The 1,153,433-nt window shown below is 37.6% G+C and overlaps 3 protein-coding genes, 1 long non-coding RNA gene, 3 other non-coding genes and 1 pseudogene across 15 annotated transcripts; 3 read left to right on the forward strand and 5 right to left on the reverse strand.

Moving 5' to 3' along the window:
* Nucleotides 1-32,677: 32,677 nt before the first annotated feature.
* On the forward strand, nt 32,678-561,338 carry SYT1 (synaptotagmin 1). 3 transcript variants are annotated; one of them, XM_036912316.2, is made up of 11 exons: nt 32,679-32,852; nt 32,947-33,056; nt 221,432-221,492; nt 376,609-376,788; nt 420,073-420,257; nt 426,087-426,209; nt 429,618-429,785; nt 432,925-433,092; nt 475,227-475,344; nt 554,476-554,609; nt 558,338-561,338. In XM_036912316.2, exons 4-11 carry the CDS (start codon nt 376,626-376,628, stop codon nt 558,542-558,544), a joined length of 1,266 nt encoding a protein of 421 aa, XP_036768211.1. In that variant the 5' UTR covers nt 32,679-32,852; nt 32,947-33,056; nt 221,432-221,492; nt 376,609-376,625; the 3' UTR covers nt 558,545-561,338. The 3 variants fall into 3 exon arrangements, with proteins under 3 accessions (XP_036768212.1, XP_036768211.1, XP_036768210.1); XM_036912317.2 differs by having other exon boundaries at nt 32,678-33,056; nt 426,096-426,209; XM_036912315.2 differs by having other exon boundaries at nt 32,679-33,056.
* Nucleotides 561,339-651,540: 90,202 nt separating this feature from the next.
* Nucleotides 651,541-766,505, reverse strand: PAWR (pro-apoptotic WT1 regulator). Its single transcript, XM_036912320.2, has 7 exons — nt 766,294-766,505; nt 765,306-765,942; nt 693,375-693,506; nt 683,444-683,478; nt 668,302-668,449; nt 658,502-658,606; nt 651,541-656,373 (listed from the first exon to the last, which is right to left on the reverse strand). The coding sequence occupies exons 2-7, from the start codon at nt 765,804-765,806 to the stop codon at nt 656,287-656,289; spliced, it is 1,008 nt and encodes a 335-aa protein (XP_036768215.2). The 5' UTR covers nt 765,807-765,942; nt 766,294-766,505; the 3' UTR covers nt 651,541-656,286.
* On the reverse strand, nt 715,481-717,453 carry LOC130679191 (uncharacterized). Its single transcript, XR_008992273.1, has 2 exons — nt 716,141-717,453; nt 715,481-715,839 (listed from the first exon to the last, which is right to left on the reverse strand). It is a non-coding gene; the product is annotated as an uncharacterized LOC130679191 (long non-coding RNA).
* LOC118925955 (U6 spliceosomal RNA) lies at nt 732,856-732,961 on the forward strand. Its single transcript, XR_005030253.1, has one exon. It is a non-coding gene; the product is annotated as a U6 spliceosomal RNA (small nuclear RNA).
* On the forward strand, nt 733,167-733,274 carry LOC118925954 (U6 spliceosomal RNA). The gene has a single exon (XR_005030252.1). It is a non-coding gene; the product is annotated as a U6 spliceosomal RNA (small nuclear RNA).
* A 63,437-nt stretch (nt 766,506-829,942) lies between the features above and the next one.
* Nucleotides 829,943-963,448, reverse strand: PPP1R12A (protein phosphatase 1 regulatory subunit 12A). Of its 7 annotated transcripts, none has more exons than XM_036912323.2 (27): nt 962,977-963,448; nt 924,359-924,489; nt 902,812-902,930; nt 894,459-894,618; nt 890,361-890,505; nt 884,007-884,081; nt 883,329-883,417; nt 883,020-883,177; nt 878,246-878,370; nt 872,403-872,519; nt 871,820-872,035; nt 870,109-870,203; nt 869,229-869,333; nt 868,203-868,370; nt 867,625-867,801; nt 861,708-861,798; nt 860,584-860,769; nt 860,173-860,341; nt 858,251-858,372; nt 855,398-855,463; nt 850,632-850,648; nt 849,756-849,891; nt 847,838-847,942; nt 837,793-837,840; nt 835,548-835,578; nt 834,742-834,792; nt 829,943-832,102 (listed from the first exon to the last, which is right to left on the reverse strand). In XM_036912323.2, the coding sequence occupies exons 1-26, from the start codon at nt 963,211-963,213 to the stop codon at nt 834,761-834,763; spliced, it is 3,120 nt and encodes a 1,039-aa protein (XP_036768218.2). In that variant the 5' UTR covers nt 963,214-963,448; the 3' UTR covers nt 829,943-832,102; nt 834,742-834,760. The 7 variants fall into 7 exon arrangements, with proteins under 7 accessions (XP_036768218.2, XP_036768217.2, XP_036768220.2 ...); XM_057487528.1 differs by lacking the exon at nt 829,943-832,102 and adding an exon at nt 833,621-833,741; XM_036912322.2 differs by lacking the exon at nt 835,548-835,578.
* Nucleotides 963,449-1,009,979: 46,531 nt separating this feature from the next.
* On the reverse strand, nt 1,009,980-1,010,400 carry LOC118925929 (small nuclear ribonucleoprotein G-like; annotated as a pseudogene).
* Nucleotides 1,010,401-1,109,357: 98,957 nt separating this feature from the next.
* On the reverse strand, nt 1,109,358-1,109,549 carry LOC118925953 (U2 spliceosomal RNA). The gene has a single exon (XR_005030251.1). It is a non-coding gene; the product is annotated as a U2 spliceosomal RNA (small nuclear RNA).
* Nucleotides 1,109,550-1,153,433: the final 43,884 nt, after the last annotated feature.

Here is a 1,153,433-nt window from a genome sequence, read left to right on the forward strand (position 1 = left end):
AGATAAAGCTGCTAAACTGCATGCTGAGATTCTCCTAGGATGCATTTTAAAGAAATGTCTGCAGGTGGTTGAGAGTTGTTCTTTATGCAGCTGTGGTAATGGAATGAAATTGCTGACTCTGGAAACACAGACTGTATCATCCTTAAATTATTTGTACACTACTTAAATAGTTTACATTGCCGTAGGGGTGGGAAGGCTCACAGCTATGTATGGTTCCATCTTGCCACCATCACTGTCTATAAACACAGGGCATTCAATGCAAGCAAAGCAAATTGCACCATATTTTTTATTTTAAATAAAAAATCTTCATTACATTTTTATTGCTTATGCAACATATTGTCACTAAATTAAAAATAGAATACACTTGTAAACACAAGAAAGAATTTGGGAGAATTTTTCCTGTAATCCAGACTTTAAATATAAACACTATTAATGTTTTAGTTGATCACCATTCAGATACATTTGTATGATATATGTTTTTCTTTGTCTTATTTTCCAACAAATACTCATGCATTTATTCATGAATACATTAAGAAAATTTATTTGCACTGATATTATAGTTTCTGATTGAATACAATTATTATTAAAAAATTAGACAAAATGGAAGAAAAATATAATAAATTGAATTACTATAAATCCTTGCTCTCAGACACAACTAAAAATATTTTAAGATACAGCTATATATTTTATTGTGGTATAATTAATAATAAAAGCATATTCCATATCAGTAAGTGTGGAGAGACATCAGTAGCATAGTAATCAAAAGCACTGTCTCTCCAGTCAGATTCCCTGGCTTTCCGATCTAGGGCTGCCCCTTAGTTATTGTAGAATACAGGACAAATTGCTTGACTCTATTGGACCTCATTTCTGCACTGGGAAATAAAAACTACCCAAATAGCTGTTGTAAAACAACTAGCACATAGTATTTTATGTAACATAATATAACAAAATTTTACCATTGTATTTTTTTACTACTGCATAGTTTGTCAAGTGAGTACTTATATCAGATACTGTTTAACCAAATCTCTTCTGATGGATTTTCATAGAATTTCCAAATTTTTACTGTTAAAAAGAATGTCTGCAATGAAAATATTTACAAATTCATCAAATTATTTTCTTGGGATAATCGCACGAAATGGAAAGTCAACAATTATTCATTTAAAAGAACTTCAGAAGATGTTTTTTCTATTTAAAAACTCTTTAATTACATCTTTGTAAAAAGAAAACAATGAACAAGCACAAAAAGCATCAGAACTCTTCTTTGTATTTCTGTGCAATAGCTTGTAGCTTTCTCTTTCATAGCGGATTTATTTTTCTTTTCATTTCTGAATTTTATTTAGTTGATTCCTTTCTATGTTTTTCTTGGTGAACCTGGCTAAAAACTTGTTTTATTTACTTTTCAAAAAAGCAGATCTTATTTTCATTGATCTTTTCTGTTGTTCTTAGTCTCTGCATGATTTATTCCACTCTGATTTTTCTTCTTTCCTTTCTTCTACTAACTTTGGGCTTAGTTTGTTCTTCTATTCTATTTCCTTGAAGTGTAAAGTTAGGTTGTCTGAGATTTTTCTTACTTCTTAAGGTAGGTATGTATGAACTTCCCTGTTAGAACTAATTTTGCTGCATCCTATAAGTTTTGGTATGTTGTACTTCTATTTTAATTTGTCTCTGAGTATTTTTTTCCCCTTTTGATTTTTTCTTTAACCATTTGGTTGTTCTGTAGCATGTTGTTTAATCACATATTTAAAATTTTTCCAATTTTCTTCTTGTAACTGACTTCTACTTTCATAGCATTGTGGTCAGAAAAGATGCTTGATATGATTTCAATCTCCTTATATGTTATGAATGAACATTTCATTTAGCTTGTTTTTAATTCAAGATAATTTGACAAAATCACTATTTCTACATTGTGGCTTTTTTCTGAGTTACTTCTTAAAAGAAGTAATCTTAATTGTCAAACTAAATAATAAAGGCCACCATAAAGGAGTCCAGAATTCTACCCCTGAAATTCATTCTCTTCTCTTTGCATGGTCTAAAAACTGTTGACATTCAAGTCTTGATTGCGGTTTTTTGCAGGACTCTCTTCATCACCAGAGGAATGTTTTCCAGTAACTGCAAGTGCATTCCTCATCTTACACAATGATGGAAAAAACTATTGGTTTCATAAGGACTGATTTTGTTTATTTATACTATTTTTAAATAATTAAAATTTTCTAAAGAGCTTTGGTTAAAATATTTTAGGAAAAAAAAATGCTGTATGAGAAAAATAGTTATTCCCATTATTATATGGAATTATATTGTTCTTTTTCCCACACAGCACCTATTTAATCTTCTATTGAAATGTCTAGAGTACTGTATGTCTTAAAAACCTAAAATTACATTATTTATATGTCTAAAGTGTTCCCTCTATTATTCTTCCTGAAAAATGTCATTTTTTCTTTTCTAACCTAGTTCCTTTCTTTTTGATACAATTCAGTATCCCTTCTCTTATTCTGAATAGAATAATGTATATCAAGGAGTTTTTAATTGTCCTACTTCAGATTTTGTCAATTGATTCCAATTATTTAAATTTATTAATTTTTTATAAGTAAACAATTTCCCAAGTTCAAGTAAAAGTACCTTTTCAAAGTCTGTGGCTTTATTACTGTATTCTTATAATTACTAAATAATTTATAAGTAATATCTTCCATTTTAGGTTATAATTTAATTTTATTAAGTGAAATAAAGTATTAAACATGCATGTACCCTCACTTATTGATGATCACTAAATTATAATGTTGTTATTGCTTCTAGATGATTAAATACTCGAAGTTTGTTTATTTAGAAGCCTAAATAAAAAGTGTACCATTTCAATTATCATTATCATTATCATAATCATCCAGTTTCATATTCCATGGAATGATGTGGAAATATAAATTTATCATATCATTTACATCACTTTTAAACTCTGAAACATTATAGGGAAGGCATTTATGTGAAATGTATAAGGAAGAAATGAAATATTTTTAATGTTTTTAATAGCAGAAGATTTTCTAATAAATGAAAAAAGAACTTGTTAAAGAACATGGCTGAAGATCTTACAGTAGTAAATGCTTTTATAATCATCTGAATAAAAAACTTTCTACAATCCATTAGAATGAAAGTAAAGGAAGTGAACTCCTGCAGTGTTTATGTCTAGAGCAATGAAATCTCTTCAGTACAAGGATTAATATGCATTTTGAAAGACTACAGAAAAGCATAGTATTGGCATGCTTTAAAAATGAACTTATAGTTTCACAGAGAAATTGGCATACATATGTTGCTCCATTTTTTCCTGAATCTTACCAAACAAAAACTACCACATCTGTACAATCTTCTAAAGCCGAAACTTGTAAATCCAGAGGGTTTGCAATTATTTAGTTAAAAATAACTTTAAAATAGCCCAGATGTGAATGTTCCACACTATGGTTTGGATTTAAGAGCCACTTAGTAATAGTTGTATCTTGCCCATGGGTGCTGCATACTGGTAAAATATATATGACACATAACATAAAATTCACCATCCTAACTATTTTAAAGTGTACAATTTAGTGGTATTTAGTACCTCACAATGCTATCCAATTATCCCCACTGTCTAGTCCCAGAACATGTTTTGAAAGCAGATAGAAAATTTAGAGGGCTCAGGGTGATTTGGGTATCATACAAGGAAGCTAAAGGAGCAGGGTTATAATGTGAAGAAGGAGGTGGAAGAACAAGTCAGGGAAGAGGAATCGGGGGAGGAGAAGCAGAAACCTTGTAGTGTTCCTCAGACTTCATTTGTCTAATATTGTGGAGACACAGGGAATACACTGATCATTCACTGAGTAGGGGCATCTCTACTGTGATGTTCTAAAAATGTTAGGCTTAACTAAGGGGTCAGAGAAGTTCGATTTAGTATAAAAATGTTTCAGTAAATTTCCTATTTAAATGCAAAAATGCAAATAGCTCTCTTAAGAAACTTCAGTTCAGCACCCCATCCCATCAACAATCAATGAGAATATGTTCCTAGAGTCTCAAAACTATTCCCTTTATCCCTCTTAACCAATACGGCACACAACCATCAAAAGTGATATTCTTACTACTTAAAACATAGAATACCATTTTTTGGTCCCACTCTCTCCTTCCGAGCACTTGGAATCATTTGGCTTTTTCTTACTGATGTCTCTACTGTGGTAAAATATATATGACATATAACATAAAATCACCATCCTAACTATTTTAAAGTGTTCCATTTAGTGGTATTTAGTATCTCACAATGTTGTCCCCACTGTCTAGTTCCAGAACATGTTCATCACTATAGAAACTCTGTGCCCATTAAGCAATAACTCCCCATTCATCCCTCTCTTTAGGTCCTGACAATAAATATTGTGTTTTGTGTCTCTTCGGATTTAACTGTTCTGGATATTTCATATAAATGGAGTCATGATATGTGTTATTTTGTGTCTGGCTTCTTTCACTTAGCATAATGTTTTTAAGTTTTATCCATTTTGTAACATGTGTCAGTATTTCAATAGTTTTAATGAACAGCATTCCATTTTTTGCATGTACCACACTTTGTTCTTCCTTTCATCAGTTGATAGAATTAGGGTTGTATCCACATTTTGGCTATTGTGAATAGTGCTGTTATGAATTTCTTCTGCTATGAAAGTAGTGCAGCTATGAAAAGTGTACAACTTTTGTTTGAATCTATGTGTTCAGTTCTTCAGAGTTTGTATCGAAGAGTGGAATTGCTGGGTCATATGCTAACTATATTTTTACTTATTCAGAAACTGCTAAACTGTTTTACATAGCAACTGCACATTTGGCATTGCCCCCAACAGTGTACTAAGGTTAAAATTTCTTCACATCCTTGCCAACATTTATTTTCATTTTCTTACTATAGCCACCCTAAGTGGGTGTGAAATGTGTCATTATAGTTTTAATTTCCCTAATGAATAATGATACTGAACACTTTTCATATTTTTTTTTGTGATTTTCATATCTGGGAAAATGTCCATCGAATTACTGTGCCCATATTTTAATTGGGCTGTCTTTTTGTTGTTGAGTTATATTTATTCTTTGTATGTTTAGGATACTAAACACTCTGATCCAGATATATGATATGCAAATATTTTCTACCAATTTGTGTGTTGTCTTTAACTCTTCTTGATAGCACCCTTTGTACAAAGTTTTAACTTGGATGAAGTTTCATTTATATATTTTTTTGCTTGTGATTTTTATGATGAACCTAAAAAATCATTGCCAAATCCAAGGCCATGAAGATTTAACAGTTTTCTTCTAAACATTTTAACTTTTAAGGTCAGGGCTTTTATCCATTTTAAGTTAATTGTTAAATATGGTGTAAGGGATGGATACATGGCTTTTTTTGTACATGGCTGTACAGTGCTAGGGCCATTCATTGAAAAGACTGTCTTTTTTCTTAATTGAATGGTCTTGGCTCCCTTGTCAAAAATCAATTGGCCATAGATATAGGATTTATTTCTGTATTCTCCAGTCTGTTCCATTGATTTACATGTCTATTCTTATGCCAGTGCCACACTGTTTTGACTATTGTATATTTGCAGTTGGTTTTGCAATTAGAAAATGTGAGTCCTCCAATTTTGGTTTTCTTTTTCAATATTGTTTTAGCTATTCAGGGTCTCTTGCAATTCCATATTAATTTTGGAATTAGGTTTCCATTTCTGTGAAATGGTTATTGAACTTTTATAAAGATGACATTGATTTTATAGATTTCCTTGGGGAGTGTTGTCCCAAAACTAAGTCTTCCAATTAATAAACATGAGATAATCTTTCCACTTATTTAAGTCTTTTAACTATTTGCTTTTAACAATGTTTTGTAGATATTGGTATACAAGTTTTATACTTCCTTTGTTAAAATTATTCCAAAGTATTATTTTATGTATATGCATGCAAAGTATACTTGGGTGCTTATGCTGCATCCTGCAACTTTTCTGGAATTTATTTATTTCTCTAATAGTTGCATTGTGGATTCTTTAAGATTCCACATATATAAACTCTCTCGTCTGAGAAGAGATTGTTTTTGTTTTACATCTACTCCAATTTGGAATGCATCTCTCCATCCCCAACCTTCTTCTATTTCAACCTGATGAAGATATTTTCCTCTATTCCAGAAGCTTTACTGTTTTTCTGTTCACTTTCAGATCTATGATCTATTCCCAATTACCCAGTTGAATATACTTCTCCAAGTGGTTCGTACCATTTCTTCGAAATAAATCCTTTTCCCCATTGAATTAACGAAATACCTTTGTTACAAATCAGGTGACTATATATACATGAGAGTGTTTCTGGACTTTATATTAAGTTCCACTGGACTATTTGTCTATTCTTACACCAGTAATAGTGATGAATATGAAGTTTATAATAAGTTTCCTGTCTAGTAATGTAAGTCTCTCAACCATTAAAACTTCTTTGAGAGTTTCATGAAAACTTAGAACTTTAATAGCTGCATAGAATTTTTTAATAACTTTGTTAATTTACATTAAAATTGATATTAGGTTGGACCTATGAATCAATATGGGAGAAAGTGACATTTTAATAATATTTAATCATCCAATACAATATGTCTCATTTTCCCATATATTTATAAAACAGTCCCAATGTTTATAATAGTTAATGTGGAGCCCATAACCATGTATTTTTAGTTTATTTTTAGGTATTTAATATCCCTTGATGTTCTTGTAAATAGTATATTAATTAGCTTTCCTAATTATTTGTTTCTAATTATTAATAATAGGATTGAACATAAAACATTAGAGACTTACAACAGCTGGTCATACTAGTATGAGACAACACGGGGTCAGCAGAAGGTTGTATACCAATAGACAATGGTCTGTTGGCGACTATCTTATGCAGAGTGTGTTGATGTTTTCAAAAAGAGCTACTACAGTCAGTAAGACCAAAGGCAGTATCTTAAACAAAGGAAGTCCTAAGGTTTTGGCAAGTTTAGAAATTTTAGATTTGATGATTCCATTAGTTTGCTCAACCTTACTTGATGATGGAGAATGATAGAGACAATAATTCCCAGAGGTTTGTTAAACCTCATATAATTTGCCCAGTGAAGCAAGTAACTTGATCACTCAAGATTGTGGAAGGCATAGCCTTAAGTGGGAAACATATTATTTAACATTTTCTTTGCTACCATGAGGACTTCAGCCATGCAACAGAGGAAGGCTTAAACGCTTCCAGAAAACACACATACAATAACAGTACCATATTAATAACTGATGCTAAGTGGAAGCTCAGTGAAGTCCAGCAGCAGGTGCTCAACAGGTCCAGGGGGAGAAAGTCTAAGGACTCTGGAGACAAAAATAGTTTTTCCAGGATTATGGACCTGGAAGGTCAGACATTGCTGGAAGACTCTTTTTGCAATTTTGTAGGAGTCTGCCCACCAGTTGGACTCACCTTAAGTGTGCAGTGATAGGTGAAGGAATACAAAACCTGAAAAACGGAGTTTGTCAGGGAGCCAGGAAACACCAAGTAGCCATCTTGGGTTTTCCATAGTCCCAGATGTTCATTTGAATTATAGCCATGGTTTACCCACCTCTGATTCAGGAACAGACTGTTGCCACGTTCAAGGACACAGAATGGCAAAACTCTGGCAATGAGAGGCCAAGTTTTCAGAAACAAAATGGACTTCATTTACATGTGCTGCAGTCTTTGGAGATCCTGTTGCTGCTCTCTTTGCATGAAAGGTGGGCAGGACGTTTCCTGATATGGGTAGAGTCCTTTTGAGTGGGCTTCAAATTTTATGACAGAAATTTCTGAAGATAAGAGAATAATTATAGTGATAACTGTAAGATAAAATCGAGCCAAAATGACCAGGCAAGGAGACAACAAAGGAGCCAAAAGTTTAATAGGGCGCAATCCCAGGCGATGTTCGCAGGTCTGGTTAGACACAGGCTGGAGAAATCGTACTCAGCAGGGCAAGCAGTGAGTTTATAAAGAAGTTAGGGGGAGGGAGAGCATAGGTCTACAGTCGCGCGAGGATTGGCTAGCCTAAGACACTTGTCATTGGCCTTTACAGTAGACAAAGGACTAGACAGTTACTACTCTTTTTCCAGGTTGGGAGGGGACAGCAGCAGGGATTTTGGCACGTCATCAGGCCGGAAGCTGTTGGTCTCTTTCCCTTACTAGGCTGGATTTGGGGGCTTTGTTGCCCCCTCTCCTTATTTGGTGAGGGCTGAGCTCGTCCGACGTGCTCACCCCTCCCTCCAGTGCCTCCAGCCTTACAATAACATTGTACCAGGACATAACAGATTTCTAGGAATTTCACATAATTTATTGAATATTATATGCCTGTATAAATATAGCATCAAGAAGGTTTAGTATTACTTTTTTGACAATGCTTCCCATGTAATTTAACAAATCTTCTGGGATATTCCAGGAGAACTTCTGAAAATATTCCAGTTTCTTCATAGTCAAAAAGACTTCACTTAGAATTTGATTTTGGTAAGTATGTAAAAAATATATTTATGAAAAAAAAGTTTTTAAGCACTTGCCTAAATAGGACCACAGATCATTATGAAACTTAACACTTAATTATCTACTAGAAATATTAGTTCTTTTAATATTAATAGTTGGTTTTTTTAAGTAATCAAGGTCATGATAAAAATAGCAAACACGAGAGTATTTTGGTAAAATACAAAATCTTTGTTTTTGTAGATATATCACTTAGGAACTAAATAAATTCACAATCTGCTATCAAAAGTAAATTAAAAAATTTAAAAAGCATGTCATTTTAACAGACTGAAAAACAAATTCTAATTTTGCAACAATTTACTTTTTATATTAAAGTTTATTCAATCCAATCTTAGACCAGACATAAAATTCCTTTTTAAAGATTCCCTTTTCCCAAACTTTCCACAGCTTTATTTTTCCTCAAAAAATGCATGTCCGTTCTCCATGCCTTCTTTTATCAAAACCATAGATTTTAATTTCCTTATATGTGGATATGTTTCTCTCATTATTTCTTATAGCTTTAATTGCATATATTAATTAGACTTTGTAACCTTAGAAACCTTAATTTATAGTGAAAACTAAGAAGTAAACAATTGTGAACTATATTAGCATTTTGTGATTTGACAGAATTATAAATAATTTTTATAATCTCTAGAAGCATATTTTTTCACAGAGTAAATTTCTCAGAATGGCACAAAGCATGTTTACTAATGGAACCAAATCTCTTTAGTTTAATAGTAAGCCAAAAGTGGATAAACCTATGTTAAACTCAGGTAGGATAAAATTACTTGCATTATATTTGTGGGTAAAATTGCAATATTTCCAGAATCTCTCACCTGGCCTTAGCGCATCTCCATTTTAGTAGGTATTTCCAAGGGCTAGACAGAAGTAGTCCATCTCCATAGCAATAGGTGATTACAAGGGCGAATGAGGGCATATCTGGTCTGGAGAGGTTGGGTGGGGTCCCTTTTTCCTGCAGCTGGGTCATGAAAGAAATAGGAGAGCAGAAATGGATGACTACTTATAAGCAATAAATGGGTTTCTCTCACCTTATTTCTCCTTTTGACTGATTTTGTTTTCAAAGGTATTTTGTCCTGGGATATTTCCCTAGGGTTACAATATTCAATGTTGAAAACTCTAAATACATGCTTATCTTAGTTAAAACAACAAACTTACACTAGTTTTTACGTACCAAAGATTTTCCTAGATCATGTGAACCTCAAAAACATATGGGTTAGTTTCCATCTTTCTGAGAGATTTAGAATGCCAGATCCGTACAAGTGCTTCTCTTCAAAACAAATAAATAGAACTCTTTTACAAATTAATTTTAGCAACACCATCCAGAAGTAGAAAAATCTCCTATTTGCAAGATAAATATATAGACATAAACAGATTCAAACAGAGACTTTATACCTTGAAATAAATGCCTAAGGAATAAGCTAAGGTTACCTACTCAGATGACTAAGGCTTTTGTCTAATATTTGTGAGAAGACACTTAAGATTTGGTTTTGTCCTTGATTAGTCAAGTTCCCAATGACCTCTCCCCCACTTTTTTATATAAGAATCACTTTCCTGTAATTTGCACATCTAAGACGTGTTTCATAACATTTACATGTTAAAGACTCCTCGAGGACTTCTGTTCCTTTAAGGCCAGAATTCTTAAAATGCTAACAATTTGAGATAAATAGGGAGATTTGAGATTCGTAAAAGGATTGATGGGATTTGAATTGTTTCTGGAGCCACACTTCTGGTTCTATAAAGACTAGATTTGCAAAACAAGGACAGCTGCTTTTAATACCTCAAAGAACTGAGTTGTTACCTACATGATATCAAAGGTCTGACACACCCATTCACCTGTGATGGGAAAATTTGTAGGGTTTCTCCCGTAAGCTAAACGTACCCAGAGGGAAAGAGAAATATTCTATCAGATGCTGAGTATTAGCTTCCACTATGGCCAATATTTTTATTAGAAGATATTAAATGCTTTCAAACATGTTGTTTCAGCCAGGGCAAACAGTAAATATTTCTGAAAGTGTAAGTAACCTCATGGACCCAAGACGAACCCTCAAAGACAGTGCAAAGGATATTATCTTCACAATTGTCACTCCCAAGGATAGTCAGAGAGATAACCTGCATGTCCCAGGTCAAGCAGAAAAATAAGAGAAGTTGTTGGGATATTGTAACTTCTGGGTGAAAATATGTTCCCAGCCTGGGGAAAATAACCTTTGAAGCCAGAAACAGTCAAATGGAGAAATAAAGTGGGAGAGATGTGTTTATTGCTTACAAGCAGTCGTCTACTTCTCCTCAACCATGTATCTCACAACCCAGCTACAAACAGGGATGCCACTCAACCTCTCTGGTCTAGATATGCCCTTGCTTCCCCCACCCTTGTAATCTTCCATTGATATGGAGATGGCTACTTCTCTCCATCCCTTGGAAACACCAATTGATATGGAGATGCACTAAGGCCAGAAGAGAGATTCTAGAAATATTGCAATTTTACCCACAGATATAAAACAAGATAAGAGGGCAATAGCTATTCCCAGGAGAGAAAGGACCAATCACCAAGAGGTCTGGATTTGGAAAGGAACAGGCAACATGAAATTTTATTTCCTCCTCTGGACTTGCTTCAGGAAGCAATAAATTTACAACTTTTGAAGATTCCTCCCTGTGTTTAAGAAATTCTTTATGGCCCTTAGTTCTGCCTTTGCGGAAGGCAGAACTAAGATAAAGACAAAAGATACCTGAAGATTGTCAGTAGCCTCAGGAAGTCTTTATATTAAAAGGTAACTGCTTAATAGTCTCTTCAAAGTAGAAAGACAATTCAGACAGAGGATTCCTAGCATGAGCACCCAAACAAAGGAAGAGGGAGGGGAGATGGAGGAGCCATGTCTGTCTTTCAGTCTTTTCTTTTGGGTACCTTTCATCAATTTAATTTTTCATTACTCTTTTGCAATGAATCATTCAATGAAACTATTTTGGAATTTTGAAACCTTTTAATTGAAACCATACCAATTAAAATGGGTACCTCGTTCTGTTTAATTTGGGAACCCTTGCTTTCAAGTGCACTTCTTAAATGATCTTAATCTAATTGGAGCATGCTCTATAATGGCCATTGTACTTGAGGCTATTCATTGTAAATCTTTAGTAAGATTTCACCATGGTGCTAGGTATCTGCAACTTCTGGAACTGTAGTTCTTATACATAAAAGAAACAGGATACCACCCAGGTCTTTGGACATAAAAGACCCCATGTCTTTTAGCTAGGCCATTCAGTTTCTTGGAGCCACACTAGTAATCTGAGAAATGGTTAAAGGACTGAACCAGCAGGCCCCCAAAGAATGGGGAATTCAACTGATTCCAATCAAATGAAGAACTGCAACCAGCAGATTTTAACATGGGATCTGGGGACAAAACCAAGGGTCTAGGATTTCTTGTTGGCTTCTGAGAGACCAGTTAGCAGTGACCTTTACCTCATTTGCACATTAAAAAAGGCAACAGTAACTGAGGAAATGGAACTGTAGATGCCAGAAAGAATCAATGAACTAGGGAACAGGGACAGAATGGAACCAGCAGGCCCCACAGAAACTAATTCCAAACAAATGAGAATTGCAGACTGTACTGTCAACCGTTCTCATAGGGAATCCAATGGAAAAAAAACAAAGGCTGGGGCTTGGACATTATGGTGAATAGATGGCCCTGTGAATGCCTCCAGCAATTCCGAGTGTGAACTAGACTAGCAGAGTCCATTAATGGAGACTGCAGACTCGAACCAGGGAGGGATTCCAACGTGGATTCGCAGACTGAACCAAGGGCTAAGGAGTAGTGATCCATCAGAACCTCCTGTCAATCTAAAGTGACCTGTTAAACCTGCACAGGAAAGCCAATTGGATGGGGAACTTGATACAAAGAGAACAGAGTTTAACTAAGAGGAACTCACTGATCACCCTTGGAAACAGTGAGAAAGATAGTGAACTCAAAAGGGTACTCAGGGCACCACATCTGTTTTTCTCCTTGTTCCCAGGTACTTTCAAGTTCACCCCAGAACCCTTGCTGCCACCCTATCTGTTAAAAAACAAAACTTGAAGATCTAATTAGCTTTATTAAGCAATTGATGACTTGGGAAGCATCCCAATTAGCAAGTAAAGAAATGCTCCAATGAATAGTACTAAGCTGAAGGTTTTTATATACAGGAGTGATGCTGGGGTTCTTGTTTGTGGAGTCGAAGAATGAACTTAGCAAACACCCAAGGTAGGAGAACCAGGGAGAGGCTCTTATTGAGAGATACAGTGAGAAGACAGAGCTCCTGGCTCACACCAGGAGGGGACAAGAGAGCCCATAGGCAACTGAGGATTTTTAGGAACATGATAAAAGGCTTAGGGGTATGGACTTGTTAAGTGGGCCCTGAATATTTTGAATTAACTTAACACAAGGAACTTCCGGCTCTGATTTCTCCCGGAGATACTGGCATCTTCGTCTGGGAGCATATCAAACACTGCTTGCCCAACCCCCAAGGTGGGCTGAGGTATTGTTTGTTTGCTAAAGAGTAAGTTAAGTATCTTACTTCTTAAGTTACTGGGTATTAAAGTGCAATCTTATTTTTAAGATGGAATCCTTCCTGCCTTTTACTATGTTGTTTATGGCTGTATTTGCTTGCCACTATTAATTGCCCAGATTGCAAATCACCTCATCAGGTCTGAAGGAGGAAAGGCAGCAGTAGGCCTGGGCCTTTTAGCACGCTAAAGTGAATCTTACACATGACTATAAATGATTAGCATAATAAAAACATGTGCTACTTTTCTTTATCTGGGGAATATTAACTGATCTTACTGAAGAATGACTCTAAAGCTTAATGCTTAACACAGAGTTTTGGTAGGAGGTTTCATTGCATGTAGTTACATTGCTCTCACTGTATTTATCCTGCCTTGCTTTTTCCAGAGGCCCTCACCCTGTTCTGACTACACCCACGGTCTCTGTCTCAGGAGGATAAGGCCAAAACTTACTAGGAAAAGAAAGGAAGTGATTGTTTCTCAGGCACATCACTTCCCTTAGAGGGAACTGTAAGGGATCTGGTGCAAATGACCTCATCTTCTTTTTGGGGGATGAGAGGGCTCATGTGGCATATTACCTTCTTGGTACTGACTGAGAATTTCCTGATTGACTGTTAAGACTACATTTCTGATGGACACTGAAACAGCAATTAGGCTAGGTGTTAAGCTCCAGTTTGGTGACATGACCCAGCACAACTGATTCCCTCGTGGGCCTAAGGCTTTATTTTTAACAAAGTTAACTGTCAGCTTCTGGGGATATTACTTAATCATTTTTATTTTAGCACTATTCAAATGTAGTTTGCAAACAGATAAAATGCTACAAAAGATTTTAAACTACTATATGAAACTTAAAATCCTACATGTTAGATTTGAAATCAAATACATTTATTGTAATTGAGATTAAAACAATTATAAGCAATAATCATTGAATAGATTATATGAAGTTCTTAATTCTTTCAGCATGAATATTTACATTAGACATGCCCAAAAATTCAGGCTCACTTTGATAAAAGGCCTTATTAAAGCTCTATCTTGGAGATACATTATTTAAGCAAAGTCAAATCATAGAAATCTCAGTTACATACATTTTTTTTACTTCAGTCTCTTACAAATAAACATCTTACCTAAAGCCTTAGGAATAAGCAGTACACCAAAGTTAATTTTCCACATTTCAGGTCAATTCAAGCTTGTTTCAATTAACATTATTTACTGGCTCTTTGCTACCTTTTTTGAATTTATTTTCAAAGCAATCCATGTTCTTTCTCACTGACCTTCTCCTAATCAATTCCAAAGTCATCTGATCTATTAGGCACACAGAGAGTCTGCTCCCCTTCTACTCATCTCAGTACAACTACAGTTTTTTCATCAGTTGGGAAAATCTTCTCTGATCATTGAATTGAAATGGCTACATTTGCCCAGTTGCTTCATGTTTTGTTCATGCTTACTTGCACACTCTGATCTGAGTTGTAAGTATTCCATCCTAGATGCATCTGGCGTCAGGGTGTGCTCTGACACGCCCAAATGCAGGCACTACAGAGGAAAAATGGGTAGACGTAGCATCGGTAGGACCTGGTTACTCTCCCTATTACCCTTAAATGCTCTGGAACATTTAGCAAGGATTTTAAACAATCTCAATTTCATCCCCTGTAAAGTGGGAACAATGGACATGACATTGGAGGGCTATGAGATTAAGATGATATGAGTAAAAATATTGTGATAAATATCCTTGTTTTGAAAATATGTTTTTAATATTGTGAGATATAGCACTGATACTTTTTTCCTTTGGATACAATATTAAAAGTGGTAGTTAGAAATACTCAATATGGAATTATTACTCAACCTGGGGTTTGTAATAGATTATACAGGGTTTTGTGAATTCTCTACAGGAGTATTTTGTTCCCATTCAAATATGTATATGTATATGTATATGTATATGTATATGTATATGTATATACATATTTAAGTTATAAGCAATTGTCTTACAAATAATGTTTTATTATCTGTCTTTATATTTATGTACTTACTATAAGGTATCATTTTATGGTATTGTGATATAATGAGTCATAAGAAATACATATTTCCCAGGTATATTTGGTCTTCATCCAGTTCCTGCAAACACTGCAGAGTCCTAAGGGTGAAATGGGTGTTTTGTCATGTTAATGAGGGACTTTTGGACCCCCACCCAGGGGTGGGGGCAGACCTTGAATCAGCCAATGGCCACTAATTTAGTCAACCATAACCGTGCAATAAAGCTCTCAAAAAAAAACCCTGAAAAGAGCTTTTCTTTCTCTTGGAACCTGCTTCTCAGTCAGAAAGAGCTTTTATGCTTGGGGAACCAGAACCCCTCCAAGTGCCACAAGCTGGGCCCCAAGCTCCACAAGGATAGAAGCTCTTTTATTTGGGACCCCGCCCTATGTGTCTCTTCATCTGTCAACTGGTGTCCTTACAGTATCCTTTGTTAAGCTAGTAAACATAAGTGTTTTCCTGAGTTCTGTGAGCTGCTCGAGCAAAATAATCGAACCTAAGGGGGAGGTTGTGGGAACCTCCAGACTTTAACCAGTTGGTGAGAAGCACAGGTAACTGCATGGGGATCCTGATAGGAGTCTGGAGTTGGAGGTGGAGGGCAGTCTTGTAGGACAGAACCGTTAATCTGGGGAATGTGGTGCTGCCTCGGGGCAGATAGCATCAGAACTGAGTTCTCTGACACCCTCCAACTTCTCAAGAATTGATTGGTGTTATGTGTGGGAAGACCCCCTCACCACACACATACACCCATTGGAATTGGGTCTGGGAACCTGAACAGAGTTAGATACTACTATTACTGCTGTGTGTAATACTATTATTGTTGCTGTACATGAAAAGACACATAACAGGTATTCTTTATTTGAAATTAAGATCTAGGGAGTTTTTTCAGCAAGGCTAAAGTTGACATCGGTATTCTTACTTATTCCCTTGTTAAAAATTTTATGCTGCAGTGGTACAAATATCAACAGTTTTTCTTCCTTATTTTCTCCATGAATTCAATCACAAATAGAAATAACAACTCCCAGATTGTTATTTCTAACCTTGACCTAATTCCCAGACCTCAGTATTACTGACATGAATGGAACCATGATATCTCCTTTGTACTGACAACTTAAATCCTAAAACCCCACATTGAACTCACATTTTTTTTAAAACATACATTTTTAGTATTTGCTCTGCTAGTCAATGACTCTAAAAATTGTTCATTTAAACAACTCAAATATGGTATCCTGTCTAGATTTCTCCATCACCTCTAGCCTCAAACCTGGAAAAATTTTAAATATATATTTTAAATCTCAGGTTGTAGATTAAGATAAACCCTAAAATGGATAAGTCGATATGAGAGAAACTAATCTACCTACTAAAATAAAAACACACTTTAAAGGAAGACAACGATATTCGATGTTGAACAATGTAATGTTGACAATGTTCTATATACAGTAAAAAATGGTAAATAGGGGAAAGGAGATTAAAGATGGCAGTGGAAGAGGAGAGACAGAGGCTTCCTCCTAAAACCACATATAATATGAAAACATAATTTATATAACTGATCCTGAAAGAGCAACAGGAAAGAGGACTGCAACAGACTACATACACCTGGAGAAAAGAGCAGACCTCATGGAGCAGGGTAATGTACCAAAGCTGTGGTCTGGCAGGGTAATGTACCAAAGCTGTAGGCCAGTGGGACCCAAGCCCTTCCCCCACCCCAGCTCACCAGCAGAAGGAAGAAAAAGTGAGCAGGGAGAGAGTGGAGGCCTGGGACTACTGAATACCTAACTGGGGATTCTACTCTGGGAGCACAAACCTACATTTCAAGGTGTTTTCATGATACTCTTGTGATTACAGGGTTGGAAAGCTAAGACAGGCAGAATTCCTGGAGAGACTGAGATTCCAGCCACTTGTGGAAAGCAGGGGTGCATATCCAGCTGCTCTGGGACAAAAGAAAGGTGGGAAGTCTAAGAGACTTCCTAACAAGGAAGTCCTTAGTAAGAGGGCTGCTGAAGGGGCAGGGATTGCACAGAGCTTACTGCTCAGGAGAAAGGACAGGTAGACAAAATTGTCTGGGTGCACTCAGCCCAGCAAGCTGGGAGCTTTAACAATTTCCAGGTGCTCCAGCTCCCTGGCTGGCTACACAGCTCCAAGGACCCCCCTCCATGATAGGCAGCCTACTGCACCTTTCTCCCAGCCAGCCCCACCTGGCTTGCAAACCTGCAAACCCTACCCTAGCATTAGGCCAGCCAGAGGGAAGATCTGTCTACAGCAACTACAAACGCAAAGCATAGAGGCTTATACCTGTGTGCTTGGCCCACTGGTTCAGGCAGTGGAGATAGGCATAGCAGCTGGGAAGCAGGAAATAGCTCTTTCCTTCCACCAGGCACCAATACCACCCCCCTGCGACCCCCGACATTGCTTCAGGGTCTGAGCAGCTCCAGAGAGTAGAGCTTCTGGGCACTAGAGGGTGCAATATAAAAATATGAAATGCCAAAGGAACCTTGTTTAGAGTAAAATTATTAATACCACTCCTGAGAAAGATGATATGTACCTCATGACTCTTCCTGAAAGGGAGTTCGAAATAAAAATCATTAACATGCTAATGGAGGTATGGCAAAATATTAAAAAGCTCAGGAATGAATTCCAGTCAGAGATCCAATCATTGAAGAGCACAATGGAGGGTATTAAAAGCAGATTGGATATGGTGGAGGAGAAGATAAATGAAATAGAAACTAGAGAAGAGGAATACAAAGAAGCTGAGGCACAGAGAGAAAAAAGGATCTCTAAGAATGAAAGAATATTGGGAGAACTGTGTGACTAATCCAAATGGAACAATATTCACATTATGGGGGTACCAGAAGAAGAAGAAGAGAGAGAGAAAAGGATAGAAAGTGTCATTGAGGAGATAATTGCTGACAACTTCCCCAATCTGGGGAAATCCACAGATCCCCCTACACAAGGGACCCAAGGAAAACAACACCAAGACACATAGTAATTAAAATGGGAAAGATCAAGGATAAGGACAGACTGTTAAAAGCAGCCAGAGGCAGAAATAAGATCAGATACAAAGGAAAGCCCATCAGGCTAACATCAGACTTCTCAGCAGAAACCCTACAGGCCAGAAGGGAGTGGCATGATGTATTTAATGCAATGAAGCAGAAGGGCCTGGAACCAAGATGACTTTATCCGGCAAGATTATCATTTAAACTTGAAGGGGGGATTAAACAATTTCCAGGTAAGCAAAAGCTGAGAGAATATACCTCCCACAAACCATCTCTACAGTGTGTTTTGGAGGGACTGCTATAGATGGAAGTGTTCGTAAGGTTGAATAGCTGTCACCAGAGGTAATAAAACCACAGTAAAGAAAGTAGAACAGCTAATTACTAAGCAAATGCAAAATTAAATTAACTATCCCCAAAGTCAATCAAGGGATAGACAAAGAGGACAGAATATGATACCTAATATATAAAGAATGGAGGAGGAAAAAAAAGGAGGAGAAAGAGAAAAGAACCTTTAGATTGTGTTTGTAATAGCATGTTAAGTGAGTTAAGTTAGACTCTTAGGTAGTAAGGAAGTTAACCTTCAACCTTTGGTAACCACGAATCTAAAGCCTGCAATGGCAATAAGTACATACCTATCAATAATCACCCTAAATGTAAATGGACTGAATGAACCAATCGAAAGACATAGAGTCACTGAATGGATTGAAAAACAAGACCCTTCTATATGCTGCCTACAAGAGACTCACTTTAAACACAAAGGCATGCACAGACTAAAAGTGAAGGGATGGAAAAAGATATTTCATGCAACTAATAGGGAGAAAAAAGCAGGAGTTGCAGTACTTGAATCAGACAAAATAGACTTCAAAACAAAGAAAGTCACAAGAGACAAAGAAGGACATTGCATAATGATAAAGGGGTCAATTCAACAAGAAGATATAACCATTGTAAGTATCTATGCTCCCAACACAGGAGCCCCCACATATGTGAAACAAATACTAACTGAATTAAAAGGGGAAATAGAATGTGATGCATTCATTCTAGGAGACTTCAACACTCCACTCACTCTGAAGGACAGATCAACCAAACAGAAGATAAGTAAGGAGACAGAGGCACTGAACAACACACTAGAACAGATGGACCTAACAAAAATCTATAGAACCCAAAAGCAGGAGAATACACATTCTTCTCAAGTGCACATGGAACATTTTCAAGAATAGATCATATACTAGGCCATAAAAAGAGCCTCAGTAAATTCAAAAAGATTGAAATTGTACCAACCAGTTTCTCAGACCACAAAGGTATGAAACTAGAAATAAATTATGCAAAGAAAATGAAAAAGCCCACAAACACATGGAGGCTTCACAACATGACCCTAAATAACCAATGGATCAATGACCAAATAAAAACAGAGATCAAGCAATATATGAGGACAAATGACAACAATAATTCAGCACCACAAAAATCTGTTGGACCTAGCCAAGGTCATGCTAAGAGGAAATTATATTGCAATACAGGCCTACCTCAGGAAAGAAGAAAAATCCATATGAGCAGTCTAAACTCACAATTAATGAAACTAGAAGAAAAAGAACAAATGAGGCCCAAAGTCAGTAGAAAGAGGGACATAATAAAGATTAGAACAGAAATAAATAAAATTGAGAAGAAAACAATAGAAAGAATCAATGAAAGCAAGAGCTGGTTCTTTGCAAAACTAAACAAAATAGATTAGCCCCTAGCCAGACTTATCAAGAAAAAAGGAGACTCTTCTCACTTAAACAGAATCAGAAATGAGAAAGGAAAAATCACTACGGACACCACAGAAATACAAAGAATTATTAGAGAATACTATGAAAAATTATATGCTAACGAACTGGATAACCTAGAAAAAATGGACAACTTTCTAGAAAAATACAACCTCACAAGGCTGACCAAGGAAGAAACAAAAAATCTGAACACACCAATTACCAGCAATGAAATTGAACTAGTAATCAAAAAACTACCTAAGAACAAAACCCCTGTACCAGCTTGCTTCACCGCTGAATTTTGTCAAACATTTTGTGAAGACCTAATACCCATTCTCCTTAAAGTTTTCCAAAAAGTACAAGAGGGAATACTTCCAAAGTCATTCTATGAGGCTGGCATCACTCTAATACCAAAGCCAGGCAAAGACACCACAAAAAAAGGAAATTAAAGACCAATAACCCTGATGAACATAGATGCAAAAATACTCAACAAAATATTAGGAAACACAATTCAAAAATACATCAAGTGGGTCATACACCATGATCAAGTGGGATTTATCTCAGGGATGCAAGGATGATACAACATTCAAAAATCCATCAACATCATCAACCACATCAACAACAAAAAGGACAAAAACCACATGATCATCTGCATAGGTACTGAAAAAAAATTTGACAAAATTCAACATCCATTCATGATAAAAACTCTGAACAAAAGGGTATAGAGGGAAAGTACCTTAACATAATAAAGACCATATATGACAAACCCACAGCCAACATTGTACTTAACAGCGAGAAGCTGAAAGCTTTTCCTTTAAGACTGGGAACAAGACAAGGATGCCCACTTTCCCCACTTCTATTCAACATAGTACTGGAGGTCCTAGCCATGGCTATCACACAACACAAAGACATAAAGGGTATCCAGATTGGCAAGGAAGAAATCAAACTGTCCCTGTTTGCAGATGACATGATTTGTACATTAAAAAACCCTAAAGAATCCACTCCACAACTGCTAGATCTAGTATCTGAATTCAGTAAAGTTGCAGAATACAAAATTAATACACAGAAATCTGTGACATTCCTGTGACACTAAGAATGAAATAGCAGAGAGAGAAATCAGGAAAACAATTCCATTCATAATTGCATCAAAAAGAATAAAATACCTAGAAATAAACATAACCAAGGAAGTGAAAGACCTATACTCTGAAAACTACAAGACACTCATGAGATAAATTAAAGAAGATACCAATAATGGAAACACATCCTTTGCTCATGGATAGGAAGAATTAATATTGTCAAAATGGCCATCCTGCCTAAAGCAATCTATAGATTCAATGCAGTTCCTGTCAAAATATCAACAGCATTCTTCAATGAACTAGAGAAAATCATCCTAAAATTCATATGGAACCACAAAAGATCTCAAATAGGCAAAGCAATCCTGAGAAGGAAGAATAAAGTCAGGGGAATTACACTCCCCAACTTCAAGCTCTACTACAAAGCCACAGTAATCAAGACAATTTGGTACTGGCACAAGAACAGACCCAAAGACCAATAGAACAGACTAGAGAGCCCTGAAATAAACCCAACCATATATAGTCAACTACTATATGATAAAGGAGTTGTGGACATACAATGTGGAAATGACAGCCTCTTCAATAGCTGGCATTGGAAAAATTGGACAGCTACATGCAAAAGAATGAAACTGAATTATTGTTTAACCCCTACACAAAAGTAAACTCAAAATGGATTAAAGACTTGAATATAAGTCATGAAACCATAAAACTCTTAGAAGACACCATAGGCAAACATATCCTGAATATAAGCATGAGCAACTTCTTCCTGAATGCATCTCCCCATGTAAGGGAAGCAAAAGCAAAAATCAACTCCTTGGTCTACATCAAACTAAAAAGTTTCTGAACAGCAAAGGACATCATCAACAGAACAAAAAGGCATCCTACAGTATGGGAGAATATATTTGTAAATGACATATCCGACAAGGGGTTAACATCCAAAATATATAAAGAACTTACACATCTCAGCACCCAAAAAGCAAATAACATGATTAACAAATGGGCAGAAGATATGAAGAGACAGTTCTCCAAAGAAGAAATTCAGATGGCCAAAAGACACATGAAAAGATGCTCCACATCACTAATCATCAGGGAAATGGAAATTAAAACCACAATGAGATTATCACCTCACAACAGTAAGGATGGCCAGCATCGAAAAGATTAAGAACAAATGCTGGTGAGAATGCAGAGAAAGGGGAACCCTCCTACACTGCCGGTGGGAATGTAAGCTTGTTCAACCATTTTTGTGGAAAGCAATATGGAGGTTCCTCAAAAAACTAAAAATAGAAATACCGTTTGACCCAGGAATCCCACTCCTTGGAATTTACCCAAAGAATACAACTTCTCAGATTCAAAAAGACATATGCACCCCTATGTTTGTTACAGCACTTTTTAAAATAGCCAAGGTATGGAAGCAACCTAAGTGTCCATCAGTAGATGAATGGATAAAGAAGATGTGGTACATATACACAATGGAATACTATTCAGCTAAGAAAGAAACAAATCCTACCATTTGCAACAACATGGATGGAGCTGGAGGACATTATGCTCAGTGAAATAAGCCAGGCAGAGAAAGACAAGTGCCAAATGATTTCCTTCATTTGTGGAATATAACAATGAAGCAAAACTGAAGGAACAAAATGGCAGCAGACTCAGAGACTCCAAGAATGAAATAGTGGTTACCAAAGGGGAGGGGTGTGGGAGGGCAGATGGGGAGGGAGGGAGAAGGGGATTAAGGGGTATTATGTTTAGTACACATGGTATGTGGGATCACGTGGAGAACAATGTAGCACAGAGAAGGCACATAGTGGATCTGTGGCATCTTGCTGCACCGATGGACAGTGACTGCATTGGGGTATGGGTGGGTACTTGATGAGTAAATGTAGTAACTACATTGGTTTTACATGTGAAACCTTCATAAGAGTGTATATCAATCATACCTTAATAAAAAATTTTTTAAAAATAAGGTAAATTGTAGAAGCAGGAAAATTTGACACATGATCAGGAAGAAAGTTAATCAATTTTTTCAAAAAAAACAAGTAATAGATGATATAATTAAAAAACAAGGATTTCAAAAGAACTTATAAAATCAAGTATTTAAAGGAACACAGCAGAAGGAGAAACACAAAATATAAAGCAAATAAACATTTTGAAGCTGGAAGCACAATATTTGAAATGAAAATTGATAGGCTAACTAAAAGCAGAAAAAAACTGTTTCTTAATTAAGAAATAAGAATAGTGTATATAAGGACTTAACAATAAAACTGTCAATACCGAAGCAAACAGAAGAAAAGGGAGGGAAACACCCTGAGTTTTGGATGCCTGTGGAACAATATTAAGAAGTGTAACATATGTGAAAATAGAATTTTGGAAAAAAGAAATTCTAAATTCAATTAGAATGAACAGAAGAAATTACCTTAACAATTAATGGTCAGAATATTTGCTAATCTTTAAAATTTAAGTTTGGTTGATATACAGTACTTATTGGTTTCAAATATGTAACATAATATTTGATCAAAACTCTAAATCCACAGATTAAAAAAACTCAATGATTCCAAATAAGATAAACACAAAGAAAATTGCATCTGAACAAATCATATTAAAATTGGTAAGCACAAATGATAAATAGAAATCCTGAGAGCAGTCAGAGGAAATCAACATATTTTATGCAGGCCAAGAAAGAAAAGAAATATCACTCACTTATCAATACCAATGTGAACTACTGGATAATGGAGTCAAGTTTCTCAAGACCTAGAAAGACACACACATATTACCAGTCTAGAATTCTGTGTTTAGTGAAAATACCATTCCACATTTAAGATGAAATTAAACATATTTTCAAGCAAAGTAAAACTTAGATAATCTGTGAATAGCTAATTTGTAACACAACAAATGTTACATTTATCAGGCTTAAGGAAATGAACCCAGCTAAAAACATAAAAATGCAGGAAACAATGAGGAAGAACAAAAACAAAAGTTTTGGGTACATATAAATGAATATTGTACAAAACTAATGACAATAATGTAGATTTAAAATGTTTCTGAAATTAAAAAGTATGGCCAGAATTGTGCTAATGGTTGCTTGTGAATAAATGGAGAGAAGTGTTTCTAACATATAGCATTATTGAAAAAGTAGTAAATGTAAAGTGTATTAGATTGTAGTAGGTAAAAGATGTATGTTCTATAAAGTAACCACTAAAAAACAGTAAAAAGAAAATGTGCTGAGTCAACTAGATATTCACTAGGAAAAAAAAAATGAATCTTGGCCCTCAACCTAACATCACACATAAAAATCATTTCCAGATGGATTACCTATTCAAATGTCAAAATTGGCAAGCAAAGCTTTTAGATGAAAACATAGGAAACATTCATTACAGTTTTGGAGTAAGCAAAGACTTTTTATTCAGGACATAAGCTCTCCATAAGGGAATGATGTGAAAAGTTGTGCTACACAGAAAAAAGAATATAATCTCAATCCATTTTATCTGCTATATCAGTAACATTGATATCAAAACCAGCAACCACAGTGCAAGAGGAAAATTATAGTTGAAACGTAGTCAACAATAACACAATATCCTCAAAACAAATCCAGCAGTTTATTTAGAATATTATTCACAGTTAATCTATATCAAAACTACAAGATAATACAATATTCAAATGCAACAAATCCAGCAGTTTATTTAAAAAATTATTCAGAGTTAATCTATATCAAAACTACAAGTTAATTCAATATTTAAATGCTTATTAATATAAGTTAACACATTAACAAATTAAAATTGCCCTCTCAGTGGGTACAAAATACAAACACCTAGATAAAATTCAACATCCATCCATGACTGAAAAATAAAAAAGCAAACAAGAAGTAGGGGGGGATCTTCCTTGCCCTAATAAGGTATTCCATCAGAAATTCTGCAGTATATAGTATAGGTATAAGTAATACATTAGAAGTGTTTTCCTTGAAGTGAAAATAATAAGGATTTTACTTAAAGTGAATGATCTACCCAATGCAATAATCAAGCAAAAGAAATAGCAGCTATTGAGAAAATTATTCATAGATTATGTTTGTCTCCAGAGAAAACCTAAATAATTGCCCAATTATCATTATTAATTAGATAATTTAGCAGGATTGCTACAAAAGTCAATTTCATTTTTTGAGGCAATGAAAATTTTAAAATGGTGGAATTGACCTTAACAATAAAAACTGGTACCTAAATCAAGGTGGAAAAAAATTCAATGCTTTTGATAGAATCAAAGTCATAATGCCAGTTTTCACCAAAATTTGTAAAAAAAAAAAAGTCATAAATGTCATACGTTTACAGTTTTCTGCTGGTAATTTACAAGGGTATTCTAACTTGCATGCAAGCATGATGAATATGAAGAACAGTCAAGATATTTTGTTGATAGAAGACAGAAGCAGTGGAGGAGTGGGGAATGCTCTTTCAGATATCAAAGCGTATTCCAAGGTCAAATATTTAAGACAGTGTACTCTTGATGCAGGGATAAAGAGGCCAAGCAATAGAACAGAGACTTCAGGAACAGGTACATGCATATATGAAAAGGTGATCCAGGCAGAGCGAGCCTTGCAGGTCCATGGGGGAAAGGACAGCCTCTCAGGAGCTGTTGGGACAGTTGAACATCAGTGTAGAAAAAATGGAAATTCTACCTCAAAGCATACACAAAAATTAATTTTAGGTAGATTAAGATCTGAAAAGATCAAAATTTAAAATACAGGTTTTACTTTAAAGATTATTTTTGAAGTATAGAAAATAATATGTTAATAATTTAAGGTTAAATTTTTTCAAGTTAATTTTATAATTTAGAGAATATAAAGTAAAAGAATGATAGGATTGAACTACACTAAAATTAAGTATTTCTCTTCATGAAAACAGATAAAATGAAAACACAAGACGCAAGCTTAGAGAAGATATCTGTGATACATATGGCCAATAAAGTACTAATATAAAGAACATATACAGAACTCAAATGAATCAAAAGACCAAAAATAAATAAAATATGGGCAAAAAGATTTGTGAAAAGGCATCTGACAGAAAAGGAAACATGAATGGCCAACAAACATATGATATTACCCTTAAATTTCTCAGTAATAAAAACAAAAACTCAAAGAGATATCATTAGTATCTACCAAGTTAATTATTAAAATTTGTGATTTCTTTTCTCATTCCAAACAAATATACACTTCCATTCCTAATTTTGGACTCTTTTTAAAGGTAAGGTCCCTAAATTGTAAAAACTGCAGATCTGTAAAACCTGGATCTATTTCTTACCCTAGGTGTACACACAAGGAAAATTTGTGCACATGCACAACAAAAGAAGTTTATGAGAATGACCATAGCATTACGGTCTACAACAGCAGATCATCAAAGCATGGGTAAAAACAATGATATACAATTGAATACAATGCATGAGTTCTACATGGATAAATCTAAGAACCTACCCTTAAACTAAGAAAGCAAGTTGGAAAAATATATATGACACCATGATTCTATTTATAAAAATTCCAAGAACAGGAAAAGCTGAAAATGATTTTTTTTAGAGATACATATATATGTGCAATAAAACTATGAAGAATAGCAAAATAATGCTAAATACAAAATAGTAATTGTCTTGGTGTACAGGTAGGTAGGAAAGAATATTAGATAGCGGAGAACAACCTGGTCATAGCAAAGGTAATATTTAGCACTGAATTTCGGAAGCTGCATGGTAGGTAGATGAGTGGTTTCATTAATAACGTTTAAACCATTCATACCATTTCTTACTGAAAATTTCTAAGAGTTCAAAGCAGATAGCTAAACCTCCATAACTTCATTCATCCAGAATAAATGGCAAAATATTGTGTACTGGTTTAATGCATTTCTCTTGGTGATGATGAGATAATTATAGTTTAAAATATTATTTAAGCTGTTCTTATGTAGGTCTTTCAAGTTTCTCTGTATATTTGGAGTCTCCTAGAGAAGTAATGGAATCCATAAAATATTTATAGTTATATTGAATACACCTTAAATTGCTATTGTCAAGTCGTGGGGGTAGAGATGTGAAGGTCCGGTACTTACCTGCTGTGAGATATGGAGAAGTTAACATTTCTGTGTCTGTTTTCTCAAAACTGTTTTTGGTTATATCCCACTGACTTCCTGATATCCAAAGCTATCCTCCATCACCACTAAGATAGAAAACACGGGGACACACATAAAAGACAACTATGGTGCAGAAGATGTCATTCTGACTGTATCCACAACAGGCAACAAGCACGTGAAGTGGAAGCATGTTCACAGACCAGGAAAAACAACTCAGGCCCCAGTCAATTGTCACAAGTGGCATATCCAAAAGGGAAGTATGCTTCAAATCCATGAGAGACTTTTATGCTGGGTCTAGAGGTAAAGAACCTGGTATCCTTCTTATCTTTCCTTTTGGTTCAATATCCAACAAATGAACTTCTTTCCTCCTATAACCTACCAATTTCTGATGCTTAATTTAGTATTAGGTGTATTAGAGACAAGTGGACCAAGATGCTATAAATTATTGAAGCAAACCCATATAATCCATTTTGCAAATAGCCTCCCAGGAGTTCTAGAATGAATCCAACTGTGTCTTTCCTCTATCAGAACATCAAGGACTATTTCAGACTCAAACTTTGAAGTAGAGATCTTGAGCATCTGTCATGCCTCTCTCCCAAACGATACTATTCAAACATTTTAGCTTGTTGAAAACACAAACTATTCCCTCTCCCCTGAACCATACTACCTTCCTCATCTCTCTGGCTTTGGTAAATTAATTAATCTCTCTGGACACACTTTTTTTCACATAAATTGATGAAGAGGTTGAACTATGATTCTCTATATGTTCAGTTAACTAGAAATCCCCCCTCTGATTTTTAGAGGCAATTAATATAAAATGTAATGTTCTTGCTTTATTAGCAAACTTGTTTTCCCCACAATATATTCCTTGTATGATGGAGTATTTGAAAAACACACCATTTGTTTTCTTTCTAAGACCTTTGGCTAACATTAGCTCAAACTACTTTTATTTTGCCCTTGAGATAGATTCACTTAAATAATATTTTCCTTTCTAACCTCAACAGCCTGACACAGTATATTACTTTTTGAGTCACTGTCCTCCTTTTCATTTCCAATATTTTCTTAGCTATAAGTTTAAGAAAAGGCTTTTGTAAAGCCACATTGAACTTTGGTAGCTCTTTATTTTCTTTCCTCTGGAAATTGTAAAGTATTGTAGTTCAATTATGAGGCTCTCACTCTCGGCAAGACTTGACTCCTTAAAATGTATTCATTTTCCTTTTTTTCCCTCTCTCAATTCTAGATTCTCCTTATCTAACACTGTGGGTGTCCAGTTTAAAAGTCCATGTGGTTAATTTCTCTTTATCTAATTTTGATACAGAGAGCTGTAATTTTTTTCCCCCTTATCTGTTGGCTATAAAATCATTAGCAGTAATGCAGATGGTCTTGAGAGGAAGGAGTGGAAGGAAAACCAAAACGGATAGCTCCTGTCATTGTGTCTTTAAAACAAGTGGATGGCTCCACTTGTTTGTGAGAAAACAAAAACATCAGTGTTCATGATTTTTTAACACTAGAATTAGTTTTATTGTAATTTTAAAGAGTAATGTAAACTAAATTTTAATGAAAAGAACAATACTTAAGTGCATATTCTCCGAAAACCAAATTATTCATCCCCTAGAAGATTACAGTCTTATACCAACACATGCAAGACAGATGACTAAGGACATTTTATGGATAAACAGGTTCTTATAATGTGTGTTTTTCTCTTTTCTCTTCAATGCTTATAGGTGATGAAGGTTAACCTTACTATTGGCTTAAATGGGTTGGATAATGGGAGGAAATCCAGTCTTCTAGAAATCTGAAACAAAAAATAGCAGCTGTAGCAGCAGTGATGATAATGATGAAGCAATAATAATGGTTAGTGTCATTAAGTCCTTGCTGTGTGCTTGGAACTAGCACTTCATGTGCCTGCTTTACTTTATCCTTACAAAAAACCTAGGGGAAAAGTTTGTGTGTATATCCTTATGTACATATTGTAGATAAGAAAACTGAGCTTTGGAGTGGGGGGGTGGTTGTACATTTTTCAAGATCACATAGACAGTTAGTATTCAAGTTGACATCCTGTCCAAACTCTTATGTCAGAAAACAAACATTTAATCAATCCTCTGTCCAGGAAAGAAAAAAACAAAACAAAGCTCTATCTTAAAAGACAATGCAGAAAATTAAGATGTGAATCTATATAAGTAACAGGCAAAATTTAGAAAACTTGGTTCTCTTTTCATTTTTTCACAGCCCTGGATAATAAGTCATAATAAGTCAACTAATGTGGTTATTAAAAATACCAAGTTTAATAATATATGAGAGTCTTGATGAAAGGGAATCTTTAGTGACATTGATCAACTAGGATATACAAACCCTTCTACCAACACAGAGCATTTTCTTGGTACCTCTCTCATGTATTCTTTCTGTGGTCTACAGAAAACCTTGGCTAAGTTTGCACTTAATGAATTTCTAGTATCTAAAGTCTCTAATTCCCATTCTTGCCATAGACATACTTTTCTCCTCAGTGCCCCAATCCAATTTAGTTTCTATTCTGTTCCTGTAGTCTAAAATAGATGGCAAAGGGAACATAAAGTAGTAAATAGATGAATCCATTGGAAATGGGATAAAGAAAATGATGACAGTGAGGTCTCAGAGCAAAAATGTAAAGAAAAAATTAAAAGTGGGTTTTTTTTAAAGTAAAGCATTAGGAAGAAAACCATTACACAAAATATACAAAAACAGTTCTGAAAATAGCAAATAATTTTCTTAAAATGCCATACAACCTGGGGACAAGTTAGATCTCAGCATAAGCCATAGAGATTTTAGATGAAAAAATACCTGAGAAATAGGACAGAGAGAAAGGACAACTGACCTCATCTTTCTTAATGGAGATGAGTCTGCTGCAAAGGGCAAAGAGATGATATGCACTCCCTGCAACAGAAGAGTATGGTGTATCACCCCCAAAAAGGACCAGATGGAGGTCTTCAGCCCACTGCCAGAGCTTGGACAGAACACAGTAGGAGGAAGAATAAAAATCTTAGTCCTGCAAAAACTAGAGGATATCTACATTTAGTATGTAAGTAGAGTCTTAACATTTATGAACAGAAATGCTATTAATTCTAAAGTTAATCATAATACAGATGCAAAACCCATTTCTTATGTTAGCCAGCAGTGTCCCTCAAGGAACTTTAGGGTGTGAACATATAACCCCGTTAATGTTGCTTAGGATTCTGGCTTCTGAGAGAGTGATTGCTGCGTAGGATGTGAGGTAGACAGTAAAAGAAATTGGTAAAACATTGATGATGGGATCAGACTCTGAAACAGAGATAACTAATCTGGATTCATATTCTACTTACCAATTTCTTCTAAAATACGTTTGCTTGTTTCTACTTGCAGCTATTAGATAAAGCTATTAAAAACATGCAGTTTTTAATTATTAGAATCTAGAGAGTGGTACTAGGAGTATTTTTAGAATAAAGATCTCTATTAGTTGGAAATCCTAAAAATCTTCTCATGCGAACACATTTAATGGAAAACAGTATAAGGGTGGTAATGGATTCTTTTTCTTTCCCCTCTCCTACCTTCAGTGTTAGGGTTCGGGACTCCGGGGCTTCTCCAGAGAACAAACCACACAGGCACGGAGATGTAAGTCCAAGCAAAGTCTTTATTCAGCCAGCTAGCTGGGGCCGACAGCACCTCCCCTGACACGCAGGTCGAGTCCGAGCTGTCGACCCCCAAGCAACTTTAGGTATAGATTATATAGGATTTCCACAGCCGTTGCACCAAAGCCCACACATTACCACAACCAATGAATTTAAAACACATCCCATACTTTAACCAATAAAGTTGAAACGGGGACCCGCCGCTTGCCTGACCTTTGCACGAGCATTCCTTAACGTCTTGTCACGAGTTTCATCCCCCTTAGGGTATGGAAACTGGGTGGCTCTCGCTCTAGGGTGTTTCCTGCATTCCTTTACATTCACCTCCTGCTTTTTCTTCATCAAATACTTAAAACTGATTTTAAAATAACATGTTATCTCTTTTCTCCAACTATGAAACTATTCTGAAAATAGGATTTGTGGGATATTTTAGAAAATGGAAAATAAAGATTTATATAAAGTTATAATTTTGGAGGATTACAAAAGTATTTCATTAAAAGGATTGGTTTATACCAAGGTTGTCCTTTTCCCCTATATTTAGAATAAGGATCTTAATCTTAAACATTACATAAATCGGCGAGGTTTAATTAAAATTTGAAGAAATGTGTTACTGTTAATTGAATTCTTGCTAGTTACCTTTGCACAATAATGTTAATGAAACTCCAGTTCAAAGTGGATGGGTTTGGGAAATTTAAATAGCTATTTATTTCCTTACCGAGGTACTATAATAATTTCAGTACAAAAAAGGACTTAGTTAAAAAGAGTTCTTCTGATTTGTAGCTATTGACCAAGTTTACACAAACTCATAGGGTTTCTAAGCAAATCAAAGCAGACGTTCAAGGTCAAAAAATAGGGTTAGTGAGTGAGAAACGCAAATACTTCTTTGAGTAAGGGAAATATTTCTTTGCATTCTAGCCTTTCTTTCACCTGTGGAGCAGAGCGGACTTGCTCCCAGCTGCCCAGAGCTGGGGTCCCCAGCCGGCATCCCTTCCCCCACGCGCTGAACCTCCCCAGTGTGGTATTTCTGGGTATAACCCAGCTATAAATTGCCCTAAAGCTTAGAGACAATCAGGTCAGCGCTTGCACGAGGGAAAAGCTTCTTACTTCCGAGCAGAACCGTTCAGGGAAGAGGCAGGAGGGGGATTACCCACGCTTAGGTCGTCGCCGCGCCGACCAGGGCGGGGGCACGGGGAGGGGCTGGCAGGAACCGCATCCCCAGCAGCGCCGCGCTGGACCCAAGTCTGCAAACTTAGGTCGCTGCGGGCCCCACTCCCAGTGCCCCCCACGGCTGGCCGCAGGCTGCGGGGTGGAGTCGCGCCCGCCCGCCCCGGGACCGAGCTCCGCCCGCGGCTCGGGCACCGCGCCCTCCTCTGAGAGACTCGGGCGCCCAGCGAGGCTCAGACCGTTCCGGCCGCGCCCCCGGCCCCGGCGGAGCAGCGTGATGAGTCTCCGGCAGCCCCGGGCCACCGCCCTGGGGCTCAGTTTGAGGACCTCGGGTGGACTGCTTTGCTATCCCCGTCCTGCTGCGCTGCCACAACTCCGCCGGGTCAAATAGCCAAAGACAAACTTCTCCCTCTCTTTCCTCGCTCCCACCTTTTTCAGAACCCCGCAGCGCACACCCACACGCGCCAACTCCTAGGGCGCTGTTGCGGTCTGGGCATGCTCAGTATCAGGCAGGTTCTGACTGAAAGTGCGAAAAAAAAAAAGAAGGAAAGAAAGAAAGAAAGAAAGCTTTGTGTTATGCTGTCTCCTTCTCCTGTGCGTTTGGCTTGCCGGACAGATTGTGGGGCATCCCTGCGCCCGCCCAGAGGGTTTATCGGATGCCCTTGAGTGCGTCTCCTTGGGATCTGTCCCCGTCTTGGTTTCCCCCTCCCCCAACGCTCCTCCTCAACCCCCACCTCAGGTCCCTGTCCGCTGTGGGGATGGAGAGACACTAACAGGACTGGGATGGGCGCCGTTGGCTGAGCGGATCCACCTATTATTAGTGAGCCCGGATTGGCTCGCTGGCACAGCGTGCCCGGTGGAACCAATCAGGCGGCCGGGGCTGGGAGATGATGGGCGGCCGCCTCCTCACGGGAGGGATTCCTGGAGAAGCTGCAGTGTGGGGATGCTCTAGACCGAGTCCTGCCCCCAGTGTCTCTCCACCTCCTTCTGCAGCGGCGGCAGCGCCCGCACTCCGCGACGGCAACTTGAGGCTGCACCCGGGGCAGCCCCAGGGCGGTGCTCCGCGGAGGGGCTCCGCGCCCCGAAGGGGTGTGTGCAGGGTGGGGGCGGCCAGCTGGGACCAGCTGGTGGCCCTGGAAAACCGCCCACACACCCACGCCCACACACCCCTTTTGTGTTGCAGGCTGCCCCTCCGAGAGCAGCGGCAGCGAGAGGACGCGTGTGCCTCGCACCGTCCGCGCGCGGAGAGCGGCGGGGACGGCGACCGTCTCCACCTCCTGGTCCTCCTTCCAGGTAAGGCAGCGGGACTGGCCCCGCGCGGCCACCTCGGAGGTGCTTATTTGCTTGAATCCGTCCACAAGATTTTGTTCGCGGTACACTTGGGTTTTCGTTGTGGGAGACTGAGACCTGGCGAGGGAGCCCCGGGTGGCCTATTGTCAGATATGTAATGAGCCACATGTGCATCTCCTGGAAAAGCACTTTGCACTGCGCCCGTGATTTAGAGCCTGGAGTTGATGCTGGGCATCCCCCATCTTCTTGCTTCCTCTTTCCTGCTCTCATTCTCTTTCTTCCTTCCCCCGCCCCAATTTCTCTCTCATCTTTGCCCTCCTCCATCCTAAGTATGCACAGGGTTTCTTTCTCCTGGAGAGGATTGCTTTTTCTCAGAGGAAACAGGGAGCTTGTGAAGAAAGGAGAAAGATTTCTTTCTGCCCCCTCCGAGGGTGGGGGGAGGGGACCACGATAGAAACAACCTCTGGGAAAATTAGAGTACAGAAAGCAATTAAACTGAATAAAGGGAGTAGTCAAGCTCTCCAGCCCGGGCTGTCAGAGGGGAAAGCGTCAAGTTTTGACTGGCTTTTCTCCTTACAAGAGGCTATGTCTCTCACTCGATTCGTTTAAATGAAACAAAAATAAACCACGGATCCAACCCCCTTTCAACTGCTTAATTGCAGTTCCTTTCAAGTGCCAACCATCTGACTTTTCCTGTTTCCATCTGGCTTATGAGGCTGACTATTTAGTATTGCCCATCAGTGGTAATGTCTAAACTTTGAGGGGTTTCTTGAGAGAAGAAAAAAATTTTTAAACAGATGATTACTGGGGTTCTTGGTATGGCTTCAGCGTTGAGAGGGGAAGCAAAAACTGTAAAGTTTCAAAACATGTGTAAGTGATGCCAGTATTCCCTGGAGGCTTGGATTTCTACTTTGAGAAAGCCAATCTTCTTGTTAGCTTTGTGCACACGTTGATTTTCACTATCTTGAATATCATCAACCCTTTGGTGAGATAAAGCAACCGTTTAACTTTTGTGTTAAAGCTGTTTTTGTGTATGAATTGTCATTTCATTCTGCCTTTCTATGTTTGCATTTTATTGCCTGAAGATCAAATACCGAATTCATTCCTTGCCTTATTTTCTTGCATTATGACTATTTTAAGTGTAAACATGATGTTTATGCAATTTCAGTACTCCATTTACAAGACACACAGAAGCTCAGTTGGCCAAGAATCATCTTGTACTGGAACAAAGTTTAGAAAGTCATGGTAGGAAGATAGCCTCAAATTTAAAAAATCTTAAAGGGGAAAATATTTTTGCTCTCATGTCTTATTATAAGAGAAAGATATCAAAACCACTATATGACCTGCTAACGGTCAAGAGAAAGGTACTTGTTGGAAAGAGCTTTGACGGCAGCTTCAGCAATTTCTAATTCCATCATCAGTGATACAAGCTTTCCTTTCCTGTTATTCATCTGAGACAGCTAAGTGATTACTGTCAGATGGGAGGAGGCGGAGAGAAGTGCCTGGTTGACTGTAATGGGAAAGCATTCCAAGTGGGTTCTACGTGAGCACAGAGAAGTGAGCAGATGTTAGTGTCCAGATAAATCCTTTCCTTTGATTTACCAGGGGAAATGCCATGTCTTACTTTTTTATTTTCCTACATGTCCTCTTGGGATAAGAAAAGGGAATTATCCTCCTCAACTCTGCCTGATCTGCCACACTAATCTATGCACCCTAGAAAGTATTTTTCCACCATTTATCTTTACTGTAGAAGTTTATACATGGACTTAGAGAAGAGCTGGTTTCATTTACTATCAATGTAAGGTATATTTTTCTAAACCATTTTCCAGTTCAGGTGCTCATCTCTCCTAAGTAGAACTACCTTGAGTCACAAAAAAAAAAAAAAAGATCTTTCTAGGGCTTTGACATTTAAATGCATTTTTTTTCTTTTAATGTAGTCCCTTTGTTGAAAGCTAAATCTAATTTTTAAATGTGCCACTTTTTGGTTACAAGGGCAAAAGGACAATTGCTTAATTGCCTCATGTATGTAAAACTGAACTAACAAGTTTAGACATGAAAAGATCGACAAAAGGAAACTAACTGGTTTCCATGTGAGCAAAACAAGATTTTGTGTCATTTCTCCATTGTTTTAAGATAAAAGTTTAGGCTTGGTTTGTGACATTTATTTTCATGACTCTTTACAAATGTTAATTATAGCAATGATATGAAAGATGCATATGAGCCTTTAGTTTTTCACATACTCTGAAAAATGAAGCTTATATACTGGAAGTCAGAAGTAATTTCAATATACAGTGAGTGGATTGGGGAGAGACTTTAAATGATGTATTACAAAAAATTATTACCCTGTCATCCCACAAAATGTTCTGGTGTAACGATTTCATATGATCTTCATCTTTTCTCCTTTTAAAAGCATATCTTAGTATACCTTACTAATGTTTCAGAGCAAATATGGTAATTAGGCTTTAACAGATATTTAATTTGTTCAGAGCTAAAGGCAGCTACTATACAAGGGAAGTCCTAAAATCCTAAATCCAAAAAATACCAGAGAGTTGTTGCAGAATAGTTTTGAATTTCATTTCATAATGGAGAATATTAGTTATTCTGTCTGGTCAAATTATCAACAAATATGAAAGTAGATAACATGGTATTTACATCATAATATTTGTATATTAGAGTTGGGACTGAAAATAAAACTCAAATATAGAAGTTTGTCTTAATTATATGCAAAATGGACTGGAAGCTTAATACATAAAATACAGAATGTGTTAGAAATCTGAAAGTTAATTTGAACTTTCCATCAGATTAGTGACACCATGGACAGAATATCAATTCTTCTCTTGAAGTCAGTATATTAAATAAATTTAGAATGAACTGAAAACAAGTTTTTAGAGACATCTAATCTTAAAAAAGTCACATTTAACACAATTACATAAGCCTAAAATACTTAGAGCTCTTAAGATTTCTAGTTTGCGCAACAGACAGGAAGCGATATCGTTAATTCCAAATGGGAACATAATATTTCTTTCCCTAATGGTAGTGATTAAATGATTTGGGGGCGGGAAAGCAAAACGTTTGATTACATTATGGATTAAATTTGGTCTAATATTACAGGAAACTAAGACTACAGTTATTTAGAATACCATAGAATAATTTAGATATGCATCTTGTAAACATTTTGCTAAAAAATAATGCTTTCTAAAATTAAATATCTGATCCACTTATGAATTTTTAAAATTTTAAATGATTTGTTTATCATAAATACATTCGTATGAAAAGTTTTGTAGGTGAGGCTTTTTAACTGAATTTGTTTTCCACTGAAATTGACCAAGGCTATTTAAACAGGGATAAAGTATATGGCAGTCTAAGTAAACAAGTAATTTTAACTAGCATTTAAGGATATCTCTACATATGTGTGTATAGATATGTGTGTATATATATATATTTTTTTTAATTATGTAACTTTTTCTGAAAAGGATTAGAGATTAATGGACAGTAGCATACGATTTACTGAAACTAGAGAGTACTCCTATAAAAAGTACGTTTCAGGAAAAGATGACAAAGTCTTGGAGTTGTTTGTAATAGTTCTTTGGTTGAAAGACTAGGAGTACCCAGAAGCTACATTAATGATGGAAGTCTACCACTTTCCCTTTCAACAACCTTTCTATGGCTTTGGGAAGAAGTCATTTTTGTATGAATCATGGGTTTAAAAACCTCTCAGTGCAAGAAGATGCATTTCTATATAGAAGAAACAAGGTGAAATTACAGTTTCATATGATTTGTACATAGTGGGGTGATAACATTTCTTTCTAAGGCTTTTATTGGGTGTTTATCTTTGAACATTTGTGTAAAAGTAAACTTTGTCTTTTAACATAATTGAATGACATAATTATCATTGTTTAGGAAAGGGGGGATGGATCTGTATCTTTACTAATTCCTTTATGAATTGATGATCGCTATTTTTAAATAATATTTTTGTAAACTTGATTCATACCTCTCCATCAAATGTGGCCAATTTTTAAAGCACAAATTTGATCTTTCCAATACCCAGAAAACAGCACTTTTTCTTCAGCTTCTCTCTCATTTTAAGAGAGTTCTTGAAGAACCACTTTTATATTGACTCTAAGATAAAGTGTGGTAGCTGGGTGGATAAATGTCATTCTCCTCATATGTGTTAGTAATAAGAAAATAAACTTATTTTAAGCTATATTGCAAACATATTCAATCTATTGCAAGTAAGAAAGCATGCCATCCTTTCTTGTATATATGAATAAAACTTTAACCTTTGCTGTTTTATTGAATAAGCAAAAAACTTCTAAAGTGTACAATGAAAAATATTTTTATGCTGTAGATGTAGTCAGCTCTGGAGATGCTATTTCTGTACTTTTAAATTCAATTTTAGACCTCCTGTTATAAAGAAGCCTCCTTTTAAATACATGTTTCCTTAATTTAAAAACAATACTTTTAAGGGAATTCTAAATAAATTAAAACTAATTTAGAGTAAAAATAGTACACTTATAATAGTGTTAGAAATGAATTTTCTGTCATTCTTTGAAAAATGCAAAGATTTCAAGAAACTCTTTCTATAATTTGTGAAGTGTTTACATTTAGTTAAATGACAAGTTCCCATTGTTTAGAACTAATTCTGATTCTCTTTGGGTTTGTTTTGTCTCTACACATACACTCAGTGCTTAGAAGGCCTGCAGCACACAGTTTTCCAGAAGTTACTAGTAATGCATATGAGGGGAGATCAAAGTCCATCTTTTTTGGTTACTGCTGTCATGGAGATACAGGAGATACAAAGAAAAAATACTGGCCATTCTTACATTGGTCTCACAAGTAGTATGTTGAACATGTTAATAGAAACATAGGGAGTCATTTTGTTAAAGAGGAGTCTGGAAAATTGTAAAGCAGATGAAGATAATAAATGAATTTTATTTCTTAGCTGTTGGTACAAATGGGAGCTGGGAATTTTCCATGTAGAATGAGAATGGCGTTTGTTAGTATAAGAATCTGGTGAAACTACTTGGTTAAGATTTAAGATGTAATTTCCTAAATTTCCTAACAGCTCTGTCTGACAACATTTCATTGCACATGCCAGAGCACAACCTGCTACAGCCACCCCAAATACTGTGACTGAGATATTTAGTTAAGTGCCTCAGTCAGGAATTAATTTTTGGTTGAATTACCCAGTGAATCAAATCCATGCATGGTACTGAAATTTGGCATTACCTTATCCCAGTGAACCTGTTTCTCTGTTTGTAAAATGTGGCTTTGCTTATAATTCTAAAGTGCTCATGTAATTCATTATTATTTTTCCAAAAGGTATTATGTAAGTAAAATGAGGTGTGTGTTATTTCCTGCAATAAATGTTTTCTTTCTAAATAGCTCAACTAGGTAGTCAAGGATAAAATGCACACAGGCACTTCAGTGCGAATAGGATCAGAGAGTTATTAAAATGTGGAACATTCTTTTACTGCAGTTGCTTAAAGGAGACATACTATCTCTTGTCCTCCTCCTACACCTGCTCTGACTATAATCACCTTTTTAGTTCTCACGGGAATGAACAGGAAAACAAACCCACCTCGCACCTCTGGTGAGAGTTTCCGAGTGTGGCCTCTGGGGGGCAGCCTCCTGTTTTCCTTAAGCCCATTTCCTTTCTGGGCCAGCCTCCTTGCCTGTCACCCCAACCCCCACTAGCTTGGAAGCAGGTAATTTGATTTACTAATTGCTACTTTGAGATTTGCTGGTATATTTTGATAAGCATGAAGTCAAAAGCACATAGAAATGCTCAAACAAAACATACACAGCTACACCAAACAGTATTAACTCTTTCAAAGTGTGACACTGAGTCATGTAAGGTTTAGAATAATTGATAAAATTACTTTTCTTTCTTCTAATTTCTTCTAATTACTTCCAAATAACCCAGGCAAAAGGGGAGGTTGTTAAACCATGACTCTGCATAATTTTTTTACTTATGAAAACCACTGGATAACACAAATAACTATTCGAATGAATTTCAAATCCTTGGATTGGCCTAGTACTTCCAAAATCCACGTCTTGTTATGGAGACCCTTAAACATTCTCATACCTCATCCTCATCATCACAGGTAATTGACAACTGATAAAGTCCGTAGACTGTCTGGACTGTGCAGCATCCCCCAGGCTGCTTTTCAGATGGATTATTCATAATCTGTTTTCAAAGGTAATTTTATGTGAGAGTTACTTTAAGGAGAAAGAGCCAGCTGGTTATGTTTTTCCTCACTGTGCTGCACCCCAGTATTCTATGCAATGTAAAAGTGGGGAGGTCCTTGTGCACCACTATGAAATAAGGAAATGGCTTATTTTTGAGAAAAAAATGTCAAATATTTTCAGGACAAATGACTTAATGGCCTTTGCAACAAGGACACGTGGTATGACCCGGGTCACGAAGGCCTGGTTGAGCTCCTCTAGCTTTCAGGCTTTGTGTTAGCAGGAGTAATAAGTAAAGTGACGCTGACACAGTTTCTCTGGAGAAAGACAAGGTAACAATGCAATTGCATCTGTTTCTGACTTGGAGTGTTTGCCAGATCCTAGTTTACAAGGCTGGCTTTTCGCCTAATCCCTGGCATTTTCATCAGATGTGAGGAATGAATAAAGTGAACCACTGGGCATTAGAGCGTATTTCTAGAGTGCCAAAATCTCTTCTATAAATAGGAAAACATCCCCATCCTATTTTAGCCAACATCCAAAATCCAAGGCCACAGGTTTTATATTTAAATATATATACACTAGACCATTATTTGCCTAACAGTGCTTGATTTTTATCTGTCTGTTAAAACATGTTATTAGTTAAAAACATGATATTGTAAATAATATGTCTGTTTTTAGTGTTTTTATTAAGCTATAATGTTAAAAAGCCAAGAAATCACATTGAGATACATCTGAGTTTAATAATTCAAGAAAATGACATTTCAACCAAAAGCCAACATATTCCTAAATTGACCAAAACTGCCCTGGTTTTAAATTGCAAAAACAAAAAATGGTAAGAAAGAAAGAACGAGAAAGACATAGTACTTGATATTCAAGATCCAATTTCTTTTCCCCCATGGGAATCATAGTTACTTTCTGAACCACTCCTGGACACCACAAAATGAATATTGATGATAGGAGGGAGCTGACTCGTTCAGGAAAAAGTGGAGCAGACAAGTCCTGTTATGCTTTTGAGAATCTCTTTCATCATTCATGTATGAAACACACAGCAACAGTTTTATTTCTCTCAACTTCTGGACTTTCAGACCTGTATGCATTGAAGTGTATTACTGCTCACCGCCAGAGTAGAAGACCAACTAGTAGTAGCTCTCCAGCTAAAAGAGTAAGATAGTAATTCATAAATTCTCTTCCTTTCTCAACTTTTTCCCTTCTTACCCTCTCCTTATCTTTTCTTCTCCTTTCTTTCTACTGTCTCAGTGGATTATCTCCCTATAGAATCACTGGGAGCTGCGTGCTTTAGGCCCCATGCTAATCTCTACTAACAGGATTTATCTTTTGTCAACCACTAAGAAGTTTAATTCTTAGTTTGTACATGTTTTCGGTTAGCTTCACAAAAATATTTATAAATAAACCAGGGAGCAACCTCTTAATGTGTTTATGTAATTGGCACGTTTAAAAGGAATGTGCCAAGATTTGAATGTTTTTCAGGTTTTACATGCAAAGACTGGCCCACAGGTAATTTTTAGAACAAAATTGATGGCAGAGAGATAGAACAATAATGTTTAAAAGTCCAAACGAATGACCTGTACTATTAAGCACCTTTTCTGTTTTGCTCTTCTGGTGATAGCAATTAAATCATTGTTTTCATTACAGTTATATAGCACTGTATTTTTTTTTTAATAATTTGATTTATTTAGTGTCACAGGAATGATGTGAACTATCGGTGTTAGATTTCTATGGTGTATAGTACTGTATTTTTAAAACATTTCTATTGCCTTATTTGATTTTGATAATGAAGAGATTCTTCATGTTATAGATCTAAAAAAAGGAGAGCATAAGCTATTTACCTGTAATTGCACACTTAGGAAACCTTTTATTTTCACCTACTTAATCATATTCCTCAGCATTTAATAAAGAAGAACTAAATGTTTTCAAATTCTCTCAATATGTATAAGAACTAGCTTACTATTTATAAAAAAATAAAAACAAATATTGTATATACAGACTTTATTCTTTTCAGTGAAAAGATAAGGCCATTTTAATATACTGTTTTTATTTCTGTGACTCTTACTTTGAAGTAAATTATATTTGTGTTTTAAAATTATTTAATAATAGTGTCCTAATCTGTAAGAAGTCACTAAGCCTCAGTCACTAGGCTCCTTCAGCCTTTAGTCGTAGCTGTATCACTGATAGGAGAGGCCATCCATCTCATTTGCTTCCATAGTTGTAAACTGTGTGGTCCTGAGCTGTTTCCTAGAATGACAGAGGTGGGATGGGAATGATGATCTAGCTTTGGACAAACTCTCCAACCTCATCTCTCTACGTTTCCTCACTGGTGCTCACACGACTTTTCACTGTTTCCTGAGCCTAATGTTAATGGAAGTTGTTGAATCTATTAATACTCTTTCTCTTCTATTCCAAAGTAGAGATGGCTCAGTGGAGAACATATCCAAACCCAGTTATTATTTAACTCTAATATGAAGTCCATCGTAGGCCATTTTTGTGTTAAGACTCAAAACACATTTGGGAGGATTACAAATAGCTATACACGTTGCAATGTGGATTAACATAATTAACTTTATAGCTGATCTGATACGAGAAAACAAGAGTTGTCATTGGGAAAGACCTAGAGAAAGAATGGGAGATCAATTAGAACATAGGATGGGTGTTCATGGGGATCTGGGGACAGACTTGGGGTAACCAGATTCTTGAATTCTTACTACATGTCAGGTGCTTTGTGTACTTTCCATATTTCTTTCTATTTACTATTCCCCAAAACACAAGATTGGTATTAATTTATCTGTGATTTTTAAGTGAGAAAATTATAGAAAAGAAGTCACCTTCCAGGGTTGCACAACTGTCACGTAGTAGGATGTAGATTCAAATCTAAGCATGAGCATTTGTAATCACTAAACTCCTCAGTGGCAGTAGAAAAGAACAGATGGTGGTAAAGAGGTAGTGGTGACTAAAAGAGATAGAAGACGAATAGGCAAACTTTATCCACTTCATAGTCTGAGTCAGTATGACCTTAATGGCAGAGTGAGAAAAGCGTGAACCTTGGGATCTTAGAGACCTGGCTGTAAATACCCACTCTAGCATGGTGAGCAGCAACCAGATATTTCACTACTAAACAGTTCCATGTTACCAGGGAGGGAAAAGTGTTTGCAAATTATCTGGTACTCAATTAATTAGCAGGTCTGACCACCCTTGCCTATTTTTTTATTTATTAGTCAGGACTCTTCCTCCTATACAACTTCCACTTAACTATAAACGATTTGAGAAAGAAAAGTTGTTATTGCTTATGTTACCACAAATTCCAGGAATATTTTGGATTGGGTCATAGGGTCATAGCTAGAAAGGGAAATCAAACCATATCGCCAGGACCAGGATCATCACCCTCCACCTTTAACCTTCCCATCTCCCATCCTAGTTCCACTTTCCTCTGCCACTGCTTTAGAGTCAAGCTCTTTCTTTACAGTGATAAAGAATATTCCCAGTGACTATAGAATTATGTAAGACATTTCCATGTAAAGAGTGTCTATTTTTCCCTAAAAGTTTCCAGGATAATCATGAATGGAACAGGTCAGGTCTCTTGCCCTGAACCCATCACTATAGTAAGGGCTTTGAAATAATGGTGTTTTCCTAAGCCGGGTCTTGTGTCGATCCTAGATTTGAGAGTTGCACTTAACCATCACTCAACTATGTGGAAAGGAAGTTCAGCTGCTGTTACAAGAAGGAAAACGATTCAGCTTAGGGCAAGCAAAAGCAACAAATGCTGAGCCCATAAGGTAGAGGCACTGAGCCATTAGAAAGAATACTGGCTGGCCAGTGCTGGAACAGCTCCTGGAAGGCCCTTACTGTTCCAGGCACCAACCCCTTGGCTGACAGGTCAGGGAAGGCCCAGGGAATCCTAGGGGAAGAGGCATAGTAGTCACGGACGTGGAGAGGAGTGACGCACCCAATAGGCTTGAAGCAATGGCCATTTACAAACAGGTGTGGGAGGATTTGATGATTTACCAACTGGCATTACTTGACCAGTGTGAACAGGCTGAATATGAGACTGATGGCTGGAGTGTCACTTAACTCTGGTTGGGTCCTTGGCTTCCTTTTAGTACATTGGGAAGGTACTTATGACTTGAGAATTAGATTCTCAGCTCAGCAGAGCTGAGAGCAGCCAACTGACAGTACGGGGCCACCCACGTCTGTGTCAGTACTTCAAATTTTTGTTAATTTTGTGTGGCTGGGTTATTTCAAGTTTATACAATTTTATTTTACAATTGTTCCAACTGCCTATGTATTGGTACAAATTCAACAGAATGAATTTGCACCAAAACACAATACATTTTCTCCTTGCTATGCCCCAAACTGAAACAGAGTCACTCAGGAATAATGTATTTCTTCAGTAAGGGCCAGGGTGCGCTTCTTTCATTCCAGGGGCTGTTTTGGAGGCTGGAAATATAGAAGTAAACATAGTGGACAAGTTGCTTGCTTTTAGGAAGTTTACATTCCAGGGAAGGACACAATTAGAACAACAGCTAAGGTAGAAAGTTATGAAGTAGAAATGCTATAAACTACAGAATTTCAAATAGAAATGCTATAACATAATAAAACAGGCTAATAAAATGTGTAACATTAGGGACTGGTCAATGCAATTTGAGACATAAAAGAGAAACCAGCCATGTAAACAGCAGGGGAAGTGCATTGAAGACAGGAAACAATTCAGGGCAGAAGCTCTGCAGGGGAAGTAAAGTTGGTGTACTTATGGAAGAGACTAAGGGCGAATGTAGCTGAAATGTAAAGGTTCTGGTTTCAGGAGTTTAACCCAGCTATATTTTAATTAAAAACAATCTGCAAGCATTGTTAGGAAAATTTCAAAAACAGTGTGATCACGTATAACCTCAAAATTATTTAAGTATGAGTGATATCTCATTTTCTGTGTAATATGCTTCCAGTATGTGTTTATATGCTTCCATATGGTTGCAATCATGGAATACATACTATTTCCATCCTCACTTTCAAAATTCATTCTCGGGTATCTCATAGGTATATGTTTTCATTCTCCATTTTCATCTTTAGATTAACTCCTTTTCTTTCATGGCATCCCTTCCTTAGATACTTTCTGTGTATCTTTTGTTAAATCTTAATAACCTTTCTCCTTTGCCCTCATTTCTAAGGAAATTGAACACATGGCCTACCCCCAGTTGTATTTTTTCTCTGGATTTAAGAAAACCTTGCTTCTTTATCACAGTAATGATTTTTTTCAATGTAATTTCCTTTAGAGTATATATTTGATTATATCCTACACACCCTAATTTAGATTTTGAAACAAAAGTAAATAAACACTGAAAATATAATGATACAAGTCATTTTGTGTCGGTTATCATTTAGACAACATAGGTCTCAGAGCATTAACCGGAAATTATTTTTCCTCTGTCTAGTTTCATATCCTGGCTTTGAGAACCCAATAACCCAAAGTCTACCTAGGTCGCGCTGTGATAGTAAACCAGGTGCTTACGGAGGCATATTAACTTGGCGAGACTGCAGTACCAGTCAAGACGCTGCAGCAGTAATGAAGTAATAATTAAAACGTCAATCTTAAATGGCCCTGTTTTTTCCCCTAAGACTTCTATAGACATTATACTCTGACCAATAACATATTTTAAAAATAGAGTTTTCTTTGCTGAATTCACACAAAACCACTGAATGTGAATATAAGAAGAGTAGTTTAGTGGACTCTTCTGACCAATAAGTGATATGCTTTACGGAACCAAGGCTCTTTTGTATGCTAAATATCTTCTGTTTTAGTACATATATACTTGCATATATAGTATAGTTGGATTTTTTAATATAACTGATCATTCCAGTAAAAATACTGGTCATAACCAACTAAGTTAATGTAACAACCTTATCAATGGGTAAAAATCTGTAGTTTTAGAAACTTCCTAAAAAGTATTACCAATTTTTAAAGAATACAGTACATTTAAAATTCCATTAAGCATATGTAAGTATAATGTAATGGATATATGGGAACTTAGAGACTTATTTTTTTAATATGCAGCATCACCATACTGTAAATGTGTTAAATTTAATAGAATTCCCCTACCAAAAATTATAAATTACTGATATTTCACAAATAGGTGATTTTGTGTGAATTTGCACTGGATTTTTTTTCTAAGCCCACAATGAATCTGGCACTAATGCTTTTACTGTTTTGTCTCAATAAGTAAATCTATGTTGGTCTGCTACCTTCTGAGGAGTTCGGTTAATAGCTATTAGTTAAAGCTATTAATGTGTTTTTGTTGTTGTTGAAATGCTGTCAATACATTGTACTCTCTTTTTTAGTTATGGATAAACTTTCTGGTAGAGGAAGATGCACAGATGTGATAGATCATTTCTCTCCTATTAAAGTGAGTAGAGAACTAGTCTGTGGGACCAAGAGACGATGAAGACCGAGAATATGTATATATATGTGAGGTTTGTGCTCAAATTTAAAAACAAGCAAATGATGTAATAAGCTAAGCTCATGATGTGGAGATTTTACTAGATGATCTGACACCTTTCAGTGCTAAAATATAGGATTATATTATAATTTAAAGTAGCATAAAAACCCCAACCTGTCACTAACTTCATAATGTGGGGATTTTGCTAGGTGAAATCCCTGACACCTTTCTGTGTTAACATATGAGAATCTGTAACTGACCAGTGTATTTTTCTGCAAGGCAATTAGATATACCAGGGGCCTGGCACAGAAATATTCCTTTGGCTTCTCTCCTATTTCTGTGATTTTTCTCATAATGGTGGGTAAAGTTGGAGATTAAGTCCTCAATCTTCTAGTCATTCATCAGTCTGTTCAAAAATATTTAAAAGAACACAGACTCCCAGACACTATCAACCAACTATCAAAGAATGAAGTATAGTTCAGCTAAGAGATACACCATAAACAAGTCCTGAAAATACACCCACTCTGAGTTGTGAAATAGGATAGGGTAGGATATGCTGTTGTAACAAACATGAAAACCTTAGTGGCTTAAACACCTCCTTATTTCTTACTCCTAAAATATATAACCATTTTGGATGTGTTTGGGGGAGGCCTTCTGATTTATGTACTCATCCAGGAACGCAGACTGATGAGGTATTCAATGATGTAATACTGTCATCTCAAAATAACATTTAAGGATTCGCTATAGTAGGGAGGAAAGTGCTGGAAGTTTTCTCACCAGCAATTATCTCCGTTAACCCTGTAAGAGCAATATTCAATTTCTGGTCACAGACTTTTAGATAAACCCAGTCTATGTGGCTGTAACTATAAAGGCATCCCGTCACTGGGCTTAGGTGGAAGGGGTATTATTGCCCGTTGCTTAAAGCCTCTTCTGTAAGGAAAGGGGAGAGCTTTTTGAAAGTGCATAAGAGTTGAACGATCAGTGACGAGACAGCAGTGGCTTCATAGTGGAGCATGAGCTGCACTCTGATGGACCTTTGTGCTTTAGGAGAGATGCTTTTTTTTTTTTTTTTTTAGTTCATTCTTTAATGAAAGCTTTTCTTTGCTTTACCTGAATCACAAACAATGGATATGTATTTTATTAAGAATGCCAGGACTCCTAGCAAATTTGGAGAGTGAACTCAGTCATCTGTGTCTTACTAGGTGTCCTGACATATAATACCACTGCCAATTTAACAGATCTATGTGGATGTGTTAAAGACCACTCAAATTCAATATAGCCAAAACTGAACTCATTCTCTTCACCAACATATCTGGCACTTCTGCAGTGTTTGATTCTAATGAATGCATTATCTAGCTGTCTTATCTAGAAACCTGGGAGTTACCTGTGTTCTCATGTGCATCTCATCCTTAACCCCAGATATAAGAAAAAAGATGTCTTGATAATTTTTAGCTCATAAAAATCCTTTATATCTGTTTACTTTTTTCTACCATGATTGTCACACCATAATCAAACCAACCTGCCATCTTAATTCTACTACTCTTAACTTGAGTCTCAAGTCCATGCATTATCTGACTCCTCCTACTCACCAGGCTATTCCAAACTCCTTCCTGTCCCAGGGCCCTATGCTCAGAGTACTGTGGAATGTATCTACTATTGGAATGCAGCAATGGAGTATGGCTGGCTGTTTAAAAATAAATTTTTATTATTTATATCTGAGAGCAAATGTTCAGTTTTTCCATATTAAAAGACTATGAATATGTTACTTTTCAAAATGACTGCAAAACTGTCACGAATTGCAAACTCTGTGTGGTAGAGAAGGATTTGAACAGTAGTGGTAACTTTTTTGTACTTTGGGTATGCTTAAGTAGAGTTTAAGTTTGAAGATGTTGAATACTTAACTGCTTGTTAAGAAGAAATGTATTTATAAATGCATATTTGACAGGCGAGGATACTGATGACACTAAATTTAATTGAAGGAAGTCTTAGTGGTATGTAGAGCAGGGCTTTAAATATCTATGTTGCTAAAATTTTAACCTTAGGACTTTTCCAATTATTTTGATACCATGTTTTCTCAAAATCAGGGAGTCACAGCTTTTTTTTTTTCTTGTTTGTTTCTTTGATTTGTAATGGGAACACTCTGTGATCCGATCCTCTGGGTGTGAAAACACATTTTCAGAAGATATCTGAAAATAATAAAGTGGGAAATAAATCTTCCAGCTAAAGATAAAATAGACTATAATAGAAAAACAGGCTGATATGTTTTTTCAAAATCTCTGATTACTGATTACTAATTTGAGAATAACTGTGTCAATCTGAGATCTTTGTGTATATTTCTATACATTCCTTCAAACAATAATGCATCAAATTATAAAATTATAGCAATGGAGCATAATGTTTATCACCACCCTACAAGGCACAAAATCAGATTGAATTTAAGTGCCTTATGAGTGCAGGAACCATTTCTGTATTGTTTGCGATTATATTCTCAGTGTTGACCAGCCTAATAGTACTTAGTACTTACTAAGTAAGCAATTAAAAATCATTGATGGGCGTTGCTGGATGAATCATCCTTGTTGTTCTTATTTCATTTGTTTCTCATTCATTTCTATTTTTCTTCACACATACAGTACCTTAACATGTGGTGTTGGTAATGAGAGTCTTTATGAACTGAAATTAGAGTCAATTCTCATTTTCATAAAAGGTGAAATAGGACTTCTATTCTTTTATCAGTCTTTACTTCCTTAGAGTAAAGCAGCTCAATAGTTTACTATTAAGTTCCAAATTAGTGGGTGCTAATTTAAATGTTCATTTAATAATGGATAATTAAGAGTGTAAACAACCAATCGGTCAATGAAGAACTCAAATAAAAAAAATTCCTTGAGATAAATAAAAATGGAAATGATCATTACAAAATCTTCGTAATGCAGCAAATCACTTCTAGAGGGAAGCTCACTACCCTCTAGGGCTACCTCAAGAAACAAGAACAATCTCAAATAAACCACCTAACCTTACACCTAAGGAACTAGAAAAAGAACAGAGGGCCCAGACTTAGTAGAAGGAATCAAACAGTAAAGATCAGAGAAGAAATAAATGAAATAGAGACAAAAAATAAATTAACAAACTATAAGGCAGACTCATCCAGAAAAAAAAAGGACTCAAATAAATAAAATCAGAAATGAAAAGAAGTTACAACAAATACTACAGAAATACAAAGGTTTATAAGAGACTACAATGAAAAATTATATACTAACAAATTGGACAACCTAGAAGAAATGGATAAATTCCTGGAAACACAATTTTCCAAGACTGAATCTGGAAGAAATAGAAAATATAGACAGATTTATTACTAGGCATGAAATTGAATCAGTAATCAAAAACTCCAACAAATGAAAGTTCAGGGTCAGATGGGTTCACAGGTGAATTCTACCAAATATTTTAAAAAGAGTTAATACCTCTTCTTCTCAAACTATTCAAAAAAAAAATGCCAGCAATACTCAAATACCAAAACCAAAGACAGTTAAAAAAAAGAACATTGAATAGGCCAATATTACTGATGAACATAGATGCAAATATCCTCAACAAAATATTAGCAAACTGACTTCAAGAATACTTTAAAAGGATCGTTTACCATGATCATGTGGGATGTATTTGAGGCTGCAAGGATGGTTCAGTGTCCACAAATCAAACAAAATGAATGATTATCAAAAATCATTGGATTATCTCATTAACTGCAAAAAAAGCATTTGGCAAAATTTACCATCCATTTATGATAGAAACTCTCAACAAAATGGGTATAGAGGGAACATACCTCAGTATAATTAAGGCCATATATGACAAACCCACAGCTAACATCATACTCAATGGTAAAAAGCTGAAAGCTTTTCCCCTAATATCATGAAAAATATAAGCATCCCCTTCTCGCCACTTTTTTTCTACATAGTACTGGAGGTCTTAGCCACAGCAGTCAGACAAGAAAAGGGAATAGTGGTATCCAAATAGGAAAGGAAGAACTAAAACCTTCATTATTTGCACATGACATGATACTCTATATAGAAAACCCTGAAGACTCCACCAAAAAACTACTAAAATTAATAAATGAATTCAGCAAATTTGCAGGATACAAAATCAATGTACAGAAATCTGTTGCATTTCTATGTACACATAGTGAACAGAAAGAGAAATTAAGACATCAATCTTATTTGGAACGCTATCAAAAAGAATAAAATACCTAGGAATAAATTTAAACAAGGAGGTGAAAGACCTGTACTCTGAAAAGTGTAAGACGCTGTTGAAAGAAACTGAAGAAGACACAAATAAATGGAAAGCTATTTTGTGCTCCCTGATTGGAAGAATTAACATTATCAAAATGGCCATTCTGCCCAAAGCAATCTACAGATTCAGTGCAATTCTTATCAAAATACCAATGGTATTTTTCAAGGAACTAGAGCAAATAATCCTAAAATTTGTATGGAACCACACACACACACACACAAAAAGACCCTGAATAACCCAGGCAATCTTAAGAAAGGAGAACAAAGCTGGTGAGGGTAGGGAAGTATCACACTCTCTGGTTTCAAACTATACTACAAACAAGTGGGACTACATCAAACTCAAAAGCTTCTATAGTATTTTTCATCTTGGAGTTCCTGTATGTGTTCAGACACTATTATAAATGTTATAATTGCGTTTAATGTGTCTTTGGTTTAAGGCTGCAGTATGTTGATCTTCAGGATTTTAAAATATTTCAAATTGTAAAATTGTTAATGATCACACACATTTTAGCTATGTGACAAATATGTTAAAAAGAATGAATATGGGAGATGTTTTAAGAAATACAAAGTTTTTAGGAGTCTTTACAGAATTTCTTATAATAATAGTAGTTTATATGCAGAGAGCTTTAATTACTTGGCAGGTGCTAGTCTAACTATTTTTGTGTATTACTCATTTAATCCTACTTCAAGCCCTCTGTGAGATTTGTACTGATATTATCCCCATTTTGGAAATAAGAAAAGGGTTGGAAAAATGAGACTATTTGCTTTACAGTCACATACCTGTTCAGTATTATAGCTGGGACTCAGTGCAGAGGGTTTCATTTTTGAGCCAATAAGACCTAAGTCATTTATTCAAAAAACTCTTAGCATTGGGTCAAAATTACTCAGTATCAATAACTTCTGGCCTTCAAAGATCTTATCTTTTGGTGGGGGTATAAAAGAAGTTTAGTGGAGAAAAGATGGAAGGAGAAAGAAGGAGGTGGAAGGAAGAAAAGGAGGGACTTTGGTGGTAATATGTTTTATCTTGGTAAGTGCTAGTAAAGAAATCAAAATTTAAAAAAATAAAAGGAAAGAAAGAGAATGCCAGGTTGGGGAGCAGGAGATGAAGGCAGAATATATCTATAAATAGGGTGGTCATAGAAGGTCACATTTGAGCACGAATCTGGATGAGGTGAGAAACTGAGCTTTGGTAAGACGTACCACGTCAGGTGATTTGAGAACAGCGAGGTCGTTGTGGGCCAAGTGGAGTTGGCTGAGGAAGCACCAAAAGTTTATTTCACACAAATGACATGGGGGTGATAGACGTACGGCACTCAATGGACTCTGGGCTTTATTCTGAATGAGAGCAGAGACCACTGGAAGGTTTTGAGCAGATGGGTAACATGCTCCAACTTCGTTTTTTTGTTTTTTTTTGAGGGTTGTTTTGAACTAAATGTTCTTGCTAGAATAGACTGAGTTAGGCAAGGGTGGAAATAAGGAAAAATTTGTTCTTTGTAGGTTTATGCTTGAACCTAAATTGCACTCTACTTTCTGTGCTTCCTAGATACTGTGGCCTCTAAGTACACTAAGAGAGCAGTGGAGAGCTCAGGAATATCTTACCAGAAGATGTTTATAAAAATGGATTTAACTTCTATCATACAAGATAGAGCTTATCATAACACTGATTTTACTTTTTTTTTTTTTAACGTTTTATACATGCATTTTCCAGCTACCTCACCATCTAATTCATTGCCTTGGAGCAAGTAAATAGGAGTTGGGCTAACTGCAGTGCATCTGGGAAAGTGGCAGAGAAAAATAATTTTTTCTATGCTTGAAAGACTTCCTAATGTACTCTTAAAAGTCAGAGGACGGAAAGCATTAAGGTTCATGAATACAGACTGCAATTGGTCCTAAAAGCCATCCTCCATAAAATACCTGGATTGGCATTGCTTTTCAAGAAAAATTGTTTTTAGACAAACGCTTTTGCTCTCCAGTATTTTACATTTAATTTTATTTTAAATAAAAATGGATCAATGTCAGCATTCCAAATGATACCCACTGCTGAAGGCTGAAAAGTTAAAAGACATTTGACGTAATTTTCTAAAATTAACCATAACTTAAATGTTGCTTATCATAGTTAGATGCATAGCAGAAAATTAAGAATGAAAATGTGTTTATAACCCTTATAGCTATGATGATATCTTTATCATCTATGATGGATATATCAGCTATGATAGATATAATTAAAATATCTATATTTTAATTAGTATGTATTTCTGTGTTTTAGGTCCCCAGTCAGCACATATATTTCTGTTTTTCACTATGAGGTGAACATTCAGGCAGATATTCTAGATTTTTAAAGAAATTTAATTTTTTTCAAAGAAAAATGTAATATAGCTACATAGCTAAGAAAGACCCATATTTTCAGCGAAAAAATGTAAGATAGTGTATTAGTTACTGCTAAAATAAAGGAAATGGATATTTAATTAAAATACATTGTGGATAGACAGATACCCTGTCATTCAAAAAATTTCATAATATATAAGTCCTATTTAGTCTTGTGATCTGGGAGCCTCGCATGTTAGGAGGACAGAATGCCTCTTAGTATTAAGATAATGATCTCCTGTGACACTTGGACTTCTACCTTGTAATATAGTTGTTTGGTTGTAATATAGTTGTTTACCTTCTGTACTGCAACATGAGTTCCTTGAGAATAAGGACCATATCTTAATTGTCTTTATTGCTCAAACAATATCTTGCACATAGCTGATACTTAATAAGCATTTATTGTTTGAATGAAGTATGTGCTTTCTCCTAAGATGGTAAAACATAATTTCTATATCTAGACCTTCTATTAGGAGAAATAAATGTATTATTGCTTGTTTGAGAGTGCTGATTATGCTTCTCAAATATGATATTTTTGGCTTATTGAAGGAAAGCTTACTTTTGAGATGGAAATATTTAAAACTAGATTTAATTTCCAAAGAGAATTGCTCAAGTTTTGTGCCCAAAAACGATTAGAGCATTTAAACTATGTTGAGATTATATAGCTGGTAATCACATTTATTACATGAAAAAAGTGAGATGTTAATTAGTGTTAGTAATAGTAGTTAAAAGCATATATTAATATAACTTCAGATATAAAAGTAATTTTTAAATTGGTATTTACTTTTCAATTTTTATGATTTTGGAAGATTATATATTGGCCTGGTATATAGATGAGTACATATCTGACTGTGTACATTAGATGTCAGTAGATCGCTCATATTTCAATTCATTTCGCATTTTACTTCCCTTTCCCAGACATCCTAGTGTCCAGTGCACTGGGTAGAGGGATAGACCCATCTCCATTTTTAAAACGTTAGTGAAATATATTCAAGCTGCTAAGGTATTAAAACGTATTCAACCTTTTGAGATACAATGCATGTAAAGTGATTAGTATAGTGATTGACAGAGAAATGTTCGATGAATGATAATTGTATCAGTAACAGTTATGATTCTTACTGATCTTGTTGGAGTCACTCACTTTTTGAAATGCTTCAGAGACCACTCTTCCGGGCTGCCTTCTGAACTGTACTTTGCAGGGCTCAGCACTTCTGCCTGGTGATTGGCTATATCTTTGGTAGCTTCTGAGTCATGCTTCATCAGGAAACTGAGGGTGTGATTTGCCTTCTAGCATGTCCTCCTCCTTCCTCCTGCTCGCTGTCACTTCTATTTTTACTTTGGAGCAGAAAGTTCTTTAAGGCCTTGTATTCTGAGGCTTCCCACATCCACAGATTTACTACCTGCTTCTCTATAAGAAATGTGTCCTTGGAAACAAATCTTTACGAGAAAAAGACCGCTGTAGCTAGATTAATACCTACAGTGAAAGCTTTTTTTTTCCTCCTAAATCCCCAACTCTTTCCCCTCCTTGGACTATTATCAATTTTCTGCCTCAGTTCCCCCTGAGTAGTTAATCCACTGACAAGTACATACTGAAATCCTCCTTTGTCCAGGAATGTTTGTTAAACACTAACTCAGGATATCTTATCCTGTTTTCTATGTTGCCTCAAGGGTTTCAGAATATTTTCCCTGAAATGATGTGTAAAATGTGATACATGTGTCTTTGTATATATGTTTTTGTGGGGAATGAGCTCATAGTTTCCATCAGGTTGTCAAAGGTGGAAGATTCCAAAGAGATCAAGATTCACCCACCAGAAAGGAAAAAATGGTTAAAACATATTCTTTGAGATGAGGTGTTTGCGAATGAGTGACATTGACATGGTAAATGGCTGTATAAATATAAGGGTGAAGTCGTGTGCAATACAATAGGTGAGGAGGAGAAAAATCACTCAGTAATAAATTGTGGGGAAGGACTGGGAGTTGATACGGGTTTAGAAAAAAAGGTATTTACACTCTAATCAAAACTAATTCCAAGGCTTTGCTTGTTTTCTTTCCCCCACAGATAGAAGTCCTATGAATATCATTTTAAATGTTATTGAGTACATGAGATTTAATAATTCCGAAGTTGAAACTGTTGAATAGTTACAGATGCATGATCATCTTTCAGCTAATCTTCCTTAGATTTAAGAACACTTAAATTCTGAAAATCTTAACTGTTTTTCAAGAATTTTTTTGCAAAATAACTCTTGGTGACAGCAATCAGTATGATATATCATTTAAAAAGATACTGCAGTCCATTTCACAAAGACACTAAGTACAGTTCTTCAATACCAAATTATATTAGCAGTTTACACTTCCCTAGACTGAAAATTTATATTTTAGTTTTCTTAAAATATATCTAGGGCATTTTGGTTCTGGGTTTCTGTTTTATCCAATTAGAAAGGAAAACAAATTTCTAAATTTCATGGCTTAAAGAATAGATATCTGGGGCTACAGCAACCAAAACTCTTCTCCATATCAAGGGGAACCATCAACAAAATGAAAAGGCAGCCTATTATGTGGGAGAAGGTATTTGCAAATGCTCTATCTGTTAAGGCACTAATATCCACAACATAAAGAACTCACACAACTCAATAGCAAAAAATCAAATAATCTGATTAAAAAATGGGCAGAGGACCTGAATAGACATTTTGCCAAAAAAGAAGGCATACAGATGCCAACAGACATATGGAAAGATGCTATACATCACTAACCATCAAAGAAATGCAAATCAAAACCACAGTGAGCTATCACCTCACACCTGTCAGTGTGTCTGTCAATAAGACAAGAAATAACAAATGTTGGTAAGGATGTGGAGAAAAGGGAGCCCTTGTACACTGCAGGTGGGATTACAAATTGGTGTGGCCACTGTGGAAAGCAGTATGGAGGTTTCTCAAAAAACTAAACATAGAAATACCATATGATGCAGTGATTCCACTTCTGTGAATTTACCCAAAGAAAACAATATCACTAATTCAAAAAGCTATGTGCACTACATTTACTGCTGCTTATTTACAGTAGCCAAAATATGGGAACAACATAAATGTCCATTGGTAGATGAATGGGTAAAGATATGCTACTGTATATCCAATGGAATATTAATGAGACATAAAAAAATCTTGCCATTTGTGATGCCATGTAAGGACCTAGAGAATATTTTGCTAAGTAAAATAAGTCAGACTAAGATAAGTACCATATGATTTCACTTGTAAGTGGAATGCAAAAAACAAAGGAACAAACAAAACTAAAATGGACTCATAAACCCAGAGAACAGACTGGTTGTTGCCATAGGGGAAGGAGGCATCAAGGAATGGGTAAAATAGGTGAGGAGGTAATAATGAGTGACAGTATTTGCTTTATCTGTGTGATGGTTACATGCATGTATACATATGGCAAAATTCATCAAGCTGTACGTGAAGGTTTGTGCGTTTATTGTATGTACCTCAACCCAATTTTCAAAAAAAGAAAAAATAGAGTAGACATCTCTACTTGAATATTGCAGCGAGATCCCAAAATTAATATATCTTAAACTATACTGTTCATAACCCTCTTCTTCCTCCTACTCACATCATCTTGTTCTTTCCCTTCTCTTCCAAGTTATAGAGCTTCTATCAATTGCAAGCAGTCTTTCACTTTCCAGCTCACTCAGCCTTCTCAAAATAAGTCCCTTTTTTCTGGAAATCTTTCATCTTCTCCTTATGCCATATTTTTTATCTTCACTCTCTATACTACTTGTTTTTCCATTACCTCTGATCCAGAGTCAGTCTCTTTCCTTTCCATCAGTTCAAATAATGCCCTACCTTGAAGGCTTAGCTGAAAAACCATCAGTTAGAGTGCTTCTAAGCAAGAACTAAGCAATAGTAATCATTCTCTTAAAGTGAACACATCTAGATTTTAGGAACATAAATAGTACCTTATTTTATACTATCTTGTTCTTACAGATTTCTTTAGAATTAATCTTACTGACTTTTCGTGTATATGTATGTTACTTATCTTCCCACCTAAACTGTACTCTTCTTGCTGGTAGGATCAAGTCTCTTATTGTTTTTTTTGTTTCTTTGTTTCATGTTGTTTTCATCTGTTAGATCATTAAGCACAGAATGGATTCTTGATATACAGTTATTTGTTGGTAAGATTGTAGATGAGTGACATGTAATACCAACATAGAATTTATAGCATATAAAGCATTTTCACATGCTTTTTGTCATTTACTAATCTAACACTACAATATATCATTCTCTTAATTTTGCAGATTTGGAAACAGAATTGCTCAGGAATAGGAAATTAGTACATGGCTGAGCTAAGCATTAAACTCAACACTTTTTGCTCTATGCCCAACTTTCCTTGGTACCATAGCTGTCTTCCCTTCTAAAGTTGCATTTTATAAAAGAAAAGTAAAGACTGAAGACTTTCTAATATCTGTTTGATCAAAGGGAAATAGATCAGGAGTGAATTTGCCAAGGTAGCTAACAAGTTGTAAATATTACTGAATTTTAAAGTATTCACCATGAAATGACAGGTAATTGGTAATTACTTGCATATGGAAAAAGGCATTTTCAGCAGCTTTTTAAGGTATAAAACTTAAAAGATACCTTAGAACATGTAGGATGAAAGGAAGCCTGGTCAGAAATATACCTAGGCTCCTGTGACAGTTGAAACTGTGTTTAGGCGGAAGGTTGCAAACCGTTTGTATTGCTGTAGTGATACCTGTTAAACAGTCTTTTCTCTCTTTAAAAGTTAAGGAGTGGGGACCAATATAAAAATACCTCAAAATGAGATGCATCTTATGTCATGTGTGTTTTAGATCCACAGAGCTAATGCTATAAAGCTTAGGTGCTGAGAATTTCTCACATAAGTCCTCCTTTGTGTGACAAATATTCAAGAGATTATAGATCTAAGATAACTATGATTAAGTTAATAGTTAAGTTGTAATTTTGTATGTTAGCAGTTTTCCATTCTTTTCTTCCTGATGTATGTTATTTTTGTCTTAGTGCTTAAGAATTAAGAATCCTAGTCTGTCTGGCTTCGTTCCATACCTCGATTGATCTACCAGAGCTCTAAGAGATGAGGAATCCTCACTGAGCTTGAACTAAGTGGATTAAATGAGACCATACCTTGCATGATTTGATAAAAGCTGTATTTTTTAGAAATTCCCTAACTTCTTGTTTCACTAATAAGGAAAACACCGTCTTCCTGGGTTTCAGCATGAACATAACCTACCTACAGTCTATGACTAATTTTAAAAATAATAACTTTATTATTTCTCAAATTATAGTACATTTTGAATTCTGCATTTAAGATTTCCTCAGATTAGCTTAGTCACACAGATCCAGGGGATTAGTAACTCCTAATAAAATGTCAAAGATTTAAGATGGTGGAGTGAGTAGAGCAGCAGAAATCTCCTCCCAAAACCATATATATATTTGAAAATACAACAAATACAACTATTCCTAAAAGAGAGACCAGAAGATACAGGACAAAAGCCAGACTACATCTACAACTGCGAAAACCCAGCACCTCACGAAGGGGGTAAGAAACAAGCCACGGCCCGGCAGGACCTGAGGCCCTTCTACCCCAGCTCCACAGTGGGAGGAGAGGAGTTGGAGCCGGGAGGGAGAGGGAGCCCAGGACTGCTAAACACCCAGCCCTAGCCATCTGCACTGGGAGTGCAGACACACAGAGCGTGGGATGCTGGATACTATGGAAATGGGACAGTAAAACCTGTGAGCAGGTCCCCACAGCCAGTGCCCCTGGGACAAAGAAAAGTGAGTGCTTTTTGAAAGTCTTAAAGGGACAGGGACTCCACAGCTGGACAGAAGCATCCTGGCACACTCAGCCCAGCAGCTGGGAATCCCAGGGAACTCTCGGCACCCTAAACCCCTGGGCAGCAGCGCAGTTCTGAGGCCCCTCACAGCAAATAAACATCTTACTGTTCCCCCTCTGGTGCGGCCCCGCCATAGCAGAGCAGCAGCATGAGGCCAGCCACGCCCACAGGAATTGCGTGCGGAGCTTTCTTCACAGCAGCCAGGCAAGAATCAGAGACCCCGTCTGCTTGCAACTGCCCAGCACAAGCCACTAGGGGTTGCCACTCTCCCAGGAGATGAAGGCCACAAACTAGCAAGAAGTGCTGTTCTCCCAGCTGACATACATGCCAATTCCCCACAACTACCTCTAACACCATGAAAAGGCAGAAGAATTTGATCCAGACCAGACTAACCCAGACATCCTCCCCTGAGAAGGAATCTGGGGAGATAGACCTAACCAATCTTCCTGCAAAATAATTCAAAATAAAGGTCATAACCATGCTGATGGAGCTGCAGAGAAAAATACAAGAGCTAACAGACACAATAGGGAGGGAAGCCACAAATAAAACAATATCTGAAATGACTTAAAAGCAGAATGGATGAGATGCAAGAGGCCATTAATGGAATAGAAACCAGAGAACAGGAATGCATAGAAACTGATGCAGAGAGAAATAAAAGGATTTTCAGAAGTGAAACAATATTAAGAGAACTGTCTGACCAATCTGAAAGGAACAATATTCACATTATAGGGGTACCAGAAGAAGAAGAGAGAAAAAGGGATAGAAAGTGTATTTGAATAAACAATTGCTGAAAACTTCCCCAAACTGGGGGAGGAAATAGTTGCTCAGATCACAGAAGCACACTGAACTCCCAACAGAAGGGACCCAAGGAGGACAACACCAAGACACATAATAATTAAAATGGCAAAGATCAAGGACAAGGACAGAGTATTAAAGGCAGCCAGAGAGAGAAAAAAGGTCACCTACAAAGGAAAACCCATCAGGCTATCATCAGACTTCTCAATAGAAACCTTACAGGCCAGAAGAGAATGGCATGATATATTTAATGCAATGAAACAGAAAGGCCTTGAACCCAGAATACTGTATCCAGCACTATTATCATGTAAATATGAAGGAGGGATTAAACAATTCCTAGACAAGCAAAAGTTGAGGGAATTTGCCTCCCACAAACCACCTCTACAGGGTATTTTAGAGGGACTGCTCTAAATGGGAGCACTCCTAAAGCTAAATAGATGTTACCAGAGAAAATAAAATCACAGCAAAGAAAGCAGATCAACCAAATACTAACTAAAGGCAAAAAATAAAATCAACTACTCACAAAAGCAGTTAAAGGAAACACAAAAGAGTACAGAATAAAACACCCAACATATAAAGAATGGAGGAGGAGGAATAAGAAGGGAGAGAAATAAAGAAACATCAGACAGTATTTATAAAGCTCAATAAGTGAGATAAGTTAGACAGTAAGATAGTAAAGAAGCTAACCTTAAACCTTTGGTAACCATGAATCTAAAGCCTGCCATGGCAATAAGTACATATCTTTCAATAATTACCCTAAATGTAAATGGACTGAATGCACCAATCAAAAGACACAGAGCAATAGAATGGATGAAAAAGCAAGACTCATCTATGTGCTGCTTACAAGAGACTTACCTCAAGCCCAAAGATATGCACAGACTAAAAGTCAAGGGATGGAAAAAGGTATTCCATGCAAACAACAGGGTGAAAAAAGCAGTTGTTGCAGTACTAGTATCAGACAAAATAGACTTCAAAACAAAGAAAGTAACAAGAGATAAAGAAGGACATTACATAATGATAAGTGGGTCAGTCCAACAAGAGGATATAACCATTATAAATGTATATGCACCCAACACAGGAGCACCAACATATGTGAAACAAATACTAACAGAATTAAAGGAGGAAATAGAATGCAATGCATTCATTTTAGGAGACTTCAACACACCATTCACTCCAAAGGACAGATCCACCAGACAGAAAATAAGTAAGGACACAGAGGCACTGAACAACACACTAGAACAGATGGACCTAATAGACATCTATAGAACTCTACACCCAAAAACAACAGGATACACATTCTTCTCAAGTGCACATGGAACATTCTCCAGAATAGACCACATACTAGGCCACAAAAAGAACCTCAGTAAATTCCAAAAGATTGAAATCCTACCAACCAACTTTTCAGACCACAAAGGTATGAAACTAGAAATAAATTGTACCAAGAAAGCAAAAAGGCTCACAAACACATGGAGGCTTAACAACATGCTCCTAAGTAGTCAATGGATCAATGACCAAATTAAAATGGAGATCCAGCAATATATGGAAATAAATGACAACAACAACACAAAGCCCCAACTTCTGTGGGACACAGCAAAAGCAGTCTTAAGAGGAAAGTATATAGCAATCCAGGCATTTTTAAAGAAGGAAGAACAAACCCAAATGAATAGTCTAACGTCAGTTCTCAAAATTGGAAAAAGAAGAACAAATGAGGCCTAAAGTCACCAGAAGGAGGGACATAATAAAGATCAGAGAAGAAATAAACAAAATTGAGAAGAAGAAAACAATAGAAAAACTCCATGAAACCAAGAGCTGGTTCTTTGAGAAAATAAAACAGATAAGCCTCTAGCCAGACTTACTAAGAGAAAAAGAGAATCAACACACATCAACAGAATCAGAAATGAGAAAGGAAACATCATGACAGACCCAACAGATATACAAAGAATTATTAGAAAATAGTATGAAAACCTATATGCTAAGAAGCTGGAAAACCTAGACGAAATGGACAACTTCTTAGAAAAATACAACCTTGCAAGACTGACCAAGGAAGAAACACAAAATCTAAACAAACAATTACCAGCAACGAAATTGAATCGGTAATCAAAAAACTGCAGAAGAACAACCCCCCCGGGCTTGATGGATTTACCTCGGAATTTTATCAGACATGCAGAGAATACATAATACCCATTCTCCTTAAAGTTTTCCAAAAAATAGAAGAGGAGGGAATACTCCCAAACTCATTCTATGAAGCCAACATTACCCTAATACCAAAACCAGGCAAAGGGCCCACTAAAAAAGAAAATTATAGACCAATATCGCTGATGAATGTAGGTTCAAAAATACTCAACAAAATATTAGCAAACCGAATTCAAAAATACATCAAAAGGATCATATACCATGACCAAGTGGGATTCATCCCAGGCATGCAAAGATGGTACAACATTCAAAAATCCATCAATATCATCCACCACATAAACAAAAAGGACAAAAACCACATGATCATCTCCATAGATGCTGAAAAAGCATTTGACTTGACAAAATTCAACATCCATTCATGATAAAAACTCTCAACACAGTGGGTGCAGAGGGCAAGCACCTCAACATAATAAAGGCCATATATGATAAACCCACAGCCAACATCATACTGAACAGTGAGAAGCTGAAAGCTTTTCCTCTGAGATCAGGAATAAGACAGGGATGCCCACTCTCCCCACTGTTATTCAACATAGTACTGGAGGTCCTAGCCATGGCAATTAGAAAAAACAAAGAAATACAAGGACTCCAGATTGGTAAAGAAGAAGTTAAACTGTCACTATTTGCAGATGACATGATATTGTACATAAAAAACCCTAAAGATTTCACTCCAAAACTACTAGAACTAATATCGGAATTCAGCAAAGTTGCAGGATACAAAATTAACACACAAAAATCTGTGGCTTTCCTATACACTAACAATGAACAAAGAGAAATCAGGAAAACAATTCCATTCACAATGACATCAAAAAGAATAAAATACCTAGGAATAAACCTAACCAAGTAAGGGAAAGACCTATACCCTGAAAACTACAGGACACTCTTAAAAGAAATTAAAGAAGACACTGACAAATGGAAACTCATCCCATGCTCTTGGCTAGGAAGAATTAATATAGTCAAATGGCCATTCTGACCAAAGCAATATACAGATTCAATGCAATCCCTATCAAATTACCAACAACATTCTTCAACAGACTGGAACAAATAGTTCAAAAATTCATATTGAAATACCAAAGACCCCAAATAGTCTTAAGCAATCCTGAGAAGGAAGAATAAAGTGGGAGGTATCTTGCTCCCCAACTTCAAGCTCTACTACAATGCCACAGTAGTCAAGACAATTTGGTACTGGCACAAGAACAGAGCCACAGACCAGTGGAACAGAATAGAGACTCCAGACATTAAACATATATGGTAAATTAATATACGATAAAGGAGCCATGGACATACAATGGGGAAATGACAGTCTCTTCAACAGATGGTGCTGGCAAAACTGGACAGCTACTTGTAAGAGAATGAAACTGGACCATTGTCTAACCCCATACACAAAAGTAAATTCGAAATGGATCAAAGACTTGAATGTAAGTCATGAAACCGTAAAACTCTTAGAAAGAAACATAGGCAAAAATCTCTTAGACATAAACATGAGTGACTTTTTCTTGAATGTATCTCCCCGGGCAAGGGAAACAAATGCAAAAATGAACAAATGGGACTATATCAAGCTGAAAAGCTTCTGTACAGCAAAGGACACCATCAATAGAACAAAAAGGCATCCTACAGTATGGGAGCGTATATTCATAAATGACAGATCCGATAAAGGGTTGACATCGAAAATAGATAAAGAGCTCACGCACCTCAAGAAACAAAAAGCAAATAGTCAAGTTAAAAAATGGGCAGAGGAGCTGAACAGACAGTTCTCCAAAAAAGAAATTCAGATGGCCAACAGACTCATGAAAAGTTGCTCCATATTGCTAGTTATCAGAGTAATGCAAATTAAAACCACAGTGAGATATCACCTCACACCAGTAAGGATTGCCACCATCCAAAAGACAATCAACAACAAATGTTGGTGAGGATGTGGACAAAGGGGACCCTCCTACACTGTTGGTGGGAATGCAAATTAGTTCAACTATTGTGGAAAGCAATATGGAGGTTCCACAAAAAGCTCAAAATAGAAATACTATTTGACCCAGGAATTCCTCTTCTAGGAATTTACCCTAAGAATACCACAGCCCAGTTTGAGAAAGACAGATGCACTCCTATGTTTATTGCAGCACTATATACAATAGCCACGACATGGAAGCAACCTAAGTGTCCATCAGTAGGTGAATGGATAAAGAAGATGTGGTACATATACACAATGGAATATTATTCAGCCATAAGAAGAAAACAAATGCTACCATTTACAACAACATGGATGGAGCTAGAGGGTATTATGCTCAGTGAAATAAGCCAAGCGGAGAAAGACAAGTACCAAATGATTTCACTCATCTGTGGAGTATAAGAACAAAGAAAAACTGAAGGAACAAAACAGCAGCAGAATCACAGAACCCAAGAATGGACTAACAGTTACCAAAGGGAAAGGGACTTGGGAGTTTGGGTGAGAAGGGAGGGATAAGGGCAGGGAATAAGAAAGGCGACATTATGATTAGCATGTGTCATGTGTGGGGGGAGGGCACGGCGAGGGTTGTGCAACACAGAAAAGACAAGTTGTGATTCTACAGCATCTTAGTACACTGATGGACAGTGACTGTAATGGGGTTTGTGGGGGAACTTGGTGAAGGGGGGACCTTAGTAAACATAATGTTCTTCATGTAATTGTAGATTAATGGTACCAAAATTTAAAAAAAAAGTCAAAGATTTTAAACTGTTCCTCAATAATATAAATATAGGGATGACATTTTCACAATTCAAAATGAAATCACCAGCATGGACCCCAAATACTTGGTTTACGTACCCTCCTCCACCTTCCTGCACACACTTCCGTGTAAGTGCAAACAGAACTTATAGATTTTGACAGATGAAAAACATAGATCTGCTATGGAAAGTGACCTTTCATTTTTCTGACAGTCTGATTTTAGAATTCAGTAAAAAGAGGAATGCATACTAAGATACTGGGCCAAAGAAACTGAAGATCAGTTTGGTATTTGTTGGATACAAGTATGTATTTGATTTAGAAACATATTTTATATCCCAAAATTATCTCAAGGAACAAAGTTTGATGTCAAATAACAATGAGGAGAGTTATTTATGAGAATTCCACAATATATTTGAGATAACTAGTTATGAATCCAAGTTTGAGAACAGTCACTTCAACAGAAATGAGACAAAGTCAAACTCTAAAAATAGCATATGTAAGTGTTAGTATAATGTTCTCATTTCGATTTGTGTTCACCAGTAACAAAATTGCTCAACTAGGTTGGTCCACTGATGGCCTTTGCCAGCTATTTACCAAGCTGTACAAGGACTGGGCAGACGAATGATGGCTGTGTCAGCACACTGGGCATGAGCATACAAATGGAAAACATTTCCAGATGATCTGTGAACAATTACAACATCAAAAGCAAAAGCTATTAATAGGAAATGACAGGTTACTTCTTCAAATCTATTAAGAATGATTCTTGCCTTAAATCTTTTTGCATTTTTCCACCACTTATTGATCAGAATATATAGACTGTTAACACCGACAGGAAAGTTATTGAGCATATAGACCAATAATATTCTTTCTGAGTATAATAACAAACATTTTCTAAATTAAACTTTTTTTTTTGCATCCTCTGACCTTCCTGAGCAGGTCATGTTAACCTTTAATAAACTCACAGCATCAAATATGTGTGCATGTTTGTGTGTGACACACATCCATGTACAAAGGTCATAGTTGTAACTTTTTTTTTTATATCGTTAATGTACAATTACTTAAACAGCATTATGGTTACTAGACTCCCCCTATTATCAAGTCCCCCCACAGGCCCCATTACAGTCACTGTCCATCAGCATAGTAAGATGCTATAGGATCATTACTTGTCTCCTCTGTGTATACTGCCTTCCCTGTGTCACCCCGCCTACATTATGTGTGCTAATCTTAATATCCCTTTTTCCTCTTTATCCCTCCCTTCCCTCAATGAGGTATCACCTCACACCAGTAAGGATGGCCACCATCCAAAAGACAAACAACAACAAATGTTGGCAAGGATGTGGAGAAAAGGAAATCCTCCGACACTGCTGGTGGGAATGTAAATTAGTTCAACCATTGTGGTAAGCAGTATGGAGGTTCCTCAAAAAACTAAAAATAGAAATACCATTTGACCCAGGAATTCCACTCCTAGGAATTTAACTCCTAGGAATAATACAGCAGTCCAGTTTGAAAAAGACATATGCACCCCTATGTTTATCGCAGCACTATATACAATAGCCAAGAAATGGAAGCAACCTAAGTGTCCATCAGTAGATGAATGGATAAAGAAGAGGTGGTACATATACACAATGGAATATTGTTCAGCCATATGAAGAAAACAAATCCTACCATTTGTAACAACATGGATGGAGCTAGAGAGTATTATGCTCAGTGAAATAAGCCAGGCAGAGAAAGACAGTATCAAATGATTTCACTCATCTGTGGAGTATAACAACAAAGAAAAAACTAAGTTAAACTTTTTAAAGTCTGCAAGATTTGATTTCAATATTAAGCATACTTTTCAAAGCCAGCTCATCCAGGGACATTCATTTCTCTCCATTGATACTAAAGAGGAGGTTAAGAACCATCACTTACTGAGTACTCAAAAAATATAAAAAGCCTGAAAACTTAGATACTCATGAATCCAAGCTGCAGGGGACATAATAGAAAAGTTGAGTCAAGATAGTAAGGCTTCTGCTTGAAATAAATTTAATATACTATGATTTCTGCTAAAACTAGGGTAATAGATGGTGATGTGTGACCTAAAACCGATTTCTCTTGCATGAAACTAGAACCTAAGCCCAAAGTTAGGTTAAAGACTAGATTCATCACACGCTATAGAGCCAACCAGAACATACAGACAGACAAAAGCTGCAGTGTATCAAGGTAATAAATTAAAAATATAAGAGGTGAGCTGAATGCATGTTGTTTTAATAGGTGTTCCTGTCATAACCAAAGCAGTGATATAAAACATAATAAAGTCTTCTGCATGTTTCTCTTTAAGACTTCAGTTTTTAGGGTTCCTCATGCTCACAGACCCTTCTAAGGGCCCTGGGGATATGGAGAGACTAGCAGTGGATATGTTTTTGGCAAAATTTGCAAAAATAAGATGTTTTCACAATGATTAGTGAAATAGCTGTGTCCTTTCCACCTAACTTTGTACACATACTGCTTTTAAAATTTTTTCTTCAAATGGATCCTTAGAACAGTATAAGTTTTGTGACAGAAACTCAGTATTTGGAACTGCTCCGATATGCTCTCCGTTTGCCTAGACGTCTCTCCCCTCCATCCCTGCTTGTAAAGTCCTACCTAATATCCAAGACCTATCCTAAATATCTCTTCTGGGAAGGTATTCTGACTTGTTTATAGCACTTTGATCATATCGACTTTCAGTGTTCATCCTACTCAGTCTTCGTTTATGGTATATGATTTTTCTCTCTTTTTGCCACCAGGTGGTCTAATAATAGTTGGCACCCAACTAGCAATTTTACTGGCAGAGATTTGCCCCCAAGCCTCAGCCTCATGGCTTCCTAGCTGCATGACACCTGCAGGTCACTCCCAAATGGGCATCAAAGTCATGGCACCTTCTTAATAGGCTTGTCAGGAGGTTACGAGACAATGCGTATGAGGTGCTTATTGGAAAGCTTGGACAACAGTAAAAAACTCATGAGTTCATAACACTACAACAATTTAAGTCAGAATTTATGCAGTACCCTCCTTTTAGGTTGCCATAGCATCCTGTAAATTACCTTGAAAATAAATAAATATATACTGAAATGAATTATTCATAAGAGAATTGAGCATTTCCAGACAGAATCATTTTGAAATACAAAATGAGGAAAGACAAAAAGTGCTTCTTAATAAAACTAATTTAAGATTATAGGATTAACTCACTAACATATTAAATAAAACAAAAAATTTCTTTGGTATGGTATTTATTCTGTTATATATGCTTAATGTAAAATAATATTTGTTTTAGCAATTACCAAAGAGTGGGCATTTGTGTGCTTCCCACATAATAAACAGACTCTAAAAAAATACATCTGGTAGCTTGAACTATGGCATTTTCATTTGAAAAATAAAATATGTTATCACAGAAACATTTTCATATCTCTGTGATTAAGACTTATTTTAAAAATATTTCTGAAGTTCTTCATAAAACACTCCTTTTGGTGTTGATCCATCTTTGTTGCTAATTATATTTCATGTACTAAATAAGAGCATCTATGAAGCCCATCAGACACAGTAATGAATGATTGTGAAATGTGCAAAGTGTTTTAATAGTAAGAGGCAATTCCTGTCTCTTAAGGATAATATAAAGTGCAAGACTAATAGTAAGGGTGTCAAACGCTTTCTTAAATTTATTCCTGTTTGGACTGATAGACTGGATTTATAATCTCTGACTATTTGGAGTTCCAACCTAGAGAAGTCGGGCCTCCCACTGTTCTGTAAATGTAAGGGTGTAGGAGAGAGAGAAGTGATAGAAGACACCCGAGGATGGGAGGTGAGCCTTTTCCTCAAATATAAGTAGGAATAAGCATGCCAGCTTCAAAGGTGGGTGACTTGTAAGCATCTACTTCAATTTCCTGCATATCCTATGTAACTGCTATACAAACAAATGAAAGAATTTGTTTCTAGAAATCCAACACTATGTACTATGAAATGCCTTTACTATTCTTTTTCTCCTAATCACTTAGTGTAAAGTTAGAGCTGCATGTATCATTTTCTACTAACTTAAGTGACTTCTTGCCCTGTTTGAATGAAGAACTGGCTATTTCTACAGCTGTGCTAAATAGCATCTTCACAGGAGTTGTAAGAAAATCACATTGGAAAACATACTTGACAAGAAAGGAGATATGAAAATGTAAGATAAATAAGTAGGAAAATGCCTTAGGTAAATTATGAAGGAGAACATTTTAGCTACCCTTTTCTGTTGAACAAACAAGAAAATGCAGTCAGTGGATTAAATATAAACTCTTGGAAAAAACTTATCTGATATCACTCACAGTGTACCTGAAACTTATTCTTATTCTAGCAGAAAACAAACATAATCTGAAACATAAACGAGGTGAGCTTAATTTGAAATGAAGAGCACAACTACCTTCCCCAAGGGGGGGGAGATAGCCCCAAACTATGTATACTCATATAAATGTGGATTTTGCAATCCCTAGGAGTCAGTGATATAATTATTATTTATAATGTAGATACCGAAGCCATTTAATTCTGTTTTTATTTAAAACAGTATAAAACTTGGTATATTAAGATACTGAAAATTAAGTGCAGAGAAGATAACATTTGAATGAGCTTCATTTCTCCTTGATGAATACAAAGAGATAAAGACAAGTAATTTTAGGAATTTTAAAGTTTCACATATTAGAAAAATCACTTTTTACAGATAAAATGGATTATTTTCAATGAACAGAAACTTACCTCCCTTAAATCTCAGAATCTCACAATGTACATATGTCCTTTTGACCATATATAATACCTAAATAGATTTATGACAGTGTGGACAATCAACTAAGACAACATATTTCAAATTTGTTTAACTTTTTTTTTCTTTTGAGAGGGCATCTCTCATATTTATTGATCATATGGTTGTTAACAACAATAAAATTCTGTATAGGGGACTCAATGCACAATCATTAATCAACCCCAAGCCTAATTCTCAACAGTCTCCAATCTTCTGAAGCATAACGAACAAGTTTTTACATGGTGAACAAGTTCTTACATAGTGAATAAGTTCTTACATGGTGAACAGTGCAAGGGCAGCCATCACAGAAACTTTCGGTTTTGATCACGCATGATGAACTATAAACAATCAGGTCAATTATGATTATTCGTTTGATTTTTATACTTGATTTATATGTGAATCCCACATTTCTCCCTTATTATTATTATAATTTTTTTTAAATAAAATGCTGAAATGGTAGGTAGATGCAAGATGAAGGAAGAAAACATAGTTTAGTGCTGTAAGAGGGCAAATGTAGATGATCAGGTGTGTGCCTGTAGACTAAGTATTAATCCAAGCTAGACAAGGGCAACAAAACATCCATGGAAGCAGAAGATTTCTCTCAAAACGGGGGGGGTGGGGTTCTAAGCCTCACCTCTGTTGATCCCCAATTTCTCACCTGATGGCTCCCCTGCGACTGTGCCTGTCTTAGGTTGTTCCTCCTTTGAGGAATCTTACCCGTCTCTGGCTAACCAGTCATCTTCCGGGGCCATACAGGGAAATGTAAAGTTGGTAAGTGAGAGAGAAGCAATACTGTTTGAAAAGGTTAACTTTTTACTTTTTTGCAGATTTATGCCCTGTGGCTTCTATGCCCAGCATTTGCCTTGAGGTATCTTTACCACTTGGAAGAATTACGATACTTGGTAATTTCGATATGAGGCATGAATTCTACCTAGGGGTTGTAATTATGAAGGGAGAAGAGAAGCTATAGAAGTAGCAGACAGAAGAAAACATGGGAAGATTATTTCTTTGACATATCTTCTTGTAGTGTAACATAAGCGTGTATAGGTTTTAAATTACTAATTAAATTGCGTGCACACATTAACATATTAGGAGTATAGTTACATAACCAAAGCAGACCTACAATTACCAGCCATCTCCAGTGAAACCAAGAAAACCAGTTAGGTACCCTAGGCATTTGTGAAAACTTATCAATGATATGATGGATATTGTCCAACTGAATTTGAATATTTGTTTAACTTTTATTATACCTTTTACATATAGACTACAGAAGTAGCAGATGGTGCCCTGAAATATGTAACACTTTAAATTGATTAAACTAAAAAGTACCATAGTCATTTTCGTATTTTGTTTCTTTGATCCATTATTTGGAAAACACTTAAGTCTGATTTATTTTTATCACATGCCAAATATCAGAATATTATGGATGATTTCGGAGATTAAGAGAAAAGCTACCTTTCCTTTCTCTGTAGTTCAATGCTATCAACATAGAAATATTACTTAATAAATTGTCCTTAGACTACTTGGAGAGGATTAAATGTTTGGTGACCAGAAGTTAAACTTGCTTTTATTAGACCAGGTCCTGGGTGCTGTCCTGGTCCTGGAGGTTGAGCTTCATCATTGCATAGAACTCTGTGAGCCTCACACACAACAGTCCACAATGTTGCAGAGAGACAGAGGCAGCAGTTTGTCCTGATCCTTCGAAAGGAGTGGACACATGAGGCTTCGACACTGATTTAAATTAGATCTCATCTCCTGATCAGCTGTATGCAACTAAGGGTTTGTACAATTTGTTAAGTGCCACAGGGCAGACTCTATGCTACAGCTTTACATCTGCCATCTCACAAAGATCCTAGCTGACCTATTGATAAGTGTATACTGCAAATTAAAAATTTGGTAGTGGGAGCTTCCCTTCCCAGTAGTTCTAGAAAATCACGTTGGTTGGAAAATAACAGTGCTGAGGATCTGCCATTCTCATGGGGTTTTATTTTATGGAGTTAGTCCACACAACACTTCTGTGTGGGCAGAGCTAAAATTTTCAAGTTAGGAAGTGAACCAGTTATAACAGCCCATTCAGAGCTTAGGCATTCTTCCTCACGTTCAGCTCTCAAAGGGGTGGAACATCTCAAACTGAAGCATCTTACTAATTACAACCCTTAACCTTCCTAACCAAAATTTCTTAATGAATTCCTGAATGCTTGAATGTCAGCAGTTACAGCTTATAAATGTTGTATGCTGTCTATATGTTTAAAAAAGTGTCTGGAGTCAGATTCTTGCACCAACATGGTATTTAATAACTGTAAAACCTTGTATAAATTACTCATCTTGCCTGTAAAATTGGAATGATACTACCTCATAGACCTGTTTGTATTATCTAAGTGACTTGATAAATGCCAAATGCCAATGTTGTTGGAACAGTGCCTGGAAAAAGTTGATAATAATTGCTAATTATCATTATTGTTATTTCTCATATACAGTTGTCCCTAAACCATGCCCAGACAATTCAGTCAACTTAAGGGGGAAAGTGTCACTCAAAATACCAAGTTGGTGCCAGAATATTTACTCGCCACTTGATTATTTTATCATTTTGTGTCAAAGAATAACAAATGACATAATATCTGTTCTCAGAACTTCTCAGCACTCGGGTCTCCCCAGAACCATGGAAAGTAGTGTTTGAATGGCTTTCATCTACTTTATCTTAGTAATAGACCCACAGTCCATCAGGAAACAAATGCCTTTCTATGGCCCTAGTTAAACAGAATTCATGATTGTTTTTTCCCCCGAGGACTGCATTGCAACCGCAGATGAGAATGGCTGCCTGCCAGGGGCCCCTGCCAGCTGGCTCTCCGCTGCACTCAGGGTTTTGGAGAACAAGAGCACGGATCTTTTCTGATTCTGCAGGCCAGTTCAAACACAATGTACAAGGAGGAAGAAAACTTCTAACAGCAATTTCCCATGTGGTGAAGTTATGTCTTTAACATTTAAAAATTGCAGTTTCTTTACATACATCCTTTCAAAATGGATGCTAGCAAATTATCACCTAAAGCTGGACATTTATAAAGGGCATGTTTTGTACCAGTTAATTGCATATCCAGTAATGATACAAAATCATGTAACTACTGATATTGAAATGTTTCATTCATTCCTTTCATTCATCTCTTCAGTATACATTTGGTGAGTACTTGATCTGTGCTCAGTACTTAACATGAAACCGCATCATCACTGATGGCTTTGAGCTGGCAGATTCTGCTGGTCTATCGTTGCTCATACCAGACTAATACCAGAAGATACTGCTCATTAAATATCACCATTTGCAAATGAAATTTGAGGTTGTAAATTTTCATTTAATTCGAAATACTTGAGGTTAATCATGAATTGCTCATGAGTGTCTCTAATGTAGGACTCTACGTTGGCCCCCAGTGTATTCCTGGAACTAGAATAGTGCCTGGCACAAGTTAAAAGTGCAACACAATAAATAATTGAGTGAATAAATATGAGAATCCAAGTCATATGAAATGTCAATTTGAGGCATTAAACTAATGATCAAAAACTATGTGGAAAAATCATTTTCATCTCAAAATTCATGTGATATTTTCCAGATATAATTTTTCTTTAGATTTAAAAATAGACTTTATACATTAATCCGTATTAGTGGATTATATGGTAAAAGGTGTGTGCCTATGAGTGTGGGTGGTGATGAATACTATTTACACCATTTATAAAATCTTAAAATGTACCTGTGAAATATCAGCATTTTTTCCCTAAAAGAAATTTTTCTTTTTTTCTTACTTCTTCATTATCTGAGAAAGTTTTCTCCTTTGAAATTTAATGTGGCTCTTAAAAACGTTCTGTTCTGTGTTTAATTTGCAAAGTTTATATAATTGAATTTTTTGAACCAGGCTCTTAAAATACTATGTATGGGAAAATTTTTCCTCTAATATACTTAGTTCAATATGCTTTATTTTAAAATCAATGCTTTTTAATGAAACTCCAAAATAATTTTATAGCTACGGTATTTTATAGGTAAAACAGAATATTCTTCCAAAATGAAAACCTTTTGAAGGAAGTCATTAATTTTGTTACATAATTGGATTTAGCTCTGGGTTCTTTATCTAAGCTACCTTTAGAAACACAAATTTAAAAATTCTATGAAACAGATTGCTTATCTAAATTAAAAATATTATCTTGTAGTACAGAAAAATCAAACACAAATGAGACAGAACAAGTTAATCAAATAAATAGTTATTGAAAGTTGCTAATAGATCCATTGAATATTATGAGATATTAAGAGGCAGTGGATAAGGATAACTGTATTTCCATAGTTTTCTGGTAAACAAATGTTTTGATGGGAAAAAATTACTGAAAAGATGTTTGTTATTCTTTCATTCAGTAAATATGAACTGGACGTTTTGCCAGGCATCCTTCTATTACTAGGGTTAAATTAGTGAGCAAGCTAGACAATATACTGCTTTTCTGAAACTTACATTCAGGAGGAGAAGACAGACATAATAAGTACAAAAGTAAATAAACATGAAATCAGATGGATTCAAGTGCAAGAAGAAAATAAAATAGGCTGGAGAATGACTGTGGAGAAATACAGCCAATTCTTATTTGAACTGAAACCTAATTGACTAGAAGATGCCAGCCATTAGAAAGTCTGTCAGATGTTCTAGGAAGAAGAAAGAGCTCATGACCCCAGTGGAGAGATTCGACCTTGGTGTGTTTGAGGATGTGGAGCACATCCTAGTAGCAACAGAGGGGAGAGGAGATGAGCAATCTCCTTGCAGGACCTTGTAGGCCATGTGAAGACTTAGATTTACTCCAAGGACAGTGAAAATTATAAACATCATAGTGTCTCATGTATAATTTTAGAAGAAAACTTTTATATGAAAGAATATTTGTTTTATACTCCTCAAAGTTATAAGCATTTTGATCCTTGTTGGTGATACATTTTTATTTCTTAAATACTCTCCACTGTCAAAATTTACATAATTTTCAATAATGTAAACTTGAACACTAGAAGGCAGTTAAAATCATTTGGTGTATTTTTCTTTCATCCATTTGTACAACTGCATTTTTAAGTTGTCTTTTAAGATCCTTCAGTTAATATCCAATCCATTTATTTAACTGTATCATTCCTACATAGAAACCTCATACATTATTTTTAAAGGTGTGTGTGCATGAATGTCCGGCTGGGTGACTTGATGCTAATCCATTGCTTCTCTAACTAGGAAGAATAGTCATGAATGTTTTTCAGTTTAACCACTTAACCACCAGCGTTTCATCATGGTGATAAAATTGCATATCTTCCTTAAACAGAAACTTTAAATTGAACTGAATCTCTTAAAAGAATTTTTCTAAAAAGAGATAGACTTCCACCTTGATTGATGAGGATTAGGGCTGGTTACTGAGTTTTGTGGATTTTATTTTGGTGTAGTATTTTTCCTTTTCTTTATTTTCCAGACATAAATTTCTGCCAAGCAAATGCTATGTTTAAACCCTTGAGAAGTTCACAAGGGATTGGAGACAGCAAAGGGAGTTCTTTATATTTCAGTATCCTCTGTAATTAACATTTATGTCTCAGCATTAGTAAAACAAAGCTTTTGCCTGTTTTTGATTTTTGTTTTACTGGTTGAGGCCATTATTATTTGTACTAAAGGACAATCTAACTTGAAAGTAACACAAGTGTAAATCGGAGCGTGTTTGGAAGAGTTAATTTGCTGTTATGAAAACATATTCAGATATTTGTAGGTGAAGTCATTGACAGAATCATGATCCTCAGGCCGAACTGATTCTCCTTCTCAGGTACCAGCTGATGGTTGTTGAACTTGGCCTTTACAGTACTCAGTGATCACATCACACCATATATACTTGAAATGGCATCTTTAAAATGGAGAATTCTCTTAATAAAAGAAATGTGGGCCCTGCTTCTTTACCTCTCCAGCTTAAAAATTGTTCTAGCTATGTGCTTTAACCAATCTTTATTAACATTGACCATGTGAAGATGCTTAATCTTAACATTATATGTGCAAAAATGTGCACTGATTCTTGGAAAATTAAAATATTTTTCTTACATAGATTTTTTTTTTAAGGACCCAATTGAAGGCAAGCTCCACACACAACAGTAGTCAAAACAGGGAGAGTAACTTAAGGACATCTCTGTGCCTTCTCTAACAGGCAAATATATCTTAAGGACTAATATGCAGCATTTCCCAGAATGTTATTTACTTATAAGCTATGAAACAAAATGGCATGGGTAATATAAACTGCAGACAAATTAAAATTATGGAGCAGTAAAAAAAAATTATCAATAATAATGCCTTTCACTTTATTTAAATTTAGTAGTATTATTAATGAATATTGATATTACTGACATTTTCCCCAGGAACTTCCTGTTTTTCTGAACGTGGAAGACCATAAGTTGGTTAACAACCAAATAAACATCACCAGATAGATATCAAATAAAGGTAGATAAGAAATCTATGATTATTTTTCATTCATGTAGCACATGCACATTAACCATAAAGCAATGGTAAAGTGATAGTGCAGAATTTCACTACCAATTATTTGTTTTGCTGAATTTTCATCTATCAGGAAAATAATAGTCTACCTTCTGATGGTCATGGAATTTGGAGTCTGCTCTAACTCTTATCAAAACACATTTTAAAGTCTCAGTTAAACATTGTATATATCTAGTATAAAATAGTTGGTGAATTTAGTTTTCTGAAAGTAATTTGTGGAGTTCTGCCAGAAAACAGAAACCTTAAGATTCACATTTTACTATTTAAACCCTAGTAACATACTTTCGGGAAGCTGAATTGAGGTTAAAATAATCATCTGTATTTGGCCACCATTGTGCAGAATCATTTCCAAACTGAAAGAATGAGTGATTTATATTATACCTTGTATTAAAGTAGTGTGGTAGTTCAAAGTTTGAAAAAAAGCTATTCAATCTCAAATCACTCTTTTAAAGTAAACATGAATATCATCTTTTGTATCAAAGTAGGGGGAAAAAATCTTAAAATGTTAATATTTCATATGTAACACTTAAAATTTAGATAGAATATACTGAGTTTTTAATTCTTTCTGCATTTGTTTATATTTGTTACTTATTAAAGGGAATACACAACTATGACAATTTCTAAAATTTGAGTGACAGTGATATTCTTAGAATATTCTGAATATTTATAGATATACATTTCTGTATACACACATATTTAAAATCTCAATCTTGAATATAAATAGCCCTTCCTCTTAATTTAATTGAAAAATATATAACAAAAAGTAATGAATAAATTTATATAAAAATATATCAAGAACTTTTTGGAGTCTCCCATATTTTATAAAAATAGTTCTTTGTATCCTTTACGTTAGGAAGCAATAATGATACTCCATTCATCTTTACTCCTGTTAGAAAATCACAGATCACAAAATATGTTATATCCCTGGAATCTGTGTGGTACAAAGCTTGATCTGATTAATGGAACCAAATAACTAGTGTATTCAGTAAAAAATAATTTAAATAGCTATGTATAAGAGTATCAGAATCCCAATTAACCTAAATTTAGTTATAAATCAAATTTATTAATCTGTTTTTTTAATAAAATGTTATGATTTGAAAAGCAAATTGGCAATATTAGTGTGCATTCATTTTAGAGAAATTTGCTTATAAACATAGTATAATTTCAAATCAGTCATTATCTGCATGTTAACATAGTATAATTTCAAATCAGTCATTATCTGCATGTTAAGAGAGCCCTTAGGACAATTGCATTTAATTTCCATATGTAATTTAGCCATTAGAAAGCTAGTGCAAAGCTGCTATACATTGTAGAGGGCCACCATTACCTCATAAATAATGCAGAGTTTTAATTGTTCAGTAAGGATTTAATGCACAGCTATTATGGGTAAATCAATATATTGGATCTGTTGTAAAGAGAATCAGTGAATCTAAGTGTTGGCATGCTGCATTTATTTAATGATATGCATATCCTAAAAAAATGTGATGTAAAAATGGTAGTAGATGTTGCAATATTTTGATAAGCAACTAAAATTCTCAATTTTAGTTCTCATATTAAAAGCATACAGAATTTCATGAATATTTTTTCATGCATGCTTACTTCTACAGGTGATATTCTTATCTGACAGGACCTGAATGAAATCTAAAGTTAACCTACCTGTTAGCTTTTACAAAGCCTACAATGTAGTTTCACATAAAAGTTTTTTAATTCAAAAAACAAAACCTGAGTTGCCATTGTTTTGGAGTCAACGCTGTGCTATAGAACTGGCTTAAAAATAAGAGTAGGATTAGGAAGGGGATCTTCTCTGGAAGCAAAGTTGTTAACAGTAGTAGGTCCCTAAGTAGAATGATTGTGCTCATAAAAAACCATTGTGTTTGTAAGTTAACTTTAACTATGTTTTAAAAGATAAAAACCAGTTTCTCTAATGCAGAGACTATACATAGACTGATGACATATATAAAATATCATTCGAGAAGCTCTGAAAATTAGGGATCCATTGGGAGATATAAAAGCTGAAAAGGCATATAATGAATATTTTTTTTTAATGATTAAGGATATGAAGAGGGGATAGAGGCATTATTCACTTACATTTCCAGTATTGAAAAAAGACTAAAAGAAAGTGATTTTTGGATAAATGAAGATGTTAAATGAAATCATATTCTACATAAGTAAATGGTTAAGTTATGGAACTGTTTCAAGACACAGAAAGGTTGAAACTATGCATCAGACTCCAAAGTTTTGTTTCTAAAATGGACTAATAAATTATAGTCATCATGCTGCATATTATATCCCCAGAACTTAATTATCTTATACCTAGAAGTTTTTACCTTTTTACCACCTTTACTCAATTTCCCCTCTAAACCCCTTAACTCTACCTCTTGCAAATACCAATTTGTTCTCTGTTTCTAACAGTTCATTTAAAAAAAATTCCACATATAATAATTGTCTTTGTTTGACTTGTTTCACTTAGCATAGTACTCTCAGGTTCCATGCGTGTTATTGCAAATGGCAAGATTTCATCCTTTTCTTAGCTGAATACTATTCCATTGCAGTTTTACTTAAACCCCCCCTCCCAGTTTCTTTATTTATTAATCTATTGATGGACTCTTAGATTGTTCCATGTCTTGGCTATTGTAAATAGTGCTGCAGTAGACATGGGAATGCAGTTACCTTTTTTACTTAATGTTTCCATTTGCTTTGGATAAATACCCAAAAGTAGAATTGCTGAACCATATGGTACTTCTATTTTTAATTTTTAAAGGAAACCCAATTATGGTCTTCATAGAGGCTGCACTAATTTATAATTCTACCCAGAGTGCACAAGATTTCCTTATTTTCTAGTGCTTTTGATAATAGCTATTCTAACATTCTAACATCTAAAAAGAATAGTCTTTTTGAGAGAAATGACCTTGGAAAAAGAAAGGTAGATTGCTTGACTTACTTGAAAAATTACAGTACATTATAGTGCTATTAAAAATGTTGTATATAATGCAAAACCTACTTAAATATCTAACACGGAGAAAAACGGTTCTAATTATATGTGATATGGCATCAAGGAAATTTTTTTCAGAGGGATTTCTCATATTTTGTAAACACTGATGAGTTGTCCTTCCCTGAGTAAGGTAAAAATATATGTAATATAGGAGTACTCCTCCTTACCATGTATTTCAAAGAATCTAAAGAAAACAAGATACTATTTTTAGCATACTCTCAATCAAACCCATGAATAAAGATATGAATTAAATAAATTTGTGTACTTAGAAAGTACACACAATTATTTTCAATAATAATGTCTTTAAAAATCTAGGAGAAAAATAAAATAAAATATTAATCCTATTAAGGGCTGATGACTGATTTTATCTTAGGCATGTGTATATATGCAAAATAGGAAGAAGTTATGTAAATAGGAAGCTTTTCATCATGAAAAGTGGAAGTTCTTTCAAACATTCAACAAAGAACTTAAGACCTGGCCACGTGCCAGACTCTAAGGAGATACAGCAATGAACAAAATGGATAAAAATGTCTGTCCTCGTGGAGTTTATATTCTAATGGGGGTAGGGCCGTCGAACATTCCAGGAAGTAAAGTATTGAGCATATCAGGTGGTAAAGTGCTACAGAGAAAGAAAAAGAGGAAAGGGCTTAGCAGCAGGAGTGGGGGTTGTCCCTGGGCCATCTGCTCACATGGTACTAGCACCTGAATGACTTAGAAGTGAAATTAGAGCAAACAGAATTAGTCTGACCGCAGGAAGCGGTCAAACGGGAGTGTTCTGGCAGAGGAACTGATGAGCGCCCTGCTAGGAGAAAGCATTACCCTGACCTCCATGTCCACTCAGAGCACGCAGCATCCCGGGGTTGTATTGATCGTTCTGTCATTTCATTTCATTTCATCTCATCACTAGAATATCAGTTTTATTGTCTACTATGCCAAGCATTATGCTGTATCTTGTGACTACGAAGATGATACAGACTTCATAACTGTATACGAAAAGCTTAAATTCTGACACCCTACTCAGATCTACTGGTTTAACTCCTTGATGTAAATAAATTATTTAAAGATTAGATTTTCATGTTTTGATTCATTAGAGCATAAGTATATGAGAAAGTGTTTTTTTCAAAAAAGAATTTAACATTTACTGAGGATCCTCTCTTTTTCAGGTTCCAGTATAGGGCTTCATATACATTACTTCATAAATTCAATAAAATATTCCCAGGAGTTGAGAATTATGATTCTCATTTTAAGTTAAGAAAAGAAAAGAAAAAGATATCCAAGTTCATGGAGTGTGTTAGTAGCAGAGCAGACACTAAATCCAAAGTCTTCATTTATTCTTTCTGTCAAAACATGGTACATACAAAACCCACCCGTGAAAGAGACGCATTGTGTAGCTTGAAGGTAGTCACATGATTGCATGTGCAATATGGAAAAATTCATAAAATCATGTGAAAGTATGTTAAAAGAAAATGTAATATACATATATAAAAATTATGAGTATGTATGTGTATATGTAAGCATACATATGTGACTGTATGTATAGATGTGTGTTACATTTAGAACACTTCTCTAATGAGGACCAAGAGATCGAACTCCTCCAAGCAAAGTGATCAAGTTTAGATGATGATGCTTAGAGATTAACATCCTCAAGTAATCGTCCTTTTCGGAAGTTACATACTTTAATTAGAGTATTAACTACTAAATTCTCCTTTTTATGTACTGATGGAAGTTTTAAAAGACAAGCTGTCTGAAGGCAAAATATAAAATGCCATGTACAGTTAGGTCAAACACTCTGATCTGCTATTACTGTTCCAGTTATTACTGTCACAAAACTACTTTTTATTTTGTCAAATGAAATAAAAATGTGTTTGCCTATGCCTTATAGCCAGAAAAACACCATCAAAACTACAAGTTTGGGGGACGTAAGCAAGATTATCAAAATGGCTACTTATATAAAACATTGATCCAATTCTCTGCCTTATACTTTGAAGGGAATGGTTAATTTTAATTACCTCTCAGGTATAGAGGAGAGAAAGACTTTTCCCCAACCATTTCCTAGAGTCCACAATATCTGGGGGGCTCAGCCAGCAGCTATATTGTTGCATGGAAAATTGTGCAAATTTCATTTTATGCCCAAAAGATGAAAATACCTGAGTTAGAAGAAATAAAAAATTTCAGACCACAGTACAGTCTTATATTTTTGCTTTTCTCATTTCCTTTTTTACACAAAGACATAATGTTTTTACATAAATCACTCTCTCATATAAATTTATATATAAGAAGTCATTGTGCCCCTGGGCAAATACAGAAAGCCAGGGTTTTCAGAAAACTCGAGGAAAAGAATCTGTCAGTGCTTCTCTGGATTTATCAGCTAACCTTCACTGGCTAGCCGGCAGCTTGGGGCAAATCACTCCACCTCTGTTAGCCTCAGTTTCTTTTATATCCATAATCTCCAAATGACATCTGTAATCTCCAAAATTCTGTAAAACTTGTATTTACTTACCAAGTAAGATTCATGGAATTTATAATTTCCAGATACAAGGGATCTTTCTTATTATATTTCTGCAGTTGAAATATTATATTTAAACTTACAGAATCTGAAGATTGATTTTTGTTCCTAAACGTAATGTTACCTTAAAGGCAACTTGTGCCACATAAGAGATACCAGAAGCTCAGACCTTAGTCTCTGCCAGTTTTGATAATTACATATCTCAACAATATAAAACTGAACAGAACTCAGCAGCTCACTGTTACACCAGGATCTGTGTCAATCATTTTGCTCTGCTAATAAGAACTGAAAGCCACAATTTACCCCCAATCACTGAGACACAGTTGTGCCATGCTCCAAAGAGTCTTTGATAATGTCCAGTTGATTTGGGTTGTAACACTCCTTATTTCTGTCAATATACATTTTCAAGAAAAGGTTGCAATTAATATAGGTAAAGACAGACTCATCAACAGATGGAGGACAGAGTTCATTCTTTTGACCCTTAGGAGAATATCTGTGTGTCTAGGTTGAATCTCCTATTTAACATTCCCAGGAAATCAATTTCATTACTTCACCTGGGATTGATCAACTTCTGGGACACTGGTCTATAGAATACATTTTCTCAAAAAGTTGATTTATAAATCTGAACAAAGTTTATTAATATATAATTAAGGCCATTTTGATCAACCAAAAGATTCACTATCTCTGCAGGATGAAGAGGACTTGGGGCTACATTTTATGGGCACACTCCCTGCTCCTCCTCCTTGTGGATGTAGAATGATTGCTTCTGTCCAAAATTGTCTGTCTTACTGGGGCAACACTCAATACATACATTATATTTCTCTTCTTTCTAACCTTTATGCAAATGCCATGTTCCCATTCCCATTTCCATTATTAACTCTTGGTAATATTTCCAAAGTGAATAGTGATTTTATGTAAGTGTGTGATTGATTTAGTGACTTCCTGAGAGTAGAGTTTGCCATTATTTCTTATCATCCACTCAATCACAAAACATCTCTCAACATGAGTTGTAAATTGTTTTGCTTCCTCTATTTGTTTATATTTCAAGTAGAAAAACATTTTTCGTGACCACAAGTTTAGGATTTACACATAGGGGGAAAATCCAGGGACATATACACTTCAGGCTTCGTCCTCAGAGAATTGTTACAAAGCCCATTCTAACCATATTTTTTTGCTGCCGTATTTTCCTTGCAGTTAAAATTTGGTCCTTTTATAATTTAAGCTGATGGAGATAAAGACATTGACAGAGATTTGGTCTTTATTATCCTTGATGAAGGAGAAACACAGATTATGAGTATAATCAGTATAATATGTTTTCTTGAATATTGTCATCACCAAAATAGCACTTCCAACAACTAACACCTGCCTCATTATAATCCACTGTACTATTGATACTGTCACGACCTGATAGTCTGTCATTCTAATACAGTCTTCAAAGTGCTCAATACTACATACAAGTTGTTTTGATTTTTAATAAATATGTTCTCTTTTTAAACAATAGTCATTCATAAAGTTGTTACATATTACTAATGCTCTAGGACCATCTCTACTGTCATCTGGTTGAATCCCACCTTCCTCTTCTGTTCACATATATCCAACTAGGCATTATCAGCCTTCAACCCTGCCATTTTCTGTTTCTGTCATGTGATCCCAGAATCACTGCAGTTCAGATGCAGAAGTAGATTAGAAACTCCTTCTTCACCATTGGGTGGGCCCCAGAGGCATGTATCTACTAGGTTGAAGGTTTCCTAAAGGCAAGCATTAGTTTGTCCTTTGTATCCATAATGTTTAGCATAGTTCACAGTGCATATTAGGTGTTTAATAAATGTTTTTTAAGTAAGTAGCGGAATAACAAATTGAATAAGCTCAAGAATGAACTGAAAACCTTGGTATCCCTTCCTTGTGCTTGTTTGTTTCTTTGCCATATACTCATGGTCCCAATTCCCAAATATTCAAAGGAGAAAATTTCTTAAGGCTCCAGATATCAAATAGTAAAACTTTTTAGAGATTTTTCCTGCACCTCTTGTGCATTCCTCAGCCCAGCTTAAATCCCTGGCTATTTACACCTATCCAATTCAGACCACAGATGTTCATTTGTCCATTCATTCAATGGTGTTTACTAATTTCCTATTAGGTGCTGGGCATTTTAGATGTGGAGAGGAACAAAAACAAGCACAGCCTTTTACCTTCTGGAAAACGTCAGTGTAGGAAAGGAAAGAATAAAATTAGATAATGATTGCCGAAAGTGTAAAGTTACTACTCTGAAACATGGTGCAAAAGAGTAGGACATGGAGTGTTCAGAGAGCTTATAGTCAGGAAACGTTACCTTACTGGGTAAGCAAGCTTTCCTTCCTAAGGTACACATGAACTGGTGTCTGAAGGACAAACTGGAAATTAACTAGATGATGAGTGTGGGAGGAAGAATGCAGGCAAATTCTTGAGAGAACAAGCAGACAGGCGACTGAAAAGGACACTTCCACTAAAGCATAGGGAATACAGAAAAGGATGCTATAAGAAAAGATTCAAGTAGAGTAAAGTCATGTAGAGTTTTTAAGTCATGTCAAGACTTGTCTGAGTGATGGGAGGCCACAGAAAGGTGTTGAACTAGGAAAGGAAGTGGTCAGATTTTCATTTTTAAATGATCACCCAAGCTTCAGTGTTGTGAGTAAACTAACGGGCACTAAGGTGGAGGTGGATAGATGGATTTGCTGTCAATATGAGTTTTCCAGCCTGTACAACTAGACGGATGTGTTGTTCATTGAGACAGAGAACACACTGAGTATGTGGGAAGATTGTGAATTTGATTTTGGACAAGAATGTGTGTTTGGTAATAATTCCTAGGAGAGATGTCTTATAGGAAATGAAATATGTTGGCTTAGAACTCAGAAGAAATCATTTGTGTTTAGATAGTGATTCAAGCTGTGGGTGTGGAAGAGAGTAAGGAATAAAAAGAAGGAAAAGCCCAAGTCTGAACGCTGAGTTGTTCCTCCATTTATCGTCTATATACCCAAGAATGAGCCTGCAAGTGAAGCCCTTTGCTCTTGCCTTATTTCTTGAGCTCTATTCTAAACGAACTTGTTTGGGAGTGTTCCCCACAGGGACTGTCTACTTTGTCATATTACTAAACATGAATATTTGCTCACTACACTGTCCAGTTGTATTACTAGAATCATGAAGTGTTCTACAAGGCTCAAAGTACAACATAATTCCTACCTGTGACTTCCTGGGTGTGTGTCTGTTTTTTCTGTAAGTTTCTTCTGCAGCACCTAAGAAATGGAATTTAGAATTAAGATTCATATGAAAGGTAATCTGGATAGAATAGGAGGTATGAGTCAATTGCGATATCTCAGAAAATGAAAAGGTATTGACTATAATACCTTCATTCCATTTCCTTTCTTCCCTTCCTTCTCATGAAGACCTAATAAATATCCTTCGCTATGAGACTAGCTGATAAATAAACAATATAAATGAGATAATGAAAAATACACTGAAATTGCTAAAACAGAAAGTTTATGTCAGCATAAAAAAAGATAATTGAAAAGAATAGGATTTAGAGAGTGTGATACTTTGGAATGCATGGCTGAGATAAAATGAATAGAACACAATTAAGGGAATAAAAGTTGACAGAGATTACCCTAGAACCTCTGCACAGGACTAAAAATAAGGAGATATTTTTTATTATAATAATCTAGGTATCACTTTTTGAGAAGAAAATATGAGGCAGTATGTATTGGAGGTATTGTTCAGTCTCAGCAATCCTGAGAATATGTCAAAAAGAAAGGCAGTTTGGAGTTAGAAGCAGCTTTACATGCAAGATTCTTTAAAGAAGCGGTATTTTAAGTAAGTACAAGTATAACTTTTGGCTATAAGACACCATGTGTTGGTAGGACATGCAAGAATATATACACTAAAGCAGAAGAAAGCACATACTTAGAGTTACTCTGCAGCTATCTAAGCATTTCCTCAAGTATTCCTGGGAAGCCCACTCAGTAACCAGCATTTTCTAACATATGCCCTAGACTGATAAAGACAAATGAAAGAGTCCAGTGATTGCATGTCTATTACAAATCAATTTGGTTATACTTACATCAGACTGGCAAGTTAAATTTTACTTTTAATTGGAAGTAAAATCGTTTTATGTTTAATCATGTCTAATATGTGTTGTTGAGTCTGTTCTTAAATGACATGAGTAAAATAGCTCGACTTTTTCTTAAGAAGTGTATACTGTACTCTTGATTTCCCATATAAAGTTTTTAAAAAGGCTTATTTTTAAGGAACCAAATTCTAAATGTTTTTTTTGAAGTGTCATTGATATACAATCCTCTATTGAGTCAAATATACAACACAGTCATGAATTTCATTTCTTTATCCTTTAAAGGTATGTTTGATTTATTTACTGTATTTCCTTTTTTTTGGAAAGTAATTTTTAAGCATATTCAGTTTGGATCAACCGATCCTTACTGGAAAATTTAATATTGACCAAGAATTGTTAAGTAATTTTAAACTAAGCCAAATATACTTTTTTCTATATTAGTTGAACAAACATTTAAGTAGAATCTTAAAGTCTGAGGAATAATATTTCATCAAAAAAGTTAAGTATTAAATTTCTACTTAATATTCCTTCATTAATATTTCAGGAACTTTATATATTTTCTAAGTTCTCATAATGAGTTAGAATTCATACATGCTTGAAAAATGCTTTATTATGCTCATTTTCCAGAATATTTATTTGAAAAACTTCACCAAATGATGGCAGTTATGATATTTATAAAATGCAAAATTCTCCATTCCCTGCTCTGAACAAATCTTTAAGATTTTCCCACTCTATGAGGTGTTAGGTTTATTTTTTGTGTGTGTGTTTGTTTTTTCTTCACTTGATCAGTAATCAAATCTTTTGCAATATTTACTTGATCTTATAAACTATATGATTCACTTGACTCAATGCTGTATACAGACAATGGTTAAACTCATAGTAATTGAAGTTTAATTATTAACCTGTGACCAGATGATAAGTAAGGTAGCCTATGCATTGCTCTTCACATATATGGAAGACTGAAAGGGTGTCATGCTATCTTCCCTTTCAAAATATTGATTGTGTCTCTAGGAGTCTCCTAAAAATTTAAGTATCTTTGACAAAATCAGGTATGTTGGAAAGGACACTAAATTGGATATGTCTTGGGAAAATCAGTTAATCTTATTTAGTTTTACCTTTTCAATTTGAGAAATACAGATAATACTTTTTACTTACCACACAGGTTGTTCTGACGCTTAAGTTAGATAACATATGTGACTTTTTCGAACTAGAAAGATGACATTAATCATCAATTATACTTTTGGTCACCTATCAGATCCATCCCTTAGTATGATTCCAAGAAAATAGATATACACAATTAAGCTTTTGACACTGGAAAAATGGGGACTTCAGTAAAGATACCCTGGAAATTATTTCTGTGAGGGGGGAGAAAGAGAAAAGTTGTGCTAATTTTGAAGAGTGAGGTGAATAACAGGACTAGAAATACTATGAGAAGAAACTTCCTTCTCCTGGTTTTGTCCCTGGAATCTATTCTGATAATAGTGCATGACCTTCTATACCAGATGTTTTCATATATCTTAGCCACTGAGCAATTTAATGAGTTAAACTTACTTTAACAGCAACAAATTATAGAGTAATTTGTTTTCTTTTATTGATGTACATGTTATATATATGTTTCCACTGCAATGTTCTCATTTGCATAAGTTTAAATCAGCGTATGAATTATAGCTCTGAAGCTGGTGTGTGATAGTTATGGGTCCCTGCACCTTCTGATCTACTTAAAGACACAGCTCAACAGCTGTATTAGAAATATTTCTTTTTTTTCCTCCTTGTAAAACCTCTGAATTTAAGTCTGACTCAAGAATACCATTTTGTTGTCTTTGTCTTTTCATGCATTAATTCATATAAATGAACATCTACTTTTGTAAGATATGTATGCAGTATATAGAGTTTGATAATCCACTGTACCTATCCTCAGTTTGCATATGACCTAGTGCAAAAAATAAAACATGCACAAATATTTATAATACAAAAGTAAAGTTTTAAAGTACCACATGGGTCATGCAGAATATCATGGGGATTTCACGTAGGGAGTGATTATGTTCATCACAGGTAGTAAAAAGGGCACCTGGGAGGAAGTGCCTTCTGAGCTATGCTTTGAAAGATGACTAGCAATCTCTTAAAAAAGACTGGAGGTCAGTTATGAGCTACTGAAAGTTTTAGAATAGGAAGGTAATATCACGAGAGAGATGCTTTAGGAAGACTGAAGTGGTGGCTTGAGCTATGGATTAGAAAGCAAGGGATGATTCTGCAGGTAAAAATGCAGTTGGGGCACTATTGTAATAATTGGTCAATGGCTCTGAAGCAGTGACTCCTGCCTCAGAAGTATCTGCAGACACTATTTTCCCCAAGTTTTATTGCAATATAGTTGATATATACCATTAGAATAATTTAAGTTGTACAACATAATAATTAGATATATGTGTATATTGTGACATGATCACAATAAATTGAGTTAACACCCATTATCTCACATAGTTACAATTTTTTTTCTTGAAGATATACTCTCTTAGCAACTTTCATATATACAACACTGTTCAGCTCAGTGACTAGAGTTAACATTACATCAGAATTTATTCATCTTATAGCTCAAGGTTTGTGTCTTTTGACCACCTTTGCCCACACCCAACCTTCCACCAATCTGGTCTCTATATCTAATAGTTTGTTTTTTCAATTCCACATATAAGTGAGATCATACAGTATTTGTCTTTCTCTATCTGGTTTATTTCACTTAGCATAATGCTCTCTAGGTCCATCCATGTTTTTGCAAATGGCAAGACACCATTCTTTTATACGGCTGAATAGTATTTCACATACATGTATGTATACACATACATACACACAAACATATATTCCAGTGTGTGTGTGTGTGTGTGTGTGTGTGTGTGTGTGTGTGTGTAAAACACATCTTTATCTATACATCCACTGATAAACAGGTTGTTTCCCTGTCTTGGCTATTGTAAATAATGCTACCATGAACATTTGGGTACAGATTCTCTCTTTAAGATACTGATTTCATTTCTTTTAGATCTGTATCCAGAAGTGGAATTGTTTGTCCCTGGTATTTCTATTTTTAATTTTTGAGGAACCTGCATACTGTTTTCCATACTGGCTGCTGCTGTTTGCATTCCCACCAACAGTGTGTGAGGATTTCCTTTTCTACTTGTCCTTGTCAGCACTGTTAGTGCATTCTGACTGGGATGAGGGGATACCTCACTGAAGTTTTCACTTGCATTTCCCTGATGATTAGTGATGCTGAGCATCTATTCATGTGTCTGTTTGTTATTTGTATGTTTCCTTCGGAGAAGTGTCTATTCAGTTCTGCCCATTTCTAAATCAGACTTTTTTAATTTGGTTTGTCTGTTTCTTTTTTATTTTGTCTTACTTTAATGTTGAGATGCATGAGAGCCTTATATTCTTTGGATATATAGCAGATATATTTTTTAAACAACAAACTTCTCAGTCCCCACTGAGTCTCTGATTTAGTGGGTAATGTATAGGATTCCAGAAACAATGTTGAAAACTTGCCAAGTGATTCTGACGCATAGCCAAGGTCAGAAATCACAGTTTGCAGTGGTAAAACTTCTGGCCTTCCCGGGAGAGGCTGAAATCAGGATGAGACAATTGGGGAAACAAAAATAAACGTGGGAATGACATAGAAAATATTGTATTGCTGTTAGTTGTCCAATGTTCAAAATGATTATTTTTAAAATCATTTGCATTTTGTATAATACACTTGTGAAATTTTCTGTCTCACTATGTTTATAGTGCATTCAATATCTATTTCGCCATTTTTTTCTCATAGCAATAACTTTTGTCAAAGTAAGTTTCAAGTGTTTCTTCCTTCTACTTACACTGACTATAAGAAAGAAAGCCATTTCAAATGAGACAGTTTTCATGGCATTTTTACCCACCTTGCATCCCCAAATCTTTATATTTTTATTGATTCTCCAATGCATAAGGATAGAAACTGTGATTTATTTTCAAATATACTTAATTATGCTATGTTTATAAGGATGTTCTATTCTAGACTTTAATCAGACGTTTCTGAGTCTAGATAAAATCCAGTCTTACTTTAATTGAATGGTAGACTATGCTAAAAGTGATGAGAAAAGCAAAAAAGGAAAGAACCCCAATGAAAGACTTAGGTTTCAGTGGTTGACTTTATAAATATAAATAGCTTAGCTTTCTAGCTTAGGGAGCTCAACTGGTTTTGAAATCATGTATTGGACTCATCATTAAGCCAGAATTTTCTCTTATTTAATTTCATTGAGACATCTGAATAAATTACTTATCCAGATGTATAGTTTTCTACTAAATGATATTAGAATTGTGGCAAAAACCAAATTCTTACTTGAAGTAAATGATAACATAATTCCATGAAGACATACTATCAAATAAGGTCATTCAAATTTCTTTTTTTAGTGAGGAATATTTAAGAAGGACTCAGATTTTCTTATGGAAACCAATAATCCTTTGATGACATTTCCCCTTTACTCCAAAGTTCAGCCTAGCTACGTTTATTTCCATTCTATTCTACCTTTCTGTTTACTGGCAACTAAATATAATTAGTTTATTACTTATTGATCTGTTCTCTTAAATTATGCAGTCTTCTTCTTCTATTGATGTAAATAGAAAATGAGCAAAGTGTTTTTCACTTACAAGCACCCTGCTTAGTTGTACCCACTGAAACTATGAAAACCCCTTTTTAATTAAATCCTGTTCTCTGTTCCTGTTTCTGGGCTTAATATTTATGAAAGCATAGTGTTTAATACTGTCTTACTGCCTCATTTCTTTTCAAGAAATATAAACTTGAAAACCTTTCCTTTCACAATCTCAGTATAAATTTTCAAACCAGTTACAATTGACCCTGTGCTTTGTTAGAAAGTTCCTTCGTATATTGAGTTGAAATGTTTTCCTGTATTCCACCTATAGCTCAATCCCTTGTGTCCATACAGAACAAATCTTACTCCACAACAGCCTTTCAGGTATTTGAAGATGGGTATATTTGTCCTCCTACATCATCTCTGCTCTAGGCAGTTTTTCATGACTCATGGCTTTGATTTCTTTACCATCCAGTCTGCTGAACGCATCCCAATTAGTCTCTGAACTTGGAGTTGACTGTGGGGCCCTGGAGTTAGTCTGAATATCAGAATAAAGTAGGATCCCCATTAGCCTTGTTCCTGAGAATACATTTCCACTAGTATCTCCTGCCACCCAGCCATACATACACATACCCACCTGATCAGATTAGCTTTTAAGATAATTGTTTCATAATGTTGACTCAGAGTAAATTTAAAGATAACAAGAATTTGGGCCTAAGGTAGAATTCCAGCATCAGTTGTTGGATAGGCCAAAAGGACCATTTTCAAGTTAAATCTTAAAAACTCATGTATTATATTGAACAAATCTTCCAGAAATTTTTAAAGCCATACATTGCCAAGGGATTTTTAAGCCTTCCATAACAACTTTTCTAACTATTCTTCTATCAAATCCTCTAGAAAATAAATGTACAAGGAATGCTCAGAAATGTACAAGGACTAGTAACATAACTTTTTTTTTTTGCTTAAATAAGACCATCCCCCATATATGCTCTGAAAGGGTTTGATTCCTCCAGGAAAGAGCCCAGGAAGCATTGATGCGACAAGAGCCTTTCCCTTGCTAGTCTCCCCACTCCAGGTGGGTTACAGCCACAGCCCCCGCCCTCCTGTAGCAGTGCCAGCATCAGTCCATGCAGCGTGCACCGGGCAATCGGCTTTTCTGGGGAGCTCCCAGGGCAGGGTTGATTGATTGAGAGAAGTGAAAGCTGCAGACAGACGAGAGGGCTGCCTTGTGGGCATATGAGCTAGTTACATTCTGGCCCTTTTTCAAGGTAGGCAGATATAGCTCTTGGACAGTATAAACAAGGCTGTTCTGCCTAGACCGACAGCACCTTCCTGAACAGTACAAACAGTCCTCACCGCAGGTGCCGCCTTCATCCGAGTAGCACCTGGACAAAAAAAAAACAGAACAATGGGAAGTGACAGATTGGGGCCATACTTTACAAAGGACATGCCTCATAGAATTGCTTATAATGGGAAGTAAAAAGGATGCAGTCTGAATGGCTAACAATTATACTGTTAGTTATAGTATGTCAGTACAAGGAAATATTATGCATCTGTGTATGGTGATGTTAAAGAAAAACCTTCAATGCTTCCATAATATATAGATGAGATACTATATCAAAAATCAGTTTTCAATGTAGTATGTATAGTGGTATTTCATTGTTAAAATACATAAATGATGTGTTTGGAGAGAAATAGACTGAGGGATGGAGACAGAAGTAGAAATGAAAGATTATAAACTGCAATTTTAAAAGATTTATTGCTAAATGGTAGAGTTAGTGGTGACTTACTATTTTAATTTCTGTGTTTGTGCTTAAATGAGTCATGCAAACATTATACAGATAATAAAGTTACCGCTTTTGTAATAAAAGCATATGCAATTTAAAAACTAAAAAACAATTAGGTAGAAAAGCAGTTTCTAGGTTGCAAGTAACAGAGACCAGCTCTAGGGAAATTGAGCGAAAAGGGATGTATTTGAAGGCTATGAACTCTCCCTAAATCTGGAGGGCGGCTGGATCCCAGTCCGGGAAAGTGTCAAGAGAAACCAGAACGGCCAATAGAGAGCCAGACTGAGCAGAACAAGGGAATGGTCTGCTCAGAATTCTCCCACTGGTACCTACATCATGGGACCGTCTGCCTGGGCCGCAGCCACCCGACGGCTCTGCTCCCACACCCGGACTGGTCGCTAACTCTCCTATGGCTTTGCCTTGCTTTGCTACAATTCAAAAGTCTCAAGTGGGCGGGGTGTATATTGGCCCATAACCCATGGCATATATCCATGCCTGAGGTTCCAGTCCCCCTGCATGACTCCGCCCAGTTTTTCTGAGCCTCAGGTAGAGGCACGCTTTCTATCTGGGGATTGTTATTGCCTCCCACCTCCGAAAGGGTATCAGACGCTTAGCAGTGGCAATCGTTCTGTACATCAAAGGTTGGAATGAGACAGTAAGATGCTGTTAACATTCCTCTGGAGATCCTTAAAATCCTTAAATAGGATCTTTAAAATAGATTTTTATCTGTACAAAAATGTCTAATTATATATGCCACAATTCCTCAGACTCTGGAACATTTCAATAATGTGTATTATGTGTCTCAGGCATGATAGAAATGCATTCTACTGGAAACCAATACAGGAACTGATTTATGCATGCATCGCCAGCCTGAGACACCGTATATTACTGTCAGTATACTGTAGAGTATCATAAGACTGTTTTTTGCTCAAGAGAGCTATGACATTTAGTCATTCTTACAATTCTAAGGCAGAATGAATTACTAAACTAACTGCCAAAACCCAAATTTAAATATATATATAACCATTTTTTTGGGGTGATATGTAGAAGCCTGCCTTCCTTTTCTTTAATCTACTTGAAACAAAAATGTAAATTAAAGTCATGGAAACCTGTGATTCGGCTAGTCATGTAGTAGTAACTTCTTACTAGTCAAACAATAATGTTTAATGAGGGTGTTTGCTGCACTTTTATAAGATGTTTTACAAGGTCACAAAGAAAGTTACAGATGCTATACCTGCCACTGAGTTGTTTCATTAGCTAATAGATGACATTCAACAGATGAAAATGAGAGACACAATACACGTCAGAGATAAATATATGACTATCACTGATGGACGTGTGCTAAGGGGCTGTGGGATGGCTTTAACACACTGAGGTTACCCTAAAACAAATTCAAGAAGCAAGTGACTTTTCAATTCTCATGTTTTTCATTTCTTAATGTTATCCAATCAGATGCACTTTTGCAAACTTAAAGATCTCTAAATAAGCATTTTAAATAAAAACTTCCTGTAACTACACTGAGAATCTTTTTTTTTTACTTGAGGAAGAGGGGAGAAAACCCTTTTACATATTATTTTGTTGTATATAAACTAAGTCTTAATTGGAAATTCAAACCTTCTATGAAGGAAATTAATTCCCTTCCTTTCATTCCATGTTTCTCCTGAACTCTGCTTTTACCTGTATTATCCCACTCAAGTTAATATTATACGATGATCATAATAATAATGATAATAGTGAACTTGCCATGACAGGAAATCAAAGCTTAGATTAATTTGTTCAAGGTCATGCAGCTTATAAAACATGAAGATTCAGTCTTGAGCAGTGTGAGACCCTAGAGTCTATATTTTCAATCCCTAAACTATGAAAAGGTTACATATTTTTTCTCTGATTCATTCGAACCTTTATGACTACCAAATAAATAAGATTAAAAGGAAAGTTAAAATGTTCCATACATTTGTTACGTAGTGTAATTATAAGCGATTTCACCCTTTCACTACTTGAGTATGTTTTCCTAGTATTCTCTAATGAATAGAGGTCAGCACAGGAGGCGGTTAAGTTTAGAAATTCTGGTTCAACATATCTGTTTCCAAATTACCTCTCCCTAACCTTATGGTCTATAATGGGTTGTCTGTTGCTTCAGTTGTGTGATCAATAAAATGGGAATATTATAATGGAACCTGTGCTCAGGGTTATTATCACAACTAACGGTACTCTTATTAGAAAACAATCAGTAGATCCTAGCTATTTTTTTAATCAAACAAAGTATTTGAGACTATTAATCCTATATCAATAAAAGAATATTGGAATTTGTGCTCATTGAAATCTTAAATAGGGTTCTTCAGATCCTTACAATACATTTTCATCTATTCAAAAAACTCTGATTGTATGTGCTACAATTCCTAAAACTCTGGAACATTTCAATAATGCGTTTTATGTGGCTCAGGTCATGATTCTAACATTCAGGGTGGAGAAAACAGGTAAAAAGTGCTACTTACAAAGATGTACCTGACTAGAGTTCTTCGAGCTGGTTGTGCTACCGTGAGAAGTCATATTTAATGGTGAACCGTTTCTGGAGCTAATATATAGACATACATGGTATGTTTACATGGCACTACTGAGATTACTACAAGGTTACTTACTCATTTTATTTGGTATTTGTAGTATGACTTGAATCACAAAACGTTGCAGAGACAAGGGTCAGAAAAAGAGAAAAGATGAAACTGAGGTGTGAGCTTTAAATAAATAATGCATGGCTTTTGTAAGTAAAAGAGCACCTTTTTTTGCATGTCTTTGTAGAGGATGAAAACAGCACAAAAAACAAGTTTTTAGGTCTAAGAGAAGGTAATATTTTTAAATCAAAGGATATTATAATATCACTACAAAAATTTTGATGTATTTTGTCTTGCCTCAAAAAGTTGCATCTGAATATTTCTTTATAGAAGTTTTCTCAGGGCTACACAAACGCAGAAACGTACAGAATTACTTGGCTTTTCTCTATGCAATGCCAAATAAAATAAGGTTTTCTAAAGTGTGAGCTGCTGTGATCGACTTGGAGATCTTAAACTGGACGGTCCCTTAGACTGAGCATGGGGAACACCATTTTCCCAGTATGTACCAGCATGTCAAGCACACCCTTTGTGCTCGTCCTTAGTAAATGAATAACTAATAGAGTCCTATGGCATAGAGGACTTGGGATTCAACCCTAGCCTTTGCCACTTGCTGATTGTTTAGTTTTGGGCAAGTGACGTGACTTCTTAGAATATACATGTATTTATTTGTAAGATATAAAAAATAATTTTCTTAGACCATACTAAGGAGATGTATGCTCATGATCTTTGAAAACTATAAATGGTAATAATGTTAAAGTCATTTCAGAGGCATGGTCTTAATGTCATGGGATTGTAGAGTCTCTGTATTGAAAGAGACCTTAAAAGTTCATAAGTTCAACCATACCTGTAGTGTTTGATCATTTTCACAAATAAGGATGTGATGAATGTTGGATGCATATTTTATTTTACACAAAAGGGGTAGTTAACTCTGCCCTTGATGTGTCTTAGAACATTCCCTTTGAGTATTATTTTCTGTACTTTGCTCCACTCTTTTAATCCTCACACAGCTCCACAAGGTAAATACTATTACTATCCCCATTTTATAGATGAGGAAATGTAAGAAAAAAATGGTGGAGTTACTTGCCTAAGGATTCACAGCTAGGAAGTTGTACAGCCTGGACATGAGCCAAGACAGATAGGGGGAAGAGTCCAGAGTACATACTCACCAGCACAGGGTACTGTCTCTAGGCAAAGTGGAATGTGAAAATCTCCTCTGCCCTCTGCATGCAAGTATAGGTGAATGTCAGCAAAACCCTTTTTAATTTTGTAACAGTATCGTGTCTAGGTCAGCACAGTTCTGTAGAACTCTCTGAGATGGAGGAAATGTTCTATATCTATACTGTCTCATACAGTAGCTGGTAGCCACATTTGACTTTTGAGCACTTGATATGTAGCTATATTGAGGAACCAACTTTTTAATTTTACTAATTTAAATGTAAATAGCTACATGTGGCTAGTGGCCACAAAGTTAACACTTATTGAACAGTGCAGTTTGAGGACCTAGATTAATGCTTCTCTTTTTTTTTTTTTGTCTCTCTCTTTGGCATATATGACATTTGTATGTGAGACACTCTCCCATAAATGGAGCCAGGCAAGACAGAACAAAGAAATGGCTAAGAGTTTCAAAGCTGAGTTAAGCTAATTAAGCTCAAATCTTGGTTGTAGTTCTTAGTGTGACTCAGAGTGGAGTTGGCTTACTCTTAAATTGGGATAATAACTGAACTAATCATAGAACTTTTAAAAAAATACTCTGTGTTTGACATAATTTCAGAGTTATAGATAAGATGTGAGAATAGTACAAAGAATTCCTCACTTACCCCAAGGTTATTTCTCTCTGTATTTCTGTTTCTGTATCTATGTGTATGTGTGTGATTATTTCCCTGAACCATTTGAGAGTAAGTTGCAGGCATGATTCCCCTTTCCCTTACTAAATGTTAAAGTGTTTATTTCCTAAAAATAAAGACATTGTCTTACATAAATCAGTAAATTAACATTGAGTAGTCATAATACTATTATCTAATCTACAGACCTTGTTCAGATTTCAGCAGTCAACCCAATAATGTCTTTTATATCCCAAGAAAATGACACTTTATGTCTTGTATTCAATTTTCATGTCTCTTTAGCCTCTTTCTTTTACTGAGACAGCTCCTTAATCGTAATTTGTGATTCCTGACATAGACATGGGCCAGTGTGCAAAATCTCTCCGTTTCATTTGTCCAGGGCACAGCCATGATTAGATTTATTTTGTGTGCTTTTGGTGGGAACAACAAAGTGGTGCTGTGTGCCTGAGAGCATCATATCAGGAGGGACATGCTGTCCATTTGTCCCTTTATGGTGATACTCATTTGATCACTTGATCACTGTGTTAAGTACTCTCTACCAGGAAGGTGTTTGTTACTCACACTTATAATCTTAAAGGATTACTTATTTTGTTGCTCCAAAATTGTCCCGGATTTGGGCAGAGGGTCCCTCCACAAGCTGGCCTCTTTACACATGACCCCATCACTATTGAAGTATGTAGCTGATATCTGTCATAAAAATAGTTTTCAGACTCAGCTTTTACTTTCCCTGATTAGCCTCAGAATCAGTAATTTCATCAAAATGCCTAGATTTCTCTTAGTGAAGGAGAAGTATTTTGAAACCAAGGTCTTGGAACCAGGTGCACTGCTGGCGTTATGTGTCCTGGGTCTTGTCAGCAGGGAGACGGAGGGCGCACACACTCTCGTTCACTCAGGCGCGGCTGTGTGAGAGCGCATGCCAGAGGCATGTATGCTCACACAGGCTTTTCCCTTCCTTCCTCTCTCCCTTTGTCACCTCTCTTTTTCTTTCAATTCTCTCTCCATCTTAAAAGTCATACATTCAGTCATTTTCCATATTTGTAACTCCCTTCTCTGAGTACAAAACCTAGATCCATTGTCCACAGTATATTTATTATTTATTTGTTCAGTCTGGAATACATAGAAAATAGTTTGAAAATTATTAACCCATGAATCTGAAAAAAAGATGCTTACAACAGAGAATTCAGCATTTGTCTAGAGTTTTTTGTGTCTTCAGACTGAGGATATATAGTCCTAAAATTAAAAGTCCAAACAATTTATAAGTTATCTGAGTCACCCCCCCACCCCGCCCTCATGCCCAATGGGGCTGTGTTATTCATTTGAAATGTTACTGTTCATGTTTTTGTTTTAGGTTTCTTGATTTAGGTTTCCCTCCAATCTTGCCTCTTTTCTTTTTTAAGACTGTAAAACATTAAAAATTTTCCAGTCAAAACCCTGCCAGAAATTAAACTCAAAGTGTTATTCCATTCTCTCTTCCTTCATAGGACCATTTTGAGGAGTAAATAAGATTATACATGTTCAGACTTTGCACACTGTTTAGGTCTGCAAAAGTCTGATCTACTTATTTAAAAATATTTCTTTATTTAAGGTCATTCTTCACACCTGTCCCTCCCATCTGTGAAACCAGACTGGAAGACAACTGTGTGAATGAAATTCTTCTTAAACTTTGGTATCTGAGGTCTTATTAGTAATGGAGTACAGGCATCCTTGTCACAATTGATCCCAAAACAGTATTTTGTTTAGTTTCCCAGTTAAGAATCACTGGTCTCTTTTATTCCTTGAAAAGGAGAATGTGGTTACTGGCTGTGACGTAAGCCTAACACCATTGCAGGAGTAATGTAGGAAACATATCAGAGTCTGACCGCATTTCAGGGGCTCCTTCAATGTGAAGAAAGTAGCTGTCATCCTGTATGAAGGTAATAATTGTTAGACTGGAGTGAAACAAATAGAGTCCTGAGGCACGTCTGAAGAAAGGAGCCGATCACATGCTAAACTAATTCTGAGTGATAAGGTTTCTAGATTAGTTTGTGCTCCACATAGGAGGGCTGGGGGAGGAAGCATTACATCATTATGATCTTTATCCTAATGCATTTCTTTTAAGAAAAAGCTGTTTCTGTAAACAGCTAACATGGCTGCATTTCTCTCATGAATTTTTCTGTGCATACTTAAAACTTCAAGTGATTTTAACTTTCAATTTCTAAAACTAAATAGATTTTAGGGATTCTAGTGTATATACTTTGCTAGTGATATTCAATAAATATGTTAGAGAATAGATTTGTTCTCATGGTTAAATGTTTACAATAAAATTTCTGGATCAAATTCGAGGTATTTCTTCCATTGCGAGAAATAAACATATTCTTAATAAAACACCCGATATTTCTTTTTATGATCATGTATAAAAGTTACTGAATTTCATTAAAAAAATCTAAAGACATTTAATTTTGCTATGATCTCATAACTAAGCAATAGAAAAAACACAAGGGAAGTGTATATTTATAGAGAAATCATGAATGGCAAAAATAACTATGCATCTTAAATATTTATGGGAAGCAAATGGAGCTGGTACAGAAAGATTATAAATGTAGTAACCATGTAGGTATCAGCCACATGATGATCTACCTGAGATGATTACTTTTAAATATACTTTCTGTATTTTTAATAGTATTTTCTTGTCCATACCTTGCTCAGAGTTGTTAAATTAAATTGCAAATTGCACACTTTTAAAATGTTAGTTATAACACTTTTAAGTAAGTGTCATATCTCAATTGAAAGGGAAAATTTAACATGCTTTCCTATACATGTTAGAAAATGCTTATTCATATAGAAAGAGACTTTAATTTCAAGTTTCACCAGGAATTTTTAAGGCAATACACAGCTTACTGCTTGTTTAGTACCAAATTTTCACATTTCTGGGTCTAGTCTTCCAAAGGAGGTAAATATAACAGCCCCTCCAGCAGCCCCTGAGAACCCAGATCTTTTCCAAGTCACGGCTGAGGTTTCCCAAGCCCCTCATTTCCCTGTGCCACCACCCCTCTTGAAAATCCCTTTCTTTTGCTGACCTCTCAAGTCCGCCTCTGTCCGTGGTGCGGGTGAGGTAAATGGAGTGTTTGACTATCATCACAAGGATGCATTTGGGGTCTAGCTGCAGAGAGAACCCCAGAATTTCCTTGAGATGCTTTGGAAACCAAATCTTTATGTAAAGTTATTTTTATGGGAAACTTTGTTCAATGTTCCAAACAATTCAGCTATATGTTTTACTCTAAGACTACTGTGGTACATGATTTTTTAATTTTGTATCTCCCATCCATTGTGAGATATGCCTGATTCTATAATTGTGACCGTGGGATCATGCCTAAATTTTCGTGACTTTCCTGAAATCACGTTTCCAAATATCTAGAGTATGTTTCTAAGTAGCTAACATTCTGCCTCCCACTTTTTGGTCTGAATTAGGTATTGAAGAGAAAATTTTCTAATGACTTTCTTTTCCTGTTGGAGATGGAAGTTCTAGCATGACAAGGAAAAACCTTTTTTAGCTTTCCCACTTGGATTGAAGTAAGATTGCCAGTAGATCTCGGGAAATTCTCAGGTTCCCTTTGCTACAAAAGCTTACCCTTTTGTTACCTGATTTTGTGACTCTCTTTTATAACAAAGCATCCATAGCCTCCAGCCAGACCTCTATAGCACAGTCCATCCCTTAACCAGGTGCTTCAGCCTGCATTTCTGTTAATTCATTTGAACGCTCTTCTGCATGCTACTAAAAAAGTTATGGATTCCTCGATACCTTATTTTTCAGTATTTCTTCCCATTTTCCCCTGATGGGATTTGAAAGTATACATTTGAACTTGAAATAAATAACACTAATTGACACATAAAACTATTCTGTGATTGTGAAAATGATGATGAAATGGAGGTAAAAGTGATAGCTTAGAAAGATAGAATGGTATAAAAGAGTTTTGGTCATTTCCTGTTCTGGGCTGATCTCATTAGTAACTATTGTAAGAGTCATTGGATACTCTGTCTTCAAGTATAAATATCTGAGTCATATTCAGTTGGGAATAATTTACATAAGATATTATACAATGTTTTGCCTCTGGGCATAAATCATTACCCCCATATTTAACCATTTCTAAAAGATGGTACAGTTTAAGAATATAGATAGTTTTATAGTTATTTCTAGGCTTGTTTTACCCTTGGATCATTTAATAATTTAATATAATATACCCAACTCAATGCAGCTTTAAAAAAATAAAATGTCATACAGAAAAACTATGACCTTAGAAAAGTTTGCAAACTTATTTAAAAACCAAAACAGGAAACAAGAACTCAGAATTTCAGATATAGAAATGATACAATAAATAGGGCAATCCCAAGAAATCTGAGAGTGTCGTAAAAAAATGTCATGTTATTGTTGATAGTTATGCTGAAGTATATAGTGAATTCTAACACATTCCAAATCATGAACTCAATCACATGGGTTTATCTAACAGGAGTTATCCTCATCTAGCACATAACGCTCATTTTGAGAACAAAGAATATGAAAACCAGTGTTTCTCTTGCAATCATCGTGCAGTTTCCTGTATAAGAGGTCAGCAAAAGAAAGGTATTTTCAAGAGGGGTGCTGGCACAGGGAAATGAGGGGCTTGGGAAATCCCAGCTGTGACATGGAAATATGGTGAAATTATTTTAATCCAAAGTTGCCTGTATAAGAAGTGAATAAAATGTAAATAATGCTGATGAAGCTGAAGGTCAAATACAGTGAACCAGGAAACCAATATAGGACCACAGTTATCCTTCAGAGCCCCAGAAGCTCAAAGATGCTATTGAGTAACAGCGCAGAATATCATCAGCTGGGCTCTGTCAGATAATCTTGTGATTTTTTTACCATAAATACTTATAATTAATCTTTCCATAATCTGCACATTATACTTTGAATGTGACACTGCCTTCTATGTCCATACAAGGGGCCAACACAGAGCTGCCATTTGGTACCATATCTCAATCTATCTCTCATTAAGTTCTATTCCTATGACAGGATAGTTTTTTTTTTTTTCTTTCTACAATACAGTTTTAAAATGGAATTTAAAATAATTCATTCAGAAAAAACAGGGTTGCAGAAAACTATATGTAGTTTTATCCTATGTCTGGAATAATTAAAATAATAACAAATCAGAAGAAAATTAGGTAGATATATAAAAAGTTATTAGCAGCAATTTTTTTGAGGAAGGCAGGAAGAATTTTTATTCAACAATTTAATTTTCTGATTTAACCAGTTTGTAGTGTTTGAATGATTATCAATTTACAGTTATTATCTAACTGTTAGGAACAGATTGAAACTTTATAGAAAAGTCAGATGATCTAAAGTCATAGAATTTATAGTCTGCAAACATGGCAGCTGTCAAGCCATGTGACTTAGTAGATATAATGTATTCCTTCGGAATCTCAGCATTCCTATCTGTAAAATATGATTGATAATTATGAAGCTAAAGGTTGTTGAGAAGATCAAAGTGCAGTGTATAAGAAAGTACTGTATAAGCTGCAAATAGCAAGATGCATTTGGTAGCTAAACATGTACAATCTCCTACTGACTTATAGGTATTTATGAAAATTCAGAGAGCAAGACATATTAGATAGACCTATTTGTAAAAAATAGCAAAATCCTATAAAGAAAGCTGATACTGAAACACTGAAGGCTTAAGTGGAAGGAAAACTACAACAGAAATACATCAGACCAAACAAACTGGAATCGCTTTATGGTGCTGAGAACAGGCAGGAGAGAAATTAAAGAAAAATTAACATAGTAAACAAAATTGTCAGAAGTAGGGAAAAAAACAGACCTAATGACTAAGAGACTTAGAAATAGCATTAAGCTGTGAAATCTAAAAATGATCATTAGATTTGGGAGGGGTGGCTGAGGCCTCTATCACTCTGCTAATGACTAGGATGGATGGACAGGATGAACATATAAAGACTGTCAATTTAGTTATGCTATATAGCTGGAAGTTGGAGAGGGTCAAAACTTCAAACAGAGTTAGATGATAGAAACAGAATTTCATCTACTGAACACAAATCATCTCTTTAACTTGGCTGTTGATTAAAATGAGCAGCAGATAAAGCCAGAGCATAAGTTTTAGAAGGAAACAGATCAAAGATAAGATCCCGATTTTTTATATAATTTTGTAAAACGTTTTATCTTCTTCAAGCCACATTTGTCTCACCTGTTAAATGAGGGTAAAAATAATATCTACCTTATGAGGGTGTCAGGAGAAGCAAATAATGTGTCTAATACTTGAGAATGAATATATGCTCACTAAATCGCCAAGAAGTTCAGTATTCGGAGACCTTGCTTCTGTCCATAGAATTGAGGACTTAAGCCACATCTTTTATTTATATATTTATTTGTTTGTTTATTGAAATAGAGTTGATATACAACATTATATTGGTTTTGAGTATACAACATAGCAGTTCAGCAGTTACCCACATTATTAAATCCTCATTCCAAGTAGTGTAGTTGCTATCCGTCAACACTGAAGGATGTTTGAGAACTTCTAATCCATATCTTGATAATTCAAACTGATCACTTAGAAGTAAGTGAACAAGTGTTTCAGCACGATGTAGATTTATTTGTTTTTCTCACAGGAGTTATTTCAACAGTTTTCTTTTGAAAATTCTACCAGACTGTCTCTTTCCTACCAGCTTCAGTCGTTCTGGGCTTCTTGCTGGCAACTACTTTCTGTCAGTGGAAATGAGCCGATAAATTTGATGCTGCTCTATAGGAAATAAAGTTCTTTGGGCAGCAAGTGTGCTCATTGTGCAGACAACTTCCCTATTCTAATGCGGTAGAGACCTGAGCAGTCAGGAGAAGGCATTCTGGAATAGCTGAGTTGTGTTCTGTACCCATTTCTCCCATCCATCTGGGAACAGCTGATGAGCAACTTTCTACAAGAATTCCTAGTTTGACGTGACTTGAGAAGGAAGACCCTCGTAGACATTATCATGGTGGAGTCTGTGCACGTTTGAGTTTATCAGTGTGTTTGGACAGCCACTTTCCCTCCTGTGACGTGTGTTTCCTTTTTTATCTTAATTGCCAGTTTGTTTTTTCTGAAATTTGCCCTTGTTTGTGAAATTGTGAGAGGCTAAGTTTGGTCCTTTCTCTAAATCTGTAACGTCTTCAGAATACATTCTGAATATCCATATTTAGGTTTTGGTTTGGTTTGATCTTATTTATTTATTGCCATGTTGGCTTCCCTAATAAGAAAGTAATTATAGCAGGTACACTAGCTCTACAGTGGTTAACTAGGAGAATATAGGCCTGAGGCCTTTATGCTTTCTGTTCCTTAGTTTCCTCATATTTATTAGCAGTAGACTATCAGTATTTTTTTACTTGCCTCATTGGACTATCCTGAATGTCAATTATGTTTGTTTTAAAGCATCTACAAAGCTATTTGTGCCTCCAAAATTATCTTATCTTCCAAAAATACTGATTTTAAAAGGATCCTGTAGTAATGATCTTAAAGTTATCAGGGTAAAATACATTGGTTTCAATTTTACTTAAAAAGCAAAATCCACTTCAAGTTTACTATGTGAAACTTCAAAATTTTGTGTAAATATTACCAGACATAGAAATCACATTTTGTTCAACTTTATAGTCATCATTTATTTTTTTATCTCACTGTTCTTATAATTTTCTTTTCAGTTGCCTTTGGGGAACAAATGAGAACTCTTCCAGAGCCAATTTAACTCTTATCGATTCTTACCAAAGAAAATCAAAGATTATACAAAATTAAACAAACATTTTATTCACTTGAATAAAAAGCATTCCATTCAGTTCTGCTAAATTGGTTCTTATATTAAAACAGTTATTCATGTTATTTCATCACTTCAGTTAGACACTGATAAACTCTTATAACCTTCTGAAACACAAAAGCTCAGAAAGTCTTACTCATGTAAAAAACATTTTAAAAGTTCTATGTAAAGGAAATCTCTTTCACATCAAGACGTCCAAAACTGGAAAGGCTGTCAGGCATCATTCTTCTTCTCCTTGGAAATTATTTGATTTTGAGGAAAGCCTCCAAGCAGTTGAGTAATATTTTTTAACTTAACTTTCTCTGCTTTGAAAGGATGCACCTCTGAGGAAATATCTGGGTCATAGATGATATATTCATTTCTCTTCTACCATCTTGTTCTGGACTCTGTGGGTTGGGATGCATATGGTTAGATGAATCTGCATGGCTAATATTAGAGAGATGTTGACTCCAGTGTATCAGCTTCCAGGCGCCTGGCCGTTCCCAGAAGAATTTGTTGCTTAAGGTACAGAGCCTCTAAAACACAACGTGAGGAAGGAAGACTCCTGTGAAGAGTTGCTATGACTTGCTTAAGAAAAATTTTGTCGTGTGTTATCAAGGGCAGCCCAGGAAAACCATTCCTGTGGCTTCTACATCCTTGAATCTGGCAATACAAAAACTTTTGTCTTTATTTAAATTTAAATGTCCGGTTTCTTGAGGTGTTACTTTTTTCAAAATCAAACTACTTGTAGTTCAGACCATTGGAAAGAACATTAGTATTTTTTTAATACAGATTATGAAATCCACCATCCCATTAGAAAGAGTAGAGGTATGGGTCAGACGTCCTCAGCCTAAGGTTTTAGGTCTCCTTGGGGACTATCCATTTTAGTAGGTTAATACTTTCTGAATTCTTATAAGTTTCTGTCACAGATAGTGGAAAATGTACCGGACAAATTTTCCTTATATACTCTTGTTTTGCCCCTTTGAGAGAGAAAAGAGAAAGAGGAAGAAGAGAGATGGAGAGGCATCCCTTTAGATTTCAGTTTAAAGAAACATGTCTGGTTTGTGTTTATGGTCCATTCCAAAAGCACAGGAAGTTCTTTTGAAGACATTGAGGATGATCAGTATTTAAGCGATACAGTTTATATGTCTCATTAGTCATGGTCTTTCCAATGAAAAACCGTTAAACACATCTTTACTGAGGGAATAGATTTGAAGAAACTTCATAATTTATAAAATATTTTGATAGTCATGGCAATCCTTCAGGATGAGCAGAGGCAAGATCATTATGTCTCTTTCTGGTGTTACTGTTACTTTGGCTTCGTGACTCAGAGTCAAAACCAGTCCATTTCACATGTAAAACATCTAAGACTCAACTGAACAAGCAGGAATTGAGATATTAAAAGCACTGGTTTTATCTCACATCTGGAAATGAGAAAACCTGTCAAGGAGCCCAAGCATGGATAATTGCCTATGTGGCAAAAAAATAGATGTTGAAGTGAAATATCTAAGGAGCTGAAAATGTAGATTAAAATTAATGTGAGCTGGTTTTGGAAAAGTTACAGTGAAACTTAACTACAGAAGAAGCCCATACTCTCTCATGAAGTTGGTATACAATCCCTGTCTATATAGGGGCAGCTATAGGACCCAGACATTCTCTAGAGGTAAATAGTATCTGGAATATATGAATTCTAACAGGTCATACCAGCATATCACATGTTGGTAATTAAAGAAACGAGAGGATCATAATCTGGCTTGTATTCCACAGAAATCATGCCTTGCCTAGCAAGTTTAAATTGGATTGAATTGAACCTCAAACAATTTTTAGAATTTAAGTTCTAAAGATGGTATATTCTGGGCCCAGATAATTTGGGATCTGTCTTTGAACAGAAGGGCACCTTGAGGAGCTATTAAGCCACTTGTGCAAATGACATCATAGGCACCTCATCCCCTGGGGGACCCTGGTTGCATTTCTCATGAACTTTGCTCTGAAGTCCACAGCAGACTTTCTGCTGATAGGTTTTCAGAGTAAAGTTTTGGGCCTCATTGATTTACTGAAACATTTAATCAATTAATAAACTTTTATGCTCCTACCATGAGCCATGCAGTATGCTAGACCATGTAACTACAACATAGGCATGACTCATGTTTTGTGCAACCTAAATTTTATTGCTTTTGTAAAAACAGCATTATTCAAGAAGGGAAGATAAATATAGAAAAGCACAGAGCAGAAGTAGGACCCCCCCAAGAAATGGAAAGTGATGTGAGTTCAGGTTTTATAAATATAAAAATGAAATTAATTGCTCTCTACTTATGTTGAGAATTAATGGAGGGGGCTCTTCTCTGATGTTAATCCCTTCCAAGATTAACATACTTTTGTATATTGGTCCCAATTTGTCATTTGCCAGTGAAGGATTTTGGATAGCAGTTAAGAGAAATTTTGTAAGTAAAAAAAGAAAAGAAAAGAGGCAATTCTACCTAGTATATCAATTTGTTAGACTTGAGAACATATCTAAAGAATTTTGCTGTAAAGCCATTTGAAAGGGGTGTACTTATCTGTAGCCACCTTAGCTACGTACAGCACAGAGCAGAGTAGCCCAGAGTTAGATTATGTCATCTAGCTACCAGTCTTTTCTAAGCCTCATAAAATATTTTAAGTATAAAGACTCATATTTTTTTCTGAAGTATTTAGAACTATTATAGCTAGGTAAGGCTTTGTATGTAAGGTAGGAAAAAGTTGGGAGAAAGTTATTTCATTATCAAAATCAATTATTCTGTATGTCACTTCTTTTAGCAGTATAGTAAGGGGGAAATTTAAGCTTTCTTTTCTAAGAATGTACAATTTAAAAGGAAAATTTCAATGTAGAAAAGGTTAACTGATGAATAGAACATGTTCTATTTGGGAATGTTTGCTCAGATAAGAACATAATATTCATGCTTCCTTATCCGTAATGGTAGTTGAATCAGCATTATCTCTAAGTTTGTTAGTAACTTGAACAGTATGTTTTTGAACTTGAACCCTAAGGAGTCAAGTTAAATGATGACTTGTATGCTTGCTATTATATAATTGGAAAATTAGACTCGACTTTTTAAGGTTTCTTAAATCCTTACAGATATGTTACATTTTTAAACAGCTTTCGATATAATTTGTGCACAGGCTTTGCAGATATGCCTATTTATTTCTTCATGTGTTAAGTATTTATAGGTAGCATTAGGAGATATGTTTAATTACAACTTTTTTTTCAATAAAGAAGCCAAACATTCATATTCATAAATAATAAAAAATGTAAATTATTTATTAGTCTATGTGGACAGTAATTTTCTCTGAATGTAACCCAGCCTGGCACCTTTTCATGAACCAGTAAGGAAGCTTTGATTCAAGGCTATTGCAACTGGAGAGAAAGGCCAAAATTCAATCTGAGTTTTACTGAATCAAAAGGAAGGAGAGTTTTAAGAGGTGTGGTAGAGGATTTTTACGCCATCCCTGTGGCTAACTGGCTTCACCTAAAGGGAAAGGAAACTTCCTCCTCTGTTCGAGAGTTTGACAGTTTGGAACAAGGGCGCATCACAGATGCTGGGGGATGTGGAGGGGGTGGGGTGATCCTCGGTGACTGCATTTCAGAGGGTTGGCTTCAGGCCCTTGAGAAAGACATTTCTGAGTTGTAGAACTGGCAAATAGCTTTTTAAAAGACTTACATTTCAAAGGAACAAAGATTTCAGAATTATAAGTTTTCTAAAGTAAATGATCTAAGAAAAGACAACTCAAGCGCCTAGAGTTAGGAAGAAGACTGGCTAAAGTTTAGTCAAGCTGATGGGGACCATCTCCATCACTATGTATATATATTTAAAAAAAATTTTTTTTGTTAAGGTATTATTGGTATACACTCTTATGAAGGTTTCACATGAAAAACATTGTGGTTACTACATTCACCCATATTATCAAGTACCCCCCTAATACCCCGCTGCAGTCACTATCCATCAGTGTAGTAAGATGCCACAGAGTCACTACTTGTCTTCTCTGTGCTACTCTGCCTATCCTGTGACCCGCACGCACACCATGAGCACTAATCATTATACCCCTCAATCCTCTTCACCCTCCCACGCCCCTCCACTTTGGTAACCGCTGGTCCCTTCTTGGAGTCTGTGAGTCTGCTGCTGTTTTGTTCCTTCAGTTTTGCTTCGTTGTTATACTCCACAAATGAGGGAAATCATTTTGGTACTTCTCTTTCTCCAACTGGTTTATTTCAATCAATATATTACATTGCAATTATTTTGCAATGTGGACTTCTATTCCAGGTACTTTGACTGTGGACCTCTTGGTGTGATTCATTTGGACTTCTGGGAAGGGGGAGAAACAATAGGAATGATGCTTTAGGTATTCTTTACTCTCTGTTACCTACCATTTACTTCTTGAGAACCCGCCTTTTGTGGCTTTTGCATTCTAGAAATTGAAATGAAATTAAATATTTACCCTAGTAACAAAAACTAAATTGTATCTTAAATTATTGAAATTTCACAGAAGAGGATTTTAATAGGAACACAATTAGTAGTAGTATTTTTAGTATTTTTATTGAACCATCATGATGCATAGTAAAGAGATGTGGTTATATTATAAAGATAAGTAAATTACGGTAAGTTATGCTGAACAATTACATAGGATAGCCATATTATTAAACTAGCAGCTTCTTACCTTCAAACTGAAATTAAAAGCAACATTTATGTCATCCTGTTAAGGTGACAACTTTACTTCTAAATTCTCCTCCAGAATCTTTCAAACAATTTCTGGGAAATTCTATAGTCCTGTAATACTGAGACATTATGCAGAATGAAATAGCGCATAGCAGTGTTGATAACGAGAGCTACCTGGGCACCTCTTAGCTCCCTGAAAGCTGGAGCTCTGTTCTATCTATTGTTTGAAAGCTGCTTGGGGTGATGAGGTGTGGTTTTCCAGATCCTTCGGTAAGAAAAGATGGGACTGATAGTCCTGAGCTCATAATTTTATGCCCCTGATGTGGTGCTGACCACATGAGGAAATGTGGAGGTGAGGCCGGTAATAGTACACATAAAGATTCAGAACTGGGGTCTTTGAACTATATTTGAAAGAATCATAGCAAGGATTAAAAATCACTTTATTTTTGCATTCCTCTTTTTCTTCTTTGTTTCCTTCCATTATTCTTCTACAGCTAAATTCTTGGGGTCTCTCTTTTCTCTCTTCTTTTCCACCCTTTCCTCCTGTATCTCCTTTCACACAGTTCCTCTCTGGGAAAATAGAACACTGAGAGAACATAGAACTTCAAACAGACATCAGGGAGTAAGTTCTAATCATACCAGTACTTAGTAAGCCATGTGTGAAGACTCAACCTTTCCTCTGGGTTTGACAGGATAAAGCTAGTAGTGGAATAGGAATTGAGAAATGTAGTTCTGCTGATAAGGAAACCTCGTCATAAAGTATAAATTACCAGCAGTTCACCAGATTTACTTCTGGAGTATTTCATCGCTATTATAGTACCTATTGTATCCTTTGGCTTCTATGAACCTATCCCCTAGAATAACGACCCTCCATCTATTTGCACAGGTGCAAAAAAAGCCGGGATGAGGGTCACTAAAATGTACACAAAGACTCACACACACACATAGGCATGCCAAGCATACTAAATTAATAAAAAGAATAATTCAGCAATAAAGTAAATGTTATGATGTCCTGTGACTCATCACTCATGATTTACTCATAACTCAAATTAAAAAATAATTTGAAGCAAGGTGACAGACTGGACCAGAGGCATAAATCTAAGCTACCCAGGAAGTGTAACCCTGCCCAGTAATGTCACTGGAGCAGCTGTTCGCTTTGTAGCTCACACCTGGGTTGCTTTTGTAGACCCTAATGACAACAAAAACGATCGGCAGATTAGAAATTGCCAGAAGTCCCAGATACCATGTTTAAGAATTACTAAAAGTGAATAGTATTTTGGCTTATGCTCTTTTTTGTTCAGCTAGTAATTTATAAGAATAAAAATGTTTTGTTTGTAAATATCTGCTGCTTCAAGAGAACATCCATCTGGCAGCTGCAAGTGACATAGACAGAGGGACACTGTGTGAATCTGGAAAGACCTTAAGGTCTGTGGCACTGCTAAATTTCCTACCACAGATTAAAACTTTTAATCAGGTTTTTTTTTAAAGGAAAAAACCTAGTTCATTAAACAAATTGTGGAATAGTTTAATGTAAAAAACAGCATTTCTGGGGAGGATTAATGATTGTGCATTGAGCATTGAGTCCCCTATACAGAATTTTATTGTTGTTAACAACCATTTGATCAATAAATATGAGAGATGCCCTCTCAAAAAAAAAAAAAACACAGCATTTCAAGGATATTTCATTTAAATGTAAATGTGGACTATAAGTTATTAAAGAGGAAGTCGCTTTTCATATTCTTGTTTTTCTAGGCACCTGAGACCTAGGTAACCTTTTAAACTTGCAAAGTAAGCTTCTAAACTTAAATCTTACTGTTAGGATTTCAGTTCTTTATTTTCACTGTTAAAAGAGAAATGCTACCTAAAGCTTTATCTGTAGCATTAATTTTCCTGTAAGAACAGGGGAACCGAATTAGCAGGGGAAGGGGTAGGGCTCTGGAACATTTAGGTCGTGGCTCTGGAATCAGAGCTCTCAGCAGTCTCATGCTTTGTGGATAATTAAAATCAATATAAAATAATTACACAGCTTCAAGGATCTCCAGATACTTAATCCAGTCCCTTGCCTCCAGGAGAAACTAGCTCTAGCCTAAACCAATTGTCACAGAGGCATTCAGGTTATATGAGAGAAGTGGGAACCCTAGCCTCACTTTCTGCACTTAATAAGAACGTTGCGACATTGGCTTGGTAACCAGCATGTAGGAAGGTATAACTGTGTTTATAAGCATGATGTACACATCATGCAGTGGGCTTCCACAGTCCCAAGATTAGCCGTGGAAGGCAGTGGTGGCCAAACTGGGACACATTTTTCATATTACGTTGGCAGAGACTTTATGATTTCTGATAAGCCCCATCTGCTAAGTGGTTTTGCGATTTTTAGTGTCTTGTGTTATTTCTTAAACGTCTAGATCAAGTTCAACTTCCTCTATGAAACCTTACTAATCTCAACTCCCATTTGTTGTTATTTTATTTCCTTTAATAAGGCTCTAAGATATGTGCATAACTCTACAATATAGATACAGACAACTCTAAAAAGAGGCATTTGCCATCTCTGCACCTTAATGCAAAGTACCTCAGTGCTAATCACCAGAGCCTAGCACAACATCTCTACTTAGTCATTACTTCACAAATGCTAGTTCATAATATTTTTTTCTAAATCTAATTGAAAGTAATTCTCTTCATTGTTCTGTTCTCAGAGGAGATGAGGACAATTGTGAGAAGTGTGAAGTCTCCTGGATGATTTCAGTTTTCTATTCTAACATTATATTTCTCTTTATTCCATTTTTAAGGCTCCTTTTTTTTATTTTATAGAGGTGAACTATCATAAGAACAAAGTGAAACAAAAATTTCCAAGTTCATTAATGTTCCATTTTCTGGAATTAAAATTTACTATGGCAAAATTAGTCTGTAAAAGAAGATTTTGGATGGTCCATTGGAGTTTCATTTTACTTTTTTAGATACACTTTTCCTAAAGAAAAGGGCAGTGGTTCTTGAAGTTTCTATAAATCTGTAGAATTAAAAATCTTAATCTGTCAAATTTGATTAGTGGACTAGTCCACTTGAATGTTTTAGGGAAACTTAGTTATTACATTCTCTACCTGCTTTGAAAAAAACAGAAGAGCATATTCAGCATTAGGCCATCATATGGAATCACATCTTATTCAGACCTATAAGAGTCCCTTTAATCCTGCCAACTTTGACTACTGGTCAAAAGACAAGATTTCTATTAGAGGAAGTATTTCCCATTGCTTGTTACTTCTATAACCAGCTGCCTTTACAATCTCTTCTGTATTCTGTGACCTATTTCCTACATTTCTTTTACAAAATATTCCTTCTTCCTCCCTGAGCTAGTAAATACCCAGTTACTGCATTCATCAAGAAACAGGGGCAAGCCAAGTGGAGACTGTTCATGCCATTAAACCTGGAGTGGAGAAGGGAGGGTTGAAAGGAGGATGACTAAGTTCCCTTTGTCACTCACTCTGAGTACCCACACATCCCAGCATTGTCTACTAATCATAGAGGACACTGGAGTCTGGTTCCCTATCTTTCTTTTGACCCTAAATCCAAGCATCCTTTGCACAACTTCAGTGTCTTTATGGAGGCCCCCTCAATTTACCTGAACACCCTTCACTGACACTCCATCTCAACAATCACCAGAGCTCAGGTCCAAAGAAAATAATTTTCATTTGTGTCCTTATTTAGAATCTCCTGCTCTATCTCCATTCAGCCTCCATACGTTTCAACTCTCTAATTACCAATTTAATCTTCCCAAAGCATCCCATTAGCCATGCAATCACTGATTCTCATTGCCTCACATTCAGTCATCGTATTCTGGTATTCAGAGGGTACCAAAACAAGTCTTCAACCTTTGTCTTTAGGCCTTTTTTATTACTTGCCCAAGTTATGATTAATCCAACAGTTCTCCAGATATACCTAAATTTCCAGACTCTAAGCATTCTTAAGGCCTCTCTCCATTTTGTCCTACCCTCCCCCACAAAAAAGACCTTCTCTTTTACAATATTCAAATTACCAGGTATTCTATGACCTCCCCACGTAAAAGTATCCATGCCCGTCTCAGAAGTTCTACAGAATTGTATCCCACTATTTGAAATTATTTATTTCTTTGCTTTGTGGTTAAATGTGTATTTATCTAAATGTCCTTAACTTTCTAAAAGGTGAAACCAGCTTACTGTTTTAGTAAAATAGGATACAAGTTCAGGGCCTACCTCTAATTAGCTCTTTCTGATTTAACACCTCACTACAATGAATGTATAATATATATATATACTTTCATGATGTATAATTTATAGCATGTAATATGAGGATGTTGGTTAACATGGTGTCTTAAATTGTGTATGTGTTTTATGCTTTGTGAATAATTAAAATCACCGTAAAATAATTACAGAAAAACTGACCAGGGCTTTCTATGTTTCCACATTATTGTCTGTACATTAGCCTAAAAATAGTAGATATTCAATATCCACTAATACTTATTGAAGAAGGAGTTGAGTGTATACTAAATTCTTTTGTGCAGAGCTCAGTAATTTTTAAGGAGTTAGTAATCCACTTAAGGATATAGTTCTCAGTTCTCCATTGCCTCTCTTCATCACATCTGTGATTGAATTTCCCTATGAAGCTCCACATTCCAGGTCACATCTTTAGCCTGTGGCAGATATTATAACTAGCATAATAGTCATGGCATGCCAGGTTTGGAAAAACAGACTTTTAAGTTTCAGTGACAAGTTGTACAGTGCTAAAGTGCCACAGTTTCTTTGAAGACTGCAGAACTTTTCAGTTACACCTCACCATTATGAGTCTTGTGCCTTCCTAGATATTTCTCTAAAAAACTTTGTAAAACTGGCCTTGTTATTCACCACTAACAAAGCCTCATCTCCTGGTTCATCCTGTCTAAATCTCATAATAAATCAAGTTGCAAGTGAAAAAGAATGTATAGCCACAGATCTACGTGGTACAGAAAGGAATTTAGAAATAATACAGCAATTCAGCTGTTGGATTTGTTTCAGAATAAATAAGGGACAATTTCATATAGTAGGCACATAGTGATGTGTTATGCATATTTGCTCATATATATCTTACATGTATATAATGTATGTGTATATTTTTATTTTCTTTGTAGGATTGCATAATTTCTGGTTTTTCAGTGATGTGCTGAGGCAGATGTTACCAAGTTTTTCTCTCTCCTGTTCAGGAAATGAGATCAGCAGTGCTTATGTGAAGCACTCTGGAATCATCAGTCTTTGGTGCTAATCTAGTCACATTAGTGTGGCGCTTCACTAATAATGTGGGTTTTGGCAGTGAAAGTAAAAGAGACAAATCTAACAATATTAATGGAAAATCACTTCCATTTGTATCGAGAGAGTAAAGGGTGGATAATTATGCTCGGTGTGCCCTCCCTCAGTCCCCTGTCCTCTTTCCCACGGCCAGCAGGCCGCCCACATCCTACCTAAAACCAAGGCAGCCCTTCCTGGCTTCCCTCCTTCCCCTAATGTTCCTTATCCTTGTAAGAGGAGATCTGAGAAGGAATAAAAGTCATCTAGTTCAAACCATGTGGTTTCCTCTATAATGTCACCGTTCTATTTGATGTTCAAACAAAAAGATCTTTTTTTAAAAGTAGTAATAATATGCCTACCAAAAACTTAGGCTATTACTGAGGTACATAATATTACCACAGATATGTTTTATATATGAGAGAATTCTATGTATGTTTCACCTATTTTTCCCAAAAAGCCCACCTTTACAAGTTTATGTTTTCTAAAATGTTTAATGGCAATTATTTATTAACTACAAATGGTTTCTTAATATAATGGGAGGGAATACCCCCTGAGGTTTTGGGGAATTTTTGCATTTACTGTTCCTCAAAGATTTGCAGCTATTTCCCCCCCCACCCCCCACCCCCCAGCTTGGTTTCTACCTATTCCTCCCTGGAGCCATAGTTCCCTGGCAAATAAGAGGAATGTTATGGATTTAGGATTTAACCCTCAAGAAGGCACATTAGATGGTGATGTCCTTGTGTACTGACCAGCTTTTTAGCCTCTCTCTGGGCACAACTTGGCAAAGTAAAAATATACCAGAAGCTGGAGAAGAAAGAGGAGGGTGTTTTGCATTGGAAATGTTTCCTTGGTGAAACCCTTTTATTGAGAGAAACGTCACTCACATTTAGGCAGGATGACACACCATGACCTACCGTTGGAAAGCCAGTGGTGGTGAACTGGGAGTTTCCTGTGAGACGAGGCAAACAATTTCAGTCAGTCATGGACTCTTGACACAGGCTGTCAACTCAGCCAGATGCAGCAGCGTCTGAGAAAAGTGTAACGGAACCTAGAAAAGGAAAGCAGACTCACTTAGAAGAAAAGGGCTAATAAGAGATTTAAAATATTCAACATGTACAAAAATCCCTGTTGTTAGGGCTGCTAATGTTCTCAGGGTCGACAGAAAACACAGAAGCTGGAAATAGGTATCTTTGGAGGATGATAGGGTTTTTGTTTCTACATTTCATTCAAATTATTGTTCTTTATAGAACTGCTTGGGTTGTTTTCATTAGTTTAGGAAAGTGTGGGCCTGTTGCAAGTGTTACTGTCTAAAATATGGTGAAATTTAAAGCAATTGCATCTCTATATGGATGAGAGAAAAGTAATTAAGTTAGGGTGCATCTTTTATATAAACCAGTCTCTTAAAAAAATCTTAATAAATACTGTATTTTAATCTGATAAATTATCCCCGTAGTCAGGTAGTGTTTTAAAATACCAGCTATAAATTGCCAGGTTCATTTTCTTCAGAGCTTTTAAGGAACCAGGAAAATACTGTATGAAAAAGTGAATAAATTTAACAGTAGTGATAGAAAAGGATACAAATAGAATAAATGAAAGGTCCTGCAGATTATTTTAACAGTTTAATCAGGAAAAGAGAAAATACCATTTCTCAGATAATTTTTTTAAAGTGAACATTACTATAACTCACTATTTAAATGCTCTCAAAATGAGGGAATTAGTCACAGAATAACATTTTTCACAATTAATGACATATTTAATTTTCTTATTTAGTTATATTGCTATCTTCATTCCTAACCAAAATATAATTAAAGAATATATTATTTCATCTAAAAATTAACAGTCGGCTCATAAGAAACACTAATGTCAGGTTAATTACTGCCTTTTAAAACTTTATAATACACTGTGACAGAAAATTAATGATGCTCACAGTATTTAGCATAGTTCAGAACCCATATTTTAATGAAAATATACTGTTATTAATGATACACATTCTACAAACACAATATACACCAATTGTTGGGTCATTTTATGTCTGTTCTGTATAATTCTACAAAATGAAGCTATATTCATTCTGTTTATTAATTTAGGCTTCACAGGGTAAAATTTGCATTCATTATATTCATGTGTATATAGGATTATGTGAATTTAATCAACACAAGGCATGACAAGTGGTATTTGACTGACAGTTTCCTCAAGATTCTAATCTGGTCAAGATTTCATTTCCTTTTCATCTTATCACAGATATATAAGCATCTTAAATTAGACTGAACCTGTCAGCATTTTAGGCAGTAGCCATTCCCTTCATGCTCACTGTGCTGAAAGCAAGATAAACACTTGCATAAATGTCCGCAGAGAGATGCTTCCATACCATGCACTGTTATGAAATGCATTATAGCTCCGGTTCTGATGTCTCAAATGTGAGTTCCTTACATAGCTTCAGTTAACAACCCTTTCTCCTATAGTAAAAAGTAGGATCCTTTACAAACAATGGTGGATGTTTCTGAGACATTGCTAGAGAAAATATCTACATCAGCTATAAAATTCCAGATTCTCAAATAGGCTCACTTCTTTCTTTAGTCCCAGTCAATTCAGTGATTGTCTTTATACCAGTGGCTAGTGATTATAGGACTCCTCCAAACCAATGGCTACAATAATAAGAAAGACTTGATATATCCCTGGGCTAATATGGGAGCAGTTATTTCTAGAGCCATAGACGTAAAAATACTAGAAAGAATGCCTAAATAACTTTACTAAGAAAATACTTTTGGAAATATGAAATTGCTATAGAATAATTGCAGGAATATTGATAAATATATTGCACAAATAGTCAAGATGTCTACATTAATAATGAAAATGAACTAAAGCTTCTTTTTATAAAATAATTCTAACCAATATTTGCAGAGCTATGATAATGAATAAAGTGTATTCATTGGTTTCAAGGTACTTCCAAGTGAGTTTAAAAGATGTGAGTTGTCACAAAATAATAGAGCTGAGTTTTAAAACTCTTAAATAATACCCAGTTTGAGAGACTTCAGTCACAACACCATTTCATTTATAATTCACTTTTAAGTGTCTATATTCTACAGATTGACTGACAATGGTGGATGTTTCTGAGACATTGCTGGAGAAAATATCTAAGATGGGATATAGCAGAAATAAGTTTCTCTAAAAGAAGAGCATTTTAAAAAGGCAGGGAAAGAAATTCATTTCTGAGTGAGAAAAAAATGCAACACACTTTCAAATCTCTCTTTTTGGCACAGGCCTCACCTTGAAAGGATGCATATGAGAAAAACAGAGGAACTGGAGAGAATAGTAAGGTAGTTGCCTCTCATCGACCTGAAAAGTCAAGTGAGGGCCGAAGGTGAAGCTCGCCAGCCTGAATTACATCGAATTACCTGAACTAGAAGAACCTTTGAGATAAGAACTAGCCTCTAATTAATAGGGACAGAATAGATGTAAATAAAATTATAATCAATGTTCAGACATAGCAGAATAAGCTTTTTCAAAATTTACAGATGTTTTAGCATTTTTCTGTTAAATCATAATACTCAAAAAATTATTTTAAAACACAAAATAAAAGCCCCCTGGAATTATACCCACTAAAAGGAACTATGATTTTCAGTTTAGTGTGAATCTTTACAGATTTTTGATAATATAGTCTTTTATATTATATAACAATATTATATAATTATATTATATAATACTTTCCTGTGGGTTATTTTTTCACCCCATCATATGATATGAAAGAATTTATCCATACATATGAGCCTACTTTATAATTTTTGTCTCTGCAGTGTCTTACTAAATGAACTATAGTTCATTAAAGCAGTCCCTAATGAAGTATATTCCTAACATGATAGTATAAACAATTGTGGAATGCACATAATTCTGACAAAACTTACATTTTGACACAGTTTCTGATTATCCCCAGTGATGAGAAGGGACTCATTTCAGTGGGGTGTCTGCAAAGCTCCAGGCACCTTCTCACATAGTATCTCATGTAATCACAGCCACCTTTATACGTGGAAATCATGAGCATCATTTTACTGCACAGGATGATGTGCGTCAGTTTGTTGAAAGACGCATAGCTAGTAGATGATGAAGTGGGTATTCAAAACCAGTTGTGTTTGAATGATTATTTGTTCTTGACATGCTCACCAACTGTGAGAAAGTCATTTCTAGGGTATGTGTCATGGGACTATGCTTTCTTAGATGGTTTGACTCTCAGATAGTTTTCCTTAATTACAAAGCCCTGATTTTATGTATAAGAGAATTATTGAACAAAAACCATGCCATCCTATTTTCCCCTCAATATCTGCAACAGGAAACCCCATTGTTCAAACCAAGATGGAGTAGACATTGTCCTATCATTAAAGTACCAAATTACAAACAGTTTAACAAGAAATAAGGGTAATCTTTTCAATTTTAAATACAAAGCAACATCACCTTTGGACATCAGAAGATAAGGTTTTCACATCAAATGCATTTTTTTTTTTAAATAATTATTTTTTATTGAAGGGTAGTTGACGCACAGTATTACATTACATTAGTTTCAAGTGTACAACACAGTGATAAAACATTTATATACATAATTCTAGGTTCCAGCTATCACCCTACCAAGCTGTTACAATATCTTGACTATATTCCTTATGCTATACATTACATCCCAGTTACTTATCTATTTTACCATTGGAAGTCTGTCCTTTTTTTTTTTTTTCTTTGTGAGGGCATCTCTCATATTTATTGATCAAATGGTTGTTAACGACAATAAAATTCTGTATAGGAGAGTCAATGCTCAATGCACAATCATTAATCCACCCCAAGCCTAATTTTCGTCAGTCTCCAATCTTCTGAGGCATAACAAACAAGTTCTTACATGTAGAACAAATTCTTACATAATGAATACGTTACATAGTGAACAGTACAAGGGCAGTCATCACAGAAACTTTCGGTTTTGCTCATGCATTATGAACTATAAACAGTCAGTTCCAATATGAATACTCATTTGGTTTTTATACTTGATTTATATGTGGATACCACATTTCTCTCTTTATTATTATTATTTTTAATAAAATGCTGAAGTGGTAGGCAGATACAAGATAAAGGTAGAAAACAAAGTTTAGTGTTGTAAGAGAGCAAATGTAGATGATCAGGTGTGTGCCTGTAGACTATGTGTTAATCCAAGCTAGACATGGGCAATAAAACATCCACGTATGCAGAAGATTTCTCTCAGAACAGGGGGGGTGAGGTTCTAAGCCTCACCTCTGTTGATCCCCAATTTCTCACCTGATGGCCCCCCTGCGACTGTGCCTGTCTTAGGTTGTTCCTCCCTTGAGGAATCTTACCCGTCTCTGGCTAACCAGTCATCTTCCGGGGCCATACAGGGAAATGTGAAGTTGGTAAGTGAGAGGGAAGCCTTATTGTTTGAAAAGGTTAGCTTTTTACTTCTTTGCAGATTTATGCCCTGTGGCTTCTATGCCCAGCATTTGTCTTGAGGTATCTTTACCACTTGGAAGAATTATGATACTCGGTAAATTTGATATGAGGCACGAATTCTATTTAAGGGTTGTAATTAGGAAGGAAGAAGAAAAGCTATAGAAGTAGCAGGCGGAAGAAAACATGGGAAGATTGATTATTTCTTTGACATATCTTCTTGTAGTGTACTTCAGCATGTATAGGTTTTAAGCTACTACTTAAATTGCACACACACATTAACATAATGGGAGTATAGTTACATAACCAAAGCATATCTGTAATTACCAGCCATCTCCAGTGAAACCAAGAAAACCAGTTAGGCACCTTAGGCATTTGTGAAAACTTATCTATGACATGGTGGATATTGTCCAACTGAACTTGAACAGTCTGAGAGAAATCAGACAAATTAAAACAACCCATTCCTGGGGACTGTTCACATGCCATATGTTCTTTTAACAGTAAATAGTCTGTAGTTGTAAGACTTTGGAGCGCTACAATTTGCACTTCTCCAAATTCTTGGTTGAGTTCCAACAGTATAGATCCAGTCCAATTTTGTTGTTTTACTGTATGCACAGGCCAGCTTAGATATCTCCTTCCTCATTCCCATGGCAAGTCCAGGAGCTGGTGGGATGAGTGCATCTACAGCTGTAGCAGTGCGTGGATCTTTGTTGGGGTTTTTTGATGATCATCTTCTGGCATGAGTCTTCCAGAGAGTGCAGATGTTGGAAGTTCTTTTTCATATCGTATCTTAGTTCATTTTCGGGGTAGCCCAATTAGGCTTTGATCCTCTGTATAAACACAAACAGACCCTTTGCCTACACTTTTATATGCCCTTTATACCCTTGTGTAGAACTCGTTGGAGGTTACCATACAGGAACTGCCCTTTTTTTTTTTTTTTTGCTATCACTAATCTACACTTACATGATGAATATTATGTTTACTAGGCTCTCCCCTATACCAGGTCTCCCCTATAAACCCCTTTACAGTCAGTGTCCATCAGCATAGCAAAATGTTGTAGAATCACTACTTGCCTTCTCTGTGTTGTACAGCCTCCCCTTTTCTCCTACCCCCCCATGCATGTTAATCTTAATATCCCCCTACTTCTCCCCCCCTTATCCCTCCCTACCCACCCATCCTCCCCACTCCCTTTCCCTTTGGTACCTGTTAGTCCATTCTTGAGTTCTGTGATTCTGCTGCTGTTTTGTTCCTTCAGTTTTTCCTTTGTTCTTATATTCCACAGATAAGTGAAATCATTTGGTATTTCTCTTTCTCCGCTTGGCTTGTTTCACTGAGCATAATACCCTCCAGCTCCATCCATGTTGCTGCAAATGATTGGATTTGCCCTTTTCTTATGGCTGAGTAGTATTCCATTGTGTATATGTACCACATCTTCTTTATCCATTCATCTATTGATGGACACTTAGGTTGCTTCCAACTCTTGGCTATTGTAAATAGTGCTGCAATAAACATAGGGGTGCATCTGTCTTTCTCAAACTTGATTGCTGCATTCTTAGGGTAAATTCCTAGGAGTGGAATTCCTGGGTCAAATGGTAAATGTGTTTTGAGCATTTTGATGTACCTCCATACTGCTTTCCACAATGGTTGAACTAACTTACATTCCCACCAGCAGTGTAGGAGGGTTCCCCTTTCTCCACAGCCTCGCCAACATTTGTTGTTGTTTGTCTTTTGGATGGCAGCCATCCTTACTGGTGTGAGGTGATACCTCATTGTAGTTTTAATTTGCATTTCTCTGATAATTAGCGATGTGGAGCATCTTTTCATGTGTCTGTTGGCCATCTGTATTTCTTTTTTGGAGAACTGTCTGTTCAGTTCTTCTGCCCATTTTTTAATTGGGTCATTTGATTTTTGTTTGTTGAGGCGTGTGAGCTCCTTATATATTCTGGACGGCAAGCCTTTATCGGATGTGTCATTTTCAAATATATTCTCCCATACTGTAGGGATCCTTCTTGTTCTATTGATGGTGTCTTTTGCTGTACAGAAGCTTTTCAGCTTAATATAGTCCCACTTGTTCATTTTTGCTGTTGTTTTCCTTGCCCGGGGAGATATGTTCAAGAAGAGGTCACTCATGTTTATGTCTAAGAGGTTTTCGCCTATGTTTTCTTCCAAGAGTTTAATGGTTTCATGGCTTACATTCAGGTCTTTGATCCATTTTGAGTTTACTTTTGTATATGGGGTTAGACAATGGTCCAGTTTCATTCTCCTACATGTAGCTGTCCAGTTTTGCCAGCACCACCTGTTGAAGAGACTGTCATTTCGCCATTGTATGTCCATGGCTCCTTTATCAAATATTAATTGACCATATATGTCTGGGTTAATGTCTGGATTGTCTAGTCTGTTCCATTGGTCTGTGGCTCTGCTCTTGTGCCAGTACCAAATTGTCTTGATTACTATGGCTTTATAGTAGAGCTTGAAGTTGGGGAGTGAGATCCCCCCTACTTTATTCTTCTTTCTCAGGATTGCTTTGGCTATTTGGGTCTTTGGTGTTTCCATATGTATTTTTAAATTATTTGTTCCAGTTCATTGAAGAATGTTGCTGGTAGTTTCATAGGGATTGCATCAAATCTGTATATTGCTTTGGGCAGGATGGCCATTTTGACGATATTAATTCTTCCTAGCCACGAGCATGGGATGAGTTTCCATCTGTTAGTGTCCCCTTTAATTTCTCTTAAGAGTGACTTGTAGTTTTCAGAGTATAGGTCTTTCACTTCTTTGGTTAGGTTTATTCCTAGGTATTTTATTTTTTTTGATGCAATTGTGAATGGAGTTGTTTTCCTGATTTCTCTTTCTGTTGGTTCATTGTTAGTATATAGGAAAGCCACAGATTTCTGTGTGTTGATTTTGTATCCTGCAACTTTGCTGTATTCCGATACCAGTTCTAGTAGTTTTGGGGTGGAGTCTTTAGGGTTTTTTATGTACAGTATCATGTCATCTGCAAATAGTGACAGTTTAACTTCTTCTTTACCAATCTGGATTCCTTGTATTTCTTTATTTTGTCTGATTGCCGTGGCTAGGACCTCCAGTACTATGTTAAATAACAGTGGAGAGAGTGGGCATCCCTGTCTAGTTCCCGATCTCAGAGGAAATGCTTTCAGCTTCTCGCTGTTCAATATAATGTTGGCTCTGGGTTTATCATACATGGCCTTTATTATGTTGAGGTACTTGCCCTCTATTCCCATTTTGCTGAGAGTTTTTAACATGAATGGATGTTGAACTTTGTCAAATGCTTTTTCAGCATCTATGGAGATGATCATGTGGTTTTTGTCTTTCTTTTTGTTGATGTGGTGGATGATGTTGATGGACTTTCGAATGTTGTACCATCCTTGCATCCCTGGAATGAATCCCACTTGGTCATGGTGTATGATCCTTTTGATGTATTTTTGAATTCGGTTTGCTAATATTTTGTTGAGTATTTTTGCATCTACGTTCATCAGGGATATTGGTCTGTAGTTTTCTTTTTTGGTGGGGTCTTTGCCTGGTTTTGGTATTAGGGTGATGTTAGCTTCATAGAATGAGTTTGGGAGTATCCCCTCCTCCTCTATTTTTTGGAAAACTTTAAGGAGAATGGGTATTATGTCTTCCCTGTATGTCTGATAAAATTCCGAGGTAAATCCATCTGGCCCGGGGGTTTTGTTCTTTGGTAGTTTTTTGATTACCGCTTCAATTTCGTTGCTGGTAATTGGTCTGTTTAGATTTTCTGTTTCTTCCTGGGTCAATCTTGGAAGGTTGTATTTTTCTAAGAAGTTGTCCATTTCTCCTAGGTTTCCCAGCTTGTTAGCATATAGGTTTTCATAGTAGTCTCCAATAATTCTTTGCATTTCCGTGGGATCCGTCGTGATTTTTCCTTTCTCGTTTCTGATACTGTTGATTTGTGTTGACTCTCTTTTCTTCTTAATAAGTCTGGCTAGAGGCTTATCTATTTTGCTTATTTTCTCGAAGAACCAGCTCTTGGTTTCATTGATTTTTGCTATTGTTTTATTCTTCTCAATTTTATTTATTTCTTCTCTGATCTTTATTATGTCCCTCCTTCTGCTGACCTTAGGCCTCATCTGTTCTTCTTTTTCCAATTTCAATAATTGTGACCTTAGACCATTCATTTGGGATTGCTCTTCCTTTTTTAAGTATGCTTGGATTGCTATATACTTTCCTCTTAAGACTGCTTTCGCTGTGTCCCACAGAAGTTGGGGCTTAGTGTTGTTGTTGTCATTTGTTTCCATATATTGCTGGTTCTCCATTTTGATTTGGTCAATGATCCATTGATTATTTAGGAGCGTGTTGTTAAGCCTCCATGTGTTTGTGAGCCTCTTTGCTTTCGTTGTACAGTTTATTTCTAGTTTTATGCCTTTGTGGTCTGAAAAGTTGGTTGGTAGGATTTCAGTCTTTTGGAATTTTCTGAGGCTCTTTATGTGGCCTAGTATGTGGTCTATTCTGGAGAATGTTCCATGTGCACTTGAGAAGAATGTATATCCCGCTGCTTTTGGATGTAGAGTTCTATAGATGTCTATTAGGTCCATCTGCTCTACTGTGTTGTTCAGTGCTTCCGTGTCCTTACTTATTTTCTGCCCAGTGGATCTATCCTTTGGGGTGAGTGGTGTGTTGAAGTCTCCTAGAATGAATGCATTGCAGTCTATATCCCCCTTTAGTTCTGTTAGTATTTGTTTCACATATGCTGGTGCTCCTGTGTTGGGTGCATATATATTTAGAATGGTTATATCCTCTTGTTTGACTGAGCACTTTATCATTATGTAGTGTCCTTCTTTATCTCTTGTTACTTTCTTTGTTTTGAAGTCTATTTTGTCTGATATTAGTACTGCAACCCCTGCTTTCTTCTCACTGTTGTTTGCTTGAAATATGTTTTTCCATCCCTTGACTTTTAGTCTGTACATGTCTTTGGGTTTGAGGTGAGTTTCTTGTAAGCAGCATATAGATGGGTCTTGCTTTTTTATCCATTCTGTTACTCTGTGTCTTTTGATTGGTGCATTCAACCCATTAACATTTAGGGTGACTACTGAAAGATATGTACTTATTGCCATTGCAGGCTTTAAATTCGTGGTTACCAAAGGTTCAAGGTTAGACTCTTTAGTATCTTACTGCCTAACTTAGCTCGCTTATTGAGCTGTTATATACACTGTCTGGAGATTCTTTTCTTCTCTCCCTTCTTGTTCCTCCTCCTCGATTCTTCATATGTTGGGTGTTTTGTGCTGTGCTCTTTCTAGGAGTGCTCCCATCTAGAGCAGTCCCTGTAAGATGTTCTGTAGAGGTGGTTTGTGGAAAGCAAATTCCCTCAGCTTTTGTTTGTCTGGGAATTGTTTAATCCCACCATCATATTTGAATGATAGTCGTGCTGGATACAGTATCCTTGGTTCAAGGCCCTTCTGTTTCATTATAGTAAATATATCAAGCCATTCTCTTCTGGCCTGTAGGGTTTCTGTTGAGAAATCTGACGTTAGCCTGATGGGTTTCCCTTTATAGGTGACCTTTTTCTCTCTAGCTGCCTTTAACACTCTTTCCTTGTCCTTGATCTTTGCCATTTTAATTATTATGTGTCTTGGTGTTGTCCTTCTTGGATACTTTCTGTTGGGGGTTCTGTGTATTTCTGTGGTCTGTTCGATTATTTTCTCCCCCAGTGTGGGGAAGTTTTCAGCAATTATTTCTTCTAAGATACTTTCCATCTCTTTTCCTCTCTCTTCTTCTTCTTCTGGGACCCCTATAGTATGGATATTGTTCCTTTTGGATTGGTCACACAGTTCTCTTAATATTGTTTCATTCCTGGAGATCCTTTTGTCTCTCTCTATGTCAGCTTCTATGCGTTCCTGTTCTCTGATTTCAATTCCATCAATGGCCTCTTGCATTCTATCCATTCTGCTTATAAACCCTTCCAGAGTTTGTTTCATTTCTGCGATCTCCTTTCTGGCATCTGTGATCTCCTTCCGGACTTCATCCCATTTCTCTTGCGTATTTCTCTGCATCTCTGTCAGCATGTTTATGATTCTTATTTTGAATTCTTTGTCAGGAAGACTGGTTAGGTCTGTCTCCTTCTCTGGTGTTTTCTGTGTGATCTTTGTCTGCCTGTATCTTTGCCTTTTCATGGTGATAGGAATAGTCTGCAGAACTGGGATGAGTGACGGCTGGAAGGACTTCCTTTCTTGTTGGTTTGTGGCCCTCCTCTCCTGGGAGAACAGCGACCTCTAGTGGCTTGTGCTGCGCAGCTGCGCGCAGACAGGGTTTCTGCTTCCTGCCCGGCTGCTATGGAGTTAATCTCCGCTGTTGCTGTGGGCGTGGCCTGGCTTGGGCAGCTACTCCAAAATGGTGGAGTCGCGTTGGAGCAGGAGCTGCTGGGAGGCTATTTATCTCCGTAAGGGGCCTCCCTGCTCCCTGCAGCCCAGGGGTTAGGGTGCCCAGAGATCCCGGATTCCCTACCTCTGGATTAAGTGACCCGCCCTGCCCCTTTAAGACTTCCAAAAAGCACCCGCCAAAACAAAACGACCACCAAAAAAAAAAAAAGTTTTTAATTAAAAAAAAAAATTTTTTTTTAATAAAAAAAAAAAAAGGTGGTCGTTCGTTTTTCTTTATTCTCCGTTGCCAGCCTCAGGCCTCTGCTCACCGGTCTTTCTGCCCTGTTTCCCTAGTATTGGGGTCCCTATCCCTTTAAGACTTCCAAAAAGCGCTCGCCAAAACAAAACAGCAAAAAAGCAAAAAAAAATGGTCACACGCTTTTCTTATGTCCTCTGTCGCCCGGCCTCCAGTGCCTGCTCACTGTTCTTGCTGCCCTGTTTTCCTAGTATCGAGCGCCCTGCACTCTGGCCCGGATGGCTGGGGCTGGGTGCTCGGCAGTCCTGGGCTCCGTCTCCCTCCCACTCTGCCTGCTCTTCTCCCGCCGGGAGCTGGGGGGAGGGGCGCTCGGGTCCCACGGGGCCGGGGCTTGTATCTTACCCCCTTCGCGAGGCGCTGGGTTCTCTCAGGTGCGGATGTGGTCTGGATATTGTCCTGTGTCCTCTGGTCTTTATTCTAGGAAGGGTTGTCTTTGTTATATTTTCATAGATATATGTTGTTTTGGGAGGAGATTTCCGCTGCTCTACTCAGGCCGCCATCTTCCGCCCCTCTCCTTCAAATGCATTTTTGTATTATTTTGTAGGTGATTGGTTTGAAATGGATATGAAGTAATAGTCTTCTTTATAAAATGTCCAATGTAGTTCTTCCAGAATAACAGTTGACTTTCAGTGTATAGATTAACCTTTTGTTTCATAATAAAGACTCATTTCTAACATTTTACAGAACAAATATTTTGGTTTTGAGTAAAAAGTTCTCATCATCTCCTAATTATCTATATGTCAGTTTATTATGGGACCAGAAGTTTCATTCATTTGCTTATTGAGCAAAAAGTCTATTAAACAATTATTACTTCTTGGATTTATATTGAATTCTAAGGATATAAAAATGAAGAGAAATAGAGCCCCTGTACTCAAGGAGCTACCTGTGTGGTAAGTAGGAAAGATACCTGAGCAAGGAATTGATGAAGAATATGATATAAGGTAAAATGACAAGTCTGTAATAATTTTAGGTCCTAGTACAGAAGACATATGAAAAATGTTATTTAGGTTTTCAGGACAACAATACTGTAGAGTTTAAAAATATAAAATTTTAAACTAATTCAAATACCCCAAGGGGGGAACTGCTAGTTTAAAATATATAATTTATTTAAAGATGACTCTGTTATCTGTGCTGTGTTTTGCATCAGTGCAATGAACTAGTTAATCCATTCTTCGGCATCATGTTATAAAAGAGCTGAATGGCGAGATTTTTTTTTGTTCACATTGGGTATCTTGCCATCGTCTAGTCCCAGCTGCCCTTCAGCTTCTAGTGGTTTGGCTATGAGAGCACTTGCTGGATGGAGATCGTGTGTCGTTCAGGACGTCACCAGCCTCTGCGCTTCTGTGTGTTCTAATGACCATGCTCAGCAAGCGCCAGCTTCCGAAGGAGACACCACTAATTACCTTAGTTGATAGAGCATCTGGTAACTGGTTGGTGTGATAAACAAAAAGGACTCCTGAAGTGAAGGAGGAAAAATGAGTTCTCCAGGCTGTGATGGCCAAAATGCAATGTCGAGCCTACAACCCCAAAGCACGAGAAGCTTCATCATTTACATTAGATCTGTCTGTACAGTAAATCTTGGGCCAAATGTAGATGATTGGAATTACACAACACCCAGCACTTCAGATTGGCATTGGTTTCATAATATAACAAAACTTATCCTTTGTAAGCCCGTCTGCTTTTTTGAAAAGAGACCGAGGACAACTTGATCTGTCCTGCTACAGCAGACACTGATGCAGGTGGTTTAAAAACAAAGCATTTAATCAGGCAGGGTTTTACTTAAACTACTTGACGATTCGTCATCCAGCCTCTGCTCATTGTCAGTTGTGCCTCTCTGAGCTATTATTTACAGAATATTTAAAGAGCCTGGACTACATGTGCCTCTGTCTTGGGTTCTGTTGTACTATAAATTATAGCTCCAATTTGTTTCAAATTCCGCATGTATTGCCAGGATGCCATGACTCATGCTCTGTTCAGATGAATACTGTATAGTAGTTACTCCGAAAAGCACTGTTGGCACAATTAATTTATTTGTAATTCTGGAATATTCCTAGACTACGGTTTTGTCAGGTTTTAGCCCCATAAAAACCATTCTACTCCTACATTTCCTTGTGCTCTGTTTTAAACAGGGTAAAATTCAACCGATGGCTTAATGAACACTGTAGATTCTGGTCTCCTAAAATGGCCATTCTGTACAAAATTGCTCAGCATGCTGCAACCCTTTCTCCATCATGAAAAGAGACCAACATTTATGCTATTTCCTAAATGGAGACTACATAGATTCCTTGAATCATATTCTGTATACTGAGGTATATTTTTAAGCTATTAAAAACAAAGCAAACCAGAATTGGGTGAAAGAAAGGAAGAGCCAACCTTACATGACAAACCTGTGAGAACAGATTCTTTTTTACTATTCATGCTTAACACTTGATAATTGCAGTGAAATAGCTCTTCATCCCACAGGCTTCCTGGAGGCTGAACAGTCTGTCTTCTTCATCACTACACCCTTAGCCTTTAACCACATAGTAGGGATACAATAAAACTGGGCGGCAGGAAGTGATGCATGAGTGCATGACTTTGGAAGACAGGATGTGGCTAGATGATTTAGAGGCTGAAGTCAGAAAAAATAGTGAAGTATGAGAATACAGGACTGAACAATATGGAGAATTGCTGAAAGGATATATGTGTGTCAACCTCAGGATCCACCTCTATGCTGGTCCACCTGGGCTTCTCTAACAAGTTACTGGCTGGGGCACCTTCTTCTTGCTGTGTCGTCACAGGGTGGATGGGGCCAGGGATCTGTGGGGTCTTTTTTTTTTTTTTGAGAGGGCATCTCTCATATTTATTGATCAAATGGTTGTTAACAACAATAAAAACAATAAAATTCTGTATAGGGGACTCAATGCACAATCATTAATCAACCCCAAGCCTAATTCTCAACAGTCTCCAATCTTCTGAAGCATAATGAACAAGTTCTTACATGGTGAACAAGTTCTTACCTAGTGAATAAGTTCTTACATGGTGAACAGTGCAAGGACAGTCATCACAGGAACTTTCGGTTTCATCACACATCATGAACTATAAACAATCAAGTCAGATATGATTATTTGTTTGATTTTTATACTTGATTTATATGTGAATCCCACATTTCTCCCTTATTATTATTATTATTTTTTAATAAAATGCTGAAGTGGTAGGTAAATGCAAGATAAAGGTAGAAAACATAATTTAGTGCTATAAGAGCGCAAATGTAGATGATCAGGTCTGTGCCTATAGACTAAGTATTAATCCAAGCTAGACAAGGGCAACAAAACATCTGTGGGGTCTTTTTTATAAGGGCACTAATTCTACTCATGAGGGTGTCATCCTCATAAACGAATAATCTATCCAGAGGCCTCATATCCTAATACCATCACATGGGTGGTTAAGAATTCAAAACATGAATTTTGGGGGAACACAAACATTCAATGTACAAGGCAACCTCAGTAGGAATTACCCTCCTCAGAGCACATACTGTTCATATTATGTCACTGTGCCCAGAACATTCATTTGTTGTAACTTCTAGGGTTAGTTAGATGGAGTTTGGTCATCTTTTCATTTCCAGCACAGAGTATGGCACAGTGATATGTACTCAAGAGAACATTTCAGGATGGAATGAACCAGTGCGTACACAGTACCACCATCAGCGAATCCCGAGGTCTTGCACAGGGTACGGCGAGCTGAGGCGCTGCATTGAGAGCCTAGGCAAATTGCATAATTCACTTGTCAAAATGGCTGAAAGAATTTAGGCATCCTACAAACACAAATTTTAATGAAATTTGAAAATTCAAACCACAGTATGAGGTTAAGAAAATACAAATATACTTTTCTGGGGAAAAGGTTTTTGAAAATTTTCAGAAAAATTTCATGAAGAAAAGAGGGTGGGATACAGAGAGGGAGAGTAAGAAATAGTGAGTATGTGGGAGAAGGAAAGGGCGAAGGAATTGTATCAGATTTTTCGTTTGCTTTGTCAAGCCTGGCTTGTTTTGGGCCCCTAGCCAGGGATGATTTTGAGCTATTTAAATTGCAAAAGCAATTCTTAATGATATTTAGCAGTCCACTAATATTTTAGTTATATTTTAGGGTTGGTGATATGCAAGAGAATTATTCAGATTTACATGGCAAACAAAAGCATGGAAGAGAATTCTTGGACTACTTAAAGAATCAGAGAGATGTTTCCTCTAGCTGCTTCATTTGTAGCCTTAGAGAAATAATGCATTAATCTGCAATTAGATCTTGTCATCTTTCAGGATGTTTAGCTAAGGTGAAACGTGTAATTAGACATTTTAAATTGCATGTCACCTCCACCCACAGGGTTGACACATGTTGTTTTCTCTTGGCACAGTTCTGTGTAAGGATTCACTAGGTATATCCGGAAGTCACCTTGACCATGAGAAAAGCTTCTGCAAATTACAGCTTCTGAATTAAACAGTATTTTCCATGATCACGTACTCCAAGTTGAATTGAGCTTGCATTTGATACATTTTTTTTACATATTAATTTAACAGCAATTTTAAATTTGAAGATTTCATAATAAATTATCAAAACAATTAGCAAATAATGAATGACAGACTTAAAATGTCCTTATGTGTACCCTGCCCACATTCCATTATGATAGGAATATACATGGATAGACATATATACATATACATACATACATACATGCATGCATATATACACACACACACACAGAGAAAATATATGTAAATATCTTCTTTATATTGAACCCAATTCAGTTTTATTGATTTGTCGTACCTGTAATAATTACACTAGTTTATTTTTTTCAGTAGTGGCATGTTCATTATTATAAATAACTTTAAATATGCATTTTCATCTGGGATTTGTTATATATTAGCATATAAAGGAAAAATAAAATATGTAACTCATCCATATGTATATAATAATGAGTGCTAAATGTTAAATACCTATTACCTAAAAATGTACCTAAACTAATGCAATATTGACTGCATTATATTTCTCCACTTTCATTGCAATGTTAATCAGGGATTTTAATTCTATATTTGGTCCTGTTATCCTGAGTACTATGTGAAAAGGAAGTGCTGATGGAATTTTTATTTTAGTGTTAACAACAGTTTTCAAGGGAGCTAATTAAAATCTTTATCTGAACCTTGAAGATGAAAAACCGTGTGAACGCATTTGCGGAGTTCATATGCCTTTTGAGATTTTCTTTTCATTTTTATAATTTCACATTTCTATTTTCTTATCCCTTCTCCTATCAAAGCAGTATTTCCTGATATCATTAAATTCTGCTTCAACTTAAAGTGACAGTTAAACAGAGTTTCTAAGATATTTTGAAATTCCCTAAGAGGGAAAAACAGAACTCCCAATAATTTGGGAGTTCCACTTAGTCTTGCCCAGCTGTATGCAACATGTCACATTGAGGTGGTGTCCAGAATTAGCTTTTAGAAGATGAAAATGTATTGCTTGATTAATGTTCAAACATTCCATTCAGGTTTTGTCAGTAAACCTTGAGTAGGGTAAGCATGGTTGAACCTTGGTGAGGAATATGTTTATTTGTCTTGTAAGAGTTTATCTGGCATCAGTGATGGCCTTAGTGTCATTGAACTACACCTTTATAATGACCAGGAAGAAAATAATCTTTCCTTGCTCTTTACTTAACAGTGTTAATGGGGTCATGCCTTTTACGTTCTGCCATGGTATTATGGTTGTATATGTAGATAAAGATAGGAAGAGAGACAGAGAGAGAGAAACCTCAAATACAGAGTCTGTTTGCTCTACGATCATCAAGAAGATCCAATTGCATTTTCTTGTGTCTTTCAAAATTTCAAGGTCAAACTCATACTTTAAGATTCGTATTTTTCTTTGGCTGAAAATAAATGAGTTGATCGATGAAGAATGGGGTGGCATAAGAGGTCAGGATGGATGTGGGAGGATAGAAACTCCTGTAATATGAGAAATTATGATAAAATGAAGTTTCTTTACTCGTAGAGAACTTAGTCTTATTTTTCTAAATGAACATGTGGTATGTAGTGATGGGAGATAGTGCCTTAGAAATAATAGCTTACTAGCATTAATAGAGTGACTTGGTGTACGTATTTCATAAATATTTAACACAAATGAAATAACATTCTGAGAAATATCTGGAATAGTTCAACATAATATATTATAAAGCACACAAAGAAACTGGAGGCATACTGATTGGCTCCTCCACCTGCTATTTCTGTGACAGGCAATTTATTAACCTCATTGAGTCTTAGTTTTCTTATCTGTAAAACGAGGGTAATAACCAGATCTACCTAATCAAGTTGTCTTGAGGATTAAGGGAGTTAATGTCCCTTTCCTTTGTTAGAAAGGAAACTTCAGAAGCCTTTTCGTATTTTTAAAGGCTGTAACCAAAAAACCTGAAACAATGGTGGCAGTCATTTTAAATTTAAAACACCCATCAAAAATTTCAAAAAATGTTTGTTATTAGTGACTGGTGAGGAGAGTTGTGCATAGGTTCTATGTTTTCATAATGATGGAATGCGTTTCATGGCTGCTACAAAAACACAGTTTACCATAAGACGGCTATGATATTTATTGAGATTAGACCTCATATATTTCATAGATTAATTAGTAAGGAATAATTACAGAACTCTGAGAAAATGCAGATTATTATCTTAATCAAAGTTTGGCTATTATGGTGAGTTCCCTTTTGATTTTCATGGAGAGAATAATTTTAGAAAGTGGAGATGGAACATTATCTTAGCATCACAGTTTACTAAGAAAGTGGGAGGATTTTTGTTCATTTTTTAGTTACAGACATCTTAAAAGATTTTGTTATTCTGGATCCTGAAGTTTGTTAGAGTAAAACGCTAACCTTAAGTAATTTTTTTTTTCTAAATGCTAAACATCAGGTTAAAAAAGCTTGATAGCCATCCATGTTCACCATTGATGCATAATACTTAAAATTATTGCTCTAGTACTAATGGTAAATCTATTTTGTACTTTGTAATCTCTTGTAGTTCTTAATCAACTCTGTCTTTGCTCTATTAAGTGCCATCTGCCTGTAGACCATCAGGAGGTCTCTCTCCTAATAGCTGCACCTTTATAACTGGTACAGTGCCTGACCCAGAGCAGGCTCTTAATAAATGGTGGTTGAATGGGAATGAGTGAAAATGTGTCAGTCTATTTAAATTAATTTCTATTTTATTGTTACTAGTTAATCTTAAGGAGAAATAAAACCAAATGTAAGATTCTTGGAGTAAAGTTGCAATGGTAGGTAACCTAGAAGTTGAGGCATGATTGAAGAGTTACATGGTCCTAGAGGATAGTCATCACTTATAAATGGCTCAGTTCAATGGACACTGACAGGAAGTGTACGGATTTATGCATTATGGACATTTGCTGGCACATGTTGTATATGATTTCAAATGTATCACTGACCAGGTCTTGTCTTTTCTAAAATCAGTGATGACTGACAACTTTAGTAATAGTTAAATCAGAAAATGAAAGGCATAAGTGAAAAAAACTTGGCTGAAATAGTTAAATAATTAGAAAACTAAAAGTATAATTTAAACAAGTAAAAGGTAGCAAAAAGAAACATTTTGCAGCAGGCTCTGCTGCAAGTGAGATATCTATTTGAGGATATATGGAATTTCTATTTAAAATGATACCTTATTTCATTGATAAGCTAGGGTCTTTGATGGCTTGTTGGTATTCACATATAAGAATCCCAGAATTATGAAAACATTCTGTATATCAAATCTCATACTTCATTATATTGTGTTTCTTCTCCTATCTGAATGGCCTTAGTATGTTTCCTGATTTTCAGCTCAAAAATTTTATCAGGCCTCCTGTCTTTGTAATACTTTAGCCTACTTTTTAAATCTCATCTGTAAACCCATCTGGGCCCAGAGCCTTTCCTGACTAGAAAGAGAAAAATCAAGCAAGAAACCCAGATTAATGATTTTTCAATGAAAACATCCAGCAGAATGAGCACGGATGCTGTCCTTGGGTCACTACTATATCAGAGGACCAGGAAGATAATGCCAGGAAAAGAAGGTTGTGTATACTAGATTCTACCAGGCAGCCACTGACTGAGAAAACTAATAGAAAACCAGCTACTTAGTTTATCTATCACTTGTCAACTTAAATGTCTGTTTACCTTGATTATTGGGAAAAATACCTAACCAGTATTTGAGGGTTTTTCTTTTCCATTTAAATGAAAGTGCTTTCTAAATATCCTAGCACAAACTCACCTACTTTCTCATTCTTCCACTTGCTGAAGCACATACTATATTCAAGCATTGTGCTTCATATTTATTTCAACTAATACAAAGACTCTAGGAGGTTGATTTTATTAATTGGGCTTTGCAACTACATATACCCGGAAAGATTAAGTAATTCACTGTGGTCACTCAGTTAATATGTGGGTAGAGCCAGAATTAGACCCCATCTCCTAAATGAAAAGACTATGTTTGCTTTTCTTTAGGAATCTAAATACTCTGAACAGGCCCAAATACACTACACTTTTCTTTCATTCAAATGAAAATTTGCCAAGGTCATATTACATTGAAAAAAAAAACACAATGAAATGAAGATCTTAATCTCATATTTTCAAATAATCATTTAAGATTTTAAAATCAGTTTATTCAATGTGCATTTTTATTTTTATTCTAACATTTAGATAATTTTAAACATCATTTCCCTCAATTTCTTCTCATTCCCTAAGTCCTACATGGCTTCATTTGAGATCATAGCCTCTTCTAACTCTGTTCAAACTGTAATTTTTAAGGAAAAGAAAAGCCATTTGATTATACTTTTCATTTTTCCTTGTGAAGAAAGTTACAGTTAGAGATAAAGGTTTATCTCCCTTCTGCAAGGACCCTTTAGTAAATGGATTATGCCTCTGAGACCAGGCAATTCCAAAGCACAGCAAAACTCCGGCACACAGAGTCGTCACTTAGAAACCAAGAAATCAATAGATACCTCAAATTGCTCTTTTTAATTTATTTCACAAATCCAAATACAGAAGTTTGTCGATCACTTCCTTGCCATGTTTTTTTTTCCCTGTTTATATATTCCAGTGCTATAATTCTCATCTAGTCTCTAGTGGGAAAGTTCAGACACATACCAAAGATCATTTCAGTAAAAAACCAAAACGGTTTGTGTTTTTCATTCTAGTGACTGATTTTTCTTACTTGCAGCTGTAATTTAAAGGAAAGTGCCCTATGCTTTAATCTCATTTTGTATCATTTGTGGTAGTGTGAAAAACATTCAAGATCCATTTAATACCAATTGAAAAAAATTTTTTATGGTCCTAAGAGTCTATTGTATGTAATATCTGTTAAATTATTTTATCTTTAAATATTTATTCATATGCTGATTTTAAACTTTATTCCCTTGATTTTTTCAGCAAATTATTCCCTTTGTTTATGTATTTATTTTTACAAACTGATAGAAAGCTGTATGTATTATCTAGTGTAATGTTTATTTTGTGGAACTTATGCAGTGTTCCAAAGTATTGAATCAGCCAGGAGAAAGATTTCCTTCTTAAATACATACATTATAAGTTTATTTATAATACATTACCCATAAGTTCATATGCAATATTTTAAGATATTTACTTAGTTATTAAAATGATAATCTTATGTAAGAGTAATTGTAATAAAAAAGCTTCTTTACATAAAAATCAATGTTTTTATTTTATTATTCAATTTAATTATTAATCATAAAAAATGATGAAGCATAGTAAATTAATATTATTAATAAATGATAAGTGATACATAAATTAGTTAATGACAAATTATTTATTATTAATAGTTTTACTGTACATCAAATGTCCTTTGATCCTTCTGTGTTCATCTGTTATTACAAACACATTGTGAATTGATGCTGCTACCTTCAAATGTAAATGAGTCTGTATTCAGAGACTTTACCATATGAACAAAAAAAGAGGGGTTAATAGATGCAGTAATTCTAACGGATGATTCTTGCAAGAGGCACTGAAAAGGTACAGTCAGTCAAATGTGTGGGTTCTAGTTCATATAACAGAACAGATGTCAGGGCTTTAAGGAAATGTGCGCCCATTACAAATGCTGCTGAATTCTACCTGTTTCAGACTAATAAAAATGAGGTTGCAATGTGGCAATATAGGTTTGGGAGGAACTCAATGGAAAAGTGCTGTGACAGTTGGAAATGCTTTCCTGTCCTGGGACTGTAAGAGCATTTGAAAGCTATGCCGTGGCCAGGGAGGCTGCATGAAGTGATTCTGTTTCTAAGGAGTGTAGTTCTAAGGAGTTTGAACTGTAGGAGTCAAGAAACAAAGGAACACTGCTGGTGATTTTGAACAAACATAGAAAGCCAGAGCTGGAAAGAAGTGCATTCCATCCAGCAAGGTTTCAAAATGTCATATGAATTCAAAGTAATTTCACCTAAAATTTTAAAATCTTGCATCTATTTTATGGTTTAATAGTCAATATACTAGTAAAGAAACAATAAAAATAATAAAAATGGCACCTTTACCACTTGTATGATTCATTGGGAGTTTCGCTTATCGTGGAAGAAAATAAAAGGAGGTACAAGAGGAAATTTTAACTCTTTTGTGTTTTAACCTCGTTCTAACCCATTCTTTTATATTTACTTCTAAACTTTAGCCTTCCAGATTTTCTCTTAACTTGTATTTGAAATATTTGGCATGAGTTTTTTTTTATTAAGGTATTATTGATACACACTCTTATGAAGATTTTTTTATAAGGTATTATTGATATACACTCTTATGAAGGTTTCACATGAAAAACAATGTGGTTACTACATTCACCTATATTATCAAGTACCCCCCGTACCCCATTGCAGTCACTGTCCATCAGTGTAGTAAGATGCCATAGAGTCACTACTTGTCTTCTCTGTGCTACACTGTCTTCCCCATGACCCGCACACACACCATGAGTACTAATCATAATACCCTCAATCCTCTTCCCCCTCCCTCCCCACTCATCCCCCCTCTTCCCTTTGTTAACCGCTAGTCCCTTTTGGAGTCTGTGAGTCTGCTGCTGTTTTGTTCCTTCAGTTTTAGGGTATCATTGATACACGATCTTATGAAGGTTTCACATGAGCAACATTGTAGTTTCAACATTCACCCATATTATCAAGTCCCCCCTCACCCCATTGCAGTCACTGTCCATCAGCATAGTAAGATGCTATGGAGTCATTACTTGTCTTCTCCATTATACTGTATTTGGCATGAGTTTTAGGGAATTTTAAGAATATTTTCTGCTATAATTTAAATTTATGTAGCAATCTGGTAATACAGTAATTTGCAAAGTCAATGTTCATTTATTGAGTGAATAACTAAATATGTTTAGTAATTTGGGAGACAGAGACACCTTTCTCAATCAATTTTCTCACCCAGTTTTTCATCTAAAAAATGAAGTGATTTCCTTAGCAACTAATGAAATCATTACAGCTAGGCATAGTGTATAGATGTATGAACATTCTCTCTGCTTCTGGGTATCACAGTCTATTGGAAAAGACAAACAAGTAAAAGATGCCAGTGCAGAGAAATAGTCTCCTCTATGAGTGGGGGGCACAGGCTGTTCTGGAATATGCAAGGAATGATTCTCACTTGGATCGGGGGGATTAGGGATGGTTTCTGCAAAATGTGAATTGGATGAGGTAGGCTTTTGAAGAATTTCAAATGAGGAAAAAGTTCGGCTAGCTAATTGTTTAAAGAAGGACTGCCATAGTTTTCCCTGTAGAACTAAAAGTATCAGTTTATATGTGAGCTACAGAATTTCCATTAACCCAATGGTCTGTGTCTGCATACCAGCCAAGGAACATACAGTGGAGACAGAAAGCAATATCAAACTAATGGAATACTATTTTAATAGCCCAATATGGATCTGTCATCCATTAATTGCCTACAGTTTTCTTCAAAGATACTTATATTTTCAATCTAGTTCTCTTCAGTATTGCATTTCTATACTTGAAATTTAGCTCAGTGTGCGGAATGTTAACTATTTCTTTAGCTGTTGTATTAAGTTTGCGTTTGCAAGCTTTAAACAGTTGTTACTCCCTTAAATTGTCATGATTCAAGATTTCTGGGTGAAGTTCATGTTGACCCAGTCGACTGCCTTCATGTTTTTATAGGTGTTGATTATATCTCCTTTGTCTTTCTAAAAGGAGATATTATCTTTTGTAACCATGACTCTGGAAGCAGAAGAAGCCCTCTGCTCTTTCTCTGGATCACAAGCATTATGTCGCACAAGAAAAATGAGAAGGTAGTTGTAGGCTTTATTGCTGAGATAATGAGCAGTTCTTACCCATTACTAATGGTAACTTGAAAACTATTTTGGGCAGAAGGACACTTAACATCAGATAAAATGATCATCTTTCCAGAAGATGTAAACTGTATGGTTGAGCTGGAATATTGTTGAACACTGTCAACTCTTTCCTTTTTGCTTGATGTGTCATATTTTGGTAAATGGACGTGATCATTTACTAAGTGCTTGATGTTATACTTCAGCAACGTTGCAGTAAAACTTTTGACTGTTGTGACTCAGAACCAGAGACTAAATGTAACATTGTTACATTCCATAGGATTTGTTAATGTTACATAATTCCCTATAACAAAAGTGTATTGAGATTGTTTGTTTGTTTTTGTCTTACAGGATTTTTCTCCCTCTTTTTGATTTTAAGCACATTAGTTTGGTTTGGTTTTGCTCATTTCAAATGTTTGACTGTGTTGATATGGATAGTTTATGCAAATATTGAGTCACCTAATTTAGGAAATTATTCCAACAAGGTTAGGTATATAATGGATCATAGATACATAGACATTATCTTGTAGGGTTACAGAGATGAAAGCTATTGAGTGATTATTGTGTGGCAGCATCTGCTATGAACAATTTACCTCATAGTAAGTTATTTTGACAGTGGCTGCTACATAGAAATAACTCACTAGTATTCTTTTTTGGGTGTTATGATTAGTGCTATAATTACTCTATAGGTCAATTACCTTTACTTCAGTCCATGAAAATCTACCCTGTGTAGCTTGTAAAGGATCAATAACAACTAAACATTTCTACTAGGAAACTTGCTCAAAGTTTGAGACCTAATGAGTACATCAAGCAAATATATCAGCTTTGCAAAGAGATTAGAAAAATGTGCTCAGTGTATGTATATTAATGTGTATGTGGTCTCAGTACTAATCAATATAGGATATACTAAAAACAAGTTGTCATTAAATTATTTATACATAATTGGCATGTAAGTGTAATGAATTTGGTTAATCAGGATAAGAAATAAATAATGTGTAATTTAACTCTTCCATTCTTGTTTCCCTGAAATCTATTCACCAACTCACAGCCAAAGTGGTATTTTGAAAATTCAATTCTGATCAAGTTGCCACCTCCCCCTCCCAACTTAAAACTTGTTAATGATTTTTAATAAAGTGTTAGAAAAACCATCCCAAATCCTTGCTATAACAGAGAGTCCTCTGGGATCTGTACACCCTCCCAACTTTACAGCCCCCCTCCCCCTTTTGCCCTCTGTAGTCCTGCTGTCCTGGCACATGCACAACCCTGTTGGTGAACCATCTCCTGAACACTTTAACCTCCAGGTCTTGTCCAAGTAAGTTTTGATGATGATTTAGATCTGAACACAGTGGCTGGCACATAGTCAGTGCCCATAAATACATGTAGCATTAATGAAAAAAATGAGTAAATGTGTATTTTCTCAGAAGTTTTGTAATAAGGGATAATTTGAATTTTTCCATTACTTTTCCCTCTTTATGAGTTAGTTTTATATTAGAATAAAGTTCGACTCAATTTAAAGATTCCCTTCTTTTTATTCATATTCATGTCTCTAAATTTGTAAAAGATTTTTATCACGTTAGTAGAGAAAAAAGGTTCTTTATATGCTACTATTCTGTTCTGATTTAGGGCTAATTTATTAATAAAAGGGGAGGATGTAATACATTTACTCTCTAGAAATTCGGTAGATTTTGAGATGAGATGCAAAACTCAGCTCTCCAAAAATGGAATGACTGCACATATCATAGAGTAGTTATGACTGTGGATTCTGAACATGACTTCAGTGACTATAGGAAACAACCTTCTGAGGGTTTTCACAGGTGAGAAAAGGTTTCAACCACCTGCTAGTGATCATATAGCTAGTAAGTCCTGGAACCAGAGTTGCTCTCTAGACCTCTTAACCACGTTATGCTCTGTTATCAAAGACACTGTATCACCACAAACCCAGTAGATCACCAATAAATATTCTCGAGTATTTGAGTCTAATGAATCTGTTATTAATTCAGGTGTCTTTTTTGACTACATCTATCTTCTGCTGGAAGATGGGGTAGTGGGAAGGAACATCTGAGCACTAAGTGTTAACGTACCTTTATTTGTCACATTTTATCTATCCTCGTAACTCAAATACTGGTACCATTTTCAGCATTTTAGAGATGAAAAAACTGAAGAGTTTAAGCAATTTTTGTCAAGAGTTCTAAACTGGTATGTACGAAAGTCACAGTTCAATTCCAAGTCTGTCTGAGGACCACAATCTTTTTATGACACCCTTTGCTGATTTATTTTGCCTGGCAATCTATAGAGAATAGTTCCCTCTTTCTTACATCACATTTTTAGCTTTTCAGAACAAGTATGTCAAACATTTCTGTTATATCACTTGTTTCAGGTATGTCAGAATAAAAGCGTTCATAAAGTAAGTCAGCTATCTATTTACAAACCTTAGCCATTACGCAAGATGTATGATTCAAAATTCAAGCATGTAATTAGTTACCTATTATGTCCTTTGGATATAATATTATGCTCAAATATTAGCCAATATTTTATTTCTTATCTTTGGTGTTTAGTTTGAATAAGGATTGTCCAGTAATATACTGGAAAAATTAAAGAGTAGAATCATATATTGACTTAATACTCCTTTGGATATAATGTCGGAGAAAATACCATTCCTTCTATGTTCCTTTTGTACATACAAAACATCAAAAAGGTTAATATTCATGGAAGCATTATCTTACAAATTAGTGCAGAGATAAATTTAAGTGAAATAACCATTGATTTTTGAACTACATATGAGTATTAAGTCAATATATGATTCTACTCTTTAATTTTTCCAGTACATTATTGAACAATCCTTATTCAACACTAAACACCAAAGATAAGAAATAAAATATTGGCTAATATTTGAGCATAAACTGTTAAGGATAATGATGTAATTTTATTTTCTTGTGTCATCGTAGCCACCTTTCTTGTGGCGAAGTAGAGAATTTAGCCAGCCTAGTAAAATGATGACATATTTTCTGAATCTAATGCTCACTTTAACAAATGTTTATTAAGCACATACTGTGAGCAAGGTGACACTGTTGAGAATATAAAAGGGGCTAAGAAATCATTTCTGCCCTTGAGGAATTAATAATCTGATGGCCAAAGCATACATGAATCCAATCAACTACAGTATTTGGGTGAATAAAGTGAGTCTCTTAAAAGCAATACAGAGTGCTCTGGTAGTGCCGAGAGAGAAGGCTAGAGGGCAGAGCTATGTGGTGCTTGTACTGAAGTGGCAGGATATTAAAGAGAAGACATCAGACGTGAAGTTAAAGCACATATAGGCAATAACATGATAAGGGCCTGTATTCGTCAATGCCCTGAGAGAATAGAAGGGAAAAGAATGCCAGGGACATCTCAGGCGAAGAATCAGTAATATGTGACAATCAGATGTGGGAGTAGAAATCAGTTGGAGCCAAAGATGAATTTACATTTTCTTATCAGATACTGAGCTAGAGAATATGAAGCAAGAAAAAGCTGCGAGGGCAATGTGCAACATTGCATTTGAAGTTTGTGGGTTTAATATACCAGCAGAACTTTTATAAATAGAGAGCCATTAGGAAGAAATTTGGGTTCAGAGTACAATAAAGAGGCCAGCACTAAATATGTAGTGTTAGGAGTAATCTACAGAGTGGTAGTATTTGAAACTATTGGAGTCCATTGAAGAATATAGAAACACTGAAGAGTTGACCATAAAACCTTGGGTGGATAAAACATGGATACAATAAAGGAAGAGTAAGCAGAAAAAGGGACTAAAATAACACACGGAACTATGAAAGCAGAAAAGTATGTGTGCTGACATAGAATCAATGTTTTGAGATAGCGCAGTGGTGCTCAGAAATCTTGAGAATTAGGTGTTGGATTTGACAATCATGAGATTCATGATGCTTTAGTAGAATGAATGGGAAGCCAGATTGCTGAAGATTTCAGAGACATATACAAGTAAACGACGAAAAGTTTACTATGAAAGTTTCATGGTAAAGAAGAGAAAGGTGATTATATGGTAAAAAGATAGGTGCTTTAATATTTTGACTTTGTATGGAGAAAATTGAACTTGTTTGTAAACTAGTAAAAAATAGAAATAGAGAAAAAGGATTCTTCACCAAGACGCATAGGAGTCTGTTAGGGATTCGGTTTGTCTTTCATCCTTAAGAGCGTAAGCAATATATTGAGTACATGTGAATTCAAATTGGAAGACTCTTGAGATTCTCATAAGGGTCCATACTCCCCACTGCAACCCCCAAAATAAATCTGGGTATCCCTGAAATACACAGGAGGGACATTTCATGGGTAGTGCCCCAAAAAGAAAAAAGCAGCAGGAAATCCCCTTAGAGAGGATACTATATTCTTATTATGTGTATGTATATTCTCACTTCATATACACATCTTCCATTCTTGCGTACCTTTCCTGTTTTCCCATTGCTTTTTATCTGCACTTAAGGTCAGCAATTTCCCACAGTGGTTGACTGTTACTAGTGTTGCTCTTATTAGTTATCTAGTGATTAACATGCCATTAACAATGGCCAATAGATCATGTGCATGATGGCTAGTTTTAGCAAATCTCTAGACTAAATTTTTTTCCTATCTAATTTATCTTAAATCGAAGCCCAAGGCTCTTTTGAAAAGCTTTTCTTTTCTCAAATAAGCTTGAAAATAAATTTACAAAGGGAAAGAAATATATTCATTTGTCCTCACTAACAAAGGAATAGGGAAACCGAAGGCAATCAGTTGAACAAAAACAGGTTGTTAAAATTCACAGTGTATTCTGTGTTGAAATTTTAGAAAAAAAAAAAAAAAGATAAAAGTAGGTGCATTGCTTTGTGGATTAAATCAGACAAGAGAGCCAAGTTTTTCAAACTCATTTTTTCCGATGGATTCAGAAAGAAAAATCATATAAAATTCCTTGTGGCTTTCATCTCACATTGACTAATAAGGTAAAGGATTTCTCCTGATATTTTTGCTAAAAAATAACAGACAAATCCTAATTTTGATAAAAAAGCAAATCTTGTTTTTCTAAGTATTTCATGCTGTTTTAACATCATTTTCCTGAAGAGAAGTAAAGAGCTGTGTCAGTTTGACTTGGGCCGTGTGTGATAGCAAGGAAATACAAAATTGATGATGAAAAAGACTTCTCACTCACTGGGTTGAGAATCAGAAGACATGAATGATAGCTTCAGCTATGCTACTAATAAGCCGGGAGACCGTGGGCAAGTGAATCCACTTCTGAACATGTTTTTGAAGAGGAGAATCACTGACGCCTTTTGAAAATCTGGTGAAAACACACAAATACATAAATGCCTGCACCATTTTATATAATATTTCAGGCGGTTTGTGGACTTCTTGGAGCTCTCGTCCCCCCAAATAGGTAATGAAACTGAGAACTAGATAATTCCTAAAGTATTGTTGCATTCTCTATTTCTAACACAATTTGCAAACATTTTGTCCTAAATTAGTTTAACTAGGAAAACATGATTTTTTTGCTTAAATGGTACAACTAAAGGCCTCACTGTACTGCTTTGCCCTCCACTTTTTCCCTTTTCCCATTTCAAACAGATTCTTCTTATGATATACGGCATCTTGGCACATGGAATATTCTAATGTAATTATTCTTTAAATTTTTATGTCTTAGGTAATTTGCTGATATATCACCTGTGATTTGCTTATGCAGAAGGTCAAAAATCTGAGCTAATGTATCATAAACTAATCATTTATATGTTCTTTACCAAGGTTCATTGAATCTTTTAACCTACATTGACTATAAAGTTAATTTTCCATATTAAAACAATACTCAAATTAGCTGTTTAAAAATTACACTATAAAAGACAGACATACATAAGTCAAAATTAAGATCATCATAAGCAAATGACCTTTGGCAGTTTTTCTTGTGAAATCATATCTTAAGCACATCCCTCTACATTATTTAAAGTGGTATATTAAAGCAATTTATATCTAACTCAATAAAACTTATAGTACATATGTTCAAAGGAAGGAAATAATTGGTAAATTAGAAAGTTTAATAGATTGCTTCCAGGGAGTGAAATGTTTATTAATTTATTAGTTATTCTATTTTGTCTATGAGCTTTTATGAATATATGTCATAAGACTATAATCTTTTAATATTACAAAATTTGAAGTACATAAATTTGGTTTATGACATATTCCTGTAATTTCCCCTGTTGAATAAAGAAGGTCAGAGAGTCCTGTATCTGTGTCCATTTCTAAATTGATAGTAACTGAAGTATCTATAGAGTTTAATGAAACTATACAGGGAATTTTCTGAAAAGCAATTGGATTTTACTCTGTAATGATTGAACCTACAGTGTCTCAAAATGTACTTTGCTTTCAAGTTAACTTCCTCACCTTTTATTTTTTCATACATTTGCTTTGTGCAAACTGGTTTTATTCATACATTTTCCATAAGCCAAAACAACCCTAAAGACTGTTTTTAATGATGAATCATAAAGAGCACATTTTAATAGTCTAATATGCTCCCCTTTACTGTGCTAACTTGATCTCAAATGAAAGTATAAATATCAGGGAGTCAGGGGAAAATCAGTATGATACATTTCACTCCTGAGAATAGGTAAAAAGAATGTTTTCTGTTCTTTTGAATCATGATGAATGTCCCAACCCACCACCTCTCCCACCCAAGTCTACTATTCAAAGAGTGACTACAGAGACTGGGTCTTCCAGTGGTTCCAATGGTCCCCTCAGTCCCCCTCACCTAGAGTCCTCAGCAGAGACTGACCCATACCTGCCTCTGGCCTTGACCAAGACTGGTCTCCATGCTTCTCTGTACTTAACTCGATTTTACAACCACAGTGAGCTTTTGTTATTGTTCTCAAACATATGAAGCTCCTTTCTGCTCCAGAACTTTGTACACATATTGTTCCACCTTGAATCTACCCATTTGCCTCACCCCACCTCTAAATCCAGCTAATCTTAATCTCTAAATGTCATTCCTACATGGAAGCCAATTCTAGATGAGGCTGCCCTGCCCTCCATTTCCTAGCATCTTTACCTGTCCTTTCAGGAATTTGATATAGTTTAAACTATGTAGTGACATAGATGTTTTGTATGTCTGTATTTATCACCCATCTCTTTCATTAGCCTCCAGCTCTGCAGAGCTAGGAGAGGGAGTGATGGGGGGGCAGCTGTTTCTCTCCTTTGCCAGTGAACTTGCAGGGTCTCACCCTGCCTCACATAAAATAAGCATTTTGGAAATTGTTTCTGAGAGAATGAATTCTGTAAAAAATGTCTTCAGTGTACAGCACTTGGTGTCATACAACATGTAGAAAAATTGGTTTTGGTGGGAGCTGGTTATAGCCTGTAAATCATGTGACTGAACAAATGATTCTACTTGACATTTAGTTTTTAAATCTGTACTACACACTGTTCTTGCCCCAGATTCTGCTGGGAGTCTACTGCTGGTTTATAGGCTCATAGTCCTAGTGACAGATGGTTTTTAATCTTTGCTATTTGGCATCCAGAATAGATATATTTATATACTGACTTGTGTATTCCCTCCAATGTGTAGAGAATGACTCCTGTGGCCATGCTCTGTGAGGATTAGATATTTCCTAGGACTTGTAGCCTCATGGGAGAAAGGTTTTAAATGCTTTCTGGCAGGAAAAACTGCTTTATGCTTGGAACCACTATTGAAAACAGATCCAATTGTTGAAAACCACAGTTGCCCAAATCATTAAATAATTCCAGGTCTTTACTGTTAGATCACCTCACACCCAATACTCTGAAAAGTACCCACACATATGAGATGAACACACAGAGCACTGGTTGTGTTTTCTACCTTTTCCAACATGACAAGTCAATATTTTCCTTGAGTATAGGAAGAATCTTTCTTCAGTTACTTGCATGTACTAAATTTCCACTGTAGCACTTTTTGATTTGTAGTAATATTTTATTTCCATGTCTTTCCCTCCAACTCCATCAGAGGCAATAAAATATCTTTTCTCCTTTTTAACCCAAGACCTGGCCAAAAAAAAAGGCCCATAATAACACTCAATTAACATTCATTCAAGGAATCACATGTAATAAATAAGTACTTTTACTGGAAACAGCCTGAGCCAGAGTCAACCATCCCTTGTCTGTCTCAGCCAAGCAAATGGAGCTCAGAAGCCACTCAAGGAATAATACTCCCTAATGCAGCATCTATTCCTTTAAACCAAGGACTGAGGTTTTCCCAAACCAAATAAACCCTCAGAAGATTTTCCTATGTGGATTTGTGCTGGAACAATTCTGGTCCATTTGTTGGCATCAGGGACTCCTTAGTACTGGCCAAGGAATTAGAAAATTATATTCAGAATATAATGAAAGTTGCAAGGGATTGTGTATTCATTTATCTGGAATAGGAAAACTTGAACCCTCCAATAAAGGTTGTTGACAGGTAAGCTTCCTCCAGAGAACTGAAACCCACACTTAAACTGTAAAAGAGAGCAGAGCGGTCTGATTAGTATCAGAGCCACTGGAATGTGCAAAGCCTCCATTCTTAAGTGCACTACGAGGTTCAGCTGATCCCTGAGTCGCCCTACCTATGTTCTACATTTGCGAAAGCATTATGCTATTTACTCAGTTTTTTGAGATTTCGTATTCTAAAACCATCATTTAAAAACCTCAGTATAAGAGAGTAGGTCCTTCTATATCAAAAAACAGATAAATACAATACATCTATTAAAGAAAACAGAAAACTTTCTCCCACGGAGCCTCTCCGCCCCGGGTGTTTCGTATGTGTGGTGTTTCAGGGCCCTTCCGGGTAGATGCCAACGCCTTTTTCCTTTTTATTACGACTGCTGCAGCTGCTGTCACTTAACAAAGAGATTCACAAGTCAAAACAGACTGCTAGCTTTTCAATAATTCCGAAAGGTGGGGAGCATTGCCAGAGAAGGATAGCACCCCAGTTTCAGGACTAGGAGTCTTGTTAGCAAGACAAGAGTGTGAATAGCTGAGAGAATTCGCCGCAGTTGGTAATTCCACTGGGTGCCTTCTGGGGCAGCACGTGCCATTTGTCCTCTGTAGACCAATGCCTTTGGACAGGATATGTCAGAAGAAATGTGAAAAACTCACTTCTTTGAAACATTTATTCTTCTAGATTTTTCTTTATGTCATAATGATGCATACCTATTGGGTCGTAGCCTGGAGCACCTGGCTCAACCAGGAACTGAGGATGTAAATAATGAATGGGCTGCATAAGCAGAAGTCTGTGCACTCTGTTAGTAGTAAAGGCAAGTGCAGAGTTGCAGGCCAGCGTTTCCATGCATTATTTCTATTATTCAAGAGAGAGAGAGAGAAAAAAAAAACAGGAAAACAAGAACCGCAAGAGCTTGAGTGACAAACGCCTGTATTCAGATCGGAGGACAGTTCATTTTTCCTGTTGCTTCATTCCTGGAAATTCCTGAAATTCCTGCAACTGTCTGATAAAGATATTTGGAAAACACAGACATTTTGATAGGTTTTGTTGATGAACATCCTCCCGTCCCCATATATGCCTTGTGATAATGTGGGTTGGAGGAGCAGGGAAGCATTTGTGCAGAAGATCGGAGGACTATATGTGCTTTAAAAATGTTTCATGATATTAAAGGAAATCCTAGTATTTATCACATCTTTTGAAGTTATTACTGTTATTAATGTCCTTGAAAGGCTAGGTTAGTTGATGGGGTGCTCACCACTTAGGTAATATTTTTGCTTCCTCCCACTCTCATTTTGTACTTCATCAAATCCAAAGTTGCCGTGGTTCATTATCTGTAGATGATCTTGAGCAGCCTTGCATTCTGAAAGAATATGCCATGGCATCTGCCTCTGTGCTTTTGTGCCCTGCTGTACGGATATTTTAGCAAAAGTATTTGTCAAGGGGGTGGGAGTGGAGGCAGAGCTTGTCTCGGGCTGATGTTTCTTTGTGTCATATGCTATTAGTCTTTCATACATGCCTAATTCAACAGTGAAGACCTGTATCACATTGTGACTATTACATATGTTAGAATACATAATTGGCGTTGAAAAGTGTTTGCTTGAATGTCTAAACTAATGAATCCAATCCAATTCAATGATCATTCTCAGATTCTTCGTTAACCAATCAAAGTGTTTCTTTCATCTAAGTCATTTCTAACTTTCACTAGGCATAAACAAGTAAATTGGAGGTGGTAAAATTGTCTCAGAAAATCATTATTGGACTCCCATATTACTGAAGTTATGAATTCTTAAGAATTGCCTTTCAAATTATTCTGATTATGTACAGGAGAATAATGTTATAGTGAGAGACTCCATCTTGAAGACTTTATTCCACTATTTGCATTTGTTGGGTTTTTTTGAGGAAATTGATTACAGTGGGTCACCACTACTAAAATCATATAGAAATAAGCCAACTATATACTCTTATAAATACACCAATTCATTAAATAAATCTGTCCAATAGGCTTGAGTTATCAAGTCCTTCACCTTTTGGGAATGAACTATTTCAGTACTGCCCATTTCTCTTAACTCACATTTGGTAGGATACTACAGTATAAAATCATGGTTGTTACTGTTGAAACATGTTTCCTCTAATTTTCATAATTTCTTTATATGGATTATTAAAAGAAGCAAAGTGGTTCTGAAAATGCATATACCTGAAATCAAAAGTACTTTAGTTTCCTAGGAAATAGTTGTCAGTGCTTATGTATAATTGTTATTTACATATATTTTATAAAGATATGTGCTGACATTCTGGCTGTGTGTTCTTACATCCAGTTCTTAAAATACAGTTTACCCTTGAATAACAGTGGGGTTATGAGTGCTGACCCCCTGTGCAGTCAAAATTCCATGCAGAAGTGGACCCACAGAGCAGACCCAAATGCTTAACTGCTAATAGCCTATTGAATGGAAGCCTTACTGAACATAAGCAGTTGACTAACACATAATTCATATGTTATATGTACTTTATACTCAATGCTTACAATAAAGGTAGAGAAAAGAAAATGTCTTTTTCAAATTATAGCAGGTCTTCAAAATTTTTCCGGTTCATTGAAAAAAGTTTGTGTGTAAGTGGACCCATGCAGTTCAAACCATGTTGTTCAGAGGTCAACTGTATTTCTATTTTGTCATCTTCTATTTTGATGCCTTTTAGGAACAATTTCATCTTCTATTCTGCATATATTTTGAGAAGCATCTCAAAATGTAGCCTAAAGCCAAACTACAGGTATATCTATTCTGGGATCCATACCAGACTTAAATCAGAATTCTGGGGAGTGGGCTCTAGAATGAGCATTTTAAATATGTATATCAGATGATGCCAGTGAACTCCAAAATTTAAGAACCACTACTCTACAATATGAGAACAATGACACAGATGAGGGGAAAACATTGTAAAACTAGAGATGTATCATTGATAACAAAAATTAAAATACTGAAATTAAAATTGGATTTTGATTTTTTTCCTACATGTGTATATATCCTGGGACTGTAGAAAATATTTGAAACTTTTATTTCCTCTTTCGTATGACTGTTAAATAATTCTGAAATTATTAACTCAATATTGAGGATGTCAATGATGCAAATGTCTATTAATTTAAAAGCTTCCCACAGTTGCCAAATAACAAATGATCTCTGTAACAGTAAAGGTATTAAATTCGTAAGTTGTACAATTAATTATTTTGCATTTGAATCTTTAGTTTTACAAAGCTTCCTGAATAAGTGGTTCTTTCAACATTAGATGTATCTAATAAGCATCACTTCCTTAAGAATTCCAACCTGAATTTTATTATGGCTTCTGCTGAGACAACTCCTGTGGGTGTTTTAACTTTCAAAAAACAATTTGCTGACACAAATAAATCAAATTTTTCAGGTTGAGTGTTCCTTATTTATTCATGTTATCTAATTTTAGTAAGATAATTTTCTCATAGCTTTATTTTTAGTGCAAACAAGCTGTACATTGTTTGACAACTTAATATGCCAAATTCTAAAGTAAGTGTACTCCTCAGTGAGAGTCAGAGGCCAGAACTGTCTTCTGAACCATGAAAAGATAGAATGTTGTGATTACTTCTGCAACTGGATGGGAGCAAAAAGCAACATTAAGCCTAGAAGAAAAACTACAGAGAATGTTTGACCCATAAAATTAATTCTCATTTCCTACATGGTAGACCTCACTGAGACAAAGGTCTAAAGAGGGGAGAGTCAAAATCTTTAGGTTTTCAGATGAACTTATTTTATAAAAATAAATGTGTCCCAAAATTACTGGAATAATTTAAATTGTTTTCTAAATCTATAAGAATTATTCTATAAATAAAAATATCCTTCATTTTCAGGTAGTTGTAGAGAGATAACATTTGTAATAGAGGCAGGCACTAACTGTTATTGGATTGTTTACAATTTTAAGATATAAATTAAGTATTTAGGGCTCAGGATACATTTTCCTACAGAAACAATGCTATACATTATGTTGCACACACAGATTCAATTTTTTAAAAATCTATAAAATCATAATCAAATCATAATTTGTAAAAATAGAGCTTTGAAGTGAAAAATAGTAGAAAATAGTACTATATGATTCTGAAACGCATTAGACCAAATATTTTTTTCAACTCTTGGTTTGAATACCAGCTCTAAAGGAAAGCAAATTTGATTACAAGTAAATGAAAAATTGGAAAAGAGAGTGGAAAGTTTTCTTAAAAAACAAATAAGTGGTTAGAACATGAGACGTGTTCTCCTGAGCTCAAAAGAAGCAGATGGAAAAGAGATGCTGAGTAGTTACAGCATCGAGGGCAAATGGTCTCAAATATGGGTAACCAAGCAGTATTAAACTAGCTATTACATAGAGAGGATGCTCATTAATGGTTACGTATATGACTCAGGGGAACAGGTGCATTCAGTTATTTAAAAATGAATAGATCTGTAGAGCAGTTACACAGCCATCTAGAAAGCAGATGAAGAGGGGCGTGTTTAAACAGAGACAGTGAGTGTGAACACTACTACACTGAGCATCGGCGAATGATGTAGAGAGAGCTGGTGAATCGCACAGCCTTCTACCAGAGGTTTTTTTCTCTGAATTACTCAATCCATCGCCCAAGGCTTTGTTGAAGTCCACTTTCAAAGGAATTCTACCCTCTGTGTCTTTTTTTTTTTTTTTTTTTGTAGATAATTATTTTTTTATTGAAGGGTAGTTGATACACGGTATTACATTACATTAGTTTCAGGTGTACAACATAGTGATTCAACATTTATATACATGACAATTCTAGGTACCAGCTATCACCATACCAAGCTGTTACAATATATTGACTATATTCATTACATCCCGGTTACTTATTATTTTACCATTGGAAGTGTATACTTTTTTTTTTTTTTTGTGAGGGCATCTCTCATATTTATTGATCAAATGGTTGTTAACAACAATAAAATTCGGTATAGGGGAGTCAATGCTCAATGCACAATCATTAATCCACCCCAAGCCTAATTTTCGTCAGTCTCCAATCTTCTGAGGCATAACAAACAAGTTCTTACATGGAGAACAAATTCTTACATAGTGAATAAGTTCTTACATGGTGAACAGTACAAGGGCAGCCATCACAGAAACCTTCGGTTTTGCTCATGCATTATGAACTATAAACAGTCAGTTCAAATATGAATACTCATTTGATTTTTATACTTGATTTATATGTGGATACCACATTTCTCTCTTTATTATTATTTTTAATAAAATGCTGAAGTCGTAGGTAGATACAAGATCCTCTGTGTCTTTTATAAAGCTCAGCAACAAGTGTTCAAGTGGACCGAATTTACCAATTCGCTGCCTTTACCCACACAGTTGTTCCTGTAACTTACTCAGTATTTGTTCAATACCTATCATGTATTAGGCACTGTGCTAAATTTGCTACTTTTAGCCCAGACTCTAGACTACAAAGAATATGTTGTTCTATCTGAATTTTAGTATTTTATATTTTACTATTTCAGTTTATTCTTTGTTTATTAAATTTGGGTGATTTGAGAGAACAGGACCAGGGGTGTGACTAGCCCAGGGAATCAGGCCCAAATAAGATGTGTTCATCTAAGTCTTCTTGTATTGGGGTTTCAGGGAGACCTTAGAAACCCTAAGTAAAGCCCTCTTTACTTCCATTTAACATAAAAAAGAATGTTAGAGGAGGAAAACTAAACAGAACTATTTCTTCATAACTAAAAATCTCCATTCAAAGTAAAACTAAGTTTCAAAATAAAGGCCAGTAATATATAGCATCTCTTGATTTGATCTAAGCCTCACTACTAGGCTACTCAGCAGTGTAAGAAACAGAAGTCAGAAAGCAGTTCTGAAAAAAGCTCCATAATTCATAACTGATTCTAATCTTCAGTGAAATATCTAAAGGAAGTTCCCAGAATCTCCATTGTTGTTAGGTTGAGGCATAATAGAAGTTACCATGTAAGTTCCAAAAATCCCTCTTCATGCTGGAAATTTCAGTGGGAAAAAAATGGTTCATTCTCCATTGAAGAAAGTCATTAAAGGGTTTTTAAATATAAAGCACCCCTCTTTTCCTCTCCATTCTCAAGAAATAAGAACAGGGGTTAAATGGATGTTGACAATATTCAAAGGAGAGTCTTGACTAGTCAATGTCTGTGTTGTTATCTCTATTTGCAGCTTTCAAAATGTGTCATGAAAAAGAGTGGGCTTATTAAGATGGCAGTGGTGTCACCACCAGACCCTGTGTGAATTTCTCAAAGCCTTCTGTTCCCCTATCCTTTTGACATGATACTTCAAAATTACTTGAGCAATGCTGTATTACCAGTAATCTTTACATAGGAATTTATTTCATGCTCCCTACACTTAGGTTTCCAGTCAATAAGTCTTTGTCCCCTAGTCTCCATTTGTCAACAAACCTTGTGTGTCGTGGTGCCTGAGTTCACACATTTATTTATTCAACAGTGATTTTAAGCATCTTCCATGCCAGTCATTCTTCTAAGCCCGATATCCAGGACCCTGTTCTCATGGAGATTTCATTTTAGTGGAGAGGCAGACAATTTTAACAAGGAAGAAATACATAAATATTCAGACCCACTGAAATACAGTCTTCCGTATAACTAATAGGATTCTTCTATACATTTTTTCCAACCAAGTTTATTCCAGTCAATGATCCTACTTTTCATTTTAATCTCATTGATTCTTACTGTTGTCAGCCATACACTAAAATCAATCTGAGCCACTTACTTTAATTCTTTTAAGGCTTTATATCTCCTTACATGGAAAGTTCAAGGAAATGTATAAATGTACATATCAATAAAAGTATCAATTTACATGATTACACTGTGGCCATTATGGGATCAAATACCCTCAGAATCCAGGCCACATAAGGCATCTTTTCTGATCTTGACATTTTTCTCATTTACATTTTCTAGTGATGAAGTGTCCTATTTTGGGATACATCAGAATAAATCCTTTGCTCTGTTGTTCTGTCTGTCTGGCAAAGTAACTCTGTTATGGATTCAGTTGAACTAGGCCGCTTTAAATACAATAAAGATTCTATACAATAAGTCAATATAAAAATAACAATAGACTTTGGATAATTCATTGTGAGAATACAGAAGGAAAATGATTTCATGGAAGGTACTGAATATAAAGCAGGAAATGAGAGTTCATAGTAACTTTTAAGAATGTACACATTCTTTAATTTAAGAAAAGATAAACTGATGACCTGAGAAAGTTAATGATACGGGACATTAATTCTTGATAATTTCCCTTAAATTATCACTTAAAAATAACACTAAGTGCAACATTTAATTATAGTTGAACCATTCTAATTTAATAATAAGAATGATTTTTATGTTTACTTCTGCTGATATTTATTTCAGTCTAATAAATATTTAATGGAGATGTTAATACTTTGTTACAATAAAAGAAATAGTTTTGTTGCTTTCATTAGTTTATTTAGTGTTGACTTATATTTTATTTAAATATATTTTTTTACCAATTGTTAGGCATTTAAAGAATCTTTGTTTCACCATACATTTAACCCCCCTAAATAATTTGCACCTAACTATACATATCTTGAACCTATGCCCAGGAGAATATTACAGTTCACATGAACATCAGAGAGAAAAAAGAGCTGAAGTAGGAAATGTATAGAATATGTTCAAAAACCCAATAAGAAAGTAAAGCTTCAGAGGGATATGTTGAAGGACTGACCATTTTTTTCAGGTGCAACAGTAATGAACTCTGGAAAACTGTCCTTTCCTTAACATCACAAAGTTCACATTCATCTACTTGAAACACTGTCCAGTTTCACTCTAGGCGTCTCAGTTAATCACTCACTACCTATTTGTTTCATATCAGCAACACTCGTAGATGGAGATGAGGTACTCACCACCTCCCGGTCATAGTGCACATCTTAACAGTAATATCATTATAAATATTTCTAAACCCATAGATGAGCAATATATAAAAATCTGAAAATCCTAAGTGTAAAAAAAGAACTCAAAGGCAGAATAGAAACAGGGTGACATCTGTCCTCTATCAAGTCTCTCATGGCCAAAGCACTTGAGTCTAAGCAGGTTAGAAGCCTGGAACTGAAAATCTCATGTGAATTCAGGACCCTAGAAGAGCTGCTTCCTACTTGATGAAGCAGCAGAAAATTCTAGTGCCTGACCTAGACAAGTGACTAGAGCTTGTTTGTCTAGGAATCTAAAATAAATGGAGAAAAAATTCTCTCATTCTTGAATTTTCTTGAACTCTTTATTCTGAGAAATTTAAATACCAAGACTTGGCATGTACGAGTGTGGGGCTTAAAGTTACATTATTCACAGTGTGTGAATCCCCCAAAATGTAATTTATGTGAGCTAATGGGAACCTACAATTCTGTAGAGAAACATGTCTGTGCCAGGGCACACAGGACTCCTTAAGAAAAAAAAAATAACTGAAAATGAGTTTATAGTTAAAGAATGATAAAACTCCACATGAGAATTATCCAACATAACAAAGAAAAAGCAGGCACCATAAAGCAAGAGGATTAGAATACTAAAAATTTGAGACAGCTTAACAATATAGAAAAAAACAATAGATCATTTTTAAAATAACTGTAAAAGAAGGAATAGAAATCAACAGTTGGATTCTATGAAAATCAATTAGCAGATCTGAAAAAGAATAAATAACACAGAAAAGAAAAATACAGTTTACAAAAAGTAAAACCTTGATGAAAACTTTTAGGGGGAAAAAAGAAATGGCCTGGGGAATATTCATGGACTGTGAATTATGTCTAGAGAAATTTTCTAGAATAAGCAGAGTGTTAAGAGATGGAAAAGGTAAAAGACATGAAGGAATAAAGTGAGGCACAGCAAATGTCGTCTAGGAATCCCAGATTGGTGATCGCAAGATAACAGCCGAGAATCTTCCGCATTTGAAGAATCATTCACCAGCCACGAGCCAGAGAAATAAAAACAAATTCAAATATAGATATTATAACAAAGCCACAAAGCTCCAAAGATAATGCAAAGATCTTAAAAGTCAATCAGAAAGAACAGACAGAATATCAAGAAGGGAAAGGAAAATAGATGCCAACTAAACTAGACAGACAAAACAAGAATGAAAAAAATAATTGCAAATGTAGAAGAAAAATAACTATCAACCTCAGGTTCCTTACTTACATAAGATATTTTTTTCAAGAGTGAGAAAAAAAATAAGTCCTTTTTTTTCTCTGAGAAAAATGACTAAAGAAATTCACAACTCATAAAGAATTTTGAGTAACAAAATACATAGTCTCTGCACTTTGGTGGAACCTGGTTGTAAATGTTTCAGCCTGGAAAACTTGATTATTCCAGGATTAACTAAAAAGACATTTTTATCAACAGAGTATTGCTAAAGACCGAATTCATTGTTAACATCTTTATATATCAAATGTGTGAAATTTTAATGGTGTCAGAAGGGTGCCCTTTTGAGAAGCTAGTTAAGTAGCTTGATAAATAGAAACTGTTCACTGTCCTGATCATTTACTTCTTCAGTTAATGAGGTTAGAGCATCGCCTTTCTCTTAACAGCAACTTTAAATGTGAAGTCTTTATGTTTTCCTAAAATCATCCTTCTAGTTCTTGAACCATCATTAGATGCAGCCCATTGCATTTCAAAGTGCACAACCAGACATTTAGATGTGTGCTCTTGTAAATACCTATCTTGCCCAAATATCTTGCAATAGTTTGAAATGTTTATAAATAATTTAGTGGTTAAAACTTTATACCATCTTTGTGCCATGCACACTTGGTAAATATAAGAGAGTTGAGTAAGATATACTGGAAATGGTCATTGGTAATTGGAATAAGTTCCTGCCAGGCAGCTTAAGATGATTAATAACTTCTCCATATTGATTAAGTGATTCTGTGAAGATGACAGAAAGGCACTAGAGAATTCTAGCATAGGGATGGACCTCATGACTGAGTGGTTTAGCAAGAGTGAGCCTTTACCCAGGAGAAAAGCATAAGAGCTCCTAGGAAAAGACCAACTACTAAGAAAAATAAATTGTCACGAATAACTTTTCTACCTCTTAAATTACATGGAACATTCACATACTAATTATAGCCCTGTATATACCTGTGATGTTTTGTTATGTTCTGGACAATATTTACCAAGATAATTAAAAATTCAGAGCATCCTAGCTATACAATGTCATGTAAGTATTATACTAGTCTATTTAATTCATGACAATAATGTGCATATTTATTAAGACAACTATAAATTAGGAAAAATGAATAGTTGAATTTAATGGAAAAAAGTACTGAAGAATTATATTCATGAAAGAAATGCATAAATGTACAAAAGTGAATTAAAATTTGCTATCAAATATGTAGATCAGCTGGAGATTTTGGTTCCTAAGAACTGATTAGATCACCATATGCTACCATTTAAAATAAGCATTATTTTAAGATATTCAAGTAGAAACATGACAAGAATAATCCCGAGTACTAGAGAACTGAGTTCCATTTTAGGTCCAGAACTGAAAAAGAATATCAAGAATGAAAAGAAAGAAATAGCAACAAAACTAGTTATTTAAGGTTTGTGACATAACTTTGTAAGAAAAAAATATTTTTCAGGGTGTTAAAATGAGAAGAAAAGAAGCATCAAATGTGCATTTAAAGTAAATATACATCATTATAAGAGACATTATACATCAAAGACCAAAAAGAAAGAAACTTGCTTAAATTGTCAAAGAGTGATGGATGAGGTGATGTAATGTTCTGCAGAAGAGAATATTGAAATCTGCTCTTGAAGTTTTTAAAAAGATGTTTATTTTTTGTGAAGAATTTTAATACAATTCTGATTGACTATGGCAAAATACATTTTTTTAAATATTTACTAAGTCACACATATTTATAGATACGTATTGAAGCTGTATTTGGAAGGCCTAATATAATAAATCTGAAGGATTTCTGAAGTATAAGTATAACATGACCATTTTCTAGGTGGTAAATTATTTTATGATGTAATTGTTACACTCTGAATAAGCAAGGTAGAGTCTAAAAACATTTTTTTTAGAAAAAAGTTTTTTTCCAAAATGACTCCCTGTCAAGGTTGCAGCTGAGTACAAAGTATGACTAGATTAAACCTTTGGGTTGATTGATTACTTTGATGCTATAGAAGGAGAAATGATCACTCTTTGATGGCCCCAGGAGCGCGTTCCTCCAGGGAGATTATGATCCTACTCACCCTGCCATACAAACACCCTTTATTGTAATGGACACATTTCACGTACAGGACATGGTAATGAATTCTTGTAAAAGTTAGGACTTTTAATTCTAAAATTATTGGAGGTTTCTATCTATTGCTGTTTAATTTCTGAGCATAGAAGTAAGGAAATCTGTTTTATAATTTAGATATTTGAAAAAGACTTTATGAAATTATTTATAGATATCATGCTTCAAGTTTATTTTGGATGCAAAATGTTCTCCTCAAACGTCCAAAATGTTGAAATCAGCAAAGGAAATCATTTCACAAAGTATTCATCTAATAAAAATTATATGTAGTTAGAAAAACTTACATTAACTTACATGTATTGACCAATATCTTTGTCTTTTTCTGTATAAAGGCACTTTGGAAAATTTAAAACAAAAGGGAGGAAAATTTATACACAGATGGTCTTTGACTTACAATGTTTTTTCACCTTGTGATTTTTTTGACTTGATGATGGTGGGAAAGCACTATGCATTCAACAGAAACCATACTTCAAAATCTGAGTTTGCATTTTTCCCCCTGGGCTAGCAATAGGCAGTATAATACTTTCTCATTATGCTGGGCAGCAGCAGGCAGGCCACAGCTCAGCCAACCACGCTTTATTGAGGGTAAGCAACCCACTCACAACGATTCTGTACCCATACAATCATTCTGTTGTTCACTTTAAGTACAGTATTCAGTAAGTTACATGAGACATTCAGCATTTTATTATAAAATAGGCTATATGTGAGATGATTTTGCCCAGCTATCGGCTCATGTAAGTGTTCTTAGCACATTTAAGGTAAGCTAGGCTAAGCTATGATATTCCATATCTTGGGTGTATTAAATGCATTTGAGGTGTATTAATGATATTTTCCATGCATGGTGGGTTTATTGGAATGTAACCTTATCATATAAGTCAAGGAAGAGCTATACAACTTAAAAAATTATATGCAGTTTTGGGGGCAGGTCCAGGATGGTGCCATATAGAGAGCCTGAGCCCATCCACTCCCAAGTACACACTGCATCTGTGCCTACACACAGAGCAGTTCATCCCCAGGAAAAGTGGAGGCCTGAGTAAGCACCCATTTGAGAGAAAAAAAAGACTTCATAAAAAATGGCAGGAGAAATGGAGACACAGTGGTAACAGAGGGAGGCCCGACCACACCCGGCCCTGTGGCAGCTCTGCAGTAAGTACAGAGCAAAGACTCCCCTGCCTGGGAGAAGAAAGCCTTGAAGTTGGAGTATGTAAACCTGGCTGCGAATGGTGGAGGAGCTGCTGGAGCTGCCCCTGGAACCAGAGGAGCTGTGCACATGATTATTGAGGTCCCCCTCTACCCCGACTCTGCTAGTGCAGAAGGGAGTAAGGCGAACGTGTCTATGCTCCTCCCCAACACTGATAGTGTAAATGGGAGCAGAGTAAATGCATCATTTATGTTCCCCATGCACATTGACACTGTGGACAAGAGCAGGGGCAGATTGAACACACCAGCTCTAGATGTGACAAAGAGCAGGGGCAGATTGAACACACCAGCTCTAGATGTGACAAAGTTGGCCCTCCAGGTCCCCACCATCCCTAAAAATGCCTGTCAGATATCCAGCAGTCCCACCAAGGTGGTACTAGCACTTCACTCACACAGATTCGCCTTGCCTATGTCCCTTCTGTCCCCTGACACCCCTTTTGCACATCCCCAGCCAGGTGTGAACATGGAAGACTCCTGGACTGTGCCCATCAACCCCCAGCTGCCCCAGTAGAGTGGCCCTGGCGGGTGCCCACCCAAAAAACCCTCAGCCAGTTCCTCCTCTGCTCCTAGTTGCCCCACCAAAGAAGACCCAACCCACTGTCCACCTAGATGTTCCTTGGACTGAGCACCTTTGACAGAGGCCATACTGACAGTGTGGTCCCAGCTAACGAACATGTAAGAGACCCTCCTCCACCCATGCTTGGAAGCCCAGCACAAGAATATGCCCCATCTCATGCTTACTTGGTCTTGAACCAGCAAAAATTACTTGCTGTTCCCATAAGATCAACCCTTCAAGACTACCTCAAGAGAGGTATCCCCTTCAACTAATTCATAGAATCAGGCACAGAAAGTCAAACAAAATGAGGAGACAGAGGAATATGCTCCAAATGATGAAACAAGACAAAACTTCAGAAAAAAAGCCTAAATGAAACAGAGTTAATCAATCTACCTGATAAAGAGTTCAAAGCAATTGTTATAAAGAAGCTCACCAGGCTTCAGAGTAGAATGGATGAGCTCAATGGGGACTTTAGCAAAGAGAAAGAAAATCTAAAAAAGAATGAATCAGAGATGAAGAATACAATAAATCAAAATTTAAATACACCAGAGGACAGTATGGGAGAATATATTTGTAAATGACATATCTGATGAGTTAACATTCAAAATATATAAAGACCTCACATATCAAAACCCAAAAAACAAATAACCCAATTAAAAAATGGGCAGAGGATCTGAAGAGACACTTCTCCAAAGAAGAAATTCAGGTGTCCAACAGGCACATGAAAAGGCACTCCACATCACTAATTTCAGGGAAATGCAAATTAAAACCACAATGAGATATCACCTCACACCAGTTAGGATGGCCAACTTCCAAAATACACGGAACAACAAACGCTGGTGAGGATGCAGAGAAAGGGGAACCCTCCTACATTGTTGGTGGAAATGTAAATTAGTTCAACCATTGTAGAAAGCAATATGGAGGTTCCTCAGAAACTAAAAATAGAAATACCATTTGACTCAGTAATTCCACTCCTAGGAATTTACTCAAAGAAAACAAGATCCCGGATTCAAAAAGACATATGCACCCCTATGTTTATTGCAGCACTGTTTACAATAGCCAAGATATGGAAGCAACCTAAGTGTCCATCAGTAGATATATGGATAAAGAAGATGTGGTACATATACACAATGGAATATTATTCACCCATAGAAGAAAACAGATCCTACCATTTGCTAGAGGGTATTATGCTCAGTGAAATAAGCCAAGTGGGGAAAGACAAGTACCAGATGATTTCCCTCATTTGTGGAGTATAACAGCAAAGCAAAACTGAAGGAACAAAACAGCAGCAGACTCACAGACTCCTAGAAGAGACTAGAGGTTACCAAAGGGAAGAGGTTGAAGAGGGTGGGTGAGGAGGAAGGGAGAAAGGGATTAAGGGTCATTATAATTAGCACTCACAATATAGGTAGGTCATGGGGCAGGCAGTATAGCACAGAGAAGACAAGTAATGACTCCATAGCATCTTACTATGCTGATGGACAGTGACTGCAATGGGGTGCATGGGGGACTTGATAATATAGTTGAGTGCTGAGACCACAATGTTACTCATATGAAACCTTCATAAGATTGTGTATCAGTGATACGTTAATTTTTTAAAAATGAAAAAAAAATACACTAAAGGGAATCAACAGCAGATTGGAGAATGTAGAAGATGGATAAGTGACTTGGGAGAGAATATTGGAAGACACTCAAGCTGCACAACAAAAAGGAAAATAGAATAAAAATAAAAAAGAAAAGAATAATAACAAAATGAATAAAAAAGCAGTAGACTCATAGACACTGAAAAGTGACTTGTGGCTACCTTGGGGGAGAGGTTGGGAGTGGGGAGGGAACTGGGGATTTAGGGATGCAAAAATTCTCAATCATAATATAAGTTGGTCATGGGGATGGAAGTGCAGCATAGAAAGTATAGTCAGTGGTTCTGTAACATCTCTCTATGTTGACACATAGTAGCTGAGCTAGTTGAGGTGAGGATTTAATAATGTATGGACTTGTTGAACCACTGTGTTGTATATTTGAAACCAATATAATATTGTATATCAACTAGAGTTCAGTAAAAATCAGTATAGCTGAAAACTTCCCTAACCTAGGGAAGGAAATAGATATTCAGATACAGGAATCACAGAGAACCCTGAATAAGGTGAAATAAAGGAGATCCACACCAAGACACATAAAAATAATTAAAATGTCAAAGACAAAGAACATTAAAAGCAGAGAGAGAAAATCATCAAGTCACCTACAAGGGTAACCCCATAAGGCTATCAGCTGGTTTTTCAGCGTACATAATGCTACAGGCCAGGAGGAGGGGCATGATATATTCCACGTGCTGAAAAGGAAAGACCTGCAACAGGAATACTCTCCCAGCAAGTTTATTATTCAGAATTGAAGGAGCAGTAAAGAGCTTCTCAGATTAATACAGGTTAAAGGAGTTCACCAACACTAAACCAACCTTATAATAAACGTTAAAGAAACTTCTTTACGGGGAAAAGGAAAAGCCGTAACTAGAAGTAAGAACATTATGAAAATGAAGTATTTCACTAGAAGGGCAAACAGCAAAGGCTTAAAAACTTGTATGAAGAGTAAAAGACAAAAGTTTGGCTGCTTCTAAAAATTAGTTAAGGAATCACTACATAAAAAGTGTTAAAGAAGATATATATGTAGAATGTGGAAGAGGGGGAGTTAGAAATATAATGTTAGCATGATTTGGACTTAAGATAGACTTAAGATACCAACTTAAGATAGACTGTTATATATGCAAGACATCATATATAAACTACATGGTAACTACAAAGCATAAACCTTTAACAGATATACAAAAACTAAAGTGAAAAAATAAAACCATCCACTAAAAAAGTCCTTATGCAGAAGAGAAGAGAGCAAGAGAAGGAAAAAGAACCAGAGAAAAATGACAAAAAAAAAAAAATCAAAACAGAAAATGTTTAGTAAAGTAGCAGTTAGTACCTTCTATTACATAAGCACTAAGACTATACATATCAGTATATACATATCAATAATTATTTTAATGTCAATGGACTAACTGTTCCAATCGAAATTCACAGGGTGACTGAATACATAAAAAACAAGGCACATCTATATGCTACTTACAAGAAGCTCACTTTAGACCCAAAGAGACACACAGACTGAAACTGAGAGGATGGAAAAGATGTCCTGTGTGAATAGAAACAAAATAAGAAAAAGCTGGAATAGCAGTACTTATATGAAACAAAACAAAGTTTAGATCAAAGACTTTAAAAAGAGACAAATGAGGACATTATATAATGATCAAGGACACAATCCAAAAAAATCCCAAAAGAAGATATAACAAGTGTAAATATCTATGCACCCAACAGAGGAACACCTAAATATGGAGAGCAAATATTAACAGGCATGAATCAGGAAGAAATCAATAGTAATACATTATAGTAGCGAACTTTAACACCCCACTTACACCAATGGATAGATCATCCAGACAGAAAATCAATAAGGAAACAGTGGCTTTGAATGATACATTAGACCAAATGGACCTAATAGATATATATATAGGACATTATATCCAAAAACAGCAGAATACTTATTCTTTTCAAATGCTCACGGAATGTTCTCCAGGATAGATCACATGTTAGGCCACACACACAAAAGTCTTAGCTAAATTTAAAGAAGACTGAAATCATACCAAGTATCTTTCCGACCACAACAGTATAAAATTGGAAATCAGTAACAGGAAAAAAACCTGGAAAAAACACAAACATGTGGAGATGAAACAGTTCACTACTAAATAACCAATGGGCCAAGGAAGAAATTAAAGAGGAAATCAAAAGTACTTGGAAACACAACAATGCGGAATCTTTGGGATACAGCAAGAGCAGTTCTAAGAGGTTATAAAGATGGTTATAAAGTTTATAGCATTACAGGCCTACCTCAAGAAACAAGAAAAATATCAAATAAATGATATAATCCTACATCTTAAGGAACTGGAAAAATAAACAAAGCCTAAAGTCAGGTGAAGGAAGAAAATAACAAACCAGAGCAGAAACAAATGAAATAGAAAATACAAAAGATCAATGAAACTAAGAGCTGGTTCATTGAAAAGATAAACAAAATTTATAAACCTATTGCTGGACTCAAGAGAAAAAGAGATGAAAACATAAAATCAGAAATAAAAAAGGAAAAGTTACAACTGCCACCTCAGAAATACAAACACAGTCTCGAGAAAGAAGAACAAAGCAGAGGGGTTGGGGGTTGGGAGGGTCTCATGTTCTTTGGTTTCAAACTGTGCTACAAAGCTACAGTAATCAAAACAGTTTGGTAATGTCACGAGAACAAATACATAGACTAATGACACAGAGACCCCAGAAATAAACCTATGCCTATATGGTCAGTTAATACATGACAAAGGATATAAGAATTGTAATGGGGAAAACATAATCTTCTCAGTAACTGTGTTGGGAAAACTGGATAGGTACATGTAAAAGAATGAAACTGGATCACTCTCTTACACCACATACAAAAATAAACTAAAAGTTGATTAAAGAGCTAAATATGAGACCTGAAACCCTAAAACTAGAAGAAAACATAAGCAATAAACCTGTGAGCATCAGCATTAGTAATTTTTTTCTGGATACCTTCTCTTCCAGGCAAGGGAAACAAAAGCAAAAACAAACAAGTGGAATTATATCAAACTAAAGTCTGCACAACAAAGGAAACCATCAACAAAATGAAGAGGCAACCTACTGTATGGAAAAATACATTTGCGAATGACATATCTGATAAGAGGTTAATACCCAAAATATATAAAGAACTCATGCAGCTCAACACCAAAAAAACCCGAATAATCCAATTAAAAAATGGCAAAGGGCCTAAATAGACATTTTTCCAAAGAAGAAATCCAGATGGCCAACAGGCACATGAAAAGATGTTCCACATCACTGATCATCAGGGAAATGAAAATCAAAACTACAACGAGGTATTACCTCACACCAGTCAGAATCGCTAATATGAACAAGACAAAGAATAGGAAGTGTTGGGGACAATGTGGAGAAAGGGGACCCTTGTACACTGTTGGTGGCATTGCAAAATGGTGCAGCCACTATGGAGGTTTCTAAGAAACTAAAAATGCCATTATGATCCAGCAATTCCACTACTGGGAATTTACTAAAAGAAAACAAAAAACAAAATCATGAATCCAAAAAGATATATATAGTGATCTGTTTATCGCAACATTATTTACAATAGCTAAAATATGGAAACAACTTAAATGTCATCAACAGATGAATGGATAAAGAAGATGTGGTAAACACATGCAGCAGACAATGTTGCTGCCATTTGTGACAACATGGATGGACTTGGACCTAGAGGGTATTATGCTAAGTGCAATAAGACACTTTTTTTGTCAAAGAAAGACAAATACCATATGATTTTACCTATATGTGGAATAAAAAAAAAAACAAATAAACAAAACTGAAATAGACTCATAAACACATAGAACAGACTGGTGGTTACCATAGAGAAGGGAAGGTGGGTGAGTTGGATGAAGGGAAATAAATTAGTACCAAAGTTTGATATCTTGGTTAGAGCAATGGTTGCATGAATATACACACATATCAAAATTCACCAAGCTGTACACTAGGATTTGTGCATTTTATTTTGTGTACCTCAATTTAAAATAATTATATGTAATTTTGCCTGCTTTGCAATTGTGCAATGCTTACCTGGTCTTCTCTGATTCCATTACATTGTAGGTGGAATGAGTGTCTTCCCACATTTCTGGTGAATAAGGAAGATGATTTATATGCATGTACCTGACCTTATATAAAATAATTTTTGTGTTCATCATAAAGTTGAATTTACAGTTATCAAAAATTTATTCCAGTTTCTTTCTGATTATCTCCAATATACCATTTAGTTTGATAGTCTGATACCTTATATGCCAGTTTACAGCAATCTGTTGTCTTTTCTCCAAAATTTTTTTAGTTGGTAATTTTGCTTCCTTTCTTAATGAAACAGAGAAAATGTTTTCTTTCATGGTTACACAAATTTTTGCAATCTTTTAGCTAATGTATTATAGTGACTAAAAATTGCCTTTGCCAGTAAGTTATGTTCAGAAAGTAAAAGTCAAATATATTCATTAGTTAACAATTATATCTATAAAGTAGAGTAACACTTATTTGGTTTCTTGTACTAACAATTCCTGTTTATATGTAATCGAATTCAGATATCTATTAACAGAAGGAAAATACTCTTCTACATTAAGAAAGCATTTTCATTCATGTCCTGAAACTACAGTTTTTTAGCTTGTGGAATATAAATCTTAGATTTATCGACATGGATGCTGAAATTCAGTTCGTGAAACAGAATATATATCTGTTTATATGCCTCTCTATAATAGGATTCTGGACTGTGATGAGTAGATTTCCATATATACATGAAGGATTAGATGCATATCTTTCTCGTTTCCAATATTACCAATCTCTGAATATAGTTGGAAAACTGCCTCAATGTTTCTGATATTTCTTATTAAAAAGATAGTCACAATGCAGAATGGAGAAACACTAAAATTTTATGAAGCGTGACCATGAAATAACAAAACTCCTGTTTTCAAAGAAGCTCACGTACTGAAATTTATATCCAAATGAGTGTTGCCCTTCACTCATGGTCACCTTGGATTCCAGAAATGCTGCTGTTGTTCAAAATAGTTTGGAACTGTCTTTGGAGCCAGTTTATGCACCAGGGAGCATTTCTCAACAAACATCGGGAAGGCACTGTGTTATTACAATCAGTGCAAACGTGAAGGCAGCAATATAATGGTGAGAAATAACCAGAATCGAGACGTATTTTGAAAGCAGAATCTGTATAACTTGTTGATGGATAAGTTATGGGGCAGGAGAGGGAAATAATCAAAAGTTATCCTAGGTTGTTGCCTTCAACAGTTTGTTGAAACCATTCATTGTAATGGGAAGACTCGAACAGGAGCAGGTAAGGGAGGAGAAAACAGTTTTGTTTTTTACATAGTAGAGTTTCTCACTGGACTTCCAAGATGTCAAATAGGCTGTTAGATAAAGGAAGCTGGGCCCCCAGAGGAAAAGACTGGGATAAAGATTACAAAATGCGATTTGTATTAAGATGCTCTCAGTAGCAAATTAAAGAATGCTTTACTAAAAGGTGCTTAAATATTAGTGAGATTTATTATGTCACTTGATCATGTCTATTATGAAGTCTAACTTTAGAATTACTAGGATCGATGCAGCAGATAATTGATATACAAAGGTGGGTCAGCCACTGTGAGTGTCTCTTGGTTTACGCCCTAGGTTGGCATTCCTAGTGCAGCAGTTCACATATCATGTCCTCACAGAGCAACAAGAAAGCAGGAAAAGCCCAGCAGAAAGTGCTTTTTAAAAAGCTAGCTCTTTCTTCTGATTGGAGAGCGAAACATTTTCCAAAATATTACCAGCAGAATTTCCCAGTGTCTTCTTGTCCAGAGCAATATCAAATGCATATCGATATATGGACTCTTGCAAAAGGGAAGGGCATTATCTAAATTTGAGAAGACAAGTGTGCGTCATTTTTCATGGCTGAAATTCAGTCATTTATGAAAAAGCTTGGATATATTGGTAAGGCAACCACCCATGTCTGCTACAGAAGGCATTAGCTTAGAGATAGGATTTAAAAATGGGACAGTATGATCACCCCAAAATATACCCACTCTACACTCAAAATAGCTTCATCTTCTCTCTGTAATACCCATTTTATGGCCACTGGAAGACAAAATTATATATTCACCTAGTCTAGCAGACCATCTACAAATTAGTTGCTTCTTAGAAGTGAAAGGAAACCATAACCCAACAACCATGAGCTGGCAATTACGAGGATTATCTCTCATCACAGATGAGAAGGACACATACACACACCATGGTTTCCCAGGAACTTTGTGTTTTTATCTTCGCTTAGGGGAGAACACAGCTTAGAATATCATAACTTAATTATATTTATTGTGGACTTAAGTTCAGCAGAGCTCTATAATAGCCATTTCACTTTCATGAGTCATAATTTTCTCAACTTTAAAAAATAACTCACAGCTTTTGCCTTTGCTGTCCATTCTGCCTGGAGTTTCCTTCCCTTAGATCTTCTCCAGGCTATCAGTTCTCATCTTTCAGGTCTTACCTTAAATGTCAATTTCTCAGATCTGTTCCCTTTGAGCACTTTCTGAAGCCATCATACCTCCACCATATCACTTTATGCTTGATCACATTTACATCACTGCTTTAAATGCATACCAGTTATTCCCTAACTGAAGATTTTATATATTTTTTCTTAGACCTATACAGCATTTCCTCCCCACTCTCAATTAGGTGAAGGATTTCTGATTTCTTCTTCATGAGTTACCAGCACCTATGACAGCATATACTATATAGTAGATTCTCAAGTCAATATTCACTTACTCTTCCATATGAGGATGCTTTGAAAATACCTGGTCTACATCATCTTTCAGAATACATACAACAGAGAAATTCTGTGACTCCTGGCAAGCATCGTTTATTAAACGACATTTGTTGGAGTTTGTTCTCTGTTAGGAAAAGTAACTTGCATGTAGAAATCATTCCTTTCTCACTCTGCCATTACAGCTGATGACTTAGCTAGCCTCCTTTGTTATAGGGAATTGTTTTCTTTTTTAATCCACATATTCTACTTCAAAATATAGAATGAATAAAAGTACATGATTATGCTTCCCTTGCCATAGTAATTGGTCTAAGAATGGACACTAAACGTAGACCAGGCCAGTAATGAAACTTCCTATGGTTAGAACGATTTTCTGTGTACACACATTTATTTGTATGTGTGGGCTCTTAACCACGTCTTCCACTGTCTCTTAATTTAGAAATTGAATGACATAATAATGGCTTGCAATTGCATACTAAGTCTTTATAACTTTGAAATTAGTCATTTGCCTCTGACCAAGATAAAAATAAAAATATTTCTTGTGAAAAATGTGTCTGTATCACTGGGCTTATGAATCTAAAAGCTATCAATTGGAATATGGACAGGAAAAGTAGCTAATATCTACTTTTACCTCCATTGGTGCCTCTGTGCCTGTCTACAAAATACTGCTCTCTTATTTATTAACTCCAATACCTTTTTCAAATAAACCATAACCATAGGATGGCCTCCTGATCTGTGTAGAGAAGGAGGGTTTAACTTATTTGAGATGCATTTGCTAAACGACAGGAAGTGAGTTAGTTATTCAAATTTTTCAGATAAGTAAAATGCGATCAATGCATTTGAGTGTTTCACAGCCTAATTGGAAATTGCACATACCAGAAAGGGGACCATGACTTGTCCAGGACAAAGAGAAAGTTTCCTGAGAAAGAAAAGAGAGTCCAGATGTAAACATATCTGATCCAGGACTATGTTTGAAAGTTAAGGAAATCAATAAAAAACAGATTAAATAAGCCAAAGAGGGGGGATGGACAGACCTATTAAAGAATCAGAAATGGGACAATCAGGACAATTAGGAGAACTTAGAAGATTCCCAGAAGAATGGAAAGAACTGAATTCCAGAAAATAAGTTTCTGGGTTTGTCCACCTTTAGTAGAGGGGTTATTGGAAAGAATTTGGACATCAGCTTGTGTGTGGGGATGTTAGGTGGCCTGTGAATATTGCTTGTCACCTGCCCTCTCTGTGAGTAAGGTTAGTAGGTATTAACTGTTGATCTGTTTGCTGAGAATCTCCCATAAGTCAAGTATTGCAGCAGATGCAAATAAAAGACAGAGGCCTCCGTCCTCAAAAATATAATCTCTGTAAGTAAATAAGCAATGTGATTAAATATATTTGGCACAACTCTCCTATTATTGTAATTTTTTCTCATTTTAAAAATGAACCCATGCAATCCATTGGTATTTAAATCATGAGTATCTGGCCTATTCTGTCCTTCTACACAGCCACTTTGTTCTATTTGTTCTATTATAGAAAAAAAAACAATATGAGTTGATATCTGCATGTGTTTTTAAGTACAAATTCTTATCTCTCTTTGCCATATCACATTGTATTGTTAGAAGTCTGAAATTTAGGCTCTTTCTTAAATTTAATTATCTGGTACTTTCCTACAACAGTCTGTCTCCTATTGACGTGTCAAATTTCATTTTGTTCACATATCTTTTGTGTGCGTCCCCTTGATACTGATAACAGTGGCTGGTGTAAGAGCTTATCTGCACTTAATTCTGAAAATGTAATAAAGAAGGAAAATACAAAGTACCAGCCACATATACTGGTTATTCAAGCATCCGACCAACTTCTGCATCAATATCGGGAGAATATGGCGTGCGTGCTGTACCTCAGACTCACGGGTGCCAGAGACAAACACTAATGGCATAAAGCAGCACTCCTTTGACAAATGCGTGAAGGAATAAATTATTGAAACAAAATGAGTGCAAGTGGTGGTGTAAGAGTTTTTGTCTTACTTTAACATGCAACAATTTTACAAACGTGACTGTTTCCAGTATAGTACTCTTTTCACTTCAGAACAACAGTGCTTTATTCTTACCTAACAATTTATGAATAGAAATGACATAAAATTAGGAGACATTTTATTCTTTATTTCATTTTGATTTTAACTCCGTTTGATGCATTTTAATATACCTTAAACAATTATCAAAATTAAAGATACATTTTGGGGGAAACAATATTAAAAGAAATCCTCAGTTATATAGTTCTTGTCTGACTTTTGGCGGATTGATAATTTGTAAAGACCTCCTTAAAAGAAGGATCCAACAATATCTTACAGAAACTTTCCTTAAATCTAACTCAAATCCTTTGTATTCTATATTAACCTTGTATTTTCTTTTTTCTTAGAAAATCTGTAATAGGGTATCATGTCTCTTTGGCCAATAGCATTATCAAAAACATTACAGTTAATTAATACAGACATTTAAAAATTGTAGACCCTTAGATAATTAATTTTGTTTCCTTTGGATTTCACAGATAAAAGTAAAATTAGATTTGCAGTTAAAGGAAGGGAACAATTAGTCACTTGGAATCCTTTTACATAAAAAAAGATGTTTTCATCTTCTAAAATCATTAGTCAGAGATCTTTATCTAGGAAAATTCTAGAGAAACAATTTGACTTTCAAATCCGATTAGAAAAATCCAAACATTCAGCTTTGCCCTTTCTGTGAACTCTTTCTTTAGTTAACAAGTTTTCTTGATATTTGGTGTTGTTTATAAAATTGTTGGTTGTATTATAAGCACTGAATTTACTTATAAATATTTTAAATCATACTCAATTGCTTTGTAAGTATATTTGTGCCAAGTTGATTTGGTTCTGTGTGGATTATTGTTTGAGAAAAAAGATGATAATTTGGTAGTGAGAGTCATTACAGGAAGAGTAATTATTTCTTGAAACCTATGTTTTGGGACCTCAGAATATAGACTGAACTCACTGGGCAACTTCAGGGCCAGGTTTCCAACCAAAGTCACTGTGCTTTCATGCCATTCCCTTCTCCTCAACTCAGTCACCCTGGTAGTAAGGAAGATTCATCTATAGGGAAAAGAAAGGAATAGCACCTTCTTTATCTATGTCCTATGAGCCACAATAAATATTACCTGGAAGTCACTGTGGAGGATTGGAATATTCAAGAGTTTTAGTAGTTGTACCTGGACTTGAACCCTATGTCTACCTGCGTATGACTCTGAGCAATGTGACTGACCCCTCCAGCATGTTGTCCTTTGCATGCAGTAATGTAAAAGGGTCCTCCCAGCATCATCTCAGACAAGAAGTGAAGGTAGAGGTTGTTTTTGACTTCAGTTTATTAGTGGTATGAATTTCTATTAAGATATAACTTAAAATAGTCCTTATTAAACAGTAGATGGTGCCCTTTAGTGGGTCATGGAATCATATTAGTGGTTTGTGACTAGCATTTTACATGGGAAAGAATAAAATAAATAATAAAGTTATGTGAAATGCAGTGAAATAGTTTCAGTTATATATTTGCACTGTATATATTGAATTGTGTTATAAAATATATTTCTTACCATGTGTCAAAAAGTAAAAAAAATACCTTCAAAAGTTATTGGTCTAAGAAGCTGGGCCATCCAGTACAACATAAAAAGAAAACCCAAAAAAATGTGTCATTCAAAATACAGAGCACAGATCACCTATCCAGAAATCCTGGAAGGGATCAGTGCAGTGATATCTCATGTCTGTGACTGCCCTGGCTAGCCTTCTTGGTGGCCATGTTTTCACATTAAGTGAAGTAACTAAGCCATAGGTGTCCATGTGCAAGTGACAGATAGAAATCCACAGTACCCATTCAGTTGGACACTTGTGGGAAGGACACAAATAGATCAGTGCATCCTTACTTGGTTTACTCCAGAACTGCTTTTCAGCATCTTTCCTCAAAATTCATGGTGCTAAGACTACTGCACGGATAATTCTCTATTCATTTTCTCTATCCACTTTGATATTCATCCTCTGGCATTTTTGGTGTGCAACAAAATGGCTACTTTATGCTAATAAAATCCATGTGCCTCAACACACGACTCATGCCTTCTGATGGCTCTGTATCTAATGGCTTAAGTCCTGTATTAGATGTCTCTGTTTCCTAAAGCAGAATATGAAACTGTCAGGACTGAATTATCCTGGACCCCAATCTGTGAAAGGACACATAGTCATAGGAAAAATGTATTCCTTATCAGAACAAGCAGGTGTGCTCAAATATCAACTGAGCTGAATAATCATTTCGGCACAGTATGTCTGTAAGGAAGGACAGTGATATTCAAATACTTATATTTTTATTTTCTGTGAGTATGGTATTTTCACTTCAAGATAATCATTTATTCCTTTCAGAATAAATCAGTTTGATGCATCAAATCAGCCATTTCTGATTGTTCCAAGCCTTTGACATTAGGCCCCATAATGCTGTTTTGCATCTTGTTATAAATGGGGGTGCCCAGTCAAAAATTCACCTATTCCAGTGTGACCCTGTTTCTGTTTTTCTGGGAGCAGTTGCTCATCCATAACATCCAGCTCCTGGAAAGGAAAGCTTTCACATTAAACAGACTGGGCTCATTCATATTAAACCATTTTTTAGAAAAAAAAAAGAAACAAAGAAAGAAGGAATCTATATTGAACTATACGAAAGTACTATTTGACTCATTTTAACTATAAGAGGGCAATTTCAAATCATTCAATCTAATATTACTTTTGAGGAACACAATATCCCATATCCAGTATCAGTTCCTTTTAAGTATCCAGACTGAGTTCAGCCAGGATTAGATGGGGTCTAATGCTTTTCTTCACTGTTGTATTTAACAAATATTTTCCTAAGTTTCTACTATGTTCAGAACACCAGGCATGTGGTGAAGACAAAGGTAAATCCAACAGAATCATGTAATATTGCTTCTTGTTGACAGTAGGCTGGTCAAAACAAAGAAAATTAAATGCTCCTTTTCACTCAAAAAGGGAGAGAAAACCGATACGCCATTAAAATGTGTTTTTTCTTAAATATTGCCTCAGTTTGGTATTACTGTCATCAAATTCCTTCCTATATTGTACCTGAAGTTATTCCCTCCTGAGTAGATTCACTCTACAGTCTGCCAGTGTAATTTAGTCTTTCCCAAGTATTGCTCCCCAATCTTTAATACTGATAGGCTCCTGTAAGCATTTACCACCTAAAGGCACCCTGGGTCTTGAAGTGTTAACGGAGCACCACGGGAAGTCTTGAACATTTTAATTGCACCAGCTACAGTCAATAAAGTGGTATTGTTGTTCATATGCTATTGTTCTTCATTTTTGAGGAAAGAATAATGAGTAGGTCCTGTGGAGTTTGCGTTCTATGAGATCCCGATGGAATGGCCTGTGTGTTGCCATGTTGGTCTTTCACATTTACTTAGGAAGTCGCATCCTTTCTGTGGGGTTTGGTTTTGTATTGCTTGGAAGAAGTCCTTTGTTTCACGTTAAGATTTTTGAAATGATTGCTTCCACCCATCAGCACACAAGCCCGCACCACTGAAGGGCGTTGTTTTCTTCAGAGAGCCCCCACGTTGTCCCCCGCCTGAGTGTCCGGCCGGGGTCGAAGCCCCAGCCCCCGCCTCGATGCCGCAGGGCAGGGCAGCTCAGCAGGCGCTGCTTAGCCTTGGCGGCCCACTGAGCTCGCCTGTGGAGTTTTACAGACACTGACACCTAGGTTCTGCTCATGAGATTCTGACTATGTTGGTCCAAATCGAGACCTGAGCATTTGTTATTTTTTAGAATCTCCCCGAGAAAGTCAAATGCCCTGTGAAATCTGAGAATCACTGATTGAAAGTCTAAAACGATTTCCCAGGCATAGCTGTGTGTGTTTGGTCTCAGGGAAGCCAGTCCCAGACTTGCGAACAGGCTAAAAGTTAATGTCTATATCCGCTTCTACTAACCCTTTTTGGTGATTAGCTGGCTACTATTTATAAAGTTTCTGCCTTCTGCCCTAAATTCATCAGAGTAGAGCTCAGATCTCCACAAGGGTAAGAAAAAAATACTCATAAGAGCCCTTCAGTCACTCTTTGGTATCCAGTGCCAGATTATTCTCACGTGACGATTTGGGCAGCTTTCTCTTGAGAGTAATTAACATCTGTGTAAAGATGTGATCACCTGAAGCAGCTCTGTAAGCAAGAGCGATCTCAAGAGCTTTCGTTTCTAGCAGCAAAGAAATTGTATTACAGCAGCATTTTGCCAGCATATCTTACAACATCAGTGTAATCATATTAAAATGAAGATTGTAGGGCTGAATAACAGAAATATATTAATTTCTATTAAATATCTACATCTTCTGGTTCTCCAAAGTAGGTTAGGCTGGGAAAGACTAATGGAGGATTTCACCCAGATTCCTTCGCACAGTCCTGGCAGTTGGGGCTGACATTCACCAGAAGGAAAAAAATCAAGGAATAAGAAGTAGCCCTATGCATGCAACCAATCCCCAAATTAATTGCTGTTTGAATCAACTGTATTGCTACTTTGGTTCGGTCTTAATTTGCATTCACAATGGCATCCTTTCATTTAGAAAGATAGATTTCTTGTACTATGTAACATTATATACCTTTAGAGTAAAAAACTTGCCAGAAGATCCTGAACTGAATGTATTGTTGTCATTATGTCAGTTTCACCGGTAGCCCAGGCCTATCTCCCTCCACTACTTTTGCAGAAAGATCTACTGATGTAATTATGGGTATAATTTTACCTCTTTCCACCTTCATATGTATTTGAAGAGAATTGAAAGATCTTTGTCAGATTTTTTTTGCTACAACTTTTATGTTTCAATGCCTCAGTGCATTAAATAACCTATAAAAATAGGCATTAAGAGTAATTTTCAATGAATATAACATTTCTGTTCCATATCAAAGTCCCCCTGCTCTCAAAAGAATCCCTTGATCACCTCTACAGCCATGATTTTGGCTTAAGGAAATGATACTAAGCAACAATTTTTGCCTAAGGGAAGGGTTGTTTCCAGGATTTTATAGGGGAATCTTACAAAAACAACTTTTGCTATGACCTCAAGCTACTGTATACTGATACCAATTAAGAGGAAAGCATGAAAAGGGAACTCTTCTAGGTTTCTGAAGGCTTTGTTTTATTAGAACTTTCTCAAAGCCCTGGGGAAGAGCTTTCAACTTCTCTTGATGGTTACTTTTGATGCTAATAGTATAGGATATTCTTGAAAGCCCACAAAATTCAGAAAGACCACATTTACACTGTTAGCTGGTCAAGAGATACGTTTCTAAATACTACATCAAATAACATCAGTGCTGTAGAGCCCCTACATTATATGCTGCAACACCATTTATCTGTTTGACTCTACCTACCCAAGTCCATTTTGTCAAGATACAGAAAATGGGTCCAATAAATCAGAAACATAAATAATACAGATAAATCCACATGAGTGGCTGTGGAATTACAATGCTTGAAAGAAACTCAGAGAAACAAAGATTGGATCCCTCACAGGATGTGTGAGCCTGGTCGCAGTGTTAAGTAGGAATATTTGAATGGCAAGTCACAGAAACCATTCAAGCTTGCATGAATCTCAGTGATTTTATCGGAAAGACACTGGGGTGTTTACAGAGTCCAAGGGAGCATAAGGCTTTCACACTACAGGGAGAGTGGAATACAACACAACAGCGAAGAACATGGAAGGTGCATGTTCTCCAAGCTTCTAGAGGTCTCCTGGAGGGACCAACGCCTTAACCCCTTCTGTCTCTCAGTTCAAATTCCAAATTTGCAGCAGGGTGATGTCATCATCCCAGCTAGGGTGAAGGGCCCAACCCTTATTAATTAGCAATAGTCAGGGAGCTGTTCTGAGAAACAAAAAGCCCTTTAGAGTCATCTCTGTGGACAGTATGTGTGGTTCTCAGTTAGGAAAGCCCAGACAGATACCCCAAAAAGATTCTTTTATGACTATTTTCATAGAGTCCTGAAAATAAAAAGGAAAGATAATCAAAATACAGGGACATTTTTCTATCATGTCATTACCAAAGCTTCAGGCCTTTCTATTTTTGTATTATGGTTTTGTCTCCCAGATATTAAGTAATTGCGTATCGAGAGACGGTGGTAATATTTTGTTTTTCTAAAATAAAGAGGAGCATTAGCAGTGAGGGTGGGCAGCTGTTCCTTTTCTCTTGAGTTTCTGAGTGACCGCCAGAGGAGAGGTGTGCACTGAGGTGACCCCCCTCCATCACGGAAGCCGACGTGTACCTAAATCTATCTCTGCCACATTTCCCTCTTTCTCTTTCCCTGTTTTGGAAAAAGAAATGGAGAAGAATAGAGTGCAGCTAGGATGAGTGGATGGGAGGAAAGGAAAAAGAAGGCAGTGAAGGCGAAGAAAGAAGGAAGAAGAAGAAATGCATGGGGCAGAGGTGGGATAGAGTGCCTTTTGGAGGACACTGTGCCCAAACAGTGTAGCCCCTCCCTTAGTAACCAAATAGAAAGTTAGAGCAACTGCTTCAAGGAATAATTTCAGACAATTGAAACTGGCCCTTACAGTCCCCTGTGCCCTTCCTCAGTACCCTTAATGACTAGATGACTACCGGGCTCAGAACCTTCAGCATACATTTAATGAGGAAGGACCAAGGTGAATTAAATTCAGAACAAGTTACAAACTGACTCATATCAAATCTTTGTCCAAGAATAAATTTTGAGAGTCTTGGAGAAGAACAGAAGGATTATAATCACCCAAAAGGAAAACGTGAAAAATCAGAGTTTGAGAACCCCCAAATTATCTTTGCTCTCCTCCTATCTTGTCTGGTGTTGGCCTTGATTAGAAGTCATTTTATTTCATTTGCCTATGAGAAATAAAAACATTAGAGTAAAACTAAGCATGATGATGTATTTTACTGATTTTGATCTTTAAGTTAGCTTAAGAAGGCAGAGTTCAGAGGGCAATAGCACAGCTGTCAGGATTTTATTCACCCTCCTTGGAAGGTAATCCTCCATCTATAAATTCAGGGAAAACCTTGGGCCACACTGGGGAAAAGTGCTGCTTTCTTCTTCCAAACCACTGGACTACAAGCAACGTAAGGACAGCCGCTATGTCTTCTTTGTAAAAACAAATGCTCAGCACCATGCCTGAGCCTAGGGCAGCACAGTAGCCTAGGGCACCATGTAACATTTTCTGAAAGGAAATTAAATCATGCAGCAGTGTCCAAACAATGTGACCTCGTGAAATGTGGGGAAGTAATATAGAATTAGCACAATGTTAAATCATGACTCAGCCATTTTCCAGCTTTGTGATCTCTGCTGACTTGTTTAACCTCTCTAAACTCAGTTTCCTCCTCTGCAAAACTGAAATAATAGTGTGAGTTTCCTTAATAGTTAGTTCTTAAAAAATAAACCAACTCTTGGTCATACAGCCTTTAGCACATCTCCTGCCAACACAATGAGTGCTCAGAAATATTGAGTATTACAAGTGGTCATGCAGAGTTATATGTAAAACCCAACTAAATTTTGTAAGGGTCTTGAGTCTAAGTATTGGTAAACACTTTCACACTATTATACTCATTACTTATCAAGGATGTGAGGTGATAAAAAAAAGTCCTATTTTGAGCTGTTAACATTGATGCTCTTAGCTTAGCAAACACTCTGTGACTATGTAATAGGACATGGCTTTTTATAGTTTTCTGTTCCATCAACTAACAGTAAGTAAATTATAAAGTATTCCAGTATGAAACTCTGATCCATCAACTATTTCTGGATATTCATAACTGCTGTTTTTCTTCCAACACTGGGATCATTCAAAAATATTAGCATGCTGTTCGCTGAGACCATGGTTTGGGACCTTCACTTGTAACCCCCTCCCTAGAAGGACCACAGGTGATTTGGAATCAATAGGGTGGTGTGATTGCTAAATAGACATTTCTTTTGTGTGTCCATAGTTTCATTTTCTGGGGGTTATTTTTAATGAGTCTTGATCATTGGGATGTTTTTATTTTTATTTTTTTGAAGGGGAGACTAGTGGTGATGATCCAAACCAGGATAACCACGGTGTAAACTGCTTCTGACAGTCCTCCCAATGGCAAGTTCAGTTCTGGTTTGCCTCAGTTCTAGCCTCCTTTTTCTAGTTCCTCCAGCCTGATAGAAATAGTTTATCTTGGGTTAATTTTATCTCTACTGGATTCAAAAATATTAGCATGCTCTTGGCTGAGACCATGGTTTGGGACCTTCTTAAATGCCATCTTAAATTCCCAAATATGTCTTTACTTAAAAATGTGTGCTTAGTAAAAATGTGAGATAATCCCATACTCAGAATTTGAACTTGTGTTACAGAGAGGGACCAGTGTAGTACTCTGTCCACTGTATTAAAGATTTTTCAGGAATCAGTCACTGTTAGTAGTTAATGTATTGAATATGTTAGGGAGAAGAGGGCGACGGATCATCAGTGAAATGCAGAAGCTGGTTAATATTCCTATAAAGGATTTATTAACTTCTACAAGGTGTGATTTGAAATAAAAGGTTCTAATCAACACATGTTTATAAAAAAGCACTTGCTCTTAAGAGTTGCCAGGGTTTTGATTATATGACTGGTATTTCATACTGAGAAATGCTGTTTTAAATGTATCAGTGAAGTAAGTGGAAATACACAAAATTTTTGAAATGTGAAATAGATGCAAACATTACAGATGTTAGATCAGATTATATTAAATTGGATTAGGGTATGTTGAAATATAGGACAGGGTGTATTTCAAAAGTAATTCAAAACTAATTCACCATTACTAAGCTGTGATTCGGATGTAAGCAAAATGGAAAATAGAGTGCTATTTTTCTTTTTAGGTAAGCAGTGGGAAGATTTAAAACTCATGCTCATACTCCTTGGAAACAAAATACTTCTCTTGCTTTTGAACATAAATGGCATAAAAAACTTGCTTCTTAGAATTTTTTTAACCACTTCTTGATTTTGAATACATAAAGCTCTCTATCCTTAAAGAAAAATTAGGCTTTGTCTCTACAGTTGAAGTTACCAAGGCTGACACTGGATTGTCTAATAATGTCTTACCTACACATAATATCCTAGAACCAAGACTCCAGTTGGTATTTTGCTTTCAACAGAAAACATTTTGTCATCTTTACATGAATTGAATATTATTGCTGGGCTGAGTGGCTGGCCATTTATATCATTGGTCAAATGTCTGTGTACTGACTCTCCAAAAAATGCCATCTTAAGTTCCCAAATATGTCTTTACTTAAAAATGATAAGCAAACAATAAACAGAAAATTATCTTAGTCAAATTGTCAGTAGAAATCTTTACAAATAAAAAGGCACCTGAATGCTGTCTTTTACAGAATTTTGCAAGTTCAGACTTCTAATGTATTTGCCTGTGGGGTCCCTTTTCTATAGGCAGAATACCACTATGACTACACCTTAATTCATGTACTATTCTAGCATAAAAATCACAGGAAGTTTAAAGAGCTCTGGGACAATTCTTCATTAACCTTTGCTTTAGATAAAATACAGCCACTATGATCAGTTCCTCTGTTTTACACATTGCATTTGATAAATTAAAATGGTGATATTTATCAGTCCTTTGCACATTAGTGTTTACTTCAGTTAAAAAAAAAAGTCACCAGTCTCACTAACAAAGCCACTGGTAGAGTGACAGGTGAACATTCTCCAGTTTCATCATTCACAAATGATTTGGAAGACATCAACTGTAGATCCTAATGATGACTTGGATTAAAATGTCAATGACTAGGGTATTTTTATTAGTCCTAATTTTAACTCTAAGCTATTTTATAAATAAGAAGACAGTCCAAACATGTTATTTAAAGAGCTAATGTGACTGGGGCTGAGAAGACTAAAGATGTCACACTGCTCTCCCCACAATCCATCCATCCTACTGGCTGGAAGGAGCCTGAGCTATTAGTGACTCCGAAAGGCTGCAGGACTTGAGCACACCACTGTTATCTGACTAATTGCTCTGTGAAGTGCTTTTAGAAGAACTGGGCCTGAAAGGCACTCTAGAGTACCAATTTACAATCTATTCTTAGTGTTAGCAATGCCTGAGAAAGCAGCATGTTGTAAAGTCTGTTTTTCAGATGATACTGATACCGATTTTATAATACTCTCTTCCTGAAAAGTGCAAAATGATCACCTGCTTTTCAGGGTGTGAAGTTCTTCATCTGAGTTAATTTTCACTTCGACTTTCTTCAACCAAATAAACTTTAAAAAAAATTTTGGCACTTGTTTCGAATTTAAAAGAAGATGCACAGAGAACATGGATTAATTTCAGTGGTTGGGTTAACTGAGAGGTTTTGCTTTTGGTAATTTCAAGGTTTTATAATTCTGTTTTAAGAATGTTCTCTGCCTTAATTATCTGTATGGTAAAATAGCTAAAATATTTAAGGAAAAAACTACTGTTGCAGGGTACAAAGAAATGTTTACAAGTCTTTTTTAAAAAAATGCATAGAAATATGTCTTATTTCTCCTTATAACTGTCAAAAAATAGAACAATATTATCATAATTTTTCTGTAATCTTTCACTGGTTAAAGAGAATGGCATGATTAAGTAAATTTAAGGAAGGATGAAGTGCATCAGTGTGTTCCCTCCATCTAGGAAGATTATAAATTAAAAGTCATCTTGGCATGTACTTAAGCTCATTTGTTATAGTTTTCCCTTATGAACAACTTTGTGATTTTAGCTAAAATTATTTTGGTAGGAGGAATAACAATGGATTTGTGACTACAGGATGAAATATCCCTAGTTTGGCTTTTTCTCTCATTGTCATGTATTTTATTGCTTAGAATAATGTTGTATCATTATTTCACAGTTTTAAAAGTTTTTTCAAGTTAATGAAATCTGGCTTTTGAACCTCAAGTTCAGTATCCAGGTAGCAATTGAGTTGCACAGAAAACATTCTGTAATATGTTTACTGAGGTGCCCTGAACTCTTGCCCACATGCACCTCATCTGTATTCCAAGCCTATTCAAAGTGTGAATTTAGCTCAGCATCACTAAACACATTACATTTGCTTAGCGACTGTGTATTCCTTGAATCTCAAATTCGCCAAGTCACTCCTTTAGGATCATCCTATTGTGGTTAAAGTAAGCAATAAGGTAGAGTAAGGCAAAAATGAGAAAAATGGGAGCCCCCAAAAATGCTTTAACTCTTTTTCACTTCATTTGGAAAATGATTTCATGAGACCTACAGTATTGGTCTTTAAAGTATGTAATTACCTATTATATTAAGATCAGTTTTTATCTTTCTTTTAAACTGAGCAGCAGGATCTTACCTTTATGCAGTGCCTTCCACCCCTAAGTGAGGTACAAGCCATGTACAGAGCTCAGAAGTCACCCTACCCACCACTGAAGTGGACACAGCAGTTGTTTACCAGAACACAATACAGCAAAATCATTTAAGAAAGGAATTGAATTGTGACTACAGGATGAAACTATGACTACTGGACTACAGTACAGCCTCCAAAAAAAAACTACAGGGGCTATTTAAGAAAAGCAGAGCACAATCTCTGAACTTGGAAATGGCCAGGACATTCAGGCCCAACACTACATTCCATTACAGTTTTTCCCTTGACGCACTCATTGGCTTCTTGACATTTTAGTGTTTCTATCACATGACATCACCTGGATCTGGTCCCTTGATAATTACTGGTCCAGATCTGACCCAGAAAGAAAAAATTCATTTAATGACTTCCCAATTTTCACCCTTCCCACCTTCATGTCTCCTTGTCACATGCCACCAGTCCTAGCCCATCTTAGTAATATTACAATTCATATGTTACTGAATCCCAAGGTGGCAAAATTGTAGGTTGTAAGGATTTTCTAATTTTTTTGTAAATAAGAAAGGACACATGCTTAAGATATCGCTGCAAATGTAGAAAGATTTTGAGAGATTCACTGAAGTCAAGCAAATAATTTACTAGTAAAATTAATCTAGTATGTGTCATTGAGGGATAGTCACTTCTTTGTTTCTGATTAAACAAGGCTCTATTTTAATTTATATATTATAGATCTTTCCAAAGTCCTGAATGATGGAGATCACTCTATGGGTGAATTTATTTAAAAATATGTATATGTATTTCATTTTCCATTGTGAAGAAATACTAGGTATTCTCATAATTTTTATGACCTACTCATATTTTATTTGGTGACACAGCCTGTCTTCTCAGTTTATAAGTATGTTGGGCAATCCCTTTTCATTTTTCACAATTCTATAGAAACTCCTTTTCTACAAAGAAGAATGTAGGCTTTGAAGTCAGATTAGAGCTACTTTTTACATCTGCCAGGTTTGAGTCATCACTGCCCCTGAAAGGATTAATTTCTTTTGTTCTGTTGTAAAGCAACAATTGCTAGCATCTTGAAAAGCATCAATTATATGGAAAAGCTGCTGTGAGCAGAAACCATAATAAAATGGTTAACCTTCATCTTTGGAGTAACTATGAGACTACCAAGAATTCAATTTTCTATGCTTTCATATATCTAATAACTGTGCTTTTTTTGCCTAACATTCTAATCAAGAAAAGACAACCATGTGTAGTTAATATATATATATATGCAAAACAATAATGCAGAAAATATGTTTATATCCATTGCATTTTTGTTTGATTTACCATTATTAGTGGTGAAAGTTACCTGTTCTCTAAAATTCTTCAAATAATATATTTGGTCATTTAAAAATAAGTTAAATTTTTGTTGAACATAATTTTTATCATAAATATAAAAGTGATGAAGGTTGCACTTTCTCCCAAATAAGTATAGCATGTAACTAACTCAGTGACTTCTCTTATGTACCTGATAAATTCTATGATTCAGATATAAAGCACTTAAGGAGTGCTGGGAAATACTGAACTCTGTACAAATTTTGCCATTATTGTTTTATTGTTTTCTTCAGTCATCATAAACAATTGTATTTCAATAAAATTTCAGTAATACCTTGTATTTAAGCTATTTTTTTTTTTTTTTTTTGGTTTGGGGCTAATGATTTAAAAAAGGTATTTGATGTTGCTATTGATTTGGGGTGTTTCTGTAGTATAGTAGTCACTATTTATACATAGAGAGTGAAAATGAGAATGCAATTTGGATACAGATGTGAGAATTTTTTAAGTATCTAATATATTCCAGTTTCCTTTAAGTACTTGATCTCATTTTACTTCACAACATGATGAGGACAATATAATTATTTCCTTATTTACATAAAGAAAATGGAGGTAAAAAGGGTTCAGTAACATCCTCTGAGCCACACGGTTAGAAGTGATAGGCCAATGTAGATGATTCTAACACTTTTTCCCTAAAAAATGACACTGGTTTGGTGAATAATATGCTCCCATAAATTCACACTTTCAAAGGAGAACTTACAGAAAAACATGAGAGTTAATTCTACACGTGTAATACTTCCATGAGAATTGTTCCCTACAATAGCATCACTTGAAGATCTTGACATCTCATGAAGAGTTTTATATCCTTAACATGCAGGTACAACAAAACCTTTCAGTATTCCCATGTATCCTAGCAAACAACAAGCCTCCTGTGTGACTATGCTGCTTTTCCTAGTCCCACTGATACTGTAAGGCCGACAGACAACCTTGTTTCAAGAGTCCCTTCCAACACCATGGGTTAAAGGTCACTGTAGACTTTAGAAAGGGACCATGAAGGAACTCACAAAGTATTTGAAGCCATTCAATAATCTTCTAATGACACTATTTTATTTATAACATGAAATCAATTAAACAAATATTCATTATAGGAAAAATACCCCACAGAGATAAAGAACAGGAACTTTAAATCACAAACCTAGATTGCAATCCCAGTTTTCCTTTTACTGGCTTTGGATCGAAGGCAAGTCATTTCAACCTGCTAATCTACAGTTTCTTTATAGTAAAAATAGGGCTGATACTAGTGTCTTACTCATAGGGCTATTGCACATTAGGATGTATTGAATGAGTCAATACATGTGAAACACAGGGTATCTGACCCATAGGATGCACTTCAAAAATGATTTGTATTTATGTTCATAATCAAGTATTATTGTTAACATATACCGGAGAGCACACAGTATTCTTAAATAGACACGGCCCTACATAGACATGGAGGTCATGAACTGAAAAGATGGACAGTTAAACAAGCATTGTCCATGCAGTTTACTAACTGAGCATGACTTAAATGAGCAGTTTACTAATCGCTGTGCTGGAACAGGATTAAAATCTCAAAATCGCCAAGCTTTCACTCAGTTTAAAAGGCCATTGTAAATTGACAACTACTCCCACTGAAGGTATATATTTCACAAGGGTCCCCACCCAACCCCACCCCTGCACACTGGCCTTACCACCGAGGGAAGACCTGGGTGCTTGTGGCTAAGTATCTAACACTAGGGGAGGACTGCAGTTGGACAGGCACTGGTGGCCTACCCTCCCTTCTCTCACAGGTTCGCATGGAAGGGTGATGGTCTGCCTTTTGGGACGCCAAAAGACCCTGCATCTTAGCTCCTAACAAACAGATGTCGCTCAGTTCCTCTTCTAGGGAAGACTAAAGATATTGAAATTCCAATTTCTGTGTTGGCTCGGAGAGGAGGTGACAGTGAACATCACTGTAGGATTTGCTGTCTCGGGCGGGTATTCTCATGCTGCATGTGAAGGTCACTGTGTCAGGCATGGGAATCACAGTGTCGGCTCCCGGTCATCAAGGGGATGCTTAGTCATGGCGGCCACTGCAGGAATTCACCAGCCTGTATGACCCAAGTGCCCAAGGTGAGAGTGGCTATTGGGCAGAAAGCGGTTCCCCTGGTGAGTGGGGTGTCCTCTGAGCAGAAGGGGCAGTGACCACGAATGAGCTCCAGGCAACAGATGCTTTTTGGGGAAGGTAGCCTTGTTACTAAGAATGAGGACACTGCAGGCTTGGATGGTCAGCTTTTCTTGTCTCCTGGCCTGGGTAGGGATGAGCATTTGGTACCATCATCTGAGAGTCCCTGAAATGACATGTGTCCCACCTGTTTCGCTAGTATTTTTTCCTTTTGTTTAGCTTTGGTTATGTGGAATATACTATATAGGATCATCAGATATTCACAGGAAGATATTCTCAGAAAGCTTCAGAGCTTTACTTAGTAAGTTTAATTGTAGTGGAGGATGAGAGGGGGCTCCTGAGACACAGCTCCCATGTTCTCCACGATGACCCATGTCAAAGCATATGGCAAAACACATTATGACCGTGATTCATTCCTTTGGAGCACAATTTAGTTGCAAATGATTAAGATGTTTTGCATTGATTATTGACTTCAGTTAACATGGAACTCTTGCTATTCTGTTGCTTTGTACATTTTTGAAGCCTGCAGGAGAAATTTTAAAACATAGATTTGCATCCATACAAATATACTCCTGTAAAAAAAGTAGATCTGCATCCATACGAATGCACTCTTAAGGTGCTCTATTCATTAACATTTCAGTTTGTGGAAGTTTTAAATATTTTCAGATTGAAATTTTTAGTTACCTTGTTGGCCATTTTTCAGCAAAACGGCTGCTGCTGTTGACAGGCATGGCAGCCAGCCAGGAGAAACTGGGCATAGAGGAGATGCAAATTTCCCCTCAAAATTAGGTGCAAAACTAAGTATAGCAGCTATTTAAACCTAACAGTAATTCAAGGCCCATTTCAAGTCCCTCCTCCTCCTACATGATGTTTCTTTAATTACCCAAGGCCGCAATGACCTCCCTGTCCTCTGGGCTTTTACAGCTCAGTTTACTCAGGTAGTTATGAAATTTAAATTAAAATGGTTTTTATAAGTTTATGTATAAGTTAGTCATATGACACATGAAACTATTTTCCCACAGGGAGGAAAAAACATTTTTATGTATTTGCATTTTTTTTTTACTCAACTTGGTTAACATTATAGGAAATTATTGCCTGGATCAGTCCTCAGAGCCATCAACCATCACATAACAGTGACAGTAACACAGGAACTTGATGTCCTAAGGATCTCCATGTCCCAATATTTACAGTTTTCTTCCTTGTAAGTTAATAGATCCTCTGAACTCAGAAGGTACTGGAAATTCAAGTTGGGAGTAAAGGGGAATAATACGTACTACACTTCTTTTTGTTACTGTATGTCAAGTTTCTTCTAGGAGGTGTCAAGAAAAGGCTTTGGGAGCAAAAGATAAATAGAAGATTTCAGGGCTCAATTCTTATTAGAAAAGTAATGGAAGATTTCCAGTGCAAAAGCTCAACAAAGTCAGAAAAGGATTCAGGGAGTAGATGGCTTCAGAGATAGAGATGCATCTGGATGATAAGTATGGATAATGGCTCCCTTTATTCATTCAACATTCAACTAACAAATGCTTACTAGGTGTCAGCCACTGGTTTTAGGAGACACTCGGGCATACAGCAATAAGTATGTGAACCAGAATCCCTGCCCTCAGGGTATTTACAGTCTAGTGGAGTAAAAAAGAAAGTAAACCCACATACATATAAATAGTTATTACTGAAGTAGGAGAAAATGAAACCCATAAAAACATAAATGAAACAATGAGTAGTGAGTTGAGGGTAGAAAGGGCCATTTATATGGGATGGTCACAGAGAGCCTCTCTGAGATGATGATTCTGAGTCAAAACATAAAGTGTAACGACTATCCTGGAATGTTTGGAGGGAGAGGGTTCCAAGCAGAGGGTGCAGTCTGCACAAGAGTCCTGGGGTAGGAGTGACCTTGGTTTGTTCTAGAGGTAGACAGATGGGGAGGATGAGGCCTTAATGCAAGGAGAAGTAAAGTGATAAACGAAATAGGTGGAGGCAGAATACGTAAGATATTATAAGGCATGAGAAGTGATTAGATTTCATTCTAGTTGTGGTGGGGAGCCACTGAAATGTTTTAAGCTAGGAAATACTATGACCAAGTTGATATTTGCAAAGCTCACATAGCAGCTGGGCAGAATATTGACTCTAAATAGAACAGAGTGGAAAGAGTAAAGCATTTATCCAAAGGAAAGATGAAGGTGTTTTGGACTGTGGTAGTGGCTGTGGGACTGGTGAGAGGTGGACAGATTTGGACCATTTTGTGTAGATACAGTAAATAGGTTTTGATAATATCAAGGTTAAGGGAGAGAAAGGAATCACAGATGATTCCCAGAATCCTGATCTCCACAGCAGGTTGGATGCATAACATATTCCAAAAAATTCCTGTGTCATCTCCTACTGTTTACTCCTGTTCTTTAGTTAGCATTATTTCCCCACCCAATGTCCTCACAAACAAGTTCTCCAGTGTCTTCTGTGTCTATAATGTCTATCACAGCAGAGGTATGAAAAAATTCCATTGATTTATTTTCTCTGCTATCTGAACAAAAAAATATTATTCAGGAACAATTTTATTACATAGGGAAAACATTGGGGTGAAAGCTTTAGAAACTTTAGCTTTGCTCTAAGTGTATTTATGCTTCCAAGATTACTTAGAACACTCCTTAGAAGACCTGAATCAAATTTAAAATCTGGGTTGTTCACTGTAATTAAGTGTTTAACTTACATGACAATACCTCTTTTTTTTTCCATGAGGCAGCCTCTGTTGTGGCTGTTATGAAATATAAATAGTATTTTTAAAGTTTGTTAGGTTTTTGGTAATTTCTGTGAGAAGACAAATCTCCATCAACACATATATTATGTATTGCCTTTCAGAACTGTAAACTCTAATGACTTTATCTGTACCATTTAGATAACGATTCCTCTGATTTTCTTTTGTTTGTTTTGTTTTGGACTTCCAATTATTTATGTGAGGCCATCCACTCTGTAGTTAGTCTAAGGCAGTAGGCAAACCTATTTCAGTTTCCCCCTGACTTGCAGAATAATCTTTGGTTGTCTCCATATTTGTTATTGACGAGTGTTAGCAGAGTCAACCAAGCAAATTATAGTTAATAATACTAAATTACATGATAAGTTCTTACTTATTTCCTAGAATTAGGATAAAATCTTGTATTTTTAAAAATTTCATTTAGTGTAAATAGCCCATGAAGTAAGTAGCATAGTTATTCCCATTTTACTGATAAAAACAGTCTCAGAAAGTTTAAAGGCTATGCCTAAGATCATGTTGCTATCAATCAAATGAAACAGAATAAGTACAGATCCACAACTCAAACTCTTAACTGTACAGTATATTGCTCATTGACATAAGAAAGTCAATCTCCTCTATATTTTGGTAATTTTATAATTTTCTTAAGTTAAATGTTTATATTTTCCAACATTTTGAAATTCTGTGTACTTTGATGTGTATCTTTTCATTTTTCCATCAATATCAGTTCTATTCATTTGATTATCCTCTTATTGTATACCTTTCTTTCATTATCTTTTCTCCTACTCCCAGATTTGGTGCTTGATTCTGTAAGTACATAAAGCTCCTTCCAGAGAAGGCATTCTCTCTAGTCCATGCCACTTCCCCTCACTGCTGTCAGCACACTGTCTCCTGGATTCACCATGCTGAGCTCCCAGAATATTTACAAGATTTTTAAACTTGCTTTTGAGTGTCTATGAATGGAACTCTGACCGCTTTGAGGAGTCTGAGGTCTGTACTTGAGGTTTTATGGGTTCCTTTTTATTGCTGGATGAATACTATGGCATTCTCATTACTGTAGGTTAATGTTTCTTTACCCTGTTCTTTCAATATTTTTTCTAGCACGATGGAGAAAGAGTTTGAAAAATCAATAGAATTAGAATTGAAAAGGGACTGTGACAAGATGAAAATTGAACAGAAACAAATTGAGCTATTTTTTTTTCCAGTCTGAGTTCAAGATTGCACCAGATGTCTCTTTCTTCACTCAACAAATAAACACTAGAGAATGTCTCAGTCGTAACTATCTCAATGTCCTGTCCTCGCTTTGGCTGCCTTCCATGGAATCCTCCAATTCATTCTGAACAAACTCTCCTTTCAAAATGATGTCTCCTTATGTGTTCACAGCAGGGCCCAGGTTGCCTGTAATAACATTTCCCACTGCCTTCTTTCATAAAGATCATACCTTCTGCTACAGCTTTTGGTATGAAAGTAAGAGAGGAGACGTCCATATTTGAACCGCCTATTTATCAAAGCCCACCCAACTACTCTCTACTCTACTGTGTTCTTTATTAAACCTAGACTCTTGATAAATAACTTCAGTGTCTCCAAAATGCCACCAAGACACCCAGATCCTGATCATTTTTACTCTTAGCTGTACTTCCTCTACCTATACTATAGAAACTCATAAAATCCTGTTCTGCTATCAGTTTTTAAGCCACTGCAAATGCTGATTTTTTTTTCCTGGACCCCATTCTAATCATTTTTTCTTTTTATCAGTATTTTTATTATTTATTTCAGTCTTTGAAGACAATTATCTTCTAACACTAGATCCTCTAAATGTGCTATTCAATATCCATATAATTCCTCGAAAATAGTGCTCCATGAAGATGCTTTCATTTTCCAAGTCTATTTGACTTTTCCTTCCTGGGAAAGGTGAAGGCGCACTGGACTAGGATCATGGATGGGTACGGAGATGGTGAGAGCTGACCGGCTTTGGGGCCAGTTGTAGTTGAGGAGTTCTGCTAGAATTTGATTTCCATTTTTGTTAATATAACCTAAAAAGTTGCTTCCAGATCAACACAGCTAATACCGCTCTTTCACAAGGCAGCTCAGGAGTCACGGGTGTAGGGAATCCTGCCATAATTCCCAGTCAAGCTCAGTTTTTATTTAACACTATTTTTGCCTCAAAGAGTGCTTTTCTCAGAGCATTACTGCATACTCTTCCATGAGTTTATTTGCTTAATGTCTCCTTAACTAGACTAATAACAGAAACTCTCTGTGTGTCTTTTTATTCACCATATTGCCTACACTTAGTGGGTACTTAAATATTTGTTGAAGGTATGAAAGAAGAGCTTGAAATACTCTGAGAGAGTTAGGTCTATGATTTCAGTCCATTCAGCGGACTCATCAGATATTCACTGCATACTCGCAATCTGCTGGACCCAGTAATAGGCACCAGGAATGCAGAGGTGCATTAACTGTTTGTGAACTGTAATCACAACATGCGCCTCAGTTTTAGCCAACTTTCTTGCAGTTAGATGCTGCTATATTATCCATTTGTATAAGTGGTAGCCCTTTCTCAATAACTCATCTCCAACATCTGTAAACAACTTGGGCATATTCCATTGTATTTCTTCTGTTGTCCCACATGACACCTAGCTCATTTCCAGGAGGTCTCAATAAAGTGTCCAATCAAGCCCAATTTTAGAAAACAACCCAACACCTCAGGCCAATTCCTGATTTAGTATTTGAAAAGGCACTTTTTCTCTAGATTGCTATGAATGTAAGGGCTGACAAAATATATTAGTACATTAAATAGTTCATCTCTTTTTTTTCTTCATATAAAAATGATTCTATCATTTTTTTCAACTTTGTTGAAAAAATTAATCTAGGGTATTTTTGACAATTTCCAATAAAAAAAAAATCTACTCAAATACTTTCACCAGAAACAAGAGTAAGTACAATTTAGTTTTTCTTAAATCTAACCTAAAATCTACATTCAAATGTGATTTACTACTCCCTTCAAATACTTGGTGCCATTTAGAATACTGTTTAGAATTCTTCTCTTTAACCCTTCTCTATCATTCCTAGATTTGGTGCAAATATTTCTTCTCTTTGAAAACACATTCCAAAATCTTCAGATCAAATTTAAGTCAAAAGATTCAAAGCCAAAGTTATACTCAAATATAAGCCTGTACTTCACAGACCTGACTCCATTTTAAATGTTTGTAATATTGTCCCTTCATTTTAAATAATAATAAGTAACAAACTCTTCATTTACTTGGTCTGTTTTTGTGTAACTGTGCACATCAGTTAGCAGCAGATACTGTTTCTCTGGCAGGTTCTGTACCTGCCCACATCTGTTACCTCTGTCACTTACTGCCTTGCTAATTTGGACTAGAAGAGGCAGAGTCTAAATAGCCAGAATAAGACTGTATGCATTAAACAGACTTAGCCAATGAAGATTATATTCATATTATTCCAGTTTTGTACAACCATCAGATCTCTATCTAATAGACCAAAAATAAATATAACAGCCCCTGTTTATCAGTATGTAATTGTCAGAATCACTCAGTTCTACATGAAGGCAGTTTGTTTAGCGGCTAATGCAAGTGAGGCAGTAGTATTCTTACTCCATCATACCTACCCATTCTATCAATAATCTTCCACATTTATACCTATGTATATACAATACTAATGTAGTCTAGTGTTTATTTTTTCCAAGTGAGGTAAGCCAGAACCACTACACATTACAAATGAAAAGAGGTGAGAAGAAGTTAAATGACTTTGCCAAGGTCACACAGTGATTGCACAGCAGATCTAAGATGAGTGCGAAGTGCAATGAGCCATGCTGCCTCCCTTCCTGGGAAATCATTTATCAAGCACTTATCCCAAATCAAGATTAATTGGGTCAGATGGTAGTTCTTCCTTCAACAAAGCACATGAGACTAATATAGCTGAGTGCTGTTGCTTGTGCAATACCATTCTAAATAGAGTATATAATGAAAAATACACCACATTAACAACAGAAATTACTTTCCTTTAGTTATATCAGAAATTTCATATCCTTTCACTATCACAACATCTGCATGAGGTAAGGCATTTGTAGTGAATTTTCTCACACATTACATCCAGATAAATGATAAGAATAGATTCATGGCTCTTCAATGCTCTAATCTCATACTTGTTGTTTCTGGCATCAAAGTCACATCAACTATATTTCCATAATCGTCATGTTTTTCTTTGGAGTCAAATTATTCCGATTTAAACAGCCATCCTCAATCCCACTGCTGTCCTACTGGTTGTAATTATATTTCAACTGAAAACCATTCTTACCTTTTTATTTATAACTTGGCAGTGGAGAGCAACTTAAACTACATAAAGGTCAGTTTTTTAAAACTGGAATCAATTAAATTATTTACTAAGTACACCTGTGTCAGAAACATTATCCTGTGGTGTATTTATACATTTCAAGGATAAAAACTCAGTTACAAAATCCATGAGGATTAAATGGCTGGCAATGCTTTTGGCAACTTAATTTGAAATGGATTTCTAAACTGAATAAACTTGTTTCTAAATGATGTCATAGAGGAGCCAGTGATTATGTTAATTTTTTATATGGGCTTAGGATTTAAATGTCCACATTTAGCCTGCTATTTACTTTGTAACATCTTAAAAATAATTCCCAACTAGGCATAATTTAAGAAACTTATTATTAGAAGAAAGCTTTTATTAGAAGGATAGGGTAGCATGATGGATAGAGACCACCACAGACCCAAATCTCACCATACACTTTGGCTAAAATCAATTTGGACGTTTGCATGGGTCTCCTCAATTATTTACTCCCAGATATGAACAAAGGACCTATTGTGTTCATATCAATACTCTTCCCTCCTCCACCTATATTTGAAGTTGCTGTTCTGAAGTGACGTTATGTTGATTTATTTGGAATCCCTGGTGGGAATAGGGGAAAACACAGTGATACTATACTATTTCACAATATTTCCAAAGGTGGTGTTAAAGAAGACAGCCTCAAGACAGCTAGTTGAAACCTGGGGTCCACTCTGCTTTATCTTACATAGATGTTCACATTTCGTGAAAGTATGATTTCCAATCAGGAGACAAGAACATTGGAAATACTAGTAGTAATAGGCTCATTTCACACTTATTTGTAATAGGCACTTACTTTGTGTCAGGCACTGTGCTAAATGTTAAGAATACAGAATTAACTAGTTCTAGCCCTTGTCTTCAATGATCTCACAATCTAATGAAATAACCAGTCATGAAAGCAGAGTTTGAAAAAAACAGTGAAAGTTTCACTTGAAAGGTACTGGTTTAATGGTTTTTCAAAGTAGTTTGGTTTTGTTTAACCACAGACTTGATAAATGAGGAGGGTTTGTGAGCGATATGTGATACTACACTGGGAAATATAAAAGAGCAGGATATTGTGGGTAGGGGAGTTCAACGTAGTCAGAACATGCTGTGAGAGTTGGAAGCCAGTGCTGGATGAAGAGGTTGAAAATGTCAAAAGAGATGAGGCTGAAGATGTCCTGCATGCTCTGCTAAGGAATGTCAGGGAGCAAACGTGAAGGCGTTTAACCGGAAAATCATCATGATGAGATTGTACTTGGATAAAATAACCCTGTCGACAAGGTAATGAATGGATGAAAGGAGTAACGTGAGGCATTGGAAATCAGAAACCAGAGATGGGGAGTCTAGTAATGAAGCCGTGCAGATGGTCCAGGCATAAGGTGAAGTCAGTGGGGATGGTTGAAAAGGAATTCTTTTGAAAGAAAATCACTAGTATTTGTTAGAAGGGGAGTGTAGCATGGGTGGCTATGGCTAATGAAGGAGGTGGAAGAGACCAGCTTTCTTTTATAAGCAGAACGAGGTCCAGGGCTTGGACAAAAGATACAGTTTGTTTCAAAGTTTGTTATATCCATTTAATCCTTTATTTCAAGTGATGCAAATTTTCAGTGAAAGCCAAGTGCTAGAGAGGAAAGAAGTGCTAGAAATGGATTTCATTTGGTTGGGCAAGGCCAACATAAGACATATAAAGGCCTAGAGAAAACCATTTGCCATTTGAGAGTTGAGGAGTGTCTAGAGCTGGGCAGGACTTTCCTGGAAGAAAAGCTGCTTCTTATGTGTATCATTATTTAGCTTCAGTAAGCAAAATCCAAGACTGAATTCTTTAATAAAAGCATTTCCTTAGAATAATTTGGGAAAGACGTTAATCCAAGTTCTATGAATTAGTAGGTACATGGCCTTGTGTGAGTCTCTTGTACTCGCTTAGACTCGGTTATATTATCCTTAAAATGCAAGAATAACACCTTCTCATAGAATTATTTTCAGGGTTAAATGAAATGATACAGGTAAGATACTTGTTTCTCTTCTCAGCATATAATAAGCCCTCTGCAAATGAAGCCATTCATCAAATTCCTATTGAAAGTGTACGTGTCAGTTAAACTGAGTTGCTATACCTCAATTTTGTATTCCTTTACATCTTGTTCACACCTTTATTCATTCAGTAAGTAGTCTTTGAGCCCCTGCCCAATATCTATCTATATCAGGAGGTATAAGATTGCTGCCTATGGTCTGAGCGTTCAATGGGGCGAGGATTGCAGTCAAATAAAGATAACACAATATTATCTCATAATTTCTAAATACCTGAGCATAATATTTCATTAGTGTGCATTCTGCTAATGTTCTTCTTAAAAACCATTTAATTGTGGGTGATTCTTTAAAAGTACTGTAGAGATTTGAAGCCTAGTTGAGTTGCCCAGAATGTAACTCGCTTGGATTACCATCAGCATTCCTGGAGTCACAGCTCAAAGCTTACAGAGGGTGTGCTCTGGAAGTCAGGTCATATGGTGATGATACCATAGTCATACTGAGTGCAAACACTGTAACTCAAAGGGTATATCTACCATAGCTGGTATCTGTATAGATGTAATAATCAATATGAGAGACTTTTTTCCATGATTCATCTGCCCAGTTGGTACTGTGCTCGTTGCTTTTAACTTTGCTAGGCAAAATGCCTTCTTTTTTAAAGTGGGAAAACAACCTACAGCATTTTTTTTTCCCCATTAAAATCCTTTCATGTCAGAAAAAAAATTGTTGGCTAGAGAAACCAGAAGCAAAATTTGTAAGTGAAATAAAACAAAACACTAACCAATTCTGATAGTATATATTAAAATGCTTTTATGTTCATAATCCATTTAACAAGTGGGTGTTTCCTGTGATGCAAAACTACCTTACTTTTTTTCTTCCAACATCTCTACAGATTGCTTTTGTGTAATATACTGCACCACAGAATACTTACTCAGAAAGCTAATGAGAAAGCTCATTTGGGGAAACAAAAGCAGTGTCGTTTATATGGCAAGCGAATGAATACTACATTCCAAGTTGATACAGGACCTGACACTTCAAATCTAAAATAAATTATTTGGAAGGCCCATTATTTGTTTTCCCTGACCTTGGTCTTAATAGCATTTGTGACCTCAAATGCAAATGAAGTAAAATACTAAAGATGTTCTTCATCAATATGAAACTAGGAGTTTTTAAATGTATGTTTCTGTGATTATCAGTTTATTTTCCAATGTGTAATTCTATCTCCCTAAATCAATTCAGTCAGTAGCACGCTGCGAATGTGGCTCATTTCATGTATGCCTGTGGTTAGCATTATGTCACTGTGATAAGACCACTTGAAAGATTTTTGAGCTTAAGAAGTTGTCCATTTCAATTAACGGGACACCCAGGACATTTCCCTGTCAGGATAATGAAATTGTGTGCTGATTTGCCTCCTCTCTGAAAGAGAGGAAAACAGTAGGCACTGTTCACAGGCAGTCAACTCCCCCTTCCCAATTTTTTAGAACACAGACTCTCAGTAGGAAATGAAGGTAAATCATGAAAAAAATATATGCATGTTGAAACATAGAGAAGTTTTCTCCACATTAGAGTTTAGGTGCTAGGCATGCCTTTCCTAATTCTGTCACTCCTGTAGAAAAATAGATAGACAAATCCATGAATTTATATTGCTGATATAGCCTGCTGTTACCTATCCATTAGAATTGGGTTTTCCATGCTTGGGAGAGGAAATACTTTGAAGAAAATGCATCATTCTGATAGTTAAACATTGTTAACTCTCTGTGGTGTGTAGTTCCTAGGCCAGTGCTAAGCAGAGCTATCTAACAGGTTATAAAATAAAAACACAGTATGATAAGGACTCCAAATGGCTTTATGAAGAATTGGTGCAGCTTTTCAATAAGGCTTTAATGAGATTAGGAACTCTGACATTGTCTCCTGCTTGGACAGCACCGGCACAGGCCGGACTTCTAATACGATTGCACACGTAAACTGTAGCTTTTCTAGTCCAATTCAATTGCTCTATATACTATTCTTGGTATATCTATTTTTGTTGAGGATTTTTTAAGTCTGCATTGGAAAGGGAATAAAAGGAAAACAAACTGCAGAAAAGCTCCTTTCAACTATAAAAACGTCCCTGCAAATATATGCAGGCGCTCTTTAGATATACCGTTTTGCATGGTTAAGCTTCACCAACTTGCCTCACAGCAGCCTGCACATTTAGCTGGGCGACACCTGAGTTATAAAATTGGTTCTGGACTACTGAGGAAAAGCAGTGGAGCTAAATGGTAAAGATTCCATCATTAGCCTGTACAATAAAAACTTCTTCTTGTGATACATTTCTCTAATACTGGCTTATTTTCGTTTATATGGAGAATGATCATTACGAAGATGCATTTTTCCTCCATGCACAGTGACCTTGAATTAAAGTTGTGCCTACATACGTAATGATGAGATGAGCCTAGCATATGGCAAGTACCTCCTTTCTTTAAAAAAATCTGGTGATTACTTTATTGTAAAGATTTATTTGCTGGGAAATGGAGTTGAAAGAGGTAGCTGGTCAGCAAGCAGCAAGGCAAATTCAAGGATGGATGGGAGGTCACTTCCCCAGGCGCCTGCTTGGGGCTCCTGCCTAATGTCAGAGTCAATGGCCAAACCCAGGCCTGTGCGCTTCAGCAAGGGAAGATCATTCCTGCTCAGCGTCCAAGATCAGCTGCGGTACTATTAACCAAAGCCAGAATTTTGCTCGGTAGTATGTTAATGTAATCTGCAATGTGTTTTCACCATTCTAGAGTTCCAGAGGCATTTATTTATTTAATAATCAAATATGAAATGAAATTCTCCTGGACTAAGAGGAGTCTCTTCAACGTCCATTCTTTCATTCATTTATTCATGCATTCATTTAACAAATACTTACTGGGAAGTATAATGTACCATACTCTCTAGGTGCTAGGAAAACATTATTTGTGAAAATGGACATGATCACAGCTCTCCTGGAAGTTATTTTCTAGGGTACAGTCTGTTCTCATCGTTGAGCCTGACTGTTATCCCTATGAAGGGATGCCGCAACGGTGGCTTGCTAAGTTGCATGCTGTTATTTTTATGCTGTAGTGATTAAGAAGGATTTGGGTAAGAGAATGAAGCTAACAGAGACTTTAGTCCACCTTTGTTCCCCTGTGATGATGTATTGTCTTCTTGAAGTTCTGCTTGTTAGCTACGTATTTTATTTGTAATAACTCCAGGATGGTAGGTACTTAATCCTGTTTTTTTTGTAACCTGTGACAGTCAATTGAATGACAGGACACATTAACATATGCTTATAAAATATTTCTTTAATCAGGTAGAATTCATATTCAGAAACTAAAGCCCACATGTATGTGCACTAATAAATAAATTACTGTAAATAACAGGTGTGAGGGTTCATTTTCTATGCATAGTTCTATGCCTAGTTTTACCCTTTAGGCAGTTCTGATTTATCTGGAAGTATTTTGACATGATACATGTATTAAACACTCAAGCCTGAATTCGGAGTAATTTTCCTTTGGAAGGAAAAAATTTATCTGAGCCATCATTACTTTTACTTCAATGTGAATCATGAGTCTCATCAGCATGATTCCATTTCCTCTAAGTTAACTTTAAAAACTCTTAAACTCAAAGCCAAAATATAATGATATTTGCTTGTTAGGCTTTATAGAAGCATTGGGAAGCCTGGAAATGATGTTTAAATTATATTGAAACTTGGAGTTTCTAATAGCCATTTTTAACATCATTAGAAACTAAATTTAATAGGTTGCTTTGGGAATGTCATTCTAGACTCACAAACTTAAAGAAGAAAATCAGAAGTATACTTTTGGTTAGATTTCTGGCCATTATTTTACATTGTACAATAAAAATATGATTTTATTTCCTATACATATATAGTGTGTGTATAAGTACATGTATGCATTTATATATATGTGTATGTATTGTGTACATATGTATATACTCTGTGTTTTATTCTGCAGTGCATGTAATGTGTGTGGGGGGTGGCTATAATGGCTGTTGAATAGTAGAAGTGATAAAGACTGTCTGACTGTAGAGTCTTCTTAAAATATACCACACAGTGATCTAATATTTGGAAAGTGCTTTGCTGTAGTAAAGCATCTTAGGTGCTTGCTATTCTGCTATGTCTCGCACACAACCAACTTCCCCCTGCTTTGGGACCCTGTGTCTCTAGTTCTCTCCATCGGGAAGGATCTCATCTCGATTTCTATGCAGTTGTCTTTCTCAGTCTGGTCTCTTCTCAAGTATCTTTCTAGAGATTTTCCTGACTGCCCTACCTAAAATACACTCTTCTGCCTGCTTTCTGTTTAATTTTTGTAAGACTTACTTGTCTATGTTTATTGTCATAGCCATTATTGCTACCTGGAATTCTTTTGATTCACCTTCTCATCAATTCCATGAGTATGTTCACCTCTGTGAACAGTGCCTATCATATGAGAGGTACTCAAAAGAAAAAAATATATATATATATATCAAACCTCTATTGAATGAGTGCAGAAGACAAGTTCAGAACCAAAAGATTAATTTAAAATCATAAATAGGAAGCTTTATTAAGCAATTTTTTATTGAAGTATAATTCATATACAATCTTATATTAGTTTCAAGTATACAACACAGTGGTTCAACAGTAACCCATATTATTAAATCCTCACCCTGCTAGTACAGTTACTGTCTGTCAACACAGGAAGGATCATTGGCTGTATTCTCCATGCTGTACTACCATCCCTGTCACAAAATCAAATATGAACAAGGGGGACTACATCAAACTAAAAAGCTTCTTCACAGAAAAGGACAACACCAACAGGACGAAAAGGCAACCTTCAGTAAGGGAGAATATATTCACGAAAGATTTATCCAAAAAGGGTTTAACACCTAAAATATGTAAAGAACTCATATGCCTCGAGACCAAAAAAACAAATAACCCAATTAAAACATGGGGAGAGGACCTGAAAAGACCTTTCTTCAAAGAAGAAATTCAGATGGCAACCGGCACATGAAAAGATGTTCCACAAAGCTAATCATCAGGGAAATGCAAATCAAAACCACAATGAGACATCACCTCACACCAGTTAGAATGGCCGCTTCCCAAAAGACAAGAAATAGTAAGTGTTTGGCAAAGATATGGTGGAAAGGGAGCCCTCCTACACTCCTGGTGGGAATGTGAGTTGGTGCAGCCACTGTGGAAAGCAGTATGGAGGATCCTCAAGAAACTAAAAACCATACAACTCAGTAATTCCACTTATAGAAATTTATCCAAAGAAAACAAAAACCCTGATTTGAAAAGATATATGCACACCTGTGTTTATTGCCACATTATTTACAGTAGCCAAGATATGGAAGCAACCAATGTGTCCATTAGTAGATGAATGTATAAAGGAAATGTGGTACATATACACAATGGAATATTATTTATTTTATTAAGCAATTTTCAGCAATGTAAAGGGATAGCATCACACCAATTATTTTGGATTTGCTTTAAATAAACAGAGATCAGTTTATCCATGGAATTTTCATTCACCACTGGCTGAGTTGTAATGGTCAGTTGCCTTTCTGTGGATGGATATATCTCCTAATACATTTCCAGGCATTTGAGCTTGCCCATTTCTTTGCAAAGTCATAATATGAATTGATAAAGATCTGTTTATTTTATCACAACAAAGGAACAAAAGAAACATATTGAATACCATCAAATCCATAAGATGAGATTATTGCTTGTGTGCTCAAGTAATATTGTAGAAATACATGATTGCTTTTATCTCAAAGATATGTCCATGAAAAATATCTTAGAAAGACTTAAGAAAAATAATACAATTTGTTCAGTTTGTTGACAAGCCACTTCAAATTCCCTTCCTGTAGTTATTTGTGTTCTATTAGCCCTGTCAGACCTTATCAGATATTCCTTACTCCAACAGAAAAATAAGTTTTTAAACATACTTTTTTCATATTATTATTCTTCTAAAATGTTCAGTATAAGTGTGCCAATATAACACATACTCTTGGCCAGCCTAATGCTTTAGAGGCTCCAAACCCAAAAACACAGAAATAAATGAATGTGGATAGAAGTGATTGCCATTCAAAGTCTTTTCCAGAGAGAAAATTAAAGCATTCATGTCCATTTGCAGAGACTGTAAGTGCCATGAGAGTAAAATCCATGTGTATACTGTTAACCTTTGTATCTGTGGCATGTAGGACTATCAATACATCTTTGTTAAATAAAAAAATTTGAGGATCTATCAATGACCCCATCCCCCAAAAGTAAAAAAGATTATAATATAATACTAACCATTTAGGAATAACATATAAATGGTTAATAATACAGTCTTAATTTTTATCTTAAATGTGCCTATTTTTCTGAACATGGTATTGGGAAGCAATGAAATGTATCTGCCTGATGATTGTGTAACTGGGTGAAGATTTTTTGCTTTTCCTTAAGTAGAAACTACACTTTACCACTGACCTTGTCTCAAGAGCAAGAGAGTAGTTGAGATGGGAATAAGAATAGAAAATGTATGTGGGAGTTCCTGCCATTCAGAATGGAACAATAACAGTAGTAGATTTTCTAAAAGTGTTATTTCAAAGGAGTCTTTTATGTTGACAATAGTCACACAAATATTTCTTTTTCCTATAGTCAGTGGTTGACACATTACTATCTTGTTCAGGAAGCTGCACAACATATATCTGGCTTCTGAAGTCCTGCATGCAAGGAAGATGTTTTCTCATTCCTAGGTAATTTCTACTAATGTACATATCAATTATGTTTCCAAACTTTTCAGTATTCCACCTTGTGTGTTGTGAATTGTTTTTGTTTAGTGCAGAGTTCATTGAAAGAATCTGGGAAAGTTACTCCATATATCAGCATCCATAGAGCAAACTGTTTCCTTGTCTTTTTTAGTCTACATCCTGTGCTAGTGTACTACACTGTACAAATCAGTAACAACAACAACAACAAAATTCAGTGATAATGTAGGTCCTGGCAAATTGTAGGACTGTAGGAAATATATTTTTTGAATACTTCTCAAAACTGAGCCACAGAAAGAACAAATAGAATATGAAACCAAACATACTCTGCCTTCTTCCTTTCAACAAGATTCAGAAATATTTGCAACTTATAACCTGGTCATCAATTTAGCACCACTTGTAAAATTAATAAAATCACAATATTGTCCATGCATGAAATGCTATTCTCTAGTTAATGAATCTTGACTGAGGTTTTATTTATACAGATGTGCTAAGTGTGAACATAGAGGGTGCATGGCAATTGCAAGTTAATCAACTATAGCTGTAATAAAGGTATCTTTAAGAAGTCCTACAGTAACATTTTATAAGTAAAGATAATTTTATATCCAACTATGATATCAAGATAATACACCTCTTCAAAAAGAATAAGATACCTAGAATAAATTTAACCACAGAGCTGAAAGTCCTGTAACTCTAATAACAATAAGATATCTATGAAAGAAATTGAACATGACACAAATAAATGGAAAGATATACCATACTTATGGAATGGAAGAATTAATATTGTGAAAATGTCCACACTAACCAAAGCAATCTACAGATTTGGGTAATACCTGTCAAAATACCAATAATATTTTTCATAAAACTAGAATGAATAATAGTTAAATTTGCATGGAACCACAAAAGACCCTAAATAGTCAATGCAATCTTGAGAGAGAACAAGAAATCTGGAGGTACCACAATCCCATATTTCAAACTATACCACAAAACTATAATAATCAAAACAAAATGCTCCTGGCATAAAATGAGACATATAGATGAATGGAACAGAACAGAAAGCCCTGAAATAAACCCACACTTCTATAGTCAATCTATGACAAAGGAGACAAGAATATGCAATGAGGAAAACACAATCCTTCAATAAATGGTGCTGGGAAAACTAGACAGCTACATGAAAAAGGATAAAACTAAATTGGGGGATAGGCAAAATAGGTGAAGGGGATAAAGAAGTACAAATTTCCAATTATAAATAAGTAGGTCATGAGGATTAAAAAATTACATGTCAACTATACTTAATTAAAAATAAATATTTAAATTAATTAAAAAGATAATGCTCTTCTTTTCTCAACCATGTGTGGAAGGGAACTTTAACTGAATGTCACACTGCTCCTAACCATCTGCATCGTGCAATTTCTAGGAATTATAAGTGCCTCAGCATTTCATTTTTATGTCAGACTTGCTTCACTGTCCATACTTTTCTTTTTCCCTCTGGGGTGCAGATTGTCAGTGCCATATAAAATCAACTATACAAAATTTTGTGATTTTAAATCAGGCAATATCTTTCTCTTCCATGTGTCATGAATGTCAGTATTAAGAATATATTCATGAAACAAAAAAGTCTTATATACTTGTAAAAATTTGCCTACAATATTTTGTTCAAATATTTTTGTAGCCCAAAGTTAAACAAAACATTACCTAATCAAAGGAATACTGACTGCCAAATTGGTTTGCCATATTGATCTGAGAAAGTCAATTGATCTCTTGGGAAATCTGCGTTTGCTCCTTGCTGCCTTCTGCAAGTTCATTCTAAGGTTGCCTATACAGGGGCCCATCTACATTTCCGGCCTTATTTCTCTTACCGTACCATGCTTACCTTATTCTCTTGCCATACCGGCCTCCTGTCTAGAGCCCAAACACGCACAGTGCTTTTCTCCTCTAAAACCAAACCTACAAGCTGAGACACTTCTCCCTATCAGAACGCACACAAGAATGAGCATCCTCAAAGTCCTGCTCGCCACAGGGCTTTCGCTGACCCACTGAGTTTTAGTTTGAATAATAGAGGGAACTCATCATAGTTAGCCTGTGCAACTCCCACTTCCACCTGATCTTCGGGATTCAAACTTCTTGAGTGCAGAAATTCCTTGAGATTTCCTGTTTTCGTATGTGGAGCAATGCTTGATAAGTGCCTTGCCTAACAGAGTCTGTCTGCAAAATATATTGAATGAACAAATAAAAGGGAATTGCACCAATTGCTTTGGTGAGGCCTTCACAGAATAAACGGGAAAAGAACAACTATTTAAACACTTTTACATTTAAATAAAGTGGCACTGTAAATGCTATTGTCAGCTCTACTTCGTCCTAAAGTGCCTATATATTCTATAAATAATGACAAGGTTTAGATGACACACATTTCCTCAGGTGTGCACTGCCTCTCTAACAGTCTTGCCTCAGTTCTTATCTCCAAGGCACTGTCACCTCCCACAACTATCATCCAGACTTTAGGAGTTTATGTAAGATGCAAAAGTCTAGATGGAGATTTAAGTGTATTTTCCAGAAAAAATAAAACATGCATAGTTAAGTACAGAATAAGCAAGGATTTATTTATTTATTTTTTAAGGATTTATTTTTCTAAATAATTTAAGGATTTATTTTTCTAAATAACATATACTAGAATAAGCTTCCACAATAAATTTGAAATTGAAATAATCATCAGAATAGCATCATTCACAACGAAGTTAACTATTAACACCGCAATTACTTGATTCCACCCATGTTAAAAATCTGTTTTCTAAAGTTGAAAGGAATATTTTCATAACTTAATTAAAAGAGCATGTAGATTTTATTATATACCCCCTGCAAATACTTCTGATCAATTTTAAATAATAATATAAAATTGGAGGTTATAGTTCACTATGCATAATGTGTTGATCAGGTCTTCATGTTAACTTATTTTTGTGACATTTGCTTCTTATGATACTGTATGACATAGAAACAACCTTTTAGGAGTATGGTAATCTATTAGAGTTCATCAGAAAATTCAGAAGAGCTTTATATTTTTGGCTTGAATATTCCTAATTGATCAAGTCAGTCAGATCTAACTCCCTGTTAAAGCGGAGATCCTTCTCAGTTACCTATCATGTAACTTTCATAAAAAACATATCACCCAACTAACCCTGAATCTTTCTCACAGAACTTAAGAGAAAAATGAATGAGTGCATAATGGGCAAGAGGCTAAGGTTTGTGGATTAGCAGTTATCCACCTGGAAAAGAGAAAAAGTGGGATGATACAGACTAAGATACAATATTCTGCTTTTGGAATTCCTACTCATGTGAAATTAGGTCTAGAGTATATGCCCATACATGGCAAAGTATCTCCTGGACCCCTTTCCCTTTCTACTGAGAGTCACACAATTTCTTTAATTATAAGATTTATATAAGTCTTTATGAAAATAGGTTGTTAATCTAAATAAGTAAATTTCATGGGAGATAAGTGAAAATTATTGTCCTACCCTACCTAATAACTAAAAACCCTGTAGAAATTGTCACTTTTTCATGTGCACATAAAAAAAGAGCATAGCTAATAGTAAGGCTGCCTATGAGTAACTGCAGCCCCATGATTCAGCTGCACCACCAAATTAAATTGACAAAGTAAACTTTCAGTGAAAGGATGCTTCATAGAGAAAGGAGACCAGGTTCTTCAAGAATTTAGTTCAACAAACATTTGTTTAGAATTTCAGATATGTGTTATGTGAACCAGTACTTGGTGTTGTAATTGAAGATTAATTAGATAAGATCTCTTGGAGAGCTTCCATTGTCATGGGGTTAAACAGCAAGAAACCCCAATTATGGGGTTAACATAATGTACCAAGTGCTATGATATATGAACTGAGATTTTGCACACAGGGACCTTTTCTTCCATTTCTTTTTGTTCCACACAACTTTTAGAATAATACTACAGAAACCCAAGATTTGTTGAGATTTGCCTGATTGACAGATGGAACCGTGGCTTCACTTGGGGTTACCGCCAATGTATTGACAAGAAGACTGATTTGTACTCAACTAGAAAAAGTTCTGTGCTTCTCCCATCAACCTCTGCCAACCAAGTTTACTGTTCTTAATATAATTTGCTTTTAAATGATTTCATTATGTTGACATTTTAGTTCCTGTTATGATTGTTCATAAAATTAGAAATCCACAGGTGGTAGGTGACATTACATAGACTCCATTAGAGTCTGTTAAAGTGAATTCTTATATGATTATTTTCTGATTCTCCCCCATATCAAAGATACTAAAGTGATCATAATAAAATCAGTTTGTTTACAAAAATACCATGACCTTGAACTTAAGAGGAAGTTACAGTGCTATGGGATTCTGTGCAAATACCACAATGGTACCATTGAGAAACAGTCAAAATTCACTTGCTTTAGTATGTGATTCCAAAAGAATTTTAATTTCAAATTGAAGGTTAGTCTCATCAGTTGAGTTTTCTAAGGACCAAACACTCATATGCTCCAAGGAAATTTGTTCCAAGGAATTATTTCTCAGGAATTAATATTGATCATTTTCTTTTTGTCAGTAAAAATTAGTTGCCATTCACATTGGACAACTGAAGGATCAAAGAGTAGAAAGCTGAGAAAACAGCTCACCCATGTTACTGCCTCACTTGATCTGCTGTTATTTAATTCATTATGTCATTTTGTGGGTGAAATGAGAATCATTTTCATACTTAAGTAAAATAGTATCAATTTTTAAGTGAAATTTTATTGAAACTGTCTCCCAAATCTGTAATGCTAGCTACCAATTGCTTTGTCTAGTGACAAATTTACTGTGACTTACCTATGCATTCCCTATGTGATTTAATGGATATTCTCTATTTCTATCAAATTTATTTAGGTTTTTTTTAAAACATCTTTGAAGTCTCTAAATAAACCACTAATTTAGAATTTTGTAGGATTGCATGCATGGTCGTTTCAGGAAGAACAATATTTTTATCAGAATTAGGTGGTTTGTTCTTACTGACACAAGCCTCTTTCTTAGTCTCGTCTTCCCTTTCTATTTATGAATTTGTTTTCATCCATTGATGGAGGAATCAAGAGTACAACGCCCTGAAACTATGACTTCATGTGTATTGCTTTTTCAGAATGGAAATCCCATTCCATTCTTTGCAGTTCTTACCATTACTAACTCCCATACCTAAAGAATGAGCTTTAAAATATGTTTCACATGAAATAAAGACTTTTTGTTTTTGTTTCTGGTTTTTTTTCTTTGTTTTTACTTCTAAGCTTTTAGAATTAAAGAGCTGTCATCCATTTAGAGTTGAGAGTGTGGGGCTATTAGAGTTCACAGACTTCTGTGTTTTTAAGTCATCACATAATATGTTACCCACTCCTCTGGTAATTAGATCTTAACTTAGATATTCACTCCAGTTTCATAGACTTTAATTAAGAGAAAATGTATCTCTAGACTTCCATGACCATACAGGTTTTTTTTCCTGCCTAATGTAATTCTTTGTGAACTATATAGAAGTAAATGTTTAGAGGTAAAAATAGTATAATAAATGTTTTCTGTTTCTTATAAATATATCCTGAAGGTAATTCCACAATACTAAATCCTGTAAATAGATTAAACTGTTGTATTGATTTTGGAATCTTTTGTTTAATGGAGGAATAATAATATTCGGGTGAAACTTCACTGATGAATTTTTAAAAGGTTGCATGTTGAATACTCTTTTGAAAGGCATCTATTTTTAAGATTCTTGTTCCTCTAAGATTAGATGTATTCAATTACTTTTAGAAATTGATGAGACTCAGTAAACCAGTTAATACAGTCTTTTTCCTTAGGATAGATTGTTATCCCATTTTACAGATGAAGCAATTAGGATGCAGAAACTTATACGGATTGCTTCAGCGATACACATTTGAAAAGTGATAGACAAAAATTTAGAAAATAGATTTTCTACCTTGTCAAACAAAGTCCATTCCAACACTACAGAGACTTTGTTGCAAGGGAAAAAACAGGATCCAGATACAGACAGAGCTGAGTCTAGTTCCTCGCTCCACCACTTACTAACTCCAAAGAAGTTGTGAACTGAGTTTGCTCGTATGTAAATAGAGATCTAATGCCTACCTCACCGCGTCCTTGTGAAGATGCATGTGATAAGTATATGCAATCTGATGCATGCAGCTTATTCAATAGAAGTTATAATTACTTTTTAAAATCACACTGCATCTCTAAAAACAAGCACATAGCCTCCCACAGTGAATCTCTGAAGAGGGCAGTTTTCATATAAATGTCCAGGTCCAGAAGACCTATGAGACAATCTGTATTGTTGTTTATATTTGTGCACTCTTTATATTTATATATACACTTTCTTATAGGTAAGAAAGACAAAGAAGATGATGTCTTCAGAACAAGTTTAACTTAAGAAATCACTCATTTCCTATTTTTTTCTCTACAATTATTCCCCCCAGGGATATTAAGTAGAGGAGAACAAAGACCACTTCTTCTAGGCTGTGGTTTATCATGGCTGGCCCTAAACTTGCAACTGGCTTTGTCCAAACATCCCAATTATTCAGTGACATTTTGCTGGGTTTGAATTTGCAGCAAACTCAGGTTTAAGTAAATTATTTTCTCTCCATCAGCCTTAAGTGTGTACACAGCATGTGCTGCTCCCCTCTCCCCACCCTACCTCAAAATATTGGGAAAGCTGAACTAACCTATTTTCATTTATTGGCCCTTCACCAAGATCCTCTGCTCTGTTAAGAATGTGAAGTTTCTACAGCTACCTGTAAAGATATTTAGTTAGCTTTTCCCTTTCTAAAGCTGGCCTTTTTGTAAGTATCCATTTTTATCTCAACAGTCTCTAATTGCTGGAATATCAGAATCTGTATAGAAATCAAAACCCTCTGAGAATAGTCCAGGTCTTTCGTGTTCTCTCCCCTTCCTCCTCTTTCCTACCCCATCCTGCCCCCGGAGACACTGATTCTGCCATCACGGACCCTCTAGCTTTCTTACAGGGGAATTTTGATCAGTGGTCTTGATATCAACCTAGCATTCTAAGAAACGCTGCTCTGATGCAGCGGAGGAAGCGGCCCCTGCTCACCTCCGCAGTGGATCGGCCTCCAGTGGCGCGCTTACTTCAAGTCACAGTGTCAGGGGCCTTTAATGCTATTTGAGTAGACCTTTCTCGTTAAAGAAAGGTATACCTTTCATCCTCATATAATAGGTCCTTGCCCCTCTTCCCCAAAATGCCTAGGGGAATAGACAATGAGAAGCAAGGTAAGGGGCCTTGCAGAGGTCCCAGAAGCACCAGCCATGACTGATTTTAGTACCTGTCACTCAGCACTCCAGTGCTTTCTCTGAGCTCAAAGTACATGTTGCCCATCTCCATCAACTGACATGTTATTTATTGATCATCTAACTCATTTTAAGTACCACCTTGTTTTAGAGAAACACAATCATAAAGCACATGGCCACCTCCAGTTGTTAATTCAAAGTCAGGATTAATGGAACTGGGGAAAATGAGATGATGAGAAAAATTGTGGTATGGTATGTAAGTGCTTGACAAGCTTGTAGGAAAGAAAATGCATGAGGAAACAAGTGTTAATCATCAAAGGCTTCATAGAGATATAAGCAGTTGTGCCTGGTGGGTTTTGCATTAAAACAGCTCTTCATGGGATAAAATATAAATCTTAAAAGTTACGTCAGCTTTCCTTTCTCTAAGATAATCAGTTCCAACTCTATAACCTTATAGGAGAAGAACATTTACATGAACTCCTGACATTTGACAGCTGTTTTTTGGAAAACCTTCCATTTCTGTTCATTTGAGGACTCTAACTGTGGGAGCACGGAGTGCGCAGTCACTCTGATGATAATGAAAAGAACAGATGAAGATCTCTATCAGTAGTTCATGTAAACGTCACATCACATGCACAGAAGCCCCGTGCCGCCTCTTGTGGTCTCTCTTCCATATTAACGCCTCTCAGTGGGACTCGCTTCCCATTACTCTGCTCAGTGCATTGCTTTTTTAGTCGCCTTCTCTATTTTCCCCATTTCTCTTCATTTAAAACTAATACTCCCTATTCTCTTCTACAAAATGTTCAGAGTTGCGCATTTAATAAAGTGGACTATATGCAGAAATATTCAGATCTGGAGGGCACCTTGAATAATCACCTTTTCCCACTGTCTCATTTCACAGCTGATAAAATTGAGGTCAAAATAGAACAAGTGCAGCAGACTCACAAAACCCAAGAAGGGACTAGCGGTTACCCAAGGGGAGGGGTGGGGGAGGGCGAGTGGGGAGGGAGGAAGAAAGGAATTGAGGTGTATTATGATCAGTACACATAATGTAGGGGGCATCACGGGAAGGCAGTATAGCACAGAGAAGACAAGTAGTGACTCTTAAAGCATCTTGCTATGCTGATGGACAGTGACTGTTATAGGGTATGTGATGGGGACTTGATAATGGGGGGAATGTAATGACCACAATGTTGTGCATGTGAAACCTGAACATAAAATTGTATATCAGTGATACCTTGATAAAAAAAAAAATAGATTAAGTGATTTGTTTAAAGTCACACACTAGATAGAGGGAGACACAGACCAGAATGGTGTGGCATTAAAGTTTACTCTTGTCGATATACAATACTCTCCATTTAACAAACATTTATGTGGCAGGACCATTCAAGGGGCTGGAGGGTCATGGAAGCCCCCGAAGGGGTAATGCTGCTCCCGTCACTCACATGCCTCCAGTTCTTCTCTCTCAGATACACCTTTAATGCTATTTGACTAGTGACTTTCTGCTGAAACTTTTTTATTTTAATAGTTTTTTTCCCATGCTTTGATAGTGTCCTTATCTTCACTCAGTCCTAATTAACTTCCTCAAGCTTCTCATTTAATTAATTCCCATCCTCCTTTTGAAGGTACACACTGACTCTCCTGACTCAGTGCCATTCTGCCTCGTTTTCAGCCCCCCAGTCTAAAACAATTATGTTGAATATAATGAAAATGTTAAACATGGTTGAACCCACTATGTGGTCATTGTAACTCTGACGGCCAGCAAATGTTTTCGTGCGTTTTGACTTGTATAATAAAGTGTCACAACAGAAAAATGAGTAGACGCTTCATCCTGCCCTCTTTTTCAATCGTTGTTGGTAAATATTTGCTTCTATCATAATGAGGACAGGGTTGTAGAATGAAGCTTCCAAAGTGGCTGTCAATAGGTAGGCACAGTAAAGAAAAAAGTAGAAAAATTCCTTCGCCCTAAATATGAGGCTGTATCTTTGTCCTTCTACTGTCCTTTATTGCCCTTCAAGGGAAGCCCACATTCCCTATTACCATCTTGTTCTTACCAGAGGCACCACAGGGGCCCGTACTGATTGCACTTATTTATAGGACCTTTGTTTGCTATTCTATTAGCTGATGGATTATTTCCCTTTTACTGCCTGATACTCTCCAGTAGTTATCTACATAGACATAATTAACTTTTATAGTTATAGACAGGATGAAACCAGCTTCTACTTAAAGAGCAAAATAAAAATAGCCACAATTCAATGTAATATTTTGTAGAAATACTGAAAAATGGTGCTTTTTAATTTACTTTTCTTAAAAAATAGTTTTTTCAGTCTTTTGGGGCAGTGTTTGTTTTGCTACTTCAAACTCTCATAAAAATTTGCAAGGATAGCACAAAAAGTTCTTATATGCCCTTTACGTAGATTATCCAATTGTTTACAGTTTTTCCTGTATCATTTTCTCTCACTGTCTCTCATAATACAAGTAAACATAGACATATATATGTTTATACATGTGTGTGTGTACATGTACACACTTCATATATTTTTCTAAACCATTTAGAGTATATTAAAGACATGATGTGCCTTACCCTAAATACATTAGTGAAAAATATATAAAAGTGTACCTTTCAGTGTATTTCCCAAGAGCAGGACATTCTCTTACATTGCACAGATCAGTATCAAACATAAGTAATTTGCCATTGATATAATACCTTTATCTAATTCATACTCTATATTCAAATTTAATCCACTGTTGCAATAATGTTAATATCTAATTGTTTGGTCTCATTGGTCTAAGAATCATACAATGCTTTATTTTTGTGTTTTAAAACTTACAGTCAGTCACTAATGACCTGGTTAGTGTCTTTTATTAAAGTAATCTCTGCTTGCTGACTGCTGTTCCAAGAATAATAATTTAAGACAAAAATCCCTCAGGATTACTGATATCTTTGCTAGAGAACTAGCATATCAACTTTGTAACTATGTTCTAACCACACAGTCTGGCATTTCAGTAGGAGGGTGTCCAGGAAAGGGAACTCAGGTTTATCAATATTTTGCAGTTCTGAAATTTAAAACTTGGGACAGAGATGTTGTCACCATACCAGTACCCCTGGGGCTGGAGGGCTAATGTTTGCAAGTGGCCATGTCGCACGATTCTCAGGGCACACTTTAAATCCAATCCTAAATAGACGGTTAGCTCAGTGATGGATCAGTGAAAGCTCCATTAAAGTCAGTATTTTCATCGAAATGAAATACTTCAGATATTTAAAACAAAGTTTGTATGTAAATATTAATTACTCAGCAGTCTTGAAATTAAGACCCCTTTAAAAAATAAAAAAGCAGAGCTGTGTATTTTTTTTTTTTTTTTTTTTTTTTTATTAATAATTTTTTTTTATTGAAGGGTAGTTGACACACAGTATTACATTACATGAGTTTCAAGTGTACAACACAGTGGTAGAACATTTATATACCTAATTCTAGGTTCCAGCTATCACCCTACCAGGCTGTTACAATATCTTGACTATATTCCTTATGCTATACATTACATCCCGGTTACTAATTTATTTTACCATTGGAAGTCTGTCCTTTTTTTTTTTTTTGTGAGGGCATCTCTCATATTTATTGATCAAATGGTTGTTAACGACAATAAAATTCTGTATAGGGGAGTCAATGCTCAATGCACAATCATTATTCCACCCCAAGCCTAATTTTTGTCAGTCTCCAATCTTCTGAGGCATAACAAACAAGTTTTTACATGTAGAACAAATTCTTACATAATGAATAAGTTACATAGTGAACAGTACAAGGGCAGTCATCACAGAAACTTTCGGTTTTGCTCATGCATTATGAACTATAAACAGTCAGTTCAAATATGAATACTCATTTGGTTTTTATACTTGATTTATATGTGGATACCACATTTCTCTCTTTATTATTATTATTTTTAATAAAATGCTGAAGTGGTAGGTAGATACAAGATAAAGGTAGAAAACATAGTTTAGTGTTGTAAGAGAGCACATGTAGATGATCAGGTGTGTGCCTGTAGACTATGTGTTAATCCAAGCTAGACCAGGGCAATAAAACATCCACATATGCAGAAGATTTCTCTCAGAACGGGGGGGTGAGGTTCTAAGCCTCACCTCTGTTGATCCCCAATTTCTCACCTGATGGCCCCCCTGCGACTGTGCCTGTCTTAGGTTGTTCCTCCCTTGAGGAATCTTACCCGTCTCTGGCTAACCAGTCATCTTCCGGGGCCATACAGGGAAATGTGAAGTTGGTAAGTGAGAGAGAAGCCTTATTGTTTGAAAAAGTTAGCTTTTTACTTCTTTGCATATTTATGCCCTGTGGCTTCTATGCCCAGCATTTGTCTTGAGGTATCTTTACCACTTGGAAGAATTATGATACTCGGTAAATTTGATATGAGGCACGAATTCTATTTAAGGGTTGTAATTAGGAAGGAAGAAGAAAAGCTATAGAAGTAGCAGGCGGAAGAAAACATGGGAAGATTGATTATTTCTTTGATATATCTTCTTGTAGAGTAACTTCAGCATGTATAGGTTTTAAGCTACTACTTAAATTGCACACACACATTAACATAATAGGAGTATAGTTACATAACCAAAGCATATCTGTAATTACCAGCCATCTGCAGTGAAACCAAGAAAACCAGTTAGGCACCTTAGGCATTTGTGAAAACTTATCTATGATATGGTGGATATTGTCCAAATGAACTTGAACAGTCTGAGAGAAATCAGACAAATTAAAACAACCCATTCCTGGGGACTGTTCACATGCCATATGTTCTTTTAACAATAAATAGTTTGTAGTTGTAAGACTTTGGAGCGCTACAATTTGCACTTCTCCAAATTCTTGGTTGAGTTCCAACAGTATAGATCCAGTCCAATTTTGTTGTTTTACTGTATGCACAGGCCAGCTTAGATATCTCCTTCCTCATTCCCATGGCAGGTCCAGGAACTGGTGGGATGAGTGCATCTACAGCTGTAGCAGTGCGTGGATCTTTGTTGGGGTTTTTTTGATGATCATCTTCTGGCATGAGTCTTCCAGAGGGTGCAGATGTTGGAAGTTCTTTTTCATATCGTATCTTAGTTCATTTTCGGGGTAGCCCAATTAGGCTTTGATCCTCTGTATAAACACAAACAGACCCTTTGCCTACACTTTTATATGCCCTTTATACCCTTGTGTAGAACTCGTTGGAGGTTACCACACAGGAACTGCACTTTTTTTTTTTTTTTTTTTTTTTTTTGCTATCACTAATCTACACTTACATGACGAATATTATGTTTACTAGGCTCTCCCCTATACCAGGTCTCCCCTATAAACCCCTTTACAGTCAGTGTCCATCAGCATAGCAAAATGTTGTAGAATCACTACTTGCCTTCTCTGTGTTGTACAGCCCTCCCTTTTCTCCTACCCCCCCATGCATGTTAATCTTAATACCCCCCTACTTCTCCCCCCCTTATCCCTCCCTACCCACCCATCCTCCCCAGTCCCTTTCCCTTTGGTACCTGTTAGTCCATTCTTGAGTTCTGTGATTCTGCTGCTGTTTTGTTCCTTCAGTTTTTCCTTTGTTCTTATATTCCACAGATAAGTGAAATCATTTGGTATTTCTCTTTCTCCGCTTGGCTTGTTTCACTGAGCATAATACCCTCCAGCTCCATCCATGTTGCTGCAAATGATTGGATTTGCCCTTTTCTTATAGCTGAGTAGTATTCCATTGTGTATATGTACCACATCTTCTTTATCCATTCATCTATTGATGGACATTTAGGTTGCTTCCAATTCTTGGCTATTGTAAATAGTGCTGCAATAAACATAGGGGTGCATCTGTCTTTCTCAAACTTGATTGCTGCATTCTTAGGGTAAATTCCTAGGAGTGCAATTCCTGGGTCAAATGGTAAGTCTGTTTTGAGCATTTTGATGTACCTCCATACTGCTTTCCACAATGGTTGAACTAACTTACATTCCCACCAGCAGTGTAGGAGGGTTCCCCTTTCTCCACAGCCTCGCCAACATTTGTTGTTGTTTGTCTTTTGGATGGCAGCCATCCTTACTGGTGTGAGGTGATACCTCATTGTAGTTTTAATTTGCATTTCTCTGATAATTAGCGATGTGGAGCATCTTTTCATGTGTCTGTTGGCCATCTGTATTTCTTTTTTGGAGAACTGTCTGTTCAGTTCCTCTGCCCATTTTTTAATTGGGTTATTTGTTTTTTGTTTGTTGAGGCGTGTGAGCTCCTTATATATTCTGGACGTCAAGCCTTTATCGGATGTGTCATTTTCAAATATATTCTCCCATACTGTAGGGATCCTTCTTGTTCTATTGATGGTGTCTTTTGCTGTACAGAAGCTTTTCAGCTTAATATAGTCCCACTTACTCATTTTTGCTGTTGTTTTCCTTGCCCGGGGAGATATGTTCAAGAAGAGGTCACTCATGTTTATGTCTAAGAGGTTTTCGCCTATGTTTTCTTCCAGGATTTTAATGGTTTCATGGCTTACATTCAGGTCTTTGATCCATTTTGAGTTTACTTTTGTATATGGGGTTAGACAATGGTCCAGTTTCATTCTCCTACATGTAGCTGTCCAGTTTTGCCAGCACCACCTGTTGAAGAGACTGTCATTTCGCCATTGTATGTCCATGGCTCCTTTATCAAATATTAATTGACCATATATGTCTGGGTTAATGTCTGGATTCTCTAGTCTGTTCCATTGGTCTGTGGCTCTGCTCTTGTGCCAGTACCAAATTGTCTTGATTACTATGGCTTTATAGTAGAGCTTGAAGTTGGGGAGTGAGATCCCCCCTACTTTATTCTTCTTTCTCAGGATTGCTTTGGCTATTCGGGGTCTTTGGTGTTTCCATATGAATTTTTGAATTATTTGTTCCAGTTCATTGAAGAATGTTGCTGGTAGTTTCATAGGGATTGCATCAAATCTGTATATTGCTTTGGGCAGGATGGCCATTTTAACGATATTAATTCTTCCTAGCCACGAGCATGGGATGAGTTTCCATCTGTTAGTGTCCCCTTTAATTTCTCTTAAGAGTGACTTGTAGTTTTCAGAGTATAAGTCTTTCACTTCTTTGGTTAGGTTTATTCCTAGGTATTTTATTTTTTTTGATGCAATTGTGAATGGAGTTGTTTTCCTGATTTCTCTCTCTGTTGGTTCATTGTTAGTATATAGGAAAGCCACAGATTTCTGTGTGTTGATTTTGTATCCTGCAACTTTGCTGTATTCCGATATCAGTTCTAGTAGTTTTGGGGTGGAGTCTTTAGGGTTTTTTATGTACAGTATCATGTCATCTGCAAATAGTGACAGTTTAACTTCTTCTTTACCAATCTGGATTCCTTGTATTTCTTTATTTTGTCTGATTGCCGTGGCTAGGACCTCCAGTACTATGTTAAATAACAGTGGAGAGAGTGGGCATCCCTGTCTAGTTCCCGATCTCAGAGGAAATGCTTTCAGCTTCTCGCTGTTCAATATAATGTTGGCTGTGGGTTTATCATAGATGGCCTTTATTATGTTGAGGTAGTTGCCCTCTATTCCCATTTTGCTGAGAGTTTTTAACATGAATGGATGTTGAACTTTGTCAAATGCTTTTTCAGCATCTATGGAGATGATCATGTGGTTTTTGTCTTTCTTTTTGTTGATGTGGTGGATGATGTTGATGGACTTTCGAATGTTGTACCATCCTTGCATCCCTGGAATGAATCCCACTTGGTCATGGTGTATGATCCTTTTGATGTATTTTTGAATTCGGTTTGCTAATATTTTGTTGAGTATTTTTGCATCTACGTTCATCAGGGATATTGGTCTGTAGTTTTCTTTTTTGGTGGGGTCTTTGCCTGGTTTTGGTATTAGGGTGATGTTAGCTTCATAGAATGAGTTTGGGAGTATCCCCTCCTCCTCTATTTTTTGGAAAACTTTAAGGAGAATGGGTATTATGTCTTCCCTGTATGTCTGATAAAATTCCGAGGTAAATCCATCTGGCCCGGGTGTTTTGTTCTTTGGTAGTTTTTTGATTACCTCTTCAATTTCGTTGCTGGTAATTGGTCTGTTTAGATTTTCTGTTTCTTCCTGGGTCAATCTTGGAAGGTTATATTTTTCTAGGAAGTTGTCCATTTCTCCTAGGTTTCCCAGCTTGTCAGCATATAGGTTTTCATAGTATTCTCCAATAATTCTTTGCATTTCCGTGGGGTCCGTCGTGATTTTTCCTTTCTCGTTTCTGATACTGTTGATTTGTGTTGACTCTCTTTTCTTCTTAATAAGTCTGGCTAGAGGCTTATCTATTTTGTTTATTTTCTCAAAGAACCAGCTCTTGGTTTCATTGATTTTTGCTATTGTTTTATTCTTCTCAATTTTATTTATTTCTTCTCTGATCTTTATTATGTCCCTCCTTCTGCTGACCTTAGGCCTCATCTGTTCTTCTTTTTCCAATTTCGATAATTGTGACATTAGACCATTCATTTGGGATTGCTCTTCCTTTTTTAAATATGCTTGGATTGCTATATACTTTCCTCTTAAGACTGCTTTTGCTGTGTCCCACAGAAGTTGGGGCTTAGTGTTGTTGTTGTCATTTGTTTCCATATATTGCTGGATCTCCATTTTGATTTGGTCATTGATCCATTGATTATTTAGGAGCGTGTTGTTAAGCCTCCATGTGTTCGTGAGCCTCTTTGCTTTCTTTGTACAGTTTATTTCTAGTTTTATGCCTTTGTGGTCTGAAAAGTTGGTTGGTAGGATTTCAATCTTTTGGAATTTTCTGAGGCTCTTTTTGTGGCCTAGTATGTGGTCTATTCTGGAGAATGTTCCATGTGCACTTGAGAAGAATGTATATCCCGCTGCTTTTGGATGTAGAGTTCTATAGATTCTATTAGGTCCATCTGCTCTACTGTGTTGTTCAGTGCTTCCGTGTCCTTACTTATTTTCTGCCCGGTGGATCTATCCTTTGGGGTGAGTGGTGTGTTGAAGTCTCCTAGAATGAATGCATTGCAGTCTATATCCCCCTTTAGTTCTGTTAGTATTTGTTTCACATATGCTGGTGCTCCTGTGTTGGGTGCATATATATTTAGAATGGTTATATCCTCTTGTTTGACTGAGCCCTTTATCATTATGTAGTGTCCTTCTTTATCTCTTGTTACTTTCTTTGTTTTGAAGTCTATTTTGTCTGATATTAGTACTGCAACCCCTGCTTTCTTCTCACTGTTGTTTGCTTGAAATATGTTTTTCCATCCCTTGACTTTTAGTCTGTACATGTCTTTGGGTTTGAGGTGAGTTTCTTGTAAGCAGCATATAGATGGGTCTTGCTTTTTTATCCATTCTGTTACTCTGTGTCTTTTGATTGGTGCATTCAACCCATTAACATTTAGGGTGACTATTGAGAGATATGTACTTATTGCCATTGCAGGCTTTAAATTCGTGGTTACCAAAGGTTCAAGGTTAGCCTCTTTAGTATCTTACTGCCTAACTTAGCTCGCTTATTGAGCTGTTATATACACTGTCTGGAGATTCTTTTCTTCTCTCCCTTCTTGTTCCTCCTCCTCGATTCTTCATATGTTGGGTGTTTTGTGCTGTGCTCTTTCTAGGAGTGCTCCCATCTAGAGCAGTCCCTGTAAGATGTTCTGTAGAGGTGGTTTGTGGAAAGCAAATTCCCTCAGCTTTTGTTTGTCTGGGAATTGTTTAATCCCACCGTCATATTTGAATGATAGTCGTGCTGGATACAGTATCCTTGGTTCAAGGCCCTTCTGTTTCATTGTATTAAATATATCATGCCATTCTCTTCTGGCCTGTAGGGTTTCTGTTGAGAAATCTGACGTTAGCCTGATGGGTTTCCCTTTATAGGTGACCTTTTTCTCTCTAGCTGCCTTTAACACTCTTTCCTTGTCCTTGATCTTTGCCATTTTAATTATTATGTGTCTTGGTGTTGCCCTTCTTGGATCCTTTCTGTTGGGGGTTCTGTGTATTTCCGTGGTCTGTTTGATTACTTCCTCCCCCAGTGTGGGGAAGTTTTCAGCAATTATTTCTTCTAAGATACTTTCCATCTCTTTGCCTCTCTCTTCTTCTTCTGGGACCCCTATAATACGGATATTGCTCCTTTTAGATTGGTCACACAGTTCTCTTAATATTGTTTCATTCCTGGAGATCCTTTTGTCTCTCTCTATGTCAGCTTCCATGCGTTCCTGTTCTCTGATTTCAATTCCATCAATGGCCTCTTGCATTCTATCCATTCTGCTTATAAACCCTTCCAGAGTTTGTTTCATTTCTGCGATCTCCTTTCTGGCATCTGTGATCTCCTTCCGGACTTCATCCCATTTCTCTTGCGTATTTCTCTGCATCTCTGTCAGCATGTTTATGATTCTTATTTTGAATTCTTTGTCAGGAAGACTGGTTAGGTCTGTCTCCTTCTCTGGTGTTGTCTCTGTGATCTTTGTCTGCCTGTAGCTTTGCCTTTTCATGGTGATAGGAATAGTCTGCAGAACTGGGACGAGTGACGGCTGGAAGGACTTCCTTTCTTGTTGGTTTGTGGCCCTCCTCTCCTGGGAGAACAGCGGCCTCTAGTGGCTTGTGCTGCGCAGCTGCACGCAGACAGGGTTTCTGCTTCCTGCCCGGCTGCTATGGAGTTAATCTCCGCTGTTGCTGTGGGCGTGGCCTGGCTCGGGCAACTACTCCAAAATGGTGGAGTCGCGTTGGAGCAGGAGCTGCTGGGAGGCTATTTATCTCCGTAAGGGGCCTCCCTGCTCCCTGCAGCCCAGGGGTTAGGGTGCCCAGAGATCCCGGATTCCCTACCTCTGGATTAAGTGGCCCGCCCTGCCCCTTTAAGACTTCCAAAAAGCACCTGCCAAAACAAAACAACGACCACAAAAAAAAAAACAAGAAAAAAAATTTTTTTAATTAAAAAAAAAAAAAATTTTTTTAATTAAAAAAAAAAAAGGTGGTCGTTCGTTTTTCTTTATTCTCCGGTGCCAGCCTCAGGCCTCTGCTCACCGGTCTTTCTGCCCTGTTTCCCTAATATTGGGGTCCCTGTCCCTTTAAGACTTCCAAAAAGCGCTCGCCAAAACAAAGCAGCAAAAAAGCAAAAAAAAAAAAAAAAATGGTCGCGCGCTTTTCTTATGTCCTCTGTCGCCCAGCCTCCAGTGCCTGCTCACTGTTCTTGCTGCCCTGTTTTCCCAGTATCGAGGGCCCTGCACTCTGGCCCGGATGGCTGGGGCTGGGTGTTCGGCAGCCCTGGGCTCCGTCTCCCTCCCGCTCTGCCTGCTCTTCTCCCGCCGGGAGCTGGGGGGAGGGGCACTCGGCTCCCGCGGGGCCGGGGCTTGTATCTTACCCCCTTCGCGAGGCGCTGGGTTCTCTCAGGTGCGGATGTGGTCTGGATATTGTCCTGTGTCCTCTGGTCTTTATTCTAGGAAGGGTTGTCTTTGTTATAGTTTCATAGATATATGTTGTTTTGGGAGGAGATTTCCGCTGCTCTACTCACGCCGCCATCTTCCGCCCCTCAGAGCTGTGTATTTTTAAATATCTGACATTAAATTGAATTCAAATATTTGGGGGTTCTTCCCCCCCCCCCCAAAAACAAGAAAAGTCAAAGATTTGTAGTATTTACAGTGCCTAAACTACGTAGTGTCTTGCTTAATGTGTAAACAGAATTATAATGGAGACCACACATATAATAACCACTTTGACTTCTAGCCATTGTTGGACAATAGTAAGCCCTGAGTCTCAGATAATTGTCTTTTCTCTCCATGTCAGGCCTGCTTCTAGAACTGTATAAAAAGAATGTGAAAGATTTATTGACATCAGATTTACTGATTATGAATGTGTATAAAGTTTTGTGAAAAATGTATAAACCTACTTACACAGACTTATGCTTTTTCTTTTTTTTTAAGTATTGTATAAACCCATAAAAGTACCAAGTCTCAATACCAGAAAACTGAAGTCAGCTCTGCTGACACCAGTTACATTAGTGAAAAGCCAGACAGATGATGGAAGGTGCAAATCATCCCATCTATTTGTACTTCTCCTCTAAAACAGAGAAGTTTATACATTCAAGAGACAGAAATTAGCTATCAGAAAAATACTATGCCCATCCATATTCAGTGCATAGATTAAAAATAAAATAGTTGTTTGTCCCCTACAGTACAACAGGCTTGCCCATTCATCCTTGTGATAGATATGTGTGCAGAGCCATAGTGAAATGCAATCCCTGCAGATGGCTCATAAGTCACAAAAACTGCTTAATCCTTCCCCTGCTTCCCTTTGGGAAGCCTGCCCCTTGGTAAGTAATAATGTACAATATATATAATGTCAAGTAATTCTTAGTTTTTTAAGTAGAACACTTCCATTTTCTCTAACATCTTTTTTTCTGTCTTTTTTGTAAAGAGCTTTATGTCACTCTGTTACTTTAGTAAGTATGCCCATCGAATTTTGTTGTAGTTTCTGTTTTAATAAAAAAGTGTCAGTATGTCAAAACTATATATAGGAATCTTGTCTAAAATTGATTGTGACTCAAAGTCATATTTTAAGAGGCAGCCAGGCAAATCTAAGTGTGCTTTCACATTGCTCTTTTGAATGCATTTTACTATAAAACAGTTGAGTTTCAGGCAGGAATAAAATGAAAGCAGACCTTGGAGCCTTACCACTGAACAGATGCTGTGAATACAGCTTTGAAAATATAGCTGTCACTTCAGATCTTTTCCACTGAGTACCTCTGTGAGCCAATCGCCAGAGCTGCTGGCATTATAATATTTTTGTACTTCTGTTGAAAATGGACATTGTAAGAACTCTTAAAACAGAGTAAAATGCCTAATATGAACTAATTTTTAAATATTTCATTCTTTCTTGGTTTTCATTTTACCTTTTTTGAAGACCAAACATGAAGAGAACTGTATAAAAAGGCACTTGTCTCTACCACTGAAAATTGTCATTTGTGAGCTGCTATCTTGTCAGACCAAAGCAGAAATTCTTGACATCTTTATTACATTAAAGCAATTTCTGATACTGACTCTTGGGAAGGATTTAATTTTCTTATCCCTTAAACTGAAAGCTGTACTTTTTTATGCAATGATGTGAGCTTATTTTTTTCCTTACCCCTGATGGGAGAGATATATGTATATAAATTTCCTGTGTGCTATAATAATTTAGGTTATATTGATTCAGCTCTGAAAATAGTCAAATATATGTGTTAAAATATATATAGAAATGCTCTTAACTTTAGTGAAAATACAAAATTCAAAACTAACATGGGATCTATAAGGCTGACTTATAATATTTATAGTGACACTCATTAGAGCACCAGGTATTTAATTGACTAATAATTGCATGCTCCCTTTTAAATGAATATAATAATGGAATATTCTATAATGATGTCAGCCTAGATTGCTTGATTATTCACATGCAGTTTCACTTTACACAAAGCACTCTACCTCACTTTTTGTAGTTATGGAGGGACATAACTTTAAATTTACAAATTGAAAAACTTTAATGTAAGATGTATGATTAACTATTCACAAAATCAGTCACAGAATCTTGATCTTTAGCTCTTCACGTCGACTTTAAAATCCTTTTCCACCTATTTATCTTATACTACATATACTAAATATACATACGTATCATCATTTTGTGTTTGGATATATACAGTGAAAACATTTTTAAGTGGAAATATTAAATAATAAAATTAACCAGTTATATATATGACAATTTGAAGTGATTCTGAACTATAAGTAGTCAACTAACTACTGTGTACATTGTTTTCCTTCTAGAAAAAAGAATCTGAAAGAAAGAAAACAAAGAACAAAATACCCCAGAATACCTAACAGAACAGTAAGTACTTTGATGTTACAATAATTATATTAGAGTATCAATAAAATTAGATCTCACAAATTTCTTTTATAAAAATATTCACCTTTCTATTTTCTAAGAAAGAAATTAACATAGTAAGTAAATGGAGCCTACTAACGTTCAATTTCAACTTAATGGAGTAAACTGAAAATCGTTTATCCTGTAATCCTCTTAGATAAGAGGCCAAGGTAATCCTTGTGATACATCTGTGTGGCAGAAAATGTTTATGTTCATTGCATCCTCTTTTTTGACTAACACTATGTCATTTTAAATTCTAAAGAAAAAGAAATGTTGCAACTAAAATTTAGTCAAAGTGCCTCACATTGTTGTGAAAGAATATTTATTCATTTTGCACAAAATCCTAAACAAAATCAATATGATTAGTTTATTTACAGTCATAAATGGAATTATTTGAAAAATGGCAACTATCTGTAGGCTTAAAATCTATAGCTTAATCTCAGTACATTTCTTTCTGTCTTCTCACAATTTAACTGTAACATGTATTTCCTTACATAGCTATTATTTGATAGTAATCACCGTTTTCTTAAATATATTTTTATTAAACAAAATTAAATGCATTCTTGATACAATTAGTTATGGTAGAATTTGATAATATTATAAAAATCTCCTAGATGCAACATTCATAAATTTTCAGTATGAGATTATCAAAATCGTAAATGATGCTGGGGTTCTTGTTTGCAGAGTCGAAGAATGAATTTAGCAAATAGTCAAGGTAGGAGAGCCAGGAAGAGGCTTTTATTTAGAGATACGGTGAGAGAATAGAGCTCCTGGCTCATGGCAGAAGGGGACAAGAGAGTCCATGGTGGTGCATTGTCTAGGGGTTTTATAGGCAGTTGAGTATTTTTGGAAACGTGAAAAAAGCCTTAGGGGTGTGAACTTGTTAAGTGGTCCCTGAATATTTAGAATTAACTTAACATAAGGAATTTCAGGCCTTGATTTCTCCCTGGGATACAGGCATCTTGGTCTGGAAGCATATCAAAAGTCCACCTGCCCAGCGCCCCCACAAGGTGGGCTGAGTTATTGTCTGTTTGTTAAAGAGTAAGTTAAGAATCTTACTTCTAACTTCCTGGGTGTTAAAATGCAATCTATCTTTAAGGTGGAATCCTTCCTGCCATTTACTATGTTGTTTACGGCTGGGCCTGCATGTTGTATTAATTGCCCAGGTTGTATATTCTTTGATTAGAGGCTGGAGGAGGAAAAGCAGCATCTGAGCAAAGTTAAAGAAGATAAGTTGGGCCTTTTAGCAGGCTAACGTAAATTTTACAATAGCCTCATTTAATGGACACAGTGGAGACATGGGCTATGCTGAGGTACTTTCTTATCCAGGGGATGTTCAAATATTCTAGGCCAAGTTACTCCTGGTTTTTTAGTTTTAACTAATCTTCACTGAAGAATGCTTATATTCCTAGTTTGATATTTTACTTTAGAGAATTAATGTGAGTCTGTCTTTGCTTAATTGTTTAATATGGAGTTTTGGTAGGGGTCTTTTCCCAGAAGCCCTCACCATTCTGTGACTACACCCACGGTACCTGTCTCATAAAGATGGAAAAACAAAGTCCACATTGATGAACCATGTTATATCAATTTGAATACCAAGGCTGTTTTGAAGTGAGTTTGCAAATGTAGGTCTCTAAAATTTAAAACATAAATAGTAAAAGAAAATGGAATGAATTAACAAACTGATAGAGCTATACCTGGATATATATTAAAAGAGAACAAAATTCCGTGAAAAGGATGTGTGATATAAAAAAGAAATTCATGAATAATTTTCTAGGATATAAACAAATTACACTTAAACAATAAATTTTTCTAGCCCTCAAAGAACTTTAATGCATAAATCACATCCTAATTTTGTTATTAAATATAATTAGTCCTCATTTTGATGATATAAATTACATTTATATAATTTATATAATATATAAATAGTTATGTAATTTTTATGTATATAAAATAATATATAAATTAAAGTCTTTAATCTATTTTATTTTTTGAAGTATGTGAGGATCAGAGAAAGATGTTTCTTTCACTTACCTGTCTGAATATTAGTCTTATGCAACTTCACTTTACACATTCTACCTAACTTTTTGTAGTTATGAAGGGACATAACACTTTAAATTTTAAATCAGAGATTTATAAAATTCAAGTTTCAAAAACTGTTCCTTGATTTGAAAAATAAACTCCAAATATGTGAAATGCTGCTTTGCGATGGACAGCAGGTTTTGAACATGTTTACATAAAAAAGGATAATTTAAGAATCAGATTTTTCTATCATAAAAAAAATGCAAGTTAAATGATTTGCAAGTTATTAAATAAATGAGCAGTTTCTTTTAGACAGGTTTTTTTTCCAACATCTTACTGATCAGAGATAGTAAACTAAGTCATTCAACCAAAACATAAATATTTCCAACATCCAGCAGTTGTCCCACAGTAGGTTTTGGCTCTCTTAAAGTTTTGTTTTTATGTATGTACTTAAATTTTTAAACATAATTTCAATTTTGTACATTACGCATTGGAAAAATTTGAAATTTAAACGACAGAAACATAGATATTTGTTTTACCATCTTTATACAAGAGCCAGGTTATATCTACCCTGTCCCCTCACAATTTCCCAGTCATTTTATAATTTCATTATGAAAATCCACCAATGGTTGTTTATCTGATCTAATTTATCTATAAGTTATTTGGTCTGTTATTCAGAAATGATATGTAGATTATTTTATTTTAATTGTCATTATCATAATTGTACTAAGAAGGATTTGCTCTGGCATATTTTGGAGGGAATGGATTCAGTTATAAAATCTGCCAATTTGGAAAAATCCTAGGGAATATAATGTACATGTTTCATTTCCTTGATGCAGTTCTTTTGTTCAGCCTTTAGCTGTTTTTTATTTAATACTGACTCGATAAATCGCTCATAAATAAGGAAAAATGTAAGGAAAAATGACTCAATTCAAGCCTGAATAAAAAAAAGTGTAGTTTAGTCCTTAAAATTTTATTAAATATTTGTGAAGAAAAATACTCTCAATTAAAATGATATTGTCAAAATCGAAGTGTCTTCATGAACTTCCTGAGTTCGTGAGTTAGGGGTGTTAGTATATGGAATAAAGCATCCAATAAATACGGATAGAAGGGAAGACATTAGATCATTCAGTGAGTATTTTTTTGTCTTTACCTATAGACTATATGCCTATGTTGTAACCCATGAATCATGACTGAGTTTTTACAGTTTGTATTTGAATCAAATCTTGCATTTGATTTTTTAGCCCCATAACATCCTCTAATTTTGCTTCTAAGTCCATAGCTTAAGAATTATTTGATAATTTGTTAAAACATCACTAAAGGTATTTAGATCACATTGCACTTGTATTTCACAAAAAGTTTTTGTGCTTCAGAGGGAAAATAAGGAAAGAGGACCCTTGGAATTTGTATTTTAAAATAACAATTTTTCATCTCAACTGCTAAACCTTCAGTGGTACTTTTAAGAACTCCATGGGTCTGTTCTCTGTAGACTCTAAACACACTGGATAATAATAATAACAAGGCGCAGGCACACAAAAGTCATTCAGATGCTCAGACATGCTTCTTGGAAATTATTCACATTATCCTGGATTTGCTAAACCTCTTTAGATACTACTGGGAGTTAATATTCTCACTCAAACCGTGATTAACTATCTTACTTCCCTGGCACACTGAATAAAGCAAGAAGTTTTCAGCAAGAAAAGTCCTAATGAAAAACAGATTTTAACCATAAGAGTGTTTTTGTGATTCATTAGATAATAATTATCATTTGCAAATGTCCCTCACAAGATTCATTTGGCCAAACTTTTCTCTATTGAAGTAAGAAGTCCCTGTAATAAAAAAGTATAGACATGTGTATGTGTAATAGTAGCACAGAGCTAGGGAAAAATTTCTCTATCTAGTCTAGTATTCTCATTTTATAGACATTCCTTCTTCTAATAGCCTCACTTATAGAAGACCAGGTAATAGTCCTTTGACTTACAGTAATAGACTTTTTCAGAGACTCACCTGATGAACCATGTCAGAATCACCTTATGTTTTTATTTTCCAAATGATTGAGAATTTTGTCACTTCTTTGGCACATTGGGTAAATGAGTGTCTCATAGTCATTATTATTCATGACAAACCTGAACCGTATTTCATGAGTCGGTATTTCCTAGAACACTAAGTAAGGCATCTTGTGTGATCTTTTATAGCACACTGCTGGCTTTGGAAACTCACTCTGAGCTCCACCCTTTATTAGCTAGGGATGTAGGGCAGTTTGGTGGACCTCTGTATGTTTTAATTCCTTCATTGAGTGATTTTGACAATCAAATAAGTTGAAGATATGCAGTGACTTCATTTGTTTATATAACTGTATCTTGTTGATAGTAGGTACTAGACATTGTTACAAATGACAGGAGTTCTTTTTTATGACTGAATAATATCCTATTGTGTATACATACCACATCTTCTTTATCCATTCGTCTATTGATGAACACTTTGGTTGGTCTATATCTCAGCTATTGTAAATGCAGCAATAAAGACTAAAGTTGGTATTGTAATTATTCAATAGAATTCAGTCCCTTATTTCTAGAAATATCAGTCTTTGATTTGGATATTCCCTTCCAAAAGGTCAAAAGTATGACTTGGGACATTCTGCCAGTCTTTATGCCCCTCTAAGGAAGCTGAATCCCTTTGCATTATGACATGAAGGGTACTAAAACCCTGTCTACCTTGCCTTGAGATTATTTCCTCTGGAGTCACAAATGGGGTCCTTTTTTCCAGAAAAAATAAGCCTAACCAAACTATGAGCTGAGGAGGTTTCCAGAAATAGATTACATCAAAATATGTTATTGCATGCACCATTTTAAGGTTAAGGGCTGTTGTGTGCTACTGTATGGCAAAATAATACATTCTCGTTTAAAAAAAATAAACAAAATTTTGTATGTGGTACCTGAAATTGGAGTCAAAAACTTATTCTTTCACCAAGGAGATCTCAGACAACAAAATTGCTTAATTTCCTGCATCATCCCCATGATAAAGAATATTTTATGAATTTTCTCATTTTAGTACCTCAATTATTTTAATAAATTTCATATCCACCATATTAATTGTCTCTGTTAGTTGAGTCACTCTCTTGTAAATATAGTAAAAAATCCCTTCATAATATGACATGGAATATCATTTTTTTAAATTGCAGTATTGTTGATATACAATCTTATATTTGGTTGAGATATGCACACAGAGGTTCAGTGGTACCGGTATTATTAAATCTTCAACCCCTCTAGTGTGGTTAGTATCTGTCAACACAGGAAGATGTTACAGAATCATTGGCTATATTCTGCATGCTGTACTACCATCCTCATAAACAACTTATATTATGATTGAGGAATTTTGTGCTCCTTTGTCACCCTCCGCATCCCCACCTGCTGTAACCCCTCCCCCGTGGTAACCACCAGTCACTTTTCAGTGTCTGAGTCTACTGCCATTTTTTTCATTCTGTTTTGTTTTGTTTTTATATTCCACAAATAAGTGAATGATATGGTATTTGTCTTTCTACACCCAGCTTATTTCACTAAGCTTAATAACCTCTATGTTGTTACAAATGAGAGAAGTTCTTTTTTATGACTGAATAATATCCTGTTGTGTATATGTGCCACATCTTCTTTATCCATTCATCTATTGATGGACACTTTGGCTGGTCTATATCTTGGCTATTGTAAATGCAGCAATAAACATCAGGGTGCATATACTTTTTGAATCAGAAACTTTGTTTTCTTCAGATAAAGTCCTAGAAGTGGAATTACTAGGTTGTATGGTATTTCTCTTTATAGCTTTTTTAGGAACCTTTACTGCCTTCCATGGTAGTTGTAGCAATTTACATTCCTATCACCAGTTTACATTCCCACCAACTTTTCTCCACATTCTTCCCAACACTTGTTATTTCTTGACTTTTGGATATTGGCCATTCTAACTGGTGTGAAGAGACATCTTATTGTGGATTTGATTTACATTGCCCTGATGATCAGCGATGTGGAGCACCTTTTCAATGTGCCTTTTGGTCATCTGTATTTTTTTCTTTGGAGAAATGTCTGCTTGGGTCCTCCATCCATTTTTTAATCAGGTTATTTGTTTTTTTGGTGTTGAAGCATATGAGTTCTTTCTATATTTTAGACGTTAACCCCTTATCAGATAAATCATTTATAAATATATTCTCCCATACTGTAGGTTACCTTTTTGTTCTGTTGATGGTATCCTTTCCTGTACAAACAATTTTAGTTTGATGTTGCCCTCTTGTTATCTGTTATTTTGTTTCCCCTGCCCAGGAAGATGTGTCCAGGAGAAAATTGCTCATGCTTATGTTCGAGAGATTTTTGCCTATGTTTTCTTCTAGGAGTTTTATGGTTTCACATCTTGCATTCAGGTCTTTGATCCATTTCAAGTTTACTTTTGTGTATGGAGTTAGGCAGTAATCCAGTGTCATTCTCTTGCATATATCTGTCCAGTTTTCCCACCAGTTACTGAAGAGGCTGTCTTTTCCCTATTGAATATTCATGGTTCTTTATCATATATTAATTGACCATATATGTATGGGTTTACATCTGAGCTGTCTAATCTGTTCCATTGATCTATGGGTCAGAATATCAATACTAACACCACTTTCCCTTTAAATGTCAAATCTTGTTCTGCCTCTGCAGCTAAGTATATCCCAACATTAGTAACAGTGATTCCTACATCAGCAAAATGTAATTCATGGTAAATATCATTTTTCTCCCTTCCTTAAAATTCATAAATCCTTACTTAGACCACAGACAATTCTCTTTTCCATTCTAAAATACTAAAAATCTGGTTCAACATATGCTCCATTGTACGTTTGAGCAAGATATGTGCCCTCTTCCTATAGTTAATATAAATCGCTTAAGCTTGCTATTGTTTTTGTTTTCCATTTCTAAAAGAAATCTGGCAAAGGCTATGTTTATGAATTGGTACAAAATATTTTAGAGTAAGGAAATAATGTCTCTAAACAAATGTTCAAAATGCTAACTTAAAGACCCCCAAAGTGATATTATCTGGATTCTCAATAGTCTGAAATATATTGTAAGGAATAATTTTTAGCACCACTTTTACAACTTGCTCAAGGTTTCTGCTTATCTATTTTATCTTCACATATAACACTGGCACAATTTGCTATAACATCTGCTGGGAAGTCATTTATTTTTTATTAGGTATGTAATACTTAAACTATGAAGGATTTAGCCTTGGATTTCCCTTCTCTTTTGGACTTTAAAGTATCTTTTTCTAATTTTAGAAAAGGTTTCCTTAATGCCTCCAAATTATGTCTGTTATCACCATTACATATGTGATAGTATTTACAATACCACTATATTATAGAATATGAGGATTTTTTTATCTGAATGATGTCCATTAACATAATTCTAGAAAAACTAAGTTTGCATTAATTGTACAATTATTAATATATTCATTGTTTCCAATTATAAGATTTGAACACTTATCAGTGTTTTACAAAAGGCCAAGCCAAATATGCCATTAGATAAGAAAGCTGACACCGTCAGTTCCCAAACTAGGAAAGACTTATATAACAAAATGCATTTTAAAACGCTTCTTTCCATTTCATAAGATGAATATCCAGAGTGGTTGCACAAACAAACCTGTCGAATCCCAGAGTCTGTGCTGAACTGCGATACTTGCAGCATCGGGCACGAGGACCGGATGACTGAGGGAGACACGGGCCAATGTTTCTCCGTTTGTCCCGACACTCAGCGGACCCTGTCCAGGATTTGAAAAATAAGTAGAGCAGCTTCCCACACTGCCCCATCTCTTTCTAAGCCTTTGCTTTATCCTGGTACAACTGTGCTTCCCATTTGATAATCTCAAACTGCCTTTTTAAAAAAGTGGTTTTGGCTTCAAATTTCCCAACCTCACTTTTCTCCTGACCAAAATGCCTCCATGTGGCTGGTATGAGAAAAAAAACCTAAGAAAAAGGGAACTGGGTCAGAATATTCACACCAGCCCCGCTTTCTCTGCCTCCCCCACACCTACACACACAGTTGTCAACCCAAATAAGCAAATGACATAAGGGAATTAGGCAGGATGACGTCCGGAAAGGGTGAGCTTCGGCGGTGCAGGTGGGGACATCTGGGGACAGGAGACACAGGCCCAGTGGCTGCAGCCCTGCCCTGCTCTGGAGGTGTCACATTTCCTCCCAATCCTCTGCTTGGGGGCCCAGAATTTTCTTATTTTAACACCTACAAGTTTTCCCAGCGGTTCTTGTGAGGCCTGTGATAGAAGCTGTCAGTGAGGTGTCGTGGGTGAGAAATTACCTGTTTGTCCTAAAATGTAACTTACTTAAAATACCTGATTAAATAACGCTATTAATGTACATTTTGATTTCTAGAATGTTTAAATACCCAAAACACAGAAGCATCATTCATGAAGTATATATAGGTGTCCCCTCTCTATGCAGGAAATCGCTTTATTTGGCCATTGCCTCAGTCAGTGGAGTCTGCTGAAGGCTGAGGTCGGCGTGCAACCCCCTCCGTCGCCCAGGCTGCTAACTGCTCTGGTGGAAGGAGCTGCAGAGCCTTCCCAGGCCCCTTTCATCAGGACCCTATTCATCAGGATCCTATTCGTGCTCCGCCTTCATGACCCACCCACTTCCCAAAGGCCCCACCCTCCAAATACCCTCACACTGGGCTTGAGGATCTCAGCGTGAATTCGGGGAAGACACCAACCCTGAGTAGCACTGCCATAGATCGACATCCGTATTTCATAAGTAAGGAGACAGAGTCTGACAGGCAAACTAACTTTCTCAGTGTGACATAGTTTGTAGTTTTTGAGCCAGATGCAGACCTGGGGCTATATAATGCTAAAACCTGTACTCTTGCACACACAGATTTCACAGACTTACACCAAAATGACGTTTGGAGAGTTTTTATCTGCATGAGGGTGAACAACCTGAGTGCAATAGGCAGTCATCTTTGCTCCCCAGACCCTGGTACAGAGCAAGTACTCAGTGCTAGTGGAACCAAAGTGGTGAATTCTCTCATGCAGAGATCTATCACAGTGTTAGCTTTATTTAAAATTCTCTTTTCTCTTAGTTTTCATCACTGAGTTGAGATTAATCCACATCCCTAAAACTCCACTACAAAAAAATTTCTAAAAGCTGAACCTTCAGCCTTATAGAATACACCATTTGTTTTTTACCTGTTTTTAATTGTGATAAAATATGCCAATATAACATGTATTGTTTTAACCATTTTTAAGTGTAAAGTTCAGTGCTATTAGGTAAATTCAATCTACTGTATAACCATCACTACTGTCCACCCTCTGAACTTCCCTATCTTTCCAAAGCGAAACTTATATCCATTAAGCAGTAACTCCACACTTCTCTCGCCACAGCCACAGAAAACCCCCATCCCCCTTCTCTACGAGCCTGTCTACTCCAGGTACCTCGTATAAGTGAAATCATGCAGTATTTGTTCTGTGTCTGACATTTCACTTAGCACAGTATCTTCAATTCATCCATGTGGCAAAATTTCCATTCTTTTTGAAGCTGAGTAATACTCCATTGACTGTATACACTACATTTATTTATCCATTTATTCTGTAACTTATTGAATAATGTAGTTCTCTTAAATGGAAACTTTTTCCAATTTCCCAGCTAAAGATACAAGCACAGAAATTCAACGAGTTTTTGACTTCTCTCCATTTATATCATAAACTCTAAAATTATCCCAGAAAACTAGTCAGCATAGGCAATATGTGAAAAAAATCAATGAGGTTAAGATAACTTAGGGTTTCTGAGTCATAAATATACCACATTTTAACTGCCCAGACTAGAATTAGCTGGTTTTCATTTGATTATCTGATGCTTTTAAACTGTAACTGCTCTTTAGAGGATTTGCTAAGCTAGGGAGATTTTTAAATAGACATTTCTATAAAAATAAACAATAATAGAGAGGAGTTGTTGATTCAAAATGGAAATACAAGTTTATAGCCTTCATCGTCTCAATGCTACCGTTTAATTTCTAATCTGCATTTTATGAAATATTAGTATCTAAGAATTGCTGGATGAATCTTAGATCAGTAAGAATGAAATCATCCATCCATTCTTTCACATTTTCAACAAACATTATGTGCTTATTAATAATTTTATAGCTAGCATGTATTGAATGCTTTAAGACACACACACACATGTATATCTCTACATATATCTCCTAAGAGAGGAGCTCTGGCTCTACCGTGCAAGTGAGGAAGCTGAGGATCACAGAGGTTAAGCAGTTTTCACAGTGAGGAAGGGGCAGAACTAGAACTGGAAATCAGGACTGAGAGACGCGAGGCTGTTTTCTCTGCCACCTCACACTGCCCCCTACCCGCCACGCACACTGTTATATGCAGGGCAAGACACCGTTTCCACCCTGGAGTAATTCCCTTCGTAGTGGAATGGATGGACCCTCTAAAATTAATTATAATGTAATACGAAGGTAAGAAATACTTGGAAGCCAGCAGGGAGACATGACTTAACAGTGTCTAAAAAACTTCACAAAGGAAAGGGCGTTACGTCTTCACTTCACATGACTGACTTCCACGCTGGTGTTCCACTTTGACTACTAAAGAATATACTTAAGCACATGGTACAGTTTTTTAAGGTTGAGGCTATAATGAGATCATGGAAGTCAAGTTAAAGTGTTTGAAGTTCACTCCTAGGCAGTGAAAAGCCATTGTTTTCATGTTCACCTTGATTTTCTGCTTAATTTCTCACTCTACAGAAGCGTTATAATGAACAGTAATAAACAGTAGCAATAAAAAAAAAGATAACTTTAAGATAAATAATCCTTTTGTTCGCTTGTGGGTTTTTTAAAAATGTTCTTGTGTTGCATAAATGAGTGAAGTCTTGAGTTTATGACATGCCTGTGTCAGGAGATCCTCAACAGCATGATCCATACTAACGTTTTGTTGTTCTCTTCTGGCCCGTTGGGTGAGGTGTGAAAGCCTGCTTCCCAAAGTCTGTGTTGCTTTAAGTTGCTGTAGAGAGGAAATTTCACAGTGCTGTCAGGCTTTTGATTAATACAGTTTTGTGTTTTGCTTGGGAAAGACTATTCTGATGGTGTCCTGTTGATTCAGATGTTTTCTGACAGTCGCTGCCTACCAGGTTTGCCTTCATTGACTTTTCAATGTTCTGTTACAAATAACTCGCATGTACAATTTGATAGTGAAGGGCACAGCAGGCTCCCCACTGTGCGTGGAGTTGGAGCCACCCTGAGCTACGGGGTGGTGAGTGCCTACGATCATTCTCAAAATCACCCACCTGTCTGTGCTGTTGCCATAAAAGAGTTGTATTTTTTCTGTGTGATTCTTTTCTCTTCTTGTTGTTTTATTCTTCCAGACATTCCAGTGCATCTCTTATTCTTTAAAGGTTTAAACTTCATTATTAGAAATGCCCCATGCTGACTGAAACTTGAAATATAAAGTCAGAAGTGTTGTCTTATTTTTGTGAACAACTGGAATCCAAAATAGCTTGAATCACAAGTACTTGTTTTGTTTGTAAAATTTAAAAGAAACATTTTCTGTTGTATTCTTCAACATTGTAGATCATTAGAAAAATCCATTGTAATAATCATAAAACAGTTGCCATTCATTGAATGCGTACCATTTACCAACCTTTGTGTGTAGCAGTTCTCACATATTATCTGTAATTTTGGCAACTCTACAAGGCGGGCAACATTACCTCACCTTTCAGATGAGGGAACTAAGATTCTGAGAGATTAAGTCGCTTGTCCAAGATAACGATAATCACTTCCGTCTTTCTAATCATCTTTGGCTTCAAGTGATTTAAAATGATAGTGCTGTTGTTTGGGTTTGCAGAGCGCCTCCCAGTTTGCATAGCTGCGTCACATATGGTACCTCTTTTAACCTCACAAAACTGGTTCCGTACTTAGCATTTCATCTTACTCTCTGTAAGACCATCTTGAGGCTCTAGATTCAGAAACGGATTAAGGATTTCCTTGTGCGGAAATATGACCTTTGGCTAAGTTAGAACCATTTGTAATAATGGCTTCATTTCCACCAGTATTTGTTTGTATTTTACCAGGGGAGGCGGCTGGAGAATTTGCCCATTAATGCCCTTGAGGAATTTGGGGGATTACACTTACCCAGGCAATAGTTGCCTAAAGCAGAAACATAACTGTTTTGAGACAACACTTCTATGCCAGGGAACAGTACAAGATTCTCTTGCCAGGATCCTAGCCCACAGCAGCCCTGCCCTTTAGAGACTTGGTCTGCACGGTCTGTTTCCACATCTCCATGTAAACCGAAGTGGCCTAGTGGTTCACAGACAGGAGTAAACAGGAGAGAAGGGAGGAAAAAGAGACATAAACAGAGAGAAAGCACACCTTACAGTATTACACAGAGATAAGGTGGCATGAGAATGGGTAGTAAGCAAATTTGTGTCTCAACCCTAGTAGTTCCAATACCCAGTGACATCAGAGCATCTGAAATAATTTAGGAATGGGAAATAAAAAGGAACAAACAAAAAGGTTGGAAGCCTTAACAGAGGAGTCACATGCTGCCATTCTACTACCCTTCATACATTCATTTTGAAGCTTACAGGGAGAGTGTGTATCGGAGGAGGCTTTCCTGCTCTGCTTAATGATTGGGACTTGATAACATGTGAAATAAAGCTGCTATTTTATTTTTCTTCCCATATCTCTGCTATTGAAAAACAAATATCCTAGTGATAATAGTCACCAATCATTGGAGGCAAGAAGATAAACAGAAAAAATTAACAATTTTGAGAAAAAAAAATCAAGGATGATTTTTGAATATTGTAGTACCTTGAAATTTGTCATAATCACTTACCAATTTCTGAATCACATCTGACCAACACGTGCCCCTCTATCTATTGAAATCTATAGGACAAGGCTGTCTAATGAGACAGGAACATTGTTAGTCATTGTGCATTTATATGCATAGAAGATGCTCTGTCAGTTGATTTGAACTTTCATTCTTGCATTATCTTATGTTTTAATTACTAATAACAGAAAATTAATAACGGTGTTGGAAAAAAGAGTGGAGAATAGGAGAGGAAAAGTTAGTGCTCTATATAAAGGATTGCAAAATCTACAAAAGAACAAAGTCATGATTCACAAGATACTAAAAGATATTTAACAAACATGAATTGATAATGAATTGGAAGGAAAAGACCACATGCATGCACACGTACATGCATATACATATCACCCACACACGATATACTGACCTCTCTCACACACACAAATATGTGCATGTGTGGATTCTACCATACACATATCATCCACATACAGAACAGACTACACACTTTCACAGATGCTCACAAACACATGCAGACACAGCACTTATGCTCCAAATTCAATTAGTTAAGGATACAAAACTTGATCAGAAGCAAGGTTACCCCAGAGGATAACAGCATGTCTCCCAGTAGCTTCCCTAGGACCCCAGCACCCCAGGGGGTACCCACAGCTGCCTATGACTAGACATGCATCCAGACCTACAGAGCTCAATTACTTTTGCAACACTGCACTTTTATATACTGGTGTGCAGTATCTTTCCAGAAAATCTTTAATTTACAATCCGTGTGCTTTTCTGTCACATCTCTAGTTCTCAAACCAAGCTCAGTGACGTATAGGCCATGAAATCATCTAGGAAGAGAGAACAGAGTCGTTGCCCAGAAACCATGAACAATATTGCATGTCCTTGCATTAAATATTGTGGATTATACCTAATCTAATACTCTAATCCTGAATTTATACAATGGGACTAATAACCCTTGCTTAATGGAGAATAAACGAAATAATGTTTGTAACACACCCAATACAATGCCTACTACATAAAGGTGCTCAGATAGGTAAAAAAGTAATGGGGAAGGGTGAGGCATATTTTTAACTCTTTGTTATAATTAATGACGTCCAGCTGCTCTTGGTTTGTTTGATTTCCCTCACATAATCCACTAGTTTAGACTTTACATAAGCAACTGCATTTTCTAATTTGATCACTTTTTAGTGTCCTAATAAAAATACTAATAAGGGCTACAGAGTCCATACGAATGTCTCTGAAGTCGAATCCAACCCTAAAACTTTCAAAAATAGATAAAAAATTCACTACCTAAATTCTACTTATATATTTCCCAATGCAGTGGGTAGAATGTGTTTTTAGATCATATATTCATGCCCTAAGGAGAAAACTTTATGCAGTAACAAGCCAGTTAAGTTGGAAGATTCAGCCCATACTATAAAAATAAACATGCTTTTTAAAAAGAACAGAGAGCTTTTTTAATTCTTTGAAATATCAAGAGCATAATGTTATGGATATTGGGTAAAAATAGTCTTTTGTTATTAAAATCTCATAGCTCATGCCTATCCATTCTTTCAGATGTCCTCATACACAAATACAGTCCTTATATACATTGAATTCTTACAATTGTATATTCTACTTCCTGTATTGAGAAAAATAGTCATGGAACTGTGGAATTGGAATTTGGAGATATGCACTTCAGTAGGTACCATCTGTCAACATACAAATGTATTACAATATTATTGATTATATTCCCTATGCTATACTTTCATCCCCGTGATTCATTTATATTAGAATTGGAGGTTTGTACCTCTCTAATGCTCCTTAAATGAAAATTATTAGGAAATTGCATTGATGTACAGGCAGATTTTGAGAATCAGTTCTAGGTCATTTTTTTAAATTATTATTTTAACCTTTAAAATCTTTGGAGTCCCTTAGAGAAAAATTTATTCTAACGCTAAGATCATATAAAACCATGGCTTCCCAAACAGCTTTACATAAACGTTGAAGCAAATAACTAATGAGATAACGGACACAAGCAAGGCCACGGATGATTCTGTCTGGCAGTTAGTTTGTAAGGAGACCCTGTAACGGAGACTTTTTTGGGACTCCAGGTAGAACATCCATCCGGCTGCACTTCATGCTCGGCGATGTAGAACAGCAGAGGGGCGACGTTGGGATGTGGGCACTGTGTCTTGGACTTGAAAGGTTCTCTTCAACTTGCCCAGTTCTTTACCCTGGCATATATCTTCCCCTGCATCAAACTGCCCTTGGCTTCACACAGAGACTCAGTGACTCTATTTGTTCAAGACCACCTACACTCAGTAGAGACTGGTGCAGAATGTGCTGCATACACCCACGTCTCTGACTGAGCATCATCAGGCGGCAAGACCGCCTCTACGCTTGTCTTTCCGAAAAGTGCACAGCTGTGTCGCGAGCCTGCAAGAGGCAGGCGGAGGACGCCACACACGGAACTCCTGCCACGCTCTGGGTTTCATTCGTATTAATATGGGTTGTAGTTGCAAAAACTCAGGCCAGAAATGACCTTTGATTATTTCATGAAACCCAAACACACTTGTCAAAATCAGCCATGCAAAACAGTGCAAATGAAGTCAGCTTTCACTCCAGCTCGCGCCAAACGGAACGAAGCCTCTGGGGGGCTGGCCAGCTCTGCTTCCTGCTGGCGGTTTCAGAGAGTCCAATCAGTAAATCAAACTTTAAAAAGCTGTCTAAAATAATTAATTAGGTCATAATTACTCAGAAGCATATTTTATAGTGTACTCTAATCTAGTATCTGGTCTAAATGCTTGAAAAGGGTATCAATTTCATTATTAAAGAATTAATTATAATTGGGCCTAATCCTTTGGTGATGGAGATTGAAAAAAAAGTACTTCAGGGATAAACTGTTCGTATATGTGAAGTAGACAAATTCTTCCAGAGCTCAAGAGTGCTAGTTGTGCTCTGGAATTATTTTCTGTTTGTCATATGATCCCTTTTTTAAAAACATTACAGATATTGCCCAACAAGTAAATGCCTCATAGAAGAAAAGGACCTTTTTTCTGAATGTTTGTATCACATGTGGGCAAATGATTTTCCTCAGATCCCAAGCATTTCCAATACTCAGTACATTGGGTGCCATAAAAGCAAAGAGAGTGCTTGTGTAGTATCAGCCACTGTTCTAAAGTTTACCCGCATTATCCCATTTAATTAAATAATGTAATGATTATATACTCCTGTGAGGGTTGTATCATTTTCACAGATTGAGTAGGAGAGGCTCAGGGAGACTGAATAATTTTCAAGGGGTTAATAAGGGCAAGATTAAAGAACTGAAATCAGGCCTGTCTAATTCCAAATCTCACCTTATTTTCACTATTTTAGTGTTTGTCACATTGGGGGCTCTGTTAGCATGTTTTCTTGGGGGTTCATAAAAAGTACCATGAGACCATTTTTAAATATTCTGTCCTTTCATTTCAGTAATCTAAAAGTGTGTATATCATTTATGAATGCAAAACAGATACTTAGCAGTGATCATTCAAGAATTAAAGACATTTTAATACAACTGGGATCGTTAAGGTGTGATTTCTCAAACCCCCAAGCCCATAGAGCTCTCCTGAGAGATCCTCAAAGATGGTTTTTCTTGAAAGATGCCTGAGATGACTTATGCTTATAAAACTGTGTCCTGCATAGCACAGAATACTCCTAATGGACCCCTGAGTATTTTTAATTAATTTCTCAAGTTCCAGGTTGTGTTTGTTTATTTTCACAAGCACTGATGATCTGCAAGACCCACATGTTACAATAACAGACGTAAAGAAATATCTAGTCATAAACTCTTGAGTTACATCCTTAGAATTATATCACTGTTCAATATGGAAAATTTTATGTGACCAACCATTAAAAGCCAACATGGCCATCCGAAACAAGAGCAGTTATTTGATCGAATGATTCCTAGAGAAGATAATTCTTACTGTTTTATATACTTAATACTATTATTACTTAATTTTAACCAGACCACTGAGTTCTCTTTTATGTATTATTTACTCCTGGTTTACATATATTTTAATGAGTTCTGTGAAGGCTGCTGTGGTATCTTTGTCCTTTACATATGCTACCATACAGTACGCTTTTATTGACAAACAGCTTTTTTCAACTGACATCATAATGCCACATTCACAAGCAATCCGGCAGAAATGCTAAATACAATTTGTTTTGTCAGTGAGGTGGGGTTTTAAAGAGCTTTCCATCAGAAATGCTATGTGAAAGAGGTAATATATAAAAGATGAGGAAACAGATCATTTCCTCACATCCTGATATTTACACAAGTTAATGTATTACCAATTGCAAATAGAAAAAAAAATCTTCCTTTAAAAATACTGTCATCCTCTAGAGACTTATTCTCAATTTTATTAAGATTCAATAATAGAAATTCTTTATACATATTTACTTAAAATTCTTCATTTGGAGCAACAACTCTATATTTGTATGTGTATTCTGTTCCTAAATGTTGCTGTCTTTAATATAAAGGTTCTTAAGTTACAAGAAGACAAAATTTCCCCAATCCTCTTTCATGGACTAGGAAGAGGAATGCCAATGGGGAAAAAAAACGTTACTCTTTTCAATTCCTACTCATTTCTTTTTAGTGTTTCTTTTAGGATTTAGCAAATAAAAATTCAACTTTTCATAAATATTAATAACACCTGAGATCAATATAGTTTATCTGTAGCCATCCATGTCAGAGAGAAGTTATAAGTATGGACCACTTCAATCCCTTCCCTGCATGTGTAGGCCAAAGAGGATTGTGAGTCAAAGGCAGCTAATAATTATAGTTTTATGAGTAAATTGTTGTAGTGAATTGATGTGTTTCACAGAAGAAAGAAAACAGGTGTGCAGATGCTCATCTCTAAATGGCAATGAGTAACATGAAACAAAGAACACCATACACCTGCTAAGAGCTTCACAACAGAACAAACCCCAGCTAAAAAAAACCTTAGATCCATAAGTAAACAATGTAATCACAAACATCTTCTCAGCATTGTTCCTTCTATTTTTCTAGGCTTCACAAAATACATTGCATACATAACTGAAGTCCTAACACTGACTTATTTTTATTTAAAATGTATTCTTGAAAAATTAAGGAACTTTTCATTTTTCCCTATATTCTTTTATATCTGTTTATACACATACCTATTTTTCCACAATTGTGTTTTGAGTGCTGAGGTGCTGAGCTTTTTTTTAAAATATTTTATTTATGGATAAAACATTCAACTGAGTAGTAATTAAAAATTAATAATAGAATATAAAAAGGGGTATTATGATTAGCACACATAATGTAGCGGGGGTGGGGGAAACAGGGAAGGCAGTATAACACAGAGAAGACAAGTAGTGATTCTATAGCATCTTACTACAATCTGATGGACAGTGACTGTAATAGGGTATGTGGGGGGGACTTGACGATGGGGGAGTCTAGTAACTGTAATGTTGCTCATGTAACTGTATATTAATAATACCAAAATTAAAAAAAATCTAAAAACTAGTGTTATATGAAATGATGGCTATTCAATACCACTTGTCGATGATCTGACTAACAGAATAATATATAAGAATGTCTGGCAATAAATACATGAATAACACAAACTGGGAATATAGTCAGATGTTAAAATTCCATTTTCAAACTCAGTCCTCTTGGCAAACATAAGTATTGCATAACTTTATATTTTAATTGGAGAAAAGTGCTTGGGTAAAAGGCTAATTTTTACTTCCATCTCTTTCCGAAAATACATGTGCTACTGTTTTGAGATGCAAAATGGAAAAATTGAAAAAAAATTGAATTAGATATCTCACTGTTCAACAGATTCAGTAAATAATAAATAAGAAAAATAAACAAAGAGATGCTCAAATATAACCTTGAACATGCCTTCCATTTTCATCCTCTTTAAGAGGTCCCAAAGAGTGAATTTTTCAAAGCTACTTAAGATGTCATGGATAAATAATATTGCTTCCAATATATAGCCTGTCTCTGAAAGCTGTTTATCACCAATACCTGCTATTTTATATAATGGACCTACCAATATACAGAATGAGTGTCCTACAAACTGACCAGGACAGACGTGAGACTCTAAGTACACATCAGTGTGATAATAGCAATTTGTCTAGTTTTAGCATTTTTGTCTTCAAAATGCTTTATAGGCCTCAAGAAACTCTAATGACACCTCTGAGAAGTAATTTGCTGTTATCAACAATTTCTGGTAAAGAAACTGATGGCTAACTAAGGCACCCACAGCCAAAGAAAGTCAGATCATGGTTTTAAATCTAAATGATTATTGGCATCGCATTAACTTTTTTTTTAACCTTTTTAGGAATGCGGCATCATTTGTTACTGCAAATCTATATTTGAGTTTTGGCTGCACCTGTACTTAAGATTACACTTCTATTTTAAATTCTTATTTCCATCACAAACAGCTTTTTAAAAAGTTTTTCTCCTCTTTTTGTTTTAAGCTTGATTTTATTCCAGAAAATTCAACTAGAAAGTTGTATTAAAAACTGCTTGGGCAATTTAATTCACTCAAAACTTGACGTAAATAACAAGCTCTGCATACTTAAGATTGTATGACCCAAACCTGAATTCCCTTCACATCTCAGTCTGATAACAGGAAGAGGCTTTTGACTTTCAAAAGTGAAGATGTATAGAAAAAAAGAACAAGTGACTTCTTGAAATCCTGACCCTCCTCTTTTGAAGAAACCACGTCTGAACTCTGACCAGAAAAAACAACATCAAAATAGAAGGAATTCAGCCTGTGTTCAACTTTACGTTGGGTTTTGAAAACAACAGTCTTCTGCAGTGTGTTACTGGGCCAAACTCTAGAGAAACCTTTATAAATCAGTACCAGTTTATGTTTTAAATCATTTATTAATTCACAACATTTTATTTATTATATTCTATGCCAGATACTACTAAGAGCACTGAAGTTACAATAATAAATGATATGGACCTTGCCCTTAAAGAGCTCAGTCTAAGGTAGAAGAAAAGGAGAGACAAAAAATAGAAAAAAAACCTTTGCGAACCATGCAGAGGGAGCACAGTGGACAAGGGATGGCTTCTGTAGAGAGTAAACATTTCACATCGAAAACTAGGTGAGTGGATTTTAACTGAACGCCTGCTGTATTTCTTTTCTAGCACTGCCATAACAAATTATTACAAATTTGGATGGCTTAAAGCAACAGAAATTTATTTTCCCCCACTTCCAGCAGCTAGCACCAAAACCAAAGTATCAGCTGTGGTGGGCCACCTTCCGTCCCTCTAGGGAAGGACCCTCCCTCGCCCCTTCCAGCTGCTGAGCAGAAGCTTCCTGGGCCTTCCGTGGGACGGTGTAACTTTAATCTCTGTCTCCGCCTTCACATGGTCACCTTCGTGTTTCTTCTTCTGTTCAGCAAAGGACACCAGTCGTATTGGATTGGGGGTCCACCCTACTCCAGCATGACCTCATCTAACTGAGTTCCATCAGCAAAGGCCTCGTTCCTAAATAAGGTCATACACACAGGCAACAGGGGAAGCACTTCAACACATATTTTTAGAGGACACAGTTCAGCACACAACACTAGCAGCTAGGTGCTCAATAAAACCCTGGACTCCTGCCCTCCTTGGTTTAAAAGGTAAAAATGGTTGTATTTTAAAATAACACAAAAAGCCTTCACAGTTTTTACAGTTCACAACTTAGTATATGGGCTTTTATATATACCATTCTCAGTATTTCATTATGATCTGTAGCATTTATTATTGTCTTTGAATATGAAAAGGATGATTTTCTCTGAACAAGTAAAGATAAACTAGATTTAAAGATGGGGATAAAAAAAAGCAATGGCCCTCTAAAACAGACTAATCAGGGATACTATGGAATCACTTTATCTAGTGCTTTGTTTAAATAGTACAAATAATGGAAGGGGATAATGAAATCTTGCCCTCAGCTAAGGAAGGGCGTCCAATGATCTGAAATAATATCAATGGAAATAATTTGAATTTAATAACATTCCAAATTTTTGAAAATAATATGACATGTAAGTGTAATACATTTATAATGTATTACACATATAAGGCATGTTGAACCTGAAAATAGACTGTTTTGTAATATTTGAGTTTCCTATAGTCTAAAAGGATGTATAAGTGGTACACAAAAATATTTTCTACTTTTTGTTTCCTATAGTTGAAAGTCACAAACTTATTATATTCAGCAAATTCCAAACTATATGCAAGACCCCACAGAGAAACAAAACATTTTCCATGACACCAAGGAGCATATTAATACCTCGAGTGCTGTATTTTTATAAATCCAGGCCTAAGAGATTTTGCCAAGAACTGTGAGATGGGATGGGTATTTCAGGGAAATGGAATGATTGATTCATTCATTCACCAATATACATTGAGAGTCTGCTGTATCCCCAGCACTGGCCACAGTACTGGGACTGTGTTCCATGTTGCTGTCCCAAAGGAGATTAAATTGTAAGCAAGGTGGATTGGGAGTAGATACTGGGTCTCCTGTTAAATTTGAGGTCCAGGTAAACAACTAGTACATTTTTAGAATATGTGTGTTCAATGCAGGACTTGTGACCCTTGAATACTTATACAATGAATGAATTTTCAGTATAAGGAATGATGAGTAATGATATTTTAGTCTAAGTATGTCTGATATTTATTTAGGGCATACTTTTACTAAAAAGTGTTTCATCATTCATTTGAAATTCAAGTTTAAGTAAGTACCCTATATTTTTATTTGGTAATCTGACCATAGTAAGCAGAGGGAGGCAGAGAATAAGCATGTGGCAGAGTAGTATGCCACTGGTGATAAATGGTATGGAGAAAAGTCAAGTCCGATTAGGAGAAATGGAAGTGCTGCAAGAGAAGGGGTTCTCCAGGATGTGGATTCAAAGGCAGACCTCTCCAAGGGGGCATCAGAGCCGAGACGTGGAGGAAGGGTGTATTCATGCCCCTGTGTGGGGAAGAGCTTTCCTGGGTAGGAAGACAACCGCAAAAAAACCCCGGACGCAGGAATATCACAGGTTCCCAGGGAAAGAAGAGGCGAGGGCCCTGGAGCAAAGGGGGCGGGGCAAGAGCGACGTTGGCATTGCCCTCTCAGAATTTGCTACGAGCCAGAGATTTAATCCTTTGGCATTACTCAAAATACAACTTTTTTGTGTACCTGTCCATCTCTCTCTAGCTCTCTCAGCCTGCTTCTCTACACCTGCCCCTCTGCCAATGCACGTGTACGTATCTTACTTACAGGCTGAACACAAAGTAATCTCTGCTACAAGAAACTATAATGAGCAACTTAATTAATCTGGGTCTCATTTACATTTGTGTTGTCAATTTTGATCACTTGCTTATTTAACTAAAATGTTCTGCTTTCATTTATAGTCATTAGCCTCCATCTATAAACAATAATGTATTCACATTCTATAAGTACATTAGAGTTCCACACGCATTTTACATTTTGCAGCAGAGACCAAGACCTAGGGTATATTTCTATTTAATGAAACCTTTAATCAAATCCTGTGGATTTACTAGCGATTGGTTAACCTTCAGAATAATACCTCATATCAGGACTCTAATGACCAAATTTGCTAATCGCATTTTTTGTTTTAAAAATTGGCCTCCACTTGACAGTCTGCCACCCTGTCTACTGCCTCACTCCACCCCTGCAACCCTTCTCTCCACACAGCTATGGTCTCTGTGTCCCCCACTGTGGATTCAGAACTGCACCGGTTCTAAACATCAGGTATTTAAATAGCTCTAGATTCAAGGGACACTTACACAGCATTTGGGTTCAGGTTCTGACCCACATCCTTGTACCTCAATTTCTAACTTGTAGTTTCCCAAAAATCAGCCCTTAGAAACCTGAACTCCACCTTGCTCTTGTTATTAACTCTTCTAAAAGCCCACTTGTTCTCTGATCTTTGGCCTGATTTGTTTATATAATTTTACCTACTGATAAAATTGTCTGAATAAAATGTCAAGAGTGTTCGTCATTCTTCATCCCTGAGTTTCACCCACTTGTGAGCTGGGACATCCCAAATCAGCTCCTCAGACTCCCACTTTTGACTTTTGCGTTGCTATTTTTGTCATGCTTCCTGACACACGCTGTGGTTCCCTGATGGAGTGAGCTATCTCTGAGCACCATCAGCACACGGATCTGCCCCTAGTGTGACTCAGCTCACTTCCCAAATGTGGTTCCACACCCTGCTGCCCCATCTACCCCCCTGGACTTGGCAGGACCAGGACACAGGCTTAGCCAGATTCCTCCCTTGTTCTCAGGAATGGAACCACTTGGATATTTCTCCTGACTTCTTACTTTCCAAAGAGTTAGAATAAAGGCAAAATTATTATGTATTTTACTCTGAACGCCCAAATCAAAAATACCATAAAAATCCTATACCTCAAAGATCTCTAACTAGAGACACCATACAAAAATTGTTACATACTGATCGGCATTGGATGAGGCATTGGCCCCAGCTGGGTCTTGCTGGCCCCACCTCTGGGGAACAGGAAGCTCTTGATGCCCACACTACTGCCCTATTCCTTACAAGGATGAGCTCCTCTGCCTGGAGACACAGCACTGCCGTCCAGCTAACCTTGAATTACTGCTTGTTCTTCCACAACTATGGTCACTTCATACTATTGGATTCAATACCCCCAGTAACGACACGGAGATTTGCCGTTTTACACAGACAGCCGCGGGCCTAGGTCTGCTGTCCAATTTCCAGGGTTGGTCTGTATCTCCCCACTGCCTCTTTTTGATAAAATGGCACTCTGACCTATTCTGACATTTCCAGTTAGGAAGGGAAATTACACAGTTGGGGGAGTCATTCATGATTGACTTGGGTGCTCAGTGGGAAAATAATTGAGATTGTTTATGAATATCCCCCCTAAAATTAAGTGGTATTAAGCAAGGTACGAAGGCAGTCAACCATGCAGTATTTGCAAAGATAAATAAGCATTATTTAGATAAAGATATAAACTCTGACAAAAGCATTATGTACTTTTTGCTTTTCTATCTGTTTTTGCTTCCTCTATATGTCAGCTGAAGGGGAAAATAAGCTCTATGAAAATCAAAAATAATGTAACAGAAAAAAGCACTGGACCATTCAATATTAACACTTTAGTCTTTTTGGCCCTTTTAGAAATAATGCTCATTTAAAAAATTAAATGTTTTTTCCCCTGGTTTGGTAATTTTTTGCACTTTAATTTCAAATCATTCGAAAGTACTGTTCACAAGGTAGATAAGGGGAAAGGAAGCCCCCCTTTGTTTGCAGAAAGGTCCCTGAAAACATAGCCTGGGAAGATTGTTCAACCCAGCTCAAGGGGGTTCCTGATTAGTTCTACTTTCAGATCTTTAAAGAAGAGACGGTATTGTTTCTTCAACAAAGATCCCTCTGCATGTGCTAGTATCAATAAATACTTTAAGTAAAAATAATAATAAATAAATAAAAAGTACTGTTCACATTTTTTCCTGAAATATTTTAGTTCAAATTTGTATGTTAGTAGCAAGAGAGCAAAATTTTTAAAAACCACATTTGATTATGTGTTCCTGGCCTTTATCTAAGATTTTTCTAAAATGAAGTTTGCCCTCTTCCAGTATAACTCACCGGCCACTGTCCAGTTCTATCTTAATAGACTGTTTCTGCCCATCATTTGAGGGACAGAGCAATGTTGGGAAAGAGCATTTTGACTTCAGAGTCAGCTAAGTAGCAAGCTAATTTAGCTTCTCACCTACATCCACTCTGTTCTTGGATCTTACCCTCCCCAGCCTTCAAATTCTCTCATCTCTAAATAGTAAGAATATCAGTATCTTCCTTAGTCAAGTCATTGTGTGGATTAAAATAGACAATATATATAAAGCCCTTAGTTAAGTAACTGACATATAATAGGAGCTTAATAAATTAAAAATAGAATATTAATTACATTTATCTGGAGGAACTGAGGCAGGTGTTGATAATGCAATGCTTGAATCTAATTATTACAGGAAAATGGAAAATATAAAAAGCATTAACAGCTTTTTATATTTTCCATTAATTTTTCTAATATGAATAAATTGCTTTTCAAGGTAGAACCCAGGGCTACTGTTTGAAATGAAAAATATTCTTTAAGATCCTATTTTATGCCAGAATCATATATTTTCCAGAAATATGTAATATATATAACATAATATGTATATAGATTATATATAATTTTTCTGGTTTAGTTTTATAAAGGGTCTTGGATGCATTCGCCTGCCCCTGGAGACTAATAGTACTTAAGCCACATGGTGTGACTTCATGGTGAGTCAACTGTACTCCAATAAACTCAGCTATTTTAAGGGGCAGAATTTTAAAAGTCACATGAATTAAAATAAGAAGAATGCACAAGATCCACCTAAAAATTCCTTTGTGATGGGACTAACTTGTGAAGTCCCAGCACACTTAGCACTTTTGATGTTAGGAATGCCCTATGAAAGTTTAAAAATAAAGAATGGACAGAAAATATTTTACATGCAATCACAGTAAAATAACACTAATAGAGAAAGCATTGTCACAGGCTGTAAGGACCATGAGAAGGAGATTCCAGCTGATTTCAGCCTCTCCCTACAGCAGAGATTAATAAAGTAATAATTTTTATTTTCATATACAATCTATACTAAACAGAGTAACCTAAATGGCTCCTGTGATGTATGGAACATTAGGTACATAAAGGTCCCTGAGTCCAGGCTACAAAACCCTTGGAACTTAATAGACAACTGGCATGTGTTTGTGGCATTATTTTTTTGGAGTGTAAAATAGGAAATTTTATCTAGCTAAATTTAAATTCCCATTATTGCCGATGATCATCATCTCATTTAATTAAGATCTATATGTTGCTATTTATCCAAACCAACCTAGATATTTTATATGTAGATATAACAAGTGAAATTAATGTATCTGAGTATGATAAAATGACATTTTCAGATGTTTGAGGTGCTTTTTTTTTCATTTCTTCATTAATGTTGTCTTTCAGCAACAGAAACTGTGGAGTACGTATGTTATGTGATAAACATAAAAATAAATCATCTTATTCTTTTGAAAGGCCACACTAATTTCAAAGAACTATTTGTAGTTGGCGCACACTAAAATGACAAACACTGAAACTGATAAAAGAGACTTTAAGTCTTAAGGTGGCCGTGGCTACTATTAACATCTAACAGATTCACAGACATGAAAGATGGGCCGTCTGTCCATCTGCTGACTCAAAATATCTTAAAAACAAGATCAGTCCTTTCAGGTGGTGATTGATTGTAATGGATCACAAGAACCTTAAATTCACAGTCCAGTATTTCCTATTCCTCATATATGAGTCATTGTTAGGGAAGTAAAACCTTCATGTCCTCAAAAATTAATCTGCTCTTTCAATGACATCAAGCAATCAGTGAAACTCATTTTAAATTTAATATTGCATTGTTGGGTCCTATAGGAAAATAGCCTGACCATTTAGTATGTAGACATTTACCCATTTATATAACATCATTATATTTGGACAAAAGAAAAGAAAAATTATGCAAATTATTTATTTCTTTTCACATTGTACCAACATCTGGATATCATGGGACATCTGGATGTTTGACAACCACCAGCCTCAAAATGATTCACTAAGCATTTCATTTTTACCTAAATGATTTGGCACCAAGGAGAAGCAGATTTAATGATTATTAATTAACCTTCAGGTCCAAGGAGAGTTCAAAAAATTTTATTGTGAAACATACAGAGAAGCCTTTTACTACACTAAAATTATGTTGCCTAAATCTGAATCTAAAAGAAATCATAACTGATGCTGGTGTCGATTACATCTAAATATGTTTTCTTTGATCTTTAAGATAACACAAATCACACAACGATGGTGCGGTTGAATATTTAGGTTTGATAGGTTAAATATAACAAGTGAAAACTTGATGGGAAAAATTTGCATACAAATTAGCAGCAAGGACACTAAACAGTATTTAAGCTCCATTATCTCAAAGGCATTGGGGTCTGAACAAGGTCACTTGGGGCTTCTGCTTGGTTTCCACAGCTCCAGAGAGGCAACCTAGCAGCCACGAGGATGCTATTAGAGTAATTGAGTTGGTCACTTCCAGTGTCAGTACCTTGTCAAAATGGTTTAAGGTGACACACAGGTCAGGGGACTTAGGAGTCTTGACAATGGACATGAGACTAGAAAGTGTCTATGGCCAAGTTACAGATGAATGATAAGAGCAGGTTGAAGGGAAAGCTATTGCGACTGGATGGAGGGTTGAGAATCATGCTGGAAAGCTATCTAGAGGGTATAGAGCTATTTATTTGAGCAGCAAAGAGGCTGAATATGGTGGGAGTGGATAGTAATGCAGCTAACCAAGTTTAGACTGAAAACATTAAAAAATAGAGAAACCGGAAGAGTTATGATTATGCCAAAAGCAATCATGTGTGCGCCTATGTGTGTGTGTGTGTGTGTGTGTGTGTGCAAACCTGTATACATAACCTATTGCATTCTCCTCGACTCTCTCATTTCTTCTCCCCTTCCAGGGAAGGCCATGTACCTACAAACATTTTAAAGCTTGTGTATAAAATCTACAAAGAAAAGAAAAATTGTAGACTTCTACATGTTTACCTCTATAATCCAATACAGACACTGTTTTGTCTCACAAATCACATTGTTGTCCAAATTACACATGAGACATACTCACTTGTATCTAGTGATTGATCCTGATTCCTCTTTTTATTCCATTTTCCTTTCCCTATCAAATTATATTTTGCCTTCTATAATTTATTTCTTTGATGTAAAAAAGAAATTTATTTCTTTGATTCTCTGTCGGTGCAAGTACTCTGCCAGCTTATCTAGGGACCTTCTGAGACCGCAGGTGACTGCCTCACCATTGAATTCATCCCACTCTAAAGACGTGTTGTTATTATAAGCTTAATTTCTTACATGATAGCTGACTGATTATGTGTCCTTAAAACCTTAGTTTCCTTGCATCTCATTTTGTCTATAAAATAAGTAGAATAAACATTGACATAAAAAATTTTCCTACCGAAGTGTTGTGGCTAAGATTAATAGTGCAGTAAACTGGACTGCAAACACTCATATATTAGATGCCAGTGCAGATTCAACAGATGTTGGGGGGAGGATTTTCACCCCTGTGTCGATACCCCTGAGGAAGTCATGTGGCCTATATCCACATGTGTTCCTGGTTCATCAGTTCTCACGAAGGCTTATATAAACCCATCTCCAGTCCTATAGTTTGAAGAAGTAGCCTTAGTTAGCATCAGAGAATATCCAACCTCCAATTATTGCAAGGACATGCCACCATTCATTCATTCGTTAAATGTACATTTTTGTGCACCTACTATGCACCAGCCAGCACCTTATGCAAAGGGGTATAAGTGTGAGGAGACATGGTCCCTATCCTCAAGGAACTGTCAGAATAAAGCACTACAAAATGACAAACATAGGCACACACTTACCTCTAAGAAAACCACTCTTGCAGTGATAACAGAGTCACTACTAGAGAATTCTGAGAAGACAAGTAAAAAATCATACCCATATCAGCACGCACCTCATAACAAGTGCCAGGAAAGAAACAAACTGACAGTGAGAAAGAATGACTCCTGGGGAATCTACCTTGAATATAACCCTGCCATCCTCACTGCCAGTGTATCTTACCCTTCACGTGCTGCTGGGGTCTCAAAGAAAGGGCGAGAGCAGGAATATTTGCTCAGTGAACCTAAGAAGAGACAGGGTCCAGTGGGGGAGAGGCCTGAAAGGAGGCCCCAGTGAATGTGGCTGACTCTGGCAAAGCCTGGCTGGAGAGGCAGGTGAGCAGACCTGCCCACAAGAGCGGTCCTTGCTGGTCCAAGGCTCCCCAGGCCTTGAGAAGTTTCCAGTTGAATGAGGATTTTTTAAAATCAAGAAACCATAAAAGCAAAAGCCATACAAGAAATGATTGCTAGAGATGACTCACTAGAATAAAAACTTGTATGAAAAGAAACTAAGAAAAGTGAAAAGACAAGCCAAGGTTAAGGAAATATGCTCGTAAAAAAAAAAACCTAGAAGAAAAATGGGCAAAGAGTAGGCATTTCATTGAGAGAAAATTAGAATGCAATAAATACATCAAAAGATGTTAAAGCTCACTAATAATTTCTGAAATATTGAGAGACTGACCAAAATTAATCTTATTATAACAAGATGGTAATGAAGGTGTGAATAGAGAAGACTGATAAATTACTGAAGTATAAATTAATATCACCACAAAGGACACACCTTTGAAACAGCTGATAAATTTGAACACGCCCCTCCTCTATGACTCAGTAGTCTTATTACTAGATGCATTCCCTAGTGAAACTCTAGCACCTTTCCATAAGGAGTTCAGTACAGGGAAGCTCAGGTCTGCTCCTTTCGTAAGAGTGAAACACAGGGACCTTATTCTTCAGCAGGGAAATGGATAAACATTGCTTGCACAGTCAGATAAGGAACCAAAATTAAAACAAATAAACTATATTTAAGTATATCAACCTGAATACATGACAATAGCCACTATATTTTAGAAGTTGAAAAAAAGTTTTAAATGATTTAAAGTTGAAAAAAGACATTAAATGTATAAAATGCATTTACAAGAAAACTTTACATGCAAACTTTAAATCTAGAAAGCAATATTATGTATTGTTTACATAGATTTCCATATTTTATAAAATATAAAATAACACATATTTAAACTTCAGGAAAGTGATTACAACCAAGAAAAGAGGGAAAAGGGATAGGGGAGGCTCTGGGTGTATGTGTAACATTTGGTTCTGAGAGGAAGAGGAAGAGCAGGGTTGATGATGAGAGAGCCCTGACAGAGATGTTGATGGGTCAGCATCTGCCTACGCATGCACGGAGTCAGCCTTTGTAATATTTCTGCACTAGACGAAATCACAATGACAGTGGAATATTTCACAGACATACCTCATAATAAGAACAAAAACTGCAGTCTGTCAAGGCATGAGATGGAGTTGAGGGGCTGAATGTCACAGGGGTGCAGCAGAGCCAAGTGGTTTGGTCGTGTGTTTGGGGATCTGGTGTGGAGCAATCCAGATGCCACCACTCGCCAGACCTGAGTCTTTGAGTTATTTAACCTTTTGAAGATTCAGGTTTTTTACCCTCGGAGATTATAATAGAATCTACTTCATAGTATTGTTGTGAAGAGAAGTGTGTGAACATAGCATAACACAAAACAGTTGGCACTGTGCCTAGAATAAATGTTCCATGAATGTTGAAGGACACATAGTGCATTCACTCATCAAGATATTAAAATTTCCAGGCTAGAAACATAATATCATGAGGATACTATGAGGGCGAATGGCATGACACCGTAATCCAGCAGCGAGCATCAATGGGACATTCACTGGGCTGCAGAGCTGCACACCATCTGCCTATAATCGTCCAGATAACCGTGCAGTGGCAACTCTGTTGTCTTGTGTAAAGAGACCCAGGTCCTAGGAGGCTCAGTGGTTTGTCTAAATCTCCAAGCTCATGAGACTTGTAAAGTCCAGATTAAAACCCACATCTGACTTCTAATCTCTTTTGTTTACAGTGATATTCAAACTGGGTTCCCACAGGCTATTGCAGCTTTAAAAAGTTTGGAAACCATCACTCTATACCACATTGCCTTTCTGGATACTAGTAGTTGTTTCCGAAGAGTGAAAGAAAGACCAATATATATTTTGGTATCAGTATAAAATTTTTTTTTAATTTATTTTTTATTTTTTTTATTTTGTTATCATCAATCTACAATTACATGAAGAACATTATGTTTACTAGGTTCTCCCTCCCCCAAGTCCCCCCCACAAACCCCATTACAGTCACTGTCCATCAGCATAGTAAGATGTTGTAGAATCACTACTTGTCTTCTCTGTGTTTGCAAAGCCCTCCCCTTTCCCCCACCCCCCACATTATACATGCTAATCATAATACCCCCTTCCTTCTTCACCACCCTTATCCCTCCCTACCCTCCCATCCTCCCCAGTCTCTTCCCCTTTGGTACCTGTTAGTCCATTCTTGGGTTCTGTGATTCTGCTGTTGTTTTGTTCCTTCAGTTTTTCTTTTGTTCTTATACTCCACAGATGAGTGAAATCATTTGGTATTTGTCTTTCTCCGCCTGGCTTATTTCACTGAGCATAATACCCTCTAGCTCCATCCATGTTGTTGCAAATGGTAGCATTTGTTTTCTTCTTATGGCTAAATAATATTCCATTGTGTATATGTACCACAGCTTCTTTATCCATTCATCTACTGATGGACACTTAGGTTGCTTCCATTTCTTGGCTATTGTAAATAGTGCAGCGATAAACATAGGGCTGCATCTGTCTTTTTCAAACTGGAGTGCTGCATCCTTAGGGTAAATTCCTAGAAGTAGAATTCCTGGGTCAAATGGTAAGTCTATTTTGAGCATTTTGAGGAACCTCCATATTGCTTTCCACAATGGTTGAACTAATTTACATTCCCACCAGCAGTGTAGGAGGGTTCCCCTTTCTCCGCAACCTTGCCAACATTTGTTGTTGTTTGTCTTTTGGATGGTAGCCATCCTTACTGGTGTGAGGTGATATCTCATTGTGGTTTTACTTTGCATTTCTCTGATAACTAGCGATGTGGAGCATCTTTTCATATGTCCGCTGGCCATCTGAATTTCTTCTTTGGAGAACTGTCTGTTCAGCTCCTCTGCCCATTTTTTAACTTGATTATTTGCTTTTTGTTTCTTGAGGTGCGTGAGCTCTTTATCTATTTTCGATGTCAACCCTTTATTGGATCTGTCATTTATGAATATACGCTCCCATACTGTAGGATGCCTTTTTGTTCTATTGATGGTGTCCTTTGCTGTACAAAAGCTTTTCAGCTTGATATAGTCCCATTTGTTCATTTTTGCATTTGTTTCCCTTGCCCGGGGAGATACGTTGAAGAAGAAGTCACTCATGTTTATGTCTAAGAGATTTTTGCCTATGTTTCTTTCTAAGAGTTTTATGGTTTCATGACTTACATTCAAGTCTTTGATCCATTTCGAATTTACTTTTGTGTATGGGGTTAGACAATGGTCCAGTTTCATTCTCTTACATGTAGCTGCCCAGTTTTGCCAGCACCATCTGTTGAAGAGACTGTCATTTTGCCATTGTATGTCCATGGCTCCTTTACTGAATATTAATTGACCATATATGTTTAGGTTAATGTCTGGAGTCTCTATTCTGTTCCACTGGTCTGTGGCTCTGTTCTTGTGCCAGTGCCAAATTGTCTTGATCACTATGACTTTGTAGTAGAGATTGAAGTTGGGGAGTGAGATCCCCCCACTTTACTCTTCTTTCTCAGGATTGCTTTGGCTATTCGGGGTCTTTGGTATTTCCATATGAATTTTTGAACTATTTGTTCGAGCTCATTGAAGAATGTTCTTGGTAATTTGATAGGGATTGCATCAAATCTTTATATTGCTTTGGACATGATGGCCATTTTGACAATATTAATTCTTCCTAGCCAGGAGCATGGGATGAGTTTCCATTTGTTAGTGACCTCTTTAATCTCTCTTAAGAGTATAGGTCTTTCACTTCTTTGGTTAGGTTTATTCGTAGGTATTTTATTCTTTTTGATGCAATTGTAAATGGAATTGTTTTCCTGATTTCTCTTTCTATTGGCTTATTGTTAGTGTATAGGAAAGCCACAGATTTCTGTGTGCTAATTTTGTATCCTGCAACTTTGCTGTATTCTGATATTAGTTCTAATAGTTTCGGAGTGGAGTCTTTAGGATTTTTTATGTACAATATCATGTCATCTGCAAATAGTGACAGTTTAACTTCTTTTCTTTACCAATCTGGATTCCTTGTATTTCTTTCTTTGTCTAATTGCTGTGGCGAGGACCTCCAGTACTATGTTAAATAACAGTGGGGAGAGTGGGCATCCCTGTCTTATTCCTGATCTCAGAGGAAAAGCTTTCAGCTTCTCACTGTTCAGTATGATGTTGGCTGTGGGTTTATCATATATGGCCTTTATTATGTTGAGGTACTTGCCCTGTATACCCATTTTGCTGGGAGTTTTTATCATGAATGGATGTTGAATTTTGTCGAATGCTTTTTCACCATCTATGGAGATGATCATGTGGTTTTTGTCTTTCTTTTTGTTGATGTGGTGGATGATGTTGATGGATTTTCAAATGTTGTACCATCCTTGCATCCCTGGGATGAATCCCACTTGGTCGTGTTGTATGATCCTTTTGATATATTTTTGAATTTGGTTTGTGAAAATTTTATTGAGTATTTTTGCATCTACATTCATCAGGGATATTGGTCTGCAATTTTCTTTTTTGGTGGGGTCTTTGCCTGGTTTTGGTATTAGGGTGATGTTGGCTTCATAGAATGAGTTTGGGAGTATTCCCTCCTCTTCTATTTTTTGGAAAACTTTAAGGAGAATGGGTATTATGTCTTCTCTGTATGTCTGATAAAATTCCAAGATAAATCCGTCTGGCCCAGGGGTTTTGTTCTTGGGTAGTTTTTTGATTACTGCTTCAATTTCTTTGCTGGTAATTGGTTTGTTTAGATCTTGTGTTTCTTCCTTGGTCAGTTTTGGAAGGTTGTATTTTTCTAGGAAGTTGTCCATTTCTTCTAGGTTTCCCAGCGTCTTAGCATATAGGTTTTCATAGTATTCTTTAATAATTCTTTGTATTTCTGTGGGGTCCGTCATGATGTTTCCTTTCTCATTTCTGATTCTGTTGATGTGTGTTGATTCTCTTTTTCTCTTAATACGTCTGGCTAGAGGCTTATCTATTTTGTTTATTTTCTCAAACAACCAGCTCTTGGTTTCATTGATTTTTTTCTATTGTTTTATTCTTCTCAATTTTGTTTATTTCTTCTCTGATCTTTATTATGTCCCTCCTGCTGACTTTAGGCCTCATTTGTTCTTCTTTTTCCAATTTTGATAACTGTGACATTAGACCATTCATTTGGGATTGTTCTTCCTTCTTTAAATAGGCCTGGATTGCTATATACTTTCCTCTTAAGACTGCTTTTGCTGCGTCCCACAGAAGTTGGGGCTTTGTGTTGTTGTTGTCATTTATTTCCATATATTGCTGGATCTCCATTTTAGTTTGGTCATTGATCCATTGACTATTTAGAAGCGTGTTGTTAAGCCTCCATGTGTTTGTGAGCCTTTTTGCTTTCTTGGTACAATTTATTTCTAGTTTTATACCTTTGTGGTCTGAAAAGTTGGTTGGTAGGATTTCAATCTTTTTTAATTTACTGAGGCTCTTTTTGTGGCCTAGTATGTGGTCTATTCTGGAGAATGTTCCATGTGCACTTGAGAAGAATGTGTAACCTGTTGCTTTTGGATGTAGAGTTCTATAGATGTCTATTAGGTCCATCTGTTCTAGTGTGTTGTGCAGTGCCTCTGTGTCCTTACTTATTTTCTGTCTGGTGGATCTGTCCTTTGGAGTGAATGGTATGTTGAAGTCTCCTAAAATGAATGCATTGCAGTCTATTTCCTCCTTTAGTTCTGTTAGTATTTGTTTCATATATGCTGGTGCTCCTGTGTTGGGTGCATATATATTTATAATGGTTATATCCTCTTGTTGGACTGAGCCCTTTATCATTATGTAATGTCCTTCTTTATCTCTTGTTACTTTCTTTGTTTTGAAGTCTATTTTGTCTGATACTAGTACTGCAACAACTGCTTTTTTTCTCCCCATTGTTTGCATAAAATATCTTTTTCCATCCCTTGACTTTTAGTCTGTGCTTGTCTTTAGGTTTGAAGTGAGTCTCTTGTAAGCAGCATATAGATGGGTCTTGTTTTTTTATCCATTCAGTGACTCTATGTCTTTTGATTGGTGCATTCAGTCCATTTACATTTAGGGTAATTATCGATAGGTATGTACTTATTGCCATTGCAGGCTTTAGATTCGTGGTTACCAAAGGTTCCAGGTTACTTTCCTTACTATCTAAGAGTCTAACTTAACTCACTTAGTATGTTGTTACAAACACAATCTAAAGGTTCTTCTCTATTTCTCCTCCTTTTTCTTCCTCCTTCATTCTTTATATATTAGGTATCAAATTCTGTACTTTTTGTCTATCCCTTGATTGACTTTGGGGATAGTCAATTTAATTTTGCATTTGCCTCACAATCAGCTGCTCCACCCTCCCTACCGTGATTTTACTACCTCTGGTGACAGCTATCCAACCCTAGGAACACTTCCATCTATAGCAGTCCCTCCAAAATAGACTGCAGTGATGGTTTGTGGGAGGTAAACTCTCTCAGCTTTTGCTTATCTGGAAATTGTTTAATCCCTCCTTCAAATTTAAATGATAATCTTGCTGGATAAAGTAATCTTGGTTCCAGACCCTTCTGCTTCATGGCATTTAATACATCATGCCACTCCCTTCTGGCCTGTAAGGTTTCTGCTGAGAAGTCTGATCTTAGTCTGATGGGCTTTCCTTTGTATCTGATCTTATTTCTGCCTCTGGCTGCTTTTAACAGTCTGTCCTTATCCTTGATCTTTCCCATTTTAATTACTATGTGTCTTGGTGTTGTCTTCCTTGGGTCCCTTGTGTAGGGGGATGTGTGGATCTCCATGGCCTGAGAGACTATCTCCTTCCCCAGATTGGGGAAGTTTTCAGCAATTACCTCCTCAAAGACACTTTCTGTCCCTTTCTCTCTCTCTCCTTCTTCTCGTATCCCTATAATGCGAATATTGTTCTGCTTGGATTGGTCACACAGTTCTCTCAATATTCTTTCATTCTTAGGGATCCTTTTTTCTCTCAGTGCCTCAGCTTCTTTGTATTCCTCTTCTCTAGTTTCTCTTTCATTTATTGTCTCCTCCACCGTATCCAACCTGCTTTTAATACCCTCCATTGTGTTCTTTAACAATTGGATCTCTGACCTGAATTCATTCCTGAGCTCTTAGATGTCTTTCTGTACCTCCATTAGAATGTTGTTGATTTTTATTTTGAACTCCTTTTCAGGAAGAGTCACGAGGTTAACTCTTTCTCGGGAGTTGTATTAACAATTTTACTCTGGACAAGGTTCCTTTGGCGTTTCTTATTTGTATATGGCGCCCTCTAGTGTCCAGAAACTCTATTCTGGAGCTGCTGAGCCCCAGAGGCAATGTTGGGGGTTGCAGGGGAGCGGTCCTGGTGCCCCGTTCAGTGAGGTCTGCTCTTTTCTCCAGGTGTGTGCAGTCTGATGCTGTCCTCTTTCCTGTTGCTCTCTCAGGATTAGTTGCGCCAATTAAATTTTCTAATTGTGTCCAGTTTTAGGAGGAAGCCTCTGTCTCTCCTCTCACGCCACCATCTTTAATCCTCTCATCAGTATAAATTTCAATATCAAATATAATGCAAGTAAAATTTAGGAGCAAACTTGCTTAGCCTTACATGTATGATTTTTATCTGTTTTATGATACATATTTTAGAATTGGGTATAAGTAAATCAGTTGGTAGGATGTAATGTTATTAGTTCAGTATTATTTAGTGTTACATAATACAACAGTGAACCTTATGCTTGAAAACCTTAAACCAGTCTCTTCTGGTTTTTAAGTAATTAGGGACATTCATATATAATGGAAAATGCAGCTCATCACACATCACATCCCAGGACAGGACAGGAGCCTTCTCAAGTGCTCCCAGAGGAGGCTCCTGCAGTGCTCTGGCCTCTTCCTGTCCATGGTGTGAGCCTTTCTGTAGGCTCACGGTGGCATGCAAAAATGTGACCTAAGTCAGGAGAACAGCATCCCAATTATGGGACCACCACTAACCAGGAGTGGGTCTATAACACCTGGGACACTGCACTTCACCTATCAGGCCTCAGTTTTCCCGTCTATGTAATGGGAGCATTGGTCAAGAATAAGGAAGTTGTTTTCATTTGTATTTTTTGTCTTAGATCCTTTTATTCTCTTGACATTTTAACTAAAAGTGTAATATGTAAATGTGAGCCTCAGAGGGAGTTCTGAACATTCTCAACTCCTTGGAGACAGCTCACAGAACACTTTGGAACAACCCAACGATAACTTAGAAAAAATTAGGGGACAAAATGAACTCTAAGATTAAATTAATTAACAAGAAAATTGTGGGCCCCAAGGTATGACTGCTTGGGTGTGAATCCCAGATCCTGCACTTACAGCTTGTCTGACATTGGCCAAATTACTTAACTGGTAAGAAACTACTTCCCTGTAATCTACCTTATAAGGTTATTGTGAATATCAAATAAGGTAATGCCTGGGAAGCACTTAGAAAAGAGCCTGGAACCTAGAAAAAGAGATCAATAAAGTAGTTTACAATCAATTTGCTGCCACCACTATTATTATTATGAAAGTAATCAAATGTGTGCAAAAAGCCTAGCAGTTGCCTGGGACAAGATGTGTGTGTGTGTGTGTGAGATAAACCTCCATCAGTCTTTCTACTTTCATGCCAAGCTGTCTAATCTGTATCAGGCACTAGAAATATAAAATTCCATTAGATTAAAAGGTAATGAGGAATGAAGTAGCCATCTCAAAACATGGAGATGAGAAATGGTTATTTTCTGCAGATGGGAATGAACATTGAGCTAATGGTATTTTTGTAGCAAACTTCCCTCCATCCTCAGTACTTGAGTATCTGCTTTTCTGGATATTTTAGTCGTTGAAACATTCCTGGCTGCAGAACAATGTGAAAGGTTCATTAAAACAAGCGTCCCAGTCACTGCCTTATAAAGATTACCCTGACAGCCAAGGTCTTTATGAACTATTTGTGTGTTGGATGCCCTGACTTTGGGCGAGCTGGCCACTGAAGCAGAAACACCACTGCCAGGGTTGTCAAATATCATTGGTGCCACGGGCCTTTCTTTGTGCCTGGCTGAGCAGCTGCTGCTGACATTTGATGCGGAGCGTTCTCCCAAGGCATGCAGGCTGTGTGCGTCGGAATCCAAGCTAAAGGACTGCTGCGCACCCTGCTATTCCTGGTAAGCCTCCAGGCATCTCACATTCAGTTATAAAATGTCTTATTGCCACTTCAAATTAATCTTAGGTCTTTCCAATCACCATTATAATACTCTTTTGACTTTATATTCTGACAAGCTTGAGATTGCCTGATAGGATTGGGCTGAAGTATAAAAAATCCAGGGTTATAATAGTCAGAAAAAAAGAACCGAAAATGAAGTCTGTAGAGTTTACCTGCCCAGCTCAGTTGGTATCAGTTCAGGCCTGTTCTAGTTTTATGCCTCTGAATGAAGTCCTGTTTTGAATTAAGTTTGTGGGTATTATGTTTACAGAGCAGTTAATCCGTCTTCAAAGTTTGTAACACTTCTGGTCACTCTCTGACTTTCAGTGCAAACGGGACATCAGTGCCTGGCTTACAGGACAGCTACTAAAACAACAGAAGGGGAGTTATCACCGGTCTGTTTATGGGAGCCATTAACCTATGGTCATTAATCTGAATAGGGCATTTACTTTGATCCATCTAAAGCAAATCAAACTAAAGTGTTTTCTTCCTGGATATGTTGTTTAATGCCCATTGAGGCTCAAATATTACATTTCTTTAAATTTTTGTTCTTTAGTTCCAATGTGTGCTGTTGGGTTATCCATTCAATAAGCATTCATTTGGCATCTCCTGTGTGCCTGGCCTTTGGGATTCAGAGGTAAATGGGACAAAGAGGATCCTAGTCAGATAGAGGAGAAAGATAAGCAGATAGGGGTGTATAAGGCACGTCTAGCCCAGTGGTAGTAAGACAGACTGAGTGTGGGAGTCACAGAAGGGAATGGGAGTTCAAGGAGGGGGAAACAATGTCCACGCTGGGCAAAAAAATAAAACGCAAGTCAGTAACTGGAAGCTGGAGTTTGCTCATTTGTCAACCAAAAAGATTCAAATTTTTAAAAAAGAATTGAAATAGGGCAGTGGAACAATGTATATGTGGCTTTATATTTAAATATCACTTTCATGTATTTCCTTCCTCCCCCTATAAAAGCCCCTTGAGGTGTGCAAACTGGTATCTCATTTTCCAAGTCAGAGAACTGGCCCTCAGAGGTCACGCTCAGTGACTGTTGTTTGAATGTAGAAACGCAACACCTGTTCACTGAGTGCACAGTACCTCTCTGGGCCTTAATTCTTCATCCATAAAAATAGCATAATAATCATACTTCTCTCTTAAGATTATTGTGAGTAATAAATGAGATACTATATGTTATGAACATAGAACAGCAATGGGCTCATAATCAGTGTTATAGAAGCCAGGGATTGCTGCTCCTAGGTACTGTTTCAGGCACTGATTTTGAGCAAAACAAACTCTGGCTTTCATGGAGTTTACAGTGTGGCTAGAGTGGGTGATAAAAGGGCAGAGGAAAAGGAAATGCAGTTGAAAGGCTTGCTGGGGGAGGGAACGGTACAGATGGCATAGGAATTCATGAGCCATGGTGAGAATTCAGAATTTTAAACAAAAAAGGGAACATGATCTAACTTACACTTTTTAAAGAAATACTTACACATTCTGAATAGATTGAAGAAGAGCAAAGATGGACAGCACAGGCCAGTTAGAAGATTATTCAGACAATAGTTGCTTTGGGCTAGAATATGTGTGGGGGCCAGAGCAGGGGAGAGGGTGAAGCAAGATATTATCAAAATCTGGATATATTTTCCAGGTTTACCAGGCAGAATTCACTGAAGGATGGGGTATGTGCTGGTCAAGAAAGAGAGGGTTTGAAATTTCAGCCTAAGCAGATGATTGAAACTGCCTATTCTTGAATTTGGGGAACGTTTATGAGGCAGAAAATTGGTGGTGGAAATTGAAACCTCTGTTTTAGAGATATTAATACCAAAATTGATGAATATGGAATGATATTACAAAAGACGAAGAAATTGCCCTGGGTTAGGAAAAACAGGTAAAAATGAAAGGAAGAAAGATACTATGGCTTGAAGATTCCAAGTGATGGGTAGAGACAATAGGCTCATAAGAGGATCTGGAGGGGACCACATGGAGTAACAAGAATTAGCACATGTTCAGGGTTGGGAATGTTAGGGTGAGCAGTTTGAGCTACATTTACTCTGTTAATTGGCAATAGATAAAATTTTCAAAACTAGTTGATTGGAGCTTAAGATCTTAGCATGTATCACGTGTTGAATTAGCTGTTTCTGTGATTTCTCTCCCACCAAACTGTAAGTTCCCCTGTATTTTATTCATCTTTGCACTACCATTGCCTGGCACAATGACTGGCACATGTTCTCTTCTCGTAATTGTTTGTGGAAGTAAACTGAAAAGAAATCACCTGTGCCCAAATAAAGGTTCTAATTGAGATTGTACGTTCCCTGGGTCTGCTGCGATCTAAATTCGAACGACTCAGTCTTGCAGAGCATTCGAGGCTGCATCTGTGTCAGAACCCAAAGGAAGGGTGACACTTTTTTCCCAGTCCCTGAAAACGACTCTCAGTATCCTGCCTCATACCAGAGTCGAAAGCAGTATTTTAACGTTTCTCTTTCTCTTACATTTAAATTGCTAAACTCCAAGTCAAACTGAACCATAGTCCACTTGGAGAAAATACAAAGATATGGTTTCTCCTTCCCCGTACGGGTTCATTTATCTGTATACTAATTCACTCAAAACTAAGAGAAAAACACACCTGTATTGAAACGTTTGTATGGCATTGATTGCTCCCCATGAGATAATCCCACAACAGCTGTGTAACAACATGTGGGTGAAAATAGTCTCTGTGGTTTGCCTTGTGTGGGCTGACACCTAGTGAGATGGACCAACGACCCAAGACCCATCTCGCCTTTCCTCTGAGGCTTTTCCTTTCAGTAAGTGTTTATTTACTATACCTCCTGCTTGCTGTTAGTGAGTGATATGTTTCTCCAAGATAGAACAAATTCTGTCTTTTCCATTTGCAAACACATCTTTTATTGTAATATATCTACCCCATTAGAGGTTTTCAAAGCTGTGAAAATAGATGTCATTTTAAGTAGGTACAAGCAGTTCACATTTTGATGACAATACATCAGGCTAAAGGTGTCAGGTAGCCTTTTTTTCTTCCTCTAGCCCCACTTACAGCCAAGTGCACATCATTCCATAATCGCTGCCTCCGTCCTTTTCTGCTACTTCTCTTCTCCCGTATTGTTCTCATCTCCTACCGGACCTCTCACTTTCCTGTCTTACCCATAAGCCCAGTGTTCCCCAGTGGTTGAATGTTTGAGACAACTGGAGGCCTCCAAACAGTACTGTCTGGGCCTTATGAAAATCCTGTTTGCTTGCTAATGAGAAGTTGGCCGGGTCGCATGTGTACCTGCTTACAAGGATCTACACTAGGAAGTGTAAATAACTTCACTCAGAGTGATTCGTGCCTCAGTGGATGTTGTCCAGAGGAGAGGGCTTTACCTCTTCCTAGGTCATTCAAGGAACAGTTCCTGCAAAGGTGATGCTTAGTTAAATCTTTAAGTATGAGTAGCAGTTGCGCAGTGAGGAAAGGCATCTTAGGCAAAAAAAAAGCAGTATGTTAGCAGAACAGGAATTCAGTGTTACCCTCTGGAGAGAAGAAGTTAGATGTGTCTGGAAAGAAGAGTAATGAAAGGTGAGGTATTAAAGGATTTTGAGCGGAGGCATGCCACCATCGCACTGGAAGCAGTATGGAAGACGAATTAACCTAGGCAACAAATTCAGGTGAAAGTCTATTGCCACGTTCACCATGAGGTAGGACAGAATTAAGGGCTTAAGAGGTGGGACAGAATCAAGGGATTTTCAGGAATCAAAGTGCAGAAGAACAAGATGAGGGAGGATGAGAAAGTAAAGAAGTAATCCCAGGTGCCATTAATAAAAAGAGAGAATGAAAGAGATATTGGCTGTGGTTGAATCAGCCTGGGGAAGATCCTATAACTGATTTTGGAAGTGTTGAGTGTAAGAGACCTGTGATTTGAGCTGAGTTACATTCTTGGATGTTTTTACATAGGCAGAAAGTTGAAGTCATAGATATGGATGCAATTACTCAAGGTAGAATATGTATAGTAAAAAGGCATGGGATGAAACAAAAACAAGCTTTCTGACTGCCCCCCGGGTACAAGGTAAAGTCCCTTACCCCTGTGGTCAAAGCATCTGAGACACTGAGTAGGCCAGGTCCCTCGAACCTCATCTAAGGGATATCAACCATACTTCTGGGAGATCTTAAGTGTATTCTCTGGTTTGCAAAATTAAAATAAGATATTCTCATCTGCTAATGGTGCATGAGACTGCCAGAATGATCCACTGGCCAGAGGTCATTGATATAATCTGTCCAAATGGCTTAAACCTCTCAGGTATAAGAAAACAGTTTTCAGAGGGTCTGTAGAAATGAATCCTCCCCTTTCATATCAATACCCACAGGAACTGGCATTTTTTAGATACTATGTAAATTTTCAAAGTCCCTCTAGAAAATCAAAATGCTCAAAAGAGAAAGCTCAGATTTTGTCAAACAAGGCTTTCCCAGCCCTATTCAAGGACAAAAGCAGTCATTTTGACCTCTGAAAAATGACCTATTTGCCTCCTCCACTAAGGAATAGTAGCAAAACTGTCACAACTATAAATTTATATTTAATAATGATAGACATTTTTAACTTTCCAGAATCCTGATTAGAAAAGGTACAGCAGGACCTCCAAAGTCACGTCGCTAGTCACTAACCAGAAAAGACCCTTGCTTTCGTTCAGGGTGAGACCACAGGCTACACTCACAGGGGTTTCCTGAAGTTTAATAGACTTTCCATGATAGTTTAAATCTTGTTTTGTTTTTCCAAGGTCTTCTTTATGTTTTTACTTAACCTCTCTGGGCTAATGTTTCATCATACTCCCGTTTAATGAGCTTCTTTGCCCATGCTAAACCACAGGAGTTTCACGTTCCTTATTTCATTTCCTCTTCCAATACTTATGAATGAGAAGTTAACATCCAGTTTTATACATAAATCTGAATTTGCAAAATGTTAAACAACTTGTCCAGGGTCATGCAGCTACAGAGAGACACAGTCAGTATTTGACTCTAAAGGGACCCACTTCTTGCAAAACACTGTCATTTCCAAATGAGCTGGTTGGAAAGCAATCCCTACTAATTCTAAGTTACCTTGAATCTATTAATTTCAGAATTCAGCATTTAATAGAAATTTTTTTGTATTCCAGTAATAAACAGCAAGTATGGAAAATCCCAAAGTTTTGGCAAGAAGAGCGCAATAAAAATGAAACACCCAGCAATAGGGACTCAGTGTTGGCTGGATCTAAACTTATCTAGGTCAGACAGTATTATTTATGCTACCCCATCTCAAAGGGTATACTGGAACTTCAGGTTGTGAGAATACAGTTTCAAGTAAGTATTTTTAAATAATCCTCAGAAAGAAATTATTTTACAGAGCACAATTTATCCCAAGTGAAAACTCCTGGGACTCTGGCTAGTGGGGACTCACAGAAGTGTTTCTATCATTGTGCTCTGGGCCCACCACCACCTTAGCCATGTGGGACTTGACGGCAGTGCAGGGGAGAACCACAGGCCAGCAGAGGTGCCAGCCAGGGCCCAGGGAGGGGCTGAATCCCTTTGCAAATTAACAGGCAGCTCCTAAAACAGGTCTGACCTAAGCAGAATATGATTCCCAAATTGTTGCCTCGCCTCATGTTATTTCAAAACATGTAAACAGCCCACTAAATAGAACAGCTGAAGAGCAACTTCAGCGGGTCCAACGTGTGACTATTGATTTTTGTGTCTTCGGAGGTTTCCGTAGCCACTCCAGGACCAACCAGGAAATAGCTTCCAAAATGCAGTCGATGGTGATTTCCTACTGGTGAGCAGAGGAAAAGGGAAACAAAGAAAAGATGAATGCACCAGCTGATGCTGTCCTTAGTAGCTCTCTCTAACCTTGGCCCTGACAAACCCATATAAACTTCACCAAGTAATAACAATGCAGCCAGAAGGTGAATTTGTTCTCCTTGGCTTATATCCATTATGTTACTGATCCTGAGAAAAATTTTAATTCCCCTACCCTATTATGACACTAATCCTTCTCACCAATAGAGAAATATATAGAAAGAGGGGAGGGGAGAATAAAATATATGTAAATAAATTCAAAAAAAATCTTTTTTTGCACAAAAGAGAAGCTCTAGCACAATAATGTTCTTTTTGTCCAAACATTATTTATTCATTGCAACTAGGAGTTTTAAAAACAATGCAATTTGGAATAAACATCTGCCTGGCTAATGTTACCCTTTGGAACGGAACAAAACTTAATAATTTAAAGCCATATAGCTGTGAGGCATCTGGTTTGATAGCAATATACTCGACATAAAAGGGAAGAATTATTTAAAAACCAGAAATACTGAGGGAATCACAACTTCTTGGATGGTTAAGGTGGCTCTTTGTAAATACAAAGTAGGGTTTTTCAAACTTTTGTAAGTTGTCACTTCTAATTAGTGTGAAGAAAAGTATTGATGAATGTCTTTGATAAATATTCTAAAGACTGGGAATTTTTTTTGTATCTGTATTTATTAACAACAAACTCACATACACTTTAAAATATCAGTATTATCCAGTGTGATTTTATTTCAATGGCATTGACACTGGTCTCTGATTATGACAGTGGCTTGCTTAGCAAATTCAATTGGAGATGTTCTAGTTTAGCTTTTTCAAGATACCACTATGCCTCTGGCGTCCTAATCCCAGATCCTCCCAGTCAGAATCTCAGAAGGGGTGGATTGCCATCCACCATCCCAATGATTTTCATGCATATGCTGAAGGTTTAGAATCATAGGAATTTGTATGGTACCACAGAAATTTCCCAATTTTTGACAAATTATTAAAGAATTTGCCTACATTTCCAAATTTAAAATAGTAAGATAGTACTTATACGTGATATAGACGAGAATTTTAAAATAGATTTTATGTTAAATAATAATAGCCACCAACAGTTGAAGTGGTTCCAGGCACTGTTTTAGGTAGTAACTCATTAATATTACTCTACGGAGTACTCACAGCAACTGTATGAGGTATGTTTATCTCCATTTTAGAATCAGGAGAAAAGGCACAGAGAGGTTGAATAATTTGCCCAAGGTCACACAGCTAGCAAGCAGCAGAACTATCTTTCACCTCTTGCAAACTGGTTTGCAAAACCACATACTAACTTTCAGGTCATGCTATGTCTTAAATGTTTGTCACTGAAAACTGGACTTCCAAGAAAGTCATAATAATAGGGAAAAAGTGTTCCCAACATATTTGGTATAGAAAAAGGAATAGAAGAAGGTGGGTGGTGAGTGGAGTGAGGGAGGAGGAGAAGAAGAAATTTGCACAATAGAGACAGAAGCGTTTTGCAAATACTTGTAAAAACATGCTGTGCAACCATCACCCTCAGTGTTTATTAAAATAATAAATGAGATTTTTAAATTATGTTTTAAGACTTAACTACCTTTACAACTATACAAATATATGTCCATATAGTAACTGTTTTTCCTTTTCTTATTTGAAGAATGGCTTAGTCCTTACACACAAATCCTATACTTTCATATTACTTTTAGTTGCTCTATGAAAAATAATTCAAACTACATTATAGCCTTGAAAATAAATATGTTACTTCTATGTCACCTACAATAGAAAACTTAATCAAATCTTATTTTGTCCAGCAATATATTATGTTCATAAAGGAATAAATAAGGTCATTTGTCAGTAGGTGTACTTTTTATTGCCAACAGAATTTGTTTTAGTGTTAGGACTCTGAAAAATAAATCATACCTTAAAAATAAAAGGGAAAAGAGACGCATGTGCACCCATATTCACAGCAGCATTATTCACAAGAGCTGAAAGGCAGAAGCAACCCAAGTGCCCATCAGTGGATGAATGGATCAACAATATGCGATGTCTATACATAAACGGAATGTTTTTCAGCCTTAAAAAGAAAAGGAAATTATGATGCACACCACAAACATGGTTAAACCTTGGTGACATTATGCTAAGAGAGATACGTTACAAAAGGACAAATTTTGTATGATTCCACTTATGTAAGGGCCCTAGAATAGTCCAATTCATAGAGATGGGAAGAGATTGGTGGATCCCACAGGCGGGGTCGGGGTTAGGGGTGGGGGTCCAGGCAGATCAGTGTCTTATGGGGACAGAGCTCCCACTAGGAAGGTGCCAAAGTTCGGCAGCTGGATGGTGTGATGGTCGCACAGCAGTGTAAATGTATTTAATGCCCAGAACTGTACACTTAAAATGGTTAAAATGGCAAATTCTTTATTGTATATAATTTACCACAGTAAAGAAAGAAAGAAATGGAAAGATGTTAAGTATTATTTCTCCCATTCGACATTGCCTTCAAGAAAGATCATATTCTGAGATCCTAAAATGACCTGTGCGTGAGGGTTGTGCTCACAAAGATGCTTTGATGGACAGACATCCTTCTAGAAATATTTTCTTGAATTTGTCTCCTCCTAATTGGTCTTTCATTGTAATATATCCCTGCTTCTTGAACTCTTCTTATACTTTCATTCACATTATGAATAAAATCCAAGTTCAAAATAAGATGATTCATAATACATGTTCCTCTGCTCTCTGCTCCCCTCCCTCCCCTTAGCTGTACAAACATCTTGCTCTGTCTGGTACATACCAACCTTTTATCATCGTCAGAGGCATGACACTTGCTAATGCCTCCACCCAGGAAGCTCCCCCCAGACCCCTGCGTCCTCAGTGAGCCCACCCCTCCAGGCCCCGTCTGAAAGAGGGCTGCTTGTAAGGTGTGGCCACTCTCGATTCCATTTGTTTGCTTCCTCCTTAGCACTTAGCAATAACTAAAGTAGTATTTGGCTTAATTTTGCATTTTCTTTCTTTCCTAACTGGAATGTAAGCTGTAGAAGAGGAAGCATCTTGACTGTCTTGTTACCACTTTATTTCAGTGTTTTAGCACTTAGAGCAGTGAGTAGCACAAAATAAATACTCAGTAAGTATTCACCGCATGAATAACTCTTCATATAAATGTATGCAAAATATCGCATTGCCTGTTATTTGTATTTCTGATGTAGATTATATGGGATTAAGGTCTGTGGTAGTAAGATGAGTTACTTCTGAACTGATGCATGTTTGAGTTGGTAGTCTGCAATCTGAGATAACATCTCAACTGTTAACAACAGAATCTGACTAAATGAACTCTACCTTTGTTTCTGCTGAGAAGTATTTTCTAAATACTTCACATTCATTGTATCATGTCATCCTCACAATGCTATGAGATACACTTGATTATTATTCCCCTTTATAGATGTAAAAACCAAGGTACCGAGAGCAATTTACCCAAAGTCAAGTAAGAATTTGAGTTGGGTTCCACTGTCAGCAGTGAATCTAGAGCCAGTGCTTTGAAGCAGCATAGAATATGCTGCTCAAACATAGACACCTATTTTATTTGTCATGGCATTTATTTTTCCTATTACTGATTACATTAAAATGTGTGCTCACTCAAAAAAGTGAAGACATACAAAAAATAAGAAAAGAAAATCAAAGCCATCCCCAATCCTCTATCTAGATATTACCACTTTTGAAATAGATTGTACTTAGTTTCCCTGTGCATAAACAACTTAAAATAATCAAAGTGAAAAAAAATGAAAATGCAAACTCATAACATTCCAGAGTAACAAAATTCTTGAGATAATTTTTTTCTTTTGCAAGATAATGAGTCTGGAACTAGAAATGGAAGATTGTTCATTAAAAGTGATCTGGTAGACAGCAGTATATTTTTTAATGTATGTGCCTATAAAGTTATTTAAGAGCTATTCAAAGTTTTCAAGCAATATAGCATAATATTTATTTCATCTAAAATTTTTAAAAAGTAAGTTTAGTTATTAATGTTAGATCCATAGTGGCTTTTAATACCTAAAGGAAATGAGAATAATGTGCCCTGTTAATGTCCAGCTTGGCTTCCCTGGTTTAAATGTATCCATGATCACAACTGCATTTAGAAAGGGTTTGCTCTATTCAGGCATGTTTTCATATGTGTGAACATGAGTTATTACCATCTCTAACATACAATATGAGAGGATGGGGATCTCTAAACTACGTCCCCACCCACCCTGGTTGTGTACTTGTTCTGATCTGTAAATGTAATTGACCTATATTTCAAGTGCTTATTCTAAGAACTTGAGGTAGGAAATAGTAAAGAATTAACGCAACAGTGCATGCACAGTGGAAAAGTTAAATCCTATTAAAAATAGCCACCCAGTAATGTTGGAGTATTTTTATGAGCTATTGTCACTGGGAAGTAGTGTTTGTTTTGCAACATATTACAATACTATATGATAGATTACTATCAAAATATTAGGTTGGAATCATTCACTGGAGTCAAAACAAATTTTTTATAGTTTGTTCTATTTCACTAGACAACATTCGTCTCCAAATGCACTTCAAAATGTGAAAGTCTTTTTTCACATTTAATAGCAATTTGTTGAGAAACTACAGAAAGCACATAAATAAGGAGTTCATGAAGCTGACAAAACTATACTTGCCCTCAAGGAACGTACAAACTAGCAGGGAGGGAGTGGGATTGAAAAGGACAAATATATAGTATATACAGTGCATAAGTGGCACATTCCATGATAGAAAGTGCTAAGGAAATTCAGAAAATTCAGAAACCAGTGATCATTACCAATATAACTAAGGAATGATGATGAAGAGGCAGAAATCAGTCTTTTTCAGTGGTGGCTTTAATTTGGGTCCTGAAGGATTGTTAGGCTTTCAATAGGTAGAGATCTCTTAATTCATTAAACAAATATTCGTTCAGCACTCTTATGCACTTTTTCTAGGGCTGGGTAGAGTGACTAGACACCAACTCTCAATACAAAGATAAGAAAAGAAAATCAAAGCCATCCCCAATCCTCTGTCTAGATATTACCACTTTTGAAATAGATTGTACTTAGGTTCCCTTTGCATAAACAACTTAAAATAGTCAAAGTGAAAAAAACGAAAATGCAAACTGGTAACATTTCAGAGTAACAAAATTCTTGAGATAATTTTTTTCTTTTGCAAGATAATGAGTCTGAAACTAGGAATGGGAGGTTGTCCATTAAAAGACTTTATTTCAGAACTGATCTGGTAGACAGCAGTATATTTTTTAATGTATGTGCATATAAAGTTATTTAAGAGCTATTCAAAATTTTCAAACAATATAGCATAATATTTGTATTATTCTAATAAACAGTTAGGTAATTAGGTAAATTCAGATATTGACAAGTTCTTTACAACAAGAAAACAGAACAATATCACAGTGAGTGAACTGGCCCAAAGAGATGAGGAAAAGGCCTTTTGTAAGAAAACTGTAATAAATAATAAAAGAAAATGTGGTAAATAATATTGAACAAATACTTAAATATTAAATGTGAATAGAAATTAGTTATAAAATATAATGTCCATAAATAGATTTAAATTAGAATAAATATTAAAAGTCTATCTGGGGAATAGAGCATTCTAGAGAGAGGAAATAGCAGCGTTTGAAGGTCCTCAGTTTGGAACATCTTGAGTTCAAGAAATAAAATGCCATGTGGTTGGAACAGAGTAAACCGGGTGGTGCAGCAGGAGGTCAGATGAGAGGAAGGCAGGGGCCAGATCATGAAGAATCAAAAAGGAGAGCTAGTCCAGCAAGAACAGCAAAAGCCCAGAAAGAACTCAGAATGCACAGTGACATAGTTGAACATGCAGGACATTGGAAGGAAAAGTCTTGGCTTCAGTATCTAGGTCTTCTGCTTCCTAATGTTTAGCATTTGACAAGTTACCTATTTCTTCAAGCCTCAGTTTCCAAAGCCTTTTGCAAAACTAAGTGACACTTACCTTGCAGTTTGTGAGTACTAATTCATATGCTGTGTGCACAGGGCTTAGTCTAGAGTCCAGCGGTAACAAAAGCGAGCACTTTAGAGCATTTGAGGGAATGCAATTTAATCCAGTTTGACTGCTACTTATAAGGAAGAATAATGAAAGACGAGTCTACAAATATAATTGGAACTGAAATAAGCAGAACATGGAACACCAAACTCTCCCGTAAGTAGGAGAGAATCACTAATTTTTTTTAGCAAGGAAGTGATATATCAGGTCTGAAGCTTTGGAAAGATTAATATAGCAGTTGATTATTGGAGATACGAAAGTTAGAAAAGCCCATTAAATAAGTAATTTAACATGTTCTACTTACAAGGACCAAAAAGAAGAAATGGATTACAACCTTATGGAGATGAAATTGATGGGACTTTGTGACTAAGTAAATGAGTACGGGCACCAAAGTTGGGGGCCCAAGAGAACTGAAATAGAGATGGTGCTGGAAGAACCAGTTTGAGTCAGAAGAAAATGACTCAGCTGTGGACATGCTAGTTTGAGATTCCAGCGCGTATCAAGCCAGCAGTGGGAAATGCAGAACTAAATAAGGGCAAAAGTACTGGTTGGCGTGTCATCAATATTCAGATTATGGCAGAAGCCCGGTGTATTGAAGGGGTATTATTGGCAGGGGGGAATGGAGATGAAAGGAAAGAAAGCTAAGGGCGCAGTCCCAACATCCAAATATATTTCATGGACAAGACCAGAAAACAGGCTGGGAATGAATGAGACAGAGGAGGGAGTGGTGCAGACGATCAAAGGACAACTAGAAGAAAAAAGGAACGGATTCGGTATGTCAACTGTGTGTAAATGCTACCTAAATGAATTTAAACATTTTCATTCAGTTTACAGTGCCAAACAACTAATTCAAAAATTGTTGATAATTCTTTTCAGTCATAATGAAAATGATATAAAAATTTTTTAGTTGTGTCTTTTTTCTTATATAACTTATTTACAAAGCCTTTATAACATTTTTTAATGTTCCATATCTGAAGTATAGAATAGCTGCTTAAGGAAGCTGTGAAATATTCAGACCCTGAATAGTGCCTGAAAAATAGGTCCTGTTAACAGCTTCCCTTTGACATAATAGCTAAAGGTGAGGAAAAGATTTCCTCTTTAAAGGACTCAAGTCCTAAGGTAGCATTAGGAATGCATATTAAATGAAGTGTTATCCCAGAAGCCTTTCTTTTTCTTTTTGATTGTGGACACTTTTCCACCTACTTTACCTTTAATCATAATAGAAACAAAGTAGAAACAGAATTAGCAAATACCAATAAAGTTGGTATACATTGTTTTATTTTACTAGTTGTTTGCTCCATAGCTCACTTTGTGTTGTACAGACCAGAATTCCAGTTAATAGAAAAAAAATATTATTTCTTCTTCAAACAAGCAAAGTTATTTATATAAATATAATTATGAGTGAAATTAAAAATAGTACAACGGATATAAAATATTCAGATATGACCAAGTATATGTTAATAAACTTGAAAATGTCAAATAAATATCTGGAAAACTATAAGCAATCAAAATTAACACAGTCCTATGCAAGAAATAGGTAGAGATGTAGGTCAGTTTTTTCCAACAGGAAAAGAAGTAGGCTGATCTCCAGTATTTTCTCTTGGGATTTCTCTGTGATAAGGTACAGTAAGGAATAAAAATTAACAAGAAAAAGAGACAGCTTTATACAATTCCATGTAACCGGTGAATAAGAACTTTGGAAGTCCATTGTTTTCTAAAACAAAGATTTTCTGAGGTTTAGAAATTATTTCCCTGTGAATGGTTAGAGAAACAGATCTCTTTAAATTATGGGAAACCCACAGGAATCTAAAAAACATTGCAAATTCATATATAGCACATTCAGCCTTTCATTCTAAAATTAATTATTGATATGAGAAGTTTGCATCTTAGCTACATCATTGATTAATAAAACAGATTTTTAATTTTATAAACCTTAGCACTCAACCTGGCAGTCTGGCATAACCAATAATCTTTAAAAAAAATTCATCACCTAATCCAGGCAGAGCTTTAATTAAACATGGATAGGCTTAACAATAGAAGCACACAGAAAAAATTGCTTGTTATTGGTTCATAAATAAAATCCAATCATTAAACTCTTACCAAGTGCAGATGCAATTGGTAAAAATTCTCTGGTATGCATCCTTTTCCAGATGCTTGGAGACTTAGTCATCACCTGCATTATTTCCTTTAATGTTCACAATAATTTTATAATGAAGTACCATTGTCTTTTTAAAGTCCAAAGACTTGACAGAAGATTTGCCCCAAGGACATTCAATAATAAAGTGATAAAGCTGGACTCTACCCCCACGGGTCTAACTCTACAAACAGTGCTCCTCACCGCTCATCTAAGCTATGGCTAACTTTATTTATTTTTCAAAATATTCACTATAGAGACTGTAACAACGAAATATGAAGAATGTCCAACGTCTAAATGACATTTACATCTCACCCAAAATGCAAGAAATGCTAGTTTCCCTGCCAAGAAAGCCATCATGTATCTCCAAGGCTTACAGTACTATTTCTAATAAAGTGTGGGACAGAAGGCTGTGGAGCAAAGAAGGAAAAGCCCTTAGATATCAGAACCAAGAGCAGTATTTTTCTGTTATGTTCAGCCTACCTCCCAAGTCCAGAATTTCTCACTATTCCTTCTCATGCTTTACATACCATTTCAAATCCTATTCCTCTTCCTGGAACATTCTTTCTGCCTCTCCACTTACAAGTTACTTCCTCCAGGAAGCCTTCCTGTCCCCATACATCTTTGTTAGGTGCCCTTGCTCTAGTCCCGTCCTTCCCTCTATCATATAATGTCTCTCTCTCTCTCTCACACACACACACACACAGAATTCTACTTATTTATATGTTGGTCTCTTCTAGACTATTAGGTCCTAAGAAGAGACAGTAAGTTTTTCATTCATCTTAATATAGTAATAAATTACAAAAAATAAGAAACAACTGTGATTTTTATCTCCAGTGACTACCTTAATTCCCACCACAGACTCAACACTCAAAAAAGCATTTGTTGAATGCAGGAATATGGTACATTTCAAAGTATCTCCTGGTTTGTCATGTATGTTCTCATGTGTTACATCACTTAATAGTCGAATTCAGCCTCTGCGGTGAGTGTAGTGCTCTTATTTTTAAGTAGTGAGAAACCCAAGACATAGAAAAGTTGAACTTGTCTAAGGTCCCAAATGCTTCAACAATAAAAGATCAGACTCAAACTCATGTGTTTGGACTCTACATCCGGTGTTGTTTCTCTTAAAACTCAGATAAAAAGTTGGTTTGCTAGAAAAGTACAAGAGGTATCTCTGGTATACCAAATTTCATGCTCTGAAAATTTTTATTGCATTTTAAGTGGAAACATTGCACAGAAATTGTTTAACTTTTCATTTCAAGTTAAATTGACAAAATAAGAGTGCTCCTCAATTCAGTAACTGCTTATTGCAGAGCACAGTGGTAGTAAATAATAGATGCACTATTTGCCCCTGAGAGATCTTGAAGCTTGGTAGAAAGGAATCAGAGAAAAACATAAATAACTTAAATTCAAGGCAAGAAAGAGGTGCTACAAGAAGGTCAATGGTTCATGGGACAAATCTTTATTAAATAATTAATTCTATGTGCCAAGATGCATGCAATGTGCTAGGTATAAAGGGATTTTAAAGCAGGGTTGCGGGCTCCCTAAAGAAAGAGATGTCACCCTGAGGGCTGAATTAAAAACATGCTCATAATGATAGAAGCTGAGAGGAAGCTTAAAGACCCAGTTGACTTTCAAAGGATAGAATGGGGTGGCCACTCTGGGAAGATACTGAGACTTTAAACAAACGCTGCAAGGGAGAAACAAGTGGGGCATGTTTCAGTGAGAACCAGATTAATTAGAATCATAAGGGGAAAAAACAGGTGAATAAGAATGAAACGTTAGGGCCTTCCAGGTCAGCCTAAGGGATGAATTGTTAATTTGATAGGCAATGGGGAGCCATTCACAGTTTTGAGCAGCAGAATGACATTATTTGAGCTGGAGCATTTGATTACATCATTATATTACAGAGTATTGAGGTGATCTAAAATACACACATTCTTTTAGTTTATTCCCCTAAAAAAAGATGCAATTTCTGTCCCTACTGATGAGTTTTCATACCCAAACAAAATGTCTGTTAGTGCTGGAGATTGCAACTCAGTACAGTTAAATTAGATTTGTTATTTTTTGGAACTAAACTCCCTTTGGTAGTTGTAGAGAACTCTATTGTAGATCGAAAAAGAAGAGAAGAACATGAAGTGCACAGCAATTTTTCATAGTTATTATAGGTGACATCTAAGCTGTCAGAGTCTTGACAAAGGAAAGGCATATAAATTAGACAAATAAAAGGGTTTCTTTAGACTCATCCACAAACACCAATAGAAGAAAATAAAGAGATAATGAACTTGTCCAGCGTAGCTGCTGCTGAATTTCCAAATATATTTCACTGAAAAGTCAAGTCACTTTGGGATGCTGTTTTCAAAAGGAGTTATTTGGGGAATATTTGTGTTTCACATATAAGTTAACCAAAACTTTGGTGAACTATGTGTTAGTTTTAATCGTACTACTGCAAAGTATACACTGCTAAATATGATTTTAACATATTAAAATATGTTAGCTTGACATCTTACATGCCTTAGGGGATCAACTTCAATGATTTAACTTCATTTTTTATCAAATAAAATATAAGAAGTTACTTGTTCTGAGTATTGTACCATTGCATCTGGCATTTACTGGTATTGAATATGTAGCTCTTTAACAATAGATATTTTATACTAAAAAAATGTGATTTTCAAACAATATTGTTTTAAGTGGCCAGAAAAACTCTCTGGGTTGTAAATTCCATGAGGTGATCTACAAAAGAAATATTCTATTATTAATTAAATTTTGGATGTTTGCATATCTCTTTCCTTTGGAGATACATCTGCACATTAACGTATTAAAGTCTGATGTATGCTGCCAAAAAATAAAACCTATTTAACTTCATTCATTCTAGTGCTTTCCAAACTTCTGTGACCATATAATCTGTTTATTTTCCTTTAACATGTTTCATATTTCATGCTGACTTTAGGAAATATTGCCAGAGAACAAGGAAGACAGCATTAAATACCAGGGAAATGTGAAGTTTTAATGAAACTCTCCGTTAACCCACTTCCCAAACAGCGGCTACTCTTAGAGCTCTGGTCTGAGCCAGCCCGTGAGGTGCTCAGATCTAACCAGGTGTTCGTGGGATTCCCATAGTCCTATTCAGTTCTGCCTCAGAAATGGAAAATCATCTCTGTTATTTTGTCTCCCCACCTCTGCTGCCTCTATTCACTGCGCCCTGACTCTGTGGGAAGGAGCATCACATGCCCTGGAGATAAAATTGGTGAGCGACACCTGGTCTCAGCTAAGGGAGGGGTCTGCTGTGCTCTTGCTAAAATACCTCACACTGTGGAAGCACGGATTAGGGGCGTCCATACTGCCCTGGAGGATTAAAGAAGTCCCATGAATGAACTGCTATCCGAAGAATGTCTAGTTAGAGAAGAGGACCTTTCAGTCAAGGCCTTGGGGTTGGACAGCCCAACTTTCAGGAAAAATGCCAGGGCCGTGACTCATTCCTTCCCTGCAGTATGGAGCCCAGGGAAAACCTTTTCCTTGGCTCTGAATTGCTTTTCTCAGGATAGCTTAGAAACACTACCCAAGCCGTGGTCCCTGTAAAATAATCCAAAGGTTTATTTTATAGGTACCTTTGGGAAGTAGCACCATGCCTTTTAGAAGCTTGACTCTCTGCTTCTTGATTGGGCAGCTGCTACGTGCAGGTAAGGGACTGGGGCTGGAATCTTCCTCCGCCCCCATGACTGAAGTCCAGGGCCAGCTAAGGAGAACACCACAGCCAACCAATTCTCCCTGCAAGGCTCTTTGTCTAGGGTTTTATCCAACCCTGGAGAAAGTCCTTCAAGCCACACTCAGTTCTAGGCCCTGGTCGCATTTGAAGTATTTTCACAAAATACGAGGTATGCTAGGACAGTCCTGGTCAGGCCTACCTATATGAATGTGTTTACTGCTTTTGTCAAAACACTGATTTACCTTTGAGGCGAAGGTCCACTGGATCGTGAAATCAATGTGCATGTCGCGGACAGGCAAAACTAAAGACAGTCTAAAATTGAAAATGTCAGCATTCTTCACATGAACTCAGTAACACCAAATTGGCAATATTCTAAAACAATGAAGATGAAAGTGTTTTAAAAAGGAAAAACTGGAATATGCTATTGTATGCAACAATTCTACATTTTTAAAAGGAAACATTCTCAGGAGGATGTGAATCATTTATCATCCTGACCAGACCTCTTCCACTCTTTTCTCTTTAAAGTTGAAAAATGGTGCAATTGTTCTGTTATGCTTCATAAAACAGTAAATTATCTCCAATTATTGTAAATGCATAGTAGCAGTAAAATGCTTGTGTAGAACAACATACTCCCCATGGTCATCTTGGAATTTATTACAATATCATGAAATTATAACTCTAAAAAGAGTTTCAAAAACATGTCTAGCTCATTTTCCTTGCCTCTGGGCAGGATTGGGTTGCAAATAACTCCAGAAAAATACCTATTTTAAAGAGAAGACACAACAATTCTTGTTAGATACAGAGTTCAATTATACTTACATAGAAACAAATAGTTTTTCCCATATGGCACATTTTTCAATGCTTCTTATGTTCATATTCTGCCAAATTCCAAAAAAAAGTCACCTTCCACCACCTAAAATGAAATGGCCTCCACACAAAATGACCATATACATACATGCATAAATTATCTGTGATTTTACCCCAAGAACTTTTGAAAACACTTTTTCTTTCTTTGCCTTGATATTTCTATTTTCATCTAAGACAGCACTTCATAGACAAATTTTTAACCTCCTCTAGGTGAAATACCAAAGAAGTGTTTTAAGAGCTGTAATCTAGCGTCTGCACAAAAAACATTTCATCATTCCCACAGAAACCATAGAGTAAGCATAGCTTCCTCTACTGACACCATAGAATCAGTAATTTTTAAAATTATAGTTACCAATTTTTGCTGGGAACCTGGGAGAAACCTACTGTTCTTTCATTGCTCAGCACACTCTCCAGGCTCCCTGACGATCCTGCCTGACCACAGTTTAGGGTTGCCTTGAGGATTTCTAGAAGCATCTGAGGCCACACATTGGTCTGTAAACCAAATACTAAGTTCTTAGAAAATTTGGCTCTTCCCCTATCCTCTAATAGCTTCATGGGGCAGAGGGGTTCTGTCACTGTCTAACTAGATGATCTTGGAAATGTCACTTACCTTCTCTGAGTTTCAGGTCCCTTATCATTTAAAAGGGAATAATGATGCCTAACCCATAGGTTAGAGTAAGGATTAAGTGAGATAATTTATGGAAAGCAAATATGAAAAAATAATGGGCTTCCTGTGCATATTTGCAGTCGTTGTTTCTATTTTTGCTGTGATTTTGCTTGTTAGTACTATTATTCTATATGTTGGGAATGCCAGAACATGGAAGCCCAAAAGCCCAGAAGGGCATTGAGCTTGTTACCAGCATTCCCTGGGAGAAGTGATTGGGGCAGTGTGCTGGCTGCGTGTGTAGAGTGCTCAATGGGGGATGAGTGAAGTGACTATTCAGAAATCAATTAAAATATTTTCTTCCATGACACGATGAGGAGTTGACTTAGGATGAGTACAAAATCTCTGATAAAGCAAAAAACCCTCTTATCTGTATCCCACTTTGCAGATGGGGAGCACAAGGCTGACGGTATTAATATGACACACCCAACATCACTGCACTGGGGTCCAAACACAGGATTTCTGAGTCCAAAGTCTGTGCTTTATCCCCGCACCCAGAGCCTTGCTTGCCTCTGCCTTTTAGGACAGTGGTCCTTCCCACATGCCAAGCAGTCAGTCTCTTGGTTATTGCCTGTTTTGAATTCCCATTGTATGTTATGCTCACTCTGTTATGACGTAGTTATTGGCTACATTCTATCTCTTTCTACGAAATTGTGAGTTATGAGGTCAAAGAGAATTCTTTTCATCTTGTTTCTCAAGGCCAACACCTTCGTCTGAGTCCCACCTCCAAAAGGCTGGGAGGGCAAGTCGCTTCTCTCCCACTCCAGCAGGGGGCGGCCCTGCTTCCAGCTGGCTCCTCCAAAACCCACTAGCGCCTCTGCAAGGGGAGGTGCACCGAAGTAGAGAGTGTGGATAATAAAGATGAGTGAGGAAGCTCACATACAAAATTTCAAGCCCTTCAGATCTGGACTAGGGACCAGTTCTTGAGTTTAGGAGCTGCTCCTGTGTTGGAGAGATTGATCTACCAGTAATATGCAACGACAGATTGGCAAGAAACGGAGGTTCCAGTAAAATCACTCCTTGGCTAATTAAATTCCCTCTTCAGTTCTCCTACAATTAAAATACAAAAGGTCTGTTTACATTTCCAATGCCTTGATATATACTGAGAAATACAATACACTTAAGTGGGTTTTCCCTTTGTTTTGCTTTGCTTTGCTTTGCTTTAATATAATGCAGTCATTATCCGTGTGGGCCCACGGTGCTCCGTGTTAAATTCACCAACTGCTGTTCTGCACATTCCCTCAGCCAATTTATTTCAATTTCAGAAGGAGCAAGCAACGCCACAGTGGATGACTGCTGACTGCGGTTCCACATCATCACTCTTCGGGAGTAAACTCGTATCAAGCAAAAAGCTTCCATGTGAGCATGAATGTGATCAGTCCCTTGTCAGGAACAGCAGCGTCAGGTTTCTGCACAGGGGGAGCAGAGCTACAAACAGCTCACCTGCCTCTAGCGCAGGACTGGATTTTCGTGTTTAAAAAAAAGAAAAAACTCTAGAAAATGTAAGGGAAAATAAAGAGGTTGCACAGAGAAGATTTTTCAAACCAGTGAGAAATACTGGATTTGGAACAATTGTTGTTATCCCATGTAAGAGCTAGCTTGTATTTGTAACGTAGTGACCATATTATCATAAATGCTTATGTTTACTTTTGGACAAAATTATAGAACTCTTAGAGTAACAGCTTAAAGCTCATAATTTTCAAGGTGAGGGGTTTAGAGCCTAAATGTTCATCATGAATGGCTATCAGCAACTTCAATAGCTGTGTTTACTAAATAAATTTGCACTGAGCTGGACACATGGGGTAGAAAATCTGTACCACAGAGCCAGTAAAGTTGCCTCTTTGTCCATTTGACCTCCCTGCTCTTATCTCTGATTTTTTCTCTATGCTGATTCCATCAAATAATTTGATCTTTATAGAAATGATCTAGGCTGTTGTTTGGCAAGACCCTTTACTCTTAAACTACATTATTATTTACCCCATTACCTGGCATTTGTGAATAGCATATTAGAATGAGCCGTGTCACTGTTGAACATGTGTCCCTATGAATTATTGGTTATGTAGTGTCACACTCTAACTAAAATGATGATTTTAACATACAAGTGGATGTTTCTAGAAATGTACATACAAGAGTCTGTAGGAGTAGGTTTTTCAATTGTGGGTTGTACGTGATAGGCTTACACATTTTTCAACTGTAACATTGAGCAAATTTTTTCCATGTAGTTTGACTAGATAAGCTATTTCACTCAAGTCTACATACAATTTTCAAGTGCCAGCATTAGTATAACAACAAGCAGTGCACACAGCCTTTCATTCTTGTTAAAAGTGATAATCAAGTCTTACCATCGTTGTATAGGAAGGCAACAGCACTAGGGTGAGTCGGGAAGGACACAAAAGGAGAATTTAGTGAACATCAGAGTTAAGCCAAACGCTGTACATGTGTGATCTCCTCTAAGTTTCACAACACAAAAATGAAGTCGTTATTAGCGCGTTTCCAGGGTATTAAGTGATTTACCAGATGTGTCCTGCTGGCTCTTTAATGCTGTAAATCTACAGGCTCTTTCCTAAACATTGTTTTTTCATGGTACATAATCCACTGGATGCTTTATCTCTTTTCATGGTTTGAATTGCTACTCACACAGTCTAAGTGCTCCAAATCCAATATTTCCCACTGTTACCTTTCTCTTAAACTTCAGCGCTATATCCCCAGCTGCCTCCTAGGTAGCCCCCCATCCTCACCCCCTCACATGCACTATTGATTTCCCTGGACCCTCTCCTCTGTCGCCTACATTCTTCAGTGGTTGCTGGCACCACCATCCAGCCAGGGCCGCAGAAGGCCATTATCTCTAACATCCTTCTGTAAATTTTACCTCCTCCGTAGAATCCACATGCAACTAAGAAACCTGGGTCTGTCCTCTGCCCGCCCACTGACCTCTCCTGAGGACGTCTATCTTCACATCTCTCCTGGACTCCTAACAGGTTCTTGCCTTCAGTTTTACGCCTCTCGACTCTGTCCTCCACAACAGTGCCAGAGAAATCTGTACAAATAATTCAGATGTGCCATTCCTGTTTTCAGAAACCTTCAGGAGCTCTCCATTACCTGTAGAAAACAGGCCGAGATGTGGTTAATGCTTGCCTCCACCAAGTTTCATCCCTCTTCATCCCGGACCTTCACTTTATTCTCCCAGAAACCCGAGCTCCTTACATTTTTTTCTCACATGATTTTTCTTTGGTCATAATTAATATTTCTTGACCCTCAAAGGTCCTTCTTATCTACACCCTCACTCTTTCTAGCTGATCCCTTCTCATCCTTTAAGACTTAGTAAATGTCACTATCACGAGAAGTCCCTCTCCAACCCAGTCTTACAGAAATCAGAATGGAGGGTTTATATTTGGAAGTTACTAAATGTCTAGAGTTGACTTGATATCAGTGGTGTTTGAGCTTACTGAGCAAAACTGTGTGCCTGCAAATGAACTTGAAAAGCCCAAGTCTTGCTGAAACAGAAACACTTCAAATCATTTTAGAAGATTCCTTTATTTCCTGAATTAACTCGTAAACTTTTTTTTTTTTTCCCCTGAGCTAAATTACTTAAAATAGCTTTATTCTCCCCTTGAGTTAAGGACAGAAACTAATCAGGCATTCTCCCAGGCACAGATGGAGAAAATACCACCCCCCTTCCTCTTTTCTGAGTCCCCAGTATAACCAGCTGCACCGAAGCTCCCAGCTGCCTCCTAAAGGTGTGCTGCCGGGCACTAGGATCCAAGAGACCCGCCGGCCGGCCACGCTTAACGGTTACGTCAAGAGGCCTCCTTGGAAGCAACGAGTTCAGCTCCCAGCTCCCTCTCCCCATTCCACAGCTCGGGGGAAATAGAACCACACGGAGAGAGGGACCCGTGCTCAGGGGAGAAGAACGTGTATCAAAGTCAGAGTATCCATATAGGGGAGGTGTGAAAGCAGTTGATTCAGGAAAACAGAGCAATTAACTTATACATAATTTTAAAACTACAAACTGCAAAATTTGAGAGGGAGAGCCGCTGAGAACAGCTTCATGGTGCCCGTATTTCCTGAATGTCAGTTCAGCAGTCAGTTTTACAGTCACAGAATACAACTGATTTAAAATAATGTAAGTTACCAGGCAAGCTGCTGGTGCATGACAAGCCTTCTGACGCTTCTCTTCCCCCCACCATACATTAGCTAGTGAAATAAAAATACCAAAAGACTCCATATGAAAAATGTATGTGTATCCAAAAATCATGTTTCATGTGACTAAATACGTGATTAAATTCTAGAAGAACTTCCTTAAAAGATTCGTTCTTATAGCTCAGAGGCAGAATAGGCATCAACTGACCCAGATTCCTTGCTTTGCATCTGAGAATCCAATACATGTAGCACTTCAGTGACTCACTCATAACAGCACGGCCGATGTTAGCCTTCAGTCCCCAGGCTCCTGACCCAGGCGGAAGTTCCACTCCACCTTGCACACTCCTCTTTTCTTCACAAAGTAATTCTTTCAGAGTATGAGCCAGTATTCAGGTTAGTGAGGTTATGTTTCAAACCAGCAGACATCATCTATGTGCAGTCTCAGATTGCCCTGTAGAGAGTAGTGGGGCCTTGTCCACAACGCCACATTGCCCTCCATCTGTGCCCCACGGACGGGGTCTTTTCCCTGAAATTACTCCTTAGTTCTTCTTCCCTTCTCCTCTGGCAAACCCATTTCCTAATCGTGGGGATCCCATTGTTCACATTTACACTGCTCATCACCCTCTCTGAATCCCAGAATGTGGGGACTGAGTTTAGTTACCAAGAAACACGCTTCAAGCTACCTCTTTCCCAGGCATTCCTGGGCTTGGCAAACGAATGTTCTGGGTCTGTAGAAGCAGGCAACCTCACAAGCTGGAATAGAATGTGGAGTGTGTGCTTTTAAGTGACCTCAAATGAATCTAAAAAGAAAAGCAGACAGCATGCTATTTCACATTGCTAGCCTCCTGTAGATTTCAGAAGCAGGGTCTCAGAAATGATGTATTCAGTTTTATCTATTCATCCTCTCTGCACGTGGGGCTCTTTAACCATCAAGTCGTTCTCTACCTCAGTGTCACCCACAAGCTAATCTGGTACCCCTCCTGGCTGCGCATGCCCGGGAGCAGGTAAGAGGCCAGGTTTGTGAGTCTGTTAAACTTGGATACTGAGCCACCTGAGATGCTCCAAGAAAGGAAATGTTATTAGCTGCTTTCAAAAAAAAAAACCTAGAGCCCAAGAAGGGTCTTCAGTGCCCCAAGGATAGACTTTGTATAAAAAAGACAAACCTTGTATTTGTTTCATTATCAATAACCTGTCAAGGTATTGAATAATATACAACATAGCAGATACCGTTCATGTCACCCAGCATTGCATGAGTTCCTAATGTGTGATAGCCAGACACGTCCAAACATGAGAAGTCTGCTCCTCATCCTAAAGGAGAACTAATAAGGCTACATTTAACCACACATTTTAATGAAACTGTTCCCTTTTGCCATTGCTTTTCAGCACTTTTTGAAGTAGATGTCTTCTGTCTGTCATGTTCCCTGGCAAGATTTATAAGATCCATCAAGTTACAAAACTATAGCACATGTCTTAAGAACACACTCTTTCATCAAACTCTTCATCACTTATATGATTGGATATAAAAGACTCCAGAAGTGATATGAAATTCCCTCCAAAAAAAGGTCAATAAGCAAATTCACACTCCAAATAAGGGGGTGAATTTTAACTAGACAGAAAAAGTTTCCTACAAATTAAGCTACTATTGAACTTGAATATATCTAATTTAGATTTCATATGTGATAAGTAAAGCAAATTTCTCTGGCCATATATATGTTCCATCCATTCAAGTTTATTGCCTGCATATTAAATCTGGTAAGTTTGAGTGAGAGATATAAAAAATAGTGATAGCTGATGATATTTAAGGTGATGCTTGTTTCCTTCAAGTACTTAGTAAATAATGAATTCTTAATTATTTTGAGAAAGATGGTTTTTATCTTCCTCAAATTGCCTGAGACTTCAAATTATACTTCTAACTATTAACCAGCTTATTCTATATTTTTAATAAATGATGACACCTCCTAAGTAAGGTTGATCCTTAATGTTCACCATTTTTTAAAAGCCTTTTGACTGAAAATGAAGAATGATGACGAGAGGAGAGCCTGGTTTTATAAGGGAGTATGTTACCCTTCTTTTTAGAGACACGTTCTGCAGCCACCCACAGAAACATGTGTGTTTTATTCAGTTATGATTAAAATATCTCAAAAGCTTCAAATTAGTTGGCCGTTTAATCCACATATTTCTCACACAAGCCTGTGGATTCCTAGGCAAAACCTGCCTTCCCATCCACCTAAACATGTGTCCTGTAGTGGCTGTCTCGGCCTTACCACTCCCATCAAGCCCAGTCTTCCAGGCCACCCTGTTGTATCTTGAGATCTGTGAGGTTCAGTATGGAGTCGTCTGAGCACAATCAAAGGCCTTAATTCATTTCAAATGAGGCTCAGGAAGAAAAAGATTAGATACTACTCCAGGAAAGATAGGAGAAAGAAATACAGGTAACTGAAAGAGACGAAAAAAGAAACATACGCCAGGTATGTCTTCATTCTTTGCTGTCGTGTAGTTTTTTTAACAAGGACTATTACATTGTCATATGCATCCTTGATTCTTGTTATTTATAATTAATGTAATCCATCCCCTTCTTTGGGATGTGTCTTAGGGCTGAGCAGATTGTTTTATCTTGGTTAAATCACTGAACCCTCCAGGAAAATGGATAGAAACTATTATAAACTGTGTACATGGAAAATAACAATTACAGCTGACTCTTGAATAACATGAGTTTTAACTGTGTACATCCACTTCTATGCAGATTTTTTAAAATAAATATATTAGAAAAATTTTTGGAGATTTGCAACAATTTGAAAACATTTTTTTCCCCATCTTCATTATAAGTACAATATAAAATATACGTAACGTACAAAACGTGTCTTCATTGCCCATTTATGTTATCAGTAAGGCTCCTTCTGGTCAACAATAGACTAATATTAGGTAAGTTTCTGGGGAGTTAAAAGCTAGATGTGACTTTTACACTATTAATCGTTGTGCCTGAACCCCACATTGTTCAAGGATCAGCTGTTATTTTTTTTCCTTTCTCTAGTTCAGGACTCCATTCTTCTTTGCTAGAGTAACAAAATGTTTAGATTTCTCAACTTATTTATACAAAACTTACAACATGGAATATATATCATTTTCTCCACTGCTTATGTATCCCACATCATTATGTCAATGGGTATGTCATGTTCCTAATTCAGGGACATTCACTCTTCCAGGAAAAGGCAGCCCCAGGTTCCTTCTGGTCTTGGCTCAAAGTGTGTCTTATCAAAGATGCCTTTCCTATCTTCCGTACAGACAGCAGTTCCCCACCCATCACTCCCTACCCTCCTTATCCAGCTTTTTCTTTATTTTCTTCAGAGCACTTACCACTATGTGGCATCTGTCTGTTAAGTGTCATTCTGACACCATTAGAATATCAGCTCCCATGAGACCAGAGACTTCTGTTCACCATTGTATGGCATGGGGGAAGATTTCAGTGATTATTGACTAAATGAGTGAATGTAAAGAACTATTATCTTTTAGAAGATCAGAGCCCTGATTAGGTCAGTCCTGACTGGCCAAATTAATATCAGCATGTTTAAAATACACCTTATTATGTATTCTTTGAGAAGGGGAGGGTGTGTGTGTGTGTGTGTGTGTGTGTGTGTGTGTATTGGAGACAGAAAGAAAATGGTGCTATTACAAGTACTTATAATATGCCAGAATTGTTACTTAAATATCTCCATTGAAACAGAGCTTTGGAGGATTTACATACGTAGAGTCAAATGACCTCATTTAGGATGTCTCTCTGTATACTTAAAATGGTATTGGTAAGAAGTATTTTGGGCTGGAATAAGACAGGGCCCCAGATGTCCTCAGTCACCGCGAGTTGTTGCAGAGGAGCCCTACAGTGGAAAGTATGGGATTGGCGACTCTGTTACCATATCTTAGACTCAAGACTGTAGTTAGGGTAGGGTCTACCAATTACATGAATTCTACATTTGCCAACCATGCAGTATTAGAAATGAATTCAGTGAAATTCAGGCTTTCAACTTGAGAATTAGCACCTATGCTCTCTGATAACAGTTTCTGTCATTCAGATTCCTGGGAGACTCCTATGGTGGACCAGGCCTCACCAGGAGGAGGATGCTGGAGTTCTGCTCTCAGCATTTGGTTTATCATTTCACAAGATTAAGATGGGCCCCCAGAGTTTCATATCTTTTTTAACGAAATAAAAGCTCAGGAATGATTTAGACCTACCCTTCAATAAAAGCAGATAGTGACATTTATTAACCCAGGTTGCTCATCAGAGTAATCTTCTCAGAACAGAAATAAATTCTGATACATACAATCTTCTCCATGTTCTTACAAGTCAAAGATAAATTTTAGTGCCTCTCACACATTGACGTTCTGGCAAATGCTTGACTAACTCACCTTAATCTGACTTTGCCTTTATTTAGCACTGGTTGCAAGAAAGACATGAAAAAAAAAATAGAAGGACAATTTCCATCATGAACTAAATTGAGAGTCAAGAGTTTAGTAATGTGTAAGAGCAAGAGCTCTGAGGCCTGCCTGGTTTGTATTGTATCTGAGATTGCCTCTTACAGGCATGTGAATAAGAGCAAGCTGCTTACTTGTTCTAAAGCTTAGATTCCCCAAGAATGAAGTAGGAATAATGATAGCCCCTAACTCAGAACCCATGTGAGGACACTAAGTACTGAACAAGGTTGTCATGAGGGCTGAGTAAAATGCTGACTGTGGGAATGACGGTCACAGAGCCATCAACGTGTGCATTTCCTTTTTCCCCTTCACTTGGGGAGAGTTGAGTCCCTGGGATTTTCATGTGCTACTGAAATCCTGCCTTGATGTGGCTCTTTTTGTTTGCAGCTCTCTTTAATCTGCCTCATACAAGAATAAAAGCTGATAGAAAACCTAAGAAATGATGATTACTTTGTTTTTATTTATTATGAGCAATAGAGAGGGCTCTTCCTTAGGAATAAATGTTGGTTCCTGTTGGCAGAGGTGATTACTATTATTTAATATTGGTAAATTCAGCTATTTAGGAAATGAAATACCTAGTCAGATAGATTATAGATGATAGATGGACAGATAGATGAAGTTAGATAGATGTGCAAGTACATATATGCATGGATGGACAGGTTAGGTGGACAGATACACTGAATCATATATGGATGGGTGAATGGATGGACCATAGGTACAAGGGTTGGCTGGCTGGATGAATAGATAGGTTAGTAGATACACACATGGATGGATAAACAGACACAAAGAAAGACGGATGCAATTATACAGATGGATGGATATGGGATGGATAAGGAATGAAAAACATCATGACTTGGAATTTAGAGTAGGGAATGAAAATCTCTGTCTGCCTTTTGAATTACAGGCAACCACTCTTGTTTTAAGCCTGTGCTCTTCAGACTGCAGCATGGCGTACTCAAGTTGCAAAACAAACCTGGTAATTCAATAATTGCCTAGAAATTCAATAATCTTCAAATATTCAGGAGTAATTCTTAGGTAATTTTTAGAAAAAACTTGAAACTTCAATGTGATTGTATATTGGAAAAAATAGCGTTGGGTTATAGTCCCCCAGACTCTCCTGATGGTATCCCTTCTTTCTCCTTTGCCTCTATGGGTACTTTGGTTGAAAATTGTAGAAATACATTGTCAACCAAGGGGTCACAACAGCTGGTGTGGTCTGACACACACAAACTGTTTACAATTTTTATTTTGTTTGATCTTAGCAATGTAAACATTAGTTTCAGCAAAAATTAAATATGCATGCTGTGAAGGTAGTGCTGCTCAGATGAAACATTAAGTGGAACAGGTTGTAAGGTGCAGCCAACAGGACACAGTTTGCTGTGAGTAAGAGATAAAAGGCACAGAGGCATTGCACGGTCAAGCCACATCCTAAGGAGACCTATGAAACTTTCTCTCCTGGGTCCATAAGAGAGCACGGTCAGCTCAATGGAAGTTCTATTCAAAGGAAGATTCGCTGCTGAAGGTATTAGTGTGGGTGCTTTTCTAAAGCCATGTAGGAACGTTGATGTACTGTAGGAGGAATCACGTTATAAAATACACTGCCTCATTCACCATATTTGAGTATAAGTGTCAACAGGATTTAGTATTTGGAAGTTTGCAAAATGGCTGGTAATCTCTGGGTTAAATTTTGCAGTGGAGATCAGGAGATTTACTTGCACATGTTAAAAGCATACTGTAACCAGATAGGGGGTGGCTTTTAATAAGTGAATCTAAGTATAAATGTGTAAAATTCCATTTATGTCACAAGGTTTTGGATGGAAAATATAAAGTTGCATATCAAAGATGATTCAAATATTATAAATATTTTCAGAGATGTATGTTTTGCAAATGGTTACAGACTTCTGTAAATGGACAGATGGAAAGAATTATACACACACACAAACAGAATCTAATAACATCTTTAGATTAAAAATTTGCAGATCTTTCTCAGAGACGCTTATATAAACAAGTAAACTTTTTTCTTTACATATGCAAGTGGGAGATTTGCTAAGATTCATCAGGAACTCCTGGGTATACAGTCATAGGCACCAAAGAAGAGTTTTTTTTGATCATCTGGAAAGGGTTCCTTTTCAAATATTGAGTGTTTTTCACATAAGCTGTAACTAGGCGACTGTATAATTTATGTGCTAAAAAGGGACACTTTTGAGAGTTAGAGGAAGTGCTAAAACAAATTAAAAGATATTAATTGATCTATACCAGGCCTTGCCATGGGCAAACTGGAACACATGTTATTGTAGGAATAACAGCCACTATGTGACTATCATTTGTCTTCCATGCATTTTACTGTCCACCGTCTCTAAACTAACATCATAATGCTCAGGCATAGCTCACGGGCATCATGCTTCTGCGCATCTTGAGATCACAGGAACCAGCTGCGCTCGTTGCCAGTCTTTTCAGGAGTATTTGCATGGCAAGCAGCCAGTGGAAGCTAGAGAGCCAGGGCAGAAGCCAGGCTATTGCCTGTATCTCATTACCAAAGATTTCAGTTTTCTAAGCTTAGGATCCTTTAGCTGTGATGTAAACCCCCCATGTGCACATCAGCCACCCAGGCCGTGCGCCTCCTCAGGTGATGGGATAGTGGGGAACCTGGCACAGATACGAAGCCCGTGCTACTTGGTGTTCCACTAATAGAAGTCCTTTCTCTTTGGCCCAGGAGTCTCATGCCTTCTGCCAGCATCCATGAATTTACAGCAGGCTAATGTGTTAACTTATGTGGATGGCAAACAGCCCCTTCATACCTCTTTACACACAGGCACAGGGCAAGGGCCGGCCCGCCAGCCATGTGATGAGGACATTAATACGGTGAATCCCGGAAAGGCGTAGGACAGCGGTGCGGGGACGCGGTGCAATCCCACCGGACTGCAAACCCTTTGGTGACTGAACAAGTCACTTCGCTTTTCTTTGGTCCTCAGTTTCCCCATCTATAAAGTAGTAAGGGGAGGGAGGTGGCCTTTAAAGGTCCTTTCTGACTCTGAGTTCTGTGAATTTGTGATTCTTTCAGTATATCCCATAACTCTGCCCCTCATTCCTAGCACATAATTCACGTGCACAGCTGCGTGTGCTGACTTGAAAATGAGAAAATCAGAGGGTGGAGGCTCCTTAGAGGTGATCTACTGCACAGATTTCTCCAAGTATGCTCTCATGAACCTCAGGGTTCTTCAGAGAAGATTTGGGGACTCCAAAATGCTTGACTGTTTTCATTTTCACATACATTTTAACTAGTTTTTAAGTTATAAGAAAACATCATGGACACTCAAATGTGTTTTAAGTCAAATGCCAGCACACAGAAGATCCACAGTGAGCTAACTAGGATCTTCATTGACCTTAAAAATGCAAATATCCTACAATGCAATTTCTAAAATAAACCTACACTGATAAAATATATCTTCTGACTGTTAATATGGCGGAGCACTAAAAACAAGTCACTTTGAAAGGCTAATTAGGCAGAGATATGAGAACTGATGTATTGCAGAAATATTAGTCTGATGGAAAGGCGTTTAATGAATTGGAAAAGAGAAGAAAATAGAAGCAGGAAGTTGACTATCCATGTTTGGAGCTTTTATAACTAGTTGGAGTTTTTTTCCCCTTTTGAGTTGAGGATCCCATTTTGTTTCTTTGAAGTCATGAGGTTGAATGCTGCCAGAATTTGGAGTGTGGGCTTACCGCAGTGGCTTTTGTTCCTACTAGAAAATCGTTAGTAAAGCATTCCTTTAACAGAAGGTCTTCTGTTGTTCCTGCTTGGCATTCCTACCACAGGGATGAGATGAAGAGCCCGAACCTAGGAGGAACCAGCCAGAATGAAAAAGAAATAGGTAGAAAGGGCAATAAGGAAGAAGAAACACAGAATTTAATGTCTTACTCACATAAGCCAGTCTCTTAACAGAGAGATTTAAACATTGCTCTTTTATCTCAGTGGCTGGGAAGATGATAGCAACTTTGATAGAAATAGGAAAGTTGAACAAAGTAACCAGTTTTGAAAGGAAAAATTATGAGCACAATTTTAGAAAGTTGGAATTTAAAGTGACAGGAGGCTGTTTGGTCTGAATTCCCAAGGAGCAGACCAGGATGAAGAGGGATGTCTAGCTGGAAGATTCAGTCGTCACCAGTGTCCATGGATTGCAGACTTCAGACATCAGATATTACCTGTTATTCTTGAATCTGCAAGGGCCAGTCTTGCTAGCAATTTTCTATGACTCTTTGCGACAAAAGACTCCACATTCTGACTTCACCGTGACTCAGTAAATTGCCTCAAATCTCACACACCATATTTTCCTTGTTGCAGAGCATCGAGCCTAAATCTACCACCACTTTAAATATAAAAGTTGTTAAAACAGTGTTGTTATATGTAAACTGAATAATTACATCTTCCCCTACCTGAGCAATATGGAAGTGTGAAAAAAAAATCATTTTCACCAATCAATGCAAGTAATTCAGGTTTACAAAGGCATATTTGAATTCCTATAAAAGAAAAGGAGACCTGACAATTTCTGTTTGATTGTGAGGGTGTACAGCATCATCAAAATGACAAGGTAAATACTGAGGAACGTTTTTCTGAATGCCGGAAGAATCGACTGGGTGCTCAGCAGAAGCTAAATGAAAACGTCAGAGTAACGATGAAGAGTTTGTACTTCAGCACACGGATGATTGCTGCACAGTCAGACTTGATTGCAACCCCCTGAAAGTAGGAAATCGAACTTTCAAAGACACTGCCTCTGCTAGAATACTAGAATGCGCCTTTATTTTTCATTCAATGTTTTTAAAATATATATATACTTTATAAATTGTATGTTACTTGGTTCATGTATACCTTACTTATATTTCATCCCTTGAGTCTACAGACTTTTTTCTATTTCTTTATAAGTATAAAATTAGGCTAAGCTTTTCTCAGACACTAATACATAAGTAACAAGGATTCAGTGAGTGTATACCATGTGCCTACCGCCAGGCTCGGCATTACGAATGTTAAAACTAAGCAAATTACAATTGATTAGGGAGGCAAGACTGGACACTCATAATTGTTCAACATCTGTTCTGTGATAAAGAAGAGTAAGAGAGCTGGGTGGACGTTCCATCTTGGGTGACATGCGCGTCTTGGTTTTGACCAAAAAGGGCATTTATGGGGACATCAACTTGTCCTACTCTGTGCCTTTACCTTTAGGGCCACAAGAGATGGGTGGGTAGTGGTGAGTGGATGTTCCTTCTCTTGGCAGAGTAGGATTGAGGGATTTGGGTGTCCTTCAGAGTCACTGAATTTCTTAATAACATCCTAGCACGAATAATTAAAATAAACTGTTAATTGGAAGCTTTTGCTGTCTGAACTGGGAGAAGCAAACCAAAGTGACAAGCTTTCCTGCCAAGACATGTCATAGCTCAGAAGCCCAGAAGGGTAGACTGAAACAACAGTGCATGGAAATTTCCTAAATGCCTAAAAGGAGTTGGGTTGAGTTCAGCTTAGACTAGAAAGTATATCTATGTTTAGGGTAAATAGTGAATCTTAAACATGCAGACAGAAAATGACTTAGTTTTCCATTATAAAAATAAACATACCATTCCACTTAGCAGCTGAAAGGATGTATATCCTACTATCTATTGAGCTTATTAACAGCCAGACATCCACTAACTGCTTTACCTTGTGGTGAGGCTGATACCTTATCTCATTTTTACAAATGAAAAAAAAAAAAACACATGGAGAGTTTAAGTAACTTGCCCAAGATCCCTCAGTTCATATGAGGTGAGGCTGAGATTGGACCCAAACAGATGGACCCCCAAAGTCATCTTATTAACTACTACCCTATATTGCCAACCTTGAGCAGCAGTAAATTTCAGGTAATACATATGGATATAGCAGGCAAATTAGTTCCTGACCGCAAACAGACCTCTATTCTCCAAGTATTTTTTTTCTTGTACTACACATCACTGTTACACGATTTTCCATAGCTTCTAATACTATAACACCCTAATAAAGAAATTTTAATTATTATTGAAGGTGGTTATATATCTCTGTAATTTTCATTTTTAACATGTTATTTAATGCACTTTATTGCTTAAATGTTTCTTCTTGGTCAGTAATTTACTGCTTTTTTAAGCCAAAGGAAAAATCTATTTAAATGAGGTTATTTCACGTAAATAGTAAATCCCTTGTATTTAGAGAAAAATAATCATGCTTTTTATTAATTACAGTGGCAAGTAATTGATTTTAAATATGGGCTCTTTCTGCACATTAAAATTGATTTTTCCCTGTCCATTTTTAATTCTGCAGGTATTACTTATCTGAGAAGCAAGAAAAAATATCAATTATTTTCATTATTGCATGTATGCAAGGTACGGGTAGTCATTTCTGTAGGTCATGTCAGACCTGTTCCAAACTACTACCCCTTTGCATCCTAAAACAACACTCAGGTCTACCATTTATTGAATGACTGACATATTTCAGGTGCTGTCCTAGGAAAGTCTTTGGTGCCTACTCACAAGCACCCCATAAAGGAGCTGCCATCACCCACAGGGACCCGCCAGCAGTGTGACTCCAAGAAGTTAAATAATTCTAAGCCGTAAGTCAGAAGTGACAAAATCTATTTCTAAAACCAAATCTGTCTGCTCTAACCCTAAATTTTTACGCTATCACTGTGCTGCCTCCCAGATACTTTTGAAAATATTGAAAATTAAACCATCACTGTAAAGATAAAATAGTGAGCCTATTGAATTTTCGATTTGTACTTCAGATGTTTTAATGCATATTCTTTGATATTAGGTGAATAAGAATTACATTTAGCTGTAATTCTATAATTTGTTTCCTTAAATATTCAGTATCATATCAAACCTTTGTTAGCAATGCTGACATTTTCCAGCACTGTATGGATAAAAACTCCCAGTATTTATGTAAATGATCCTGCTTTTGTATTGACTATGGATATTTTTTTCTTTATCTTTGCACAAATCTCTTAGCCGTCATGTTGTTAGCAGATATTTATTCCACTCTGCAAGCAGTAATGCATAAAAATATGATCACAGATATCCATGTCCTTTCTCAAGCCCCAGCACATACTGATTTAACCATCACGTCATTTGTAGATATTTATTTCACCATGACAAGAAGAGCAACATAAATAATTAATATTGATTTTCCCAGTCTTGCCTCTGACCCCTACAGCTTTCTGTAGTACTGATTGATAGAGAAATACTTCACCTCTGAAGCTCACTGATATTTAATATTTTACTTCCATCTCATGGCCCACTAAATATTACTGGGGTGCACAGAAAGAACTGCTTAAAAAGCAGTAATTCAAACCAAGAACTTGAAAAATCAAATGTAACCAAAAGAATCTCTTGTTAGATTTTGAATAGGTATCACTAGAAACTCACATTCTCAGCATCAGATTTATATTTTGTCTCAATGAAAGAGATATAAACATTGCTCTTTAATAAAATCTTGAATGCTATTTTGTTGTATTTTACAGATGCAATAACACTAATAACTGGTAGTCTTTGTATTTGACTTACTCTTTTAATTTATGAGCAGATCTCTCTCTCTGACTTCCATTCGCCTCCTCCCTCTGACCCCAGCTCTGCACTTTTGGGCAAGTTACTGACATGCTCTGAGCTATCCTTCCATCGTTTCCTTAGCTTTAACATGTAAAACAAATCCATGGATTAAATGTGTGTTTGTGTGTGCATTATGTATAGCGTATTTGTGTATTTGCATATATATATATATACACACACACACCAATTATACATGCTAATTATATATTATATGCTATATATCAGCAAAAATATTTTATATATTTATATTATATATTATATATTTTTATGTGTGTGTGAAAATATATATGATGTGTACATACATATGTCCTATGTAATGGCTGGCATACATGCAGCAGGCTCTCAATGAGTTCCCTCCTTTCCCCTTTTCATATGTTTGCCTCTATGTCACATACTATGCACATACCTGTTGAATATGTTGTGCTTTGTAAGGCTTTCACTCAGGATAGGACCAGGATGAGGCAAGTGAGAAACTTGCTTCATGCACGGAAATTAAGATGATGAAAAAAATACTCATTAATCAAGTACACAGTATTTTAAAGCAAGTTTTTTAAAATCAGAATTCATCCAAATTTCCATAATGACTATAATATCAACTTTTAAATATAGGCAGGATCAGTATTACTGGTTTTTCCTTCACCTCAGGCTCCGATATGGCTCAGCCCAGCACTGCCTTCACCAGAACTACCAAAGCATATTTCATAGTGCTTAGAATTGTTTCTCACCAGACTATGTCAACATGACTGTGTTCTTAGACCTGGGCATCGTGCATGAGGTAGCCCACACACTCATCCCTTCTGCTCACACACTCATCCCTTCTGCCTACACACTCATACCTTCTGCCCACACACTCATCCCTTCTGCTCACACACTCATGCCTTCTGCCCACACACTCATCCCTTCTGCCCACACACTCATGCCTTCTGCCCACACACTCATCCCTTCTGCTCACACACTCATGCCTTCTGCCCACACACTCATCCTTTCTGCTCACACACTCATCCCTTCTGCTCACACACTCATCCCTTCTGCCCACACACTCATCCCTTCTGCTCACACACTCATCCCTTCTGCTCACACACTCATCCCTTCTGCTCACACACTCATCCCTTCTGCCCACACACTCATCCCTTCTGCTCACACACTCATGCCTTCTGCTCACACACTCATGCCTTCTGCCCACACACTCATCCCTTCTGCTCACACACTCATCCCTTCTGCCCACACTCATCGCTTCTGCTCACACACTTATCCCTTCTGCCCACACTCATCGCTTCTGCTCACACACTCATCCCTTCTGCCCACACACTCATCCCTTCTGCTCACACACTCATCCCTTCTGCCCACACACTCATCCCTTCTGCCCAGTATGAGGCTGGAAGGGTTAAGGCTTGAACTTGGAAATAGGCATAAAGGCTGAAGTAAGAGCTGAGAACCTGAGAAAGCAGGAATGGAAGAGTCCAGAGAGCAACAAATCCAGTGATGAGTTTCTAGAACTTGCCAAGCCTGAAAGGCCTTAGGTCTGTCTCTGATTTAATAGTAACCTAAGCATTCAGCATACGTGTGCATAGAACTGATTTTAACAGTGCTTTTGAGAAATCAAACTTTTTTCCTATTTCATATTAGGCTGGCATAATGTGAAATAGGAGAAGTGTTTGGTTTATTTTAAATAATATTTAAATATTCCTATTTAAATTGTAGACCAGTTTAGAGTGCTTGATGTTACTTGGTTTTGGTTTGCTCTCTTGCTGAGATAAGATATATTGCCCTCTTTGGTTTATCCCAGGGGAAAGAATTGTGTCAACAGTAGGCAACCCAATAAACAGAATAACTGGATTATTCTGGAGCAGAATGAGTGGCAATGTTTCTATCCCTCAGATACCACATCAGACACAACATAAGCCCGCAGCTAGCATTGCCACGTACAAAGCACTTCAGGTGGGATGTGGGTTGGCAGGAAGTGATCATATGAATCTACAGAAAGTTCCTGATTTATTTAACAAGTAGGCTGAAATTAACGGAAAACACTGTGGCTCACCACAGCAGGAGGAGATAGTGGGCATATGGCTTTCCTCTTGCCCCTGGGATCCCTGAGGGGCACGCAGCTGCCAGGGACTCACTTCATCGGAGAAGCTCTGCTCTTGTTGAAAATATAGCCAAGTTCTTTCAAAACATGGGGCATAAGACCCCAGTCTAGGGGAACTTAGGCTGTGTGCTTCCATTAAGGGAGTGTTTATGAAGCTTAGACTCTGCAGGGTCTACAAGCTTTCAGCAGAAAGCCCACATCTTCTTTTGATATAGAAAGCAGAGTCAGCATAAATATGGAGAACAAACTGGTGGTTGCCTTTGGGGAAAGGAATGGGGGATAAGCAAAATAGGTGACGGGAATAAAGAGGCACAAACTACATTTATAAAATAGTCACAGGGATGAAAAGTACAGCCTAGGAAATATAGTCAATAATATTGTAACACCTTTGTAGAGTGACAGATGGTAACTACACTTACCTTGGTGAGCATTTTGTAAAGTATATAATTGTCAGATCACTATGTTGTATGCTTGAAACCAATATAATACTGCATATCAACTATACTTCAATAAAAAATTAAGCACAGACAAGTTTCTCTTTAGCGTGTCCACCTAAGAATTCTGGTGTCTCCGAAACTATCTTCTAGCAGAACACTCCTTGATACATATTTAATACACTTGTACTAGGTTTTAATATAAAGTTTGGTCTGAAGATAACAAATTAACTTTTCTGAAATCTATTTAGTTCTACTAAATACAAAGTTAAGTGCCTGTTAAGTTCACAGAGCAAATGAAAGAGCTTGAACCCAGGCATACCTGACATAAAAGACTGTGGGCATCATTCCCAGACATCGGAGTCATCTAGGAAGCTTATTAAATACAGAATTGCTGGGCATCTCCCTAGACTTACTGTGGAATCATAACCTTTGGAGATGGGGCTCAGGAATTTATATTTTTACAAGTTCCCAGTTGACGCATGCACAGTACAGTTTGAGCATCACTGGCATCAGATGCAGAGACTCCTTAAGGATTTGAAGTTCTGACTGCCTCAGGGAGAGAAGCCGGCCAGCAAACCTGCTTCCTGCACTGCTGTGATCCCTGCTCTTCGCCTCCCTCAAAAAAGCCACGCAGTTGCGTGGCATTGGCGAACTCCAGCCGCTGCCCCAGCCTGAGCTCAGCCTGCCCACATCAGAAGGAACTGGCAGTCAGGCCACACAGAGTCAGGGAAGTCAACTTCCTAAGTGCTTATCTGGAGAAAAACTAGGCCAGCGTTTTTCCCTTGCCTTCGCTCTTGGGTTGTATTGAAACAAAGACTATTTTTATCCGTGGAAACAAGCATGCGCACCATCTGTTTCCTTTCAGATATCAAAGCTCCATAATGTTTTTCATTCAGCAACAATATCTATTTCACCCCTTCTAACGATGCTTATTCAGCCTCATCTCCCTTTCCATACCAGCTTTATCTGATCAGAGCCAGCCTGGACACTGGCACCTTACTCTATTCTTTATGCTTCATTTTATTTCTAATTTAGGCCTAAGGAATTGTATTTTAAAATCTTGTGACACTCTACAGCATCCTTATTTCGTCATAAATGTACTCCCTTGAAAATGTACAACTAATGTATATTTGCATCTTTGCTGTCTCTAAAGCTTTATTATTTAGACACATGAGATATCACATATGATATTAGACAAACATGCAAAATACCTAACATAAGCCGTTTTGTTTGCCTTCATTAACATTATTCTGGTTATATAGGTTAACACATTTGATAAAACAGAAGTAACATGCTGAATTATTTTGCATCTCACAGCTCAAGTAAAGTTAACGTTCTAGTATTGTCACTGAAAAAGAGATCATTGAGTAATTTGAGCAAAGACTGAAAGTATTTAGATGAGTAATAATTATTCAGATATGGACAGCCAGACGTTATCAGTTTAAAAGAAACAATACATGAGTACCTAAATCGGCTCTAAAAAAATAAAGTCCTGATATATATAAGCTGCTATTCAGAAATATCTTACTTGCTGTAATTAAGTTGAGCTCAGGGAATGATATATTCATTGCTTCCACTGCTTTCATGATTTTTTTGTAGTTTATTGATCCCATATATTCTAAGGATTATCATGAGGGCGGAAGAACATACCACGTCACGATGTGTAATTCACAAGGTCAAACAGCGTGTGTCAGGGACTTGGGTTTCTTCAGGGTGCTCCCCAAGCACAGGGCCCCGCTTAGGTAGCAGCAGTTCGAGATGCAGAATTAACCTACTGTTTCTCAGGGATGCCCCTATGTTTGAGCAGCTGTCTCGCCTGAAGCCTGAGCAGAACTGCTGAGAGCCAGAAGGGAAATGGATTCCAGCACCATCCAGAAACCTTGGGTGGCTGTGCCTAGTTTGGTTTCTCAGGAAAGGTCCTCATCAGGATCACTGCTGAGTGATCAACGCATGCTCAATGCAGGTCAGTGGCCCCGGGGACTCACATCGCAACACACGGGGATTCCCGAGCTGCCCCCGGGCGCCAGGTAAGCATCTCACCTCCGCTTCTAATAGGCTGAACTCACTACTGGGAGATGATTGAGAACTTAAGACCCTTCTTTGCTTCTACTTGAAAATTTACATTATTCATCTTTCTATGAGAGGGCTTAAGTATGTGCATTTTCTGGAAGGTACTAAAGATGGAAATAAATACATGGATGGCTGGGTAAATAAACTGAAAATGGGGCCAGAAAAAAGACAAACAAATCAACCTTCATGCAGATCAACCATGAGAGACTTCACAAAAAGACTTTTTATTAATCTCACAATGCCAGGAAACAGTCACTTACTAAGATAGATGGAATAGAATGTTTCCATTTGGCAAAATGCTTGGAGGTGGAGAAAAAATTAATCAATCAAATGTGAACATTAGTAAAATGAGAAGAAATAAGATACCATAAGCATATCACAATTTCATATGGACTTTCATTTGTCTTTTTGACAGAATGAAATGATAGGAAAAAAATAACTGTCACTGCTTTTAATCTCTTGAGAAGTGGAATTGTTTTCAGAGGTCTATCACTTATTGTTGAACATACGTGCATATGAGTCCAAGATCCAGGATTCTGATTCAGAGACTAATTTTATTTTTTCTTGATTTGTGTCAGCCACAGAATGCTTGAGGAATTCACTTCTGCTTACAGAAAACTGCACTAGGCATAACAGAATATATTCCTATGCGCCAAGTGCATTTTAAGACAGGAGGTGAAACTCAAGCTGTCCTTGGACATTTGAGAAGCAGAAATAACAAAGCTGCAAACCCTAGATAGTTTTCATGTAACCTTTTAGGTCTGTGATTTTAAGAAAAATCTTGTTAAAAATAAAAGAAGATGGATGATTAGGTGTAAAGAGTGCTATACAGTTTTCTCTGATGATATCCCAAAAATGGATTCTTAAAAGCAGATCATGTTAAGATCTATTCATGTTGCTAAGGGATTTGTTACTATAGGAACAATGGTACTAGTACGCATCATTTACACGCACACCCCACTTAACCCGCAAAGTAATTTAATTAAAATATCTGTAGAATTTTATGCTGTTGTCTTTTGCAGCATTTGTGTGTGGATAGTACAACTTCCTAAGCCCTCATTTCAGCGTGCATGTGTAAATTTGCTTTTATTAGTTTAAGTCCTTACTGTGTTAACTTGAAGGAAAAAAGCGTTAATATTCTTAGTTCAACTGTCATTTGTTCTTGGCAACATTGAGTCACAGCAGCGATGGTTGTGCTCAGCTTGATGTGTTTTCCATAATCAAATAAGAAAATCAAAGTAAACATTAACACTGCTGCAAATTTAAGTCATGCTTCACCCAGAGCCCAATTGTTTCATCTTGAGAATTACTTTGAAAACCCAAATTAGATCAAGTAGTCATCCTCAAAGTCCTCACAATATGCTTTTTCTGATTTTTCATTAAAAGTCACAAACTCAGGCGAAAAGGAAGAGAGTTCAGCTCAAGCTGCTTTACGAAGTAGTCCCCTACTTCTCTCTTTAAAAAAGTCATTAGTGAGACTCCCTTACACAGCCCATGGTTTAGTATTCAAAAGAATATGCTCGCTCAGGTTACAGGTCTCTCTCAAACCGAGAGCTTAAAGTCTGAATTCAGGACGTAAAGTGTTAACATAACGTATTGCCAGAAAAAAAATTGGGAGAGTCATTTCCACATCAGGGTTGTGAACTTGTGCCACATGTGTGGATTTCCTGAACCACTGTAAGCAGGGAACTTCAAGGGGGTCTTGGGGGAGAGACAGCGCACCGCACCTGACCACCATAGGCTTCTCTCTGCCAAGTCCACGATCACCGCTTTGACTGGCCATGGCCCCCAAAATTAGTTCATATATTCTACAGATCAAATTCCTTTTTCATTTTTATCAGTAGTTTTCTGTCTATTAGTGCTCCTATGCAATGTACTATCAGAGCACTAAGGTTAATTTCCCCTGAATTTCAAAAGCAGACACAGAGATTAGGCATCCAAGGGCTTTAAATAAAATACTGCCTTTTTGGTGCAGGGAATGGAGGCACACCCAGGATACAAATCTCTTTCCTGACATTCCTCTGTGAGGCACTTCCCCTTTGACCCACCGGCCAGGAAGGCATGCCTTGATGATCACACAGGGCTTCTGACTGTCTGTGCGAGGACCCTTTCCAAGAGCACCTAGGCGCCAGGCATCCATGGCCCAGGCAGCACAATTCCCACCCACAAATGACTGAGCTGGGCGACACCCCGAGGTGCTCCCTCCACCCAGAACCCGTCACCTGGTCCATCAGGAACCTGCTGATCCACTCTGGGATCGCCAGACACTTCTCCCTCTTCACAGTCTGTCTCACTTCATTTTGAGAAGCTTGTCTCCCGTGAAGTTAGCCCTGGGATAAGCTTCTAATAAACTTTCATTTTAAACTAGCAATCATTCGGCCTCACTTCCCAGGATGGAAATGGCTTTATGTCTATCTGTACCACCAAAATCAAAAAACTTCTCCATCCCACTTAGCTATAGCCTGATTTTTAAATTTTGCATTATGTCAGTGTTCTCCATCATATTCAGGGCTTGGAACTCCTAGTAACCGGGAGTATCAGCTTGCCCTTGCCCTGGAAGATTTGATCTCCCTGTTATCATCGTAAAAAGAGCAAGAATGTTGGTATCAGCAATTCTCTAAGCCTCAGTTCCCACATATAGGAAATAAAGAGCATAACCTTACTTCAGAGCATTGCAGTATTAATGAGGATTAAACTCAGTAATGTATACAAAGGTACACAGCAGAGTGTCTGGAACATAACTCTTGAGTGATGACAGGTTTGACCATTACATTATCTGCAGAACTGGTTAAGAAGGAAATTGGGCTGATACCCCTAAAATTGTTGTTGGTTTTACTTGAATTTATTTTATAATTCACTTTTCTTTGTGACTATCATTCATGGATCTTTTACTTTGAAAATCCAAAATTAATTCAAGTTGCAGGTTGGTGCTTTCCAAACTTGATAAAAGGAGATGCCCATCAAACATATTGGTAAACAAATTACTGCCATAAAAGGCAGTAAGAATATATTTACTGTATTAAATAGGGCGATGTAAAAAAATCATAAAATCATAGAAATCTGAACTTTTAAACCCAACAGGTTATCAGTTGTTTGCTTACCATCTGCCCTTTAGGGTTCTGTCCATTCTTTCCTTCTAATGTCGCAAGATGAAGCTATTCCTCTTTATTTCCCCTGAAAAACTCTCTCATAGTCAGTAAATACTACTGTCCAAGATCTTTCCTGATACTCAGACTATATTTCATGTCTTCATTCATTCCTGTCTGTTATGTTTAATTAGGTCCTAGAGTATTCCCAAGCTTTGTAAATTCGCCTCTGAGACTTCCATGTATTGGATGGCCACCATAGTCATTCTTTATCTTCATGATTTCCTAAAGATTTTCTCTCATTAATTTTCTCCTTATTTACCTTTTTTGTAATATAATTTTTGCAATCCCTACTATTCTTTAGTATAAGGTTTTGTAATTTCTACTTTTCACTAGATCCCCTCAAATGACAACTTAACCTTATCCCTTTCATTGTGTTGGCACCTCTTCATTTTATCTATTTGCCATAATTTCCCACTTTTTTAGATTCTCATAGATGTATACAAAACAAGTCCTCCTCAACATAACTATACACACACCCTGAACACTGTCTGAAAGCTCCTTTGGAGTAGAAACCGTGTTGTGTACGTGTATTTTCTGCCTAAAATCACACAACTGAATGTTTTGCACATAGTGGTTGCTCAACAAATGTTACATTGAATTCTCATCTCACACAGCAAGTTGAGATAAAAGCAGTAACTTCCTTGAGATTTGAAGGTGAGCTAAATTTACTAAATTAGAAGAAAAGATAAAAAGACTCTTTCAGAGACACTTCTTAATGCAAAAATTATCTGAGATTCAAGTAAACTCAACTTTTGGGTTGCTGTACAAAAGCTAACCACAGAATTGTAAGCAATAAAACTCCTGAAGTGCCCATGGTCTCCCCAGAAGTTATCTCACAGGCTCTGAGTGAATCACTGTAAACCATGCTAATGAGTGTCTTCTTTTATGGCACTGGTTTCTGCCTAGCAATCACCCTTTCTTTTTCTCACTCGGTTGCTTACCTTCTTTGGACTTTTTGTTATAACCACTCTTGCACATGCCCTGGCATTGTGCTTCAGTGCCAGTTTCATATGTCTTTAGAAAACTTCCCAGAGGAATATTTTAGATGTCTAAGTAAGTCTGTTTAGTGAGTGTTCCTGAAAATTACTTTATATGGATTTTCATGTCTTTCAATGCTGCAAGACCTTACACTGTTCCCTCATATAATCCATTACAGAGGCAGTTATGCAATGATTTGTTTGTTTAAATGTCCGATTCTTCTGCTAGATTGTAAGTTCCATGAAGGAAGTAGTTATATTGGTCTTGTTCACCAATATGTCTCTATCTCAGCTCACTGCTATATGTCTAACAGTGCCTGACATAGTAGTTGTGTAAGAAATACTGACTGAACAAGTGAATAAATGAATTAAGGAATGGACACAATTTTTTTCTGATAAAATGTCCATTAGCTTAAGCAGAGATTCATTAAGCTATGTACATCTTCATTTTTTTGGTATTCCTTGTATGGTAATGAAATACCCGAGACTATAAATATGAATTTATATTTGGTTCTTCTTTGTATAAAGAATAGAGAGTGATGTTTCTCATTAATATTGCCCTTAACAAAGATATTGGTTGGACAGAATATACTGAATTTGATGTCCTACCGAATCATTTCTCACCCAGAGAAATAGGAGGTGCTGGAGAAATTGAAATTGTACATCAAGGAGGGAACTGTCTTGGCACTTAGAAAATAATAGCCAAACTCTTCCTATAATAATAATTAAACAACAGGTCAGTTAACTCAAGTGTCAGTCATTTTGGTTAAACATCAATGCAGCCATTGATGTACGGTGGGTGAAAAACTAACTGATATAAGTCCTTACATTTTAAGTTTCACTGGAGATTTCTTTATTAAATGGAAAAATTACCATCATAGTCACTTTTAGTAAACACACATAGTATTTACTATGTGACTTGTTACTTATCATATTTGTTTAATTGTAATATCTATATCATATTTAACAAATTCAAGAACTATGCTATATTCTTTCTGCATATTTTCCAATGTCCACTCTGCAGTGTGAATTTTGGATGTTCTTTTCTCAATATTTACTTCATCAATTTGCTGAGCATCGATTACAAACTTTACAGAACAACCTTCACTCTAATAAAAAATGAAATATAATTTCCTCATCTCTATTGTTACTTCAAATGCTTTAGACAGTAACAAATTCATTTATATTCCAGAATGTGTACCATACATGCCTTATAATGCATAATCCCATTGTCTTCATTTGTCTTCATTTGTATAACTTTGACTCATCATTAAAATTGTTTTTCTCACTTTATTTAGAATGTTAACTTTTTCAAAAATATGATTTAGTATACCTATTTTATCATACATAAATTTGAAGATCATAATCTCACATAACTATTAAAAATAATAAAGAGTGTTTGTTATCTGATTCATTCAAATGCTTTTAAGCAAAATCATTTTGCATATAGCAAGAACTGTTTAGCCATACTGAATATGTTGTTCAGGAATTAGTAACAACTAACAGGTGTGTGTTCATAGTGTACAGGTTGTTATCACCTCTCTTAACGCTTTTCATCTATTGAAATTTACTCCTCATAGCAAAAACCCAATTATACTGCCATCATTATCAACAGACTTATTTTGCAAATGAGTTAAGAGAGGCACAAAATGTTTAAGTAATTTCCCCAGCGTCACACAGCTAATGAATCAAACTCAAACAGTTGGACTCCAGAGCCCAAGCTTTAAACAATTATGCTTTCTATACTGCCTTTCTTTATACATAGAATATTTTAGATCCTATGAAGAAGAGGGAAAAGGAAATTACCAAAACACAAAAATCAAATAACCTCAACAAAATGAAAACCTCTTCAGACCTCAAAGAGCTTTTAATCACGAGTGAATTTACAGCCCGTATGTTAACCACCCTCCTAACCTTGACCGTATTCCCACTGGTAGGCAGCACACGTACACGCTCACGGCCAGCACACTTTATACATGCATCCAGCTACACTCTTTAAAGTACAGAACAATGTAAATTAACCTTTGTGTAGGAAACAGTTTATTAGAAAGAACAAAGCATACAGAAATAGTAAAGATACTGTGCCTTTTCTCTGCACTCCCTCATGAAATCCTCATCACTTTATGGGAGGTCAAACTGAGGCTTAAAGAAGTTCAGTGATTTGCTGAGGCCCACACAGATGATGATGAAAGAGCTGGAATTTAAACCAAGTTCTAAGTTCAAGTCCATGACACCCTCACCCCACAGTCCTGAGAAGATGATTCGTTGAGTACTGTGAGGCGCTAACATAGTCCAGAGACTCACCACTGAACCAATAGAAGACACTAATAATAAAAAATGGTGTCTCCAACAGCAATTCTGGAAAATAATGAACAGTAAAAGAGGGCCTTATGGAAGAAGAATAATCAGAGCCTGTTGAAATTTATCAGAGAATATTTCCTGAAACTTTTTAGATCTCACCTGGGTTTTTAAAAGAACTAATTGTGATATATGTTTACAAGGGAAAGAAGCTAGAAAGACTAAACAGCATATATCTACTTTAAAAAGTACATAAGTTTCCAAATGTAAATAGTGTTTATAGAATGAATCTTTACAAATCATCACCAAAAATTACTATTTAAGTTGACTATTTGCTCCCCTCCTGCATCTCTTACCTAATATCATACTTATTCTTAATATGACAGTGTTCTTCCAATTGCACATTTCCAGATTGAAGATTTAATGAAAATTAAAGACAAAGAAAAGAGCTGAGGTGTAGAGTGTAGTTTATTGTCTACACCCATTTGATTCTAAATTTAAACTGATTTTTCTTCTCTCTTTGGGAGTGCTGAAAGTGGGGAAGAGTTTATTATAATTCTCATTGCAACAACTAGAACAGGTTTGGACAATTTGAAGCAGTTTTTATGAAGTTAAACCATATAAATACCTTAAATTCAAAAGTTTGTCAACTAATAACTATGAAAAAGTTATGTGGTTCAATGCCACACACTACCAGTTATAATAGTTAATTTGAACAGTGCCATTATCAGGATTCAAAACATGTCAGCTGATACAAAGGAATAGTTACACTTAATGAGTTTATGAAAATCTATGATATTAAAATTCCTAGGATTGATATTTCGTATCAAAGTTTTAGAACTTTTAAGTCAAGATGGGAGTCAAACTTAAAATTTATCAAGGATATATAAGGGAATCTTTATTTGGTAAAGTAGCAATGAACTCCAGCACAAACATGTAACTGGTTTGAAATAGGAACCTTTGATGCCACATCTGCAAAGTAGAATAATAAAAGCCACTACAGGTAGTAATTACTGAAGGCAATTGTAATGCAGCTTGAGTGGTAAACATTAATGAAAAAAAAAGATTTCTAAGCAAATAAAGTCTCAAGCATCAAAAAGACAAAAAGTTTGTGATAAATGGTTCATTTAGACTTGCAGTGCTGTGTGGGCAAAATTGGATTGCAATCATAGCCATTTCAAAAAATGAAAACATTAGGAGAAAAGAAAATTGGGCATAAATGGCATGGAAATTACAGTCTTTGATACATTCTGAAGAACATTTATTTTGTAGTATCATCATGAGTGGGCAGGAAACTCCTTCCAATCTCCTGCTAAAACCTTTATGAAAGCCTGGAGACCCTGAGATAGAAATAATCAACTCAGGACACACAATGGAAATATTTTGCAGTGATAATCTTTTTTTTCCATAAAACTGTGCAAAATTAATTCTGTTAACTTGCTATCTGAATCTGCAGTTGATGCTTTTAATTTCAGGAGAAAGACCTTCGTGAGTCATCCTTGACCTATCCAACTAAAGATCAGTTAATAAAGCACATACTTCATGGTAACTAAGAGATGCCATAATGTCACACATAAATGAAGAGTATTTTAGTGCTCCTGGTGTTATATCATTGAAGATATCATGGGTCCAAGAATCGTTTTGTGTTGTTAAGAATCATTTCTAATGCGCAACTTGAAAGATATGTGGGCGTTGCTTTAGGAAAACACATCTTTGGCTATTATAAATGATGCACTATAGTTTCCAAAGTCATGCAGTGCAACGTCTGTATTTGCAATAACTTAAATTAATTCCTACAGCTTTGAAACAATAATGATCATAGACTTGTTCAGTCACTATTAAAATGTCTGTAATTTGAGTCTAAGACATTAATATTGAAATTACCCATTGGCTTTCTTTATTAAATACTAGTAATTAGTCATGTCATAAGGTTTCTTAGCCTATTTTGTTAAATCCAAGTTTTTAAATTAGCTTCCCAATAATCACTTAAATTAGTACTGACATATAAACTCATGTTAGACCATTCTCTTTCAGACAGTGTTACCTCCTGATGTTAAAAAGGAGAGTTATTGGTAAATAAGCATAAGAACATTGCATTTCTGTAAATAGCACCTTTAATCTTCTGAGGCTGTTTGAATCAGATTTGCAATGCCTGAAGCAAAATCTTGGCTTATTTCCTCATTTTATTTGACTTGACTATTTTCTGTTTTCATTAAAATTTTCTATTTGACCTTTTAAGTTATAGACCCCTTCTAACGTAAAAAGATGTTATTATGAAAGAAGAATGTGTCTGTTTGTTTTATATGTTTGAAAGTGAATACTGGTTTTATTGCTATTTGAAAGTATTACTTAAAAGATAGTGGTGTGAATTTTCAAATGAAATGACTAGAATATGTTCTTTTCTCTGTCAATTTTTTTAAAGCAACCATTGTGAAGTAGTTTCTTACTAAGATTTGTTATCCATATGTGATTTCTGTAAGCAAATGACTCATTTTTATGACATTTTTAAGGCTTACATGATAATTTTCTCTAAATTTTCTCTCAAAGTTAAGTAGCATAAAATAATATTTAAATAGACCTTCTCTTAGATCATTGCAACATACAACACATTTTTTTCTTAATCTGAAAGAGATGAAAATCTTTGCTATGGCCCTTTAAGGAGCCATCATCTGATGGAGAAGATGGACAAATAAAAAAACAGTGTGATGAGTGCAGGAAGGGAGGTACTTCTCCATTGTTCCCTTAGGGACCACCAAACTAGGTTCTTTCCCCTTACAATATTTGCCTGAAGCACAATGAACTGCTCCTGTTAAAATACTCTGTGTACTGCATGGCAATTACCCTTTCAAATCTGCCCTCCTGATTGACTATAAACTCCATAAGGACCCGTATCCTCTCGCTTGTCCACCACAGTATCTTCAGGGCTTAGCACCATTTCTGCCATGTGATAGCAGCTTTATGCATTCCTATTGAATAAATGAGTGAATGAGAATGAATAAATGAATGCATGCATGCAAGATTTGGACAGAATGTTCTACTAATTAACCCAGACTAGGCCATTTTAAAGTGAGAACTGAGTCACGAAAGAAAGTCCAGATAAGCATGGTGAGGGAGGGCATGAAAGACACCACATGCAAAGGCCTAAAGGTGAGAAGCAGCACAGAGCTAGAAGACCAGCAGCAGCAATCTGGAATGGCTAGCACACACATAGAAGTTACGAAACAACAGTGATGCCAAATATTTGTTGAGATATTATATTTTATTTTCACCTTAACACTTTCTTCCACATCATCAAGTAACCCTTTCCTTGCTAGAGTTTTCTTTCCAGGAAAGAAAAGAGAAACAGCCAGAAGTCAGTGGCACTTATTGGTTTTGATAAGAATAGAAATACACTGAAGAGGTATGCTTTAGTATGCAAGAAAAGGAGAATAAAGGGGAGCATGCTTTTAAGGACAAGGATAGAGTAAGAAGAGAGACACCTGGAGACAGGGAAGGAGAGCTGGCTTGCCAGTAGCTTAGGAAGACAGTAATGACTGTGCCGTGGACGCAGAAACTGTCAGCTGCACCAGAGTCCTGTGGCCCAACCACAGGATGGAGAAAATGGAACTACTGGGGTGAGCAGCCTCCCGGGAGAGCATGCTGGCCAAGATGGCGTGCCTCACGGGTGACTAGGATGAGCCAGTGAATAACCATAGGAATGACCAGAGGAACATCCATGATTTGGTGTTCTGCAGGTCTCTAGGGCTCTCGAAAAGCCTCAAGGTGATGAAGCCTGTATTTACTAAGATTGACAGTCCCACCTACCAGGAAAGACACAAGTGTGGGCTTAGTGCCCGACCAAGAGAGTCAGTTGGAACCACTTCATTGAAGGACGTCATGCATCAAGCTAGGAAGTTTGAATCTGATTCTGAAGAGAGTCAGCCATTCATGATTTTCAACCAGTGGAATTACAGGTTTGGATAGAAATGTTATAAATATTACCTGAATGGCAATATAAGTTTGGATCAGAGAGCCACAGGTGGGAAGTTGACCGTGTACGGGTAATAATGCAGTCGGGATGATGACCTGAACCTAAGATTACAAGAATTAGACAGGAATTGATGATTTGAGAGATACTTAGGACACTGAATCATCCTGACTGGATGATAGAAAAAGCATGGTGATAGAAAAAGGAATTTCACATCATTCCCAGGTTTCCCACTGGCTTAGGGGTGGTTGTGGGGGAGGAGGCATAGTTGAAGAGTAATTGTCTATTATGGGAAGAATATTACATGAAGAATAATCTATTTTCATATAAGCTTATATTACCTAAATATCTATAATATCTATTCTCTGGGGAATTCTATAGAGGAATCTCTATTACATGGGAGAGGAATTATCTGTGGCAAGTGAGGACATGGTCTGGATGGCTGAGCTGAGTAGTGAGCAGGGGTAAATATTTGAAGAACAGAGCGAAAGGGAGAGTGAACAGGAAGTTCGTGAAGCAGTTACACAGTGATTTTTTGCTAAGAGCTAAAAAGCTTTCCTTTTGGGCCTAAACTGTGGAAGTTCATTTACTTTGGTGGGTTATAAAAAGGAAGAAAAAACTGTAAAAGGCAGCAGAACAAATTTAGACCTAGGAGGAATCTCAGGTTTCATCCAGCCCTGTTACTGTCCTCACTTACCTGTAAGGCGACTTGAGGGCTGGCACGGGAAGGAACTTGCTGGAAGCTCTCTAGTGACCCCGTGCTGCAGCCCCTCGCTGCCAGGCCCAGGGCCCTTCACGCCTGCGGCCGGTAAGGGGCCCTCATCTCCACGTAATAGAGATTTACCAGGAGCCCTATTTTGCAAGATCAGCAGAGCACACCGAGCACGGCAGCCACATGGGCAAGCTTGTAAATCCATCTCTTTCTCTGAACCTTGACCTCCTGTCCAGTTCTCAGGAACTGGAAACTGGCTTCCCATAGCCTAGTTATTAAGTACATAGACAGTTCCACAGGTGAAATCTCATGACTTAGTCCTTAAAAAATACCTCAGTAAACACACTGTTAGGCGCATTTTACTCCAGTAATTGTTTTGTTTTTAACAAATCCAGAATCATTTCATAAGGGGCTGAATTAGCCCTGGGGGATAGGCCCTTCCCACCTTTTGAATACTTTAGGCCCTGTTTTTTCAGAGACAATATTGTGAGAAAGTCTCTGTTGAACAGCAGTTTCCTCATTTGATTTCTGGCGTGTAACTGATGTTCCCAAATTGCCTTACAGCCTTTTTGGGGTTTTTTTTGTTTTGTTTCCATTTTTTCTAGTGAGTATAAAATGGCTTTTGCCCATCCTGGCCAGCCCTATCAGTAGACTCTTGGTACTATTTTATTAAACCTCCTAAAGGGGGAAAAAAAATCACATTTTGTAAATATGAAGTATAAGTGAGTATCTATGTTTTCCAGTTTGTACTTCACTTAGATCCAAGGGAAAAAAATAGAAAACTATTTAGAAATCACTAAGAAAGTTCTAGTAGATCAAAATAGAGAAGCCAATAAAATGTTTCTACGTAGGGAAGAGAGAAGAATTTTGAGGGATCAATACCATGAGATTGTTAATGACAAAAGAAACATCTAGGCTTTTTTTAATGATTGAAGAAGCACTTAGCTGCATCCAGCCTTACTACTCTCTTCATTTATATGTAAGGAAATTCAAGACTTAAAAGGGAACTACGTGTATTTGGACAGTGAACCACAAACACCTCTTTCCCCAGTCTTGATAAATGGCTCAACACACAACATGAGTTACAGCGCAGCTGACTTAAAAAGAAGCCTCTCTGGGGATGGCTGGGGGACCCTGGGGGAGATGGGGATGGGCACCAGCCCAGGGTCTGAGGATGAGCCAAATTCCTGACCTTCCCAGGTTCCCCAGTTTTCATCTGGAAAACGGAAACTCTAAAGTAAATAGTCCTGTGACTCCTACAATCAATAGGGTACCAATCAGCCCAAATTCTCCCGGATTCAAATTTTACAGTAAGCCTATACCATAAGCCTCTGGCTAACTTTCATCAGAATGTATGGATGGGGGAACCATCCACTGAACATGCAGGGAAATTCTGTGCTATTGTGTTTTAGTAACTGAAAGAAAAATTGAGCTGTGTTGTTTAATGGTTTATGGGCTACTCATGCTTCTATGTTATAGAAGGGCTATGATTAAAAACTCAATTTATGAATAACAGACTTATTAATTATGACTAGAAAAATAAACATGAGCTAAGACAAGATAATATGTTTTAAATACAAATTATCCTGTCAGAGGAGAAGGTTGATTTAAACTGTGTAGCACTGGTAATTCTTCTTTTACTGAAATGGTGTTAATTTGAAATGCTTTTACTGCATTGCGTGAACTTCACAGACAATAAGCTCTCTGGCATGAAAAAAATCATTCAGTTGTCACCACAATTTCTTAGGGAATTGGAAGTTCAGAGGTCTTAATTTAAAATGAGTCATTGTGATGGTCCTATTTCTCTATGGTCTCTTCATGTATTCCATTAGACATTTGAGGCTCGGAAATGAAGATGAGTATTTATCAATTGAATGTAAAAGATGCATCACCTATAAATCACTGTCACTAATAATATTGTCTCTGTTTTAGAGTGAGGGAAACTGATGTTCAGAAATGTTAAAGAACTTACAAAGCCAAGCAGATTTTAATTGGCATAACAGAGAGCTGAGTCCTTGACATTATAAACTTCAAGTCCAGTGGTGTCCTCACTATTATATGATCTTCGATTCACTTCTACTAATCATTTAGTATGAAGCTTGATTGAGATTTATGAGCATGCATTAGTACTAACCTGACTCCTGGTTAAATTTCTATGGTAAGTCAGTTAAATACTCAGAGAGACATTAAGGAGCCACTGAAGAGCTAATATGTGAGAAATTAACTCAAAAACTATTATTTTAGATTACTTCAGTTACCTTGAAATAATAGTTAACAATTCTTGAGTGCTTGCCTTATTGTTCTGAGAAATTTTCAGGTGGAAATTTATTTAATTCACAAAACAATTTTATGGCAGAGGTAATATTTTTCTCCCTCCTTAACGTACAGGTGATTTAAGGGATGGAGAAGTGATATACAAGGTCACACAGACAGTTCATTTTGGAGTTAGGCTATGAAACTAAGAGCTCTGACACCAGTCCATGCTCTACACCACTTTCAGGTAGGGATAAGGAGGGAAAAGGTCATAGCATTTTATCTAGGGAGTACTTATATAGCACACTTTGGTGGAAATCAGGAAAAACTCCGTAGAGCAAAGCATGGAGAAAATACTGCTGCTGGAGCAGGTGAGACCAAAATAGTAGTCACGTAATGACGATGAAGAGAGAATTTGAAACACCTTGAAGAGACCCTGAAAGCAAATGAGTTCATAGCTTCACCCGGGGATTTATAAAGATAAGTTCAAAAGGACAAGTATGTTGATCTGAGCCCTTGGAATCAACATGACAGTCAAGGCAGAGGGAGAAAATTGTTGCTTCTGTATCACTGAAGGTGCACCTAGAGGCACTCATTACCGAATCCATCTACCAAGAAACTGCAGAGAGCCAGGAAATTCTCTCTATTCCCACATGAAAGAGTCACATGGCCATGGCTCCACCCTTTCACTCCTATGAGTGTTCCTGCTCAGGATCTGATGAGCAAGAAAAAGTGAAGATACATATTTGACTAAATTCATGAGCCTAGTTTAGAAGTTGAAAATTTACCAACATCAAGTTGATGAAAAAAATGAGATTGCTCTACTTAAAATATGTGATATCTTGCTAAAGGACATACTGATGAACTCTATCCATTGTGATAAAGGACCAAAAAGTGCAAGAGAGATTAAAGTAAAGATTGTAAATGTTCATAGGAAGAATTGCTTTATCAAAAAGATAATAAAATATCGGAATGGGTTGCCAAGAGGATCACATAGCCACGTTTCTGACTATCAGATGTGATGCTGTTCATCATTATTGAAAAATTTAGGTTACTCCCTAGAATCCCACTATTTAATATAAAATCCATATTTAACTATAATGTCTCTAAGAGATCAATAATATAAACATGTTTGAATTTCTTTGTTGACATTTTATTCTTTTAAAATGGAGTAAAACTTTCTTTTTGGTTAGGCACCAAATCAAGTGTACGTATTTTGTTTAAAATTTGTGAATCTAAATGTGTCCCAGATTCACAGGGTAATGATGTCTCTAAATAATACAAAATTATATTTTAAATGCACTTCATATACCAGAATAAAAGCCTGTCAGACTTTTGACTCCATTAATGCACTCCTTTGAAAAATTAAAAATAATCTAGTTTAGCTTTAAAAATGAAATAAACTTTCCTCTGGCAAGGTTAAAATAGTGACTCCATTTCATAAAGAAAAAGACAAAATGGAATTCTGTTGCCTTTAGGCACCTCTTGAGTACTCCACCTTCACACAGTAGAACTTGATGGGTGCTTTTAACTAACATTCAACAGGAATTTGATCACAATGATCTAACTTGAGTATGTGATTTGGTTTTCTAAGTTGTTGTATGTATGGAGCAGGTTGCTAGTCATATACACAGTCTCTAACCAATATGTGTAGGGGAACCACGTATTAGAATTGATCTGACTCTAGCATTTGGCCATTATACACCTACATCAAGTACTGTGTGCCAAGTGTGTTAGATTTATGACCTCATATTAAGAACAACTTCGGACAAGATGGGTACTATTATTACTCCTTTTACAAATGACAAAACCAAGACACAGCAGAGGCTTACAAAATGAAAAAGCAGAAATTTGAGGCTAATTCAGGTAGGTCTGTCTGACTCTAAAGCCCGGTACAGGAGGACATGTGGGAACATCCCTCATCAGGGAACATCACTGGGTACCCATTTGATACCAAGTTTGCTCTTATACGGTAGTTCTTTGTGTATTTAATTCTTTGAGGTAGCTTGTCTTCGGAGGATATGCTTACCTAAAACTGCATGAAAAATACAAGCTCTTTCTTTGATTCATTTGCTTATTTTTAAAAATAGTAAAAAGTTAACACAACTGGAAGTTCTGATTAGGTGTTGTCAGTGGCATCCCTCAGAAAAGGGTCCTCCGTAGCAAGCATTATTGCCAGCAGCCACTAGCAAATACTTCAAGGTCACCTCTCCCCTCACCAGGACAGGCACAAAGTACCCAAAGTGTCATCTTCAGGACTGGCTCAGGCAGGGAACAGATTAACAGAGAGGAAGAAAAAGGAGTGGTGTCAGAGAAGGTACCAGGAAGAGGAAGTTGAAGAGTTGAGGAAGGATCCCAAGCCAGATCGGGCTGGTCATCATTCCTTCCCCTGCCACCCTGCACCCTGCACCCTGCCGCGCTGAGGCCCCTGTCCTTCCCGCTGTCAGGCAAGCTTGTTGGACAAGACAAAGTGAACTGCTTGCAGTTTATTCCAAGGGAACATTTTAGCTGTGACCTTTAAAAAAACAATATTCTATAGGCATGACTGTCATTCACCCTTTGCATTGATGCAGCTGGTTGGAATTATGACACCGGATTACACACCTTGGGCAATTAAAAAGTACAAAAGACAGACTGACGTGAGGTGAGAAAGGCAAAATAGCTGCCTCAGACACAACCTCAGTTCTTCTACTCTTTTTTTTTTTTTTTTTTATACTCTCCCATACTGTAGGGTTCCTTTTTGTTCTATTGATGGTGTCTTTTGCTGTACAGAAGCTTTTCAGCTTAATATAGTCCCACTTGTTCATTTTTGCTGTTGTTTTCCATGCCCAGGGAGATATGTTCAAGAAGAGGTCGCTCATGTTTATGTCTAAGAGGTTTTTACCTATGTTTTCTTCCAAGAGTTTAATGGTTTCATGACTTACATTCAGGTCTTTGATCCATTTTGAGTTTACTTTTGTATATGGGGTTAGACAATGGTCCAGTTTCATTCTCCTACATGTAGCTGTCCAGTTTTGCCAGCACCATCTGTTGAAGAGACTGTCATTTTGCCATTGTATGTCCATGGCTCCTTTATCAAATATTAATTGACCATATATGTCTGGGTTAATGTCTGGATTCTCTAGTCTGTTCCATTGGTCTGTGGCTCTGCTCTTGTGCCAGTACCAAATTGTCTTGATTACTATGGCTTTATAGTAGAGCTTGAAGTTGGGGAGTGAGATCCCCCCTACTTTATTCTTCTTTCTCAGGATTGCTTTGGCTATTCGGGGTCTTTGGTGGTTCCATATGAATTTTTGAATTATTTGTTCCAGTTCATTGAAGAATGTTGCTGGTAGTTTCATAGGGATTGCATCAAATCTGTATATTGCTTTGGACAGGATGGCCATTTTGACGATATTAATTCTTCCTAGCCACGAGCATGGGATGAGTTTCCATCTGTTAGTGTCCCCTTTAATTTCTCTTAAGAGTGACTTGTAGTTTTCAGAGTATAAGTCTTTCACTTCCTTGGTTAGGTTTATTCCTAGGTATTTTATTTTTTTTGATGAAATTGTGAATGGAGTTGTTTTCCTGATTTCTCTTTCTGTTGGTTCATTGTTAGTGTATAGGAAAGCCACAGATTTCTGTGTATTGATTTTGTATCCTGCAACTTTGCTGTATTCCAATATCAGTTCTAGTAGTTTTGGGGTGGAGTCTTTAGGGTTTTTATGTACAGTATCATATCATCTGCAAATAGTGACAGTTTAACTTCTTCTTTACCAATCTGAATTCCTTGTATTTTTTTGTTTTGTCTGATTGCCGTGGCTAGGACCTCCAGTACTATGTTAAATAACAGTGGGGAGAGTGGGCATCCCTGTCTAGTTCCCGATCTCAGAGGAAATGCTTTCAGCTTCTCACTGTTCAATATAATGTTGGCTGTGGGTTTTTCATAGATGGCCTTTATTATGTTGAGGTACTTGCCCTCTATTCCCATTTTGCTGAGAGTTTTTATCATGAATGGATGCTGAACTTTGTCAACTGCTTTTTCAGCATCTATGGAGATGATCATGTGGTTTTTGTCTTTCTTTTTGTTGATGTGGTGGATGATGTTGATGGACTTTAGAATGTTGTGCCATCCTTGCATCCCTGGGATGAATCCCACTTGGTCATAGTGTACGATCCTTTTCATGTATTTTTGAATTCGGTTTGCTAATATTTTGTTGAGTATCTTTGCATCTACGTTCATCAGGGATATTGGTCTGTAGTTTTCTTTTTTGGTTGTGTCTTTGCCTGGTTTTGGTATTAGGGTGATGTTAGCTTCATAGAATGAGTTTGGGAGTATCCCGTCCTCTTCTATTTTTTGGAAAACTTTAAGGAGAATGGGTATTATGTCTTCCCTGTAAGTTCTTCTACTCTTTTAAGACTTCCTGTTAGAGGTAGTAGGTGAAAAGAAATTCCTCACTTTAAATGAAAAGCTAAACTTGTTTAACTCTCTCTGTACACAGAATCTGACAAAAATTACTTACCACTTGACCATAGATGATAAATTTATGCTTCTTTTCATTGTTTATCTGACACTATTCATTCATTAAGTATTTATGGAGAGTGGACATATGTTTGGAATTAGATCAGGGTTGAAGGCAAAGAAAAGCGGGGTATCGTCTCTATCAGGAAAAGACTTGCTTTTTAACTGGAGAGGCAATTATAGAGCATTATACTAAAAACTATATCTCTATTTTGCACCAGGAACTCTCCTAAGTGATTTAAATATATTGGCTCATATAATTTAATTAACTCATATACTTAAGTTACATATTCTCCCAACAACCTTGTAGGCAGTGACTATTATTATCCCCATTTTACTGATGGAGAAATGAGGCACAGACAGGTTAAGTGACTTCTAATTTATCAAGCTAGTAAGTACTGGAGCTGAGACTCAAACTCAAGTAGTCTGGCTCCAGAGTCCATGCTTTCAGCCACTGGGCAATAAAACACAAAAAAATAGAGAGTAACTCCGTCGGGAGGATCCAGGAAATACTTCCATGGGATGATGTTAGAATAGAACTCTGATAGGTTGACAATAGTCAAAGAAAAGTCTTTCAAGGTAAAACACAGAGTACATACTGAGGCACGACAGTTGTTCAGGGAACACTGCGAAGTCTGAAAATGTAAAGTGTGTGGGGGAAATGAAGAAAGGCAGGGAAATTACAGTAGGACAGTTAAGGAAGGGCCTTCTGCGATATGCTGAGGAAGCTGGGGTTTGTATCCTCCCAATGAGAGAGAGAGACTGCACAGCAGATTCTAAAGCAGGTAAGGAGAAGGAAACATTAAGTTGGAGGACAGGCTGGTGGATTCTGACCAAGTAGGGAAAGTAGGTAGGCTTGGGGATTGTGCAAACATATTGTATTCAGCATTTTGTTTTCTACGACTTGTTCTGAGTATTGACCAAAGAGTGATGAGACAGAGGGGAAACAGAAGTCACAGAGGCTGGGAAAGTACTCAAAAATCTATTAGCATGTTTCATCAAATCCAGGCACCATCAGTTTTCAAGTGCAGGATTTTAAGAAACACTAAGAAATAAAAATGCTCCCGATTAAACACCATCCACCATAAAATGCATTCCAATTTCACAGATGTTAAAATGTAGGAGTAAGTGCATCTTAGAATCTATGAAACTCACTCAGGCCAAAGTAAATTTAGTTACTAGTACACTGAGTAGATTAGAACATAGCTTCATTGAACAAATATATATTGAACGTATGTTATATAGAATAAGGGAGATGTTCAGAACCAATGGCAGTAATAACCAAGGAAAAAGTGGTAGTGGATATAAGATTTTAGGAGAAAGAGCTATTGGGCTGTGTTGTGCTACTGAAAACAAATGGTGAGGAAGAAGGCTTTAAGGATAACCATTAACTGTCTCAGTTAGCTGAGAAAGTAACATCTTTAAGACGAAAAGCACAAAAAGGAGAGCATGATAGGCTGTGGCATGATTGACTTTGGGTGTGCTGAGGCTGCAGTAAAGGTAAGACTGACACATGGGGGTGTCAGCAGGTGGCTGGAATAAGTATCTGGCCCCTGCTCAGAAAAGAGGTCAGGTCTAGAGATACGGATTTAAGAAGCATCCAAGGAACATGGTCAGTGAAACCATGGGGATGGATGTACTACCTTGAGCAAGTCCAGCCAGGATGCGGTTGGGCTTGAACTAGGGGAAAGCATCAGGTACAGATGAGAGGAGATGGATGCAAGACTTACTATGAACATAAGATTTCTCTGTCTTTCAAGGCTGGAGATCTCTGAAGATGGATCGCATGTAAAGAAGTAAATTTGGGAGTCAGCTGTTCATAGTAAAAGTTGCTGCTGGGGCATAAGATTGCCAAAAGGAAAATGTAACGTGTTAGGAGAAACAATTCAACATAGGACCTTAAAGTGAGTTATATTTAGGTGGAAGAAGTAGTGTATCTTCTATTAAATAATGCTATTTAACAAGAAACTGAAACAACTATGATTTATTGAACGTTTATGTGTGTGAGACATTTTACATCTGATATTTATAATACGTTTAAATAACTGCAGGATAGGTACTCAAGTCTTCACTTTACAAATGAGAAAAATCTGAAGTTTATTAACTTTCACAGGGTCACACAACTAGGAAGTGGCTAACGGGGATTTGAAAGTCTTTCAAAGCAAGGCTTTTGCTTGAAAGTCTTCATTCTTCATGACGCCCTCCAAGCCGACACAAACCCCATCTTCCTGTAGTTGTCATACATTGCTCCTCTTTACAGTAAGTGAAGCAAATCCCAGTGCTTACAGAGGACTCAAATTAGCTGGCCCCATCCCTGCTGGTATCACCAATTGTATGTTTTTGACATTGACATCTACCTTTCTTTTGCCTATGAAGATATATTCTTCACTTCTAAAAAAAAGAAAAAGTTTTCTTAAAACATGTGATACTATTATCCTATTTTCATTTTTTCCATTTAAATTAAAACACGGAAACAATTATTTCTCTACCATCAGAATACAACAATGTAATATGATGATAAGAGCAAAAGAGGCTTAAATTAATTGCTGAGGACAATAGAGAATAGTGGGGACTATGACAAAATGGAGAGTAAATCCCTATCTAAAGAGTGGCAATCCCTCAAAGTCCCATGCTAACAAATCTTCAGATTTTGTAAAGGAAAATGGAGACCTAAAATGTTAGCTGAAATCTCCCATTTTAAATAGGATTTATTATTTTGAACACCATGCAGGTTAAAGAAAAACTGCCTATGAGTAAAATGAACACTCAATGGTGCCAATTTATGACCATAATATGCTTCCTCATGACAACCTTCACTATGGAAGACACCAGCATGCCTTATATAGTCTCCAAATTTAATACTTCTGGTTCTTTCCAGTATTTATGTTGCTTGAATTATAAACTTTACTCTCCTTTAAACAGAATTCATTCTGTCAGTGTTCCTCTTAAAATAAGACAAGAAGTAAATAATCATGCAGCTTAGCTTCTCTCTGACTTTCAGAATTCAGTGGGACTATTGCATCCTTGTGCTGAGCAATGTATGCTAATGCCATCGAAACCATAGGAGCTTTGGAGGGGAAGGGCACTGACGTCATTTTATTGTTATCTAATGAGTTTTAGTCAATTAAAACCATTAGTTTTTTTTCATATGAACTTCCAAAGATATATTTTACACATGTAATACTTGTAGAATTGCAACTGTTTGGTTATGAAATTAAATGCAAGACTTCACATTTTCCCTACTAAACTTTATCGTATTTGGGCCCATTATTCTAGATTTCAGGTCTAGTTACCAATCATATATCTCTTTCCATAGTTCTACGTACAGAAAACCTGCAGTTCACTCCATGGACTACTCTCAGTCATAGTGAATGTTCATGAGAAATCTTGTTCAACAAGGTGTATACCATTTCAAAGGTCCAAAGCAAAACTAATCCATAGTTAGAGTATAATAGTATATAAGTACCAAGCACCCCTCTTCACATTTTCCTATGAGTAACCACAGTATTATTTGCACGGACTGACTGACTCCCATGCTCCGAGAGCCACCACCTGCCTACACACAGGGTAGGACTTCAGGGGCTTCAGCTACTTGGCTTCTTCTGACATTATCCAGAATTCAGATTTGTAAGTTGTCTCTGTCTTGATTTAAAAATTCCTTGCTGAAACCACAATGAGATAACACCTCACACCAGTCAGAGTGGCTAATATCAATGAAACAAGCAATAACAAATATTGATGAGAATGTGGAGAAAAGGGAATTCTTGTACACTGTTGGTGGAAATGTAAATTGGTGAAGCCACTGTGGAAAACAGTATGGAAGTTTCCCAAAAAAACTAAAAATGGAAATACCATATGATTCAGTAATTCCACCTCTGGGAATTTACTCCCCCCCCCAAAAAAAATCACTAATTCAAGAAGATATATGCATTTTCATGTTCATCACAGCATTATTTACAGTAGCCAAGATATGGAAGCCACCTATGTGCTCATCAATAGATAAATGGATAAAGAAGATATGGCACTATACAAAATGGAGTACTACATAGCCATAAAAAGTATGAAATCTTGCCATTTGCAAAATATGGTGGACCTAGAGGGCATTATGCTAAGTAAAATAACTCAGACAGAGAAAGACAAATACCAGAGGATTATACTTACATATGGAATCTAAACAAAACAGAAACAGGCTCATAAACACAGAGAACATGCTGGTGGTTGCCATGGCATTGGAGGGCAGGGAGATGGGCAAAATAAATGAAGTGGATAAAAAGATACAAACTTCCAATTATAAAACAAATTAGTCATGGGTATGAAAGTACAGCATAGGGAATATAGTCAATAAGATTGTAGTATCTTTGTATATTGATGGTAGCTACACTTATCTTGGTAAGCATTTAGTAATGTATGTAATTGTCAAATCACTAGATTGTACACCTGAAACCAATATATTGTATGTCAACTATACTTTAATTTTTTATTTTTTTATTTTCTTATTTTTTTTTTATTTTGGTAGCATTAATCTACAATTACATGAAGAACATTATGTTTACTAGGCTCCCCCCTTCACCAAGTTCCCCCCCACATACCCCTTCAGTGTCACTGTTCATCAGCATAGGAAGATGCTATAAAATCACTACTTGTCTTCTCTGTGTTGCACAGCCCTCCCCTGTGTTGCTCTGAGAGCCACCACCTGCCTACACACAGGGTAGGACTTCAGGGGTTTCAGCTACTTGGCTTCTTCTGACATTATCCAGAATTCAGACTTGTAAGTTGTCTCTTTGTCTTGATTTAAAAATTCCTTGCTGAAACCACAATGAGATAACACCTCACACCAGTCAGAGTGGCTAATAGCAACAAAACAAGCAGTAACAAATGTTGATGAGAATGTGGAGAGATACCCATGCCCCACACACACTATACATGCTAATTGTAATGCCCCCTTTCTTTTTCCCCGCCCTTGTCCCTCCCTTCCCACCCATCCTCCCCAGTCCCTTTCCCTTTGGTAACTGTTAGTCCATTCTTGGGTTCTGTGAGTCTGCTGCTGTTTTGTTCCTTCAGTTTTCCTTTGTTCTATATACTTCAATTTTTTGAAAAAGGAAAGCTAAATAAAAATAATTCCTTGCTAATAACTTCAAATATGCTTTTGACCCTAAATTAAAGAACATTCTCCTGTTCCTCTGCTTGAAAGAGGCCTAATCTCTGAGTAGCAATTTTTCTGAGCCAGTTCTGCAGCTGTAGTACCAAAACTGAGAGCAGCACATGCTTCGTAAGGGCCAAGCGTCATGCCATGTGCTGTGTGTAAGTCCCCTCCTATTTTCCTTACATCAATGTTTAAAAAGGACTTATTATGCACACTAAACAGCTCCTGAGCTAGAGAGCTGGAGGAGCCTCATACAGTAACTGTCGGGGTCTATTTTCCACCTAGTTCTGTCTGTCCTGAAAACCCTGCTCGAAGCTGTGACTCTCATTCCTAGGCAGGTCATCTGCACTTGGGTTAGTCAAAAACATTACCAACTGGACAGGGGCAAAGCCGCTCAACTGCTGAACAGCCCCAGTTCTGCAAAAGACCAGGGCATATTTGGGCAGAATGCATCAAACTATGGTAAGAATGCACCGTAGTCAACCCGTAGTCCTGTTGCTGATCTTTTCAATGCAAGGGGAGAACTTTGTCGAACAATTTTTAAATCCTTAACAATCTGCTAGGCAGGCACTTCAGTGTCCAACACACACTTCATTTCTTCAGTCAGGTTCTTGGTAAAACACTGAATGAGAAGAAAAGCTGTGCTGAACCACAAGGGTGTGATTTTCTTCTACCTTTTTTCCACCATGAGAGATGATGTAGGTGTGTTCCACATTCACAGTTCCCACTGCACTCCTCAGTCTGCAACTTCTTTTGGCACAAAAGAAAAAGTTCATTAGCAGAAAAGGGAATAAGCACAGTTATCACAGGGATATCAAGTCGGATATATATTTTAAAGTAAATAATTAACAAATGTTGCTACTTTACTGTTGGTGATGAATTAGTGGAATGCCCAGATACCTCTGTGAAGAACCACTTTTTTGAATCCATTCAAGGAGAATTTCATGCATGTTTTCCTTTTTTGTTTTGTCTTGCTTTACTTTTGCCTTCTATTGTTCCGCCAACTAGTGATTCATCTAAAGTAGATGGTTCTTTGAGCCCTTATTTTTCCATTTGTTTTATAAAACTTCACAAGATGTGTACAATGCCTCAACGTGTATGTATGAGTAAATATTCACAAACCGGTTGCCCACCTCAGGGTGAGTTGCCATAAACTAGATGAGGGTGACAGACCCATGTCTGCTTACCTGTCTGGAGCAGGCCCAGAGAAACAACGATGTGCAGAGAAACCCTTAGGATTGACTTTTCTCCGTGGCTGCAGTCTCTGTGGACCATTTGAGACCCAAACATCTTTGGGAATTTACTGCTTAGCCAGCTTAGACAATTTTTTAATATGTCAAAATATTAGTTTCTCATGAGAGGGGACATGTAGCAGCAGGCATTGTTTGCAAAGTGGATGGATTTTATTTAAATTTAATATTTAAGTGGGTCAAGAAATATTCAGCTTTATATTGCAATAAATGAGAAATGGCAAATGCACAAAGGGAAATGGCAATATAGACAAAACCCTAGTAGATACCTAAATTTGTGTTGATGGCACTTCACCCCTGTACTTATTAATGCTGATATAAAATACAAGACAAATATGCAGAGAAGTGACCCTTTGGTTATCATTCATCTTCTGTTGGGTTGTTGGGCACAAATTTTGATGAGACATAGGGAGTGAGGAATCTTGTGTCTGGATCCCAAAGGAAGTGAGAGAAAGCTTTATTCATCATCTTCAAAACTGTTGCTCAAGGATGTCCCCTGTGTATTTAGAAATGTAACTTTTCTTAGACAAATATCATCTGTGCTCATTTAAAGGAAACTTTTTCTGGGTGACTTTTTTTTGCTGCATTTATCTTTAGAAATGATTTTTAACTTCTTAATGCCATTTATGGTGGAAAATTGTCATTGAGCAGTTAGAAAAAAAAAGTTCCATTAATTAATGTAGCTTACATGGTATTTAAATAGTACATGATTTGTAGCCTGAAAGGATTCTTCAAAAATAAAAGTTTTTATATAGGGGGGGGGGGGGCTGGACACTACCCCAACTCAGATTTAGAATAGTGTTGGAAATGTTTTGTTCACTAAACTTACCCCAAAATTTCTAACGTTCTATGTTCTTTAAAGACAATGTAGTTGCTGATTTTATATGATGGCTGTGCTGTAAAGATTCTTCTATTAAAATGTGTTTCACTGAAAATTTTTCCTTAGAGCAGATGCCTAAGGAATTTATCTTGATTGTAGTGGAAGATGGCAATTTGGAACAATTATTTATCCTTACAATAACTCAAGAGCTTTTATCATCAAGCACTTGCTATTTGAAGACCTGACTCCCATCCCTAAATAAGTGAATATCAATCTGCTTGTTTTTAATCATTGTAACACAAGAATATTTTGCTAGCCTATTTCTAATAGCTGATGAGTACATATTAAATGGGAACTGAGTTGTCAATCCTGTCTGTTGCTTATAAAGATATATATTAAACATATGCAATAGAATGAGCACTAAAGCACATTTCCTTTTAAACAATTACATTATAGGAAACCTTCTTCAGCTGCTTCAGACTAAAATCGACTGCCTAAAATTTCGCTGACTGAATTAATCAAGCTTTCTTTTTCTTATTTTGACTACCTGACTACTTACACAAAAATATATAACTATTTACAATAAACCATCTTTTCTTTTCAAACAGAAATGGCAAACCAATGACAAGAATCAAAACTGGATATTATGCCAGATTCATCAAATTGGTGGCTCCAAGATTTGATTATACGAAACATGGAACAATATGTATAGAAAACAATTGTACCTTTTTTATGTCATCTGGGACTTAAGAGCCATGAGACTTGCCCTGACAAAACACCATTTTGATACAAATAGTTTTTCGGAAGCCAACTTAGAATTTTGAAATATGTACCATTTTCCAGATTCTGCAAACAGTTCTGCTGGTAATTAATTTTTTAAATACTCAATTCTGATCAATTCTACCATAATAATTGCAATAGAATACATCCATAATGAACATAAAAGTTTAATGCAAAGCATAGAGCAGAATTCAAAAGCTGATTTTAATAATAATCACTCCATATTCTGTACAGGGAAGACCAAACTTTTATACAGATGTTTACACTACAGAGACTGCCTGGGAGACAACGATGATATTCTAAAGAAGAATATTTTAGGGACGAAAAGGTAGCATATTGAATAGCCATTCTAGGTCATCTCTTCAAACCAAAATTTCATATAATTTTATTTTTGTGATGCCCTAGTAATGGTTCAATAACATCACAAACAGCCCTAAATTCTGGGTGATAACATGTTCTTGCAGTTTTAGAAATGCAATTGACATCCTACCTGCCTGGGTCTTGCGAGGGTCAAACGAGATAATGTAAGTGACAGTGCTATAGATGCCATATAAATGTTAGTTGGACTCTAGGGGAAGGCATTCTAGAGGCAGCTTTGGCACCCAGAGAGATATTTGGACTCGGTGTTGGAAAAATCTCAGTTTTTACCAGCTATGTTTTCTTGAGCAAATCACTTAAATTTAATTCCTCTGAGTTTCACTTTTCTATATGTAAAATTCGTGTAATAATTTCTACCACAGTGCTATTTTGTAAATCACCTCTGACAAAATGAAATCTGTAATGAAAGTGCTTTGTAAGCAGAAACACAGTATTAATATGTTATTATTAAAGTAATTGTTAAATATAGTGAAGTTAAAGGAATGGCACAACAGAATAAATACAACGCTTAATCAAAATATCTAGAAAGTCTAGGTAACCTAATTAAAGTGAATTCTTCACTGAGAACTTCTCAGAGAACCATCCAGTGCCGCTATTGAAAGGGCAGGGAAGTGGGGTGACTCTTGGCCTCAAACACACCACCATTTCAAGAAAAAGTAAGGCATACTGTGAGTCTCTACAAATTATAAAGGAAATAAATTTATTCATGTGACAAGCCACCTTAGTGATTAAATCTGTCACTTAGCATCAATAATACTTGCTTTTGATTTTAAATCATGTACAAAATATCGTCCTCTGTCCTGCTTTGAATGTCTGTCCAGGGGGAGAGAGAGAGAGAGAGAGAATGTGAGAATGTGTATGATGGGTGGGAGTGGAGCTGAAATGTATGCACGAAGAGGGTAAATGTATGTTTCCCTCCCTGCCCTTAGTAAGCTTATACACTCGTGAAACTTGGATGACTTCAAAGTATAAAGAAGCACATAAAATGAATCTCAAATGACTTGTACAAGGGTATATTAATAAAACTTACTGAACTATGTAAAAATTGGTATTTTTACAGAAAATAAATATTAAAAGACTAAGATGCCAGGGACCAAATATTTGCAGCTAAACTTTCCCCAAACCCCAATAAATTAGAATTAAAACAAAGAATTAAGAATACATTATGTTATAATGTTAAATTATTACATATATATGTATATATGTGTATACACACACACACACACACACACTTCTCAGTCTTTTAAGTGATTCACTTAGACCTGTGAAAAGACAGAAAATGTAGTGGAGTCCACGAGATCTGGGGAAAAGCTTTATTTGGGTGTCATTCATCAAATCACCTCCCCATGCCTCAGTTTCCTAATCTGTACATGAGGAAAGTTCTAACTCACTGGATTGTTGTAAGGATTTGGCATTGTAATAAATAATGCCCAAAACTATATCAGGCCAATGCTTGGAGCTCAAAAGGTAAAGAATATTATTAAGTCAGGAATCTTCATTTTTAATAAACCCACCAAGTGACCGCACAAAATTTAATTACTCATTCTCTTTCCCACAGATTACTGCCAGTTCTTACTGGTGAATCATTACTATTTACAGAATAAAGACATCTCTTTTTTCACATTTTCATTCTACATTTTAAATGTTTTCAATGTAGTCTCTAAGAAGACAAGGACAGTATCAGTTAAAAAAAAAAAACACAATTTCCTAAATTCTTTTTCACTGAAAGAAATGTTTTGAACTAGAGCTTTGTTCTCAGAAATATTTAGGCTCAGGTATTTTATCATCCTATTTGAGGCTAACAAGGATGAGATTTTTGAGGTCACAAGTAGCTATTACTCACTAAATGTGTGTAAGATAAAATGAGATGGGAGGCTAATTGTCTATACATCTGTCTTAATTAGAAGATACCATTTTCTAATTTAACTAGGCCTCAACAATAATAAACAACAGTTAAGTTTCAACAGCTTTCCCATATTCTTTTGGACCATTAGTTCCCTCATCTTTAAAGTTTTCAATATTCTTTTGAAGGCATCTTTGAATACTTGAGCAGCAATTTTCCCTGTTTGTAGCAATCACCACCAGTTGAATGCTTTTGTGAATGGGGAATTAAATGGATTTTCAACAATGTAGATACTTTTAAATAAGTGTCCCAGTGAAATTATGGATAAATCCAGGGACAGCAGGAAGTCTGTGATTTTCTACACTTATAAATGTCTTTCTAAAAAATGCCATCCTTAGAACTCTACAAATATTAACCCATTAATGCCAGTGACTCACATTTTTTCAATGTGGCTTCAAAAATTCACACAAGAACAGTTAGTAAAGTAGCCAACTATACTTATTAAATTGCATAAAGGGCACTAAACATACTACTGGTCACTGGAGGATAGCGGCAAAATATTTACATCCCTGACTTCTACAAACATAAAGAAAAAATGTTTTAAAATATAAGGAGAATGTAAGAACTTAGGGAAAAATAGAAATATATACAATCTTATTTAGCTACCTACTTATTATTCGCACACTGTCTATGAGCAGAATGATTCAGAGGCTTCCTGGATGTAGTGAGGCAAGTGATTTTAAAGCGCTTTTTGAAAGAAGACAGAATCTAGAAGCTCAAAGGTGGGGGAAATTCACCTGCAAAGAGTGCAGGCAGATTGGACCCCTGGTGGTGTGCGATGGGGCAGCTGTGTTTGAAAGCACAGCTTCAGAAGTGTGGCCTGAGGAGGCCAATATTTAAGGAAGATGATCTTTGCTGTTACTAGATAATTATAGACAAGGAAGAATCACTTGACCTTCATATTAGGCACATGGCTAAATACAAAACTAGTCTTTCAAATTAATTCCCACTGCTTTCATTTATTCCCTACAAAATTCAGTTTTTCATCTGGTAGAGAGTTAATCTGCCCAAACTATTGCATGCTTTTCCAGAAGAGGGGTAAAATAGCAAAGTGATCAGAAACCCGGGCTCCAGAGCTGGGCCATCTGGGTTTAGATCTTGGCTATACTTCTTGCCAGCATGTGACATTGACAAGAGACTTAGTCTCTCCTCAGCTTAGTTTCCTCATCTGTAAAATGGGGATAATATGTAATGTCTCCTTTCTTGTTTTAATGAGAGGATTAAGTCACTGTTTCAAGAAAGCGCTTACACAGTATTCAGTATTATAAAGAGTCAGCCAATGCTAATTATTAAGATTCCTAAATTTAAAGAGATCAGTTATTTTTAAAGCATCTTTACTACTACATCACACAAATATATCTCTTTTCTTCATTTCTGTAGTCCAGAAAAATACCATCAAAACTGAAAAATTCAAAATGAATTATCCAAGTGCCTAAGTAATTTCTAAATAGAGATGTAGACATTTTAGAATGTATAACAGTGTTTTAATTCACTGGGGTTTTAAAACTGTTGCTTGTAAAATGGTTCTAAATGGTTTGAACTAATGCTTACATTTCACGTTTAGATTTTTTTTTAAACATCAAATGTATCCATTGGGAAACCTAACTTAATGTATTTTGGAATTTCATTTTTAAATACTTCATTTTTAAAATGGTAAGACATTGGTTCAGAAGAACTGATTAAATCATTATGAAAAATTATGAAGACCGTATGTGTGTGATGAGGTTAAGGTGACTGATATCCATGTACGAGCAGGCCTTGGTAACGAGAAAAGATTATTTAGCTCTTTTTGTGATTTTTTGTTGTTATTTTAGTTGTTTGGCTTTCTCTTTTTTCTCTTAGAATTTTTTTTCTAGAGAATGGGATTAGTTATATATATGGACAATCTGATATGATGCTATTTACAATCTCTGAATTTATGAGTTAAAAATATTCAGATTGTTTAGGATTTATCAACTTCTAATGAATTGCAGTACTCCTTTTTTTTAAGCAGTTTTGATTCTGTGGCTTCTCTGATCTATGCTGCAATTCTTTAAGCTATTATTTTTAAGATAAAAATAATTTTCTTTCAAGCCTATGGCAGAAGCACCTTCCCTTGGAAATAGTGTAATCACTTGACAACAAAACAGAGTTTCGAATTCTAGGTGCCTTTCTCACATTAGCATCATAATTTCATTCAATGAATATGTGTCAAGATGCATATAATGTAGGTCAGTAAGAGTTCTTGCCTTCAATAAGGGAGTCCTGCATCTCCGAAGAGAGATGCCCAAGGAGTAAAATGATGTGGCATAAAAGGCAAACAAACTCTTGGGATTTAAGGGAACTGACTGATTGCATCCTTACCTTCTTCTGCCAGAGACCAGAACAATATGAGAGGTAGGCTGAATACCCAAGCTGCCGCAGATCAAAACAGTAGCTTTGGGGAGCATATTAATTCCATTATAGGGCTTAAATGCGTGGCCCCAGTGCAGTTCTTTGCACTGAGCTTACAATTCAAATCCACAAAGCACCCTGAAAATGAAGCAAACACCCCTGTAAGCTCCCTGCACATCTAACAGCATGTGCACCACTTCTGTGGGCAGCAGTCGGCCAGCAGGAGCCTCAAGTACCCTGGGCCAAGAACTCTTAGTTCCTTCTCCCAGACTCATCAGTGAGGCCAGGCACTCCTCCCCTGAGGGGGATGGACGGAGAAAGAGAGCCAAGAGACGGAAGTATTGCCCACATATTTTCTCTTTCGGGAGTACAGTGGAAATTCTCCCTTCACTTGGTAGGAATAGGAGAAGTGAAAATACGTGTTCTTGTCCTACAGGAGACAACATGCATTAGGGTTCAAAGGATAAAGAGTCCAGATGTTTCAAATGAAAAGTAAATGATTCAGAGGAGATAATACCTGGGATAGGCTTAAAAAAGGAATATAAACTAGACAGGCTAGATGAAGAACAGGGCTACCATGAGAAGTCTGATAGAAAAGCCCAGGATAAATAACTAGAATAATTTCTAAACATCAAAGAGGATGCAGTTGACAATGAAGTGAATTTTTAATGAACTTAGAATAATTTGGACTTTATTAATATTCAGCAGGCAAGGAATAGCCAGTCATTGTAAGGTGTTTAAGATAAGCAAGCACATGTGCTACATATTTAAGCTATTTGGAGATAGTAAAGTATCACAATAGATGCTGTGGGGTTCAGGCTCAGTGGCTGGACAAATGAAACCAGTATCTGCGTCACAGACTATAAGGGTTGGAGAACATGGTAAATGAACAGACTTATAGGCAAGAGAAGAAAACCAAAGGTCATGAGTGAAAGACAGAAATTTTGGAAGATGTAATATGGAAAGTGGAGCAATACACAGGTATGAAACCCAATCTGTACTTAAAATCAGTAGAATCAAAGAAGTAAAGGGAGCCCAAAGCACAGAGAATCATCAGTGGAGGCTGAAACCGCTGAGGACGCCTCTCGGGTGCGGGCAGAGGAAAGGACGAGCCAGTGGAGGAAGGCAGCGCCCACCCTGGAGGCTCTTAGCGGCATTGGTGAGGAATTAACTAACGCAAGTTCAGAAAACGCAAGGGTCTAAGTGCTGGTGGGTAATTGTCTGCAAGTAGTGCTTAGAAACAAATAATATATTGAGCTATTCTCCTGGCCTTATAAGAAAGAGGCTAGGGGGCAATAGAGGGAAATCGGGTTTCAGTTACTGAAAGGCAGAAAGAGTTTAGAAGTTTTGAGGATTTATTACAAGGTTCTATAAAATTCAAGCAGTCAATAACATACTATGCATGCACACTGGTAAGGGAATGGGACAGAGTGTAAATGACCTGGGAAGGATGTGAGAAGTACCAGTAGCAAGGATTAAGAGAACAATGGTTTGAGAGAGAAGCTCCAGGGAATGGTTAACGGTGCAGAAGGTGGAATAATTTAATCATTTTCAGTCCTTCAGAATGGTATCGTCAAGTCACTTTGGGATGTTATGGTCCTTGGACATCTTATAATTGGAACAAGAATTGGCCTCATCTTATTCAAGCTTGCTGCTGTCAACGATGTGGGAGTTTCTAGAGACAAATACATGCTCCAGCCAACTCATTCTAACGTAGTCACAATGCCATCCAGTGGTTAGTTTGGTTAACTTTTACAAGTCCTTTCTATTGATCTTTAAGAATGTATTTTATTTTATAGTGAATACTCATCTAAGTTTCAGTAAGCCTCTATGAAAAATATTTTAATGTATCTTCAAAAATCACATAGGATGGATTTGATTTGCTATTCACTTCTAAGTTAATGGAGTTATATCTGGCTTGTTTTCTATATGTGTTGTTCTCTGGGGAACACGATTTAGCCTGTCTTCTAGCTAAATTAATGCAATAAGGAACCATGAAATAATGGGCCTTACACTGTATTCAATTTTAGTCCTAATAGAAACACAGTGGAAAATGACATCTGCGACATAGGCCTGGCTGATCATAGGAAAGTAATGGATATTTTCTGCTGTGATTTTATTGGTGTTGTGGGTGTTATCCCTTATGGTATGTTCATCAGTGTAGTAATAACATAGTGTATACTTTGACTTCACTTGTATTTAGTCTCAGTCCCTCTGTAAGATCACATGAGCGCATTTAACTGGAGACTAATTTGCTGACAAAGTAGGAAAAACCAGATGCCATTAGAGGGAATCCTTCTCAAGGTTTTTCAAATTGTATTGTACATCTCTTTAAAAGTATACTTTAAAGTAACTTCTAGAGACATCACCTTTGGGACATGCATATGCTTTGGCAATGAAATTCTCTATTGCCACAAAAACTCGACATTGGAATCTCCTTGATAAATTAGCTTGATGAGGTAGCTATGTTCATTATTTTTCCATGAAGCAAAGGCAAGAGTGGAGACAATTTCATTGTCTTCACTTGTCATTCATGTGTGGAATCACTAGACCGTTCGTTCATGCATGGAGAACCTATGAAGCCCTTTCGGTTTACCTCCCTATCAGCAGGCATAAATACATCTAAACCGCCCTGGGAAAATGTACTTTAATATCTAATATTGTTTCAAAGACCTAGAGGGGTCTCATCACCACAAGTGACTACGGTAAACTGATACAGTATTTAAAAGCATTCCAATTTGAAAATGATTGGAACCATTTATCATCTGATTATTTTCACACAATTTCTCCTTAGACTGCTTAAATTCAGTTCACAAAATGCAGAATTGGTTTGGAGACGAAGGTGCATTGATGTAAATACTGGCATTGTCTGCAGATTATCAGGGGTGCAGGAGCAAGAGATCTAATGCTACCCAGGCTGACTGGTAAAACTGATGACAATCAAAACAGAAATGCCTTATAGTTCATATGAGTTATTGCATTTGATCTTACCTCATACAATTAAATACTCCATGCCACCTATCAACATTCAATGAATACTGAATAATTTTGCTACTAAACTCTGCCACTATACAACTTGCTTCAGGCAATGCACATTTCGTTATTTTGAGTTTTATATTTTTTTAATTTTACATTTGGAAACATATTTAATCTTACAAAAAAGTTCAAAGAACAATAGAATGAACACATATACCCTTTGGTTATACCAACTAGTAACTTTCTGACACTTTGCTCTATCTGTATGCCTATATACTTCTTGTGGCTGAATTATATGAAATAACCTGTAGGCATGTCATTGCTGAGTAGTGTGTTAGGAGTAAGAACAAGCATCTCCTATGCAACCACACCACCAATATCACATGCCCCAAAAGTGAGCAGTAGTGCAATGCAGTATCATCAAATGTAATGCCTAAATTTAAAATTCCTCAACTGTCCAAAAATGTCCTGGATAGCTCCATTGTAAAGGTACACTTCTACCTTTACAATAATATCCTGTTCCCCCGATGCCTTTTATACAATAGTTTCAGCATCTGTGGATTTATGCCTGTGTCACTTATTTTATTGACTGTTTCAAACAAGGTAATTTTGTAATTTTATTACTTACTACAACATTATGAGACAGCCTTCTGCTATAAAGAAGACGGTTTTCATCTTTTTATTTAACAATACTACCTGGGTTCATAGATTCCTTTTTTTATGCAACTTTTCATAATCCATTACCATCATTTTTCTTTTTCATGCTCATATTATTCCAAATTTGGTCAGTGGGAGTCACTAAAAACCTAATGTGGTGTCTTTCTGACACATCAGCAGATCTGGGGCATGTCTTTGCTTTCTTACACAATGAGGGCTTCTAGGCCTGCCCTGAAACTTCCCTGTTCTGGACTTAGAAACAAGAAGTCCTCTTTCTCCTATGTCTTGCCAATGGGTTTCAGCCCCAGGCAAGTTCACTGTGGATTCAGTGAGACCAAGAAATGACAATGGAACATTCTTGGGGTAAAAGGCATTATTATGTATGAGCACTAAAATTAAGTCTGCATCCAACAGTCTGCAGATTTGTAATTTACCTCCATCACTGGGCAGAGCTCCTTATATAGTGACTCAGTCAGTAATAGCTCATTGCCTAGGGGTATGGGAGCAGCAGCCTAGCAGCAGGCCAGTTACATCATCAAGCAGTTTAGGGTCAGGTGAGACACTTCCATTTTCCCCACACCCTACCATGGGTAGTTATAGTTAGGAACCAAATCATACTGTTTTTATTGGAATATCACCCTTCTAGGTTCTTTGAGTGGACAGAGCTAGCAATTTGTTTGTCATAATGCATTCAAACTCTAAGTCAAATCCAACACCACAGGATTCTGCCACACTTCCCCATCCCATATGTGTATCTCCCATCTCCCACTTTGAGAACAAGGTGTCTAACAACATCAACATATTTACCACTTGTTCTATCCAGCAGTACACACAACATAGTTTCAGTTATTACACTAATAATTGTACCAACCACACCTACTATGTCAAGGTCAATATTTTTTAACTATCCTTTTATGTCCTTAGACTATACACTACTAAGGTATTTCACCTAACAGTATATCCTAAAAACTTACTCCCTATCAGCTTCTAGAGAGAGCATTTATCCTTTTCTGTGGGTTTACAGTACTTCATTTCATGGATATTTTAGAATTTTTTCAACACGTCTCCTACAATTTAGCATTTAGGAAGTTTTTTCAATATTGTGTCACAGTGACTAACTTTCTGTATCTTCTTTTGTATCTTTGAAGTGCATCTTCTGAGAAAATTCCTAGAAATGGGATTGCAAAGGCAAAGATTACCAAAAATCTATACTTTTGTTAGGTATTTGCCATATTCTCCTCCATAGATATTGTACCGTTGTGCATACCCACCATCATACTTCTACAATAACCAAGTTACTTCCATCTGAATTTATTAACAATGTCAACTGTTTAAATAATATTAAAGAATAAAAGCTTTTATAGAACAATAAAGCTTTTATATGAACAATAAAGCTTTCATAAGAATTCCTTACATACCCACTTTCTGGTTCCACACTCAAATTTGAATTATATATGTGGTAGATGACCCTGCAGAAACAGAAGACTATAATATTAAACAAACCTAAACAAGCAGTATATTTTAAAACTATGTATTTTTATTGCTTTTTTCTTGAGCTAATTAAAAATACAAAATAATTCATAAAGTGGAAATTAGAGTGGGAAGAAATCTCAGAGATTTTTTTTCTTATTCATCATGTTAGAAGAAAGCCAAGTACTCAAAAGGTAAAAAAGATTGAATGCATGTCACATTGTTCCCTAGAATTTTACTCTATGTATTCTATTTGTTTCTCTCTGCTCAAAATACAATCTCCTATTTTTCTTCCATGGTTCTCAATACTTTCCATTTAATCCTATACTTTTATCAGTTTCTAATATTTGTATGTGAATAGGTCTTAAGATCCCACAAGTCTAATTTCTCCATCCACCGTCACTAAGTACTGAAGACCACCTCCTGCGGTGGCACCCAGGACCTTTAACAGCCATTCAGCTGGACTTCCTTCTACCGGCTACACACCCCTGGAAATTCCCCCTCAGTACCTTCTTTCTTTGCAAATGACCTTGGTTTTTACTTAAGTGAAGGCCAAGGCCATTCAGTGAATGTTTCTACCAATTCTATTCTCCCTTCCCTACATCTTTATCTTCCCTCTTGTTCTTTTTCTTCCTCAGGCTAACCATCCCCATGCACCCCCTCTTCTGGCCACACATACATACAGTCTTCCTCTGGAGCTGTACTCCATAAATCTTTGACTTTTTAGCTTACAGTTCCTTAAACCGTTCTCTCTCCTGGCCGCTTCTCTCGGTCTGGGCACATGCTTAGTTAGGGCTCTCACATTCTGAAGACATTTTTCTTCATCTTGTTACCTTGAATTATTGTTTTGTTTTGGCCTTTCAACTCCAAAACTCTGAGAGTCAGTGTTTTCAAATCCTAGCTTCTATTTACTCTCTTGTCAAGCCCTCGTAAATCTGGCTTCCTTTTATAAAATCTGTTCTCTTAAAAGTTCCCAGCGACTTTGAGGCTCTAATTCCAGTCGCCTCCTCCTGCTCTCCTTCTCAAGCTCACTGTGAAGTTTGCCACTACTGAGTGGTTTCTTTAAGCTCCTATTCTGTAAATGTCATGCCTGTTATCCCAGTTTTCCTCTGGAACATTCCTTCTCTCTCTGGTTTGCTGCTATGTCTCAACCCCTAAAATTAGGTATATCCTGAAAGATCTTTCATAAGTTCCAGTTGAGTATTTCACCAGATGAACAAGTTGGAGAGCCATACATAAGGATATGTCTCCTGGATTGTGAAAATGACAAAATGCACATGGAGGAGCTCTGCATAAAGCTTGAGAGTAATAGGTAAATAGATCGGTTCAGATTTGATGGTTAAATAGATAGGTAACAGATACAGATAGGCTCTGATTGTGTGCCATATTGTTCTAGGACTTTATTTCTTGGGCCAATATATATCACAGCAACAGTTTTTAATAGGCTAGAAGCTGAGGTATGTACTACAAGTAAAAAACATAAATGTTAACTCTTTTAGCATTTCTGTGATAAAATTTTCTTTTTATACCCAAAAGAAAAGTGTATTATTTTACTATATCTAAACTGTCCTTGGTTATGGCATTAATAATCATCCACCTGCATTAGAAATCAGCTCTATTTCTCCATTTCATTTTTTAAGGCAGAACAATTTTAAATATTTAAATATTTTCTATAATAATAACATTGTTACAGTTTCAATTGATGTAGGCCAATCTCTAATGTAATCTGATCTTTATAGTAATAATTCAGAATAAAAAGCAAACGTGTTATGGTCCTTTAGTCAGGAATTTAGGCAGTATCTAATCCCACATCTACTGTCTAAGTTATAGCAAATATTGTGCACTAATTTTATGCAAATCATTATTCTGTGTTTAGGGATTCAAATCAGATGAAATCTGTGCCCTTGGCGGGGGCATACCTTTCATCTGAATGAATTAGACTGGTTTAGATGTTATAGTATGAGTGGCTTACACCTGTCTCTTCCTGAAATGAGTGGTGCTATGTAGGGTGTCCAGCTTTTAGTGAACACTCTAAGATGGACAGAAAGGAAGATATTCGTCCTCTATAAAGAGGAACTGTGTGTTTTCGCCAGTGGTTCAAACTAAGGGTAATCTTGCCCCAAGGGTTTTTCAGCAATAGGTAGAAACCTTTTTGGTTGCCACAACTGCCTAGATGCACAACTCCCAACGAAGCATTATCCAGTCAAAATGTTAACAATGCCAAGGTTAGGAAACCCTGCTCTAGGCTAAAGGGCCCACATGGCTTGGGCTCTCTCTTAGAAGGACAAACCACGTACTCCCAAAGCCCTTTTCCTCCTTTGACCACATTAGATCTCCCTTCAGATTCATTTCTCTGATCTTTTTGCTTCCATGGGTAAACATATAATATTCAGTTGAGATCTGTACCTTCTATTTGTTTTCTGGGCTGTTCTCAAGAGTCAATCAATGCTTACTGAAGTTTTCGAGCAGCGCTAAGGTACTAAGTTCTGTGCTTGCTGGGCATAATTATAGGAAACAACTTCACTTTTTAAATCTCATAACAAGAAGCACAAGCACAACCCACAAATTACAATTCCTGTCCACTGTCTGTGCCCCCAGAAGCTCACAGCAGGGCCAAATCTCAGTTTCCGCCAGCCGCCACTTCTGTAGCCACCTTCCCAAAATAATCAGAAGCAACAAACCACCCAGGGTGAGGCAACATTCTGCAGTTTTGCCGACGTGGATCAGTATTCTCCCCATTTAGTGGTTATGTTGCTATGAAATAGTCAATAAATTATTTAATTCATGAATAGGAGGAGGATGTCATATTATTCATCAGTAATATTATATGTTATATGGTAGAAAACTCATAGGGGTCTTGGTTATTAGTCCAAAATTCACTTGTGTTGTCCCTTTCTTTTAAATCCTGTCTCAGCATTTTAGTTTATAATTCTACCTATATATAACTGTACAACAGGGTATAAATGTCACTTGACAACAGTTGAACTCCAGATGGAATTTATGCCTTTACCACTTCTATGAATTAGATAAATCATTTACCTTTCAAGGGCTGAATGTAGGAATGTGGTAAATAATGAGCTGAGCTAGTATCTGGCCTGAGAATCCTGGGTTTTAATTCAGCATCACCAGTTTCTGGCCATGTGACTATCAGCGAGTTTCCCCACCATTTAGAAAGATTATAATAAAATTAGATTAATTTAAGCATTACAAATATTTTTGCCATTGCTGTTGTCATCACCAGATGGTTATCCTGCACGTGTCTTCTACCTGTACAGACACAACTCAGTATCACCTTGAACTGTGTCTGAGATGATGCCTAGTATTCCTGATATCTAAATTGGCCATTAGATTTTTAAACTCTCTGTTTCAACTATTTTCATAGCAAAATAATTACATTGTTTAATAGGAGTCAAAATATAATCTGCACCCCCTATGCTTCTAAATATCACCTTTAACATGCACACTCTGCTTTAGATTCGCTAGAAAACTACTAATAAATTAGAAACTGAATACTTTAGACTAGTAAAGGTTGAACATTTTCTCTGAAAATCTATCTGAGACTTTTTATTCTTCCCTGACAAAGCTGCATGGAATCTGTTCCTATAGCAAGAACATCTTTACTAGCAAACAGAAATGTCACCTAGCACAAAAGAGGCATCAGCTGCCAGGTCCTCTCTGCTAGAAGCAGTAGGAACACTCATGACTGGACCCCAGACATCATTTCCAGACCCTGTGAGTTTCTAATTACCTGTGGGTCCAAGAAGTCAGTTACCAATGATTATGAAAAATCATTTATCTGAATGACAACTGAATGCTAAATGACTATGATAATGAAAACAAATGCCACGTCATCCACTTGCATTTTGATTTATTCAGACCATTTTTCTAGACAATCCTATTGAGTATGGCAAACTCTCCACCTCCTCTGGGCACTCTTCAGGTTGGGTGCATGTTGGAGTGATTCTAAGTTGATATCTTAAAGAATAACCATCTTACCTTCCCAATATCCATTCTGTGTTCTTTTACTTCAGAGTGCACAGGTAATAAATGGGCACACTACATCTTGTTATACAGATTTGCACTGCAGAAAGAATGATATGCTTCTTCAAGAAGCTGATGCTTTTATTGGAGATAAAAGAGACAAATGTAGAAGCAATTTTTGTAAATCCTACAAAGCAGTTATGTACAAACAGTACATACTATAACCATAGTATATAGAATTGTCTTAAAAAGAGCAATGATTTTAGAAAGTTCCACCTAACCAATTTATCACATAATGATTAGATATTTCATAGCAGAGCTAACTACACATGCTTTTTCTATAAAGTGCACCCTATATTTCCATTAGGAAATCTGAGAAATGTTCTTATTACTAAAAATCTTCAAAATTTTTGGTTCACAAAAATTTAAGTGCAATCCAACAGCATGACAAGAGTGGAAGTGCTAAATATTCTGACATTTTAGTCTTCAGAAATAGTTCATTTTGCTGTTAGAGCATTTTTTACATCTTCCTTTGTTCAACAGGCTCCCTCCATCTCCTGTTGCCTGAATGACAGGATTTCCTTCAGGCTCAGGGATCCCTTCATATTCACATCTTCTAAATCTTTACTCTTGTCTTTCTTTGCCTGTAGTTTTCTAGTATCCCTTGGATTTTACACACCAAGTATAAAATACTTGTAAATGACATGACTTAAAATTTAGTTACACCCTGGTGGTTACCATGGGGAGGGGATGGGGTGGGTGGGAGGGTGAGGGGGATAAAAGGTCCCAAGGATGGTAGTACAGCATGGAGAATATAGCCAATGATACTGTAACATCTTCCGTGTTGACAGATAGTAACCGCACTAGTAGGGGTGAGGATTTAATAAGCGAACTGTTGAACCACTGTGTTGTGTACTTGAAACCAACGTAAGATTGTATATCAATGATGCTTCAATAAAAACAATTTAGTTACTCCCTTTATCAATTCCGTACAGACCTCCTCTCGCTGATTCCCCTTACGTGTATGATTCCTATAGTTTGCACTGTATTTATACCTGTTGCACATAAACTATTACTTGGTAAGAGGTGTACTTACTACACAGCAGAGAAAATGTAGGAGGCTTTGGTTCTAGTTCTTCACAGTTTAGCGCTTCCTTTCCCCAAGTATAGAATGAGAGTATTGTGACTGATTGCGTTCTTTTCTCCATAACTTATTGATTATGATATGTATGTTTTTTATTCATATGCCCCTTAATTTCTTACTCTCCTCAGGTCTAGAAAAGAAATTAAACTTTTAGGATTCTTCCTTTGAGAGAAAGGAAGTAAATGTATTCGTGATATCTATTTCAGTAGGTAAAAATGTCCCTGAGAGGCTGAGAGATTCCCTGAAGATTAAATGTCCAGTAAGTGGTAAAATTGGAAATGGACACCCATCCCCCCTGATTTCCCACACTGTACACTAGCTGTGGAATACATTCCCTCCTACCAGATTTCTACTGAAAGTATAATTTGTCATCTTCTAAGTAGTAGACAATTAAGGCCTGAGATTCATTTTCATTGCAAATGAATAATTACTGAATGTCAATTTCATGTTTTCTCAGGCCATGAATAAGACAAAAATAGTCATGTTAAAATACTTAACAGCCTCTTTAGCTGTGATGATGCACCAATTCTTGGAGATGAAGAACATAAATATTATCATTGTTTTCCTCCTTAAGAGATCATCTAATCTAGTCTCATTTACAATTTTACTTAACATTTGTATATAACTATGTATAACTTCAGAAGTGTTTTGCTAATTAGAAGAAATATAGTCACTTCTTCTAAACATTATTTTATTTACACTTGGCTTTAGATTTTTTATTGTCTCTTTTTTGTTTCTTTTCCTTTGTTTATCTTAGATTTTTTTATTATTTCTTTTTTGTCTACACCCCCTTATAACAGAAGGTATCTCAAACCTGAAGCAGCTGTCATCTGACTTGTTTTACATAACTGTCTAAGCCCATTCAAGTGGCAATATACCAGTGAAGAATAAAAAATATATTTATTGGATGGAGCCCAGGAACTGCAGCCAAAATCGCTTTTTAAAAGTCATTGAGCTTAACAATGGGAATAATAGGGAGGTCATAGCAGCAGCCGCTCGGGGCACCAGAATAATTCTCCCATCATCAGGCTGCAGGTATAGTCACAAAAACGGTGCTCTTAGAGCCTCCACTTTCTCCTTCAGTTTTCATGCTTGTCTGTCACTCACATCTTAACAGCTGACAAGCGCCTGGGACTCAATTCCTGCTGGATTTCATAAACTCACATTAATTTTGGTAATTTCCCTATTGTAACAGCGAGAACCTTCCCCATGTTGGGCGAGCAGCTTTAATATTTCATTGCATATTCATGTATCACCCCGTGTTATTTTTAGTTTCAAATGGAGAGAGCAGACAAGTCTTCATGAAAGATTCGTAGGAGCCCTACAAATAGCTTTCTCACTGTTCTAGCAGGCTGTTTTTCTTTTCCGGAGAGGATAGAAAGAATTCCTTTCCCAGAAGGCACATTTGGTAGTGAACAAAAGGGAAACTTACCAAGACCACCAAGAATCCCCTTGATATGTGAGAATATCTCATTTTGAATCCCCCGAGTCAGCCTGCCACAATGCCTGTGTTCAACTACTGTAAAGCACCACCTAATCTTTACATGTCTCTTTCTCTTCAAACCCTCCCACTTGTATTATGTAAAGAATACATCATGCTTCATTATGTCCACATTTCTTTCAGTGAGAGGTCAAGACCCCTCTTGAAAGGTATATATCTTTAAAAAAAGAAAGAAACTATATATTTAAAAAAAGATGTTTCTCTTTATATAAAGAGATAGATCTTTTAAAAAAAATACCTCGTATATGTAACAGCAGTTTATTCCTTTTCCATTGTAAATAATGTAATCACACCTTACTGGTGTCTTCGAACTTCTATATTTACTGTGCTCTTTAAAAAAATACTTTTCTATTCCACTTCCCTTATTCATCCAGAGGTTTGTATAAGGTTGTATAGCATGCAAAAGAGTGAAAAGCCCAAAGTACCAGAAAATATTTTTAGAATGGAGACATTCTACAAATGACAGATTTCTCCCATTTTAGGCCTTATGAAAAATGGATTTGAAACTTATAAAAAATGTATCTGGAGCATCTGAGTGCAAGGTTTTTTATTGTATTTTAGAATTCAGATCTATGATTTAAAAGCAATTTCTTCTTTTCTGAGAGTGGCCATGCTGAATTGATTTTTAAGGAGAAAGAAAGGGTGTAATTTGGATTTTGAACCCTTTCCTGTGGACTTATATTGTTTCACTTTTGTTGACTTTTTTCATGCCTATTGTGCCCTCCTGGAGCAGGGAAAGAATGTGTTATAACAACTCTTTTCAAGGGTTGACCTTAGGCAAAGCTGTAAACAAGGCTTCATTTTCCTTTGTCCCACGTCACCTTTTAGTTGCACATTTCTAATTATAGACCCAGTGTGGCTTTCTAACTAACATTATTTTATTTGGTCTTGAAGGAAAGGTCTTGCTATCTTATACTTAATACCACTACTCAAAGAGAAAATTTGCCTTTCACCTCCCAGAAAAGTAAAGATAGGAAATGATCAACCCAAATGAATGAATCACTAATGATAGACCTTCAAGTAAAAATCCAGTGAACGTGAGATAGATGTCTAGGTGATATAACGGAAAATTTCTCAAATCTGTGAAAATTCACAGAGGAGTAGGAGAGCTGTTTCATTATTCTTATAAAAACCAAAAATCTGAGTATTAAACCACTAACTCAATTTGAGAACTCTTGGTGCACAAACTCTGAAAGTAGCTCTCTCTCAGCCAGTCTTATTTCTATGATGGTTACATCAACTTCCACTAGTTTTTACTGCCGGAATGGCCAGCAATCCCTGAGACGACGGGTGAAGGATTAGTCCACACCTTACTTTACAGCAAGAGAGGAGAAAGAGAGGGGGTCAGCGCTCAGAGGCGAAGACCCTTTTCCTCTGTTCACTCTCACATTTATTGTGTGCTTTCAAATCTTCATGTCATGACTAAAAATACCATGGGTGTAGATCACAAGAGCATAGATAGTTACAGGGTGTGATTAATCTTAACCTTTCATACAAAGGTTTTCATATGTTGGTTATTATCAGAGACACAAAGCAGAGCTCTATGTGTGCTATGTGCTTGGTTAAATTAGAACTATACTATGCAAAAACAACATTTGTGAAAAACACCTTCAGGCTCATGGGAACAACAGGAGCAGGTGACTCTTGCGGCTTTCCAACGATCAAGTCTACACAGACCCCGGCATTCCAAGGGTCTATGTCCCATCTAGTAGTCCCATGATGCCCTTGGAAGTTTCTGTCTATATCTTAGCAAGCCAAGCACTGTGCACAGCCCTATCATTAACATTTCCATCCCCCACATTTTACTACAGCTAATGGAGTAAAGTAACTGGAAAAAAGATAACTATGTCTTTGGTTGGAAATAAAAAATCCAAGTCTACTCTGATTTGCCACTTTAACTTCCTGACTTTTGGAAGCAACTGTGACTTGCTGAATGTTTTTTCTTTCTCTAAAACTAGGAAACTCAAGCAGATTTTTTTTTAAGTGGTTCTGAAACAAATCTTCTTGGGTTTAAATTTGGACTCTACAACTCTACTAGCTGTGCAGTCTTACACAAGCTGTTTAATCTGTCTACACTTTACTTTTCTCATCTATAAAATAGAGATCATCGCAGTACTTACCAACTTGGAAGGAATTATACCAAATGAACTAAGGGCTATGTTCAAATTATCACAGATGCATTAAACAGTTTAGCATAGCTAAAAAATGTAAACAGTTTTTAATATTTGTATAATAACTGACATTTATCAAGTGCTAATTGTGTGCAAAATATTAAGCCCTTCATTTATAAATAAATCTCATTTAATCCTTTTAATAACAGTATAGAAGATACAGTTATCCTCAGTTTACCCATGAGAAAATTAAAGCTTAGGTAATCACAGTCATACAAGTAAAGAAGTTCTGGAAGGCAGTTTTTTCCCCAAAAGTCCACTCTTTTCATCACTGAACCATACTGCCTACCATTCTAGAGTTGTCTGCCTTTAGTCTGAATGACTAATATGTAATTAAATGCAACACTGGATCCTAATAAAAATTGACCTTTCCATCTCTCAAAACATTTTTAAAATCCATATCTGGTTTATGTTAATTATATTCCAAACTTGCTAGGGATATTTGGGTCATGATAAGAATATATATTTTGAGCATGCAAACCCATAAATTTGGAGTGCTTTCAAACCACAACTTGTTATTCACTCTTCTCCTTTCAAAATTAAGTATGAAGGATCAAGCTTTGGGGAAAGCTGAGAGACCTGTTTAGATTTAGCCTGAAAATCAACTAAAACTAGATAAAATTAGTGTTGAAAGGCTTTTAAGAGCCCAAGAGAAGAAACTACTTGAAAACATACACACACACACACACACACACACACACACACACACACCCCTTCATTCCATATATGAGAAGCCAGCATTTTGAGTCCATTGTTTTCCACAGATGGTGGAAATTATGACCTTTGAAAATGATGTATTTCAATCCCCAGGTTCTCATGTGCAATACTCCACCACCCTAGGAGAAGACATCTGTACTCCCCATTCTCCAAATTCTCTTCTTTCAGAGAAATGACTTTCAGCTATTATAGACTATATGCCCTTCATCTGGGAAGCAATTTATATTAATTCACTGTCATCATTCATTAATATCATGGATTGATGGACTTAAAAAGCCTAGCTTTTCCTTAGTTCTGTTTGCAAGGCTAGTTTTTACAGCAGTTGATCATTTTATACTAAGTTGCTCCTCTTTTCAGGACTTGGTATCCCACATCATTCTTTTGATAGAGTAATCTATTACATGTTTCTATCTACGAAGATGTGTCTATGCCCCTCATAATGAGAGTAGGTACTTACAAAAGCAAAAAGGTTCATGTTCCTTGTGCTAATTATGCACAGAAAGTTCTAACTTTTGTTTACCAATGAGATAATTAGAATGTAAGTCTTGGAGAAGAAAGGATCAGGAGCTTAGTTGCCTATATAACACATATATTATTGGCTCCTAATTTGCACTGAATATATGTAAACTGTTTGCCCCGTTTCTCAGATATTCTATTATTTGCTCACTCTTGCACCTTTATTTTGCTAAATTCAAATTAATCACAGTACCTGTCAACATAAAACACTATTCCTGTACCAAAAGCCAATCATCAAAGCAAAGAATAACTTGATGATGGAAAGATAGGTATGAATATATATAGATATAGATAGTCCTGGTCTCTAAGTCTACATACATAATAGATTTTTCTCTTGTTAAATTTCACTTATCAAGAACATCTGTGAAATAATCTATTATGCTATTCAAAGGCATGCACATAAAATGTTCTTCTGAAGTGGTAGATTTTAGCACACAAAATGCCTTGGGACTAAAGAAGAGAGACTTCTGGTAATGATTTCTACTAAGAGAAATATTTGTAATTACAGTATGACATCCTATATTTTAGTTGCTATGCACTTAACATTTTCTCTTTTCTTCTATCTCTTAATAACCTTATACACATGAGGATATGTGGGATTCATTATACCAAGATGACTAGTAGAGATATTTGTTGAGATTTTAAGGAGAAATTTAGGATATTTTCCAGGCTTCAGTAACAAGTAATAGTGATTTCTTCCTTGCTGTCAACAAACTTGTACTGGGCATTGCTATGACCCAGAAACCTCACATGAACGTAGGATCTCTTCATCTGACCCTCACAGCACCTGTGAGGGACGTGCTGATTCAATATAGAAGAAGGGACATACACCTGAATGACCACAACTTAAGAGATAAGATGCTGGCTGCCATTAGCAAGGTACAGAGAGATAACAATACCTGTGCAGAAAAAAAAGTTTCCTTCTACTTGAAGATATTTTAGAAAACTCCTTTAAAAGGTAACATTAAGGTCAATATGAGGGGGAAATGGTATTCCTAATTTCATTCCAAATCCTATGACTTCCTCTTCCCTTTCATTATGTATCATAGCATTATTCTTGTGTTAAGGGAGATGCCTTGACAAAATATGAGATGAAGGTGAGTGTGCAAGGAAGAAGGGAAATGATAGCAGGCCAGAGAAGATCTGAAGTGCCTAGCAAGGGCTATGAGTGAGAAGTAAGGGGAGAGTGTGTTTCCATGAAGGAGAGATTGTGAAAGATGAAAAGAACCAAGATCTTATTCCCAATGAGTCAACAGTGAAAGAGTGGGGGAGTAGGGAGGTCGCTGTCCCCCGCTGCCTTCACACAGGCACCAGCTGACGCGAGTTCATTTGGTGCCTGAGCTGACCAACCAGCGTAGGAGGAGACTGTCCTCTGACCTTCAAGGCTCAGCTGCTCATTGCTCAAGAAGTGTCTGTGAGGATTGAAGTAAGATGTGCTGCATTTGTTGATGGTCTACAAGGGTACTAATGCGAATACCTTGCATGTGAAGAAATGGGATGCAGAGGAGGGAAGGCACCTGTGTTGATGGTGGCAAAGATGACCTTCCCTCCACCACACCCCCCAACCAAGTTGAATGATCTTGCTTGTAGGCAAAGTATTTTGTGAAATCATTCCGGCTTGCTCAGAGGCCAGCTTTGCTGACTGTCCCTCAGCATTCCTGGAAAGGCAAAGTTGACTGTTCTGATCACTACCCAGGGTGTAATAATCGATCGGTGTGAATGCATTCCCCATATATCATTTACTCAAATATTAAGACACACTGGACTCTGATACCGTAAGTCAGCACTTTTTCTCCTTCTTTCCCTTCCAGTAAGTTGATATCACTGTCTATGCTTCTCAGAAATGGATTCTTATGTAGAACCAGGTGATTCCTTTCAAAACTGTGGCCTATCAAACTGGAAAATCACATCTGAACTAAGGGTGTATTCAAGGGACCCTACATTCCATTCTACACACTGCCATAGTCTGTATGCTACCCTAAGGGCCCCCAAACAGTTTCTTAATATACTGAAAGGGTTTCTATAACTTTCCAAAAAACTTCAGGAAAAAAGGCATAATGAAATAAATACAAGAAATTATTTTTAAACATTCCTTTCAATGATGCCAATACCAGACTCAGGTAGTTTACAACCTAGTATAAGAAAAATGTGTCTGAACAGTAAATATTCTATCGGGCAGTAGGTCTTAAGAGGCATATAGTACTAGGAAAATTAATTAATTCTGACTGGTCTGGCCCAGAGAAGAAAGCAAGAGTTGACTTTGTCCTTGAAACATTAGAAATATTAGCAGAATCGAGAATTAAGTGGGTGCAGAGTTTGGGTGGGAATTGCTGGAACTGGGGGGAAATTTGACTCCTTGAAATACAGCCAATTACTTAATAGAGTGTAAATTCATGGCTCTTACCAAGAACTTATTTTAAATTCTCTTTAAAGTACCTTAAAGAATTTACTTTGAATTATTTATTTCCACATTTTCATATTTTACTCATAAGATACATCAAGACATCATGCCCCAAAATTTCTGATTTTGTGTAATAAATAAAAAATGAGTAAAGGCAACTTTACATCTTTTTTCATTTCTTCATCAAATTTCAAAATATTTTTGTCACTTTAGATCCCTTTCTTTTTGTTCTACTTTCCCCACTTAAATACTTCAGTATTTTTAAATCCTAATATGTTCTGGTAAATAATGACTACAGATCATATTGGAACTATCAAAGTCCCAGGTTAGTTTAAAAACTGCAATTTAGGTAAAAAATATAATTGGCTCTAAAATTCTTATGGTAATAATCTAAGTTCTATTGAACCCTATACTTTAACTCCCTGTAAGCATTGAAATTCCTTAAATTCATTCAGAAGAAAAGTGTTTTATGCAGGATGAGCATGGGAAGCAAAAAACAACTATAGTTTAAATAACCTTTCAAAATAAGTCTACCATAAAATTCAGTAGGTTGATTTTTCCCTGTCTCTCAGTAAATTTAGGACAACATTGAAAGAAATCACTGTCCTTAGTCTGAGATAGATGAAATAATCACCTTGAGTTAGCAGCCATTTTATATGAAAAAGCTGAATGTTTTCTTTTCCTGAGTATGGTTGATGTTGCCTACATTTAATACAAATCCACGGCAGTGGTTTGCAAAGATAAACATGCATGAGAATCACCTGGAGGGCCTGTTACACTAGGTTGCCAAAGCCCTCCGTAGGTCTGGAGTGGGCTTGAGAATTTGCATTTCAAATGAGTTACGTGCAGTGCTGATGATCCTGGTCCAGGGACCCACCTGAAAATGAATGCATGCGGACACATACACACAATAAATACCTGCTTGGTAAAGTTAATTCTTAGTTATGAAGACTGTTTCTTTAAGATAACTGTGTGGGGGTCCATCATTCAACCAACTACATTCTTGAATCTCTCAGCCCCTTTCTTAGTTATTCAGTAGTGTGTATAACCACTTCTGCCCTATAGAGCTGTTTTAATGTGCAAAGCTGGCAAAATCAATTCTGAGCTGATGGGAATGCCTTGAATACTGAGGTCAAATCGCCGATAGGATCCTGCTTGTGTGGATTTAATGCCAGGAAGAGAGGTATAAAATTGGCATTTCAATAACCTACTTTGTTAAACTTTAATAACACAAATTCTATAAACCTGGGAGCCCTGAGTAAAACACAAATGAGTGCGGAAATCCCTATTGTTAATTAAGTCCATTTTGCACATTTATTACTATCCCTTTTAATTTGGAAGGGCAAGTCAGACTGTGTAATGAAATCTATTCTCTACTTGAGAGGTCTTTGATTTTGCCTTTTCCACATGTTGTATTAGCTGTAGATGCGTGATGTGACTTCAGGAACAACTTGCTCTACCTGTAAATATGAAAACATTTGAAAAGGTATTTGTGTCTGTCATTCCTTTCTTAGCTTTCTAATTTTTTCCTATACTTGTCTATAATCTGTTTTCAGAGTCCAAAAATTTTTAAGTTGCTTTCTTCACTTCATCAAAATGAAAATCAATCTATATTTAACTATTTGTTTAAAAAATAAATGCTGTATTTTGCTGGGTTAAGTACAGTATTCGGTCTCTCAAATGTTCAGTTTAATTCAAAGCTTTCACTTGTACAATCATGTACCTAAAATACAGAAAGACAATTCTGAAATAAGAGAATCCAATAGATACAAACTTTGTTGGGGAGTGTGAGAATATAGAGGTTCAGAGATGTGAGGATGACTTGACAGGCAAGAAGATGATCACATGGCCGTCATCGGGCTTTGGGATGGATTGGCGTGTGTGACGGGGGCAGGGGGATTCCCAAAGTGGGATACGGAAACACAAAGTAAAGATTTTGGTAGGACAGATTAAAGCATACCAAATTTACAATTTCATCATATGATCCACCTTCTTATGTAGTCAGCTTGGTAGGAATAGGGTAAAAATATACAAATATAAATATGAAAATCAAAGATATAAAAACCAAGTCACTGACTTTTTTCTCTTTTATAAGATTATGTAATGTTATAGAAGACAAGGTTAAAACTACATATCTCAGTTGTTCAACTGCTACAGCTATGAACTTCTTGTAGAAAACTGCCTCCAGTGGCATGAATAATTTTAATTTGCTTGTTGTTTATATTTGAAGGCTGTAAATTCTATTTATTCATTCATACATTCAACAAATATTAAGCAAGTTCTGTCCGCCAAGAATTAAACAGAAGAAATACCACTGTGAACACATGTCCCTTGCTCAGTCTGGTGGCTATAGCATACCAAGAAACAACTCATAATAATAAGGTGTGTTGCCTATGGAAACAGAAGTACGTGGCCGGCGTGGCGCTGTGAATGTATCAAGGTATGATACATCAATGTGTCCTAATGTCTGAGTGTTCCTGCCAAACTTAAGAAACCCTAATTTAGAATTTAAATTATATGTGGAGGGAAAAAAAATCAGTCTAACCTACATATCTTTTCCTTTAAAAACTACAGAGAAGAAATGTGTCCCTTATCCTTTGAGGAGGCTATTTTCCCTTTAACAGAAGGGCATGGAGGAACCTTCAGATTAGAACTAATCCTTCTGTGATAATGGTTTCCCTTTTGTTGCTATGTACAGCCAGGATCACGTGCATTGTACACACAACAGGAGGTAAGAGAGTCTATCAATTAGGAGAACAATTAGTTCCAGTTTCTATAATTTATTTGACATTGTAGATGAAATTGCCTGAAAATATTAAGAACATCAAAGATCAGTGATGAAACCTAAGGAAATAAATTTATATTCAAATTTTAGAGGCAGATGCTTCGTTGACACTACTCTTCTGCGGATAGCTGACGTTAATGCAATAACAATTAGGGTTTGGCAGCAATTAATAAACAGACTGTCAAAACCAGTCAAGTTGTATTCATGGTTTGAGAAGGCTCCTGATTTTAGCTTTGACATGATACAGCTAAAGTGTTCCTGAAAAGCTCAACATTATTAATTAATTTAGAGGATGCAATTCTGTGACTCCCCTTCTGTGGGTAGGTTGGTAATTTTTGGAACCAAACACATTCAGTTGCAACCTGGTGCTTTCTTTGAGGACCCTATTTAATTGACATTTATATTTAGAAAAATGCAGCAAATAGGAATATTCTAGGATTTATGAGATTGATGAACCTACAATCAAGAGAATATGACACAACTTGAAGTAATTTAATTCCATGGGATCCTCAGGTCACATCAGATTCTGCATTCAATTTTTGTTGCAATATCACAGTGTAAAACTCAGGACAGGACTAGAAACCAGGGTGGACCAAGGATGTTGGTAGGTCTTAGTGAACTCCTGTCACAGACATAATAATCTGGAAGTCAGCCTGGCAAGAGACTATTCCCTCTGGTTCAGGGCATAGGAAAGCAGTCAGAAAGAGAGGGAAAAAAAAATAGTCAAGAACATTTCATTTAAATCAGTAAAAACAGCAAAATGTTCAAGAAACTTAATACAAATTCTATTTCCTTTAAAGCAAGTGATAATGAGAAGCAGAAAGCCATAATTTTACCAAGTTTTAAATTTGGTGATAAGTTTATCCTTAGTTCATAATGATCAACGATACCTCAGCCCAGAATCAAATCCCTAATCGGGTTCATATATATGCTAGTTGGTCCAGACTTCAGTAAGGAAATAAATAAGATACTGATGTTAATGTGTGTATGCATATTTAAGGCCCAAACACTGAGAGTAATACTCTAGAGTCACTCAAATTTAATCCCTCAGAGAAAATTTGTATTTTTTAAAAGGTAGCTCTTTTACTTTAATGAATTAGTAACTTCCTGCTAAAACACTCTGTTGTATATAAATAACACAGCTAGGAAATAAGGAAGGCAAACATTGCTCTTGCCCAAAAAGAATGAAGTAGTATTGATAGAGAAAATGCTAAATATTAAGTTTCTAGACCCCACAGAAAAGAATTCATCTCATCTCATCTAAGTCTTCCTGTTTAATAAAAATCTTATAGAAATTTGTTATAAAATTCCATTTTGTAATTTAATTCTAGGATTTAGCTATGAGGAAAAGCAAACTGATATTCTCAGTTCCTTGTCTGTGGCGTTTGGAACTTAATATCAACTTTTGTGCTCTAATTAATTTTTATAATCCCTTTAGTTAAAGAATAAGTCAATTAGAACTGAGTTGGGGGGAGAAAATCCATCAACTGCAAGAACAGTAGTAAAGAAATTGTTAATTCAGAAGTGACCCACTGCAATTAAAGTGATCTTGTCAGCATTACTTTGCTATCTTGTTAATATTTTAATTTCTGTTTTATTGTTCTTCACAGAGCAAACTGTTTCACGGGTCATCTCTATGGTGCTTTTGTTATCTCTCTAAAAGACATGGATTTGGTGGTAGCCAAATATCTGAATATAAATTGATTTTATGCAATACATAGAAAACAAGTCTTTATTGATATAAATGGTTTCTTTCTTTGTAGAATTACACTAAAAATTATTTTGATGCAGCACGATCCCTTTCTGGACGGTACTACAATTTCATGCCTCAGTCAAGTCGAACATTAATTTTATATGAATTTTTTGTCTCAGGTCGTAGCCATTTCCAACCAAATGTCTATGGTTGGCAGTGTTATGAGAATACAGATGTAAATAAAAGCCTTGAGAAACAAGATGTAAGTGTGAAAGATGACAGAATGATCATGTGGGAAGGAATTACTGCAGCTTTCCTCCTTTTCATTCCTATTCATAAAGAAAATACTTAAATGTAAGGACCAGTCATTTTCTTTCAATCCGGTTGATAACAGCAGAAGGCTCAGAGCTAGATTATATATGCCACACAGTAAATGCCCAGACGTTGTGGAGACAGGGCGTTCATGAAGGGGCGAGGCTGCTTGAAGTCTTTGGAACTACGCACTCGTACACTGACATGCTAAGGTCAACTGACATTCTGATATCGATTTCCAGGCTTCCTTCACCAAGGAAGTGTTTATGGTCTTTAACCAGCATGACCCAGAGAGGTCCAATGGCTCCTGCAGTTGCTGTCCAAGTTCTTTTGGTCCCCTTCCATGCCACATCATTCTTACCTCATCTGGAATGCAGTTTCCTCATTCAGAACCTTATTCAGTCTCTGATGATGGGCTTTTACAAAGTGCCATCTTAATCAGCTGGATTTCTACAGAGACTTTTCTTCTAACACCCTCTGCAAAATGCTAGCTGGCTTCTTTACTTGTTATGAATAACAGCATGATTTTGCATGCTCCCCTTTTTCAATACTGAATGCTCTCTATCCATTTTCTCTCTACCAGCTGCCTTCTCTCTCTTCACTTGTCAGCATTTTGTGATCAAAAAGATTTAGTAACAATGTGCCCAGTATTGTCTAGGCTTTATATTCACTCAGGATTTGATGTAAGCCTCCGTTTTTACCAATGAAAAGCCCGATAACCTCTCTAGACCTAAAAAATTCTCTCCAAAATTGAACTTGATCTAACATGCAAAACTCAGGAGTGCATCCCAAGCCTACTTATGACACCAGAGAAAAAGAAAGTATCGTGGGCAAATTCACCTGTGTTTACCTAAGTTTATATGTTTTCACTTACTCCTGACAGAAAAATGTAATATTCACTTATACAAAAATTATAAGTACAAATCCTGAACACTATGAAATTCCCACCATCTCATATTAGGGATGGAGACACTGTGCTATTACAAATACAAATATGAATAAGAATCTGTCTCAAAACTCAAGGAGCTCAGAGCTGGTGGGCAAATAGATGTATAAGCAGTATAAGCAGATAATCATGACATAATCTAGAATTGTAATAATAATGCATAGACGTCCTCATTTTTCCCTTTTCTAATATAAAGGGGAGGAGACTTTTTACATGTTTAATAAAAGAGGGCATGACATGTTTTCATTAGAAGTACAGACAGAACTTCTGCTCCTGGGGCTTATTAACCACAAGAGATTATTTCTGCTTCCTTGAAAAGCTACTGAAATGGCAGAAAAGATATGAAAAGGGGGGTGAAAGACACAAAACTCTGGGCAATGTGGGAGTACCTTAACCAATCAGAAGTTCTGAGACATTTCCTAAGGACAGAAGGACTTTACAGGAACTGATAAAGACATCAGATCTGAGAAAACTGCAGCCCAGAAGTGCTTGGGGAGAATGTACTCCAGAGAGAGGAACGATTTTCCCCAGCTGGCCCTAGATACCCTAACAAATTGATCAAGAATTTCTGCCTGGAGATATTCATAGTGGAGTAATTTATTAATGGTGAGCTGGCTACTCACAGTCAGGCAATTGGCTCCAGCTACACAGAGGTACTGAGAGGTATCTGAGAATGCTCTGACGAAGGTGGGGAGGAGTCCGGGATGGTTTAGGATCAAAAGGGAAGTAAAGCAGGGTACTCTGAATCTTGAAAGGATATGATGAAACTAAGGCCACTGCCAGAAAGAAAACAGAGCCCACTCCCAGAGAGATGCATCCAGAAGGGAGCCTAGCAGGGAGCCTGCTCAGCAATACCCGGGCACCCTTTTTTCATGCTCCTCTTTATCTATACTGAATGCTCTCTATTCATTTCCACAGCTCACAGTTCCATTCAGAGAAGAGACCATCTGGAGAAGGAGACTTGCCCAATTTAGAACAAATCCATTCCAAGTCACTAATCAACATAAGATTAAAATACAGATATCTTGACCTCATAGTTCATGTTTTTATATCATTTATAACTGCTCTATCTATGTATTGGCCCAGTCTACATAACTTCTGCATTTAGTAAAGAGGATTTTTTTTATAAGTCACATAAATAACCAATTACTGAACAATCAACCTGTACCAACAGTGAAAAGACAAAAAATCGAGGAAATACATTTTGGAACTAAAATGTGACCACATGGGTCAGCTAGTCATTGCATGGCATCGGTGTTGATACTGTTTCTGGCTCCTTCTGAGTCTCAGAACTTGCTCATTTCTAAAGCCACGGGACCTGTAGGAGCTTCACAGTTTTCAGGCTCCAGTTCTTACAGCTGTGGTGGAACTGCTAGTGCTGGGAAAGGGCGACTGCCGGGTGTGTTCTTCTGGAAGCTGGGGCTCCTTAATGGTTAACAGCCTCTGAGTGTCCTGCAAAGCCTTGTCAGAACCAAAGGGCTTCAGAAATTCTAGCCAATTTCACATAGAATCCTGAAAATTTCCTTGGGTAGAAGTTGCCATTTTATTTAAAAAATGGTACATCTGGAAATATATTTAGACCCTATTCCCTAGAGAAAGGTGAACAATCTCCATCAGGAAACAGAAAAAAACTTGTTTCATTTCTGGGCCTAATTGATATTGCTATGGGTCCAGAGAGTGGTATGGTGGAGAGGTAGACAGAAAAGCTGGACATATTCCAGGATCTGACCTGCAAAGTGACAGGATCAGAAAATTGTTTTGAAAGTCATCTTTTGGTAGAACTCACACTAACCGATTCACAAGGGACTAATGGATAAGCCAGAATGCCAGGATTTGTTTACTGCACACAGCATCTCTCACCTGTGTATTCTCTCCCAGTAGAGAAATCTACATGGCAAATAACTGTATTAACCCTCTTATTATCAGAGTAGGAGTTGTTCTTTGAATCCACCTCTGTAATAGGGATGCATTTGCTACAGGAACAAGATATTATTAAGGTTGCTTTAAAACAATTATTGAGTGCCTGCTATGTGCTTTCATTTCATGCATACCTAACTTCATAATGTGTAAGTTGTATATTATTGTATATCTTTTTAACAGATGAGGAAACACTGGCTCAGAATGCAAATAACATGCTCTTGTTTTTAGAGCTAAGAAAAGACAGGAGTCAGAACTGAGATTCCTCTCAAGCTGGCCAGCCCAGAGCTCAGCTGAATTCAGCAAGGACTTCCTTTAACTGCATCCCTTAGCTTGTAGAAGTCTCCTCTCCCCTTGATGGGATCTAGCATTCGTTTTTTTAACACCTTAATTCCTAGTTTCATAATGAATTAGTCTTCCTTTAGGTATGTTGTTATTTTACCTTGGCAGCTTTAAACTTTTGAATAGACCTATATTTTGCCTACTCTTTCTTTCTAACTTGAAAAATCCTGTTTTTAAGTTGTCATTGTAAAAAACTCTCTCATATATTTCAGTTTGATTTTATAATTTTACTCCATTTATTTTAGTGATGCTTTGCTATCATTCCTTGCCATTTTTTTCTACCTTTATCTCTTTCTTTCTTTCTTTCTTTCCCTTTTACAGGTGCAAACTGTTGATGCAATCCTCGTTTTATTTTTACCCCCATTGATTTTTGTCTTTGATTGCAAAATCCCTTGAGTGGTCTCTGTTAACAAAATCTCTAGTAAACAAGTTGGATTTTATTAAGTCATATCTCCTATTTTATTCTACATTTCACCATCTATAAGGGTGACTTTTAGTTGATTGAATTCAATAGTCATATTTTATTCATGCTATCAGTATACTTTTATCTTAGCAGACATGTTAGTTTATCTGTAATACAATATTCAGTGAATTTCTAATAGTGTGCCTGCCCTCACTCTGAAAGGTCTCCTTAGCCAGTTGGGTATCAAGATTCTGCTATTGATAGTATCTATTTTAGGAAAAAGCAGTTGCATATTAATGGCATGGAAGAAAAAAACATTTGGCTAAATATAAACTTATTTTCTCCCGACAAATGCACCACAGTTTACAACCAAACTGATGAAACAAACTTGAGGTTCTAATCATCAGTGATCTTGAGCTAAACAATAGGGAAAGTTGCACATCATCTCTGCATCTACTGATTTACTGTAAGGTAGAGAGGATTTCTAGTTAATGTAAAATGTCATGATAATATGGCAGTTTAAGATTAAAAGTCATCTAACACCCGTCAAAGAGGAAGTTGGGCACGCTCAGTCCTTTAGACCACTCTTCAATTTTAATATGCCACAATATCATATTATTGATCACTAAGTTTGGGAAAAAGTCTAAACACATGGGAGGCTTATAAAATAACTTTATTTCAATAAAATTACAGTGCCTGTAATTACTGAGTATAAAATAAAAGGCAGTTTTGTCCGGCAAGCCAGCACGCCCACTCAAGATGCGGAGAGAGCGCTGCAGCCCCGCCTTTCCCTGCAGACTATCAGCCAACGGCTTCTTCGGAGGCGTAAGAGGCAAACGTTCGCGTATTCGCCACTCTTACCATGGAGCTGTGCAGGTGGAGATGGCAGTATGTCTAACTTTTGGCAACAAAGTGAAAGTTTCTAAAAAGCCACGAGAATGATTTTTGTCCAAGTCACATTTTTCACAATGAATGCTCAAGTGTGAGATAGTGACTCAGTGGTATTTTACAGGAAATCTGTTCTTAAGCACACTTCCCTAAAGCGGTGCTATGTAGGTTTGGCAAGAGGAAAGAAGACATGAAAATTCTTCGTGGGTGTATCCCTAACTTTATCAATGCTTGACTTGTTCAGAGATAGAAAAGAAACTGTTCCATGTTAAGAGACAACAGCAAAGAAGAAGAGCAAAAGAAAAGGAACCCACTAAGACCACCTGGAGACTACGCCACGGAACAGACATAAAAGGGCATTTGCCTTCGCTCCTTTGACTCCCTGATTCACCTCTGAAGTGTTCCGAGTGAACTAAGGCACAGTCATACACTGTCCATACTGTCCACACGCTCATATGTTTTGCCTAATGATAGCTGCATTAGAAAGTAGAGCATTCAATTTAAATATAATGTACAAAATCGGAACCTTACCTAAACCTTTCAAATCTTCTAAATTGGATGAAACCAACCACAAGGATAATTTTCTTTATCTAAGATCGATCCAGCTCAATTTGTATTTATCTAGCATCATAGGATACAGAGCAACAGGTGATTCACAGGAGGTGAGGAGATACACCTCCGTTCTTTTTTTTTTTTAAATAATTATTTTTTATTGAAGGGTAGTTGATGCACAGTATTACATTACATTCGTTTCAAGTGTACAACACAGTGGTAGAACATTTATATACATAATTCTAGGTTCCAGCTATCACCCTACCAAGCTGTTACAATATCTTGACTATATTCCTTATGCTATACATTACATCCCGGTTACTTATTTATTTTACCATTGGAAGTCTGTCCTTTTTTTTTTTTTTTTTTTTTTTTTTTGTGAGGTCATCTCTCATATTTATTGATCAAATGGTTGTTAACGACAATAAAATTCTGTATAGGGGAGTCAATGGTCAATGCACAATCATTAATCCACCCCAAGCCTAATTCTCGTCAGTCTACAATCTTCTGAGGCATAACAAACAAGTTCTTACATGGAGAACAAATTCTTACATAATGAGTAAGTTACATAGTGAGCAGTACAAGGGCAGTCATCACAGAAACTTTCGGTTTTGCTCATGCATTATGAACTCTAAACAGTCAGTTCAAATATGAATACTCATTTGGTTTTTATACTTGATTTATATGTGGATACCACATTTCTCTCTCTATTATTATTATTTTAATAAAATGCTGAAGTGGTAGGTAGATACAAGATAAAGGTAGAAAACATAGTTTAGTGTTGTAAGAGAGCAAATGTAGATGATCAGGTGTGTGCCTGTAGACTATGTGTTAATCCAAGCTAGACAAGGGCAATAAAACATCCACGTATGCAGAAGATTTCTCTCAGAACAGGGGGGGTGAGGTTCTAAGCCTCACCTCTGTTGATCCCCAATTTCTTACCTGATGGCCCCCTGCGACTGTGCCTGTCTTAGGTTGTTCCTCCCTTGAGGAATCTTACCCGTCTCTGGCTAACCAGTCATCTTCCGGGGCCATACAGGGAAATGTGAAGTTGGTAAGTGAGAGAGAAGCCATATTGTTTGAAAAGGTTAGCTTTTTACTTCTTTGCATATTTATGCCCTGTGGCTTCTATGCCCAGCATTTGTCTTGAGGTATCTTTACCACTTGGAAGAATTATGATACTCGGTAAATTTGATATGAGGCACGAATTCTATTTAAGGGTTGTAATTAGGAAAGAAGAAGAAAAGCTATAGAAGTAGCAGGCGGAAGAAAACATGGGAAGATTGATTATTTCTTTGACATATCTTATTGTAGAGTAACTTCAGCATATATAGGTTTTAAGCTACTACTTAAATTGCACACACACATTAACATAATAGGAGTATAGTTACATAACCAAAGCATATCTGTAATTACCAGCCATCTCCAGTGAAACCAAGAAAACCATTAAGGCACCTTAGGCATTTGTGAAAACTTATCTATGATATGGTGGATATTGTCCAACTGAACTTGAACAGTCTGAGAGAAATCAGACAAATTAAAACAACCCATTCCTGGGGACTGTTCACATCCCTTATGTTCTTTTAACAGTAAATAGTCTGTAGTTGTAAGACTTTGGAGCGCTACAATTTGCACTGCTCCAAATTCTTGGTTGAGTTCCAACAGTATAGATTTAGTCAAATTTGTTGTTTTACTGTATGCACAGGCCAGCTTAGATATCTCCTTCATTCCCATGGCAAGTCCAGGAACTGGTGGGATGAGTGCATCTACAGCTGTAGCAGTGCGTGGATCTTTGTTGGGGTTTTTTGATGATCATCTTCTGGCATGAGTCTTCCAGAGAGTGCAGATGTTGGAAGTTCTTTTTCATATCGTATCTTAGTTCATTTTCGGGGTAGCCAAATTAGGCTTTGATCCTCTGTATAAACACAAACAGACCCTTTACCTACACTTTTATATGCCCTTTATACCCTTGTGTAGAACTCGTTGGAGGTTACCACACAGGAACTGCCCTTTTTTTTTTTTTTTTTTTTGCTTTGTTTTTGGTATCACTAATCTACACTTACATGACGAATATTATGTTTACTAGGCTCTCCCCTATACCAGGTCTCCCCTATAAACCCCCTTACAGTCACTGTCCATCAGCATAGCAAAATGTTGTAGAATCACTACTTGCCTTCTCTGTGTTGTACAGCCCTCCCTTTTCTCCTACCCCCCCTTGCATGTTAATCTTAACACCCCCCTACTTCTCCCCCCCTTATCCCTCCCTACCCACCCATCCTCCCCAGTCCCTTTCCCTTTGGTACCTGTTAGTCCATTCTTGAGTTCTGTGATTCTGCTGCTGTTTTGTTCCTTCAGTTTTTCCTTTGTTCTTATATTCCACAGATAAGTGAAATCATTTGGTATTTCTCTTTCTCCGCTTGGCTTGTTTCACTGAGCATAATACCCTCCAGCTCCATCCATGTTGCTGCAAATGATTGGATTTGCCCTTTTCTTATGGCTGAGTAGTAGTCCATTGTGTATATGTACCACATCTTCTTTATCCATTCATCTATTGATGGACATTTAGGTTGCTTCCAATTCTTGGCTATTGTAAATAGTGCTGCAATAAACATAGGGGTGCATCTGTCTTTCTCAAACTTGATTGCTGCGTTCTTAGGGTAAATTCCTAGGAGTGCAATTCCTGGGTCAAATGGTAAGTCTGTTTTGAGCATTTTGATGTACCTCCATACTGCTTTCCACAATGGTTGAACTAACTTACATTCCCACCAGCAGTGTAGGAGGGGTCCCCTTTCTCCACAGCCTCGCCAACATTTGTTGTTGTTTGTCTTTTGGATGGCAGCCATCCTTACTGGTGTGAGGTGATACCTCATTGTAGTTTTAATTTGCATTTCTCTGATAATTAGCATTGTGGAGCATCTTTTCATGTGTCTGTTGGCCATCTGTATTTCTTTTTTGGAGAACTGTCTGTTCAGTTCCTCTGCCCATTTTTTAATTGGGTTATTTGTTTTTTGTTTGTTGAGGCGTGTGAGCTCCTTATATATTCTGGACGTCAAGCCTTTATCGGATGTGTCATTTTCAAATATATTCTCCCATACTGTAGGGATCCTTCTTGTTCTATTGATGGTGTCTTTTGCTGTACAGAAGCTTTTCAGCTTAATATAGTCCCACTTACTCATTTTTGCTGTTGTTTTCCTTGCCCGGGGAGATATGTTCAAGAAGAGGTCACTCATGTTTATGTCTAAGAGGTTTTTGCCTATGTTTTCTTCCAAGAGTTTAATGGTTTCATGGCTTACATTCAGGTCTTTGATCCATTTTGAGTTTACTTTTGTATATGGGGTTAGACAATGGTCCAGTTTCATTCTCCTACATGTAGCTGTCCAGTTTTGCCAGCACCACCTGTTGAAGAGACTGTCATTTCGCCATTGTATGTCCATGGCTCCTTTATCAAATATTAATTGACCATATATGTCTGGGTTAATGTCTGGATTCTCTAGTCTGTTCCATTGGTCTGTGGCTCTGCTCTTGTGCCAGTACCAAATTGTCTTGATTACTATGGCTTTATAGTAGAGCTTGAAGTTGGGGAGTGAGATCCCCCCTACTTTATTCTTCTTTCTCAGGATTGCTTTGGCTATTCGGGGTCTTTGGTGTTTCCATATGAATTTTTGAATTATTTGTTCCAGTTCATTGAAGAATGTTGCTGGTAGTTTCATAGGGATTGCGTCAAATCTGTATATTTCTTTGGGCAGGATGGCCATTTTAACGATATTCTTCCTAGCCACGAGCATGGGATGAGTTTCCATCTGTTAGTGTCCCCGTTAATTTCTCTTAAGAGTGACTTGTAGTTTTCAGAGTATAAGTCTTTCACTTCTTTGGTTAGGTTTATTCCTAGGTATTTTATTTTTTTTGATGCAATTGTGAATGGAGTTGTTTTCCTGATTTCTCTTTCTGTTGGTTCATTGTTAGTATATAGGAAAGCCACAGATTTCTGTGTGTTGATTTTGTATCCTGCAACTTTGCTGTATTCCGATATCAGTTCTAGTAGTTTTGGGGTGGAGTCTTTAGGGTTTTTTATGTACAGTATCATGTCATCTGCAAATAGTGAGAGTTTAACTTCTTCTTTACCAATCTGGATTCCTTGTATTTCTTTATTTTGTCTGATTGCCGTGGCTAGGACCTCCAGTACTATGTTAAATAACAGTGGAGAGAGTGGGCATCCCTGTCTAGTTCCCGATCTCAGAGGAAATGCTTTCAGCTTCTCGATGTTCAATATAATGTTGGCTGTGGGTTTATCATAGATGGCCTTTATTATGTTGAGGTACTTGCCCTCTATTCCCATTTTGCTGAGAGTTTTTAACATGAATGGATGTTGAACTTTGTCAAATGCTTTTTCAGCATCTATGGAGATGATCATGTGGTTTTTGTCTTTCTTTTTGTTGATGTGGTGGATGATGTTGATGGACTTTCGAATGTTGTGCCATCCTTGCATCCCTGGGATGAATCCCACTTGGTCATGGTGTATGATCCTTTTGATGTATTTTTGAATTCGGTTTGCTAATATTTTGTTGAGTATTTTTGCATCTACGTTCATCAGGGATATTGGTCTGTAGTTTTCTTTTTTGGTGCGGTCTTTGCCTGGTTTTGGTATTAGGGTGATGTTAGCTTCATAGAATGAGTTTGGGAGTATCCCCTCCTCCTCTATTTTTTGGAAAACTTTAAGGAGAATGGATATTATGTCTTCCCTGTATGTCTGATAAAATTCCGAGGTAAATCCATCTGGCACGGGGGTTTTGTTCTTTGGTAGTTTTTTGATTACCGCTTCAATTTCGTTGCTGGTAATTGGTCTGTTTAGATTTTCTGTTTCTTCCTGGGTCAGTCTTGGAAGGTTATATTTTTCTAGGAAGTTGTCCATTTCTCCTAGGTTTCCCAGCTTGTTAGCATATAGGTTTTCATAGTATTCTCCAATAATTCTTTGCATTTCCGTGGGGTCCGTCATGATTTTTCCTTTCTCGTTTCTGATACTGTTGATTTGTGTTGACTCTCTTTTCTTCTTAATAAGTCTGGCTAGAGGCTTATCTATTTTGTTTATTTTCTCGAAGAACCAACTCTTGGTTTCATTGATTTTTGCTATTGTTTTATTCTTCTCAATTTTATTTATTTCTTCTCTGATCTTTATTATGTCCCTCCTTCTGCTGACCTTAGGCCTCATCTGTTCTTCTTTTTCCAATTTCGATAATTGTGACATTAGACCATTCATTTGGGATTGCTCTTCCTTTTTTAAATATGCTTGGATTGCTATATACTTTCCTCTTAAGACTGCTTTTGCTGTGTCCCACAGAAGTTGGGGCTTAGTGTTGTTGTTGTCATTTGTTTCCATATATTGCTGGATCTCCATTTTGATTTGGTCATTGATCCATTGATTATTTAGGAGCGTGTTGTTAAGCCTCCATGTGTTTGTGAGCCTCTTTGCTTTCTTTGTACAGTTTATTTCTAGTTTTATGCCTTTGTGGTCTGAAAAGTCGGTTAGTAGGATTTCAATCTTTTGGAATTTTCTGAGGCTCTTTATGTGGCCTAGTATGTGGTCTATTCTGGAGAATGTTCCATGTGCACTTGAGAAGAATGTATATCCCGCTGCTTTTGGATGTAGAGTTCTATAGATGTCTATCAGGTCCATCTGCTCTACTGTGTTGTTCAGTGCTTCCGTGTCCTTACTTATTTTCTGCCCAGTGGATCTATCCTTTGGGGTGAGTGGTGTGTTGAAGTCTCCTAGAATGAATGCATTGCAGTCTATATCCCCCTTTAGTTCTGTTAGTATTTGTTTCACATATGCTGGTGCTCCTGTGTTGGGTGCATATATATTTAGAATGGTTATATCCTCTTGTTTGACTGAACCCTTTATCATTATGTAGTGTCCTTCTTTATCTCTTGTTACTTTCTTTGTTTTGAAGTCTATTTTGTCTGATATTAGTACTGCAACCCCTGCTTTCTTCTCACTGTTGTTTGCTTGAAATATGTTTTTCCATCCCTTGACTTTTAGTCTGTACATGTCTTTGGGTTTGAGGTGAGTTTCTTGTAAGCAGCATATAGATGGGTCTTGCTTTTTTATCCATTCTGTTACTCTGTGTCTTTTGATTGGTGCATTCAACCCATTAACATTTAGGGTGACTATTGAAAGATATGTACTTATTGCCATTGCAGGCTTTAAATTCGTGGTTACCAAAGGTTCAAGGTTAGCCTCTTTAGTATCTTACTGCCTAACTTAGCTCGCTTATTGAGCTGTTATATACACTGTCTGGAGATTCTTTTCTTCTCTCCCTTCTTGTTCCTCCTCCTCGATTCTTCATATGTTGGGTGTTTTGTGCTGTGCTCTTTCTAGGAGTGCTCCCATCTAGAACAGTCCCTGTAAGATGTTCTGTAGAGGTGGTTTGTGGAAAGCAAATTCCCTCAGCTTTTGTTTGTCTGGGAATTGTTTAATTCCACTGTCATATTTGAATGATAGTCGTGCTGGATACAGTATCCTTGGTTCAAGTCCCTTCTGTTTCATTGTATTAAATATATCATGCCATTCTCTTCTGGCCTGTAGGGTTTCTGTTGAGAAATCTGACGTTAGCCTGATGGGTTTCCCTTTATAGGTGACCTTTTTCTCTCTAGCTGCCTTTAACACTCTTTCCTTGTCCTTGATCTTTGCCATTTTAATTATTATGTGTCTTGGTGTTGTCCTTCTTGGATCCTTTCTGTTGGGGCTTCTGTGTATTTCCGTGGTCTGTTCGATTACTTCCTCCCCCAGTGTGGGGAAGTTTTCAGCAATTATTTCTTCTAAGATACTTTCCATCTCTTTGCCTCTCTCTTCTTCTTCTGGGACCCCTATAATACGGATATTGTTCCTTTTGGATTGGTCACACAGTTCTCTTAATATTGTTTCATTCCTGGAGATCCTTTTGTCTCTCTCTATGTCAGCTTCTATGCGTTCCTGTTCTCTGATTTCAATTCCATCAATGGCCTCTTGCATTCTATCCATTCTGCTTATAAACCCTTCCAGAGTTTGTTTCATTTCTGTAATCTCCTTCCTGGCATCTGTGATCTCCCTCCAGACTTCATCCCATTTCTCTTGCGTATTTCTGTGCATCTCTGTCAGCATGTTTATGATTTTTATTTTGAATTCTTTGTCAGGAAGACTGGTTATGTCTGTCTCCTTCTCTGGTGTTGTCTCTGTGATCTTTGTCTGCCTGTAGCTTTGCCTTTTCATGGTGATAGGAATAGTTTGCAGAGCTGGGACGAGTGACGGCTGGAAGAACTTCCTTTCTTGTTGGTTTGTGGCCCTCCTCTCCTGGGAGAGCAGCGACCTCTAGTGGCTTGTGCTGCGCAGCTGCGCGCAGACAGGGCTTCTGCTTCCTGCCCGGCTGCTATGGAGTTAATCTCCGCTGTTGCTGTGGGCGTGGCCTGGCTAGGGCAGCTACTCCAAAGTGGTGGAGTCGCGTTGGAGCAGGAGCTGCTGGGAGGCTATTTATCTCCGTAAGGGGCCTCCCTGCTCCCTGCAGCCCAGGGGTTAGGGTGTCCAGAGATCCCGGATTCCCTACCTCTGGATTAAGTGACCCTCCCTGCCCCTTTAAGACTTCCAAAAAGCACCCGCCAAAACAAAACAACCCCCACCGAAAAAAAAAAGAAAAAAAAATTTTTTTAATTAAAAAAAAAAAAAAGTTTTTAATTAAAAAAAAAAAAGGTGGTCGTTCGTTTTTCTTTATTCTCCGGTGCAAGCCTCAGGCCTCTGCTCCCCAGTCTTCCTGCCCTGTTTCCCTAGTATTGGGGTCCCTATCCCTTTAAGACTTCCAAAAAGCCCTCGCCAAACAAAACAGCAAAAAAGCAAAAAAAAAATGGTCGCGCGCTTTTCTTATGTCCTCTGTCGCCCAGCCTCCAGTGCCTGCTCACTGTTCTTGCTGCCCTGTTTTCCTAGTATCAAGCGCCCTGCACTCTGGCCCGGATGGCTGGGGCTGGGTGTTCGGCAGTCCTGTGCTCCGTCTCCCTCCCGCTCTGCCTGCTCTTCTCCCGCCGGGAGCTGGGGGGAGGGGCGCTCGGCTCCCGCGGGGCCGGGGCTTGTATCTTACCCCCTTCGCGAGGCGCTGGGTTCTCTCAGGTGCGGATGTGGTCTGGATATTGTCCTGTGTCCTCTGGTCTTTATTCTAGGAAGGGTTGTCTTTGTTATATTTTCATAGATATATGTTGTTTTGGGAGGAGATTTCCGCTGCTCTACTCACGCCGCCATCTTCCGCCCCTTCCTACACCTCCGTTCTTAACAGGAGAAATTGTGATGAGTGTCTCTGAGATTTACCGATAATGGAAAACTAGAGGTCAATGGCGCACACAGTTTAAGGGTATTGACAAAAGCCAAGTTGGCACAGCATGAAGGAAAATCAGCCTATAGAACAAGTAAAAATTTTGTTGCTGTGAAAATCAGAGTGTAAAGTATTTGCATATGCTGACTTTTGGCTGAAGGCAACAGAAAATGAAACACAAAAATGGATTAAACCATAAAGAAAATGTATTATCTCCCGCTGCGACAAGTTCCATGGGCCGGGCTGCCGCAGCGGAACCAGCATCTCACCGTCCCGGCCCCGGGGCGACCACCCGCCCTCGCACCGCCCTCCCCGGCGCCGACTCGCTGCGAACCCCATGACCACCGCGGCCGTTCCGGGCGCCACGCACACACGGTGGGGGTCATGCTATTCCATGTGTACATGTATTCCTAGGAGTCAGGAAATCTCTTCCAGACGTGACCCGAGACAGACCTCCTCTTATGTCACAACAGGCCCAAACTGGATCACACGCCCTCGCCTAAAGCAACCACTGGCAGAAAGAATGGGATTACCACGACTGATGCACAAACTAGTAAGGGTAACCTGCGAGCAGGGCAGCAGACATGGCCTGAAAAAAAATAGGGCTTCTCTTAAATCAATAGGAATGAGTAGCTGTTAGGTGAGTAATCAAAAGGTGAATCTGCTTCTTATTTTGTAACTTGCGGATATTGCCCATTCATGCCTCATGTCCCCAGATTAATTCACTGGCACAAAATAATATAAATAGAATTTAGGGAGAAGAATAAGCCTAATCACTTTCTATACTGCACTTCTGATAGATGGCATACCAACTTAATCTTTAGGCCCACTATCCTTAGATATTTTAAAGTTCAGTGGCTTCCTTGTAGTATACAGTCTCCCATAATCATTTCTACTACGGCATGTATTACACTGAGTCTTAACCATCTATATGAATACAGATGGTAAATGAACTGCTTGAAATCTATCCAAAGCACCTAGTGTCATGTCAAACACATTGTAGGCACACAATTTATTCACTAATTCAACACTTTTCTATTCATTTATTAGTGAGGCAGAATTCCACAGACCCCGGAGCTAGCCTATTTCAACTAGAATCCTCGGTTCAGCACTTACTGGCTGTGAAACCTTTGGCAAGTTTTCCCATCTATATTAGAGAGATAATAATATTGCCTGACTCATAGGGTTTATTTTATGAGCATTAAATGAGCTTATATGTTTAAAACTCTTATTAAGATGGCTGGCTAATAGTATGGACTAATCAAGTGTTAACTATTTTTATTTATTAATACACTATTTCTAACTGCAGCCTGCAAAATTTTCCATCATATTGACCACAATAGAAATTGTGTACAGATCAATTTTAAAGCTTTGCTTCACTGTGTGACAAAACAATGACAGTTTGAACAGTTTGATGAAAGAGGGCTTTGAGTTGCAAGCTTAGATTTTCTCTCAAGTGCCTGCAGCTCAGAAACAGCAAGAGCTCAAAGCTGAGTTTCAGCAAAGCAATGGAGAATGGGAATTCCAAATTGTCTATCTGTAGCTTCTATAGAAAACATTTTGAGAACCAATTGGCATGATCCAAGCTACACCAAATCTTTTCAGTAACTGCCAAAATCATCCTGTTTCACCTTACTCTACAGAAGTTAGAGGTAGCTTCAGTTAATATTGTAGACAGTGAGTGTTGTCACTGAAAACTGTTAAATCGATCCATGCAAGTACAGCACAGAGAAGACAAGTAATGGCTCTTACTACGGTGATAGACAGTGACTGCAATGGGGGTGGGGGGTGGCAGTGAGGACTTGATAATATGGGTGAATGTTCAAAGCACTGTATTATTTATGTGAAAACATCATAAGATTGTATATCAATAATGCTTTAATAAAAAAAATTGATCCATGCAAGATTTCAATTCCATCTCTAGGTTTTCATGTGTACCTCTTCTATCCAAAAAAAAAGGAAAAGAAAAAAAGAAGACACTCTGGCCCTTACTGTACCATTTTTAAAACACTGCAAAATACACTTGAAATCTTTATAATGCATTTGAAAAGGCTATTTTGATATCTTTTCCTCACTGTGACCCTGCCACTCTTACTGAAATCTTGTGAGTCCCTATAAAGCCATGAGAGTTCTCCATTACCAAATTGTGTCTTTAAAATAAATGACAGCTTTTGAAACTACAATGATAAAATATTTCATTAACAGAAATGTGGGTGCATAAAAATACTGTAAGAAAAACATTAAATTTGTAAATTTGTTATTAAATGCTTTTAGAAATAGCTCTAATATCCCAGTTTTCAAGATTTGTTTCCTTCATATAGGTGGGAAATTTCAGTTTTGCATAAGACTTCTTGTTTTCTGTATCATTATTACCGAAATTCAGTACTTGGGTTTTGAATTGAATAGGTTTTGGATGTTAACTAACTTTTTAAATCTCTATATGATAGGTTTGAGAGGGGAAAATAATGTAGCAATGAATGTAGTTTTCATTTGGCTCATAGATTCATTTTAGCTAGTTCTTCTGAAATTTATATTGACTAAAATTGCCAAGTATTATTGCGGTGATTTATCTGGGAGTCAGACACTCAGTTTGTAAAAAACTTTATAAAGTTTATTACTTTCTAATACATTATTTGTAAACAATGCTCACATTTTCTCTTGATTCTCTAAGAAATCTGTATTTCATGTACTCTAAGAAACCATTAATTCCAAGATGCACTGTTAACTTGTACACCACCAAGAAAAAAATGCTGCAATCAAACTTATGCAAAATTATTTCATTTTTTTTACCTTGAAATTGCATTTTGTACTTGTGGAAAGATCATTCAGACTTATTTAGACAGATTTAATTTGTGTCACTCTTGTACATGCAGAACAAGAAAGTAAAAGCAAAACAAAGTGGTTAATAAATCCCCAAATTTCTAAATCTGTTTGCAACTCAGAGTTGATGATGCCCACCTTTGTTTACACATGATTTTCCTTAGTGCTGTCCAGGGTAGTAGAAAAGCATTGAGAGCTGTTGCCAAAATCTCTCAAGCTGCATGATTCTCATTCTACTAGTTTTAATTGTATAAGCTTACAGGGAGGATTGAGAACCCTTCCTCAAATGGCCCTTATATGATTTGGTGATTAGTGCATGAGTGGGAATAACAAGAAGGTTGAGTCTTCACAGGCCTGGCGGACCATGATAGTCAGTAGCCACAGATTATAAGCCAAATCCCCATTTCAGAGATTTAAAATGTGTGTGGGGGTGGTGGGAAGACAACTTATGAAAAAAATATCCAGTTGAATGTTTTAATCATTCCCCTCTCAGTCTCCCTGGCCTTTTTCCCAGCCTACACAGTGGAAGCCGCCTGTCCCTCTGCATCATCAATTCTTCACTCCTTCATGCACAGCTAGTTATGAATGCAGAGCTGACTTACTAACAGCATATACCACTTCTGGCTATAAATTCAAATATTCCAGAAGCTTCCAAACCTAGAGAACCTAACGGAGGCTTTACTTCTCATTCCACTTTCCTGATTACAAGGTATACTCAGGTTACTGTCAATATCAGCATTTACAGATACCACGTACTGTCACTAAGAGCTCCGGCCAAAAGAATCAGGGGACCTGGAGGCACGGCAGCACACAGGGTCACAGATCGAGCCCTGGGACCATCTGTGTTGAAATCCTGGCTCCACCACTGATTACCTCAGCACCGATGAGCATGTGTCTCCGTGCCACACCTCAGTTTCTTTAGGGGGGTATTACATAGCTGCAGTTCCTGAGGGAGAGGATCTCACTGGCCTCACTCACCTTTTCCTGCCAAATTAGGGTCACTGGCCTCAGGCCGCCATCTAAGCAGCTGCCCTGAATCAGGCACACATCCCTCCCAAGTCCCCTGTGACCATGGTTGCAAGGGGGGATCGTGCAACCTGTGTGGACTCCTGCCCATCACTAGAGCTGTGGACAGGACAATGCCACTGAAAAGGAGCTCTGAATGGGCAAGTGCTCAAGTCACAGCTGGAGTCCCTCTCCCACCCACTATCTCTAGAATCCAGAATCAGATCTGCCTTTCCTCAGAAAAAAAGAAAGTTAAAAAAATAGATATGATATTTTTGAACAAGTCAGGCCAGCTGGGAAATAAACCTTAGTAGTAATGACACATTTTGCTATAGGACATTATTTTTTTTAACAATGAAAACTAAAATGGATGGGAAAATAGCAGTTCTTATTGTAACCAGGGTCCTTCTACCCTTAAGGAAGATGGATCTTGAAGAAATACTTTTGTCTGACAGAGACAAGGATCGAAGGGGATGAACGCTGGAGAATATGGAAAGCTAAACTGTGTAAGAAGCAGATGGGAAGTAATTCACATTTAAAATATGAAGTAAAAGTTCCTAACCCCTAGTTGGAGTAGCATGCCTCTCAAAAAGTTGTGTACACTAAACATGTAAAACATATACAGCTTTTTGTATATCACAGCTTAATAAAGTGGCAAATAAATCATGAGTGTTCAGTGTCCCCTCCCTCCTCACTCTTCCAAAGGCACATTCAGTATCACAACCTACATATCTTTTCAGGGCCTATAATGTGCTGTTTGTTGGACTGGGGAGGAATGTTGGTTCTATTCTCAAAGCAAAGCTAAGGAGGCCCACGTGTATTCAATTTGCAAAGGCATTTATGAGGAATACTGCCTGAGAACCATACCCAGAAGCAAAACTCCCCCTACACCTCCTGGAGAGGTTTGTGACTGCATACGTGGGCAGAATCTGTAGGTACTTAGATCTAGTGTGAGAAGGAGGAGAAAGGAGAAGGAAAGAAGAAGAAAACAAAGGAAAAAGAATCTAGGAGACTGCAGTTTCTTGACTTTATGAAGCCTGGCTGCCCTGCTGTGCCTCCGGTTGCTCCAAAGTCTGAAAACAACCTTTTCTGCGCAGCCCTTTCACTGGCACGATCGCCAGAAGTCAGGCTGCCGGCCGCCATGACAGGGTCCCTATGAACTCTGGCTTTCCTCTTACTTCCCTCAAGAGAAAGTATCAAGCTGGTACCTAGAATTGTCACGTATATAAATGTTGAATCACTGTGTTGTACACCTGAAACTAATGTAATGTAATACTGTGCGTCAACTACCCTTCAATAAAAAATAATTATCTACAAAAAAAAAAAAAGAGAGAAAGTATCCATTTATACTGGAGAGAAGATGCACCTCAAGCCTGACATTCAAACAGCCACAAACTTGGGGAAGATTTTGATCACGTTGTTTGACCGTTTGACCTCACTTACTGCTTACGGGTCCTTGGCTTTGTATAGAATTTCAATGAAACTTCCAACAGAACTTTTTTTTTTTTTTCCAAAAGCATCCAGAGTGAGTTTCATAGGTCATGCCCCCCTGGGAAGCTGCTCCGAGTCAAAGGTAGTTTACCGAGGATGCTTCCCATGTAAGGGAGTGGAGGACACAGGTTTGGGCCAGGGAGTAGCGAGAGACAGTTACAGATTTTAGCAGAGCCCTTCAGAGATGAGGCGAAGGAGGCAGGGGGCCAGGCATCATCGGACGTGAGCTGCCGCTGGGAAGTGGGTTTCACCTTATGCAACACAGTTAGATCCCTTTAGCCGAGGGAGATTCTGTAGGAGAGAATCCTCAGCTGGGAGGGCCCTGCAGGCAGTATTACTTGAAACCCAGGGCCTCACACGTAAGAGGAAGGGAGGGATGTACAGGGCAGCTTCTTATGGTTTCCACTTACACTACAAAAGGTCAAGGAAAATCCTGATAGAATAAAATCTCTACATTCCGCCCTCCACCTCAGCAATGCAGTCTAACACAATCCACTGACATCTTCCAGAATCTTTATGATAACTACCCCTCCAAGAGTTACTTTCAGTTTGGGACATTTCTGCCCTAGAATACATTTATTTTTTAGTAAAAATCGTTTTTTCAATACTTCTTTGAACTTCTGTTTGCTCTTTAATTTTGCATGCTGTTATTATAAAATAGAATACTTAAATAGAGATAGAAATAGTGCTTTCTCCAGAAATCATTATGTTTATGCTGTATGGAAGAGTATCTCACTATATAATCTGAGAAATCTCTATCAATTTGTAGACCTAGAGACAGACATAATTAAAGTCCTACTAAGAAGAATAAATATAAGGGACAGAGAGATGTTGTCATGGCAACCAAAAATCCTGATTTCCCTCATTCTGTACCACAAAAGTATTAACCTTTATGATACCTTAATACTTTTCTACATTGTATTTTAACCAGTGACCATTTTGCATATTATGTTTGCTAAATAGTTAAATCATCCTTTTCTGAAATTTAGATTTTTGCATTTTGAAGTATTTCTTTTGAAAACATGGCATTAGGAAACTAAACTCTTTCTGCAAATTCTAGTTTTCTCAAGAGCAAAGCAGTTTTAAATGGTTTTTTCTTTGTGTGATTTAAAATAATTCAGGCTTATAATATATTGACAATGTAAACATATTTTAAAAAAGTGAACATTCTACCCTATGGTTAACATTTTTAAATGTATCTTTCCAACCTCTTATATATACAAAAGTTCCTTATTTAGAGAAATTAGACATACCTATATACCTTATATAATATTTCATAATTTGCCTTTTCATCTAACACTCTAATGTATTTCCAGGTTTATAAATATTTACCTTTAAGTTAATTTTAATAACATCAGTTTAGGGATTACCACAACTTAAGAACTCTGTTAGGTAGTTTCTGGTCTTCTAATATTATAAATAAGTTACTATACACATCTTTATATTAAATTGTTTGTACATGAATAATTCTTCATTGCAAATTTCTAGAAAAACAAAGAGTACTTCCACAGTTTTTGATATGTTCTGTTATGTTGGCCTCTGTAAAGTATTTTTCTAATAGATGGTATTCCCAATTCCCCAGTTCTTTGTACCCTCATTTTTATTTCTATATTTAACCAACTTTGCAAGTGAATATATATTCTCTCATTGTTATTTTAACTTTCAGTTATTTGACTCTTTGTGAAATTAAACACTTTTGGTGGCAGAAAGGATTTGTATTTCTTTGAGATTTGCTTGTTCATGTCCTTTGTACCCAACTTTCTTCTACAAGGGAATTTATTTTTCTATTCAATAATATTTCTCCTGGTGTATTCTAGGATGCTAAATTTCACTTTAAGAAACTAAATGATTCCATCTCTAAAATTAAACCAACCTGTTTCCTATTAGTAAGATGACATGTTTTCCATTTACCTGTAAACCAATTCAAAAGAAAATCATAAATACCTTTCCAGTACTGATTTAATTGTTTAATAATACTTGAATACTATTAAAGTAGATTAGCAGAAAGAACCTTGGAGCAGCTAAATCTGTGTAGGACAAATCACTCAACCTCCCCACATCCCAGTTTCTCCTGTAAGATAAGGTTGAGTTACTTCTCTGAGTTACTGAGAATATTCATGATATACTTAAATATCAATGACAGCATTTTGGCACATAATAGATTAATAAATGGTATCTTCAGTAATTATTAGCCCAATTTAGTTTTACTATATCTTGTCCCTTATTATAGTGATTTCCAAACTGTAAGTCAATGAACTGTGAAACTAATGCACACAATTTGGGGGTACAGCTAGAATTTTTCGTGAAACAGAGTGAATATATCGGAGTATTTCACCCACTGTAGGGCAAGAGTTTCTATGAGGAACTTCTGCTCAGTCTGTAACATAGGTGGAGAGTGTGTGTATGATGAAGCACAATGTAAAATGTACTTCTTACTATGGGTTATAAATCAAAAGCTCCTCGAGAAAGGACAGTCCTATTAGCTACTTTCTCACAGTATGAAGTAGCTTATGCTATAGTGGCTAAGACATCTGGGTTCAAATCCCAACCCCACTTACCACTCCCGCATGACGTTGAACCAAGTGTGTGGTCTCTCTGGGCCGCCGAACTAGGCGGTCATCATGCGTATCTCCTGAGAGTGCTGTGAGAACTACATGACTTCATATATCTAAGTCATTGAGTAGGTCCTTGATAACTGTTAGCTGACATTTTATCAAGACTTGAGTAGAATATAAGTTTTTTAAAATAAGGAAACATGCCCCATGCACCAATGTACATAAAAGAATATAAAGTCATCACATTAGTCAAGACTGAATAATTAGCTAGTTTTTCATCTACAAAATGATGCTTCTTGATAAGCTTCTTATTTCCACAAATACAAATTTAGGAGCCATACAACTATTTTTACAGTATCTCCTAAAATATGAAGGAATGAAAATAAAATACTAAGCAATCAGTTAGTCTTTCTTTGTCAGCATATTAGATCTTTAATTGCCATTACATCTTTGTGTTTTATGATTTTTAAAAATTTCACAGTGCCATACATTAAGTAGAAGGAGCATTGTCTATATATTTCTTATAATCTTTACATGATTTTCAAGAAGATGAGAAATGGTATAGATAATATCATTGGCTAGTAAGACCTAAAAGTTTAAAGTTTTTACATTTTCTGATGAAACATCTAAGTATACCTTATATTTGAAGAGGATTGTTTTTGGAAATTATAGAAACAGTCTTTGCTTCCTTAAAAAAATGAGTAAATTTCAAGTGCATTTTCTAAACATTCTCTATTTAGTAACAGTCTTATCTTATAGTCTTTTAGATCATTCAACTTATACGTAAAAATGTTTTATATTGCATAATAAACTGGGGTACTGTGAAAATATTTAGCAACCTGAGTGGCAAAGGACTCAACCATCTGTGTGCACAAAAGCTGGAAACAACTGTGTAGCCTCTTTGAAGGAGCAGCTGAACAAGATGACCAGCAACAGTATCCCACTTTCAGAACATGACAAAAATTGAGCCAAAACCCTATTAGACAGTATGCCTTTAATTTAATGATGGCACTAGTATATTTAGGTATTTGTATTTAACACAATCATTTCCTTAAAATCCCACAGTAAGCCCATAATTCCTCAAAGGTCCTCAACTATCCTGTGGAGCTAAGTAATCATGCGTATCATATGTGGTGATTCTCATAGCAGAGGAACAAATTCATTTTTCTAATACATACATACAAATATCTCATACATATGTATGTGTGTGTGTATGTGTGTATATGATTTTAGTCTTGCTGATTCACAAGAAAGATGAAAGCTGTGGTATCATCAATATCAATAATTTCACCTACGTTGGCCAACAGTGTAAACAACACTCCCAGTTTTTTCAGGGATATAAGCAGAACAGAATCAGAGATTCAGGAAAAGCTTCTAGAAAGTAACCTTGAGTTGTAAAAAAATTTAAATTTTTTCACAATCCGGAAAATCTGGGCTACCAAGTGTAATAAGGGAAGCATGACGGATCAAGTGATTGATAGATCTGTCAATCAAGCAGGAGATGGAATTTATATACCAGACACTGTACTAAGTTCTTTCCATAGATTACCTGATTTCATACTCAAAAACCTTATGCATTTGGAATGATTATTCTCATTTTTCAAATGAAGAGTAGAGAACATGTGAAACCATATTTGTCTGATTCCATCTTTAGGATTATATTAGTAGCTATTAATGGAAAATTAAAAGTTTTAAGAAGAGAACTTGTTATAAAATAACAATTGATTATCTGTGTTCATGTATTAGCCTCAACCATCCTCTCCTTCCAGGAGATCCAAAAACCTCTGGATTTTGATGGCTTTATTAATAACCCCATACATCTGAAATTATTCTCTCAATTATACTTCCACTAAGTACATATGTAAGGTAATTAACTCACAAAAGATTTTAATTATATAAAATTCCTTTATCTCTTTGCTGTTCTGCATTTCTTTGTAAATCAAAAGGGCTTTCTGGGTCCATCAATTTTCCTGCTGAGACTGTGAAACTCCTTATGCCCAGGACTGTTTGTACTTATCTTTTTCTGCCCCAAATCATGTCCCCTCTCTCACCAACACAGCCTAAAATCTTAAGTCACACAATGAAATTGTTAAAATCCAGAATATGTCTAGATTGGAGAATCTGACCTCAGTTCTATCCATTTAGAACACCTTCCTTAGATTTTAGAGAGCAGTTCACATGTACTAAGAAAAATCCAAGCAGGACAGACTTCAGTCTTTCACTTTTCAGAAGGCAGATAAATTAAGAAGGCAAATAAAATGCCTTGTCAAAATTCATTTAGTTCATGAAGGGAGCTAGGACTGATGATGTCTTCTCTATTCAAGACTAAGATTTTTTTAAGGCTTAATTGTTTTTTAATATTTTGGAGGTAAACAGTTAAAGTAATTTAATAAGTTAAAAAAATAATTCAATATAATCAAACTAAATAAACTGAAATAACTGAACAGACAAGTCATGTTTCTTTCTCAGCACCCTGAGATACGCAGTCAGTCATGCCACGTTCACAGTGGCTTCAGGAACTCACCCAGCAAGACAAGTGAATTATTGATCAGAGTATTGTCTATAGTAAATGTCAAAAACTGACTGGGTGGAAACTGTACCATCAATAAGTGAGACTCAGGAACCAATTTCTCTATGACTTTCATGACATCTTAGAGTGTCAATGTTTAGTACTGTTTATAACCATTTTAAAAGTCACCAATAATTTGAATGTATGCTATCATTTATCAGCGTTTCTAATATGAATATTTGGTCTTTTTACCTTTTACAAAATATGAATACTTAGAGTATAGAGCATATATGTTCTCAGCAGTTGTTTCCTATGCATTTCAGTAGTATGTGGGTTAGAAGTTAAATCTCACAACAAATAATTGGCTGTATAAACAGCCAAGAGATCTAACAGTTAACATAGAATTGTTGGGAAAGACTGTTTTCAGTAACTACATCTGGGCTTACCTTCTGGGGAAGACTCTCCACTGTGTTGCCATAAATATTTCATGAATCAATGTAAAGCAATATGCTAATGATAGGCTGTTTGCCTGGGAGTACGTGCTGCTTCTGAGGTCTTTTCATCTCGGCTGCACCTTTGATGTGGGATCAGTTAAGCCATTTTGAATTGTTCTTTTCTCTTTTGCTTCCCTCCCCGCAGTTGCACCTGAACCTAAAATGGTGAGCGAGAGTCACCACGAGGCCCTGGCAGCCCCGCCAGCCACCACTGTTGCAACAGTTCTGCCAAGTAATGCCACAGAACCTGCCGGTCCTGGGGAAGGAAAGGAAGACGCCTTTTCTAAGCTGAAGAAGTTTATGAATGAGTTGCATAAAATTCCATGTGAGTATTACATATTGTTGGTAGAGAAAAAGTAAAAGGTTGAAAATCACCTTACCCATCAGAAAAATAAAAGCAAAACTCCTCTTAACAAACTGTATACTTACATTCGATTTTTTATCATTAACATAGTAGTATTCCAATAAGAAATTGGAATAATTTGGAAATGGAATATTCTTATTATTAAGTCATTAAATATACTTGCAAATGAAAACCCAGTGTTTAAAAAAAACCTGTATCTTATTTTAATATAGGTTTTATCTTCTTCAATGTCTGTTTTACTCTAGAATATTTCTATCAGTTGTGCTATGTTTTTTTGGATTTGTATTTATGAAATTATTCCATTGTAAAGATTATTCTTAGGCAATACTTAAAATATACTTTCCCAATATGGCAGATTTTATTCTCATTCATTTGTTAGTATTTCAAAAATATTTCGCACAGTTCTTAAGTTTCTTTGTCCTCAACAGGAGGAAAAACAACCTGTACCTCTTCATATGTATGAATGTAGTATTGAGTCCAAGGAGTGGCATTGAAATTTTAAACTACAGGTTGTTTGTTTTCCTTTGGATTTGACCTCTAAGTACTAGACCCTTTTCCAAATGCTAGGAAAATGGGCTTGGGGTCCTCACAAAGCTTATATTGTAATAAATCAATCCACATGCAGATATATATATAGTGTATCTTGTGGTAATGAATGTTATAAGGAAAACTAAAGGAGTGTGAGTGGATGTGGAAGGGTGTAGAGAGTAAAATGTTATTTTTTACGATGATCAGGGCTGGTTTACTTTGTAAGGAGACCTGGAGGTAGAGGGGGAGAAAGTTATAAAACCTGGGAAATGCTGGCAAAGGGTCTTTGGCAAAATCTGCCTGCAACAGCCAAGATCCCAACATGCCTGATGCAGAGTGAACGAGGTCACCAGCGGCCAGAGATGAATTCAGGTGTCACAGAGGCCATGTCAAGTGAGGTCCTGTGGATCGTCCCAAGGAAACTGGATTTTCCTGCGAGAACTCAAATGCCCTCAGAAAGTTTTGAGCAAAGGTGTCCCAGGATCTGGCTTAGTTTTTGTTTTGGTTTGGTTTGGTTTTTTTAGACCACTCTTGCTACAGAGTTCAAAATGAGCTATAGAGGAGAAGGGGCAAAAGATAAAGCAGATTTTTGCAATGACCCAAAGAAGAGATTTGTAAAATTTGTGAAATAATTATTCCATAAGAACATGGAGAAACTAAATGAAAAAATAAGGCAAACAATTTCTTATCCTTCAGCAATTAACAACTTGTTGATCTGTCTGTCCACTTTTTTTTGAGAGGGTTTTTTTAATTGAACTATAGTGGATATATAATATTATGTCAGTTTCAGCTACACGGCATAGTGATTCAACGATTATGTACATTACTAAATGCTTGCTGTAAGTATAGTTTTCGCATCTATCAACCAAGATATCACAATATTGTTGACTATATTCCCTGTGCTGTACCTTCATTCCCACGTAACTGAAAATTTGGGTGTGTCTACCCACTTCACCTGTTTTGCCCATCCCCCGTTTCCTTTCCCCACCAGTCTGTTCTCTGTGTTTATGAGTCTATTTCTATTTTGTTTGTTCATTTGCTTTGTGTTTTAGATTACATATCCAAGTGAAATCATATGATATTTATCTTTCTCTGGCTTACTTCACTTAGCATAACATCCTTTAGGTCCATCCATTTGTTGTAAATGGCAAGATTTCATTCTTTCTAATGACTGAGTAATATTCCAAGCATATATGTACCACATCTTCTTTATCTGTTGGTCTGTCAACAGACACTTAGGTTGCTTCATATCTTTCCTGTTCTAAATAATGCCGCAGTAAATGTTGGGGTGCATATACGTTTCCAAATTAGTGTCTTCATCTTCTTTGGGTAAATGCCCAGAAGTAGAATTTCTAGATCATTTGGTATTTCTATTTTTAACTTTTTGAGGCATCTTCATACTGTTTTCCGTAACGGGGGCACCAGTTTCCAATCCCACCAACAGCACCCAAGTGCCCCCTTTTCTCTACATCCTTGCCAACACTTATTTTCTTGTCTTCTTGACTGTGTACTTTTGTAGCTCTAGGGGCGGGGGGAGCGTGTTCCCAGTCCACAGTGAATAAACCCGTGAAAACAAAATCAGTCGAGGAAAAAACTAAAGTGAGAGAAACCCGTTTATTGCTTATAAGAAGCTTGGCTCCATTCGTCCCTCCCCTGCAGCTATTCCTGCTCACCCGTTTCTCTGGCCACCGCTCTTGCTCCCCCATTTCTCTCTGACCCTGAGTGCACTCACCTCTTCCCCGTCGTAAACACCTATTGATGTGGAGATGGACTAAATATTGCAATTTTACCCACACCACTTTGAACAAATTCAAGTTCCCCTGAGAGACACTCTTAGCATTGTTATTAGTAATTCCCTATCTCGGCAGGAAAATCCATCACCTAGTGGAGATGGTCCAATGGATAGAGCCCTGGGAAAGCAAAGAGAGATCATGAACTTTTGATCTGGGTACTTACAATAAAATTTTGAGTTCATAACTGTAAGGAAGAGGCCAAATACATGTATCATAGTGGCAGACTCTCTCTCAAATAGTTTACTGAAATGTTTGCTTTAAGAAAAATGTGTTATAGGGAAGAAGAGAAATCAATGAATAACACCAAATCAAATGCAAATTTTGCTTGTCTTCAACACCATGGCCTCAGGAAGAGTAACAATATGAGGGATGAGACACCGACAGTTGTGGGGTTGATGGCTCCTCATGTACCCACCTCACCTATTCTCTCAGGAGTTAGGCCTTTGCAGAATGTCATCTTAGTTAGGACTTCCCCAGCTATGCTGCTCAAAATTATAATCCCTCATTCCACCCTCTTAGCCAGCATTTCCTGTCCTCACTGTCTCTTTATTTCTCACCAGATTAGTTACCACCATCTGCCATGCTGTATATTTATTTTTGTTTTTAAATGGCTCTGCCTCCAAAATAATGTAAATTCCCTGAGGTCAAGAAGTTGGGTCTGTTCTTTGTATAGTTTTATCTCTGGCGGTGCCTGGCATATATGAGACACTCAACATCCATTTGTTGAATGAATAAATGAATGAATGTCAATTTAACTTATATTCCAAACCACCCCCTCTTAAACTCTGAAGCCTTAAGATGCTGAAAAATTAAAGCACGTTAAAATTTTTTAATTTCTAACACAAAGGAAAGCATACTTTCAATGTTTGTCACTCAGATTGAAAACACAAATTGTTTCCATCTTTACAGTGACAATTCCGTCTTTTAGCCTTTCCCACTTAAAGCTTTACTTTTTATTTTCCTCCCTGTTCAGAGCAAGAAAAAAACACCTAAAAAAAAAATCATCTATAAAATTTTCCCTCCTTCCTTTCTCCTCAGCTAAACTTACTTCATTCCTTCCCAAGCCAAGCCACTGTCCCTTTCTTAGACCCTGGAAATCAGACCAGGTAATCTACTGGTAGCCTGGTAATCTGCTCCACCATGGAGGTTTGATTTTGACCAGTAACCTAAGATAATAGAACCTCAGAGGATCTGAGTAATACCTACAAAAATATTATGTTGTTAAATCCTTGGCTTAATAGAAAAAAAACAAGGGAAATGCCTAAAATTTTTTAAATGGTGTGGTAAATAAGTTTTATAAAAATCTATCATAAATGCAGCCATGTGGTTTTATTAAAAATATGTAACTACATATTATACACTTTCATTTTAATCCATCACAACTTTTTACTACTTGTGTAATTGGAACTTCTACTGGGATTTATATGCAGGGAGCAACACTAAACAGAAATAGAACAAAACACTAAAATCAAATTCCTTTAGGAGTATATGTTATATAAAGGCTATCACTTTTGACTTGACATAATATAGTGTGACGCTAATGACAGGTTACAAATTAGAATATTAATCGATTTCACTTTCTGAGCTACATCTTGGCTATCTGGCAGATGTGTTTTTTGCAAAATTGATAGCAAACAGCTTTAGTCTGTCACTTGAAATTCCCACTTGTGAGAAGAGAGGTGTCACAATGGCAAGGAGTATGCATGTCATTAGTTGGGTAATCTGCACAGTCCAGCATGAAACACATTCAAACCAAATTGCCTGATGATAATCATCCATAACACCACCGGGCTTAAAATTTTTTAAAAAACCAAAAGGAAATGGTAAATGATGAGCATTTTTATCTTTCAGTTCATTCTGCACACTGTTATCTAAATGAAGCAGACAAGGTTTTTCAGAATGTTCTTTATTTTGCAACTTTGATTTTTAATATGATGAAGGCCATGGTTGGTTTGTAAAGCATGAACTCATGTTGTCATCTGAAGGGCTATGATTAAGGTTTTGATATTCATGAGCTCCTTGAAGTAGAGTCCACCTTTCCACAGCAGAAACCAAATAGCTGGAACCTGACTCTTAGTTCAGAATAAGAGCAAGTGGACTAAGGGTAATTGTGTAATGCGTGCAGAAACACTACTGGATAGATAGTTTAACAGAGAGATTGAAAACACAGACTCTGCACACAGACTGCAGGGGTTCAAATTCAAGCTCTACCACGTACTGGCTGTGTGGCCTTGGGAGTGTTATTTACTCTTTCTGTGTTTCTTTGTGTGTAAAATGGGGATGAAAATAATGTCTCCATCACTGGGTTGTTGGGTAAAGGCATTAATGCACATAAAGTGCTTAGCAGAGCGTCTGGCACAGAATAAGCATTCTATAAATGTTAGCTATTATTAAACTCAATCTGTCATTTTAGCAAGTCTATTTCTATTTTAGAAAATCCCTCTATTCAGGTCACACACCTAAATTAGGAAAATTCCAGAAACTTTGTAGCCAAATATATGTACATTCCATTCTCTAAACCCAGTCCAAGGCTTCCTGCTCTGAAACAAATTCCCTGCTGATGTTCCCTTTTCTCACCATTCTCCTCTAATTTCCTCTTTTTCCCTCTAACACCTGTAATTTCACTTTCTTACTCCCTCATTCCTTTGAGCCTCCACATCAAGGGTCACATATCTAAATGTGCCTTGCACAATTCTACACACAGAAAGTGCCTACAAAATGTCAGTTTTCTTCTTTTATGCTCTAAAATTTCCTTCTCCTCACTTTACCTCCTCTGCCAAGCTCCCATTCTGTCTTCCTCCTTCATATCTACACCAAAATGTATTGAAAAACCTAACCTAGATCCTGACATCTATTTTTTCAACTCTCACTGGCAACTCAGTTCCTTCCATTCTGATTTCCATCCTTCATTCACTGTTCAAGTTGTTTTCACTAGGGCCACCCAGTACATGACGCACAGTTTTGTCAGATATTTCTGCATCATTGTCACGATCAGCCAGCATCATCTGCAAACTCCTGATTCCCAGGATAGACTCTCATTTCCTCCTCTTCCTTCCTTACGCCATTTCATAGACTGGTCCTACTTTTTTTATTGTCTCATTCTTTTAAATGGTAGAGGATCTTGTTTACAGGGCTCCATTGTTATATTTTTAAATATATATATAAAAAAATTCATATATAAAACATATTCTTTTATATGTAAAAGGATATACTTCTATATCCTATTCCACTCTCATTCTACTGCTCTCTCTGAGCTATCTCATTCACTAATCATTCAAGGAAGACAACTTCCCATTATCCTTTTCTCCCTCATCTATTCCACCTCCAATTCTATACCTGCATTCATTTAAGTCTTATTAATTCTGCTCCTGAAAATCTCTCAAAACCAGCCAGCATGTTTACACTCCAGTGTCTTCTGTCATGCTTTTCTCTCTTCCTGGACTCTCTTTCTGCATTAATCCTGACACATTCCTTTTTATCATCCAAGAAGCAGTTCAGACGTTACCACTTGAATGAGATGTTTTCTCATTTCCCAAAGCAGAATTAGTCGAGTCTTGTTCGACCTCCTAAAGTTCTTCATTAAAATCTTCATTTCGGTTATCTGGCTTTGTTGGTTTTGCTTTTTGTTGTTTTTTTTCACCTGTCTTCCTCACTGAAATGTAAATTCCCCAGAAACAAGGACCATTTTTTACACTTATTTGTATCCCTTACACCTTGAAAATGTCTAGAAACTATATAGATGTTATCTATATCTAGAAATGCCATAGTATAAACTGTGTAGACATCACATTGTAAATATTTTGCTCCATGATACCAATACTGTGCTCCTTGTGCCATGCCTGGAAAAACTAATCTAGAACAACAATAGTTTTCAAACCTTTTTAGCCAGAGAGTACCTTTGTTTAAATGAAGCCTCAATTTATAAGGTAAATAAAGCAAATTAATTCTGATTCAAGAGATAGGAAATTCCTGTTAAAGGTGTCTTCCTCAATCATATTAACAGCAACAAAAATCCCTGACTGTATGAAATATGGCTTCAAAGCAGTGGTCTGAAAAGGTAAGAGGTATATCAGTGTCATCACTCATAGCAACAGCCAGTAAAACTCAACAGCAAGTAATGATACAGTTGTTTAAATACAGCACAAGTAAATATTCATCCATGATGAAAAACACAGTCCAGGAACTTTGTTTCCCTCATGTCGCCACAGAATGACCTTGTCATACGTTGTGTCACTCTATACGTTCATGTCATGGACATAATGCTAATGCCAAGATGGTGATTTCCAGACACAATGATGAGACCGCTTAGGAGCAGGCAGTGATGCGTAGCATGAGATAATAGTAGTTATTGCAATGACAGCCTGTGTGGTAAGGACTGAGCATGGAAGTATGCACCGTGTGTTCTGTGAAATCAACCTTCGTTCGTCTTTGTAGAACTTAGCCTTCATGAGAGCTATTATTATCCCCATTTTACAGATTAGAAAGCGCAGGTAAGTGATTTGTCCAAGAAGGTTACATGTGGTACAGGCTGTAGGTGTCCAAGCGTACATCAGGAAAAATTTTACAGTGCTGTGAGTATGCCTTAACAGAACATCACTAGGGCTGCAAGTCACCTCCACCATTCCTCATCACAACAGATTCGACAGCATTAGGGTCCTTTGCACCCGCGCAGATGGACTCTGCCTGAGTCAGTTTCAGCTATCATCTGCTGGCTCAGTTCTTCCCACACTTCAGAAAAGCACTGGCTAAAATGTTATGTGGAATTGTTCATCGTTAACCTCTACTAGAATGAAAAATCTATTAGAAAAAAAACCTGCAGTACTGAGGAGTGTTAACTTCAGAGCAAACAAGTGCTTTGCACCATTGAGTGATGTCATCAATACGATGCTGAATGAAGGGGACAAGGACCTTAGAGATAAGGTTGCAGTTCATCATAGCACAAAGTAGTGATTCACACTTATATTCAATATACATATTTCATTTCATTTTCGTTTATTTCATCTTTTCACGTTTAATTCTGATTCAAGAGATAGGAAATTCCTGTGTTTGCATGTGGACAATGTGTGTGTGTGTGCACGCATGCGCATGTGTGTTTGAGGAGTTCCAATTTTTAAAAACATAATCCTATGGCAGAAAGTCAGTTCGGTTTTTAATACAGTTGGCACTGCCCCCTGCAGGATGTTGTGAGTATACACTGAGCCAGTTTTGAGCGTGCAAGATACTGGGCATGAGTGCTGGTGCTTACAGGCCACGGGCCCAGGGGGCCACATACGTGTCTTCCTATAGTCAGTGTGGAAACCTAACAAAAGTATATGCTGCTGATGTATTCCAGGAAGTTGTTGAATGTGTCCTTGAATCATTGCCCTCTTTGAAGCCTATTATGCAGAAAATTCCCCCAAGATGAACTAGTAAAATGTAAAATGAACTAGTATCGAGGGATTTTATAAACTTCCTTAGCTTAGGTCATTAAGCGCGTAAAGCCTCTAAGTGAATTAAGAGCTCAGCTAAGTTTCTAAACCTTATTTAGCTATATCCATTAGCATTTCAAAGATAATAAGTTAACATATCTGAGAAAAATAAGGGGAGGGAAAAATGTTTTGGACATAGAGTAAAAATAGCTCAGGAATTAACTTGCTGAATTACTTTATGCATACATGAATATATTTTAAAATAGCTTTAAAGGTCTATTGCTGACCACATAGCAGTTGCATGTCAAAATACAGGCTACACTTCCACCAAGGGAAGACTGACAACAGATGCACATCGATATGGTGAATGGCAGACTGAGAAGCCGAGAGCCTGCTGTCTCCCCCTCACTCTGCTGGCTACGTAGATGCTCTATTGTCTAGCCGACCTGTCAGGTTCTTGCCAGTTTCTATTAAATCAGATAAATAACTTGGAGGTGGAAACTAGAGGAAAATATATTTTTAGCATTCGGCTTTATTCTCCTTCATTTTGACTCTCATTTATGAGAATACTCTAATAAAAGGATTTGAACTTGGTACCTTCTGAGTCCGCATGTCTCCCCAGTCTGCCCTTTTGAATGAACTTTGAGAACTTTGAACAAAGATTAAGAAGACTTTTGGCCCATTTAAGGCTTCCCCACCAACACTTTCACTAAAGCTGCTCTCTTGAAGGCACTTCCAAACCACAGAAACACGCTCCCTTTTTTTCTCTTTCAGGCTGTTTACACACATACAAGTTAAAAAGGAAAAAGGGGGTGGGGGACAGTAGGCAGAGTAGCCTACAAATAGAAACATTTTTGACCTGACACATATACCACTGACTAAGAGTAGCATGTTACGTGTCTAGAGAAACTTGGAAAAGATTCAGGATCTTAGGGCAGTAACCCTTAACTGACTAAGCTCCATTGTTCAGAGCCCTGAAAATAAAACTTTATAGTAATAGTTTCCTGTTCATAAGGATGTGGTTCTGACCCTTTAAAATCAGTAAAGAATACTGATCATTTTAACCATTGCAGTGAATTTAAATTATCCCTGATGTAAGCATGTAAATATTACTCCCTGAATTTTTCAGTATGCTTCAGTGGCCTGAGATTGTTAACACTGTGTCCTAAATGTGTGTTAATCACTCAGAGACTCTGGCCCAACCTGGTTGGGTGTTTGCTATGATCAAAGACAAGCTCCGGAGCTGGTCTGCCTGGGTTTAAAATCCCAATTCTGCTCTTACTAGTGTGTGACCGTGGACAAGTCTTTTAGTCTCTCTGCAACAAGGATAATATGTAATAGTACTTATCTCTGGGAAGGTATGAGCAATAAAGTATTAATCTACATAAACTGCTTGAAATGATGTCTGGAATATAATGTTGGCTATGTTCAAAATTCAAACTTCCCATCCGTAGCCCGGCACACTGGACTCTATATGCCACGCTAAGGAATTAAATCAAAGCACATACTTTTAACTTGTTTCTAAGGCCTCAGTAGCATTACAGACTCCGAGTCTTTCTGCCAGAAGGACCTCTAAATTAGAATGTCTTAGCAAGACATCGATGGCTTTTTGTGAGATGATTTGGCATGAATCTTGCTTGTGTCCCAGCCTTATTTCCAACTATTCACCATCAGCAGTTTGCCCCAGCAGGATAGAAACTCTTAGAGTTACTTCATTTATTCCACGCTTCCAGGTCTTTCTGCAGAACCTGTCCTCTGCCTGGAATGTCCTGCCTGCCCCTGCCCATCCAGCTGGACTATTCGTTATCCTTCAGAACTCCACTTTTTTTTAAAGGTCTTCCTGTCCTGAGGCTCCCAACCTTGTACTGTACTATTAATCAATCATCTCCCTCCGTAACAAGTCAGTACTTTACATAAGTAAAATATGAAATAAACGTATAAATATATCTATTCGTGTTTTCTCTTTCCATATCAACCATTCTGTGGGAGGCCAGAACACATTCTTTTGATCTCTGTGTCTCCAACCCCAGCACAAAACTTGGCTCATAGTAGGCAGAATTACTACTCTCCTTCAGCTCAAAAGATCCTTGATAACATAGTATCAAGAAAAGGGCTTCCACTTATAGGCACAGAAATAAACTGGAGGTTGCCAGAGGCAGGGGGTGAAATGGGCGAAAGTGGTCAAAAGGTATAAGCTTCCAGTTACTAAATAAGTCCCCAGGATATAATGCACAGCATGGTGACTATAGTAACAAGACTGCATTGTGTATTTGAACATTGCTAAGAGAGTAGATCTTCAAAGATCTCATCACAAGAAAAAGAAACTCTAACTGTATGTCGTGATGGATGCTAGACTTACTGTGCTGATCATTTTGCAGTATATACTGATATCAAACCATAATGTTTACACATGAAACTAACATTGTTTGTGCCAATTATGTACCAGTTAAAACAAGAAAAGGGCGCCAAAGGGTTCTTACTGCAAAGGGGTATTAAGGCAAAATTCAACATTGTGCTGGACTGGAAGTGGGCCACCTTTCAGATACATTTTGCTTTGCCCTCAACCATTCAGCCCTTCACAACCATCTTCCCTTTTTCTTCCTCTCCTTTTATTTTTCTCTCCCTTTTCTCAGCCTTCCTTTAACTTTGTCATTTGTTCTCCTTCCTCCTCCCCTGGGCTGAATAGAAATTCTGTTTGTTTTCGTGTCTTCATCCTGGTGTCAGCCCAGGCTGATTCACCGTTGAGATACAAGGGGCCACCCAATTGGTCCTCAGAGTGAACAGCTCTCCCTACAAGCATTTCGACTCAAGTGCCCATATCAGACTTTGTACTAGTTTCATCTTTTAGTTGAAAAAATAATGTATTGTATTAGAATGCTCAAAAAGTGAGATGAACTCATTTCTTACAACAATTGCTGTACAGCCCAGCCCTCTCCTATTTTCCCTCGGAAAGTCAAGGATGGCTGGCAAGTGGTGTTAGGGCAGCCCTGCCCATCTGGCCAGGGCACTTGCATGCGTGGCTGTCACAGGAAATATGTGTGAGGGTCTCTGTTTCACCTTATGGCCACACAAAGCTCAGCAGGTGAGTTTTTCAGCTCCTGTGCTTGCTGATAACCCACAACTGTGCCATCGGTTGCAGAGGTGCTTGGAAATGGCCTTGCGAGCCATCCTCTGCCCATATGAATTGGAACTGCTCCATGTCACCTCACCTTTCCGCAACTGCTGTCATCCACCTTCCCCAGATCTGCTAACGTGGCTCTAATGTGATTCATCTGGCTGTCTTCCAGGTCCTCAGCAGCAGCAAATCTGTTTTGCTATTTAACATTAAGTAGTCTTCAGCTATGTTACTTCCATAAGCGAAGCCCAGGCCCTTGCATAGGAGTTTGAGTTTCATAATCATTCTAAAAGTTGAGCACTGCATGATTTTCCCAGTGCTCCACTTACAGGAGAACATACTGGCAGTTCCCCAAGGTCAGTTCTGCTGTTTTTATTTGCCACTGGAGCTTAGATGTAGCTTTGCTTCTCTCTGCTTTGCGTGGCGTGGCCAAACATTCGGCCAGGGATGCCTGGTCTGCGTGTACGAGGCGCCCACACCATGTACCTTCCTGAATGACCTTTCCTGTCCCTTGGTTTGTAATACTTCCTACTGCAATTCTTCTTCCTGAGTGTTTGCTTTCTCTCTGTCTCCACCAAGCACTATAGGCAGGTGCTTTCCAAGGGTCTGCCTCTGGCATTCTTCTCCATTGCTTCATAATCTCGGGACTTCCAATGCTATCTTTGTCAATGCTAAATCATACTCAACACTCAATCCCTAGCCTTGATGTCTCTACAAAGCTCCTCACTTTATTAAGTTAATGAAGTTAATTAAATTCCTTAATAAAGGAATGTTTATTATTAAGATATACCCATTGTAAATGTATACAGTTCTGTGCATTTTGACAAAATGTATGCAATGTAGTCATCACTCTAAAAAATTGCTCTAGTCTCTTTCCAGCAATTCCTGCCCTGGTTCCAGGCAATAATTGATCTTTATGTCATTATAAATTAGTTTTGACTGTTTTAGCATTTCCTGAAAATGGAACCATGCAATCTATGTCTTTCTGTCAAGTTTCTTTCACTGAGCATGATGTTCTAGAGATTCATCCACATTCTTGTGTCCATATCAGAAGTCCATTCCGTTTTATAACTCAGTAGTATTCCATTGTATAGATATCTGCAATGTACTTATCTGTTAATGGACATTTAGGTATTTCCCTTCTGAGGTTCTTAAGATCAAAGCTGCTATAAATATTCTTGGGTATATCCATGCGTAGCTATATGTTGATGTTCTCTTTTCTCTTGGAAAGTACCTAGGTGTGGAATTACTGAGTAGCATAGTATTGATTTTACTTCATATAAAAAAGCTGTCAAACTTTTCCTAAAGTGGTTACATTATTAACATCCCATCAGTGATATGTGAGGGTTCCAAGTGCTCCATGTTCTGAAAGCTTGTACACTCTGGCCTGTATCTCCCCACTACATTTATTACATTATTTACATTCAATTTATTACATTATTTACATTCAAATAACATTCACTCTGTGTGCTGAAACGGCATGTATTTATATTTGCAGTGTTTTCTCCTTCCTTGGTCAGTGTCTCCCTAGGACTTCCCACAGGTCTCATGCTTACAGCAGTTTTAATCTTTCCTGAGCATTATTTGTCTTATTCTTCTGACTGGTCTAAATTGTGTGGGGAACAGAGATGGACCTTCTCATATATACCACTCTTACAAAGTAGACAGTAAATAATTACTTAATGATGTCATTTTGGAGACTATGTTTCCTTCCTTATATGCAAAATGATTCGTGGAGAGATATATTAGTTTTCTACTGCCACATGAAAGCTTACAACAAACTCAGTGGCTTAAGCAATACACATTTATCATCTCACAGTTTGCATGAATCAGGAATCCAGGCACTGTTAAACTGAGTCCTCTTTACATGGTCTCGAAGGGCTGCAATCAACGTGTCAACTGGATTAGAGAAGAGAGACTCGGGACCCTCTCCCAGCCCCTCTGTATTTTTGGCAGAAATTCAGTCCCTTGCGGCTGCGGGACTGAGCCTGTCAACAGAGTCATCCCTCTCACAGTGCACAGCATGACTGTCGCTTCCTCAAGGCCCGCAGCACATACTTCTCTCACCTCAGGAAGGACCCAGTCTTTCTTGAAGGGCTTTTACCTGATTAAATCAGGTCCACTCAGGGTAATCTTCCTTTTGATTAATTCAAAATCAACTGATTGGAACGTTAAGCACATCAGCAAAATCCTCTCACCCCTGCCATATGCAGTGACCTCTGGTGTCACAGGTCTTGTCCACACTGAAGGAGAGGGGGTCATACCGGCGGCATATACCAGATGTGGTGGTGGGAGGAACAGTCCTGGGAACTACCTTAGTATTCTGCCTACCACAGAGATGCAAAGGGAAAGAGCAAAAGAATATTTTCTAAATGAAAAGATTTCCTTTTCTCTACTTTCGATCAGTACTTTTTTTTTTTTCAAAATTATGAGGGTTTGAACTGGAAAGCATCGCTCTTCTTCTCCTATCGTTCTCTTCTTTTGGGGGCCTTCCACTTCAGTCACCAATACAGTGTATTTTGTAGCATTAGGAGCAGTGCTGTCTAATGGTGAGATGTTACAGGCCGTGCTTTGGAGTCTGAGCAACGCTACAGAGTGTGAGAGCTGAAGCATCTGCCCTCCCTCCGCTCAGTCCCCCACACACTCCCAAGGTTATCTTTGCATAATGGTAATGAGTTCACATCACAGGTTTCAGAAAGTCTGTGAAAACACCATAGATCCTGGACTGGAGATAGGGCTCCAGTTCTAAAGTTATGCTTTAAAAATATTGATTAAGAAGAAGTGGCGTTTCTGTTCTTCCTAGGAACTCATGTGTTAAGGGCTGGAATTATGAAGTCCCGTGAGCTACTGTGAACTACACTCCGTGTGGTTAGAACTGTATGTTTGACACACTCATGTTTCAAAACAACTATATATTACAAGTTCCAGACACTCTCTTTTATAAAAAATATGCATCTGAACAAAAATGTGGAGGAGAATATTTTATTTTTAAATGAAGCATTTTTCTGTATTCATAAAGACCTCCAAAAAACTTAAGGTTTAGATTCTTGGCAAGCTCATACTCTGAAAGTTGTTTCAAATGCATGTGAGGTGAGCCTCTCATCATTCCTGAAATTAACAAAAAGGGGGTTTTAAAAATATTCAGAATCATATTTTTTAAGTAAATTATTTATAAAACTTTAGGAATGAAAACTCATTTTAGCCATGAACTGAGAGGGGAAATTCATTGTTTGCTTGTTCTGAAAAGCAATTTAATCCTAAACCACAACAATGCCAGCCAAACAACTCAGGTTTATGCATTGATACCCAGCAGCTATATCTATTACATGCTTTATATTCCCACAAGGAGTTTGTTTTTTGCCTTTTACTGGTTGAGAAAGAATGGTAAGAAAATCCTATGAGGAAAGAGTCTAGAAAAAAACATTAGTTTAATGAGGACTTTGTCACACTGGCAACTTTTAAGTATTTTTTTCACCCAAACATAAAAATTCATGTTTTCTAAAAACTGAGGAAAATAACCAAATACAAAATAAGCACTGTTGGTGGACAGAAAAAATAATAATAAATAATGTATCCACATTAAGAAATGAGAAATGTATGTTTTAAATGCAAAAGTACATAGTAGGTGTTGTGGGTTGAATTTCATCTCCCAAAAAAGGTATGTTCAAAGTCCTAACTCTTGGCGCCGGTGAATGTGACCTTATTTGGAAAGAGGTCTTTACAGCTCTAATCAAATTAAGTTGATGTACTGGAGTAGGGCAACTGTTAATTCAATAGGACTGATGCCTGCTAAGGCGAGGAGACAAGAAGGTGGGACGCACGGGGAGAACGCCCTGGGACTGCCAGGCAGAGCGACGCACCCACAGCCAGGGGCCGGGACTTCCAGAGACACTAGACGCTAAAGGGACGGCATGGAACAAATTCTCTCCTACAGCCTTCAGGGAGAGCATGGCCCTGGGTATACCTGAGTTGGGACTTCCAGCCAGAGAAGAATAAGTGTCTATTGTTTGAAGCTGCCCACTCTGTGGTAATTTGTTTCCGCAGCTCTTGGGAAACAAATACAGTGGGCAAGTGGTGTGGGAATGACCTGGGCCCTTGTGATGAATGCTGAGATCACCTTCCCATCTCTGCCCACATCATCCCCAGTCACCTCCCTTCAAGAGAGCAGCGTCACTTCACAGGGAAGGTCTGCTGAGAGGCGATGGGAGCCAGAAACACCGTTTACCTCATCTCCCGCCAGGCTGCTCAAGTGGCCTCCTGATCACACGAGGACAAGTGACACCTACCCAGAAGCACTTTCGCCCAGAGGGACCCCCACGTGGGCTGAGCTCACCGGAATTCCGCCTTGTGCACTCTAGCATAAACTCTGGATCGAGTATTTTGAGCAGGGAAGTAACCTAATCAGAGCTCATGACACTTCCCCTGGACATGTATGACAGAATGAACTGGAAAAGGGAGAGGCTGGGAAAAGGCAGTCACATAGGCGGGGATCCAAATAACCTACGCAAGAGACAGCAGGAGCCTGGTGTGGGCAGTGGAAGACCAAATCCAAAGAAGGAGATCTGTGTAACATATATTGTCCCCATTTCCGATCTAGAATTTATTTTTGCTCCCACTCTTCCGTTCCCAGTGCCTGGTTCCCCCATCAGCTCCACCTGTGTGAATTCTGCACATTCTTCATGATCCTGCCTCCTTGAGGCCGTTCAGTTCTTCTACTATCTCTCCAAATTTCCATTTCTTTACCTTTGCCTCTAAGGCAATCATCATTAGCTCTATCTTGTATCATAAGATTTGTGTTCACCTCTTCTCTCAACTACTTTGAGCCCCAGATTGAGATGATGCCTTAGTTTCTTTCTATCACTGACCCAGCCCAGTGACAGGATCATGGGATTTCAGTATAAGGATGACAGAGTGTTCATCTGCTGGGGGTGTTACAGGGATAAAGTGACAGAACTAGCAGTACACACTTGCTGGGAAGTCAAAGAATAAAGGCAAGACTTTCAAATGAGGGATTTCTTGTATGTATTTAAAAATATTAAATCTGCCTCTAATTCCAAGCATCGTAAGAAGTAAGGAAAAGTGAAGATAACTGAATTAATGATTATTTTATCACCGGTGACCATCCAGGATCCAGGAAGGGTGCTCCAAAGTCCAGGGCTGTGAGCAGCTTTGCATGACTGTGTAACAAATCCATTCTCATTTCTTCCTTTTACCAGCACTTTTGGTTCATCACTGATAAAACAACATCAGAAGTTGCAAACCAGCAACTTACGAGGTACAATTTATGAGGTCGGAATGATACTCCCATGGTTAGACTTTGAAATATTGTTTTTAAATGTTCTTGGCATAGAACTAACATACTGCAGCTGGGATGCATAGGGCATAATGTAAGTAGTACAAGAAAAATCAATGATTCTCAACTCTTTGCTGTGAGAGAAACAATATATGAGGCATTATTAAGGACACTAGGGTTATTAACATCTCACTAGCATTTGGAAAAAATAAGACATACATTCTCTTCCCACATGGCAGATTGTTCTGCAACCACCTACACACATTGGCAGTTGATCACTCAGTATTTAATGAGTGCCTACTGTGTGCTAAGCGACCTTCTAGAATACACAGTAGAGGCAGTGGGGGAGCACAACAATGCAATAGATCCTCGTAACTCATAGACACAGACACTCAAAAGGCTCACTGTTACATAAGGGGAGGAAGTCACACACATTCAAAGAGGTGGAGAACACTTTCCAGAAAAGATCAAAAAACAAAAAAAACACAGAAAGCCATGGTAAAAAAATCTATGAATTTTCACTGAAGGAGCAGAGAGTAGAAAACTAGTAAGAGCCATCTTTGGAGGCTGAAAATATTCCTCTTGAGAAAATACATTTTGAATCGGGTTTTCAGTAAATGAAGGTTCATAAAGATTGCATTGGTTAAAAAAGATAGCAAAAGGTAATCAGAATAGTTGAGTCAAATTTTCAAAGTTCACTGAGGTAGAGTTAAGCCTGCTGAGCCCAGTTAGTGCCACAGGACAGTTTAATGGATCCGAGATGCCCCACTTTGTAGCAGGTGAACTAGTCACGTGAAGATTGATGCAGGACTAATGACATTGTTTCTGAGAGGATACTCAAAGTGAGCTCCCTATTGATGGAGAGTTAAAAAGCATTGCTTTTATACCTGAAAGACAGGATTTAATTATAAATGGGAAGCGTGAGATGAATAGTACAGCAAGATCAGATCACTTAAAAGAAATACTTTACAAAGAAACGAGGACTCAGTAGAGGGAAAGGTTGGAGTGGGCAGTTCATGCAGAGGCTCCACTGCATCATCTGACATTCTTAAAGGGGGAAAGCAAACACTGGAGAAAGAAAAATTATTTGAATAATAATGTAAAAGCCAGAGACCTCTCCTGCCTCCTTGCTTAGAAATCAACCTAGCAATTTAGGCATGAAATATCAAAGCATGGACAAGTATGGCATTTGTAAAAGTGAAGAAGTCTCCAGTCTCAAAATGCCATGAAGAGGAATTTGCCAGAGCATAGGATGTAAATATGTGTCAAAGAAGATAGAGAAGGCAAAATTAACCCAAGAATAGAACTAGAAAAATGATGAAATGATATGTTTAACAAAATACAAAAGCTGAAAGGCAGCTCAGGTGAGATATGGGCAAGCAAAAAAGGTTTGATGCTAGAATGTATCAGGTCAAATATTGCTGAAACACCTCTGGGTCCAAAGTTGACACCAACTAGAGACCTTTGACATGTAGTAAATCATAGTAGAGACCCGCAAGGCAGTCAGTTGGTGGGATCAATTCTAACACAAATGATAGAAAATCTGAGAACCTAGTGAGAAATCACAAAGTCAATTAAGGCTCTGTTTTTAGACACTGGAAATCCTTGACAGAATAAACTAATATCCTTTTTCTGTGTTTATTTTAGCTATTTTCTAGCTTGTAAGCATGGTATCTGGAGCTCTATGGCTTTTCTAGGCTTTGAGGTTTTGAAGAGAACCACTGCACAATTTACTCCCTTTTCCTTGGGGTTTCCCCAAAGTGTTCCTTCCATATACTTTCCTCTTAAGACTGCTTTTGTTGCGTCCCACAGAAGTTGGGGCTTTGTGTTGTTGTTGTCATTTGTTTCCATATATTGCTTGATCTCTGTTTTAATTTGGTTGTTGATCCATTGACTATTTAAGAGCATGTTGTTAAGCCTCCATGCGTTTGTGGGCCTTTTTGCTTTCTTTGTACAATTTAGTTCTAGTTTTATACCTTTGTGGTCTGAAAAGTTGGTTGGTAGAATTTCAGTCTTTTGGAATTTACTGAGGCTCTTTTTGTGGCCTAGTATGTGGTCTATTCTGGAGAATGTTCCATGTGCACTTGAGAAGAATGTGTATCCTGTTGCTTTTGGGTGTAGAGTTCTGTAGATGTCTATTAGGTCCATCTGTTCTAATGTGCTGTTCAGTGCCTTACTTATTTTCTGTCTGGTGGATCTGTCCTTTGGATTGAGTGGTGTGTTGAAGTCTCCTAAAATGAACGCATTGCATTCTATTTAGTGTTCCTTCCAAAGAGTTGGAAGTTTAAATGGTAAGGAGACAAAACCATTAGAGGAGATGGATCCAGCTATAATGAGGGGCTTGCAGCTTAATCAGGTAGTTGGAGAAGGACCCAAGGTAAATTTGTTTAGACAAATGGCCAGAAAACATTGAGCGAAAGTAAGGGTGAAGACCTCCAGGAAAAAGATAGAAACTAGGATGTGATGATTTGGAGATATCTCGGCAGGTCCCGTGACAGCTAACAGTGGAGCCCAGCCACAGGCATGGTCTCACTGCTTTGGATGAACCAACCAGAGAAGATACAGTCCCCAACTCTGAAAAAATGGGGGTTTAAGACTTTTCATCCCAATATCAGTTTAGAAGAATAAAGCCCATTAGAGAAATTAAACTAGCATGTTAAAGATTAAGGTTTTTGAAGCCCAGACACTGGAAGTGGATCTCCAAGTCAAAATAAGGCTAATACAAGCTAGAACTCCCTAAAACACCCCCAGACAAGAAACAGAATGGGATCTGGATCTTCTGATTGTAAAATACTTACCATTAGTTTAGTTAGGTGATTTACCTGAGTAATCACATCTAACAATACAACCCTATAGATATTATCACAATCTCCATTTTAGAGAGACTGACTTGCCCAGAGTTAAGGAGCAGGTATGTAGCTGGAAGGGTATGAACATGGGACAAAGAGATGCCACTGTGAGGGTGAAAGGAAGATTCTGGACAAGAGCTGAACTTGTATAACAATGTGCCTAGAAGGACTTCCAGGGAAGAAAAGGGTACTGCTGTGTATGCCTGCCCTCCAGGATAAGTTGCCTCCAGTAAGAGAGAGCTCTTAGTTCCTGTTCTCACAAACCCTTTATTGACAAATAAAATCCCAGTATGTAAATATATTCCTGCTACTCCCATCAAAGGCTCATTTGAAATACTGAAGTTGAAGTACTCAGATTTATCCACTCCCTTAAGTCATTAAAAATATTTTAAATCTAAGAGTAAATTTCATGTTCCACTGTGAAGTATCTCTGGAGACATTTTTATTGCTGCAGTATAGATAGTGTCTGATAAAATATTTCTGAATGAAATGTTCAAGCCAGTGACTTAGAGTAATACAGTTTTGGTCATTCCATTATTGTAGCCCAGAGCTAGAAGAGTCTCCACACAATAAGATGGTGATATGTTCATTAGTATTTCTTTTGGTGAAAGCCAACTCACGCAAGAGTATTTTGTCTTGGAACAAATACACATGGCATGGCTTCCATGGAGCTATGTCCTCAAACTCAAACTGTGTCATCAGAATTTGGTTTTTCTCTCTTTTCAACTTTTGGCTTGGATTTTGACTTCCCTCTTAGGTAGGCATTCTTCACAGGAGGGCTGCCTGGCAGCTCATGGCCAACATTCAAACTGGCCAAGCAAGCTCAGCATACAGTGATTTTTCATCCACTTAATATATGCTGTGTTCCTACTATTACCAGCACTGCTCTGAACGGAGAGGTACATCAGTGAAGAACATAAACTGTCTGCCGTCCCGTGGCCTTCTTCGTATCCAGCATTGGTCACAGTAGTCCCAAGTCTGAGACGATTGCGCTGACTTGAATAACGTACCCATCCGGGGACCAGTCTTCCTGCCCTAGGGGAAGGAATGTTCTCATTCACCAGACCTGAGACAGGCCCGTCCTTAAAGAGGACATCAGCAACATTCAAATCGCCTGGGTTAAGAATGAGGAAGCAGTAGTTCCTCAAAGGTGATTTGGGATGTTTTTACCACACAATCGTTGTGAACCTAGGAGAAAAACATTTTATTAAAACCCCAAAAAGCCAAATTCAGGGGGTTTAGATGAGGAAATCTCCCTGGAAAACAAATAGATCTTGCTCAGATAAGAGTAAATGAAAATCTGAGTCAAATAAGTTTCCAAAAGCTTCCAATAAAGCATTCCATTGTCTCAGATAAAATTAAGTCTTGGGAAAGGTAGTTCCAGAGATAGTTTACAGTTGGAGGCAGTAACTCCGAGCCTCTCTTGGCCTCCTCTGCCCAAGTCTGGGTGCTTCTCCTTTAGCCAGTGAGCACCGGTGGGAAAATAGCCCTCCAATAAAAAGTTGAACATAGTCACACTTCTACAGATAATAGCTATTCTGTAGTCACTGTTCGGATATAAGGTGTATTTATATACAGAATTGGAACATCCACCAAGCAAACGGCTCCGGGCTGTGGGTACTTGCTTCTTTCATGGGTGGTGAAAGCTATGTTCAATCTTGTCTCACCCCAGGTGGGCAGAGAGCAAGCTATTAGGGATTGAGGCCTCAGGCCTGGTAATTTTACAAAATTTACTTTGTTCTCTGTGTCATGGAAGAAAAACTGTCCCCTGTGCTTCAGGAAAATTGATTCAAAATTTCTTTGTCTAATGTACGGACTCCAGCTAACTGGGTAGGAACTGATAAGGATTTTCTAATTAAGTTTTATCCTATTTTTTCCAACAACAGTGTTACAGTAGTTACACTTGTTTTTAACATGATAGACAATAAATAGTTGATATAGATGATAGATACATAGATAGATGATAGATACATACATACATACATACATACAAACATAGAAGATAAATGGATGGGCGTGGGTATATGGTGCATATTTGAAGAGCAGTTATTAGAGACTTATGACATGGAAGTTAAAAATGTATATTTGGCAGCTAAACTGCCTAATATCATGACTCTGACATTAACCTACCAAATGATCTTCCTAAAGAAACTTCTAACCATATTTCACCAGAGAATGTGAATAATAACAGTACCCACATTATAATATTTTTGGGCATATTAAATACATTAACGTATGTCAAAACTTGGAACAATGGCTAATAGTTAACATTCAGTAATTTTTATCATCATCATACTAAGGATCCCTCCTGCTGCATGTCACAGAATTCTCATCTTAAGCTGATGGAGGAATATTAGTATTGTTCAAGTATTTCTGATCATTCCTCCTTCAGTGGCACATGGCATAATTGTACTTCCTTACCCTTCTAGGAGTGTGTCTGTGTGATCAGTTCTAGGAGGTAAGCTGCAAGTAGACATGGCATATGTCACTTCTGGGTTAGAGCGTTTGGCAGCTATTAACAGACTCTCCAAAACTGTTCCTTCTGGAACTGAAAGCAGCAATTTGGGAGATGTACCTGCTCCATCAACCAGGATCCTTGACAGACAGCACTGAACAGAGCCCTGCTAACCCACAAATCCTTCTGGCATGAACAAGAAATAAGCCCTTGTTGGATAATCTATAAGATTTTGTATTGTTTGTTACTGCGGCATGATCTAATTTATCCTGACTGATACAGGCCACTGACACAATAAAGCACTTAATTGTCTCAGATAAAATTAAGTCTTGGGAAAGGTAGTTCCAGAGATAGTTTACAGTTGGAGGCAGTAACTCTGAGCCTCTCTTGGCCTCCTCTGCATAACTGAAGGACTGTGGCAGCTCCAGGCATCATGTACCACCAATCCAATCAGGCAGTGGGGTGGTGGAAAGAAAAGACAATGGGGCATATTTCTGTTTGGTGCAATTAATCAGGGAAAAACAGTATTTCCCAGTAGCCTCGTCCAGATTTCCGTGATACGGTACTGGCAGTCCCAGCTCCTATGCCCAACCCTAGGCCAAACAGTGAGAATAAGAAAGGAATTAAAAACTGACTTAATTCAGTTATCATTCATCCCATAGGTCTGGGGAAGAGGCCTGCTGTTCCTGAGAATACTAGTCCCTGAGTAATACCTGAACAGAATCAGTTTTCTCTTAGCTAAGAGGAAGGAAGAAGAATGGTTGTCCAAACAGCCAAGAATACCTCTCACAAGAGTAATGACCTTCTGTGAGACTTCCTGTAGGATTGAAAGAGGACTTTTTTAAATGAGGTGACCCTGTACTTCAGCATATGCAATAGTCACGGGAGAAAATCATGGGTCTGCTGAGAAGACACTGAGGTATACCAGTAAATCTCTCAGTTTACATGTTACAGTGGATAATGTGGATTTCTAAAGAGATTTGCTCAGCCACATAATTAGGCATCTAATAATTCAGTGTATGCTTAAGTATGTTAATAGGGAAAATGTGTTATGTGAATTAATTACCTAGATTATGATTATCCTAACTTTAAGCAGTTTTTCAATTAAAATATATGCCTAGAATACAAAATGAATAGTGGCTTACTTTGTTCTAAGCGGAGAGATGAGGGAAGAGAAGAGTTTTACCAGAGAATAATGATGATCTACTCTGCAAACCCCTTTATGGCTTTGTAAAATGACACAATTTGCAGTTTGGAAGCATTGTATTCCCACTAAAAACTGGAAGCAGATGACTTTCTGTAACATGCAGAACAGTGAGACAAACAGCCAAACAAATTCCACCCTGCAGTATACATGTTCTTTACTAATATTTGCAACTCCACTTTTTAATAGCACAGGTGTATTTAATTGCCTCTGAATATTGGAATGCAAACTTATTCAGTGTTGAAAATAGAAGCCCAAAAAGGAATCTCAGGCTTTATTGGCTGGCAAATTCCCATAAGTGCAGACTGATTTTAGTACATCCCAGGAATCTTTTTAAATTATTTGCCATTCTGCTTGTTTTAGATAACATTTCAATCATCAAACCATTACCTTCTCAAACACAAATGTCTTGCCAATACTTGTCATTTCTGAGTTATTTGGGCTAACATTACAAGAGTTCTACTGACTATTTTGATCAAGTCTAGTGATGGAAATGTATAATTTCCTCATGCTATAGTTCCAAGTTCTTTAAAAGGGGTTGGTCAGTAAAGCCAAACCATTTTTTTGACCAAGAGATCTACACTACTATTAACAGTAGGTATCCTTTCAAAAATTTGCTAAACAGTAGGAATTCTTCTAAAAATTTAATGCCAATTACTCTGTGAGATGCAGAAAAAGAGCTGCCCAAGCAAATTTATTAATCTATGTTTCTTATTTATCCTACACTTGAATTTTATCTCTGATTAGCAATATTACAAAACCTAATTACACAATATAATACTGTATTTTTCCCTGTGAGTATCCGTGAGTCACCTTTAAATTAACTTTAAGAAATTTTAAGTGAAAGTTTGCTAATATGAACTTTAGTGCTCTTTCCAGTGGAGACCATTTTACTAACAGAAATAGCTCCTAGCAACGTGCTACTTCTCTGTGAGGGCAACACAAGGTAAATGACCTGGAAGATTTAGAGCAGCAAAGACAATTTTGTTGAATGTCTGCTTAACAGATACTTAGCAACAAGTAACAAAATTCAATTTTATGATACCAAGGAAAATGTTTTAGAAGTCATAATAACACCGTAACTTACTTTCAACCTTGTAGACAAAGGTATATGGAGATGTGGCGAAATCAACCTGTATCCTTCTAAAACTGTAGATCAGCATGTTTAATAGCCAGAAAGTTGATTTTGATGATTAGCAATAATGTATGGAGGTGAAGTGATGTGTGTGTCTCACAGCTAACCCTAACTAAATCTGTTTGTCACCCTGCTAGTGGTTACCACAGTGAGGCCACACTTCCAGGGCAGAACAAACAGACCAGCAGTCTATCATCCTCCTCCCACTGGAACATTACTGTGAAGTGAACCAAGAAAGACATAAAAACATCTCACTATTAACCTTAGTACTTTTGGAAATGGATGTTTGCAGGCACATCCCCTCCGATATATGGGGTTATAACCTTTGAGCTAAAACTTCTGTGGTGTGCATCTTAGGTCAAGAGAATAGGAAGAAAACTAACTCAAGTGTTTTAAATGCATCACAATGACATCTGAATCTTTTCCTCTGATGCTCAGCATTTTATTTCCCTGAGGGCAAGACTACTGAAAGGAGAAAAAGGTCAATTTCTGAGATGAGGAAGCAAATTAAGCACTTATGGTAAAAAGAGATTACTTTGTTTTCCTATGCAAATAAACAAGATTATCTCATTCTTAGAGTACCAACTTAAAGTACACCTTTATTTTAACACATCCCTATGGACTGACATTTAACATTAAAGAGTAATGATTCTGCTTCATTGGGTTTCAAACAATGAGTGTTAGAAGGCAAGGCTTTACGTTTCCTTGTTCTCGTGTTTTTCTGACGTGGCATACTGTCTGACTTCCAAACAATCCAAATGAAAAAAGAATCCACCTACACCAGGCATGGAGCTGGGAGGCACCTAAACAGGTCACTTTGAACCATGACAGTTCGTCCAAGGATAGAGTGATTGCTCAGCTACACAGAAGCCTGGACTTCTGAACTTGTAGAGTGTCCTTGAATCATTTGGGAGATATATCGTGTATGGTGCATTTACTTCTCTGATGCAGTTTTGATGTTAGGCTATTTTGACTTCAACATTTGGAAGTTCAAAGAATCGTTAAGGTTTTTGCTGCGGTTCTCTTAGGAATAGAAAGTTAAGTCTAACAAGGTCCTTGTGGGAATGAAAGACACTTGATTCCATGTAGAAGTTTCCTCTTGGGGAGAGAGAAAAGAATGCAAGCAAGAGATGGTCATGTGACTCAGCGGTACCCAGCACCTTCAGCCTGTGGTGGGAATGGACATCACAGTTTATTCCTCTTTCCTTGATTTAAATTTTAATAATAATGTTTGAAAGAATTAAAGAAGTCCATGTAGTAACATGTGAAAATTCATAACGATAAAAGGTGAATACAAAATTGTGCATGCTGTGGGGAAGACAGTGTAGCCCAGAGAAGACAAATAGTGACTCTATAGCATCCTACTATGCTGATGGACAGTGACTGCAATGGGGTGTGGGGGGGACTTGATAATATGGGTGAATGTAGTAACCACGATACTGCTCATGTGAAACTTCCAGAAGATTGCATATCAGTGATACCTTAATAAAAAAAAATTGTACGTGCTGCAAAGGCAACTCTAAATATGCATGTACAGGAGAGGACAAGAAGGGAACAGGTAAAGAGGTGGTTTGGTAAAGTGGTGTGATAACGAGCCTTTAGGACAGAAATTGACGAGAGAGGTGATAAGAGCTTTGTTGAGCAAAAAAGGCAGAATATAACCCGAGCAAAACTGAAGGTTTCTTTCACATAAAACCAAGGAAATGTTCAGTATAAATCAGTAAATATTCAGTGTATAACCAATTTGAGCTTGTTCTTTCTCTTCCTCCTCTCCGCTGTCCTCTTCAAATCATTCTGCGTTCTTCCTACTAAAAAAAAATACTTTTTTGTTGAACATCTAGAGTTAATATTCACCGTTCTACAAGAAATTCAGAGCTCTAAATTTAAAACAAGATAAAAGTACATTCGTAGTTTTAAAATATTACAAACAATAATGGTATCAAATTGAATTTCCTGTTTATTGCATATTGTGAATTTGATACAGTCTAACACCTACAGGCTAGAAGATTGTTAGGCATGTAAAATAAGACAATGATTAAAGCAAAGAAGGAAACTTCCTCATGTCTATCAGAACTACGCCATTTAAAATAAACATCAGCTTTTTCTGAAGGTGCTTGATTACATGGAGATATATGAGGCAAAGGGCAAACTCACCTAAAATTTAGAAATACTTATTTTTCCTATAGGCATTCACAGCCCAAAAAGGAGTAAAATTTATTGAGTGTAATTCGTAAAATAATTTTACTTTTTTTTCTCATTTCACTGTTCCCAAGGCCTTGGATAAATTCAAAAAATAGCACCATTTTGATAAAACTCAGAGTAGAACCTCTAATTATCCATTGTCTATTGGACTTAACTTTATTTTGATCAATTTCAATCGTGTTCTCTTGGTTACTTTGAAATTGGAAAGTACTCTAAATGAATGTACTGTTGTGATTGGTTGAAGTAAATAAACAGTTAGAAAAAGGCTTTCACTGAACTTCAAAGAAGACTTTTCAATAAAAACTTTGCTGTTATTCTCTGGCCCTTAATGCACTCTGTTGGAGAAGTTCTTTTCTGGTGGTTATTCACATACATGCAACCTAAAATGCCTTCAAAAACTAATGCACAAGATGCTTCCTCAGAGAACCACAAATACCATAAAAGTTCCATTTTGACATAATGCTTCTCTAATAAGAAATTCAGATTTATGGAAACAAAATGATTGTGTTAACAAGTATTTTCAAGTCTGCTTTCATGCCCAGAAAGCGACCGTCCTTCATTAACCCTGGGCCAGTTCAAATGAACTGTGTCAGATAAAATTCCACAGTGTTCCCGCAATCCTGTCTCAGGACTAAAACCGTATTTGTGCAGCTGTGACCCCTCTCATAGCTCCTAAATCGCATTTTGTTTTTGTCCATTCCACACCCCCATGCAATGATGAAATCTATCCACAAGTTGAAATTAAAGATCCTTCTGCTCATATCTGAATGGTAGGTTACTTTCCTAAGGAAAAATTTAATGTTCTGTTTTTATAGAAAAGTCATTTTTTTCCATCGACCTGGGTCTCAAGGGGACCCTTTATTTCTGTTAAAGGGGAGAAGAGTTAACTTTTGTATTAAGTTAGCTGACCCTATTGTGAGGTCAAAGATAAAGCCTCATTTGGAAGATGATTCCCTCCACCTGGAGACGCTGTAAACTTCCAAGAGGGACCCAGGAGACCCTCCAGTCCAGCCCCTCCGCCACCTCTCATTTGTTCTTTGAGGCTGTAAATGCCACTGAGCGCTCAGTAGTCTCCCTCAAATAGTGTTAATATTCTTCAGCGACATAGGCTGGGCACCCACCCAGTAAGGGACGGCCGGGCACGAACACCAAAGCTGCCTGCTCGCTCTCACTGCCTGAGGACTGCATGGCCTACGCCAGGGCTGCTCTTTCTAAAATTCTTTCAATGTGGATCGACTCTTTACATGAAGAGATTTCTACCTCTGCTCTTAATATTTTCAATCTCTTCTGCTCTACTATGTTTATTCCCTCTCACTCTCCCTTCTCAGAAACCAGAGAACAGATCCTTAATTATCTTATAAATCTAACAGATCCCACTGAGACATAAAGGTCTTCTTTCTTTTATGCTGAATGAATTTCAAATTGTCTACATTCCTTCCAAGTTGTAGAAATTACACTGGGCCGAATTTCTTTTACTTTACATGTTAAGAGAGCTGAATAGAACCAGGTTTTTCAGAGGAAATTCATGAAGTTTCATATGGTTTTATTGTGTGGGTCTAATTATTTTCAATATGTTACTAAGAAATACTTTCAGAATAATATGAAATGTTACAATAGAATTTGATGTGTATTATTATTTAAAATGGGAAAGTGAATTCGCATTCATTAAACCCCATCTACGTGCTAGGTGTTCCAATGTATCATCTTATGTAATTCTCACAATTGTCATCATGGTATCATTATTCCCACTTTTCATGTAGAGAAATAAAGACTCAAAGAAGAAGAAGACTCCCTGGATTTTAAACTCAGGGTTGACTCCAAACCTCAGTACCTTCTTTATATACCCTGATCATTGAAGTAATATGTAATATAATTGACTTTCTATGATTTTCTGTTTTCATTATTAAATTTCACACTTATTAAAATTCACACATAAACATTCATTTTAACTTAAAATCAAATTACGTTGACATCATGCCAAAATAACTGCTTTATGAGGTCCATTAATCCAAATGTATTCTAATCTAGAAGGCAAAACTCCTATGTTGCTTTGTAACACAAAATACTAAATCATTATGTTTCAGCTACTTGAGGAACTTACTTTCCATTACTGTACATTGATTTTGATTCTGATCAGTTGTGTTAACAGGACTTTTTCTCCTTATACTCTGCTTTTTTCCAAGTAGCCTATTTTATAGCATAATTGGGCTTTTGCCTAGAAAAATTACAAAATCACTTGAAATAAACAGTATTTATCCCATCTTTCTAAAGAAAAGAAACTTCTCTTATCTAACTCCAACTTCCTGACTCGTCTCTGATATTTTTTCCAGCCGTAGGTGTTAACATCTGCTGTTGTAAAATCACTGGTTTTGATTGGTAGGCACTGGGGTGTGGACTGGAGCCAAGATTGCTTTTGACATTAAGTATTGTGTCAACGTGCTACATGTCCAACTCCAAGGACTGCGGGTACTTGATGAAAGAATGTACATCTTTAAGCTCATCTTGACAACTTCCCAGCTGCATTTTGAGGCTACCCCTGAGGTTCTCACCCATACCACCCTTAAATAAAACCACAGATGTAGGAGCATGGAGGTGCCAATTGCTTTCTCTGCCACCTGCTGAGAACTCTTGAAGCTCTCAATTCTTCTCCTGGAAATGTACTGCAACCTCATACCCTTTACCACCTCCCCTTCCCATTTCACAATGTAGATGGCTGCTCAATCAGAAAAAGTGACAAAGAACAAAATTGCTCCCAACTAGTTTCCCCCAACTCCATACTCTGTCCTCCCCTTTCCTGACTACCTCACATACCAAACAGTGCAACAGAGGAAGCAGAGAAAATGGAAAACAGAAAACCAAGGTATGAGGCAGCACCATGGGCTTCAAGAAGGGCTGGGAATGGAGGATGGAATGCAGGGTTCAAGAAGGGAGCTGAGCCAGGTTAACATTACACAGGATTGTTACTGCCACCCCACCACCACCACTTTGCAAAGTCCATAGAATGCATTCCTCAGTGTCATTCCATTTGTCTCAAATACGTGATAGGACTTCAAGAAGCACTGATTAAAGAAATGGTTTAGTGCAATCAATCAATCAATCGCACTGACAAGTCAATGCACTATCCTTCTGAAGTTAGTGGTGAGCTTTTTCAATTGGAGATAACAGCCTCCATTTCTTTTTTTTTCCTCAGGATCCTTCTTCTGATCCGTTTTATGTTGAGTTCTCTGCTGCTTCCTTCCTTTCTGCCCATCAATATTTAATACAAAGTAACCTTATTTTACAAAGATAATAGTTTGACCCTTAGTCAAAAAGATTTACCCACATCAGTCTGCTGAGTAGCTTTTATTCTTCCACTTAAAAGCATTAAGGTGAACTGCAAACATAGAACTTTACGCTGCTTGAAAAGCATTTGCCTAAATTTGTTAAGTAAGGTCTCTATTACAGTTTTTCAAAGACTCTTATAGGCCACGAGTATAGCAACATAATTATATTTCCTCCAGGCAATATCTGGATGTATTGATCCTATAAGGTTATAAACATTACAGTCTTTGCACAGTGACCAGGTTCTTGACTTTGATGGTTACATATAAGTAAAATACTGAAGAAAAAAAACAACAAAAACACAGCTATCCTTTCCATCAAGTTTCATAGCTTTAGAGCCTTAAAGAAAATCATCTGGCTATTTCACTAGTTTACTATTTTAGTTATATTATAGCTATTTCAGTATTTTACTGATACCAGATTAAAATGTGAATCTGTTCATGTTACAATTCTAATCAAAACCACCAAAAGAAAACTATTGGCTCTTAACCTTGTTTTCTTGAAAATTATGAGCAAAGACAGCAGGAAATTATGAATATGACATATTAAATGAATACGGCATTGGAATGATTTAAATTATAAAGGACCAAAAACTGTGACCCTAGTAAGTTTAAATCCTACAATCATTGATTTGAAACCGAATTACCAGAACTGGACTAATAGAAAGAGCTTGATGGTTCAAAGCACTGAGGTTGAGATCAGGCCATGATTTTTTCTTAGGATCTTTGGACAGTCTTATTGATTCTGATTACTTAAATTTACCATCTATGAATGAAGATTATAAGTGAAATAATAAACCCACCTACTTTGTAAATTATTCAATGTAAATACATGGCATAAAGTCAAAGTTGATTCTTTAGAAAAATATTATTATAATTTAAATGTGTACATAAGTAATTATTGAATAGTAAGGCTAAATTCAAGGTAGCTTTTTCACTTAATATACTTGGCCAATTATGAAGTATCCAAGACCATATTGTTGTTAGTGTGAACTGAGGTACAGAGAACTGACAGTGTGTTTAGGCAAAAAGGACATTTTGCCAGTAGAAAATCTTGCCACTGTGTCTTTTTTTTGTATTGAAGTATCATTGATAAACAATCTTAGGTGGTTGGTTTCGAATGTACCGTGGTTCAACAGTCATCCATATTATTAAATCCTCATCCCATCTAGTGCGATTATCTATCAAGATAGAAAGATATTACAGAATCATTGACTGCATTCTCCATGCTGTACTACTGTCCCCGTGACAGAGTTATATTGTGATTGCAAATTATTGTGCCTCTTTATACACCTCCCCCTCCCCCTTGGTGACCACTAGTCACCTTCCAGTGTCTACAAGGCCACTGCTGTTTCCTTCCTTCTGTTTTGCTTTGTTTTCATACTCCACGAATAAGTGAGATAGTATGGCATTGTCTCTATATGTTTACTGCTGTGTTTAAACATGACCTCAGGTAGTTCTAGCTGGGCTGGGAAACTATTAAAAATACAAAGTAATGCATATTATGTTTATGTCCATCAGTACAAATTTAACATGATTCTAGTGGGGTTTGCATTATTTGAATAACAATTGTTGGCTACTATGATCTGAAAAGGTTATTTTTATTCTCCCCAAAAGTTTGATATATTTATTCTATTATTTCTCCAGGAATAGCTTGAGCACTACCAAAATGCTTTGCCTCACAGTTTTTCGACAGCAATCTTTATTTTAGAATATCATGCTGGCATTCTGATGCATTGTTAAAGCAGAACATGTTGAGTATCTTAGGAGTTGTTTTATGCATGCAAAATTGCTCGTATTTCATCTTTTATCTACATAAGTTTGAGAGTTTGCTTTTCCATCTAGGTTTTAAGCATTTTCAAGTTATGAAACTGATAAGGAATTGCTGGCAAATAATAAAAACTAGGCTTTTAAAACCCTTCTTTGTGTGATCCGCTAATATCCAAGTACATTTTTTGCATTACAAATTTACATATCACAAAACATTTACAGAGTACATGTCATTACCTCCTCTCTCCACCCACCTTCCATGTTACACCTGATAAAAAACTAAGGTTCAGAAAGTTTCAATAACCTCATCAAATGTATTCAGCGATTTATGGGGCCAAACTCAGAGTCAAGATCCATGATGTTTCCTATAACTGATTTCTCCCTCTTGTTGTTATCTGTTATTATGAATCAGATTTTCTAACGAGTGATGTTCACTGACTTGGCATAAACAATTAAAAGTTATTTCAGTTTAAAGAAGCCTGATGGTAATATACAAATATGTTCACAAAACTAGCTCTTCTTAGCAGTAATTTAATTAGTGAATATTTGCTCATTTTTTAGTGTGGGTACAAAAGAATGCCAGGATATTTGGGAAAAGCATAAAAATTGAAGACCTAAGTCTGATCCCAACTCTTAACATGAATCATATCACGGAAGCCACATTTCTGATCTTCTGTGTTCTAGTCTGTAAAATAACAATCATGTAATTTCCCGTAGCTCCTCTGCACTTTGGTGTTTAGGGTCAAATGAGCTGAGGTAATATGAGAGTCAAATTGAGAGAACTATGTAAATGAGAAACTGAATTAGTAAATACTGCAGGTGCTTGATTTAACAAGGGAAAAGCATATCAGCATTACTAATATCATTCTAAGAGAATGTTTTCAAGTAGATGTACAATAAAAAACTTATTTAGAAAAATAACTGACAGAAAAATGGAAGCTTACCTAGAATAAAAAACAAAGAATACTTGCACAGATTCTCTAAATGAAGTTTTATCAGGAATTGGTCTGTGGTATATTTTTAAGTGTACCCTGTGGTGTTAACAAAGCGTCCAAGGAGCCACCCTCACATGTGTGTGCAGTATTTGCAGGACGCCTTCCTGTCTCTAGTTTTTGTTTATTCAATAAGCATTTGTTTAGGCCTTAGAGGTGCCCAACCCAATCAATACTTCATGGAAAGCAAAGGAAAGGACAATAACTATCTCCCTCTTCGGATAGCCTCCCCGTGTTGGAGAGATGAACCACAAAGCTTCTGGAAAACAAATATCAATATAAGAGAATACGAGTCAGAGGCATTGATGTGGATGAGAGAACATTAAAGGCCCATGTATGGTATCACTCAGGTAGACATTTCAAGGAAGTCTACCAGTAGTCTTTTCAAGAAAAGATGACTGAATTTCACAAAGAAAAGAGAATAAAAGGAATTCTACATTCTTAGTGGTGATATGTGAGAACCCACAAACACAAGCAAGGTACATGCAGGGCCCTGAGGTCATATGCTCACAGGTGCAGGCTTAGAAGTACAAGCTTGAATCAGAAGGGATATAAGATTTAAAAGGAAGAAGAGAAAGAAGGGAAGGGAAAGAAGAGAAAGGAAGGGAAAGAAAGGAAAAGAGCCATCATGTATGAGATTAACCGGCATAGGGAAACCCCTTAAAAAAAAAGCAAGGACAGACAATAAGTCCAGGGCTATAAGAGTTGTAGAATAAAGATAAAAGTTCCAATCCAAGGACCAGGAAACAAAAAGAAGAAATGAGAGTACAAATTGGTAATTGAACAGATAAAATTGCCATGGAGAAAAAAAACATTGAGAGAAACAGAGAAGACAATAGTTGGAGAGGAAAATGAGTAAGTTTGGTCCTGAGCTGCAGGAATGCATTGAATAATCAAGGGCCAGTGTCCTGTGGGTAGCAAAACAGGCAAGGGGCTGCTTTGTTTTCAGTGTCATCTGCCTGTCACTTCGTATAGTGATGAAATTAATGAGCCTGACTCTTTCCTTTTATGACTGAAAAGATTCCAACACCCGACTCTTCTTCATTCATGCATAGCCACCACATAGTTCTGACAGTGCAATCAAATCTCTCCAAGTTACAGGCAAGTTTGAAAATGTGTCACTTGCTCTTAGAATAATAAACAGAAAGAACAGAGGGAAAAACACTGCTCAAAAGCAGGTAATAAGGTTAAGTGGAATTTTTGTTTGTTTCTTATAACTCTTGGCCTGAAGTTGAAAATAACATAGGAAAGCAGGGACTATATCTGCTCCTTTAGCTGATGTTCTTTTATCATGATTGAATTTAATCATAATACCATTAAATTGCTTGGGAAAGAAACCAGTAGATACTCAATTTTGAATAATCTACAAGTTACCAAGAGGGGATCATATTCAATTCTTGCAATAGATTTTTTTTTTCTTGGACATCTTTGCCACAGAGAGAAAACAGACTCAAAGACATTGTTAACCAAATTATTCAAAATGCTAAAATAAACCTAAACACTAACTGGATCTGACTCCAAGAGATGCTCATTTTGAAGATTTCTAACACAAAGTAAAGAAGGAAGTTACTTACACTAAGGAAAAAAAATATTTGGTAGAGTTCTTTTTTAGTTTTGGACTTAGAAATCAGAACTCAAGAGAGACATACTGCAGGTTTCATAGGATAAATGGATTTCTCTTCAACCACGAAATTGCACTGTCCACAGCATGATTGAAAATGGTTACAAATTTCCAAGGGCTTCAGAACTGATTAGCCAGCCTGCTAATGGCCTTCGCCTCTGCCACCTTACCTGGCATCCTTTTATGTTTACCAAAGCACCTCTCCCTGCAGCCTGTAGACACCAGCTCCCGGACCCACTGCGGAGTCTTATCTAAATCCTCTGGAAGTTGTGTTGGGGCTTATCTCTGCCTCAAGACCCAACATCATATTCCACGTCAAATTTCAGACATTCCAATATTGTGAAGATATGGATAACTTTGCCTTATTGTTGAAAGCAGACTATGATTATAGACATTTTATAACATTATTTGATTAAAACCTGAGCAGATAAAATGGCCTTCAGTCAACTAAGTTTTGGTAGCAAGACTAATCATTGCATTCAGCAAGAAACATCAATAACCTAATAAGTTATCCAGCAGGGTCTGTGAGTTTGCTCAATAGCACAGTATTTACTGAAATCAAATCAGCAGACAGGAGTGCTGGTAAAAATTTGTCAATGGGTAGGTTGTGACTGTATGCACAGCAAAGCAATAGAATGGATTTTACTGAAGTTTTTTATGTATTACCAGTTTTTTGAGAGTTTATGGGCAACGAGCGGCAGATGTCTCATTTTATTAAATTTTAGGGTTTTAAAAAATAATTCTAAACAAGTGTTAATTTGACAAGTAGAAAAAGATTGCTGTGACTACATAGCAGAATCAGAATTTAGCAAAAGACCCCATTTAATTTGGCATTTAACATGCTGTCTGGTATTGTTCACAGTTTGCTTCGTGTATATTGATCAAATCTGTCCAACTGGATCGTAAACTGTTTAAGTAAATTATTTCAAACTGGCTCACTATTTTTCCAAAGTGTTGCACATTAATGTGTTAAAAAAGATGCTCAGAGGGATGAGTGAGTGAGTGAATGAGACTCTGTCCTATATTACTGTTGACACAATCCATCTGTCCACAAAGCCTCAGGTAGCTGACTCAAGCCAACAGCTTGATCATTTTTACAGACACATCTTCCAGCATGCTTTTTGTCAGGGACACATATTGAAAAGCTCAACACAAGTATGTAAGAGGTAATGTGAAATGTGTTCTTTGGATAATTCTGAAATCTATATAGAGAAGCCTCCATGTGTGTTTACTATGAGGAAATATCTTTTCATTTATGATGATAAAAAAAATCTAACGTAGATTTTCATAAGTCTGTGTCTTACTGAGAGCTTTAACAAGGTAACCACTGGGTAACTGGTTAGATTAAAACAAGTCTAAAAACCAAAGGAAAAGAGGGAGGGAGGGAGGGAGAGAGTCAGACAGAAGAGGGAGAAGAAGGAGAGCTGGATTCTCCAGGTGCTATTTCCAGTGTGTGGCAAGCAAGGCTTCAGTGCTCACCTCCTCCATGAAGTCTTTCTTGAACTCTAGGACCCTTTATCTTGCCCTTCTCTAACCTGCAACCTAAAGAGCCCCCTTCACTGAATTCTGTGTTGAACCTGCATTGCCTCCTGTCACTTTCCCTTTTTATCCTGGGAGCTAATCTTCATAAGCAACCAGAGAAATGGGCCCGTCTTCCTGTGTTCGCTTCCCCCACCACTGAGGAAGTACATTGCAGATTGCCAGAAGAAGTCAAATGAAAGGTTAAATGAAGGAGTAGGTTTTCCCTAATTCACTAATCTTGGTGAATTTTACCCTGGTGCTCTGGGACAGCTTTTAATTTAGAGTCCAGTGGTCCTGCAGACCTAGGGAACAGTAACCTCCACCAGGGTGTTGCACACTCCCAGCTGTGTGGAAGCTCAAAGAAACACACATCATGCTCACACACAACATATACATATGCTCCCATCAAGAGTCCAGAGCTTTTGTCATAATTTAAAAGTTGCATATAATTCAAAGGAGGTTTAAAACTACATTCTAAAGAGGAAGAAAGAGGTTAGTTTGCTTAATACCCAGGAGCCAAGAATGTATAGTCTTTGAAGCCATCTCAGTCCATAATGAGTAATTCTTCACCCTGACCTTTGGTTGGTTTAATCTTAAACGACATTCTGTATGACTTCATACACCATTTCAAATCTCACACTTAATGCTGTCTCCAGAGGCAGCTAATGAGTGTATTCACATATTTCCAGAGCTTTTTTTCTCCATTTGCATTCTATAATTTAGAAAAAGCTTTAAAATTAATGTGTGCTTATTTTGGGTTTTGTCAATTTTTGAAAAATGATTATCCTTGTGTTTTTAAAAACCATTCATAAACAGTCTAAAAGCAAAGTTTTGAAATACAAATTATCTTTCCTACTGGTTAACAGCAAAATTATCACTTTCATATTATATTCTTCATTTTTGCATCAGTGTCTGATGATCTAAAACGATGATTGATTGCTTCAGGTAAAACCAGAAGTTGGCAAAAAGCTTCAGCAAATATGAGAATGAAGAAATAGGTGAATTATTCATAAAATGCATTATACAGGCATTAGTGCAGTGTTGAGGCACTCAGGACAAAACAGAGATATGTCCCAGGTGGAAAATGTTTGAAGTTACTGATGAATTTTTGTAGTGACCATGGCAACGCTGTTATTGCCTGTGTCATCTCGAGGCCCTCGGCTGAAGTATCTAGGACTGATGTAAATGCAACAGCCTATATTTCTCAGGGAGGGAAATAATGCTCATCTTGTGAATGAGATAAGAATTTTAGGTTGTTCCTTAATATAACGAATGTAAAAGGAATTGATAAGGGAGCGCTGCCCTTGAAAGTGAACCCAAGGCAGAAATACAAAACCAGTGAGTTTTGCCCCACATTCAACCTAGACCCCAACGAGGAAACCTACCGTAAGTTAACCAGCCTAGCTGCAACAGCTCCCAGTAATGGGGCGAGGTGGGAGCGAATCAGAGCTGAGGAAGCAGGACTGAGAAGCTCCCCAAAGGAACATGCCCTGGAGAGGATGGCGAGCCTCAGAGGCCATCCACTTCACTCCCATTTGAGCCCAAGTATATGGCTACGTGGGTTTTTATCAAGCCACATACCACTTACTGAGCACTGTTAAGCTGATGGTGCTCAATCAGGCCTTTTAAGAATGCAAAAAATCTATTTAGAAGCAAGAGCTCCGAATCAGGAGAGAGAAAGCAGGGCTCCCTGAGACGTAAGGCACTTTGTGTAAATTTAAGAAACCCCTCTCCCCAACAGCTTATGCTGCAGGGCTGACGTATTAACGTGTGTCTGAGGAGTAGACTGAATTTAAGGGCACATAGGCTACCATTCAGTAATATGAAAATTTTCCCTTTTATAAATGTAAACTCTGCAATACATTTCTTCTTTGTGAAGTTTTCATCTTTGATTTTACAACACTGTTGAAGAGAAAGATATTTTGGGTGTCTACTTTTCTAAAAAGTATATCAGGGCCCAGTAAGTAATTTTTTTTTAATTTGCACAGTGCCAAACTCCCTGAGAGGAAAAAAAAAGTGTTTTTCTGAGAGATACATTTTTATTGTAAAAAGAAAATTTACTAGTTGATTTCATTAATAACTGTACTATACCCTGGAACACTAAATTTATACACAAGAGTGTATTAAGCCACATAGATTCTATCTGAATATGTACCATATTATGTTCTGAACACTGAGTTTGGCAAATATAAGAAAACTACTTCTTTTAGAAAAGTAAATTAGACCTAGCTTTTAATACATGGGAGGTAAATAATAAACTTCATGATTATACACAAACCATGCTTAACACTGTATTCCAGCCCTGAGCAAAATGCCTGGCATAGAAATGTTCAATAAATAGGTGTTGGACTAAATAATTATTTTTTTAAACTGCTCTATTTATTCTTACTTCCCACGAAAGAACAGCCTCTCTTGATAAGGGGATTGGTTGTTAGTTTGGTTCCCCACTTTCCCCAACCAACAGAAGACCTGCTGATGCAAATTTCCAAATTATTTTTATTGTGTTTTCATTAAATATTAGTGTTTCATGTCATTTGTAATCTACAAAGAGCTGAGCTTTGAGTTAGGAAGAAGTGAATTTCAAGGATAGGAAGGTATATTAAAGTACCTTTTATACATTGGTACAGACTTGTCTTTTTATTTTGAAATAATATGTCTTTTAATACTAGCCTAACACAAACCATCTAATGTAGTCTACCACATAGGCAATATTTCCCACTGGGTGGGCAGGGGATGTTTTAGCAAATGCATGTGATATTTTTATTTAAAAATCTGTCAACACCAGTGAGGCTTGTGTTGAGCCTTGAAAAATAAATGTTTAAATGACTGAAGAGGAAGAACAACGTAATTTCAAAAGAGAAGGATTGTACTTGAGAAGAACATGGGGTAGAATTAAGGAAAGAACGATGAGTTACTCAGCCTGAGAATAGAGGTGCATGTAAGTGAACAGTGAGAAAAACCAGTAAGTCGAATGGGCCAGGCAACTGAGGACTTTGAAAGCCATGCACAGTGTCGTTGAAAATTGTGTATTAGGAAGTTTTGGCTGAAGGCAATGAATAGGTAAAATAGAGAGAAGAGATAACTGATGGGAGGTAGATCAGATGGGAGGCAATGTCAGGCCCATACCTTACAGGGGGAAATAGATGTTAAAAAGTTATAAAACACACTGAAGAAGAAATGGCACAACTTGCCAACCAGTCAGATTCGGGAATAAAAATTGCCACCTGGTTCCGACATCCCGAAGGTAAGAAATGAGAGAAGCACAGACGGAAAGCATACAGCTGGGAAGGAAAACTTGCAAAGATGAAGGATGCATCATAGGAAACACTCCATAGGCAGTGGGGACTGTATGCTAGCGCACCGCAGAGGAGACAGAGGGAGCACCTAGCCTACCAGCTTACAGCGTGGAAACTGTGAAGGGGAGCTCGGGGTTAGAACCGTGAATGACCCCTCCATTTAAAGCTTGGGAAAGGAAAGGTGGGGAGCAGCAGAGGTATAGAAGGAAAAGCCGGTAAGGGCATTGCAAACAAAAGCAGAAGAAAATTTCAACAAGGAATGTATGATCAAAACTCTCTCATACCACACACAATGTTTGGATTTGGCCAAAAGAATACCACTGGTTAACTTTGAAAGAGTCTTGGGTACAGCACTAGTGTCATGAGAATGGTTGCAGAAAGGACAGATAAAGGGGGTGGGTAAGAAGGAACCATAATAGAAAATACAGAACGAGCCCACACTAATGTCCCAATTGTAACTGTTCCATATAATCACATATGTGCGGCATATATTATAAATCTCCCAAGGTCTGCTTTGTACCTTGGGTTTCCTATTGCCACTCTGATGATTTACTGCAAATTGACTAGTATAAACCCTACAAATTTATTATTTTCTAGCTGTGGAGGTCAGAGATCCAGAACAGACTTTACTGAGCTGAAATCCATGTCAGCAGGACTGGTTCCTTCTTTTCTTTCTCTTCTCGGCTGTAACTACCGAGGAACTGTGCAGATGTAAGGGTTCCGGTGTGATGATGTGACATATGTATGTTGTGAAATGATTACCGCAATAAGGCTCGTTAACACATCCATTGCTTTAAATGATTACCTCTGTGTGTGCATGTATATGTAGGAAGAACATTTAAGATCTACTCTCTCAGCAAATTTCAACTATAATACAGTATTGTTAACTATAGTCACCATGGTATATATTAGGTCCACATGTCTTATAAGTGGAAAGTTGTACCTTTTGACCAACATCACCATTTCCCTCACTCCCCAGCCCCTGGTGCCCACTACTCTTCTCTTTGTTCCAATTGGTTCCACTTTTTTGATTCCATGTTCAAGTGAGATGATAAAGTATTTGTGTAAATTATGTCTCTGACTTATTTCACTTCACATAATGTCCTCAAGGGTAATCAATGTTGTCACACATGACAGGATTTTCCCTTCTTTATGGCTGAATAATATTCCATTGTGTGTGTGTGTGCGCGCGTGTGGGTGTATACATTTTTATACATACATTTTATATATACATCTTTGTTCATCCATTGATGGACACTTAGGTTATTTCTGTATCTTGGCTATTGCTAATAATGCTACAATAAACAGTGGGGTGCAGATAGCTCTTTAAGACTGTGATTTTTTGTTTTCTTCATATATTTACCCAGAATGAGATTGCTGGATCATATGGTAGTTCTATTTTTAATTTTTTGAGGAAACTCCATATTGTTTTCCACAATGGCTCTACAGATTAATTCCTTCTTGAAGCTGTAGGGAAAAATGCATATCCTTTCTTTTTCTACCATCTAGAGGCCACCTATATTCCCCAGCTCCTGGTCCCTTCCTCCATCTTCAAAACTTAGCAGCACAGAATCTTTAAAACTCTCTGATTCTGGCAGTGCTACCTGCCCTTTTCACATATAGTGATTCCACTGGGCCCATCCAGATAAATCAGGATAATCTCCTCATCTCAAGATCCTTAATCACATTTGCAAAATCCTTTTTGTCATGTAAGGTGACATATTTTCACAGGTTCCAGGGAACGGAATGCAGACATTTTTAAGGAGTCATTGTTCCACATGCCACAAAGTCTAAGGCAAAATATCAGGAGCAGTTTCAGATTGACTTTGACTTTCATGCATCAGTTTACCTTTGAGTTAAACAATATCTGAGATTAATTCATTAACTAGAAACTGAAAATAGCATTTTTAATGAAGAGTTTTTACATTAGTCTATTATTTCCTGCTGTAAGTTCTTTAAGTTAAATGTTAAAATTCTTGTTATAAAATTCCACTTAATGATACTTGGGTAGCAATAACCATAACCTAATAGGTTCATCAAAGTATTGCTACTGGCAGAAAGCTGTTTTTGATTGAAACTCTGTTTTATATTACAGAAATCGCTCTTGGCAGCATCTTGTGCTGTTATTTATTTGCTTCACTAGTTTTTTTTGTTTAATACAAAATGTTCTGTTAAAGAGGCTTCAAAGCTAGATAAGGATTTTTTCCTTTATATGCATTTATAATATGCACATTTTTAACCTCATAATGTAGACATATTTGAATTTTTCAAACTATTCAGTCTTTACTATTCCTCTCTATATCATTTTTCCTGTATAAAATTGAAGAGATAATGAACAAAACTGCTGTGAAGATTAAATGACATAATGTGTTTAAAACTATAGCACAGTTACTGGCCCATAAGTAGGTCTTCAATAAATTTTTAGCCTAATCCAAAATGCATTTCATGAGATTTGTTCACTAACATTGAAATACATTTCTACAAATACTACAAATGAATAATACTGCAGATGGTGTTTCTTACTAAACAACTTTTAAATATTTGGTTGCTCTACACAACTAGAATAAATTTTGTAACATAAGAATTCAATCCAAACAACTGCATTTAATTTTAAAAGGTGGTTTATATTATAATGAACCATTCAGTCAGGCTTTCATATGGGTCACAAACTGATAACCAAGTTTTTTATTCTATCTAAAGTTACCAACAAGTTGTGAGGAAAATTTTGTTAATTTCATATATTCAATATAGCAAATCCAAAGGTAAAATTAAGTTCTTCGGAAGACCGACTGATAGCAAACCTAGAAGACAGAAGCACTTTAAGAAATAAAAATCACAAAATAAAAGTTTTCCAGTGGTTATAGTTTACCTTCAAGTTGCACAGTTTCAAATTCCTTCCTATAATCCTGTGTTCCTACCTCTTTAACTCCATTTGGTTAAATAATGTTCCTGTGCGTTCACTGTCTATTTTCTTTTTGTGAAGTTGTCAAACGATCTCCGTCTTGTCCTGTGTAATTTAAGAGACTTTTATGTAGCTCTCTGAGGGATGATCGTACAAGTCCATGAGGAGAATAATGTATGAGGTTCAAAATGAAGGGTCATTATTAAGATTGTCTGGCCTGCAGTGAATGCATAGGCTCTGTCATTCATGCATGGTGGGGTTTTAACTAGATCAAAAGCAGTAGAAGCTCTTAAATGAGGTATTATGGATTATATCACTGGTTATATAGGCTTGCTTTATTTTTTAAACACTATGTTTGTTTAATGAAATTAAAGAGCTATAAGAAAACACACCTTTGGGTGTGGGCTTTTCTGTGGCTCTCACACACGGATATTTGTTTGATAAAAACACACTTTCAGAAGTTGCAATGTTTTATGTCCTTAGGTTAACACCTAGGAGTCAATCATAACTTAGACTAATATGCATAGTAAGTATTCTACATTATGAAGCTAAATGCAGAAGGACAGCGAAGAGAGTGAGTTATCTCAGTTTTGAAGAGAGGTTGATTTTTAAGTGTTTTTACTTTATCAAAGTACTCCAGGCTGTGCTCAGTAATCACTGGTACTAATAATGCTTATGTAGCCAGAAGAAAATAGCACTTTTTCGTACCATTTCAGTGCCCATTGTCTTTTGATTGCAACAGGCAAATCTAATTACTTCTTCTGATTAATCTCAATAGTTGAATAATTCCTTTCCAGGCAAAATGAAAACTTAAATATTTCCACATTTTGTGGAAAGAGCTGATTTTGTATAAACACACGGTGTAGGCTATGCCATATTAGAAAATAGATTAACTTTCAGTTGATGCACAACTGTGATAGAGAAATGTTTATTTGAGTACACTTATTTACATAATTGCCCTCAAATAACATGGGTTTGAACTGTGTGGGTTCACTTATATATGGTTTATTTTCAATAAACATATTGGAAAAATTTTTTAGAGATTTGCAACAATCTGAAAAATCATTTTTGCCAGCTTACTTTATCACAAGAACACCATATATGACACATAAAACATATGAAATATGTGTTGATCATGTTATCAGTAAGACTTCTGCTCAACAGTAAATTAGTAGTTAAGTTTGGGGGAATGAAAAGTTGTATGTGAATTTTCAACTGCACAGGCGATACCCCTAACCTCCATGTCATTCAAGGGGCAGCTGTATATTCTTTATTATTTTAAACAGAGCCTGTAAGTCTGAAGCCTCTCCCCCTGTCTGAAAATCATCTCCTTTTTCTCTTAATCCCCCAAAGCCTATCCACTGAATTCCTCACTTAGTATTTATTGTTACCACATTCCAGGCACTACTTAATCTTCCAAGAGACTATGAGGTACCTGCCAATTTACCTCGACTTTAGAGATGAGGATACTCAGGCAGAGGGATGTTAGATGACTTGCCCAAGATCACATAGCTAGCAAATGGTGGAGCCAGGATTTAACGTCGAAGGTCAAAGTCCAGAGCTGTGATCTGAACTAATGGAAATCTAGCTTGCAGGGGTAGAGAAAGCAATAGGGGAGAGATGACATTTGACATATCTAGAGGGGCAAAGTGGAAAAGCCAGAATCAGCACTCTGTGCAGAGGAAACAACGTGGACTACGTAATGGAGAACAGGGCGCCTGGAGCACAGCTGGCCCTCCATACACGCGAACTAGTGAGTGAATATCTCGATAGCCCATCATTAAAGATGTTGCATGTATCAGTGTTTATTGCTTATGTTCTCTGCTCCTTTTCCCTTTCAGTGCCACCGTGGGCCTTAATTGCCATAGCCATAGTCACGGTCCTCTTAGTCCTGACCTGCTGCTTTTGTATCTGCAAGAAATGTTTGTTCAAAAAGAAAAACAAGAAGAAGGGAAAGGAAAAGGGAGGGAAGAATGCTATTAACATGAAAGATGTGAAAGACTTAGGGAAGACCATGAAAGATCAGGTAATGTATTCATTCTGTAGTTCTTTTTAGATTATCTTATTGAAATAGTAAGTGGTTCATTATTTTATGCCAGATAATATAGAAATAAACACGTGTCATTGTTGTAGAAATGTTTTACAATCCTTTTAGTCATTCTCCTAGATCCCAAAGTGCAACAGGAGCATTTATCAGGGTTCTCCAATGCCCGAGCATAGAAGCCGGCAAAGGGCATCCGGCACCATCAGGGCCACACTGCTGGGCCCATAACATAGGAATGATGCCCAAGTACTGTTCACATCTGTTAAGCCAGTCTTAATTGTCTTTAAAGTTAGAGTAACAGAATAAAGAATATCTGACTGTTCTCCCTCTTGGGCAGGGCACCTTTCTCTCATGAACACTGCAACTACTGTTAAATAACTGCCTCAGAGCTGTTTATCACACTTGATGGAAGTTACCATTCCTATATATCCACCCAGTTCATAATTAGGATCAGGAAAAATGAGCCATAAGGAGAAGGGAGAGAAGTATGAGCCAGTCCTAAAGAACAGGACAGAAGTTTTAAGACAAATTCTTATTTCGTCACTTAGGAACAATTAAAGCCATAATGCAGATTATAAAATCTGCATCTGGCTGGGTTATCTTCCCAAGCTTAAGGAAGCTATCCACGTGTCCCTTACATTGTCTGCTCATACTAAATTAACAAGATGACTTGATTCAGGATAAAGTTTATTCATTAATAATTATAATGACTAAATGTCTCCATTTATTTTTTAGAATCATATTCATAGTCAATATTTCTAAGGAACATATTTTTTTAAATATATCAATGCAGAGATTTTTCCTAGAAATAACATTTTCAGTTATCTGTTTCCCTTCATTTAACTCAAAAGTTCTATTTATTCCCAAAGAGCAACATATAAAGGCAGTTTTACAAATTCTTCTTCTGGTTTTACTTACTATTCATTGCACTTAAGCATATGAATCTCCTTAAAAACAATTTAGTCAAGGAAGGCATTTTCAGTACATTTGCATAGTTTCCTAGTTACGCACAAACTCAGGACCCTCACCAGCCTGAGTTTAAAACATTTTTTCTCAAAGACTGCAATGCCTACCAGCGAAAATTCCGTGGGCTCTTTTTCCACTCAGTGAACTTTGGTTTGGTTTCAGGGCTTTAGAACAGAGGCAGTGCCTGCACTCACTCGCCGAGAGCTTTGCCCTGAGCTCAGAAACTTTGAGAAAAGTTCTCAAAGTTTCTAAGGACAGCCTCAGAAGTCCACGCACCAGTGTCCAACCACAGACATCCAATAAAGACTTTTCTGTTCAGTCAATTTGTTATGTAGAAAGTGAAATTTTAAATCATGTCTTGCTTTATTTCAACATTTTTCATAGCAAGCAGGATTCGATACAGATTTCTCTAAACAACTTACTGGAAAATTAAGTGTAAAACAATCTCCTAGATGGACAAGGACCGAATGATTTGTATGTGAATTTCAGCTGTACCTATGCAACAATTTGAAAAATGCATGATCATTTTCCTAACTATAATAAAATTGAAATGTACTTTTTCTCTATCCTAGAATTAACAATTAAAATCACTAAATAATGTTAAATGATAACTAAAGAATTTTTCCCTAGGACAAGAAGTTTGTATTTCTCTTTGTAGAATATGTCTTGTATGATGTGAGACTGTAATTTGTAGCATAGTAGTGATATTTATTACCCCTGTATGACCTGGATAAGTGACCAAGATCTGAAAAGGAGTAAATACAGATAATTGATGGTAGTCATGCTTCATTGATCACCTATTCCTTTGGATGGGAGGGAAAGAGAAATGGGATCAAAAGGAAATACGAGGAAGTCAGTCATAGCTTATAGTAATCTATTGCAACACAGCATTTAGGATGCTCAGAAAATATGTTTTGAATCATTTTAAGCAGATCATATGGTCTGTGTAGTATTTTATAGGTCTTATTTTAATTTATGAACAATTGAATGTACAGAATGAAATGTAATTTGGACAAGTGAAAAATAGGCCCCATTGGTAGACAGCTATTTAACAGCAGCTCACGCAGCTCTTTAAGGCAGACAAAGTAGCTGGTGGGGGTTCTCCCACTTTATGAAGAGGAAGGAAGAAGAAACGAGATAGAACGTACAGATTTTAAGATGTTTAATGTCACACGGTGATCACTTGATCGTCAAATTTAAAACAGCATAAACATAAAGTAAAATTGTTCTTAGATAATTCTATTTCCAGAATATTTTAAACAGAACATTGACATGAACATAGGGAAGACAATAAGTATAGTCTATGCCTCTCCCATTTAAAAACAGGACAGACGTGAGAGGCATTTTCAATGTCATTTCTTCAGATGCAGAGGCTTTAGGGCAATCAGTTAGCTTTTACCACCTCAGTCCATACAAGAACTCACAGAAATTCAAATTCAGTATTCATGGCTACCTGTCTCTGTGATAAGATTTTATAGCCAAGGAAGAATTTTTATATATTCTGCAATGAAAACAAATTTCTAACTGTAGATAGTGTATTTACACAGCTTAAGATATATATTTAAGGTTTTCTTTAATTCCTTACATCTTGAGAACACTGAAAAAACAGAGGGGCAATGACACCCAAAAAGTCATAGGTCTGGAAAGGTCATTTCTCCATGGTTTTCACTGATGTGTGTGGATATTTTAATCTGTATTTCTTCCTTCTATGTCCTTATCTGTGTTGTGTCTCATGACTGTTCTGGACTGTCCCTTGCGGTAGGTTCCCTCTGCTATTCAGACACCTCTAGTCAACGCTCGGATACGTTTAGCGGCCTGGCAGCTGGAACTCTACAGCTGAGGGTGGACCATTCTGACACACATCAAGAGGCTGAACTAAATTGATTTTTTTTTTTTTTAGTTAAAGGGTTTTCATTTTAAATATTACTGTTTAAGTCGAACAGTATTAGAAAGCTCAAGTTTGTAATTGATAGAGAAGATCAATCCCTTGCGCTACCATTTAGTTTGCCTCATCAAACCCAAATCTGACAATTTAACTTGGAATGAACAAACGTTCTTCTTGATGCTTCTGAACTCAGTGCCTTCTGAATGTCAAATCAAGCCAGAAGCATGTGCGCTCAGTCTCTGAAATTTAAAACAAGGTGTAACGTTCCCAACACGGCTTTTTCAACTGCAAGGTCTCAAGCTCTCAGAGCTGCTGAGCCCTAGCTTTTTCCTCCATTTTTTGTTGCTGGGGGTGGTGCAGGGGAGTAGGTTGCTCCTGAGCTACTATAATAGCTACTGATTTAATAGGCCTGAACTTAATGTGATGGTACGGAAAATGTCTTGCTTAAGCTCAGCCTTTGGGACAAGAATAGACTTAATCACTTTAGTGATGAACAGTGGCGCTGAGAAATTATCAAAAATTTAGCCCAATTTCATGCAGAATAATTGCAGAGATGGTCCTGCACCTTTTATTAGGGCAAAAACCATTTAGGGAGAAGGAGATTTAATGTCTCAGCTATTTCAAATTACACTGGGCTGAAACATGATATGTAAATTGTCAGTTCTGAAAGATACTTTTAAAAAAGTGTTTCAATCCATGAAATTTATTATTATGATAGAGTAACGTGCGGATTTTTCAGACAGAAATATGCATTAACTGGTTTGCTATTATTTGAAAAAAATAAAATCTTACAGGGAGGCAAATCACCTAAGCTGCAATTTTCTAAGCACGTCTCCTGTGACAATGTGAAACACCTGCACACAGCTAAGGTTTGGAAAGGGCAATATGCTTTCTCTGCCTCAGGTCTCTGACTAAACTCAGTCATCTTTTCTTGTCATTTTTTTATTTTCTCTTTAGTGAGCCCTCCCTCAAGTTAAAAGACTAATATAAATTTTTAAATAATTGTATTGTTTCCTGCCTTTGGCTACCAGTAAATCAATATTTTACTATTCAACAAAACATCCAAGAAAAAATAATCTTTCCAAATTAAATGGTGTATGGCTAAACCTTGAAAAGGTTTCTATACAGATATAATAATGGTCATTTTCAGTTTTCCAAACTCATTTGCAGGCTCCTGAAATATTCAAGAAGCACAAAAGGGGAGACATCACTAACTACAGCTTAACTCTGTTTATATATCTTCCCAACCAAATGAGTTCTATTAACTGATGCCATCAAGTCTCAGTTTTTTAGGATCAAATTGCTGTTAGCTGGGTAGAGCTAAATTGGAAAATCTTGTCAATTCAGGGATGGAGGTGCCATTTTGAGGGTCTCTGTGTAAATGGATGGTGGACAGAAAGCTCTCTCTCAGCAGAGAAAAAAGACCACATGGTCTGGGAGGTGGGAAAAGAGTCGTCAGGAGCTATATAGTCTGATGACTCATACTTTCTGAACCTGGTGATATTTCTTGCATTTGAGTTGTACACGAATTCTTAGATTTATTTTGATTGCTGACAAGAGTTAAGACCCCTTTACTTTGACTGAGATATAAAGCAGTCTGCCGTCATCCCTGTACCCTGATTTTTGTGAGATTCTACACACACATGGCATGAAAATGCCATTATAAAAACTAGGAGAGAATATTTGCTATATATAACAAAGAAAAGTTGAGATCACTAAAATACAAAGAGTGCCTACAAATCAATGAGTCAGACAACATGACAGAAAAATTAGCAAAGCATATATACAGGCAGTTCCCAGAGGGAAAAAAAAATGTTAATAGAAAGATTTTTTTAACTTTTCAGCCTCACTAGGGGTCAGGAAATGTAACATTTCATCATTTTTAAATTTTGAATAGTAACTGTTTCTAATTAGTTTGTCTAATTCTTTAAAGCAGTAAAAGTGCACATCCCTAGAAATAAAGCTTCTAATATTTATAATCTGTATAACCTTTGGTTTTTTAGCAAACATTTTGCACTAAATGAGAAAATGCACATTTTTATTTTTAAAAAAGAGAAACATTTAAATGTACTTAATGAAATAATGAGCTTTCTAGTATTTCAATTTATATTACACTCAAGTTTAAGGTTATGAAGAACATTCTATCAGTCCAAACTGAGTTTTAAAAGTTCAGTATCATGATTTTTGTTGGTTAATGCAAAATGAATTTATACCAGTTTCAGTCTGACAAAATTGCTAATGTAACTCCTTTTTTCTTTTGCTATCAAATAGACCTATAAATCAATTTAATTCAGCCTAGCTTTCTGTGGAGCTGTTATGAAAATGAAATGGTAGACTTAAACTGAAAGTGGGGTAGATTTTTCTCTAAACATGCATTTGCTGGTGGCATGTTTTTTCCTCTTTTTCCATAACCATTATAAATGTATATGTGAAACATAGAAAATTAAAGTTTTCTGAGAAGCACTTACTCAACCCTCTTTTTCATAGGAAACAAGGCAAGAAAAGGCCATACATTTCACATAAACTACTCCCTGCATGTAACAATGATGTTTTACATGATGCTTAGCTTAGCTCTCTTTGAACTACATGAATGTGAAACCTGGCCTGGTTCATAGCATGTTTATCACACTTCTGAAAGAAGCAGTTTTATCAGAGCCAAATATAATACTCCAAGTTGACATTTTCTTTGCAACAGATTTACGGTTTTTGCTTGCAATATTTCTGAGGGGCTTCTTTCATTGCTTCCATGTCGCTTGCTGATTGGGGGGGAAATTCCATGCACAAATGGAATTTTAAAACTATGTAAGCAGCAAATGTGAATGTGTGTCAGACAAAATGAGATTTCCAGCATCTTAGTGCTTGTTGCTTCTGATAGCTTGGAAGTATCACAGGCACAATTTAATTTGTGTTTTGATGAAAATTCCCTTGAATTCACATACAATCCATTTCCCTACTTACAGGCCCTGAAGGATGATGATGCTGAAACCGGACTGACTGATGGGGAAGAAAAAGAAGAACCCAAAGAAGAGGAGAAACTGGGAAAACTCCAATATTCACTGGATTATGATTTCCAGAATAACCAGGTCTGAGGGGGAAAAAAATGTCTTCTAAATTCCATTTTGTTTTCTGAAATTACCAAATAGAAATTGAAGTAAGATACTTCTTAAAACATTTCGATTAATGTGAGGGGAAAATGCAATTATCAAACCTATTGATGAAATAATTTCTAAGTACAGGCAGTCCCCTACTTGCTAATTTAACTTCTGGTAATTAGAAATACACAGTATTCAACCGATTACATCTACTTACGGCACTTACAGCAGGCAGGGGGAATACCAATTAACTTGAAGTAGTCAGCCTGATTTTGAGAGCTTCCAGCCACAGTCTTGCCTCCCCGGGTGCCTCGGCCTGAGCTGGAACAATCTTTCTTGGAATTTCTGGATCTCGATCCAAACAGGGAGAGGGGCCTTTGAGTTAGGTTACCATCCAAGCCAAAATTTTGCAACATAGTGTAGCGGTCTGATAAGGAAAGATAAATAATTGTCATCCATGAATTTCAACGGTAAGAATGTCTTATATGATGATATATTAGGTAAAACTCCTAACACAGCAGAAGAAGGAAGGCCGGCAGCTTGATTCGGTGCCCATGACAGCCGCCCCAAAGTGACAAGGAACTCAAGAGGGTAACAAAGCCGGCATTACTGCTTCAATTTCTCAAAAGCCATGAACTGCCACGGAGATGAGTGATAATAGCAGCTACCTTTTATCAACTGCCTGTTGCACAGGTAGCTCAAAGATAAATGTTAAAAAATCTCTCTACGCAAAAAGACTTTCTAGGTTCCATGAAATTGATGAAGATGTCCTTTTACCTTCTGAAGTGCAAAAGCAATAAAAAGTTAACTAAGAATTAGTGGAATCGGCTGATTGGGAGATCAGTTTCTTAAGAACCACTGGGCCATAGTCCTTCTCTGGCGAGGGGTTTTTATCTCTCTAGTTTGTTTTGCTTCGCTCATCTCTTTGGGTGAGGAAGAACTGATAAATGCAAGTCCAATTACTATTACCGCCACATGTGTTAGTTATTTTCAGTTTGATGAGGAATGAACGATAAATAAAACAAACACCAATGCTCAGTTTTGATGACTAATGTTCAAAGTCACTCACCATGAGATCTCTAAGCAGTTGCAAGCCTCAGTTAGGAAATGACAGTTCAAAATATGTCCTCACTTTCTGGATTTCCACAGGGTCCCTCATGAAGAATATTCTGGTATGTTTGGTCATATTAAAAAATAATTTTCCTTAATCAGTTTCATTACAGTCCTGGCTAGTTATTTCATACTACATTCTAGAAAGTTGTATGTTGGTTACACATGCAGATTTATAGGTATGGATTTATACAGATTTATAGGTATACCATGTATAGTTACTTAAATAGATCATTTGAGGCCATTTCTGTCATTTCTACAAAATTTGATCATGAGGAGTTGAAACCAAAACTTCCTATTATTTATATATTCTAAGGAAGGTCAAGGCCAACTTATGTTTTCTTAACCTTAACGTTTTCCAGATGTTTAACCTGCTTTTATATACATAGCCAATATTTTTTCTACTAACTTATTTTACTTTCATATTTTCCAGCAGAAATCTAGTGGTATCTCATCCTGGGTTAGTTATAAGTTGGCTTTGTGTATTAGAAGTATCATTTTATAAGCTGATATTTTTAAGAAAATAATAGCACTGAATTTTTTCAACTCAAATATAAGAGTGTGTTTACTGTTCCCTTTCTAGCAAATGTACTTATTCTGAAGATGTAAAAGATTCTACCTGATGAAAAGTTTTTTTAATGTTAATCATTGATTTTTCCAAATGTCCTCAGCTAATCTGATTTATAAAATAATTCCTATGAGTCATGGCAGATAAAGTCTGAGGAACTTCATAAGTAAGGCTGTCATCAAATACATACACATTTGTTTACCAGAACTAAAAGACATCCCTAATGTACTCTAATTGAGAAGCTTTCACAGTGGAGAGAAATGTGATACTTATTTCTCAGGCAGAAATCAGAGGTGGTTGAAAGAAATAACCCCACCCCTTATCAACAAAATATCTAAGAATCCTCAAAATATAAATGATCTGGTTTTAAAGAGTGTAGGCTGTATCACTGGTGCCTTCCCTGACCAAAAGAAAACCGACTGCAAAGAGTGATGAGAAGAAAAACAGAACCTTATTTATTCACACTGCTATCAAATTCCAAATGCCAACCTGGCAAATGAAGAGACCACTGTTTGCTTTACTAGTCACGTCTGTATAATCTGATGTCTATTTTTGCTATTCTTTGACCATCTGTCTGTTCTGTATACCTACAACTGAGCACTCTATGGTTACTGTTGTATGTTGATGTCACAAAGATACTGAAGCATTAAAATGGAAACATGAGTCATTTGGGCATTTGGGTTAAAAACTGAGCCAACTAGCCAAAGAATACTTGTGAATATGGTGGGTCAGTTTTATAGAAAACGAATAACTTCTATTCTTTTTTAAAGAGGTGAATTGCTTTTCCATTCTCTTGTCTAAATAGTCACAGACTCAAAATTTTAGGCTCTAATGTGAAAAGCTATGATGCGACTGCATTTAGTGAACAGTATATTACCTTGAACAACAGTAAGAGAGCCTACCTCTGTTTCTCATATGGGTCTAAACCAGTCCTTTGGAACAACATGTCTGATGACAGGGCACCTAGATTAGTCCACTCACACCTTCTGTGTCCTTTGCAAAAACATTCACAAGGTAGCCTACACTTGCATTCCTAATAAGGCACAGGAATGTATCACTGAGAAAACAGACATGAAGAAATGAAAAGATTTCTGCTGTGTTTGGGAGGATAAAATCAGAATCTTAGGCACATTTCTTTGACTCCATGTCCTACATTTAAACATAGAGCTTAATATATAGTTTTACTATAAATGAAAACAAGAAGTAGCCAGCATATAGTAAAGGTCAAATATGACAGAAATTTGAAGATCTTATTTTTATCTCAGTTTCTGAGAAATGTCTATTTAGCTGGTCTGAGGCTGTGGTTCAGAATAAAAATTTCCTACTTTATAATTACAGACTTGTGATTGTTTAACAATTTATTTCCACTTACAAATTATGCTCTGGAAAGAAAAATAATGCACAAGGGCTTTTAGCAACTGGGAAGTTATTTGATTGCAATCCTTTTGCAAATATGAATTCCATATTTAACTCTAATCAGCAACCTTTTAAAAGCCTCTTTTGTGCTTAAAACTAGGCTTTCTAGAGTCCACGTCTCATAATTGGGTTTCTAAAGTCTACGGAGCTCACTTCATTTGCCTTCTCTGTTCAGATTCATAAGAGAATAAAAGTTTATTAAAAGCAAAGGAGGAAGGGGAACCCAATATACAGCATTGTGAACGAATCAGTCATTTTCAAACTGTGCAGTGTTTGTGCTGACTGCGCTCTGTCTGTCATTTCAGCTGCTGGTGGGGATCATCCAGGCTGCAGAGCTGCCCGCCCTGGATATGGGGGGCACATCCGATCCCTACGTGAAAGTGTTTCTGCTGCCTGACAAAAAGAAGAAATTTGAGACGAAAGTCCACCGCAAGACCCTTAATCCTGTCTTCAATGAGCAATTTACGTTCAAGGTATTTTTTTGTCCTTACTAATAACTCTTCCTCTGTCATTTTAGATAAAATGTTGATCTCATTCTGACACAGACAGCGATGTGCACATATCCGCTTGTTCAGAATGACAAATGATTCTACTCAGAATACTTAAAATTCTTATCCTCAGTCCAGTGAGGATTCTTAACTGCATTTAGGTTTGCTCAAAGGAGGATTCAGCTTGGCCATTTCAGAATAGAATATAGACTGAAGTACAGCTAGATATCATTTACAGTTAAAAAGGGAGGTAGGCTTCAATTGTGCCTATAGGCTTAAACATTACCCCCTATCTAAAATAAAGCCAACGAAATAATGAAATAACTATTTTTTTAAGTTTCAAAGTTCCTGAAAATAAGCCACAATCACAGAATAAAGTAAGCTATGTTCCATTGTTTTAATGGTCCAAGTAAGTATCACTCTCATTGCAAAATTCTATATGTACAGAGGCAATTTGAAAGCTCTAAGACCATTCTTCTTAACCTATCAAGGAAAAGGAATATAAACCGATTATTTTTCTGCATTTCTAGCATTTTTCCTTTACTCTAGGCTCTTCCCTGGTGTCCTTCATCTTGTTAAGACACCTCAGTTGGCAAACAAAAACAAAATGGGCTTCTGGCCATATACTAAGTCAGGCAGGCCCTAGGCACCTCAGCACCCACAGAGCTCCTGTAGCCCTTGTCTTGAAGTCATGCGTGAAAACGGCTTTGGTGGATATCATCAATATGTAAAAGTTTTCTAAATACATACTTAAAACAATACATTTCTGAAAAATGAAATGTCTTACTATGCAGGCAGGCTGATCCTTCAGCCAGCCTAATGATAGCATGTGCCTCATGTTAGTAAATATTCTGGTATGAAATAAATGGGTGGAACAAAAGGCATTCCTCAGCGGAGGGCATCATGCCCTCAAGTCTTGTTTCCAGTTCTGTAGAAGAGTGCAGTGTCTTTCTATTCACTCTGAAAATTTTTGAGTTAAGCCAAAAATCCCCAGTGTATTGTCAGTTATCCTATTTTAAACCTACAGTTTTCTATACCTCGATAGTTAATTTGGAGTAGCAGTCAAAACATTCTGGTACTATTCAGCTTATGCAGAGCTAATCACTATGGCCCATATACCACAGAACATGAGATGAAAATAAAACTAAAAAGTATTGCAACTGGTAACCACATTCTATTTGACTATGTATCAATCTCAATTTAGGTCGGCAGTTTCTAACCACAATTTAGTAAGATTTTTTAAAATTATTTAAAATAATATTGTGAAACTCTGTTTTTGTTTTCAGTCACCTGTGTTTTATTTCTTTAAAAAATGTGTTACTAGTAATTTTTAGTAATTTCTGTGACTTCAGAAAGTGTAATTATTAAAATTTTGAAATTGCCTACAAAATTCTATTAGGTTCCTTTTTATTTGAAGAAGGTAGATCAAACTATCAATCCAAAAGGTGATATATTTTGATTCATTTACAAGATTTTTCTAGAGAATTGGTTGATTTCTCCAGTAGACATCATAGATTATGCATCTTGAAATGCCAATGCACTATGATATAGGAATGATTAACATAAGTATGATAGTTTAAAAAATATATGGGCTTTAAAATTGAGTTCAAATCCACTTAACATGAGTTCCACATGTCCCAAGAAATACTTATTCTTTTCCCCCAAATGAACTCTTATTTGAAGGAGCCACTAATCATTCAAACCTTAAGTATTTTTTATGTGCCGACTGTGCCAACACTGTCCTGTGCCGTACGCTGCATTGTTATCAGTGTTTGATAGGTGAGAAAGGTGAAGTTCATTCACTTCCCCCACGCCCTTCAGCTGGACAGTGGATAAACCCAGGTCCAGGCCTGCCTCGCCCTAAAGCCAGATTTTTAAATGATAGTATTTCAATACAATCACCAAAACATCTAGAGAGATTTCAGACGTAAGCTGAATTTTTTCAGGAGTTTATCACTGCTCTAAAATTTCTTATTTCTCCCTTTCAAATTCATCTCCTTGGGTTTATTTTTGCTTCTAAAATGGAAAAGGTTTTGTGCCTCATTTTTAATCTCAATTTTCTAATCAGATTCCAAATAGATGACAAATAAGTGACAGAAAACAGAAACTCTTTGGAAAAACTAAAATTTCTGGTATATACATACATATACATATATATTGTCAAATATTTTTTTTCTCCTCATCTTAATATACAGTCTTAATTGAGATATGTTTGCTGGAGCATAAGACAACCATTTACACTGATAAAATATTAGGAAGTGTATGAAATTGATCAAACCTTCAATACAAGTCTAAATAATTTCTTAATTAGGTATTTCTACCCAGTTACTGAAGTGTGGCTCATTTGGATTGCACTGCTTTCCCTGAATATTAAAAATGTCACTAATAAACATCCCAGCTCATAGCATCTGTCCCAGATATATCTGAACAGCTGGAGAATTCATCAGTTCTTGGCCTTTTGCCACCATTCATCCTAAAGAGTGTCATACCTAAGAATGAACTTCAAGATCTGTATTATAATGCATTTCTGATATTCAAAACATTAATTTTCTAGTCAGTTCTTGTCAATCACTAAATTATTTTAAGGAGTAGGTGAGGCACCTTGTGAATTTCATTTAAATTCTTTCAGACTTCTAGCATACCTTTTCTAATCCCTGCTCCATTAAACTGGCATCCAAATGGCTGGAGGGAGTTCATAGAACTTTTGAAACAAGGTATCTATCCTCAGTAAGTTACAGCCTGGCAATATAACTTATCATAACAATAACGACAAAACATTCTACAAGAACTTATTTATACAACCAAGTGCTATTGGCTAGGCTTATTCTTGTATTAATCTTGAAGTGTTTATAACATGACTAATAATAGGATCCATTATTAATAATAATTAACAGCTTCTAGAACTTTGGGATAAAATGATAAACCACTATGGTAAATCCCTATTTTCTCCCAAGGAATATAAGCCTCAAGCAGTTAGTCAAATGATTCCATTTAAGAAAAAAAAGAAAAGAGCAGTTATCTTCCTGTCCTGTGTATCTAACAGTAAATCTAAACACTATAAACAAATAACATGATTTAAGCATATTTGTGACCAGATATTTCACCCACGTCTCTTTTTGTTTAGGTGCCATATTCGGAATTGGGCGGCAAGACACTTGTGATGGCGGTGTATGATTTTGACCGTTTCTCCAAGCATGACATCATTGGGGAATTTAAAGTCCCCATGAACACAGTGGATTTCGGTCACGTAACGGAGGAGTGGCGTGATCTGCAGAGTGCCGAGAAGGAAGAGGTAAGGAAAGCATTAGCATTTCCAGTATGACAAGCTGTACTTGCCACTTGCTGCTCACATAATAACCTATTGAGAGACGGTCATTACAAAGAGTGATGTGCGCCCCCAGCTGCTGACAGCTGGCAAAATAGGGCCAGGGGATTGCATGACCTTGTTAAAAAGTATACAGGTCTCTTGGGTCTTACTTGAAAGAAAAGAGAGAGTTGTGCACTGGGTCTGTAGATAACTCCTTGGATTGACACATGCTCACACTCACACACACACACACACACACACACACACACACACACACACTGTGTGTTTCTAAAAGCTTATACAATGCCATGCACACACACATCTATCTTTTTAAAAGGACAATGAAAAATCATCTTCTCCTTTTTGTATTTTTCTGCAATCATTTTGTGTTTTCTACAGAGGTTATGTAGCTATTAAAAAGAAATAAAATAGCACTTTTTCTTTGATTGTGTCCTCATTCACAGACAGTTCATTGTTTCTCCTAAGTGAGCAGAGCATGACGGGTGAAACATCAAATGTAATTTGCAAAGGCTGATATTAAATTCATTTTTTAAATGGCTTGCATTTTTATAGTACTCTTCACATTGTTTTTCCCATTTTAATAGTTTAGCCCAGGATTCTTCTGTGACTTAAAAAGGGAAGTTCAATATCCTTAGTATATTTAAACTACATAATAATCAGTTCGATTTGATTATGCTAGGCCGGCTTGGCACTGGGGTTTTTCTGTGAGAATGTGTCAACAGGCCAATAGTCAAAAAGCAGATAACTCTTAGCTTCTCTGAATTCCTAAAGCAACTCCTTTTCCAGACATTTCCCTGACATGTGTTTATAATTAGCCAAAGGGCTGCTGAGGGCCTCCATCATTTAGGATCCCTAGACACCTAGGATTCTGTGACATGTGGTCACTGTGGGGCCACCAGGGAGATCAGAAAGTGACCCAAGCCTTCAGAGGAACTCAGCAAGCCTATCACCCAGGAATCTTCTCATTAAGGTTTTCTGTGACCGATGTAACAAAGTGAAGATTTAGAGCAGGTTTGCTGATCGCTACACGGAAATTGAATTTTATTACTACCCTAAAATTATTATTTGGTTGTACAAAAGGAGTCAAAATTATTTGAGCTAAGCTCTGCTTTCTTCTTGAAAGGAAATATGCCTAATTTAACCAAACAAGTTAGTCAACATTAGATTCTTGGATATTGAAATAGATTTAGCTGCACTGTGGCTATTCAAGAACCACCCAAGGATAATATTGAGTTGTTAAATTTAACAAAAATTTTTTTTGTAAGTAGTTCTTCCTTATGAGCAGACTAATATCAATATTAAATCCAATATTAAATTCATAAATTTGTATGAAGAGAGAAACATTTACTCATTCAATCATGTTTCTCATCATTAAATAAATAGCAAGCTGTTTCCTTGAGTTTTTCTATCTTATTGACATGTTTGACTTTGTGTAAATTCTTTGCTGCTGGGGGACAAAATGAGACCACAGATATTTATTAACTGATAGGTTTGTATTAACTGACTGGCTATTGGTTGGCTTGTTGGTGCGGATCAGGTGAGGACCCACTTGGCTTCACGAGGCCCATCTGTCCTGAGAACACAGCTCACATTCCTTTCCTCCACCTGTAGCTAGCAAGTGGCCTGGGATCCCAAGATCACACTCCACTGGGTTTCAGAAAAGTTAGCAAACCTTTTTTCCCTGGGTTAAGTGAATGTAAGGCATCAAGCAGTTTTCCTCTCTTAAAAACTTTGAACGTGGCGAGTTTGAGACTTGACACTGAGCAGCCAGGTTTGACTCTAGGATCTGAAAGATTAGGGAGGCTGTCCAAACAGCATCACATTTTTAATCCCGCCACTTTGCTTGCTCTCTATTTCTTTCTTCCATCATGTCTTCTCTCCCTAAGACTTTTGTCACCTCATTCAGAAATACTCATGTTGCAAATACTTACTATACATTGCTAACTTCCTAGAACTGTGGTGTGTCAAAAAAAAAAAAAAGAAGAAGAAGAAAATAAAAGAAAAACTAAAGAGGGCAGACATTGCTCCTGCCTCCATGGAGTATAGTGTTGTCTCACTTTCCCCCCTCTCTCCAGTCTTTGGCTTGTTTATTTGCCCACTAGACAGGTTTCTGGAAAAAGTCCTGTCTTTAAGATCAAGCACTCCTGGGTTCCACGTCTGACCAATTCCATTTATTCACTCAGAGACATGGTACAAGTCACCCAAACTCTCTAAAATTTAGTTTTGTAATCTAGAAATGGCCCAATATTATCTATCACCTTATTTTACAGATTAAATAGGATAAAGCACCCAGCATAGAGCTTGGTATGTGGTCAGTATTCAACAGGCAAGGGATCTCATTCTTTCTTCTTCACCAGCCTTTTTTGTGCTCTTTCTTTCTTGTGTTTTCATCTCTCTATTCATTTTACTCTTTTCCCTCTATCCGTTTGTACTTCTCCATTCTTTTTCTCTGAAAGTTTTTAATGGGAAATAATTCTACAACTACATTCTTAAACTCTGGAGCCTTTTCTCTTCAACATCTACTTGGGAACAGTAATTTTTAGTTTTCAGTTGAGTATCTCCTTTTATCATGATACAGAAACCTCACAAAAAGATGTCCAGCCTATAAAGTATCTCTGGATGACTAGACCCAGGTCTAAACTTCCTCATAATAAACCAGATTCCAATTACATTTTATAAATGACGAATTACTTATATTCACTAGTATGTGCTCTATCTTTTCATGCTCATCATTAATGGCTGAAAATTATATTTGTGTGAATAAATTGAAGTCTTAAGTTGACTTTGGGTCTTATGATTTTAAGGAACTTGTTTTTCTATTTTACATGAACAATTTTATTCATGATTTTCATTTTGATTTCATCTAGCCTTGTTGTTTTTTAATGTCACAATGAGTGAAAGATACCAAAGTTAAGAAAATGGAATTCAACAAACAGCTTTGGAATCTAGACACTAAACTAATAATAGTAGTCTGTTCAGTTAGAGACTTGGATTTAAACAGCTTAAATCCAGCCCACTAAGATCCAGCCCTGTGATTTTGATAGAATGGGGTAGGCTTTGTTGCCAGAAAGTTGAAAAACATAGAAGTCATAAGATGATAAAGCAATTATATAAGTTATATAATTATGTGTTATTTTAGTGATGAATTAAATATGCAAGCAATTTAGGGAAAAATGGGAAGGAGCCTTATCTGAAAGTTACTAAGCCCATGTTTAAAACATAGGGGTGTTGAAGAGATAAGCTATGCCAGAAATAGCCCTAACAAACACACAGTTCCCACTGGTAGGTGCCAGTGCCCAGTAAAAGCATCTCTGGTGGGGTTTCCATTCGGACTTGATAACATTTCTCTAACACAATCAAAGCCACCTTACCAGTTTAAGTTCACTTGCCTTTTTTTTTTTTTAAATGTTGCATGACTGACCACTCTTTCTCATTCCATCTGCCCACCTCCCAATAGATAAAGATGCAATTTCACCTTGCACACAGCTAACCCTCTCTCTTCTTTTGTTTCTTTAAGACAGAAATGTATATCCTCTGAGTTTCAAGAGATAGTTACATATAAAACTGTTTCTTCATTTTCCCTTTTGCAGTCTAGGGCCCCAAAAACCATCCTTTATAATCAGTACATACAGTTTTTCCATTTGCAAAATGCTTCTCATATGTACAGTCTCAGGCTATGTTGAATTTTTGAGGTTTTTCTTTTTAATCATTCAAAAAATATGCCACCCACTCCTCAAACTTGAAACCAAACTTCATACTCAGAATAATTCATTAATTTAAAACATTCACTTAATTGCTTTAAATGTTACAATTAATAGCTATGACTCCATTTTTCTTCTTTAAAGTAATTTTTATTAATGATCATTTTAGAAATTATCTTTGTCCTGAGCCCCCGCATCAGGTATATTCTTTAAAAACAACTTAAACTCTTCATTTTAGCATTTGGTTCCTTTTGTTTTTAATGTACATGTCATCCCCATGCCTTCCACTACTGCTTCTTATCTTTAAAGACAGCATAAGAAATAGGTACCACCAGGGTACAACTAAGTCTTTTTTATTTTCTTGAGCAAGGCTTCCTCATGACTTGATCAGTCCAGGTTTGTCTCCATTAGAGCATAAGTCTATCACCTCTGCTTTGTGCAGAATTAGTTAAAGAGTGATTTCTAAATGAGATTCTGTAATCTAGTGCAAATGGAAAAAAAAATTGATTGCCAAATTAAAACAAGTTAGGACATAATTTAATTAGTACCCAAGCAGAAGGGAAGAGAAACTACTTTAGAGCCTTAATAGAAAATCAATTTTGCAAGAAATTTTCACATTTTTAAACCTAATTAGAAAAACATTTACTTCAGAGAAAAGCATTTGGAGAATACATATTCAATCAAATAGAAGTTTGTCAGCTTCCAATGGTCAATTCCTTGACTTTTCTCTGGAATAGGTTAAAGTCATTATTCCTATTGGCATCCATTACATCTAAGGATCATGAAAGAACTGATGCTCTGAGCTTACTTAGCAGGCAGACAGTAACTCGTGCCCTCTGAGAACCTCTGCACAGCAAATCAATGCCCTGAGTGGAAATCCTTATCAAAGGTTAACTGTTGGAACGTGAAACATGGATGCCAATAGGAACCTTCCTTGTCGTTCACGATCTATCACATTAAAGAAATGCAACAAAGACAATTACTTTGATTTATGACCTTCCAGGAAGGTGTATTTGTTTGTTTTGTTACTTGTGCCGTGTCTGTCCTCCCCATCAGACTGTAAGCTCCCTGCAAGCAGGGCCATACCTGTTGCTCCCTACTGTGAAACCAAGCGTGATCACAGAGGCGAGCGCACAGTGAGTGTGCAAGCATCGTTATGGGTGGATGAGTGGGGAGAAGTATTTGTTACACTATGAAAGATGTTTCAAGACTCCCTTTTTAAAATCCATGTTAGTAATAGTCATTGTGTTCTTGTTTTACAAATGAAGTCTAGAATATTCTGAAAGCCCTTCAAAAAGATATCCTAGTGCCAAACAGTGAAAATGGTTTAGTTGCTTTTTTTTTTTACGAAGAGAGGCAGTATAGATGCCTAGCAAAATCATTATTATTATTTTTGTTAATGGTCATGAAAATGATAGTAGTTTTTCTCATTACTTTTTTTTTGGTGGGGGAGTTTATTCAGTATCTCTTTCCTGTAACCTTCTTTTCATTCTGTTTCCATGATGCACAGAGAGCTGGTGGCTTAGCTTAATTTAACTTTTATTTAAAGCTAAAATTCAGTTAAAGCTATAAGCCTCTGCTTGCAACATGGAAATTTACCCAGAGGAAATGGGAAAGAATCAGTTCCAAGGAGAATTCAAAGAATATGAACAAAATCTAAGTTTATCATAAGTAGAATTTATACCTAGTCTGATTTGTAACGGTAGATATGATGTAGTGGTATTAAATTGTTTTTAATATATTAAGACCATGACATATTGGCTCAGAGTCTATGGGACCTGGTTAATGACTTCCTTTTACACAATTACAGAAGTGGAGTTGCATCTGGCTCTGTGACGGCCTGTGGCCACAGTTGAGGTTTACGTGATTCTGAGTCTTCGGTCAGAATCTCACCAATTAGAACTGCATTGTTATGCATAATCAGTATTGTCTGCTTCACGATGCGGTTTCTAAGATCACAGGAAAAAGCAAATAACTGGAAATGTCCCCGTAATTTGATTACCTTTCTAGTTAAAAAGACTTCTCAGGCACAAATGTATGAACAAAATTCTCACTTCACAGTGTTTCTAAACGGAAATTTAATACGTTTTGTTTTGTATTCCGTATTTCCTAGAAAAGTAATACAAGTTTAGACTAACTTAAAGAATTTAGTTTTGGGAGAGTCACTGGTCACTTTCAACATGCTCTTGGAGGACCTTCCATTGCACCTCCATCGTCACACCCAACACACTGCACGGACCTCCCGTTCACAGCCACAGCCACCGCCACCCAAAGGCTTGTGTTCCCAGCCCCACGCCCCAGTGTCCCAAGTCCATCTTCATTAAATCTCACCTGAACTTTCTCTACCTAAGCAATGGACACAAATAATAATCAAAGCTACCACTTGCTGAGAGTCTACTGTACACGAACAAAAATCTCATTCTTCAAAATCAGCATTATTAAAGCTGCTTTGCAAAACGAGGGGGAAGCCACCCTGAAGCCCAAGTAATGTTAAGTGGTTTGTCCAAGTTCACACAGCCAATGCCAGAGCTGACATTCAAACCTCGCCCGCACTCTCTCCATTCCACCAAACCATATTCTTTGAACAGTCTGTCTTTTCAGCCCCAAAGTGTAGCTATAAACTCAATTTAAGTGCAAGAAAAAATAAAACAAACTGATTCAAACTATTTATCCCTCAGCTTTGGAATCTTAACATTTGGTTAATTTGCTTTGACAACATATAAAGTCTGCATATATATTTTTTTCCTCTCAAATACATTGCAAATGTACGTAACATAGCAAAAGAAATAGTAAATAGCATTTTTGTCTCTTCTTAATAGTATCTCATAAATACTCAGTGTGAATTTCTGCCCAGTATACAAAGCCCTAAAATTCCAAGGTACTAATTAACACAAACATGTTATTATTCACCATGAGTGCTGATGAACTTAATGAAGGCAGAGGGATTTTGCTTTCCATTAAAAAAAAATTCTTCATCAAGTAGAATATAGATTCCTATCCATTCATTCAGAACATATATTGAATAACTGGGAAATTAGCTCTGCAAAGGATATAAAACAGAAGATTATAAGAATTTGCATATGGGAAATGGTCGATAATAGTAGCAAAATTTCATAATGCGAAATAAAGGAAGCTTCACAAAGAGCCAAATACCAAGTATAAATTAAGCTGGCTGTACATTTGAAGCAAGAAGGAAAGGTGCTCACAGGGAGGCTCTTTTGAAGAGTTGAGAAAAGTGAACTGGTCTTTAAGATTGAGTAGAATTTGATAGGCAGAGAGAAACTGAAAATGCTTCTAGAAGTCAGACCAACAAGTTCAGGAAGAGCGAATTTACAGAGCTAAGCCCGCGGATGACAGGCCCAGGGAAGAGCTGGGTGGAAGCCCCAACAGACACCCTGAGAAATAGGGTGAAATGAGGTAGTTAAGTGACAGTTCGTCCCATAAAGATCAGACTGATGACCCCAGACCAGGTCACTAAGGCTTGTTAGGACTTGTTCTTCCCAAGGACTAGGGCTGCAAGACGAGAGCCCAACCCACCTCCATGCCAAGCACTCTGCCAAGTGCCCTTCTCACATCTTCTCATCTGACGCTGGAAGCAGCCCTACAGGTAACTCCTCACATCCCTATTGCACTTATTAGAAAATACAGTTTTCCCAGTGCCACCCAGAAAACAAGCAACAGAGCACATATGTAGACCCAGATCTGTCTGAATCACAGACACACGTTCTCTCTACTCTACCACATCGCCACTTGGTTACCTAACGCTCAGTGAGGGCAGAACACCATCTGTCTTGGTTACCTCCCCATCCCTGGCACCCAGCACTGTGCGTGGAATACCCAAGGTAATGAAATAAATACTTTCAAGTGAACTAGTTGCACAAATTAGAATGAAATGAGGATTTTCTTTAACACACATGTATCACAAGTCCAAGAGTTCCTTCAGGGAAGTGCTTTCTGAAGTGCACTGCCTTGTAAGGTACCCCGAAGTAGTCTGAATTCTAGTCCCTCCCTCCAAAAGTCTCTCCTGGGGTTCAAAACATTCTTTTCTCTGCCCTCAATAGTGGCTTGTCTTTAAAAGAAAATTTTATTGGAATGGCCATGAACTAGGCCAAGGATGGATTATGAGTTGATACTCCAATGCAATAAAATAGTATTAGTTACTGTGGCAAAGTGATGTGGTGGATGCTCTTACGAGACTTATATTCTGACTCTGACCTAAATGTTTTGAGCATTGAGCATCGTTACATGGTCTCTCAAGTGGGTCACTATGGGAAAAATTACCACTGGAAGATTTGTTACATGTAGTGTCATAATAGAAATGGGAGTAGATGTTAGCTTTTCTTTTTACTCAAATAACATAAGGAAGAGTTTTCAGTTGAGTTTAAGTAAAGCAGAGCAAAGAAGTTTGGAAGCAAGGATTTCATGAATATCGATTGGCAGAGCAGAAAGTAAGGGGTGAAAGCTGAAGTGGGAACAAATAGAAGACAAAGGAATGAGAAAAACAATACAGACAAGAGCAATCTTTTTTTTTAATTGAAGTATCATTGATATACAATCTTATGAAGGGTTCACATGAACAACATTGAGGTTTCAACATTCACCCATATTATCAAGTCCTCACCTCCACCCCCCGTCCCGCCATTGCAGTCCCTGTCTCAGTGTAGTAAGATGCCATACAGTCACTACTGGTTTTCTCCGTGCCAAGCAAGAGCAGTCTTGTCTGCATCTGGTTTCATATTGAAATAGCGAAGAGGAATGTGCCGGGGAAGCAATGCGATCAGTGTGGGGGAATGTCTTGTTCTGCTGGGTCCTCCCTTTTTCACACATCTGGATCTTTTACAATGTAATCCTTTCTGGTGAGTTCATCATATGTTTTGGAACACTTTTTTATCATCTTGTTTGTGAATTCTTCAAATTAAATGTTTTCACCTTCTGTCTTACTCCTACCTCACTCTGAGCAGGCCAAATGTTTGTATTGTGAAATCTTTAATCCATTACAATCTGTTACTCTGCAATTAGATGAAATGTCAGCAATTAAGTGGTACTATTTGTACTACAGAATAAGGGAGTAGAATGAGAATTTGCTGAAAAACAAGAGCTTAAATAATAAAGGCTGAAAGAGAGGAAACACACACACAGAGAATTACTTGTTTTAAGCAAGACAAGTTCTTTCTGGTTATGAACAAGAGTCCTTCAATACTACAAATTAGTTTGATTCATTCATTCTACTTATCAAGTCCCTCTTATGAGCCAAGGTCTGAGCTAGTTTCTAAGAATAGATGGTGAAGAAGATAGGCCCATCAAGCTTAGTCAGTTATAGTTCACTAGTGAAACCATGCTGCACTGGAGATTGGAGCTCTGGCCTTAGACTCAGCCTGTGTACGTCCAGGCATGACTCTGCTTCCTGTTGGTCTGTCCTTGGGCTTCTTACTTAAACTTTCTGTAAAACAGGGATTGATATTATCCCCTGCTGTGAGTTGGGATACACTCTAAAGGAGATAATTCATGTAAAAGCACTTAGAACAATACTTGGCATTTAATAAACTCTCAATAATGTTAGTTATTTTTATTACTGAAAACACTGATCCAGAGTCCTTGTGGCTTGCCAGTTGAAACAAAGCATTGTTCTGGTCACTAGACCCATGTCCTTCCTTTTGGGAGGAAACTGGCGCAGCCTAAGGGTTCAGAAGGCATTGCTATATAGTGTTGATAAAAGGGAGGATGTCTGAGCCTAGACCCCATGTGCAAGAGATTGTAGGACGTGAGAGGAGTTCACAAAAGCCGATCCAGGGCAAGATTTATGATGCATGAGTAGAAGATGGCATTAACATAATGTCGCCCCAATGACCATACACCTCTCTGTGCTCTGATACCACAGAAAAGGAGTCAAAGTTCAGGACCTTCTATAATCACAAAGATTGACAATAATGAGTGCTGGAGAGGCTGGAGAGGAATTGGAGCTCTCATACATTTCTGGTGGGAAAGTAAAAAAATGGAAAACAATTTTTCCATCATTTAATAGTTTCTCAAAATATTAAATAGAGAATCATCATAAGACTTGGCAATTCTACTCCTAGGTATCTGCCCAATAAAAATGGAGACATGTCCACACAAAAAACTGCACCAAATTGTTCATAGAAGTATTTTTCATAATTGCCAAAAAGTGGAAAGGACTCTAATTCCCATCAACTGATGAATAACTAAACAAAACCTGCTATATCCATGCAAGAAAATGTTATTCAGCCATGAATGAAGTATGGGTACATGCTACAAAATGGGTGAACCAGAGTAGGCAAATCCATACAGACAGAAAGTTAATTAATATAGACATTAATGCCTGCCTAAGTGTGTGGGCTGGCGGGGAGCAGCATGCGAGGATCAAAGAGTGACGGCTAATGAGGATGGCTTTCTTTCTGCAATGATGAAAATATTCTAAAGTCAGATAGTAATGATGGTTACATAATTCTGAATATACTAAAGCCACTGGATTCTATATTTCAAGAAGGTGAAATTTATGGTCTGTGAAATATCTCCATAAATGTTTTTAAGTTTTAAGTACTGAAACCTCAAACATGGAAGCATCATGTTCTGGGTTGATGGGAGCTCTACCTGAAACAGCGCTTAGGCATGCTGGGAGTTCCTTCCTGATACCGGGTCAAGCGTTTGCTGATAGTTCCTCAAACGAGTCTCCCTTTAAATCCGAGCACTTCTGTCCATGATCATGTTCCTCATCACCCTGCCTCATTATAGAAGGTCAGTACTAAGATCCCTTTGGACAGGTGAGGACCCCAGGCCTGTGCCGTGCGACTAGCCTATATTGAATATAGTCGTGATTCAAACAACAGTTTTTCTATTTCCAAAGCCATTAAGTACGCAGTTCAATGAGTTTTCCCAACTATGTACACCAGAATAACCACCACTCCAATCAAGTCATAGATCATTTCTTGCCTCCAGCCAAGTCCCACGTGCCTCCTCACAGCCAGCCCTCAACCCCCGAAGGCAATCTCTGCTCTGGTTTCTCTCACCATAGACTCATCAGCCTGTTCTTGAACTACATATAAGCGGAACCATGTTCTTCCGTGTCCGTCTTCTTTTGCTCAGTATGCTTTGGAGATCCCTCACACAGGTGCATGTAGGAGCAGTTCACTCGTTACCCTGAGGAGTATCCGACTGTCTCAATATGTCACAATTCGCCCATTTTTCTGTTGATGGACTTTTGGGCTGTTTCTATATGGACCTATTATGAACAAAGCTATTAGAAAGGTACTTGTAGAATTCTCTGGGGATACATGTGTTGACCTCACCTGGAATTGCTAGTTCATATGTGAGCATATATAACATGCTTTTTTAAGCTAAAACCACCAGGACCCCTGGTGACAGTCCATGTAGGAATGCAATGTGATACTTACTGTATGGGATTCAGTAGTGTTTTCCTCTCTCTCACTAGCCTCCATGATGACGCCCAACATCGCCTTAATCTTTGACCTTTGGCAGCATACTGTCTGTGTTGTACCATATAGCTGGTCCCTATTACACACACCCCTGTTCTCTAAGTATAAGTGCCTGGCCACAGAATACTGTTAAATAAAAAGATGCCTTGTTTACCTGTTTTGTTGTCCACACAGGTAGAGCGTGAGTTCCTTATAAGGAGAGCATTTTGTACTTTCACACATTACACTAGTTAGGCTCTTGGAAGAGTGGCATGAGTCAAATTAGGACAGAACTGAGGTCCAGATCCCATAAACTCTGAGCCTCCTTCCCTTATATGTAAAATGCTGTTGGAAAATGTAAAGTAGATTACGTACTTATGTATTTGGAGTTTTTGTTTTTCTTCAGTTATATTTAGTAAATTTATAGAGTTGTCCAGCCATCAGAACAACCTAATTTTAGAACATTTCCATCATCCCAAAAGGAAACCTTGTACCCGTTCCCAATCACTCCCATTCCCGTTGGTCGCTCTCCATCTACTTTCCATCTCTATGGCTTTGCCTAATCATTGCATATTAATGTGATCCTATAGTATGTGGCCTTAAAAAATTGTTTTTGAAGCACAAGCCTGTCTGATGCCAGTGAATTCCTAAAATAAACAGATACTCAAGTAGTGAATCACTTTCTCTATTGGAGGGAAAAAATCTGTTGTCTCCAGTACCATTTAACAGGCTCAGGAGTCTTCCTCACTGCATTGCCAGTGACAGTCCCGATAGCTCTTTCACCCAACCCTGTCCGCCTTTTCCAGATTTGAAGTGCCTGGAGCCAAGTAGGGTGACACCTAAGCTTTTGGGAAAACTGATGGGAAAATTCTGTCCACCTGCTCCAAGCAACACCATTCCTGGCACATGCAGCCTCCTGCCAACCTCATCCCCTCCCTTCTCTCTTTATCTCTTCAGAAGGGAACTTGGAACAAATACGCCATTTGGCTTACCTTTTTGCTCTACTTTAAATGTCCCCCAAGTAGCTAAAAGTGTACAGTTGTTTGCTGCCTGAGATGGGCCACAGCAGGCTGTGTCAGGGGGTTCCCCAGGGTGTCCTGCTCCTGGGCTCTTCCTGCTTGTAGAACACAGCAAATCCAGTCACGGGCAAACTCTCTACTTATGCATTTAAAATGCTTAGAGGGTGCTGGGCTCAGAGGCAGTGCCATCCTGGAATGAGCCCTTGTTTTCAACATCCTTCCTGAAAGTACCTTCTCACTCAGCGTTTTTCTTTTCCTGTGGAACACAGTTAGCTTATTGCAAGAACAATTATCTGGACCTCTGGTAACACTAGAGTGTAGAGATGAGCATTAGTGAGTGAAGTGGAAGTCCCATAAACAATTCTATTAGAAGGAAAAACTTTTTTTTTTTAATGCTTCTCGTCAAGTCTTCTCATCGTCCAAGCTCCAAACACTCTGGAATGTGGTGCAAGGTGGTGACAGTTGACCAAAAGTTAAGGAACTGCTCTTCAGTACAAAATGTTATTTCTACACCAATAAGTCAATATTCTGACAAGGTGCTTTCCTGCATTTTCACTTTCTGCTCATGTTTAAAGAGAGGGGAGAAAAATATCTTTCATCATCATGTCAAAAACAGTCCGTTCTTAACTGTATCTTGGTGTCAAAAATAAAAGGAGTGAGATTAGAATATTAAAATAGGTCAAGAGTCTGAAGCTTTATGTTTTGATTTTAGAACATGTGTTTGGATAGCCTAGGCCATAAAGAGGGAATGCAGACAGCCTTTGAAATGCTTGCCGACATAACATCAACATCCATGTTTAAATTTAGAATCTGAGGCGAGATGCATGCATTTTGAAGTCATTGACTTTCTAAGCATCATCATATTGATACTTTGTGTACACTGAGGCCATGTTTAAAAATGATATAAAGGCTACAGAACCTGAGTGTCACATAAGGATTGCTGAATTTTAGGGAAACAAGTGCCATTTTTGTTTCTTTTTAGTGGGCAGTGTTTTTCAAAGCTCTGTTACCTAGAAAATTCAGATAGAGCACAAACCTACCTTTATGTTTAAACTCACATTATTGAGCATGTGTATGAGCCAGGCATTATCCAAGTGTGTTGGCTCATTTAACAACACTGTGGAGTACAGAGCATTATTGTCCTCAGTTTATAGACAAAGAAGCTGAGACTCAGAGAAGCTGGAAATAACACAAGGCCACACAGCTAACAGGAGGGCTGACTCCAAAGATTCATCCACCGTGCTAGACTGCCTCTGAGAAACAGGCTACAGGGTCTGTGCTAGAGAGGATATTTTAGTGGGCAAACACACTCTGCACACGTCCCGTAGTTTGTTCCCCTCACCCCCACTCTCCCAACTGCAAGGCCACCACCACACTGTGCAAAAGGAGAGCTGCAACGCCCGCCTCTCAATCCGACACCTCTCCCTGCTCCCCAGTCTCTTAGCTGCCCCCAAGCTTCCTAGGTCAGTCTCTCTGTGGCAGACATAACCCTGTGAAAGATCCCACATAGGATTCACACGTTTCTGTTTCTGAGTCTTTACACCCTCTGATTTGTTCCATTCCTTCCATGCTGAGTTCCTGGAAGGAGGAAATAATTGCTTCCGTCTCTTTGATCACCTTCCCTTCTATCAGGTCTGATGACGAGCATAGAGTAGGACACCTTACCTTGTAATTATACCTAAGACACCGAAGATCAATAAAATCTTTAATGTTCTCTGAATAGTTTAATTAGGCATACTTGAATATAAGAGAAATTTCTTTGCAAAACAGAATATCTTTGTTTGCTTAGAATTTTCTGAGCCAATGTTTCTTAAAGCAACAGAAGCCCCTTATTAGCACCCAGTAGGGGAAACAAAAACACTGAGCTCTGCAGAATTGCCCAGGTTTTTGTCCTCACTGAAATAATTTTTAGAGAGCAATAAATCTGCCCAAAATGGGTGATTCCCCTATAAAGTACTGCAATTTGAAATAATATGGCACTATCTTCCTAGATTTCCATTAAGAGAGAAAGAGGGAGAGAAAAGGCATGTGCTGTATCGTATCAAACCAGACAATTACTGAACGCATGTCATCCAGTCCCCATCTGTCCTTTCTTCAAATCCAAGTATTTCATACTTTGAAGAATAAACTGTAGCATCAGCATCCCTGCCTGGAAGTTTTCCCGTCATCTTTACATGAATTATTTTTATCAATTTCACATACAACTCAGCCCAATTTTTTAGACCCTTTTTATGTTGGGTCTGAATTTTAGTGGGCTAACCAGCCTTTATTAAATGAGCAGTAGCTGTTGTCATTTTCAGTCATGACTTGCAAAGCCCTGCATCAGTTGGTGCTAGACCTGATTTCCTGCACTGGCAGCATTTCCATCCAGGTGATTTCTGGACACCTTGATTCTCACCACCGCCACCCAACACCCAACCTGTTCAACCTCTGCTGGCTTATGTTCGCTCTGCAGAATTTCCTCATTTTGTGATTCTGATTGCTAATCAGTTCCCTTGGGAGGAAAAACAACTTACAGATTTAATTTAAATCTGAAACAATTAAATACAAAATCTGAAATAATTAAATACATTAGCCCAATGAACTCTCATAAACTATTAACAGACATTAAGCCTGATTTGCCAGTGAAGAAACTGAAGCTCCCAGAGGTTGAGAAACTTGTCCGGAATTATATAACTAGGAAGTAATAAACCATTGATTTACATTTCTGGTTGTGTTATTCCAAAATCCATATTCATTATTATTTATTCTGCTTTATTTTTAAATTCCTTCAGAGCAGGAACTTCCCAGCAAATTCCTGGCATTGAGAGTTAGGAGCTGTTGGAGGGAAGTTTAAGGGACTCTGGTAACTAACTTAGGAAAGAAATGCGGCATGTGACTACGGCAGCCTTTCCTGTTTTAACAAACAGGTTGAAGCTATTCCTGAAGAAATAATCAGGATCAGAAAGGTGCCTATTTAAATAACATACATGCACTTTGAGTGCTTCTTCCTCTTCTGGTGGGTAAAGAAAAGGAAATTGTTTATCCCAGTGTCTGTTGCTCCATATACAACAGAGCTAAACATAAAGACAGAAGAGAGATGAGGCATAGAGGTGTTTATAACAAGGCGAATTTAGGCCAGAGCTGCTGTTTGGGGCATTTGGCTTGAGTCCAAGCTAAGTATTTACCAAGATACTTTGCACAAGTCACCAAGGGATGATTTCATGGAAAAACCTAGTGCACAATCACGAGGATCAAACCTTTTTGAGATCCTCATGTACAGCACTATGAATTCAGTGCCCTGGACTACAACTTAAGTAACTAGGAGCAAAACCCAGCTCATCACGTGCAATTTCTACAGGACGAAGTGCTTGAGACATTGAGAGCTCTCCGCTAAGTGGAGCATGGAGCCACTTGCCCAGCCATTAGAGTCCAGGACCGAAAGGGGTCATCAGAGGCAGGGAGGAAAACAGGGAGCGTGTCGGCCCTCAGTTCTCTCCAGACCCTGCTGCCTTGGCCAGTTCCCACTCCTCTCCCTTCCTCAGTAACCAGCCCTGCCTATGTTCTCGAAGAAAATGCTTCAGGATGCCTCCTTCCCAGATAAAATCATATGCACTTGACTTCAGAATTGAGCATGGAAATGGCTTATTTCCTAAATGCAAGTTCTGGCAAACCTAAGCGAAGATTTTATAAATGGTAAACTCAAATCTCCAAAGAGTTTAAGATATATGTCATTGAAACACACTGAGAGATTGGGAACAGTAAAGACTAATCTGTCTCCCAGTGGAAGCTGTTGTTGACGTCATCTCCGCCCCATCCTTCTTATTAAGCTGAGCTTGCTTACCCACTTTCTAAGGAGGCTGCATCTGTTTGGATTACGTTTCACATCCCATGTCTTTCAACTTTTACTAGTTCAAATTTGCACCCCAAAGTGTAGATTATTCAACAAGTGATAAGATTAAGATTAACATTATCTCTCTTATTATTATTATTTATATTGCCTCACATTTGCGTGAAACTCATGTATCCTCGAGGCCACTGGCCTCAGTCTTGCCCTTTCTAACCTAATCCTCTCCTCCCTCAAGTCTCAGGGCTGTGGGATGTGTGCTAGTTGCCGATCTGATTTTGTTTCTCATACTATAAGAATTAGAATCTCTTTCTCAGAAAAAAAGAACTGAGTAGTGAATGTTCACACATCGAGGGCAAAATATCCACCAGAGGCAGCTTAGAATGCCCTTCTCAAAGCCACTGAAGTTCAAATGAAAAGGAAACATTCAAACGTGGCATGGAAACCAAAGACCCTCCTGGCAATGTTAAATGTTGAAACACATCTAAAAGAGCCTACCTCTCTGGAGGGTTTTTAAAAATAAGAATTGGGGCATGGGTGTGCAGTCCTGCTTCCAGGTAAGGGAATAGACAAGGTGATCTCTGGTGGGATCTAGCAGCCCTGTGATTCATCAAAGAAGGTCTTTAAAAAGCAAAGCCATGAAAGAGCAAGAGTTATAGCATCAGTCTAAATCGGGGCTTATATGTATTTTCTTTTCTTTTCTTTAAACTTCTTATCTCTCCTGCATTTTCAAAGAACCTATCACAGTAGGACATACCCTCTGCAATCACTCAGCCAAGCAAGGATATCAGTCCTTAGGGTCTAGTCTCGTTCAAAGTAATCAATTTTTTGACATAGAAAAACAGCAAAAGCTGATTCCTGAAGCTGTGGACCATGGTGATAGATTCGGGAAGTTGATCTGGTGGCCTGGCTCTCATCTGTCAGCCTCTGGCTAATTTTCCTGGGCAAGTGCCCACACTTAGACAAATGCATCAAGAAGGAAAGTCATATCATGTTGGCTTTCCTCCCAGGTACCTTGTAAACATGGTACCAGATTTTTAAAAAGACTATTTTTAATGAGGGCTACTTACAACAAAATTATGCCTGGAGATGTGAATATTTACATTGTAAAGAGTTCTTGCAAACAGAAGCACTAGCAAGCTGAGCCTGTGGCTCTTGTATCTAAGCTATATATAGATGTTCATGTTCGTGGTTGCCAACTAATTTATAAACTTCAAACGTTAAAATGGAGTCAGTGTTCAACAATAAAATGGTACCTTATACTACCACTTAGTAAAATATTAGCCATTAGAACTATGAAAAAATACTTTTAGTACGTTAGGCAGAAAAAATAATAAATTTTTTTATATATGCTCCTGTAGGTTTTTTAAATGTTTCCTATAAAGATTATTTGAGGATCTATGAAAATGGCAATATTGTCTTAGGATGCGAAGATGACCTTTTTGGTCCCATTTCTAACATAAATATATTAATATAAATGCACACACATACACATTTCACATAACAAATGGCAACTCTTTCAAAATTCAGTCTGGTAGGTTCTGGTTTCAGAATAGCATATTTTTTTAAGTGCTTTGCCACTTGTTATACGAAAATAAAGATAAACCCATATGACTCCTCTCTCATTCCTTTCTCTGCTCCTAAGACTCCTGCCAACCACAATAGACACACTTTGAATGGGTTTCCATTTTAATGTACATTTAGCTGATGAGGGTTTTATCCCCTAGTTTGCCTCAGAAATTTTCCTGTAGATTATTCCAGAAAAATATTTAATATTTGCCCTTAAGAAATTAGAAAATAGGGAAGTCAAAATAGAACACATTTAAATTGGGCCCAGAGCACTCCGTAGCACTCTGTGGATTTGGAGATGTGCGGCATCATCTCCCAGTCTTACGTCACTGTGAAGTGAGAAATCTGGAAGGGCTAAGAAAAGCTGTGTGGCAGAAATAAAATCTTGACTAGCAAAAAAGGAGCTTTTGTGGTGAGGGCTGCCAAGTCCTATGAAGGAATAAGGCAAAATAAAAAACTTATACCTTGAGTTAACACAACAGAAAATATTTTATTAGAAGGATTTCAGCACCATCACAATCATATTGATCCGAAATATTGCCTAAAAGCATGGATTTTAAAATGCTTGCATTTTAATGCAAGCTGAGTTCTACTATAAGCAGTCATCACAAATTCATGTTGCCTTCTGCTGGCTACTGCAGGAAATGCTGGAGGCTGGTGGGTTGGCTGCCAGAAAGCCTGGTAGACTTCGGATATGCTGCCATTATATCTGAATTCCATTTAATTGAGTATCTTCCCAGAGGGAGCCCGGGGCCTGGGGGAAGCCGAATCATCCATTCATTTCTGTAAGACCTTTGGCCTATTTCTGACAACAAGGCGATCAGACTTCCTGGCTGACCTACCAGAAGCTCAGGGAGTGAGACTTTCCAGTATTTGCTGTGTCACTTTCTTAATCACAGTTTCACACCTTCTTGGTCAGGGAAAGCTGTGTTATGACTGAAAGAAAAAAAAAAGCATATAATCTCATTCTCGGTGGATGTGGAAAAACAAATCATCAGATTCTGAACAGGGAAAATAAGTACTGTTATGCACCTAATTTCATACCAAATAAATAGACTTTATCTTTGAGCTTGGTATTGCTTTTTCATTGCCAAATTCAGGTCTATTTGTAAATGCCAGCTTTGAGTGATTCAAAAATGTATAAAAATCATTTCCATGAAACCTGCAGTTTATGGAAGCCAGATGAACGGTTGCCCAGTTCACATAAGGCCTAGGATTCCCCCTTGTCACACTGATCTGGTGCATCTCTAAAAAGATGCAGAGAACAAGAGGGGTCTTTGCATTCAGGCAGACCTGGTTCAGAGGCCCTCTGCCATTTGTGAACTGGGCGTACTGGAGAAGTCAGCTAACCTCTCACTATTTCATTTCCTTATGCATGCGATGGAGACTGTAAAACCTCATTGCAATGCCAAATTACACCTCAGTTTAAAAAACCACAACACAAACTAATTTTTTTATTGATATACAATCTTATGTTGGTTTCTAATATACAACACAGTGGTTCAGCAGTTACCCATGTAATTAAATCCTACACCTGTCTAGTGGGGGCACTATCTGTCAACGTGGCAAGATGTTGCAGAATCATGAACTGTATTCTCCGTGCCATGCTGCCGTCCCTGTGACCGACTTATATTCTGATTGTGAATTCTTGTGGCCCTTTATCCTCCTTCCCCTCCCCCCAACCTGCCCAACCCCTCCCCCTTCTCTGGTGTCTATGAGTCTATTGCTGTTTTGTTCCTTCTGTTTTGCAGCAAGCTATTACAATGATATGCAGTAAGTGGAACACACCCAGCACTAGTGAGCATGCACTAGCTTCCTTTCCTCTTTTGCTTCCTTCTACACTCTTGGGCTGGTACAGTTTGCACAATAACTAATTAATTGTGTTGCTTAAATTTCCTACTACCGCTTTAAAAATACAAGGACCACATTTATTGGTCTTCAATACCTGAGACTTAAATCATGGGCCATCAAATATTTTCTCATAGCATCGTCCAACAAAATGGGACAGAGGTTTTCTTGCCACTCAGACAGTTTTAGTAAAATTATTGAAGAACTCAACTACTTTGACTTTTTACAATGTCTGGCAATCTAGAAAACCTTTAGATCATATTAATTTTACAGCTAACGCTGTAGCTGGGCTGAGAGGCCTGTGACAAGCTATAGTTAATAAGTTTTCCATGGTGTCAAAAGTAATAATATTAACGTGTCGTTGTGAGTTAAATTAATTTTGTTTTGCGCACTGGCCTGCGTAAACATGAATGACATTTCGAAATAAGATCAGACAGGAGCTGAGAGAGAGGCAAGCGGCAAGGCAGGATGAGATGAGCTCGCTGGAGTGGGCAGCTGGCGCAAGCATCCGGGGGCACAGGGGGAGAGGTGCGGAATATTATTCCAGCATATGCAGTGGTGGGCGTGGGTGTTTTAGTTCATTTTTCCCTTTAAAAAAATCCTGAAGGGAGATTTTTGTCTTTAGAGAAACTAGCCATGTTTGACATCCTGGCTCCTTGTTTGGAAATGAAAGAGCTTTGCCCTGCAAATCTCTGATTTCAAGTGTCTTCAACCCACAGATATTTTTTCTCTGCCTGCAAGAGGCAACTGATTGGTACTAGCTTTTAAGTGGATGACCGTCAAGTGGCATTTTTAAAGTCCTAATGGTTGTGTTTATTTCAGAGACTTCTTCAGATTCCCCCCCACAGCCCCTGCCAGTGGTGCAGATAAATATGCTGTCTGTAAACAGTTCAAAGATACATGTTGAACCCAGAAAGAAAATATCTTAAGATGACTCATGGATCAGATGAGCAAAGTAGATGGTGAAATATCTTGTCTTTTTCCATTTGAGCTCTGATATTTCAACTGTTGCAACCCTAATCAAATTATGAGGAAATGAAGATTTCCCTATTAAAGTGGTCACTATTAATAGTAACTATATAATACTTCATATTATATGGAATTACTATAGCATTATATTATACATTATATATTATACATATATATTGTATCACACATTCTTTGCATCATGTATTATCTAGACAGGAGCTATATAATAGTTTAAGGAGGCTGTCTTGATCATCTTCATCCTCTGAGCTTGACAGTTGAGGCTATATCCTACAGTAATAAGCCCCTACATTTCTTCTCTATATCTGCTAGCACTTTTTTTTTCTGTCTGTTCAGGGATACTATTGATATACCACCCGATTTTTAAACTTTCATATACAAGTTCTTATATTTTAACAAAATTAAGAGCATACTATTGTGGTCTATACATATTTTTAATATCCATCACCATCCTACATGATATGGAAGTATTGTTATACTCATTTTACAAGCGAACAGTAGACAGAGCCCCAGACCCCTCTGACTGTCAAGCTACGGTGTCTGTATTTTTTACTCAGATCAATCTGACTCCAAAGCCTGTGCTCCAGGGGACACAAACCACAAAAGCCCTTGCCCTTTTTCTTTCCAGCAATCAAACCATTGCCTATGTAAGTAACTATACATCCCGTACCTCCTCTGTTTAACTATGTCAAATTAAAACACACCAGCAAAGGAAATGGCTACTTTGCGGAAGATGTTTCATTAATCTGATGATTCAATTCAGCAAACATATATCTACAGATCATTCTATGCTGGGTCCTGATGATAGAAACGTGAGTTAGACATTGTTCCCCACTCAAGGAATTCATAGGTAATGAGGAAGGGATGATGGTGGCTGGAGCTGGAGGTTAGAAGTTCAAAAGGGATGCTAAGAGTGTGAACTTTAGGATGATTAAGAATTCAACAGGTTGATAATAAAGACTTACAAGCAGAGAAAGAAAAGTGAGCATCTGGGACATTTGGAGAATAAGATGTCGGGATCTGGTAGGAACTCGTACATGTGAGAGGAAAATGAGTGGGGGGAGGTCAGCCAGAAAAATGAATGAGAGTAAAATTCAGAGCCTTGAATGTGAGCTAACATTTTATTCTCATAGCTGCAAGCCAAAGGGGTATTACGGCTGCCCGTGGCTGTATCAGTTATGTGGTTAGAAAGCTAGTCCGTTGGCAGTACGCAGATAAACGGACGCTCCAGCCTTTGGTTGGAGGTCGTTGCGAGTATATGGAACTATATAACAGTGGAAGTAAGAACTCAAATTTGAAATAAAAAAAAAAATAGGTTTGCAGAACTTTGTCGTAGATTGGATAGAGGGGTAAGGGGAAGATTCATTTAAAATAATTCCAGCTCTAGCTTGGTGGACTGAGAAGCGAGCAACTGGGGCAATAAATGGAATTATAAAAGGATGCACTAATTTTAAGTAAAAACAAGAATTCTATTTTGGGCATCTTGATTAAAACATCTCATTTTCAATTAAAACCATATTTACACCTTCGTCTTCCCCACCGCACCTGTTTCACTTAAATGCTTTTCCTCTCTCATTTATTGTCCTTCTCAATAGCACTGGCCCCACAATCAACTCATATTGTTGATTCCATTGTTTCCTTACCAGTCTATTATTTTTCTAAACCGCTCACAAGTAAAGAAAAGCCATATACTTTCTTCCAAAATATCTCCAAAGGAAAAGTGACTCCAAAGGCAAAATGAAGGAGAACAGAAATGGCCTTCATTCCGCAGCTAGGCTTCCTCCTGAACTGCCTGATTTCCATTCCAACTCAGCCCTGGTGGCAGCCAGGCTTCATAAACCACCACAGCCACCTGCTCCTTCCTGTGCAGATCCAAGCCCAGGGCCACTGAGGGATCGAGTGGGGACAAAATCCAATCTCTGTTTTACCCAAGTGTAAGATACTGTGGACTTCAATTCTGAGAACCTCACTGTGTGAGGAGACCTGAGCCTCCCCCACCGAAGGAGAACCTATGGCAGGTGAGATATCCATCTCCACATAGACATCTTACCAGGCCCGCTCCTGGCTGCCCATGTGCTTTTCTGAGTGTCCAAGAAGAGCCTAGTAAGAGGGCTCACAGAGTGACTGGTCTGTCCAAACACTCACATGGCATCACCCTTCCTCAGCTAATAGAACGAAAATATGAGCGTGTGTTATGTGCCAGCTGCTGCTCCGGGCATTAGCTGAATAGGGAACACTCAGGGAATAAAACAGTATTTTGTAAAAAAAAAAAAAAAATTCTTGTTTTTGCATAAAAATGCTACTATATTTAGAATAAAATAACCAGCATGCATTGTATACTCACCATGTTCTAGGCACTGTTCTAACCACTTTATATCTCATCTCGTTGAGTCCTCACAGCAACTAGTTGAGATCAGTATTATCATTATCCCCATTTTATACAGCAGGAAACTGTGGTGTAGAGAGACACAACAATCTGTCCAAGGTCCACTAGTTTGGATGAGGCAAACCTGGGTTTCAACTCTAGGGCTGACTTTAGACTTTAACTGGAAACCTCTGCTATACTTAGCCCACCAGGTGCTCCAGTCCCACAGTCTCTACACTGTATCCATTGAGCTCTGGCCACCTGAGAACAGAGAACATAGCCCTTAGCACTTGCTTAGAGAAGGCGGCTTGCTTTTATGTCTTCCTAATTCACTGTTTAAAATAATCCCTTTCTTGCATTTATTTATCCTTTCTTTTGTAGAAAGCTCTACCTTCTGTTTTTTATTTGACCTCACTAAATCTCTGTGAGGAGAGAGGAATAAATGTTATTATCCCTTATGATTCAAGGCAATGTAATACATCTCCTTTTCGTCAATGTATTTCACTCGGGCAACCTCAGGAGCACAAAGGAAAATCGAGGCGTTTGTGTTTGGACATGCTTCTGCTCCTGTGAGCAGTGCGCTCATCTCAACAGTCTGCAGATATCTGTGGAAGACCTTGAGATGGTCATTCAGGAATTGCAGCCTGCTGATTCCTGTGCATTCGAAGGGAAGACATGAAAGCAATTGCAAATTGCTGAACAGATGATGCATAATATCAGAGATGAAAAATCAGGCTGTGAACACTTGACACCAGGGAAATCCTGCTATGTGATTTTTTTTCTCCAGTTCGGCACCTTGCACTAACAGTACCTTACTGGCAGACTGTTAAATACTATTGAATAATGATCCAATGTAAAAAGAAAATTTAAATTTCAGGAGTTTCACCACCACCACCACAACAAAAACAGCTAGGGCTTTGGTGCTTACCAAAGCTGGGTTCTGGGTTTTTTTTTTGGTCTCAGTAATCTACAATTACATGAAGAACATTATGTTTACTAAGCACCCCCCTTCACCAAGTCCCCCCCACATACCCCTTCACAGTCACTGTCCATCAGCGTAGTAAGATGCTGTAGAATCACTACTTGTCTTCTCTGTGTTGTACAGCCCTCTCTGTGCTCCCCCCCACACTATACATGCTAATCATAATGCCCCCTTTCTTTTTCCCCCCCTTAGCCCTCCCTTCCCACCCATCCTCCCCAGTCCCTTTCCCTTTGGTAACTATTAGTCCATTCTTGGGTTCTGTGAGTCTGCTCCTGTTTCGTTCCTTCAGTTTTCCTTTGTTCTTATACTCCACATATGAGTGAAATCATTTGGTACTTGTCTTTCTCCACCTGGCTTATTTCACTGAGCATAATACCCTCTAGCTCCATCCATGCTGTTGCAAATGGTAGGATCTGTTTTTTTTCTTATGGCTGAGTAATATTCCATTGTGTATATGTATCACATCTTCTTTATCCATTCATCTACTGATGGACATTTAGGTTGCTTCCATATCTTGGCAGGGTTCTGGGTTTTAATAATCATATTACCTTAAGAAAGTTATTCTGCAGGGCTGAGCCTCCATTTGTCCATTTCTGAAATGGAGATAATGATAACCTGTATTTTATGGCTTCAGAGGTACATCCACAGAAGTTGATCCATACCCACAGAAGTTGATCCATATATGATAGCCTGATATCAATGACTAGCATTTACTGAGCATTTATCATGTGCCAGGTTCTGCTGTGGACACTTCACCTCTATCATCTCTTCAATCCTCACAACAGTTCTTTGGTTTAGGCTTTTTATTATCATTTCCATTTTACCAATGAGCATACAGAGTCCTACAAAGGTTAAGAATATTCCCATATCACACAGCTATTAAGTGATAAGCCAAGATTTGAACTCAGTAATCTAATTGCCATCTTAACCATGACACTGTCTCTAAAATTATTTTTGAGAACCTAACTTTTTTTAAGAATATAGACTTAACCTGCAGTTCCTTTTCCTTTCTGGATGTACCTTATCTGTAAGCATAGGGAACTTTCTCAATGATCCTGGGAAAAACTGAACCAACTTACTTCTATAAGCTGTTCAATTTTACCCTCATGCACACTTGAGTAGTATTCTAATTTATAATAGAAACAAATTATTTCAGAAAGATTTCCAACCTAACTCTGTGCCATTCTCCCCTATTTCCCTATAAGTGACATCATTGGCTCATTTTTTCTACCTTTAATTCACTCCGATGAATTTGGAAGCAACCTTTTATAATATTACACATTTTCTGTGATTTTTTTCCCCATAAGCATCTCACAAAAATAGTCATATGTATCTATGATTCATCTGCTTCAGCCAAGTGTTTTCAAATATTCAAGGACTGTGCCCAAAGTCCAAACTCTGTTTTTTCAGACAACACAGTTTTTATACATATTCTTTACAGCTTCAAATTCAAAATGCTACCCCTTAGAGTTCACATATTTTTTTTTCCTAGTGGAAAGAGTTTTGGGGGTCATGAAATTTGGGTGGTGATTTCTTTTAATTTGTCATTCTTTTTCAAAATTTTTTTGTCAAGAATTAATATGCATTTCAAAGCAATATAAATTAAAATTAACTCAGGCTCTTAATTTGTCCCTTTGCAGAATGTATTCAGTAACAATGGTTACTACTTTTCTGAGGCAGATTTCTGTGGAAATCTGCAAACCCCTTTAAGGTACAGTATTGTAAACATGCTTTTATGGGATTTCACATGTGAAAAGTTCTCTTTTTAAAGAAGTTAGTATTGATTTCCATTAATAGGATGCCACATAGTAAAATCATAGATGAAAACAAAATCCTACTAAAATTATAAGTCATCTGGTGAAATTGACCAGAAATGGATGGGTCAGTTTTCTCATTTACATTGTCTAGAAACTAAGTTTCTTCCATAAAAATATGCTCCCCAAAAGTTGAAAGCCAGAATGGCATTACAAATATAGAGGAAAATTACCCTAGTTTAAAATGCCTTGAGTTAGAATTGCATAACACATGCTTTAAAAAATTATTTTAGCAGTCATTTCTCATAAAAATCCATGATGTACTTTACATAACTAAAAAAATCCCTGACATCTCAGCAGGTCTCTCCAGTTGTCAGCTGAGAACATGCAAAATGAAGCAAATAAGATGCACCTATCTGCTTGCTTTGTCTGAAGAGAGTGGCTCTCATTCAAATTCACATCATTCTCATTTACAGATAAACTATATTTTTGCACTGTGAGATTTAGTGACATCCACATTTCCATGCAAGGGACCAGTGAATTCCCTCATGACGTTACAATTTTCTTAACAACGAACACCAGTGAATTTTTCCCTAGGCAAACCAGATGCAAACGAAATTGTTTCTGCAAAATGAACAATTTGTGAAATCTTGGCAAATTGAATTCCAAATATACTTAGAGATAATCTTGACATCCTCTGTAACTCTGCCACGACACGCAATGCATTTAAGGCCTACATGAAAAATACACTAATTAGTTGCATAACCTTTAAGCAGAAATGAATGAGAACAAAAGATCACCATTGAAAAGATAAAAGTCAAAGATTCTGAGGAAGAAGTAGTAGGCAGACGGATCAGCTTCCCTAAGACACTAAGATTAATGTAGATGTTGCTGGGTGTTCACTTATCACCTTTGAATTGGTTCACCTTAACCTATTTTCTGAAAGAGGTAAGCTAAGTGAATTTCTTCACGTTGCTTCGAGTCAGTTATACAGTCAGAATGAACATCGAAATTCAAATTCCTAATTTATATGCCTATAATTGCTGCTCCATATAGTTTCATCTGTATCTGGAAACTGAATGGACTGTGCATGAGAAAGATTTTGATTCTATTACCCACAATCACTGATCACATTGTTTTCAGTGACACTGTGAAGCTACCCAGTAGATGTAACATGCTTGTAGCACAAAAAATGGACTGTGCTTTCTTCATCTCAAAAATCCTAACAATTCTCATAGCCTTCCATCCACAGAGGGTTGTAATTCCCCTAGAAATGACTGAAATGGCCTTATTTCTAATTGGGTTTTATACCTATTCAGAAATTCAAATATTCCACCTCCGCTATTATGTCATCAAGTAATGAGGCATCTTTTGCATCTTTACAAGATCCAGCCTTATCTAAATCTAAATTAGAGAATTCTTTTGCATCTTTATAAGGTCTAGCCGCTTGATGTTTAAAAAAAAAAGTAAGGGAAACTTCAAAACTGGTTATTCTACTGATACTAAAACAGCAAGAAAAATAATATTAATACCCTTCATTTACAGACAGGCTTAATATTTCAAAACTTTTGTATCTTTGACTTCATTTTATTCTAATCAGTTATTTTAAAAGATAGCCGCTTTATTATTTATAAATTTAGTCACAATTTCTCTCCAATCATCTAAGTAGCCCAATTCCCAGTGTTATTCATATATCGCTTTTACAGCCTATTCTGTCCTCCCAAACTGCAACTGCTTTCTTTTGCTTCTTTTAACATTTTTATCCTGTCTAGTTAGTCTCCCAATGATTTTTACACATTGTCTACTCTCTCAAAGCTTGATCTCCAAAATTCTACTTCTTTGCTTTTAATAAGAAATCCAAGTGATAGTTTAAAGAAAATGTATTATCAGCTATGTGCTAGACATAGTTCTATTTTTGTAACATCACCAGTGCATATAATACAGCTTTTCACTTTTTTCCTTATAGTCTTCACCAGTTTCAAACTTTCATTCTAGCACAAAAATTAAGAATTGCCATTTTTCTCTGTCCTATGCCTTTCTTACAATAGGACACAATCGCTCTTGACTTGCAACTTTACATTGACCTTCAGCCACACAGCAGACACTGTGTTAGGCAACACTGATTAATAAAACACCCTGTAAATGAAAGAGGCAGATGGGTGAAGAGACATCTGGAGTGTAACATTACAGGTGCTATAGTGAGAGCTGGAAAGGTGTCCTGGAAACACAAGAAGCAAGGAAGGGCCAAACTCTCTGGAGAGTGATTGGGGAAAGCCTCCACAAAGTGGTAACAGTTGAGAAATACGTAGGAGTTCAGTAGAAACACAAAAAGAGGGAGGTGATATCAGGCGAAGCAAGCAGAATGCGCAATAGAACATGGTGCAATCGAGAACATGCACGGAGTTGTTCTCCTTGCTCTATGACTTGCAAACCCCAAATGAAATGGCATTCATGCAGTAACATTTCTGCTGTGGAAGTATACCTCACCTTTGGTATCTTTTTGGATAACACTGTTATCATTTTCCTTTTTATGTCCATGGCCTTTATCCAATACTCTGGTGTTATCTTCATAGGTGGCCCTTTGAATTTTCAAAACTCTTTTGAAGTGAGAACAACCCTTTCAAGAGCCTGTCAGAAGGGCGGTTGTGTTTCCCCTAGATCCTCCCCTTTCCGCCGTCTTAATCCTAGTTGCTCAGTTAAGGTCAGGACAGCCAGAAACATCCACAAAGCTGATCTTTTTCTCTTTCCCACGACACATTCGCATGCACACACAAACCCACATGTCCCTTTCCAGCAACCCCATTCCCCTGCTCTCTGTTTCCTCCCCTACTTGTGAGTATCAAGAACCCCCAAGCCAATCCCTTCAAGGGGGGTGAGCTGCCATTTTACTTTATCATGAAGTATCTTCATTTTGCTGTAAAATTTCTTTCTGCTTCTAAACCTCGACTCTCTTGCATATTAATCGTCTTGCCACCCGCGGTGCTTGCTTTACACCTGGTGGGATTTCCGCAGGCCTCGAAGTCCCATTAAATTGGCCTCTTATTTTCCCTAGTTTTAGTGAGATATAATTGACTATCTGCTTTCTTTCTGTGATCCAATCTTTCCTCTTGCCCTAGATGCTCTTGTATTTTTTTTTCTAGAAACCTGGATCTCATTTATAGGAAACTGTTTATTTTAGCCTTTTTTCTTCTTTTTTTTGGCCTGTCCTCACACTGGGCTCCTTGGGGGCATCTCCTGTATCCCAGTCCTTCCCTTGCTCCTCTGGGGACTTCAGACAGAGGCCTCCGGTCGCGGCCTTCCTTTCCTCTGCAAGAGCCGTCCTCACCGGCATTGTCCACACTCTCCGTCTTCCTACCTAGTGTGTCTACATTTCTGCTGCACCTTCAAATCCATTTTGAAAGAGCTGTAAATAATATGTAACAATGACAATGTCAGAAAGCAACTCTTCTGGATTAAAAGCAGCTGGAAGGTAGAGTGCCCAGGTGCCTCTCAAGCACCTTCTATTTCACACTTTTGTGTTTCCCTATCTTAATGCCAAACCTCTCTGCTGCTATTCTAGGAACTTCAATGTATCATAGTATTTTTTTCCAATGAAATTGCCCTGTGACCTACATCCTCTGTTTCAGTCCTGACAAAAAGTAACCGTCCTTAGCTTGAGTTTGCTCGGGGAGATCACCACCGTGCCCCTTGCATTTGCTTCCAACACAGGCTACAAACCACATCCATTTTCTCTGTCATCTGAGGTTCGCATCACACTATTTATTTCTGTGGATTTGAATTCCTGCAGGCAGGTCTCCCAAGTCTTTCCCAGCTGAACTGATGCTCAGGTCCCTCCACGGCGCCCCTTGCCCGGGAGCCGATCTCGTCATCCCTTGTGAAGTGAATCCACACAGAAACACTCCTCCAAAGTCCTCCCACCGCTCCCCTCAACATGCCCGAGTTGTTTGATTTTCCTTATCATCTCCCTTCCATCCACTCTTTTTCTTTTATCTTGAAGATAAAATACAGACAAGCTGGCCTATTCTCCTTTACCTCTTCAAGTTTCTTGTCTCCCCCCTACTCCTTTCTCTATTTTTTTCCACTGCCTTGCCTCCCAAACCCAATTCATTGGCTTTTTTCCCATCTTCCTTCCTTCTTCAGGGCTCCCATCGGCTGCAGACAGGCCTGTGGCCAGTTGAGGCCAGAGGAGGAGAGGCCGAGCCCGGCCCCCCGCAACCCCCTGGCACCTTCCCCTCGTGGTCATACGGCCCTCCTCCCTGTCCAGCCTCTGTGCCACCTGGCTGAGCCTATGCCATGCTCTTTGTATCGCCTTCTTCTCGGATCTCCTCCCCTTGACTTTGAGCTTCCCTTGGCTCACAGGCGGACCTCAAACAAACCTCATGGAAAGACACAGCGAGGATCATTCATCTGTTTTGGTGCGGGAAGGTCTTGCTGAGAGTGCCCCGTGAGCTGGTCGGTCTGCTCAGCATTCCCCCTCCCCCCTTTTCTCAGCCCTCCCTGAGAAGGAAGACCTTTCCCAGCAGTGACGTCCGTGTGGCATTGCCCTTCCCATCTCCTCCTGGGCACCGTCATCCCAGAACCAAAGAGAGAAACTGTCACTTGGATGAAACAATGCCCTGGCTTCTGAGCTTTCTGTCAAGACCCTGTTTCCCCACAGCATCCCCATCTCAAGCTAGTTAGGCTGCAGCAGTAAATGCGGCTGCAGAGCCACAGAAGGTCAGGCTCCAGTGTCTGCAATGGCTGAGTGAAAACCTGCCACTGCTCTCTTAGTAAGCCTGTGTGTGACCACCTCACGTGCCCATCTCTGCCACTGGAGGTGGCCCTTCTCAGGGTGGGAACTGCCAAACAAGGCCTTAGAAGGATCGCCTGGCATTGCTTCTCCTGAGTGTTCCAGGATTATAATGGCCCACCTTCTGGCACATTCTTTAAAGTGCTTCCTCTTTAGCTGCATCAGTCAAATTTGCATTTTGTTTTTAGAAATACGTTGCCCATATGTCAACATTACTTGGTATCTACATACCCATTTTAAAAGAAGATAACGCTGTTCCCATAAATCCCAACAGCAATTTGGATGAGGCCACTTTATCCCAGGGCCTCAAAGTCACCCAAGGACAAGAAAATAGAAATATTTAAAACTAGGCCTGACCCAGAAAAACCAAGGACATGTCATTAAGAGAGGGAGAACGTTAAAGGGACAAAGCACCTTGGCAAAGGTTTGTCTTAGGACATCTTCCCCAAACTGTTGTGTTCTCCATTGTTTCCCTTCCTCTTCACACGTCCTCATACAGCTGATCACTTACCTAGATGCCCACTTATGGCCTCACCAACTGAAGCAGCGCCCCAAGCTATGGGGCACACTACCCCCACTCACTGAGAAAGGTCTTCCATAACCCAAGAAATTATCAATTGAATTTTAATACTATGATGGATTGCCATTTTATCCACTAGGGGGCAAAACAGCATTTCAGATATTCTTGTAAAGGCCTCCTAGAGATCTCAAGCTTTAGCAACAGGGAATAAATGATAGAATTCCAGGCACCACAGCACACTCCAGCTGGAAGAATCTTTCACAAGGACATTTCTGGAACTTATTTTCCATTCCATGTTCTGCTCACATTCCCCTATCCTCCACTCAGAATTCACATAAGAAATTAACCGCAACAAATTCCTCTACCTTCCCTATGGCAGCCCTCCCTAACACATTTCTCTAACTGCACTTCCCATCTGTTTGTATGCCTGTTCTCCCCAGCACGGACTAAGTTTCTTAAGAGGAAAAACAAGTTTTAATCATCCTTTGTTCCCAGTACCTTGCACATGCCTGACATACTGAAAACGCAAAATAAGGCTTTGGTCAACTGAATAAAGCATTTAAGACAGAACATTGCTCATTTTCTACAAACCACAGAATGTGAAATGGATCACTAATCATACTTTTGGATACATTTTGACAAACGGCTAGAAGTCTTTGCCAGAGTTGAGCATTCAGTAAACATGTATTCACTCTATGGCTCAATAAATATGTACTAATCATCTATTTGCCAGGTACTACGCATATAGATAAAAGGGCACTATGTAAGCATGATCAAATTCATGGAAGTGAGATACAGTCCAATAATTACACAAATCAATATATGATTGCTGTACATGATCACTAATAATAATACATGATTAATCCATATTTCAAAGGAGGAGCACAGGGAACTACTAAAGAATATATAAGAAGTATCTTATTTAGTCTGGTGAGTTAGGACAGGCTTCTCCAAGTAAGTGAATTTTGTGGTGAGGTCTGGAAGATGCATTAAAAGAAAAAGGGAGAGTAACAAGAAAACAGAATGTGTCAAACAAAAGGGACAGTTTTCTGTGATGGCTCCCAAGAGCACAGTTAAGAGGACATAATTAATGGTATGAAGAACACTGGTGTGGCTGGAGCACAGGGGGTAACGTGACATGAGAGGAGGCTGAGTTGTAAGCAGAAATCAGACCTTAAAGAATGTTATAAAACTGATGGTAAAGATGTGAGTCTACCCCAAGAGGGACAGGAGACCTACCTGAGGATTTTAAGTCAATCTGTTAAAAGGTAACTCTGCCCACTGTGATTCAGAGGTCAATTAAGGAGACCAACTAAGAGACCCCTGGGCTATTAGAGATGTGTCGGATAGGGATGGAAATAAGGGAACACACCTGAGAGAGTTCTAGTTGATAAAATCAAGACTCTAAAGAAGTTAACGGTCAATCACAATACTCAGTTTTCTGCTTTGAAAACTGGTACCAATTACTGAAATAAGATGAACCAGGTCTGTGAGAAAGATCACAAATTCAGTTTTTGGCATTCGCATAGAAGATGTGTGTGAAATACTCTAATGTTGGATGTGAGTTTTAAGCTCAGATAAGAGATCTACAGTGAAGATACAAACTTGGGAATCACTTCCAGATTGTCACTAAAGCCACAGACTGCGATGGTATTAGTTTATGAAGAAAAGAAATGGGCTAAGACTAAACCTTGAGAAAGGAGACCAAGAATGAGAGAGGCAGATAAGCAGATCAGGAAAGCATTGTATCCAAAGTCCAGGGAAAGATGGGAGCTAACACATCTCTCTGAGGTGTCAGATGGAGGAGACCTGCAAAATACTTACAGCTTACTGACATGGGTGTCATCTGAAACCCTCAGGGGAGCTGCCAATAAAATGATGGAGAGACAAATCAGTGGAACATGAATGAATAGGGACAGTGATTGTAGTCAATTCATTCAAAAAGCTTGGCTCTGAAAGGCAGCACAGGCATGTGGTACTATCTAGAGAAGAGGGTGGTTGAAATAGGACTTTTGTTACAATAGCAAACATCCACACAGTACCCCGACTGTGCCAGCCACTCCTCTAATGGCTTTACTTTTCCTTATATTTTACTGTTTCTTTGGTTCACTGATTTTTGTGTGCCTGATTGTGCCCCAGTGTCTGAAACAGTGCCTGGCACATAGCAACTCCCCACCGAATATGTGCTGAATGCACAAATAGTGAGTTGATGCCCACGTCTCAGTCCAGCGCCCTTTCCAGCCCTGTATCGTGTACTTTGCTGTTACTTATGTTTACTAGGCATTTTGAGTTTCTGTTTTCATCATTCTTCTTTTGATCACATCAGAATATCCATTTTTCCATTGTTAATTATCTCCAATAGAACTATGAGTGTATCTCCATCAAAATAGAAATACATTATGAGGAAATCTTGAAAATCCAAGTCATAAAGTAGACATCTGTCTAATTAAATTACATTTATTTTAAACTTATGGAAGACTAAGTTAATTAAACTGGATACTCTGTCAATGGAGCCCTAGTGGTATACGCTGGTACAGGCCTTTGCACAGGCACCCCTGTGTCTAGAACATTCTTGTTTTCTTCAGAGACTCTTCCTGACAACCTTCTCATTTCAGCTCTGGTATTGGCACTTTGGACATTTCCATGTCACCAGCTCCCCATACACATGAACTGGTTTAAAGGGAAATCCAGAAGGCTTGTCTTAAAATGATCTGAATGATAACCACATGAGTTTTATGAAGGTCATGCATTTAGGGTAGTAAGAGAAATTGATAATGACTATTGGGGGTACAAATCTCCAATTAAAGTCCTTTTCACCTTAGTTCTGTTACTAAACCCTGGAAAGATTCAACCTTCTCTTCTTTGCTCCCATAGCATTTGAGCTGCCTATATGGCACAGTTAACATCATATGGTTATTCTCTGTCTCTCCACTTCTTAAAGTCATCTTATGCATCAAAGTACCCAGGCAGCCTGGGCTGGAACCCAGAAGCATCTATGGAACACTCTACATTTTAAGAAGAAATAAATGAATAATTGAGTGAATACAAAGTTAATAGATTATGTAGTATCTCACAAAATAGGTATTCAAGACACTGTCTCGTTCACCTGAGAAACTTAACTGTATGCTTGTACCCTAGGCCACATTTAGCCTAGGGTACAATTCAGTCCTTTTAGCCTCAGTACATCCATGTAAACACTCCAAACTGTGGCCATCAGACCATTAGAGGAAATACCAATGTGACTGGTAGTCCAGAGGTATGAGAGCAGTTGTGGGAATAAGATGAATTTGAAAGATGCTACCACCCAAAGGATCCATTTAAAGCCACCCATTGTCTTACTAAAATGAAAAACCTGACATTGTCCCTCTTAGAATAGAAGAATGTCTTAGTATTTTTACAAATGGAGAAAATGGAATTCACGGGGAGGGGCAGAAGATGGCGGCGTGAGTAGAGAAGCGGAAATCTCCTCCCAAAACAACATATATCTATGAAAATATAACAAAGACAACCCTTCCTAGAATAAAGACCAGAGGACACAGGACAATATCCAGACCACATCCGCACCTGAGAGAACCCAGCGCCTCGCGAAGGGGCTGCCCGAGCCAGGCCACGCCCACAGCAACAGCGGAGATTAACTCCATAGCAGCCGGGCAGGAAGCTGAAACCCTGTCTGCGCGCAGCTGCGCAGCACAAGCCACTAGAGGCCGCTGTTCTCCCAGGAGAGGAGGGCCACAAACCAACAAGAAAGGAAGTCCTTCCAGCCGTCACTCGTCCCAGTTCTGCAGACTATTCCTATCAACATGAAAAGGCAAAGCTACAGGCAGACAAAGATCACAGAGACAACACCAGAGAAGGAGACAGACCTAACCAGTCTCCCTGAAAAAGAATTCAAAATAAGAATCATAAACATGCTGACAGAGATGCAGAGAAATACGCAAGAGAAATGGGATGAAGTCCGGAAGGAGATCACAGATGCCAGAAAGGAGATCGCAGAAATGAAACAAACTCTGGAAGGGTTTATAAGCAGAATGGATAGAATGCAAGAGGCCATTGATGGAATTGAAATCAGAGAACAGGAACGCATAGAAGCTGACATAGAGAGAGACAAAAGGATCTCCAGGAATGAAACAATATTAAGAGAACTGTGTGACCAATCCAAAAGGAACAATATCCGTATTATAGGGGTCCCAGAAGAAGAAGAGAGAGGAAAAGAGATGGAAAGTATCTTAGAAGAAATAATTGCTGAAAACTTCCCCACACTGGGGGAGGAAGTAATCGAACAGACCACGGAAATACACAGAACCCCCAACAGAAAGGATCCAAGAAGGGCAACACCAAGACACATAATAATTAAAATGGCAAAGATCAAGGACAAGGAAAGAGTGTTAAAGGCAGCTAGAGAGAAAAAGGTCACCTATAAAGGGAAACCCATCAGGCTAACGTCAGATTTCTCAACAGAAACCCTACAGGCCAGAAGAGAATGGCATGATATATTTAATACAATGAAACAGAAGGGCCTTGAACCAAGGATACTGTATCCAGCACGACTATCATTCAAATATGACGGTGGGATTAAACAATTCCCAGACAAACAAAAGCTGAGGGAATTTGCTTTCCACAAACCACCTCTACAGAACATCTTACAGGGACTGCTCTAGATGGGAGCACTCCTAGAAAGAGCACAGCACAAAACACCCAACATATGAAGAATCGAGGAGGAGGAACAAGAAGGGAGAGAAGAAAAGAATCTCCAGATAGTGTATATAACAGCTCAATAAGCGAGCTAAGTTAGGCAGTAAGATACTAAAGAGGCTAACCTTGAACCTTTGGTAACCACGAATTTAAAGCCTGCAATGGCAATAAGTACATATCTTTCAATAGTCACCCTAAATGTTAATGGGTTGAATGCACCAATCAAAAGACACAGAGTAATAGAATGGATAAAAAAGCAAGACCCATCTATATGCTGCTTACAAGAAACTCACCTCAAACCCAAAGACATGTACAGACTAAAAGTCAAGGGATGGAAAAACATATTTCAAGCAAACAACAGTGAGAAGAAAGCAGGGGTTGCAGTACTAATATCAGACAAAATAGACTTCAAAACAAAGAAAGTAACAAGAGATAAAGAAGGACACTACATAATGATAAAGGGCTCAGTCAAACAAGAGGATATAACCATTCTAAATATATATGCACCCAACACAGGAGCACCAGCATATGTGAAACAAATACTAACAGAACTAAAGGGGGATATAGACTGCAATGCATTCATTCTAGGAGACCTCAACACACCACTCACCCCAAAGGACAGATCCACTGGGCAGAAAATAAGTAAAGACACGGAAGCACTGAACAACACAGTAGAGCAGATGGACCTAATAGACATCTATAGAACTCTACATCCAAAAGCAGCGGGATATACATTCTTCTCAAGTGTACATGGAACATTCTCCAGAATAGACCACATACTAGGCCACACAAAAAAAAAAAAAATGGAGAAAATGCAAATAATCTGAATTTTTGCTTTGAGAGATTCTTGGGCTGCCGTTTTTTGTCACCTTTAAATAGACTCCCATCCTCAGATAAAAACCATCTATTCAGAGACCCTGTTGCCAATTTAACACATGGAAAAACCCTAACATAAACAGAATGTGACCTTACAAAATGTCACAGCATTAAGTATTTCATATACCTTTTCAAAACTCATTCAAAAGGACAACATTTCCAACAAGTTTGTGAACTTACACCCATTTGCAAAGGTCACTAAAGTGAACCCCATAAAATGGGGCTTTACACATAAAATGAACAGTGCAGTAGAATCCATCGAATAAACATTCATTTGTAAACCAAGCTTTTCTATTCACCCCTTGAATGTGACCTTTGTTCTAATAGCTATATTTTTGTAAAAGGAAAGGTATTGCTGTAGCTGTCTATTAAATCATTAATTTGTGTCTGCTCTATTCAGTGGCTGCTTTTGAAAAAAATGAAAGAATTATCAAGCTGCTCAGAACAAAGGTGCTTTCTGATTGTCCGCTCCGTATTCCGTAAGAGCAGCTAATTTCCCTGAATCTCACAGTTGGAACTATCTAACACTAGCTGGCAGCTTCTACCTAGTGATCAAGGCAATTGACTAAAATAATTATACATAAAGCTGAAATTCCTAATAGTAATAGGACCCCTTCGTGAGATAATCACACCAGCAAAAGCACTCTTCTGTCTGCTGCAACTCTGGAAGGTCTTGAAATATCTTATAAAAACTAGACTTCCAGAAATGTTTTCATTTCTAGTTTTATACAAGGGCTAATAGGGCGACGTCTATAGCACAAGACACTAAGAAGGGACCTCACGGTCCTCGTTGGCTGACTCACCGACCGGCCTGGAGCCTCGGTCAGTGGAGCACTAGTGTCCATGCTGCTTACAAAGCAAAGGACTGGGGAGGCTCTCATTTCAGTATCATCAGCCAGGAGTCGTTAAAGGCAAGCCCTTATCTGCGCCTTATGGAATAGGACATAAAGAACAACCCCTGTTCCTCTGGAGTTTGGGGTGAGGGGACTCATATGAAATAAATGGGGGGAAAATCATCACTAGGCACCAAGCTACTGGCTATAAAGCAATTACAAGCAGAAATCTGTGTGGGCTAGAATAGTAGAGAGGTACTTTATTGAAGATATGGAACTTGGATTAGGACTTAATGGCTTAGGATAATTTGATTGGGCACAAGGAACAAGGCACATTGCAGATGGACTTCCCAAGTAAGCAAAAATCGACGGTGGAAAGGAATATAACTCACAGAGAGGCAGCAACTGTTTGGCCAACTGCCCGATCTTGCACCACCTTCGCGGCCAGGCACTTACTCCCCTGGCTGCCTAAAGTGTCGGCGGGTTCCTCTTTCTCAGCGGCACTCTCAGCCGCCGAGATCCCTGGCCCGAGACGCGGGGGCAGCCTACGTCCGATGGTGGAAGATTCAGAAGCACAAGCCTCAGGACACCTCTGAGCGACTCCCTGTAGGTCAGCTGAGGCCTGTGGCAGGGCTGCATCACAGCCCAGCTCCTCCTGCCCAGTCCCGCCGTCCGCCCCTCCCGCAGGTGCTGATCCAAAGGACGTGCCCCAGTACCTCTCCCACCTACAAACCTCGGAACTGCTCCCCTGGAGAACCCAGACTGTGGCAAGGCAATCCGAGCAGATCCTGAGCAGACCAACCTGACTGTACTTGGTAGTAGGGACTCTGGATGTATTCATTCGATTGGCATATGTGGCACTCTTGCTCTGTGCCGGCCAGATTCCAGGGCTTGGATGACACAGCAATGGGGAAAACATTCTCTCGTGGATCTGATATTGCGGAGGGGGAAATCTACACAAACATAATAGAACTTCAAGTGATATGCACCAGGATGAGAAAAGGAGGGGAAGAGTACCGGTTGGGTGTGTGTGTGTCAGGAGTGGATGGAACTTCTTTAGGAAGGATGGCCATCCAAAAACTCTCTAAAGAGGCGATGAGCAGAAAGGTGAAAAAACTTATGGAACAATCCATGATCATATCTGGAGGGAAGACATGGCAGACAGAAGGAAGAGCAAAGATAAAGGCCCTGTGGTAGAAATGGTCCTGGCATGTCTTGAGGATAGAAAGTCAGATCAGGAGAACAGTAGTAGGAGACGGAGAGGTCAAACCATCTAAGGAAGTGCAAGGAGCGCACATTGTTCCATGTGAAATGGGAAGATGTTCAAGGGTTTTAAGCAGGATTGTCTCATGATCGGATTTCCATTTTAAAAGGATCACTCTGCCTCTCAAGTGAGAAAGAGTCTAGAAAGGAGGAGGAGAGGAAGCAGAGAGTCTATTAGGAGGCAATGACCGAAGTCTAGGCCCGGATAATGACACGGACCTGAGGTGACCAAGAGTCAGGGTGTGCCTGCCTGGGATGGACAGATTCCTCAGGGCCTTCAGGGCTAAAACCAATGGCGTCTTTTACACATCAGGATGGTTGCCTGTCATGCCTGAACTAGAGTGAACGCCTGTAGGTCGGGAGATATGTCAGATTCAAAATACATTCTGAAGTTTCAGCAGATAGCAAAGTGGAAGGAAAAGGCTTGGACAGGAAGGGCAGACGCAAGCATAGAGCTTCTTGCAAGTCAAGACAATGAATTTGGACCTTGCAAAGATTATCTTGGCATTCGTATCAGTCAGTGTCCTGCTCATCTGTCACCTCTTTAGAGGGTTTTTCTATGGCCATCCTATCTAAAAAAGTCCCACACACTCCTAAACGTGCACACACATACACACACGACCTACCCCCAGCCTTGCACTTTTTCACCCTAGCGCGTGTCACCTGGTGCCACACGGCTTCAGCATCTCCCCACCATGCACATCGCTCTTCTTGTTTCACATGAACTTCAGGTTCCCATGTCACCCACGACATGTGAAAACACATGGTGGTCATATTTGGAACGTCCTGAATCAACTGATTAAGGGTCAGCCAGCACGTAATAGAAGACAGTTTCCTCAGCTCTCAAACTTTTTAGAAAATTACTAAAGCTGACTTGAAAAGAATTAGAAAAACATGTACTTAGACTTCAGATGGTTATAACTCAGAAAAATGTAACTAATAAAAGTTCACATAAGTTGAGTATTTTCCTTCCCTTTTTCTAGAAAATGAGTTTTTCTCTATTTGCTAGATGCCATAAAGGACACAAATTCCAGAATAAACAGTGACTAGTTTTGAAATGGCTTACAGATTCAGAAGTAATAAGATTTTAAAACATTGAAAAGTAACTTCAGTTCATTAATATAGAAAAATACATCTTTAATTCAGCATACCAATCATGGTAATTTTATGAACAAATGAAATTTTACATGTTCAAGTTCCTAAATTAATAAGTGAAATGTACATCTGAAAAGGGTGCTAAAATAAGCACTTTTACATAGTTCCCTTTTTCTCAAAATATCCATTGTCATTTTTTTCTTTCAAACACTCCTTCTCCCTCCATCACATAGCTATAACATTACAGGTAACTTTGCATATTTCTCCTACTTGAGGCATGATTTTTCAAACTCCACAGCTGTTCTCTTCTGAAGCCAAATACTATGTAAAATCTTAAATTCCCTGTATAGCATAAGATTGAGTAATAACGAGACACTAAAGTAGACAGTTAAGTCGTGACGTTTCTTTGTTTAAAGCAATTGGGATGCCCATAAATTTGTGGAATTAGATTATGAGCCATAAAGAAAGGTGTCATTTAAGAGAGAGCAGTCATGTCTAAAATGCCTAACGGGAACAACTGGAGAAACCTCGTTCCTCTGAAGATTACTCTGCTCAACAGAACTGGGTTCCCCAGGGAGGGTATTATGGTAAAGCACAGAATCCTGCAAAAAGACCCCTCCTCCTCGTGAGCATTTTTGAGCAGCAATTTTGTTCAGTTTCTGTTTCTCTTATTAAAAGATTCAGAGGAACTTGTACACTTTGCACTCATTTCTGTGATACTGTATTTTCAAAGACTATGGAAAGTAATTTATTCCACCAGATTCTCCTGATGTGTAAATTATTTTGTAGGGGCGAGTAGGCACTTCAGGGGAATTTAGTATATTAGAAGTAACTGTTAGGTATGCTAATGGAAGGGAACCATGACCTAGATCATTCAAAACAGGTGTGTTATCTAAAATTTCCATTTATTTGCTTTTTGAAAATGTGTGGGAAGTGATAATTCAGGCAAGGGCCTTGTCTTCTGGAAGTTTGTAGTCATGTGGGAAAATTAAGACATATGCACAATAAGATAAAAAAAAGAGTCCATAGTAAATAAGAGATGTATGCGGAAGACTCAGTGAGGACTCAAGGAATGAAAAGAAACGGGGCTACAAACAGACATGATGTTTTCAGTAAAAGCATTACTTGAGCAGAAAGAGGCACAATTTCTCTGTCTCTCTGTCTCTTTCTGTCTCTGTCTCTCTCTCTCTCTCTCTCTCACACACACACACACACACACACACACACAGAATATTATTACCTACCTATAGATAAATCCTAGAACAGGTAGGTAACCTTTCCTTTTTTTTCAAGATGGATATAATGAGTACCCAAAGAAAGGAATTACATGTCCTTAAGTATTAAGTTACCTCGAGTCAGTTATTTCCACACTGGATATTCTGGCTGACTTAGCACCTACATGAAGTTGTCAATCAGGCCAAAGCAGTCATTATAAGAGTATAATAACATGAGAGGCCCTGGATATGGACATGGCATTCTGTGTCTTACTCCTCTGTTAAAAGTCTATCCACAGAAGTTTGACACAACTATTACCTTCTTTGGAATCAGAATTCCATCTCTTTTTTGGGAAGGGAACAAAGAAGTAAACTTGAATTCGCCATATGCCTAACTCCCTATGTCAGAAAGCAGACTAGCACCTCCAGAATTAATGAGAGGCCTCTCACCTTCTCTCCCAGGTTTATAAGTACAAATGCAAGAATTCTACTCATGTTGAACACCATGGTTCTTCATTAGCTAACCTAAAGAGTGTCCCTCAAGCTGGGAGAACCTGCAGGAGTCCTTTCTGGAAGAGTAGAAGTTGTACATCCACCATCGTCTTTAATATCAGCTGTGCAGAAATGCCCAAGTACAGGATTGGTGAATATTCTTTGGGTCTAAAATACCAGTGAAATAACATGAGGAGCTTATGAGAAGCTTTGTTTTGTATTACTATGTATTTTAACTTTCCAACCTGCCACTTAGATTTTACAAATATTAGAATAAGGAAAAAGTTAGACTTCATTTGACATGAGTAAAACTGAAAGTGTAACAACATACTTTGTTGTCTTTAGCTACAAGAATGCAGAATTTCTCATCAATAAATAGAATGTAGTAGGACATAAATACAAGTCTTTACCCAAAATATCTCTAGTAGTCGACATATTCCTATTTAAAATATATAAAAAGACAAAATTTAGGTAGGTTGATTCCACCAGAAAAGTTTGACTCTTTTCAAAGCTATTTTTATTAAATAGTTATGATATTTTGCCAAGAGTGTTGCCTTGCTATTCAGAGCAGAGTCTACAAAAATCATCTTGTCTCATTTCCTGAACCATTGAATTATGGATAGATTTTGATGAATGTTAAAGTATAGATGAGCTATTTAAAAACAGAGATTTTTTTACACCCACTCTTGATGATACCTTAGTGAATGAAAGACCACTGAATAAACACCGATGAACTTGAGAGTTTTCAAACTCCAATGGTCATAATCCTGTCCTGGGGAAAGAATACAATCTGTATTCTTGTTTATTTGGAAAGTCACTTATACATCCTTATTGTTTTCACAGCAAGAGAAACTGGGGGACATCTGCTTCTCACTTCGCTACGTACCTACTGCTGGCAAACTGACCGTCGTCATCCTGGAGGCAAAGAACCTCAAGAAAATGGATGTGGGCGGCTTATCTGGTAAGGCTGTGATCTTTATTGTGGTTTTTGTTCAAATTCTGTTTCATCGCGGATACCAAATGCATAGCACACATGCTGGGACTCCCCCCTCGCCGCCGATCCCCGTCCTTTGTCTTACTTATGGAGGCTGGACCTAGTCTCAGAGTTCATCCCAACGGGGACCCAGGAAGCCACTCCCAAGTCATTGGAATTGGTGTTGAAGATGGAATCTGTTTTCCTGCTTCATAGCCAAGGTATCAATTGTCAGTTCTCTGACATTGAAAGCTGAGAAGTTTTGCCTCTCTTCTAAAAGGCAGTGCCTGTGACCAGTATTTTATTGGGTTTCTTTATTTGGTCAAAATTCACCCATGATATGAAAATAGTGTTTTATCTGAAGCTTATTAGGTATTTGATAGCCTAACATAGTATTTAACAGTACTGTTTCATTCAAAATTCAGCACTGGAAATATATGTGAGCATAAAATCTGTTGTGAAATCTAAGGGTGAATTCCCACAGTATTATTATTTTTTTCCTACAGTTTATGTTGGGAATGGGGAGACATTTGGATTTAAAGTTCTATGTAACCTAACCTCATGTGTAAAAAAAAAAAGTGAGTTAAGTGTACTCTTGCACAAAAGCAAGTCAATTCAGGGACTTGCCATTTCCACAGTTAAATATAATTTTTTAGATTTTCTTCTCTGTGTGATTAAATCAATTGTATTTTTAATTGTCTAGTAAATCATTAAAGTATGAAAGATTTTCTTGATATGCTGTAAACTCATCATAAGTAGACTACAGTTATTGTTAGTGGCTGTGGAATTAGAACTAACAATACTGGCTATTCAGTGCTTTTTCTAATAAAAAATACTGCAGTCTTTAAAAGGTCACCCTAATGCAGCATTGTGAGTTTATATTCTAAAGCATAACAGCTAAAAAAAAGGCTAAAGCCGAGTTTCTACTTACTGAACTAATTTGTCAACCAAATTCTCTTGGTGCCTAAGTTTCTCTTCATAAATAAGTCACCTGGGGAAGCTGTGTTAATTCTATCACATCATGAAGATTCCATTTAAAAACTTAATGCGTTCATTGCCTAATAACCAAATTTAAAACAATGAGCACAGTTTCATCTAAAAACATAAGGAGTATTTCATGTGCCTAAGATGCAAAACATAGGCACATATGTATGTATGTGTCTGTACCATATCCCTTTTCCTGGCTCTGTCTGCTGGGAAGACCTAGGAACAGATTGACCCAGTAGCAATGAGCCTCCCTAGCACCTGATCTGGCTTGAAAATATGACCAAGAGTTGCTTACAGGAGAACCTGGTGCTTACTGAGAAATGGCACATCCCAGGTGTGATGCCGGGAGGGTATAAGACAAGCCTAGAACATCTCATCCAACCAAAAAGCAAGAAAGCTATGGAAGCCATCAGAGACTCTGGGGTCATGTCAAAGCCTTAGGAGCCACCGTGAAGAGGCTTCTACTGGCCAAAAATGTAATAATTTGTATGTCAGTAATGACACAAATACATATATTTAAACCTAAAACAAAAGAGTATTTAATGTGCAGAGAAATTTTTAGCTGTAAGAACGGTTCACCCTCAGATGACCACTTAGTATTCTGACGCAGGACTTCAGACAACTTTGACCTTTCCCTTTCCTTTGATTCACAGTCAAAATTATTACATGGTTCCTTTCTATCCTCTCTCACATGCACCTTTCCAAACTCAATGCCAATCGTCTCGTCACCTGTAACTAGTCCTCCGCTAGTCATCCTCCCAATTCGTCTTATACCTTCAACAGAGCCCCAGAAGCAGCTTTACGATTCAGCCAGTAAAATATCAGGGTCTCTCATTCGTGCCATCTTCTCCCCACGGTCCTCGAAATGAGATCCCACAGGCATAGATACGTGTTTCAACCATGATTTATCACTCTTGACACTCTCTTCTCCATCACCCACCTTTTCTTGTTCTGTGGCATCAGAGAGGCTACAGGCATTTTTGAGCGTTAGCGGTGGGGAGCTGGTAGAGCAGATGCTTACCCGGCTGGTAGTCACTCCCGGGTGTAGAGCCGTCGTTGCTGGCTCTCCCGGGGAAGGAGGCGCTTCGGAGATGGCTCCCACCTACTGTTGTGCTGACCAGCTCAGCACTCTGACATGAACGGGGCGAGGCCAGAGGTCATCTCATTTAGTACAGATCTGGTTTTTTCCAATGCCAAACTACAGTTGCTGGAAATAGCTAGTTAACTGGAACCAAAGCCAGCTGTTTTGTCAGGATTTAAAATTATATTAGCTTCAGGACCCACACAACCTGGGCCCACCCTTATATTTGAATTACCTGGAATGTTTTTAATTATTAAATAAGGATAAGGACTATCCTTAACAACTCCCAATCTTAAGGGCTCCTTGTTGCCTGTGAAATTAAGTCATACTCACTCAAATCATTGAAGTCTATATAATGTAGATACCTCCAGACCATGTCCTACCATACTTTTATATCTTAACCAAATCAACCAGCACTCGGCTCTCGGAACAGCAGGCTGTATAATATGTTGCCACCACTCTTAGCTTAGGTCATTTTCTTCACCTGGAATTCTCTTTCTTGCAAGAATGCCTAGCAAAATCCTATGCATTCTTCAGGCCCAGCTTAAGCCTTATTCCTCCATCCATTAATTAAATTCGTATTATCACCTACTTTGTGTTAAGCATTGTCCTGAAACAGCCAGAAGACCCGCCCTCATGCAGCTTACATTTTATTTCAGGGATACAGGAGGCCAACGAATACGAAAAACACACAGTGTGCTGACAGGCAGGAGGTGCTTCAAGAGAGAGCAAAGCAGGAAAGTGGGATAAGGAATGCTGGGGAGTAGTTTTAAATGGGGTGGCCAGAGAAAGCCTCATGAGTAGGTAACATTTCGGCAGAATCTTGGAAGAGGTGGGAAAGGAAGCCAATACCCTGTGTGGGAGATGGCATTTTAGGCGGAAGGACTGCACGACGCCTTTTCTGATTCTTCCCAGTGGAACAAATCTTCTCCTTTTTAAAACGCCATTACCAGTTTGTTTACACCCTTAACAGCTCGCGCTTCTCTCTCACCAGACTGTTCTCTGCATTTCTGTCTCCCACAATGCCCTCACTGACTGGGGGCCCTGAATGTACCTGCGGAATGAATGATGAATTATTTACAAAGGAGCTGTGGCCTGAAAATATATGTCTTCCATTTCAAATTTGTTTAACCTCCTTACCATTAAATTAACTTTAAGCACTCTGATGGTCTGTCTCAAAATAAGTTGACCTATGTCCGAGGGGACCAAAATTATTCCATAAAGAGATCATTCCAGATAATTCAAACGCCAAACTGGAAGGCTGGAAATGGCTACTTAATTAGAACCAAAGTGGGATATTTTGCCAGGGTTTAAATCCCACACTGCCACTACTAGCAGTTTGTCACTGGATGAGTTATATTTAGCTTTCTATGCCTCAGTTTCATGATCTATAAAGTGGGAATAAGAAGGTTATTGTAAGAAGTAAGTGGAAGTACAGGGTCTGGCACACCTTGGTGCTCACTAATATGTTACTGTAATTATTTCTATTCGTAACTTAATCAAATCTTGGGCCAAATACGCAGACTATGAAAGCGACCGAAGGCCAGTTTAACCAGTTGCTGAATGCAATGAGAAAAGAAAGTTGGTTTGATGGAATTGTCTGGCTCATTCAATCAAAATGGTATCAGCATTTTGGGAACTGTGCAGACCCATGTCTCGCACAGAGCCAATAGTGAATTACGACGAAGTGTGAAATTAACCAACAAAAAAAAGTTGAAGAATTAGAAACTTTTTAAAGTAATTTTTCTTACTACTTACCAGCAGAGTCCATTTCTTTCTGTCCTTCTGTGTTAAACCAAAATGAATTGCACAAAGATTTTACCCCTATCACATACCCAAATAGCAAACCATGCAAATGCCAACTCCTCTTACTTTACGGCGACAAACTTGAATGAACTAGTCATGTATTCACAGCAGATCCTCGCACTTTCGTGCTTCGCATGCTGATCCTCAGGTATTTATGAAGCAACGCCAGGAGTTTCCGAATCTAGCTATTTGTATTGAATCTTGAATCTTGCAGGCTGTAAAATTGTTCTTCAGGAGATGTTGTCATGCCAGAAATTTGAGACTTCTGAGTAAAGCTTTAAGGAGGAATGTAAAGATTATAAGTTCAGTTTGGGCTTTATATCACTAATTAAAGTTTTGAAGGTTTTCTAAGTTTAAGGATATAGCTGTTTGAAGAAGGAAAGACCAAACTTCTGATCAGCAAAACGGAAATGATTATAAACTTTTAAACCTTGGTATATAAGGTAGAAATACTATTTTTCAACTGAAAAATGAAAACTTTTAACTGTCACAAAGTCACATTTATCACACAGTTATAGAACACCTTATAGTTTAAAAATCCTTTTCTAAGTTGGTCTTCTTATGCATTTCTCGTGACAGACCTGTGAGGTAGTTTCTGAAGGTAGTAGTCTCCAAAATTGAAGCTTAGAGACACCAGATAGTGTACGTAAGTCATCTTGCTCCACATGAAGGAGGTGCTCAACACTAGCAGTTACTTTTGCATTGCTGCCATTTACAGTCACCTGATCTATAGATGGTCTAGCTGCGACTGGAGCCCAGGTCCTGATACCCAATGCAGAATGCCTCAAAGACCATCCACTTGCCTCTTCTCCTGAAGCTAGCACCTAGTCTTTTTGAAATTCTTCTAAGTGTTTGTACCATGCAAATAAGTCAGGGTAAGAAGTCTGCAGCCCCGCCCCCACCTGCACTCTGAAGAGAATAACAAAAGCATGCCAAACGTGGGAGCAAGAGGGTGCTGGGAGGCAGGACAGACACGTCCCCCACACTCATCCCAGCAGTCCGCTGCGGGTGGAGAGCTAGAGAGGCGGGAGCAGATCGGGGGCGCCCCGGGGCTGGTTGAAGAAAAGTGTGGCTGAAAGTGGTTTCCCTCCTCATCTTTCTCCCTCCCACTTCCCAGCCCAAACGCCACCCCAGGTCTTCCTGCGGGCCTTCCCCAGTCCTGTCTTATGACTGTGGAGTTTGTTCTGTGGAAAGCGAATAGCTACAGGAGAGGCCCCCAGAGCAGGTCAGTCTCCAAAAGAAAAGGCAGTGGAATTTGCGGATGGCAGGAACTACTTGAGGGAGATGATGGGGGGAAGAAAGGGGGTTCCTGCTGGTGAAGGGGTCTCCCTTTCTGTAGGCACGTTGCCAGCGTGCAGCCAAGCAGCCGACTCCTAAGTCAGTGAGGACTTCGCCTGCCCCCAGCCCACCCTCTCCACGACATGTTCCATCCTTTCTATAAGACATATTTTTAAGAATTGTACCTGGGTTTGTTGTCTCATTTCTACTGTCCTAGAAATGTAATTTAGAAAATAGAGCCTATTTGAATATGTAAGTCATCTAGGAAAGAACTTTCCCAGCTCTAGGGAAGCACTAGATTCCACAGGCAGCCATGGCTGAGCAGAGGCAGATTATTCATTCCTTCAGGCAATATTCATCCAGACGTGATACTCTACCTACAGGACACTCACCCAGGGTATGTGTTAAGACTGCAGATTTCAGGATTACCTTGGACTAAGCTAAACCTGAGTATCTAGGCTGGGAAGCTGGTACTTGCATTTTAAACACACACCCCCCATGTTATTCTTACGCATCTTAAATCTGAAAACTACACTTTATAGTGATAGTTGAAGCTAGGATGGAAATCATAGTGCAACATATAAATGGATCAAATCAACACACTGCATACCTTAAACTAATGCAATGTTATATGTCAATTATATCACAATTTAAAAATAAAAGAAAACCATACTTTAGAGGCTTAAATCCTACCTCTTAGTTTTAGCTGATGTCCAGGTTAGCCAAATTCCAAATTAGATTTTGTTTTTCTCAGTGACATAAAATGTATCCTTTGCCTTATAGATTGGCATTTCCTTAAATAAAGAGGTTCTATTTCTTTCATCAGCCCAGATCCTCTTTCCTGAAAAATATCTTGTCCACATGCCTAAGGTTTTGGTTTTTCATTTTCAGTCTCTTCTACTGAAAAAGGAGACAAAAATAGTAGATGGTTCCCTTATGAATTCATGACCACCACTGTTACCTGTCCTTCCACTGGCACTGAATGCATGACAAACCCACTCCAAATTCAATTGATTCGAGCTAAAAGCCACTAGTCTGGGATCTGGGCCAACAAATAATGTGGCAAAAATGTATTTGAGCCAATTAGAAAGGGATATATAAATTAATTGGCCATGATATCAGGGTCAAGCAATAATATGCAAATAAACTGGCATCTTACTGAGCTAACAGACAGGAATATGAATAAACTGGCTACGATGTCAGAAGTCTTCACCATAATTTTAGGTTTCTATACTATGTTTTAATGATGATTTTAGACTTATATTTTATACAATATAAAATTCTGTGACACTTCAAAATGCTTAATTACAATATTGATAAAATAATCTAGATTCTAAAATGTAAACAAATTAATCTAAAAAATAAATGCAAACCTTTAAACTAGGTCATCCCAGAAAAAGTTACTATAAAGGGTCATAGCCAAGCCCAAGGACAGATATGCGTTGCCTAAAGGACAAGCCATGGTTTTAATGAAAGGAGAAGAGGAGATGTGGGGTGTGAGCTAGATTTGAAATCAAGAGAAATGAGTGATAGGCTGAACTGTGTTTTTGCAGAACAGTTGGCACAAAAACTCCTAAGTAAGTTCTTTAGCGGCAGGTACATATCCAATCATTCAACAAACATCGTTTGAATACCCCTCTGTGCCAGGCGTATACCACCACTTGGGTATACAAGTAAAAATAGCAGCAGACACTTGCTCAGCACAGTGTGATCCAAACACTATTCTAAATGCTTTATGTGTGTTAACTGATTTAATCCCCGTGACAACCCTACGAGTAGAAACTCTCTTCCACATTATTTTATTGATGAAACCGAAGCACTGAGACGTAAACGACTTTCCCAAGGTCACAGAATTACTATTTGGCCAAGTTAGAGTGTTAACTCCAGCAGTCTTCAACGCCATGAATAAAACATGACTTCTACGCCCTTATCCGTTTCACCAGGTTCAGCCTAGAGAACAGATGGCTAACGACATGTTACCGTTTGAGGGATGGCCAAAAATTCTACCTGATGCCACAGCTCCTTTGTACCCAAGCTAAACTTCCACCATGGAAGTCACTAAAATAGTTTTCTGATTATTTAATTCATTTTTGATTAGACAGCAAAGAAGCCACTAATATAAATTAGCAGAAGCCACTAATATAAGTTGGTTGATTGTTCAATTAGTGTTTGGTCAGACAACAAAGACAGAATCAATGAGTGCATAAGATCAGACATCAAATATTAATAGATACCCAGGCTGAAAGGACCATCTCAGTTTCTCCCTTGTGCGCAGATTAGTGTGTAATTTTAGGGACTGATGTCTTCACACTGAAGAGGACGAGATACAAATTGTGTAGTTTCAGCTGTACCAGTGGTAGAGGCATAGAAATGTTGCTAGAAGATTATGGAAAAAAGTCCAAGTCTAAGAGATTTCAGTGCCTACTAGGTGATAGAGAAAGACTTTAAAAAGTCACCTACAGTATACTCAATTTCATTAAGGACTGATTCTGTAATACAGTGTGTGATGTTAGTGAAAGTGAGGGGCAACAATCACATTATAGTACAAAAGCTTACTGCGTGTGTAAAGTGCTATGGGACTCTGTGGGTCAAAATTGTATATTCAAATAACAAAATTGAAGAAATTGGAATTGTAACTGACGACTTACCAGGAAAATAGAGCTCAGATGGCAAACGTTAACAAGAGAAATCCACAAGGGCAGGAGCGGAGACAGTGAGTCCCGAAGAGGCCTGTGCTGAGACGTGTGTACTTAGTCACCCTGAAACTCCCAGTGTGGAAGGTAACATAAATGTTTTCAGCCATTGAAATTCTAAGCACAGAGAATAAATGAAAAAATCTTGCTAAGCTGAGTAAACCAAAATGTGGTAGGTGAGCTTCAGTGTGGGCAAGCTTAGAAATAACACATTGAAAGAAAGAAAAAAATTAGAGTGTAAAACAATAGGGTCCATTATAAACCAAGAAAAAAGTCACACAGAACCACCCACTGAAGACATTCACCAAGCATGCCCTATGGCCAAACAGGCCTGGTGTTGTCATGGGAGGTTTTATAAATACAAGAAGGAAAAACTGCCGACTTTTGTCCCAGACTAAAGTTCATCGTGTGTGAGCACACGTGGTTACCCACCCACCTCAGTAAAGATCCAGGGCCATTAGATGACCAGTTGCCAGGAGAGGGCAGCAAAAACAGGATGAAGGGGTGGTATGTGAGGACACAGGGGGCTTTGTAGTCTGGAAAGGAAAGCCAAGTAAGATATGATTCAAGTCTGAAAATCATGAAAAGTAGAGCTAGAGTAACACCTACCTATTGATAGTCCACACTACTAGAATGAGGAAGAAACCTGATTTAAGAGAGAATAGATCAAAGGAAGGGCCATTCCGAATGGTCTTTAAGACACCTTTCTATTCAAATATTCTTTGTCAAATTTTCTTTGCTACTTTACAATTGTATAGTAAAAACTTGTTACTCTAAGAGATGGAACAGATTGAAAATGTATGGATGTTTTGAGTTACAGACTTCAGAGGGATCATTTCTAAATCCTTACTTCGTGTTGCCTTATAGGACCCCTATGTCTTTCCATGGGTGACAGTCAGAAACAGACTCCACAGCTGCATAGCTCACCGATCCAACCAGAATGCCACATGCACATTCTGCCCTCTGCTCTTCATGCAGTACATAGGAAAGGAATAGGCAGGGTCACATTCCCTAATAGGTAGTTGTGTTGGCAGGATTAAAGCCCCAAAATACTTTTGTTTCTAAAACTATATTTGGTGGGGTAAGAGATTTTACTGTTCATTTTCCATATTTGGTAAAGATTTTTCTCTAACAAAACTGTTAAAAATGTCTATGCCGTTTTTCTTTCCTTTTTATGAAGCTGCAAGTTTCCCCGTAGGCCTGCAACAGTTAAGGGGCAAAAAGGGAAAATACGATTGAGTCCCAAACAGCGCAACAAAGCTCAGAGAAACAGAAACACTGAAAATGATCTTTTAAAGAAATCGTACTTTATTATAGCCACTTCCACTTCTAAAAGGCTATCCTGTTTGTATTTAGCCCCTTATGCCTTATTCCTGATCTGTTATAAATTCATCAGAGCCCCACCTGCTATGCCACGAGCTACTTTGAAAGCAAGGACGGCGTCTACCTACCTTTGTTTTCTCAGAGGCCCTAGTACTTATGTTGGGAAATAAACTTCAATGTTCTCTGCCCAGACTACTGGTTATGAGTTTTAAAATTCGACCAATAACTGGTTATATTGTCTTTATCTTCCAATGGATCTGATTTAATTTTTTCCGCTCATGAAATTCTTTGGCATCATATAGTAGTAATCTTGCTATAACAGAAATAGCTAAGAAATAAAATAAAAAATCACATGAAATGTAATTTTTGAAATTGGTTATTTTAGCCAACATTTTCAGAGCGTTCCTCCTTTATTCCCCCTTCACTCCCTTCAATAGTAAAAACACAAAGAAACAGACTATCTCCAGGAGATAAAGCAGGAGAGTGACCCAGGAATGCATGCATTACTGTAGTTATTCCTCAATGACAGTCATAAAGACATCTTTCCAGGGAAGAAATGAAGACAGAAATGGTCCCCTGGTCACAGCTTTGGCCCAGCATGAACAGACGAGGCAGCGACTCAGCCCCTTACCTGTGCACTGCTTTATAGACTCACCACGTGTACGAAAAAGTCATCTTTTTAAATTACTAATGGTCTAATTTTTGTTACATATCATTCTCAGTGATCCCTGGAAAATTATGAGGCAACTTATAATTTATTCTTCTATGAATAAATGATTTTAAGTGTTTACTTAGGAATTTAACTTTCTAACTTGAAAATACGAAGTCACATTTTTTTTCTCTCCTGGGGCGCAACTGAAGCTCGTTTACGCCAAGCCAAAGCAACGTGGCTGCTGGACTTGAAGTCCATAGAACTCGAGCTACTGATTTCAGCCAACAATGTGACAGTGTAGTTAGCTGTCCCCTGTAAGCAACAAAGAGTTGAGTTCATATTTGGTGACAGGGCCCTTGCAGGACTACCTCATATACATATGGAGCTGTGAGGTTTCACAGTTAACTACCAAATCTATAGCATGAATAGCAGCTATAATCTTTTAGATCCTAATGAAGAAAACAAATGCTTTCACAAATAGCACCGCCACGATATTTCCCTTGATTTTTAGTTTTAAAATTATAGAAAAGCTTAAGGAATAAAGTTAGCCTACAACCCTACCACTTATTTTAAGATGGGAGGTAAAAAATTAAGACTCCAAAGTCATGCCTATAATCCCTTCCCATGCAGAAACAGTTCATTGTCTCAAAGAAACTATTTGAAATTTCACATCCAGATTTTTTGTGCTGTGTGTAAGTTACACACATATAAATATATATGCACTTCACAAAAAATGGGCTCATACCAAACTTTCTGTATTATGTTTTCACCTAGCAATATATCAGATATCCTTCCAGGCCAGCATGTATAGTGTGTGCCATTACATCTACCAGATTGTGTGGCATCCCTTTCCTTGAATGTATCAAATGTATTTAGTAATTCCCTTATAAATATAACTCTTGAGGAAAACTATTTAATTTCACTAACAAACTTAAGCAAGGCCTAAAATAAATAGAATCATAATGTTTTCCTACATAGGAATATAGTAAGGATGTCAGTTCCTCCCAAATTAATATTAAATGCCATAAAAGAATCTTAAAAAAAAAAAAAAGTAACAGATTGGAAAAAAGCAGAGAAGTTATTAGTATCTCCATACAAAACAAAAAGTTTCTACACATCAATAAGAGAGAAAGAAAAGCAATGGGGAATAAAATTTTTAAAAAATTTTAAAACAAGAGAAAGATAAACATTTATTAATGTTTCTAAAATTTTCTTGCCGTTGCTTCTACTACTGGCTCCTGCTGGGTAAAAATATTACATTTATACAGTCTCATCATGCCTCTAAATAAGAAAGGGTTTTAAAGTAAGATGCAATTACCCTAAGTTCAAAAACCTAAAGATGTGTTGCCTTAAAAGACAACCTTGATTGATTGCAGAGTACAAAAAAAAAAAAAAGTCAGGTCATTAGTTTGCAGATTTTCAGATTTTCATCAGCTCCATTTGCAGGAGCTTGAATCCATTAACACACTCATTTCAGCAGCATTGTTCGGTTCCAAGCTGAAGGTAGCTGTAACAGTCACTAAAAGTCAAAGCAAAAATATGTACCTTTACAAAAGTCAAAACCAGCATTTAAGAAAGTTTGTCGATTTCTAGACTTCACAAAGCCACTTACACACTTGAAAGCTGCTTCTACTAAAAGCTGCGATTCAAGGTATGTATCTAGAAAATACTCCTCAATATTATACCTTCTTTACTTGGAGTGAAAACATTGTAAGTAAAAATAGCCTATAGAGCTACAGTACAGTGAAACGTCCTAATTAGAAATCTATTTTAATTTGAAAAAATGTTCGTGTTTTATAGAAGAATTTCACTGAAAATTTTTAAAATTAGTGACAGATTTTGAGAGAGGCAGTGCATGCTTATGAATTATGCAAGTCTGAACTTTCATTTTAATAACTTCATTAAAATACAAAACCCTTAAAAGCCTCCCAACAGGAATTTAACTTTACAGAAATGCTTTATACGTGCCCTGACCTTGCCAAAAGGCATACCTAAGGCATGATTTAACAATTATTACAAGGCAAAGCCTAATAATAAACACCGATCTGGAAATGCCAGCATTCATCCTTGCCTTCCTGGCCTCCAGCGGGGCTGGGACTCAGCCACAGAGAGACCCTCTCCTGGGAGACAGCAGGACGCCCTGGAAAAGGAACAGCAACTGGCGCAGGAAAGCAGAGATGTGATTCTCATCGGCAGGCTGTTCCTCTGTACAGTCCTACATCAAGGACAGCAACATTGTTGCATAAGCAAATGAAGGGATGTCGGGTGGAAACTCTACAGTTGACAGCTCTATGTAAATGTCAGTTATTTCTAAGCAAAAGACTTGTTTCACTATTTTTCTCACCGTATCCTGGTTCTTAGGAAATACATTCTTATATGGCTAATATAATAATAAATTAGGGGTGTGTGTGTGCTTAAAGAATGTACCTCCATTATTTGGATAGCAGTCCTCTGCTTAGACTAACCTATCCTAAGAGAATAGCCTAAGGCAGATCCTGTTCCCTTCTTGTTACTATTTGGTCACAAGACCCAGTGTATTTTACAAGAAATAAGACCAGTAGTATATTTACAAAGTAGTATATTTTACTACTTTCACCCCTTTATGTTATTCATTTGAAATTTCTAAGATACCAGAATTCTCTTTCAAATGGTTCTTTTTGATAACAGGCCCAAGAAAAAACAGGGAAATCGGGCCAACAAATAGGAACACAGAGGAAGAACAGAGCCTCTGTCATCCTAATTACCAAGTTACTGCTCGGCTACTGGGCAAACTACCCTCCCCCACCCCCCTCTCAAACGAAACCCCCGCTGGAGCCTGTTGCTATGTTAATTTGACTGGAGTGTCAGGACCTGGTCCCAGGGCAGCTCCGGCTTGCTTTCCAGATAACAGTGCTCCAGCTCACGAATACCTAGTTGGAGACCACGTGAGTCAGCATTTGTTGCCCTTTGTTGGTAGATAATTGAGTGGTTAAGATTCCAACTTTCACTTAACTACAATCTCAAATCTCAACAAATAACATCAACACAAAACAAGAGAAGTACGCATGTGAATTCGCACATCCTTGAAGCCCTTTGACTGATTCTCTTCTGCTTGTTCTTCTCTAACTCAAATTTCCTTTTCTCTAACAAACACATCCCCAGGCGGTGCCCATCCCGGCATTTTTAGAAAACAGAAGGCGGCTGTGGCTGGATCGTGCATTTACACTACAGCCTTCGCCTTAAATCAAATGAATTGCTCCACTTGCCAATATGAAAAGCAGCTCAGTTAAAATACTTACTAAAAAACTAGGTAAGAAATGTGAGGAAATGTATATTAGTTCCACAGCAGAGATGATTCCTCCATACCACTTTGATTTCTTATTTTACTAATTACTAAATTTGCCCACTTGAGTAATGTTTAGCTGCGCCTCCCACAAACAGCCAGCCTGACCCAAGTTTAAACCAATTGCTTAGGAAACATTTTCTGCAAAAGAATGAACCTGAAGTCTATCTATATTCCAGATTCCAGGGATAAAAGTGTCAGAGCTTCACAGGATTTTAAGGCAGAAATAAATACAAAATTAGGAGGTACATTCCAGCCTGATCCTCAGGTTTAGACAAAAAAACCTCTTCTCGAACATATATTGCAATTAGAGCTGATTTTTTAAAATAAAGTTATCTTTAGTTACCCGGAATAGAATTAAAACAATAGAATTTAAGTCTTACATAAGTTTAGCCCAAAGCTAAAGAGAAAGATACTATTCCTCACAGATCTTTCCAAATCAACTTGCCCACATAGCATATAGATTTTGATTCCCATAATGGTCGCTTGAAATTTTTCTTTGATCTAAATTAATCCAGCCATCTTTAATTTTGTAAGAGGAACTACTGATTAAAGCTATGAGAACTTAATATTTGCTTGCCAGCAAGATACAGGAACTGGATTTTTTTTGACCTGGGTGGGTCAAAGAGCAAAAAGATATTTCTTTTTATTTCTGTTTGACTGCTATTGGGATGGGTCGTTCTTGTCATTGTCTTAACTTTCCGTTTAAGTTTCAAAATGACGATCTTAAATATAAAACAACAGTGAAATCATATTACAAACCGAGATTATTCATTTCAAAGATGAGACTCTTGCCACAGAACTTAGATACTCAACACTGAGAAGTCTGGAATATTGCATTCATTTCTGGAAACAAGAAGAGAAACATTAATTTTCTGAAGCAAATGCAGAGGGAAATCAAGGTCGTGCAGAGGGCAGATACAGTCTCAGTCAGGAACTGTTCAAGGAATTGGAAATGTTAAAGCCGTGAAAGAAAAGGCTCAGAGGACATGATAACTGCCTGCAAATTTGAGGGGAAAGGATTGAATTTAGCTCTTGTTAACTATAAAGATCTTGACCCGGGATCACTGAGGCAGCAATGGGGACCAGTTTTTGGTTCCTTCAGTTTCAGAACCTAAACAAAGGCTGGAGGCAAGCCTAGCAGACATCCTGGGTGAGGGCCCATAGGTTAGGGGGTAACATGTTAAATCCTCCCAGTTGCCTAAAGCTCTCTCCTAGCTGAGAAGGAAAAACTCCACAAGATCACACCCAGCCTGAAGCTCATATTAGCACGTGACAGAGAACCCTATTAAAGAAATATTTATCCCCAAAGAGCATGTTTTAATTTTTTCCTTTTTAAAAAAGGATGAAAGACTACTGTTGATAATAATAATAATAAATAGCTATAATCTAGTCAATGCTTTTGGTTTTGTATAACCACAACCCCATGCGGCTGATAGCATTATCCCAATATGCAAATGAGAAAACAGCCTCGGTAAAGTTAAATGACTTGCCCAAAGTCACAGCGTGAATGGCAGGTTCCACCTCCTCATTCCAGCTCTGTTACCTAAGCCGACAGCTTACCCACTACATTCCACTGTCTAGACTGTGCACACTGGAGTTTCAATTGGCCGTAATCCCCAAACCATAGAAACCTCAGCCCTAGTAGATAATAAATGCTTTTGAGCTGCAAAATGATCATCAGTCGACTCACAATGAATATCCTCTGCAGATTATTTTGACAAAATAACAATATCCAACTGAGCCTGCAAATGTGAACACATGCAAATCCCTGTGACTTCACAAACAGCAAATGCCCTAATTAGTAAAAAAAAACCCTGCTCTTTATTCATTTTTTCCTGTTTCTTGTTTTTGCTGGGAAACAATGTCCAGAAGGAATCTGTGTTCTTTTCAATGACTGAAAAATAAAAAAGGTTAGTGTTTACAAGTTTATGGAATATGAAACAGAGCAACCATGAATTAGGAGCCGTGGGAGGACAATCACATAGAGAGCCGGTGAGGTCCCGGGCGGTTTTAATTTACTTTTAATCATTTCAGAAGTTGTGCCTCAGAGGTATAAGCTAAAAATGTTCTTAGTATTTTGCCTTTTTCTTTCTCTCTCGCCCTGCCTTTTTCAATTTGGCAGAAAGTAACACACACACAGCAAAAAAGAACCACCAAACAAATCTGGGTGGAACCAGTTTAAGTATTTGCTTCTCCACGAATCTTCCTCAGACACTCTCGCCTCATCTTCATTATTCTTTATCTTTGTACTGTCCACATATTTCACTTGATCACAGACTTGTCTTTTTTTGATTGTGTCCTATAAATGCCTTTTCACATTCATGAGACTGGAGGTCTTTCATCATTAGGGTTGCTAGGCACCCTATTCATTCCTTTTTCTGTGTTCCCATGGGGCACTGAAGTTAGTCCTTTCCATGATTTATGACTCACTGTAAGCATCTTTCTCTGTGAATTCCTTTTGCCAGAGACCTGACTTAACTCATTTTTGCATGACCATTACCTGGCACTGCATAACACTTAAAAGGCCCCCATGAAGGCCGAAACTAAATGAAAATGTAAGTATTTCATTTTATCCCACATGTTGGCGCTTATAGTGTAAACTGACCTGAAGTGAAGTGAACTGAATGAGGTCTAACTGAACTGAACTGAATATATTAAGACATTATTAAATCACAATAAAATTATCCGGATTATATTTATAGACAAATTGTTAGCACAGCCTATGATGTTGTATGATTCTAATGTCCAATGCTCTTCAGATTACCCATAATGTTACCATTAAAAGGGCAATAACCTTTAGGCGTAATGTAGTTAGTTCTTTAAGCTGAGGCCATAGTGGTAGATACATTCTAAATCACTGTACTTTAGGATTAACTAGAAAATGTAGAATGAACCTCTGGAAGGCTGACGTTATTCCTGAAAAAGCAAATGATGTATAAAGTAACGTTAACTGGCACTGCTGATTGTACAGGAGGATCCCCCAAACGGGTAGATCTTTAATTTCATTTCCCAGGCTAAGTCACCTTCTTGGTCCAAGGTTCGCTTGATCCCAGAGGGAGAAGTTCAATCACCATCAACCCCTCAGCCCACCCATCTCTTCTTGTCAGTTCTGGCTTCTAAAACCGGTCATTCAGCAAGTCACCCACTGTGGGGGTTAAGCCCTATTTTAGGGATTGAGATGCAGTGGATGAGGTGGACTTTCCAATTGTCCCTCCACTTACGGAGCCTACAGTCTCAAAAAAACAACAATAGTAAACAAAGATCATATGTTAAAAGAAAATCAAGAGAATGTGAAATGAAGAAATGAAAAGAAGTTCCTCTCACCCAAAGAATGTAGATGCTGACTTAAGAGCTATAGGTAATTCTTTCCTCAAAATTATATTCCTTTTCATCAAAAACTTATTTTAAACCACATAAACAAATTTTGTAAAAATCAAAGTTATAGGTTGGGGGAGATATCCCTCCTTTAGCTTAACTAGCATAGAACTGTTGAATGATGAGATCAAATGTCCTCAAATTTCATGTTCTATCAGTAAAGCTTTTGGAGCATATTTTTCCTTGTATATTTATAAATTTTGTACATTTACTATGATAGTGTACATTATTATAGTGTACAATAGTAGTAATAGCGGACATTATGCACTTGTTTAAAAGTAGAAAAATATGAAAGCTAAAGCAAAAATACACATTCCACAATTATTTTTTTATGTTCTTTTTTTTATTAAGGTATCATGATATACACTCTTATGAAGGTTTCACAAGAAATGCAATGTGGTTATTACATTCACCCATATTACTGAGTCCTCCCTCAGACCCTATTGCAGTCACTGTCCATCAATGTAGTAAGATGATACAGAGTCACTACTTGTCTTCTCTCTACAATTATTTTATGAATGATAAAAATGTTATCCTCCTTTTAAAATGCCAAGACTACTTTTATGTTAGTTAATATGCCTCTATATTTGAAGATGTAGTTTTAACTTTGTGATCTAACATTTCACAAATATTAGATTCCATTTATTACAATTAATTTTAAACGTGTCACATCTGAAAAAAATACCTCACAAAGGCACAATATTCATAATAGTTAATAGGGCTTCAGTTTGAGATTCACAGTAAATACAGAACATCATATTACACTGACCAAAGTTCTTGATGTTTAAGAAACAACAATCTAGCCAACTTCTCCACCCTGCAATAGATCATTTTTTCCTCTACATCACGACTGACACTGAGTCAGAGAGGTGCCAGTTCTGCCATATTCTTATTTTTCACTTGTGTGAAATATATTTGCATTATGAAGCTTTCAAGCCATAGCTGGTCTTCAGGAATCCCTTTAAGCAACATGCTCATTTTGTGAGGATCACTTTGCTTACAGGAATATAATCTATATATCCATATAACTCGGTTTACATAGACTGTAGGGCATAGCAAAACACTAAAAGCAAATACAAGGGCAGGTGTCCCTGGTGTACCCCAGCCCCCATTTCGGTGTTCTCATGCACCCCTCAAAAGCCCCTGAGCATTGCATGTGAATCTGCCCTCTGGTCCTGTACCTGAAATCTCAGCCAATCTCTAATCATATTCTTAGAAGAGGAAAAAATCAAGAGGAAAAAAAGTTAAATTCTAACCTTTTTCCCCATGGGGAGCATGTGACTCCACAGTGGAGATCTCGCACAGAAGACCAAAGGATTTGGACCGAAGGTTTCTAGTTCATAAACCAATTGTCTGCCAGCCAAACTACACCTTCCTTCCTTTTGTCTTACCACAGACAGAAAATACCATTTTTCCTCAAGAGTCAATTATTTATTAGTCCAGAACAGCACTCTGTGATTTATCAATGTGATATACCATTTTTACATAAAAATTATGCAAGTTTCAATAAATGGTAAATTCTTCATATATTTTAGAGATAACACCGCAATCTAAAAAGAAACACATACAAAGAGGCACTAAGGCAGGTTGCTTTCAGGACTCACCATGTCACACAAATAAGAAGGTCTGGATGTTTCGCCCATAAAATGGAAGACTGGGTGGGTATGGCTGTTCATAAGTCTTTCAACAACTGTCCTTGAGACAAAAGTAAGACATCACGTGCTCCCCAAATATGTGCTACATACCTGCCTACGACATGTCACAGTGGACGAGGAACTGGAGATGCAAAGATGAGTACAAGGTGATGCCTTCTTTCAAAGCCAGCCCAGGGAGAGCGCCTTAGAAATGCGTATGATGTGAATTAGGGCCTCCACAGACCTTTTGTACAGAGGACCAGATAAGACGGTTTCAGGCTTCGCAGGCCCCATGTTTCTCACAACCACCCAAGTCGGCTCCTGGAGCATGAAGATAACCACAGATGACATATAAAGAAAGGCCATGGCTGTGTTCTGGCACAACTTTACTTGTAGACAATGACATTTGAATTACAAAGCATTTCATATCTCATGGAATCTTCTTCTTTTGTTCTTTTTTCCTCAACCTTTAAAGATTTAGAAGCCTTCTTAGCTCATGCCCACAGAAACATGTAGCAGCAGATCTGGTCCATGGGCAGGAATTTGCTGAGCCCTGATAAAGATTCACAGGGTCTTACAGGAGCGCAGAGGAAGTGGGGGTGTTGTGGAGGCCTCCAGGAGAAAGAACTGACTGAGGGATTATGCAACTCACGGGGACGGGCCCAAAAGACAGTGTGAGCAAAGGCAGGGCCGTGTGTGAAACAGGCTGGGGAGGCAGAGACGAGCAAGAAAGGGAAGTGAACTGTGTGCTCTGGAGGTTACCACTGAGGGGTGTAGGCAGGGGGTTTGTGTTGGGTTGGTGGGCAGCGGGAGCTCTAGAATGGCAATTCTGGCCCTGGTGGATAGGAGATGGCACTGCTGGAGGAGTTTCATCACTAACGTGTTGGGGCCTATGCCCCTGCCCACTCCATAGCTTGCAGGAACATACAGGAACCAATGTACACCAGGTGCCTAGCATGGCATCTGACAAAGCAGGTAGTCAAAGGTAGCTCATGAATAAAAGAAAAAAAAATCATAAAGCCAACACTCTCCCCCCTTGTCATTCTAACAGCGCCCACACTCGCTTCTTGCATCGCGAGGGTGACTGTGCTGCATCAGTTACCTAAACCTTGGGACAAAGACTTTGCAAGAAAAATGATCATTCTCTGTACAACTATCTTATCCATGATAAGTTTATGCTCCTGAGCTCTAATTACATTTGGTGCAGGGCTTTCCCCCTGCAACCTCCACTGAGATGCATTTCCTTCAGTAACTAAATAGACACTCTTCTATTTTATATTGCAGTACATTTGAAGTGAAGCAAAATATTTCCAATGCACAATTCATCAAGCTAACTTTTTAACTCAGAGACAGGATGTGAATGTTTCACAAATGATTATATTCTTCCTTGTGTAAATTGCCAAAAGACCTTCATATTTCACTGCTCAACATCACATCACATTATAAATTTTACTTATAATTTATCTAATCTCAAGATTTCTAGGACTCTTGTTCCAGGGCAAGCCAGAAAGCAACAAAATCCATGTTGATTTTTAGCTCAAGTTTCCACTTATTGTTACTGTTCATTCATTCAGTTGATAAATGTCTGTTAAGCACCTACCATGTGCAGTAGTACATGGTAAATCTTTCCTTTAAGAGATATTCATGTAACATGTTTAACATGTTTACTTTCTAAATAGCTTAACACTTAACCAGTTTATTATTCCTATGTGTATGGGTAATAATAGCCTACATAGAAAAAGTAACAATTCTACATATAAAAATTCATAGGACTAATTAAAATGATAGAATTTTTAAGAAGCACTACCTCCAGATTCTGTCATCCTTCTTTTTCCCAAGAAATCATATACGCATCCTGGAATCTGACCTCACTTACATATGACAGAGTTGCTTTTGAAAAGTCAGACATTGGCCATATTGTCATTGTTATATAAACAACTTAGTTCCCTTTCTCCCTTTTAGTTCTGCCGTCCTTTAAGACAGATTATAAATTGAGAATATCCAAGATGCTAAAATGATATGCAGTTTACTCAACATACCAAATCTGTTATTTAGAAACACCCTGTCATTTTCTAAGGAGTGGTTATAATTACATTCCAACACGTATTTTGCCATCACTCCAGTCTGAATAAAATTAAATAAGAGATAGTGTATGTGGGAAAACAGTTTAATTACATTTCTGAAAATGGGTTTTTCCAAGAAAATTCTGTCCAAATATGATAAGGTTCCTGGGATTTTTCTTTTTTAATTTGCAATTACTAGCTTATTAACCCAAAGTAAGTAGGGAGATATATATTTATGGTATTGAATGAATATATATTATGAACATATGTATATTATATATATATGTATTCTATGATATAAATATATTCTATGATATCTATATTCTAATATATATACATATGCATATGTATATATGCATATGTATATATATATATTCTGGAATTATTACTTTATCCAAAATTCTAAAGATAACTTAGCATTTTAGTGAAATATATAAAATATACACAATATTTAAAAACTTAATATTCAAGTAGGCACATAATAAGGCAACAAAAATAGCTGTTGAATCCATTAAGAATAAGTCTTAGTGTTTGTTACCTCCTCTTCATTCTTCCCTAAAAGTTTTATTGTTCATTACTTCAAAAAGAACAGCACACCCCCTGTGTGCTAGGCAATTCTGGAGGCTAAAGGTACAGCAGTGAATAAAACAGGCAGGCCTCCCTCATGAGGCTGATATTCGAGAGTGGGAGAAAAACACTGAACAATGTGAGTAAAGTGAAAAGTATGTTAGATAATAAATGTTCATGAGAAAAGGAAGCAGGAAATGGTTACAAAAAAATGCTCAGATTCTGGACATCTTTTAAAGGAACAGTCGACAGGATTTGCTTCTCCGAAAGAGAGTGAGAAGCCAGGATGAGCACACTGATTCTGGCCTGAGCAACTGGAAGAACGGGTTTGTCAAACACGAGGATGGGAGAACCTGCAGAAGGCCAGGTTCAGGGAGAGTGGACAGCATGGGCTTCCTCTGGAACGTGTTTAATTTGTGATGCCAAATAGAAGAACAGGCAGAGATATCTACTATGTCATTAACCACCAAAGTTACAACTTCTTACTTCATTTCTTAACACTTTAACCTACACTGGAAAAGTGCCTTTTTCTTCATCTCAGCCGTGAGGAATTACTATGTGTTTATCACCTCAAGTACGTTTGAAAGCTATTGACAAGAATATCTTTCTCACTTATTCTTCATATTATCTAATTCTCAAAACCATTAGCTGTATAAAGCACAGGCTATAAACTAAGGAATTTATCCTCCTCCTCACATTTAATCCTTTTCCTAGATTTGCTTTTTTTCTTTATACCACAGACCATACTGAAAATATCTCAGATTAGCAAACTCAAATTTCCCTTCCCTTATAAATCTTTCCCTCCATAACTGGAAGATACTCAAGGCTTAATTCCTTTATGAAATCCTTCTAATCCAACCCCAGTTTACTGATACATGCCTTTCTCTGGGGCAGATCTAGAAATCTTCAGAAAATATCACAAGTATGACCTAATTTGGAGAATCTTCTATTGTTATATAATCTAACGCATAAACTCCAACTCTTGACACTCCAAAGAAAAATAGTCTATTGGAAACAATCTTTTTGGTTCATTTTACTACAAAACAGCTGGATTATATCACCTAGTGAGTCAACTTACAGAAATGAATTTGGAAAGAGGGTGTCTTTAAGGAATCAACTAATGAAAAATTAGTTTAGTGGCCTCATTATAAGACTTGCATTTAATGAAAACGTCTAACACCAATTCTTAGAATCTTCCACAAAAAAAAAAATTAAAGAGGAGAGAATACTCCCAAACTCATTTTACAGAGGCCAACATTATTCTGATACCAAAGCCAGGATATCGGATAATATTAGAAAATTACTGGTCAATATTCCTCATGAGTAATAGATGCAAAAATCCTCAATAAATATTAGCAAGCAAGATTCAGCAACACATGGAGAGGATCATTCACCATTATCAAATGGGATTTATCCCTGTGATGCAAGAGTGGCTCAACATATACAAATCAATGAATGTGTTGCAGTCCATCAATAGAATAAAAGAATCATATGATCATCTCAAAAACAGAAAAAGCATTTGACAAAATTCAACATCCAGTCATGATAAAGACTCTTAAATAATTAGGATTAGAAGGAAGATATCTCAACATAATAAAGGCCATATATGACAAGCCCATAGCTAGCATCCTTCTCGATGGTGAACAGTTAAAAGCTTTTCCTCTAAGATCAGGAACAAGACAAGGGTGCCTATTCTTACCATTCCTACTCAAAATAGTACTGGAAGTTCTAGCTAGAGCAATCAGTCAAGAAAAAGAAATAAAAGGTATCAGAATTGGAAAAGAAGTAAAATGGTCTCTACTTCCAGATGACATGATTTGATATATAGAAAAAAAAAAAACTCTTTGATCTAATCAATAAATTGAGTAAGATTTCAGGATACAAAATTAACATGCAAAAATCAGTAGCATTTCTCTACACTAACAATGAATTTTCTAAAAAAGAAATAAGGAAATCTCATTTCCAATAGCATCAAAAACAATAAAATACTTAGGAATTAATTTGACTAAGAAGGTGAAAGCTTTCTACTCTCAAAACTACAAGACATTGATGAAAGAACTCAAAGATGACAGAAATAAATGGAAAAGTATTTCATGTTCATGGATTGGAAGAATACTACTAAATGCAATTTATGGTTTCAAAGCATTTCCCTATCAAGATTCCACTGGTGATTTTTTTTACAAATGTAGAAAATACACTCCTAAAATTTACATGAAGCCACAAAAAACCCCATACAGCCAAAGAAATCATAAGAAAAAAAGAGCAAAGCTGGAGGGGTCATTCTTCCTAATTTCAAGCTATGTATAAAGCTATAGTCATCAAAAATAGTATAGTATATAGTATAAAAAGACACATAGACCAATAGAACAGAGTCAAGAGCTCAGAAATAAACCCAAGCATATACAGTCAACTAATATTTGACAAAGGAACCAAGGATACTCAATGGAAAAAATACAGTCACTTCAAAAAATGGTGCTAGGATCATTCTATGTTCATATGTATAAGAATGAAACTGGACCCATATTTTATACTACTCACAAAAATTAACACAAAATGGATTAAAGACTTAAATGTAAGACCTAAAACCATGAAACCCTTAGAAGAACACAGGAATAAAGTTCCTAGACATGGGTCTGAAAATGATTTTTTGGATATGACAAACAATAAAATAAACAAGCAAGTGAGACTGTATCAAACTAAAATTTTCTGCACAGCAGAATAAACCATCAACAAAGTGAAAAGACAGCCAATGAAATGGGAAAAAATATTTACAAACCATATATCTGATAACAGATTAATATGCAAAACATAAAAGAATTCAAACAACTCAATAGCAAAAAAAGAACAGCTCAGTTTAAAATGAGCAAAGGACCTAAATAAACATTTTTCCAAGGAAGACATACAGATATCCAATAAGTACATGAAAAGATGCCCAATATCACTAGTCATTAGGGAAATGCAAATTAAAACCACAATGAAGAATATCACCTCATACCTATTAGAATGGCCACCATCAAAATGACAAGAGATAAATGCTAGCATGGATGTGGAGAAAAGGGAACCCTTGTGCACTGTTGGTAGGATTATAAATTGGTACAGCCACCATGGAGGATCCTCAAAAAATTAAAGATGGAATTACTGTATGATCCAGCAATTCTACTTCTGGCAATATATCCAAAGGAAATGAAAACACAAACTCAAAAAGATATCTGTACCCCCATGTTAATAGCAGCACAATTTACAACAGCCAAGCCACGGAAACAGCCTGAGTGTCCACTGATGGATAACTGGATTAAAAAGTTGTGGTATATATATATATATATATATATATATATATATATACAAACACACACACACACAGTGGAATATTATTCAGCCATAAAAATGAGGAAATCCTACCATTTGTGACAACATGGATGGGCCTTCAAAGCATTATGCTAAGTGAAAGATATCGAAGTACAAAAAATATTGTATGATCTCAAACAAAATCTTTAAAAAAAACAAAAACAAAACCTAAACTCATAGTAAAAATGATCTGACTTCTGGCTACCAGAGGTGGAGGGTAGCAATAAGGGAAATTGGAAAAAGGTGATCAAAAGCACAAACATCAATTGTAAGATAAATAAGCACTAGGGATCTAATGTACAACATGATGACTGCAGCTAATACTACTGCACTATATATAGGAAAGTTAAGAATAAATCTTAAAAGGTCTCATCACAAGAAAATCATTTTCCTTTTTTTCTTTTTATTGTATCTATATGAAAATATAGATGTCAGCTGGATCTATTGTGGTAAAGAATTCACAATATATGTAAATCAAATCATCATGCTGCATACCTTAAACTTTTACGATGATTTCTCAGTAAAACCGGGGGGAAAAAGCAAATCTGGGTCCTGATTTGGCAGTGATTTTCACACCAAACTGATCTAAGAACAGCATATGAAGGTCAAAAGCAAATTTAGTAACCCCATTGGCTATAAAAACAAACAAACGAGCCACAGTTGGGCAAATATTTTTGATGAGACACTAGCATTAAATTATGAACTCATGCCAAGAACAAAAGCGTAAAGATTGAAATCCGGATCAGCAGTGATGAACCCAGGGAACATACTGGAATGCCCACACACAGATCCCAACTAAGGACCCCACATGGGGAAGCACTGAATATTATAACTAAAAATGGTCATTAGATGAATTTGCAGCCCAAATTGGGAAATCTCTTACACCAGCTACGTGCATACAGAGCCTTGGAAATTTGTGGAAGTCATGACAGTGACTTTCAAAGTCAGTGCAAAAATGAGTGCATTTGAAAACAGGGTGTGGGTCAAAGTATTTCTTTTCAAAACAGGGGTAGGAATTAGAGATCTGTTACCTTCTATATCCTTTCATGGTAACTTCCTCCTGAGAAAAGAAATGCGTTTAATTCTAGTGTTCCTGTCATGTTTCTGACAATTTACATCCTCTTTTTCTGTTCCGAGATTATGGTTTAGTGAATGGTCCTCAGACCCAATAAGCATATCAACTGAGAATTTTTTAGCAAGTTAATCAAAATGCAGGCAAGACAATGGGATATGCTTCAAATAACAAGTCACTTGATTACTTAATTAGGTTAGCAAGACCGCCACAAAATGAAACCCTGTCATTTTTTAAAACCTCAGTTGAAAACATTTCTGGGTGATGACGTACATTTGCAAGGAACAAAGATAATTGACCTTTCAGAAGGTTACCAAAAGGGGCCAGCTGTGTACCATTCCAGAGTCCTCTGAGGACCCTCAAAATACCTAAGGGTTTTGTTAATCTTCTTAAAATCTCAAACAGCAGTCTAAGCTGCACAAGAATACACTAAATCCACATAAAGCTCCCTGGTGCTTTATGGAAAGTCCTAGTTAGCCCAAGCTTGTGGGTTGGTTGAAATCTTTATTTCCAAGCTCAGTGGCAAGCCCATGGAAAGCCATGATTTCAAATAAACCTCTCCTGTGTCTTTTGCCTCATAATATAGTGATCACAGATATGTGTGTGCGTTGAAAACATCTAATAGGATTCTAACCTTGACAAACATGATTAGTAAGAGAACACTAAAACTACCCAAATGGAAATAGAACAGCAAAAATAATAAAAGTTATTACTGAGAGTGTACTGTCTTCCACTCACTGTGCATTAACACTTTACACACAGTATGGCATCTTACCATTGCAATAGATCCAAGCTAGGTATTATTCACCCCATTGAAAAGATGGGAAAACAGACCCGAGGAAGTCCGATAACTTGCCAGGTTCACACCAGAGAATAAATGACTGAAGTAATCCAAATCATGCCTTCTAACTCCCCTTTGGTCATGTTTTCTGATTTGTGAATCTAAAACCCCTTTACAGTAACAATTGGACCCCTTTGGAAAACTTGTTAGAATTGACCTGTATTATTTAAATAGATTCCAGTTTATTTTAAGCTTAACCTAAGATTTTAATTCTAATCCTACCCTTTCTTTCAACATTCTTTCAACTCCTCCTAGGAAAGAGGACATAACAGCACTTCTCATTTAGATATTTTGAGAAAATATTAACAGCAGGAACTAATTAGCATATCCTAAAAGATAAGGCTGGGAGTTTGGGAGTTCAGGGAGACCCTTTAGCAAAAATACTATTTGAAATGTGCTCATCAAGCATATTTATTCACACTTATACTTTATTCAATCAGCAAATACCACTCCTCTGTCTGTGCCCAGGGCCAAGGAAGTGCTTTCCTAACAACAAAGAGGGCTTTCTTAGCAGAACCTCAAGAAGCTTCCCTGGCAATTTCCCAAGTGGAACTTTCAAAAGGCTCTCCACTCAACCCCTCTGTGGATAAAATGAAAGTTCCCGTGGCTAGAATTCTCACCTGGCCCTGGTTGGCTAGCTCACTACATATGTGGGCAATATGTCGTTATTGACTCTATAAAGAGCCCTGCCCAGTACTCTGGGCAATACAGTGGCATGGCTGCAAGGCTGCAGGAGAGCAGAAGAGACACTGGAGTGGTGGCAGCACCGAGGACAGAGGCCCAGAGGATGGCTGTGCAGGCCCAGAGGCAGAGCCCGGCTTGCTGCATACAGACTTGCTCTGAGTGGGTGAGATTTTAGTGATTGACCTGTCTCCATGGAAATAAAGTTGAGTATAACCCTTTCAGCCCAAGAATGTTCTACTGTCATTTCTTTGGTCACTGAACTTGCCCAGGGCTGAAACCCATTGGCAAGACAATTGACATAGTCAGCAGGATTCATTGGTGACCAAGGAAAAAGAAGAGGCTGCCTCATGGGAGGAGTGTTTCAGCATCTGCACCTATGGACGGGGAGACATTCAAGTGTCCCCTGTGGACATGTGGTACTATGAAAGGGTGGGGGACTGGGCTCCACCCCAAGAGAAAGAAAAGTTGTTGCAGAATGATGGCATCACTACAAAGTGCTGTGGAAATAGCAAAAGATGTCGTGGTGGCCCGAGAGGAAGCAGCGTGAGAAGGAGCAGCGGCACAAGAAGCAGCAGCACGCAGGCTGCCAGGTGCCGGGGGGCAGGTGAAGGATGCAGTGGAGCCGTCAGCCCCAGAAATGGAGGAGTGGAGGTTTGATGAACAGGTGGGGGTGGAGGCCCTGCTGGTGCTGGAGGCATTGGCCCCTCTTAGGTGGAGACCCCACCTGGCTGAAAGCTGGTGAAAGCCAGTTGGACTTGGCAACCGTGGGTTCTTTGAGGAGAGGTGCAGCCCCCTCCTCAGGCTGTGGAGCCCTCCATGCTCTGTGTCTATCCTCAGGCTCAAGCACAGAAGGAAATAAGGTCTGCTTCTCGAAGGAAGAATTTAAAGGGCCCCGTGAAGGTCACAAGGACCGAGATGTGGGTTGGTTTGAAAAGGCAGGAGCAGACAGAAAGAATTTGGATGACAGGATCTGCGGCAACAACTGAGACCCAAGCAGTGGTTCCGGCTGCTGAGGACAAAGCAGAAGGCAGGGATAAAGCAACAAGATCGGCCTGTGTGTCTGCAAGACATTTTGCTGGAGAGCCTGGGGAAGGTGGGTATTGTAAGGTCCACCCATGGTCCTTTTGGTTAATTCATTTGAGTAGAACTGGTTTGAATACAGCCAGGATGAGCACTTGGCAGCAATGGATCTCCTCAGGCTTGAGGATTATTATAATTTGTTGTAATTTTTGTTATTTGTGTATTGTTGTAGCCTCTGTTGTTATTATGAAATTTGGTTACAATGCTCCAGCTTTCTCGCACAGGGACCATTGCAGACGATTGAGGGCACATAGATTGAGAGGAGAGAATCCTGAAGGGGTGGAGTGTGGATAAAATGAAAGTTCCTGTGGCCAGGATTCTCACCTGGACCTGGTTGGCTAGCTCACTGCACAGGTGCGGACAACACGTCGTTATTGACTCTATATAAAGGGCCCTGCCCAGTGCTCTGGGTGACATGGTTGCACAGCCATAAGGCTGCAGGAGAGCAGAGCAGAGGCTGGAGTGGTAGCACACCAAGGACAGAGGCCCAGATGATGGCCGAGAGGGCAGAGAGGCCCAGAGGACAGCTGTGCAGGCTGGAGGACGGCTGTGCAGACAGAGAGGCTGAGAGGCAGAGACCAGCTTGCTGCATGCAGACGTGCTCTGAGTGAAAAAGATTTTAGTCACTGACCTGCCACCGTGGAAATAAAGTTGGTATAACCCTTTCACCCCAAGAATGTTCTACTGTCATTTCTTGGGTCACATTGAATCTATAGTGAACTTGTCTAGGGCTGAAGCCCATTGGCAAGACACCCTCTCTCCTAGAAACACCTACTTGGGCCTTCATCCTTCTTGAAACCCCAGACTTCCTGGTCCCGCTTGAGCAGCCCCACACGGGGGACCTGAAGGTTAGAGAGGAGTGTACCGTGTGTTCCAGAACGCCTAACCCACAGAAGGGGGTCAGCACCGATGTTCACTACGATGGGTTTGCGGAGGGGCAGTGACTGCCACTTGATTCAGAACTTACTATGTGCTGGGCACTGTGCTCAACAGCTGAAAATCTTTGCCTTATTTAATTCCTATGACAATTCTAGGAAATGCATACTATCATTATCAATGTTTTGCAGTTGAGATACTACGGTTCAGAGACCAAAGGAACCCAGCCTATGTCATGCCCTCCATGGTGGCTCTGCACTTTCTCTCAGGACTTAATAGTTATTTCCTGAAAAACTGAAGATCATTTGCCTTCATAAGCTACAATAGTGTTATTCCGAATTCCCTGGAAACCTCTGGATTTCCCTGACTTCTATTTTAATGTAGTGTCTACTTTTAAAGGGATTATAGATGCGTTTCTTTCGCTCTCCCCAAGGACCCTGTGCTTTGTTCACAGCTGAAACCTACACCTCAACTTTGTAAACCCTGTGCTTGATATGGTCTCAAGTCCCCACTGAAGCAGACCATTCTAATCAGATCGCCTTGAAGAAGATGAAAGGGCTGCCATGGTTACAAAGTGCAGAGCAACAGAAGCCAGGGGCCAGGTAACAGCGGCATATTGAGATGCAGGAGCCCCTCTGCTCTCTCATCTTCCGCACAGCAGGGGGGGGGGGGGTTTGAAGGACTTGAAATCTGAATTTCTGTTAGAATAACATCTGCCAAGAACAAGCCCTGAATGTACAGCTTGTCCCCAGTAGAGGAAAATGAGGAGCTTATCATGCAGGGCTTTGTCAAGATAATACCTACACCTCTTGTGGGGCTAAGGATTTAGATACTCCTGGATGAAATACCAGGTCGGCTGTGTGCGGGTTAGGGAGCATGGCTGAGCTACAAATCACCCGAAGCAGGCTGACTGTTAAGTTGCCATGGCAAAGAAAGCATAGACAACGAGATGCTTCTACATGAATTATTTCCTATGTCTTGTTATGATAGGATTGTCCAGCTGAGGGGCACCGTTTTTTGTACTTGCACTGACATGAGCAGATAAAATAATAAACACTAATTATAGAGTATTATAATGATTTCAGAGGTGAGTGTATCTGGCGAGGTAATTACTTCTGCCAGGTTTTTACGTGAGAATCAAGGACGGTGAGGTGGTTTGTTGCCTGCTGATGAGACCACAGGGGAGGGAGGCATGAGGCCTGCTTATTAAGGCCGATTTAGTCACCGTGTTTTTCAGTCAGTTGTCAAGGTGCCTAGCCCCCGGGTAAGGAAGTGCCTCATGCGGGAATGCCATAGCGGTGCTCAGCACAGCGTTCTGTCGCTCCGGGGCAGTGGAGTGGCGGCAGGAATCTGCTCTCGGGTCGCAGCGAGGCGTCTTGGAAATACGCCTTTGCCCACAGTACTCTGAAGTTTACTCCTAGTGCAAGACAGAGGCCTGGATTCTTCAGCACGCTCACGTTCCCTGAGAGATTATTTTCCCCCTATTAATTCACATTCAGATTCCTCCAGGATTCTGCATAATGCTTATAGGGCGACTTCGGGGACTTCCAGCAGCACGCAAACCCGTGTGCTTTGCTCCCTTCCGCATCCTTCCGAGAAACTTGCCCTGCCCCATGCCCTAACTGACTTTTCCAGGAGAAGGGGAGGATCATTTTCTCCTTGCTATTTACTCGTAGATAGTAAAGAATCTATTGGAGGGGGGAAAAAAAAGACCCAGAAAATTAGAGAATTCAAAGAGGAAAGGAAGAAAGAAACCTAAATAGAGAAGAAAAAAACCTAAAGCTTTCTCGAGAATTTGAAAATGTTCACTTGTGCTATCCTTCAAAAAGGATCCATTTTATTAAAATGATATGGTTTCAGAAAAATCAAGGTTTATGTATATTCAATGATTTTTCAAGCCTGTTGTTGGGAGTATAGAGATTCAGAGAAAAAGAAAATGGGCTTAAAACTATGGCAAAGGGGAGAGCCTAGTAAAGATAAATTTAAAAAAAATAATAATAATAATAAACTATGGCAAGTGATTTGTACTCCAAACACTGAGTAGAGATTCCTGGGTTTTGATGAAATATAAATGTCACAGTGCATACCCCTCTTTGAATTACTAAATTCATACTTTTCTAGACTGTGTATAAAGTATGAGATTGTCTCCCAAGTGGTCTGTCTGAGTGACGTTTGGCACTTTATTATGTTATAGGATCACTTGCTGTGCATTCTGTGAATGCTCTAGGGGAATTTATCCACACCTAAATACAGCTATTGAACATTTATTCCTAACCTGACTGTAGAGGAGGCCCTAATATGCTTTGTAGAACACACACATTTCATTTCCTAACCATACATGCTTGTATCCTGTGCAATAAGGTACAACAGTAAAAATAAGTTCATATGGTACAGAGGGCTACTCAAGATTACATTTTTTTAATAAAAATATTTTTCCAAATAAACAAAAAAACTCTGCTTCTCTAACTATCCTCTGTCACCATTTTGCTGTTGTCCCTTGCCAAATTTACAGTCAGGCAAGTCGCACAGTGGAATGATCAGAATATAATTAGGTTTATTTATTGTCACAACAGCTTTCAAATTCTTTCATCAAAGAACGAAGGAGGGAATTCCCTAGATTACTCACAGACATATGAAAATTAAAAACTACAGGGGCATTTTTACATTACACTCCTCAGTTCTTAATCATGTAAAGCACCTGTGCCTTTCTAGAAGATGCAAATGCCTCTTTATCTTTATTATTTTGATGAGCTAACAAGATGAACTCATATCTAGAATACTATAAACACTAAGCTGTGATGAACTGCCCCAAGTTAATATAACCTCCCCTCATATCTACTGGAAATTCTCTGGGGATACTGGAATCTTAAAGATATATTATTTATACCATAATTATTCACCTACAGGATTTACCCTCCTCTGGAAAACTTTATATTGAGGGTAGGCTGAGGGGTGGTCATTTTTATCATTTTTATCTGAAAGATGTTTCCATAAATAAAGGAGATTGAGTTTTAGTAGCTGAAGCAAATTTTCCAGATGCATGTTTCTGTATTCCACCATGTGCTAAATTATATAATAAATATAGCAGATGAAGAAAAGTTCCCAGCCTTGAAAATATCCAGCAGATTTAAGTATTATTTACCCTAGCCACCTCTTAAATATTGCAGTTTCTAACAGAAAAGCATTTGTGTAAAAGTCTTTATAGCAAATATTTTTAAGCAAAATATGCACCCACTTCTTCAGGATTAAACTGGTATGTCAAAAATCTTTGGACAACCTTTTCCATGTCCATAATTCTCTAACTCTCAGGTATCAAATACAAGACTAATTCAACAGCTTAGTATTAAAATAATTAGAAATGTACCATCTACAGGAACCTGCAGATTGAGTGGCCCATAAGTGGAATAGGTTTAAACAATGTTCTGTGTTCAGTTTAGCAATGGCATGTAAAATTTGTGAGTTCAACACATTTTTAAATGACTTTACATTGCCTGACCATATGGGTTATACACAAAATTGCCCTGGTACTGAGATGAATGACCGTTTTGATGAACGCTATTGACACTATCCTGGGAGATCTGGAGCACCATATACCTAGAGCCACAATAATTATTTTAATGTATAGTCCCATCACTTCATGTTTTGCATAGAAGCATATCAGGAGACAAGAATGAAATTGATTCAGTCCTGTTGGCAGATGTGAGAAGACATTACTTATTATGTGACAGGTTTAATTGGCTTTCCCCCAAATTATATAGATATTATGTTCCTAATCTGTTTATTCATAGGGGCCTAACACTCATATCTTTGAATCATTGTATGATTGTTGACTCTTTTCTAGTAATGGTTATTCCTGCCAAGCATTTATAATATACAGCTGATGGGGGATCGGAGAAGTATTGGGTTTCAATGCAGAGCAAGCTACTATCAAAAAAAAAAATTTGTGTTTACCCAAACTCCACAGAGATAAGGACTATATAGTCAGCTATTGGAAATGAGTTCTCAGGATTGCATATTTTTTGTTTGCTATTTTTGGATGCTCAATCAAGGTTTATGTATATTCAATGATTTTTCAAGCCTGATTAGCTTTAAAAACATCAACTGGAATCTTTAAGCTCATCCCCCCAAAAAATGTCACCCACAATTAAAATTAAAGTCATGATACCAAAATTACTGGTGACAGAGTGCCAGAATTTACAATTTAAAATGGTGTCAGTGCAGAATCATCAACTAGACTACATATGCAGGCTATTAAGAGTTTTAGAATAAATTGGTATATTAGGCCAAAGTTACCAATTTGAGGGTGGCAATCAACTGTGGATATAAATTTGATGACCTGTTTTTTAATTCAGGAAAATGTGTCATATAAGCATAACAAATGAAGGGAATAAAGCCATGAATGACCGTGCCACTGGCGTCTTAGGGGAGAGCACACCCAGTGATTTATAACTCTCCGAAGATTGCTTCTTTCCCTGCTTTTGTCAGGTAGCTGGATAAAGCCGTCTGCCATTAAGTGAATAGGCTAGAAAAATCCTGCAGTCAAAAGGAAAGGAAACTGTCAGGGAAACTCATGCTAGCCCAAGATTACGGAGGTTCAGGTCGACGTCATGGCCACGGTCTCCAGCAAATCTAGTGCTGTCAGAACTACTTTAAACTGACACGGGCATATCCAGGACCTTGAATTAACCTGGAAGGGTTGTCCAGTCTATTACCCTATTAGCTAAAATGCTGCAAGCCATTCCCCTAACAAAGATACCATGTCCCTCTGCAGAGAGATTAGATTCTTGACAAAAGTTGTGTATGTATGTATGTATATATATATATATAACATAATGTTTATATTTAGAAGTTATAAGTTTCTAACCAGAAAAAAAGCTTACAAACATAAGATTCCTTTGGAAAAAGCTACTCTTTTCCCCAGCTATGTTTTTGAGGGGTTTTCTTCCCATTTTATTCTTTTGTTTTATATTGCATGGACTATCTTCCATGCCCATTGTACTTTTATTAAAAATATTAATAACTACTCTGTGTTCCCGGAATGCCCTAGTGTTTAGGTCTGTAATATCAATAGGACCATAATCATAATTAGACGGTAAACTAATAGTGACGGACAGGAGTTCTCGGTGGCATTTCCTAAAGTTAGTCCGTCTGTCCCGGCCCGGCATCTCCTCTCCCCCTGGGTCTGGGGGCCCCGCGGCGTCCTCGCAGCTGCTCCGATCTCCCGTCACCTCCTGCCTCTCTTCTGCCCTCCCGCACACAGCCGCGGGTGTGCCCAGTTCTGTGTTCTCCTTCCTGCTCTCTCCCAGCATCAACCTCACGTGTGAAAGATTTTCTCCAGGAAAAACCTGCTGCAGCATTTTGTAAAGTCATTCTGAACCCCTTTGGCATAAAGATGTCTGCCTAGTCACCTGCCTATAGGGGATAAAAGAATGGGTTTGAGACCAAGACATATATATTATTGCAAATCACAATCATAGCTAACCTGTCTTGATTTTTCTCAATGTATCCCCACTTTTCAGCACTTATGCTGTCTCCATCCTCTTACCCACCTTACAACTTTTGAGTACGTTAGCTAACTGGTGTCCTTCATAAGAGGAATATTTTAATACATACTATACACTTTTTCTTGAAGAGATGGTAACTTTCAGAAACAGCAGTGGCCCAGAGAAGCAACTGGGAACCTAGTGGTAATTGGCCGGGTAACATCTGCCTCTTCTTTCTCCCTTAGCTCAGTTTAAAGGAGAAGGCACGGAACTGAGTTCTAGTCTCAATTGCACCATAATTAGAACCATAACCATGGGCGGGTCACAGAACTTGTCCAGGCGTCACTTTCCCTTATGAAAAAAATTAAAACTAAGATCTCTTTCATCTTTAAAGAAATGATTCTATCACCATTTTTTTTTCTTATTAAATAAGGTCTGGAAAGCTGGCCTGTCAAATTTAAGTCACTGAAAAGAACAAAAATTATGGTGAAATAATTTGAAATATGAAGCTACTTAAATATCAGCTATGCAGACTTTTTGGAATATTTCTAACCAGTCATGATCCCCGCTTCCTTATTCTTTCTATTCTTTCTCTGTGCATTTAAGGGCGAGGCACAAAATTTTCTTTTGATATGCACTGTATTGGGAATGCCAACTAAGATTTAATTTACAATAAAAGTTATTTATAATGTCAATACATTTTTAAGAAATGTCCAAATAATAGTTGCTAGGACAGAGACTCACATGCCTATTAGATGGTCTCGGAAATTTCTATTATGTCTAATTATGTAGAGATCCACTCTTCATGCTGGGCACGTAAATAGCTGCTGAGAATTAGAATGGTTTGACCAAGACATGCAAGTAACCGGACATCTTTTAACGCTTTTCTTGGGAATCTGCTTTTTATTATATGGACATTTTTAGGTGACATATTTAATCCAAAATCTTTGACATCTCATGCTAACCATTAAGTTCTCATAAACAATGTAATTTTGCTCCATTAAATGAAAGAGCCTCTACATTCTGTGCACATTTTCCTCTATACATTGAATAATTATCTAAGCATGGGCAGTAGAGGACCAGAGATGGAGCTGAGTCAGAAAATATCCACAGCACCCTTGTGGGGTCTTTCCAGTGCCTCGGTCACACATCAGTGTCTTTATCTGTGTCCTTCCTCTCTTCAACATATACACATATATACTTTGTCTTGCTTCTTTCAAACTAAACCACTACTGGTTTCAAGGGAAGGATCATATGCTTGAAACAGTCTAAGTTTTGTAGGGGTAGAAATTTCTTAGAATGGCTTCCATGTTCTAGTCACAGGAAACCTTCTAGAAGCAGGTCTTTGAAATCCTTATTTCCAGGGCTACATATACTGTGAAAGTTTGTTATACAAGGATGATGTACATACACATGATTTCAACCCTCTTTAGCTGAGCCCGTGACATATCTAAATCCTGTCATTCAACAAACTCCAAAGAAACTCACCTTGGAAGGCCCTTACGGATGTGTATCCACAATGCTAGAAATGTGGTTATCCCATATTATTTAGAAAAAATATGCTGAGTAAGTGGATCAGTCCTATTTGTCCGTTACTCCCCATGACTGTCTACTTGGCAACAGGATCGAGTTATTCTCATTTCACGGTCACAAACCCTGACAGGAAATTAAAAATGTGGAAATAATCAGTTTTCTGACTCAATGCACAATTTCACTAGACTATAGAATATCTTACTAATCAAATTTTTTAACAACACTAATGTCAACCATAGTTTTTATAAAAAGACACTGAATCTATATCACATTGTAAAAGTTCTAGTACAACTCTCTATACTTTTCCCAGTATTGTGTCCTTCAATAGGCCTGATGAGCCTTAAGTTAAATAAAACAGTCAATGAAAATTAAGAATATTTTTAGTTAACTTAAGAAAGTAGTTTAAGGTACTGTCACTTGCCAAGTGCTTGGACAAATCAGGCATCATGCTAAGTGTTTCATAGGGAATAATCATCACAGTAACCCTATAAGGTAGATACTACAATTGTCATCATTTCACAGATAAGGAAACTGAAACTTTAAAAGCTTAAATAATTGTACATATTTACAGAGGTGGAGCTGGATTTCAAATCTCTTCAACCGTTAAGATGGGGTGGCAGCATTTTATGGTGAGGAAGCACAAATAACAGGACACAGTTTTAAATGTAACTCTGGAAGCATCCAAGAACATTTAACTCCATTTCCAAGTTCTTTAAGTTGAATGTGCCTCACTCTAGCCACCCAGGGCAGGTCACGTCACTGAGAACAAGGAAACCGTCCTCACTGTCAAGATCAATCATGGTCACCGGGCTCGGTGGTTAGGATGGTTTTCAATCAGTGGGTTACACCAGACTCTCCTGGGATACTTGTTAAAAACTGCAATGATTCTGATTATCCCCGAGATAATATCCAGATACCTGAGTCCTGTAACAAGTCCTTGTTATTCTGAGGCAGAGGCCTGAAGAATCACCCTTTGAAAAACACTCAAAGATATACAACAAAAATAAAAAAGGACAAGAGGTTTTTTAAACAAACAGTAAAAGAAGCTTTCAAAATTCCTTCCCAATTCTGACATTTATATATCTGGGGATGCTGGAATCACATTGCTTAAATTCCTTGAAAAGTCCCCTAGGAATGGAAAAAATCTAATTTAATAAAGAATGATCAAATCCATAAGTCATTTGACTCCAGAGCATGTATTAAGGAGGTAGCCAAGAGCTAAAGTGGCACATTTTCATTATTTTTCTAAATGTGGAAGAGATGTTGCCACAAGCAAATAGAATATGACATTATCTTTTGTAATCATGGAAATAGAATATGTAGTTGATCCCCCAACAGTTATGAACAGACAGTAGGAATTACAGTGCTTACACACACCACTTAGGAAAGTGAGAGAAAGAAATAGACTGATTTATTTTTATTCAGGACGGCTGATTTGTTCTGATCAGAAAACAGGGAATTTTAAAATACCAAGGAGTACAAATCTGCATGTAAATTTTGGGAGACAATGGGCAGAACGCTAAATGTCACAACTTAAAATGAGGCCATCAAAACAGCATTTTGTAGACTTTATGGCAAATATCAATCCACTGTTGAAAGCTCTTCAATTTGTATACATTTAAACTCATACTCAAAATAAGCCACATCCACACCAGCATGTATCACCACAAAAATTATGCTCTTTGAAGTGTGCATGGGGAGAAATACAGATGGCCAACAGGTGCAAGAAAGGATGCTCCACATCACTAATCATCAGGGAAATGCAAGTCAAAACCATGATGAGATACCACTTCACTCGAGTTAGAATGGCTAGTATGCAAAATACAAGGAATAACAGGTGTTGGCGTGGATGTGAAGGAAAGGGAGCCTCCTGCGCTGTTGGTGGGGATGTAAATTCATGCAGCCAACTGTGGAAAGCAGTATGGAGATGCCTCAAAAATTAGAAACAGAAATACCATTCAACCCAGTAATTCCAATTCTAGGAATTTACCCGAAGAAAACAAAATCCGTTATTCAAAAGATATAGGTACCCCTATGTTTATTGCCTCATTATTTACAATAGCCAAGATATGGAAGCAACCTAAGTGTCCATCAGTAGATGAATGGATAAAGAAGAGGTGGTGCATATACACAATGGAATATTATTCAGTCATAAGAAAGAAAGAAATCCTGCTATTTGCAACAACATGGATGGATCTAGAAGGTATTATGCTCTGTGAAATAAGCCAGGCAGAGAAAAACAAGTACCATATGATTATTTGTGGAATCTAAAAACAAAACAAAACAAAATGAAAAGAACAGCAGTAGACTCAGACACTGAGAAGGGACTGGTGGCTACCATGGGGGAGTGGTTGGGGCAGGTGGGGAGGGTGAGGGGAATAAAGAGGCACAAAAATTCTCAATCATAATATAAGCTGGTCATGGGGATAGTAGTACAGCATGGAGAATACAGCTGATGATTCTGTAACATCTCCTGTATTGACAGATAGCAACTGACTAGTGGGGGTGAGGATTTAATAACATGGGTACCTGTTGAACCACTGTGTTGCATGCTTGAAGCCAATAAAAGATTGTATATCAATCTTTTAAAAAGTGAATGTGACATGCAATATGACCGCTATTAATAATGTTTCTCCAAAGAAGGAACAGTTTAGATATGAGTATGTCTCCACGGCCACCACGTTTTCAATCTTCCTAAAATGTATGTTTAAAATACCCTAAATAGGCAACTTTCCATGGGAATATACTTTGGACTGCAATTTGAAAATAATTACAGGCTTTCTTTAACAATGTTTGCATTTCCAAGCATACCTACCAAAACTACATCAGCTTTTCATCTTTGTAAAAATACACATGTAATAGGAAAAATGGGTAATAATATGGTACTCATAGTTGATAGTAAAACTATAAGCTGTACAAAAATTACATAAGAACATAAGCATCAACAATCTATATTATTTGCTAAGGGAGAATACACAGCACCTGAGAGCAGGCAGGTGCAGGGTACTTCCTTACCTGCCCCTTGACCCTGTGATAACATGATTGACACGTATAAAGGACACAGAAAAAGAGTTCAGAAAGAGCATCAGGAGAGGTGAACCAGCTTAAGCTGATACGAATTTAAAAGGCAATTATTTGTGTATGTTATACATAAAATAGAGATGATTCAGTCAGTTTAATCAAGATTAATCTGATTTAGGTAAGCAAGAAATCTGAGTCTATCTAGCCTAGCCACGTCTCGATAGACAATCCTAAAAGCATTTCTTCAACTTCTCTGTCAGCTTCCTAACTTCCATCTTCCCCCAGCCCATCCCTCTGGCTTCCTTTGTCTGTTGGTTGAAGGAACAAAGATTGAGCAATTCCTCCAGTATTCACCCCGCGACAGAAGCCCAGCATCTCTGTGCTGCTCCGCTCTGGCAGCGTGGGGGCCAGAACAGTGGCTATTTCACTGCTCACCTTGTTTCTGACTGGCCTGGAAGCTATAGTGGGACTTGGTGAATGGTAGTATGTTATTTGGCTGCAATCTGCTCTAACACTGTAGCATCTGGTCGCATGTAGTATTTAAAATCAGACCAATACATAGACTTTTCACGAGGCCCAGATAACTGGGTGATAAGCACCTCGTAAATGCTAGCAGTACAGAGCTAGGAATTAACCTGAATAGCCGTGGATTAGCAGATACGAATGTGCTTTGGGATATCACGGAAGCAATTGCCAAAAAGGAAATGATATTCCTTTAACCGGGAAGGAAAAATTACAGGAAGAAACTCAAACAGTGTGTCAGGTTTAACCTGCATAGGCAATTGATAAACACTGATAAAGATAGATTGCGAAGATAGTGTTACAAAACAGATTCTACAGGATGATTCAATACCCAAAGATGCGCCCGTGGAACTCATAAAGATCAATACTAACCAGAAGGTGATGACACAAAGCCCACCCTTTCTTTTCATGTCTCATCTTAGAGGTTGACACATTTCAGAATTCATACATTTAAAGATGCTTAATTATTACGGTAGGAATTTATCTATTTGGCTCATTTTAACAAAAAAGTGTTTCAGACTACATCAATAAACTGTACTATCTAACTAGAATTCATCAAAACTGATTACTGCATCATTCCAAAAAACCAAACAATGTGTTTTCCCTCTTATCTTCAAATTCTAAAACATCTGGACCATAAATATAACCTTACCAATGACAACATAACACAGTTGTTTTGCTATCGAGTGTATTTCATCATTAAATGCATTAGCCTGTCTACATACAGTTACCTCCATAATTATTAACAGAATTAAAGTTAAATAGATGAATCTCAAGAGAACCCTAGTATTTGAAAACTAATTTCTTTTACATACTGCATACCCAATACTATTTTATATAATTTTTCAATGCCAAGATGATTTTCAAGAACCTGAAACATAATAGGCATTAAACACATTTCTCAGATGAGAAGAAAAAGAAGGAAACAGAGGAAGAGAGGGAACACTAGTTATAGCAATATTCATGTCTGTACTACAAAAACCCCTCTGAATGGTTCAGCTGTAGATTAATCAGTGAGACAGCTCAGCATTGATAGACTACAGGGTCATCTGTGATTCATGAAGTAAAGATATTTCTTCTCCTAGTCTATGTGTAGTATATTCTTTACCCAGTACAATGTAAGGAGAGTAAGAGTACAGGAAGATTATCGAAGGGAGAAAAATCTATTTGAGTGGATGTCTATCAAAATTTTTAAAACTCACAGTAAATTTAAAATGTCATCATTCCAAACTCAGTAAAGAAAACAAGTATCCAAATTCTCCTAAATTAATCCTTAGTGATAAATTTAGGGAGAACTGCTGTTAGGTTCACAAGACAGCTATTGACTATTTTTGTTACATTATTCCTACAAAACAATAATAATACTTTGTCTGTAAGTTAGTTACCACACCTAGGAAGTTTTAATTCTCAGATATGAAGTTACTTGTAACCATTTCTAAACCAAATGTTTAATATTTTAGAAACTGAGGTATTATATTGGCCATTTTATAAGGTCTGAAAGTATGCTAACAGATTTCCAGGTAACACTAAGGGTTCTTTCCAGTGACGGCTAGGTATGTCAGATCACTGTCACCACAAGAAGGTGAGCTGATGCGGTTGCTGCCCTAAACTGATACTTTGCATTTCTTTTGAATACATGCTAGGAGTATATATTTGATAATTTTGTAGAAAATTGTCAAGTAAATAGTATTGAATTAAGTTAAATTGAATATTAGTCCAGTCTTTCCCAACCCTTTCAATAATCAGAGTCACCTTAGGAGATATTAAAAATACAGATGCTCAGGCTCCATCCTGAGAGACAATTGAAGCTCAGAGGAAGCAATAATTGTTTAAGTTTCCCTGGTGACACTAATCTAGTACAAAAATACATTCAATAAAGTCAACATATTCTTTTTTTCTGGTTGAAAATAAAGAAATAGAGCTTAAAGAATAGAAGTTTTATGTGTTATATATCCCACCTAAGGGACATAATCACAGATAAATGGAGAAAACTGTGGCTCAAATACTTGGTGAAACAAAAGGATGATTTTTTCAGATAGTCTGCTAACAATTATTTATTAAGCATTTATTTAGTGCAAAGCAGTATCACACAGATACAGGAACAGACAGGCTAACAGGACAGTGGGCCCATAAGGAACTTATATTCTAGCAGGGAGAAAGATCATAAGCATAAACTAAAAAAGAAAACTTTGGGTAAGTGCTATAAAGAAGACAAATAGAATAATGCAGAGTGTTGACTCAGCTCTGGTGAACAGAGTTCTCTGAAAACCTGAAGCAAAGTGTTTTAAAGCAACAGGACAAGTGAGTGCCCAGGTCCTGAGATGGGAAGAAACATTCTGGGCTTGGGGTATATCTAGCAGGCTGGCATGGCTAGATCTTGGTGCACCCCTGGCAGAGTGCAGGGTGTTAGGTCCAAGAGTCAAGGCAGGCAGGAACCAGCTCTTGCAAGGGCTTGGAGACCATGAGAAGGAGTTCGCTTGTATTCCAGTTGCACTGGGGAGCTAGCCATCAAAGGTTTTTAAATGAAAAGATGACAATGAAGAGATGTGCCTGTGGAAGGTTATTCTGGTGGCTGTGTAGAAGGCCTGAGGGCTGGGGGTCAGAAGGGAGGCAGGATCCCCACTGCAGCAGGTGATGGCGACTCGGCACTGGGAGGAGGCTGACTGATCCCCTGGATATCACACATAAGGAGTTTTCTTCATCATTCTTTTAGGTTTAAAACTCCATAGTACAAGTCCTAAAGATGAGGCAAGGGGAGGGGAATGTGATTCATATAAAAAGGAACCATCATGATACATTTTTTCCAAGCATATACAATGTTCTAATCCCAAAAGCTTCAATCAAGGAAAAGTTTACATAGTATTTTCTACTCTTCTCTATTACTATGTAGATGGAAATCTCTGTAATTTTTGTATGTCTCAGAAAATTTTGGTGATGTTTTCATTTTGTGCAATGAATGAGGTTAAATTATGTTCATGATACAAACAGATTCTGAATTGTTGCTTAAAGCTTTAAAAGTTGTCCTTCTAATTGAATTTCTTAAGACAACATCTTTCCTGTTACCACCAAATATATTCCATTTCTCATTTATTTCATTTCAGAAAGAGCGATCAGTATGCAAGGTCAGTCTGATCCACAGAACAGGAGAACATTGGGGTAGGAGGGCCTTTGCTACAACATAGGCTGAACTCTAGAAACTACCAGGGGAAATCCATTCACACGCTATTGAAGGAATTTCATGCTTCAGGTCAACAGAATACTAAAAACTATGCTCTGAGCTCATATTAGTTGCCATCTTGTATTTAGTAATTGATTTGGCTTCAGCAAGTACCATCTTGTAAAAAATCTCTTCAATTACTGTGTTCAATTCTTGACTTACCTAAGTCATCCCAGCTTTATGCCGTCTGCCAGTTTGCTGATGACAGGGACCTGGTAATGCCTAAGGGACATATGTCTTAATACCCATTCTGGTGGAAAATGTAATAGGAAGTCAGTAAATACTTGCTGAACAAAATAAAGATTTAATAGAATATGGACCCTCTACTTCAAAAGCCAAGAAAATATATTTTAAAATATGATTAAATTAATATAAACTTCCATAAATTAGTATGTGTAGAATTTTGTCAATAGACATGTATCAAAACATTTGCAGACAGGATTTATTGATGAGGAATGTTTTCTGAGAGAAAAAATTTATTTGAAAATAAAAGAGAGATATAGTATAGGGGATGTGCATGTTTTAAAAAAAGTAGAGAAGTAGGGAGAAGTTGATGTCAGAAGCCAAGAAGATAAGTTTCTGTTCACCAGGGATTCCTTCAACAATGCTTTCGTCGCAGTCACTCTAGCTGTTCGCCCTCCAAACCTGCAGCTCAGCATGACCCAAACAATCCGCGTGATACATCGAAGTATTAGGATCTTGAGATGGTGGAATTTCAAAGGAGTGCAGGCACAATACTGGGCTATGTAGTAATGTTCCCAGCATTGACTGATTAAGTACGCAGACATATGGAGACTTTTCTGAAATTATATGATTCATTTTAAAGGTATATTCCTTAGGGGATTGGGATAAAGAAAGAATGAGAAGGAATGTTGGTCTTTTTCCCTCATCTTTTCAAGTTTTAGGAGAGTTTTTGATATTGTAACAAGCAATTTGTGGCAATTTGAATGATTTTGTTGCCTTTTAAAATTGCTATCATTGTCTTCAGATAATTTGAAGGAAAATATTTTTATAACAGATGAAGTAAAAATTCAGATATGATGCTACTGTTATTTAGCAGTTATATTTTCTCTAGAAGTACTCAAATATATTGCCAAAAAGAAAAAAATAAAACCTTCATTGGCTTTATTTATACAAGGAACACTCTACATTATTACATTTATCTCATCTTCCACAGGGTTACCAGGAGAGAAAGCAGATTAAGTCTTATCAAGTACCTTTGATGATTTGTTTTTAAAAGTATCTTTTCATATATAGAGAGGAAAGAGCTTAAAATCCTCATGTAGTGGGTATTACAGAGTAAAGAAATGGCTCTCAAACTTTTGTAAGCTTCAGGATCAGCGGGAGGTCTGGTTACAGTGCTGACTGCTGGCCCCACGGGCACAGGTCTGTGGGGGTGCCCAAGAATGAATTTGCATTTCTCAAATCCCCAGGAGATGCTGGTGTTGATGGTACTGAGAAAATAAGCATAAAGGATGCTTATGTGTTCCTTGCTTTTCTTGAGGAATAAAAATGTTTAAGATAGGCTGTTATATTATCAAGAACAATGGCAAACCAAATTAACTTGAATAAAAATAGAGTGTATCTGATCATCTTTCTCTCTAAAGCCAAGATGACTAGAACATCCCTAGTCCCACCCTTGCTCCTATTCTTGGTCTCTGCTTTTCCTCCATATGCACTGGGCATACTCTCTCCATCGTGTTCAAATGCCCCACTCTCCCTCCTCTATGCCTAACTTACCCTTTATATATACAGAACACAGTGTGACATCATAGACAGAAGTGGGAACGGGGATCTGGGACAGTTGCTCAGTTGAGCTGCAATTTCCCCATCAAAACATAAAGATAGTAATACCTACTTCCCCCAGCTATTGCTGATGATTAAGTGAGATGATGTGAGTACAGAATCAAGCATAACGCCCAGCATAGGGAGAGGCCTTCTCTCCTACTGCCTGAAAAACAGGTTTACTTACCCTTCTCCCAGACGTCATGCCGTATTACTCTCCCCATCAACTTTGTGACAGTGTATCCCTCTCTGCAAATATCCCAGAATACACGAAGCAGAAAGTGAGAGACTGGAGATGCCAGGCAGGGTTTCAGTTTCCCAGGAGGCAGAGAAACATAAAGAAAGCGGATTGGTGGCTGTGTGCAAGGAAGCAGCAGGCCAGAAGCCGGAGTACTGAGTTTGGTGGCCAACTTCATCACCGCTAAATGGCTTCAGCTACATGGAACCATGTCGTCCAACAGATCACGATAGCTGTGACCACACAATGCTTGATAGCAGCTTTAGACCAAGGGTGCATTGCTCTTGTCTGTTATTGCCGTGTATCCATAGGAGACTCTAGTGCATTGGGTTTCCATGAAGTCCGTGCATGAACCTCAGAGAACCAACTCTCTAGTCCAAGAGTAGAACATCTTTCTTATATTTGCATTCATCCCTTTAGACAATATCGTAATAATCTATGGTACGTGGCCCAGCAAGTTTGAGAAGCACTATAGTAGCAGTTAGGGACATGTCCTCTGGGTTCCAGCTCTAAGAAACAATATGACCTTCAAAAAACTTCTTCAATTTCTTGTGTCTATTCACCCCATCTCTAAAATGGATGGAATGCTGCCTGACTAATCTATTTTTTATTGTTACGATACATAACATGTCAAAATGTTTTAAAAAGTAACAGTGTCAAACAAGGGCAAATGAAACTGATGGTTAAGTTGAATACCCATATTAACTAGAAGCAAGTCAATTATCAACTTCAAATATACCACATATCAAGAATGTGTTATAGTATCCTCACAGTACTTTACTTAGCATTCATGAAGCTAGTAATATAACCCCCCCTTATAGCATAGCCTGTCGAAAACCTGGATTTTTGTCACTTCCTCCACTTCTCTGAATACTTTTGTTGATTAGCAGATTTCTGTATAAACAATTTTATTTTTCGACTAATGTATCAATGGGAGATTACCACATGGAAAAGGATACTTAAAATAATAATTAAGTCTCTTACTTTTTAGGAAGCAAGAGAATAGGAAGGCAGACCATCCCTGGGTTAACTCACAGCCCTGGTGTATGCCTGCAGTAGTGTTTGCTGAGGGAGCACTTCAAGTAATCTCAGAACTGTGAGGCCCCTCACAGAGCTTTCTGACACTGGAGCGGACCCTCCAACCTGAGACAATCTACACTCCAGCCCTCGAAAGCTCAGATCACCAGGGTTTCTCCCAGGAAGCTTCCATGACCACACACAAGCCCCCTGGCATGGCTCCCCTCCCCTGGAAGTGTGGTGTCCTTTCTCCGGCTGCTCTATCGCACTTAGCCAGTAGGTGCTGCCATCTAAACGTGTGACTGTCCAGTCTGATCACAAGTTTAGGGTTTCCAGCTTTGAGAAATAAAGTCTTCGTTTCAAATTTGATGAAGTGTTTTTTACAGTGGTCATCTAGGATTGATCAATTCCGAAAACTCTCATTTTTGTTCATCAAGCTAACTTAAAACAGGGCAGCCTGAGAAATACCCTTAGTGGATGGGCAGCCCAAGCAGATCTTCATAGTGTTTCCTCTGTCTGCAAACCTAAAGAGCCCCCAGGTTCAACTACAGCAGTGCCAGAGGCAGGGGAAAAACAAAACCGCAACAGAAGATGAACAGAGAACAAGTCCCGCTGAGCTCCGGGCTCCCCAGGGTCTGCTCTGATGCAGAGGTCTCGGGGAAAGCCCAGTAAGTCCTCAGCGTGTGGGGCAGGACTGAGGGAAAGGTCAAAATGGAGGTAAAGACAGTAAGACGCCACATCCACCCATACGGACATATTTGTTAAGCATTCAGAATGCACCAACGGCGACAGCCCAGCATAGTAAGCACCTGAGTTAGCTCTTCTAGTTAAACCCCAGTCCAGACAGTTACATACTTGGGAGACACAATTAGTTTTGTTACCACAGTGACCACAAATGAAACTACTTAAAAAGCAACTCAAAGTGTGCTTCCCAGCATAGAAAGCCAGTTAGATCCTCTTCCTGAGCAAAGAACAGCCCCCATTTATCATGAACATCCAATACATCAGAACAAATATAATAAAAGACATTAAATGATGGGTGTATTTGAGAAAAGCCAATAAGCTTCATTTTCCTGGGGCATTTGCTTACTGGGAAATATTAATCAAAAAAGGCTTATCCTCAGGCTTTAACCAGGAACTGAATGGGAATGACACCGTGCGTTTAGGTTCCTCCAAAGAGACACCAACATGATTACAGGTCATCTTTCAACAATGTGGGGACTGTCTCGCCTGAGGATTTCAGCCCCCGGCAAGTTCACTATGGATCTGGTGAGACCAAAAAACAGCAACAGAACATCCTTGGGGCATAAAGGTTTATACTCAGCTTTATTTCCGTCGTGGCAGGTAGAGCGCTAGCATCCCGTCAACCTCCGGGGCAGTCTGCCTGCAGCAAGCCCTCCTCACAGCCCCTGACTCCCTCACTCTCTTCTCCAGGTGCTGCCCCGAGCACTGGGTGGAGCTCTTCACATAGCAACACAGACAATTACAGCTTGTTGCCAACAGGTGTGCCACCCTGTGCCTAAAGCATTGAGCGTGTGCAGTGGGCAAGTAAATTAGGGTCAGATGAGGATTCTGGCCATGGTTACTTCCACCTTCCCTACAGGGACCAAGACCATGCCCCCTAGATAAAAATTACACATTCCTTTCGACTCCCCGCAAAACTTAACTAATAGCCTACTGTTGACCAGAATAAATAGTTGATTAGCATATTTTGTATGTTGTATGTATTATATGCTGTATTCTTACAATACATTTTTTTTCAATTTGTAAATATTTTTTTTCAAATTGTCATAGATCTCCAAAAAATTTTCCAATATATTTATCAGAAAAGACTTGCATATAAGTGTGCCCATGTAGTTCAAATCCATGTTGTTCAAGGGTCAACTGTTTATGTGTTTATAGAAAGGGAAAAGGATTTTAAACAACTGTACAGAAAATGAAAGTTCCTAGGGCCAAGATTCTCACCGGACCCTGGTTGGCTTGCTCACTACACACAGTGGATAATACACTGTTATTGACTCTATATAAAGAGCCCCGCCCAGTGCTCTGGGCTGCATGGCCATGGGAGAGCAGAGGCTGGAGTGGTGGCAGCGCTGAGGACAGAGACTGAGACGGCTGCGGGGGGCAGAGAGGCCCAGGGGCAGAGACCAGCTTGCTGCATGCAGACTCGCTCTGAGTGGGTGGGATTCTAGTGATTGACCTGCCACCGTGGGAATGAAGTTGGGTATAAACCCTTTTACCCCAAGAACGTTCCACTGTCGTTTTTTAGTCTCACCGAATCAAGAATGAACTTGCCTGGGACTGAAACCCATGAGCTAGACAGCAGCTCATGAAATTGTAGAGGTTGGCAAGTCCAAAAGAGATTGGCAGGGTAGACCAGGAGTCTGGAGACCCAGGAAGGGGCTGGTATCGTGGCTGGAGTCCAAAGGCAGTTTGCTGGCAGCGCCCTCTTTCCAGAGGAGGTCAATCTTTACACATCAAGGCCTTCAACTGGGGGAGGGCCACCTCACTTCAACTTAATTACCTACATAAGTCCCGTTATCTCCAAATACAGTCACATTTCTGAATCCTGGGTTTTAACATATGAATTGGGGAGGACACAATTCAGCCCATAATAGGCCTGAATGGGCATTAGTATGATGATCTGGACATTAAAAAAGAGAAAGGAGGATGGGTGTTGGTTAAAACACTTGTTTAGAGCAGTGATTCTTCGGGTGTGGCCCCCAGTCCAGTATATCACCACCACCTGGGAAGCTATTAGAAATGCGCATCTCAGACTCCCCGAGTCCTACTGCATTTGTGAGGGGGCCTCAGCAATTTGTTTTTAACAAACTGTCCGGGTTAATACAATGAAAGCTAAAGTTTGAGAGCAAGTATCTTAGAAGTTGCTTGATTACAAGAATGATACCACCTGAGAAATTTCCCAGCAAACGTGGGTGTAAATATTGCTTAATCTGTGTGTTTTCTTTAAGTGTATTAAGCTGAGTCATATTTTGTAAATGGGCTTTAGAATCCACTTTATGGTCATCAATTGGAACTGAACCAGAGCTCCAAAGATAAGCATGATAATACTGCAAAGGAACTTGGCCTCTGAGTACAGATTTCTCAGGGTAAAAACAAAGTTGTGGATACCCAGTAAAGCTAATTTATCGAATACCAGAGCAGTCTAATTGCTGTCTGTCTGGTTAGAGGCCTCAATTACCTTATGTAATTCCCATGAATGGCAGACTAAATTTAATCGTTGAACTTAGTAAAATTCATTCTCTCCTTCTAAAAATGAAAAGCTAGAAATAGAACAGTTCAATGGCCACTTTTGAGCAAGAATCAGGTTTATACTGTGCTACACTTGGCCCCAGAACACCTTCTACACCCTTACGATACTAGCCTTTGCCAATACACTAGTCAGTAAACCCCTGGCTATGCCCCTCACCATGGCCTTTGCGTATCTACACTACAGTAGCTGGAGCGAAAGGTTGAGTTCACCTGTGAGTTCTTTCCAAGCCTCAGTGACGGTCAGATCTACAAGCCTGGATACACATCACCAGTTTGTCTGGAGAAGGCAGCTTCATCAGGGGCATGGACGCCATGTGGTGGTCAGGTACCTGCCGCTAAAGGTACAGCTTAAGTCCTGGGAGCTTTCCTGCCATGCCTAGTGCTGGATCACAAGATGCTGGATCATGACCACTGAATACAAGTAGACCCAACACCCATAATTATTTATGTAATTTGTGTGGCAAGAATTGCCCAGGTCTTCAGGAAAACAGATTATTATTTATGGAACCCACTTTTACTTTATATTGACTCTCAAGAAAAAGATTGTCATGTGGCCCTCCTGATTGGACTCGGATCTAGACATACCCTCTCTGGGACATTCTGTCACCAGATGGCAGCTGTGAGCGTAAGGCGTTCGGGCAGGACCTATGAGCAAGCTTCAGAGCTACTTACAAGCTGCAGTGTTTAACTGTGTGCAGATGGAATAAAGGGCATTTTCACCCCGAGCCATTATACCAGCAGGTCATTGAGATGTGGATGTTTAGTGTCACAAGAACAAGGTCAGTCCCTTGCTGGAAGCTAGTGTTCTAGACAAATAGTCCGGTCCTACCTATAATCTGCATTCTCTTTTCACTCCATGGCTCAGTCTTCTCTGGGTTTATCACTGGAACTCCCCCCTGGGATGATTTGTTACCTGCGACTAGTCATGCTGTGTGGGCCTCTCCATTAATACTCAGTGAAATCGACTTAGCTTTAGCATCAAGAACTATCCTGAAAAGAAAACAGGTTTATAAGAACAGCCTCGTATGGTTTTGAGGAGAAAAGAGGCCACCCCACAAATGTGGTAAGGCCCAGGTGAGGAGAGGTGGGGGGCCGTCACCTGTCGTGACTCTGTAGCCCCTGTCACAGCGCCACCAGCTGTCTGCCCACTTCCCCGCCCCACAGCCCAGTTGCCTGGTTGCTCCCTGCAGTTGCTTCCCAACCATTAGTTGGGGAGCCGTGAGGAAAGCTGAGGTGGAGTCCTGCGTAGCTATCCCCACTTGCCGAACCATTGGGGTGACTGACGGTCACATCCTCAGAAGAGCAAATACTAAGCTCTGAGAAGACCCCAGTCTTCTCTGGGTGCCCCTGCCCTGCCAGTCCTCGGTCTCTCTTGGAGGTGGGGTGTATGGCACAGTCTGTGATTCTGAGGTACTCAAAGCTCCTTTGACAGCCCTTCCTGAAATCCGAAGAGGATTGATTTTCTGTCGCTTCAGCTCTCTTGTTCACGGCCTTTGCAGAAGTTTCAGCTCCAGTCTGGAAGTGCTCTCCCTTCTTCCAGGTACTCAGAGCAGAACCACGTCACCACCTCCTTTTCCCCCAGCCTTCACCACTTCTCCACCTCTTGGGGCCCTTGTCTTCGCTGCCCCCCCTCCTCCAAATGACCATCTCCGTTCCCGTTCACCCTGTTCCCACTGCCTTCTAACCCTGCCACTGCCAAAAGATGTCACTTCCAGAACAGGTTGAATGGGGAACCTCAAGCGCTCGGGAAATATTTCTGCCTCTCACAGTGATCTCTTACCTGCAATCATTTCGGGTAGGTATTACACTTGAATTTAAAGCAAATGTATGCAGGAGCTCCTCAGTGTGCTACTCGAACAGGAGATGGCAGTAGTGGCCTGCGTATTCAAACACCCTTTCCCCAGTCTTTCAAACAAAAGGCATTTCCTGTCAAGTTTCAATTCTGGGCATGCTTTTGCCTCACCAAAGCCACGGTGGTGAAATAAAGAATGTGTTCAAGGTCCCAGGCCTTGTGGGGTCCCTCAACTACTAAAGAACTCAAAATTGAAAGGCTTGAATGAACCATCAAATGCGCAAGGAGGGGGAGCTGTTACTGCCTCACTGCAAAGAAGGGGAGCCCTCCAGGACGCACACGTATTCCTACGTAGATTGACATTAGTGGAGATTTTGGAAAAAGCAAGGATTTGAGAAGTAGTGCACATTCTTATTGAGACTTGGAGCAAGTTATTTAACAGAGGTGACTCAGTCATGCCTGCATGTGGGTTAAGGGTGAGGAAGTCTTCCTCAGAGACGTCAGGAAGCGTCAAGTTAGGTCACAGCCAGGAACTGTAAACAACGACATGCTGTAAGCATACAAGGAAAGCATTTTTGTTGGTCTGCCCCTGTACTTCCAGATGTTCTAGACCAGTTTTTCTTTTTCTTTTCCTTTTTGTTTTTTTGGTCCAGGTAATGTGACCAGAAGCAGTTTCACCATGAGTCTATCATTTCTCTGATATTTATAATTTCCTGGAAAGTTATGGCACACAAATTACTTTATAATAGCTCTAAATTTCTTTGCTTCATCCCAAGTCTACAATTATCTCTCACCCAGGTGCCTGTCACCTGTTCTCTTGATTTATGAAGCCTTCTGCTCTCTGATCTCCTCATTTCTTACCTCTGCCTCCTTTAAAATGCATGAATTGTGACTGCAAAGGTCAAATCTCTCATCATTAGAGCATTACCTTCTCAGGTGTAATCATTACTGTCTTAATAAAGCAGGCAGTTAGTTCCACAACAGTCTGTTTAATCCACCAGATAATTGCTCAACCTTCAGTATATAAACCCCATCCTGTCCCTTGCTAGAATTCCAGAACCACTCTGTTGTGGTTTGAAACAGCTATTCATTTGGCACATGTATTAATTAAAATTTTATATCTAGACCAAGTATGAGATAGATCAAGTGCTGCCCATATAAATAAGGAAAATATAACTAATCTTAACCAATTTCACTCGGAGTGAGAATATAACCAGAAAGTTTTTTGGTAACTTCTATACATTACAGACCCTTTGCAAAAATTGGGAGGAGAAAAAAAACCTAAAACTTGAATTATTGCAGAATCAGTTTGGTATTATGGTGGATGTCTGAGGCATGCCACCACACAAAATTGTTGATGCAGCTAATCAGGCAAACGTATTATTTCACTTTGCTCCACTCCTGACCCAGACTGAATTATATCCACAGTAAAATTAGGCTCTGGCACCTGAATGGCCAAGAGATAAAGAAATTTCCAGCACGGCTTTATTAGTGAGTGGGCTCTAACAAGACCATAATATAAAGCCAGTCCTCAGATTTATTATTTATTTATTTTGCTGCCTTGATCATTTTTTTGCGCTCATTTGGCTTGAAGGCACAGACATTCCCTGTTGGTTATCTTGACTTGGCAGTGCGTTTCTGCTACACATTTTGATCCCTAATATGGAAGTAGGAGAGGGTTTTGTATGAGTTCCAGCAAGTCTCTCTGGGCTTGTGGAATGCAGTGAGGGAAGAACCCTGCAGAGATGAAAACAGGGACATTTGCATTGGTAAACGGAAAAAAGAAGGGAAAAAAGGGGAATGCCTCTCTAAATTTTTTTCCTGATTTTATTCTGATCACTTTCATCATTTCTTACAGTCGGGGGCTGCGATGAATTAATGCTGTGTTCTTTAATTACCTATGTTTTCATGACCATTTCAAAAATAATTTTGAAATGCCTGAGTGTTTTTACAGAAGCAACACGAACAAAATTAAACTTCATCATCAAGATCTAAATTCTTAAAGCACCCAATCACACTGCCCTGTAAATTAGCCACAAAATAATGAAATCCGAGGAAATAAGTTTCATGTTCCCAAAAGAACAGGTAATGCTGTCTGTTCAAGGTACAAACTACACAGCTCTTAATTTTCATAGCAATATGAACTGATGCTAAAAACATCCATGTATTGTTTCAGAGTTCAATACAGATTTCCTCTCAAACTCTTAAGTTGGTTCACAGAAATATTCATTTAGTAAAAATTTCTTTAAACAATACATCTCAGATGGCGACTTCTCTTTAGTAGTTGCTCATTTTCTCTGAATGTATTTATTAAAGGCTTATTTAATAAGCCACATTTGCACTGGTGTAAAAATCACACCATTTTCATCATCATTAGCATCCATCTAATGTTGAACTTTCATATGCTTAAGAATTCCCTTTCATGGCTATTGCCTCCAAATTGGCTGTATCAACATTTGATGTGTCTAGATAGGCTTATCTGCTACATCCAAAAAATATATAAATCACCAATGGGAGAGTCATGTAGAAATCCAAGAAATTCACATGCCAATTAGATAATGTAAAATACAGTATTTTTGATGCTTCAGATATTTTCTTTTTCTAGTCCCCCATCATTTAAAAAAAAAAAACCACCAGGGCCTTGGTTTGCCTGTGTTGAGCCTGAAGGACAGACAATACTTCATATGTGATTTCTCTCCCAGCCCTCTAATTCCTTTAAGCTGATTATCAAGCTCTTGTCTCAGCAGAGTGGCAGGCGAAAATATTCAGAGGGGCTCAAATTTAATTCAGGAAGTCAGAGAACCACAAGATCTGTCTGCTCAACTCTTTTCATATCAAACTGGGTATTTCCTATATAAATTTATAACTAAGCTGAAAACAACTTTGTGCCTTTAAATTTGCGATCATGTGTTATGTTTTGCTACATCTAAAACTAGGGAGATGTGCAATAAGAAGCCAGATCACAACATGCCAGTCAGTACCGTTTCCTGACATTTGCTAAGTAGAGAACTTCAAATACCTTAGGCACATCCCGTCTGTGAATAGGACTGATGTATTTTCTTCCTTTTCTTGGGTATTGTATAAACACTCTGGAGCAGTTTGCCGCTGCAGCTTTTTAATCTTTTCCTTGTGCCCAAAAGCCAGGAAGTAAATCGAGAGTTAATATAAGAGTGTGAACACCATAGGCTAATTACCAGTTAGACTATAAGGGAAAAACTTCAGAAAATTGCATGCCTAATACTCAGATACAACTAAAACTAGGATGAACAAAAATAAACTTAATCTTCTCCAGCAAAACCAAAAATTAAACATTGAACCACAAATATCTCTTTTTCTCCGTAAGCCAATTCTTTCTGTATCTGTAAGGAAGGCAAACATGCATTTTTCCTTACAGTTTAGGCTGGGCCGTGAACAGTGACTCATATGGCGCGCACCCAGTGAAAATTCAGTGGGTAATAGCATGGAATGCTGCAAACCTGTGTGACTGCACGATACCATTGGGGTTTGCCCCTCCTCCATCTGTCTTGCTGAAGTATTTTTTTCTCCCTCTATGGGAGAAGCTATTTAGAGTCAAGCATCCTTAAATCAAAATGCAAAGGAAGGAGATAATGATATGGGTTAATTGCATTCTGAATGCCACTGAACCACAGTTGGCATAAATTATTATAGTGGTAGAAAAATGCATTGCACATTACAGGAAGACGAAGTTTGTGAAACTGCAGTGTGGGTGTGTACAGGAAGTGGTGCCAAGGAGAATTCTGGGTGTGTGTGCGTGTGAGAAAGACAGAGAGACAGAGACGGAGCAAGGGTGGGGACGCATATAGATCCTTGTACTTCACGCTAAGTAGTTGGGACTTTGTCCAGAAGAGCAATCCCCCAGGAGAGTGGCAGCTACGATCCAGGAATGTCCCATGATATGCAATTTGGCACATTCTGTAGGATCTTCTCCCCTTTTCTGCATAACAGAGCCCTATACCTGCAATCTTGATAGAAAAGTAAAGCCTTTATCCCTCATCAGCACATCTGCAGGGTAACAAAGTGAACACTAAGATGGGAGCAGATGTAATTGACTGAAGACCTCTTCCTGCCATCAGTTGCCTGCAGATAAAAGGAATACAATTAATATAAATAAAAGGCAGACAGGCACCAGCTTAAAGCAATGAATTTTCTTGTAGTAAGAGTGGAAAGAAAGTAAAAACCAATGAAGGCTACAGAATCACAGAAGGCTTCTCCCGAGAGGTGATGTCTGCCCCCTCTGTCGGGCTTACGTCATGACCTGCGGAGTCCTGAAGAATCAAATGGCAGTAGGACTCCCGGGACCATGTCTTCAGCAGATACAGTGAGAGCCAAAATGGGCCAATCTCTGGTCTCATGGAAACTACAGAAAACACTCCCTTTGCTCAGGGACTTATAAGGATGCCTCCACCCAAACGACCTAGATAACTGACCTTATCCAATGGCCTTTCTTTATTTTTTATTTTATATATACTTGTTTATGTAGAATTATTTGCTTGTTTAAAATTCATTTTTTAAATTATAGAAGTAATATGTGTTCATGACAAAGGGGTCAAAACAGACCCGAAGTGTAAGGTGTCTCTCTCCACTCCCAAACCAGACCTTCCATCCAGAGACGGCCAGTGTTCCAGGCAAAGCCGTCCAGAGACCCCATGCATGTACACGTTGCTGGGCAACTGTGTTTGGGGAGGCCTCTCCCTGCGCACTAGGTGAGACCACAACCCGGACAAGAGGGCACTTGACTCTGATCGCGAAAAAATTCTTGATCAGTTCAAACAACTGCCAGCAAGAAAAGAATTCATTAACACAAGAGTAGAAGTGAATGGCAGCAGCCATGCAGGCAGCAGAAAGCAAGGAAGAGCAGAGGAAGGACAGGGAAGCCCATTGAACTCCTGCTCCAAGTAGGGCAGATCCCTTGCCAACTCCTGAGGCCAGGGGTCCAGTGTCTGCTCCATCTGCATGGCATGGGAATTACATCCCTACCACCCCAGAATCTGGGGGAGCCACGGAGCACTGGATGGAGTGAGATTATGTTCTGAGAACTTCCATCTCCCTACTGGTCTGAAATAAAACAGGGAAAGAAAAAAGATTGTATTAAGACTAGAAAGGTGAATGAAATAACAAGGTGACAAGGACATTTACCTCCATAGGTGGAGGTTGGTGAGTTCTTGCCTTTATCATGGAAAAAAGTTCAGAGACAAGTGCAATCGGCTTATGCAACAAGAAAGTTAATTGATAAAATAATAACACAGAGGAGTGTGGGTACCCTCAGAGAGGAGGCGTGCTTAAGGGTTTAGGGTTTGGGGTTTTATAGGCCTTTCAGGTAGGGTCGGCATAAGGCATGATACATACAGGTGATTCATAATTCCTTTGAAGTTTTGATTTAAGAACAGTGTTTTTTTAGGTGACTGTGTTGATCTGGATCTCCGCATTCTTTACCCACATAGGTTCATTTACATTTTGTAGGTCTTCTCATCCTGGTTACAAAGTTACTGAATTGATGAAGGGGCTGGAAGAAGATGAAGAACAGCATATAGATTAAGTTAAAGACTAAGCCGGGCCTCTTCCTCAGGCTAAGTAGATTTTACAACAGCGTGACCTTTGTCCCATTTCCCTGCTCTACCTCATACATGCATAGATTCCATATTCTGTATAAATACCATACTAGTTTACTTTTTTAATGTAACTATGCTGTAGCCATAACTCTAAAATATTGATACAGAAGGAACTTAACAAATGCAAACTGGTTGGAAAAAGGGTCTCAAAACTCTGTGATAATACATTGTATATAAATTAGCATACCAGTTGTAGTCTGTATCAAACAAAGGAGGGTGCTGGAAAGTAGGGAACATTAAAGCCCCACCAAGCAGTTCCTCAGCTTTACCACTTCGGCACCTTTGCATATGGACACGTAAACCATTGCCCACCATTCCACTGTGTGAATGGGCCATAATTGCATCATCATTCTCCAGTAATCAATATAGAGGTTGTAGCTGAGATTTTTGCCTTCATAAAGAACACTGTTTTGAATCTCTTTGTACACATTTCTTTGGATACATAGGCAAGGGAATCTATAGCATTATTGCCTCCAGGTAGAATCCCTGAATGGAAGCAAATGTGCATTGTAAACCTTGATAAAATGTTGCCAAATTGATCTCCCAAGACATTGTTCCAATTTACGGTCAATGGGAAAGACAACCTCTATAATTTAGGGTCTCCCTGTAGAAAGTGCTGAGTTTGCTGCCACAGAACTAGTTCTGCAAGCTTCAGCCTCAAGATCAACCTACCTATTGGTGGTTGGGGATCCCAGGCACGCATGCAAATCTAGCTTTCTCTTGGGCGTCTGACATCTCAAAGTTCGCATTAGAAGTACGGCTAAACTGAGGAGTGACATAGTCCTGTCTACATTAAGAATCATTTTGGTTTTAACTTTCTGGAGTGCATGTAGCTATTAGAGGGTTTCCATATCCAAACCCACAGAGCGGCTGTCGTGAGGAAGGCAGGCAGGAAGAAACAAGGCAGAGAGAGACAAGTGCAGGACGTGGCTAAGGAGCTGTGGTGCTCCTGTGATCCTGCTGGTCTCAGGAGGGACAGGGACAGTAGGTGTTGGCCTGGGAGCCCTTGAGGAGGGGACAGACAGCACAAGGCTGGACGGCAGAGACAGAAAGTGCGGCTCCTTGCGATATTCATCTCCTGTTCAGATGCTTCTCAAGAGCCTACAATTCATCTTCATTACCATTTTGATATGTATATATATATATATAAATCCCTTCTAAATAGCTATTGAGTGTATATTCACACTTTTCTGGTAAAATAAGTGATCACTATATTTTCACAAATTTGAAAATAGGACTGATAGAAAAATGCTAGCATTGGTAATTCAGTCTCAGATTTTGTCAAATAACTTTTTTAAATGCAGTTAGAAATACATTAAGCCTCCTCATACATAATTTATGGTATTGATTAAAATCTAAAAGGGGAAGGAAAAAGACTGAATCCAATTCTTTTTTTTGCTAAAATGATGAGTAACAAATAATCAGCCATGCTCATGTTTCAAACAGCAAATACTAGAAATTTATTTCTGCTCTTAAGGAAAAATTTAGAATGAATAAATTGTATTATACATGTGCTACTGATGAGGAAAAATAGTATAGAAAGTACAATATGCTCCAGAAAATGATCACACCTTCAGTGAAACACAAAAAGAACTGCTTCTTTGTTGGTCAGTAAGAAAACCATGTTTGAGACCCCTATAGTCATAAGCGGCAAAAATACAAAAAAATCCTAATATGTATATATACGTGTGTATGTATGTATTCTTTCTGTTCTTCAAATCTCCTACAATATCATACAACAGCAATAGGGTGTTTTCAGCTTCATTTAAACAGTAAAGCGCGGGCCCCCAGCACCCAGCGCAAAGGCCTGGTGTGGTCCCGGTGGCACAAAGCCAGTGGGGTGCCAAGCACTTTCATTCAGGCTTCCCTGCTTCTGCTGTTTGCCAGGGATCACATGTGTTTTCCCCCGAATCATGTTTCCTTAAATTTTCTTTCATTTAGGATTAAGTTTTGTGCCTGTGGGTTTGTGTGATTACGTGCTGATTTTTCTTCTTCCAATGGCACATGATGTATTTCTCGAAGGATTTCAAGGAAATGAGAACTGCCCTGTAGTACTAGGCCCTGTTGCTCAGATCTCCTGAGGGACCCCGTCTCTTGCTCGGCCCTCCTTCCTGGGGCTGGCCTGGCTTCGGGTCTCCCCCCTTCCCCGGTGATGGCTCCCGAAGCTGGGCCCTGGCTCCGGCCTGGACCTTCCTCCGCCCATCCTGCACACTGCTGTCAACGGCATCCTTCTAAAGAAAAAAATCTCCCTGCACCACCTTCCTGTTTAAAATCTTGAATTGGCTTTAATTCGCTTCTCCTGCCTTTATGATGAAATCGGAATGCCGTAGAATGCCCTACAAGCCCCTTCCTGACAGGGCCCAGACCCGTCTCTCCAGATGGCATCATTTGCTCCTCATCCACCCTGATGCCATAAAACCATCGCCCCATTCACCTGTGGAAGTCTGTGGGTGCCATTGCTCTACATGAACAGTCACCCCCACCCTCCAACCTGGAGAACCCCAGTTTATCCTCTAAAATGGTGCTTCTCAGGGCTTCATCTCCATATGAACCCCCTGGGGATTGCGTTAAAATGAGAATTCTGCTTCTGTAGGTCTGGGATGGCACAGGATGGCACCTGAGGTTCTGCAGTTCCACCTTCCCAGGTATAAAGCGAGGCTGCTCAGAACATACCTCCACAGGCTCTGCAACCTGCCTGGCATTCCTCCCTCTGGGAAAACCTCCTCCCCTACAAAGCTTCCCTTCCCTGGTTTTACAACTTGTATGTAGAATACGCACAGATGTCATATAATCTCACACTCTGTTGTAACTACTTGGTTACATGTCTGCTCCGTTAACCTGTGGACCGTCTAGGGTCTGGAAGGGTGACTGCTGCTTCTGTGCATGCCCAACACCAACATCAGGGCTGAATGTACAGGCATTTCATCGAAGTATTTTGACTAGAAATCTGCGAAGATTTTTAAAGCAGTGCCTGAACGACCATCTGACAAGGTGTTGCTTTGCTGGATTGGAAAGTTAACTAAACTCTTAGCTCTCAAATGCATATATACATTTTAATGTTACTACTATTATCTCGAGTGGGGTGGGGGTACAGCAAGGAAGGGGAGGCCTAAAACCACTCGATTTCTACTCTTCTAACCAGCATGGAAGTCAAGGGCCTGGCTAAGAGATTGAAAAGCCCAGACTTGCCAGGCACCACAACAAATTGATTATCTTTGTGGCCTTGTGGGGTGACTTATCACGTCCACCCTGCACTACCTCTACTTGCACAGCCCTGCCTATCTTTAAACTTTTGGCCTTGCAAAAAAAAGTGAAGGGGAGCCAAGGCACCACGAATAATCTGCAGCAGAACATCTAGACAAGAAGTGGCACATCAAAGCTGCCTGCACCTCTGAGGAGAGAGAATTAGTAGAAGCAAACAACATCTGCCCAAGGTTTCACCCACCATGTCACTAACGGGGCAGGCCAGCAGTTACAGCCCCGACTGGTGTAGCCAACGGCCCTGGATGTTGGTCGACGGTCTGTCAGGGCCGCGAAGGTGACCACAGCCCAGTGGTTCTCAAGGCTGAGTGTACATGCCATCACCTGGGTGGTGCTACTGTAAAAATATGGGCACTCCAGGCCCCACCCCAGACCCACCAATTCAGAATCCCTGCAGGTGGGGTCAAGGAGGCAGTTTTTAAAACTCTCTAGATGAGTATAACATGAAGCCAGAGCTGACAGCCACCAGCATGGGTGTCACGTCACTGGGTGTTCGAAGTCCCCCCCGAGGAGCCTCAGAAGTGGACGGCTGGCCTCGGCTGCAGCACCCAGCTCACTGACCCTGAGTCTTGCCCAAAGAAAATGGATCCAGATGATTTGCCTTATTCCTCATGCAGCAGGTATTAATGATGCTATAACCAAAAATTCTCTATTTGTACCCACTTCTCCCGTCACACCGTTTTCTGTTAAGAAATTGATGAGAGAAAATGTGAGCCATAGAAAGAAAGAAACCAAATTCATTTGGAAAAGAAAATCCCAAAGCAACGGAATTCCTTTCCTCTAGGCCTTGCTAATCTACCCTGTGCCAATTCTCCTTTCACCTGCACCCTCTCCCCATGAATCCAGCAGTCGGAGGTGAGCTCGCAGCAACCGCAGGTGAGGTGGGGTCACACCAGCGGGATCTGAGGCAGAGGTTGGCGGAAGTTTCAAGATAATGGGGTCCGGTTCCACTTATAAACACAGACTCCTCCGGGACTGGCTGGCCGATGCCGAATGCGAAAGGGCGCTGTGCTGGATGCATGGCAGAGGCTGCATAATTTTTAGTTGAATCTGAATCAAAAAAGCTCCCCAATTTCTCAAAATGCAATATTTCTGGCCTTAAAATAATGTGTATAATATAATGAATACTCATGTACCCATAATACAGAAGAAATAAAATCTAACATACTCAAAATACTGTGTGTATCTTTCCCTCTTTTCTCTCTCTCTCCTCAGAGGGACCTGTTTCCTTAAATTTGATGTTTGTGGTTCCCAAGCCTTATTTTCATGTTTTCTGTTCATCATTCCTATGTATGCTTTTATTATACACACACAGTTCTGTTTTTACATGTCTTTGGTTATGTAAATGACATTATACTCTGTGTATTTTGTGTGTTTTCAAATTTTACATAAACAGTACCATATTGTGTGTCCCTATGCAACTTATCTTTTCCATATTATATTCTTGAGATGTATCCATGTCGCTGAATGTCAACTTGTTACTTTTTAATTGTGGCATAGCATTCCCTGGTAGGAAGATGCAAGGACTGATGTTTACATTTTTCTGGAGATGGATGTTTGGACTGTTTCCAGTATCGTGCCGTCACGAACACTGCAACGACGAGCATTCCTATACCTGCTCCTTATGCAAAGCGGGAAGATAATCTCTAGGATATTTACATAAGAGTAGGATTGCTGGATGTAAGGAATGCACATCTTCGGCTCTTCTAGACATTACCAAGTAACAGCCCGGCCAGAATATGAGCGTGCCTATTGCGCCATCCTTGTCAACACTGTATTTGTCAAGTTTCAAATGTTCAGCCCATGTTAGCAGGTACATTTTCCCTGGAAATCCTGCAGGGGGCAGCATATTCTGGGGATTACTGCTCCTCATGGGGCATTCCAGCTCATGGGCCCTTTCCTTCTCTATTCCTTGAAATCCTTTGACCTCCTCTCCATCAGTTACTCCTTAGTCCCCTCTCTTCCCTCACTCAACTCCTGGTGGTATTTTACAAGGTCAAATATAACACTGTTTGAAAGCTGAAAGCTCTGTCCTGCTTTAGACTCCACATTTCATGGCACATTTGTCTTCAAACACGGTGGAGACACGTTGAGTCTTGAACTAAAATACTTTTTCCAGCTGAAAGCAGCAGAAGAGAGGGTCTGAGTGGACAGCGAAGTCTCCCACGGCTCCGAAGCAGGGGTACGTCCCCTAATTGGAAGGCACTGCCCACTGTCTGGAACTGCTCACGTAAATTGGAGAAACACTGAGAAGCAGCCATGGGTATTGCAAAGCAGTGACAACTTTAGTTTTTTTTTTCTGGAATAGAAGATGTTTACTCCTTTGCCTTCTTAGTTACACTGTTCCTGGTTCCCAAGGGAAGAAAAGTAGTGTTCAGTTTCAATACACCTCTTGGAATTTCTTTCATTTTGTACTCAGCTGTCCTGCAATTCCAGACTTCTGCCATGGGAATGTGGCCTTCAAAGACACCTTTCTTTCAACAAAGCAGAAGTGAAATTGAGCTGTGCTTAAAGATTTAAAATAGCTGCTTTAGGAGGGGGTTTTTGTTAGTACTTTCAAAATGGTCTCACCACACCACTCTGCTAGGAGTACTTTTTCCTTCCTGAAACTTGAGTTCAGAATTCAATATCTTGAAATTAATGAATGGATGAATAATAAAATTATATTGCTGTCCTATGGGGGAAAGTAGACAAATAAATATGATATGCTTTTGGACTGATTTTGAGTTATTAAGTTTCCCCCACCCCACCCCAATTATCACAGATGGCACTCTCTCCAAATGCAATCCGTCAAACCCTCTTTCAGCAAGATGTTAACAGATGTCCCAGGGAGCAAAATTCATTTCAACTTAAATTTTGGTTTAAAGAATGTTTTTAAAAGAAAATCAGGTTTCTCTAATGCAAAATGTCTTGAAGTCTCTTATATACTGATGTGTATTACAAATTTCTAAGGCAAGACTTTTAGTGATTTTGTGTTTCTAAGTGGTTCGACTGCAGCTCCCTTTTTTGTGGAATGTCTGACAGGATTGGAGTTCAAAAGACACACTTTGGAAAATGCTAGGATAGTATTCCAAGGTTGGCTACACCATCACCCTTAATCATTGAGCCCAGAAATTGACAAGACCCAATTACATGTCATCCTTGACCGAAGTTCTCATGATAGAATATGTGTGTTGACATCCTTGACTGAAGTTCAGATAGAATATCTCTGTTGACCTCTCAGTTTGTATACACATGGCTCCTATTTTTAATGTTATTGTAGAGATACTTGAATACAACCTAATTTTTGCTTTCTGTGGCTTTTTTTTGTTTCAATAGCTGAATAGCTGAGAACTGTCTGCATTCTTGAATTTCAATTATTCAATCAGGGATGTTTGTAGTGCTAAGCACTCTACAATATTTCCTAGAACCTGGTAAACTCTTTCCATCTGTACGTGTGGTTATTCTTCAGTGAAATCCCCTTGTATGAATTTCTGAGTACTTTTCCTGTTCCGTTGATTGAATCCCTCTTCTTCAGGGACATTAATTTTGCTTATGTTAAGTGCTTAGAGCTCCAGTCTATTATCTTCTAATTCCTTTGCTCCGCTTGTATGTACAAGCCCTTCTCTTAGGTCAGTAATTTGATTGGCAGACATATTTACTTTGTTCCCTGCTATGTCACCTCTATTTGTTGTAAATACTGTTTTTGTCCTCAAATTCCTTAATTCTGTAACCTTCTTGTTGTTCTATCATCTCATCTTTGAGCTCATATTTTTCTGAGTTCATGTTCTCATTAACTTGATTCATAGTACCAAGGACTTCTGAGGAATTTTGTTTTGTTCTTTGGATTATGTTTTAATAGTGGGAGTTTTATCATTCTTTTGCATGCTATGCTCCTTTCTTTTAAGGATTGATTGTGTTGTCAGGCAGCTGTTGTCTGGGGAGGTCTCCCTGTGCACTAGGTGAAACCTCAACCTGGATGGGGGAGGGTTCTTGACTCTAATCAAGAAAGAATTCTTGAACAGGTCGGATGAGTGTAGATAAGAAAGGAATTCATTAAAGCGAGAGTAGCAGCAAATGGCAGCAGCCGTGCAGGCAGCAGGGAAAACAGAGAGGGAAGTTCACTGAGCTCCTGCTGGGCATTGGAATGTGCTCAGCATGAGATCTAAGTCCCTACCACCCCAGGATTTGGGGGAGCCGTGGAGCACTGGATGGAATGAGATTATGTTCTGAGAACTTCCTGTAGCAAACAAAGGAGATTTTTAGGCAGGCTACTGAAGAGTGCGATCATATAGCTGCAGTTCCCTCCGGGTCACCCAGGTGATGGGAACTTGCAGGCCCAAATCAGAGCTCTCAGCTCTGTCTGAAATTGGACAGAGAGACTGAAGACTTGTGCTTTAGTCCAGAAAATTGAATGACACAGCAAAGTAATAAAGATGCTTACCACTGGGAAAGGGGTTTCTTATCAATGTCCCAAGAGGCTTGGAAGAGCACAGAGAAAAATCACAGTAAATTGAGCAGCAAGAAGTCTTTATTTAAAGCAAAATACACACTTGAAAGGGTAGTGAGGACAGCCTCAGAGAGGGGGCATGCTTAAAGCTCAGGATTCGTTTATTTTAAGAATTCCAAGGATGAGGTAAAAGGCTGGGGCAGGGGGTGGGGTGTAGGCTTGACATGTGATCTCATGATGTCTACCTCTGGTGAGAGACATTATGTCATCATTCATAGTCAGTCCCCTAGATATTCTCTAAGATAAAAGTTAACACAAGGAATTTATTGATCCTGTTCTTCTCCAAGATAGTGGTTACCCTCAAGCAGTGGGAACATACCTGTTAAGACTACTTGCCCTGCCTTAAGATTGGGTGGGTTATTGTCTGATTACCAAAGAGTATGTTGGGAATCTTATCTCCTAACTCCCTGGTTTTTTTTTTTTTTTTATCTTTATGAGGTTTTTATTTACAGATTAAATAGTTTATTGCTATTCAAATTTTCTATATCTACTTGTTTCAGTTTTTGATAGTATTTTTCTAGCAAATTGTCTGCTTCAAATTTATTGACAGAAGTTTTTCGTAGTATCAGTTATTATGGTTTTAATGTCTATAGAATCTTTGGTAACATCCCTTTTTTCATTCTCAACATTGGTTATTTTACCCAGTCTTTTTTTTTTTTTTTTTTTTTTTTTTTTTACATTTGTTTTTTTTTTTTTTTTTTTTTTTTTTAGATAATTATTTTTTATTGAAGGGTAGTTGACACACAGTATTACATTACATTAGTTTCAGGTGTACAACACAGTGATTCAACATTTATATACATGATAATTCTAAGTACCAGCTATCACCATACCAAGTTGTTACAATATTTTGACTATATTCCTTATGCTATACATTACATCCCGGTTGCTTATTTATTTTACAATTGGAAGTGTGTACTTTTTCTTGGTTGTTGTTGTTAGGGCATCTCTCATATTTATTGATCAAATGGTTGTTAACAACAATAAAATTCGGTATAGGGGAGTCAATGCTCAATGCACAATCATTAATCAACCCCAAGCCTAATTTTCGTCAGTCTCCAATCTTCTGAAGCATAACGAACAAGTTCTTACATGGAGAACAAATTCTTACATAGTGAATAAGTTACATGGTGAACAGTGCAAGGGCAGTCATCACAGAAACTTTTGGTTTTGCTCATGCATTATGAACTATAAACAGTCCTAACTCCCTGGTTTTTAAAACGGAATCTTAGCCTTAAGATGGAATCTCTCCTGTTCTTACTATACTGTTCATATCTCAGCATTTTTCATCGTAGGCAAAGAAAATTAATCGTGACGCCTGTGCCATGTCCCTGCCCCTCCCCAGTTGGTTTTGCTCCCGAGGACGCAGCCTTGGCATGGGTATGTGCCACTGCCTCCCCCGTCCCCACCCCCATCTTGTTCATACCCGAAGAGCTCCATCCAGACCTTCTCTTTGTTCTAACCTAGTGTAGATGACACCTTCTTGACTCCATTTCCGTCTGCGCTGACTTGTTCTCCCCCTGAGCTTTGGTTTTGGGACTTGGCATTGAATACCGTCCACTTCGCCGTAGACTGAAGGAGAGGGTGCAGAGGGTGCAGAGGGGAAGGGAACGCTCTGTGGAAGACACGTGGCATCTGCATGAGTCAGAACTCCTGTGCTCTGGTCTTTCCTCCGGGATTTGATAGGTATTTTGTCCTAGCTTTAATCTCTCCCTTCCATCAGGACTCATATCTACTGTGAATGGGAAAATTCAAAAGATTTTTTTTTTTCCAATCATTCAACAACTTTTTTATTGAGTACTTGTTTTCTGCTAGGCACTATTCTAATCAAGGCGCTAGGAATACAGCTGTGTGAACAAAAGAGACCAAAAAATCCCCTTTCTCATGAGTCAATGTTCATTGTGGTATCTTCTCAGTGTAACGTGGTATCAGAGACCAGCAGCCCACTTTTACCAATAGCCATTTCTCAAACCGTCAGTCAAAAGAGGCAAAACCCAAGAATAGTCATTCAGTTTGATTCTCTCGAGGTCTGAGTTTTGAGATTCACCAATTCAGCAATAAAGCTTCAGAGGGTGCAGGGGACCCCGAGCTGCACTGTGCCACCCCAGCGTCTGTGCTTTCCTTAGCCAGCACTTTGCATGCATGTGTGTACATGGGTGCTTTGTTTTGTTTTGGCATCCATGATATTAAGTTGCACTCCTTGCCTTATTTGGTGGCTGATTTCTCCCTGAGGAGCAGGGACCCAGTATTTCTTGTTGGCATTCACTTTTTTAGTTGTGAGAAAAAAAGAGACCAAGGTTCTTTGATCTGTTCTCACTCTGTCACCCTCAGCTGGAGGCTTCAACTAGTTTTTTTTTTAACTATAATTAAATATTCTACCCATGGTCAGCAAATAGTAGATTACCATGAAGTAGCTCCTTCTTTGGAATTATTCAAGTACTTTAAGACACAGATAAAAAAAAAGAAAATGAAGCTGAAAGTGATTTGGTTGGGTTGTGCCCTGCTTCTCTTGGCTAAAAAACATTTCGAGGACTCAAGCCTTGGAGTACTTCTAAGTTGATGACTCTTGTCCCTGGACACTGAAAAATAGATTCCCTCATATCTAGGAAACACATTTGTCAGATTTCAATTTCATGATAACTTTATGCGCAAGAACAATCTCTCTCCTGAATATGTCAAGCGTCTGCACAGACAGTGGCAGGCAGAGAGAGGAAGTGAGAATGGCACCCCTAGACTGCTACCAAGATACAGGCCCTGAGTTACCATTTGAAACCCCAAGCACCCGATCTATTTGCTTAACCTTAACCGTAACAGAAATAACCAAACACGTGTGTCTTTTATTGCATACAGTAGGAGACAGGATTACCTACAGATGTCTCCCAAATAAGTCATACTTGATTCAGATTATGAAGAGAATATTTAATAAGTGCTGTACTTACAAGGGAATCTGAATGGCACTACATTGTGTCACTCCTGTGCCTGTAACGTAATTTCCCCCATCCAGAAATGCAGCCCTCAGCCAGTTGCCTTGAAAGCTGGTTACCGTGGAGATGATTATCAGTATTAGGATGACCTATTTAGAGGAATTCCTGCATTCCCAGATAACAAATAACCGTAGAGAGCCTTAGGAATGAATGATGCTCTTCCCTGAAAGTGCCTTTACAAACGAAAGCCATAGATATATTGTGTGTGTGCGGTGCACGTTTGCTCATAATTAGGATTTCTACAGGTCTTTGGAAAATGGCACTGTCCTTAAGCCCCCAAGAGCAAAGGCAGAGCAAACCACAGCCCGTGCAAACACACAGACGCCTTCCTCTTCCTGCAGGTTGAAATGTACATTCATGGCTGTGTCAATTTCTGGGCAGTGTGAACACGGTGCCCATTTGCAGTTTCTTTTTCTTGCTCAGCCTGTTTTTTGAGGACTTTTCTAGGGGTACTGAGGTGTGGTTTACAGGTGGTTGGTGAGGACTGATTTTTACAAACCAATTGATTGACCATTAATAGTTCCTAAATAAAATGTGACTACTTGGTAGCTAATTTGATTTCCTCTTATTTACGCCACAAAGTCTGCACTCTGACCTGTTTATTTGGTTTTCCATTTCTCTGTCAAACTTTTATTTGGGATTGTATGCAGACCCAGCTTTTTAAGTTTGTAAGTTTACACTGTGGGGTTCACTGATGCTTCCGCTGCTGTCTTGTTTTCTTTTTTAAGGAATTTTTAGTACTACTTTAATAGGTACCTGTAAAAATTCCAATGATAAATATTAAACTTTCATCCTGATCAAAGAAGCAGAAAACAACATAAGTCAAGCATTACCCAAAATAGAATAAACAGACCCAATTTCCTTCTTCTAACCAAACAAGGTCATGTTTTATGTCATTTTTATATTTGGTTTTTTTGTTTTCAGTGAACCCCTTCTAATCTCATCTCTCACTCACTGTAACTTTCTCTAAGGTGCCTGTGTTTTCTATCATCTCCTCATATCACCTAGCAAAGTGCTGGGCATACAATGAATGTTTAATAAACCTGACTCATCATGTAATTTGCCGTCCAAAAACTTTCAAAACCTCTTTATCTGTGTTTCCCAACTCGGTTTTCATCATTCATGTTAGCAATGGCCTCCCAGCAAGATTATGCAGGAATCTCCCTTTTTTAAAGTATATATAGGGAGTCTGTTTTCCACAGAACATCTTGAGTCTAAGTTGTTATCTCATTTGGGGTCTATTTTCAGTTTTGGTACCATAGGTTTGTCCTCATGCCTGAAATCACATTGCTCTGAACTGAGGGCAAATACCAAATTTATCTCACTAAATTCTTTAGACTGGTCTGACTGCTTTGTTGAAAAGGCCATTGTAAGAAAATGTTCTTTCATTTGACTAAATGTAACTATCTCTTTCAATAATTTTGAAAGAGAAATACACTGATATTTTAATTAACACTTTTTTGGCTAAATTTTGATTCCAAGGAATCTGGCACAATATATCCAAATTGATATTAGAAGACATTGCTTTCTCTCCATCTAACAGAGTTGTATAGGAAGGGTTTTACTTGAAAAGCACTAATATTGCTTATTGGCATATGATTTTTGACTCATTTATTTCCTAAAAGAGGCATTCAACACAATGTGCTTTTCCATGTAATTTAGAGCCCATAAATGGCAGCCTTTCTTAGAACATAATGTCTGCCCTCTTATTCATTTATTCAATAAAGATATTAAACTGTCCCTTTAGAATGCCCTTCAGATTAAGTAACAAGTTGTGAGTTGTTTTAAGTATACTCACATCCAGCCTTTCTTGGTAAGATTTAAATTAACCCTTTTGAAACTAGTCTTGGAATCCTACTCATCCAGAGTATTTCCAACAAGACTCAAAATCAGACCTCTGATTCTGCCCAATTCCACTAAATTAATTTGCTCTGTGCTCTCTTGGGTGGATTTTCAAGGCAAGCCATAAGCTTGCTTTAGAATATTTCTTCTGCATCTAATCTTCACTCCTAGAGATGACAGTGCTTAGAATTTAGAAATTTAGACACTAGCAACCCTTCCTAACCTGAAGCTAAACTAGCAAGAATGAGAACAGAATGTTCTAGCCTCATTCATACCACAGGCGACTATTCAAAGGGAAAAAATATATATTTCACAGCCTTTTGCTAGATGCACTTGTTTTACAAATAGGGCGCAGTCTCCCAAAGAATGCTGTGGAATAGGTTTCCTCCATAAAGATTCCGTGGCTTTTTCCCTCTGCCTGAAGAAAACTCATGTCCTTACTTGCTAGTGATCGAATGCAAATCGTCATGTTAACTCACTATGGTTATTCCAGTGGGTAATTTTTGTCAAATTCTCTTCAGTCTGGAGCAGCACCTGATGGAGTATTTCTGAAGAGAAGCTCCTGGAAGGGGTTGTTGGGTAAATCGGCTGTTTCACTGAGTCCCATTTACCATCCTGTTAGTGGATTACAGCCATCCTTTATGAGGATTATAAAAGGAGAAGCTGCTTTAAAATGAGTTTCCTTGAAGAAGTGCTGTTAGAGCTGGGCTTGCTTAAAGAGGCGTGGAGTCGGGGCTGGAAGAGGAGGCACCCAGGCACACGGCAGATCCCAGGTGCCGAGGGGCAGCGTGGCGAGTGTCCTGAGGGAGGACGCTGGGGAGGCAGGGATGAGCCACATCACTCAGGGTCACAGGACTTCCATGGTAACTCCTATTAACTGGGTGACCGTGGACTTAGTCTCAGGTTTCTTAGCTGTCAAATGGAAGCAATGATATATACCTCTCAGGGCGGTCATGAAGAGTCAATGGGATGAACTATAGAGCATAAACGGTACAGTGCCTGCTAAGAGCTTTTTAGAAATTGGAAAGAAGATGCAACACAGCCCTTAGATGGGGACAAGAACCCTGCCCAGGAACCCAGAGCTAAGAGGGCCCCACTCGGGTCCTGCTTCAGCCACTTCCAAGAGCCTGCAAGACCAACAGAGCACACTTACCTGGAGGCCGCACTCGACTCTCCATTCCAGGCCGGGCCCTAGGTGCCTGAGACCCAGGGCTCCCTCCCGAAGGCTGCTTCTCAAGGCTCAAGGTCTTTGAAGAATCCCCCCCAGGTGGAGGTCATGCATCACCTGGAAGCAGGTGCACGCCCCGTGGCTGAGAAGCAGCTGGGCCGGTAAATGGTGCTCGGACACGCAGGCTGGAGCGTCCCCTTATGTGTTCGAGAAACTTTGTATGGCGCACGTTGGAATGGATGGTGAGAAAGAACGTGGACAAGGCAGGGCCCGGAGCCGTTCTCCCACACTGCCAGCTTCCACTGCGGAGCCCTAAGGAGTGGGAAAATCCTCCATTTTAAGCTGGATTTCCCAGTCACTGTGAATGTCTATTTGTCAAGGGGGAGGATGCTGTGAGAGCTGACGATTTTTAGAATTAACAAAAGGTTAGTGCTCTTGGGTGGCATTTGTTTGGACTCCCTAAATGTAGAGGCTTGAATTCAATATAACCATTTCCAACTGAAGGAAGGGTGTTTACTCTGAATTTCTCTCACAGTCCTTGCTGTGCAAATCATTTTGCAAGAAATCATACACTGTCTTACATCATCTTTCCGACTACAAAAATATGTGCGTTGACTTAAATTTTCACAGGGATTTCTGCCTTCTCTTCCCAATCCGAGTGAAAGCTCTATGAAGAACGAACTAGTTTCTACAGTTCCCAGCATCCCCCTCAAGCCCTCCCCTAAGAGTGGCTCATTAGATAGTTATACTTCCTGATTCAGAGAGTCAGTTAGCAAATATCTGCTGGATCCCTACCACATGCTTTGTATCAACCCGAAGGATACAAAATTGAACCAGGACACTGGCTTAAAGATGAATTCCGGGCACACAGTAGACACTCAGTAAAGGGGTAAATGAGTGAGTGAATGGATGAATGGATGAATGAATTCTGTGCCACAGAGCTAAAGAATAGTATCAAGAAAAATGGAATAACCACTTAAATTATCTTAGACCAAAAGTCATGAAAGATGTCAGCCTGTAGAATATCTGCAACTCAAGAAAATGGAAAATGTGGGAAAGAAGCCCAGTCCTAGCGTCTGGATCATCTCTGTGGCCATTCGGTATGTGGCTCTGGCGTCTTCTAAAGAATTAAACCATTTCATAGAAACCAAATTTTGTATATAAAGAATTTGGCTAAATCTAACACACCAACTGTCATTTCTCCCATATTTAGGGATGAAGTATCATAGGTGACATCAACGCCAAAGAAATCGGTGTACAATAACACTATTGTGAGTTTTTACTGAGACTGGGAATACCTCTGTGTGGTGACTGACTTTAGTCACAAATCTGCTTCATAAAAAGCAGTAAAATCACCACGGAATTACATTACACCATGTCACTTTCCTATTTGCAGTATAATATTGGAGCCAGCATTTATTTTTATTTTCTCCTTACAATATTGTAAGAAAACCAGGTTACCAAGGTAGAAGTTGATCTCTCCTGCAAAGCTACTTATCTTCTCGATGTGCAGAGCACCAGCGATTTCAAACAGAGTTTCACAGCTTTACGAAAGAGAACCATAGTTGGCCATCAGTGAATCAAAATGAAATATCTCTCTGGAAGGACAAACCAATATTCAAATAAAGAAACTTAATAACCAGCCAACCAGGGTGTTACACTGCTTTTTCTAAAGGACATGAATTATTCATATTGTTAAATCTCAAACCAAATAAGGTGGCAAGTATGAGTTATCAACAATATTATGAGTCTTAAAACACTTATCTCTTTCTTACAAGGGGCAATGGAAGCTGCACTGCTCACCCTCTCCTAGGTGCACAGCCTCAACGATGTCTCTTAGAGACAGGAAGGGGGTGGGCACGGGGAAGGAGCCCTCCTGACAACATGGTGCATTTTCTTTTTCAAGGAGGGAAAGAAGCACTGAGGCATTTCCAGCTCAGAAAACTTAGGGCCCTTCCCTCATTCCCGGGGAGATATACCCAGCCCCGTGCCACGCTCTGGAAACCGTTGCCAGTGAGGACATGAAGGGAGATGCCATCATGCCATCTGGAAACATTTCCCATTCTCTCCCTCAGCTTAAGACAGTCTCAGTCCATAAACTTTCTGATGCTTAGACAACAGAATGTTTAGAAGATGCACAGACATTTTAAAACAAGTACCTGCAAGGAATGTAGAGTTAATCAGAGTAAAATTAATTCTGGCTAAACCAACCCAAGAGCTGGGTGAGCCCCAGTAACCCCATTCCAGAGCATTAACCCTGTTGAGTCATGTCATCCGTAAGCACACCTCTATTCTCACGTTTTCATTTTGTACTCACATTAAATTTCCTGGAAACTATCTCTATGTGGATAAAGAGTAGCATCCATTTGTCATTGTATATGTGTTTTAAAAGCCTAGCAATGTTACCAAGTAACAATGATGCCAATGTTATTTCATCAAGTAGAAATGTCTAATATTTTTTTTAAAACCTTACTAGTGACCTTTCATCTGGCATAAATAAGAAGCTAAGCCCAAATCTGCAGGAAAAAAAAAGGTCAAGTCAAATTTGCCATTTTGTTTGCTTTACTGAATTCTCTCACTGGTTTTGTTTTTGTTAATCAGCTCGTATAAACAGGTTATACTTGGTCATTCTACCAAATGCTTTGGAAGAGTCAAACACAATTACTACTGCGCCTATTCTGTATTTGCCTTTCGTGATCTTCCAAAATACAGGGGACAAAAGGCTGGAGTTCTAGGTGAAGAATTTCACTTTAAAAACTGACCAGAAAAGATTCAGGTTTTGCAAACACACTGTACTCCTTCCTCTGCTGCGGTGGAGCTCAGCCCCTCACCCTGCTCTACTTGCCCATAAAATGCCCCTCTGCAAAATCTCAATGTGCCAGACCCTCGTCGCCTGGGTCTTGCACATACATGCCTGCATTTCTGGCCAGGAGGCTGGTAGTCACGTACAGTCCGGGTGGTGATGTTAGAAATGATTGTTGGAATTCAGTGGCTTCCTGCACCACAACCAAGACTGCTTCCCCTTCAATTCATAATAATAGAATTTTGCATTTATGTTTTTGTCTCACCAAAGCACCCTGCCACCCTTAATGACCTCAGTCAGTCTTGGTGACGTTATGATCTAATTAAAATGAGGCTGATTTTCTCTGTGACAGTCACTTATGTAATGTCGTTTTCTTTTAGCAAACACTGCATTTAATGAATGTAAATTCATTTTTAAATTGTGTGCTCACACAGAAATTTTTCCCAGAATAGATTTTGAATGCTGTCTCCTTACTATAACATTACAGGGATCATTTTAAACTACAGAGTCACATAAGCTCTTCAATATAGTCTTCCCTAAGTACTTGTAAATTATTTATGATTTACTCAAGTAACTGCCAATGATGGAAATGGAAATCACTTGCCCTGTGAACCCCATTACTATTTAATTGTTTGAATACTGTTGTATGATTGGCTTACCAGTAGAAGAGGCTTACTCAATGAGTACACAGAATAAAGCTATAGCTGGCAAAGGAACCTGAACCCTCACTCTGCGGTGTTTGAACTCTCCGGTCTCGGCTACTGCTGGACCTCTTTATACAGGGGCTTGATGGCTCCTTCCCAGGAATTTGATCACAAGTGAAGGGAGTGGCTCTCTGCAAACAAGTGTGCACACTTCCGAGTTTACACGGGACAAGACCCTAAAGGTCCGAGGCTGGGTCGTTTTATAAACTCTGTCTGATTGCCCCCTGGCTCTGTCCCCTGTCTCCTGGGAAGACCCATCTAAGCCTGTAGGAGGGGGCTCCATGTTCTTCTGTTCTTAGCCTAGGTTTAGAATAGAGCTGTGCTTTCCCCCAGTTCCAGAGATAGGACTCCTGGCCCTCCTGATCGTTTGGGGATGGACCCATGACCCAGGACTAAGCCATCCTACCTCGTCGTGTTCTCTTACCCACTGGGATTCATAGACAGTAGACGCTTCATCTTCATCAGGCCAATCAGAATGAAGTTGGTACTTTTCCTTGGGTACTTTTGCAATGTAGGCTCTCTTTTCCCTTGGACAGCATAGTGTACCGATCTAAGACTCATAGTTGGCACAGCCATCCACACCCTCCAGGGAAGCCTGGGGCGTCTCAGGTAGAATCTGAGCACTCCATAAAGAGCACAGCAGAGACAGACAAACCCAGGACCTTGATGATGTTGCTGAATCCGTGTTTGATGGGGAACAGTCTAAACTGTTATGAAGAGACTAGCAATAAAGAGACCCCAAAATAGAATTTCTGTTTGAAATTATTTATTTTCCTCATGTCCATAGGTGGGTGGGTGGGCAAGACTGCTAGGCAGTTTGGGGCTGTGAGGTCACTTAGGGACCTAGGATCTTCCGATCTTATTGTTCTGTCCCCCTAGGATATTGTCTTCATGTTGCAAGATAGAAGCTGGTTCGCTGCCCTCCCATCGCATCCATGTTTCAGTTAAAAGGGAAAAAGGAGGAGTGGAGGGATTCCGCTCACTCCAAGAAAAGGTTCATCGGTTTCAGCTGGACTGACACTGAGGCTGCTATTTCTGTACCCTTGAGGGCTGCCCCGTGCACTGTAGGGTGTTTAGCAGGACCCCTGGCCTCTGTAGGGTGTTTAGCAGGACCCCTGGCCTCTACTCAGCGGGGCTCATATCATTCCCCTTCCGAGTTACGACAATCAAAAATGTGTCCAGACACTGCCGAATGTCTGAGAACCACTGGTCTGAGGAGAAGCCATGGACTTACACACGTCGTCACTTCTGCTCACTTACAACGGCCATAGCTAGTCACTCGGCCATAGGAAGTTGTGGGAGAGTCTGGGAGAAGTAGTTCTAGCTGGACGAGCCAGAGCCAGGTAGAACTTCCAGAGTTTTATTGCCAAAAAAAGAAGAGAAAATGGATTTTAGGGGACAGTTAACGATCTTTGCCACACAGCCTTTCTTCTGGACTGTTCCATCATCTAAGTCAGTGTGTTACTTTTGTAATTTACACCATTTTGAAATGGGTTTTTAGTCACTTGAAATTCAGAACCCTAACTGGTCACGAGTATTACCTTCCTCATCCACACTACAGGTGGAAATGCAGTGAACATCACCAAAGGATAAAGAATGAAAGGCGAAAGCTTAGCCTGAAGTTGCTCGGAATCTGAGAGTACTGAGTCAGAACGGACTGAACCAAACAGCTGAGGCGAGGCTATTCCTTATGAACATAAGTCTTTGGTTGAAACGGAAGTCCATGGTTACAAGGGTGCACGGTCACTGTGGTAGCTAAGAAAGAAGACAGGATAATTATGCAAAATTGTCAAAATGAAAACTGCAGGCGTCTTGCTTTATTTGGTTTTGAACTGCCGCTTTCCAGTTCTCATCACAAACACAAAAAGCCTTTAGTTGCTCCTTTATATCTTACACAAAAGGATCATTGCTTACAGCCAGCTGTTTTGCAATTATATTTCTATGAAGTTGGCATAATTTGACATTAGAACTGCCTAAGGGAAGAAGAGGGTGACAGTGGCCAGGGTATTAAAATAGGCATGGAACAGTAATGGGGGGTGAGGGGTAGTCGTCCCAAAGTTCATTTTGAAACAGTTTTAAATTCAAAACATACTTTCCCATAGGAATATTGTTTTTATTAGATTACCACCAAAGCTCTCGATACCAGAAAAGGAGATACGTACTGTGCAAAACTACAAAAGAAAATGCCACAGGGCACGGGAAGGTTTGTCTGAAGGTTCTGACTGAGAAAAATCGTCAGTAAAATCTTCAGGGAAGAGGTGACTTTTAAACCACACATGAGATGGGAAAAGAAAGAAAGGGCATTTCGGGCTGAAGGACAGCCAGTTGAAAGACACGGCATTTTAAATTCTCCGTGAGGAATAGTGAGTATGGACCGTGAGTAGGGCACAGGGTTTGGGGAAATAACAAGTCAGGATGGGGCTGGGAAGGCAGTGGCAGAGTTTGGACTTTTTTAGATGGCAAGCATTTTTAATGAGGGGGATGGTGTGTTCAAATCTAGTTTTAACAATGACATGAAGAGCACTTTGAAGTTGAAGGCACAGGCACAAGAGAGACTGGATTTCTGATACTGTGACCCAACAGGTCAGACAGACAGACAGACAGACAGTGTGAAGGTAAGCGGGCAGGATGTGGTCACAGGCAGTGAGGAAGAAGGAACCAAAGGCGGCCCCAAGTTTTCCGAATTTTTGGTCTAAGAAGCTGTGATCATGGCCCAAGAACAGGCATGAACATGGGGCAATGAGCTCGGGAGGTTTTTCTCTGAATGAAGAGCCGAGGTGGTTACGACCTTAGAGTTCAGCGTATAGGCTGTACTTTAGGCTTCTGCGAAGCTTGCGCATTGTGTCCCTGTAACTGAAGGAAAACCACTTCTAAAAATTTTATATTTGGTTCCAAGATAACTCTGTGTCCCTTTTCGGGAGTGTTTCTCTGCATGTTACAAAAGGTTATTTTAACCAGTGTTTCTGATCCCAGTCCATCATTTTCCCGAACTGAAAGGTTATAGTCATGCAAGTCCAACACTGTTAGAGATTAGATAGACAACAGAAAGGAGACCTTTCTTTCTATCAGTTATTAAAACAAAAAGGCCCGACCTTTTAAGGTTAACCTAACAAAGAAAAGAAGCAAAGTATCCCAAATCTGACATCTGTTTCAATATGGAGATTCCTCAAAAAATTAAAACTAAAATCATCATGTGAGTAAAAGTAAATAATCGTTTTTGTTTTTGTTTTTGTTTTTTAAATAAGCCAATCTCATACAGACAGAGAGTATAACGGCTGTTGCCAGGGGCTGGGGGAGGTAGTGGTGGTGAAATGAGATGTTGATCAAAGGGTGATCAAACGGCCGGCAAGGCTGTACTGTGTTCTGGAAAGTCGCTAGAGGGCAGAGCTTCGGTGTCCTCACCTCTAACAGAATCGGTAATCATGTGAGGTGGTGAAGGGGTTAACTAACACTGTGGCAAACACTTCAGAATATACATGCATATCTCGCCATCACGCTGTACCCCGTAACTTATGCAACGTTACACGTCAACTCTGTCTCCGAAAAGCTGGGGCGGGGCGGGGGCGGAGAGTAAGCCCTCTGCGTTACCTCCAGCCGTGGTCAAGGTCAAGGTGGGAAGTTTTCCTGTAAAGTAAGTTGCTCCAGTACCGTGTCAGGATGAATCAGCCAAGACAAGGTCCGCCTCTGCCCCTTCCCTGCAGCCCCAAGCCACTGAGCCTCCAGCCCTCTGCTCCTGTGTATGAAATAACAGAATACTTGTGCATCGCTCGCTGTCAGGACTGGCACATTTCACTCAGGAGCATGACAGAACCACAAACACAGCGTGAATTTTCAACAGGGGAAGAAAAAGGAGCCAGAACTTCAAGGCTCTGCTTTTTTTTCTTAAAAAATATCTTAAAGTGAAAATTTGTTTATATTTTGTAATCTACATTTATATTTTTGGCATCCTGAGAAGGGTCAGCCATGGTTAACGGTCTCAGAAGGCCAGACCAGCCCTCAGAGCTGCCCTGTTTCTGGTTGTACCTGTGGTGTGACCATGTCCTTTATCATCTCCAAGGAGAAAAAAAAAACTTGTAAAAAACAAAAACAAGAAAAAAATCTTATTTCCAGCATTCTAGTAACTTTTCTTGGGTATATACTTAGCTGCACCGTCAGCAGTTGGTGTGTATGAGATGGTTAAAAAGACTAAAGATAAAAGGTTTCTTTTTATTTCTTTCCTCTTTTTTGTCTACGAAGTTGCTGGGGTGGGGGGGGTTGGCCTGTTTGATATGTGTGTAAAACAACGTTACCCAACTATAAGCTGGAATTTTATTTTGCTGAAACAACCTTTTCTGCTTCCTAGTTTTATCTTCTAAAAATGTTTGGGCATTAGACTCAGGTTACGTCGGAAGCTTCTCCCAGCTCTGCATGTTATGAAGGGGAGGACACTTTGAGAGGCTCAGCATTGGTTGTTTTAAAGGAGTAAAATCATGGGTGATTTCACATTTTTTCTTCTTTTTGCTTATCATTTCTTTCTGAATTTTTTATAATATGCATATATTACATAGGAAATGGAAAATGTTCAAGAAAACAGTAAAGGGATGTTAGTGACAAACCTGAACACTGGATCTTTCGATCTGAAGTTCTGTCATCGATTAGTAATGAGAACTATAAGCAGGAAGCACCTTACCTGCCAGTGACTGACTCTCACTTCACCTCCACCTCAGGAGGCTCTGGGGAAACTGCTAAGGGGATCCTTCTGCTCCTTTTCTCATCACCTCTGTATGGATGCAGCTTATTCTCTTCCCCCTGAACCTTGAAACTCTTCTCTACCTGTGGATGGTTAGTCACAGGTCCTGGGTCTCTCTGTCCCTCTCTCTCTCTCTCACACACACACACACACACACACAGGTGGCCTCTTGTTCAGCCTTCACATCTCCACTGAAATGTTCCCCCCCACTGAGCAATCTGAGTGTTCAGAATGCTGTGCATGCCTCGCACTCCCTGGCCCTGGGACTCTATCCTATCTGTCTCCTGCTCTTTTTTCCAGAGCACTCTTGCAGCGTGTAATTTCATATGTATTTCGGTTCTTTATGAGCTTGTCTATTTTCCCTACAAGTCTGAAGTTCTGTCAGGAACACAGGATGGTCTGTTTTGCTCACTGCTGTATCCCCAGTGTCTAACGCATATAAGTTGAGTAAATAAATGAATGAATGAAACGTCTCCTCTGTCCCCTCTGCCAGGAGCTCTGTGCCCACCCACTGGTGTGCTGCACCAGCTCTTTGCCGGCTCATCAGAGCCAATTGTTAGAATTCCAGGAATTTAGTGAGCCAGTTGTTAAACTGTTAGTAGCTTAAAGGCACCACGCTGAGAGGACTTACACCAGGGGCATTGGCAAAGGTGACACAGCAAGGCACTCCCCCGAGAGCTGGTTCACTCGCACACCATGGTTCTCACCAACTAACTCCAGCTATCAACATGAGATATCATAGCAAAAAAAAAAAAAAAAAAAAAAACCTCTGGCCCATGGGTTACTTAAAATCTTTCAATTAAAAAAATGCTTAAAATTTTAAAAAATACTAAACATATGCTATACAATTATTTTCCTGTTGGGAATACTTGGTCTTTTTATAGGCTAAATTATAATCTAAACTACGTGTCTCTGGTCTCCTAAAGCTTTTCTTTCTGTTTTTCAGATCCTTATGTGAAGATCCATCTGATGCAGAATGGCAAGAGGCTAAAGAAGAAAAAGACAACAATTAAAAAGAACACACTTAACCCCTACTACAACGAGTCATTCAGCTTTGAAGTACCCTTCGAGCAAATCCAGGTAATGTCAAACACAGTTTTGTTTTCCCATTCCATTTCATTTCTTCAGACCACGTAAATTAAACACACAGGCCTTGTAATGATCAGTGCACATGGCTTCATTACAGCTGCCATTCTTTTCCCATGCACGTCTGATGCTCAAGCTACATCAAGAGGAAAATGATAAAAGACACAGCACAAGATGTGTGGATTCCTCAGCCAAAAACAGCCAGCGTTCTGTTGAGCAGAAATAAAGTAGGAAAACAAAATCAAGAGAACAACTCTTTTAACTCAAAAAGTACATCCACAAAGGTTAAAGGGCTCAGAGAAAATGAACTTCCACTATTTACTCCCAGACCCTAACATGTAATTCTCCTTATCACATCGTTACAGCAAAAAAAAAGAGAGAGAGAGATAAAAGAAATATTTAGGTTGATGCAACATCTTTAATCTTCCATTATTAAAATATGATCAACAATAGAAATATTAGGCTAAGTTATATTTTTAATTGTTTAAATTCAGCTTCCTGTTTCTGAGTTGGAATGGATGGGTATTTTTCTAAAGATGGAACCTTAATTTGCTGTCATGATAAGTTTTCTATTAAAAGACCTCATTGTTAGCGTGTTCAGAATGGGATGTTTAATGTAGCTACAATAATAGAATATCTTATTATTTAGAAATTTTTTAACATTTTTAGGTTTTCTCACCTTATATCCATAGTTAGACTATTGGAATCCAGAGTTCAAATCCAATAATTATGGACTATTTCTTGCTAACCTTTAATGGGTATCAAAGAGTCAAACTGCTTAAAGCAATACTATTTTTACATTTTATTAAATAATTGATGTGGATCTATCTTTTCAGGAATATAAAAATTTGCCAATAAATTGAAGGAGAAATGAAAGGTAGACATCAAAACCTTCTAAAGGTCTAGAATAACAAGTCAGCAATATTCTTCACTTGCATATTTTTACTTTTAACATATTCTTAAAATATGATGTCTTATCAATCACCGCTTTATTCCATGAAGAAAACTAACATAATAGTTACATTTATTGTATATTTATTTTGTGCCTTGGCCCAAATTAAGGACTTTACCTGGATCATCTCATTTAATCCTTACACTAACCTTGTCCCAGTTTTATACAAAAGGAAACTGAGGCTTAGAATTTCCTCACATATAAAACAGGAGTAATAGCAGAATCCATGTCTGTATATAGAAGCACTTGGTACCCTGCTGAGCATGTAGGAACAGCCAGTAAACGGTTCACATCATTATTCGTATTCACAATGCTAATGTTCTGTTTTTCAAATCAGCATTTTATTAGAAAATAGATCTAACAGTAAGATTAAAACAATATACAAATCAGCACGGTCCAGTAGGACCCTGTGAGGGTGGAAATGTCCAATCCAGTAGCCACCAGCTGCTGCAGGCAAGAAACACCTCAGCCTCTAGTGTGATCAAAGATCTTTATTTACTTTGAATTTATTTAAATTTAAACAGGCAGATGTGGCAACTAGCTACTGTATCATATAACACAGTTTTTTAAAAAATCACCAATAATGCCATCATCCTCACATCACTTCATGGTATCTATATATCCTCTCTCATATATATTTTCATGTGGCAGAAAATGATACATACTTATGTACTTTCGATCAGCAGTCGTACAGGTAAGTGATGTTGTGGAGGACAGTGACCCCTTCGCCTCTAGCCTGAACCCGTGGGCTCACATTGCAGCAAATGCAAATATATTGAGAATGAAGCACATTAGACACAAGACATACGCTGTGTTTCCAGGGCAGCGTTTTAGAGGAAATCACATTTTGTCAGGACAGAACGAAAAGGAGCCTGTTACAGAGTCCATTGAGCATGGAAATACTGAGCGTGCCTCTGACTGCATGCCTCCTCCTCTGCTCCTGAAGTCAATTTGTTCCTTTCTTCTCTCTTTTCTCCCCGCCAGGAGGCGGCTTTCCTAGTCTCCGCATTTCCTTAGAAAAATAACTGAGCCTTTTACATTGTTAAAATAGGAATTCAGGTTTCCTTTATCCTGAGGTTATAGGATTACCTGTCTGTCTTTCTATCTGTCTCTATCCCTAATGAAATATGAGAGAAGCAAATATGCTGATTTCTAAAATCATAGGAAAATGCTGCATTCCTCCCACCAAAAGGTGTGTAAATAAACTACATACGCAGCTAGAAAAAATTAATCCAAGGCCTTCAGAAGGATATTTAGTCTTGAGGGATACCAATCAATACATTCCTGGGTGAGATTATCAAAGCACAACTCCAGCCATTCACTCCAACCCCCGAAAGCCTCTGTCACCTTTGTGCATTAGGTCCCTGGGGCCCCTTCCCCCATTTCCTGCACTATGGCTGCATCCTGGTGAATTTGCTTGGGAACATTCTTAGAACCAAGATGATTTTGTTCTCAGTTCCAAATACCATCCAGTGGATAGCTAATTCCCTTGATCATGGATTCAATGCAAGGAGACACAAAAAAGACAATGCATTGTGTTATCCAGTCTAAACTCCACTGTCAGAAGTGGTCATTTTCTCTGATCTGACGCTGTACACGAGGGCCAGCTCTCAGCACATTGCTGCGATAATGCAGTCCTCGGGGTACAAAGTCCACTAAAGGGCCATAACTCTGCGGGATCTTTGTCTGGCCCGGGCTTCTATCGCTACATTTTCTGCTCCTTTTAACTCTGGCTACCAAAGGTTATGCATTCTATTTTATTCTAAACTCTTTATCTTTGCACCCAGTTTCTAGATTGAAGTCATCAAATATTTTGACTAAGCAAATTCATTACTTAGGAAACAGAACTAAAATGTTTTAAAAAGTGTTTCTTTTATGTCATAATGGTAAGGGTTTGCTCTCCTTAACTCAATCAGTTCAAAACAAGTAAGTTATTAAAAAAACCCTCACAGCCTAATAGAATAACAGTAAATCTTGTGTGACCTGAAAGTTTTTTTCTATTTGATGCTAGGGCCAGATACACAGTAGTTACTCAGTGTTTATTGAGAGAATGTATAAATGTGGAAAATTATCTTTAGCTACTAATTTTTGAAGACTTTCACTTTATTATCACATTTAATACAATAATCATGTAATCATTAGCTGAAATTCTACATTAATATTTCATGTAAAACCCTGGCTCTCCGTCCCTGAAATGCAATTGTATTCCATGGTTGCTCTGGGAATTATAACCAAAAAAGAATGGCTGAGTACCAATGCCAGAAATTTTGCTGCCCAGACAATAAAAATAAATGGATTTAGAGGGGAAACAGCCGGCCAGGGCAGAGGGCCTGGTGGCTTCCAGCAGGGACTCTAAGAGACAGACCACTCATTCCTCATGTGACCTCACGCAGCCTCCTTGACTTCTCTGAGCTTCAGTATCTTATCTGTATTGGCAGTATTAATAGGACCTATTGTGAGGAATGCTACTAATGATAATAGCCACTGGGTAGTGCATGTAAAAGGATTAGAACTATGCCACATAGAAAATAATAATGAACACTCCTTGAGTATTTTGAAGATGCTGACAAGATAACGGTGATGATATGATGATTAATAATGGCAAGATAGGGATTCGACTCAGGTTTTCATACTCAAGCCATTTTCAGCCTTGTCCTGGTGTTGGGAGAGCGGTTCTTCTTACTCTAATTGCTTAGATGCCAAGGAAGCTTTGCATTAGGGATTTCTCTCTAGAACTGGGTGATGAACATTTCTTTGTGTCCTTTTTCAGAAAGTGCAAGTGGTGGTGACTGTTTTGGACTATGACAAGATTGGCAAGAACGATGCCATTGGCAAAGTCTTTGTGGGCTACAACAGCACTGGGGCGGAGCTGCGGCACTGGTCGGACATGCTGGCCAACCCCCGGCGACCCATTGCCCAGTGGCACACCCTGCAGGTGGAGGAGGAAGTGGACGCCATGCTGGCAGTCAAGAAGTAAAGGAAAGAAGCCTTTCTGCACTTGCCCACCTAGTGCTCTTTAGCCAGTGTCTGTAAATACCTCAGTAATATGGGTCCTTTCATTTTGCCAGCCATGCATTCCTAACACAATTCAGTGGTACTTCAAATCCTGTTTTAATTTGCACAAATTTAAATGTAGAGAGCCTCTAAGCCCTTCATCATGCCACTGCCCTCCAGATCTACTCTTCTTTTAAGCAATATGATGTGTAGATAGAGCATGACTGAAATTATTTATTGTATCACACCATTGTACATACCAATATGCTAAAGATTTATTTCTAGTCTGTGTATTTCTATGTTGTGTTTCCAAATCTGTGTATATCTAGATGTTTTTAATAAGATGTTCTATTTTAAATTATGTAAATTGACTGAGATATAGGAGAGCTGATAATATATTATATGGTAAATATAGTATCGTCTGCATTCCAGCAAAACTATCAACTCGTAAGGCACTAGTACAGTGAAACTGACATCTTAAAGGACAACTTAAATCTGAACTTTCTATTGAATCATTTGAGTACCAAGATATGCTTCCACCACATATTTGGTGGGTGAATCCAATTTTGTAGAATTTCTTTACAGGCAAATTAGCATGATCTAAGCAGCATCCAGGCTGACCTCCAGGAAGAATAGTCACAAGCCAGAATAGCTGTACATTTCAAGGGAGCCACTGAACAGGAGTCAATGATTTCCTATTACTGCATACAGAACAGCAACATGATGGTGTTCCGTGTGTGTGTATGTGTGTGTGTGTGTGTATTTGCATTTGTTTGGGGATGGGGTGGGTGGGAAGAAGTTGAGGGGAGAAGTCAGCTTTTCTGAAATATTGCCTGACTATTTAAAAATAAAAAAGTAGCTCTCCGTTATCACCTTTATACAAAATGTGCATCCTGTGAATTCTGTTCCAGAATTATGGTAATTCCAAAAGGTTTGCACAGTAGACTTTGTAACAAAATATTTTATTATACAAAACCAGATTAGAAGGAATGCAGAATATTTTTAACACAGTAATCTGTGCTTATTACACAAAATTACTTTGTGGTGGACAGACAGTATTGTAATCCCATCAAAAGATGAAAAAATAAACAATTAGCCATAGTTCTGAGTGCACTTCAATTAAGCCAAAACAGACAGCTAGTGATCTTTTTATATGCTCTTTTTACTTAAATAAGTTTTAATTTGTCCTTTAAAAAAAAAAGGTGAAACAAAACCAAGAACAAGTTCTAGAAAACTGAAGCAACCTCTTATGTATACTAGATGCTTGATTTAGGAGAAATTTTTCAATGTTTTCAATGTTATTATGTAGCAAATGGCACTATTATGAAGCTACTAGTCATTCCATAAGAGTCTTAAAGGACTGCTCTGTGTGACACTGTGACGCCGTGTGTGCTTAGACACCTAGTTTCCTCAGTGGATAGCACTCGATTTATTCCGTAGTGATATTGTAACAATACTGCCATTCCCTTCTACTGCACTGCCCAAAATGTGTGTAGCACAAACAGTTCTCATTACAAAGGACCAACCCAGAACTGGAAAGCTATGCATAGGACAAGAAAGATACACAGGATGGGGTGGAACACACAGCATTTTGTTAAGCACTGTGCAATATTCCGTATCTTTCCCCACTACAGTAGACAACCACTTGTAGACAGGCAGCCTATTCGCACACTGTAGCAGGTCTCTTCTGTCACTCATTTCTGTGACCCATTTCAATGCTGAGGCCACAGATAGTAGTGATATTCTGAAGTGAAAGTCTATCTTCACAACTACCACAACACAACGGAGGAAAACGAAGCATTAGCCTCATGTTCAGACTTTAGGATGGCACGCCACGTTTTTTTTAAAAACTCAGAGAACTCAAAAAGGGCTGATGGAGGCTTCGAACATGGGGTTGGGTGTTTCCTGATAAAACAGGCATTCCTGTCATTATTCTTTCCTCAGCAAAGAAGAGGCAAGCCCTTTGGCCTTTAACCCTGTCACAGCGAACTCTTTAGAACTGGGACAGACATGAAGGTCAAAAAGAGAGTAGCATCTTCTCTTCTTAGGACACTTCACGCTTTTTTAAAAACATAGATAATAGAAATTCCACAAGTCATGATGTGAGATTAAGCATCAGTTTAAACAAAGAGTCAAATGAGAATATTTCCAAATTAAAGGACCAAACCCTACCCAAGGGAGGGAGCTGACTGACTTTTTTAAATTCCTTAAATACCAGAAACTGGCATTTAATTTCACTGTATTCAGCTTTAGTTGTTCACAATGAAACACTTTTAAAACAAGCAGGTTCAAGCTGCCGGATGCACATTATTTCTGCATTAAAGTACTACTAATGCTTATCTTCTTGCAACACTGCCAGGCATGGGATCGTCACCACAGAATTAGTTGGTACTATGCCATCTTTCACAAGTCAGTGACTGAACCTGCTTTAAGACCACGATAAGCCACATGTACCCTTCTGACAAAGCTGTGTAAACTATTAGAACCTGATGCTCTAGAAAGATCCTAGTTGCCTTTGTGTATATTTACTGCCTGCCTGAGTGTTCCTATGTGTGGGTTTTCTCTGTACCTTGTAGAAATGTTGGGGTGTTTTCTTCTGCCATATGGTTCGTGGCCCGCGAGCCAATTCCTTTAGCTGTACTTTACCTTCATTTTTGACGAGGTGGTTTAAATTTTGTTTCACTTTGTGTAGTGAATTCCATAGTAGTTTTCTGATTGTTGTTAAAAATGACTTAACATATTACCCAGATATTCAATAAAATGTTTTATTTCCTGTTGATGTTGCCGCCTTTCAACTCTTTTTCTTACCTGATTCCCGTGGTGTCTGTGGCCTATTGACTTCTGGGAGCCGCGGGAAGCGGGGTAGCTAAACTGAAGCTTGCACTGAGTGCCAGCCACTGAGTCACGTCTATGGACACACAATGGCTGAGGGGGAAGCAACGCTCTGAGGGCATGTGGCCGTCACTGCCCCGTGCTCCCGGACTGTGTCATTCCCAACGTGTGTTTCTCTCTTCCTGTTCACGAACAATTCATCTGGCACGATTTCAGGCTTTCTACTTTGCCCACGTGTCCTCCAGAGATTGCACTCTAAAATCAAGTCACACTGGCCTCTCCAGAATGGGACTGAAAATAAGATTTTTAAGCCCATTTTCAGGGGACAGCATGACACATTAAATTCCCTGCCTACTGCAATTACTAGGTGAAACAAGTAACTATCCTTCTTCCACTAAATTCAACATTGATCAGGTGCCTACTGTACCCCATGTTTTACTACTGGATACTGGAAACACAATGAGTGAAGTAATAAGGTACACCTGGCCCCAGGGAACCACAGTCTCAGACAGACATGTAAATGCACAATCCTAGTGCAATGGACACCTTGCATCTCTGCAAACTTTCCCTAGACCCATCACAGTGGACACCATGGTGTGCCGCCAGACCCCTCTCGGCACTGACACCCTCAGCCTCCCGGAGGCCTTGCCTGCTGACCACGCACAGCCACGTCAGTCTGCCTTCGCCTGAGGAAGCTGCCTCAGCTAAGGCCTCACACTCTGCCTGGGGACAGCCCGCATTCCATGGCCCACGCCATGGACCTCAGTTAAGCCCCAAGGGTTAGTTGAGAATGCTTTGCAACTGCTCTGCAGCTCCACTTCTCCCCCTGCCCAACCCATCTTCATTCTCTGGGGGGAGCAGATAAGAAGTTTTAGAGGACAGTCCTAAAGAAACTGGTAGGTGTTACCCACGTCAGTGAGTGGGCAGGACTATGACAAAATTTATTATATTTATATTCATGATAAGGTCCATGGTGGCTGGTAACATCATACTCCCCTCAGCCAGCCCTTATTAGGCACTGCCAAATAAGGATAGGACTAAGCCAAAACTGCCTGGACAGCCGGGGAAGGACCACTTAATTACCCTGGGCTCTGCGAGAGCAACTGACATGCTCTAAATATAAATTGACAAAAGGAGATATAAGGCTCATTAGGGTTAGGGGCAAAAAATATATATATCAGCATTATAAATACAATGATTTTGTTTTAATGGTATGCATTTTGTTCTTAAGTAGCTCTTGAAATTAGGTACAAAACTATTTAAAGAATTTTTCTTAATGAATTATCAAAAAAAAAAAAAAAAGATCATTCTATCCTTTTGTCAATGTCTGTTTTCCCAAATGGCTTTCAGGTATAAAGCACATACATGTAAGATATTCATAAGGTGTTTTAGTCAGGAAAACAAAACCACTTCAGGCATTTCAAAGAGGGAACTTAATATGACAAATTGGCCGGAAAGAAAGGACTCAGAAAACAGACAGTGGGTTAACCTGGAGATTAATGGACACCACCTGTAAGAGTATCTAGGATTGCCCCCAGAAATACCACAGATGGGCGGCTTAAACAACAAACATTTCCTTTCCCCCAGGTCTCGAGTCCAAGTCCGGGTGCGGGCACGGCTGTCTCTCTCTGGCTGTGTCTCCACATGGTCTTCCCTCGGTGCGAGGCTGCCCCAAGCTCCTCTTCTCATCGGGGTGTGAGTGTAAGGCCACCCTAAAGACCTCATTTTAACTCCACTGCCTCTCTAATGAGCCTACCTCCAAACACAGCCACGTTCCGAGGTACTGGTAGTTAGGACTTCAGCGTATGAATATGGGGGGGGCTGCAGTCCAGGCCTTTCCACCAACCCTAAAAATGGGGAAACAAAATGGAGAACACAGTTCTAACGTGGCCCAGAACTGTCGGGAAGGGGCTGGGACCTACAGAGGGGGTACCTCGGGATTCCTCCTTTCTGGGACAGCCAGAGGGGATCAGGTACAGGCGCCGGGACCGCCAGCGGCTCCACACCGGAGGTTCTGGAACTGCTGCGAGCCAGAGAAAAACCCAGAGAAGCTGGGAGCGGGGGGGTCCTCTTTGCTTCTCCTCCTACCTTACCGGTGATTGCCGCTGGCAGAACCTAGCCAGGGCCAGCTGGTAAGGGGGCCTCAGAAAGAGTCTGCTGGGTGGTCGACGTGTGTGCTTGGAGCACCTGGCAGAGCACAGAAAGGTGGGAATGGGGGCGGAGAACAAGCAGCCAAGTGACCAGGACACGAGGCACCTCGGTGCACTCAGGCTGCTGTAACAAATAAATACCATAGAAGGGGTGTTTAAACAAAATATATTTCTCACCATTCTGGACACTGGGAATTCCCAGACCAAGCCACCAGCAGCTTTAGTGGCGGGTGGAGGCCATCTTCTCGCTGTGTCTTCATGTGATGGAGTGGGCAGGGAGCTCTCTGGGGTCTCTTCTGTCAGGGCATGAATCGCATTCATCATTCATGAGGGCACTGCCCTCACGACCTGGTCTCCCAAAGGCTCCACCTCCTAATACCATCACACTGGGGGGTGAGGATTTCAACATAATAATAATGTGGGGATTGGGACGGGGAGACACGCTCAGTCCCTAACATTAGGAAACCTTATAGCAGACTTTCTAAATGCTCTTGTTTTGTCCTCAGAGGATTCAGTTGTTCCTCCTTGAGCCACAGAAGTCACCCACCCTGATGAAACAGATGCATGGAAATCACATTCTATTTATGCAGAGAGTTCACTATTACAGATTTGAAAATTTCAACCATGATTGCCATTACCCTCTCCCTGCAACACATCTTTATTACATATGCACAGGACTCTTTGGTGTTTAGCAACTGATTTAAACTGCACACAAATCACATTTTCCAAAGTGACTTTGGAATAAGAAGGTAAAAAGCTAGAAAATAAAAATGAGAAATAGCCTGATACTAAATGTACAAAGCAAGTTCCCAAACCATACATAGTAAAAATTATGCAATAGGAACCATCAAGAGGGAGCAATAATAAAAACACCAAGTAAAACTGCTGACTGTGTGATCTAAGTTTTGAGGCAGGCTGTAGATACACTGTCATTGCCACTGTGTTATGTGTCCCTCTTCTTGCAGCCTCCCCGACTGTGTGCAAAATGTCTGACAACTGTCGAGGGCCCTGACAGTCTCTCCATTCCGGCCGCTGTCCTCCGCACTACTCCAGGCAGCGTGGTTACAAAATTCAATGACGTGAGAAAAGCATTGACGGAGAGTCTGAGAAGAGAGGCTGGCAGGAGAGAATGTCAAGGAAAGGAATGCCCAGCAGGAGGAGGGTTCAGAGGGGACCCTTCCCTCTCCTCACCTTCACAGCAATCCTGCGGCCTGGGCACGGAGCTGCTTCTCAGGTGCCCCTGCTCTCTTCTGCCGCCGCCACATCCCACATTCAGACTCTCACCATTCGTCACGCCCGGGGTCAAGAAGCCGCACATAACCGCTTCCCGCACCCACGCTCGCCTGCCCAGCTCTCACTGCAGGGTGGCAAGGGCACCCGCTTGCGAGCTGGCAGCCTGGGTTCCAATCCTGGTTCATTCGCGTAGCTGCATAAGCCTGGACAAGTCCCTCAGTTTGGCAAATCAAAGATAATGGATATTAAAGCCTGGCATAAAATAAGCTTTCAATAAATGGTAGGTATTGCCTTTGTAAATCTAGCCCAGGGGCAGCAAAGGCTGTATTTGGGGCTCTGTCTGCATTAGGCTCTCGGTCGCATTTTCTCTTCTCTGTCTGACCGTCCTTCCTTTCTTCCCCGACTTCTGAAAGTACATAAACCATGTGTAGCCCACAGGCCACGCAAATACAGGCAGCTGTAATTTGCAGGCTAGATTCAAGTCATGTCCCTCTGCTTCTGAGAAACCTCCTGCTTCCTCTTCCTTACAAATTAATGTTTAAGTTTTCCAGCCTCACATTCAAGGCCATCCCGAGAGTCACCACTTCCCCTTCTCTCCTGTGATATATGCTGCCCCGTATCATGGCTACACAACCCTGACCAGTCCAGGGACTCTCACATCTCCATGCCTTCACCCACCCGTCGTCCCCTTCAGCTGAAATTTCCTGAGCAAATCCTACGGGTTGGCGGGTTGGCAAGAGAAGGAAGGGTGCGGAGACAGGCAGCTGGGGGAAGGGGAGAGACGCGCGTCCATTCCTAAAAGCACCGCCCTCTCTCTCTGTGAAGCACAGCCCAAGTCCTCAGGCTCAGGGCATCGCTGCTGGCCTTCCCGCCCACCCAGGGTTCCTTCTGCCCCAAAGGCCCTGGGCCCTTAGGCAAACCACGGACCGTTTAGAGAAGCAATGCCTGGAAGGCCACTTTCCTTCAACATATTGAGGAATCTTTAAATTCAGAGGAACTGAACACATTTCAGAATATTATAGCAAGGCTTTCTCTAGCAACTGTAAGATAGATGATTTATACGTTATAAAAGGAATTGGAAGATAGGCCCTGACTAATGTGTGTCACAGGTGCCTTATTTTCTCACATTTCCCTAAAATACGGGCTCCTGGGCTTCTCACAGCCAGGACTCAGACCCAGGTGACTCAGCTTAGGCAGGCTTGGGACAGTGATTTACAGGCTGGGACTCGTGGACTTCTGCTCTGCCTGCAGCCAGGACGACCACGGCTTGTGTCTGGCGGCCGGGCAGGAGCCACTGGGGCTCTTTGGTCTCCGCATCTCCCAGATTCCAACTTCAGACTCGCTGGTACCTGCCTTTTCACCCTGAAAAGCTCCTCTTACTTCACTGAGAGTCCTTGAGGAAGACATATGCCATCTCTACACCTTTGTTCAATACTTACTCTGAACTAAGTGTTAATTCTTTGCTTGTGTGTTGTCAATGGATTTCCGCCCCAGGCAAGTTCACTATGGATTCAGTGAGACCGAGGAATGACAATGGAACGTTCTTGGGGTGAAAGGGTTTATTACCCGGCTTGTTCTCCCCGAGGTAGGTCGAGCACTAGAATTACATCTGCCTCCAGCAGTCTGCAGGTCTGTAATCCTCCTCTGTCTGCCTCCGCCCAGAGCACTGGGCGGAGCTCTTTATATAGAATCAACAGCAAGGTCTCGCCCACACGTGTACAGTGAGCTAGCCAACCAGGGCCAGGTGAGAATCCTGGCCACAGGAACTTTCATTATATCCACAGTGAGACATGAGGGTGGGCCCTAACCTACTCTGACTGGTGACCTTACAAGAAAAGGAGCTTAGGACACATAAACAGATGGGGGCTGGGAGGTACAGCATGCAGAGGGCAGACCGTGTGAAGAGGCTGCAAGAGGGCAGCCATGTGCAAGCCAAGGACAGAGGAAACCAGCCTGGCAGCACCTGATACTGCACTTCCAGACCCCAGAACTATGCGAAAATGAACTTCCATTGTCTAAGCCACCCAGTCTGTGGTGTTTTGTTATGGTGGGCCCTGGCAGACCGCCACAGAGCCCATCCCTTAGCTCCCTGACAGAACTCAGAATGCTTCAGCCCAAGTGACACCAGCATTCCCAGGATTGCAGAGCAGACCTCCCTGGCCCTCTTTCAAAGGTCCTTAAAACAAAATATGCTCTCTTTCCACAGCCTGTCCTGACACAGTTCTTCTCTCACGTTCTCCTCCTCTCACCTCCATGGACAGCACAGGACCTCTCCTCCTGCTCCATTTTCCCACTCCCAGCCCACATCTCTCTCTCCTCAGACTGAACACTATTCTGTACCACTCTAAACCCGGAACACAGGGAGGGGAGGAGGCTTAGAAGCGCATGGGTCTCTCCTTAGTCCCCGACGCATGCAGTATTAGACAGGATTTGTGTATATACAGAAAGACACAGATTTATTTTAAGGAATTTGTTCACACAGGTGTGGAGACTCAGGCAAGAGCTGCAGTTCAAGTTCAAAGGCCATCTGCTGGCAGAATTCCTTCTAGCTCAGGGAAGATCTTTGTTTTATTAAGACCTTCAACTGATTGGATGAGGCCCACCCACAGTAGGGAAGGTAAGCAGCTTTATTCAAAGTCTACTGATGTAAATGTTAATCTCACCCAAAAGGCACTTTCACAGAAATATCTAGAATAATGTCTGACCAAATATATGAGCATTGTGACCCAGCCTGACACATAAAATTAATCATCACACACATCTTCCTTCTACTCAGCAGCTTTGCCCTGTCCTCACTGCACTGGTTAGAAGTACAACATCCAGACTGATAGCCACCAGTTACGTGGGGCTATTGAACCTTTGAAATGGGGCTACTACACATTGAGATGTGCTGTGTGTACAAAATACATACCAGGTTTCAAAGACTACATATAATAAAAAGAATGTAAAAGATCTCATTAATAATGTAACATTGATTTCACATGGAAATGATTTTGGGGGTATATCAAGCACATGCCTTTCCTAAAGATGCCATACAAATTATTATAAACTTACTAGCTTGAAACAACACAAATTTATTATCTTACCTTTCTGTGGTTCAAAAATCTGAATGGGTCTCATTGTGCTAAAATCAGTGTTCAGCAGGGCTGTTTCCTCTGGAGGTTCTAGATGAGAGTCCATATCCTTGCCTTTTCTGGCTTCTAGAGGCTGCCCACATTCTCTGGCTAGTTCCTCCCCCTTATTCCCACCTCAAAGTCAGCAATATGTGTCTCCCACCCTTCCGCCTTCCTCCCGTCTCTCTGACCACAGCCAGAGAAAGGTTCTCCAATCTCAAGGACTCCTGTGATCACGTTGGGCCTGCCTGAATGATTTAGCACACTCTCCTCCTCTCAAGGTCCTTAATCTCAATCACATTCTGCAAAGTCCCTTTGCCATGGAAAAAGCATATTCATATATCAGGGATCTTGGACATATCTAGGGCCACTATTCTGCCTATCACATTGCATTATATAAATATTATTAACATGATGAATTTCACTTCGTTACAACTTTGCTTAATGTGGCTACCAAAATATTTTAAATTACATATGTGGCTCCATTTATGATTCACATTCAATTTTTCTTGTATAGCACTACATTAGAAATTGGGAAACACAGAGACCAAGGGACTTGTCAAAGGCTGTATAATTTAAGTCACTGATGATGCTAAGAACTTTGAAGTGCCTCAGGGCTCAGACGTGTTCTCTTTCCACATTCATCCTGGGTGATCTCATTCTGTCTAATAACTTTAGTGCTATTGATGTGTTGAAGAAAAACTCCAAGTTTTATCTGTAGCCCACACCTCACCTTGAATTCCAGTCTCATATATCCAACTACCCATTCGCCATTTCCACTTGGATGTCTAAAAAGCATCTCAAATGTAATCTGTCTCCAACTGAACCCTTGCTCTTCCTTCCTCAGCTTCAATCTCACCCTCCATCCCAACCAGCTGCTCATGCAACTTTCCCCCATCTTAGAAAGTCCCCAACCCTTAAAGGTAACTTTGACTACACTTTTTGTTTCCTGACTCACATCCAGTACATGAGGAGTTCTGTCAGGTCTATCGGAATACATCTAATATCTAATTATTTTAAACACCCTCCCACTGGGTCCAAGCCACCACTGTCTTCCCCTATAGTCAATTCAGCAGTCCCATGTCTGGTCTCTATGCTTCCATCCTTCTCCCCTTCTGTTTATTTTCAATAGAGCAGCCAAAGTTACCATGTCAAAACATGTAGATCATGTCATTCTTCATCTTAAAATCTCCAGTGGTTTTCCATTTCACTCAAAAACTGAATTCCTTACCATGTTCTACAAGGCCCTTCATGGTCTTAGTCTCCAGCTACTGCTTTGACCTCATCACCCACCACTCTCTCCTTGGCTTATGCCATTCATTCATATTTGCCTCCTTCCTGTACCTCAGACATGCTAAATATGCTCCCCACCACAGGCCCTTTGCACCTGCTGTTCCCTTCTACTTCAACAGTTGTTCTCCAGAGAGTCCATATCTTGTTCCATCATTTTCTTTAGCTGCTTAACTAAATATCAATTTTCAGCATCTCCATGCAGTCACCCTATATTTCCCTACCCTGATTTATTTTTCTCCATAAAACATCACCATCTGGTATACTAAATATTTTCTTGTTTATCTATTTATTGGCTGTTTCTCCTCAAAGAAATGTATCCATAGGGACTGAACCTTCATCTGCTTTGTCATTCCTTTATCTCCAGCCCCCAGAACAGTGCCTGGCACATGGTAGTTACTCAACAAATGTTAACCAATAAACATAAACTAGTTGACTCAGAAAGAATTATTAATGTTAAGCTAAATATTTAAGAATAAGCCAGAAAACAAGGTATTCAATATTATTTCTTCAGATATGTATTATATAGTTCTAGCAGATTTTAAAAAGCATCTTTGAAGACTTATCAACCATGTTAGCCAATTTTCAGATAAGAATCTTATCCTTCAAAGAGCTAGTGGTTTCAACTCCTAGTTGCCCTTTTGCCATTCAAAATCAGTTTTCCTTACATGGATAATTACTTAAATCTAGCCTTAGAACTGGCAGAAGAAAAAAATGCAGATAATTGCTGTTACAATAAATGGGAGAGAAGCAAAAATTACCGATATTTTTAGTTCATTTAACCCCTAATCAACTGTCAAGCAAAACATCCTTCCCAGCTGACAGCTTCAGTTAGCAAAGCAGCAGGCTCAGGCTCCTGCCGCACCACCAGTGTCAGAGAGCAAACTGATTGCTGATCACTTATGCAGAACGGAAACAGGGCATTGTATTGTCTTATTACTGTACAACTCAATATCCATATTGATTAATGCTTTTGGAACTGCTGACCTCAACTTTCTAATTGCATTTTTTCTCAAGCCATATAGAAAGCACCTGTTTATGACTCTGAAATAAAATTTTCTTTTGCTTTATTTTCTCAATTTCACATTGCATTTGACATTATTGACATGCATATGCAACACTGTCATGTTTTAAGGAAACTTCCAAACCAGCAAGAGTCTTCATCTTCTTTCCATAACACCTTGAGATGATGCCTATATTTTTTTCTAAAGTCTTTACTACTCTCATGACCCTTAAAGATGTAAAAAGTAGAAAAGTTGTTTTGTGGAATCACTTAAAAAACTACAAAAACATTGGACCTAAGAAGAGAATCATAAAGTTGAGGACGAAATATAATTTATAAGTTAAGGTCAATAGTAACTTTTATACCTACCAGATATTAAACAGGTAGATAACTACAAAGATATACCAATGGAACAGAATAGAAAGTCTGTAAAGAAACCAAAATATATATAAGAAGTTAGTACTTGATAAAGTAGCCATGTCAACAGATTTTTTTAATTAGAATGTTTTATGACTGTCCAATCAGTTGGAAAACAGAAGATTTAATTCTATACCACTTAGGAATATTCTGGCTGCACAGAACCAAACAGCAGCAAAAACTAACAGGCTTAAAACATAAGGATGTGGATTTTTACATAGTGTGAAGTCGAAGAGAAGGCAGTTGCAGGATTGGTTCAGTACCTGAAGTATGTTTTTAAGTACCCAGACTCTTTAATCTTTCTTTTTCACTGTCCACAGTGGATTGGCTTTTGTCCTTGGGGTTGTTGCCTCATGACACAACATGGCTGCCATATTCAAGCCATTAAGTGTTCATCATAGCAAAGGCAAGAAGTAAAGGTAGACCAAGCTAGGAGAAAGAGAGTTCTCCTTTAGAGTCTCTCTCCTTTAATTAGGGAGTTAAATTGCCTTTCTAGAAGCCTCCCAAAATAATTTCTCTTCTGTCTCATTGGCTAGACCAGGTCCAGAACCATACCTTGGTGCAGAGGATTTGGGCTAAGCCAGGATCTGACCTACTGAGTCTGCAGTTGGGAGGTGGACAGGGGAGAACAGGGCTGGAAACCAATATTGCATAGCTAATCAGACCCTCAGTAATGCACATCAAAAACATGCTTCTGGCCAGTATGAGAGTAAATGCTACTGGTCTAAGCCTCCCCCAATATATAACTATAAAACTAGAGAAAATATATAAATTGACTGTTTTCAGATGTTGGACAGCAGGGTAAACATGACTAGGGTCACTGAGAAAGGCAAACAGAGGAGGTAAACCACATCACTATCCTAGCTTTCCTCCTGGAGACACTTTCAAATAGTTCAAGACTAACAGCCACAGAGGTGGCTGGAATTTGTGCGCAGGCTCCCAGCTAAAAGGAAGATGTTCAGAGAAGGAGTTCCAAATTATACAGTCTTTGGCCAAATACTAAACTGTGTATGTTCGAGATGAGACTCCATGAAGCTGGGCCAAAAAGAACTCTCAGGGAAAGAACAACTACCAGGATGCTGTGAACTGGACAACAAACAAAGCCCTCATGCACCTGAGAGACATTGGAGTTGCAACCAGTTAGAGTGAAAAGACCTCGCCAAACACCCTGGGCACTTGGGAGAAATTCCCAGAAAGGCGATGCTCAAGGTACGGCTAATGTTGTCATAGAGAAAGACCACTCCAGACTTGCCCTAACAAAGCTGAAAGATAAACCTGGAAAGAATCATGCAAAACCACAAGTATATTAACTGCATGCTGAATGAAGCTCAGTATTAAGGAAGAAAAAAAATTCAGACACTCAATTGTGTAGCATCCATCATATTCATATACAAGCAAAAATTACTAGATGTATCTGAAAAAAAACTATGACCCATAACCAAGAAAAAAACCAGCACATAGAAATAACATCTATATGATTAAAATATTTAAAACCAAATTTCAGCAGAATCACAGACTCCAAGAAGGGACTAGTGGTTACCAGAGGGAGGGGTGGGGGAGGACAGGTGGGGAAGAAGGGAGAAGGGGATTTTGGGTAACATGATTAGTGCACATGGTGTGTGTGGGGTCATGGGGAAGACTGTGTAGCTCAGAGAAGACAAATAGGGACTTTTGTGGCATCTTACTGCACTGATGGACAGTGACTGCAATGGGGTATGGGGGGGATCTTGATAATAAGGGTGGATGTAATAACCACATTGTTTTTCTTGTGAAACCTTCATAAGAGTATATATCAATGATACCTTAATAAAAATAAATAAATAAGCCACAAACTGAGGAGAATACAACTTGTATGAAAAACATTGAAAGCTATTAATACATAAAGGCTTTCTGAGATTACTAAGAAAAAAAGATGCAAACTTTAAAAGGGCAACGCTTATAAAAATCCTGATGGCCAATAATCATAAGTGTTCAGCTTTGTTAATAATAAAAAGTACATGTAAGTACCAAAAACTTACTTCATACCATTGATTAGCAAAGATTCAGGAGAATAATGTCCTGTTAACAAGGGCAAAGGGAAACTTTCTATACAACTAAGGGAGAGAGGTATGGATCCATTCTGAAGGGTAATTGGCGGCATTTGTCAACAACTGAAAAACTTACAATGTCCAGTCCTGAAATTCTACTTCCAAGAATATACCCTACGAAAATAACTAGTTAGCTGACCAGGAAACTTATATAATGATATTCATTAGGGTACTTCTCAGCAAGCAGCAGATTCTAAGGACAGCGTGGCAGCAGACATCTCAACACTTTCCAACCCAGACACCGTGGCCGTGCATATAGGAGCTGAGGACACAAGAAGTCTGTGTGTGAAACTAAAAGACCCATCCCTCTAAACTCTGTCACGCGTAAGGGCCCAAGGAGGCCTTCCCGAGGTCAGCCCCAACTGACCTGAGAGGAGCAGCCCACTGAAAGCCTGCCAGCCCTGCCCAGCCGTGAAGCTTAAGAGCAGCGCTGCCAGAAAGCTCTGCTTCAGAGCAGCAGAGGCCGCAGGTGTACTCCTAGGTCGATTTTTGTCACATGAAACATACTCGTGGATCCTCCCACAAATACTCACGTGAGAGGACCACTTAGCAAGGGGTTCAAGAATGAGTCAAGAACAACTGGGAGCAAAACCCAAGGGATTTGAGTTTCCTGGTTAATATCCACCAAGATGTGAGATGTGGGGGAAAAAAAGCCTCCTTCTCTGTTACCAAGCCCAAAGATGCTAGAGAATTTCCTTTCTCTAATTCGGTCTCTCAATTCCTCTGCCATTATTTGTCTTCTCTCCCTGCGGGTCATTCAGTTGTTGTTTTTACTGATTAAGCTTCTTTTAAAAAACAGATTTCTACTCTTAGTCTTTGGAGATAGTGGGATAATGGGTACATTACATTCCTTTTTACTTATTTTTATATTACTACGTTTGTAATTTAAAAGTTACAGGGTAAAAAGAAGAGACTTCTATTGGGAAGCAAAAGTGAAAATCACTCAGATGCAATCCTGGACACACATTCTTAAATGTTCTTTTTATATTTTTATCTTCTATTGAAGTTATTCTTGATATAATACTCATCTCTGCTGGATTACATTTCAAATATATGTCCAAAAAAGAACACATTCTCTAAACTGAACTTCTTGAGAGCAGGGACTTTTTCTTTTCATCCATTCTTTTATTCAACAAAAGCAATTACCAAGTGCTTAAAGGTGACAGGCCCTGGGTTTTGCCTTGAGTTTATAACCTGAGCAAGAAATACAATTTGTTCCAAAAAGGGTGAAGGGAATATATTTTGTTTCTTTGTATCCAGGGTCTCACAAATGCAGGGAATAAAGGGAACACTGGATAAACGTTACTTTAATTGTTAATCACCATGGGCGCCAGGACCTTTGTTCTAGCCTCTCCAAATCCCAGAGACGTTATTCATTCAACCATCCCTCTTCCACTGAGTGTTTCAATCTTACATTCCAATATGCAGACATCTTGCTCCCCCAAGACAAGAAATACAACCCTATTAACAACTCTGCAAAACTGGTGGTTGGGGATTTGGAGGCGGCAGAGTGGAGGGATCATAGCATAGATCGGTCTGCAAGTCACTGCCTTCTCTTCAGTAAAGAGTTAAAGTTGCCCTGTTCATGAGCTCTGTAGGAGCTGATACATAGAGATCTTTGATGAAAGAGTTAATGAAGAGGTATGCGCTATTTAAAAAATAATAATATGGAACCAGTAGAAATTAATATAGCTGGTTCATTAAGGAAAAACGTGTGTGCATGTGTGTGTGTGTCTGAAGTGGGAACAGGATTCCAATAATTTTGCTGTTGCTCAAAACATTTTTGGCATTCCTTTTGGTAATAATTGTCATAAAAAATATCCTAAGGATAGATTTCACTGAAGTTTTTGTATACAGCTAAGAATTTATTTTGGTAAATTACAAGATAAAATTGTACCCAACATTTCTCAAATTGGGATCCCTTTTGTACCAGACTTAAAAATAAAACAACCAAGAATTCTAAGGCCAAAAAGTGTTAGGAACTATTTCATCCAATTCTCCACCTTAGAGATTTTCAAAGCATGCTTCATATCATACTATCAGTTCTTGCTGCTTAACTATGGATTCCCAGACTAATTAACCTCCAAAATATTTTTTTTAAACTAATGCCTACCAATATCTCATAGAATGCACAGTGGAAAATCTTTTTTTAAATTGAGGTGTAATTGACATATACCAAGAAAATGTTTTAAAGTAACACATGATTTTTTTGTGTAATTTCAATTATTTTCCTAAAAATACTTATTTGGACATACAGACTTTAGATAGACCTATTTTAATAATAAGTTACTATAGCAAACATTGTAAATTATATTTATATCCAATTTCCCTCCTACCTTTACAAAACAAATCTATTTTGTTCAGTGTGGTGATGTGCTTAATTAAAAACATCACCTAACCCACATCCCTTTGTGGCCTTTGGGGACCAGTTTTAACAAATGAGATCTAAGCAGAAGTAACTAGGCGTGACTTCTGGGAAAGCTAGTATTTCAGAAGTATCATCTGCGGTGCCTGTGTCGTCTTGCCTTGTCCCTTCACCCCACCTAGGAACATAGTCATGGCACCTGAGGTGCATGCAGCCAGCTTGTTGCAAGCATGAGCTTGAAAGCTGGGTCTCAAGACAGTGGACAGAAGACGGAAGCACCTGGGTCTCTGATGGTATTACTGGGCGGCCTCGGGTTCCAGAACTTTTTGTTTCAGAAAAAATTAATTTCTTTCTTGTTTAAGCCACTGTTTGTCACGTTTTTTTTTCATTTTAACCAAACATAGCTCTAGCTGAGAGTCACATTTACAATCACATTCCATGTAATTTTTATCTTGCAATGAGTTGTGTTTTAGACTTATTATTCTTGTATTTTTATTGTAAATCACCTCAAACTTTTTTGACAGTAATGTAGTATATATGAATCAATAAAAATATAAGTATTTACTTAGTGCAAGCTCTACACTGTAAATGTTTGTAGGCCAGCAATTAGAAATATATACAAGTGGTCTACAAAGATTTTTCTAAATCTGAACACTGACCAAAGAATCTAAAACCATTAGTTTTCTTTAATTTCACAGCAGTCACCTCCTACAAATCCCATTTTTAAATACAGTTCTATTCATAATTTATATAAGGAAAAATAAATTTTCTGATGAGAATTTTATTTCATCCTTCTTAAAAACGGTAAGTGACCTGAAAAACACAACAACTCGAGAGATTTAAGATGGCGGCGTGAGGGGAAAGAGACAAAGTCTTCTTCCTAATACCTCATATAATATGAAATACAATTATTACAACTGATCCTGAAAGAGCAACAGGAAAGAGGACTGCACCAGACTGCATACACCTGGAGAAAAGAGCAGGCCTTATGGAACAGGGTAACATACCAAAGCTGTGGCCCGGCAGGACCCAAGTGCTTTCCCCACTCCAGATCACTGGCTGGAGGAAGAGAAACAGAGCAGGGAGGGAGTGGAGGCCTGGGATTGCTGAATACCTAACTCTGGAGATCTGCTCTGGGAGCACAAACCTACATTTTAAAGTGCTTTCATGATGCTCTCGTAACTAGGGGATTGGAAAGCTAAGACAGGGAGAATTCTTGGAGAAACTGAGATTGCAGCCGCTTGTGGAAAGCAGGGATCCATATCCAGCTGCTCTGGGACAAAAGAAAGGCGGGCAGTCTGAGAGACTTCCTAACAAGGAAGCCCTTAGCAAGAGGGCTGCTAAAGGGGCAAGGATAGCACAGAGCTTATTGCTCAAGAGAAAGGACAGGTAGACAAAATTATCCGGGTACACTCTGCCCAGCAAGCTGGGAGCTTTCACGATTTCCAGGTGCTCCAGCTCCCTGGCTGGCTACACATCCCCAGGGACCCCCTCAGTGACACGCAGCCTACTGCGCCTTTCTCCCAGCCAGCCCCACCTGGCTCGCAAACTGGCAAACCCTACCCTGGCGTTAGGCCAGCCAGAGGGAAGATCTGTCTACACCAACTACAAACACAAAGCATAGAGGCTATACTTGTGTGCTCGGCCCACTGGCTCAGGCAGTGGAGACAGGCATAGCAGCCCGGAAGCAGGAAACAGCTCTTTCCTCCCCTCAGGCACCAGTACCGCTCCCCTGCGACCCCCGACATTGCTTCAGGGACTGAGCAGCTCCAGAGAGTAGAGCTTCTGGACACTAGAGGGCGCCATATACAGATGTGAAATGCCAAAGGAACCTGGTTCAAAGTAAAATTATTAATACAACTCCAGAGAAAGACGATATGGACCTCATGACCCTTCCTGAAAGGGAGTTCAAAATAAAAATCCTTAACATGCTAATGGAGGTACAGAAAAATATTCAAGAACTCAGGAATGAATTCCAGTTGGAGATCCAATCATTGAAGACCACAATGGAGGGTATTAAAAGCAAATTGGATATGGTGGAGGAGAAGATAAATGAAATAGAAACTAGAGAAGAGGAATACAAAGAATATGAGCACAGAGAGAAAAAAGGATCTCTAAGAATGAAAGAATATTGAGAGACCTCTGTGACCAATCCAAACAGAACAATATTTGCATTATAGGGGTACCAGAAGAAGGAGAGAGAGAGAAAGGGATAGAGATTGTCTTTGAAGAGGTAATTGCTGAAAAGTTCCCCAATCTGGGGAAGGAGATAGTCTCTCAGGCCATGAAGGTGCACAGATCTCCCAACACAAGGGACCCAAGGAAGACAACGCCAAGACATTTAGTGATTAGAATGGCAAAGATCAAAGATAAAGACAGATTATTAAAAGCACCAGAGAGAGAAATAAGATCACATACAAAGGAAAGCCCATCAGGCTAACATCAGACTTCTCAGCAGAAACCTTACAGACCAGAAGGGAGTGGCATGATGTATTTAATGCAATGAAGCAGAAGGGCCTGGAACCAAGATTACTTTATCCAGCAAGACAATCATTTAAATTTGAAGGAGGGATTAAATAATTTACAGTTAAGCAAAAGCTGAGAGAATTTACCTCCCACAAATCATCACTACAATCTATTTTGGAGGGACTGCTAAAGATGGACGTATTCCTAAGATTAATAGCTATTACCAGAGGTAATAAAACCACAGTAAAGAAAGAAGAACAGCTAATTACTAAGCAAATGCAAAATTAAATTAACTATCCCCAAAGTCCATCAAGGGATAGACAAAGAGTACAGAATATGATACCTAATATATAAAGAATGGAGGAGGAAGAAAAAGGAGGAGAAAAAGAAAAGAACCTTTATATTGTGTTTGTAATAGCTTATTAAATGAGTTAAGTTAGACTCTTAGATAGTAAGGAAGTTAACCTTGAACCTTTGGTAACCACAAATTTAAAGTCTGCAATGGCAATAAGTACATACCTATCAATAATCACCCCAAATGTAAATAGACTGAATGCACCAATCAAAAGACACAGAGTCATTGAATGGATAAAAAAACAAGACCCATCTATATGCTACCTACAAGAGACTCACTTTAAACTGAAAGACAAACACAGACTAAAAGTGAAGGGATGGAAAAAGATATTTCATGCAAATTATAGGGAGCAAAAAGCAGGAGTTGCAGTACTAGTATCAGACAAAATAGACTTCAAAACAAAGAAAGTCACAAGAGATGAAGAAGGACATTAGATAATGATGATAAAGGGGTCAATCCAACAAGAAGATATAACCATTATAAATACCTATGCTCCTAACACAGGAGCACCCACATATGTGAAACAAATACAGACTGAATTAAAAGGGGAACTAGAATGCAATGAATTCATTCTAGGAGATTTCAACACTCCACTCACTCTGAAGGACAGATCAACCAGAGAGAAGATAAGTAAGGAGACAGAGGCACTGAACAACACACTACAACAGACGGACCTAACAGACATCTACAGAACTGAACACCCAAAAACAGCAGAATATACATTCTTCTCAAGTTCACATGGAACATTTTCAAGAATAGATCATATACTAGGCCACAAAAAGAGCCTCAGTAAATTCAAAAAGATTGAAATTGTACCAACCAGTTTCTCAGACCACAAAGGTATGAAACTAGAAATAAATTATTGCAAACAAAATGAAAAATCCCACAAACACATGGAGGCTTCACAACATGCTCCTAAATAATAGGCCTACCTCAGAAAAGAAGAACAATCCCATATGAGCAGTCTAAACTCACAATTAATGAAAGTAGAAAAAGAAGAACAAATAAGGCCCGAAGTCAGTAGCAGGAGAGACATAATAAAGATTAGAGCAGAAATAAATAAAATCAAGAAGAATAAAACACTAGAAAGAATCAATGAAAGCAAGAGCTGGTTCTTCAAGAAAACACACAAAATAGATAAACCCCTAGCCAGACTTATCAAGAAAAAAAGAGGGTCAATACACATAAACAAAATCAGAAATGAGAAAGGAAAAATCACGACGGACACCACAGAAATACAAAGAATTATTAGAGAATGCTATGAAAAATTATATGCTAACAAATTGGATAACCTAGAAGAAATGGACAGCTTTCTAGAAAAATACAACCTTCCAAGGCTGACCAAGGAAGAAACAGAAAATCTGAACACACCAATTACCAGCAACAAAAATGAACTGGTAATCAAAAAACTACCTAAGAACAAAACACCTGGACAAGATGGCTTCACCACTGAATTTCATCAAACATTTAGTGAACACCTAATACCCATTCTCCTTAAAGTTTTCCAAAAAATAGAAGAGGAAGGAATACTTCCAAACTCATTCTATGAGGCCAGCATCACTCTAATAACAAAACCAAGCAAAGACATGCAAAAAAAGAAAATTACAGACCAATATCACTGATGAACATAGATGCAAAAATACTCAGCAAAATATTAGCAAACCAAATTCAAAAATACATCAAAAAGATCATCCATCATGATCAAGTAGGATTTATTCCAGGGTTGCAAGGATGTTACAACATTTGAAAATCCATCAACATCGTCCACCACATCAACAAAAAGAAGGACAAAAACCACATGATCATCTCCATAGATGCTGAAAAAGCATTTGACAAAATTCAACATCCATTCATGATAAAAACTCTCAACAAAATGTGTATAGAGGGCAAGTACCTCAACATAATAAAGGCCATATATGACAAACCCACAGCCAACATTATACTTAACAGTGATAAGCTGAAAGCTTTTCCTTTAAGATCAGAAACAAGACAAGGATGCCCACTCTCCCCACTTCTATTCAACATAGCACTATAGGTCCCAGCCACAGCAATCAGACAACACAAATAAATAAAAGGCATCCAGACTGGCAAGGAAGAAGTCAAACTGTCCCTGTTTGCAGATGACATGATATTGTACATAAAAAACCCTAAAGAATCCACTCCAAAACTGCTAGATCTAATATCTGAATTTGGCAAAGTTGCAGGATACAAGATTAATACACAGTAATCTTTGGCATTCCTATACACTAACAATGAACTAGCAGAGAGAGAAATAAGGAAAATAATTCCATTCACAATTGCATCAAAAAGAATAAAATACCTAGGAATAAACCTAACCAAGTGAGTGAAAGATCTATACTCTGAAAACTACAAGACACTCATGAGAGAAATTAAAGAAAATACCAATAAATGGAAACACATCCCGTGCTTATGGATAGGAAGAATTAATATTGCCAAAATGGCCATCCTGCCTAAAGCACTCTATAGATTCAATGCAATTCCTTTTAAATACCAACAGCATTCTTCAACAAACTGGGAAAAATCGTCCTAAAATTCATATGGAACCACAAAAGACCTCAAATAGCCAAAGCAATCCTGAGAAGGAAGAATAAAGCAGGGGGAATTACACTCCCCAACTTCAAGCTCTACTACAAAGCCACAGTAATCAAGACAATTTGGTGCTGGCACAAGAACAGACCCAAAGACCAATGGAACAGACTAGAGAGCCCTGATATAAACCCAACCATATATGGTCTACTAATATATGATAAAGGAGCCCTGGACATATAATGGGGAAATGACAGCCTCTTCAACATCTGGTGTTGGCAAAACTGGACAGCTACATGCAAGAGAATGAAACTGGATTATTGTTGAATCCCATACACAAAAGTAAACTCAAAATTGATTAAAGACTTGACCGTAAGTCATGAAACCATAAAACTCTTAGAAGACAACATAGGCAAACATCTCCTGAATATAAGCATGAGCAACTTCTTCCTGAATACATCTCCTCAAGCAAGGGAAGCAAAAGCAAAAATGAATTCATTGGACTACATCAAACTAAAAAGTTTCTGTATGGCCAAGGACATCATCAACAGAACAAAAAGGCATCCTACAGTATGGGAGAATATATTTGTAAAGACATATCCAACAAGGGGTTAACATCCAAAATATATAAAGAACTTACACACCTCAACACTCAAAAAGCAAATAACCCGATTAACAAATGGGCAGAGGATATGAAGAGACAGTTCTCCAAAGAAGAAATTCAGATGGCCAACAGACACATGAAAAGATGCTCCACATCACTAATCATCAGGGAAATGCAAATTAAAACCACAATGAGATATCAACTCACACCAGTAAGGATGGCCAGCATCGAAAAGACTAAGAACAACAAATGCTGGTGAGGATGCAGGGAAAGGGGAACTGTCCTACACTGCTGGTGGGAATGTAAGCTAGTTCAACCATTGTGGAAAGCAATATGGAGATTCCTCAAAACACTAAAAATAGAAATACCATTTGACCCTGGAATCCCACTCCTTGGAATTTACCCAAAGAATACAATTTCTCAGATTCAAAAAGACATATGCACCCCTATGTTTATTGCAGCACTTTTTACAATAGCTAAGATATGGAAGCAACCTAAGTGACAGTCAGTAGATGAATAGATAAAAAAGAGGTGGTACATATACAGAATGGAGTACTATTTAGCCATAAGAAAGAAACAAATCTTACCATTTGCAACAACATGGATGAAGCTGAAGGACATTATGCTCAGTGAAATTAGCCAGGAGGAGAAAGACAAATACCAAATGATTTCCCTCATGTGTGCGGTATAACAATGAAGCAAAACTGAAGGAACAAAATGGCAGCAGACTCAGAGACTCCAAGAATGAAGTAGTGGTTACCAAAGGGGAGGGGTGTGGGAGGGCGGGTGGGGAGGGAGGGAGAAGGGGATTGAGGGGTATTATGTTTAGTTCACATGGTATGGGGGATCACAGGGAAAACAGTGTAGCACAGAGAAGGCACATAGTGGATCTGTGGCATCTTGCTGCACTGATGTACAGTGACTGCATTGGGGTGTGGGTGGGGACTTGATAATATGGGTAAATGTAGTAACCACATTGTTTTTTTCATGTGAAACCTTCATAAGTGTGTATATCAATCATACCTTAATAAAAAATAAAAACAGTAAGTGACCTTAAGTATCATTATCTTGGGTTGGGATGCCAGGATCTAGATACATAACCTCGGGATTTTTAACTTTTCTGTCCTACTTTGTTTTTACTTCTACTTACCTTTTACTTTGCTCTCTTTGCATATAGAAAAACCTAACTTCATCCTAGCTCCCAGCACAACTGGACTTGGGAACACTAGGAAATGGATAACTCTAATCTATATGGGAAAATGACGGGGATATAAATTGCTGAATATTATCATCATCTTGATGGCAGCGTAGTCTTTTTCTCTTTTTAGACACAGATTCAGCAACCTGGAAGAGAGGTAGGATTGAACTCTGTAAGTCTGCACAAGAACGGTAACCCAAACTACTCTGAGATTCGGTTGAAAATGGGCAGCACTGCTGTTACTGCAAATTGCTCTGCAATTTTCAAAGGTAACTATCAAGACTTGAAATTTTTATCCATGGAAAAGTGATGAGACAGAATCCAAGGTCATTTAGGAAGTTTCATCTGATTGAAAAAGGGTCAAGAAAATCAAGCCTAATTCTGGAAGTGTCCGATGCATAATGCTCTTCATAATTACAAAAGGAATTCTGTGGAGCGCTGAAGCTGTCCTTTAAACATCTCCTAAATAATGTGCCATAAAAAAATACAAAAGAGGGGTGATATTTAATGTGTGGTAAGAGTTACTTAAGATAAATTACAAAAGTGCCTCTCAACTTTGCATGCAAGGAGAATCTCCATTAGTAAGAACTCAAAAGAGATCCTGAGCAATTGACTGATTTAAGAAACTTCATTGAGGGCCTATCACTTGTCAGCACTGAGATTCACACTGAGGATACAAAAAGCACTTACATGGCAAAAGTATGTAACCTTAAAAGGTTTACAACTGAATAGGAAATATAGGGCATATAAAAGAGTAAAACAAATGATGATATATAGACTAAATATGTTACACCCATGTGACAGCACCAAAGGAACTACAGGAATTCAAAGGAATGAATAGATGGCTGTGATTAAGAGCTTAGTAAACAGGCAGAATGGGCTTGAATTTCTGTTCCATCACAGTCCCTGCTTGTGACTCTCGGTTTTTAAATAACCTGTCTGTACCTCATTTCCTCATCTGTAAAATGAAGTTGATAATTGGAACTACTGCAGAAGATTGTTTTAAGGATTAAATAACAAGAATGAATGTAAAATGCTTAGTATAGAGTCTGGTAAGAGTCAATATATAAATATTACCCATTATAAATAATTATTGAGGAATAACTGAAACTGGATCTCCACCTGAACTTACATTTTCCACAGATGTTATGAATGAGCCAATTTAAACAAATGATGACAGAGGAGAGAGAATAACTTAAAGCACGGACCAATATGAGTAAATTCCGGGAAACAGGCATTACAGGGCATGTTCTGGAGTCAATACATTTGAATGCAGCTGAGCAGTAGTTCTTAACTTTTAAAAAATGAACACTGAATGAATAAAGAAGCAAAGGAGATAAGCAGCAAATTTACAAGTTAGGAAATAACTAGTAAACAAACATGGGAAAATAGTCCTACTCGGAATCAAAAAATGCAAATTAAAACACAATGAGAGGAGGATTGACTCAAGATGGTGGATCAAGCACACAAATCTAATTACTCTCCATCCCAAATCCCAAGAATGGCAGGAATGATATAATAACAATAAAGCAAAGTGCCTTCAGTAGACTAGAAACATGAAATTCTTGAACTATAAAAATCACAGTGCACTGCATTGATGGAGGAAATCCAAGAGTGTGCGCAAGAAAAAAAAAATCACCACAGTGATGCTGGCCATTCTGGAGGTTATTCAGGTTCACAGGTAATTTAAAAACATGGAGGAGAAAGGGCACTTAATTGGGGGAATTATAGGGTAGCTGCTATAACAGGTACATCCTAAAATCTCCCTGGTTTGACAAAACAGTTCATTTCCCTTATTCACCCCCATGTACTATGTGAAGCAGAGACTGGAGAGAAGGCAGCTGCAGGGAAGGGGGCTCCTCCTTCTGGAAGCTATGTCATCCTCAAACTACAGCTCTGTATTTTTTCCTGGGATTAAAAAGAGGATCAATGCGGTCCCACCCTTAGGCTGGAGGCAAGCAGAACCCGTTGTCCTGTATTATGCCCCTCAGGGATCCCTATGCATTGGAAATCGTCCTTAAAATTCCTAAATCTGGTGCCTGGAAGTACCCAGAGACAGCAGTGTAGGGCACTCCACGTCTGGACCTGGTCCAACACAGGTCATGGCCCCTAACAGCCACTCTGAAATTTTAGGCTCCCTCCAGTGATGAGAAATGGCTACAGCTGTTTGAATATTTTTCTCTCCTTTTCTCCTCTTTCTCTGGGATTCCAAATACATACAGTTTAGACTGCTTGATATTGTCCCACAGACAGTGATTCATGATGCTGTATTTTTTGTAGGCTTCCCGCTCTCTGGTTTCTTTTGTATAGTTTCTGTTACTGTCTTGAAGTACATGGATCTTTTCTTCTTCTGGACTTAATCTGCTGTTAGTCCCACCTGGTCTCTTTTTCATTTAAGATATGTTATTTTTCATTTTTAAAGTTCCTTTTGGGAGATATATATAATATATGCATATATTATATATCTTTCTCTTCTCCCCATGCTCATATTATCATCTACCTTCTTGAATGTATGGAATATATTTCTAATAGATGCTTTAATGTCCTTGTCTGACAGTTTCATCATCTCTGGAGTTTGTTGTATTCCTTTAAATAAGGTTGGATATTTTTCTGACACACAGGTAAGTTACTTGGTGTCAGTTGAATGCTTCCAAGAATCCCTTTTAAACTTTGTTAGGGAGTGTCTAGAGCAGTCATTGGTCAGGGGTGATTTAGTTCCAATACTAAGACAACATTCTTTGAAGGTTTCTACCCAATATATTATAAATAATGAGGCTTTTCCACCATGGTTAGTGGGAACATGAACTATTGCCAGCCTTGTTTGAGTTTCAAGAATTGTTCTGCTTACTCCTTTCTACTGGTTGTTCTGTCTCGAGAAGTTTCTTTTCACACATTCAGTCAGTACTCTGTAAAAAACCCAGGAGGACTCTCTGTGGCTCACTCTCTTGCTCTGCCCCCTCGCCCTCCCTCTGTCCCCCTCCCCCACCTGTACTCTGACCTACAAGCTGTTGACTCCGTGGCCTCCCCAGCCCCCATCTGTCTCCCCACTAACTGAGATTGCCAGGCTCTGCTCGGGTCGCCTCTCCCTGCACTGTGGCCTGGACACCACCTCCAGGCCGTGAACTGGTGCACAGAGCTCCCCTTGTATGCTTCCTCTCTCAGGAATGTCTCTTGCTGCTTATTATCCAATGTCTGAAAACTGTTGTTTCATATATTTTATCCAGTTTTTTTAGTTAAGATGAGAAGGGAATTGGTACCCCTTCATATTCCTTGTACAGAATCCTCTTAAAGTAGCTTTAACTTGCATTTTTCTGATGCTAAGTTCTTGATCAAAGGGCACAACCATTTCAAAATTATGACAGACATTGACTTCTTCTCCAAAAAGAGACATTACAAATTTATATTCCACCAAGAATTTTTGAGAGTGCCTATTTTTCTGCATTCATGTTGATATGGATGATTGCCAATCTTAAAAACGTTGGATATGGATAAACAGCAATCAGAACAGGAAACATTAATGTCTTTAAACACAGAAAATATGCTCAATCCTATAAAGAATATGGAAACCCAAAACATAAAATTAAGAAGAAAGCGAATTAGTAGAAATAAGACCATGCAAAAAGAGAAAACATCAAACAATATGTTACTCATCAGAGAAGATACTGTACTCATAAAGCAAAACAGGATGCTCTTTTTCAAAGGGATTTCAGAGAACAAAAACATGCTATCATAAGCTAGAAATGTGATTACAACTGTTAAAAAGAAAAAAACAAAACAATAGAAGGGTTGAGGAACATTCCCATTAGGTGACACGCTCACATGTAAAAAAGACAAAGGTACAGGAAATGAGAGAAAAATAAGAAAAATGAGAAAACCAATCCAGGAAATCCGAAGCCTATGTAATATGAGCTCCAGAAACAGAGAAACAAACTGGATTGCTGGATTGAAAGGGTTCACTGAGTACCCACTACAGTAGATACAAAGAAATCTAAAATGAGGCACATTATCATGAAATTTAAGAACACTGGGGCAAAGAGAAAATTCTATAAGTTTTGATAGAAGAAAAAGAGGGAAAATGAGAAGGAGGGAGATGAGGGGCAGGAGAGAAAAGAAGCAGTCCATGTAACTCTGGACATAGCAAGAGCTACCCTGGAGGCTAGAAGACACTGGAAATGACTTCAAATGATATCCAACCTAGAATTCTATATTCAACCAAACTACCACACAAGTGTGAAGGTGGAATACAGGCTTTTTCAGACATTCATGTTCTCAAACCAGCAAACAAACAAAAAACAAAAAGAAAACTGTCTCCCAGTAACCCACTGTTGAGTAAAACTAAATAACATGTTCCACCAAAATGAAGAAGTAAACCAAGAAAGAGAATTAGGAAGTTAATTGAAAAGGGATTTAGGAAAAGAGGAGATCCAACACAAAAGGAAAGCAAATGGAATCCAGGAGAAAAGTGTAGGAAGATCCCAGGATGGTAGCTCATATCTAGCACAGAGAGCAACCGGAACAGTGTTGCTCAAAAGACTGACTAATGACCAGGGGAAAAAATGACAGAGTAGGGAGGCAAGGGAAACTTCCTCCCACACATACACCAAGGAAGCAACCACAGCAAATACAACTGACCCTGAACATGACCTGAGGACTGCAGAGCAGACCACCTACACCTGGTGACAAAGAGAAAACCATACAGGAAGGGGTAAAGTAGCAGAGACACAATCAGTCAGTACCCCAGCCCTGCCCCCATCACAGCCCAGAAGAGGGAGGAAGAGGAATAGAGTCGAGCGGGGATAGGTGCTCAGGAGCTCTGCACATGTGGCCCTGGAGATCTGCTCCAGGAACACGAGCCCACATTGCATCAGACTTTGGTGATTAGCAAGGCTGGACCCAGGGAGAGTTGGAGCACTCTGGGAGGCTGAGAGTCCTGCCACTTGTGGAGGACAGGCACACTCCATTGGTCATGCTGGGACCAAACACAGAGGCAGCAGTTTGAAAGATTTACCAGCAAACGGAAGGGTGCCAGAGGGCCAAGGGTTGGACAGAGCTCTCTCTGCAGGAGAAAGGGCAGGTGGACAACACTACTGCAGGCCTTCCTCAGCCCAACAGATCAGGCACCCTTAAGAGCCCCAAATGCTCCATCCCTCTTGCTGGCCAGTCAGCCCCGAGGTGCTTCCCAGCATGCCTGCCCAGTCCAATTGGCCCAGCACTGTCAGACTTTTGCTGCCTGTTAGGCAGGGGGAGACTTTGTTGCCTGGCAGGCAGAGAAAGACTTTCCCAGCTTTTCCATCCCAACTGGAGAGGCACCTGCAGAAACCTGCTCCAATCACTTCTTCCTTCTTGCTGGGGTCCCAGCCACTAGTGTAACCCCTGCATACCTGCCTGGTCCACCCTGTCTGCATAGCAGTGCTGCCATTGCTGCAGGGCAGGAAGAGGGCAGCCACTCCCACAACAATCCCAGCAGAAACACCAGCTGCATGCTCACAAAGGGCCTCTGCTGCACTAGCCACTGCTGGCTGACAGGCAGAAAAGCAGCCCCACCCATAGCCCACCAACTACAACAGCACGTCCACCAAGAAGGAGTACCAAGCACTGGTGAGTAAAGTATCTTGAGCTTCTGGAAACCACAGGATGTCTTCTCCATAAAGCCGTTACTCTCTAGACCAGGAGGCATAGCAGATCTATCTAATACAAGGGAAGAAACACAGAAACCCTGACAAAATGAGGCAGCACAGAAATATGTTCCAAAACAAGAACAGGATAAAACACAAGAAAGCAGGCTAAATGCAACAGAGATCATCAATCTTCTTGATAGAGATTCAAAGTAACAGTCATAAATATGCTCACTGACTGCGGCTAAGTATTGACTATATGAGGGAGGACATCAACAGACATAGGAGAGTTGAAAAAGACCACTCAGAGAGGAAGAATTCAATAACTGAAATGAAACATGCAATGGAGGCAATGAATAACAGATTGCTACAAGTAGAGGAGACAATCAAAGAGATGGAAAGTAGAGAACAGGTAAACAATGAAGCTGAGGAACAGAGAAAGAATCTCTAGAAATGAGAGGATGTTAAGAGAGCTGTGTGACCACTCCAAACAAAACAATATTCACATAACAGAGGTACTAGAAGAAAAGAAAGACAAAGGAGTAGAAAGTGTCCCAAAGCAGCAGGATACACATTTTTCTCAAGTGCACACGTGAAGTTCTCTAGAATAGATCACATACTAGGCCACAAAAAGAACCTTAATAAATTTAAAAAGATTGAAATTGTATCAAGCAGCTTCTCACATCACAATGGTATGAAACTAGAAATAAATTACAGGAAGAAAACAAAAAAGTCCACAAATACATGGAGGCTGAACAACATGCTTCTAAATAATGAAGGGAAATGGACCAATGAACAAATCAAAGAAGAAATCAAGCAATATGTGAACACAAACGAAAACAAAAATACAACAGTACAAAATTTTTGGGACATCACAAAAGCAGTTCTAAGAGGAAAGTACATAGTAATACAGGCCTCCCTCAAGAAACAAGAACAATCCCAAATAGTCTAAACTCACAATTAATGAAACTAGAAAAAGAAGAAACAAAAACCTAAAATTATATGCCAATAATTTGGACAGCCTAGAAGAAATGGACAAATTCCTAGAAAAGTACAACCTTTCAAGATTACCCCAGAAAGAAACAGAAAACCCAAATAGACCAATTACCAGTAATGAAATTGAACTGGTAATAAAAAAACTACCAACCAACAAAACTAGTACTAGGTGACTTTTCAGCTGAATTCTATCAAACATTTAAAGAAGAGCTAATACCCATTCTTCTTAAAGTGTTCCAAAATGTGTAGAGGAGGGAATACTTCCAAACTCATTCTATGAGACCAGCATCACTCTAATACCAAAACCAGACAAAGACACTACAAAGAAAGAAATTATAGACCAATATCCCTGATGAACATAGATGCAAAAATCCTCAACAAAATATTAGCAAACTGAATTAAAAAATACAGGGTCATCCATCATGAGCAAGTGGGATTTATTCCAGTTTGTGAGGATGGTACAACATTTGTAAATCCATCAATGTAATAAACCACATTAACAAAAAGAGTGATAAAAACCACATGATCATCTCAATAGATGCTGAAAAAGCATTTGACAAAATTCAACATCCACTCATGATAAAAACTCTCAACAAAATGGGTATAGAGGGTACATACCTCAACATAATAAAGACCATATATGACAAAACCACAGCCAACATCATACTTAATGGTGAAAAGATGAAAGCTTTTCCTCTAATATAAGGAACAAGACAAGGATGTCCATTCTCACCACTTTAATTCAACACAGTACTTCAGGTTCTAGCCACAGCAATCAGACAAGGCAGAGAAATAAAAGGCATCCAAATTGGTAAGGAAGAGGTAAAACTGTCACTATTCGCAGACAACATGGTACTATACATAGAAAACCCTAAAGATTCCACCAAAACCCAAGACTCCACTATTAGAACTAATAACTGGATTCAGCAAACATGCAGAATACAAAATTAATACACAGAAACCTGTTGCATTCCTATTCTAACAACAAACTAGCAGAAAGAAAAATCAGGAAAACAATTCCACTTACATCAAAAAGAATAAATATTACAATTAAAACTATTCTTCCATACAGGAAGGAAAAGACCTGTACTCTGAAAACTATAAGACATTCATGAGAGAAATTAAATAAATGGAAATCTATCCCATGCTCATGGATAGGAAGAATTAATATTGTCAAAATGGCCATCTTGCCCAAAGCAATTCACAGATTCAATGCAATGTCTATAAAAATACCAACAGCATTTTACAATAAACTAGAACAAATAGGTCTAAAATTCATATGGAACTACAAAAGACCCTGAATAGCCAAAGCAATCCTGAGAAAGAAGAACAAAGCTGGGGGTATTATACTCCCTGCATTCAGATTATACTACAATGCTATAGTAATCAAAACAGTATGGTACTGGCAGAAGAACAGACCCATAGATCAATGGAACAGAATAAAGAGCCCAGATATAAATGTATACATATATGGCCAATTAATATATGATAAAGGAGCCATGAATATACAATGGGGAAAAGAAAGTCTCTTCAATAACTGGTGTTAGAGAACTGGACAGCTGCAAGAAAGAGAATGAAACTGGATTACTGTCTAATCCCATACACAAAAGTAAAGTTGATGTGGATCAAAGACCTGAATGTAACACATGAAACTGTAAAACTCTTAGAAGAAAACACAGGCAAAAATCTTTTGAATATAAATATGAGCAATTTTTTCCTGGACTCATCTCCTCAGGAAAGGGAAACAAAATCAGAAATGAACAAGTGGGACTACATCACACTAAAAATCTCTGTACAGCAAAGGACACCATCAGCAGAACAAAACGGTATCCTACAGGATGGAAGAATATATTTATAAATGACTTTTCAGGTAAGGGTTTAACATTCAAAATATATAAAGAACTCATATGACTCAATACCAAAAAAAATATCATCCAATTAAGAAATGAGCAGAGGACCTAAACAGACATTTCTCCAAAGAAGAAACACAGATAGCCAACAGGCACATGAAAAGATGATCCATATTATTAATCATCAAGGAAATGCAAATTAAAACCACAATGAGATATCACCTCACACCAGTTAGGATGGCCAGTACCCGAAAGACAAGACATAGCAAGTGTTGGTGAGGATGTGGAGAAAAGGGAACCCTCTTACACTGTTGATGGGAATGTAAATGAGTGCACCCATTGTAGAAAGCAGTATGGAGGTTCCTCAAAAAACTAAGAACAGAAATGGCATATGATCCAGTAACTGCACTTCTAGGTATTTACCCAAAGAAAACAAAATCTCTGATTTGAAAAGACATATGCATCCTTGTGTTTACTGACACATTATTTAAATAGCCAAGATATGGAAGCAACTTAAGTGCCCATCAGTAAATGAAGAGATAAAGAAGAAGTTGTACATATACACAATGGAATATTATTCAATCATAAAAAGAAAGAAATCCTGTCATTCACAACAACATGGAAGGATCTAGAGGATATTATGCTAAATCAAGTAAGTAGAGAAAGACAAAAACTGTATGATTTCATTTATTTGTGGAAACCCCCAAAAAACAAAACAGCACTAGACTCATAGACATTGAGAAGTGACTAGTGGTTACCATGAGGGATTGGTTATGGTGGGTGGGTGGGGGGAGGTGAGGGGGATAAAGGGGTACAAGAATTCTCAATCATAAATTGGTCATGGGAATGCTAATACAACATGCAGAATATAGCCAGTGATTCTGTAACATCTTCCTTTTAACAGATAGTAACTGCACTAAGTTGGTGTGAGGATTTAATCATATGGGTAACTGGTGTGTCATATACTTGAAACCAATATAAGGTTGTATAAAAACTATAATTATTTTTAAAAGATACAATTATAAAAAAAAAAAGAGTGACTGTTGGGGAAGTCATCAAGAAGACGTGAGCACCAGTTAACCCAGGAGTTGGACCCCAGCTATTGGAGGCTTCTTCTCCCTCCCCCTGTCATTAGAAGGTGGGTTCTGTATGTCTTCCCCACTCCAAGAGGCTGCCCCAAAGATACAGCCTTGAGAAAGCAATGTGTTGTTGAGACCACATGGACAGGGTATGTGACTGAACTCAGTTAAGTACTTTACATAAACTTTAAAGATTCTGGCAGGTAGTATGGAGATCTGCTCATCTCCCAGCTGCCCAGGACAAGCCTTGTTAATAAGTTCCTCTGTTTATTAAACTTGCCACCTACCATTCTGGAGTGTCCTGCCTCTTTCTTCAGTCTCTCTGTGCCCTCTGCATGTGGAGGCTGGTTGCAGGAAACTCCCGAGGGGCTTGAGCACCAACGCTGACACGCTGAGGACCACCATGAGCAAGTCCCGCTTGCCTGCTTGTCATCTTACAGAGGACTGAATGCCCCCAGAAAGCCTTACCCAGATTCTCACACTTACTTACTAGAACCAGGAGCTGATGCTTATCTTCTCCACTCCATACCCTGAATCCTCAGCTGAGATTATTCATTTCTTTCTGGGAAGATGTTTTGGTTTGATCTATTCCCAGAAGTCTGAGGTTAGGCCACAGTTAGCTGAAAAGTGGACCATACCCTGCAGTCTCTCCCCTTCACCCCACTCCTCCTGGGTCTCCAGCACCTGGCCCACCTAGGCTCCTGCCAGCACCTCAGGTAATCCCTGCACCTCAGGATTCACTCCTGCCTGTGCCCCTAACTTCACCAAAACTTCCAGGAAAGCTGAGACCCGGCCATGTCCCAGTGACTCTACAGTCATGCTTCTGTGTCTCATCTCCCAGGGGCAATACTGCCTCTTTCTCACAGTTTTGTGTTTGTTACTCAGGTTTTTTCAGAATTAAATATATTGTTGAAGGATATACACCTAGATAATAACGCTATGAAGAGAAACACCGTAATGAACACAAAACTGTTATAGCAGTTCCTCTAGAAGGGTAAAAAGGAGGGGCCCACAGCTGTTCCAAAGTGCTGGAATGTTTTGATCTAGTTAGTGTATTCACAACTTTTCATTTTATAATTACTCTTTAAAATGTACATATGCATTTTACATACTCTTCTACGTCTGTGATATACCTCACAACAAAATGAAAAATTATATAGCAACGTAATAATGTTCATAACTGGAAAAGCAGGCCATAAAATGGAATGCATAACATACTATGACTACAACTATGTGCATTACATGACTAGGGGAAAAGAATGGAAGGCAGTCATACCCAAATGAGACAGTAAATTATAGTTGAAAGATCACGTGTGATTTTCTCACAAACCCAGTGGTTTTCTAGTGATTTTAAGTGCATTATCCCATTTATTCCTCACCATTCTGAGCAGCAAAGATTTTCACGATGCTCATACTGCAAATGGAGAAGCAGAGGCTTGCATAGCTTAACAAAGCTTGCCTGTAACCTCACAGCTGAGGAACAGTGAACCTGGGCCTCAAACCTCTCTTCCACATGATCTCTTCATGCCGCCCTTTCTCTGACCCCGGTCAGGGGACAGTCTCATGAGCATCAGCTTCTTCACCTATAAAATAATGATGACGACGATGAGGCTTCATTCGGCGAGTTAAGTCTGAATAGCACTTGTACACAACCAAGCACACACTCACTCACTCTTACGTATCAGTAACAGCAGTGTTAATAGTAAGGATCAATCATACGGCTGAGTTTGGAGCCACTCCACTAGACAGCAGGCACAGTGATGAGAGTGAGCTCCCTGCGCAGAAGGAACAAAGTCAGGAGCCTGCAGAAACGACGGTGGTACATACACACATGAATGCCACGGGAACAGAGAAGAGGGGAGAGTGGCTGGGGAAGGCTTCCTTGAAGAAATGCTACATCCTCTGGGATGTCCAGCTGAACTGGGAAGGAGTCTCTGAGACTGTGCCTTCAACCCCCACCTGAGAAAGGAAAAATGATGACAGTTGGAGTCAAGGTTAAATGTCACTGTACCCAGAGTTTAGTATCCATACTAAAACGGTGCACAGTTAAAACAAATCAAAGGCATAAAGCCAAGAGGTCACTGGTTTTGGCCATTAAAAGACAACCAGTTTCAGAAAAACCTGAGTATTACAGAGGATTCGATTATATCAAAGAACTGTAAATTTTGTTAGGTGCAATATGGTGGTTATGTTTTTTAAAATGTCTTTCCATTAGAAATCTAGAGTTCAATTTCCATAGTTAGCTTAGCTTATACAATTGACTTACAATGGGAAGGAGACAGGGACAGGGTGACAGTTACAAAAGAAAGCATCATCATAGAAAGAAGTCACCAGGAATTCAATGAGAATAATCGAAGTCTACTTTTAATGTTTTGCATTTTCCATAATAAAATTTTTTTATTTAAAAAAGTCACTAGTGACTCTGCAAGAGGCTGCTTCAGAAAAAATGTTTGTAAGACAGATTGCAAAGGGTCCAAGGATACACGGCTGATGAAATGTGAAGGGCCCCCACCCATAAGATGGTGAACTTCCTGCTTCTCTTCCGGGTCCTCGGTTCCCGCTGGCACCACCTGAACCCCAATCACCCCTCGCCCCCCTAATCCCAGCACCTAGCCAATAGCCACCAGCCCCGTAGAAGTGACACCACAATCACCCCATGCCCCTTCCTATATAACCCAGCACCTTTCCCTAATAAAGTGGAATTCTCCGGTGAATTGCTGCTGTGTGTCACTCCCTTCCTTTCATTGGTGCCGAAACCCGGGAGACGGGACACCCCAACTGGGCCCCGTCTTCCCCCGACACCAGCAGCAGCTTGCCCTCGTCCTCTTTTTCCGGCGCTGGCTCCTCACACTCACCACTCCTCTCTGGCCTTTGGGTAAGTTTTCCCCCGGAGCGGGCCGCTCTTCCCCGACGAGGGGGGAGCTCTCCCCGCCTTAGGCCTTCACGGCTGCGGTGGACCCTCAGGCCCCTCCCCCAACAGCTATAAACGAGGTGACTCCTTTGCGGATGAGAACGCTCCCTTCCCCCCCACCCTCCTTCCATCCCTTCTGCCGAAAATTCCTTCCGCCGAAAACTCCTAGTACCAGGTGCCTCGGACTCCGGCACTCTGCCCTCTTAGAGGAGTCTGGGTGACGACCCACACTTCCTAAGAAACCGACTCGTATACGAGTTTCCGCAGACCACCCAGGATCATGGGGGACGCCCTTTGTCTCCTTGCGGTCTGCTCCCAGTCCGAGGGTCTCCGTTCGTCTTCCCCTGTTTGTCTCCTTCTCTGTCCTTTAGCCATGGGAGCCTCCTCATCCCTCCCTGGAAGCTCACCTCTTGAACGCCTGCTCAAGCATCTAGCCACCCTCTCCCTGACGCCTGATATAAAACCAAAACTTCTCCGCCAATACGGCTCCCAAGACTGGCCGACATGCCCCCTAGACAATCACAACCAATGGCCCCCAGGGGGAGCTCTTGATCCTGACATCACTCGCGATCTCTTTAACTACTGCCAGCGCCTGAAAAACTGGAAGGAGATTCCCTACACCGAAGCTTTCCGCCTCCTCCCCCCACCTTCCCCCAAGCTCTCCTAGCCTGCAAGCCGTCTCCCCCGCAGAAGCCTCCCGCCCACTCCCTTCCCCCTCCTCTCCTACAACAGCCCTTCCCCCTTCCTCCACCACCATCTCCTCCCCCACCTCACCCCCTTGCAGTTCAAGCCTGAGCCTTTCAGCCCCCCTCTAACTAAGTCCCAGGAGCCTCCTCTGTCTTTGCCCCCATCACTTGTTTCTCCCCCACAGACTGAGCCAGAACCCTTCAGTCCCCCACCGCCGTGGGTCTCTGCTCTCGAGATTTCTTCGCCTGCTGCTTAATAGCAGGTCTGAAAAACGCAGCTCGTAAAGTAGTCAATTTTCAAAAGCTCCAAGACATAATTCAAAAGAGGGAGGAGACACCCTCTGAGTTCTTAGACAGACTCACCCAAGCCCTATTACAGTTACCAGCCTGGACCCAGAAATGCCTGACGGGAGACGTGTCCTTACGACATACTTCCTAGCTCAAAGCTACCCCGACATTAAAGCTAAACTCAAAAAGTTAGAACAGGGCCCCGCTACCCCACAGACTGAGATCCTAACAGTGGCCTTTAAAGTCTTCCATAACCGGGGGGAGGAGAAAGAATGCCGTAAACAAAAGGCTGATCAGGCCAATTTCCAAATGTTGGCCCAGCTGATAAAACCACAACCTGGACGCTCTTCTACAAACAAGCCCCCCCCCCCAGGAGCTTGTTTCAAGTGCGGAAAAGAAGGACATTGGTCAAGGGCGTGCCCCTCCCCCAGACCTCCTACCACCCCATGCCCCAGATGCCACAAAAAGGGCCACTGGGGGTCTGATTGCCCAGCCACCCGAAGGGGAGGCTGGACGAACAACCCCCATCCTAAGCCCGCCGTAGTGGGGCTGGCAGAAGAAGACTGACGGGGCCCGGGGGCTTCTCGCCCGACCATTTCCATCACCAAACAGGAGCCCAGGGTTACTTTAATAGTAGACGGTCGCCCCATCTCCTTCCTCCTAGACACAGGAGCCACCTTCTCAGTCTTGCGGGAATACCGGGGCCCTACACGCCTGCCATTACTCCTATAGTCGGGGTAGGAGATAAACAGATTTTCCCATTAAACTCCCCCCCCTTTTATGCACAATCCAGGACAATCCCATACCTTTCTCCCACTCCTTCCTGGTTATGCCCCAGTGTCCCATCCCCTTACTAGGACGGGACATCCTTTCTCTCCCCCATGTTTCCATAACTATATCCACTCCCACAGCCCCCAGTACTCCCTTTCTGATGGCCCTCATAGCCGACGACCCCCCTCTACCCAATGAAAGCTCCAGTTCCGCCCTCATACACCCTGTAAATCCCAGAGTTTGGGACATTACAAACTCCTCTGTGGCTTTATGTCCTCCTGCCTCTATCAAATTACGTGACCCCTCTCAGTATATCTGTCAGGCCCAATACCCCCTAACCACTTCAGCCCTCATAGGCCTCCAACCCATCATTCAAGATCTTTTAAACAAAAATTACCTGAGACCCATGCACTCCCCATTTAATACCCCCATATTAGCTGTTAAAAAAACCAATGGATCTTTCCACCTCGTGCAAGACCTTCGCCTCATCGACATGGCCATCGTCCCTATCCATCCCTTAGTCCCAAATCCATACACCCTTTTATCGCAGATCCCTGCCTCGGCCTCCCACTTCTCAGTCCTAGATCTCAAGGACACATTTTTTTTCTATCCCTCTGGACCCCTCCTCCCAAGATTTTTTCGCCTTCACCTAGACAGACCCATACACAAGACATTCTGAACAACTCACTTGGACAGTTTTGCCACAGGGCTTCCGAGTCCACCTTATTACAATAGGTGGACGATCTTCTACTCTGCAGTCCCTCGTGGGAACAGTCTCAACTTGACACTGCCTCCCTACTTAACCTTCTAGCTTCCAGAGGTTACCGGGTATCCCCTGTCAAAGCTCAAATCTCTTCCCCTTCTGTCACTTACCTCGGATTTCTTCTATCTCAACAAAGAAAGTCCATTACCTTAGACAGAAAACGGCTCCTCTTTGACCTGCCCATTCCCAAAACCAAGACAGAAATCCTTTCCTTTCTAGGCCTGGCTGAGTATTTTAGAGCGTGGATCCCTAACTTCTCCCTGTTGGCAAGACCCCTATACGACCTCAGCAAGGGCCCCCCTGAAGAACCATTATCCTCCTCACCCCAACACTCCTTCATTAAGCTCCGTGGAGCCCTTGTGGAAGCCCCAGCTCTCCATCTTCCTGATTTGTCGAAGCCCTTCTCATTATACATTCATGAGAGGTCCAGTCAAGCTCTAGGAGTCCTAGGCCAACATTATGGCCCATCCTTTGCCCCAGTAGCTTATCTATCCAAGCAATTAGACCCCACAGTTCGTGGATGGGCCCCCTGCCTACGGGCATTAGCTGCTGGACAGCTCTTGCAGAAGGAAGCTCAGAAACTGACATTCGGGGCGCCCCTTACCATTCTGTCCCCACATCACCTAAAGGATCTCTTAACCTACAAAAGTTTACAGACTCTCCCTCCCTCCAGACTCCTGACCTTACTGTCCTCTTTCCTCCAAAATCCCGTTCACCCCCTTTGCCATCCATACCCGAATCATGACTTTTTCCTCCTTTACTGCTCCCTCGCTCTCTCTCGCTTTTTTTCCTCATTCCTATTGTCTTCCCCACCACCCCAGCCTCCTTTGTATGGCGATTCAAAGTCAGACAGACTTACACACAGCATCAAACAAAAATTACTGCCCTCATTGCCACATCAGACTGCCCTCTGAAAGGCTGCTCCGAGCCTTTATACCTCCGCTTTCCTCCCTCCACCGAAGTGTTCACTAGCAGCTACCTTTATTCTCCCTACCTCTGCTTCCTCTATGACCAAAGACAAGCCTGTTGCAGGCGATGGCCAGACACCTACGGGGATGTCCCTACTGGTCTTGTGCCATTCACTACATGGGTAACTCCCGGTACCCACAGTATTACTCCTCCAACCCATTCTCTTCAATACTAACAAACCCCTTCCTTACCTGGCTGTGGCCCATTGCAGGCCCTATAATAATCATTCTCCTCACCTGTCTCTTCTTGCCTTGTAAAATTTATCAAATCCCAAGTTGGTAAAATCTCTAATCAAACTTTCAACCAGCTTTTACTCAGGAACTACCAGCTTTTAGCCACAGAAGATCCCTCACCCTCATGTAACCTCCTCACCACACGCTGAGATGGACCCCTCTCTCCACTGGAAACTGTTCCTGGAAACAATGGCCGCAGACGCCTGGCTTCTGGCACCCGTATCCTCCTGGCACCATTGGAATCAACAAGTCCTCGACCTATGGTTACAGGGAACCTTCACTGATTTCCAACCTGAAGAAGCCCACATCTACTCGTCCTTACTGTGCGGAGTCCTATCAACCCTTTCCCCCCAATCCTCAAGCCCTCACTCCCTTCTCCGCCCCCGTTCAGCAGGAAGCAGTCAGAGAGAAAGCAATGTCCACAACCCCATAGAGGAGAAAGGGGGGAATGAAGGGCCCCCACCCATAAGATGGCGAAATTCCTGCTTCTCTTCCGGGTCCTCGGTTCCTGCCGGCGCCACCTGAACCCCAATCACCCCTCGCCCCCCTAATCCCAGCACCTAGCCAATAGCCACCAGCCCCGTAGAAGTGACACCACAATCACCCCATGCCCCTTCCTATATAACCCAGCACCTTTCCCTAATAAAGCGGAATTCTCCAGTGAATTGCTGCTGTGTGTCGCTCCTTTCCTTTCAAAATGTGAAAGCAAGAAGTGTAGCTTGACTCAAGAATTTTGGCTGTAACTCAGTGTGGTATCAAGTTGAGATAATGGAGAGAAGATAGAGTTAAATACATAGATACATGCAGAAATAAATTAATTTCTGTATTTGGCCAATTATAAAGGAAATGTAAACACATTTGTGGGTCGACAGGAAAAGATGGTGGAGAGAGAAAGTAAAAGGAGAAATGATGATCACTAAAATCCCAAATGGCAGGCACGTGTCCTGAGAGGAGAGGTGACTCAGCTATCAGGAAGAGAGCAAAGAAACTGCTATCAAACCCATGTCCAATGGGGCAAAATCTACAGCTCTCCTGCCAGGATGGGCCCACTCATTTCGGGAAGATAGCAGCCATCACTTCAGGGCTGAGATGGAGCTTTCTGAGGCAGGGGCTGACAGCAGAGGGCGTAGGCTGCCAACAGAAAAGTAGGAGAAGTTGGGTGAAGAAACAGGTACAAGTTGCAGGAAGTCAGCTCCTGGAGTGAAAATCTGGTATTGAAAAGACTGACACCAGGAAGCATCATGTTGTCATTGCCTACAGCCTTGACAAGCCCTGACAAGCCCCATGCGCCTGCAGACTCCAGGAGACGCCTGTCCTGCCCCAGTTCAGGAAAGGCAGGTGGTCTGGCTCAGGCTGGAGTTAGTAATCTGAGGGTTAATAGGGACTCAGTTTGAGGCAAAGGTGGGTGGGGGAGCTGTGTCCATTTCAGAGAAATTCCAAGACTCCGATTGAACAGGCCCTGAATCTCAAGGTCAGTCCAAACCCGGGCCAACTGGGTCTGCAATGGCAGCAGGCTGCTTAAACGGCTGCTCACTGACAGTGCCCGTGTTATTACCCAAAGCTAAATTTACTGGCGCAGGGGTCTTGGCTCAACACTTGTCTGCAACTTAGCTTCCTTCGGCTGGTGCATGGTGGGAGGAAACTATTCCAGAGTAATTATCATAAGAAAAAAAGTTTCAATGAGGGGAAAATTCCTCTCCTCCATGCAAACCAAATATTTCCCACCTTTTCCTCTATATTCATCTAAAAAGGTGTCTGAACCAGTGGTCCTCTGAGAGTCAACATAACCCCCAATTGTTAAGGAACTAGAATTCCACTAGAATGAATCATTTTCTTAACAATGCCAGATGAGTAACTGGGAACTTGTTGCACTGTTTAGTTGCCTTAATAAGGCATCATTAAAAATCCCCTCTTCCATTCCCTACTCAAGATGCAAAGCCAGGGAAATGGCCCACCTAGTGCGAGTCCTGACACTAATTAGGGACACTGCAACCAGGGTTTCTGCTCCCTGATATGTTAAGTCATGCGAATTGCATGAATAGTGAAAAAGTGAAAAGTCTTTCAGATCTGCCTTCTGAGCTGAATCTATTTTCTGCTTCTAATTGGATCTACACAGACTTCCTATATAAAATCCTACATTTCCAATTTTGCATCCTGTTAATGATTCTTCCTTGGAGACATCTCACCCACAGTCCTCACTCACAGCAATACTCCCTCCTGGGCGTTTCTACTTCCCTGGGACACAATCTGTTTCAACTCACAGGTAACTCAAACAACAGTACCTGGAGAGTAGAGTGATTCTCACAGAACAGCTTGCCCAGAGCTGGGCTTCATCTGTCTTTCCCCATGGGTCATTCATCACAGGGAGGTGGCCTCTTGAGGCAAATCCTAATTGAAAGCCTATGCGCTCTCCCGTGTGCAACCTGGACGCTTGTACTGAGCAAAGGGTATCATTTTGCACCCTGCCATGGGTGCACCAGTTACAGAGCTGGACAAAGGCCAGCAATGACACATGCCTATCACTGTCTGTGAAAGATTCACCCAATTCTTAGAAAAGGGTAATTATACGCAATCTAAGATTTCCCCCATGCTAAGATTTTGTTTTTGTAGTAGCCTGAATATCAGAACCCAACATGAGAAGGTCAGGACCTGAAATTCAGGGGTGCTCCCACTCATTTCCTCATCCTTTGCCGGCCATCTCTCCACTCCACAGGACTTGGTATGGCTTGTAGAATCCACCTATAAATTCCTCAACCACATTCATTCATTCAACGAACACAAGGTGTCTGTGTGCACCAGGCAGAGTGGTAAGTATATCCAAATCATTGGGGGAAGACAGAATTTTGATTTTGAAAATTATACATTACAATGATACAAACATTGTTGATTTTCAACATTCAGAGTCAATCTATGCATAAAATTTGGAATACTTAAAAAATGTACAGAGCAGAATGTAATGACGGCAAAAGTGGCGATGCAAAAGCACAGATGACAAACACCTGCAAGTAAAAGGGAGGGAAGATTGCTGAGGGGAAGGGCTTGGGATTAAGAGGTACTTTCTAGAGTCTATGGAAGAATAAATAAAGGTAAAAACATATTAAAGCTGCTGTGATAACTATAGTAGACATAACTGGTGCTTGGGCTACGGCCACCGCCCCTCCCCTCCCTTCCCGCTGCCTTTGCTTGTTAGCAGAGCCCAGATTGTATTGCTGAGTCCATGTTATTTTTGAGATCACGTGCACGGGAACAAGCAAGGGTGACTCACGACTCATCTAAATCGTGAAGGCTGCGCCATGCTGTCAGTCAGTGGTGGGTGTGTGGCTGGTTCTAGCCAGAAACAGGAGTGGAAATCTGCACTGTGCTTCTAGAAGGGAGAGAGATAAAGGAAGAAACAGCATCTCATATTATTTTAGACATTACCTGAATTAACTAACCCTATAGCTGACTTTTCTTGGAACATCTTATTGTGGAAAAACACATTTTCCTAACTGCTTAAATATTTGAAATTGATTTTCTCTTTCTGGAAGTGAAAACAACCTAACATATGATGATCCACTGAAGAATTAAAAACGATGATTTAACCATATTGCATGGAAGGAAAAAAAGAAAGAAAAGTTTAAGTGAAGGTAATTCTCATATTTAACAGCAGAAGGTCAATAGATTTTTTTTTTAAAGAAGAGAAGTAGCAGTGTAAGAATTGTATTTAGAGATGGAAATAGTCGTCAGAAGAAACAATCAGGTTAAAAATGGGACCAGAGCTGAGGAGGGGAGGGGTGGGTAATGTTACTTTTCACTGGAAGTCCTTTTGCACAATTTTATTTTTAAACTATGTGCATGTGTTATTTTTGATAAAAGCTTTAGAATTTACATAGAGAAGACAATGAATTCAAAATTAGAAATTAATTTCCTCTTCTGGAGCCACTAGAGAGAAATAAGACTTGTTCTCAGAGACAGATCAGCCAGTTAATAGAGGCACTTTTAACCCAGAAAGAGCCCCCGGACCTTTCCTTGTGCCATCAGCAAAGTGCGTTCTCTCTGTGCAGATGTGGATCAGGCTTTTGGCAGTGCAAGTGTTTGAAGCAGGAGATAAGGGAGCTTGGAGAGCAAAGAAAGAGAATCACCCTCCACCCCGACCACTGTACAATCAGTTTTCCCATCTCTCCAAATAATACAAACGACACAGACTCTCAGGTCCCATTTTGTTAAAATAGATGGCAGTTACATGTGTTGGTAACTAAGCATGCTGATTTCACCCACTAACGTAAAACACCAATTTTCTCCAAGTTGATTTCACTCATAAAAATACAAGAGAAAATTGCCTTGGTTATCTTGACAGCCTTCTCGGGGATATGAACAAAGATCACACTTCGAACTGCATCTCCCGACACCTCTTTGACACTGTGGACTGTGAGGTACTAATGACCTAACTTGAGCCACCAGCATAGCTTCAGATCAGCTAAACGCATTCCTGTGCAACAAATCCCAAAGCTTCCAAAGGTGCAATTCTGATCCCAGGGGACCAGAATTACTGAAACAAATTCTAGGAAAAGGTCAATCCTGTAACTTCCAGAGTACAAGAGAAATAAACACTTATTTCCAGCCTTATTCACTTCATGTTCCCTTAAACTCATGGTCAATAAACCATTCCTTTAAGCTGTTTTTCAGTAATTTAAGCCATATGTACAATTGGTTTACAGTCAAAGTAATTTCTAACCTCAATCTAGTAAAGTCTTCTAAAAACTAACCTATTACAATATCAAATATTCATTGACCCAGCCATACATATTTGTAGGAATATATCCTACAGAGATAAAGCATACAAGGTTGTATAGTGTAGTATCATTTGTTATGGAGAAAAATTAAACAATCTAAAAGTCAAACAGCAGGAGACTGATTGAGCAAACTATCCCATGTTATGGAGTATCATACAACTAACTATTAAAGCTAAATTAAAATGAAAACTGGATAGAACTCCATGAATTGTCATGCAAAGATGTCCATGATACACTGTTATATAAAAGAGCAAGTTGCAGAAATATGTGCCCAATTTAATTTCATTTTTACAAAATATGTGTGCATACATGTGTATTGCCATTGTTTTTTTTCTCATGTAGTAGTGAAATATATGAAAGAGTATCCATCACTGTTCATGGTGATCACCTCAGAGCACGGAGTTAGAGAGGAGCAGAGTCCTTTATATAGGCGTGAATATATTGAATTGTTATATCAACTACCCATGATTTTGTACTGAGGAAAAACAAATACAATTTACTTGTTGGGAGTGCAGGGAAGGTTCAAATCCCCTTTCCAGGACCACACCTACTATCACAGCTTAATGAAAATCTTTCCAGTTTTTCAGTATCTTCAGAAAATAAAGATTTTGCAACCTTCTTCTGTAACTTCGTCATAATAATGGCCTCCATTTATTGAAAGATAAACATGGGCCTGACATCATAGTGGGTACTTCACATGCAGTTACCACTTAATCTTTCAGTAAAAGCACAGCTTTATTAGTCCATTCTAGAGATGAGAAACTGAAATAAACAAGATCACATAAGTGCAGCCTAGTCACGATTGCAAAGCCGATCTAATTGGAAAGCTGTGTCTTTCCTAGGACTACATCATATCTATTAAGCCCATGCAGCTAAGTTAAAGCACTCCATTTCAAATTCAATTGCTTTTATAAATAGGAGGAGCATATACTATGAGAGTCTTAACATTACCTTGTTAAAAAAAGAATCAAAAAAGGCCTGCCTCAACAATTCCCTACCTTTCCACTCACCACACTAGCCTCCTAAAGAAAATGTGTTCACAAGCCACCACGCCCTCCAGGACTCAAAGCCAGACTCCTCCAGCACTATGCCTTCTACTTTTAACTTCTTTCTTAAAACGTTCTCTTAGCAAGGTCTCTGCATATTCTCTAGATTTCTCTAGACTTGAAATCTGAACAGATACCTTCAATGTTGGAGGTTACTTCACAGTTCCTAAAAGGTAAGATCTTATTCATATATCCCAATAGCCTGCAGATGGGGTGTTTCGTACATTAACAAAAACAAAAATACTGTAGACTCAGGCCCATTTGACTCTTAACACCTTTTTCATCTCTCCTTTCAGCACATGCTTTGTCATCCCTGGCCTTGAATTTGTAATATTAGTTAGCAACACTGTGGGAGAGAGAGTGGTCCACAATTTTTAGAGGGAGATGTTCATTAGAGCCAAAGCAGAAAGCTCGGTAGGGTTTGGATAACACGAAGCATAGTAAATAAGAAATGGGAAAATACAATAGACATCGGGGAGGAGGTGGCTCTGCTCCCTATTGTGCAGCCTAAGACATGACTGGGTTTATTACTGCTGCTGTATTCCCAGACAGCTTCAGTGGCCAGAAACGCCTTTCATCCCATCTCTGGCTGGTCCAAAGATCACACTCCCCAGGGGCCTAGCTCTTCATAATAATGATTCATTATTTATTCCAGCCCCAGGACATTTCAAATGAGTGTTTCAAACCACTGCTGGTTATTATATTGGATTTAACTCCACTGATGCATTTACTGACACCACAGGAACCACTGAATGCAGTGTCTCCACAGCTCTTGAATGTTGAATCTTTATTTGATTTTCTTTCATGAACCCTGAAACCTAGCACAGTCTTTCTTACAATAATTAATAAAAATAAATATATTTCCTGAGTGGGATAATAAATGACTCTTGAAACAAACTAGCAGAGTAAAACACTAATGACTTTAACATTTTAAGGAATTATTTTTTTCTTACTGAGCATACCAAACTTTTTCCAAGCCTGAGCCATGAGGACAGGAGCTGCATGTGGCATTGCCTGGCAATGAATATTTGCTGAGGAAATGAATGAAAAGATGGATTACCACAAATTGTTCTCATTCTTTCTCTCAATGATATTATCAAAATGATGTGGAGTAGAAATTGGAAACTTCTATGTGCTCCTTTCTTATCTACCTTTAATTTCCCTGCCTGGACTCACTGTTACCTGAGCCATAGTGTCTGTATACCCGACAAATGGAACGATAAATAATCCATCAGAGGGAAAATGCAGTAGGCTGCTTCTAAGACATTTCCAGGAAACAGGTCTCCAACAGAAGATTCAGAAAGATCAACAGAAGAAAATAAAACAAAAACAAAAACAAAAGCATCACCAAAGTATACAGACAGTTCATTGGAGAGAATTCTTTAAACCATGAAAGGAAGTCTCACCTGAACTCTACTACAAGTCTTCCCAATTGCAAAGGTATGATCTCTACCCAGCTTACTTCATTTACCTGACTTCTTAAGAAAGAACTTAGAGGAATGAAAAAAAAAAGGGGGCTGGTGAAGTAAAAGGTCAGCCACATTCCTTGGAATGTTCTTGAATTGGAAAATGACTCAGGTGACAGCATATAATAAAGTGATCACATCATGATGATATTAAAAAGCTACTGGTATTAACTGGTTTGGCAGTTTTCTTACTTTTGCTTATGAAATTTCCAGAAGACACTTATTATGAATCTCTTCCTTAAGGGGTACTAAATACATTAATAGTGACTACGTCACAGGCCTGTGTGCATGGAGGGGCCGGGAGGAAGGACACAGGTCTGGGAGACTGGTGAAGGGTGCTCCTATTCATTTATTTTTCATCTCCATGTTGTTGCTCTAGCAATTTTTCTAAAATGCAAAGTAGTGAAGTCACTGCAATGTGTGAAACCCTTCAGTGGTTCCCCATCATCCTCAAGATTACCCACTTCACACGATGTCTATGTCCTTTCAAGATCTAGCACAAAATCCTCCATCTAGGATCCAATAAAACTAAACTTGTTGCTATTCTCACTTTTACTATAGAAAGGGTTAATAGTAATAACAGAGTATGTTATTTTATTCATAGAGGCTAAGAGAGTACTTAGAACATAGCAGATGCTTACTGACTAAATGAATGAATGAAAAAATGAAAGAAGAAACAAATTAACAGATGAAACATTATTCTCATGATTCTGTTCAGTTGTTTTGATACAAGTTATGAATGCTACTGCTATCTCATATTCACAGGACGGGGGGAGATGGGTAGTTTGATGGGAGTTATCATTTTTCCTGTGAATTTTGGCATATATATACGTAAATATTCACAGAAAAAAAGACTATCTGCCAATATCCACAGAAAAAAGGACATTGCTCTACATGTATCTGATAGCCCAAAAATATCAGGCATTTTAGATATGGTTGCTCTTTTCAGTGCGGGTTGATGAACCCCTGAAAGTGAGGGATTTGCTTGTGTTTTCATTCTTACCCTCAAGGCTAATTTTTATCACTCACTTGACATTCCAAAAACCCCTGGAGCCAATAAGCAAACCATACGATTGAAAATAAAATTGTAACCTGGTCCCCTATTACCTACATAATCAGTTAGAATCCTAACTCACTTCCTTAGTACCATTTCAGTCTGGGGAAAAAAAACCTAAAGAAATCACATGTTACTAGTATTAATGCCTCACCCAGTCCACAAACTGCAAGCCACTGAGTATTAGGAAACAAACTATCTCCTAAAGTATTACCTACAGACATCACTAGCGAAAAGTATTCATGCAGCTTTCTAATTACAGCAATAGAGTAGTTTGGTACAGTGTGGGTAAAATTGTCTAACATTTCCAGACTCTCTTGCCTGGCTTTGGTGCATTTGCATATCCTCAGGGGTGGAGAGAAGTTCATCTCCATGTCAATGGGTAACTACCTGGGCAACGGAGGGCGTGTCTGAACCTGAGAGGTTAAGGGGAGGGGCTGGCTTGCTTGTTGGCTTCTTCCGGAGCAGAGGAGACAGATGGAACTGAACTGCAGTTTGTAAGCAATAAACGGGATTTAAACTTTATTTCTCCCTTTGATTAATTTTGGTTTTTAGAGGTATTTTGCCCCGGGATATCCACTCCCCGGACTTACATCTGGTGGAAGTCAGAAGGATTCCTCTGAACCCAAAATCTGTCATAATGGGTGCGACCTTCGGGAGGGCTGCTCCTGTGGATGGTGGGGAAGCCCTAGTAGATGCAGCTGACAGAGGGTGCCGCTTCACCTGTTATTATCCCCCCAGCTGTGAGGCTTCCAAGTTGGGAACCCCTAGAGGGGAATTGGTCTAGAGTAAAGTACCTCTTAGAGGGGTGGGGCCTTCCCCAGAACTGGGGAAGGGTGGAAACACCAGAAGCTGCAGAATTAGCCCTCCGTGAGTTGGAAGACGGCTTAGAGACCTTAGGGGGTCGTGTAGCGGCTGGCATTGTAAGGTCTCTTTTCATCGAGATAGTGGAAAATGTTATTCAGAAGAAAGAGAGGATTATCAAGAGGGTTAGTGAGGAGAGAGAGGGACTTGGGCAGGAGAGAGACACACTTCAGCATCGCTTGGAGTTGCTGGGCGATAACCCATGGGATGCTGTTAAAGAAGAGAGACAGTTATTGAAAAGGCAGTTCACGCTCCTAGAAGACTCCTTAGCGGCAAGGGGGGAGGCAGCAGGGCGTGGGGGAGCCAGGAAAGAGTAGCGCCTTCAGGCCTGCAAGTGGTGGAGGAGGATCTGTTGGTGGAGGAGCCCAAGGGAGAAGAGAAGGCAGCAGGGCCAATGGCAGGTCTGCTACCCAGGCCACCACGGGAGGTACCATCTTCTCCTGTTTTAAAGGCCCACCCAGCTGTAATTAAGAAAATAAAAATGAAACAACCGCAGTCTCCTCAGGGGGAGGAGCAGCCCCTGGTTGTGGAGCACTCCATGCTCTGCCCCTATACCCAGGATGAGCTGGTGGACATGAGCGTACTGCATAAGCAGAGGCCATCGGAACCTCTGCCTACATGGCTTGTACGTCTCGTGGAAAACATTGTTATGTCAGGTACTGAGATGAGTTGAATGGCTTCCCTGACAACTCACCCTTCCCTCCAGCAGCAGTTGCAAAATGCTCATCACACCTCAGGGAATCAGACACTCCTGGAATGGCTGACAGCTGCCATCAGGGTAGTCTGGCCTAATCAGGGTGATTTACCATATTTTCCCAGTAGTTGGAAAACATATGCAGAGCTCCAACAGGTACTGCAGGAATTGGGTGTGAAAAATATCATCTATAATATGGACCCCCAGGGCCCTGATGAGGAGGTGTTCACTATAGGAATGAGAAACCTGGTGCTGCATACAGCCCCCACATCTCTCTTTGGGTCCCTAGTGAATACTTTTGCCCCCCCACATAGGGCACCCCATAAGGGAGGCTACTCATACTTTAGCAGATCTCGGGGAGGTTGAAACAATAGGGCATGGAGGGAAGTACAGGCCACAACTGAAAGGAAGAGTGCAAAGGGTCCTGTGAAGGTCTTGAGGACCCAGCTGTGGGTTGATTTGATAAAGGCCGGGGTAGTGAAAGAAAAACTCGATGGGCAGCACATTAGGATCTTGTTAGGACTGTGGCAGCAATTAAAGCCAGAGCAGCAGTTCCAGCTGCTGAGCTACAGGACACAGAAATCAGAGTCAACGCCTCATGCCCGGCCTGTGTCCCTGCAAAACTTCATGGGAGACAGTACTCAGGATTCGCCTGAGCCCTCACCCCCACAGGAGGATGACTGGGCATCGCGGTTCAACTGGGGGGAGGGGTCAAAGTCCCTACCTTGGGAGACATGGTGGGGACCAGAGGCTACATGTAGAATTAGCAATTCATTGGTCCCCTGTGAATGTACAATGTGTCCTGGTGCCAGTGGACACAGGAGCTGAGTGTTCTCTGATTCAAGGCAACTCTGAGACTTTTTCGAGGACCCCTGCTGTGACAGATGGCTATGAAGGTAAGGCAATTAGAGTGAAGAAAGCCCAAATCCCACTGGGGATAGGGCGTTTACTCCCAAAGGAGTATACTGTGTACATTTCTCCCATCCCTGAATATATTTTGGGGGTAGATATCCTGCAGAGCCTGTGATTGCAGACCACTGCAGGTGAGTTCAGACTGAAGGTACATGTGGTAAAGGCAGTTCTGAGGGGACATGCTAAGCACCCACCTGTAGCTCTGCCTGTACCTCAGCAGGTGACAAATACTAAGCAGTATAAATTGCCTGGGGGGCACAAGGAAATTGGAGAAACTCTACAGGAGTTGGAGAAGGTGGGTATCATAAAGCCCACTCATAGTCCTTTTAATTCCCCAGTGTGGCCAGTGAGAAAGCCAGATGGCTGCTGGCCTATGACCGTGGACTATAGGGAATTGAATAAAGTCACACCCCCTTTGCATGTTGCTGTCCCCTCTATAGCACACATTCTGGACACACTAAGCCATGAGCTGGGAATGTATCATTATGTAGTAGGCCTTGCTAATGCTTTCTTCTCTCTTGACATACCACAGGGAACCAGGAGCAGTTTGCCTTCATGTGGGAAGGCCAGTAGTGGGCATTCACTGTCCTTCCACAGGGATATCTCCAAAGTTCCACCATCTGTCAGGGACTTGCAGCCCAGGACTTGGCCACACAGAAGAAACCACAAACAGTGCGGTTGTATCACTACATTGATGACATTGTGCTCACATTTGATTCTCTTTCAGATTTAGAAGGGGCAGTTCCTAGACTGCTGCAACATCTACAGGAGAAAGGATGGGCTGTGAACAGCACCAAGGTTCGGGGACCTGGTTTGTCTGTGAAATTCTTGGGGGTTGTCTGGTTGGGTAAAACTAAAGTTGTTCCTGAAGCAGTTATAGACAAGGTCCAGGCTTTGCGCACCCCTATCACTGTGGCAGTATTATAAGAGTTTTTGGGTCTTTGGGCTACTGGAGAGTGTTTATCTTGCACTTGGCACAAATTCTGAAGCCCTTATACTGGTCGGTATGAAAGGGCATCAGGTGGGACTGGGATGAAACGTGCAGCTGCTCCTACTGCTGCCAAGCTGGCAGTCAAGGGCATATAGGCCTTGAACGTAATGGGCTCATCAAAGCCCTGTGAACTACGTGTTCATGTAACCAAAGATGGTTATGGATGGGGTCTTTGGCAGCGGCTTGAACTGGAGAGTGTTTATCCCATACTTGGCACAAATTCTGAAGCCCTTATACCGGTTGGGATGAAAGGGCATCTGGTGGGACTGGGATGAGACATGTGCAGCTGCTTTTATTGCTGCCAAGGGGGCAGTCAAGGCCATACAGGCCTTGAATGCAATAGACTCATCAAGGCCCTGTGAACTAGATGTTTATGTAACCAAAAATGGTTATTGATGAGGTTTTTGGCAGCGGCTTGAATGGACACACCAACCTATTGGACTCTAGTCACAACTATGGAAAGGAGCAGAGGTCCAGTATACTTTGATAGAGAAGCAACTGGCTGCTGTATACCACACCTTGCTGGCTACGGAGCCCATCACTGGAACAGCTCTGACCAAGGTAATAACCACCTATCCCATTGCAGGGTGGGTGTGAGACTGGCCCCAAAGGCCACATAGTGGTGTGGCACAGACACCTACACTGGCCAAATGGGGCACATATTTACAGCAGCACAGCACCCTCTCTACTAGCCCCTTAAGTGGAGAACTCCAATGCTTATTGGGGCCAGTGACCTATACCAGTGGAAAGCAGGAAGAACTTACTTTTCAGCCCTTGGTAGGTGAGACTCCTTATCAGGAGGGAAAAGCCCCTATACCTGAAGATGCTTGGTATACAGATGGCTCTAGTTGTGGGCAGCCCCCCAAAGTGGAGGGCTGTGGCTTTCCATCCTAAGACTGAGACAATGTGGATGGAGGACGGAGAGGGGAAGAGCAGCCAATGGGCTGAGTTGTGGGCAGTATGGCTCGTAATCACCCAGGAGGCCTCCCCCATAGTTGTCTGCACTAACAGCTGGGCCATTTATCGGGGCTTGACCCTGTGGCTACCGACATGGTACCATGCCAACTGGATGGTTGGTTACTGGCCCCTTTTGGGGCAAGAGTTGTGGCAAGACCTATGGGCCTCTGGTCAGACTAAGACAGTTACTGTCTATCATGTGACTGGCCATTGGCCTTTGGCATCCCCAGGGAATTAAGAAGCAGACACATGGGCCCAGGTGCACTGGCTAGAAGGAAAGCCTGCCTCTGATGTGGCCCAATGGCTATACCAGCATTTGTTGCATGTGGGGCAAAAGACAATGTTGGCTGTAGCCTGTCAGTGGGGCTTGCCATTGACGTTTGAAGAAGTCAGCAGAGCCCGGAAGGAGTGCCTTGTGTACTTTAAGAGAGACTTACACCAAGCCCCACAGCAATATGGGACAATAGTAAGGGGGTCAATACCCCTTGTCAGATGGCAAATAGACTATATTTGGCCTCTGCCCATATCAGAAGGATATTGGTATGCCACAACAATACTGGACTATTGGTTGCTTTTCCTGCACATTGTGCAGATCAGCAAATCACCAAGAGGGGCCTGGAGCATCTCTTTGCAGCCTATGGCTGGCCGCAGGTGACTGAGTGCAATCAGGCACCCACTTTACTGGACATGAGTTATAAGAATGGATGCAGCAATTAGAAATAAAGTGGAAACTTCATGTACCATATAATCCTACCAGGGCAGGCATGATAGAGAGGTACAACGGTTTGTTGAAATCTAGTCAGACACCAGTAGTCTATAGGCTGGTCAGTTCACCTGTAGACAGTGCTATGGCGTTTGAATGAGAAGCCACGTAAAGGAGCTTTGAGCCCTGTGGATATGCTCACCCACCTTGCTGCCTCTCCTATACAATTGTACATCCAAACCAAAGAAGAGTTACTGAAGCCAGGACATGGCCAGCAGAGCCACATCCTCCCCCAGCCCCTGCTGCATTAAGCCCTGGAGACACTGTTGAATGGACCTGGGCCTGGACATTTTGACACATGGACCGGCGATGGCTGACCCTTCTGGCACCTTGAAGGAAAGGCCTGGAAGCTGACCTCATATGTATTCCTGGAGTAACAGCTGAATGGCCCCCAAAGGTCACAGTAGTGTACCCAAAATGTCCAGGAGCTAGGAGCATCTTGCGGGGAAATTTTGTTTTATCTTTATGGCCAGTGCATGTACCTCCCGTAGCCCTATATACTGACCCATCTGTAACTCCCACAGGGAGGGGGATGAAAGTCTGGTACACTAGACCCAGACGAGATCCCATTCCTGCCACTGTTTTATCACAAGACCACTCTCTTGCAAGTATCCTACCCGAAGGACAAGATTTGTCTATGTTGGTGGCATTAAAACATGTATCTTACCACCCTTAAGGTTATTTTTTCCTACAGTCCTTGTGGCCTGAATACACCCCCTGGCTGCAGCTGCCGCATGATGATTGCTCTGAACCCTCAGCTACTGCCTGCCTATGGAATGGACGACCTATGGACTTAATCTGCGTAAGACTTTGAACCTAGCTGAATCCTCCGGCTTGAGGATTGTCATGATTTTATTGCTGTCGCTATTGTTATGTCATTAGTCTGATCACAATGCTCCAGTTTTCTCACCCAGGACCATTGTGGAGGAAGGGGAATGAGTAGATTGTAAGGCGAGATTTCTGGAGGGGTGGCCTGTGGGTAAAATTGTCTAACATTTCCAGACTCTCTTGCCTGGCTTTGGTGCATTTGCATATCCTCAAGGGTGGAGAGAAGTTCATCTCCTTGTCAATGGGTAACTACCCGGGCAACCAAGGGCGTGTCTGAACCTGAGAGGTTAAGGGGCGGGGCTGGCTTGCTTGCTTGCTTCTTCCGGAGCAGGGGAGAGAGACGGCCCTGGACTGCAGTTTGTAAGCAATAAACGAGTTTTAAACTTCATTTCTCCCTTTGACTGATTTTGGTTTTTAGAGGTGTTTTGCCCCAGGATTTCCTCTCCCTGGACTTACATACAGAATGAGTAGTTCCTTTACATAAATCTGAAAAGAACTCTGTAGAAAATCATTTCTGTCCAGTCCTCCTCCTTACTCATTACCACCTGAAGCCTTTAGTCCATAGTACTGCCATTTACCGGTTATTCAGGTCAAAAACTTAGCAGTCATCCCTGATTCTTTGGCCTTATGTTCTGTAGCCAGCCCAGCTCTCAGTCCTCAAAGCTCTGACTACAGTAAGTATCTAAATTTCCCAATCCCACCTTCACCACTACCACCCTAAGCCCACGAACCAGTCTCTCTCACCACCATGCTTGTCCCATTTGTCCATTTCTCTCCAGAGCAGCCAAATTCATTTTTCTAATTAGATCAGCCCACATCCCTTTCCTGCACAAAACACTCAGTGACTTCTAATTGCAACAAGAATAAACTCCAAAATCCTCACCAGGGCCTCTAAAGTCTGCAGTGACCAGCCTCCGCCTTCTTCTCCCACGTCATCCTCCCTTCTCCCATGTTCACTGTACCCCCACATGTATCCTTGTTTCTACTAAACATGCTGAGCTCAGCTCTCACTCCCTCAAAATTGTCAAATGGCTGCTTTCTTCCCAACATTCAGACCCCAATTCAGATGTCACTACTCAATCACATTACTCTGTTTTATTTCTTTCATGGTTAGACATTTAACATTTGTCTCCCTCCACTACAGTGGAGAGTCCTTAAAGGCAGGGACCCAATCTATTCTGTTCTCTGCTCTGTCCACATGGACTAGGACAGTTCCTGGTACAAAGTACACTTTAATGAATATTTGCCAACTAACTGAGTACCATAAAAAAAAAAAAGGATCTTTTCCACATACCAGATGCTAGTGTTCTTCCAAAATTAGCACACCTAGATAACACTTAAGTTTGAAAAACAACTTACCTCTTTGAAACAAGGATCTTTCAGACCACTGGGAGATAAGGTTTGTATCCCAGAGGAAAGAAATGACCTGTCAGGAGCAGACACTAGAGACAGTTCATCTTTAATTCTCACTGGATTAAGATCTAAAAGCCTGACTTCAATACCCTGAGATCATCAAACTAAACCTGATGAGTTATTTCCCTCTCCTGTCAATTGATATACAGAAACTTCTGGTCAATTCCCACTATCTTTTACTCAGTCTTTGATCTTTGGAATTCTGTCTGTTGCATCTTGGTGAAGTTATAGCTCCACTCTGTGGAATAGCAGGGAGGAGAGGCAATGCAACACAGGTATGTTACCTACGTGGCCACTGAGAACACCTGGGCAACTACAGAGACCGCAGTCTGCAAAAACATGCACAAAATATCAGAATGATTAAGTGTATTTTATTCTTACTTAGATTGGGTATGGTAATCTTCAGAAATTAAATGAGTCACAGGCCTTCAGTATTTGATGGTTTACTTGCTCTTCTGCCATATTTCCACCTTCCCATCACTGTATTTCCACAGCTGACTTGAAACTATTCAACAATTTTCTCTTTTAAGTAATGCACTCCTGTGAGCAGACACTGTGACATGCATAAAAATCATAAACACAAAACACAACTTTCATTCTGGTCAGACCCAGAAATGAGACAATTAAATGATTTCCTATATCTGGATGCACAAAGATGCAGCCACGGAAACTTGAAGAGGCAGTTTCCTTTTTATGTCTTTTCTCAAAAGGAAAAGAATATTTTTCACTAAAATATTCCTTGACCCCTGCCTAGGAAAAAGGTCCTTTATGAAGCTGCCAATACTTACAAGCAACATTGAATCAAAACGTAATCAGTGTCCAACTGGCTCAGTTTCTATGAGATCGATTGCAGACATGAGTTAATGACCTCTTCCCAGAAAAGCCCAGAAAATTTTAACATTTCTTAGGATGTAATGCATTGCAATTTGGGGTCTCCAAGGCATCAAAGCACAGCCTGATTTCTAATAACATAGCAACACTCAACATAAGAGCTTCACTGCTTCCACCCCTTTGCCATTTAAGATTTTAAAACCATTTCAGACCCAGTTTCAACATATCATGGATGGGCACAGTATTAATTTTCCTTTCTCTAGCTTCCATGAGTTGAATCTGAGCTCCACTTCATACTGGGCTTTTCCCTGGATTAACTATGAGAGCCTCAACCCTTAGCGAAATTAGAAACTAGGCAAAGTTTATCTTTTGTGACTCGAGATCAACCCTTCCTCTCCTCCCTCCCTCATGCCCCTGTCCCACTTAAGCTCTCAAGTTCTTTCCCTATCAAAACAGCTCTAATGAAGAGATCTGAATTCCTTAGCACTAAAATAAATCTCTGCTAGAAGGTGCAAGGATGACCTTTCTCCAGGAGCTAAGGAAACAAATAGGAATCAAAGCTTTGAATTACACTATGTTTTCAAGAATAAGCGAAAGGTAGGAGACTACAGGGGAGTTTTCCCTGAACCCATGCAATTATACTGCCCAGCAGCTGCCAGCCCGGCCCTACATGGCGGTTAAGTCAATTCAGTTAAGAACTTCAGAAACAGACAATTCCTTTCAATTAGTTCGTAGTTCACAAACAGGCAAACAATTCATTTCATTCATGAAATAATTAACCAGAACATTTAAAGGACAGATCAGTACAAAAAAGGGGAAAGTTTCACAGAGGAGGCAGTGACTGAACTTGGTTCTCAAGGATGAGGAAGAATTTATCGGCCATCAAGGTTAAAAGATATTTTAAGCAAAGGGATAAAAGTGAGCAAGAAAAGGTGGGGCGAAAGCATTATATTAGTAGCATGGTTTTTAACATACCTCTCTCTTCTCTCCAGAAGATCCTGACCTGAGGGATTATGAACACTGCTCACAACTTTCAGTGCTCAGTTTTAGAGCTCAGATAGCAGCTGAGAGTGTTATGGAGGGATATTCACTGTGTGGAATAAAAGGGTAAGCCACAACTCAACTGAAAAGCAATTCACGCTGTAATGGGTGTAGATATAAGTGTATGCAATGTAACGTAAGAGAATAAAGTCTGATGAGGAAGAGAGAAGATAGTGTGAACTGGATATAAAGCCAGCTAGCCAGACAGTTAGCCAGCCACTAGCTTCCAAATCGAAAGCAGTGCTGCGTAGATCATTTAAAATCCTATCGAGTAATGAGGTCAGTGTTATGAAGTCCTGTCTGAGTTAGGAGAGACAAGTGGGTAACAGTGGCGACCTTCTGCTCCATCGCAATGTTTCAACTGACTGAATAAGCTCAACTCACAGAGATCAGGCTATCCCAGCTTGGAACAGAGACTCAAGGATTTTATGTTTTCCACATTTACTAACTTACCACAGAAGAAGTCCTGATCACGCAATTCCCCCACAGCTTAAATCATGTGGGAGAGTTTTCAGCGAGAAGGGTGACCACTTCCTGGTTTGCTCTGACCACAAAACCCATCTTACCTGAAAAAGCGAGGGAGCCTCACTATCCTACTGATCCCTCAAGATCTTACCTCTGTGGCTGAGGGTGGCATGTGCCCGTCACCTGGCTGCCTGCAGCACATCACTCCCAACCTTGTTTCCTTGACGTGGGGCCGCACATAAAGAGCACTCAAAGTGAAGTTCAGAAAACTCTAGTCTGGGTAGAGCTCTCTAGATGGCTGCCGGTCCCAGCTCCTGCTTAGGCCGGCCTTCACTCAGCTAGTCAGGACAGGGAGAGCTTTGGGGCCACTGGAAATGTTAACAAATGTCCCTCCACTTGTGGCTACATCAGCCTGACATGGTCCTCTCTGTTGAGTTGGAGCTCACTAGGAAGCCTCTGACCCCTCTGGCCAGACATCCAGTCAACTGTTTAGGCCAATTATGAGTTGAATGGAGTATCTATTTTTCTTAAGGCTGAACATTTGTAACGGTTTGAGTGAATGCTCTTCAAAGCTTTGGGTGCTGAGTCAAATGTACTTTTCCTTTAGAGAAAAAAGGTTCATTCCTTTTCATCTTTTAAAGCAGTATGGGCAATATATGAAATAGCTGTATTGTTTTTCTTGTTTTCTTGAGGGTGGAAGTGTGGAAGGCCTATGTTAGGAGGGCCTTCCTTCTTGAGAAAGCATCTCAAGTCCAATCACATGCCTGCAGTTTCCCATCTATGTAATGATAAAAGCCCTCAGGTAAATACACAAAAAGAGGAAAAATGCAATCTCATTAAATACTGAGATTTCTGTTACATGGAAAAAAATATGAATGGGGTGACCTCTAGTTTAGAATTATAGAAGAACATAGTCAAAAAGACCTCATAGATCATCTAGTCTCTCATTTCATGATTTAGGGAATTCATTCTCATCCATTCACTCACGTTTTTAAAACTGTGGACAGGATTCATCTGCGCCTAGCACTCATGCTAGTAATTCTCCCAGTGTGAGCCCAGGACCAGGAGGCGAAGCATCACCTGGAACCTTCTAAAAATGAAAATTCTTGAGCCCTTTGCTATATCTGCTGCTATATCAGGAATCAGGGGGTAGGGCCCAGCAATCTGTATCTTAGCTTATTATAAAGCACACAAAAGTTTGAGAATCACTTCCCTATGCTCCATAAGGGAAATATGTTAGTCAAGGATATTTATTTTAACCAGATTAAACAAAAAAAAGGGAATCAGTTGGACTGTGCCTCCTAAAAAGTTCAGGAACTAACACTTCCTCCAGAATAACCTGTTGAAAACATCACGTTTTGTGCTCCTTCAATAGCTGCAAATCCCCTCCTCCACCCTGAAAGTCTCCTTCTGTCTCCAAGTCCGCTAGGGTTGTCCACAGCGCGGTCCCAGGCTGCCCTCCCAGCTTGACTTCCCAACTGCTCTCCCAAGGGCGTCTCAGCAGAATCTGTGATAGTTCCCTCTCTGTGCCTTGACCACCCCACACGCATTCCCCCATGCTCACTTCATGTGTGACGTTCCCATTCATTGAAACACTTTCCATTCCCTGAGCCTATCAAAAACCCTGCCCAGACACTTTAAGAGCAAGTTGTACCACTTTTACGAAAAATCCTTTGTCTGCTCCAACCCTCTGTTATAAACTTCCTTGTGAACTACTACAGCATTCAGCATCTGACATACAATACGGCCCTTAACTACATTTCTTAGGGACCATTGTGTTGTAAGAGAAACCATCTGTGTGTGTTTAAATAAACTGAGATAACTGTAAGGATTCAGAGGGATTTCATGTAACCCAACTGCAGGATTATTAGCTAAACCCTAACAGGTTTGAAAGGTCGCAAGTATTAGACAAGAACACTTAACTCCTCGTTTCAATATGAATGGACGGATCCTGGCCTCTCTCCCTACCCATCAATTAATTTCAATTAATTATCTGATTGGTGAATTTGGGAGAAGAAACTACACACCTAGTGTGGCCCCTTCCTCTCTTCTTTCTGGGGGCCTTGTCCAGGAAGCGCTCAAGGGCAGGTGCCAGGAGCAGGCAGGTGGGCAGCTCTGCAGCTTCTCAGCTCTGCTTTGAGCAGGTGGGCAAGTTTATTTGGGGGATGAGTCAATGGGCCCTTGCTCCCGCAGGGTGAATGCTCTGCAAACACTGTGATCAGTTACAAAGGTGACACTTCTAGCTCCATCTGCCTTATTTATTTGTACCTCAGCTGCTTCCAACTCATGAGAGAAAGAACAGGTATTATCATTAGCATCCCAAAATTTTAACAATAGGCAGCTATTCTCTTTCCTCCATTTGGAGCTGCATATTTATAGTCCCTGCTATAAATCTACTCCAATTCTTCTCACTCTGAAAAATTATCTTCTTTTTAACATGGGCTTCTTGCTCTTCATTAATCTGGCCATTTATGTGGAAATGGGTGTTACCATTAGTGACAGAGACTGCTAATTTTCCACAAAATTTATTTTCCTTTCTTATTTAGTAACAAAACACCCAAATTTTAGCTGGGCACATGGAAACCCAAAATAAAGAATACATTTCCCAAGTAGATGTGGTCATGTGATTGAGTTCTGGCCAGTGGGATTTAAGTGAAAGGGCTGGGCACAGTTTCTGAAAGATACCCTAAAAGAGGAGGGACTTTGTTCACCTCTTCCAATTTCATCCTTCCCAGTGGCTGAAATGCAGTTCTAATGTCTGGAGCTGGAACATGAGAAGGAAGTAGTGGCATGCTAGAGGTGGCTTCTATAGGCTCAGGAGACCAGACTGCTGAACATTCGGGAATTTTGCAGGCTGATTATTATTGGTAGCTTGAAATTGTACATGGTGGGAGACAAATGCTACAAATCAAACTCCCCCCTCCCCCCACCCCAAGAAAGCCAGTTTACCAGCATATCCCTGTTGAAGATGGCAGAGCCATAAGACAAGAGAGACCTGAGTCCCTGACGGCCATGAAAGCGCTTGCCATGTGAGCCCTGGACTTCCTGCGTGTATGCATTAGGAAAAGGAATTTTATCTTGTTCAGGCCTTGTAATTTTTGCTTTGTTCTGCTTAAAGCCAATCCTAATCCTAACAAACACTCAACAGAGACACTGCGTCAGACTCATTATAACCTGACTGTAGGTTTGGAGTCATTGGAAAACTAAGAAAGAAAATCTACTTCCGCTTATGTCAGGTTTTCATCTCCCAGACACGATCTCAGGGGAGCAGGGGGGGTTCCACAGCACAAACGTCTCCACCTAGATCCACCCTTTCAGCAGGTCTGGGGGTTCATGTCTGCGAAAGGAGACCTGAGTGGACAGGCTCCCCATGCTGGCTGACTGTACTACTGTTTAACGTATCGGCTCACAGATATCTTACTTAGGGTCATTCCATGTAGCCTCTATTCCTTTTAAGCTTATTTGTATGAATTATTTTCCATAATCATTTTATAAATGTTCATATGCATTTTCCCTATAATTGATAGATACACGTATCCCCCTACACCCTGAGCCCATCAGACTACACTACACTCTCTCAGCCGCTGAAGCTCTGCCACATTACTCTGAGTTAAGTGTCTTGTTTATTCCAATGTGGTCTCTCTCCATTTATTTTGTATTCTGGCAAGTGGTGCTCATCAATAATGCCAGACAAAAGCTGTTCAAATGATGGTGCTATACCTTCCAGAAGGAACAAGAAAGAATATCACAGAAAATCTTCCAAAGCCTGTTTTATTACAGCTCTAGGCACCTTCAAGGAAACAGAGAATGAAGTCCCGTAGGCGGTAAGAGACTCACAGAAGCCTTCTGACTTTATGAAAAGCCTCATAAACATTACTGCATCCAGCGCGGACTGCCTACTCATCACATCAGGAGGTAGCTAGAGGCAGATCCTACTGGAGGCATATCAGAACTTCAGGGGGTCTGAAGAAATTGGAAAATCAATTGCCAATCTACTAAATAGAAATGCATTCCCAGTGAGCTTTGCTATAATGACGTTTTATAATGTGATTCAGTTAGGGAACCCAAATCCAAGAACGAAACCACACCACTGAGTGTAGTTGGGATCTACTTAATATATGTATGTGTATACTCCGTTTGTGGGTGGTATTTTATCTCTAGCCAGAGATTTTAAACTCCTGGAGGATGTGGGAAGAAAAAGATAAATAAGATCCTTGACCTATTAGAGGAAAGAGATAAGTAAAGAGAATACCACAGAAAGGTGTGGAAAGCACTGTGAGAGAGGCAAGCAGAGGGCAGGACTCGTGGAGCTGACTTCCCAGTATTGATTCTACTCCATGCTAACAATCCAATCCACCTATAGAATGCCATTCCCCTCACCCTTCTTTGGTGTAAACATAGACATATTATCCAATCTTGATCACCAAGATATGGAAGGAAATGGAAAATTCTCACTCCTAAAAAGGAGATGTTCCCCCTCTTCCTCTGGACTTTGAGGTCAACTACCTACCCAGAGGGCTTACTGTAAGGCACTAGGCACTATTTTAGCAAGTGAAAAAGATGGCTTGGAAAGAAGAAAAAGATAGATATCCAAGTAGAGAGAATTTTAGTGCCATAGGAAGAAGTAGCAATCATTGTTCTCATAGCCAGGAGCTAATAAGCCTCTTAAAAGAGACCACCAGCTCCTTGGTGTTAACTATTCGCAGAAATCTTATCTCTATTCTCTACTATGTCACAGGACTATGTCTAAAATAAGGTCTCAGACACAGTGCATTGTGCATCCCCATTGGCAGTGTTAAGAAAATATTCAAGAGCAAAAACTCCAATAAATCTTTTTGGGATACAGAACTATTGCAGGACTTCCTTCCCAAATTCTTCATTCTTCAAACCACTCATATGAAAGCCTGTATTCCTTCAGTTGCATCTCAGGAACCACAATTTTCTTACACTAACCTCTCACTTTAGAATTCATTCTAAATGCTGTTCCTTCAGTGCCCTTCTGCCTCCACTGGTCACATTCTTAACACTCATTGAGCAACATAATTACTAGATTTTTTTCTTAAAATTACCAAGACTCAGGTTCCACTTCCAGACTGAATGAATCTTATATGAAGCCAGAGCTGAGAAGCACATCACTGTATAAAAGACCTTTGTCAGGTTCTACTTATCAAGAATTGTTGAGGAAGGCCTATAGCTAAGAACTAACCTCTACTTCACAGTCCACGTCTGGAGAATTTACAGGTGTAGGAGACAGACACCTTCATGCAGGAACTGGAGACAGTCAACGTTTCAGCAGACCAGTATCTTTGATGAAAGAGGAAGAATGGGAGAAAGACAAGGGTCACCTCTTGGGGGTAATGCATTCTGCGGAGGGGTGACTACCCCTTGCATTCCCCCTCACTATTTAGAAGCTTAGAACTCAACTTGGGCCCTCCCTCCACACAGCAAGACTGAGACTGAAATGTTGCTTTCTACCCCAACTGCTGAGTTGAGGACTGGAGATATTGGCTCTGGTCTGAAAGTTGGCAAATCACTGGTTTGGCACAGCACCTGATGCTCAGGAGAGTGGAGAGGTGCTGAAGCTGACAGGAAGTGCTGAAGGCAGGCTGCACCACGCTCTCTGGAAAAGCATACAAGGCTTTGCTGTGGTTCCGACAGAGTCCCAGGAAGGGGACTGGCCTTAAGACATAATGCTTTCCCACAAAGCTCTGTGTCCCATGGTACAAAGGAGAACACTGTGCCTGAGATCTCTACCTGCAACCTGGTCAGGAAGAGTGTATAGAGCCCACAGAAGAACTAGCTCATGTACCCCAAGAGAGAAAACATATACAGACTCTTAGAATCAAGCAAAGGCCAGTTAGAGAAGCAGCCACAGCCTACAGAGGGAAAGGCAAGTACCAGACACCCTCTCTAGAAGCAGCAGTAAGAAGGGTCAATGTTGCTTCAGTTTCTACATCGCAGGGGAAACCCAGGGAAGGGGGCAGACCAAGACTCCCAGCCTACCCTGCGGCACTTACAGTTCCTTGTCTCTCTTAGGGTGGACAAGAGAAGGAAAAAGCCTTTGAATAGAAAATGATCTTTCAGTTAAAATGAACACTACTGAATCTTAAAATCTCAGTGACATTGTTTTAACAAACTGTAAGTAACACACATGGAATTGGACTGAGATGCCATTCAGGAAGTTTACTCCCCGGCAGGCAAAGAGTTTTGATAGAACACGGTTAGTAGCAATAATGGGAAAAATAAAACCCTTTCATGTTTATACCCTAACTCAAGGGAAGGTTCTCACAAAACTAGGTACACATTAAGGTGTGCACTCTTTGAATGCTGGTTGAAGTGTTGCATGTCCTAAGTAATGCATTTGTTTCCAGGAGGTTTTCATGGAGATGAAGATGTGAGGTGGCCGCTGTGTTTGAGGGTAATATTAAGCCTTCATCAAGAGCCAGATATGCCTCAGGATCAAGTCATGAATAATTCAAAACAGGAGCCCCACATCACAAAAGCAACCACATCACCTTTCCCTTGTGAGAGTCTAATTGTTACAAAGGTGGTTGGGTTTGCGGGGGAGGGGGATGTTGATGGTCATCATAATTGTGTGAATTAAGTGCAAAATATTAAAAAGTAACCAAATTAAGAAATTAACATGGATGGAGTCAGAGAGACTCTGGTTGATAGTTCTGAGTCAAGCTCACTATTTCCCCTCCTCCCCTGCGACGAGGTAAGACTCCAGGAGAAGTCCTGGGATGCAGCAGGCCCAGGAACAGTACCTTACACACTCAACCCTGGAAAGACCGATACCTACAAGATTGCCTCAGTTAGCCAGTTATGTTGAATACAATTAAAATATTACAACAAATAACTCCTATCTCAAGACAGAGCCTTATTAATTTTGCTCATCCATAATTTACTACACAACCATCACCTTTCCTGGAGGCCTCTGTTCCCACACTGGCAGACGGAGGACTCCAGGCTGAGACTCTGCCTTGGGCCAGTCCCACAGCCTGAGGTGATGTGATCTGGGGTGTTTTCGAAGCCCCTACCCCCCACTGTGGAACCAAAGCTTCCTTTCCCTTGGGTCTGCAAAGTCATGCCTGAAATTCTCAGCATTCCTGTCATTCCCTAAGGACTGAGGCAGCTCTCCAAACATTCTCCCCCACAGGCACCTGAACAACTGGGCCATGAGTTCTCCTGTGGTAGGCAGCAGGAAGTCAAGTGCAAAAGAGCAGCAAGAATATTTGGAGAGATGACAGCAAGGCCTGAAAGAAACCCACAAATGGTGGCTGGTGCAAAATAGGGAGCTTGGTCTGCAGGAGCTGTGTGTGGAGCAGAGGGTTCCTCCACACAGCATGATTAGTGAATGGAATGTGAGCCAGGGGTGGTACAAAGCTTTGGAGGCAGGAAAGGAACCCAGGGCCCTATACAAATCCTGAATAAAATTTTTAGCACCATTTGCTGGAACACTGAGGGGAAAAATGTTTTCACTGAGGACCTAACTGGATCTTGGGAGCCCTATCCAGAAAGCCTGACCATAGAGTTGCAATGTGCTGAGATGAGCTGCTCTGGCAGGCAACCTCTCCCTCTCCTTTCTCTCCCCGTCCCTCTCTTCCTCCTCCTTCCTTTCTACTTCCTACACACAACCTGGCAGTTTATTTGGGTTAGTTTTTTGGAGAACTGGGGTACAACTGCAGTTGATCATTAAAGACTCAAATGACGAGGGCAGCACCACTGCTGATCAAGTCTTTTTCCCTGCTTCCCTCTGGCTTCAGCACACAGGCCGGTCTGCGCATCCTGGGACAGGATGTTTCAGAACCTTTCCTTCAATTCTCATGGTGAATAAACAACCTCAGGGTGAACTCATCCAGATGCACATCACAGCAGAAGTTGCCCAAGCCGGTTTCTGGTATCGCGCTTGCTCAATTCTGTAACACAGTTCAGAATCCAGAGCTTTATCTTGCTTGTTCTGAATTTTGGAATTTCTCTCATAGGCTGTCCTCAAGAGCAAAAGGAACTTTTCAAAAAATCAATGAAGACTTAGATAACCCAGGACAGCCTATTTGTACAAGGCTCTGTTTTGTTTCCATATTCAAGTTACAAGTGTTTTGCTTGCTTAAAAGCAGGTTTACCCAACTGATCAAAAGTAACCAGTAGATTAGTCATGTATGCAAACATGGGGACCAATACACCACATGTTTTCCTCTGCTAGAGGCACTGGGAATGTAAACTGGGGCCCAGTAAATCTGGTCCTAGGTAATGTGCCAAAGAAAGCAGAGCTGCTGGAAGCTTTGGGCTTTTTACAGGCGGAATTCCCCTTTCTGTGAGTTTAACTAGTACTCTCAGGCATCCTTACATCCTTGCAGAGAGGCAGGCTAGTATCTTACTGCTCTGAGATTAGTATTTTAAGAAGCCATGCAAACTAACTTACTGACTGAAGACCTGGATGAAACTGTAAATCAGGGCATATTAAAGAAATCAGATAAAGCATAGACCACGGGCATAGATATTGCTGCCCCAACACTGGTGCTTTCCTTCTGACACCTGCTGATATCAAGCTCATCCTCAGTTTATAAGCAAAGGCAGATAAGGTAAGGGAAAACATTTGCAGCCAGAGATTTCTGGAATTTTCCTACAGTGCTGAAATACCATCCAGAGTTCAAGTGGGCCATATTTGGACAAAGATTGCTGTTATTTTTTTCTCTCCTTTGTACTTTCACTGCTATGTAATAACATTAACACTCTTCACACAAGGTCAGGGCTATTTATCTAAGACTTCCCCAAAGGTCTCTCTTTTCCTTTCCTATCCTCTCCTCCCCATCTCCCCTTCTATTTTTGAGGGGGAAAGTAAAATAAGAGGGAAAAGTCTATTGAAATTAGGTGGGGACTGTAGCTCAGCAAATCCGCATTTACTGAGGGGAAGATGGAGCTCAAAACTAGCCTCACGGTTTAAAATTACATTTCCACAGAAGGCTCCCAGGGCTGGGCCTACATTGTGTCACAGCCCGCAAAGAGAGAAAAAAGTACGGAAAAACAAAGGAGAAAATGCTATGGAAGATCCCTCTGGACTGAGGAAAACCTGCCCAGGCGGGATGCTGACAGGGCGGAGATGGACCCTCAGCCCTGCCCCACCCCCACGCCCCCAGATGTTACCAGGAAGGCATCGTGGCTCTCTCTGCAGGCCCCTTCCTTACAGGACTGCACCACAGAAAGTCAGGGAACAAGCACCTCTTTGCTTCCAGCTCACCTGTACAAGGCCACGATGTTGGCACACCAGGACAAATAAAAACAGCTAGGAAAGGATAAACAGTAGATGAGAGCCCAGCTGTAACTTGGCTAAATAGAGTTGTTTCAGAACATGACAACTTGGCTTCAACTTGTATTATTCTGAATGTATAATCAATGTGGTCTCCAGTAAGGAACTTGTTTTGCTCTTTTCTTCTCTACTTTCATTCTGAATGAATGGCTTTCTCATTAGGCAATGTTCACACGCCCTCAGAAAATGTGTTTGGAATAGAAAGGCTAGGCTCCCCAGAATCACGGAGTAAAATGCCAGCGGGGTTGGGTATGTTCCCCATTCTGAGATGGTTAAATGAGAACTCATGCCATTCTTGTGCAGGGAACTGCTCAGGTTAGACCGCTAAAGCCATGGAACTATCTACTGAGGGTGGTTATTAAAATCCTATGGCACTCTGGTGAAAAGTGTGTAGATCAGTAGCCAGAACATCTTTCCCCTTGTAGCCCGTTTTTCCTGGGTTTATAGAAGCAAAGCAAACAGGAAAGATTTAGTTAGGTCTTCCCACTCATTTTGCATATATTGAAAACCCACTCAATGTGTTAGGCATTTGAATGCAAAGATGAACAAGATTTAGCATAATTTTTCCCTTCACAGAGTTTGGAATCATCAGGGAAACAAGCTAGTTAAAAGGCAATTATCATTTCTCACACCCACTAAGGTGGCTATATCTTTAAACAAGCAAACAAAAAACCATAAAACAGAAAATAACAAGTATTGGCAGGATCTGGAGAAATAAGAACTCTTTCATACATGGTTGGTGGCAATGTAAAATGGTATAGCTGCTATGGAAATACAGTAATGACATGACCCAGGAATTCCACATCTAGGTACACATCCATAAGAATTAAAAAATGCATCCTCATACAAAAACTTATATACAAATGCTCATAGAAGCATTATTCCTAACAGCCAAAAAGAGGAAACCCCAATGTCCATCAACTGATCAATAGGTGGTGCACAAGGTGGCATATACACACAATGGAATACTATTCAGCTATAAAAAGGAATGAAGAACTGACACAAGCTACAACATGGATGAACCTTGAAAACATTATACTTAGTTCAAGAAGCCAGATGCATAAGGACAAATATCATGTGACTCCATTTATATGAAATGCCTAGAATAGGGAAACCCATAGAAGTAGGAATTAGATTAGTAGTTGTCAGTGGGGGGAAGAGGGGAGTGGGGAGTGGCTATCAATGCGTGTGTTCTTTCGGGGGTGATGATATGTTCTTAAATTATATAGTGGTGATGGTTGCATAACCTTGTAAATAAAGTAAAAACCACTTAATTGTAAAGGGTGACTCTCATGGCATGTGTATTGTATCTTAATAAAGGGAGTTCATTATCATGCAGTATGACAAGCGCCCCGTGAGAACAGTGCTGTTGGACACATATAGAACAGAGCTGGAGAAGGGGTTAGAGACAAAAAAGACAAGTAGGAGGAAGAGGGATAAAGGAGGAAGAGTGACAGATGCTAAGAGACAGCAGACTGTGCCTGCGCTGGGGGAATGGTAAGTAATCTTGCTGAGCTGAAGCACAGTATTTGTGGTAGATAGTGGAGAAAAGTGAGGATATGGAAAGAAGGGAGCTAATAAGCCATGACAGAGAATTTGGACTTTTTCCTAATTATAACAGGAAACCCTTGAAAGAGTTACAGCTCAGGAGAAACAAAATCTGATTTGTTCTTCAGAGATGTTCCAAATGCAGTGCAAAGAACAGGCTAGAAGTTGATCAAGTGAAGAGATGGGGAGATTGGCTTGGAAGAGCCAGAAACACTTGGACTCAAACACCCACTCTGCCATTTCCAAGCTGCGTGGCCTTGCACAAATCATTTCATCTCTGAATTCAGTTTCTTCAAAAGTTTTCACTGAGGGCTATATGTGAGTACACATGTAAAAAAAAAAAACAGCCTTGAACCAGTCCTGCCCTATAGTGTGTGCTCAGTAAATGTAATTTCTGTATCATTTAAGCCCTCTGAGATTGTAACTCTGTAGTTAAAGTCGTAATTCTTCAGTGCAAGCATGACACCAACAGGGAGGGGAGGATGCCTCAGGCACCGTACGGTCAGCATTTCAGTGGGCTAGGAAAGTAAGTGTTGCACCGGATAACAAACGTAAGTCGTTTGTACCCACAGCTCTTTAAATACCATTCCTTAATCAAATGTATTTAAATCAATTCCCAAAAAGAAAATAAAATGTATTCAAATTGATTCCTTTAAAGAAAGATCTGAGAATTCCTCAGACAAGTCATCAAACTGGCTTGTTTACACTCAAGCAGGAAGGTCAAAGTTCCAGGTAAAAACTCTCCTTTCTAGAGCGCAGCATAACTCCAGGGCAGCAGCCCATACACATAGTTGGAAGCACTGAATGAATGGAATGTTGTCTGAAATGATAATGTGGAAACAGAAACTGTAAACACAGCAGGTAATTTAATTTAAAGAAAAACATTTAACAAGCCACCGAAAGCTTTCTAGGCACAAGTGGTTGAGTTTTTTAATGCAGAAAGGAATACATTTAAAGAACAGGCAAGTATAGAAACTATCAAAATATGTTTTAAAACATTACTTAAGGAGCTTATTAGCACTAAAACCAAGGTCTTCACTCTCCTCCTTTACCAGGTTGCAGGTCCTAATGATAAAATATAATTTTTACACTGATGTAATCCAGTAAACAATCCTCTAAATCTTTGAAAAGATTTTTCTCTTTCTGTCTCATACACAAACAGTTATACATCTTCCATGTACTGGAAATATGTTTCCTTCTCAGCCTCCTCCTACACTATAAAAATCTATCTCCTTGAATAACCTTCTTAAGTATTTTTCTTTTGTTGATCGTTGTAATGGGTTTCAGAAAGCACAAGGTGGCAGGAGAACATTAGAAATACAGTCGGATCATGCAAAATGAAGCAAGTTCATTTTTTATAAAAAAAATTTCCATTTTAAGAACAAATATGCTCAATAAAGTTTGGGAAACATGACAGTAGAAGAGGACAGAAAACACTATCACCCAGAGATACGTTTAATTTTTCTTCCTACTATGATTTATAGTTGTTATTGTACTAATTTGCAACTTTATGTCCTCCCTTTTAAAATTTAACAAGGTGAGCACTTTGAAACCTTATTTTTTCATTAATCTCCTTTTTCAAAAAATAAGGCACCTGCATGTGTCCATATTTTTGTAAACCCTTTAAGAAGATCATCTGGCATGTGGCTTATTAATCTAGCCATTTTCCTATTAGCAACAATTACTTGAAGTGAAACATTACCAATAGTGCCTGAGCCAGTAAATTTACGTTTTTAAGATGCCATTTCCAAAAAGAAAAACAAAAAACAAAAAAGCCTGTTAACAGAATCAGAACTGAACAAATGAAATTGTAACCATCTCTTTCCATCTAAAACAGAGAATGAAATGATGGCATCCTCTCTGTTCAAAAAACGCATTCACATTAAGACTTTCATAACTCCAGTAAAAAAAGTGCACAGTATATTATTCCTTAAGCTGGCTTGTATGTACTTTGATCCTATTTTAGTTTTCACATATGTATCTATAGTGCGTAATATGTATGGTATGTATGTGTTTGTAAATGTATATTTATGTGTAATTTTTCATGCAGAAAATATTACCAAACAAAATAATGTTTTAAATACTTAAGGATTGCTAGGCAGCCAGAAGTCATTTTTACTTTTATTAAGACTTCCGCTAACTAGATTTGCTCCTGAAAAATTAACCAAAGCCAAGATTCATTTGCTGCTTTTGAATTATTAGTCTGAATGCTGAAAAGAACTGTATAAAAAAATCATTCAGTGTAGTTGCCTATCCTAGGCAGATGAAAAATCATTATTATTCCTCTCTGTTTAGCTAAGTGAAATCTTCACCAACATCAGGCAGTAACTGGAATGCAGGGTACTTAGGACCTTAGACAGCAAGTACTGAAAAAATTCCATATTATCTGCCCATGTTGATGACTTTTCTCCCTTTTTAAATGAAAACTTAATCTGTTCTATTAAATGAGCAAAATACTCACTTCCATGGGAGAGGAAATTCAACTGTCAGGTTGAATTCCAGAAACTCCTGAATGTTAAGTCTTGATTCTCTCCTTTGTAAGAACTTACTAGACAATCACATGAAATTTTCTTCAAGGAACAGTCCTATTCATGACTCCCCAGGCCCCAGTCACAACTTCAAATTAAAGGGCTCGGCTTCACTTGCTCCCCTCTGGCTTCCTGCTTCCCAGGTAGCTTTGAAGGAGTTTTCCATTTTATTCAAATGATTTCAGCAGTTTAGAGAGGGGATTTCCTGAACTCTGAGTTCCAAGATTAAGTCTTCAGTGGTCTCATACATTCCAAGTTAGAGATAATTAAAGGGGAAAAAAGTCAGCTAAAATAATTACTGCAGGAACTTACTAAACAGAAGAAATGTTGAGAAAGTACAGTAAGCAACAAAAGATTTGAGTCTGGATAATCTGACTATTAACACAGTGTCAGAAACTTGTTTTGTCTCCTTAGTTGCTGAGGTTTACCAAAGATTGGGCTTATCCATTTCCAGAGCCCTGGAGAAAATTAAAAAGCATAAATTAAGACTAACTTAATATGTCTTGTCTACGAAGCAACAACATTTTAAAAGCCTGGAGATTCTGGCTTGGGAAAGCTAGAAAAGTAAACACCATCTGTGATGACAAAAGAAGTTAAATCTTTCCTTTGCTGAATTTTGTCCCTGAACTTCTAATAATAACTTAAGGCTTTGGCCCACAGCACTATTCCTTACAGAAACTGCTTATCATTAAACAAGAATAGTTTCCCCTATTTTTGTTTATTTGTCTTTCCTCTATTTCTATTCTTTCCCACATAGATTAAAGCAAAATAAGATTAACCAGACCTAATTTGATTCCAATCCAAGCCACACACCCTAAGTATTCCATTCCAAATCAAGTTTAATTTGCTGACATCCTTGAGTCCCAACTGAACGACCTACTGGAATTTATGAAAGAGGTCACAGAATAATATTGCAGGCCAAAAAAGGAATGTGAAAAACACAAACAAGCCTGGAAACAGGCTGACCCAAAGACAACTTGGTTAAGATGTTTCTTGTGAAATTCAAATGATAAAATATCAAATCTTCCAACGGGAAAGGCAGCCAATGGAGAAACAGATGCGTTTGCATTTACTCATCATTCGTTTATTCATTCATTCAACAAATACTTACTGACCACCTACTCTACAATGAGACCCTGTAAACTCACGTACTTGGTAATAGCAGGAGACCTCAGCAGAGCATTTGCTTTTCTGGTGCCCATTTCTGCACTGAAGCCTGTCTTCCTGCTGCCTCCAGTATTCTTCCTGCAGATTGTAAGATCTATGAACATGGCTTTATTTTTTATTTGATTTAATGTTTTGGTAATTTAGAAGCTGATTTTAAAATCTCCCTTTTGATTCTTGCAACCTTGGATTCTTTTCATCAAAAGGATTTTATGCTTTTTTTTAACCTTTTGAAATCAAGATTTACCTCTAAAGGATAAAAACAATTTCAGTTGTCTAACAGGTATATATAGTTTAATACTAGTGTTAAGCCACTAACATTGTTATAGCTCATGTTACCAACTACATAAAATTTTGGATTCTCAAAATTATCCTTATGTAATAGGAGAGATATTATGACCATTTTATAGATTAGCAAAGGAAGACTCAGGAGGGGAAATGACACATCTGAGATTATTTATTAAGTGGTGAATTCAAATCTTAAAAGTACCTGATAAGTGTTCTTCTCTACTTTTCCTCAGTTTAAGTTTAAAACTTAAGCTTTTGTCTGCCTTCTGCTATAAATGCATTAAGAGGTCCTCCCTGTGATTCTGAAGACTTTTGCTTAGTGCTGAATCTCAGGTTTTGCTTTAACAGCATATCATCTGCCCCATATGGTTTAAAAACAAAAATTAAACACGATAGCAGCAGGCTACAGATTTATCAGACTTCTGCAAATAGGAAAAAAAATGTTCACTTCTCTTCTCAGTGACAGCATGGCGTTTGATGAATGAAATCAGAAAAACTATTTTAGCCCCCTTTCAGCATTACTTCACGAGATAACCTCAGGCAAGTCCCTCAAGTTCTGAGCCAGTTTTACACACTATTAAATAGGTACAAAAACTGTCCTTTAAATTTTATAAGCAATACCAAATCATCAATTCTGAAATATTTTATATAGTATCTAGCTCTGGTATACATATTTTAAAAAGGGAGAGAAAAAAGCCCATTTTCAGTTTCCTTTTATGTAACATCTTCAGAGAAAGGTGTATTTTTTTAGATTTCTTGTTTAGTATCTAGAATATTGTGCTCACATTCAGTGAATTCTTTAAATTCCTTTTACTGACATCTCTTTGGACAATGAATCCCAAATTGTGTAAGCATTTTCTCCATTACACAAATAAACTGGTTTACGCAAGTTACACACAGTAAGTTAATAGCAGGATCAAAGGTCAAAATCTACAACTAATATCGTAATCACACCAGGATCATTAGGTTACACCTCTGCTAACAGGCTAGAACTGTGACACCCTCTCTATTAGCAATAGAATTCCCTAAGCTGAGACGTACTTGAGCCGTCAGTTTCTTTCTGTTCCCATGCTAAATCTTTTTACCAGATCTGCTTCTTTCTTTTTCTCTATTCAGGCCTAACAAGAAGAGAAACAGATAAAAGGAAAGCTATTAAGTGCAAAGCAAAGAATCTGAATAATCCACAAGCCAGAAAAACCTGACTAAATGAGAGTTTACTAAATGGAATTCTTTTCTACAGTTTTGAAAGTGAATATTCTTCAACCATATAATGCGTCTCAGGATATACAGCAGGATGCTACATGAGTTTGCAACATTTTGATTTCATGAAAATATTTTTATAGAGTCACAAAATGGAAATGAGGAAATGCATTCAGATGGTTTACAAAAAGAGAAAGAAAAAACACACCTGTTTGAACTCTGTCACCAGAACAGAACAGTAAAAACCACAAAAATCTTTCAGAAAAGGTAGTCTGGTCACCCAAAGAAATTTATAAATTGGCTGGAGACTGTCAACTAAGACACAGTCCTTACAGATTGGGGATGAATGTTTGGAATGGGTAGACAAAGCATACATGGGGATAACAATACCAGTATACAGTTCTGCATGTACCGTAAGACACACATTGATCTAGGCATTTTTTTTAAGTTTTTACTTAATCCTTCCTTACAAATGCTAAATCCTTAAGACATTTCACCAGCCCATTAGGAATTAATCTCTCCTTCCTCTGCACTGTTTCACATTATGTCTATCCTTTATATGTAAACTCTTGAAGACAGAGTCTGATTCATTTTAGGACTGCCTTGGGCAGTTACCATAGTGCCCTGTCCAATAAACAGTGGAGTTTAAATGAGTGGTTTTCAAACTTTGGGTGCATAAGAACCATCAGTACATTTTGTTAAAAAGGCAAATATCCAGAAAATTGGGTTTAGTATATCTGAACTGGATCTACTGATTAATTTAGATATTCAATAAACACTTTTCAGGACTTTATCTGATAGGTGTCATTAAGTCTACCGTGTAGACAAGGGAACAGAGCCATGGGTAAAGTAACTTGCTAAAAGGTCAGAAAACTTGTAGTAAATAAGAGTGAGAGTTAGATTAAAGTAGCCACCAAAGTCTCTCATTCGCTCACTCATTCATTCTTGTATTCAATTATCCAACACATTATTTGAAAACCTCCTATGGACTTTCAAAAGAAAAATGCACACAGACATCAAATGATAAAACTTTTGTAGCATCAGTTGACAGTTCTGGAAAAGCTTCCGCCTACTGTGCAGTCCTGGAGTAGCCATTAGAAAGGGCACAAATCTAGAAGAGAAAATGGATGTCCTAATTTTATTTCTAGAGACAGCAGCACTTCAGTATTTTAAGAATAGTTTTTTAATTTGTACATTAACTTTTTTTCAGTGGGAATATTTGTAAAGGTACCTATTAAGTCTCTGTTTATAGTGGCTTAGGTGCACATCTTTCAAAAATTAAGAAACTACATCTAGCTCCTCAAATCCATATTACCTTTGATAACACCCACCAATTTAAATTGAAGTCCCAAGTATTTTTAGTTGAAAAAGCCTATTGCCTGATTTAATTTTTCTCATCAATCTCACTCATGGGGAAAAAGTTCCCACTCTTTCAGAACTTAATTAAAATAGCAATTAAATTTTCTTATACTCTACAAATTTCATATAATGACAAATCGCCCATGTTTAAGCTGGGCAGAGTGTTATCCTACTAGAGTGAAATTCATCATAAATGTAAGGTCTAAGAATGCAGAAGTATGAGATCCAATATAACACTTGAAGAGAAAATAACAACAAAAGGAATTAGACTATGTCTACAATTTCAAACTAATACATATAATTCAATGAATGAAATATCCACATTCCAGTTAAAGACTCTTTTACTAGGTCATAAGACAAACATTTATTTCAAACTTGCACAATTCAGGAGGAAAAATGTTTTGTTCCAGCTCTCTCAGGCACCACAGTGGCACTCTGCCACAGCAATGGGAAACCTTTCTCAAGGACCAACACCTACGATTGGCATCCTCTGCCCTGCTACCTTATAGTCCCCACATCCAAATCAACAAAACTGCTTGTTATGCAGAAACAGGTCAGTAGACAAACAACCTCCTGCTTTGATTCGTTTCCTGCTTGCTGCTATCAGGACATACCAGCCATTAGTAATCAGGTACACTGAAAAAGCAAGGAGAGAAGTAGAGAAAGAAATCCACTTGTGGATCCAGCTTTTGTGAATTCAAGCTGATTGACCTTGTTTGTTTAGTTCCCATATCAGCTTGGTTAATAATACTGCCCTGGGCATAAATATGCAAAGAAATAAAAAGCTAACCATTTCAAACAATAAGGCTTCTCTCTCACTTACCAACTTAACATTTCCCTGTATGGCCCCGGAAGATGACTGGTTAGCCAGAGACGGGTAAGATTCCTCAAGGGAGGAACAACCTAAGACAGGCACAGTCGCAGGGGGGTCATCAGGTGAGAAATTGGGGATCAACAGAGGTGAGGCTTAGAACCTCACCCCCCCTGTTCTGAGAGAAATCTTCTGCATATGTGGATGTTTTATTGCCCTTGTCTAGCTTGGATTAACACATAGTCTACAGGCACACACCTGATCATCTACATTTGCTCTCTTACAACACTAAACTATGTTTTCTACCTTTATGTTGTATCTACCTACCACTTCAGCATCTTATTAAAAATAATAAAGAGAGAAATGTGGTATCCACATATAAATCAAGTATAAAAATCAAATGTGTATTCATATTTGAACTGACTGTTTATAATTCATAATGCATGAGCAAAACCAAAAGTTTCTGTGATGACTGCCCTTGTACTGTTCACCATGTAACTTATTCACTATGTAAGAATTTGTTCTCCATGTAAGAACTTGTTCGTTATGCTTCAGAAGATTGGAGACTGACGAAAATTAGGCTTGGGGTGGATTAATGATTGTGCATTGAGCATTGACTCCCCTATACAGAATTTTATTGTTGTTAACAACCATTTGATCAATAAATATGAGAGATGCCCTAACAACAACAACCAAGAAAAAGTACACACTTCCAATTGTAAAATAAATAAGCAACCGGGATGTAATGTATAGCATAAGGAATATAGTCAAAATATTGTAACAACTTGGTATGGTGATAGCTGGTACTTAGAATTATCATGTATATAAATGTTGAATCACTGTGTTGTACACCTGAAACTAATGTAATGTAATACTGTGTGTCAACTACCCTTCAATAAAAAATAATTATCTAAAAAAAAAAACAAAAAAAAAAAAACAACAACAACAACAAAAAAAATAATACTGCCCTGGAATATATTTGTTTGGGAGTCTGGGGAAAGACAGTTCTTAGTCATAAAACAGGCTCAGTTTGAGCCTGGGGGGTTTGAAAGGAAGAGAGACAGAACTAGGAAACACTTTGAGACTCTCAAGTAACTCAAGAAGCTTTTTGGTTAAAAGATGCTTTCCTTTAACCAAGGCTTTGTTCAATGTTTCTTGAGAAGCACAATTTTATGAGAGGCTAGAGACCCTACATTTGTGTCCACACATACTGCATTCTTTTTGAGAACAGAGTTCTGACTTGCTTCCATTGGACATCTAAGGACAGACAGACTCCCCAGAAAAGTAGAAATGTATGACCAGATGGCAGTTTATTACTTATCCACAGCTTCCTGATACCAATTTTTTTTTAATTCCAGAAAATCATCAATAATTTCAGGAAATTATAACCATTAAAGTCTTCTCAATTACTTCATTATATGAATCACACTAAACAGGGTACTTCGTTGCAATTCTTCTATCATAGCTGTAAACCAGTGTTGTGTCACATGTTTTACATGCATTATATCATTTATTCTTCACAATGACCCAGCGGAGCTAGGCATTACTTTGTCCTTGTTGCAGATGTGGCAATTATAAAGCATCTTGTCCAAAGTCACAAAGCTAGTAGTGGTACAGCTAGGATCTGAATTCTCATCAGTCTTACTTGTAAACTAGTGCTCAAGTAGGTCTAACTTGGAAGCCACTACTTCATTAAGGTGGTATGTATACAAAGGACTTTAGACACAGCTCTCAGATATAATAATAATGGTCCTTCAGATGTTGGATATTTTTCCTAAATATTCCTGACTATACTGATACCAACTCTCCCTCCCCAATCCCTTCAAAGCTTGCCTCAAATGCTAGGTTCTCAAGAAGTCTCCCTCAGTCCTTTAAGGATTCAGTCTCTCCCTCCTTTCTGCTTGGGCACATTCTGGCTGTTCTTTAACCACAGGTGAGCTCTGAATATTCCTGTGGACTCCAGGGGGTTCTGATGCAGGTGTAGAGGGACTATCACACTTAAAAGAAATATGACTCCAACTATTAACAGTGAGTTGAAATCATATTCTGAATAGGTTAGGATAAAATAAATTTCTATTCTCATGCCACTCAAAAAAAATTTTTCTAACTTCTTATATATCATGGTTTTATAGTATAATGTAATAACTTCTAACGTTCCTTCTGAACAGAGCTGTGTTCCAGACTAATCTTATTAGTGGTCAGACACCTCAATTTTCAGGTAATAGCAGGACTTTTTATTCTATTTATATTACCCTGTGACCTCAGGGTAAATACAACCACTCTCAGTCTTATTTCCCCATCTACAAAGAGATAATTAGCTTTTAAAAATTTAGGAAGATGTTATAAACCCATTGGAGACCTAATAAATGAACCATCAAGTTTCCTGGGAGGGAAAATAGCTCTTACCAATTTAAGTTACTTTTAAGTTTTTAAAAATCTAAGTATAACAGGCTAAATGCTACCCTAAGTTTATAAATGAATCAGGGGATAAGTCCACAAAACTGGATCTAATTCCCCCTGCTTCCCAAATGAAATAAATCTTTAGGAAAGGATCACAGGAAAAGGATAAAGTGTTCTGACCACTCAAGTAAACAAAAAGGGACCTGAAAGCCTCCAGCAGAGGGGACGCTTCTCAAGTGACTAGACCCTGGGCGCTTGTGAAGCTCACTGTGCTTATTTCCACCTCAACTGCAAAGCTTCAAAGGGAAAGAAAAACAAAGGAGAAAATAGTTTTACTTACCTGTGGGTGACTTTGGGAATTTTATGAGCTATAGCAATACAGATATCTAGAAATTCATTATAAAATTAAGCTAGAAAGTAACTGAATAAATTACAAATGCTTCAGATCAGGATGTTCTGGAAAACGTGGGGCCCTAACTCCCACTGAGGACATGTTAACCTTGGCTAGTAATGACATAATCTGGGGGCAAAAATACAATTCACGTAATGAAAACATGAATTTATGCTCTAAATCCCCAATCACTCCCAGTTTCTCCAGATTAGGGGAACAAATCTGTCTTTTCCTTAAAAGAGCCTTGTAAGCATTATTTTTATAATACAGACTATAGCCTGTGACATATACTGAGGTTACTATTTCTGTCAAAAGATAAGTGGATTTCAATTCTCATATTTTAAGGTCCAAAGAACATTCTGAGAAGCAACTACTCCTCAACCCTGTACCAACTTTTTTACTGGGCAAGAAACAATAAAATGCTGGTTAGGATTTGTCTTCCATTTACTATAGAACAGAGCCTAGCAAAATGTTGTGTACACATGGCTAGTCATCAGAGAAATGCAAATTAAAACCACAATGAGACATCATCTCACACCAGGAAGAATCGCCACCATCCAAAAGACAAACAACAACAAATGTTGGCGAGGTTGTGGAGAAAGGGGAACCCTCCTACACTGCTGGTGGGAATGTAAATTAGTCCAACCATTGTGGAAAGCAGTATGGAGGTTCCTCAAAAAGCTCAAAATAGACATACCATTTGACCCAGGAATTCCACTTCTAGGAATTTACCCTAAGAATGCAGCAGCCCAGTTTGAAAAAGACAGATGCACCCCTATGTTTATCGCAGCACTATTTACAACAGCCAAGAAATGGAAGCAACCTAAGTGTCCATCAGTAGATGAATGGATAAAGAAGATGCGGCACATATACGCAATGGAATATTATTCAGCCATAAGAAGAAAACAAATCCTACCATTTGCAACAACGTGGATGGAGCTAGAGGGTATTATGCTCAGTGAAATAAGCCAGGCAGAGAAAGACAAGTACCAAATGATTTCACTCATATGTGGAGTATAAGAACAAAGAAAAAATGAAGGAACAAAATAGCAGCAGAATCACAGAACCCAAGAATGGACTAACAGTTACCAAAGGGAAAGGGACTGGGGAGGATGGGTGGGAAGGGAGGGATAAGGGCAGGGAAAAAGAAAGGGGGCCTTACAATTAGCATGTATAATGTGGGGGGGTCATGGGGAGGGCTGTACAACACAGACAAGTAGTGATTCTACAGCATATTATTATGCTGATGGACAGTGACTGTAATGGGGATTGTCGGGGGGACTTGGTGAAGGGGGGAGCCTAGTAAACATAATGCTCTGCATGTAATTGTAGATAAATGATAACTAAATAAATTAATTAAAAAATGTTATGTACAATATTTGTGAACCAATGCATGATGCAAAATGCAAGAATTCTAGAGGAATTTCTACTTCTGGAGGAAAAGGAGTGGATCCTCCTTTGTGGATGAAGGTATTCGTAGGAGTGGAGGTTTTTGCCAATATTATGAGGTGGTCCTCCAGGTGATGGCTACGAGCAACTGGGCTTTACTCTAAGCACTGCAAGGACTCTTCCTGCTCAGTCACAGTGCAACTTCATAACCTGCCTCAAGCCATCACCCAACACGCCTCCTCACAACCAGCTGTGGGAACTTACTAAGGGCTGGCAACTCTGCATTCAGGCTTGCATGGATGTAACTACAGGTTAAGTGTCTCATCTCTATTAATACCATACTGAGAATCTGGGTCACACTGTAATACTGAGGGGGCGGTGGGCAGAGACCACAATTTGAACACTTGTACACTTTTTTTTTTAACTTAAGCATAGTTGATACACAATGTTATGTTGCTTTCAAGTATACAACAAGGTGATTCCACAGTACTTACATTAAATGATCACTGCAACTAGTGTAGTTACAGTCAATATAGAAAGATACTGCAATATTTTTTACTATATTCTCTATACTGTACTGTCATCTCCATAACTAATTTATATAATGATTTGAGATTCTGTGCCCCTTTATCCACTTCAGCTATTTCACGACCACCTCAACCAGACCAACTCCTCCCCCATGGTAACCACCAGACACTTCTCAATGTCTGTGACTATTTCTTTTTTGTTTATTTGTTTTGTTTTAGTTCCACATATATGTAAAATCATATGATATTTGCCTTTCTCTGCCAGGCTTATTTCACTGAGCATAATACCCTCTAGGTCCATCCATATTGTTGCAAATGGCAGAATTTATTTTTATGGCTGAATAACATTCCATTGTATATATGAATAACATCTTCTTTATCCATTCGTCTACTGATGGACATGGGGTTGCTTCCATAACTTGACTATTGTAAATAATGCAGCAATAAACATGGGTGCATATGTGTTCTTTACATCAGTGATTTTTATTTTTTTAGCTAAGTTGCCAGAAATACAATTGCACATGGTATTTCTATTTTTAGTTTTTCAAGGAACATCCATACTCTTTTAACAGTGGCTACACTAATTTACATCCCCACCAACAGTGAAGGACAGTTCCCATTCTCCACATCCTCACCAACACTTATTTCTTTTTTGTTTGGGCACCCACTTTTTAAAAGTGAATTTAGCTTAATTAACTTAGTTTATTATATAAGCTCTAATGTCTTCTCAAATCCAACACAATGAATATGTACAAATTTTTATGTAGTTATGTGGCTGCACTCTAATTTGAACATATTAATGTGATGTAACTACATGAAAAAGAAACTTCACTTTCATAAACTTCTGAGGTTTCAAAAGGCATGAACAAATTTAATAATTTTTTAAATCAACATATACCTAAGATCTGCTTCCATTTGCATAGAAAATGAGTGAAAAGTCAGAAATGGCAAAAAAACAAGTAGACTTCTGTCACCTTGAATTTTCCCAGTAAAATCTGGAAAATGTATATATATTCTTGGAGTATTTACAGTTATAAGAGCTCTATGAATGCCCTCTGGTATTATATCATCTGATAATTTAGATGGCTATCAAGGCTTTAATTTTCTACAAAGAACATTACACAAAAGTAAATTTGGTGTAATATTCATAAGTCAATCAACATCATACATCACATTAACAAAGAGAAGAATAAAAACCACATGATCATTTCAACAGATGCTGAAGAAGCATTTGACAAAATTCAACATCCATTCATGAAAAAAACTTACCTAAATAGGCACAGAGGGTATGTACCTCAACACAGTAAAGGCCATATATGACAAACCCACAGCTAACATCATACTTACTGGTGAAAGGCTGAAAGCTTTTCCCCTGAGATCAGGTACAAGACAAGGATGTTCATTCTCACCACTTTCATTCAGCATAGTACAGAGCTCCTAGCCACAGCCATCCGACCAAGAGCTACAAGGCATCCAAACTGGTAAGGAAGTTCAACTGTCACAGTTGGCAGACGACATGATATTACACAGAGAAAACCATAGAGACTCCACCAAAATAATACTGGAACTAATAAACTGAATTCAGTAAAGTTGCAGGATACAAAATTAATACATAGAAATCTGTTGCATTCCTATATACTAACAAGGAACTCACAAAAGGAGAAATCAGGAAAACAATCCCATTTACAATTGCATCAAAAAGAATAAAATATGTAAGTATAAACCTAAGCAAGGAAGTAAAAGACCTGTCCTCTGAAAACTATAAAACACTCATGAGAGAAATTAAAGACACAAATAAATGAATTCTATCCCATGCTCACGGATAGGAAGAATCAACACTGTCAAAATGGCCATCCTGTCCAAAGCAATTTACAGATTAAGTGCAATCCCTATCAAAACACCAACAGCATTTTTCAGTGAACTAGAATAAAAAATCCTAACTAAAATTCATACGGAATCACAAAAGACCCTGAATAGCCAAAGCAATCCTGAGAAAGAAGAACAAAGCTGGGGGAAAATTACACTGCCTGATTTCAAGCTATACTACAAAGTTATAGTAATCAAAACAATTTGGTACTGGCACAAGAACACACCCACAGGTAAGTGGAACAGAATAGAGAGCCCAAATATAAACCCAAGCACATATGGTCAATTAATATACGATAAAGGAGCCATGAGTATACAATGAGGAAAAGACAAGACTCTTTAATAACTGATGTCGGGAAAATAGGACAGCTACATGCAAGAGTTTCATTCTCTTGAAATGAATAGTAGACTGGTGGCTTCCATGGGGGAGGGATTGGGGTAGGTGGGTGAGGGGGATGAAGAGGCACTCCATACAAAAAGTGAACTCGAAATGGATCAAAGACCTGAATGTAAGACATGAAACCATAAAACTCTTAGGAGAAAACATAGGCAACAATCTCTTGAACATAAACATGAGCAATTTTTTCCTGGACACATCTCCTCAGACAAGGGAAACAAAAATTGAACAAGTTGGGCTACAGCAAACTAAAAAGCTTCTGTACAGCAAAGGACACCATCAGCAGAATAAAAAAGGCAACCTACAGTACAGGAGAATATATTACTAAATTATTTCTCTGATAAGGGGTTAACATCCAAAATACATAAAGAACTCATATTCCTCAACACCAAAAAAACCATATAACCCAATTAAAACACGGGCGGAGGACCTGAATAGATATTTCTCCAAAGAAGAAAAACATATGGCCAACAGACACATGAAAAGATGCTCCACATTGCCAGTCATCATGGAAATGCAAATCAAAACCACAATGAGATATCACCTTACACCAGCTAGAATGCCACTATCCAGACGACAAGACATAACAGTGTTGGCGAGGAGGTGGAGAAAAGGCAACCATCCTACACTACTGGTGGGAATGTAAGTTGGTGCAGCCACTGTGGTAAGCAGTATGGAGGTTCCTAAAAAAACTGAATACAGAAATACCATTCGACCCAGCAATTCCATTTATGGGAATTTACCTGGAAAAACAAAATCCCTGATTTGAAAAGATATATGCACCCCATGTTTATCACCACATTATTTACAATAGCCCAGTTATGGAAGCAACCTAAGTGAGAAGATGTGGTACACATATAAACAATGGAGTATTATTAAGCCATAAAAAAAATCCTGCCATTTGCAACAACATGGCTGTATCTAGATGGTATTATACTAAGTGAAAGAAGTCAGCAGAGAAATACAAATACCATATGATTTCACTTATTTGTGGAATCTAAAAACAAAGCAAAACAGAATAAATGAAACAGCAGTAGACTCACAGACACTGAGAAGTGACTGGTGGCTACCATGGGGGAGAGATTGGGGTAGGTGGGGGAGGGGGATGAAGAGGCACAAAAATTCTCATTCATAATGTAAGTTGATCATGGGGATGGTAGTACATCATGGAGAATACAGCCAATGATTCTGTAACATCTTCCTATGTTGACAGATAATAACAGCACTAGTGTAGGTGAGGATTTAATAATATGGGTAACTGTTGAACCATTGTGTTGTATATTTGAAGCCAATATAAGATTGTGTATCAATACTTCCAACAAAAGAAATAAAAGAAAAATAAAGTTAGCTCTTGATTCCACACCCTAAAAAAGGAAATGTACAAGATGAGGCTACAACACTTTATGCTAGAAAACAAAAAAACAAGAATGACCGAAAAGGACACAGGTCAGTTTGGGAAGGGGCTCTCACTGGCCAAACATGAGACAATTTTGACATAAGAAATAATGACTACAGTGGATTAAATATGTAAAACAAAACATATGACTTACCTTTGGAGTTTGCTCAGGCTCTGGCTCTTTATTGTAAAATTGGTAAATAAAGAGGAAGAATAAATTATCTTTCTTATATTTTAGGGAAGCCAAGTAATTGATGAAGAAAAGTTTCTTTTCTAAAGAACTCCAACTATTGATATAAATAAAATGATAGAATTAGAAAACTATCACTTTTGTACCCTAATGATACAAAAGATCTGGGCAATAATTATCAACATTTTCTGAAACCATTACATAAAAAATTGATGGGGGACTTTAAAATAGAGCAATCAAACTAATAGCACCTGTTAACCTCTTAATCAATGTTATAATTAAAAGACAACCTGATATTATGTACCTTCTGATGTGAATCAATAGGAAATAAACACGACCTATGAATTATTGTCCAAAAGGTATATACATTAAATCTAGTAACAACTCAACATCTAATCAACAATTTACTTAAAAAACAGGGGAAAGAGGAACAAGTTAAACAGCATCATAAATATGCAATCAATCAAATCCAGACTGTGGGAAATCCTAGGTTATCTGATTTCAGTGATTCTATAGCATCTTACTACACCGATGGGGTATTGTGGTGGAGACTTGATAATGGGGGGTATCTAGTAACCACAATGTTGATCATGTGATTGTATATTAATGGTACCAAAATTTTAAAAAATTGAGGGCATGTGTAATTTATAAGTTAAAAAAGGCTTAAGAGATATACTAACCAAATACAATGGATGATTTTCCTCTGGATCTTTATTTGAATGAACAATAAAAGGACATTTTTGAAGTATCTGGGAAATTTGAACACAAAGTGTTACATTATGTGGCAGCCACCAAATGGGCCTCACCAGTCTCCTACTGTGACATGAGTAATTAACTGTCATTTCAGCTGCTGTGGTCTGAATTCCACCACAGTGGTCAGCTGAGGCCCTGCTTCCGCTGGCTGCTCCATCAACCAGGGAGGTGCAGAGCAAGAATACAAAGGCAAGCCCACTCCTGTAAGACATCGGTTTACTCTGATGGACACGGCACCTTTGGCTGGAGGACTTTTACAGTCTTGCTGAAACTTTCTTCAAACTGTGCTGTGGATTAAAACTTCCTGCTCAACCATCCTCCTTCTATCTCTCCTTCACAGCTGTCAGACTTGTACTGAGGTTGCCAGCATCCCCTCGCTCCTGCCCCATTTTTCCTCACAGGTGTTTTTCCCCCAAAAAATCTCTTGCATAGAGGCCTCTCAGGAAAACCCAAACTAACAGATGATATTAAAAAATTAGCACTACTTGGGGGATTACCATCCCCAACTTCAAGCTCTACTACAAAGCCACAGTAATCAAGACAATTTCGTACTGGCACAAGAACAGACCCATAGATCAATGGAATAGAATAGAGAGCTCAGATATAAACCCACACATATATGGTTAATTAATATACAATAAAGGAGCCATGGATATACAATGGGGAAATGACAGCCTCTTTAACAACTGGTGTTGTCAAAACTGGGCAGCTACATGTAAGATAATGAAACTGGATTACTGTCTAACTCCACACAAAAATGAACAAATGAGACATCATCAAATGGATCAAAGATCTGAATATAAGTCATGAAACCATAAAACTCTTAGAAGAAAACATTGGCAAAAAAATCTCTCAAATATAAACATGAGCAACTTCTTCCTGAACACATCTCCTTGGGCAAGGGAAACAAGCAAAAATGAACAAATGGGACTATATCAAACTAAAAAGCTTCTGTACAGCAAAGGACACCAGCAGCAGAACAAAAAGGCATCCTACAGTATGGGAGAATTTATTTGTAAATGACATATCCAACAAGGGGTTAATATCTAAAATATATAAAGAACTCACACACCTCAACACCCAAAAAGCAAATAACCCAATCAAAAAATAGTCAGAGGATCTGGACACTTCTCCAAAGAAGAAATTCGTATGGCCAAAAGATGCTCCACATCACTAATCATCAGGGAAATGAAAATTAAAACCACCATGAGATATCACCTCACACCAGTTAGGGTGGCCAATATCCAAAAGACAAGGAACAACAAATGCTGGTGAAGACGTAGAGGAAGAGGAACCCTAAAACACTGCTGGTGGATATGTAAATTAGTTCAATCATTGTGGAAATCAATATGGAGGTTCCTCAAATAACTAAAAATAGAAATGCCATTTGACCCAGGAATTTCACTCCTAGGAATCTGTCCAAAGAAAACAAGATCCCAGATTCAAAAAGACATATGCACCCCTATGTTTATCACAGCACTATTTACAATAGCCAAGACATGGAAGCAACCTAAGTGTCCATCAGTAGATGAATGGATAAAGAAGATGTGGTACATATACACAATGAAATATTATTCAGCCATAAGAAGAAAACAAATCCTACCATTTGCAATGACATGGATGGAGCTAGAAGGTATTATGCTCGGTGAAACAAGCCAGGTGGAGAAAGACAAGTACCAACTGGTATCACTCACCTTTGGAGTATAACAACAAAGCAAAAACTGAAGGAGTGAAACAGCAGCAGACTCACAGACTCTAAGAAGGGACTACTGGCTACCAAAGGGAAGTGGGTGGGGAGGGCAGACAGGGAGGGAGAAGTGGATTAAGGGGCATTAAGTTAGCACACATAATGTAGGGGGGCCACGGGGAGGGCAGCATAGCAAAGAGAACACAAGTAGTGACTCTATAGCCTCTTACTACACTGATGGACAGTGACTGCAATGGGGTGTGTGGTGGGGCAGACTTGATAACAGGGGTGAATGTAGTAACCACAGTGTTGCTCATTTGAAACCTTCATAAGATTGTACATCAATGATACCTTAATAAAATAAAAGGCAAAAAAAATTAGCACTACTTTTTTAGATGTAACATTGTGTTTACTTCCTTAAAGTCCTTTTCCATTATGATACATACTCAAGTATTTACAGGTGGAATGACAGAATGATTGAAATATAACTTTAAAAGTCCCCAGCAAAAAGATAACATGAAGGACAAAATAAGATTGACAAGACACAGATTATTTTCTCTATTTCTGTGTTATGTGAAAATGTCTACAGTAAGAAGTGAAAAATACCTGTCCAGTAATCCTCAAAACTTTCAAGGTCATGAAGAATAAAGAAAACCTAAGAAACTGTTACAACAAAGAGGTGCATGAGACATGACAACTACACATAATGTGTTTTCTTAGACTGGATCCTGGAACAGAGAAAGAACATTAGGAAAAACTGAGGAAATCTGAATCAAGTATGAACTTGTTAGTAACAATGTATCAATATTGGTCCATTAATTGTGACATATGCACCATACTGTTTAAGAGGTTAATAACAGGAAAACCTGGGGTTTTTGAGTACTCTGTAGTATCTTCCAGTAATTCTGTAGCCTAAAACTGCTTGCTCTAAAGCTTATAAAAAGTAAAGCAAAACCAAAAAAAGTAGCTTAACTATCTCATCATATAAGAAAAAAATGATTCTAAATAAATAAGCATATACTTAAATTTTTTTTTTTACTCACTGGGATCCAATATTGTGGATTTCTCCTCAGTGATGAACTTAGCTAGAAAATTTTGAGTTCACAGAGAGTAAATCTGAAGATTCAATCTCCCCAGGGACCACCCCAGTGTCCATACATGAAAAAAAAGAACAGAAAAGAAACTATAGGTCTGATGAAACATACATTTATTTATCAAATCAAGTTTTAAAATTTAACAAAAATGCATTATTGTTAACAAAAACCTTCAAGCAGTAACAGAGACTGACCTGGACACAGAAAAACAAAGATTCCATTCCACAGTCTCTTGGACTTAAGAATCCACTCGAGTTCCAGAGATAACACTAAACTAATGGGCTTATGTCGAGCTGCCAATAATCATGCTGAGGTTTTTCCTGGTACAATCTTTTGCAATGTAAGCAACAATGAAAAGATCACTTTTTACTTTACAAGTTTGTCTTATATGATTTACATAAGTCCAAAAAGAAAGACCAAGATATTTGCTTGAAAATAGAAATGCATAATGCAAAACTCCAAGCTTTGACCTACATAGGAATCATTTGAAAAAACTCATTAAAACAGACTGCTGGGCCTCACCTCATTCAAGTGTTGGGTGGGACCCAAGAATTTGTATTTCTAACAGGTTTCTAAGTGAAAGACAATGCAACTAATGTGGGGACCATACTCTGAGAAAGACTGGCAAAATATTCAGTAGGATAATAATTATGTCATAAAAGTGAGTATGTCGTGGCATAAGGCAGAAAGCGTTGCTTTGTCACCTTGGGCAAATTATCCATCCCAATCTGCACCTTACAAAAAAAGCTTTAAAGAATCAAATAAAAACGACATGTAAAACATTTAACATAAAGCCTGGCACATATGGCTACTTAATCACTCATTACTGAATGTTTTTATGCTATACTAATTTAGGATTAAAGTTACATTTAAATTGTTAAGTGAGTCACAACGCTTAGCTGAATCTCTTAAAGTATAATGATCTTAAAAGAGTTAACATGGACTAAGGCAAGTTTAGACCTCCTATGATCATCAGCAGCATTTTTGAAGTGTTGACTTATTCACCCCATTACAATTTTCACTGATACATTTTGAAATAGTAAAAAATACAATATGAAAATTACTGGCATAAATTTTATTTATTGGTATACAGTCTTAGTTTCAAGTATACACCACAGCAGCTCAAGTTTCTCATATTAAATCCTCACCCCCAGTACTACAGCTACTGTCAACATGGAAGACGTTACAGAACCATTGCTGTGTTCTCCACGCTGTGATATCCCTGTGCCCAACCTACACTGTGAATGAGAGTTTTCAAGCCCACACTCCACACCCAACTACCCCAACCCCTCCCCCATGGTAACCACCATCCCTGTTCAATATCTATTAGTCTACTGCTGTTTTATTGTTTTGCTTTGTCCTTATATTCCATAAATAAGTGAAATCATATGGTATTTGTCTTTCTCCATCTGACTTACTTCACAGATCGTAATACCCTCTATATCCATCCATGTTGTTGCAAATGGCAGGATTTCTTTTCATTTTATGGCTAAATATTCCATTGTGTATATGTATCACATCTTCATCCATTCATCTACTGATGGACACTCCGGTGGCTTCTGTATCTTGGCTACTGTAAACAATGCAGCAATAAACACAGGGGTGCCTATATGTTTTCGAATCAGGGATTTTGTTTTCTTCAGGTAAATTCCTAGAAATGGAATTGCTGAGTCAAATGGCATTTCTATTTTTAGTTTTTTGAGGAACCGCCATACTGTACCAATTTACATTCCCATCAACAGTGTAGGAAGGTTCCCTTTTCTCCACATTCTCGCCAACACTTGTTATGTCTTTTCATCTGGATAGTGGCATTCTAGGTGGTGTGAGGTGGTATCTCATTGTGGTTTTGATTTGCATTTCCATGACTGGCAATGTGGAGCATCTTTTCATGTGTCTGTTGGCCATATGTTTTTCTTCTTTGGAGAAATATCTACTCAGGTCCTCCGCCCATGTTTTAATTGGGTTATATGTTTTTTTAGTGCTGAGGAATATGAGTTCTTTATGTATTTTGGATGTTAACCCCTTATCAGAGAAATAATTTAGGAATATACTCTCCTGTACTGTAGGTTGCCTTTTTATTCTGCTGATGGTGTCCTTTGCTGTACAGAAGCTTTTTAGTTTGCTGTAGCCCAACTTGTTCAATTTTTGTTTCCCTTATCTGAGGAGATGTGTCCAGGAAAAAATTGCTCATGTTTATGTTCAAGAGATTGTTGCCTATGTTTTCTCCTAAGAGTTTTATGGTTTCATGTCTTACATTCAGGTCTTTGATCCATTTCGAGTTCACTTTTTGTATGGAGTGCCTCTTCATCCCCCTCACCCACCTACCCCAATCCCTCCCCCATGGAAGCCACCAGTCTACTATTCATTTCAAGAGAATGAAACTCTTGCATGTAGCTGTCCTATTTTCCCAACATCAGTTATTAAAGAGTCTTGTCTTTTCCTCATTGTATACTCATGGCTCCTTTATTGTATATTAATTGACCATGTGTTTGGGTTTATATTTGGGCTCTCTATTCTGTTCCACTTATCTGTGGGTGTGTTCTTGTGCCAGTACCAAATTGTTTTGATTACTATAACTTTGTAGTATAGCTTGAAATCAGGCAGTGTAATTTTCCCCCAGCTTTGTTCTTCTTTCTCAGGATTGCTTTGGCTATTCAGGGTCTTTTGTGGTTCTGTATGAATTTTAGTTAGGATTATTTATTCTAGTTCATTAAAAAATGCTGTTGGTGTTTTGATAGGAATTGCACTGAATCTGTAAATTGCTTTGGACAGGATGGCCATTTTGACAATGTTAATTCTTGTTAGAGGGAAATTCACTATTCGAATTTGCAGTGTTCCACAAATACTCGTCTGTTATGTTTTTGTTTTCATACTTTTCCACGTATTGCTTGATTTGTTTTAATTTGGTCATTGAGCCATTATTTAGAAGCATGTTGTTTAGCTCCCAAGTGTTTGTAGGCTTTTTTATTTTCTTTGTGTAATTTATTTCTAGTTTCATACCATTGTAGTCTGCGAAGCTGCTTAATAAAAATCTTAATGTTTTTGAATTTGTTGAGGCTTTTTTGTGACTCAGTATGTGATCTACTCTGGAGAACATTCCATGTACACTTGAGAAAAATGTGTGTCCTGCTGCTTTTGGGTGGAGTGTTCAACAGATGTCTGTTAAGTCTATCTGATCTAATGTATTATTCAGTGCTTCTGTTTCTATAGGCATAAATTTATTTTAAATTAGTGATATTTTTCATTGCCTTTAACCATCTATACACGAAACTTTGAATGTTCTACAGAAGGCTAATTAATTTTCCAACTTAACACTGTATCAAATAAATATATTCTTACCAAGAACAAATAGTAGGTCCTTCAAATGGGATTTTGTATGCCTTTTACTGATAGCTTTCTTATACTTTTGTGCTACAAAAATAAAATAAATACCTTTCTACTGATTTTTCTTAATAATTTGCTTCCACAAAGTTAAAATGTCACTGATGACATTAACTTTTGTTTAACCACAGTAAAAGCTCACATTTTAAAGGAATGAAATAATTCTCTGTATAAGACTATAACATAACAAAGACAGTGAATTTTAGGTCCCATGGTATACCTAAGCAAGGCTAGCAACTGATCATTATGTGGTTTGAGACTGTAATACATATGGAATAATTTTGTACACTTTATGTGAAAAACTTGTTATTCTTTCACATGTACTAAGTCAAAGTCCAATTCTACTTTTCTGCCTGGCTCCTATTTTTTTCTCATATTGCTCAACTATCTGACATTGAGTAGAAAGCCTTTTCCTTTATTAGACGGATCTTATTCAGTCACAAGTTTTTTGAAAGTGAGAGTAAAATTGTGCACGTGTTCCAGTATTATGAGACAAAGTTTGCTTTCTAGCATCCTTTTTAATCTCATCTGGCTAGACATAAAAATAAAATGGATGGACTGTAAAGGATATTACCAGTCCTATCTCCTTAATATGAAAGTCCAGTAATACGTAAATTCTTTCCAAGAAGTTGACCAGCAATAAAATGTAACCTCTTGTAGAGGTGAAAAAAGAAACTAGAGGTATGAGATTAAGAAAATATGTGGGTAGTTTACAGCTACTGATAGAACTGTGTGCATGCACAGCATGAATCTAGAAGAAAAAACAGGGATTTGATGAAGTTAAGATAAAGGAGTACAGTTCCAAGTCAGACTAGGAGATCTAGTAAACTTTCTCAATAGGCTTGCTAAGAGTATGTTGTTACATAAAGACTTGAGACATTATCTAAACAGTTTGACTCAAGAATGCGTGTTCACTTGTTAGGCATGTATGACATTACTAAGAAGATTAATTTAGAGTTCTTGAAGTAAAGAAGTCTGATTAGCTTCTGCAGGTGTATGAAGAATGACACATTAGCAAAAGGTTATGTAAACCATTAGGTAAAAACACAAAGACTGGAATTTTACATTCCCAGACCCCTACTTATCTTTTTCAAACTATCAAGGACCTGAAATTCTCTGAACACCATCAGATTTAGTTAATTCAAATTTTGAATTTAGAAATTATTCATGTAGTTTTAAAACACAAAGACAACATTTTCAGTCAGGCTGAACATGTATGTACTTCCTCACTTAAGAAAAAATAAAATTCCTTCTATAATATACCAAATAAAGATTTTAAAATACTGCAAACTGTTTCAATCAGAGGTACATAACATTATCCTTTAACTCTGTAAGTAAAATTATGGTCAGGGTTTTACAAATAGTAGAGGGAAGAAAAAATAGTGTGAAAATAAATGAAAAATTTATTTTTATTTAATATTATTTTACATGCAAAGCACATTAGAAGTTAATCAATATAAAGTTGATTACTCCACAATGAAAATCTATGCAATGGGAACTATGAAAGCTGTCTATATCACATTAATGTGGATCAAAAAATTATTCTGATGCTTTTCTGCAAATATTTGGATTACCTGAATTAGCTGATTTTCAACAAAACAGCAAATTTTAGCTTTCATATGGTCTTTTCTGGCAGCAGAAGCCATCTAATACTTAAATTTAGAAGGAAAATGTAATAATAAAAAACCCTGAATAGTATAGCCAAATCTTAAGACAAGTTTACAAAAAAAACCCTAATTAGGTATCAGAGGAAGAAATAAAACAAAACAGACATGTAATAAACGTCCATCAAATGATCATCACTAACATTCTATTATTACCAAAGTATTATGTGCCAATTTTTGAAACAATTATTTAGACTTCAATAATTAAAAAACAAACCAATAATCAGTAATACATACAGAAAAACTAACAAAACCACATTTGAATACCATCAACAATCTGGTGTATCTGACATACATCTTTTTACTTCATTAATTTCTTGAATGTTCTTCTCACAATGCATAATCATCTAAAATAATATGGTAATATACTTCCCAATATGCATCAGGTCTTTCATGCCACCGTTCAGTAAGTGCCGCAGCAAATTAAATAGTACCTATTAACTAGACCTAAAAGACAACAGCTGGACAATTAATACAAAAAAGTACTTTTGAGTCAACTATTCAGGTTAGACTATCCAATGCTGCCTAAAATTTAACTTTGTGCTCCTGGCACACACTACATGGATTGTACTCTGCTGGATGGAAGGGTTGGTCCATTCCCATTAAAACAAACAAACAAACTTCTTTACTATCTATAACTGTATACCCAGTTAACTAATACTTGCTGAAAAAAATAGGTATGAAAATTTAAAGTAATCCCCTCTTCATACTCCTTTTACATACATGTAATTATTTTTATGATGGAGATATGACTTTGCTATGAATTTCTACTTAAGTAAAAAACAGTATCGGCTCGGGTTTTCTTGGGTAATGATTTAAAAGTCTTTACACTGAGAATGAAACAACTAACTTCTATACATCAATAAAACTGAACAGAAGGGGGAAGTGCTGTGCTGAGGCATTCAGTGAGCAAAATGTTTGCTGTCTGTCTCCATGCTTTCAGTTTAATGGAACGACAAAAGAAAAGTGTCACTAGTTCTCACATAAGTAATAGAAATTACAATCCTGGTCAACAGGATGTCCTTTATTTATGAGGGTGAGCATAGTTCCAATATAAAGTAAGTCAAGTTTAGGGTTATATAATAGGAATGGGGTTCACATATGATAAAAGAGTATTTAGCATTGACTTTAACATGTTATTTTAAAGTTCTGATTTCTGAATGCTAGTTCTTTCTCACTTAATACATTCCCCCCAATGAAAAGCTGGTATGTTTGGTTTCTTATATTACAAGATGAAAATATATGCCTTAATCTTATTAACAGGTCATTGACAAAACCATGAACAGTTATTAATTAAGTGCCAACACTGCATGAAACTTACTAGGTACTGAATTAAGGTCATAAAACTACAAAACTGATAAAAGATGACTAACACTGTATGTACAGATATTGTCTAGGACATCAAATCAGTATCAAAGTCTTTCCTATTTTGTCTTACGCTGTTTAACATATGAATGTATCTATTACACTGATTTGTATTATATTCAACAAAACACAGTGGACTCAAATTTTTCATTTTGATTTCTAATTATACAAATCCAGATTAATCCAGAAAATATAAACCACATGTAGTTGAGATGGCCTTTTTACCTGAAGAACACACGGCTTCTACAATTAAAAAGTTATTTTAAAGAAAAAAATAATACATTTTTTTCTTTTGTCTGCCTAATACTTAATTTTCTGTTTCGAACGACTTGAGCCAGTGTAAAAGTGCTATCTACTATACTTATTAAATTCATTTAGAAATATATACCCTAATGCCTTCCTCCCTCTTCCTCTGTAAAGGTAACTGTACTGCAATAAAATAACAATTCTAGAAAAATGAAGTAGAGATTACTTTAGCAATTCTCAAGTTAATGCATGTCAGAAAACAGAGAGAAGTCATGTTCATTTTAAAGTTAATAAACTTAGTATTTTGAAAATAATATCATAAACACATAAAAACTTTGAATATGCTTTATTATGCCACAAATTCCCAGGGAACATAAGAAATATTATCTCTAAATGGGACTAAAAATTTCACAAACACTAGCACTTTATTGACAACACCCAAGTTTTCTAAGGTAGTGTACATATTAAAGTTACCTTTTAAAAAAATATCAATGCTTCTGATTAATATTAAAGGAAAATCGTAGCAGATCCTACTCTATTTTTCAATGTTCAGTTTAAAAACCTGTATGCAATATGAAAATATGTTTTAAGAACAGAAGGGCTGCTTGTGAATCGCTCTAAGTTGTCAGGCTCTTGTGTTTGAACTAGGTACCATTATGTAAAAGATCACTGTAGGAAATTTTCCCAATAAACTGAACAAAGCAAAAAATTTTTTTAACAAATCAGTCTTTAAAAGCATTAATAACTGGTGTAATTTTTAAAGGGAAAACGAAATATTCCTTTACTTACATTTGCATTAAATTGAAAATTCAAATCTTTTACTGAAAAATCAATACATTAATATATTTTAAGGCTGAATACTGACAGCATTTTCACAACATTCAAAGTGTGGATTGGGCAACTGGGCAATACTAGCATTTCCTAGATAAGGGTAGCTAAAGGGAGATGAGTATCTTGCAACTAAAGCTGATGACTGAACTTGTCATACCCTGTGGCACGTGGGCAGCAGATCTCTGTTCCCATGCCAGGGAATATTCTCCAAAAAGGATGCTTGAAGGCAATAATGCTGCAGCTCTCTAATTTGGTAATCTAATAGTGAACTTTTTGATACATACACATGGACATATGAAAATTCCTCCAGAGACCATGTTAATTATTAAATAAACTAAGAGGGGGAAAAATGCCAGGGGCTAAAATTATGTTAATTCCAGAGTCTCCAAAGGAAGCCACAGGAGGAAAGAGGTAAGGGCAGCTGTTTCCAAACCCAGATTATGGTCAGAGTGACCAGATGGCAAGCTTTAAGAATTCTGTCCAGGATCTCAGCCTAAACCTATCTATAAACTACAGCCAAACTTCTTCTCAAGCAACACAAGTGATTCTGATGATCAGCCAAAGTTGGAACTTTCAAGTGGGAAGGTGGGGGAGCCAAGCTAGGTCACTACGGAGATTTAGAATCCAACATCTGATATTTTTCAATTATTCCACATTTTTTTCAATTGTCTCACCTTCCCTATTTTTCTAATAGTGAATAATGAAGGGGCTTACCAAGTGAAGAAAAGAGTCAATAGGGCACCAAAAATGGATTTTACTACGTTAAGACCACTTATGTACATTAATTAAACAAAACTGTTGTATACTATTTGAGATTCAATCATAAGGCAGACATTTCTTACTGTTAATGTATTTTAAAGACGGGGTCTTCTTACTCAACATGACAATGTCATCAAGACAACTCTAAACACTAATGATATTTAATAGGAAAGAAAATCTGTGTAATTCTTCAAAATAAATGTTTTTAAATATTCAATGTTAAGAAAACAATCCCTTAAATGTGAGGTAGGGGAATAATTCTCTCATATGAGAACAACAGTGGCACAGTGTTATTCTCCAAGTTAGAAATTAAGCAAAGTATTTCAGTACTATTTCTGTTTACGTACTGTTTTGTTAATATAAGTATAAATGTTGTAAGTGTGGACAAATATTTTGGTTTTCATTTTAATGCATATGATAATTAAAAGTATGGGTTTTTTTCTTATACAATGATACTGTACACATTCTCCAGGTTGTGAATAAAGAACTTTAAAAATATCCCATGCTCACTTATAAACCTTGGAATAATAGAAAAGGTAGTACCTATAAAAGAAATTTTATATTAAAATTATAACTGTATGCTTTTCAGAAGTTACAGTGATTTAAATTTTTTTCAATATTCAAATACAAAATAGTACATTTTAATTTACTATAGCATAATTCAAGTATTCTCTTAAATTTTATATTCAGCCAACTAGTACATGATATTAAGTAACTTTTTATAGCTTTCCTTTTTAAAGATGACTGTTACACAATAGTGTGATTCTCTTTTACTCTAAATTGCTTAGAATAATTTGAAAGAACAAATGACAGTAGACAGAGACCTTTATGATTAAATCATCAACACATACAAGGTTGCTCACATCAGCAATAAGGCATTTGCAGATAACTCCCCACAAGTATTTGACTTCATGTAAACAAAGACTATGTATATTCCTTAAGGGATAAAATACATTACCATAGATAAAATATATTCATATGGTTGTGACTCTAAACCATATATTATCTGAATAACACACAAAACCAAAAGAGGCATAAGCTATTATTTTAATAACTGAAAGATGTTACTTATTTGTGAAATATAAGGTTGATAACTTTTCTAAACTAATAATGAAACAGAAATATTTTGAAAATAAACATCCACTATCTTCTAGAAATAAATATACATACTTAATGTATTGCAGCATAGGAATTTTGTCCTATCACTAACCATAACATTCAATCAGTAGTTTTAAAATATTTTTTCCACATTGAGCCTCGAATCTTCTACCTTGTTAGCTGCCCAACAACTTTCAAAAGAGTTTTATTCTCCTGCTTCAGTTGTTCATTTTCATCTTCTATGTCATCTAGGTCCTTAAGAAAACCAAAAGGAAAATATGTGAGTTTTCAAAATACTTAGAAGACATTCTGACAGTGATAAAAGTGATTAAAAACAATTCAAAAAGTACACAAAGATAATTCATACAAGCAATTAATTTTAAAACACAGGCAAGTTCTGAAAACAACTTCAGGTGGAGTATGCCCCACCTAAAGGGAGCCTCCACTACTCAGCTCCTCACTGTTACATTCAGAGGGCAGCTCTTGCCAGATCCTTCAGATTTTCAAGAGAAGCCAGAAGTCAGATTTCTTTAATTGTGAATCTTCCAAATTTTTAATTATTGTAAATAATTAAAATTTTAAATTAAAAACAAAACAAATTCCCCCTTCCCCAAGATAAAGGGCTAAACAAAAGACATATGTGGCAATATGAGGCTCTCTCTGGGCCTTGACTGCAACCTTGTGTCAAGTTAGGCATCAAAAAGATCCAAGCCCATGTTCGGGATGTACTCCGCTGCTTGCTTGCGGGTGAGAACCTGGGAGGTGACGGAATTGGGGCAGACAGAAAAGAGATCCGGGGATTGAGTTAATCTGGTTCAATATATATGTCAAGCTTCTCTATGGTATTTTGTTTGAGAAAAAGGTTTTAAAGCTTAAAAAACTGAAAGTCATTAAAATTAAAACCTTTAAAATTACATGATTTCAGCTCTATGTTTCCTATATTAATTCTAGTGCCATAAATACAATCATTTGGTAAATATGAGAACAATACACCATTAGTTTTAGTTAGAAAAAACATAATTTCAAGGCAGACTATTTACTGATGATTGGAAAAACAGACATTCACAGATTTATCCTTGCAATTCAGAATACCAAAACTTGGTAACATCAATCTGAATTTAAGTGTGCTATTGGACAGCAGCAGTCTAAATTTAGCATACTGTCATTGAACAATTAGGTAAATGATTTTAAAATGTACAAAAACAATTTGTATTTACTCACAAACTAAATGAATGATATGGGAAATTAGTATGTTGAAACCAGAAACAATAAAATAATGGGATTCCTAAAATTATTACAACTGAGACCTTCCTAAGATTTAAAGGTAAATGATAAAATACATTCATGTAACATTACTAGATTATAAACTGTGAAGGCAGGCATTCTAATTTTGATGTATACATTACCTAAGATAGTGCTAATACTTCACAGACATAAAAAATATTTGCTGATATATCATATGCCAGAACCAACAGAATGTCTGTATGTTGAAACAAGGTGAAAGGCAGCCTACAGGGATGGAAAAACTGATTTAGAATTAGGCCTACTACCTACCTGAGGGCAAGGGTGGCTCGCTGATTACTATGTGATCACTTCATAGGACTGAACAAGCCAGCTGAATCTTGAGTTTCAGTGTCTTCATCTGTAACCTACAGTTAATGCCTACAGCTTCATTAGAAATGGGTCTATACATAATGAAGCCTCTCTATTTTCTCTTTCCTAGTCATAGTTAAAATTGGATTAGCAATCTGTTCCTTATTTCCCTGAAGCAATGTTATTTCTTTCCTCCATCTTACTGGATGCCTTCTCAAAGCAGAACTACAGAATCTCTTCTTATCATTACCTAAGTATGGCTAGTATCAATACCACTTGCTTCTTAAGCAGGAAATAAATTCTAGGGCTTAAAGCAAAAAATAAAATAAAGAGCTACAAACAGCAGTAATAGAAACCTTGGGGTTAGAGGGCTAAAACTAAAGTTGGGGATGTATACATATAATTGGAGGAAAAAGAAATGGTGAAAATACAAAGACATCTGGAGTTTGTTATGGCAAGAAAGTAGCAATTTTAGTTCTTTTCACAGAGGCAACCTTGTGCCAGTGCCATTTTTCTGTGTGGCCTGACCAAGCTGCCTCTTCTTCCCAGGCTCTAACAAAACACAGAATAAATCCATTCATCAGCCCATCCCTAAAGGAATATTAAGTGAAAAAAACTGATAATTTGTCAGAGGAAATCAGTTTATATGGTACTACCAACAAATTACAATCTTATTAAGAAAAGAATGAACTAAATAATGAAATTAAATAATTTCTTCATATTTTATGTATTTTCATCCAATTGCTAGAAAAAAAAGGAAACCATGAAACTGAAATATGTGAATACTCACTCTATTCAACAAATCAATTTCTTCTTTGAGTTTTCCGATCATTTCCTCTTTATCTTGCATTAGTCTCACAAGTCTTAAATTTTCTTGCCTTTCTCTTACTACTTCCTGGTAGATATAATTACAAAATATTAATTGGGAAGTAATAGGTTGTTTATAATCTTAAATGGCACCCATTTATCAAGTTTTGTAAATTAAAATACCTTGGACATATGAAAATTTACCTTAAGTCACCTGGTGATGGGGGAGGACCCCATCCCAGGAAGGAACCAGAAATAAGAGAAATGCAGGGGTTGTAAGGTATGTTTCTAGTTAAACTGATGTTTGCACAAGTAATTAACAAATACTAACACTCAATGACTGACCCTCTTTAAACTTACACCATTAGTAATGAGATATCTTATTTTTTAATAGATACTATCCTGTTTGAGGAAATTCAAAATTCAAAATTATTATTAAAAATACAAAGTTTGGGAGCCAAGATGGTGGCGTGAGTAGAGCAGCGGAAATCTCCTCCCAAAACCATATATATCTATGAACATATAAAAAAGACAACTCTTCCTAGAATAGAGACCAGAGGACACAAGACAACATCCAGACCACATCCACACCTGCGAGAACCCAGCGCCTCGCGAAGGGGGTAAGATACAAGCCCCGGCCCCGCGGGAGCCGAGCGCCCCTCCCCCCAGCTCCCGGCGGGAGAAGAGCAGGCAGAGCGGGAGGGAGATGGAGCCCAGGGCTGCCGAACACCCAGCCCCAGCCATCCGGGCCAGAGCGCTGACACAGTGCATGCGCGGGGCCCTGGATACTGGGGAAACAGGGCAGCAAGAACAGTGAGCGGGTGCCTGAGGCTGGCGCCGGAGAACAAACAAAAGTGAGCAGCCAGTTTTTTTTTGGTTTTTTTTTCTGTTTTGTTTTGGCGAGCGCTTTTTGGAAGTCTTAAAGGGATAGGGACCCCAATACTAGGGAAACAGGCAGCAAGACCGGTGAGCAGATGCCTGAGGCTGGCGCCGGAAAATAAAGAAAAACGAGCGGCCATTTTTTATTTATTTATTTTTACTTTTTTATTTTTTTAAATACTTTACTATTTTTTTTGTGGTCATTGTTTTGTTTTGGCGGGTGCTTTTTGGAACTCTTAAAGGGGCAGGGTGGGACACTTAGTCCAGAGGTAGGGAATTCGGGGATCTCTGGGCACCCTAACCCCTGGGCTGCAGGGAGCAGAGGCCCGAGCCAGGCCACGCCCACAGCAACAGCGGAGATTAACTCCATAGCAGCCGGGCAGGAAGCAGAAACCCTGTCTGCACGCAGCTGCCCAGCACAAGCCACTAGAGGTCGCTGTTCTCCCAGGAGAGGAGGGCCAAACACCAACACGAAGGGAAGTTCTTCCAGCCGTCACTCGTCCCAGCTCTGCAAACTATTCCTATCACCATGAAAAGGCAAAGCTACAGGCAGACAAAGATCACAGAGACAACACCAGAGAAGGAGACAGACCTAACCAGTCTTCCTGAAAAAGAATTCAAAATAAGAATCATAAACATGCTGACAGAGATGCAGAGAAATACGCAAGAGAAATGGGATGAAGTCCAGAGGGAGATCACAGACGCCAGAAAGGAGAACACAGAAATGAAACAAACTCTGGAAGGGTTTATAAGCAGAATGGATAAGATGCAAGAGGCCATTGATGGAATTGAAACCAGAGAACAGGGACGCATAGAAGCTGACATAGAGAGAGAAAAAAGGATCTCCAGGAATGAAACAATATTAAGAGAACTGTGTGACCAATCCAAAAGGAACAATATCCATATTATAGGGGTCCCAGAAGAAGAAGAGAGAGGAAAAGGGATGGAAAGTATCTTGGAAGAAATAATTGGTGAAAACTTCCCCAAACTGGGGGAGGAAATAATTGAACAGACCACGGAAATACACAGAACCCCCAACAGAAAGGATCCTAGGAGGACAACACCAAGACACATAATAATTAAAATGGCAAAGATCAAGGACAAGGAAAGAGTTTTAAAGGCAGCTAGAGAGAAAAAAGTCACCTATAAAGGAAAACCCATCAGGATAACATCAGAGTTCTCGAGAGAAACCCTACAGGCCAGAAGAGAATGGCACGATATATTTAATACAATGAAACAGAAGGGCCTTGAACTAAGGATACTGTATCCAGCACGAAAATCATATAACTATGATGGCAGGATTAAACAATTCCCAGACAAACAAAAGCTGAGGGAATTTGCTTCCCACAAACCACCTCTACAGGACATCTTACAGGGACTGCTCTAGAAGGGAGCACTCCTAGGAAGAGAACAGAACAAAACACCCAACATATGAAGAATGGAGGAGGAGGAATAAGAAGGGAGAGAAGAAAAGAATCTCCAGACCCAGTGTATATAACAGCGCAATAAGCGAGCTAAGTTAGGCAGTAAGATACTTAAGAGGCTAACCTTGAACCTTTGGTAACCACGAGTTTAAAGCCTGCAATGGCAATAAGTACATATCTTTCAATAGTCACCCTAAATGTTAATGGACTGAATGCACCAATCAAAAGACCCAGAGTAACAGAATGGATAAAAAAGCAAGACCCATCTATATGCTGCTTACAAGAAACTCAACTCAAACCCAAAGACATGTACAGACTAAAAGTCAAAGGATGGAAAAACATATTTCAGGCAAACAACAGCGAGAAGAAAGCAGGGGTTGCAGTACTAATATCAGACAAAATAGACTTCAAAACAAAGAAAGTAACAAGAGATAAAGAAGGACACTATATAATGATAAAGGGCTCAGTCCAACAAGAGGATATAACCATTCTAACTATATATGCACCCAACACAGGAGCACCAGCATATGTGAAACAAATACTAACAGAACTAAAGGGGGAAATAGACTGCAATGCATTCATTCTAGGAGACTTCAACACACCACTCACCCCAAAGGATAGATCCACTGGGCAGAAAATTAGTAAGGACACGGAAGCACTGAACAACACAGTAGAGCAGATGGACCTAATAGACATCTATAGAACTCTACATCCAAAAGCAACAGGATATACATTCTTCTCAAGTGCACATGGAACATTCTCCAGAATAGACCACATACTAGCCCACAAAAAGAGACTCAGCAAAATCCAAAATACTGAAATTCTACCAACCAACTTTTCAGACCACAAAGGAATAAAACTAGAAATAAATTCTACAAAGAAAACAAAAAGGCTGATAAACACATGGAGGCTTAACAACATGCTCCTAAATAATCAATGGATCAACGAACAAATTAAAAGAGATCAAGGAATATATAGAAACAAATGACAACAATAACACAAAGCCCCAACTTGTGTGGGACGCAGCGAAAGCAGTCTTAAGAGGAAAGTATATAGCGATCCAGGCACACATGAAGAAACAAGAACAATCCCAAATGAATAGTCTAACATCACAATTATCGAAATTGGAAAAAGAAGAACAAATGAGGCCTAAAGTCAGCAGAAGGAGGGACATAATAAAGATCAGAGAAGAAATAAACAAAATTGAGAAGAATAAAACAATAGCAAAAATCAATGAAACCAAGAGCTGGTTCTTTGAGAAAATAAACAAAATAGATAAGCCTCTAGCCAACCTTATTAAGAGAAAAAGAGAATCAACACAAATCAACAGAATCACAAATGAGAACGGAAAAATCACGACAGACTCCACAGAAATACAAAGAATTACTAAAGACTACTATGAAAACCTATATGCCAACAAGCTGGAAAACCTAGAAGAAATGGACAACTTCCTAGAAAAATACAACCTTCCAAGACTGACCAAGGAAGAAACACGAAAGTTAAACAAACCAATTACAAGCAAAGAAATTGAAACGGTAATCAAAAAACTACCCAAGAACAAAACACCCGGGCCAGACAGATTTACCTTGGAATTTTATCAGATACACAGAGAAGACATAATACCCATTCTCCTTAAAGTTTCCAAAAAATAGAAGAGGAGGGAATACTCCCAAACTCATTCTATGAAGCCAACATCACCCTAATACCAAAACAAGGCAAAGACCCCGCCAAAAAAGAAAATTATAGACCAATATCCCTGATGAATGTAGATGCAAAAATACTTAATAAAATATTAGCAAACCGAATACAAAAGTATATCAAAAGGATCATACACCATGACCAAGTGGGATTCATCCCAGGGATGCAAGGATGGCACAACATTCAAAAATCCATCAACATCATCCACCACATCAACAAAAAGAAAGACAAAAACCACATGATCATCCCCATAGATGCTGAAAAAGCATTTGACAAAATTCAACATCCATTCATGATAAAAAGTCTCAGCAAAATGGGAATAGAGGGCAAGTACCTCAACATAATAAAGACCATATATCATAAACCCACAGCCAACATTATACAGAACAGCGAGAAGCTGAAAGCTTTTCCTCTGAGATCGGGAACTAGACACGGATGCCCACTCTCCTCACTGCTATTTAACATAGTACTGGAGGTCCTAGCCACGGCAATCAGACAAAACACAGAAATACAAGGAATCCAGATTGGTAAAGAAGAAGTTAAACTGTCACTATTTGCAGATGACATGATATTGTACATAAAAAACCCCAAAGACTCCACCCCAAAACTACTAGAACTGATATCGGAATACAGCAAAGTTGCAGGATACAAAATCAACACACAGAAATCTGTGGCTTTCCTATACACTAACAATGAACCAATAGAAAGAGAAATCAGGAAAACAATTCCATTCACAATTGCATCAAAATGAATAAAATACCTAGGAATAAATCTAACCAAAGAAGTGAATGACCTATACTCTGAAAACTACAAGTCACTCTTAAGAGAAATTAAAGGGCACACTAACAAATGGAAACTCATCCCATGCTCGTGGCTAGGAAAAATTAATATCGTCAAAATGGCCATCCTGCCCAAAGCAATATACAGATTTGATGCAATCCCTATCAAATTACCAGCAACATTCTTCAATGAACTGGAACAAATAGTTCAAAAATTCATATGGAAACACCAAAGACCCTGAATAGCCAAAGCAATCCTGAGAAGGAAGAATAAAGTAGGGGGGATCTCACTCCCCAATTTCAAGCTCTACTATAAAGCCATAGTACTCAAGACAATTTGGTACTGGCACAAGAACAGAGCCACAGACCAGTGGAACAGACTAGAGACTCCAGACATTAGCCCAAACATATATGGTCAATTAATATTTGATAAAGGAGCCATGGACATACAATGGCAAAATGACAGTCTCTTCAACAGATGGTGCTGGCAAAACTGGACAGCTACATGTAGGAGAATGAAACTGGACCATTGTCTAACCCCATATACATAAGTAAATTCAAAATGGATCAAAGACCTGAATGTAAGCCATGAAACCATTAAACTCGTGGAAAAAAACATAGGCAAAAACCTCATAGACATAAACATGAGTGACCTCTTCTTGAACATATCTCCCCGGGCAAGGAAAACAACAGCAAATATGAACAATGGGACTATATTAAGCTGAAAAGCTTCTGTACAGCAAAAGACACCATCAATAGAACAAAAAGGAACCCTAAAGTATGGGAGAATATATTCGTAAATGACAGATCCGATAAAGGCTTGACGTCCAAAATATATAAAGAGCTCACATGCCTCAACAAACAAAAATAAAACAATCCAATTAAAAAATGGGCAGAGGAACTGAACAGACAGTTCTCCAAAAAAGAAATACAGATGGCCAACAGACACATGAAAAGATGCTCCACATCGCTAATTATCAGAGAAATGCAAATTAAAACTACAATGAGGTATCACCTCACACCAGTAAGGATGGCTGCCATCCAAAAGACAAACAACAACAAATGTTGGTGAGGCTGTGGAGAAAGGGGAACCCTCCTACACTGCTGGTGGGAATGTAAACTAGTTCAACCATTGTGGAAAGCAGTATGGAGGTACATCAAAATGCTCAAAACAGACTTACCATTTGACCCAGGAATTCCACTCCTAGGAATTTACCCTAAGAACGCAGTAATCAAGTATGAGAAAGACCAATGCACCCCTATGTTTATCGCAGCACTATTTACAATAGCCAAGAATTGGAAACAACCTAAATGTCCATCGGTAGATGAATGGATAAAGAAGATGTGGTACATATACACAATGGAATACTACTCAGCCATAAGAGAGGGCAAATCCTACCATTTGCAGCAACATGGATGGAGCTGGAGGGCATTATGCTCAGTGAAATAAGCCAAGCGGAGAAAGAGAAATACCAAATGATTTCACTCATCTGTGGAGTATAAGAACAAAGGAAAAACTGAAGGAACAAAACAGCAGCAGAATCACAGAACTCAAGAATGGACTAACAGGTACCAAAGGGAAAGGGACTGGGGAGGATGGGTGGGTAGGGAGGGATAAGGGGGGGAGAAGTAGGGGGGTACTAAGATTAACATGCATGGGGGGGTAGGAGAAAAGGGAGGGCTGTACAACACAGAGAAGGCAAGTAGTGATTCTACAACATTTTGCTCTGCTGATGGACAGTGACTGTAAAGGGGTTTATAGGGGGGACCTGGTATAGGGGAGAGCCTAGTAAACAAAGTATTCTTCATGTAAGTGTAGATTAAAGATAACAAAAAAAAAAAAAAAAAAAGCAGTTCCTGTGTGGTGACCTCTAATGAGTTCTACACAATGATATAAAGGGCATATAAAAGTGTAGGCAAAGGGTCTGTTTGTGTTTATACAGAGGATCAAAGCCTAATTGGGCTACCCCGAAAATGAACTAAGATACGATTTGAAGAAGAACTTCCAACATCAGCACTCTCGGGAAGACTCATGCCAGAAGATGATCATCAAAAAACCTCAACAAAGATCCAGGCGATGCTGCAGTTGCAGCTGCATTCATCCCACCAGCTCCTGGACTTGCCATGGGAATGAGGAAGGAGATATCTAAGCTGGCCTGTGCATACAGTAAAACAACAAATTTGACTGGATCTACACTGTTGGAACTCAACCAAGAATTAAGAGAAGTGCAAGTTGTAGCGCTCCAAAATCTTACAACTACAGACTATTTACTGTTAAAAGAACATATGGGATGTGAACAGTTCCCAGGAATGGGCTGTCTTAATTTGTCTGATTTCTCTCAGACTGTTCAAGTTCAGTTGGACAATATCCATCATATCACAGACAAATTTTCACAAATGCCTAGGGTGCCTAACTGGTTTTCTTGGCCTCACTGGAGATGGCTGGTAATTACAGGTATGCTTTGGTTATGTAACTGTATTCCTATTATGTTAATGTGTGTGTGCAATTTAATTAGTAGTTTAAAACCTATACATGCTTAAATTACTCTACAAGAAGATATGTCAAAGAAATAATCAATCTTCCCATGTTTTCTTCTGTCTGCTACTTCTATAGCTTTTCTTCTTCCTTCCTAATTACAACCCTTAAATAGAATTCGTGCCACATATCGAATTTACCGAGTATCATAATTCTTCCAAGTGCTAAAGATACCTCAAGACAAATGCTGGGCATAGAAGGCACAGGGCATAAATCTGCAAAGAAGTAAAAAGCTAACCTTTTCAAACAATATGGCTTCTCTCTCACTTACCGACTTTACATTTCCCTGTATGGCCCCGGAAGATGACTGGTTAGCCAGAAATGGGTAAGATTCCTCAAGGGAGGAACAACCTAAGACAGGCACAGTCGCAGGGGGGCCATCAGGTGAGAAATTGGGGATCAACGGAGATGAGGCTTAGAACCTCTCCCCCCCTGTTTTGAGAGAAATCTTCTGCATCCATGGATGTTTTATTGCCCTTGTCTAGCTTGGATTAGCACATAGTCTACAGGCACACACCTGATCATCTACATTTGCTCTCTTACAACACTAAACTAAGTTTTCTACCTCTATCTTACATCTACCTACCACTTCAGCATTTTATTAAAAAAATAATAATAATAATAATAAAGGGAGAAATGTTGGATCCACATATAAATCAAGTATAAAAATCAAACGAATATTCATATTTGACCTGATTGTTTATGGTTCATAATGCGTGATCAAAACCGAAAGTTTCTGTGATGGCTGCCCTTGCACTGTTCACCATGTAAGAACTTATTCACTATGTAAGAATTTGTTCACCATGTAAGAACTTGTTCGTTATACTTTAGAAGATTGGAGACTGTTGAGAATTAGACTTGGGGTTGATTAATGATTGTGCATTGAGTCCCCTATACAGAATTTTATAGTTGTTAACAACCATTTGATCAATAAATATAAGATATGCCCTCTCAAAAAAAAAAAAATATATGGGTCCTTGAAGCTATTCTAATACTGGCTATGCTAAGCCAATAGGTGAAATTGGCCTGTGCCTCTGAGTCAAGAAATATAGCTGTATTTCATGTTTGAGTGTGATGGAAGGGGGCTGAGAGCCAGTCTTGCGTGTACTGTATGCTACACTATCTACAGCTGTATTCCTGTTTCATGGATTAAAAGCAACCTCCTAAGGTGGTAAAAGAATAAAAAAAAAAAAATACAAAGTTTACGAGAAGGAGATGGCCCTATGTGAAATGCTAAACAGAAAAAATATGATCCTCAATTTTACTTCTGGCTCTGCCAGTTAACTGATAATGGATAAAATGAAGGAACTGAAATAGATTACTGGTTTGTAAACTTTTTTTTTCCTTGAAACAATTCAACACCTTTTTCAGAGAAATCTCATTTAGAATACTGGGCCTTAGGCTGGGTTAGCCACCTGGGGGCAAAAGAGGAGCAGGACTATATAAAGGTCTTGCCCAGAGTGAGCTTTTTTCCTACCAGTCCTCAGAGAAAGTATCCAGCAGTCTCATTAATCAGCTTCCGCCAACTACTAGCAACTCAATTCAAATGCTTGTGCTTTTTAAAAACTAAACGCCTTTCTGAAATGCATTAGCTTATATATTCCTTAAATTTTTTTATTTGAACTCATAGAAAGTAGTGTTAAACTCAGATGTGAATTTAAAATAATCAAAGTGTTATAAAAACAAATGACTTAAAATTAAACCTCTACTTAAAACAATCTTCATATCATGGGGAATAATTCCAATTTGGCAAAACAAAATATATTTTCAACAAACAGAAATAATTCAGCACCATTATCAATTTTAGGGGTTAAATCCTAAAGAACAAACCTGAGACCCTATGGTTAATAAATCTATGCCAATATTCATTTGAGTTGTTCTCAAAGATACTCCTAACCAGGTTTATTCTTTAAATTGTTTCAAACACCAAAGATGGAAAACAAAACAAACAAAACAAAAAACCTCACCAAAAATGGCCATGGGCTCCAACTTAGAATCCAGAAGAAAGTATACAAATGATAATCCATACAGTTCATATAATAAACACATAGCAGTACACGTTGCCAGCATAGACTTCTAACCATTTCAAAGGCAAAGACTGTTTTCAATACATTAGAGATAACACTTGGCAGAATGAGTATCCATTAAATAAAAGGAATTCTTTGTATTGGCTCTATTTCTAAAAGCATTAACATCAATATAACTGAATTGGAAAGTATTAAGGAAATCAGAAAATTCCTAGAATTTTGCATCTAGAAAATAGATACCTGAGACAGTGATAAAAAAGCTGTTACTTAACTAGATATGGAAACCAATGAACACTAAATGAGATCTTCCATTACTATTTCTTATTCTTTTTCCTTTTGGGTACTGTCTTTCCCCTACAAATTTCAGCTGTTAGAGAAGTAAAAAAGGAATCCTAATGGTATATTAATTTTATCAATCTTAAATAATTTGTAAGTCATACCTTTTCAAGATCTTCAATTTTCTTTTCCAATGTGCTACTTGAGACCAAACTACCTGAAGCACTTGCATCCCTGTTGTATCTGCTGAACCCACTTCTCTCTGTTCGGGGATATCTACTTGAAATATCTTCTTCAGAGGCAGTGGTTGTGCTATGGAAATAAAAATTTATATTAAAAAAATACCTACTATTCAGCCATAAGAATCCCAAGAGTATTTTCTTTTGACTATAAATAATTATCACTCCTCTGAGGACACATGACATGGTTATAGTAGACAACTTATTTATAACTACCCAAAGTAATCATTATTCCAACACAATGAAAATTCTTTTGACCAATGTCTACTGTTAAGTAGCTGCTAGTACCAGACACTGTTCTGGGTACTGAAGATGTAATGGCAAACACCGATGTGACTCTGCTCCTCACAGAGCTTTCATTAATATAACCAATTGTAACAAAGCACAAGATGACCACCACAATAAGCTAAATGTAGCATACTATGAGAACTATAACAGGAGACCTAATATACACTGTGTGTGGTGAAGAACCACTTTCCTTTTCTTTTTTTATAATTCCAATCCATCATTGACCACTACTTTTGTAAGAGCAAATATAAAAGTGTACTGGAAAAATAAAAGTTAAAAAGTCCATACAAAATACAAGCCCCTATGTTAGATTCACACCCATAAAACTTTATTTCAAAAACACAATTAGAATAAACAGAAAGAATTACATAAAACTGTGTATGTTTCATTGAAAGTATGCATATAGGCAATTATTATAGAAACAGCTATAATAACTATGGACACATGGTTATAGTAGATAACTTATTTATAGCTAAAGAAATGAATCATTATTCCAACACAACATAAACTATGAATGTTATAGCAATTCTTCACATTAAACATCAATTTACACACTCTGAATAGCATATATGTCAATATTTAAAGTTTTTAATGTAATAAATGAGCATGCTTGTTTTTTATATCATGAACTACTTTCTTTGCTACAGATTCACCCAACATCTTCAAGCAAACATCTTTGTCTTGTCATTTGTGTATAGTTTTTTAATGTCAGCAACTGGAAGTGAGACTTTAAAAAAAACTCACAAAGCACTAATGATTACATATGAAATCCTGAAGATCTGTTTCTGTCGGCTTAAGTACAATATTCCTTCTTTCAAATGAAGCACTTCTGATGGTGAACGTATTTATGTCATGAAAATAAATGCCACTTAAATTTTGATGGTTTAATGTTTTAGTAGCCAGTGTATCACTGCAAATAACCCACTGTAGTTTTAGCACTTTCCTATCAATTATGGCTAAAAATGGAACTCACTGTAAGAGAGACAAAGCTTCCCCAAAAAACTAGCACAAACTCTTTTGGCCTGTATCTCTGAAATCATTTGATCACATTCAGAAAAGGTGTATCTCTTACCAAAAAAGAAAAGTCCAGGGAAGTTTGTTTGACCATGTAAGTTAGGGCTAAAAATAAAGAACATAAATTCTATTTCCTTGATTTACACAACAAAAGCAGAAGTTGAAAAGAATGATTTTTACTCTTTGTTTGTTTTATTTTTAATAATTATATATTTATTTTTAAATTATTTTACTTACAGAACAAGAATAAAAGTCTGATTAAATTTTATGCAGATTTTTAAGTAAATGGTTACATCTTCCTCACTTCTTACACATTTTGCGTTGCAAAAGACTAACATAAAAATAACACACATTTAGTACAATACACATTCTTCCCAAGCTCACACAGTACATTCACTGAAAGAACATATTCTGGGCCAGGAAACATACCTTCACAAATTTAAAAGAATATAAATTATACAATGTCTACTCTCAAGACTACAACAGAATTAAATTAGAAATAAGTAACAGAAAGGTAACTGGAAAATACTCAAGTAAATGGGGATTAAACAACACATTTCTAAATAACACATAAGTTGAAGAAGAAATCTCAACAGAAATTTTAAAATAAAAATTAGTTTCTTTTGTTAAAAGAAATTTTGAACTAAATGAACCCACAACGGAAACTTTGTGAGATGTAGTGAAAGAAAGCAATGCTTAGAGGGAATTTTATAGCACTAAATACATATATTAGAAAATAAAGATCTAAAATCAATACTCTTAAGTTTCTACCTTAGGAAACTAGAAAGGGAAGAGTAAATTAAATCCAAAGTAAGCAGAAAAAATGAAATAATAAGAATTAGAGCAGAAATAAATGAAATTTAAAACAGAAAACCAATGCACAAAATCAATGAAACCAAAAATTATTTCTTTGAAAAGACCAATAAAATCAATACTCTAGCCACACTATGGGCCCTGCATCAAACACACAACTACTCAAGTTGAAACAAGAATGCTGACAACAAATAAAACCAGCAATACGGATCTCTTAAAAGCTTTGTATTTGCTTACAAGCTTAAAACAGTATTTCAAAAAGTTTCAGCTATTAATATTTAAAAACCCTTTATATTAGGCTTGTTTATACATAAATGATACTATTATACAAATTCAAAACAGGAATAATTATTACTAAAAAAACAAAATAGGTGCTTTATCAGGATGCTGGGAAAAAGATAGCAGCATCTTACTATGCTGATGGACAGTGACTGTAGTGCTGTAATGGGGTATGTGGTGGGGACTTGATAATGGGGGGAATCTAGTAACCACAATGTTCCTCATGTGACTTTATATTAATGATACCAAAAGAGAAAAAAAAAAAAAGAGCAAAATTCATCTTCCCTGACACTTACAATGTGCTTTTACCACTCTTTCCCATCTCAGAAAATAGCACCACCAAAAAATATTTAAAATTGCAGCAAGTTATCTTGTGGATATTGACATAATAAGAGGGAAAATGTCTATAGCCACCCCAATATTGAAGAACAAAGCTGGAGGACTGATGTTACACAACTTCAATACTTACTATAAAACTACAATAATCAAGACAATGTGGTATTGGTGAAATAATAGAACCCAGAAACAGACTCACATAAGTCTTTTTGAACAAAAGCAGCTGGAACAGGACATCCACATGCAAAAAAATTAAAAACTAAGACAAACACTTTACACCCCTCACAAAAATTAACTCAAAATGGATCAAAGACCTGAAGTTAAATGCAAAACTATAATCTCTTCGGAGTTTCATACTTTGGAGTTTTACACCTGGAAGACCCTGGGTATAGTGATGACATTTTAGATATAACACCAAAGGCACAATCCATGAAAGAAATAATTGGTAGCTGGACTTCATTAAAATTAAAACTTCTGCTATGTGAAGCACAATGTTAAGACAGTGAGAATACAAGCCACACTGGGAGAAACTATTTACAGAAGACTACCTGATAAAGGACTGTTATCCAAAATATACAAAGAATTCTTAACAGTAAGAAGGATCACAAACAATACCTAGATTTCTGACTTGAACAATAGTGGATTTTCATGCCAACTACTGAAAGCCACCAAGTTTCATACATTTTCTTTTGAAGATACTGACTTTCAGATGATTCTGAGAAATCTAAAAGTAGATATTTAAAAGTTATTGGTTATACAGTTATAGAGCTAATGATTTGGAGCCATCAGCATACATATAGATAGTAACTGAAGTCACCATAGTGAAGGACATTTCTGATGCAAATACACAGAACAAAAGGAGAATAAAGTCTATGAGAGGTGAGTAACACCAATACAAAGAACAAGTACAGAAAAGGAAGAACTGCAAATAAGACTGGGGAATACAAGCAAAGTGGTAAGAAGAAAATTAAGAATCAAGTGATATCATATTACAGAAGAGTATTAGAATCACTTTAAAAGACCTCTTTTTACTTATAAAAAAAGAAGAGTTACCTGCATCAAACACACAACTACTCAAGTTGAAACAAGAATGCTGACAACAAATAAAACCAGCAATACGGATCTCTTAAAAGCTTTGTATTTGCTTACAAGCTTAAAACAGTATTTCAAAAAGTTTCAGCTATTAATATTTAAAAACCCTTTATATTAGGCTTGTTTATACATAAATGATACTATTATACAAATTCAAAACAGGAATAATTATTACTAAAAAAACAAAATAGGTGCTTTATCAGGATGCTGGGAAAAAGATAGCAGTATAAGAAGCAAGGCAGAAACCTCCTCCCCAAAACAATGCTTTATGCCCACTACATTACTAGGTTTGTAAGGAATACTGCCATAATTGTGAATAACTGTGCTACCTGATCTTATTCCCAAATTCAACTCTATTAGTATTCTAAAAACAGAAATGTTTTGAAACTATTTTGAGGGGTGGATAGGTACACTGCAAAAATACCCAGAATAAAAGACTGTTTCTCTAACTCCAAAAAGTTTGTAACATTTTACTCAGGAATATTAACACAAATCTCTAATACAATTCCAAAAAGAATGCCCCCCTGCTCTTAGCTACAAAGCTTAATTATAATGTTCAGAAAAGTGAAAAAAATAAACAGTATCATCAAATACCACTATTTACTGGAAGCTTTCTTTAGCCCTCTGGGAATTTTCACATTGTCTGTGGAAAGAGTAGGATGTATTGTATTGGGGCATAAAACACTGTTATTCTAAACTATCATGAGAACAAGATTGACAGCATTGAGATTACAACTAGAGGAATTTTCCACTAAAATAGATATTTTAAAGCTTAGCAATTTGGATACAAGACTCATGAGTAAAATCCTATATTTAGAATAGATATTAAATATTTAGAAATTTAGATAAATCATGAAATTCCTAAACAACCAACAAGTACATGATTGGCCTCCACATTTTTAATATGTGTCACTACTAATTAAACTCCCCCACCACTACTCCTACTTCTCAAAACAGTCCCTTCTTCTCTGTAGGTCTTCTTTCTTCTTCCTTTAAACACACACACACACACCCAACAACTAATTATCAAAATCAACTCCCAGACTCTTGATTAAAATTGTGATACATATTCATTGTAAGAAACAGAAAATACAAATAAATCTCCCCTGATACCATCAACCCAAAGATAACTGCAGATACATTTTACAGTACATTAGTTCTTAAACTTTTAAATTTACAGATCCCTTTGAAAATCTGATGAAAAATAAAGCTCTTCTTCCTGATCATTATATTCTTTTACATAGAATTTTAGCGGTTCATGAGTAGATTTCAAGTTAAGAACACCTCATATATATTATGATGGAATTTGCTTTGTATCATACATTCTTATAATAGCTCTCCCTCTCCCCATTTAACATAAATAGGTAATAATTTTGGTTTTCTACAAAATCAGCTTAATATCTGTTTTGTAACTGTTTATATTAGTATGTACAGCTTATAACCTACCTCACTGTTAGTAATTTAAATTTTTCCAATTAGGGGCTATCATACATGCTCATTTCTGATGTATTAAATATAGTAAACTATCCTAAAGAGATCAAATATGATAGTTATCTTATCAAATATACCTGGTGCTTAAATTTTACTAGCTGTGAGTTTAGACAAAAAAAATCCAGAAAACATTCTTCTAGATGTAGGTCAATGCATTTGGTAAGAACAACGAAAATATTACATTCATTATTATCTTAAATGCATCTTCCAATCAAGCACAGTACCTTGTACCTCAAAAACTATTCAGTATTTTTTTCAGAAAAATCTTCAGCTAAGCAAATGAAAAATTCTGTGTATTAATAGAGATCCCACAAAAACCTACATGAATGTTCACTGCATATTATATATTCTAACATAATAATCTGTATTAGCCAAAAAGTGGCAACCCAAATGTCCATCAATTAGTGAATGGTTAAATAAAATGTGGTATTATCCATGCATGCTACAACATAGATAAATCTTGCAAACATTTTGCTATGTGAAAGAAGCCAGAAGGGCAATATATATTGTATGGTGCATTTATATGAATTATCCAGTGTAGACAAATCCATAGACAGAAAGCAGACTACAAGTTGCTGAGGACTATGAGGAAGGGAAGAATGGGGATTGACTATTTAATGAGGTATGGGATTTCCCCCATTTTGGGGCAGGTAGTGGGGAGAGTTCTGGAACTAGACAGGGCTAATGGTCTTACAACACTGTAAAAGTACTATAAACTACTTAATTGTATGCTTTCAAAAGACGATTTTATGATATTTGAATTACATCTCAATAAAGCTCTTAAGGAAGAGATTAAATATGGAATAGCATGTTCAGATTAGTGGTTAATTTCCAAGAAATATAATGCATAAAATGCACTTAAAAATTGTATCAAATATTATTACATACTTATTTTATGACTATGAAGATACTTTAGATCTTATTAGACTTCAAGATCATCAGAACGAAACTTATCTCCCAATACTGCACTGTACCTACAACAAATTAATGACAGCTGAGGAGACTCTGAAATCCAGGGCCACAAATATAGAAGTTACTTTCCAAAAATAAAAAACAAAAAAACCCATGTGAAAAAGAAAAAAATCCAGTTACTGGTAACTTCCAGTTTTTGGAGTCAAAATAAGCTAAATCAAACTCTGAATCAAACACCCTACCTTCTACCCACATTAGGCAATTAATGCTACCATGAGGTAAAGCAACATATGCTGGTAAAATGAGCAAATTATTATCTGTCTCATCTCATACAAGTTATTAAACTGCACCATGTCTCAGTTTCCTCATTTGTAAAATGGGGATAATAAAACATTTCCCTCATTAGCCTACTGAGAAATTAACTGAAGTAACACACATGGGAAGTATTGTAAATAAGTGTGTGACACACAATAAACATTACATAAATTGTAGCTAATCTTTATCTTCCAACAAAAATAAAAATTCACAAATCCATAAGGGAAAAGAATTCAGTCCCCAAAATGTACCAGTATATCAGTTACTTTTAAATTATTATTTTGTGACTTTCATGTGCATTTGCAAAATCCATTAACCAGAAGAGCCACAGCTATTGTATGCCCTACAGCATTCGGTAAAACATAAAGCTAACATGCTAATATAGAAAATAAAAGATCTTGAGAAAGAACACACTTCTTTAGAAGACAGAGAGCCCCAGAAGACTGGTCTCTCTTCAACTATTAGCAGATACTTCTGGTTGTCTTTAGAATTCTTATCTGTAAAAAATTTGCCTGATTTTTTTTTGGTTTGACTCCTGATCAACAAACCAATAAGTTTCTTGTGACAGTGGTTCTCCAAATATATGTGCAATCAAATAAGAACTACTGGTTTTAAAGTAATGGGTATAAAGAAAGTTCCCTTCAGAAAAAAAGTTATGTTGCAACATCTTAAATCTTTGCATGAAAACTGTTTCCATATAAATTAATTCACTTTCTAAACAAAGGTTCTATTCAATTTCCTATGAAAGACCTAAAGAATCAAGTAATAACTGAAGGTTTGAACTTCTGTATGATGAGTTAAAACACACAGCAGATCTTAGATAATTCAAAATAAATATCTTTTAAAGGTGATCCTTCTCTTTTTTGCCCCACACTAAGTGAAGTGTCAAAATGAGGGTTACTGAAATCTGGCAGAAATTGTAACATCACATATGGACAGCTGTGGCTCCTATTGAGGTAAGCGGGTAAATGTATGAGGTGTGAATTTTGGGTATTCCGATGTGGCCTGGTTAAGCTGGACAGTTTCCTGTATTTACCAAGTGTTTCTCATGAACAGAATTGTGCATAAGCAAATGCAAAATATGTGTTATGGTCAAACTGTTCCCTGCTATTATCAATTGGGACAAATTCAAGTTTTTAAAACAAGCATTATGGTAGAATTGACTTTGGAAGAGAGTGTTAGCTCTTAAGAATCATAATCACACTGTAACCAAATAAAGAAACCCATGTCCCCTAAAGCAGTTATAATGAGGGTTTCTTGTACATTTACGCTGCACTTCACCGAAAAGGAGAAAAGCAGAAATTGCTCAGTTGATAGCAGCCATTCTTTATACAACTTAAAAGTACAGAGACTCTTGTTACATTAGAGGAGCAAAGCAGAATGCAAAACTGTACATCCATTATACTCACAAATAAAAAGCCTAGAAAAAGAAATTGGAAGTAAATAATAGTGATTTGACTTGGGAGTTAGGGCTTAAGTGGGTTTTTCTAATCCAAGGCTTCAATAGTGAGGATTGCTTTTAAAGTTAAGGTAACAATTTTTAGATTATAGTATAAAAATTCTACCCTGATCATTTTTAAGTAATTGCAAAAAAATTATAGGGGAAGAGAATTCCTAATAAAACAACACAAATTATAATTATAGCTAAAGAAGTATAATACTAACATGAAACATTACAGATTTGAAAAAAGATTTTTTGCACCTACGTTTTAGCTAAGGCAATGTTAATTCTTTCTACCATTCATATCCTGATGTGTCCATGCTCCTTATAAATATAAAAACTTGTAATATTTCCTCTCTTATAACTAATTTCTACTCAGAGAAAATGTGGTATAATAAAGGGTTCACTCTACAAAAGTCCTTTTCCTCATTTTGGAGAGAAGATGCTTGCCCTACTCCCTGACGGGTAATGAAGGTGCAGATGTTCTGCATATCATTAAAAGCTCTATAAACCTATTAAAAGCATAACCTATTAATGTTAGTGGACAGGAGGACAATTAAGAAGCACTTATGACTTTGCATAAATGTTAATAATCAATACGGTATTAAATATATTTATGAAGACAAAAGGACCAATTACTATATGAAAATGACCAAACAGTATTTGTCTTGTTTCCCATGTTTTTTAATCAGTGCCATTCTTGATGGTTGAATTACATGCTTAAATAGAAATGGTAAACTATACACCATGGTTAATCCTGCCCTTTGCCTTTTCAAGTCATTCAGAACTATACTGCCCTTTTTTTAAGTGCATGAAGTATTATGAAGATAACACATCAAGCAGGGTATCTACAGCCACACATCTAACACTCTGACTTGCCTTTAAAACCTTTTTTTAAATTTTACCCAATGCATTATAAATTTAACCAAGTATTGTATTCTATTAAGAAAAATTACACATTGAAAAAAACCATTAATACATGACACTGATCTCTTTCCTAAGTCTTGTTTTAGAACATTCATGATGCCCACCCCCAAATAGTTGCCCAAAGTTATTTAATCATGTTTTAAAAAGGGAATCAGTGAATACGTAAGATAAGTTCTAGATAAACAAGAGATGACTCAATAAAAGGATAGCATAATGAGAGTGAGTGCTTAACACACTCAATGTTCGAAAAGTACATTCTTGATATTTCTAAGAAAAACTCACGCATTTAACCCGTAACTTATAAGAGCAAACACACAAACTAGCCTTGTGGGTGACTGTATCCTGTAAGGACTTTTTGAAAGTTCATCTAGCTTTATACATAGCAGGGCCCCCTTCGTCAGCGGTTTTGGTCACCCGAGGTCACTGCAGACAGGCAGCGCATCATCTCCTCAGCTGTACTGCCAGGTCAGCAGTAGCCTCAAGCTATGTGCAATGCCTAGTCATTCACCTCACTTCATCTCATCACCCAGGCATTTCATCTCACATCACCACAAGAACAAGTGTGAGTAACTCCATATACTTCGAGAGAGGAAGAGAAAGACACCATGTGCACATTATTTTTATTACAGTATATTGTTATAATCATTCTATTTTCCTTTTGTTGTTAATCTCTTACTGTGCCTAATTTATAAATTAAATTTTATCACAGTTATGTATGCATAGGAAAAAACACATAGTATTTATAGGATTCGGTTCAGTCCACAGCTCCAGGCATCCATCCACTGGGTGGTCCTGGAACATATACCCTGCAGATAAGGGGGGACTATTACAGAAGTTACTTGTTTTAGTGAAATATTTTCTAACATGTGATGCCATATTTCCATCCTCCTTTTCTTATCCCTGTTAGCCAGCAGACACCTCACCAAGCAATATCCACTCTCTAGTTATTGCTACAACTTGCTGACAGATTAATCAAAGTAATCAACTGTTGATGTACAATATAACAAATTCCTGTAGATAAGGAATTGATAATTTCAGATACAGATCTTAGGTTTTATATTTTTGTTGTTTTGCATGTGTTTTTCTTTTTAGACAGTATTCAAACTATGACTTGATGTGAGCCAGTGACTAATGACTAGAAACTGAAAAAAGAAATTTTTTTGTTTTGTATTAAACAGGGTTAAACATTTGAAAGCTTAAAAGTAACAAATCTTAAAGCTGTGAAAATAAAATAAGGACAAGTATATGAACAGGTCACAAGTAAAATAATGGTCTAAACAAACAACAACAAATGTTGGCGAGGCTGTGGAGAAAGGGGAACCCTCCTACACTGCTGGTGGGAATGTAAGTTAGTTCAACCATTGTGGAAAGCAGTATGGGGGTACATCAAAATGCTCAAAACAGACTTACCATTTGACCCAGGAATTCCACTCCTAGGAATTTACCCTAAGAATGCAGCAATCAAGTTGGAGAAAGACAGATGCACCCCTATGTTTATTGCAGCACTATTTACAATAGCCAAGAATTGGAAGCAACCTAAATGTCCATCAATAGATGAATGGATAAAGAAGATGTGGTACATATACACAATGGAATACTACTCAGCCATAAGAAAAGGGCAAATCCAATCATTTGCAGCAACATGGATGGAGCTGGAGGGTATTATGCTCAGCGAAACAAGCCAAGCGGAGAAAGAGAAATACCAAATGATTTCACTTATCTGTGGAATATAAGAACAAAGGAAAAACTGAAGGAACAAAACAGCAGCAGAATCACAGAACTCAAGAATGGACTAACAGGTACCAAAGGGAAAGGGACTGGAGAGGATGGGTGGGTAGGGAGGGATAAGGGGGGGGGGAGAAGTAGGGGGGTATTAAGATTAACATGCATGGGGGGGTAGGAGAAAAGGGAGGGCTGTACAACACAGAGAAGGCAAGTAGTGATTCTACAACATTTTGCTCTGCTGATGGACAGTGACTGTAAAGGGGTTTATAGGGGAGACCTGATATAGGGGAGAGCCTAGTAAACATAATATTCTTCATGTAAGTGTAGATTAAAGATTAACAAAAAAAAAAAAAAGCAGTTCCTGTGTGGTGACCTCCAATGAGTTCTACTCAATGGTATAAAGGGCAGATCAACGTGTGGGCAAAGGGTCTGTTGGTGTTTATACAGAGGATCAAAGCCTAATTGGGCTACCCCGAACATGAACTAAGATACGATATGAAAGAGAACTTCCAACATCAGCACTCTCTGGAAGACTCATGCCAGAAGATGCTCATCAAAAAACCCCAACAAAGATCCACGCACTGCTACAGCTGTAGATGCACTCATCCCACCAGCTCCTGGACTTGCCATGGGAATGAGGAAGGAGATATCTAAGCTGGCCTGTGCATACAGTAAAACAACAAATTTGACTGGATCTATACTGTTGTAACTCAACCAAGAATTAGGAGAAGTGCAAACTGTAGCGCTCCAAAATCTTACAACTACAGACTATTTACTGTTAAAAGAACATAAGGGATGTGAACATTCCCCAGGAATGGGTTGTTTTAATTTGTCTGATTTCTCTCAGACTGTTCAAGTTCAGTTGGACAATATCCATCATATCATAGATAAGTTTTCACAAATGCCTAAGGTGCCTAACTGGTTCTCTTGGTTTCACTGGAGATGGCTGGTAATTACAGATATGCTTTGGTTATGTAACTATACTCCTATTATGTTAATGTGTGTGTGCAATTTAAGTAGTAGCTTAAAACCTATACATGCTGAAGTTACTCTACAAGAAGATATGTCAAAGAAATAATCAATCTTCCCATGTTTTTTTCAGCCTGCTACTTCTATAGCTTTTCTTCTTCCTTCCTAATTACAACCCTTAAATAGAATTCGTGCCTCATATCAAATTTACCGAGTATCATAATTCTTCCAAGTGGTAAAGATACCTCAAGACAAATGCTGGGCATAGAAGGCACAGGGCATAAATCTGCAAAGAAGTAAAAAGCTAACCTTTTCAAACAATATTGCCTCTCACTTACCAACTTTACATTTCCCTGTATGGCCCTGGAAGATGACTGGTTAGCCAGAGACGGGTAAGATTCCTCAAGGGAGGAACAACTTAAGACAGGCACAGTCGCAGGGGGGTCATCAGGTGAGAAATTGGGGATCAACAGAGGTGAGGCCTAGAACCTCACCCCTCCTGTTCTGAGAGAAATCTTCTGCATCCGTGGATGTTTCATTGCCCTTGTCTAGCTTGGATTAACACATAGTCTACAGGCACACACCTGATCATCTACATTTGCTCTCTTACAACACTAAACTATGTTTTCTACCTTTATCTTGTATCTACCTACCACTTCAGCATTTTATTAAAAATAATAATAATAAAGAGAGAAATGTGGTATCCACATATAAATCAAGTATAAAAACCAAATGAGTATTCATATTTGAACTGACTGTTTATAGTTCATAACGCAGGAGCAAAACCGAAAGTTTCTGTGATGACTGCCCTTGTACGGTTCACTATGTAACTTATTCATTATGTAAGAATTTGTTCTCCATGTAAGAACTTGTTTGTTATGCCTCAGAAGATTGGAGACTGACGAAAATTAGGCTTGGGGTGGATTAATGATTGTGCATTGAGCACTGACTCCCCTATACAGAATTTTATTGTTGTTAACAGCCATTTGATCAATAAATATGAGAGATGCCCTCACAAAAAAAAAAAAGGACAGACTTCCAATGGTAAAATAAATAAGTAACCAGGATGTAATGTATAGCATAAGGAATATAGTCAAGATATTGTAACAGCTTGGTAGGGTGATAGCTGGAACCTAGAATTATGTATATAAATGTTTTATCACTGTGTTGTACACTTGAAACTAATGTAATGTAATACTGTGCGTCAACTACCCTTCAATAAAAAATAATTATAAAAAAAAATAATAAATAAATAAATAAATAAATAATAATAATGGTCTAAAAAGCTTAAAAAAATACACCATATCAGGAAATAATTTTCTCCAAAATAAAGCTTTTGATGAGGATTTATAAGAAAATTATTCCCTTACTGATTCTAATTATAGAACACAAATCCAAAAAATGCCAATCATAATTTAAAGTTTATTAATAAGAACTAAACATGTACAACCAAGTACAATAAACCTGATAAGCTACCCAAATTTACTGTTACTCCCCAAACCAAAAACTGATAAAACATTTTTTGGTTTGAGAATGTGGCCTGGAAACAGTTTCTGGCTAAAAACAGTCTTTCTGGAAAGTTTAAACTATTCATGTTAAGTAAAAATTACCAAGCAATGTATAAATATTAGAAGCTTGAAAGAATCACAGGTTTCACTGTACCTAAATCAAAATTACTCAGAAATGAGGATAAAAGTAGTAGTGGTAGCAGACATATCAAGTGTTCAGTGGAAACGGTTTTAGACTTACTCATTCAATTTTGATTATCTTGTCTTTCTGTTCTGTTTCTATTGCTAATAGATATTATGGTTCATGATAAAAATTGAGTTTTATTTATATGTAACTTAGTATTAAAATTAGAACTCCCTTAATGAAAGTTTTCTTTTAGATGGAATATAATAACCAAAAATTTTAATCAAGTATCCTAAATTTCAACATATAAAAGGAAAACATAGGTTTTACACATATAAATGTAAGGGTAGATGTCTTGTATAAACATGTCTTTATTATTCTTTTATATTCTTTATTGTTTATGGGTTCTGCAGTCATGTTGTCTGAATTTAAATCTAGATTCTGAGGTGACTATTCTTAAAAACCTGAGTGGAAGGATTCTACCTCTTTAACCCCTCTTGCCTCATCTACAAAATAAAAGTAAATATTGTGCCTACTGTACCTATATTATAAGGTAACTAAGAATTGAACAAGATCTCCACATAGATAAAGTACCTGGATATTATAAACACTTGGTAAGATTTACCATTTTCCTTTGATTATTGGCACAAGTTTGACCACATCTTCTGCAGCCTTTATGGCTTCAACAAGAAAGAAGGAGGCTAATATACCACGCATCTCCATTAAACAACTTCTCATACCGAATTCTGATTTTCTTTCTATATACATACACTCAAAACACATTTTTTTGTAAAAACATCACTCATTGTGTAGAGTGGTGCTGTGTACTTGTCATGGTATGAATGTTTATATTCCCCAAAATTAGTATATTGAAACCTTAAAGTGCATGGGATGGTGTTAGGAGATGGGGCCTCTGGGAGGTGCTTAGGTCACCAAGGTGGAGTCTTCATAAAGGGAATTAGTGCTCTTGTAGAAGAGGCTCCACAGAGCTCCTTTGCCCCTTTCACTGTGCGAGGACACAGCAAGAAGTCTGTTAGTCTATAAGATGGAAGAGGGCCTTTACCAGAGCATGACCTTGCTGGCACTCTGATCTCTAACTTCCCACCTCCAGAACTGTGTGAAATAAACTTCTGTTTTCTGTAAGCTACCCAGTCTGTGGTATTTGTTATAGAAGCCTGAACAAACTAAGGTAGGACTGAATTGTATACCCCCAAAATTCATATGCTAAAGCCCATGACTATAATGGTAACATTTAGGAAGTAATTAGGTTTAGATGAAGTCATGAGGGTGGGGCCCTCATGATGGGATTAGTAATGATCAACAGAGACAAAGAGAAGCAGCTCTCACTCCAGGTCACCTGGCACAGCAAGAAGGCAGCCGCCTGAAAGTCAGGGAGAGACCCTCATCAGAACCTGACTACGCTGGTACCCTGATCTTAGGCTTTACAGCCTGCAGAACTGTGAGAAAAACAGACTCCTGTTCAAGCCACCCTGTATTTTGTTATGGCAATCCAAGCTAATACAGGCTGTACACTATTTTCCATATTTAAACACATAAGGGAAAGTGACTTGAGGTTTTTATTTTGTTTTCATCAGATGCATACAAATTCATGGTATGTAGTTTTCAAAGTCTACAGGGTATGTTAGAATAAATCATGGTCAGACAGACACTATACTCCTGCCTACAGTGTAATTTCTTTTTAATAGCACAATATTAAGGTTTCTTATTTTTCAGAAAGCTGATTGAAACAGTTCTAGTTAGTTACGACAGACAAGGTCAGGCAAATATTACACGTCTACTAAATGTTTTAAGTCGTAAGTTAAGGATTCTTACCTTTTGTATCTGCCTGAAACCGTTCTAGATGGCTCCTGTAAAGTAAAAATAATGACATATCAGTTTGGGTGTGTGTGAAAACACAATTCCAGACTATATAAAACAGTTGATAGAGAATGTCTAATTTTGAAAGAAACTAATTTGGAACAATTACCATTACTTTAAAAAATTCACATTGCTAGTCAAACAAAATTAAGACTCTATATGATTTTTCAGACAAAACCAATCTTTTCATAAATTGTATTCTTAATTGTGAAGTATTCTAAAAGCTCAGAAAATGGACAATGGGAGCATCATTCATCAATCAATCAGCTTAAATCTTTTCGGAAGTCAATAAGCATGAAGAAACACAACATTATACCTAAGAACAAAACTCCCTTCCAGTCTTTAGTATGCCCTAGGTTAAAAAAAAACCCTACATTTCACCACATGCATCTAATGACTGATGCTTACTTTTAAAGACAGTTAAAAAGAAAAAGTGAGAAAGTACTTTTTATTCTAAGCTATAGAAAAAAATTTTTGAAAATTAACATTAACCACTGGGGTGGGAAAATTATTACCTTGCAACTAACCAGGGAGTCATTTTTTTGTTCAGTCTTCTAATAGCCCAGGCTCTCCAAATATTCTTGCAGTTTCATTTTCATAAATCTAGTCAAAATTAAATGATGAGTCTTTCTGAAAACTGATAATAACACTTCTTTCTAGTTAGCCATTAAGTCTACAAGAAAGACCCTATAATTAAAGAATTTCTGATCTGGCTAAAATCAAAGAATAAGCTCACTTTATAAGATGACCCAATTCCAGACTAAAACAGCAAAGACTGACTGCACGGTGCAATAAACGACATATCAATGTAGGAAACCATATGGTTAAGAGTAAGATTTAGATCCAAGTTCCAACCTGATAGGCCACTCAATAGCTACCAGACTGTGGGTAAGTCACTCAACTTTTATCCTCTCAGTTTCCTCAACTCTAAAATAGAAATAACAACACTGTCTATTTTATTGGGTTGGAGAGATTAAATGACAAGTGAGAAAAACTAAGCACACTCCTTTACAATAGGCTTACAATGTAAATTTGATAGCTAAAATTTTTTAAAAGCCTGGGGTATGGAAAAACCTTTATTGATTATTATGTGGAATTTTGATAAATCTGTCTTAATTATCCAAGTCAATAAATGTGCATTAACAACAGCCTAAATCACCTATTTAAATACAACTTCATCTCAATTGTTCATATGTCTTACACCCTAACTAAAACATAAGCTTCTGGGACGTGGGGACTCCCACATTTGATTCCTTCTTCCCCAAAATCTCCAGTTCAAGTAGGATGCAGTAAATATACATACTGACAACGTACGGAAATAATGTCCATAAGCACTCTCCAGTTAACAGAGAAAGCATCACTGGCCCTCCCCACGAGCAGCCACTAAAGAGCAGCAGCCAGGGCTCCGGGCTACCCCACGGCCATGGGCCTCACCAAAGCCACAAGGTGACCAAGGGCGGAAGCAGGCCGAGGCACAGCTACTGCTGTGGGCGCTGCTCCAGGTTTGTGCGGGACACAATCACCGAGAGGTGTGCGGCTTCAACCGGATGAGCGGTGTGCCATGGAGCCGCTCAAGGTCTCCCAGGGCAAGTGGCCCCCTGATCATCAAGAGAAGGGTGGGGACATACATCCGTGCCAAGAGGAAGAGAGAGGAGCTGAGCAACATCCTGGCAGCCATGAAGAACGCTGCAGCCTAAAAGGGCTGAAATCCCAACCCTGTGTGTGTCCTTAAAACCTTCTCAGGAAAAAAAAAAACAGGAAAGAAACAAAAAGCACCACTTTGAAATTAACCAGTTGCAGGAAGTCACCAGGTGACAGGATTCTAGAAGTGCCCACGTGTTGTGGGTTCGACCACCTTAACAGGATCACCCCTGGGGAAGCTATGCTTTGACAGCTGGTTCTAAGACATTTTAACCCTCCCCTGGGCCTCACCTGTCCTTACAGCCAGAACTGTAACAAAAGCCTAGCAAGGAAACTATTTCTTACCTGCCTGTCATTGAAGTGGCAGTCCCTACAGATGAGGTCAATGAATCTTTGTACTTTATACACCAAACATGTAAAACAGGTCTCCTTTTTATAAAAATATGGTATACATAAGTGAATAACCACAAAAAGCATACTTATAAAAATCTAGTTTTTAAATTATTTTTGAAACCATAGTAACTTGATTAAAATGTTTTAAATAAATTTAGATAAATCAGAAAGCAATATCAAGCTTACATGTATCCATTCTAAGTACATTTTATTGAATGCTGATAAATTCATATGCAACTCTTTCCTCAAAGTTTCACAGAAAGTATTACAACCTACATTTTTAAAGGTTTTTCTTTTATAAAATTCCCTAATCTTATTCTGTATGAACGAAAACTAAGGCATATACCTTAAATGTTATCTAAGTATGCATTAGAAAAAAATGTTAGTAATGCCAAAAAATCACCTCTATCTCATCTTGGTTATAATTGAAGTATTTCAAAAACATGTCATTACTTGATTACTCAGCCTACCTTTTACTGAACTGGAGTAAGAGCAATTGCTAAATGAGAATAGCCCTTGTTAGATTTACTGATTTGTGGTTTACTGATATACTGATTGAGATAGTATGAACAACCTGGCAATAAGTAATATTTCTTAAACTTAAAATAGGCATTTCTCGAAGGGGGTGGGGAGGGAAAAAAAAATAGGCATTTCTCCTAATATGGTAAGACTGACTAATATGGATTTACGGCAGAATTTTAACAAGTTCAGAAATGTGAAATGATGGCATTTTCAGCAACAGTATATATATATATATATATATATATATATATATATATATATATATATATATATAGTAGCATTATATTAATTTTATACTTTGACCCAACTATAAGTGACTGAAAATAAGTATCAAGACAAGTTTTCAGTTACATATACTTATAATAGGAACTTGTATAGTATCAGTTTCCTGCATTTCTTACAGATTTTTTTTTTAAAACAACTTATCACTTAAAAATATCTCAAATTTTACACTGTATTTTCTGTATGGCTAGTTTGGTGCAACTGATAAAATTATGCCTCTGCTATACTTGATCAAATCACTCCACACTCATATACACAATATGTAGCAATTAGAATTTAAGCTTATTTCTAGATAACTACTATTTTAATAGTTAAGAGTCTGCTACAAACACTTGAAGCTTATTCTCTATTGGCAGATTTTAATAGGTCTTTTATTAGGTTATACATTTTGTAGTTAAATGTTATTTTACAGTGATTCTACTAATCAAATTACATTTCTAAACAATGTTATGTCCCTGAACTGGACAGCCTATGTTACTGGTAAGAGACTGGGAGGGCAGTGGTAGCCTGCAATGCAGCTAAAGTCTCTTAATTTTAAGGAGGAAATGCTTGATGTCTCTACACAGTAAAACTCTTTGTAAATATAAACTCCACCTTAGATTTGTTAACTAGAAGCCTCTTTATTTTTATGGCCACAAAAATTTGCAAACAAAGAGTGACAGTAATTACTGTAATTGTTTAAGTTGACAGTGCAATTCTAAATGGAAAGAGGAGGAGAAATACCAGTATCACTGAAACTGCTTGTAAAAAATACAACTGTTAAGACTGCTATTGGTCTAAAAAGTTTCAGACTATGTAATTAGACTTTCTAATAACCCCAAAGTCTGTTATACAACTGATTTAAAATACACTTTTCCTGAAATAATTTTTGCAATGGGATGGTCTATATTACTAAAGGGCAGGGGAAAGAACTATGTAGAGCTTAGAAAATGTTGGCGAAGAATGAAGTGTTGTGTGTAAATTTAAATAAAATATTCTGCTTCATTCAAGCTTCAGATGGTCAATAAGGAAATCCCACGAACACCGCCTGTGCAGAAGCAGCAGCAGAGCACAGCTCGTCAAGTGTAAGCAAACATAAAGGCATATGTGAAATAAGATCAGACAAATCTAAGTCCAGTAGAATACAGCAAAACAATACCAAAGGTTTTCAAATAAACTAATTAATACTAGTCAGATCCCTCAGTGAAATTTTGGCATAACATGGCAACTGTTCTTCATAACTAACTTAAAATATCTATATGGTATACACAAAGATGAATGAAAAAATATTGTAATGTAAAATTGATAAACTAGCTAAGAAAATAAAACAAGAACTTTATCAAATTAACAAAGATTAAAAACAAAAAAATACATCATTCCCATTCCTTTTCTAACAATTCAGTCCTAAAGTCATTAGGTCAGACAGAACAAGGTAAGGTGGGGAGGAAACACAGCGGCCCAAACCAGGGTATCAGAATTCTGGAGCCCTACATGAAGACAAACTAGCTGGCATGAGAATCCGAGTCCATGCGAACTGAGAGCATCCATATAGCAAGGAGACTTGGCCTGGCCTAAGTGAAATAGAACTGAAGCAGTCCTGAGGCAAGATAAGAAAAGGAGTCCCAGGAAGGGATAAGCAGAATGTGATTCTCATCCATTCATTAGGGTGGCCCAAATAGGTTTTAAAGCCCTAAAGGTATATACTCAACGAGCAGCCTGACATGGGGAATTCACAGCCCTTGCAGCAAATGGAGAGCATGTCTGCAGAGGGATGACCAGGGGTGACTGCCAGAGCCCGACAAGAGAGGACACTGTCCACACAGTGCCAGAACCCAATTAGGTTGATGAGGAGCCCCAAGACGAAGCAAAGCAGCATGACGTCCCAGAGTCTAAGCAGGAACAAAGAAAGGCCACAGGGAAAAGCAGCCTGTGGTAGGAGAGCAGAAGATCAGAAGGGTGAGGAGGGAATCCATGGAGATAGGTGATTTGGAGTGGGGAGTCCTAACTCAAAGCAGGGTTAAGATGGGATGCCCATCCCCACAGGGATGCACGGGATGCCCAAGCCTAAAAAGTGTGAGGAGAGTAGTGTTCACACACCAGAGAGCCAACATGGGATGTCAAAGCCCACCTGTAGTGAGGAGGGCCTTAAAGTGTGGGGAAAGGGTGACAATGGAAGATGGGTTACATACAAGAGGACTAAACAAGTAAGAAAACATATTAAGGATAACAGACATCTGGTTTCTCAATGTCACAAAAGGGAATTACAAATACTAAAATAAACCCTATGGTTATCAGATTAAAATTGAGGTATTAGTATAAATTAATTTCAGTATCTACTTAAAGATGATATAGCTAGGCAAGCAACAGACAGATGTGTATACATATGTATGTACAAACAGACATACATTTTATAAATTTGTACATAAGAGTGGGACTAGGAATGGTGACATCTCAGTAACACGAACATACCTACAAGCCCAGATCTTGAATTCAAAATATCATTTTCCAGTAACAGGACTCAGGGCTCCTTGGAGAGATGCCTGTTTCCAAGGCTACAGTAGGAAAGTTAAAGATGAACCCATATCATTTTATTATGCCGGAAAACAAGGAGGTATTCCAGCAATGATGGAGATGTGGTGAAGGATACGAAGGCTTAAAGGGGTTCCCACTGGATATCCTGGGATAACTGGAAAATCAAAAAATAATGATGGTGTGGTAGGCAGAACGATTCTCAAGATGTCCACTTCCCAATCCTTATAACCTTCAAATATATTAGGTTACAAGGCAAAGGGAAATTAAGGTTTCTAATCCATAACCCTAAATAGGGAAATTATCCTGGATTATCTGATGGGCCCAATGTAATCACAGAGTCGTTAAAAGTGTTAGAGAGATGCAGAAGAGCAGAGGAAGGTATCACTATGAATAAAGGTCAGCATGATGTGATGTAAGAATGACTCGACCCACCGTTGCTGGCTTTGTAGGAGGCAGGGAGCCAACTGGCCAAGGAATACAGGCAGCCACCAGAGGCTGGAAAGGCAAGGAAACTGATTCTACACAGAGTCCCCCAAAAGGAATGCAAGCCTGATTTCAGTCTTCAAGTTTAGCCCAAGGAGATACCTGTAGGACTTCCAATACACAGAACTGTAAGATGATAAATTTGTGTTGTTTTAAGAGACCAAATTTGTGGTATTTGTTACAGCAGCAATGGAAAACTAATACAGATGATAACAGAGTATCCATCAGAAAAAAAGGTAATAGTGAAACAATACAGATACACAGACACAAACAGATAGAGATGATAGATAAATGGATACAAAGTTTGATGAGGAGTAAGATACCTACATGGTTTAAAGCACTCATCCATAAAATACTTATTAAGAAGGGAATGTGAAGCCTGGCAAATACCACCTTAATCACATGACCAAAGTGATCATTATCAGCAACGGGACAAATTACATCATGTGTCAGCTGAAAGGAAATGCAAAAAAGAACACAGCATCAGTTCTGTAATATTCCTGACAAAGACATATAATCTGAATCTAATTTTAAGTAATCATTAGGTAACCCAAACTGAAGAACCTATCACTAAATAACTGACCTATACTCTTTAAAAGTATTAGGATCAAGAAAGTTGAGAAAAGACTGGAAATATTCTAGATTGAAAGAAACTAAAGAAATACGGCAACTAAAGGCGACATGTTATTCAGAATTAGATGCTTCTACTATTCCTTCAAGACCTGACTGGGACAACTGCTGAAGTGTGAATGAAGTCTGAATATCATAGATGGTAAGAATATGTCAATTTTAATCTCTTATTTTTAAGAGTTGAGTTATGGTTATGTAGACCTTATTTGTAGCAAATAAGAAAATACAGAGTAAAGTACTGGGGGGTAATAGGGCATTGGGTTAGCAACTTATTCTAAATTTTGGGGTGGGGGTTAAGTTCTCTCTGTACAGTACTTGAACTTTTCAGAAATGTTTGGGATTGTTTTAAAAGGAAAATCAATAAATCAAAAAAGAGAAGGAATATAAAACTCATAAATGTCCTCTCATAAAATTCCATTGATTACATAAACCGATAAACCTTTTTTCATAAGCAATTCAAGTAATATGTATCAAGTTTTTAAACCTTGAAAATGCTTTATTTTTATTTGGCCCAATAAATGTTTATCTCTGGAAATCTGGCCTATGAAAATAATTCTAAACCCAAAACACTTTATCTATACAGATGTTAATTTCAGTGTATTTACAATAATAAAAAATTTCAACCACTGAAGAGTTCCATTCATGGGAAATTTGTGCTATTATACACATTAAAAAAGAAAATCCTATGCCACTGAGCAAAATACACACAGTTTTGAATAACATGAAAAGATGTTCATGCTGCAAGTAAAAGAACATTTTGGAAACACTATTAAAATTACAAATGCACATCCCTTTTCACCCACAAATTCCAGTGCTAGGATTTTACTCACTAATTTATAAACAAATAGGCAAAATGACATAGATTGAGACTTTTCCACCACTAGATTGTTTGTAAGAGCAAAAGATTATAAACAACCTAAATGGCCATCAACAGAAATAGGTTAAAAAAAATGATGGTATATCTGTAAGATAGGATATTCTGCATTTGCAAAAGAGTGGCACTCTTTATATATTATCGTGGAAGCCTCTCTACAGTATTAAATGAAAAGAACAAGGTACATAAGAGTGCTTAAAATAAAGAATATGTATATAGACATACAGATATATGTGTAGATATAACTTTGTTTACGGACTAGCTCTGGAAGGATATACAGGAAAAGAAAACACTAGTTGCCTCCAAGGAAGGTAAGCAGGCAGCTGAGGGAGACTTTTTACCATATGCCCTCTAATGTTTTTTCGTATTTTTACCATGTGACTACATTCTTTTTCTTTAATAAAGTTTAAAAATTAAGTAAACAAATTCATAAAATTATGTAAAGAAATAATTAGACCAAACTAATTTCTTCTTTCTTTACATTTTTATTATTTTTCATATTTTCCATTATGTATTATTTAATCATAGAATTAACATATTACTTTAAAAACTGATTATCTCCAAAAAATGGGTAAGTATGTCAGTTGAAAATATAATAAAAAATTTTTAATTTTATTACCACTAATCTACCTCTGAAAGATATCAAAACTTAAAATAAGCTTTCACAAAGCATACTGTATACCAAATTCATACTCCCACTTTATTCCTCATTTTTAAAGATTTGTTCCACTGAATGGCTCAGATTCACAAATAATGCTAAGAAACAAAGTAGTTCTTTCTGTCCTATTCAAAAAAGCCTTAGAATAACCAATGATACCAATATCTTCTCTCTCTGTTGTGTTTTTCAAGCTGGAGTTGTAAATAATTACTTATCCTCCACAAGTAACAGAATATATAAATTAACATAACAACTCAAAAGAGAGGGCAACTATGCAGACAGATGAGCTCCTATTCTGGCACCCACAGGACAGCCTTAGCCTCACATTCATCCTAAGCACACAGACTGGCATAGCAGACACTTGGAATCAGGGGTCCCACTGCATCACACTCTAATTCCTAATGGGAAAAAAAAATGAGAGAAAGGAAGAGTGAGAGCGTGGGAAGAAATCAGAAAAGCTACAGGTAAGAAGATAAACTGGATGAGATAAAAAGTACCTCAGAGAGCCCAGATCAGCTGAGACTGTTCCCCATCTGGGTATATAATTGGGAATAAACTTTGTGTTCTAACAGTAGCCTTCCCAGTTTTGACTAGGTAAGGGCTTCATTCAACAGAAAGAAATGAGCCCTCTTTCTAAAAGCTGTGGTCTGCTATTATTTGAATATGGCAGAGTAAACGACATGACTAAGAACTGAAACCAGGTCTAGATTCTTAATGAAAATGACATACTGTCTCTGTCTCAAAAAATTAGGTCTGTATCTTCACTGGAAACAGGCCCAGATTTAACTCCAAATGTTAGACAAAGGATATAAAGAATATTTTAGATTGTGAACAGTCTTAAAGATGCTAAGAAAAACACTGTTTCTTAGCTTTTACAGTATTATAAAAGGGTACTCTTTCTCCTAGAAGCAGCAACTTGGGTACAGGGAGATGACCTGCATCACTCCACGGTTCTTCATGCTAACATGTCTGTCTTGAAGAGTGTGGGAGAAAGAAGCTGCGCATCCACATTTCCAAACCATTTCATTATACTGAGCTTCTCTCCGCCAATGCCTTTTATCATAGCCTTACAAATTAATACACAAGTTTGTATTTCATTTTTTTATCAATAAAATGGGGAGATATGTGTACTCCATGGAAAACTCCTTTTAAAGTGGTATCATAATAAAATGCATTTAAAAAATCAAAACTGGAACTCTAAAAATACAACCCAGTGGCTTCAGATTTCAAAATATCATCAAGTTAATTTAAGATAAGGTTTTTATACATCAAGATCATTCCAAAGTTAGTTTATATGAAATGATTCTGCACAGTAATTTGTTTTATAATGAGACATTCCACTAGCATCAGTGTCCAGCTTCCTGTACCATAAGAACCCAAAAAAAACAGCTAATTTCAAACTGACCTAAATTTTATTTCAGAAAGTATTTTATAACTACACAGAAATATATGTGTTTTAGACAATTCACAATACTACATATTGTGTTTTATTATTACGTTTAAACATCTGAGTTTGTAGAAACTTGTTTAACTCTATGTAATGTAATTCTTATGCAAATACCAGCCTAAAACAAAACTGTCCATTTTAAGCTTACTGATTGTCACTTTTTTTTAAGAGCAAAAGCTAATAATTTTTCCTGGTTATTTTTAACGTTGATTCTGTTTAAACCTGATTAGTCAGTCAGTCAGCAAACATTAACTGATTACCAACTAGGTACAAAAGACTGCATAAGTCAGAAAGTACTTGTACATAAGGAAAATCAGTGGTTAAATACATTGAAAATAATTAAATGGAACTGATGCAACCAAAATGAGAATGGAAAATTATTAATAGCAACTTAAAAATCATCATTAAAATACCTAGTGGTGTCCTGGTATTTCTAAATACTTACTTGTAATAGATAGGAACTGCCTGGATCTAATAAGCTTACAGCTTCATTCTGCATTGTGTTCTGTTGTGTAATTGCATCTTCTCGTTTCCGTTCTTTCTGCCCTGCTTCATCATCTTCATATTCATCTAAGCACTGAAACAAAGGACAGTTTCCAGTTTATTTCCACATAATATTAACAGAATGTTTTGATAGTATGTGAACGTACATTTGATAGCATTAAAGAATTATTTATGCATTAAGAAACTAATTTACACAATAAACATGTTCCTTTAAAGCAATATGTACATTTAACTCCTGTTAACTAAATTATCTGCTTAAAACCGAAATCTCCACATTCATACCCCTGCCAACACATCTTTTCTCTAGGCTCTATCAGTGATGGGGTTTGGTTAAAAATATGGTATGATTCACTTAAGGCAAGGATGCCCACCCTCACCACTTTAATTTAACATAGTCCTAGAAGTCCTAGCTATAGCAATCAGACAAGAAAAAGAAATAAAAGGCACCCAAATTGGTAAGGAAGAAGTAAAACTGTCACCATTTGCAGAAGAAATTATACTATATATACAAGATTGTAAAGACTCTACCAAAAAACTGCAAGAATAAATGAATTCAGTAAAGTCACAGGATATAAAAATCAGTGTACAGAAATCCACTGCAGTTCTATATACAAATAAAAAGCTAGTAGAAAGAGAAATTAAGAAAAAAATCCCATTTAAAACTGCATCAAAAAAAAAAATACCTAAGAATAAACCTAACCAAGGAGGTGTAAGACCTGTACTCTGAAAACAGTAAGACACTGATGAAAGAAACTGAAGATGACAAAGATAAATAGAAAAATATTCCATGCTCATGAACTGCAAGGATTAACATTATTAAAATGGCCAGACTACGCAAAGCAATCTACAGATTTGATGCAATCCCTATCAAAATACCAATGGCATTTTTCACAGAACTAGAGCAAATAATACTAAAATTTGTATAGAAGCACACAAGACCATAATAGCCAAAGCAATTGTGAGAAAGAAGAAAGCTAGAGGTATTATGCTCACTTCAAACTGTACTATAAAGCTATAGCAATCAAAACAGTATGGTACCGGCAAAAAAAAAGACAGATCAATGGAACAGAATAAAGAGCTCAAAAATAATACACACTTATAAGGCTAATGCTTGACAAAAGAGGCAAGAATATGTAATGGATAAAACACAGTGTCTTCAATAAATGGTGTTGGGAAAACTGGACAGCTATCTGTAAAAGAATGAAACTGGACTATACTGTCTTACCCCATACACAATAAAGTTGAAATGGATAAAAGATATAAATATAATACCTGAAACCATAAAACTACTAATAGAAAACATAGGCAGTGAACTCTTGAACATTAGCATTAGCAATTTTTTTCTGGATATGTCTCTCTAGACAAGAGAAAAAATAAACAAGCAGGACTACCTCAAACTAAAAAGTTTCTGAACAACAGAGGAAACCATCAACAAAACAAGGCAACCTACTGAATGGGAGAATATGTTCCCAAGTATATAGAGCTGATAAGGAGTTAGTATCCAAAATATAAAGAACTCAGACAATTCAACATACAGACAACACACAAAAACAAATAATCTGATTTTAAAATGGGCAGAGGACCTGAATAGACATTTTTCAAAGAAGATATACAAACAGCCAACAGACACATAAAAAGATGTTCAAGATCATTAATTATCAGGGAAACACAAATCAAAACCACAATGAGATATCACCTAATACCAGTCAGAATGGCCACTCTCTAAAAGACAAGAAATAACAAGTACTGGGGAGGTTGTAAAGAAAAGGGAGCTCTTACACACTGTTGGTGGGAAAGCAAATTGGTGCAGCCACTGTGGAAAGTATTATGGAGGTTTCTCAAAAAACTAAAAATAGCTATGCCATACAACCCAGTAATTCCACTTCTGGGTATTTGCCAGTAGAAAATAAAATCATTAATATGAAAATATTTCAAATTATTCCTATAGATTTGACAAAGTAAACAAATAAAATGGAAATTAGGATATTTTTTAAGTCCTTTTACTTAGGACTCAAAAACTAATTCATAGTAATAGAAAATTCAGAAACGTATCCAAATACACAGACAAATTGAGCTCATAGTAAAAGTGGAAACACACTAGTAGGAAAAGATAGACTTTTAATATATGGTCTGGGGATAACTAGATAGCTGTACTGAGAAAGATGAAACTGAGTTAATTCTACACACCACATACCAGAATAAGTTTCAGTACACCATTTAAAAATGAGAAAAATTTGGAAACTCTACCAAAGAAAAGACAGAGATGGCAAATAAACACATGAAAAGGGTCTCAGCATCATTATTAGGGAAATTCAAGTTAGAAACTAAATGAACTATAACTACACATCTACCAAAATGACTAAAGGAAAAGACTGACAATACCAAGTGTTAATGAGGATTTGAAACAATTGAGTATCTCCTGTTGCTGGTGGAAACTAAAAACAGTACAGCTATGTAAGAAAACAGTTTATATATGTAATAAATGTACATATGCATTCATCACCCCACAAGTGTACCCCTCATTATTTACCAAGAGACATTAAAACATGTTCACTCAAAACATGCACAAAAACTTGTACAAAAATCAGCTTTTTGTCATAACAGCCAAAAACTGGAAATTGTCTAAATGTCCATCAAATGGTGAACAGATTAACAAATCCATGTTATGGCATACTGTTCAGTAACAAAATCACTCAATGTCAAAAGCATTATGCTGAATGAAAAGCACCAGAAAATGAAGACAATATACTGTAAGATTCCACTTACATAAAAGTCCACAGAAGGCAAAATCACAATGACATAAAAGCAAACCAGGCTGCCAGAAGCTGGATGTGAGGAGGGCTAACTAGAAGAGCAGAAGGAATGAAGATGTTCTAATCGTGATTCTCATGGTGGTTTACCCAGTTGTGTGCATTTGTCAAAATTCACCAAATTGCACTCTTAAGACAGCAGCATATAATTGTATGTAAATGACACCTTGATAAATATGACAGGAAAAAAGAAATTTGTGGAGGTAGTGAACTGCCATGAGTTAAAAAAAAAAGAGAAGACTACCTAAATCTGATTAAGCCTCTAGAACCAACTACTAACTCACAGGAAATAGAAGGGAAAGAAGAACACTAGACAATACCATGGAGATGCAATCATGAAAATCTAGATCGTGGGAAACTAAGCAGGTGTCATAAAACTGTAAAACTCCAAGGAGCAAATCTTTTAGTTTTCCAGGGCTAGTAAGGTCATTGTTAAGAACTAACATCTAGTAAGGTCTGTCGCATTTTTTTTTTTAAACAGCCCTTTAAAAATATAAAAAGCATTCTTATCTCTCCATCATACAGTAACAAGCCTCTGCTGACCTCTCCTACACTTGACCAACAGTCGGGTTTCTTAAAATAACAACTGCAAGGAGAAAGGGAGGGGGAAAAGGGGGAAGAGGACCATACATTTGAAACTCAAGGGACATATGAAACAATACCAATATATTGATCTCATTTGTGTCCTTATTCAAGGAAACTATCTTTTAAATTATTATTTAAGAAATAGTTTGAACAATGAATATCTGATGACATTAAGTCTCAGGAGGTTCATGAGATTAAGGAACTATTTTTAACTTTTTTAGTTATAATAGTGATACTGTTCCTTTGTTTTAAAAATGACTTATCATTTAGAGATATATACTAAAATATTTAAGAACAAATAATAAGCCATCTGAGATATGCTTCAAAAGAATGCAAGAGGATGGATAGTATGTGGTAGTACAAATAAAACAAAACTGGCCAAAAGTCAGTAACTGTTGATTTCACTTATTTGTGGAATATAAAAACAAGGCAAAATGGAAGGAACAGAACAGCAGTAGACTCACAGACACTGAAAAGTGACTAGTGGTTTCCAAGGGGGAGGGGTTGGGGGATAAAGGGGCACAATTAATTCACAATCACAATATAAGCTGGTCACGGGAACAGTAGTACAGCATGGAGAATATAGCCAATAATTCTGTAACATCTTCCCATGTTGACAGATACAAACAGCACTAGAGGGGATGAGGATTTAATATGGGTAACTGCTGAACCACTGTGTCATACATTTGAAACCAACATAAGATCGTATATCAACAATAATTCAATAAAAGAAAAAAAAAGTTGGTAACTGTTGAAGCTGAAGGAGTAAAGGATGGTATGTGGGGGACTTCATTATATCATTCTCCTTACTTTTACAAATGACTGTAATTGCCATAATAAAGTCTTAAAAACAGGAATAAAATTTAATTGTGCATTGACTAAATAACTATAACTAGGTAAACATTTTATTCTAAGTAACATAATATTTCTGCCTCTAGAGAATAAAATGGTGGAATATTATTTGAAATCTGTATTCAAAGAATTGGGAAATTTAATGTAGAGTGAAAAATACTATGAAGAAAAATACACATTATCTCTAGATTAGTTTTTTCTTTTTTTTCTTTATAGTTGTCTATAAACGTGTTAGGTTAGAAAATCCTAAGATAAGAACTCTGATTTGAGGATCAGAGAGACCTAGATCCAAATCCCAGGTCTGTCACTTAAAATAGTAGTGACATCAACTACTATCTGAATATTTTCTAGGTGTGAAGAGTGGTATTTCATGTAATTCTCATAAAAACCTTAAGGTGGTTCTACTTTATAGAAGAGGAATCTGAGGATTAGAATTGCGTAAGAGGGCTTAAGGACACCAAGTATTGAGGAGTGAAGTCAGAACTCCAACCTAAGCAGTCTAAGTACAAACCCTAAGCACAATTTTCCGACTGCCAGGCATAACCTATTCATCAGCCATGAAATACATTTAGTGCACTGAGATCCAAAATTTTTATAAGGAGCATGTTTGTGAAACTTGTTTCACTCCTGTGAGCATATTGGGTCACTCTGTAACAGAATTACTGAAGTTGCAGGCAAAAAGGAGTGGCTATGAGCTGAGATTGTTGTAGCTGGAATGATAGTTATATAAGGGTCCACCTCCTCTTGTTCTGTGTATAACATTTTTATTATTTTTTTAAAGGGACTTTCTGAAGGAATTCTAACAGGCCTCATTTCCATGTTTAGTTCAGTCATGGACAGGAGACCAAGCTATCCCAGGTCTCATCCATCACTATACAGATTCTCGTTTCTGTACTGCTCTGTACATTCCCTAACCTGATCCCAATCCTGCACCCTCTCTACCTTCCAAATTACTTCACTGTGCCCTCTGGAATTCCTGCTCACTAACATTTTGCTCTCTTCAGCTGTAAAACCTAGATGGTTCCTTGAAAAAGCCCTTTGCCTGTTCTGTCTTAACTGAAAACTGTTTTTTTAAATTTCTCTTACACCTCTGGACCACGTGGTAGGGTTACTGTTCTCTCTGCTACCTCTCTGGAGCAAGTCTCTCCTTTGGCCACAATGCTCTTGACCAATAATTCTCAGTCAGTCAATATCACTCCCTACAAGTCATGGAATTTTGTGGAGATATTTGTTTATCATACTAATGATTAAGGGATTATATTAGTTTATGGATCAGAAGCATGGAATGCATATCTTGCAATTTGAAAAATTAGTCCCTCTGGGAAAGAACTGACCCACATCCCATTCAAATGTAGCATGTGATACTGAATAGTAAAACAGATGAAAAATCTGTTTATAATTATCTGAAACAAAACACCTTGCTCTAAAAACCAGAGGGAGTCAAGGTTGCAGGGTTTAAAAATATACAGATTTTTTCCAGGAAAACAACTTCCCATGTAAACCCAGGGAATATATTTTTGTTTGTTACTAATCTTACTTAATAAAAAAGTTGCTCAATATTTTGGAATATCCCATTTAACAGAATACTATAAAACTATTTGAGCATTTGACTCACTAACAAACCACACTTTTATCAGTCCAAAGAAGGTTTGAAAACCACTGTACTATGTTTTTATAGCTCTAAGACCCTGCTTAAGGCAATAGACTGAACCCCCACAATAGCAGTATTTCCACAGTATATTATACTTTTATTATAAAACATGGCATATTCAATAAATATTTGCTGAAATAAATACTGGAATGTGTAGTGGAGAGACTAGATTGACTGGACCAAATTACAAAGGACATTGAGGGTAAGGAGAAGTCAAAGATTTGAAGTCCTAATTACAAAGAAAACATCATTTAATTTGTTGAATAGACCTAACACACTGCTTTTGGATGACTAACCTTAGAGAGATATATGTGTGAAACACTCAATTAACTTGACTTGGAAATCTTAAGGTAGTAATTTCCTACTACTAAAATTTCTATTTTTATAGTTAAAGGATTTTTAATATATTAAAAATGTAATAGTTTAAGACTCAAATAACTAAAAAGGATCCATTTCATGGTAGCTTTTCCTTATCAATTTTATAAAGTAGAATTCCACAAAATTCAGAGAAAACAATCAACATACCAATTGCCTATTTTAAATAATTTGTATTGCCATTTTTTTATTTTGGTATCATTAATCTACAATTACATGAAGAACATTATGTTTACTAGGCTCCCCGCTTCACCAAGTCCCCCGGACAATCCCCATTACAGTCACTGTCCATCAGCGTAGTAAGATGCTGTAGAATCACTACTTGTCTGCTCTGTGTTGCACAGCCCTTCCCGTGCCCTCTCCCACATTATACATGCTAAACATAATGCCCCCTTTCTTCCCCCTACCCTTCTCCCTCCCTTCCCACCCATCCTCCCCAGCCCCTTTCCCTTTGGTAACTGTTAGTCCATTCTTGGGTTCTGTGAGTCTGCTGCTGTTTTGTTACTTCAGTTTTTGCTTTGTTCTCATACTCCACATATGAGTGAAATCATTTGGTACTTGTCTTTCTCCACCTGGCTTATTTCACTGAGCATAATACCCTCTAGCTCCATCCATGTTGTTGCAAATGGTAGGATTTGTTTTCTTCTTATGGCTGAGTAATATTCCATTGTGTATATGTACCACAGCTTCTTTATCCATTCATCTACTGATGGACACTTAGGTTGCTTCCATTTCTTGGCTATTGTAAATAGTGCTGCGATAAACATAGGGCTGCATCTGTCTTTTTCAAACTGGAGTGCTGCATCCTTAGGGTAAATTCTTAGAAGTGGAATTCCTGGGTCAAATGATAAGTCTATTTTGAGCATATTGAGGAACCTCCATATTGCTTTCCACAATGGTTGAACTAATTTACATTCCTACCAGCAGTGAAGGAGGGTTCCCCTTTCTCCACAACCTCACCAACATTGGTTGTTGCTTGTCTTTTGGATGGTGGAGTTCCTTACTGGTGTGAGGTGATATCTCATTGTGGTTTTAATTTGCATTTCTCTGATGACTAGCGATGTGGAGCATCTTTTCACGTGTCTATTGGCCGTCTGAATTTCTTCTTTGGAAAACTGTTCAGCTCCTCTGCCCATTTTTTAATTGGATTATTTGCTTTTTGTTTGTTGAGGTGTGTGAGCTCTTTATATATTTTGGATGTCGACCCTTTATCGGATCTGTCATTTATGAATATATTCTCCCATACTGTAGGATGCCTTTTTGTTCTACTGATGGTATCCTTTGCTGTACAGAAGCTTTTCAGCTTGATATAGTCCCACTTGTTCATTTTTGCTTTTGTTTCCCTTGCTTCGGGAAATATGTTCATGATGTATTGCCATTTTTAAAGGCCTTTAATATATGAAGAGTATATTCCACAGGACTTTTTACCTATATTAGTGAGAATTCTTGGACAGTATGGGTATTTCTAAGCACAACAGATAATAATCATTCACAACCATTATCTAAAAATACTGCATCCTAATAAAAATACCATTTTAATAAATATTTCAACTTAAACATATTAAAATTAATTTTTAATAAAATAAATACTTTAACCAAATTTTAATACCTTGACATTTTGACAGAATAAATTGTGCAGCATACTATCTAGTTCTTAGAAGAGTTCAGCTACATACTGCTTCACATTCCTTTCTCTTAATTTTCACATTTGTTCTCTTTGGAACAATTCATTCATGTCTAAACAATACTAATGACAGTTCATAAAATCCATGTAAAAATGTTAGTTCCTTTTTTCAGAACCCCCTTCAAATTTTAATATCATTTTCTTCTATCCAAATGTGAACATGTAACATGTGTCTATGTAACATGTGCACATCTAATCTTAAAATAAAGAATCCACAAAAATTCCTTAGATGTTTTGGTTTATCAGTAAATTTTGCAAAGTATAAATACTTTTCAATTAAGTTCTAACACTAGGGAATAGTATAGTATGTTTACCATATGAATAAAAATGAGCAACTGAATTACAACAGAACTAAATGAAACACAAATTTCAAACCGTCAAGCATAATTGTATCTATGTATCACATAAACATAGCTCTAAAAGCATGCTGATTACCCTTTGTATTTAAAATAAAGCCAAGTAAACAATATAAGCAAAGCCTTTAGGGAAGAGATTAAAAAAAAAACTATATAGCTACATGACTGGAAAAAGTGTGTATTTGGGATCACACAATTACAAACCATGAATGTGGAAAAGGTCTGTGCTTTCCAGACAACCTCCATGAAAGGTATTAGAGGAGTTAAAATAGATTCCACTCGTTTTCTTCAGTTGAGACCGTGTCAATCCTATCAGTATTGCTGATTCTTTATCTGCCTCCCTCTCTGCTAACACCCCTTTTTTTATCCTCCATTAGTTCTGTATCCAGAATATACCACTCTGTCATCATTCAAACTCTGCCTAACTTTTCCTTACCCTCCTCCCTACTCCTAAGCCAAAAAGTTTATTTTGAAATAGTTAACTAAAGAAACTTTCCAAAATAACAAAAAGAAAATTGAAGATCAAATTAATAAGTATCTCTGTGAAATGAACTAATAAGCAAAATACACAAATGTCCTCTCTCACTAGGTAGCTAAACAAATACTTGTTGCAATGATTAAAAACTGCTACACACAGAGCCCTAAGCTAGAAAGTTTGGGAACTAAGTGGAGTAAATTAAAATATATGAATTTCCAAGACTAAAACACCCTGATTAACTTTGTAAATTAACAATCAATTACATCTGTCATACCGAATTACTTATGCTTTCTAACAACTTGGTAACACACTAATGAAAGTATTTTGACTTCATGGATTTAAAAGCTGAGTTTGCAACAAAAACAGTTTAGACAAAAAATAAATGTTATTTGTAAAGTATCTGAAAATATGACCCCCCACAACAGGAAATGAAAATGGGATTTCATTCTCTCACAATTTTAAAGTCTTCCCTCCATTAAAATTCCACACCAGTACTACTAGCTATGACTTAGCCATGTTCAGATCCAACCATATGATCTTGTCCTGGGATTCGATCAGATCTCAGGACTAAGCAGTGTCAAGTTCCCTAAATAGAAAAATTCACTATTAGAGAGACAGTACTCTCACTTTCAGCCACTTCAGCAGTAATAATTATTATTGAAAAACTGCAGTTGGGTACTTTAATATTGAAAAGAAAATGACATTTTTAATTAATTCATTAACACACATTACAAAAAACTTTAAAGAAAGGAAGAAGAAATAAAAAGTCATTCTTAATCTTAAATGACTATTATCAGTTTGGTACAAATCCTCTACTAGAAATTTTTTTTAAAAATTCAGATCATTGGAGGCATCCTGTTTTGAGATCTATGTATATGATCTCTTCATTTTCAACAAATTAATAGTTGCATAATGTGTGGCATCAGATTATGAATAGAGCATGATTTGCTTAATCCTATCTGGATTGTGTGACCATAATAAACTAAATAGCCTTTCACGTAAGTTTTTGTGTGCATCTCTAATTTTTATGGCTCTTTAAACATGCTGACATACATTCCTCCAAGAAAATTGTCTCTCACCATTAATATTTTTTAAACTCTCTCTAAACATATTAGGTAAATAACAGTTTCACTGAATCCCAACTAGGATGAATTTGTGCTATCTTCTTATTGGCTATATGTATCATTACTTTCATCATTGATGTCCTCCCTCAATTTTTATATTAGTTTATTTCTTTGCTAGTATTACTAAAAGCTCCTTATAAAATGGTAACTGTTCATCCATCATATATTCTCAATTTTTTTTCTAGCTCACCTTTTAATTCTATTCAAATTTTCCTTTTGAGACTTTCTCCCTGTGGTTTTATGTTAAGAAAATGCTTTTTTGACCTTAAGGACTAATCAAATACATATATTCTAATTTTTATAATCTCATTTTTAAGTTTTTAACTCATCTCATATTTAATTCGTTGTATAGTGAGATTGGAATCTAATAATATTTTTATAATAAGCAATTTTTTAAATCATATACATGGTATAATCCAGAACAGCAAAGTTGGCAGTAGATTATATGAGTACTATAAAATACTGTATGTTAATGTATATATATTGCATATATATTATATACAGTATTATACAGTAATATATGTAATCCTGTTTCCAGAGCAGATCCCCAGGGATCTGCAGTTCAGCACCCTCTCTAGCTTTCATACCCAATGGCTCTGAGCAACCTGTATCCTCACCACCAATTCAAAATGCTGTATTTATTACATATTTTTTTATAGCTATGCTTTTAGCTTTCCATTCTGTTCCAATGACCTACCTATAGTAATACATAAGTTATATTACTTTTATCATTATAAGTTAATAGTATTTAGTAGCATCTAGCAGTTTTCTTTATTATCCATTTTTAAACTCTCTTGGCCATTCCCAGTCAACATATTCTGGTAGAATAATTAATTCAATAAATATGAATTAATGTGTAAGTTATTTGGACAAAACCCTGACATTATTAGCTCATGTGACCTTGTAAATCAGGAACAACAGCAGTACCCACATAATAGGGATGTTGCTATACAGACTAGCAATGAGTCAGAACTAAGGAAATGAACATAGATGCGGCTGTGGATAGACAGAGCAAACAGAAGTGGAATCTGAGTGGAACAGAAATAGCCCAAACCAGTAAAAACAGTTAACAAGATGACTCATTTTCTGGCTCATGGTGTTATTCATGAATCAGGACATTTTAAAAGAGGAGGGAAAATGGGGAGTTTGGTGTTCAGTACTAACAATATCTGTGGGCTACACAAGAGGAAGGGAGAACCAGGGTACAAAACAAAGACTAACCCTCTTCTAAAACTGCAGGGGAAGCTCTCAAAATGGATGCAAATGCTGATAAGTTAGATGAGAAAGTCAAATAAAAACTGAGCTGTAAGAGTTCTGAGGGTTCTCTAGTTTCTCCAAAAAGTCATTGTATAAATCTTGTGAGAGGGGGACAAGATGGCAGAGTAGGAAGGCAAGGCGGAAACCTCCCACACACACACCAAAGAAGCAACTACAGCAAATACAACTGACCCTGCAAAGAAAACGACCTGAAGACTGCAGAGCAGACCACGTATAAATGGAGATGAAGAAGGGACCACACAGAAGAAGGGTAGTGGCAGAGCTGTGGTTGAGCGGCAACCCAAGCCCTTCCCTGACCCCAACCCACAGGTAGGAGGAAAAGGAAAGAGAGGCCAGAGGGGATAGGTACTCAGGAACCCTGTACACCTGGCCTTGGGGATCTGCTCTGAAAACAGGAGTCCACATTGCACTGGGTTCTGGTGATTAGTGTGGCTGAACACCAAGGGACAGTTGGAACACTCTGGCACTCTGGGAGACTCCAGCCACTTGTGGAGGACAGGCACTCTTTGTTCATCCCCTGAGACCCAACAGAGGTGGTAGTGTTTGCCAAAGATTTGCCAGTAAGGAGGGCTGCCAGAGGAGTGCCAGAGGGTTGAGGGTTGGATGGAGCTCTCTCTACAGGAGAAAGGACAGGTGGACAACACATCCCCAGGGCTCACTCAGCCCAACTGGTAGGGCACTCTTTGGAGCCCCAAACTCTTCACCCCCCTCACTAGTGGCACAGCCTCGAAGAGCTTCCCTGCACACTGTGGGCACACCAATCCACTCAGCCCAGCAGAATCAGAGAGAGAAGCTCTGTCAGAACCTGGCAGACAGAGAGAAGCTTTCCCAGCTTACCTGGCACTGTCTCAGCCCAATTAGAGGGGTGCTTGCAGGAGCCAGCTCCAAGTGCTCCATCCTCCTCACTGGCTGCAAAGTCTGTCATTCACCTTGCAGCCACCAGGGCCTGCCCACATGACTCACCTCCACCTACACTGCCTGCGCAACTTGCCACATACCATGCGCCCTACCACCTCGCAACCGTGCAACTTACAGCCATTGTGACCTCCCCACCCACCACTTTAACCCAGCAGCGCAGCAGGGCAGACAGTGGGCGGCCCCACCCACAACCTCCCAGCGGAAACCACTGCTCTGCTCACAAAGGGCAGGTGAGTCAAACTGCCATCCATGGCAGACTGAGAAAGGCAAACAACTGCCAGCAGAGACAGAAAGGTGGCCCCATCCATTGTCTACCAACAGCAACTGGGGCTCCACACAAAAGAAAACCACACACTAGAGAGTAAACAGTCTTGAGCTTCTGGGAACCACAGGACACCTCCATGAAGCCATTACTCTCTACACCAGGAAGCATAACAGATCCATCTAATACATAGGAACAAACACAGACACCCTGAAAAAATGAGGAGGCAGAAGAATATGTTCCAGACAAAAACTACAGGATAAGACACAAGGAAGAGAGCTAAATAAAATGGAGATCACCAGTCATTTTGATAAAGTTTTCAAAGTAACAGCCATAAATATACTCACTGATTTACAGAAAAGCATTGATGATCTCAGGGAGGACATCAAGAAAGAGACAGAAGAGTTTTTAAAAAGTGCCTCTCAGAGCTGAAGAAAGCAGTAACATAAATGAAATATACAATGGAGGGAATGAGTAACAGATTGCTGCAAGTAGAGGAAGAAATTCATGAGATGGAAACTAAAGATGAGGAACACAATGAAGCTGAGTAACAGAGGTTAAAAAGATTCTCTAGAAACAAAAGGACGCTAAGAGAGCTGTGAGACAACTCCAAACAACACAATATTCACATAATAATAGAGTTACCAGGAGGAGAAGAGAGAGACAAAGGAGTAGAAAGTCTCTTTGACGAAATAATCGTGGAAAACTTCTGTGACCTGGGTAAGGAAATAGACACCCAAGACATGAAAGTTCAGAGAGCCCCTAACAAAATGAATCCAAGAAAGGCAACACCAACACACGTAATAAGTAAAATGACAATGATTAAGGATGAGGAGAGGGTATTGAAAGCAGCCAGAGAAACTTAACAGGCAAGAGGAAGTGGAATGAAATATTTAATGTGTTAAACAGAGGGACCTTCAACCAAGAATCCTTTACCCAACAAGATTATCATTAATATTTGAGGGAGAGATTAAACATTTCCCAAATAAACGAAGGCTAAAAGAATGTGTAACCACTAAACAGGCATTACAGACTATGTTCAAGGGATTTCTGCAGATGGAGATAATCATAAGCCTAAATACTTTCACCAGTGAAAATAAACCCACAGTAAAGTTAGAAGACCAATTACTTAACAAGCAAGTAAGAAATTTAAAGTAGTAAAACCAACTCAAGGGGAGATACACACACACACACACACACACACACACACACACACACACACAACCACTCAAGAGGATACACAAGAAACGCAGATTATGACATCTAATATATAAAGTGTGGAGTAGTACCTTCAGACTGTTCAAAATAGTGACCATCAACTAACTATAGACTGCTATACATTTAGGAAAGTACCTATGAACTTTATGGCAACCTCATTCATTTTAGAAGACTTTAACACACCACTCACATCAACAGACTCACATCAAAATTTGTAGATCAACCAAGTCAGAAAATAAATAAGGAAACAGAGGCACTAACAAAGAAACATACTAGATCAGATGGACTTAACAGATACCTATAAAACATTCACCCAAAAGCAGCACATTACACATTTTTCTCAAGTGTACATGAAATGTTCTCCAAAGATATCATGTATTAGCAAACAAAAAGAGACTCAATAAAGTAAAAAAGATTGAAATTGCATCAAGCAACTTCTCAGACCAAAATGGTATGAAATTAGAAATAAATTACATGAAGAAAAACATGTAAGAAAACATTACATGAAGAAAACAAAAGAGCCCACAAACACATGGAGGCTAAACAACATGCTTCTAAATAATCAAAAGATCAATGAACAAATCAAAGAGAAATCAAGCAATATGTGGACACAAATGAACACAAAAAAGTCCAAAATTTGTAGATGCTGCAAAAGTAGTTCTAAGAGGGAAGTACATAGCAATATATGCCGACCCCAAGGTATAAGAACGATCCCAAATAAACAGTCTAAACTCACAATTAAAGAAACTAGAAAAAAAAAAATGAAACCCAAAGTTGGTAGAAGGAGGGACATAACTAGACAAGAAGAAAGGAAAGGAGAGAGGAGAGGGGAGGGGAGAGGGGAGGGGAGAGGGGAGGGGAGGAGAGGGGAGGGGAAGGGGGAGGGGAAGGGAGGGGAGGGGAGAGGAGAGGAGAGGAGAGGAGAGGAGAGGAGAGGAGAGGAGAGGAGAGGAGAGGAAAATATCAATGAAACAAAGAGCTGGTTCTTTGAGAAGATAAATAAAATAGGCAAACCCCTAGCCAGACTCATTAAGAAAAAGAAAAGAGGACACAAATACCCACTATCAGAAATGAAAAAGGAAGTCACGACAAATACCACAGAAATACAAAGCACTACTAGAGAATGAAATGAAGTTAGATACCAATAAACTGGACAACCTAAAAATGGACAAATTCCTAGAAAAATACAACCTTCCAATACTGACTCAGGAAAAAACAGAAAATTTGAACAAACAAATCCCCAGCAATGAAATTGAACTGGCAATCAAAACTCTCAAAAAAACTCAAGTCCAGGTCAAGATGGCTTCACAGCTGTATTATACCAAACATTTGAAGAAGAGCTAATACCCATCCTTCTTAAAGTATTCCAAAAAATAGAGGGAGTACTTCCAAACTCATTCAATGAAGCCAGCATCTCTCTAATACCCAAACCAGGCAAAGTCACTACAGAAAAAGAAAATTATAGACCAATATCCTGATGAACATGGATGTAAAAAAAATCCTCAACAAAATATTAGCAAACCAAATTCAAAAATACATCAGAAGGATCATCCATCACAATCAAGTGGGATTTATTCCAGAGAGGAAGGATGGTATAATACTAGTAAATCAATCAATATCAGAAACCACATTAACAAAAGAAGGCTAAACCCATGTGATCATCTCAATACATGATGAGAAAGCATTTGACAAAATCTGACATCCATTCATGATAAAAACTCTCAACAAAATGCACATAGAGGGTATGTAACTCAACATAATAAAGGCTGTATATGAAAAACCAATAATTAACATCATACTCAAATCATGAAAAAACAAAAGCTTTTCCTCTAAGATTAGGAACAAGACAAGGATGTCCACTCTCACCACTTTTATTCAACATAGTACGGAGGTCCTAGCGACAGCAATCAGACAACACAAAGAAATAAAAGGCATCCAGATTGGTAAGGAAGAGTTAAACTGTCTCTATGTGCAGATGACATGATATTAAACAGAGAAAACCATAAAGACTCCACCAAACAAACTATTGGAACTAATAACTGGATTCAGGAAAGTTGCAGGATACAAAATTAATACACAGAAATCTGTTGCATTCCTAAATACTAAATGAAGTAGCAGAAAGAGAAATCAAGAAAACAATTCCATTTACATTTGCATCAAAAACAAAAAAAATATGTAAGAATAAACCTAACCAAGGAAGTGAAAGAACTGTACTCTGAAAACTATAAGACACTCATAAGAGAAATTAAAGACAAATAAATGGAAATCTATCCCATGCTCATGGATAGGAAGAATTAACATCGTCAAAATGGCCATCCTGCCCAAAGCAATTTTCAGATTCAATGCAATCCTTGCCAAATTTCCAACAGCATTTTTCAGTGAACTAGAATAAACAGTCCTAAAATTCATATGGAACCACAAAGACCCTGAATAGCCAAAGCAATCCTGAGAAAGAAGAACAAAACTGGGGGGATTATACTCCCTGATTTCAAGCTATACTACAAAGCTACAGTAATCAAAACAGTTTGAGACTGGCATATAGATCAAAGGAACAGAATAGAGCCCAGATATAAACCCAAGCATACACAGTCAATTAATATGCCATAAAGGAGCCATGAATATACCATAAGGAAAAGACAGACTCTTCAGTAACTGGTGTTGGGAAAACAGGATAGCTACATGCAAGAGAATGAAACTGGATTACTACCTAACTTCATACACAAATGTAAATTCAAAATGGATCAAAGACCTGAATGTAAGACATGAAACCATAAAACTCTTAGAAGAAAACATAGGCAAAAATCTCCTGAACATAAATATGAATAATTTTTTCCTGGACAGATCTCCTTGGGCAAGGGAAACAAAATAAAAAATGAACACGTGAGACTACATTACATTAAAAAGCTTCTGTAAAGCAAATGACACAATGAGCAAAACAAAAGGGCAACCTACCAGATTGGGGAATTTATCTGTAAACGAGTTATGAGCAGAACAAAAGGGCAACCTACCAGATTGGGGAATTGATCTGTAAACGAGTTATCCAATAAGGGGTTAACATCCAAAATATTCAAAGAACGCATACACCTCAACACCAAAAATACAAATAACCTGATTACAACATGGGCAGGACCTGAACAGACATTTCTTCAAAGAAATACAAATGGTCAACAGGCATATGAGATGTTCCACATCACTAATCATCAGGGAAATGCAAATCAAAACTACAATGAGATACAACCTCACACCAGTCAGAATGGCCATTATCCAAAAGATAAGAAATAACAAGTGTGTTGGCTAGGATGTGGAGAAATGTGAACCATCCTTCACTGTTGGTGGTAATTTAAATTGGTGCAGCCAACATGGAAAGCAGTATGGAGGTTCCTCAAAAAATTAAAAATAGAAATACCATACAACCCAGGAATTCTACTTCTAGGAATTTACCCAAAGTAAACAAAATCCCTGATTCAAGATATATACACCCCTATGTTTATCACATTATTTAAAATAGCCAAGATATGGGAGCAACAAAAGTGTCCATCAATAGATGAATGGATAAAGATGTGGTACATATACATGACAGAATATTACTCAACCTTAAAAAGAAAAGAACTTCTGCCATTTGCAACAACATGGATGGACCTAGAGGGTATTTTTCTGAGTAAAATAAACCAAGTGGAGAATGACAAATACTATATGATTTCACTTATTAGTAGAATATAAAAACAAAGCAAAACAGAATGAATAAAATAGCAGTAGACTCAGAGACATTGAGAAGTGACTAATGGTTACCATGGGGGAGGGGTTGGGGTTGGGGTTGGTGTGAAGTGAGAGGGGTATAAAGGGGCACAAGAATTCTCAAGCATAATATAAGTTAGTTACGTGGATAGTAGTGCAGCATGGAGAATATAGTCAATGATTCTGTAACATCTTTCTACGTTGACAGATAGTAACTGCACTACTGGTGGTAGGGTGTGAGGATTTTAATAATATGGGTAACTGTTGAACCACTGTGCTCTACATTTGATACCAATATAAGATTGTACTATCAATAATACTTCAATAAAAAAATAGTGTGCTCTTATGCTGACAATCATGGATAGAATTTCAGAATAATGTAATGGTGTGAGCAGAAGTTTAAAATACTTATTGCAGGAAATATGAAAATGAAATAAAAATTGGTAAAGAATGTCCACACAAGTGCTGAGGGTCTAGCTCAAAATGAGCCCTAATACTTCAAAATGGCACCAATCTGTAATATGTAATTACTAATTTAAAGCTTATTACTGCTGTGAGTCCAATTCTACTAGGAAAACTAATTCATCAATATTTTCAGCAAGTTGTCTAGTTATTCTTGAGTGAGTGAGGAGGGTCTTTCCATGTCCCTTAATTGTTCAAACAGGTATTTCAAAAGCAAGTCTTGACCAACAGGATATTTAACTGAGCAATTATACTTGAACATAATAATTTTGTTAATATTATTTTCCATCAGTATCTGACTTTCCACCCACTGGAATTTTTTTCTTATAAGTTACTGAGCTTAGTTAGAAAGACCCCTGGATCATACTAGTTGTTAAGTGAAAATTCTTTCCACAGTTTTATATTATATACTTTCTTTTATTATCTGCAACTCAGATCTCGACCTAATTAGACTTGTTTTAATGCTTAGTAGTTGGGAGTAGTAATCTTGGGTATTTATAACATAAAAATTCCACAATATGCATCACACAATGTGAGGGAAACAAACTAGGCACTCCTATAAGGAAAGAGACTCCCTTTAGAAATGACTATCAAAACAAATAAGTGAAATATATTCTATATTAAATGTACTAATAATGGTAACTCTTCATAGCCTAGTGCTGAGTTCAGAAAAATAAATATCACACTCTACAGTTCAATAGCTCACAGATTACTGGTTTTCCCTAGAGAAGCAATGATATAAATAATCAAAGAAAATAAATGACCCAAAATATACAGATTTAGCTTTCAAATATTATCAGATTTAAACAATCCAGTATTCATAGCCTTTCTTTAGCTGTATCCAATGATGCAATCTAATAGCATGACACTTACTCTTCAACTTCCTAGATTTGGGGCTATAAACTTAACTGTTCTATGCTTCAGTTTTCTCATCTGTAAAAGGGGATAACAGCAATAATTAGGCCCCAGAAAATTGAGGATTAAAGGGAAAAAAGTGCAAAAATCTTAGTGACACACCCAGCACTTAGTACATGTTATATTATTTTAACTCCCTTCAAAGAATACTCATATAAACATGCTAATAATAACAATGCTAACTTTTACTGGACACTCACCATGCACATTACTCCAACACTTTTTTTGGATTTCATTTAATCCTCACAAGTAGGTAGTACTGTTATAGATTTCTTTGTTCAATTGTTTCAACTAGAACCAGCTTCTCCACACTTCTTCTCTATGCTAATCCAACCAATTTTCCATATACTATTTACTGAAATTTATTTAATGAAACCGTATCTGATTATTTCAAATGTAAAAGTGAGATTATAAATTCTCAATTTCTTAATTTCCAACTCATTCTACTTCTTGATTACATATTATATGCATTGTTCCCTTTGTTCATGCTTGCAAATCTTATCTACTTAATTAGATTTTAAGGTTCTCAAGGCAGGGACCACATTCAGTATTGTTTCTGAATCCTTAAGTCTCTTGCTATACCTACATAATGGAAATTAATAAATACAAATGCCTATCCCCTAGTTCAGTATTTTCTAAGATCTTCATATAAAAATCTTAAATAATTTTAACAGCAAATTTATTCTCACCTAATCAAAAACATTATTTCTGCTTAAAAACAGTGTGAAAAATCCTCATGTAAACGGAAATAACTTCTGGTATCTACTTGCCATTTTATTCCAGTCAATTTCACAATAGATTCTAATGAGAAACACAGGATTTTCAAGAACTGTTATATACAGTATGCTTTAGGAAACATGATACAATTATAGTAAAGCCTCACTTCTTCTACACTCAACAAGCAAAAATGTGTGTGTGTCTTAAATGTCAAGTATGTCAAACCTCTCCCCTCCAAATAATGAAAAGCAGTGATTAATAAATTCAGAGGATCTGAAATTAAGTCTCAAAAGATTGCAGGCAGAAACCCTACAACATTTTTTAATAAGTAATGTTTTACTAGTTTTCATGGGAATGTTTATTTATAAAAACACTCAGAATTTCCTATAGTCAAACCACCTATTGAAATTTTGGGAGGCAGGGAGAGAGAACAGAAGGCAATCTAACACAGCTTGAGATTTCTCCAGTGCAATTTGCTTCTTCCGAGAATTTAAAAATATTTGGATGAACACAATGACAGAATAATTTATATACATACTTGAATAAATGGAATGATAGCACTGAAACCTTTGGAACTGAGCAATTATCTTGGAATTTCTTTTACTCTTGGACAAACAAAACCACCAAACAGCTTCCCTGTCTCCTTGGACAGAAATTTCAATCATCACCATTTAGTTAATACTACCAAAAAGTCATTACTAAATGAGGGAATGTTATAGGAAAAGGCATCTTAGTGAAGACTAGGTTGAGAGTCACAGATGTGCTAAGGTTTCCACATGCACAAAGCTCTGTAGAAGCTGGACCTACCTTTTTGGTTTAGTGTCTGTAAAGTTCCTCTTCAGTCTTTTGTCCCCTTAAGAACAATCATCTAGACCCAATCAAGGAGCTTTACTTTCTGTTTAAATGTCCTTGTTCCCCATGTACATGGTCTCCCCACCCCATACAGTCAACCTGAAAATATTTTAAACTTATCCTACCAACCATTCATATTAACATACACTTCCATTTTTAAAAACAGTTCCTCTCCCCCAAAACAAAAAATTTATGTCTACTTAAAACAAAGTAAAACTGATATTAAATATAGGCTATCACTTAGCATGAATGCTAGCACACTACAGGTACTTAAATATTAAATAAATGAACAAGTCAACAAGTAAACCTGCATGACCAAGAGAGTCTGCTTTTGCAAGCTTTCTAATACTTGGGATACACATCTCTCAGGCAGAAAGAAGGGAAAGGACCTAGGAGAAAACTGATTAGTTGGGAGCACAGGGATGAAGCTTGAAGGAATTCAATCCTTAACAGTTTAATGGATAGAGATCTTGGAAGAGGGCTTATTAAGTATTTGTGTACGTGCCTCTGAGAGGCTAAGGTTAGGGGGAATAACTAAATTGTACTGGCAGTGGCTAGACAGTAAAGTAAAAAGAAACTAAAAATTTAACCTCAATTTTTTCTAATTACTGTATAATATCCATCATTAAATAGTGGGTTCACTTTAACTTCCATTAGAGAGAATACTACTGATGCTGACTCAAATATAGTAACAATAACAGCTAACATTTATATAGCACTTACATGGCAGGTACTGTTCTAAATGCTTTTCAGAGTGTAACTCTTAAAATCCTCAGAACAGCCCTGTGAAGTAGGTACTATTATCCCTATTTACAAATGTGGAAGCATTAACTTGCCTGAAGTCACACAGCTAACAAGTGATGGAACTGTGATTTGAACTTAGATAACCTGGCTACAGAGCTGATGCTCTTAACCACTAGGCCACACTTACTGTTCTGTGGTGGCTAGACTGCTCTCTGTTTTTACTGATTTGAAAAAATAGGCTTCAAATATAGCAGATATTTTATACAATGATTATTAAAAAGACTAAGAAAGTCTAATGATTTAACAGGAGAAACTGCATAGTAACTCCTTTTCTGAGCATTTTCAGGAATGATAAATACATATTTATTTGAAATGCTATGAGGCAGACTTCCAATGGTAAAATAAATAAGTAACCGGGATGTAATGTATAGCATAAGGAATATAGTCAAGATATTGTAACAGCTTGGTAGGGTGATAGCTGGAACCTAGAATTATGTATATAAATGTTTTATCACTGTGTTGTACACTTGAAACTAATGTAATGTAATACTGTGCATCAACTACCCTTCAATAAAAAATAATTATCTAAAAAAAAATAAAGAAATGCTATGAGGCAAATTTGGAAGGCAGGTAAAAATGAGAAATATATTTTATTGAACCTAAGATGCACTCATTGAAAACATATCATTATGTGATGAGCAAGAAAATTCTGCCAAACTATAATACACTAACACCCTTAAGTAAAAAGTGAATAAAAGTATAACTAAGTCAATCTACTAGTCAGTTATCAATGATACCTTCAATATATGGTTGCTTAATAGATGAGATCATATATAAGAAAATAAGCATTTTTGAAATCTGCTGTCATTCTGGAAGTCTACATATGTAGAAGAAATTAAAGACTCGAGAACAACCTAGGATAGAGGAGTTTAACTGTGGCTGTAGAGAACTTCAAGACAACCAAACATGTCTAGGTTACAGTATACGTATTAGTTTGCTGTGACTATCATAACAAAACACCACAGACTGGGTGGTTTAAACAACAGTAATTTATTTTCTCATAGTTTGGGAGGATGGCAGTCCATTATCAAGGTGTCAGAAGGTTTGGTTTCCACTGAACCCACTTTCCCTAGTTTGCAGACAGCCACCTCCTCCCTGTGGCCTTACATGACATTTGCTCTGTGCATGCACATCCCTGGTGTCTCTCTCTTCTTATAAGGACACCAGTCATATTGGATTAGTGCTCTTATAATCTCACTTTACTTTATCTCCTTAAGGTCTTATTTCCAAATACAGTCATAATGGGGATTAGGCCTTCAATGTATGAATTTGAGGGTACAAAATCCAGTCCATAACAACATAAAATAGTTGATCATAGTAGAACCTATTCCTAGAATATAAAACACTGCTTCTGTTTTAGCAAGCTATTGTTGAGGTAACAGTATTCAATAAAGTCATTTTTTCATTATGCTCAATAAGTCAAAAAAAAAAAACAACAGAGTAGCTCTTCAAGACCAAAATAAATTATGGGACTTTTAAAAACTGTTTAAGACTCAAGGAAGTGTCCTTATGTTTGGTTCTTGCTACATTATTCTAGAATCAATTCACATTTTATATTACAAAGGCAAATCTTGCTTTCAGGCAATATTTGCACATTATTCTCAGTATGAAGAATAAGAACCACTATTTACCTTTGTTTCAGTAGCACCTTGCAAAGTGCCTGGCATGTAGTAGCTGCTCAATCAATATCAAAGGAAGGAAGAATAGAGGGAGAAAAAAAGGAAGAAAGTAAGTTAGATATATTTGTCAGTTTAGAGTACAGCACTCTTAACTCTTAGCTGCTTTTAGTTTGGTCCCCTTAACCAAAATATACTTAAAATTCAAGGAAGGTACAAACATACATATGGCAGGTTATGGTCTAACAGACTGAATAGTTCTTATCTTCACGTCACAGCTCATAAAATCAGGAACCAAGAAAATCTTAAGAAAAAAACATCCAGCCTCCCCTGAATGAGCATTTAAATGCTATTTGAAAGCAGAAGCAGTTTCAAAGACTTCTCAAAGCTTATGAGACCTATATAGTTACCCGTAAGCCATCTAGTTCAAAAGGCAGCTTGTGAAGCCAGCTGATTCTTCTGTTTTAACAAGAAGTTTTGACAAAAAATTTATTTCCTTCCGCACTCCCAAGAAAGCCTTCATAAAACAAAGCATGCATATATAATACCTACTCTAAACCCTAGATATTCTGAAACCATCCACTTAGTAGTCAGCTCATTTAGGATTTATCATCTTTGTGGCTCCAAGTAAGTTAGAGCTATGTGAAAAGAAATACGAGTAAATGGTTATCTGTTATTTTTAACTGTCAAGAAATATCAAAATGTACACAGCAAAAATAAAGCAATATCTAAATGGTTGGGGTCTTAATCATATGAAAAGTATTTCAAGGGTACTGGACTGAATAACTGATATATGAATAAAGGTGGGCTATTTTTGGTCTGTTTTTTATGTCCATGCTTCTCTATAAATTTAGACAATTTAGCTTGAAAACAAATGGTAAGATAGTAGCACCACTTTGATTAGATACATCTAAATCAATGAACATTAACACACAACAGTTACTTAAAAAGGAAAACATTCCTTTAGTACAAATATTTATGTAGTTTATTTTCTTTGTAATTGAAATTTAAGATTTGTTTAAATTGCCAAAATCCCGTATCACTGAGTTTTAGTTTACTTTACAAGGATCTAAACGTCTTGATCTCATATGTCATAAGAACTGAACAAGACTTTTATGAGAAAACTAAATATCTACAGAAAATGGTTAAGTTCATTTTGTCTTAATTCTGACATTTACTGAAAAATGCTCTCGTGCAGTATACTTTTCAAAGCCTTTTAAAGAATGATAATAATATGCCTTTCCCATTACACAGTTCAAATTATATGCCTAACGATTACAAGCATGAACCATTCATTTACATACCTTCCTTCAGTGTGCAGAACACATTTACCAAATCACTTCGGGAAAGACTTAAGAAACCCTAGGTAACAGAAACCCCGTTTCTCCATGCCTTGGTTGTTTTCCTATTCCCTTTACCAAACAGCTTGGCATTTAAGTAGTGCCTTTCTTCAGAAAGTTAAAAAAAACTTTTACTTACATCAGTGATGCACTTTTTAAAAGTCTGTGAATAAAGAGAGAAAACTTTGTATTTTTGCTATTTTCTTTGTAAAAATATTTCACTTTAAAGATAGAAAACTCAAAGTTAAGAAAAGATATCTTACTTGAAACTAGGACTTAAAAGCCTTGAATATCAAATATATTTGAATTCACGCATTCTATTCCTAGTAGCTCTTAAATAAGGAAGATGGTCCCCAATCAGTGTACTAATAATGTACTGTGAACTTAAAGCTCCTCACACATACACAATTGTTGACATCAGTGGGACAGAGTGAACAAAGTACTACAGTTTCAAAATTAGATCTTGCTGCATTCCTTTCTACACTATCTTATCTTTGCAAAACTAAGTCTCTGTCCTTAAAAAACAAAAAAAAAACGGCCAAAAAAACCCACGGAGGATGGAATAGGAAGTGAGAGTAGAAGGTCCAATCTGATTCTAAGGTTTAAGAAGGTATGTAGTACCCAAGAGATGCACACATCCCATAAGCAGAAGTTTTCTTTTTCAGTTACTTAAAATCTAGACTTAAAAAAATTTTAGTTACTTAAGTTATTTAGATCTAACTACTAAGTAAATGGAACTATTTGGCATTTCTTTTGGACTTAAAGGCATCATGAAAAAATTACTGGCACACTAAGAGTTTGGTGAATTGATAAAGTTTGGGAAGCTTCTGATATGAGTTATAAGCTGAGCTGCCACTGGAACTGTCGCTAAACTTAATGAACCATTATGTGACTAGTTTATGTTACCATCAGAAGACCTTATATAAAGTTACTATGTGAGCACTAATATACTCCATACATAAATGTCTTAAGTCCTTACCTTTTCAAAGAACATTCTCCTACCCTCCTTCTTGCCTTAATTGAAATTCACCTTTTGGCTCCAGAGACCAGTTCCTCTGTAATTCTGTCCAGGGGAAATTGCTCCTCTGTCCTCATTTAGCCTTGCACAAATTCATCTTCCTCTTTCAGCACTTAGGAAAAACAACTAGTGTCCTTATAATAAAGACCAAATTTCTTCAACAAATTAACATGGGTCTTGGTAAAACATATACAATTTTAATGGTGACAGTATTTAGACAGAACTCTCCAAAATACTTTCATAGCTCTATCTGAAATACTAACATCCTCGTTATCCCAATCTAATGTTCCTTATATAATTTGAAGGCCCATGAAGCCACTCAGTGTTGATCTAGTTATAGAAACTGCAAGAGGCAGCAGCTTTCAGCACCAAGCCTTGGGCCCCACTAAGGAAAAGTGGGCTACAGTCAGGTTCTGCTACTGTGTAGCCTTAACTACGTCCCTCTACTTCCTGAGGCCCAGTCTCCTCAACCATAAAAGGGTCATTTTTATATAACCATTTTTAGTGATGTTCAAATGAAATCATGATTAAAACACTTCATAAGATATTACCTGCTACACAAACAACCTAAAAGATACATCATTCTTTCAAATATTTATATGCAAGGAACTGTATTAGCAAATAGAGGCAGATAAAATGAGAATTTATGTATTTACTCTTATTTCTTATTCCTTTTCACTAATTAGATAATGAAAAAATGTTTAAAAGATATTAGCACATAATGACCAAAAAAATGAGGTAGCCGAATGAGAAAAGACAGCTAAGTCTTGGAATACAGAAAGCAGATGGACAGTTGCTTATTATGCAGAGCAGAGAAGCCTGAAATCTACAGGTCAACCAAAAAAGGGGAAATAAATTTATACAAAGGAATAGGAGAAAAGGCTTAGCAAGTAAAAGCATCAGAAGCCCCTAAAAGGCAAGGGGAAGGGCTGGGAAAAACAGGAGGAATGGTGAAAAATCTACGTAGGGAAGTTAAGGTACCTAGATCCTTGCTCTCCTCAGTAAGGCAACTACCTTATCCCCACTGAGAAAGTTTACTCTACAAATACTGAACCAAAGAGGTACCTGACTCTGAGACGTCAAGGGTAGAGGTGCAGAGATATCACTGAGAAAAGGAGTGAACACACATATAAAATTGTAGCATTCCCAGGTCCCCTCCCCCATGTGGATCTCAAAACATTAAAATGAAAAAAGTCTAACAAGTAAACATTCCCCATGTTTTCAGACTTAATCAGATTTGCTATATACAGTATTTACAATGGTTCCTGTTCACAAAAAAAGCCATATTTCACTATTAAAAAGAAAGATTTATTACATTCAAGTTTATAAAGAAAAGAAAAGAAAAAAGGAGGAAGGGAATTATTTTAGTAAAGGCTAGATGCTCATCCTGTCAGCAATGTTTTATACATTAATAGGTAATTCAATACAATTTTAAATAGTACATTTGTACTATTTTAATATACATTAGAAAAGACATAGCTAGTATACTGAACCTAAAATTTTACAGATACTATTGCTTAGCCCAGGCTAAGTTTAAAAATAATAAGTAAATGTTAAAACAGGCACTGTGCAGAAATGGCAGTAGCATGTAAATGTCTGAACTTTGAAGCACACTACTGCAGAGACAACAACTAAATTGGGTGGTAAATCTAAGGTCAGATACACTAAAATTCCTTCAAACACCAAAGGGTCCTTCAAATCTGATTCTAGAAACATTTTTAATACACATACTTTAGGAAGCAGATGTGTTCTGGATGTATATTGACATAATGTAGGTTGACCACAGAGATGCTTTTTCAGAGACATTCTCCCAAGATAGAATATAACACTGGGTAAAATTTATTGTTTGAGAAACAGTAACTTAAAATTCTAAAAACGGAATAGATTAAATCAAGAAATAAGAAAGCACTTGGATGAAGTAGAGGAGAATTAGAAGGTGTATTAATACAAACTATCATTTATTGAGCTTCTACTATGTAGTACCAAACTTCTGTGCACTGAGTTAGACAATCAAAACAGGCAGTCTTCTTACACAATTCCCTTTTATAGATTAAAAATTTAAGGCTCAGAAGTTAAGTAATTTATGTGGGGTCCCAGGTGCTGGGAAGGGAAAGGGAAAAGAAGGGGAAAAAATCTTATTTTTCTAACATTTGAAAATCCTTTAAAAATCCATAAATGACTGAAAACTAGAAGGTAAACAAATGGCCAATAAATTAGATTTACTTCATTTAACATTCCAAGGAGGTATTTACCCAGAAAAACCTACTTAATAGAATAAATTCATCACTTTCATCTTATCCTACCTGAGGACTTAATTATGTTGCTGGTTCAGCCAATGAAGAGTCATAAGCAAATAGAATGTCCAAAGCAAAAGCACATTTCTGCTTTTCAATAAAAAAAAAGTCAGAAGTTTGCTGAGCAGCCCAACAAAAAACCACTACCACCAATAAAAAACCATATGCTTTATACTTCTATGATGTTTCTTTAAAATATCAAAGGATGTTTAGCAGTTAAATTTAATTTTTCCAAGTTTTCAGAAATCCTCCCATATTTGCATCATAAAAAGTGGTGATTTTATGAAACTGAAGGGAGACTCTAATATTCATGGTTTTAAAAATGTGCTTTTAATTTTCCTGACTACTAAAGGCTATAATAATGTCACTTGGAAAACAGAAGGCTGAGTGAGCATGTGAGGGTAAAAAGGAATGTTTTTACAGGCAGAGTTGGTAAATACCACTGGCTCTAGATAAACATTCTTCCCTAACTGGAAGCCAATCACATTTCAACGTAAAAAATCTTCCTGTTATATAGGGTAATAAGAGATCGTATTATCTCAATTATCCCTTTATATAAAACTCAAGGGTTGAACTAATACTTTAAACATCATCAACATCCATTCCTTTTTACTGTGTTTCCAACTGAGTCCATACCCAGAGTCAAGAATTAGCTAGTCAACAGGCTTAGATGTTAGTTCTCTAGTTTGAGTACTACAGGAGGCTGATTTTTTATACATCCATGCTTTCCATGTATTATGTGAACAGTCAGTTTGTACGTTACAATACAAGTATGTTAAGGAAAGAACATCGGTGAGACCTAAACCAACTTTAATGTCGTAGCAATCCTTCACTGACTCGCAGCACAGCAGTGTGAAGATGATGAGAAGAAATAACGGTACACACAACACAGACAAGACAAGTAGTGTGATTTTACAGCATCTTACTACGCAGATGGACAATGACTGTGAAGGGGTATGTGGGGGGGACTTGGTGAAGGGGGGAGACTAGTAAACATAATGTTCTTCATGTAATTGTAGATTAATGATACTAAAAAAAAGAAAAAAAAAGAAAAAAAGAAATAATGGCACACAAACACATTCTATAGTAACAAATATGCTATCTGTAAATCTACTTGGATACTGGAGTAAATTATCTTGAATAGAAAGAACTAGGTGCTTTCTATGCACAAAGCATAATCACATGAAATAAATAGAAAGTTTAAAATACAGCAAAATATTACATTTAAGAAATTAAGAGTATTTTTCTCTTCACACTTAAATTTTCACTCTAAATAACACCATAAATATAAACAGGCAGGCAATTCAGAAAAGAAATACAAACACTCAGTAAGTGTAAACATGTACAATCTCAAAGAAATGCAAATTACAGCCAAAGAGAAAGAACTGGTTAAAGAAATTATGGGGCATAATTTGCATTTGAAGATTTCTCTTATAAACCTGAATCTTTGATCCCAGATCTTAGTCTTCCATATTTCAGCTCAGTCTCTCAATACAGCTGCCTCATGTGGTACCTAAGCTTAGATCTGGTCAGAGGATCAGGCTATCCTCAGATTCAGGCTGTGCTAGCAAAACAAAGAAGGAAAGGAATAGTCCTGAGGTTTAAGTCCCTTGGTCCCTTCTATAGTGGATTTCTGAACTATTTGTAAAACACTAGAAGGGACTGATATGATCAGTATTTAAAGCTTAAGCTCTAAAAGGAAAGAAAAGGAAGTAACCCAATGTCATATGACCAATGAATGAGTAAAAAAAGCAGTATGAATATATATATACACACACATACACACACAACAGCATATTAGCCTTAATAAGGAAATTCTGACATACTACATGGATGAACCTTTGAAGACATTATCCTAAAACAAAAGGAGGGCAAAAACAGTATGATTCCACTTCTGTGAGGTTCCTATAGTAGTCAAAGTCAAGAGAGACAGAAACTAGAATGATAGGAGTGGGGGACAGAGAAGGCAGGGAAATGGGGAGTTACTGTTTAATGGAGTTTCAATTTGGGAAGATGAAAAAGTAGCCACACAACAATGTATAGATGTATTTCATGCCAGTTAACTGTATACTTTAAGACAGTTAAAATGGTGAGTACTGTTATGTGTATTTCACCACAATACAAAAAAAGGGAAAGAAAAAACGATTAAGCGCACAACTGCAAAAGACTTGCAAAACCATTAGTGGAATTAAAATATTTAATTTACTAAGTAATGCAAAAATATTCATTGGGTAAATATAACTTCTAACACAGACCACAAACTGGTAAATGTGAGGATTTGAGCTGATTAAAGAAAGGCTTTCAATACAAGTCACTTTAAATCTTTTAAATGAAAACCATTCAAGATTTATGGTTCTGTAGGCAATGTCTCTTAAAATATGGACCATCATGCACTTACATCATTTTCCAACCTCTATGTTAACCTGTTACTGAAATGTATTTACAAAGAATGCATATTTTGCAGCAAATCTTTTCATCAATCACCATGTGAAAACCTTTGGCAGGGACACTGTGCATTCCTGGGAGGATTTAAAATTAGTTTGTGAGGGACTGAAACCTGGCTTAAAAGCGAAGAATTGGATTTAGAATTTGACAAAGACTTTTTCTTTTTCTGAAGAACTTAGTATGTCCTATCATGAGTTTTCACATTTATGTTCTCCATCATTAGTAAAGAAGCAATACAGAATTTCAATTAAAATAAAGTTTTGGTGGTTTTCTGTGTATTATTGTGTTAGCTTCATCTATCTACAACAATATTTGAAATCACATTTCTACTTTTAGCAAAAAAAAGGACTAAATTACTCCGACTGCAGGAAATCCTGTTTCAATTGCATCATTTAAAAACTTAACTGATCTACTGTTGAAAAACAGGAGTTCTCTACTAGAAAGCAAGATAGTTTTCTTTAATTGATGTGATTTCAATCTCCCCACTTTTAACTTGTATATATCAGTGCTTACTAAAAATAAATTCTCCTTTATTTCAAATTATTTTTTTAAGTTTGACAAATTATTACCTATAGACAACAGGCACTCATTTAATTTTGCAACCTTTAGTTTAGCCCCAAAGCCTCAAATTGCTCTAAAGGATCCTTATTTGTAGTGGGTAAGTTACAAAAAATTAAGTACTACTAGAGGTATTATCTGAATGATATGAAATCTTCCTATAAGAGCCAAACTGTCAGATCAACTTAATTTAAGTAGTCAAACATGTTAAAACAGCTGCTGTAAATTTAACAGAACAATATGAAAAGATTAACAAAAGTGAAATGGCAGTCCTTAAAGAACAGAAAGGAGGAAAGCCAAAAGATCCTTGGAATAATACCGGAAGAATATTCCTGTCATATAGCTCAAGGAAATAGAATCCTTATGGGCACAACAGTGATTAGAATAATGGATGAAAGTCTATCCACAATGGTAGCACCACCATTTGCATAAATAATATGTTTGGTTAACTATGGCTGCATTTAAAATTTATCCTAATTAGATAATTATAATCACATAATTATAAGTTCTATTCCACTGAAGCACAGCAAAGCGTATGTTTGTAGGGGGACGAAGACACAGATGAGTCGATCCAGTGGTTGCAAGACCAAGTTAATACCAGTTATAATAATGATAAGGTAGTACATGCGATCAAAATACTAAAAAGAGGGGATACCCTCCCATATAACAGACAAAGCTTTGCATCAATTCTAAGACAATGGCTCAAAAGAAAGCCCTACTGTCCCTCTGTACAAAAGCAGTTCCTCCTTCCCATAAGTCAACCAACCCTGGAAGGCTCTAGAAGTTTCCTCCCCCTCTTAACATGCAAAGCTGCTCAGAAAGCCTAATTCTGTGTGCTGAATAGGAGCACCCCGCGGGAACAGGAGGTACCACTTGGATACCAGGAGCTCCAGCACTTAAATGCTTTCTTCTGTTCAGTAACAATCAAGGAATCCTTTCGATTTGTCAAGTGTTTCTACTGGACTCTGAGGGAAAAACTAAGCAAGTAGAAGGATATATACAAAGTTAGATTTTAATAAGTCATTTAACATCTTTATTAATTTTCTAATGCATTTTAAGCTTGCTAAAAATGCAGAATCTCAAACCTCACGCTGGATGCTTTGAACAAAATATGCATTTTACAAAAGCCCCAAATGATTCATATGCACTTTTAACTCAAGCTAAAAGTCTCTGTAGTATTTTGTAGCAGAGGCATTTTTTATATTGGATAAAATAAAACAATGTAGAAAGACAAACAAGCACATTAAAATCTGAGGCGCTGGTCTGCAGCGGCCACACCGCCAACCTGACATCCCCAGTTAACCCAGGCCTACCTACATGTCACCACACTCCAGTATTTTTTAAGCTTTAGAATGGAGTGTGAAAGCAGCTCGAAATCTGAATATGAAATGACTCTTTCTCCACAACTGGACTAAAATGAGAGAGGACTTGAGTAGAAGTATAGGCTCTTATTCCTGGCTCTCCTTAGGATCCTCCTGGGAATATTACAAAAAATATCAATGTTCAGGATCCACACTCTGAATTAAATATTGAGCATCTGTTCCCAAGATGACTTTAACATTCAGCTGAAAAGGATAACCAATAGAGACTGGCTTCTCACGCTTTCACCTGCCCATACGCCACCTGTGTATCTGTAAAATGCAGGTTCTAGTTCAGCAACTCTAACCTGAGGGGCCTGAGAACTGCACTTCTAAGACTATGAGAAGGAACAACCAGGTTCCTATCCATACTGACGACTCAGGAACAGGTTGTCAAAAACAGAGATTTTGAGGTTTTGCTCTCAACATCTTTTACTCAATAGTCAAGTGTGAATATGATCGCTGAAAATTCACATATGTGTAAGACATTGTTTTAGACTTTCCACATATGTGTCAGACCTTCTTTCACACAGGTGTCAGAATATTTGCATATGTGTCATGTTTTAGACAAAGCCAATACAAAAACGTCTAATCTCATGGAATTTTTCATCTAACAGGTGAAGGAAACAAGCAATTAAAATAGAGTGCTGATGAAGATACCTAACCCAGATCTGAGATGAAGGAAGATTTCTTAAGTAACATATAAAAGGGATGAGCACATTTGGGATGGAAATTATTCAGGGGCAGAGAAGAAGTGAGAGAGACCAGGTCACATCTGAGGAACGCAGTATTCACTACATCTGAAAGTCCACAATGTGAAGGACAGAGAATCTAAGGGAGAATGAAGGGGCAGAGTGAGTAAAAGTCAAAACACAAAGGATCTTGTAAACCATCTTAAACATTTTGGACTTTTCCCAACTCCTTTTCCAATAGGAAAATTGTATGAATAGATTTGTGTTCTGAAATCTAGCTCTGTCTGCACAATGGAAAACAAAATGGAGGCAGATAAATTAATTAGGAGGTACTACAGTGATTTGAGTGATACTGGTGGCCTGAACTGGCATAGTAGTAATAAGGATGGGAAAATAGATGAATCTAAACAATAATAATAACTAAAGTTGACAATATGTGCGAATGAATGGATGTGATTTGGATGTGGGGCAAGGTAATACAGAAGATACTTGTGGTAATGCAGAACATTTCTATCAATAACTTGGAAAAACCAGGTAGATGGTCATACTACTCATAAGTTAGGGAACACAGAAAATAAAGTTTAGCAGGAAAAGACTACAAATTTTAGAAATAAATGCATAAATGTTTAGTAGGCAAACTGGCACATACACCTCATGTCGAAAATAGGTATTGGTTCATAAATTAACAATAATGACATCCACTTCTGACCAAGCTGGAGTAGTAAGGACCAGACTTACCTTCCTTCAATAGAAGATTTAAAACTATCAGTGTATACATGGAAACTGAAGCTTTAGGGGTTGGCTGGGATTGCTAAGTCATATATAGATTCAGAAGAACCTAGCATAGGACCATAAAGAATGCCAACATTAAGGAAGTAATAAAGCAGAGAGACTGTGAAGGGGTGTCCAAAGAACTGGAGGAGACACCTGGAAGTGTGGCATCATTGAAGCAAAGGAAAAATAGCTTTTTTTCTTGGAGAGTCTTTCAAGGAAAGAGCAATCTACAATGTTAAATGTAAGATAAAGCCTAAAAAAAGTTCAAGGTACAAAAGAAAGATTATGAGAAAGGCAACATGGTGTAGGAGAAAGAACACCAAGACAGTCGTTCTTTATCCAATAATTTGTGTTGTTGTAATGAGAAAGACTAAGAATTATAGTGAAAGTTTTATTTTAGGTTTGTCAGTTAAGAAAAACCACAAATCACAGATGCCAACACGTTCTTGCATCTGGCATTGGCACCTTCATAATATGCTATATTCAACATAAACAAAAATAATTAATTGTCCTTAATTGAGTAGTTAAAGGAAATCAAATCAGAATCAAGCTTAGAGTTATTAATGCACATACTCATTAAGCATTCAGGAAAGTCCAACTTGGAGGTTTATCTTCCCATCTAAGTTTGATAGGAAACTAAATACTTGAAATTCTTCCAGTTTTTCTTTTTTAATGAGTAATATGGTTATTTATGTTCTTCCTATCAGAAAACCAAGCAGGGAAATATTTTTTGGCCTCATTTTACAATAAAAATTTGTTTACATATGCAGATATACATCATCAGTACATGTAAGAATTTAATTCAGTAAACTAAATGTTGTGAACTATCTTCAAAACAAATGCAGAACTACATAACACTAAAATCCTCCCAAAATAAACTAGTCATCCTTCAAAGTAAATAACACCAAAAAGTAGTTATGTTTAACTGCTTCCTTTAAGTGTTTATGCAGTTTCAATTTAGTAAATATTCCAAAATGAAAAAAGAAGTTATAAAATAGAATCATGTTAAGTGCCTTGACTCTTAACATACTTTAAAAAAAAAAATTTTAACTCAAGCGAAAGTCTCTGTAGTATTTTGTAGAAGGGGCATTTTTTATATTGGATAAAATAAAACAATGTAGAAAGCCAAATACAGTCATACACATTCACACTCACAAACATGAACAAGCTTTGTTCTTGTTATTAAAAACATTGCCCCCATTCTCTACCTCATCTTAGTAGCCTCATCTCCATTTGTACAGTAGTAATATATGACTGGAGAAAACCCACTAGTTCATGTATTGTCCAGACCAAACAATCCTTCAATAAGACAAATCCTTAACGAAATGTTGAAGGAAGTTTATCACAGTATACCCCATTTTACAACTTATATACATTTCTATCTGTAGTCACTCAGAATATTTAGTGCATTTTTATATAACCTAGGAGAGAAATAAGCTATGTTAGCTTGAGACTACACATTAATATAAAAAAACAAAAAACAGATCAAAAAAATTTTTAATTATTTTCTATGATATTTAGAAAGGATTTTGTCTGTGGCCCATTCTGTCTCCATTCTCTCCTATGATATTTAACAAAAGAAAATATCAAAAGAAAACTCCCCCCAAAAGCAGTTTTACAAATTGTTCAAAAGAAGAAAGGTTGAAGGGGGGATAGGGGAAGAGACACAGAAAGAAAAGATTCACTCTTCTTAGCCAACTATTTCAGTAGAGAAGGCTGCCAGAAATAACAGTAAAAATAAAAAGCTGAGAACAATATATTCCTCATTACCTGTAGTGCTAGGCCCAGCATAACACTTTGGGAGATGTAACTAGACACTGAAAGGCACTGAGCACATCTACCACAGATACAGTGGATCACAGACACAAGTACTTTGAGCTCTGCAATCAGCTACAGTGAGCAGCCTAAAGTCTCTGCTGCATTTACCCTGATCAGGAGTAGCCACAGGAAATGAAATGAGGGAAACAGGAAACAGCACAGATAAAATGCTTTTTCCTAGGGTAAATTTCAAAGTGGCACTGACAGATATCTGCTCCTTTCCTGATCAACTGAACATGTTACGAGGCAGAAAATGAAAATAGTTATACCTTACCACAGGAGAATTCAGGATGAGAGAGAGAGACATAAGCAGAAATGTTAGGAGGAGGAATGGAGAGAAGAGAATGAAACAGAGCAGAGCTTTAAAAATATTTCCTGGGGATAACTTTCATACACACATATACCCCACAACCACTACACCACCACCATCACTAGACAAGAATACTTTCCTCTGTTATATACTTTCATAAAAACCTAACACCAAAGTTCTCAAGCTCTAGGACACATTAGCATTACCTGGAGAGTTTGGTAAAACGGGTTTGGGGTGAGGCCCAAGGTTTTGCATCTTTAACAAGGTCCTAGGTGAAGATTCAACTAGACCCAGAACCACACCTTAAAAGCTCTATACTTACCCTTTTGTAACACTCATCCTACTCATGACCATTTATTTATAAGTATCTGTCATCTAGGAGGAGAGACGCTCTGTTAAATCCACCACTATATGCCTATCACTCATCACAATGCCTGATATTTCACAGTCCCCAAATATTATTTACTGAATAAAAACTAGTAGTAAAAACATGGAATATATTCAGAAGGGGGGGGATGCTAAAACGAACAAAAGTACAAAGACACACAAAACAAAAACACAATATGAATTACAAATATTTACTGAAATGGCCCAAGTCCTAATGAGAATGGCAGTAACTGAGCACTAATTTCAAAGGGAGGTCATAAACCATAGAAATGTGTGAGACAATGAGGCAGAAAAAGCCAAACAGAAGTAAAAGAAAAAACAAATGAATATTTTACATCATTAAAAACATGCTATTTTCAAGTGGAAGGATGGTAAATTGAATTCTAGTGAAGATAATTTGTTATGAACATAATGCCATTAGGTGTCTGTGACTGTAATCATCATCATAGAGAAAATTCATTAGGTATGTATGAGTCAGACACTACAGAAAGCAGTTACATTTAATCGACCACTCCAGATAGCTCTTTTCTGCATTTTACAGATAAGTAAACTAGGCTACAAGTGATGGAATCACTTGCCCTTAAGAGTCAGATGGGCCTCTGCTAGAATCCCAGGTTTCCTACCTTGTTTCCTAGTAGAATGGCCTTGGGCAAATTAGTTTAGCCTTTTAACCTCTTGCTTAACTGTTACTCTTTTCATTAAGATAGTTTTTTTGTCAAAGTTATTTTGGTTTGTGTTTATTGTTAACCTACCATTTAATGAGTGCTCTGTGTGCTAAATAACATGATCAAGAGTGTCAAGCTGTAAAACTCGATTAACACAATAGTGCATAGGCCTGACTTCCAAATAAGTCCAACTTCTTCATTTATAAAGTGGATATAATAATAATAATACCAACCACACAAGGCTTATAAGAATGTCTAGCAATAAAATCCATCTTCTACTACATCACCATTATTACTACTAATCCATATATCAACAGAGAGATGAATATTAGTACCATTTTACAACTAAGGAAATTGAGGCTAAAAGGGTTTAGGACCTGGGAGGGATCTATAATTAATTATATCTATTTGATTCAAGTATTTGTTGAATGTGGTTACTTTATATATACTCAAAGTGCTGTTAATTAAAAATGTTGTTAAAGTTACAATTTATAAACCTTAGCTTATTTTTTAAAAAATTTTTTATTAAGGTATTATTGATATATACTCTTATGAAGGTTTCACATGAAAAAACAATGTGGTTACTATATTTATGAAGTCCCCACCTATACCCCAATGCAGTCACTGTCCATCAGTGCAGCAAGATGCCACAGATTCACTATCTGTCTTCTCGTGCTACACTGTTTTCCCCGTGATCCCCCACACCATCTGTACTAAACATAATACCCTTCAATCCCCTTCTCCCTCCTTCCCCACCTGCCCTCCCACACCCCTCCCCTTTGGTAACCACTGTCTCTTCTTGGAGTCTCTGAGTCTGCTGCTATTTTGTTCCTTCAGTTTTGCTTTGTTGTTATACTTCACAAATTACGGAAATCATTTGGCATTTGTCTTTCTCTGCCTGGCTTACTTCACTGAGCATGTCCTCCAGCTCCATCCATGTTGTTGCAAATGGTAGGATTTGTTTCTTTCTTATGGCTGAATAGTATTCCACTGTGTATATGTACATCTTCTTTATCCATTCATCTACTGATGGACACTTAGGTTGCTTCCATATCTTGGTTATTGTAAGTAGTGCTGAGTTAAACATAGGGGTGCATATGTCTTTCTGAATCTGAGAAGTTGAATTCTTTGGGTAAATTCCAAGGAGTGGGATTCCCGAGTCAAATGGTATTTCTATTTTTAGTTTTTTGAGGAACCTCCATACTGCTTTCCACAATGGTTGAACTAGCTTACATTCCCACCAGCAGAGTAGGAGGGTTCCCCTTTCTCCGCATCCTCGCCAGCATTTGTTGTTCTTAGTCTTTTCGATGCTGGCCATCCTTAACTGGTGTGAGGTGATATCTCATTGTGGTTTTAATTTGCATTTCCCTGATGATTAGTGATGTGGAGCATCTTTTCATGTGCCTGTTGGGCATCTGAATTTCTTCTTTGGAGAACTGTCTATTCATATCTCTGTCCATTTTTTAATCGGGTTATTTGCTTTTTGGGTGTTGAGTCATGTGAGTTCTTTATATATTTTGGATGTTAACCCCTTGCCGGATATGTCATTTACAAATATATTCTCCCATAATGTAGGATGCCTTTTTGTTCTGTTGATGCTGTCCTTGGCTGTACAGAAACTTTTTAGTTTGATGTAGTCCCATGTGTTCATTTTTGCCTTTGTTTCCCTTGCTTGAGGAGATGCATTCAGGAAGAAGTTGCTCATGCTTATCTTCAGGAGATTTTTGCCTATGTTGTCTTTTAAGAGTTTCATGGTTTCATGACTTACATTCAGATCTATTTTGAGTTTACTTTTGTGTATGGGGTTAAACAATAATCCAGTTTCATTCTCTTACATGTAGCTGTCCAATTTTGCCAACACCAGCTGCTGTCATTTCCCTATTGTATGTCCATGGTTCCTTTATCATATATTAATTGACCATAGATGGTTGGGTTTACATCAGGGCTCTCTAGTCTGTTCTATTGGTCTATGGGTCTGTTCTTGTGCCAGTACCAAATTGTCTTGATTACTGTGGCTCTGTAGTAGAGCTTCAAGTTGGGGAGCATAATCCCCCCAGCTTTATTTTTCCTTCTCAGGATTGCTTTGGCTATTCAGGGTCTTTTGTGGTCCATATGAATTTTAGAACAATTTTCTCTAGTTCGTTGAAGAATGCTGTTGGTATTTTGATAGGCATTGCATTGATTTCATTTATTGATAACTGATTGCTTATTAAGTCTTCTTATTTACAGGAAAAGATATTGTCTATGTAATGGGGAACAGGGAGAGACACTGTGTTACAGAATTAACCTCCAAAGAAGAATAGTTAAGAGAAGTACTGTAAAAGAGATAAGAAAGCAGGGGGAACATCCTCTCCTATGTTATGTCCAGAACTTACAAAACAGCCCCTCAAGATATAATTTACAATTTCTACTTTCTCAGAGGCTATATTTCTCATTTTAGGGTATACATGCCCTTCCTGGAAATAAACCATGACATCCTGGTATGCAGAGGCACAATACATATATGACTATTCCTGGAGCACCAAATATATTAAAAAATGGGGGCTGGGAGGGAAACAGAATGGGAGATTTCAAAGAACTGGGTAATTACTTTGGTATATAGAACTGTACCCTCTTCTACCCAGGAGTCATTTGGTGGCAGTGGGAGAAGCACTGGTTTGTATAATAAACCTATCAATGGCATAACATTAAGTCTTTTGCTACAATCACCAAAAACAAGGTAAGTATGACCAAATCAGATAGCATATATGCATTTTCTTCAAGCCCTGTCTACTAAGTACTAATATCTGCTTGGTTTTTTAAAAACTACAACTCACCTGCTTGAGGAAAAGGCTCATGTAACAAATAGTTGTTTTTCTCTCCAAGTCACTTTTGTAATTAAGATTTATAGAAGATTTTCTACCACTGTATTTCTTTAGAATACCTATGCAAATTTTTATTGCCAACCAATGTAAAGAAAACAGATTTATATCAATCTTTTCATAACATTATTTGATTCACTTCTTCCCTTTCATACAAAGTTCTTTCCCATCCATGGACAAATGCCAGGGAATTAAAAGTTGGATGTTTCTGCACTCACATCAACAGCACATATACTAAAATTGGAACAATACAGAGATTAGCACAATGACTCCTGAGCAAGGATGACATGCAATTTGTGAAGCATCCCATGTTTTTAATAAATTAGTCACCAGATTCGATGAAAGTACAGCATAAAGAATATAGTCAATAATTCTGTAACATCCTTCTGAGTAGACATACAGCAAATACACTAGTTGCGGGTGAGCATTTAATAATGTGTTTAATTGTTGAATCACTATGTTGTATACTTGAAACCAAAGTAATATTGTATATTAACTATCCTTCAATTTAAAAAGTTGGAGTGCTAACTTCTACAGCACATATACTAACACTGGAACAATACAGAGATCAGCATGGCCTCTGCACAAGAATGACATACATGCAAATTCGTGAAATGTCCCGTATTTTTTCTCTAGGGGAAAATGAAGTTGGATGCTGCTATTGTGATTCTCTTTCCCCGAGATCCATGCTGTCCGATGGAAATAAACTGTAAGTCATTCATGTCACTTTAAACGTTTTAGTAGCTACATAAAAAAAGTAAAAAAGAAAAAGGTAAAAATAATTTAATAATACACTTTAACCAAATAGATCAAAGTGCAATTTCAATGAATTTAATACGTAATTCATATAAAACATATGAATGTTTAATATTTTAACATTAATATTTTAATTATTTAATATTAATGTATTTTCAAAGTCTTCAAAATCCACTATAAAATACCAGTATAAAAAATCCAGAAAGTATAAAATACCTACTACACATCTCAACTCAGACTAGTCACACATCAGGTGCTTAATACCACCTGTGGTAGCGACTATCCCACTAGACAGGGAAACCCAATATGGCAAAAAAAATGAGTTTGCTGAACTGAAGGCTACAAATTCCTGACGTTCAAGCCTACGCAATCTGCTAAAGCAATGAGAAGAGAGGGCCTTTATTTACTCCCTTGCCTTTTACTGATTATCAGAGTAAAACTGAAATTGAATGCAAAAAGATGTGAGGAATCAGCAGAATAAACGCAAAAGGTATAAACCTCTGTACTAGCAAAATTAAAAAGATTCAGTGGCACATCAACAATAAGAAAACCAAAAATGACCATTTGGTGAAAGTGAAAATTCATTAATCAAGTACCTACTGTGTTTAACATTAATCTATAAAAATACAAATATGAGTATTAGTGATTCTCAAATCTGGCTGGAATTCAAACACTGGCAAATTGACTTCAGAATTAGGAAACTACACAAGGCCCTTTATGCTGGTACCAAGTTTCTTCTGTCGGAAATAAGACCACTTTCCTTTTGGTAAATGGCAACCCCCACCTCTCCACTTCCACACCACACCCGAGACCTCCCCTGGCCAGTCTGCAAATTAAGCAGTCTTTATTGCAACCCCTCAAGGCAGCAGACAGAACTTTCCCTTACAACACATAATTCTTTCCTCAGGCATTTCTTAAATCCATTACTAGGTTTGTGTGTATTCTGAAACTTCCAAGAGAGAGTGGTAAAACATAAATATCTTCCAAATTTATTTAACTACCTGAACTTTTTTCCTCTTGGCCAGGACACCTCACCCCATTGCACCTCACCAAAAGCATTTTATTGTACTTTAAAAGAAGTGAAATCATACAAAATAGATAATAAATATAAAATAGTAAAATATCATTCTAGCTAAGGAAAAAAATTATCCTTAAGAACTTATATTCAAACTCTTAACCATAAATAAAATTTCTAACTAGAAAACTTACAGATTTCAATACATTACATTAAAGGTAATATTTCACCTTTAATTGTAAGAAGATAGTTTTAAAATTTATTTTCTAAAATAACTTTTATATCAGTAACACTTAAACGTAAAGCCCTATTAAAACTAGGAAATTTGTTAACTACAAAGTTTAATACCACCTTTGCATCATTATGTACATTATAGCTCCCTCCCCCAACAGTGTACCCCTTACCACTCCCCCAAAACACTTATTTCTGTAAGCATCTATGAGAAGCTCTTGTGCTCTCTGTACAGGGCTCAGAGACCATGGGGTTCAGGGAATTATAGGAGGGTTATAGCCTGAGTTGTAATCATATTCGGAAAGTAAAAAGGGAAAAGCAATAAAAAGCAAAAATAAAACCACCTCAAATGACAACCAAAATGTTGCTACTTGAGAAAGTGCTAAAAAAGATTCTCACACTGAAAAAGTCCTCTCCAAAAAAAAAGCCCTACTGGAATGCAGGAAATGTTACCTAAATTAACAGACAAATCTCAGTCAATAAGTTTAGCAGAGCTTAAAAGATCCAGCTATCTGGGACAGGAAATCGAAATGAAAATCATTCATAGGTATAATACTTTACACATTTGACAAAACAGTGTTTACAGATAACCTTTCATTTGATTCTCACAATAACCATAAAATTAAGCTGTCATTCAAATAACTAGGTTGCGTTGTATTCTAACAACAAAATAAAAGATCAGAGAAACTAGTTAATTGCTCAGTCGTACAACTACAGAAAAGTAAAAAAACCTTTTTAGTTCTTAGCCTGTGACTTTCTACCATATCTCCATATGGGGAAATCTAGATAGCATGGAAATACTAATCTCTTGCTTCCATTCACATCCTCATTCTGGCCCATTCACTAATGGACCACATTGCTAAACTGAGCTAGAATTTGGTTCAGCTTCTTTCCCTTTATCCCCTCTGCAAGGCAAAAAATTACCATTCACACATAAAGACCAAATTTGGAGCCTATTTCTATGGATTCCAACCTAAGAAATACACATAGGCTAAAACCAAATCCTATAAAGTCCGTTTATGAATCCGCAAACTGTAAGTCATAAAATGGCACCCATTTCCATCAGGTCTATTTTGAGAAGACAGAGGACAAAAGATAAATACAGAATAGTTATAAAACATGTGAGTCAACACTTAAAACCCTAAGACAGAGAAGAAAAACAAATCAACAATTATCTCAGCAGATCTCCATAGCCCATCTGAAAATGAGTAAATACTGAGTTAACTGATTAGGGTTCCATGGCAACACCAAGGGAGCAAGCCTCACCTTATTAAACACCTATTCACTCATTTTTCCATCACACAAATTATTGTTAATTATTAAGAATTACTAATTCTTAATGTTTATCTTTAATAGTAATCCTTAATAATTATTGAATGTTATTTATTAATTATGTTAATCATTAAGAAGGATGGATTTGGGAGTGAGATAAACCTGGATTAAATTTGGGCACCACCAGTTATTAGCTATGTAAAACTGGGCAAGTACACAGGTTTCTCATTGGTAAAATGCAGATTTACCCACCTATTTCTAGGATTTGGATTAAATAGAAGTACTTATTCGGATTAAATAAATGTAAATATCTACCACATAGGAATCCTCCAGATAAGTGGTAGCTATTTTTACTTACAATGACAGCATAGTATCATTTTCCTTATTTCTTTATCATTAGTGATTAGCATTTTAAATAACATTTTCTCAATGGTTCTTTTCTCCACCTTCAGATCCTAAATACTGAGAGTTTAATAATGCTAAGAAATATAAGAAAAAGTAGGATTTTTAAAAATGAAGGTCAAGGAATAATAAGACTTTGATTGGGTAATCTGTTTTAGCTAACATGAAGCTATTAATAAATCCTATAAATCAAATGTTTCTCAAAAGACACTGATAGTCTACTTTCATCAAAATTATCTGGTGAAATTTTTAAAATACAGATTCATGGGTTGCCTCGTGTGAACCTCTGACACAGCAACTCATAAGAGAAATAAATTAAAAGTTATACTATATGTAGTGATTTACTAACATCCCAATTAACTTAAGTATGATATGATTAAGGAGGCTATTTGGTTATATATAATAAATTGACAAAAATAAATCTTAACTACAAAGTATATGCACACATTCCAGAAAAAGTACTCAGTGTTGGCAAATATGAAATTGTCAAAGAGAGTAATAGCTCATGTCTTAGTCTCTATGGGCTGTTATAACAAAATACTATAGACTAGGTGGCTTATAAACAACAGAAATTTATTTCTCACAGCTCTGGAAGCTAGGAATTCCAAGATTAAAGCACTGGTAGATTAGGTACCTGGTTAGAACCCACCTCCTGGTTCACATTGGAGGGCTCTCTGCTCTCACATGGTGGAAAGGGCAAGGCTGCTCACTGGACACTTTTTATAAGTGCACTAATTCCATTCATAATGGCTTTGCCTTTAAGACCTAATCACCTCCCAAAGCCCCTCCTCCAAAATCACACTGGGGACTTGGTTTCAATATATGAATCTGGCCGAGTAGAGGGGACAGGACAAACATGTTCAGTCTACAGCAGCTTAAGTATAGTTAATTCTTCATTCTATACAAAAAATTGCCCATTAAAAATTACTAGACCTAGTAACTTAGAACTATTCATCATTCTATGGTGGCTACTCAAGAGTCTCAAAAAAAATGTAAATTTTCAAAGAAATTCTATGAATGCAAAAATTATTTAAATTTTATTTTTATTTTTCTCTCCAAATATGAAACTAATACTGGTACTTCAAACCATAATTGGGCTATTAGATTCTAATCCCTAAAATAATTTTCATCAGATCTCAAAATAACAAGTCTAAATGGAAAACATTTATTTTGCTGACAGGTTATTCTATTTGGCTCAGCTTCCATTCATCCTTCAACTCACATCCTTCTCATTTCTAACCCACATTAAGTAACTATTTAAACTGCCAAATATTTTAAGATCTATAGATAGTTGGCTCAATAAGCTCATCTCAACATACTTCTACTGTATTGTAAAAATTCCAAAAGTCAACTGAAATAAAAATTGTTAAGTATACAGAAAAACTGATTCTACATTTCATCTCAAATATACACAAGTAAGGAATTAAGACAAACTTCCCCTTTCATATGTGTTTAAGACCAGAAACTGAAATTTTATTATGCCTAATTAATCTATTGCCTATACTACTCTGACACACATCTCCTCTCCCCAGACTTCATTCCATTCTAAGTTTTAGTCTCTGGGTTTTATCACTTATGACAGCTTACAACAGTCTTGCTTCATGAATACTCAAATTTTGGAAGCAATTCCGGAAGTAGATTAGACAGTTCAGTTTTCTAAAATAAAATTATAGCAAAACTTAACATCCCATAACAGAGCCTCTATTTTTGCTTCTATGAAGATAAAAGTAATATAGCTCACAATGTACAAATTTTAAACTATTCACAGACATTATCCTGTTTAATCTTTACAACATTTCTATAAGGAAGCAGAAAAGTAAAAGCATCAGATAACTTGGAAGCTTCAAATCATTTTTTAGATTCCTCAGTTTCTTAAAGAAAGAATAATGTTATTTGATATATTACTAAAATAAGCGACCTGTAAGATGCAAACTGCACCTTAATAATTTAAGAAGGCAACTCAAAAACATATTAGCTAAGGGCCTCCTTTCTTTTGTAAAAGTCTCTAACTGGAAATGGCTTCAAGTCCTCTCTCACATGGTAAAAGAAATGCAATGAAGTTTCTATCTCCCTACAGTGAAAGAACCACGCATTTAGCCTACCTTATTAATACACACCATATTTCAGGGTAACTAAATAAAATAGAAAGTTCTCTTTGTTAAAATATCAAGCTAATAAATTACAAAGGTAATAACTAAATAAAAGAAAACATTCTCTTTATTAAAATATCCAGCTAATAATTACATGGGAATGATAGCATTAGAATACCACCACTTTATAACCCCCAATAAAATGGATCTAGAACAAGCAGTCCTCAAAACATGGTCTGAGCACCCCTGTAGATCTCCAAAACCCTTTCTTTCCAAGAATCTGCAAAGTCAAAACGATTTACAATAATACTATGATGTCACCTGCTTTCCCCCTTCTCATATTCTTATGAGTGTACATGAAGTTTCCAGAGACTACATGATGTGCTATCACAGCACACTAAATGCTATAAAAATCTAGCTTTCTTCTTCTAAACTGGACTAGAAAGAGATTTACAAAAATGTAAAACAATGCCACCCTTCTCACTAAGTTTTTGTTTTGGAAAATAGTTTTCAAAAAAACTTTATTTACATAAACATGAAATGGACTTATTGTTATTTTAAAATAAATAACAGATATATCTATAATTTCTTAGTTTTAATTTCTATTAGGGTAAACACCAAAAGTTAAAATATTTACACATCAACAAAAATCTTGAGGATCCTCAATAATTTTTAAGAATAAAAGGGGTCATTCTGGGACTAAAAAGCTTGGTAACAGCTGATGCTCTGGTAATTCATCAATAACTGATAACGTCACTTAATGAGAGCTGACCAGATTTTGAGTCCTCCTGATCGAAGTACAAAATAGTATCTATGAAGTATTCCTGCCAAAAAAAAATAAAAATGAACACGAATTCGATCAAACTTCTAGATTAAATCCAAATCTACCAATTTATAGAAATAATAGGTGTGGATAAAGTGAAGGTTCCTATGGACAGGATTCTCACCTGGCCTTGGTGGGCTAGCTCACTACACACATGTGGGCAATACTTGTTATCAACTCTATATAAAGAGCTCCACCCAGTGCTCTGGGTGACATGGTGGCATGGCTGGAGAGCGGAGATTGGAGTGGTGACAGCGCCAAGGACAGAGACTGAGATGGCTGCGGGTTAGAGAGGCCCAGAGGCAGAGACCGGCTTGCTGCATGCAGACTTGCTCTGAGTGGACGCAATTCTAGTGACTGATCTGCCACTATGGAAATAAAGTTGGGTATAAACCCTTTCACCCCAAGAATGTTCCATTGTCATTTTTCAGTCTCATTGAATTCATAGTAAACTTGTTGGGGGCTGTAATCCACTGGCAAGACAACAGGGTTCAGAGAATTACATTAAATACCTCCATGGGAAAGCAATCAGCAAAACCCAGGCTTCAGGAAACATGACAGTACAATCAACTTTATTCAATAAATAAATTTACAAAAGAATAAAAGAGAAAGGGAGACTGTGAAGATTGAAAGAAGGTTAAAGAGACATAGCAACCAATTGCAGTACATAAACCTTATTTGGGAAAAATATAAAAAAACACGTATGAGGCAATCATGAAAATCTGAACACTGGAGTACATGATATTAAGGAATTATTACTTGTCACAGTGGTTTTGTGGTTATCATTAAGAGCTGGTATCTTTTATAAATGTATACTATTTACAAATGAAATTAGATGAATCTAGTTGCCTCAAAATAATGGGGATTGGGAGAAATACATAAAATAAGACTGGCCACAGTTGATAATTATTGAACCTGGATAGTATGTTTATACACAGGTTTATTATACTGTTTTGTTTACCTTTGTCTGATTTTTTTATATAATAAATGTTGTTTTTTAATGCTTCAAGTTAGAAGAACATTTATTTCTGCAAGTAAGCTGAATCAATTATCCTTAAACCAAAGAGTATCCTAACCAGTGTTTCTTCCCATTAAGCCTGATGTTTTGTTGTTTCTGTTTCACAAGGAAGCCCTGAACAGATCTATCTCTGATTATTCCAGCACCTTACTTCTGAACTCTTCACCTCCAAGAATATTAAAACAAAAACAACTGGTAAGAAAGCAAGGTTACAGAGAAGACAAATATAAGGATAAGGATCAGGAATGCAAATTGGAGATTTCACACAAAAAGGAAATAGATTCAATCAGGAAGAACAAATACCAGCATGCTCACAGACACACACACTGATTCTGTGCTATGTATCGCCCACACCCTACAGTGAAAGAAGAGTTCAAAAGAGCCAGAGGAAGGAAGGAATGAGTACATCTCAGAATAATTTCCTCGTATCCTTTTCTGTTTCAAGTATGTCAAAGACTTTGATTAATCTTTACACTTTGGTTTGAAAGTCTTCAGGCCTAGAGACATTGAAAGACTAGCCCTAAAAGTTATCAGCTTGAGCTATATATAGGATTCCCAGGATGTAAGACCAATCTTCAACGGAGAGTTTCTTTCACAATGGCCTTCAGAGGATTTTTGTAAGTATTTGCATAATAGATTTATGGCTCACAGAGGCCTCAGAACTTTCCCTGCATGGCAGGAAAGGGTAAGCCATATCACAGAGGAGGGGCATGTTTAATTTTCTAGGATCATCCAAATTTCAAATATCCTATTTTGCCATCAGGTTATATATTCTGATTGGTTTGGGTAAAACAATCATCATAACTATAGAACTTAAGTAACTATGACATATTTAATAATATCTCCATGCCTAATAGTCATCTTCAAAGAGTTCAGTTTTAAGTTCTCCAAAGGAGCAACTCTAACAAGCATTTTTGTCATCTACTTAGTTGAGTCACTCCACTCAAGTGAATAAATGGAGAAACATATTGAAACTGTTAAGTGAGTTATTCTGTATAAATAGCAATTATTCTGTTTTTAATGGCTTACTTTCCTAAGAAAAAAATGTCAGTATTGTTAACCTATGGGTGGCCAAAAAGCTAAAATAGGAAAGAAATAAAGTTGTTCACTACACTGTTTCATTCCTTGCAACAAGGCAAATTTTAATTTTTCCCCTTTTACAAACTTCCCCTAACAATGTAAACAATTTTAACAACAACAAAAATTTTTAAGAACCAATAGATAGTATGTAAGCATAGTCTAAAAGAAAAATGCAAGGAACGTTACTAAATCATGAAAGGATTTTTCTGTTTATTTTTAAAACTACATTCTCCATAGGTGGACAGCTAAAGATGGTGGCATGAGTAGGGCAGCGGAAATCTCCTCCCAAAACCATACATATTTTTGAAAATACAACTATTCCTAAAAGAGAGACCAGAAGATACAGTACAACAGCCAGGCTACATTTACATCTGCAAGAACTCAGCATCTCAAAAAAAGGGGAAGATACAAAGCCATGACCCAGCAGGACCCCAGCAGTTCCCCCACCCCAGCTCAACAGTGGGAGGAAAAGAATCAGAGTGGGGAGGGAGTGGAAGCACAGGACTGCTAAATAACCACCCCTAGAAATCTGCACCAGGAGCACAGACACACACTGCATGGTGTACTGGATATTAGAGAAACAGAAAAGTAAAATCTGAGACAGAGACTGTGAGTGGGTCCCCACAGCATGCTCCCCTGGGACAAAAAAAAGCAGACGCTTTAAAAGTCTTAAAGGGACAAGGGCTTAAAAGCTGGACAACATTGCCCAGCACACTCAGCCCAGCAGGCTTGGAATCTTAAGGAACTTCAGGCATCCTAATCCCGGGGAGGTAACGCACCTCCAAAGCCCCTCACACCAATAAGCAGCCTGCTGTTCATCCCTCCCGGCCAGCGCTGCAAGCAAACCAGGTGACCCGCCACAGCTTCAGACCAGCCGGGAAGCAGTGCGGCCCACAGCAACGACACAGAGGCTTCCCCCACTGTGCAGCTAACCCGGACAGACCCAGAGGCTCTGCCAGCACACAGCTCCAAGGCACAGAGGAAGCCAGCCCAAGGTCCAGAAGGCACAAAGGGGTGTCATTCTCACAGGAGTAACACACCTGGTGCATCTGTGACCCACCGCAGTGCCCTAGGCTATCCCGGGCTACACCGCCGACGGCACCTCAGGAGATTATCCAAGAGACTGCTCCCTCTGTGCAGGTAACCAGCACAGGCAGCAGAGAAGGGAAAGGTGACCAGCAAGCAGGAAGGGACTTTGTTCTCCCAGATGACACATGAGCCACCTGCTGGCGATCAATTCTGTTGCCATGAAAACGCAGAAGAATCTGGTCCAGTCAAAAATTATTCAGACAACCCCAGAGAAAGGGCGTAGTGAGGTAGATATAATGAATCTTCCAGAAAAAGAATTCAAAATAAAAGTCATAACTGATGGACCAGCAGAGAAATATGCAAGAGATAAGGGATGAAGTCTGGAGGGAGATAACAGAAATGAAACAATCAATAGGAAGACATAAAAGCAGACTGGATGAGGTGCAAGAGACTGTCAATGGAATAGAAATCAGAGAACAGGAATAAAGAGAAGCTGAGGCAGAGACAGACAACAGGATCTCTAGGAATTAAAGAATATTAAGAGAACTGTGTGACCAAACCAAACAGAACAATATTCGTATTATAGGGGTACCAGAAGAAGAAAAGAGAGAAAAAGGGGTAGAAAGTTCTTTGAAGAAATAATTGCTAAAAACTTCCCCAAGCTGGGGAAGGAAACAGTCTCTCAGACCATGGAAGCCCACAGAACTCCCAACACAAGGGACCCAAGGAGGACAACACCAAGACATATAAAAAATAAAATGGCAAAGTTCAAAGACAAGGACAGGGTATTAAAGGCAGCCAGAAAGAGAAAACACATCACCTACAAAGGAAAACCCATCAGGCTATCATCAGACTTCTCAACAGAAACCTTATAGGCCAGAAGAGAATGGCATGATAAATTTAATGCAATGAAACAGAAGGGCCTTGAACCAAGAATACTATATCCAGCACAATTATCATTTAAATTTGAAGGAGGGATTAAACAATTTCCAGATAAGCAAAAGTTGAGGGAATTTCCCTTCCCCAAACCACCTCTACAAGATATTTTAAAGGGACTACTCTAGATGGAAGTGCTCCTAAGGCTAAATAGATGTCACCAGAGAAAATAAAATCACAGCAAAGAAAGTAGACCAACAAAATACTAACTAAACGCAAAAAATAAAATCAACTATCCACAAAAGCAGTCAAAGGGAAACACAAAAGAGTACAGAATAAAACACCTAACAATAAAGAATGGAGGATGAAGAATAAGAAGGGAAAGAAATAAAGAATCATCAGATTGTGTTTATTAATAGCTTAATAAGAGAGTTAAGTTAGACGGTTACATAGTAAAGAGGCTACCCTTGAACCTTTGGTAACCACAAATCCAAAGCCTACAATGGCAATAAGTACAAATCTATTGATAATCACCCTAATTGTAAATGGACTGAATGCACCACTCAAAAGACACAGAGTAATAGAATGGATAAAAAAGCAAGAACCATTTATATGCTGCTTACAAGAGACCCACCTCAGAACCAAAGGCATACACAGACTAAAAGTGAAAGGATGGAAAAAGATATTTCATGCGAACAATGGGGAGAAAAAAAGCAGGTGTTGCAGCACTTGTATCAACAAAATAGACTTCAAAACAAAGAAAGTAACAAGAGATAAAGAAGGACATTACATAATGTAAAGGGCTCAGTCCAACAAGAGGATATAACCATTATAAATATCTATGCACCCAACACAGGAACACTGACATATGTGAAACAAAATACTAACAGAATTAAAGGAGGAAATAGAATGCAATGCATTCATTTTAGGAGACTTCAACACACAACTCCCTCCAAAGGACAGATCCACTAGACAGAAAACAAGTAAGGACACAGAGGCACTGAACAACACACTAGAACAGATGGACCTAACAGACATCTACAGAACTCTACACCCAAAAGCAGCAGGATACACATTCTTCTCAAGAGAACGTTGAACATTTTCCAGAATAGACCACATACTAGGACACAAAAAGAGCCTCAGTAAATTCAACAAGATTGAAATTCTACCAACCAACTTCTCAGATCACAAAGGCATAAAACTAGAAATAAATTGTACAAAGAAAACAAAAAGGCTCACAAGCACATGAAGGCTTAACAACATACTCCTAAATAATCAATGGATCAATGACCAAATTAAATCAGAGATCAAGCAATATATGGAGACAAATGGCAACAACAGCACAATGCCTCTGTGGGACGCAGCGAAGGCAGTTCTAAGAGAAAAGTATATAGCAATGCAGGCCTATTTAAAGAAGGAAGAACAACCCCAAATGAACAGTCTAAAGTCAAAATTATTGAAACTGGAAAAAGAACAACAAATGAGGCCCAAACTCAGAAGAAGGAGAGTCATAATAAGGATCAGAGAAGAAATAAATAAAACTGAGAAGAATAAAACAATAGAAAAAAAAATCAATGAAATCAAGGGCTGGTTCTTTGAGAAAATAAACAAAATAGATAAACCCCTAGCCAGACTTATTAAGAAAAAAAGACAATCTACACACATAAACAGAATCAGAAATGAAAGGGAAAAATCACGATGGACACCACAGAAATACAAAGAATTACTAGAGAATACTATGAAAATCTATATGCTAACAAGCTGGATAACCAAGAAGGAATAGACAACTTTCTAGAAGAATACAACCTTCCAAGACTGACCCAGAAAGAAACAGAAAATCTAAACAGACAATTAACAGCAACAAAATTGAAGCAGTAATAAAAAAACTACCCAAGAACAAAACCCCCAGGCCAGATGGATTCACCGCTGAATTTTATCAGACACACAGAGAAGACATAATACCCAGTCTCCTTAAAGTTCTCCAAAAAATAGAAGAGGAGGGAATACTTATAAACTCATTCTATGAAGCCAGTATCATTCTAATACCAAAGCCAGGCAAAGATACCACAAAAAAAGAAAACTGCAGAACACTATCCCTGATGAACATAGATGTAAAAACACTCAACAAAATATTAGCAAACCGAATTCAAAAATACATCAAGAGGATCATACACCGTGACCAAGTGGGATTCATCCCAGGGATGCAAGGATGGTACAACATTAAAAAATCCATCAACATTATCCACCATATCAACAAAAAATGGACAAAAACCACATGATCATCTCCATAGATGCTGAAATAGCATTCGACAAATTCAACATCCGTTTATGATAAAAACTCTCAACAAAATGGGTATAGAGGGCAAATACCTCAACATAATAAAGCCATATATGACAAACCCACAGACAACATCATATTTAACAGCGAGAAGCTGAAAGCATTTCAGCTAAGATCAGGAACAAGAAAGGGATGTCCACTCTCCTCACTTTTACTCAACATAGTACTAGAGGTCCTAGCCACGGCAATCAGACAAAGAAATACAAGGCATCCAGAAAGGTAAAGAAGTCAAACTGGCACTATTTGCAGATGACATGATATTGCACATAAAAACCCCTAAAGACTCCACTCCAAAACTACTAGAACTAATATCTGAATTCAGCAAATTTTCAGGATACAAAATTAATACACAGAAATCTGTTGGTTTCCTATACACTAAGGATGAGCTAGCAGAAAGAGAAATCAGGAAAACAACTCCATTCACAACTGCATCAAAAAGAATAAAATACCTAGGAATAAACCAAACAAGAACGTGAAAGACCTATACCCTGAAAACTACAAGACATTCTTAAGAGAAATTAAAGAGGACACTAACAAATGGAAACTCATCCCATGCTCTTGGGTAGGAAGAATTAATATTGTCAAAATAGCCATCCTGCCTAAAGCAATCTACATATTCAATGCAATGTCTATCAAAATACCAACAGCATTCTTCAACGAATTGGAACAAATAGTTCTAAAATTCATATGGAAGCACAAAAGACACCGAATAGCCAAAGCAATCCTGAGAAGAAAGAATAAAGCTGGGGGGATCTTGCTTCCCAACTTGAAGCTCTACTACAAAGCCACAGTAACGAAGACAATTTGTTACTGGCACAAGAACAGACCCACAGAGCAGTGGAACAGAGTAGAGAGTCTACATATTAACCCAAACATACATGGTCAATTAATACACGATAGAGGAGCCATGTACATACAATGGGGAAATGACAGCCTCTTCAACAGCTGGTGTTGGCAAAACTGGACAGCTACATGTAAGAGAATGAAACTGGATCATTGTCTAACCCTATACACAAAAGTAAATTCAAAATGGATCAAAGACATGAATGTAAGTCATGAAACCATAAAACTCTTAGAAAAAAACATAGGTAAAAATCTCTTGGACATGAACATGAGCAACTTCATCATGAACCTATCTCCCTGGGCAAGGGAAACAAAAGCAAAAATGAACAAGTGGGACTATATCAAGCTGAAAAGCTTCTGTACAGTCAAGGACACAATCAATAGAGCAAAAAGACATCCTACAGTATGGGAGATAATATTCATAAATGACATATCTGATAAAGGTTTAACATCCAAAATATATAAAGAGTTCATGCACCTCAACCAACAAAAAGCAAATAATCCAATTAAAAAATGGGAAAAGGAGCTGAACAGACACTTCTCCAAAGAAGAGATTCAGATGGCCAACAGGCACATGAAAAGATGCTCCACATCTCTAATTATCAGGGAAATGCAAATTAAAACCACAATGAGATATCACCTCACACCAGTAAGGATAGTCAACAGAGAAAAGACTAGGAACAACAAATGCTGGCGAGGATGCAGAGAAAGGGGAACCTTCCTACACTGCTGGTTGGAATGTAAACTAATTCAACTACTGTGGAAATCAGTACGGAGGTTCCTCAAAAAAACTAAAAATAGAAATACCATTTGACCCAGGAATTCCACTCATAGGAATTTATCCTAAGAATGCAGGAGCCCAGTTTGAAAAAGACATATGCACCCCTATGTTTATCTCAACACTATTTACAATAGCCAAGAAATGGAAGCAACCTAAGTGTCCATCAGTAGATGAATGGATAGAGGTGGTACATATACACAGTGGAATACTATTCAGCCATAAGAAACAAATCTTACCATTTACAACAACATGGATGGAGCTAGAGGGTATTGTGCTCAGTGAAATAAGTCAGGTAGAGAAAGACAAATATCAACTTATTTCCCTCATTTGTGGAGTATAAGAACAAAGGAAAAACTGAAGGAACAAAACAGCAGCAGACTCACAGAACCCAAGAATGGACTAACAGTTACCAAAGGGAAAGGGACTGGGAGGGATGGATTAGAAGGGACGGATAAGGGAAAAAAAGGGGCATTACAATTAGCTGACATAATGCATGTGGGCAGGGGCACAGAGAGGGCTGTACAACACAGAGAAGACAAATAGTGATTCTATAGCATCTTCTATGCTGATGTAGCCACTGTAATGGGGTATGTGGTGGGGACTTGTTGATGATGATGGGCAGAGTCTAGTAACCATAATGTTGCTCATGTAATCGTAGATTAATGATACCAAGATAAAAAAAAACTACATTCTCAAAGATTACCATGAAATCAGGTAATCTGACCTTAAGAAATGAAACTATCGTTCTAGTTAATGTTATTAAGAAAAGGAAATCAAATATATATGGATTGGGAAGGAAGAAATAAAACTGTTGGTTTACAGATGACATGATCAAATATATAGAAAACCAGAATCAACAACAACCAAAAAAATCCTGGAACTAATAAAAGCAGTTAGAGCAAGGTTGCAGAACACATGATTAATATTTTTAAATCTATCATTTTCCTATATATCAGCAATGAACAAGTCGAGTTTGAAATTTTAAACACAGTACGTTAATATTAGCACCCCAAAAATGAAATACTTAGGTATAAATCAAACAAAATATGTACATCCGTATAAAGAAAACTATAAAACTCTTATGAAAGATATTGAAGAACAACTAAATGAAAAGATATTCCCCATTCATCATGAGGAAGACTCAACATTGTCAAGATGTCAGTTCTTCCCAACGTGCTCTATGAATTCAGTGAAAGTCCAATCACAATCCCGCAAGTTGTTTATGTGGAGTTATTTATTTGTCCTTCAAGTTCTAAAATTTATGTGGAGAGGGGAAAGACCCAAAATAGCCCAACACAATATTGAGGGAGAAAAACGAAGCTGGAGGGCTGGCAACACCTAACTTTGAGACTTAAGACAGGGAAGCTACAATAATCAAGGCAGTGTGGTACTGGTAAAAGAATAGAGACAGAAGCAATGGAACAGAGAGAACCCAGAAACAGTAAACACAGTTTACATAGGCAAAGGCAAAGCAATGGAACAAAGGCAAAACAATAGAACAAAGTCTTTTCAACAAATGGTGCTACAACAACTAGGCAGTCACATGCAAAAAAGAAAAAAAGAATCTAGACACAGACCTTCACAAAAATTAATTCAAAATGGATCACAGACCTAAATGTAAAATGTAGAACTCTAAAGCCCCTAGAACTTCTAGGAGTAAACCTAGATGACCCTGGGATTGGCAATGACTTTTAGATACAACACCAAAGACACAATTTGTAATTACAAATGTCTGCTTTGCAAAAAACACTTGTCGAGAATGAGAAACAAGCCACAGATTGAGAGAAAATATTTTTAAAAGACACATCTAATAAAGGACTCTTATCCAAAATACACAAAGAACTCTTAAAATTCAACAATCAAAAAACAACTTGATTAAAAAAATCAACCGAAGACCTTAACAGACACTTCACCAAAGAAGAGTGGTGAAAATCAGAAACACAGGCAACCCCAAACATTGTTGAGGATGTGGAACGGGAACTCTCATTCGCTGCTGGTGGGAATACAAAATGGAACAGCCACTTTGGAAGCTGGTTTGATGGCTTCTTACAAAACTAAACATATACTTACTATATGATCCATCAATTTTGCTCCTTTGTATTTACGTGAAGATGTTGAAAACTATGTCCACACAAAAACCTGCACATGCATGTTTACAGCAGCTGTTAATTACCTAAATGTGGAAGCAACCAAGATGTTCTTTTGTAGGTAAACAGTGGTACATTCAAACAATGGAGTACTGTTCAGCATTTAAAAAGATATGTGCTATCAAGCCATTAAAAGACATGGAGGAACCTTAAATGCTTATTACTAAGTTAAAGAACCCAATATGAAAAGAGTACATACTACATACTGTATGACTTATGAAAAAAGCAAAACTTTTAGTGAAAAGTGAAAAAAATCAGTGAAAAGAGTGGTTGTCAGGGGTTGAGGGAAAGATGAGAAATAGAGCACTGAGGATTTTTAGGGCAGTGAAACTACTCTGTACAATACTGCAATATAGATACATGTCATTGTACGTTTGTCCAAAACAAAAGGATGTACACCACCAAGCATGAACCTTAATATAAACTATGGACTTTAGGTGACAATGATGTGTCAGTGTAGGTTCATCAACTGTAACAATGTATCACTGTGGTCAAGAACTTGATAATAAAGGTGGCTACGGTATGGGGGCAGGAGATACACAGGAAATCTATCTGCCACTCAATTTTGCTATCAATCTAAAAGTAGTCTAAAAAATAAAGTCTATTAAAAAAAAACTATCAAATCTGTTCCAGGAACCAAAATAAAATTAAACGGGTTATACATGTTACCATTAGAACGCCCATTTCATGTGCTACTATTACAATTATTTTTCCTTGAACAAAAGATTCCAATTAGAGTGAAAATTCTCCATAGAAAAATCAGTGGGTTTCAAAAATGCTAAAAATATCCTTTATTCAGATTTATGCAGAAAAATTTCAATTTGATATAAAAAAATATTTCGGATATGCAAATGTTGCAAAGGAGTAATTTACAAAATATCAAGATAACAGCAATTACTATAACTGACACTTTTATAACCACATACATTTTTTGGCAGATATTTTCTAGTATTTGTTATGTTCAACTATTTACTGGAATGAATAACAATATCAAAAACCATAATTCACAATAAAAATAAGTTGAACTCCAAATTTTAAGTCTTTTATGATTTTTTTATTTTAGAGCAGGAATCTAGGCAAAAATAAAATTTAAATGAAATCTATTCTCCATCAAGACATATTTGCCTCATTCTTAATAAGCATTCTTAACAAACATTCTTAATTCCGCATAGCAAGCAATGAACTGCTAAGGGATTCTAAGGTAAGTGGACTCTCCAGGAAGACTAAGCTTAAAAAGAGAAAACATTACATTCAGACACCCATCTGAGAACCAGCTATAGTCTCTACAGTTGTTTTGTGCTCACTCTTTTAAACCTGATTTCAACAAAATAAAGCCATGTTGAGGAATGTAAGTGAAGTCCTTTTCTCTAATCAATTTACCGTTTAAAATATTCCACCAATCTCAAGATTGAATCCCTTCTGTGGGACAATCAGTTGGATAGATTTCATTAACACAGGAAAGCTTTTAATCAATATGCTAGAAACACAGGCCTTATGTTCTGTGTACTGAAAGCGGAAGTGGCATCTCTGAATTCAAATATATCACTATTAATAAAGCCAGGCAGAAAGAAAGCACTTACGCTCTGAATGTTTACCCTTTTGATGTTTCACTGAGTCAATAAAAAATGAACATCCCTTTCTAAGGATCTTTGGAAAGTTAAAGATAGATTTTGGTTTGTTTCTCTGTGAAAAAACCTGATCAGGTATTTAATGGAAAACCACACACACACACACACACACACAAAAAAAAAAAACCCTACAAATATGAACTAAAAAGTAATGTGATTTACATTTTAACAACATATTCTAACTGACATATCAAATAAGCAACAGTACCTTCTCAAAGCTTTTATACACCCAATGAATTTGTACCCATTTTATGAAAATATTATTAACCAAAAAATTGTTGAGATTTTATAGTATGTACTTTGTTTTGAATAAATAAGCTTCTTCACCTTATCAAATGTAATTCTATCAAAAGTTCGAGAAGAAATTGACAAGCCAACAGTAGTAAACATGAATATGTCTTCTAAAAAACAACAGATCAAATAGAGCAGATGTAAGTAAGGTTAGAGGATTTAAATAACACAATTTGGGAAACTGGCTTAATAGAAAATATTCAGAATTCTTTACCCAGAAAATACAGAACACCCTGGAACAACAGAAACTTCCCATGCATAAGGTCACAAAGAAAAATCTCAACAAGGAAGATCCCACAAAGAACATTCTGACAACAAAAATCTCCTTAATTCTACCATCCAGAGGTAACACTGTTGACCAGTGTATAGATGTCTTTTCAAACCTTTTACTATGCCTCTTCCTTACTCTTCTCTTGCATGTATGTAGCTTTTACCTCAGGAAAAGAAAGACTCTCAAAACAAAAATATTTCATTAAAAACCTGAAAGCAAGCTAAATATAAGGATATCAGCTTTGCTCATGCTAGTGCTAAAAGGTAGTGCTGACCCAACTGTGAATGTGGAAGCACGGGGGGGTGGGAAATGAACATCAAGAGGCAGAGACAAAGTTGGCAATTAATTCCCCAAATCAGAAATTCAGTATGGCGTATCCTCTCTGTGCCTCATTCTCCTTACCAGTAAAATAGGAATAGTACTGCCCTCCCTAGAGGTTTTCTAAAAATTTAATGAGTTAATACCCATAAAGAGCATAAAATGGTTCCAGGCCCAGTAAGCACACAAATGTTATCTACCCTGAAAGACAAATACCCCTCTTCCACCTATAGTCAAATAAATAAAATATTCTAAAAGCCAGCTTGTAGTACTAAGTGACTTCTGGTTTAATTATTGTCTTTGAGATTATCATGTGACTCAGATAATAGTAAGCTTCCCTAGGCACTCCAACTGAAGACACTGTCAATTAAACTAAGCCATAAAACTGAGAACATGCTAATGAACTATATTCTATTACTGTGTTCTAATGGTTTCACATGCTCCCCAACCGGTGTGTGACAGCAACTTCCTGACTCAGCTCCTGCCAGTTCTCTCCTTCCTCTGACCTACTGTGCACACCCTTCTCCTACAATAGCTGATCTTGTTAAAATCCTGATCTCACAAATATGAACATAGCCTGTCCAAGTCCTCTTAACAGGCTGACACAGAAACCTAAATTTTCATTAATTAAAGTATCATTGATATACAATCTTATGATGTTTTTACATAAACTGTGGTTTCAATATTTCACCCATATTATCAAGTCCTCTCCCCCTCTATTGCAGTCACTATCAGTGTAGTAAGATGCTATAGAGTCATTACTTGTCATCTCTGTGCTGTACTGCCTTCCCCGTGGTCTATCTATATTGTGAGTGTGAATTATAGTGCCCCTTCATCCCCTTTTCCCTCCCTCCCCACCGACCCTCCCTTTGGCAACTGCCAGTCCCTTCTTGTCTGTGAATCTGCTGCTATTTTGTTCCTTCTGTTTTTTCAGCCAAGTTTTTAAGGTCCTTTCCAATTCTGCTCCCCAATTTCACCTACTATTATTTCCTAATATAACCCCTCTATTCCAATCAGGTTGCTAACTCTAACTTCTCTACCACTGCCCACTCTGTTCTCTCAGGCCGAAATACAACTCTCTTCTTCATCCATCCACGTCTTATCAGTCCTTCAAGATCAACTCAAATTTCACACTCCCTCCATGCAACTTCTTGGATCATTCAATCCTCTAGGGATCTCTCACTTTTCCATACTAACAGTATGGCATAACATTTAACACTTTATAATAATGGGTTTTTTTGTTTCAATTTTGTTTATATTAGATTACAGATTGCTCAAGAACAAAACAATGAGTTAGAGTTCATCCAAATCCTGGCAGTGCTGGTAACAGAATAGATTTAGCAACTCAAATGCCCCAGTTCAGTGTCTAAGATGTAATATGCACTAAGAAGGTAGCAAATGTATTGTAATCTTATTAGAAATCCAAATTATGGAATATTCTATAGCCATTAAGAATAACAACACAGATAAATATTTACTGACATATAAAGATGGTCATTAGATATTAATAACAAAAAGGTTATTGGAATTTGTAGAATGATTAAATTTTCAGATACATATTTTATGTGCATGCATGAAAAAAGAATTGCATACCAAAACTATAAAGTAACAGTTATCATTGGATAGTGGGAATTATGTTTACGAAACAAAAAATATGCAGCAGTTAACATCTCTGCTTTCAAAAAAAGTTTAGAAGGATTCATAAGGTCAAGTTTAAAATTGTAAAAATGTACATGGAATAAAATCCCAATGCATAAGATGGAAGAACATATGTCAAATTGATAACAGCAAACTACAGTTGATCATTACACAGTTGTTTTCACTGTTTTAAATTTCCACAATAAGAAGGTTTTACATCATCAAAGAAATTTACATCATCAAAGAAAAATAAACACTATTCCTAAAATGTGGTTTGCAAGGGTACATGACTTCCTCTAAGGTAACAGAGGGCATAAGGAAGGAGGGAAGGAAAGTGCAGGAGATGAATGAATAGTATGTGGGAAAAGATTCAAAGGCAATGCCCATTCTTTAGCACCTGTATTCCAAGATGAACTGGAAGAATCTGGGAACAGAATAAGCACCTGCTTTAATATCAAGGTACAGGGCAAAGTCTAAATCCAGAGACAATATTAACCTATAAACCTCTCCATGGCTACACTCAGAGCAGATGTGGCAATTTAGTATCACCAGAGCCCCCATCTTCACTGCCTCCTGCCCCTCCAAACGTCATTTCCACATCTATCTTCAGCACAGAATTATTTTTATAATAAAAAGAATCACTTGGTACAACTCTGTTTAAAGCCTATTCTCCTGTTTCTTTTTAGCTATGTGGAAATATGATTTATTCTATTAAATGCATATTATTTTTACAGGATTGGGTATTGTTTACTATTCTTTCGATACCTGTCTCTGAAAAATATCCTAATTGTAACTTCAAATTAGACAGGCAAAACTTTTTCCATTCCAGAAGCTGTCAGAGTTACTGTATAAACAGGTATGAACGGGAGAAAATGCCCAGCCAACAATATTAACAAAAAAGAGCAGAATAAAGGCCTAATTCCTTGACATGACATTCAGATCCATCAAAACTGGGCCATAGCATTCCTCTTTAGCTGTTCTCCATCCACTCCCCACCATAAATTTTCCACACACCACCATTTCCTCTGTTAGAATATATCCCTCCCTCCCTTCAACAATGATGACCAATGCTGGGCACTGGCACCCAAACAAATCTGGAGTCAAATCCAAATTCTGCCCATTTGACTTTTGGGCAATTCACAACTTCCTTGAGGCTCTACTTCCTCATCTTGTAAAATGAAGAATATAAAAAATGTACCTGAGATAATGTGAAGATTAGAAATAATATATGAAAAGCCCCAGCACAGTGCTGGGTATACAGCAGGCATGCAATATAATACCATTATTTCCTAGTTCTGTGCCTTCACCATGCTATTCACTCTCCCTGGAATTCACTGTGTCCCCCTCTCCCTGTGGGAAATCTTTCTTATCAGTCAAGACCCAGAGATTAGGACCACTTCATTTTGTGTAAAGTCCTCCTTGACTCCCTTAGGTAATTGAGGGCTCCCTTTTCTGAGCCAATTCAGTACTTTGTTCTTTTCTCCATCATAATTCTTATTATGTAAAATTCTAATTATTTGTTATCTATTTCTGTATCCCCAAATTTCTATGTTGAGATTCTACCCCTCAATGTGATAGTATTAGAAGGGGGGGGCCTTCGGGCGGAGCCTGGGTCGTGCGGATAGAGGGATAGAGCCCTCGCGAAGGGATGAGTGCCCTGAGAGAAGAGGCCCCAGAGAGCTCTCTCACCGCTTCCATCACGTGAGGACACAGAGTGAACCAGGAAGCAAGCCTTCACCAGAGTCTAATTCTGCTGCTCCCTTGATCTTGGACATCCCAGCCTTCTGACCTACAGAAATAAACTTCTGCTGCTCATAAACCACCCAGTCTATGGTATTCTGTTACAGCAGCCTGAAGTAAGACACTATGTGTTTCCCTGAGAGAAGACTGGAAGTTCCATATCCGTAATTCACCTTGAATCATCTAGCACTGAACCTGGGGCACAGAGAAGACACTCAAATGTTTCTGAGTAAACTAACTGAGAGAGAATCTAACAAAAATTCTGTAGCAACCAATGGAGAGGAATGACAAGGGAAAATGCTACAGAGAAGTCAAACAGGATGAAAACAGAAAATAAGCAGTCACATTTGGCGATTATGTTACAAGCAACCTTGGAGAAAATTATTATCAATTAAGTAGTAGGAATTGAGCAATGAAATGGGACTTAGCCGGTGGAAACAATGCCTTTAGGTTGAGCAATTAAGGACAGAAAAATTAAGCTGAAGTTGAAGCAGAATTAAAGGAACATTCTTCATAGTAAGAAGAACCAAGAGGGAAAAGCCAAATATTTTAAGAAGGAATAAAATATGCGAGATTCTGGAACATAATAGGAATCATGGTAGAGTTAGCCCTGGCAGGGAAGAATGTTACACTCAGCTAGAAGAAACGTTAAGGTTAAAATCCAACAAGTTTTGAGATAAAAGTAGTATTGGAAAACCAAGTTAATACTTCTTTATAGTGGACTAGATGACCTCTGAAGACTTTTCCAGCTCAAAACTTCCAGCTATGTAATTTTCTAATACCAATGAAATACCTCCCAAATCCATCCATTTCTTTATCTATCACCACTGCACTCCTAAATGGGCTTGCTCATCTCTAGTCACTGTCTGCTCCATAGCCCTTCCTCCAGTTCATTACTTCCTTAATCTTCCCAAGCCACTGTTTTAGTATTTTAGATAGATGGATGTGCATATAAACATACAGACAGATGTACATTAATGGGCATATACATATACACTGTATTTGTTTAGAAAATGGATTTGTTCCAAAGCAACTGATACATTAGGGAGCAAGTTGAGCATAACACAAATTTGACACCTGCTTATGTGCAACTGCAAGAAGCACTAGGTCCTCAAACATCTGCCAGGTAAGGTAGCTCAGTGCACTGCCATGTTATGAGCCACACCCATTCACATCTGTTGTTACATTTTCGATCCAATTTCAGATAACCCAACAACCACATTTATAAGCAAACTTCACATCTTTTTCAAGGTAAAGTGTCATATTTATTGTAGTACTTACATATTTCTTAACCATTTAGCATATAAAATTGTGCTAGTCCTTATTAAGTTTCTATCTTTTCACGTGTTACAAACAAAGCTTTTGAGTGTTAGGCCTCAAAACTCCATTTTTTTTATATGTGGTTCTTGCTGTGTGATTTTTATATACCATGATGAGTTTTAGGAACTTGTATGTATGTTGAGTTATAGCTTACACACACTTAAAATTACTGCAGCTCTGATCACCAATTTCCCACTGAAATCAAAGGCTACAGAGGTGATTAAAAAAAAAAAAACATACACACAAACAACTCTGGGCTTCCTTCACAAATTATCAGAAGGTTTAGTACCTGTAAGACATTCTAAATGACCCAAATTTTTCTTAAACAATGTTATAGGAAACACAGTACATGTAAAGAAATAAACAGCTGTTTATCTTAAGGCAATCAGAAAGATACATAAGAAGGCACAGAAGCAGTAGGTTCCTTTCTCAATCAAGTAATGCTTAAGTATTTTAGTATCAAATAACACAAACATATCCATCCCTAAGACAGAAAGTATAATGGTGGTTGCCAGGGGAAGGGTAGAATGGGAAGTTATTGTTTAACAGGTATAGAGTTTCAGTTTTACAAGATGAAAGGAGTTATAGGAATGGACTGGTGATGGTTGCACAACAGTGTGAATGTATTCAATACCACTGTATGTAAAGTTCAAAATAGTTAAGACTTTATGTTATGTGTATTTTACCACAATAAAAAACATCCGTCCCTGTTTTTGAAGAATAATACCATAAAACTATTCATGATGAGTGAGCTAATACACAAATCTGTACAGTGTAGTTCCATTCTGCAGATAAATACATAGAAAAAGGATTAGAGACAAACAGTAACATGTATTAACAGGTGACAGAGAAGTTTATCTTTTCTTGTGTTTCCACAAGGAAGCTATAATGAACACATTACCTTTTGTGTTAACACATTACTTCTATCAGCAGAAAAGAATGAATTTATAATTATATAAATTTGGTTTGGATCAACTTTTGCTTGCACTATAGGATATCAAAAAGTCTTGTCAAGAAGTTGAAACTTAAAGTAACTTCTTTTACTGTTTCAGCCAATATAATTTTACTTCTTATTCATATTACTCAAGTACTATACATGAATGTTAGTTTCATTCTTCATAACCGAAATTTCATTCTTTTAAGTACTACTAAATATTCTGCAGGAGATTCCAAAATTAATAGAAAAATCATTTCATATTTTATGTAACCTCCAAATTTCTCAAAGAAATAAGACTAAATAGCTGACTTACATGCCACAGATTATTAAACAATATCTTTCAAAGTTAATTTTATTATAAAATGTTTTTATCCTCTATTTCAAACTGTATGTTATTTTTATTTATTTTATTCAGAAAGGTCCCCTAGAGTTTATATAGAGCATACAAAACACATTTTTAGCTGTAAGAGAACTGTAACCTACAACATAAATTGTTTTTTTTCCAGCAAAAACCCTAACAAAATACTCATAGAATACAACAGCCCTTCTTCTTTAAATTCACCTATATAAAACAACTGAGTCTACAAGGGAGGAACAACCTAAGACAGGCACAGTCGCAGGGGGGCCATCAGGTGAGAAATTGGGGATCAACAGAGGTGAGGCTTAGAACCTCACCCCCCGTTTTGAGAGAAATCTTCTGCATCCATAGATGTTTTATTGCCCTTGTCTAGCTTGGATTAATACTTAGTCTATAGGCACAGACCTGATCATCCACATTTGCCCTCTTACAGCACTAAATTATGTTTTCTACCTTTATCTTGCATCTACCTACCACTTCAGCATTTTATTAAAAATAATAATAATAATAATAATAAGGGAGAAATGTGGGATTCACATATAAATCAAGTATAAAAATCAAACAAATAATCATATCTGACTTGATTGTTTATAGTTCATGATGCATGATCAAAACTGAAAGTTTCTGTGATATGACTGCCCTTGCACTGTTCACCATGTAAGAACTTATTCACCATGTAAGAACTTGTTCGTTATGCTTCAGAAGATTGGAGACTGTTGACAATTAGGCTTGGGGTTGATTAATGATTGTGCATTGAGTCCCCTATACAGAATTTTATTGTTGTTAACAACCATTTGATCAATAAATATGAGCGATGCCCTCTCAAAAAAAAAAAAAATGATCCATTAAACATTGAACAATGATTTCCAAAAAAAAAAACAACTGAGTCTATTATTGAAAACTATATTGTAACCCGTAAAAATCTGGCAAAGGAAATATCTAGAGACTATCACAGAGTAAATGTTCATGAGGCAAGTCCCATGCTAAGTTCTGAACTCACTGGTAGCTGTTTCTACCTTCAAAGTACATAATTTTGCTGCTTTTAGAAATTAAATATTCTTACACTTTCATTCAGACATGGTCCCTAGCATATTTTTAAGTAATCTAAGTAGAACGTAACTGATGGCTGAGGCTCAATTCTGTAACAGTAGGTAAATGGCTATAAACACAAATGCCTAAGATTTAAACTGAACGTTGCCTCAGCAATAACCAAATATTTTAAGAATCAACTGGCTAGCCAAGGACACTGACAGATCTCATAAAATAGTAAAGTAGTAAACAAAAGGGAAAGTCTCACACTTGAGAATATTTTAGTAGGATGGACAAAACCTATTTTAAGAGCTGAACTTCTAAATTATTAAATACATTTATAAACATAATTATACACTTTTCCTTAAAGATATGTAAAAATGAAAAAAGAGTGAAAATAAAGTTCAAATTACACATTAAATGTTAGAGGATTTTTTCCCTACATTCTAAGCTTCTAACAAATTACGGATAAGAAGCAAGACAAATACAACACTTTGCTCTAAATATATGATGTTACATAAACGTATTTGAATTTCTATGTAGCTCAACTTGTCTCTGTTAAAATATCTCTAAAGTTTTTAATTAGAAAGAAAAACTGAGAATGTTTAACATCTCAATGATATTTCCATTAGACACTAGCAACCGGTTATCAATGTAACCTAAAGAATAATTTATCACTTGGTTATTTTTAGAACAATTTCACAAACATTATTGGATTTGATTTACGTAACAATCCTGTTAATGAGTATCAATTTCATTTGACAGATAAGGAACCAATTCTTCCCAAACGTTAATGTGCACAAGAATCACTCACGAATATGTTAAAAATGAAGTCTCAGGTATCCCCTCCTCGCTGCCCCCAGAATGAAGTAGATCCAGCAATTTGCATTTTAAATAAACAACAGGTGATACTGGTACAGGTGCCCACCCCCCTCCCTGCCATAACTTTTAGCACACTGTTAAGTAACATGACCAAGGCTGTAAGTGGTCAAAACTCATTTTTACTCTGAAACAAAGTTCCCAAATGTGTAGATGGTAGAACTGAGCAGTCCTCCATGAAAGATAAATACCTCTTATATTAAACTCCAGTACAAACAAATGGTAGTAGGTATCCAAGTTTTAAGAAACTAAAAAAACTAAGGAGAGTCTACCATTAATTTCATTTTCTCTGTGAAATGCAGGAAAAGCTGAAATTAAATTATTTTAATTTAATAACTTCTCATGGTTTGAATACTGCTGCAGTGGGGAGCTAAAATAGGGACCACAGATTCCAGGAACATGATAAAAACATAAAAGCACTTAGAGCACAACTTTATTTATATACTAAAATCATTGAACAGTACACTCGATTTAAAAGAGTCAATTTTATTGTATGTCAATTATATCTTACTTTTTAAAAAGGAAAAAAAGCACTTAGAAAATTTCAAACTTTAATATTTGCCAATTTGAAATTTCTAAGATATAATATAAGAAATACTATTAAATAGCTAATTATTTTCTGGCCTACATCACAGGCTCTAAAAACCAATGTAGAAATAATAAAGAATACAAATAAGGCCACTAGCTTCATAATGATTAAGAATTTTAATGCAACTGTTTATTTGCTCTCAAATTTTTTTTAATGAAGTCCCACTTCATCTGCCTTTTATAATAGGGCTATTTTCAAACTCTAATATACATATTAGCATCTTGTATTTTACTACTAAAATAAACTTTGCTTTCTTAAACTAGGTATATAGTATATATATTAAAATACAATAAGATGGTTATTAAGCACTAGGCTTTGAAGGCAGACTATTTCTACTCTGCTGCTTACCACATGTATGACCTCGGGCAAGTAACTTGTCCTCTTTGCTGTATTTTCCCATAGGATTGTGGTGAGAATTAAAGGCATCAGTACATGTAAAGTGCTTAGAACAGTGGCTGGTACTTACCAGGCACACCATAAATGTCATCTCCTTTAATTACATAATTATTATTTTTATGGAAAAAGGCATGTCAACTTAGACAACTCATTACAAATCTTGGTAATAGTAAATTTCAATTTACTATCAGTGAGCACAAACATCTAGAAAAGTTGGATTTAATGTATTAACCAGCCTGAGTGTTATGCTTTATCTACTCTATTCACAAGTCCAATTTTCTCCAACTCTGAGTCACTATTAGTTCCTCTCCTGACTAATCACATAGAAAGGTAGACAGTTTGGAATATAATGGGCATACCAAAAGGCATTTCTTAATCTACCTGGATTTATAAGGTTTACTAAATGGGACTTGCCCTATATAATGTTCAATAAATATGCTGAATAATTATGACTTAAATTGTTTTCTCTTACAAATCTTTCTATATATCAAATGCTCTTCAAACCATGGAGTAGGTGTTATAACACCATCTTGACAGAAAAACAATGTACCACTTAAAATCAAAGATGCACATTTTCAGACTGCTAGCCAAAAACAGATTTGTGTTTTGATGATACCCTGTTGTTCAAAATTTTGCCAAGCAAACCCACAGGTTAGTGAGTCAGAACAATTGCTGACTCTACAAATTTCACCTTAACATCTATTCAGTTCCACACTTTCACTGTTTTCCCCATTCAGATGTTTAAGATAACCTCTAATAATTACAGAAAAAATCCAGAGAAATAAACCAAATAATGCAAATAACACAGGTTAATTCTTAAGAACTCCCTTTCCCCTAGATACACATATGCACAAAAAAAAAAACACATAAGATTGCTCTAAGCACTCATTAAGACAACACAAACTATGGCCAAACACTGTAAAAACAATAAGTTTCAATATATGTTAACTTTAATATTTAAATCAAAACTTCAGTTTCATTTGACCTCTACCTATTGAAAGATTCTATTTTCTATGGTAACCATCTCTATTAACCCGTTCATGCAAACCTATTCAATGGCAGTAACTTCACAAGCACTCTGAAAATGGGGGTATAACTGTCTAGGAAGCCTTCCTCAGCTACCCTCCTCCTCTTGAGTTAGGTACCCTGCTCAGGAAATTGGCTGGACTTAACAGTGTTCTGACCACAGTTCCCTGTATTATCTGATAGCCTCTTGTGGGCAAGGCTTGTGTCTATTCATTTCTGTACCCCAGACTGCAGCACAATAGTTCTTAACCCTGACCGAAATTACAAGCACATGGGAAGCTTATCAAAATATTAATGCCTGGGATTCATCCCAGAGCCAATAAATCACAATGGGGTCAGGAGAAAGAATGCAAGTAACCAGAATGAGGGAACATTTTAAGATCCTCATATGATATTAATGTGCTACCACAGTTAAACAGACAAGTTTGTATACAGGTACGTGTGAATGTATGTATAAATGTGTAGGTATAGAAATATTAAGTCTCAGCTCAAGCTCCTCACTGTAACTTCTCTCAACCCAATCATCTCTCCCCTTTAAAGACACACTATTTCTAATAAATAGTTACATGCTGCATTAAGATAGCCTTTAAACTGTTATATCATTACTTCAAGTTTTTTTCATGTGATTATGTCTTATCCTTCTTTCTAGATTTGTCTAGCTCGCTGAGAATATACACTTCTTTATTCTTATTTTCTCCACACTGCTTATGATAGTGCCTTGGACAGACATGTAATGAACAACTGACTAATAAATGTACACAGAAATTACTGGCAGGAAGTACACACTTCCAAATTATCCACTGTGGACTATTATCCAAAACAAAGCCAAAAATTAGACAAGAGCTTTGAAAAAGTTCTCTCAGTAAATGAGAACAGTTTGTCTCATTAATAAGCATCTGTATATCTGCACTTTTTACTACAGGCATCATGACACAGTAATCCCACCCCCACCCACCACTTCCAGTGTTAACCTGCTTCCTTAATTACTACAACTATATCTTCTAGTTGCTTTTGGTGTCTTTACCTGCTGTCAGATACCTTCAAGAAAATTTATAACACTCTGTAATTAGTAAAATGGTTAATGAAAGTCACAATGAATATATCACACTAACATTTAATAAATATTTCTTGAAGGAACTTAATGTTTTATCAACCAGTGTTTTAAAGTAGGTTCTTTGTATACAAGTTACATTCTAATCTACTAATTAAACTTGGTTGGGAAACCTGTCTGAAAATAAGTCTTACTCAACACTATATATAATACAAGTCTACTTTTGAACATTGACAGATTGGTGATTTTCTGCTTTTATAGTATTATCATACCTGAAAATTTTATAAATTACTACATGACTTTTTAAAGCAAGAGTGCTAAGTGGTATTACACAAAAAACTCAACAGGCATTCCCAATGTTGAAACTAAGAGAAATGAATGGCTTTCAGTTCTAAAAAAGCAACAACCTGAAAATATGAAAATGGTTCACCTTTTAAGTTTTGTGTCATAGATTTTTCTGCTATTAAAATAATCTGAATTTGTTTTTTAAAGACACTAAAAAGATAGAAGGCACTCAAGAAGTATGCCTGCTAATTAACATACTGTGCTAAAACATTACCATGTTGTGTTGGGTCCTACAGCATAAAACAGATAGAGCCACAGTTACCACAAAAAGAAAGCAGCCCTAAATTCCCTATTCAATAAAAAAGGTTCAAATTCCACAGACAAAAAATAGTACCCTGGGTTGTTTGTTTTTAAGGAAGATTAAATTTAGGAGTTGCCAACACCCAAACGAAAAACATTCCAGAGTATTAGACTCAATTGTAGTGGGAAGTCATCTACATTCCCAGCAGTATGTTTCTCTTACCCAGAGCAGCAGTATTAACAAATGATGTTCTTAGGATCTCACAAGATACACCACACTTATTCCCCCCAGTAACAATTACTCATTAAAAAGCAAAAACAAAAGATACTTGAGAAATAACAATTTTAGCACAAGTAGCTGTACAAAAAATGAACTTTAACATCAGCCAAGTATCTCCCAAAGTAAGACCCCTGTCAGATGAACAATGAGTAAAAGACTGAAAATGACAAATTCTTTTACTTGGACCATCAGCTACTTTTAAAAATAAAGCTGAGGAATGTAACTTTTCCAAAGACTTGTCTTCAGTTTCCCCTTAATCTTCATATTTTTAACTAAAGAAAAAAAAAAAAACCTCTAGAAATTTGATTACCACTCTCACGAATTCCTTTTAAAGCAATTTAATGAATAACAGATCTTTTTGTGCAAGTAGCAAACCACAGAGGACAATTTTGCTGGCTGATAAAAATATCTCTGAAACACGCATAAAAACACACTCCCCAAAGACAAACTGACTTCCCAGGTACGGGTATCTTAAAAATTAAAACTTCAAACTTAAAAATTCGGGTATGTTTTAAACACGCCCTAACTCACTGCAAATACTTTGACCTGAACCACATTTAAAGTTACTAAATTCTTATTTACTGGGTGTCAAAGTTGAGTAAATTAGAAAGCCAAGAGTTAAAAAAAAAAAAAAAAAAAAAAAAGGGAAAGCTAACAAACCAACGAGAAAAAGATGCAACTACTCTGGATGAAACAAGGTTGTTGAATCACTTCCCCAACCGGTGAGCTACTACTATTAAAGTAACTCAACCTTGTTCAGGGTTGTTCTGTTTTACTGAGAGGTGCAGTATACACTAAATAAAAACGTTTTACCAGTCACTCTAATGGGAAGATGCGGCTGCCTACAGATATGTTTTGAGACTGCTCAAAAATACCAAATGAAAACAAAAACAACCCTATCACAAGTGTTCTGCAAAATACACAGAGCCAAATGCTTAGTAAGACAGACCCTCTTAGCAAAAAGAATTGTGGGCTGCTACAGCATTCCTATTGTCCTGAAAAATCACTCAGAAAAAAAAGTGTGTGTGTGTGTGTGTGTCGGGGTGCACCATTACTCATCTTGGGTTCACTGAAAGATAAAGCTGTCTTGGATAGTGGGGAACTTGGGTTCACTGAAAGATAAAGCTGTCTTGGATAGTGGGGAAGGCCAAGTTTCTTTGCAGGTGCTAAACACTGTTAAAGAGAAGAGAAACAATCTGATCATTTAAGAGGGTCAAATAGTAAACTAGAGAACGTCGTCATCGCCATTAGTCAATCTTTCTAACTGATCAAGCAGAAACAAACACTTCTGGTGGGCAAGTTCCGGAGCCACAAGCTGTCTTCCCACTGTGAAGAAGGATCCTGGGTCTGAGACTAGCCAGGATGTCTTAAAAGCACGAGCCCTACTTTGGGTTTGGGGAATTTCCCAAGGAGCATTTGTTCCGAGGAAAACTCCACCACCCTCTGCCCGCCTAACTCGGGGCAAAACTCCACCACCCTCTGCCCGCCTAACTCAGTGCGGGGGGAAGAAGCGTGGGCTTCCGTGGGGGCCCTGGGCCCCGGAGCCGAGGGGCGCGGGCGCCTCGAGGAGGAAGACCAGCAGGCGGCGGTCCGCGAGGTCCGGCCGCGGCCCCGCCCGCTCACCTCGGCCGCAGGGATGTTGACCACGCCGGTGGAGCGCCGCTTCTCCCGCAGCTTCCGCTTCTCGATCTGCCCCTTGCCCTTCCTGGCGCTGGGCCCCGCACTCCTGCCCTTTTCCGCCGGGCCGTCCCGCTCCTCCTCGTCGCCCGTGACCGACGGCGGCCCCGCGGCGGCGGCGGCGGCACCGGGGGGCTCATCATCGGGCCCGCGGCGGCCGGGGGCGGGGCGGCTCAGCGCCGCGGGGCCGACCGCGCAGTTCGCGCCCCCCGAGCCGGGGGCGGCAGGTGCGGCGGAGCCGCCCGGGACGTTGTTGTTGAGCTCGCTGGCCGCGGCGGCGGCGGTGCCCACGGTGCCCGCAGAGGGCTTCCCGGCCGTGTCGCTACTGCCCCCGCCCGGGGCGGCCGGGCCCGGCGGGCTCTGCTTAGCGCGCATCTTCTCGCGCTTTGCCTTCCACTCCTCCAGGAAGTCTGTGGTGCTGCCGGCCCGGTAGCCGCCGGTCGCCATATTCCCCGGGGGCCGGCTGCGCTCTCACCTCAGGCTGCCCGCCCGGCTCCGGCCGCCGCCTCCCCGCACGGGACGAAGGATGCGAGGGCGCGACCCCCGGACGCTGGGCGACCGCGGCGACAGGCCGCTGGCCGGTCTGGGGGAAACACAGAAGGGGGCGGGGGAGGCACGCGTCAGGTCCCGCCAGCCCCGCAGCCCCTGCACGCGCTCACCAGACCCCGGGCAGCGGCGGCCGGTCGCCACCCTCCGAAGTTCGCCGCCGCACCTCCGCGCGGGCCGGCCGGACACCGCCCCTCGGGGGAGGAGAGAGGGGCTGCCCCACCCCGCCGGCCCGCCCGGGTCCGAGCCCCGCCACCTGCCGGCCCGCGGGGCGCCCACCTCCGCCCACTCCCGGGGCGCGGCGCGGAGGTCCCAGCCGGCTCCCGGCGGAGGCGGGATGCGCCCGGCCCCAGTGCCCGGCCGCCGCTGGCACCCAGCAGCCCCTTACCCAGGAGGAGCAGGGGGATGCGGCGCGGGGCTGGGAGAGGCGCCCAGGTGAGCTGGCGCGGCCGCGCGCAAGGGACGCGGCAAACTAGCCGCGTGGAGTTCGCGACTTTTCGCTCTGGAAAGCGAGGAGCAGAGAGAAGGAGGGAGGGAGCGCGGGGCGGGAGGGGAGCGGGGAGCCGGGCGGCGCCGAAGCGCCGGCGGAAAGGGCCGAGGCGGCGCGCGAGGGGCGAGGCCGGTGGGGGGGGTCGTGCCGCCGACGCCCCGCCCCCGGCGCTCAGGTGCGCGGCGCCGCGGCCGGGCCCCGCCCCCGCCCGCCCCGCGTATGCGGCCGGACCGCGCGTTCCAGGGCTGCGGCCCCCGCTCCAGGGGGCAGGGCCTCCGCGCGCCTCAGCCCGCGCCTCTTCTCCGCCTCTCCCGGCTCCCACCACTCTTCCTTTTAAGTACAAGACATACTCTTCGAGGGAAAAGTTTTGAATGCTGCTGGCTGAGGGGAAAGTGCAGTCAACTTGTGATGATTCAGGGCCTGACTTGCCAGGATGGGAAAACACTCGCGCGTCACTTTTCCAGGTCGCTGCCCCCTTTTCAGATTTACTAGGGTGGCAGGCCGGAGAGTAGAAAGAATTGAAGCAAACCCAGCACCCTCCTAGGAAAAGTCTGCGGTTTCCTGGTGAAGGGATCGGCTGAAGGGAGAGGAATAAATGTCCGTGAATTACCAAAGGCTTCCTATTATATTAGCCTTGCAGGAGAAAATTTGAAACTCTTTTGGACAATGTGTTGTATTGGCTATCCCAACCCTATTTGGAGTTTTTCTCATAGTACCGTCTCTACACCTCCTCTTTACAGACGGTGAGTTAACAGCAAAGCTCCCTACGGAAGTACAAAAGCAGCATCGATGCTGATTTGATGTGAGCGGAGCGGTGATCAACTCTGTTTTTCTATCCTTAACATGTCGTAGGGTAAATCTTACCCCCAGATGCAAATTATCTAAGATTTCTGGAGCAGGGCTGGGTGGACTGTCACTGTCAGGCACCTGAGCAGACAGACCTCCCGATATCCAAGTAATGCCAGGGCACATCACCGTGGCAGGATACAAATGCCTGGTCATCATTTTGTAAAAATAAGGTGAGCCCTGAGTCACTCTTACCTACCATAAATCTTTCCATTTAATATTTCTGTTTTGCTGAGGAATGTGCCCAGGTGGCACATGGTGGGTGGTGGGCAATTAGTGTGTGCCTGCAACAGGAAGGAGAAGGGAGAGAGTGATACACATGCAATTTATTTCTCTGAGGGAAAGTTGCCTGGTTCTGGTCATTGGTCTGGCTTTTGGGGTGAATATGGGAGTAAACAGGAGAGAGTTCTGGAAAAATCCATAGAAAAGTAAAGGGTTTCCATGAGAAGCGGTTTGAGAGACTGAGCCTAGCTGAAACCAACCTGGATGTGGCCACCTGAAATTCCTCAATTATTGATTCTATACAATTTGTGTTCTTAGTTTTAGGCGGGGAGAAAGAGGGTTAGGCATTAAACAGATTCCCATTAGTATGCTTTGTAACTTACCAAAGGAGTAACTGAGATATCTCGGGCATGTTTAAATTCTCTGAAACTCAGCATTCTTTACTTTTTTTTAAAGCTGTTATGATAATTGACAACGTGTGCTTGATTCATGCAAGGTGCTCAATAAATATAGTCCCTTTTATACAGAATCCTTGGTCTCTTAAGAAGTAGGAGGGGGAGGAGAAAGGCAAACAAAAAAGATAAAGTACTGAATAAACTATACTAACTTTAAAATGATAGGCTTTGAATGAACTAAGATAAAACTTATGTTACATAAATGTATCACTGCGTTTCTAAGACCAATTCCCCCAGTATCAATAGGCTCTGAGTCAGGAATGTTGACTACTACTGACTTGTGTGGCATTGGGTAAGTTGCTTAACTTTCTGCTTCCGTTTACTTACATATAAAATGGGGATAATAATACTTTCTACATTGTGAGAATGTTGTGAAAGTGCCTGAGATCCTCGGGTAAAATGTAGTATATGGATACTAGACGAGTTACTATTAGTCTATAAAGTGCCCTAGAAACCATGGATGACAGAGATTATTAAGGTGCAAAGCACTGTGTATTATTATTATTATTTATTATACCTTTTGTCTTTACCATTCTCAATATTCTCAAAGATACATTTCACAGCCAGACTTCTTCCAACATTGCACCAAGATCCTCAGCTAAGTCAGTCCTAAATAGCAAAATGGGCCTCATCAATCTCTGTGTACAGTGTTCTGAGGAAATATTCCTCCAAGACTCAGAGCTTGGCTTCTCAACCACGGCACGATTCACATTTGGGACCGGATGATTATGTCGGGGGTTGTTCTGTCCATCGTAGGCTGTTTAGCAGCATCCTTGGCTTCTACCCATGAGCTACCAGTAGCTGTCCCCCAGCTCCAGCTGTGACTTCGCCAAATACTCTCTGGAGGGCAAAATCTTCCCCAGTTGAGAACCTGTGAGCTAGCCTGAAATAACTAATGGTGGTGGTACACTTGCCCTTAATGATAAAGCTAAGTATAATGATGCTAAAACAAAAATTCATTTTACTATGTCAGAGTGAAACTCACTCTAAATGTTACTCTTAATGTTTCCAGGCCCCGAACTAGCCATGATGTGAATTAGCCTATTTGTATGTATTGAAGTAATTAATTGGATATTGAGAAATAGCCATTTTGCCTTCAGTACAAGTATTTCTGGAACATATTCCATTAACCCTCTAAAATCAATATAAATACATACATAGTCTTAGAAATTAAATACTTTTTAGTTCCACAAGGATTCTAACAAAAGACAGCAATTCCGTACCTAACCTTCCCACTTCCAAACGCTAATCAGAACTTTGAACTCTGATAACTTTTTGGTAACAAAGAACTACATATTAATTTTTTAATGCCCTTCTCTGCTGTTCTACTTGAGTTCCATTTTTAGACATAATTTATTGCCTTCCTAATATAGAAGAAAATTGAGCTCTTACACTAACTACATATACTCTTTTCTTACTCGTAAGCTCCTGCTATATTTATATCACAATTTTCATTGAATAAACAATGTTTATAGTGTTATAACCATGCAAATATTTTTCACAGCTGAACCATACAGTGTATTATGATTGCATTTTTTACAATTTTTTTGTCTAATTGCACAATTTATTTTTCCTGCAGTTAAAACCTGCCTTTTTAAAAAAAACATCTGCTAATTTTCCATGTATCAGTGACAAATTTAAACCCAAACTTTCCTCCTCTCAATTCAGTTAATCACATTAGGGAATCTATCAGTTCTATTTCTCTTTTCGCTGGAGATCTCTCCTGGAGCCCTCTATCCCCTGCCCCTGTCTGGACTGATTTTAAGCTGTATTACTTTGTGGTCATCCTGGGATTATGCTTCCCTAACGTCGTGGGAAACATTTCCTGAATCCCATCTTGCCCTCTTTCTTGTTTTCCCCTTATTTTAGCGGAGTACATCTTCAGGATGTTCTGGAGATAGAATTACACATTCTTGGAGACTTTACGTGTTGGAAACATTTTAAATTTATCTTCACATTTGATTAATAGTTTGGTGGGGCACAAAACTCTGGATTAGAAATAATTTTCCTTCATAATTTCAAAGGCACCACTGCATAGTTTCTAGTTTCCAGAGTTGCTATTAAGAAAACCAATGGCATTCTGACTCCTTTGTATTTCTCTCTGAAAGTCGGGAACTTTTTAATCAAGATTTCTGGAATATCTCGAGGATTTGCCCTGATTTGTTCTTTATTCGTTATATTAGGCACTTAATGGGCCCTTTCAGTCTGCCATCTGCCCTTCAGTTGGGAAATTTCCTTGTCCTATATCTTTAGTCATTCTTGCCTTCTATTTCCCCTGTTCTTGCTTTCTGGAACTCTTGTTAAATAGATATTGGACTTTTAAACATTCTCTAATAAATGTCTAATCTTTTCCCTCCTAGTTTCCATCTCCTTGGCATGTTATTCTACTTTCAGTGAAATTTCCTTCACCTCATATGCCAATCTTTCCATTGAGTTTTTACTTCTGCCACCATCGTTTCTAAGATCTGTTTCTTATTTTCTAAATGTTCTCTTTCCATGTCATCTTACTCTTGTGTCGTAGACTCATTCTCTTTTCTCTCCTGAAGGAAATTTCTTTAATTTTCCTTCTACTGGTCCTGCGCCATGTCTCTATGTTCCTTCTTTTTTGTTGTTGTTTTATTCCTCATCTTCCATCATAGAGGATTTCCTATCAGTCTGCTGTTCATTCACATTTAAGAATGAAGCACTGAAAAGCTGATCAGACACTCTTCTGCATAAAGGCAGAGCTTGTTGCCTTAGAGTCCTTAACTAGGCGGCTGGTGTTTGGACCCATTTTGTGGAGGCATGTTTCAAATGTCAGTATCAGTGGGGGTTTCTCTTGGCCAGATCAGTTTCTTGAGAAAATCTTTCTGCCCATGTTGCCAGTTGTCAACTGTTTCAGGTGCGAGGTAAGGAAAGAGGACTAGGGAAGTCTCATTACTCAAAATGCAGATTTCACTCAGTGCCCTCTCAGTATACCTTCTGTACTCAAGTTCAGTACATTTGTGATTCTCCAACTGCAGAGGCTGAACTTCCAGTCCTCTGTGGGGACCAAGAGAAACAGCCTCCTTGCTGTTGGTCCTTACAGAGGGGACTTGAGAATCTGACTGTTCCTAATGTAGATTTTCAGCTCTCCCTGTTTCCTTCCTCTCTTTCAGAGGTACCTGCTGCTGCCTCCAATCTCTGAGCTTCCTTCAGGACAGAAGGGATTACTTCTTGTCAGCTTTGCACGTTGCAGGTAGTTAGGATTCACCTTTCTCTGCTCTGTTGAAGTCTGCTTTCCATCTTCCGTTTCCACTATTTTACTCTCATCTTCAATTCTATTTTTGTTACTACTTTATCATTTTACTTGTAGTGAAGTTCCTTGAGGGAGTAGAGAGACATGTGTAGTCCATCTGTTTTGTTTAACAGGAAGTCTAATCTCACCATTTTGCAAATTTCCAGATACTTTGAAATCTAATCTGTGATGAAGCCAGATAAGTAAAGACCTGTACATCTTATGTCCCTCTTCCCTGAATTACATCACAAGCCCCCACTGACTGACCCTATTAGAAAGAGTTCTGTGAAATGTGTTGTACTTTCTCTAGGCTGTATATGAAAATGTGGCCCATTACATTATATAACGTTCCTATTATTAAAAACCTAGGAAAAAATGTCTGACATTAATAATAAGAAGAGCTGTAAGTCCCTTTTGTTACTAGTTTCTTTAAGCCATAGTAAAACGATGTATTACAAAGCTAGTGAGCTTTCCCTTTTCCAATTAACTGCGGGCAATCTTAGACCAGATTTGTGGCCTATCCAGGAAAGATCTAAGTTTGGTACCTGAATCTTATACAACTCAGGAACTTTCGTCATGGAGAAGAATACGAAAATATAAATATTTAGAATGAGCAAGAAATATTTAAAAATTATAAATTTTAACAAATTGAAAATGCCATAAAGATCACAAAAATCCAGAAACACCTAAATTTCTATACTATTTTATTTGCTTTTTTATTATTGATTTTATTATTGCCAATTGATGTATAAAATGTGTGACTTCACACACAGATGTACCCTCTATTTGTGGTACAAATAGATTTGTGTACCATAAATATAAGACGCCTGATAAATTCTATTTCATACTATTAAAATCAAAAAGAAAATAATGTACTCAGCAATTATAATTTTGTACTGTTTTATCAAGTATACCTTGATTGGAGAGAACTTAAGTTTTGACTAGATGTCAACAAAAACAGAATTCTCTGCTTATTTTGCACATCTGATAATTGGCAGAATTTCTGACAGACTGGCTTTAATACCATCAGACCTCCCATCCCCTAAGAGGAGCTACCAACTTCCTAGTCACTCCAGCTTGTTGAGGACCTTAGCTCCTGGCTGACTGTCTCCTCCCATTTATATCAGTCCTCATTCGTAACACATACAAAGATCCTCTCTGTTCTTCATCAAAATCATTTTGGCTATTCTAGGACCTTTGCATTTCCATATAAATTTTAAAACCAGTGTGTTACTTTTTACAAATTGTCATCTGGGATCTTAATTGGGATTGCCCTGAGTCTATATCATTAGAGAAAATTGACAATATTGAGTCTTCCAATCCTTGAACACAATATCTCTTCATTTCTTTAGGTTTTCTTTAACTTTTCTTAGTAATTTTTTATGGCTTCCAGTGAGAGGTCTGACATATATTTTATGAAATTTATCCTTAGGTATTGAATATTTTTTATTTTATTGTAAATGATATTCTTTTAAAATTTCAACTTCTGAGTGTTCATTTGCTCATATTAGAAATACAACTGACTTTTCCATATTGAGCTTGTACCTTACAGCTTTGCTAAGTACACTTGTTTTATATACATATATATGTATATAAACATATATCATAGCATTTTTTTTTTATCATCAAGTGTACATCACAGTGGTTCAACAGTCCCCCTTCCCCCCAACCTCCACCCACTCCCCTCCCCTTTGGTAACCACTAGTCACTTCTCAGTGTCTGTGAGTCTAGTGCTGTTTTGTTCCTTCTCTTTGGCTTTGTTTTTATATTCCACAAATAAGTGAAATCATATGGTATTAAGAGAGGACTTAACACTACCTGATTTCTAAAACTTTTATCTATAATAATCAAAACAATCATTTATACAGATAAATAGATCTGTAGAACAGAATAGTCCAGAAGAAAATATGGCTAATGAATTTTTTAGTATGGTACCAAGGCAATAAATGGAAAGAAGATAGCCTTTTTACAAATGGTGGTGGAACAATTTATATTCATACACAAAGAAACTCAATTCATACTTCACATCATATAGAAAAGTTCATTCAAAATTGATCATTGACCTAAATGTAAAGCCCTAATCTATAACATTTCTAGAAGATATTTGTGACTTTGGACTTGGTAAGGATTTCTAAGGAATAACACCAAAAACATGTTTTATAAAAGAAAAAAAGATAATTTGGAACATCTATTTGAAAGCTTCCTTTAAGAGAATAAAAGGACAAGCCACAAAACTAGGAGAAAATATTTGCAAATCACAGGTCTGAGTAAAGACTTGTATTCAGAATGTATAAGAAACTCTCAAATCTCAATAATAAGAAAATAGCCCAATAAAAAAATAAGCAAAAGTTAATTTTTGAGTACTTCACCAAAGAAGACACATGGATGGCAAATAAACTCATGAAAAGATGAGCATTAGTCAGTAGGAAAATGTATATTCACAGTAAGATAGCACTACCTACTTTTTAGAATGTTTTCAATAATCAAGAAGGCTTGTAGTACCAAGTGTTGGTGAGGATATGGAGCAACTGACATACTCACTTCTGGTGGGAATACAAAATGATACAGCTACTTTGGAAAACAGTTGGCACTTTCTTAAAAATCTAAAATGTGCACCTACCCTGTGACTTAGCCATTCCACTCCTAGGCATTTATCCAAGAGAAATGAATGCATATGACCACATAAAGATTTGTACCCAAATATTCACAGCAGCTTTATTTGTAGTAGACAAAAACTGAGAACAATCCAAATGTGTACCAACATGACAAATAATCCAAATGTACATCAGCAGGCAAATAAGCAATGTGTGCTATCTCCGTACAATGGGATACTACACAGCAATAAAACAGAATGAGTTATTGGTAAATGCATAATGTGTTTCATTATAGTAAGAGGAAGAAGCTATGGAAAAAAAGATATGATTCCATTTATATGAAATTCCATAACAGAAAGCAGATCAGAGATTGCCTGGAAACATGACTGGAGAGGAATGAATTAACAAGGGACACAAGGAAACTTTTGTGGATGAAAAAATGTTCATTATCTTGATTGTAGTAATGGCTTTATGGATGTACACACGTACACACATACCTTTGTCAAAACATCAGATCGTATGCTTGAAATATGTACACCTTCTCATGTGTTAAAGATGTATCATCACTAAATCTGTTATTAAATTAAAAAGATAATAACAACATATATACAAAGGTAATCGATCCAATTTCCTGGCAACTCAGATACTTGATCTCACTTCCAATAACCATTTGCTCTTTACCCCTCTTTAGTCAAGTTTCCCACAGTCTCTTGTTTTGTCTTCACCAGTTAATGCACCTCCAAATCCCCAGTTTAAACATCCCATATTCCAACCACTACCTCTTACCCGTCTTCAGCCCACTTAGTCTGGTACTGCTACTCCAACCATTTTTGATCTATTAATCCTACCAGTTTTTCATTATCTATCACTCCTTTTTATGTCCTATCTTCCTTACTCAGCTCAGATTTTAAAGTATCATTCCCTGTGGCTGCACCTGCTCAGTTAAATAAGGTTAATTAGAAACAGTTCGGCCTGCTTCCTAACCTTATATATGTGCATGGCCATAGCCTCAAGTGGGCAGACCACACTGTGTGGCAATCCTGTAATCCTAATAAGCTTGCTTTCCTGGTCTCCAAAGTGACGAGTTCACATCAGTCTTTAAACTTCCGCTCATGGTCTCACCTAATGAACTTGCCTTCATACTTCATTGACTAAAGAAGGGCCTGTCAGAGTGGAGCTCCTCATCTTGCTAAGACAGCTCTACCCAGTTTCCTACATCTGGATCTACTCTCTGCCATCCTAGTGTTAGATGAAGCTCTCCACTCCCTTCAAAGGCAGTCCTGCCCTCTGTACTTTCCTCTTTTGAAGGGCTTTGCTCCTACAGTTATATTCTTCTCTCATGCATAATCCATTTCTTCTTTATTAAGTCATTCCCTTCAACATACAAATGAACCCTAGTAATCCTCCCTCTTAGTTTTCTATTCACTGCTATAACAAATTTCCACAGACTTAGCATCTTAACCAACACAACTTTACCCTCTTACCCTTCTGTAGATAGATGTCTCTACAGAAATGTCTCATGGGGCTAAAGTGAAGGTGCAAGCAGGGCTGCATTCCTTTCCGGAGGCTCTCCAGAAGAATCCATCTGCTTGCCCTTTCCAGCCTCCAGAGGATACCCACACTCCAGCTCACAGTCCCCTTTCCTCATCTCCAAAGCCAGCAGTGTTGCATCTCTGTGCCTTTCCTCCATAGTCATGAATTCATATGATTCTTTCTTATGTCTCCCTGTTCTACTTCTCAGGACCTTGCAATCACATTGGAACCACCTGGATAATCCAGGATAATCTCTATTTTCAAGTTAGCTGATTAACAACCTTAATTCCATCTTTAACTTTAATTCTCCTTTGCCATGTAACTTAATGTATTTACACATTCCGGGGATTAGGGCCTGGAAGTATTTGGGGGCCATTATTCTGACTAGTACACCTCAAAGAAAAAAGCTTCCCTTGAGTCTAGAATCTAATCTGTTTCTCTGTTTCAGTTCAGTCAGAATTCTTAGAAGAGTTATCTTTACTCACTCTTTCAGTCCTGTGGGACTGAACCGTTAACCTATGCGGTCTGTGCTAACTTGGGGTAGTTAGTGTTATAATTGAATAGTAGGACATCCAGTTGGTGCCCAATGAGTGGGAGAATTGACATGTGTGGGAAAACCCCATGCACATTTGGTTGACAGTAAAGGAACATAGTGTTTGCCCTTCTATGCGGTTAAATTTGAGAGGTGATTTCCTGAACCCAGCAATTGCCCTTTTAGGTATCTATCCTACAGACACTCAGATATGTGCACAGGTACACCTGGATATAAGTGTTCATTGCAGTACTGATTGCAACAGTGACAAAATGGGAAAACCACCCGTAGTTAGCAGAGGAGTACATATATATATATATATATATATAGTTTATTAGTATAACTAGTACAACATTTATGTCATCCCAGAAGCATCACTAAAACCAGTTTCAAATGGATATGTAAAGTATGATACTATTCATGTAAATGTGTATACATGTATATAAATGAATACATGTGTACATATTCACACTTTTGACAGATACGTGCCTTTTTAATACAAGCACAAGCACACCAAATTCAATTTGTTAGGTACTTCTGAAGACAGAAAGAGGGAAAGGATATAGGAGCTGTAATGTTACAGTTTTTTTTTTACTTTAAAAAGAAAAAAGATCTACGATAAATGTTGCAAAACATTAACTTTTGTTAAATCTCTGGTGCGGGCTGGAGGGGGATGGGAGGAACCTAGGCTCTTTGTTATATTCTTTTCTGTACTTTTGTGTGTTTGAAATATGTTAGAAATTAATTTTTAAAGGAAAATGCCTATACTTCTATAAATTGTTTAATAAGAAAAGTTTTGATTTTGAAAGGCTGAAAATTTTAAAAAATTGAACTTGTTCAATGTATCTTGGGGCAACCTTAAAAATGTCCCAATTTTTTACTAAGCAAAAGAAGACGAAAAATTGTAGAAAACAATTATGCTGTGTACCCTGGAAATATCTCAAACGGTTTAAGGCCTGGGACGAAGGAAGAAAACTGAAGCCATGACAGTTGCAAACGGCATGACCCCTTTGGAACCCCTGATCTTTCTTCTAATAATCTGGAAACAGGCCCCTAACCTGGCCCCTAAGCAGGCAAACCACCTGCCTCTCACTCTAACCAGCTCTTCATCATCAGCCTGTATTTGCATAGTGCTGCCCCTTAATAAATTTTTTTCCAATTTTTCTTTTCCCCATTTGGAAACTTGAGAAGCCACTGTCATTTTCCACATGGTGAAAAAATGTCCTTGTCCAGAATACCTGACAGATGGTTTGGATCTCGGGGCACTGTGGAGCGCCCGGAAGCCAGTGACACACGTGGTCAAGCCGCGTGCTGACGATGCTCCGTGCATGACGCCTGGCTCCGAGCATCCGCAGGAATTGGGTTGTGCCGGCAATTCTGTAACGAGTCTTGTCCACCGTAGAGGAAATCATCAACTTCATCAGAGCCTGGTCCTGACCTTAGCCTTTTCCATAAATTTTGACTAGAAAAGAGATGAAAGTAGGAAGCTCTTCTTTATTCCACTGACTTCCCAAAGAATAGATCTTAAAGTAATGGGACTTCATGCGTAAGTTGTATGTGTCCTCATAGAAAGAGACAAGGACTAGAGAGAGAAAGCTTCTCAGAACAATTTAACAGGAAGGAGTTCATTCCTGATTTTGTTACATCATAGATATTTTTGACCATGAGACTAAGGTCAATCTTTTGATTCAAGGTCCTACATAGAGCATTACAGATGCAAAAGACCAACACTTACAGTTCAGCCACCACTTCAGGAAATGAAGATAGAGTGCAAGCCGCAATGTAACTTTCCAATGAGAAGAAGGCCTTCCTGAGCGGAAATCTTCACTACCCCAAAACACCACAGAATTCTTTTGAATGTTACTTCTGCTCAGATGCTTTAAAATTAAAACATGAATTTATCATCCTTTCTGGTCCATAAAAAGTATCAATGATATATACCGCACCAAAGATGGTTCCATTGATTTGCAGTAGTGATGATTGAACTCAGTCTTGGAGTATGTTACTTGACCTGTATGAGCCAATGTTTTCAGTGCTTACTGCCATTAAAAAAAAAAAGTTGAAATCAAACAGATAAAATAAGAGATAACCCAACATTTCATTTAAATTAAAAGCAGCCTTGCACTGGAATTTACTGTTGAGTAAAGTTAAGGTTGCCTTTTATTTTACTGACACTTATATTTAATTCTAATTAAGGCACTTTGTATAATGATATTTATAGCAGTAATTTATTGCTTACCATGAGGTAGGCACTGTGCTATCACTTTATATACAATGTCTAACTTACCCTTTTAAAAAGTCCTATGAGGAGAGCATTAATATTCCCTTTCCCAGATCAGAAAGCTAAGGCATAGAGAGATTAAGTAACTTGTCCAGTCTCACAAAGCTAATACATGATAAAGCCAAATATTTTATCACATCTGTCTGATTCCAGAGCCCATCCTTATATTATGTGTCAATGAAATTGGTTTTTCAATGCTGTAAAATAAACTGAATGTAAAGAGTTCAGCTCCTGTGCATTTTTCTGTGAAAGATTCGTTTTGATTTCATCAAAGTTGTAGGGCTTCAAATCAGTGCTGCTTCGGGCTGAGAACAGCTGGACTGCAAACCACATAACCTGGAGCTCCCTGAAGAGCCACTCACCTCTTTGTCTTTGCAGCGGATGCTCTATGTGTGAATAGTTGTCAAATAGCACACAGGCAGGATGGATGTTATTAGGCTGCCCTGGAGGTAAGCTATCCTCAAGGGCTTCACCTGGGAGGTGGGGATGGATCTGGGTGTGGAGGTACTCCGTGGGGTGCATACCCTGGCCAGCCTTTGATCCTCAGCTTTGCAGACTCAGAATGCTGGCTTTATCATCAAAGAGCATATTAATGTGTCAGGGACATAGTCACACTCATGTAGCTCACTTGGCTGATACCTAAAAGCTGAAGAACTCGTTGATTTATAATGAAAAATATGAAGGTCAGAAACACAAGAATGTTAAGGTCTTTAGAAACAGTGTGCATTCCCCAAGAACATAGTGAAAGCCTAACTGGGGGTTCACTTGGAAAATATGGGGGAAAAGGGGGCTAATTAGAAGAATCCAGTGTTTATTGGCCTGTGCTGAGAGAGAGCATTCATCTACGCACCTCAGGGGAGTCCTGCCAAACCGAAGAGAACAGAATGGCTCTCCCAGGACCTTTACGTCCTTCTCCTGCTTGCTAAGGAGGCTGCTAACTCTGCTACCGATGGACACATTATTTCTTTGTATAGACTGATTAATCTAATCTGTTTTTGGTCATGTTTTATTGGTCAGACCTTTCAGGTGAATTTGCATTTCTCTGCAAAACCCAGTTATTGAACTTTTTTAAAGTTTAATTCTTCCAGAGCAATATTATTGGTGAGCATTCTACTATAACTTCAGTGTGCTAATGACAGATTTTCAAAAGCCACTGATTTTCCCATAGAAATTGCTCCTAATTTCAAAGTCAGTATATAAGCTAAATGAAGAAAACAATTACATTCATTCACTCAGTGAACATTTTGGGGGCACAGCTACTGGGTGTCAGACGTGTGCCATGTAAGTTACTGTTTGAGCAAAGGAATACAAAGATGAGTGACAGCTCCTGCCTCCAAGGAGGCTGCAGGTATATAAACACATATATATAAACAAAGCAGATACCATAAAAGAATATCTGTGAAGACTTGTTTATAAAATGATAGTATTTCATCCTAAATAGCAAAAAGAACAAATCGCCGTGCAAGTGTAGACTAAGGAAAAGAGATGGCTTCCCTGAGAATGAATAAAAAATTTTTAAGTAAGATGAGAATAAAGGGCATTCCAAAAGATGGAGCCACTTACATAAAGACACAGGACTAAGCAGTGCCTACAGGGAACCGGGAAGGTGGGCCCCTGAAGGCTGGAAGTGGAGACAAAGGTAGTTGAATGGAACAAGGCAGAGGGCTGGAGCTACGTTAGCTCTTCCGGGCCAAAGGCCCTTAGAGACATTTCCTGCCTCTCTGAAGCTCCTTCCTTCAGCCCTGCAACATTCAGCTCTATGTTCCCTTCTTGTGCCTCTGGTTATTAATTCTCTGTCTTTTTCAGAAGTTTCTGTTTCCTCAGTTCCTTCTTTAAATCAGCAATTTAAAAAAATTGTTGATCACATAATGCATGGTTGTGGAATGATGTTAATAAATTATTAGTGCAAAGTGTGAAAAATCAAGTTTCCCTCCCACCTGTAATGGCCAGTCACAGTTCTGCTATCCTTCTCACAGGGACAACCACTGATATCAGCTCCCTGCCTATCCTTCAGGAAAGTCTCAGGCAGCACCCTACACGTGTGTGCGTTTGTGTGTGTGTGCACATGCACGTGTGTGCAGATGCATGGGTATGTGTGTATGTATAATAGAATACTACTGCATCTTGCTTTCTTCACTTTAAAACAGATTTTGGAGATCTTATTTTTTCATCCTTTTATTCACTCATTCAACAAGTATTTCCTGTCTACCATGTTGCCAGGCACTCTTCAGTGGTAAAGACATAGCACTGACGAAATCTCTACCTTCACAGGACTTATATTCCAGCAGAGGAGGTACAGGAGAGACAGACCCCAAACAAGCAGTGAGCGGTATACTGCATGCCAGACGGCGGTTAAGTGCTGTGGAACATGAAGAGGAGCGCAGGCTGGCGGCTGCAGAGATCTGAAGGGGCAGGGGAGGGAGGGAGAGAGGAGCTTCACTCTTGTATCCATCCAGAAGCATTCTGTCAGATGACTGGACCATAACTGGAGTGATCAGTCCCCTACAGACATTTACTTTGTTTCTAATAGTTTGCTATTACACCGATGAAATTCTTGTACACAGCTCATTTGACACAGTAAGAGTATATTTGTTGGCTAAATTCCTAGAAATAGAATTGCCATTTCAAAGATCAGTGCAGTATTAATTTTAACAGATATTGCCAAATTATTTTCCGACGAGTACTAATATACATTCCTTTCAGCAGTGAATTAGGACCACATCTTCTTCAACGCTGCGTCATCAAATTTTGTGACGTTTGCCTGTCTGATAAGTAAACCCATGAAAGCTTGTTGTAAGCCTAATTTGCATTCCACCTTTTTTGAGTGAATGTCTCCTCGTGCTTTTTAAGGCCACTTTTATTCCCTGTAAATTGTTCAAATCCTTTGCCAAATTCTCTAGTATGTGGAGGAGAGAGTGGTTGTTTTGTTTTGTTTCATTTCTGATTTATGGAAACTCTTCTGAGTACAGAATTTACATCCTTTTTGGGATGAGGGTAGTAGATATTTTACCCAATTGTCAGTTCTCTTTTGACTTTTTATATTAAATGGCATTTGTGATGTGGGAAGTTTTTATTGTCATGTAGTCTAGCCAAACCATCTTTTTATGGCTTCAGAAATTAATTTTTTTTAATTTCTTGTATTTTTTTCTTGTACTTTAGCAGATTTTTAAAAATATTTAAATATTTGATCCATTTTGAATTCATTTAATTCTCTTGCATTTTCTGGGTAAACAATTGCTTTACTTTTTCCAATTTTTATTTTTATTAATTTCTCTTTATCTAATTATGTCGGTTAAATAATAGCGGTGATAAAGAAGACTCTTAACATTTTGCTGATCTTAATGGGAATGTTATTCTCATACAAGCTTGTCAGAGCTATAGAAATGCAAGTCTCCATTCACAAGTTTTTAATCCTAAAAAATTTGGATACTTACCAAAGGACAGACTTTTTGAAAGTGAAGAGGATTATGGGTAGGTTCTTTCTAGTGATGGAGATTTATCATGAGGACATTTGGAAAAATTAGGGATACAAGAAACCATGGCAGAGTGGTTCTGATTATTTTTTGTCTCATTCTTTTTTGCTATCCTAACATTATTTTAACACTTACATATATGACGTTGTCTGAAATTAATCTCCTTAAAGATTCAGACTAGCTATAGAGGCAAAATGCCCCAAAAGGAAAATTAATGGATTAGTGTCTTGCTCTGAAATTGCTCATTCTTTAACAGACATACCAGAGGAGAATGAAATCCTACCATTACATAGGGATGAAATCCGAATAACCTAATAGTACACTAGCTTTTCAGCCTCTAACTTAGAGACTATTTTTTTCCTCAAATGTACATAAGTTTGGCCCCTACTTTTCTAATTTATCAATACTCAGTTTTCCTGTTTAGAGAAATTGCTTTTAGATTGTGCAAAGGCTCTCATCTTTATCCTCCACAGTGTCTTCAATATAAGAGATGTTTAAGACGATGTGTTGAATGAATGAATGTTAGGTAATTAGTGCAAACTGTGTGGTTTTGTAGTAGCAGTATGTTGCAATGTCTGATGAACAAAAGAAAGGCTTTATTGAGTCTGACTTGCAATCAGCTTCTAAAAAGATATGAGTATAGGTAATTTCAAAATGTCATTGTTATAAAAATGTATTTTTGATTGCTAGCAACTAGATTTATACTGACACTTTATCAATCATTATGGTTACAATTTACTCTATTGTCTATATTTATTTTCCTTTGAAAGCATGGAAAAGGCACTGTTACACTTAAATCTCATGTTCATTAACAGAATGCATGTTAAGGTATGGGCATTTCTAAACCTCTGATTTTCTCAAGTTGCATTCTGAGAGTAGAGTTGAGTAATTTATGTATTCCACATGTTATATGATAAAACTAGGAAAATTTTAATAATCTGGAAAAGATTTTTAAAAATCTGGAAGAGATTGTTTTAAAAAAAAAGTCTTTGGTTTAATTCTCTAAATTCTATTTAGAAGATCTGATTGATTCAATTGTCACAATATGGCATCACTTTCCTCCATGGGTTAATTCTCTCCTTAAGTTCCTGGCTATCCAGTAGATCAGCAGCTTTTGAGCACTTTGGCCACAATCCACAGAAATCAGTATATTTTATATTGTGATCTTATGCATACGTGCATATAAGCTCTTAAGATACTACTCAAGTGATCACATGTGCACCGTATGCTACTTCTGTTCTTTATCCTATCCTATCCCATTTTGCTCTTTTCATCCAAAAAATTGCTAGTTGTCACATGCTAAATTGATTTTATAACTGCAGTTTGAAAAACAGTGCTGTAGATCAGAGCTTCTCGAAGTTTAAGGGTCATATGAATCACGTAGGGGCCTTGTTGGACCTGCGGAATCTGGTTCACGAGGTCTGTGAACCTGCATTCCTAAGAAACTCACAGGCGACGCCAATGCTGCTGGTCTGACGACCACGCGTTTGAGAAGTCAGCCTATAGATACTGGCGTTTGGTTTTTTGGCCCAAACACGGGTTTCACCCGCAGAGGCAAGGGTCCTAGAATCTTAATATAAAGCACGGACTTTTGTGCACAAAGTTTTGGCCCCTTTGTTGACCGAGAGCTGTGGCTGGGGCAGGCACTGGGAGCCGCGTAGGCTCTTATCTAGGGCAGGGACACTCAGCTGTTGAAGAGCATAGCATTCACTTCGTTAATACTTTCTTGGTTTATACTTACTATGTGCCAGGCCTAATTCCAGTGTAAGGTAAAGTCCTTTTTGTATTTCATATTTTATTGGGGTGAGCAACTAAATGTATAATTTCAGGTTGTGGTAAGTGCGAAGAAAAGAAACGAAACAGGCTGGAGGGTAAGCTGACAGTGTGGGCCGCTGGGCGTTTAGATCGGCTGTTGGGATGACACCTCACTGGGCCAGCGTCACACGGGTCGGTGGCTCCTGACAAAGGTCAGAATGAAGGCAGACAACAAGCACAGGGGCTCTGGAAGGACGGTCTGCGCAGGGAGAACAAGGACACAGGTCCTGAGGCGGGAAGGAACTGGTAATGCTTCAGGGCTCAGCACGAAGGCAGGTCTGACAGGAGGGGAGTAAGAGAGGAGAGAAAAAGATCAGGTCAGTCAGGTAAGCAGCCCTGATCATATAGGATATGACTGGCTGAGGTAAGTTTGGATTTTATTCTAAGGGTGATGGGAAACACTGGAGAGATTTGAGCAGAGAAATGACTTGAAATTTCAGTTTTAAATGACCACCCTGGTGGCTGTGTGGTGAATGCACTATAGCAGGACAAGGGTAGAAGTACGGGGACTGGTTATGGCATTGCAGCAGTAGACATACCGACTCATTTCCATTGACAGGACGTGTTCATTTGTTTTTTTTCTTTTTCTTTTTTATTTTTGTTGAGGTATAGTTGAAATACAATATTATATTGGTTTCAAGTATACAACACAGTGATTCAACAGTTATACACATTATTAAATCCTCACCCCACTAGGGCAGTTACTGTCTGTCAATATAGGAAGATGTTACGGACCCACTATGTTCTCCATGCCTTACTTCCATCCCCATGACCAGCTTATATTATAATTGAGATTTTTGTGACTCTTTAAACTCCTACTCTTTCCTCCCCCATGGTAACCACCATTCACTTTCAGTGTCTTTTTTTCTTTTTATTAAGGTATCATCTATACACAATCTTATGAAGGTTTCACATGAGCAACATTGTGGTTACTACATTCACCCATATTATCGAGTCCCCCCCACATACCCCATTGCAGTCACTGTCCATCCGGCGTAGTAAGATGCTGTAGAGTCACTGCTTGTCTTCTCTGTACTATACTGTCTTGCCTGTGACCCCTCTACATTATGTGTGCTAATCATAATGCCCCTTAATCCCCTTCTCCCTCCCTCCTCACCTATCCTCCCCAACCCCTCCCCTTTGGTAACCTCTAGTCCCTTCTTGGAGTCTGCAAGTTTGCTGCTGCTTTGTTCCTTCAGTTTTTGCTTTGTTGTTATACTCCACAGATGAGTGAAATCATTTGGTACTTTCTCCACCTGGCTCATTTCACTGAGCATAATACCCTCTAGCTCCATCCATGTTGTTGCAAATGGTAGGATCTGTTTTCTTCTTATGGCTGAATAATATTCCATTGTGTATATGTACCACCTCTTCTTTATCCATTCATCTACTGATGGACACTTAGGTTGCTTCCATGTCTTGATATTGTAAATAGTGCTGCAGTAAGCATGGGGGGTGCATGTGTCATTTTGAATCTGTGATTTTGTTTTCTTCAGATAAACTCCTAGGAGTGAAATTCCTGGGTCAAATAGTTTTTCTATTTTGAGTTTTTTGAGGAACCTCCATACTGTTTTCCACAATGGTTGAACTAATTTACATTCCCACCAGCAGTGTAGGAGGGTTCCCCTTTCTCCACATCCTTGCCAGCATTTGTTGTTCCTTGTCTTTTGGATGGTGGGCATCCATAAACTGCTGTGAGGTGGTATCTCATGTTGGTTTTAATTTGCATTTCCCTTATAATTAGCAATGTGGAGCATCTTTTCATGTGCCTGTTGGGCATCTGAATTTCTTTTTTGGAGAAGTGTCTGTTCATATCCTCCGCCCATTTTTTAATCAGGTTATTTGCTTTTGGGTGTTGAGGCGTGTGAGTTCTTAATATATTTTGGATGTTAACCCCTTGTTGGATATGTAGTTTACGAATATATTTTCCCCTACTGTAGGGTGCCTTTTTTTTCTACTGATGGTGACCTTTACTGTACAGCAGCTTTTTAGTTTGATGTAGTCCCATGTGTTTATTTTTGCTTTTGTTTCCCTTGCCCAACTTCTTAGTGTCTCTTATGTGTCTACTGCTATTCTGTTTTGTTTTGTTTTTAGATTCCACATATACATGAAATCATAAGGTATTTGTCTTTCTCCACCTGGCTTATTTCACTGAGCATAATACCCTCTAGTTCCATCCATGTTGTTGCAAATGGCAGTATTTCTTTTTTTTTCTGACTGAATAGTATTCCATTGTGTATATGTACCACTTCTTTATCCATTCATCTATTGATGGACACTTAGGTTGCTTCCATATCTTGGCTATTGTATATAATGCAGTGATAAACATAGGGGTGGATATATCTTTTCAAATCAGGGATTTTGTTTTCTTCTGGTAAATTCTTAGAAGTGGAATTCCTGGGTTATATGGTATTTCTATTTTTATCTTTTTGAGGAACCTCCGTACTGCTTCCCACAGTGGCTGCACCAATTTACATTCCCACCAGCAGTGTAGGAGGGTTCCCTTTTCTCTGCCTCCTTGCTAACACTTGCTATTTCTTGTCTTTTGGATGGTGGCATTCTAGCTGGTGTGAGGTGAGATCTCATTGTGTTTTTGATTTGCATTTGCCTGATGATTAGTGATGTGGAGCATCTTTTCATATGCCTGTTGGCCATCTGTAGTTCTTCTCTGGTAAAAAATGTCTGTTCTCTCATTTTTTTTTATAACAGGAATAAACTAAGGTGTTTTGTATTGCTGAAGTACTACAAAATTGGAAATTGAGATATTCATTTATCTTGTGAGCTTTTGTTGATAACTGACGTCTAACCCAGCTTTCCAGGGAGCTCTGAACCTGCACACCATCACCTGGCCTCCATTCCTGATGCCCAGATGTCAGAGCTGAACATTTCATCTGCCTAGAATACTCAAGTATTCCATGTGCAGCAGAATAGGAATGTGGCTTTTGTTTTAAATAATAAAGTAATGTGTATGGTTAAAAGCACCATCCCCCTCATCTCTCAAAGGTGATGACCTTCTCCCTCTCAGCCCTCCTGACCAAATCTGCTCTTCCTCCTGTATTACTGTTCTTATTTCCCTTATTAAACTAAATCTAAGATGTTATCATGTGGTGGATTCACCATTATTTATTATATCACAGATAAAGTAGAAAACTACTTAATAAATTAAGTAGACACACCAATAAATATAAACTGCATATCATTTGCAGAGATGCTTAAATGTGAAAAAACAAAAACAAAAACCCTGCTTTTAAAATGCAGTAGATTTTGTTATTATCATCCATCCAGTCAGAAACCTGGAGGTCGCCGTAGGCTACCCTCTCTCAACTCCCACACGCTATCAGCAGCCAGCCCCTGGAGTTGCTACTCCCCAAATCTCTTAAATTCCTGTCCTGTCTCCTATTTTGGAAGACTCTGATCTGTTCCAGCCTGGATGACATCCTGAACCACTAAGTCATTCTCCATAATAAAAGCAGAATAATATTCCAAAATTTAAATCTGATGATTACACTATTAGATTAAAATCCTTCATTGTTCTCTAGTTTGCTTCACAATAAAGTCTAATCTCCTTAGCATAGCTTCAACATACTTGGGAATCTTGTCTCTGACTCCTTTCAAGTAGGTTCAGGTACATACAACCTAGCATATAAAAATTTGATTCTCCTCTTCTGTAGGTGCTTCCCCGGCTCCCTTTTCTACCTTAAAAACACCTACTAACTCATGCATCAGCTCAAATACCACTTCCTCATGGATACCCTCTGTGCCCACTTTCCTAGGGGCTGAGTGTTTTTTCTTCGGGAAGCTGACTCACAGCCCCCTGCGTTAGCCCTCATCATGTTTTATCATTGTTTGCACTTCTGCACTGAGAGCCCCTCAAAGCCAATAACGACATTCGATCCATTTTCATGCCCTCAGTACATGGCATTGGTTCTGGAACACACGCAGGCCCTTAGCAAATGTTTGCTGAGGGAATAAGTAAATGATGTGAAACTGAAAACTGCCACCCTTAATAAATAATATGAGATCTAAAAGTTATGAAATATCCATCACTCCCATTCTGAAGAAGGAGTCATGCCAAAGAAAAGGCTTGGTTCCCTTTGGTGCTCCTCAGCCCCTGGTGCTGCGTGGGGCCCCAGGGAATCCTGATCTTGGGACCCTTGCTGAGTCTAGTATCCCTGAACCCGTGTTTATGAGGTGACACTGGGTGACTGCAGAACCTGGGGTGCCTTTTTGTTAGCCGCCTCCATGTTCAACAAAAGGAATTTAGATTTTCAATCCCCTGATCCACATGGCTTATCATTAAAATTGTGAATTATTAATCACCATATTAAAAATCATTAATTGGTAATTTGCAATGTTCATCAACAGTTAAGTGAGAAAGCAAAACCTTCTGGCAGATTTTCCTGTATAACTCTCCCTCAAGGACAGAAACCAGAAAATTCCAAAGAAAGCTTAGTAGCTAAGTTCATGGGCTGCCCTTTAAAATCTTGCAGGGCCAAGATAATGCTTTGTTTTTTATTCCTTCACTTTACATATTCCTACACGTTGGTGCCATAGAGACTGCCAGGCCCTTGTGGGTACTTCATATGTGTTGATTGAAAGATGATGAAAGGAAACACTGATTTAAAAAATTTTCTAGCTTTATTTTGGCTCAGGCTTTTTCTTTTAACATGGATAAATAACAGGGAAAACATACTCATTAACCACTAAAATCATGACTGGTATCCCTGTTGCCCTATGTTATTATAATATAAATATCACAATAAGTATACAAAGCAATGTTCAAAAGGTAGCCATTCAGAAGGCAATAGGCCTGTATTACAAGGAAGGTTAAGACCCCACTTTCTTATTCTTACATGGTGTTGTTCTAGTTGAACGGCCTACAGAGTTGTAAAAGGATTGAACAGTAAGAGAGAGTATAAACTATTCAAGAAGTCAAGGAAGGGGAAAGAAAAAAGTTTAATTGAGAAAAACAAGTAATATTTAAAAATGTATACATATGAAAATGCCATGTTATAAATGGGTGAATATCATCAATTTCATATGGTCCAACTGAATAGCAAAAAGGAAGGGAAAATGGAGGAAAAGTATTTCTAAAAGTAGAAGATATGCTCATGCCATGCTGATGCTTTGAAGGACTCAAAAAAATACAGACAGCCCTTCAGGACCAGAATCAGCCAGGGGCTGTGTAGCATATTGGTTAAGATATGAATTTCAAAGTCAGGTTTCCTTTCATTGAATCCTGCTTATGCCACTTACTGTGTGATCTTGATCAAGTTACCTCATTTCTTCTGCCTCAGTTTCTTCACCTGTAAAAGGGGAAAAAATATCTCACTGAGCTTTTGAGTGATAAAACTGTAATAAGTTTAGAACTGTGCCTTAATAGAAACCAGGTTTCTACTACATGAATAATTATTTCTATCGGAAGGGAAATCATGAAGTTGGCAATCATTTATGTGAGGGTAAATAAGAATTTGGAGTTCCTGATTATTTTTATATATTTTCTTGAGGAGATCAAGCGTTGGGGTCAAACAGGAATGGGTTTGTCTTTGGGAGAATTTGTTTACCTTTTCTAAGCATTGTCTTTTTTGTCTGTAAAATGGGCAAAAGATTATGCCTAATTCATATGGTTGCTGAGAAAAATAAGTGAAATCATTTATGTAAAATCCTCAAAAGTCACCAAGTGTTTAATAAGTTAATGATTAACTACACTGACTTGAATGTTACAAATATATCTTGTTAGGTTTTCTAAAACTAACCAATTCAAAAAAAGAGGTTAGAATGTTTATTTCACACACTTATCCTTGAAAAATCTATAAGAGTTAACATTTTAAGAAGTGAATTAGAATTTTAAAAATGTATAAATTCTGTAGTTGCTCAGTTTTATGTAATTCCAATGTAGGAACAATGCTGTCATTTCAAAGGGTGTACCATGAAAAACATTAAAAGTATTACTTAATGTAGCATAGAATCATAGTTGTAAAGGCGTATGTGACAAAAATGTAAATTTAAATAATGGAATGAAACAAAATACCATTTGATCTTTTGGTAAACAAACGCATATTTTATTGATCAGTACAAAGGGAAGGCAACAAAAGGGTTGACAGAAGCCTAGTAGGAGGGGCACCATGTATTTGAAGGGAGAGTTCACGCTCCATTTCTCCCTGTTAAACCTCTATATAGCTCTGACACTGGTGTGCTGATTCACAGGCTCAACTGCAAGGAGACATTCTTCCAGCCAAAATGTTCTTACAACTGATGGAATTTAACAGGCTAGAAAGAAAGACCACAAACGGTTGCTGAAAAAGACTCAGAAAAATTTTGAGATAAGCAGATAGAATATGAACAAGAAAAGACCAACTCAGGTTGAGTCAAATAATTATGGAGGCATTTATTTAGAAAGACACTCCTAGGGATCTATATGTACAAAGAGAAAAAGAACGAATTAAAAGATGATATCATTGTGATGCATTTGATTAATGTAAAGGACAACATTAGTGGCTATAGGAACAGTGCTTTTATATAATTGAAAAGTTAGAATTGATACACAATCTCCTAAATACTTCATTGACCAGGCATGTATTTTCTCCTGAGTCTCAGGACATAAAATATTTCATTGTCTCGTGATTCATTATTCTGGCACATCTTCCATCACACTCAGTTCAAGAACAGTACTTGCTTCCCCACATCATCTTCCCAGAGAGGTGGAGGAACATGGAAGGCAAGTGACACTGTTAGGAGAAAATCTTCTCCTATGTATTAAATGTTTTGTTTATTTCTTGTTCATTATCTCTATTCCTCACTTGGAAGTACCTGGTTCCAGTGTTACTGTGTACACATATTTTAAAAATATATTTACCAGTCTGAAACAGTTTAGTTTGGGGCTGAACTAGGCACATGGTGCCTAGAGATCCCTTCCTCATGCATTTTTTCTGACTCTGAAAGGAATGAGTCAGTATAGCAGTGTGATGAAAGTTCAGTATTTGGTTTCAGATAGACTCAATTCAAATGTAAGACCTGGCTTATTTAGATCATTTCGAGGTCTCACTTTCCCTAATTAAAAAATGTCTGTAATAATGCTCACTGCATTGGGTTGTTGAGACAACCAACATAGTGTCTGGCACATGGTAAAAGCTAAACGCATAATTGTTTTTGAGTTCTTCCATAGATAATGTTTGGAGAATTACAGGACTTATGTGATGGCATTTACTTATTGGTTGGGAATTCAAATCATTGCTGCTTCATGAAGTGTCCCTAAGCAATAAAAATCTCTCTTGCACTTGACACTAATTGCACACTTTGAAATACTTTTTTTTTTGGTATCATTAATCTACAATTACATGAGCAACATTATGGTTACTAGACTCCCACCCATTGCCAAGTCCCCACCACATACCCCATTACAGTCACTATCCATCAGCATAGTAAGATGCTATACAATCACTACTTGTCTTCTCTGTGTTGTACAGCCTTCCCTGTGCACCCCCCTACATTATATCTGCTCATATAAATGCCCTTTTTTCCCTCTTATCCTTCCCTTCCCACCCATCCTCCCCAGTCCCTTTCCCTTTGGTAACTGTTAGTCCATTCTTGGGTTCTGTGATTCTGCTGCTGTTTTGTTTCTTCAGTTTTTGCTTTGTTTTTATGCTCCACAGATGAGTGAAATCATTTGGTACTTGTCTTTCTCCACCTGGCTTATTTCACTGAGTATAATGCCCTCTAGCTCCATCCATGTTGTTGCAAATGGTAGGATTTGTTCTCTTCTTATGGCTGAATAATATTCCATTGTATATCTGTACCACAACTTCTTTATCCATTCATCTGCTGATGGACACTTAGGTTGCTTCCATTTCTTGGCTATTGTAGATAGTGCTGTGATAAACATAGGGGTGTCTTTTTGAAACTGGGATCCTACATTCTTAGGGTAAATTCCTAGGAGTGGGATTCCTGGGTCAAATGGTATTTCCATTTTGAGTTTTTTGAGGAATCTCCATACTGCTTTTCACAATAGTTGAACTAATTTGCATTTACACCAGCAGTGTAGGAGGGTTCCCCTTTCTCCACATCTAGCCAACGTTTGTTGTTGTCTTTTGGGTGGTGGCCATCCTCACTAGTGTCAGGTGGTATCTTACTGTGGTTTTAATTTTTATTTCTCTGACGATTAGCAATGTGGAGCATCTTTTCATGTGCCTGTTGGCCATCTGAATTTCTTCATTGGAGAAGTGTTTGTTCAGATCCTCTGCCCATTTTTTAAATTGAATTATTTGCTTTCTGTTTGTTGAGGTGCGTGAGCTCTTTATATATTTTGGATGTCAACCCTTTATCGGATATGTAACTTATGAATATATTCTCCCCTACTGTAAGATGCCTTTTTGTTCTGTTGATGGAGTCCTTTGCTGTACAGAGGCTTTTCAGCTTGATTTAGTCCCACTTGTTCATTTTTGTTTTTATTTCCCTTGCCCAGGGAGATATGTTCATGAAGAAGTTGCTCATGTTTATGGTATTTTGACAGGCATTGCATTCAATCTGTAAATTGCTTTAGGCAGGATGGCCATTTTAACAATAGTAATTCTTCCTAGCCAAGAGCATGGGATGAGTTTCCACTTGTTAGTGTCCTCTTTAATTTCTCTTAAGAGTATCTTGTAGTTTTCAGGGTATAGGTCTTTCACTTTCTTGGTTAGGTTTATTCTTAGGTATTTTATTCTTTTTGATGCAATTGTGAATGGAATTGTTTTCCTGATTCTCTTTTTGCTAGTTCATCATTAGTGTATAGGAAAGCAACAGCTTTCTGTGTATTAATTTTGTATCCTGCAACTTTGCTGAATTCAGATATTAGTTCTAGTAGTTTTGGAGTGGAGTCTTTAGGGTTTTTCATGTACAATATCATGTCATCTGCAAATAGTGACAGTTTGACTTCTTCTTTACTAATTTGGATGCCTTGTACTTCTTTGTTTTGTCTGATTGCCATGGCTAGGACCTCCAGTACTATGTTGAATAAAAGTGGGGAGAGTGGGCATCCCTGTCTTGTTCCCGATCTTAAGTGAAAAGCTTTCAGCTTCTCGCTGTTAAGTATGATGTTGGCTGTGGGTTTATCATAGATGGCCTTTATTATGTTGAGGTACTTGCCCTCTACACCCATTTTGTTGAGAGTTTTTATCATGTATGGATATTGAATTTTGTCAAATGCTTTTTCAGCATCTATGGAGATGATCATGTGGTTTTTGTCCTTCTTTTTGTTGATGTGGTGGATGATGTTGATTGATTTTTTAATGTTGTACCATCCTTGCATCCCTGTGATAAATCCCACTTGATCATGGTGTATGATCCTCTTGATGTATTTTTGAATTCGGTTTGCTAATATTTTGTTGAGTATTTTTGCATCTATGTTCATCAGGGATATTGGTCTGTAATTTTCTGTTTTTGTGGTGTCTTTGTCTTGTTTTCGTATTAGAATGATGCTGGCTTCACAGAATGAGTTTGGAAATACTCACTCCTCTTCTATTTTTTGGAGAACTTTAAGGAGACTGCGTATTATGTCTTCTCTATATGTCTGATAAAATTCAGTGGTGAATCCATCTGGCCCGGGGGTTTTGTTCTCGGGTAGTTTTTTGATTACCGCTTCAATTTCGTTGCTGGTAATTGGTCTGTTTAGATTTTCTGTTTCTTTCTGGGTCAGTCTTGGAAGGTTGTATTTTTCTAGAAAGTTGTCTATTCCTTCTAGGTTATTCAGCTTGTTAGCATATAGATTTTCATAGTATTCTCTAATAATTCTTTGTATTTCTGTGGTGTCCGTCGTGATTTTTCCTTTTTCATTTCTGATTCTCTTTATGTGTGTAGTTCCTCTAGGGGTTTATCTATTTTGTTTATTTTCTCAAAGAACCATCTCTTGGTTTCATTGATTTTTTTCTATTGTTTTGTTCTTCTCAATTTTGTTTATTTGTTCTCTGATCTTTATTATGGCCCTCATTCTGCTAACTTTGGACCTCATTTGTTCTTCTTTTTCCAGTTTCAATAATTTTTGACTTTAGACTATTCATTTGGGATTGTTCTTCCTTCTTTAAATAGGCCTGGATTGCTATATACTTTCCTGTTAGTACTGCCTTCACTGCGTCCCACAGAAGTTGGGGCATTGTGCTGTTGTTGTGATTTGTTTCCATATATTGCTTGATCTCTGTTTTAATTTGGTCATTGATCCATTGATTATTTAGGAGTATGTTGTTAGCCTCCATGTGTTTGTGAGACTTTTTGTTTTCTTTGTACAATTTATTTCTAGTTTTATACCTTTGTGATCTGAGAAGTTGGCTGGTAGAATTTCAATCTTGTTGAATTTACTGAGGCTGTTTTTGTGGCCTAGTATGTGGTCTATTCTGGAAAATGTTCCATGTGCACTTGAGAAGAATGTGTATCCTGCTGCTTTTGGGTGTAGAGTTCTGTAGATGTCTGTTAGGTCCATCTGTTCTCATGTGTTGTTCAGTACCTCTGTGTCCTTACTTATTTTCTGTCTGGTTGATGTGTCCTTTGGAGTGAGTGGTGTGTTGAAGTCTCCTAAAATGAATGCATTGCATTGTATTTCCTCCTTTAATTCTGTTAGTATTTGTTTCACATATGTAGGTGTTCCTGTGTTGGGTGCATAGATATTTATAATGGTTACATCCTCTTGCTGGACTGACCCTTTTATCATTATGTAATGTCCTTCTTTATCTCGTTACTTTCTTTGTTTTGAAGTCTACTTTGTCTGATACAGTACTGCAACACCTGCTTTTTTCTCCCTATTGTTTGCATGAAATATCTTTTTCCATCTCTTCAGTTCTAGTCTGTATATGTCTTTGGGTTTGAGGTGAGTCTCTTGTAAGCAGCTTATAGATGGGTCTGCTTTTTTATCCATTCTATTACTCTGTGTCTTTTGATTGGTGCATTCAGTGCATTTACATTTAGGGTGATTATCGATAGCTATGTACTTACTGCCATTGCAGGCTTTGGATTAGTGGTTACCAAAGATTCAAGGGTAGCTTCTTTACTATCTAACCGTCTAAGTTTAACTCTCTTATTACACTATTAAAAACACAGTCTGATGATTCTTTATTTCTCTCACTTCTTATTCTTCCTCCTCCATTCCTTATATGTTAGGTATCTTATTCTGTACTCTATTGTGTTTCCTTTGACTGCTTTTGTGGATAGTTGATTTTATTTTTTGCCTTTAGTTAGTATTTGGTTATCCTGCTTTCTGTGCTGTGATTTTATTTTCTCTGTTGACATCTATTTAGCCTTAGGAGTACTTCCATCTAGAGCATTCCCTTTAAAATATCTTGCAGAGGTGGTTTGTGGGAGTCAAATTCCCTCAACTTTTGCTTATCTGGAAATTGTTTAATCCCTCCTTCAAATTTAAATGATAATTGTGCTGGATACAGTATTCTTTGTTCAAGGTCCTTCTGTTTCATTGCATTAAATATATCATGCCATTCTCTTTTGAGATGTCTGATGATAGCCTGAATGGTTTTCCTTTGTAGGTGAACTTTTTGGTCTCTGGCTGCCTTAATACCCTGTCCTTGCCTTTGATCTTTGCCATTTTAATTATTATATGTCTTGGTGTTGTCCTCCTTGGGTTTGTGTTGGGAGATCTGTGGGGTTCCATGGTCTGAGAGACTATTTCCTTCCCCAGCTTGGGGAAGTTTTCAGCCTTTATTTCTTCAAAGACACTGTCTATCCCTTTTTCTCTCTTTTCTTCTTCTGGTAACCCTATAATGTGAATATTGTTCCGTTTGGATTGGTCACACAGTTCTCTTAATATTCTTTCATTCCTAGAGATCCTTTTATCTCTCTCTACCTCAGCTTCTCTGTATTCCTGCTCTGATTTCTAATCCATTAACAGTCTCTTGCACCTCTTCTAGTCTGCTCTTAAGTCCTTCTATGGATTGCCTCATTTCTGTTATCTCCCTCTGGACTTCATCCTTAGCTCTTGCATATTTCTCTGCAGGTCCATCAGCATGGTTATGACTTTTATTTTGAATTCTTTTTCAGGAAGATTCATTATATCTACCTCACCAGGCCTTCTCTGTGGGGTTGTCTGAGTGATTTTTGACTGGATCAGATTCTTCTGCCTTTTCTTGGTGATAGAAGTGATCACCAGCAGGTGGCGTGTGTTTCAGCTGGGAGAACAAAGTCTCTTCCTGCTTGCTGGTCACCTTTCCCTTCTCCACTGCCTGTGCTCGTTACCTGCACACCAGGAGCAGTCTGTTGGATAATCTCCTGAGCTGCCATGGGCGGGGCAGCCCTCCAGATTCTCAGACATGCTGGGTGTGTTCTCCTGTGAGAACCGCAGCCCTTCGTGCCTTCTGGACCTTGCTCCAGCTTCCTCTGTGTTGGGCAGCTGCGTGCTGGTGGCAGCCTCTGGATCTGTCCTGGTTAGCAGTGCACTGGGAGAAGACTCTGGGTGGTTGCTGTGGGCGGTGCTGCTCCCCGGCTCTTCTGCAGCTGTGCTTGGTCAGCCAGTTTGCTTGCAGTTCCAGTGGGGGGTAATGAATGGTAGGTTGCTTATCACCATGAGGGGTTTCAGAGCTGCGTTGCACCCAGGGAGTTAGGGCACCTGAACTTCCTGAAGTTTCCCAGCCTGCTGGGTTGAGTGTGCCTGGACGATTTTGTCCAACTGTTAAACCCTTGTCCCTTTAAGACTTTTTTGTCCTAGGGGAGCCAGGTATGGGGACCTGCTCACAGTCTCTGTCTCAGATTTTACTTTTCTGTTTCTCTAATATCCGGTACATCATGCAATGTGTGTCTGTGCTCCTGGTGCAGATTACTAGGGCTGGTTATTTAATAGTCGTGTGCTTCCACTCCCTCCTCACTCTGATTCTTTTCCTCCTGCCAGTGAGCTGAGATGGGGGAGTGCTCTGGTCCCACCAGGGTGAGCTGAGATGGGGGAGTGCTCTGGTCCCACCAGGTCACCGCTTTGTATCTTACCCTTTTCGTGAGATGCTGAGTTCTTGCAGATGTAGATGCAGCCTGGCTGTTCTACTGTATTTTCTGTTCTCTCTTTTAGTAATAGATGTATTTGTTATATTTTAAAAAATATATATGGTTTCGGGGGGAGATTTCCACTGCCCTACTCATGCCATCTTGAACCACCTCTAAAATATGCTTATTATAATTTTCTATGGTAGGGAATAGATTATGGCTTCAAAGCATAAACCAGAAAGATCAGAAGTGAAACTTCTCCTTCTGGTACAAGGAAGTAAATATACTTTCCCCTACTTCTTCCATTAAGTACAACTTAAAACTCTCAAGCAGACTGAAAGGTAGAGGGATGAAGGCAGACCAGCTTGGGACCTTGAAATCCAATAAATGAGATGGTGAATCCCTGAAGTTTTCTTTTTGCCTCATATATCCTGAACTGCTTGCTAGAGAAATCCACAACCCAGAATCACCAATAGTAAAAACATAAACACAAACACCTATTCTAACCAAAGGACCAGGCAAGCAGCAGCCTTTAGAAAAATTTAGACAAAACATCGAGACAATAGCCACTCTACTCCATCTAAACACCACAGAAAAATCTGTCCAGTTCTACCCACACAAGAACAGCAAAGTGGGGTGCCTATATTTCCATTCTCTCCAGGCTGAAATGAAGCACCCCAACTCCTCCATTGGTATGGTGCCCAAGAAAGCTAAAGAAGGAGCTGGAAATTTTACCCCATTATACAGTAATGAGCTCCCCACCCTATATTCCCCAATGACAGTATAAACCTTGTGGGGAGCCTGGACTTCTACCTGCACCCAGCAGTAATGTGGCATCCATCCCATTCCCAATGTGGAGGTGTCTGGAGGGGAGCTCCTAGAAAGATGATTTTCACCACTGTCCAGAGATCAAGGTCACCGTCACTCTCCCACCCAACCTTTGTGTCAACAGAAGTCACTTGGAGAGCCATAATGAAGCATTCCTATCCCTCCCAGCTAAGGAGACATCAGTGGAGGTCTAGCAGGAAGCCAGAACCCAGCACTCCCAGCAGTAACAAGGAGCCCTCACCTGAGCTGGCAACAAAGGCTGAGTACTGGACTTCTACCCAACCTGGAAATAAGGAGGCAGTATTCCCATCACTACCTCTTCCCCTGTTAGAGTGTATCAGAGGAAGCCAGCTAAAACAGTTTAAGATTCAGAGTCTCCTAATACCTAAAATGTCCCCATTTCAATTGAAATTCAGTCACCATACCAAGGAGATGGAGTATATCATACTGAATTAAAAAAAAAAAGGTACCAACTACTAGAAGAACTAATACCAACTATATATAAACCATTGTCTCTTCCAGGAAATAAAGGAACAGTTCCTAATTCACTTTATGAAGCTATTACCCTGATGCCAAATGAAACAAAAACAATACAACAAAAACTACAGACCAGTATCCCCCATGTATACAAAGATCTTTAACAAAATATCAGCAAATAAAACTCAGGTGTACACATATACATACATATGTTCATAGAGAATTATATACCACACCGGTGGGGATGCACAGTTGGTTTAAAATTTGAAAATCAGTCAATGTAATTTGGTGTATTAATGAGCTAAAAATTAAAAATCACGTATCAACTAGTGCAGAGAAAGCATTTAGCAAAATTCAGTTTTCCCAATACCAGTTATCGAAGAGACTGTCTTTTCCCCATTGTATATCCATGACTTCTTTATAATATATGAATTGACCATATATATGTAGCTTTATATCTAGGCTCTCTGTTCTGTTCCATTGATCTATGGGTCTGTTCTTGTGCCAGTACCATACTGTTTTGATTACTGTGGCTTTGTAGTACAGCTTTAAGTCAGGGAGTGTAATCCCCCAGCTTTTCTTTTCTTTATCAGGATTGCTTTGGCTATTTGGGATCTCTTGTGGTTCCATATGAATTTTAGAACTATTTTTTTAGTTCATTGAAAAATACTATTGGAATTTTGATAGGAATTTCACTGAATCTGTAAATTGCTTTGGGCAGGATGGCCATTTTAACAACGTTAATTCTTCCTATCCATGAGCATGGGGTAGATTTCAACTTATTTGTGTTTTCTTAATTTCTCTCATAAGTGTCTTACAGTTTTCAGAGTACAGGTCTTTCACCTCCTTGGTTAGGTTTATTCCTAGGTATTTTATTCTTTTGGATGCAATTGTAAATGGAATTGTTTTCATGATTTCTCTTTCTGCTAGTTCATTGTTAACACATAGGAACACAACAAATTTCTCTGTATTAATTTTGTATCCTGAAACTTTGCTAGTTTTTTGGTGGATCTTTAGGGTTTTCTATATAAATTATCATGTCATCTGCCAATAGTGACAATTTAACTTCTTCCTTATCAATTTATATGCCTTTTATCTCTATATCTTGTCTGATTGCCATGGCTATAACTTCCAGCACTATGTTGAATAAAAGTGAGAGTGGACATCCTTGACTTGTTCCTTATGTTAGTGAGAAACCCTACTTTTTCACCATTGAGTATGATGTTAGCTTTGAGTTTGTTATATATGACCTTTATTATGTTGAGATACGTACCCTCTATACCCATTTTGTTGAGTTTTTAAATCATGAATGGATGCTGAATTTTGTCAAATGCTTTTTCAGCATCTATAGAAATGATCATATGGTTTTTATCATTCTTTTTGTTAATGGGGTGTATGATGTTGATTGATTTATGAAGATTTATGAATATTATATCATCACTGCATCCCTGGAATAAACCCCACTTGGTCATGATGGATGATCCTTTTGATATATTTTTAAATTTGGTTTGCTAATATTTTGCTGAGGGTTTTTACATCTATGTTCGTTCATCAGGGATATTGGTCTATAATTTTCTTTCTTTGTGGTGTCTGTGTCTGGTTTTGGTATTAGAATGATGTTGGCCTCATAAAATGAGTTTGGAAGTACTCCCTCCTCTTCTACTTTTTGGAATATATTGAGAAGGAAAGGTATTAACTCTCCTTTAAATGTTTGGTAGAATTCAGCTGAGAAGCTACAGACTCCTGGAATTTTGTTTGTTGTGTTTTTTGATTACCAATTCAATTTCATTTCTGGTAATTGATGTGTTCAGCTTTTCTGTTTCTTCCTGTGTCAGTCTTGAAGATTGTATTTTGTGAGGAACTTGTTCATTTACTGGCATATACTTGTCATCGCATTCCCTAATAATTCTTTGTATTTTTGTGGTATTTGTTGTGACTATTACTTTTTCATTTCTGATTTTGTGCATTTGTACCCTCTCTCTTCTTTTCTTGATAACTCTGGCTAGGGGTTTGTCTATTTTGTTTATTTTCTCATAGAACCAGCTTCTAGGTTTCATTGATTTTTTTCTATTATTTTATTCTTCTCTATTTTATTTATTTCTGCTCTGATCTTTATTATGTCCTCCTTCTATTAACTTTGGGTTTTGTTTGTTCTTATTTTCCTAGTTTCTCTGTGAATTTAGACTGTTTACTGGGATTGCTGTTTCTTGAGGTAGGCCTATTTTGCTATGTGCTTCCCTCTTAGAACCACCTTTGCAGTGTCCCACAAATTTTGGACTGTTGTATTTTTGCTTTCATTGTCTCCATGTATTGCTTGATTTCTTCTATTTGTTCACTGATCCACTGATTATTTAGAGGCATGTTGTTTAGCCTCCATGTTTGTTTTCTTTGTTTTATTTATTTCTAGCTTCATACTATTTTGGTCTGAGAAGTTGCTTGATACAATTTCAGTGTTTTTGAATTTACTGAATGTGTGATCTATTCTCAAGAAAGTTCCATGTGCACTTGAGAAAAATGTATACCCTGTTTTGGGGTTAAATGTTCTGTAGGAATCTGTTAAGTCTCTCTGATTTAATGTGCTATTCACTGCCTCTGTGTTCTTATTTATTTTCTACCTGGTTGATCTGTCTTAATGTAAGTGGTGTGTTAAAGTTCCCTAGTATGAATGAGTTTCAGTGTATTTCCCTTTAATTCTGTATTTGTTTTACATATTTAGGTGCTCCTACATTGGGTGTATAGATATTTTTAATAGTTATATACTCTTTTTGGACTGACCCCTTTATCATTATGTAATGTCCTTCTTTGTCTCTTGTTACTTTCTTTGTTTTTGAAGTGTTTTTGTCTGATATAAGTAGTACTGCTACTCCTTTTTTCTCCCTATTATTTGCACAAACCATCTTTTTCCATCCCTCACTTTCAATCTGTGTATGTGTTTAGGTCTGAAATGAACGTTTTGTAGGCAGCATATAGATGAGTCTGTTTCTTTATCCATTCTGTAGCTCTATATCTTTTGATTGGTGCATTTAGTCCACTTACATTTCGGGTAATCATTGATAGGTATGTACTTACTGCCATTTTATTGTTTTCTGGTTGTTTTTGTAGTTCCTCTCTGATTCTTTCTTCCTCTCTTATACTCTTCTCTTGTTATCTGAGGGGTTTTTTTTTAGTGTTGTGATTGGACTTCTTTTTTTTATTTTTTGTGTATCTAATATAGACTTCAGGTTTGTGGTTACCATAGGTTCATGGTTAGTTTCCTAACTATATAACAGTCTGTATCAAGTTGATGATCACTCTATTTCAAACACAATCTAAAGGTACTTTTTTTCCTCCTCTATACTTTTTCTATTAGGTGTCATAATCTGCATTTTTGTATATCTCTTGCGTATAGTTGGTTTTACTACTTTTGTTTTAATTTCTTACTTGCTCGTTAAGTAATTGGTCTTCTACTTTTACTGTGGGTTTATTTTCACTGGTGAAAACTATTTAGGCTTATGAATATCTCCATCTGCAGAAGTCCCTTGAACATAATCTGTAATGCCAGTTTAGTGGTTACACGTTCTTTCAGCCTTCGTCTATTTGGGAAATGTTTAATCTCTCCCTCAAATTTTAATGATAATCTTGTTGGGTAAAGATTCGTGGTTGAAGGTCCCTCTGTTTAACACATTAAATATTTCATTCCACTTCCTCTGGCCTGTTAAGTTTCTGCTGAGAAATCTGCTGATAGCCTGATGAGGTTTCTCTTATAAGTAATCCTTTTTGTCTGTCTGGCTGCTTTCAGTACCATCTCCTCATCCTTATTCTTTGTCATTTTACTCATTATATGTGTTGATGTTGCCTTTCTTGGGTTCATTTTGTTAGGGGCTCTCTGAACTTCCATGTCACACAACACTGTAGGGGATGGAGTGCTCTGAGGCTGCTCTAAGTACCTGACCTGTTGGGCTGAGGGAGGAGGGCTGGAGAAGTGTCATCCAACTGCCCTTTCTTGGGCAGAGAAACCCTTGCCCCTCTGGCACCCTTCCCGCTTCTGGAAATCTTTCTGACTGTCTTCCTGTGTGTTGGGTTTCAGAGGAACCAATGGAGCGTGCCTGTCCCTCACAAGCAACTGGAGTCTCATCCTCCCAGAGTGCTCCACTCTCCCTCATGTCCAGCCCCACTAATCACCAAAGCCCAGTGCAATGTGGACTTGTGTTCTGAGAGCAGATCTGCAGGGCCGGGTGTGCAGAGTTGCTGAGTGCCCATCCCCTCCCCACTCTTTTCCTCTTCCTTTGCTTTGTGGGCTGAGATGGGAGAAGGGCTGGGGTCCTGGTTCATCATGGCTCTGCATCTTAATCCTTCTCTGTGTGGTCCTCTCTCCGGCCCCAGGTGCAGGTGGTCTGCTCTGCAGTCCTCAGGTCATGTTCAGGGTCAGCTGTATTTACTCTAGTTGCTTCCTTGGTGTGTGTGGGAGGAGGTGTCTGCCTTGCCCTCCTACTCTGCCATCTTTTTTCCCCATTTTCCCCAACTGATTTTTGACAAGGCTACAAATGGAAATCAGTGGAGGAAATGTAGCCTCTTTAAAAATATTGCTGAAGCAACTGGAAATTCATTAAGAAAAAAAAGAATCCCCACACCACAGAACCTATCTAAAAATTAATTCAAAATGGATCATGGACATAAATGTAAAATAAGAAATTATAGAACTTTTAGAAAATAAAGGAGAAGAAAAATCTTTGAAATTTAGAGATGGAAAGAGAATTTTTAGACTTCTCACCAAAAACATGATCCATGAAAGGAAAAACTGATAAACTGGACTTCATTAAAATTAAAAACTTCTGCTCTGTGATAGATCCTGTTAAGAGGATGAAGAGAAAGACTAGTGTTTACAAAAATCCAATTAGAAAATGAAGAAAAGACATGAGGAGTCATGTTGCTAAAAAGAATAGATAGTTAGCAAATAGGAACATTAAAAGACGTTTAACATTACTAGCTATTAAGGAAATGTAAATTAAAACCACAATGACATATCACTGAACATCTATTAGAATGGCTAAAACTAAAAAAAGTCATGAAAACACCATATTCTGGCGAGAAGGCTAGAAAGAAACTGGACCACTCCTACACTGTTGGTGGGAATGTAAAATGACATATCTGGTCTGGAAAACAGTTTAGCAGTTTCCTAAAAAGCTAAACATGGAAACTACATAACATCTCAACACCTGCACTCCTGGCCAGTTATCCTAGAGAAATGAAAACTTGTGTTCACAGAAAAAATTGTACACAATACATACAGCAGCTTTCCTCATAAGAACCCAAAACTGAAACACCCAGTTGTCCTTCAATGGGTGAATGGTTAGAAATCTGTATTGCATCCATGTTATTAATAGTATTCGGCAATAAAGAGGAACATATACTTGATACATGCAATGCTCTGGAAAAATCTACAGGGAATTATGAGTGAAAACATAAATCCTAAAAGGTTACATGCCATATTATTCCATTTTATAACATTCTTGAAATGACATTATTAAAGAAATAGAGAACAAATTAGTGGTTTCCATGGATCGCAGGAGGGAGTGGGGGCAGGAGGGAAACGTGTATAGCTTTGAAAGCAGAACACAGGGATTCTTGTGGCCATGTAATTGTCCTGTGTCTTGACTGTCTTAATGTCAGTATCCTGGTTGTGATATGGTACTACAATTTTGCAAAATATTACCATTGAAGGAAACTGGGTAAATTGTACATGGGATTTTTCTCTCTGAGGTTTTACAACTGCATATGAATCTATACTTTTCTCAAAATAAAAAGTTTAATTTAAAAAGAGATCAGAAGTCCTGATTATCCTATGTCCAGGTAACTTTTAGAAAGATATGACATTAATCAGCCTCAGTTTACTTATTTGTAAAGTTGAGGAAGCAATATTTACACTATATCCTGGAATTGGGCAAAGGGGAAAATTTTTAAAGAATTTGCACATAGTTACATACTTGGGATCAGACCTCTGAAACAGAAGGGACCTTGGTAATTGTCTATTTCATTGGTTTCTAAGATTATTTTTTTCTGGACCATGGGAACCGTGGGTTGGACACTGTGGAGAGTGATGGGAAATAGACCCAAAAGTGCTTCCCCTGTATCCTTCTCCTCACATTCCACCCCCATTCCCTTCCCTTTCAGCCTTGCTTTCATTCGTTTTCCATATTAAAATTCTGAGGGATTTTGTAGGAGAGAAGTGCTTTCTACTTAAGGAATTTTGAAATCAACGATTCGAGTCCTTATCTTTCATTTTATTAACTAAGGGACTGGTAACCAGAGACGTTTAGTAACTTAAATACTAAGATAGCTGGTGGTATTGCTGAGAACAGAACTAGGGCAATTGACTCAGACCAGCTTTTTTTCCCCTAAGTCTTGGTACCTTGTCTTTTGATTGATTTGTTAACATTTTTGTCAACGAAGCAATAGCTACTTAAGCAGTTATAGGAATTTACCAAAGTACTAACATATATTATTGTCTACAGCCACCACCTTACACAGCCTTCCTTAAACAAATGGGTTGAATATGTAGACATGTTGGTAGTGGTTGTATCAGACATTGCTTACAGATGGTGGGAATTCAAGGAGTGTCTTAAACATACCTCCTTTAGCGTACATATTTGGAAAAAGCTAGCTGGTGCCACCTAGTGGTTCAAGTGATAGATGCTAGAGCAGTCATTCAGAATATCCCCCTCTTGTTAATGTTATTTCAATTAATATACTAAGTCATCGCCAACCACTTCATTCCTATGATGTTATTGGTGAAAATGCTTTTCATAATACAAAGGAAGAGGCTCACTTTTGGTTTAGCTATAATGTTTATCTCTGCTAATTAAAAATTTTCTTCTTGATAGAGCAAATTACTAAGACAAATTACTTACTTCCAAGTCCAAGCTACTCGTTAAGTGCAACAGTTTTTTAATCAAAATAGTGAATCCTTACCTAGTACAGATCTTTAGGATTCCTGTAAAACTAATGTCGTGTTACCGTAGGGGCTTAAAAGTACTAATACATTCTTATTAAAAAATATGCAATTCAAACTTTTTACTAAATCAAGTACTATTCTGTGTAAAAAATACTGTGACTATGCTAAGGACTAATGTCATAGGGCTACAATTAGAATTAAGTGCACAATTTAACCATTAGAAGGGTTTTAACTCTTTGAAGTTTTCTAATGAAGATACATTTCTTTTAATGAAAACTTACACTTAACAAACATCATCCTTCTCCTAACATCAAAGCAATCATTTGTGCAGACCAAACCCATCTCAACAATTACTGAATACTTTAAGCACTTAATTGCTTCCATTTTCTCACCATATAACAATTTTCTTTCTTTTATGAGGGGTCACAAAAGGAGTGAGTCATTAAATAATTTGTTTGCTCAAGGCGTTATGAACTTCAGAAACTGCTGGTCTTCTGGGCTGGCCCACTTACCAAAGCTGCTTCCAGAACAGTTTTGACAGTGGTGACTGAACACTCAAGAACAGGAAAGATATTTGGTAGACAAGGATAAGGGGAGGTGTTAACAGGTCTGCGGAGGGAACCTGAGTAAATCCGAGAATAACAGGATACAAAAGCAGCCACGTAGAGGAATGGGACCAGTGACAGAAAGAGAAGAGAAAAAGGTTTCAGGAACAGAGGCGAGGAGCCACCATGCACATGTGCAGATGGCCTGAGATCATGCCTGAGTGCCGGGAGAGCCCGACTGACAGGAGGAATGTGGAAACAAATTTAAGTCCCACTTAAAAGCTTCAACCTGTGCAAATTCTGCTTTCCGTTGTTCCAGATTGATTTTAATAGTTGAATATTTTTAAAGCATTGACTAGAGGTATATTTTCATGCTACCCATTCAAAAAATATTTCTTAAGAAACATGCTGCAGATGCAGCCCATTTCCAAGGGCTCGGATCAGAGGTGAAGTTTGCGGGGAGCGCTCGGTAGTTAGGTCAGGCAGGAAAAGTACATGAGGACTTTTATGGTGACTTCATGAAGTTACACGAGGTAGAGTGGGTGTTGGGTCAGATGTTGTTCAGACCCTGGCTTCATTGCTTGGGCCCGAAGCTCATGACGTCTGCTTCTTCCTCTGGAAACTGGGAATCATACTGCCTCTTATGGCCGTGGGAAGGATCAAATGTGTATAAGGTGCTTATGAATGCTTGATACACTGTAGGTGATCAAGAAATGTTCATTCCTTTTTTCTTTGAGACTTAAACAAACCAGACGATATTCAGTAAAGCAATTTGCAAAGCATTCCGGGCTTTCCCCCGGGCCCTTGGGTTCTCGGGCAGCACTGACTTGCACTGGCAAAGTCACAAGCTGTTTTAAATTAAGTCTCACATAAAATTCTTAATACCCAAAGAATTTATTATTACACATAACTATAACAAGTAGATTTTGTGCCTAGGGGTACATACTTTTAAATCTTGTAATAATTAACAGCTAGTGAAGCTCACTTGTTCCATTATAAGTTGTGGCTACAAATTTCTTGGTTTTTAGGGCCAACAGGGAAATTTTAAAGAATAAGGGAATAGTAAGTATGTTGGCTACAAAAAGAGCACTTCTATTTTTTGGATCACTATCAAGCACATGTGAAATATTGGTGATGTCTAAAGAGATTTTTCTACTGAGATCTGAGAAAATATTCTTGCTTCTATTAACATTTGCAAAGATGTATAAATGGAGATTATAATTTGTAAGGATGCTTTTCAAGACCCACTACCCCTTCTGATGTTACTACTGTCCCAAATCCAGAACATTAACACACTGTAACTGATAGAACGTCATACTGAGATGTAACATCTACGTCAGAGATCCTTTATAATTGTTTTAATACTCACACTCACGTTAGTAAGCTGTGCTTATAGACACATCCATTCTAAACTCAGTGGCTTCCTGATGAACTGAGCAAAAGAAAAGAGAAGGTTGGCATAATGGTAAAGGGCAAGTTCAGCCCTTTCTGAAATATCTGGCAATATTTAAAGTAAAAGTATAATGGAAATTTTGCATAAAATTTTGAGTACTAATTATATGTAAGAAATAGTCCCTAAGTATGTCTATTTATACAGCTTTGCCATTTAAAATCCTGCTTAACATTTTCCTTATTAAGCCACTAAATGTATTTTGTCTCATATTTTTCTACTAAATTAAAACAAAATTAAAGCCTCTCAATATTATTCTTTGCTTTTTCAAATGTGTCGTCTCTTTATTTACATCTACGATTATTCTACTTAGTCATTCATTCATTCACTCAACTTTGGGTGTGCCTCACAATATGGGAAGGTTTGGGCTTGCCTCTGTGCCTCATGCATATTTTTTAGCTAAATAGCAGGAGAAAACCATTGAAGTGCACTTTATTCTGAGTAGTCCCTGGAACTTGCTTTTAGCACAGTCTTCCATGCCTCTCTCTTTTAGGGGAAGACGCGTGGGAGTGAATCTAGGAGTTTCCAAATGTGGCTGCAATCTGCCAGACCCAGATGCAAAGGGAAGAGGACGCATGTGGAGGCGAGTGTCACAGTCACAAGCAGCGGCATGTGTGAGGCGACGGCTCTGCAGGTGCGAGCACGCAGCGGGCAGTTTCACATCTGGGAGCTGTGTTTGTAAACGACCAGCACCACCCTCCTCCACTCCTGCTCTTCATCCCTCACAGAGGCCTCGGTGACATCCTAGCCTATTAGCCCCTGGATTCTCTGGCTCGACAAGGAGAGGCTGACTAAAAGCCTACCAGAGCAGTTACAAGTCTGGGATTCTATGATGTTCACTAAATCTTTTATTAAATTTCATGAATGACAAAATGCTTTATTAAACATATTTATCACTATGATATTTTGTTAGATTCAATGAGTATCTTTCTTTCCTAGGCCAGTGAACTAGTTTCTCTTAGCATATCATGCATATTATTTTATGCTTAAAATAGCCCCTAAAATGGATTCTTTGTACAAGTGTAAAGGGAAGAAATGACTCATATCATGGTCTTAGACAAAAATAAGACGTGCTTGTGACTTATGGCCTGGTGGGAGGAACTGATGTACTCATTGCCAATTATAACTACTGTGACAAAGGCAGAAAGGAGTGCCGTGGGAGCCCAAAGAAAATCAGGCTTCACGAAAGGGCTGCTATTCTAGCTGAGTCTTGACAGCTACGCAGGAAACAAGGTAGATGTGCAAAGAAAGGCTTGAGAGTCTGAGGCTTGTTCCAAGGGTACAAATGTGCTAGTACTTATATGGAGCACAGAAGAGGGCGAATCAATGTGTGATGAAGGAAGTAAGTCTGGCACAGTGACAGTGTCAAGCACAAAACAGATGCTTAGTCAACGTTGAAAGAAAAGAAGGTGGATTATGTCACTCTGGTGTTTGAAATCTTCCCATCACACCCAAGATAAAATCCTGAAGCCTTACGCTGGTTCATGAGGCCCTCCATGTCCTGCCCCCTAATCATTCATCTATTGTCTTACCCCCCAGTTTTTCTTCCGTAAGCATGCTAAGTATGTTTCTGTATCAGGATTTATATATGTCATTACCTCTGCTAATAACAATCTCCCTTCAGCTGTGCAAACAGCTCCACCTGTCCCTTCCCTCAGGTCTCTGATCAGGTATCTCCTCCTCAGAGACGCCTTCCTTGCCCTGTTTGGGAGAGTCAACTCATAACCCATACTCAGTTACTATTTACTTTCTCTATTTTTGATTTTTCTTTATAGCACATATTGCTGCCTGATATTGAATCCTTTGTTTATTTGTTAATATTCTATCTTCCCCACTATGCTATAAGTTAAGTCACTGAGGATCGGGACTTCATTCTGTTTACTGCCCTGTCTCCAGTGTCTTTACATAGTAGGTCTCAGTAAATTATTTGGAGAAGGAAAGGAGAGAGCAAACAGCCAATGGACGAAGGCTTTAAACACCAGGTCCCATGGTCCTGCAGGACACTGTCTCACCAGCCATCATCCTTGCATGCTCATTTCTGTGCTCACAAATGAACCCTCCATAAATTCTTACCATCTTTTTTCCTTTAAATAGGAATATATTAAATACCTAGCATGTAGTTAATATATTATTATGCATGAGAGAGAAAGAAATCCATGGGTAATTCAAGTCAACAAATATTTGTTGGACATTTATTATCACCAGGTACTGGGCAAGGTGCTGGAAATATAGCAATGAACAAGACAGGTGTGCTCTCACAGGGCTTAGAGGTAAGTAGGGAGTTAGTGTGATGGGTGTTTTGTGGAAGGGAGAAGAGTAGGTACTCTTGTCTAATAGAATGAAAGCCTATTAGAGGAATGGATGTGCAAGCTGAGACCTGAGTGGTGAGCTAGCCAGATTAAAGGGCAAGGATGGAGTGTCCCAGAACATACAAAAGGGGGTATGAAAAGATCAAACAAACCCCATAAACAAAAGTAAACTCAAAATGAATCAAAGACCTGAATGTAAGTCATGAAACCATAAAACTCTTAGAAGAAAACATAGGCAAAAATCTCTTGAATACAAACATGAGCAACTTTTTCCTGAATGCTTCTCCTCAGGCAAGGGAAACAAAAGCAAAAATGAACAAATGGGACTACATCAAGCTAAAAATCTTCTGTACAGCAAAGGACACCATCAACAGAACAAAAAAGCATCCTACAATATGGGAGAACATATTTGTAAATGACATATCTGACAAGGGGTTAACATCCAAAATATATAAAGAACTCACATGCCTCAACACCCAGAAAGCAAATAACCCAATTAAAAAATGAACAGACACTTCTCCAAAGCAGAAATTCAGATGGCCAACAGGCACATGAAAAGATGCTCCACATCTCTAATTATCAGGGAAATGCAAATTAAAACCACAATGAGATATCACCTCATACCAGTTAGGATGGCCAACAGAGAAAAGACTAGGAACAACAAATGTTGGTGAGGACGTGGAGAAAGGGGACCTGCCCTACACTGCTGGTGGGAATGTAAATTGTGGAAAACAGTATGGAGGTTCCTCAAAAAACTCAAAATAGAAATACCACTTGACCCAGGAATTTCACTCCTAGGAATTTACCCTAAGAATGTAGGATCCCAGTTTCAAAAAGACATATGCACCCCTATGCTTATGACAGCACTATTTACAATAGCCAAGAAATGGAAGCAACCCAAGTGTCCATCAGCAGATGAATGGATAAAGAAGACGTGGTACATATACACAATGGAATATTATTCAGCCATAAGAAGAAAACAAATCCTACCATTTACAACAACATGGATGGAGCTAGAGAGTATTATACTCAGTGAAATCAGCCAGGTGGAGAAAGACAAGTACCAAATGATTTCACTCATCTGTGGAGCATAAGAACAAAGCAAAAACTGAAGGAACAAAACAGCAGCAGCCTCATAGAACCTAAGAATGGACTAACAGTTACCAAATGGAAAGGGACTGGGGAGGGTGGGTGGGAAGGGAGGGAGAAGGGGAATAAGGGGCATTACAATTAGCACACATAATGTGGGGTGGGGGCACGGAGAGGGCAGTATAGCACAGAGAAGAAAAATGGTGACTCTATAGCATCTTACTATCCTGATGGACAGTGACTGTAATGGGGTATGAGGGGGGGGACTTGATAATGGGGGGAATCTAGTAACCACAATGTTGCCCATGTGATTTTATATTAATGATACCAAAAAAAAGATCAAAGAAGTGTGGTGGCTCGAGCTTCAGGTGTTTGGTGTTCTAGCTACTTCTTTCCAAGTGAAGACGTAAGACTCAGACATTTAAGAGTCAAAACAGAGTGCAGGGACCTACAGGAAAAAGACGGGTGTTGTAGTATTGAGTAACACAGCTCTCCAGCCCCAAAGAAGAGGAGAGAAACAAGGGGAGAGTGTGGGCTCAAGGTAACTGCAAGTCTTCAAGGAGCAGAGGGGCTGTGAGCAGAACAGGGAAAGGTGGTTGGGATGTGACTAAGTAGAGAGAGAGAGGGAATAAACCTTCTCTGAAGGAGAATCCCAGGAGGCAACAGGACTGCTTAGAGTATCAGAGTGGGAGAGAATGGAGTGGTGAAGTTTGGTAGCCAGCTTATAAAAGAAAGTCCTTAAAAACGTGCCTGAGGAATTTGGAGTGTATCTTGAGGATGACTAGCACATAGTGAAAGCAAGATTTGAGGGGATAAGTAATTCAATAACAAATATTTATTGAGTACCTACTATGTGCCAGGTACTAGGATATGCCAACACAGCAGTGAAATAAAACAAAGTTCTGCCCTCGTGGAGCTTACATTACAGAAGACATTAGGTGATAAAAGTATGCAGTATAAACCAGGAAAAAGGTTATTACTTAGAGCTGGAAAAAGTGATGCACATGCAATACTGTGTAGAAGTCTTAAAAAGAGGATTTGGTGAAGGAATAAATACAGTGCAAAAAGGCAAGACAGGAGTTTCAGGTTTTGTTTTACTTTCCTATCTTTAGGTCTGTTTATTCTCACAACTGAGAAGTTAGACTGAAGTTAAGACTTTTAAGGAATTGAGTAGCGACTGAAGCATGAAATGTTCTCGTTTATTAAAACCTTACTTTACAAGTAACTTTCTAACGATCTAAATTATTTGAAACAGGGTTTCTCTGTTGACAAAATGGGTGCCTTAAAACAAAACAAAACCAGTCATGAATGGTGTAATCAATAATTTGCAATAATAATTGAAATACAACCAGTATATTCACATGCTAGGTATCGGTAAATATCTGTTAAATGAGTGAATGTTTTCTAATTAGTAAGTTAGAGCAGAATCAGGGTTTTTCTGATAATAATGTTCTCACTTAATGTGAATTCTAATATACATTCCTGAATAGTAAAAGCAAAGGGGCTGGGTGGGAGAGTGTCTTACTGCAGGCCGAAAGGGAATTTCCCATAATCTCCAGTGCTCTCTTGTGTGCCAGAGGCCACTGTCTAGGAATTCTGTAGGAATGTGGAAGTCACCCACTATGTGAGCCCCAGGGGAAAAATAAAATTGAGATATATTGCCTTACAAATCATCCCCAAATATCACTACTTTACAAGTAAGCTTTTTTCCTTGTTCTGTATCCTTTTTGGATTTGCATCCAAATGCATATGTACTAGTTGTATATATATAGTATATTCACTACTTTATGTAATATTAAGTTGGAAATTTCAAACAAAGTATTCAAGGTTTTCTATGGCAATTTAATTATTCTACTGCATAAGGCAATGTAGCAGGTGTACAACTCAGACATTTGGCAATGAGTTGAGGCTAGCTGCCTTTGCATATGGTAGCATTTCCCTATTTCTATGCACTTCCCCACCACTTCTCCACCCCTGCAAACCATCCTGCACCCGCCCAATAGCTGACCTTAAATTAAAGATGACTCATGTTCTCCACACAAACACACCTTTTACTTCAACTTACATGCTCCAGCTGAGATGTTCTTACATGATGCAAATTCTATCCATTAAAAAACTTTTAATTAAAAAAAATATCACATTACAGAAAATTTGGAAAATAGAGAATAAATATTATATCTAAAGCTATTCTCTGTATAAATGCTATTTTTTGGCCCTTTTTTTTCTAGCCTTTCATAAAGCAAGCTTTTAAATGATAAAAGTAGCACAGTTTTGTTTCCAACAGTGGTACAGGAGCTTATTTTAGACTAAGCCTCTCATAGCTAATATGAACTCTGTACAAAATATAAAAAATAACTGGAGAGTAACCAAAGATGGCATAAACTGGAGAAAAAGGAACCACACTTGGTGGGATCCAGTTTTAAACAGATTTATACTTGAGAGCATTCCTCAGTGAGTACAGAACTAGGTAGCTAGAATTTAAGCTGAAGTCTAACTGGCTTGATGTATCAGAGGACTGCCAGAACAGATGGAAATAAAGGGGGAAAATCCTGGAAATCAGAGCCATAGAAATGGGAGTTCCAATATCTGTGTATAAGTTTCCTTCAAATCCTTGGATGATGTCCGAATTGCACATACCTGATCTCAAAAAAGCCCAGAAAAGAAACAACTAGAAGACACTGAGCAGAGAGTTAATTGCCACCAACCATTGAAGAGACAGAGTTTGGAGCTCGAATCCTACTATCCTAGTCCATTCAGGCTATTATAAAAAAATATTACAGTCTGGGTGGCTTATAATAAAAAATTATTTCTTACAGTTCTGGAGGCTGGAAGTCCAAGATCAAGGTGCCAGCATGGTTGCGCGAGGGCCCTTTTCCAGGTCACCGACTTCTTGTATCCTTACATGGTGGAAGGGGCTAGGGAGTTCTGTGGGATCTCTTTTATAAAAGCACTAATCCCACTCATGAGAGCTCTACTCTGATGAACTGTCACCTCCCAAAGGCCCCACCTCCTAACACAGTAACATTGGGTGTTAGGATTATGTGTGAAGTCTGGCGGGACACAAACACAAAGACCATAACCCTACCAAGTCAGATGGGCTCGGTAAACAAGCATCCAATTGAAATTAAAGAGGGGTCACATTTTTGGAGTAAAGACTATTTCCCAGGACTAAATATTTGCTCTAAGACTGAGTGTAAAATTGAAATATATCCATCCTAAAAATATAAAAATTTTATACAAGGTCAAAGTCATTAGCCATTAACTTAGTTGCCTGCTGGAATGGAAATCAGAATTCTTCAGAGGAAGATGAATTCAATGATTATCTGTAATGTCGAGATTAAACAATATTAAACATGTGAATGATGCAACAGAAAAGATGGCAGAGTGGGAAGGCAAGTAGGAAACCACACACACACACACACACACACACCAAGGAAGCAACTAGAGCAAATATTAAACATGTGAATGATGCAACAGAGTAGAGTAGGAAGGCAAGTAGGAAACCACACACACACACACACACACACACACACACACACACACACCAAGGAAGCAACTAGAGCAAATACAGCTGACCCTGAAAGTGACCTGAGGACTGCAGAGCAGACTACCTACACCTGGGGAAGGAGAGACGACCACACAGAGAGGGGTAAATGGGAGAGTGGTGACCTACTGGAACCCAAGCCTCCCCTGATCCCAGCCTGTAAGTGGGAGGGAGAGGAACAAGCAGGGAGAGGATAAGCACATAGGAGCCCTGCACACGTGGCCCTGAAGATCTGCTCTGGGAACATAGGTGCACATTGCATTGGGCTTTGGGGATTAATGTGGCTCGACACCAAGGAGAGTTGGAGCTCTCTGGGAGGCTGAGACTCCTTGTCACTGTGGAGGCCAGGCATGCTCCACCAGTCCTGCTGAGACCCAAAGCAGAGGCAGCAGTTTGAAAGACTTACCAGCAGCTGGAAGCATGCCACAGGAGCAGGTGTTGGGTGGAGCTCTCTCTGTAGGAGAAAGGGCAGGTGGATGAGCTTCCTCAGCGCTCCCTCAGCCCAACTGGTTGGGTGTTCATGGAAGCTAGCTCGAAATGCTCCATCCCCCTTGCTGGTGGCTCAACCCTTAGGCACCTCCCTGTGCACTACTTGCCCAGCCTGCTCAGCCCAGCAGCAATCAGATTTTTCTGGCTGGCAGGCAAAGGGAGGCTTTACCAGCTTTCTTAGCCCTTTCTCAGCTCAACTTGGGATGCACCTGTGGGAGCCAGCTCCAAATATTCCAGGCCTAGCCCTACTCCATGATACCCTGATGACCCAGCTGGCCCAGCAGTGCCACCATCCTTGCAGAGCGGGCAGAGGGCCGCTGTGCCCACAATAATCCCAGTACTAGCACCATCGCTCCACTCTAAAAGGGCTGGCTAAGGCTAGTGGCAGGAAGGACATGGAAAATAGCAAAAGACAAAGAGGGATATTACATAATGATAAAAGAATCGGTCCAACAAGAGAATATAACAATTATAAACATCTATGCACCCAACATAGGAGCACCTAAATACGTAAAACAAATACTAGCAGAACTAAAAGGGGAAGTAGACAGCAACTCATTCATATTAAGAGACTTTAACTCAATGCACAGATCAACCAGACAGAAAATAAATAAGGAAACATGGCACTAAACAACACACTAGATCAGATGGACTTAACAGATAGCTACAGAACATTCCATCCAAAAGCAGCAGGATATACATTTTTATCAAGTGCACATAGAAATTTCTCGAGAATAGATCATGTTAGGACACAAAAAGGGCTTCAGTAAATTTAAAAAGACTGAAATTGTATCAAGCATCTTTTCAGATCACAATGATATGAAATTAAAAATCAAATGAAGGCAACAAAAAAGCCCACAAACACATGGAAGTCAAACCACATGCTTCTAAATAATCAATGGTCAATGGAGAAATCAAAGATGAAATCAAGCAATACATGGAGACAAATGAAAACAAAAATACTACAGTCCAAAATTTGCGGGATGCTGCAAAAACAGTTCTAAGAGGGACATACCTAGCAATACAAGCCTACCTCAAGAAACAAGAATAATCTCAAATAAACAGTCTAAACTCACAACAAAAGAAACTAGAAAAACAAGAACAAACGAAACCAAAGTTAGTAGGAGGGACATAACAAAGATCAGAGCAGGAATAAATACAATAGAGGAGAATAAAAAAATCAGTGAAATGAAGAGCTTGTTCTTTAAGAAGATAAACAAAATAGACAAACCCCTAGCCAGACTGATCAAGAACAAAAAGACAAAGTACACAAATAAACAAGATCGGAAACAAAAAAGGAATATTCACAACTGACACCGCAGAAATACAAAGCATTATTAAAGAATTCTATGAAAAATTATATGCAAATAAACTGAACCTAGAAGAATTGGAAAAATTCCTAGAAAAGCACAACATTCAAAGACTGCTCCAGGAAGAAACAGAAAATCTGAACACACCAGTTACCAGTAACAAAATTGAACTGGTAAAAAAAAATTTCCAATGAACAAAAGTCCAGGACCAGATGGCTTCACAGCTGAACTTTACCAAACATAATGAAGAGCTAATACCCATCCTCCTTATAGTATTCCAGAAAGTAGAAAAGGAAGGAATACTTCCAAACTCATTCTACAAGGCCAGTGCCACTCTAATACCAAATCAGACAAAAGACACTACAAAGAAAGAAAATTATAGACTGAAAAGTTCAATATCTGAAATGAGAAATTCACTGGATGTGCCTAATACTTGGTTAAAGATGACAAATGAGTCAGTGAACTTGAAGGATCAGCAGGAAATACCAAATCTGAAGAACAAAGAGAAAAACAATGAAGAAATATGAACAAAGCCTTGGTAAGTTGTTGGACAATATCAACCAGTCTAATATGCATGCAACTGTAATCCAAAATGAGAAGACAGAAATAATATAATGAGGGAGAAATATTTTAAAAAATAATGGCTGAAAATTTCCCAAAATTGGTGAAAACATTAGCTTAAGTGCCAAAATCTCAGTGAATGTCTAGCAGCAAAAATACAAAGAAAACCACACCTATGCACTTCCAAACTGCTGAAAACCAAAGGAAAAAAAAAAAAGGTCTTAACCCAAAGGAAGAAATACATATTGCATATAGGGGGAAAATGAAACAAATCATGACTGAATTCTCATCAGAAACAATGGAGACCAGAAGACAATATGACAATTTTAAAGAGATGAAAGAAAGTCAAGTAATTCTGTATCCAGACAAAACTATGTCTAAAAATGAAAGGCAAATAGACATAAAGGAAAAGGAAAGTTGAGATAATTGACCATCCAGGCCTCCACTACAAGGAATACAAAAAGATGTTCTTCAAGTTGAAAGTAAATGACATGATATGACAATTTAGATTTATAGGGAGAAATAAAGAGCATGCATTTTCACTCTGCTACTTGCATTTGACTCTGAATTTTTTTTTACTGGTTCATTTCTTAATTTAAAAAATTGCGTTATAATCGACATATAACCTTATATTAATTTCATGTATACAACATCATGATTTGATATTTGTACACACTGAGAAATGGTCACCACAGTAAGTCTAGTTACTATCTGTCACGACAAAGTTAAAACTATTTTTTCTTGTGATAAGAACTTAGGATTTACTCTCTTGGCAACTTTCAAGTATGCACTGTAATACTATTGACTATAGGTAAAGTGCTGTATATTACATCCCCATGACAATTATTTTATAATTGGAAGTTTGTACCTTTTCACTCCGTTCACTCATTTTACCCAATCCCCAACCCCCTCTCCTCTAGTAACCACCATTCTGTTCTTTGCATCTATGAGTTTTGTTAATTTGCTTTGTATTTTAAATCCCACGAGTGAAATCATACAGTATTTGCTTTTTCTGTCTGCTTTATTTCAGTTAGCGTAATTCCCTCAAGGTCCATCCATGTTGCTTCAAAGAGAAGACTTTTTTTTTGTGCCTGAATAGTATTTTCTGTGTGTGTGTGTGTGTGTGTGTGTGTGTGTAATCTTTACTCATTTATCCACTGATGGACACTTAGGTTGCTTCCACATCTTGGCTATCACAAATAATGCTGCGATGCACATAGCATAGCATTTTTTTGAATTAGTGTTTTTGTTTTCTTTGGATAAATACCTAGTAGTAGAATTGCTAGATCATATGGTAGTTCCATTTTTATTTTTTTGAGGAACCTCTGTACTGTTTTTCATAGTGGCAGAACCAATTTACATTCCCTACGATAGTACATGAGAGTCTCCTATTCTCCACATCTTTCCTAACACTTGTTATTTCTTGTGTTTTTGAAACAACCATTCTAGTAGGTTTGAAGTTGTATCTCATTGTGGTTTTGGTTTGCATTTCCATGATGATTAGTGATACTGGCCATCTTTTCATGTGCCTATTGGCCATTTGTATGTCTTGTCTGGAAAAACGTCTTATTTAAATCTTCATTTTTAAATCAAAATTTTTTTTTGCAATTTAGTTGTATGAGTTCTTTATATATTTTAGATACTAACTCCTAAATCGATATATGATTTGCAAATATTCTCTCCAATTCAATAGGTTGCCTTTTCATTTTGTTGATGGTTCCCTTTGCTATGTGTAATCTTCTGTTTGACCTAGTCCCATTCACTTTTGCTTTTGCTGCCTTTGCTTTTGGAGTCACATCCAAAAAAATCATCTCCAAGACTGATGTAAAATACCTTACTGCCTATGCTTTCTTCAGTGACTTTTATGGGTTTAGGTCTTACATTCAAATCTTTAGTACATGTTGAGTTAATTTTTATGTATGGTGTAAGTAGCTAGTCTAGTTTCTTTTGCTTGTGGGTGTCCAGTTTTCCCAGCACCATTTACTAAAGAAACCATCCTTTCCCCATTGCATATTCTTGCCTCCTTTGTCATACATATATTAATTGACCACATATGCATAGCTTTATTTCTGGAATCTCTATTCTTTTCCATTGATCTGTTTTTGTGCCAGTAGTATATTGTATCAATTACAATAGTTTGAATTGAATTACAATTCAAATACAATAGTATGTATAATTATTGAATTCAGGGTGTGTGATACCTCCAGCTTTTTTTTTTCTTTCTTTCTTTCTTATGACTGCTTTAGCTATTTGGGGACTTCTGTGGTTCCATACAAATTTTAGGATTTTTTATTCTGTATCTGTGAAAAGTGCCTGTGGAATTAGAGATTGCATTGCATCTGCAGATTGTTTTGGATAGTATGGACATTTTAACATTACTAATTCCACCACTATGAGCTTGGAATATCTTTTATTTATGTTTTCTTCAATTTCTTTAATCTATATCATACAGTTTTCAGAGTATAGATCTTTAACCTCTTTGTTAAATTTAAGTATTTTATTCATTTTGATGCAATTATACATGAAATCATTTTGATTTTTCTTAAAGTTAATCGTTAGTGTATAGCAATACAACAGATTTCTGTATATTGATTTTGTACCTTGAAACTTTATTGAATCCATTTATTAATTCAAACAGATTTTTCATAGAATCTTTAGGGTTTTCCATATATAAGATCATGTTGTCCACAAAGAGAAAGTTTCACTTTTTGCTTTTCAATTTGGATGCCTTTTCTTTCTTTTTCTTGCCTATCTGACTAGGACTTTCCATACTATGTTGAATAAAAGTGCTGAGAGTGGAAATGTTCTGATCTTGTTCTGATCTCTTGTTCCTGATCTTAGAGAAAAGCTGTTAGCTTTTCAGCATTGCATGTGATGTTGTCAGTGGGTTTATCATATACAGACTTTATTATCCTGAGGTGTATTTCTTCTATAACCATTTTGTTGAGTTTTTAAGCATAAATGGATGTTGAATGTTGTCTTATGCTTTTTCTGTATCTACTGAGATAATCATATGATCTTTATCCTTTATATTAATATAGTGTATCATGTTGAATGATTTGTGGATGTCAAATCATCCGTTCTCCCTGGAATAAATCCCATTTGGTTATGATATATGATCCTTTCAATGTATTGTTGAATTCAGTCTGCTAATATTTTTTTGACAATTTTTGCAACTGTTCACCAGGGGTAATGGCCTGCAATTTTCTTTTGTGTATGTGTGTGGTGTTGCTATCTGGTTTTTACATCAGGGTTATGCTAATCTGGTCAAATGACTTTGGAAGTGTTCTCTTCAATTTCTTGGAATAATCTGAGAAGGATAGGTGTTAAATCTTTGAATGTTTGGTAGAATTCACCACTGAGACTGTCTTGACATGGGATTTTATTGGGAGGTTTTTGATTCTGATTCAATTTCCTTCTTAGGAATCAGTCAATTCAGATTTACTATGTATTCATGATTCAGTCTTGGGAGACTGTGTTTCCTAGGAATTCATCCATTTCTTCTAGTTTGTCCAATTTGTTGGCTTATAACTGTTCATAGTAGTCTTTTATGGTATTTTGCATTTCTGTGGTATCAGTTGTAGTGCCTCCTTTTTAATTTCTGAACTTATTCAGCACCTTTTTTTCTTGGTTAATCTTGGTAAAGGTTTGTTAATTTTATTTTTTCAAGGAATTAGCTTTCAGTTTCATTGATTTTGCTATTGTCCTTTTAGTCTATTTCATTTATTTCTGCTCTGATCTTTATTTCCTTCCTTCTACTAACTTTGGACATAGTTTGTTGTTCTTTTTCTACCTCCTTTAGGTGTAAAGTTAGATTCTTTCTGTTTCTTGAGGTAGGCCTATAACTTCCCTCTCAGAGTTACTTTTGTTTCATACTGTATATTTTTGGTATGCTGTATTACCATTTTCATTTGTCTGAAGATTTTTTTAATTTCTTTTTTTTCATTGACCCTCTGGTTGTTGAGTAGCATGTTGTTTAATCTCCATAATTTGTGTATTTTCCAGTTTTCTTCTTTTAATTGATTTCTACTTTCATACCATTGTGGTCAGAAAAGATACTTGATTTCAATTTTCTTAAAATTATTGAGACTTACCTAGCATATGATCTATTCTGTAGAATATTCCATTTGCATAGAATATCTTTTTCCATCCCTTCACTTTCAGTATGTGTGTGTCCTTACATCTGAAGTCTCTTGTAGGCAGCATATAGATAGGTCTTGGTTTTTTTCAATTCATTCAGCCACTGTTTCTTGATTGGAGAATTTAGAGCAGTTAATTTTTATAGGTATGTATTTATTGCCATTTTGTTAGTTTTTTTCTGGTTCTTTTGTAGTTCCTCTCAGTTCCTTTCTTCTTCTCTTGCTTTCTTGTGGTTTAATAACTTTCTCTAACAATGTTTAGTTTCCTTTTTCATTAGTTTTTGTGTATTTACTATAGGGTTTCTGCTTTTTTGGTTATGAATAGGGGTCACATAGAACATCCTATATATGAGAATCTATTTTAAGTTGATAGTAACTTAAATTTGAATGCATTCCTAAACTACATCTTTACTACTTGCCCCATTTTGTCATGTTGTACATCATTTTGTTTTGTGTATCCTTTAATTATTGCAGTTATACTTTTATTACTTTTTAACATTCATATTAGTCTTATAAGTGATTAATCTACTATGTTTTTTATATATTTACCTTTACAGTGAGAGGCATACTTTTATATGTTTTATTATTTATTGCCCTTTCTTCTCAGTTTAAAAAAGTCCTTTTAACATCATTTGTAAGGATGGTTTACTGGGGATGAACTCCTTTAGGCTTTTGCTCGTCTGGAAAACCGTTAATCTCTCCAATTCTGAGTGTTAACTTTGTCAGGTAGAGTATTCTTGGTGGAAAATTCTGTGCTTTGAGAATTTTGAATATTTTATATCACTCCTTTCTGGCCAGCAAAGTTTCTCACTAGAAAGATCTGCTAGTAGTCATGGAGGTTTCCTTGTATGTAACAAGTTCTTTTTCTCTGGCTTCCTTTAAGATTTCCTCCTTGTCTTTAACTTTTGATGTAATTATAATTTGTCTTGGTGTAGGTCTCTTTGGGTTCATCTTATTTGGAAATATAATGTCTTCCTGGGTCGGGATATGTTTCCTTCCTCAGGTTAAAGTAGTTTTCAGCCATTATTCCTTCAAATATGTTTTCTGCTCCTTTCTCTCTTTCTACTTTCTGGGACCCCCATGATGTAAATGTTATTCTGCTTGATGTTGACATATGGGTACCTTAAACTATCTTTACTTAATTTTTTTCCCCTTTTTTATTGCTGTTTGGGGGTGTTCCATTGCCCTGTCTTCCAGCCCACTTATCCTTCCTTCTGCTCCAGTTAGTCTGCTGTTGAACCTATTATATTTTTCAGTTGTTATTGTATTCCTATGCTCTGTGACTTCTGTTTGGTACTTTCCTCTATTTTGTCTTTGTTGAGGTTTTCACTGTTCTCATTAATTCTTCTCTCAAGTTTAGTGAGCATCTTTATGACCATTACTTTGAACTCTTTATCGGGTAGATTACTTACCTGTTTCATTAAAGTTTTTTTTTTTCCCCAGGGGTTTTATCTTCTTCTTTATTTTGGAACATATTTCTCTGCTTCCTCATTTTGCTCAACTATGTTTAAAGTTATTAGGCAAAACAGGTACCTCTCCCAGTCTTGAAGGAGTGGCCTTATGTAGATGAGCCTCAATATTCAACCTTTCCCTAGCTCTTGGTGTCTTTTGAATCTTTGTGAATGTCTGAAGAGCCTGAATTATTCTTAACAGGTCCCAGTTTTTAAGGGTGTGCCAAGACCTGTTGGTGTTACAAAGAGAGGGGTTTCAGTCAGCACCTACCTAGTACCAGGCTGACTGGCAGCCAGACCCTCAGGCTATAGCTTTTAGAGTATGCACATACATACAGTTCCTGTGGGACTGCAATCATAAACCCACCCTGCTGGCCTCCAGACCAGGAGATTTGGAGTTATCACTTAGGTGATAGTTGCAAAAATTGGGGCTCCAAATAACTGGATAAGCTCCTTTCAGGTGAGCTGCAGTGAGGCCTAGGGAAAACACAAAGACAGCACCCCCCCCCAGCCTATGTTACAGAGAGCACCTCTGTAACCTCAAGATTTGGGTCAAACCTGAAGACAGGCTGAAGTTCTAGGACATTAATAGGCCCTTTTCACAGGAAGACTGGAGGTGTGTTTCAGCCTGCTGTTTGTCCAGTTGTCCTGGGAATGGTAGCCTTCCAAGAACTGTCTCTCCAATTATTACAGTCCTGTGGGGGTCAGGAACACAGAACATCAGTGGCCACAGAGCCAGGTAATCAGGAGAGTCCCCTCCATGGTCTGCATGTACCCAGCAGCTTTAGTAAAGCAACTGAAGTCTTTAGCATGCCCACAGGTCAATAGGAGAATGCAGGAACTGTTCATGCCTGTTGGCTTTAGCAAGCCATTGGAAAAACGGAGGAACCACACATGCCTGACAGCTTTAGTGCACTGGAGGTGGACTGCAGGAGCTGCATGCACCTGCCTGTGCTAACAAGATAAAGGGAGGGCACAAAAATGGCGCCTGCCAGCACCTAGGTCTGGGAGAGTCCCAACAGGCCCCTCCCCCTTCAGTAGACTTTAAGATTAGCAAATGGATCTCATTCACAAAGTCTAGGCTAATTTTCAAAGTACTGTTTGAGCTGGGCCCTGGGGCAGCTGAGTCTGCACGTGAACACTGAGTGATCTCTCAGTTCCTTATAGCCCTTCGGGCCTCCTGGACTAAAGTCAAATCACCTTTCAAAGCTAGATGTTTTGGGGGCTTATCTCTCTGGTGTAGGCCCCAAAGGGTGGAGTGCCTATGGTGGGGCAGGAACCCCTGCTCCTGAGCTCCTCCTCCTTTCCGGTATCCTTCCTGATTGCAGGTTGCTGGGCCAGGGTTCAGGTTTTTCGAGATACTGCATCTCAGCTTGTCCTGTCTCAATGCGGCACTTTTATTCTTTGTTGTGGAGGAGCTGTTCAGCTATTTTCTAAAAAGCTGTTTTCAGGTCTTTTTCAGGGAGAATTGTCCCATATATAGCTGTAGACTCAGTGCGTCTGTGGGAGGGGAGTACAGGATCTTCCTATGGCATCATATCAAGCCTCCCCACCCCCCATCTGACTCTATCTTGTATCTTCCTGTATCTCTGCTGAATTTCATTAACCATTCATGTTCTCTACCTTTGCCACTCTAAGCTTACATTTTAATCATAACAATTTTAGACATCTTATCTGATAGTTCCAGTATGCATGTCATCTCTAAATCTAGCTGATTGCTTTAACTCTTGATGGGATTTAAAAGTTTTTTTATAATCTCATACTTATTGACGGCTTGCTGCACATGTGTATTAGAGACTGAGGTAAATTGTATTTATTACTGGAAATGACACCTCTTCTTTTGTTCGGTCTATAGAGGTTCAATATGAATTGAGTTTGCTGTCTTTTTTTGGTTGCTTTTTCTCAATGTTCTGCTCCTTTTAAAGTGGTTGTTCTCTCCCTTTGAGGTCAATCAGCTTAATTTATCTGATTATGAACCTCTCCTGTCCAGTATCAATAGTAAAATCTTCCCTAGTATTTTTTGGATAGAGGAAGTAGAACTAGCAGTGTGCTCCTGATAGCGATTTCTCACTCCCTACTGATAATTCTTTTCACATTCCACTAATACAATCTTTGAGAACCTTTTCTTCCTTCCAACATTTAGTGCCATTTCAGCCCAGGTGATTTACATTTGAACTTACAGGTCAGCAATTCTTATTTTGCACCATAATCCCATGGAGTACTTGTTGAAAAAGACTTCTGGGCTTCATCTTCAGCTTCTAATTCTGTAGGTCTGGGGTGGGGCCCAAGGATGTGCATTTCTAAAAAATTCCTGTGGTTGCTGATACTTTTGGTCCCAGGATGACAATTTCAGAACTGTATAGGAACTGATTAAACACACCATCCCTGAATCCAAGGGAGTTAAGCTATATTAAGTAGCTGCCACGTTAGCCTTGCAATGAAAATGGATGCATGTTTTAGATGGTAAGTGTCCCGAAAAGCATGGTGTGTAGTGTTTATGATGCACTTCATAAGGCAGCATGGGCCTTAAACATAAAAAGGCAGTTGTGTTGGCTTTTCTGTTTAACTTAAGCTTGCAAGAAACCTAGATTTTAGGACATTTGCCTTTCCACACATAGAGTTTCAGGTTTTTCATATCTTAGCAAGCAAAGGTGATACAAAGAGATTGTTGACCGTTTTTCTGATCAAATGTATGGGGCTGTTGCAAGTGCCTGTCTCTTATGAAAAAATATCCTTTTGTTTTGATTTGATTTCCTGGTAAACTGAATTAGATCTGTGTCCTTTTCCTCAGCCAGCATTATGTTTGCTGACTGTAGACATGATCTTTTATTTTTCAACTATCATTGGTGTTACTCAAGGTTTGATATCTTTATGATCTCCTTTTAACTAGTAATATAGGATATCTACATTTCAGGTTCTCACAAGGGATTTTACTTTTGAATACTCTATTTCCATTCACAAGATGGATAACTGTTACTGTAATATAGTAGGTCTCAAAATATGGCCCCTGGACTAGGGATCATCATCACACGGGAACTGATGGATATGCAAATTCTCTGGTCATATCCCAGACCCTAAACACTCAATTTTAGAAATACGAGTGGGGCCTAAACAAGCCCCACTTTTGTCTGAGCCAGCCTTCCAGGTGATTTATTTTTGAGAACCACTGTTATAGAGGAATGATTTAGCTAACCATTCCTGAGACAATCCTTGGATAAGAAAGATGGTGAATACTACACACTTATATTAAAGTATTCTGACCATTATTGGAAATACATCATAACATTTACAGAAGATGACTTTATATACTAGGTTTTGCTTTTAAAAGCAGAAATAAGAAACAATCATCTGAGCAGAAATGCTACAAAAAAGGTAGACACAAATGAGGACAATGCATATTAGGTGTAAAGACCAATGGTGAAGCCAATGAGAAAAATTATTTTCTGAGTACTCACCTGAAATATTTATTTTGCCCAAAGAACTGAAGTTTATAATAGTATTGATACTTATAATAGTCCATTTTCCCATTTATAAATTGGTTTTCAGGAATCTTAGTAAATGTTTTACATTTATCAGAGTAAGTTTCCCCTTAGGAGACTTAGCCTAGGTTTTCCAGTATAATTATTCCCAATTCAAAATTTATAACCCAATTCTTATCTTTTAGATAAAAATAATTATTTGTGATTTTATTATAAAGAGCTACAAATTACTCGTGGGAAGAAGATGTAGATAAAAACAGTAAGGTTCCTTAAGGAGCAAGTCTAGTGTGCAGTATGTGGCCAATAAACGTCTGGGGCGATGGGGGCCTAACAAAACAAAAACGTCTCCACCAAGTCCCTCAGTAGCTGCCTGTCCGACCTCTCCTACTCCTCTACTTACTGCTCACTTGGCTACAACCACATTAGCCTTACTGTTTGTCAGACCCTCAAGAACATCCACATCTCAAGGTCTTTAATTTTGCTGCTCTGCCAAAAATGCTCTTCTCCCAGCAATCTGAAAGTTTTGCCCTTTCCTTCCAATTTTGGCTCAAATGTTCCCTTCTCATTGAAGCCTTCTCTAACTAGCTCCACCCTCATTCCTGAATTCTCTCATCCTGCCCTATTTTTTTTTCCATAGAACTATTATCTTCTAAAAATAGTGTAATTGTTTATTCTTGAACTTTCCACTATTTGAATGTAATCCCCACCAGACAGGGATTTTGTGTATGCCTGTTTTGCTTCTGGGTATATTCTCACCATGTGGGGCAGTGTCTGGCTATTAATTGCTATTATTGAATGAATGAGACAAAGTCTGCAGGGATCAGAATGTTTGTATTTAAGAGCTTAAAAAAACTTTTTCTTAAAAGTCTAGATGCCAGCCAAGATTTTGTCTTCCACAAAATGTCTATATCCAGAATTTAATTATTCAGGTCTACTCTTTCCTTTTTAAAACATTCAGTAAACACCTACTACGTGCAGGGCACTATGCTAAGTGCTGAAAACAAAGACAAAAACGACTCTGGCTTCTCAAGGAGCTCATAGTTAACAAAAGAAAACAGCTTTAGACTTTTTTCTTTAAAACAGAAAACCAAGATATGTATAGGGTCTGGTACATAGAAAAATAGTAAAATTTAGCTCCCTTCCCTCTGGTTTTCCTACTACTGGTTGTAGTAAAAACAAACAATGGACACTAGAGATGCAGTGTAGCATGGTTAGTAAGAAAGAGATGGGCAGGATTATAAACTTCAGATAAAAAACTACCTGAGATTATAACTCTTAGCAGAAGGTCATTATGTAACAAGGATAGTGTAATCTGAAGGCTGATAAATGGCTCAGATGACCTCAGGATATTTTGCGAAGCATTACGTAATTTTAAACACTTCCAAAATTAGTGATAATCCTGACATTCTAACAACTATACATTTTAATGGAAACAAAAAATATTCAACAGTATTAAAACATTTACTAGACTATACTTACCACCAGCCTCTTCTGTGGCCAATGAATTGTTCCACATTTATAAATTCCCTGCTACTTTACCCTTTCTTCCTCTGTGGAAACAGCAACCGGGGTCCATAAATCAATTAGATTCACAGAGTCGGTGTCCCTGGAATCTGTTAGGACAGATGTGGCATGGTTAGATAAATGTACTTTTTCCTTCCTTCCAATGGTTGAAGAAGTCCTCTAAAATCTACCTCTTACATCTTTCTTCCTTATCAGTCCTAGACTAAAAAATCAGGTGTTCATGATAGCTGGGTAAATTATTACAAACACTTCTTCCAATACATCCAAAGAAGGAACAATACTATATTATTTTTTAAACACTATAAGCTTCTTTGGAAATACCAGTTATCTACATTTATCAAATGATCCTAGCAAAAATACATTCCAATGTAAATTAGTACTTTTAAGTCACAAATCACTATCTTCAATAAGTGCATACACAATAAGCTTCAACTATTCAAAGCACTGTATACAGATGTCGTGATCTGAAGAAATGGAGCCTAGATGGTTAATCTGACCACCATCAGTAACTAAATGGTCGGCTGAGTTACATCTTTATTTAACTGAATCCAAAGCTCTTTCCCCAATTTGTGTTTTAAAGATCAGTATGAAATTTTGCAAGGGTGCTCTATAGATTCCACAAAATTTTGACTTAAATTTCATGAAAATGCTTTCGTAAAACTTGTCAAAACTAGACACATGGGAAATTGTTAAACACTGGAGAGCATTAATGCACTAACATGTATTTCCGAATTATGTCATTTGTGTGTGGAGCTTTTCCTGCCCTGTGCTTTTGCTTTTCTGTAGGCCATACTCACTCACATAAAGAAGTATACTACTAGAGCACATGTTTAACATACTATAAAAACAAGTGTAGGTAAGGTGCATCTGTTCAGCAATGCTCCGGTCTGAAGAATCACACAGTGAGGGAGTCATGCTGCTGTCACGTTACTTGGAGAGGATTAAGTTTTGAGTACTTTGTTTGCAAGGGGCGGGGGACTGCTATATATGAGTTAATAGAAACCAAAGTTTTATGTTTGTATATTAGTATACTGTTTTCACTGGGAGAGGAAAAATTTGCTGCTGAAACCACCTCACTATCAATGTTGCCTATCTTACTTGGGAATAAAAAAGGTTCTTGGGAATTAAGTTCTGATCACCAATTAAAAAATCTGTTTTTGAAGAATGCAAAGGAAGTTTCTTGCATGTAGGTATGTGAAAATCTTTTACAAACTTAAACGGTCTATCAGGCGTAGTTAGAATTTGCACCAGGGAATCAAGTTGCTTCTTGGTGTTAAAACACTCACTGTAAAAACAAAAAACCACCCATTCTAGGACAAACTGGTTTAGGCATAATTAAGTCCTAGAAGGAAAACTTATTGGGTGTTGGGGTGAGAATGTGAGATTAGTTTAACAGGGTGGAATTTAAAAAAAAATCAAGAAACACTAACCTTATAATCAGGTATTTTAAGCCTAAACACTATATAATTGTTTCATAGGTAACTTACAGAATTTCATGCAAATAATTGATAAAGTGGAAAAAGTCTTGGACTAAGAGTTGGAAAAAACAGTATCAATCACAACTAAATTTGGGTTAAGAGCTGTTTTGTACTAGATTTAGAATGTTGAACCAGCTAATCATGTAAATCTTAGCTTTCTCAATTATAAAATGGAGGCAGACTTCTTCATTTACCCTGCCTGTTGTAAGGGTGAAATGAGATAACCTACTGAAGCAGACTAGAATCAAAAGAGTTGAAAGGAAAATTGAGCATTAAGAAGAGGCAGGAGGTCAATCTTTTTTCCACTACCACTTTCCCAGACATACAAGCACAAAATACAGGCCCTCCTAGTTGTACATTATTCAGGATAAATCTACTAATACTGATAATTTCTTCAAGCTTTCCTCTCTTTTCTTTAGCCTTTTAAAATGAAAATCTGCTTAATTTTTGTGACCTATATTTATTTATTGGAATTTGAGTAGTTACAAGGTAGGACAGCCTGGCTCAAAAAAGCTTACTTCTAATAAACTTTAGAAAACTAACTTACAGTGATAAGACATACTTATTTATGTTACCCTATTAGAGAATCTAAAGCTTCTGACTCCTAAATGTTTTTATTTTAAATTCATTACTTTGTAATCTGGTTATTCTGTACACGTGGAACAGTAATATGACACTGTGTCACACCTAATAGCAGAAGCACTCTGTTTACATAGCACTTAACCCCAGAGAACCTTCCCAAAGTGAAAGTCAAGAACTGCATTTAATTATTTAGGGATATTTAATAGGACAGTAAGTATTCTATTCCCAATCCTTTTTGGAATCTCGTAGCTCACTGCTCTCACATGTACATCATCCCTGTTTTACATGCACATTCAGACACGGCACCACACACCCGCAGTGCAAAACATGGAACATCACAGAAAAGACTGCTTCTCAGCCAGTTTTCATCTTTGCAACCAAAGGTTTTCATTTGCAAGATACAGCTAATGGAGAGTTAATAATCAATAATGGAATTTGCTCTGAATTCTGCTTATAAGAACAAAATAAAGGACAACCTACAAGGCTACGATTCCTATGGGAAATACAAGGTCCTAGTTTGGAGATAATCTGACCCTCTGATATTTTCTTCTTACAACAGACATAGTGGATGTCGACACTGCGAGTCATGACTGTTTCAGACTAGCCAGAAGAGACTAAATGGTAATAACCTTTAGCCAAAAGAATAGACTAGCCTAGTGGGTAGGTTAATACCTGCTTTTCTTTGTTATATCAATACTCTCCTCGCTAGTTCTGCAGTTGGTTTTCATTTGGCTTTGAAGTATTTGCAGGTGTTGCAGGACAAACAACAGTAATATTAATTAATACTAATTCTGTGAGTATGCACAGGAAAAGTATTGGAAGGAGAAAGACTTCAGTTCTTGTATTAATTTAGTTAAACACAGGCTTACTACAAGTCCTCTACCAAAGTTCCCAAACTTAAAGTGCTTCTTACCTAGTTAGAGATGTGTTAGAAGATTGGGGTTGAACTCTAAGTTTGGAGAATGATCTAATATTTTACATTTCAATGGCATATTATCTTTATATGTATTCCCAAAGCCTATGTTTGCAGCTAAGAAAAAGCACAGGTTTGAGAAACCACAAAATGTTTATGTAAAAAAAGTCTTGTGCTACAAAGATACTATCTTGTAACTCACTATCATTCTATACTTGTCATTAAAAAAACTAGTTCTCAAATTCTGCATACAGACAGCTTTATGCAAAATATATAAACATTTGTCCAAATTGGTACACAGATTGCATAAACATGGCAATAAGATTGCATTTATAGATATGCATGTACAATGTTGTGCAAATTATCACAATATTACAATTTCAAAAATTATTCAAATTGGAATCCAAGTAAAGCAGTTAATGAAAAAATACCCATGCAGAATTTAAATCTCAGAACAAAATTTAAAATGTCCTAAGTAAAAGGTCACACATTCAAAATAGTTTTATTCATTTTATTTGTATATGTCAAAATACATTTTTATTTCCAAAATAGTGGGTTTTGCAACTAGTTTCATGCAGAAACAAGGTCTGCTCTATACTACCAATAAAATCAATATAGCACAGTAGCTGTTCAGTTTTAGATACAAAGAATAAATAACCTAAATACAAAACACTAAAATATTAGAAACATGTATTTAATCATTCTTCACAGGCACCCAAACTTCACAAATATAATCCTTAGCATGCCTAACTGTTGTGCAACCAGAACACATTGCAGTCACTCAAACTGATCAATTAGCTGTATATTTTATGTCCACATAAGACCATGGAAATTCTCTGTATTCAGACCCACCATTCATACAGTTCAAATATAACCAAAAATAAATTCCCATAACTATCCTTGTACCTTTAAAAATCAAGAATCCTGAGCTTGGTAGTAAGAGCATAACCTTATATCTTCATAAAACCAACCAAGAGAGAGAGGACTTAAAATCCTGCTTACCAAAACACCCTTTCCCAAACCCAAAGTAATCTAAAATAGGCAGTAGAACACAATGACCTTTTAAAATGAAGGGGTACAAATTCACATTTAATATAGTATACAATACAATCAATAATACAATTAGCTACTATAAGCTTTATAATGTACAATTTATTCAAATGGCTGAACTGTTCAGTGGTTAAGGAGACAGTTATGTGCCAGAAAGATGTAGTATTTTTTGCATGGTTTAATGAAAATATAAAAGCTATTTGTCCAAATAAAAGCCATCTTCACTATGTACTTGGTTTATTTTTTTAAAGGCCACTGAAATGTATAAAATGGTCTGAACATGATGGTGGTATCAAAGTCAATGCCTCTTCACATGGCAGTAACAGTGCATCTAACACTAATTCACGGGTTAAGTCTGTAAATGATTTCAGAGCATTACTTTGGCTAGCACAACAGTTTTCGACAGCACTCAGATAAATACAGATATGTGAAATGTGAAGTAATTACCTTAAGCAACTTTAATTATGGTTGAGTACTATGAAATGAAAACTGAAAAAAAGAGCAACTTTACAGTAGAAAACTTTTGGAAAGATAGGACTCCATATAATGTTACTTTTAAAGTCTTTATATCACATTGTTAGCAAATTGTTTTTAACACTATTATGGAGTAGCCCACTTTGCATTAAAAGACATTTGAAATAAGAAAATAGCCAACATGCCATGTGGTGGTCTAAAAAAATCAAAATAATACACTGATTTATATATACAGCATCGCTCAGTACCTGCTAAAATGAATGTGAAGATTACAGATTCTAACATCTTATACTACAATAAGAAACACAAACAAAAACAGAAAAGTGACCAATGAAGGCAGAAATAGGACTTAAGAGAATCTAATCTCAATGACTTTAAAGCATTCATGTAAGAAATAAATGCATATTGCACAAACAGTGAAAGCAAATGCTCCACCAAGCAATTCAGTTTCAGGTGGGGAACGACAAAGCCTTAGCCTACATGACAATGATCTCAGAAGGACAAGTGTTCTTTTTTGTAAATGAGAAAGCTGTGAAAACATGTAAGAGTCTGCCACATGAAGAGTTAGAAGGAAAAAGTACAAACCCAAACTTAGATGTAAAGCAAAAAAAAAAAAATTAAATATCACAAAAACTGGAAACTGTGGCACATCAAAAAATGTTGAATAACTGTCTTCTGTGAGAGCTGAAAGTTTCTGTTGACACAAAAGTATTTATGTACAACTAAGGCTTACTGGTTAAATATCTGAGGCATATCTGGCCTTGAACACTTTCCTTATATGCTGGAGCTGTAAACAAGTTTTCTCAGTCATTAAAAAAAAAAATCTTCTCAGCAGCTGCATTAACATGAAACAATGATCTTGATACAAGAAAAAGAAAAAAAAACCCAGAAAATTAAACAAAACAAAACTCCTAGATAAGAGGGCATTTGGCAGGATATCCAAAAATGACAGTCTCCAAGGATTCTTCCCGGGCTTCCAGTGACTGTCAGTTATGGTCCACTGGGTCACTAATATGTGCAATTCCATTATTTGCTGCTTGTTTTTTTATTTGGAAAGTTTGCTTATAACTCTGATCAAGGCCCCATTTTCATCTTTTAGCCTCTGGTTGTCTGCCTTTAGGTCTGGTAACATCTGAGAGGAAAAACAGAAAAAGTTTTACTTCAATAAAAGATAAAATATTAACGCTTAATAGATGTTACATTTTTACCACAAGACACATGACAAGCTTTGTAAGTTATACATATTTCTAGTGGCTAAAACATGTATCAAGAAGAATAAAAAAAACTCGATTTGTGAAGCTAATTAGTTTAATAAATGATGGAATGAAAGGTTTATTCTCCCGAAGTTATCAATTGAAATGTACTAATCACTTAATATTATGATTCACAAGCACAGCATGTTAGAGCAGCCAAGAAAATGAAGCCTGTTTTTGTTAGGAGAGATTCTTAAAGGGAGTTCCTTTAATAGTTCTTGTCACCTAAACCAAGGCTTTTTGCTTTATTAATGTCAGACCTCAAATCATAACACTACGATTCCAGAAGAAAATGAGCTTATTTAGGAAAGTTTTGAGAAGTTAGACTTATTCAAAATTATTAAAATTCCTTAGAGGATTCATCTATAGTAATGTTTAAGTGCCTGGTACAATATCTGATCTAAGATAGGTACTCATTAAGTGATAACAAGTTAATTATTATTACTAGAATAGTATAAAATAATTTATAAGCCAAGGTAGTTCAGTCTGCATTTATGAAAATATCTGGGCATAGGAAAAAAAAAATTCTTGGAGCAAACAAAAATATACTCACATCTTCAAAACAAAGCAAACCAATTTTCTGTTTTATACATAAACTTTAGGAAGGGAATGTTAACTGGTTTTCTATTAAGAGTGATTTGAATTACCAAATCTGCCAGATTTGCTAGGAAATGGAATAGCTTATATTTTGGACATTAAAACATTCTTTCCAAAATATGTAGTCCTCTATCCTCAACTTTCAAAACATACCACATTATTGAAATAGATAAAAGTTAAACTTATACGTGGAAAACTACCCTAAACAAAATCTTTACTTAGAAAAGTTTATTTAATTTTATGTGCAACCAATAAATTTTTACCTGTGTTCAGAATGTATGGATATAAAATACAGTAATCTGAAGTTTATTTATTAGGATTCCTTTGTAATAGAGAGCTAAGTAAATATTAACTAAGATGGTTCAGATTGAAAATGACATTACTTTGAAAAATGATTATTACATGCTTAATCTTCAGCTTCAACATGTTAGTTATGTGTAAAGTACATGTTTATGTTCCATTTTCTTTCTAGTAAAGATTTTTAAATAATGGTGATTATTTTTAATCTCTAAAGTGTTTGTAAAGCCAAAAATGTGCACAAGCTTTTGCAAAAGTGCAGACAAGTCTTCTAATTCCTGAATTGTTCCCTAAGTTTATTATAGTTTATCAGTCACAATATACAATTAGTGACACTTTCTAATATTTTGAGAAGCCATGCATAATTAAACAGTTATACAATAAGCTCCAGACACAATGGCATTAATTTGTAAAAGTGAGCTCAGGACACGCTTACTAATACAAAAACACCTGCCTGGCTCTACCAGGAAGAAATGATGAAACTATGAATTATAGGTTCACAGACTGCAGTTGCCTACAGAACCCTGAGCGCTTGGCTACCACTCTTGTCAAGGCCCTATTCTCAGTCAGCAGTCGCTCATTTAACTCTCTCAGAGTTTGAATTTGCTTTATTTGGTGCAGGTTCTGCAGGAATTAGAACATAAAGAAATAGGAAATAAAAAACAAGAAAACAGAAACAAGTATAATAAAAATATAAAGTATTACAGACAATGTATTTAAGAAAAAAATGAAGTCTTAAAAGAATATCCATGAGATTTACAAATGTAAACAGTGTAGTTCTAAAATTCTGTATCAGCAAAATACATAAGCAAACAAAATTCAAAAAATCTGTCTCAAAGCCATTCAATAATAATGTTCTAATTAGAAACACAATAATTCAATAACACAAACATTTAAATTTGAACTTCTAATTCTGTGGGCACAATATCCAATGCATTAGTTATTAATGTGACAGATACTTTATACAAGATAATGTGATAGGCTTACTATGCTGATGGACAGTGACTGTAATAGAGGTATGTGGTGGGGAGTTGACAATAAGGGGGAATGTAGTAACCACAATGTTGCTCATGTGAAACCTGAGCATAAGATTATATATCAATGATACCTTAATAAAAAAAAAGATAATGTGATGGGGGGGTGATTAATTAACTATTCTATTTTTTGTGTACAAAGAGTGTTTCTTCCAACATTCAAAATAAGTAGTTATTTCCACAAGTAATAGAGTTTGATAAAACACAACTCTATCTGTCCACTACTCCAGAGTCTTTTATTTTCACAGGAGAGTATTTTTATATCAATCCACTCTCCACCATTTACTCTCTGAGAAACAGAGCACATGAAATGTGAAGAACAGTAACTTCCAAATCTTAGTCATTATTGTCTAATTTCTTCTATATCTGAATAAAAAGTGCCATGAAAACTGATTAGCAAAAAGATTTGAGTTGTAAATACTTTTCTGTCATATGTATTCCTGGATTTAGGGAGAAACATAAAATATACATAATACAAAAATTACGCAATCAGCTTTGAGAACAATTAGTGTAAACATAACATCTATAATAATACTGCAATATTTGAGTTCATACACGGCACAATATCGTTGATAGTATGGTTTACTTACTTTCAGCTCTTCTTCCATTTCAGATATTCTTCTTTCTAGAGCTCTTCGTTCCTAGATCAATTTAAGGTATCAATATTAATTACATAATTAACACATTCTTAAATTTTCTTCTAAATTGTGAAATAGTGACACTTTAGGATAAAAAAAAATCAAGTCAGGAGCAGTGTAGAAAAAGGTGTGATGCCAGTGAGATATAAAGAGCTTTCTAAAATTTGAGAGAACTGATTACGAGGATCATTATTTTTCTTAGTTTCTATAAGCTCTTTCTTTAAAGTTTTGCCTTTCTGTTAAGATACAGAACACTCTTTGCTACATAAAACGTTCAAACTATTTTTTAGTTCATGGAAAACTTAGGGACAGAGCAGAAACCAATACTCAAGACTGAGGATTGTACAGAAAAGAAAAAAAACACCTCACACAAAGATGCAATTATTCTACAGGGATAGAAGCAGAAAAGCACTGCAAGAAGCAAACGTGCCTAAAATAATGTGTATTTTAAAATTGCAAAAAGATCTAAGAGACCTTCATCTCTTCCACCCACAATGTTTACTAGCCATTATTTATCCAATTGACTTTATAACTTTGTATTTATGTTGATACTGTGTGTAGCATTAATGCAGTGAATCTAATGAAGAAGCAACCAGAGCATTTATTTAAACCACCTCGTTCCAAAGAGTGACAGGCAAAGGCAACATACATTATTGCAGTGTAGTGTTTATTCTCCCTTAACTAATAAGCATTCTAGGGTGTTCCGCACAAGCAAGCAGCAGTAATTAATGTGCTGTAAAACTTTGGTTAGGTCATACCGCCCAGAAGATACTGACTCTTGCCGGTCACCTTTCAGATACAAACCATTTAAATTTAGTTTAATCACACTGAAACTGTTTCCAAGACATTCTTTCCCAGATTAATAATTAATGTTGATATTCAGTGAAACAGTACAAATACTGTAAATGTTAATGTTTTTAGAGTATGTGATTTAAAAAAATAAATAGAATCTTATTCGTAGTCTTTTAAGTACCATGTCACTCCATTATTAGCACATTTAAACATTCTTACATAGATAAAAGTATTATTTTCTACAAATGGACCTTTCTCCTAGTTATTAAATTCAGCCATGAAAAATTCTTAAAAACTGCACTTCTCAAAATACTAGACCACAAAGTCTCATATTTGATCCTTTTAACTCTGTGAAATATCAGAAATAGCATATTTTCTCCAACTGACAGGTAACCTCCCCATCATCCTCAACTTTATTAGGTGCTTCTTCAAGACTTTAACTACATACCTAATGGTAAAGGCAAGACAAGGACATTATACAAAACTACTTTGTTGCTAAACTGATAACTGTAAAGTTGTCTTGTGTTTGACAAACTTATTAACATTTAAAATATGGTTAAGAGAAAATCCATGTAAAGTGCTTATAGCCCAGTGCTTGCCTGGTGTATAAGAGAGTGCTCAAAAAACATTGGCAATTATCATTAAAACTACAGTTAATGTCTGCTACGTGGAGAATGGATTAGCTACTTCATAACTGATCTGCCTTTGCTGGACAGAAAAAGGAGGTCAGGTAAGAATATCAGAATATGAGCATGTGTACATCCTGTGGGCTTAAACTTATATAAACAACAGATATCAAAATATCAGTTATCTCTGCCTGACAGGACTATGGATGGTTATTTTTATCTTTTGCTAAAAGTTTTTGTAATAAATATTATTTTCAGAAGAAACATTACTCTTCAAAAAGGTGACTGTGTATAAAAATAAATAATATTTTGATTAAGTATATCCTATAATCTGTGTCTTCTGTCTCAACCATTGTGGATAATAAGGAAGTGACTTTTACTATTTCTGCCTATCTTGGATATAAAATTCAGTAACAGTTATATTGTAAAAAGATATAGTAATCAACATTAAGTTTATTAAGTGATTGTAAATTTTTATAATTATTAGTTACATCAATAGTTTTTTAAATGGCTCAGAACAGTAATTTGTAAAACTGCTGAACTCATAATAAAACTTGTTTAAGTTTTTACAAGGAACAATTTAGCAAATGACATAGACATTAACAGACTGGGTTGTGTTTATTAATATATTCTGTATTTTTTCAATCATTTTTCATTTTTTGGTTAAATTGGCTATTTTAAAAATGGAATGGAAGAAGATGTTTTTTTGCATCAACTGCTCCTGCCTATTTGTATATTCTTTCATCTAGATTTCACAGCTACGCAGGATATAACTTCTTTGGCTGAAATCTCCCAGGTCTACCACTACTGCTCATTATTACTATAGACACTGTGTGAGCACTTTTCCCTTAAGTTTTTTGATCATCTATACATTCTCAATTGCTCAGACTAAACTTGTAGAGTTATTCCTGTGGCCAAGGCCAGACCTGTAAGAATAATAATAATAAGCTGAGAGAAATGTAAGTGATCGTATCACACACAGCCAGATAAAAAATTATAGAAAGACATAAAATGGCAAAAGGATTTTCTTATAATCATTTTTTTGTTAAAAATATGCTAAAGTAAACATTTAAACTCAAATTTAAATAAGGTATTATTAAATTAACTTCAAAAGAATTTAAAAATTTGATGTCCCCAGACAGAATCTTTAAAATTTTTATTTCAAGAATGGAAGTATTTCAATTGTGCAAAAAATTAAACTAAATATATATATATATATATATGACTAAAAAGTTTTAACAACATAACTACCAAAGAAAATCAAAGAGAGAATGGCATTTGGAAATATATTCACTAACACAACGAGTACATTTCAGAATTAAGGCAAGACTTTAAAAAAATTCATTAAAAAAAATACAGTAAACTAAGTTTTAATTAACAAGTTAATTTCACACTGAGACCCCATCGAGCTCTAAAAAGAAGCTAAGCTAGAAAACATTTATAATCAAATGAATGTTATTAACTGAACTAATTAAAACCACTATACATAAACACAGAACTAGAAGAAAACAAAAAAACCGATCATCACTTCCACAAACCAATAAAGGGAGAAAATGAATATTTATTCACCAAGATAGACACTTACCCTTTTTTCCATTTCCAATAGTGACCTATCAGCAAATCTTTCTTGTCTCTGCCAGAAAGCAAGAAATATAAAAGGGATGTAAGTGCAATAAAGACAGGGGGATCACAGTGCAGGTTAGGTGGGAAGGGCTGCGGGAAGCATGGTCACAGTTTTCATGGTTAATGTATCATTTCTCCTAAGGTTTTTACATAGTTCAGCTGGGATTGGATGGACATTGTAAAACAAAACCAAAACCATCCTAGTTTTCTTTCCAAAGCTCAAGCTCTCTCTTTTCCTATGCCACCAGGCTCATTTCAACAGAAAGATTGTAGGGCTATGACTGAAATGTAGTTCTGACCAGGTTGAGTACCTCTATCCATGCAGCCAGACCAATAAACTGTGACTTTCTGTCCTCTTCCATAGCTATCCATTATTAGTGTTGCTTATTCTCTTTCTTTCTAGAGTTTTCTTTTCTAATCATCAATGCTCCAAAACTTGTAAGAAGGTTCACACCCATTGCCAATAATAAGAAATACTACATACATAGCTTTTCTTTTGGAGAGCTCAGGTCTCTCATTTTTCCTGCTTCCTGTACTATACAAAAACTCAAACTTGACAAAACCAAGAGATTTGGGGGATGAAAAGGACCCTTGTGGTTTTAAGTGATACCAGAAGCTACAATTCCAATACCAGAGAGCTCTGCACACAGAGATTGAGCACTGGCCCAGTGAAAAACAAATGGTATTGGTGGAGATTAAAGATGGCAGTATGAGAGGTGAGACAGGGAACTCCTCCCAAAACGAAATATAATATGACAATATAGTTAATACAACTAATCCTAAAAGAGCAACAGGAAAGAAGGCTGCACCAGACTGCATATACCTGGAGAACAGATCAGACCTCACAAAACAGGGTAACGTACCAAGCCCTTGATCCAGCAGGACCCAAACCCTTCCCCGACCCCAGCTCACCAGTGGGAGGAAGAGAAATGGACCGGGGTGTGGGTGGAAGCCTAGGACTGTTCAACACCCAGCCCTGGAGATCTGCTTTGGGGGCACAAACCTACACTGCACAGAGTTCTGGAGATTAGTGGGGTTGGAAAGCTAAGACAGGCGGAATGCTTGGAGAGACTAAGATTCCAGCTGTTTGTGGAGGACAGGGATCCACATCTGGCTGCTCTGGGAAAAAGGAAAGGCGGGCAGTCTGAGAGGCTTCCTAGGAGCGAGAGGGCTGCTGAAGGGGCAGGGATTGCACAGAGCTTCCTGCTCGGGAGAAGGGATAAGTGGTCAAGGTTGTCTGGGCACGCTTTGCCAAGCAGGTTGGAAACGTTGAGGAGCTTCAGGTGCTCCATTCCCCTGACTGGCTACTCAGCTCCAAGGCCCCCAACTGTGATACGCACGCTGCTGAGCCTTTTTCCTGGCCTGCCAGCACTGGCTCGCAAACTGGCAGTCCCTGCCCTGGCATCACGCCAGCCAGAGAGAAGCACTGCCTAAAGCAGCTACAAATGCAAAGCACGAGGCTTACACCTGTGAGCTCAGTCCACTGGTTCTAACGGTGGAGACAGGCACTAAAGCCGAGAAACAGGAAACAGCTCTTTCCTCCCTCCAGGCACCAGTGCCGCTTCCGTGCAACCCCTGATATCACTCCAGGGGCTGAGCAGCTCCAGGGACTAGAAATTCTGGGCATAGAAGGTGCCACGTACAAATATCAAATGTCAAAGGAACCTGGTTCAAACGAAAATCTCACAAACACCAGAAAAGGACCAAGTGAAACTGACCTCATGAATCTTCCTGAAAGAGAGTTCAAAATAAAAATCATAAACATGATCATGGAGGTATAAAAAAATATTCAAGAACTCAGGGACGAATATAGGACAGAGATTCAATCATTAAGAAATTCCATATCTGAAATAAAACATACAATGGAGGAATTTAAAAGCAGATTACATGTAGGAGAAGAGACGGTAAAAAGAATAGAAAGTAGAGAAGAGGAATACAAAGAAGCTGCGGCACAGAGGGAAAAAAGGATCTCTAGGAATGAAAGAATATTGACAAGAACTGTGTGACCAATCCAAACGGAACAACATTTGCATTACAGGGGTACTAGAAGAAGAGAGAGAAAAAGGGATAGAAAGTGTCACTGAGGAGGTAATTGCTGAAAACTTCACCAATCTGGGGAAGGAGATAATATCTCAGGCCATGGAGGTGCACAGACCTCCCAACACAAGGGACCCAAGGAGGACAACACTGAGATATATGATAATTGAAATGTCAAAGATCAAGGAAAAGGACACACCTTTAAAAGCAGCTAGAGAGAGAAAAAAGATAACATACAAAGGAAAATCCATCGGGGTATCATCAGACTTGCCAACAGAAACTTTATAGGTCAGAAGGGAGTGCCATGATATATTTAATGGAATGAAAAAGAACGGCCTTGAACCAAGAATACTCTACCTGGCAGGATTATCATTTAAATTTGAAGGAGGGATTAAACAATTTCCAGATAAGCAAAAGCTGAGAGAATTAATCTCCCACAAACCACCTCTATAGTGTATTCTGGAAGGACTACTATAGATGGAAGTGTTCCTAAGGCTAAATAGATGTCACCAGGGGAAATAAAACCACACCAAAGTAGAACAATTAACTACTAAGCAGATGCAAAATAAAATCAACTACCCCAAAGTCAATCAAGGGACAGACAAATACAGAATAAGATACCTAACATATAAAGAATGGAGGAGGAAGAAAAAGGAGGAAAAAAAAAAAACCCTTCAGGTTGTGTTTGTAATAGCATATACTGTTAGACAGTAATTACCCTTGAACCTTTGGTAACCATGAATCTAAAGCTTGCAATGGCAATAAGTACATACCTATCGATGATCTACCTAAATGTAAATGGACTGAATGCACCAATCAAGACATGAGTCACTGAATGGATAAAGAAACAAGACCCATCTATATGCTGCCTACAAGAGACTCACTTCAAACCCAAAGACATACACAGACTGAAAGTAAAGGGATGGAAAAAGATATTTCATGCAATAGGGAGAAAAAAGCAGGTGTTGCAGTACTTGTACCAGACAAAATAGACATCAAAACAAAGTAACAAGAGACAAAGAAAGACAATTACATAATGATAAAGGGGTCAGTCCAACAAGAGGATATAAACATTATAAATATCCATGCACCCAACACAGGATCACCTACATAAGTAAAACAAATACTAAGAGAATTAAAGGGGGAAAGAAGATGTAATGCATTCATTTTAGGAGACTTCAACACACCACTCACTCCAAAGGAAAGATCCACTAGACAGAAAATAAGTAAGGACACAGAGGCAATGAACAATGTATTAGCACAGATGGCCCTAATGTACATCTACAGAACACTCCATCCAAAGGCAACAAGATACACATTCTTCTCAAGTGCACATGGAACATTTTCAAGAATAGATCATATACTAGGCCACACAAAGAGCCTCAGTAAATTCAAAAAGACTGAAATTGTGTCAACCAGCTTCTCAGAACACAAAGGTATGAAACTAGAAATTAAATTACACAAAGAAAATGAAAAAGCCACAAACACATGGTTCTAAATAATCAATGGATCAATGACCAAATTAAAACAGAGATCAAGCAACATACAGAGACAAATGATTCAACACTGCAAAATCTGTGGGACACAACAAAGGCCATGCTAAGAGGGAAGTATATTGCAATATAGGCCTACCTCAAAAGAAGTACAATCCCATATGAACAGTATAAACTCACAACTAAGGAAACTAGAAAAAGAAGAACAAATGAGCCAAAGTCAGTAGAAGGAGGGACATAATAAAGATTAGAGCTGAAATAAATAAAACTGAGAAGAATAAAACAATAAAAAGAATCAATAAAAGCAGGATCTGGTTCTTTGATAAACTAAAAAAAAGAGATAAACCCCTAGCCAGACTTATCAAGAAAAAAAGAGAGTTTGCACACATAAACAGAATCAGAAATGAGAAAGGAAAAATTACTGTGGACACCACAGAAATACAAAGAATTATGAGTGAATACTATGAAAATCTGTATGTTAACAAACTGGATAACCTAGAAGAAACGAACAACTTTCTAGAAAAATATAACCTTCCAAGGTTGACCCAGGAAAACACAGAAAATCTGAATAGACCAATTACCAGCAAGGAAATTGAATTGGTAATCAAAAAACTACCTAAGAACAAAACACCTGGATCAGATGGTTTCACTGCTGAATTTTATCAACATTTAGTGAAGACCTAATACCCGTCCTCCTTAAAGTTTTCCAAAAAGTAGAAGAGGAGGGAATACTCCCAAACTCATTCTCTGAGGCCAGCATCACTCTAATACCAAAACCAGGCAAAGACACCACAAAAAAAGAAAACTACAGACCAATATCCCTGATGAACACAGACACAAAAACACTCAAATATTAGCAAACCAAAATTAAAAAATACATCAAAAAGATCATCCATCATGATCAGGTATAATTTATTCCAGGTATGCAAGGATGGTACAACATTCAAAAATCCATCAACACCATCCACCACATCAACGAAAAGAAGGACAAAAACCACATGATTGTCTCCACAGATGCTAAAAAAGCATTCGACAAAATTCAACATCCATTCATGATAAAAACTCTCAGCAAAATGGGTATAGAAGGCAAGTACATCAACATAATAAAGGCCATATATGATAAACCCACAACCAACATCATACTTACAGTGAGAAGCTGAAAGCTTCTCTGGAACAAGACAAGGATGCCCACTCTCCCCACTTTTATTCAACATAGTTCTGGAGGTCCATGGCAATCAGACAACACAAAGAAATAAAAGACATTCAGATTGGCAAGGAAGAAGTCAAACTGTCACTGTTTGCAGATGACATGAGAGTGTACATAATAAAACCTTAAAGAATCCACTTCAAAACTACTAGATCTAATATCTGAATTCAGCAAAGTTGCAGGATACAAAATTAATACACAGAAATCTGTTGCATTCCTATACATACCAATGCACTAGCAGAAAGAGAAATCAGGAAAACAATTCCATTCACAATTGCATCAAAAAGAATAAAATACCTAGGAATAAACCTAACCAAGGAAGTGAAAGACCTATACCCTGAAAACTCATGAGAGAAATTAGAGAAGATATCAATAAATGGAAACACATCCTGTGCTCATGGATAGGAAGAATTAATATTGTCAAAATGGCCATCCTGCTTAACACAATCTACAGATTCAATGCAATCCCTATCAAAATACCAACAGCATTCTTCAATGAACTATTGAAGAAGGAGGAAGAATAAAGCAGGGGGGATCTCGCTTTCCAACTTCAAGCTCTACTACAAAGTCACAGTAATCAAGACAATTTGATAGTGGCAAAAGAACAGACCTATAGACTAGACCAGTGGAACAGAAGAGAGAGTCCAGATATTAACCCAAGCATATATTATCAATTAACATATGATAAAAGAGCAATGGACATAAAATGGGGAAATGACAGCTTCTTTAACAACTGGTGTTGGCAAAACTGGACAGCCACATACAAGAGAATGAAACTGGATTATTGTCTATAATTGTATTTGCCTATACACAAAAGTAAAGTAAAAATGGATCAAAGGCCTGAATGTAAGTCATGAAACCATAAAATTCTTAGAAGAAAACATAGGCAAAAAACTCTTGAATATAAACATGAGCAACTTTTTCCTAAAGGCAGCTCCTCGGGCAATAGAAACAAAATAAAAAATGAAGAAATGGGACTATATCATGCTAAAAAGCTTCTGAACAGCAAAGGATATACCATCAGCAGAACAAAAAGGCATCCTATGGTATGGAAGAATTTATTTGTAAATGACATGTCCGATAAGGGGTTAACATCTAAAATATATAAAGAACTCACATGCTTCAACACCCAAAAAGCAAATAACCCAATTAAAAAATGGGCAGAGGGTATGAACAGACACTTCTCCAAAGCAGAAATTCAGATGGCCAACAGGCATATGAAAAGATGCTCCATATCAGTAATCATCAAGGAAATGTAAATTAAAACCGCAATGAGATATCACCTCACACCAGTTAGGATGGTCAACATAGAAAAGACTAGGAACAACAAATGCTGGCAAGGATGTGGAGAAAGGGGAACTGCCCTATACTGCTGGTGGGAATGTAAACTAGTTCAACCATTGTGGAAAGCAATATGGAGGTTCCACAAAAAACTAAAAATAGAAATACCATTTGACCCAGCAATTCCACTCTTAGGAATTTACCCAAAGAAAACTTCTCAGATTCAAAAAGACATATGCACCCCTATGTTTATCGCAGCACTATTTACAATAGCCAAGATATGGAAGCAACCTAAGTGTCCATCAGTAGATGAATGGATAAAGAAGAGGTGGTACATGTACACAATGGTATACTATTCAGCCATAAGAAACAAACAAATCCTACCTTTTGCAACAACATGGATGGAGCTAGAGGGTATTATGCTCAGTGAAATAAGTCTGGCAGAGAAAGACAAATACCAAATTATTTCCCTCATTTTTGGAGTATAACAATGAAGCAAAAGTGAAGGAACAAAATAGCAGCAGACTCACAGACTACAAGAAGGGACTAGTGGTTACCAAAAGGGAGGGCAGGTGTGGAGGGAGGGAGAAGGGGATTGTGCGGTATCATGACTGGTGCACATGTTGTGCGTGGGGTCATGGGGAGAACAGTGTAGCTCAGAGAAGACATATAGGGACTCTGTGGCATCTTACTACACTTATGGACAGTGACTGCAATAGGGTATGGGGAGGCAGACTTGATAATAAGGGTGAATGTATTAACCACATTGTTTTTCTTGTGAAATATTCCTAAGAGTGCATATCAATGATACCTTAATAAAAACAAAAACAAAAACAAAATGGTGTATTAGTTCTTATTTATACTGACCTCTGTCCATACATCTCCCTTGGCATTCCTGGTAGATTTGCTTATAATGAATTCTTCAAATGTATCAGTCCCCAAAAGCCAACTTTCTGAATAGTCAGTTTTACCAATTTACCAAAAATGGTTCTGACAATTTTAAGAGGAATGCTTTTTTATAAGCATGAAATATACTCAAAATATACATATTGCATCATCGGTTAAGCACAACTTCAGTTTTAATGTGATAATTTAAACAACACTTCTTTGTATAATCTCTTCTGTCAACCTTTCAGCATTCATGTTTTAGTATCATCAGAACTTGTAGCTAAGTTACTTTTTGACCCTTTTATCACTTTCTTTTTTATGGTTATGGTATGTAAAATTTAAGGATCTAGTCATGGCCAAGCAGCCTTACTTTTCTGCTGTTTTAAGTGGTTTTATGGTTATGTGCTTACTCTTTCTGGGAAATAAAAGTCAATGTATTTCAATTGCTTATTGTTAGAAATCAAATTCAGAATTTCAAGTAGGATGAGACTGTTTCACCTAATTCTGATATTTTTTTGATGCTTTCACATTTAAATATGTGTTTTTATTGTAGACATATAATACCAAGGCTGATATGCTCCTTGAGGATCTACAAATGAAACGTAAAAACACTTTTTTAAAAGACTTTTCTGAAAAATTTTTAGATTTCTATTCAAAAGCACCTGAAAGAAATCAGAAATAGCTGTAACAATGCCATCACATATAAATGAATAACATTTTATGGGGGAAACTAGCATATCATTGGCGGATTATTTTCATATAGGAACATTCTAGCAATTTTATGATTCATCTGCCGATTTCTTAGGTAAAAAGAGCAATTTTAGTTTTTAGTTAATATTTTTGGTAAGTATGCTAGTTAAAGCTGCTAAAATCATAATTAGTAAATCTAATAAACTGACATTTGACAAAATGATTATTCACCAACTTGTTTTTTCGTAAATTAGCCTACTTCCCTTCAGGAGACCACGTAAGGAGGAAGGTGGCTAAGCTAAAGTGGGATTCTAGAGGCCTTAGCCAAATAAAATCAGAGACTTAAACTTTAAGATTAAGATTAATTTTTTAAGAGGATGACAGTTCCCTTGGAAAAATTTCATGCAACTATCAAAATCATCACTATGTATATTCATGAACAGTTATGCAAGTAATGCTTAAAAAAAGAAAAAAAATCAGGTAGAAAGATTCACAGGAGACTTAAATGCTTAGGAAATATACTTTAAAGATGAACAAAAAGCTTAATATTTATCAATTTTACTTTTACATATACCTGTAAATTTAAAAAAATTTACACAGTTACTCCAATGAAAATGTTAACTTTGACTTAACATTTACTTAATATATTATACTCCGAATTACCCTTCCCACTAACTCAGTGTTGGGCATGGTAGTCAAAGAATGCTGCTAATGCAGAAGCTGTCATACTTTATGATCAGGTGACTTGTTTCTCTGGCCAACAGTCAATAGGATAAGGAATTGGCACACCACCCAAATGCAGCTTGCTACAGGTTGTCCAGTACCATGAGCATTAACAGGACTGTTCCACACTGATACTAACTGGCTAATTCTATTAGTCCCTCTTTTGTAGACTTTGAATAAGAGACATATAGGAAGACTCAAATGACAAGAGTAGTAGGCAGGAGAGCAGAGAAACATAGAGAAGGCAGTAAGCACGGCAAACACAGATTAGCTGAGCCACCATAATAACAAAACTGTACTACAGTTGGGAGTAGTGGACACTTCTATTTAGAAAACATTATGACCAAATATCTAGGGCTGAAGCTGTTTATGCTATGCTAATTTATGTTAAGCTAATTAGTTATGACATTTTTATGTGCAGAGGCTCACTAAGCTAGTAATACAAGCTGAAGAATGATGACATTCCACATTACCATGAAGTCTAACTGTAAGCTAGCAAGTTTTAACTTGTATGACATTCCAAATTTTTAATGACACCTTACTATGAAACATGTTCCTGCTCTGCTTACTTCTCTATGTATCTTTATAGGAAACTTCACCAACTGATGGAAGAGCCTTCATAACCTCCTAAGATTAGCCTGACCCCGGGAATTTTAGCACAACCTCCACTGTGCATAGATAATTGTTTCACAACAAAATAGTGGTTAACACAACAACAAAGGGGAACCTGATAACAAGCATAAGTTCAACACAGAGATTTAACTTAAAAAATCTGAAAATGAGTATAAAAGAATGGCCAAAGAATATTCAACCTCATTTATAGACCTGCAGATTCCAGTGCATTTAACATAAGTGCTTTTCAAACTGAATTCGAAGAGCCGTACTGCAGAAATGTGTTTATGCTAGAAAGTCTCATGTTAAACAAATTTGCTTTCTTAAAAATTTTAAGACCCCTTAGAGCCTTTAACATTTAAGTAGACCCTATAAAACCTCCAACATATAAAATACGTAGTATTTCTCAAGTTTCTTGGATCACAAGGCAGTTTTCTTTGGAAGTGGGGCAGAAGGAAAAGAAACGAATGTGCCTATTACAATCTTCCACTACCAGTGATCCTCTGGAAAATGAGGCTGGGAAACAGTCGCTATATCACACACATCCTAGATCACCTGTACAAGGCTGTGAGTTTTGCTTGGTTATCCCAATTTTCTTGTCTAAAATTGTCTCCTATGGGCTGTTGCATGAAAGGAAGGTAAAAGGAGTTACTGACAAATTATCTTCATCCAGCATATTTTATCATTTTTAACAAAGAGAAAATATTTTCATAATGAATAAAAATTATTATAAAGGAATTTCATGGCTTTAAGAAAATTCTGTGTAGATGCTTTTAATGCCCTGCAACATTTGGTATGCTGGAAATTAGCACTTAAATCTTTCATGTATCACAACATAGGCATTAAAAGGCCTAAAATTATTTTGACTTTCCACCATAAGGGTATCCTTCTATATTTTTAATTTACTCTACAAAAAAGTAAAAGTTACCAGTAAATTGTAGTACCTTACTAATAAATAGCTACTACCAGTAACCAAACTTTTGGTTTAGAACTAACATTAGAAAGTATTTCAATGCAATTTTTTTAGATAGAATAAATCACACTCATTCAGCGTAACAAAGAGAACAAGTACAAACCTGGGTGGCCTTTTCCAGCTGCAACTTAAGATCTGTCAGTTCCATATTTGTATCATGTAGCTGTGCTTTCAGCTTTTCATTTTCAGCTAGAATCTGTTCATAAAGCTATAAAAATTAGGGTAGAACAACAAATTATTTCTCTATTCTCCTAAGATTGCCCACTGATTACTATGCAGTATTAAAAGAGAGATTAATGTAATATGTGAACTATTAAAAGACTCACTAAAGCTACTTTTTAATGCTTTGTGGTTCCAAGGCAGAAATTTTTGGTTATACAAGTGCTCATCCCATAAAAACTCTTAAAAAAACTAGTTCCAGAATTTAAAATTTAAAACTTCACTGAAAAATTTTCAGTTTCCATTAGAAAAGAAATTCAGTTATCTGTTAAGGAAGGGCCACATATCTGCACAGCAACTGTACACATGGAGCTAAGGAGCCACTTGTGATCTTCACTTGGAGTCTGTGAGCTTTTCTGCCTGTCATTCTCTCTTGAATTCCTGACACTGAGATGGAGTCTCAGTTTTACTTATTATATTTGTATTTTTCTAAAGTTAAAAGGGAACTGAAATATTTCTTCAACACTCTTACTACACTGGAATCTGCTACTTGTTTTTCACTCTACTTCTACCACGATAGGTAGCTACCATTATCGCTTACCTAGACTGTCCTAATTTTAGAATTCTTCTCCTGAAGTCCCTCTAATCTGTTTTATACATGGCAGCAAGAGTTAACTTTTCAATCTCATAATATTCTTATGCCAACCATTCCATTAACCCCCAAACATTAAAAACCCTTGAATGGCTTCCCAATGTTCTCAGTGTACGATACCCTTGAAAAGCCTGGTCCTGGCCTACATTTCTAGCTGTAACCTCATGCCACTATCCCCTCTGCTCTACTAGCCTTCCTTAAAATTTAACTACTTCCATGCATCATGTACCCGTCCACTACCAGGTCTGTGTACTTGCAGTTTACTACATCTGGAACACCTTTTTCTCCCATTTTTGCCAGTTAACTACTAATCGTCCTTCCATTCTTGGCTGAAGCTGCACTTCCTTAGGAAATCTATTCTCAGGACCTGTCACTTTTCTTTTGTTATACACTTTCATAAAACTGTTTCTTTACTTCAGGATAGCTGCTTCGATTTTTAAATTATACATTAATATGATTATATGATAATGTCTGTCTCTCCTACTACATGAAAGATGTCCTTAAGCACAGGAACAGTTATCTCCAACTTCACTACTTAGCCCAGATCACTGTTCAGTTCTTTACTGAACAAGTGACTGAATCTTACTCACAATATAAACTGACCCCCACTTTCTCTCTCTTGATGACTTGGCTTCTAAGTAAGTGGGCAATTCAAATAGCTGCCAAATACCTGGGGATATGTACAAATACCACAAGCACTTTCTTTAAAAAACCTCACATTTATCACAAGCTCATAATATGAAGAATCAGTGAGTCAGAATCCTAGATGGTTGTGTTCCTAGGACGTATTTCTTAATTACGCCCATCCTTAATCTTCAATTGAACACTTTAGCTACCGCAGTTTTTCAGTTATGTAGGAAAAACTATATTCTCCTAGGAACATTCTTTGCTTGGCTCCTTCTGTTAACAAATAAAGAAAAGTAATGCATGTGTGTGTGTGTGTGTACACACACATAAATATATATCCCCCACTTACTGAATATCCCTTTTCAGTTCACAGTATCAGAGTACTGGCCTGAGACACTTAAATGTGAAGTGAAGTACTTCCCTTTTTAAAAATGAGCAGCTGTTTTGTTCTCTGTACCATTAGCTGCCAAAAATGGAAAATTAAATCAGGATACAGATTTCAGGGAGTTTGCAGGAAAAATAACTAAACATAAATATATCAACACTAATTGTTATTTTTAATTAAATATAACTAACCCAGTACCTTTTTGAAGTCAGCTGAGCCATCCTTTTCGAGCCTGCTGCTGTAAGGTTTTCTTTCCTCTAAGTAACTGTATGATCCAGAGCGGCCCAGCAAGGAGTCATACCGATCACTAGCTGATGTGGAACTGGTGTCATATCTTTAAGAGATAAATTAAAGTCAAAATTTTTATTAGAGGCTTTCACAACTTACATTAACATGTACCACAGTGCATAAACTTGATATTACAAAATAGTAGGTAGCATCCTCCACATGTTATCTATTCAACTTTTGTGATACATAACAAATGGGAAGTTATTTTTAATACTACTAATCTCCATTATTTGAAGAAACGATTCAGTTATATTTATAAGTCAAAACTGGTTTCATATCATGATAAATTATTTCAACAATTTTATATTTTACATTTTTTTCACATTTTAACATCTCTGAACTCAGAACATGTCTTACAATTGATGGTATATTTAAAAGTTTAATTGACAGCACCTTTCCTTCTTTTAAGTAGTTTGTAACATAATTGTGGTTTAAAATTAGCAGCATTTTAGATTTGATGAACTACATGGATTTCATCAACCTTTGGCATTAATAATGAGACAATCAATGCTGAAGTAACTTAGGAAGCCCAGGAAAATTTAAGTGAAGTTATCGCTATTGTAAAGATGTAAGAAAACATCTTTCTTAATGACTTACTGTGAGTATTGAACTTTGCAAAGTTCTTTGACAAAGAAAGCTAGTTAACAGTTATTAGGTCATCTAAATATCTATAGATTTTCATTACGCAAATAATTCTAACAACTTAGAAAACACATAAATATCTAGCAACATACTTTCAGAAAGGATAAAAATGAAAGAAGTTCAGTAAAAAAATTTAAAGCATACCTAGGAATGGAATCCGTCTAGAGAAAAAAACAAAGATAGGCATACTAAATTTTTGTTTTCATTAAAGTAACTTGATTGACCAAGTAAATTTAACATAACATTTATACTGTTTTCATATTATTAAACTTATTCATTTACTATGTATTTTTTAAGTTTAATGCAGTTGTTCTTAGATGGAAGTTCTAGAACACAGAGTTACTGTCTATTTTCACATGCATGATACCATACAATCAGATTTGGCAATTTGTGGTCGTCTTTTGTGAATTCCTATAAATGCCACCAAACATTATTTTTTAATTTGAAGAAAAACTGAGAGACTAAGAAGGCACATATCCATTTCTTATACTTACTCAAGCAGGAGAAAGTAACATATTTACTTTAAGAAGTGTCAAATTTAATCTGTAACATCCAAAGTAATCAATCTCTCATTTTTCTGTTTTTGAGGCATGCGTGGTAAGCAAATTAATATCTAAGGTATTTTATGCACAACAGTATACATACATTTTGTTTAAAATTTGCTTTCTGGAAATCCAACTATACATTCCTCCAAAGTTTAGCGATTAGGGGACAGGAAATTATGATTTAATTTTCTTAAGTATGTGGTATGCCATACTGAAATTCCAAAAACTCTTCTTATTTAAATAATGAAGTGATTAATAGGGTAAAACAGTTTAGGAAGCCAAAGATTTTTGTTTTGTTTTGATGGTCATTTTTAGCTCCTCTTTCTACTAAAGCACTAATTGAATCTATTGCTTTCTGTAACGCAACTATTCAGAAATGGTTTGTTGAATTCCTCAATCTTTGAATGCATTACAAAATTACTTGGTTCCTTTGGAAATGAAGTCTGCCTTGGACTACAAATATCTATTTATTCAAGTCTATTTAAATTTCCTTTGCAAAGCCAATTTTGCACTTGCTTCCTATTTTTTTTGGATGTAATGCTTCATTTTAGTGACTTATTCTTTAGTTTTGTAACAATTTTGAAGTTAAATTTCAATTTTCAAGATACTAAATTAAGTTGCTAAAAGTGTTTATGCCTTGAAAGTTCTCATCACAAGAAAAATAATATTCTGTGTGATAATTCTTTAACCAGATTTCTTGTGATCATTTTGCTACATATACAAATACTGAATCACTAAGTTGAACATTTAAGCTAATATAATAATGTCATTATAGTTCAATAAAAAAAAGGCAGAAACAAAATTCAGATTCAGGTATTATTCAAATTTAGATATTCAAATCCATGTGTAAAATAATGTGTACAAATCAGACAAAATATCACATCTCACATCACAGTATGCACCCTGATTCACTGAATTAAAATTTTAAGAAAATAAATTTTAAGAAAAACTCCAAGCAGTCACAGAAATCACACAAATTCTACTTCCTTGTTTTGAAAAATCATGGTGCTATTATTGGTTATTTTTTAGTATTTTTTAAATTGTGGAAAAAACACCTAACATAGAATTTACCATTCACATTGTTGTACAACAGATCTCTAGAAATTTTTCATCTTGCAAAACTGAAACACTATACCCATTAAACAACTCACCAGGCCCTAGCAACCACAATTCTACTCCATTTTTATAAGTTTGAATACTTTAGATACCTCATGTAAGTGGAATCACACAGTATGTCTTTTCTGTGACCAGCTTATTTCAGTGTCCTTGTGCTCCCTTGTGTTTTAAAATTATTTTTCTAAAATACCCTTTTAACTTTTATGATTAGTGTCATACACCCATATAAAACTGCCACAGCATAAAAAGTTCCTCTACAACTCCCCACTCTAACTTCTTTGGATAACCATTATTAACCTTTTTTATGCTAACATAAAAAGAACTATCAATGCAAATATATTTTATTTAATCTAGTCCCTACCAACAGACATTCAGGATGTTTTCAGCTTTTTTCTTTGTGCTGCTTTGAACATCTTGTAGATTTATCTCTACATATTTCAGTAAAATCCTTGGGAATAAATTTCTAGAAGTGAAATTGCTAAATTAAGCTAAAAGGCATGACCTTTTTCAGAAGGCTTCTGATTTGTAATGCTAAACTGAACTCCAAAGTGGATGAATTTATTATAGGTCCCAATCTTATGTGAAAATGCCTATTTCAAAAGGAATCATCCCAAATCTGGGCATTACTGAGCTCTGCCAATTTCACTTTTATATTAATTATGTCTGGTTATTAATGGGACTAAATGCATTTTCAAGCTTATTGGCCATTTACATTTCTTCTATCATAAAATTCACATATTTCATGAATTATGTCTCCATTTGCTATCTTTTATATATTATAAATACTAATGTTTTTAAATGTTATAAAAGAGGGCTAAGATTATTTACCTTTAACTGAGCAAATACGTGTCTCAACTTCAATTAAGGCTATCTTTTCTGTCATATTCTTCTAGCTTTGCAGGTTTAAATCTAATTTGTTAATCTTTTCCCTTTTTCTTGGTTTAGTGTCATGCTTAAATTCTTGACTTACTATAAATGTCCTTTGCATGGTAAAAGTTTTATTATCCAATAATTTCATGAAAGCAAAATCATAAAAGCAAAAGCAACATAAGTGCTATTTTTGAAACTACTGTACAATATTATGACAAAGTAATGAAATTTTCTGTGATAATATTTAACCTTAATTTTCCTTTAATTCATATCCTGACAGCAGAGAGCTTAAGCTTCATATACAATTCAGAATTTTCAAGAATGTTTTGGCATTTACAATTTACTTTTCTTTGAAGCAAAAAAAGTACATGCCAGAAATCAATGTTTCAGTGTGGCAAACTCTGATTCTATAAACTGAAGAGAAGTTCTGTTCTCAAATACTTTTGAGGTGATGACAAAACTATTTCAGAAAATGCACAGGAGAATCTTGCTGCTAACATTATTTCACAGAAAAGTAAAGTCTGATACTACAAATTTTTTAAAGAGCAGCACACTGGACGGAAGCACTTTTCTAGTCTATTATAGAAAACACTGTGGATTACACAGTCTTAACTTCCATTCTTCCTCTTCCTCACAGGGCAGTAGGAACTAGGTTTAGGTGAGATGGTATGTAGCCCATATCAGCAGCAAAATGGCTACAGTTTCTCAGTGCTGGGACTTGTCTGAGATAAGTCAGTTATTATCATCCCAGCTCCACAAAGTAAAGCAGCTTGCGGACGAAGCTGACATACAGGGTTGTGCAATGTAACTGAGTACAATAAATTCTCTGTTTAATTCAGTTTGAGTTGGGAATTCTGTTACTTGTTTCAAAAACAAGATCCAGACAATCCTCTATCTAAAATGAACAAAAACTAAGTTGTTTAGTACTAAGAAAATTTTTCTTCTTAGAAATTGTGTTCTGCTCATCCTTAATGTATCTCATGTATAGTTTTAACAGTAAAATATAAACACAATATGTATCAATATGCTTCCAAGTCACAACTTTGGAAGCCAGAAAATCTTTTCCTTCTATCCCAGCGTGGTGGCACATGGGGTCTGTGGGCCAGGCAGTGACAAGTACCAGCTGGGGATGGTTTACTAGCTCCCTCTCCTTGTTGACCTGTCCATTGTTATTCTTTGAAAGATGGGCATTCACAGAGTACTACTGGGAAAGGAAGATGGTGGCCAAGTTTACAGAATATAATAAACAAGAGACATAGATGACCTAGAAGAGTACTGACAACTGATTTACAAAGGGTTTAAAACTGACAAAAGCTTTATTTAGCCTTGCAAATAATTTAGCCTTAGAAGTAATTAATTCTTCAGTCTGCCTGGCTACCTGAAAATAAAATAAAAGTACCTTTGGGTCAAAGAAGGCAACCCTGGCCCTAAAAGCAATGTCCACAGTCATACAGTCACCTACTACACAGGTAACCAGCTTCTGGTCGCTTATCACGTGTAAGTGTAGATCCTTGCTGACTACAAAGAATTTTAACAGCTCTAGTTAGGAACTCCAAGTCAAAATGAAGAAGATATGACCAGAATGACGTTTCAGGCTAGACAGTGCTGAGTTTATAAGATCAGAAACAACTCATGTTGTGCACCCCTATGTGAATGCAGCTCTTTGCAGTGTGTCAGCTCTCTGCACAAACAACAGGGCAAGGGGGTTTGGGGGAAGGGGGAAAGGGGTATGGCTGGGGAAGCCAGTGGGAAGAAACTTTCACCATTTGCTAGCTATGCAAACTGAAGCCATTCAAACTAGTTTCATCAATACTGGGAAAGAAAATGCCTTTTTCAGAAGATTGTTGGTCAGTTGTGATAATGAATATAAAAGTACTTTAGAGACAATAAATTTCTAAACAAATGTAAAGAGGATAAAAATGCCTTTTGTTTTCCAGAACATTACTTTGCCATTTACAAGACTAAAATCTGGCTCTCATAAAATATACACTACTTCTAGATACTTTCTATATGGACGTTTCTTTGTTAAAAGGTACTATTTTCTTCTTTGTTTTTTCTTTTCAACTTTGAAGACTAATTTACAAACAATAAATTACATATACTTAGACTATACAGTTTGAGGAGCTTTGCCAGTTGTGTACATCCATAAAAATCATCACCACAATCAAGATCCAGAACATTTCCATTGCTTCTGAAACATTCTTTGTGCCCCTCTCCAGTCCCTATATCCCTGGATCCCAGAGACCCACGGACAGTCTATCCCCAGCATGTGGATGCAGTGTGCAGTGACTGTCTTGAATGAATGAACATGAACACAAATAAAAAGTAATTCTTAAAAAATAATGAATACTTCCAAATACAAAAAATAATGCTTTTTACCTGAGTTTCTTTCTTATTGGATCCCTCTTCTGTATCTGATTGTTGTTCTTGTTCATTTTCATCACTCTAAAAATGATTGTCAATTTATTTTAGTAAACTAAAGCTTTATTTCAAATGGTTCATATTTAAATACTTTAGGGCTTTCTAATTTAAAATGACCCTTGAGAAAAATCTACAAGGAGATAGACCAAAAGGAAAACTGTTTTTAATGTGGGAGTTTTTCTATCCTATTTAGAGGAAGGCTATTTTGCCAACATGGCAAAATCCCAGCAGGTCAGCATATACAGTGAAGAAAGACAATCTGCCAGCAACATGACTTAGTAAACACATTCATTTTGAGGATTAGGATGTTGGAGGCTTAGCATAAAAAAGGAAAAGATACTCCATTTTACATTGTAATAATACTCCACATACTTGAATAGTCAATGCAAGTATTATTTAGCCACACAACTATGAGGCAGCAAATATAGGAAATTCATTACCTTAAGTAAGAAAAGATGGATTCTGTAAGCCTGGCAAGATTTATATAATAGTCCTATTATGTTTTTACATTTAGGTAGTTTTCTCAGGAGTTTAACAGCACACCAAATAGAAAATCAGAAATTTCTTCAGAGTTTAGAGCACTCTAAACAGAAAATTCAGGTCTCAGTTGGCTAAAGCTGAAAGTCTTAGATTATGGGAATATTCTACTAGAAGGCATTGAACAGCTCAACAAACCTTCAAACTAGTTTCAAAGAAAAGGGAAATTTGCATTAAAACATACCTAGCTCACACTCACTATAAAAGTGCCACAGGCTTTAAACTATACCATCCTAGTTTCATACTTATGTATAGTTATTTTCAGCTATGTGACTTAGGGAAAATTTATTTAAATATTCTTTGAGCCATAGATGCCTAATCTAAAAAGTAGGGATAAGAACTTTACATAATTAGAATCTTTGTACAAGCTATCTTTTTGGTACCTAGCAAAAATGATATGTGAAGTTATTAAGTAAACAGGAGAAATCAATGCTGCTACTACTAATATTATTTATTAATATAAATAAATTCAACACCACAAACATTATCTTTATGCACTGTAATTTCATAGAACATAGGAACTAAAAAAAAAAAAAGCGGGGTAGCACACAGGTCCTGAAAAGTAGTTAACTATAGAAGATAGGAACCTAGTAATACTATAGAGCCAAGCTACCTAACCACACACCCCCCTTTCTTTGACAAGGCCCTTGGTTCTTCTGTGGGCAGTCTGATATAGGTTCAAATGTATGACTATGAAAGGGAAAGGACGCCATGCTTTGATGGCTGATAAACACAATTCAATCAGGCTCAATTTAACAAGTTGAGTACTGGAAATATAGATTTCAGGGAGGATCCTTATAATGCTAGTTAAGTGTACGACTCTAGCAAATAGTTTTGAAGGGAGAGCTGCTTTGAATAAAACTGGGAAAAGATCAATACTATATAATAAATACAGCTTTGTCTATGAATCTAATAAGACGTGAGAGTTATGAAGAGATAATTTTTAGTAATTAGAGTTCCTATAAGACTGTGAGTTTTTATTTTACATTTACTTTATTAAAATGTTACTGGGCAATCAATCAAAATCAACCAGAAATCATGTCCTTCCTGATGAACAAAAATGGCTCGCCAAAAGAATACTGAACCAGAATCTGATCAGTTCTCCACTTGCAACTACCAATTTATAGGAAATATTTAAAAACTACAGAAATGTGTTAAATTATACTTCAGGGCTATGATAACCCAGCTCATTTGAAGGTAACTATAAGGAAAGAAAGTAAGATGGAAGGAGAAAATTAATTGATTTTAAAAGAAAATTTGAAGAAATAACTAATTATAATGTATGGTCCTTATTTGGATCCTAATTAAACCATCAAAGTATAAAATGCAACAAAAAACCATGTATAGCATATATGAGTAAACTGGACATTGAAAATGATCAGACAGTCAATATTAAGGATTTATTGTTAATTTAACAACAAATGTGATCATGGTATTTGTGATCATTTACTGTATGATAATGTATTGTGGATGGTTACTGTTATTATTAAAAATACAAAATTTTAATAATTAAAAAAAAGTCCTTGTCTCTTAAAACACATACTGAAATTTTACAATGAAATGATATTCTAAGATTTTCCTCAAAATAATACGGCAGTTGGGGAAGTGGTGGAGATTTAGCTTAAACAATGGACACCTGGAGTGCGCACATTATTCTTTTCTATTTTGTATACCTGAACTTTTATATATTAAAAATTAAAATTAAAAATGGAAAAATAGAAGAGGTTAAAAAAAAGGGTGAAAACAAACTATGTTTACCCTCCTGTACTTACACACTGCAGTGAAACAGTTTAAGTTTCACATTAACAGTGCTACCCCCACAGCTCTCCTTTCTCTGCATATGAATAGCAATGTCAGGCGTATAGAGAACAAGAAAAATTTTTATAGGATTGTCCTAATTTGAAATGTAATGCACCACTTTTTATAATCATATTCTTGAAAATGGGATTGAATGTGAATCACCTTTCTCTTAAGAATTTCTAAAATAAGGGAGTTTAGCCATTATATAACAATCAATACATGTAAGCTGAGCTGCAGCCATTATTATTTTTTTTCTAAAATTGGGAAACAACCCTGTATTTAAGTAATACCAAAAACCTAAGTACTTGTTTACCTATCCTTATAAAGAAGAAATTTCTAATTTAATAACTTGGCTCAAACATATAATGATAATTTAAAGAAATATGCAATCTGAGGCATATGAGAAAGCATTAGTATATATTTTAGGAAAGATTAAGCACACTGTCAAAGTTGTTTATCGTAATAGGTTCTCACATCTTGTGTCCAAAATGAAACTCCTGTGGATCTTCTTTTCTCTCTTGGTCGCCGTCGTTCTCTGATTGACTTAGGTTGTGATTTATCTTCTCCTTCTTTTTCCTCTTCTTTCTTTTCTCCCTCTGTGAAGGATTACAACAAACCACATGTAGCAATGTGTGTTGACAGTATTTTGCAAGATAAATACAAGAACAATTCTAAGTCAACCTCCTTTGTGAAACCTTCTAAAATTCTCTAATCAGAATTAATTTTTGCCACTCTTAGTGCCCCTCAACAACTTTATTTAAGCATGTATCTGTATCTCCCATCTGACATGATCTTGAGGATCAAGACAGAATGAATTTAAAGTACTTCATTTTTCTAGTGCCTAAAACAAAAACTGTGTTCAAAAGACAGTCAATAATATTTGTTAAATAGAAAAAAACTGATCCTATGAAGACAGTGGGGTTCCAGTCATTAACGTCTGATGGGGAAATAATTACTATATCCAAACAATTCTCAATGATGAAACAGTTAGTAGCGTCATACAAATTTAAGCTTCTGCTTCTACTATTCCCAGTTCTCATTCAGCAGAATACAGTATTTATTTCATTTCTATTAAATAGTATCTAAACACCAACCCTTTCTTTATGGAATAAAATATTTATCTGTTATCAAAAACAAAACAATGTAAAACAAAATGTTAGTCTTAAAATTTGCTTCCTTCCTGGGAGTGTTAAAATGGCTTCAGATTTATGTATTAGTAGAGTATCAGAGCCTTTGAATATGCTTTAGAAAGTAGACATACAAAACAAAGTAATGTTAAAAATGATTTTTAAAAGTCTCCTTGTATCATCAGCAAAGAGTTACAGCAAATGGAACCCCAAAACTGTAATATCAAGAGGTTTTTTTTTTTAAGTTGTTTTTGAAATTAGAGCAAAATCTCAAACTCCAGCACATACAATAGCTATCCAGAAAATAAAAATGGGAAAGATGGGTCAAGAGGGCACCATTCTGAGAGGGTGTGAGGGCTACCATTACTTGGCTCCAAGCCAACTGTTGGTATGTGAGAATTCAGACCCAATGTTGTCAAATCTTCCAATTTTTCAATAGAAGATGGAAATCTGGACTTTTATGCAAGCATTCCTAATTTTAAGTGTTGGTTAAAAAATTTACAACATTATGCAGGCTTCATACATTGTGGTTTAAAGAACTGAGATATCTCAATGACCAGCAAAAGAAACATCAGCTAGACATTGGGAAAAACCTAATTTTCTGAAGTTTATTCCATATGATTACTGATATCAGATACTTGCATGACTAATACCATAAGACTTTGATTTTAAAATATAAAATGCCTACAATTATGAATAGCTTTGTTTAGTATCCAGCTCTGATTTAAAGTAGGAATTATAATTTAAACAGGCAGTCTGTATGAAATAATAGGAAATGTTAACAGTATGTATCAATCAATATGCCAATATATAGCTCAAAAAGATATCTATTCCTCAAGAAATAAGCATGAACAATTTTATTTCAACAAGGACATTACATGTACTGTGGTTTTAGTTTAAATCAATTTCACAAAACATATTTAAAAGATATGATCTACATAATAGGCATGAAATAACTTAAGGTATGAATAAACTGCTCCTAGAAATAGTCACCTACCAATTCTTCTATATTGTCTTTTTTATATTCGAAGACATAAGGATTTTTGTGAAGTCTTAGGTTATAAAGATATATGCTATCAATGCCAGACCATATAATTATCTACTTTTATTTTCTATTTTTCTTATTCTCAACTGTTTATATTCTTTCTGTTCAGGTAGAATAACTCGCAGTTTAGGATGCTGTTTCTTTTCTGTGGTCCTCTTAATCAGGAAAAAACAATTCAAAGTATTTGAAAGAAATGAGATGTTTTCAAAATTTGGTTTTCTTACCTCTTTCATTTTCTTTTGTTAATCCTCTGGAATAAGCAGAAGTTATACCTACAAGACTATTTGGCCTGTTTAACTGACTTGAAGTATAGAGTGAACTGCTCATGGTAGAAAGTGAAGAGGATGGAGTGGTTGAACTTGAAGTTGATACTGGTCTATAACGCTGAAAAGTCTGTGAAACATTAAAATTAAAACCCATTTGAAATATTAAGCATAGTTAAAAACATACAGAATCTTTAAATTCCCTTCAAAGGAAAAGTAATGTTCTAATCATGTCAAAATAATCCGGATATTCGTTTACTATCCTTTTTGAGTATGTGTCATATGGCTTGTTGGCATATAGATCTCTTGTACTTAAAGAAGCACGTAACTACTCACGCCATCTGTCTTACTGTGTTGTTGGTATACTGTTACCTCATCATATGTCCTAGAATACTTCTGTTTATATTCATCTTCTCTAGATGTTTCTGACTCCTTCTTTTCCTCCTGCTTCTCTTTATCTTGTTTTTCTTTTTCTTCATTTTCTTGTTCTCTGGTTCGGGTAGAGCGACTTCTTCCTATTGTTTTTTCAGCTTCCTGAAGATCGGTCAACGTCACTCCCTGCACATAAGTAAGATAAATTTAACTATGAGAGGCATTAAAGCTTGTTTCAAAGGAATATTTTATAGGTAAATAGATTAAGTGAGTATATTAAAAGTCAAATACGCATGTTTGGGATTGTTTGCAAATTCAAGCAGTTTCTACTTAAGTTACATTGATTTTATAAAGAATTATGAGGAAGGACAACAACAGGTACTGGAAAAGATTTTAAAATTCGTGTAAGAAATCGTCATTATATTCAAGAAATTAGCAAAATAGTATAGATTATAGAAATACCATATGAATATAAATATTCCCAGAAGTTCAGAGAAAGAAGGAAAAGGTGATATATGTATTGTTTATGTTTTTATATACGACTATGCACACATATGTGCACACAAAGATTTCAGTAAGAAATAATTTTGAAGGTTGAGCCTTTCAAAACTGGTTAGATTTCAAAAAGTAAAGATACAAAGATAGAAAAAATGTTAAGATCCTAGTAAAAAGTTCAGCTTTAAATACGATTAATGGTAATGATCAAAGAATTGAATCTGGACTTTAGAGCTCCTCTACTGTAGGAAAGGAAAGACACAAAGATACAGGAATAGAAAGGAGGAGGTAAAGAGATGGTAATGTAGCCTGAGTGACATTTTCCTTATACTCACACATTAGCTATTTGATATACATGATATAAAAGAGCTATTCTCCCACAATGCTTAACCACTTACCAAATGCTCTGTGCCACACATCGTATTAGAAATACAAATACATACTCAAAGAGATACAAAGGCACATGAAAATTAGATTAAATGTAGTATAAACAGTGTGACTATACACAAAAGGCTATGGGAGGATTATAAAGCAACCTTAATCTTTTAAGATTTAATCACATTATTTACTGACATCACTATTTTCACTATTTATTTTGAAGTTTTATATATTATACCCATTAAATATACCTGCGTTGATCTTCTAGACTGTCTTGCTTGCCTAGATCTTGCTTTTCTTTGGGATTCAGACTCTTCATCTCTAACAGGAGTGAGGTATGATCTGCAGTAATAAATAAAAGTTGTTTGTTGGAGATAGAATACCTGTGAATTTAATTTCACATGAATGTGTGTGAATGAAGCATACCAGTTTAGCATATTTTTAATGGGTTTTAAGAAAAGGAGTCTTCAGAGAACAGTTATACCCACTCTGAAATTCAACAACGCAATCTGAAATTTTTGAGATTGGAACTAATGAAATTCTTCCTAACTACAGTTTTTTTTTTTAAGGCTACATAGCATCATTCCTCCTAATACCTTTTTTGATTCCCTGCAGCACATCCCAGATATGTGAAATCACCTGACTAACCTCTAGCCTGCTGATGTCTTTTTTATGGTACAATGGTTAGTAGGATTTAATCCAACATTTGGGATGTAGGATGACTAGTGAGTAAGCAAAGCTCCTTGCATTCTTGTCATTGTGCATTTATCAATAATGTTTTGGGAGACATCACTGTCTTGCTCACACTTTGAATTCCCTAAAAATTTAAGTGTTTTTATACATCAACTGCGTTAGTATCGGCATCTTACTCTTGGGTAATTGATTTTCTGATACAAAAAATTAGACTTAGCATTTACCTTCATTAAATTTCATCTTATAAATCTAAGCCAGTGTGATACTCTGTCACAACATATGCACAATGTCAAAGCATGCATCTGTCAAGAGTTAAATAATTAAATGTTTAAACAAGTGAAGATAAGACAGAGCCCTGCACAACAAAAATCTTCCCTCCAATGATCAATATTACCTGGGAGTTCAATTGTTAACTTTATCTAGTTATATTATTACCATCTAGCTCACATCTTTCAGAGAATGCTCAGAAGTTGAGTATTTCTATTTTCTATGTAGTTTATTAAGTTTATACCACCTACCCCCTCTCCAAATGCTACTTTTTAAAAAGGCTCTTTAGTTGGCTTTAGTATTCTTTTCAATTTGCAATTTATTATTTAACCTCCCTGACCCTATTACTTTTATAACAAACTCCAGAAGTTATTCTTTGTTCTATGTCTTATCATCTGTTTTTCCTATGTGCATTTAAAGCTCTAAGTCCAGAGAGTACAATGCATCCTTAAACTCCTTAGAATCATTTACATTTTCTTCAGAATTCTTTTCAGAGAGCCACCATTCACTTTGATACACAGGAATTTGTCTTTCCTTTCACTCGAGTTTTTTAAATCTGTCTCTCTAAAACTATAATACATGATTAATTATTCCTAGGAATCACCTTCTTGTATAATTAACCCTAAGATGACGAGGTCATTTCTCAAGAAAGATCCTAGCTGCCTAAATTTCATCAATTAACTCTTACTTGCTGGCTAAAGTTAGTTATAGAGGACTGGTTCGTGTTGCTTCTACTCTAAATACAGATAAAGTGTAGGCAAGGTAAGTCAAGAAATTCTCATGAGGGTGTTTTTACTTAAATGAGATACCTAGCAAACTTAGAGAAAGATGGAAATTCCACTACTACTATATTTTGATTTAAGTTGTTTTTATCATCTGGCTGGAGAAAATATCACCTGTTTCCTCTATCTGGTTAATAACTTATGGCACTATATCATAATTATATACTTTTTTTTCTCTCTTTATCCAAATGTTCTCTATCAATCAATTCTTCCCCTCTAGGTTTCTAGAATATCCTAAAAGATTACGTCTTTTTGCTATCATAGCAGCACTACATTTACCTTATCAGTAAGGCACACCTCATTAAATTTAAGCATTTCAGTGAAGAGCTCCATCTTACAAATTTATTGCTACTAAAATATTAGTACTAATTTAAGTTCATCACTTTAAATTTTTTAAAAATCTAATTTTAATTTTTTTAGAAAACAGGTTTCTAATTGTTTTCTCTTCCTTTAACTTATCTCCTAAAGATGGAGGGCAAGGGAGACATTCATTGAATAAAACATTTTAGTTATCAATATTTCCTCAGTTTGACTTTCTTTCAGTTGAGATGCTGCTACAGATGGCTTCATCTGCACCAATGGCTAACTCCAGAGAGAGATGACTGACACCTGCAGGACATCTGCCCCCTTTTCCTTCTGCAATGCTCAAGCTGCACCAAGCATGACATTTCTCTTTCTCCCATTGTTTCATACTTTTCATTCTGTCTCTTTATCAACTTTCTTGAGTTTTAAGGTTTTTATTTACATATAACAGATATTTTCCTATTTTTATAATGACTCTAGTAATTTTTCTGGGACAAAGAAAAAGAGAATAACTACTAAACTCGCTATTAGAGCTTAAGAAACATTAATTCTGTAATACAATTAAAAATTTACTTGTTGTAGAAGCTATATAAATTTGGAAAACACTATACATTCTAACTTTCTCCAAGAAAATCACAAGATATTAAAGGGTCTGAGAAGTACTGATGGAAGAAACCATGTAACTGTGTTTAACTCTGCATCTCTCAAGATCATTTAAGTAGGGAATACTTTTTTTTTCTTTTGTAGCAAACTTATTAAATGTGGACAAGTGCTTCATGAACCATCACCTTGGGAAATATGGTCCTATGGCTATTTTTTTCATCCATTTATTTAAAACTTATTTATGCACATACTAGGCCTACACAATTTATTGCTTTTTGGACTTTCACCAGATGAGAAGAAAAAAATAAAAGGAGACGATACCTAAATGTGATATTTAAATTAACAACAAAAAAACAACTGATTAAACAACAAAAAAAATTATAGCTGCCCAGATGGCCTCATGTATCACTTCAGCATTTCATGAGCTGCTCTGAAATTAAGCATGAACATGGACTACTGAATTCTGGCTCCTCTGTGTATGGGCAACGTTTTCATATTTAGTTCGGAACAAGGAAACTTACATTGCCACTTTGCCTTTTTACCCTCATGGCAAATAGCACTAATCAACCATCACACTATCTCCATTCTTTCTGGACAGTTTTAAGTTGCCTATTCTTTTTCAACAGTTTTAAGTTGCCATGAAAGTTAATTAAGTCTATTTGCCATATTTGGTTTAACGTATGCAACTCAGAGGATAAAAATTACTAGTTGAAAGAACTTGTAATCTTTTTTCATTTAAATTTTCCATACAACAGTTGCCCCAAATTAGTATAAAAATCTAGCCTATCAATCTGAAATACTAATACAGTTTCTATATTTAAGAGCCCCCACCTGACATCAGTTCCTTTCTCCTCCCTTGGGATGCCTATATAGACCAGACCTCTAAGAAAAGGATGTAGAAAAAATAGAATTCATACATTTTATGTGTTTTTAATTCCAAAGAGCTGATCATCAAAAGGATGATTAAACTCTATTGCTGCCTTATTAATCATTACTGTATCATACTGGAAATCCTTCTTATCACTACATAGGGTGTATAATTATACTCCGTAGTACTCTTAGATTGCTTACTATTTTCTGAGCAACCTAAAAGTTATTTTTAAATTTAAGGATTTTTTCCAATAAATTTAGTTATTCTATGTATTTTTTATTTCACTGACATTTATTGGCTGAAATATTTATACTTATTTATAGTAATTATATTTTGGTTAGTCAACCATATCACATCTTTAAAAAACTGAATACCAACTCTTGTTTCTCACTGAGGCTTTTCTTCCCAGAGGGAAGATAAATGTGCAAATTGGAGCTAGCTGAGCCAAGGAAAGATGGCGGAAAAGGGTCGTTACACTAAACCAACAGTTCCATGTGAATTCAAGCTACAAATACAAACCAATTAGTAAGGTACCATTTTCCACTTTGAAAAAACATTGGAGAATTAGAGATACTTAAACAATGAAGAATTTGCTGTACTGCTCCTTTTATTTAAAGCTAGCTTCTCTTCACTACTCTGATCCAACCTGCCAAATTAATCCACTGGAAATCATTAACCAACAAAAACAGGAAATTGTCATAATCCTGATCAATAAGTACACTAAAATTCAAGAGTACTGTGGAATTTAATTTGTGCATGGTATAAGTTTATATAATATCCAAAGTACCTATGCTAAGGGTACCTAAACTGGCATAAATGTATTGACTTATCCTGTTCAGTTATAATATATTCTTAAATCACCATGTATATACATTTTAGGGCAAATATTTAATTATGTACATTTCAAAACCATTAATGAAATTTAATTAAAGAACAAACAGAAGAGGCCAACAATGTATTTAAAAGATTGCAATTACCTGACATAAAACAAAACACAAATTAGTATTACTTCAAACAACATTGAAACAAGACAGACAAAAATCTCTGTAATGAAGACAAGGAAAAACAGCAGACACATTTTGTTTCTTATGCTATTAGAATCTGCTGTGTCCTAACAATATCTCCAAATACTTGATTTTCAATCTTTAATGTCTTCCAGGATTAATTCTAAAAAGTTGAAACTCAACTCTTTTCAACAACATAAAAAATAATGAAGTCTAAGGTTAAGAATCATAATTTGTTTGGAAATAGTCTGACGATTATGGGGAGACATTTATTTGGCTTCAACTATCACTGGAAAATTTTTAAAAGGCATGGAATACTAGAGATAGAAAGGATTCTGGAAGCTAAATATTATACAAATTAAACAACTCATTTTACAGAAGAAAAAATTCTGACCTGGAAAGAACTCTAACTTTAGGATTAAGGCAGAAGAAGGAGTAAAAAAAAAAGGACTGCTTACACTTTTCCTCTTCAAACCTCCCAAATCCATGAAAGCAAAGCCCTGAAATTTATTTCCACTAGAAGAAAATGATGGGTGCCTGTGATCCTTTAATTTCTATTGTCTGTCTGGCCTTATTGAAAACACCTCAAAAACCTAAAACTGACTTTTACCATAAGGATGAAACCAGAAACAAATGATAAGGCCATCTGTATATGAAAACTATGCGCCAGAAATAAAACAAAGCTAATCTGGATGGTTTTTATTAAGGAAAATATCAGTTATGTAGCTAGTTTCATTTTGCAAGAATAAAATTTACAAAAATATTATATTCAGTTTCCTAAGATTTTCTTCTGTTTCAAGAGGAAAAATAAAATTCACAGCTAGGGATTACGCATGATATAGCAGAAGAACCCTGGACTGATTCTCCCGCAATCTTGAGCCTAGTCTTACCTCTCACATTAATGAACTATATAAAAGTGGAAAAGTCACTTAATATGCCTGGCTCTTAATTTCCTTCTGTAAAGCAAGGATATCAAGACAAATAATAGGTTCCACACCTCTGGTTCCATACTAAATAGCAGCAGCAAGGAGTGAGCAATGCTCATAAATATATTTAAGCATACAAAGTAAATTCACAGACCCTTTAATTAATAAATGCTTTCTACATACCAGTTAGAACTAAGTGAATGTGTTCAACATACTTAAAATTATTTGGCTTACACATAAGCACAAGAAGCCTTTCTTCACCAAGAGAATCTTAAAATGAAAATCTCAAAAACAACACAAAAACATTTTATATTTAAACATCTATCAAAATTCTTAATGGGGAGAAACAATGAAAAGAATAAAAAAACCTGTTTTTGTCATGTTATATCTAAGTTTTCCATATTGTGATTATATATGTTTAGGTCTTTATCAGAAAAATGTTTTGAATTACAACAACCTTTAAAAAAACTAAGATGGCTAAGTAAGACAACTGTCTGGCTTACTGCCTTTAAACAAAAACATCAATTCTGTCTAAGTTGGGTTACCAAGCCTAAATGCTAATAATAGCAAATAATATCAATTTCATAGTTGCAAGCTGATAAAGGTCATTTCACTTATTAATCTACTGGAGAGATGGTCACCAATTTCACACGATTAAAAAACAAAATTAACATCTGTCATCATTGGGCAAGATACCTCCTGTCAGGACCGTTACACACCTGCGTCTCTCCCTGACCTCTGATGTGGAGGAGACAATGCCGGCAGTAGTTGCAGTCAGGGCTGTGGTAGAGGCTGCAGCATTTACAACAGTTGGAGCAACAGGAATGGTTACTGCCGTAGGAACACTGTCCTTTTCTTTTTCAGTACTATCCTCAGCCCACAAACGATTTGAGGTACTATAGCATCAGAAGCAGCAACACAAAAAGAGAAAAGGAAAACAGCTAAACAATGAAAGCACTTTCTAGCAGCTGAAAACATGTGACTACACGGATGGATTTTTTTAAAAACAAAAGGTGAGACATCTTTCAACTGTGAACCAAAAAGCTCACCCAGAGCTGTCAAAGAGAGAAAGTCACATTTATTTAAGCAGCCTAATTCAAGGCAAATTAATAATTCAGGAACTTAATTTTTTCCCCCCCACATGCATGATTGCCTTTTTTTGGAACTAATTTTTGTTTGTGAATAATTTTAACAAGGCAAAACAAAAAATCCAGAGAGATCCACAGTCCTCTAAACAGAAATGCATGCACATACATAAGCACACAGGAGCCCTGAACACAGTGTACCTGTAACTCACCTGCTCTGTACGCCTGCTGAGGAAGAACCCGCAGTCATCTTGGTAGCAGTGCCTGTGCTGGAAAGCAGGCTTTTCTGAAGCCCGGCTGCAGAGGTAACTGTTGGTGTCGACGTGGTGCTTGGAACACTAGCACTAATCAAGTCATCTTGTCTTCTACCAGAGGAGCAACTGAAGGAAAGAGTCTTATCTGTATAGGATGTGTTTGTACATGTATTCTATAGTTCATGTCTACACATTACCTGGATTCAAAAACCAGGAAAGAACCTGAAAAACTGTTCCTAAATATACCACCAGCTCCAGCACCAAGAGTTTCATCTACAAGTTACTACAGTCTAGATTATTTCAATATTTTGTTACTGTATCACTTTCTGTCTCCCCTCTCCCTCAGTGAGCCTCAAAGATGATCTGATCTGATAATTTGCATTTCTGGAACTGTTCCAGTCCATATGGTCATCAGGTTGGGTTTGAAAAAAAACACTTTGGTTTGATTTTGCTTGGGAAAGCTAAGACTTGTACATTTGTGAAGAACAATGTTTCAGCAATGGGTCATATCCCTACGAGTGGCCTGTGCCTGTAATCTATTTGTTCATCTTTTACTCTTGTATTTGGTTGCATTCAGCAGAGAAATAATTTATAGCCTCCCCCCCCCAATATGACATTACCAACATTCCAATTCAAGGACTTTCCATAGCTCTTGAGTTCTAAAAGCAGAAACTTTCCCAGTCACCAAATGTTGACCAGATCAGTTAAGACACCGATCTCTTTCAACTTCTCTAGTTAATTATATAAGGATTTCCTTTTTAATATGCCACAATCTAAAAGATGTTTCATAATATATCAAATTTAATTAAATATATGCATAATACGAGGCATAAATTAGAAGCAAATTTTCACTCATCTTTAAATATATATATTGTCTTTAAAGTTTTATTTAAACAAAATATATTTAATAAAAAAACATATTATATATTAAATTGCCTCATGTTTTTATAAAAGAATGCATAAAAGTTACTTAGGGATTATTACCTTTTATGATAAGTTGATCCTTCATTAATTGAGCTATTCTTTTTGAGATCATCTTCCCATTTTCTTCTTGTGTAAGAACTACTTGCTCGCAAACTTGAAGAGTCTCTGTGAAAAGAATATCCTTCAGATTCTGGTAGGTAATTTTAAAATAAGGTTAAAAAAGCTGTATATTAATAAACATTAGAAGTAGAAACTAACAAAAATCCCTTGAGAAAACACTTTGAAATATTTATTAAGAAGTAAAAGTAATTCTAGTCCTAAGATTCTACCCTCTAAGGTATAATCCTAATTATACGGGAGGAAATGAAGATGTTTACAGAAATGTTATTTACGATCACAATATATTAGATAATTTAAATGCTCATAGTTGAGGGAGGGGGTATGGACTGATGAAAAACAGTACTTCCTAAAAATATATACTAACATGGAAGACTACTTATGAGATGTTAGGTGAAAAAAGCCAAGACACAAAATTGGATATTATAACATGATTACAATTATATTAAAAAGTCCTCACACTCTATGTGATGAAAAATAGAAACAAACTAAAATGTTAACACGGATTAAGTAAGGACTTTTTCTGTTTTCTTTCTCCTTTTCTGTATGTTCCAAATATTTAGAGAACATGTATGTTTGTGACCTCATCTGCCAATATTCATCCTTCATGTTGTTCCAACCACAATGCTTTTTTTGCTATTCTGAAACATACTAAGCCATTGTCTCCACAGGAGCATGGACTTGGTGTTCTATCAAAAATATCCTCTACCTTCTCCCACAAATCACATCCCACATAGTTACGACAATGCTCATGTTTTAACTCTCATGCTAGATAATAAAGACTTCATTAGTGAAAACATAAAGCAAATCACAATGAATCCACCTGTTTTCTTTCTCTTCGATGTCAGATGTACTGGCTAGTCGTCTTGGTATTGTAGGTGCAACATATGCAAGCCTAGTTCCTTTACTATCTTTCTCCTAGACAAGAAAATAAAATGAATGAAAATAAAATCCATGCGATGATTACAGGAACTGCTAAAAGTATTAAGGATAAGGAGTATTCAATAATGTATAATCACACAACCACTACAATTTATAGTATTTCCACAGTTTCTAGTTAAACTCTAAAATTGATGTCTGTCAATAGCCAAGTACTATAAGCACTCAAGGATAGCTTGTTCAAATTAATCCTTTTTCTCTGTTCATCTAGAATTAGATAATATTTTAATGTAAGAAAAAAAATTCAATATTTTATGATTTTTTTCTATAAATTCATTCATCCATCCATCCATCCATCCATCCATCCATCCATCCATCCATCTATTCATTCATTCATTCAAGTTCACGGTTAAGTGTGGTTACCATTCATCAACACACAAAATCTTTACATTACTGAAAATATTCCCTATGTTGTCCTTTTTATCTCTGTGACTTATTTGTTGTGTAACTGGAAGTTTATAAATTTCTATACTCCGCACCTATTTTGCCTTCACTCTCCCCTCTCCTCCCCCTAGCAAACACCAGTCTTTTCTCTATGTATTTATGAGCCTGTCGTGATTTTGCTCCTTTGTTTTGTTTCTTAGATTCCATGTCACTGAAATCATATGGTGTTTGTCTTTTACTGTCTTACTTATTTCACATAGCATAATAGCCTCTAGGTACTCACATTGTCTACAAATTACTTAAAGTAATAGCATTATAAGGCAAAATACCTTTATTTCTTCCAGTGAAGGTCTCAGATATGGCTCACTGTTAAATACCAATAATTTGTTATATAAGCTATTTACTACCTTGATTCAAAACAAACATTTCAATGGTATTTATCCAAATCTGGTTAAGAGTGTAATGACAATAACATTTGCTATGTTCCCACTACATTGTTATTGAGTGCTCAGGAAATTGGGCAATAAATTTACACAAAATAAAAAGTAGTAGAACTACTTGGTGAGAAATTCCATTTTTGGTGAGAAATTCCATTTTTTAATTTCTGATACTAGGCAACACTACTAAATAGAGGAAGAAAACTATATGGACAAAGCAGTCCAAGCACTGAAAATGGAGTAGAAAATAAATAATCTAAACAATAAAATAGCACTGAGTGAGCTGTGGTACATCCTATTTGATGAAACTTAAAACTTGTAAAATATAGTTATTATAAATCTCATTAAAGTTGCTTGTGATGTATCAGATGAAAAAATAGGCAAAGAAATCCTAAATACAAGATAAATGCAACCAATGAGTATAATGTTCTAGAATAAATGTGTCCCTAAACCTCAGGCAACTTCCTTAAGAAATAAAATAAGCTTGCTCCTTAATACATTTTACTGCAAATTCTCAAGTAGGATAAAGAATTCCTTTAACTGAGTGTAGTCTCATAATTCGTATTTTGGATGAATACATCTGATCTTCCCAGTATTTATAATCCTATATAGATATGTTTAAGGTAGGTACATTTGCATATGTAATTCATCAAGTTAAGTGAATTCAGTTGATATACGATCTAATGCATGATACACAGTAAAAAATCCACCAGGTTTCATATTTCTGAAATAAGTTACTAGCTCTCACAGAAATCAGACTCTGAAGTAGATTACCTTTTCCTTGTTATCCAAAGAAGAGGAAAGCCTGGGACTTGAAGCTGAACGCATAACCCCTGCAGTATCTTTCTCCTTCTGAGCTTCCTTGGACGCTGTGATTTCAGCAAGTGCACCGTAACTGCCAGTCTTTCTAAGTCCTAACCTCCAAGATGCAGGAGACTCATCTTTTCTCTCTTCTTCTTTGGGAGAAATTTTTGTAGCTGAGGTTGGAAACTTTTTTTTTTAAGGAAAAGAAAAAAGAATTATCAAGGCTGATCTATCCTTAAGCTGGAAATGATAAATTTACAGATAAGACATCTAAAATTACAGTAGTTTCAGGAAAAACACTTTTACTAAGTAGGTTAATGTCTTAGTCAAAAATGTAAAGATCTAAAACTGAAAAAGGAATGAACTAACTTTCCAGAAGTTAGAATTGAGAAACCACACTCCACACTTTGTCACACAGAAAAATTATGATGCAAACAGAACAGAAATGAACACACCATAAGGACTTAGAACCATGCAGCTTTAGAATGAATATTCATATTAAACTTGTTATGCTGTAACCTAATATAAATCCTTACACATAGAAATGCCTCACCATAGATTTTTCACCCTCATTGGGCACAAGAACAATGCCAGTTTTGCGCAAGCCCTGCCTCCATGATGAGGGATCTATTGATTCCACCACAGGCATGATAGGAGCAATGAAATCATACTAAAGCCAATTAAAATAAGACAGGTAAAGAGATAAAGACTGGAAGCATGAAAACAGAAAAGGAAGTTATGAGTAAACATACTTCTTTTAAAAAGAATTTAAAAATAAACTAAAACCCAATTACTGGGTAATGATTCAATCTTTAAAAGTCATCAGCAACAAGTTCTAGCTTTAACATGAGAATCTGAAGGAATCTAACAGAGAAACCGCTAAAGCAGTTAAAGGCTCATAGAATAGACAAATACAGTATGGGAGTGAAAAAATCACTACACATGGAATTTTGTTATTATTGATTTTATACTTGGGTTAAAAAATGTTAAATCCATTATAATCAACAAAAAAGTAATTACTGATTATTTTCTAATAATACTTAATTCAGTAATATTTTAAGTATCATAGCCTTAAATTTGCTGTTTTTTTCTAAGATTAAACATTTCAACTAAAAAGTATTTTTGTACAAATATTTATTTCATTTTCAAGGCTTTCCAACAGCCCTAAATATGAAGCATGTTATCTTTAACTGGTCTATTTTATCAGCTTAGAGAGTTCAAATATTCAACCACAGTTAAATATAGGTAGGTGAATATAGCCAACAATTCAGTTGCTTACAAGCATAGGATATGGCAAAAACAAACAAACAAAAAACCCCAATCCTTTCTTTTATATTTATTGCCCAACTTTGCTATAATTAGTTAAATAGAGCTTGTTAAAGCACCATGATGTTGGAGGGCTCTTTCACAGACAAAACTTTTAAGATATCTCTGATTATACTTTCAGGAATTAATTCCTATCAATCGGGCTGAAAATAGACACATGATATACAGCATTCCCCAGTTCCCAAAATGTACAATGAGGCATTCCCAAGTGCCTGAAGAAAATCACAGGGGTGCCATGTGATATTTTAAAATTTTGAGAGAAGCACAGTGACATGTCTTGGATGCTACACGAACTGCCATTATTAACTTACTTGTACGTAACTACTTAATAAATCAAGCAAATAGATATTTATTTTGGCCAAGAGGCACTGTGAAATAAATTAGTAAAGGCAGGGGCTCCACTGACAGAGAAAGTTCAGGAACCTGTCTCGTATTTTATGTAATATAATATATGACGACTGCTTATTAGTTTCTGAGTTTAAAGTCATAGTGCTCTGGAGTAGGGGTTAGCTAATTTTTTCCTGTACAGGGCCAGATTTTAAATGTTAGGCTTTGCAGATCATAGTCTCTATTGCAACTATTCATCTATGCTGTTCTAGCACAAATGCCATAGATAATACATAAGTGAATGAAGGTGGCTGTGTTCCAATACAACCTCATTTAGGGACATTGAGATTTGAATCTGCATCACAAAATATTATTCTTTTGATTTTTTTCCCCCTGAACTACTAAATAATTAACCATTTTAGCTTGTGGGCTGTACAAAAACTGGTAGTGGGTGAACTTTGGTCCACAGACCATGGTTTTGCCAATCCCTGCCCTGGAACCTCTCCAACACTGGAAACAAAAAAAGTTTTTTCTCCATTTAAAATAGTCAGAGAGCAGGTTACATTTATTGCATGTTAGAACAGAGGCTAACATTTAACATATGTTTACTTGGGTCAGGTCCTAAGCTACATGCTTCAAATGGGTTATCTCATTTAATCACGACAACCATCCAATGAAATACTATTACTGTTATTTTAGAGTCGAGAAAAATGAGGCAGTATTACCACTTTCGAAATGGACATTTGTTGAATTGTAATGACTGACACACCTCCATTCTACATAACATGAATTTGGATTTACTGGTTTATGTGTTTAAAATTTTAATTTTAAAATTTAAATTTGAATTTTACCTGGTATGTAAAGGATCTTTCTGAGATATGCAACTATACTTATTCCCTGAAACTCTTTTGGCTGCCATCACAGGACACCACTATTTTGACTTTCCTACCTTTCTGAGCACCTCCTTTCTTGGTCTTCTCTCCTTTTCTCTCCTACTTTTTTCTCCTGAAAGTTGGAAGTATGGTCTTCTCTACTTCCTCAAGCTAAATATTCACTGTATTGTTTATTCTCAAATTTATTCTCCAGATAAGCCTGACTCCTAAATTCCCAGTCCTGAATTTCTATTTACTTATAAAATGGACTATTTAGAATTATAATTGGTTCCTGAAACTCAGTATGTTGAAAACCAAACACCTGTATTTCGCAACCTACTTTTCCTCAGTTCTCTATTTGTGAATGGCACCAATAATCTCTTCAATCCTCCATGTTTGAAATTTCAGTCATGTCAGACTTCTCTATCATTTTCCACATCTATAAATTAGATGTCAAGTTCCGAAATCTCCTCTCCTTTATAAGACCAGTGCCTCTTCTCTAATTTGTATTATTCATCCTAAGCAATTTCAACGGCTTTCTAATAAACTTCACTTAGCCTTTCATCTTCAAGTACACCTGTACATTGCTGCCAGAATAATATTCCATAAAGAATAATTCTCTCATAGCCTTCTTCAAACTCCTTCTATGACTCTCTATTATCAAGTAATAAAAAGTGTTACACAGAAATGAAAACAATTTGGCTCTACTTTCCCTGTTTTACTTTGTACATGTACCCTGACTAGACAACTCATTTTTCCTGCAAAATAGTCATTATCACTACTTCACTCACATTATTTCTCTTTTCTTTCAACAAACTGTACAATCATCCTCTGTTATTAGTTGAAATACTACCTAATCATTCTTCAGGATCTAGCTCAAACATTCTAATTCTATTACTTCATACCAAATATGATCTCTTCCATTTTAAGCCATCATTCCACATCTGTACACTCTGACATACTTCTTATACCCAAAGCAAATAGTAGTCTTTTACTAAATTATTATTACACTTAATAATTGTATTCAATTAACTGAAACAACTTAATTCCAAGAAAATTCTGAATTTTTACCATCTAATAAAGAAAATATGGTTTACATGTATTGGAATTTATGTGCACATAGCAGAGTGGGTTATCTTTCCCAGAGACCCCAACAATATTTATTTTGACTAGAGAAAGTTTAATATAAACTTATCATTAAAATTTTCAGTCATAAGATGAAACTAATGGTTTTATAGATAACATCTCCAACAAATCACAGGCCTCATCTCATTGCCTGCTACAGAAATAATTCTTTACTTTTAGCTGAAGAGTTAATAACTTAAGGGAAGATCACTTATAATGAATACATCTATGTTTCCCTGTAGTTACTCAGTTACTGGAGAACATAAGTGATATTTAATACTGTTTCAGAACTTCCTGCTTTGTGATCTATTCCTTACCATTAAGCATGCATGTGTGTATTTATATATAGTTTATGTACTGGTGGAGGAAGCTAGAGAGCTTAAGATAACTTCATCTACATTCATCCTAGAAGTAGTGACTAGTGAGTAGGAAACTAAAAATAGAACTCTTAATTACAAAACCTTCTAAGACGCATTTACAAATTAGCAATTCATTTAAAGAAATTTGTTGTGTCTCTTAAGTTAAAGGAAAAATTTTGGAAAAAACTTAAAAAACACCAGAATGCTAAATTAAATAAAATGTCACTGAATGTAACAGCCTTTAAAAGTCATATAATACTGGTAAGACTGTTTCACATATTAAAATAATATTTCACATTTTTTGTATAACATCACTTTATTGCTTTGAATAAAATTTGGCTACAAAACCTTAAGAACAAAGACTGAAACAATATAATCTTCAAAGTAAGTTATGATGTTTGAAACTGAGAAAATGGCTTTCTAAATATGCAAATTATAGAAACAGAAAGTTGTCATTAATTACAGAATCTGAAGTAATTCTGATTCAGAATTTTAAAAGCGAAGAGGTTATTACTAGCCCACTAACTAAGCTGAGTTATTATGTATTTCCTTTCAGCTAGAGCAGCTGGCTTAAACTGAGAAGTACACTGCCATAAATCTGGGGCTATGCCTGAGAAAAAATAATTGCATCATAAGAAATCTATCATATTTGACTACAATAGGAAAGACACTGCTTAAATATGCAGAAGAATGAGAGCCAGTTTCTTGGGATCACTAGTTTTCATATAAAATTTTTATCTTTCTGCCATTTATTTTTCTTAACTATCAACTGCAATATCAGTTGCAAAAAGTATTATAAAAAAGAATACAAAGGTTCAGAAGACATCTCAGTCAAATTAAAGAAAGAAAAATATATTATTATTTTAAAATCTTAAATATATTTGAACACCTCAATTCTGGAATACAGAAGGTAACTCACTCATACAGTTTCCTGACATTCAAATTGTACCACTGAAATCCATACATTTCTACCACAAAGAATTCATAATATTGCTTTCTTTAGGAACAATTTCAAAGGAGGATTTTTATTAACAGTAAAAAATCTCTGGTTTATGATTTTAATAGATTCACATTTTGACCTCTTGGAGATAAATCCAAAGATTAGCAAGGCTGAGAACCTAACGGCAACACTGTGAGGATTTAAAATCAGTCCTCAAACCCATGCCAACCAAGTAATATCAGATAGTCGGCAAATAAATTCAAAGGCAGGGACATGACATCTAAACACAATGTGCAATCCCTGAGTGGACCCTTGATTGAAAAAACAAACAACTAGAAAGACATTAGCAGGAAGACACCTGGGAAGTTTCTAAGTATAGTCTGTATACTAGTGGTCATAAATAACATTATTATTATTATATATTACATGAAAGTTAAATTTGCTTAGTATTTTAGTGTGGGAATGAAAGATAATGCCTTTGTTCTTAGGAAGTACATACTTAAGTATTTAGAGATAGTGTTATACTGATTGCAATCAGTATGTGTGTGTGTAGAGAGGGAAATGGGTATGTTCAATAAAGATTAAGTAAGGGTAGATGGGGAGAAGCCTTTAAAAAAGAGATTGGTAGATAACTGAACCAAACCTTAATCTTTATCTTGGGTTAAAAGAAGTACAGGTTCTGGAGTAGCAAGGAAAAGACAAGTTTTTAAAGAGCAATATACTAGCTACAAAGCATTGTTTTGTGGAGCAAAGGACACAAGAAGGATGGCGAACAAATGAGAACAGAATAAAGAAGAAAAGGAAGAAATGAACCTAACATTTTTGGAACACTTAGTCACTAGCATGGCTCTCTCAACCAAGGCTGACAATGTTAACCTGCTTTTTTCTTTTTGAAAGATAAGGAAGATAGTAACTTGCTCAAAGTCGTAACAACTAACACTAGGGCCAGTTGATCTCTGGTTTGCCTGACATAAGAGATCATGCTCTTACTGGCATACCATACTTGTGTGCCTTGGCACTTTGTACTGAGTTAGAAAATCTAGATTTTAGTTTTCTCACTGATTTGTGGTAATGCTTCTTGTGCTTAACTTGGAGACATGTAAAATTAAAAAATGAGCCTCTAACTTAATAAAGGACATCAAACCCATTTTTCTCAAAAGCTAAACAGAAGTAAAAACTACCATGACCACTAGTTTTCATATAAAATTTTTATCTTTCTATTTATTTTTCTTAACTATCAACTGCAATATCAATTGCAAAAAGTATTATAAAAAAGAATACAAAGGTTCAGAATTTGACTGAAATTAAAGAAAGAAAAATATATTCTTATTTTAAAACCTTAAATATTTTTGGAATAAACTAAAAATGTTAAAGTGTCTTAATGCTTTAGTCCAAACAGCACTTAAACACAATTTATGTATTTTTTACAAACTCTATTTTGGCTTACCTTTTTAATAGGTGACGTAGGTGTTGCCTGACCAGACGGCACAGCAGGTGTTGTAACAGCTATAGGAACTACTTGTGCACTAGAAGTACTGGCATTAGTTACAGAGGCCACGGGTTTTGTCTTATCTATTTTTAAAATAAGGAAAGAAAGAACATAAAGCATCAAGATTCTATATGAATCCGGCTTCAATGTATGGGAAAATAGTATTTTATATTCTACTTTCATTGAAGGTTTTGTTAATTCGAAGTCTTTTCCCATTGTTATCCCTCTTAAGTGAATTTTTCACGGAGTTTTTGTAAGTGTCTCAACAGGTATGCTGAAGCAAGGAAGAGTGACATGAAGACACACAACAAAGCTTCTAAGAATGAAAGCACAAATAGTATCTGACTTTTGTACTTTTAACATTATGGAAATTTAAAAAAATTTTGAATTATTATTTATACTTGAATGCCTGAATACAGTGTAAATTTAAAAATTACAAGAGCTATGCAATTTTTTTAATGGATAAATAGCTTATACTGCTTATCTAAAACTGATGGCTCCCCCTTTCCAGGAAATCAAAGTGCCTTCTGTCAATAATCAGCTTTCATTCCTGTCAAATATGCTTAAATGTCACAAAGAACATGCCTTCTCACCCCTTAAAAGTCTACAATTTCATCTAAATTAGGTTAAATCTTTTTGCAATGTACATCAAGACAATTTCCAACTAGTAATTAATCACTCAGAAAAAGATTTTTTTTAATATTAAAATAATCAATCTGATGTTAAAAAGATTCAAAGATCATGTTTGAACATATAAATTAGACTGGCATTTAGCAAAACGGTCTCATATTAATTCAAATCTTTAAATCAGCTGTAATTTGTAAATGAGCTAGACAAGTTTACTTACCAAATCATCAAGGATCATTCATCTAGTTTTAAAGTATTTCTTTGGTTTAAAAATGGATGTACAGCTGATATCCTTCTATGTTTTTTGGGAGAATTATAGTGCTTTAAAGCCCCATGAGAACTCATTTTTATTATACAACCTCTCTCCTTCAGGTCACTTTTCCAAAGAAATCTTCCACCTTAAGTTAACATTATTTATGCCATTATACTTTATAAGTAGATAATATTAAAATACCCTTATATTTAGGGTAAGCATAAACTTCCCACAACAATTCTGAATTTGCAATGATTCACTCAGTTCTTTGTGTGACTAAGAGAACATTCATAAGATCTTAGTAGGGGGAAAAGCATAATATCTCAAATTATAAGATAAAGGACAAAAGCTAAAGTGGCACATTTAAATATCACTATAACCTTAGCTTTTCAAGTAAACTGAATGAACTAAACTCAGTCTAATGAACTGTATTCTCATTGTTAAATAATACAGTAACTCTTATTAAATAGAAGTTAAGCCTAATCAGCATCAAGTACAAGTCATGCATAACCTAATTAGACCATCCTGGAAAACAGTTCACTTAACTGGAAAGAGTAATTCAAGAAATATTTACTAAGTATCTCACCCATACTTGAAGTACTGGGGATGTATTAGTCAATGAATAGACAAAATACCTTGACCACATGGAGCTTAAAGTCTAGTAGGAGAAATAAGTAATAAAATACAATTCGAAAGATTTTTGTTTAATTTTCTCTATTTTTTTCTTGGCTTAAAAAAGTTTTTATATTAGTGAAATATACACACCAAGGAATGTATATGCATGTATATAAACATTTATGTTTGGTTTAAGAATAATAATGAAACAAGTATGTCATTATACAGGTGTCCACTATCCAAAATTAAGTAAATGTTATCAATATTGCTGAAGCCCTTAGAGTCATTTAACTTCAAAGAAGAATGAAAATTTCAAGTCCTAGAGGGAAAAAACACCCAAGAAGCAAAAATATGTTTCTCTTCTCATTCCCTCAACTACCTAAGATTTATAAATCATTTGGAAGGAAATTAAACTTTTGGTTGAGTTTCTATTTTTCTCTGATTCATGAGCAAGAACTCTAATAAAAAACTGATACGACAAATAATTTATCAAAGAAAATTCAGCAAAATAGTACACCATATAGTTTCCCAAGGAAATAATCTTACAAAAAGTAGATAAAAGAAACAGTTCAGAAATTGTCAAATCAGGCTGTAACTCTACAGGGAAATTGCTGCTTTCTCAAGCTTGCCAAATAAAGTATGATAAAGCCTTGTTGATATTAAGAGTGAGAGAGAAGGAACCATGCGGCATTTACATGGATTAATTCTTGAGATAGAGTCAAATTTTCCTGGCACAACCTACCACTAAGTAACAGGAAGACCAAAATTATCATAGTACAATGAACATTTAAAAAAGTTAGCTCAGTGAGAAACTGAACAGAAAGTGATTGGTATGCTTAAACTACAAACAGGGAACTAATACAATGCAATTTGATAGTAATTAGTTCTGTTTATATTTGTAGAATAGCACAGTTTAAAGAATTAATCAGATCATCTAGTCTCATTCTCATTTTACAAGCCAGGAAGTTTCAACCAAAGAGATCGAGACTTGCTCATTTGTTAGTGGTACAACTGGCCTAAATCTTGTCTTTTGTTTGTTTTAAATAGTCCTCCAGTGCCTAACACCGAAAAACAGTGAATTGTATAGAAGGGTTAACTAAGAAAAAATTAAATAACAAAATCTCAGAAATCTGGGAGATACCTGGACTTCAGTTTTTGAATCCTACTAAATAAGTAATGAGACAGGGGAGCTGGGTGCTAGCCCTAGCTTTCTTACAAATCAAACAATAATTGTTGATTTGTAATGATACATTTTACAACAGATTGGAGGTCAAGTTATGTCTCACAGAGAGTTTAAGTACATAAAAGTAACTTCAAATTCTTGCAAAAGTATCTGAGTCCATTTAAATTTCAATATCATTTCATATTTCAGTTTTTTGTAAAATAAACAAGGGAAATAGCACAAATTTAACTGAAGTGATATTAGTTAAATTAAGCACGTATATTGATCACATTTAAATTAGTGGAGTTTAATTTTCTACAATGACTATACAAGAGTTAACACTGTAAAGCAATTATTATACGGTATCCATATAAAGCAGGTATTATTATCCTCATTGTACAGTGAAATCTAAGATTAAATAAACTATATGTACAATCACATGCATTCTTAAACACTGCAGTCTTAAACACTGTGCATGTATGATTAGAAATATTTTAATTAGTATGTTAAACAGATTATAATATTCAACAACTGCCTGTTGCTTTCACTTCCAATTTTACTCACAGTATTGTCTCACCAAGGTTAAAGATATACTGACTCACCTGACCAGCAATGTGAGAACAATAAATAAAAAACTTATATCCTTAAATGACTAAAATCTAGCCATTTATATTTCTCAAAACCTCTTGTATTATTACCAAAAAATAATTTACTTGTAGGATTAGAAAGCCTCAAGAAAAATCTAAAACATATCACCTGTCAACAAAACTAGTTTTTATCTGTTTAGCAACATCTTGTTTTTAATGGCAATTATCAGTATGTTCCTTGATGTGTATTTGGTAAATTTTAGCTTCTAATATTTTCTTGAAGGAAATATTTTGTTGAATTAGAAGCAGAATGATTCACAACTGTTGTGTCTACATTTCAAGGCATTCTAGCGCTCCATCTGTGCTTTCAGTGACCACCAAACTGGTACTATTAATGATGACAGTTTTGTCACTGATCAAAAATCTTAATGGAAATGGATGAATTTTCTGATGAATTTATACATTAAAATGCCAGGTTATACAACTCTAAGATGGCAATACTGGAATTTCATGCCTTTCAGAAGTTTTTGAGTTATTAACTGATAAAGAATATGAAAATAAATCTGTCATTTGCCTCAACAAAAATTGGGAATAAGGTAAATTTTTATCAGAAGGGAAATGGATGTATTTAATGAATACTATGCAGCAACTAAAGGGATAAGTTATGTACATAAAATATATAGATAGATATGAACAAATATACAAAAAATAACTTTTGAGTGAAAAGGCAAGTTGTATAACATCTCGAGGTGTAAAAATAAAACTACAAAGCAATCTTATAATTACTACATATTACCTCTGAATGTATATGTAAGGCAGGAGTATAAAAATGGACTAGAAGATTACAGAAAAAACTCATGACAGTGATTTCTCAAAGGCAAGGAAGGACAGGAAGTAGCCTAGGGCTCATGGTTAAAGAAGACACCTGTAATATTTTACATTAAGAGAAAAATGTAAAATAAATGTAGCTAAGTATCAACAGCTGTTAAGTCTTGGTAACTGGAATATGAAATGCTTCTATTATACTTCTCTGGAGCTTAGAAATTCTCAAAACAGCAACACACCACCACAGGAAATTTAGTCTCAACTTTCAAATCTCACTGTTTAGGGAGTATTTGGCACACTGTTGGGACCAGCTTCCTGACTTTTGGGCCTCAAAAAGTAGCAGGAAAATTCTTGAATTGCTGGGAGCACATTTATACCCTATCTGCACCATTCTAAAAGAGTCTTAGAGGCCTCTTCACTTTCTTTAAACCTAAAAATACAGTCCAGCAAAATGCAGAAGTGAGTAAGAGCCTCCAGGTAATTAAGCAATAAATACACAACTATACTTAGGTTTCTAATACTCCCTTGAAAGGTCATTTATTGGTTCAGCAGGTACCCAAACAAGGAGTTTATCAGTCTGAAAGTTTCCAAATAAGACTGGTCTCCTCTTACTTTACATGACATCAGAATTCACTGAAAATCCCTTTTATCTTCAAACCTTACCTGTTTCAGCTTCCGATTCTGAGTCATCTTCCTCATCTTCTTCACTAGAACAGCTAGATTCATCTTTCTTTCCTTCTTCTTCATCATCAACCTTCTCTTGCTCCAGAGATTCAATACGGGATGGATTTTTCTCTGGCTCAATAATCAATGTTTCTTTGCTGTGAAAGGAAAATAGCTTTCAAATAATTATGAACACAAAAAGGTTAAAATATATTAATTCTCCCCAGATCCACAAATCTAATAATCATCTCTGTTTCCATGGTGCCAACTCATTCACAACAACAAAACCTACTTTAATATTTTACTTACTTTTTAAAGGTCTTCTGTGACTGATTATTATCCATATTGGCTGTTGATTCAATGAGTGGAGATTTCTTCTCCCGTTTTTCACTATGGAGCTTTATAAAAGTTATGCAATGAAAAAATACTGTTAATGAGTAAAATACAGAATTTAATAACAAAGTAGTTTTCCAAACACTAAATAAAAACTAAACAAAATGAGTAAGATTTAAGTTTTACTTAAAAGAGCTTGGATAAAGAATAAAAAGGACTAGACATTAAAAAGCTCCATGAAGGACTAAGCTGGATTTTTTTTAGATCTCTCTACTTTTTAGTTCAATGAAAAAGTCAGGGTCCATTAACCACTTAGCATGTCTGATGATACTAACTTAAAAATCTGTTTCCTGGTTACATAATTTTGCTTATCTAGAGCCTGCTATTTTAGAAATATGAGACTTTATAATTCCTATGTATTACTTCTGAATGTGTATATAAGATAAGAGTATAGAGAACTGGGGATAAACAATATAGAAGGGTAAACACCACCACTACTCCTTCATTCTCTTTCACTGTCATTTAATTTGATTGCTAGGAATAATTTAAAACTAAAAACTACAAAACAGCACGAGGGTACTTTTTTAACTGAAGTTCAAAGCTATTAAGAGAATTCACTAGTATAGACAATTTTTAGACAGTCATTAAACATACCAGATTTTGTTTCTTTTGTAACTCTTCTAAATATCCTAAAATGTCTTCATCTGCTACATCAAAAGCTGTCTGGCCCTAGGTAGGAAACAAGGGGAACAGTGATGGTAAAAAGTCAATGAATTAGAAAATGACTTTGATGATTTTCTATGATTATACAGAAAGAAGATAACATTTTTTTATGTTACTTATAAAACATTACATATGACTTGGAGGAGATATACGAGAATTCCATGTGAAAGAGAAGCAGCTGATGCATCTCCACTTAATTGTTTTGGTAACAGCTTTATTGAGATGTATTTTACATACCATACAAATCATCCATTCAAAATGTACAATTCACAAAATGTTTTTAGTGTATTCACAGATTTTTACAACCATTACCACAATCAAATTTAAAACATTTTTACTATCCCCAAAAGAAACAACATATCCGTATTTTCTCAATCCCCCCAGCCTGAGGCAACCCTTTATCTGCTTTCTGTTACTATAGATTTGCTTATTCTATACATTTCATGTAAGCAGAATCATACAATATGTAGTCCTTTGTGACTAGCTTTCACTTTGTATGTTTCAAGGTTCATCCATATTGTAGCATTTATCACTACTTTATTCGTTTTTATTACTGGACAATAATCCATTGTATGGCACACTACATTTGCTACGCTGTTCATTAGTTGATGGACATTTGCTTTTCCTTTTTTTAGCTGTATATAATGAATAATAATGCTATGAACATTTGTGTACAGGTTTTTGTGTGGACACCTGTTTTTATTTTCTTGGATACGTAGCTATAAGTAGAACTCCTGGGTTATAGTACTAACTCCATGTACACTGAACCTTTTAGAGGCCTTATTTCTTTTTGATAATCTCCATAAAAATTAATTCAATTCTAAGTAGAGTAATAAAATATTTCTAAACTGCTTAAGTTAAGTCAGTGACAGATATGACACAGTTTCAAAAATTAATCCAGATAAACATCTGTCGTCTATTTTTATTCATTGTGGAAAAGAAAGTTTCAAAGAGCTGCTGACCAAACACAGTAAGGATTTTCCCCGCTGCCAGCATTAGTCCTTCTAATTACCAATTACCCTACTCTACAAGTTTCCAAAATGACAAAAATTCATTATTTAGTGTATCTTCTACCTTGTATGTTAGCCAGTGCATGATCTTTTCTCATAAAAATTTCAACTTTTTTCAACTAGACAATATATCATTCTGAAAGGAAATTCAAATTTCTTTGTAACAGGAGTCCCATGTCCACCGTAAAGTCAAACAGGTAGGTAACAGTGACTTCTAAAATCACACAAATGCTTCCATTTAAAAATAAGCAAACAAAAGTACAACCCTCATTATGAACATCAGGGTGTTAACACATATTTGGATAGGAGTTCTATTTCCTAATACTATAAAATGAAATATAAGCTACTCAATTGCTATTTTATCCATTGTCTATTTATAAATCAGATATGGTCCAAGCAATATACCTAAAAAGTACATAAAATGCTGCTTTATCAACATAGGGGAATGTATGTATTTAAAATTTACAAGATTCAAAACCATTTTTATGTATCTGCCTTTTCTTGTTAGAATGTCTTCTGTAGAATTTAAGAGATAATCTATCCTTCCCCACTCAGTCTAAGAGGAAAAGTTTTAGCTTAATAAACCCATTTTCCCATTTCAGTCTTGAGTATCAAATGTTAAGAAATTTCTGATGAATGAATAAATGGCTCTGAAATAAAATAACTGGTTCAAAATGTGAAGCCACCCTGCACACGACTAATGCACGGGAATACCAATTTTGCTATATCATACTCTTTGTGCTTCTACGTTACATGTGCCATATATGGTTAGCAAACCGTGTTCAAGATTGTGTTATTATGTGGAAAACAACTCACTGGCTTCTTTTAAAGTATTATTTTAAGCATTTATCAATCCTTTTCATGAATTCAATACCATATTTTGGAAAATTTTTTGAATTGTTAATTAAATTTTAGCAGCAGTTAAATGCAGTAGGTTCTTTTTTTTGCACTTTGTTTTTAAAAAACTTTTTATTTTGAAGTCACTATTGACTCACAGTAATTATAGATTCCCTTTTAAATATAGCTGACCAGAGAGATCTACTGAATTCTTATTTCTTCTTTTGTTATCTAGACGGACTGTCATTTATCACTCCCCTATTGAATCACACGCTAGTTAGTTACAGCTTTCTCTTAATACTTGTGATGTTGCAATAGTGTCCTTGTACACAGACTTAGGAGAACTTGTACTAAGTCTGGTAAATAGTTGCAGTAATGGAGCAAAAGGTATGTGTCTTTGACATTTTGATAGATTGCCTTTCCAGAAGAGCAGGGCCCTTTTCTAGTCAGTGTTATAGTGTCCCTCACGGCACCATTTCACCAAACATTTGCAGTGGGGTTCTTTTAATAACCAAGGAATTTTCCTTTATAAGAATAAGAAACTGGACCACCTTATGTATCCACCTTTGGTCCACCTTATGGACCACCTTTATGTATACATAAAGAAGTTTTCAATTTCTCCCTTGAAAAATGAGTCTACTAAATAGCAGCTGATAGAGAATAAAAACTAGGGTAAAATGCAGGCTATAAACAGAGAAAAGTTTCTAATTTCAAAAAAGCACACTCATCAACTTAACTCAGTAACTTAACCATGGTCTTCAAATAACCTACAGGGCAGTTATGAAGCTAACCAACTGTAAAGTTATAAACATTATTTGATTCTTAACTACTATAAGGCTACTATACTTCACTAAAGGGACACTAACAGTAGCGCATATTAAGCAGAGGCACTCAAAGCAACAAGGAAACAACTGAGGAGGGTACAAATCTGAGGTACAAGAAAATAAGAACTCTATCAATCAAGAAAACTATCTTTAAAAAAATTTACTGCTTAAAAAAATCAGTTTACAAGACATCTGTAAATTACCAAAGCCACACCAGAGAGACTGTTTTAAGCCTATTTTCATAGTCTCTTCATTCTTTCCTCGCTTATGCTAAATAAATTGTTTTTTCAGGTATGGTCTTTCTTCATCTTCACAACTACCCAAGTAGTCAGGTGAAGCATTGTTATGAATCCTGTTGTAAAGATAAGAAAATCCAGGCTCTGAGTGTAAGGTGTTTGCCCAAGGTCATGCAAGTAATGAAGAGAAAGTGTAAATAGAACTAGGTCTCCACTGCTCCATTGTCTTTATAGAAAATAAGAATAAGCTCAGAGAGAATCAGGGGAAAAAAATCTTTATGCCCATTAATAGCAGAAGCAGTTCTGTTATTCATTTAAATCTTCATGACAGCCGTCAAACTAAAAAGTCTACTAATCATTATAACAGTGCATTAAGAGAAAATTCCAACTAGAAATGCACTTTAGTTAATATTTAAAGGCACTCAGGCACATTATGGAAAAACAATTATTTTAATAAATTAAGGAAGCAAAATAAAAATCTTCATATTTAAATCTGTACTACATAATTTATAATAACAAGTCAAAAAATAGCAAATGCATTTTACAGTCTGCAAATAAAGAAACAAATAAAGGACCAAAATCTCTAGATATTTATTTTTAAAACATTTCCCTCTCATTCATGTAGAATTTTAAGTTTTCTATATGATTCACTGCATTTTCTTTATATTCCCCAAATTGTTTCATATTAATAATTCATCTAAATGCTGTACTTTTTCTATATCATTTTAAAAAAGAAATTTAGTAAAAATCTTCAATCTGTAAGTACTGAAGGTACCAAATGACAAAATTAATTCATACAGCAGGCTTATACAATTAACCAAATTTGTTTTGGCTGAACATTAAGTATGACATGTTATTTTAAAATATAACCACTGAAACAGTGAGATGACCTAACACAAAATTATAAAACTTATTAAAGTTTTAAAAATTAAAAGTCTTACGAAATTATCTTTCATTACTATAGAATACAGTTCTCAAAACAAAAAAGCTTGTATTTGTGGCATAAGGGCCTTGGAAATCTACATACATTATATAATTCCTCATTATTATAAGATATCTTTAAAATCTTAATATTTTAAAACAAAATCACATTTTAATAAAAATTTTTAAATTGTATTTTTACAGCTTATGAGTAACTGGAAAAATGAAACATGAGAGATCAAAAACCAAGAGAAAGTTGCTGAGGAAAATAATTTTACAATTATTATAAAATAATTAATGATCTATTATTAGCAGAAAAAAAGAAGCAATTACTAAGGCTTTAAGAAAATTAACTTCTCTGATCATGTCCCTAAATATGCGTAACTCAGATAACTTCACAGGGTTGTTATATAGACAGCATCAAATAATATATGTGAAAACAGGATGAAAACTACAAAATTCTAAGGAATTAGTGAGGCACAATCCTTTTAAGATCATATAGAGATGTACTGAAATGATGAAATGAGGGGATAATATTAAAATTTAGGGTCACACAAGGAAATGTTACTATAGTAATACAAAAACAAACAGATATAAAGAAAAATGATTTTATATGCAGTGTTCCCCCTACAGCATAATTAGGATGAATTATACAGCACGGAAATGAGACAATTATTGAATAGATGTGAGATAAAATAGCTTTTTTTTCATATCTACTATACAACATTGTGTAGGTTTCACTAGCATAACATTAGTGTTTAAACTAGGAAATTACAGAACCTTTTTGGAGATCTATTTTTCAATTAATAAGCCTCTCTCTCTGTCCTTATTAGGAGGCCACTACCACTAAATTAACCAATTATCAGCAGTGCTTATGTTAGTGGATAAGTGGCCTTTAGGTGGCACTACTTGGGAGAGAGAGAGGAATGCAGACCAGGGATCAGAAGGTAAGAGACATTCACTATTTCTTCAGAAAAATCCCAACTGCTGTGGGAATTTCGACCCAGAGAGAAGGAAATATGGATTGCCAAGGTAAAATTAGCTGGCCTGTAACTTAAAAATTAAACAGTATCAACATTTTATTTCTCTTTTAGCATTGGTTATAAAACAGAAAACTATTAAAATAAAAAATAGAAAAGCAAATTTTCAAAAGTTGTGACTAAAAATTTAGATCGAAGAGTTTTATATTCAAGAGCAAATCTATACATACAGATAGTATTAAAAAACCCTTTTTAAACCTTAATTTCCTGAAGATTTCACCACTTCCTATGGTTTTTGCCTGTACATTTCTTACTTAAAACACATTAATAAATACACATATAAAATACTCTAGAGAGGGCAAACAAATTCAGAGGGCTTTTTTATCTCTTTATGTCACAACTAGGACATGAATATGCACTACCTCTCTCAATTTCCGATCATTCAATGTGTGGGAAAATCTTGGGTATAGAGAGGGATATCACACTTGCTATTTTCCCTTTGCAAATACCCAATCAGAAAGTGCAGCTGCCGTAGTAACCAGCACTAGCACCCATATTAATGGACACAATCGAATTAGACGGACCCATGTGATTAAAGATGAGATCATTTTAGGAACCTCTGCTAAGTAATCTACCACACTGACCTATGAAAAGTAATAAATAAGGGACAGTCTAGGAAGTTAAGGGTAGTTAAACTCACTAGAGGACCCATGTTTTTTTGGCTCCACTGGAAGGAAGTAGTAGGAATATTGATAACACTGGTAACTGACAGTAGTTCAAAAAGAGTAGAGGAAAAAACATGTAATCAAATAAAGAATCTGGTAACCTGAATCTGTTTATAATTTGGCAAAAAAACAGTTATATGACATTTTTCCCTACTTTTCTTTATATAACTGGGTGATATGTAGCAAATCCTTATCTCACTAAACTGTTTTTCCATCTGCAAAACTAGATTACATGTTACACCTCTGATGTTGATCTTATTTGGCATAAAATTTTATTATAGCTTTTACTATTCTCACCTACAATAAAACCCCACCACCCATGTCATTTAAAAAACCTTCTCTAAGTAAGTAAGTAAGACCATCAGCTAAAGAGGAATAGAAACACACTTCTGTATGTGTTTCCACTCTTAGTGATGGGAGAAAACATTCACACAGAAATGCAAATTTTTCTTAATTTATGAATTCCTAAGAATCTAACATAAACAGAAGTACCCAAATCTACTCTATATGTATGGTAGTGATTATTGAAACAGTAGTACATCTTTCTTTGCAGGACAAGGCCAAAACCACTTCACAGGTAGCTGAAAAAGACTTAAAACAATTAATTAATAATAAAAATCAGTTAACTGTAAAGTTTTGTGCAGTTGATAAAACTTAATCCAATTACATGTAATTTATATGTTTATAACATTTTTGAGACTAAAACTATATTTCTGAAAGTTAAAATATTTAAAATACATTTAAAGGCCTACCACTTTGTTGACCATCTCCATATCACAAAGATTGTCCACTAAAATTCGACATGCTTCTTCTTTACCCCAGTGAGCTGCAGCATGAAGAGGTGTCCAGCCATCATAATCTTTAATATTAACATCATAGCCTGCCTGTATTAAAAGTCTAAAAAAATTATATAGTCAATTAGATAATCATTAAAATCTACAAATAAGCAAACATAATCAATAGCTTTATACCATCTGAGTTAACAAAAATTTGCAATATATTTCTTTTCATAGTTCAAATCTCTCCTCCCCTCAATGAATTAAGTAGGGCAAAAAAGAGTAACTCTCAGAGTACACTAGCAAAGAGGATCCTGAGTTCCTACATAATAATTCACTCAGCATTAATTTCCAATGACCACATGTCTTATGTTTTGGTGTGACACTGATTCTTATTAATATGACTTATAATCGAAATTTTCATAGGAATGTTTATAATTTTTCAACATGAGATCAAAAACTACTGGGTCAATTTGTATGTTGAACTGTTTTATTGCAGGGAATACCTTAGGTATCCATATGATACATCATCTCAGGCTAAATGTGTTCTGAAAATATACTGGGCTCAAACAAGCTAATTTTTGTACTGTTTCTGCTGCCTTGTAGTTGAGGAAATGGTTTGTGAAGGTTTTCATGAACCTTTATGATCTACCATGGGAAATTTTCATAGGAAAATGACAATCTGACTGTTAGGAACAAAATAAAGCAAGACAAATATTCCAAGGGGTTGAGTCAACTTTTGTGCAGCAGTAGAAGCAGGTATTTCAATCATCAACAAAGCTAGAAAGCAGGAATACATTTTAATACAATGCAAAGAGCTGTAGAAATTAATATGCCCTTCTGTATATTGACATCAACCTTTATTTTAGAAATTAAGCTCAAGAGAGCAAAGAATGAGTCTATAAACGGCACACAGCACAGTCCCACACACAGAGGAGAAAACTAAACATAACTCATGAAATCTGGCAAACCTTTACCTTATTTTCCAAAATGTTGTGCTTGAGAAGGGCTTCTTTTTACCTACAGGAGGTGGTAGTGAGAACTAATACTTAACCCTTCATTTCTTTGTTTCAAGAACTGATCTCCTATTTCCTAACAGTATCTGAAGCAGCTATTTCCAATTCTGGGTCCATACATGACAGAATCATTTGAAGAGCTGGTTAAAAACCAAGACGCCTCAGTTCCATTGGAGTCCTACTGAATTAAGCAGCAAATTGGGAAATGGGCACTGTCAATCTATATTTTTAATAAGTCCCCCTAGTGGTTTTTATATCACTGCCTGTTACCTGCCTGCAGAACAACATTTAAGAGTGACCAATCTAGAGAAAAAGCTAACACGTAAGTCCAGAGACAGGAGTTAAAAAAAATGTGAATTAACACATATATTATCAGAAACTTTATTTTAGAGACACAAATAATACTGGAATGTAAGATAATAAAAACAATCCCCCATTAGAGAATACCAACTATAATGTTAAATATCCCAAGTGACATAAAATTATAAGTACCTGGGAGTCTGTGTGCAGAGGAAGGTCAGAAAGGTAGACAGGTTTCCCCCCCACAGATATATAGCTCTCTGTATATAAGCCAGGTCATAACAAAGATGCTAAAAGAGTAAGGCAATACTTGTAACATTCAAGGAGCTTCTAATGGAGGACAGGTAAAACAATAATCAAACCTCATAGACAGGTTCCATTGTGGAGATGTAATGAGTACAGAGCTGAAAAGCATCAAAACCAATTGAAAGGGAATGGATGTGTGTATTTGGAGGGGAGGGGTGAGAAGACTGCATTTGAAACAGATATATTTTATTTACTTTTCGTTTCATATATATTTTTATTTATTTTCATTTAAGAAATATAAACACAGTTCAAAAATAAGAAAGAATAAATGGCTGTACAGTGAAGTCACTTTCTCACTGCTGACCTTTAGCCAACCGGTTTCCCCTCTCCACAGATAATCATACTACAAATTTTGATTGGATCCTTAGAGATTTTATGCATATATAAGCAAACAGAGTTAAACAACTTTTTCAAAATAAGCACAAATGGTGTATACCTGTTCTTGGTTTTGACACTCAATAATACATCCCACTGCTCTTTCCCTACCTACATGCAGTGTTTTAACTGCTACAGAGCATTCCAGTGAAAGGATGTTTAGTTTATTCAACCATTCTCCTACCCCTATTATAAACAAAGCTGCTAGCACACACCTTATTTCCTGTGTGAATGATAATATCTGTAAAAACATTGCTAAAGGCAGAACTGCTAAGCTAAACAATAACTGTTAGTTCAACAGAATTTGGTCAATTGTCATTTATGCTTCCACCAGTCAGAGAGTACCTTTTCCCTAACCTTGCCAACAGTGTGCCAGACATTTTGATCTTTGCCAATATGATAGATGAAATACGGTAATACATTGTAGCTTTATCTGCACTTATTATAAGTAAGACTGAGCAAGTTATTTTCACAGGCCTAAGAGCTTTGAACTAAGTTAAAGGATCAAAAGTAATTTGTCTCCAAGCTGAAGAGATGGTTAATGAAGTTTATCTAGATACAAACAAGAGCAGGCTTTAAGACATCATGACAATACTATGAGTAGGTATGTACAGCTGGAATAATGTATGCCTGAAGAGCAGTGGTTGCCACGTAGCTTAGAAGAGGAGCCAGTGGCCAGATCATGAGTGGTCTTATCTGTTCTGTGTTTAAAATTCAGCTTGATCCCCACTTAGAATCTTAATGAGGGATTTTAAGAGCCTGGATAATCTAAATACAAAGACCACTTGGAAGCAGTCTAGAAATCTATTTTATAGTGCAATCCAGTACTCAAATATATATTCACAGAAACAAGCTTTAAGAAACAATATTTACCTTTACCATATGCAATACTCTTTGATTTTGTCAATTCTTTTTTTTTTTTAATGCTGTTGGCAACTCACTAAGTTCATTTCATGACCCACTGGTGGGATGCTGTTGGCAACTCACTAAATTCATTGCATGACCCACTGATGGGATCTGTAAGTTTGAAAAGTTTTGGATTAGAGAGAAACAGATGGAGGACAAGGAAACTAATTAAAAGTTAGCTATACTTTTCTAGGCTTAAGTTATGAAGTCAGTAAGGACTGAAAAGAGGAAGAAATCTGGGAATAGTTGACCTACTTAAAACTTCACTGTTTTTACTGAGGAGAGGGAATAGGAGAACAGATTGATATTAGAAGCTCAAGTGAAAAAAAGGCAATATAAAGGGTGCAGTAGATTCTGCTGATGGTTAGTCTAATTTCTTTTCACATACATGTAACAAAAGTTATGCACTCAATTATTTTCTTCATATAGCTGCCAACATCTTTGCACTGTTTGGATTAAGTAAAAAAAAGAAGAAATGAAAATTTATTGTGACATAAAGGAGACTTATTCCAAGGAAATCTGATCAATACACAGCCCTATAAAGTGTAAGCTGCTTGTAGCTTGATATTTAATATTATGCTAATAGCACCCTGAGTCCCACTGTTCATGTAGTAAAAAGAAAACTGTATATTAGATAAATTATATGTAAATAAATATTCAGTAGGAAAGAAGTTCTCAGAATTTGGTATGTTTACATATGATATTATTCTTAGTCTTAGTAATCAGAGTTAGCCAATATGGGAACCTCAAAATGACTCTGTAATTATTAGCACAAAAGTAAAAAATAATGATCACCTAACACTTAAATTTATCTACTGGAAATTGCAACTGAAGAAGACAACAGTAGAACAATCAAAATTTCAGAGTAAAAGAGCAAGATTTAGAAACAAAGCAGTAATATTCAAGGTAGTTTTCTCTTTCTTCTTGTAAAGAGACATTAAATTACTTTTATAAGCTGTTTAAGTAATGTTTGTTGGTACCTTAAGAGAAGGAACAATGAAATAAAAGAAACCAAAGTAAAAAAACAGCTGTGGAATTTGTCTTTCTTTGCCTGATTCATTTCACTGAATGTAGTAACCACATTGTTTTTCTTGTGAAACCTTCATAAGGGTGTATATCAGTGATACCTTCATAAAAAATAAATAAAACAGCTGTGGAAAACAGTACTTACTTTAAAACTTCTGTATAGCCTTTAGCGGCTGCAACATGAAGTGCTGTACCTCCAGATTTTGCATGCCGGACATCATTTATGTGACCACTATTCAGCCACTGTCTTGCATCTCTGAGCATTATCCGTTCTTCTTCCTTTCGAGCTGCTTCTATATCAACCCCTGAAAAAATAAAAATGGTTTTTACCTGTTCTTTATAGAAAATATTCTATGTTGGGAAATAAAGTTATCCACATTTCAAGTTCAAATTGAAACTGAAGTGGAATTCTATTTTTGAAAAATGGGCTGCTAATAGCAACCTGGTTAAATGAAGAAATGTGGGATACTGTAGATATATTACTAGCCTTCTCTACTGATTTAGTTTTTGTGCCACAATATTATTTTGGCCTCCTTTTTACCTATTCTGATTTTTTCCTTTTATTTTTTAAAATTTTATTACTTCCTTAGGTATATTGCCATTTGGTCTAAAAAACAACATTTTGTTTTGTTTTTAAATCATATGTAATCAAGTCTTAACTTTCTATCTATGGCTTCAACCAGTTCTCTGAACTCTAGGCCTACTAGGTATATAAGTTTACTGAACACCTCAACTTGGAAATCCTGTCATTACCTAAAATTTGCCCGACTTTAAAAGAAGATTTTTCTCTACAAAACCCTCTTAGAACATGCTCATACAATTAGTATTAGCTTTAAAATCTTAATTAGTTATACTGATGGTTCAATAATTTAAAAACATTTATCAAGCACTGTGCTAGGTTGAGATGGTAAAAGGAGGCAGAATTAAAAAGGAACATGACACTCTAGTTCACACCTTCAAAGAGCCCAAAATCCTGAGAAAAAAAATTAAAATAGAAAAGATAATCCTGAAACTGATCTCATGTTGCCTATGGCTTCAACTGCTGACTATTTAATAGATAGCACATACCATAATGCAATTACAACCTCTCTTACTCCAGAAGACTCACCTTATTCAAGGTAAAGATACTGCTTTTCTTTAGAATACACATTCTTTTCAAGTGTACACAGAACATTCTCCAAAATAAATCACGTTAGGCTACAAAACGAGTCTCAATAAAAAATCATATCAAGCTTATATTATGAAACCAGAAATCAATTACAAGAAAAAAACTGGAAAAACACCAACATGTACAAGGTAAACAACATGCTACTAAACAACCACTGAGTCAATGAAGAAATCAAAGAGTAAATTAAAAACACCTTGAGACAAATGAAAAAGGAAACACAATGTTCTAAAATCTATAGGATGCAGCAAAAGCAGTTTTCCAAGGGACGGTTACAGCAATATAGGTCTGCTTCAATAAACAAGACAAATCTCAATCTAACCTTACATCAAAAGGAACTAGGAAAAAAAAAGAACAAAGCCCTGTATGTTTTTACAAAGATAAAATTAAACTGATAAGCCTCTAGCCAGACTCACCAAAAAAAGACAGAATTCAAATGAACAACATCAGAAATGAAAGAAAAGTCACAACAGACATCACATAAATACAAGAGTATGAGGCTACTACAACAATTATATGGAAACAAACAGGACAATCTAGAAGAAACAGATAAACTCCTGGAAATGTACACTCTTCTAAGACTGAATCATGAACAGAAAATCAATATGAACAGACTAATTACTAGTAAAGAAATTTGAATCAGCAATAATAATAATAATAAAAAAACCCAACAGACAAAAGCCCATAAACAGATGCCTTCAAGGTATTTTACCGAACATTCAAAGATGAGTTAATACCTATCCTTCACAAACTATTCCAAAATATTGAAGAGGAAGGAACACCTCCAAATTCATTCTACAAGGGCAGCATTACCCCAATAGCAAAACCAAAGACACTAAAGACAGAAAAAGAAAATTATGGGCCAATATCACTGCTGAAGGATAAAAATCATATTACCTCAGTAGATGCTGAAAAGGTATATGGCAAAATTCAACATCCATTTATGATAAAAAGTCAACAAAGTGAGTATACAAAGAGAACATACCTCAACATAAGAATAATAATAACACTATAATATCCCCAAGATCAGGAACAAGACAAGGATATCCATTCTTACCAGTTTTATTTCACATAGTACTGGAAGTTCTAGCCACAGCAATCAAAGAAGAAAAAGAAATAAAAAGCATCCATATTGGTCAGGTAGAAGTAAAACAGTCACTATCTGCAGCTCACACAATACTATATATAGAAAACCCTAAAGACTCTATCAAAAAGCTATTATAATTAATAAATGAATTTAGTAAAGTTACAGGACACAAAATCAACATACAGAAATCTACTGCATTTCTATACACTAATAAACTAGCAGAAAGAGAAATTAAGAAAACAATACCATTTCCAATTTCATCAAGAAGAATAAAATACTTAGTAATAAATTTAACCAACACAGTAAAAGACTTGTGTTTTAAAAACTATTATGATACAAATAAATGGAAAAATTAAACCATGCGCATGGATAGGAAGAATGAATATTGCTAAAATGGCCAAAGCAATTTACAGATTCAGTGCAATCCCTACCAAAATACCAATGGCATTTTTCACTGAACTAGAACAAATAATCCTAAAACTATATAGAACCATAAAATACCTGAATAGCCCAATCTTTTGAGAAAGAAGAACAAACCTGGAGGTACTGTACTCCCTGATTTCAAACTACATTACCAAGTTATAGTAGTCAAAAAGACAAATCTCTCCAACAAATGTTCGGAAAACAGGACAGCCACTTGCGAAAGAATGAAACTGGACCACTTTCTTACATGATATACAAAAATAAACTCAAAACGGATTAAAGTCCTACAGGTAAGAAGACCTAAAACCGTTAAGACTCCCTAAAAGAAAACACAGGCAATAAACTTTTAAGACATTAGTCTTAGCAATATTTTTCTGGGCCTGTCTCCTCAGCCAAGGGCAGCAAGAGCAAAAATAAACAACTGAGACTACATCAAACTAAGAAGCTTCTGCACAGTAAAGGAAACCATCAACAATACGAAAAGGCATCCTACTGTATGGAAGAAGACATTAGCAAATAGTATATCTGATAAGAGGCTAATATCCAAAATACATAAAGAACTCATACAATGCAACACCATTAACAAAATAAAACAAAAACAAATCCCAAATTTAAAAGTTGGCAGAAGACCTGAAAGGACATTTTTCCCAAAGACGTGATTTTATATATCAAAAATTTCCTACCAAAAGATAATCAGCCCATCTTATTTAAGATGCCTTCAACTGTTACTCATAAAAGCAGTAATTATAATATATGAAAAAATAATTTTCACTAAATGATTTTTCTTGGACTGATTTTTTTATTTTCCTGTCTTTTGAAATGTGAATCTCTTTGTTATCTTTATTCCTTCTGACTTTGCCATCTTAACATTCCTTGTCTTTTACTATTCTAAATTTCCTCTGAACTTGGAATTAAAAAAAAAAAGCCTACCTTCTACTTCTGGGTTTATCTAATTCATGCTATCTTTATCTAATTACAAAATAATTTTTGCCTCCAAATCATGCTGTTATATGAATTATACATAAAACAAGTTTAAAATTAAAGTACATATTAAGGGAATTTTCTTAAAAAAATACAGTTAGAAAGGAGAAACTCTTCTTTCTTAAAAAAATTTTTTAAATACCGCTGATGAGTTACAGACCCTGTTTAGAGCATTACAAACTTAAAAAAAGACCCAACTCACTGTACTATATTGCTACAATACTTGTTCTCTCAGATGTTTCAACTAGCTAGTGATCCTGAGAAAGCTAGAACTTCTTTGAATATTTGTACAACAGAGTAAGAATACAGATACCTAGACAGCTGGGCTTCAATCCTTGATCTGCCACTTACTAGCACAATTATCTTAGGCAAGACACTTAATCAATGCTAATATTCAATTTCTTTATTTTTAAGATAAGGGTAATTAAAGTAAATAAAGGATAAATAAAGGGTAATTAAGCCTATCCCATAAAGGCTGTTGTGAGGATTAAATGAATTAATATATGTGAAGTGCTTACATTAGGACTAAGTACCAAGTTGTTATCAGTTCTGTAAGTGTGTGATTCTGCTTTTCTTTTCTTGCTTTACAATCAAATAAAAAGAAATCTTGTAATGCATTTAACTGACCCTTAATCCACCTGTTACAAGTGAAAAAAATAGGTATTAAAACTAAATTGGGTATGAGGAATAAAGTAGCCTGATACTTAACACAGTCACTACTACTGAAAAACAGTAAATATTAAATTGAAATATAGCCAAATTGTTTAGGTAAGAAAAGATAAGATTAAATTGAAATTTGGTCAGCTAAGAGATACAAAAATTGACTTGTGTCCCATGCTAAATAAAGGCAATTACATTAAAATATAAACCAAACAGACTTTGTTACTGCTCAATCATTACTATTTTCAAAGGTAATTTATTTAAGCATAATTAGTTATTGATCAAACATACAAAAAGAAAGAGCAAAAAGAATCATGAAAGAATTAAAAAATACTAAATAACTTTCATATGGGGATGAACAATTTGAGAAATCTAATCACTACTAGTATATATTTAAGGTGCTCTTTTATAATTACTAAAATTTATTAGAGATGCCCCTATCCTTTTGTTTCTTTGGAATAAAGTTATGTTATATAAATTCATGAACATCACTACATAAATAAAATGAACATCATGAAGTATTTTCCTAGGAGACATTCTTAATAAAATGTAGTACGGCACAGTGATGAAAAGGGCTCAGGGTATCTGTGTCACACTGTTTGGGACTGAACTATAGCACCACTTCCTACCTGTATGACCTTGGGCAAATCACGGAGCCTCAATTTCTCATCTGTAAAATGGGGGTAATAGTAGTATTAACCTCTTAGAAATGCTGTGGGAATGAATGACATAATGTACATAAGGCCTCTGCTCAATACCTGGCACATAATAGTACCTAATAAGAGTTACCTGCTCTTATTAGTATTAGTTCTTCACTTTTAAGTTCCAGGTCCTCTCATCTACTACTCCAGAATTCCTTCTCATCTATTATTTTCCCACATCCATCCTGACTTCCCATAACTTCCAGCAGTGCACTGACCTAGATGTTTTATAGCTGCCACAAACTCAATATATCCTAAAGCAAAGTCATGTACTACCTAAATCTGTTGCTGCTTCGTCCTCCATTTCCCATACAAATTTATCCAATCATCAGTTCTTACATTGGAAACTTCAGGATGCAAATGTGTTGGCCTCAATTCTTTCTTCATCTCTCAACTCACCAGACTGACTATTTTAATTTTAACTTAATGTTTACTCAAGACAGCCCTGCTCTTTTCCATCTTAAGTATAATCATTTTGGCCCTTTCATCTTTCACCTGGACTATTTCAAGAGTGTTCTTCAAGGAAGGCACGCCACCATGTAGTCACCACTCTAATTCACCCTCCAAACTGCCAGCAGCTTTATTACTAAAAACAATGCAATCAGTTTTATTTTCTGCTTGGAGATCTTTGTTGCTTCTGTCTAATGCCTACAAAATAGATGTCCTCCACCATCTGGCTCTGGCCTCATCTTCTCAGGCTTCACCTCCTACTCCTACCAATTCCATCCTGACTTTCTATCTCCACTCCAATTCTAATGAATTATCCACATATGCTAGGTCTCCAATTCCTTTTCTTTGCACAGGGTGATACTCCTCCTGCCTGATGTGCCTGTTCTGTCCACCACCTTCTTTCTCTGCCAAGCACACTCCCTCTCAAATGGCATCGCTTTGAAACCTTTCCTGACTATTGCAAACCATTAGTCATAGCCTTTTCTGTTCTCCCCCAACATTCTGTTCCTATCTGTATTTTAGCACGTAGTATATTGCATTGTGAAGTAGTTTTTATATTTGCCATTTTTGAAACCCTTAAGAACAAAGACTGCTGTATTCTTTTTTCATATTATTTTTTAATACTCAGCACAAGTTTTAATACTTGGCATATTAATCAATATTGAATGAATTGTTACAATTAAAATCAGTCTTGCTAACACTTCCCTTTATATGCAAGGAAAACAAAGACAAGAAATTTTTAGTACATCTCTATGCCATTACTAGTTCGCAATGATTACTAACTAATAATAGTTATAGAAAGACTTACGTTAACTACTGTTTAACAGGAAACAGTTCCTAACTGGGCACTCATCAGGGCAAGATGGGAAGATAAAGTACTCTTCTTTCTACGGTGGGATGCTTTGTTACCTGTTCTTCCAATTTCCCCAGGTTTTGAAGATCCCATTACTCCAAAATGCCTGCCTATAACATAGCTGTTAAAAGCTCTTCTGTGTACTCATATAAGCCCCAGTTTATGACTATTTTTCTAATGTGTGAGCTGTTTCTCCAGGAACCTTCAACTACTTGTTACAATGCCTCAATCTTATTTAGGCATTTAAATATTTTCTCAGTCTTAGTGCCTAAATTTTTTTTTAAACAATCAAGTAGTCATTATGAATTTTCTTAATCCCAAAGAATATAATCTCTTTTCAAGTGATTGACTTAGTTTCTACTCCTTTGCTTCGGTTTCCTGATGAACCACACTTCAGCAGTGGTCAACCCTCTAAAACAGTATCCTATACATTTCCCTTACCTTTTAAACTTAGTAAAACACAGTTCTCTCCTGATAATACTCATTTAATCACTGCCTATACATAATGCAACATAGTGAAAATCATACACTAACTTTATTTACAAATATTTTGATTTTTAATTGTAGTCCATCTTAATAATCATTTTAAAGTATGAAGTTCAATAGTGTTAACTACATTTCTATTGTTGTGCATCCTATCTCCAGACTTTTCCATCTTGCAAAACTAAAATGCTATACCCATTAAACAACAAATCCCCATTCCCACCTCCACCCATCTCCTTTATATAAACTTCATTCCACTTTCTGTCCCCATAAATTTGACTACTTGAGGGTATCTCATATAAGTGGAATCATACATTGTCTTTTCCTAACAGGTTTATTTCACTTAGTATGTCTTCAAGGTTCATCCATGCTGTAGCAAGTGCCAGAATTTCTTTCTTAATTCTGAATAATATTTCATTATATGTATATACCGCATTTTGTTTATCCAGTCATCATTATTGGACACTTGATTTACCTCCATCTTTTAGTTATATGAATAAGCCACTGTAAACATGAGTGTACAAGTATCTTTTTGAAACCTTCCCTCAATTCTTTGGGTTTATACCCAGAAGAGGAATTACTGCACTATATTTAAATATACTTTTTAGTAACAGCTTTATTGAGATATACATCATATACCATTTAAAGTATACAAATCAGTGGTTTTAAATTTGAGGAATTGTGAAACCATTACCACAATCAGTTTTAGGACACTCCTCACTCCTAAAAGAAACACTACCTGCAAGCAGTCAGTCCTCATCTATGAACTGACATCTCCCAAATTTATAGCTCCAGCCTGTACCTCTCTATAATCACATATTCAACTGCTTGGATATCTAACAGGCGAAAAAACAATCTTAACATGTCTGAAAACAAACCCCTGAACTTTCCCTACAACATTACTTTTCTCACAATCACATTGCAAATAGAAACTTCATCCATCCAGTTGCTCAAACCAAAAATCTTAGATCCTTCCTGCCTTCTTGTACACTCTACATTTAATCACTCAATCATCTTCTTGGTCAAACCTTCAAAATATACCTAAAATACACCCCCTTCTTACCACTTTGTCTACTCCCACTCTACTTCTGCCCTTTCCTTCCTGTAATTTACTCTCAACTCAACAGGCACAGAGACCCTTTCTAAAGTAAGTCAAAGCATGTCACTCTTCTACCTCAATCCCTCCACTGACTCCCTGTTTTACTCAGAATAAAAGCAAAAATCCTTCCAATGGCCCACAAGGCTACCTCTGTGACCTCATCTCCTTCCAACCTCCTTGTTATCCCTACTCTAGTCATACTAGGCTACTTACTTGCTGTTTCTTTGAACACACCAGGAACCTTCTCACCCTTGTCTTGCTGATCCCTCTGTCTGGAATGTTCTTGGATTTCTTGACCACTCTACTTAAATTTGAAGTTTGTCTCAATCACCCTGAGAGACTACTTATCTCCTTTGCCTGTTTTATTTCTCTCCAAATTAATTTTATGCTTGATCCTACCATTTATGTCATTTCTTTCAACTTTAAAGGCATTAAAAAGATGTAGTGTGGAGAATCATACATTTTTTCAAATATACCACACATATTGTTAGGTATGTTGATTCATTTAATCATTACTTTATTGAAAAAGTCAAGTATCATATTCTTTCTAAAACAGTCTTAACATTTTTTTCCATTTAGATTTCTTTTTACATTACCTTGCCGATTAACTTCATTTTGAAGTAGTTCTTCCATTGCTTCCTCCTCAGCAATATCTAAAGGTGTGTCTCCTTCACTGTTGACAGCTCCTACATGTGCTCCCTGACCAATCAAAAACCTGTAAAATCAAAGGCAAGACAGTTAAACAATGCTGCTATCATTGAAATAAGACTAAATGCATAGCCAATGAGGAAAGCTCCCATGTATGAGCAGCAATAAAAACCAAGGAGAGTATACATATTAAGTTTTAAAAAACTACCATACAGCATGTTTTTGTCAAAGCTTGTACTTCATAATTTTGTATAATGTACATACACTGCTTTACTAATACAAGAAATACTAATTTTTAATGATAATTGAAAATTCTTTCATTGGATCATTTCAGACTGTCTCCACCAAGATTTTTCATTATCTTTATACTGACGGGTCTAACTGATCTCCATGTTCCCAGTGTCATGCCATAAACAATGGTTGATAACCTGGGGTCAGAATTCAGATGGCCATTCAACTAATGCAGTTATCTTAAAATACATTAATGCTATTATTTTGAAATTAGACCAACCACTAAGTCTTTTTTATTTAATGTGTTACTAAAGAAGCACATGTATAACTAATTATACCATAAATGCGTTTTCTAATATTTTGATAAATGAAATCCAATATAACGGGGTTTTGTTGTACTTTATTTTATGCATCCAACACATAATCCTGAGGAAGTACCCATAGGCTTTGTCAAACCTACCAAAGGAATCCAGACACGAAAACGTTATGATACTCTTTCATTTTGTTAATTGCGTATCTCCTAGAATAATCTATGTAAAATGACTGGACTCAATTTCCAACTTAAAAAAAAAAGTCTCAGAATGCTTGTCCCATGCTAGCAGAAAACATACATGGCCCTCAGTGAGCTAGTTGTATCTGCTTTTTCAGCCTCATTCCTCTTCCTTCCTGCAACACACTTTAAGCTCCAATATGAAACTGTAGGTTCAAATGAAACCTTGCTCTTTCAGCACCCTGATTTTACTTCTGATATGTACATAATGGTCCTTTTTCCCTTTATGTCTCGAATCAACTTAAAACTCTTATTTGTATGTTTTTTACACATTACATAAAAATATTGTTATAATAATAGGAAAAAAAAAGCCCACAAAGTTTAAAAAAAATGAAGAAAAAAGAATGAACCCCTTTATACCTCTCTTACTACCATTTTCCCTCCTCAAAGATCAAAACTATCAACAGTATGGCAAGTATCTTTCCAGTATCTTTGTTACGAAGTATGTGTGTGTACATAAACATATATACAGTCACTTTTGAGGTTCTTTTTGTAAAACACAAACTAATGGGATATTTTAAATGCAATGGAATGCAATGCCTCCCTTTTAATAGCTGAAAAATACTTCACAGTACGGCTGGATCATACTTTTATTTAACACCACCTTCCAACGGGCATGTTCTTAAACAGACACTTGACATTATAAACCTTTAAAAATTTTCCCAACATGATGGGTATAAAACTATTTCCTGATTACATATGAGGTTGGAAATATTTGGTTATGTTTGCTGGCATTTGTATTTTCTCCTTGTGAACTTATTTACATATTTTGCTTGCATTTTTAATGTGCTCATTAATTCAACAAATACTTATGGGGTGTTGTTATGGACTGAGTATGTGTTCCCCCAAAGTTCACACTGACACTAACCTCCAATGTGATGGAATTAGTAGTGAAGCTTTTGGGAAGTAAATTAGGTTTGGATGAGGACATGAGGGCAGAGCACCATGATGGAACTAGTGCTCTTACAGAAGAGGAAGACGCTAGAGATCACTGTCTCTCTGCCATAGTGGACAGAGCAAAATGGCAGCCATACGCAAGCCAGAAAAATGGCCCTCACCAGACAGAATTGGCCAGCACCTTGATCTTGGTTGGACTCGCTAGTCTCCAGAACTATGAGAAACAAAGCCTGTTGTTTAAGCCATCCAACCTATGGTATTTTGCTAAAGCAGCCAAAGCTAAGATAGGTGTCTAGCATGTATCTAGCACTATGTTTCATGATGGGAATACAACAGTAAGGAAAAACAAACATGGATTTCCCCTCGAAGAGCTTAAAGTCTAGTAAGAGAGATTAACCACTCAAATAAATGTAAGATTTATCAAAGTTGACAGAGAACTGGTATTCAGGAATGAGTAATAGGATAACATGATTTAGTGAGATCAGGAAAGGATTCTCCAAATATGTAGGTGTTAAAAAGGGTAATGGAAGGATAGTGTGCTCCAACATAAGAGAGCACAAAAGGCACTATAATCTTGTGACAGGAATTACGTATGGGTAGGGAGGAGTCTGGTCTATTTTCCTGAGAGCAGCTGAAAGGATTGATCAGCCTGTGTATTTCTCTTAGACAAACATACACACAAACACACATAATACCCTCAAAGTGGGTGTTTTTTTTGTAAGATGCTATGATCAGGTATATGTTTCAAAAGGATCACTTCGTGCAGTATGGAAAATAAAGCAGAATGGAGAAAAAATGAAAGCAGACCAGCTAAGGAGCTACAGCAGTAGTATAGAAAAATCAAGTTGGAAGCTTGAATTTGACGGAGGAAGTAGATGAATTCCAGAGATACCTAGGGAATACCGGGAGATCAGTTGGATATGAGAAGCGAGACTGAGGAAGGTGTCTAGGACAAACTAGGATAGACACTATCAAGTTCTTGCCTCGTATGTGATAGATGGATGGTGGTACTAATTAATGACATACAAGAAACCAAAACTAAGTTATTCCATACATCTGACTAATAGGTAGTTGCAAATATTTTTTCCCATACTGTCACTGCATTAAAAAGAAAACAGTTTTGTCAAAAACAGAAATTCTTGAAGTATTCAGTATTTTCCTGAAGTTTAAAGGTTGTATGAAGTCAGGTATGTCAATCCTTTGCTTTAAGAAGGCCTTTACCATCTAGTTATATGTATCTATATGGAGATGTAGCTTTGAGAGACACACACACACAGGAAGAGAGAATGAAAGAATGCACAGTAATGTCAACAGTAATTATCTCAAAGAGGTAGGATTAGGAGGGATTTGTATTAGCACTTTTGCAGGGGGCAGATCTTTGTTATCCAAGTCTTCTGTGGTAAGTTTATCTTGTATATGTGTCTCAGAACACAAGGTGGCTACTGTAACATTTTGTAGCCTGATTTTTTTAGACCTAATAGTATGTTATAAACATTTCTCCCTGTACCAAGTAATGTTTCATTTTTTATGATCTTCATGGGACTTCTACAAACAGAAGTCATATCTGAATTGAAGCAATATTTTCTATTTCATTGTTTTAAAAAATATAATATAAAACTAAACAAGAACACTGATAGTGCAAATAAATGAATGAATCCAGGAGGAAAAAAGAAAAAAAAGATCTAAGTAGAGTAAGAAAGTGCTATACTCCAAGAGAATATGTAATTATTTTGCTAGGCAGAATCTCAACCAAACAAGTAGTGATACTTATGTAAAACCACTTTTATTTTGCTTAGGTAACAGAAATCATTCACAGGATATAAACCCAGACTAAAGGACTACCTCACAGTGGCTCTATGGGGAAGAAGCAGAGGGAGCTGTATGGGGAGGTGGCTGAAGGCAATACTGGGTCAAAGCCAAATACAGACAATCCAAGTTTTATATAAACAGGAAGGATGTTAAGAGAAGCTAGTAAGAGTGAAGTGCCAAAACTGCTGACAGGAAGCAAAGCCTGAAGTAATCCCTGAGCCAAAAGTTTAGGTGTATTTATATACATACATATACATATGTGTGTGTGTGTATGTATATATATATATATATATATGTGCATACATATAATTCACAAATTTCTCCTGTACTCCAGAACTACTGTTTGCAAATGTAAATAATTTTTTAAAAGATATATTTAAAAAATAAAATAAGTAAAACCCCAGGGAAAGTAATTCTCATCTTCCATGAATAATTTCAAAAAAACCATTCAAAGGTTGGTTGGGTGAAAATCATAAACATTTCAGTTCTACAGACATTGGGTCAGGCTCCCACCTCTGCCCCTTGACATCTGTATGACACTCAGAACTTAAAACATTTGAAGCCTAATTTATAGATAACCTATAGGGCTGTGTTAAGTTTACATGAGTTAATGTCTAAAAAGAAAATTAAAATTCTGTTATCACATCATGCAAAATCATCACATTTAGAAAGCAATGTTTAAGTTAATGTGAAACAAAACATAGGCTATCTGGACAAGAAATTCACTTTGAGGGACCCTCGATACACTGAAACAGATGACTGGATTTACTTCAGAATAAAAAAAAAGCTAGGGTATAATAAGCAGCTCATATAACTGCTAATTAGGAAGAAATACATGTTTGATTTATTTACTATTTATACATTTTATTATAAAATACTGTATTTCAAGATTTCTTGGAAAGAAAAAACAAAAAGATTTCACAAAGGAGCCCCAAAGTGGAAGTCAGAAGATTGGGCTGTTTTTCAGATGGACAACTTTTAAAAAATGCTGTAGGGTTTTAAAAAATAAGGGCAGAAAAGAACCTTAACAATGGTTGATTTTCTCAAGTGATACAAAGGAGATGCTACCCAGTGAATGAAGAAATTCTTTTATAAATTGTAGAAGTGAAAAATGGTAAACTGCCAGGTTTATTGAGCTTTATAATGATCTAGATTTGAGTCAACAAACAGTCTTGGATAAGTAATTAGACCTCAAAATCAGTATGTGGTATAAATGGATTTTTACAAAATTATTTGTACATGTGATAATTAGAAACTTAACAAAATGCATAAAGTTGTTCACCAAGTTATTGGCTACAACTTGGATATGGCATATTAGATAAGGGAACAGAATTCTGTCTGGGTTAGAATTATTTAATGTTAACTGAATTTAGAAGACAAATTTAATGGTCTCTATTAGTAAACTTAGAGTCTGAGTTTTGTTGAAAACCAATCCATAGAAGAAACTGTTGAAGAAAGATAAATGGTTCATTTAAAAAATCTGATCTTTTAATTAAAATTCTTTCTCTAAAGCAGAAACTAATAAGAACATGGTGATCAGAGACAAGGAGACAGCAACTTCATCAGCAAGAGCTGAATATATTTAGTGTCCATATTTAGGTATTTCTTAATAAGGAAACTAGTATCAAGAGGTAATTTTAACCAATACATGAATTTTTCATGTGTTCAATATATGAATATTTCAAAAAACAGAGAGCCATGGCAGTCTTAAAATGAATATTTCAAAAAACAGAGAGCCATGGCAGCCTTAAAATAAGAAGGAAATTCTGTCATACAGATGAACCTCAAAGCCATTATGGTAAGTGAAATAAACCAGTCACAAAAGGACAAATGCTGTATGATTACACTCATATCAACTATATAAAGTTGTCAAAATCATAGAAACAGAAAATAGAAAGGTGCTTACCAAGGGCTGGTGGGGACAGAGGAGAAATTACCATTTAATTGGCATAGTTTCAATACTGTAATATGAAAAATCCAGAGATCTGTGCACAAAAATGTGAATATACTTGATACTTCCCAATTGTATACTTGTAAATGATTAAGATAGTAGATTTAGTATGTTCTTACCACAATAAAATATATTTTTATAATCATAAAGACACCAGAATACCACAGAAATAGTTGTTTATTGACGATACAGATGAATTACTCAAAGCCAGCAACAAGGCAGAAATTATGAAAACTGAGCTACCTGAACTTTTCAAATGTGGCTAAGTGGATCATAACATGATTAACTTCAGAAAAAAGAAATGCTTTTTTCTTTTGGAAGTCTCTTAGCAACAAAAATTATAAAATAAGTGTAAATAATCTTATGTATCTTCAGTGAGAATGCACTTTGCTATTTCATTTTTGAGGTTCTAAACCACAATGAAAAATAGTTGAAAACAGTTGTAATGGTAAGAATTCAAACAAAAGTTCTGACTTAGGACCTATGAAGTTTTCTTAAAAATAAGTTCTGTTCTTTCAGCACTTGCCAAATGTTGTGCCACTTCCTTCTGACCTCCATGGTTTCTCAAGAAAAAACCTGCTGTCATTCACCACCATCCCCTTCCGCCCCCTCCATTACTACATTTTTTTCTCACCGCTTTCAAGATGTTTAATTTGTCTTTAGTTTTCAGAGATTTGCATATGACATATCAGGTGGGGAACTGTTGTTTTATCCTGTTTGGAATCTGCTAAGCTTCTTGAATGTTCTATTATCTTTTGCCAAGTTTGAGTTAAGTTTTTAGCTACTGTTTATCAATTCCTTAAATGTTTTTCCAGCCATGCCCTCTTCCTCCTCTTCTTCCAGGACTCCAATGGCACAAATGTTACCTCTCCGTTATGATACATGCCCCTGAAGCTCTGTTCATACTATTTTAGTCTATTTCATCTCTGTATCAAATTCGATCATTTCTATTGTTCTATCTATCTTTCAGTTCACTAATTCTTTCTTCTCTGCCCTCCACTCAATGGCTATTATCAATAGTGCTGCAATAAACATAGGAGTGCATATGTCTTTTTCAAACTGGGCTGCTGCATTCTTAGGGTAATTCCTAGGAGTGGAATTCCTGGGTCAAATGGTATTTCTATTTTGAGTTTTTTTTGAGGAACCTCCATACTGCTTTCCACAATGGTTAAACTAACTTACATTCCCAGCAGCAGTGTAGGAGGGTCCCCCTTTCTCCACATCCTCGATAACATTTGTTGTTGTTTGTCTTTTGGAAGGCAACCATCCTAACTGGTGTGAGGTGGTATGTCATTGTGGTTTTAATTTGCATTTCTCTGATGATTAGTGATGTGGGGCATCTTTTCATGTGCCTGTTGGCCATCTGAATTTCTTTGGAGAAGTGTCTGTTCAGCTCCTCTGCCCATTTTTTAATTGGCTTATTTGCTTTTTGTTTGTTGAAGTACGTGAGCAATTTACATAACTTGGATGTCAACCCCTTATCGGATATGTCATTTATGAATATATTCTCCCATACTGTAGGATGTCTTTCTGCTCTATTGATGGTGTCCTTTGCTGTACAGAAACCTTTTAGTTTCATATTATTGCTTTTGTTTCCCTTGCCCGGGGAGATATGCTCATGAAGAAGTTGCTCATGTTTATGTCCAAAAGATTTTTGCCTATGTTTTTTTCTAAGAGTTTTATGGTTTCATGACTTACATTCACATCTTTGATCCATTTCGAATTTACTTTTGTGTATGGGGTTAGACAATAATCCAGTTTCATTCTCTTACATGTAGCTGTGCAGTTTTGCCAACACCAGCTGTTGAAAAGGCTTTCATTTCCCCATTGTATGTCCATAGCCCCTTTATCATATATTAATTGACCATATATGGTTGGGTTTATAGCTGGGCTCTCTAGTCTGTTCCATTGATCTATGGGTATGTTTTTGTGCCAGTACCAAATTGTCTTGATTACTGTGGCTTTTTAGTAGAGCTTGAGGTCAGGGAGCATAATTGACACCATTTTATTCTTCCTTCTCAGGATTGCTTTGGCTATTCAGGGTCTTTTGTGATTCCATATGAATTTCAGAACTATTTGCTCTAGTTCATTGAAGAATGCTGTTGGTATTTTGATAGGAATTGCATTGAATCTGTAGTTGCTTTAGGCAGGATGGCCATTTTGACAATATTAATTCTTCCTATCCATGAACACGGATGTGTTTCCATTTATTCGTATCTTCTTTAATTTCTCTCATGAGTGCCTTGTAGTTTTCAAAGTATAATTCTTTCACTTCCTTGGTTAGGTTTATTCCAAGATATTATATTCTTCTGGATGCAATTGTGAATGGAATTGTTTTCCTGATTTCTCTTTCTGCTAGTTCACCATTAGTGTATAGAAATGCAACACATTTCTGTGTATTAATTTTGTATCCCATAACTTAACTGAATTCAGATATTAGATCTAGTAGTTGTGAAGTGGTTTCTTTAGGGTTTTTTATGTACAATATCAGGTCATCTGCAAACAGGGACAGTTTGACTTCTTCCTTACCAATATGGATGCTTTTTATTTCTTTGTGTTGTCTGATTGCCATGGCTAGGACCTCCAGTACTATGTTGAATAAAAGTGGGGAGAGTGGGCATCCTTGTCTTGCTCCCAATCTTAAAGGAAAAGCGTCCTGCTTCTCACTGTTAAGTATAATGTTGGCTGTGGGTATGTCATATATGGCCTTTATTATGTTGAGGTACTTGCCCTCTATACCCATTTTGTTGAGACTTTTTATCATGAATGGATGTTGAACTTTGTTGAATGCTTTTTCAGCATCTATGGAGATGATCATGTGGTTTTTGTCCTTCTTTTTTGTTGATGTAGTGGATGATGATGATGGATTTTCGAATGTTGTACCATCCCTGCATCCTGGGATGAATTCCACTTGATCACGATGGATGATCTTTTTGTTGTATTTTTGAATTTGGTTTGCTAATGTTTTGTTGAGTATTTTTTGCATCTATGTTCATCAGGCATATTGGTCTGTAATTTTCTTTTTTTGTGGTGTCTTTGCCTGGTTTTGGTATTGGAGTGATGTTGGCCTCCTAGAATGAGTTTAGGAGTACTCCCTCCTGTTCTACTTCTTGCAAAACTTTAAGGAGGATGGGTATTAGGTCTTCACTAAATGTTTGATAAAATTCAGCAGTGAAGCCATCTGGTCCAGGTGTTTTGTTCTTAGGTAGTTTTTTTATTCTAATTCAATTTATTTGCTGGTAATTGGTCTATTCAGATTTTCTTTTTCTTCCTGGGTCAGTCTTGGTAGGCTGTATTTTTCTAGAAAGTTGTCCATTTCTTCTAGGTTATCCAGTTTGTTAGCATATAATTTTTCATAGAATTCTCTCATAATTCTTTGTATTTCTGCGGTGTCTGTAGTGATTTTTCCTTTCTCATTTCTGATTCTGTTTATGTGTGTAGACTCTGTTTTTTTCTTGATAAGTCTGGCTAGGGGTTTATCTATTTTGTTTATTTCTTCGAAGATCCAGCTCCTGCTTTCCTTCTTTCCATTGTTTTATTCTTCTCAATTTTATTGATACCTGCTTTACTCATTATTATGTCCCTCCTTCTATGGACTTTGGGCCTCACTTGTTCTTCCTTTTCTAGTTTCATTAATTGTGAGTTAAGAATGTTCATTTGGGATTGTTGTCCTTTCCTGAAGTATGCCTGTATTGCAAAATATTTCCCTCTTAGCATGGCCTTCACTGCATCCCACAGATTTTGCAGTGTTGAATTATTGTTGTCATTTGTCTCCATATATTTCTTGATCTCTGTTTTTATTTAGTGATTGATCCATTGATTATTTAGGAGCATGTTATTAAGCCTCCGTGTGTTTGTGGGCTTTTTCATTTTCTTTGGAGAGTAATTTATTTCTAGTTTCATAGCTTTGTGGTCTGAGAAGCTGGTTGGTACAATTTCAATCTCTTTGAATTTACTGAGGCTCTTTTTGTGGCCTAGTATATGATCTATTCTTGAAAATGTTCCACATGCACAGAGAAGAATGTGTATCCTGTTGCTTTTGGATGGAGTGTTCTGTGGATGTCTGTTAGGTCCATCTGTTCTAATACGTTGTTCAGTGCCTCTGTCTATTTATTTTCTGTCTGGTTGATCTGTCCTTTAGAGTAAGTGGTATGTTCAAGTCTCCCCAAATGAATGCTTTGCATTCTACTTCCCCCATTAATTCTGTTAGTATTTGTTTCACATATGTAGGTGATCCTGGGTTGAGTGCATAGATATTTACAATAGTTATATCTTCTTGTTGGACCGACCCCTTTATCATTATGTAATGTCCTTCTTTGTCTCTTACTTTCTTTGTTTTGAAGTCTATTTTGTCTGATACAAGTACTACAACTCCTGCTTTTTTCTCTGTATTAGTTGCATGAAATATCTTTTTCCATCCCTTTACTTTCAGTCTGTATATGTCTTTGGGTTTGAAGTCAGTCTATGGTAGCAGCATAAAGATGGGTCTTGTTTTTTTATCCATTCAGTGACTTTGTGTCTTTTGATTGTTACATTCAGTCCATTTACATTTAGGGTGATTATCGATAGGTATGTACTTATTGCCATTGCAGGCTTAAAGATTTGTGGCTATCAAAGATTCAAGGGTAATTCCCTTCCTATCTAACAGTCCAATTTAACTCAGTATGCTATTACAAACACAACCTAAAGACTCCTTTTTTTCCTCCTTTTTCTTCCTCCTCCATTCTTTGTATGTTATGAATCATATTCTGTACTCTTTGTCTACCCCTAGTTCTTCCATCTATAGAAGTCCCTCCAAAATGTACTGTAGAGATGGTTTGTGGGAGGTAAATTCAGCTTTTGCTTATCTGAAAATTGTTTAATCCCTCCTTCAAATTTAAATGATAACCTTGCCGGGTAGAGTATTATTGGTTCGAGGCCCTTCTGCTTCATTGCGTTAAATATATCATGCCACTCCCTTCTGGCCTGTAAGGTTTCTGTTGAGAAATGTGATAATAGCCTGATGGGTTTTTCTTTGTATGGGATCTTTTTTCTCTCTCTAGCTGCTTTTAAAAGTCAGTCTTTATCCTTGATCTTTGCCATTTTTATTATTATATATCTTGATGTTGTCTTCCTTGGGTCCCTTGTGTTGGGAGATTTGTGCATCTTCATGGCTTGAGAGACTATCTCCTTCCACAGATTGGCGAAGTTTTCAGCAATCACCTCCTCAGTGACATTTTCTATCCCTTTTTTCTCTCTTCTTCTTCTGGTACCCCTATGATGCAAATATTGTTCCATTTGGATTGGTCACACAGTTCTCTCAATATTCTTTCATTCTTAGAGATTCTTTTTTCTCTCTGTGCCTCAGCTTCTTTGTATTCCTCTTCTCTAATTTCTATTCCATTTACCATCTCTTCTACTATGTCTAATCTGCTTTTAAATCCCTCTATTGTATGTTTCATTTCAGATATAGACTTTCTTAATGATTGAATCTCCATCTTAAACTCATTCCTGAGTTCTTGAATATTTTTCTGTATCTCCATAAGCATGTTTATGATTTTTATTTTGAACTCTTTCAGGAAGATTGGTGAGTTCTGTTTCTGTTTCATTTGGCCCTTTTTCTGGTGTTTGTGAGATTTTGGTCTGAACCATGTTCTTCTGATGTTTCATATTTCTGTGTGGTGCCCTCTATTGCCCAGAAGCTCTAGTCTCTGGAGCTGCTCAGCCCCTAGAGTGAGGTTGGGGGTTGTAGAGGAATGAAGCTGGTGCCTGGGGTGAGGAAAGACCTGTTTCCTGACTCCTGTCTTCCCTGCCTGTCTCCTGGATCACAGCCAGTGGGCTGAGAACACAGGTGTAAGTCTCTGTGCTTGACATCTCTAGCTGTTGTAGGTGGGGCCTCCCTCTGGCTGGCCTGACACCAGAGCAGTGACTGCCGGTTTGCAAGCCGGTGCTGTCAGGCCAGGAGGAAGGCTCGACAGTCTGAGTATCACAGTCGGGGGCCTCAGAGCTGAGTAGCCAGCCAGAGGGATGGAGTGCCTGAAGCTCCCCAAAGTTCCCAATCTGCTGGGCAGGGCACACTCAGACAATCTTGTCCCCCTGTCCCTTCTCCTGCACAGCAAGTTCCATGCAAACCCTGCCCCTTCAGAAGTCCTCTTGCTGCTAGGGAGCCTGTCAGACCGCCTGCCTTTCCCTTGTCCCAGAGCAGCCGGGTGTAGATCCCGTCCGCCATTAACAGCCAGAATCTGTCTCTCATGCACTCCGCCTGTCTCAGCTCCCCATCCTCCAGAGCACCACACAGTGTAGATTTCTGCTCACAAAGCAGATCTCCAGGGCCAGGTGTTCAGAAGTCCCAAGGTTCCACCCCCTCCCCACTCTGTTTCTCTTCCTTGGGTCCTGCCAGATCAAGGCTTTTGTACGTTACCGTGTTTTGTGAGGCCTGCTCTGTTTGTGAGGTCTGTGTGCAGTCTGCTGCAGTCTTCTTTCCTGTTGCTGTTGTACGGTTAGTTGTATTAACTATATTTTCACACTATCTGTGGTTTTGGGAGGAGTTCCCTGTCTCACCTCTCACGCCATCTTGAATCTTCTCTCACTTTGAAAGTATTATTTTTATATATAAATCATGTTACGAGTCCAACTGTTACTAGTCCTGATATCCTGCCAAAGACTACTTAATTTCTGACAAATGGTTCTACAATTATGTTACATATAATTAATTACGTTAATAGCCATTGAGGCACTTAGATTGTTATTTGTTAAAAAAAAAATTCAAAATGTGGAGAGGTAGTTAAGTTCTCCTCTTCTCTTTGCAAAGCCACTGTTAAATACAGGAAATCTTGGAGGGTCTTTCTTCAGTATTTCCTATTTCTCTAAATTCTTCCCCAGAGTAGTGACTTTATACATCACTGGTCATGCACTACTCCTGAACATGAGTATCTGCTTATTAAAATCATTTACATGTACTACTATCTTAATTTATTACTACACCCACCAATTCCCAGAAGCAAAAATTCTATTCATTATGCAGGACTCTAAGGAACATTGTAAGATACATTTCCCCCACATTTTAATACTGCTGAAATCTTCTACAATCAATGTATCTTACAATCACTGATGTCTTATAATGGATATTGGCCAGATGGCAGACATGACATGGTTGTCATTACCTATTATCCTATGACCCTGTTCACTGCAATTCATACTGTCTTCACTTCAAGCCAACTTGAGTACATTGTCAATACCTTAGCTGTTGAGCTTTACTGTATTTCATCAACAGCTGATAAAATCCAGTATATGCATTACGAACAAATCCAATTAATACCTGGCTTCCTACTGCCCCTTTTCCATTGGCATCACAAATTAGGCCTATTTAAATCCACATTCCACTACATTCTCCCCTCTGTTTCCTCCAATCTTTGCTCTTTAGAGCCCTTCATAAGTTTAATGGCATCACTTCTCCCATTACAAAGGCTTTTGAAAGGGAGGCAAAATAGTATAGTGTCTTATGTGCAGAGTTGAAAAGTTAGACTGTCTAGGTTCAAATTCTAGCTCTGCCACTTAACTGTGTGTGAATTCTATGACTCAGTTTCCTCATCTATAAAATAAGAATTATAATACAAGCCTACCATCACTCATTCAAACCTAAAATTCAAAATTTTCCATATTTTAAAAAGATAATATTGTGGGTTATATAAGATTCCCAACTAAATCTGCAGCAGCACTCCATAACTAAATACATTAATATTTTTGTAAAAAAAATTTTTTTAGCTAAGTGGGATAAACAAACACTATCAAAAGCCTCACATCAGTTCAGGTCACGGTTTGTTGCCAAATGGGTCTACACCACACGTACAATTTAGTCATTTTCAGAATTTTGGGGGTTTGAAATCGTGCAGCTGAGACCATGGGGGCCTGGGAACAGTATCTTTCCATGTGATTGTTGGGATGACCAAAATTATATAAACTTAAAGGACTTAGAGCAGTGACTAGCACATAGGAAGCAGTCAATGAGCATTAGCTATTATCAGCATTATCACCATCTTTGATTTCTCATCCTACCTATCTTACTACCTAGATCCAGTAAATCACATAATTCTATTAGATCTGTCCCACTTTCAATCTCACTGCCATTGCCTTAGATCTCTTGTTTAACTTACCTAAGCTGTCAAGAACATTCTTCCTCAAGTGAGGATTATCACATCCCTAAAAATTCACCACTGAAGGTCAAACTCAGCAAGGCACACAAATTCCTGTACACTGTATCCCCAGTTCACTTTCCCAGTCTTATTTGCTACTCTCTACATACAACTAATTCCTGGAAAATTATGGCTTCAAATAAGCCCTCATATCTAATGCAATCAGGACCAGTATTTACTCAGTTAACCAGAAAAGCTGATTAAAACAGACAATTGTAAAACAAAATACATATATGAAAGCAAATAAATGTAAACAAGACAGTTATTTCAACATAAAAGATACTGGAGAATGTCTCCAGTGACTTAAATCCATGCTAACTTTCTTGCATAAACGATGCTCATAATGGGCTTTATGAGACTTCAGTGTCTTTGAAGTGAGGCAAAAACCTGAAGTCAATAGAAAACCACTCAGTACACAACCTTCTTAGAATTGTTTTCCTTTTTAGGCACCCACATATAATTAAACAGCAATTATATTCTCAGGGCCTTGCCTTTATTGAGTTGCTCCAAAGTATTTACCTTTGTTATACTAACAATTTTTATGTTGTACATGTTTCACCAGCTTTGGGCTACCTAATTAAAACTATATATAATCACTAACAAGTTCAACAGGCAACAATAGGCTAGAATACACACAACCAACTTCTGGTAGGCTTGCAATTCAACAGGTGGAAACAGAAGAGAGTGAGCTCAGGAGAAGTAGCCTATTTGCCACAATGTTTAGTTTTAAAACAGAAATGGTTAATTTGCTAAGTTAACGGCAATTAATTGGCAGAATTAAGATTAAAATAGAGTTGTCTGATTCCTGACCTTGAGCTCAGGAATATTATGTTTCTCATGGGCGTGGTACTGAAGTTTATGTATTTCTTAAATTGGTTAAGAATTTCTGTTTTACCAAAAATAACATTACTGAATTCCAGACTGAGGAATCAGCAGGTGGAGATTATGAAGCACCATGCCTGGTTTGTTTAAAGGTTCAGCAAGGGGAGCAGTGTAGCTAACACAGAGAACCTGGAGAACAGTGGAGAAAAAGAAATCAGATAAGTAACAGGGGGCCAAACCATACATAGCCTGTAGCCACAGAACTTTGGCTTCTATTCTGAACGCATTATGAGCCTACTGGGGGACTTCAGATAAAAACACGATGCTATCCCACTTGCAGTATTTTTAAAGGATCACTCTGTGTAGAAAATATAAGTGGGGAAGAGGATGGGTCTGGTTAGGATGATTGCAATGGCAATAACTCCAGTGAAGAGCAACAGTGTTCAGGATCAGGAAGAAACTAAAGAGGTGATGAAAAATAGATGCTGGATATATTCTGAAGGGTAAGCCATAAGGAATCTTGAGGATTCTGTTGGCTACTTAGGTAACAAAGGTTATAATGAAGAAAAAAAGCTAAGTCATAAATAACATATCACAAATATTTAAAAGTTGTCATATTCTTTAATTGCTGATTCTTTAATGATCAAGTGACATAGCTAATGAAGCCTTTTCCATGCTGTAAATTAGACCACGAAAAGTTCACTGAATGTAATCCCACCAGCATTTTGTATGAAATCTTTAGCAGTTAAAACTACTCCAAACACAAAGAAAAAAATATTAAACATACTAATTCTTCAATATTCCATTCTATGACCATGGAACTACATAATGTTAGCCTAATATAGGGCTAATTTTTTCTTCTAGTGTAAAATTTTATGGCAAACACTAAAGCTACTCATGATAAAAACATTCTTTAAACATCTGTGGTGGAAGCCTAAAAAGAAATGTGATGACAGAATTAAAATACAAAAAATATCCAAATAATAATCACATCAATAACCAACATGTTAATAAAACAAATTATTTAAGTTTACTATTCAAATACTAAATATTTTTCACATACACATACACATAAAAATTCCTATGATTTTCAAGAATACAAAAACCAACAATTGCAAGGCTAAAATAAAAGTGTAGTCATTCAAATAAATAACACTCATTCACCAATCAAAAGGGACATGCTGAATAAACTGCAATGACTACCACACAATGGAGTACTAACCCTAAAAAAAACAGTGAGGGATCTCTGTACGGCACTACGGAGTCATCTTCAGAATGTATTATTAAGTAAAAAGAGCAAAGTGGGGAAATATGTGTATGATATTCTATCATTTACCTATAAGGGGGAGTAATACTACTTTAAATAATGTATTAAAAACAAACTGGGATAAAATATAAAATTAAAAAATTGTATAGTAGGAAATAGGGTGACAGAGTAGGGACTGCCATTAGAACCTATTTTATATAAATTATAAAATTAAATTACATTTTAAAAAAGCAAACTCTAAAAAATAAACAAAATTAAACAGTCCAAAGGTATATCTACATGGTATAACCATACAGAAAAGTATTTCAAATGACTTTAACACAAAGTCATTTTAATCCCACAGTTCTGGCAATGAAAGAGGGCTTAACGAAATACTGATGTAAGATTGAAGAGATCAAAGAAAAACACCTCGATGCTGACTTTGAATGTGAAGCAATGACCAAACCAGTAGCAATAAGCTATTCCAAACTAGTAGCAATAAGCTATTTCAAACCAGTAGCAATAGCAAGAACATGGCTCCTTGCAGAAACAGCAGTTTCCGACCTGGGGCAGGAAATGTAAAAGATGAGTCTGGAACATGCTGTAATACTAGAAAGCCTGGAAGCTTTTAAAGATCACTTATTTGGTCATGTCCCAGGTCTTAGAAGCTAACACGAAGAGACCCTTGATGTACAAAATTCTAATCAATCAGGATAATAATGGCAACAGATTGAAACACATCAAGTATGTTTAAATGCATGAGCTCCTATTACCTAGACCTCAAAAAATCCAACTGGTCCTTTTGAAGTTAACTAGTGAGCTAACTCATTTTCTTTCTTTTTTTCTTATTGAAATACAGATGATAGACAATCATATGTTGGTTGCAAGTATACAATACAGTGGTTCAACAGTTATGCATATTATTACATCCTTACCCTAACTAGTGCAGTTACTATATGTCAACACAGGAAGATGTTACAGAATCACTAGCTATATTCTCCATGTTGTACTACCATCCTTGTGACCAACTGATATTATGATTGACAATTTTTTTGCACCTTTATCCCCCTCACTGTCCTCACTTGCACCCCTCAACCCCTTCCCCTTGGTAACCACCAGTCACTTCTCAGTGTCTATGAGTCTACTGCTATTTTCAAACCAACTCATTATTTAAACCATTGGTAGACAGTGAGAAAGAATAAAGAATATATCCCATCTTTTCTATAAAACTTGTACTAGGAGTAACCAAACAGTACGCACGAGGAAGTTCCTTTTCCAAAAATATTTCACTAATGAAAAAGACAGAATTAAAATGCTGCCATTGGATAGCTCTTATATTTTCATCTAATTATTTCTTCAGTCAGAGGACTTGGTTTTCAATGCTTTGCACATAAATATTTTAAATATATAACTTAGAGTTAATGGTAAGGGAGCTAGCTATTAAACTGATCATTTATAGATTGGAATAATAAACTGAATACATGGTTTCGTGGGCTTCATAACCATTGCCTTTTCTAGTATATCCAAAAGTCTTATGATTCAATTTTACTTCTAATCCATAGCACAATGACAGGAACACTGTATTTTTTATGGAAGGATACTTTGATGTGACAGTTAGAATTTTATACCGTCTGTATTAGTTTGCTAATGCTACCATAACAAAATATGACAAAGTGGCTTTAACAATAGAAATTTATTTATCATAGCTCTAGAAGCTGGAAACTCAAGATCAAAGCGCTGACAGGTTTAGTTTCTTCTAAGGCTCCTCTTCTCAGCTTGCAGATGGCTGCCTTCTCACAGTGTGTTCACATGGTCTTTTCTCTCTGTGCGCATGCCCCTGGTGTTCTCTTTTTGTGTCCAAATTTCCTCTTCTTACAAGAATACTAGTAAGACTGAATTAGGCCCACTGTAAGGGCCTCATTTTAACTTAATCATCTCTTTCAAGGCTCCATTTCAAAGTTCTGGGGCAAGGGCTTCAACATATGAATTTTGAAGGGACACAATTTAGCACATAATACTGTCAACTCAGCACACCGAAGAACAGAGAATAATGTTAATGCATACATTTCAAGGCCTGACCCATCAGTATTTAGTAAAACAATGCATATGCTGAGCATTTAACATCACTTCTATTCATTTTTTCGGTAACCCACTGCTGAGAAGGGGCATTACTTAACAACCTCTATCTTTAGTTTTCCCTAATTTACTTTATTCAAAGCAGGGAGAGATTGAGGGTAATTATTTTGATAAAAAGGTGAGATAACAGCCAGAATAGGAAGTGCTATCATCCATCTATTCACTTGGCTTTTGCTAGGCTACGGACCAGATATGAAATTGTTGTATGTCTAGAAACTAAACCGTAACCTCACACTCTTTGTTCTGCTATCTCCAAAAGAGGTCAAACATTCAACTCACTGTGTCCTCATCATTCCCAAATCCTCAGAGTAAACTAACGGTGCTTCACTGTGTGTTTCACCTTTCATTTCAGTACAGATGAATCGGTGCTACACTGTGCATAATGCAGTTGGTAAAGAAGCAAGTAAACAACTGATACATCAGAGATGATGATGAATCAGCCAGTAATACCAGAAAGGTGTCTGGAAGAATTTACACAAACTGTATCAAGAGTCTGGTAGCTGCTGGTCAAGTAAAGAAAGGAGGCAAATGAAACATGGTAAGCAAAGACACATTGATATGAACCAGCAGGGAATGCAGGAGAACTGAAAGTAGTCCAGTACCAAGAGAATAAAAGATGCAAAAAGCAGTATGAGAAGTCAGAGTCAGGAAGAATCCAGATCACTCCCACTTTACAAATAATATTAATCATAGAGGCTAAGCAGCTAGTAAATGTCAGAATCAGGATTTGCAACAAATTTAACTCCAAATACTTCACTTAGCAGAGTGACCCAGTTTTCCTAAGCCACTCCTGGTTTATAGCTGTTGTCTCTGCATTACTACTGATTATTATTGATAGGGGCTTCTTTTACGCTATTAAGGTTCTGATTCAGGGGATATCTTCAACCTATTTCTAAAGCTACCATCTTGAGTTTTCTAGACCCACGAAAACTACAGTTTCTAAACTTCTCTAGCCCATTAGTGAAATTAATTGCTGAAGAAGAGAGAAGATAACAAAAATAATTATGCACTTGGAAAGGGCTTTGGACTATTAACACTTTAAGAAACAACTCAGTATATACTAGAGTTAAATCGTCTTTTATGAAAACATTGTCACTGTTTAAAGTAGGAATCTTAGAAGGCAGAAAGAGTAAAAAAAAGTCATCAATCTTCTAATTTTAATTTTATTCAAAAAAATTCTGGATTTAAATGCTTCAGTTATACCACAGTCATAAATTCAAAATGCTTATAGAAAGGTAGATCAGCAAAACTCTAAACAAACTTGGCACAAAGAAGTCACCTTTGTTTGTACAAGTTCTATGATGCACATATTCTATATCCTGCCATTCAAAAACTGAAAAGTTGCAGTTAAGCTACTGAAAACACTAACACCTGCAAAAGACTGCTTACCCCCTCCTCATACTTATACACTGGCAAGTAAAAAATTTAATGCTAGATACTTGCTTTTCCCAATATATAAATGGGCAAATGACCAAGACCAGGCCAAGGGAAGTCCCTTAAAGGGAAATCTGCTGCTCTTTGGAAAAAGTCCCCCTCCTTGACATACACAAAACATGGAGAAGATATTTTCTATGGCCCACCACTTTTTATTTTGCTTTTGGATAAGCATATGTAAAAACACAAGTCAAGAGTTGTGGCAATCATGTTGAAACCAGGAGGGGACAAAACTAAGAATTTAATCTGAATCTGCGGAAGGCAGAAGAGAAAAAAAAGAATTGACAGATCCCCAACCCTGGATGACATCATTGAACAGCTCAGTAAGACTGAATGTGCTTCCTCTAAACTACACACGTGACCCTTGAACAACATGGGAGTTAGGGGATAGGGGCATGGATCTCCTGTCACAGTTGAAAATCTGCAGTAACTTTTGACTTTGCCAAAACTTAACTACTAATAACTTACTGTTGAGTGGAAGCCTTACCATAGACATAAAGTTGATTAACACATATTTTATGTTATATGTATTATATAGTATATTCTTACATTAAAGGAACTAGAGAAAAGTGTTTTTCTAAATTTCCACAAAATCTCCAAAAATTTTTCCAATATATTTACTGACAAAAATTTGCCTGTAAGTGGATCCACGCAGTTCAAACTCAACTGTATATTATCCTGCATAACAAGTACTCTTACTCTTTAGGTCATGTTAAATTTGATACTGTTATCTGCAGCTAAATCATCCCAAATGATATAATGGGTTATGAATCAAGTCTATGGAAGGAAATTATTCAGGACAATTATTACTACCCTCTCAAACTCAGAAGCAGGAATAAAACAAAGAAACACAAGGACTAAACATGTGAAAAAATAAGTTGGGTGTTATTTTCCCAATGAGGTAATGGTCAAAAGTTAACAGTACTGATTATTTCCTTTGTGCCAGGACTATGCTTGATACATTTCCTTAGTTAACCTCACAACAAACATATGAAATATTATTCCCATTCTATAGAGGAGGAAACTTAACTTTAAAAAGTCAAGCAACTTGCACAAGGTCATACCCCTTGAGAGTAGTTGAGGAAGCCTTCATAATCCAAATCAGTTGACTCCAGGGGCTAAGTATTAAAATTTAAGGACAACTGAAGGTAAATACACATTAGCTATTTTTCCTATGAAAAAGATATCCAAGTCTTCTGTTGAGCATGAAAAGAACAGAAAGGAGTAAGGAACTTGAGAAACATTATAATTATAAACAACCACTACTGTTTTTCAATGGCAAAAAGACTTCCTCATTTTATACATACAGACATCAAGGCCCAGAAAGAGTAAACAAATTGCTGAAAGATGTAGTGCAGTTAAGGTTACAGTTAGTAATAAAACTCAAATATTCCTATCTTCTGATCCAAGGGCCAGAACACTTTTCATTTCATCGAACCCAGCCTCCCCTTTAAATTGATGTTATCTCCAATGCACAGGGGGAAAAAATGAGATACAGAAATAAAATTATGAGGGCCTACTAAGAAAGATTCACAGATCAGAACTCCTAGATTCAGAATATATTAGTATATAAACTTTAAGCAGAAAGACAACAAAACTGTTTATGGTGTTAGATACACAGCAACAAGAAAAAAATAATTTAATGAAAAAGTTATTTTGTCAGGATATCTATACCTCCTTAGTAAATGTTTTAAGAATCAGATTTTCTTGGAAAGTATCCACCCATTAACGGTAATGACCATTTCTCATTGAATTGTCTAAAAAATGTATTTTTAGAAACAATCTTAATTAGAACTAAACAAACACAAATATATTGACTAATTGAAAAACTGTATTATACTCTATATATGATGCCAAAGTAACCTAATTGAGAATTACTGTTAATTTTCCCTAACAATTCCTGATTACATATGGAGGGACTAAATTCTAAATATTAACCTTAAATAATTTGATAATGAGCTACATGCATGCAAAAAAAAAGGAGATGGGGATGGAGAATGTGTATATCATTACTCACATCAATACAAAGTACCAAATGCCAAACAGGGTTTGGAGGTGGGAAGAGTCACATGGAGAGACTCACTATTTGGAGTCTCAAGAATCACTTACTCTCTTGCATGGGAAGAATAATTTTCATCAATTAAGATAATGTAAGAGTTTACTCATTTATCTATAACAACAAATTCTATAAGAATCTTCAGGTCTCTCAAACAGTATTTGGATAAAAGTAAACACAGATCTGGCTTACTCTGCAATGTCAAGATATCCACAGGAAGCAGCCGCATGTAGTGGTATCCAGCCTTCATTATCAGGTTGATTGATATTTGCTCCATTTTCTACCAGAAACTTCACCATATCAACATTATCATCAATGCAGGCCTAAAAATAATATAGAAAGCACTATTAGTCAAAACTTGAATAAACACTCCCAATAACATAACAGCTTTTATAACATAAATATTCTCTGTAAGTTGGTCTACTGCTGTCTTGATTGTACTGCCATGAAACAGGTCAATGGTACAAAGTAAATTTTAAAAATTAAGTAAATTGGAAGAGTCCTTCTAATTTACACATACAACTATACTGTAAATGACTAGACTATACCCACCCCGCGATAAATAAGTGTACATTAAGATGAAAACAAAACATTGCAATTAAGTGCCAACAATATCCTCTACAGTAGTAGTTCCCAAACTATGATCTGCCAAGGGGGAAGGATCCTTTCAGGGAGTGGAGAAAGGTCAAAACAATACTAAGATAGCATTTCCCCTTTCCACTGTGTTGACATGCTCACTTCAGGATGCAAAAAAGCACTAGTGGCAAAACAACATGTGACTTCACACATCAAGGCAGTAGCCAAAAAAAAAATATCTTGATCTTACATTAAGATTGGCAAATAAATGAACATACATAACTTTAGAAGGTCATCTAAAGTTTATATTTAATTATATTTAGTTACGAAAATAAGTAATGAGTTCACTATTGCAGTTAAGCTTAATTTTTTTCTCTTTCTATTCTCTTATCATACAAACAGGTAGGAAATCTAGATGTAAATATAAATAAAAACTTCTCTTCATAATGAATCATATATTCAAATGATAAAATGACTGGAATAAGAAATTCAAAACATAGATTACACACAATGGCTAGAACATGGGAAATTTGGATTAAGAGAAATTCAGGCTTATGTACATACAGTATCCTAAAGAAAATGTAGGAGACACATTGGCTCACAGAGCGAAGACTGAACTAGACATGACAAATTATAAAACAATGTGAAAAACCATTTTTGAGACCAAAAAAAAAATTTCTAGGGAAAAGGTATACGAAATACTGCTTAACCAATCATATTTCATCCAACAAGTACTAGTACTTGAATGAGAGAGCCAAAAAATGGACACTATGAATATTCAGAGATTGAAACATGCCCTTTATCTACTCTTACCACATGGCCCTGTTACTTCCTTTATTGATAAAGATCTATAAAATAGTAAGTTAAACCTATCTTTAAAGGCCAATACTTTTTGGGGACTTAGTAAGGGAAGAGCAACTCTCTTGAACTTTAGAATCCTTAGGGAAATAAAAAGAATTTAACTTCAAGATCATTCTCTCACAAGTAATTTTTATTGATTGCCTACTATACATAATGTATTGAGCCATCCATTCTGGTTGATACAAGACCAGCACTAGAGAGTATATTCTATGTTCCTTTACGCACAGTACCTGGTATACAGTACGTATATACATGTAGAATGAATCAAAACAAAATGCTAACTTCTTAATGACTAGGCATTTTAGACCTACTATGTGTATGTGTACATAAAACTGTATTAAGTACTGTGTGAGACACCTTGCTTTTATTATTCTTTCATGTGTTCCAGTCTTTCCTACCAACTAGATTACAGTCCCTTAAGAACAGAAACTGCATCATATACCCAATGCCTTACTAGTTTTAATCAACAAATTTTTGTTAACAGACTATAAAACAAATGAGATCATGTAGCGGTATCCTCAGGATGTTCATAATCTAATTAGGGAAATAAGATAAGCAGATAAAGAAAAATAATAAGCAACTTAAAAGCAATATACATTAATGAAGGAAAAGGTAGTATGTGAGTAGAGATGAGTTAAAGAAACCTTTCTGGAGAAAGTATATCTTTTGCCAGGTTTCATTAATGTCTAAGATCTAGAGATAGGAAGGTAGTATCTACAGGTAGCTCTTCTCATTGTTGAATTCTTTTATCAGACTTGGTCACAAATTAATTCACAGGGTTTCAATCAATGGATATATACTAATAACTTATCTTCAGGGGAATTAAAAAAAAGTTTCTACATACTATTTTATTCAATCAAGAAAATACGTTACAAGAATACACATAATTTGATACAATTCTTGCCGCTGACATACCTATGTTAATTAAGAGAAGTCAAATTTATTGAGTTATTTTCTAAAAACTTTTCTATGTGAGGACATAAAATTCTTATTCTTATTTGCTTTTCGAAAGCAAAACAAAAAATTCAAATCGTTGTCAGCTAATTGTTTCTTAATATATTTCTTCATTGTTCAGGGAAATATGTGGCCAGTAAATAGTGCAGACTCTTCATTAATTCAAAAAATACAGCGCCAACTATAGCCAGACACTATGCTAGCTGCTAAGAATACACTTGTGAAGTATGTAGACCAGCTTCCCCACTTATAGAGTTTAGAGTCCAGCAGGTAAGACAGAAAACAAGAAGAGGTAATAATAAATACTATCAACTTAACTAGACTACTTAACCTGGATTTGAGAGAAAGAGAATAGAATTGAGAATCTCTAGGATGGTGCTCAGGAATTTCTACCATAAAGAAGTTCCCCATCTAATCTGTAGAAACATACCAGATTGAGAACCACTGATATCCATGGTAACAGTAGCTAGGGAAATAGAGGAAAAGGCACAAACAGCATATATAAATGTGATCAGAAAAGCCTCTGTCAAACCTGGAGGGCCATGACTTAAGAAAAGGGAGATGAAACAAAGGGAAAGAAAAAGTAAAATGAAAAAAAAACTTTTAAAGCACGTTAAGTATACAAAAATTCAGATACAGAAAGAGTGGAAGAAAATACAACTTGACAAAACAAAGGAAATGCCCCACATTTTGGAGCTACTTAATAACATACTGAATAAAACGCAAGATTAAAGGTAAGATGATAAATCCTATTTAACAGTAATATCTTGTCAATTTAAAAAAAATTTCAGAATCAAGACAGGATGGTCAAAAGACTCATAGTTAGGTGCATCAGAAAGAATGTAAATATTTAAATTCTAAGAGCAGAAATATTAATATGGCTAATAAAATGAGGGGAGAGAAGTACAAAAAAGGATGACCTTTCTAAAATTGGAATGTGACTTAAGAAAATCATGTTTCAATTTATTCACAGCCTATTTCCTTAATTTTAAAGGTATATGTAAGGAAAACACTCTCTCTAGATGCAAAGAAAAATTATCTAAAATTTAACCATCACCTAAATCTTTAGCTTTTTTCTTTTGGTAAATTAAAGCAAAACTAAATTTAACACTTTTAAATTAATAACTTATGTATGTGCCCTTTTAAATAAAAGTGTATCAAAGTATTTGCATAGAGATTCTAAAAGGATGTTCCTCAAATGAAGGATGATTAGTTACGGATAATCAATATTGACTAGGCAACTATTACTACTTTCTTAGCATATAGCACAATGCCTAGCTCAGAATTAGAACCAAACTCTGCCTGCAATCAATCTAATCAGAAATAAACATACACACAGATAAAATTACAAAACAATAGAACCTCTCTAATCTCAAATTCTCTTCATTTTAGTAAACATGGATTATTTTGGTAAACCTTTTCTGAAACCTCAAGAATTAGTGTTAGATTTAAATAAACTCAAACTGAGGAAAAGGTGAGGGGAAGAAAAAGCAGCGAAAGGCAGTGTAAGCCTTAAAGTTATATTTTTGCATCCTTTCAGAAAAGAAAGAGCAAAGACAAATCTAATAACAGAAGCTGAGAACCTGGTTGCTGCTGTTCTGCTATATTTAGATATGCTTTAGCAGAAAATCAAGAATGAAGTTAAGAATATATAACTCTAGGTCCCAGGGAAAAAACTGAAAAAAAAATCTTATCTTAACCAAATATTATTTCCCATTTTAGATTACCAAGCTGCTCTGCATTTCTGGGACCACTGAGGGAGGAGTTTAAGAAAGCAGGAATTAGTCCTGCCAAGTCACAAAATAAGAAGGAGAGTGGAGGAAAGAGAAAAAACAAGCAGCAAAAGACATAATTAATTTTCAAGCATTTTGTTCAACAGTAAGAAAGGGACAAATAGTTTCTAGTAAGGCACAGTAAATAGTTGCAAGTACTTACTAATATAAATTGAGTGATGCAAAATGCCACAAGAATTTTCTAGTTTGCTGCTTGTGGTAGGTAACCTCTAAGACGACAATGATCCCTGCGCCTCATGGTAGTCACACCCTTGTGTAAAACTCGTCCGCTTGAGTGTGGGCTGCACCAAGTGACTTGCTTCTAACAAAGTGATTGAGATAGAAGCGATAGGATGTCACTTCTGGAATTAGGTTATAAAAAGACTGTAGCTTCCATCCTGGCACATGCTTTGTCTTGCCCTCTCTTGGATCACTCACAACCTCAACTGCTATGACAAGAAGCAGTCTGTAGGATGTAGAAGCCCATGTGGCAAGGAAGCAAGGCCTACCAATAACCACATGACTGTGCTCTGAAGTGGACTCCTACCCCACTCCCCAGTTAAGTCCAAAGATGAGACCACAGTTCTAACCAAACATTGAGTGCAATCTGATGTGAGATCTTGAACCAGAAGCACCTAGCTAAGCTACACCCAAATTCCTGAAACAGAAAATGTGAGATGGTAAATGTTTAGTATTTTAAGTTTAGGGGTAATCTGTTGCACAGTGATAAACAGCAAGTACACTGCTAAGTTTCTTATGAGTGCAAAAGGCATTCACACCAGATTTTAGTTCAGCTTATGTATTTCCAAACATCTATTTCCTTCTCTACTTAATCTAAGAGTTGTCTAACTTTAGACTATCTCTCCATTTCTACAAATTCAAAGCTCTAATTACAAAGGACCACCCTCCATTTCTTGAATATGACAAAATAATCTGAAATTGTAGCTTCAGAATAAATAAATAACAGTTACCTGGTAATGTGCCAGAACTCATGCCTGATGATAAAAAGGTATATCAAGTAAAAGAATAACCTCTTAACTATCTAGAGCTATCCTAATAAATAATAAAAATTATTCCTTCAATGTTTTCTTTTGAGGTGGGAGGGCATATGAAAAGTATAAAAAAAAATTAGCTTTTACACATTCCTTTGCATCAAGGGCAAGGGATATATATAATTTTCTATTGCATAATTCATTTAATCATTTTTCTCAACTGTTGCAAAAAAATGCTAGCACTTTTACACTTAGATAATAAAGTTTTGATACTCTTCACATGTAGAGCACTATTTAGACAAAAAGAAGGTAGTAAGGCAGAAATAAGAGTATCTAAATTTTCAATGTGTCTCCTGAAACAGCTGTCAGTCTAGAGCCCTTCTGAAAGCAATTTATCACAAAAATGAATGGCAGTATCTTCCAAACTCTTTCCATGAAACTACTGACCTGAAAAAATTAAATAGTTCTTGACATAAGTGCTCTTAAAAACAATTAAATGTAGGAAACACTGGATTAAGCATTTTTCTTTACAGCAGAACTTGTCAACAAGTCCTTTTTCACACTAACATCAATTTTTATTACCAAAATCTATTTTTATGTCCAAGTTGAGGCACACAGTCTGGGAACCGTTGTCCCATATATACACTCTATCTGTAACACAACAAATGAGTGTACCACGGCACTGTCAATTCCAAGTCTCTCTCAGACACAGATAACCAATCATGAATTAGTAAGTTCATATTTTTGCACTATTTTTTACCATTAAAGGAAAAACACTGTATGCAGATTTTATTCACCAATAACTATATGGAACTCAGGAATTTCTGAAAGGTCTTTTTATTGTTTATCTAAACTGGACATTCAATGATTAACATGGCTGACTCAATACACTACAAATGAGATTTTCATCTTTTGAGTGGTTCCCCAACTACCTAAAAGACTTTGACACACATAGATTATCTTTGCCAGAAAGACAGAGGCCACAAAATTCTGCTAAGGCAGACATGACAAATAAAAGGTCTCTAGATAAAACAAAACCCTATGAAAGCACATTCTTAGGCTCCCTCAAAAAAAAGCAGGTTGGTAGGAGGAGGGGTAGAGCCCAGTTGCCAAGAAAAAGTAATCTGATAATAAAATTTCATTCTTTCTGATAATAAGAATTAACTAATAACTTCTAACTCTATAATCAGGAAGAAGAGAGACTTACCCTGGCTCAGCAAAAAGCTGGAATAATGGCTGAAGCATTGCTGGGCTCTCCCGACTGCTCCTCAACCTAGTTTTCTTTTAACCATCAAGCCTTTATTTGTAAGGCATTTCCCAGCTTATGTTAACATTGCTAAAGTTAAATCATTCTCTCCTTCCTTTTTTTCAAAACACCATGAACATACCTGTCCTAACACAAAAAACTGTGTTTTAAATATCCAACCATATGTTCATTTTCCTCTTCTGCCTCCACTATCCTATGAGCTCTCCAAAAAGCGAGGACCTATTACCTATTCTTAACACAGTACCTAGAGTACATTAGTAATCAAATGTTGAATGGAGGAACTTATGAGTATGATTTGGCTTCACTGGTTAAAACTCAGAAATAGGTTGCCGATTCTTTGTCATCTGTAGATGAATGTATCAGAGAAATCAAATTTTCCCTATCTTATCTGACTGACTAAGGCAGACGAGTAAGTTACAAAACAATTTGCGATCTTATGTAAGGGGGAATAATATTGTTCCTTTTCCTACATGAAAAATGTGTAACTGATATAAGACTTTTAATAGCCACAAGGTATTAAACTGTCTTAGAGTCAAATGTATAAAGGTGTGATATGATCACTCAGAAAAATCATTCTTCTAAGCAAAAAGATGACTAGTGCTGAATAAGATTATGGCAGCGAAGAAACAGTTATTTTAGCAGCCCTGTGTTGGCTCTCACTGATGCTCTTTAAAGTTCACACTTTTTTCTCCTGTGTCCACTAATCAGGTAGCAGTAGTTCCAAGGTAAGAAAGACTCCAAGTAAAACATTTCACTTTCGTTTTTCCTAATACCTGTCATTAATGAAACCTACACTTTCTAATTGCAACACATGCAGATATGATCTCCCCTATTTGATAGAGTAAGATAAAATAAATCAGACTGCTTTTAAGTTTCCTTAAAAAAAAAAAATCAATTATATAACCAATAGATGCAATGTTTTGTTGGAATAACATTAGCATTCTAGCATAAAACTACTGCCACAAAAGGAATTCCTTCCACTGGTAAGACAAACTCCCAGTGCACATAAAGTTCTTAGTAATTTAGCTACCGTGGCAATAAAGGCAGCCAAGAAGAGATCACTGAAGACAAAGTGAAAGCCAGCTGGTTGGGTTTTGTTGTTTTTTCTTTTTTGGAATGGTGCCTTGCATTTCACTGAAAGTCTAAAAGCTAAGTCTTGACCGTATATGGCTTTGGGATTCCCACGGATGGAAATGCTCAGGCAACAGTCAATCCAATAGCCGTAAAACACATGAAACATAGGTACTGAACTACCACGAGAGTGATTTGATTTTTTTTTTATTGTACTTTCACTTAAATATATTCTTGCAGATAATCCCAAAAGTGTTCTGAAAAACATTATGATCAAATTCACAAGGTTAAAATACATAAAGGAGTATATAAATCATTAAAATTTCCTTAAAATAAACAAACAACTTTTGATAGAAACCGTCCTTAAGTTTGTTAAACATTCCCTTGTCATTTTAAAAAATATGTAAAGTAATTTAGCTTTTGTCCATTATCTTATTATATTAATTATTAAACTCCAATGTTACATAATAATGTCCTTGTAGCCAACAGTTTATGCAGCTAAAATGATACCTCAAATGCCTTTTGGGAATGTTTGCTTTTTGTCTTGATTTTATCCATCACATCTTAACAATTATCTTAAAATCAGTTTCCTATCTTCATTTTAATTTGTCGCTCTTAATTTGTCAAACATAAAAAAAAAAAAAATTGAGCCCAAAATAAGAGTACACAGAAACTATATGAGGACTTCTCTTGAGTAAAATAAAAGTACTTGTGCTTAAGTGCGTGGATTCTGTGAAGTCTGTTTTAGTTCTATGAGTAATGCTTATTTTCCAGGTATTTTCTTAGGTCATAAAGTTTCCAATATGTGGGGAAAAAAATCAAAAAAGAAGTCACACCCTGTAAAATGTAGAGGGCTCACATAAACAAGTAACATTAAAACTGACAACAATTAAAAAAGAAAAGGAAACTAATAAGTGTTATTGGCAATGTTTTCTCTGCATGGGCATGATTACGAACAATTTTGACACTAGTGCTTATCATTTCAGAGCTCCTGGAAAAATTAGTGGTGACTCTAAGAAAATGAGCAAAGACCCTGAGGTAACAGTTCACTGTTACATTATTTATATTTCATTAACCATATTGCATGCTCATGTCCTCAGAATAATAAAATAGTGATAACCTACTTGTGATTTAATGTTAATAATTCAAGAGCAAACAAAAGAGAAAGTAGAGATCGTTTTACGGAACTTAGCAATGTGTGTACAGTTCAATGGAATAGTCACATTTGATACAACGGAAATCTTTTCTGATACAGCTATTTCATGTTAATAAGAGAATAAATTATATAGGAGAGACATGGAGGTAAACCCCAAACCTCTCTCACAATAATAACCTTCCTCTTTCAGAAAACATCTTTCAGAAGATAAAAACAGTTTCTGGACTTTAACGCCACCGGACTGCTACACTATTCAGATCTTTTCAACAACTAGTGAACATCCATCATTTATTAAGTACAATATACTGGGCATACAAACATGAGTCATGATGGCTACAGACCTTATAGAATATATGATTTTAACTGGAAGCCAAGCAGGAAATAAGATGATCTTTATTTAATATGGCAAGGGCCATTATATTGTCAGAGGACAGTAATAGCTAGGGAAGGGTCAGGGATTCTAGGAAAATCTAATCTGATCTCTCTCTAAGAATAAGAAATGATGAAGGCTAAAACAGTTTTCCTAAAATGGGGGAACAGCTTATCAGAGAGAGCATTTGGTATTGCTGAAGGATCATAAGGTACAGGGGATGATTAGGGAGAATTTAAGCAGAGATGATGGGGAGATTGTGACTGGCCTTATAAAAAAACCAGGCTAAGTAGACTAAACTTACTCTGTACAACAGTATTTGTCACATATGAATAACAGAAGGGGATCTGTTTAAAAGAAAAATAAAATTCCCGACCTCACTAAAACTGACTGAAATTATTTTTGTTATTTAAATAGCTACTAACATAAACCTAAGCCTTTATTCATGCTTTTGTACACACACACACACACACACACACACACACACGCACACATAAAATCAAAATAAATTTATAAAGTTTCTCAACACTTCTTTCTTAGTTTGTGAAAAGGGTCTGTCATATCACTTGGCTGGGAATTGACCTCCACCCATTGCAAACATAGCATTTTCATTAAACCCATTTTGTTTTTTCCTCATTTGTCTATGACAATTACACCTGTTACAGTTAGCACCAACCCCAACATAAACAAATGCAGATGTATTAAATGGAAACTCAAAAGCAGTATTCATTTGCAAGACAGTCATTCAGCTGTCTATCCATCTATCTACTCATGCTCATGTATCTTAGATTATCCCCACAGTAAGAACTCAGGAACTGAAATATTCTTGTTGAGATACAGATGAAGAGAGAAAGAGTTTTAAGAATGCCTCCTAAATTTCTTGTTTACGTGATCAGGTGGACGATGATGCCACTGCTTCTAAATGTGTCACCTCTAAGATCCAGAATTCTGCAATTCCCAAGAGCACTGTACCCTGTCTTCCACCTCTTTCTTCTCCTTGTGACTGATCCTCTCTTTTTTGATCCTCATTACAAAGTCCTGATTCTCCCCCTTTCAATTTTCCCAGTCCACCATTCACAGGCTTTACTTGCCTCCTCTTTACTTCAACTATCCATTCACCACCCCACAATTCCTTACAACTCTTGCCAATCACTAGGTCTGAGTACTACTTGCCTTCTGTGCTGTAGCGCAGATGCTGTCAAGCAACGCCAGAAAATTCATGAAACCATGCTCATTCAGTCCACTATAACTTTCCCCTACCCTCACTAATATTCTGCTAACAGATTAGTCTTTTGCCTGAATTCCTGTCACAATGTATTCACCACTCCCAATATCCTTCAGTCTCCTAAAGATCCTATTGATACTAAATCCTAATGCTCCATAGTGCAACTTATGACAAACGCACAATGTCTATACTCTAAACACTATCAAGAGAACTGAAACGGTCAATGGCAATTTTCTAAAGATCTCACTCTTTCCACCTTAAAACTTCTTTTATCTTCATACTCTCCTTCTTCCTTCCCTCTGGTTTGGAGGAAGACATGACCTACCATTCCTAAAGTCAATTCCTAATTCGAACACAAATGTCTTCTACTTTTCCATATTCATGTTTTAGAGTATTCATGTTTCATATTCACCCTACTCTTCAGTTAAAATGACTACTCACTAGTCCAATTCCTATCCTGTTTCTTCTAATGCTGTTCCCTCCTATAAGCTTTCCCTATACCTCTAGACCCCCTTCCCACTCCTTTCTATTCCTCTACATCCTAAAAACTACATAAAACATAAAACTGTTATTGATACTACCTTCCACATATAATTTTCCCTTTTTCCATTGTTATGAAAATGTTCAAACATACAGCAAAGTGGAATTTTACAGTGAATACCTATGTACCCACCACCTAGATTCTACTACTAACATGCTGCTCCTTGCTCTGTTCTCATTATCTACCTAGTCTTTCCTTTATCTGTGTATTAATCCAGCTAATTTGAAATGTGCCAAAAAAGTAAAACTGTAGAAATTAGTATAATTATTAAATTAGCTTCTTAAATACTTCAGTTGTGTATCATTAAGTAGAACTCAGTATTTGTTTAGTTTTCTTTTGATACAAAATTTACATACAATGAAATGCAGAGATCTTAAATGTACATCCTATTTTAACCAATGCATAAACCTGTGTATCCCAAACCCTTATCTAGATTTAGAACATCACATCACTCCAAAAATTTCCTTCATGTCATTCGCTAGTCAATCCCCCCCTTTCAGAGGCAACCACTATTCTGATTTCTTTCCACCATAAATAAGATATGGCTGTTAAAAGAGTTCATGTAAGTGGCATCATAGAGTAGATCCTTATTTTGTGAAAAGGTTTCTTTGAGCAAAATGTTTATGAGGTTCACTCATGTAGTTTCAGGTGTCAGTAGCTTGTCCTTTTTATTACCAAGTAGTCCCTTATGTAAGTATTCCCTTACACAGCTATACCACAGTTTATCTATTCCCCTATTGATGAATACCAGGGCTGTTTCCAGTTTTCAATTATTAAAAGAACAAAGCTGCTATGAACATTCCAGTACAAATCTTTTTAGAACATATGTTTTCATTCTTCCTGGGTACACATTAGGAATGGAATTTCTGGGCAGGCAGATGTTTACTTTTGTAAGAAACTGATAAATGTTTTTCCAAAGTAATTGTACCAACTGAGATTTCCACCAACAATGAGAGTTCCAATTCCTCCACATTGTCACCAACATTTGATGATTTTTTTTCATTATTCCACTCACTGGTGTACTATCCTCCCCTTTTTAATATAATTAGCATTGTGTGTATATACCTTTCATTTCATTCTGCATCATATTAGCTATGTGCTTACTTGCCTTACCTCTGTTCGACTATATACTTCCTGAAGTTACAAATTGTGTCAGCTCTTTTTTTCCTACAATGTTGATAGCAGAGTGCTTTGAACATGCTGAAACAGTAAGTATCAGTTTAACTAAATTGCTTAATAAAATTTATATGTCCTTCCTATCCTAGATAAGCAATGACAAACAAAAACCAAAAAGCAAATCTGTGAAATGAGGCTACAATCAAGATTATTAACTACCCTCCAATTTTATCCCAGTCCTCTCCGAAATGTAAGTTTTTGTATTTAATATGTTTTTAAAATACACACACACATATATTTTTAGCAGTTCACCCTTTATCAATGTCAGGCCCTGGGTCACTTGTAACTGGTGTACTTGGTGACAACCCTTGTACCCTCAGACATGGTGTATGGCTAGCTCCTGGGTAACGGTAGACACATGGCTGTCTGGACTTCCTGGTTTGCTGAAGTACTGGGCCAGCTGGGTGGCCTCACCGGCCAGAAGCTCAACATCATTCATCATGGAGTTCATGATGTCCACGGCCTTGGTAGAGCTGCTGATGTCAGGGTACACCTGCTTTGGCACCTTGTAGACATACAATGGGTAGGTTTTTTACACCTACTCTTTTTGGGCTTCTTGTCCCCAGAACCTTAAAACCATTTATTATGCTGTGTATCCTACAAAAGGGGCCATTATCTAGACACATACATACATAAACACACAGAAATAGAATGTAAATGCCATGTAAACTCCACAAGTGAAGGGATTTTTGTTTGCATTGTTCATTGATGATTCTAGTGTCTAGAATAGTGTCTACCACAGAACTGGTACACAAATACTTAAGCAAAATGTCTAATCTAAATAAACACACAAAACACACACTTTATATAAATGTTCCTTTTAAATTAATAGCACTGAACTTAATGAACAAAATTCACTGAAAAAATGAACACTGAAATAATGGACAAAGCTGCTTACAGCTACAGTTTTAACCATAACACCAATGAACATATCCCTCCAGATAGACATTTAAGTTTCTGTCTGGGATTTTAAAATATCTCTTTTTTCCAAACTTATCTTCACACAATCTGGAGTGGTTATTCTCTTTATGTACACAGCTTCAGGAAGCATACATACTGAATTCTAAAGGCAAGGCTCCTGAACCAAGTCAATCACAGATACACCAAATCAAGCCAGTAATCTGTGAGATGTCCTATACTGTGGTATAGAAGGACTGTCCCCCTATAAGAAGTCTTACTTTAACTACTCACCTGTGTATCTATGCACCAGATAAATTAGGGACAGAGATTTCCAAATGTCCACTTCTTTTCAAAATGCTAAAGATGAAATCCTTGAAATGGGAAGCTGTGAGGAGAATTCTTCATGCTAGTAAACATTTCCTGAATGTCTAGCAATCAGTACTTTAGATAATGTGTTAGGTACTAGCGTATAAAGACAAAATTAAGAGGCCTGTATTTTAGTAGAAGAGATAGTAGAATAAACAGTTACAGAACTATCACCGAAATATGCAAGAGTTCAAGGACAACACACAAGAGGCCCATAGATCAGGAACAAGTTAGGATAAGCTTCTTGGCAGGAGTGACTGGCCTGAGATACCTAATCACATAAGCCAGAAAAACACAGGTCATCCCTGAAGGAAAAACTGGGTAGCAGTCATACTCAAGAGCCAGTTTCTCTAGAGCAAATGATCCTCTTCAGGAGGAATCTTGTAATTATTGATGGATAGCTGAAGGATATTTAGGTTCTGGATATAACATCTGATTTCAGTTCTTGGTGATTATAAATAGAGCAGTTGTAACAATCTGCATACAGGTTTTTTATGTGCCCATATGCTTCCATTTCTCTTAAAAAGGCAAAAAGGTAAGCTTGTTTTAACTTGCTCCTCACATTTTGGCATCATTACCAAAAAAAGGAAAAAGAATGTATAGGACAGTAGCATAGCTTCCTTAAAGGTAAGTAATACCATGTAGTAATAGTGAGAGTTATTTATTATCTGAATCTATCAAAATACAGTAAGAGAAAAAGAAGCAAAGTAAAAACTGGATTAAGATCCAGAGAGAAGCTACTGAACTTTTAAATTTAATCATTCAACAATTATTTACTGAGAATTCCTTATGAACCAGGCACTATGTTAATAACTGGGTGTCAATAGGGGGTAAAGACTGAACGAATGCATAGTTAACATCCTAAGAAAAGAGTATAAACGAACAGGGTTGCTAACAGAGAAAGGTTTGATGATAAATAAGACAAGGAGTCAGTGAACGCTTCCTTCAGGAAGCTTAATGAATAGGAGTTTGCCAAGGATAGAGAAATTGTCCCAAGCAAAGGGAAAACATACAGGGGCCAGGAGTATAAAATAGCTTAGTACACTTAAGGGTCTGGAAGGAAATCAGCTAAAATATAGAACAAAAGGAAGAGACTATGAAGAGTTAGCAGATCCTGGTAGGTCTTGTTACGGATTTGGGATCTTATTCCCTAACAACTTTGTTCAGCTTGGATAGATATCAACTGCTTTATACATCTGACAATTCTTTTAAGAGAGATACAGAAACTTAAAGTGCATTTTAATTTCAAGTCTGTATTAAGTGGTCTCTAAGAACCCCATTTCCTCTAAGCTTCAACTGTTACTGATTATATCAATACCAATGTTTAAGATGAAAATTTGACCTTTCCTCTTAAGACCTTTAATGAGTAGTGCATTTTAATGCATCATTTACATATACTTAGTATTTCATCTAATCCTCACAATTAGTCCAATTTTTCCATGAAATGCTAGATTTTTTAAATCTTTGCTTCCCAAATTGAAAAAAATAGTAAGAAATTCTTACTTTAAATTTATAAAACTCAGTTTAACATGCACTTATTTACCTGATACACAAGATGGTTTTCAAAGAGATAAAAAATAGAAGTTGAATTTGAAAGTAATTTACTTTTTTTTTTAAGTCTTGCTAGAAGTCATTTTTAATTGATTCTATTTAAAATACCAATCAATCAGAACCTAAATTTTTCTATTATTCTAAATACAGCAATCTGGAGCTTGCTTTCCAGTTTCATACATATGTGCTATCTTTCTGCTTACTACAATATATTCTTTGATAAAATAAGGTAAATATAAACACAATCATGAATTTACAGCTCTTTCCAAGAATGTAAAACCACAATACTACTGTCTATCATGTGTACTCTCTATTGCACAACTGTTACTATCTAGCTTAACCCATTTTCCCCTGTACTAACTCTGCCTCTCCCCAACACAGGACATCAGATTTTTTTCCACTGAAAATCTGCTTGTGTTTATCATCTACAAAAAAGAAAGTCATTACTTTTATGTAAAAGTTCTTCCCTTTTCTTCCCAACAGAATAAAACTGGAAGTAGAATAAAATGCCATTTATACGTAGTGCTTAATTAAACAGAGAAAATGTTGTAAATGATAGAACTAATTTGATACATTCATTTTGTATTCTCAAGTAAAATATAAACTCAAAGGCAGATGATTTCTGTTTGTGTCCTAACACCTAACAAAAGGTCTGAAACAGAGTAGTTACTCAAATAACAAGCTTTGATGGGAAAGGCTGTGCTAGATCCTCTCACATACACCACCTCACTTCATCCCCCAAGAGCCCCGCTAAAGTGTTCTCCTTAACAGACTGAAGGGGAAAGAACTCAAGAGATGAAGCAGCTCAGTGCAGTGGTAGATGTTCTTCCCTCTACACTTCAGTAGCATTCTATTCTCACACCACCTGAGAACATTTAGTAAGCAACTGGCTATTTAATAAACTTGAAAATATCTACAGATTTCACTCGCTCCATATCCAACTTTTTGAAAGGCATCAGCTCTAGATGCTTACAAGTGCCAAACAAAAGTATGTGTGGTTTAAAAGTAAAGCAAAATGCAGGTGAGAAAAGAACTACTTTTGAATTTTTAAGACACACTCAAGTACCTTCTCTCCTGAAGTGAATACCAAGACCACACACGTTTAAATACAAATATAAAAACACTTTCAAATATTAAAATAGCAAAATTAATGTTTGAAATATCTACTTTAACACATTATACTGTAATTCAATTCAGAGATGACCTGAGTAATCTTTCTTCCAGCTGCCACATTAGTAAAATAATCTTTCTTCACTAATTCTATTCATGTTTTACTCTAGCTATTATTTTCTCGCTTGTTATACTTAAAAGCCTTCAAACATTTTTTTACAGGCCACTCTGCAAAATTCTGTGTAAACATTCTAGCAAAATAAAATGGAAAAGACTGCTAATCTAAAGATAGCACAACTAGTGCTTAATAACATACATCACCAAAAATAATTGACAGCTACATAAAGAAAAGTTATTCAAATACCTATTGTAGTAACTTTTCTTTTTTCCTAAAGGGGAGCATACAGTACCTGTGTATTCCAAATCTTCTTCCCTGCCTTTCCTGGCAATAATCTTCCAGGCTTACATCACTCACATTTCAAAAGGAGAAACAAGCTCAGAGGGGTTATGTAAGTACAGAGAGCTAATAAATGGCACAGGGAAGATTTAAACCCAAAACAGAACCAGTGTTCCTTCCAGTTACCTTCCCTCTACTTACAGGGAGTAAATTTGACTCATTATTTGTTATTTGGTATTATAACTACCTTTCCAATAAAACATATTTTGGTATGTTTGCTTAATTTTTGTTTCATTCTTAATTCTTGTGCATGTATTTTTTAATTTTTTTTTATTTAGGTATCATTAATCTACAATTACATGAGGAATATTATGTTTACTCGACTCTCCCCTTCACCAAGTCCCCCCCACAAACCCCATTACAGTCACTGTCCATCAGCGTAATAAGATGCTGTAGAATCACTACTGTCTTCTCTGTGTTGTTGTGCATGTATTTTAATTATAATTTTGAATCACTTTCTGCAGAAGAAACCCACTAAATTATGCAACAGATTTCATTAGATATATTTTTTAAAATTTATATAATTTACTTGTAACATATTTAGATGCTAAAAACTATCCCTATCTCTATAATCAATTGAAAGGGGCTGAGGATATGTGTATAGTACATGTGAGGCTAGAGTAAAACAAGACTCCCTCTTCAAGTGAACAATTGGACTAGTGCAACCCTTTGGGAACAATTTGGTAATGCTTTATAATAAGCAGCTTAAACTATCCCTTCATTTTGACCCAGAAGATTCCATTATGAGAATCTATGCTAAAGAAATTGTTCTACTTTCACTGAAAAAAAAAATTCCTATACATTAAAATGCTCATCAAAATATGAGTACCAGAGCAAGTACACAATAAATATTTGCAGGTAGAATGAATAAATGAGTGAGTGAGTGAAAACCTAGAAACAGAATTGGAATAGCTAAGAAAATTGTAAACATCCAAATGAATATTCAATGGCAAAAGTTAAGAAAAATTAGCCATATAGTAAGTGGAATAAAACACTGTCTATTACAAGCACAAGTATATAAGAAGTATGCACAAACACAGACACACACCTATGCAAGGTAGAGGGACTGCAAGTAAATATACCAATATATCAACATAGAGTAAAGGGACTATGACCATTTTTCCCCCTTCTTTTTTCCTAATTACTGTACATAAAAATAAACATATTTTCTTTAAAAAGTGGAATATTGTTCTATTTTGTGGTAGGTAAGTCAGGAAGGGTTCACAGTATTTTAAATGAACTTATGTCTATTATTAGCCCAAGGAGCAATCAGATTGCCAGCTATGGTAAATTTCTGAAAGAACAGAAGACATCTTCATATAAATAAATGGGTTGTTGTTTGGGACTGGAAATGTCTAATTAGGCTACTAACTCACATCCATTTTTCCTATATAAGGTTTTCTTTAAACAGTGTTAAATATCAGTGTCTTGCAAAGTAATTAAAGAGTAGAATCTTTCCTGAAAACTCATTTCTATTTAAAGCAGGGTGAGGATCCAAAGCACTGCATTTAGTTATGTCAGCTCTTCAAAGAGGACACTGCTTGCACTACTATGCTATTTATGATAACTACCATAACTAAACTAGGTTCTAGTTTTATTCCAAAATAGGAAGAGAGGAGTTAATAATAGAAAAAAAATTGCCTTTCAATTTCTACTGAGACTAGAACTGCTTTTCTTGTAGTCTTTTTGTTTTTTATCTCCCTGTCATCCACAGTCCAGTAAAACGTAGTTCTAAACTTGGAATCAGATTATTCTATAAAAACAAACAAGCTTTAAGTCATGGAAAATATTACTTAATATAAGGGCAGAAGTTAGAAGAAAAGCAGGTATATGATTCCATATATGTAAATTGAAAATGAAACAGAAGTATTTAATAAGCTTTTACACAATATCTTCTCACAAAAGGAACATTTAAAGAACTTAATAGAAATATAAAATACTAACATGAGACCTGTGACCTGCTTGTTCTATGTTATACTTTCATCATTATATGTACAGATAATATTTTTCAGCTAAAGGTATTTAAAATCAAGGGCTGGTAATAGAAATTACCCATACCCAACAGGGTACTACATTTCTTGTCCAATAGCACTTCAGATCATGAACAGCAAGCCTAGGAGAGTAGAACTATATTAGCTGGCAAACATTAAACCTTGATGTTCCCTAATTTTATGTAGGAAGTTTCTTGGAACACCCCATTGGTACAGCTTTAGGAGATAACTGATCCACCAGACAGGCTCTGGACTACTGTCCTATAACTTAGCCCAAGGGATTCCTGAGGATACCACAAGGATGTAATCTGGTGATTCAAGCAGTCTAGAGGCACTATACTACACTATTACGCCTCTGGACTACTAAGTAAGAGAACAGGGTTGAGTCAAACTGCTCAGTTGTGCAATTTATAACCTTTCATGTCACCTTGCAGTCACAACTGTACCTCTTTTTCTGCACTGGTAAAATGGAATAGTAAGAATAAAAATATTTACCTCGACTGTGTGAGACAATAAAACCACCTAAAAAGGTGTCTGTTACAATAAACACTGTAGTGTTTACTATTTATTATTACAATGAAATAGATCCCTCTGAAGATGCAGAGATAGTAATTCCTACACTTGTTAGAAGAACCTGTTATAAACTAAAAGTTCTACACCCTAACCATATCCTCTCTTTAGTGCCACATACAATAAGAAGGGGAAGGAAATCATTTTTGTGATCTGACAACAAATCATATTTATCATTTGGGTAGACGTAAAGATAGTCGTTTACTGGATGAGAAAAGAGCCTATGTGAATTTGTTGAAAAGACCCAACTCAAACAGAATGGGATATCATAACTATGACGTCTACGCAAAATGAACCTTAAAAGTATATTTCAAAATATAATGTCCATGAATTATTTAGTTCTTAAAAAAAAAACTGACAATTTTGTAAGAACTACATAAAATTTAAATGGTTTAAATCTAGCTTATTCTACTATGAATTTCACTTCTGAAAAAATTAATGTACTACTAGAATTTAAATTCTGAAATACCCATACAATTTCAAGGGTTAATCATGGTACAAATACTAACAGTTCAAATAATTAAAAACTTATCAATTTAGCATTAAGCATACAGAACAGTATTAAAACACAGACTGTAGCTAGTGGCTAACAAAGTTAATATTACTGACTTGAAAAGGGAAAGCAGAAAAAAGCATCAATTCCTAATTTCTTATAGCTTCAAATACAAATCACTTTCTAACTTAAGCACAGAATTTTAAAGATCGAAATGAAAACCAGTGTTCCAAAAAACAACTCTTTCAGTGAACAGGAAATTTATAGAATCAAATAATATCAAAGGGAGATGGGAAGTATTTTCATCTCTGCACTGAATCACGGAAATGGCTTCCCAACTGCTGTGTCCCAACCTGTTTTCTATAACTATCAAATTAATTCTATAGAAAACTTTAGTTCAGTCTATTGTTACAAATTCCTTACCAATTTATATATCAAATTATACTTCCAGGCTTGTCACACTCTAGCCACCTAACCTTTCTCTGCAGACTTTTTCTATTTCCTAAAATCAAACCACTTTCAGGCCCAATACCCCGATTCCACTTCCATCACTTGGGTTCAGCTCTTTCTCCACCTGATCCCTTCAGCATATTTTAAAGATTGTGCTTGTTTTATGATCATCTCTTAAACATATTAACCATAGAATTCTTTTTTTCCCACCTTTGCATGCCTTTTGACATCTTGCAAAAATACCAGTGTTCAATTGAAGAGCCATCGAAGAAAAGATCTCTTGTCTTAACTACTGGGAACTGATAGCTTCGTAGAATTCCCTCTTCCTCCCCTTTCCCATACCTGGATCTTTGCTACAGGCTGCAGTAGTTTCTTTCAAATGCAAATCTGATTATGTTAAGATAATTAAAAGTCTTCATTTCTAGAGCTTTTAGTATGAATGGACTACACAGGGCTTCCTGGGTCCTCCTAGATTGGCCCCTACCCACCTCTCTAATACCTGCAAGTCGCAGCATTCTCACCCTGACCCACTCTCTAGTCACATCTCTTCTGGTTCTTCCATTGAGCCTTGTTCTCTCCCTCCTTCCTATGAAGGGCTTTCATATATCGTTTCCTTTGGCCAGATCCTATTTTTCCACTTTCAACCACCAAGAATCTCTCTCTCTCCACCCTCTACAACTCTTTACCAACTTACATCTGTTCACTCTTCAGTTCTTGGTTCAATCACTTCCACAGAGACCCTATCCAAACTCCCCAAACTTTTTGCTCTCTCATAATATTTTGTTATTTATTTTTATTCAAATGTACTTGACATATACTTTTAACCTTTCCTTCAAAGTACTTAACACAACTTGCATTATTTGATTAATGAAAGCAGTTTTGTCCTGTTTTGTAAATCTCTGTATTCTCCAGCTCATTACACCAAGTCTGGCACATACAAGCACTATGAAACACTGATAACTGATAGTTAACAAGCTGATCAGTGTAAGAGAATCTCTGCAACCTGTTAAGTATAAATTCTAAAATTTACATAATGAATCAATTTAACAGGGACCCTCATCAGTCTGCTGTGAAATTTTAGCTTTAAAATGTGTATTAAGCTACAGAGTAAATGTTTCCATATTATATATGTCAAGCCCAGCAAGAGGGACAAATTTTTTAATGTATCTGAATAGATTTGAAATCTCACATACTCCTTATGCCATCAGTGCATGAGAATCCTAGTTTCTCCACATCCTTCACAACATTCAGTACTGCCTCTTTTTAATTTTAGCCATTCTGGGGGCTATATACTGACACCTTATTTTAGTCTTAATTTGCATTTCTCTGATGAGGTATACTGAATGACTTTTTATCAGTTTACTACCATTTGAATATCTTTTGTGATGTGCTCTATTGTGTATTTTTTTTCTTACTGATATGTAGTCTCTTTTCATATCTTCCTCCCAACACCCCCCACTAAATATAATCTTCAGGTCAATTTTAAGAGAAGTATCTTCCCATTCTGAAGCTTGTTTCTCTTAATGTTATCTTTACAGGAACAAGAAGTCTTCATTTTAATGTGGTCCAACTAATCAGTCTTTTCTTCTATGAGTACTGATTTTTGTGCTCTGTTTAAACATAAACTTCCCTACCCCAAACTTATAAACAGATTCTCATATATTATTTCGCAAATTTCTATTATATATTTCACATTTAGACTTACAGCCCATTTGGAATTGATTTTTGTGTATAGTGTAAAACAACAGGTTGTCAAGATTAACTTTTCCCACATGGATAGGTTCACCAAGTTCCATTTATTTATTAGAGTAAGTTAGTCTTCTCACCATTTTCTTCTTAAAGACTGACTTGGCTATCTATGCCTACTTTTTACACACATACACATACCATTTTGTCATTTTTCACACATAGACACATACGCAAACACAATAAACACATTAACTCAGATTTGGGCTAGCTTGTGTTGAATCTGTGAGTGGCTTGAGAAGAATCAACATCTTTAAAATATATTCAGTCTTTCAAACCATGAACATGGTATATCTCCTCATTTATTTAGCTCAGTGGTTCTCTGAAACCATGTCAGAATGTCCATGGGTTCATATTCTCATCCTCTACAGAAGTATATTGTGGAAGTTTTTCAGAGGCTATGTGACCTCACAATAGACTAAATGCAAAAACAGTATAAGAATCTATTAGTCTACTGTAAGCAAGACAATGAAGAAATCTGCAAAATATAAAACAATGCCACTCTTTTTATTAAATTTGTTTGTTAAGATTATTTTCCATAAACATTTATTAATGTTGGCAATATGAATTAGTAAATATATAAACATTTTATGAGCTTTCTTTTCTAATACAGTAAATACTGAGACAACCAACAAAAACGTAAAGCTCTTTAGGTTTCTCAATTTTTTTTACATTATACTAATAGAATTTTAAAATATTTTTTATTGAGATAACTAGATTCACAAGCAATTGTAAGTATTATCAGAGACACTATGTTGCCCAGTTTCTCTCTGCAATATAATGAGTTATACGAAATACATGTTTGGTCATTCAGATGGCCAAATAAATATATTTTCCAGGTATATGTGGTCTTCACCCACAGTTCCTGAAAACACTTAAGAGCCATCAAGGGGAAATGGGTGTCTTGTCAAGTTAATGAGACTGTGGCCCCACCCAAGGGCGGGGCAAAAACTGAATCAGCCAATGGCCAATGATTCAGTCAATCATGACTATTCAATGAAGCCCTCAAAAAACCCTGAGAAGAGCCTATCTTCCTCTTCCTGCAACCATCTTTTAAAGTCAGGAAGAGATTCCACAAGCCACCACACCAGGGTCCAAGCTCCATGAGGATAAAAGCATGGGATCTTGCCCTATGTATCTCTTCATTTGGCTATTAACTTGTATCCTTTATTAAACTGGTAAAGCTAAGTGTTTTCCTGAGTTTTGGTGAGCCATTAAATCGACCCTAAGGGGGAGGTCCTTGGACCGTCCAATCTGTAGCTGGGAGGTCAGAAGCACAGGGAACTGCCTGGGGCTTGCGACTGGTATCTGGAGTTGGGGGTGGAGGACAGTCTTGTAGGACAGAGCCCTTAACCTGGGGAACTGGTTGCTGTCTCCAGGCAGATAGTGTCAGAATTGAGTTAGTTCTCAGACACCCTGCTGGTGTCCGAGAATTGCTTGATATTGTGCATGGGAAGACCCCTTACCCCCTGCATATGCACTGGAATCGGGTCCAGAAGCCCAAAAGCAGTTCATGAGGGAAAACACTCTCAATGGCAAAATTGTGGCCAAAATGTAGCTTAATATAATAACTAGGATACTGACATTGATATAATCCATCTATGATTCAGATTTCTCATTATACTTGTACTTACTGGTGTAGTATGTCCTCAAGTTTTAAGAGTATGAAGGGGGTCCTGAAACCAGAAAGTCTGAAACTGACTTAACATTTGTTTATGTTTTTTGATTTTTATAATTATATTTACACAATTAATATTTGTACCTTTCTGACCTTGCTTATTAATTTCAACTATATGTCTCCCTCATATCCTCAAATATACTACAGTTAGGGTTATAGTTAGAATAGGTAAATCTGTTCAGAGGGACTCAGTCCCACCAGCCACTATTGATGACCTAAGATGAGAAATGAAAAACCTAAGGTGGATCAGATGGTACCTTTCCAAGAATCTGGTATTAGAACTCAGAAGGAGATCAGTCTCTCCACATATGTAGACTAGAATATAAACTCTGAAATGGCTGGTAGCCTTATATTTTGCCTTTTGAACAAGGAAAACAAGAAATCTAGTTTTTTTAATAAAAAAGAATAAAGTTGATTTGTTAGAAACAGTGATGAGAAACTTAAGGAGACTTCTGGGGTTGCATACAGTTCTGGTTGTAATTCATTCTGGAAGCCCAGATTTGATGACATATCTCTATACCATAGCAGTGAATTACTTTATTTAGGCTAGTTTCAAATGCGCTTTTCTTACATAAAACAAAAAATCCTAACTAATATGTGCAAGAGGTCTCTCTACCATTTTCCTTCTAGTGGTTGGTCTAATCCATATGGCTTTGAAAATTGGTGCTTTTTTTCAAAGGGTTCAAAATATAATAGTTCAGCTGATGGTCTGGGGGGCAGCTTGGGACATATGAAAAACCTGTAACTGTGCGTGTAACTATGTATAAATTTGTTAACAATTCTAGAATAAGGACTGGAATATAAGTTTGTTTTTCTCTGTAGAACTTTGATACACAAAGCACTCCCCTGGTGGGTAATCAAAAACTGAAATTGGTATCATCTCCTACAACAGTAGACAAATCTGATGTGATCTCACAGTATAGAGTGATAGATTTTTTAAAAATCTAAGCTAAATACTGATATAGCTTTACATTTCATTAGTATGTTTTTCAAAATTATTATATTGTTGTCAGACACTGGGCTTGCTGTTTACCTTTCAGTAACTTTTTTCTCATGTCTGTCCAAGATGATCTCTACCAACCTGTCATCCAAGTGCTTTACTAAAAATCAACCTATACTCAGTTTGCAACATTTCCTTCATTTAAATTTACCAACTTTGTCAAAAAAGGAAGATAGGTCAACATAGCTTGTTTTCAGAAAGCTCGGCATCTAGTGATCAACACAATTTCTTCTAAAATTATCTGTTTAATAATGAACATTAAATTTTGCCAGTTAGAGACCATTATAAACAAATGTACATGTAAACTAATGTCTGTTTCATCAGTTATTACTTCTTCCTATTGCTCCAGTTTACAACTCTTAAATGCCCTCTTTTCAGTCTTCAAAAACATTTTCACGAAATTTATATGATTCGGGGCTTCAACATTCTTGATTTTAGTCTTAAAAATTTGTGGCCTTTTTTGCATTCATTCTTAAAGAAGATATTCATCATTAGATCCTTTTCATATTAAAATAAAACAGGACACAAGAGCTTATTATATAGAAATTGCTTTTCGAGATCTCTACATCTCTCCTAGTGAATACTGTTTAAAATTCTGAAATCCAGATTTATCTTTTAAAATCCTATATTCTTAAAAACTATCTGCTTTTTTGGGGATTATGCTCATCTTTTCTCCGAACTTTCTGTAATTTACTTGCCAAAGCTTCAAGATCCATCTAACAAACCCCTAATTCATTTTCCCAAGGTATTCATCACACTGCCAATGATTCTTTCCTTAAGAAATAAAAGGCTCAGAGAAAAGGCAGGCATAATACAGAAATAAATACTTAACCATCAAACAGCTTCCTTGCGTAGCCAAAGAGTAGCAAACTAAAACTCATTAAGTATCTCAAGGTCTACAATTAATCCTTAATACATTAGTGGAAGTAGCCATTTAGGCATTTTTCTCCAATTCAGATTCCTCTTCATCATTTTTTTTCTGCTTGTAAAAGATTCAAAGATGAAATGACTAAAAATGTACTATATATCTTCTCTGGGGTAACCACTGTTTGCCTGACATCAAGGCCAAACCAGCCAACACAATCTTTTTATACAAATGGCACTTTTCTTACCATGTACTTTAATAAACACTGAAATGCAAAAAAGTCACAAATACTCAATATTCTAGTAATATTCTGAGCAAAAAAGAAAAATATTAAAATATGTTAGGTAAAAGAAAAAATATTATCAAGGTACCAACTTATCTATAACTACTATTTTATCTTTATTTTCCCTAAAAGCACCACTTAGTAAATTTAGAAACTGAGGGCTTTAGAGATTGTTGAATGAATTCTTTAATTGTACAAGTCTTAGCAAAATCTAACATGCTCTGAGGAAATGTACTCTCACCTCTCATTTTAACCTATGACCTTATTTTCATAGTGCATTATTTCAAGCAATAAAGACTTCTAGATTGTTATTACTACCACTCTTATTGCTCTCCAACAGTTCTGTGCTCCACCCTCCTCAGGCCCCTAAAAACACATACTCTACCATCCTCCACAGTATCATGAAAGTAAGTTTGGCTTTACTTATAAGTTCTTAACTTTCCTTAACTGGAAAGGCACAGAAAAACTAACACAAAATTTTACATGTATTTTTAGACAGTTCCCCTACACCCTAAAATAAATCTAACCTTGAATCCTTATTGTGCGGTTTTTCTGTAATCTCCTAAATTGTTTTCTATTTTGTATGCATACTTACAGAGAACCAGCAAGACCTAAGAAAACAGGCTAAGTCTGAGACAAAACAAAAAACAGAAAACAAAACTCCAAACCAAGATTTTAATTTATTCTTTATTGTTAGGCCACCCTTCCACCATGCTGGCTCAACATACTGTATATCCTTTACCAAACATTTTATATTTAATTGTAATTTCTTGCTTCTTGCCTGTCTCCCCCAATATTACTCAAATATACTTTGCTCCTGACCTAATAGTAAGCACACGGTTCTTACTGAATGGGTACATGGTGTGAAAAGCACCTCCATTCACCTAGTTGTCAAAAACAGAAACCAAGTTCCTGCACATCTTTGACAACTATTCCCTCAAGCCTATGACTTCCAATTCCTGCCCATTGCTTAAATTTCTCGAGTTCATCTATTACTTTCCAACTCCACTAACTCTAAACTAGTTCATCTTTCTTAGTCTTTTCAACTTCCTATTCTCCCTGCCTCCAGTTTTGCCCTCTTTTCAGTACATTCTCTACATTGCAGCCAGTGATTTTTCTTAAACAGAAAATACGATCAGCACTTCTGTTTAACTCCAGTTCTTTGCACATGCTATTCCCTCTCTGACAGTTTTCCATACCTTTCCCTCCCTCACAACCTTTGCTTATCAATCAGCATCTCAAACATCAGCTTTCCCCAGGAAGGCTATCCCCCTCCCCAAATCTATGAGATGTGACTTTATGAACTTTTCTAGCACTCTGTACTACTACCATTATATAGCAGCACATATGACAAAAATGTGTAATTTGTGTGTATTACCTATATACCTTAATACTCTGCAAGCTGTCTTAGGGCCGGGACAATGTCTGGCTCTCTTTGCTGTCATAACTACAGCAACGAACACCAAGCCCAGGCTGGGGTTGGGGAACTGGCAGAAGATAATTACAGATTATAGCCTCTGCCAGTGCCTTAACTTTTAGTGAGAACTGACAAATACATAATTTCATTCTTTAATTAAGATATAATTCAAACCTCATACAATAACCCATTTCAAGTGTACAATTAAAAGGGTTTTAGTATATTCAGAGTTGTGTAATCATTACCACAACCAATTTTAGAATATTTTTAATCACCCAAAAAGAAATGTTATACCCGTTAGCAGTCGCTCCCCATTTCCCCTCAATACGTCAAGGCTTTGGCAAACATTATGCTATCTTGGTTCTTTATAGATTGCCTATTCCACATATTTCATATAAATGAAACATACAGTATGTGATCTTTCATGTCTGGCTTCCTTCATAATGTCTTTAAGATTCATCAGTGTTGTAACAAGTACCAGTACTCGGTTTCTTTTTGTCGGGAATAATATTCCACTGATTGCAGTAATGAAATATACATTTTATTTATCCATTCGTCTGCTGATAAACATTTGTGTTGTTCCCACTTTTTGACTATTATGAATAATGCTCCTATAAACATCACACATTTTTGTCTGGACATAAAGTTTTCAGTTCTCTTGGGTATATACCTAGGAGTATAACTGCTGGGTTACATGGTAAATCTATGTTTAACCTTTTTAGGAACTGCCAGACTGTTCTGAAAGTAGTTGCACCATTTCACATTACCACCAGCAGTGTATGGGGGTTTTAATTTCTCCATACCTTAGGCAATACTTGTTATTAACTGTTCTTATTATAGCCATTCTACTGGGTGTGATGTTATTATAGCTTTGATATGCATTTCCCTGATGATGAAGTAACTTCTCTTACTGGACACTTCATGAAAATAGTGTTGCTATCTGCTTAAAAAAAAATACATCCTCCCAGCATCTAACAGTGTATGGCACAAAGTAGGCCTTCAATTCTATCAAATAAATATTTAAAGCTAGTATGGATTTGGGACACAAATATTTCTTTTCAGATGTGCATGTGATGGGACATATTAACTGTATGTATGAAGTAAAGGGAAAAACAGAAGATGACCTTGGGATTTTAGTTTAGCAAATGATGACTGATGAAGTCATAAATAAGATATGGATTACATAAGGAGAGCAGATTATATACAAAGAAAAATTCTATAGGAATGAATGATAGGGGAAAGAAAATATCAGAAAGGGAAACTGAACAGGGGCATTCAGAAGACAAGGAGGGAGCAGGATCATAAAAGGGTCAAGGCATCTATTAAGTTACATAAAACTTGAACATAGCTTCTTCAGGGATGTCTTCCATGACATTCCAAATTAAATCCTGCTAATAAAAACTTTCATCTCACCCCATATCTCTTTTAGAGATTAGTACAGTCCCAGGCATATGGTAAATAATGACGGATGTATCTGTTGTACGAATGAGTTAATCACTTATTTAAATGACTAGCAGTATCATTTATCTGTAAAATAAAAATACTGTTTGGTTTTACTCACACACAAAGAGTAATAAAGTAATAAAAGATTTTCCTATGGGTGACTTAGAGAAGGAAGATGACATATTATGAATGTGACAGACATGTGTCAGCAGTACTTTCAAGGTTACTATTCTGTATTAGCTATTACTAGAGACTTACTGAAACTGTCTTTTGCATAAACAAACATTAAAACATGTTATTTTGAGCAAAACATATAAAACTGCAGGTGAAATTTTTAAAAAGCAGTCCTAATAATACAACGTCAGAAATGAGCAAAGATGTATTTAGTATAATATACACTATACCATGGGAACTTGGAAATGTACTACTAATTTTATTTATCATCAGACAACTGGGAAAATAATACTTTGGGATGTACGTATGTGTACACACACACACACACACACACACACACAGTGGAATGCTAGGAGTCATTAAAAAAGAAAATGTGTATCAATATTCATTAACATACAAGTATTTCACTTAAAAAGTGAGTTATAAACCAGAAAATTAAGTATAATTTCATTTACAGGAAATTATACAATGGACAGACATGGAAAAAATGGAGTTTACCAAAGTTTTAAAAGGGGATATCACCAGGTCTAAAAATTTGGATAGCATTTAATTTCTTTTTTTATACTGCTCTATGATTTTTAATTATTTAAATACTCTTAAATTTTTATTTGGAATATGATACATACACAACAAATAAGGAAACTTAAAAGTAAGCCATGTTTAAAATAAAAAGGAGCCAGGGAAGACAAAAAGCAAGAGTAGAAGGCATTCAAGACTTAATTACTTAAAGCATTTTCATGTATATCACAAAATAAGTAAAAACACTGAAAAGATCAGAAATTTAAAGACATTTTACTGTAAAAAATGACAACTGAGTTAAGTGGCAATAAACATTCGAAAGGAAAATCTGAACACTAGGCACAGTTTTTATGCATATTGTTCCACGTACTTGGAAAGGATACAGAAATGGCCGAACATCTCATGTGTTCTAATCTTTTAAGAAAAACTGTACAAATTAACATATCCTTGAGAAAAATAACAGCTCTTAATGGAATACAGTGTCAACATCTGGCAACAACAGCATCAAAATCTTTTGTGGAAAACACAAATATCCAGAAAAACACCATGTTCAAATCACAAACTATTATGATGCTGACTTGTTTCACGCAAAATCTGTAACACAAATGAATACACAAGGTTAATTTTAAAGAATTTCTGAAGCATACTCAAGCATAAATAATGCAGAGTTCACTGAAATCCATCTTTATGATGTTTCCAATAATATCAGAAAATAGCATCTAAGTAGATATTTATTAACCATGATCATCCATGATCTACTTTATTCACTGAACATGTCTCCAAATGACTATGATTTTCAAAAATGAAAAAACTCTCCTGAAAGAAAAAGAACAGAAAACCCCTTAATACTGAGCATATTCATAATGTCCAGAAGCTGAAGCTCCAAAAGAAGAGTTCCAGAAATGCTTCAAGCAGAAGTATAAATACTGGAATAAATTTATAACCACCAAAAATAATTCTGAAGACTATTAAAATGTATATACTTTAGTGTGTTCACTACTACAAAGTAAAGGTAGTTGCGGTGTGTGCATGCGCACGCACACCTGTGTTTTAACAGTTAATCCAGGAGAATACACTTTCCCACATGGTTAACTTCTAAAAGAATATCAATTCACATCTCACGAAATTTCTCCTTTGCACTATGCAAGTATTCAAAAAAATGACACAAGCTTTCTACAATCTTGATATTTTTGTTAGAGAGCATGTTAAACAAAAAATTTTAATTTCAGCTCAAATATGAGTTAATAAAGTAACACTTATTATTAAATGAGAAGCTGTCACTGCAGAATCTCTCTCAATGCATGTAAGGCATTTAAACAGATAACTGAAAAGGTGACAGCTGAGGAATGCCTTCATTTCTTTCCATGGTTTCTACTGAGTGTCATTTCAGAAATGCTTACCTAACACATGACAATGTGGAATGTCCCCACCCATGAAAGAGCGATTGAATCAAGCAAGCACACTTAGGGCAATAACACAGAGCTCAAGTTTGTCTTTTCATGGATTGCCAGCACAACAATGAACAGATAAACAACCAATACTAGTAAGGTAAAAAAAAAAGATACTGACATACAGGGCTTCAGAGTGCAAGTGTTACTTAGAAAAAAGTGTGATTAAGAAGGTTATAAAGTATGAATCAGCTTCCAACACCAACCAGTATGCTAGGGATTCCTTTTCTAAATCAACACCTAATGATTTGTTTAAAGAAATTCATTTTTAAGTATGTTACATAAACTGAACAAAATTCTACTTGTATTGGTAATCAGGAATACAATCAATTTCAAAATAAACAGTAAAAATATATTCCATTTCAAAAAACTAAAATTTTTGCTCTAATAATGACTATGTTTACATTTTAAGTATTATAAAAGTTATTGGCATAAGCTTTTCATTAGAAAATTTTTTTAAAACTAAGGTATCACTGATACCTTATGAAGGTATCACATAACCAATCTTATGAAGGTTTCACATGAGCAACATTATGGTTTCAACATCTACCCGTATTATTAAGTCTCCCCCTACCTCACTGCAATCACTGTCCATCAGCATGGTAAGATGCTATAGGCAATTTTTAATACTTGTTAGCTGTTATATTTACCCACACAAATTGTCATCAATTTGTTTTCTATGAACTCTGCTCTTCACAAGATTAGTCTACAATGTGTTCAAATATTTCTAGCCAACAAACATTTACTGTCACCCTGCTAAAACAAAATGCAGATACCAAAGGGGATTTAAAGAAAAATTAATCAAAGTCCCTGCTTGAAGGAATTCACTATTTTGTCTGAAGATAAGATACTAACAACAGCAGATAGTGTCTAAGTGCCAAAAGTCAGGCTCAAACAGTTAAGAGAATCATCGTGTGCTCCAGCTGTCAGGCAAGACACGTTTTTTTTCTCTGAGATGTGCCTTAATATAAATAAAACGCCAACTCCATTCCACAGGAAGATTACATGTGCAAAGGCTTGTGGAAGTATAAAAATATAAAACTCGTGGTTCCCAAAGAAAGCTTTCACTGATTTCCTCAATCTCTTCAGGTAAATTCTTTTATGCTTACTATATCCTACCCAAAACAGAACACAGAGCACCCTAAACTACTCTCTCTCCTTGCATGAAAGAATAATATCAAGAACTTGTGTTGTCAATATAGCAATGATTTTATAGACTGATAAGAGGCCCCACTGTCCTTTATTTCAAAACTCTATCCTTTTGTTGTTTTTAAAATATTCTTTTTATGAAATGTTGATGACAGTAGAAGGTGATCAAGTTGTTTTTACTGCCTTAACATGGCAAAATAAAAATTAGCTTATTCCCTTTTAGCTATCAAAATTAAACATTTTACTGGTCTGCAAAATTCTGGGAATTGATGTTAGATGGGCAACAAAGAAATCACACTGCCAAAGTGCTCTAACAACAGTAAGCAAAAAATTCTATTGCCTTTTCCAAGTTACCTGAAATATAGTTTGGCCAAATTCTGCAAACTGATTCAAGGAATAGAACATTAGTGTAACTTGGATATTCCTACTAACAAAAGACTTCCAATTAAACATGGTTAACATTAAAAAGTTGGTTTTACTAGTTCAGGTAACTTTATTCAAATTTCATGTAATGTCTCAAGTCCTAATTGTAAATACTAATAATCACTGTACAGAAACTAACCTGCAGGAGATTAACCTAAATGGTAGTGATAAACAAAAGATTGTTTTCATTCCTTTTTTTTTTTACTATCACAGATAGGAGTTTAACTACAATTTACCTCCTTTCATTAAGAGTTCAGTGTATGTGTACAAAGCATTTACGGTACATGAGTACATACAAATGACTAAAGCAATAATATAACTTATTAGGTAAAGGAAATGAAGATGTTTAAAGACTAAACTCTCATGTCCTAAAAACAAACAAGAGTTTTTGTTGCTGTTGTAACTTCCTTTGCAACTTCCCAAAGCACTTGATCAAAAATATTCTGCACTTAGATGGTCAATCAAAAACAATCTTGGCAGTTCCTAAAATTTAGGACAGATTCTGAAATTAATTTAGATACAGTACTATTGCATTTCAATTACCATAGGAAGCTCTGAAGTGCTGGCTAGCTAAAACAAAGAATAAGAAAATGTATAGACAAAGACGTGTTCTTGTGTTCATTTGATTCTTTGCTGATTAACAGGGTAACCTCTGTTACTACTAACCATCAGCCACACTGACGGAAAGACTTCAGAATATGTTCTTCAGACTTTAAAAGCAAACATCTAACATAGTGTTAAGTTTGGATTTTGGAATCAGACCTGCAATAAAACCCAGCTCTGCCGTTCATTATCTTCGTAATTTGAGCAAGTGAAACGGGACATTGTGAGAATTAAATGAGATACTGGTTGTAAGATCACCTACCACAGTGTTTTACATAGAACAAAATCCTCAGCAAATATTCCCCAGCTACTTCTACTCCTCTATAGAAACAGTGGATAAGTCATGGTTACTACATGTCCGCCCCCAACTTAGAACCCAAAATAACTGCTGGATCTTCAACCTTTCAAAGAGGTATACTGAAATGCCAATATTCAACATCTTTTTAATGATTATGGACCCCCATAAACTTTCAAAAGAAAAGTGGAGTAAAAATGACTTTTTTTGTAGGTAGAGAGACAATGAAAACAGCAACTTCGAGAACCATCAAGAAATAACATGTTATAGCAGTAACAAAACAATGTTATTACCACCCACCCCCACAATAAGGCTTCTTAATAGTCATCTTTTAAAAATCATCTAACTAGAATTCTTTTTACAAACAATAACTTTTCTTTTGTGAACAGTATCTGTAAAATACAGTTAACAAACAAATGATGAAAATCAAAAAGTTCTCTGCTCTGTCTAGTGCTTCTACCTGGCTATACTGGAAAATGCTCAGTCACTGCTTGCAATCACACAGCTGAAGCACATGAAAGATGGTCTTAGGACACTTCGGTCAGACCACAAAACTCAGTCAGATGAGGAAGCACAAAGGCAGCAGCCCCAGAAAAGGCACCGTTAACAGCAGCAGTGTGGGCAGTGGGGCCCACTAGCATAGCCCAGATGTGGCCAGAGTCGTCCATTTATTTGCAAGAAGAAAGGGATCAGTTTAGGTTTAGTAAATTTTGTTTATTTAGGAGGATTTTTTTCTTTTAATGGACTCAGGATGATTTCAACAAAAAGTTTTAAGAGTCATCAGCATGAAGTGTTAGAGCTTTTCTAACAAGAAAATTAAGTAGAAAAATAATTTATACTGCATATTTTTTAAACAGATTTTAATTTTACAAGTAATCCAATAGATTCTTCCAAAATCTCAATCATCCCCACCAAGAAAAAAAAAAGGTTAACAATTATAAACTCTATATTCAGTTTTAAACAGATTTCTTATATATAGCAATTTACACTATTCTCCAACAAGAGACTCAGTATCAGTTGCTTCAAGTCTCTTTTCCTTTTGATTGGAAAATTCTTTAAGTAGCCCTATTAGAATACTTTTCAGAAGAGCTACATTTCAGATTATCATTGAGTGAAACTGCTTGGCTGAGAAGGTTAAGCACTTAGGAAAAAACTGCACAGAAGTATTCCTTTTACTGACAAGAGGGCAGTGACATATTTTTACAAAGAAGCTTCAAATGGCTTGTGCACAAGTTGATGAAATTTGTATTTTAAGAGCAAAAGGATTTAATACTAAATTTATCTGGAAGTCTGCATTAAAAAATAAAACTTTATTTTAAAATTATAACAGCATAGAATATAGATCTAATAGGACCTAGTTCAAGCCCTTAGAACAAAGCAGCAAATTAATTAATTACTCAACTGTTTTTTTATCACTTAATCAAGGCTTAAACTAGTTAAGGGTTTTTAAATTGAAAGGAGGTTAGTATTAAGGATTTTTAATAATCTTAAGATATTTTAAAAAACCTGCAAAGAAGATGCACAAATAAGTTTTTCATTTGCTTTATAAACATGAAAGAATACTCTTAATTATTTGTATATGAAGGTTTTGAGGATTTATCTTACAACATACAAACAGCTATAAAACTTAGGAGGTAAAAGATACAAGTCAATAAATCTTTAGTGAGTACCTACTATGTGTCAGGGTCTGGAAGTAAAAAAAAAATATGGACAAGCGGGTCCTCCATCAACGAGGAAAGACAAAAACAAACGTTATTCAGTAAGAAGCATTTTAACAGTAGCAGAGAGGCAAACCCATGATACAGTGAGTACCCCAGAGGAGAGTCTCTCTCCAGTGCCACAGAATTAGACATAGTCAAAGGACAAAAGATCCCTACTGCCTGGCAACCAGGTTGAACCCTAAAGACTAGGATTCTGATTGGCAATGAAGGGAGGGAGGCTAGTCTAGTTGCAGAAAAGCATGGCCATAGGCATGGAATTAAAACATTTAAAAATAAAGGATATAATACCCTGGAGATGTAACAGGTATAAGCTAAATGGGGAAACACTTTTAAGTCTGGATTTAAGGAGAGGAGTGACATTAAGTGATACTGTTAAAAAATAAATCTGATAGTATCGTGAATGCTAGGTGTGACCAGGAAGAGAACAGGTGGAGAAAGCAAGTAAGCTACTACTACACTCTAGGGATAAAAACAGTGAAGGTATGAACTCGGTTGATAATCAGAACAGCAAGGAAAATAACTGATGCAAAGGCAATTGTGAAGAAGATTGATTGGATGTATGTAGACAAAGTAAGGAGTAAACAATAATTAAAATGTTTAAAGCTTGCTCCAGAGACTAATGACATCATTAATAGAAACAGAGGCATCAATGAGAAGAGTCAGCTTGGTGAAGAAAGATTTAAGTTTTGTTTCAGATTGAAATTCCTGACATTGATGTGGAACTGTCTAATAACTGAATTAATAATACTCAGACTGAAAAAAGGATACTGGTAAAGTCTAAAGATATGAAAAAATACATCTATCTAAACCAATGTTAAGTGATAAAAGTAGATTATCAAACTAAATTACAATTATAAAAATCTATGTTTGAATAATAAGAATATTTTGAAGAAACCACAAAGGTAAATTTAAACACAGTAATTGTTTTATACGTGAAGTTGCAAAGGGAGTGGATTTCTATTTGCTTTATTACTATTTAAAGATATATTTTACATACAAAATCACAATACATTGAAAAATATTTCATTTTAAATCAGTACTTCATCATCAACAATAGAAAAATGGAAATGAGGGATTGGAACTTTGCAAAGACGTCAAGACGGAAAATTGATTTAGAAGTAACTTAGCACAAAGAAAGTAAGATTTTAAGGTAACACCAAAAGGCTAAACTCAAAACTACTGGAAGAAATTTCAGTCCCGCATTTTAGGACACCAGTACCAGTAAGAACCAGCAATAAGGCACTCCACAGAAAACTGTTAATTCTCCTAAAATCTTTATAATATAAGTAGACTGAACTATATAGATACAGATCAGAGAGTAATCGGAGCTGATACTGCCCACTGATTAAAATGCAGATCTACTCTAGACCTCAGTTCCAGCAAATGAGAATTTACATCATAACTTCAGTACTTTTCAGTACTGTCTTCTAGGTATAGGAGAGTGGGGGGGGGGGGGAAGGCGGGCTATTCTAGAGACTAAGATAGGAAATTTGACAAGCCACACTGCTCTTTCTCCTATATGGATGACATATTTCCATACAAATAATAGGTGAAAATTGAGTATCTTTTGTAATTTCTAAAGAGCACATTCAAGCAATTAACATAAACTTTTAAATATAACTTGGTTATATTAAAAATGGAAGTAAAACATCAGATTAAGAAGTTGTACTTTTTCCCATTGTGACTGTGAGGACAAGGAGTTCAATTTTCAGCCAATTCAGGACAATAGACAGTGAAAGGTGGTAAGTAAAACTTTAAAAAGAATCAACAAAACTTTAAGCTTTAAGAAATCTCTTGACTGCTGCTTGTTTTATATACTTACATTATAAAACCTAAAATTAATTACTGGTTAGTCTTCTGGACTATTCATTTTTTTTTTTTTTTTGGTTTTAATCAAGTGCCTAAATTTCACTGTCAAGGGAAAAGTTTTTGGAACGTCACACTCCACAAATAAATAACTTCTTAATCTAATATTTTACTTCCATTTTTAATATAAGCATCTATGTTTAAGATGCTGAGAAATGAGAATGGAGAAAACAAAAATTTTCAATGCTTGATGTTTGAAAGACTGGCCTTACTGACTTAAGGAATAACTTAAAATAAATTACAAAAAGATATTACACAAATGATTATCCACAAACTTGGAAACTTATGCTTAAGCTTGTCAGCTAAAACAAAATACCTAATAAAGACTACACCTGTATAATGCTGAACTACTGAATTCAACTCATCAAGACATTTAATAAGTCTGATAATTCTTGCAACATGTCCAAATTGAGGTGATAAAAAGCCTTAAGAAGCCTGTTATGTGTATTTTCTCTTCCTCCTAAGCCAATATTACACTAATGTAAGTAATAGAAATGTTCCTCTTCCTCCAAGCCAATACAGTTGGATTTCTCCACAATTTAAAATTTCTATTTGACAAATTCAGTTAAAACATACTGATCTAAATAAACTACTAACCAACTGAATCCTGACCTCAAGCATACAGCAACTGTCTTTTAGAGTCCATTCCATAATAAAATGTGTAAATTACACTTGAAATTTGAAGATTCATTATCACTTTTACTGCCAAAAGTTTCTTTCATTCCCAACATCATGTTCTTAGAATCTGCAGTTACGCTATGCCTTAAAATAAACCCCAGCCAAATAAAAAGCTTGCTATAGAGACTCTAAGTCAATGTAATAAACAGCTACAGACCATGCTCTATTTTTACTGAGTGCCACATTCTGAATTCCAGATTTATCCTGCAATTTGTCAGTCATTTCAATTCACCCAGTCAACTCTGTAAACAAAGGCTAAAAGCCAAGTTTGATATGAGAATTCAATTAAATAAAACTTAAAACGGTCATCATTCACTAAACAGGAAGCAGTAAAAGGAAAAATGCCACCACACACACACCTCCCATTTAAAAAGTCAGCAAGGTAATATATCTAAAACACAAAGCCTTAAATTTCAACTTCCCAAACAAGTTTTGTTAAGGTATTAAACAAAATAAAGTTAGACCTTCCACGTATAACCAAGGTAACTCTGAGACAGTTTACGAGTCTTTTCATTATAAAGGGAAACTATTCCTGCAAAGTCGTTTTTTAGTAATTCCAAGTTGCCCACTAAGAAAACGGAAAGAGTCTACATCTTGTCATCTACTGACCATCACTTAAAAATTGCTTTTTATGCAGAACTCTACGTGGTTGCATTGCTTTTGGCCTGTTAAAGGCAAAGCAACATTATCTCTGGATTGCCAATAGTTTCTCCTTATTTGGCTAACATTGCGAGATCCCAATCAGACTACTATAAAACTTTAACATGCACAAAGCATCCATTTTGAGGAAAGTTTCTGACCAGCTTTCCTTTTTTCAACCCTCCAAAGAAAAATCAGAGCTTAGTAACCGGCTTTGGAAAGAGTGCCCCGTGCTTGCTCTTTTCTTCCGAACCCCAGTGCACACCCCAGGAGTTGGGGCTCAAGGATCTCTGACACTGCGGCAAACTCCTCCAAGTAAGAGACGCTCCAGAACGTCCCGGTCCCACGGTGGGCAAGCCCTCTGAACGCTCCTTTCCCCTTCCCACTTCCATCCCCTCCCTTTCAGCCGTCGCAAATCAGCTAATTACACCTCGTTTCCCCCTCCCCAGTGACCAAGAGTAATAAAGGAGAAAACAGGAAATCGTCCGCTCAGGGCACTAGGCTTAGGGCTCCTGATTACTATGATTACTATTTGTAATTAAGTCCTAAAAACTACAACAAATCCAAAGCCCACATACAAGCCAAAGACATCCATCTGTCCAAGTGTCCCTAACGTCCCTTGCTGGTCGTTTCCTCCAGCATCCCCCGTCCTCCAAGTGGATCACTGACGTCGGTGCCCAGACACAAGCTCACTGCACCCCTCCACGTCTCGACCCCAAACCCCAGACACATGTCCACAAAAGGCCCTGGGCCCCGAGCCGACCAGTCCCTTCTCCCCTCCGCCCCGGAAACACCCTGTTCGCACCTCCACCGCCGCCGGCCTGAAGGGGCCTCCGGCCGGGAGCCTCCCGGCACCAGTTTTCTCCCTCCCTCCCAAGCGGGAAGCCGCCCCCTCAGCCGCAGCGGCGAGTCTCCCGCCGCCCCCAGACTCGGGAGGCCGGGAGCCGAGGCGGGCCCGGCGGGAGGCCGGCGAGGACCCGCGGCGTCAGGGAAGCGGCGACGGGGCGCACAGACCTGGTGCAGGGCAGTGAGTCCGTCCACATTGGCGTAATTGATGTCGGCGCCGCGGTGCAGCAGCTTGAGGACCTCGTCCGTGTCGCCGCTGGAGCAGGCAGCCAGGAAGACGGCGCCATCGTCGAACTTCACCTTGGTCTTCTGGCGCTTCACCACGGGCGGCTCGAGGTCCGTCTCGGAGCCGATCCAGCGTTTCAGCTGCTCGTTCCGCTTCTGCTTCGCGTCCGCCATCTTCATCCCCTCTCCTGCCGCCGGGTCTTCTTATCGCGAGGGGGGAAGGGGGAGGCGGAGAGGGAGGCGGGGAGGCAGGGGGTGTGTGACGGTTTCTGTGAGTGCGGGCCAGGGGCGGGCTGGGGACCGGGAGGAGACGCTCGAGACTGCCAGTATCCCACAGCGCACTGGGGCGGCGCGCTCGGCCGGGCGGACCTCCCGTCCTACCACAGGCGCCCTCCCGCCCCCGGCGCGGCCACCCGTCACCGGCGGCCAATGTAACGTAACTTCGCGAGATTCGGGCAGGGAGGCGCCCTTCGGCGGTGCGCATGCGCCCTGGGCCTGCGGCTGCCCCAGGAAGAGCGCTCCCGCGAACTGCGGCGGGGGCGGGCGGGCTACCGGAGGGAAGCGGGTGTGGTCCAGGCTTCCCGGGCGGCGGGGGCTGGGGCCAACCTGGAAGGGCGGGGACCGGGAAGGAAGGTTGTCCTTCCCGGCTGAGGGCTCCTGGTGTTCCGGAGGCCGACAGGAGGGCTGTACGGCGGCTGCACAAGGCGGACCTGCCTCCGGGGCTGTCGGAACGCCTGAGTCCTTTGCTCAGGGCGGAGGATTTTCCTATTGGCTGCGTTATTTGAATGGAATGGAGGCTAGGTCCTGAATTAAGCGCTTGTGATTTCTCTTTCTAAGGAACTGGGATGAGCGTGGGCATATCAGTATTGATAGGAACCTTTTAAAAGTGAGGTGTTTGTAGCCGAGGGTTTTTGGTGATAGTTACCCCAGATCTCAGCCCGAGGTGAGAAGGGTTGACCTGAGGTAGCTGCGGTGGCTTCCTGCCAACCTCCACCGTAGAAACGTCTTTCCTCTTACGCTTGGTTTTTGTTGCTTTGTTTTGTTTTTCTCGCGCGTTTTTGCGTTCTCTTTCGTTCAGTGCTTTAAGTCTGTCTGGTAGTACTCGTGAGCTTCACTCAGCCTTGTTACTGGTCCTGACCTTTTAAGGGATTTCTAGTTCCTGCTCCATCACTTTCTAAGGATGGGTAAAGACCCAGCTGCTTCTAGAGTTCCTTATGTTAATATTACGCAATTAAATCCACAGGTATTTATTGAAAACTACGAGCCAGTCATTGTTCTAGGCACTGGAGATAGAATCGATTGACATATTTAAACCTCCTTTTGAGGTCACGTGTTTTAAAAACTTTCAAGTTACAATCCTTAAAAAAAGTTCTAAAACTTTGTCTTGTATGACACCGCACACACGATTTGTAACAAATACTGTTTTGCAGTCTCCATCGATTGGTATTTTTCTAAACACTCCATTGTTTTCATCCACTATTTTTTAGAGCATTAAGAGCCCGAATAAAGTTATAAAACTACTATTCGATTGAACCTTAGGGATCATGTAGTCTAAATCCCCAAAGAACTCATTGGTTTACTTAATTTAACTCAGCAGTAGGATTAGGATTTCTTCAGCAATCATGCACCTGTACTGGGTCAGGCGTTGTTTTGGTCCTAGGGATTCAAAATGAACAGCTAAGCTTTTGGTATTTATCTCCGGTAGACTACGTTGCAGCCTACCGTATTGAGAAATAGAGTAATTGAGTAAAATTTGATTAGGAGACCACCTGCCTACAAGACTGAATTTTTCTGAACCCAAGTCAGGGTAAAAATATTTCCTCTGAAAATAGTGTAGAAATAGAAAGAGTATAGAATGCAAAGTTGCACCAATGGTAACATCAGACCTTTGAATAATGATGGTGTTAGGTGCTGAATTCTGTTAATACTAAAATACAAAATTCCTATCCAGTTTAAAAACTCCAAAACGAGCTCTTAAAAGAATTTAAGGACTCTCTTGTCAACTTCTCTACCTAGAAAAATGGGCAGCTTATCATTAACTGTTCCCCAAGAATGTTATGGTCTATTTGCTAGCTCTTAAAAGTGCTCTGGAATATCGATATGTTATCTCAAGTTTTCATTTGGGTGAAAGTTTCGTGGGAAGTATTCTATTTCCAATTGAAGCACTTAAGGATGTAAAATTAGTAAAACAAAACAGTAGTTTATTAATAAAACATAAGTAGTTAAGTATCAGTTCCCAAAGACTACCAGTCAAAAACAAAACAAAACCTCAGCAAGCCTGTTAATGTATGCAAATTGCACTGAGTTGAGCTTTCCTTGCCCAGCTCTAAGGGTCAGGAAGTTCTATGTTAGTCTCATTAAAATACTCCTCCACTGCCACCTGCTTTGCCTTTTTGGGGACGACTTTTTAAAAATAATGTTGTTATTGAATTAATGATAATGAAGATCTATGGCTAATTCTAGAACAGGCAAAATTTTTAAAGACAACAAGAACACAAAGCCAGTCACTTCACACTGTTTTAATAGCTGATGAACTTCAAAATTTAAGCAGCAGAAGAAATGAAAGAAGTTCAATTACTTTCATTTCCTAATGGCCTCTAAGTTGATTGGGTGTGAAGATACTTTTCAGCTTCTTTAAGGCAACTTAAGCCTCAAAATAGAAGTGCAAACTAAACTATATTTATTAATTTGCTAATTGTTTTTCTTACAGCAGCAAATCATTAATCATGTTGTGTCTTCAGTTATTTCAGAAAGTTGTCAGAAAATCTGTACATATTTTTTCAAAGCCTACTTAAACTACCAATATCCCCCTATTAATTCACTTTTTTAATTATCAGATTGAAGAATATTTAATCAAATAATAAATTTATTTTAAATGCTTGCACACACAAAGCACTGGATTTTTCCTGTACTCTCTGATGTACCATCACCTAAAGAGTTCAGCATAGTATGGTAACTACACTTACAGACAAGTTCATTAATAGCAAAACAACCAGATAATGTAATAACACAGGCACAAGAGCAAGCTTGTGTGTGTATGGCCTTAGCTTAATACTAACCTATGCAATATGGAGATTGATTTATTTGTTTATTATTGAATCTAAACTTGAAAATATATTCTATTATGCTGCAGATACAGGAGAAGAAAAGGAACATTTTAAGTCAATCCAAGCAAAAAAAAAAATTTAATTTCAGAATTAGTCTTTGTTCAGAAAAAGATTGGTTGATTGCATCATGTAAAAAAGAAGTTAGTCTGTTAAAATACTGAAGAACTCTTGAGATTTAAGTTGTTTTTTGCTTGTTGAATTGGTAAATTGGTGCTTTGTAAGACTTTACATTCTTTATAAAATAGTAAAGGTATGTATCACTAATGCACTGTAGCATACTAAAGTTTTCTGTAAACCAACTTTCTGTTCAGTGATTCTTATTCACCATTAACTTTTACTGTACAATTGGGAATGTATTTTGGTACAAAAATGTGCATAAGATATTGATAGGTACATTCAAGTCATGTATTTCATTCAGTTCTCCTCATCCCTAATGCAAACTTGAGATTCCAATTTGCATTTACACACTTGAGAATAGAATAGTCAACAAGGCAGTTTAGTCTTATCTCCTATAGTCTACATCTGGGCTAGGCTCTCTTGCATTATATAAAAATTTCTTTACAATCTCTTAAGGAACCTGAAGAAAAGTTTGCAATCTGCTAGCATCATAAATTATTTAGTCCCACTGAGGTTGGTGAACCTGATAAGTAGCATTAGACTCTACTTTTAGACCAGTACTGATTTCTGGACCATAGAATCTAAGTCCTTGCTTTGCCACTGACCTCCCTCCCCAGCCTCAATGGTTCCCTTCCACTACTCTGAAAGTCAGCTTGCTTTTGACTATTCAGGGTAAATTCTCTGCCACATCTGGTTTCATTCCAAGAACCTACGCCTAGCACAATTACTTGAGGCTAATATTCCCAAAATAGGGAATCAGATGAGTATCTAGCAGCAATCCAAGGTATGGACCTAATGCTAAAGATAGAATAACTTGCCTCTAATGCACATGACTTGCAACCTGTATTGCTGTGTCTAACTATAACATGGTCATTCATATAAATTGCTTAATTTAGTGTTTCCCAAATTTTGTCACAATTTTGTCTAGTCCAGGAACCACAAATGCTATTATGAATGTTTTCTCTTTAACCCTTAAAAAACTTAGATTTACTTATTTTTTTAAAATAGATATAAAAAGAAACATTATATCACTTTTATAAATGGAAAATATTTCCAATTGACATAAATAAAAGAAGACCTTAAAAAAAATGCAATGAAAACAAAACAATGTTATTGTTATGTTGCCTATCAAAAATCCCAGCCCATGGCCTGCTCACAATTTGTTAAAAAGGGAAGATTGGTAAGTGTTGGACATATTAGCATCAACCTGATTATTTTTCTACTTAAAATAATCAGGAAGATTACAGGATACTAAGAAGAGAATACCTTTTTTGCTAAGTGCTTCACTGGTATTTTAATGTCTCATCCATCTAAAATTACCTCATGTACTATCAGTCTACATGACCCACACTTCGGGAAACACTTGGCTGACTTTAATTACCATGTATAATAATAATTATCATTAATGTACTGAAGGTTACAGGAAGGCCTTAATGCACCCCTACCTCAGGGTATCAAAGCAGGCCATTTGGAAGGCCAGTTTAACATGAAGGGGACTTCAAAACTAAGAGCCACCCTCCACAGCACTGAAATTACGAGAACTAAGGGCTGTTTCCAACATCTGAAGGAGAGTTTAGGAGCATGAGCTCCATCTAAGAACATTAGCATTTAGTTGGGGGATTCAAATGTCCTGCACCTCAAATCCTAGGAAAAGCTTCTAAATTCTTCCAGAGACCACAGTGCGAAAATGGACAGAGTAGGATACCACTGAGGACAAACCTGTGCAGTGGTAACAGACATAGCATCCCTGGCAGTGAGTGTGCCGTTCGGGCAGGTGGAAATAGCGTCAGCTTCATGTGGTGGGTTTAAGAGTAAATGAATAATGTATGTGAGAAAGATAAAAAGTTCAGATTTTGTTTGTTTTCTTGTATTTGCTTATTTTCCTTCCCTCATAAAGTTGATAGCAACTCTGCTTCCTTGCCTCAGGGGATGTTTGTGGCCAGAAAGAAAGCAGAAGCTGCTTTCAAAACACTTTCCTTTCTAGCCTGAATTGGCCATCCCCAAACTTCTATTTAAAAAGAGTTTAGGGCTGGTAATCTGGCTGAAAGTAGTATACTGGTATCTGTTTGAATAGTATTATAGATCATACAAACAGAAATGTTTGCTAAATTTGCTTTTCTTTTCATGTTAAAAAATGTTAATTCATAATATCATGTAATATGATTTTAATTTAGGCTGGAGAAGAGGAAAACCAAGCAGAAGCCATCCTTGGGTACTGCCTTGGGTAAGAAGGACTTCACTGAGAAGAAAAAGGAGTGTTTAGGCTAAAAGGATGAGAAAGCAGTTTGTGAATCTCTAGAGCAGTGAGAACTTGCTCCTTGATCCCTGGAAGTGTCCTTAGAATCTCTGACCGGATCGCAGAGTGAATGGTGGAATGCTGCATCAGAACGGCTGGAATCTAGGCCTGGGACTCCCACTGGCCAAATGGCCGTGCCACCACCTTGGCTAGTGCCACAGTCTGAATGTTTATGTTCCCCCCATATTCAATATGGTGAAATCCTAATCCCCAAGGTGATGGGATTAGGATGTAGGACCTTTGGGAGAGGGTAGGTCATATTAGTGCTCTTATAAAAGAGGCCCCAGAGGCCTCCTGGCCCATTCCCCCCATATGAGGACACAGTGAAAAACCTACCATCTATAAACCAGGAAGCCAGCCCTCACCAGACACCAACCACCTGTGCCTTGATCTTAAGACTTCCCAACTTGTAGAACTATGAGAAACAAAACTTCTTGTTTATAACCTTCCCAGTTTATGGTATTTTCTTATAGCAGCCCAATGGACTAAGACAGCCAGAATGTAGCAGTTTGGTAGACCTGAGTTTGATCAGTCAATACATATTGATTGATGTCTATTGTTTGTCAATGATTGTTCTAGGTTCTGGAGATACAGGAATAAATGACACAAATGAAATGCCTACCTTCAACAAGCTTACATTCTAGTAGTGAAAGAAGATGAACACATTTTAAATAAATTCATTTAAATTTTTCTTTAAAATTTTAAAACTAGTCTTCAATGCAATTGCTAATTGTACTGAAGAAAAAAATTAGGCTGAGAGAAAGTAAAAGACATCTGAAGTTACTGGCAGGGAAATGTAAAGTAGGGTAAAAGGGATTATTTCAGTTACTTGAAGTTCTGAGCTGAGAGAGTATCCAGGTTTTGCCTGACAATACAATTTGGTGATTCCTCTTCAAGAAAAAGGATATAAATTATAGGTATTCAGTTAATTATAGTGCCGAAGGGACCCATTCAAGTGAGAGGTCCTGAAGTTTCACGATATATCTGTCCCTAGCTGGGACTCAACTGTCAGGAAGACACCTGAAGAGATCATGCAGGCCAGGATAGATATTCCAGCCTTGCATATAGTTGACATGTAGTTTGTTATCTATTGGTGCTGTAAGAAATTACCACAAACATAACACCTTATAACAATATCATTTATTATCTCACAGTTCTGTAGATCAGAAGTCCAAGTGGGCTTAGTTCAGTTCTATGCTCAAGATATCACAAGGCCAAAGCGAGGTGTCAGATGGGCTGAGCTCTTCTCTGGAGGTTCTTGGGAGCTCATACAAGTTGTAGTTCCAGACCTGAGGTCCCCATTTCCTTGTTGGTGGGGAACTGGAGTCATGCTCCGCTCCTAGATGCCTCTCTGTTTCTTACACATGGGCCCCTCCATCTTCAAAGTCAGTCACAGTGTGTTAAATCCTTCTCATGCTTTGCTTCCTCTCTCTCTGCCTTTCCTTCTGCCACCAACCTGAGAGAGATATCTGCTTTTAAAAGTTGCTGAGATTAGATAACCTTCCTATTTTAAGGTAAACTGTCCATATAATAAGCCTGATCACACATGATATCATGTTACAGGTTCCAGGCATTGAAACAGGGAAAGCTCTGAAGGACTGTTTTAGAAATGCTGCCTGACACAGGGACCAATAAATAATAGTTCCTTACCATCTTACATTTCAATGAACATTACTTGACCACCCACTATAAGCCAACAACCAAAGTAAAGAAAATGAATAAGACATTTTCTTTTAGGTTAAGGAGTTTACACTTTAGTGGAGAAAATGGATAAGGAAATCATTTTAATACAATGATAAGTGCTAATACTTATGCAGAATGTGCTAAATGCCCATTCCTATTATAAGCATTGTGTATATATTACCTTAGAGGGTAAGGAAAGCAGTGTATGCTGTTGAAGCACAGAAGCATACTTGAGGTGATGGGGGGCAAGACTGAGGGGCAGATAGGCATGGGCTGTCAGGGAAATCTTTGAGAAGGTAATGACAAAATTCTCAAGGAAGAATAGGAATTGGCTGGGCACAGCATGATGTGTGTGAGCAGGTGAGGTGGGAAGGGTGAGGGTGTGGGAATTTTATATGCATAAAGGCAGAAAGTGGGACAGTTCATATAGTAGAGTACAAAACATCAAAAAAGTCATAACAATACAAAGTTGAACAAGAGAATAACCTTATCACAGGTCTTATATACAAAAAAAGGGGGCGTTTTTATCATAAAAACAATGGGATTGATTGAAGGATTTTAAATAGGGTCACACAGAATTACATAGCTCAGATAGCCCTAGATAAAATGTGAAGAAAGCTTAATTTATCTTTGATACTTTTCTCCCCTCCCTAAGCATTTATCCTGTGAATCATGCTTGCTATTAGCAGATTTAATCAATCATTGGCATAAACTGAGAATTAAGATCTTAGCTAATGAAGCTTAAAATATGACCTATTGCATTTATTTTTGTTTTTTATTTTTTTATTAAGGTATCATTGATATACACTCTTACGGAGGTTTCACAAGAAAAACAATGTGGTTATTACATTGGCCCTTATCGAGTCCCCCCCCATACCCATTGCAGTCACTGTCCATCAGTGTAGTAAGATGCCACAGAGTCCCTATTTGTCTTCTCTGAGGTACAATGTGTTCTCTGTGACCCCACACACAGCATATACACCAATCATGATAACCCACAAACCCCTTCTCCCTCCCTCTCCACCAGCCCTCCCCAACCGCTCTCCTTTGGTAATTACTAGTCCCTTCTTGGAGTCTGTGAGTCTGCTGCTTTTTGTTCCTTCGGTTTTGTTTCATTGTTATGCTCTACAAATGAGGGAAATCATTTGATATTTGTCTTTCTCTGCCTGACATTTCACTGAGCACAATACCCTCTAGCTCCATCCATGTTGTTGTAAATGGTAGGTTTGTTTCTTTCTTAAGGCTGAATAGTATTCCACTGTGTATATGTACCATCTCTTCTTTATCCATTCATCTACTGGTGGACACTTAGGTTGCTTCCATTTCTTCACTATTGTAAATAGTGCTGTGATAAACATAGGAGTGTATATGTCTTTTTGAATCTGAGAACTTGTATTCTTTGGGTAAATTCCAAGGAGTAGGATTCCCGGGTCGAATGGTATTTCTATTTTTAGTTTTTTGAGGAACCTCCATATTGCTTTCCACAATGGTTGAACTAGTTTACATTCCCACCAGCAGTGTAGGAGGGTTCTCCTTTCTCCCCATCTTTGCCAGCATTTGTTGTTCCTAGTCTTTTCTATGTTGGCCATCCTAACTGGTGCGAGCTGATATCTCATTGCGGTTTTAATTTGCATTTCCCTTATAATTAGCGATGTGGAGCATCTTTTCATGTGCCTGTTGGCCATCTGAATTTCTTCTTTGGAGAACTGTCTATTCATATTCTCTGCCCATTTTTTGATAGGGTTATTTGCTTTTTGGGTGTTGAGGTGTGTGAGTTCTTTATATATTTTGGATGTGAACCCCTTGTTGGATATGTCTTTTAAAAATATATTCTCCCATACTGTAGAATGCCTTTTTGTTATGCTGATGGTGTCCTTTGCTGTACAGAAGCTTTTTTGCATGAGATAGTCCCATTTGTTCATTTTTTATTTTGTCTCCCTTGCTTAAGGAAATGCATTCAGGAAAACGTTGCTCATGTTTATATTCAAGAGATTTTTGCCTATGTTTGCTTCTAAGAGTTTTATGGTTTCATGACTTGCATTCAGGTCTTTGATCCATTTTGAGTTTACTTTTGTGTATGGGGTTAGCCAGTAATCCAGTTTCATTCTCTTGCATGTGGCTGTCCAGTTTTGCCAACACCAGTTGTTGAAGAGGCTGTCATTTCCCCATTGTATGTCCATGGCTCCTTTATCATATATTAATTGACAATATATGCTTGGGTTTAAATCTGGGCTCTTTACCCGGTTCCATTGGTCTATGGCTCTATTCTTGTGCCAGTACCAAATTGTCTTGATTACTGTGGCTTTGTAGTACAGCTTGAAGTCAGGGAGTGTAATCCCTCCCACTTTATTCTTCCTTCTCATGATTGCTTTGTCTATTTGGGGTCTTTTGTGGTTCCATATGAATTTTAGAACTATTGGTTCCAGTTCATTGAAGAATGCTGTTGGTATTTTGATAGGGATTGCATTGAATCTATAGAATGATTTAGGCAGGATGGCCATTTTGACAATATTAATTCTTCCTACAGAAGAGCATGGGATGAATTTCCATTTATTCGTGTCCTCTTTAATTTCTCTTAAGAGTGTCTTGTAGTTTTCAGAGTATAGGTCTTTCAGTTCCTTGGTTAGGTTTATTCCTAGGTATTTTAATCTCTTTCATGCAATTGTGAACGGAATTCTTTTCCTGATTTCTCTTTCTGGCCAGTTCATCGTTAATGTATAGGAATGCAACAGATTTCTGTGTTTTAATTTTGTATCCTGCAACTTTGCTGAATTCAGATGTTAGATCTACTAGTTTTGGAATGGATTCTTTAGGGTTTTTTAGTGTATAATATCATGTCGTCTACAAACAGGGTCAGTTTAACTTCTTCCCTGCCAATCTGGATGCTTTTTATTTCTTTGCGTTGCCTGATTGCCATGGCTAGGACCTCCAGTACTATGTTGAAAGAAGTGGGGAGAGTGGGCATCCCTGTCTTGTTCCCAATCTTAAACGAAAAGCTTTCAGCTTCTCACTGTTAAGTATGATGTTGGCTGAGGGTTTATCATATATGGCCTTTATTATGTTGAGGTACTCACCCTCTCTACGCATTTTGTTGAGAGTGTTTATCATGAATGGATGTTGAACTTTGTCAAATGCTTTTTCAGCATCTATGGAGATGGTCATGGTTTTTTTCCTTCTTTTTGTTGATGTGGTGGATGATGTTGATGGATTTTTGAATGTTGTACCATCCTTGCATCCCTGGAATAAATCCTACTTGATCATGATGGATGATCTTTTTGATGTATTTTTGAATGCAGTCTGCTAATATTTTGTTGAGTATTTTGCATCTATGTTCATCAGGGATATTGGTCTGTAATTTTCTTTTTTTGTGGTGTCTTTGCTTGGTTTTGGTATTAGAGTGATGCTGGCCTCATAGAATGAGTTTGGGAGTATTCCCTCCTCTTCTACTTTTTGGAAAACTTTAAGGAGGATGGGTATTAGGTCCTCACTAAATGTTTGATAAAATTCAGCAGTGAAGCCATCTGGTCCAGGTGTTTTGTTCTTAGGTAGTTTTTTGATTACCAATTCCATTTTGTTGCTGGTTATTGGTCTATTTAGATTTTCTGTTTCTTTCTGGGTTAGCCTTGGAAGGTTGTATTTTTCTAGAAAGTTGTCCATGTCTTCTAGGTTATCCAGTTTGTTAGCATGTATTTTTTCATAGTATTCTCTCATAATTCTTTGTATTTCTGTGGTGTCCATAGTGATTTTTTCCTTTCTCATTTCTGATTCTCTTTATGACTGTAGACTCTCTTTTTTTCTTGATAAGTCTGGCTAGGGGTTTATCTGTTTTGTTTATTTTCTCAAAGAAACTTTCATTGAGTCTTTCTTTTCTTTTCTTTTTCTCAATTTTATTTATTTCTGCTTTAGTCTTTATTATGTCCCTCCATTTACTGACTTTGAGCCTCATTTGTTCTTCTTTTTCTAGTTTTTTAAATTGTGAGTTTGGTGTGCTCATATGGGATTGTTCTTCTTTCCTGAGGTAGGCCTGTATTCCAATATACTTCCCTCTTAGCACAGCCTTTGCTGCGTCCCACAGATTTTGCAGTGTTGAATTATTGTTGTGATTTGTCTCCGTATGTTGCTTGATCTCTGTTTTTATTTGGTCATTGATCCATTGATTATTTATTTAGGAGCATGTTATTAAACCTCCATGTGTTTGTGGGATTTTTTGCTTTCTTTATGTAATTTATTTCTACTTTCATACCTTTGTGTTCTGAGAAGCTGGTTTGTACACTTTCAATCTTTTTGAATTTATTGAGGCTCTTTTGTGGCCTAATATATTATCTATTCTTGAAAGTGTTCCATGTGCACTTGAGAAGAATGTGCATCCCGTTGCTTTTAGATGGAGTGTTCTCTAGATGACCATTAGGTTCATCTCTTCTAATACGTTGTTCAGTGCCTCTGTGTCCTTATTCTCTGTCTGATTGATCTGTCCATTTGGAGTGGTGTGTTGAAGTCTCCTAAAATGAATGGATTGCATTCTACTTCCCCCTCTGATTCTGTTAATATTTGTTTTACTATGTAGGTGCTCCTGTGTTGGGTGCATGGATATTTATAATAGTTATATCCTCTTGGTGGACTGACCCCTTTTTCATTATGTAATGTCTTTCTTTGTCTCTTGTTACTTTCTTTGTTTTGAAGTCTATTTTCTCTGATACAAGTACCGCAACACTTGCTTTTTTCTCCCTATTAGTTGCATGAAATATCTTTTTCCTTCCCTTTACTTTCGGTCTGTGTATGTCTTTGGGTTTGAAGTGAGTCTCTTGTAGGCAGCATATAGATGGTTCCTGTTTTTTTATCCACTCAGTGACTCTATGTTTTTTGATTGGTGCATTCAGTCCATTTATATTTAGGGTGATCATTGATAAGTATGTACTTATTGCCATTTGCAGGCTGTAGGTTTGTGGTTATTCCCTTACTGTCTAACATAGTATGCTATTACAAACACAACCTAGAGGTTCTTTTCTTTTCCTCCTTTTTCTTCCTCCTCCATTCTTTATATATTAGGTATCATATTCTGTACACTTTGTCTATCCCTTGACTGACTTTGGGGTTGGTTGATTTGATTTTGCATCTGCTTAGTAATTAATTATTTTACTTACTGTGGTTTTATTTCCCCTGGTAACAGCTATTTAGCCTTAGGATCACTTCCATCTATAGCAGTCCCTCCAAAATACACTGTAGAGTTTGTGGGAGGTAAATTGTCTCTGCTTTTGCTTATCTGGAAATTGTTTAATCCCTTCTTCAAATTTAAATGATAGTCTTGCTGGGTAGAGTTTTCTTGGTTTGAGGCCCTTTTGTTTCATTGCATTAAATATATTATGTCACTCCCTTCTGGCCTGTTAGATTTCTGTTGGGAAGTCTGATGATAGCCTGATGGGTTTTCCTTTGTATGTAATCTTTTTACTCTCTCTGGCTGCTTTTAATATTCTGTTCTTATCCTTGATCTTTGCCATTTTATTTATTATATGTGTCATTGGACCTATTGCATTTTAAAAGAAAATTCTCAGAGACTGAAAATTCATCAGTGCAATACAAGCCTCCAAGACCCTCACATATTTAGACCAGAATGGGCAACGTCTTTTCCTATTTGTAAGGCTGGTTTGAATGAATGGTAACTGCATTGTAGAGGGAAGCTAAGGGAATGATGAGGACTGTATGTCTTGCTACTTTCTTTCTCTGATCATCTGTCCATTCTGATTGCATCTTGAGACATTAGGCATGTCCTGATGGGTGGTCCACAATTATCCTTCTATCATATAGTTTGGCCAGAGTAAATGACCTCACAGTTCCTTAGAACGTGAAAGAATTTATTTCTACCCCACCATCATAACTTGAAGAAAATAAATAAATGAAGGCTTAGAACAAGGCTACTGAAACAGAGTGGACTTGTGGTTAGAAATTAATGCTAAAAAAGAAAAGAAGAATTACATAACACATACACACATATATTCATAGTGCAGTGTACATCTTTTTTTTAATTTTTGAAAATTTCACCTGTCTGGCATGCCTTTTGTCATCTATTAATAGTAATCCATAGGTTTTCCTGGAGGAAATACCTATCAAGTTTTCCTGATCGAGATTTGATACATCACTCAGTCTGGATTCTTAAGTGCGAATGACAGACTGACACTGCCTAATTGTATGGCAGTTTTCTATTGCTGTGCAACAAATCACAAAAGATTTAGTGGGTTAAAACAACACAGCTCTTTAAAACATAGTTTCTGTGGGTCAGGAGTTTGACACATTTTATCTGGGTCCCCTGTTTAGGACTTTTTAAGGCTTTAATCAAGATGTCACCAGCTGTCCCCTCCAATGAAGCTTGGGGTTGTCTTCAGAACTCACTGGTCGCTGGCAGCAGTCCTTTGTGGTTGTAGGGCTGAGGTCCCCATTTTCTTCCTGGCTATCAGGCAAAGACAGCTGTCAGCATCTATAGCCTGCTCTCAGTCCTTGCCATGTAGCCTGTCTGCTGGCAGATCACAACCTGGTGTCCAGGCCAGCAGGGGAATCTCCCTTCAGGGAGGGCCCAGGCTCTATTCTAAGAGCTTTCCCTCCTAACTCTGGCCCCCTCAAGATAATCTGCTTTTTAAAAGCTTTTAAATTATTTACATTTAAAATTTTTAAGTGAAAAAAATTTCATTTGTGTTAAAGTATATATACAACATAAAATTTACCAAAGTATATATACAACATAAAATTTACCAAAGTATATATACAACATAAAATTTACCAAAGTATATATATAACATAAAATTTACCACTTTAACCATTTTAAGTGTACAGTTTGTGGCATTGAGTACATTCACCTTGCTGTGCAGCCATCCCTGCCTTCCACACTCAGAACTTTTGTCATCTTGAAAACCTGAAACTTTGTCCCATTAAACAATAACTCCATCCCCCTATGCCCCTGTCCCTAGGAACCATAAGTCTGCTTTCTGTCTCTGTGAATTTGACTACTCTAAGTACCTCATATGAGAAGAATCATAAAGCATTTGTCTTTTTGTGACTGGCTTATGTTACTTGGTGTAAAGTCTTCAAGGTTTGTCCACGTTATAGAATGTGTACCAATTTTTCTTCCTTTTTAAGGCTGAGTAATTGCCATTGTGTGTGTGTGTGTGTGTGTGTGTGTGTATACATGTGTATGTTACATTTTATCTATCTATCCTTCTGTTAATGGACACTTGTGATGTTTCCACCTTTTGGCTTTTGTAAATAATACTGCTATGTATGGATATATGAACATTGAATGTACAAATATGTTTTCATGCCCCTGCTTTAAATTCTTTAGATATATACTCGGTGGAATTGCTGGATCATATGATACTTCTATTTTTAATTTTTTGAGGGACCATCACTATATCCTCCATAGCATCTGCACCATTTCATATTCCTACCAGCAGGATAATCTGCTTTTGATCAACTGAAAATCAACTGGTTTGGGACATCAGTTACATCTGCAAAATTCCATCACCCTTATCATCTGACATAACTTAATCACAAGAGTGAACTGTCACATTCAGAGTTCCTCCTCAAACTCAAGATGAGAGAATTATAGATGGCATGTCCACAGGGAGAAGAATTTGGGGTCCATCTTAGAATTCTGCCCACCACACTTCCATAAGTGCAAAAGATATTTATGGGAAGGATGTCAAATGGCTCTAGAATTAGTAGAAAGCTGGAGAATGAACCTGAAAAATGAGCAGGGACAAATGTAAGGCAGATAATAAGAAACAAAGTCCCAATTACACTATATGAAAACTCTGATAGAATGACATTTTGGTGTCACCACCAGTAGGCAGTAATTGTGGTATCCAGACTCCAGGAGGGCCCCCAGTGATCCCTGCCTCATGGTAATCACACCCTGTGAATGCTCACATTGTCCCTGTGTTGTTCTGTGTGACCAACAGCATACAGCACAAGTGAGGATCTGTCACAAGATTGGATGATAGAAGACACTGTGGCTTCAGTCTCTTGGTTGCTCTATCACTCCCTAGAATCACTCACTCTGGAACTTGGGCTTCTATGTCTGAAAACACTTAGGCAACTTCAGGTAGAGGCCCACATAGGGAGGAACTGAAGCCTTCAGTTGAATGAGTGAGTGCTTCCTGGAAGCATACCCTTCAGCCACAGTCAGTCCTTCAGATAAATGACTACAGCTCTGGCTGCCAGTGAGCTACAAATGATTTTTTACATCCTTAGGGGGTTTTAAGCAAAAAGATGAATATGGGGAAAAGATTTATATGTACATGCAATATCTAAAATATTTACCATCTAGCCCTTTGTGTATAAGGCTTGCTGACCTTCCTACCACCTCCATGGAGAACAATCCTAAGTCTCCCTTCAGCTCTCCAACATTTCCTCCAAACTCAAAGGCTTTGGCATGAATGCCCAATTGGTCAAGCCTAGTTCCGGTGCCCAAGACTTAAATGCCAAGGAACTGGAAGAGAGAAGGTCTAGCCCTTCTCTGTATCTTCTGTAGTGGGTGGCACGGTCCCTTCTCCCGGCAAGATGCACAAAATGGAAATTGCTCCCAATTACAAAGAGTTCAGATGCTCAGTAACAAACAACAAAAAGAAAAATAACATAATTCCATCAAAATCAATCAGATTAGCTCTCTTTAGCATTTAGCAGACAAAGTTGATTTCTTTGGATGATGGTGCCCTAAAGAGACTGTCTAGTATTTTTGTTATCACCTATTTTGGTTCTTGCTTAGCTTGGCATTTTACCTTTTCTTTTGGGAACTACCCTATAACTATCCAAGTTAATCCAAGTTGCTTAAAACTTGAGTCAATTTCTGTGCTGCAAACAAAGAGCCCTACCTGATAACAATATTGCTGTTATATAAATATCATCATAGAAGAATTTTAAGTTTGTTAAAAATATTTCTCCAAGATACTGTATTCCATCAAGTGAGACCTTTTCTCCACAGGAGATATTTCATAACCACTTTAATTTTCACAAGCAGATAATATCAGGATACATGTTTCTCAACACTGGCACCATAATAAAGATGAGCAGAAAATTATACGCTCATTATAAAACATAAGATTCAAAACTATAAAGAATAAAATGGTCAATAATTTCTTTCCTTAGTTAGATCTATAGCCAGCTATTCTAGAACTTGTGTGTCAAAACCCAACCCCATTTTGATGGCCATCACTAAAATCAGTTTATGTCATTCATTTAGTCAGTTGTTCATTCAAAAAATATTTATGAGCACCTGCCATGTGCCAAGCCCCATATTAGTGCTAAAGTTATAATACTGTAAACATATACTCCCTGTAATCAACAACTTATAGTGGGCAGCAGCTCAATTTCAACCATGACACCATCAATAGTAGAACAGTTTCCATTATGTGTCCTTGCCTTATCTGTGATATATTTTTGTCAAAAATGAATAGCCTGAGTCTAACCAGGCCCTCTAGGTCAGATATCTTGTAAGAACTAAGGGGGCTAAAAGAACATATTAAATGACACCATAAAGATTTAATCAGAAGGACCCAAATGGAAGATAGTCTACAGGATTGTCCTGGCCTCTTAAAAAAAAAAAAATCAAAGTGATTTCAAAAAAATATATGAAGTCAGGATATTTTAGATTAAAAGAGACTGACAAACATAACAAAATTAAACATGTAAATTTTAATTAGGTTTTGGTTTGGAAAAAAGATATAATTGATTATTGGGTAAATCTGAATATGGATTGGGTTTTGGATTGATATTAAGAAATTTTGTTACTGTGTTCTATGATGTGGTAAGAATGTTGTAATTATAGGATCTATCCTTAAGAAGATAAATGCATAAAGTATTATGTTGTTGACAAATTCCTTTAGAATGATTGGGCAAAAATAAAAAATAAATACAAACACACTCATAAGTAGATAAAGCAAGTTTGGAAATATGTTGACAATTTCTGAATCTAGCTAATGAGTATTCAAGTGTTTGTTCTACTAGTTGAAAGAACTAAGACTCTTGAAAAATGTGCCATATGCTAAATTAAACTATTTGGTTTATTGTTTGCCCGCTTGTTTGTTTTGTTAAGAAGTTAGGATAATGTGGAGAGAGAGTCTGAGAAGGTAGGTGCAGTTTAGAAGGTTGCTCCAAGCTGGTTTGTCTTGACAGTTGCAAGACAGACATTGGATTTCTTAGCCTGACAATTTCTCCAGTCTATCAGCATTCCATTTTTCTTAAGTATTCTCCACATTATCCCAATTTCTCTTTTTCCATTTTTTTAACCCTTTTCCTTTCCTTTAAGTCATCTATAGAGTAACTTTGTTTTCTTTTTATATCTGTTGGGCTTTAGATACTTCTATTTTTCCCAAACCATATAACTTTTATTTAAATCTCCAATATCTTTCCAATACTTAAATTTCTAATACTTGTATATAAATCTCCTATATTATACCCATTGTACATATCTTTACCTCTGACTCATTAATCCTTTTCACTTCTGATACACACACACACACACACACACACACACACAACATACTATATGTACATTATATGTAATTTATCTGGTATTTATTTCTCAAATTACTGTATTGCATTTTAATACTATATCAGAATCATCCTTATGAATTTTATCTTTTTAATATATTTTTTATTTTTATAGATAAAATCCTATAACTATAACATTCTTTTTATGTCTTTTTAACATCTATTATGTAGTTATCTGAGTAGCTAAGAATTAAAAAGCCTGTATATGCCCCATCCACACTGTGGTTAAAATAGAATATATGATAAAGGGGGATAAAGGTTATATTTGCCAGATATATCTAGATATGTAAGACACAAATACATCGAAATTATGAATGAGAATGTCTTTATTTTTAATTTACATCCAAATAGGCAATCCACTAAGATATTTTTATCTGGGAGGGTAACTGATTTTCACTTTTCTTTAGGCATAAGTTAAAAGCAGTCCTTGGAGTGGATAAGAACATTCTTCTGCTCACCTCTGCTCATTTTCATAAAAACCACTGTAATATTCTAATCCTTCAGGTACAAGAAATATTGGTATGGCATCATATTAGTTCAGACATGAAATGAAAGCTTGAAAATCTGTCCCTGTAGGACTGGTCTTACATTTTTATAGCCATTCTTGTATTTCTTCTGAGGCACTCTCTTTGGTTTCATTATCTCCAACGCTTCTATCACAGTTCAATCCTGTTTACCTAATTTCTAGAGATGAACACTGACATAGTGCAGTTTTCTCTATTGCAAATATTTCTTGTTATGTTATTGACTTAATTCTGAAGACAAATGTCTCCTCTTGCCTGGGTAAGAGAAGAAAAGGAAGAAAATAGAAAAAAAGTATTAATATTTTGAAGTGATAGAGCTGTTCTGTATCTTGATTATGGTTAGGTAATGGTATACATTTGTCAAAAATCATAGAACTATAGGTGAAAAAGAGTGAAATTTACTGCAGGTAAATTATACTTCATTAAAAGGGAGAGAGAAACCGTCTATGTTCTAAGACTCAATGTCACAGCCAGGAAAATCTATGCTATATTCATAAAGTCACATTCATGCTCAGATGGTAATTTTCCTACTAAGATAGTGAATATTATTAATACAAACTTCAGTATTGCTTACTTCCTCTTTAAAACTTTGAGAGAAAGCAGTTAAGTTCTCAAACGCCATCTTACATTCTAATCATTTGTTTTTCAGAAGTTTAAATTTAAACTTCAGTTAACAATATCAAACTCGTTAACTAAGTGTGGTAGACAGCCAGCCTTCCAGATGGTCCCCAGTAATTCTCATGTCCTGGTGTTCACACCCTGTGTAGTTCACTCTGACAATGAAGAGGGCTGAATTGTGTAACCAATAGGATATTTTATTGGGGAAATGACAGAGTGTGACTTTCTAGCCTAAGTCATGGAAGTGTGAAAGTTTCTGTCTTGCTTTCCCAGGGATCACTCACTCTAGGAGAAGTCAATTGCTATGTTGTAATTATACTCAAGCAGCCCCCTGGAGATGCCCATATGGCAGGAAAATATTGCATGTAAGGGCCCTGTCTTGGAAGGGATCCTCCAGTCTATATGAAGCCAATCCTATACTCTTCAGTAGTCTGGAAGAAATATTTGTCTAATAGTGAATATTCATTATAATACATTTTGGAGAAAGTATCACATTTTATTTATATACATATTTAGAAGGCAGGATCATACTTTGTGGATATTTTGGTAAGATATTAAAAAGTGTGACCCTTAACAGGTAAGGTCTGGACATTAATATAATTTATATTTGAGGAGTATCTCATTTTCAGATGATTTTAGTATGAAGCTAATTATATTAGATGAAGTCTGTTAGCTTCTTTCCATTGTTGCAAGAGAAAATTCATAAATTCATAAATTTAACTTTTGGTAGAGTCCAAGAGATCAGATCCTAAGACACCAATGCCCTTAAAATTAGAAATTTTTAATAACACAGAAAGTACTGGAGGTCTGCATCAACCTCATCTTATGCACAAGCATGAAATTGGTTTAGCAACTGGCTAAAAGACAAACTTCTTACTGCCCATGAGCATAAGTTTTACATTCCTTACTAGTTAATAGTAAAGATGGAGCATGTGAGTATGTTTTCATTCTCCAGCTAGTTCTAAGATCCTTTAAGGCAGACAGCTTCTTCTTTTCTCCTGTGTTCTGAAACATAATGTCCCTCACTTTGTTAAGGAACATGCAAAAAGCTAACAGATTTTACTTAATGTAATTAATTTTTTATTAAAATCATCTTAGAATGTGATATTCCTCACATCTAAACTAAAAAGCTAATTTATTCTCATTGCAAAATTAGCAGGAAATAGTAAAAAGTACAAAGAAAATAATGTCCCTTGTCATTCCATTACTCAGATCTGCTAACATTTTGGTATATAGCATATCTCCCAGGTATTTTCTTTGAATATATATGCATTATTGTTTGTTTATATTTTTTTACTGGGGTATAATTGATACATAACATATTAGTTTCAGGTGTATAACATAGTGATTCAATATTTGTATATATTGTAAAATGTATGTATTGTTGCCATCACAATAAATGTAGTTAACATAGGTTCTATAATTGCAAATTTTTTTTTTATGAGAACATTTAAGATTTACTGACTTAGCAACTTTCATGCTTTGCAATACAGTATCATTAACTACAGTCATCATGCTGTCCATTACATCCCCATGACTAAGTATTTTATACTGGAGGTCTGTGCTTTTCAACCTTCAGACATTTCTCCCAACCCCTATCCCCTACCTCTGGCAACCACCAATCTGTCATCTGTACCTATGAATTATTTCTTTTTTCCTTTCTTTAAGATTCCACATATAAGTAAAATCATATGGTATTTGTGTTTTTCTGTCTGACTTATTTTACTGAGCATAATGCCTTCATGGTCCATCCATGTTGTCACAAATGGCAAGATTTTCTTCTTTATAATGCCTGAAAAATTTTCCTTTGTATATATTTATACTACACTTTCTTTATCCATTTGTCCATTGGTTGCCCGCTAAGGTTGTTTCCATATCTTGGCTATTGTGAATAATGCTTCAATGAACATGGGGGTATAGATATGTTTCTGAGTTTGTGTTTTCATTTTCTTTTCATAAATACTCAGAAATGGAACTGCTGGATCATATGGTAGTTCTATTTTTTACTTTTTGAAGAAACTCCATGGTATTTTCCAGTGACTACATCAGTTTACATTCCCACCAATAATATGCAAGGGTTCGCTTTCCTCCACACCTTCATCAACACTTGTTTTTCTTGTATTTTTGATAATAGCCATTCTAACAGGTGTGAGAGAATATTTCATTGTGGTTTTGAACAGGTTTACTTTAAAAAAAAGTAAAAATGAGATCACTTTACACCTAGAGTTTAATAACCATCTTTTTCATTTAGCTCTATATTATGGACATCTTTCCATATCAATGAACATAGGTTTATAGTACACAAATATCATCCTATATATTGTATTTCATTTAATCAGTCATTTGGTGATTTTTCAGATATTTTACACATTTTCTATTGTAAAAAAATGCATAATTGAATATCTTTGATTCATTTTTCTTAAGGAAAAATTCCTTGAAATGGAATTGCATAATAGGAGTTCGAGCTCCAAGTATGAGGTCAATAATTAGTTACTGATTGATCATCAGACTACATGATTGATTATAGAGACACAACCAGTTTAGCTAATTTGCAGTGGTTAATCTTTTAGCCATATAAAGATATATTATAAAAGTTTAATTTTGAGGTGCTTTGAGTAGCTATACTTATGTGTATTTTGAAATGGTTCTTTAGGAAGGCAACTTCTGAGAATCTTTGTGGTCCAAAGTTTTGGATAAACTCAATATACTATTAACTATCAAAGTCTTGATATCAGCATCTGCTGTGGGTAAGTACCAAACCACAGTTGTTTTTGTGGTTGATACCAGAAGTGACGTTAAGCATTAATAATGTCCCCTACCAGTGATAGGGTGATTCTTTATAACTAATTTGGTTATCATATATTAAAGGAAGTGGTAAATTCATGCTAGAAAACAAAAGCTTTTTTTTGGTGACTTCAGGATCTTGGGTATATAATGGCCTTTTACCATTAAGTGACTGGTTAGTCCAGTTTTAGAGAAAGCTTTTTGATGAACTTATAGTCAGACAAATTCATGAATTCCTGAAAGTATTATGTGAGGCAATTAATATAAAAAGTCAACAAAGCATGGTGTTGTTTTGATATTTGACAGGCTTTGATATTTGACAACTTGGGAAGGAATCCCACTGTGTTCTCTGGGGCAAGTAACTTCTTTAAGCGATGGTTTTCTCATTTTAAAAGTGGAGATAATAAGAATCTTAGAATTGTTGAGAGGGTCAAATGAAATAATACAAGGTGTCTTTCATGTGGCAAACAAGAAAAAAAATCAGTCCTTATTCCTCATAATCATAACGGTGCTCTACATCTAGCAGGTACTCATTAATGGTGATGAGAGCCTCAACATATTAACCTCAAAACATTCAAAAATTAATTCCATATTTATAGGGTTCTGTATAATTTTGTGTATCATATAAATATGTAAAACCACACTGATTTTATTGATTGTTCAAAAAATGCCTGAATTATTAAAAATATGAATTACAGATTTTTTTTTTGAAAAGTAAAGATCTATTACTTTTAAATTCATTCAGTAACTATAAATAAGCCCAAACGAGGGTTCTTTGGAGGGAATACACTTTGTTACAGAAGTAGAACTAGTGCTTTTTCCCTTACAGATTGCTAATAGGTTATCACATGCTACTGAAACTTCTTGAGGTAACCGCACGATTTGCACAAGTAATTTGAAACACCTCCCGCTGCCCCCAAATCTCATTATCTTAGAGTCTCCTTCACACATAATTAAAGGCAAGATTTGTTGACCCAGATTTTAAAAAGCAAAGGTTGACTTACTGTGATCTTCTCACTGTGTGAGCGTTTTTATGTAAGTTGGATAAAGGGAAAAGGGGGGAAACCAACCTTTATTCTGAAACTATTTAGATTTTAATTTTAAACTTAACATTGAAAGCAATGTTGTGTTTGAACTACAACAATGTAAAGCAATATATATTAGAGACCCTGGGGCAACTTCAATCTCATTCAACTAATAAAAACTAAGCTCATATTATGAAGCAGCGTTGTGTCAGGAATATAAAGATGAACTTAATGCGGATATTAATGCTGAGCGGGAATTTAGAGAGAATTTAATATGAAACCGTTAATGGATAGAGAAAGGAAAGGAATTAAGGACCCTGAGAGACAAAGTAGTTTTCCCATAGTCAGTAGGTAAGTAGCAGAGCCAAGATTAGAACACTTCCAGTTTGGCAGTCCTTGCCTGGCCTCACACTCACTGCCCCAAGGTTTCACATAGATACTTTGTGAAGATTTTACATGGACTAGAGCTCTTGGGCTGGGCTATCCCAACAGAGCAAGTCGGGAAAATTTCCATGATAGTCAGTATCTCAGAATAGCAGCAGGTCACTGCAGCCTTGTTCCTAACTCTGCACGAATGAAAGAAATCCTAATTATACAGCTGGCACTGGACAAATGGTCCCTCTCAACAGCCATCTGAGTGCTTACTATGCTCCTGGCTCTGTGTTATACCCTAGAAATACAAAGGAGAGTCCAAACAGTCCTTATTCTCAGGGAGGAAACAAGCCTGTAAGAAGATAATTTCAGGAACACTACACAGCCCAAAGCAATGTCTTGAGAAACACATTCCCGTTAAAAAAAAAAATCATTATTTGTTAACATTTTGTTGTATTTAGGGTGTTTTGGCCCAGCACAGATACCTTAAGCTACTTCAACAACCCTCCAGGAAGTTTCCGGGGCAGGAATATGGAAAAGAAACAGTGGTAAAGCAAAGAGAGTTGGCCGTGGGCTCCTAACCACAGCGAGGGGTGGGATACTGAACTGCGGTTGTAGGCAGTAACCATTTTTCTAATCGAGTCCCATTTAAATAGTCTTAGGCCAAAACACCATCTAACCTGCCAACCCACATTTTAGATCTTATTCTGATCGCAGGGAACAAACCCCAGTGTAAGACTGAAGGCGAGCCAGCTGGTTAGGCCCCTCACACTCTGGGTCAGCCGCCAGTGTGGAAGGGAGAGGATCAGAGAGCCCTCACCTCTCGTATTTAACACTTAGAAATCCCACCGACTATCAAATACCACTTCATCAGTGACTTTAAGTCCAATCAACCCCTCTGCCTCCAGTTTGGTGCTCTTGCACAAAGCATTATTTCTTTCCTGGAATGTTTTTTCCTTTCTTTCTGCCAGATAGTATTCTTAAATATTCCACTTAAATTTTATTTACAAAACCTTTCTTTTTTAATATGAGTAGATTTAAATCAATCCTTTTCATTATACCCTGTTCACCTATCATGTTTATAAATGTATGAACACCTAATGTGTTTAGTTTTAGTTTGCTCTTCTGAGACAACAGTATTCTTGAGAATTTCAGCAGAGGAGCTGACCATCCATATAGAGTGTAAATATTTTTGGATGGGTCATGAGAAGTGCTACAAACACATAGAACGATTACAGCCCTACAATTCTACTGTGAACTGATTTTTATTTTTGTAACTCACTTGCCCAGTTAACCTTGGCATTGGGCAGAAACAGCCTGACAGAATCTGATGATTAACCTCATGAAGAAGAATAGCCACATACAACTAAAAGCAACAACATAGCAACTTTGGTCCTAAAAGCTTTGCTTTTAATCCTATCTTTCCATAAACATGATCTAAGCAATTCATAATATAAAGTGTCTGTTTTTTTTAAGTTACCACTTTTGAATGACATTAAACTCATGAATTGTTGCATGTCAAATCTCATGTGGTTCCCCAAACACGACCTTTTTAAACAAGCAGGAAAAAAACAAGCACTTAATTAGCTTGTTTTTCAGATTGCAACCTGCAGAAGCTAATTACTTGATCTTGCTACCCAGTTCAATCGAACATGTTTTGATTGTATGCCTACTATGCGGCAGGCCCTCGGCCAGGTGTTGGGAATGCCAAGATGGGGATTTCAAGGTGGGTCAGGGGAGATAGACTAGAGAGCTGTAATAAAACACTGACAGATGCTATAGAAGCAGGAGGAGCCAGAGCTACAGGAAGGCAGAGCATGGAAGCGTAATTTTTTCAGGGTGAATGGAAGCGCAGGGCTGGAGAAAGGCAGCTACTGCTATGGATGCCATTACAGCAAGGCGTCCGATTTCCTCTCCCCCCACGCGGTGCTTCTCCATTCTGATTTCACACCCAATCCAGCTACTGCTTCCATTCCCTTCGCCAACTATTCCAGCATTCATAACCCTCATGTGACTCAACCCTTTTCTTGTGTTTCCTCTTCTTTTGCTCCTTGTCTTCTTCCCCACCAGCAACCCATGGAATCCTGTTCACAGAACAAATAGTTTCTTTTCTCCCACTAATTAAAAAATTAGTATTTAAATGGTAGATGTTTTCTTCAGTGAATGAACATGTCAGGCACTCTTTGTACTAAATGCCAAGGATACACATGTCAAAAAGAAGGGTTTCTCCCTGTCCTCAAGCCAGTCAGAGTGTAGTGGAGTCCCGTCTGGCACACCAACTATGCTTTACTCCTGAGTTCCAGACTCACATATTCATTTTCTTTGCTATTCCATTTGTGTGTTCCATGAACCTCAAATGTAACATGTCCAATACTGTATCCCCTTCCTCCCATGTTTGTTCTTCCTCCTAGTCCACCTGACTTGATGAGTAACTGCATCATGTGTCTAACGCCCCAAGCCAGAAATGTGAGGCCTAATTAATCACCGACAGCGGTTTATTCAACTTTCTTAATATATCTTTCATTCCCTTTCTCCATACCGTCAAACTTTTGTCTTAGGACTCCATTACCTCTTACTGGAATTACTGAGATTGCCAGTGTCTTGCCAGTCGGTTTCAGCTTCAGGCAAGTTCACTGAGGATTCAATGCGACTGAAGAAATGACAGTAGAATGTTCTTGGGGTGAAAGGGTTATACCCAAATTTATTATTCCCATGGTGGCTGGTCAATCACTAGAATCCCATCCACTCAGAGCGAGTCTGCATGTAGCAGGCCAGGCTCTGCCTTTGGGCCTCTCTGCCCGCACAGCCGTCCTCTGGGCCTCCGTCCTTGGCGCTGCCACCACTCTAGCCTCTGCTCACCTGCAGCCTTGCAGCCGTGTCACCGTGTCACCCAGAGCACTGGGTGGAGCTCTTTATATAGTGTCAATAACAATGTATTGCCCACATGTGTAGTGAGCTGGCCGACTAGGGCCAGGTGAGAATCCTGGCCACAGGAACCTTCACTTTATCCACACCCAGACTGGAGGCAATTATTTTGAATTCTTTCAGCTAATTCCTTGGGTACCAGGCTTTTAATCTTAATAGCTACTTCCTGATTTTTCAGATTTAGGCTTTACTTATTGACTGGACACTCGAAAAGTTGGAAATTTAGCCTTTTTTCATCTTATCTATATCAACTACACAGAGGAATTCCTTCCATGCACTTATTCTAACAGTATACTTTTATTTTGATTAGATCACTGTTCATGTTTATACTATTATGACTATGAAAAAGCTAATCACAGCTGAGCCATGTAGAACATCAATGATTATATTTCCTCTTCTGCAAAACATTTTTCCTCTGAAGATAATTTTTATGACTTTTTGATTCCTTAGTTTTCTATTAAATTGAACCAGATGACATTACCACTTTTGTAGGACAAAATCGATTATTGGCATTCTGTGCTTCAAGCTAACATAGTCTTTTTACTGACCCAAACTCAATTCTCTCCTATTTATACAAGTGTCTCAATACTTTTAGATGAATGAAATATTGCATAATTTTCAACTTCCTGACACCTTTTGATGAATGCAGTGTTATTCCTGAAGAAATCTCTCCTACGGTCCTGCAACCAGCCCATCTGGACAAGTAGGTAGTGATACTTGGGCATAGCTGGCATCTTAGGGCTTCTTGTTCCTGGCATTCTGAGAATCTATTTCTTATATGCAATGTTTTCCTATTTTTTGGTTTATTCCCTCATTTTGGAGGATCACACCTTCTGATAGCTTCCTGAGAAAGAGTGCATTGTCTTGCCAATGGGTTTCAGCCCCGGGCAAGTTCACTATAGATTCAGTGTGACCAAAGAAAATGACAGCAAAACGTTCTTGGGGTGAAAGGGTTATATGCAATTTTATTTCCACGTGGCAAGTCAGTCACTAAAATCCTGTTCACTCAGAGCAAGTCTGCATGCAGCAAGCCGGTCTCTGCCTCTGGGCCCCTCTGTCCGCACAGCCATCCCCTGGGTCCCTCTGTCCGCACAGCTGTCCTCTGGGCTCCTCTGTCCACACAGCCGTCCTGCACAGCCATCTTCCTGGCCTCTCTGCACAGTTGTCCCACACAGCCATCCTCTGGGCCTCTGTCCTTGGCGCTGCCACCACTCCAGCCTCTGCTCTGCTCTCTTGCAGCCCTGCCACTGTGTCTTGCCAAGCAGAGGGCAGAGCTCTTTATACAGAGTCAACAGCCATGTATTGCTCACAGGTGTGCAGTGAGACAGTCAACCAGGGCCAGGTGAGAATCCTGGCCACAGGAACTCTCATTTTATCCACACTCCACCCCTCCAGGTTTCTCTCCTCTCAGTCTATGGGCCCTTAGTCCTCTGTAATGGTCCCTGTGCAAGGAAGCTCGAACATTGTTCTCCAGTCTCTCCAGCAAAAAGTCTTGCAGACACACAGGCTGGACTCGTGGCTCTGTCTCTGACCTCTGCCTCTTTAGTCTTAATGGCTGGAACTGCTGCTCTGTTTTCAGCTGTTGCCATAGCTCCAGTAAGATCCTATTTGGCTTCCCATCTAATTTCCTTCCATCTACTCCTGCCCGTATCAAATCAACCCACATCTGGGTCCTTGTAACCCTCACGGAGCCCCTCGAATACCTCTTGTGAGTAACACGTCTTATTTCTTTCTGGGTTCTTGTTGCTTCAGCTACTGTACGTGTCACCTCGCATTTTGTAATCGCTGCCTCAAGGCGGGCTGCACTGTCAGGGAAGACAGCTTTCCCATCTTTGATCCCGACAGAACAATTCCATCCACCCCTAAGTCCCACAGCCACTGGCTCAGCCTGAGTATGGGGGTGGACCATAGAGTGCTCCACGACCTGGGGAAGGGGCTGCTCCTCTCCTTGGGGAACTTGCAGCTGCTGGGTCTTTACTTTCTTTACAATGACTGGGCATGCTTTCAATACAGGAGGGGCCAGTGCCTCTGGCACCACCCCTTCATCCTTCCCCAGCTCCTCCATTTCTGGGGCTGATGGCATCTTTCTCTCCACTCCCCCAAGTGCTCCTCTGTTACAGTGCCTTGCAACAATGCCAGCTCAGTCTTCAGAAGGTCTCTTACCTTCAGCTCAATGCTTCACAGCTGACGTTCTCATGCCACCTCCGCCTGTACTTCCCTCAGGAGTTCGTCCTTTTCCTTGATGGCCTCTTCCTCCTTCAGAACACCTGGCAGCACTGCCATCTCATCTCCAGTGGCACCTTGCTGCCAGTGCTCTCGTGCTGCCTCCTCCCACATCAATGCCATCTCCTTCCTCAGGGACTCCACAGAAGTTTGCAGCTTGCTTTCTCGTGCTGCCATTTCTTGTAGACTTTTTTAATACTGTGAGAAGCAGCCAACCTACAGTCCCTGCTGCCTCACAGACACTCTGGTTCTCAAAGGATCTACTTATTATACTAAAGGCCACCCCTACAGCCTCAGGTGTCACCTCCACTTGCCTCCAATCCTGGGGTGGGGCCCAGTCCTCTAGGAGGCAAGCCATCTCAGACCACATACCCATTGGGGGATGATCCACTGTCCCCCATTCACAGGGGCAGCCCGCTGAAGCATCCCTCCCATAAGGGCAGCCTTTCTTTTTCCTTGGTCAACAATGATTCCTGCCACCTACACCAATTGTCTTGCCAATGGGTTTCTGCCCTGGGCAAGTTTGCTATGGATTCGGTGTGACCAAAGAAATTGACAGCAAAATGTTCTTGGGGTGAAAGGGTTATGCCCAACTTTATTTCCAGCTGGCAGGTCAGTCACTAAAATCCTGTTCACTCAGAGCGAGTCGGCATGCAGCAAGCTGGTCTCTGCCTCTGGGCCCTTCTGTCTGCACAGCCTTCCTCTGGGTCTCTCTGTCCACACAGCCATCCCACACAGTTGTCCTCCGGGCCTCTCTGCACAGTTGTCTTGCACAGCCATCTTCTGGGCCTCTGCTCAGTCGTACCACACAGCCAGCCTCTGGGCCTTGGTCCTTGGCACTGCCACCACTCCAGCCTCTGCTCTGCTCTCCTGCAGCCTTGCAGCCCTGCCACTGTGTCATGCCCAGAGCACTGGGCAGAGCTCTTTTTATAGTCAACAGCCATGTATTGCCCACAGGTGTGCAGTGAGCTAGTCAACCAGGGCCAGGTGAGAATCCTGGCCACAGGAACTCTCATTTTATCCACAGCATGAAGAGTAAAGTTTTTTGAGATTCTTGTCTATTTAAAATATCTTTATTGTGCCCTCACAGCTAGTTTGGTGTATGTCATTCTATGTTGAAAATAATTTTCCTTAGAATTCTGAATGTATTGTGTCTTGCCAATGGGTTACAGTCCTAGGCAAGTTTGCTATGGATTCAATGTGACCAAAGAAATTGACAGCAAAATGTTCTCAAGGTGAAAGAGTTATACCCAACTTTATTTCCAGGTGGCAGGTCAGTCACTAAAATCCCATTCACTCAGAGTGAGTCTGCATGCAGCAAGCCAGTCTCTGCCTCTGGGCCCCTCTGTCTGCACAGCCATCCTCTGGGCCTCTCTGCCTGTACAGCTGTCCCATGGAGCTGTCCTCTGGGCCTCTCTGTACAGTTGTCCCACACAGCCATCCTCTGGGCCTTTGTCCTTGGCACTGCCACTACTCCAGCCTCTGCTCTGCTCTCCTGCAGCCTTGCAGCTATGCCACCATGCTGTGCCCAGAGCACTGGGCGGAGCTCTTTTTATAGTCAACAGCCATGTATTGCCCACAGATGTGCAGTGAGCTAGTCAACCAGGGCCAGGTGAGAATCCTGGCCTCAGGAACTCTCATTTTATCCACAATTGCCGTGATATCTTCTAGCTTCTAGGTTTGCTGGGGATAAGACCAAAGCCATTCTGTTTCTTGATCCTGTAGTTTCTGACCAAATTTTTCCTTCTAGAACCTTTTCTTTTTCCTAATACTATGAAATTTTAAGATGCCTTGGTGGAAGTCTGTTTTCACTGGATTGAGTGCTTGGTGGACACTTTGAATTTCAGTGGCCTGGCCTGTTTTAGGATGTGCTTAGGCCCTAACAGATCCCAGTGGGCAGGAGGGTACTGTGCACTGATCAGCCAGTTCTAGGCCATTTGTGCCTCCCTACAACTGATGGCTGGGACAGAGGACATGAGGATTGAGAGGGCAGGACAGATGGCTTCCCAAGGAAAGTCAGAGTGCTGTTGCTAAAAGAAACATGAAAGAGAGGACAAAGCTAGAGGTGTCCGCTGTATAATGTCAGCTCCCTCTCTGAGTATGTGTGGCATGATGGAAGCCTAAACTGTAATCAGAATACAGAGTTTTGAATGACTAAATTTGCTGTGGTCCAGATGGACTGAATGGCATTCAGTGACTCACATTCAGTGTTCCAAGAATGCAAGTCATGATAAAATGAAGAGGTGTCTGGTATTTTATAGAGAGCATATTAATTTTTATTTTAAAAAATACGTGGAAATGTCTAATTAAATCGACTCTGAAGATTGAACTATAAATGTATCTTTTTCCCGAAAGCCTGAAAATCAATGCCCATTTATAGAATGCTAGTTTATGGAGTAGCTAGGAGCCAAATTGTTTGTGTAAAAGAAATGGGACCATGTCCCAGATTAGGCCGGGACTGTGTTAACCATTGTCTCCTGCCAGGCCTTGTCCTAAGAAAGCCTTAGTGCCACTGAATGTTTGAGCCCCGGTACCTGATTGAGTCCCTCACTGTGCCTTGGAGTAGAATTACTTGTCTCTATGTGGGGGAAGTTGGGGTTCCTATGGCCAGTACCCTCACTGAACTTAAACCACCTGATGATGTAACTGGCCTGTTGCTAGACTACTGCGTCCACACCTTTAGGCAATAAGCTATTATTGCGCTATATGGAGAGCTCGGCCCAGTGCTCTGGTTGGAGGCAGAGGCACTAGTGCTTGACCTACTGCCGGGAGAACAAGCCCATAATAAACCCTTTCACCCCAAAGAACCTTTTGCTGTCAATTTCTTTGGACACATTGAATCCATAGTGAACTTGCTCTGGGCTGAAACCTGTTGGCAAGATACTCTATCATTAGGGAATGAAAGCTCATGTTAAAGAGGTACAGGATATGTTATGAGAACTGTAAATTTCATAGCCAATCAACAATCTTTACTAGAAATACAAAGATAAAAATAATTACTAAATTTGTATATAAATCTTCCATAAATACAAAAAAACTACACTGTAAGTATTTATTATCTCCACTTTATAGACACAGTTAGCTCTGCTTAGTACATAAACCAAGCCTTGTGATTATCACTATAAAATGCATTTATTGAAACTTCCTGTGATAAATACTTGAAACAATAGTGAACACACATAAATGACATAAACTGGTGAACATTAAGTATAGTAAAGTGCCTTTCATGTGGAGTTGCTAGATAAAACATAGACCCCATTAAATGTGAACTTCAGATGAAAATAAATAGGTTTTTAGTATACTGTCCATAGTATTTCATGGGAAATATATATAATAAAAAATTTTGTTATTTATGTGAAATTCTAATATAATTGAACTTCCTGTATTTCTGCTTGCTTAATCTGGCAACTCAGCTATCACAGCACAGTGACTTAATTTCATACAGAGACAAAGATTCTCAGCTCTGTATTTGTGGAAGCTGAGGCTGGAAGGAATTTGCTACCACATTTCCAACCGGCTAGGCCATGTTTCCTTTAAATGAATTCAATCCAATTTAGGCAACATAGGTAGCATATCTCCTACCCTCAGATGGAGGCTTTGGTGCTGGGTATGTAGAAATGAATGAATTGTTTTTTCAAGATCCTCAGAGCTCAAGTGAAGATGGTTCCAGGCCAGTGGGCACAGGTGGTCCAGAAATAGCGTGTAGAGGAGAAAGTAGGAATGTGAGCACTGAGCAAAGGGAGACTGGAGCAAACGTGACTGTGAGGGACTAGTTGGGTGGATAAAATGATGTAACAGATGATGAAAAATAGAAACATCACTTTAAGAGTATTTGGCATCAGATATTAATAATGTGCCACCTGAGAACTCCTGGTGGTTTTATCCTTGGCTTTCAGGCCTTATCTGGAAAAGAACCTCTCAGGCATCTATTTATATAGCACTGAGCTTGAGACACCTTACCAGGCTTAATAGTTGCCTCTTTCCATTGTCATGGTCCAAGAACCTTTTGCCTAAATTTTTAGTTTTGGGGTTTTAATATGCTTTGTAACCTGACCCCAGTAATAATGGATAACATTTATGAGACATGATTCTAAGCCTTTCATGAATTAAATTATTTATTTCTCACAATTGCATGAGATGAGTGCTGCTATTATTTCCATTTTATAGTTGAGGCAGACTGAGTGCCTATCAGACCATGTCAGTAATATAAATGAGGGGACAGGCCAAGAGTAAGGCAGTAAATGCAAGTGACAGCCTCATAATTGGGGTGTCATAGGGAGACTGTGGGAGCAGGTGATCTGTTTCCGCCACTTTCTGGATGACTCATCTACTTTTTTTCCTAGGAAGTTGGAAATCCAAAATTTTATGTGAAATTTCCTAGTTTTTGAGTTTTAGAAACTGGTTTAAATTTAAAACATTCTACTGGCTAAATAAAAATGATCAAGCAAAAAAAAACATTGTTCTGGCCCAAAGTTTGGTTCTGTGCAAACTCTGCCACCAATTTGTCATATCTGCTTTAAATAAATATATTTTGTTTTTATAAGTTAAAAATAATAAATTATTTTACCAGAACTAAAAAAAAAAAAACCATTCCTGAGCACATCCTATCATGTAACACCAGACACAATGGAGCATATTTCTTGACCTTAAGACTTAGTTGTAGCAGCGTGTAATGATCAATATTAAAGATGAAAATTAAGTAGCTGGTACTCAAAGAAAACAGCTGTTTTTTTTCTGTAGCATGTTTCTCAACCTTTAAAACCACAATTCATCTGAAGAAGTTAATTTCACATCACATTCAGTTACTCTTACTGTGTGTCTCTACATAAAACTATTTGCATGAAATAATACCCTTACTACCTGTGATTCATCCTGTTACTTTTTACTCTATTATTCTCTATTTCATATTTTTTACTATGTATTGACTTGGTTTCATAACCCACTAGTGGGTCATGTCTAAGTTGAAAATCACTGCTATAGAGAACAGCTCTTCCTCCATAAGGACAATGTTGGTTAAGGATCCTAATGCATTACAAATCTTAGCACTCTGAGTGATGTAAAGTATAAAAACTATCAAGTACTCTATATCCAATTCCTATAATATAGGAATGATATGGTCTAATTGCTTCCTCCGCAGATTAATTTTGTTTCCCTAAGGGCAACTTCTTTTTTTTTTTAACTCACTGAAGGCAGGAGAAGGCTACTTCTTGTATTTTTCTACAATGCCCAGCTCAGAGTAGTAGCCCAGTTAAAACATGTTATTTTGATTAAAATAGTATACTATGGCTGTTGATATGTAGGTTATTGGTTATCAGACCTGGCTAATCATCAGAGTTTTCTGGAGAACTTAAAAAACCTATTATTCAGGAAAATTGTATTTGTATTTGTCCTTTGAACAATCAATTCTGGAAACTAGTTGTCTTAATAAACTGTGATAATACCATTTGAATAATTACACAACTATAAAAAGAATGAGAAGGGCCTCCATGATATGTGGCTAAGTGAAAAAAAAAATTAAGTGCATATATTTTGTTTATTTTTGCAAAAAGGAACACTGGTAGAATATACAAGGAACTAAAATAATTGTTATCCATACAGTGATTTTGGAATGGAGTAGGGGGGGAAAGGAGAGATGTGGGGCTTAGAAATCTAATATGATTTTTTATTTAATTTAGGTTTTAAATCACGTAAACATTTTACATACTAGAAAACAAGATTAATTTAAAAGGAAAAAAAATTCTAAAGTATAAAACAGAGACAAATAAACTTACATGTATATCAAGGTGCTCACATACTCACACAGATAAAAGAGTTATTTCCAGTGAATTTTGAATGTAATACTCTGTGCATCCTTAGTGAGATGTAATCTTAGGACTACAAGAACTATAAAGAAAACTTAAATATCACTTAGTGATTTTATTGTTAGTAGTAATATTGATACTACAATTCTTAACCATTATTGTATATTTTTGGGAAAAAATAAGTAAAGGTTTTAGGACAAGCTTTTGTGTAAGAAAATTCACATGTATATGAAATCAGAGAAGTTAAGAAAAAAAATTTCCCATAATGTTAAATTTGAATTGAAAATATTGATATGAACTCATAATTTAAATATATATATATATGTGTGTGTGTGTGTGTGTGTGTGTGTGTGTGTGTGTGTGTATGTATTTCTATGTCTCCTCTCTTTATTAAAAGGGTCTAGAAATGGTGACAACTCTGTGGTGCCCAGATCTTGATTATTAAACTACTAAAAGGAATCAAATTTACTTTAAAAAATGGCTGATCCCGCCATAAGAAAAAAACAGATCCTACCATTTGCAACAACATGGATGGAGCTAGAGGATATTATGCTCAGTGAAATTAGCCAGGTGGAGAAAGACAAGTACCAAATGATTTCACTCATATGTGGAGTATAAGAACAAAGGAAAACTGAAGGAACAAAACAGCAGCAGAATCACAAAACCCAAGAATGGACTAATAGTTACCAAAGGGAAAGGGACTGGGGAGGGTGGGTGGGAAGGGAGGGACAAGGGTAGGGAAAAAGAAAGGGGGCATTACGATTAGCATGTATAGTGTGTGTGGGGGCACGGGGAGGGCTGTGCAACACAGAGAAGACAAGTAGTGATTTTACAGCATCTTACTATGCAGATGGACAGTGACTGTGAAGGGGTATGTGGAGGGGACTTGGTGAAGGGGGGAGCCTAGTAATCATAATGTTCTTCATGTAATTGTAGATTAATGATACCAAAAAAAAAAAAAAGGCTGATCCCATGTCTGAGCTAGCTAAGTAGAAGTTTAGCTTCTAATATCTTGTCCCAGAAAGCCAGAAAGTCCTCACATATCAAAATTAGCTTGAAGCAGCTCCCACTGACCAAATCTGGAACAAGTTAACCATCCCAAAAAGAATAGCCAAATGCTTACAAAACATTGAATGAAATAAATCCATGAGTTCACAGTTTCCATTGATCATATTTGTAACCAATTAAGTATTCCAAATAATTACTAAGTGATCATAACACATTAAATAAATAAAAATCCATGAGTTGAGGAGAGCTAGAGAGGGAGTGAAGGAGGGAGAGAGGCTCATTTGCCATCAGTGGAAGTGACATATCAACACCTTACTCAAATAGGTAAGAACTTATTTATCATGTTTTTTTGGAAAGGACTATCAAAACCAGTTAGTGTATGAAAGCTCCTTTTTTCTAAACAAAGGAATATCATTAATATGGAAGAAATAATAGAATTAGAAAAATCATCATTTGGAACCCTTAATGGAATAATTGATTCAGGCTAAGATCATCAACAGAAGCCAAAATCATCAGCTGAGAGCCTGATGGGGAGGACGATATTTGCATAGTGTCACCCCACAGATTATGTGGTAATTGCAAGGGAAAAATACCCTTACCCATATAATGGAGACAGCTGATCACTTACCACAGAGAGCAAACCTCATGCCACTGACACAAACTGGGTGTGGTCACAGGATAATAGTGTCTGAAGTATTTGTGTCCAAACTCTAAATTTAATCAGGTTTTTTAAACCCAATTCCCAATTTACAAGAAAAAGGGGAATAAAAAACAAATGTAATGACACTAGAAGGCAGGTCAAATTGCCAAAAAGCAGTTTTTGTATGTGGTTAACAAAGAGTTTGATCAGAGAAGCCTGAAGGACCTTTTTGCTTTGAAGGTGGATAAGCAGGAGTTGCTTCCCTCAGCTTTTATTGAAAGTCCTGTTCCTTTGTGAGGAGAACGTGCTCATGCTGCCGGTCGGGTCATTTCACTTAAATATAAAGGAATGTTTTTATATTATACAGAACAACTCCAATTTCAACATGAGGAAGCAATTCAAATTTGAGAAACACTGAACTCTACCTAGAACTGGAGACCTTTTTCTAAATAAAAGAAGAAACTGCTCTTGTCTAAACCCGAGCATTCTGATTGCTTGGTTCCACTGACCCCGGTTTGCTGGTTGGCACATGAAGTTCTCACTGAATGTGCACTTATCGACTTTACAATGAAAGCAAATTCATCTCTAACATTACTCTTGAAAAGTTCTTTAGACTTTTACCCGGCTCATTTCTTGTTGATGCTGTTACCTTGCTGCGACATGTTAGATTTAGTGAATGACATTGAAAATCACCCTGCTTAACTTATATCTAAGCTTAGGTGAATAGCAGAGAAGAATATGATTCATTACTTCTCCACAGAATGAAGAAAGCTTAAACTGGGGGTTCTCCTTGGTTTGAAAGAGAGAGAATCGGGGAGATGGCAGAGCAGCTACATCACGTTTTTCAGAAAGGAGAAAACCCTGGCTCACCCTTTTGGAACTGCCAGGCAACATAGCTTCAGAGTAGAACTGCCCTATTTTTTCCACTTACTCCACCCTCGCTGCTCCCAGAAACACCCTCCAGTTTCCCCTCTTTTCACACTGTGCCATTTTCTTCCCCTACTGGTTGGCACACATTATTACTGTTAATAATAATCAAATAAATTTTCTTGTATAGTTTGGAGAAATCAAACTATATAGTTTATAGTCTTGCTATCTTCATGCTGAATCTTAGGCAGCATTTCTATCTTGTATATGTGGCTATGAGAACTAGGCTAAAGGTAGAAAAATGGTTACTTCACTACATACATAGATAGAGCACTTTATGGTCTTACAACAATGCACTCTCGGGGTCCAAGCCACTAGTTCCCAGTGTGTAATTTCTGGACTTGAAGCATCAGCATCATCTGGGGACTGGTAAAAACTGCAAAACTTTGTGCTTAAACCTAAATTTACTGAATAGAAACTCTGGGGATAGAACCCAGGAATCTGTGTTTTAACAAACCCTCCAAGTGATTTCTTGTGCACACTGAAATTTGGGAACCACTCTCACCATGAGATTCCCTGTGTCCATTTACTGAGTCAGCAAACATGTTTAAGCACCTTCTGCATACTATGATCCATTAAAAAACAAAATCTCTTTTCTGAGAGTGGTAATATGATGCACAGGGAGAACAGAATTTACAAAAAAAGTTGTAACAGGCACTTATTATAATCTGTCTTCCCAATTCTGGTGTTCCCAATCTAGGCTTTGTAGCTGTGAGTGGGTGCACCAGTGGTGAGGACGCTAAACTGATGTGTTTGTAGAAAGCAACAGCTCCTGGCGTGGTTGAAGACAAGGTGAGTTTTCAGACTTTAAGAGTATTAAAAAAAGATCCAGTTCTATTTTATAATGAGAAAAAAAAAAGCTAATAAAGAGCCTTGAGAAATGGTAGGAGAGATGGTAGAGGACCGGGATGGTCTAATTTGAAGGGAGAATTTAAATTATGCACTGTCAGTGTAAAGAGCATTATCTGTTGGTAGCCTGTTGACTCAGCTGGTTAGAGTTCTGTCACAGATTCGGTTCTCTACAGACAGGATAAATTATTCCTATTCTTGGCCACAGTCTACATCTCACTCACAATCAAAGACATCAAGTACTGGTGGAATGGAGCATTGGGGAGCGAGTGTAGATCTTACACATTGTTCCTATTCCTAGGTGAATAACTGGAGGCTCCTGAAGGCAGGTGGTAAAACCATCATTATAGGAGGTAGTAGATAATAAATGGTAAATCTCTCAAATTTTTCCCCAAACTTTTCACTGGTACAGAGAGTTGTTGTTTTCAGGAAAATTCAGCTTTATGAAGAAAGAACATAATAATTTCTCAAGGAAAGTTAGTAATGTTTAACTTAATGCTATTACAATTTCTATGTTATATAACTTCTAAAATACAGTTCATTTAAATATTTATATCAGCACATACACATGTATTTCTTTTTTTGTGCACAGTAACTAGATCTTGAAGATATAAAAAATTAGAGTTTAATTTCTTGCATCCTTATAAGGAAGGAACAATTAAATACCTCACTTTTAAATATAGCAGGGTTCATCTACTAACATTAGCTAAGGATGCCTCAATGCCTCAGTGTTTCCATGCAAAACTTTGTTCCTAAGTCAGCCTTAGAGAAATGCCTCAAGGTAAAATTTGAACAGTTTGTCTGTCTTTCAGCAGACTGTTTTATAAAGTTTCTGAGTTTAAAGTTACCATAAAGATAGATAGTGTGGTGGAATATTCATATGCTCGGTTTTTTCCCTCCATCTAATGTTTGAACAAATAGGAGAAGTTTATGGTGTATGTAATAATAATACCGAATGTCAGTGGCAAACTTTTTTCTTTTTATTTTCCCATAATTTAATACCAAGAACTTCTCCTACATGCTTTAAGGAAAAATCCCAGAGTTTGCTTCTTTAAAAAAAACTCTCACTTTCAAAGAAATAAAAGGCAGGTTATCTACACATAACATAGATGCTTTCACAAACTGATGTCTCAGTGCCTTGATTTTAGGCTGCTTCCAAGGAAACATGCTACGCTTTGTATATGAGGATCATATTATTTATCAACTATCATTAAGACTGCTTTTCTGGCAGAGGGGTAAGTAATATATGGAAATCTGAACTTAACAAAAATATATTTAAAAAACCTGATAATCCATTGAATAGAAAGACATGACTTTCTGGTTTTAAAACAACCAACGGAAAGGATTTTGTTGTTTTTGTTTAAAGAATCATAGATAGTTACAAAGGACCATTTTGAAAGCTAATAAACAGAATACTTTAAGATATCAGTATCTTCCACTATAGGGTGGCAAGGAAATGGGGAAAATAAATTTATGATTAACAAATTTACCAGATAATTTAATTTGGCTTCCTATGGAAACTAGGGATTATAACCTCCAGTGTCTGCAGGAGTCAGGCAGGTATGTGAATGCTGAAGCAGGCTGTGCACAGCATGGAGTCAATCCTTGATGTGAAAACTCCTACCCAGTCTGAAGGACGTAGTAGTGCTCAACTCAGTCCATATAATAACGAAAGCCCAATATTCTCAGATTATTTGATTGTCAAAAGAAACTCCAACTGTAGGTTTATAACAAAATCAAGTCATTTAATGTTGGGAGTTAAGTAATTTTTTAAAAATATTGTGTTTATCAAGCGAGCTATTCCTACTGGGTAGATTTCCCTGCGATCTATCACTTTGTGTCTCTCCACTTTAACCCTGAATTGCAGTACAGTCATTTGTCTTTCTCGGCCACAGAAAACACTGGATTCCAGATGTAGAAAATCATGCTATTGTAAAAAACGAGGAAAAGATTTACAACTGTCTAATGTTCATTGAATATTTATTAGGGAAACTAATAAAATTCATGTATTTTGGGCAAAGTCTTCATGAGTATCAACACACACACCCATTGGCATGTGAACTTGTTTCCACTTAACGAGTGAGATAGGAATGTTACTTTTATTGACCCAACACTGGTGACTCACAGGGGGAAAAAAACACAACTGGGTGCTCTCCTTCTCTCTTCCTCTCTCATAACACACACACACACATGCACAGCGGCACTGCATAACCGGATATGCATTGGTGGAAGTCACTGTACAATCGCAAATCTAAAAGACCAGGGTCCATCTCTCTACAGATAAAGCTCTAATATATATTCAGCCTAGTGCTGGGTGTCTAGTTAAGTATGTGTAAATATTAAATGATTAGAGTTTCCAGTGTTTATTACAGGCTTCAGGCCTTTTGAAAGTGACAGAGACCTTGCCTGTACAACTCACCTTAAGTCCTGACACATGCTGACGCAATGTGGCTCATCGTCAGAGACAGGCAGCCCTTGCCACGGATGGATGAGCTTGTTTTATGAATTGAAGGGCTGCATGTTGAAGAAGAGGTAAAGAATAGTTTTCTTTTTTGTATTGATGGTTTAGAATTGTCACCATTTTAGGCTCTCATTAAGTGTGTTAATGTGTTAAAAGGTGTGCATTTCTAAAGCAAGCTTCTTAAATCAAAGTATAATACATACATACAGAAAAGTACATAAACCAGTAAATAGCTTTTTACAAAAATGTAAAAAATAGGTTTTTGCAAAGAAAACACAACGCAATGTATTATTTTCAGAGAACTAAGCTTTAAATCTTTTGGAATGACAATGCATTTTGCATATTTGATTACCTCTGAAAATAACATTATCTTTAACTTATTCCCCACCCCTTTTTTTTTTTAGCTCTTGACCCTTTGCTTCGACTTTCGATCTTTTGTTTCTCTGAAGCATCCATCACCTATAGTCTTTTCATCACACAGCACTATGGCTGTGTCTTGAGCAAACTCATCAGTACTCCTTCTAAGTTATTCTTTGGAGTCTACTGAAGACATATTCTCTTAAATGAAACATTTTTTTTAAAGAGACATTAGTCACAGTATCTAAAAATGTATAAATATCAGTGAGTACTTTTGCCCTTTAAAATGATAAAACTTCTTTATTTTCAAGAGAGCTTTCTTGTAAAGAATATAAAGAAAGCACAGTTTTAAAAATTCTCATTATTAGAATTAGAGCCTGTCAACAGATTCATTTGGGTGATTTTCTATAAAGCATATACCTGTAAACATATTATGTAATTTCTCTTGTCTGAATAGTTAAAGCAGGTCACATATCACAATCAAAACAAAGATAAACATGAGTGGTAACCTAGAAACATGATTATAAATTTCATTATCTTACATAATCAAAGCACCTCTTAAATAGGTGAGCCAAAATGACTACAACTAAGTATACTAATCCCTAAATTCAGAGGAAAGTTCAGTTTGCCCATGGAAGAATGCTATATCCCTGTGTCTACTTGGAGATTTTGATTAATTAGTTAGATGAGTTGGGATTTTTATGGTAGAGCTTTCAAATTGATGTCTAAAGATTCTCTGGATCTTCTCCAGAACCATGATGCCAAAAGTTGGCTACTTATAGTTATAATTAAGCAAGACAGCCCAGGTTTGAAGTGTTTTCTTTCATCTTTACAGATACAAAATTCATGCAACAAAATCATAGGATACTGAATCTGCAAATTGCTGGTGAAAGTAAATCGTGTCATTTAAGCAAAAGATTCTAATATAGTAGAATTTTGTCTACTAATTCATAAAAAGTCTGGTATATTGCACTGTAAGTGCCAAGGAAAAACTCTTTACATGGAGGTCCCATGACAAACCACTGATTGATGTTTTGTGTATGGTCATGTGATTAACAGGGGGTTGGAAGTACCTATCTTGCCTTTTAGTATAAAAACACTCAATGGTTTGGTTCACTTCAACAGACACTGTGTTAGGTCCTAAAAATCCCCAGATGAACTTCCATGTTTGAGAAATTCAGTATTTGGTCAGGGGGACAGACACTTAAACCCATAATCACAACATAATATTGTAAATGTTAAGTAGGAAGTAGGCCCAGAATGGTAGGGGAATGCAGAGGAACTTCGTGGGCCATGGTCTTTAGGAATGTGCATCTCAAGGTAGGGCATCCTGGACTTCTGCCAGGACTCCTGCTGATAATCACCTCTGGTCCTGGGCTGTGTTTGCCTGGTCTCCCAGAGTCTGCTCTACTGAACATGCAAAGGACTTGTTCTCCTGTCTGGACAGCATCACAGTTATGGGCCATCAGCTCTAAGACCTTTCCAATAGGTTCCAACTATTTCCTGTCTGACCTTATACTACTGCTATTCTAATTTATGTTATTTCTCACATTTTACTTTATTTGCTGATTTTCAGATGTCATAAAAAATAGGGATAGAAAACTTTAAGTAGTCAGATGGTAAGAAGGAAGGAGGGGAACCTTTTATGAGTTAGGAAAAGTGAGGAGTATATTGATTTATCATATGTTATCATATTCCTTCACAAAAGCATTTCAGAGTCATTTTGGTGAAAAAAAAGTGAGTAACAATGATCACAAATTAACACTGACTGAGCCCATAATCATCCTCTGTCCTTCCTTCTTTCCTTCCCTGCCTCCCTCTCTCCTATCTTGCCTCCCAACTTTCCTTCCTTCAAAATACACATTTTTAAACCAAATTTTTGTACTGTCCTGTGGGTTGAAGTATAGCTTTAAATCTACAAAAACCTTGTCCTTCTGAAACTTGCATTCTAATGTAAGAGGGCATTGAGCTTAGAGCTTTTATATGTAATTCCTTTTGAACTATACAATCCTCATTTTTAACAGTAAGGAAGTGGAGACTAAGGGGTCTGAATATGCAGTTTGTCCAAGATCAGAGCAAGGGCCAAGACAGAATTCTAACCCAGGTTCTTCTGACTCTAAAGTTCATGTTTGTAGCAGAAGAAATCAAGCTAAGCACTTAAGTGCTGTCAAGAAATATAATGCAGAGTGTATGAGACATGAGTGACGGGGCCAGGAAAATGAGCTTCAGCGGTAAAGCAGGGGTCTAAGTGTGGCCATGCAGAAGCCTAAGGACCAGCTTGGCAGCAGAGGGAACAGCATGTGCAGCAGGAGCGCACTGCATGTGTTTGGGGCCAACAAGGAGGGCAGTGCAAGAAGAGGAGGGTTGCAGGAGAGGAATTCACAGGGACAGACAGAGATGTGATGATGAAGCACCTCATGGACCGTGGTGACGACTCTGGATTTAGATGATACTTGGCACTTTGATCCAGCTCTCAAATGCCAGCTCCTTCTGTTCAAGGTTCAGAGGGCTAAGAAACAGTGATTCAGAGGTAGGGCTTCGAGAGCTCAGGGACTGGGTGAAACAGAGGAGATAACAATGCTTAGGTTCTGGCTACATTCATATCCCACAGTGTCACCACAACCCGCTTGGATTTCATTTCTGTCTTTGAACTGGAGTTTAAGCAGAATGGGAGTGGAGGGTCGAACTGCCTCCTTGTAAGAATTCTGTTCTGATCTGTTTGCACTCTGTGTCTGGGCAAAGAAAAAAGAAGATCAGCACAAGTGGGTGTGAGATCAGAGGAGAATTATGCAGCTAAGACTGTTTGAAAGGAATTCCTGTGTTCACCCCCACTCTGAAATATCAGTGGGTATTTCTGCAAACTCAAAGGTTGACACTGCACTGTTATACTGGTTTGCTCTTCCTTTTATCAGGAAGTACGTTTGTATAACTCAAAAATATAAAATCAGTCCAACAGAAGACGCTACCAAATGTGATCTCTTCACTTGTCCTTATCATCTTGTAGTTTAAAATCTCACTGAAAGTATTGGATAATTTAAACTGCTTAGAAAAATCTTCACTATTTTCTTCATATGTTAGATCTAAGAGTTCCTTCTGCTACATTTTCTATGTTGAATGGGAATTCATTCTATAGTAGAAAAAAGGAACTTTTTTAAAATAAGGAAGACCATAAATATTCTGTATGAAAAACATTTGGTATTAGAATTGGATGAAAGTGAATTACAATGCTCAGATTTGGGGTTGGTAGAACAGAAGAATAGACTAGACTAGACAAGACTAGAATAGAACCAATTTTTTTTGAAAGCTCAGACTTTCTTTAAATATCACTTACTTTTTTTTTTTAACACGAGAACACTAAGTTTGGAGAAGTTAAGCCTAAGTTTTAAGTTTGTCTTCCAAATTTCAAGTAACCTGTTCTCCCTATTTTAACTTTTAGCCATCCCTGTTCTTATCAAAAGTAGTCATTCTTATTATGATTGTATTTGTGCTCACACCCTTGAACATAATGGCGAACGAAATACCATGGGATTGGTAATGGTATTTTGGAGGGAATTTGCCAGCTAGTTCTTTTATATATCTATGTCGATTTTTAAAACTATAATCCACAGAAAGAAATGTGTTTTATATTGGGATCCAGCGCACAAACACCCCCCCCCAAACAGAAGCTTTAGTTCTTCTCTTTGCTTATCTTCTCTACTTTTCAGTTAGATTTTATTCTTTTCAGTTTAATTAAAAACTGTAGTCAACCCACTGAAATGATTTTACAATTTGCTTATAGGTCTCAACTCAGAGAAAAGAAAGCATGATTTTGAAAAAAAAATACATTTGACTAATGATGAAAATCCGTAATTGCTATAAAAGGAAACTGGGGATTATTTTGGAATCTCATTCCTAGGATTTGAGGATGCATTACAGGATCAACCCAGTCTCCACTCCCGCGCTAGATGGGCAATGACCGTGAGTTTTATCTCAAGTAGATTTGTTTTCTCCTAATGCTTTATTCTTGGTGTCACTAGTTAGCTGAACTGACCAGAAGGAAGAGTTGCAACTGCTTGAAGCCCTTGCTGTGTACTGTATAACTGTAAGTGTATGCTAAAGACTTTGTAATTCTACGTTCAATAGCCAGAGAGAGGGAAAGTAAGAGAGAGCAAAGGTCACCACTGTATTCACATAAGAGCCTCAATGATCAGCACAAAGTTCACTTAGAACTTTCAGCAAACTGTGATGACTTGAATCCTGTCCAATACATTAAAATTACACATGAACTTCTCACAGAAGTAAATGTTTTGGATTGATTTATAGTTTAAATTCCTCAGCATACATACCACCCTTTTCCTACTCTTTATTAATTAGATGAAAGCACTGCGTTGAAACCCGCAGTAGGGTACAGCTTTTGTTTCCGCCAGCTTCAGATCCGGGAATTCCTCCTTGGGTAAAACAGTAACTCGTGTTTCCTCCTGGTACCATCCCCCGAACCCCCTCTCAGTTCTCGCAGTGTGAGCCGTGAGGTCAGGGACCATTTCTCAGCCCTGTCGGACGGAGTTTGCATTCTTCTCTCCTCACTGCTGATGGCACTCGAACCCCCGAGCATACCCAGCCCCACCCTGACCTTCAGGACCACTACCGAGTGAAGGAAACAGTAATGTAAAGAGTTCTGTGATGCAGCAAGAGGATTTTTGCTCCTAGATTGGCTTCAGACTTTGTGCCTCGGTTCTTATCATGGGCCCCCCACCTTGACATGTGGGACCTGTGTTACTATGTGCAATTTGTCCCTGAAAATCTGAAGTGTTGCCTTGTTTTTTCCTGTTCCTAGAGACTTAGATTATGACGCACGGGTTATCTGACTTGGCTGGGACTTCTCCTTGACTTACTGGCTCTCTTAGCTTTTCTGGATGCCTCCAGAGGACTACAGTCATTAGACGTATTGTGGCTAGGAGCGTTCCTGTTTCCTTGTAAAGGCCACTTAGGGCCACTTCCCTAGGCCACCCTCTGTGGGTTTTTGCAACGTGTCAGATGCTAGTATTGTCTACTCGCTGGGCCTTCTCCCAGCATCTGTGGCTGAGTGAGTTCCAAACACCTGCGGCCCCACCCCACCGCCCCATGAATAAGTCTATTATCAGAGCTGAGCCCAGCCTTTATTTCTCTGCTGTTAGCTGGACCATATCTGGTGGATTCTCAAGACATATGAAACTAACTTTTTGTTCTCTCTCCCATGTTCACCATCATATCTTACTCAGGAGATAGTTGTTGAATAAGCACATTTGAAAATTTGCCTCACTTGTCACAGTTGTCCTTTTGTTTGAGGCATCGGACTGACTCACCAAAGGAAAACTTGTACCTTGATAACTGTTTCAAGTGAGAAAGATTTGGGAAGAATGAGTCTACTTCTTCAAGATTTATTATTAAATAAAATCTCAAAAGGTCAAGTTCGGAAGTATGCTTATTTAACTGCAACATTCAAACTGTCTCATTTTGATTGTGTCCCCTGTAACCTCAAATAGCAGGAGAGGAGGAGTAGTGAGAGGGTGGCAGAAAGAGAGGGAGGGAGGGTGTGCGGGAGGGAGGAAGGACAGGAGGAAGGAAAGAAGGAAGGAAGGAGAGGTGTGCTCCGCTGTGGGTGCTGACCCTGAGAGCCTGAACTCTGTTGTGTTCATTTGGGAATTTTATTCTCAAGAAACTAGAAATTCAGTTTGATTAATATTATTTTGTGTCAAGTTTCGATTGGCAAAAGCAGCACCCTGGTAATAGAGAAAAAATATACCATTCTGCTTCCTAAAGAAACGTTGACTGGAAGTACATTATGTTGATAAGTTAAGTGTAAATTAACTAATAAAAACATACTAGTTACATCTCCCTGAAAATGCACACGGGATTGAGAAGGTCTCTCAAGGGCTTTTGTGTGTTTGGGTATTCAATAATTTTAAAGCACAATTGAAACATTTATTTGGCCCCTCCTGCAGAGAAGTTTATCCTCCCTGCATAAAGATGTTTTCTCCTGTGTCTGGGTTTGAGAGCAGCAAAACAGAAGATTCAGCTGCAAAGGGATAAGTGCTGAAAGAAAAATCAGTGTAGCAAGAGGGAACGCAGGACAAAACACTGCTGTCATCGCTGTAAGTGCAGCATCCTGGGCTGTTCGCATTTTTGCCAATTCTGCTTAAGCACCAGAATATTAAAACTGGCTTTCAAGGAGCTCCCTGTCTCAGCACAAAGGCAGACAGGCAAACAAATAATTGGGCTATAATGTAATGGCAGAGCAGCAGAATGAGAGAAACTATTTGGGTAAGTGAGCCATGAAGGCTTCACAGGGTAAGTCTCAAAGGGGAATAAAAACTTGCTGGACGGAGAGGAAAAGAAAGGCATTGCACAGCAGAGAATAGCTAGAGCAAAAGCACTGAGCTGTGAAAATGCCAAGCATGTTGAGGGAAACTGAATGCTCCAAAGTGGCCCTGGGAACAATACACATCAGGAGAGGGCTTGTTGGCATGAAGTGACTAGAAAGCTAGGTTGGGACCAAGTGATCAGGGACTTTATATGTCAGTCAGAAGGACTTTGGACCTGGTATTAGCATTCATCAGAGTTTGTGTTTTTTTTTAATAAAAAAATTTAATGTGACAAGTTTACATACGACCATCAAATGAGTCCTTAGAGAGGGAACATGTGGAAGCAACTGGTTTCTCTGCTGAACACAGCCATTTATACTTTTTACAAGGCTGCTAACATGATGGTGTTGTTTCCATATATTACCACCATTCCAATACTGGCCTGTCACCCTGGTTTGTGATCTCCACACATTCATCTATCCCAAGATTCATGAAGGGATCAAATCCCCTCAGTAGTCCTTGGGCTGGTCTGCTACTATTCAGTATCAACGATAACTTCTTGTCCTCAGATTTTTTCAACTAGGGAGGTTAGCTTTGCTCATGGCGTCTCCTCAGTGGGCTCAGAGCCACCTTGAAATGGAAATTGCAGTCTCCCTCACACTCCCGAGGTATCAGCAGAGGGTTTTAAAGAGTACAATGGCATGGCTATATATAGCAGTCTTCTTTCTAGTCCATTCTACAAGGGACATTGAGCCCTGAGCCTTGTAAGAGGAGACTGCTGCCCTGTGCGTCATTGCCACCTCTCAGCGATGCTCCCCAGCCTCTGCTAAGCCATCTCTCACATGCCCCTCTGGCTTTCCGAACCATTCCTCTCAAATTTTCATGGTTCCCATAAAAACAGGTGCCAATATCCTCTTCCTTTCTTCTTCCGACCTACCATTGATTGCCTCTGCTCTGAGGGCTGTATTTGATCCTCGGATCCTTTGTTAATGAGGGCCAGCTCACACCCTTATCATGGTCATGCATGGCATTGCTGGCCCTGGACATAGGACCTCCATGTCAACTCTAGCAAGATCTGCACCTGTATCAGAGAGTGATCATTCATCTGTTCAATGCATGTTTATTGAGTACCTATTATGTGAAGGATAATTTCAGGCATTGGGGAGACAATGAAGGATCAAATAAAGGAGACATCTGCTCCCTGCTAGTTTACGGCCTGTAAGAGGGGTTGGCAAGCTGCAGCCAGTGGATCATATCTGGACCACCATCTATTTTTGAATGTAAAGTTTTACTGAAACACAGCCACATTCATTCATTTATGTGTTGTCCATGGCTGCTTTCATCCTAAAAAGGCAGAGTTATGTGGTTGCAGCAGAGACAGTGTGGCCAGAAAAGCCCATATGTTTACTTTATGGAAAAAATTTGTGGATCTCTGGTCCAGAACAGTGCTTCTTGAACTACCTGTAATGAAAAATGAGTTTTATATTTTACTTCATTTTATTGTGAGAAGGTCACTTAACATTAGATCTACCCTCTTAACAAGTATTTAATTGTACAATGTATTACTGTTTACTTTAGGCATGGTGTTTTGGGCAGGTCTCTACAGCCTTTCCATGGGTTAAGTGTGGGTATATTTCTGAGTTCTCTGTTCTGTTCCCTGGATTTATGTGTCTTTTTTTTTTTTTGGTGCCAGTGCTGTATTGTTTCAATTATTGCAGCTTTGCAGTATAGTCTGAAATCAGGTTGTGTAATACTTCTAGCTTTGTTCTTTCTCAAGATTGCTTAGGCTATTTGGGGTCTTTTGTGGTTCCATGTAAATTTTAGGATTATTTACTCTATTTCTGTGAAAAATGCTTTGGTATTTTGATAGCTATTGTACTTGTACTGAATCTGTAGATTGTTTTGGGTAGCGTGGCCATTTTAACAATATTAATTCTTCCTATTCATAAGCATGGAGTACTTTCCATTTGTTTGTGTCACCTTCAATTTCTTTGATCAATGTCTTAAGACCATGGTTAAAACCATTTCATTTCTAAAATGTCAAAATATACAATATGCTGGAATTGCATCTTTTGCTACTATTTAAACTTATTGGGGAAAAATTTTATATTTAAAATTTTAAATAATAGAGGGGTTTCATAGTATTTGCATGTTATTTAATTGTATACTCAAGCAAAAATGTTTGAGAACCCAGTTTCCATTCCCCATTATAAACGTCCTACTGCCCGTAAGCTCTTCCTACTTGAGGACCCTTTTTTTCTCCTCAGCATATAATGCCTTTATTTAGAATTTAGGAATTATGGACCCTTTTTTTCTCCTCAGCATATAATGCCTTTGTTTAGAACTGCTGATGACTTCTGGGTGGTTGTGTATTGTCTATGGGAGCCAAATGAAATCACCAGCAGTTTTGTCTGCATAAAGTATAGAGGAGGTTAAGCTTCAGACTTGGTAGAATGGATGAGCCTTTCAGTTTAAGTGTACACAGTATCATTAGGTTATTTGAGGTGAAGAAACATGTGGAAATAGTACCAATGTATGCCTGTCTTTTTTCCTCTTTGGATGAGCTTTTCCTTTACTTTCAGCAAGGGTTGAAAGTATACTTTCTCATTAATTCCATATTTGATACTGTCACATGGAGATAATCTTGCTGAAACAATGTTATTCTACATGCTTTTCCTGTATCCAAAGCAAATACTAGTTTCCAGTCCTTTGTATTTTTTCAAATAGGACTTTTAAAGTTCCCAGTTATGAACTGTATTCATTTTACTATAGCTTGAAGGCTTGGCAAGTATTTTCTAATGGAACATTGTATACCTTATTAGGTTTGTCACTTCTTTTTCAAAGGATACTGGGAGGAATAAACCAATGGAATGTTTTAGAAACACTTTAGCTTGATTTTTCTAATAAGGAAAAAAGTATCAGATTTGTATTAGCTTACTGACCATTTTTTAAAAACATATCATGGGGAGTAAATATAATTTAATAAAATTTAATTTTTCTTTAACAGAAATTTCTTCTTCACCATAGTTCATATAAATTGTATTAAAGCCAATCATGGAAAAGACAAACAAAGCATGTGAAATTTGTCTTCTAATTGGAATATATTGATTTTCCATATTTCCCACCAATCTGTCCTATTGAAATGAGAGGAATAAAACTTGAATTTATTTCACCTGTGAAGTTGGATACTCAGTGAGGAATCTACCTGGCCAAATTTGCCTCGGAAATGGTCATTCTACCACAAGGATGTCTCGGTCCCCTAACTGTCTTATTTCCCTGGAAAGGCCCATTTCCAAAGCACTCAGTCATTGAGACGGGGGTGTGGCACTCCTCTGCTCCCCAGCCTGGTGGGGCCACTCAGACTCTCTCTCAGGAATGTAAAGTTAGAGCTGAGAGGCTGGAGTTTATTTTCTTTCTGTGACTGAACCTATTGCTTGTTATCTTGGAGCTGGGCATGCAGCCTACACTTGGGAGAGCACAGGCTTATGTCTAATGTCCAAGGGACCAGGAGCAAGAGTTACGATGGTGGCTCTCATACCATGTGTCTTAATATTGGAAAGACATAAAGTAAGAAAGCAAAGTACTAAATAAGGTGGTTTCTCTCTTCCTATCTTGACAACCTATAACAACTTGGGCAGTGAGGTCTGAAAATGTAAAATTCTGAGACTCCTCGGAACTCTACAATGGAGAGTGACTTTGTGGGCAGAGATGGTCTGTAGCCTCTTTTCTTTCCACCAGGTATCGCAAAGGACCATGTGTTGCATACATGTACAGGGACATTCTGGGAGCTCATTCAAGCACCATCCAACTGACCATGATTTGGGACTAGTGGAGCATATTTACAGAACAGTCCATCCTTAGGGAGACAGAACCAGGAAAGAGGCTGGTAAGGACAACAAAGACTAGTAAGGACAATGTATCAATAGATCAAAACATCATTTATATTTATTTTAAAAGCAAATATAATTTTCAATTGTCAGCATCCCTTTCATTTGGTGGCCTACACCAGGTGTTAAGCCAAAGGTATGCAAAGTATGGGTGTGTGAGATGTGACCCCAAGAAAAGCTCTTCTTAGACTCAGTGGGAAGTTGGGATGGGGAAGGGAAGCAGGTGTTTACTCTCTGAGGTTTGCAGGGATTCCTCAGAGTTTAATAGTTGGTACAAGTATCTGGCAGTATTTCTGGTTTCAGAATGAAAGGGAAGGTGTGGCATGTGGGCAGGGAACTCTTCTCTGGTTTTGGCAATATGCCTTCCTGATAATGCAGCTGGTGTAGGTACACAGGGAATAAATCTGCTGGAATTTCACAGCCTCTTGGGCACCCCAAGGAATGGTGTGTGTGTGTGTGTGTGTGTGTGTGTGTGTGTGTCCCTCAAGCCAACTAATTTACCAGGACTGGTACAGAAAAAGAGGACCCTGGAAGAAAAGACAAAACAAAATACATAAATCTTAAATAAAATAAGGTTTATTATGATATGACAGCTGCAGCCTAAGGGAGGTGGGACTTTAAGAGCCTTTCCTAATGAGTGTGGAGTGGAAGCAAGGGTTAGTGTCTGAGTTCCCTCAGGTAAACTGAGGAATAAAACCTCAGTAGTGACTATGGCATCGCAGATGTGGCTATTGATTCAACAGCAAAGAGTAGCTTCATAAGGGGTCCTTACTGAGGATTCAGGAACCAGCTTTGTGGTGATGGGCGAGGGTGGGTGAGAGGCAACGGGGAAGGGCCTGATAAACAGAGCCTTGCCAATTCTGAGAATGTGAGCTGGGTGTGACGAAGGAGGAAAACATACTTCTGTTGTTTAAGTCATTTTCTTTAGTTTGGGAGGAAGATGGAAATGGGAAGATCAGGCTCACATATGTCAATGCCTTTCAACAAAATAGCTACCACTGATCTTTAAGTGTCTGGTGGTAGCAGGATTGTTACTTCTCACAGTCTTAGGCTTTGCACTTCTGTGCCAACCTTTGACCTAGTTAGGGATGCTACTGGTAAGGACCCATTTACGTTGCTTAAATTAACACTTATGCATGACAGGTACTGATTGGAGCCTATTTGAGCATTGTACACCTTAACTTTGTGGAACGTTTTTCAAAATCTCATTCCGTACAACCTTTCTGCCTCATCATCCCTCCTCTTCTATGAGGGACTCTTGACACTGGAAATAAAACAAATTGGGTGTGATGCGTGGACCTTCAGTACAAAAACAATAATAAGTGAGTCATTATTCATTCCCATCTTATCATCATTCAACAATTTATCATTCTTTGAAGACTTCAGTAGTGTGTGTGTCAATTTAAAGGCCATGACCAAATCATTAATAATGTCCTTTTCTTGGCTTTATTTGCCTTTTATTATCCCTGTAGATGAAAATTATTAAAACCATTCATGAAGTTCCCTGCTGTATATGATATAAACTAACATAATACATAAAAAGATCCACATAAACCTTATTCCTTATTTTAGGAGGTTGTAATCACAGATGTAATTATAAGAGTATTTCAATTTTTGTGAGTTAATGCAAGCTACTACTATTCTTCCATAAAGAAGGACAAAGCTTGAGAATGTGGACTTTGAAAAAAAGTTCTTAATCTGTAAATAAGAACCTGAGATTTTGGGCTTTCTTTGATGATGGGAATAGAATTATATAATGTTAGATGAAAATATATATGGGCTAAGCTGTTTACTCATACTTTATATGCCTTGTACAGATGTTACCTACATCCTGTAATAATTATCAACCTTAATTGAGTGTTTACTGTGTACTGGGTAGAATTCTAAACATTTTAATCGTATTATCTCATTTAATTAATACTGCACAGTGGGTTAAGCATTCTCCCCTGCCCCTAATTTACAGATGAGGAAATTGACTCAGAAGGATGAAGTAATTTGACCTGGGATGAGGTAAGATATAATTAGTAATAACTAATTACTATGCCTCATAGTACCTCAGAGAGCAGTCAGCCTGCCTCAAAAGTCCCCATATAATCCAGTCTAACTATGCACTATGAATATATGCAGTATTAGTTAGAGCTGCTGCATACAAAGGTGACACTTTAGGGCCTTCTTTTCTCAGAGCCAGCATGTCCTCTTCAGTGTCGCCCTCTGGCTGTCATCCTGGCACAGTACTGCTCTTCACTGTCTTCGCACTGCATGGCCTACGCAGTGCTTCTCCTAATGTCATGGCCTGCTTGTCCCAGAGTCATCCAGAGCATTTGCGTCTATCACAAACCGACTGAATCTTAATCCCTAGGAGTGAGGCTTGGAAACCTCATCTTATCAAGTCATTCCAAATGATCCTTATGCACAGTAATCATTGAGAACCATCAGGTAGGTGTTATATCTGATACAATTTTTATATAAATACAGTATTGGAGGAGTAAGAGCTTGGAATGGGGACAAGAGGATGAAGGTAGAGCTACATTACATATTTAATGTGCATTTTTACATACACAAGCCCCTGGGATTTCTCATGTTCATTCTATAATACCCTTAGTTATCTGGAACCCAGATTCAAACAAAGAAGAAAATTAGAGACTCAGTAACAACAACAAGCCAAACAAAGTTTTCCAAGTGGGAGGCAGGCTAACAAGAGGGGCCCAGATACTTTATTTTGAATAAGGGTCTGAAGCCACCCTTGCACAGAGCCTGCCACTTTAGAATTGTACAATTCTATTTTTAGAATTTCACTAACGAGTTGTCTGTATGTTAGTCCTTTGTCGGTTTACAGCAAACCAGCTCAGAAGAAGTGAGGGAAAAAGATGGCTACCTGAGGGGTCCCCGAGCAGAGACAGGGGCAGCTGACCAGGGGCATCCCCAAATGTGAAGGTGTTTGGTTAAGTTGGTGAGAAGAATTCATCCCACTTGCCACAGTGATCATTGAAGGAATCACCATGTGATATACAAGAATGGGTGCTTGGGATAATGATCCCAGACCTCAGCTACATTTAGGTCAAAATTTTGTATCCATCTTTGACTTCCATTTCTCCCACACTGTACTTCCATTCTGTTGACAAATCCTGTTGCTGTTGCCCTCAACATGTATTCAGAATTCAACTTCTCACCAATTCCATTACCGCCCCAATCCAAGTCAGTGCCACCTCTTTCCTGAATTATTGAAAAAGCACGTTTAAAGGATCTTCTGGATTTTGTCCTCGGCACTTAGAGTCTATTCTCAATATGACAGCTGGGGTGATCTGGTAAAAACAAAAGTTGGATTGCATTACTCCTGTGTACAAAAACTCCAAAGGCTTACCATCTCTTCTAGAATAAATTCAAAGTTTTTATGTAAGACCCCATACAATCACCTATGCCTCCATTATCTCCTCTAGCTAATCTCCTGCTACTTTTCCCCTCTATTGCTCTGCTCCCGTCCAATTGTCATCTTCCTATGTCTTGGACATGCCAGACACCTCAGAGCAGAAGCACTTTTTTCCTTCCTAGAGCATTTTAAGTTTCTTTTTCTTTAACTCAAAAATTTCCCAGTGAAAAATTTTCTGATCTCCTATTTAAAATGACAGTCTTCTTATCACATTTTATCTATCTAGCACTGTTTTATTTTTCTCCAATGTACTCATTTATCCCATTTATTCTCAGTGAGAAATGAGGTTGACCCAGAAGTCCCCAAGCTCCCTCTTTGTGGCTGTTGTGCACTGTCAGACTGACGCCGGGGCCTTTGGCGTAGGGAAGGCCTGAGGGATTGCTTTACGGAGTCGCAATTAGAGATAGGCCCTGCCCACATTTTTTACCTAATAACACCTCTTCATTCACTGAACCAAAGTTTGGAGGGGGAAAACCTAAGAAGGATATATCTGATGGCTTCATTCTTCTCCCCATGATTTCCCAGGCCAAAGAAGGGGATGGCCTTTTTTCTCTTCTTTGTACAAAACTCTGTGGTCAATCCTTTAAGCTTTAAGGCTTACCACAAATCAGCCCGGCCACCTGTTTTGTGTGGCCCAAGAGCTAAGAATGGTCTTTTCCTTTTTAAACTATTGGAAAACAATCCCAAAGAATAATATTTTGTGACATGTTCACAGTATATCAAAGTCAACTTTCAGTGTCCATAAATAAAGTTTTATTGGGGCACAGCCATCCCCACTCATTATGTCCTCTCTCTGACTGTTTTGTGTCACAGTGGCAGAACTGAGTAGTTGCCACAGAGACTATACGGTCTGTAAAGCCCAAAATGTTTACTCTCTGGCCCTTACATTAAAAACAAAAAATATGTTTTTTGCTGATATAGTAGAACATTTCTGGCATAGGATAGGGAAGAATTTCTCAAGGCATAAAATCACTAGTCACAAAGAAAAAGATGGATGAATTCAATCATGGTAATATTAATCCTGCATGGAGATTAGGGCAGGGCAGGGAAGGGAAAGAAGGAATATCTACATAAAGAGATGATGCTTAAATTGACCCCCCTAAAATTTTGAGCACACGCAACTGTTCAGCTCTTAAAAACAAAGCCCTGAACACATGCAAAGACTAAGGATGGCAATTTATCTCTTAACATGGCCTTTTAAATGTATAAAGTTACAGATTTTCTTTTCCCATCAGAAGAAGAAAAGAACAAAGAGCTCCTTTATTTTTCTACCTAAAAATCATAGCAATTGGTAAACTTTTCAGAACTTAAGAACAGATTTTGTATCTCTGCCATTAACACTGCTGGGGGCATGGGGCTGCTTTTTGCCAAGTGTGATATCTTGTTGCTGGGTTCGTTCCAGAAGTGACCATCGTGTTCCCAGTTATGACCTCCGGGATGAATACCGTATCTTAAACATAGAAAGAGAAGAATTGCCAGGAAATACTGTCAGTTGTTCAGGAATTTGGAAATACCTGGGAGTTCCTTATGGAAACAAATAATGATCTTTTGGTAATTGCACCACTACATATGTTTTCCAAAAGTTCTCTATTTTTTAATCCACCTGGGTTTGATTTGATTTTGTGTATAATTAGCTCAGCTTTCCTAGTGGCATTTATTGAATAGTTAGTTCATCCTTTACATCCTTCTGGAAAGTCTGCTCAGCCGTTTCTGTGTAGGATTAATTCTAGTTCTTTCTCTCTATTTGGTGTATTTGTGTTTTCCTATGCTAATATTGCCCTGTCTTTATTTCTACAACATTATAATCAACCTTTAAATTTGTTACACTTATTCTTTTTTAGATCTATCTAGGCTCTGTGTGACCCTTTGAGTTTCTGTATAAATTTTAAAGTGATTTTTCAAATACTATCAAGAATACTTTTGGGATTTTGATCCTAATAACTTTGACTTTATAAACCAATTTGCAGAAGTTGGCATTATTATATTAGGTTTTTCTTTAAAAATTTTTGTTATGAAAAATTATCCATCATGCAACTTTAACAAGCATCAACACTTTGACATGCCTGCTTCATATCTCCTTTCAATTATTTTTACTGAAGCATTATTATTATGATGATGATTAAAGCAAATCCCAGAGTCATGTCCAACCCCTAATACATCAATATGCCTCTCCAAAAAGGGGGAAACATTTTCTTACATTACCATAGTGCCATTATCACATCTTGCATAATTAAAATTTTTATTATGATCTAATATCCAATTCCTATTCAAATTTCCCCAGTTATCTAAAAATTCCTTTTGCTGATTTAAATTAGGATCCGGGCAAGGGACTCTCACTATATTTGGTTATTATGTCTTTTAGATTATGTAATGTAGAACAGTCTTCTCTCCTTTGGTTTTTCATGCTGTTGACTTTTTTTTTAAAGTATAGTTGATATGCAACATTATATTGGTTTTAGATGTACGACATACTGGTTTGATTGAAGAAACTGGTTCAGGTATGGGCAGGTATTCTGGGTTTGGCACATTTCTTCCTATGATGTCATTTAACTAGTTTCTTTACTTCTAGTATTTCCTGTAGACTGGATTTTAGATGTAAAAACTTAGAGTTAGTTTCAAATTATTTTGGCAAAAATACATCAAAGACAATACTGTGCCCATAAATAAAGTTTTACTGGGACACAGCAATCCCCAGTCTTTAAAAATTTCCTATGTATTATTTCCTATTAAATTCTATCTGAATTTAAGAGACATTTAATGCCTGCTTATCTCACTTTAATGTTATTAACACTGCTTTATAGGTATAAGTGGTGATAGACTGATCCCTTCATTTGGCATGGTTTCCTATCAACTATTAATCCAATGTTATTTCCATTCATTGATTACTATAGCCTGAGTCAGTTCATTAGGGTTTGCAAATGGCAATTTTCTAATTCTAACATTTTATCTGTATTTATTAGCTGGTGTTTTCGATAAATAGAGTTATCTGTTCTCATTCACAAGAGATAGTTGGTTACTCCGAAATATAATTCATATAAGATAGGCAGGATAACTACTTAATTGTTTCCCTTTTATTATCACTTTAAAAAATTTCCTTAATGCTGTCCCTTTTATTATTATTAAAAAATTTACTTATTAGTAAAAATAAATTATATTTATGATCCCTGTTTCTGACCATTGGAAAGGCCTGGAAGCAGCATTATCCTAGGCCTGGCCAGGTGTTGGGCCTTGCTGGGTGTGCATCGCCCACAAATTGGGAACTTTGCTTTGGTGCATTGCAGATCAGGATTCACTGACTCCAGCTGATAAAAATTTAAAAATTCATGTAGATATCATTAAAATAAATGCATAATTATTGCGATACACATTGTTAAGAATGCAGTTGTTTAAAGTTTGTTGTTTTTTAAGAAAATTATGCACAGTTACTCAGAAACTGGTTGTGATGCTGTACTTGGAGATCCTATGAATGTGGTGGAAAAATGAATCATTTACCCATTTATGACTGTAAAAACTGGTTTGATAAATGTTGCTGATGTGGCTTCTTTGTGAACCAGAGCAGACGTTGTAATGACTAAAATTCTTAGAGAAGAAAAAAGCCTTGCCGTGGTGCAATGGTGTATGAATGAAAATGGTATAGGAGGTGACATTGTCTAATTCTGAAAATGTGCTTTATTATTAAAGAACAGTGATGGGAAGCTTCAGGCTGCATTCTTCACCAATAACTTCAGAGAAGTCAGTTGGAGAGAATAACTGAAGAAAATGTTAGCTGCTGATTAAGAAAATCACTATAGTCATCAGTTATTAGCTATAGCTGACCAAATAGATAATAATTAACTCTGTCTTTGCCCATGCCTACAAATAGTTTATTTTGTGCTTTTTGATAAAAGAGTTATTTGTACATTCTGTTACTGGGTGCAGGATATATGCACCAATATTTTGCATACAGTTAAATCAGCTATGGCATTTTTATTATCATTCTGTTAAAATTAGGATTTTAATGCTTCCCACTAGATGAGCAGTTCAGAAGAAGCATTTTGGCAGAAAGTAAAATCGATTATTTCACATATGTGAAATATATTATTCATATATACATATGTGACATATGTGACAGCTTTATGTAATAATTTTCAAGTTAAAAATACATAGCCCTATTTCTGTTTATTGAAAAGGTCTAGAAGCAATGTCTTCCCAATACTTGGTCTCTACATACTATTCCCCACCAAAGGGAACCAGACCTCATTTAAGAAATGGTCAGTTCCATGTCTGAGGCTGAAAATGTGCAACATGGGTCTGGGATATCTTGTTATGCCAGAAAGCAAAAACGTTATCAGAGGGTAATCAGGTCAGGCTCACACTAACCAAAACGGGACAGTTAATGCAACAAAAAGAATAAAGACTACAATTTAGTAAAACACATGAACATATAATAGTTGATAATGAGTTCATCATGATGCTTTTAAAGGGTTGGGTGGAGATAGAGAGCAAAACAAACAAAACTCACTAGATCTGATGGAAATTTGTAAGCGCAACAAATCATTACCCTGTAAATCAATAATAAAAGGGAAAACACCCTCCGTTCTGCTAGTTATGTTCAGGAGAAGCTTGATGAATTTAGAATGATGTGTTCTTCCTTCTATTCTGCTTTTAAAGAGCAACTCTTAGAGCATGTAGGAATTAAAAAATTTAGCATTTATAAATTCCTCTGTTACTTGTCCCACCAAACTTCTGCATAGTCACTCTGCCTGCAAGTTTGGCCAGATATTTAAGGATGGCTTTCTTTTCCTTTTTCACTAGTAGTAACATCTAATTCCTTTATTCTGGAATATCTTACAAGTGGCAGATGTCCCTTAGTGAATCGTTTTTTCCTCTTTTGCCTTTGCCTTCTGTGGAGCAGGAAGGACATCCGTTTCACAGGCTCTTTTCAGCTCTCCTCTCCTAGGTTCCCATTCAGTGCAAGGTTCTTTCTTTTTTGGGAAAGTCTATTTTGGCAATTTCAGAGATTTTTTCCTTGATTCTTAGGTTGAAATCCCACACAATTTGAAATGTATTTTTCATTTTTATTACTTTTGAAATAGTTTCTGATTTATCTTGTGATTCTTTCATTCACACAGAGCTTATTTAATAGTATAATATAATTATATATAGGTATGTAATTTTTAAACATTTAGGGTATTTTTGGGACTTGCTTATTATTGACTTCTAAATTATACCCATTAGGGCCAGAGAACAAACTCTGTTTAAGATTTTATTCTTTAAATGTATTAAAAATTTGTTAAGACTTGTTTTAGATTCAGAATATGGTCTATTTTGATTGATGTTTCTTGTGCACTTGAATGTATTTTCTGCTCTTGTTTGGTATAGTATTATACAGCTGTCTTTAGGTCCAGTAGATTGATATCCTGTTATTTAATTCTTCTGTGTTTTTACTGAGTTTAGCTGTTCTATCAGTTGCTGAGACAGGGTTGTAAAATCTCCAACGGTGGCTTTGTTTATATTTTCACTTAATTTTGTCAACTTTTGTTTCATGATTTTGGAAGCTCTATTATTAGGTGCATGTAACTTATGATTATGATGTACTCCTGATAATTAAGCTTTTAATGGTTAGGAATGTGTCTATATCTGGTAACGGTTTTGTCTTGAAGTCTATTTGAACAGATATTAGTATAACCTCTAGCGTTCTTATGGTTGCTATTTACATGATGTATCTTTTTCATCTACCTACTTTCTTTCAGTCTGTTCATTTATAAAGTTGTCTTTTGTAGGCAGCACTTAGTTGTTGCTTTTTAATCCATTGTAACAATCTTTTTCTTATTTTATAATCTTTATTTCTATTTGTTCTTGCCTTATTTTTGTTGGTAGGATCTCCAGTACTATATTGAATAGTAACAGTGATAGGATTATTCCTTGTTTTGTTCTGGATCCTAAGGATATGTATCTAAATAGTCATCATTACTTGTATTATTTGCATCAGTTGTTTTGTAGATAGCCTTTATCAAATGAAGTTCTATTTCCAGTATTCTTAGCTTTTCCTGTATATATGAGTTAAATTTATCAATGCTTTTTTGGATCTACTTACTTATTATTATTTTTGGTATTAATTTCTTATTTGGATATGCAATAATAAAATAAGAGTTTGTTTTTTATTCTTTGGAATAATCTATATAAGGAAGGGATATGTCTTGCATGACATTTGGGAAGCAAACCCATGTTAAATCATTTCCACTTGGGCTTTTTATTGGTGTTTTTGAGGAGATATTTGATTAATAGTTCAACTTACTTAATGGATGTTAATATTAAAGATTTCTATCTGCATATTAGTTTTAAGTTAAATTCAAAATTTTCATATGTATTGGGATATGGTTATTTATAATTATTGTCATCCTCTGTTGTTTTGCAGTTGTTTGTATTTATTTTTCTTCTTTTGTCTAATTTTTGAAGTCCTAGATTTTATCCCTCCAAGTAGGGGAGGGTTGGTTATTCCCAGTGTGGAGGATCTCTGGGCTGGACCACTTTCATTCATGTGGTCCTCTCTCTCTCCCCACCTTCCATCAGGTATTCCATGCCAGTGACACTTCCCTGGGAACAGATCTTTTAAGGAGCTGTCTTCCTCAGCTGTAATTATAAACTGTTACCAACGGAGGTAGAAGGTAAGAAAGAGTGAAGAAATGGGAGAAGGGAGTGCCTTGTATGGGGTCCAGCCTGCATGTCCTTGGAGTTTTTCATCCTAATCCTTTCCAAGCTTCTGGGCTATCCTGATGCTACTCCTCTCCGTTCTGTTGGTTCTAAGCTTGATCTTGTTTACTTTGGCAAAGAGATGGGCAATGACATCTTAGGGTAGTGTTGGGAAATAAATGGCCACCATCAGAAAGCTTTTTCCAGACTTGCCTCTGTTATTGCATCTCAGTCTTCTGCATTTGGTCATCTTCTTACCCTCAACCTCCTTCTCCCAGTTACACCAGGCCCTGACCTCAGTCCCTAACAGCTTCCTATACTCCTTAAAAAATTGAAGTATAGTTGATATACAGTATCCTACTGGCTTCAGGTGTACAGCATAGTGATTCAACAGTTACATGCATTACAAAATACTCATCCATACTTTTGGTGCAAAGTTCTGAGATTCATCAACCACCATCTCATTTCTGTGGCATTTTCAGAGTTTGGTTTCAGGTAGGGTAGCCAGAAGTTCTTGTTATTTTGCCATCTTTTCGAGGACAATCAGTAGATTTTCTTTTGTAAAATAGAGAATCTATTTACCATGTTGGTTATCTTTTAATTTACTTTTCTTAGCTGTGGCAGTTACCAGTGCTGGTCATCAACACGTTTTTGCTTCTTTTCCTAGGCATAGGAGGGGGATTGTATTTCCCTGTCCCTGTGCTGCAATGCAGGGTAGCCATGTTATGTGCTTTAAACAATGGAAAGTGAACAGAAGTCTGTGTGTCACTTCCTGGAGGAAGCCTTGAGAGTCTGTGCATGATTTGTCATTCTTCTTTGACTGTCTGCCATGGTCACCAGCCATGCTGTAGATTAAAGGTTGGAAGAATTTTCCTGTAGAGGACCAGATAACAAATATTTTAGGCTTTGTAGGTCATATGGAGTTTGTTGCAACTACTCAGATCTGCTGTTGTAGTGTGAAAGTGACCACAGGTAAGACATAAGTGAATGAGCATGGCTATGTTCCAATAACACTTCCTCAATGGACACTAAAATGTAAATTTCCTATAATTTTCATATGCCAGACTATATTGTACTTAAAAAAAATTATTTCAGCTCTTAAAAAATGTAAAAATTATTCTTGACTTCTGGGTCATAAAAATTTGAGTAGCATGCCAGATTTGGTCTACAGGCCATTGTTCATTGGCCTCTGCCCTAGATGGAGGCTACTCTGTACACCTGATTGCCAGTGAGAGGACAGCACAGAGCAAAGCCCTGGTTGACCTGCAAAGGGTGTGTGATAAAAAAAAAACAAACTTATTAGTTTAAGCCATGAAGATTCTCTGTCAAATTACAGCATAACTTAGTCCAATCAGATACACTAATTCTGATTTTAGATGATATGGCAGCAATGAATAACTAGAAGACAAAGTTAATGGAAAGAACTGAAAAGGAGGCTGACAAAGGACAAGGAGTTGGGACTGAAAGTTAAGGAGCCCATTAAAAGGCAGACAGGTTATCCAGTCTTTTCATCTGAACTCCGTATCTTTAAGTCCTGATCATCTGCTTATTTACACATTTAAGACTGTATCTTCTACTCTTTCTGGGATGCCGGAATGTTGATAGTTTCAAGTAAGTAAAAAAAAAAAGTCATGGAAGTATTTTAAAGTAGATCTGAAAACTGCGTCAGAAAGTCAGGAAGGCCAAAATAAGGAGCTCTGTTAAGAGACATTCTGTCAACAAAAATATCTCTTCTCTTCTCTGCCATGGCAACTTCAAAATAGTAAAGAGTATGTTATATGTGGTATCCTTATTTGAACCAGGATGCTGAGCATTGTGCAGGCAACAAACGTCTGTTTTGGTGGCAAGAAGAGGCAGCCTCTGGAGAGAGACTGCACTGGTGCTGGAGCCGTCGCTGACTTTCCCATTGTCAGGGGGAGAATTCCAGGGATGCTCAACATATCCACCTTCCAACAGCTTAAAACTGTATATTCACCTTGTGTGTCTGTAATTGTTAGAGCTCCGATTCTAACACGGTTGGTGTGTATTAAATAATCTCCTTTGGATGTGCCAGAGCAGGAAAGAGAAGAGATTTTTGCGGTGATAAAGGTTGCACTTGTCAGAGCCTCTTGCCCTAGAATGGTTGGTAGGGAAACAGTCCTTATTTGATCATTTTTGGGGTGAGGCAAATGAAAATAAATTGTGTGCAGAGGCTGTAGTTCCCTCAGGGCAACTGAGTGGGAGAGAGAGACTCTTTGGAAAATCTACAGTTTATTCTTACAAAACAATGTAGCCTCTAAGAAGTTGAAAACATTTGGAGAAAGTACAGAAATGAAAAGCATTATTGTGTGGAGTTCAAAATCTCAGGGGGAAAAAAAAAGTGTTCTATAAAAGGTTCAGACTTTACTTTTTGTCTTGGAAATCCTCTGGCCTACAATAATATGATTTGTTTAAAATATGGCACTTAAATATTTAAATGTAGCAGGCTCTATGTGTTTAATTTCTTTGTTTAACTGATGCATAGTTTCCCAACTATGTAGTGACTGGTGTAGAGTGTGAGGCTGTTCTATATTTATGTGGCTCAGCTTTCCAGAGTATTTGGATACTGGCCTTAAATATGTACAGTATCATTCCTTTGCAGCAGTGCTGAAAATGTCCAAATATATTATTATACCCACATAGTCCAGGTTTTCTGAAGAATGGTTAGCAGTGAGAAAGGTAAATTAAATCTGTCAAATAGTTTATCAGAGATGCAGGGACTTCAGAGAATTACGAAGTTAAATTTCCATTCATTATGTAGAAAGTGAGATGCCTGGCAAATCTGTTATTTATTTAGTTATATTTTAAACAATTATGTCTTTAGTATACGGATTCCTTCTGCAATGCCAGGATGTATTCTGATGGAATTACAGTCATTTAGTTGTGTGGAGCAGAGAGCGAGGCATTACGAACTTGAAAAGTAATCATTTTGCTCCATTTCTGATCAGAAGCTATGAGAGAAAGGTTTTGAAGGAAAAAAAGAAATAAAACGTTACTCTCCAGTCAATGGTTTTACAAGGAAGGAGTCTCTCCTAACAAAGATTTGACTGTGACACCAATACATTGTTGAGGAGAAAAGTCTAGAAAATTGAATGTGGATGCCACAGTCTGGTCACAACTTCTCTGGATGCATGGAACCTCTCCCTGGGGCCGACTTTCAATGGCTGAGGTCAGTGACAAGAATTTGGCCTTGAAGAAAGCATAAATTGACAAGCACGCAGAGAATATGAAACAGTACATTTTCTCTCAATCAACCTTTATTAGTCCCTAGGGGGAGCACATATGTTTTAGAAAAAGTAGTTCCCACTCTTTGGAATAAAGGCCCAGGGCAAAATGAGTGAAGGAATGAGAAAACAGGCTGACAAAAAAAGAAAGCTAAGGAGAGTTTATATTATAAAGCACATACTGAATTCTAGAATGTACAATGTTCAAAGCAGACACGATTTTAAATGATATCAATGTTCCCCAGATATAAAGTGTTGTGTGGTTCTAATAGTCCTGAGGCAGTTGCAAAGACTTTGTAGTTCAAATAATGTGACATTTTTCTATGTATTCTATAGGAGATCATTAACCCAAAAGATTCTGTACTGCTTCCTAAAACACTCTATCAACCTTAGAAAAATCTGTCTTTAAGAGACTATGTTTTTTTCCTTCTGTTTCTGTTATTGCTGTTAGTCTAATTTTAAAGCCAACTGTTAGAGGCTGAACTGTGCTCCTCCTCCATCCCCAAATTCATATGTCGAAGCCCTTACCTGTAGTATTTCAGAGACTGTATTTGGAGATGGGACTTTTAAAGAGGTGATTAAATTAAAATAGACCTCTAGAGTGGGCCCTAATCCAATCAGACTGGCACTATACCTTTTTCAGCTCCTGGCTGTGTCAATTTGTCTTATTATAGGACCACCCCATTGGCCCTTAGACTTTGGTGTATAGATTAGAAGCGTGGATTTGGGGGGTATGTTTGACCTTAATTTCAGTTTTAGACAATTCGCTGGCTTTTGACTCCAGCCTAGGCCCTCACAGCTTTGAACAAGGCCATCCTAAATCCCCCCAGGCCTGCTCTAAGCATGCCTCACACCAGATTCCACTTCATATGTAGTAAATTGAGATGACCTTTTCCAGAATGCTGCCTTAAGTGACCTCCTCCCATTTGGGGGTACCACATATCCACAAAACTAAATCTTTTTTTTATTGCAGTATTGTTGATATAAAATCTTATATTGTTTTTAAGTATACAACACAGTGGTTCAATAGTTATCCATTTTATTCAATCCTCACCCCCACTAGTGAAGTTACTATCTGTCAACACAGGAAGATGTTACAGAATCATTGGCTATTTCTCAATGCTCTACTATCATCCCCGTGACCGACCTATATTATGATTGAGAATTTTTGTGCCCCTTTGTCCCCCTCCTCCTCCCCAACCACTGCAACCCTTCCCCCATGGTAAACACTAGGCACTTCTCAGTGTCTATGAGTCCACTGCTATTCACAAAAATAAATCTTAAAAAAACCAAAAATCATCATGTTGAAAGTTTTGACCTTGGTAACCACAGAAAACTTTCTTAACCTCTTCATATCCTTCTTCCAATATCTTTAAAATGAAAATAATGGTTATGGCTCCATCTTGCAGAAATGTGCAAATATTTGTGATATTTTGCAGTTAAATAAAAACTAATTTTTCTCTAATTTTTCGTTAGAGCACGTTCTTGGAAACCAGATTATTAAGAAGACTCAAAGAATGAAGACTAAAAATATATATGGGTTTCTCTTAGAATTAGGGCTTGTTAAACCCAGAAGCTGGGTGGGAAGAATAGTGCCCCAAAGTAATCTCAGTTCATAAAGGCATGAATTAAAAAGCTGAGCCATGGTGGGGTTGCAGTAGCAGTTCACAAATACACACGTGTAAGAAATGTAACTTGTATAGTTTTTCTGTAATGAAATTAATATCCTTCTTAGCACCAGTTACATGGAGTGGCTGAAGCATCACCTCAGTCCACTCAGGGTTTCACTACCCCTTTCTCCAAGCTTGTGGCCAATTTCTAGCACCATTTATAGTATCAGTGCAGTAGTGCGGAGGCTTTTACATCTCGCCTAGCTTGTCGTGATCAGTTCGCCAGGAGTGTGTTGAGATGGACATTATCTATCTGGTCTTGTTCACTGGTCTTTGTATGTAGCCGCTGAACTGCCTTCTGCTCATGGTCTAGGGGGAAGGAGAAATGTTTCGCTGTTGTTTGTCCTCTCCTGGAGCTGCAGGATCTCTGTGAGCTGTCTTAGCCTCCCTGAGGCCAGTACTACTCCACTGACCAGTCCTACACTTCGCTGAGCCCCCGGAATCTCAAAATCTGGGTTCTGGAGTATCATCTGAGAAAGGGAGCTCTACGCCGCTCTCACGCCCATCTCCCCACTGCTCTAAATCTACACGCTTTCTGTGGTACTGTGAGGGCACAGGACTCCTGTAGAGACTCAAAGTCCACATTCTTGTGTTCTGTTCTCTGAGTCATTGTCTTTCTCAGATCTGATTTCCAATGAGAGCCATAAACTGCCTGTAACTAATAATATGATCTCACAAAGGTATTATTTATAGCATATATTTATGCCCTGGGCTCCTTATTTAGCTACTTTTGAAGTTATAAAGCCCAGGTCCCAGAAACTCAAAAGTAAAAAATTCTGACACTTGCTGTTCTTTAATCTAAACTGACTAAGCTGCTCCCTAAATGTTCATATGATAAGACAGTGTGGAAAACTGAAACCAACCGAACCTAACGAAATCAGCCAAAAAACACACAAAATTAGTGAGTATAACAAAACTGGAAGAGTGCATAGGACTGAAATTCAACTACTAACTCAATTCCATGAGTGAAAATTCTTGTTGCCAATGTGAAAAGACTCCAAAAACTAGACAGGTTGTTTATTTCTCTATCTTTATAAGCAATTCCACAATCTTAGAAAGGTTTAAACATGCATGGATTAAAAATGAGGTATAATCATGAGTGGTAATGAGAGGACCAGAAGTAGGTATAGAATACATTTAAAGGTTCTCTAAAGAAAATGACTCCTTGCCTCTGCATGGGGTTTAGGTCTTGGGGTCATGGATGAGGGGCAAGTTCTGAGCAGTTAAAAATAGAGAATGGAAGGAAGTGTTGGCCACCACGTCAGTCGACACATGTCAAGTGGAGCCAGCCAGGATCCAGAAATGACCTATAGCCTGAAAGGAGGTACATTCTTTTATGCTCAGAACATTGTAATGAGAATACAATGGATTGAGAATGACTTAGAGTTTACAAAGCCTAAGAAAGAGGTGGCTCAGTGGTTCTGAACATAGACCCTAAAGTCCTCTGTAGCTTGAGCTAGAAACTTGGCTTCATTATTTGTTAACTTCTTCATCTTGAGGAAATTGTGTTGCCTTTTTGAATTTCTGTTTCTTCATCTGCAAAAATGGGGATACTAATAGTAGCCACCTTAACAAGGATATTGTCAAGATTCAGCATTTGGATGAATGAATGAACCTACAGTACTTTGTTAGGTATTCAGGAAAAGTTAGCCTTATTATTATATTACCATTATTAGTATATATAATCATTATCATCATTATATGATACACTGTGTATTCACAGCATTAATTTCTAACCCTTCCCATTAGAATAGTGGCAAAATCCATATGGAGGTGTCACTGAGGAGAATTTGTTCTTTTTTCCCCCTGTATTCTTTTCTCTGTGTATCCCCTTTATTCTCTATCATTCAACGACTCTCTTCTGTGTTCTGTGCCAATTCAACTTCCATTCTCGTTGGTGCCCGAATGGTCGCTTTGCACTGCTGGGAACATCCCCACCTTCCTTCCCTTCCTTCCTGCTTACAGAGGCTGTCTATCTGGCTTGCCATCAGCACTTGCTCGGATTTCATCCTTTCAGTAGTAGTCAGCATGAATTATACGTCTTCAGCTCTTTTCCTACTTAAGACTGTCGGCATCTGTGCAGTTGCAAAAACTTACAGACGTCGGAGCTCCTCCATTCAACAGGACTTAATGCTTTTGTCATGTCTTGTCCATTTTTGGTGAACACTCCAACGGGTTATTGGGCTTCATAAAGTCTGTATATCATATTTAAAAAAGAAGTATATGGAAAGATAGAGACCTGTGGTAGAGAGCTTATTTGGGAGCCAGGTAAACTGGGGTTACAGCCATGGCTCTTTACCACGCATGCCGTGTGTCCTTGGATAGCATCATCCTGTATCCTCAGGGCCCTATCTCCTCATCTAGGAAAAAGACCAATGACTCTCATCTTAAATGGTTGCTATAAGAAAAGAGTTGATGACCAATTCCCTATATTGCCAATCTGTGAGTGTCTCACAAAATGTTAATATAGCTCAAACATTTATATGGACTGTAATAGTAATAAAAATAATGAATTATTTATGTTTGGTAACACATTTAGATTCTACTAATAAGACTTATGCACCTGGAAGAAAGTAACATTATAGTCCAAAAAAGTGATATTTATTTGACAGACTTATATTTCTGGTTTCATTTTCTAGTTTTTTGCTAAAACACACAGTACGTGTCTTGATTAAATAAGGTGTACTTAACCTGCCAATCTCAGGGTGAATAAACCGTTGAAATTTGCTGTATATTACATATATTTCCAACCTTTCTCTTCTGACACCTTCTCTCAGATATACTGTAGTGTCCTCTGTCTTTAAAAATCCTTCTTCTAGCCCTGACACCATCCACTATTCCACCTTGCTGAATAGTTATTTTCTTCCATGTCTAATTCTCCATCCAAATATTAAATCTTCTTTGATTTTGTGTTTTGGAGTTATTTCTTTCTCCCCTCTCTAATCTCAGGTAGTTGTAGGAACAGAAAGTAACATAAATATTTCAAACAAACAAAAAAAAGATTTTATGATTGTAAACTCTTTGATGCAATGGCTCAAACTGATCGCACAGAAAAATGGAAGCTTATACTGTGCAATTAAGTCCATTGTTTGTGTTCTGATGCTATGAAAGTCCATCAGCATTGATACACTATTGGCATGCAATTTCTGAGCATAATTCAGAGATAAAGTATGCGCATAGCATTATCCTTTGGGGCAGGGAAAACCAAGGAAGAAAAAAAAATGGGAAGATTGGATAGTAAGGGAGATTGTAATCAGGGATTTTTGTTTGTTTTTGGTTGTAAGACATAAAGACTCAAGTTAAGCGAGCTGGAAGCAAGGTGAGTTTATTATGAGAATTCTGGGATACCTTAAGGGATTCAGGGTCAGAAAATACATTTGTTGCTTCCTGAGAAAATAGGAAGTTGTCAGCAAGTTAAAAAGATTTGTGCTCTCACATACTCGTGGTCTTGTTTTTGCTTTCTCTTGTCACACAGCCTCATGTCTCTGCATGTTTCTGAATGTCTGTTATTTTGCTTTCTTCTCTCTGAAATCTGGCTCTTTCTGCTTCCTTATTGGCACAGTTATACCCCAGTAGCCATCGCAGTTCCTGACACTACAGTATCTTTCCAGTATATTTCTAGCTCTGTCTGACTCTCAGGTTCTGGGATTCTTAAACTGAAGTTCTCAAGGGAGAGGGTCTCACAGGGCCAGCACAAGGGGCAGATGTCCACATGTGATCCGACCAGCTGTTGGCCAAGGAGGAGGGAGCATGTGACCCAAGTGGCTCGGATTGTAGGAACACGAGGCAGCTCCAGAGGACAGGGCATGAGCTGGGCAAGCCCTCTAACATGTGCTGATGACAAACAGTGAGCTAACTACCCAGGACGGTTTGAATTCAGTGTGGTTGCTGAGGAACGGTTTGGGAAAACAGCTTATGGCAGAGGTTCTGAATGTGTGTGTTTGTGTGTGTGTGAGTGAGAGAGAGAGAGAGAGAGAGAGAGAGAGAGACAGAAACACAGAGAGAGAGACACACACACAAAGAGACAGAGAGACAGAGAGAGAGGGAGGGAGGGAGAAAACAGAATTCCCATTATAGAAAAAAATCCAGGCCTAAACAGGAAAGAAACTAATCTCCCAGAAACCAAAAATGGCTCTAAGAACAGTAGGTTGTCCTAGGGCTGAAGGGATGGAAACTGTTTTGGTGACCCAGAAAGCTGAACCTGCAGGAGGGCTGGAAAAGCCTCTAATTTAAGGGTGTGTGTGTGTGTGTGTGTGTGCGTGTGTGTGTGTGTGTGCATGTGTGTGTGTGTGTGTCCATGTGTGTGTGTGTGTGCGTGTGTGTGTGTGTGTGCATGTGTGTGTGTCCATGTGTGTGTCCATGTGTGTGTGCGTGTGTGTGTCCATGTGTGTGTGCGTGCATGTGTGTGTGCATGTGTGTGTGTCCATGTGTGCGCTCGCGTGTGTGTCCATGTGTGTGTGCATGTGTGTGCGTGTGCGTGTGTGTGTCCATGTGTGTGTGTGTCCATGCGTGTGTGCGTGTGCGTGTGTGTCCATGTGTGTGTGTGTCCATGTGTGTGTGCGTGTGTGTGTGTCCGTGTGTGTGTGTGTGTCCATGTGTGTGTGCGTGTGCGTGTGTGTCCATGTGTGTGTGCGTGTGTGTGTCCATGTGCGTGTGTGTCCATGTGCGTGTGCGTGTGTGTGTCCATGTGTGTGTGTGTCCATGTGTGTGTGTGTGTGTGTCCATGTGTGTGTGCGTGTGCGTGTGTGTCCATGTGCGTGTGCGTGTGTGTGTCCATGTGTGTGTGTGTCCATGTGTGTGTGCATGTGTGTGCGTGTGTGAGACAGGGTTCTAATGATTTCCTACTGCAGCTTTACCTTCCACATGTACCTAGAGTGGGTTTCCTGTACCTCTAAGGGGGCCCAGAGCCACTCAAGCCCTCCAGCCTTTTATGTGAAGTGTAAGTAAGAATAAATAATACAAACAAGAGAAAGTTAATGGAGAAATGACAGATCTGGCAGGGAGAGAAAGGGAAAAAGTGAGGGGGAGGGGAAGGAGGAGAGCGAAAGGAAGCAGAGAGTTTGTTACTTTAAACATAGACTAAGCTAATAATTGCTGGGAAACCACTTCAGAAACATTAACATTTTAAAAACGTTCACCTAGAAATTTCCATCTGCTGTGGTAAGTGAGCTGGGTCCCTGGACTGTGGGTGCACGTCATGCAGAAATGGAATGGGGAGAAAAAAGAGGTTTTACTGGGGAAGAGCCGGGAGGGAAAGGTGTGGGTCCGGAGATGTAGTTTTTTGCTGGAAAAGTAGTTTAAAAAAAAAAAAAAACCTCTTGGTTGGGTGGCAACAAAGAGCACACTCAAAGTCTAACAACAGATGAGCTGGGTGTCAAAATCTAAAAAGTCAGTTTCCAAGCAGAATTTAAAAACATACAGCGTCATAAGAAAAGTGACAGCAGCGATTGTTCCTGGGGACTGGGGCTGAACTTGAGGGAGGGGAGGAACAGGGACATTTCTTTCCATTTTGCACTCCTTTGGAGTGTCTTACCTTTAAAGAATAATTTAAAAGTATATTGACTTTATAAGAAAACAAAAATATCGTCTAGGTTAAAAACTTACAAAAATACATTAATAGTGACACCTAGTATTTCCAGCTTGGTTGGAGTTTAGGTTTTTGTATGTGTTTTTTTTTGGTTGTTATTTGATTTTAAGTGTCTCAAATTTATCCTCTGATAGCAATGTTTTAGCTATTTTGAGTGAAAATCTCTCTGAGATACATGTCGCTGCCTTTTGCCATCTTAAAAAGAGAATATTTAATGATTCAGGAATACAATGATGAGAGTGTGTAGAAACTCAGAGAAAAGGTTATGAAGTTAAGTATCTTGAATCACACACATGTGCGCACGCGCGCACACACACACACACACACACACACACACACACACACACACACACACACTAAATCAGAGGTTTTTCCAGCCCTCCTCCAGGTTTAGCTTTCTGGGTCACCATGAATACAGCATGTGGTTCAAGAATCCTGGAATAAGATACAGAAAACAATGAAAATATCTGTTAGGTAATAATGACTTCATCGAAGTCAACTGTTCTTAAGTACTTTAATATTAAATTGAAAGAAAGGTGATTCTGTTGGATTATTATTATCATGGCACTGTTATTTAAGATGACTGGAAACCAGATCAAACCCAATCTATTGCCCAGCAACTACAAGAAACAAACACTTTGTTTCTTAAGCCAACTGACATTAAAACACTAGCAAAGATCCCTAAAAATACCTGCCTCGGAGTTCAGTTCTCAGTTAATCTTTTTAGTTCTCAATGTTTCTTCCCATTAGAACATGTGACATTAAAATTCCTAAGATGCACATTAGTAGTTATATCAGTCATTCATCTATTTTTTTTCTTTTTAAATCTTCAAATAATTGAAAGTTGCTTTCAATATTAGTACTCTAAAATAATAAATACCTATGAACATAGATCACTTAGCAACACTTCTCTTTCGGCTCAGAACGTAACGGAAAGGGAGATGGTGTAGAGCTGAACAGTTTTGGTGCTACGGATGTGTGCCAAAGCAAGGAGCTTGAAACTGTCTTTTGCAAGTGAATTCCCACTAACTGGGTCCTCATCGGACACACACAGGTTCCCGTGGGAGGAGGAGGGAGTCTGGGCAGCTCCATCACTCCTGCTGAGTCGTCAGAGCAGGATTATAAGAAGTTATGTCTTCTAGGTCAGGGCCTTGCCTAAATAGGAAATCTAGAAATCACCTAAACAGAGCAATGGCTATGTGACTTCCTGATGGCAAGTTAGTTTATACTCCTACTGTGAGAAATATCAGCAAGTCACTGTTTTCTGAAACTACCTTAAAAACATCGAATATGCTAACAAGAACAAATTATCTTTTGTCTCATTTGCTTTGAGATAAATGGAGACCAATTGAAAGATATAATGTGGTTAGAAAAATAACTGCTATTTATTTAAATTCAGAGAAATAAAAATAATGATGCTAGCAAATATTTATTAAGCATTTACTATGTGTGAAGCACAGATTAGTGCCCTAAATTTAATTTTATAACTACATTAAAAGTAGATAGCTAGAGTTACTCATTTTAAATGTGAAGAATTAATGGACAGAAGGTTTTGGATATTGCCCAAGGTTGACAAGGAGTGGCTGAGCCAGTTTCAAACCTGAGCCTATCTTGGCTCCAAAGTTCTGGCGTTTGACCACAAGATCACACTTAAGTTCTTATTTCTTGTTCATTGTTAGCTAATTGGTCTGTATTAATAGGTTTGCATTCTATTTTGAAGTTTAATTTATATTGACAGGTGATCAAGAGATTAAAAAATTACTGATTGATAAAAACTAGACTATTCATTTTTGTGGAATTGAGTTAAAACTAGAACAATAAATCTTACAATAAAACAAAGAGTGTCATTTTATACATGTGGGCTATAAACCAACTCACCTTAGTTTCCTACTGAGTTTTATATAATTTTATGTAATCTTGTTCCCCTAGAGAGCTCAGAGCCTTAAATATAAGTGCTCAATGAAAAACTGTTGAATGAATGGATCCAATTTATATTTGATTCTTAAATTTGACTCTTTCAGCAGCAAAGTCTTTCTGTGGGTTGACTTAGTCAAGGTCTAGATGTGGTAAACACACAGAAGTGCTATGAACTACAGTAATAGTAACATATCTGAAGTGCATTCTAAGTGTCAGACACTGTTTTAAGTGATATATATATATATAATATATATATATATATATATATATATATATATATATATATATATATATACGTTAGCTCATCTAATCCTTACAATATCCTTATGAGATGCCCACTAGTATCCCTATTTATAGATGAGTAAAGTGAGGTAGAAAGAGATCTAAGGAGTTTGCCAAGGTCTTATAGCTTGTAAGTAGTGGAGCCTGAACTCAGGCTATCTGGCACCAGAGACCTCGGGCCTCAGTAGGATCAAGAGAACTGAGTAGTACCAGTCGGCCTGAGAAAGATCAAGGTGCCCTTCCCTTCTTTTTCCTTCATCTAACCTCATAATCTGCTCCACATCTCGCCTTACTCCTCTCCCTCTCTCCCAAGAGTGTATTTAGGGTGACCAAATTATTTATCATAAAGGCAAGGACACTGTTGAGAGTAAAAGGTGCTGCTAACTGAGTGGAATGCCAGGACAAAAGGCACAAACACAGACATCCTGGAAGCTGAGTTTAGGGTCGCCATAAATATACTGTGCCTATGTTTTGCCTATTTGTTTGTTGTTTGGAGTATATGAAGTAAGCGTCAGTGAATGGATGCACCAACTCTGATTTTTGTCAGCCCAGGATATTAAGCTGTTTCCAATAACTTGCTGTTAAAAGAAAGCTGCAATGTGTAACCTTATGCCTCCATATTCCACTCCTATATGTGAGAAAATCTGCAGGATAATCTCTGCTAGGCTAAAGAGCATGCACAACCGTAGCTTTGATGGACATTGCTGCATTACACGTCAAAGAGGTTTTACCAATACTCATCCCATAGACATGCATGAGAGTGCCTATTTCAATATACTTGCCAACAGAGGATGCAATAAAACTTTTGGATCTTTGCCTGTCTGATAAGTGAAAAATGGTATTTCAGTGTGAAGTTTATTTGCACGTCTCTCATTTTTATTTCCTTTTCTATGAACTATTTGTATTCTTTCCTATTTTTTTTCTAATGGGCAAATGGGTCGATTTGTATGAGCCCTTAATATAGCCCTTTGTAATACTTGCTGAAATATATTTTCCAAGTCTTTTATTTGTCTTTTCATTTTGGCTATAACAGTTTTTGCTGTGCAGAAATTTTTACTCTCTTATAGTTGTCCTTACTTGTTCTGTTATGCATTTAGGGTTTCAGTCATATATAGGAAGTCTCCCACACTGTAGGATTGTATTTTTTAAAACCTACCATGATTTCTTCTGCAACTTTTATATTTTTTTACATTTTTATAATTTATTCATCTGAAATTTATTTTGTGAAATTTATTTTATGCTGTAGATCAAATTAATTTGCTTTCCAGATGACTACCCAATTTTCCAACACCATTTATTAATCCATCTTTCCCCACACTTTATAATGCCACTCTCATTATACACTAAATTCTGGTGTGTATTTGACTCTTAATTGTGGGCTTTTTATAGTGTTCCTTTGGTCACTATGTAGTCATGTGTGGGTACAGATTATCTTAGTTATTATAGCTTTATAATATGTCTTAAATATCTAATAAGGCTATTTTCTCCACTGTGTACCTTGTTTTTCAGAATTGTCCTCACTATTCCTTTATGTTTATTTTACATATAAACTTTGGAACTATCTTGTCCAGTTATAAAAATCCTACAGTTATCTTAATAAGATCATATTAAGTTTTAAGTTATAGTAGAGAAAATTTTATATATATGTGTGTGTGTGTGTATATATACATGTGTGTATATACATATATATATATGTATGTATATAAAATACTTATTATACTGTGCTTTCCTATTCCAGAACATGATCTATCTTTCTCACTGCCAAAGTAGTCCCCCTTTTCAGTGTTTTAAAGCATTTCTTCATTTGGATCTTGCAAACTCTGTTATATTTATTCCTTGGAATTTTTTTCTTTTATTTGTTGTCCTTATTACAAATGGGATTGCCTTTATTGTATTTCCTAAAATGTTATTTTGTGGATACATGGAACTTTTGTTTGAAAGCATGGCTTACAAACACACACAGACACCCCAAACCCCAAACCATACATGAACAAATAACTTCTCTCCTTTCGCAAAACATAAAGTTAGTATTAAAATTATTAGAGTATATATGTTTGTACACAGCATACCAACAAGATGTTACTCTGTGAACTTAAATATTCAGATAAACAAGAGTGCATTAGGATTCAATAACAAAATTATTACATATATATTACTGTTTGTATATTTCTTTAAGCTGTTATTGTTCAAATTCCTTGAGCCCCTGCAGTCCTAGGGGAACATTTGGGGAATCTATTTGTGATACAATGTTGTTGGATTCAGGCCATGGTTACTAAATTTATTCTATAATTAAGAAAGGTGAAACATCTTCCCTTTTGGTAACAAATAAGCTTTATCACACACGAATCTGTAGTCACTGTAGTGAAATCAAAACAGAGTTTTGCGTTCGCCCATGAGACTCCCTTCACGCCCGGTCACCCCGCTTACTAACACTGGAAGTTCTGCTCAGTCATCCCCACTGGGCCTGTGCGGCTCAGATTTTTGCCTTTCTTGGTGGCTGTGTGGCCAAAGTTACCAGAAGGAGAGGTGTTGACACATAAGTGGTGTGCGTAAGGCTGACAGCTAGCTTCCACGAATGCTCACATCTTTTTTTTTTCTTCTGGCTGAAGCTGGCTTTGTTTGATCTCTACCCCAAATGAGGTTTTTAGAATATGTGAGGACAATCTCTTGGGTAAGAGAAAACCAACAATATCAGAAAAAGAGTCTTTCCCCTCACCATCCAAAATCTTTGTGATGATTTTCTGAAGTTCATTTTAGAAATTCATCTCTGTACCACGAGAACATGAATTTGTCCTTGTCCTTGACAGCCCAACGTGTCCCAGACAAAGACTTCTCTAAACAAGCTGTTGAACATGAAGGTGATTATGAATGTTTGGAAATTCTGTGCTGGTTGTGTAGGGGGCAAGTGTCACTATACGAGGAGGTGATAATTTCTGCCTGGACTGAATGTACAGTGTCTTGCAAAGGACACATTCACTGTGCAATAGTTAGGAATGTGATTTGGATGTGATTTGCTTGCCAAAGAGCGCCATGAGGCGGGCTTGACTGTCAGGCAGACCTGGGTGGGAAGGCTAACTCTACACTAGACAAGGGTCATGAGCTTCATGAGCTTGGGTACGTCCCTTAATCTCTCCAGACTGCAGCTTCTTCAATCCTCTTAACTGTGTCTATCTGTGGGTATGTCTATATATGTGTATGTAAGTGTTAATTTTGTTGAATTAGCTAAGCTACATAAATACACCAAACCAAGTGCTTAAAAAGTAGTAGCTACTATTTTAAATTTAAAATCTGGCCCTGGTTAGAGTGTAATATAAATGAGAGAAAACTCGGAATGTGTTAAGTGCCATCACAGAGTCAGAAATCAATGGGCATTTAATTCAAGTACATTGAGCTGTTAGTGACAGTGAGCCGTTAGAGCTAAGAAGACGAAACTCTGTGGGGACCATCTCCTGGGGAGCAGAAGCTTTGTGCCAGCTGTCAAAAGGAGGGGTTTTAAACGACAGTCTCCTGAAAACTGCAGTGACATAAACCAAAGAACGTTTTTCACGTTTATAGTGTGACAGAAAAGGTGGCTGGACATTGTTCCAATAAGAATTTACTAAGTATAGGAAAATACCTGGTAGGGGCTCAGTTCCCTTTCCCAAGGCAACTATTGTTTCGTTAGGGAAATCAAGATATCCATGAACACAGCGATGAAACCCAGCCTTGTGCTGAACTGAAATATGTGCTGAATTCCAAAATGTGTTTCAAATGTAAAAGGTGCCAAAGCCAAACAGGAAGAGTCCCTGTTCAGATATTCTGCAGATCGATTGCTCCTGGTTGCCTGAGACCACTGCTCCCCTTGTCTGTTTCCTTCTTTAGGTGAATAGCTCGCCAACTACAATCACGTGCCTCTGAGGGACTATCACCCATTCCCTCCTGACTTGCTCTTTATGCACTCCTTAAGCCTGCTCCCATCCAGAGAGGGACACGAGAACTGCTGCTCACAAGGATTGGTTGTAAAGGGAGTGAATGACTCAAGCTGGACAACAGAGTCCTCTCCTGGGTATCTTTTGAACTGGAATTGGGAGTTTTTTCTCTTTTTTTGGTGGTGAAGCTAGTAAGATGTGAGTCTGTAATCATAGTAGATACAGTTCCAGCCTCCTGGAGAGACTCTGATTGTGAGGATGATGTCAGTGATCAGAGAGCAGCAGAGAAGCCAAAGAGAGAGAAAGTGTAGGAATGATGACCTGGTTCCAGTTGTTGCCGACACTGAGTTTTGAATGGGTTCCTGTCACTCTCAGTCAAGGAATTCTAAGTTAAGTGATGCTGTGGGTAAAAGTGCAGTATTTCCAGAATCTCTCACCTGGCCTTAGTGCATCTCTATATCAACAGGTGTTTCCAAGGAGTGGAGAGAAGTAGTCCATCCCCATATCAATGGGTAATTTACAAGGGCGAGCCTGGGCAAATTTGTCCTGGAGAGGCTGGGTGGGCCCCCCTTCTTCTGCAGCCCGGTCACAAGAGGCACAGGAGGGCAGGAGTGGACAACCGCTTGTAAGAAATCAATGGTTTTCTCCCACTTTATTTCTCCCTTTGACTGATTTTGGTCTCAAAGGTATTTTGCTCTGGGATTTTCTCCCTGGAGTCACAGCTGCCCCCTTCTTAGGCATAGTGCACCTCATTTGTCTATTTTGGTCACCAGGGTGACAATTGCAGGTTCCATTTGAGTCTGAGTCAGGCCCCTCTCCATAACAATCTTCAAAGGAATCCCTTAAAATCAGAACCTATGATATATATATAATCTGTGTATATTGGCTAATTGATACATCATAGAAATCCTGATATTTGTGACAATAAGGATGGAACTTGAGGGCATGATGCTAGGTGTGATAAGTCATACAGAGAGAGACAAATGCTGTATGATATTTGTCTTATATATGGAATCTAAAAAAAGTGAACTAGTGAAAATGGACAGTAGAATGGAGTTTAGCAGGCCGGAGATGGGGGGAGTGAAGGAATTGTGGGGATGTTTATGGGTGCAAACTTGTAGATAAGTTCTGGAGAGCCAAATACGGTATTATAAGCATACATACTGTATTATAAATCATTGCTAAGAGAATGGATCTTAACTGTTCTCAACACAAAAAAGAAATGATAAGTTATGTGATATGATAAAAGTGTTAGCTAATGCAATTGTAGTAATCATATTGCAATATATAAATGAATCAAACAAAAAGATTAGTGAAAATGAACCAAAATAAGTCTGAAAATCGAATTTATGTAATTGACTACATAGCCTCCATTTTTTTATATTATATATTTTTTGGTTTCACCATGTACTAGCTTTATTGCTTTGGGTAAGTGACAGTTTTTCTACAGTTCTTTACAGGGCTGTGTGATGGGCATAATGACTGTATATGCCTTCCCTAAGAGGTAGTATAGCCTGATGGTTCAGAACGTAGTCTCTGAGAGCAAGACTTCCTAGGGCAAATCTTACCTCTATATTTTACTTATGTGTGGTTTGCTGTGACCTTGGGAAAGTCATTTAGTCCTTAGATGACTTAGTCTAAATCTCTTGGATGTCTTAGTTCCTATTAGTAAAATGGTGGGAGAGTGGTACCTTATAAAGTTGTCATGCATATTTAGTGAGTTCCTGCACTTAAATCTGTTCACATAGGAAGTAGTATATGCCAGTATTTATTGCAGTGACCTTAGTCAGTTGTAACAAGAATTAAATAGAATCCGTATCACAATGACTTCTTGATGATAAGCACTGGGTAAGTGTTGTGGCCACTGATATTTGGGTCTAGTTCCAGATGGCAGTCGGCATACCACTGTCAGATACATGTTATTAAAGTAACACTTTTGTCATGTTTCACTTATGCTAAATGTTTTCAGTGACTGCCTCTTATCTATAGATAATGGTCCTCCTAAGACCATCTCTATTTAATCATTTCAATCTGCTCCCAGGATTGCCTCACTTGAGCACTTCACTTAATTAAAAGATTTCATTATCACTCACTGTATGTCAAGAACTGTGAAGAGACTGAGATTTTACCTTACTTACAACCTAACACCTTGGCCTGCCAGTTTCATGGATGCCGGCAGAAGACAAGACATTCCTGGGTCTTTACTGCGTAGCCAGCGGCACGTGCCTCCTGTTTGCTTCTGATGTCCTTACTCCCACAGTTCCCTGGAGGTGGGATGCAGAGGGGTCCAGGTGGGTGCCCCACATGCGGCGGGCTGGTGTCACAGCTGAGGAATTCCAGGCTTAGGGTACCTGATATTCTTTGATAACAAATCAAATCTCAATAAATGGTAGTTTCATAAAGCTTAATTGCAATGTAGAAATTTATTTTTGTTACTATGCTGTATTGAAAACCATTTGTCTGTCTTACCTTTTTGAGTGAATCTTCTATCCATTTATAATTTTGTGACATCATATATTGTTCAGTTGAAAAATACTGGTTGCCTAAGTTATGTAAATCTTCCAGTTTTGACACATTTCAATATGCAATATAAAAAACCCCCGCACATTTATTAATATCATCACTGACCTCAACAGAATAATCTTTTAAGTACTGGGAAACAATCACACTCACAGTACAAGAGACAAGAGTGCCAAAATTCTGATTTTCCTAATATCCTAATTAGGATAAATATATTTTTCTAATAGTCTGTGAAAAAAGTGCTTTGAAAATTCAGCTTGCAACTTAAAACATTCACGTAATTGCTTTTCTTTTAGACAAGCATTGTTTCAATATAACAGAAGGACTTTCTGTGTACTTCCCTTTTCATCTCACAGAATAGTTAAGAGGTGTGTACTCGAGAGTCAAGATTAAAAAAAATTAGTTACTTTTACTGCTTCATCAAAGATATTCTTAAATAATGATGATGAAGAGTGCAATAGTGTTCTAATGTGAATTTTCTGCCACTGTTTTATTCATACCAAATTGCCAACAGCTGTACGATCATTATTGTTGGACCATCGGTGCAAATGTCAACATAGCGAAAACGGCAAATAACATCTTAGTGTTGTGACAATAATCTTGACCTTGTGGACCCCTGTAAGGATCTCATAAAGTGTTAAGTGATCTTGGGTCATTCTTTGAGAACTTCTGGGTGGGGAGACCTTTTAGAAGGCTGTTGAAGGGAACCTAAACACAGAATGTAGAGCATGAAAGGAAAAGCACTTTGGGACATGGAACACATTGATTCTGAGTTGTCTGGCAAGTTCAAGTGCGGATATCTTGTAGCCATTAGAAAACATGAGACTGAATACAGACATTTCTGATTTAATGATTTATGTAAAGGAGACATCCACACATATGAGAGCGTGCATTGCATATCGCTTTAAGACATGGTCTGCCCTGGTGCAAATTCTAGTTCTGCTACTTTCTTAATCTGTTTGGGCCTTGACACTCTCATCTGGAAAGTGGATAAAGTAATAGTTTCTACCTCAAATGGTTGTTAGGGGACACATGAGTCAGTATTCGCAGAATGTTTAGAATAGTGCTTGGCATATAGTAATACACATGCACATGTATTAATCCATGTATACAGTAATCCATACATATGTAATTTTGTTAAATAAGTGACATGGAAAAATGGGAATATATTAGATTGTTCTGAGAGAGTATTGGGAGAGAATAGGGCTGAGGACTGAAGGCGACTGATAGTAAGAGAAAAGCAGAAGAAAAAGAGTCAGCGAGGGAACCAGTGATGAAGGAGGCAGGAACACAGCCTTCAGAGTGGTGTCCTTGACGCCCAGGAGGGGCGTGAGACAACGTGGACTTCAGGAAGGAATGTGAACTTGAGATGGCACCTGCTGCCTCTGCTTTGTTCTCCTTCCAAATCCTGGACTTGGCATAGACCCTGATACATAGCAGGTGCCCAATAAATATTTGGTGAATTAAAGTGTTAGAGAGAAAAGTCAGAAAGATAAGGGCCTGAATATATTCAGTTCTGTTTAGCAAAATAGGTCAGTTTGGGACTTACAACCCCTACATGGTGCCAAACCAACATCAGGATTTGATGTGAAAAACCTTCTGAATCTGCGATTTAACTCTTAGAGTTATTGTCTTTTATTACTATGGTTTCATTACAATTTTATGAAACCAGCCTGAAGCCTTGTTTTTTTAACAAGCAAATTCTGCCCATGATCACAGTTATATTTTTAGTCTTTTCTTCTAAATGCCAAAATTAGTCATTAAATAGAAGACCTGGTCATCAAGTCGGCCACTGGATGACTCAAGATTCCATCATCTGACCTCATACTGAAAATATGAGGGCCAAGCAGAATTTGCCTAACAAGCAGTACTCCAGCAAGAGTTTTCTGCCCTTAGTTTTACTGTACAGGACAAACATAATCAGATCTTAAATACTGGTGTTCCTTTTATTTGGGCCAGTGACAATTACTTTTCATTGAGAATGGTCCAGTTATAAAAATTGCCATGAGGAGGTGGTTACAACTGAATACCAGCACCACATTTTCTGGGCTGCTTAGACTAATGGAATCCATGTAACTGGGGTCAGATTGGATTTCCCTAGTTAGCATGTTATTTTTGGACACTTTTTGCTCAAAGGTTTCTGTGGAGTATACATGCAAGCCTCTTTAATCTGGACAAGTCCCTTTTTCTGGGCCCCCTCTGCAGAGACCCTATACTATAGTCACACTAGTCTACTTTTCTTTTCTTGAACATTTCCCTACTTGTTTATCTTTTGTTAGATCTGTTCTTAGATATCTTATCATATATGTTTTGAATGGATTTTTTTTTATTATCCAATGGATTGTCACTGGTGTTTAGGAATATGCTATCAATTTTTGTATTTTTTTTCTGTAAATGTGCTGATTGTTTTGAAATTGTAGTGACTGATTTTAGCTATTGAATTTTCTGTGTATCTTCCACAGATAGTGACAGTTAAGTCTCTTCCTTTCTAATTATTATGCCCAACATTTTTATTGTTACATTTACTAGAACCTAAACTAAAATGTTCAGTAGAAATAGTGATAACTGACATCCTTGCCTTTTCCCTGACATTTAAAAGAATGCTTTTCATATTTCATCGTTAAGCTATATATGTGAGTCAGCATTCCAGATGGGTAAGAGCTAGGACTCTGGGCCAGTCTGCCTGGGTTTAAATTCCAGCTCTGTCATTTACTGCTGTGTTACATTTGATAAATTAACTCTAGCTTGATTTGCTCATGTGTAATGTAAGGGATGACAGCACCTAATTACAGGGTTGTTTTAAAGATCCAATGAGTTAATACTTATAAAGGGCTTAAAACTATTTGGCACACAGCAAACACAATATAAGGTATTCACTATGTAAATATATTGAGATGATCATTTGAAATTTCTAATTCAATATGTTACTTTATATTGTTATATTGATAAGCCTTTAAGTCACTGAGATAAGTCATATTTGCTTATATGTTTTAAAAAATACATGGTTCACCTCTGTTCAGTACTGTACTGAAGATTCTAACCAGGACAATTAAGCAAGAAAAAAAAAAAGAAAGGATTCAAAAGAGAAAGACACAATTATATTTGCAGATGACATGGCATTGCATACAGAAATCCTGAGTAATCTACAGAAAGAAATAGTAGCACAAATAAGCAATTCAGCAAGGTTGCAAGGTATAAGACCAATAGAGAAAAATCAATTGTCTATCAATATACCAACAATGAACAATTAAAAAGGAAATTAAGAAAATAATTCAATTTACAATACATTTAGGGATTAAGTTAACAAAAGCAGTGCAGTACTTTTACACTGAAAGCCATAAAACTTTTAAAATAAATTAACAAAGATATGAATAAATGGAAATATATCTCTTGCTTATGGATTAAAAGACTTATTAAGATGGAAATACTCCCCAAAATAATCTATAAATTCAATACAACCCCCATCAAAATTGCAGCTGCCTTTAAAATAATAGAAATTGACAAACTAATCCTAAAACTGTATGTAAATTTAAGGGTCCCAGACTAGTCAAACCAATCTTGAAAAAAGTTGAGGGCCCACTTCCTGATTTTAAAATTTATTACAAAGCTATGGTAACCAAAGCAGTGTGGTACTGACATAAAGATAGACATACAGATAAACAGAATAGACTTGAGAATGAAGAAATGAACTCTTTGACTTAGGGTCAATTAATTTTTGACAAGGGCATCAAGGCTACTCAAAAAGAAAGAGTATTTTCAATAAATGGTACTGTGACAACTGGATATCTACACGTAAAACAATGACATTGGAACCCTACCTTACAGCATATACAAAAGTTAAGAAAAAAAGAATCAATGACTTACAGAGCTAAAAATCATAAAACTACTAGAATAAAACATGGGAATAAATCTTGTGACCTTGAATTAGTCAGTGGTTTCTTAGATATAATACCAAAAGCAAAACAAACAGAAAACAAAAAAGCCTAAAAAAAGAAAAAAAGGGACTGCATCAACTTGAAAAATTTGAGCTTTAAAGGACATTATCAAGAAAGTGTTAAGATAAACTACAGAATGGGAGAAAATATCACGAATCATATATCTGATAAGGGATTAGTATTTAGGATACATAAAGAATTCTTACAAATCAACAATTACAAGCAAGCAATCCAGTTAAAAATGGGCATAAGATTTGAATAGATGTTTCTCTAAAGGAGATATGTGAATGGCCAATAAGCACTTGAAAAGATCCTCAAAATAATTAGTCATTAGAGAAATATAAATCAAAATCACAATGAGTTACTACTTAACACCCACTAGAATGGCTATAATGAAAATGATGAACAATAACATGTATTGATGAGGATGTAAAAAACAATGAACACTCATACTTTTCTAGTAGGAATGTAAAATGGTGCAGCCTCTTAGTAAAAGAGTTTGGCAGTTCCCCAGAAAGTTATACATAAGAGTTATCATATGATTCAGCAATTTTACTCCTGGGTAGATAGACATATGTCCACACAAAAACTTGTCCATAGATGTTCATAGCAGCATTATTCATAATAACTCCAAAGTGGAAACCACCCAAATGTTCATCAACTGATGAATGGATAAACAAAATTTGCCATATCCATACAATGAAATGTCATTCAGCAATAAAAAGGAAGTGACTGCTAATAATATGAGACTTTTTATTGGGGTGATAAAAATGCTCTGTTGTCAAGTTTGCATAACTTTTTGAATGTACTAAAAATCACAGAATTATATACTTAAAAGGGTGAATTTTATGAGATGCAAACTACGTCTCAAAAATGCTAAAAAATATGTGGTGAATTTAACTTTCTAGTATTTAATTTAGGATATTTTCATACATGTTTATGAATGAGATTGTTCTTTACTTTGCTATTCTTACATTATCTTTATTTAGTTTTGGTATATGGACCCAAATAATCTGGCTTCTCTCTTACCGTTATGTGTGAACTGTCCTTGTCTCTCTCCAGGCCTAACTCCACTTTCGCACTAATTCCTACCCCCTCTTGCTTCCTTAAGGACATAATTCCAACAAACTCTCTATCTCTTCCCCAAATCAATAATTTTCTTCTCTATTTAATAATTCCAGAGAATAGTCAAAAGTGATGGAATATCTTCTATTGTGAAAGTACCCCTCCTTGACCCCATATTCTTCTCCAGCTACTGCTATGTTTCTTTGCTTCTCATGATAGCACAACATATTGAGACATTTACTTATGGTCCCTAGCTCACTTCTTTTCCCCCACCAACCCATGGATCCATTTTAAGCAGATTTCTGTCTTCATTTACCTGCTAAAGCCACCAGGTCTCTCCCTGTTGTGATTCTAATGATCAACTCTCTGTTATTGTCTCACATGAACTCTGCCAGAAGCATTTGATACAACTGATAACTATTCTTGAAATATTTTCTTCAGTTTACTTCTGGGATGCCGCTTTCTTGGCTGTATGATTGAAGGTCATGGCTTTTTGCTGAGTGTCAGCAGAAGACCATGCTCAGGTCCAAGAAACTGCTCACAATTCCTTGCCATCTAGGCTTCTTCAACAAGGCTGCTTATTTCATCAAGACTATGAAGAGAGTCTCTGACCTCAAGGAGAGCCCAGGCATCTTCACTTTAGGAGTTTTCACTTAATTAGGTCAGGCCCACTAGGATAAACTTCCTTTTGATGAACGCCAGAGAAACTGATTTGGGACCTTAAGTATATCTCAAAATACCTTCACCTTGGTCATATTCTATTGGCTAGAAGCAAATCAAAGGTCTTGTCCACGTGCAAGAAGAAGAGATTATACAGGGCATGAACACTATGGGGTAGAAATCTTTGGAACCAACTTACAGCTAGGTCTACCACACTCCTTATCTGTTTGATCTCTAAAATTGTAATTCCCCAGAAATCAGTTCTTGGGTCTCTTCTCTTCTTTGTCTATTGTGCTGAATATCTTTCATTTGCCTCTTCACATTTGCTTTCTGCCCTTCTCTGATTTGTGCTCTAAATGGTGATTTGAATACATTTTATCAACAGATTCCCTTGCCCTTTCTCGTCTTCCTGTGGGAGGCTGGGAAGAGAGTGGAGGAGGCATATTTATTCTTCTAGCCTCCTAACTGCTGTGTTGTCCTCTGCGCATTTAGCTACCTCCTCTGTGTTCCCAGTAACTCTCCTCTTCCTTTACCATGTTAGGCTTCCTGCCTTTGGGGTAGTACATCTCCCCTTCTTCATTACCCTAAACCCTGCCACACCATGTACATAGACCCTTTGTTAAACTCTTCTCAGATTGTACAGTTAGATGGTGCTTGTTTGGACTGACTGGTAAATCTGCATGCTCTTCCTTGCTGATCTCATCTAGTCTCATGGATGTAAATTTCATGATTCCACTGATGACTCCCAAATTTTTATCCATGGCCGGGACCTCCTCCTTGGAATTTCTACTTGAAATTTCCTCTTGGATATCTTCTATAGACCTCAAACTTTACATGTCCCAAACCTCCAACTCTGATTCTCACCCGCCTTCCAACCTTGAACCTGACCTCTCCACATACTTCCCAGGCTCAGTAAATGGCAATAGCATTCTTCAGCTGTGGAGGCCAAAAAGCCTGGAGTCGTTTTTGACTTTCCCCTTTCTTTCACACTCCCCATTTGATCTAACAGCTGTCCTCTTGTCTCTACCTGCAACAGATTTTAACCACAGTTCAGATTTTAACTACTTCTTAGCACCTCTACCACTTCCACCCTCATCCAGCCATCAGCCTCTCTGGTCTACATTATTTGGATAGGCTTCTAACTCGTCTCCTGGCCTCTTTCCATGCTCTTCACATTTCACTCCAGTCTATTTTCAGCAAGGCTGTCATAGGGGTCTTTTCAATATATGAGTTATATTATGTCTCTGGTCTCTTCAAAATCCCTCAGGGGCCTCTCACCTCACTGGGAGTAAAAGTCAAAGATTTTAGAATGACCTAGAAGGCTCTGTGTGACCTGACCTTCTGCCACAATTCCAACTTTTGCTCTTACTGTTTTCCTCGCTCACTCCACTCCTGTCACACGGGTCTCGTTGCTGCTCCTTGAACATATTGTGCATGCTCCCCCCTTAAAGACGTTGAACTTCCTGTGTCATCTGCCTGGGACACTTGTCTTCTACATATCTATATGGCTGCCTCCCTCAAATATCACATTCTTACTAGTTCTTCTCTGGCACTCTCTATAAAAATAGCATCCTTCCTTCCTCTTCGGTGCAATTCTTCCTCCTGACCTTAGTTTATCTTGTCTTTCACCCTTTGATATATTATTATATATCAGAGATGCTGATAGCTGGATCAAGGTGAAAGCGGAGGAGGTGCTAAGAAGTAGTTAAAATCTGAACTGTGGTTAAAATCTGTTGCAGGTAGAGACAAGAGGATAGCTGTTAGATCAAATGGGGAGTGTGAAAGAAAGGGGAAAGTCAAAAACGACTCCAGGCTTTTTGGCCTCCACAGCTGAAGAATGCTATTGCCATTTACTGAGCCTGGGAAGTATGTGGAGAGGTCAGGTTTGAGGTTGGAAGGCGGGTGAGAATCAGAGTTGGAGGTTTGGGACATGTAAAGTTTGAGGTCTATAGAAGATATCCAAGAGGAAATTTCAAGTAGAAATCCCCAGGAGGAGGTCCCGGCCATGGATAAAAATTTGGTAGTCATTATATATTCTTTTACTTATTTGTGATCTGTTTTCCACACTGTCCCCTCCCCTGCAACTAGAATGTGTCCTTAATATATAGGGACTTCTTTTGTTCACTCATTTTTCTCTGGCATCTAGAATATGTAAGGTTGAAGGCACTGGGGGGAGGGGTGAGCACGTCAAACACTGATGACGTGACAAAGTCCCTGGCTGCTGCCCCCTCCCAACCTGAAAAGTGTGCCTTAGGCTAGCCAATCCTCGCGCCGCTGTAAATCTAAGCCCTGCCTCCCCCTGCCTTCTTTAAAAACTTGCTGCCTGTCTACTTTCGTGTGACTTCCGCAGCCTGTGATAGCCAGACCATGGAACTTCGCCCGGGGGCATTCAAATAAATTACCTGGCCCTTTGTTGCCTCTCTTTGCCTGCTTATTTTGGCTAGAATTTATCTTACATTTGGTGACGAAATCCCAGGAAGGAGCGTGAGCGCGGGGCCCCGACCGGCCAACGGCAGCCCCGCCCCCTCCTTCCCCAACCCGGGACCTCAGCCTGCTCTCCTCTGCATGGACTATTTTCCAGTGAGTCCCTCAGTTTCCTCTGGTCTGCTTCCCTTCCTAACTCCGTTTCACCTGGTCGGTTTAGAAATTGTATGTACGCCCAGGTCTGGGCATTCAGCCCACCCGTTTGCAGAAATCTGGGATACTCGCCCCTGGCCCTGTGGTGGGGGAGACGTCCCTCACCCAGGCTCCCGGGCCATCTCCCCTGACTTGGTGCACTTGGGATGCTGGGCGCTCCTCTCAGCAGGATTAGTTGGGAAGTGGCACAGACATGGGGAACCAGCCCTCAAAAGTGGAGGCTCAGACCCTGCTGCAGTGTCTCATTTCTAATCTGGTTACTCTCTGTTTGTCCCAGGAAGTTCGCAAATGGAAGCTAGTCTTTCTTTGCTCTGAGGCCGGGCCTCAGTATCCCTTGGACAATCAATCTCACTGGCCCCTTGAGGGAACTTTCGATTTTAGCCTCCTCACCAACTTAACTAATTATTGCCACTAGAGTGGAGAGTAGGGTGAAATCCCATATGTGCAGGCTTTTTGGATTTTGCCCTCCCGCCAAGACCTTTATGTTAAATGTTCAATAACTCAAGTTCTCCAAGCCTGATCTCCAGTTAAATATTGTCAGCCTCTTACTCTGCCCAGTCCTTCCTTTTCAGATCCACCAGAAAACCTCAGTCGCCCGCCTCCCTTAGCTCGCAATCCCCTCCCACTCTCTCCACCACCATCTTTAAGTCCTTTGTCCTCCCCTGTGTTGCTGCCATCTTAAAGTCCTACATTCTCAACCTTGCCGTTGTCCTGCTCTCCTCTTCCGGTGGCTGCACCACCCCCCTCCCCCTCTCCTTCCACCTTCACCGCCCTCTTCCCCCACCAGAACACACTCCTCCTGCCCTCTGGTTCCAGAAGCCACAAACAAGAAGCTAAAGAAAAACAAAGCAATTAGATATTAGTAATTCAAGTCTTTATATCAGTTTGTCTGTGTATATGTTCTTGTGTAAAAAGTGTTGCTGACCGTAGTCGTTGTGTCTCAGTTTGTATGTTTGTGTGTCTAGGTGTGTAAATGAAAAATATTTTCATTTATTAATACTCTGGATAGTATTAATAAAAATTGATTTAGAGACAAGTGCTTGTGAAAATTGGGTATTCTAAAACTTCAAGAAAATTCTAACAGAAAATGTTAAGCATTAATGCTAATTTGGGTTTGGCTGAGGTGGGCATGTCCTTGTTGTTGGCTTTTTGTTTCAAATGTTGTTGATAAAGCATTTTAAGCTTTTTCTCTTAAGCTGACAACAGTTTAGTAAATGACTGCCTTTATAAGCAGAATTGAAACTTTATCTTTCTCTCTACCTGATCCCTCCAGAATTTAAAAACTTTCAGTGACTATTTTTATATTCATGGCAGTATGTTTATTTGCACAAGTTCAATAAGAATCTGCTTTCCTTGTAAGAGGACCAATTAGAAACACTAGTTATATTGCCAAGGCTTTGACTGGAACGTTATACCTGAGAGACACATGTGTAAACTCAGATATGAACAGACAGCTTTAAGGAACTAAGATTGACTTTATAAAGCCAACAAAGCCCCTTAGAAGAAACTGGCCTGGTACTTTGCTTACAGAGTTCCCAACAGCCTTACCAGGTGAGTAAAGAAGGTCAATTCCTGGCAAGTGCAGGAACCTCAGGAATGTCTTGAGAACCTCAAGAAGAGAAGAATTCACCCAAATCTACAGGTACTGCAGGCACAACCTGATGGCAAGTCTAGCTTGGCTCTCTGGCCTCAAGAGTCCTTTAAAAGTTCAATCTGAAATTCCTTACAAAAAGTTCCAGCAAAGCACATTTAAAAGAGCCTATGTAATCAATTGCTCTTCTTGCTGCACTTATGCAAATAATTAAGCCAAGTGTTCATTATTTTCTTAACCTGGTTACTTCTAATAAAAATGAGGGTAATTTTAGAGAAAAGTATTGTTTCAATAATGCAGTCTTATCTATACTAAATTCTAATACTAGTCACTGAGATGTAAGCTCGATCCAGAATTTTAGTTTCCCCATAATACCTGGCTATGATTCTCAATTAGACTCTTCATATTTCTAGTTCTCATATTCAGCCATGCATTCTTAATCTCATCAAGTTTGTCCTTCCAGAATAGAAGCGCCAATCTTTCAAAGCCCTCTCAACTGACCAGTGATAAAAACTTAGCTGCACCCTTTACTGCACCCCTTCTCAGCATGAAGCAGCCAGAGCGGTCATTGCCCCTTTTCCCTGGTAGCAGCTAAAGCCTCTATCTATAGAAGAGAAAATGAGACAGGGACCATGAGCTTAGACAGAGTAGAGTAGGAGCCTCTAGAAAAGGCAAGGCAAGATATTTGCAGTCAGAGCAATGTAACTACATGCTACGAACCACCCCCACAATGCCCCTTGTCAGCCAGAAGTAGCCAGATCAAGTCATTGCCCATTATGACCAAAAGGCTGAAATGTAAGGTTGAAGGCACTGGGGGGAGGGGGGAGCACGTCAGACACCGATGATGTGACAAAGTCCCCGGCTGCTGCCCCCTCCCAACCTGAAAAATGTGCCTTAGGCTAGCCAATCTTCGTGCCATTGTAAATCTAAGCTCTGCCTCCCCCTACCTTCTTTAAAAACTCGCTGCCTGTCTACTTTTGTGTGACTTCCCCGGCCTGTGATAGTCAGACCACGGAACCTCACCCGGGGGCATTCAAATAAATTACCTGGCCCTTTGTTGCCTTTCTTTGCCTGCTTATTTCAGCTAGAATTTATCTTACAGAATGTTGCCTGGCATGTCATGCTGTTCAATAAATAGTTGTTGAGTAAATAATTGAGTAGGTTAATGAAAAAAGTGTGTGTGATTACGGTATCATTATACTGCTTTGATAGATGACATCTATAAATCCCTAGGGTTGTTTTATTTTGGGGCTTCTCACCCGTGGGAATATTGGAGTATGCAGATATATTTAGGAACTAGGGGATCTTTGGATTAGTTCCTGATCTTAAGGCTATTTCTTTTTTCTTCTACGTTCTCAGGTCCAACACTTCCTAGTAAACCACAGTGCCTAGCAGCAGGTGAGTTGTTTTTCAAACCTCCTCCATGGTAATCCCACCCCTGCTGCAGCTTCAGGCGTGGTGCCCAGGTCTGGCCTCTCATCAGCCTGAGCCTGGCCCGTGGCACTGCCTTTTTGTCCTGTTTCTGGTTCATGGAGCTATTCACCTTGATTTTGTACTCAGCTAATGTCATAGTGTTTTTAACTTTTTATACATTTCCAATCATGACTGAGGGGTGGAACAGAGATTTGGAACAGAGAGGGTGTGGTAATATGCGAATTTGCTAAACTATCTTGATTAGAAGTACCCACCCATTTCCAAACAATGTTTGAATTATTGCCAAATTTAAAATCTGGGAGACAGCACATAAAAATTCAGATTTGTTGCTTATCTTGAAAATTTGTGACATCTGGCAACACTTGGCCTTCATTTCTGCACATAACGACTGAGTGGAGGTGAGTAAATACCAAGAGCCTTCAGTGGGTCAAGTGTTCTACAAGTTGCCAAGATCTCAATACTACATATCCTCTTTAATTGAACAGAAATGACTTCACTCTTTTGCTTTATCTGCCTAAACCTGCAGGTATTTTAATTAGTGATTATGGGTAAATTATGAGCTAAAGGTAATTTATGAAGAGGTTAAAAAGTAAAAGCCACCAAAACCAAAAACATAGTCCTTTTTTTGAAAAATATATAAGAAATGAAAATGGGGAAGAGAGAAGAAGAAAAATTTTGTGATTTTTCTTCCTAGTGCAAGTTTTTCCCCTCAGCTCCTCCAGTCCAAAATTTCCAAACCTACTAAACCTGCAACTTTCCCTTTTAGGCCAGACTTCTGACCTTAAATAATTTTCTTTTTGTACAAAATTTTATATCAGGAAATGCTTTGGAATTCAGGGATACCATTACATGGTAATGTGACAATGAAAATGCAATGTGCCTACCCTTCCATAAGGTGACAACTCTGTGATTCAGGAAAGAACTAACTCATTCAACAATACTTAAAAGCTTTTTTCCTGGAACTGAATGCCTACTTAGGAGAAGTGCATTTTTCATGTATGCAAGACTCTAGGTGCTTAGCTCCTTTGGCCCAACTACCACAGATATTCTCCCCAAAATAACCTATGGCCAATTTCAAGCATTACTAGACTTCTTGAAGTATAAATTTCTAGCTTATACTAAATAGTGAGTTTTGTTCAAAAGTGTACAGGTTTGTATGAGAGTAACCTTGGAATAGGCATTAGCCTAGTTTATGTGATTTGCAGAAAAACCTGTTGCTCCCTATGTTTGCCCTGCTAGTGGATCAGATGCTAGAAATGACTATATTTCTCATTTATTCGGGTTAATGCAATGAAGTCATGGTTGAACAGTAAATAAATCCTCTTATGTTTGTGCCGTTTTTCATTGCATTATAGATTTCAGGTTTGCAAGGGCAGTTTACACAGTGCTGCTTGCTACCTCCTGAATACTCTGCCAGAAAACTTTATGACACTGTCACTTGTTAATTTGATACACTTATTACTTACCTGTGCCTAAGTAAGGAGGCCTGTTTGTAGTTCAGAGAGGTTAATTTTTGAGGTATGGTTTTGAAGGTATGATTGTAACCTGTTTATCTCTTCAATTGTTATCTTTTCATAAAAGTTATAACTCTTTCGTCAACACATTTATTTAGCCACGATGTTTCCAAGGAAGAGTCACTGTATGGGCTAAAGTTGAAGAAAATAAAAGATTATACACAACTAAAGTCTAGCTGTAGATAAAATGAGAGTTCCTGTGGCCAGGATTCTCACCTGGCCCTGGTTGACTTGCTCACTGCACACCTGTGGGCAATACATGGCTGTTGACTCTATATAAAGAGCTCCGCCCACTGCTCTGGGCACGACACAGTGGCAGGGCTGCAAGGCTGCAGAAGAGCAGAGCAGAGGCTGGAGTGGTGGCAGCGCTGAGGACAGAGGCCCAGAGGATGGCTGTGCGTGACGTGTGTGCAGAGAGGCCCAGAGGACAGCTATGTGGGACGTCTGTGCAGAGAGGCCCGGAGGACAGCTGTGTGGGATGGCTGCGTGGACAGAGGGGCCCAGAGGCAGAGACCAGCTTGCTGCCTGCAGACTTGCTCTGAGTGAACAAGAATTTAGTGACTGACCTGCCACCTGGAAATAAAGTTGAGTATAACCCTTTCACTCCAAAAACGTTTTGCTGTCAATTTCTTTAGTCACACTGAATCCATAGCGAACTTGCCGGGGGCTGAAACCCATTGGCAAGACACTAGCAATAAAATTAGGTATTGTTAGTATTTGTTTAATATGACTTGGATTTTTCTCCTAAACTTGAGTAGGATCAATTCACCTCGTATTACAGATGTGATTTTCATTTATCATTTTTATTATTTTGTTGTTTGACTGTAAGCTCTGGTGGTTGATTCTGCTCAGCATTTGAGGAAAGCTTCAGCTGCTTATTCAGGAGCTCAGAAGCAAGTTACAATTTCTTGGGAAGGTTTGGTTCACAGGAAGGGATAGAAAATGGATTTTGTGGACTGGTGTATGTCACCATGCCTAAGGTTAGGGGATCCTGCTTCAGCCATCTAGATTTAAGGGTCTTCCTTAAGTTGTAGTAGGATCTTCCTTTCTAGAAGTTCTGACCGTTTCTTTTCCCTTCCTTACTGTTCACATATGTTTACAGCCCAAAACACTCCAATTTTTAAAAAAATCACCCTACAGATTGGCCTGCTCCCTGTTTGGGGGCTTTGGGATGTGCTGTAAGTTCATGTTAAGAGTGGAACTGTAATAGAGCTATTCTTAAAATCCAGTCCTGCGTTTTCTGCTTCCCTAGTGACGGTGCGTGGGTGTCCATCCCACACGGGACCACAGCGCAGTGGACCGGGACGGGCGAGGCATCTCCGTCCGTCAGACTCGCTCAGCGGCCAGGACAGAGTCACTCAGGTAACGCCGTGTGAATGGGGATTGTTGGTGTAGACGTGAGGGGTGAAGAGCCACAGAGGGAACCTCCTCAGCAGCTATGCAGAGCGTCTTCATGGAGCCCCTCGCCATGGGTCACTGTTCCAGCTCCAGCGACCTGGTGGTCGCTCTTCTCGAATCCCGGGGCCCCGGGTTCCTTCGCCGCAGCTTCTCTCCTCTTCGGGCTGCGTGCCCACTGCCTTTCTCCCTGTTGCTTCGCCTCCTGGTGATCTCTCTCTCTCTCTCTCTCAGTTGCTGTCTTCTCTCTCACTCTCATGTTCATCCGCACAAGGATTTTCGATCTTACTTGAATGATGACTCGCTACTCCAAGTCGGCTTCTCAGACCAGCAATGTCATCATTAACGGGGACATTGTTAGAAACTCAGAATCTCAGGTCCCCCACCCAGCCTTGAAAAGTATTCTGCATTCATAAAAGGTCCTCAGAACTGGGAAGTATCGGTCTGGGTGCTACCCCCTTCTACTTTTTCCAAGCCCATCAGCTCCCACCTTCTCATCTTATTTTTCATTCTTTCATCATTGTATTAAGTTTAGATCCCACAGGTCATTCTTTGAATATTACTCTCACCAGTACTCCTAACTGCCTTGTCACTTTGTGTCTTAAACATTAAAAAAAAATTTACTTGACAACTGTCTGACTCTGGACAAATGCATCTATGGGTCTTCCCTGTGCCTACAACTGAACGGCCTGTCATCGAGGCGCCTGGCAGGGCAGACTGGCACGGGGACACTTGGGCCCTTAAAACCGGCCAGTTCCTCTCTGTTTCCCTGGTAAATTCTCTGCATTTTCAGTAACTGTTTTAAACATACTACACTCTACTCAAACCTCAAATATTCTTACCTCCTTCGCATTCTGAGCAGATGATTCACCTCCTACTTCTCGAAGAAAATAGAAGGCATCAGATGGGAACTCCCTCAGCTTGCTGCTACCAAATTCATGTGGTTCCATCTGTACCCATGTTCTCTTTTCCTCCTGTTTTAGGATGCAGTCTTCTGATTCGTTAAGGCCAATTTCTCCACCTGTGTTGGATTTCATTCCTTCATGCCTTATCAGGATCCTATATTATCAATTCCTCCTCTCCACTTCTACTCTGTTATTTTTTCAGCATATGCTTGTTAATTGGATTATTCTCAGTTATATTTAAGCCTGTTCATATGTCTTCCATCTTAAAATAACAACCTTTTCTTGACTCCCACCTTCCCCCTCCAACTCCTTTCAATCTCTTTAATTCTCAGTTTGTCTAAAGAGCTTCCATTATTTGGTGCATCCGTTTTCTCACCTGTAGCTGACTCCTCATCTCTCCATTGGGACACTTGTTTCCAGCCCTGGACCAAAACAGCCAAAGCCAAGGTCACCGTGACCTCTGTGATCTAAATCCAATGGGCTTTTTCCAGTAATTTTTTCTAATTTCCCAGCATTCTTGCCTGTTCTTTGTTTTTTTGAAATGTGTGTTTATTTTGGTTCCCAGAATGCTGTGCTATCCAGGTTTTCCTTATGATTTTCTAGCATTTCCTGCTCTGTTACTTTTCAGGTTTACCGTTCTCTGGTTGGTCGGTTCTAAGTGGACGCCCCTCTGTTTAGGTTGGGTTCTCTAGATCACATGGTATTGTGGTAGACACTGGGGTGAAAGATGTTCATTCTGAATCCACACCTGCAGAAGGAAGGTAGAGATGTGAGGAAGAAGCTGAACTGAGCTGCAGTCCCAGGGCAGCTTTGGCCAGTCTGGGGAGAGCAGACTGAGTCATGGGCTCACCTGCCTTTGGGTTGAAGTGGCTGAGCCTTCACGCTCCTGCGCTACTCATCACCAGATGTGGGGTGCCCAGAAAAGCATGAAGTCCCGTGAGGGGGTTCTCCCACCTGAGACAGATGACTGCTGTGGGATTCCGTGTAAGTCCCTCTTAGAGCACACAGGCACTCCTTCCGGGCTTGGCTGACTTCTTCAAAGGTCAAAGGCAAGCCCCACTGACAGGCTACAGCCCACATTATCTTTTGTCCCTCGTGCAACAAACGCTGATGCAACCACTGGGCCACATCAGAGGCAGGCTTTCCTTCTGGCCAGTGCACCTGGGCCAGTGTGTCTGCTTCATCATTCCCTGGGGGATGCCAAAGGCCAATGGCCAGTCGCATGATATACAGGAACCGTCTTAGTCTGACCAGAGGCCCATAGGTCTTGCTGCTACCCTTGCCCCCAAAGGGGCCGGTGACCAACCATCCAGTTGGCATGGTACCATGCTGGTAGCCACAGGGTCAAGTTCCAATAGACGCCCCAGCTGTCAGTGCAGACAACTATAGGGGAGGGCTCCTGGGTGATCACAAGCCATACTGCCCACAACTCAGCCCATTGCCTGCTCTTCCCTTCTCAATCCTTCATCCATATTGTCTCAGTCTTAGGATGGAAAGCCACAGCCCTCCACTTCAGGGGCTGCCCATGACTGGAGTCGTCTGTATACCAAGCATCTTCAGGTATAGGGACTTTTCCTCATGATAAGGGCTCTTGGCTGGCAATGGGTCAAAAGCAAATTCTTCCTGCTTTCCACTGATATAGGTCACTGACCCCAGTAAGTGTAGGAGTTCTTCACTTAAGGGTCTAGTAGAGAGGGTGCCACACTGCTGTAAATATGTGCCCCATTTGGCTAGTGCAGACCTCTGTGCCATGCCACTCTGTGGCCCTTGAGTCCAGTTTTGCACCCACCCTGCCATGGGATAGGTAGTTATTACCTTGATCAGAGCTGTTCCAGTGATGAGCTCCATAGCTAGCAAGGTGTGGCAAGAAGCAACACAGCAGCCAGTTGCTTCTTTGTCAAGGTGTACTGGACCTCTGCTCCTTTTCCACAGTCGTGACCAGAACCCAATAGGTTGGCATGTCCATTCAAGCTGCTGCAAATACTCCATCCATAACCATCCTTGGTTACATGAACATCTAGCTCACAGGGCCTTGATGAGTCCATTACACTCAAGGCCTATAAGGCCTTGACTGCTCACTTAGCAGCAGTAAAAGCAGTTGCACATGTCTCAACCCAGTCCCACCTGATGCTCTTTTGTACCAGTCAGTATAAGGCCTTCAGAATTTGTGCCAAGTGCGAGATAAACAGTCTCTAGTAGCCTAAAAGACTGAAAAACTCTTGTAATACTGCCACAGTGGGGAAAGCCTGGACCTTGTCTATTACTGCTTCTGGGATAACTTAAGTTTTACCTGACCAGACAACCCCCAAGAACTTGACTGACAAACCAGGTCCCTGAACCTTGGTGCTGTTCACAGCCCATCCTTTCTCCTGTAGATGTTGCAGCAGTCTAGGAACTGCCCCTTCTAAACCTACAAGAGAATCAGATGTGAGCATAATATCATCAGTGTAGTGATACAGCTGCACTGTTTGTGGTTTCTTCCATGTGGCCAAGTCCTGGGCTGCAAGTCCCTGACAGATGGTGGGGCTGTGGAGGTGTCCCTGTGGAAGGACAGTGAATGTCCACTTCTGGCCTTCTCATGTGAAGGAAACTGTTCCTGATTTTCCTGTGCTATGTCAACAGAGAAGAAAACATTAGCAAGGTTCACAACATAATGATATATCCCCAGTTCATGACTGAGGGTATCCATAGGGCTGCTATGCAGGGGACAGCAGCATGCAAAGGGGGTGTGACTTTATTCAGTTCATTGTAGTCCACAGTCATACGCCAGAGCCATCCAGCTTTTTCACTGGCCACACTGGGGAATTAAAAGGACTATGAATGGACTTTATGATGCCCACCTTCTCCAACTCCTGTGGAGTTTCTCCAATTTCCTTGTGGCCCACAGGCAATTCATACTGCTTAGCATTTGTCACCCACTGAGGTACAGGCAAAGGTACATGTGGTTGCTTAGCATGTCCCCTCAGAACTGCCTTTATCACAGGTGCCCTCAGTCTGAACTCACCTGCAGTGGTCTTTAACCACAGGCCCTGTAGGATATCTACCCCCAAAATATATTCAGGGGTGGGAGAAATGTACACAGTATACTCCTTTGGGGGTAAATGCCCTGTCCCCAGTGAGATTTGGGCTTTCTTCACTCTAACTGCCTGATTCCCATATACATCTATTAAAGCAGGGGTCCCAGGAAAATGCTCAGGGTTGCCATAAATCAGAGAACATTCAGCTCCTGTGTCCCCCAGCACCAGGGCATGGTGTACATTCACAGGGGACCAATGGATTGCTAATTCTACATGTGGCCTCTGGTCCCCACCATATCCCCCAAGGTTGGGGCCTTAAGGCCCCCTCACTCAAACTGCAATGCCAATATTCCTCCTGTGGGGGTGAAGGCCTAGGTGGAGCCTGAGTAATCTGGCCCTCAGGAAATCTTGCAGGGACCCAGGCCAGACATGGGGCTTTGCCTCCAGCTTCCGTGTCCTGGACCTCAGTGGCTGGAACTGCTGTTCTGGCTTTAATTGGTGCCACAACTGTAATAGATCCTATTGGGCTGCCCATCAAGTTTTTCTTTCATTACCCCAGCCTTTATCAAATCAACCCACATCTGGGTCCTCAAGACCTTCATGGGGCCCTTTGCACCTCTCCTTTCAGTCATACCCCCTATTTCCCTCTGTGCTCTTGTTGTTTCCACCTCCCTCAGATCTGCTAAAGTACGAGTAGCTTCATTTATGGGTTGCCCATAATGATGGGGGGCAAGAATAGTCACTAGGGACCCAAGAAGAGATGGAGAAGCTGGTGGAGCACCAGATTTCTCATTCCTGCGGTGAACAACTTCTCACTGGGGCCCCGGGGGTCCATATTATAGATGATATTTTTTATACCCAACTCCTGTAATACCTGCTGGAGCTCTGCATCTTTTCCAGCTAGTGGGTAGGTGTGGTAAATCACTCTAATTACACAAAACTGCCCTGTTGGCTGCTGTCAGCCAATCCAGAAGTGCCTGATTCCCTGAGGTGTAACGGGCACTTTGCAACCTCTGCCAGAGGGAAGGTGAGTCATCAGGGAAGCCAGTTTACCCATTTCAGAATTGGGCATAAAAATGTTTTCCCCCCATATTCCAGAGATGCAAAAGACATGTAGGCAGAGGCTCTGACTGCTTCTGCCAAAACCAGATGCTCATGTCCACCAGCTCATCCTGGGTATAGGGGTGGAGCATGTAGTGCTCCACAACCTGGGAGGGGCGCAGCTCCTCCCCATAAGGAGCCTATGGCTGTAGCATTTTTATTTTCTAATATGGGAGGGGCTGGCACCTTGGGTGGTGGCCTTGGCAACAGATCAACCCTCAGCCCTTATCCTCCCCTGACATCTCCTTTACCGTCTCTGGGACTGAAGGCACTGCTCCTTTCTCCCCCTCCCCCAAGGCCTCCTGCAATGCAGATTCTCCTGCTGTCTCCTCCCTTGCTGCTAATGTATCTTCAAGGAGCTCGACCCATCTTCTCAATAACTGTCTCTCTTTCTTAAGTGCGTCCCAGAGGTCATTGCCCAGCTCCTCCAAGCAGTGCCGAAGTGTGTCTCTCTCCTTGATAATCCTTTCCACTATCCTGAGAAACAAACATCCTACAATCCCGGCTGCTGCATTGCCACTCAGGGCCTGTACGCAGTCTTCTATCTCATGGAGGGCTAATTTCACAGCTTTGGGTGTCTCCACCCTTCCCCAGTTCTGGGGAAGGTCCCATCAGTCTAGGAGATGCTTTACCCTAGACCAGTTCCCCATCAAGGACTCCCCACATAGAAGCCCCATGGCTACGATGCTCCCAGGTGAAGCTGCACCCTCCACCACTGCCGGAGGGAAGAGTAAGTTGTCACCCCTCACTGCAGCAACCCCAGGGCCTCTCCACCATCCGCAGGGGAGGTTTCCAGGTATCTCCCCACCATCTCTATGGGCAGCCTGCCCAAGCATCACACCCATGAAGGCAGACTTTGGGTTCAGAGATCCTAGTGACTATGTCAGCTGTAACTCCAGGGGGAAAATATTTTCCCAGTCCCGGGCAAATAGCCTTTGAAACTGAAATCAGTCAAAGGGAGAAATAAAGTGGGAGAAACCTGCTTATTGCCTACAAGAGTCATCCACTTCTGCTTGCCTGTGTTTCTCATGACCTGGCTGCAAAAAGGATCCCACCCAACCTCTCCAGTCCAGATATGCCCTTGCTCCTTCCATCCTTGTAATCACCTATTGATATGGAGATGGACTACTTCTCTCTATCCCTTGTATATGCCTATTGATAAAGAGATGCACTAAGGCCAGGTAAGAGATTCTGGAAATATTGCAGTTTTACCCACAGCACCAGTGGATATAGCTAGTCTTGGAGAATGGGAGGTTCTTCCCTAGTCCAGATTTCTATTCTACGTACATTACAGATTAGATGACATCAGATTAGAGTCTTTGATGTATATAAAAGGAATAAAATCCACCCATACTTCCCTTGTCTGTTATATGTAGTGGCATTCTAAGCACAATCCTTAGTAAGCAAGCCCTACTGAATGTGCTGTTAACTTTGAGCTGAGTTGTAGGAAAGTTACCTTAAGAATGTTCACTGCAGCAAACTGACATGACACCAATTCTAAACATTTTGCTCATCATATAAATGCACAAATGCTAATAGCTTCACTTTGATTGGAAAAGTCTCAAAGTGATTTGCCAACACACGGGGTAAGTCACCAATACCACCCAGCTCTGAGATTGCTCGGAGTAGGGGTGGGGGTGGGGGGGACAGCTGTTCAGTGCAGCACAATTAAGCCTTTTCAAAATGCAAATGCATAAGAACACCTTATTCAACTGAAGCTTCAGGGAAAATTTAGAAAGGCAAATGTAATTATGCAAATTGAACAGCTGCCAAAGAAGGAGTCGGCCAACATCTTTAATTTTGCAAAGAGAGCCATTATCAATTTTTATATATAAATCTCCATCTGTCCCTGGAGAGATAATGAGTCCTCTAGGGTACAAAGTGAAGGGATATTTTTCATGGAGAATCAGTAATATGTAAACAATAATGTTGATGCCAAGATATGTATAGTATCTACTATCAAACAATTACACTTTATCTAATTAGACAACACTAAGCAATGGCCAGGGTCTAAAATTTTCTTCATGCATGAATTCTTATTTTTGTATTGTGAACAACTCTCTGGTGGACAAAAGGTAAGAATATCTCTGGCATTCTGTCTCTCAAAAAATGGTCGGGAAAAAATATCTAGTTGAATGTATACAACCACCAATGTTTAGAAATATATGTTAGTAAATATATACACCTACAGTTTTTCTTACCGACAAGTGAAATCCTTAAGTCAGTAAACATTCTTTTCATTTAATCCTAAAGTCTTCTTCCTTTCTTAGGAAGTCAAGGGAGCCATTGAAAAGAGTTTGTTGTTGTTGTTGTTGTTTTTAATATCAAGGATTTATAAATACTTTGGTTGGCTCATTCACCATGTATTGATTTTATTGAGTACCAGTAACGTGCACTATGTATTGGGCTCTAGGGACCCAACACTGAGCAAAAAGTAGATAATCCCTGTTTTGCTTGGCTAAAATATGAAAATGAAAGATAATTCAGTATTTGGGAAATTTTGTGAATGCATGGCTATTTTAAATTACTTTTTTGAAAATACCAGAAGTAATATTAATATAATAATTTTTGTCAATTCATCTCTCTATGAGGAGAAGAAGCATATTTGCTCCATTGAGGTATATATATTCATACAAATATATCTAAGAACATTGGTAGTGTTTTGTTACCCTGGCTGATAATATTCACATACTTTATTTAATTAAAGAATGTGTTTTATTTTTAATAAGTCAGGATAACAATTTAGCTTTCATAGATATATATAACAGCACAAAAGAAATAACTGAAACATTAAAAAAGAGATAATTTATTTGTACTTTTCCTGTGTTTTGTTAATCATCTGTCTTACTAAAGATATAAAGGTAATATCTCAGCCTTAAAATAAATATAGTCTCCATGTTAAGTCTCTTATAGCCCTGTAGTGGTTAAAGTCTTTAATTCTTCAACATCAGGCATGTTCTATTAAGTTTGGCTAGTATTTTTAGGTGTTAATTTTGTAGAACTGTCTTTCCTAAGACATTCAAAATTTTACAGATTTTTAAAAGTATAGACAAGGTTTAATTCTAAACAGTATACAATCAAGAAAAAATGCAACTGTATAGCCATTATCACTTGTTTTTAGATGGTAGGAGATCACATTACCAAAAGTCAAATTTGCTTAAATAATTATAATTGCTAGAGAGATTCTACTTAATAAATTTCTGCTTTTATTGCACCTGTAAGGAAAGGAAAGCAAACATTCTTTCCATTTGCTTTATTTATAGTTTCCACTATGGCTAATATACAAATGCATATTTAACACTTCATTTGGTTCATGTGCTATGAATATATCATATGTGTATTTTAATATTAGATTCAACTAAAACATTATGAAGAAAATATTAGAATCAATAAAACTTAACTTTTTATTTGCTTTGAGACAAATTAACCACAAATATTTTAAATATCTTGAAACATAAAAAAATTCTAATTCAGTAGCTTTCAGTAAAATGGTTTCAAATGTTTTCTATACTCCAAATAGTTTATAAGCACTTGCCATATTTTAATTTATTTAATCCTCATTATAAACTTATGGAGCAGTTATTTATCATAGCCATTTTAAGATAGAAAATTAATGCACAGAGAAGTTAAGTAGTTTATCCATGGTCACACAGCTAGTAAGTAATTAATTACTTAATAAAACATTTGAGAAACTTTTTTTGGTGTGTGTTAGGTAATATCCTAAGCACTAGGAGTGAATAAAATACACAGAAGTGAACAAAATAGAAGGGAATAAAAAGCACTTGGGGTTTGCAATTTTATATAGGGTAGCCTGGAAAATTTTCACTGAAAGGGTAAAAATTTACTTGGATAAAGACTTGAAGGAATTAATACCTTTTCCTGATGTGTGAAATTCAGGACAATTTCTAGGTATGGAGCCCTTTTGAGGAAAACTATTTGCAGATAAATCATCTTAGGTTGAAGATTGCATAGAAAATATTTGCATCAACTGCATCTTGGTACTCCACATTTTCTACTTGCCCCTCCGGATCTACTGCCTACTGTTCTCCACTCTCCCCTGAGCCACAGGAGCTTGAGAGTGGTTGCTATTTTATTGTCCGTATTTGGTGTTCAGCTTGGCTTGGCCAATGGGAGCCCCAGCAAGACTGGAAGGGAGGGAGGAGAGATGAAAGCCGGGTATTTATTCCATGGGCTGGTGTTTTCCTCTGTCAGGGGACTCCTTCCGCAAGACTCTACCCTTTGGGGGTTGGTAACTGCTCCCTCTCCGCACCTTCAGGCTTAGGATGGTAAAGATGTCCTCTTGTTACTAACCACAGCTTCCCCTAGACCCCATCCACTCCTTTGGAAAGAGTCCCTTAATTAAACTCTGTAAGAGATTGCCTAATTCAAGGGTGCCCTCCTCTTCCTGATGTGATCCTGACTGACAGTTGCCGCATTAGCTGTATGTGTGGCGCTCTAGATCTTTGTAATGATTCTGAATTTACATGTTACCATAAACCCCTCCAAACAATGAACTTGTGTAAAAGTGTCTATACTAGATACCTAATACATGCAAGGCTTTCACTTTCCCTCCATTCAATGCCATCTTTTAAATAAAACATTTATAACTGACTCTGAAATCCCTTTACCTTTAACCCTTTCTATCTTAAGAATGTTTTGGGCTCAACACAGGCATCCTAGATGGGCAATGCTGAAGCTAAGAAATGCCCAAATAACTGATCATTAAAAAATAAGCAATACTTTCATGCTCAGGGAACAATTTTAGGAAGTGCTAGGAAGCTGGAGACAAATTATTCCTGAAAAATAAGACTAATGTAATTTTTATATTAATAAATGTGTTGTCCTACCTTAAATATCATTAAAAGGCAAAAAGAAGTGTGAGGAATTTTTTTTTTAGGAAGCTTTAGAAATAAATCATTTTATTACAAGGTTTTTATAAAAATGAAAATGGTGGAGGGGCGGAAGATGGCGGCGTGAGTAGAGCAGCGGAAATCTCCTCCCAAAACAACATATATCTATGAAAATATAACAAAGACAACCCTTCCTAGAATAAAGACCAGAGGACACAGGACAATATCCAGACCACATCCACACCTGAGAGAACCCAGCGCCTCACGAAGGGGGTAAGATACAAGCCCCGGCCCCGCGGGAGCCGAGCGCCCCTCCCCCCAGCTCCCGGCGGGAGAAGAGCAGGCAGAGCGGGAGGGAGACGGAGCCCAGGACTGCCGAACACCCAGCCCCAGCCATCCGGGCCAGAGTGCAGGGCCCTCGATACTGGGAAAACAGGGCAGCAAGAACAGTGAGCAGGCACTGGAGGCTGGGCGACAGAGGACATAAGAAAAGCGCGCGACCATTTTTTTTTTTTTTTGCTTTTTTGCTGCTTTGTTTTGGCGAGCGCTTTTTGGAAGTCTTAAAGGGACAGGGACACCAATATTAGGGAAACAGGGCAGAAAGACCGGTGAGCAGAGGCCTGAGGCTGGCACCGGAGAATAAAGAAAAACGAATGACCACCTTTTTTTTTTTAATTAAAAAAATTTTTTTTCTTGTTTTTTTTTGTGGTCGTTGTTTTGTTTTGGCGGGTGCTTTTTGGAAGTCTTAAAGGGGCAGGGCGGGCCACTTAATCCAGAGGTAGGGAATCCGGGATCTCTGGGCACCCTAACCCCTGGGCTGCAGGGAGCAGGGAGGCCCCTTACGGAGATAAATAGCCTCCCAGCAGCTCCTGCTCCAACGCGACTCCACCATTTTGGAGTAGCTGCCCGAGCCAGGCCACGCCCACAGCAACAGCGGAGATTAACTCCATAGCAGCTGGGCAGGAAGCAGAAACCCTGTCTGCGCGCAGCTGCGCAGCACAAGCCACTAGAGGCCGCTGTTCTCCCAGGAGAGGAGGGCCACAAACCAACAAGAAGGGAAGTCCTTCCAGCCGTCACTCGTCCCAGTTCTGCAGACTATTCCTATCACCATGAAAAGGCAAAGCTACAGGCAGACGAAGATCACAGAGACAACACCAGAGAAGGAGACAGACCTAACCAGTCTTCCTGACAAAGAATTCAAAATAAGAATCATAAACATGCTGACAGAGATGCAGAGAAACACGCAAGAAAAATGGGATGAAGTCCGGAAAGAGATCACAGATGCCAGAAAGGAGATCGCAGAAATGAAACAAACTCTGGAAGGGTTTATAAGCAGAATGGATAGAATGCAAGAGGCCATTGATGGAATTGAAATCAGAGAACAGGAACGCATAGAAGCTGACATAGAGAGAGACAAAAGGATCTCCAGGAATGAAACAATATTAAGAGAACTGTGTGACCAATCTAAAAGGAGCAATATCCGTATTATAGGGGTCCCAGAAGAAGAAGAGAGAGGCAAAGAGATGGAAAGTATCTTAGAAGAAATAATTGCTGAACACTTCCCCACACTGGGGGAGGAAGTAATCAAACAGACCACGGAAATACACAGAACCCCCAACAGAAAGGATCCAAGAAGGGCAACACCAAGACACATAAGAATTAAAATGGCAAAGATCAAGGACAAGGAAAGAGTGTTAAAGGCAGCTAGAGAGAAAAAGGTCACCTATAAAGGGAAACCCATCAGGCTAACGTCAGATTTCTCAACAGAAACCCTACAGGCCAGAAGAGAATGGCATGATATATTTAATACAATGAAACAGAAGGGCCTTGAACCAAGGATACTGTATCCAGCACGACTATCATTCAAATATGACGGTGGGATTAAACAATTCCCAGACAAACAAAAGCTGAGGGAATTTGCTTTCCACAAACCACCTCTACAGGACATCTTACAGGGACTGCTCTAGATGGGAGCACTCCTAGAAAGAGCACAGCACAAAACACCCAACATATGAAGAATCGAGGAGGAGGAACAAGAAGGGAGAGAAGAAAAGAATCTCCAGACAGTGTATATAACAGCTCAATAAGCGAGCTAAGTTAGGCAGTAAGATACTAAAGAGGCTAACCTTGAACCTTTGGTAACCACGAATTTAAAGCCTTCAATGGCAATAAGTACATATCTTTCAAAGGTCACCCTAAATGTTAATGGGTTGAATGCACCAATCAAAAGACACAGAGTAACAGAATGGATAAAAAAGCAAGACCCATCTATATGCTGCTTACAAGAAACTCACCTCAAACCCAAAGACATGTACAGACTAAAAGTCAAGGGATGGAAAAACATATTTCAAGCAAACAACAGTGAGAAGAAAGCAGGGGTTGCAGTACTAATATCAGACAAAATAGACTTCAAAACAAAGAAAGTAACAAGAGATAAAGAAGGACACTACATAATGATAAAGGGCTCAGTCAAACAAGAGGATATAACCATTCTAAATATATATGCACCCAACACAGGAGCACCAGCATATGTGAAACAAATACTAACAGAACTAAAGGGGGATATAGACTGCAATGCATTCATTCTAGGAGACTTCAACACACCACTCACCCCAAAGGATAGATCCACTGGGCAGAAAATAAGTAAGGACACGGAAGCACTGAACAACACAGTAGAGCAGATGGACCTAATAGACATCTATAGAACTCTACATCCAAAAGCAGCGGGATATACATTCTTCTCAAGTGCACATGGAACATTCTCCAGAATAGACCACATACTAGGCCACAAAAAGAGCCTCAGAAAATTCCAAAAGATTGAAATCCTACCAACCAACTTTTCAGACCACAAAGGCATAAAACTAGAAATAAACTGTACAAAGAAAGCAAAGAGGCTCACGAACACATGGAGGCTTAACAACACGCTCCTAAATAATCAATGGATCAATGACCAAATCAAAATGGAGATCCAGCAATATATGGAAACAAATGACAACAACAACACTAAGCCCCAACTTCTGTGGGACACAGCAAAAGCAGTCTTAAGAGGAAAGTATATAGCAATCCAAGCATATTTAAAAAAGGAAGAGCAATCCCAAATGAATGGTCTAATGTCACAATTATCGAAATTGGAAAAAGAAGAACAGATGAGGCCTAAGGTCAGCAGAAGGAGGGACATAATAAAGATCAGAGAAGAAATAAATAAAATTGAGAAGAATAAAACAATAGCAAAAATCAATGAAACCAAGAGCTGGTTCTTCGAGAAAATAAACAAAATAGATAAGCCTCTAGCCAGACTTATTAAGAAGAAAAGAGAGTCAACACAAATCAACAGTATCAGAAACGAGAAAGGAAAAATCACGACGGACCCCACGGAAATGCAAAGAATTATTGGAGAATACTATGAAAACCTATATGCTAACAAGCTGGGAAACCTAGGAGAAATGGACAACTTCCTAGAAAAATATAACCTTCCAAGATTGACCCAGGAAGAAACAGAAAATCTAAAGAGACCAATTACCAGCAACGAAATTGAAGAGGTAATCAAAAAACTACCAAAGAACAAAACCCCGGGGGCAGATGGATTTACCTCGGAATTTTATCAGACATACAGGGAAGACATAATACCCATTCTCCTTAAAGTTTTCCAAAAAATAGAGGAGGAGGGGATACTCCCAAACTCATTCTATGAAGCTAACATCACCCTAATACCAAAACCAGGCAAAGACCCCACCAAAAAAGAAAACTACAGACCAATATCCCTGATGAACGTAGATGCAAAAATACTCAACAAAATATTAGCAAACCGAATTCAAAAATACATCAAAAGGATCATACACCATGACCAAGTGGGATTCATTCCAGGGATGCAAGGATGGTACAACATTCGAAAGTCCATCAACATCATCCACCACATCAACAAAAAGAAAGACAAAAACCACATGATCATCTCCATAGATGCTGAAAAAGCATTTGACAAAGTTCAACATCCATTCATGTTAAAAACTCTCAGCAAAATGGGAATAGAGGGCAAGTACCTCAACATAATAAAGGCCATCTATGATAAACCCACAGCCAACATTATATTGAACAGCGAGAAGCTGAAAGCATTTCCTCTGAGATCGGGAACTAGACAGGGATGCCCACTCTCTCCACTGTTATTTAACATAGTACTGGAGGTCCTAGCCACGGCAATCAGACAAAATAAAGAAATACAAGGAATCCAGATTGGTAAAGAAGAAGTTAAACTGTCACTATTTGCAGATGACATGATACTGTACATAAAAAACCCTAAAGACTCCACCCCAAAACTACTAGAACTGATATCGGAATACAGCAAAGTTGCAGGATACAAAATCAACACACAGAAATCTGTGGCTTTCCTATATACTAACAATGAACCAACAGAGAGAGAAATCAGGAAAACAACTCCATTCACAATTGCATCAAAAAAAATAAAATACCTAGGAATAAACCTAACCAAAGAAGTGAAAGACTTATACTCTGAAAACTACAAGTCACTCTTAAGAGAAATTAAAGGGGACACTAACAGATGGAAACTCATCCCATGCTCGTGGCTAGGAAGAATTAATATCGTTAAAATGGCCATCCTGCCCAAAGCAATATACAGATTTGATGCAATCCCTATGAAACTACCAGCAACATTCTTCAATGAACTGGAACAAATAATTCAAAAATTCATATGGAAACACCAAAGACCCCGAATAGCCAAAGCAATCCTGAGAAAGAAGAATAAAGTAGGGGGGATCTCACTCCCCAACTTCAAGCTCTACTATAAAGCCATAGTAATCAAGACAATTTGGTACTGGCACAAGAGCAGAGCCACAGACCAATGGAACAGACTAGAGAATCCAGACATTAACCCAGACATATATGGTCAATTAATATTTGATAAAGGAGCCATGGACATACAATGGCCAAATGACAGTCTCTTCAACAGGTGGTGCTGGCAAAACTGGACAGCTACATGTAGGAGAATGAAACTGGACCATTGTCTAACCCCATATACAAAAGTAAACTCAAAATGGATCAAAGACCTGAATGTAAGCCATGAAACCATTAAACTCTTGGAAGAAAACATAGGCAAAAACCTCTTAGACATAAACATGAGTGACCTCTTCTTGAACATATCTCCCCGGGCAAGGAAAACAACAGCAAAAATGAGTAAGTGGGACTATATTAAGCTGAAAAGCTTCTGTACAGCAAAAGACACCATCAATAGAACAAGAAGGATCCCTACAGTATGGGAGAATATATTTGAAAATGACACATCCGATAAAGGCTTGACGTCCAGAATATATAAGGAGCTCTCACGCCTCAACAAACAAAAAACAAATAACCCAATTAAAAAATGGGCAGAGGAACTGAACAGACAGTTCTCCAAAAAAGAAATACAGATGGCCAACAGACACATGAAAAGATGCTCCACATCGCTAATTATCAGAGAAATGCAAATTAAAACTACAATGAGGTATCACCTCACACCAGTAAGGATGGCTGCCATCCAAAAGACAAACAACAACAAATGTTGGCGAGGCTGTGGAGAAAGGGGAACCCTCCTACACTGCTGGTGGGAATGTAAGTTAGTTCAACCATTGTGGAAAGCAGTATGGAGGTACATCAAAATGCTCAAAACAGACTTACCATTTGACCCAGGAATTGCACTCCTAGGAATTTACCCTAAGAATGCAGCAATCAAGTTTGAGAAAGACAGATGCACCCCTATGTTTATTGCAGCACTATTTACAATAGCCAAGAATTGGAAGCAACCTAAATGTCCATCAATAGATGAATGGATAAAGAAGATGTGGTACATATACACAATGGAATACTACTCAGCCATAAGAAAAGGGCAAATCCAATCATTTGCAGCAACATGGATGGAGCTGGAGGGTATTATGCTCAGTGAAACAAGCCAAGCGGAGAAAGAGAAATACCAAATGATTTCACTTATCTGTGGAATATAAGAACAAAGGAAAAACTGAAGGAACAAAACAGAATCACAGAATCACAGAACTCTAGAATGGACTAACAGGTACCAAAGGGAAAGGGACTGGGGAGGATGGGTGGGTAGGGAGGGATAAGAGGAGGAGAAGTAGGGGGGTATTAAGATTAACATGCATGGGGGGGTAGGAGAAAAGGGAGGGCTGTACAACACAGAGAAGGCAAGTAGTGATTCTACAACATTTTGCTATGCTGATGGACAGTGACTGTAAAGGGGTTTATAGGGGAGACCTGGTATAGGGGAGAACCTAGTAAACATAATAGTCGTCATGTAAGTGTAGATTAGTGATACCAAAAACAAAGCAAAAAAAAAAAAAAGGGCAGTTCCTGTATGGTAACCTCCAACGAGTTCTACACAAGGGTATAAAGGGCATATAAAAGTGTAGGCAAAGGGTCTGTTTGTGTTTATACAGAAGATCAAAGCCTAATTGGGCTACCCCGAAAATGAACTAAGATACGATATGAAAAAGAACTTCCAACATCTGCACTCTCTGGAAGACTCATGCCAGAAGATGATCATCAAAAAACCCCAACAAAGATCCACGCACTGCTACAGCTGTAGATGCACTCATCCCACCAGTTCCTGGACTTGCCATGGGAATGAGGAAGGAGATATCTAAGCTGGCCTGTGCATACAGTAAAACAACAAATTTGACTGGATCTATACTGTTGGAAGTCAACCAAGAATTTGCAGAAGTGCAAATTGTAGCGCTCCAAACTCTTACAACTACAGACTATTTACTGTTAAAAGAACATATGGCATGTGAACAGTCCCCAGGAATGGGTTGTTTTAATTTGTCTGATTTCTCTCAGACTGTTCAAGTTCAGTTGGACAATATCCACCATATCATAGATAAGTTTTCACAAATGCCTAAGGTGCCTAACTGGTTTTCTTGGTTTCACTGGAGATGGCTGGTAATTACAGATATGCATTGGTTATGTAACTATACTCCTATTATATTAATGTGTATGCGCAATTTAAGTAGTAGCTTAAAACCTATATATGCTGAAGTTACTCTACAAGAAGATATGTCAAAGAAATAATCAATCTTCCCATGTTTTCTTCCGCCTGCTACTTCTATAGCTTTTCTTCTTCCTTCCTAATTACAATCCTTAAATAGAATTCGTGCCTCATATCAAATTTACCGAGTATCATAACTCCTCCAAGTGGTAAAGATACCTCAAGACAAATGCTGGGCATAGAAGCCACAGGGCATAAATATGCAAAGAAGTAAAAAGCTAACCTTTTCAAACAATAAGGCTTCCCTCTCACTTACCAACTTCACATTTCCCTGTATGGCCCCGGAAGATGACTGGTTAGCCAGAGACGGGTAAGATTCCTCAAGGGAGGAACAACCTAAGACAGGCACAGTCGCAGGGGGGCCATCAGGTGAGAAATTGGGGATCAACAGAGGTGAGGCTTAGAACCTCACCCCCCCTGTTCTGAGAGAAATCTTCTGCATACGTGGATGTTTTATTGCCCTGGTCTAGCTTGGATTAACACATAGTCTACAGGCACACACCTGATCATCTACATGTGCTCTCTTACAACACTAAACTATGTTTTCTACCTTTATCTTGTATCTACCTACCACTTCAGCATTTTATTAAAAATAATAATAATAAAGAGAGAAATGTGGTATCCACATATAAATCAAGTATAAAAACCAAATGAGTATTCATATTTGAACTGACTGTTTAGAGTTCATAATGCATGAGCAAAACCGAAAGTTTCTGTGATGACTCCCCTTGTACTGTTCACTATGTAACTTATTCATTATGTAAGAATTTGTTCTACATGTAAAAACTTGTTTGTTATGCCTCAGAAGATTGGAGACTGACAAAAATTAGGCTTGGGGTGGAATAATGATTGTGCATTGAGCATTGACTCCCCTATACAGAATTTTATTGTCGTTAACAACCATTTGATCAATAAATATGAGAGATGCCCTTACAAAAAAAAAAAAAAAAAAAAAAAAGGACAGACTTCCAATGGTAAAATAAATTAGTAACCGGGATGTAAGGTATAGCATAAGGAATATAGTCAAGATATTGTAACAGCCTGGTAGGGTGATAGCTGGAACCTAGAATTATGTATATAAATGTTCTACCACTGTGTTGTACACTTGAAACTCATGTAATGTAATACTGTGTGTCAACTACCCTTCAATAAAAAATAATAATTAATAAAAAAAAAAAAAATGAAAATGGTATCTAAAAAAGGAAACTAAACTACCACTCTCCACCTGAAGAATTAGGGAGGATAGAGGGCAAGGCAGTGCGATCATCTTGGCTCACTTGGGGCCAGTGGGGAGGTGTGAGAACAGAACCAACCTAAAAATGGCTAATGTTACCCCAAGGAGCCTGAAAAGAACAGGGGGTCCCTGAAAACCCATCCACCTTTTCTAGAACGCTCACTAAGGGCACCTTTCCAAAAGGAGGCACTTGTTATTTCAGGATTTGTCCTATGGCTGCTTAACAGTATCCATTCCACACAGACCTGTCACCCTTTATGGTTCAAGATTAAGAACTGGGGGAGGTTGAGTGATGAGGCAGCCAGTAGAAGGATTCACCTAACACATATGTGCCCTGGGCTCAGGGCCCTGGTCCCTGTGTACTCCCTGGGGATATGTATGGTTAATATGCTTTTATATAAATAAACAGAGAAATAGAAAATATAAAATCTGAGGGGTTTGAGGAGAAAGGTTGGGGAACTTGGCAAGAAGCCAGAACTGGAGAGATTTGCTCAGGCCAGCTTGACCCCTTCCTTGACCCCTTCGGCTTCTTGCTTCTCCTTCTTGGTTTTCTCCCCTTCTATGACTTCTTTCTTCTCTTCTGCTTCTTTCTCTTTTTACATCTTCTGTTTTGACTATCTTGGATTTTTAAAGTGGGAAGAGTTCCTGCAACCGTCTTCTCTCTCCTTGTCTGAGTCGGGGAGTTCTTCCTCTCAGGCGCCCCATTTGTCAGATGAATGGAACGAGGTGTGTGTCAGGGTCATCTTCGCCCTCACTGCCACTCGTCTAGAATGGCAACCTCAGGAGCCACCTGCCTCTGGACCCCAGGCGTGTGAGCAGCGCGCCCAGGCTCTCACACAGGCGCTGTCTGACCGTCTCCAGGTATGCCTGGTGTCTGGTTAGTCATGCTGGAAGGCCTGCTGGGACGTCTGGAGCCGGTCCAGGGCCCTGGGAGTGGTCATTGTCTGGCAGCTCACTAGGGATCTCGGTGTGCATGGCCTCAGCTGTTCCCAGGGTCCACACCAGGGAACACTACGAACAGTGTAGCCACCTCCCCCCAGCATCGGCATAGGCAGGTTGAAGCTCTTCACAGACTCCACACACTTGACAGGCCCTCTGATGGTCAGACCGAAACCGCCTAATGGATCCCGGACGGGGAGTCAGAGCCGCATTGTAAGGCACCTGCGTCGGGCTGGAGCATCTCCGGCCCTTTGGACGTGACCGGCTTGAAAAGCACTCGCGGTTACTCCCATCTCCAAGCGGGTATCCCCTTCTCCAGCAGCCTGTGTGACACTTCAGAGTCCCAGGATGGCCAAAACGACAGCATTGCTGCAGCAGAAGGCAGATGAAGCGGACTTCTTTGCATGGTGCAGTCCCCGCCAGATCACAGCGATGCCACTCTGCTGCTGATCAAGCCTCCCCGCCCTTGCCTCAGGGCCACCTGGAGATGACTGACAGGACTCAGACAGGCCATCAAGCACCGCGCAGTCGGCACCTCTGCATCTCTGCACCGTGTTGTCTGTGCAGATGGCCTGCAGAGACTGAGTGTAGTCATCACCGTGGTGCCTGGTCATCTCCTCAGACTGGCTTTGTGATGGCGATAGATTCCACTTTTCAGTAGAGACCACAGTTACGCAGCAAACTGTGAGTCATTCAGATTCAGTGAGACGTCATTGGGTGGCCTTGTCCGTAACGGTAACTTCTGCTTTCCTGTCCCAGCAGGCTTTCCGCCAGGTGCCCTGAGTCTGCGCCAACTTGCATCACCTCCCGCCCCTCCCATCAGTCAATCCATCCGCCTTCCCCCCAGAAACAAATTTTGAATATTTGAGTAACCTCAGGAGAGTCATTGGGTAGAAACGGTATAGAAATTACGGAGGCAACATAATTCAGTGACTAAACATATGGGCCCTATAGGCAGAATATCTGGGTTTGAATCTCCCTTGCTAACTTACTAGCTGTGTGACCTTGAGCAGGTTTCTTAGTCTTCCTTTACCTCAATGTTCTGTCTACACAATGGGTTAATCTACCCAAAGGATTGTTCTGGTGAATAAACAAGTCAAGACCTGAAAAGCAGCCAGAGTAGAGTTTCCATATAGTAAATACTATGCGTATTAGCTGTATTTATTGTCATGGACAGGGAAGGCTATGCCTAGCATTTTATAAACAAGTCTGAGTGAGAAAAAAGGTTTAAAAAGGACATTCTAAAGGCCAGTTCAAATGAAATAGTTAAAAGATATCCAGTTCAGAAATTACACAGCCTTATAGTAGCATTTAAAATATAGTCTAAGGACTGTCCAGTATTGATGATTTATTTTTATTATATTATTTAAATAAGTACAAACAAGCTAGGCTTAAACTTCCAATGTTTATGGTTCTTACACACATGTACACAACTAAAGAAACAATAAAACAAATTAGTGACATTAATGTGGTGGATGAGATTTTGCTGAAAGGAAATTGTCACTTGTTATGTGAATATTGACTGCTAAAGGACAGGATCTTTTGAGCTTGGTATGACTGTAATGTAACATTTTATGATCACTCCATTTTGCCACTGTTTTTTTATAAGTTAGACTGTGACTAAATTTTTGCACATCCTGCCATGATGTCATACGGTCTTCTTTTGATACAGATTCACCATTCAGTTAAAAAGTCAGTTAATAACTTTTTTCATTATCTAGTGACAATTAAAGCATTGCTCTTTGCTGAAAACATAGTTGTAAATATGAGCAAAACATAGGCACTAAAATTGAGTGGCAGTATTCAGCTATAAGATTACTCAAATGTTCCACAAAATCTATTTAATTGTGCTATTTAACATCAAACTAAACACATGGCATTAAAGAAAAAATGCACAGAGCACATTCAGGCCCTTGAGAAAACTCCCAAGGATCAGTTTGAGAAACAATATTTGTAGAACTGTATCCTCAGAGACTATTGATGTCCTTTAAACTCCTTTCATTAAAATTTATGAAATAACATTTGATAGTTATTAAGGTGTAGGGGAGCAGGTAAAGAATGTACACTTTGAAGGGAAAAAAATGTGTAAAACAAATTTCTAGCAAAGTGCTGCTGAATATGGATACCTTACAATTAATGTGATTTTCTAAATGACCACAAGTTTACCAATATAATATTCCAGTAGCTTAAAGAGGAGACCCTAAATGTATCTGGATAAAACAGGCACCATGATTCTTAAGAATTTAAAAATCCTATTAAAGTTTGGAATTATCCTGCTTTATTTTGATTCCTGTTACCACATTTCTATAATAAATAAATAATTAACTCAAATTCACTAAGTAGAAGGAATGTTTAGTACTCTTCATCAAGTATTTAGCCAGATATTAAAGTCTTGATTTTCCGTTAGGATCCTTGTAGACTTTATTTATCTAAGTGGGAAAACCAAAAAATAAAAATTGGATCAGAAAATTAGGCTTTGAACTCATATTTTTAGTTTCTTGCTAGAGGCTAGATGGACACTACCACTAAGAGAAATATCCCTGTTTGTGTCCAGCAAAAAAATTAGCCTGTAACAAACAAAGCAGCAGCTTCAGGATCAATGTCATTATCAACAACACTAACTGGCAGCAGCTAACGTTTGCTGAGCTGTTGACAAATGACGGGCATCGTGCTCATTGTGTTATATGCATACACGTATATACGTTTTCTTTTACTAAAAAGGAATCACATTATACACTCTGCGTTGCAACTTGAACCCCTTTCGAGGTCATGACGTGCTTCCTCCCGGTGACTGCACGCTGGATTTTGGCATTCCATCTGTATGAGAACCCCGCGGTTAGGTACCATTATTATCCCCATTTTGCAGTTAAAGGAGTACAAGTTGCTTGACTGAGGTCACATGGTAGAGTTAGACTTTGAATCCAGGCACTCTGACTGCTGAACGTGTTTCTGTGACTCTAGGCTGAGAACCTGCCTAAACAGTTCACTGGTTGGATCCATGTGAACAAGTAGAAATGCTTTTATTTCTCGCTAATGACCTCCTTCTCCATTTTCACTTTTTACATGGTTAGTAGCTTAAATAAGGCCTCCTTATGTTATTTTTTAAGTTGGAAGTACTGAAAACAACATTGCTAATGAAGTATATAAAATGACATTCATTCTTCCTGTTTACTCTATTTACGGTAATTGAGAAGGCAAATTGTTAAGAAAAGACAACTACTCCATAGATTTGGAAAATCAAAGTTACATGGAGAATTAAAATAAATCAATACTTCTTTAATAAATCTACTTGAATATTTTGGTAAAATGTTATGCTTTTAAACATACACTTTGGACCCAACTACCAGCTTTGGTGATTTTTCCTTTGCCTGAAGTTATTGCCTAATTAAAACATTAACCAGAAGCGTTGCAACATTGGCTACGAAGAGCAAACATGGAAGGCATACATTTCATATGTCCAGCAAAGACTAATTCTCAAGGAGATCATGTAAGCAACTAAATAAAGTGACATTAAAAGCACTGAATGTGATAAATCAACAAAGTACCCCAAACTGTCTCATAGAATTCAGGGATGGAGATAAACAATTAGAACATTATATCCATTCTCTGCTGGTGAATATGTATTTTTAAGAAATGGAATGAAAGGGAAAAAAGCCAACTAAACCAAAACACTGCATGTTCTTAGGGTTTTTTTTTAAACCTATATAGTACTCTTGAAGGTGATGAAATAGAAAGAGGGGGAGCAAGACATGAATGTCTTATTAAAAACAATACATACTTTCTCTATTTATAAAAGTAAACTGTGATCCTTGCATTAAAAAATTCCCACAATACAGAAACATATTAAAGGGCAAAAATATCCTGTAATTCTATTTAGTTTGTAAAATATTCTTACAGATTTTTTCCTCTGCATATAGTAATATGGATAGAATGTGTTCTACATCCACACTTTCATGAACATATTGAACTTGTGTTATATGCATATATGTATATACATTTTTTTTTAGTAAAAAGGAATCACCCTATACAGGCTGCATTGCAACTTAAACCCCTTTCGCTGTCATGATGTGCTTCCTGCCAGTGACTGCACGCTATTCCATTGTACTGCAATTTGTTTAACCAATCCTTTATTGGTGATATTGGGAGTTTCCAGTTTTCATCACTACTGATAATATACTTGTATATATTCTTGGTGACTATATCATTTAGGATAGGCCAAGTTATGCTTCATTAAGAAGCAAACCTAAAGTTTCAGGTTCTTCATATGACATAAACATGTTTCCTATTTATGCATTTTGTAGATTTGGGTGATTCTTCAGGGCAGTTGTCCTGCCAGTGTTGGCTCAGCATTGAGGGATTCTTTGATCCTATGATTCATCCATATCAACAAGTACTTTTATGATCACTGTGACAAAGGAATGAGCCAGGAAGTCAGGTATTAGCAATGAAATCCTATTGGAAGGTAACTTCTGTTACCATTTTATTGACCTTAGGAAATAACACAGTCACGTCTAACTTTACGAGCTTGGGGAATGAAGTCATATCTGCATGGTGCTTAGAGGAGATCTGAGCACCAGCAGACAGAAATGTCTACCACAGTGATTGATTCACTGATTGGCTGTGAACGGTGAGAGAGAAGTCAAAGATATCGGGGTTTCTGAGCGTAAATAAGTGAGCTTAGCAATGTCAGCAGTTAGATCTTAAAGCCCTTGGAATGATCAATTGACTATGATCGGATAGAGATTGTGGCAGGGGATTGGATTGGAAAGTAGACCAACTGCTGGGTGGGAAGCATTGCTGCAGCAACTGCAGAGGACAGAAGGAGAACAAAATCTGTGTTGGAGGAGATGCTTCAGTTTCAGTCATGGAAGAGGGACATAACTGGCAGTAGCAAAAACGTGACTATGAAGTACTGTTATCTCAATGGGTAGCTGGAGATGAGGACTGGAAAATCCAAAGATGGTGACACTTGGAATCCTAGGGTCCAGGAACTGTCCTTGGGTGGTGATGTAGTTGTAGGTGCCAGGACGGAATTTGGGATCTCGTATCTCTGGATGTATCTCTGGACGGGTATCACGACTTGGCCAGACTGGTCCAGTGGTTCTCTACATGTGTGAGTTCATCATGCACATTCTCATGCTAGAAAAGAAGAGAAGATGAATATCAGGGTAAAAAAATAAGAGGAAAATGAGAATGATATACAGTTATTACTTGTATCACTAGGTTTACTTTCACACTGAAGGCCCGTTTGAATAGAGTTGTTTACTTCCTAACTGTCCCCTCTTACATTAAAATTCTAAAGAGGCACTTGTCTCTTCATTACCCTTCTCTAGCCCTAGTTGCACATCCTTCACAGACAAGTGACTGCAACCCTGTAGACAAGTGTCATACATCTAATGTACTTATCACTATTTCTTTATCTCCAACTTACATTTTTGGGGGTTTAAAAACATTTATTGATTTAGAGATATGAGGCATTTAATAATAATCATCCTTTAAAATTAATTTAAAAGTTTGTTGAGCTGTAACTCACACAGCATAAAATCCACCCTATTAAAATGAAAAAAAACTCAGTGGTTTTAGTATATTCAATGTTGTGCCTCCAATATCAATTTTAAAATACAGCAGTCCCCCCTTACTCATGAGGGATACATTCCAAGAGCCCCAGCAGATGCCTCAAACCACAGATAGTAACAAACCTTATGTAAACTACAGTTTTTCCTATACTCACATACCTATGATAAACTTTAATTTATAAATTGGGCACAGTGACAGATTAAAAACAATAACGTAGAACAATTATAAGTATATAATAGAAAAAAATAACAATATGCTATAGTAAAAATTATGTGAATGTGGTCTCTCTCTCTCTCTCAGAATATTACATGCAGTCCCCTTTCTTCTTGTGCTTATATAAAATAGTAAAATACCTACATAATGAGATAAAGTGTGGCAAAGGCATTGTGATGTAGCGTTAGGCTCCTACTGACCTTCTGACACGACATCAGAAGGATGGTCATCTGCTTCCGGATTGAGTTTGACTGGTCTGAAATGACAGAGAGTGAAATCACGGATAATGGGGAACTACTGTACTTGGACAGGAACTATTTCTGTGGAAACATGGCTGTGACAGTGGCTAGCAGTCCAAATCTCAGGGCCAAATGTTGCCCTCTTTTCTGGACTGAGCAGCCTTGGTCTCTGAGTGCCTTATTCTGGTGGGAGAGGAATTAGGGTTTCCTGGGGGTAAGAAGCCTACTTTTATTGATTGCCTATTATTTATTTTGCTTGATTCTTTGTATATTTTATCTTATTTCTCACAGTCTGTGGGATGAATAGTATTATAATAATGTTGAGGAGAGGGGTGGAAAATGAGACTCAAAGATGATTTAGTTGTCTCCCATCCCCTAGCTAATAGATGGTAGAGTTGAGAGTCAAGCTTGGGTCTGTCTGACCCAGAAGTGTGCAGTGGCAATGACTGTGGTCAGCTATTCTGGTTCTGGCAGGTTCCACTCAGCCTGAAGCAGATCTCAGCCAGTGGTGGAGGGACAAGGACTGTGTTTGGTCACATACCCATAGAATAAACAACACATGTCTCACATTCACTTACTCTTATTTTTCAAATATATATGGGTGATTTTTATCGAGATATAAACTTACTTATATCTTTAATAAATTCAGAGTTGTCTTTTGTCATTATGTAGCAACAGATTGAGAAAGTATATGCATGGTGTAAAGGCAGTATTGTGAGTTGGTTAAGAGGCCAGGTTCTGGGGACAGATTTTTTTTTTGCATTTGAATCCTGGCTTTCCTACTTACTCTTTAGGTGGGTGACACTAAGTTACTTTACTTTCTAAGGGCTCAGTGTCTCCAGCTGTAAAAGAAAGATACTATTCCATATATAAGTGAAATCATATGGTATTTGTCTTTCTCTGTCTGACTTATTTCACTTAGCATTAAAACCCTCCAGGTCTGTACATGTTGCAAATGGCAAGATTTCTTTCTTTTATGGCTGAATACTATTCCATTGTGTGTATATATATATATATATATATATATATATATATATATATATGTGTGTGTGTGTGTGTGTACATACCGTATCTTCTTTATCCATTCATCTATTGAATCACAGGGATGAAAATTACACCATAGGGAATACAGTCAATAATATTTTAATGTTTTGGTATGGTGATAGTTGGTGACTACACTTGCTGTGATGAGCATTTTGTAATGTATGTAATTGTTAAGTCACAATTTGTACACCTGAAACCAATATAATATTGTATATGAACTATACTTCTGTAAAAAGAGATATGATTGATTTCATCAGAAAGATGCTGGCCCCTCACAGGTTGTTTAAATTACTCAGCACTTGATCCCTTAGTCTGGTTTCAGTCACACTCTTACCTTCTTGACCACAGATCGTTTGCTTACGTCATCTGTCTCCCAAACTGAGTCTTTGAGCTTTACAATTTCCTGCTTATTAAAGAAGTACTTTAATAATCAAACACAGGGAAGCATCTAATTTGCAGAATAAAATATCATTAGATGTCTCTCCTTATCTAAGGTAAACTTCTTCTGTCTGTGAATGAAAACAGTTCTGGTGATTTCACACTTGGGGATAAATACAAGTTAAAAACTTTGGGTCCAACCTTTAGCTAATCCTGCAAATCAGGACAGATTACGGTTACTGTTATTCTCCTGTCATACACCTCCATTAGGTGGAGTGGAAAAGGAGAACTGGGGGAATGACCCTGGAGAGCCTTTCAAATCTTATAATGCTTCCCAATCCTCAAATTAGTTTATGTTGGTTTTGATTGTTTTTTAAGTGGAAAGAAATGATTTCCCCTTAATCCGTAATTCAAACATTGCTTCTCCAAAGTGATAAAAATAGCGTGTAGGTATTAGTCAAAGATTTTCTCTCCCAAGATTTGGCTGACAACCAAACTAAAACTTCTACGAGCTCCAGTAAGCCCAGTGTTTCTCATAGGTTGCTATTTCTAATCCCTGTTGCCATGGAAATGGACTTTACATCAGCAAAAGGGGATGAAGTACTGAGTGATTTATACCCACTGTTTGAGATTTTAAGTGATTCACCCTTGCTCTTTTCCTTTACTATAGAAAGAGAATAAGGATGTTTTTCTCACAGCATTCTCAGACCTTCAGATAAAGATGCTGAGGAAATACAACACTTGAGGGGTAAAGATGCAGCCAGGTCCTCTCTGATAACACATGGGGACGAAGGCTGAACAGGTTAGAAGAGAACAGACCTAGAAGTCATGGCAGTTGGCTGATCTCCTCAAAATGGTTTAATGGACATGCAACATTGGTGAAGCATTTTTAATACATCCTGCAACACCAGCTAGGTGATAGAAAATTATTATTAAAACTGATAGCTCAAGAAAGACCTTTATTTTTCCCTCTGCAGGATCATTTTGCTCAATCGGAAGGATCAGTGGTTTGGTTCCAGCCATCTTCCAGGGTGGAGACCGGTGGTTCCAGTGGGGCCGCTTATGGCTCTGTGCCCTGTGGCTATGCTGTTGTGCTTCTGCCCTAATGGGGATAATTCGTTAGTCAGAAGGCAGCTCTGAAAGCATCAGTCACACAGGTGACTCCTGCCAACTTCCTTTTTCTCTTGTGCTAAGTTCTCCTGCCTCCTCAGAGCCTGCAAAGTGGAGATCCCTTCCACCTATAATTGACAGGACTTTGAGCTCCCCTATGGGTACCAAGTATTCTTAGTTTAAAAAAATACAGTTTATACTAAGCTTATTAGTAGTGAAGTCCCATATGGACCCACAAAGTAGATTTCAACTTTTAAAATCACAATGCTTTTCAAATTGCTAGAAAGTTCTCAACTGAATGCACTATGCTAACCTGTGCTCAGGTGTTATGGAAAAGGGTAAAAAGCAGCTCTCTGTTTTACCAAAGTCAGTTCCTTCTCTTTTCCCTTGAAGCTGGTGTTGGGGGTGCGAGCCATTCTGCCATTCTTACAGCTCCAGAGTTTGTGCATAGGAAGGATGATCAGCCTGGCTGCAGTCCTTATGCTAAGATCAATACATCCTTTCCTTCTTTTGCTTACCCAGTCCCCCTACTGTCACTTCTTCCCATCTGTGGCTGGTTCCCATTTCAAATGGAGAAAATAATAGTACATTACAAAAATGCTTTTTGGTAGCCCACATAATTTTTTTTAAACCCCCTCTCTACAACAGAAGCTCTTTGACATTTGATTTTATTTCAGTTTATATTTCCATAGCACTAGGTTCATAGTTGGCACTGATCAAACATTAAATAAGAGCTTGAAGAAAATATTATAATTTCCTCATAAGCACTCCATGAACAGTAACATGGAAAGCCCTGATTTTAAAAAAATGAGTGCGTCTTGCTGTGATTCAAATGTTTTTAAAAGCGCTTAAGTTCCTGCAGAATTTCTTGCTCTCTCTTTTTAACAAGTCCCACTTGCTCCTCCTACGTGTGGCTGATGCTGCCACAATAGTTCAAATAATATGACGATTGTGGTACAAGTCAGTACAGGCCGAGTGCCGCTAAGTTCTTTTTGTGGTGACATGGGTGGAATGCATATCCCACTTTCTTAATACAAAGAATTTGAAGTGCCATGAGTGCCTGAGTGTAAGCATCGAGTGTACTCACACCTCCTCATTGTGGAACCTCTTTCTTCTCCTCAGGCCTTCCCACCAATATCCCTCTGATGTTAAGGCTCTTGGACATTTGCCAAAAACACAGGGCTGAGTGAGGACTGCTTTCACCCCTCTTTTACAGTCCATGCACTCTCACAACTGCATCATAATTCAATTAGCATAAAATAAGCAAGATAATTGCATTATAGCCTTGCTAGAACATGTTTATCAGGCGGTTATGTGGAGAGAGAGTGTAAGGGGAACAGTTTTAAAAAAACAGTGCCTGGTCCTCATCCGGTCATTACAAGTGTGAAAGTAGTTTAAGAAAGAAAACCTCATTTAATAGATGAAGAAACCGAGTCTGGCATTGGTAAGTCAGCTTTTCCAAGAGTACAGAACTAGTTATGAGGAAAACCTGAGGTTGGAACCCGTGAGTCCTGTACCATACACGTAAAGGGGGAAACTGTTACAGGTAAATAGTGTGCAATGATGTCCTCAGTGTAATTCAGTAGAAAACCATCTGGGAAAGGCTCCAAAATTAAGTTGCTCCACTTAACATTTTTTATTCTGGAGAAAGGTTATTTGGTTGACAAAGATCAACTGAAACCAAGTGATGTCTTTAACTCTGCAACGACCTTGCGTTCCCTTAGGTAACAATGCGTCTCATCCAGACTCCCAAGAATTCCAGACCTGTGGCTTGCAGATTGGTGCTCTGAAACCGGAGCACGAGGAGAGATGGAAGGAGGAGGCAGCCACTGCACATTAGCAGGTGGAGGTCTTAACGAGCAAGGGAAGTTACTGCGAGGCGGGTCTTGGGCGGGCACAGGAGGAATCGATCTCTACTCCCACCTGCCAGAATCTTAAAACTTTACATAGAGGCCGTGAGTGGGTTCAGGCACACATCCAGTCCAGGTGTTCTCAACGACACCTCACTCTCCCGAGGCTCTCCTCAAAATGGCTCTGGCCGTGGGAATGGTGGGCGGAAGGTACACTCCAAGGACAGGCTTTTCAAGGAGCCTGGGGTTCTCTGGTCCGGCTGATGGGTCAACTGCCGCTCATGCCCTCTGGATGACCTCCTCCAACACGACTGCTTGATACATCTCACATGCCTCCCGGACACCTCAGGGCAGGTAAGTTGTTGAATATAGAGGTTGAGGGACCCACTTGCTAGCTGCTCCCAGCACCTCTGCTTCCTCACTGATAAATTGGGGATGGTATCGAACCTATTTCACAGACTTGCTATGAAGCTTTGGGAAAATAATATGTGTTCCCAGAACCTTGGAGAAGCACCTAGATCAGGGCCAGGGGCAGAACTTTTTTGCTATATAACCGCCTGCTTTAATATCAACCAAACGACCTTATTATTTTGTCCCGCAGGTGTGTGCCTTGTGTGAACTGCCTGGCATGTGGCTGCCCGCTGGTGCACACCAGGGGCTCAGGATCTGCCTTTATTCCTTCCTTTCCTTTACCACCATGTTTAATCAGTTACCAGGTCCTATTGATTTTGCCTATAAATCTTTTTTGAGCCAAATTACTTCTCTTCATCTCTGCTGTCCCTTCTTTAGTTGGAGATACAATCTCTTCTGCCCTGACTATGTGAATCAGGGTCTTCTTGGTGGTCTCCTCCTTTTCACCCACACTCCCAATGCTCCCTCAGTTTCATCCATTCCCCACAGTCAGAGTGGTTTGAAAAATGCAAATCTGATTGTGTAACTCCTCAACTTCAGTCTTTTTATGGTTTGCTATTGTTCTTTTTAAAAATTTTTTATTATTATTAATTAATTTATTTTCTGTATTATTGTTAATTAAGGTATTATTGATATACACTCTTATGAAGGTTTCACATGAAAAAACAATGTGGTTGCTACATTTACCCATATTATCAAGTCCCCACCCACACCCCAATGCAGTCACTGTTCATCAGTGCAGCAAGATGCCACAGATCCACTATGTGCCTTCTCTGTGCTACACTGTTCTCCCTGTGATCCCCACACCATGTGTACTAAACATAATACCCTTCAATCCCCTTCTCCCTCCCTCCCCACCTGCCCTCCCACACCCCTCCCCTTTGGTAACCACTGGTTCCTTCTTGGAGTCTCTGAGTCTGCTGTTATTTTGTTCCTTCAGTTTTGCTTGGTTGTTATACTCCACAAATGAAGGAAATCATTTGGCATTTGTATTTCTCCACGGGGCTTATTTCACTGAGCATAATGTCCTCCAGCTCCATCCATGTTGTTGAAAATGGTAGGATTTGTTTCTTTCTTATGGCCGAATAGTATTCCATTGTGTATATGTACCACCTCTTCTTTATCCATTCATCTACTGATGGACACTTAGGTTGCTTCCATATCTTGGCTATTGTAAAAAGTGCTGAGATAAACAGGGGTGCATATGTCTTTTTGAATCTGAGAAATTGTATTCTTTGGGTAAATTCCAAGGAGTGGGATTCCCAGGTAAAATGGTATTTCTATTTTTAGTTTTTTGAGGAACCTCCATACTGCTTTCCACAATGGTTGAACTAGCTTACATTCCCACATAGCCATTTTGAGGTAGAGCCTCGGGAGAGTGAGGTGTTGTTGAGAACACCTGGACTGGATGTGTGCCTGAACCCACTGACGGCCTCTATGTAAATTTTTAAGATTCTGGCAGGTGGGAGTAGAGATCGATTCCTCCTAGCTTACATTCCCATGCATGTACACAAGCAGTGTAGGAGGGTTCCCCTTTCTCCGCATCCTCGCCAGGATTTGTTGTTCTTAGTCTTTTCGTTGCTGGCCATCCTTACTGGTGTGAGGTGATATCTCATTGTGGTTTTAATTTGCATTTCCCTGATGATTATTGATGTGGAGCATCTTTTCATGTGTCTGTTGGCCATCTGAATTTCTTCTTTGGAGAACTGTCTATTCATATTCTCCACCCATTTTTTAATCAAGTTATTTGCTTTTTGGGTGTTGAGGCATGTAAGTTCTTTATATATTTTGGGTGTTAACCCCTTGTTGGACATCTCACTTAAAAATATATTCTCCCAGACTGTAGGATGCCTTTTTGTTCTGTTGATAGTGTCCTTTGCCGTACAGACACTTTTTTGTTTGATGTAGTCCCATGAGTTCATTTTTGCTTTTGTTTCCCTTGCTTGAGGAGATGCGTTCAGAAAGAAGTTTCTCATGCTTATCTTCAGGAGATTTTTGCCTATGTTGTCTTCTAAGAGTTCTTTGGTTTCATGACTTACATTCAGGTCTTTGATCCATTTCAAATTTACTTTTGTGTATGGGGTTAAACAATAATCCAGTTTCATTCTCTTGCATGTAGCTGTCCAGTTTTGCCAACACCAGCTGTTGAAGAGACTGTCATTTCCCCACTGTATATCCATGGCTCCTTTATCACATATTAATTGACCATATATGGTTGGGTTTATATCAGGGCTCTCTTGTCTATTCCATTGGTCTGTGGGTCTGTTCTTGTGCCAGTACCAAATTGTCCTGATTACTGTGGCTTTGTAGTAGAGCTTGAAGTTGGGGAGCATAATCCCCCCAGTTTTATTCTTCCTTCTCAGGATTGCTATGGCTATTCAGGATTTTTGTGGTTCCATATGAATTTTAGAATGATTTTCTCTAGTTTGATGAAGAATGCTGCTGGTATTTTGATAGGGATTGCATTGAATCTGTAGATTGCTTTAGGCAGGATGGCCATTTTGACAATATAAATGCCTCCTATCCATGAACACAGGATGTGTTTCCATTTATTGTTATCTTCCTTAATTTCTCTCATGAGTGTCTGAGAAATAAAAGGGCCTATAACTATGTAACTTGTTTCAAGGTAATAGTATATTCTAGGCACTTGATAACTGATAACTTTGTCTTGCTTCTGAAGATTCATCAGTTATCACATCAAATATGATTGACCTGTTTTGGCCAGAGATTTTCAGTTTGAATTTATTTCATATATGAAATCAGTTGATATGTTCCCTAGTGATTTATTCTAATAATCTCCTGAAGTTGGGCTGTAAAGGTGAGGATTCTCAGTATTCATGTCCATTTTAGTCTGAAAATGATTAACTAAGCACTATTAGCTATGAAGCACTCTGCTAGGTGCTGTGAAAAGTTGTATGAGGTAAAGAACCTAATCTGACAGCAGCTTATAAACTAGGAGAGGAGATAAGAAGCACTTGAATATCCAAATTCAGTAGATTTATGGTGGGGCCAGGATTCTGATTTTTGAAAAAGCTCCACTGTGACTAGCATAGGTTTGGGGATCAGTTTTGTGGGCTGACATGAATAATATTCTGAATCCTACATACAGTGTTATCTTCTGGTGAAAAGGACATAAGATAGGATTATTTTATAAAAAAGACGGTTCCAAAGTTAAGTGTGCATGCAATAAATACTTGTTGAATGTTTATAGTTTCAGCTCTTTGATTTCATGGTAACTAACCTCTTTTAAATGGGGCAAAAGACCATTCCCACCCACCCCCATCCTTTAAATGGAAGCTCAAGGCCAACCCCCATGCACCAAGAAATGCCCCAGTCCCAAAGGTCTCCCCAACCCAGATTCTGTGGGGGTGCTTAGAAAAGCCACAAACCTCAAACTCTCTCATTTATCAACACTGGCTGCTCATTAGAATCACCTAGAACTCCAACAAATTGATAATTGAGCCCCAGTCAATACCAATTAAATCAGAGATGCCAAGAGGGGTGTGTTCTGTGCTATCTGTTGTATTGAGTACTTGTCTAAATTGGGGCAACACCCAAATCAGTTGGCTAGTAAGGACTGAGGATACAGTTCATAATAAAATGGATGCAGCATCTTAGCTCTTCATGACCTTCTCTGTTTTTCAAGAAGGCATGCCTTGGACCAGGGGGATGACGGCAAGGGCTGTGGGTGGCTGTGGGGAGCTGCCTGTTCAACCGTGGCTCCAGGGCAAGGCATTATTTTAGGTGTCTATAGATTATGTCACACAAAAGCTGTGGTAATGCTTGTGTATCATCTGTCTTTAAAAACCTGGTGAATTCATGCATTTTAAAATTATGAACTAAGTTAGAAAATGAAAACTAAAATTAAGAAAATAGGCTAAGAAAAGAATTGCGATTAATTAGAAATTTTCTTTCCTCGGGTAAAATGTATTTAGAACTATTCTAAGAACATACGCAGTAAAGGTAATGTGGGTTTAAAACACCTGTGGAGAGGAAGTCACATCAAAATAAACAATAATCAGCCAGTTATAAAATGCTAGAGGTAAAAGACATCCTAGGTTTCATCTTTTACTTCAAAGAGAAGTTAGGTTACTTGTCTAAGGTCAGAGAGCTAGCTATTTTGGGAAGGTTTGTCATATGCCAGCTGGAATTCTGAAGGAAATGGAAATAGTGATATCAATTCAGAAGATGTTATTTCAAGATATCCCCGATTTTATCTTTGCATTATATATTAATTTTCTTAGTATTTGATTTGTTCCAGTTAAGACTTTTTCCATCTGGAGAGTAAAAATAATGTTTTTAACCCAGCCTATATCAATGTTTGAATATATATTAGAAATTGCAAGCAAGTATTGTGAACCTTGATGTTAATACAAAAAATGAAAACTGACAATACCATTTTCCTTCCTATTCCCCAAATCTTGCCTCCCTCTACCTGCTCCCCTTTTCCTACTCAGACTTTATGATTCTGGATAAGAAGTGCTATATTGATAGGCTCGGCATGACTGTATTTAAACGACTATTTTTGAAGGTGATTTATGGAAAATTTTACAAAGCACTGGAACTTTACTATCAATATATGAGGGTGCACCCAATGGAAATCATGAATGGCTTGGTTCCAAAAGGTACTGGGAAAATAACGCTTACCATTTGTAGATAAAAATATTTCCATCAAAGTATCAGTAGACTATTTTGGATATGTTCAGAGTTAACTGTAAGTCCAGATATCTTATCTTATCATTAAAAATAAAGTGTAATCATTCCAAGATCCACAAGGACAGATAGATGCAAATCATAACTGCTGGGTGTATTGATGAAAACAATACACTTCCTGGCTCCGTGCCACGGTGCCTCGGCAGCTGTAAGATTTAGCTATCAGCAGTCAGTGTCAGCGTTGGCAAAATTTATGCCTGAGACAATGAAGGAAGATTCTTCAACTCTTGGCAACTTCATCTTCTCAAGAAATCATCATATCTTCCTGTCTTCCTTTGGGACAGAATAGACTTTACATTTCCAGGGATCACCTCTTACTGATGCCATTGTACCTTCACAGCCTTCACAGACTTGGTCCAGGGTTCCATGTCATCCAACTGGTAATCTAGCTTTGGTTTATTTCCCAATGGATTGCCAGCCACATTTGTGCTTGTTTTATCTCTCCAGAGAGTGAGTGTCCACCTTCTTTATTTCCCTTTCCTTTATCTTTCCTCCTCTCTTCTCTATTCTTTGGGACATGAAGATTTTTTGCAGCCATCTTGTGAAACAAACACATGCATGTGCACACACACATATCAGACAAAAACAAACATGTACACACAACACATGTACACATGCAAAGCACACACATGCATACACAAATGTACACACACACATGTGTACATGCACATGATCCCATACTGCATGCCTCTGAGTACTTTGTGCTTTGGATTGAATTACCCCATATTTTATACGTGCTATCATTATATGTGACTAATCATATTGTACAGAAGGCAATATAACAGGGGGCAAGAAACTCTGTTATTTGCAGTTTCTATTTTTCTACTTAGTTTGAGTTCAGTGGCAAAATATATGACCATGTTTTCTAGCACTATAGTGAAAATAATAACTTACGTTTTTGAAGCATTTGTCTTACTTTAGTGAATTTGCTAAAAATTGTGTTTGAATTGCCAGTTTGACAAATTTACCAAGCATTTCAATTTACTAAAATATGTGTCTTTCAACTGTTAAAAATTTTATAGCTACCTATAATGGGTAGGGTAGTTTAACTTCTGGCTTATGGTGTCTGGGCTTGCTCAGGTGTCTGTGATCAGAGGGTAGCTTGGGTATAGACTGTACAATTTAAACTGTAGAATGGCTGTATTAGTTTCCTATTTCTGCTCTAAGAATTCTGTCAAATTCAGTGAAATGTTATTCAAATAGTTAAAAGAAACAAGTCGTTTGTAAATTGGTAATATCGGGAGGTTGACAAATGGGCTTTTAGAATTGTCATTTAGCTGATTGACTTTCAATGAACTGGCTTGAGAAAATTTGATTTTTGGCATATTCACTTACTTCCCTTTCAGACACATTATATCACTTGAGCTTTACAGTAATTCTGATCTATTCTGCAGTAATTCTGAATAATTGTTCTTTTTGTAGTGGCAAGGGGGGTAGAGTCATATCCAGTTTTCTTAACACAAATTATTCTAAGCACTGTGAATCATATCAGGATGTGCACGTATTGTCAGTTTTCCCCTTATTTGGTGAGGTGAAATTTGATCACTTGACTAAAGAGGCATTTGCTAGATTTTCCCATTGCTAAATTATTTTTTTCTCTTTGCAATCCATAGTGAACTATGTGAGAGATACTATGAGAGTATGTAAATATCCTGTATTTCAATAAACATTTACTCTGTGATTTTGGCATCTATTGATATGATTCTTTCTTAAATCAGTTATTCCCTTGGTGATTATACATAGGTGGTTTTCTAATTTTAATATGCATTCTATGTTTATTCTATGTTTATTACTCTCTATGTTTAGTACTCTCCCCCTATATTTCTTTAGCATCACTTCAGACAAATAAATTCTTTATTTTTAATTTTATAATTCACTATCATTATTCTTTCTGATGCTGAAATTATCCCCAATTTAGCTTTAATATGGCCTTTATGTCCTTCTGACTTGCCTCTATCAACCATTGAGCCCCTCTCTGCTTTATGACACAATGGAATGTTCCAGGCTCTTTTTGTACTCTCTTTGCTCAGATTCGGAACCATTATTTTGTTAAGAAAACTGACCGTGGAACGGCATTTAGAAGCAAAATCTAACACTAAATGTTTTCATTGCTGCTAGGCATTTTTTTGCTTCCAGGCCCTTGCAGAGGTCAGAAACAGGAATATGTTAAAATTTGAAAGATGAGTTAATATTGATACCTTAATTTTTTCCCAGTTAAAAAGCTTTTCATTGACCAGATCTATTATTCATATTGATTAAATACTTAAATCAAGCAACATAGGATTCTTCCCTAATTTATTCCATTCCATATTTGCATCTTCTCTCTCCCTCAGTGAGAAGTCGGGTTCCCCAAACATTTGTGTATTTATTCATTTGCTTTTTCATGCAATTTTAAGTCCATAGTATTTTAATTAGTCTCTGAGTTATGCTGTAAACATGCATTGTAACAACTTTTATTTACTATCCTTGTTGATTTATATGATTTTTTAAAGGATGTTTAGATAAATTTGGATTTAAGAAGACTTTGTTATTCTAGGGCGACACAGAGCCTTTTTGAGCTTTTAAAGCTTGAGTTGACTCAATCTTTAAATTAACATTCATTATTGGCTGGAGAAACATCTGATGGATCACATCCAATTTCAAGGGGTGAAAGAAATTCCTAGAAGGGTAACAGGAATACCACTGACGAGTCCCATATTAATATCAATGTCCAAAATGCTTATAAAATATAGAGCCAATCAGTCTTTGTAAGGCTTTGGCTATTCTGTTAGCCCGAGGCAAAAAGCTTACAAAGCCTGAGGCAAAATCATACGTGAAAAGTTTTATTAGGGAATACAGGGAAACTGTTAGTGAAAAGGAGAATGAGGCAGAGGAGCAAAAGCCAAATGAGGATATATTCTGAGTTGGCCCTACGTACAGCTTGCTATCAAATGCAACTGTTACTCACTCTTGAAGGGCTTCCAAGAGGCCATCTTAAATTACTGCATCTCTGGATGGCCCATCTCGGGAAGAAGAAATTATCCATGAACTCTTGTCTCCCATTTCTCAAACAATTGCTCCCAAAAGTGTTAGCTTCCCTGGACTTCGGTGGAGCCTATGTGTTTCCTGATTAAGTAAGCTCAGGAGTATATATATATCTCAGTGGCAACAGGAGAGCACTGGTGGGGGGGAGACAAAAGGTGTACCCACTGGCATGAGTGGTCAGGTGCTAGGGGGCAGAGGCAGTGGGGCCTGTGAAGAGTCGGTCATCAAAGTGAAGGCTCAGGGAACCGACTGGACAAGGGCCCCAGAGACAAATGGGGCTGCCAGCGTCTGGGCGGCACATAGAGGCGTTTGCATAAGCACTTTCACCTCTGAGTCTTGGTTACCATCTTCACTGCCATCTATAAAAGAGGCAACAATACTTACGTATGGGTGGCTTTACAATCTGTGTGCAATGGAACTCGTTATGTCTTCTCTAAAACAAGTCCTTTTTCTGATTCTGCTTTTTTCCATTAATGGCATTTGAGTTATTCAGTTAACTCAGGTGGAATCTTGGTCATGAAATACCTAACTCCACAATGCCACCACTTTAACTCAGCTTTCAGTACATTTTGCCTGAAATAGCCACCTGATGTTTTCCATACTTCCTGCCTCTTCTTTTTCTTGCTCACTCTGAAAACTGCTTGCCAGAATAATCTTCCTAAAGCATCTGATGTTTTTTTCTTCTTCATAACATCAGCTGCTCCCAGAGTCTACCAAATTAAATTTAATCTTCTTTCTGTAGGATCTAGAACAGTCCTCACTTAAACCTGACTTACCTACCTGCTTCTGTTCTACTCATCTCCACGTACCCAACTGCAGCCAAATCGGATTTCACAGGTTTTCTTGGACACACTGTGCTTTCCTGATTTTATGCCTCGCTCATATTTTCCTTAATTTAAATGCATTTCCTCCTAGTGCTGTTTTTCAAAATATTCCCCTTTCTTCAAAGCACATCTTTAAATGATTGCCTTCAGGAAGCCTGGGCAGTGCCATTAGCCTGTTGTTTTCATCACCTCCAGTACCCAGTCTCTTGCCTGGGTATTCTTCATTTCTCATTGGGCTATTTTGTACCTTCCTTTAAAGACGGGGTGTGGGATGAGGGAGGGGCCATGCAGCTGCTCTATCATAGGAGCCACGGGAACATCCCGAGGTGCCGTCCAGTTCAAGAGCTCAGCTGAGGGATGTCAGAAGTAAATATGCTGCAAAGACGCCCATGTTCTGTAACCCTGCACTGAACTCCTTGGTCATGCCTGTCTGTGGACAGGTCCTTCTCAGCGGCCGTTAGGCTGTGAGTGTGACTGAGGCAGATGGATGCCGGCCAGGTTTGCAGAGACAGTAAACTACAGAGTATCTGCTACTGTCGGCAGTCTGGTAGGGCTGGAGGGCATCAGAGGGCATATGTCCTCCTCCTTCCCCTGGTGCCATAGGAAGTGAAGGGGAATGGAATCTCATGTGCCAAAAGTGTTCAATTATAAACAAACTCTAAATTCAATTACACTTACAAAACGTAGTAAACAATAGCTCAAACAGTAAATTCCTACCACAGTCCTTTACAGTAATAGGAAATATTGTTTAATTGACACCATTTCTAACACTCAGATAACATTTACTTTATTTGGGTGGAGTTATTTTTACCAATAACAGAACTGGGGAGAAATGACTCTTACTGCATATAAGCTGACATTTTGTGCTGGTGAGAACATATTTTGGTAGGAAAAAAAAAAAGGTGGCTAAAAATAGTAACCTGGAAAAGTCATTTTTATCAGGCAGATTCTGACTGAGCGAGGTCCTAAAACGCTTGTCTTAAGAAGTGTTCAATCTTAGGTCTGTTTTCTGGTCATCTTAAGAAAAGGAACAAGATTACCTTTTGATATTGTTATTAACATTGGGTATGAAGCAAGGTCTTTGGTTTCAAAGTAAATAGAATTTTATTTATTGAGAAGAGGCCTGCTTATAAGGAGGAAGCTGGCTCATTTTGGTCCATTTCCCTGGAATCACAATTTCCTGTCTGATGGGAATGTGGAGAGCGTGATTGTTTATACTCCAGAAAAGAACAGCGGGAGGAAGAGAGGAAGCAGCATCGAGGGAATGGCCTCTTGACTGAGCTGACAGCCACGGACTCCAAGATTTTAGAATTAGGATCTCAGGGCTTCAGGGGTGCATCTTCCTACAGAAAACGAAATATGATTCGGAGTCCCATGCAGAATGCAGGACTGTCTCCCAGCTGTCTCTTGGATCTTCTCTTCTCTTCACCATTTCTCCACGAGGTAAAGGCAACAGCTTCTTTGCCGGTCTCTTTGCCCCCAGGGTCACCTGGCTTCAGCTCAGCCTACAGTTTGCAGCTAGTGTTAAACTGGAACGACAGAGACCGTCTATTTCATTCGCCAAGACAGTACCTGGCAACAACAGATAAATACAAATATTTAAAAAAATGAATGAATGAATGCATTTACCAAAATAACAAATGCAAATAATGCCGCCTCTTTGCTTATCAGCCTCTCTTGTCTTGCTACCGACTACAAGAAACTCAGAACCCTGTGCTCGACCCTTCCCATCGGCTGGTAGCTCCATTCGTGTGCCGCCAGCGTCTCCTGTCACTGCATTGTACTGATTTGTTGACATGTCACTCTCTTGCCTAAGTAGTGAGCTCTGGAAAGGTGGAAATTACTTCTTATTTATCTTTACATATTCAGACTCTTAGTATACTTTTTGGTACATGGTAGATACTCACTAACATTTTCCATTTTAATGCTATTTTAGTAAACAAGGTCATGTTCACTTGATTCACATAATGCAATTCAATTTAAGGAATATCTATTGGATATCAAATGCCTATTATAGGACTCAAACTCCCTGGTTCATGATTTTGCAGACTTTATATTTCCTCTCAGTAGTTACCTTTGGATACTGGGGTTGATTTTTACTGGCTTATTTTTCTTTTAAAACAGCTTTAGTCTTCTCTTACAAAGCAATACTTCAATACTTTTGATCTTGTTAAATGAGGCCCTTCAAACTTTTTGCACCTTTTTTCCCCTTAAAGCACCTAAGAGCTTGACAGTACTGGGCTTGTTTGAAAATGTCTCTTTGGCTCGATCTTGCCACCACATGTGGCTGATCACAGGATACAGTATCTATGGTGATAGATTTCTAATCATCTTATGAACATCTTTCTTCAGGTAATGCAAAAAAGAAGTGTGCCAAGTTATATCAAAGCAACTCAAGATTTAGTGACATCAGTGATAACATGTACCATTTAGTGTTCCTAAACATGCCAGACACAGACACATGCTGAACCCTTGCTGTATTAGTTTATTTAATTATTATTCTATTTCACAACCTTGCGAGTAGGCACATTTTACAAATGCAAGCATAAAGGATAGTTACTTCCCAAATGCCACGCAGTCAGCAGCAGTACAGGAGTCTGAACCTAACTCTCTGAATCTTCATCCCAGATACTCCTACTATTCCCAGTGTTTCTTCCTTCAAAAACATACAAACTCCTCGCAAAGCCTATCCGAGCGATCCCCTCTCCATTAAGGATCCCCCCCAAATCCTGCTTTGAGAACTACAAACTAAAGGAACTAAGGTTTTATTCTATGGAAAATGTCCTTCAATTTGAATTATTTCTGCAAAAAAAGAAGTTTTGGATTTATAACAAGGTAAGGTGAATTGTGAAAAGATTTCCGTCAACATAAAAACACAAATTTTAAAATTCTTTTATCTTTACAAATTTGTCCTTAGATTCTGCGGTCCTTGTGGTAGACAAAGGATGATTTGGGGTTAGGGAAGGGGGACAGCCCTTGTACCCCACAGTCTGCAGCATGCACCCCTGTATGGAGTGCTGTGGTGCATTCTCCACATTCTCCCTTTAGCACCAAGACCCTTACTCCCCCAGGGGCCAGACATGTTGGCTATTAAGGGTTCAGAGCTGATCCCTCCTCCAGGCAATTCTTTTGGCTGCCTAAGGCTACATGCCATTTTTTAGGGCCAGCATATTTCCTATGACTAGTTGAAGGGTGTGGGAAGGGTGAGTGTGGGGAATAGAGGAGGTGGGGTGCAAGGCCAAGCTTCTTGCTTTAATTCACATCAGATTTGAAGGGATGGGCTGAGGCCTCTGTTGCCACTGCATTGCAGTTCAGTTCTCTCTCTTCCTTGTCCTGCTAACCTTATTCCCTTATAGGTGTTGTTTTTGAGAACACTCCACGATAAATCACCTGTAAGCAAATATTTGGCTCAGGAACCAACTTATCACAACCTCTAAAGCCACCTCAAGTAAATGCTTAATCTAAATGAAAACAGAATGATTTCTATGTGTGCATAGCTTTAAGATGAAACTCCTTAGTCCTACCTTTAAATCAGACTGCTGTCCCTTAAACTCCTCCTTCAGGTATTCTGGGAGAAACTCTTGACTGTAACACACTATAACTTCTGACATTAAATATCTGTAGCAACATCCTCATCCTTAGAAACCATCTATAACACCACAAAAAAAGAGAAAATTATAGACAAATATCCCTGAGGAACATAGATGCAAAAATCCTGAACAAAATATTAGCAAACAGAATTCAAAAGACATCAAAAAGGTCATCCATCATGACCAAGTGGGATTTATTCCAGGGATGCAAGGATGGTACAATATTTGTAAATCAGTCAACATGAAACATCACATCAACATGAAAAACCACATGATCATCTCCATAGTTGCTGGAAAAGTGGACAAAATTCAACATCCATTCGTGATAAAAACTCTCAACAAAATGGGTATAGAGGGCAAGTACCTCAACATAATGAAGGCCACATATGACAAACCCACAGCCAACATCATACTGAACAGTGAGAAATTGAAAGCTTTTCTTCTAAGGTCAGGAAAAAGACAAGGATGCCAACTCTCCCTGCTTTTATTCAACATAGTACTGGAGTTCCTAGCCACGGCAATCAGACAACACAAAGAAATAAAAGGCATCCAGATTGGTGAGGAAGAAGTTAAACTGTCCCTGTTTGCAGATGACATGATATTGCACATAGAAAACCCTAAAGACTCTACCAAAAAACTACTAGAACTAATTGAATTCAGCAATGTTGCAGGATACAAAATTAATATACAGAAATATGTTGCATTCCTATACTCTTACAACAAATTAGCAGAAAGAGAAATCAGGAAAACAATTTCATTTACAATTGCATCAGAAAGAATAAAATACCTAGGTAAAAACCTAACTAAGGAAGTGAAAGACCTATACTCTGAAAACTATAAGACACTTATGAGAGAAATTAAAGAAGACATGAATAAATGGAAATCTAGCCCATGATCTTGGATAGGAAGAATTAATATTGTAAAAATGACCATCCTGCCCAAAGCAATTCACAGATTCAATGCAAACCCTATCAAAATACCAACAGCATTCCTCAATGAACTAGATGACAGACATAGTTCTAAAATTCATATGGAACCACAAAAGACCCAGAATAGCCAAAGAAATTCTAAGAAGGAAGAATAAAGCTGGGGGGATTATGCTCCCCAACTTCAAGCTCTACCTACTACAAAGCCACAGTAACCAGAAAAATTTGGTACTGGCACAAGAACAAATCGATAGATCAATGGAACAGAATAGAGAGCCCAGATAAAAAATCACACATATATGGTCAATTAATATATGATAAAGAAGCCATGAATATACAAAGGGGAAATATACAAAGGGGAAAAAACAGCCTCTTCAATTACTGGTGTTGGCAAAACTGGACAGCTACATGTTAGAGAATGAAACTGGAGTATTGTCTAACTCCATACACAAAAGTAAACTTGAAATGGATCAAAGACCTGAATGTAAGTTATGGGACCATAAAACTCTTAGAAGAAAACATAGGCAAAAATCTCTTGAATATAAACATGAGCAACTTTTTCCTGAACATGTCTCCTGGGCAAGGGAAACACAATAAAAAATGAATAAGTGGGACTACATCAAACTAAAAAGATTCTGTACAGCAAAGGACACCATCAGTAGAACAAAAAGGCAACCTATAGTATGGGAGAATATATTCATAAACAACATATCTGACAAGGGGTTAGCATCCAAAATATATAAAGAACTCACATACCTCAACACCAAAAAATCAGATAACTTGATTAAAAAATGGGCAGAGGACCTGAACAGACATTTCTCCAAAGAAGAAATACAAATGGCCCACAGCCACAAGAAAAGATGTTCCACTTCGCTGATCGTCAGAGAAGTGCAAATCAAAACCACAATGAGATGTCACCTCACACCAGTTGGGATGATCACTGTCCAAAAGACAAGAAACAACAAATGCTGGTGAGGATGCAGAGAAAGGGGAACCCTCTTACACTGTTGGTGGGAATGTAAATTGTTGCAACTGTTGGGGAAAGCAATGTGGAGATTCCTCAAAAAACTAAAAATAGAAATACCATTTGACCCAAGAATTCCACTCCTAGGAATTTACCCAAAGAAAATAAGACCCCTGGTTCAAAAAGACATACACACCCCTATGTGTATCGCTGTACTATTTACAATAGCCAAGAAATGGAAGCAACCTAAGTGTCCATTAATAGATGAATGGATAAAGAAAATGTGGTACATATACACAATGGAATACACAGCTATAAAAAGAACAGAAATCCTGCCATTTGCAACAACATGGATGGATCTAGAGTGTATCATGATCAGTGAAATAAACCAGGTAGCGAAAGACAATTCACAAATGATTTCCTTCATTTGTGGAGTATAAAAACAAAGCAAAACAGAAGGAACAAAATAGCGGTAGACTCATTGACACTGAGAAGGGACTAGTGGTTACCGAAGGTGAGGGGCTAGAAAGGGTGGAGGGGAGAGAGAAGGGGATTAAGGGGCACAGTAATTTGCAATCACAATATAGGTAAGTCACGGGGATGGTAGTACAGCACGGAGAATACCATTAATGACTCTATAACACGTTAACACGTTGATAGACAATGAGTGCAATGGAGGGGTTGAAGATTCATAATACGGATGAATGTTGAACCACTGTCTTGTGTATTTGAAAGCATCATAATATTGTATGTCAATGATACTTTAATATAAAAATCCCATCAAATAGAAATCTTTGATCCCTCCCTAGAGCAGAGAATATATATACCACAAAGTGAATTCAATCCATTTAGGTAAATAAGAATCAGAGCAGCACTTGAATGATCTTGTTTGGTTTTCTAAATGGACCAAGTTAATAGAATAACTGACATGAGAACTCTTTACTGTGAGTCATGTAGATGGCCTCAGCTACAAGGACTCAGCTGACATTATAAAGATGATAGGATAGTATATATCCATAGTGGAGGTTCTCTGAGGGTTTATGTGGGATGAGTAACCCATCTTTTTATTCCTCAGTATTCTTAAACAGGAGCAATTTATTATGGGTTCCAGTAATTGAAGGTGTGCCTGAGTTGCTGAGGAGTAAGAATGCAAGAAATGCACAGAGTGTATGGGCTGACACCCGCTTACAATTTGTACTTAGTTTCAGAACATGACTTTGTAAACACAAGAAAGAGATAAATGCAAAGTCACTGTACAGCAGCTAATATAAATAATTCAAGCCAAAAATCCATCTGGGGTTCAAAAGATTGTATTGGAATCATTTTACGTTGATTAAAACAAACCAACAATTGTCACAACCATTCTCTTCCTTTGAAGTGTGTAGATAACTAGAAAGAAAAATCACAATCAAGATTGATATACACACTTATGAACTTAGTTCTAAGGTAACATTCCAAAGTATAAACAAAAGAAGAAATAAATGCTCTGTTACCCAACACCAAAATAACCTTAAGTGTCTGTGTGTTCCCTTTGCATCGCATTATGACATACCTTGATAATCAATGAAAGGCAAAAATAAAATTTTTTGTACTTGTTCATTAGACTTATGGCAAAGCTAAAATGAGACTAGCAGGCAAGGAAGAAGTTAGAAATAAGGTACAATATAAGGTACACTGCATTGCTAAATATTATTGTTATTATTTAATGAAAGAGGGGAAAACTCTCCCAGCTGATTAAGATGTGGCAGCAGAGAAAAAATCCAGATGTAGATTCAGAAGATAATTTCTTTGCACAGTCTTTACTGACTATGTTTATAAAAGTAAATGTCAAGGTAAGCTTTGAGGAACAAAAGAGATGAGTCACAGCTCTCCAGTCCCATTCCCCAGATGCTATATTTTACCTTTCTGAGTATGCACAGTCTGGCACTGGGCTCCTGCTCCTTTCTGGGAAGCAGTAGGCAAACACTCAAATAGGAGCAGGGCAGTCATTTTTCATATAAGCTTTGTTTTCATTTCTATGACTTGAAAAGAACAAGTTCCCAAACGCAGAAATCCATGTAGTCACTCTGCAACTCGAATCCTTGCTTGCACTCTGGACTTTATAAAGCAGTTAGTTTTAAACATGTTCTTGGAAGAGAGTGTAAGCTTTGAATTGAAAACCCTGTTCTCTGTGTCTTGCTTTCACATCAAACAAAACCGAATTCATTTAGAGAGTGGAGAGGTGTGAATAAGACTTAGTGCCTCAGTCTTTTTAAGTACATTTTTAAGTGTTTAAAGTATATTTTTGTATGTTTCTGAGAGCATGTATATGCAATCAACTATTTTTAGGTCAGCTGGGAGAGTTTTCCCCTCTTTCATTAAATAACCTGCCAAGACAACAGGTGTTAACAGCAAAAAGTGAGCCAGTCCCTTTTAAGAATACATTGACTTTTAAGGTTAGAAATCTTGACTCATAATATGGGCAGAAAAGACAGTTTTACAGGTTCCTTATAGCTTTATAATGAGGGTGATAATAACCCTTTGATTTCATTCAACTTTGACATCTTGAATCATTGGCTCTTTTTTTTTTCTTTTCTTTCACTTCCAGACTTCCTGAAGATAGTTTGTATTTGTCTCTATTTCCCACCTATTCATTCTTTTATTCTTGTAGGTCGGAATTCAGCCCTTCTGCTCTCTGGAAGTTCCCTTCCCAGGTACCAGTGACCGTTTAGGAGAAGGTATCTACAGACTTCAGGGACTCATTTTCACGCGTCCTCTAACGTCTGCCTAGCTGATTGCCCTCACTGCCTTGAAGCTCTTCCTTTATTCCCTTAACTTCTGTGTAAAACTGATTCTCGAACACAGCAGCTGCTCTCAGTTTCTCTATTTTGGTCATGGCTTAAAACCATGAAGTTATTTGTGATTAATCTCCATCCCTTTTCTCCTATGTCTTGCCTATTTTTTCCCTTATAATATTCTATCTCCTTGTTTCCTTCCAAATCCCACTGTTAACCATCCTTGTCTGAGTCCTGTGGGATGCTTGTTGTTAATTGATCTCTTTGTGTTCAGTTTTTCTTCAGTTCAACTCTTACTAAGGTACTGCCAGATTCTTTTCTCCAAAACACTTTTTTTGATGCTCTGTGCTTGGAAGTGGCTGGATTCAAGCCAGCTGAGAATGCATCTGCGCTGATGATGTATTTCCCTTAAAACTAGAAAAATACCTTCAGTGAAGAGGCAGAGAGAACACAGCAGTGGCTGTCTGGGATGTAGATGTAGGACAATTTTGTCTGGAGCTTGGGTTGGTTTGCATGAGCTAGAGGTCAGGGCTGTGCAGTCAAATGCGATTTGTAGGGTTGGGAGTTGAAATGGAGCCAATGCAGAAATGTGTTGAAGAGTATTAGGGGCTCTAATCCTGAAAGAATAGGCCAGTCTGAGGACAGATGAAGGTAAATATTACAGCAGGTGATCAAAGGTCAATCAGCGGACCAGGGCGAGTAAATTTTGGCTGTTGCACTACTAGAGATTATGTGAGGACGAAGGGGAGCGGGCAAGTTGAGTTCTGTGGTTTCTGTTTGATTTTTGCCTAAGGAGCAGGGTTATGCCGAATGGGAAGAGGCCGAAGAGAGAGACTGAGGATTTCCCAGGCTGACTTCCTGGAGGGTGGTTCTTCCATGAGTCTCTTTATGTGATTCTGGTGTTTAAACCAAATGAATCTAACAATTGTTTCCAGCCCATTCACACATCTTTGCCATACGCTCTGTCGTCATGCTATGATCTTTCTTCTCAGCTATCATGAACTCTATCTTTCCTTTAAAATTCATGCATGTTTTATCTGCTCTCATTTCATTCTTGGTGCAAAGCAATTAAAGCCAATGCTGGCTAACTTAAGCCTCCCACTTCCTCCAACAGGGATGGGAAGTGGGAGTTTTCTAGGACGCAGAATCCACAGGAGGCTAGAAAATAAGGTTGGGATAACCAGAAACAAGGAAGCTCTTGGGTAGGCAAGAAGCCGAAGATGCACCAAGCGTCTCATGACAAGAATCGCCTGAAAATCACGACAGCGACCTCCCACCAGCTCTTCCTCTTGCTTCCCCCTCAGAATCCCAAGACCTGGGACAGAACATCCAGTTGGCCGAGACTCAATCTTACGTCTGTTGGGTCCAGTTTGTGGAAAGGATCTGTGTTGCCACAGCAGGTAGGGAGCCGTAGCTCGGACCATGAGTACACGATGGGGCTTTCTGCAAAGGGAGAGTGGGATGCTTTAGGAAAGGAAGGTAGGATGCTGGAAAGCCCCCAGATGTCAAGTTCCCACTGTCAACATCCTCCTGGGTCGTTCCTCCATACCCCAGCTCAGAAGGCCTGCTGCTGCTCCTTAGGTTCTTTTTTTTCCCCCAGAGCTGCTGAGTTGGTGTGTACTCCCTAACAGTTAATACTGTTTCTGTATGTCCATCTTCCTTAACAAGATGAAAGTTTCCTTGAAGGCTGGAACCTTACCTTCGTATCCTAGCTCTCTCTGTGTACAGCATGTACTAAATAAGTTTTTTAAAGGATGATATTGACCAACTGGCTCATTACCAGTGGGTGGTGTCCTAGGAGAATCAGCTTCATGTTTTGTTTTATTTAGTTGAATGTGGAATGAACCAGAAGGCAGCTGGCAATAGTTTCATGCTTAGTGTGTGTTGGGTACCATATAAAGTATTTTTTCTTGTCACAATAGTGGTAAGAATAACAGCTGGCATTTATTTAGCTTGAGCATGTGCCATTCATGAAATGAAGTTTTACATACATGATTTCATTTAATTCTGATAACATGTGAGAGAGGTCTTATTATTTTGGTCATTTTTACAGAGGATACTGCTGCTCAGAGAAGTTACTAAACTTTCCCAGTTTCACAGCAGATAAGTATAGAATTGGAGCTCAAAATGATTCCAAATCCTTTTTAATATATTGCATTGCTTAAGTAGCATGAATAAAGTTTGAATGAACATAAAATTTCAATAAACATTTCATTTCCTTCATCATTAACTACTTCAGTTTCTCACTGTCATCTGGGAACTTGTTGAAAATGCAAATTCTCAGAGCTTGCAAGAGACCTGCTGAATCAGAAACTTAAGGTGGGGGCCAAGTATCTCTTTTAGCAAAAAGATTTTGATGATTCTAACATATTTTAGGGTTTGAGAACTGCTGATCTTTATTCTCTCTCACTGTCTATATCCTTAGGTGGCTTTACATATATATAGGTCATGCCAAACCTCAAAGTATATGGTTATATGTCATCATTTAAATTTTAGTTCTATTTCTAATTTTTATTTTCAACTTATTTATCCAGTGTATTCTTGTAAGGCTACTCTTGTTGATTGAGGTCTTATGTAAATGACAAAATAAAAAATATATATGTAGAGCATACTGGTGTGAATGAGTTACCATAGTCCAGAATAGGCCTCATGTCTACTTTCCAAGCACGCTGAACATTTTTTATCTGCTGGGAGGGAAACAGAGTGAGCAATGAAACGTGATCCATGCAGGCAAGATTAATCTCTGCCACTTAGTACTCTTTGCCAGAGAAGCTAAATGTTTTAGTCAGTGATTTTATATTGCTTTCTCTTCCAACTTTTGCTGGAGTATCTAAAAGGATGTCAAAATATCAATTATGATTCTACAGCTCTCAAACTTGCCTTGGATTCATTGAAAGCTGCCCAGATGCTCAAGATTTGACAATATATGAGTTAAATGTTCATCCTCTCTTCTATAAAACATGAGATTGTCTGCTGATCCTTTTCATCACCACCTTTTTCAGGACCAAGTATATATTCCAATGAATAAAGGTTTCCCACCCGGCTCCTCCCACCTGCAGAACAAGAAAACTGAACATTATGGAGGTGATTTTGAAGATAATGTTAGAATTTATGAATTTTTTCATTTTCCAAAGGGAAATGAGTCAGTAAGGGCAAGACGGATAATTTCCCTTCTCTTTATGCATCTCTCCTGTTACATTTATAATAAAAGTGCATTTTACCTGACTCTTTAATACTGTTCATTTATTCTTATCTTTGAGTTTAAAATACAAGTGACTAAACTCATCTCAATTGCCAAGATTAAGTTTTAGTTGTTTCTTTTTCTTGTATCTTTAAGGAAAACAACCTTAATGTTTATCACTGGATCTTGCTTCTAGCAAGTTGTTTAATAAAGAAGGTTTCTTTTCTTTATTTCTTCTCTCTCCTATCACCCAAACCTCCCCCTTTTTCTCCTCTCTTTATTCCCCGTCCCTAGTCTCTGGCTCCACTTTGATTACTAAAAAAGAAAAAGAAAGCTAAGAAACGTTTGTTGAGCACGTCCACTGTCTCAGGAATTGCACTGACTTCTTTGGATATTTTTTCTCAGTCTACCTTCTTCTTGGTAATCTTTTCTACTCTGACCTGTTCAACCAACATCTTTTCCCTGGCAGTTTCATCCCCTCTCCCTACACAGTTTTTCACCTATTGTATTGATTCAACTTTACAAACATCCCTTAAATCTATCCTTAACACTTTATCATCCCTGACTTACTCATCTTTCAGCCTAAGTATTGAAATGACCTCTTAACTGGTTTCCCTAACCCATTTTCTCTAGCTTCTAGCATAGATATATTTTTATTATTATAAAAATAATCTTTCCAACCTGAAAATCTAGTCAATGATTCACGATTTATTCAAGAAACGTTTATTGAAGGTCTACTATCTTTCAGACACTTTGTGCTGTGACTACCTCTATGAATATGACAAGGTTTAAATCTTAAAATGTTCCCTGTTTAGCAAATGAAACAGATGTATAATTGGACAGTTATTAAAGCATGTGATATATAAAAGGATAAGAATATATACACAGTATAAGGAAATACTACAAAAAAGCATGAGTCTGTGGCAGGAGTTGGTGAGAAATTCAGGAAAGACTTGCTGGGCAAAACAACTCTTGAAATAAATTTTGAAAGATGAGGAAGAAATCATTTAGAGAGGAATATGAAGGTAGGGTCACATATGGATGCTAGAGGAAAAGGATATTCTGAACCCAGCAGTAATCTAAAGCAAAGGTTAAAAAAAAAGGCAACAGCTTGATGTTTTCTGAATTAAAGACATTCTATTTATGGTTTTAAGCTTTTAAGTTTTGGGATAATCTATTAAGCAGCAATAGAAAACTAATCATCAACTGAAGGGCTATTTATAAAAATAGTGGGGAGAATCTGAACTGGATTGTTAGCTACAACAATTGGTAGCTATAGACATGGGAGGAGAATATAGAATTAAGAAACCCATCGGAATTAAAATCTTTAGGCTATGGTGATTGATTGGATGGCAGGGAAGGTGAGTGAGAAAAGATTACCAAGGATGACTCTCCAGGTAAAGTCCAACTTGGGTATGACATAGATGTTATCCCTCCTGTTTAAATCCATTAATGGTTCCTCATTACCTCCAGATTAAAGATCAGATATCATCATAGACTGGTGTGAGCTCCACAACTGGCTCTTTCCCATTTGACCGGCTTTCTCACCAGTTAACACCACCCTCCCTATGTACTGATTTTGGACCATACTCTCTCTTGCTTCTTTCACTTCGCTTGTATTGATTCCTCTTTTAGGAATGTCTGTACTCTTCAACCCAGGCTCGATCCCTCTTCATACATGCCTCACTCACAGGAAGCACACTTTCAAGAATTCCATGTCCTTCCCAGCCCTCCATCCCAGGTCAAAGCAAACTATTTTAACTTTTGTGTTGCAGCAGCATTTTCTACTCATCTTTATTGTCACACTACATCATAATTATTACATGTCTGCCTTTTCTTTTGTACTGTGAGCTCCTCAAAAAAACAAAAAAGCTCTTTACCTTCTTATTTTGGTGTAAATGCCCATGCTAGTCTCTAATCTATAGAAAGTGTTTAATAAATATTTATTGAATATGTAAATGAAAGAATGTCCTCTAAATCATCACTGTGTCTTTCCTGAATTTTAAAATCCTTCCCTTTGAGATACATACTGGGTATGCTTACACATGGAATTTACTTGAAAGATCATACAGGTTCACAGAATCTGTGGTCACCTACCCTTGGTCCCTCCACAGCCTAATCATTTGATCAGGTTTTCAATTGGTTTATTATTTTTTCCTTTTTAAATTTTTTTGCTACCTAGCATAAACTATTTTGCATTTCTATCATTTCTTCTTATCCCACTAGTCCAAGGAAGATGAGGGACAAGGGGAGCAGCCCTGGATCCAACTTAAGTTTGGGTATGTAAGTAAAGAAAAAATATTGTGTTTTAGAACCACTGAATCTTCGTGTTGTTTGTTGCATAGCATTGTTGCAGCAATAGCTGACTGATACATTCGGTCCCCATTCTTTCTTTCCCTCCCGTTCTCAGTGCTACCATCCTGTTTCTTTCACTGTCCACCTGGACTACTGCTATGGACTCCTGTGAGAAGCCTTCCAATGCTTACTTCTTACCCCCTGAGGGGGTGCACTGTTACCAGAGATACTGCAATGCCAGGTACATACACAGAGTGGAAGGAGCAACCTCCTATTCCATTTCCCTGCTCCAAAAACCCGTTTGATGCATTGTCCTTGGATAGAGGACATATCAGATATTAAACTGAAAAGAACAGATACTACACTTGATCTTACGCCAAAAGCCCGAGAAGCGATCTCTTCTAACCTTTAGTTTCTTTTCTTCTCAACTCATTTTGTATACCACATCAGATTAATCTTCCTATTCTAAAACATTCAGTGTTTTTACCTTATTCTCCAAATAAAGTTCAAATAAGTAGTTTATCTCCATTTGTTGAAATTTTGTCCCTCTGTGGATGTCCATCTCAAATGCCGCCTTCTTTTGAGGCCTGCTGTCTCTCTCCCAGTTGATGAGGTCTCGTTTTCCTGTGCCTTTAACATCTTCCCAGTTCTTCCCATTATTCAGCCCCTGGTACCACTATTTACCTCTCTGTTTCTATGAGTTTGGCTTTTTAAAATTTTGCATATAAGTGATAGCATACACATTTGTCTTTCTCTGTCTGGCCTTTCTCACTAAACATAGTGTCTCAAGGTCCATCCATACTGTTGAAATCAGAGGACTTTCTTCTTTCTCATGACTGAATAATATTCTATTGTATATGTAAACCACATCTCCTTATCCATTCGTATGTCTCCAACTTCTAATATTGAAGTTCTGCAAAGTTCAGTCAATGAAAATATTCTCTCTACTTTTTGTTTATTCTGCTTACAATTTATTGGTCTTCTTGAACCATGGACTGATGTATTTCATTAGTTTTGGAAAATTATTAATTATCATCTCTTCAACTATTGCTCTGTCCCCTTGCTTTTGGAAATGCAATTATATATGTCGGACTTCATGTGTCCTCTAGTTACCACATGTTTTGAATTTTCTTTTCCAGACTATTTTTATCTGATCTTTCCCAGCTTCCTATTTCTCTATTCAGTTGGGTATAGTTTTCTTTTAAATCCTTCCATGATTTCTTAATTTTGCTAATTATTTTTTAGCTATTTTTTCAAATTTGCTATGATTTCTTTTTATAGTATAGTTTCCTGTCATCTGCTTTTCATGAATAAAGTATGCAAGGTTGTCTTAAAGTCTAATTTTGGAAATTCCAATATCTGGAACCCCTTTGAATCTCTTTCTATACCTGCTGTTTCTGCCACAGCTCCTTGTATGCCTTGTTATCTTTGATTGTGTATCAGATATCAAATTTGAAAGTTGATTGTAGAAATACTCTGAGGTATGTATGTGTTATATTCCTCAAATAGGACTCTGGTGGTTTCTACCAAGTTTCTGGGGTCACTATCCATCCAGTATCACCTTAGTTCAGTATCAGGTTTGAGATTTTTTGGACTACTCAGATGATTTGCAGCCTGAATGATCTTTGATGCTTTTCTGAAGATATGGGTGTTTTTATACTTACTTAAGCATTTATTTTTTAGCAAAATAATTGTTCTGGATTATATTGTCTACCTTTTTTGCTATTTTCACTCTCATGCAATCTCCTAAACCCTCCGGATTTAACCATTCTCTCTGTATATGTTGATGAGGCTTGAATTTGTTTCTTTAACTTGAACTTCTCCCTTGAATTCAAATGTTGCATATCCAGTGTCAACTCTATGTCTAAATTTGAATGTTCAATGACATTTAAAAATTAAACCTGCCTGAAAATAATCTCCTGCTTTCCTCCAAATATGCTCTTTTTGAAGCCTTTTCCATCTCTGTTGATGGGAGTTCTATCCTGGATACTCCATATAAATGTCTTAATCCGTCCTTCTCTCTTTTTCTCATATTCTTCATCAAATTCCTTGATAAATCCTTTCAGCTTTACATTTAAAATAAATTGAGAGTCCATTCACCTTCATCACCATTATTGTGGTTCCAGCCAACATCTCTTTCACCAGGATTCATAAAACAGTCTCCCACCGGGCCTCCTGTCACTGCCTTTGTGCACATATAATTTATTCTCTCTATAGACCTTGGAGGCATGTAGACCACTGGATTTATTTTTGATCTGTTCTATGACTCAGTTGCTAGTTCTCTCTGCTCCTTCCATACTAGCTTCTTTTCTGGTTTTCAGTCATTCCAAGAATACTTCAGGCTTTTGGACTTTCTCTTCCCTCTACCTGGAAAGTACTTTTTCCACACAAGCACAAGCAACCAAAGCTGTGGGCCTTTGCTCAGTGTACCTGCCCAGGAGGCCCCTTCTGACCGCTCTGTCTTCAGTTTCTATTTTTACCCTCCTCCAACCCATCCAGGTAACTCATCATTCCCTGTGATTTTTCTCCTGTTTTTATTTTGAAAATAACATCCATCAGCATATGACATACTATGTAGTTATGTATTTATGGTGACTTATTTTTCTGTCTTTACTCTCATTTCACTGGAATGTAAGCTTCACAAGAATAGGGTTTTTGAGCTCCCTTGTTACTATTCTACTCCTTATACCAGGAATATAGATAGGCACATGATAATGCTAAGTAAGTGTTGGCTGGAAGAATGATCCACTTGTGGAAAAAAAAAATTGCACAGTTTTTGGTCAGTTTCAGAAATGAGATCTTATTGATACAAAAAAGATATTTCCCTTTAGAGCAGCAAGACAGAACTGTTTAAAATATAATCAGGAAATATTTAATCTCACAAGTTTTATTCTATTAAGTCAACTGTACCTTTCTAATTTAATAAATGCCAGTGGTTACTATAATTGTATGCTATAAAGAAATTTCTAGGCAGTAAAGAAAAAAAATGTCCCTGAATTCATATTTTACTGAAAATCCAATCACCATCTAGTTCTATATGCTTCCAGCCCAATCAATTGTGCATCCTTATTTTCGTGTTTACACAGTGAAAGACACTGGTGGGGGTTTTAACTGAATCACTTTAATCTGTCTAGACAGTACTTTGATGAAGTGCTGTCCTGTGAGAAATGGAATTGATTCGATATTTGACCTAGGACTCATCAGGACACTGATCTGGATGTTTTAACATTGTTCTCAGTGCCCAGACCTTAATAGCTTTCAAAACATGACTTAATGCTCACCATATTCTGATAATTTATTTCTAATTCTGAATTTACAGAGGAGGAAGTAAATAGGGAGAAAGTTAAATGGCTTATTGAAAGCCGCATCACAAATTAACAGCAAGCTGGGACTCCGTGCCAGGCATTCTCATCTCACGTCTCTAAGTTAATTAATGCCATGATTTGAAGCCAGGATAATCACTGGGATCCAGGCCTGAGGGACATAACTTATCTTGTGGGGGTGCTGCCAGGATGACTGGAGAGTTTCCCATTAAAATTCAGGGTCTGGAACAAGACCTGGTTCACAGTGATGAAGAATGGAACTCTCATCTGCATTTCTGTTCTTTGAAAAGGTAGCATTTTTAGGTCTCTCAGCTGTTTAGATAGAGGAGCTAATATAGCATTTAGGTAATAGGCTCAATGGAAGAATACAGAGTTCCTGATCTTCTGATGTTATTACATTGGAGTATTATGCTTTATAAATAAATTTAGAGTTTCCTTTCCAAAGAGGGTAGAGTTAAGGTAGAGATCACTTTTCTAGGCAACCACACACTCAGTTAAACAGATGTGGACTGTGAATCAAACTGTTTGAGTTCCTTGTAGGGCCCAGGGGCTCCTTACTGAATCTTGCTTTTGGGCAAAGGCTCCTTTCTTTATGTTAGAAAGGAGAGCTTAGAAATATAATTATACTTGGTTAAAACTGACAGTTGGTTGATAAGATTGTTTTCTTATCCTTCCATATGCTTAGCTTCCTCATCCATAAAATAATGATCCTGGTAGAACCTCTCTAATAAAGTTGTTATAAGAACAAAATGAAACAGTCTTAGCTGAGTGTTTAGCACAGTCCTTTGTGGCACATGGCAAGCACTGCACAATTGTGTTGCCATTCTTCTCATCTTCCTCCTTCTCAGTATTACTACTATTAAAGGACGTTATTAAATAAAATTGGGAGCATACATTCTTCTTGAGGGTGTAGCTAATAAATTTAGGGGAATGGGGTTGGTGAGGGAATTTTTTTCCCTCTCCTATATTTTATTCATCTCCTGTATTTCTGGTAGCTTTTGCTACCAGATGCAAGATAAGAACATCAACTACTTCAGTAATCAAATAATCCCAACAAAGAAAGCTAACAGCTAAATTAACATTTTTAAGCAGTAAAAACAAATGTCAAGAAAATATAGAGTCATTTTTTTTAGATTGAAAAATGGTAAACATACAATAAGAGACTGTAGCTGAATAGTAAATTGATGTGTTCTCAGAGAATAGAAGTTTGGGTACAGGTAGAAATGCAAAGTTAATATTGATTACCGGCACGTCATTAACACCAAAATGTTTTTTTGGGTGAATAGATGAGTTAATTGGTGGACGGAGGGTCAGCTGCTAGCCTAGTCACACGCCTCTGAAAGTGCCCAGTGTGGCAGATACATAGACTGACTGACAGCTTCTCTTTAGTGCGTGCTTTTGTACAGCAGAGATGGGAAAACTAAAAACACATCTCCCAGATGCCCTTAGGGTAAGGGTGCCAGATATGAGTTAGGCCTGCTCAGTCAGAGGAACTCACCTGAGACTTGAGTCTGGACCTGAATCACACTGCAGAGAGAGGAAGAGCGAGGGGGGTTTTGCCAGGGCAGCTACTTGATCACGGCAGGTGGAGCATCTGTCTTGGAAATGCATCCTGGCTGTGGGAACTGGGGAGTTGTTTCTGGATGCAGCCCAGAGTTTATTTCATTCTCCCATTTACTGTGTAAACCTTTTGGCACCTGGGAATTAGAGCAATCTCTTTTTATTTAGAGAAGCTGGTATGGATTCTGTCCTCTGCGACCTCAGCTTGACTAACACAGCGGTTCCTTCTCCCTCCGGCCGCTTCATCCTTCCCATCTTTTTTATCTTGTCTTGGTCAAAGGCCACTTTGTATCCTTAAGTATTCCTGCTCTCTCCATCCACTGTGCTTTATTTGACCCACTAGAAGCTTGTGTGTTTCTATTATGATTTTGTCACATTCTGTCTTGATTTTGAGTTAGTCTTTCTCTGTTCAAATGAAAATTCTTTGAGGCAGTATAACATTAACGTCCTTAAGGGCCTTTTTCAGTTCCCACAGTGCTTACCACAGTACCGTAAGTATAGTAGGCATTGAATGAATATAAATGAAGTCGCTTCAGGAAGAGTACCTTTATGAACACTGTGCCTACGCTTCAACTGTAACGTATCCTGATGGTCACACTGTCTTCAACTCAAACCTCTTTCCTGAGCTTCAGACCCATCACTTTGAGGATATTTTCATCTGATGTTCCACTCACACTCTAAACTAAACATTTCCCAAGCTGAATCCATTAGCTACACCCTCAAACCTGCCTTCCCTTCCCTGTTCCACACTAATGAAGGACCGGCATCATCATTTCTCCTGGCATCATTCACGCCGGGTCCCTGAGCAACAGCCCCAGATACTGCATTCTCCTCTGGCCACACCAGTTAGCATTTAAGTCGCGTCCACTCAAGGCCCGTCCTCCTCGCTGCCCCCTTTCCTTCATCCCCTCCCTTCATCCCCACTGCTCAGCGATGTGGGCGGCAGCCCTGACCCCCGTCACACTACCGCAGGCAGGCCTTTGAGCAGCGACTGCATCACAGTTCTCAAGTTGCTTTTCAGCTTCACCATCAGTTCTCCTGATCTCAGCTTTTGGGCCCTTGCAGCTGCCTATGACGTTCAGAGGTGAATGACAGGCTGATATGGATCATTTAGTGACTCTACCTGGAATTTAGTTTTGAGGCAGGTTGATTTTGGTGTGTGTTTTTCTTGTTCTCAGTTTTGTCATAAGATGTGTTTTCAGACAATCCATCATCAATTAAATAACTGCATAAAATGTCATTTATTATTATCATTGTTGCTATTATTACTTTTTTAATAAGTAGGCCTGGGGAAGTTGCATAATCTCTCTGTGCTTCAGTTTTCTAGCTTGTAAAATGTGGACAACAGTAATATTTACCTCTGAATGTTGTTGTAAGGATTTATAAGTCAGAATAAGCAAAGTGCTTAAAATGATGGCTAGCTCATAGTAAATAGACAGTGCCAGCTATTATCTATATTAAAGGTAAGTTGAGCTTTGGCAGTGTCTAAGGGATGTGAAATCCAACTAATGAAGAGAGAATGGGTATCTCAGGAATGTATATGGACATCAGTCATTTTACTGATTGTTTTTTTTTCTTCACATTTATGCAATAAGTGTACATAGACTAACTTCTCTAACGTTCAACTAACTAACTAAATTTAACTTCAGAAAAATAGGTGCAAGGATTGAATTGTCTTGTTCCCCAACAGTCATAAAGAACCAACGATATTTCTGTAGCTTTTGTTGGGACTTGGTGATCTTTTTATTCTTGTACGTTCTTTTCAAAAGAAAGAGTGGGTAATTACACTCATCACATTTCCTGAGTTCTCAAACTGTATAAAGTGGGTGGTGATTTCAAGGGAAGAAAGGCAATACACTTTTTATTATCTATAAAAATGAAAGTAGGCTGTGGAATGATCATTCTCTTCTTCTTGTCTTTTAGCCTGATTTGAGGAACCTAACATCTGTTGCACCTATTTTTCTCTCTGATGGAAAGATGAGTATTAATGACTCAGTTTTTAACCATGAAGATATATCGTGAGAAGGTGACAGTGTTCAGGTGTGGAAGTACAGGAAGTCAGGCACTTATTTATGGGCACTTGGTGTCCAGGGGAGAAGAACCCTGCCACCAGAGACCTGGGGCATTCTGAGCACCCACAGCTGTTCAGTACCCACCCTGCCCCACTCCAGCAGGTGTTCAGAACACATTCACAGTAATGTCAGTATAAATAAAGAGGTGTTCTCAAACAACAGGCACGCTTGTTTCATCACGCCTTGCCATGCCCTGCGTGAAACCTCCAGGTCGCAACCTCCTTTGCCTCCCCTCCCTGTCTTGTCCCTGGGATCTCTGAGGCTTGACTAAAGATTTCGCTACCATTCAAGATCTCTCATGTCACTTCAGCAAAGGGACATAGAGCCAAGAATTTATAGGTTGTTTGTATTCTACATGGAGTCTTCAAAGTTAATCATGGATAAATATGTTTGCCTATATATTTAGTAGTAGAATATCTTTGTGTTGTAAGGTCAGCAGCAGAATTTGTCTTTGCATAAGACAGACTATGTTCAAGAAAGTGCTCTAATAGGCACTCTGAGAATGAAATGGGGAAGTGTTCCCCACCCTCCCTCCTCCCCTGCTCCTCCCTCACGCTCACGTGGGCTTCCCTGAGACAGGGTAAACTGAGATCAGGAGGAAGCTGTTTGCTTGCCTAGTACACAGAACAGAAGCACTTCCAAGTTTCTGAAAGAAGACCAGAGAGGGGGAGACAGGATCCTGGGAGGGAGGATGATCGGAGAAAGACTTAGATCAGCAATGTCCAAGAAAAGCATGATACAAGTCATATGTAATTTTAAATTTTATAATAGCTAGGTTAAAAAAGTATAAGGAAACAGGTCAAATTAATTTTGGTAGTATATTTTACATTGACATCCCAACTAGCCAAATTTCAAGAGTCCAGTGGCCACATGTGGCCAGTGGTTACTGTCTTGGGCTATAAAGGTGGAGAGCAAGAACCCCAATATCATGGCCGGAGTCTCGAGCTCTGTGAAGAGACAGGCAGTTAAAATTCCGAGTGTTGGAAATGGATGAAGGTTCTGAAATTTAGAAATTTCATTCATTTTCTGTGTTGTTCCAAGGTATAACTACCTCCCCATTTTCTTAATGTCTCCAGTAAAATTCTGATATAGAATATAAGATATTTTCAGTGAGAGGTCTTTGTATCTGCATGGGCAGGAAGTACTATCCCTTAGGCATTCACCAAAGCCAGGGATGTAATATCTGCCCTCTTTCCAGCAGCCCAGTAAAGCCAAGTGTCATTCATTCTACCGTCCTGACCTCACCCATGTCCTTTTCCTCCTCTCTGTCATCATGCTGCTTTGGTTGTAGAGGATACTCTGAAGGGCTGTATTCCACAGTTGGGTCACACAAGGCAGGAGAAACAGCCACCAAAAGCCAGCTGTGAAAGGACACATCAGAGAGGGCTTGGAGGTATGGTGGGGTGGCCAAGCAGGAGGTTTCACACTCTCCATTGCATGGGAACTTGACTCCTTTTATTAAATATTAAAATTAAATCTGGAGGACTTGGGCCCTCTCAGGCAGCTAGTGATTTTTATGGGAATGCTTGAGAGCTGGGAAGGACTGTCTGGGATGAATTAACACAGCCATGTTCCACCTTGGAAAAATAATTTGGTGACAAAGGCTGACCTGACCAGATTGGGTACAGCCATAGCATGAATTGAGATAAAGGTATTTAGAGTCTGTTTTCACATGTAGGGAGAATGTTCATATGTTTTGTAGCAGAAATATTAATGTATTTGTTAATGAGGTGCTATCCCAGACCCCACTATGGGGTATTGCATAAATTACTTGTACTCTAGCAACTTCCTGTAAGTCTAAAATTTTCAGAATTCCAAATTCTAACTATCCTCTCAGGTTTCCAGCAGGGGACTGTGAACCTGAGCTTGAATCGGAGATGGGAGTAGGGGAAGGATGAATGGGAAAAACTTTCCTAGAACACCTCAGATCACAGCCTAGAGAGCAATGCCTGACCTGCCAGGGTCTCAAGTGATCTCTGCTAACAGACAAAAATCTTTTTTCTCCCATTAGTTGAACAAGTGTTCTTTCTCTCTTTCCTCTTTCCAGCTTTGACTTCTTCTATTCTTCTTATTTGTCCTCTGCCTCCTGGAATCCTATAGGGTTGTGCATAGTTCTGCACATAAAATACAAGCATTGCTGGGTCATAGGGAGAAACTTCTGAGTCTCAAGTTAAGGGATGCTATTCATCAGAATTTCTGTTAAAGCAGCAGAGGAGATCTGATGCAGGCCAATCATGCTGGATTGAGTGTGTTGCTCAGTGTCGAAGGCACAAAGAAGGCAGAGCACGGGCAGTAAATATACACTCAAAGTTACACACCAGTCACTATTTTATTTATAGCATAATGATTCTGATCTTACTGGAAGAGTGAGCTGCTCACGTAATATACTATTCAGGTGTACTATCTGAACATTCTTTCATGCTAAAAGAGTTAATGGTACTCTAAACGGGCTGAATTTGTACTCAATTGGTCAGAGAGAGGTGTATATTTCTTCTGTGCATTCAAAGGCATCCAAAATGCTCTGACATCTTATAATTCTTTTAATATATTGTCTGATGAAACAAAAAAGTTATGTTATGACATACAGTTATATCAAGAACTATAGACAGGAGTTTGTGCTCCCTCAAATAGAATACTGCGTGACCAAAGGTCATTGTTGCCCATAAATCTCTCTAGAATATTTTTTTCTGTTTATCTTACTGAGCCAAACTTCTCTCAAGAGTTATATCTCTCCTTTATGTGATATTCATTTTGAAAATGCTCCTCTTTCTACGCAGCTATGACAGAATAATGTGTTCCTTGTTGTACAGAATGTTATTTCTTATCCAATAAAAATGAAAAAATGAAGCTGTTCTAAAGAAACTTCCAAATTGCCCTGCAAAGGAAACGCCAGAGAGATACCCCCGCAAGCTGGGGGATCAAAGGGCAGCATTCAGGACTCATCCATTTGCATTTATCTTTCATCTGGTCAGGATGTGATGTGCCAGTTGTTGGCTTTTTGCTGTTTCTAAGGCAGCAAACAAAGAATACACTTACGGGAGGAAGGATCTGCAGCCTGTGGTAGATAAAAGAAACTCAAAAGTAGGTTTTAAGTTCATGGACTTCACCTGTGATTGTTTTTCACTCAGGGGCCAGACAGGGCAGTCGTATGCACCTTGGTTGGGTCGTGGATCACACTGAAGAGTAAGGACCCTTTCCCCTGAAAGATGCCTGCACATTATACAAATTTTACATAATTTAGGGAAGTGTATGAATTCTCTGAAGCTCATGTCTGTACCCCAGGGTAAGTGTAGAAAGAGAAAGGCATGGCAAGCAAATATAAACAGACACTCTTTATTTTTTTAATTTAGAAATCTGTTTCTGGAAAATTATGCTTTGTTTAATACCTTTATTTTATTTTATTTTTTTAATGAAGGTATCATTGACATACAATCTTATGAAGGTTTCACAAGAGCAACGTTGTGGTTTCAACATTCACCCATATTATCAAGTCCCCCCGCCACTCACCCCATTGCAGTCACTGTCTATCAGCATAGTAAGATGCTATAGAGTCATTACTTGTCTTCTTCATGCTAGAGTACCTGTATCTTAATGGAGTTACAAAGAAAAAAAGACAAAATAGTGTTGAATTATTTAATTCTAGAATTGCATGTGGCTGGAATCATAGTAGGAATCATAATAAAATTAATTTCAAAATCCTGGCAAGACAAGGTAGCACAAAACAAACCATCTTGAGATTTCTCTGAGGACTATAATATCAATCTATCTGGAAACATTAAAAGAAGAATTCTATCTACCCCCAAACTTCTGTGGGAGTAGAGTTATCTTATTCATACTTGAATTAGTATTGTTCCAGAGCATGGACTTGAACTTTTAAATATTTACTGTCTCCTTTAGGTGTCCTTCTTGTGCACTGTGAATGCTTCAGAGTAGAGGGAATAATGGGGATGAGAGACGGAGGAAGCAGTTGAGCAGTGACCAATATCACTGTGAAATGCTCTCCAAGTTATAAGACGTTTAAAAACTATCTTGAATCTAAAGAGCATCATGACTTCTGTGCCTTATGGAATCCAACAGTAATATCTAAACATTAACTTTCTACTAACTTGAAATTAAGTTTGTGGGCACTTTTCACAGATATTATCATATTCAATTTTCTTTGCAATCATGTATCCTAATTATTATTACCATTCCTATTTTTTGGATGAAGAAATTAAGGTCGGAGAAGTCAAATACTTTGCCTCCCATATCCCAGTGGTGATAGGTTGGGGGTATCAATCCAGGTTTCTGATTTCCTTCCTTTTAGTTCAATCAAGGACAGTGCATTCCAAGTCACAATTACCTGGAACTGCAGAGTCTTGGTCTGGTTATCACTATCAGCGAGAATTTGTGAAATCAGACTGATTTTTCCTAGGGCAGGAAGGAGCACGGTCATGTGCACATGCTAGGTTTCTCGTCAGAGAGGAGCACTGGGAGGTGGCCTATGGTGACGAGGAGTGGCTCTTGGGGGTTAGGAGTTTGGTAGCAAAGAATGCAGAAAATAGATTTCCTTACTTCTTAGTTCTGTCAGAGCCCAATCCACACAGAGACCTAAAAATGAGGAAAAGGAAAAAAAAAAAAAAGCAGAAGCCCAATCAACGAGTACTTCATTTTTTGCTAAGGAAGATGCTGAGATTTTTCCCTCCCAAATTCCAACTTGAAGCTGAAAGGTCAGAGGGACTAGAACAAATAGGGACAAAAGGCACAGTATGTTCTAAACCTAATGACAAAGTAGATGCAAATAAAAAGCTGGAATGGGAGGGCACTCATCCAAAAGTAGAGCAGAGTTCCTCTTAAGGAACTCAAGAGTAAAATAGTCTGTGGATTCAAGGCAATTTATAATCACAGATGACCTGTGAGTTTGAGGACAGGTGACAAGCCCGATCCTGTTCTAGAAATCCAGCCTTTGTCACTGACTGTTTATACTTATGTTTAAAAGAAAATCACAAACGTTCATCGAGACATTATGAAACAATTATGTTTCTGACTTTTCAAATTGTTTTTTACTAAATTTACAGAAAGCTCAACCAAGAATCTCCACAGGAATCCTTATAGACCTAGTAGCCTGCTTTCATCTGTTATAAATTAACATCACTAATTTATGGAAATAATATCACAGACCAATACTCAAAACCCGTAACACAGTTGGCAGACAATGCTATTTGGGAAAATGAGTCTATTCTTGAAAGCAATGAAAGTGTAGATGTGGCCTGGGTTCCCCGCACAGTCACGCTCACAACAGAAGGCCCTCAATAGGCTGAGATGGTGCTGCCAGGGCAGCAGGAAAAGAAGTGGGTTCTAACGTTTATTCTCCAGATTAGTCTAGCTTCTTCTTTCAACTAATTTAAGAGATGATGGTTTATTGACTTATTCTAAATAGGAATGGTAGATTTTGAATGAGGGTTGCTGGAAAGTATATGCTTATTTTTTTCTGTCCTGCTAGACTCAACATAGTTCCCTAGAATTTCTATAGGTGGATAGAATGGCTTTAAATGAAACATTTAAGTACACAGATTTGGGTTCTTTTACTTCATATTTTTTGGCTAACCTACAAAACTATCAGAATCAGAAAAGGCTTTTGAAAGAATAGAGACATTCCCCCAAAGAAAAGCAGCATATAGGTGAAATGGCATTTTTGCTGGTAGTTGTAAAAATGCAACAATTAAGGCAATGTGTTTTTGTAGCTATAGAAGTACAACATGTTTTATTTTCCTCTTTGAATAACACTGACTTGTAAAGGAAAGCTTTATTTCTGCTCCTTTCTTGACCTGTCCGTGGCACTTCAAAATCGGAGAAAGACAGAGGACCTATGGGGAGCAGGAGGGAAGAAAAGAGTCACACTTGGGTATTCTTAATATCTGTCGGTTGGGTTCCCCAACTGTCGCTGGGACCAGGGTAACAGCAGCTACAAAAGGCTCTCCACGTATTTGAATATTCTGAACTTCAGGACCACATTGTATGACCGTATGTTCTAGAAAACTCCATGCAATGGTGGGTCATACAGTAATCAAGTTCCAATCTATTTTGTCTTTTTATTCTAAATAAAATAAATGTATCTAGCTTAAGAAGTGAGTTTGCCAATTTATTCTCTCAGTTCTTTTTTCTCCTTGGCATTCTTTCTTACCCTTTTTTTATTTGTAAAGAAAAGGAAATCAAACCTCAAGGGATTAGAGGAGGGTTTGTTTAACCTTCCTAAATTTTATTCATTCTCAGTCTTGCATTTTATAGGCAGTCAAGAATGAGGTTTTTCTTATATCTGCCTATAAACTATTGCAGGCCTTTGAGTAGGAAATTAGTATGCTCTTCAGAAATTGTTGCTACTTATCTGGCAATTTTTCTCACATGGAATAAAGATATGACATTATGTGTAAATGTAGCATGAAGGTGGAGTTTAGGAATGTACTATTAATTGGAACTGCTGTCAAAATGAAGGAGAGTCAACTGTTGTTTTTTGTCTGCTCTGAAGTATTGGTGAGCTGACTAGTGTTGAGTTGACTAGTGTTCTAACATCAGGCATTCCTTCACATTTGTATCTTGACTCCACCTAGGAAGTGCTCAACAAATAAACATCTTGAGCATATATAGTAAGTTTCAGGACATAGTGGAATAGACTCTGGAAATAAAACTGGGTTGGCACTGTGGTTGCACTGTAGCTAGGTATGCAAGCTTCTAATCTCTTTGTATCTCAGTTCCTTTATTTGCAAGAGATAATAACAGTGCTTCCTTATAGAGGTGTAAGAGTTAAAGAACAGAGTGTATCAGACTGGTGTTGTTTATGTTCAGATCCATTCCCTGCCCTTCCTTGGCTCTCCTTTGATTACGGAGGGGCTACATCCCCCAGGCTGCATTCCCCAGGCTCCTGTGTCAACAGACTTCTGGCTGGTGGACAGTTGAGGGGGTGGAAAGGAGGGAGAAGCCAGGGCATCTCTCCCGCTTCCTCTGTGCTTCAGGGATAGTCTTGGCAGCAGCTGTATCTTCTCCACGGCACCAGCTCCTGTGGAGCATACACACCTCACTTCCTTCTTCTTTCAGGTGTCTCCAGCCCCCGGGACCCCACAACATGGCCGTCTCCTCTTGTCTCTCCATCCCGGGGCTGACAGTGGCTTCCTGCCACTGTTGTCTGTGGCTGACCTCACGCTTCCCTGTTTGGCTCTCAGTTCCTCCAGTCACCTGTATGACCAATTCTCTGAATCAGTTCTCTGTTGTAAATTCTTAACGTGGCTTCTGTTTTTCTGGTAGGTTCCTTATAGATGTATGTGTATAAAATATTTTATATTGTGCCAGGTCAATAATAAATTATCCTTCTATATAGGTATAAAGAAATATAAACCAAGTAGAAATTAGTAAATCTGTAAGGATTTTAAGTGTGAGAAAAAACTCCCACAAACCCATATCCACAATTCCGAAATCCATAATGCTCTGAAAACTTAAATTTTTAAAATAAATTGATGGTTAACTCATTTGATTGGAAATTCTGACTTGATCTGACACAAAGCTATCTATAGTATCTATTTATTCCATTTAGTGTGATTTTACTTATGTTTTATTGTATAAAATTGATTTTTTTATCTCAAGTAACTGAATAGGCTCCACTAGTGATGTTATATGATAAATAGAATGTGCACACATTCTTTGCATAAACTCTAGAAGATTTTGATTTCAGAAATCCATTGGACCCAAGGGTTTACAACAGAGGATTGTGTGGCTGTATGTTTTCACACACACACACAAAAGCTACCTTTGAAATGGACTTTGAAGAATATGACAGAGATATGAGATACAGGGATTCTGGGTGGCAAAAAAGGTTTGAAGAAAAGTGTGAAGAAAGGGAAAAATGAAGTGAATGTGGAAAATAGTAAGTAGGAGCAGGAGGATATAAATAAAAGAGAGTAAGCAGAATACAAATTATAAAACATCTTCAAATGTTGGATTTTATTGTTAAGAAATGGAGAACCCTTGAAGAATTTGGGGCAGAAAAATAACAAGTGACATTTTGCTTAAAGGAGCATTAAACTAGATAGGCTGGCATAAAGAAAAAATCTTTTGGAGATAGAGATACATTTAACAGTCTGCTTTAATAGGATAACAAGTGTAGTTGAAGTGAGGTACAGCAGTTTTCCCTTATTGATGGTTTTGCTTTCTCTGGGTTCAGTTACCTGTGGTCAACTGTGGTCCAAAAGAAGGTGATTCTCCATATGATGTATTGTTGGAAGGTTGACAGTAACCTATCACTATCACAATGCCTGCATCATTTCCCTCACTCCATTTCACCATGTAGGCATTTTATCATCTCACATCGTAACAAGAAGGCAGGTGAGTACAGTATAATAAAATATTTTGAAAGACCTGTACTCTGAAAACTATAAGACACTCAGGAGAGAAATTAAAGAAGACACTAGTAAGTGGAAATCTATCTTATCCTCATGGATAGGAAAAATTAATATTGTCAAAATGGGCCATCTTGCCAAAAGCAAATTACAGATTCAATGCAATCCCTATCAAAATACCGACAGCATTTTTCAATGAACTAGAACAAATAATCCTAAAATTCATATGGAACCACAAAGACCCAGAACAGCCAAAGCAATCCTGAGAAAGAACAAAACCAGGGGTGTTACACTCAGTGACTTCAAGCTCTACCTCAAAGCTACAGTAATCAAAACAGTATGATACTGGCACAAGAACAGACCCATAGATCAATGGAACAGAATAGAGAGCCCAGATATAAAGCCATACATATACAGTCAATTAATATAAAATAAAGAAGCCATGAATACACAGTGGGGAAAAGACAGACTCTTCAATAACTGGTGTTGGGAAAACTGGATTGCCAAATGCAAGAGAGTGAAACTGAATTACTGTTTAACTGTACACAAAAGTAAAGTTGAAATGGATTGAAAACCTGAATGTAAGTCATGAAATCATAAAATTCTTAGATGAACACATAGGTAAAAATCTCTTGAACATAAGTATGAGCGATTTTTTCCTGGACACATCTCCTCAGGCAAGGGAACCAAAGAAAAAATGAACAAGTGGGACTACATCAAACTGAAAAGCTTCTGTGCAACAAAGATCATCATCAGCAGAACAAAAAGGCAGCTATGGTGTGGGAGAACATATTCCGAGGTGATTTACCCAAGAAGGGGTTAGCATCCAAAATACATATGGAACTCATACGCCTCAACACCAAAAAAAGCAAATAATATGATTTAAAAATGGGCAAAGGACCTGAATATTTTTCTAAAGACATACAGATGCCAACAGGCATAAGAACAGATGCTCCACATCACTAATCATCAGGGAAATGCAAATCAAAACCACAGTGAGATGTCACCTCACACCAGTCAGAATGGCCTTTATTCAAAACGCAAGAAATAACAAGTGTTGTCAAGGATGGGGAGAAAAGGGAAACCTCCTACAAAGTTAGTGGGAATGTAAATTGGTGCCGCCACTGTGGAAAGCAGTATGGAGTTTCTTCAAAAAACTAAAACTAAGAATACCATATAACCCAGTAACTCCACTTCTAGGAATTCACCCAAAGAAAAGAAAGTCCCTGATTTGAAAAGATACAGGCACCCCTATGTTTGTTGCCACATTATTTACAATAGCCAAGATATGGAAGCAGCCTAAGTGTCCATCAACAGATGAATGGATAAAGAAGAAGTGGTACATATACACAATGGAATATTATTTTGCCATAAAATATCCTTCCATTTGTAACAACACAGATCCTAGAGGGTATTATGCTAAGTGAAATAAACCAGTTGGAGAAAAAAATCAAATACCATATGATTTTACTTATTTGTGAAATATAAAAACAAAACAAAATGTGTAAAATAGCAGTAGATTCATAGACACTGAGAAGTGACTGGTGGTTTGCATGGGGGAGGGGTTGGAGAGTGGGAGGGTGAGGGTGATAAAAGGACACAAAAATTCTCAATCACAGTGTAAGTTGGTCACTGGGATGGTGGTATGGCATAGAAAATAGAGCCAATGATTCTGTAACATCTTCCTATGGTGACAGGTAGTAACTGCACTAGTGGGGGTGAGGATTTAATAATATGGGTAACTGTTGAACTGTTGTATATTCAAAACCAATGTAAGATTGTATATCAAGGATACCTCAAAAAATATTTTGAGAGGAAGACACCACATTGACATAACTTTTATTAGTATGTTGTTATAATTATTCTATTTTATTATTAGTTATCATTATTAATCTGTTACTGTGCCTAATTTATAAATTAAACCTTATCCTGGGTATGTATTATAGGGAGAAACATAGTACATATAGAGCTTGGTTTCTATCCAAACCACTATCTGTGGTTTCAGGCATCCACTGGGGGTCTTGGAACACATCTGTAAGGATAAGGGGGGACCACTGTACTGGTGTACCAAACAAAGTCCAAATATAGAGTCTACAGGACTTGGTAATTGACTGGATATGGAGGAAGAGAAAGTATGATGATTAATTTTATGGGAAAACTTGACTGAGCTACGAGGTGTCCAGATAGCTGGTAAAACATTATTTCTGGTGTGTCTGTGAGGATGTTTCAGAAGATATTAGCAGCTGAATCAGTAGACAAGAGTATAGTTTACCTGACCAACACGGGTGGACATCATTCAATTCACTGAGGGCCTGATTAGAACAAAAAGGCCCAGGAGGGGCGAAGTTGCTCTCTGGTTGAGCTAGAATGTCCACCTTCTCCTACCCCTGGACATCGGCCCTCCTGTCCTCAGGCTTTTGGGCTTGGATTAGGACTTACCTGCTCCCTTGCTTCTCAGACCTTTGGGTTTGGACTGGAAATACAACACTGGCTCTCCTTGCAAATGGCAGATTGTGGGGCTTCTCAATCTCTGTAACTATGTGAGCCAATCCCCTATAATAAATCTCTGTGTATTCTATTGATTCTGTTTCTTGGTGAACCTTGATTGAGTTTTTTTTTCCTGGGAGCTGAAAGCATAGTGCTGCCATTGGCAGAAATATGCAAGAAAGGAGTTGTTTGGGGGGAAGATGGTGTGTGTAAGTTATGACATACTAAGAGACTCAAATATTAGAGCTGTCTGGGAGTGATGGAAGGTTTATGAGAAAAGCAAGTAAACACCAACTTTGCTCTAATCATTTATGGATTCATGAGATTGTAAGAAAAGCAATTTTAAGTATGTTTTTCATTTGAAATGAACATACAGAGCTCTGACTTCAGAACTGATGGATTTACTTTGGTAAAGCTCTTCAAGACAAAAGCTTTACCAGTGCTAGAATTTAAATAAATATCTTTTAGCTAAAACCAGAAATTCCTATTTCCATATTAACAAGTCACTTCCTCAGCACACATTCTGTTTCATGTTCCATATTAACATGCCACATACCAGAATTACAAATGAATACAAAATTACCAAAAAAAAAGAAATAATAATCCCAAGTCGTTTATATGGTTTAGACTTCTTGTGAATTTGGAATTGCACTCTAAGGTGATATGGAAATTTATTCTTCAAAAGTACTTTATTAAATAGACATCTATCCCCTCCCTTTGTGAAATGTCCATCACAAAACCACAGTCATGTTTTTATCATTGCTCAAGTCCCACTGGAAATGCAGCATCACGGGAACAGACACACTTGTCTAATCATAGGGAAAGTGTCTTGCTTAAAGCCAAACACAGGTTTCAAATTTACAGTTAGTTCCAGTTTATTAAGTGGATTTCCTTGTGGCTCAAGTGGGCTTAGCTGTGGTAAGTGTACAAAGACACCTGTATTAGTTTACTGGGGCCTCCGTAACAAAACACCAGCAACTGAAAGGCTTAAACAACAGAAACTTACTGTCTCAGAGTTTCAGAGTCTAGAAACCCAAAATCAAGGGGCCAGAAGATTGGCTGCTCTTGAGGTCTGTGCAGGAGGGCTCTGTTCCGGGCCTCTCCCCTGGGCTTGTAGATGGCTGTCTCCCTGTGTCTTTTCACATTGTCTTCCCTCTACGTGTGTCTGTCTCTGTCTGAGTTTCCCCTTTAATAAGGACATCTGTCACATTGGATTAAGTCCACCCTTATGACCTCATTTTAATCTGATTACTTCCTAAAGATCCTATCTCCATGTAAGGCCACATTCTGGGGTACTTGGATTAGGATTCCACTGTATCTTTTTTGGGGGACACAATTCAGCCCATAACAACACTTCACCATAAGGTGTGTCCCTATGACTCGTGTATCCCCAGGCCTCTCTACAACATAGAGAAGGGCTGTGGAGTGTCTTGAGAACTGGCCTGAGAGTTAGCTTCCCAGCAGATGCAATGGACCTCCTGATTAGGGTGGCATAGAAAACTCTTGTACAAAGGAAAAGTGATAATCAATTAAAATATGGTTATTTGTTCACTGAGCCCTCTTTACATTTAGAATAAAGATATTCTCTCCAAAAGGTGAGAGCCTGGATACATCATAATTGTCTACCTGTGAGTAAAAGCAATAACTTCATTATGAAAAAGTTTTCAAGTGTGGTACTTTAGTTTTATGTAAGTATTTGTCCTAATTAACTTTTATTTATTTCATTATAAGTTTCTGATGATAGGGCATTGTCTTATGCCCAATATACAGTGAGTTTGTCAGATGAATGAATAAACTAATGAGCAAACAACAGTCTGTTATACACCATTGCATTTCATTTAGGGAGAATAAGAAGAGGAAACAAATAATGGAATCATGGAGCCCTCCACAAATCAAATTGAAATAAAATCATAAAACACTATGATTCAGAGACTTTGAAGACCCTTATAAGCTAAGTTTAGCTCCTTTTACAATGGAGAATGAGGTTCAAAGAGAGCAATGTTTCTGAGACCACAGAATTAAGTTAGTGTCAGGCCTAAGAAATAAAGTAAAGGAGCAGGCATTTTGAAATTAGAGTTTTTGCTGTTGCTGTTTTGTCAAACAGTAATCATTTAGTCTATAGATCTGCAGGTCAGCTGGTTAGGCAGGTGGGTCTGTTGAGATTGAGCTCGCTCACATGTCTCAGAGTTGGCAGATTGAGGCTGGGCTTGATTTTGCTCTCTGTGCCCCTCATTCTTTTCCTGATACCAGCGGGCCAACCTGGGTATGTTCTCAGCGCAAAGACAGAGGAGGAAGGCGGCAAGACCAATTGGGCAAACTCCTTCCCATCCTTGGTTCAGTCATGCTGCTGATATTCCATTGGTAAAGTCAAAGGCCTGAGCCCAAGGTGACGGCCAGAGGATATTGCCCCTCTTCAGCAAAGGAACTGTGAATTTACATGGCAAAGGCCATGGATATGGAGGCAGGGTGATGAAGGATTGGGGTCTCTAATCTGTATCAAATGATGAATACTGGTGAGTGAGAAATAAAGGGTGGGAGTTCGTGACATTTGTTTTTCACCAAGAATATGGTAATGAAATCTTGACTTTACTGTGTAGCTTTGGAAAAACTGGCCATCCTCAATTTCTTCATCTATGAACAGATTACTGATATCTGTGTTTACGGATAATTGTGAGGAATAAAGAGATGACACTTATAAAATATTTGTCATGTAGTGTATTTTGAATTTATGTTAATCCCTTCAGTCTTCTCCTTTAGTGAACTATTTTTGGATGTACATGACTGAGAAACAAGAAGGCCATTCCAGAAGAAAGCAAATAAATGCATAACGGCAGTGAGCCCTGATGTAAAGGAGAAACAAAATAAGGGGAAAATTTACTGGCTGGAGAGGATATTCAGTGAGTGTTAGTGGAGAGTGATGGAGAAGCTATTCGAAAGATAGAGGAGGATAAACCAAATGTGGGAGTGATGTCAAAATGAGTGAATTTGGAAGGTTATGTCCCAGTAGAGCTGGTCCCCAAACAGGAGATGAGAGAAAGAGGTCTGTCTCAGGTAGGTCCTTCAAAAATATGAAAAGTACTCTCTCACTTCCATCTGGTACCTTTCCTTCTTTTAGAGATTTGTAAAAACAGAGAGAGGACCCAAGGAGGCTGAGCCCATTCAACGGGCTTTGCTTCTCTCCTGCCTTCTGATCTGTTCTCATGGCTTATTCTAACCCTTGCTAAGAATGGATAAGCCATTAATTTTTTATTCATTAAGCATTTATTGAAGGCTGACTGTGTGCAAAGCATCATATCTGATGCTGAGCAGAGATGATGAGGTGCTGGTGGTGGGAAGTGTGTACAGGGACGTATGATGAAGGTTTCCTGCTATCAGCAAGCTGGGTATTCTCCATCTGTCCCACCTCTGGTGATCTCCGCTCTGCCCTGTCTCAGGCTGGCCTCTATGAATGATGTTAACTAAGGTTGATTACCCTCTGGGTCCCATCTGAGTTCTGTCAATGGACACACCAGCAAGAGGTCAGAGACTAGGAAGTGAGAGTTTGGTTCCTGCCCTGCAGGCCTGACAGTTGGCAGTGGCTATATTCCTAAAATTTACAGCTCTTACCTGACAGCCCTTTCCTGGAGCTGCAGTTGCAACTTCTCTTGAGTCCTGGTGGCTGCTCCTTCTCTTGCCCCATTGGGCCGAGAGCTGGCAATAGCTCCCCAGTGCTGCAGTCCTGGGATACCTCAACAAGAATTGCTGGTTTCCCCTAATCCACCCATATCTTTGTGGATAGCCACTTCACTAAACCTTTTCAAATATTTCTTTTTTTTTCCATTAAAAAAAATTGAAATATCTTTGATATACAATCTTATTTGGTTTCAAGTACACAACACAGTGGTTCACCAGTTACCCATCTTATTAAATCCTCACCCCCACTACTGAAGTTACTATCTGTCAACACAGGAAGCTGTTACAGAATCACTAGCTATATTCTCCAGGATACACTGCCGACCATGACCAACTCATATTATGACTGAGAATTTTGTGCCCCTTTACCTCCCTTATCTTCCCACTCACCCACCCCAATCCCTCCCCCTTGGTAATCACCAGTCACTTCTCAATGTCTTTGAGTCTACTGCTGTTTAGTTCATTTTGTTTTGTTTTTATATTCCACAGATAAGTGAAATCATATGGTATTTGTCTTTTTCTGCCTGGCTTATTTCACTTAGTGTAATACCCTCTAAGTCCATCCATGTTGTGGCAAAAGGCAGGATTTCCTTTTTTATGGCTGAATAACATTCCATTCTGTATATGTACCACTTCTTCTTTATTTATTCATTCATCTATTGATGGACACTTAGATTGCTTCCAAAACTTCGCTGTTGTAAATAATGTGGTGATAAACATAGGCATGCCTACATCTTTCTGAATCAGGGATTTTGTCTTCTTTGGGTAAATTCCTAGAAGTGGAATTACTGAGTCATTTACTGTATCTATTTTCAGTTTTTTGAAGAAACTCCATGCTGCTTTCCACAGTGGCGGCAACCAATTTACATTTCCACAAACAATGTAGGAGGGTTCCCTTTTCTCCCCATCCTTGACAACACTTGTTATTTCTTGCCTTTTGAATGAATAGTGGCCATTCTGACTGGCGTGAGGTGATTTCTCACTGTGGTTTTGATTTGCATTTCCCTGATTATTAGTGATGTGGAACATCTTTTCTTGTGCCTGTTGGCCATCTGTATGTCTTTGGAAAAACATCTATTCAGGTTCTCTGCCCATTTTTTAATAAGGTTATTTGTGTTTTTTTGGTGTTGAGGCATATGAGTTCTTTATATATTTTGGATGTTAACCCCTTATTGGTTAAATCATTTAGGAATATATTCTCCTACACTGTAGGTTCCTTTTTGTTCTTCTGATGGTGCCCTTTGCTATACAGAAGCTTTTTAGCTTGATGTAGTCCCACTTGTTTTTTATTTTGTTTTCCTTGCCCAAGTAGATGTGTCCAGGACAAAATTGCTCATACTTATATTCAAGAGATTTTTTGTCTCAATTACCTCAATTAATTCCTTTGATTATGCCATCTGTCTACCTTCAGGACCCAGATACACCTTCCTACTTTAAAGTCAGTATGTAAATTGAGAGACAGGTGGTGTTAGTCTGCTTCCTTTCCAAATATAAGCTTTGTTGGATTAGTGATATCCTATTTTTTGAGTATGTATTGTCATACATTTGCCTTTTTTTCTCTGAAAATGCTTTTATTACAGTTATTTGTCTTCTCTGAGGTGCTGAAGACAGCATGTACTGTGTGGTGTAGTGGTCTTCTCCTTCCCACCCCTCCCTCTCTCCCTGTTCCTCTCTGTTCCTCTCCTTCTTCTTCCTTGTTATGTGCTGCAGTATGAGAAAGACAACATCTGAATCTAAGCAGTGTTTAGACACAGCTATAGAACTGGTGTTTTGAGGAAGGAGACTGCACTAAGGCCAAATTATTTGCTGTTCATTTTATATCAGAAAGGTCTTAAGCACTGGAGTTCCTATGTATACGTCACACTTTCTCATGACTCATACTTCTAATCTAAACACCTCCATCTCAATGACTCCCCTGACCCCTTGCAGTCAGTTACCAAATCTTATATATTCTGTGTCCCCAATATCTCAAGAATTGATTTCTTTCCATCTATCCCTCCTATACATTCCTCTTAAAAGCTTATTCTATGGTAAATTTGAAACAGACAATAGTTCATAAACATGAATGTATGATGGCTTAATTTTTTCCCATAGTCAAACTCAACTCAGCTCAAGAACCCCAATTCTGGGTGGAGGGATATATGGGAGATGAAAGATGGCAGCATGAGAGGAGAGACAGAGGCTTCCTCCTAAAACTGCATATAATATGAACATATAATTAATACAACTGATCCTGAAAGAGCAACAGGAAAGAGAACTGCACCAGACTGCATACACCTGGAGAACAGAGCAGACCTCACAGAACAGGGTAACGTACCAAAACTGAGGCCCTGCAGGACCCAAGTCCTTCCCCCACCCCAGCTCACCAGCCAGAGGAAGAGAAACAGAGCGGGGAGGGAGTGGAGGCCTGGGACTGCTGAATACTTAACTCCAGATATCTGCTGTGGGAGCACAAACCTACATCTCAAGGTGCTTTCATGATACTCTTGTAACTAGGGGATTGGAAAGCTAAGACAGGAACAATTCCTGGAGAGACTGAGATTGCAGCCACTTGTGGAAAGCAGGGATCCATATCCAGCTGCTCTGGGACAAAAGAAAGGCGGGCAGTCTGAGAGACTTCCTAACAAGGAAGCCCTTAGCAAGAGGGCTGCTCAAGGGACAGGGATTGCATAGAGCTTACTGCTCAGGAGAAAGGACAGGTAGAATAAATTGTCTGGGTGCATTCTGCCCAGCAGTTTGGGAGGATTCACTATTTCCAGGTGCTCCAACTCCATGGCTGGCTACACAGCTCCAAGGACCCCCCTCCATGATAGGCAGCCTTCTGCGCATTTCTCCCGGCCAGAACCACCTGGCTCACAAACCGGCAAACCCTACCCTGGCGTTAGACCAGCCAGAGGGAAGACCTGTCTACAGCAACTACAAACACAAAGCATAGAGGCTAATGTCTGTGTCCTCGGCCCACTGGTTCAGGCAGTGGAGACAGGCATAGCATCCGGGAAGCAGGAAACATCTCTTCCCTTCCCTCAGGCACCAATGCCACTCCCCTGTGACCCCCGACATTGCTTCAGGGACTGAGAAGCTCCAGGGAGTAGAGTTTCTAGGCACTAGAGGGTACCATATACAAATATGAAATTCCAAAGGAACCTGGTTCAGAGTAAAATTATTAATACAACTCCAGAGAAAGATAATGTGGCCCTCATGACTCTTCCTGAAAGGGAGTTCAAAATAAAAATCATTAATATGCTAATGGAGGTATGGGAAGATATTCAAGAACTCAGGAATGAATTCTGGTCAGAGATCCAATTGTTGAAGAGCACAATGGAGAGTATTAAAAGAAGATTGGATATGAAATAGAAACCAGAGAAGAGGAATACAAAGAAGCTGAGGCACAGAGAGCAAAAAGGATCTCTAAGAATGAAAGAATATTGAGACAACTGTGTGACCAATACAAATGGAACAATATTCTCATTATAGGGATACCAGAAGAAGGAGAACAGAGAGAAAGGGATAGAAAGTGTCTTTGAGGAGGTAATTGCTGAAAACTTCCCCAATCTGGGGAAGGAGATAGTCTCTCAGGCCATGGAGGTGCACAGAGCTTCCATCACAAGGGACCAAAGGAAGACAACATCAAGACATATAGTAATTAAAATGGCAAAGATCAAAGATAAGAAGAGACTATTAAAAGCAGCCAGAGAGAGAAATAAGATCACATACAAAGGAAAGCCCATCAGTCTAACATCAGACTTCTCAGCAGAAATCCTACAGGCCAGAAGGGAGTGGCATGATGTATTTGATGCATAGATGCAGAAGGGCCTGGAACCAAGATTACTTTATCTGGCAAGATTATCATTTAAGTTTGAAGGAGGGATTAAACAATTTCCAAATAAGCAAAAGCTGAGAGAATTTACCTCCCACAAACCATCTCTATAGTGAGTTTTGGAGGGACTGGTATAGATTGAAGTGTTCCCAAGGTTGAATAGCTGTCACCAGAGGTAATAAAACCACAGTAAAGAAAGTAGAACAGCTAATTACTAAGCAAATGCAAAATTAAATTAACTATCCCCAAAGTCAATCAAGGGATAGACAAAGAGTACAGAATATGATACATAATATATATAGAATGGAGGAGGAATAAAAGGAGGAGAAAAAGAAAAGAACCTTTATATTGTGTTTGGAATAGCATACTAAGTGAGTTAGGTTAGACTCTTAGATAGTAAGGAAGTTAACCTTGAACCTTTGGTAAACACGAATCTAAAGCCTGCAATGGCAATAAGTACATACCTATCGATAATCACCCTAAATGTAAATGGACTGCATGCACCAATCAAAAGACATAGAGTCACTGAATGGATAAAAAAACAAGACTCATCTATATGCTGCCTACAAGAGACTCACTTTAAACCCAAAGACATGTACAGACTAAAAGTGAAGGGATGGAAAATGATATTTCATGCAACTAATAGAGAGAAAAAAGCAAGAGTTGCAGTACTTGTGTCAGAGAAAATAGACTTCAAAACAAAGAAAGTAACAAAAGACAAAGAAGGACATTACATAATGATAAAGGGGTCAATCCAACAAGAAGATATAACCATTATAAGTATCTATGCTCCCAACACAGGAGCACCCACATATGTGAAACAAATACTAACTAATTGAATTAAAAGGGGAAATAGAATGCAATGCTTTCATTCTAGGAGACTTCAACACTCCACTCACTCTCAAGGACAGATGAACCAGACATAAGATAAGTAAGGAGACAGAGGCACTGAACAACACACTAGAACAGATGGGCCTAGCAGACATCTACAGAACTCTACACCCAAAAGCAGCAGAATACACATTCTTCTCAAGTGCATGTGGAACATTTTCAAGAATAGATCATATACAAGGCCACAAAAAGAGCCTCAGTAAATTCAAACAGATTGAAATTGTACCAACCAGTTTCTCAGACCACAAGGTATGAAACTAGAAATAAATTATGCAAAGAAAATGAAAAATCCCACAAACACATGGAGGCTTCACAACATGCTCCTAAATAGCCAGTGGATCAATGACCAAATAAAAACAGAGATCAAGCAATATATGGAGACAAATGACAACAATAATTCAACACTGCAAAATCTGTGGGACGCAGCCAAGGCTGTGCTAAGAGGAAAGTATATTGCAATACAGGCCTACCTCAGGAAAGAAGAACAATCCCATATGAGCAGTCTAAACTCACAATTAATGAAACTAGAAAAAGAAGAGTAAATGAGGCCCAAAGTCAGTAGAAAGAGTGACATAATAAAGAATAGAGCATAAATAAATAAAATCGAGAAGAATAAAAGAATGTAAAGAATCAATGAAAGTAAGAGCTGGTTCTTTGAGAAAATAAACAAAATAGATAAACTCCTAGCCAGACTTATCAAGAAACAAAGAGAGTCTACACACATAAACAGAATCAGAAATGAGAAAGGAAAAATCACTATGGGCACCACAGAAATACAAAGAATTATTAGCGAATACTATGAAAATCTATATGCTAAAAACTGAATAACCTAGAATAAATGGACAACTTTCTAGAAAAATACAACCTTCTAAGGCTGACCCAGGAAGAAACAGAAAATCTAAATAGACCAATTACCAGCAATGAAATTGAATCAGTAACCAAAAAACTACCCAAGAACAAAACCCCCAGATGAGATGGGTTCACTTCTGAATTTTATCAGAAATTTAGAGAAGACATAATGCCCAGTCTCCTTAAAGTTTTCCAAAAATTAGAAGAGGAGGGAATACTTCCAAATGCATTCTATGAGGCCAGCATCACTCTAATACCAAAACCAGGCAAAGACCGCACAAAAAAGAAAACTACAAACCAATATCCCTGATGAATATAGATGCAAAAATACTCAACAAAATATTAGCAAACCGAATTCAAAAATATATCAAAGGGATCATACACCATGATCAAGTGGGATTCATCTCAGGGATACAAGGATGGTACAACGTTCAAAAATCCATCAACATCATCCACCACATCAACAAAAAGAAGGACAAAAACCACATGATCATCTCCATAGATACTGAAAAAGCATTTGACAGAATTCAACATCCATTCATGATAAAAACTCTCAACAAATGGGTATAGAGGGCAAGTACCTCAACATAATAAAAGCCATATATGACAAACCCACAGCCAATGTCATACTTAACAGTGAGAAGCTAAAAGCTTTTCCTCTTAGATCAGGAAAAAGACAAGGATGCCCACTCTTCCTGCTTCTATTAAACATAATACTGGAGGTCCTAGCCATGGCAATCAGACAACACAAAGAAATAAAGGAATCTGGATTGGCAGGGAAGAAGTCAAACTGTCACTGTTTGCAGATGACATGATATTGTACATAAAACACCCAAAGAATATACTCCAAAACTACTAGAACTAATATCTGAATTCAGTAAAGTTGCAGGATACAAAATTAATACACAGAAATCTGTTGCATTCATACACATAAACAATGAACTAGCAGAAAGAGAAGTTGGGAAAACAATTCTTTTCACAATTGCATCAAAGAGAATAAAATACCTAGGAATAAACCTAATCAAGGGAGTGGAAGACCTATACCCTGAAACCACAAGACACTCCTTAGAGAAATTAAAGAGGACACTAATAAATGGAAATTCATCCAATGTTCTTGGGTAGGAAGAATTAATATTGTCAAAATGGCCATCCTGCCTAATGCAATCTACAGATTCAATGCAATCCCTATCAAAATACCAACAGCATTCTTCAACGAACTGGAACCAATAGTTCTAAAATTCATATGGAACCACAAAAGACCCCGAATAGCTAAAGTAATCCTGAAAAGGAAGAGTAAAGCAGGGGGCATCTCGCTTCTCAACTTCAAGCTCTACTACAAAGCCACAGTAATCAAGACTATTTGGTATTGGCAGCAGAACAGACCCACAGACCAGTGGAACAGATTAGAGGGTTCAGATATGAACCCAAACATATATGTCAATCAATATATGATAAAGGAGCCATGGGTATATAATGGGGAAATGACAACCTCTTCAACAGCTGGTGCTGGCAAAACTAGACAGCTACATGTAAGAGAATGAAACTGGATTACTGTCTAACTTCATCCACAAAAGTTACTTAAATCCACAAAAGTTACACACAAAAAACTTAGAATGGATCAAAGACCTGAATGTAAGTCATGAAACCATAAAACTCTTAGAAAAAAACATAAGCAAAACTCTCTTGAATATAAACATGAGCAACTTCTTCATGAACATATCTCCCCGGGCATGCAAAAATGAGCAAGTCAGACTATGTCAAACTAAAAATTTTCTGTACAACGAAGGACACCATCAGTAGAACAAAAAGTCATCCTACAATACAGGAGAATATATTCACAAATGAGATATCCAATAAGGGTTTGATATCCAAAATATATAAAGAGCTCATGTGCCTCAACAAACAAAAGCAAATCATCCAATTAAAAAATGGGCAGAGGATCTGAACAGACACTTCTCTGAAGAAGAAATTGAGAAGGCCAACAGGCACATGAAAAGATATTCCACAATGCTAATCATCAGAGAAATACAAATTAAAACCACAAAGAAATATCACCTCATACCAGTTAGGATGGCCACCATCCAAAAGACAAACAACAACAAATGTTGGTGAGGATGTGGAGAAAGGGGAACCCTCCTACACTGCTGGTGGGAATGTACATTAGTTCAATCATTGTGGAAAGCAGTATAGAGGTTCCTCAAAAAACTAAAAATAGAAATACCATTTGACCCACGAATTCTACTCTTATGAATTTACCTGAAGAATGCAGCAGCCCAGTTTGAAAAAGACATATGCACCCCTATGTTTATCACAGCACCTTTTACAATAGCCAAGATATTAATGCAACCTAAGTGTCCATCAGTAGATGAATGGGTAAAGAAGAAGTGGTACATATACACAACGGAATATTATTCAGCCATAAGAAGAAAACAAATCCTACCATTTGCAACAACATGGATGGAACTATAGAATATTATGCTTAGTGAAATAAGACTGGCGGTGAATGATGTAACAACAAAGCAAAAACTGAAGGAACAAAACAGCAGCAGACTCATGGAACAGTGACCAGAGAGAAAGGGACTGGGGAGGATGGATGGGAAGGGAGGGAAAAGGGGAATAAGGGGCATTAGGATCAGCATACATAATGTAGTTGTGGGGGGAACAGTGAAGGCAGTATAGCACAGAGAAGAAAAGTGGTAACTCTATAGCATCTATTAACACCGACGGACAGTGACTATAATGGTGTATATGGTGGAGACTTGATAATGGGGGGAATCTAGTAACCACAGTGTTGCTCATGTAATTCTATGTTAATGATACAAAAAACCCCACATCTGTTTTGATTCCTGAATTTTTTGGTGCCCCTTTAAACTTTTTGCTTGAAGGAAGTGCCTTGCTCTTCTCATACTCCTTATTTTCCTGTAGGCATCATGGAGTCAGACAAGATATAACTTATCTAGTGAGAGGTGCCAGTGTAGCCCTGGTTAAGTGACGGGAGTGAGTTCCTGGCTGTTGTGGGGAGGTTGAACTGTCCAATGATAGGGCTACTGCTGGACTGTATAGTGGTTGGGTAACAGGCTAGAAATTTTGGTTTTGATTTTTCAAGAGAGCCATTGAATCTTTTCCTTCCTTTCTTCCTTTTCTCTCTGTCTCTCTTTCCTTTTTCTTTTATTTAAATCAGGAGTGGTAAAATGGATTTGATGTTTGGAAGATCTTTTTATAGAGGACTGAGTGAGGGGGCAAGACTTGAACATAGTAATAAACTAAGAGTCAGTTTTATTAAACAAGGTAAGAAAAATGGAAAACCTAAATAAAAGCAGTAAAGATAAATATTGCATTGGGGGTAATATGATCTCATATTGATTTTCAAATAAAATTTTCTCTTGCTAATTATAGAATTAAATTTTTCTTCAAGGAATGCTCATTTGTTCAAATTTTTAAAAAGTTACTGTCTTACCTTCTACCTTTTAATATTTTCCTTCTCTCTAGTTAATCTATAAAATGACTGCCAGTGCAACTTTGCACCTCCACCATATAATATTTTATCTGATAAATATTGTCTTCTTTGATCTCAAAAAGTTAACAGAAGGGAATCTCAGAGCTGATTTTGTTTAGGATGTCACCACCTAGTGAAAAATTAAAGCAAGGTAAGTGCAAAAAGTCTGAGCATTTCAAAGTATCTTGCAGAATCATCTCTGACCATACTTTACAAACTCTTTTCAGCTATAATAAGGACAAAGCTCGTGCACTGCATGAATGTTCAACTCATTCTATTGTATTTTTTTCATGTCTTGTCTTAGCAACAGCTTTTGACTCTGAGAGGATTTTCTTAAATCATAGCCTATAAGAAGTAAACATCGATTTACCTTGTGAAGTAAACATCCTTAGAAGACAATTTGTCCAAATATAGATCAATCAGGGTCATGTCATGTTTGATTAATTAAATTGTACTAGTTTTTTTTTTTGAGAGGGGTCTTAGAGTAACTATTCTAGGGAATTAACAGATGAAAATGATAAAGGTCAGCTGTGGATGGAATTTAGTGTTTCTGATTAGTTTGCACCATGTCAGCAAGAGTCATAGCTCTAAAAGCATGAAGTTAAAAAGAATGGAGCAATAGGCTATAGTTAAGTTTGTTCTGGAAAAATACGAGTTACTTTGGGAGGTAGTAACTTGATTTTGGCAGTGACTCCTGGCCAACGTGGAGGATATCATTTAATTGTTTTTTCTGAGTGTGTTCCTGATAGAGCATCTTCATCATGAACCTCAGTGCCAAGTGTCTCATCTTAGGAGTTATTATTTCTTCTTTCAGGGGACAGAAAGAGTTGTTGAGAAGCTCCTTTTTAGTTTGGTGCATAGAACCTTCACTAACCAATTAGGAAAACGAATATGTATCTGAAGCAGATGTTAATCAAGGTTTCATCATCATCCTTCCCTCCTCTTCCTTCCTTTGTTTGCTTTTACAATTTTCTACTTTTACATTTTACATTTTTAAGCCTATGATCTATTTTGAGTTATTTTTTTTTTTGTATAAGGCATGAATTATAGGTTAAGGTCAAAGTTTTTTGGCTTATGGATATCCAATTGTTCTTGCGCCATTTGTTGAAAAGAAATCCTTTCTCCATTGAATTGTTTTTGCACTGTTGCAAAATAATAACTGATGATATTTCTGTCTATATTCTTTTGGATTCTCTATCCTCTTCCATTGCTTTTTGTCCTTTCATTAATATCAACTTGTTTTGATCACTGTTGCTTTATAGTGAGTCTGAAAAATCAGGTACTGTGAGTCCTCCACTTTGATCTTCCTTTGGCTTTGAGTTGATTTAGTCATTCTAGTTATTTTCCTTTATCACATAAGTTTAAGAAACAGCTTGTTTATATATTCTGTGAGGAAGAAGCATACTTCTAGGTTTTTGATTGGATTTCTTTGAATCAATAGATCAATTAGGAAAGAACTGACATGTTAATATTCTGTCTTCCAATCCATGAATATTGTATGTCTACTCATTGTTTTAGGTCTTTGATTTCTTTCATCAGTGTTTTGAAGTTTTCAACATACATATCATGCATGTATTTTGCTAGATTTACTCAATATTTAATCCTTTTGTAGTTGTTATAAATAGTGCTTTTTAAAATTTCAGGTTTCATTTGTACATTCACAATATTTAGAAACATGGATGAATTTTTATATTGTTATTATATCCTGTGAACCTGCTAAAGTCACTTATTCATTTCAGAAACTTTTTTGAATATACCTTGGGATAGTCTACATAGAAAATCATGTCATATGTAAATACAGATGGTTTTCTTTCTTCCTTTCCAAATTTAATCGATGTCTTTTGTTTTTTATGCTTGTGCTCTATTGCTATGGCCAGAATTTCCAGGATGATAAGGAATAGCGAGAGCAGACATCCTTGCCTTTTTCCTTACGTTAAAGGGAACACATTCACTTTTTGCTATTCAATATTATATTATTTGTAGCTGTTTTTATAGATTCTCTTGATCAGGTTAAGGAAGTTTCCTTTTACTTCTGCTTTTTAAAGTTTTTAAAAAATCATGAATACATCTTGAATTTTGTCTAAGCCTTTTCTGCATTTATTGGTATGGTGATGTGATCTTTCTTCTTTAGTATGTTAATATGATATATTACATTACTTTTTGAATGTTGAACCAGTATTGCACTCCCAGGAGAAACCCCACTCAGTTGTGATGCATAATCTTTTTAAAACATTGCTAGGTTCAATTTGTTAATGTTTCCTTGAAGATCTTTGTGACTAAATTCTACAGTACCATTCATTAGCTTTATTTTTGTGTTCTTTGTTTGGTATCAGAGTAATGCTGGCCTACTAAATGAGTCTGAAAGTGTTATCTTCCACTGTTATTTTCTGGAAATGATCGTTTGGAATTGGTATTATTTATTCCTCAAAAGTTTGGTTGAATTTGTCAGTGAAACCATTTGAGTTTGAAATTTGTTTGCTGGAATTTTTGAATTTGATTTAATAGATAGATATATGATTTTCCAAGTTATCTATTTCTTTTTGAGTGAGTTTTAGTAGATTATCTGTTTTAAGAAATTGGTCCTTTTTACCTGAATTGTCCAATTTTAGGGCATAGACTTTTGATCTTTTCAAAGAATTATCTTTTGATTTTGATTTTATAAATGTCCTCTATTGATGTTCTCTTTACAATTTCATTACTTTCTGTTCTTATCTTTATTGTTTCTTTTCTTCTGCTTGCTTTGGATTTAGTTTGCTCTTCTAGTCTCTTAAGATAGCAGTTGACCTTTCTTCTTCTCCAAGAGTGGCATTAAATGCTATAGCTTTTCTCTAAGAACTGTTTTGGTTGCATCTCACAAATTTGGATATATTTTATTTTCATTTTTATTTAGTCCAAAATATTTTCTAATTCCTACATCCTTTTGTTGCCTCATCTTCTAAGACTTCCCTCATGTATGTTATATTCTAGTCATAGTTGTATGATTTTCTGCTTTTGTTCCTTTCTTTTGCTCTTTTCTGTACTGGGAATGCCTTTTTTCCTAGTTCAATTTGTCAGTCTCATCCTCCTCAAATGTCATATTCTCCACAAAGCTTTCCCCGATCACCATAATGAGAAGTGATATCTCCATCTTTGAGCTTCCAAAGTATATTGTACTCCCCTCACATGTCCTTTACTAACTATTGCTCTTATAGTTATTTCCAGCTATAACCTCTTTTTCTTTGGCCGCAAAGGAGCATTGGTAGCTTTACTCTGGGGAAGGTGAGCCATGGTTAAAGGAGACAGTTTTCCATATTCTCTGATTCTTGTATTTCCCTGAATGGTTTCTTCCGATTCTCTATCACTCTGACAGGTGCATAATCTACCTGGATCAGTGGTGGTGGTGGAGGCAGATTTATATGACCCATATAAATCTACGTGGTAGAGTGGAGTGAGGTAGTGCTTAATTTAGTATCTACTTATGAATATTAAGGCTTTCATGAGAGCGTTAGATAAAATTTCTCATCCTTCGGTATGAAGTTCTCAGATGAATACAAGTTAAAAACAGTATTGGCATATTAAAATTATTCAGAAAATTACATTATATAAAACAAAAGCATTTTATTCAGAAATGTGCTGAACTGTGTTTTTAAGGGTGAATCAATGTTCGTCCAAGAGGGTTTACTAAAGTTACACTGAACATTACCTTGTTCTGTTAGAAGCCTCTCTGTTAGTAAGCCTTTCCAGTGGAAAGATTACAGAACTGAGAGGAATGAAAATGATTTCACATTTTTATGCAGGGTAACTGCAAACCCTGCATCCTCAGGTTCTGCCTCTAAGTTTTTTCCACATTGAGTTCTTCTTTTGTAAACCCGTGTCAGCCTGGGTGGATTGACAACTCCACTTCGACTATAGTCCTTGTCTGGGGGCTAGTGATGAAACCAGTATCAGGGTGCCTGATATTCTGATTTGTTTAGTCAGGAATAGCCATTGTCAATACTAATAGGAAGACTGAAGTTTCATTGTGACTGCTCACCTATAGATGCCTATTTTAATGATGGCTGAATAGAGTTATTTAAAATAAGACTTTGGAAGAATTGTAGTTGATTTTGAAGACACAAAATAAAGCTACCAAAGGTTTAAAAAATAGATTTAAAATAGTAAATCTAGGTTTGTCAGTGACTAATCCCAATATCTACATTCACCACTCTTCACTGGAGGAGATAAGAACATTTTAGCCATGGAGGCTAGAAAAGAAGTAACAGTCCCAGTTTTCTACTAGGCTATAATCTTTGTCTGAAGTTGAATAGCTCGTGCTCATCTTCTAATAGGAATATTCAAAGTCCTAGCTGCAGAAGGTTTTAGACTTTGCTTCATTTGCTGAAGCCCCATTTCACATCTATAATATCTTTTTCCAAATTCTGGCATCATTTATAACAGTATTATTGAGACATAATTGGTGTACATTAAATTACAAATACTTAAAATGTACATGTTAAAATTTTAATATGTCTGAACCTACCAAGCCATCACCACAAACAAAATAATGAACACTTCCATCATCTCCAAATGTTTTCCTGTGTCTTCTATCATCTCTTTCCTACCCTCATCGGTATGTCCTTTCCTGTCCCTAGGCAACGGCTGCTCTGCTTTCTGTCCTGTCTCTTCAACTCATGGAGATTGCCAGACTATGCCTGGGGCCCCCCTCTCTACACAGGCAGTAAGCTGGGGCAATTGACGTGTTCACCTCACTTTTTCCCCTTTCTCAATGATCACTGTCTGGTGTTATTTGAGACATAGGACCGGAAAGCCACTGTTTAATATTTTGTGCAGGTTTTTAAAATTGTTTTAGTTGGGAAATTAAATCTGGTCCTTGTTATTCCAATTTGTCAGAAGCACCAGCAATATTTTAAAAATCTTCCTTCCATCCTTATCTTTTCATGTGTATACATTCTTATTTTGAAAGCTATTTCTCTCTACTTAGTATGGGAATTAGGCTTTTTTATCCTAACTATTGCTTTTGCAGTAGAAGTTTCAGGTAATACTCCAATTCTAGTAGAGAACTGAGATGTAATATAAAAACTTTGTATTTGTGGATGTGAAAAGGTTTATTACTCACACTACGAGGCTTTCTAAGAAGAGAAAGGGAGGCTCCCTAAGCAGGTCTGAAAATAGCTTGTGAGAGCAGGGAAAGGAGACTGGCTTGGCTTTTATTGTGATCACAGTGGGGCTGGGATAAAGTGACAACTCCCTGGAGCAGGCCTGTGGCGTGGTCAGGGCTTCGTGTTGGAGCCAAAGGCGAGAGCTTCCTTATCAGCTTGCCCACATGTGGGGCCCAAGGGGAAGTGGGAGGTGGGGAGGCTTGAAATTGTCAGGAGTCAAACATCACAAACGGAGTGTGAGTCTTAAATACAACTCAGCCCTAATATTTTACTGGCAACTGAAATGGGCCATGTTTCACTGAATTGAATTAGAGCTTGTTTAAGCAAGTCATTGTGGCACTTTATGAGGCCTGCAGCCCGAGGCCAGTAAAAGCTTTAGTAAATGCTGTTTTCAAGGTCTCAGTGTTGTATATTATGAAAAATGAAGAGTGTCTGGCTCACTCTCAGCAATGTTTGGAACTCTGTAGGGGACAAGGTGCGTCTTAGTGAGTCCTTGTGTTGTGGCAGACTTGTGAGATCTTCATTTATGTTTTGGGTACCTCTGAGACAGGAGATTCCCAGAGTTCTTTACCCTAGATAAGGAAACCTTGGTAAAGGAGTTGCTGCTGCTAGACGGGATGGACAGACCAACGACATGGGCTCAGGAGTCTGTGAAAATGGTGCAAATGGTGCCAACTGTTGGCCGGTGCATGCAGTGTGTGAAGTTTGGCCGATCGTGCTGACCCTTGGGTCGCATCCATGATTTGTGACATCTTACAGCAGAAACCCTCCAGTGAGCATCCTTCGTGTGTTTGTGGACATAAAATGTACAAACTCCCTTTGCTATTCTCTCAGTGGTTCCCAAGGGGGTCCCCAGGTAGGCAAGGGGTCAGTGAGAAGGGTGACTTCCTCCTGAACCCTGGCATCTGGCAAGGGACTGCAGACTGGGGAGACCACCCCCTCCTACAGGTGAGGACTGCAAGAAGGACCAGGTTTGGCTCTTTCCTGGGGCACCATTTCTGCTTCAGCAAGGGTGCGTCGGGGTCTGGCTGAGCTTGCAGGGTGCTGCTTTCACGACCCAAAGTGTACTGAGCGACTGGCTGTGGAGGGTCATGGTCAAGGCCTGGCAGAGCCTCTGTTCCCATGACTCAGTATGCAGTCAGCCATTGACCCTGTAAGGGCACGAAGTGTATGACTGAGGAGGACAATTTCCCTTCCCACCCCAGGAGGCCGTGGGTGACTTGTGGCCATCACGGGTGGGCCCCAGACTTCAGCAGGCACTGGGAGAGGTTGCTGATTCCTCTACAATGGAGAAGCTTCTGGGGGATCCGTGAGGAGAGTGCATGGCAGGTTTTAGAGCCTCGTGTTGTGGGGATTCCCACTTAAGTTGGGTCAGTTTGTGACAAACAGCACAAATGGGCTTAAGAAAAATTTTAAATGAGGAATATGTCACCTTCAGAACCCAAAAAGGCCTAAAAGATGTTGAACTTGTTTTAAAGTGTGGGCGTTTAATAGTCCATAGTGGTTTTTTGACCAGCAGCATTAGAGATGAACTGGACCTTAATTTACAAATGAATTTTCAGGAATTTAACCAAGGGGCGTCGTGTGATGTATGGTTCAGTGACCCGTCCTGCTGTTTAGTGAACTCCTTGGTGAGTGCTTGTATGCACTGAGTGTGCGCTGGGTGAATCTCGGAGGTGGAGGATGGCGTCAGTGGGCCATGACCGCAGGGAATTCCAGCAAGCCGATTTTACCGGTGGTGAAATGGGCAGATGGATTTGTCCTCTGTTTTATGTCAACTTCCCCGAGGGCATAGGGGGTGCCTCGTCCGAGTTCAGCGCTGTCTCTGAGTGCGACTGGTCTGAACTCCAGTATTGATTAAGTTCATGGGACTTTGCCAATCAGTACATTTCAGCAGATGTTAAAGGTAATTCAGATCCTCTGCTCTAGTGGCCCAAAAGCTGAGCAACATCCTTTTATCTTTGTATTGTATTAATTCTTTTAGTTTGGGGTTTTGGATTTCCAGTTGGGTCAAATTGTGTTTTGCTTCCTCTCCCCCTGCATCCACGTGTGTGTGTTTATGACATGTTCCTGAGCGGGAGTACGGAATGCTCTTCTCTTTAATACCTTGTTCATACCTAAAGTTTCTCCCAGAGAGTCTCCAGTGGGTGTCATCAGGGTTAGGGACCCCATGGCAATGCTGCTTTCTGGGATTTAAGGATTCCAGCTTTAAGTTGAGTTTGAGTGAATACTTGATTGTGCCATGGGGTGTTATCAGTGTTTTCTGTTTAACTCTGAGGACCAAGATTTTTGTCAGCAGAGACATGGAGCTCTGAACAGCATTTTTTTAGGGTCCTGGTGAACCATGTGCATTTAGGGATGTGACGGAGGCACGCTGCATGGCGGTGTCTCCTCCCCATGTAAGCAACCAACTGTGAGTGGTCTGCACACAACATAAATGGGCCTATATATTCTTCAGGGTACTGGCCTTTATTCTGAGCTGTCTATAGTTAGGGCCAATGTCTGGTTGAGACAAACAACCAATGGCTACAGGGTAAGAATAATTTTCCTGGACTTAGCGTCCGTCACAACTAATGCTGGAATCGGACACAATGATTCAATCCAATATACACACATAGGTCTGGTCAAGACACGTGTTCCAGGACCATTTTAAAAAGGGCCTCCATTTTGCTCCTGTCCCTAAATGTTAATTATCAAAACTTCCTACTTAGGTCAGTTAAATATGTAACAGAGGCTCAGTAGGATTCAGCAAATGCAGCACAAAACAGCACAGCTCAAGGTGCAAACTGCCAGCCGGCAACAGCATAGGTCAGAGAACATGCTGGACAGCTGTGGGGCTGGTTAGCCATTGTATTAGCTAACAAATTCCTTTTATACCAATTTGTATCACCATAGGAAAATACAAAATGAGTAGTAAATGGCTATATAAAAGCAAAGAGCTTCTGATGTGGTATAAGATCAATTAAAGTAAATGATTGTATTATAGTATGATTGGCTGACACAGAATTAGGTTGAAGGCACAGAAGAAAGTGTTGTAAGAGAGAGGAGAGGCTTCAAGGAGAAGGAACACTTGGGGTGGTCTGGAAGGAAGAGTAGAATGAGGTTGGGAAGGGGTGGATTGCTCTTATATGCTGAAAGAATTGCATGTGCAAAGGTGTGCAATGGTGCCCTGGAAGAACTTTAACAAACTCAGGATGGTTGAAGCATGAGGTTCACAGCACCACGTAGGTTGGAGCAGATAATGGAGATATTTTCACTCCACTGAAGGAGAATCATGATACAGTTTGCATTTGAAAGATCACTATCACAGCAGTGCATGAATGACTTGGAGAGCATGTCTGGAAGCAGGGAGACCTGAGGCTACCGTTAGCCCATGTGGGACTTCTGTGCAAATTAGAAAAAGGAACGCTTTCTTTCTCATGGTACTTTATTTTTTGGAAAATAGTTATATCACTGATCATATTTTAATAGACATTTTACTGTAGTGAGAAAATTTTTATAAAACATATAAATCTATAATGCCATAATGCAAATGGGGCCTTTATCAACAATGTCAACATGTGGTGACTCTGCAGAGCACAAACTGTACAAACATGTCTATCTATCTAATCTATCTATCTATCTATCTATCTATCTATCTATCTATCTATCTATCTATCTATTTCTCTCTCTCTCTCTCTTCTGTTTATCTCTCTATCTCTCTATCTCTCCAATCATCTATGAACAGCAGCAATTTGAGACGGTATAATCCAAGGGTGTGGTGACCTGTGGTTATTCAACTCTCAAAATTCTGGATGTAAGATTTGAAGTAGTAGGACTCTTAGGATGGTTCTGATTTTGGGGGGGGTTGTTTTTCTTGGGAAACTGGGTGGACAATTACATCATCCACTAAAATGGGTAATAGAAAAGGAAATAGGTCGGTTGTTGGAGGGGTGTATTAAGAAATGATAAGTTTGGCTTAGTCCCAGGCATGCTGCATTTGTTGTGTGTGTGGACTTATCTATAAGCAATTTGATATATTGATCTGGAGCTCAAGGCTAGACAGTGGGTTAAAGCCACAGACTTGGTAGTCGCCAACATATTGGCAGTTGTAAAAGACATGGGAATACATAATGCTTAATTACAGGCAAATTGGATGGCTGACAGAGACAAGAGTAAGCACAGCTCCTTGGGCTCACCCTCTCATGCTTTTCTAACATCTTGACAGGATTCTTGTGTGATTCCAGAGAGGGAGAAACTGAGTTTCCCAAATGACTGACACTGGACTTACTCTTCTACCCTGATGTGCAGGGGATCAGAGACATAATTAATTCAACTTAGAAAAGTGAAGTAATGTGCCTTTTCTTACACCTGAAAATTCATACTCTATATATGGAAGGCAACAAAGCTTCCTGGTTGAAGACCCTGGCTCTGGAGGCCAATGTTGCCTCAATGTGAGGAGGTGGCATCCTAAAGTGGAACATGGAATGTGAAGAGAAGAACCAGCAGTTTGGGGCCAACACAATGATAAGGGACATGGACTCTTTGACCAGACAGCCTGTGTATAAGGTAAGCTTCTTACTTGTTATATTAACCATTAATCTCATTGTGTTGATTTCCTCATCTGTAAAATGGGATAATAATGGAATGACCTCATAGGGTTGTTTTATAATCATAGGATTAAATGAAGTGATGCTTATATAGCTTTCAGTTCAGTGCCTAGCACACTAGTTTTCAGTAAATGTTAGTGATGTGCATTTTTCATAAGGATCCTATGTGCTTGATGCAGACAGCTGTCTTTACTTTCTGTACAAAATGTAATAATAACAATTGATTAAATTGATGCTCATCCCAGTTTATTCCCAAAGGGATTTGAGGTGGTACTATCATAAGATACAGCTACAAAGAGACTGGAATGAAGGGAAAAATAGTTTGGGTCTTCTAATGCCAGGAGAACACGGAAACACAGGCTATAAGGTCCAACACTGTACCTGCAAGCGGCCAGGTGAAGAAGCAACGAGGGTGAAGTGTGTATTTTAAGCTACGTCTTTTTTCCAATATAGTCCCTGAGGTCACGCCATTCCTGTATTTTCAACCTGCACCCTGTGCAGTTTGGCCACCTGGTAATGTTTCTCTCTCCCTAAAGGGACAATGTTTTCAAAAAGTGCTTTTCTCCTGTCTTCCCATTTTGGTCAAATATTCTGCCCTTTGCTCAACCATCAGTTGTCAAACTTTGGGCTTCTCTTGGGTCCTTCCTCCTGCAGCTACCCCCTTAAAGGCACTTTGTCCTCCGCCACTGCCCATCAGGTGCCACCTGGGCATTCTAGCCACCGTACCCCTGGTTCACTTCGCTGTCACTTGGATGACCTTTGTATTATTTCCTGTCTGTTCCCTTACCTTCCTGTCCTTTGCTCTCACCTTGTTTAGATCTCTCCAAGACATCCCCATCAGAGGGATCCTCCCCAAACAGAATTCTATTCATATTACTCACTTGCTCAAAAACTTCGAGGGGCTCCTCATTGCATTGCAAATAAAGGATAAATGCCTGATATTCAAAGGACCCTCACAGTCTAATCCCTCCTTTATTTCCAGGTTTGTCTTTCACCACTTCCCAGCACGTAGCTCTGTTCTAACTCTACCCCAGGGCTTTCCTCTTTCGAGGTTCCTGCATGCTTAGAGTGAGTCTTACTCATCTCTGGGTTCCACGTAACACAGTGTGCAGCGCCTTGCTTAAGATCAGGAGTTCTTCAAGGTAAGAGGTCCAGTTAACAAACTGAAGTTTTGCTTCTCATGAATTCGAAACTCATGGAGTACTGCCCTCTTTTGGTTAGAGTAGCCCAGAGTCCAAACCACCAAATAGGGAATGATGTGAGTGACTCATCTTTTCCTTTTGGTTAGAACTCTCATGGAAACAAACAAGGCAGGGTGAAATAATTCCATCCTCTTTTCTCATTTTATCTAGCTTCAAAGGTTGTTTGTTTAGGGAGATAGCAAGAAGATAAAATTCTGCATAGAAAACTTGGAGCTCTACTGATTCAAATCATATATTATGTGTAAACTCAGAGCTGGGGTGAAGCCAATAGTTCTTTTAAGCCATTCCAGAGCTCCAAGAGTCTTCAGGCCTAAACACAGACTTTTATGTAAAATCTAGGGGATGAGCAAAGAAAGTATTCCCTAAAGGCCCTGTGAGGTTCAGGACAGCTTCCTGATTTAAGGGATACTAAGGCAAGAGGCAAGGCTGCTTTTTCACACTGATGACTTGGTGTTTGGCCAAGCCAGGAATGATGGGCCTGGCCTGGCAAGTAAAGTGCACTTCTGTAGACGCTACTGGGCTGTTTGTGGCTCCATCTGAGTGTCCGAAGATCCAGTGGCAGTTGAGAAGAAGGGTGTCTTGGAGTTGAGGAAGAGCAATGGGCACTCTTTTTAAGAGAGGATGATAGGACGAGAGATGTGCAGGAAAAACATCCCAAGCACATGGGTCTCTTGATCACGTATGAACGTCTAGGGTTGTTAACTTATAACCATGTCCTCATTATGCTCACGCTGAACCCTTCTAGGTATAAAGACAATGGCTTGTAGGGAGACATGTGCTAGAAATAACAGGAAAGCTCAATTAAGGCAGACCTTGAGCTTTATCTCAAATGTCAATAAAACCAAACTTCCTTGGATCTGAAAGGGAAAGGTATTCCAAAACTGAGACTCAGCGGGTGACAGGATGCTCCCCACCTCCTGGAGGAGGACAGAAAGGCTTGTGGGCCGGCGTCTGATGCAATCTTGGCACCATCTTTGATTAGGAGCTAATGTTAGCAGAGAGATCAGGTGTCAGTCATGGCCAGAGCTGTTCTCCACTATCTTGAGAAGGTCACCGGATTGCTGCCCCTTCTTTTTGAAACCTGATCTGGGGACCACAAACAGCCACAATGAGTTGGATCACCGCCATGTGCTCTAAATTGCACTGACATGGTTGACTCAGTGCCAGGAGCTGACACAGGATGCAGCTTGACATGTTCAGTTTGGGAGAGGGTTGGGGTTTCTTTTTCATTTTCAATAATGGTATTTGAGGAGATAGGGTTTTATTTGAACATCAAAGAGTGAATTGCATGAGATTTGTCTTGCGTTTGGATAGAGAAGATCCACAAAAGTCTGCAACTTCCCTTTGTTAAATTTTAGACGCTGTGGATTACTTTGCTGTATTGGAGGTTGCCGTTCCTCTTCAATGTGGTGGGCCTTCTCTTAACCTTGCAAATAATAAAATTTGTTCAAATGTCCACAGGAAACAATGGAAAATCCCTCTTGTGAGCACGGATATGTACACGTCCACATATATGGGTTCTTTTATTTGTGTGTGAATCTGCAAGCAGCTCCTCATTAGGGCTGAACTTTTGCTACATAAATAAAGCCATCTGGTCTATGCGAAGAATTTCTGTCTTGAGAGAAGAGGATCATAAACAATCGATCCTCCACAGATCGTTCAGCATTTTCATTCAAGTAAAGCTTTCCCACAGCACTGCTTTAATTATTTTATGTTTTTCATCTTCTAAGGATTTTATAATTTGGACTCTGTAATGTCTTCATGTGAGCACATGAGAAAAAATCTAGCCATTACTTTCAGCAATGTGAAGAACAATATATTCTTCAAGATATTTTGCTGAATGGATCACAGATGGGTACTCAGATTAATAAAAAGTTTGGAAGAAAGAAGCATATTATTCCATGTTTCTGATGGGAAAATGGGACATAGAGTGCTAAGTTCAAAGTCCCATGTCCCACAACTATTAACTGCGAAACACTTGCAAATCCCAGCTGAATAATCTTTTTGCTCAATACTGTCTCTAACTTACTGTTTATTTTCTTTGAAGCATGGATTGCAAGCGTGCTTCTTAGTCAAACAAAGAAAATCTAAATTTGACCAATTGACCACACAACCCAGTGGCTGGGAAATTGGTTAAGTCTCATAAAAATAAAGCTGTTTTCTTCTGCTTTTCTTTTTTTCTTTAACCTCTCCTGCCCCCTTTAGCAAAAATTGTTTAGCATTAATTCATTTCTTGGAAGAAGCAAATTTCGAGGAGGCATCTGAAACCAGAATGTTTGTCTGGAAGGCCAGAAGGGATTGATCACACAAGTCATGTCACTGATTGTTGACCAAAGAGTGTCTCCTCCACAAAACTGCATTACACTCACTTGGGGAGCTTAAAAATGAAGTAGTAATACCTGGGTCCTGCACCCGAAAAGTAGCATTTCATTGATCCAAGATAATTCTAAATGTGCAGGCTGGGTTTGAGAACTACTATTTGATGCACCTGGACCACTCGGTCCACAGGGACAGCGAGCCTAAGGATTCCTGTTTTTCTCCGAGGTGGTCTTCGCTTAGGAATAATTTCAAGTGAAGTTAAGAACTCATATAGCAATATGGGGGGAAAGCTCAGGATGGCTAGAAAACCCTGTAATGGGAAGACTCATCAGACACTGGTCTCTCCTTTTTGCTGAGCTTGGACTAGACCTCCAGCATAGCTTAGGTGACTAAAGTAAGGTGCCTAGGTTGACAGGGCCTCCTGCCAGACCACAGGTGCAATTCTGGCACCATTTTTATAACAGGGTGAAATATTATAGACTCTGCCTTTTTAATTTGG

The sequence above is a fragment of the Manis pentadactyla genome, chromosome 10 (assembly GCF_030020395.1).
Source record: "Manis pentadactyla isolate mManPen7 chromosome 10, mManPen7.hap1, whole genome shotgun sequence".
In the NCBI taxonomy this organism is placed as follows: domain Eukaryota; kingdom Metazoa; phylum Chordata; class Mammalia; order Pholidota; family Manidae; genus Manis; species Manis pentadactyla.

Bases quoted from the DNA above. Each gene is read 5' to 3' on its own strand.
- PPP1R12A (XM_057487526.1), bottom strand. From the start codon at position 963,213: ATGAAGATGGCGGACGCGAAGCAGAAGCGGAACGAGCAGCTGAAACGC. The intron at 870,204-871,819 runs GTAATCTACTTC...TTTCTTGTCTAG, and splicing joins CTTTGGATAACAAGGAAAAG to GAGAAAGATAGTAAAGGAAC. The intron at 837,841-847,837 runs GTTTGTACTTGT...GCTTTCTGGCAG, and splicing joins AGCTGGAAAAGGCCACCCAG to AGACAAGAAAGATTTGCTGA.
- PAWR (XM_036912320.2), bottom strand. From the start codon at position 765,806: ATGGCGACCGGCGGCTACCGGGCCGGCAGCACCACAGACTTCCTGGAG. The intron at 693,507-765,305 runs GTGAGCGGGCGG...CCTTTGTTTCAG, and splicing joins TCAACATCCCTGCGGCCGAG to TGCTTAGATGAATATGAAGA. The intron at 683,479-693,374 runs GTAAGTATTTAG...TTTACTTTACAG, and splicing joins GCAGTTCCTATCTATTACAA to GAGCCATCTAGAACGGTTTC.
- SYT1 (XM_036912315.2), top strand. From the start codon at position 376,626: ATGGTGAGCGAGAGTCACCACGAGGCCCTGGCAGCCCCGCCAGCCACC. The intron at 433,093-475,226 runs GTAAGGAAAGCA...TTGTTTTCACAG, and splicing joins AGAGTGCCGAGAAGGAAGAG to CAAGAGAAACTGGGGGACAT. The intron at 554,610-558,337 runs GTAATGTCAAAC...GTCCTTTTTCAG, and splicing joins TACCCTTCGAGCAAATCCAG to AAAGTGCAAGTGGTGGTGAC.